The sequence below is a fragment of the Nipponia nippon genome, unplaced genomic scaffold (assembly GCF_047370975.1).
Source record: "Nipponia nippon isolate SJK-2023a ecotype South Korea unplaced genomic scaffold, ASM4737097v1 scaffold_23, whole genome shotgun sequence".
Classification (NCBI taxonomy): domain Eukaryota; kingdom Metazoa; phylum Chordata; class Aves; order Pelecaniformes; family Threskiornithidae; genus Nipponia; species Nipponia nippon.
Window position 1 is genome coordinate 5,101,362 of NW_028262340.1, and position 1,125,950 is coordinate 6,227,311.

At 50.7% G+C, this 1,125,950-nt stretch overlaps 27 protein-coding genes and 6 long non-coding RNA genes across 108 annotated transcripts; 19 read left to right on the plus strand and 14 right to left on the minus strand.

Moving 5' to 3' along the window:
• The first annotated feature begins 1,863 nt into the window (after nt 1-1,863).
• Nucleotides 1,864-12,946, plus strand: PSMB2 (proteasome 20S subunit beta 2). Of its 2 annotated transcripts, none has more exons than XM_009470853.2 (6): nt 1,864-2,058; nt 4,276-4,398; nt 4,978-5,048; nt 10,078-10,240; nt 11,758-11,807; nt 12,723-12,946. In XM_009470853.2, the coding sequence occupies exons 1-6, from the start codon at nt 1,968-1,970 to the stop codon at nt 12,828-12,830; spliced, it is 606 nt and encodes a 201-aa protein (XP_009469128.1). In that variant the 5' UTR covers nt 1,864-1,967; the 3' UTR covers nt 12,831-12,946. The 2 variants fall into 2 exon arrangements, with proteins under 2 accessions (XP_009469128.1, XP_087617188.1); XM_087761062.1 differs by lacking the exon at nt 1,864-2,058 and adding an exon at nt 5,738-5,915 and having other exon boundaries at nt 4,382-4,398.
• Nucleotides 12,947-15,324: 2,378 nt separating this feature from the next.
• LOC148055382 (uncharacterized) lies at nt 15,325-18,153 on the plus strand. 2 transcript variants are annotated; one of them, XR_015705509.1, is made up of 4 exons: nt 15,325-15,747; nt 15,833-16,222; nt 16,960-17,078; nt 17,914-18,153. It is a non-coding gene; the product is annotated as an uncharacterized LOC148055382 (long non-coding RNA). The 2 variants fall into 2 exon arrangements; XR_015705508.1 differs by having other exon boundaries at nt 15,325-16,222.
• Nucleotides 18,154-23,175: 5,022 nt separating this feature from the next.
• On the minus strand, nt 23,176-49,004 carry TFAP2E (transcription factor AP-2 epsilon). 2 transcript variants are annotated; one of them, XM_087761051.1, is made up of 8 exons: nt 48,889-49,004; nt 48,337-48,783; nt 47,964-48,015; nt 32,856-33,074; nt 29,953-30,181; nt 29,581-29,699; nt 26,750-26,891; nt 26,041-26,348 (listed from the first exon to the last, which is right to left on the minus strand). In XM_087761051.1, exons 1-8 carry the CDS (start codon nt 48,913-48,915, stop codon nt 26,060-26,062), a joined length of 1,524 nt encoding a protein of 507 aa, XP_087617177.1. In that variant the 5' UTR covers nt 48,916-49,004; the 3' UTR covers nt 26,041-26,059. The 2 variants fall into 2 exon arrangements, with proteins under 2 accessions (XP_087617178.1, XP_087617177.1); XM_087761052.1 differs by lacking the exon at nt 32,856-33,074 and having other exon boundaries at nt 23,176-26,348.
• LOC148055383 (uncharacterized) lies at nt 33,899-40,695 on the plus strand. Of its 3 annotated transcripts, none has more exons than XR_015705505.1 (6): nt 33,903-33,971; nt 34,527-34,708; nt 36,940-37,564; nt 38,304-38,396; nt 39,545-39,644; nt 39,755-40,695. It is a non-coding gene; the product is annotated as an uncharacterized LOC148055383 (long non-coding RNA). The 3 variants fall into 3 exon arrangements; XR_015705506.1 differs by having other exon boundaries at nt 36,940-37,056; XR_015705507.1 differs by lacking the exon at nt 34,527-34,708 and having other exon boundaries at nt 33,899-33,971; nt 37,046-37,564.
• Nucleotides 49,005-54,909: 5,905 nt separating the features above from the next.
• Nucleotides 54,910-59,250, minus strand: NCDN (neurochondrin). The gene is made up of 6 exons (XM_009470852.2): nt 59,035-59,250; nt 57,660-58,646; nt 57,220-57,446; nt 56,817-57,041; nt 56,452-56,594; nt 54,910-56,130 (listed from the first exon to the last, which is right to left on the minus strand). The coding sequence occupies exons 1-6, from the start codon at nt 59,134-59,136 to the stop codon at nt 55,694-55,696; spliced, it is 2,121 nt and encodes a 706-aa protein (XP_009469127.2). The 5' UTR covers nt 59,137-59,250; the 3' UTR covers nt 54,910-55,693.
• A 106-nt stretch (nt 59,251-59,356) lies between these two features.
• Nucleotides 59,357-92,909, plus strand: KIAA0319L (KIAA0319 like). 5 transcript variants are annotated; one of them, XR_015705457.1, is made up of 22 exons: nt 59,931-60,111; nt 61,110-61,276; nt 66,954-67,651; nt 73,020-73,311; nt 75,434-75,535; nt 76,405-76,502; nt 77,690-77,777; nt 79,004-79,096; nt 79,783-79,915; nt 81,054-81,282; nt 82,345-82,468; nt 83,029-83,161; nt 83,926-84,074; nt 84,393-84,544; nt 84,735-84,873; nt 85,225-85,384; nt 87,560-87,702; nt 87,943-88,065; nt 88,603-88,693; nt 89,056-89,147; nt 90,750-90,920; nt 91,184-91,317. XR_015705457.1 is itself a non-coding variant. In XM_087760800.1 (21 exons), the coding sequence occupies exons 2-21, from the start codon at nt 61,135-61,137 to the stop codon at nt 91,369-91,371; spliced, it is 3,369 nt and encodes a 1,122-aa protein (XP_087616926.1). In that variant the 5' UTR covers nt 59,357-59,672; nt 61,110-61,134; the 3' UTR covers nt 91,372-92,909. The 5 variants fall into 5 exon arrangements, 3 of the variants coding, with proteins under 3 accessions (XP_087616926.1, XP_087616924.1, XP_087616925.1); XM_087760800.1 differs by lacking the exons at nt 59,931-60,111; nt 90,750-90,920 and adding an exon at nt 59,357-59,672 and having other exon boundaries at nt 91,184-92,909; XM_087760798.1 differs by lacking the exon at nt 90,750-90,920 and having other exon boundaries at nt 59,933-60,111; nt 91,184-92,909.
• A 1,938-nt stretch (nt 92,910-94,847) lies between these two features.
• Nucleotides 94,848-104,952, plus strand: LOC104017897 (interferon alpha-inducible protein 27-like protein 2A). 3 transcript variants are annotated; one of them, XM_087760802.1, is made up of 5 exons: nt 102,426-102,978; nt 103,268-103,336; nt 103,762-103,800; nt 104,185-104,343; nt 104,662-104,952. In XM_087760802.1, the coding sequence occupies exons 2-5, from the start codon at nt 103,333-103,335 to the stop codon at nt 104,736-104,738; spliced, it is 279 nt and encodes a 92-aa protein (XP_087616928.1). In that variant the 5' UTR covers nt 102,426-102,978; nt 103,268-103,332; the 3' UTR covers nt 104,739-104,952. The 3 variants fall into 3 exon arrangements, 2 of the variants coding, with proteins under 2 accessions (XP_087616928.1, XP_087616927.1); XM_087760801.1 differs by having other exon boundaries at nt 102,434-102,978; nt 103,239-103,336; nt 104,662-104,947; XR_015705459.1 differs by lacking the exons at nt 103,762-103,800; nt 104,185-104,343; nt 104,662-104,952 and adding an exon at nt 94,848-101,226 and having other exon boundaries at nt 101,317-102,978; nt 103,268-103,341.
• Nucleotides 104,953-105,208: 256 nt separating this feature from the next.
• LOC104017896 (interferon alpha-inducible protein 27-like protein 1) lies at nt 105,209-106,938 on the plus strand. Of its 3 annotated transcripts, none has more exons than XM_087760803.1 (4): nt 105,209-105,342; nt 105,663-105,710; nt 106,054-106,215; nt 106,662-106,938. In XM_087760803.1, the coding sequence occupies exons 2-4, from the start codon at nt 105,665-105,667 to the stop codon at nt 106,799-106,801; spliced, it is 348 nt and encodes a 115-aa protein (XP_087616929.1). In that variant the 5' UTR covers nt 105,209-105,342; nt 105,663-105,664; the 3' UTR covers nt 106,802-106,938. The 3 variants fall into 3 exon arrangements, with proteins under 3 accessions (XP_087616929.1, XP_087616930.1, XP_087616931.1); XM_087760804.1 differs by having other exon boundaries at nt 105,256-105,359; XM_087760805.1 differs by lacking the exon at nt 105,209-105,342 and adding an exon at nt 105,390-105,403.
• A 3,655-nt stretch (nt 106,939-110,593) lies between these two features.
• Nucleotides 110,594-157,501, minus strand: LOC104017783 (zinc finger MYM-type protein 4). Of its 10 annotated transcripts, XM_087760793.1 has the most exons (30): nt 157,222-157,501; nt 152,275-152,458; nt 144,492-144,534; nt 142,989-143,519; nt 141,333-141,400; nt 140,571-140,741; nt 137,672-137,750; nt 136,990-137,242; nt 134,943-135,117; nt 134,614-134,826; nt 133,146-133,296; nt 132,363-132,478; nt 131,960-132,232; nt 131,324-131,474; nt 130,877-131,049; nt 130,349-130,499; nt 128,572-128,712; nt 128,238-128,275; nt 126,900-127,044; nt 125,768-125,889; nt 125,251-125,422; nt 124,136-124,189; nt 123,838-124,017; nt 123,204-123,298; nt 122,479-122,650; nt 120,572-120,723; nt 119,099-119,210; nt 117,504-117,752; nt 116,436-116,565; nt 110,594-114,372 (listed from the first exon to the last, which is right to left on the minus strand). In XM_087760793.1, exons 4-30 carry the CDS (start codon nt 143,494-143,496, stop codon nt 114,165-114,167), a joined length of 4,452 nt encoding a protein of 1,483 aa, XP_087616919.1. In that variant the 5' UTR covers nt 143,497-143,519; nt 144,492-144,534; nt 152,275-152,458; nt 157,222-157,501; the 3' UTR covers nt 110,594-114,164. The 10 variants fall into 10 exon arrangements, with proteins under 10 accessions (XP_087616919.1, XP_087616916.1, XP_087616918.1 ...); XM_087760790.1 differs by lacking the exon at nt 152,275-152,458; XM_087760792.1 differs by lacking the exon at nt 152,275-152,458 and having other exon boundaries at nt 144,492-144,598.
• Nucleotides 115,613-127,705, plus strand: LOC148055384 (uncharacterized). Its single transcript, XR_015705462.1, has 3 exons — nt 115,613-115,685; nt 123,836-124,000; nt 127,277-127,705. It is a non-coding gene; the product is annotated as an uncharacterized LOC148055384 (long non-coding RNA).
• A 12,938-nt stretch (nt 157,502-170,439) lies between the features above and the next one.
• On the plus strand, nt 170,440-185,612 carry SFPQ (splicing factor proline and glutamine rich). Of its 5 annotated transcripts, none has more exons than XR_015705418.1 (12): nt 170,441-171,212; nt 171,560-171,748; nt 171,843-172,144; nt 172,259-172,354; nt 173,737-173,933; nt 174,222-174,306; nt 174,598-174,715; nt 174,934-174,982; nt 175,062-175,183; nt 184,195-184,239; nt 184,531-184,605; nt 184,728-185,612. XR_015705418.1 is itself a non-coding variant. In XM_087760534.1 (11 exons), exons 1-10 carry the CDS (start codon nt 170,562-170,564, stop codon nt 184,213-184,215), a joined length of 1,830 nt encoding a protein of 609 aa, XP_087616660.1. In that variant the 5' UTR covers nt 170,441-170,561; the 3' UTR covers nt 184,216-184,239; nt 184,531-185,612. The 5 variants fall into 5 exon arrangements, 2 of the variants coding, with proteins under 2 accessions (XP_087616658.1, XP_087616660.1); XR_015705419.1 differs by having other exon boundaries at nt 185,108-185,604; XR_015705417.1 differs by having other exon boundaries at nt 185,522-185,602.
• A 3,072-nt stretch (nt 185,613-188,684) lies between these two features.
• On the plus strand, nt 188,685-190,228 carry TMEM35B (transmembrane protein 35B). Its single transcript, XM_087760535.1, has 3 exons — nt 188,685-189,019; nt 189,490-189,670; nt 189,762-190,228. Exons 1-3 carry the CDS (start codon nt 188,912-188,914, stop codon nt 189,890-189,892), a joined length of 420 nt encoding a protein of 139 aa, XP_087616661.1. The 5' UTR covers nt 188,685-188,911; the 3' UTR covers nt 189,893-190,228.
• An 869-nt stretch (nt 190,229-191,097) lies between these two features.
• Nucleotides 191,098-193,422, plus strand: LOC104017893 (platelet-activating factor receptor-like). Its single transcript, XM_009470970.2, has 2 exons — nt 191,098-191,354; nt 192,349-193,422. Exon 2 carries the CDS (start codon nt 192,358-192,360, stop codon nt 193,354-193,356), a length of 999 nt encoding a protein of 332 aa, XP_009469245.2. The 5' UTR covers nt 191,098-191,354; nt 192,349-192,357; the 3' UTR covers nt 193,357-193,422.
• A 2,841-nt stretch (nt 193,423-196,263) lies between these two features.
• DLGAP3 (DLG associated protein 3) lies at nt 196,264-223,701 on the plus strand. 3 transcript variants are annotated; one of them, XM_087761026.1, is made up of 12 exons: nt 196,264-196,407; nt 212,334-212,417; nt 215,075-216,149; nt 217,179-217,384; nt 217,827-217,941; nt 218,061-218,295; nt 218,801-219,141; nt 219,253-219,338; nt 220,011-220,435; nt 220,753-220,844; nt 221,011-221,154; nt 221,662-223,701. In XM_087761026.1, exons 3-12 carry the CDS (start codon nt 215,133-215,135, stop codon nt 221,878-221,880), a joined length of 2,880 nt encoding a protein of 959 aa, XP_087617152.1. In that variant the 5' UTR covers nt 196,264-196,407; nt 212,334-212,417; nt 215,075-215,132; the 3' UTR covers nt 221,881-223,701. The 3 variants fall into 3 exon arrangements, with proteins under 3 accessions (XP_087617152.1, XP_087617154.1, XP_087617153.1); XM_087761028.1 differs by having other exon boundaries at nt 217,875-217,941; XM_087761027.1 differs by lacking the exon at nt 196,264-196,407 and adding an exon at nt 201,301-201,574.
• A 634-nt stretch (nt 223,702-224,335) lies between these two features.
• Nucleotides 224,336-225,673, plus strand: SMIM12 (small integral membrane protein 12). Its single transcript, XM_087760925.1, has 2 exons — nt 224,336-224,383; nt 224,647-225,673. Exon 2 carries the CDS (start codon nt 224,664-224,666, stop codon nt 224,940-224,942), a length of 279 nt encoding a protein of 92 aa, XP_087617051.1. The 5' UTR covers nt 224,336-224,383; nt 224,647-224,663; the 3' UTR covers nt 224,943-225,673.
• A 6,356-nt stretch (nt 225,674-232,029) lies between these two features.
• GJA4 (gap junction protein alpha 4) lies at nt 232,030-235,513 on the minus strand. Of its 3 annotated transcripts, none has more exons than XM_087760814.1 (2): nt 235,355-235,513; nt 232,030-234,286 (listed from the first exon to the last, which is right to left on the minus strand). In XM_087760814.1, the coding sequence occupies exon 2, from the start codon at nt 234,263-234,265 to the stop codon at nt 233,234-233,236; it is 1,032 nt and encodes a 343-aa protein (XP_087616940.1). In that variant the 5' UTR covers nt 234,266-234,286; nt 235,355-235,513; the 3' UTR covers nt 232,030-233,233. The 3 variants fall into 3 exon arrangements, with proteins under 3 accessions (XP_087616940.1, XP_087616942.1, XP_087616941.1); XM_087760816.1 differs by lacking the exon at nt 235,355-235,513 and adding an exon at nt 234,971-235,233; XM_087760815.1 differs by lacking the exon at nt 235,355-235,513 and adding an exon at nt 234,964-235,233.
• A 1,810-nt stretch (nt 235,514-237,323) lies between these two features.
• Nucleotides 237,324-242,893, minus strand: GJB3 (gap junction protein beta 3). Of its 7 annotated transcripts, XR_015705471.1 has the most exons (5): nt 242,780-242,893; nt 241,408-241,558; nt 238,590-239,374; nt 238,109-238,282; nt 237,324-237,564 (listed from the first exon to the last, which is right to left on the minus strand). XR_015705471.1 is itself a non-coding variant. In XM_087760878.1 (4 exons), exons 3-4 carry the CDS (start codon nt 239,342-239,344, stop codon nt 238,267-238,269), a joined length of 771 nt encoding a protein of 256 aa, XP_087617004.1. In that variant the 5' UTR covers nt 239,345-239,374; nt 241,408-241,558; nt 242,780-242,893; the 3' UTR covers nt 237,566-238,266. The 7 variants fall into 7 exon arrangements, 6 of the variants coding, with proteins under 6 accessions (XP_087617004.1, XP_087616999.1, XP_087617002.1 ...); XM_087760878.1 differs by lacking the exon at nt 237,324-237,564 and having other exon boundaries at nt 237,566-238,282; XM_087760873.1 differs by lacking the exons at nt 237,324-237,564; nt 238,109-238,282 and having other exon boundaries at nt 238,541-239,374.
• A 4,368-nt stretch (nt 242,894-247,261) lies between these two features.
• Nucleotides 247,262-250,537, minus strand: LOC104017892 (gap junction beta-5 protein-like). The gene is made up of 2 exons (XM_087760899.1): nt 250,101-250,537; nt 247,262-248,867 (listed from the first exon to the last, which is right to left on the minus strand). Exon 2 carries the CDS (start codon nt 248,841-248,843, stop codon nt 248,013-248,015), a length of 831 nt encoding a protein of 276 aa, XP_087617025.1. The 5' UTR covers nt 248,844-248,867; nt 250,101-250,537; the 3' UTR covers nt 247,262-248,012.
• Nucleotides 250,538-259,220: 8,683 nt separating this feature from the next.
• Nucleotides 259,221-261,026, minus strand: LOC148055385 (uncharacterized). The gene is made up of 3 exons (XR_015705552.1): nt 260,932-261,026; nt 260,337-260,463; nt 259,221-259,431 (listed from the first exon to the last, which is right to left on the minus strand). It is a non-coding gene; the product is annotated as an uncharacterized LOC148055385 (long non-coding RNA).
• Nucleotides 261,027-296,862: 35,836 nt separating this feature from the next.
• On the minus strand, nt 296,863-434,449 carry LOC148055386 (uncharacterized). 14 transcript variants are annotated; one of them, XM_087761248.1, is made up of 9 exons: nt 434,311-434,446; nt 433,180-433,359; nt 338,998-339,135; nt 331,661-331,791; nt 329,541-329,698; nt 328,898-329,019; nt 326,747-326,868; nt 301,704-301,932; nt 296,863-301,611 (listed from the first exon to the last, which is right to left on the minus strand). In XM_087761248.1, the coding sequence occupies exon 9, from the start codon at nt 298,348-298,350 to the stop codon at nt 297,337-297,339; it is 1,014 nt and encodes a 337-aa protein (XP_087617374.1). In that variant the 5' UTR covers nt 298,351-301,611; nt 301,704-301,932; nt 326,747-326,868; nt 328,898-329,019; nt 329,541-329,698; nt 331,661-331,791; nt 338,998-339,135; nt 433,180-433,359; nt 434,311-434,446; the 3' UTR covers nt 296,863-297,336. The 14 variants fall into 14 exon arrangements, 12 of the variants coding, with proteins under 12 accessions (XP_087617374.1, XP_087617370.1, XP_087617371.1 ...); XM_087761244.1 differs by having other exon boundaries at nt 301,704-301,889; nt 329,541-329,714; XM_087761245.1 differs by having other exon boundaries at nt 301,704-301,923; nt 329,541-329,714.
• A 442-nt stretch (nt 434,450-434,891) lies between these two features.
• CSMD2 (CUB and Sushi multiple domains 2) lies at nt 434,892-780,157 on the plus strand. Its single transcript, XM_087760834.1, has 72 exons — nt 434,892-435,002; nt 475,746-476,001; nt 503,403-503,619; nt 520,839-520,951; nt 553,051-553,245; nt 559,883-560,090; nt 611,343-611,455; nt 618,246-618,323; nt 625,490-625,577; nt 626,780-626,904; nt 629,417-629,538; nt 635,597-635,700; nt 640,910-641,022; nt 649,109-649,291; nt 661,298-661,624; nt 663,882-664,076; nt 665,591-665,729; nt 666,463-666,650; nt 667,055-667,243; nt 667,460-667,576; nt 673,551-673,766; nt 675,961-676,149; nt 680,096-680,265; nt 681,941-682,097; nt 682,483-682,674; nt 683,991-684,117; nt 689,996-690,198; nt 692,094-692,285; nt 694,810-694,948; nt 695,472-695,659; nt 702,907-703,101; nt 704,085-704,201; nt 706,394-706,507; nt 706,655-706,750; nt 708,876-709,079; nt 709,642-709,766; nt 714,056-714,152; nt 715,150-715,254; nt 718,297-718,415; nt 718,509-718,578; nt 720,878-720,994; nt 721,989-722,198; nt 723,803-723,991; nt 726,702-726,879; nt 728,624-728,769; nt 732,517-732,597; nt 733,353-733,466; nt 735,279-735,467; nt 736,197-736,343; nt 737,294-737,482; nt 742,828-743,013; nt 743,332-743,526; nt 744,906-745,079; nt 745,425-745,598; nt 748,333-748,506; nt 749,337-749,462; nt 752,128-752,301; nt 754,590-754,772; nt 761,220-761,396; nt 762,238-762,417; nt 763,643-763,816; nt 765,020-765,193; nt 768,271-768,344; nt 769,784-769,895; nt 771,777-771,956; nt 772,540-772,605; nt 773,129-773,290; nt 773,879-773,991; nt 774,712-774,799; nt 775,983-776,121; nt 776,704-776,880; nt 777,441-780,157. Exons 2-71 carry the CDS (start codon nt 475,845-475,847, stop codon nt 776,861-776,863), a joined length of 10,731 nt encoding a protein of 3,576 aa, XP_087616960.1. The 5' UTR covers nt 434,892-435,002; nt 475,746-475,844; the 3' UTR covers nt 776,864-776,880; nt 777,441-780,157.
• CUNH1orf94 (chromosome unknown C1orf94 homolog) lies at nt 462,901-471,507 on the minus strand. The gene is made up of 6 exons (XM_087760685.1): nt 471,245-471,507; nt 466,500-466,960; nt 465,403-465,566; nt 464,214-464,288; nt 463,647-463,831; nt 462,901-462,986 (listed from the first exon to the last, which is right to left on the minus strand). The coding sequence occupies exons 1-6, from the start codon at nt 471,505-471,507 to the stop codon at nt 462,911-462,913; spliced, it is 1,224 nt and encodes a 407-aa protein (XP_087616811.1). The 3' UTR covers nt 462,901-462,910.
• On the plus strand, nt 656,271-658,367 carry LOC148055388 (uncharacterized). The gene is made up of 3 exons (XR_015705464.1): nt 656,271-656,797; nt 656,964-657,056; nt 657,865-658,367. It is a non-coding gene; the product is annotated as an uncharacterized LOC148055388 (long non-coding RNA).
• A 37,894-nt stretch (nt 780,158-818,051) lies between the features above and the next one.
• On the plus strand, nt 818,052-821,258 carry LOC148055389 (uncharacterized). Its single transcript, XR_015705559.1, has 3 exons — nt 818,052-818,188; nt 818,943-819,065; nt 820,803-821,258. It is a non-coding gene; the product is annotated as an uncharacterized LOC148055389 (long non-coding RNA).
• Nucleotides 821,259-835,796: 14,538 nt separating this feature from the next.
• Nucleotides 835,797-849,836, minus strand: COL9A2 (collagen type IX alpha 2 chain). Its single transcript, XM_087760968.1, has 32 exons — nt 849,660-849,836; nt 847,635-847,709; nt 846,756-846,791; nt 846,598-846,660; nt 845,149-845,202; nt 844,842-844,877; nt 844,583-844,606; nt 844,386-844,439; nt 844,009-844,062; nt 843,749-843,796; nt 843,395-843,451; nt 842,839-842,892; nt 842,469-842,522; nt 841,702-841,755; nt 841,409-841,462; nt 841,267-841,320; nt 841,013-841,066; nt 840,730-840,783; nt 840,394-840,447; nt 840,154-840,198; nt 839,927-839,980; nt 839,528-839,581; nt 839,396-839,449; nt 838,677-838,748; nt 838,557-838,592; nt 838,282-838,326; nt 838,016-838,048; nt 837,551-837,697; nt 836,913-836,967; nt 836,644-836,832; nt 836,373-836,450; nt 835,797-836,002 (listed from the first exon to the last, which is right to left on the minus strand). The coding sequence occupies exons 1-32, from the start codon at nt 849,834-849,836 to the stop codon at nt 835,797-835,799; spliced, it is 2,178 nt and encodes a 725-aa protein (XP_087617094.1).
• Nucleotides 849,837-852,451: 2,615 nt separating this feature from the next.
• SMAP2 (small ArfGAP2) lies at nt 852,452-872,017 on the plus strand. Its single transcript, XM_009470842.2, has 10 exons — nt 852,452-852,655; nt 866,141-866,274; nt 866,845-866,930; nt 867,783-867,861; nt 868,226-868,312; nt 868,917-868,998; nt 869,521-869,621; nt 869,733-869,898; nt 870,158-870,480; nt 870,893-872,017. Exons 1-10 carry the CDS (start codon nt 852,553-852,555, stop codon nt 871,016-871,018), a joined length of 1,287 nt encoding a protein of 428 aa, XP_009469117.1. The 5' UTR covers nt 852,452-852,552; the 3' UTR covers nt 871,019-872,017.
• A 225-nt stretch (nt 872,018-872,242) lies between these two features.
• On the minus strand, nt 872,243-895,333 carry RIMS3 (regulating synaptic membrane exocytosis 3). Of its 4 annotated transcripts, XM_087760606.1 has the most exons (7): nt 887,885-888,237; nt 884,622-884,891; nt 883,106-883,247; nt 882,863-882,975; nt 881,096-881,197; nt 880,835-880,974; nt 872,243-880,611 (listed from the first exon to the last, which is right to left on the minus strand). In XM_087760606.1, the coding sequence occupies exons 2-7, from the start codon at nt 884,839-884,841 to the stop codon at nt 880,399-880,401; spliced, it is 930 nt and encodes a 309-aa protein (XP_087616732.1). In that variant the 5' UTR covers nt 884,842-884,891; nt 887,885-888,237; the 3' UTR covers nt 872,243-880,398. The 4 variants fall into 4 exon arrangements, with proteins under 4 accessions (XP_087616732.1, XP_087616730.1, XP_087616731.1 ...); XM_087760604.1 differs by lacking the exons at nt 872,243-880,611; nt 880,835-880,974; nt 881,096-881,197; nt 887,885-888,237 and adding an exon at nt 895,235-895,333 and having other exon boundaries at nt 882,288-882,975; XM_087760605.1 differs by lacking the exons at nt 872,243-880,611; nt 880,835-880,974; nt 881,096-881,197; nt 887,885-888,237 and adding an exon at nt 894,431-894,468 and having other exon boundaries at nt 882,288-882,975.
• A 4,880-nt stretch (nt 895,334-900,213) lies between these two features.
• On the plus strand, nt 900,214-936,951 carry NFYC (nuclear transcription factor Y subunit gamma). Of its 14 annotated transcripts, XM_087760671.1 has the most exons (14): nt 904,197-904,379; nt 905,578-905,715; nt 909,519-909,621; nt 914,896-915,009; nt 916,596-916,790; nt 918,581-918,693; nt 922,078-922,149; nt 923,720-923,833; nt 926,200-926,295; nt 930,324-930,497; nt 930,807-930,965; nt 934,573-934,680; nt 935,439-935,498; nt 936,030-936,951. In XM_087760671.1, exons 5-14 carry the CDS (start codon nt 916,733-916,735, stop codon nt 936,147-936,149), a joined length of 1,074 nt encoding a protein of 357 aa, XP_087616797.1. In that variant the 5' UTR covers nt 904,197-904,379; nt 905,578-905,715; nt 909,519-909,621; nt 914,896-915,009; nt 916,596-916,732; the 3' UTR covers nt 936,150-936,951. The 14 variants fall into 14 exon arrangements, with proteins under 14 accessions (XP_087616806.1, XP_087616795.1, XP_087616796.1 ...); XM_087760669.1 differs by lacking the exons at nt 904,197-904,379; nt 905,578-905,715 and adding an exon at nt 900,255-900,392; XM_087760665.1 differs by lacking the exon at nt 905,578-905,715.
• A 6,377-nt stretch (nt 936,952-943,328) lies between these two features.
• On the plus strand, nt 943,329-962,387 carry KCNQ4 (potassium voltage-gated channel subfamily Q member 4). Of its 2 annotated transcripts, XM_087760806.1 has the most exons (15): nt 943,329-943,576; nt 953,370-953,460; nt 954,198-954,324; nt 954,442-954,617; nt 954,691-954,816; nt 954,900-955,037; nt 955,193-955,288; nt 955,541-955,629; nt 956,894-957,049; nt 958,214-958,258; nt 960,101-960,318; nt 960,435-960,537; nt 960,830-960,961; nt 961,161-961,296; nt 961,423-962,387. In XM_087760806.1, exons 1-15 carry the CDS (start codon nt 943,329-943,331, stop codon nt 961,639-961,641), a joined length of 2,100 nt encoding a protein of 699 aa, XP_087616932.1. In that variant the 3' UTR covers nt 961,642-962,387. The 2 variants fall into 2 exon arrangements, with proteins under 2 accessions (XP_087616932.1, XP_087616933.1); XM_087760807.1 differs by lacking the exon at nt 958,214-958,258 and having other exon boundaries at nt 954,927-955,037.
• A 4,092-nt stretch (nt 962,388-966,479) lies between these two features.
• Nucleotides 966,480-975,083, plus strand: TINAGL1 (tubulointerstitial nephritis antigen like 1). Its single transcript, XM_087761068.1, has 12 exons — nt 966,480-966,529; nt 967,114-967,445; nt 968,291-968,354; nt 970,215-970,307; nt 970,402-970,516; nt 971,506-971,629; nt 971,755-971,905; nt 972,190-972,373; nt 972,663-972,708; nt 973,197-973,320; nt 973,860-973,905; nt 974,067-975,083. Exons 2-12 carry the CDS (start codon nt 967,145-967,147, stop codon nt 974,205-974,207), a joined length of 1,389 nt encoding a protein of 462 aa, XP_087617194.1. The 5' UTR covers nt 966,480-966,529; nt 967,114-967,144; the 3' UTR covers nt 974,208-975,083.
• Nucleotides 975,084-981,089: 6,006 nt separating this feature from the next.
• Nucleotides 981,090-984,465, minus strand: PEF1 (penta-EF-hand domain containing 1). 2 transcript variants are annotated; one of them, XM_087761228.1, is made up of 5 exons: nt 984,400-984,465; nt 984,083-984,272; nt 983,351-983,506; nt 982,655-982,798; nt 981,090-982,080 (listed from the first exon to the last, which is right to left on the minus strand). In XM_087761228.1, exons 1-5 carry the CDS (start codon nt 984,418-984,420, stop codon nt 981,851-981,853), a joined length of 741 nt encoding a protein of 246 aa, XP_087617354.1. In that variant the 5' UTR covers nt 984,421-984,465; the 3' UTR covers nt 981,090-981,850. The 2 variants fall into 2 exon arrangements, with proteins under 2 accessions (XP_087617354.1, XP_087617355.1); XM_087761229.1 differs by lacking the exon at nt 982,655-982,798.
• Nucleotides 984,466-985,527: 1,062 nt separating this feature from the next.
• Nucleotides 985,528-1,008,095, minus strand: COL16A1 (collagen type XVI alpha 1 chain). 6 transcript variants are annotated; one of them, XM_087760975.1, is made up of 71 exons: nt 1,007,954-1,008,095; nt 1,006,792-1,006,904; nt 1,004,693-1,004,755; nt 1,004,441-1,004,558; nt 1,002,530-1,002,653; nt 1,002,166-1,002,441; nt 1,001,994-1,002,074; nt 1,001,534-1,001,665; nt 1,001,089-1,001,142; nt 1,000,057-1,000,092; nt 999,566-999,592; nt 999,323-999,385; nt 999,099-999,140; nt 998,975-999,019; nt 998,721-998,756; nt 998,511-998,573; nt 998,326-998,370; nt 998,148-998,243; nt 997,937-997,975; nt 997,608-997,652; nt 997,307-997,342; nt 997,014-997,130; nt 996,873-996,908; nt 996,719-996,754; nt 996,520-996,630; nt 996,370-996,414; nt 996,206-996,241; nt 996,047-996,100; nt 995,741-995,857; nt 995,631-995,666; nt 995,397-995,504; nt 995,164-995,286; nt 995,034-995,087; nt 994,917-994,958; nt 994,805-994,840; nt 994,521-994,574; nt 994,384-994,452; nt 994,208-994,261; nt 994,036-994,062; nt 993,888-993,953; nt 993,753-993,806; nt 993,604-993,657; nt 993,449-993,502; nt 993,307-993,351; nt 993,108-993,224; nt 992,650-992,685; nt 992,297-992,377; nt 992,084-992,128; nt 991,674-991,718; nt 990,187-990,240; nt 990,027-990,080; nt 989,585-989,638; nt 989,410-989,454; nt 989,245-989,298; nt 989,109-989,144; nt 988,761-988,823; nt 988,538-988,609; nt 988,277-988,330; nt 988,137-988,181; nt 987,835-987,879; nt 987,669-987,722; nt 987,535-987,588; nt 987,349-987,399; nt 987,107-987,196; nt 986,992-987,027; nt 986,841-986,885; nt 986,554-986,742; nt 986,410-986,476; nt 986,146-986,322; nt 985,979-986,056; nt 985,528-985,881 (listed from the first exon to the last, which is right to left on the minus strand). In XM_087760975.1, exons 2-71 carry the CDS (start codon nt 1,006,865-1,006,867, stop codon nt 985,679-985,681), a joined length of 4,869 nt encoding a protein of 1,622 aa, XP_087617101.1. In that variant the 5' UTR covers nt 1,006,868-1,006,904; nt 1,007,954-1,008,095; the 3' UTR covers nt 985,528-985,678. The 6 variants fall into 6 exon arrangements, with proteins under 6 accessions (XP_087617101.1, XP_087617100.1, XP_087617098.1 ...); XM_087760974.1 differs by having other exon boundaries at nt 996,370-996,417; XM_087760972.1 differs by having other exon boundaries at nt 993,108-993,200; nt 996,370-996,417; nt 1,007,954-1,008,070.
• Nucleotides 1,008,096-1,013,591: 5,496 nt separating this feature from the next.
• Nucleotides 1,013,592-1,041,416, minus strand: ADGRB2 (adhesion G protein-coupled receptor B2). Of its 4 annotated transcripts, XM_087760630.1 has the most exons (32): nt 1,041,315-1,041,416; nt 1,033,636-1,034,434; nt 1,029,569-1,029,652; nt 1,028,377-1,028,541; nt 1,026,969-1,027,133; nt 1,025,678-1,025,842; nt 1,024,683-1,024,847; nt 1,024,504-1,024,605; nt 1,024,249-1,024,355; nt 1,023,645-1,023,839; nt 1,023,481-1,023,549; nt 1,023,273-1,023,381; nt 1,023,052-1,023,198; nt 1,022,402-1,022,477; nt 1,022,228-1,022,330; nt 1,021,889-1,021,932; nt 1,020,685-1,020,811; nt 1,020,027-1,020,130; nt 1,019,628-1,019,730; nt 1,019,211-1,019,361; nt 1,018,870-1,018,939; nt 1,018,671-1,018,737; nt 1,018,464-1,018,549; nt 1,017,803-1,017,901; nt 1,016,676-1,016,847; nt 1,016,508-1,016,603; nt 1,016,279-1,016,318; nt 1,015,450-1,016,102; nt 1,015,027-1,015,062; nt 1,014,579-1,014,683; nt 1,014,357-1,014,410; nt 1,013,592-1,014,206 (listed from the first exon to the last, which is right to left on the minus strand). In XM_087760630.1, exons 2-32 carry the CDS (start codon nt 1,034,417-1,034,419, stop codon nt 1,014,012-1,014,014), a joined length of 4,638 nt encoding a protein of 1,545 aa, XP_087616756.1. In that variant the 5' UTR covers nt 1,034,420-1,034,434; nt 1,041,315-1,041,416; the 3' UTR covers nt 1,013,592-1,014,011. The 4 variants fall into 4 exon arrangements, with proteins under 4 accessions (XP_087616756.1, XP_087616758.1, XP_087616757.1 ...); XM_087760632.1 differs by lacking the exon at nt 1,026,969-1,027,133; XM_087760631.1 differs by lacking the exon at nt 1,017,803-1,017,901.
• Nucleotides 1,041,417-1,125,950: the final 84,534 nt, after the last annotated feature.

The following is a 1,125,950-nucleotide window of genomic DNA, read 5'->3' on the forward strand; positions in this document are numbered from 1 at the left end:
AAATACTTAAGCACTGGCACAGAGCTTGGCCACTGTTAGGTAAAAGAAAACATCCTGTTTTGATTTATGCACGCAGCACTCAATTTAACAAGTCTAGCTACAGGCAATTGGAAAACAGTCAAAATGGTGAATTTGCTGCTTACACTCATTTATACTGTTTCCTGAAGACAATTTGCTGTTGCTTTTTGGCATGTTTACTATTTTTTAAACCACACAAAGGTTATGCCCAGTTCTCATAATTACACAGTGACTTTCTGGGTATAGGTGCAGTTGGGCATTTGCCATGTGCTGCTACATCCAGAGTTTTTATTTCCCCGGGGCTGCCTCCTTTACAGCAACTGCCGTGGGGGTTTAATGCTTCGGTGGCCCCTTTCATTAGCGTGGGGCTGGGTCTTTGTGGAGCTGCACTTAGTGAATGTATTAGATGGGGCTCAGGCAGGGGCAGAGACTAATCAATAAACCAAGTGCCAGTTGGAGTTACTCTGCTCATCCGGATGGCGCCTGCAGTTAGACAATGTCCAGGCAATTAGAGTATTTGTTTTGTTTCTCTTGTTATTAATTATCTACATTACAGCCACACCTGGAAGCTTCTGGGTGCTGCACAGCCACCTAAGACAAGACATTTTTTGCTCTGAGAAATTTAAGTAGATTGAGAGTGGGAGGCAGAATAAGGGAAGAGCAGAGAACGGCATTTGCTGAGCAGTGGCTGTCAGAACCCATGTCCAGCCAGGCGATGAAACAGAGAGATGCCACCCAAGCTCTCTACCTGAGCTCATGGAGGAGCTCTGAAGCCATCGACTGATAGGGAAATCTGCAGGCATATCTGCGGCTCAGTTTTCCCTTGGTGGCTGGCATGGACAAAAAAAATCCTTTATTGGCTCAATAGGTGAGTCAAGCTAGGGCTCGTCCCTTTGATCGTGCAGGATTCTGCTTGGGATGGTGTTTGGGGTGGCAGGAGGGACTCTGGACCGGGCAGGCTGAGCACGGACTCATACCTACCGCCGGCGGAGCGGCAGGCTGTCACCGCGGCAGGAGCCGCAGGGAGCCCCACGCAGCGGCTCGGGGCTCGGCTCTGCGCGCAGCTGGCGCTGCTGGCTATTCCTGACACAGAAAGATGGGCAGCAAATAAATCACTCCATCGCTCCTGGAAGGATTTCACCGTCTCTTCACAGCTCAGTTCCCTTTGACTACATAGATCAGAGGCTGCAGGAGCGCCAGCCATGTCTTTCCAAAAGACTTTGTGCCCAAGAACAGCTGCCACACAAGGAGGGTTTAGTGGTTTTCTTTCGTCTTGGCCCAACGCTGTCAGTAAGCAGCCAGCCATCCACTCTAGCTGAGACCGCCAAGCCAGTTCGGTTTTATTCCATGGAGCGTGGGGTAGAAGCGGGACATGCCATTACCCCAACTTCTGCATTGAGACTCTGCCCTGGAATTGTGCTCTTTAATAGCAAACACGGTGTGTTTTGGCTGGGAATGGCACCAAAGCCCCAGACTCCCAGGACTGTTGTCCCAAACCAAAATCCAGGACATCTGCCTGACAGAAAACCCACGTTTGCCTGAAACCCCCATCGTCCCCAGAGCGTATGAGCACCCCTGTCCCCACGGAGCGGGCCAGCGGGCCGGCCTAGGGAGCACACCGGCCGCTCAGCACCCCCCCCACCTCCGTTCCCGACGGATGGATCCCCGCAGCCTGCGGCCCGGGGGACAGGGCTCGGTTCGGAGCCGGCGGGACGCTGACAGACGGGGATAAAACGGGGGATAAAAGGGCGGAACGGCGGCTGCCGCCATTGCCCCAGCCCGGCCCGGGCAGCCGCGCCACGTGACCCCGCCCCCGGGCGGGCGGCTCTCGCGAGCGCCGGCGGTGGCGTCATCACTGCGCGCCGGCGCCTGCGTGCGACCGGGTGGGAGGCGGCGGCGCTTCGCTGTGTCACGACGCGGCCTGCGGGGACGGCGCAGCGCGGCCCGCCATGGAGTACCTCATCGGCATCCAGGGCCCCGACTACGTCCTGGTGGCCGCCGACACGGTGGCGGCCTCCAGCATCGTCCAGATGAAGCACGGTGAGAGGCGAGGCCCGCGCGGCCTGAGCAGCCCCGCCGCTGCTCCGGGGGGCCCGTTAGCTCTGCCCTCCCTGGGGCAGGCCCGGCGGGGAGCCCCGGCCGAGCCGGCCCGGCCCTGGGCGGGCAGGGTGCCCTGGGGCTCCAGTCGTGAGCAGGCGGCTGGGGGTGCGCTCCCTGTGTGTGGTTAGGGTGCTCTGAGTGTCTGGCTCTGCCTGCGGCTGAGGAAAGGCTGCTAAAATAGGCAGGTATGGGTGAAGAGAAAGGCTGCTGGATGTTTTAATTTAGGTTTTGTTCGTTGTAGGGGCTGCTGGCCGGTCTCTGTCACTCAGAGTGAGCCTAGGTCTCAAAGGGCCGCTTGCTCAAAGTGAAGTTTCCAAGCCTGAGCCAACATGACTGCACTTTGTTGGGCGGTCATGTTAACTTGCCGCTTCGGGTGAGCGTTGGCTTGTTAACCCAAACCTTGCTCTGTACCACAGTATGGATGTGTGAAAAAACCGCACAGGGATAACGATGGGTGAGATTAAATGCTTGGTTGTGTCTAATTCACTGGCAAAATGTAATTCATGCAAAAAAAAAAAAAAATTGGACGTAAAAGCATAAGTGAAATTCATACCATATGAGCCAAACTGTAGTATGGTCTTGGTTTCTTTATGCGATAAAACATCTGGGGGACTATCAAGCCTTTGAAATTCTCTAACATGATTTTTTTCTGGCTACTGTTGCAATAACCGAGATTGAAGCTTGTTTACAAAGTGTACACTAGAAGCTTGTTTACTAGGTGTAGTGATCATTGTAATCTAAATACTGTGGTTTAGAAGTGCTTCTTTTTTTTTTTTTTTTTGGAGTTGTAGATTGTAATATTGATAAACATCCTATAAAATCATTAATGTTATAGCTAGCAGTGCTTTTACCTAAAATATTTCACTTCAGGTCTGTAAGAGTCAGTTGGAGTAGTGTTAGAAAGGTGGCTGTGAAAGGTGGTGGCACATACAAAATACAAATATAATCACTTCAAACAATGTTTTATAAGTTAATGTTGGTTCCAAGTAGGTTTATTAGTAAACTTTAAGGAAAATGTACTTAGAACATAGGATTTATTTGCCTTTTCGGGGAAAAAAACCCCACAAATTTCAGATATTTGTTTAGAATATTGTTATTTACTAATACTTGCTCTAATTTGTAAATAGATTGCAAGGGCTGATCAGTGTCAGTGGCCGTTCCTGAACTCTCAAGACATGCAGCTTCTATGCAGCTGCTGGGTGCTTTAATAACTCTTGAAGTCGTGTTAGAGGATTGTGGCACTTCATACTTGTCCTGCAGCAGGGGTTATTCAGCAGCACTTACTAAACTGAAAGCAAAGTTCAGAGGTGGAGGTTTAGTGTTGTTCCGTAAACCTACCTTCAGTATAGAGAAGTGGTCTCCCTTTCACACCAACAGCTACTTGAATTTTTCTGTCTCGGATAGCTGATTCCCTCAAATACACACAGACAAGTTTTTAAAACTGCAATTACGAGTAAAAGTGTAGTTTATTATTCCTTAATTTCCTTGTATATCAGTGGGCTGTTTTATAATCAATACTTAAATGTTCTTTTTTTTTTTTCCTGCAAAAAAATAATGACAAGCAAAAACCCATTTCTGAAAAAGTCTCACTTGCCTAAATTGCTAATTTTTGAGACAGTCCTGGATATCAGGAAGAGGGCATCATTTGACATGGAATTTGGTTCTGGATTTCCTAAGGTTGCTTTTGCTCGATGTGTTGATAGTTCAGCTTTATACTAAAGGGTTTGCTTTGTATATTTAGATAAAGTAGAACGGTCACTGAGCAAAGTTCTTATTCCTGAACCCAGGAAGCACCACGTATAATGTGAAACTTTGAATGCAATATTCTGTGTGAAGTTTTAGTCTTCATTTCTATGTAAGAAAGACCGTGTATTTCTGAAATGCCTCCCTTCCTGAAGGAAGCACTTTGTGCATTTCAGCTTTGTTTCTCTTGGTGATGTGTTTAACAAGTGCTGTGTACTGTGCCACCAAGTGCGAGATGCTGAATGTTACGGTTCACTCAGGATGACGTTTTTGGTGGTGTTGCAGGACATAATGTAGTTATCCAAGTCTTTTACTTTCTTGCTTTTGAAACAAACCATGATGTGTTATGATATTGGCAAAATAATTAATTCTTTCTCATGACCATGGCTCTTAATGTTATTTTTCTTTGCCTAGACCATGACAAAATGTTTAAGATGAGTGAAAAGATCTTACTCCTGTGTGTTGGGGAGGCTGGAGACACTGTACAGTTTGCAGAATACATCCAGAAAAACGTTCAGCTCTACAAAATGAGAAATGGTGAGTGAAGGAGAACAGTTACTCACTGAGGGTTTGGAAGCCGAGTTAATGATTAAGTATGGTTTACAGTTGAATGTTGGTGGGAAGTGCTGTTCTCAAAGCTTCTCTAGCTTTAAGGCTTTCTGCATTTTTAGCATCAAGCAAAGGTGGTAGTGAAGGCAGGATGAAGAAATGGAGATTGGACTATATAGTATACACCAAGAGGTTTATCCAAAGCCCAGCTAACCTATTTGTGATATAGATGACACAATAATAGGTTTGTTAGTATTCTCTTACTATGTCCGTTGCATGACAACTGTTATCAGTTTTCCTGATACACTGGACTGAAAAATTTAGGCTATATGCCCATAGTATTTTAATTTTTTGAAGCTATGTATTTTTACGGTCTATACAGATATGAGCTCCCTAGATTTTGAGGGCCCTTTTTATGCTTGTAGCTTTCAGAATAAATGGGAATTAGACAAATGACACTTTGTTATTAAAGAACATCTTGTTATTTCAAAATAGGAATGGAAAGTCAGGAACTGAAACATGAATATGGATTTGTACTGTTATCAAATACACACATTTCTTCTCCAGGTTATGAATTGTCTCCTACTGCAGCTGCAAACTTTACACGACGAAACCTAGCTGACTATCTTCGGAGTCGAGTGAGTAATAGCTGAAAGATTTTGGCAAAGGCTTACAGGGGAAAATTTTGATTTTTCAAGTAACGGAGTCTGATGAAAAAGGTGGCGGCTTCTGTCTTTAGTGATGAATTCACTTTGCTGAAAGGATGTTTTATTAAAATATAACTTCACTTGCTTATTTAAAAAACTTATCACACCACTTATCAATAACTGATACAACTGTAGTCTTAAAATTTCAGCCTTAGGCCGAATAAGCATTTTGTCACAAACACTGGAGACAGCTAAGTGAAATAAGCTTCTTTAACATCGAGATAAGGTTGTCAGTTTTCATGCAAATGCACTGAATCCGTTTAATCTTCTTGGAAAATGATTTAATAGAGCAAAGCTGTTTGATGTACTTAGCAAAACAAGTCGCTTTTGTAAACAGCAACACGAGGCTTTCAGTAAATATCAAATCCAAGTTGGAGCTGTATTTTCAAGTTGCTAAACTGTAATTACCGATTTTTCTCATGGTAATTTTTTCAAAGTATGAAAAGATGTCATGAAGGGCCAAACAGAATTTTAAAGATCCAAGGCTAGGAAGCATTTCACTATCATTATTCTCAACATGCTGTATGAAAGGTAACAAGAAGAAATAGGATGTTGAGAATGAAGTTGAATGACTCCGTCAGGGTTGGGGCATGGCATAAATTCTGTTTCTCTTCTGACAGTATGCTGCACAGGCCTGAAATGGTGTTTTACAGTAGCAAATAAAGGCCAGTATTAACATCAGAGCTGTGTTGTTGAGAACTATGCGTGTGTGGAATGAGGCCCAGACCCTTCTTCAAGAACTTACCCACAGGAACTACCTGCGATCGTTCTCATTTCTGACATGGATGACAGCTGAAGGTAGCAAGTTTTTGAGTTACTAAAGTTAGAGCAAGTCAGTAGAACTGAGTGCAGGGTCCTGCCTCAGTCTCATCCATGAACGCTACTCTCCTGGTTTAAATGACTTCAACCAACTACATGGATTAAGCATGGTTGGTAGATGATGGTTGGCAGTGATGCTGCTTGCTTTAGAGTTTGTTCAGGTGTGATTCGGAAGGTCTGTGTGTGTTTTGTGGAACTCTGTGCAGTTTTTGAGGTGGGTGTGGAGGAGCAACGCTGCTTGGTGCCTGGCCCACACGGCTGTCGGCTGCCTGGTGCTGGTGGCTCGTCTCAAGGGCATCTGACCTGCACAGATGGTGTGGGTGAGGCTGACGCTGAATGTCCTGCCCACAGAGGCAGCTATTTCTTACATACAATTTAAAGTACGTCTACCAGGAGTAATTTAACAGGCTTTTTGGTAAACTTGGCCAGCAGGATGTGGCACTGATGTGGCACTGTCATCTTCCTCTGTGCCACATCCCTTGAGACCTGATCCTCCCTGTGTCTCCCCTCCTTCCTGAGCCCGTGCCTGTCTTCCAGCTCACCTGCTCCAGATGGGCAGCACAGTGGGGAACACGCTGGCAAAGGCAGATGTGTTTATTTACCGGAGACAAAATGTTGTGCTGTTGCAGATGGCAATGCCCCGGAGCAAGCGGTGCACTCTGACACTACTGTCACACTACAGTGATCTCTATACTATAGGGAGAACTCTTTTTCTTTAAACATAGCACTTAATGATTTGTTTGTGGGATTCAGAATTTGGTGATACAAACCTTGCCATTGGAATTTTCTCTGTGAATTTTGTTACATTTTCATCATAATTTGTGGGATACCAGAAGGATTAACACTAGCTCTCTGTATCTATTTGCAATCCATATAGGATTCCTGGAGGCTACTAATTTAATTATGTGGATGATAAAAAGAATGAAAAGGTAAAAGATGCCAGTGCCTCCTGTTAGGAGCAGGGCAATAGTTTAGAAGTAAGAAGTTTGGTGGAGGAAAAGATAGTTTGTTGCTGTATTGCCATTCACCATGGGAAGCTGTTTCTGTTAACAGAGGACTAGAAGGTATGTGAAGGGGAGAGGCTAACACTGAAACAGTACTTTTTGAGGCATTATGCTGTTTTCATGGCCCAGCCCAAAATAGAGCTTGTTCTGCATTGTTAATCACCATCTGGCTTTGTCCCTATTTTATCTAGTTTGATTTCATTTATGAACCTTGTGGCTCATGTAGACCAAGTTGCTCATATCTTGGACGGCTGTCTTGTAAGCAGTGCCTTGAAGTTGTGCTTTTGGTGGAAAGTATCAGGTGTAATGACACTGGGCTTGTAACTTCAGGCCATTACATTACTGTACTCTTCTCTTTTACTGAATAGTCAACGTGGTTTTCATGACATTTCTCTCTTTAAAGCATGGGGGTTATGCTCCAGAGTAGGGTTTGCGAAGAATCTTTGTTGATTTCCGTTTACATGTTGCAAGGGAGGCAAGCCTAGAAATCGCTTTGGAGCCAACTGGCTTTTGCATAGGTGAGCGGTGCCGTAGTTCCTCTTCCACTGTTACCTACTCCAGCATCTCACTTGATTCACCTGCTGAATCAAGTGCCGGGGTTAGTGCATTTAACACACTACTGAGGTTGCGTGGTGGTGGGGAATAGGAAAAATAACCCCCTGCCCCTCCAAACCCAATGAAGTTCAGTTTCTTGTTGCGATGCTATGTTTAATTATAGGTGACAGGGTCTGGCCTGAGTCCAAAGGAAGACTGTCAGTTCCTCTCTCCTTGTCCACGCTTGGCAGGATGCTTCCTCACGCCCACCTTTCCCCCCTTGCTGTGACTTTGGCTTCCGCCAGATGTCACACCGCTGCTTGTCACCGCCCAGCCTCCCGCTGCTGATCTTGTTGTTTTAGTGTATTTATCACAACTGTTCTCTTCAGCTGTAAAGTCTGAAGAAATTCACACGTCTCTTAATTGCTGTAGTTATTTTAAATCAAACAGCATAAAGTGCAAAGCTGCTTGGGATGAGAAATATTGCCTCTAATAGGAAGGTTAAGTTTGGAAAAAAATAAAAATTTAATCTGTCCTGGAGTATTAGTCATCCACTCATTTGGTAGCCCTTTATTCACACCAGTCTTGTAAAGAGTTTAGAACTGTTGGCATGGATTTGATTACAAAAGCCAAGGCTGCCTTTGGAATGGACGAAAGGATTGAGATGTACAAGGAATACCAGTCCCAGCACAGAGGTGTTAGTCCCGCTAAGACAGCACTGAGAGGTGCTGTCTGCAAATTCCATTTGTAATCATGGAAGTAGTAAATAGATTATGTATATTTTCTAATGTTTAAATCCTGCCTTTCTTGAATAATAAGAAGGCATGGGGGACACTTTATTTACATTTTTTAAGAAGTTGTCTCATAGACCATTAGCGGGAGAACTTACAACTGAAAAACAGCTTACAGATTTGTTTAAGTCTGTATAATACCATTTATTTATGGTTGAGCATCTCACATATGCCAATGTTGGTAATTCAAAGTCACACAATAATTTGAGTGATCTTGTGTCATGGCTCTTAAATATCAACTTGTGTGATGTTTCAGAGTAAATAAATGATGAAATACAGACTAATTAAACGAATACAGCTGCATGGTAACTTGGTTCCAAATATTCTTGAATGCTTTGAAGATTAAATCACACAATTTATGGTGATGTTTGATACATAACTGTAAGCTGCTTTATTCTTTCTTGCTATCTGGTGAAAGTCAAAATATAGTATCCTGTAATATTTTTTTGAGTGCAAATTCACTGTGCTTATTATCAAAATGAACTTTTTCCTGTGATAAAGTTAATGTTTTGGCTTTAGGGTGAAATTGTGTTTGCTTGCTCTAATCTGTTGTTAGTTGCATCATCATTTTTTTTTCTCATTTTCTTGCTTTGTTGATCTAGACTTTCCAGCATTTAAGAGAGATCCTGTTAGTATGATTAATAAGAAACATTATATAAATGTGAAAATACTGGAAGTATATAAAAGCAGTTTTAAATAAATACCAAAATATTCTTCTGAGCCTACATTTAAAAATAATACAGTGCATGCATGTTTCATGGTCTTAAAAAGTACACATCTTGGAAGAAGATGTATAGGGACATCTGCTTTATTCATTATAGTGGAACACATTAAACCTAAAACATGAAGGAAATGGCTCAGGAATTGCTAAACTTGCAAGTACAGCACAATAAAAAGGCATGCTTACATTAATACAGTTGCATGGTCTTTTTGGATAAGATGTAGGTATTTCTCAGCCTTATATGATAGGCTCTTGCTGAGGTTATAAAGAAGAATCAGAGAAGACGGCAGCTAAAGCAGACTAAATTTCTAGTTGAAGAAAACTCTTTCCAACCAAACAAAAAAGCTACTGCTAACATGATGTTGCAGGATCTTAGTAGTCAGTTTTGATTAGAAATAAACCAATTCCTTAGATCTTCATTCACTTGGTCAAGTTAGCCTAATATTAAAGATTAAACTTGTTAGGTGCAATAAAAATCTAACTATCAATTAACAAGACAGCGTAACACTGTATATAGCTGTTTACACTGTATGTAGGCTTTCACATGTGCTAAAATGGTCTATGGTTAGTGGTAGTGTGACTGAGAAAAGAGCATGCTAAATTAACAAAGAAGTTCTTAGAAACTGCAAAATGTTCACATTGTGCTCACATGTTGGCAGTAAAAATCCGCAAGTTTTATGTTGAGATGAAAGAATCTGGTGTGAAAACATAATTAAAATTTTCTTGTTTGAATGCACCATGAAAGCTTAAAAAAAACCCCAAATAACCCCCCCCAAAAAAACCCAAAAAACAAAAAAAAACCCCAAAACAAACCCAAAAACAAACAAACAAAAAACCCAAACCACTAGTTTTCAGGAGAATCTGAGTTTTATGGTTTTATTTGCTTCTGCATTCCATATTACCAAAAGACCTAATCGTTTTTAGATTGAGATCCCAGTCTCCTGCAGACAGCATGGATGTAGTTGCTAATAGCATTTCATGGCAAAGAATTGTGAAACCAACTGTGTTGCTATTCTGTAGGTGGCATGGGGAATTAAGATTCAAAGATTTGGGTGTGGCTGCTTTAACGACAACATCGTTTCTGTTTGTAGACCCCTTACCATGTCAACCTTCTCCTGGCTGGCTATGATGACCACGAAGGTCCTGCCCTTTATTACATGGATTACCTTGCGGCTCTGGCTAAAGCTCCTTTTGCAGCACATGGATATGGTGCATTCCTTACCCTCAGCATCCTTGACCGCTATTACAAGCCAAGTAAGTGGAGTCATGGAGAAGAAAATTCTCCTGTTACCGATTAATAAATTAAAGGCTTAAACCGAGAGATTGACATTTGCTGAGTCAGATGGTCCGGCGCAATTGCTGTGATGCTACGGATTTGAATTTGACTTTTTGTCAGAATAAATGTAGCTTTAAAGATTGCCTTCTGTTTTAGCTGAAATGGTAATGTGAAACTAGTCAACTCCTTAAAGCGCTTTCCTGTTTGAAGCGTAACAGACTGTAAGTGAAGGAAGTTTCAATTTATTCTAAAACATGACTAGACTTTCCTGGACTATTAGCTGCTAGTAGTCTGTTTTTAATAAATAACATTTTGATAACTTTATCTTCTACTTGTTTGTCTGTTGGCTATGCCATGTACATTTTCCCAGAGTATCGATCTTCAGAGGGCAGTCCGGACCCTATTGCTCCATATCTTGGATTGGCTTTGTGTGTGATGTATTAAAAAAAAAAAAAAAAAGGTGAAAAGATTTTCCTGGCAAGATTATAGTCAGTACTCTCAAGTGGTGGCGATGAAGATCGGTTGGTTTGGTTTACAGTTTTAGGCACGTGGTAGCTCTTGATCACAATTCTTGTACACGTCTGTACCTGACTAAAGTTGTAATTTTAGAATCGTAATCCAGTTCTTACACTGCCAAGGAATAAACATGGCCCCATCCCCGCTTTACAGATGAGTAAATGTACAAAGCTTGCAATATTGTTAATCTGACATCTTTGGCTTTAGCTACAAAACTACTTACTCCTGTGTGCAAAGCTGAGTTTAATCTCATAGCAGAGATATTCGCTTAGTAATCCTTTCATCTATCTCCTGCAAGAAACATAACTATAAACTGACAATTTTATTCTAATGGGACTTCTGCCTGAACAGTGGATGCAGGTCTGGAACAAACTCTAGAAACAAGTTTTGTGAGGTCCCCAGAGCTTAGTTGTTTTCTAGTCATGTCCCTTGAAAATTATACTGCTCCATTTTCACCATTCCTTGTGAAAAGAGAAAAATAGTGAGCTACAATACATTGTCATGGCTTGTCATCCCTATAGAGTGCTGGATTTTATCCTAATGTGTGAGAATAGCAGGGGCATCACACACGTGCCTTTCCCATTATTAAAACTAATACCCAGCAGGGAACGTAGCGCTAAAACCAATCTCCGCCTCCTGTCACTGACTTGCAGCCGGCTGTGGACAGATGGAGCTGATTTAAAACTGTAATAAACTTGAGGAGAGAGAGACGGCTGGACTTCTCCAAAGCCCAGTCCCTGGCCATGGGAGGCAAAATTCCGTCATGCTTCCCATTCAGTGTAACAAATCGATTCTCAATGGCTTGTTGCAGCGTGAGCGCTTCAGTGCGGGGCGTCCTCGGTACATCTGGAAAGTGTTTTCTCTGAGCTGGGAAGGAGAGGTTTTGGTGCTCAGCTGAAAAGTTGTTTAAATTTAATAAAGTTTCTGTTGAGAGAGATGGCCTCTAATTAAATCAATCTGTGGATGTTTTCTCTTTCAGGTATCACACGTGAGGAAGCTGTGGAGCTCCTAAAAAAATGTCTAGAAGAGGTGAGTTGCCAAACTTAGGCCCTTATGATCTTGAGAAAGGAATGTTTGTTTGCATGCATTTGTTGATATTTTCCTGTTCCTTTTGTGGCATTTTTTTGCTGCCGTTGCCAGAAGGGGTAATAAATGCACGTTGACCAGATGTGGAGTAGCTACTGACGAAAAGGATTTGTAGGCACTTGCATTGTCTGACCATGGTTCATGTCCTCCAGAACGTAAACTTGAAGCTTAATTGCTTTTCTTTACTTCTGTTTCTTCCATGCTTAGCATAATATTGATACAGACGGTCTTTGACTTTTTCCTTTTATGTTTCTTCTGAACATAATACAAGCATCTGTCTGTTACTTGTATTACACTTAACTAGTATACACTTCTAAGTGTACTTCTCTTCCAGCTTGTGAAGTGATATCTCAATGAGGTAAAGATTTGACCTTGAAGTTCATGATCAATTTTAGCATAAATATAACCTTTCAGACTCCAAGGCTTTTATTGTAGGAAAATATTCTTTATCCTTGTCTTTAAGAGATTGAATTGAATGTAACTGGGAAGAAATATCTGGGGAAACAGCAGGAAGAAGTACTCTAAAGAGGTTCTGTTTGAAGTATCTTTTTGCTCCACACACTTTGTGCCCTAAGTTGTAGCCCACTCTAGTCTTTCTGCTTAAATGTCTTCCTCGTTAGCAGGCTGGGGTGTTTTGCTTCTCTAGGCTAGGCTTATCTAACATGGATAGTCTCATAACAGAGAACAAACACCGATTGATTCCTGAGCAGTGAAAAACACATTCTAGTTCCTAATATTTCAGGTCACTAGAACCAGGATGGAAATTTTGATGTGCAATAGCGTATCCCTTAAATTATGCTCTCTGCTTTTATTTAAGCTTTGAATGAATCTCTTTTGTCTTTGTCTTTTGTTGAACAGCTTCAGAAACGCTTCATCCTAAACCTGACTTCTTTCAATGCCCGGTTCATTGACAAAGATGGCATCCATGAAGTGGACAATATAGCCCTTCCGAAAGCGATGTCCTAACCCCGGAGATCTTTCTTCAGCAGTCGTCTTTTTTGTTCACTTTTGGGTTTTTTCTATTCATTTGAAGCACACATGTCATGTACTGCACTGGGAGATCGAATAAAGATTGACATTTATATAGCCAGTTTTATCTTTTTATTCCGCTGATCCTTCCTGAGAGTATTTAAGTAAACTGTTCCACGGTGAAGGTGAAACTTGATTTACCGTAAATGGGTGCACATTCACGTTACTTATCTTTCTTTCCTCTTCTGAGATTTTTACTTCCCCCTCCCCATAAGTTTTTTTTACATGTGGGAAAACTGGTACTATATTTTCTAGATGACAATATGCTGTCATCCACTCTCATAATTAAAGCTCAACAAACACCGGGCAAGTGTTTCACGTTAAACATACAGCGTCTACTTTATTTTTCCAAAGATGTTACCGCTGTTTGCTTTATAAAACAGTAATAATCAGGTTTTCAAAGACTTAATTTGCTTTTGTTATACTTTTGTTTCAGTCCAATCCAAGTGAAAGGTGAAAGAACAGATTTTAAAGTAGAATGGATTTTAAAATGCTAGTGTCATTTTTAACTCACCTGGCCATGGTTCTGTTACTGGGAAAGAATATTCTGCTCGCACAGTAGGCTCATAACTTCATTAAGTATTTTTAAATATAACCTGATGTATCAGTTGTGTGATTTTTTTTTTCTTAATTGACGTGTCTGTACATTTAGAAGTACGTGAAAACAGTTCAATGAGAAATAAAACTGCAGCACTCTTCATAAATCTTTGAATTACTGTCAACTAGCTAGAGCTTTGTTTCCATGAGAATAATCACTGGTCTGTCTAGGCTCTAGATGATGCCTCCATATAGAAACTCCATTCACAGAACAGCCTCAGGTAATTATCACGTGGCTGATACTTGCCGTCTGCTCAGAAGTGATTCTTCTGAGAATAATTTTCATTGAGACTCCTTCCCTGCTTGAATTTGCACTGAATGAGTTACCCATTTAAAATGCTCTCTTTGGGTGCTTATTTTGTGTTTCAATAAGCTTGGAAAAAGAATCTTGGAAATAGAAGGATGGATGTGTACGAGATGGTGTGCGGACTGTATTACTTGCGTGGCATGGTGTAACACCCGAGTTCTCGGTTGGGAAAGGTAAGCGACAGACCTAAACGTCTTCGTTTATCAGAGCTTTTTTGGTCTTGCCTCAGTGTGTTTGAGAATGTTAGTCTCTTCCCCAAAATGTTGCCAGGCTTAAAGACCAAGGATTCCCATCTTATGCAGCATGTGAGAAGTGGGTTGGAGGCTGCAACTCGCTTAATGTCATAGAAAAAAAATTGCAGCTCCAGTGCCTTAACTCATCCTGCCTCTTAAGACTGCCCTTAAATCTAATTCTTAACTGAAGTCCCATCAGGCTTTGTAGTTTAATTCTTTCCAGAATGAGTTTAATTATCAGCTGGTTTTGTTGTAGTAATTGCTGCAATGGCTTTTATTTAAGGCCACTGGCATATAACTCTCTGAAACATTCTGCTAAGATTTATTTTGTCTTTTAAAAAAACGTTTTCAAATTTTTAAGAAAGGAAGTCCCCAGCCTGATTATTTTCTCTTGACAGGTCACATTTAACAGGCGTCGTCCGAGTGTTCCAGTTCTGTGATTGAAATCTCACCCCTTCGTGTTGCATTAATGTATTTGTTCAGCTTAATATGCAGCATCTCTAATTTATTTTACCACCGATGTGGAATGTTTTTGCAGGTTTCTTGTCTCTCTTTCCAAAGTCATTGCAGAGTGGCTGAGCCGATGTGCTACTTTTGTCACTGCATATCAAAGTAGTAATGACTCCTTACTGGAGGGAGTCATTATTTCAGACACAAAACTGGGGTGTGGTGCTATTGGATCACTGAGTCTGGCAGAGAATCTGCCCCGAGTTTTTATTGGCACCTATTTGCATGCAGGTGATTAATAAACATAAAACCATTATTCCCTTGCGAGCACCCTCGTTGGGTTCAGGTTGGAGTGGAACATATGTTTTGCCTGGGGGCAGGGACCGGGATCTGAATCCCCCGTTGAGTGAAAGCTAGAAGGGGTTGCATCAGAAGCCAACAGAGCAGCAACCTCTAGGAGTGAATAAATACAGACCTTTCTTGCAAAGCAGTAGAACAAAAGAATTGGCCCTCAGTGAGACTGGACTCCAGCCTCTAATGAAGTAGCTTCTTCTGAGGACTTTCCGAGAATTTACACTTTTTAAGGAAAGGTGTAATACTTCTGCTGTGTAACTTTGGATTGTTTTAAAGGTCTACAGTGCTGATCTTTAAATTCAGAAACATTCAGCTCTCATTTTTAACAGTAATCTATGGAATCTGTTTGAAAAATCAATGTTTTAAGTTTCCCGTTTGCATTACTTAAGTAGGTAAGAGGTTTTCTTCTTCAAGTTTAGCCCTAATGCTTTTGGAAACAGTATTTTGCCCAGAATCCAGGAATACCTTTTGGAAAGAATTCACCTTTCCATTTGAAAAGCATCTGTATTTATCATGACAGGCCTGTCTTTTTGCATAAGAAATCTCTGAAAGAATTGAGCACCGCAAGGAAGTACTGCTTTCTACTAACAAGTTTTTGGTTCTTCATATTATAAAAAATTAACGTTGTAAACCAAGGTAACGTATTCCTAGGGCATTGTAGCCACAGTGAGCTGTTCTGCCTTGCTTTGGCTGGTAATTCTGACCATATGTCTTACTACCAAAGCCTCAGGGCCTAAAGAGTTAACAAGGCACTTTTTCTCGTTTTAGGTTTCCTGTTTAAAGATGGTCTCTTCCTGAGCACTGTGGTGGAACAGATCATTGCGCTGGCTCATCTCTTCAAGAGCTCGGAGTTTGCTCTCGGATCGGTTTACAGGGGAACAGAGCCTCTGTGCCTTAGGCTGCTTTGGTGAAAGAAGTATGTGAGCGTAGGTGCAGTGCTTATAGGTCGTCTTCTTGGTGTTAATTACACCTTTTCATGGGAGAAAATGTACATTTTGTAGAACTTCGTGCATACTAGAAGGATTGGCACAGAGGAGGTCATCAGTACTCAGCTGGCTGGCGTAATTGTTCTTCGCCTGAGTTTGTAATGTCATCAGGACACTCCTGCAGTCCTCAAAGTGACTAGATGGCTGGAAGTTGTCTCGAGTGATGAAGCTTCTCCCCACACGGGATGGCAAGTGACAGCTTGGCACGGACAGGCAATTAAAAATTGCAATGGCTGAAAGGTAAAAACCTACCTCCCCCTACTGCTGCGTTCAGCCTTTGCGTGGGACTGCTGGTGGGGAGAGCGCCCCAAGTTGGGTCACCTACGTCTTTCCCCAAGACTTTTCCAGTCCAAGACATCTGTGACCCCGTTCAGTTAGACAAGCCAAGAGACGCTTCAGCCGCGGGTAGGTGAAATGCCTTGGGCAGGGACTGCTTTTTCTGTGTAAACCTGGGGGCCCTCAGCAGGTGTGCTTGCAGAAATCGGTGAGCCAAGCTAGAGACTACACAGGGACAGAATAATCAAAGATAGAGAAACAAGGCACGTTTGGAGCAATCCTGTACGGTGTTCTCAGCAGTCTTTGAGTTTGACTTCTGTTCATGGCGAAGTGATGAAACAGTCACCGGCAGGAACTTTGTTTGCAACAAATGGAGCTGTCGGGTTTCAGAGCAAAGATGTAGGAGCAGAGGGGAGAGATGAGGCCGAACTCTCTTAAGGATGTGTGTTCGTTTGCTCTTGTCTCTAGTTTTGACACTAGGTTCCTACAAGAAGTATTAGCCGATGCCAAGGGTGCCATTATGGATTATGTTCATAGTGCTTAGGGTTTGGTTGATTCAATTTTCCAATCTGAAGCAGGGACAGCATATTCCTTTTGTATAAAATAGCTTGGCATCTAAGGAAGGAAAAACCTCTGACTTTGCTGCCTGTGAAGCACTGTACGTATTGTATCTGTAAGGAAAAATAAATTTATCCTACTCATAAAAAGTTTATCCTTCAAGCCATTTTTAATTCTTTTTCTTTAAACCTTTAACCTTATACAGAATTTCCATGTGTTGTTATCAGTCTGCCATCAACAGTAATTAAGTGCAGGAAATTTTCATGTGAGCATTGATCAAACTAACCAGACATAAGTTGTTTTAACAGATTTGAAAAAGCAAAATGGAAACGGTGGAATTAAAGCACGCAACTTCTCCTTTTTCCATGTTCTTGACTACATTGGTTTGAACCTCTGTAGTCCTGACTTGCTAAGGACTATGTTAAAAGTAAGTTAGTTGTCTTGAAAATGTAAAGTGACATTTTAAGCGTTTTGTTTCTGTGCTAATGTGCAATTAGGTAGTTATCCAATAAGCTTATTCATGTCGTCTAACTCAAGACAGCTGTGGAAGGAATCGAGAAAACCCTTTACTGTTGAGGAGCGGTGAGAGGGGAAAGGATGTTTAAAAGGATCTGTTTCAGAATTGCCAGTATGTTCTTTTTCCCCGTGTAATAGAGTAAAGCATTAAATGTTAGCAAGATTTGTGAAAAATTAAATTCTGCTGATAAAATCTATAGAGGTGAAACTAAAATGTGGATAGATCTGAATACCAGCAAATGTAGTATAAGTTTGGATCTCTAAGTTAACTCTAAGGCAACCATACAAGGTGGGGCCAAGCTAAAAATCTAATTGTCTGGAATGGTGACTTGGCGAAGTGTATTTTGATTTGGGTAGAGTACCTTTTGCTTAGTAGAGGCTTCCTTGATGTCGTCAGATATTTCTAGTGTTTATGGACAAACGTGCAAATAGTGCATCTCCTTTAGTTAATTTACAGAAGACAAAGCAGGCTCCATCATATTTTGTGTCAGTATTTTTAGGATTATTGACAGTGTCCTACTATAGTACTGCCAAAATGCCTGAGGGCTTAAGCGATGCTTGATCTCCTCTTGCTAAATGTTGCCCTTGAAATAGGACAGATGCCATTTCCCTGCTACCAGGGCCCTTTGGTTTGGGGAGCAAACCTGTGCATCCCACAAGCCTCTTCCATTCAGCAGAGGGCAGTGATCTTGCTCGCGCACCGCCGCCTCCTTACAAACTTGTTTGGCCTCTTCATCTCTCTGCAGATCGTCAGATGGTCACAGAAGCTCAGCGCTATGGAGAACGGATTAATGCCTTGTCCAGCAGTGGCAGAGAGGAGGTACAAGGTTGTTTCTTCCCTTGGAAGATGCACATTTTATTTTTCGCAAGTGTTGGACAGTTGTCCCATGAAACATATTTATCCATGTTTTCACAAGTGAAGGCTAAGATAGCTAGTGACTTGCCAAAGCGACCAAAAAGAGTAGCTGGAATCCATCCTCTACTAGTTAGTCCAAGCACTAATGAGCAGGGACATAAAGTTAAAGTGCAGCTTTAATTTTTTTTTTAAGATAATGCCATTCTCCCTTGCAAAAGCGCTCTTGACATTTACTACTATGTGCCTGAAGTGAGGATGCTCACAGTATTTTATCAGCAACAGTACGCTGGGGAGGAAAAGCTACTGATAGTAGCGATACTATTATCAAAGAACCTTCTGTGATCCCACAGCAAAATTTGCTTAAGAAAAAAAAAAATCAGGAAAAGTCCGAAATGGCTGTTTTGGAATGTGGAATATTATAACACGTTTGCTCTTACCCAACAAACACGTAGTGTGCTGAGGCCGTGGCTGAAAGATATCATTATGGTCCCAGGTTTAGCAGAAAATGCACTTGTCTCTATAATTAAAATGTCCACAGTTGGAGTATATGGGAATCAGAAACTTTAAAGTACCTAACCAGACTCTGACATCTGGGAATCGGGAAGACATTTCCGAAGCTGTCAGATCATTTTGTGGTTTTCTTTTTTTGAACAGCAGTTTCTTGAATCTTTGAAACTTGTGTTACTGGGCAGGGGCAAGTACAGGATACGAAAGGACCTCCAGGGTTTACTTATTTCTTGTTTTCTGTCATTTAAAGTGCTAAGGTTCAAACCTGTTTCTCTCTTCATTTTTTATAAACATCCTTGAAATCATGTAGCTCTGAGTGGGCACCTGTAAGAAGAAAACAGTTAAAACTGGGCTCTAATTTCATTTGTCTTACAGTATTTACTCAAAGCCCATTGAGAATCCTGTCCAAATCATCACACTTGGGGCTTTGGTCTGGTACATCTGATATTCCTAGGTTTGTGTATTAGTATTTACTTTAGTGTTTATTGCCCGTGCTTTGATGAAGCATCGGGAAGGCTGGTTGTGTGAACGCTGCCGGAGGTCAGCTTGCCTTCATCTCAGATGTTTACATAAGCTGGTTAAAGATTTGAGGTTAACCTCTGCTGATGTTTCTAGGAGCTGTAAAGCCATACGTTTTTGGTTTTGGTTTCCATGTTGGCTCCAAAATTTGCGGAGAACTAAACCAAAAGGTTCTTTATGTTCAAAAGCTGTGAAAAAGCTTATTAACATGTGGCATTAATAGGAAAAAAAAATTTGCCCCAAACTGAACTGAACAGAGCTATTTTTCCTCACAGCGCTCGGCTGAATTACTCCTTAGCTCAGCAGATTCAAAGGCACTGACAACTTTTTTTAAGAATACTTTAAAGCAGGAATGTTCCTTTTTTTTTTTTTTTTAACCTTTTCATCAAAGTCTTCAGACTTTACCAGATAAGACCTATAGTGTAGATTCTCTAAACTGTCCATCTTTCTTCCAAATGTTGTGGAAGATAGGGTGCCCAGGTTTCCCACCTCTTTTTGCCTTGTTCATTTTCCTGGGGACAGCTGAGCGCTTCTCAGTTTGCCTGAAACCCGCCTCTTTGCCAGGCGCACGCGTGGCCGTGCCGTGCCGGTGGTGGGCTCCCTGTCTCCTGGCTCCCGTTTATGGCTCCGGAGAACCGTGCCAAACCCTGTCTTCCTCGCAAAGAGATCCTGAACGGGGCAGAGCCGGAGTTATCTGTGCTAAAAGGCTAGTCTGGTTTAGCATGGTAATTACTGTGTTCTTCTGGAGGCTCCCTGTGATGACCAAATTAGCAGGAAACTCTAGAAGGTATAATGTGCTCCTGACATATGACAAGGCTGGGGGAGAGGAACTAAAATGAAAATGGGTCAGGAGTGGGAGGCCTGCGCTGGAGCAATTCCCTGTGGTGCCAGGGTCCATTTAAGAGTCAAAACAGCAGCACATTACAAAGAGGGTGTAGAAAAGCTGTTTTCATTGTCCGAACTGAGCAAACTGGCCTTTCCACTCGTCTCCTCCTCAGCAGCGCCTGTAGCACCTGCAGCACAAACATTGGATGTATTGCCTTCCGAGTCTGAACGCTTTGCTGCCTCTGTTTTTGCAATGAAACAACAGGCAGCAAAGTAGAACAGGGATTCTTAAAGGAGAGAACTCTTTATCATTGGAAATAAAATAATAAACTTATAGACTATATCTTTGTCTGAAACAGACAGTTGAAACTAATTTTGTTTTTTTGTAGTTACAGTGCTAGACTTGAATTATCTGGGTTTGCAGCCCAGCTGTTCCCCAAACTCCCTATGTCTCCCTCTGCAAATCGCTTTAACTCTGTATGTCGCGTCTGTTTTCTGTAAGATGCAGCCAACTATTTCCTTTGTAATCTTGTCTACTGAAATAGAAATTTTGGGGTAAGATCTCTTTGCACAGGACCTAACACAATGAGAATTTGGTGTCTGATGGCACAAGGCACTACTGGAACGTAAATGGAACCCTCCTGGAACAAGTAGTCAGATAGGCTGATTGGGTGAAATGGTTTCATAGGAAATGCTGCTCTTTTGGAAATATTGGCTGCATCCTGAGAAGTAAACCTGTTGGAAGAGAAACGTTCCTGGATGATACAATCTGTGCAGGAAATACAGATAAATCCTCTGTTTACAATTCCACGTAGCTGTCGGTAAAGTCTCCAAGGTGCGATGAAGCTCTCGTGAACTCCAGAAAAAAAGCACGCAGTATTTCATCCGCTAATGTTCTGAAGCTCATCCAGTAAAAAACTCCATGGATCCACTTTGATCAGGTCTGTAACAGAGCAGAAGTTTGACTACGGAAGACCTTGAGTGTCCAATGGAAAGAATGTGATTTACTTCTTATAGCATGCATTTGAGCATAAATAAATCCAAGATGCCATTGCAGAATTAAATGAAACGTATCCGTTCTGTGCGATACCAAGTAGAACGACACAGAACACACCACATTTTGGGTGTGGACAGAGGAGGATGGTGGACTGATCATCGTTTTTTGTTGAGTGCAGGTCATTCAGTCGCACCAAGAAAACGCTGCCTCTTGGGGATTCTGTAGCCAGTTTAAGGCTCTGTACAGTGGAGAAACTCGAGGGGAACCCAAGGCACTTCTGCGTGGACAGACCGATCGTCAGGTGAGAAGCCTGTAGCATCCAGGCACATCTTGACGTGCTGCAGAACTTCTTGACTTGGAGCAATAGCTCAATCTTCCTCTGAACTCATTTCACACCCCCAAAAAAGCTGAGTTGTCTCCATTTAACAAATCATCTTTGGCTATAACCTTTGCTACTAAAATGAAACTATCTTTATGGGAAATACTTCTGAATTTCAGGGTTTAATTTTAGCCTTTTCTCTGCTGAAAAGAATCAAATGAGAAGCATCTGAAGGTGTCAGGATAAAAACATACAAAGAAGCCGTCCAGAATAACACTGACATAATTTTTGCTGCCTGCCTGCCTGCCTCAGAGAAGTTACTGGGATGCTTCAGCACTGCGATTATGGGGTCAAAGCTTGGGTGTATATTCAGTGTCTGGAATTATTATTGCTATTTATGGTATCCTGTTGAAAATGCAGTGATGCTCGGGTGGCCGCAGTGGGAATTCTTTGCAATATAAAGGAGGTCAGGCAGGAAGACCAAAATGATACCTTCTGCCTCAGGATGTTCAGATTCTGTGTAATGACTGGGTTTAGCCTGTTTCTCCCAAAGTCTGTTAGGATAATTAGGCTACAGTCCTATGCTGCACATGACACTGTGCTATCTGTCCAGGCTGCTGAATCAATACTCTCTGAAGCAAGCATTTTGTCACCCTTGCAAATAACAGTTGCTTTAACTGCCTGATTTGAAAATGGTTTTGGTTTTGGTGTTTTGATCCAGTTGCACTAACAGGAAAAACTTCCTTTCCTCCCTGATGGTGTGGCTCCTTGGATTCTGTATGTAAAGTTTGGAATTGAATGGACTCTCTCATATATGAAAGAATGCATTAACTACAGGTCGGCAAAGTCTGTTTATGTGTTGGTTTAGTATGGAGAGCTATTATTACCCTGTTGCTTTTAAGGTAGCCTGCTTAAAGGTAATTATTTAGTCTATCCAAAGCCATGCAGAATGCCAACGCGACCTCTGCTTGTTTACGTTAATGATACAGTATAGAGTCACAGTTGGATGTTAACCTCAGTTTACCCTTGGGATAGCTGGCTGTTAGGGAATGAAGAGTTTTTGTTAACCTTCTTTTTCTTTTTTCACTTGTCAAAGATTGTCATGTGGTTTCCCTGGACTTGTCATTTATTCAGAATTAATTCAAAAAAGATCTTTTTTTCAGTTCCCCTTTAGGACTGAAATTCCAGAGTGTTCTATAACAAGCGTAGAAGCCATGAGCCTGAATCTATTTTTACTCTTTGACACAATCCCACGTATTTTCCCACGATAATATTTGTCATCAGTGTGGGAATTTATATCAGGGTTGAGCCATGAATTGTGTAAAGTGACTTTTTTTTTTTTTTTTTCCCCTCTTAGGATGGAAAGGCAAAGAACACATCAGGGGATGGCCTTGTTTGACAGTGAGCCGGGAGGGGAACTCCAGTACTAACTCCTGACAAACAATAATTGGCCTGGTACAGCCTCTGAGAGCTGTGCTCTTCTCAGGCATCTCTGTGGGGCTGCAGAAATGAAGGTGTCCAAAATTTTGGGAAGTGGAAGTCTCAATGCTTTTAGAAAGTTGATCCTACATGACGCATCTGTCGTCAGTCTTGAGCATCTGTAGCAGAATCAACAAGTGAATCCAAATCATCAAACTTCCTCCCAATTAAAAGGTAATTGGTGGCATCCTGGCCTTTCAGGCACCAGACTGTTCCTCATAAAACATTCAAAAGCCTTGCAGTTACCCAAAGAGGAAAATGAGGAGGGAGGTATTTTTCCACCCGATGGCCATGGCACGTAATTACTGCAGGCATATCCTGATCCTTTGTCTGTATTGCTCATCGCTGCTATGTCTAAGAATTCCTTGATATTCAATGAGTGCCTTAACCAAGTCAGGTTTTCATAATAAGATTACATTATGAAATTATATTTCACGCCTGTATATTATAGTGCACACACGTATACTTTCATCATGTATCAGAGTGTACTTTGCTCTTCTCTGATACCAGGCATCAGAGGATGTCTATAAATTGAATTATTTCAGGATAGTTATCCTAAAGAACTCCATGTAGGGAAACCTGTATTATAGCACGAAAGCACCTTACTCTCATTTATCATAATCCATTTTAAATGTGGATTATGCTCATGCAGAACAGGGCACTCCTATTTTGGAATAATTTTAAATAGGAATACCTCTTGTGCTTTCGGCTCTCACCCTGCATTATCCAAAATAGCTTTGAAGTGTAAACAAGCGTCTAATGTGTCTCTAGTATTTCCATTCCGCTCCCTGACTCCTCCTTCTTCCCTGGCTCTTCCTTTGGGAAGGTCCAGAGCAAAACCAGACCTGCAGAGCCCATCATTTAGGTCTTTGCTTTCACACACTTCATACCAAGGGCCGTTTCCAATCCGATTCCCAATTTAAATGCATCCCTAAGCTTTTGAAGGGAGTATTTAGATGCAAGTTTCTGACTCTGAGCCATCCCCACAAATTATATTGGTACGTAAAATGTTTCCTTTCACGCTTTTCTGAAAAGGAGAAGGGTTTGTATTTCTAACCTCCTGTGGTCTCTTTTGGGACAGTTTGGGTTTTTTCTTTACTATCATCAGCCTATTCTGCAACCTCCAGCCAAAACGGATGGGTACAACTCTGAGAAAGGTCCGATATAACGAGTGCTGTAATGACTCAGACCCATGTCTGCCTGCCTGGTCTCTAGCTGTGACGAGCAAGGGATGTGTAGGGAAGACTGCAAACATGCTCTCTAAAATCATCCCTCTTCCATCGTGTCTGAAGCCATTTACACGTCTGGTTCCGTGAAATGCCACGGCTTCTTACTTGTCTTCTGTTCATTTATTTAAACCTGCTTCCTGGCTATTTCCTTTGGCGTCCTGCCTCTAGTTTTAGTGTCATCATTCCCTGTTCGTACTCTTTTATACCGTTGTTTTCCACACCTCTGCCACAAACTGCTCGTGTCCTTTACAAATGACGCAGCTCTAATCCCTTGGTCTTTCCTTGCACCGAAGTCGGTTCCCACCTGCGATCTCCCTGGCTGCTTTTCTCCATGGCTTTACCAGTTGGGCTGGCCAGATCTGCAAGTGGCAGTCAAGATAGAGGAACACCACGCAAGCGCATGTATGTCGTGCAATATAATCTGTTTTCTGGTTTGTTAATGCTTTTTTAACAGTTCCCATCATTTTGTTTGTATTTCCAACCTCCTGTGAGTACGAGGCGGCTGTTTTCAGAGTCCTATCCTTAATAATGCCACAAACGTAGCAGCTAATTTAGAGCGCTTCATTGCATATAGATTAGTAGGGTTACTTTATCTGCTAATTTATCACTTATTGTCTTGATAGCACGAGGTCCTTCTGCAGCTCTTCACAGACAGGTTTAGATTTGACTATCCTGAGTCGTTCCGAAACACCTGCAAACACATCATTTCACTATTCATCTCCAGCGTCAGCAGAGGCGCCGGCCGGCTCGGCTGCGATGGCTCGCGAGGTCAGGGCATTAACGCCAGCTCCTGTTTGTGACTGCAAGCATCAGCCCAACGTCAGCCGTGAAACTGGAGGATATTCTTTCTTAAAACTACATATTTCAAGATACAACCACAGAGGCAGAAGGATCCTTGTTCACAAAGACGATGGAGGTGCTTTCTTCAAATAAAAAGAGGTTTATTAAGATAACGAGAATGACATTGTGGTGTGGGTGTTGTACATCTATTGCAGCATTAAGAGAAACAACAGCAAGTACAAAATCCTGCGGAACTTCTATAGTCATTATCATCACAGCCTATCTTGTCCATGCTACAGTTTTGTGTATCCAAAACTTCATTCCCATTTCTAATGGCAGGAAATCCAGAGACTTTCATCTTTCAAAAAAAACAAAACCAAAAAAAAGGCAAAACAAAAAAAAACCCAACTCAATTTGATATAAATAACTTGCACTGGACATTTTAAAACTTTCAGATTTTAATTACACATAAATAAATATATACAGATTTAGAACAGTTCAGTTTGGCCTGGTTCAAGTTCTGCTCCTTGTGCTTTATTAATTATTATTAATTTTAGAAACTTGTGTGCTGTTATCTGTAGGTTGTGGAGTTTTAATTAGTCCTGGGTTTAACTTAACCTGCTTTATCCCCAGCTGTGACCCCAGCAGCCGGGAAGGCTCTCCTCGCTGGGTTCCTGCCCTGGGAACCGCCGGTGTGCGGTTTGTTCCTCCCCCGTGGTGCGGCTCAGGGACCCTCAGCCCCAGGGAAAATCCACGTTGAGTCTCGCTTTGAAAACTGTAAACGAAGTCTGAAACTGCTTTAAATCCAAAGCAGTTCTGCTGGCGATTTTTCTCTTGGCGTGGCTCTAGGACTGGGCTGTAGGTGGGAAAATAGGAAGGTTTCCTGGGTGTTTGCCTGTCAAAACCAGCTGATAAATCCAGGTACAGCCAGCGATCCAACTCCCTGCCCTCCGCTGCTTGCGCCTCTGGTTCTTGTACTGTTGAGGCTTTTGCTCTTCCTTCTCGGTTTTTCAGTTGGAACAAATTCCTGGAGCATGTCAGGATTTCACTATGGGTTTTTAAAAAAACAAAATAAAATTGCACATGACTTGGCTTCCTGCATCCACAATTTAAAAAAAAAAAAAAAAAAGGGCAAAACCCAAAAGCCATCAACCTGTCTTATTTTCTCAATCTCACTACGTCCATGAGTTGTTTTCTTCTTAAATTCTTTAAATCTTCTTTTTTTTGTCTTTTCTTTGCTTGCTTTACGAGTTTCATCCCAAGTTCAAACGTAGCAGTTCAGAAAGGGGCGCACTGGGTCGTCTTCCCCCCCCAGCGCTGTTGAGCCTTCCTACCGCGCCCAGGGAAAGCTCCCGGCGGGGAGCCGGAGGGAGACGGCGCGTTATTTCCGATGCTTCACTTCTTTTTCTGACGCTTTGGAGTCTCCGGCCGTGTGCCCGTTCCCTGTGCTGTTCATGAACATTTTATCCAGCCCCTTGAGGGACTCCACCAGGTAGTTCTGGAAGGCTGTGAGCGCTGCGCAGATGGCTGGGCCCCCAAAGCCATGGGTTATCAAGCTGAAATGAGTCAAACAGCTCTGGACACCGGGCTCTAAGATGAGCGAGGGGCGGCTGTTCCCCAGCGGCGAGCGATCCTGGGCTATCAAGTCTGCAAACTCTTTACAAATTTGCCTGAAAGAGAGAGGTTTGTGTTACTATAAATGCTGTTGGGAAGCTGCAGGGACATAGGTGTGTTTGAGGGCTCTTTTCCTGCTGCCTCCCCTCCAGGAGTTTCCAGCCCCAGCCTGGGGAAAGCCCCTGCCTGCAGACTGGGAGCTGGTGCAGCTGCTGCCGCTCCGAAGGGGCAAGCGTGGCAGTGCCGAAATGCTCCCTGGGGTTAGGTTAACCTCTCCCAGCTAGGAGCAAGCCCTTAAATCCGTGCAAATTATTCATCTCGCTGCGCATCTTTCAGATCTGCTTGCGGCGTATGAGACCATCTCTTCCCCGCAGAAGAGTAAGCTTTCAGGGCTGACGCTGCCCTTCCAGGCCGTGGGTGCCTAACGTGGCCGTGGCTCATAGCCATCTGTACTCACTTGGTAGCCAGCAGCATGTTTTTCCTGGTGTGGAGCTCCGTGGGGTCGGAGTGCTGTCGGCACAGGTACTCTGCCGCTGCCTTGGCTGGGAACTCCGTTTCGCACACGTACCCGAAATCCCGAGCAAGGTGAACGGCTTCACCTACGAGCAGGACGGATGAACAAACTGTGTCAACGCCCGTGTGAAAGGGGAGCACTTTCCGTAGCAACTTCAGCCACCTCACTGATGTGGCTTATTTCTGCCTGGACTGGAGCCCTTTCCTTTCCCAGTTGCCACCCACGAGCTCTCTGGGTGACAGAGCTGTTTCTCACTTGGGCACTTCCCTTGCTGCATCTTTCTTTCCCTACTTCTTCCAAAATTTCCTGCTTGGCCTCTCCAAATTAAGCAGGGATTTAAACAGGGGCTGGAGGGTGAAAAAGCGACCTTAGCCCCATGACTGCTAGACAAAACGTGGATGTGAGAAACGGGCAGAAGGAAGGGGTTTACATCTTCCCACAGTGAGCAGGGGCCCTCGGGCTGGACGCGCAGGCAGCGTATCCATCACCCCGTGGAAATGCCCACCCATTGATGGAATTGATCTCTCTCCGGGCGTCCCCGTGGAAATAATCAGAGCTGATGGCGATTGATCATGCCCAAAACCCGAAATCCTGGTCCGGCAGGCAGAGCTAATTTGACTTGCCCCCCTGCTGCTCATACGTATTAAGCCATCCATCCTAATAGCATTAACCTAGATCCCATCACAGTCTCCCCCGCTCCCGGAGCTCATGGCTGTGAAGCCATGTTATGGGGAAAGTGTCTGTGCTTCCCGTGTAACGCTAAGGCTTTCCACTTTATCTCCTCCGCCAAAGAAGGAGCAAATAAGGTAAACCTAGAGAATCGGAACTGCGGTTGTTTGTATGTTAAAAAACAATCAGAAAGTCATAGCTGCTGAAAAACAGTTCTTGTGACAATAAAAAAGGGCTGCGTGACCTCAGGGTGAGACCCGAGGCTGGAGCCAGGATTTGTTTCCTCCATGAGTGTGTGCGAGTGGCTGAATGTTTTAAAGGCAATTTGGATGCTGAGAGGTTTCAGCGGAGGGGACGAGGCGGTCCAGCTTTTGAAAGCGGTGTTAAAGCCACACCGAGGCAGAGCCCGGGGAGGAGAGCGCTCGTGGGGCAGGAGGCCACGGCAGGCAGAGGGGCCGCAGGAGCCTGTCGCAACGCACATCCCTTTCTGAGAGCTTAAGGATGTTTCTGCAGTTGAAATACAGCCCTGCTGCTCCCCTGGGTCCGTGCGGGAGGGCGAGTGCTCGGTCTATGTGGCAAGGGCTCCCAAAGGCAGCTGCGTTTCTACCTGCAGCCCTCGCAGTGCTCCCTGTGCTCCCCCGGACCCCTTCTCCCCCATCTATATGAACGGCTGTGGGTCAGTGTAAGAAAAAGTATATCATTAGCCCTCAAAAAAACACCCAGTGCTTTTTTTTTAAATGAACAGACATTGGGAAGGCAGAGGGGAGAAAACAAATTAAACCAGGACAGCAAATGTCCAAGGAAGAGGGTGCCTGGGGCACAGGGGCACAAGCCAGTTTCTGCGTGCTGAGTAACGGCAATGCAATAGCACCTTCCTCTGGGTGAAACATCTCCCAGTACCATCGCGTTTCTGTGCAGGAGGAAATTATATCCATCGAGCACACATGGCACCGCTCTTTTATTTACTATGAGCTGGTAAGCAGTAACCAAAACATCAGCAGCCACCTGAAATCAAAATGTACATTTCTTCCTTCCTTTCTTTCTTTCCTTCTTTTCTTTCTTTTCTTTTAATGGAAATCAGCCTTTCATTCAGCACGAACCAACTGCCCTCAGTAACAACCTCAGCCTAATGAAGCGGGTCATTTAATTTGCTGGCAACAATGGAGATGATTTTCTATTCAGAAACTGCAGGCAGCTGCCTCCAACACGCTGGGCGCAAACACAATGGATTCCAAAGCTCGAAGGGAGTCGGAGCTGTCATTGCATTTGTTTGCGTCCCGTGTCCTTTTCTCCAAAGACGCAGTGGCGACATCATCATTTCCATAGTGCGAAAAGTAGGAGGGGAGCAAATAAACAAGCGGCTTCAAGCAGGGGCACCTCACGCGTCAGGGCAGGTCGCACGCTGCCTGCCAAGGCTGCGCCGCCCGCAGCACGTTTTCCGTAGCTCAGCCCTTAATGCCACGCTCCGAGGCCTGCTGCTGCTGCAAACTTTACCTCCTGCAAGACCTCAGAGCTGCGCGGCATCTCCTCCATGTCTCACTTCTCCCGTGCTGTCCCAGGGGAGGAGAGCAGGGCTCGGATACGGGGCACCTCCTTCTCATGGGAGGCACGACACGGACCTGAGCGGGGTGATGGAGCCTCGGCAGAACAGGTTGATGCCGTCCGAGGGCGGCACAGTCGGCAGCGCCTGAGTTGTGTCCCAAGCGGGCGCACAGTGCTACAAAACAGCTGCTAAATTCTTGGCAGCTTTATTCAAGCTTTTTTTTTTGTATTTGGTTTCTGTGAACCTGACTAAGCGTTATTAGAACTAGTTCACAGCAGTGAACGGTACGCTTAGATATTGCCGAAAGGAAGCTGGCAGCCCCGTTCAGGCTGTGGATTCCTTTTCCCCATGGGCTATGACTGGTCCCACAGAAATGTCTGAGTTTCGGAAGACAGACGTGCTTGAATCAGCACGGAGACTTACACGGGGATATTTCCAGTCTCAGTCAGTGGTGACCGCTGCATACTTTGTTTTAAGTGTTCTCGTTTGTGGAAAGCTGCAAATGAAGGGTATTGAAGTTTCGGCACTCCCATCCTCCGCGGGAGTGGAGAGCGACTCTTACCTTCCACGAGGGATGTCAGCAGGGTGACGTTGGCAGCTTTGCGCCTTCCTGCAGGCAGGTTTAGTCCAATTTTCTCTAACCTTTCCCTTAAACACCGACCCCCGTTTTTCGATTTTGCTCTGAAAAGAGAAAACAAGGAGAGGAAAAAAATTATAATTAATGTTAAAATAACTATAACTAATCCCAGTTTGAGCTTTTAGGTTTGAAACAAAAGAAGAAAAAGCAATGAAAATGCTATTCCCTGATATAACACAGACCAGTAATTTCTCGTCTCCGTTAATCTGAGAGGTAGGAGCTGGTGCTGAGCACAAAGCTTGCTTCGGTGTTACCCCGCGTCCTTGGGCTGTCCCAGGGCTCCCAGGAGCAGCTTACCTGCGGAGGACCCCGCCGAGGAGAGAGGCGTTGAGACACTCGGGGGGCGAGAGCCGTCTCTGCACCTCCCCGACGGTCACCTTGTACTTGGAGGTGGAGCTGAGAAGAGAGAGGCGGCCAGGCACGGAGCAGAAGACCTCGTTGGGATTCGTCACCCCTCCGATCAGGCCATCTTTGTTCATTGACAGGGTGGGAATGGTGGTGCCGTTGGCCTTCGAGGGGATGGGCACTGGGAGACAAGGAAGGGAGAGAGGAGGCGGTGGCTGAGAGACTCCAGAGCCAGGGAAGCCGCTTGGTGACTCTCCTGGCCGCTTTCTAGCCCCCAGCACCCGTGCCCTGCCATCCGCAGATGTCAGCATGGCTGCCTGGGATATCTCAGTTAGGTTCTTATTTTCCTCAATAAAAGAAGAGAGGTGGGGTGATGAAACTAAACTAAATAAAAAGAAAAAAGAAAAAGGAAGAAGCCTGGACTCTGCTCTCGCCTGCTTTCCCACGCCTCCCAGCTCTCCTGTAATTAAACCCAAGGTTTTGGGCTGGTCTCCTGGAAGGCTAAGGACTGTCCGCAGCATCGCTGTCTGGACCTGTGACCAGCTTCCCCTCCCTGTCTCCTCTGGGCACCCCGTGGAGGTGGGGTGGCAGGGTGAAGCACTGGCCCGTCGCGCTGGCCCGGGTGCCGTTCCTCTCCCGGCTTCGGGATGGGATCGCGGCTGCAGCCCAGCTCTGCCCAGGCACACGGCTGCGTCCCGCCGGACAGGATCAGCAGGGCTGAGCCCTGACCTTCCCACCCTGCGTAAAACCCCGGAGATGCTGGGATGGCCAAGAGCCGTGTTTGCCAGTATGTGCCCACAGGAACCAGTGGAAAGAGCTTCTTTGACTTCAGCTTTGGGATTAGCCCCACAACAAGCCACAGCCCTAAACTTTCATCATCCCTGGCTTAAAAGAAGCTTGAGAAGATCAAACCCAATTAATCCAGCACAGACTTCCTTTTACTTAATGGGCAAAAGTCAGTTAACACAAGAGGTTAGGCAGGCAATGGTGACTGCAGCACCGCATCGGGCCCATGGCATCGCACCCGGGGTGAAATGGGCACGGTTTTCCCATACGTCATTCCAGTAAGAAATGTTTTTAGACGCAATAAAGGTTTATAGGTTAAAACCGTGGCTGAAACTTCTGCCAAATCTCTTTGGCTTTTATGTTCTGAAATTAATAACCAGTTTAATGCTGGAAAAAACAAGTTTTGAAAGAATCCAAAGAGGACTGCAAATGCCATCGCTCCGGATCATTTCAGCCCTGGCATTCTTTGTGGTTCCTGGGTAATGACTGTTCCACAATCCCCATTCAGATGGTTCCTGCAAGTAACGCAGCAACGAATACCAGGGCGAGATGCAGGTTTTATAAAGGAAACACACATGCCCAAAATGAAACAGAAAACCCAGAAATTAATTGGGGAGGGTACGTAGACTGGACCTATTAAGGGGTGCTTACAATCAGCATATTGTAAATACAGCTCAACAACTTGTTAGTTCGGCAATAAAAATGTAGCACATGTTACATAAAAATGGCTAATGTTTTAAGGCTAAAAGATGAATGGAAAGGAGCTAAGGTACATGAAGTTTCCTCTCCGCGTGAAACTTGGACAAAGTCAGGGGACTGAAGGGTGAGAGGCACTGGTGCCCTGCTGGAGTCAGCCACTGCGGTGCTGGCGTTTGCCATGGCTGGAGCTGGTTGAGGGAAGAACCAATATGGGAACATCACCATGCGACGTAGGAAACCAGAGCTATTTCCAGGAAGGGGCAACTTCAAAGCTTGCCTTCCACAGGCCCAGCACAGGTTATATTTGTCTCTAGGGGACACCCTTAAAATCAAAAGTCAGAGCATGTTTTACAAATATCCATACTGCCAAGGGTCCAGGTACCCAGCAGATGTGGGTTCTGCTGCAGCAAGGGCCACCCCCAAACCAGCCACCCCTGGAGAGCTGGTGTTGCTTGTAGTATCAAACACTTTGTCTGTCCACGAAGAGCTCTGCATAACTTATATACTCGCATATTTGTGCATGCCCGAAATCATGCTGTGGCGTGCATGCAAGCCGCATGCGTGGCTGGGGACCTGCGTACACACGAGGGACTGAACAGCCATGCAGGAGAGAGGGGAATCGTGCCTCGCCACACGTGGCCATGAAACATGGCACCTGGGGAGGAGGTAAACCCAGCTGGCACCAGTGTGAGTTAACACCAGAGCCTATGGAAAACCGGGCTGGAGACGGGTCCCACACAGCTCCGGCGTGTTTGCAAATCGCCCCGCGCGCCCCGGCAGCGTGGGGGGACGGGCAGGGCAGGGGGGTGGGAAGGCACGGATGGATGCCGATGCACAGCAGGGTGATGACATGGAGACACCATGACACTTTTGAAACACATACTGGCATTTTTAGGAATGATGCTATTGTCAGAAACAACTCCCCTGGAGAGCTGTAACCCAGAGCCTACCACTGCGAAGGTTAATGCCCAGGGCAGTCGGGTGAGCCCTGCTCCATGCCACAAGCAAACCGTGCAGGCACCGGCACCGGGCACCCGTCACAGAACATGAATATTGGCGTTGCTGTTCTGCCTCGAGGCCCCAGCCGAGGCCAGAGCCCTGTCACATTCGGCACGTGCATGCACGGGACAGAGCCGCCTGTGCCGCGGGGAGCTTGCACCCTCAGCAGCGGGGCACGCAGAGTGCGAAGGGAGAAACAGAACGGGTGGCTGGCCCAGCATCAGCAGGGGCTAGCGGCAGCGCTGGAAACTGAGCCGGTCTCTCGAGTCCTGTAACAGTGCTTCATCCATTAGACAATGTTGCCTCAATACAACAAGAATAAACATAGCCACATTTGCCATTAATTATTAATTATTGATATTTGGCCTCACCTGCTGCTGTTTGCCTGGTCTGATCTGCAGCTTGTTTGCCCATAAACATGCTGCAGGAGGGAGACAAGCTACCATTAAAGCCTGACAGCTTTGTTTCCTTGGCTTTTGGGGAACCAAAATTGTCTCTTGTCATCTGAGTAAACCAAAAGTCCCCCTCGATCTTCAGCTGCTGCTTTCCTGTTCCCGCAAGCAGCAGGTGATCGGAGCACCTGAGCCAGCCTGCAGACAAGAAGGAAGCATGAGACCGTTGCGGGTCGGCACGGCGCGCAGCCGACAGCCCAACGCCCCGGCGCGCGAGCACGCCGACCCCCTGCGTCCGCTGCCGCCACGGGCAGGAGCCGCGGGACCCTTCCAAACCAAGACGGGTGCATGCAGGCGCCTGGCCCCGCTGGGAAGCGCCACGTGCCGCTTCACGCAGCCTCGTGTCGGGGGTTCATCCGAGCTACGGGGCAGAGAAATAAATCGCTGGAGCAGAGACGGGGTTTTCACAACAAGGTTTCTGGGCACCAGGTGCCAAATAGCCACAACGCGAGGGGGAGGCGCTCGGTGCCATCGTGCCCGAGCGGAGGAGCAAGGCATGGACTTGAGCCCCACACAGAGCTTTGCAGCTGGGAATAGAAATGTCACGTCGGTGTCACTGCACTGGTTGCCCCTGCTGAGGTTTCCTGGGTTAGGCCATAGGAGATACCTGCCCTTGGCACGGGGGCAGGACATCACCTTTCCCTCAGCGAGCCAGCTCTAGCCCTGCCCGTCCCCATGGCGGGGACTTGGGCAGGCTCAGCTCCCACTCATGACCGTGGAGGAGAGGGTTTTCAGCAGAAACACACCCCAGAGATGCTCGTTCACGCAGTGACGGGGCGACGCGTACGCAGGCTGACAAGGAAAGGGTTAGATGCCGGTACGCAAAACGCCGGGTGCCCAGATGCTTGGCCCCCTCCCTCCGGGCCCTGCCTGATGAGTGGGACAGGGCTCAGCTGGGTCACCCTGCCCCAGGGAGCTATAAAGGGCAGGAACCAAGCTACATGCCCCTCTGCAGGGCTGTGTTTGGATTGATTCAGTCAAGGGAAGGGGAAGAAGGGGATATTAGGCTTTTAGTGACTGCTCAGAATCCTTTTGGTAAGCATGAGGTCTTTTTCTCTTCTTGTATCCACCTTGGCTATCTGCTCTTACTGTTAGTAGTATTTCCTAATTGGCCCCATGTGAACTCTGCAAGCTCAATGGAGGGTGAGCTGGGGAGCCTGCAGAGCCCTGGGAAAGGCTGTTCCCAAAAGCTGGGAGCTGCAGCCAGACCCACCAGCGCTGGTGGGCTCTGATCCGGAGCCTTATGGCAAAGACACAGCTGTATCTGAGAGAGCGAGAGGGTGAACATCCGTGCCGTGCTGCTGGCTGGGTTGTTTTCAAGCAAGAAATGCTGTGAGTGCTGGGGGCTTTTGAGAAAATGGGCTGCCAAGCAGGTTAGTGTCACCCGGGGAGCCAGGGATGGCAGGAGAGAGCCCAAAGCCCTAGGCATGGTCCTGGCAGGGTGAGTTACTGGAGAGAAGGTAGATGTGTTTACATGGAGGAAAGGAAAAAAAAAATCTTAGTCTGTTCCCTGAAACCTCTCGGTTATTGAGGCTTGGTTGCTGTGCTATGTCCCCTTGAAGTTTGTTTGCTCTTTTCTTTGGCTGCCAGGCTCTCCTGAGAGCTTTTTTTCCCCCCATGGGAGGGCTGCTTAGTTCAGGTTCACCCTGCTACTTCTAATTCAGCAAATCCAAAAGGCCTTGCCTGGCGTTGCTGATATTCAGCTCCTCGCATAGAGGTGAGCTCGGCTGCGGATTGCACAAACTAAAGCCCCGGTGAAGCGTTTTGACCAGGTGAGCCTCCAGTCCTGGGGATGCTGCAGCTGGGCTAGGGAATGGGGGGGGCTGCACAGTGCATGGGTCAGAGGGATCCGATTTGAAAGGGAAAACTGATTTTGAAATAAGGTTATGCTGACAGACCTCAAAGAGCTTCACACCTTGCTAATCCCCAGGCCAGTGCTGGTACAGGATCAGCCACTAAGTCATTAACTTGCTCCCAGGGCCTGTGGGAGCTGGCTCATTATTGCAGCTGGGGAAAATTGAGGCACTGAGCAAGTTAAATGATTTACCAAAGATCAGGTATATGGGCATGATCTGAATGCATGCACTTCTGATCTGTGGGAATGCTTTTCTAAGCAATCTCGGCTTTAGCTATTGCCCAAGCATTAGGCAGTACTGTATAGAAAACTGATTAAGGATGGCCTCTGTTCTTATAACTGGAGACTTTCTTTTTAATGCTGTGAACTAGAGGCGTTTGGCACTGTGTCATCTTGTCTACGATGCTCTTGTATTTTGAAGTCGGCTGCTGCGAAGGGCAGTGTGTCAGTAACGAGCGTATGACAGCTTGCTGAACGTGGGATGGGAAACGACCCTCATTTCTGCTGTGTAACGGCACAGGGAGCGTTTCCACGAGGCTCAGCATCCCGCTGCCGCCTTTACCGTCGCAAGGCAGGTACCGCTCGCAATACGCTATGCGTTTCACGTGCGCATTGAGCAGCGGCGCAAACCCAAGCTTGCAGGCGAGTCGCCTGCCCTGGTGCTGCGCAGCTGGTACACGCGGCTTCGTCTCCCCTTTGAACCCGTGGGGTTTGTGACCACAGAATCATAGAATGCTTTGGGATGGAAGGGACCTTTAAAGGTCAATCTCCCATCAAAGATGCCTTTTTTGTGCCGAGTTGGATCTAGTTTGTCTTTTAAACATACCTTGGGTGTAACTGTCAGATGGTGAAACTCGCACAACTCCATTTGCTGTGGCATGAAAACCCCTGATTCGAAGAGAGCGAGCGAGTGATTTCAAAACGGGTCCAGGTTTCCAAGGACACCAAAGGCTTCATCCCTTGACTCTCCTGAGCTGGCGAGCACCCTGCCTGCCTGCGGTTGTCTCCCCGGGTCCTGCGCAGCCGGCAGCCTGGAGGCAGCGGCGAGCCCGCAGGCTGGGACGGCTGCAGCCGGCTCCCTGCTCTGTCGGGGAGCTGTTTTATGATGCTGGGCAGGTCACCTCCCCAGTTTGGGCTTGACTGTCTCCAGCAACAAAATGGAGATAATATCTACCTGGGGGGAATGCTGTGGTACCCAATTAAAACTTGCCAAGTGATCCCTGGGTGAAAGATTTCTCCAGGTTAAAGTCCCTGGGTGGTAAATGTAGCCAGAAGGAGTTGGTCCAGCGCCTAAGCACGGGATGTGATGATGCTCCTTAGAGAGGCGGAAAGGCAATCCCCATGAGTGCGAGGTCCTGATACCTCCAGCGATGCCGCAGGTGTGATGGGATGCCACAGCCTTGTTTCTGTCAGGGTTTTCAGGGCAGCAGGGTGAAAGAGAAGAAACCACTGAACTGATCGCTCAGTTGTGAATCTGGTGGCTGGAGTAAGGAGCCTTGTGGCTTCAAGGTGTCCCAAGATAAAGCACAAAGTTTCTGACGCATTTGTTCTGGTTTGCAGAGGTGGGTCCATCAGCTTTTCAGTTCCAGGTACAAAGAAGAAGGAGCAAAAGAAACCCGTTCTTCAAAGGCTTTTACCCAGGGAGCTGGAAAGCCTCGGAAAATTTCCTGCTTTTCCTTGACGAGTTTCAGCAGGGAGCGATCCGCAGCCCTGTGCTCGGCTGCCTCACCGTCCCTCTCCCACGTGGTCCGGGACGGACGATGCTCCTGCGCTCCCTCGCCTTCCTCGTCTGCGTTCACAAACATTTGTGTCTGAAATTACCACTAAGATTCCTGGAAACGGCCACTGTTACGTGTAAATATTCAGCGCAAAAGGCGCCTCTGCAGCCCGGGCTCAGGCTCTGCGTGTGGGTGCTGCCGGGAGCTGCGGGATCACGGTGCCCGTGCTCGGGGGCTGACTGCACACCATCAACTTTGGGTTTTGGGTTTTTTTTAAGGGAAAAGAGATTTTTACCTACAAAAAGAAAAAGATGAAGTACTGACTCATTTCCATATGAGAAATGTGCTACCTGCTTGCAAAATGATTTGTAAGCAGGAAAATTTGTGGTATTTGGAAACTGAATTGCTTATCGTGGTGTTATTTGTTCAGTTCCATTTCCAGCTGGAGCTTGGGGTGCTGCGAGGGGGAAAAACAAGTCCAGAGGGAACATGCAAATCGCTGCCTGTCTTACAAGTCTGTTTTCTTCTCTCCTTAGATACACTACAGGTAAATCTTCCTCCTCAGCAGCGCCGAATCCCTGGATATTGGAGCTTTTGTTGCAACATCTCTTTCAAAAGTGGGAGTGTGCTACAGCTTAGATGGCATTTTAAAGAGGTGTTGGTTAATCCTTTTAGGCGACTACCCGGGACAAAGCAATCTCTCATCTTCAGGCACAGTGCTGTCTCCAGCCACCCCAAAAGCATCTCAGCCCCCTGGTCCCTCTCCAGGGCCACGCGTCGCTCAGCTTGGCCATGTCAGGCATCGCTGCAAATCCAGGGCAGCCCAAAAAAAGGCTGCAAAAAGGACGCCTGCACACCTATTTTGGCCATTCCTCTCTGCAGCTGCTGAGGTTTGCGTCCATGATATTGCAGGTCCAGTGACACCAGCCCTGAGCCCCCCGGGTTTTGCTCCCCGCAGCAGCTGCCGTGCTCCTGCAGCTCCGGGCAGGCAGCGCTGGGAAGCTTTGGCTGATGGATGTTTGTGCGTAGCCCCTGATGAAAGGTGCTCCAGAAAGGTGAGGGATTACTGCTGTCTTTCAGGGAGAGCTTTCAGTAAATTAATCTAACCTTCGTTTGAATGTCTCTGATGTAAATTATAAGACGGAGATACATATATAAAGAAATATCTTCATGTGGGTGTGAGCCAGAGGCAACTGCTCCTACCGCCCCTTTACAAGCCCTTTTTCACCGAGGAGGTGCTGCAGAGTTCAGCTGCTTCAATTTCCTGGTGTTTCAGCAGAGAGGTATTTACTGACGGTCCAGGGAAGGAGGTCAGTGCCATCAGCCATATTTCAAACCCACAGTCTGTAATTATCCTTTCTTCCCAGAGGGGATTATACAGGTATTTTCTTTATCTTGAATGCTCAACCTGAACCAAGTCCCCATGTCAAAGAGCCTCTCTAGGAAACGCTGTAATCGGCTCGAAGGCCTTTTCAAATGGAAGGATGGAAAGAATCTTGTGTTTATCTCTGGGCTTTCCAGATTGCTGAGTCCTGATAGGGAAATGGATCTCGGACCCTCAGAAGAAGAGAGGGAGCAAGGATACAACTCAGCGGCCTCAAACTATTCCCATGAGAAAGCTAATCAGGAGAGGTCCCATGCCTATGCAAAGCTCCCATACTTAACATTCTGTTTCCAATGCAAATCAATACATTAGGTTACGAACTAAACTTTAAGGTGCCATGGGATATTAATTGCATTTTTCTTGTGTGCCTCTGTTTTACCCAGCGAAGTACCCGTTGTGTGTCACTGCAGGTCTCTGCTCCTGGGCAGCTTCAGGCCGGGTCGATGGGGCAGGAAGGTTCAGCCTCCGCGACACCGGCAGATACGACGTCTCGCTTACGGACGGTACCTTCTTAGTACATTGTGTCTTGATAGGAATGGCCAATCAATATAATAACAAAATTTACTCAGACCTTTGAAAAGCACCCTGTGCTCCTTCAGCACTGGGAAGGGGATTAGTAAGCAGTTTTGCAATTAATAATTTCAGCTAATGCACTTCCCTGCTTTACCATTTGGGAATGACTCTGCCTCAAATGTGCTGCTTGCTCAGGATATTTTGTGAATTTTTTGGAAACTGCTCACATATGATTTGTTGTGAGTTCCCAGACGTTTCCCTGCCATACTTCATTTTATGGATTGAGCCGTGCTGTCCGGGAAGCCTCTGATGTAGCAGCCTGAGCAGCAACCTCAGGAACACCCTGCTGGAAAGCAGCAACTAGTAATGATTAAAGTGTCCTCCTAATGAGCGAAACCCGAGTGCTCGAGCCTTTTTACAAAATCAATGAAAAAGGATTTGGATTCTGCTTTTGAATATCAAAGTGTATTTGCAGTTATTTACTGCACGTGGGTTTTGCTATTTGCTGAAAGAGGGGCTCTGATACGGCGGTGCCCCGTCCCCTCCCCTAACGCTGCGCTTCTCGCTTGTACCTTCGCGACTCCATTTGAAAAGCCAGCTTAGTGCAGTAATTCAGATTATTTCAATCCCCCGATTGAAAATTATTTTTTTTCTGAATCTGTAGCGAATTCCTTTCATATCTACATTACAAAAATAACAACTATTTAAAATTCAGTTCAATTACTAACGGCTCTGGACGGACCTATGTAGCTCTGCCTCTGTTTGTAAAGAATTTGTTTCGCAGCACAAAACGTGCAGGTGTCGGGAAGGCAAGAAACCGCAATGGGAGGCTGGAGAGCCCGAGGATTTAAGCCAGAGGAACTGGAAAGCTGCACTGCTCCGTGCTGATGCCAGGGAAAGTCTCTCATCCGATGTCACCCCCCAGCCCGGTTCAGCCGTGCCGCACGGCAGCGAGTGCTCCCGGACTCGCGCACGCTCCACGGCTCTGCCCTGTAGCATTAACCATCACAGGTTTATTCATTTAGCAGCACAAACTCCCATTACATTTTGGCAACCAGTCTACGGGATCTTTGTGTTTAAACAGTATAATCCATTTTACAGTAACGTGCTTGAGAGGTTTTCCCTGTATTCCCTATAGAAGCGCCTGAATTTGTGTGGCTTGGATCTACGTAATCTAAAAAGGGAGAACAAAGATGCAGTGTCTCTTGCGAGCGGCGGCAGATCCTATGTAAGCCACGGTAATGTTGCTATCAATTTGTTAAAATGTATTTAGATTATTGAAGGGCAAAAGACCCTTCAGCAAAGATTAGACATGAATAATAATAGAGAAATACTTCTCTTCATATAGAACTTGCTGCCAATCCGCAGAGCATGCGGGAGGGTTTCGATCTGAGCCTCAGACCGCAGCAATGTAAATCTCGGTTCACCTGTCATTCTGGAGTCGCCGGCTCGCCCGGGGATCGCTCTGGGGAGAGGCACTGCTCGCCCACTCTCACAGCGAAAATGCTTTTACTTTTCCTTGCTCGGAAGATGCCCTGGGTTTCCGATGCCTGTGCATTGGCGGGATGTCCGGCAAAGCAGACGTGTTGCAGCCTGCTCAGCACCGTGCCCTGGCCAGGATGCGTGTCCCAGCCCGGGCTGCCAGGACACACACTGGGAAACCCCTCTGCAGCAGCCGGTACCTGCCACGGTACTGGGGAAGGTGCAATGTCCATGTCTTTCTAGGGGAAAAACTCTGACCAGCCACAGAAATAGCATGGGGAGAATCCAGCTGGCTGTGCGGGAGCATGTGGGTGACTGGGGCAGCTCTTGCAGTGTCTACAAACCCTCTGATGATCTTTCTTCAGTGACTGCCCCCGTCTCTTGCTAGCTTGGATCTTGTGCTTGAAGCCACCCTGAAAGCCCTTGGTCAGATCCTCTGCTCCCACCTCACCCTCCCCGGGACTGCAGCATGGGCCTATCTCGGGGCTCCCGGGGACGCGCCGTCCCCGTGCAGCCACCTCCTCCCTGGGGACACCGCTTGCTCCCCGGGACCTGTCCGACCAGTCCAGAGGGAATAGGGCCTGACCCAATCCCTCCTTCCCTGGCGCCTCGGCACTTGGGTGACTGATGCCAGATAAATGCCTGAGATAGAGGGTGGGGAGACTCGGCCTGGCTGGAATCCCAAGCACGCGCTGCAGAAGATGCGACGGCTTTTTAGGCTGCAAAGATGAACCTGCTTGCAGCTTTTCTCATCCCGCTCCTGAGCTGCGGGCACACCGTGTTCTGGGGTATTTAATTGCAGTGGGTAGTTTGGGCTCATTTCTAGCAATTCTTTCCGGCTCCCTTGTGCTTCTCTGCTCTTCTCCACCAAGCCACAACACTTAACCTCTCTCCGAACCAAAGGCGATACCCAGGTATGGCAGAGCTGGGTGTGGGATAGGGCATGGAGACGAGAGCTGAGCATGCAGCAGCTCCAAGCATTATATCCACATTTGCTAATTAGTTCCTCCATTAAGAATTAAAATAAACAAACAAATGGAAGGACAGCAAGAATGAGTAATTCCCTAGGATCACACAGGAAAGGGTGGGATGGTTTAGTGGTTAGGGTGCTAGTCTAGGACTTCAGAGAACCTTGTTTAGGCTCTTCAAATAATTAAGACAGATTGCAAACATTTTTTTTTCTGAGATCATGTATCTTGGACTATTACTAAACAGGGAGGAATGGTCTACATTTGCCTCTGCTCTGCTGCAGATTTGCTGTGACCCTGGGCTGGAGGCACACGAATGTGTCCTCGTGGGTCTGCCCGTGTCCACGCTGCCGTGGGTCGGTGGCCTGCGAGGCACGTGCCTGACGCGTGGCACCGACTGCAAAACGAAGATCTCTGTGCCACCTCCTTCACGGGGCTGGTGTGGGGACAAGCACCGAGGGGTGTGTGTCACCCGGCTGAGGCCGCTTGTGCTGGCCCTGCTGCTAGCCCACAAGTGGACAGAGCAGTCCCCATGGGAGCCAGGGCTGTGGCAGAGACCCACTGCCCGGGAGGGTGGGAGCACATGCTGTGCTCTTCCCCAAAAGCCTTCGTGCCTTTACACAGTGCTTCAAATGATGGAGGGAGTACGTGGGGTGATGGGGTGGCCGGGGACAGCCAGCCCCTGCTGACCCCTTCGCCCGTGAGCGTGCATGGCTGCAGCCCTGCCTGCCCCAGCGAGCAGGGTCTGCAGCGGCCGAACACTGGCCAAACCACCGAGCTGCAAAAACAGAAATCAAGAAATGAAGGAAGAGCTGCTGCAGAGCCAGCCCAGTGTGCCCGTGGTGCCTCGCTCCGCGCGGTGCCTCGCTCCGCGCGGTGCCTCGCTCCGTGCCGTCCCGGGGAGCGGCCTCACCTGGGGTCCGGCTCCTGGAGGAGAAGCACTGTTGCTTTGACTCACAAGCCACATGCCAAAAAGCAACCCAAGCTGGCTTTTCTGAACCTACCCTTTAAGAACTGCTCTTCACTCCTAACAAAGAAAAAAATTCATTTAAAAACATCTAATTAAACACTAAGTCATGACAAGGTACATGAAACTTGGAGATAAGACATGCCTGGGAGGCACTGGGGAGGTTGAGACAAAGCCCAGCGCCTTCACCAGTACCCGCGTGTGTTATCTCACATGAACACACACCTGGTTTTATCCTGGTGCAATTAAAGGACATTAAAAATATAATTTTAATGGAGGAATGGTGATCTGGATGCAGTTCAGAGTAAAAACTTTCTTTTAAGTTCCCCTGTTTGATTAGTAGGTGTTCCTGCCACGCACGCATGTGTGCACGAGGGAGAAGCGCCCGGCTCGAGAGGTGTGACTGTGTTTTGGTGAACGCTGTATCTCGTGGTGTGTGCGAGGGCTTGTCTAAACTTTAAAGCCTTTGTGAGCAGCGCTAAGGCAGCAAAGCCTCCAGTCAAGACCTGGCTTGTCCCAGGTGAGCCCCTTTTCCCACTCAAGCAAAGTACCGCAGCAGATAAAGCTGCAGAAAGCCGGGAGGGCTCTGCCAGCAGAGCTCAGCACCCTGCATCTGACTGGAGGCCAAGCACCTCCACCCACGTCCACGGACATCTTATAAAAGACGTGTCTTTGCAGCCCCGGGTGTTTTACAGGATGACCTCATTTATTACCTTGCTCGTCACAGGAAATGATGTTTATCTAATCTACCGTTCTTTCAGGAGTTTTTTTTCTCCTGCCACATCTGGCTTCACGCAGCGTTTCGTACAGCTCAGTCCCTCTCTGTGCTGAAACGAAGGAGAAATGGCACGGCTGCTGCCACGCCGGCCCCACCGGCAGCCCCGCGCGCGAAGCCTGCGGGGAGATTTTGCATCAAAACCTGGAGCTCGCATGCGGTGGCGAGTGGATCTAAGGATCTCGGTCTTAATCTCCCTCCTCTGCTGCATTCTTTAGTAGTGACAGCTACTTCTTGCAATATTTCTAAATGTGGGCTCGGAGCACTCGGAGACGCAGCTTTCCGTCCGTCTGTCCAGCATCCAGCCAAACAGGTCCACATTCCTGAGCAGAAACGCTAGCGCTACCACTCCGGAGCGGCTGAAAAGCCTCGGATGGAAATTGAAACAAGTCACAAACACGAAGGAGAGCGCAGCGGCCGCATCCTGCTGCCTCAACGTGGAGCCACGGGTGTTCAGTCACCGTTCATGCGTTCATGCGCCCTCCGTGCCCGGGTGCCAGCGCGAGCACACGCTGGCTGCACCCTGCTCCGTCCGTACTCCGGGTTGTAAAATGCTGCAGCCCAAACGCTTGCCCGCGAGCGGGGTGCGCAGGCCCCTGCGGCTCTCCCCGCTCCCGCTGCTCGCAGGGCCCCGTCTCGCCCCGGCCCACTGCCGGCAGGACCCCGGGCTGCCCCCGCACCCCGGCATGCCCCCAGGTGCCAGGGAAAGAGATTTATATTTTTCTCTGCAATAAAAAGGCTCTATCAGAAGCTTTCTGCTCATCCTGAAAGGATGTCAAAGCCATAAAACCCCTTCTTATTTTATGACCAAGCTACAGGATTTTTTGCTACTGAGTGCAATGGCATAATGCTTGATTTCAGGAACAGAAAATCTCCCTCTCCTTGCCCAGCCGCACCAGGAGCGACGGCTGCTCGGGGCTCGCTGGGTCTCCGGTGTTTGGCTGGGGGTTTCACGTCCCGCCATGAGTAGCTGTCCCGGGCGTCTGAACGCCAGGGCAGCAGGTGAACAGAGCAGAAAATGCCTGTAGCTTCTGTAGCCTAAAGCAGCCAGAGCCAAACTTTTTCAGAGTTAATTTTACTGTTTTCAAGTCCAATATCTTCCCGGTCTTATATAAATGCTTGGGAGGAAAAAGGAAAAAAAAAAAAAGCCGAAACCAATAAAACAACAACAAAAAAGACAGAGAAAAGCATTTCTGAAATACTTTTGAAAAAGAGAACGAACAAGCATGTATACAAAAGATATTCAAAAAAGCTCTGCTGCCCTATCCGAGATTTTATCCATTTAATTCCCAAACTAAATATATCCCCTATTTGTCACGCCAGTATGGGGGGAAGCTCGTCCTCCGTTTTTCAGTCCTGTTCACAGCTCTCCGTGCTGGAAGTGAGATCCCAGCTCTGCCCCCGCCACGCACAGCACCCCCACACCGAACCGGCCCCGCACCCTGGCTTTTCCCCGGGGACCCCGCACCTCGGGCCTGGGGGATCTCTGCGGGAACAACGAACCGGAGCCAGTCCCGGGAGCCATCGTAAAAAATGGAGTTTTAAACGTGTGTTTTCAGCCCGGCTCTGCGGGACCCGGCTCCCCCCGCCTGGCGATGCGGGAGCCGCGCAGCCATGGCCGGGGCTGCGGGACGGGGACCCCGGAGCCGCCCCCCGAGCCCCTGCCGAGGCGAAATCCCCCCCTTTCTCCTCTCCCTCCACCGCTTGCTAAATTTGAGGCCACCTGCAGCAAAGGGGGACGGAGCGCTGCGGGCTCGGGGTGTATCGGGGTGCTGCATCCCTCAGATCTCCAAAAAAAACCCCAAAAATCCCCTGTAATGATATTAACTGCTAAAACCGTTGCAGTTTATTTAAGAAGGAAAGGGGGGAAAAAAGCAAACGCGCAGCCAGGGAGGCTCCGGCACCGCGCTCCGGGGCTCCGGGCCGCTCCTTCCCCCGCAACCCCCGCGCCCGCTGCCGGGGCCCGATCGTGCCGGGGGGGACACACGCACGGGGACATCTGCAATGACAGCCCCCCCCGCCGTGGGGACGGGCCCCGGAGCCCCCGGGGGCCGGGAGGGGCCGGGCTGCGGGCGCTCCCCTCCCCGTTCCTGCTGGTTTTGTCCCTGCGCCTGCCAGCGCCGGAGTTAGAAAGTGGCTTCAGGGACTCGGGGCAGGTGATTAATATTTTGTTGAACCGGGACAACAGTATCTCGGCAACTAATTAAGGACAGATTTATCTGTTTTCGCATGCACAGATTTATATCAGGTTTCTGTCCGAGGGCCATACCGCCGGGAATTCAGGGATCAATCATCCCCGGTGCGGTACCGGAGACCTCGGCGCGGTTTACGACAAAATTCTGCGTTTTAACGTTTACCCCCGCTCCCCGCGGAGAGCGGGGCCCCGAGAGACCCCGCTGCCCATCCGCACACCCCCTCGCCTTCGCTGCCTGCCTGGAAACCGCTGCGGATTTGTCTCTGATATTTTTAATTTTCTTATTTTTTTTTCCCCGAGGGTGGAATTCATCCCGGCCGCGGGGGCCGGGGCTTCGCCTTGGGCTCCCCTCGTTGTGGCTCGGGGAGTCAGCTCAGAGCCAACGAAACAGAAACGACCCCGTATTAGAGATTAAAAATTTTAAATAAATCAGGGTGCAGAATAATGAATTCGCCCGGTTGGAGGGGAGGGCAGCGGCGTTTGCCGCTCCCGCCCGCGGCGCTGCCCCCGGCGCCGAGCGAAGCCCCCGGCTGCCCGGGGCGCCGCACACCGTCAGCCGCCGCTCCCGGCTCCGGTCCCGGTCCCCGGGGGGGTGACCGGCTGCCCGGGCTGCGGCGGGATCGGGGGACCCCCCCCCCCTCAAGGCTGCAGCTTCCATAATTCCCCAGTTTTTAATTTTGAGCTCAAATCGCTCGATTTGGGGCATCGCTCCCAGGGCCGCCCCGCAGGGAGGGGGGAGCGCGGCCACCGAAATAGGGATGAAGGGGGATCCGGACGCCGCCGGAGCCCGGCCCCAGCCCCGGGCAGCGGTGCAGGTCTGCTCCCGGGACGGAGCCGCGGCCCCCGGTGCTGCCGCCGCCCGCAGCCGCCTGGGGGTCCCCCGCTCCGGCTCCGCTACGAGAAACCAGCCCCCCGGAGCCTCCGTCCCCCCCGAACACAGCTTTTGCTTTGGATTTAGCGATTTCTCCGGCTGCTCCAGCAAACTGGGGGCTTTGAGCTCCCGAGCAGAGACGGGGACAGCCCGGCAGCGCATCGCCCTCACGGCTGCGGGCGGAACCCGGTTATTCTCCAAAACACACTTTGCATCTTTATGCCAAACACAGCAGGGAAAAAATAAGAGAACCGGAGTGGGAAGAGCAAGTGTCCGTAGGCACAGGGGCTGCAGGCGCCCTGCACCCACAGGCCCCGCTTTTCCGCCAGGATTATTTGGTTATTTTCTTTTTTTCCCGAAAGAGAGACCAGAGGATCTGCAGGCACAAGTCTGGCACTAAACAACAACAAATCCTCCCGGCGAGAGACGAACATTTCTAAGTAATGGCGTGCTTTGCAGAAAGGAGTGGGGGGGGGAAAAAAAAAACCAACCCAAACCACTGTAACTTCAGCCGAATTTCCAGACAAATATTCTCGTTGCAGGGAGTTTTCCGAAGGCACCCGGAGCGCTGGGGCACACCCGAACCAGCGAGCGCACGGCCGGCTCCTGCCTCACCAGAGCGCACCCGCGGCTTGTTGCACCCATTTCTCATGCAAGGATATTTAATGAAATGCCTCTCGTGTGTGCTAATTAAAGCTAAAATAATTACGGTCATTAATGCTCCACAGAAACGCCGCGTGTAATGAAGCTGTGTTCTTAGAGTAACAATTTTCATGGAAAGGGGCTGTAACGCACCGTGAACGCGGCTCCCCCCGTGTAACGCCGGTGTCGGCGGGGAAAGAGCCGCACGATCGGGATATTTTTTCTCGGATTGCCGGGGCTGGGCAATTACCGGGGGGTTCGGCTGCGGCCGGGCAGTGGGAAAGGTCCCCCGAGCCGGCGGGCCGGTACGGGAGCGGGAGCGGGAGCGGGACCAGGAGCGGAGCTCGCTGCAGCCCCGGACGCCGCTAATGCCTAAACCCTCCCGGTTACAGCGGCGTTTTGCCCGGGCCCAGGCCGGCCGGAGCCACCCCCCCTGCCCCCGGGGTGCTCGGCGTTTCACCCAGCAGCCCCGCGCCCCGCCGGGCTGCGGGCACCGGGGCTGCCCGCCGTACCCCCCGCCTTAAACCCCCGCCTTAAACCCCCGCCGAACCCGCGGTTTCGTTTGCCCGCCTCCGTTGGAGACCGTACCACGGAGCAGCAGTCAAACACGTCCTTTCCATCCACGTATTTTTGTGAAAAATCACGGGGAGAAGCCGAGAGCAGCGCCCGAATATTGCACACGCGTTATCGCCCCGAGCCGCCGCGGAAATCGCTGCCGTCCCCCCGCTCCAGCAATGCCCGGCTGAAGTTTTTATTAGAAAAATATTTCACGGAGTTGAAGCTGTTTTAACCACGGGGCTTTGTTTGGAAGCAGAGGGGCTGCGTAGCAGGTCGGGGAGAATCGGCAGTAAATTAGGCGAGGCGGTGGGAGACACCGGGGGCCGTGCGGGGCCCCTGCCCGCAGCCCCGCTTCCCCGCCGCGGCCCCGGGGGGGAGCGGCTGGCCTCCGCGCCGCTCCCCGCGGCAAAGCCCCGTTTCTGGAGCCGCAGACGGGGGGTACCCGCAGGCCCGGCTTGCTGCCGAGGCGGGGGGCGAGCGGCGGGCCGGGGGCGGCCACCGGGGCTCTGCGGGATGCTCCCCGGCCGCGGGGACGGGCAGCGCCGGTTCCTCCTCGCCCCCGTTAAACGCGTCTTTCCCCCCGGTACGAGCCCCGCCGTGGCCCAGCGCTTTCCCCGCCCGAGGCGGTGCGGAGCGGTGCCCGGCCCGGGCTGCTTCCCCCGCCGGCGGGCGCAGGGCTCCGGCCCGGGGCGGCGGGACCGGGAGCACCGGGAACCGCCACCGATCCCCGCCGGGGCATCCCCGGGGCTTCCCACGCAAACCGCCCGCGGCCGCCGGCGGGGTGGGCCCCCGGGGCTCCCCGATGGCCGGGTCCGCCCGTCCGGGCCCCTCGGGCCCCGGTACCGGGAAAGAGCGGCGGCCCCGGTACCGCCCGAGGGAGCCCAGCGGGCCGGGGGCGGACGGACGCGCTGGCCCGCCGGGACCCGCCGCTTTCGTTTCAGCCCCGCCGGGGACAGCGGCGAGCCCTTCCCGACGGGAGGGGAGCGGCCCCGCGGGACGGCTGTCGCGGGGAGAACCCGACGCGGGGGGAGCCCCGAGGGCAGGAGCGGGGCGCGGAGCCCGGCCGGGTGCCGCGTCCCGCGGTGCCGCCGCGCTCTTACCTTTCTTGATCACGGACTGATCGAGCAGATTCATCCCGCCGTCGTCCACGGCCTGAAAGCACCGAAGGCAGAGCCGTCAGCCGGCGGCTCCCGCTGCGGACGGGCACCGGCCGCTCGGGGCGTGGGGGCCCGGGTCCGCCCGCTGCCCCCGGCCAGGAGGAATCGTTCGGGCACGGACGAGCCCCGTTAACGGGGCTCCCGGCCCGGGGGCGCTCCTTGCCCCGGGGGGTACGGACGCCGCGGGGCCCGACCCGTCCCGACCGGGCTCCCCCTCCCCCCCCGCTCCGGGCGCACAGGCGGCGGCGGGATCGGTCCCCGCCGTGTCCCCCCCCGTCCCCGCGGGCACCCCCGGCCTCCCTCCGTCCCCCGGTACCTGGATGTCCTCGATGCCGTGGTGGCCGAGGCCGTGGAGGCCCAGCGGGCCGTCGGCGAGGCCGTGGCCGCCGTCGGGCAGCCCGTGGAGCAGGCGGGGCACGGCGGGGTATTCGCGGCGGGGGTCGAGGCCCAGGGCCCGGTGGGTCTGCGAGAGCAGCCCCGCCTCGTCCTGCCGGCCGCGCTGCGGGGGCCAGGCGGGCTGCTGGTGCTGGTGCAGGGGGCTGAGCGCCGCGTACGGGTCCCCCAGGTGCGGGTAGCCGGGCTCCTGGCCCTGCGGGTAGGGCAGCGGCGGCTGCGGGTACGGCGGGGGGAAGTAGGGCGGCTGGAAGTCGGCGGCGGGCGTGTGGCAGAGCGGCGGGGCCGAGCCGTAGGGCGCCTGGTTGAGCGCGGGCAGCTGCGGCAGGCGGGCCCCGGCCGGCGCCCCGGGCAGCCCCTCGGCGCGGTCCTGCGGCGGCGGAGACAGCGGGGGTGAGGCGGGAGCGGACCCCCCCCGAACCCCCGTCCCGGCCCCGTCGCGTCCCGCCCCGCCCGCGCCCCGGCCCGCACTCACCATGCCCGGGTAGCTGTGCACCAGCATCTGTGCGGGCCCGCGGCGAGCCCCGGGCGGGCCGGGCCCCGGGGGTGCCCCCGTCTCCGCCCCTCTATCCCGCCGGAGCGGCGTCTCCCATCGCCCGCCCGCTCCTCTGCGCCGGCCCCGACTCCATGCACGCCAGTTATAGCGGCGGGGGCGCGCCCGCCGCGCCGGGAACGCGCGTCAGAGCGCAGGGCCGGGAACGCGCCGCCCGCTCCCGCGGGGCCCCGACGGCTCCCGACGGCTCCCGACGGCTCCCGACGGCCGGCACCCGTCGGGACGGCGGCGGGAGGCAGCCGGGGCGGGGGGCGAGGGGCGCCCGCCGCCCCCGGGAGCGCGGATGGTGCCGCTCCCCGCGCCGTCGGGCGGCCCCTCTCCCGCCGCTCCCGTGTCGCACGGTGCCGCACACCCCCCCCCCGGTGCCACCCCCGGCTCCCCCCGCCCCGGGCCGCCCCGCCTGGGACCCCTGTCGGGGAGCGCCCCGGGCCGCACCGGGGGCCGAGCCCCGAGCCCCGAGGGCCGGGAGGGCCCGGGGGTGCGGGCGGGCTGCGGGACCGTGGCGATGCTCTACGGTTTGACTTTATTAGCCCGAGGAGGGAGCGGGCGCCCCGGCCGTGGGCACAGCGAGGGCCCCGGCGGCAGCTGCAACCTCCGCCCGACGGCGACTGGAGCGGGGCCCGGGGCCGGTCCTGCCGGGAGAGCCCGGGGCTCCCCCCGGGGCGCTTCCCCCTCCGCCCCGACGGGGAGCGGGGAGCCCCAGCCCGGGCCTGGGGAGAAGACAGAAATGTCTGGGGGTGCTCCGGGCCTGGCTCCCTGCCCGAGGGGACGGGCGGGAGGGCGGGCACCGGGCGAGACAGAGCCGGGGGAAACCGGGGAGCAACGACAGGCAGCGTGCCTGCCTCCCCGCCCTCCTCCTCCATCCCTCCCTCCTCTCCATCCCTCCCTCCTTTCCATCCCTCCCTCCTCTCCATCCCTCCCTCCTCTCCATCCCTCCCTCCTTTCCATCCCTCCCTCCTCTCCATCCCTCCCTCCTTTCCATCCCTCCCTCCGTTTGGGCCCTCCCTCCGGGGCAGGGCGAGGCGGGTCCGCAGCACCGGGCACCGGCGGGACGAGCCGGGTGGACGGGGCGGCCCCGCGGGGCTCGGGAACGGCGGCAGCGGCCCTGCCAGCGGCACAAGAGGGATCCCCATTGACCCCCCACCGGTAACAGGCCCACGCAGGCGGCTGCACACACCCACGGCCAGGCCGGTGCGGTGGTACCCCCGCAGAGTGCTGCAGGGGAATGCACACCTGCACCCCAACACACACAGCACCCACACCCTGACACGCACTCGCGGCACCCGGACACCCACGGACACAGGCGCGCACTCACACACGCCCCGCGCGGCCCACAGGCCCCGTGGCCGGGCTCCGGGATGGCCGTGTCCCCACGGGGTCCCCACGGTCTCACCATGCCACCCGCCAGGAGCGGGCTGCCCATTGCTGCGCAGGAGTCTCCACTGATGACGGCGTGTAATTTGTGTGCGAGCAGAGAACCAGCCCTGTACCCCCAACCGTAATACGCCGTGATGCGGGACAGACACTAACAAACACAATCCCACATTGCATTTAATTTAATTCCACTCTTCCTGCCCCGAGCTACAGCTCCCTTCATTTTCATTTTTCCTCTGAATTCCCACAACTCAGACCTCTTTGATTTCCAGGTTTAATTAACAATGCTCATTAAATGAATTTTTATTCATTTCTTTTAATATTACCCTGCCACCTGTCTTTAGGAGGCAAGGGCTGATCATTTATTCTAATTTATTTCTATTAAAGATGGCATTTAAGGGAGGGAGGAGGGATGTGCAGAGGTGTAAAGGGCTGATCTATTCAAATCTGTTCATCCCCCTCAAATGCTGTTCAAGGGCGCTGCTTCTGAAAGTTCTGTATTTTCCACCAGATCCATTTCATTTGCTAGGAAAAATTGGATTGGACATGCTGTATTTTGCAGTTATGTTCCAGTTCATTCTTAACGTCCCTTGCTCGTCTGGTCTGTGTAATGCCGAGTCTTTATTCATTGGAAAGAAGTGAAACTGTGCAAAATCCGGGCGGGAAGGGCCGCGAGGCAGCCTGTGTGCGGGACCGCGGGGCGAGCGGGAGGATGCTCCCCGGCTGCAGCTCGGAGGGAAGCCGTGTTTCCACCCCAAAATGCGACAGAGCAGAGGAAACACTGACAGACAAAGGGAAGGAAAAACAAAAGGCAAAGCTGCCCCGCTGCCACCGAACACGCTGGGCAAACTGGGCTCGTGGCAATGTGGTGGGCTGGGGCAGGGGCCCAGGGCAGCCCGGGCCTGGTGGGGCTGCTGGGGGGTCCGGTTGGGGCTTCGCACCCCCCCCAGCCCGGCGGTGCCCGGGAAGGGGACAAGGGACCTCGCAGCGGGCAAGAGCGAGTGGCTGTGGCTGCTGTTGGAGGCTGTGTGTGTCCATGCCAAAGGCGAGCTCCGGCCGTTCCTCCCCCCCGGGCTTTGTGCAGCCCCCGGCAGCTCCTCCGCCCTGGCACCCTCTCCGTCGGGGCACAAGCAGCACCTTCCCAGCCCCTGGGTCCTGCCCAGCAACATGCTCAGAGCCCTGCAAGCACCCGAACAGTCCTTGCAAGACGCCTGAGACCTGCCCGAGTCCCTCACTGCCCCATCCCCTCTGCACAGCTTCGCTAAGAGCGTTTTCACCCGCCTGGTGATGAGGGCAAGCCAAAGCCATGGGTCTCCCGTGGGCAGGAGGCAGCCGTTAAGCCACCAGTGGTGACGACGAACAATTATTTGCTTTAACCTGCTGTCCTCAGGTCCCAGGCAGGGCCAAGGACCGTCACGCTGGATGCTGCACACACGCTGTCCCAGCAGCTGCCTGGTTCCGTTACTGGTTTAGCATGGCCAGAGCAATTGCTAGGGGACATCTAAACACAGGGTGCTCAAAGGCAGCTCTCCACTACCTGCTCTTTAGCCTCCCAGTTTAAGGACCACGTGCACATCCAGCTGTGCTTGCGTTTTGCTCTGCCAAACGTCCTGCATGTTTGCTAACAGAATGACATGATCATGGCGAGGGCCTCAACATGAGAGCTGCCCCCTCGCCCCCCAGCTACGGGCAGCGTTCGCTGTCGGTGTGGGCCATGTCTGCACCCCGGGGACCACTTGTTGCATTTGCACCCAAGCCAGAAATCTCTGAAAAACTGGTTTTGTAGCAAAGGTCCCAGTGCTCCTTCCCAGGGAGATCAATGTGCGTGTCGGCTCTTCCAGGAGCGTGCAAGGGGCTTGAGGCAGCGACCTCTGCTTTTGGGGGTCAGCAGCAAAAATACTTGCCGAGCAGGGCAGTAGGGGCACGGGAACAAAAGTACGTGAGCACAGGTCTCTGCCCCAGCAAAGATGAACTGGTTCTTCCCCAGAAGCCCAGCTCCCATCAGCACCTCAGAGAAATGTGGGCTGCTCCTATCAGCTCCCACATCCCCTCCCTGGGAATCCAGGTGGGGAAGGAAGCTTCTGGCTATGGGGCTGGTGAGCCAGGCAGGGCTTTGGGGAGAAGCAGGGGGACCCCGTCGAGGGGTGGGCCGGGAACGGGGCAGCCGCCCTCGCTGCTCAGGCCTCCCACCCTCACCACCCCCATTACATCTCACGGCAAGAGGCTTGGTTCCTGCAGCGCAGCAGCCAAATAACAACCTTATGAAATATTTAATTTTATTGCCAGTGCTTTTGGGGTGATATGAATAAACACTGTAAGATAACGTATGGTGTGGTCGAGTTTGCAATGGCGTTATGACATTTAAGCTGTCAAAGCAAAACAGAACATGCACTGCTCCTCTGGGGCCTTATCCATCTTGTCCAAGCCACAGTGAATGATCATCTCGTTCCTGGAGAGCTCGCCCTGGTGTTGAAAATGCACTGGGAGATAAAGCACAGTTTGCTCTGGGATTCCACTCGGTGCTGGGGTCTCAAAGCGCTGTGGCAGACAGGGGACGTTAGGTGATGCCATCATCCACTTTTCTGGCACCAGAGATGCCCGCAGGTGCCAGCTGCCGGTGGCAGAACCTGCAGTTGGGCTTGCAAAGCTCAGGGTGGCCGAGGAGTCACCCTGCAGCCTTCGAAACCTCGGCCAGGCTGCTGGGGCACCATCTCCCTCGTGCTGGGCTGAGCCGCGCCGGGCACGCCGGGGCCTGCAGACTGGCACAAGCCGAGCCAACGGAGACGCCCACATGGCAGGAGGCCTCCACCGGCTCTGGCGCTCTCCCCTCCTCAGCGTGCTGTGCTCCCTGTTGTCGGAGCCCAGGGATCCCAGGAGGGAAACCAGCCTTTTAGGGGTGCTGTGTCTGAGAACGTGCTTGGAAAGTGGTGTCCTGGGAGAAGAGAGCAGTAATACTGCTCAAAGAGCCCTGGCATCTCCTCAACGCATCTCCTCTGGCTTTCAGCCCAGCAACAGCCCAGAGCAAGGCTGGTGTCTCACCCTGTCCTCTGTCAGCTCATGGGCAGCCAAGAGGAGCGTGTTTCGTGTTATGCAAAGAAATAAGCATATGAGGAGCCATCAGGGTCTCTGGGAGCATCCAGCTCCAGCAAGGCATGGCTGCTCCTTCCCACACCTGATGGGACTTTCCATGGAAGAGCGTGAGAATGAGGGACAGGTGCTCCTCTGCAGGCACCTGCAGGTGGCCAAACTGCCCTGGGATGCGGTGAAGAATAAACTGGAGGACTTTCCTCTGCTCTTGGTTTGCTCCCAGGGAGCAGGGCTGTGCCATGAGCAGGTAGCCTGCCTGGGAATTAAAGACCAGCAGCCAAAGGCCTCCAGGTCTAGGACTGCTCTGGTCTTGGATGGGGCCCTGCAGGCCCAGACTGGATCTCTGGCTCTCCAGTCAGGTGTTGTGGAAGCTCCTACCACTGCCGGCGGGGATGAACGACGGCCAAGCCAGCGCTGCTAACCACAGCGAGCCCAGCACGGCGCTGGGGGAGAGAGGAGCGCGCCCTCCTGCTGATACAGGCGCGTATCTCTCATTAGTGCTAATGATAGCCTTTCATTAACGGGAAACCCACACCCTTTGACCAGAGGCAGAACAGCGTGCGGGACTGGGAAGAGTCGAAGGTAAAGCATTTGAGGGTTTGAATGTTTTTTTCTGCCGATCTGAAACGCGTTTCTGACTCTTCCAAGGCATTGATGTTTCCCCGCGGTGCAGCGATGAGGTGTTCTTGGCAGGACGGGGAGGCTCTCCCAGCCCACGCTCTAGCAGAGCTCGGCTCTTTTCCAAGGCCAGGAGGCTCACTCGCTTGTTTGGCTTGCATCGCTTTCTGCCGGTAGCACCTACCTTTGTTCCGACTTGCATTAACTTTTCAGGGCTGAGCTGGAAAGATCAGAAAGATACTTTTCCTGAGCAACAGCAGGCGCCTCCTCTCTGGTTGTGTAAGGCATTTGCTTTTGTCAAGCAGCGAGCTAAAAACATGCATAAAGCAGGAATGCACCCAGACTCAGCCCTCCTTTTGAGACAGCTCCTCGCTTGATTTTTCTCTCAATCAGGCGATACCACAGCCCTCCCGGCACCAGGTTTGAAGGCAGCCGGGATCAGTGCTCGTCCCTGGCGAGGCTGCTGCTCCCAAAGAGCTCCTCGACTGACATCTGGTGGAAAACCCTTCCCGGCCCCGGCTGCAGCCCCAGCAGGCAGCTCCGCTCCAGCCAGAGCCATCCTCCATCAGACAAACTCCGAAATACCACTCTTTTTGGTTGTTTTTACGCTCGGACTCACAGGGTTCCCGGGAGTTGGCAGCCCAGGCTGCAAAGCCAGCGGTACAAGGGATTTACTCCCCCGTCGCACACGTGGCCTTTCTCTTCTGTAAAGCCAACTACTCCTCGGCCTGCAGGGAGTCGGCGAGGTGTAATTCATGTATTTTTGCTTTCACAATCCGTACCCGAAGGCTCGAAAGAGAGCCGAGGCCTTTGCAGGTTGAACCCCTCGCCTTGCAGGAGTGGAAAGCTCCCCCTGTACATCCCATCCCTGCAGCGAGAGGGAGCCTGAGCAAAAGCAAATCCTCACGGCCCTGCCTTGTGCGGGTGTTTTACAGGGCAAAACAGGCAACAGCAAGCGGTGCTGTGAAGGTTTTCTAGGCGTGAATTTGGGACGTCGGTACCAGTCGTGGATATAAGCCGGGGGGTTGTCCCACAGCACGGCAAAAGGGCCCTGCTGCAACTTTGCCCCAGAAGGGGACAGGTCGGGGCCAAGCTAGAGAGTTATTCTCACTGCTATGGGTAAATTTTAAAGCTCTTCATGTTCCTGCCTTTTGCAGCCTTCTATGTGTAATGCCATGTTACTTTACCAACATGTGTAGGCCTCTGACAGAAAATAAGGTGACAATCTGAAGGGCTTACTGTGACAAAATTGGGAGAGCACGGTAAAGGGAGAAGCAGGCAACCCCTCAGGGTCCTGGGCAGAAATAAATCCCAACGCTGCAGGAGTTTGAAAAACCACGCAACAGAAAACATCTTTAATAATAAAAAGTACTTTTTTTTTTTTTTTTCCAAAAGAAATACTGACAGAAGGTCAAGCAGGCAGATGTTGAAACGTTCTGAGGCAGCAACGGTTCTGCGCATCAGGTTGTGGACAGTGCAAATCCCGCTGAGCTCTGCTGCATCACTCCAATTTCATAAAGTTTGGTCATTTAAATGGTTTTTTTTTTTTTTTTGTCCCCATCCGGCACCAAAGGGTGCGTAAGAAACGTTGAACAGATCTTGTGCAGGTGTCTGGCTTTGTTTCCCACAGTGGGGTGCTGCTGGCTCTTCACTGCTCAGACAGACACTGTTCCAAAGCTGCCATACCGTAAAGGTTGGCCCACTCCCCGCCGTGGTGTGACAGGATCACGTCCCTGCACGGCTTGCTGGCTCTGGCCAGCTCTACCAACACACCCTGGAAAGCGGCGATGAGTTCAAAATCCACCGAGGCTGGAGCGACGCGGGTCAGTAACTCCGAGAGGCCTTCCAGCCACCGCGCCTGGAGGACGGCTTGCGGCAGCCAGGGGAAAAGCGGCACGCAGCCGGCCAAGGCCTGCATCCCCAGGAACCAGAGCTCACGGACATCAGCCCAGGCAGTCACGTAGGCAGGCGAAACAGCCACGGCCAAGCCGTCGCTACCAGGGTCTGCTTGGGCGGTGTGGGCCTGTGATAAGAAGCGAATGGCGGCTCTGAAAAACTCCTTGGCAGACTGGGTCCCCTGAAGAACTGGAAGAAAAAGGAAATGAATGACTCGATATGGAGCTTGCTCAGCCAAAGGAGGCAGCCTTCCGTGGGTCTGTCTGCAGCAGGGCTTTCAGGGAGAGCAGAATACCATCCTCCTGCTCTAGAAATATCTGAATCCCAGCCCATCAGCCTACTGAATTTTCTGCATATTCCTCGCTCCTCTGGGTTTTGGTTTTGTCACTTTTCCAATGACAGAAACTGGACCTGTTTCCCTTGTATTTGCTTTCTTCAGCCCAACCTCCCAGACTTGGTCTCTGCCCATGCAGAGCAATGTGCAACTGTGCCAGCGGGAACTCTTCTTACCTGCTGAACTTGCAAGGATCCTGGCCATCATCAGGCCCAGAGTGGCAATGTTGGCTGCTAGAACCAGGTGATCTTTCTGGGGCAGCAGAAGTGGAAGAGACTTCAGCAATATGTCCATCAAGGAGGAAAAGGTTTTGTCTCGCCTAGAGAGAACGCAAACCCTGAGGCACGTTTCCTGAGCAGAGCCAGAAACACCCGAAAACGTCAAGGTTAAATGCAGCGCCAAAAAAGTAGCGTCACTGGTGCTGAAAAAGGGACATCCCTTTTTCAGCATAGTGTCTTAAAAGATCCTGCAAGCTCATTTCACAACGCACCCTCTTTCTTCCCACTGACAATCTTAAAGCGAGCTCCCGTGGCTCTGTTACCTGATGAGGTCTGGCACAGTCACGACCAGGTTAAGGAAAATCCCACACGCAGTCTGTAGACTCATTTCGGTGCTTGTCAGTGGAGTCAGGGACGTGGGCTTGGAGGTCAGCACCTCCCATTGATGGAGGAAGTACTCACACAGCAGTGCTGGTGCCCCTTCTGAGATGAGGATGTCCCGGGGCCTGTCCTCTGCTGTTAAATGGCAAAAGCCAGGTAGCAGAAATCTGGAAGGGGAAAGAAATTGGGAACATGAGGGAGAATGGGTCTAGACCCTGCATTTACATCCAGCTGGGGAGAGGAAAAAAGAGCCATGGAATTGGCACTGCAGGGAGAATGGAAAATAGATAAAGATTTGAGCAGGTTTGCACTAAAATGCATCAACTCTGTGCTTAAAATACGCACCGCAGAGCATCCTGGGGTAAGCCAGAGCCCTCGGTGCTGACCAGCTCTGGCTGGGGAAGACTCGCAGCTGGGCTGCCCTCTTTGAAATGCTTCTTGGCATAATGAACAAGGAAAGGCAAGAGCTCACAGATTTCCTGCTTGAGACAGGACGTCTCTTCTGCCATCCAGGCTCCAAGGATTCGAACAGAAGCAAATATGAAAGGATCTTGTAGCTCCTCCTGTTTAACCTGCATGAAGAAGAAAGCAGACAGAAAAACGATGTGTTAGGGTCGCTCTCCTATTGAGGTACGAAAACCACAGTGGGCCAAGATGCACATTTTGCTCTATGCAGCTGTGGCCAGGAGCTGCTGAGCACAAATTAAGCATCCCAGCAAACAGCTATCAAAGCCTCCCAGAGAAACCCACAAAAACATGCTCTTTGCTTGAAAGCCCTGCGTTACCTGTCTCAAGTAGAATATTACAGCTCCAAATGCCTCCTCCATGATCCTCATGAGTTGCATTTTCTGCACCTCTTCTAGCAGCGGTTTCTCTTCTCTGAGGCACTCCTGGATCCCCATCTCAATAAGGACATAGCAGGCTGTTACCACTTCTCTCTTCCCCTCTGCCTCCAAGGGATCTGGCTCCTCTAGGGTCAGGCGGACCTCCACACAAGCCAAGTTCACAAGCAAGGCCAGGAACTTGCTTCCAGCACTCCCTGGTGGGATCCACTCTGACCCACAGGCCTGCACAAGGCAGGCAGCAAGCTTCAGAGCAGGGTCCCGCTGCAACTGGCTGAGTTTACTGCCCAAGATGTTAGCCAGCCCTTTGTAAAGTCTATGGAGGCACTCGCAGCCCTGCGAGTCCTGTGTGAGGGGTGGCGACAGGGGGATGAAGTGTGGCAGAACCTCACACAACTCAAACTTGGTCATGTCTTCCGTCTTGAGAAAATCATCGGAGAGCTTGCTCAGCACGGCCAGGAGGTGTGGAGCGTCCCTCTGCCAGCACCTCGCCTCTGCTATGGCCAACAGCCCCAAGAGCAGCGTCAAAGCACGGTCAGAGCCGTAACTGCAGTTCACGTAGGCCTGGCACAGGGCAGACACCGTCCCTTTGGCCACCAACTCTCTGGGGCCCCTGGCAGTGGCCATGACAGCACTCAGGCACTGGTATACATCATCGATCATGGTCGTGGTGTCTGGATTGCAGGGGGAAACCAGGATATCATTGAAGGTTGGGATTTTGTTCAGGATCTGGGAGTGACCAGCTAACTCTGGATCAGTGCAGAAACATGCCAACAGAGTAAGGCCCAGTGCCCGGAAGGTGTGCTCGGGGCAGCCCGCCGGGGGCTTCCCGGAGGTCAGCAGGCGATTCGGAAAGGTGAATCCAATTGCATCAAAGATCTGGCGACGGGTCTTGGCGTCTACTTCTCCGGCTCTGACCGCTTTGGTCACCTGTAAGGCAAACCAGGGGTAAGCATGCAGCATAGCAAGAGGCTTTGTTAAATTTACAGGGTTGAACGGGCAAATAAGAAGCCTAAACAACTTCCATTAGTACAGAGAAGTACCCGCTGAGCGGGGCGCTTGGTCCAAGTGCTAATCCAGAGCTTTACCAGAGCGCTTCGAGTGCGGCAACGCTGACCAACCTCAGCATGCCCCAGCCAAGGCCAGGCTTCCTCCGCTTTGCTGACGGGCACACCGAGACACCGTGCCCCGAAGCCCCCGAGGCCAGCAAGCACAGCTGCAAAGGCCGCTCGGGCACCCCCGTTTCCAGCGGCGGCTTTCGCCTTCCCCCCGTGCCCGTTCCTGAGGCGATGGCGCCCACGCCGCCGCGGTTCCTCACCAGGAGCAGGGCTGCGAACTGCTCGCTGTCGTTCCTCGCGTCTCTGAGCACACCGAGGCACCTCTTCAGCGTCGCGGTTCTGTCTCCGGCGTCCGAGGCCATGGCCAGGCAGGTCGGTTCACGAACAGGGAGTAAAACCGGCGCCGCTGGCACCCAGCTTCGTTCAGCCCGTTCCCTCACCTGCCTTCCGCCCGCGGCCCCGTGCCGCCCTCCCAGCCAATCAGCGCGCCGCCTCCGCGCCACCGGCCAACCGCCTGCCGCCTTGTTGGGTAGTCCCCGAAGCCACCGCCTCCCCGCGGCCTATGGGCAAATCACCTGTGGCTGCGCGGCCTCCTCACCCGCTGGCTGCGGGAGGGCGGCACCGCCCCGCCCCGAGCCCAGCCCGGACAGCCGGCCCCGGCGCCCCGGCACCGAGCAGACGGCTCCCGCAGAGGCGGTCCCGGTCCCGGTTCCGGGTAGGCGGCGGTTCAGCTTCCGGGTGAGAGGTGAGCGGGCGCCCGCCGCCGCTGCCGCTGCTATGGCCGTGGGGCAGAAGGCCGCGCTGCCCCTCGGCCCGCCGCGCTGGAGGCCCGGCCCAGCCCCGCCACCCGCCTGAGGCCGCCGAGGAGCCGCCGAGCTCGCCTCGCCATGCGCCCCTGGTACGTACCCGCCGGCGGCCCGGTGCGCTCCCTCCTCCCGCCCGGCTCGGCCCCGGGGGCACTGACGGGCTGCGGGCGGCTCCGTGCCGGGGGGGGGGCTGGGGCGCTCGGGGTGCCCTGCCAGCCGGGCCGGGGCGGGGGGAGCCAGGCTGGTCGGCGCCTACGCCCCAGCCCCGGCTCACGTCGTCCGGCGCGGACAGCCGCCGTGTGTGCGTCCGGGGGGGCGGGGGCGGCGGAGCGGGGACCCGGGGGGCGGCGAGGTCCCCTAAGGAGCCGTTGGCTGAGCGGGTTTACGCCTCCCGCCGTGACCCCCTGAAGTTTCCTCCTGCGCCCGTCCCTGTCCCGCTGGGTGCTCCCGCAGCTCCCGCCCGCGCTGCCGGCCGCCTGACGGGAATCCCCTCCAGGTCTGACCAAGGATGAGTGTTTTAGCAGTGCTCCGGTAGGTCTCTAACAATATTCCCTTTTGGTTCTTCAGAAATGGCAGGTTTAACTCCTTGTGCCTAATGGTGCTGCGGTACTCTTTGAAAATAGACAATATTTAGAATCATTCTATGGTCATAGAATCGTTAAGGTTGGAAAAGACTATTAAGATCATCAAGTCCAACCATTAACCCAGCACTGCCAAGGCCACCACTAACCCATGTCCCTAAGCACCACATCTCCCCGGCTTTTAAATACCTCCAGGGACGGGGACTCAACCACTGCCCTGGGCAGCCTGTGCCAGGGCCTGACAGCCCTTTCCGTGAAGAAATTCTTCCTAATATCCAATATATTTATTGCTTGTGAAATAATTCATGTTTTCATATCGCATCACCTAGAGCTAATCTAGATTTCAGTAACATCTGAGGCTGTAAAAGAGCCTTTGGCCTTAGAAAGGCTGAGAAGGAGCATCAATGCTTTTGTGGTTTGTGCCCCGCAGAACAAAATACGAGGCAAAACAGGTCCTTAGGTCCGTGTTTCTCAGCCTTGCTGTCTTCTTGTTTCTGGCCGGTACCAGCCGGCACCAACATGCAAGCGGTGCCATCACCAGGCAGATGTGCTGGGTTTATCAGCGCCAGTGTTATGCTCGCGGTGCTGGCTGGGTGTCCGTTCCCTGGGACGTATTTGAAACTGAAATTTCCCAAATGTGTCTTTGGAATCCAGTAGACCGTGATATTAGGTATTTTGCCGTTGAAAGTGGTGGGGTCTGGAGGAGGAAATCACAAGGGTGGTGGCCCGCTGCAGCTCGACACTGCAAACTTTGCTACTGTGGATTTCACTTTAATATCGTATATCGATAGTTACGTAGCAGCAGCTGGACTGGGTCACAGCAGATAAGATAAGACATTGTTTTTCTTTCGCAAATGTTCCATGCACCTCGTAATGGCAACTGAATCTGTGCAAGAACATACCAATTGCCAGTGGATGTTTTGTGTTTCATATCTCGTATGTTTCTAGAACCCCGCTGCTGCCCACAAAGGCCATGGAGAAGAGGTTGGAAGCCAAGTTCAGCATTAGCACCCGATTTCTGTCACGATACTGCCTGGGAAAACCTGCAAGGGAGCTGAGAAGTCTGCAGCTGTTCTACCTGTGCGCTTGCCTGTGTGCCTTGTGCTCCTCAGCAGGTGATTCTTCTGTTCTGTCTGGGACTGTGTCTGTATTTTTTTATGATATTTATCCCCCTTGCTTGTTTAAAATATTCTGAGAGGAAGGTGAAATTATTTGCTGCTAGACATTGTATCTGGTTTAAAAAACAAACAAAACCCCACCCTTAATAGTTACTAAATGAGCTGTCAGAAGGGTAGGAGAGGTGTGGAGCGTGAGGGGGTCACTTCTCATAACACTGTGTTGCTCTGATAATCAGCTGCTATTTTGAGTAACCAAGCGGTCAGCACCAGGGTGTCTGTCTGTCCCACACAGCTACTGTTGTGCATCTTCACACGTAGTACTGGCTTTCAGGCACTTGCCTGTTATCTCATAGAGAGCTTTCTCTGAGCTGAGAATCTTTTTTCTGCAAAATCAACAAGTTATACTCTGGAAAATAATTTCATTGAAAGAATACTTGAAGCAAGTTGGGAAGGTAGGAACGTTTTTTTAGCCCTCAAATGTTTAAGACTCTCCCCAAACACAGTATGTCAATAATCTGTATTTGCCTACAGGCAATTGTTACGTTTGTTTTTTTTGTTTCCTGTTCAAACTTGAGTAACCAACCTCCTGCTCAAGTAAATAATCAAGTTAGTGAGTTGTGTGGAAGTTTTCACATAATGGATTGTGTGGAGGGTTTTTTTATTTAAAAGCAGCTGCTAGCTGCTTTGTGCTGGAAGGTTGCTATGTCTTAATGGTAGCAAGATTTGAAAAGGGGGTTGTTTTGCTTTGTTCCTTGGTTATGTGGACATGTTTTGTAGGCTGCTGCGGTGTCTCTGTTGTTTCACCTAGGCCTTCCCAGACACTTACCGAGTGACAGATTTGATTAAGCTAATGAGCTGCATGACCTTAATCTGCTAATTTAGAACCTGGAATGACATATTTGTATTCCTGGTCCTAGCAAAGGGTTCTCAGGGCTGTGTGTTTGGATGGTGTGTCAGGTGGGTCGCATGTTTCCTTGTCGACTGGGTTTCCTGCGTGGTGTTTCCTATCTTTAGTAATATCGTAGAAGTCTAGGGCTAGAGCTGTGAATCCTGCGTCACTCTTGGAGGGTGTTCCGGACAGCACTGCAGTGTTTGAGGGCTGGTCTGCTTGGGAGAGTTAAAACCATGAAGGCTGATGCCTGTGCAGAAATAAATATAATTCTATGTGACATAGTTATCCTGATGTGGACACTTTTTCCTTTGTAGAGTCTTTGTTCTTTTGGTCTTGTTTTTGTCACTTAAGCAGCAGAGTTTGTTAAACTGAAAAGGAATTATGGCTGCTTAGAAATTAGAGTGATCATGCGGAGTTAGGTAAGAGGAACTGTGTTGACATAATTGGTTACATGTGACAGATTTAAAAAGTCTGTAGAGTCAAGTCTTTAATCATTAATCTGATATCAGGAGGGATTAACTGCCTGAGTAAGTCTGTGAACCTGAGCTTATTAATAGAAATTGTTCTTATCCGTTTCATTCCCCTGCTGTTCAGCAAAGCTGTATGCTGCATCGCCGGGACAGGAGCTCCTGAGTTCCTGAGAAGAGCAGCGTTTTTTGCACTGATATACTAGCGAAGGAAAAAAAAGTTACAAAAACAATATTAAGAAGTGACTAAGCACACCCACTGTGCAGGCGTCTTGTGATTTGTGTTGTGCTAGGCTGGGTAGGCTGCTGGGGCTTAGGAGGGAACGCATCCTCAGGGATGTCCCTGCTGACGGGTTTCTCGTGCTTTTCTCTGAAGCTGCCAGTATCGCTGCTGTCAGTGACCGGATTTACTGGCCTGACCCAGCCTACAAGTTCCTGTATGCAGCTGCCACGTGTGGTTGCATAGGGTCCAGCACAAGGAACTGGAAGGGCCTGAACAGGCTGCTCTTGCAGTAAGCAGGAGGTAGTAACTCTGCTGGTACTCACAGCTGCCTTCTCTCATTTGGTGCAGGTCCATGTCTGCTTAGTGCAGGTGCTGCTCCAGGTTCTGTGGAGGTCCTCATTTGCAAGACCATGAATAGCAGCATGTGGCTTCTCGTCACAGCGATTGTTTGGCCCGTAGTGTGTTCCTGCAGGACTCTCGGGAAGGAAGTGTTTTGTGAACAGGCCGCGTGGATTTTTGTGGCAGAAAAATCTTTCCTCTTCCCAGAGATGAAATGCAAGTGTAGACTGAGGAGCTCTGCTTTCTGCCAGGGCACTGAAATAGAGTTGTCTGAATGTGTGATGCCCACCAAGGACCATGGGACTTGCTTAGGTGAAAATCAGTGTGATTCTGTGGAAAATATACAACTAGAATGCTGGGTGGGCATGTTGTGAGTTGCCTGTTCACTTCTATCATTCCTGAGAGTTAACTGAGTTTTAAGCTATCCATGTACAGCCGTTCAGAAACCATATTGGCTAATTTCAAATAAGCATGTCCTAGGTGGGCATTAGCAGAGTTCTGGAAATGAAATCTGGCCAAAATATAATTCAAATCTCTGCATCTTGGTTTAGCAGCGGGTTAAAAGAGAAGCAGAATGTTCTCAGCATGGTAGTGTTGTGTCATCTGGGCTAAGTCATGTCTCTGGCATACCTAGGAGACACTTACGGGGGTTCAGGTTTTACATTTTAGATGAACAAATATAATACTTATGCTATGTAGTGTTTTTTCACAAGGGATACCTTCCTTGGAAACACTTTTCTCTTAAATGTGCCTCATTCTGTTTGTGCCCCAGTTCTATGCCTGTTACTAGAAAGCTGCTGCTGAATTTCACTGCGTTCTGTATCAAGCCGTAACTTGAGTGGTATGTATGAGCCGGGGCTGACGTCTGAGGAGAGATGGATGAGCGCTGGTCGAGGAGGAGGAGGAATTTTAGGGATGTGGGAAGCAGCACATTTCCCTTTTGCACAGGATATATTAGGGACAGTGCTTCACCTTTAATAGAAAGTGGATTTTTTTAGGCTAAACTGAATGAATAAGATCCTCTTGAAATTCACAGCAATAGTGTTATTCTTCCATTTGTTACTTGTTTCTCTAAGTGTGGAGTGTGCGTGTCTCCATACACGCACCTTTTGTGTGTGTACGCTCCCCCCACCCCATACTCTGTCCTAATTCCAGGCCCGCCAGGTCAGTGCCAGGTGCTTGTCCCTGCCTGTGCGCACAGTCGTGTCAGGGTGACTGTCAGTCCGAGCACTTCGGTGTGTAATGAGGTCGGTTGTTGCCCCAGGCAGACAGGCTGCCCGTCTGCTTGCTCTGGAAGGAAGCGCCCTGCGTTGATGAAGTGTGACAAGGATGGTGATGATTTTAAAGGTGCTGATGTCAACTTCTCTCTCTGTTTAACATATGCACATTTACATGTTGTGGTTGGATGTTGCTCGAGTGAAGAGCTTCCCCACCTTCTGCGCAGCTGTGGGTTCAGACGGGCACAGGGAGCTCTGGTCCCCCGTGACTTGGTCACAGATCTCGAGTACGTTCTGTTGCAGCTGATACTAGCTTTCTGGAGCCTTGTCTTCAAACTGTCTTTGCTGAGCTGGCTTCGCAATAAGCTGTAAATAACACTTTTGCTTCCTGCTTTCTGATGTCTCAAAAATAAACTTTTCCTCGTGGTGGTGTGAGTTCCCTTTTTGGGTTGAAGTTCTTGGTGTAGTAAGAGATTCCAAGCAAAAGGTACATGAACGTGGCCATCGTCCTTCGTTTTAAACAAGTGGCTAATCCATTCTGGGTGAGAAAATCATTGTATGTGGATACCTTTAATGTACACCTACCGTGGTGTTTGGGGTAACTGAATTGTAACGAAATATGTCCTCTGTCTTCGTCACTTGCTTTCTTTGGTCATACAAGGTTATCCAGGCCGTACGAGGTTATAGAAGTGCTATGACTTTCCCCTTCCTCCTACACCTGGGGGATAGTGCAGGAGGAAGGGGAATGTCACAGCACTTTTATATCACTAGCTTCGGCTATTAGCTGTGATTCAGAGGGTCAGAGTTCCTTGCCATCTCAGTAGTGTGAGGTAAGTGTCCTTGTGGCTGGAGTTTAAAGTCCTGAAGTCAAACGCTTCAAGTAGCCTAAAAGAGCCAGAGTGGAAGACGCCTGTATCTGTCTGTACTGTTCTAGTCTCGCAGAGAGTTTTCCAGGATTGGTGCTTCAGGAGGTTGAGCTTGTGAGCTCCAGACTTGATCAGAAAAATACCTCCCCCTCTGTGCTTCTGTCTGTGTCATGGCTGGCGCTTGGCAAGCTTCCTGCTGCGTGAGCCTGCCGTGGCTCGGCGGGGCTGTCGGAGTTGTGCCGGGCAGCGGGGACCTTGGATGTTTTCTTCCAAGAATCATAAAACGCACTGCAGTGCCATCACCAAATTACTTTTATTTGGCAGATGAGGCATGGAGATCTGTGTGGTCTTGCTCCTGTGCCTCAACATATTCCATCTTTAATGTGTTTGTAACTTGGAAGTGACAGGAGGAGTGGGGTGAGAATTCTTCTCAGGGGGGACAGACAGACAGATGGGTCAGTAGCCTCTACATCCATGCCTGTTCGTTTGTTTAGTTCCCACTGTAGTGAACGTGGGTATAATGCAACGTGAAGTCTGTATTCAGAGTTACTGGAATAATAATATGTTACTGAACTTTTCTTTATATGCTGTCAAGAAATGGGGATCAGGGTATTATAATTTAAATTCAGACTTCTTTATTTTAATGGAGGAAAAAAAGTTCCCCTTTTGTGTTGTGTTCAAGAACTCCATTCTTGACAGGCAGGGAGCCAGGTCTGGAGCATGTTCTCCAGCTAGACTACTCAGAGTCCAGCGACATAGTTTGTAAAGTAATCTTCCAGTGACCTATTATCCCTTGGATGCTGAACACAGCACAGTGTAACAGTCCCATAGGTCATTAGTCTATTTTTAGGGAGTCCTTAATCTGCAGAGCTCTGAATTTTGGAAGCCTTTAATCCATTGATCCCTGCAAGCACTCTTAATTTTTCATGCTAAGAAAAAAAAAATAAAAATCCACATGCGAAGCAGTTGCTGCTCTACTGAGATGTGAAGTAACTTGACTTTTAAAAAACATATTTGACAGATAATTTCTGTTATAGAAAGCACTACAGTGGAGCGGGTGGCGGGGATAGGCCTTGCAGACCTCTGTTCTAGAAGATGTAATGACTTCTCAAATGGAGCAATTTCAGTCAAGTGGCAGGCTTCAAACATCAGCGTGGAAGAGGGAAGCATGCCTTTGTACTATGAACCAAGCCAGCGTCACTGTTTCCAGAGTTCTCCTTCAAGGCAAACTGAGCAGGGAGGCAATGCTGTTTACTGGTTACAGTAAGAAACTGCACTTGGGAATCCTGGGTTCAATTTCTGGCTCTTAACTTGCTGTGTGACCTCAGCCTCACTGTTCAGTCCGTGCCTTGCAGTCTTCTCTGAAACAAGAATGTTTCTGTTTTCACATCTCTTCTTGTAGATGGATTTGTATCCATTGCTATCAAAAAGGGTGGTGGTCCCATTGGTAGGAGGTGCAGATAGTGGATTGTTGCTTAAAGTCTTGTGCAAGTACTGGATGCTGAGGCCAGGTATAGATTCCGAGAAGCCCCCATTTTACTGTCCTGCACCCTCGCTCCCACGTTGCTCCTGTGCACTAAATTCATCTTGGCAACAGTGATGAGGATCTATTGTCTACTGCTTTAAAGGACTGAGAATTGTCTTTATTTGTCTTCCCTCCCATTTCCCAGATGCAAACTGGAACAGATCTAAATGCGAGCCAGAGAAGATCCTGTTTGGTGGCCGTTTGAGATCGTGGGAAGATCACCATTTACAGCTTCTGGAAGGGTTTCATACTGTACGGTCCTGTCAGACTGCTTGCTGCCAGAGCCCCACCTGTGATGCCTTTTGGTTCTTGGAAAATATGTGCATCCAGGTGAACTGCACTATGCCTGGCATGTGTCAGGCAAACAGGACTGGCTTTTCTGACTCTGTTTTGGTGTTTTTAAAGAAATCAAAAAGCACAGAGCACTTCTTAAAGTTTCAAACGGAAGGTGATGTGAAGACCTGGTTTCACAAGTGGTTGGACTGGGGCATCCCTGTCCAGGGGAAAAAAAGACTACGGAGGTCATTCCAGAAGTGGAGCTTGGCAGGTAACAGGGTGGAACTCCTGAAAAGGGATATAGCAGTGAGCCCCAGCAGTGAGGCTGCAGCCAGAGCATCAGATAGCAAATCTAGAAGCAGCCGAAGCGAAGCAGAGCGCTTGAAGGATCAAGTACTGAGGCACTTAGTGGCAGACGAGCCTGTTCCTGAAGGCCATCCAAATCAAAAGGAAGACTCACTGACAAATGAACAGAATCCAAGAGAGCAGAAAACCAAAAGCCCGTTCCCTCCTAAAAGCAATAATGTGAATAGATCAAGTGATGCAGACGGTGCTGGCTTGCCACAGGTAAGTGTGATTGCTGGGGCTGACATGGGGCTTTCTTGGACAGCTGTCGCCTTCCTGCTCAATCTTGCTTTATGTAGACTTTGACTTAAAACTGCTTAAGTGATAGGGTACCTTTCTGGATGTCTGTTTTCAGCCTCCTGTCAACAAGGCAAGGCCAAGGGTTGGCTTTTTTATTTGTTTTTTTGGGGGCTAGGGCTGTTTTGTTCCCCCCTCTTCTTAGCTGGGATAAACTGTCTTTGGGAAGGCGAGGGGAGATGGAGGTCATGACAATGCTTATCCTTTGTATAATCACACAGCGTATTTGCCAGATGAGAAGGAAAGGTGAGATGTGATGTCAGTGGGAAATGGCTGGGAGCTGAAAACTGTTACCTGTAAATACCTTTTTAGATCCACAAAATAAAATAAGCTGTTTTCCTTTGAGTGCTGAATTGAGGCAGTTAAATATGTTATTTTGTAGACTCATGCCTAGAGTTTCCGGTGTACTTTCATGTCAGCCTGCTTGCTTCAGTTGGCATCTTAATGCCAACTTTTTTGTTCTGTTTTTAAGACTGCTTCAGCTTCTGAAATCCACAAAAGCTTACATTGGCATTGGTTGAATGAAGCCAGTTTAGTCTCTGCTCCAAACATGTGCAATGTTAATCTAGTAAATCTAGATGTTGGTCTTCAAGAGAAATTGGCACATTTCCAATTGTTAAGTGATGTTTGTGTTTTTAAATCTGCAAATAGTTTTTTGAGCCTTATCATACAAAAAAGCCCATGCACTTGTGGTGGTGAAATAGAAAGAATTCTGCTTTGTGAAACTGTTCTTTAAATACCTTTTGCCATGTTTCTAGGATTTGGCACTGTTGAAGCCTGATGCCTTTTCCTGTCGTTACATTCTTGTTCTGGAAACTTGACTGAATTTGTTTCTCTCCCTTGTATTCAAATCTTGGTTCCAGGTAGGGCTGTGACTGGTCTGAGCCAGCACCCTGCAGAGCAGGATGTGGAGAGCAGCCAAGGGACACCGCTGAGAGCTCCAGGGCAGCCCGGGCGGTGTGTGAAATCATGCACTAAAACTTTACAAATGTTTGATTTTCCAGAACCCCACGGCATTTAGGCCTGACTCAAGATCTCAGCTTTCTCTCTCCCCTGCAGTACGGCAGCATTTCCACTCTGCCTGTTCTTTCTTCCTCCTAATACCCGAGATTTACACAGTGACCCCATTCTCTCAGTTGTTACGCGTGCAACGCCTGGGGAGACTTCTTTGCAGCCAGTCTTAAATGTCTTCTGTTGCTCTTGAGTAGTAGTTGTTATATCCCTCTGCTTGTTCAGTTTGAAGTGTTGCATTCTGAGTTATATTATTACTGTTCAGTGCCTGTCCAGTAAACTGGTTGCAAATACTAAATTACATGGATTAATCAGCTTCTGAATATTGCCGAGTATCCAGGATTTCCCATCTTTAGGAAGCCCTCTCCATTGTCATTAAGGTGCACTGTTGGATGGATGCTGGGGAAAGGTTTTTCTTCTCCTTGCTGGTTTTTGCTAGTAAGAAAGCCAATATCTCTTGACAAAATGCAGGTTCATCAAAATAAAAACTTCTTACTAAAATATATTGGCTGTGATGGAATTCCTGGCAGTTACATTTCTGAGGTTGAGGAGGAGAAAGAATTAAAAAATCCACCTTAACGGGAGTATTGAGCTGAAGCTGGTTCTACCCAGCCCTGGGCTAATTCCTTGATTATTGAACCATCCAACTTTCACTGGCAAAATATAAGGCAAGCTTTGCAGCCGTCCTTGCATTGCTGATCTGAGGGCAGTTTAATTTAGGCCAAGGATATAACATTCAAGGCTGTGTACTTGGGATGTTGCCAGCCTTTGCAGGAGGGAGATGCTAAAGCAGGGAGTTTTCCAAGTTGGGTTGGTTATGGGCCAGAATAAGTAAAGTTACGCACCTGCTGAAATCAGTAGAATTTCACCCGGGCTAGATTTGGTCCAGTACATGGAGCACATGGCTTCAGCAGGTGAATGCCTTGCATTTAATAATGTATTCTTAAAGAAGGTTTGGCAGGTGGGCTGGAAGGTAGGGAGAATACTGGGCCATTACTGCATGCAAAGCAGTTCATACCTGGGAGCATCAACCATCTGAAGTGGGAAAGGACATTTGAGGTCAAAGTGGCTCTTAACTCCTGTCTAGAAGAGGAGAAAGACATTAATGTGCATATTCTCTCCTTTTGTTGACGAGCGTGGAACGTGTGGCAAGGCAAATCTTTTCCTTTGCTCGTAGAGACTCAGGGAGAAGTCAAGTGACTGTTTTGGGAAAACATTGCCTCACTGAGTTTTAATTTTCCCCTTGCAGTTCTGATAGCTCCATAGCCATCTGCAATGTCCTTTGCTAACGGGCAGCTAGCATTAATTTGTGGTTTTACTGCATCCATGCTATAGAGCCAGAGATGGGTGAAGGAGAATGGACCAGGATAAACCGCAGTGCACCCTGCTCATCAGCCCTTAAATAAGGAAGAGAAATTTGTGCTTTTCCATGAGAGTCAGTGACATTTTCCAGGCACTGATTTTTTCCTGCCTTGTTGTAGAAGTACTTGTCAATTTTAAAATATAACAATGCATTTAATATCCAGTCAGGAGAAGTATCCAAGTGCAGCGCTGCTGCAGCACTGCAGCAGCTCTGCAGGCAGACCGTGGAAAAAGCTGCAGCCTTGAAAGTGGAGTGGTTACAGCCGAGCCGGAGAGCTGATTCCTGCACTCGCAATTGTGGCTACTAGTATGGGACTCTTGCTGTCATGCATCCTGCTAGTGCTGGGTGCTTTTTAGCCTACGAGGAAGGAAGAAAGGTCTCTCTTCACAGCCAGCACTAATTCTGTAATGGTTTGTGACATTAGCCACGTTTTTGTGTCTTAACGGTCTTCACAGACGCAGCACCTAGTGCAAACGGCTAAGGATACAACCTAAGCTGAAAAGAGCCTATTTTGTAAATTCAGATCAGGCTCAGCAAAGTAGGGACCATTTAAATTAAAAAATAAAAGAAAATTCCAGAACACAGGTATTTTTCTTTCAAGTAACTTCGGTTCAGTGTGGATTCTGATGCACGTAGCTGCTCTAGTTCCATCGTACAGGCATAGGACTCTCGGACAGGGAGACCAGGTCAGTTGTCCCAGGCCAAAGGCAGTTAAGGATTGGAATCAAAAGTGTCTGACACTCCTGCGTTCGCTCAGGCCAATATGCCACTTCTCTCTATTTTCTAAGCTAATAAGACAGGACAGCTGGCAAACTTCTAGTCTCCTCCTCGTTTATCCCCAAGAATGAAGTCTTCTGTTCTTTGCTTTAAAGAATTCTGGGTTATGGAGTAAAGATAAGAAATGTCTCAGCTTGCAAGCATTAGAGGCATTTTTGACTGTTATGTTGCCCCAGGCAAAGCTTATCTAATTCTAGCTCTCTGCAGACATTTGGCTGTCAAGTCATCCTGAAGACTTCTGGGAGGAAGAGGATCTCTCTTAACTGTAAAGTTGTTGTTTTTTTTTTTTTAAGGCATTAAAAAGTGAGTCAAGGAAGCATCCAGCTCACTGAAAATATTGCCAAGTAAAGTGGAGACTCAGCTGCTGTGCCCGGCGCGTGGATGCTGGTCTCGTGTGCTGTTGGTGATGGCCGTTCTTGTGACCTGTCTGGGTTGATTCTTGCTAAGCAAAAAGTGATTCCCTGCAGTGGTATGAAGTCACAGAGACTTTCTGCTTCCGTGCCTTTCCTAAAGAGTCTGTCTCAAGTGTCTGAGTTTTTGCCTGGCTGTTCCCCTCTTGTCGTGCCAGTATTTCTGACTTTACCTTATTTGATTACTTGGCAAAAGGGAGTCAGTATCCTGAGTTGACCAGAGTTATGGATGGGTGTAAGATGGTACTGCTTGGGGCAGCCAGCTGTCCTGAGGCCACTGATGAAGAGCAGCACGCTAAGATTTTGCCTGCATCTTTGTTCCAAAGAATCCATAGTTTTGTTAAAGACAAAGGAAGCCCATCGACAAGTAAGCAAATAGAGAAAAACAGCTTATGTCCGTAACACTAACAAATAGTGTTTGATTCTTTGGTCCATAAAGCTCAGACATTAATCAAACATACAACAAATTGAGATGTTTTAAATTCTGTGACTGAGGGAAAGTTAGCTGATACATGGGGAGAGGAAATGATTTGCCCAAGACTGCAGAGAAGTCTTCTTGCAGAGAAAGAAAACCTTCTTGCAGAGAAGCCTTCAGTGCCTTTATCGCTATGTTTGGCTGGCTGTTCAGTACGAGCAGCACGGCTTTATTTCTACAACTGGCATTTAGTGTTTGCTGAAGCCCAGACCATGTACTGACCAGGATTTTGCCTGCCGTGGTCTAGAGTGTTTTTCCAGTTCCTGTTTCCTGGACTGGATGCCAACAGCACGGTATAAAAGCTTGAGAATATTTCCTCCAATATGAGCTTTTGATCAGCTCCTCTAGTGGGGAGTAGTGGTGGGCAATTCAGCTCCGAAACACTTCCCAAGTCAAAGATGGTAAATTGCTCCATTTTAAATATTTAGCAGATGTTCTCAAAATAGAGTTAGCTCAACAAAATGTGCTACACACATGTACTTCATGGTGGAAGGTGAATTGTCAAGAGTATTGCCTGGCAGGCTAAGAACTGGAATGGGGCTAGGTACTGTAAAAGGAATTTTCTGATGAAAGAAAGGAAATTGTTCCTGCCACTTTGATTATTTTCAATAAAGTGGCTCATCCTGTATGGATGTGAGCAAACTTTCTACCCGCAAGCTCAGCTCCCTGCCCCAGCAGCATCTCCTGTGGCGTGCACGCAGGGAACTGTTTGTGTCAGGTCACCTTGCTTTGAAGAGCGATTCTGAAATAAATTTCCTCTCGCTGCAATGATTCGATTATTACATAGAAATGCCATTGCAATCCTGCTTTGTGCTTACCAACTGCACAGCTTTTGAAAAAGGAATACTTGGCCAAAATAAATGGCCCAGATGAACCCCAGTTCCTGGTCCCTGTTTCTTGCTTCTGTCTTATCCTGCATCTCCATTCTTTTAGCTCCGCTCACTGCAATTTTGAACCTAGATCTTCTCTCATGTTTGCCACATCAACAGCCGCAGTACTTAAGATGTTGTAGTTAAATCTATGGTCTTAACCGGTGTTCAGCTGAGCTAGAAGTGGCTTATCTGCTGTGGAGGAAGAAAATGGAGAAACAATTAGGAAGAGAGAAGAGGAAGCAGTAAAACATCCTGCTTCTGGGAAAAACAAACCAGGGACTTTTCAGCCTCCCTAACTGGAGGAGGTGAAGTGCAACTTAAACACAGTAGAACAAAACTGACATTCAGTGTTCAAGTCAAACTAAGACAACTTTTTTCTTTACAGATCCACACAGGAACATCTGCACCAGACCCATCAGTGTTGGCTACGTTCTCCAGTCTTGTTGCAGAGGGCTTGACAGCCACGGGGAAGACTGAGAAGCCTGGGCAGCCAGATGATGCTTTGGTCCATCCTCACGCCTCAGATGAGTTGCCCACAGTCAGCCCCATGCCGGGGAAAAGCACAACGAAGATGCAGACAGCTACTTCTGTGCCAAGTGATGTTCCCACAAATGGCAGCGTTTCTACGGTCCAGACCAACACTGCTGCGTCACCAAGTACTACTGCCACCACGCCAGGTGAGAACATGCAGTGCTCCAGCAAATGTCATCTGTTCAGGTTTTGGTGAGAAGCCATTGCAGTATTGAAAAACAGGAGATAATTTCAGAAATTATGGTGCTTTTGAAAAAGTGCTGTGATACATGCTTCAGTGCACGTGCCGGTTGGACCCCGTTGACTCACTGAGGTCCGAGAATGGGACTTTGGCATCGTAAATCTGCATGTGACCATTGGATCTGTTTCCAGGAACAGCTTGAAAGTAATGGTGATATCTTAATTCCCAAAGTGAAAGTTGAGACGTGCTGCAAGGCGTAGTCCCGTGAAGCATTCTTTCAGTAGTCTTGACAAACTGCTATCTGTCAAGCTGAGCAGAAATGTCTGCTCAAAATGGGGTGTAACTGGTTCTTTTCTGTCCCTGAAATGTCAATGCACAGTTCAGCCATGGAGAGCAGTACTTGGCCGTTAGCTCGTACTTTGCTTTGCAGCAAAATGATGTTTCTGTTCGCACTGGTATTTCTTAAAACAAACTAATGAAAATGTGTAAAAGCCAAAACGCGCTTTGGACAGCTCTGTTAACTCACCCAGGCCATTAGCTCACCCTGTAAGGATGTGTACGGACGTTGAATGGTGTATACTGGTCATGTGATATCTCAGAATTCAGTTAATCCAGTTTGCTGAAGTATTCACAGCTAAATTTCTTTTGAATTTAGGGTTCCTTTCCCTTACAAGGGAACAAATAGGAACTGTAAAGGAAACGCTGCTTCCAAAGACGTTTTTGGCAGGAAGCTCATTGGATGCTTGTGCTAACAAGTTAGTATTCTTTTTAAGGGCTTACCCCAGCTAAAACTGGAAAATATATTTTAAACGTCTTCAGTGGCTTGTGGTGGAAAAGTAACGTAGCCAGGGCCTCCTTGTTTTGCTAAATAATACAAAGATGACATGAAGGGTAGTTTTTTCCAAGCGGGGTTTTAGGTTTTTTGTCTGTTTGTTGTTTTTTGGGGTTTTTTCCCTACTGAGATCAGATTTCTCTTTGCCTTGGAACTCTTGGCAGCTGAAAGACTGCTGGAGTTGTAATATCCCAGGATCTGGAGTAATTGAGAGGAGAAAAAAAGAATTTGATGAATTTGTTTTCTTTTAGTTAACTGGTTAATTCCAGTAGCTAATAACCAGATGGAAGAAAGGCTTAAATGTTTAACGACATTTTCCCCATCTTTTTTAACTTGGATTTTTTTGTGCATATCTCTGAAACATTGTCTTTGACAGGGTCAAACTAGGGTAAAGCAACTTTAATTCTTGTTTTCTATGCATGGTTCCCAGGCCCGATAACGACAAAGACAAAAATAAAGCAAATGGGGGAGGGAAGAGGAGGATGAGGAGGCCAAGAGGTACTCTTAAGAAATGCGGTCAATTTTCTGGTCATCTTAATGCTAATAACAAGCAGGAAAAAAAATGTCACTGGCCGTAGTTTTCGAGTCTTTACCCAGTAGTCTTTAAAAACAAACTACCTGTCAGTTTATTTGAAATGGAATGGCAAGAAAAGTCTTAAGAAAGGGATGAAAAGAAAATATAAATACAAGGAACAGGTTTGTATTTTGAGTTCCCATACTCAGTGTGGTAGCTATGCAGATTTAAAAAAATCTCTTAGCCCCCAGGCAGTTTTTCAAAAAAGAAATACCGTGGATTCTTCATATATTTGTCAAGATCTGAAATTGCAGTTTGGTAAATAGCAGTGTTTGTCTTGCTGTGCCATGAGACCGCAGCTGGGTTCTCTGCGAAAACCTGTCAGGTAAAGCCCTTCCCATCCTGCTGGACCTGGGTGACTCGGTTCCCCTGTACAGGGCCCGAGGGTCATGGTTCAGCTCTTTAGAAAAGGAGCAGGATCTGCGTAGTATCTGCAAAGAGAGAGAGATGACTGAGTAATTTTGGGCTTGCCCTAAAATTGTAAAACCCCATTAGTGCTTTTGCATTAACAATGAGAGCGAAACCTGAAACAGGAGCTATATGGAGTGACGGGCTGTTTACAAAATACAGCCATTTGTAGCTGCTTTTTATTCCACAGACTCTGAAGCCAAGGCGGTTTTTATGCACGTATCTGATTTTTTTTTCTGGTTCCTCTTTCAATTCTGTGTTTCTCCCTCACAGTTATGAAGGAGCTGGTAGTTTCCGCTGGAGACAGTGTCGAAGTGACCCTGCCAAAGAATGAAGTTCAGCTGAATGCGTTTGTGCTTCCTGAACCACCACCTCGTAAGGCTTCCCGGGGAATTCTGCTAAGGGCTTGTGACTGTGAAATGGCAAATGGGCATTATATACAGCATTAAATAAGGACATTGTGGAAAATGTCTTTTGTCAGAGAACACTTTCCTGTAGAGATTTTTTCATCCTGTGCTATTACCTCATGCTGCCTCTCACAGAAAATAGCAAGACACAAAAAGCATTGAAAGTGCCACAAAGTCATTAGATTTGGGAGACAGCAAGTTTTTAAAGTGGTATGTGAGGAAGCGGTGGATCTTCAGCATCTGTTTGTGATATTTACTGATAGGTGACAAGCTGTCTTAGCAAGTGATCTCTCATTTGGTGGGTTGAAATCTGATGGGGGGGTTGATGTGCTGAGGAACACATTTCTATACACTCATTTCATCATTCAAATCATTCACAGGTATTTGTAAAGTTCCTATCTACAGCTCTGCCCACAGTCGCAGTGGGAGACTGCAGAGGAGAGGCAAGCACATTATATGTTGTGCAACAACAGGGATAGATGAGATGCTTTCCTCTTCAAAAACTAGCATTATGTTGTGTCTGCAGGATTTGAGGGCACAATTTTTCTCTCTCATTATCCTGGAGCTGCGATTGTTCCAAAGCTCTTTAATGCCTTAGAGGCTGAAAGATGGGTTTTGGCTCCAGAGTAAATGTGTTTAGAAGCACAGATTGTCTCTTTTTTCCCTGGGTATATTCCCAAAAAGCTGCAGTCCAAACTCCAAGCTGTCTCATTTCTCTATAGTGCAGCAGAATGTGCCTTGTAAATGTTTAATACCTTTGCTTTTCTTTAGGGTGGCAGAAAAGCAGTCTTTTAAAAACAAATGTGTGGGGTTTTTTTTTTTTGTTTTTTTTTTAAGGAACCACTTATTCCTATGAGTGGGAATTGATTACTCATCCAAAAGACTACAGTGGAGAAATGGAAGGGAAGCACTCCCAGACCCTTAAGTTATCTAAGGTAAAGCTTTTGCTGCTTTGTATCCTGTTGTGTTAAATGCCAAGTGGAGAAGATGGGGACCCTGGCAGCCAGGAAAGACTTGTATGTGATTGCAGGATGAATAGGAAATTGCATGATGGGCAGGCAGCCAACATTTAACTGCAAGCCCTCTAAGTCTCTTATAAAAAGGAGATTGATCTGGCATGAGGGAAAGAAGAAATTGATTTCAGGATCTAAAAGCTGCCTACAAGCAGTGTGAGAAGCCATACAAATGGCACAATTTAACATTAACAAAGGGTTGTGAATATTTCTGCTACTGAAACAGTGTGGTGGTCTGTTTAGGTCTGAAGCCTTGTGCTACCCACTGAAAAAGGGACTTGCTCATTCCATTAGTGAGAGCTGTGGAGTACCTCGTAGCATGTCCCTGGCTGCTGCTTTTAGACAAGCACTGACAGTGAAAGGATTGCCCGTTTCTGCACGTGGGGATTCTTAACAAGGGAATGGCTTTAAATATCGTGTGAATATACAGTTCTGTATTTATGCGACATTCCTTTGAGCATCTTGGATTCTGCTGCACTCAGAAAACATCTACAGGCTTTAGTCACGATATCATGCAGAGAAAAGCCCTTCGAAAGGAGCATGTCTGTCTCTGGCAGGGTTTCAGCCTTTGGGATATCATGGTTGTTGTCCGGCACCTAGTCCTTCACCCTCTCATCTTGGTTCAACAGTGAATGGTGAAGGGGGGACTGCCTGACTCATGTCACCTAGAAGGAAGAAAAGACATATTTTGCTTTGTAAAAACACACAAGAAGATATTTTCTTCTCTTGCATGCAGCCTTTCTCATCTCAAATGCAATCTGCTAGTACAGATTCCTGTGGCCAGACAACCTGAACTAATCTCTGTTATCTGTCTTCTGTTTGCCTGTTGTTGCTAGAAAATAAAGCTTGACTGACAATCCTGTGGCACCTGTGGCAGAAAGAAATATTAGTCTTCAGTTTCTGCACGGCCATTGTAAACTAAAAGATATGTAATACCATTTTGGGGTGGAAACCATCCTTTGCTGTGTATGCATAGATTGAAGCATAATTGCCTGTGTTTTATGCTGCTAATGTGCTACTGTGCTGAAGCATGGTAACTTGACCTTCTAATAGCTCCTGACAAGGTGCTACCATCCTGAAGGTTAAGGATCTTCTGTGTTTACTTCCAGCTTACTGTTGGTCTGTACGAATTCAAAGTCGTTGTTGATGGGGAAAACGCACGTGGAGAGGGTTACGTGAACGTAACGGTGAATCCAAGTGAGTTGCTGGAATTGTATCTTTTCTTAACTTCATCTGTCTCTGACAAACCATGACATCTGTATCATGGTGCTTTGCTTGACTGGACCCTGGTTTAACATAGAGAAAATTCGTTGTGCTGTGAACTCAGTATATATGTCTGCATATTAAGTCATTTCCTGAGATGTGAAACTATTGCTAATACACATAGCTATTTTTGCTGGACTGCATGCAGGCCAACCACTCACTAAGCTGGAATACTGATACAAAAGTGCTTAGCAAATGCCTCGCCCTGGAAGGCCACTGCTTCAATAAAAACTGGCTGTAACCGGGTAAAAAGCTTATAGCAGCAGGAACAAAAAATGAAGGAAGCCATAACTTTGAAGCTCCTTTTCTTCCCTGTCCAGTAAAGAATATCATTCCCAACCACGGGCAGGTTAAGTCAAATCTCATTTCTTACTGTAAGACACGGCTTGCAGATGAGCTGGTGTAGATACAGTAGCTTGTGCTGTCTCACCAGCTCTCACTTTTTAGATGGCCTGTGTAAAGAGACAACCACAGGTTCTGCATCTCCTTTTATTCCAAAAAAGCTTTATTTTGCACACTTCAGCAAGACTTTTTCTACAACCTTTGTGGGCAAAGAAGTGCTCTTGTGCTCCCTAAATTAGCGAGAGTGTGTGGCTGGCCTTCTGGATGCTGTTGCTGATCATTTCCTTATAAGCAGTGAATCTGCAGCTGGCAGCATACATCAAAATCATTCATTTTTCAGAGCAGCAGCCAAACTTTGGCAAGAAGCTCTAGGTGCTGCTCTGTTAGAATGGTCTGTGCTTGAATGCTTGACCCAGTATGGGAGAACTGATGCAGTGCAGCCATTTCCAGAGTACTGGTGTGGTGGCAGTTTACCTCCTTGCTTTTGTAAATCCCTTTTGTTAGCACTGTTTCCCCGCATTGGGGTATAACTCGCTGAAAGCACGAATCACTGTTGTTGATTGTGCAGTTCTCTGCAGTCATTCTGATCAGTGGCTGTCTTGGAGCTGTGTGGCACAGCAATTCCACACTCTGGACTCGCTGACTGCAGGATTGAGGGAGCAGATAGGGCTGGGGAGAGGGAAGAGGATGTGCAATATGTATTCTGCTTGCTACTCCTGGCGCACAAAGGCAGAGTAGTTTTGCAGAGTTCCTTGGCCAGGGCTTTTTATCATGATCTGCCTGTAGATGTCATTGTAACAGCTCGGGTGTTGTTGCAGAGCCTCGTGTGAATCAGCCTCCTGTTGCCATCGTGTCCCCACAGTTCCAGGAGATTTCATTGCCAACCATTTCAACTGTTATTGATGGCAGCCGTGAGTACCAGCTGTTTTAAATGCAGTAGTCTAGCAAGCTTGGTTTCTGCGTGTTTGGTTCTGGGCTGGCCCTTTGGATAAAGTTTAAGAGGAACTGGCTGTGACACTATCAAACACATTTAGTGAAAAGAATCGGCCTCTCTTGCCAGGAGAGGGGAGTACACACACGACAGCACCTCTCCATGTTTCCCTTTTGAAGGGCACTGGCCTGAGCCAATCTCCTAAAAAAGGAAAAGCTCTAGAGGTTGCTGCTTAGAATAAAAAAAAATTACTGTCAGTCAAAATTACTGTCCTCTTGCGTTAAGTTGCAAATGTATTACTTAGCTAACACACCACCTTTACTGATCCTGGCCCACACTAGAGCTTTTCAGGAATTGCTTTAAATATGTCAGGTTGTCTTACCCCCAACTAGTATTATTTTGTTCGTGGTTTGGTTTGGTTTGGTTTTTTGTCTTCCCCCAGCACACACGTAAACCTGGGATTAAGGGTGTTCGAGTATCCTGTGAAACAGGGGAGAGGAGAGCATGCAGTTTGGGTATCTGAGCATAATAGAGACCTCTGGGCTTGGACCAAAAACGCCTTTGCCCACTAAGCCCAACACTGAAGTGGGGGACTGAACATCTGGGTTTTGCGAAGCGGCATTTTCTAATTCCTTGTGTGTGCAATTTCTTCCATAATTGAAACAGAAAGCACTGATGATGATAAAATTGTCAGCTATCACTGGGAAGAACTGAAGGGTCCTTTACGGGAGGAAAAAGTTTCTAGCGATACTGCCATATTGACGCTGACCAACCTGGTGCCTGGGAATTACACATTCAGGTAGGTTACACCTGGAAGAGGTGATCAGTTCTCATCCCTTAAGAGTAAAATGTACAAGATTCCTCAAGTGTTAGTCTGGTTTAAAAACAAACAAACAAACAACGGGCCCCCCCCCAACAACAGAGAGAACTCGATTTTGTGGTTTACTCTCTCTCTCTCCAGTCCTATACTTTCAGGTAGTTTCATAGCTTTTCACTTCAGAAGAGATAAGCTATCCAGCTACTTCTTATTCTTAAGTTGTAGCACTGGTTTATGATGATGGCAGAAGGGAACGTACAGCCTGCCAGTGCTACAAAATGTCTCTTGAAATGTCAAATCTAAACTGTTTGGGTAAAGGCTTAGGAAGAAATGCAGTCTTTAAATCCAGTTTTTAAAGGCAATGTGTTTGTCCCAGATAAGTGAATGAGGCCTAATAGTTTTCTGCACATACCTGAGTAATAGATAGTAGCTGATTTTACTTTAATGTTTGTTCTGTAGTTTTTCCTTTGGTCTGCATTTTGGTGTGATGTCCATGCACTGCATCAGCAGATCTATTTAAAATAAAATAAACCTGAGTACCTGTAACTGAACACTGTTTTCCTCTTAAATAGTTGGTATATGAACTAATCAGATCAATGTTCAGATCTAGATTTAGCAAAAAGCAGTTCTGTTTTGTGGTACTAGCCTACCTGAGGAAGCATACTGTGTTTGGGCCTCGTGGGGGTTAGTAATGAACTTCTGTGCCCACGTTAGTGAACGTCTTCTGTTGGGAGGCCGTGTCGTACTCGGGGAGGTCTTTTCCATCACAGGTGTGTATGTGAAAGCTGATGATCTTTCACTAAGCACAGTTTTATCTTGGAACTAGTTGGTAGATTTCAAGTGAGAGATGGATGTGACTGTTGAATTTCTTGCATCGCTTTGAGGCTGATAATTGGGCATTTGGGGGAAGTTTCTGTTCAGAAAAAGCACAGTAACCTCAAACCATAGTTTTTTTTCACTCTTGAAAAAAAAATTACTATCCTGTCCTTAAAAGTGTCTTAAGTTTCTAACTCTTCTTTTCCATTTCAGTTAACTCCAGCCAGTGTTTTGTATTCAGCTCTGATAATCATGACTCTTCACTGCTTTCACTTTTTTTTTTTTTCCCCCCTCTCCTCTTCAGCCTAACAGTAGTGGACTCAGATGGTGCCAGCAACTCCACCACTGCAAATTTGACTGTGAACAAAGCAGTGGATTATCCTCCAGTGGCAAATGCGGGCCCAAACCAAGTGATCACCCTGCCTCAGAACTCCATCACCCTCTACGGGAATCAGAGCACCGATGATCACAGCATTGCCAGCTACGAGTGGCTGCTCAGCCCTAACAGCAAAGGGAAGGTGATGGAGATGCAGGTCAGTGCGGGTCTCCTGTACTCATCCTGGATTACTTGCTGCTGGCTTTTTTTCTATAACCAAATCATTTGTAATTGACTGTTAGCAAATGTTTCTTATAATCCTACAGAGCAAACATGTGATGATTAAATATGTACTTAAAACTCAATCCACATGAAGCTGGTATTGGCTCAGTGGCTGAGCTGGTGCAGCAGTCTAGCCGCAGGTTTTCACTGGCATCCTGTTTCCTTTCTTGAGCAATGCAATTTTAAGTACTGCTCAAGAATGGAGGATTGAGAGAGACTTGATGGCTTTGGATTCTGATGTCCCGTACAACAGGTCTCAGCACAACTTGATCACACCTCGCTTTAACCTATCTGGCTGCTAGGGAAGTGTGTTCTTTCTCTGTTCAGTTGCTGACTTCTCAGAACATCAGCGATAGCTAAATCAATGATGGTATAATAGGGATGCTTAAGTGCTGTCAGCAGATGTGGAAGCCAGACTGTGTGATCTTTTAGGTAACTCTCAGTCAGGATGGCTTTTAGATGCACAGGATAACCCGTTGTGCCAGCTCACGCATTTCCTAGGCTGGGCAAACACAATGGACTGGATCTTTTGAGTTGAACCTTGGAGTCTAAACTTTGCTGATACTGGCCAGACACTCCTCAGTCCTAAACAGTAAAAGCTGGAACTTATTTCCATGTCATCATTTTTCTTTTAAAGATTGTTACTACTGTCACATTTATGGAATAAGAAAGTCTATGAATCAGGTTCACAATGTGTATAAATTGCACAGGTCTCCCCAGAGGTTTTGCTTGAGTTGCTACTATTGAATCTCAAAAGCTGTGAACACCTATATGGCGTTACTCTTGTCACGTTCCACAACACCGTCCTTGTTGCTGTGCATAAATTTAGTTGTAAGTGCCTTGCATGCTTAAGTGGCACAGACTTGTGGCCCCATAGCAGGAGTTAATAATAAGGCCCTAGAATCTGCTGATAATAGTTGGTTTAGAAGCAGAGTCTTCTGGTCTATCATCATCTGTGTAAGGATGCTTCTTAATATGTGAATATGTTTTCTCGAAGGGGGTGAGGACACCAGTCTTACAGCTCTCTGCAATGCAAGAAGGTGATTACACTTACCAGCTAATAGTGACTGATTCTGCTGGGCACCAGTCCACTGCAGAGGTCACTGTGATAGTCCAGCCAGGTAAGCTGCCCTCTGCTGCTTTTGCCACTTCCATTCCAGGGGTGAGAGGTGAGCATCCATCTGTCAACATACTCTAGATCTTATGGTAGCTTTGTGTTGCTTTCAGAAAAGCTGCTCTAATTTAGGACCGTTCTGGGCTGGTATATTGCTGATAAAGCAACAAAAGACAGTTTCTAGGAATATTGCCTTTCTAGGCTGTTCTGTTATTTTACACAATGTAGTCTAATGGATGTTATCCCACTATAATGTCAGGATTGTATTTCCAAGCAGCTGTCTCTGCCCACAGTGCTTTGTCCTGGGACAGGAGCAGGAAAAGTGGAGTAATGCTTAGAGAATGAGACCAAAAATCAGAGCTCCTAGATTTCATTCGCCTTTTATTGCAGATGTGTGAATGAAACACTGACCTGAACTCTTAACTGCTTTTAACCTCACTTTCTCTGAGTACAAGGTTGAGATAACTGGCAAGAAATATACGAGGGATCATGGAGAAACTTAATGCTGGAGTTTTAAGCTCCACCTTTTACGGCATGTGTATGATAAATATTGCAATCCTTTTTCAGAGAACAATAAGCCCCCAAAGGCAGATGCTGGTCCAGATAAAGAATTAACTCTTCCTGTGGACAGCACCACTTTAGATGGCAGCAAGAGCTCAGATGACCAGAAGATAGTCTCCTTTCTTTGGGAAAAAACACGGTGTGTATCATCTTCCAGACTGTTCTTATGCAAGTACCTAGGTCTGAGCATTAGAAATACCTTTGCCTTCACCTCTAGGCCTGATTCCCATTCTCAACATGGTTGCGGCATGTAAAGGAGACCGGCCATGTTCACATCACAGCAGTGTGATGTGGTCTTGGCCGTGTGAAGAGACTGACTCTTGTAATCAAATAACAGCAGGGCCTTCTAACGTGATCCTTTTGCAGTATGTTTGAATGAGGCAGTGTTGTTCTCTTCTCGTTGTCATGCTTTCCTTCGGACTCTAAATTCCCTGAAGTGCTTAGGGAATGCAGGAAAAAGCCTACAAGCAACTTGCAGTAGCTTTTTCTGTTTGCTAATGCAAAGTCTGTGCGAAGCTCCTATAAATGAAGGAACTATTTTTGCTCTATACATTTTCTTTAAAAATTGGCTTATTGTGCAGTTACATGAGCCAATTTTGCTGAAAGTACCACTTTTTGTAAACCCTACTTAAATCCTGGTATCAGTGCTCCCCTGGTTTAAAAATAACCGAGACACTAAACCACCAGAGATCATGGTTTTTGTTCTGAATGCTGCACTTATTCTTTTGATTTCTTGCTGTAACTGGAGAAAATAATTTTGCTTTTTGTCATAGACTCTGTATTTCCAGGCAACTGTCTGTTTGTATCCCCCTAAACTCTGCTTGAGGTTGAGCCTCCTGTTTGGTGAGGCTAGCTCCTGTGGTCTATGCAAAGTTTAAACTGATCCTCTCGTGCTTTGGTTAGGGGCCCAGATGGTGTCAAGCTGGAGAATGCCAACAGCAGCATTGCCACTGTAACAGGCCTTCAAGTTGGGACATACGAGTTTACTCTGACAGTTAAAGATGAGAGGAACTTGCAGAGCCGCAGCTCGGTCAACGTCATTGTCAAAGAAGGTATGTCCAGCCACGAGCAGAGCTGCCTGAGACGCAGGTTATCTCTGAGCAGTTCAGCAAAACCTCTGTTCAGAGGCACAGTAAGAGTAAGGAGCGGGTGAAAAATAATGTGGAGAGCACTGAAATGGCCTTCTCTAAGTCAGGCGTTTACCCTTTTCTGGAGGAACAGTATCTTCCATTGAATCCTGCAGTACGTCATTTCCCTTCGCTTCCCCCAGGGTTAGATAGGGATTTCTGGGTACCATGGAGATCTAATGCAGTAGTTTTTGATTTGGCATTACCAGATTTTCTCCAACCGCTTTTTTCCTGTTTGCTTAGAGATAAACAAGCCACCAGTTGCAAAGATTGCTGGTAATGTTGTCATCACCTTGCCCACAAATACAGCTGAGTTGGATGGATCGAAGTCCTCGGATGATAAAGGGATTGTCAGCTACTTGTGGACCCGGGATGAGGGGAGCCCTGCAGCTGGGGTGAGGTTTCTTTTTTAAATGGCAGCCTGCAGCATCACAAAAGTCAGTGAGAGGTAGTGTTGATAGCTCCTGCGGAAATGTAAAGCTGATAGTTGCGCCTGTTAACTTCTAGTGATATCCTGAAGTACGAAGATGTATCGTGCTAGTTTGATCCTTTGTTTCGTGATACTTATTTTGCTCTGCCTTCCAGGAAGTCTTAAATAATTCAGACCATCATCCCGTCCTCCTCCTGTCCAATCTGGTAGAAGGGACCTACACATTCCACCTCAGAGTAACAGATGCCAAAGGAGAGAGTGATGTGGAAAGGACCACAGTGGAAGTCAAACCTGGTCAGTCTGGATTTTGTGCTGTACCACGTCTGCCTACAGTGCCCTAGCAAGCCCTCTGTTTGTCTGGATACAGTGTACTGAGATTAAAACGTGTAGCCTAGTCCAGCTCAGAACTGTAAAAAGTCAAAAGTTTTGGGGGATGTGATTGTATTTTCGTGTGGTTCTTGGGGGGCTGACTCTTACTGCTTGCCATTACCTGTGGAAGTCATAGACTTGTATCCCTTCCTACGCTGAGATTCTGTACTTTTGTGTTCAAAGCAGAAACATTCTGGAAAGACACTAGAAACCTGACTTGTACCCACACTGTTAAATAGAAGTTCTAAAGATCTGTATTATCTACATTCTCACTAGATCCTAGGAAAAATAACCTTGTGGAGATAATTCTGGATGTTAATGTCAGCCAGCTGACTGAGAGGCAGAAAGGCATGTTCATCCGACAAATAGGCGTTCTGCTGGGGGTCCTCGACTCGGACATTACTGTGCAGAAGATCCAGCCATACACTGAACAAAGGTAGGGTTCATCTGTGGGTATACATGAAAGGGGATTCCTTGAGGGTTTAGTAAATCAAGGGCTGTTTTCTCTTGGGAAGCAGATTGGACAATCGGAACATGCGGAGACGTTGCTTAAAATTGGTATTCCTGCTTGCTCAGGTCAGAGGAGGTGTGTTGCCAAGCAGGTCTTGGATGTCTTTTCCCTCTGGAGACGCTGCATTGTCCTCAAAAGCTGTTTGCTGCTGCTAATGTCTTTGCCCCCCAAATCTGTAAAATAAGAACTAATCTGATTTGGTTTTGAAAATTGTGAAGACTATCTGAAGGATGTTCTACAGCTGTGACTTATAACTGGACCAGTAACAGGGCTTGGTACAGGAGTAGTTTGATGAGCCACTGACACCACACCGGGGTGGTGGTGTAGCAATCCCCTTAGCGGTAGCCCTGCATGCCAACTTTGTGCAGGCAGGAAAGCTAATAATAAACTACACTGGCTTCAATTTAATGTAAAATAAAATGTTGAAAACCGGTGTAATTTTTCTTCGAAGAGATAAGGAAAACTTGGTTTCAATTCCTATTTAGCTCACAATAAACTACAGCTGATCTCTTCTAAACAAGCGGAAGCTTAGGGTTGTAGGCAGGGTTGTAGGACAGGGTGATGTTACCTGCCTGGACAATGTTGCTCAGCTCCAAGTACAGCAACCAGCAAGTCGTACAAGGGATGGTTTGGCCCAGCTGGATTCTGGCCACGCTGCTTTGGCATGAGAGTACCTGATCGAGTTTAGCTTTCCACCTCTGCCTAAATGGCTGGTCTGGGAAATTCACTGTTCTGCAGAAAACTTCAGCGTCTGGTGCTGTAGCGTTGTCACAGCAACAGCTGCACATATCTCCGTGCCGACAGCAGTCCATCCTTGAGGATACCTGAACATGCATGTGAGTGGCACGGCAACAAGCTTGTCAAGGGCACAGTGGTAATCTGTTGAAATAAGTGCAATGTTGCACTTAATTTTTACTGAAAGTGGAGTAGTTTTAAGGTAGGTAAAGCACTGAAAAAGATTTAAGGGACATGCTTAAAGTCATGCAGCAAGTCAGCAATAAATCTGCAGTTATGCTTTAGCCTTTCCTAAGTAATGTAATGTATCGATTCCTTCGTGTCCACGTTGCCTGCTGTAGCAGTAAAATCAGAATTCATTGTCCATGCAAACCTAAAGAGCTCAGAACAGAAGAGCCAGCACTTTCTGTTGTAATATTACCTTTCTGTCTCTGCCATGACCAGGCCAGTTGCCACCGTTGTTCACCAAGTAAGGCAAGTAAGGGATTCTTGTAATTAATGCTTCATCTATTTATATGTTTATTAAGTAGACAAAAGAGTGGGAAGTATTATAAAAGAGCAGAGATTATCTTCTGACAGATGGCTTTAAGATCCCATTTTTGCCTCAACTATCTAAGTAACTTGTACTGTTTAAAAAACACCTTTTTCTCCCAGCTGCTGTTTTTTCACATACTCTGAAGGCTTCACTAATATCCTGTTGACTCATAGGCTCACTGGTAATAATAAATCTGAAACATTCATGCATCCTTTTGTGAATCCGAAGGATACACAGGGCTCTGCAAGGGTAGCAAGCCTAAGGGAGCAAGTTCTTCTATCATGAAGTTAATGCAATAAAAGGTGCAGAATACAGTATCCTCTACACCTGTGCTTTTTTCTGGCTATAACAATTTGCACATTCAAACTAAGCTTTGCAAAAGATTGTAAACCTTCACTGTCTTGTTGCTGGAGCTCTGTGCTGAGCAGTTAAATGAGCCCCCATGTTCCACATGTAGTAAGGTCTAAGGATCCCACAGTGAGGGAGGAGATTATGAAAATGACAGGACCTTAAAGTTTGGGGATTTGCAAACTTAGTGTGAACATGCAAAGATGTGCTTGATGATGTTTGAAACTAGACTTGACAAAACCATTAGCAAACTCAAGAATGGTCCAGCCCTAGCTTTGACAATTTGGATGGATCAGATGTCCCAGAGGGTTTGTCACTGTATGAGCAGGTCTAACGTTATTGCTTCCAAGATGGAGACAGAAGTCTGGTCTTCAGATAAATTTGGGATTCTGAATAAGTCCCTCTAATGACAGACTGGGGAGGATGGCTATCTGCCTGATGTTTGGAGAAGCAGCAGATAATCATTTTTGTCTGACTTCCAGCACGAAGATGGTGTTTTTTGTACAGAACCAGCCACCCCATCAGATATTCAAAGGACGAGAGGTAGCCTGGACGCTAAAAAACGAACTACGGAAACAACAGTCAGACTTCCTCATCTTCCGGGCATTAGAAATTAACACAGTCAGTAAGTAAGAGTCACTGTGTTACGTTGTTAGTGAAGTGGGACTTTCTCGTTTGGCGGGAGGCCTAGGTCCTTATGTTTGCACTTCTAACTGCTTGCTACTACGGCTAAGCTAAGAGGATGAACTATGGAGTGGCAAGGCTCAAGTTAGAGCCTATGGGGGTTGGCCGTATTGAACTATACTGTTCCATTTTTGCCTCACGTGCGAGTCCTTTAGTTCACCTTGCTGGTTTTGGTCCCTAGCGTGTCAGCTGAACTGCTCTGAGCACGGGCACTGTGACTCCTTCACCAAGCGTTGCGTCTGTGACCCCTTCTGGATGGAGAACTTCATCAGGGTGCAGATGGGGGACGGCGAAAGCAACTGTGGTATGTGCAAACTCCCCGGGATTGTTCACCTTTGGAAAGAAAACAGTGTTTGAAACCCAGGGAAGGCAGGGTAACAGGTACCTGCTTTCCCCCAGTATCTCTGACACGACGCTCACACAAGGAGATAGTCCCTGCCCTAGTCTCACTACACGTACCTCCTAAGCAGGCGCTATTTGATAGGACTTCTCTTCAGACCTTCTCGGTGAACACTCAATAAGAGTTGAGTCCATTCAAGAGGTGTATAAATGACACCTCTTTTCTGTCATGCCCCTGCAGAGGCTTTCCTGCCATAGGGAAGCAAATTTTATAAATCAACATACATTAAAAACGCCCTTGTGCAGCAAGTCCACACACTGGATATCAAGCCTCTGGCTTCCGTAGGTGAGTTAGTGGTGCTGTCAGTGATGGAAGCTAGCCCCTAATTCTGCAAAGGGCCAGGCCTTTCTTTTTCTTTCTCAAGAATAGTCATCTAAAGCGCACACTGTCAACTGTATGAGGTGCCAAAACGTCTTTATCTCTGGGGTGTTTTGCTTTCAGAGTGGAGTGTGCTGTATGTGATCATTGCATCTTTCGTCATTGTGGTTGCCTTTGGAATCTTATCCTGGATGGTGATCTGCTGTTGCAAGAGGTGGGACTGAGGCCATAACCCCCACTGTATCAGTGCTTCAGAGCCAAGTAGCTGCATTAGGAGGTGAAAGATTCAAACCCATCGTCCCAGCAGGTCATCTGCTTAACCCTGGGATGTTAGCTTTTGTCCCTTAGTGTTTCAAGTGAAACGTTGAAGTCCTACAACTCTGGGTTCAGTTAAGAAGTGAGATTTGGATTAGCCTATAAATGTGCAACTAAAGCAATGTTTTAAATGTTTTGCTTTCTGATACGAACATAATCTGAAATAAGCAAGTACTCTAGCTTTGAAGATCAGAGTTGTCTTTTTTTCTTCCGGCTTTTTTAGAAATGGCCAGCCTCTTAATTCCTTTTCTTCCCCTTTAGACGAAAAGGAAAATCCAAAAGAAAAAGCAAATACAAGATTTTGGATGCAACGGATCAAGAAAGCCTGGAGTTAAAACCAAATCCCAAAGCAGGTAAAACATGAGAGGGAAGAGCTCAGCGTTTCCAGAATGCTGACTAAGAACACTCTTCCTCAGTGGACTAAAAATCAGAGAGTGAAACAAACATGATGTTAGGCACTGTCAGATGAGTCTCAGAAGATCTAAGAGTTTGTTTCAGATCTGAATACCGGGTATTTAGTCAAGTTAGATAACTCTCTGGTTTAGAAATTGGGGCTGAAACTGGCCTGAGCCTGGTGTCTCCACTTCCTATCACAGAAGTAGTAAGTGGATGCATTTAAGCTGTGCAGAGCGCGGCCTGGTCCAGGAAGCCCAAAAGTGGGTCTTGACTGTAAATTCTCTTGCTCTAAAGTTTTCCACTGGGTTCTGGTAGTTTGCTTCTCGCCAATGTGCAGTTTCTTCCTCTACAGCAAAGCATGAATTCAGCATCACTAAGCATTTCACTAAACTAATCGACTTTGGCTAGTAAGCAGAGGGGCACCTGAAAGCAACCTGAAAATACGCATGGTCTGGAGAGAGTGATGTTTATTTCTGTCCCTGTATTCTTACACCCCAAATCACTTGTTCATAAATTTATTCATTCTTGTCCTTGTGAGCATCAGGCTCTGAAAGTTTCACATTTTAGCTCATCCTCTAACTTTTCCAGGAAGCAGATGCTTATCTTAGCGGGGAGACCCATGAGGTCCTCAGTGCTCTGTGTGGCTACAGGCCCATTGGCCCATTCCAGAAAGGCAGTCATTAAATGTCTTCAGTGTTCTTAGCCAGCATTTTCCTGTCCGCATTGCTGTCCTCGAGAGTGCTTGTCAGGTGTTTTGCAAAGATCATTGAGTTATTTCAGGCTGAAGCGTTTTTGCTGCGATTGTATCTGATACCCGAACCGAGCTGTGGTCACCTGCTGACTGACCAGGAAAGGAGGGAGACGTGGGAAAGTACGTGCAAAGCGCAGCCCCCCAGGTGCTGGGGAGCCCTTCAGCTGCTGAAATACGTGTTTCCAATGAGAGTGTGCGTCCTGGTTTTGTTTAGAGGAGGGGTTATTTTAACTGTGTGTGGAAAACAGTCCCTGATCCTTCTTTGCTAGTGGAAAATAATTGCTCATCCTAGTGTTATCCCATTTAATGGTGCTCCAGCAAAGTGAACAGTGCCTAACAGCAGCATTGGAGGGCGTTGCAGCGACAGAGCTGATCAGACAATTCCTCTGAGAACCGGGCCATCCCAACTGCACAAATACGGATACCCTTGAAGAAAAACCGTGTGTGTTTTCCTCCCTCAGCACCCAACTCTGCTTTAATCTGACCATCTGTCACCTCGCACAGAAGAGCCGCACTGTTAAATAAAGGGCTCATTGTTCTGCAGTCTGTAGCAAATGTGCCTCAACCGTTTGCTCTCTGGTAACTAAATTCATCTTGCTTCTTCTGAGGCTGGCTGCTGACTAAAGTCTTTTTCCCTGCTAGATATGTCCAGGGAGCATTCTGCTAACAGAGGAAATGTTGCATTTCTCCATTAAGGAAAAGCTAAATTTAAATATTTCCTCTGCTGACAATATCAGTAAATGTCTCTCTCCTGTCCTTGTGCATTAATCTAAATTCAGCCCGCTAATTTATCTCTCTTCCCTTGCAGGCAAGAGAAGCAGAGATGAGAGTAGGGAGGGTAGTAAGAACGCAGTGATCTTCCCTTGCACACCTGCGTATTCTCTTTACTACAGCTGGTAGCCCTCAGAGAGCTTTCTAGGCAATGCCCCGAGCAAGGTCAGGAAGACAAAGCTCCCACGTACACTCACAGCCCCTTCTGGTAACGTAATTTGCTTTCCTACCTGCTTGTTGTGCTTTGCACTATCTCGGAGTGTCTTTGTGACCTCTGTCATGCCAAAGTATCTGAAATGGGATCGCTTTGGCTTCAGCATTTGAGGGAATAAGTGACAGACACAGGAACGTCTGATTAGGCTGCCCCTTTGGCATGATAGGAAAAGGGGACTTAAAGGGGGAATGGAGTAAGGTGAGGCTGTTGACCAATATTAAAAGTATTTTTAACCTGAGAATCTCTCTTCTTCAAAGGTGGCAGACAGAAAGCCCAGGTCCTCAACACTAGCCTGATGCACTCGGAGTCTGAACTGGACAGCGATGAAGCCATCTTCACGTGGCCTGACCGTGAAAAAGGGAAGCTGCTCCGTAGCCAGAACGGCTCCTTGCGCAATGGACAAGTGATGCTCAAACCCAAGAACCAGAGGGAGGAAATCCTATAGCTCCCCTCAGGCGGCCTTTCGCTGGAGCTCATGGGAAAGGCCACTCCCGTCCCTATCCTACCAGGGCCTTTGGAGGCCAGTTTGATTAGGACAACGCTGCTAACTCGTTTCACAGAAAATAACTTTGTTTTTGTGGGTTTCTTTTCATTCAGTTAAAACTGGTTGTACTTGAATTTGAACTTCAAGGGAAATCAAAGGGAGGAGAAGGCAACTGTGAACCCCAGGTGAAGTGTCAGAAAAGACAGAGCTGGCATCTGGAGAGCGGCAGGACAGAACCACTTGGAGCAACTGTGAATGTGCAGGACCCTCCTAGCCCACGTCAGACTGCAGTGGAGGAAACACCCATGGACTTCCAGCTCACTTGCCTTGGGAGCTCCTCGGAGAAGGGAGGTCAGGGCTGTGCTTTGAGCTGTGCTCTGAGCTCCCTTCAGGCTCCAGTAGCCTACCACGGGCTACTTTTGCTGTCGATCAGCTTCTCTTTTACTCACACCTTCCCTAATGGTTTAAGCACTATTTTAATTTAGACTTGCCCTTTCACATGCACTTGGCTGCTTTTGGAGTGTAGAGGAGGGGGAATCTAAGCACTATGGCCACACTCCATCAGCTTGCAGGTAGGAGAGGGGTTTGTAGCTGTTCCAAATTGCTGTCGGGCTCTTCTCGCTGGGAGCGCTGATGACGTGGTGCCTGTTCAGATATGAAAAGCTGACCTGTCTGTGGTAATTGGCTGGGCTAGGAGAACCCCTCCTGCAGCAAGCTCTCCTGCTGAGTACCAGAGCTGGGAGGGAACCCCCGCCTTCGGTACCTGTGTCTAACGTCTGGCTTAATTCCAAAGCTGTGAGATGTTGTTCAGTGGCCCCAGCACCTTCTGCTGGTTGCCAAGCCGTCCGTGAGTCTGGACATTAACCATATCTCATTATGAAATGCGATATACTGTGGGATTTTTTTTCCTTAAAATTTGCACAACCCAGGCAAACAGAGGTTGATATCTTCAGTTCCCAGCAGCCAGCTGCTCCCTCTGGCTGGCAGCTTAGTGGCTTCATGTTGTTACAGCTGCAGAGCCCTGCGTGCTCCTAGCGCAGTGCAAAGTACACGCTTGGTGTCCTTTAGTCGGTGGAAAAGGGAACTCTCGGTACCCGAGGGCATCGCACGGTGAGCGCCAGCAGCAAGTGGCCGCGTGTCTCTGCTGCCTGGGCTCTGGGAGGCAGGCGTCTGGCGGTCCCTTCCCGTACCCGCTCCTTTAGCTCACTGTGCCGCTTTCATGAGTTGTACCCCTGTCCTTGGGCAGAAATCAGCCTCTTGCTGGCACGAACGATGCCACCGCTCCTCTGCGGCTGGGTGGGCAGTTTATTGCCTTTCTTCATGTTTAATTTAAAAACTGGAAACTTGTTTCATTGGCTTTTTTTTTTTTTTTGAGCTATGAAAGCCAAAAGGCTTTAACTTCCTCAGTTGTATTTATATTGCTGCACTACTGATTTGTGTTGAGCTAGATGAAGATTAAACACTATTGAATGCGAGGGAATGTTCCCTCGCTCAACGTAGTCATGGCTGCTGCTAAGTTTATTTTTCTGGGCAATCAGCTGTCTTCCTCAGGCACCAGCAGTGGAGCCTGCTGCTCTCCCGAGTACCAAGGCATTAGCCTTGTGCCCTCCCAACTCCGCCAGGCACGGGGCTTGCCTCTCGCTTGCCTGCGTCACGACGCGGGCCACCCTCCGGCTCGTCTGTCTCGCGCGCAGCTGGTGCTCTGAGCCAGGCTTCCCCTTCCCGGGCTGCTCCTGCACCCGCTCTCCCGACGGCTCCTTCCCTCCAGCCCTGCCTGGGACCACACACCGGGACGCTCCCCGCGGCGTGCCGCAGGGGGACGCAGCCCAGCGCTGGCTGCAGCCGCCGGCGCGAGCTGCGCGATGGCCGGACACTTAACTCTTGGGTGACGCCGCCCTCTGATGCGTTTCCCTTCATTTGGATGTCAGATGAACAAACTATGAGAAAATGAGGTTTTGAAGCTGCAGGGATCGATCAGACGTGGTCCTGGGACTGCGCCTGCAAGTGTTTTGTGCTGTTAGAGGGGAGCTGTGGGACTCCGGCTGATTCTGGTCCTTGGGGCTCGTGCTTTTTGAGCCTCTTGCTCCTGCCCGTCCCGGGGAAGCCCCCCCTGCGGCAGATCGGGGCTGGGTGCGGTGGCTCAGCCATCGCGTGTTCGCTGCTGCGGGGATCAGTACCCCTCACAGGAGAGGCAGAGCATGCTTTCAAGCAAGCCTGGCTTCTTGTTACGGGAGAGGGAAGAATTAAAATCTGTGCAGCTGTTATCGCCGAGACCTTTGTTTAGCCGAGGTTATTTTCTTCATTCTTACATCTCCCTGTGGGCTAACAAACGTCTGGGTTGGGTTGCTTTAGTCCGCTGGCAGCACCACCCGCAAGGGCTGGATTTTGCGGTGGGCTGTGGCGTTCCCTCCGCGCCGAGCGGTTCAGTTAGGACGGCTCCCTCGCTCGTTACTCATTTGTCATGGCCGAGCGCAGGTTTGTGACAGAGCATGGCGCAAGCTGCCGTTAGACTTCTGGCTCCCATTAGTATTCCCTGGCTGCGCAGCCCTCTTCCTCGCTCCACGCGTTAACCCTCGGCACCGCTGAGCCCTCATCATCACGGGGCTGCAAGAAACGGGGACAGGCAGCAACCGCACCCCCGCCTCGCGGGAGCACGAGGGCCCGCGAAGCTGACGGAGGCGAGGAGACCTTCCCAGGCTGACGGCAGGAACTTTTGGCCCAGCGTAGGAACCCCCCCGGGACGGGGACGGGGCGGGCTGTCCGCTTCAGCGCACCATTAACGCAGACCTCTCCCAAGGTGCGTGCACCCAGAGCAAACGCGTTATTTTGAAATCCCTTGCCCCCCCTCTCCTCCTCCCCCGTGGCGTCACTAATATCGCTGCTGTTTGTTACCCGAGCACCAGGAGCGGGGCTGACCGTGTTTGGGAAGGTCTCTGCATTGCTATGCATCATGATTTCACAATTAGAGACACTGGCTACCAGTCACCCGTGTGTGGAAGTTAAAAGCCGAGACATCTGTTAGATGAACCATCAGCTTCACTTGATTTTTGTTTTCTTCTTTATCATATTCAAACACTGGTTAAGATGTTTGGGGCAAATGTTGCGATCTAGTTTTAAAATAGTTTGCTCTGAAATCTTTTCTTCGTTCTTCTGTGTAGCAGGGGCTGCCCGACCTGTCTGAACTTTGGTTTAACAATGTTTGTTGATTGCAGTGTTACTTGGATCAAGACTAAAAGTAATTTTTTTAAACAAAATGTTTCTTGCAAATAAACAAGGGAGATGTTTCGCTGCTGCTCAGCTTGCTTCTTTCTCCAGTTTCGGCTGTGGGGCAGTTCCTGATAGCACCACTGTGCCCTTTGTGTAGGAGTTGGAAGTGCTCCCTCGTTGCTCTCACCCGGCAGCGGGGTCTCAGCCACCTTTGCTCCCGCCGCGGTGGGGCTCGGTGGCCAGCGTGGCTAACGGGGCTGCCACGAGCTTGCCTGACGGACGGCCAAGTCCGCTCCTTGCTCAACCACCGGTGCAGCAACCTCTAGGTGTTGATCCCTCTGCTGTGCTTAGGGAGCAGGAGATACTGCTAGGGGCCCTGCGCTTGTGTTCTGACCCCGGTTTGTTTATCTGCCCCTGCTTTAGCACAACCAAAATTCACTTCTGCTACTCCAAGCTGACTTTCAGCCTAAGCCCCCCATGCCTCCTGCCCCTGGTCTCCTGCTGACCAGGTACGGAGTCCCCTGACCTGCCCACGCTCTTCCCTGACAGTTGAGGCAGGGTCTGACTCTTAATTTCACAGGAAAGCGAAACAGCAGCAGCGTCGGGGCTCAAGCTACACCCGCACCTGGGGTAACTGTTCCTAATGGAGCAGGGGAACAGTGATTAATTAGTGGAGTCCTTGAAGGAGATGAAGAAGGCTGCCCAGCTGTCACCGCGGCTGCCTGCTGTAGGGAACACGCTCGAGCACCACGGCAGCCAGAAGGGACCTGGTGGCACCACGGGACACGGATTTTTCAGAGAGGGGAGGAGACTCACCTTCAGCGCTGCCCTTCCCTCCGTGCGCATCTCACGTGGCGCAGGGGTTGTGCTGGAGCCCTTGGGAGTTGACGCTGCTCAATGTCACCTAAGGACATGAGAAGCCAAATCTCCTGGGCTCCCCATCCCACTGCCTCTGCCCACAAGCGTGGCAGCAGCTGCCTTCAAAAGAAAGCTGCCCCAACCCTCTCCGGGCATCCGACAGCTCCTGGTGCTCTCGCACGCCTCTGCCTGCCATCAGGGCAGCTGTAGCCCCGCTGTCCCACAACGGGGACCTGCCTGGGAGCAGCCCCTCTCTCTGGAAGTCCGAAGCAGCAGCAGGCTCCGCTGGGTCCCTTCCCCTCGTGTTCATGCTCTCTGCTTTGTGTCACCCAGCTCTGCTATTTTTTGCCTTGTCCTGCTCACTCGCTGTCCCTGCGGGAAGCTCTCCAAAGGGCTGCCCTTTCCCGGCTGCTCCCAGCCAGCTCCCTTTGCTGTCTGCTCAGCATCACTTAACATTTGCTGGCTCCTTGCAGAGGCGCGGGAGGAAACCCAGCGAGCGCTCGCTCGCAGCGAGGGACCGAGGCGGTGGCCATGGGCGAGGGAGCCCCACGTCCCCCAGCCGTGGGCTCTCGGGGGGGAAAGGCTTGCACCAGCCCCAGGGCAGCGCGGGGAGGGAGCTGGGGTTTCTCACTGCCCCGAGGGCAAACAGCTGCTGGTGCCTACAGCTGCCTCACCTCCCTGGGGATCTGGGTCTGGTCCGGAGCCTCAGAGCAACCCCAGGCTCCTTATTTGAGAGAAATCTCAGAGAAATAGGTTTTGTTGGAGGAGTTTCACAGCTCAAGAAACTGAGGCAGCGGTGACCGTGGCCGAGGCGGCAGCTCAAGGACTCTGCCCGCCACTGCCGCGGCTGCGCCGGCGTTTTGGTGGTTCGGTAGCCTGGGGAAGCCCCGGGGCCCCTTGGGGAAGGGGGTGCGTGGGTGCAGCCACTGGCGCTGCGATGCTGTAGCCGGCCAAGGCTGAGACCAGGGCGCCTGTCGGACCGCGGCAGAGCCGAGGAGCTCGGTGTAGCCGAAAACACAACCCTGAGCTCCTCAGCTGGGCTTGTCCCTCCCGAAGCAGTGCCTGGGGCTAGGAGGAGTTAAAAAGAAAAAGGCTCTTTCTGGAGCCTAGGGGAGAGCACGTTTTTTTTTTCTCTCTCCACAGTTCTCACCCCTCCGCTTGCACCGTCCCTGCTCCAACCACGTGGATTTGGCGCTGCTCCCCAGCGCCTTCCTGTCATTAGGATTCCCTGAATTGCTGCTGCTTTGCCTCTTCCAGCCGGGTTCTCCCCGGCCGCGCTGGCAGGAGCTCCCACACCTCGCCCGGGGCGCCCGCAGCCCTGGGGGTGACACGGGTACGGTTACGGTAACGTACATTACGGTAACGAACCGACCTCCTCATTAAGCAGGGAACAGCTCCGAGGCAGCGTCGCTGCAATGATGGGTGTGGGCAGCACCTGCGAGTGAAGGGCACTGCAGGGATGCTGGTGGCTCCTGGGGACACCGTGGCACTGCCGGCACCCCAGCATGGCCCCCGACCGCGGGAGCTGCCCCCAGGGCCGTGCCAGGGCGGCAGAGCTGGGGCAGGAGTGTTTGGTCACCGCCCCGGGAGAGGCCGGGATTTGCAGGGGGCTCCGCTGGAGGAGTGACCCAGTGCTGGTCACCCTGCCGCAGCCCGCCCTGCTCCCCGCCACCGGCACCCCACGCGTCCCTCCTGGCCAGGCACAGAGCTGGCATTTGTCCCTGGGCCGCTGCTGGCCCAGTGGGTTAGTTGTAGGCATTTTGGGGAGAGCACGACTGGCTCGGGACAGGGGCTTTGCGCAGCATCTCTGCTGCAGCCGCCTCCTCCCCGCTCCCGCCGCTGGTCCTGCCGAAGCAGGGCCCCGAGGGGCATCGGGGTGCGATGCGGGTGCTGCCGTGCAGGCCCACAGGCACTGTCACCCTCCGTCCGTCTCTCTGTCCATCTGCCCGTCCATCCGCGCGGGGCCCTGTGCGCTGAGTGAGTCCGTCTTTCCATTGTTCAAACAATCTCTTTTCCACACTCGGTGCCAAAGCCTCCCTGCTTGCTCCCGCACGCGCCAGTATATTTAGCTGCCTCTAAGCCTCTACCTTTCCTTATATAGGAGAGGCCAAACGAATTTCGCACTCTCATTATTAATAGCCTGAGAGGAGCTCTTAGGAGGCTGCCAAAAATAGCAGGCAAACAGAGCGCACCCGGGGTGGGGAGGGCGTCGTGGCAGGCAGGGAGCCGCCGGGACCGCCGCGGGAGGGACGCCGTGCTGCTTTTTCTGGCTTTTCCCTTTGGGAACCACAATAAGGTGTCTGCTGGCATCCTGCCCCCACCGCAGCCCCGAGCAGGGGGTCCCCCTCACCCCGCCAGCCCTCCGCAGGCAGAGGTAGGAGCGGCGGGAGCTGGGGCGCAGCAGGGTCCCGGGGTGGGCAGAGCAGCCCTGTACCCCTGGGCTTTGCTGCTCTGGATGCTAAAAGAGCCACCCCATGGGTGCTGGGGACGCCCAGAGTGGGTGGCCTGGAGCACCTTGGGGATCCCCATCCCCGTGGAGTCCCGCTGGCCCAGGGGAGCCCCTGTGGCTGCAGTGGCGACAGGTTTTGCCCTCCTGAGCAACCCATGGGCTCCGCTTCGCCCTCCGAGCTGCCCCAGGCTGCTGCTGGGCCCAGCAACGCATGCCGGCTTTCCCCACGGCAGTGGTCCAGGACCCCCGCCGGGCAGCCGGGGGCCGCAGGGCAGGCGGCAGGGGCAGAGGTGGCTGGCTGCGTGCCCCTGGCAGCCCTGGCTGCCTCCTCCGGGAGGGAGAGGGCTTCTCAGCAGAGATCACCCGCGCAGCATCTCCAGAGCCAGGCATGCCATGAGCCGTGTGCCGGGGCACCGAGCCCGGTATGGGGCATCTGAGGAGGGGGCTGCGGGGTGCCCAACGAGCGGAGGGTCTTCACCTGCACCCGGAGGCATTTGCATCCCAGGCAGGGTCTGCCTTAAATCCCTCCCTCCCTCCCTCCCTGGCGAGGAACTTCTCCTGCTGAACTGGAGGATGCTGCAAGCTCCTGCGGACGAGCCGGAGGAGTCCTGTGGCAAAGTCAAGGCGAGCGGGGAAGCAGCATGCTCATGCCGGGTGTCACTGCAGCCCGCTGCCATCAGCCGAGCCTGCACCCGGCCGGTGTCACCTCCAGGACCGTAAGTGGCCGTGCGGGGCGGGAGGTGCGGGGTCTGTGGGAGGCAGCGGGGCTTTCCCCGCTGCCGGTGTTTAACCTTCAGCGAGCCCGGCTGGTGCCGAGCCCCGCTCGGGCTGGGGATGCTGCTGCCGCTCGCAGCCCCACGCTCGGCTCCTGGCAGCGGCTCGGCATGGGCAGGGAGGGGGCAGCCCTGGGGCTGGGGGTCACCGTGGCCCCTCGCCACTTCGGGCTGGCCCGGGTGGAGGCGGAGGAGTGGGGGCAACAGCAAACTCTCTGTGGGGTTGAGGGGGACAATAGGGCACCCCCGTCAGGTCCCGGCTGCGGGGGGGTCGGGGGTGGTGGGTGCTTGGGTCGGCGGGCAGTGCAGCGGGGCAGAGCCCGGCCCGTCTGCCTGCGGGTGCCCCCCTGTAGCAGGGCTGGTTGCCCCCTCCCCGGGGAGCCAGGGTGCCCTCGGCTGTGCAAAGCGGGGACACCCCACGCCGGTGGGATGGGGTGGAAAGGGAAGCCCGACTCCTGGGCACCTCGGCATCGTATTTTGGATGAGCATGGGGGGAAGCGCTGACCACTGCGGCTGGGTGCACCAGGGCTGCACAGGCCATGTGCCCACAGCCCCGAATTGGGCAATGCCTGCAGGCGAAGGGGCGACAGGACGGGGGCTGGGGGGCTCCCCAAGGCACCCCCCGCCAGCACTCCTCCTGTACCCACCTCCCACCTCCTCGCTGGGCCTCTTTTTTATTTTTTAAGCCGCTCAGTGGCTGGAGTGGCTGCTGCAGTGGGTTTGCTGGGGATGGATGAGCCAGGGGAGCCGGTCGGGGGGGCAGCGCTGAATAGTAAAACTTGGAAAGGCCCCTGCGAGGCAGCGGCTGCAGAGCACGGCCGGGCACGCAGCGCTGGGGGGAGCGGGGAAAAAAGATGCTTCCTTTTATAGACAGGCTGGGGCTGTTGGGTGCTGTGCAAGAGCATGGGTGCCATGGCTGGCCCTGGCAGCCCCCCCAGCTCCTTTGCCTCCCCGCTGCGAGGCCATTTGCCCCTGGTGCCCACAAGCTGCCCTGCCCGGGGCAGGGAGCTGCTCTTGGGGCAGGCGGGGGACCCAGGGGCTGCCCAGGTCGGGGGCTCCAGGCTGGTGTGGGGGTGCAGAGGAGCTGTGGGAGAGGGGCTGCCCCCGGGCAGAGCTCCCTGAGCCGAAGGCAGGGAGAGGCTTTGGCTTGGGGACGCGTCTGCAGCCGTCAAGGGCAGCACTGGGGCTGGGGAGGGCTTGGGGCTGCCTGCAGCGGTGGGGCCATCCCCAGGGCTGCGGAGGGGCTTGTGCTGGTGGTTGGGAACGTCTGGGCACGGAGAGGGCAGTGGGGCAGAGATGGGCCGTGGGGCAGGGCAAGGGCAGGGCAGGGTGGTGGGAGCGGGCAGGGGTGGCGCGGGCTGGGGTTGGGCGAGACAGGGCGCCCCGGATGCGGCGAGCGTCCCGCGGTGCTGGGTGCGGCCCCGCAAGGTCACCGGGAGAGCCCGGCTGAGGGCTGCGGGGACGGTGCCGTGGGATGGGGCTGTGTGGGCCCCCCGGGCTGGGGTACCCGTAGCACTGCGGTCCCGGGAGACTGCCCAAGGTCAGCCGAGGCGGCTGAGGCTGGACTGGGCTGGGATGCGACAGCCCTGACCCTGCGCCCTGGCTCTGGGGGCTCGGGGTGGGAGCAACTGCCGGCTTTTGGCTCCCGCAGCACCCCAACAGCCCCGCCGGCCCCTGGGATCCCCTGCACCCCTACAGCAAAACTGTGTGGCAGCATCCCACTGTGCTGCGGGGCCAGCGGAGCCCGAAGGGTTAAGAGGGCACATCTCTGCAGCCTTCAGCCTCCGGATAAGCTATCTGGATAAGCTCAGTCTGCGTTTTTGGGGGGACAGGGATGCTGGTCCAGCTGGACACGCTCTGCCCCACCGCTGCTGCTGGGCTGGGGACTTGGGTCCTGGGAGCTGTGTCTCTGGGGTCCCCAGCACCAGGTCCCTGGGGACCAGCCATGTGGGAGGCCCCGGGGTGCTGGTGGAGCATCCCAGGTGGACCGTGGCAGTGCTGGCAGCAGCCCTGTGCCCCGCAGTGATGGCTGGCAGCTCCGGGGACCACCGAGCATCACCTCCGCTACCTGCGGGTGCCACGAGCGGGGCCAGCGCAGTGAGTGCGTACTTGGCACCCACCGGCTCCTTGCAGAGAGCTGCAGCACGTGTGGCCATGGCTCCCGGCGCTGAGTCACGGCCGCGCCGGGCCTGGCCAGCCCCGCGCCCCTCCTGCCTGCAGCCTGGCCCCCCTCGCACCCCGCGCTCCCCCGTCCTGGGAGGGGGCAGGGCTGGGACCCCCGGCATGGCTCCCTGCGCCCTGCTCTCGCACCGCTCCCGCCACGAATTTAGGGGTAGGAAGGTCACTGGGGTCAAGGCAGGGATGGGCTGTGGTGACACTCGCCCCCTCCATCACCCTGCCCTGGCCACGCTGTGCTGGGGACGGGGAGTCCCCTCGCACCCCCCTTATGGTCTCCAGCCCCTGAGGTCTCAGCTGAACCCCCTCCAGTGGGCACAGGCATCTCTGGCCTCCCCTGCCCAGAGCTGCAGTGTGGGGAGCGGGAGGGGGGAGGGCCCGGACCGCCGGGTCCTTCTCCTGGCCTTGCCAAGGAGCTGGGCAGGGCGGGCGGGGGTGCGGGAGGTGGGTGGCCCCCCCAGCACTGGCCCCAGCTGCACCGAGCTGCAACTGCTGTGCTGGCACATGGGCTGCAGCAGGAGGGGGACAGGGCGGTGTGGGGTGCAGGAGGGTTCTGGGGGGTGCTGGGGTGCTGCAGGGTGCTGGGGCAGTGCAGGGTGCCAGGGGGGTGCAGCTGGTGCATCCTGACCCTGCCAAGAGCCAGGGCCGATGTGGAAGCGGCTCCGCATGCAGGCACTCACTGCCGCCATCCGTGCTGGCCCCTGCAGGCTCATGGGCCACAGCACTTGGCCGTGGCCCCATCTCCTCGGAGGTGCAGCCCCCTACGGTGCCCCACTGCCCAAACTGCTGAGCCTCAGCCACGTCCCGAGGTGCCCACGAAGGGCAGCCACTGGCCAAAACACCAGGCGGTGGGTGCGTCGCCAGCCTGAGTGACCTCTGGCCGGTGCAGAGGCTCTGTGTCCCAGCCACACATGTTGGCCGCGGCACTGTCTTGCTCTCCAGACACGCAGGTCCCCTTGCTCTGGCATGGCCGTGGGCACCGGCACTGTACGGGCAGCGCCAGCGTTGGGGATGCACCTGGGGCCGGGCGCGGGCAGAGGCTGGATCTGGGGGTGGGCAGGAGGTGCTCCCCACAGCCCCTGCCTGGCCATGGGCTTCACCGCAGCCACCGGCTCCTTCCCGGGTCCCACTGCTCGGAGCCGGTGGGCGCTGCTGGGAGCGGCGGGTGGCCCCGTGCCCTGCGCACCCAGCCCCACGCCGCCTGCCTCTCCCTCCCAACCCTACATACTTCTTCATATGCCCATATGGAGTCGGCTGGCGTTATGGAATGTTAAGAAGTATGTATTTTTGGGCTGGGACCCCCGCGCCCGGACCCCCATGCCTGCACTGGGACCCCCACGCCAGCACCGGCCCAGGCGGTGCCTCCGGAGAGACGGTGCGTCCCTGGGGCTGGTAAAAAGGAACCAGATCAACTTGCAACTGGATTTGGTCCCCTTCAACCAGCTGCAGCGGCGCATGCGCTACGGCACCCACTGCGTCCTCGCTGCCCCAGCCCGGAGGGGCTGCCGCTGGGTGGGCTGGCTGCGTCCTGCCCCGAGAGGGCTCGGGGTGAGGAGTGAGTGCAGGGAGTGGGGAACAGGGGGTTTGCAAATGGGGCTTTGGCTGTTTTTTGAGGATGCCTGGTGGAGGGGAGGCAGCCAGAGGGGCTGCACCGCCGCCGCCAGCCGATGGCAATCGCCGCACTGCCCATAGTCCTCGTCAAAAACCGCAGAACTTCACCAGTCCTGAACTGTTGGGAAATGCCCCATAAAGCCCCAGCCGCCACGGCACAAGCGTGGGGAGCCTCCTCCCACCCGGCGCATCATCCCCGCCGCAGCCCCGGCCCCTCCTGTACCCGCGTTCCCAGGAGGGAGTCGGGGGAGAAGGGTCCCTGCGGGGAGCAGCCCCAGCGTCTGACCCCTGGGGACGGGCAAGCCACCGCCCTGCAGCCAGCAGAGCCGGGCACACCAAGAGTAAACACCGAGATGGAACAAGAATTCGGGGAAAACGAAACCCAGCGCAGCGGTTTCCTGGAAATTTGCTGTCCTCACGTCATCTGAGGCCCCTACTATCAGCAGCAGGCTCACTCCGGCAGCACTGACTTTCTGGTTGGCGGCAGACGGACAGGTTGGTGGCATGGGGTTACAGCCCCACGATGGATGTTTGGCGACAGCACCCCTTTTCTGAGGGGGGGGGACAAAAGTGGGGGGCTGCTCACCCTGCTGGGCTGGCAGAGCAGCCGGGGAGCCCTGGGCTGGGAAGAAATGTGGGGTCTTAGGGCTCTCTGCTTTTGTGGGGTGGCCAGGGGCTCTTGGGGGGCAGGATGGCGTGGGAGAGGGGTGGCTGCGGGCCCCCACCGGCCCCGCTCACCGCCCACACCGCCCTAGGAAGAAACTCTTGTTCTTGCTCCCTGAAGGAGCAGGCTCAGCCCAGACCCGGCTCACCTCTCACTCCAGCGGCTGCTCCCCAGGCCAGACCACCATGGGTAAGCTCACGGGGTGAGGGGCATGGGCCCCGCAGCGGGACAGCGCGGGGGACACGGGGCACCGGCCCCTGGGCGCGTGGAAAACCTCCCTCTGCTTTTAAGCGAAGGCATGGGGGGGGGGTTCAGGGACACGGGGCTCTCGTGGGATGGGGCCGGGGCCAGGGCCGGAGCGGGCATCAGGGCTGTGCCGACAAGGACTCGCTTCCCCGGCATTTTGGAGAAGGCACAAGTTGTGGTCCCAGTGGTGTGAGGCACCGGGATGCTCCTGGGAAGGGGCACACGCTGCTCCAGCGGGCAGGAGGGGGCCCGGGGGTGCGGGCAGGGGATGGAGGAGCCCCTTGCAGCGCTGCCCAGAGCGAGGGCAGCAGCTCGCCTTCGCTTTCAGCCCTGCCGACTGACCGCCCTCGCTCTCTCCTTTGTTACAGAGTTTGTCGGCCCTGCCGTCGGGGCAGCCATAGGGCTCGGTAAGGCACTGGTGGGCACGGGGATGGGTGATGCCATGTGGACATAAATCACTCTCCTGGGGCTTCATGCTGCTGGTCTGCACGCACAGACCCCTCTCAGGGGGTGCTGCCCCCTCCCCAAAATGCTGCCCCTTGGCCTGTCCCAGGAAGCCCAGGAGCAGGACCCCACTGACGCCCTGGCTGGGGAGGTTTGGCCCCAGGACCCTGCACCACCCACTCTGCTCCAGGCTGGCCCGGGCGAGCCGGAGCTCTGCCTCCACGCACCCCCTCGTTTCGGGGCTGGGGGACACGTGTGTCTGAGCAGCGACCTGGGGCTGAGGGTTTTGCCACCTGGGGACACGCGCGTGCCCGCGGGAGCGTCACCGCTGCTGCTTTCCGATGCAGGACTCACTATGGCAGTGCCAGCAGCCCTGTATGTTCTGGGCTTCACCAAAGCAGGAATTGCAGCTGGATCCGTGGCCGCCAGAATGATGTCTCTAGCTGCCGTGGCCAATGGCGGGAGGGTGGCTGCCGGGAGCCTGGTGGCCATAGCGCAGTCGCTCGGTGAGTGCTCCCAGCGCGGTGCCATGGGGTACCCATGGGGTCACTGCAGTGCACCCCATGTTTTGGCGGTACCAGCAGTGTGGCGAGGGCCTGAGGTGGCCGTGGGAGTGGGGACCCCCAGGGTCGCACCCGCTCTGGGGTGCCCGGTGCGGCCCCGCTGGCTGCGCTGGCCTGGCTGCGGGGACGCCCCATGGCAGCAGGGAGGCGAGGTCTGGGGGGGCTGCTCCTCCTTGGGGTGCTCCCCCAGGCCGTGGGGCACAGTGGGGGCCCCGTGCTGGGGCTGCGGGGCTTGGGCTGATTTCTGCTCCTCTTCCTCAGGTGCAGCAGGAGTCCCCACAGCTGTGTGGGCTGCCCTGTCAGCCATCGGGGCTGCCATCGGGACTGTCCTGCTGTGACCCCCCGGATCCCCCTGGGAACCTTCACTGATGTCTGCAGTGACACCTCCCCCCCCTCGAACCCCCGCTGAGACCCCCAGACCTCACTGGGACCCCCCGAACCCTCCCAAAACCCCTCTGGGACCCCCCCCGGACCCCACTTGGACCCTCCGAACCCTCCCGAAACCCCTCTGGGACCCTCCCGGACCCCACTGGGACCCCCGAACCCCCCCGAACCCCCGCTGGGACCCCCCGAACCCTCCTGAACCCCCGCTGGGACTCCTGAACCCCCACTGGGACCCCTCCGGACCCCGCTTGGACCCCCCGAACCCTCCCAAAACCCCTCTGGGACCCCCCGGGCCCCACTGCCCCCCCCCCGCATCCCTCCCGTGACCCCCCCTCCGCTGTAGCTGCCCAAATAAAGCTGCTCCAGCGCAAACCTCCGCCTCCTCCCCGGGTCGTGATGCGCCGAGAGGGGGCGGCCCCGGGGCGGGGGCGGGGGCGAGGGCGGGCGGGACGGGGCGGCCCCAGCTCCGCCACCGGCAGCGGCACCGTTCCGGGTCGGCGGGGCGCGGCGGGCAGAGCGGAACGGAGCGGAGCGAAGCGGGCCAGGCAGGGCAGGCAGGTACGGCGGGCAGGCAGGTACGGCGGGCAGGCAGGGCAGGCAGGGCAGGCAGGGCAGGCAGGTACGGCGGGCAGGCGGGGCAGGCAGGGTTCGCCCCTTCTCCCCTCTCCTCCCCGCCCGGGAGCAGCGGGGCCGCTGCCATCGCCGGCCGCTTCCCGGGGGGTCCGCAGGGGCCGGGGTCAGCTGAGGCCCGCGGGGGGGGGGGGGGGGGGGCTGCTGCCCGCACCGCTGCCCGTGCCCTGCCCGGCCCAGGGCGCTCGGCCCCTCCCGAGCGCAGCTTTGCTGCCTGCCCGCCCCCTGAGTTCCTTTTTCCTTCTTAGCGATGGAAAACATCAAAGGAGCAACCATCGGAGCCGCTGTCGGAGTAGGTGAGGGTCCGGCGTTGGATCGGCATCGCTGCCCGGTCCTGTCCCCCGGCTGGCAGTGGGGGGACCCGGCCGGGCTGGGGGGGCTGCGATGGCCGGGGAGACTTTGGGTGCAGCTGCGAAGGAGGGGGCAGCGCTGGCCTGTGCCTGGAAATGTGTCCGCACCCGCCGCTGCAGCCCTGCACGCCTCACCTCTCCTCCCGCAGAATGGGGCGTCCCCATCCCTGCACCCCACAGCCCTCGCTCCCCGCTCTGACGCCTCTGTCCTTTCTGGGGGCCTGGGTCCGGTGCGCTGGTGGCAGGGGGTGGCGGAGACCACAGTGACACCGTCACGTCCTGCCTGCAGGTGTGGCACTCGTTGGCATCCCGCTGGGCATCTGTGCGCTGGGGTTCACGGCAACCGGCATCGCCGCTGGGTCCGTGGCTGCCAAGATGATGTCAGCAGCCGCCATAGCCGGCAACGGAGGAGTGGCTGCCGGCAGCACCGTGGCCATGCTGCAATCGATCGGTGAGTGGGGAGAGCAGGGGAGCTGAGCTGCGCTGGTTCAGCCCCAGAGGGTTGTACGGGGTTATGTGCTCGGCTTGCTGTAGAGCCAAACCAGCCCTTTAACCCATCTTTGGTCTGAATCACCCAAAACTGGGGGGAAGGGGTAGATCCACGATGCGGTAGGAAGAGCCTTGGGGCACCCAAGGCTGAGGACATCGGGGGCCATGCAGGTAGGCTTCTGCTCTTCTGCCAAGACCAACGCCTGCGTTCGTCGGCAGCGCTGGCCGGAGCCAGAAAGGGGCTGGCTGTGCCTGGGGAGCAGAGCTGGCTCCCCGGTGCAGTCTGGAGAGGCCCTTGGCTACCTCTGCCTTGGCTACCTCTGCCTTGGCTACCTCTGCCCGATTCTCGGTCCCTCAGCAGGCAGCATCGATGCCCCCGGGGCATCACACCTCTTCCTGTCTTTGCAGGAGCTGCGGGTTTCTCTCTTGGTGCCAAAATTGGGCTGACATCTATGCTGGGGCCGCTCGGTGCAGCAGTCGGTGCCAAGCTGTTCAAGGGGAAGACAACTCCAGATGACGAACCCGAGCAAAGCCAAGAAGGTGACTGAGCCCGAGGTTTCTGCCGGGCAGCGTGGCAGGGCTGGGAAGCCCCTGCAGACCCCCAGCGCCTCGGCCACCCTCTTCAGAGCTGCGGATCCCCTTGAGCAATGAGTGCATTGAAACCAATAAAGGTGGTTTGCAGGTGGGGGTGTCGTGGTGGTCGGTGTGCAGTCGGGGCCCGGGTACCTGCCGAGCGCCTCGGGGTTCGCAGTGGGCCAGGAACAGACCCAGCCTGGCAGTTTTTTCCGTCCTGCACTCTCTGCCCATGAAAAGCCGAGACGCTGGCCAGGCTGTGGATAGGTTTGTTATAAACGATGTTTAATTCACATTGTGTGTGGTGACAGAGGACAGACTGGACTGTCTGTGGCACGTGTCCCACACTGTGTCCCAGGCGTGGGTGAACAAGGCTCTCCTTGGCAAGCAGCTGGGTTTCAGTTACTATACTTAATTTATATATACTATAATTAATTACCTAAAATAAATGCCTTGAGCCACAGTGTTAGTCAAGAAGCAGACACAGTATTTCCCTACCACTTCTGCACTTCACAGGCCATCGTTCTTAATCATATTTCTGATTTTCCCTGTCTCCCGATGTGAACACCAGCTAACCCTGTGCAAACCCAGCTCGCCTCAAATGATGGTATGAAAGTATCAGCTGCATCATCATCATCATAAAAAATTAAGCCTCCATTAAAATAAATACCACCCTTTGCACCTCCAGACAGTCATAGGATGCCTGTTGGTGATCGTGGCTGCACCAGGGTGTGCATAATTTTGGATGCTCATTCATCAGGCTGCTGGGAACATTTCATCAGCGCTCATGTCATTTTTTTGCTCGCGATTCCCCTGTCTGTGTTCAAGGGCCGTCTCCGCTTCCTGGGCTTGGTGGCTCCTAACACGGAGGAGCCTTAGGGACCTCGCTCGGAAACCCGTGTGACTTTCCCTGCCCTGGCTGGAAGCCACAGCAAGTGCTGTATAATGAGGTCTCGGGTGAGCGATGGCGTTTCCGTGTTACTGTGGCTCTTGGGCGATTCTGGGATTTCAGGGCAACAGAGCAGCGGCGATGTTCGGTCCCGAGGACTCTCCGGCTCACTTATGGCGTCGGGCACCGCTCGAGCAGCCACCCCTTCCCCTGCATTCGGTCTGGGGGCAGGGTCCCCGTAACATACTCTGCTGGTGATTGACTCAAAGAGGGGCAAAAGTCGGTGTGAGCTGCTGTACGGCCCTGTGGGAAAGACCAAGCCTTGCTGTGAAGGTATTAAGCTGCTATTTAAATGCTGGCTTAGAAACAGCTAACCCCCCCCGCCCCTTAAAATCTGCGAGATTCTGCTTTTAAACTTAGATTCCAACATCATACAGGAAATGAGGATGTACTCTTTTATTAAGGTTAAAGGTTTTTAATCACTTTTCCAGAATACAGATACGATTCAAACAAAAACTATTTTTGGGGTCTCAATAATTCACTTATTAATACCATACATTGAACTCTATAAATTCTCATATAAGAAAAAGTCTTTTTAATATAGGTTATGATGCACTGGTGACCTATTTAAATCTTTTGAAGTAACACTTTGCAGTTATATAGCACCTTTCATCACGGGGCTGCAAAGCATCCTACAGAATTTAGCCTCATAATGCCCAAACGAGGTAGGAAAGTCTGGCCAATTTACAGATGGGTACAACCGAGGTACAGATTGGCAAGGGACGAACCACGAGGCTTCATCGATACACCAGTAGTGATCTGCAGTGTACGCTGGACCCTGGGCTATATAATGAGTCAGTGGCTTAACTGGGGAGAAAGTCGCAAGTCCTCACCCACACCCTCCCCTCAAAGGCAGAAGCCTGGCTCCCAGCAGGTCGAAAAGACCTTTTCGAATTTTTCTGGCTTTTTGTGTTATAAATGTGTAGAAGAGAGAATAAAAGGTTCAAGACTCGTAGACCTAAGACCCTAGGTATGCTGTTTGTTGGCATATCTAACAGTCGGCTATGAACCACAAAATTCACCAAGCCATAGCTGACGTGGCTATTGCAGCCGGCAGCGACAAGGCTGAACACCGGGACGTTGGACTGGACTTGGGTTAATTAAAATTTTGCATTTGGGAATGCGTTTTGAGATTTGGTGCTTGATGCTTTGTTTAGCTTGACTGTTTAATTGTAATAAATTCCCTCTTTCCTTCTGAGCAGGTGATAATCTAAGATATTTCAGGTTCTGTTTCTTTAATAAAAACCGTATCTCTGCTGAAAAACCATTAGCTTAGTGAAGGTTACTGTCCAAAGGAAATTGTAGTAGTGTGGCTAGAAGAATCCAAGATGCCTGGGCTCCTTTGAACTTTTATGACTCTTAAAACCATCCTACAGCCTTGCAACGCTCCCTGGACCAGACCTAGCGCTGGTGCCATCGACTGAGCACTAATGACCCCCAAGGCAGCAGCATCTATTGATGAAAAGTGAAAAATAAAAAAGCTGTTGCAGATTTTGTGATTTGCCGTGAAACAGCAGAACAGGTAGCACGCTAGGTGCAGGAACTGAAACGCTTTTAAATTCAGGTTTCTCGCTAAGTTTGTCCCATCTATGATACGTGCCCCCATTCGCTAATTTTTCTTAATAGCATCCAATTGAGATGGTGAAATGGCGAAACCCAGACACTTAAATATTCATATTAGTTTCTTGCCGTGTACGATCGCCCACTTGGCCAAGCCAGGCCAGGACACGGCAAGAGCATCCCACGGCCCAGACCCTTTCCAGCCCCCCCAGCCGCTCCTCTGCCGCCACGCACTCCGCTATTACTTGGTCTTTCTGGCCTGTCCAAAAGAGTTTCCTCATAAAGCACAACACAAAAGAAAAGTTACCAAATGCTTCTGGGAAATGGTGGGGAAACTGAGGATAAAAATGCAAGATCTTACAGCTCAGCCAGGTGCCCTGGGCTTGACAGGGGAGCCACGGGATGAAGCTAAAGGGGAGCTGGTCATGCCACGGGACAGACTAAAGGAGTAATTTTCCCCTTAGTTTATAAAAATCCAAATTCTAAGAAAGGGCTGGAGTCAACTTTTTAACAAATGCGATAATATTGTGCAAAACCACTCTATCCTCCCTTTTCAAGCCAACCGTTTCCTCCCAGGGAAGATACAAAGCAGAGGTAGTCCTACCTGCCCGACAAATCTGCAGCCATCGTGCTGGGGAAAAAGAGCTTTGTCTCAAGCAGCTGACCACAGTAAGACAAGAAAAGAGGTGCTGGTGTAGGGATTAGTCTTGCCGTTTCACCTGCCAAGGATGGGGAGATGGAAAGCGGTGGCTCACGCCTGCTCCACTCGTACCAGCTCCTATCAGTGAGGCAAGATCTGCAACTCTAAGCAGCAGGGTACACTCCCATCCAGCTTCATTGCTCCTAAAACTCCTTCTAGTCTTCCTCCTCAGGAATCGTCCATGATTTTTACAGATTTTTGGTGCTCATACTCGGTTACAAAACACTGTCCTCAAAACTGGATAGTTTCTCTTGCAAAAGAAAGGAATAATAACTGCTCAGTAGCAAAACGGCTCAAAACTTGTGATTTAAAGTCTTGTAAGGCTGCTGCTGGGGACATACTGCAGACGAGGAGCTATTTAATAGAAGACAGCAAATCTTAATTTTGCCTCTGCTTTGTTAGGAATGTTTAAAATGGATGACACATGAAAGAAAAAGAGGGGGGAACCTGTTGTGCTGATGCGAGCAAAACTCCAGCCTAGACAGCAAGCACAGGGACAGTGGTCCGGGAAGAACACCGTAAGGATTTCATACACGAGCATTTGTTCGGGTTGTGTGGTTTGTTTTTTTTTTTTTAAGGCAACAGAGAAACTCTTGCTCAAGGGACTGGGAAGAGTTACTAAGATTGTTACCAAAAACAAAGACTTTATTGCACATTCGGAGTCACTTCTGTGACCCTGGCAGTAAAGCGGCCCTGGCGGAGCCCTGCCGCTGTGGGAGCACACCCCGGGGAACCGTGAAATGAGTGACTTTGCTGCCGTTTTATTTCAAGTCTCTGAGGAGCCATCACTGGGCTGGAGACTACTGCCAGAGAAATCCAGGGGTTTCTTTTGCACTAGTAGTTAGCAGAATAATTCGTAAGATAATTTAACTTCTTTTGCACCTAGTTCTGTGGCATTCAGCACGCCCCCAGTTTCCTTCTTTAGTCAACCGAAGCCAGGAGAGAGCAGCAGGTTTGCACCGAGCACCTCTTGCAGCGAGAACTACCAGGAAACTGCCGGCGCCACCGAGGCAATAGCCACACTCCAGAAGCCTTTTAAACAAAAATCTCTGCAAATTCCAAAGCCTTGAGTTAGCAGCCAGAACTGTGAGTACACTCGGTACCAAATAACATGACACGCTCGCTTCCATGCTCTCAAACTGATCTGCACAGCTATGCCATCGTCCCTGCACGCTGAAAGCAAAGGCAGTTACACGACGTGTGGCTCGCAGCAGGAAGGCGGAGTGACAAACCCTGTTAGCAGGAAGCATCGTCTTCTATTTTTCTTTCTCACGCTCATCTTTGTCGTTTCTCCGTCCACACTGAGACTACCACAGGATTTTTCTCCTTAAAAGACTATTTCGAGTAATAAACATTGTTGCATGGTCAGCAAATGATTCAGATGTATTTATTATAAACAACTTTGTCTAAGTGTTCAGAACTTTGATCCTGTGTGTATAATCTAAAAATATATTTTAAGCCTTCAAGGTAATCCATCTTGTAAATCAGTGTGACCTCTATCCGGACTGATTAAAAATTCCTTGAGAGGCAAAGATAGCCCAGGCACACTCTGGCCAACGCACGCCGTTGCCAAAGGGCCTCCAAGCAGAAGGTATCTCCAGAGATACTGAAACTAAAAGTACTTGTTCTGTTCATCACATCATCGAACTGCACCGAAACCTTTCTCATCTCAGAGCCACTAAGGAGTTAGCACAACGTTTAACGCCTTTGTTTTCAGCCAGTCAAGCTTAAAGTGATTTACCTTCCCTTGCTGAGAGAATATGAGAGGCAAGTATCTTTCGTTCCAAGTACCTGGAAAAAATTAACGTATGTGAAAGCGTTCACAGACAAGAAAGAGTGAGGGTCTTCGGAGAAAGAAAAATGAGTAAGTTTCTCGTAAGATACAAATATACTACTTTATTCTATGGGAATATTTCTGTTAATGTCTATTAAGGGAAAACTCAGATGTGGTATTATTTTTTAGACAATCCCCACCCAACAAAAGCCTGCCCTCCCAACAGCTTGTCCTAACTGCTCCCTTGCTTATTCCCTGGGGCGCTCAGGGAAGGAGGCAGTGGGCAAAGGCAGCCTGCTGCAGCCAAGAAGAGCTGCTCTCTTGCAGGGGATGCCCAGGAAACACAGAAATTCCTGGATCCTTCCCCTCTCCTACCGACACCGAGGTTCTGGGCACACCTGTGTGCAACAGACACGGCTCGGACTTCTTCCATCCCCTACAGACCTATGCACTCATCTTTCCAGAATGATTTTATTTTCCCTGAAACCTTCTAGCAACCACCCCAATACAAAATACCGTGCTTGCTATTTCAATATTTAATATAACTATGGGGAGGGACAGGTTAGTGTTCACAGAACAAGAAATCAGCCTTACAGGAGCATCCCTGAGCCTCCAAGTGCCTGGGTAGTTTGCTGGCAGGGTACGTATTACGGCCGGAACATCTCCCCTGGGAGTGCTAGGCCAGGACATGGAGAAAGCGGTATCTTTGATCAGAAATGACAGACACAGATGGGCTTTGATCAGACAGAATCAGGGGCAGGTTTACTTTTCACATAGTTTTCTGTATTAAAAAATACATCAGTGAAATCTGTTACAGGCAGGGACAGGACTACCGAGTACACAACGTCAATAGACTACTTTCTGATTTTATTTTTGTTAAATTACTTTTGTTACTGCTAAAAAAATAATGAAAAAACAAAAACAAACAAAACAAAAAAAAAGGAAATATAATTCAAGGCTGTTGATTTTCATCTCTTAAAATTTTAGTGACAAGATCAAATATCAGACCCCTGTTACAGAAGATGGATAACTGACCAGAGCTAGATAAAAACCATACAATTCTCTTCTTTAAAAATAGTTTGGGTTTCCAATGAATTTGTGACCACTGGTCATCAGAAACACACATCTATAGCTTGAGAAAACGGAGATACAGACAGTATCTGATAACGTCCTGTCCTCTAAACACAATGTGGGAGCTTTTCTCTTCAAAAAGACGCAGTAACAGCCAAGCCTTAAAAAAATCTCTTTCGATTTCCAACACTATGACTAAATCTCTTTGGGTGGGGTGGGAAAAAAACACACATGGTAATTGTCTACCACAGTTCTGTTGTCAAAAGTAATACTGCATCCTTTGTACAACACTGCACGCGTTGCAAAGGTGGAAAGAGAAAGAGTGCATGTATCTTTCATTTGAAATGACAAGGCCCTCCAGATTTGCCTTATAAAATAACCAAAAACCTAGGAGTAGGGAAAGAGAAAGGAAAGCTGCCTTAAGGGAAAAAAAATTTCCGCGCACCACAGTATTTGCTAGATTATATCAACAGACTGCAGAGCTACCGGGCTAGGTAAGGGATTTTCTGCACATACCCCAGGACAGTCACTCTCCTGTACATACCCCAGAAATGTTCGTCCCGTAACGTGATCGCTCTGAAGTTTGACCTACAGCACCTCTTCCACGTCGAAGACTGAAGAGAGCTAGAGTTGGTATTAGCCTGGACCGAGAGCTAGATTCTGGCATCGTGTGACCGTTTAACAGCAGCCAGACAGTTGTCCATTTAGATAGCTTCCCTGGCAGACGCGCCAGCGGTTTCTGCCTTCCTAACATTTGATCCCAGTTTCAAAAAAATTATAAAAGCATATGTGTATGTGTATTTATAACGGAAGGTGTCTGTTTGTCTAAATATCGCCACTTTCTCTCCTGTCCTCGTGAAGAGCTCTAGGATCTCCACGTGCTCTTTGGCAGCAAGGACTGCCAGCCATCAGGCTGAGAAGTCACGTGAGCCACACTCTAGCTCTCCATGCCCAACATTGTTATGGTAGATTTTACACAACCATTTTCCTTAAAAATATCTCACAACTTTTTAAAATCCTAAACAGATAAAGGATTTATGCACCACTCAAATAGGTTAGTTCATCTTGAATTTGTTCAGAGGATTTATCGGTGCCACAGGACGTTGTTTCTTGCAGCTTACACAGCTTGCTTCCTTCCAGTTCCAGTTTGTACATCCGCTGTGGTTCAAAATATGCCTGTAGGTGACATTATCTCAGCTTATTTGATACACATTTTCCAAAGGCTGGACATATTCACAGTTTGGTGCTTCTGATGTGTATTCAAAGGAAAATACCCCACTTCAGTTAGTCTGATAACTCAATATCAGAGTCCTCTGATTTGACTTTGGCAAGTTCTTCGTGTACCTCCCTCACCATAAGAATACGTGTTAACATGATGTCCAAGGTTCCTGGGTCTATTGGCAATGTGGAATACCACATGGGGCTATTGGGTACACAGGAGCGCTCAGGTTGAAGGTAAAATACATCGCTTCTCTGCTTCACGCTTTCAGAACTGTCAATGTAAAGAAAGGAAGAGCACATTATCGGAAGGCAGCATTAACAGTCCTACTCACAAAAACGTTAAGGAGAAACAGCAAAGAAAATGGAAGTTCCACTGAGACGACAACACTGTAATTTAACCAGCGTAATTCAAATCTTTTTGTTAGTGACTTGGTTTCCCCTCTTCAACTTAGGAAACAGTTAAGTTGTTTCCAGGTCACTTAGCATTAGTTGCTTATAAAGAAACAAAGAAAATTAGAGTGACTTCTTTACAGATGTGGATCTTCAATCATAGTATCATCCAATTAATGGTACTAGCATCTTGATATGATTGATAGATGCATTTGACATTCACTCTCTGAATGAAACTGGTTCTAGTATTGCAGAATTGCTGCGTACTTTGGCACAGGGAATGTTCAAGAGCTAGCAAAACTAAATCCTAGCTTGCCTGCTCATGGTGCAGAATGGTAAGCCCATCTGCTTGAAAGACTGACCGTCTGACTCTGAGGCAGCTTTCAGGCTCTGGTAGGAAGACACAAAGTCCTCTAGGGCAAGGATCCCTCCTGCCTGACTTTGGAATATTCACATTAAAACAGTGTGCTGGTTTTGGCTGGGATAGAGCTAGTTTTCTTTATAGTAGCTAGTATGGGGCTATGTTTTGGATTTGTGCTGGAAACAGTGTTGATGATAATACAGAGATGTTTTTGTTGTTGCTGAGTAGCGCTTACACAGAGTCAAGGCCTTTTCTGCCTCTCACCCCCACCAGCGAGGAGGCTGGGGGTGCACAAGAAGCTGGGAGGGGACACAGCCGGGACAGCTGACCCCAACTGACCAAAGGGCTGTTCCATACCATACGACGTCATGCTCAGCATATAAAGATGGGGGAAGAAAGAAGGGCGGGATGTTCGGAGTGATGCCGTTTTGTCTTCCCAAGTAACCGTTACGCGTGATGGAGCCCTGCTTTCCTGGGGATGGCTGAACACCTGCCTGCCGATGGGAAGTAGGGAATGAATTCCTTGGTTTGCTTTACTTGTGTGTGCAGCTTTTGCTTTACCCATTAAACTGTCTTTATCTCACCCCACGAGTTTTCTCACTGTTACTCTTCCGATTCTCTCCCCCATCCCACTGGGGGGGAGCGAGCAAGCGGCTGCGTGGGACTTAGTTGCTGGCTGGGGTTAAACCACAACAAACAGCAAAGTGAATTTTTACTGCTATGTGCACCACTGCAGGGGCTCAGCTACGATGTATGATGAGGAGCATGAAAATGGTTTCCCAGCCCAAGGACAGCTAAAAGCTTCTAATGATATGCAAGTGAATACAAGGAAGGTAAGAAGAGGGAGACAAAGAATCAGGACAGCTGCTAGGCATGCCTTTGCCTAAGTAATGAGACTATCTGTAGTATGCTCAGTAGGTGCATTTTTGAGGGCGATTTATTTGAGTTTTAGCTGACACTAATGAGATGCTGTTTCATTTTGCATGTGTATTTTCTTTGAAGAGAGAAGAACATCATATTCCACCTGCTCAATCATCTAACTAAAGTTTATATAGAAGCAGGAGAGACAAAATGATTTATATCTACGTCCTTGCTATATAGTCTCCTTTCTAACTCCTAAATACAAGTTAATCTCACATTTCAGCAGGCAAAAGCTATCAGCAGTTTTACCTAATTCACACCTTTCCTACCCTCTTTCACAAGGAACACGATGTCAGGGTACTAGTTATAATCTACTGAAAAGAAGGATCTTCTATGGGAATTAGGGGAGATGAGAATGTCATGGTCACTGTAGTAATGCCCCCCGTTCACATTTACACCCTGTGGATGTGTAAACAGGTGTTTAAAGAATACACCTCTCTCTGTAACTCTACTCTTGACTCAATACCAGTAACAAATACTACCAATCTGCTGAGTCTAACAGCAGTGCTGATGCTGGAAGTCCTATCAGCATGGTTCCATTCATGCTGAGGGACCAGGAACTGGGGAGAGGAGCCCACAGCGGAGGCACAAAAGGTCTGAGCGGGATCCTTGCCCAAATGCCTGCTCTAGTCTACATACAGATCAAAAATCAAGTCACTTACCATTTTGATAAGTAAAATTCATAAAGTCGGACTGGACATCGCAGGGGATTATCCGTATTTTCAGCCATTTCCACTGCTGTTGGAATCTCCTCATCTTCACTGCGTTTCCTTTTGCCTACAGATAATTTATCTGGATACACAAAAATGGCATCACAGAAGTTCAGTTAAAAACAGTGCCTTCAAGAATAAGCCCTCGTCACTTAGCCTAGCACCTCGGGATGGGACTTTGCATCACACAGAAACATACTACTTGAACTGATTATCGTCACATGCAAGTTAACTGGTTTGATCTGCTGGATGGGCAAAAGATTGCATGTGCTACAGGCTGTCCACAGCCCATTCCTCTTCTAGGAAATCAACAAGAACTAGTATCTAGCAGAAAAATATAGAGGATATAATTTTTGTTAATAAAGCAGAATTCATGTAACACACTGGAACTATTAACCGAAGAAGCCAATAGGATCAAAGATTTCCTTTTTCCAAATACCAAAAAATAACCGCGAACAAAAATCTGTCTGTCTTTGCCTCTGAGGTCAAGAGGACAGTCCCTGCTCATGTGAAAGCCCCTAGCTTCATCTATACTGCTGTTCTCCATTTGGGCTGCCTTGTTTGTTCATCGCACAGACCTAGGATAAATCTGGGGATTGAAAGGGCACAATAAGGGTCGGTCTGGACCACAAGAATAGGAAGTCCTGAGAAAAGGACTTCAGAAAAGGCCTTTAACTCATGCCTAAATAAGGCTTAAATAAAATAAAATAAAGCTTTATGCAAGCCTAGGATGTTATAAAAGACTATTAAACAAATTTGCAGCCAAATGTGTGGCACCTCTTCGGTAAGTTTTTACTGGATGCCGTGGCATCTCCTCTTGGAATCTCATCTCCTCGTGGAATTCTCCTCTTTAAACCCTACTAGAGTGAAAAATTTTGAAAACGTACAGGATAACAGCATAGTCATAGTTCTGCTTACTGCGTAACATATTTTTCTCCCCAGTCCTTTTTAAAAAAAGGAGCAGACAATACAAATATGATTGATTGCCAAAATTCAGATGATCAGAAAGCACTCACTCACCTGGTTCTACCTCTTGTTTTTGAAAGGGTGGGAAAAAACGTAAATATGTCATCTTAGTATTATACTTCAGAGTTCGGGTGCGTCTCATAACATGGGCAAAGGATAGTTTCAGGTGCTCACTGACATTCTTTAGTTGGAAGTATTTGGTGTTGAAGAATAGAAGTGTGTTCAATAAAACGATAGGGGAATATGCACCCAGCTGTTTACATTCCCACAAGTGCTCCTCTTCAATTCTTGAGAACATATAACCTAGAAACAATGGGCAAAGAAAAAAGAAGAGGGTTATTTATGCAATTTTAGAGCTGTCCCCATATTCAGTTACAAATGAACAGCTTTTACAGGCTGTGTCTAATCTAGCACATTTTCAGAATTTTCCCAAAGCAATGAAAGCATCATACATAAGCAGGGCGGGAAGGCACAAATGAGTAAAATTAAGTAGGCAGATTTTGCCAGAGATGCATGTAAGTCCTCTTTCAGCTAACCGTCTTTATTAATGAACTGCATATCAGATCAAATTCAGACCTATCATAAGCAACTGTAATTCCAATAAAACCAAGAACACTGCATGCACGAACATAAGAAGGAGCATGGAGAATCAAGCTGTGGAACAGCATGATCTTCCAGTACCTGACGAATGGAGAGAAGGATATAAAGGAAGATTGCAGACACCAGCAGAATCTCACTAAGTTCTAATTTCACTGTACTAAACCACAGTCAGCCAAGTGCAAAAATGTATAATTCCTAAGACATGGAGCACGAGTTTAAAATGTACCACCTTTATATGCAAATAGCCCGTTACAATTATCCTAAGTCAGTTAGGAAAAGGAGATACGGGGGCTTGTAAGAGATCTGTTGTGAAAAAAAAATCATCGTATGCAGCAGTCTATAAGTAATTGGATTATTTCTGTATTAAATAAAAAGTTTGTTTCCTAAATGAAAAGGCAGTCGTGGACCTACGTATGGAGTTGTCAACATCACTCAAGTTTCACTGAGACCCTGAAAAAGATCTTATAACAACACGGCTGGTGTCCAGCTTTATAAACTGCATGATCATACTTGAAGACCAATTAAAAATATCTGCAGAATTTGGGAACTCTTAATTTGGAAGTGACTGAGGTGAGAAGAACTTGGAATTGAGGAGTCAAGACAAGATTCCAATGATTTGCTGATGTGATCCTTGGATTTATCAGAAGTATTTCCAGTACTAATAAGGAAAAACCAGTGCAACTGTACATGGTATTTGCAGTAACTCATCTCCAATACTATATACAATTCTGGCTACCGGTGTTTGAAAAAAATTAGCTAAAACTTGAGGGAAGAGAAGAACTAGCATGCTGACTACAGGAATGGGAAGCCTTTCTTTCAAAGGAGTTGAGAGATTGATCAGAGGCAAAGGTATATTTAAGTGTAATCTGTAACTGGTAGAGACAGACATAAAATCCATGATGCCAGTCTACCACAAACAATTACGTGGTGGAGAAAGAGGAGGCTAACGTGAATGCCTCAGATCACATTCTTCTTCACGGCATTGAGAAAATATTAATTTATAATATGGCTTTGTCATGCAGCTACACAAAACAAAATAATTGTCCTACCATTTGGAAGAATTGTAGGTTCCCAGATTTTCAAAAGTTTTGTAAGTTCAATCATAAACCTGGAATAGGGCTCGGTAAAAATGTTATCTATTCTACCATTCTCAAACAGGTACTACAAGAGAAAAAAAAAGGAAGACATACAGTTTGTGATTACATAACATTGCAGAGAAGATACAGGACATCAGATTCTTTTCCTTATGTCCCAGTGTCTTATGGTCCAAAACACTTTGTTGAAATCTTCAGTAAGATATCAAATCAAATTTTCTGCAGGGATTGGGACCTCCCCAGTATGAAATGAGAGATCTAGGCAAGAATTATTGTTAATATTCCAAGCTCTAGAGCTGTTTTCTGAAAAATCATCATCCTCTAAGTGTTAGATATTATTGAAAAAAGTGCCTATAAAAAACAGAGGAGTTATTGAGTATTTTTCTATTGAAAAGAACTTCACATGCTAATACCTCCTGACAATATACAGGCCCAGTGCTAGGCTGCTGAAATAGCTCGACTTATAGCATCAATGTAAAAATCCCTTAAATTCTTGTCAAGCAGCAATTAAAAAAAGAGTTTTCTACAAGTCAGGAGTGTGCATCAATAAATAAGTCAAAATGGAACACACAAAAATTGCTGATACTCCTAGACCTTATCAATGGCACTTCAAATTTTAACTCTTTCTACATTTTTTTGAAGCATAGCCAGGAAAAGAAAATATTAAGATAATTCCATGCCTATTCAAATGATAGGTTATATATTAGAAGTAGCTTTTGATTCCTTATGTCCAAATGACTGTTTAAGGAAAGGAACAAACAGGCTATTCTAAAAATAAAGCCCCTAACAGAAATACACTGAACATTGAGTTTTAAACAGAAGTTAATATTAAACTAGGTTTGTACTGCAACTGTTGCAAGGCAAGTAGCAAGGCAGGTAGCAAGGACTTATTACATTACTCTTAGCATTCATTAATTACAACGCTATTATTCCCATTGTATTTTTTCTGTAAATATTGCCAACACAAAAGGTATCTGTCTAGCCACTGAAGGAGCTCAGGCTTTGCTGGGTAACCTCTTCCATGTAAACTTGCACATTAGCAGAGCATTGTGCAACTATTCTATATCTGAAACATTCCATCATAAAGCAAATATTTCTGAGGAGACTCGGGTTTATGCAAATCTTTCCTATACATGAAAAGGATAAAAAAGATACCAAACCCAAAGATTTGTGTCTAGGTAGAAACATCTAGCCCTCCATGCCACATTCCTCCCAAGTACAGAAGAAGCCTGTTCACTCTGATTATAAAAAGGTCCAGACAAATTAGTCAAATATGGGATTAAGACAGACTAAGAATAAAGCACAGAAAAGATACATTCTTGCCTCCTCTACAAAAACCAAGCAGCTACTTGGGACTATGGATATAAAGCATAAATAACCAGAGCAAGTTTTGTATGCTCTCAGCAGTATCCTAATTCTCCGAGTTACCTGCTGAATTCCAAGGCACAAGTATAAGATGCTGTCAGGATCATATTTTTCTCCATTTGGTCTCCGCACCTCTTGAATAAACTGGCACAAGCCAAAACTCAGCTCAGCAAAAGTGCATGAGAGAATGTCCTCCTTGAGTTTCACAGGACGAACTGTGGCAAAGAAAATTATTTGAAAAATTAACTTAATTCAACAGATTAAATCTTCACACATTCTTTACTCTTTCATGTAGGCAGAATTATTAAATCTTCTATCTCATACATGAAGTACCCTGTATGACTAAATTTGTGAACTACTTCCTATCTGTTGGCTAACAATTAAATGAAGATTTGGGCAATAGAAACCAAACCACCAGCACGTTCAGCCAGTACAAACACTGCAACTGCGTAACAAGGCAGCAGGTATTTCAAGCTAAGATATTTAAATGTTAGGCGTTTTGCTGAACCCAAAGATGGGGCATGGCAATGGCTGCACGCACTCGAGGCTGGCAGCAAAGGGTTGATAAATAGGTTTCACCTCTATGGCTGGACTCAAGGGAATCCTGAGCAAGAGACAGATCTTGAGTATTTCCTAATAGTTCTGGACACGAGTTGAGTGCAGCATGTTTGACTCCTTAAAGGGAGAAGGAATGAAGAGTTTAAAGGGCCATGGGTGGGATTTGGAAAGGGAAGCAGAGCAAGCAGGGAATCAGTTGATCAAAAGATCTGCAATGAAATTACCAGGCTCGGCTGCTCCACACCTTACAGAAGTGACTGCTTGGGACTCAGCACGGAACCTTTCTGGGAGGGATGGGGGCAGCCACAGTTTGCTGGAACTGATTGTAATATTTATTTCCTTAGCCACAAGAAGAAAACACAGTAACTCATGTGATTACTCTTCTTCTGGGAAACAAAAACCAGCTGTTCTCATGTAATGACAACAAAAATTCCAAATAAGAGAGGAAAAAGCAGATCTCATTCTAACTAGAATTTTTCCCTTTGGGATCTTTCTTATATAAGCCCTGCCACGCTTAGTTCTTTACATTGCAGAAGTATTTAATATGGTTCGCGCTCTTCCCCACCATCCTCAAAAAGCTCAGCAATATTCCTAACTTAAATTCTCTGCTTGACTCTGAATGCCCACGAAACTCTCAGTGCAAGCATGTAAGACAGATTTGAGACCAGGGAAAAAGGGAGTTAGACACTGCCAAATCCCAGGACTGCTATGCTTTTGTAAAATAAAATAAAATAAAATAAAAAAAAATCCATAATTAGAAAAATAAACAAAAGTGACATTTATATTGTCATTATTATCTATCACCCTAGCGAGACACAAGGAACCATTCATGCCTTTTAAAGTTAATTTCAGGCAGGTTGCAGCACAGAATGGGTAGACTTTTGGAAAATTTCTTTCCAGATGTGAAGCCTAGAAATAAGGTGTTAAGATTTTAATGTTGCAGCACACAATTTTTTTACAGCCAACAGTTATGCTGACAAACAAATACTTTGTGAATGTGTTAGCTACAGATGAAAAAGATGGGACCAAATTGGTGTTGTCAACTTAGAATTATGGCCTGATAATAGCTCAGTAAAGCTCTGCAGCTGCATAAAGCATCCCTTCTATAAATGAAGAATTACTACATGCAAATGAATGCAAAGTGAAGGTTAAAAGACTAACATTTCTAACGTTGAAAAGAAATCTGGTATTTTAGAGCCTGTTTTAATAGGTCACAGATCAATTAACAATGTAATAGCTATGATTTTTAAATGCATGAAAAGACCTAAGACGGTATTCCATAAAATCTTTTCTCCACTCACGGAGATTTTTAAACTCAGTAATATCTAATCCTAATTTTTATTTGAACAACATATCATGCCACGTGCTCTTCAACTAAGTATTTCTGTTTCCACAGAGAGAGAAAAATTTACCTGAAAACTTCAGGTCCCCTTGTTCCTCCTGTGCGTTTTTCCATTGGACCCAGTTTTTCCAGGCGTTTACCCCGTACATATACTTTAGGGTCATCCCAGAAACAGAGCATCCTGGGTAGGAGCCCTGCATCAGATTCCGGGGCTCTACAGAAACTACAGACTTCTTCCGTCCCTACAGGCAAAACAAATAAACATTTAATAAGTTTTCATCTACGGATGCTTAACTTGAACTCACATAAAAAGGCCATTATGCTGACATGATAACAAAATCCTACTCTCATGTCAGAATCTGAGAGGATATATATGTATTTTTAATATGTGGACAAACATTAACCACATTTTACAGAAAAGGTGCAATAAAATACAGTAATTCTCACTGTGATAAATGTGCACAGAAATATATTCCTCTCTAGCTACACAAGAAAAAATTGTTCTTTCCTGTACGTTATGACACTACTTAAAAGACATCTCTTTTGGAGTTTTCTGAAACGATACACATTTTAAAAATGTTCTGCACTAAAAAGAGCATTTATTCTACCTAGTTGCAGAGGGTGAGGAAAGAAAATCTTATCTCATATAGCAGAACAAGAAAAAATAGACAGCGCAGTTAAATAGAATTCTCATTTTCATCCTGGAGCAGTATTTTTTTACTTCTGAGAATAAGCATGCACATAACGTTATTACTTCAAATGCAAGGAACTTGTGTTCCAGAAGTACTTTCTTACCCGTCTTTTTGGCTGGGGGAAGCCATCTCTATGTCTCCGCCTTGCTCGTGAACGTGAGTGCAAACCCAGTCCTTTACTGAGAGGGTCAAATGAGTCTGAAGTCAAATCAACACCATTAAGAGTTTAATTATATGACTTAAGAGCCCAGGTAGAAATGTCACTCAGATACTATGGAATACCTTACAGTTGGAAATCACACCTGTATATTCAAATAAAGCTTTACCTTCGAGTAACTGGGCAATATATGTACCTTCTGTATAAAGAAAGTAAATTCTCAAAAGAGGAAAAAAGCTCTCCCCAAACAGCGGGTGTACTTATTCAGGCAAACCTATATTCTTCTGCACCACTCACATGGATTATACCTAGGGACACAGAAGTGATAAGTTCAAAGGAGTCAAGCAAGACTACCTGCTACTCCTGTTGGGGGTTCTGTAGAATGCTGTCTTTAAAGATAGCAATAATATTTTTAAAATAGTAATTTTTAGTAAAGCTGATGTATTACTGCAGCTTTAAATACCCAGTTTTACTAAATGAAAACACATACCCTTCATAAGCAGACTGCTGGTACAATGTTTACTCAGAAAATTGTGCGTACTTTTATACAACAATGCGTTTTTCTTCACATTATACAGACCTGATGGAAAATCTGCCTCCAAGTCCTGTTCCACATCACCTTTGGAGAACTGCTTCAGTTCTGGATCTGGTTCTGGCAGGGCATTTGATCGTAAGGCGTAGTGATTTAACTCATCCTCCCAGCTGTGTGGAGTGGACACCGCTTCGGATTCTAGATCTCCACTGTAAGTGCTACCTTGGTCTGTAATGAGAGTGACCAGATATACCATGTGCTATAGGAAAGGGCAGACACAAAGAGCAGTCTGCAAGAAAAGATACAGCAGGATCAAAATCCATTTGCAAAAAAAAATCCAACTGACCTTTCTCAAATATCTTGGGGTCCAGGAAGAGCTCATGTTCAGATGTTTGAGATCCTTTAGAAAAAGAAGGAAATCAGTATCTACAAATGACTGACAGCTTACATAACTAACACAAAATACTTTGAACATCAAAAAACTATGTATTAGGTCGTAATACTAACACACATGATGCCTATTCTCCTCCACTAGAGTTCTCCTAACAGCTTTCTACCTTGGTCGTGCTGTTATGGGAGAAACAGAAATGCAGCACTAACCCATGTTTGCTTTTCCAAACATTTCCTTCCCTCAGTGTTTGTTATTTGAGTCATCTGTAGACAAGTAAGATATTTTGTTCATTTCTTTTCAGCTTGTTCCACTTTTATTACATGGGATGATCACCATCCAACACATTCTAACCTGCATCACCCTCCAAGAATCCACCATAAAAAGCTTGATAGGAAAATATTCTTGTAAAACAGCTGCTCTGTCTTCTTGATTCTGACTCCTTCTGCTAATGCATGATGTACTGATGTGGAGATTACTACCTCTAGCAATCTGTTACTGTCAACAAAAGTCAAATCAGCACCTAGGATCAGGGAAAGGGAATGCAAAGACATTTAAACCACTGTCAGTGCTCAGAATCAAACGTGGGTTCTATACTAAGCATAGCTCTACTGAATATTGACTGATAAACCTCTGTGAAATAATAAAAGCTTCAGAAAGGTGCAAGTATAACCAGCACCCGAGATGGGAACTATGGAGGAAGAGTAAGTAAATCTTAAAAGAAAACATGTTTTCTAAACAAAGAACAGAATATTGTAAACAGAGACAAAATTATCTCCAAATATACAGTTCAGCTGAATTCCCAGAAGGCCTCCTCATTTTAAAAGAATAAGTCATCAAAATTGCTGAAACATGACATAAGCATTATAGTCCTGTCTAGGGTGGCACTTTACCTGCACAAACACTTTCATTGTGGAAAATACACGTTGGTAAGACAAGAGGACCATTTAACACGCCATGCATACTTGGCAAGCAGCCAACATAGGCCCTCCATCTATTTCTCTACCTCTACTCCATGATGAGAGGACCTCCATTTCACTGCATTTAGTTTCCTTTTTAAAAACATCACATACCACCATGAGAATGTGTTTTTTCTTTCTCCTCATCTTCTGCAATCATTTCTGCCATCTGAAGGAGATCAGCTTCAAATGGATTTGTGGGAATCTTTTCCTTGATATCCTGAATAGTTTCAATGATCTTATCAGCATTATCCAGGGTAGTTGGGAAGAGCATGGGAACTGGTACCTATGGAACATGTGGAAAATAGGAGAGCTTGTTCAGGGGTGAAGGGAAACAGCAAATACACAGGGGAGATTCCTCTCATTTAATCTTACATATTTTAGGACTCCTAAATTTAATTTTAAAATAACTCCAGACTGGACAACTTGTTTCATTTCTGCAATAACCCTACAAATTGGTCGGTTTGTGTGATGCTGCTTAACCAAACATAATGTGATACGGAAAGAAATGGCTTTAAGGACTCCAAATAGCACTTGCATGACTAGTCACAAAGCCCAATGACACTGCTCTGTGTCCTGTTCAGAAACAAGACTGTAAGCCAGTTCTCTAGTGAACTGAAGTGTAACTTACAGGTACTGGCATCCCAAGCGGAACTGGTGTGTACTGAGTGTAGAGGTGAAGGGGTACTGGCACAAACACTGGTACAGGAACAGGTACCACAATGATTTGGGGTTGAACTTCTTCTTCTTCTTCTGTCATATCAAAAATAGAACAAAACAAAAATTGTTTAACCATATGACCATCCAGTACACGTCAGAGCGTCCATGATAATTGTTTGGACTTCTGCTTGTAACTCAGTGTGCACAGTACTGCATCTTGGCTCATAGTCATCTTTCACTTTAGCATTGCTGTAACAAGAATTAATGCTATGGTTTGGAAATAAACAGCACTGTGACCATATATGTGAATGCTGGAAGGGAAGAGTGGAAATAAGTATTAAATACATCCAGGTAAACGGTGTGTTACTGCAATTATCTCACAAGTAACTACAAGACCATAAGAAGGTACCATTAAAAAACTAACTACAATCTTCCCACTTAACTTCACCTTCCTCATTGAGAGGTTTACATCAGCACTAGATGCCCTCCCTCCTTCTATAGTAACAGTGATGAAAAAAACCACTCCTCAAGGACAGTCTGGACTATGTAATAGCCTTTGAAGATGGTTCTGTTTCCTCCTGCCCACAGAGGGAGCTTAGAGCAAATATGAATCTAATTAAATGATCTTAGAAATAGGGAATTAATTTTCAGAGGTTCTTAGCATCTGTAGCTAATAATTGAAGGAAAGTGAGAGTTGAAACAATCTTTGAGAAATCATGCCTTTATTAAAATGAGTCTGCTCTTGTGGCTTGTGCTGAGAGCTAAGAACTCACAAATTCTGTCCTGAGGAAAACGAGTTCCCTTCGTAGCCTTTTGCCTGTCACTTAACCATTGCACTTCATTTTCCACAGTTAAGATGAGCGCAGAATGCTAGAGATGAGTTAAAGCAAATCTCAAGATTCATCACACATGAAGCTTTAAGGATTTCAAAGAACAGCAAATGTTTTACATCTGTAAGGCAAACTGCTACTTGGCAAATACCATACGACAAACTATTTAAGGTTTAAAAATATATTAAAAAATATTCTCTGTTACATAAATCATGCATTACTCTCAACTGCAATACAGACTTCTATAAAATGGGTAGGAGATTAGATACATACCTGTCTGGCATTCTTTGTTTTGTGTGTGAGGTTTGCACGAGGTGGCCTTAGTCTGTGTGATTGGCTTGCACAATAATGCTTTGTTTTTTAGAAGCCTAGGTGGTTGTGATGGTGGCAGCTTTAGGGCATCTGTCTGAGTACTAGCCTGTTTGGAAAAATACAAATGAGGGCAGAGTCAGTATTGGTTTGAAGGATATCATAAGATTAGTATTTGTTCTCTACTATGGGAGGTTGAACAATTTAAAACTCTCCTTGCTGATAAAAATGATCATTTAAAAACTATTGCAAAAACATCTTGTTAATGTATTTGGTGCTTTCTGGTCTTCACCTCAATTTGTTTTAATCAAACAATTGGCTTTCTGTTTTGTTTTTAACAGCGCAGTGAACAAATCTGCAGGAATGTTTGGTTTCTGTAGTCAAATAGCCTCTGTAAACTTTTGACCTTGGAATCGTACTGATGGCAAAGATATAAAGAGGAGTTATGTCAAGATACTTTTGATGACTAAAAGTCTGGCTGATACAGATACCCAGAAAATTTACTAAACTGATGTGAAACCACTGAAAAGAAATAAAAGTGAAAAATGAACACAAATGCTGGCAGCATCAGTATCACTTCCCGATTACACACAGACTATTTGTACTTGTACTAATTTCAGGTCCTGCTAACTGCAATTTTCAGTCATACATTCAAATAACAGGATCTATTTCATGAGGGAAAACTCATACTCTCATCCATAAATGACACTTCAGCTAAAAGCAAGGTTGTCAGTCTTCCAGAACCTAAGAGCTACATAATAAAATCTTCATATTTTAAGAGAGTTCCAAGATGTATACCACATACCTCAAAGAGCCCAAGAATAGGAACTCTAGGAGCTATTCACAGATAAGCGGTGACAACGGTTCCCCACAGCTCTGTTACCACACTGCCAGGGAGTGGGGAAGGAAAGCTAAGCTGCAAGCGCTTGGTCATGTCAGCCCCGGCAGCCCACGCTGGTCCCCCTCCTCCCATGCCAGCCCTCTCAACATCACATCCCGCTTCTGCCCCAAGCCCCAAGCCACACATGAATTGCTTGAGAACTACAGCCATCTCAAGAGCTACCATTTGACAAGCTTTGTCTTAAAACATCTGATCAATCTGTCCGTGGACACAAAAGGACTTCTATACCATAAAACTTCTATCCGTTTTAAAAAATGCATCTGCAAGCTGGATGAATTTTAAATCCCAACCACAATCAGGAAAAGCAGTTACAAAATGACGGTGCAAAATTCTTGGATACTTTACTTGTTATTGATACAATCTGGGCGAAAGTGAGAAAAAGAGTCTCTCGTAAAACTTACATCTCCTATTATTTTTGCTGTCACAGTAGGGACTGCACCTGTGAAGAAAAAACATACAAGAATAGTCTGTGTACTTATCATCAAGGACCATAACCCATATTCTGGCAAGGTCAAGAAAAAGAATTCCCATTAAACCCCATTGCCGGGTGTATGTACGTAAATTTAAGTCATTATTTATACCTAGTTAAAGGAAGGACAAAACTGTAACCATCTGCACTGATGTGAAGCACAATGAAGAAGCGGCTGTGGTCCTCAGTGGAAAAGATCCCTGAACAAATATAGATGTTCGGGAATAGAGATTTAAAAATACAGGCATCATATTCAGCAGTCTTACCCTGTAAAACATTGTTGGAGTTAACCGTAGGCTGGGCAGCAGGGGTGCTTGCAAGGGACACCACATTTGCTATGACAGGGGTTGAGTCCTTTCTCAAAGAAGGAGGGCCTGATGAGGAAGCTGGTGCCATAGAAAGGTTTGCTGGACAGAGTGAACAGAAGAAAACTAAAATAAGCAGTAAGATAATTTATAAAACAGCATTTCTGAAACAACACCCACCCTCCAGATTTATCACCAAATGAAAAAGCCTGCTGTTCGAGAAGGGAATGTAGGTGTCAAACTGCAGCGTTTCAGTTTAAATAGGAGCTGGTTCCACAAGCAAACTTAAGCTGTTTCCCAGTCACTGAAACATTTCAAAAGTTCACCATAGTATGAAAGCAGCTTTCACTTTGTAATAGTATGTGTATTACAGCAGCACTCAGGAGACAAGAGGACTGGATGCCTCACTGTGCTCAGTACCGAACATACGTGGTATAGGAGACAGTTGAGATCCTGACAGATAATGAATGAGGTGAATTTTATGAGGCTCTCACAGTTAGAGGAATTCTTAGGTTCTTTCCATTTGAAAGCACCATCCATTACCATGTTACCATGAATTACACCATTTCATCAAAAAATACTGTTCTGAGGCACTGCATTATCCTGGCAGCCCCCAGTTCAGAGAGATGCCTGGAGCCCAGTTTTGCAAAGGCACTGCACACTTGCCTCAGCTGAAGTTGCAGGCATGCTTCTGGAGAAGCAGGCCCACCATACATTTTGCTGTCCTTACTAACAGCCAAATGTACTGGCAAGACCAGGAATATCATGTGGTATAGTTACAGCCTGAAAGTATAAAGTTACTTATATATTACTCTTAATCAGGGAAAACAGCTCCCACCAATGTAAGCGGCAGATGCGCAAAAAGTTGAAGAGCTGAATATGGCTTGGTGCCTATTATAAACTTCCAGTTAATATTCTTTATTGCTTGTTGGGTACCTTACTGTTGCAGTCACCATCACTCAGTGGGAGATTATGCCCCTCTTTAGGATCAGTGCTATTTCTGCCCTTTGTTTCGCTTCCTCTTCCTGTCTTTGGGGGCCTTTCTTCCTTTCTTCCCTTTGCATTTCATTCCCTACAGAAACTCACAGTTCCTATTCCTGTGGGCTTCATTCCCACCCTCCTTCCCATTCCATCTGCTAAAATAATGAGCAAGGAAACAGCTACAGCGCACATTAATCTTGCCATTGATGATACTTTACGAATCAGCACTTAATGACATAGAAACGGTAACTCTTCGTATGCCTACAGACTACACAGAACTGGCTATTTTAAGTTCATATATGGAAGTCTGTGTTTACAACCATTAAGTCTCCTAATTTCACCGCTTGATTTTTTTTTTGTTAAATGAACATTAACATTCTACTGTATCTGGCTATGTCTTATCAAGTACCGGAGACAAGCTAGGTATTTAACATGTCTTCAATAGATGTCAACACATTTTACCCTAATAAAATGGGCCTTTTCTAATGAAAGTGATTGAAAAGTAAGTGCTTTTGTTTCATTTTCTTTAAAATCACAATCTAGGTTTGGTATATGAAGCAATCTCATTTCATACCTGCAGAAGTTTGAAATTGTCTGAAGTAAGAGAGAGATCTAAAACTGAGCCCATTCAATGGCAATGGGCAAACCCCCCAGTAGAGGATATATCTCAAAAAGTTCACTGAATCGAGTTTCCTAATAAATGTTCATATCACTGTCATGCACACCAAAAGACAATACTATTCCCAGCCTGTTTTACCTGTGTTGTTCGGGGGTGGAGGGTCAGAAACACTTTGCTGATTACAGAACAACAGAATACAAAGCAGATTGCAAAAATGCTTGATCTCCCCTTGCCATTTCATGGACTCACTGAGTTTACCTTGTCTCTTACAACCATCACACTTTGCCATCTAGGAAAACAAGAGTGAGGGAGAAATTAAACACACGTGTAAACAGCAACAAAGAGTATGTGTATAAAAACCTCTTTGCACCCTGCTCAGCAAATATAGTGTAAAGAAACCTGTAAGAGTGCATCATTTTTGCAGTGTAACACAAAGCTGCAGAACATGCGGTGTCAGTCTTCCCACAACCCATATTAGGTTTTCTCTATACAGAAAACTGGTACTCAAAAGTTAAGAAGGATTTACTCGTCTCTCACACGTATGTAATATATCCCGTGGACACAGAAGTCAACTGTGTAGAACAGGTAGTTCACATAGCTCCTCATGCACAACGGTTTTGCTAACACGTTATATTCTAGAGGATGCTATGTGAGAATATTGCTTACCTGGTAAAACAAAACTGTGAATTTAGACATGCACTCCTCTGAGCAAAATTCCTCCATTTTCCCCCCAAAGTGATTCTGGACCAGTTTGGGGGAAGTCTGTAAACAGTAACTGCACATTTTACAGTGGTTTCCCCAGCGCTTAGCCAAGTCATGTTTATAGAGCAGTTTACAACCTAAAAGAAGAGAAAATAGCCAGAAAACAAAAGCATTCTTCAATATCAAAACAACATTTGCTCAGCACTTCTAGCTCTTATATTTCATTATGTCTGTAATAATTTGTTGAAACATACCATTAAAATGTAAAGTGTGAACAAAGTTCTGTGTTTCTAAACCTAAAAAAATGGTTTTCTAACCTAAAACAATTAGGTTTCTCTTAGTATCACCAATAATTTTAAGGCAAAACATTCAGACTTGATTTGTCTGAGACACAGTCTTTTCCTTTCTTACCTTCACTACAGAATGGCTTATCTATGCCTGAGAATCGCACTGTCTCCTTGATAATTTTCTCAATTTTGCAGTATTCACACATTGCCATTACACTGCTCCTCTTCTTATATTCATCGCAGCAGGTCTTCCCACAAAACTGGAACATTTTACCCTGCAACACAGCCAGAATGTTTTGGTTTCAATGTTTCACATCCCAGATAATACATTTTAATTGTTAATAAAAACTCAGAAGCATATTTACGCCCTTGGAAATCAACAACAGACAGCACTGGTGAGTAAGTCTCCCCATTTAGCTTTATTACAAAAACAGCACAATTTTCTGCAGAAAGCCCTCAACAATGTGCTTTGTCCTAGAATTAAAAGGATCATCTCTGGGACCAAGAATCAGGAATGTGCTTATCTAGCCAGGCAATCAATTGTTTTTTTTGGAGGGTTTGTTTTCTGTTTTTAAGATCAAAGAGCTAGTATCAGTGTTAATTTTAGTAATGGTTAAATGATACCAAATTCAGTTCCAAATTCCTCCATAGCAGGTCATAGTAAGCAACAGAGCAGTACTGACAGACCACCGCACATAAGCTACAATTTCTTGGGTTTCTGTTGAGAAATATGAGCTTGAAAAGCCCCAACCTTTCTTACCTTGTAGTCAAGCAGTTCTGGTTTGGTTGCAAACAATCTGTTACAGTGCTGACACCTGAGTTTTACAACAGGGCGGGCAAAAGTGACTTGCTGGGACTGGGCAGCCAGCCTCTGTAGACCAGCTGCAGCTGAGCTGCTCATGGAGCTGGGGGACACGGTCGAGGTGGTGCCACCTGCTGATACCGTTGCCCCCGAGGGAATGCTTACAATGACTTGACCTTGCGACAGAGGTACCACTGAGGAGTTCATTCCTGCAGGCTTGTTGAACAAATTCTGCAGGAAAGCAAATTGAGGAACAGACTTTATTTTACAATATGACATATTTTACCCGACATCCCAGATATTTACACCATCAATTTATTATTCTGTTAATTCAGCTAAGAAGAAATCCTAGATGTCACACCTGAAAAGCTATTACACAACTGTAGCTGCAAAAATTGCGTATGCTCCCATCTGACATAGCCAAGTGATACTGAGGGTTTGCTGAAGTTTTACAGCTGTTGCACTGAACTTGAACACCTGAGGGTGAAACAGAGAAGAAAAAGTGATTTATGCAACATTAAGTTGTATTGCAGATAATTTTGCCCTGTGCATACAAAAACAGAGTATCTGAATGACAAGCCAAGGTACACACAGAAGCCCAAGATGAAGTTTCTACAGATTCAGAAGCAGACACTGCAGCTGCGGTGCCTGTTGCTTGCCAGATGCTTTAATTAATCTCCCAGTATCCCTAGGATGTCAGTAAGCATTTTTCTATTTTACAAGAAAAATAGCTGAGAGTATGTTTGCCTAGCTTAATGCAACAGTAGGCAGAGGTAACTACGCTAATCACCCTGGAGAACAAGGGGCAGAATAGTCACAGCGGTGGTATGGCTATGTCCACAGAAGTGGATTTGTCTAGCTGGGAAACCCACCAGCTGCACTTGCGAGAGCAGAAAATAGATTAAGGTTTATTATCATGTTCAAACTCTCTAAACCCAAAGCTGAAATGGCTGTACTGTCACTGTTAGGTTCATCTATGGTAGGAAGTCCTTATGTTCTCATCTCAGCACCTCCCTTTAAAAAAAAAAAGCCACTTTTCACCCCCCGCCCCCAAAGAGCATCGGCCTTAAACTTCAAGACAAATTAAGTTCGGATATGAGCTACGTGAAATTACGCTTCTAAAGAAGGAAAAGGATAAAGTTACCTGCAGAAGTAACCATTTTCACTCTGTATGCCGACAAGCAGTTAACAGAGCAAAACAGTTCAGTTTTTCCCAAGTTATTTGTGCTCTCTATCATCTCGGCTGAAGATCTCAAAGATTTACACAGTGTGCAAGGCGTAATTTTAGCTGACTTCTGTGGAAACATGGAAATCCATCATTCATTTGAAACTCAGTATTTTTATTAACCTGGAAATTAATCACTAACATATAAAACACGTATAAAAGGGACTGCCAGTACACTTGAAACAGCACTTATTTTACAGCTGTATTATTTATGATGCAGATATACTTATTTGAGTTCTCCAGTATGCTTGCTGTATTCACACTTTGACCACCTGAGACTTGGGCTGTCTCTCCTTCAGGGTAAGTGCTACCTTTGCAGGCCAGTTTAAACAGTACCGAGGCTGTCAGGGCGAAGGCCTCCTAGTGCAAACACCACTACGTGTTGTAATAGCATGTACCAAGCACCTTGGATCAGACGATGTCAATATTTTTGCTGAGAAGCAACGTTTTGCTTATGATTTTTAATACATCGGCTATGTATGTAAGCAATATTCCCATTTAACAGATGAGAAAAGAAATGGAGAGGAGGAGGTTCCTCTCTCACCCACAAAACCCCAGGAGCTATCAGAATGTATCTGGCAATTGAATTGAATGCTGTTTAAAAATCAATAAAAAATAGATAAGACTTAAAAGCTTTGAACATACTGTATTTTCAGGAAGACTAACATATATGAGGTTTTGATGTGAGATGCAAAAGCAGCATGAAATCCCTCTCCTTTCCAGCTTATTTAATTTAATTTCCAGATTTGTTTCAGCGGACAACTAATGTTGTAGGTAATTTCCTGGACGAAATACTTTTACCAGATTTTTTTTTTTTTTAATTCATTAGGCCTTTCTTGGCCTAAGTGGCCTGAATAATGGGGCAGCAGAGTCAAGTCACAAAATGAAGTTACACTATCTTATCAGAGGGCAATTTTCCTTAAAGTAATTGCATTAAAATAAGTCAGTCAAAAATAGTTCAGCTATTATAATAAATTAAAGTTCTCTCAACTGCTCAGCTCTTTAAGAGGCTCCACTATAATCAAAATTAGAATATTAAGTTTAAAAATTAAAACCAAAATTATCAACTAATTATTGCTTTTCCTCTCCACTTAATTTAAATGCTACAATTTAATAGAGAATACTCAAACAGGGAGCATCTCAAAGGCTGAAAAAAGTCACAGTGGACTGCTGCTGAGTGGTCCCACGGCGTCTTCTCTCACACTGGAATACTCTGGTAGCCGGTTCAGTGGTAGGGGAAACAGAGCCAACATGTGTGGGCAATGATTAAGCAGCAAATGGCAAAAGGAGTTACCTTAGACCAAGACAGTAACTGAAATAATCTACTAATAAATTCGGTGTTTCTTAAAAATCAAAGACATATTTCTAATATTCTGTCAAAATATACCTGCTTGTATGCTGTCACACATGTCGAACTGCAGAACTTTTTTGACTGTCCCTCTATTTGAAGCATGTGACATTGGCCAGAGCCACTGTAGCAGTATCCTCCGCAATTCTCACAGCAGTTCATGGTCAAGTTGTTAGCTGAGCGGAACTTGGAGAAGCAGGCATCGCTGCAGAGCTTGTGGACAACATTCTGGTAATTCACTTCGTGTCTAATCTGGAAGAAAAGAAAGAATATATAACAAGAATAGAAAGAATATGTATGTTCATCTCTGAGCTATCACGTTGTCCTGATCTAAAGGAAAATCAAATGAAAAAGAAGTTTGTAATTACCACTGCATTCTTCTGGCACATGCTGCACTTGGTTGAAATGCTGTTAGTATGAATAGTAACAACAGGTTTCCTTTTCAGTTCATATGTAGAAAGACATGACTGGCTACAGAAATCCTTACTGGAGTTTGTATTGTCAAACTGGGCAGTGATTACATCCTTTGGATTTAGAATGTCTCTATGGAAAAAAGAAAAACAAAGAGATAAAGAATTAATGTTGGTTTCATGTCAACTTGCTGTGCTTTCTTTTTCTGCAGACTAAACATTCTCTAGAAGAGGGTGGATTCATTTAATTTAAAGCTTTTCTTTTTGCTGATCTAAGTATCTGACTTCATGTTTCTTTTCCTCTTAGGAAAATAGCTAAGAAGTACAATTCACAAGTAGATATTTTGTGAAACATTTTGGACATGGACTTAGGAGTGCCCTATAAATACATCAAGCTGTATCATTAAATCTTTTCAAAAGAAACTGGGAAAAGATAACTGTTTTGCACAGTCTTTACGAAAAAAATATTTAGAAAGCAGGATATGTGGAATAATTCTCTTTAACAATGAAAATACCAATCATAATGGGGTAGGGAAAAAAAAAGGGAAAAATGAAAGCTCACAATTTCTAATCACCGCCTAGTTCAGTTCAAACGGTCTGACTAGTATTGTAACTTTCCACCTCTTATCTCCCGCCTACAGTTTTGTTTACTTGTTGCTGGATTTAACAAACTGACCTTTCTCCTTATTTCTTCTCTCTTTTGAAACAGTCATTCACAGAAAAGTTTCAAAGCCCTTAAGTCAAAAACCTAGGAGGAAATATTTATATAATTTTCTTGGTTGGAAGGATGCCTCCTTCTCACTTGTCTTGTCAGAGGTAAACCATTTTTCAACAGAATAAATACAAATTGCAGCCAAGACTGCTAAACTTTATTACAAGGCCTTTTCACACTGCGACAGCAAGTGAAAAGAATAATTAATTGAAGTCTCAAGTTTAAGTTCAGCTGACCTTGTAAAACCAAGAGTAATAAATTTGTTGTTGAAGAAATGATGAACAAAGCAGCATTCCTTTTGCAAAGTAACTTTCATAACTAAAAATAATACATATGAATAATTCTGCTCTATAAACAGACTGTAGCACAATCAGTCTGCAAAGTTATTTATTTGCCTCAAGTTATGGTATAGTAATATGACATCTGAAAGAGCTAGTCACAAAGGTCTCCTTTTGCTAATTTGGAGATAATAATACCAATGAAAAAAAAATCAATAATTAAAATGTTTTTAGGGCTGAAGATTCAGGCCTGTGTTTCCAACAGGACCGTGGAAAATGTACATCTTCTTTGCTAAAGAATTTTTTCCAAGTAGGCTCACAAAAGCAAACCTCACCTTTCCACTCTAGGCCTAGGTAGAAAGTAGCTGATTTAGGTGCTGAAACCCCAACTACCTGAAAAACTCAATTCTTAATAAATTTACTTTCTCTACCTCTTATGAAGGTTTAGCACCATGAAATAACAGCAGCAGTGACATATTTTGACAGACATCTAAGCTCACAGAATGGAGCCAGACTGGAAAGTTAATTTTTTTTTTTTAGAATATCAGGAAATATCCTGCCTCAAATATATTAATTTACCCATGTGTTATTTCATTTTACAGGGTTCAGTAAATCTATTTTCGTCTAGAAGAAATAATACATAAAGTATTTTTTGAAAATGTACTCTTGTTAGTGGTTTTGAGAGTGCAACAACATTTTAAAATGGCAGGAAAGTGTAGTACCTTTTGAAATACAGTTTTTAGTATTTGGCTCATTTAAATTAAAAAAAGATAAGATGCACACTTCACAACAGAGGCTTTTAAATCTATGTGTATGTAAAATCCAATTAACAAAATGGTACTGAAAGCAGACAGACCAATTAACAAGTAACAGTATTGGCCATGATTTTTTGAAGAGAAGCATTACAGAAGCAGGCATTACAGAAAACAGCATGTTGCGTAAAAGGAGAATCGAAGCCTTTCATTATCTGCTTGAATATCAGTTATTACTAGAACAAATTAAAACACTGTCCTACTTTGAGCAGCTTGAGCAGGTTTTCTTGGTAGAAGCTGGTGGGCGAGAAGCTGGAACAGTGTATCCAGTGAGGCACAGTGTGGAGCAGAAGAGCTGGGTAGAGCCTTTCCTCTGGTATGCGGTTTGCCCCTTCTGCAGGATTTTTTTACAGCCAGAACAGGAAACCCGAACAGCTGTGGTTGGAACTGAAGGAAGCATTTTATTCATGCCAGAGGATGCCACAGCAGGCTGGAAACCTGATGACAGCTGTGGAGCTAAAAAAGAAAAAACCACAGAGAAAACATAGAGTAACTGTTATATATGTATGACACATAATTCACTTCTGTGCGGGGGGCAAGCACAAAGCTTAAGACTTCATTTGGGTTGTCAGGGTCTAACGGAGAATTAAATAGCAGATGAACTCTCCATAAATACGTGCACTGTGCTGGTTTTCTGCATAGTAGATTGTTTCAACTACTCTTAAGACTGAGAATGCACTTTTAACACCCCTTTCACATTCAATTTGCCTCAAAAATACAATTATTTCTCAATCTCTGAATTTCATTGTCTCTAAAACAAACTAGCTTTTTTTTTTTCTACTTGGGTCAGACATAGGAAACGAAATGCAGAATAACCTGCGAGACTATTTGCAAAGGTGATATATTTTACAGGTTTAAATAAAGTTAGTCTTGCCTATTCCTTACCAAGAGGACTGCCACTGACTGAAAATACAGCACTGATTTTCAGCTCCCCTTCCTGAGTTTTCGGCTGTTGGCCGTACTCCTAAAACAAAGGGAAAGGAAACGGAGAACAAATACACACATGTAATAACAGGTTACATGATTTCCATGCTTTCATAATGCTGTATTGAATCTTAAGTCCAGGAAGACAAGAGTGAGTCTCCTAAGCCTGCTCCAAAGGCCAGGTTTACAGATGTTGCTGTATGAGCACCACACACACAACCTGCTCAGAGGTTCACAGCAAACTACAACCGAGGGTGTCGTGTAGAAATGGAAAAGCACGGCCGCCCGGTGCATTCCCGTTTCCAGCCGCACTCCAAGACACCTCAGAATTCAGCCAGCCAAAGCTGAAGAGAAATCTCTGCTTTACTCAAGCAAACTTTCCATCTGGAAGTGCTTTGCAGTCCTTGCCCCTACTGTGTGAAACAAGCTTTATCTCCACATTCATAGACGATAACAATGAAACAGAGACTAGGACCTAGATGGTGAGAAGCATTCTGTACGTAACCGTGAGCTAAGTACCTTGGAGGAGCCTTAAGGTGAAGCTTCGCAGCAGATCAAAGCTGGCACCACTAGAGCCAGACCATCACAGTCCCGACTTAGACTGGCTTCAGTGACAGGGAAATAACCTCACACTTTCTACAGGATGAGAAAATCCCTACAGACAGTCGCTTGTGGAATAGCTGACATACTATAAATTACGAGCTTACTCCACAGCAGCTATTCATACTGTGACGCCATGCTTCTTGCCCGTGCTCTCCCTAGAAATCTGAACCATAAAGCAGCTTGTAACACTCTACATGGAAATCTTAATAGGCTGAAAAGCATAATCTCTTGGAACTACAGAGATGATAAGATTTAACCGACTTACAGTCATTTGAGAGTAGTGAGGGCATGATGTCATGTTATGACTGAGCTAAATTCACAGTTGCAGTCTGGCTGCAAGGTAAGCCAATTCAAAATCACTAAGCAAAATTAAGCTCTCCCTTTTCAGTGGCAGTGGACTGCTCCCTCATCGTAAGCCGTCTCCTAAAATTACACACTAACATCCACATAATATATGCTAAAACTTAACAGTTCTTTTGCTCCTGTGGGAAAATTACAAGTTTCGATACTAGGACAATCGAACTATTTCTCAACAGGTTTCCCAGGAGAACGGGCAATGGTTTTCGTTCATCATGTGAACCATCAGACAGAAACACTCAAGTCTCAAGTAAGAGACGTTTTAAGCTGTGTATGGGCATGCTATGATGACGGGTTTTAACGCAGCATGTCTTTTTTAATATTACAATTTAAAAACTAGTTATTTGCAGAAAAACAGTTTTTTAAGCATTTTAACTGCAGTTTTATCCTTAGTCAATACTAATAAGAGAAATGGAGGCAAATCCTGACATCAACTGTGCATGATCAAGTGTAGTTTCACAGCAGTGTAACAGTGTTGAAAGCCAAGAACCTTCAGCTCCAACTATCGGTTACAGCAAGAAATGCTTTCGTCTTTCAGGATGCATGAAAAAAACAAAAAAACCCCACATTAATTCCAATCTAAAGCAAAACAAAATGGACCTTCATCAGTTCTCATACTTTTCCAGTATCAGGCAGAGTTGAAAACTACAGGATTTTACTCCAGGAATTAATATTTTGAAGAACATGATATTTGATACTTAAATTCTTCAAATCTTCACTTTTACTTATTAATATGATCTCTGATAACCACAGACATCTTGCATTGCATTCCCCACAAATCCACACAGCAGATGCCATCTTGGGAGGACAAAAGAATAGACAGATTTAACTAACCTACACACGGTTTGACATCATATATGCTTAAAGAAAAATAAACCCAAACAATCTCACGGATAGTGAACAATCGAAGGGCAGTGAAATCTGAATAGTTTCAAATACTTAGTTTACTTCTTTATTTTATTGAGCCAAGAGTATTATGGGAAAAGAAGAAAAAATGTTGGGAAGACAGGCCCAGAGAGAAGAGGAGGTATAGCAGAAGTACACAGAATGATGCTAGAAAAACTAATGCCTGCACAAGAACACCAGCGCTCTAGTGGCGATGCAAGTGGGATGAATCACCTTGGGAAGTTTTGCCCACCTTTAACTGCACGTAAAGTTTGGCATGTAACCCAAAAAATAGCAGTGAGGAGACAGGAATTGCAACACAGATCATTTCCCTGGTGTCACACGGCAAACCAGTGGCAAAGAGACTGGTTCGAGCTCAGCAATCCTTGCCCCAGCACCACTCAATCCATAGCTCAGACTTTCTCCGTTTTGCAAGTATTGAACTTTTTACTTGTATCGTCATAAAAAATGTCAGTCTCAAATGAGAAAGTCACTTCGACACACGCTTAAATTGACTTCACTGACACGTATGTATTTAAATATTTTGCTAAGGTAAAACCTCTAAGTGTTAATTTAAAGCAAGAACAAACAACGAACCACTGTGCTCGCAAAGATAACCTTTAAGAGGGAAGTACTAGGAATAGCACTGTTTCAACTACACATCTCTAACTGTGACAACCCACAAAATACTCAGTAAAACATGATTTACATTTTATTTCCTAGTGAGACCGAGTTGAGATAAAGTGTCTATGTTGCCACAGATTTCGTAATGAAACTTTTACAGCACTTTGCTTTGTCTCTAACTGAAAAGCAAAACATTTTCAGTGACATGGTAACATGACATCAAAAAGTTGGGGGTTTGGGTTTCATGGTAGTGTAAGAGGGAAAAATCCTTCTACTAAACTATGTTCTTCAAGTTAAATTTCGGTCAACAAACCAAATAAATTGCTGAATTTACGTCCAGCTTATGCGGTCAGCTGTCAGACCAAAATGAGAAATGCAATGGGAAACTTACCTCGGAATTATCAGGTTCATCTTTAATTTTGTCTAATAGTCCCTGCTGTGGGGCCATAGCTTTATCATATTCGTCATCCAAAGGCTCCTCCTTAATTCTAATATTTGGTGCAAAGGAATTCCCCAGCTCTTGTCCAATAGATTCCTTACTAGAAAATAGGTAGCTAGACTCCTGAAACAATAATATGAAAAAGAATTCACCCTCCTGCATCTGCCATTAGGAGTTGGGCTGCTACCAAGGGGAGTTTCTGTTGCAGACCAAGAGAAATGGGTCCTGCCACTGGAAGGTGGGAGAAATGCTGGGCAGCAGCTGCTGCCTCTACCTCCCTGCAGCACCCTCTGTCATCCCACCCCCAATCCTTTTCACTCCTCTGGACAAAGCAGAAGCCACCCAGCTCTCTAAGTTGTTGTCAGTAGGGGCATTCGGCTGTTGGGGCAGTGTCTCCTGTTGATACAGCTGTTCCCTGTCTCATCTGGAAAAAAGGCAGCAGGTCAGAAGGATGCATCCAGGTCTAGATTCGGTTCACCAGTCAGTCAGACCATGCTGAACATGAAAGTGGCTATCAAAAGAATCCTCAATCCAAAGAGAGGGTCAGCAAAATTTTACAAAATTATATGCACTGTTTAAGTAGCAAAGATGTCTAAGAGTCAGAAGATCAGTTTTCTTGATACTCAAATTTACACTCAAATACAAAATACGTATTTTGAATTATTCCAGTATATCGCTGCACTTGCAAAAGTGTTTGAAAGATCTATAGCTTACCCTGAAGTTAGTTTCTGGAGTTTGTGGCGCTAACTGCGTCCGTAATGTTTCTTCTACTTGATTATGAACTGAGGAAAACATATACATTAAATATAAATGAATACAGATTCCAACGCATTTCCTTTAAAACTATCTAGAGTCTCATACGGATCCCCAACCCCATAGTCTGACAGCACCTCAGAAGCATTAAACTACTCCCTTCCTCCTCCCTGCAAATAAGACGGTAATCCTTAAAGAGAATTGACATTTTTTATTATTCTATTGGGTCATTATTTTCCCATTCCAGCAAAACGGTTGTAAAATTCTGAGGCGAATTGTTCGTTCAGAATTTTCTCCACCCCAGTGAGTTCTGAACTCTGCCACGTTTCGACATTTAAATCAGAAAATATTTTTCAGAGCAACAACCTTCATCCTTTTCTTTGCGGTTCTGGTCTTTTGCCTCTTCCCCCCTTCTCAGGAAACAGTAGCTTATGCTTTTTTAGCATGTATCTTTTTGAAAATACTGGATTTGTCTGGATACTGGATGCTGCCTATGAGCATTTACTATTGCTGTTTCAATTACTGACTACTCTACTTGAGGCTACACAGCTTTCAGCCACAATCTTATAACTGCAGGTATTTACAATTTTCTGAAATACATCTTTTGCACAGAAATATTCTTCACTCGATTTCTACCTGAAGGTAAAAGTAAAGAGACATTTTAAACTCTTCTTTATTTTAAAAACATCCATAATGTTTCTCTATAATTTATGGAACCTGGAAGTGCTGATTTTAAGATGCTGTTACTAAACATACAAAGTTTAAATATCAGAATTGTAAGCTGTGAATCCGAACAAGTAGCCAGGAGGCTCTCACTCGTTGCCCTACCCTCTCTCCATACAGTCTTCTGAATAAAATTAAATCGCATGTTCCAGCCTGAACTCCTTCATTCACTGTTCTACTGTAACTTTCAGAGCCTGGGAAGTCAAAACCAGGTGTGTGGGCAGCAAGACTACTGGTGACTGTCAGGCTCCCTCAAATGAGGAATGGATTACAGGCATCTCTGGTTCTCTCCATGTTGGCTGGACAAAGTCCAAGACGCAAGGATCTGAGGAAGAAGGAGAGCAGCCTCCCAGGACAAGCAGATCTCAAGTTACTCCCTGGCTGACTTCCTGCAGACACTCACACATTTCTAGCAAACCTTTCCATCATGCTACTATGAAATGCATATTGTTTTAAATACATATACATCAATGAAGAATTGGTACTTTGCTCAAAAAAATCTTTCCTGGCCACCAACTTAACCTAAACTTTGTCATCTTTTCTTTTCAGGAGTTCCAAGGTCTATAAAAATCAGTGAGAAAAAACAAAAGGAAGCTTGAATTGTCACCCAGCTTGGTTTAGTAAACCACAACAACAAAGGATATGTTGAGGCCTTGAAACAAGCTGTGGAGGATGAGACCCCCCCCCCTAATGCTGCCAGGTCCTTTTGCAAATCCTAGTCCTAATACAGAGTTTGTTGTATTTCAGGGTTCTTTATAAAATGCTTCCCTACATACAGCTATGCATATTCTCTTCAACAAGATGATGTTTTTAATAACTAGCCCTATTGCTAATTTCTGTCTAGTTCTTTCTTCCTCTTTGCTGGGTAGCCAGGTCTACGATGTCAACAGTTACCTGCTTTGTCAAGAAAACTGCTTTTCAATCTAGAATCCATATCTTTAGGGATTTTTTCCAACCGTTTTTCACGTTCTTGGAAATGTCCTTCTCTATTCTTGTCCTTTGCTGAAAAAGTCTCTTTGCCATTATCTCTTGTTATGCTAAAATCTTTTCGAATTGATTTAAATACAGGGCCCTGCTCAAATGGTGAAGTGAGATCCTTTTGGATTGCATTCTGAATCTGAATTTCCTTTTCACTGTCCAATTCATGTTCTGTAACTCTCTTGCCCTCTTCCAGATGGTCTTCATCATGAATCGCTGAAGAAAGAGTGTCTTTTGGAGTGAAATTTTGATCATCTTCGTTGTCACTCCCAACAACAGGTATGCCTGCAAGATCCCCAGAGTTCAGAAAATAATCATCATCATCATCATCCAGCAGTGAGTTTTCAGATCCTGTTCGATTCTGTATTCCGTAAGATATGCTGTCGAGGGCAGGTGTTAAGTTGTGGTCAGTGTCCTCAGACATTTCTGCATCCAGAATTTCACCACCTAGGGAGAAAAAAAACCATCAACAGTCAGAAAATTCACCAACTTTATATGTAACAAAGGAGAAGTGTAAGTGGCCTTCGCTAATCTGTCTGATGCTGCAATTCCTTGAATATTCTAAGCCTTCTTGGGCCAACATTACTAATAAAACATTGCTGAAATAAGAAACAGTTCTGTCCCACTCACCACTCAGTGAAGCAGAAGCTGAACTGAGTAAAACTAATCAAAGAAAGAAATAACATTAACTTCAATTCATCTCATTTATAATATTTGTGGAGAAGGCAACTGTCGTGGTTTAACCCGGCAGGCAGCTAAACACCACACAGCCTTTCACTCACTCCCCCCACAGTGGGATGGGGGAGAGAACTGGGTGGGGTGGGGGGGGAGTAAGATTCATGGGTTGAGATAAAGACAGTTTAATAGGACAGAAAAGGAAGGGGAAATAATTATGATAGTAATGATAAAAGAATATACAAAATAAGTGATGCACAATGCAACTGCTCACCACCTGCCAAGTGATGCCCAGCCAGTTCCCGAGCAGTGGCCCGCCGGCCAGCTTTCCCCCAGTTTATATACTGGGCATGGCATCATATGGTATGGAACAGCCCTTTGGCCAGCTGGGGTCAGCTGTCCTGGCTGCACCCCCTCCCAGCTTCTTGTGCACTCCCAGCCTTCTCAGTCGGTAGAGCATGAGAAGCTGAAAAGTCCTTGACTTAGTGTAAGCACTACTTAGCAACAACTAAAACATCAGTGTGTTATCAACATTATTCGCATACGAAATCCAAAACACAGCACTATACCAGCTACTAGGAAGAAAATTAACTCTATCCCAGCCAAAACCAGGACAGCAATGCAGGGAGGGAATGAGTAGCAAGGGCTAGGAGAAGGGCAAGATAGTCTTTTTCAGCAGTAATGATACTTCTAAGAAGCATTTTGTGAAACTATGGCCTTATATAAATAAATAAAAATACTTACATTTTTCTGTAATATCAAATACCGCATCAGATTTATCTTCAAACTGTAAAAAGGAAAGCACTGTATCATTATCTTGGTCAGCTGCCACGTACTTTGCTAAAAAGTATCTGATCAAAAAACAAAATCAACAAGAAGGATCACAATTCCTCCTCCTTCCTTTCTTGCCCCAAGCAGAGTTCTACAAATTAAGACTGTTACACTGCTGAGAAGTCACATTTACCCTAACAAGTTCAGAAGTACACAGAAAAAACACACAATGAAAATTTAGAATTAGCATTGCTTCCCAGAGAAGGTGGAGGAGAGAGGGGAGGGAAGGGAATGTCAAAACTTTCACTTCTACATGAGATACTTATACCAGGTCAAGATCATAGATTCTGTCCTCTCTGATGCTCTACGAGCCTTCATTTCCCCTGAACATCATAAATGGAAAAAATAGCAGCATATACAGCTTCCACTGACGTGGGCTGCACAGATCCAAAGGTTTCGTCTCTCTAACAGGGAATGTCCCCTTTCCAGGAACGGTGAAATGTAATGCTTAACCTCCTAACAGTAACGAGACAGTGAGTGTCAGTACGAGCGTAACCAAAGAAGCAGCAGACGATGACTCCGAGTGCTGTACAAAACATCCGTTTACATGAAACATTCCCTGACAGACGTTAAAGTTGATGGCATGTTTGAATGCTGTCTGAAGAAGTATGCGCACTCAGCATAATTAAAGCTTCCTTTAGAATGTCCAACTCATTAGCATCCTTCCTTTCTGCCTAAAAGATAACAGCAATCCATTTAAGTCATCTCTCCTTTCTCCATATCTTCAGCTCTAACGTTTTCTTTGCTGGTAGATCCTGCTCACACTTTAATTCTTAAGCCATCTTAAGGGAAGTAACGGGATTTGATAGCAAAGGGATGATCTCTAATTTCATTTAACTCAAGTCATTTAGTTGATGAATCTGATATTCCACAGGACTGTGATGGGAACTATCAGTTTAGTAGCAGCCAGCTCCGGGAAAGGATGACAACATATTGTCCCAGCGTTCACCTGATGGCAAAAAGTCCGTCAGTCTCTTTCCAATATCAATTGCAGGTCTACAAAGACAAGTTAGCTCCTTCAGCTTAATCTGACACACATGGAATAGTGAGGACCTGTCCAGCATTGTGAGTATCAAGACAATTTGATACTGCACCAAAACTTTCCAGCTTCTCCGAGCACATAGTTGAGGCTGGAAAAGTGAAATACAGAACCAAAAGAAAAAAAAAAAAAGTTACACTTTTCCACAAGGCTGATGCAAGTCTACCCATTGTAATTATCTAGAGGAAAAAAAGAGTAAGGAAACACCTTCTAGTAAGGTTTGCAAGGCCTGAGTTCTGTTACTGCTATAATGATCCTAGGAGTGTCTCCAGAGATGCAAGTTTAATGCTGATCTAGAAGTCCACTTGCAGTCACCTAAGTTTACACTAGCATAAAATTAATCCCCATAAATACTGGATATACTTAGTGCTATCACCAGATGCTGAGGACAAGGATAGCGGTGGTGTACCGTTTTTATAGAAGAACAGAAAAAGGAACTTGTTGCCATTTGATAATAATATCAGAGTATGAAGCCTTGGGAGGCAAAACTAATAGCCTAGGTCTTTTTCTCTACGCTGACCTTCCTTGATCCTTCTCTTGCTTCCCGTCACTAATGCTTTCTTCTCCAAGAAAGTCTCAGACAATTTGCTGGTAGGGGAAGAGAAGTTTTCAATTGAGATGTAGCATTAGATCATCCTTTTCTTGAAGGAGGTTTATATCAAAGTAGTTCTTTCACTCTTTTGAGATCCATAGTACCTGTGGGAAAGTATTCTAGGACCACAATCCTGGTTACCTTATACATCCAAACCCTAGGTATTCCTCCTCCTCTGGTGATAACAAATCCTTTAATAATAGGTGACAAAAACCAGAAATATTGTTCTTAGGAAAAGAATACTTTTTGCAGTCTGGACCTCTCTAACTGTTCCATTCAAAGAAACAACATGCAAGGCAGCACAAGGGGCCACATGCAAGAGAGCATTAGGGACTACCATAAATATTTTGGACAAGTTGGAAAACATTTACAATCTACCTGGCAGGAACCCAAGACACTTCCCAACCACAAGGTCATCCTAGGAAAAAAAAAAACCTAACTATTTTGTTTCTTTTCTCTTTCTGTTGTGAGGCTATCAAAATAAGAGATCATCTTGAATATTTTCTTCCGTTAAAAGGTTTTGGGGTACAGACGAAGATTTGTGTCTGTGGTAAAAGCTTCCATTGGAAATACTTATAAAACAAGAACTTCAGCATCTGATGATACCAGCAGTATTACCTAAGCCACCATCTAGTTTCTGATGGTGAAGAGCATCAGAACTCCCACATGGTGTAAATCCAAAGAGGAAACTAGGGAAGTGTTTGTGTGCTTGTGTGGATATATATGTATCTATATACACATAAATCTCTCTCTCCCTCCCCCCCCAATAAATTACTCATTCCATAACAGTCTCTAACCCGACTATGCCCCGAAATGAGGGCTCATATACCTTTTTCCTGAATTAGCATGGGGTATTCTCTCAATTATATACACTTCTATTCCCTTCCTGAATCCTATTACAATCTTGTTTAATGCCATCTCAGGAGGAAACTTTGTGTATCAATAGTTACATAAAAATATATCACCTTAATCAGTGATATAAGTTGGCTTTCACTGGATTATGGTCTTGTATTACACAGAAATGTAAGTAATAATGCCCAACTTACTATTTCTGTATTATTCTGTGACATTTCTGCAAGGCAATTCCCTCTCCCACCAGTGCTCATACTTCCTCCTTTGATTAGTCGTCATCACTCTTAATTCTCTTTATTTCTTCTGCTCAGATTTTTTAATATTTGGTGATTAGTGGAACAGAAGTACTCTAGAGGCAAACATGAAACTGATTCATCAGATGGCATTTCCTATGGGTCATTTTTGACAGACCTAAGAAGAGGCACCTCAATATCCCAGATTAAGTCCTAGATAACTACGGAATGCAAAGCATCAGGAACAGAAAGTTTTCTGTTAAAATACTCTAGGCTTCAACTCCTCAACACAGTCCTCAAAACGCACTTACAGATGTAAAACAAAACTCAAGAATATGATATTTTAAAACACCTTCATTCAATCACTTTGGCTAATATTTTTCCAGAGAATAACATAATGATACTTAAGTGCTTTTAAGTAGTGAGCATTCCCTAAGAGTTTAAAACAGAACAGTTTAAGTTTGATATTAGCAAATTTAAATGTTTTAGGATATATCTTTCTTAGTGACTCTGTCTCATGAGCTAGCATTGTATGCAAAGCAATGCTCTGCCTCCTCAGGTTGTAATAAATAAATAAATGAAACAAGAATACAGAAATGGTGACAAAACAATTAGGTATTCCTGGAAGCAATGTGCTTTGCTTTAAAATAATGACTCTTTACAAAAAGACAGTACTGCTTTTACAAAAAAAAATATTCCACTAGGCTATTTTTTGTAATTGTATACTAGACTGTAGGGGAACTGTGTTACATCCTCAGCACTAACCCGTCTTTGCTTGGAGCAGGTGACAGAAGGACACTGTTTACACTTTAATACAATGTGCTGATTTGAAATAACTAAAACCCTGTTCAATACTTTAATAGCATTCAAAGTTGCCATAGCATCCCTAAATTAAACAATTAATAGATTATTTTTGTGCAATATAAACAGAGACGCTGCCTATGGCTACAACCTTGTTTTGTATGCAAAACAGAATTTCTTTAAAAAAAATAAACAAAACAACGTAACAACTTTACATACACAGGCACATATCTTTCTAGCAAGCCTTTTGAAGTTTGATCCTAGGTTTTACTGCATCCATAAGCAAACTGTGGAAAGGAAGCAGATGTTAAGAAAACTGCAATTAAAAATAGTCAGAGATGATTCTCAGTTTCTTGTCTGTACGGCTTCCTTCTCCCTATATACACAGCATAACCCCCCACTTCAGCATTCATTAAACTGATAAGGAAGACATCATTAAAAAAAAAAAAAGTAATTTAAATTGTAATTGCTATTCTTGAACCAGGTGCGGTGAGCTCAGGAAGCATCCCCTGACCTTTTACACATGACACCCCTGGAAGGGATGCCAGGCAGGCAGCCAGCCGCGCTGCACCTCTGCTACGGCAAAACTGCGCAACGCGAGCAGAATTAAGCAGCGGGTCTCTCCCGGAGCTGCTTTCCACCGAAACATAGACAGACCTAACGATTCGTACCTTCGGAGCACCTAGGGAGGGAAGAGCAGAGGGTAACAAAGAGCCAGCCTGCTGCAGATACCTGCTACAGGAAAAGAACCGCTGCGGCAGGAAGAGAACCCGGCGGGGTCAAGCGAGCCATAGAGCTCGGCGTGCGGTGCCGGGCCTGCAGAGCCCCCTAGCCGCCCCGGCTCTGCGCCGGACCTCCGCGCCGGACAACCGCCCACCCCGGCCAACGCGGGGCCAACGCGGGGCCCGGTGCCCCCGGAACCCCTGGGGTTTGCTGGTGGGGGGCCGCGCGTTGCTCTTCATAGGTGAGAATGGGTCCAGAGCCGCATGTGGGGAGAGGGAGAGCCTCAGCTTGGCAGATTTTGCGAGGTGTGTCCTTGAGGGCAGTTAAGCCATGCTCAAGACTTCATATGATTATTTTTAATCACTATTCCAGTCTAAGGGTAATTAAATGGATACTATGATGGCTATTTTTAAAGGCAAATCCCAAACAATCATCTATACCTGTAAAAAGACAAAGGTGGGCATTTTTCAGTTTCTTGTGGCTCCTTATCTTCCTGTTCAAGAAACATGTTTTTACCTTGCATCTCACCTACTTACACATCTTTGATTTTTAAGTTTCAGGAAAGAAGATTTAGGCATGTGCTGCTTCCATTTCATTTGTGCATTTTTAGAATTCTGAATGATTCACTAGAAATCACGGGGAGCAGTCCAGCACGTAAGTGTATCGCCTCTTTCTACCCCCAAGTTTTTCCAACATTCCTGAGTTTTCTGAATATTCACAGGCCAATTCCAAACAAAGCCCCTGTCGACCTTACGGTTTCCATATCCACCAAACACGCACACACAAGCTGCATACTCTTACCAACCTATACGGGGCCAAGTAGATGAGTCTGTCAAACACACAGAAAGTTACAGCATGCCTTACTTTTTCTGAATGATCAGCGGTTTTAATCTCTACCTACAAAAACCAAAGGGGGATCCAAGCCCTTCTCCCACCTGCCCACAAAACCATGGATTTGAGAAGGAAGCATCTCCACACGGGAAGGCTTTACCTTGCAATGGTTTTTGCAAAGACACCACAGTTTGATGATCTGACAAAGACACCACAGTGCTGATCTGAAGCCTGCTAGACGTGTGGGCTTTCCAAATTAAGAAACACACACAGACACAAAACACACATCAGGCAAACAAACCAAGACATCCACAATAAAGGTTTTCCTTTTAAAAACAAAGAACTTCTCCCCTCAAAACCTCCCCCCCAGCTACACACTGAACTTTCCTATTGGTGGTTAAGACACTAAAAACAACTGTTGACACTGGGATTTTGGTTACGCTAAATCTGTAAGTGAGCTGAAATTAGGAAAATTCCTCTTTCTCACAGCGTAAGTCAGAAAAACTAAACTGAAGTTACATGGATGTAAAAATCACCAAAATCAGAGCAGGGTCCATATCATAACAACATACGTTTCTGCTGTGATACTCAGCAAGCAATTATTCCAAACCAAATACTTCAGTCAGTTACATATTTTAGCATCCCACAAGAAAGACAGCATTTTCCAGATTACAAACGTATACTTTCGGCCAAAGTTTCCAAAATATAGCTATTTACACATTATGTTCTGCAAAGCATGCAATCCCCTTAACTCAGAAGCTGAGTAGCTCATTAAGAGAGAGCCATCACCATGTCTTTTAAGGGAAAGCCAGTCCATATAATACAACTAAGAAGCAATGAGGGTAACAATCTGGGGTGGAGGACCAGTACTATGACCTCGGAAAGATCCCTGTACTCAGTGTCTCCCCCAAGAGGATAATTAACCATGTTACTAATTGCTTGCTACTAATTATGTTACTAATAGGAAAAAAAACCCCAACCCTCTGTAAATTAATCTTTAAAGAAAGTCAAAGATGTATAAAACCTAAGTCGTCTGCTTTTCCTTATAATTTGTCCTCAAATAAGAAGCCTACAAGATGGCTTTGCATGCAAACCAGGAAAATTTATAAATGTAGCACCTTCTGCTTGTTGATAAACACAGCAGGGATTATCAGCCCTCCTTCACAGAACGGTTTGTATGTTAATAGACCCACACTGGTGAATCATCTCATCTACCATTAGGTACTGCAAGTCTTTTCCCTTCTCGTAACAGTTTGGTGCCAACAACAATTGGGGGTGAAAACTGGAGAGCCTGTATGTATATCCAGTTCTCTCTATTTCACTATTACTGTCCTTAAAGAGAGAAAAACAATCAATCATGTGATCTACTTTATTCTTCAAAGTACCTTCCTAACTCAGGCTTTCTTTTTGCCTGTTCCACTTCTCTTCCACATTCCTGTACAGTTCTACGATTTTCTCCTCTCCTGTCCTTACAAAAATTGGCATTTCTCTCTTTCATGTGGCTACAATTCCAGTCCCACTTGTAGTTGTTGCCCTGGTTGGCTTCTACTTTTTCTTTTCCTATGAAGAAGTGGTTCTTACAATAGGCAGCTTAGTTGGATGTTCCACGTTCTTTGCAGATATTATAAGTATCCAAGACTCTTCAGAATGAAATGCCTGAACACCTGTAAAAACAGGCAGAAAAAACACTAGTACTACGTGATCAGAGCTCTCAGCAAAGCTCCTGTGATTGCTTCATGGAGCACTCCAGAACTGCCCTGTTACATGAACAAACAAGACTGACTGCACAGAACGCCTGCAAGGACATGAACAACTATCACAGCGAGACAGTAAAAAATACCGACCCACGTCTGCTCGATTCTTCTGCCTGCAAATAAGTGATGGCAGTGAAGCTTGCCTTATAGAGGCATGCTCCCCCCAGTGAAACTTTCTTTAAATGTATTTAACCAATCAATTTGGTAAGTTTCTAGATAGCAGAAATTCCGCCAAAAAAAAAAAACCACAAAAAAAGTGTAATTTTTTCATAGCGCACTATAACAACTTCTACCAGGCAATATTAAACATAATAAAGACCTGTTAATTAAACTGTATTTCATAAAAACTTTCTTGAGCAAACAGCACCATTTAATAAAGATGAAATCTTTCCACTTACTTTTTAGACTCTTTTAACAAATATCAAGATTCAAAAAACTACACAAATAAGTTATTAAAAAAACTATAAAAGAAAGCAAGTACACCAAAATTTCTCCTGTAGGAATAACTCAGTACGGTTGTGCTACTTGTGTCTCAGGTTCTTCTCACCTAAATTTACACAACTAAACATTAGTTTATTAGGCTGGTGATCCAGCTTTCCTCTCTTTCCAATGGAAATGAAGAGGTTCCTCCAGCAGCAATTCATCCGGCCCTGGGACTGGGCAGGTGATCTTTCAGATTCCCATCTCTTACACTGATGGCAGAAAGAGTCCAGAGAACCTGGGCGGAACTAGACATATAACTATTCTGTGGGTACAGCTTATAGTGTAAAGACTGCAAATGGAAAATATTTATTTCTACACTCTCCTTTACACTGCTAAGAAAGTAAAAACAAGAATCTCCTATCACAACTATTTGTCCTGTATTTCTCACCTACAATGAGACGCAGTCTGTGAAGACTGTTTCAGCACAGGCACAGCAGACTGACACACAAAGGCAACTTCGCAGCGTTTGTTGGTTCAGAAGAGTCCAGGATTCCTGCACCTTCCTTGTGCTCTCCTGTGCCACCCTCCAGGGCAGTTTGTGCTTTCTGACCACCACCGTGGACAGCAAAAGTCTAAGACATAAAGATTGGGTCTTAAGTAACTGCTAATCCTGATGGCTCTCAGATCCAAGAACTTAGCTAACCCAGGACCAAGACTCAGATTTCCGATACTAGATTCTCCAAGCTCTTAGAAGACTTCAAATATTTTTCTGAATCTGGACCAGCTATCAAAAGGGAAAAGGATCAAATGTAAAATTTAAGTTTTTGTTTTGTTACCAAAAATCTGATTTAATAAACTTTGGTTACAATGATAATTGATTATCATACATTTTTTACTAAAAACTTGAAAGGTACTAGACACAACACACTTTAAAACTACCTAATGTATATGTAAGCCCTTTAATACTTCAAGCTACTTTTAAAATTAAACAGATATACCTAAAGCAGATAACAAATATGGTAACCAAAACTAAATACATTACCATCATTCTTCGATAAGTATTTACAGAAAGGACAGAATATATAATGCAATTTTTGGATCCGTACCAGCTCGGTAAAGCAAAGTTACAGTCTTACAGACTTTTTATTTCCCTTGAAATTTCTGAGTAGCACTTCCAGAGAGTCAAAGGAAGAGAGTATGGCGATACAAGTCATCTGCTCTAGGGCATGAGGTTAGCACCAAGCTGCAGCCTGCTTGACACTTAAATCGGTCTCCCTTTTCCTGATATGGTTCAAGAGCAGCTCGTGAGAGCAGATTTCAATCTCTTTCAAACTCAGCTGTCACGTGGCTTTTCCTTCAGCCTGGTATGAGTTTCTAGAAATAAAGTAACTGCTCCTGGGATCAGCAACATGCAAGGATTAGTTTATCACTGCCTCACACCTGCAGCATTCGTGAAACACTCTGCTGGACCTTTCCAATAACAGAGTTCATTTTATCCGCAAGTTATTGTCCCAGATTGACTCTTGCTCACTCTCTTTTTTATGTTTCCAGTGGACAACTAATTGAAAAACCCCAACCTTGCGGGTGTACTGTACCCATCTCCCTCTTTTGCCCCTGCTGAAACACAGTTTTTTTCTATTAAAGAACACAAGGCAGAACACAGGCTAAGATGATAGACACTGAGAGCCCACACAATTCTGCTAACATGCCCTTGCTGAAATATTCTCTGCTGAAGAAGCCTTATTTTGAGGAATTTAGATGATCGCAGAGAATAAGTGTTACGAGCAAAAGCAGGAGTGAGGCACAAGAGCACTGCTTTTATGCCGTTATGACACTTATAAAATGGATGATGGAAATCATCTGAACAGAGTCAGTTGTTGACAGAAAACCTTGAAGAAAGTTCACTAGATAAAACTTGCTACAAGACTTGTTTAGGGAAAGGCCAATGTGAACTGCCATGTCTGGAAGGAATGATGGCATACAACAGTCATTAAATGAGAGAAAAGTTGAGATAACCTCTTCAAGAACATTGGAACTGATTTCAGAATTAATTTCCACTATCCTAATCATGCAAGGGACCTTGAAGTGGGCATAAAGAGCTTACTTAACTTTTCTGTATTTTATACAATGTGAAAAGTCCTAATGTAAAACACTGAGATCCATTATGCTTATTTTTAGAAGGTGAACTCAAAGATTATGACATCAAAGCATCCTTTGAGAGGTGCACAAGCCTTTGCAGAGAAATGTTTTCATCGTCTTTGTACCATTCAAGAGTAGTTCAGTAACAAAACTTTCTAAATGAGATGATCTCTTTCAATTCTTAATTAAAGCCATGCAAAATTAAAAATCTTTTGCAAACAGCTCTTTTATTGATGTAGACACCCAGGTGTTCACCTATTCACACCAAATTAACTTCCAAGAGCCCAAGTGTCAAATTTCAGTAGTTAGCACTGTACAGCCCCGATTGTCCTGGCTAGTTCAATGGCTTGACAGAGTACTGTCATAAATAAATGATCATTCTATTCAAAATATAAACTGTTCAAGACAGTGATATTACATACAAATTAAAGTTGTAGTGCCACAGATATTTTGATAAACTAAATAAAAAACCATACAAGCAGACATCTTTCAAGTTCATCTTGATATAATTTAATAAGTATGAAAAGTTAAATATGTCGATATATTTTTCTTAGAAAATTCAACAGTTTTGATTTGGGGCAGAAATTAACCTTCTCTAAAATAACAATTTTGCCATAAGAACTTTCCAGATACTACTAAAAATCAAAATTAGACAAACTTCTATGTCAGAACTTACTTTTTTAGTTTGTTGCTCATTATCGTGGATTGAGCTAAGACATGGGAACTGCTTATCAATGGATTTTGCAAAATGCCCCTTTCAGTGTATGTGTTTATGGGATAAAATTTGCAGAAGATTTTAATAGTGAAAAGAGCAATTCTGAATGCACCAGCATTTGCTAAGTTCCCCTCTGAAGAAATTATTAAATCAGCCTTTATTTTTTCCAGACGAAAGAACAGAATTTTTTATAAGAAATGCTCATTACTCCTTAGGCACAGGATTTGGAAGAGTCCATCAACGTGACCTCCTGCAGAATGGGAACTGGACCACTATGAGGAAGAGAAACGGGATATGCAGTTTTCCAAGATGTCATTAATTCTGGCTTTAATGGAAGATACATGAGTGTGCCGTGTTTACGGCACACTAATTTCATTCTTCACAGGTTCCATCAGTCATTCAAGCAGCCAGGAAGGATTCACTTCTCCCCACGTTCCTCAAGAACATCCTGGTGCATAAACTGGGTTTGGGATGGAGAGGGGAGATGAAGAAATTCAGCTCTCAAGACTTTGAAGATTACAGACTGATACAACGCAGTACACTGGTGCTACTATTTATTTTAAAATCTCACAGGAGTCTTTCTGGCACAGTTAAGATTAAGCTCACTGTCAGACCGGGGACCAGGAAAGTATTTGCCTTCAAGCTAGATTGGCAAGTCGTGTTTCCTATTTCCTCACTAACTCACCTGGGGCAACTGCCACTTTCCTGGATCATCCCTAAATTTTACCAAACAAGTTCTCTGCTTCTGCAGGAACGGAGAATGTTGTCAATGCCAACAGCATGAGAGGCTTTCCGTAATGTACAGGGACATGTGGAGCAATAACTGATGGAGACTTCTGGACTTACCACGTAGTGGATGATTAGCCAACCAATAGAGAAACGATTTTTCCTGAGACCAATGAAGACGATACTAACTTGACGACACTTTTTTGTTATTCCTTAGCAGCTAACTGGCAAGCTTAAGAAGAAAATAGGCAATCATCTTTTTTTTTTTTTTTTTTTTTGTTGGTAATACCAGGTAACTTGACAGATAAATTGAGCAAATGAAGGCAATGAGCATGAAGAGACCACTAGATGCCAGGACAGAGACTGCACAACCTTTCTGAGCAACCTGTTCCAATGCTTGACTGTCCTCATGGTGTAAAAGTACTTCCTTACATGCGCTAACATTTCAATTACTGGGAATGAAGTTTAACCTAAGATTTCTTTTCTTACATGCAGCCACTTCCCTTTAAACTTCTTGCAGACAGCCAAAATCTCGATTCACCAAAGACTTACACATTTATGTCGTATTTGTGAGCAATTCCACAAAATTCTTTGAGTTTGCTCGTAAGTAAGTGCAAGTGTCTGAAACACACGGGTCTGAGACAATTCAGTGATGATGTTCATTTCTGTAACTGCAGAGTAGCCAAACAACATCTGTGCAAATCCTCCAATTAGACCCTGGAAGGTCAACTGGTCTGTTTAGCAACAATTAGCTTCACCGCAATGACAAGTTTCATGTTCCCTGAAATAAATTCAGCAAATTCAACTTCTCTCACATATAGGAATGGAAAACTTGAGCTAGTGTTCTTGTCCTTCTCAAGGCTGGAGAATGGGAAAACTTCTTCATCTTTGGGAAAAGGGAACTGGACAGCTTGAAAGTCTTGTAGTGGACTATGGACCCTTCCACACAACTTCAAATGTGACTTAACCTCATTTCAGTCAGAAAGCTTTCAGTCAAAAGTTGCCTGCATGCAGGAAAGAGAACGTGACTCGTTGCAAAATTATTTTGAGTATGGCTTAAAAAGTTGTTCTCCCTCAGTTACTTCGCAGGCTACAAGGCGTGGGCCACGAAGAACCTTCCATTTGTTTAAAAGACGAAGTATTTCTTCAAGGAGATGCGTGTGCCCAGTGTACTCACAGACCGAGCCATGACAATGAAGGACCAAGTCTCAGGATTAGCACGGCTAATGGCACTCACACAATGGTTACAGCCCGAGCACCTAGGAACTGGATGAAACTGCCATCTTGACTCACTATGGTTTGACATGGACAATTGAAATAAATTTGAAAAGAGCAGCAAGAACACTGTGTTTTAAACAAGGAGACAGACGGTGACAATGGATCCTAGTTAGCTGTAAGTTTATTATTTACGTGATGCCGACACGCTTATGAAAATGATGCCTGGAAACTCTCCTTAAGGAGAACTAAGAGAAAACTAAAGGAACCTTGAGGGGCAGCGTGGCTCAAAGGCCAGCGGGGACAGCACCGCTCGCCGGCCTGGAGCCAGCGGGCAGCTGCCGCGCACCGGCCGGGGGCCGCCTGTCGCCGGGCTGGAGGGGGCCCCGCAGGCCGGGTCCGGCCGCCCGTGGCCGGGGGAGGCGCCGGCCCCCCGGCCCGGCCCGTCAGGGCCCTGGACAGCGGCGGGAGCCGCGGCGCCTCGCACGCCGCATCCCCGCGGCCGCCGCCGCTCGGCGATGCCCGGCCCCGGCCCCCTCCCGCCCTGACCCCGCCCCCTGACCCCTCCCCTTTGACCTCCCCTCGCCGCCCCCCACTCACCCTGGCGCGGGGGCCGGACCCCTCCTCCTTGGCCTCCGCCATGTTGCGCCCCCCCTCAGCTGTCCCAGCCCGGGGCGAGGGGCCGGGGGTCACTCCCTCTCAGCCTTCCCCCCCCCTTCGGGGGGCGCCGGGGGGAGGCTCCGCGGGGTGCCGGGGCCGGCCCCGCGCCGTGCTGCGGCAGGAGGGGGCTGGGGCGGGGGCCCGGCGGCTCCCTCAGGGCGGCGGGGGGGGTCGGACCCGCCAGGCCGCGAGCCCTCTTAAAGCTGCAACGACAAGCCCAGCGCGGGGCCGCAGCGCGCATGCGCCCCGCGCCTGCGCACGGCCGCGCGTCCCCGCCTCCCGGCCCCCCCCCCTCCCGCGCAGGCGCGGTGGCGCCGCCTCAGGGCCAGGCCCGGTGGCGCCCCCAGAGCGGTGGGGGCCGGGGGGGTCAGGACGGGCACCCCCGGGCGGGCTCGGGGCGGGAGGTGCGAGGCTCGCCCCGGGATGCGTCAGGCCCTGTCGGGCCTCGACCGGCCCCATGGCGGCCGCAGGGCCCGTGACCTCGTGGCATGGCCGCCAGGCCCGGTCTGCGGCGGTGACTGGCGGCGGTGACCCGCTGCGGCGCCGTGGGCCTCGCCTCGCATCACGCTCCGCCAGGCCGAGCCTCTCTGGCGCGTCTGGCTGCGAGGCGGTGCTCCCGCGCAGCGCTGCCAGGCCATGGCACCCGCCTCGCGGCGTGACGCCTCCGTGGCACGACGCTCGCGCCGGGCTCCCCTGCATCCCTCTCGTCCCCGGGACACCCCGCCTTGTGCGAGGCTGCCCTGGGGGATGGATCCAGTGGTGCGGGGTAGACCAGGATTGTTGCGACTTCCCTTCAGGATCACTCCAGAAGTTGACACCTTGGTCTCGCGGCCTTCCTGTTGGAGAGGGTATGTATTTGTTTATTCAACAGCGTGCTCAACACAGTACAAACCATAATTTAACAAAGCAATTGCGTTCCAAACCCAAAGCAATGGGAGGTTTTAGCGTACCTTTCAGCCCACGTCTGTTCACTTTTAATTTTGTGCTGCCAGGGAGCCTAGAAGCGCTTCCTTCCTGTGCTGAATCTACTGCACAGTGGTTTTGAAGACAGCATGGAGTATTTGCAGGACATTCGGTTTGTTCCCTCTGTTGGACTCAGCCTGAGAACGTAGACTGATCTGGTTTTTGTTGTGCCTCTGCTGAATCGCTCATGAATGAACCATCATGTAATCTTTTAGTTAACATAACATTTGTTGGTACAACTGTAAAACAGCCATGTTTTTAATGTTGGAATGGATGGTTTATATTTGACCACATTTTTCCTCATCTGGTGTTGATCAAAAGCTCATATAAGGGTTGTTTCTACAGACTCTGAGGACTTAATCCCATGAAGATTTGCATATCTGTTTAACCTGAAATACCTGAGAGGTCACATTTCGGTTGCAAAAATCAGTGTAACCTTTCAAGGTTAAACCCAAAATATTTAATGCTTTGTAATGTTGCCTGTCATTTTCATGCTTTCCACTAATTAAGACACTCAAAACATTAGCAAGACATAGGTCTATTAAGAAAAAATTTGAAACGATGCGTAAGATACAGATTGTTGCCTTTTTTATTGTGAACAATGTCAAACATTACCAGCACCCACAAGCAGTTGATAAGAACAATGTGTTCCCTTCTCCTTACTACTTAAATAATCAAACTGCTAATTAAAAGTTTGTCTTAAAGAGAACTCTCCACTTCCTAGCTTTATCTGATTTGCACAATTAAAGGGTGGTATTAAGCAGCAGCTGCATTTCAGTGGTGAATGAAGTGATCCTTATATAAACACTGTCCTTCACCTGGCCTAAAATGCTAGATATATAATATTGGGATTCATTTAGGAAATCCCATCAAGTCTCTCTTTAGAAATGACTGCATTCCAATGACAGTGAAATAATTCATGTAATAATTTAATAAGTAGTGAATAATGCTTTTCACTTATACAATAATCCTCATCCTCAAGTATAAAATAGTACTAGTTGATGAGTCATTATGTGAAATTTCTTAAAGAATTTGGATTTTTTTAATAACAAAAGATGTTACATGTAAACTGTGAGCTTGATGTGAAATTTAATAATTATTCAAAAAGTACTTTTATCCTTAGATAGCTGCAGATGAAAAGGATAAATATTTTAATCTTTTTAATGGGCACAAAATACAGTAACGAGAAAAGATTTTAATATGACTTAATATTTATACCGGTATTGTTTTTTGAACAGCTAGAAATTCTAATGTAGTCTAAATATAGGGCTGCCACATGTCAAGGTTCCCTCGGACACGTCCACTAGTGCCCGGAGCAGACGGCAGGCCATGTGGATGTTGTGGCACTGTGCTGCTGTGCACGCACAGATTTCCCAAAAGCGTGTGTGTGACAGCACAGATCTGCTGTCCGTGTGCAGATCATCGGAATACTGAAAATACACATATTTCTGAATGGGATTTTCTAGGAAGGCAGAAAATACAGAGAGAGAGGAAAACAGAGGCAATAGGGTTCTTAGAATATAAATATTTATAAATTACCTAAACAATTAGTTACAATGTTGAGAAATCCAAGTATTCAGAAGTCAGGAGGAAGACCTGAAAAGCTGAGGGTGGTTTATGAATTAAGCTCTTAAGGATAACAAACTTGCTTTTTCTTTTTGTCCTCTGGTTTCTGAGGCATTATAATGCACTGCCTTCACATTTTTAGGCTTAAGTTTAGAAGATGTATGTGTGAGGGGGGAGTTGTTTGTTTGTTTGGTTTAATTAAACCTGTATTTTCATGTAATCACAACTCCAAATGCTCAGGCGTTCAGAATAACCTCAAATACCATGAGACTTCCAGTAACGTCACAAGACTTGACAAAACTGTTATAATTTCTTGGGGCTATGTTGTAAATTTCCATAGTATTTTACAAAATGAAAATTTTATATAACTTGTTCAAGCACGCTAATGGGAAAAAACATCTTTATTTCATTGCATGGTTCTCATAAGTAAATTAGGGAGTTGACGGAAATACTTGAACTTTCAACATGCAACTGAAAATGCTTTCAGACCACTAAACAAAATATTTTGTTAGAAATAGATCCTGTCATTAAAATAGATCCTAATACAACCGAATGCTGTTGAAATCTATGCCTGATGGAGGGTTTGCTTAAGCTGATGCTATGAACAAATAGGAGGGTGACAGTAAGCGTGGACCATTTAAAAGTAGCTCAGCCCTGGTGTGTTCTGTAGACGTATCTCAGCCTGTTCTCTGAATAGGGCATTTGAACTAGAGCAGGATGTTTTCCAGCTTGTTCAGACCTGACTTACTTTTGACTCTAAATGAACTGTATAGTACTAATGTGGCTAAAAAAGACGCTGTATAATATGTAGATAATGTGGTGATGACTAGTGCAGAACAGACCTAGATAAATGCCTGGATAAGGCAGGGAAAAGATAAGATTGTTCCACAGTATCATTTTTGAATCGCTTTTTAATTTACCCCTGGAGTGCCCATATTATAATCTGCTGCACAATTCTGCGTGAGACTATTCGTCTTTAAAACAGTGAGATTTAAAAAAGAAACCATGAAACTCCTTTCACATGCAGGCTGCAGTTCAATGAACTGGATGAATGATCTTTCCACATACCCACGGGCATGCACAGCTGAATATAGATCACCCAGAAAACCTGCCAGCCGTACATATTGAGATCGGGGCACTCCTTCCTCTGTTCCAGCTCAGGTTCTCTTCAGAGAATTGCAGTTGCAGGTGCTTACAGTACTGCTGCGTGTTTCGGGCCAAACACAAATGAATAACAACGAATAATCTTGTTTCCTTCCCAGTGTGCTCAGTGAGCATCCAAATAGGACAAGCTTTGTAAGGAGGGCTGAGAAATATGGCTGTTGCGTATGTTGTACCTACATTTGGGGCCCAAGGAGAGACTCAGAAGGACAATGTAGGATGTACTGTATAAAAATACGGGACTTTGGAGTTAGCAAAGCGTTCTCTCTCCTGACTTCCAAGATACTGCATTAGGAAGGGTTGAACTGACGTAGATTAGACCAGTGTAGCTATACTGGCAAGTCACTCCTGTACAAACGTGCTTTGTGCTACTAACAATGTGCTATTGCCAATGGAGTTTCCTGAGCAAAATCCAAAGATTCGTTCAGGTTGTTCTTAATCCCTCTGCAAATTCCACCTTTTGCCAGGACGGTGTTTGGCCTCCAGCGGACACTGTGACACAAGGAGAAGCATCTAGTCCGGACAACAGGCATGAGACTTGTTAAGAGCAGTGTGCCCGTTCGCTTGGCACATGACACCAAGGGTGGAACCAGCACAGCGCCGTGTGGCTGTGGAATGAGATGGCCTGAGAGCAATGAGAAAACTGAGGAAACAGAACTTGGAGAACTGAGGGAACATCAGAGATGAAGGAAAGGAAGGCTTGGAGTTGAAATGGAGTGCCTTGGACACTTCTTTGTCCCTGTTGTTGTGGGAGACTGAGACTGGATGCGATGAGAGGCCAGTTCTACATCAAGTGTGGAGAGATGCACTAGGCAGTGCTAATGGGAGCGGGAGCTACAGCCTCCCTAAATCCCAGTCCTCAGCACATCTGGCCTGGGTGCACAGAGAAGACTGTGTTTAAAGCTCAGAGGAGGCTTTATTGGGGAATGAGGTTGAGTCTGGTCTAGGCGAGACAAACTGGAGCCTGGCAGCTTTATTTCCGACTCTCCCTACTGGTCCCTTGAACCCCCAGGCACCTCCCGAGGGGAGCAGTAGTGACAACTGGAGGAGATGAGCAGCTGGCAGCCTTTTCTGTCCCAGATATGTGCAGAACTGCTGAAACCTCTTAGTTTTAGGTGGCCCTATACTGCAGACACTTCCAAGGCAGGGCTATAATGACATAAGCAAAACCAGTGAATATTTCAGTGGAAAAACAATTGCTAGTGGAGTCTCCCCTTGGTGCCTGAGCAGACGGGGGGGACAGGCAGTCCCAGGGCCAGCAGCGAGGTAGGTTTGTCTCCCAGCTCCGGAGCTGCTCTGGCTTTGTCCCCGGCACCAGGCGCATGGGGTGGCTGGCAGCCGGGCGGGATTTGCATTTCCCTGGCGCTGGTGATGTCAGGGGCCTGCCTCTGTGAGGTCCCCCGGGGCTGCGAGGACAAAGGGGAGCAGAAGGCTTGGAAACAACAAAGATCAAGGAAAGAGAGAAGCCAAGTTTTAAAAACCGACGCATTCAGCGTGCTTAGTCATAGATACACAAACGCAGGAGGGCTGGCAGAGGCCTATTTTCATCCTGAAACTCCCCCTCACGTCCCAGACTTGCTGGGCTGTGTTTGCTGTTGAGATAACATCCCCTTCCCCCACCACCCACAGATTACCGAAGGAGCAGCCGTTGCAAAAGGGGGGAAAAAAAAAAAAAAAAAAAAGGCAGTTGCCTTGCTCTGCCTGCAGGAGAAATGTCAGGAAGTGTCTGATGGTGGGTGGGATGAAAGGAGGAAGCTGAACTCTAAAGAGAATATTCTAGCTCCGCTCCTGCAAACAAATGCCCCTCTGTATTTTGCTTGATAAGAACATCCAGGAGTGGGTCTTCCTGCGTGCAGGCAGGATGAGAGCGGAGTAGTCACTTACACATCTCTGAGGGATTTGATTTGTACACGCTGCATTATCCAAAGCACTCCAGGAACTGGAGAGTGAAAAGATGTAAACAGCTAGGAAGAAATACAAGCATCATCAATAATTAATAGTGTCTTTTTGTAATGAGAATGATCCAGTATTAATTATGAAGTTAATTTCTATTTGGATGGATTTGTGGGTATATATGAAATTTGGACCGGGATTTAAGTTCAGTGCAATCATGCTTTTATTCTAATTACAATAATTATAAATCTATTCTGCATCTTCTTTTTAAGTCTAAATAACACAGGCTTTTGTTTCCAAACATGCCAGACATCAGTTTTTGCGCACCAAATATGGCAGTTCTCAGATCCCCCAATCGAACCTGGTTATAAATACAAAAGAAATTGTTTTCATTCCTTCTCACTGTGCAACCTGTGGAAATGCGAAAATAAGCCTGGAACATAGATAATGATAAGTACGCTGGATTTCTAAAATCACAGAGTCAACAGTGATGAAGGAGCTTAATTGCATACATCATGAAATATTTAAACAGATAGTGACCAACATGTGCAAATGTGGTATCTAGACTTTTATGCCTAATTCTGTATCATAAACAGCTGATGCTGCTCTGCGTCAGTGACTCTCAATCTTTTTTATTCTGTAGCCTTAAAAATTGTCAGTACGCCATCCACAAGTCACTCTTTCTTGCAGTACTTTTGAAGCTTATTTTTTGTACTGGGTGATCTATTGTGAAAAAGTCTATGGCAGAGGCACAAAACTCGAGGGACAAGAGAACTGGGTTTCTTATTTAACTATAGACCATCAGCTAGATACGTCCTCAAGACACTGATGCAACTAGTCCATAGCAGATTGCGGGTGGAGGTTAGCGCAGAGAGCAAGCAGGAAACTCATGTTTGTTGCAGTAGGTATTCTTACACGGTCATTAACTATTTTCCAGCTATATTCGTGCCTTGCTTGTGCTACCAGTATAGATTTATTGGCAAGTTTTTCTAATGGAGATCCAGTCTATAGTAACAGAAGTTTTGTACCAGGCTCGTAGCAGATTCTTGTGTCAAGGCACAAGACAGGAAATACAAATTTTCTCTTTGCTGTCTTCACTTTTGTTTTTTCACCTGTTCTTCTCTCCTTGCTGAAAATCTAAACTCCCACCCCACATAAACTTCCTTCCTGCGACATAGCCCTGTGCCTCTTTGATCAGGAGTGGAAGAGTTGGTGTTGGCAACAAGCTGTCATCTCCGAGCACCCCGAGTAAGATGGGTGAGATTAGTAAGACCTCAATGAGACGTTGTTTCAGGCTGCTTGCAGGCTTTGCTAGGCATTGTGATACGATGATGTTTGGAGAGTATTATTTGCCATAATAAGATGCCAAAGGTAACTAAAAAAAAAAAAGTTAACTGTTAGAGTTTTGGAAAATCTGAATGTGCTCAAGGTCGCAATTTTGCCTAGGATAGGTGTCAGGTTGTCAGACCTACAGTCTGCTGGGAAGTCTATTCAACTGCCTGATGCTACAGCAGTATTAATTTTATCTTTGTCTTCTGAGAGTTACTGAAAAGTGACATGAATAATTTACGGCGTTGTTTGGCCGTTTCTGTTGTTTGGAGACCTCCTCTTGATTCTTTATTGTGAGTTACTCAGGAGTGCCCACCTATAATCTCTGGTTGCTGCTTTTTAACATCATCCTGAATTTCGTACTGGGACTACATCACTTTTTCCAAATGCAAAATAAAACTGTTTATTTGAATACTTCTGCAATTGTCATGTCATGAAAAAAAGGTTTTCTAATTTTCTTATGGTTATCTCCTGTATGTTTCCAATGTTCCCCCTTTTGTGTGAGTTTATGTTTTGGAAATAACAGTGGATTAAGAAAAATACACAGAGAAGACATTGCCAGTCTTTAAATTTTTAAGAAAGTCATGGCAGTCTGATGAAATACAGCATTGTGAGTCTACTCACTTTTTCTGCCCCACTTACATTCTTTGCATAGCCAAGCATTAACCAGAACTGCAGTTCAGAACTGCTGGTATTCTTGCAGAGCTGATTTATCTATTTTTTGTTGAGCGCTCGTCTCATCTGTAAGAATGAAGAACAGGATTCTCCTTAACAGCTACCTCCCATTCTTGTCACATATTTATTGTCAGTGACAAAATTTTAAATTCTCTTAATAGAAGAAATGGAAGCTGTTAACTGTAGGACAGCAGGATAAATTCTAGTTATGCTTATGTTATGTATAGATTAATGGCTTTGTCGTACAACTGTGCTGAGTGCTTCTGCAAGCCAGTAAGCATCCTTAACTCCAATTGACTTCATTGGAAACGGAGGGCTCTTGGAGCCTCTTGGAAGACAGACTTGGCATGCTCAAGTGTGCCTTCAGCAGACACGCACAGTGCGTGCAAGAATCGCTCTGCCCACTGGCAGAACACAGCTACTGCTGAGAGAGGAGAAAACAAGCAGCCAGCGGATGGAAAGAGCAGTTGTTCCAGTGCTCAAGACACCAGATTCCTCTTCTCACCTTTCTATGGATTGTGTGATCTTGGACAAGTCACAGGACTTCCCAATCTCAGAGCTCTCTGTTTTTAAGCCAGGGTATGAAGTTAAACATGTTAAAGATAATGAGATGGTCAGATACAATGGCAGTGGGAACTGCATGAGTATTAGCAATAAGTAGTTGCACTTTTCAGGTTATAATAGCAGTGCGTAACATTTCCTTCTTGGGTTCAATAATTCCATCGATTCTTTTTTCAGGCCCACTGCTTGTCTTACCCATCCAGTCTCACCAACCAAGCCCTCCCTCAGGAAGACTAGAACACAAAGCAGTGTCAGAAAAACCACTGAGGAGTAAAGCAATGTTCTCGGATCTGCTAAGTAGTGCAAAGTAATTGTAAACAGGCTAGAGATTACCCCTGTGACCTTCCACACCAGCTGCGTTGCCCATCATGGGAAGGGTAGGGAGAAGAGGGAAAGGGAAAAGAGGGGACATGACCGGGAAAGTTCCCTGTTGAGCTTCCTCACTGGTCTGCTGAATGTTTCTTTCACAGAAAAAAATCTCTTTTGTGACTTGGATGCTAGTTTGGATTTTGACAGAGGACTCAAAACTACTGCTACTTAAGACATTTCAATAACTTAATTTAGTTCAGAGAAATTAAAAATGGAAAATCCTGAACTTTAACCCTTCCAGGCTGACAGAACACAGTTTCCAGCAGAACTGTGAACTTGTGGTGTCAGTCGTGTTCAGATAGCAGACTTCCCTGCAGATCCAGTATTACCTTTTTTGTAGACTCTTGAGCCTGATTTGGATCCCTTTTGTTCCATTAGGAATCAAGATTGTATCCACTGAAATCAATGATGTTACTGTGCAAAGACAATCAAGCCCTCCTTCCCTTCTTTCAGTCTCTAAGTTTGCTTGACAACCACTGTAATCTCTTATCTGGCCTTGCTTTACTTTCACTCATCTGAGTTAAAAAATGGTCTCCAGGCATATTTATCATGGTATACAGGAAAAACCTCTTGGAGAGCAGACTTAATCCATGCTCAAGGAGGGAGTGAAAACAGCGCAGGGGGGAGAGGAGAACTCTCATCATCAAGTGCCACAGGAAAGTTGCCGAGAGCTGTGCTGTGCGGCTGAACAGCCGTTACAGCAGCTATTAGCTGCTCCTTTCATCCTGCCTCTCAGCTTTATGTACCAGATGTTGCTGTAGGCATTTTACTTCCTCCTTTACTCTATAAAAGGTGATGCTGTTATTCATGAAACCGTGTTGAGCCCTAGAATAATGAAACCATTCTGCAGAAATCCCTGTTGTTCCAGGCAGGTTTATCCGAGTGCACCACAGGCTTGACTAGCAGAGCCTGCGGCAGGGTAAGGATGCTAGCCTGCACCTTCTGGGTGCCTCCCTGCCCCGATCTCCCGGTCTGCTCCTTCTTTTGCTTCCTGATTTTTAAAATTCCTGAGCGTCTCCAGTTCTGTGACATACTTGGATTTGTGCAAACAGCCATTAAACTGTTTCCTTCTTGGTCAGAAATGCCCAGAGAATGCCCAGGGAATGGAGACACAGCATCTCCTCACAACATTTAATTGCTTCTTTAGCGGTGGTACACATTACTGTGATTCATGCGATTTTACTGTTTGTACATGGGACGCTTACAGAACCTCATGGGGTAATTATTCTTAATTAGCAGGTTGGACACATGCCGCTCTTTCCTCCTGCGATCTGCAATTAATAATATAGAGATAATGCAGATTTCTTTTGTTTATGTTTATAGAAGGAGGAAATTGTTTAGGGAAAAATTATCTAAATCAACCACCTGCTGAGATCCATGCCTTTCTTACCTGAAGATTACCCTATGCTTGATGGCAGCTGAGACATTCGTAACTTCAGACACCTCAGTGTCAGCCTGATTCCCTCTTTCATATGTTCCTCTAAGGCCTGGTGCAGGTCTCTTTGGTCATGGACCGCTTCTTACCATGGCTTAATTCACTTTTGTATATCAGTTGTACAGCATGAAAAATTTTCAGAAGTAGTAGCGCTGGTGTTATCTTTTAAGTAGATATTAATATGTTGGGGGAGGGAAGGGTCTTGAGTTCTGCCTCCTTTTTTGCTTCTCCCAACAGCCTCCATTAAACTCAACTAGTCTATATATGCACTAAACATCCCAGTAACCAGATCAATATGAAGTATGGAGAAATTGGGACCGGTGCTTTTTGACATCTTTGTTGGCGACATGGCCATTGGGATTGAGTGCACCCTCAGCAAGTTTGCCGATGACACCAAGCTGTGTGGTGTGGTCCACACGCTGGAGGGAAGGGATGCCATCCAGAGGGGCCTTGACAGGCTTGAGAGGAGAGCCTCATGAAGTTCAGCAAGGCCAAGTGCAAGGTCCTGCACATGGGTCAAGGCAATCCCAAGCACAAATACAGGCTGGATGGAGAATGGATTGAGAACAGCCTTGAGGAGAAGAACTTGGGGGTGTTGGTTGAGAAGCTCAACATGACGCAGCAATGTGCGCTTGCAGCCCAGAAAGCCAACCATATCCTGGGCTGCATCCAAAGAAGCGTGGCCAGCAGGGCGAGGGAGGTGATTCTCCCCCTCTGCTCCGCTGTCGTGAGACCCCACCTGGAACCCTGCGTCCAGCTCTGGGGTCCGCAACAGGAGAAGGACATGGAGCTGTTGGAGTGGGTCCAGAGGAGGGCCATGAAGATGATCAGTGCACTGGAGCACCTCTCCTATGAGGACAGGCTGAGAGAGTTGGGGATATTCCTCCTGGAGAAGAGAAGGCTCTGGGGAGACCTTATGGCAGCCTTCCTGTACCTGAAGGGAACCTGCGAGAAAGCTGGAGAAGGGCTTTTTACAAGGGCATGTAGCGATAGGACAAGGCTTTAAACTGAAAGAGGGGAGATTTAGATTAGATATAAGAAAGAAATTCTTCACTCTGAGGGTGGTGAGGCACTGGCACAGGTTGCCCAGAGAAGCTGTGGATGCCCCCTCCCTGGAAGTGTCCAAGGCCAGGCTGGATGGGGCTTGGAGCAGCCTGGTCTGGTGGAAGGGGTCCCTGCCCGTGGCAGGGGGGTCCCTTCCGACCCGAACCATCCTATGATTTTATGATTCTATGAAATACTACAAAACCGCTTCAAATGTTATCGCAGTTGTCATAAAGAGTTTCCAGTCTCAGACACAATGTTTATTTACAGCGGAACATACTGGGGAGAACATCTCAAGCTTTCTTCCTCAGTGTTTGTTTTTGTATGAAACCAGCAAGCTGCTTAGTGTGAATATTTACAAAATAGGCGATTGTTGCCAGAGGTCATTTTTATTTCAAGTCCCCATAGTGACATTGATGTTTCTTTGATTTCAAGCCCAGGATAAATACTCATATTGCAGTTACAAAACATGTAATCGTATCCTGAACTCTACTAGATAACGTGGAAATTCAAAGCTACTTTGTGGACTTTGGATAAGTTGTACAGATTTTTGCAGGACTGGGAGCAGAATTATACTCTTTATTTCTTTCAAAGGATGCTAAAAATTAATAGCTCCCTAAAAAACAGTTCACTTATACTTAGCACACAACAAAGGCGAAAACAACCCATTTATACTCATGATTTTTTGTTGTTTCCTGAACAGACGTAAGCAGGTGTGACAGCGAGGCAATGCCAGTTGTTTGTGTGCAGTAAGAGCCAGTCCCAAATTTCTTCTTCCAGCGCTTTAACCTCTGAGACACCTCGTGGTGGAAACATTTACTGCTCGCAGAGAGGGGCTGACATCTCGGAGAGAATCCATTTTAAAAAACCTTGGGGCTTCCATTCTGCTGCACTTGGAATTGGTTGAAGTCATACAGCCGGTGCGATACTGATTTGGGGAAAAGATCGATCAATAGCAGATTTTTATTTAAAAAATATAAAGCCCCAAGGAAGTTCATTTCATTAAGAATGAAGTCAGCCTTTGACTGCCCAGGGCTTCACAAATATTTATGATTGATTGATATTTTATCACAGCAATGCAACAGTTACAGTTTCTGTGCAAATACAGCAAACACGTGGCTTTCGCTTGGGTTTCACGTGGGGTTTGGCTCTTCAGACCCGAAACTGAATGTGAAACATCAGTGGGAGCTTGGGAGCGCGATGGATTGAAACCCGCGTCAGGTGAAAGTGTAAAAATGTCACGTTGTTTAGAGTGTCTCCAGTGCAACGCTGCTGAAACCGGTGACATTAAATAGACGGAAAGTACTTTCGGCCTGTTTTCTGTATTAGAACATGGAATATAGTCACCATAACTGCTGTGAATTTTTACAGCTGCTTTATTTTTCTACTGAGAGGACATTGTTCTGAATTTTGGGGAATTGACACCCACTTTCCCGCCAGCGAAGGGGACAGAGCGCAGAGCTGCATCCTGCCTTTACAGGGAGTTCGCAAAGTTCCCAGCCGAGTTCGTTCTTGGTTCTTGTCTGTCCAGCTTTTCAGGCGAAACGGCCTGAAAGCGACCTCCTACGTTGGAGCTGGGTTTACGCTACCATCCTGGAATGAATAAATTGGAATTTTTTTATATCAAATTTGCTTTCAAAGTACAAGCGAAGGCCGCTGACCGCGCTAAAAGTAGCCAACTGTATTTATTTGAAAATACATTTATTTGAAGTTTTTCCAGCTGAATCCTGTGGCTGCTCAGCCGGGGGTACCACAAGGCCCCGTGGCTCTGTTCCCTCTGCGGGCGAGCGGCCTCCCGATGCCTGGTGGCCCCCCGGAGCCGCGGGCTGCGCAGGCCGCGGCTGCCGCTCTGCCGGGCCGGCGGGCTGCCGACTGGACTGACACTCCAGGCAGCCAATCGCAGGCCGGGCTTCGTTCGTGACTTCGCCTCCCGCCGATCAAACTGCCCAATCCGTACACAGGAGGTTAACGGATCATGCCGTGCAAACGTCGGCGGTCAAATGAGCCAATCGACAGAGGGCAGGCTCTTTACCAATGAGATCAAAGAGTTAGCGGAATAGGGACATGCCATTGGTGGTTCCAGCTGTCGGTCACCGCTGCTGCGGCCGGTGGTTAGCTAGCGGGGAGGAGGGGGTGGTTTCCGGGGGCGGGGAAACTATATTAGGGGCGGACAAAGGCGGCGGCGAGGCCGTTCAGCTCGCCGCCATTTTGAGCAGCGGGCTCTGAGGAGCAGCAGTCGCGGCCGGACACCTCTCCTCCTCCTCCTCCCTCCACCACCACCACCATGTCGCGGGATCGGTTCCGTAGCCGTGGCGGCGGTGGAGGCGGCTTCCACCGGCGCGGCGGCGGTGGTGGCCGCGGCGGCCCCAACCACGATTTCCGCTCTCCGCCGCCAGGCATGGGCATGGGCCAGAACCGCGGCCCCATGGGGGGCGGCCCGCAGGGCCCGGGCGGCCCGCCGGGCGGAGGCCCGAAGCCCGAGCCTCCGAAGCCGCCCGCGTCGACTTCTGCTCCGCCTTCTTCGTCCTCTTCAGCCGCCGCCACTACGGCGGGGCCTGCCGGCAGCCAGGCCGGCCCGGGAGCGCCTCCGCCGTCCGCGCTGCCGGCGGGGCAGCCGCCGCAGCAGCAGCCCCCGGTGTCGGCGCCTTCCTCGGCTCCCTCCGGCCCGGGGGGGCAGCCGCAGCCCAAGCCGAGCCCCAGCCCTACCCCAGCTGGCGGCCCTAAGAAAGGGCAAGGACAGTCGCCCGGCGGCGGGCCTAAGGGACCGGGCGGCCCCCAGCAGGGGCCCGGAGGGCCGCACAAGGGCGGGCCGGGGCACCGCGGCGGGCCGGGCGGAGAGCCGCGGGGCCGCGGGCAGCAGCACCAGGGACAGCAGAGCCTCTCCTCGCAGCAGGGCTCGGGCGGCGGCGGCGGCGGGGAGAAGCTCTCGGACGAGGTGAGTCATGGCCGCCCTCCCCCTCCCGGAGCCACAAGATGGCGGCGGCTGCGGCCGGGCACGGCGGCTCCGCGCGCCCTCGCCGCCATCTTGAGGGGAGGAGCGCGGGGGGCCCAGGAGAGGGAGGGGCGGCGGCGGCGGGGAGCGCAGCCGGGCCCCGGGGCCGCCGGAGCTTAACGTGCGTGTTCCCTAGGTGCCTAGGCAGCTCCCGACTGCAGCCGGAGGGCTCTGTGGCAGCAGGGGTTTGTATTCGCTTGCCGTGCCCTGGAGGTGCTCCGGGCTTCCCGGTGGGAAAAGGCGGCGGGGCTGCAGGCAGTGATGGCTCGAACTGGTCTGCTTCTTTGTAGGGATTTAAAGCAAACCTCTCTCTCCTGAGGCGACCCGGGGAGAAGACCTATACTCAGCGTTGCCGCTTGTTTGTTGGGAATTTGCCTGCTGATATAACAGACGAAGACTTTAAAAGACTGTTCGCCAAATATGGGGAGCCAGGAGAGGTTTTTATCAACAAGGGGAAAGGCTTTGGATTCATTAAATTGGTAGGCTTTCGTACTGTACGTCCATCCGTTTAATTCTCACGAAATAGTAATTTACAACTTGGTTTTCTAAAACTGGGTCTTGAACTTTCCTCAGGAATCTAGAGCTCTTGCAGAAATTGCGAAGGCAGAACTGGATGATACCCCCATGAGGGGTCGCCAGCTTCGTGTTCGGTTTGCCACACATGCTGCTGCTCTTTCAGTGCGTAATCTTTCGCCCTATGTGTCCAACGAGTTGCTGGAGGAAGCTTTTTCCCAGTTTGGTCCAGTGGAAAGAGCTGTTGTGATTGTAGATGATCGAGGTAGATCAACAGGAAAAGGCATTGTTGAATTTGCATCAAAGCCAGCTGCAAGAAAAGCATTTGAACGGTGTACTGAAGGAGTGTTTTTGTTGACAACGTAAGTATTTTGCTGCTTAGGATTTTTAGCTTTAACCTGAACAAAATTGTTGCCTTCTACTTTTTCGGAGTGGAGAGTCTTATGGAAAAGTAAAATGAGTATTTTTTTGTTCAGCACTCCTAGGCCAGTTATTGTGGAACCATTGGAACAACTGGATGATGAAGATGGTCTTCCAGAAAAGCTTGCTCAGAAGAATCCGATGTATCAAAAGTAGGCACTATCTTTTGGTCTAAAGCGTATGTAGATGATGTAAGTAGTATTGTCCTAGACTCTGAAGGAGATGGAGTAATCTTTCAGAAACAGGCTTTGAATGTTGAGTAGTACTTTCAGTTCTTGGGGTTTTTTTGGTAGTAGTTTGTTTTTAGGTAATGTAAAATACTTACTTGTTTAGTATATTCATTAAGCATTACACAAGTAATTTTATATATTGTATCACAAAGAAACAGTAAGGCTAAAGAGCAGCCCAATAACAAATGTTTTTGGTATACGTAGAAACTCTTGAAAATCAGACTTCAACTGTTTGCTCATCCTGTTGTTAACTGTCATCTCACTTAAGGTGTTTCTCATGTTGATGATCCTGTAGGGAATTTACAAACTGGTGTTTATGGTATGAAATGATCAGTCAAGTAAAATTTTAACTCATTCCATGGTTAATAAAAACTAGTTGCCTGTGGATTTGCCTTGCCAAGCTGACCACTGGGCATATAAGAGTAGATAAGAGTCTATAGGAGTCTTTTCCTAAGTAGCAGTTTTATGTTAGGATCTGTATGTTAAACCTGTCTGTTCCACAAATGTTGTATTTTCCCAGATCACAAAAGGGAGTGCAGGGGCGAGGTCAAGTCAGTCTAGTTCGTATGAAAAAGTGTTCAAAATTACTCACTTTGATCAAAGACTATAAACAGTTTAGAGGCAGTGTCTTTGAAAACAGTGTAGATCAGTATAGTGTTCCCAAAATGTTGAAATAATTTACATTGCTAACATATGGAAAGCTTTTGAACTTTCCTGGTTTTGTTCCATTAGTTACTGAATCTTCGACTCGGATTTCTTTATGTGACAAAATAAACTGTTGGCCCTCGGGCATTTTGAAAACTATTTAAGTTAAAATGAAGATTATTACTTGCCTTTGACACACAGTGCTTTGCGTGTTAAGTCGGCACTGAAAAAAATCCATCTCTCCATATGCTGTTGTTTTGAGCAGCTGTACCTACTCGGGCAAAGGCCTGTCTTGTTTGAGGATTTTGCACCTGGCAGTTGCCAGCAGTGGAGTGTCTAAGGAAGAAGTTAAGAACAAGATAAACATGCAGTAGAACTGTAAGTGGGAAGATTTGCTTGGATGTGATAGTGCAGGAGTCTCCATATTTGCTACGGTAGTTGTAGAATTCATTTGTATTAAATGCTGCTGTTCAAGCGTGTAAAATGCTGTACTGCTATCAGCATTCTGTCACAGCAAGTTTCCTGTCACATAGTTGTGAGGTGGTATTTTCAGGGCTCCTTTGATGTTCCCTGATAATTCTGGTATTCTGCTTGTCATCTTTTATTGACCTTCAGTTTCCAGGTTTGCCCAGTCTGAATGAGCATCTTCCTTTCCACAGGGAAAGAGAGACTCCGCCCCGTTTTGCTCAGCCTGGCAGTTTTGAATTTGAATATTCCCAGAGGTGGAAGTCTTTAGATGAAATGGAAAAACAGCAGAGAGAGCAAGTGGCAAAAAACATGAAAGATGCCAAGGACAAACTTGAAAGCGAGATGGAAGATGCTTATCACGAGCATCAGGCAAACCTCTTGCGTCAAGGTAATTGGCTCTGAATTCTGTATGATCTTTTTGCTTTAAATGCTAGCTTAAATGTATGGCTGTGTAATGAATAAATTCATGCTTCTTACTGCTAACTTGAGAATTTCAGTCTTAAAGAAGAGTAACTGGTAGTTTTTCAATTTTTATTTCAATGAAGTCTTGTTAAGAATAGTGATGCTCAGAAGGTAGCTGTCTGCCATAGTGCAGACGAGGTTGATCTAATTCGAATCTGAGTTTAGATCTGACATGAGTTTGTGAAATAGCTGCTGACAGGCTTCATTTCTGCAGATCTTATGAGGCGTCAGGAAGAGCTGAGACGTATGGAAGAACTCCATAATCAAGAAATGCAGAAACGCAAGGAAATTCAACTGAGGTTGGTTTGGCTTTCATGGGATTTTTTTAATATTATGTTTGTTTTTTGTTTTTTTAAATGACTTATATATGAAAGTTTTTATTTTTCAAGAAACACCATTGCTGCTTCACTTTGTGTATGAGAAATTGAACTGCAGTGTAAGTTTTTCCTTGAGTATTTGAGCATCATAGAGTATCTGGTTTAGCTTGAGTGTAATCATTCAGTGCCTTTTAAATTGCTCGTGCAAGTGATGTTGATGTGTTGAACAATGTTACGCTCCTGGGGTTTAACAGTCTGCTTTGGGATGATCAGGCAGGAGGAGGAGCGTCGCAGGCGGGAAGAGGAAATGATGATACGTCAGCGGGAGATGGAAGAACAAATGAGAAGACAGAGGGAAGAGAATTATAGTAGAATGGGTTACATGGATCCAGTAAGTGCAATCATGATATTTTTTGGATACATTACCATGTTCAGGAAACTTTTTGATGTATTTTCAAGATTGATGCGTTTTGCTTCCTTTAGGTTAGATAATGCGATGTCTTTGTGTAGGTGAGATGGTAGTAGTTGGCTGTACATGTGCTTTGTCTCCTGAAAGGTATGGATTTCAGTAGTTGATTATCCATGCTGAAACTTGTTTCTTCTATGCAGAGGGAGAGAGACATGAGAATGGGTGGTGCCACCACAATGAACATGGGAGGTAAAGAGTTTTTAAATAATTACTCGCTGTGGTTAACTTAGAAATTGTCAGAATATGATTATATATTTCTCTTTCTTAGATCCTTATGCTTCTGCAGCCCAGAAATTCCCACCTCTCGGAGGTGGTGGCGGCATAGGTTATGAAGCTAATCCAGGAGTTGGCCAAGCAGCCATGAGTGGTTCTATGATGGGAAGTGACATGGTAATGTATCCTGTGGTGGCTTTAGTTTAGCACAAGGGAAATGTTGTGGTTGGGAATTGAGTTCTCTACCAGTGTTCCGATGGCTGTGTAAATTTCACTGTTAACTGCTGACTTTCTTGTCAGGTATTTAATACGAAGACTAGTGTGGCAGTATGTAGTACTAGATTAGTTCTTAACCGTTATGGTAGCTTACACAGTCGGAAGTTGTTTGTAAGTAAATTCAAATGTGCTGTTAAGCATATTTGCAATTAACTCTGACTTTATTGGACTTTGGAAATTCTGCATCACTGTTAGGCTTGGAAGGATTTTTTTTATAAATTCTAGAGAATCTGACAAATTTCATAATTAAAGTACATATGTAGTAGCTTTTCTGTAATTTGACATTCTGTGTTTATGGACAAGAGATACTTTTGTTCTCCTTTCCAATCTGTAATATTGCATTTATTTTGGCCCTTCCAAGCCTAGTTAGGATTGATGCATGTTGGTATGGGTATGCTCTTAATTCAAAAATCTGCGCTCATGTCTACTTAAGCAGCAGATTAACTTAATGGTAAACAGCATATCACTTACTCTGTATGCTGATGTTTGCCATAGAAGAGCAGAAATGCTGTTTTTTTAGCTTTAGGCATATTCCAGCGATCCTTGACTGTAGCCATTTTGTGGTTCCTATCTCACAGAGGAATACTAGCCCGTTCTCGTTTCCCTGTGTTGGGCATGACTATATAGGTAGAGTTTGTTAAAGCTATGGCATATCTCATGTTCCGAGGTATGTTTCCAAACTGTACTATTTTTGGCACACCATATGTGTGAATGGGCTTGGAGCCTGCTTGGTGTTATCACACTGAAGCAATACGGGTGTAGATGAAAGAAATGCTTAATGGGTAGGACGGAAATTATGTTGGTTTAGGTGGCGATATTAGTGTGCTTTCACCCTCCTCAAAGGGTGTACGCTCTGTAGCACAAGCTGAAGTAAATGATTTTTGGGTGGGTTTAGGCCTCTGGCTTAATGTGGTGAGCTACCATAGTAGCTTGTCAGATGTCTTCCATTTTTTGGGGGAACCATATCTTTGGAATGACAACTTTGCAGAGCATCATTGATTCAGTAGACAGTGCCGGTGGCCTTAATGTATCTATATAATCTACTGATATTTAAGCAGTTCCTAAGTTTCCCGTGAACAGTTGGGCAGTCTGTGGTGAATGCTGTGTACATTTTTCTCCTGAAAATCATGGTACAGGTGCATGCTGAACTTGTGTAATACTTGAAAACGTGATATGGTCAAAAGGTGTGACAGTAAGATGGTTTAACTGCCTTGAGTTTCTTAGGATGGGGATCTCTGCCACACAGTGCTGTCACAGTTACTGGGCTGCTATCTTTTGAACAGAACTGGAGATAAGCTTAAGCTGCCATGACTTAGGCAGAAAGAACCTAGATAATCTTTCTGAAATTCCTTTCTTGGAAGGATTGAAACTAACTTTCAGAAGGCAAGAACTTGAAGTGTGAATTTTCAGTTGGAGATACCTGTTGTAACAAACAACCCACCATTGTTCTGTTACTTGGTAGTGGAAAACTTGCTTGAAATCAAAGTTTAAAGCTATCTTTGACTTTATAATTTGTCAGTTCTGTAGACTGAATGCTGATCACACCTACTGATACAGTAACAGAATGAAGTACATGCAACTAGAGGTACTAGTAAAAATACCTGAAGTCTCTGCTTTATTGCAGGGTAATTTAGTTTTTACGTCTTGGTGTGAAACCTTTCAATGCTGTGAAGTTGTGAATTTTCCAAGAGCTTGTGGTGAAGGTGGGGTGGGAAGGGAGCTATTGACTGGATGCACACAACCCTTTGTGCATAGTTCTAACTGGAAACACTGAATAAATTGTAGTTCTTTGAACACGTTTTGCATATGATACAGCAGCAGTTCCGGAGTATGTGGGATTTAACAGATGCAAGTCTTTTGATCGAGCAATTGCGTTGGTTAGGTAAATCACTGGTCATTAGCTTTTTTCACATTTTTTTTTCTTCTTGCAATCCAGTAGTGCTCACAATCAGTTTTGGTTACTGCCTAAGGCCTCTGCAGTTTAGTCAGCAGACCGTAGTCTTAACCCCATCTTGAAAAGCACATGGTCTCTATTGCAGCACATGCCATTAACTGGTGAGTAGGCATTCTGTTTACAATGACATTTTATGAATGTCAGCTCATACTTCAGTGAACTGAAGATTCGTTCTCTGGCTAGGCTTATTTGGAAATGACAGTGATGTAATCTAAGCTTTTACTGCACTAAAGGTGAGAAGTTTGCAAGCTATTTGCATTAACTTGGTTGAAAATTGCTAGAGCTCATTTGGAAAAGTTGTTAATTCACATCTGCACTAATGCTTACATTTCTAGCACTGCAGGGAGGATCTGTTCTTTGTAACAGATGTATGAGAATGCATCAAGTGGGAACATACCTCAAGGCATGTATTACAATAAACTAATTTTTAAATTACCCTTTTTTCCTTTCTATGTTCCCGGTACCTGTGGATCGGCTCAATGGTGATTGTATCGACGAACCTTGACTGCGGAACCTTCTAAAAATATATACTTAACACACATGGACATCAACTACATATAATGAACTGTTAATTCTGTTCCAATAGCGTCCTGAACGCTTTGGGCAGGGAGGTGCGGGGCCCGTGGGTGGCCAGGGTCCTAGAGGAATGGGGCCTGGAACACCAACAGGATATGGTAGAGGGAGAGAAGAATATGAAGGCCCAAACAAAAAGCCCCGATTTTAGATGTGACCTGTAGTTTCATTCCAGTTTGTTTTTGTCTGTCTTGTTTAGACACCAACTTTTTAATTCTTGCATTTTAGTAAGAAAGCTACGTTTTTATGGATGTTAGAAACTTACTGACCTAATATTTGTAAGTGGTCTGTTTGGGCGAGTACAATTTAATTATGTAATGCAGTGTTTCAAAACAAATTTAGCTGTTTTTTTGATGTATAACGTCCCTAATTTGATGGCAGTGTACCTTGTGCCACTGAATTCCCAAAGTGTACCAACTTTTTTTTACTGTGCTTCAAATAAATAGAAAACTAAATGTAGTAACTCTTCTTGCCATTCGTGGTTAAACATATGAGGCTAAATACCACACCTTCCGCAGTAAACCAAGAGTCTTGAGTAGAGGTCAAACTAGACCAGGGTGTGGAACTGTAGCGAAGAGTGAGATCTCTTCCCGTAATGCCTCTAGCTTACGATTGGGTCAAATAGTAGCCTAACTTTGCAGTAGGTGCAGGTTTTTTGAGCATTAATTGTGCTGCAATAAGGAAGCAAATGGAAATCTTGCAAGTGCTGTAAGATACAATAATTAAAGCTACACTGCAAGCAGTGCAGTATGTAATGAATATCCTATTTTAGCTATGGATAATGGGTGGTGGGATGGTAGCACTTACCACCTTGGCAGTTACTGCTTGGAATCTTTTAAAGACTTTAAGCAGAAGACTAGCAATGGTTATTTTAAAATAAATTCATAGAATGACTTGTATTGGCTGACTTCCTAACTAAAGGATTGTTAATGTGATATTTATATGCTCTTACGCTGTCTGAGATTACAGGATCTGGCCTTGCTCCGTATTGTATACTTGCCTGAAATTGCTTGGCAAAAAGACCAGAAGTGTTACTTAAGTGATTAAGGTTAACTTGCTTATGTCCTCATGCTAATTGAGTGGACTAATTTGCATAGTTCAGAATACAATTATTTGTATTATGGGGACTGCAGGAACTATTCTTAAATCATGTAGCTGGTGGGCAAATCCTAAAAACCTGTATGTAAAATACAGAAATTAGCTTGCTTGCATGATGGTTATCGCTCTTTTATTATTGATGTTTGGAGATAATGCATCAAAAGTAGTATCTGAATCTGGAGTTTAATAGTTAATACTACACAGTACAAATAAACTCCCTTTAAGGTTCTTCTGTAGAAGATCTGATGAATTCGTTAGCTTGCTGTTCATTTTATTAAGCCCCAGAAGAATTTCACAGCATTCTGGACTCATTGATAAGGTAGTTGCTTTGCTTATTACTACATTGTACCAGGTAAGCTGGGAACGTGGCTTCCCAGTGTAAAATAGCTTGGTGTTAATGCAGGATACATCAGCCTGCTTGGCACAAAGTAGGTAAACTTAGCTTGGCTGTACCTTCACACAATTCCCCAACTACTGAGCATTCTGTGAGTAGCTTTAATCTTCCAAAGATCTTTCCATTCCTTGTGCTAAGCATTGGCTAATTCTAAATTCTATGTTAAATTTTCTCTGCGGTTAAAACTTTAGCGTCAGATTGCAGTATTTTGGAGTGCAGATGATCCCTCTTGAAGTACTCACTGTAAGTGCTGTTACTCCTTAAATGAAAAAATAGCATGTTGTGAAATGCTGATACCAGGTAACACTGACTTGGAATACTAAGCGCACTAAATAGCGACTCAGCTTCTTTGGTGAATGCTTCTTATTTTCCCAGAAAAGTTTGGGGGTTGATAACATGCTACAACAATGAATTGCTATTCAGGAAATTCTGAATTGGCAGTTCCTAAACTGCGGACCAAGTATTTGGGAGTACTTGTATTGGATACTTAGTTTAAAAATCAGCAGTACCGATATAATTTGCTTTATTGAAGTAGTAATAAATAATGCATATGTTTTCTGGAGGGTGTTCGTGGGACACCCGCAAAAGATGAAGGTGTCTGAGATGGGGAATTCTGAACGTAAACATTAAATTAATTTTTTCAGTTTATTTTTCAGATTACATGTCATTCTTTATTAAAGAGATGCTGGTGCATATCCTAAAGTATGTTCTTTTGTAGTTCTGTAACTTGGAACGAGTGAAGGATGCTGATGTCCTTGTACCTTACAGAGGTTGTCTTTTGGTACCCCTGTTTTGTACGTAAGCTACTGTTGCTAGGTATTAAAAATAGCTGAGTTGCAAAACCATGATTAGTAAATATATTGAAAGATTTGGCAGTTTTCAAAACATCTGAAAGCTTGGTTAAATCTAGCTTTGTTGTAGCTGCATAAGCAGAATTTCTAAAACAAGTTCTGCTTTGAGTTGCATGTATTAAACAGGCATACAATTAACTAGCCAACTTCTTTTCAAGACCTTTTAAAGGTGGTGTCTTAAAAGCTGGCAAACATGTCAACTTTAAAATTGATAAAGTTGTTAAATGTGGGAGGCGAGAAAGTTAAGTTCCTTTGATCTGTTCCTATGAGGTTTTGGACTTTTTTCATAAAATCAGATGTACATAATTGAATCTTTAAAACCATTTAGAAAAGTGCTTCGTTGGTCAGACCTGTTTTTGGATGGTCTGGCTCACATAACACATTTTTGTACTGGACTTGGAGGACATTGGCTGTTGCAATTTAGCTTGCTTTATCAAAATTGAGCCCATTTTGACACTTAGATCTCTAAAAACTGCAGCATGTAGAAACTGGTATCGTTATACATATATCTTCACGCTTTCTCAGAAATGAATACAGAATAATCTTTATCTTCTGGTGTAGACACATTACACTAATCATTTATACAGCTGATGAGAAACTGAAACTGCTTTTGAGATTTTGTGGTATTTTTGTGGTAGAAAAATTCTTGGCTTCTCCTTGGCAACCATTTACTGTGGCAGCAGGTTTTTGCTGGAGTTTGAGACTGCAATTTACATTTAAAACTAGTGGCCTGCTACATAACTGCACTTAGCCAGCATTTCTGCAGTTCATAACTGTGAGGAACGTAGTACCACAAATGGCAATGGACATTAGGACCCGGATGTAGTATTCCTGCTTGCTCCAAGATTCTCATTGCCGACTGCGTACAGGTAGGTAACAAGCAATATAATATAACTTGGTGACTTTCTATGTAATCTTATACTGTGGGTATTCTGACATCACACTTCTGACTGTGGAATTACAGTGCAGCACTCTTCATACCTGTATGTTAAGCTTGCATCAAAGCTGCGTGGTTTTCGGTTTTAAGCTTTGTCTTGTTCAGAGTCAATAAGCAACTTTACTGTGATTCTTAGATAAGTATTTTCAGACCCGATTCCTTTGTGCATATGACTCGGCTTGTGTGGATTTTTCTTAGTTCTGATGTAACGAAGATATTCTTAGAATGAGCTCTGTGGGGAAGAGGGAATGTGATCTTAACACTCACTTTAAACTAGTCAACTAGGTGCTATCAGTGCCTAGAAAAGGACTGTTTAAACTTTCTGTAGTGACAAAATGGCCAATCTGCAACGCATCCCTTTGGTAGAGTCTTGGCTCGGTAGGAAATGCGTTAGTAATCACTGCTCTAGCCTTGTGTGCACTACGTGATAGTCACTTAAAGCTTGCTAATACAGTCAGCTTTGAGACTGATGTGGAATATTTTTGAGGACATACAAATGAGTGCTTGAATGAATATCCCCGTGAGTAGTTTCATAGAGCTTATTGGACATTTCAATGTTGTCTTTATTTTAATCTTTGATTGACAAGCATAATACATTCCTCTGCCTTTAATTGACAGTGATGAGATTCTGTATTTCTGCCTCGTAGAGTCATCTTGGTAGTGTAATGCTCAATTTCATTTTTCATCAGTCTTGGGGATGTAATTCTAAACTCTTCATTACTAGAAATACTGAATGTAGTTTTTCAGGAGTAACATGCTTACATTTCCAGACATCCAGACATGCTGATCTCCAGCTCTCTTGCATAGCTCTTGAACCTGAATTTCAAAGTCCCTTGTTTCAGCACATGATCTAGCTCTTGTCTGATGTTCAGTTTATTTCAGAGGTGTTGTAACGTGTTTTCCCACTTGTTCTGCAAAGTTCTGCTTTGCATACTTGTTTCTGGTATTATTGTCACATTTGGACCCTTCTGTGTTACCTTCCAGGCAAGACTCTTGCTGGTGAACAGGGGATCTGCTGGACAGCCTTGCCCTCTGCTGTAGCTATCTTTTCATGTTCCATTGAAAGCCTGAAGTAGCAGCTGCACCTTAAGATCATAACAACAGGTCTTTGGTTACACCACAGTGAGTGTAGCCGAACTCTAGCTAGTCAAGCAGTGACACCACTTGTCACAAAGTCAGTTTGGCTTTTCGTAATGGCTTACTCCTACCTGTGACTAGAATTCAGGAGCAAAACTGATGGCAGTATGCGTACTGTCGTGTAGCAAAACTGAATTATTAATCTTTAAACCAGTGCTCAGATCTAACTAGTTTTTCCAGTGTGCTCTGGATACTTGACTTGACCTGCAGGAATGTTGTGGAGGGGTTATTGGCACATCTGCCTTGTTCTACATACTTGAACTAGCAGATTTTTGCCATTCTTGGAGCAAGCAATTTGTGACTGAACCATGGGTCTCATACCAGCTCTGACTGTCTGCAGTAATGAAACTTGGTGTGGTAGCTAACTTAAAAGCAAATAGTCATGTCTGCTCTAAGTCAGTCTGTAACAAGTGGGTACAAGAAATGACATTAAAGTGCTTGCATTGTGTTTCATCTTGGTTTTATCTGTGTGTGAAATACACTTTTTCTCAAAAGCTGATCAGATGCTCAGAAGTGTGGTGTCAGAATACATATGCGTACCTGCTAGGCCCTCAGATCCAGATACTGGTGCTGTCAGGAGAGAGCACAGCATAGCGTGTATGGGGGCTTTACTGTAACATTAAGCATACAAAGTGTTGATTTGCTTGCAGTTTTCCCCATAGCTAAACACTGAGGCCTGTGAGTAGTTTTAGGACTTGAGCAGTAATGGGGTTGCATGTCTCTGTTAATCATTGCCAGCTGCAGTGACACGATCAGGAAGGCCAGTGTTTTGTTCCATTCTGTTAAATGAGGCTAAGCATGTTGGAAAGGATGCATAAAAAGTATGCTGTTTTGGGTAATTACTTGGCTTCTTCCACTACTAGCAAGTTTGGAATCAGCTAATTAGCTTCAGATTTTTTTTTCTCTCCATACCAGCTAGTGGGGCTCTTAAATAGCTGCTTACTGGAAAAGGAAAAAAAGGGAGGATTGGCCTTCTCCCACCTCTGTCATTGCTGCTAGATAATGATTGACACGTTAGGACTTGGCTGTGCAATCCCGCAGTGGTCTGTGAATACCCCATCTCTATAAATGTTGCTTCTGAACACCAGTACTGAAGAGCTAACTGGGGAGGGCTGGGAGGAGTGTGGCTATAAGTGAATCTGGAGTGTTAAAAGGATGCACAAAGATATAGTATCCCTTATGCATGGTGTTTGTTGCTATGGCATAGAAAACAAAACGTGCATACTATACTTCTGCTCCTGAGGGCCATGATAAAACCCAGGTGGTGGGTTTGAGGCTAAACTTGAACTTCGCCCTGCCTGGTCAGATCACATTGTGACCATGGTGTGATTTGCCTCCCAACTAGAGGTGTGCACGGAACCTGGTACCACTACATCCCTAGCTGCTGACCCTTGCAGTTTGCCCTCAACTTAGCTATACAGCAAAAGGGTGGGTCTTCAGAAGGGAAGAATCTGTTGCCGAGAATAAAAGCAGTAGACTGACGATGCTAACCTCTAGTGTCTTCCTTCGGCTTTTGAAGCACTTCTAGGACTATTGAACCTGAGGGTTGCTAGGAGTCAGGGGCATTGCACTCCTTCACGAAGGGGAAGAAAGGGCGTTACTACAGGAGACAAACTAGGGTAAAATAGTTGAAGTAGCTTGACAAAATTGTTAATGCCTTCACATAAGGGATAGTATACCTCTGGCTGCAATCAAACTTCATTGTACTCAGACTGGTGATTTACGGTTTGTGCTCAGACAAGGTGCAGTTCTTCAGTCAACTACCTGCATATTCCTTCATCTCTTTACAAGTGTTTAGGCTAGCCTATTTCTGCCCCTTATTCTTCCACTTAATATTTTGGAATAATTTGTAAATTCCCCCTCATAACTAATCAGTCCATGTATCTTAAAACCTTATTTTTAAGTTAGTTTTGAAATGGTCAGAATTTTCTCTGTATTACTATAATAACTTCAGTTGTTATCCTTTAGGTGAAGATGAAAGCTGAGTGAAACCGGAGTGCTCATCCATGGGAAGTAAGCATAACTTCTAGTCTTGTTCTGAATGGGTGAAAAAAGAAAGGCTTCTGGACACTTGCTGTCCAGTAACTAACTTTGAATTGGTGAATGTTGAGAAATCAGTACGAGTGAATACGTGCAATGCGTAGGGTAGAACTTAGTACCTGCTGTCAGGCTGCGGGGTTAAGCACCAGACTCCATCTGGGCTTGATACCTTGACAGCAGTGGTTAAAAATACCTTTCTAGGTGTGGGTTTGTACAAAAGCTTTCAAAATCACTGTGAGTGTAACTTCTGAATATTTTTTCCAGTTCAGGAGCCGAGCATGAGCACATCCAGCACGATGCCTGCTGACATGTGGAGGGACCAAGATAACAAGTGAACAAGTAAGTAGTTGATAGCCTTGTGATGCTGTAAGAGCTCAGTAGCCTGTCACCCTGTCGGATATTATGGAGTTCCTGCCTGAAATTTGCCCTTGATACAAAATTTCTGAATCTTTCTTTTGTAGAGCCAAGATATAACCATTGTTGGAGGCTTTTCAGCCCTGCAGCATCAAATAAACTGTCCTCTGAATGCTATAGGTGGTCAAACAAGAAATAACCATTTCTACATTCGGGCTCCACTGAAAGGGGTGTGAATGGGGTGGGTGACTGTCAGTAAGGAAAAAGGGGAACAACAGAGCAGCTGCTTCTCAAATGTTAATCTAACTAAAAGTTGTTAAAAAGCTACTTTTCTGAAATATTTAATGAACATTGAACTGTCAGAATAACCTGGAAGATGAATTAGCACATGCAAGAGCACAAGTGGGTAGTGATTTAGGGAAATAAACTAACTTGCAGAGCTGGAATTAATGAAATTTTCCCTCTAATTTACCACTTAAACTACAAGGGGGAACTTCAGATATTTAAAATCTTGTGTGAGGAGCAACATGCAGAGTACCTTAACTCAGGAACGATGGGTAAGTAGCAGCTTAGATACACCACAACTGAACCTGTAAGACGTGAAGCCAGTGAGACTCAATTGGTGGACTCCTATTGAATCGTGTGTGATTTGTCACTGCCGCTCTTGTCTTTCTGGGTAATAAAACACAAAGCCATTTCAAATCTTTGATATTTACAAAGTAGATGAAAATGTGGATGCTGTCTGTTTAATCTCAAGTCTGACGTGAGAACTTAGGATCCTAGAGAACATTTGGCAGGTGCACGGCCTGTTGTGACACAGTGGTTCCCTTTCCGTGTCATCGTGTGTGATTTCTGCTGGCCTCTTTAATGTTCTTGCTAACTGTGTGCTTTGCACTTGCAGAAGAAGTCCGAATGCAGTGAAGAGGAGCCAGGAACATACATTTTCTAAAAATAAAATATTTTTTTTTTATAAATGACTTGTGTTTTATTCCAGAGTGTATTCAGTGAGTAAGCAATCTGTTCAGCCTCATGTGGTATGGAAGGATTTGAGAAACGCTGCCACAAAGGGGGCTGCAGAAGGGGATGCAAAGTGCTTGGAGCGCTGGAGCGAGAAGGGCTTGGGTCGTTGGACCCTGCTCTGTAGCGTGACAAGCGCATGAAAGAGAACCACTCATAACTAGTAAAAACCTGACAAATACGTAATACGGTATTTTTTCCTGCTGGGATTGTGCCATGGGCTTTACTCTTGCAGATAAAATGCTTCAGTTTTCAGGCTAGCTGTATTCCTGACCAGTGTGCAGCCAGAGGTGCTTTTGCTAAATGGGTAGTTTTTGTTGGTTTTTTTATAAATTACACTTGCACTTAAGGCACTTTAAGTATTTCTGGAAGTTTCACCCATTCCTTCCCCCATCCTGAGTCCTGTATACTGCTGTATTTTTAGATCATAGAATTCTAAATGTTCACATGCGCCTGGTTGGTTTTTAACAGTTTTCTTGGTGATGAGTGTAGTAACCAAGCCTGAGATGCCAAAGTTAGAGTTCTTCGGAAGGCAGAAGAGTGCTGGGTTTAGCTCTTGCAGCACAAATTACCATGGTTCGTACTGCTTCATTTGGTTCTTTGGACAGCTGTACTGTGCACATAGGTAGTTCATGCTGTCATTAAATATAATATTTTGTTTAAATACCAGGTAGCTTAGTGTTAAAAGCCAGTGGTAGGCTCTGTTCGTACAGCTGCATTGTAAGAAGGTTTTCCTCTACAGTGGCGTGAAGAGTCGTGAACATTTGGCTGGGAACTGCCTTGCCAGACTAGAAAGATCAAAATAAATTGGATTTAATGTGACAAAATCGTATGAAATATGTGAGACGTGTCTGGGTGCCCCGGTGGTGCGGGATCAGTGCCTGGCTGGAACAACTCACCTGCGCTTTACGTCCCAGCTGGGAATATGTTTTGCTTTGGCTTAAATGCTGTTTGTTTCCTTCCCTCTAGGAAAGTTTATTAACAAAACAGAGTAACCTTGGTCAAAACTGCTGTAGCTACGTTTCTGATGTTCACTCGTTATTTTATCGCAGTAAGTGTAGACGAGCAGCCTGGGTGCCTGCCTCTGCACCCCAGTTTCGGGCTTGGGTGGAGGGAAGGGACCCCGACAGCAGCGGGTGAGAAGGTCACTGCTGCAGGAAAAGCTTCTTGCTGCTGCTTTTCACTTTTTCATGCAATCAAGCGATGGGGTGGGGGATAATCTGAGGCATTTCACTCTGATTGGACTTCTTTATGTTATTGTCTGCATCTTGAAAAGGCTTCAGCAAGAAGAGGTTTTGTGGTTCCTCAATAGCTGCACTGCCAGGGGGTGGGTTTCAGTGTCTTTGTCTCCACAGCCACCGCAGGCTTACGCAGCCTTTTTTTCCTCAAATTCTGTTATTTTCCAGTAACTTGTCCCAATTTCTTTTCCGCTCTTGCAGCATCAGCTGCTTCCTATGTGAAACTGTTCCAGCCTGAATGCGATTCCAGCATTCAAGGTGCTGAACTTCACCTCCTACAACTCCCTTTATAACCAAACCCTGGTTTGCTTTCCGGAGTGAAATGGGATGTGTGTGAGGGGGGAAAAAAAAAAAAAGCCCCCTGATTCCTCTATTCTCTCATCGCCTGGTAGACAACGAGCACAGAAGTTTTCTCTCAGGGCTGGGGGCTGTGCCAGGGCCATTGTCCTCTGGCTGGTAAAGCCGCTCGCTTGGTTCTACCCAATGTTTCATTAAACAGCTCCTGTAATTAAAAATAGAAAAAAAATTGGGGGCTGAGAGTAGGTACGAGGTACCACGTGGATGGTGGCAGAGTCCTGTCCCAGCGCGGCAGCAGCATTCAGCTGCCATTGCCCCCTTCTGCCGGGAAGGGCTTGGTCGTGGCACGGGTGAAGTGAGTCGGTGACTGCGGGGGCAGCCCTGGGTGGGCCCCGGCCCCTGGGAAGGGCGAACGCCCTGCAAGGGTTTTGCAATGTTTGCACAAAAAACCCACCTCTGTCCTGGCCGTGAGCGGGCTCTGCTCTGCTGTCGGAGGGAGGAGATGGGATTTTTTTAAGCTGAAGGAAGATGATTTCTGCGGGCGGGTGTCTCCCCGGCTTGCTTCAGCCACCACCGTGGGCGCAGTGACAAATGCTTCCCGCGGTAACGCCAACGCACCGAAGCCACAACCCCGTGTTGTGGGTGCTGAGCTGCCGCAATCCATTGTTCAGGGTGGGTTTATTTTTTTTTTTTTTTTTTTTTTTTTTTTTTTTATCCTTTTTTCCCCCCCAGGGGCTTTCTGAGACGAGAGGGGCCGGAGCCTGCCCAGGCCTGTTGCTGTTTATCATCCTTGGGAGCGGGGAGAAGCTCCAAATCGTCACGAGCAGCTCCTTGGCTGCGCTCGCTGCGGCTCTCCCAGCAGAGCCGGGGAGCGATGCGCTGCCAGGAATAAAAATAGTGCTGCAATGGCCATGGCAGCCCCTGCGGGGCCGTGCCGGGGTCGCTGCTGGTCCAGGCCGGCGGTGCCCCCTGTGCCATGCGGTGCTTCCAGGTGCCCGGGAAGCAGTTCCTGCTCTTTCATGATTTATTGGCATTAAAAAAATATTTCCACTTGAATTGCCATAACGTCAGTGCCCCCGTGGCTCCCCCGGGCCCTGGCTCTCGCCAATCCAGGGCTGCCTTTTCCAGGAGCCTTGGCACGCGCCAGCAGCCGAGACGCGCCGCGAGCAGCGCTGGCGCAGGCGGTGACGCAGGCCCGGGGAGGGCTCGGCCGCCAACTCCTTCACCGCAACCGGGCCTCCCTGGTGCCAGGAGAACATCCTTGCTGCAGCTGCCTCAGGAACCAGCTCCCTGCCTGACCCCGCGGGGCTGTGGGCAGGGCGGCCTGCCTGCCTGTGCCGCTGCCTGCCCCGCGGCCCTGCCTGGGTGCTGGCACGGAGCTTGACCCGCTCGCGGCACCCACAAAGCCCCAGCTATGGGTTTGGGGGGGTTTATTAACTTTTTCACATTTTTTTCACCCAGCACTGGTTTGGGGGGGGAATGGTGCTGGCCGGGGGGGGGGATCGCAGCCTCGGGGGGGTGAAGCTGCAGATTTAAGCACCCCCTGCCCCAGCAGCACCCCTGGGGGTCCCTGCTCCTGCCTGCCCTGCCGGGGCGGGGCTCCGGGGGCCGGGGCACGGGCCGGGGTCCGGGCAAGGTGCAGGGGCCGGAGCAGACCCGAGCCGAGCCGGGCTGAGCCAAGCTGGGCTGGGCCGCGCCGCGCCGCTCCGCCGCTGGCCCCGCCCGCCCCGGTCCCCGCCATGGCGGCGGCGTTCACCGCCCTCCGCGTCCTGCTCGGCCTCTTCTTCCTGCTGACGGGCGCCGTGAAGCTCACGGAGCTGCTCTCGGCCGACCTGCACCGGCACATGGTGAGCGCGGCTACAGCCACGGCCACGGCTGCGGGGCGCGGGGGGGCGGCTGGGGCTGGGCTGGTGCGGGGGGGGCAGGACCGAGCCCCTGGGGTGCAGGGCTGAGCCCCTGGGGGGGCTGAGCACTTTGGGGTGCTGGGGTGTAGGGCTGAGCTCTTGGGGGGGTGAGCAGGTTGGGGTGCTGGAGTGCAGAGCTGAGCCCTTGGGGGGGCTGAGCAGGTTGGGGTGCTGGGCTGAGCAAGCCTGAGCCCTTTGGGGTGCAGGGCAGAGCTGTTCCAGGGAAGGGGCTGAGCCCTTTGGGGTGCTGGGGTGCAGGGCTGAGCCCTTCGGGGTGAGCAAGCCTGAGCCCCTTGGGGTGCAGGGCTGAGCCCCTTGGGGTGCAGGGCTGAGCGGAGCAGACCCCGCCAGAGGGGCTGTGCCCCCCAGTTCCCAGGCTCAGGGCTGCTCCGCTCCCCTCCCGCCCTTCCCAGAAGTCACAGTTCGTGCAGTTCGCCGAGGTCTTTCCCCTGAAGGAGTTCGGGTTCACGCCGGAGCCGGGCCGGTACCTGGAGGTGGTGGGCTGGGTGGAGGTGGTGGCCGGGCTGCTGCTGGCGTTCGGGCCCCAGCTCCTGCAGGAGATCAGCAACTTCATCCTCAGCGTCATCATGATCGGTGAGAGCGAGCGGGCGCCCGCCACCCTGCACAGGGTCTCGGGGGACATTTGGGGAGGGACCTCTGTTCCCACGCTCTGCTCCTCGCCCAGGTGCCATCTACACGCTGCTGGCGCTGCGGGAGCCCCTGGCCATGTGCGCCCCTGCCACCCTCTGCCTCGGCCTCCTCCTGCTGCTCAACATCCGCGGGCACGTGGCTCCCACCAAGCCCAAGTTCGAGTGACCAGAGGTGGGAAGGACGGATGGCTCGGCCAGCAGGAAGCGATGCCTATATGGTATTTTCGGGGTCGGCATCGCATGGTGTGGGGTAACTTGCCGCCGAGCCATGGTGTGTCCTCTCCTGCCGCTGATGGGGATCCTGGTGCCGGTTGTCCCCACGCTGTGGGACTCAGACTGGTGCTTTGGGACAGTGGCCATGGCACTGCCACCGCTCCGGCACCTCCGTGCTAAACTCACACAAGGTGTCCGGCTCTTCCCAGCGTTTGGCCACACTGGGCGGGGGCTGGCTCTGCTCTCCTGGGGGCTTTTTTTATTTGGGAATAAAGCCTCTTGTTTTTCATGTTTTGCCTCCCCTGTTTATTTCTAGTTCCTGCCACGCTGAGCTGTGGGAGCTGAGGGGACGTCCTGGGGCTGGAGGCCCTGGTGCCCCGGAGCAACACCTGGGGACAAGGACTGGGGACAGGCAGGAGCTGGCAGCAGCTGGTGCGGAGGCAGACAGCCGTCGGGGAGAGCCCGCGTGGGGCGGGAGCTCCCTGGCCACCCGGAGCCACCCAGCAATGTGCCAGGCCACTTGCTGCACATCCCGGGGGGCCACAGCAGCAACGTGACCCCTGAAGCCGGGTGCCCAGGCAGGCACATGCTTTTTGGGGACAGGGACCCATCTGCCACCCTGGGTGGGCACAGCCAACATGGTCCACTTGGGGTGAACCCCAAGATCACATTTGAACCCAGTGCATCTCCCAGCAAGGCGGCTGGGATGGCTGTGGGGGGAGACTGGCTGTCTTGGGATGACCAGAGGGGGTACAACACCCCTGTACGCCCAGCGGGACCTGAACCATCTTGGGGTGGCACCTTTGATGTCCCAAAGTAGCATCCAGAAACTGCAGGACCATGCAAAGCAGCGAGTTGAATGCTCACAGAGCTTGGGAGGGGGCCCCGGGGTGCTGCTCCCCCTAAATCCAGCTTTGAAGCCAACAGAAGCACTAAGAGCTGGGAGGAGGCAGATTCCAGCTTTGATCCCTTTCGGGGCATCCCCCTTTTTCCCCAGCTGCTGGGTGTGGAAACTTGACCCTCCGCCGCTTTCATCCTGGCGTGGGTGGGAAAAGAGCCCTGGGAAATGGTCCTAGATGGGGCTGGGGGCATGCGAAGGGGCTGGCCGTGCTGGTACTGGCACGGCCAGCCCCCCCGTGTACTCCCAGCCCCGTCAGCCGGCGCAGGGGGTCTTAGCATGGCTCCACGCGGGGAATCCCCCATTACATACACACACAGGTGCTTTCCCCGCTCCGGCTGCCATCCCACAGGCACTAACCCCCACGGGGGCTCGGGATGGGGAGAGGGGGGATCAGGCAGCCCCTGCCTCCCCCCCCCCAGCACTTAAAGCCTCTCCCAGCCCAGCTGGACCAGACGGCGAGGAGCAGCCGGAGGGGACGCAGCCGGAGGGGACGCAGCCGGTCCAGCCCGGTGGGGTAAGTAACCAGCTCGCCGTGGGTGAGATGGAGCATCCCTTGTGCAAAGAGGGGTGGGGGAAGGAAAAAGAAAAGGGGAACTGTCAAAGGAGCTGGGAGCTTCTCAGGGGGCTGCATTGGCTCTGCAGAACAACTGAAGCCACCAGGATGAGCCCTGAATCCCCCAGCCTGGCTCAGCAGCTTGTGTCTTCCATGCCTCAGCCCGGTGCTGGGTGCTGCATGTGCTGAATCTGGCCCTGCCATGCTGGAAAACACCCGCTGGGTGACTCAGTGCCGTCGGCGAGGTGTGGGCAGGCGGTGATGGGAGGTGAAATAGCTGCAGCCTTGGGATACAGCCATTGCGGCACAATGAGGTTTTCCATGGCCAGGACCGGCAAACAGCGGGGTGGCAAACCTGCCTCACGCAGGGCTGGGGGGCGCGGGGGGCTGCCGGCCCCATGCTCGTACCCCCTCCCCACGCCGGGGTCTCTCCACTCCAGTGCATGCTAAGCTGGTGGGTGACTTACCCATAGGTGGGCTCTGTGGGGAGATTTGGGGTGCTGGGAGCAGGATGGGGCTGGGTGGCCCCAGCAAGCACGCGGCTGCGTGGGAGGTGTTAAGCCCCGCAGCTGCCAGCTGGAGCCGGTGCAGCACCTGCGGGCGCCGCCGGCCGCGGCTCTGCCCCTTGGCCGCGGTGCAGCTGCGCCTGCCGCTCCCCGGGGACCCCAGGCCGGGCGGCTGACAGCGGCCCCTGGGCTCCCTCATGGCGTGGGGGGATGTGGCTGGGGTTGGGCTGGGAGGGGATCCTGGAGCCCCTCGCCTCCTGCAAGGAGCCGCTGGAGGCTGAGCCCCTCTAGCAGACGATGGCATCCCCGCGTGGGGGCTCTGCCTTCAGTGCCCAGCAGCTACCGCAGGCGCCAGCCAGAGAGGTTGTCCTGTCCGGGTCAACGTTCCTTCCCTGTCCCCCGAGGGCTGTGTTCAGGGCCGTGCCACTGACTGTCTCCCATCTTTGCAGGAGCCTGGGATGAACGGCTCGGCGCCGCTGCCGGCAGGGCAGCCCGGCGAGTGTGTGCCCAGTGACCCGGTGCAGTTCGTGCTGTTGCCCGCTGTCTACTGCCTGGTGTTGTGCGTGGGGCTGCCGGGCAACCTGGTGGCTTTGCTGGTCTTCCTGCAGAGTGGCAAGGTGAGGAAGGCCATCCGCATCTACCTCATCAACCTCACGCTGGCTGACATCCTCTTCAACCTCACCCTACCCCTCTGGATCCCCTACTACCTGGCTGGTGGGGACTGGCTGCTCTCGGAGGCTGCCTGCCGCCTGGCCGGGGCCGCCTACTACCTGGCAACCTACAGCGCCGTCACCTTCATGGCGCTCATCAGCTTCAACCGGTACTGCGCGGTGCGGGCAGCGCGGCGGGAACTGCCGCTGACGGGGCGCCGGGGGGCTGCGCTGGCCTGCGCCCTGGCCTGGCTGCTGGGGCTGGGCTGTGCCGTGCCCACCTTGGCCACCCGGCAGACCTTCCCTGCCCGCGCCGGGGCCACCACCTGCTTTGAGCAGCATGGCCGGCAGCGGGCGTACGCCTATGCCATGGTGGGTTTCTTCACCGTGGCCTTCCTGGTGGTGCTGGGCACCTACGCCTCCATCGCCCGGGCGCTGTCAGTGCCCACCACCGCCTCGCCAGGCTCCCACCGGCAGCAGGCGCGTGCCATGGTGCTTGGGATGCTGCTGGTCTTCGTGGTCTGCGTGGCCCCCTACCACCTCACGCTGGCCCCCTGGGTGGGCAGCCAGCCCCCCGTGCCGCTCTGCGGGCCCCCTGCCACCCTGGACGTGCTGCACATGCTGAGCGTGGCCCTGCTCAGCCTCAACAGCTGCCTCGACCCCCTCGTCTACTGCTTCTCCATCCGGCGCTTCCGCGCCGACCTGGGACGGACCCTGTGCAAGATTGGCCGGTGCCTCCCTCTCTCCCCGCCAGCCCACACCGGGCCCGTGCCCAGTGCCCATGCATCCTCTTTTGCCTCCTCATAGTGGGGTGGGCAGCAGGGTCCTGCCCCCAGTTGCCCCAGTGCCACAGTCCTGGCAGGATGGCATCGCTGACACCAGGCTAAGGATGGGGAGCAGCGTGGGGGGAGCTCTGGCTTCGTGCACCCCCCCTCCCCCTCCCGCCCCCGCTCTGCTCTCTGTGCATCCCCACGTGCTCACGGGCCCACGGTTTCTGTTCACGCACGGATCCTGCCCTCCACATTCGCAGGCACTGGGGGGGCGGCTCACCCGGAGGGGGGGGCTGAGCTGCTGCGGAGGGAGGCTGAGCTGCAGTGGGACGTGGTGAGACAGGACAGGGAGGGATGCCCAGGGGTTGCTGTCCCCTCCCGGGGGTCTCCATCCCATGGGGACACGCATGATCAAAGACACCCATGGCATGAGCCTGGCTGCCCCGGGGTGAGCTGTTTGGGGCCCCGCAGCCGGTCCTGTCCTGCAGCGTGCCCAAGCCTCGCGCCCGCATCCCTCCTGCTCTCAGCCAGGATTAAAAATGAATGAGCCAAAGGCTTCCCCAGTCTCTTTGCTGGAGGGCACCTGTGCCGTACACTGAGCAGCACCAGCCGCTCCTGCGCCCCAGGGCAGGGCTGGGCGTGGGGCAGCCCCTGGGCCCCAGCCCTGGCCCCCCAGCCCCAGCCATGGCTCAGACCTGCTCCTGCAGCTGGAGCCTGCGCCGGGGTGGCTCCTGCACCGGGGGCTGCTGGGCCCTGCTCCCCCCTGCCCCATCCCCTGCCCTCCCCACGGGTGGGTGGCCATGGTGGGCACAGCGCAGCCCCCAGCCCCGTGCCTGCCGCCCACCTTCCCGGTGAGCCCCGGCAAACGGCGGGGGCGGCGGAGCCAGCGCAGGGCCGTGGGCGGCTGCGTGGGCGGAAGATGGTGTTTTCCCAGCCCTGGCTCATTCCTGCCGCCACCGCAGCCCCGCTCCCCGGCGCTGCGCGGACAAGAGCGGCTGGTGCTGCGCAGCCACACGGGCTCTGGGGCGCACGGGGCAGGGGGACGACGGTGGGCGCCAGGGGCTGGGGTGCATCAGCTGCCCCCTGACCAGGGGTCTCACCCCCCAGCACAGGGCTGCTCTCCAGCACGTTCCAACCCACCGGTGCCTGGGAAGGAAGCGTGAGGCATTGGGCAGGAGGAGATGGGCTGCCCGGGCGACCACCGGCACAGCATGGGCAGGGTGGCAGCTGGGCACCGGGATGGCTGGGTGCTGCCTGTGCCTGTCAGTGGTGGGTTATTAAAGGCTGCTTGGCTGCCAGCAAAGCTGTGGGGCAAGGCCAGGCCCCGGGGGGGATGAGGCCCCCATGTGCCATGGGAATCGTGCACCATCGTGACTTGGGGACACCATGGCACAGTTAACCCATCGCGGGCTCGCAGAACGCCAGGGTGCCCGTGGTGCCTGGGTACTTTGCTCTGGCTCCATGCAGCCTTGCCCGTGGGCTGGGCTGGACGGAGCTGGTCTCCGTGTGCTGCAGTGTCGTGTCTCGGCAGAGCCGGGATGTGGCCAAGGGTGCCCCTGCTCCACACCTGGCCCTGGCCCAGCTGTCCTCGACCACCCGATTGTTCCCTTTTTGAAGTTCATATTAAATTTTAATCCTTTTATGTAACTGCTCAGGGAGGTGGGCAGAGCTCCACTCCCCGCATGCAGCAGGAGCAGCCATGCCGGTGGCAAGGCAGGGTGCTGCAGGGCCTGGCGAGGGCTGGGGCTCCCCTCCCGGGGGGCAGCAGGACTTTTGGGGGGCTCTCTGGTGGGGGCAGCCCCAGCTCCAGCTCTGGCTCTGCGGGGTGTCCCAGGGAAGGGACTGTTCAGTGGTGGGGATGGCGATGGGGGCCACGGGGCTGCTGAGCAGTGCCCTGAGATGGGGGTGGCTCTGCAGAGCCACAGCGCTGGGAGCAGGACCTGGATCCGGCCTCGCTCTCCCCACGGCGTGCTGCTCTCCTGTGGCCCCATGCCACCCCGGGGAAACACTCGTGTCCTCCACCCTGGCCATCCCGCTGGGTGACTGGTGGTGTGGCCACTGGGGACAGCCCTGCCTGGTGACACAGCCAGTCTGGCTAACGACCACAGCGCTGGGACGTGGCCACAAACCACCAGGACACGGCTGCTTAAAAACCTGCTCCAGGTGCTTGCCTGGGCCGTGTCCCCCCACGCTTCGGGCAAGGGCTCCCACGCGCGGCGGGCAGCTTCAGGGCCAGCACGGTGCCAGGGCCAGGCACGTGCCATGGTGTGGCTCCCGCCGCAGCACGCAGCAAGGCATTAACCAGGTTATTGTTCCACTGCACTTCTAACCTGCGTGCGCCATAATTATTATTATTAGCAAATTACACAGTGCGAGGGGCTCGGCGGGCGGGCAGGCGGCAGCTGGCGGCCCCCGCTCTGCCGGGGGGAGGCTGGGCCCCCGGGGGCTGCACCCTGCCCGGGGCTGTCCCGGTACCCCAGCACTTCCCGGGCAGGCAGCGTGGCCGTGGGCAGGGGTGGGTGACTGGTCCCCGGGCGCCCCCGCCGCCCCGGGGGGATGCCCACGGGTGGGTACCACCTGTCCCGGTGCCAGCCCGGCACCGCGGGGCAGAGCCCACGCTGCGTGCCCCGCCGGCGGCACCTCCCCGGCCCCACGCGTGGGCCCCGCGGCTCCCCCCGCTCCCCTTCCCGTCCCCGCCGGGGGTCCCGGGGCGCCGGGAGGCGGCGGCAGAGCCGCACCGGAGCCATTTTGCGCCGCCGCCCGCTCTGACTCCCGGGGAAAATCCACCGCCGTGTCTTGGCTGCACCGCGGCGGCGGCCCCGCTCCGCTCCGCTCCGCACCGATCCGCACCGCTCCGCGCCGCTCCGCGCCCATCCGCGCTGCACTGCGGGGCCGCCGCCACTCGCATGCTGCCGCCCGCCGCGCTCCCACGCGCGGGGCGCCGGCCCGGGCCGCGCCGGGACCAGCCGAGCCGGGACCAGCCGAGCCCAACCGAGCCGCTCCGGTACCGACCGGGCCGGGAGCAGCCGGGCCGGGCCGTCGGGGAGCCGCCCGGCAGCGGCCGGAGGATGTAGGCGGCGGGAGGCGGGTAAGAGCGGCGGGGGCCGCGGGCTGCGGACGCGGGGGGGGCCGGTGCCGCCGTGGGACATCGCCGGGCGGGCGGGGGGGCCCGGTCCCGGGGGATCCGCGGGGCCCGGGATGGGGGGGGGAGGGCTCTCCCCGACGGAGCGCCGGGGCAGTGCGGGACAGGGCCCGGGGGGACGGGACGGGGCGGGACGGGACGGGACGTGTCGCCCGGGGACCCATCCATCGCCGGCGAGCGGGTGCTGGGGGCGAGCCGGGGGGAGGTGGCAAGATGGCTGGGGGCATCGCACCGGCAGCGCGGCGCTCAGCTCAGCCAGCGCTGATCCGGGTCGGGATACCCCGGGGGCTGCGGGAGAAGGGGCGCGGGCATCCCCCATCTCCCGGCGCGGGAGGCGTTGGGGAGGGGGCTCTCAGCCTCTCCAGCCTCCCCCCGGCAGGCGACACCAGCCATCCTGGTGCTCTCCTGCTGCAGAGGGCTCGGGCCAGGGCTGGGCAGGCCCAGGACCCCTCCCCAGCCCGGTGGTCTCCCCTCTCGCCAGCCTGCGAGGCAGGGAGGGTTGGTGCTGGGTGCGGGAGCCATGTCCCGGCCGGGCCGGTGTGGGTCCGGGGCTGCCAGCGGGTGCTGGGAGCTGGCACAGAGCACAAGCCGAACGGTGACTCTCACCGTGCATCCAGGCTCCGTGGTACAGCCCAGCCTGGCAGGCAAGCAGAGCTTTCCGGGGCCTGGGTCTGGGTGTCTCTCTCCTCTCGTCACCTTCCTTCTCCCGGATGGTTGGGTTGTGTTGGAGGAGCCAGTCCAGTCCCTCCAGCCCGTGCCAAACCTGCAGAGCAAGTTGGCGCTGGGACCGCTTGTCTCTCTCCATCCCGTGACATCCAGCCCTGCACGTCGCTTCCCTCAGGGGCGCAGGGCCGCGCTGCCCACAGAGGGTCTCTGCCTGTTCCCCAGGCCAGGCACCAAGCCCCGAGCGGGCAGGAGGGGACAGAGCCGGGCTGTTGGGTGCCAGCTGCCCCCATGGGAGTCGGGGCTGGGAGCAGGCAGCCTCCCTTGGTGTAAATCAGGGCAGGATCTGGCCAGCAGTGCAGATTCTCCTTTAGGAAATGGATGTCATTTCCCGTCTATCTTGGTTCCTCTCCTCCATGCTTCCACTGTCCTCCCGCACGCGTCCGTGGTTCCCAGCCCTCGAGGACCCTGTCTGCTGGGGGATGGAGCAGGGGGACAGCCACCCGGAGACAGGCACAGCCGCACTTGGGAGGCTGGAAGGAGGCACGTCAGCCCTTTCAAAGCATTTATTGAAGCGCCGGCAGGGCCGGGAGAGAAAAATTAGCCATCAAAGTGACCATGGAGCATCTGAGTTGGAGGGTTCCCTCCTGGCTGCGGGGGTGGCAAGAGCAGTGGCGCAGGGCAGCGGAGGCCTGAGCCGTGTTTGGAGCTGCCTTGGGTGTTTTTACCCCACTGAGCCCAGGCACCAGGATGGGCTCTGGGCATCCCTGCTGCGGGGAGCGGGGTGACACAACCATGACGTCCCCATCCAGCCTGGGTGAGTTGGTGCTGAGCCCTCGGTGCCCAAATCTTCCTCCTGAGTGCCAGGACTTGTGGCATGTGGGCTGGAGAAGGCAGCGCAGGCTGGAGGAGCAGCACCAGCAGCAGCCTGGGCAGGGCGCAGGGAGGGAGCAGAGGGCGGTGGGGAGCCCAGGTTGGGGGTACCTGGGGGGGCCCTTCCTTCAGCCTCCCCATCGTGAGCTCAGGGCAGAGCTGTGCTGGGACATGTGGGACACAGCGCCCGCACAGGAGGCACGAGGCTGGTGGCTGCACTGGTGCGTAGGTCTCCACGGGTCTGCCCACCTGCGAGGGCAGGATCCGGCCCCACTCTGGGGTCTCCTGCCCAGGTGGTGCTGCTGCGGCTGGGGCTGGGGCTCCAGATCCAGGTTTTGCAGACGCTTGTGTCTCTCTGACAAGCTGATCTGAAACCCTGGATCCCACCCAGCCAGAAATTTGGATCTGGAGCCAAAGGTGACTCTTGGCCCTTACTGCCATCACGGGCAAAGCTAAGATCTGGATCTGAGTGGTGACATGAGGAGCCTGGATCCGGCTCAGGAGCCGAATGTGTGGCTTGTGCTCCTTCTGCCCATCAAATTGGATTTCCTGAAATAGCCTGTTGAAGACCAGAGCCCGGCAGGGACCAAATGACAGGTCACCAGGGGTGTGGAAGCACCACCACGATCCTGGCTGCCTGCTTCAAGACGTTGGCAGCCAGCAATAATAGTAATATACGGTGCCATTGCTGGGAGAGCGCAGCGCCGGAGAGCTAAGAATAGCAGGCGAGACGTGCTGGCAGCCGTGGGACTCACGGGGAGGGCCGGGGGCCTGGGGCACACGGTTGGATGTGTCCTGGGGGACATCCTGGTGATGGAGTGGATGGAGGTGGCTGCCTGCCTTCCTCACGGGGGCAGGACATCCCGCGGTGCAGGTGGCACGGGGCATGGTGGGTGCCAGCGGCAGGCAAAGGGATGGGGAGGTGCAGAGCAGTGCCTGGTGCTGCCAATCCTGCGTAGTGCCCTTCAACGTGGCCTCGGGGCTCTGCTGTCCTGGAGAGCCAGGGGTGAAGCCTGCGCTGCCAAAGTGCTCCATGGCCTTGGGATCGTGGCCGTCTTGATGGCCCATGATGCCCGGTCCCCCTGTGAGCGGCAGCACAGGGGGGGGCACCCCAGGATGAAGGAGGGGGCCAGACTCTGAGCGCAGCACCCCATGCTCGCCTCCCCTCTGCCAGGGAGGATGGAGCCCCTTCTGCTCCCCCTGCCCTGCCCAGCGCCCTGGGGCCATTCGGTGTCGGCCCTGGGGGGACAGAGGAGGCACGACCGCCATGGGCACACGAGCCGAGCCGCGGGCAGGCCGGGCTGCTCTCTGCCAGCCACGGTGGCAGCACGTGGCAGCAGAGCAAGTGCCCATCAGATTAAGGAGAATTAATTTGTACTTTCCCCGTTTCCACGGGGCCGGGGGTGCTGCAGGTGCCCGGTGTCCCTTTCCCGTGAGCAGCTGTGCTCCCGCAGGTCCCATGTCAGCACCGCTGCAACCTGCCCTCAATCCTAATTAGATTTTCCACGTGTCCCCCCCTCAGCTCACTCCTCCCCAAATGCTGGAGCGGGAAGGAGCCATGACATGGTTTCTAATCAGCTTCTGAATTCAGATTTCTCTTGGCTGTCGTTGGAGGAGGCTTTGCACAGCCTTTGTCTGGTGCTGCCCGAGCAGGGTGCTGCTCTGCGGTTCATCTCGAGGCCGCGGATGCAGGCGATGCCGGTGCCCCAGGGAGCAAGCGGCTCAGCGCTGCGCACGGAGGCAGCCAAGAGACCCTACAGAAACACAGCGCTGTTTGGAGCCCAGCGCTTGCAAGAGCATCACCAGCACCCACAGACCCTGCCACATGTGGCTGGGTGGGAGCCAAAGCAGGCGGCCTCCTTGCTGCAACCCGGGGCCGGCAGGTGCTGGGGCTGCCACACGGTGCGGTGGTGCTGTGCCGGCTGCTCCTGGCAAGCACCGAGCACCACTGCTGCTGTTTTCCTGGGGCTCATTCTGCGTTGCTCCCGGGGGGCTGGGCAGCTGGTGCGGGAGCTGGGCACCGTGCCCCACGTGCCTGTCCTGGCGCGGCTCCACTGCGGCCGGTGCATTGCTGGGTTTGGCTCCTTCCCCGGCACCTGGACCTCGTCGGCAGCAAGTTGTGGCTCTGAGCGAAGCCAGGGGATGCAAACACTTCGCAGCACTGCCAAGCCCCAATTAATAGCCTGTGAATCATGATGCCATTGGAAGAGCAGATGTTTGCGGCGTGGTTGCCAGCGCTCGGCGTTTCACTGGGGGTCTGTTTGGCCTTAAACCGGCAGCTTCGGGTGGCAGGCGGTGGTAGGAGCCGTGCTGCCTGCCTGGCCTTCTCCCCTGGCGGGGCTGGGAGCCGTTCGGGCTGGGAATTAGCTGAAGTTTTTGGTGGGCAGAGCGGAGCAGCAGAACAGCCTGTCTGTGGGCGTGTGGGGGTGCCGCTTCGGAGCGAGAGGACTGCGAAAGCTGAAGGTACCGAATCCCGGCATGATGCCCAGTGGGAGACCTGCCGGTGTCCCATCCCTGGCGCTGTGGCCTCGGCCCGGGGCACCTCCTGTCTCCCCAAGGGGCTGGAGGGGCTGTGGTGGGACTGGGCACCCCGTGCCCCTCAGTTTGGGGATGGTGAACTGGTTGTTACTGGGGAAAAGCTGCATGTCTTGGATGTGGCTGTTTCTGCTGTGGTGCAGCTTGGCCGCGGTGTCCCTATCCGGCGGGTCGGGGCAAGACCCCATGGTGGTTGATGCACCCCGGGTTGGTGCTGTTGGTGCAGACGAGCCGAGGGATGGTCTCGGTGTTTCATGTCACGACATGCGTCTGTTCCGGGCTCCCCCGGGCCCTCTCTGGGTTGGGGGGAGTTGGGGATAGCCCTGTGCCGGAGGAGCCGCGGCGGGTGCCAGCGGGTGTCGGGTGTGGGCGTGTGGGGGGCTGGCGGGGGCGAGGGCTGTGCGCGGGTGCCTGCGGGGTGCAGAGGAGCGTGTGGGCGGGGGGGCGTGGGGACGCTGCGGGTGGGAGCAGCGGGGGTGCGGGGTGCACAGCACTGCAGCGGTGCAGGAACAGCTGGGTGCGTGGGGCCGTCCAGGTGCACAGGGATGCAGCGGTGTGGAGTGGCCGCGTGTCCGTCCGGGTGTGAGGGGCCGCGTGTCCCTCCGTCCGCGCACGTGGCGATGCAGCGGGGTGGCGCGTGCGGGGTGCTGCGTGGGTGCGCGGGTGCTGCTGGCGTGGGCAGCCCCTTCCCGGGGGTGCGTGGCCGTGCGCGGGTGTGGCCGGAGCGCGCCGGGGAGAGCGCGTGGGTGTGTCCCAAACGCGTGGGGGCGCCGGCTCCGCCACCGCCTCTCGCCAGCTGGAAGGCGCCGGTGTCGGCCCAGGAGCTGGGAGCGTGGCCACCACCGTCCTGCCGTGGGTGGCTGTGACCTCGGGGACGATCTCTGGCTGGGTCGGTGGCCGCTCGCTGCGCGGCCTGGCCGCGGCATGGGCAGCCCGCAGGGATTTCGCAGGAAGAGAGCGAATCCAGCCGCCGTGCCGCTTCCGTCCTCCGGCTTCTGCCGAGCCCAGATGGGCAACTTCATGGCTTAGCGGTGGCGGCAGGGTGAGTGGGGCGGCGGGGGAAGGAGAAGGGGCTGCTGGGCGGGAGGGGAGCGGGCCTGGTTCCATGCAGGGGGGTCCATGCCTCACAGAGCCCCTCTCCCGGGAGAGCCCCGCGTTCTGCCCAGCGGTGCTGGTGCAGCGGGTGCACTGGGTGGGGGGAGCCGAGTCCCCCCAGCCCGGGCAGAGCGGGAGCCCCCCAGGCAGCCCGCAGCCCCGTGGAGCCGCTCCTAACCCTTTCCTGGCCGAGTCCTCTTCCCTGGCAGCCACCTCCTCGTCTCGGTGTGCAGCGTATGGCTCCAGGCCAGCCCTTGCCCAGACAAGCCTCGGCACAGCCTTGAAGCTCTCCCAGCCGGGATGGGGAGCTCCCAGCCCAGAGGTCTCTCCTCCCTTTCCCTGCAGCCCTGTGCTGGGCTGGGGGCTGCGTCTGCTGGGGCTGGGGGCTGCGCATGTTGGGGCAGGGGGCTGTATGCACTGGGGCTGTGCACACCGCTGGTGGCAGCCCGGGCTGTGCCTGAGCTGAGCTCACCCTTGGGGACATGGTGCGCTCAGCCCTGGGGACGCGGTGGGCTCAGTGCGGGCGTTTGCTCAGGATGAGGGAGGTGAGACCCCATTGCTCCAGGCCCAGCTCTGCACGGGGCCATGCTGCGCTTGCTGTCCCCGAGCCGTGCAGCACTGGGGTCCATGGCCGGTTGCGGGGGTGAGGAGGGAGTGGGTTGTGTGCGGGGGAGGCTTTGCTGCATGCTCAGAGCTGGGGGGACATGCTGGCCTTGCCCGAGCCCCCCATGGGGTGGGTGTTCATTTGCCTGCCCGTTGCGTTCCAGAGAGCAGAGCCGGGAGCAGAGTGCTGGGGCAGCCAGGCCGAGTGTGTCCTGGCAGCGTGGGGCGCGGGGCAGGGCTGCAGCTCCATGTGCGCGAGGGACGGCGTCCTCTCTGCGGTTTCTGTGTGTTGGCCCATGGATGGAGCCGGGGAGCCCCGGGTCTGCCTGCCTGCCAGACGGCCCCGCTGCCGGGGAGCGGCACAGCCGGTGCCGACATCTGTGCTTCGAGCCCTGCCTGTCTTTGGTTCGCTCCTTGGCACAGTCACAGTGGCAGTCAGGTTCCTCCGTACCTCTCCATGGTTTTCCCCCACCACCTTGCCTCTCCATGAGATGACCCTGTGTTCTCCGGTGTGTTTTCTTGGAGGGGAAACTGAGGCAGGAGGGAGGGAAGTAACAGAGCCCTCTCCCAATCCCCATCATCCTCAGGCTCGATCCCACGCCTCACCCTGGCTTGTTTTTCCCTGCCAAGTGATGCCAAGAGCCGGGGGGAAGCAAGGGCATCCCGGGACACAGCTCCCGGCCGTGTCTGCCCGGGGCCCTGGAGCCGCCCGGCTCCTCCTGCCGCCGCCTGGCGCGTCCCTGGCCTGGGGCTGCGAGAGGGGCTGGTGGCGGGGCCGCGGGGCGGCGGTGGTGGCCACGGTGGCTGTGGCAGTGGTGGCCGTGGTGGCCGTGGCGGTGGTGGCCATAGTGGCTATGGCTGTGGCCGTAGCGGCGGGCGGGCGCTGTCCGCGGTGCTGATCGCCCCACGCTGCGTGACCGGAGGGGAGAAGCGGCGGCGAGTCCCGACCCCTCGGTCCCCCCCGGGGCCGCCGATGGGTGCGCTGGGGCTCGGGGTCCCCCCGCTCCCCTGCGGACCCCCCGGCCTGCCCCTGGCCTTTGATGTGCGGCAGCTCCAGACAGGGCTGGCGGGCCGGGCAGGCAACCCAGGGCCGTGCCCGCCGCCCCACGCCCTGCCTGCCGGGCCGGGCACGGCTGCCCGCCGCCGGGCGCTGCTGGCTGCCCCGCCGCGCAGGTCGGACCGGGACCGGGCGCCGCGAGTCGGGCTGGAGAGGAGGGTAAAGCAGGGCACCTGGGGACATGGGCCACCAAGGCTCCATCACGCCCTGCTGGGTGTGGGACAGGCCCGAGAGGTGCTGCCAGCTCTGCTCGGTGCACCCAGACGGGCGCAGGGTGGCCGACGCGGCGTGCCCGGGGCAGGACTGCGGGCTGGGGACCCTGCGCCCACCTTGGCTCCCCGGAGCCGTGTCCCCGACCACGGTGCCGGTATCAGTGCTCCCAGAACAAAATGTCAAACCATGCAAATGAGGCTGCGGGAGCGGCTGATTGAAGGGCCCTGCCCCGCCTCGGAATTGCAATCAAATATGCAAATGGCTCCTGAGGAGGCTAGTGAAGGCTATTAATAGCGGGGGATGAGGCTGTGAAAAAGCATGGCATTCTTTCAGAGGATGAGGCTGGGGGCTGAGCTGGCTCTGCCTGTCCCTCTGCCCTGCAAGTGCCAATGCCTCAGACGGGGTGGCGGGTGCTCCCTGCGGGGAGCCCATGGACACCAGGTATCGCTTTGGCCACCGTGACCCTTTGCAGGGCGGGTGCTGCCCGTGTGCCTGTGCTCCAGCCTGGCGTTCAGTACAAATGGTGTGTGTCTCCGTGCCAAACAGCTGGGAAACCCCGCGGGGACGTTGCATTCGTTGCAAACGCTGGGCTGAGATTTTCCCCTTGGGGAATCTAACCTCAAACAAGGAGGAATTAGGTACCCAGGGGGACCCGGGCACTGCTAGGGGGGTTTACTGTGGCTCAGTCTGGCGGGGGGAGCTTGGCCTAAAGCAGGCATCACCGTTTCGGTGTAGGGAGGGAGGAGAGGGCTGGGGAGGGCTCCTCCTGGCCCCCCATCCTTCACCCTCCTCTTTCATCCCCTTCTCTCTCCTGGCTTCCTTCCGTTGCTGTCGAGGCAGAGGACATCCCTCTCCTGCCAGCTCCAGTGCGAGCACGAGGTGGGTTCCCACTGTGGCACTGGTGGGGACTGTGCTGTCCCCGGTGCCTCAGCCGGCGCGGGGGGCTCGGTGTGCTTGGGCCCCCGCCGCAGCCTCTCTGCTCCGTCTCGCGGGTTTTGAGAGCTGGGAACCACCTGACCTTTTTAGAAAATTGTGGAAGTAAGGCTGCAGAGAACAGTAACTAATTATTTAAAATCTGAAACTGGAATAATTAGCCCAATTAACAGTCTCAGGTGACATCTTATCCCATCTGATAACGGTCTGAGGAAGAGCAAAATTAATTAACCTGTCAGCCTGACATTTGTAGGTCACCGCCGCTCCTCACACCCGTCCGGGCGGGAGCAGGAGTGGTTCAGGGGTGCCTGTCCTGCTTGGTGCGAGGGGTCTGTGTCTTTTGGGGGTCTCTGTGCAGGGAGCGGGGCTGCGGGTGAACCCAGGTGCCAGCCAAGGGGGATGGATTGGGGGCTGGCAAGTGGGGGGAGAGGGTGCCATGGTCTGAGGCCGGGGTGATGGGCAGGGGGATGGGGCTCGGTGTCCTCTGGGAATGCTACCAGCGCAGGTTCGTTAGTGAGGCGGCAGCTGTAGGCCTTTAAGGTTGCTGTGGAAACGGTGGTGCTCGTTACCGGGAGGAGCCTCACGCTTTCCAGGCAGGGCCCCCCCATCGCTGCAGAAGGGGAACCCCCACCCCGGACACCTGGGACTGCAGAGACCCCCGTGTCTGGGGAGGGACACGGCGAGGGCACGGCTGTGCACACGCCGGCGGGTGGCATTGGGTGCACAGCTCCCCGTGGGCCAGGCCCCCTCCCTGCCCGCTCCAGCACAGATCCCCCCAGCCCCAGCTTGTCCTTGGCATGGCCGGTGGTGCCGGACAGGGCTGCAGATGCATGCACACGCAGGGACACACATGCACACGCATGCATTCCTGCACAGCGCGGGGTGCCAGCGTGCACACCAACCCAGGCAGCGCAGCTGTGCCCCCACAGCCCCTCGGGACCCTGTCCTCGCACCTCCGCCGGCACGTGGCCGTGCACGCTGCCAGCACGGGAGCGTCCACGTGTGCACGTGTACCCGCCTGCGCCCCAGCCTGGCACCGGGACCGCGCTGCCATCCTGTCTGCCCTCCCCGGCGCAGGGCCCACGGGGTGCAGAGCGTGTAAAGGCAGAGCCCCCGGCCACAGCCCTGTGGGCGGCTCGGTGAGGCCTCAGTGCTGCTCTCAGCTCTTGGAGTTTTAATGAGGTAAATCGTATAAAAAGCTTCATTTGCCCTAAATGCCCATCCCTGCGTGAAGCCGCTGCGGCGCAGCCCGGGCCCACCCCGGGAGCAGGGCAGGGGGCTGCGGGGCTGGGCACACGCTCCCGGGCTGGGCACGTGGTAGCGGCAGGAGGAGGAGAACGAAGGCGTTTTAGCACATTTGCAATCATTTCCCTCCTCCCCCCCAAGTTTACAGCTTACCTCAGCGGCTTATCAGCCTCCAATCTCATTAAATCAGGCAAATTGTAGCATCTGATATTTTATGGAGATTAAGGTGTGCGCCCAGACTCTATAATTATCGGCAAAGATGTATTTACAATACCTTGTTGCTAGTAAACAAAAAATAACTTCAGATCAAAGCGCTTTTACAGGGAAATAAATCTGCCGATAGAGCCCCGCTGCGGCGCACAGCAGGGAGACGTCGGCACTGCCCAGGGTGGGTGGGCATCGCGGGGGGACGCGCGGGGGGCGGTTCGGGGATGTCCCTGGTCCCACGTGGCCACTGCAGGTCCCATGTGCCAGAGCCACCCATGTGCCCTGTGCCAGGGTCTGCATTGCTGGCATCTCCCCCGGGTGCCCACCCACGCCGATAGCCATGGCTCCACCAGGGTTTTCCACCCTGGAGACCTCCCCGCGCCCTTGCTGACACAGGACCGGGATTTATTGGCACAAGCGTGCGAGCGGCGGCAGTAGCACCTTGCCCCTCGATTTTTCACCGCGGTGGGAGCGCTGCGGATTACCGATGCGGTGACACTGGTTTATTGCTGCCTGAAGTGGATTTATCCGTGCAGTGGGGCCCGGGCTCGCTGCTGGTGTAAATCACCGCAGCGTGGCTGGCACAAGCCCAAGCATGGTGGCTGCCTCCCGCCAGGCCAGGGTGTTCCAGCCTCCTTAGGGGTTTTCGTGGCCGGGCTCCCCGTGGGACTGTGCGCTGCACACCCCAGCTCAGCTGCCCGGCAGCAGGCATGGCCGTCCCTTCTCCATCTCCCTCTCCTGCCCACTGAAACAAGAATAAAATGGTGATAATGCTGCAGACGTCCTCTGGAAAGGGCTCTGAGGCAGATGAAAAGCCCTACTTAAGAGTGAGGCCATTATTATTAATAACTCAGAGTGAGGCTGTAAATTCAGCCGACACAGCTATTACTGGAAATGAACCTGCTCCCGTGACAGATCCAGGGCTGCCCGGGCATGGGATGGAGACGGGGACAGGGATGGGGACAGGAGAGCGGGGCCGGGCGGCCATGCAGCTGCTGGCTGGGTTGTGCCCACAGCCATTGGGGCAGCATGGCTGGCGGGGGCAAAACCTCTTGGCAGACATCAGCTCTGTCTCGGCTCACTGGGACGATTTCTTGGCTTTTTCTGGGAAGGTCGGAGGTGTGAGGGAGGCGACCCGGAGCACGAGTCTCCCCCAGCAGGAAAGGAGGTGGCTGAGGTTTGCAACAAGGCTGAGGCCTGGCTGAAGCTCAGGACAGGGGTGACGCAGGCTGTGAGGAGCGTGGCAGGGGCTGGCGCCGGGGCTGGCGCCAGGGCTGGGCATGGACAGAAGGGCCGCAGTGCCGCAGCCGGCCTGGGGCTGGGCTGGGCAGGACCTGCTGTGACCATTCTGGCGCGGCTGACTGTGTCCATCTGGGGAGCATCCATGGGGATATTACACCTTGGCAAAGGTTATATTAAAGTAAAAATAACCCGGTGCCATTTGTCGCCCGGCGCCTGCAGCCAGGTCAGCAAAAGGCGAAGAGCTGCCGTGGCTCCTGCTCTATCGGGCTAAATTCACCTCTGGCATTGCCACCCCACGAGCGGTGCAGCTGGGGCAGCCCTGGGGCTGGTGGGGTGCGGGTACCCAGGATGGCAGAGCTGGGGGCAGGGGGTCCTGTGGGGGTGTGGGGTGCCGGGGCTGCGGCCATGGGCTCGTGGTGCTGCCTGCGCCCAGCTCAGGAGCTTCTGCGGGGGAACGAGCTTTGATATAAATACCTTTTTGCTCAGCACACGACCTACTTTCCAGACAATGCCATTAGCCTCCCGACTCCCTCATTCATCTTCCGCCATCCTCCTCCAGCCCGCCCCAGCGCTGCACGCGTGGCCGTGGTGCGGCGAGGCAGGATGGGCACCTGGCTCAGTGGCACCATGGAGACCCCTGTGCTGGGACTCAGGGCCAGCCAGCAGCCCCGTCCCCATGGCTGGCGGGGGGCTCTTGCTGCCTGGTCCTTGCCCCTGCTCTGGCCTTGCGGGGGGTGGCTGGGTCCCCTTTGGGGTTTCTGCACCCTATCTTGGAGGGTGCTCAGCTCCGTCATCCCTTCCCACTACCCCTAGCCCTGTTCCCTGGCACGGTCTGTGCCCTGGCTGGCAAACAGCCTTGTCCAGGGACAGCCTTGTTGTGGACATCCTCATCGGGGCAGGGGTGAGCGCGGTGAAGCAGGCAGCAGCCAAGTGCTGGCTCTGGGCTGGCCCGTGGGCAGTGTGTGGGGGCCAGGGCCCCTCCTGAGCCCCCCCGGAGCATCCCTGGCGCTGGGGCCATGCATGTGGTTCATCCGGGGACGATCCCGTGGGAGCTCCCATGTGGCAGCAGAGGCTGTGCGGCACAGTTGGCAGCCGGTGAGCGGCTGGTGGGATTAGGAGCAGGTTGAGCAGAGGGTGCCTGGTCCCACCGGCCCCCGCTGACAGCCCTGGCATTGGTCTTCCTCTGAGAGCTGGAAACACTTCCCTGGGAGGCAGGGTGGCCCCTGGGCCTGCCGCTTGCACACCTCCACGTGCAACTGGGGCCGAGCCCCTGCCTCCCCTGCAGCTAAAATTAAATATTCAATTTGTATTGCTGGTAAATCCTGTAAATCTCTTTTATCTCTAAGCTCTTGTAGCAGGAATATTGGTGGTGTAATCTCTGTGGGGGCCCGTCCCGCCGCCCTTTGCAGCTCCCCAGCTCGGACCACACTCCCCTTTCCCCATGTCTCCCTGTGGGACACTTTGGAGGCTGGTGGCAGAGCGGGACCCCAGTGCCCATGGCAGAGCACCCTGCGGCAGAGCACCCCATGGCACCGACCCTGCCTGTGCTGCCCGCTGCAGGGGCAAGAGCATGTGCTGTCCCAGCACTGTGTGTGATGGGGATGCCGGTGCCTGGGTGACTGACGTGGTCCCGACAGAGAGTCCCCCATCCCCACCGTGGCCCCGGCTCACCAGCTGCATACCCCCCCTCGCTCTGCCCCCACGCTGGGCCTACACTAAGAGCATTGTGCAGAATTATGTATTTAAATATTTAGGTTTTCATCAGCTTTGCAAATTAAGCCCATCCATTAACGCGGCAGTTTGGGTACTCCGCTGGTGAGCTGGGCTGTGCAGTGCCCTGCGCTCGCTGTGCCCATCCCAGCCCTGGCTCCAAGGGGCCCTAGGGGTGGGATGCAGCCTGGGAATGGGGCATGGTGGTCCGGAGCATCCCTCCTGGTGTAGAGGCTCTGCTTCCTCGCCATTTCCAAGTCCTGCTTGCTGGAAACCGTGGCCCCTGTGGCCCTGCTGCAGGAAGAGCCATGGGACGGGATGGTGTTGCAAAAGGAACTGGTTGGGATGGGTGTTATTTGAGGTCGGAGCAGAGGGTGCCACATGCCAGGGAAAGCAGGGCGTGGAGAAATGCCAGTGGCAGGTGAGAGCCCTGGTACAGCTGAGTGCTCGGCGGGAGCGGAGCTGGGGATGGAAGGGCCAGCCCGCCCAGGGACTCGGTGGGGACAAGCAGGGGACGGCCAGAGATCGTCACCACTGCTGTGCTCGGCGCTAACGCTGTGCCACCTCGAGCTCACCAAAGCAGCTTTGGAGTGATCCCCGGCTTAAGTCATTACACTCTGTGGCCGGGGAGATAAGTGGCTTTTTAAGCCCAGGCAGCACGGCCCATCCTGCCAATGGAGCGGGCTGCGTGCGGGTGGGGAAGGTGAAATGGCACAGCCCGGGGGGGTGGGTGGGGAAAGGGCGTTCATCCAGCACCCATGGCCCCCAGATGGCTTGGAAAGGTTCCTCCAGTGGGGCAGGTCTAACTCCTGGGGGATGCCCAGAGCCCACTGCCCCTGCTTGTCGCTTCCCTTTGCTGCAGGTGAACATGGGGCGCGTTGGTCTCGCGTTGGCTCTCCGTCCCGCTGGGCTCCCCAGGGTCACCTGCACGTCCCCCCTTTCCACCAAGCGCTGGAGGGGCACCGGGGGAGTGTGCCAGCTGCTGCTGGCCCTAGGCAGCACGGGCAGATGTTGAGTGCGTCCATGGGAGGGAAGCTGTCCATGGGCATAACTGGTGATGGGTGCTCATCCGTGCGGTGCAGCGCCCATGAGCCCTGTGCCAGCTGGCGTGGGCTGGGGTCCCCCGGGGTCCTGCCTGGCCTGGGGGTCCCTCCAGGGTGGTCTCCCGACTCAGTTGGCTGCGCTCCTGCTGCTCTGTCTATGGGGTCCCACCTCTGGCAACTGGCTCCCCATGTGCCATGTCCCAGCTCCCGTGGGCAGGATGAGCATTGCTGCGGGGCTGAGCGGGCTGGAGGTGCCTGTGGCTTGGGACAGCTCACCCCTGCCAGCCCTGCCTCTGCCCATGCCCGCCTGGGAACGCTGGCGCAGCCCCTTCCCTGGGCCACCTCTTTCCTTCTCAGCCAGCTTCTTTGTGGGCTCTGGCCCCTGGCCCTGGCCGCTCCCCGCTTGTACAGGGCTTTTGAAGAAGTGGCTCTTCTGCCAAGATCCAGGTTTGGGCTTTGCAGGGATGGAGCGCCAGGCTCCCTTCTCCACTGGCTTTGCCCTGGCAGCCCCAGGGTGCTCTGGCTCCCTTGCATGCCCCAGCACAGGAGCGTGGCTCTTGCCCCGGGGGAATCAGCTCCACGAACCAGGCTGTCCAGGCTGCATGTGCTGTGCAGGGCTGGGGGTCCCACTCTGCTGGGAGGCACCTGCGTTGCGGCGGGGAGTCCCGGTGCTGGCGGCCGTGCCGGGATCCCTGGCAGCTGGGGCGCGTCATGGCCGTATTTCCTCGCTCTGCTCCAGGAGTAATTGCTCAGATGGGGACTTGGGGCAACTCCCATCCCTCTCCCCGCATGGTAATGAGTCAAGAAGACTCAAAGACAAATGGCTCATTAAGAAGCAGTGCTGCATTGCAGGATTTTTCATCCCACCAACCGCTGCATCAGCAGAGGCAGCACCTCTCGCGCTTGCTCTCCCCAGCCCTGGAGAAGGAGCTGTCAGGCAGCCGGTGCCGGTGCCAAAATTAATCATGTGCTTAATAACCTGCCCCTCCCGTCGAACGGCCTGTCCTCAGCCTCCCTGCACGCTGAGTGGGGCGGCAGCGCTGGGCTCGAGCCCTGGGGCACCGTGGGTTTGGTGATCGGGAAGCGCCTGCGCTCGGCGAGGGGGGATGTGCTGGGGCAGGGCTGAGCCGGGGGAGATGCCCCGCGGCATTGGGGTGCCAGGGCCCCCCAGCCCAGCTCCATCAGGGCGCCGGCCGGCCGTGCTGAGCAGCACGATGCTGCTGGCCCTTCTCGGTGGCCTCGGTAAACACTTCTTGCTCCACTCACATTTGCAATTCTTCAGCTGGTATTTGTCCTTCATGACTTTTTAAAAATCTCACCTCATCCCTTATTTACAGTGGCGGCCAGTTGGTTCCTGCCCCTCACAACCCTCCCCGGGCAGTGCCCGCCTGCTGCCCGCTTGGTTTCCTTTCCTGAACAGATTTGATTTCCTGATTGCGTTGAGCACGTTTGCTGTGATCTTTGTACCTGCTCACTCCCCGTCCCCATCCCCTGGCCAGCCCTTACCTACCGGGGTGGTGAACCTCTCCTAATGACACTCTTCCCTGCCTGACACCACTAACAAACTGTCGGTGAGCTGCTTTCAGCTACTTCAACTTTCAAGAAAATAATGACTCGATGCAGATTTATGTACTAAATCAGGTGATGTCTTACTAAGCCCCCCTTTTTTTTTCCAGGCTGAGTAAATTTTACTAATACAGCCTAATAAACAGAGCAATTAGCAATGAAATAAAATGTTTGCTATCTACAATCCTCCTCGCTTACAATGAGTTGGGAGAAAGTAAATAGATTAAAAGCATGGTGGAAACGACCTGGCGATATTCCATATTTATTTTCTTCTGATGACCGTAGATCAAATTTGCTCAGCTCCTGAGTGGGAAGACCACTTTATTTTTTTTTTTTTCCAGGCTCCAGCTTGCGCGTGGCGCTGGGCACTCACACTGCGTGTTTGTTCTCTCCTGCTTTCATCCCCAGCCATAAAGATCCCCAGCAGGACCTGCGCTGGCAAAACCTCGCGCTAATTTGCAAAGCAGAATGGGCCGAGCTCGCGCCTCTGCCGGGCCAGCAGCTGGAAAAAATCCCTTTGCTCACGCTGGAAAGCCGGGGTGGCGGGAGGAGGCTTTGTGGAGCATATGGCTGGATCTGGAGCAAATCAAAGTCAATGGCGAGGCGGCCGCTGGGCCAGCTCTGGCACCCGCTGGCAGAGAATTGCATAAGAGGATGGCGCTGGGGATGGTTTTGGGGCTAAGCTGGGCGAAACACGTGTCCGTGGCTGTGCGGAGCCATCCCCGTCGCTGCCGGTGCAGGCAGCGCTGCCTACGGGGTGGCCTCGGGGGAGGAGGGAAGGCTGAGCTGCTAAAAAAATACATGGGGAGTGGGATCAGGCTGTTTTTGGGGAGGAACACCCTTGCTCTTCCTCTCCGGGCTTCATCCCCCTTGTGTCGCTCCCCCAGAGCCTGCTTCCCCCTGGGAGACCCAGCGCGGAGGAGCCGCCACTGGCCGGGCCATGAGGACAGCATCCCCCTGAACGCCGGGCGGTAAGTGCCACCGACGGGCTTCGCTGGGACCCCGGCACACGCTGCCCGTGGCGGGGGCTGCTTGGGAAGGGCAGGGGGCCGGGACCCCCTGGGCAACCCTGGCTCTTGGGGTTTGACCTAGAAATCTTGGAAAACCCAGCTTTGCCCTGTGCCAGGGCATTTCGCTGGGAAGCAGAACTGCCTCTGCCAAGTGCCCCTATGGGAAATTAAGTGGGGGGCGCTGAATTTCGGTGTGGCCCGCAGTGCCAGGGGCTATGGGCCCCTCTCCTCCCTGCGCTCACCCTTGCGGCGGGGAGACGCGGTGGGAGCAGACGTCAGAGGGAAGGTGGTGGTGGGGGAATCGCCGGTGGGAGTTTCTCCAGGCTTTGGATGCAATAAAGGCAAGAAGTGAGTTATTTGTAATGGTAATTATACTCTTCCAGTTTATCCTAGCACATAATTGTGTGGGCGGTAGGTTCCACTGGTGGTAATTACCCTGGTGTTAAATGGCACAAAATTCAGCCAGGCTGGGTTTTTCCCCTCCTTTTTGAGTCTGCAGTTTGGTGGCACAAATCCCCTCCTTCCCGAGGGCTGCGCAGCGTGAGCAGCCTTCAGCGGGACGCAGCTCCGGCTCTCCGCCACGGCCGTCTGCCCATGAGCCGCACTTCGGCCGGCTCCCCCTGCCCCGTGTGGCAGCCTCCTGCCTGCGCTGCCCACCCTGGGCCGGGGAGAGGAGCGGGCTCGGTGGCTTCTCCTGCCCTCTATATGTGGCCATCCCCGCCAGGACATGGGGACGGGGACCCTGGGCCATGCTGCCTGTGTTGAGACGCACAGGATTGCTCCCGACCCCTTCCCTGTCCCCAGGGGGACCGGCTGGTCCCTGGCCAGGGCACAGGCGCCTGCGTGGCTTTGGTGAACTGGTACTGGCTGGGACATGGCATCCTTCACCATGGCACGTCCCCATCCTCCACCACGGCGTGTCCCCATCCTCTGCCCCATCCCGCTGCTCCGCCGCTGCCTGCGGCTGTGGGAGAGCTGCGGTGCTGCCTCGCCAGCGCGGCGGCGGGGCCCAGCTTTGTTTAATTCCTGTGCCTGCCGAGCACAAAAGCCCGCTGGGCTCGTGGTGACGGGCTGCTCAGCTATTTTGACTCCTTCTTCCCGCTGCAGTGGCAATATTTGGATCAGCTGAGAGCTTCCCTCCCCGAGCAGGAGATGATAGCTCAGCCCGCGGAGGCAGAGCCTGGGCTGGGAGCCCGTCTGACTGTCTGTCCATCCTGCTGCTGATTGCTCGTTCAATCCCGGGGCAGGGGAGGCGGCCCTCTCCCACACTGCTGTGCCCGCTCCTCGTAGCAGCTCTCCCAGGAGGGGAGAGGCATTTCTTTTTGTAACAGGCTGCACCATCCTTTGGTTAAGATGCAGCAATTAGGGAGCCTCGTTAGAGCAGGAGTGAGATTGTGAGGGCAGGGGGGTGAGGCGCAGGACCGAGCCATCCAGCCTTGAAGCCGGGAAGGAAGGCGGCGGCGGAGGCTTATTAGGGCAGACGCGTTCCCCGGGCGCTGCCGCGGCCCCGTCTGCCGCTCGCCGCCAACGCGCGCATCGCTGCCCGCCCCCACACTCCTGGGGGGCCTCCAGCCCCTCTCCCCTCCTGAGGCTCCTCGGGGCGCGTGGGCCCTCCCTCCCCACGCATCCCCGGTCCCCTGCTGTCCCTTGTTTCCAATCTCCTCGTGTCTGATGGACCCCATGTGCCGCAGGGACTGTCCCATGGTCACCTTTCCCTGCAGCCAGTCTCAGAGACGGGCTGCTCACAGCACTCTGCCCAAATATGATAACAAGAGCATTAACGATGCCTGTTAATTAGCTGAGCTACACTGGAGAATAAGTAATTTCCTCATTTACAGTCATACCAAAGGCAGAGCCTTTGAGGGACTGTAAGGAAGACAAATCTCCATGGGTGCATGCAGCTCCGACGTCCCAGCGGACGTCGTGGGGCTCAGCCTGGCTTGATGCCATCCATCCTCCTGGTTCTGTGCTGGGGATGCCCCACATGCAGCATAGCCATCTCCACTCCTTGGCCCTCCATCCGTGGGGGCTGGCAGGGCCGTGGGGGCCGGCGGGGCGGCCGGTCGTGGGTCTCCACCCGCAGTCGGGCATCGTGGCTGGGGCTGTGTGGGTAGGATGGGCTGGATGGAGACATCAGAGCACGGCCCCCCCGCGCCCCGCGGCAGCTCATTAACGGCTCTGTGAATCGCAACGGCTGAAAAACTCAGCCAGAACCGTTTTCCTAATGGAGAAACACTTCATAATATTTGGTGTCTGAGAAGAAAACAAGTTTCTGATGATGGCAGCATGTCCTCCCTTGCCGTCTGCAGACCCCGCGCTGCCTGCATTGCTGCCTGCGGTGCCTTCTCCTTCTCGCTCCCCACTTGGTGCTGCCCCCTCCAAGCAGCTGAGCCAGGGTGACCCCGGGTGCCCGGCCCCGGCACCGTGCCCCCCTCGCCCCATGGATAGCTGGGTTTCTGGCACTCCAGCCCTGGCTTCACAGGGGCTCAGCTGGGGCTGGATCCTGCCCTGGGAGCTTCCCAGCCCTCTCAGTCGGTTCCCGCGGGACAGCCCCAGCTTTTCAGTGGTGGTGGGGTGTAGAGGGGAACATGACACTGTGCCTGTCCCTGTCCCTGCAGATGAGCCCGCAGGGACAACCCTGCAAGATGCCGAGGCTATGGGGTGGGTGCTGACACCATGAAGGGCTACCATGGGGAGCGTAGCCAGGTACAACCCTCCTCCGGCCACCGCTGCCGCTGCATCCCAGAGGACTGCGAGCATCCTGCCAACTACGTCCAGCACGGCCCCGAGGGCCGGCCACTGTACCTCCTCAGTCCCAGCGAGCCGTGTTCTCTGGAGCATCCTTACTGCCCGGTGCGGAGCCCTGGCGCGGCCAGCGAGTGCCCGGGCGGGCCCCTGAGCGAGCCGCCCTCCACCAGCGCCAGCAGCACCTTCCCAAGGATGCACCACGCGCAGCAGCCCTACGACTCCTGTGACGAATGCATGGCGACCGCCCACCCTGCCAGCAAGATCAACCGCCTGCCCCCCACGCTGCTGGACCAGTTCGAGAAGCAGCTGCCGCTGCACCACGACGGCTTCCACACGCTGCAGTACCCACGGGCCGGCGGCGCCGAGCCCCGCAGCGAGAGCCCCAGCCGCATCCGTCACCTCGTCCACTCTGTCCAGAAGCTCTTCGCCAAGTCCCACTCCCTGGAGGCGCCGACCAAGCGGGACTACAACGGTGCCAAGATGGACGGCCGCGGGGACGGCTACCACCACCACCACCACCACCACCATCACCACCACCAGTCCCGCCACGGCAAGCGCAGCAAGAGCAAGGACCGCAAGGTGGACTCCCGGCACCGGTCCAAGATGATGGGCTGGTGGAGCTCCGACGATAACCTGGACAGCGACAGCAGCTACATGGTGTCCGGCCGGCACGCCACCGACCAGGGCACCCAGTACTGTGTGGACGCTCCCGAAAGTGCCTTCAGAGACTTGACCTTGAAGAGTCTAAAGGGCGGCGGGGAAGGAAAATGCCTGGCCTGTGCCGGCATGTCCATGTCTCTGGACGGCCAGACGCTCAAGAGGAGCGCCTGGCACACCATGACCGTCAGCCAGGCCCGCGAAGCCTACCCCAGCGCCGGCGGCACCGAGAAGTCCTTGATGCTTCAGGAAGCAAAGGCCAAAGACCGAGCATACCAGTACCTGCAGGTGAGGGGCCAGGCAGGGTGAGGGGCTGCCACCCACGGACCGCAGCCAGCGATGCCGTGGGGCAAGCCGGGGCTGGGACCCTCCATCCCAGCAGCCGAGGGTGCTGTGGGGATGCTCCAGCTCTGCTCCATGTCCCCAGCGCCTGCCCCCTGTGCCCCGGGGTCCCACGCTTGTCCCTGCTGTCCCCTCACCAGCAGCGCAAAGCCCCATCTGCCGCCTCCTGCCCTGTGCCTGCTGGATTTGGGGTCAGACCGGCTCTGGCAGTTTGGGGCTGCCGGTGGCCCCACGCCTGCTCCCTCTTCGCGGCTTTTATCCCGCTTGTGCCTGGCTGGGTGCCACCGCCTGCCTCGTCACCGGGCTCCCTTCTAGGTCACCCCCCTTCCAATTAAAAACTAATTAACTCTTCTCTCCCTTTCCTGGGGGAAGGAGACAGGGAGTGGCAATGCTGCGCTGGCTAGGGGCGGGGGGCGGCCGGGGCCCCTCTCCGCCAGCAGTGGGGGCATCACGGCAGGGTGCTGTCCCCACCGCCCTCCCTGTGGGGCCCAGGGGACACCGTCCCCCTGCTGCAGCCTGGTAAGGACCCCGTGGTGTTGGCGTCAGCAGCGTGTGGCGGGACCGGCGGCCGCTACGTCAGCCGGGTGGCTGCGCTGGCATGGGTGGGATTTGGCCCAGCCGTGCCTGCCGGGGGGGCTGTGAGGTGGGAGCGGCTGTGCTGCCCTGCGTTTTGGGAACAGCCCCGCATGGGGCATGGGGAGCTGTGGCTGTTAGGAGGGATCAGCTCTCCTGGATTTAGGGGCTTTCCCAGGGGTCAGAGCCCCCAGGGTCTGTCCCTGCAGCTCTGGGGTGCCGTGGGGAGGGCAGGGTACCCATGCCAGCATGTGCACCAGCCTTGGGCTGTGCACACATGCTGGATTTGGGCCATGCATGCACGCCAGGCTCGGGCTGGCATGTGCCGTGTGGCAGGCGCAGGGCTTGGCTCTGCGTCCCGACCCGGCCTCTGCGTCCTCCTACGCTTGCCTCCTGCCCCAGGTGCCACAGGACGAGTGGAGAGGGTACCCAGCGGTGGGCAAAGACGGGGAGATCCCCTGCCGGCGGATGCGCAGCGGCAGCTACATCAAGGCCATGGGTGATGAGGACAGCGCCGACTCAGATGCCAGCGCCAAAGTATCGCCCAGGGCGGCCACGCGGCGAGACAGCTACCGCCGGTCCTCCAGCGCCGACCAGGCCAGGACCAAGTAAGGGCTGTCGCCTCCCGGCCCTGTCTCAGCACCGGGGGCGGCAGCGGGGCTGCGGGCTGGGGCTCCCCGGGAGCAGTAGCTGCCCTTGGCGGGCACCGGGGGGGACATGGCTGCACTGGGCTTCAGGTGGGACCTGCTGCTGCAGCCGTGAGCAAAGGCTGGGGAGGAGAGGCACGTTCAAAAGGAGATGACTGGGATGTGACACAGTCCTGGTGGGTGACAGGCTGGCTCCTCGTCCCCAGCCCTGCTGTGTACCCCTCTGGTGGCCCCGCACCGCTGGGGGACAGGTCCGTACCCCCAGGACAGCCTTTCGGCGCAGTTAGGAGCAGGGACAGTGGTGGCGGCCAGCGGAACCATCGCTGCAGCTGCGTTTCCAAATGCTCTGCTTGAATGTGTTGCTTTTGGTGCGATCCCTTCTATTCCCACTGTCTCTCATTAGGTTTGCAAGTAGGCACTATTCTGATTCATATATCTGTAACTGTCCCAGCTGCTGCACGCCACCGCGAATGCTCCCACGGGGACAGGGCTACGGGCGTTCCTTCACCACCGGCCAGGTAGGGTCCCATGTCATGGGCAGGTTGGGGCAGGGGGGGCGGCGGATGCTCCTCTGAGCATCTCGTGCCCCGCTCGGTCCCAGCTGGCTGCCCCCAGCCTCACTCACCACTCTCCCCAGATCAACGATGAGCTCAACCACCAGTTCGAGGCCGTCTGCGAGTCGGTTTTTGGCGAGGTGGAGTCGCAGGCCGTGGAGGCGCTGGACCTGCCCGGCTGCTTCCGCATGCGGAGCCACAGCTACCTGCGGGCCATCCAGGCGGGCTGCTCCCAGGACGACGACTGCCTCTCGCTCTTCTCCATGTCGGCCCCCGCCGGACCGCCCATCACCAGCAGCATCCTGAAGCCCAGCACTTGTGAGTCCCAGGGGGTGGTGGGGGCTCGGCCACGCAAGGGACCCCCGCGTCTCCCCATCTTCTCGCCCGGGCACCTGCCAAGGGCTGCTGCTGCCCCCCCTCCTGCCCCTGGCCCCGTGCAGCCCCCGGCACAGGGCGTGAGCAACCTGCTCAGGGCATGAGCATCCCGGTCAGGGGGCTGCTCTGTGCCCCCAGCGCCCATCTGCCATTCCCTCCTTCCCTCCGTTTCTTTCTCCATCTCTGCCCCTTGCTGGGTGCTGCAGCAACTTGGCCACCCTGCGTCTGGGGTGGTTTCTGATCCTTTTCAGGGGATAAACCAGCCAAACAGCCCCTCTGAGCTCCAGTCCGGATCTCAGCCGGATGAGGTGCAAACCCTCGGGGATCACGAGTCCCGTGCTGTGGGAGGGGGCGGGCACTGTTCCCCTGGGGCCCCCATTTGCGGCGGGAAATGAGCAAGTGTCTGTGTTTTCACGCGCCTTTTCATCCTGCGCCTCTCCCACAACAGCCTTCAGTTACAGAAAAGCTCCACCTCCCATCCCTCCAGGAACCAAAGCCAAACCCCTCATCTCCGTCACGGCGCAGAGCAGCACTGAGTCCACCCATGAGAGCTACCTGCCCGGCGAGGTCGCCCGCAGCCCCGCCTGGTCCAAAGACGCCGCGGCCCGTTGCAACTCAGCCGAGAGCCTGGAGAGCTCCAAGGTGACGGCCGTGGCCCTCAACCTGCCTCCGGTCCAGCCCCGCTCTGCTCCCAAGCCCTCCACACTCATCATCAAGGCCATCCCTGGCCGGGAGGAGCTGAGGAGTTTGGCTCGGCAACGGAAGTGGCGACCCTCCATCGGCGTCCAGGTGGGCTTCGCTCCTCCCTGTAGTCCGCTGTCTGAGCGGTGTGGGTGATGCTGAGCCTCTGCGCTGCATCTTGGGGCCATCCTCCAGCGCTCTCCTTCTGCCCCTCGGCAGGTCGAGGCCATCTCTGACTCGGACACGGAGAGCCGGAGCCAGAGGGAGTTCCACTCCATCGGGGTGCAGGTGGAGGAGGACAAAAGGTACTGGGCTGGGCTGAGACCTGCCACGCTCGCTGCACTGGGGGACTGGGTCTGCCTGGGGCTCCCTGAGCTGCTCTGCAGCATCTTTTCCCTCTCTCCTCCAGCTGAGACCCTCCCTGTCCTGGGCCAGCTGCCCACACCTGGGGCAGGATCTGGCCTTCCCTTTGCTCTCACACCTTGCTGCTGCAAAGGGACTGCCCGTGGAAGGGGCTTCCCTGCTCCCACCCTGTACTCGGGTCTCCTTCACTGGGGCTCAGCCCTGGGGTTTGAACCCAGCCCAGGTGCAGATAAAACCTTTGGGCTTTTCTGCAACAACACATGATGTTTTGGCTGGGGTGGGAGTGCCGTGTGCTGGGACCTGCACAGCCCACAGGAAGGGAGCTCCAGCAACGTGCCCACGCAGCCCCAGTGCATGCTCCTCTCCATCCTCGGTCCATCGCTGGTAGCCATGGAAACGGGCTAAGAGCAGAGGAGATGAGGGACCGGTGGGTTGCGGCTGCTCAGGGCTGTCCCTGTGGCCCTGAATGCTTGGGGGTCCAGACTGGTGTCCCCAGCCCCATCCTGCCTGCGGGCACCCCTCGCCCTGCCCGTGATGGCGCCCAGCGAGGGGATGGGGCAGCAGGGCTGTCCTCGCTGGCTGTGAGGGTCCCCATGCGCTCTCGCTCTCTCCAGGCGAGCGCGCTTCAAGCGCTCCAACAGCGTGACAGCGGGCGTGCAGGCAGACCTGGAGCTGGAGGGCTTTGCCGGCCTGGCCGTGGCCACCGAGGACAAAGCCCTGCAGTTTGGGCGCCCCTTCCAGCGGCACTCCTCGGAGCCTGAGTCTGGCCGGCAGTACGCGGTGTACAAGACGGTGCACACGCAGGGGCAGTGGGCATACCGGGAGGACTACCAGCTGCAGTATGACACGGTGGAGGTGCCCCGGCGGGATGCTTGGATGGAGCGGGGCTCCCGCAGCCTCCCCGACTCTGGCCGTGCCTCCCCCTGCCACCGCGATGGGGAATGGTTCATCAAACTGCTGCAGGCAGAGGTGGAGAAGATGGAGGGCTGGTGCCAGCAGATGGAGAGGGAGGCTGAGGACTACGACCTGCCAGAGGAGAGTGAGTCGGGGGGATTTGTGGGGTCAAGAGGGACTGGGGGTCCCATGGGTCTGGGGGGCACAGCCACAGTCCTGTAGTGCTTCCACCTTGGGACCACCTTGGAGCATCTCCCCTGCCAAGGCTAAAGGGGTTGGGTGGGGGCAAGAAACACTGGGAAACCCTCTGGGACTAGCGGGGTCCAGAGGAGGGAGGAGACCTCATGCAGGTTGGGGGATCTGAGCTGTCCTGCTGCTCCCGAGGGGGTGCAGATCCCCGCCGTGCAGGGGAGAGGCTCCGTGCCCCGCGGGAGCACTGACCGTCTGCTTTCCCCCCACCAGTCCTGGAGAAGATCCGGAGCGCCGTGGGCAGCGCCCAGCTCCTCATGTCCCAGAAGGTGCAGCAGTTTTACCGCCTCTGCCAGCAGAACATGGTGAGTGCCGGGCAGCAGTGCCATGGGGTCAGCCATGGCGGGCAGGGAGTCTCATACCCTTAACCGGTGGAAAAGGGACTTTGTGGGGGTGGGATGGCCATGTGGCCAGCAGAGCCAATGTCCCACAGGTGGACTTGGCTGACACTCTGTCCCTCTGTCCCCGCAGGATCCCAACGCATTCCCTGTGCCCACCTTCCAAGACCTGGCCGGCTTCTGGGACCTCCTGCAGCTCTCCATTGAGGACGTCAGCATGAAGTTCGCAGAGCTCCAGCAGCTCAAGGCCAATGGGTGGAAGATCGTGGAGCCCAAGGTAAGGGCTGGGCTGCTGGCACTTGTCCCCTGTCACCTCTCTGTCCCTCCTCCCCAAGCACTTCTGTGCCCAAACTGCCGCTGCTGGGCTGTCGGCGGTGACTGCTTTTAGCAAACACTTGAAAAACAAAGATCTGGGAAAAATGAGGCTAAAGAAGGGGCTGTTCCCCCGGCGCAGTCTCACAGGCGGCTTGCTGGGTGTTTCTGGACAGCGCTGCCTGCAAAGGGCCGGGCAGGGTCTCGGCACAGGCAGGGGCAGCACGCTGTGGGCACCTTCATGCCCACACAGACAGACAAAGGGATGCTCAGCCCTGCCTCGCAACTCAGTGCGGTGCAGGAGGGGTGTGGGGCTGTCTCGCCATGGCTTTGGCTTTGCCACCTGCGTCAGCGCCATGCACAGAAGTGCACGTGTCCCGCACGCCCACTGGCTGTGCCGAGCCCACCAGGATGCCCATTCCCTGGAGGTCCTGGCCCCGTGCTTGCCCTGAAGCCCCCGTTGTCTGTGCAGGAGGAGAAGAAGGTGCCTCCCCCGATACCAAAGAAGCCGCCGCGCTCCAAAGTGCACCCGGTGAAGGAGCGCTCCCTGGACTCGGTGGACCGGCAGCGGCAGGAGGCCCGCAAGCGGCTCCTGGCAGCCAAGCGAGCTGCCTCCTTCCGCCAGAGCTCGGCCACCGAGAGCGCAGACAGCATCGAGATCTACATCCCCGAGGCGCAGACCCGGCTGTGACCGCAGCCTCCGCTTTTCTACCCGGACTGGACGGCGCGGCCGTAGCTCACTGTGATGGGGGGCCGCAGGGACACCCTGGGGCAGCTCTTGGCCCCACTCACAGCTTCTCTCTTTTCTATCTTAGACCTTTCGTGGATCTGATGGCGGGTGAACGCAAGCCCGGTTCTGCCCCGTCCCGTTGCCCCCCTGCCCGCATGCCCCTGCCAGCCTCTCCTGGGGTCCGGGGCTCCCCCTCCCTCTGCCCTCCCTGGGGCCGTGTCCCAGCTCTCTGTCCCCTTCCCACCTCCCCAGCCCTTCTGCACCCCCCGCAGCCTGCATCCCAACCGAAAGAGAGGTGACCCTCAGCCCCCGGCCCCGCCAGGCTGGAGGGGAGGGGGCTGCAGGCAGGCCCCCCGCCTCTCTGTACTCAGTGCAATCCCCCAGCGCGTGGCAGGCATGGGACCCCAGCCCCTGCCCGGCCGGAGCCCCCCCAGCCCCGCTCCCCGGCCCTGCCGGCACAAGGCTTTGGGACACGGCGGGGACAAGGGGCTCCACCGCGCTGCCCCCGCCTGCCTCTGGCTCAGGTGCCATGGGGGACCCAGGGCTCCTTCCCCTATATACATATATAAATATAACCTGAGGAATAAACCAGAAACTACACGTGACCAGCGCTGTGTTCTGGCTGGTGGGACGGACCAGAGCAGCACAAACCCCCAGTCACGGTGAGCCGCCCCGCTCTTCCCTTGCACGGAGCATCTCAATGCGCTTCTCCCCATCCCACTCAGCCCTCCTTCCCCATCAGTCTGTCCCTCCATCCGTCCGTCCTTCCCTCCTGCCATCCTGGAGTCTGGGAGCACCTCTGCAGCATGGCACTAGCTGGGGACGGGGGATACGGTCCCCCCTGTGCCTCACCACCGGTGGGAACCGCTTCGCTAGTGTGCGAGCGAGGTGGTAGTGGTGGGGAGACCTGCCCACAGCCCCTTTGCACCCACAGTGCCAGGGACCACAGCGGCTCTGCCCCGGGCCGGGCTCGGTGCCGGTAGGTGGGATGGGAGCATGGACATGGCTGGCAGCTGTCCCTTGAGTGCAGGGCTGCTAGAGATCACCCCGGGGGGTCACCCCTTCTCCCCAAGCTCCCAAGGCCCTGTGGGGATGGGACATCCCAGGACGGGGCTGTCGTGCACCTGGTGTCCCGCGGGGCCAAGGGACACCCCGGGATGCTGCTGCTCCCAGTTTCCCCATCGCTGCGCACAGACCCGGGAGCAGGGTGGGGGTCCCCAAAGGTCCCCTCCAGGGCAGAGCAGTGTGGCGGGGCAGGAGGCTGCATCTACCCTGTCCCTGTTCCCATCCCTGGTCCCTCTCCAAGCATCTTGTCCCCCCCAGTGTCCCTTTTGGTGGCAGAAGGGGGGAGGACCCCATCCCTGTCCCCCACCCTGCCACGCCAGCAGCATCACCAGCCCCCCCCCAGGCAGGGCCAGTGGGTGCTGCGGTAGCTCCCGAAATCCAGGGCCAAACGTTGCCCAGGGCCCTTGGGCAGGGCAGCGGGGTCAGAGGCAGCTGGGGAGACCCAGCTCGTGCCCCCCATGTAGCAGGGGGGGCCGGGGCCGAGCAGGGGGTCCCTTGCCGGGGTCCCTCGCCGGGGGTCCCTCACCCCGGGGGTCTGTTGGTGCTAAACACCTCCGGGACGGCAGCGCCTGCTCAGCCACCCAAAGCCCTCTCCCACCCCGCTCCCCCCCCGCACCCCAGATTTAGGGACGCGCCTGGGAAGGGCCCCTCGGCCCCCGCCCCGGCCAGCGCCGTGCAGTGACCGTGACACGTGGCTCCCTTTTTATTGTAACGAACCGCCGCAATTAATAAAGACGACTTTGGTTACTCCGGGCCAGCAGCCACCTCCCCGTGGGGACACGGCTGGCGTTGGGCTCGCCTTTCCCCCGTCTGCCGCCCCTTCGTGTCCGTGGGAGAGGGGGTGTCCGTGGGGTGGGAAAGGGGGTGTCCGTGGGTGGGAGAGGGGCTCTCGCTGGGGCAGGAGCAGATTTCCCTGTGGGGTAGTTGAGGGGGGTGTCTGCAGGTCTCCCTGTGGTCTCTCCCCGTGAATCTCCCGTGGGTCTCTTCCCGTGGGTCTCCCCATGGCTCTTTCCCTGTGGGTCTCCCTGTGGATATCTCCCTGTGGGTGTCGCCGTGGGTCTCCCTGTGGGCACCTGCATGGCTCTCCCCACGGCTCTGTCCCTATGAGTCTCTCCCCGTGGCTGTCCCCGTGGATCTCCCCGTGGGTGTCTCCCCGTGACTCTCCCGGGGGCCTCGCCCCGTGGGTCTCCCCGTGGGTGTCTCCCCGTGTCTCTCCCCGTGGGTCCCCCCGCGGGGCGGCCCCAGCCCGGGCCGCTCCTCCAGCGCCGCCGATCCCGCGCTGTCCGCCAGGGGGCAGCACCGCCCCGCCGGGCCGCGGGGGACGCCTCTCTCGGTCGCGCTCCCGCCCGCCGCCGCTGACCGGAAGGGGCGGAGCGGCGGCGGCGGCGGCCAGGCCCAGGTGAGCGGGGGCCGCCCGGGGCTCGCTCCGGCTCCGGCTGCGGCTGCGGCTGCGGCTCCGGCTGCGGGGGAGCCCCGCGGGGGGCCGGGCGGGGGTCCCGGCGCGGCCCAGGCGGGTTCTGATTCCCTGTGGTTCAGTGCTGAGGTCCCGCTGCGGCCCGCCCGCTGCGGCCTTGCCCGCCGGAGCCTCGCCTGGGCGCTGCCAGGCGGCAGGCCTCGGGGGCCGGGCCCGGCTTGTGACCGCCGCCTTTCGCCCCCTGCCAGGCGCAGCCCCCGGCGCCATGTGGTCCGTGCTCTGGGCCGCCGTGCGCTCCAAGGCCCCGTACGTCACCTTCCCGGTGGCCTTCGTGGTGGGGCTGGTGGGCTACCACCTGGAGTGGTTCCTCCGCGGCGACCCCCCGCCCACGGCCGAGGAGGAGAAGAGCATCTCGGAGCAGCGGGAGGATCGCAAGCTGCAGGAGATCGCGGGCAAGGACCTGACCAAGGTGGTGAGCCTGAAGGACAAGCTGGAGTTCGCCCCTCGGGCCGTGCTGAACAGGAATCGTCCGGAAAAGAGTTAATAAAGTTGTTTGGGCAGACGTGGTGCCCTGGAGCGACTGTCCCCGGGGCTGGGGCCGGCTACCGGAGGGCTGTGTCCCTGGGGACTCCCCTGTCACCTGCACGTCTTCCACCAGCCTCCCTCCTGCAGCAGGCCGTACCTGGGCAATACGCGGTGCCTACTGCTGCTCGGCACCCTCCCGGGGCCCTCCGCAGGGTCAGGGTTTGCACTCCAGACGCAGCACCCGGACCTCCTTTGTGGCAGAGCAGGCAGGGAGCCATGCTTTGGAGGTGGGCCGTGTCTGAAACTCATCGGCTGTCGGTCTGTCCTGGCCCCTGAACCACAAAACCCTCTCAGCCTGGTTCCACCCACGTCTCTTTAGGTTTGGTTTCTTCCATGGTGCGAAGATAGAAGAAACTTGGACCTGAGTGACATGGTGTCGGGGTCAGGCTAACCACCTGTGGCAGGAGGACCTGCCATCCTGCGTACAGCTCTCCCGTGGCTCTTTGTGAACCCCGACCACAGCACCACGCTACCGCGTTACACCCACGGGAGCCTGAGCAGTGGTGGAGATCTCTGGGGAGCCCCTCTCTGCGTCATTCCCAGGCTTCGCAGCGGGGAAGGGGGAGGTGGAAGTCCTGGCCCTGCTTCCGTCATGGAGCTCCGAGCGTGGTGGTGGCTTTTGGCTGGCCTGTAGAGAATGGGGAGATCTCTGCCCTGTACGGGAACAGCCAGAATAAACTTCTGTCAGTCCTTGGGCCTCTGTGTCTTCTGCGTCAGCACCTGGCCCTAACCCTGGCTCAGAGCATGTGCCTGCTCTTGGTGTTTTCAAGAAGCAGCCCCTTCTACAATGGGAGAAATGCCAGTGTTGTCCCTGGCCGGGCACCGACCTTGGGGCCTGGCAACAGGGTGGCGGGCAGGAAGGAGGGGGAGGCACCACAATCCCAGCCCGTGCTGTGGTTGTGCCTCCCTCCCAGCTCCCCTAGCCACGTCATCTGCTTCCCTTCGACCTCCTTATCTAGACAAGAAGGGCTGTGGCAGCGCTGGGTGGGGTCCCAGGGGACGGGGGGGGTCCTGCTGGGCTGCTGAGCAGGGCGGCGTGTGGCGGGAGAGGCTGGCAGTGAGCACTGGGGACCAGTGGCCGGTGTCCCCCCCAGCCTCCGGCATCATTGGCACAGGAGGACCAAACCCCGGCAAGAGCGGCCCGAGCAGGGCCAGCTGGTAACCGTGCTGCCATGCTCTGCCGGCAGCATGCCGGGGCCGTAGCCGGGGTTATCGCTGCCTCCTGCCTTGTTTTTTCCCCTGGTGCCTGAGCGAGGCCTCGCTGCTGCCCCAGCCCGGCCTTCCCCTCCCGGGGACGATAAATCTGTCGTGTCTGGTGCAAAGCCCTGAGGTCAGCAGCCAGTTCAGCATTTCGCATCATTCCGTCCCGCTTCCTCGGGGCCAGCTCCTGCCCCGCTGACAGCTTTACTGCTGGCGCTGCCCAGCTGTGTTTACCTTCCAACCTGCTGTCCTTGGGCTGGATCGCTGCCCTCCGGCCGGGCTCACGGCCCGGCACTGCCAGGAACTCACAGGTCTTTGCCATCGCGGTGCGCAAGGGCAGCCAAGGCTGGGCTGGAAGGTGCTGGAGGAGTCTAGGCGCGATGCAAAGTCTGTCCCAGCCCTGCCCCACTGCCGCCTCCTGCACTAGGGCTCACAGCACCTCTCCTGCCAGTGCCCCAGTCCCCCTGGCAGGCTGGCACTGTCCCCTGAGCTGGCCCCTGCCCTTGACCTCTTGCTTTCCCAGCCTGGCTGCAGGGCGATGCTGGGTGACAGCTGTTCCCTATTGTGTGCCAGGGTGGGAAAGGTCCCGTCCCTTCCCCCAGCCGGGACCAGCCGAACCCAGCTCGGAAACGTCTTCCGAAATGCCTTTGTTCACCCTGTGACGGAGCAGCTCCCTTGGCTGTTTATAGCCCATTGATCTGCCTGTTCCCAGGGCCGGCCGGGCACAATCGGGCTTTGTCGGGGCCTCGCTGCCTTGTTTCCTCCCCTGGGCCCACGCGGTGTCGAGCGGGGGGGCTGCTCCAGCCCTCGGGAAGGGCTGAGCCCCAACAGTGGCTGTGCGGGCACTGATGGCACCTGGCCGGGCAGCCCCTGCCCTGCTCCTGCCGCAGCTGCCTTGCTGGTCCCGCCGCGTTTCCAGCTGCTTTCCGTGTGTCTGGGGATTCCCATCCGTCCCCATGGCAGACGCCGGCATTGCTGTGGGGCCGTGGTTCCCCGCAGGCACTGGGGCAGGGGTGAAGCCACTTCCAGGAGACTGGTTGCCTTTCTCCTAAACCCTCAGTGTCATAAACCCACCCTTCCTCCCATTGAATCCCAACAATGTGCTGCCTGGAAAGCGCCGGCTGGACAAGAATAGGAGCCGGCAAGGACTCGGGGCTGGGTGCGCAGCCACGGTGGCTCACGAAGAGCAAGAGGAAGCTTTGTTGAATAAACCATTACGGCAAAAGACTGGCTTCCCGAGCCTACACACAACTGCTCAAGCGCAAGTCCTTGCTCTGGTCTAGCACATTTGTAATCCAGCTGTTCCCAGCACAGCCCAGCCAGACACTGCAGTGGGAGCGTACCAAGGAGCCGTGCCAGCAGCGCATCCGGGGCTGTACAAGGGGGGAGCCTGTCCCCAGGCAGGGAGTCCCACGCCTGGCCTGGAGGCTGACGTTTTGCAGGAGAGCAAAATGGGCTTGTCCGGCTTTGGGGAAGTCCCTGTGGCCGGGGCCGGCTGCGGCTGCACTGTGCCACAGAGCAGGGATCGAATCTGGCAGCTGCAGAAGTGCTGCCTGTCCCTGCCCAGCCCGTGGTGGCCGTGCCCCAGGCGAGCCAGCTGCTGTGCTCTTGGCACGGCCCTGCTGCCTTGCTTCTTCCTTGCCGGCTCCGAGGGCGGCTGCAGCTCCTGGGCTGACCCTCTGCCCTGCCCGGGGCTGGGTTTGCTCCCGGGGGGGGTCCATTGCCAACAGCTTGTGAGAGGAGCAGGTGGTGGATTCCGGATGCAGGGAGCGAGCCGGAGCCATGGTGGGGCCAGGCTGCGCCCCAGCTGCTGTGCAGGCACGGGTGGGGGAGGGCCCACTGGCTGCTCAGCACGGCTCAGCACAGCTCGGCACACCTGGACGGCTGCAGCGGACGTCCGGTTAGCTCAGAGCAGGGATGCACCGGCTGTGCGGGGCTGGGGACGCTGTGTCCCTGTGCTGGCACAAGCGCTGCTCAGAGCCATCGGTCCTTTCCTCAAGGCCCGGAGCAATGATGCTTTGGGACAGAGAGGAGCAGTGCGGGGTGCTGGAGGGGGGGACCTGGGGCCCACAGAGACTCACACTCCTGTGTCCCATCCTGGAGCAATGCAGTCACCCCAGGACGCCCAAGACATGCATGCACCCGGGCTGCGCTGGAGAGCAAATGGCGTATCCCCCCCGCACGTCCCCCGCAGCCCCTGGGGACGCCCACTCCCTGCCGCGGCCAGCCAAGGCTGTTTTCCCAGGCTCTAGTTTTGCCCTTTCCCCGAGCGCAGCCGAGTCCTTTCCCAGCCGCCTCGTCTCGCCTCTTCCCCCCGTGGCCCCATGGCACAGGTCTGCCCTGCTGGGCGCGATGGCTCCTTTCTACGGCTGGCAAAAGCCCTGAAATGCTGTGCGAGAGGAGCAGCTCTGCTCTACACTGAGATACATCCCCAAGCCCTGGCCAGGGACAGCTACACTGGGACACGTTCTCTTCCCACTCGGCATCGCCTCTACTTGCAACCCCAGCTCAGGGCTGAATCCCAACAGCCAGCACCCCAGGGCCACTGTGGCTCCTTGCTTTTAGGCAACATCGACCTCCCCACGCCAAGAAAACCCCCCAGCTATGAGGGCAGCAGCCTCTGCCCTCCTGGTGCTGCACCGAGACGATGCCCTGAGTCGCTGGCAGGGGCAGGACCCAAACTGGGGTGGGCATGGGGTGCCGAGCGCTGCGGTCCCATTGCCTCCGCACAAGGAAGCGGCCGGAGGGGAGCGACAATGTCAGGATGCGGGAAGTCGTCGGGGCTATTGAGCGCGTTTCCTCCCGCCCACGGTTCTCACACGGGGCCACATTGTCTGCCATGCCCGCGCGTGGAGGGCTAAATATAACCTCGCGCCGCAGACGGGCTGGGGAGGAAGGGAGCTGTTTGGAGCTTGCTTTTTCTTCATTGTGCGCTGTTGGCAGTGGCGCTGATAAGGGCAGGATTGTACTGGGTTTGGTGTTGCCTTGCTGGTGGGTGCTGCAGGCAGGGGTGCCGGGGCTCCGAGTCCGTGCCTGGCCCAGGAGGATGCTCCTGCCTGTGCCCACTCCCACAAAGGGGCTGCGGGAAATGGGGGGCTGTGGGCAGAGCCCTGGGCACAGACAGGACCCCAGCGGGATGAGGGGACCATGCAGTGGCCCTGGCTGGCATCCCCCTGCCCAGCCCTCTACTCTTCCTCCTCTCTCAGCTGTGATTTGGCTCTCGCCATGGCTCTTCCTGCTAGCGCGTCGGATTTAGACATTTGCTATTTTCTGTACACTAGGAAGACTTAAAAATACACTCCGTGGTTCTCGGCCAGCGCCTTGGGCAGAGCCTTGCAGGCGCGACACACTGTAGCAGCCCTCACTGCTCCTCTTCCCCAGCCCAGAGCAGGGTAGTGCAGGGGGAGCCCAGTACAGACTGGTCCTAACTGGGGGGAGGGCAGGAACCTCCCTGCAAACCTGTGGCCGTGGAGCAGAGTCACTGGCCCAGGGTCCTGGGGGCTGTGGCTGGTGTTAGACCAGCATCCCCAGCAGGAATTGGGGTCCCAGGACTGGCAGAGCCGCCCCAAAGCCTTTCCTGACTCAGGGGGTGCTGCAAGCAGCCACCCCCTCACTCCCAGCATCCTCCCGAACCGCTGGCGAGCAGCGGGGGGGGGGGGGGTGCACAGTGGTGCTGGCCATGCACCCAAGGGACACCCCACTCCTGTGCACGTCCAGCCTCAGGCTGTTGGCTGTCAGGTGCGCATCCATCTGTCCACCTCTCTCCCTCTTCCTTTTGCTCCTTCAGACACGTCACATCCTTCTCTGGGCACTCGCTTTCTTCCAGGAGCTGAGGATGCAGGAGCAGCCCCATGGTGCTGCCTGCACCCTGCCGAGGAAGGCAGCCTGGCTCCTGTGCCACAGCACAGCACAGGCAGGCAGCTCTTGCTCGCCGAGTTAGTTCTGGGGTCTGCGGCTGCGCCTTGGAAAGTACATCCAGCCTTGGGTTGGGATAAACCCCACAGGGTGCTCAGGTGGGGTACAAAAGCTGCCCTCCCCCAAACCCATGCTGAGGGCAATGCCGGCGTGGGGCTCACACCCTGAGTGGCCACGGGAACAGCCCCACGGCGCTCCCACCCCATGGCCGTACCCAGGGAGCTGCTGCCGTCCTGGCTGGGCGGCTGTGGTGGGTCCTGGTGCCTGCTTATCACAGCACATACCTGGGGCTGTGCTTGCTGCCCGTTATCCCGGAGCTGGACCCAGAGCTGGGTCTCAGGGGTGCCCATGGTAAGACCCTCACCGCAGCCCCCAGGCTGCCCGTGCCACCACAGGGCTCAGCATCGTGGTACGGCACCGGGCGTTGGAGCAGCGAGTGCTGTTCCCAGAAAAAGACCGGAGGGGCCTGTTTACTCAGGAGGGAGCGCAGAGGTGTGAGAAAGGCCGTGCGTGTCTGGCTGGCCGCTATCTGTCCCCGGGCTGTGCCAAAAGGGCTTCGCCAGGCCATCCTGCACCCTTATCAGCTGCAAACTTTTATTTGCCTAAGGGCCGTCCTCCCGCCTTCTGGGGGGCTGTTGCCAGCACCGGCCCCCGCTGCCGCCCCCTCCCCGGCCCCGCTGCTCAGGTGAGCCCCTCGCTGTTGTTGTTGGCCTGTGCTGCGGGCAGGTCCCGGTGGCGCGGGGTCACACCGGCTGCCCCGAGCCACCTTGTCACAACACGGGAACAATAGCGGGACCAGAGCCGTGTTTGCGCAGCACCCGCGGCTGGGCACCGTGTCCAGGCAAGGGGGCTCTCAGCCGTCTTGTTTTCCACCTTGCAGGGCTGTTCGGAAAAGCGTGATGCTCCCCCAGTGCCAACAAAAATATCAGCCCAGGAGAGGGGAGGCGAGTGGGGGAGCGCTGCCGGCGGGTAAACATGCGGCACGGCTGCACCGTTACCTTTCACACGGGCGTTTCCTCCCGGCTGAGCGTGCCGGGCTGCTCTCCCCAGAAAGCTGCAGAGCTGCGGGGCTTTGCAGCTCTGCTGATGCCTGGTGAGCCCTGGGCTGGGGTCTCCCATTGGACTGGGATGCCCCAGGGGGTCCCCACTGGGCAGCAGTGGGAGCAGGGCAGGGTCCGTCCAGAGGAGATCTGCCCCAGTATCCTCACGGAGGGCACAGGGGAGGGCTGAGAGCTAGTAGTGTGCGCCCCAGACCCCCACCCCAGGGGGTTTTACCCCCATCATCCCCCGCAGGGAAGGGAGCCGAGGGCAGACTCGGCCGCCAGCCCAGACTCTGCACCAAGGGCAGCACAGCCGGGTGCCTCCCTCTCCGCTTCCTCCAGTGGCCGATGGCAGTGATATCGCCCCATATCACCCATATTTCATTTTCTCCAGGGTATTTTTAGTCTGTCCCACCCTCACTGAAGAGGCCCTCGGCAGAGAGCAGGCTCTGCCCTGGGCTGGCTTGGCTGGAGAAACTAAACAACAGCCCCAGCCACATTGTGTGCCTTTATCTGCGGCTCACTTCCACCTATTATGCAGTTGCGAGCAGCTCCACGGCCTCTGTTGGGTTTATCTGCAGCAGAGCCAGGACAGAGATGCTGGCTGCAGGGCCGAGCTCTGCTTTGAGCCACCCAGAGCCTGTACCACGATGGCCCTGTGACAGCCCCTGGGCTGAAGCTGGGCTCAAGGGGACAGGAGATTATCGCAGGGAGGGCTGTGCTTTCAGTGGGTGAGTGGCACCCAGCAGCACAACTGGAGCTCAGAGGGTGCCCACGCTCACCCCACCACCCACGGGACAGCAGCTTCCCTCTCCCTTGGCCCCAAACCCTTACCCACCCTCCCCAAGGCAGCGGCGTGAAGCACAGTCACACCAGACATCACCTTTTTCACTCCTCCAACTTTATTGAACAAGATGCAACACTGAGTCTGTCGGGGGGAAAGGAAACAGCACTGAGGGCAGCGCCCACATCCCACGCTTGTGTCTCGGTCACGCAGGACCCACAGTCCCTCAGGCACAGCAGGACCTCCCCTTTCATAGCATCAGCGGGCTGGGGAAGTCGGGGCAACTGTTCTCATGAGAGCCGTTGGTTCTTTGGTGTCCCCCCAGCACCTCAGCCCACAGCAGGAGACGACTAGTGCAAAGTAATAAAACGAATAATCCGCCAAACCAGCCGTTGCTAGGCTAATTCCTCCCCAAAACCCACAGGGCTCAAGGATGCGTGGCCCAGGTTGGACACAGCTCCCCAGATCCCCTGCACAACTGCACCTTTAAGGCAGAAAGCTCCGTGCTCAGGCCAGCAGGTTAAAAATAACTTAGAGACACACATCACATGGGAAAGGGCCCAGGGCCAGGAGGCGGGGGGGCTCGCGCTCCCGGGGCACCCGAGCGGTGACCCCACAGCCATTGGGATCAGCTGGTCACCACAGAGCCCCAGCTGCGAGCTGCTGCTGGCTTAAGCCCGCCGTGCCCCATGGGGAAGGGGCAGCTTCTGCAGCAAACCCTGGGCAGGAGCCGCTGGCTCCCTGCCGGGATCACAGGATGAGGATGATGGTGGCCGGGACCCATCAGGCAGCGCTGCCCCAGCCCAGTTCCCCCCAGCCCTCCCGGGCTCAGCCCGCTCCGCACGGAGGCTGGAGGCGAGTGGCTTCCCACGGCCGCACGCCTGGCTCTCATACTGGCGGGGGCTCCAGCAAGCTCCAGGGTCCGGCTGAGCCGCGGCTCCCGAGGAGCAGCAGCCTCCCGCCACGGCCCCGGGGACAGCCTGTTCCCAGCCACATGGCCCCAGGGATTTCTCCCTTTCCCACGGCGTAGCACGCGGGACACGCCGTCCCGGGGAACTTTCTGCAGTTTCCTTCCTTGCAGGGTCTGTGGGGAAAAGAGGAGAGCGCGGAGGCTCCAGGGCAGCACTCAGCCCCACTCCTGAGCATCACGTCCCAGGGGCAGGCAGGTCTCCGCGGGCACAGCCTCCGGAGGGGGAGCCTGTCCATAAGGCACAGCACCAGGCAGGAGGCAGCTGCCTGCCCGCGGCCAGCACCTTTGCAGGCAGGAGGGACTGAGGGAGGTCCCCCCGGCCGGCCGGGGCCAGCCCGGCACTAGACATACTGCTTTTTGGAGGCTGAGCTCCCAGGCCGGCTGCACAGCTTCTCCTCCAGGGCGGGAGCTTCAGCAGCCCTGGGGGCATAGGGGTCCGACAGGGGCCTGTTGCCGCTGCTCAGTGCCAGGTTCTCCTCGTTGTGGAAGTTGGCCCAGTTCTGCTCGCTGGAGAGCTTGTTGTAGGCCTGGTAGGGCGGCGTGTGGCTCTCAGCCATGGGCAGGAAGGGGTAGTGCTTGGGCGGGTAGGGACCCGAGACCATGTCGTCGGCAAAGGCGTCCCGGCTCGGGCCAGCTGGCACTGACACCTTCTTGATGTTGCTAATCAGGTTCTTGCAGCAGAGGTGGAAAAGCTCCAGGAGGTTCAGGATTAAGGAGATCAGGCCCATCACCAGCATGAAGATGATGAAGATGCTCTTCTCAGTGGGGCGGGAGATGAAGCAGTCCACCTGATGGGGGCAGGGGTCCCTCTTGCACACATAGCGGGGCACCATGGAGAAGCCGTACAGGTACCACTGGCCAACGAGGAAGCCAGCCTCAAAGATGCTCTTGCAAATCACACTGATGATGTACGTCCACATCAGCGCCCCTCGAATCTTGAGCCGCCCGTCCTCCGTCATGTAGATCTTGGACATCTTCTTCTCCACAGCTGCCAGAGCCTGCTCAATCTTCGGGTCCTTGCTGTGGATAGCCCGAAGCTCGCTCTCCTGTTGCTTCAGCTTCTCCTCCCTCCGGGAGAGATAGACAACGTGGCCGAGGTAAATCAGGGTTGGGGTGCTGACAAAGAGGAACTGGAGCACCCAGTAACGGATATGGGAGATGGGGAAGGCTTTATCATAGCAGACGTTGGTGCAGCCTGGCTGCTTGGTATTGCACACGAAATCCGACTGCTCGTCCCCCCACACGGATTCCCCGGCCAAGCCCAGAATGAGGATGCGGAAGATGAAGAGCACGGTGAGCCAGATCTTCCCGATCACGGTCGAGTGCTCCTGGACTTGGTCCAGAAGTTTCTCCAGGAAACCCCAGTCACCCATCTTCTAGGGAGCCTCGTGCCTCTGCCAGCAGAGAGGGGAGGGGAGCCAAGTCAATCCTCTGTTTCCACGCTGGAAAGCACAGGACAGACAGGGCTACCCAAACCCAGGCTTTCTCAGGACACGGCTGCTCTGCAGAGGGTCCCAGCAAACCCACTGAGGAACATCCCGCACCCGGGGGAGGGAGCCAGGCAGGATTTCTGAGCCCAGGAGTGCTCCTCCTATGCCCCACTGCCCAGTGCAGAAACATGGGGCTGGGGGAGAAGAGGCAGCGCAGGGATTCACCTCCCCCAGCAGCACCCAGCCCACAGCGCCCATGGCTCTTGGCTGTCCCGGCCTCCAAGGACTCAGCCCGCAGCGAAGGGCTCCCTGGCCGGCTGGTTTGGGGCTGCCCTGGGAGGTCGGGGCCACAGCACCCAGAGAGGGGACACGGCAGGAGCTCCCTGGAGCAGCCCAGATTTGCCTCTCCTACAGCCCGCTGCCCCGGCTTCACTGAAGGACAGCAAGCAGCAGGGGCACGGGAGGGGAAGCGCAAACCCCCGGGGTACAGCAGCCACCCCAATGCCCATTCAGGGCTCACCCCAAACTGAAGGGACAGTCCCCAGCCAGCTCCCTTGCTGTGGGGCGATGGCACCCCAGCCCCTGCGCGCTCCCCCTTGCCCAGGGCTTTCCCCGGCCTGGGGACCCCCGAGCCCACTCACCACACACCCGATGCCGCTCCGGGGACCCCGGGGTGCCTCGGCCTCACCCACGGCTGCCGGCGAGCCCGGCCCGCATCCCCCCACGGGAGCTCAGCCCCGCGGCCCGGCCGGGAGAGAAGAAGCGGCCGTAGCCCTGGCTCCTAATTAACCTCTGCCAATTAAGCAGGCAGAGGTGCCAGCTGGGCCGTTAAAGCGACACGAGCTGCGGTGGGGCGAGGGGATGCCCCGAAGCAGATGGCGGGTGCAAGCAGCGAAGGGTGCCCCGAAGCAGACGGCGGGTGCCAGATGCGGGGGTGCCCCCAAGCCCCGAGCGGTGCCCGGTGGCCCCGAGCGGTGCCCGCTGCCCCGCGGGAGCCGCAGCCGCCGGGGGTCCGGGGGGCCGCTCACTCACCTCCGCCGCACCGGGCAGCTCCCGCCTGGCTCGGGCCGCGCTGGGTGTGAGCGGCCGGGCCGGGCCGGGCGGCTCAGGCCGTGCGGGGCCCGGGGGAGCCGGGGGAGGAGCGCGGGCAGGAAACCGGGGGCCGGGGCTTAGCGCCGTGCCGTGCCGCAGGTGTGCGGGGCCGCCCCGTCCCCCTGCCCCCGCCGAGGGGGCGGCCCCGGCGGGGCGGGGCGGGGGCGGGGGTCCGCGGAGCACCGCCCGGCCGGGACCCCCGGGGACGGCCGGGACCCCCGGGGACGGCCGGGGCCGAAGCCGGTGGGGGGCGGCGGAGAGCCCGGGTGTCCCTGCCCGCTCGTCCCTGCCGAGCTGCGGGAACGGCCCGGTGGCCGGCACCGCCCGGCGCCCGGCAGCCCCCGCTGTGGCCGGGGCTCCGCCGCCGGGACAAAGCCGCTGAGTGCCCGGGGTGCCCGGACCCTGCCCACGCGTGGGACCCTCATCAAGTCACCCCAAAGTCACTTTTGGTCCCCGCATCGCGGGCGGGGCACCAGGGGCGGCAGGGCCGGGGAGGTGCCGGCCACCTCGGCGGGGTGTCCCCGCGGGTGCTCCGTCCCCTCCCCGCCGCGGCCCGGCCGCTGCTGCGGCGCCCGGCGGGTCCCGCCGCGGGTCGGTGCGGCGCGGCGGGCGCTGGGTGGTGCTGGAGCCACACCGGAGCCCGGCGCTGCCCCGGCCCCGCGTCCCCCGCCGGCTCCGGGGCTGAGCTGCGCTGGGGAGCCAGGGGCTGCGACCCGCCACCGGGTTTTAAGCGGAGCTTTGCTGTCGGGGGGCTCAGATGAGGTCCCTCCCCAGGAAAGGGGACAGCAGGTGGGCAGATGCTGACATTTTATGCACAGGCTTAAGTCCTGCTGGCTTCAGGGGGGCAAAACCCCTGCGTGGCCCCCCCCTCACTGTCCTGCAGTGGCTGCAAAGGGCTGGCACACTTGGCATGGGCTGCGTGGGGCTAGCCGGGGGCGGCGGGTTTGGGTTTGGGCTAGCAAAACCAGAAACTAGGCCAGTCTGCACACACATCCAGGAGCTGCCGCCTCTCCTGCACCGAGACGTGGCATTTCCTCCTCACAGACAGTGCCGGGGCTGAGCGGAGGGCAGAGCCGGAACAGCATCGTTATGTTTAATATAAAATAATTGCCATGCTTCAGGTAACACCCGTGTGCCACCGCATGCCGTGGCACCAGGATGCTGCGGAGCCCAGTGCCCGTCTCCCAGCCAGCCCGCTGTGAATACCGCTTCCCCCTTCCCACGGCCCCTGGGTTATGTCTGCCACTATGGCGAGGCCCCCCCTTGGCCCCGCTCCCTAGTGATGCTCTGCACCCTGCCAGCCCTCAACGGGTGGAAAAGATCACCTGTGGGGAGCTGCTCCAAACCCACAAAGGAATCAGAGCTGCCCTCACCCATGGATGTGCCGGCTCCCACGTTGCTTTACCCACCAGGAGGTCTGTGCCCAGCACAGGCTTCACCCACACCAGCCACAGGTCCCCAGTGAGCTGTGCGGGTGTCCCAAAGCAGACCCATGCTGGTGCCAGAGCCGCTTCCCAGTCGGACACCCTGTGCTGTCCGACCTCCTGGAGCATCTTTCCCAGTGACGCAGGTGAGGCCGTGCTGGGGTGCCCACAGGAGTAGCCCATGCTGGGAGCACTTGCTCCGTGTCTGGCACAGAGACGTGTCACACGTCACCCTGCCGGCAGCGTGGGCATCGCCGTCACGGCCTCTCACAGCGGCACGAGCCCCGGCTGCGTCAGCGCACACCGCGACATGCTCTTGGGTCTGGGGAAGTGCAAGCAGGCCGAGCAGCGCTGGAAAAGCAGCTGGCCAGAGTGCCAGCAGACCCTCCGTGTAGTGCTGCTTAAGGAGAGATTAAATGGAAATAAATTCTATTTATTGTAATATTTATCAAGGTTTAGTAAATAATTTATGCTGATCCCTCGTTGATTTCCTTGGGGGCCAGCGTTCGTTCTGGTGAATTAAAGTTTAACGACGCATGACAAGCCGGGAGGAGGTGGAACGGGCAGACAATGGGCACGCCGGCCCCGCGGCTCGACCCGTGCCTCCCTGGCTCGGGCGGGAGTGAGGTGCACCTGGCCGCGGACTCCCGGGGAACCTCTGCAAATCCATTTCTTCTGCCCTCACCAGTCTCCCCGATTTACAGTGTGCAGAGCAGATCCCAGCATCTACAAACAACATGACGTTTATTGGCCTTCTGGATCCGTAGCTGATGCTGTGCATGACATGTCTGCCTGGAGCAAGGGGGGATGCAAAGGCACCGAGGGAAGCAGCAGAGTCAGCAAGGGCATTTGGGCAGGACACCAGCATGGTGCTTGCATGAGCAAAGGGGGAAAAGCTGCTCCTGCCCCAGTATTGGCAAACTGGGGACTGTCACCGCGCTGGGTGACACCAGCCCTGACCGGGCACCAACCGATGCATTCGTACCCAGCATGGGAGCAGCAGAGCTGGAGGACCCAAGTGAAGATGCTGGGACATGGGAGGCCCCATGCTCCCTCCTGCCCGCCCCAGTCCTGTGTGCCCTCCAAGCTCAACGGCTTCGTCCCTGCAGCTCTTGGCCAGGGTCACTGCCAGGCCGGACAGCGCTGGCCGCTGTGATGGGGCTGGCTGCTCGTCAGAGTCATGCATGGTGTCTGTGCGTCGATGTGATGTCCAAGCCCTGCGGCACTGCTGTGTGCAGCCGGCAGTGCTCCGGGCCTGCCCTTGCCTTACCTGCGTCTGCTCAGGCACCCACAGGCCTCTCTCAGGGGACTTTAGTTTGTTGGGTTTAGTCATTTTTCACACGGGTCAACTCTCGATGGTTCAGGGGCTTGGCAGGCTTGAAAAGCTGCTGGGCCAAGGGGAAGGCGAACCAGCTGGGACGGGCAAGCTCACAGCTCCTCTCCTCTGTGGAAAGAACAGACACCCTCAGGGATGCCCACAGGCAGCTGGCACCCACCTGCCGCCAAGCATGCCCACGCCGCTGGGACCCCTGGGGACGTGCCCATGGTCCCAAGCAGGAGAGTTCCCATGGATGTGTCCCCCTCCCCTTTAGAGCCATCAAGATGCTGGCTGAAGAGTCTGGTGGTGGCACCACCAGTGGCCACCTCTGAGGCCAGCCATCCCTGGACACGTCTCCCTCCCTCTTTGCCTCCCAGCACCCCATCAGACAGCAGTCGGGTTGGGAGCTGAGGCCCTCAGGACTGCCACACACCTAGTCTGGGACTTGTTGTCCTCCTCCGTCTTGAGGTGGCACCGGCAGGTGGAGGCTTTGCTATAGTTGATGGAGCGCTTGGTGGACTTCTTCCACTTCCGCGCACTCCGCACAACCCTCTTGAAGATGAGGTAGAAGATCTCACAGACGGTGAGGACGATGCAGATGGAGGAGGCTCCAACCATGAAATAGGTGAAGACTCTTTTCTCGGTTGGCCGAGCAATGTAGCAGTCTACAATGTTGGGGCAGGGGTCCACGTTGGAGCATTTGACCAGCCGTGGCAAGTCAAAGCTGTCCCACATCTTGTGGAGGAGGTAGAGGAACAGGATCTCTATGATAAGCTTGAAGAAGAGGCTGAGCAGGTAGGTCCACCACAGCCCACCGTGCTTCTTGCCTGTGTTGCTGTAGAGCTTGGGGCAATTCTCCCCGTTCTTCTCCCGGTTCTTCTTCTCACGGTCCTCCCGGTAGGCCACATGCATGATGACCAGGAGGGAAGGGCAAGTGACAAAGATGAGCTGCAGGGCCCAGAGGCGGATGTGGGAGATGGGGAAGTAGTGGTCATAGCAGACATTGGTGCAGCCTGGCTGCCGCGTGTTGCAGTCGAAGTCCTTCTGCTCATCTCCCCACACGCGCTCAGCTGCCACCACGTAGACCAGCACGCGGAAGACAAAGACCACGGAGAGCCAGATGCGGCCGAAGGCTGTGGAGTACTTGTTGACCCCGCTGAGCAGCGCCTGCAGTGTTTTCCAATCCATGGCGGCTGGCGGAGGCCAGAGTCACCCAACCTGGAGAAACAGCAGCAGAAGTGGTGGGTGAAGAGATGTGATGGGAGATGGCTCATCTCTCGTTGCGCTTAATCTCATGGACCTGCCAGAATCTCTCCCTCACCACATTACACTCATTTGGGGTGGGGGCACCATCCCACTCGTGGGCAGTAAAGCCCAGCCCCGCACTCTCCCGGTGACAGTCAGGGGTGACTCAGCCTCTCTGCACGTCCTTCTGATGGAGGATTTGCCGTAAGGCATGAGCCACCCAGCCAAGTCGCGGCCACTGAGTCCCCAGCCTGATTGAGCATGTTGGTGTAAATTGGCAGCTCGGTCCCCTGGAGCGGGCCAGGATCAACAAGGGGAGGCCGTGCCTGGGTGGCAGGCGTGTCAGCAAAGCAAAGGTTTGTGTGGACGCCAGCCCCGTGAGCTGGCAGGTCCCTTGGGGCAGGGACGGGAGGGGACCCTGCAGCGCATTTCCATCCCCGACTGCATCTTCCTTCTGCCCCGCTGCCCACAGGGGCACGTGCTGACAGCTGCCAGGATGGATCCCTGGCACCCTGCCAGCTCCCTCTTGGCTGTCGAGGTGCTGGCTCCCCGTGGGGCACAGCACCGGACCACCATGGCTCCCGGTCTGCGCTCCCCAGGCTCATCCTCTTTCCTCCTCAGGGTTTTGTGTGGCTCAGCCACGCTCCCCTGCACGTCCTCCGCTAGCACGTTTTGGGGATGGATGGGGACCTTTACCATTAGGGAGATTCCAGGGGATCTCAGGCTTGGTTCCAGCTGGTCCCAGCCTTCCCTGAGCCTCAGTTTCATGGGTAAAGTAGGCTAAACCAGTCACCGTGCCTTGCTAATGCTGAGAGTCGAAGGGGAAGCGGCTGCTGCAGAGCTGGGATGCCGGGACATGCCAGGGACCGGTTTTCTCTCTCACAGGTGACGCCCGAGGCAGCCCGAGCATGGGCAAGAGCGGGGCTGCTGAAAGTGAGAGTCCATGCACATCATCAGCACCCAACACCCCGCTCCTGACAACACTGACGGCAGCCCCAAGGCCCTGCGCCGGCCAAACCGGCTCCACAGCTCAGCCTGGGGCTGCCCTGTGCAAGGAGGGTGGCGTGCTAAACCCGACCCGAGCTTTACTGCCGCCTGGATTTACAAACCCCAGGTGATTTTTACCCAGAGGTGAGTTGGCAGCTGTTGACTCTGTGCTGTAAAGGTGTCTCCTGTGACAGAGGGCTTCACAGGATAGCACGCTGGATCCGTCCCTGCGCCGTTGGCTTTTAAGGAGTTGCTTTGAGTAATGCACACCGCCACTGATGGGAGCATGGGTGGGTTTGCAGTGTGGGGGTGAAGACCAGAGCAAAGCACCCTGCGATCCCTGGGTAAGCAGGGAGGGCCGAGGCCTCACATGATGGAGCTGAGCACCAGCAATGCTCAGAGGAGACTTTTTGCAGCTGCTTTGTGTTTGCAAGAATTAGTTCAGTTTTGCAAAGAGCTGCTGTTTTGTGGCTCTATGCCACAGCAAGGACACGCTTGCATGTCCGCAGGAACAGTCCAGCTGCAACCGCAAAGCTGCTGCAGGTCTGCAGCGCCGGGTGCTTGCATGGCTCCAGCAGAAGGAATGTGCCGAAGCCCCGCGGGAGCCACAGCTGGCCCAGCAGGTTGGGGCCGGGGCCAGGACGCCCGGGGGACCCCGCGTGCGGCTGGGGAGGCGGCACCATGGCCGGCAAATGCTTCCAGGGAAACATGTCCCAAATATCGCCAGCCCCTACATTTTATTTCTGCATTTTCTACAAGAGATACTTTGCGTAAGAAAAATATGGGGCTTTTTTCAGACTAGTGCTTTGTTTCTGGCTGCTGACCAGCCTGCCCGGGGAACGCAGGATGGCCCGGGAGCAAACAGGCTGCTCCAATTTCAGGCCAGATCGAAAGCTTCGTTCAACCCCAAATTCTAATTCCTTCAATCCCAGCTACTCAGGTCAATCAGCACCGCGCACTCGCCTTTCCACTCCCGAGGAGCCACTGCTTGTTGCCGACCCGGCACCCTCCAGACGTACCTGGAAGAGGCTCAGGCTCCTTCCCCACTCACCGGGGGCTGCGGGGTGGGAAGTGCCCAGCGCGGGGCATGGCCAGGGGCGCGATGGCACACGGGCGTTCAGGGTCCCCTCGTCCGGGGAGGGTCGCGTGGCGTGGCGAGGCGCCCCGGAGCTGCGGGGAAGAAACAGAGCCTGGAGCGCTGCCTGGAGCCCGCGGGGCTGCCCAGAGCCCACCCCACAGCAAGCCCCAAATCCGCTGCCACGCTCCCACGCCGCTGGCCCAGGGATGCAGTAAGAAGTGCAGCTGAGCCGAGCGGGGCCGAGCTGAGGTCCCATGCCAGCATGTGCCGAGTGCCAGGGCAGCGCCTCTGCCCAGCCCTGCATACCTCTGCTCGCCACCTCATCTGAAACTGGGAGATCCTCCTGCCCGGCAAACCCGCGGCAGCTAGCCGGGGTGGGGAGCAATCGCAGTGCTCCTGCCCAGCCCTTTGCTTTAAAATTGGGAGAGACGAGCTGCTGCTTTCCCCCCCTCAGCCGAAAGCTGGTGCCAATGGTGGAGCCCATAGCCCCTGCATGCCCCCAGGGCCAGTGCCCCTTTGCCAGCCTGCCAATTCACCCATGCCCCCATCTCCAGGGCCCCGCGGGTGATGCCACCCAGCACCCACCTACCTGGCACCCACCTGCCCAGCTCAGCCCAGTGCCGGCTCCAGCCACGGACCCACGGCAGGGCGGGAAGTGGAGCGCAAGCTCTGTGCCGAGCCCCGTGCCGGGGTGTGGTGTGTGGTGCTGTGGGAGCCCCGCAGCCCGGCCGGCGCTGGCTGGCAGCCAGGCGGAGCAGGGGCAATGCTCCAGGTGTGCTCAGCTCTGCCTGCAGTGCCGGTTTGCCTCCCGTGAAACCCGGCACCCTCGCCAGCCCCCAGCATGCCAGCCCGCTGCGTCACCGCCGGGTCCTGCCCCGCGTGGGTGCAGGGCGTTGGGCCTGAAAGCACCCGGCTCCTGCCTGGGGTTCAAATGCAGCAAAGCAGGGCTGTGCACATTCTCCTGGGGGGGCTCAGCCTCTTCCGGTCCCCGGGGATGGCGGTGGGACAGAGGAGCAGGGCCTGGGGTGGCTGTTCCTGCTCCTTGGGGTGCTACACGGTGCCATCCCTCTGCGTCACCCCCCAGGGGCACAGCCCCATGGGCCAGGGACCCCGGCACTGCCTGTGGGGCCCCAGCCTGGCACTGTGTGCTGTCGGCATCCCCACCTTCAGCCACCACAGGCACAGCAGCCCCCGCTGTAACACAGCTCCCACCTGCACCCCATTAGCACCGCAGGGTCCGTTCCCCCACAACCTGCAGGTCCCCAACAGCCCTGTGAGCACCCCGCACCTCTGCCCCGGCACGCTGGAGGTACCTGCCCAGCCGGTAAAGGGCCAGAGGGAGGTGGCCGGATCCAGACACCTTTCGGAGCAGGGAAGCTCTTTCCTGGCTGTGTCGTCTGCAGCCCTCCTGTGTGCCCAGGTTTTGTCTGCAGCGCTGAGAGTGTGTGGGGAGGGGAAGGGTAGTTTGTTCTGTTCCCAGTAACTGGGTGAGTCTGGCAAACAGCTCCTGTAGAGGTTCTTGTCTGTGCACATGCACACACACGCTCGGGTTGAATAATAAAGGTGGGTCAACATCCTGCAGTGAGATCAGTGGAACTGGATTCCTCTGCAAGCAATGCCAGCGGCTCCTGCCAGGTGATGCTCCATCCCCTGCACCCGTGGCTATGGGCCCTGCAAACCCGGCAGCAAACCCTGGGGCAAGACCTGGGCAGCAGGGGACAGGCACTGGGCTCACACCATCCCCCAGCTACGGGGCAGCCAGCAACCGTTGCTAAGAATCACAAATTTTGCAATCATAGCCCACTTTTGAAATGATTTTGCCTTAGTAATAGTTTTGCAATAGCACATCAGTATCTCCAACCTACAGCAACCTGCAGCCACCGCCCTGCCGGCACCAGGGCGTCCCGGACAAGACCTTTCCCAAAGAGCGGCACAGAGTGGGTGGCAGAGCACGGCAGCAGGGATCCCCGCAGCGGGACCCTGTCCTGCCAGCTGCCTCCAGCCCTGTCCTCGTGGGACCCGGGATGTGTCCCTGAGGGGACTCTCCCTCTCCCCAGAGTGCCGGTGCCTCCCAGGAGGCTGAGTCAACCTCTCCCTGCCCGGGCAGCCAGCTGCCCCGCTCAGCCTCTCCCCCTGGAGCGGCCCCATTTCATGCCCCTGCAAACGTGGCCTGGGCAGGAATGCGTTTCCATTTGCTTGTGGTTTACCCAGCCTCTCGGCTGCCCCGAGGCTTTCCTGGCATCGCTCTGGCACACCCTGGGGCCGAGCGCTCTGCGGCATTTTCCCAGGCACTCCCTGGCTCGTGGAGCCCCATGCGGCGCCTCGCCGGGGCCACCCCTCCCATGGGGACACGTTTGAAGAGCCCCGCCGGGTGCTTGATGCTGTGAGAGGTTTGCTCCCCACACTCGTGGCAGACAAGGAGCCGCTCACCCAGCAGCTTTTTGGCTCCAGGAGGTCAAATACAATGTGGGGGTGTTTGCCAGGCTGGGGATGTGGCAATGGGAATGGAGCCCCAGGAGACCCAAAGCGAACCCTTATGGGAGCCTGGGGGTGCGGAGCAGGGTGAGCCGGGAGGAGGGAGCAGGCACAGGCACCCTCATCCCGGACGAGAGCAAAGGGAGGTCTCCAGAGCAGCCGGGAGCCTCCCCTCACCCAGGAGCTGCCTTTGCATGGTCCTATCGGCAGGATCAGGAATTTGAGCTATGTTGTTGTAGAGAGCCAGCGTGGCAGGAGCTCTGGCAGGCATCTGGGGGCTGTGGCCTTCGAGATGAAGAACACAGGAGAGAGGGGAGATGGCAAGAACTGCCAGCAGGTCTGATTTCTTGCGAAAGCAGCAGTTCCTTGCCCCATGGTAAAACCCTGTAAGGGCCAAGTGAAGAGTGGGGCCGGATCCCCCCAGCAACTTCTCACCTGCAATTTCGGCATTTCAGGAGGGGCCACACGGCCACGGCAAGAAAGTTCAGGTGCCTTTTGGCACAGGCAGAAGATTTCCCCTAAGGCAGTTGGGTGGGGAATGGAAACAGCCCGTGTTTTGCAGTGTTTTGCAGCACTGAGCTGGGTATTTGGGTATCCCTGTGTGCCCTTTGCCATCCTTCTGATGACTGATCCGGTGTGGGCACAGGGACAAGGTGCCAATGCGGTTCGGCAGCCCTGAGCACCAAGGAGCCCTCGGAGGAGCTTCGGGTATGTGCCCAGGGTATATCACCCTGCTGTCACCCTGCTCCGACTCCGTGGGGTGATGGGTGAAAGGCTTCAGTGCCAGATGTGAACACTGAAACCACCCGGTGACTTCCAGTGGCCTGACCTCGGGTTCTCCATAAAGGAAAAAATGGAGCAGGCGGCTGCCAGACCATCAGGAAAAACTCAGAGGCTCTTTAAAAGGAGCTTAAATGGGGCATTGCAGGAGGCAGCACTCGGCCGCCTGCCAGGGCTGGGACCCAGCCCTGCTTTTTATCTCCAGCTCCCTGCCTGCCAACAGCATCCCGGCCATCCCGGCTGTCCTGGTCCGGGGCCATGTCCCCGGGGAGGAGACCTCCCCCGCAAGCGCTGGGGCGCAGGATTCGCGGGAGTCGCGGGAGCCTGGGAGCCGGCAGCTGGGGCAGCCGCTCGCTCCGGCACGCTGGACGTAAATTAGACAGTTTCTCTTCAATTCCCAGCAAACAGGCAGTTTTCCGGCAGGGAAGAAACAAGCCATGCCTGGGAAGGAGAGGCTGCCCCCGACCTGCACCACTGCACACGTGAGCCCCTCCACATCCCTGGCTGGGCTGGAGTTTGTGATGGGTTTGTTTTAAATCCCCTCTTCCCAAAATACAGGGGACCTTCTGGGTACCCCACAAACACACACAGTCCCCTGTATGATGATGCAAAACCTGGGAAATATTCAGCTTTTCTTGTGGTATCCTCCAGTTTATCTGCTTTACCACTGACACTGGTCCTGCCTCTTAACCCAGAGCTCTGTCCCAGGAGGCGGCACGGTCTCCAGCCCCCCTGTTTCTGCAGCACCGGCTGGGGCAACCTCAGCTCCCCTTGGCACAGAGCACAGAACCACATTAGAAAGAAGACACATGTCCCCGTTTGTCCGGCCAGCCACCGCTGATCCCAAGCCTGGATGGTGCAAGACACCCGGAGCTTTGCGGAGTGGCTGCAATCCTTGCTCGGAGCAAGATAAAGCAGCACAACAACATTAATGGCAACTCGATCATCAGGTCTCTTGCAACGGGCAGCAGCTCCGGCTGCTGCTTTGATGTGTGGAAGCGGGGCAAGTGGGCAGGGTGGTTGCTCTGGGTCTCATCTCTGCAGCAATTAGCATTTGCAGCTGGGGAACACCTCTGGATTTTGCTAATCGAGGACAGCCTTGATCAACAGCGGCCAACCTTGCTTGAAAACAAACAGCCCAGCCCTAGCTCCTTAAATCGGAGGCAATGGTTTGCACACAAAGAACAACTTGTATCCTCTGACATTAAAGGCTTCAGTAAAGAAAATTTTCAGGTGGATAATCTGGCAAGCACAGCAACGAGAGTGAACAGAAGGAAGGCAGAGATCAGAACGGCTTCACTTAAAGGAGATGGAAGAAATTCACCTGTATTTCACCATCTGCCTCTCTTACCCCAAAGGTCTCCAAACTCACTGGTGTCTTTCCAAGGAGCCACCGTGTGCCCAGAGGGTCCTGGGCCAGTGTCAGGGATCCCTGAGGGCTCCTCCACCATCCCCACCCTCATGGGACAGCCGGGCCAGTCCTGCCCTCCTGTCCAGCAGCGCTGCAACCCTGCCTGCCCTCGGCATCCCGCCAGCCGTGGCAGTCCCTCTGCTTCCTCCTTCAGTGCATCCAGGCTGGTCCCTTTCCCCAGGGCGGGCTGTGGGAAGGAGCTCAGCTTTGCCCAGCGAGGGTCTCAGGTGGGAGCTGGGCCATTGGGTCAGACGTGCTGCAAAGTGGCAGTAGCTGCAGTGACCTGACACGGAGAACGGCCCCGGTCCGAAAGGACACAGTGACGGCATCCCCCCCCCGTGCCGCTTCCCTTGCAGCAGAGCCGGTGAGTGCCGGGGCTGCCGGTGCTTATGGAAAAAATAATAATCGCACCCTCTAAATAAAGCGAAACTGGTAACAGATCGAGCTGCATGTTCACTGTTAATGTTACTTATGAATGCATTTGCCATGAAATTATTGTTAATTATTCATCCCAGCTAATGCTCAGTTACCGTTGATGGCCTTAGAAATTGCAGTGCCGCCTGAGTCATGGCAGAACGCGACATATTACAGCAATAAACGAGATCATATTCTGCCATTTAATGTTATTGTTTAATCAATGGTTGGGGTGTTTTTCCTCTCCTTTATTCGGCTGTTTTCCTCAGGTGTTTTTCTCTGGCCGGGCAGGAAGAGCCGGCAGCCCACGGCAGGCTCTGCCTGCCCAGCCGGATCCTCACCCCTGCGCTTCGCCGCGGTGGCTGCCGCACCAAACACGTGCTCTCGTCCCCACTCGGCTAATGAGTGCTATTAATGACGATCGCATCAGTCTGCAATGGCCCCAGCACCTGTGGTGCGGCTTATGCAGGGTGAGGGATACAGAGAGGGGTTCCCTGGGGGGCTCAGGGTGCCCGTCCTGGCTGACGCCTCTCCCCCGTCACCCCCACCACCTCTGAGCTGGTCTGAGTATCTGTGTCATGTTTAAATTGCTCCAGCCTGTCCCTGGCAGCCCACGGCCGCAAAGGGCTCTGCCACCTGCGGGACCCCAGGGACCTTCACGCCTCTGGGTGTGCCTGCCTGTGCCTAGCAGCCCATCTTAAATCAAGAATTTATTTTTTTTAAAACCTCAGATTACAGGAAGATAATTAAGCTGTCCTCCTTGCTCGCCTGCATCCAGTGCCCAGCAAATGCAGCAGGAGTTGTGCTGTTGACTTGCTGGGTGCAAGGACAAGCCCTTCCCTGGGCAGCGCAGACCTTGTAACACCCTGTGCATCCGAAAAACCACCCGCCCGGCTGTGGTGCTCCTGCCTCTGGCTGAAGCCATCGCTTGTGTCCAGCTCCAGGGGCTGCTCCAATTTTCAGTGGCTTTTCTCTGGCCAACCTGAGCCTCGTTTGTTCGCCACAGCTGGTCCAAATCCATCCTGGAGCTGCCCGTGGGAGCGATGCCTTTCCAGAGGTGAGGCAGCCCTTACTCCCCCCTTGGCAGTGTTGTGCCCCAGGAGCAGGAGAACAACCACTTTGGCCATCACTTCTGAGGGACAGAAATTTTTATTCATTTGAAGGGTACCCTGAGGACCAGCTAAGCCAGCCTGGCTGGGACGGGCTCAACCCCCGGGCACCACTGCTGGTTCACAGCTGCCTCGAAGCTGCTTGTCCCTGTTGGCTCTCAGGGACCACACATGTCCTACAGCACCCGGTTTTACCCCAGATTCAGCAGAACATGCCTTCCCCAGGATGGGAGAGGCAGAGAGCCCTCAGGCACAGCCCAAGTCCGAGGTGCTGCCACCCCCAGCGCTCCTGTGCTGGGGGGACAGAGGAGGACAGTGCAGGGCAGGTGAGTGGCTCCTGCTTTCCCCCGGGCAGCTCTAGGGAAGATCCTCCTCCTCCTCTGGCAGCGTGCTGGGGCTGGAGGCCGTGGGGGGGATGGAGGCTGTGGGGGGTTTGTAGTCCGCCCCATGGAAAACTTGCCCCCCCGTGCCCGCGGGCTCGATGTGGGAGAGCACGCAGTCCTGGCTGTGCTGACAGCTCTCCCCACTGCTGGCCAGGACGCACTCGCGGCATCGCTTGCCGATCAGGTAGGCGGCCTCGATGAGGCTCAGCACAACACAGACGCAGGTGGTGACCACCATGAAGAGGGTGAAGATGTTCTTCTCAGTGGGCCGGGAGATGAAGCAGTCCACCATGTTGGGGCAGGGGGGCAGCTCGCACTTCACCACCCGGGGCAGGGTGTAGTTCCTGTAGAAGCGGTAGAAGATGTAGAGGAAGACTATGTCCACGCCAGCCTTGAAGATGAGGCTGAGCAGGTAGGTCCACCAGAGCCCCCCCCGCTTCTTGCCAGGGTTGGGATAGATGCGGCGGCAGTCGTCCCCGCCGACAGCACGGTGCCTCTGCTCCTTGGCCTCCCGGTAGGCCACGTGCATGATGACCAGGAGGGAAGGACAGGTCACCAGGATGAGCTGCAGGGCCCAGAGGCGGATGTGGGAGACGGGGAAGAAGTGGTCGAAGCAGACGTTCCCGCAGCCTGGCTGCCGCGTGTTGCAGTCAAAGTCCTTGTGGTCGTCGCTCCAGACCCGCTCAGCTGCCACCACGTAGACCAGCAGGCGGAAGATGAAGACGAGGGAGAGCCAGATACGGCCGAAGGCTGTGGAGTACTTGTTGACCCCGCTGAGGAGCCCTTCGAACACCCCCCAGTTCATGGTCCCCCGATCCCGTTAGCTAGCCTGGGAGAAGAGAGAAGATACAGTGACACCAAAGAAGCAGCAAGAGGTTCCCATCGCAATACCTGCGTGTCCCGAAGCACTGAGGCGTGCTGCTGCCCGGGTGGCCTCAGGGACCATCTCTGGCCTTCGCTCGCACGCAGGGACACGCACCTATACATGCCCCAGCACAGACCTGGTCTGGGCGCCGTGTCTCCGCAGACCACCATCCCCCTCCGCGGTGTCACAGGGACCTGGCAAAGCTTCCTGGTTCTGCCGCGGCAGAAGCATCCTTCAGCCACCACCACCTACAGTCCCTGCCTGGCTCAGCCCTCTGCCGTCCTGCGCCGCCCACCCCATCTCTTGCCCCATTGCCCAGGTATCTGTTATTAATTTTCCTTACGTTGCCAGGCCTGGCCCAGGCAGATGACAAATAGGAGCAGCCAGGGCATGACTCACCCGGCAGCTCTGCGGCTCCACCGCCACGTCCTCTCCCATCGCTGGAATCTGCCGTCGCCTCTGCTCCCCAACTCAGGCAGCACGGGAGGAGCCCTGCGCCGACCCACACCGTGCCCACATGCCGGGGAGGCCACGCCAGGCACGGCACAGCACAGCGAGCGGACACCGCGGAGCAGAGGCAACGGATGAGCTGGGGGGGCTGCACAGCCCCAGGTGACGCCGAGGTGCTGACCCAGGGCTGGGCAGCCACAATAACCAATTTTCATCAGCTCAGACTGATCTCAGCCCGTACCAGCGCCAGGACCTCGAGCAGCTGGTTTGACCCTGGATTGCATTGCGCCAGATAAACACCCTGTGCAGCATGGGGCTGCAGCTGAGCAGGACTCCTGGGGCTGCGTTTGGCACTGACTCTCCTTAAACATTTTACCCATCAGTAAAATAAGAAGATTACCCCTTGCTGGCAGCGCTTTCGGGGGTGAACACATCCCACTGCTCTGCACGGCCCAGCCTGTGCAACACGCCTGCTCCTGGGGCTGGGGCAGCCATAGATGTTCCCCGGGCACATACCTCCTGCAAGAGCCAGCAGCTCCCGTCTTGCTGGGGTGATCCCTGGGGACACACACGCAAACCCCAGATTTCTCCTTCCCTGTGCACACTTCTGGCAGCAGCCCAGGATGCGCCCATCACCCCGGCATCAGGTCAGGCTCTGCGGTGTGTGGCAGATGCACCTTCCCCAGTCCCAGCAACGCCTTACCAGGGCCGGGGGCAGCAGCAGAGGAGTGTTTTCATGCCGCTTACCTGTGCAGCGTCCCTCTGCTGAGGCCGGCGCTGCTGCCAGTTGGTGCTTGCCTGCTGCAGGAGCGCATCGCCCGGTACGAGAGGCACTGGCCCCGCGTGAGTCATCTCCGGGCTCCTGGGAGCAAGGAGGAGATTCCCGGGGGAAGGGACAGGATTCGAGACAGATCCCCACGTGTCCCGTAGGCTGCCAGATTTCCTGGGGCGAAGGGCTGCCCTGCAGCATGTGGGGGCCCAATCCTGCTGCTGTGCAGGGAAGGGCTGCATCAGCTGCCCCACCGAGGGGAAGAATGCGTGCTCAGGGTCTCTGCCCCCAGCTGCTGCAGGAATGCCAGGATGCCCAGCACGGCCTGGGGTCCCTCCATCCCCTTCCTGTGCCCGTCTTTGCTTGCTCAGACCTGCAGGGGTGACATGGCCGAAGCCCTGGGAACACCTGCCCGAGGCACCAGGAGCCGCTCACCGCTCAGCTGAACACCTCCCTTTATAATCCCTTTTTACTCAAACTTTGCACCATGGCAACAACTTAAGAAGAGCCTCTACTCCTCCCCACTTTCTGACGAGTGGGTGGCAGTTGATTATTTCACTGGGAATTAATTACCCACTTTTCCTGTGTTCCCCTCACCTGCAAGCTGGCACAAGCCTCTTCCCCATCACCTCCTCCCCCTCACCAGAGCCCGGGAGCCCTCCCAAGATCAGGCCCCAGCTCAGAGAACCCCCTCTTTGAGGCCTGACCCCCGGCTCGCAGCTCTGGGGTGCAGCAGGGAGCACGGAGCAAGCGTGGGGGTCAGATGGGTGGGGGTCCAAGGAGCGGGTGCTGCTGCGTGGGGTGCAAGAGTTCAGGTATGGCTGGAGTCATTTGAGGAGCAAACACACGTTTCATTTGCAATTCCGCTGGGTTTTAAAAAAAAATGTAGAGAAACAAATCTAAACAGCTGTAAAGTAAATTACTACTGTTTGCGGATGGCTCCAGGGAAGAGTTCTGCAGTTTGAAATCAAACAAGCCCATTTTTATTTTTTTTAACATGCCTGTGCGGTGGCTGTGTGGGAAGGGGGCAGGCAGGGAGGGCACGGAGCAGCACCCATCCCCGCGGTGGGGGGGGGGAGCGCTCTGCCCCAGGCACCCCCAGGCTTGCAGGTGTCTGAAGGGGCTCTCATAGCTTGCTACTTTCTGGGTTAAAATCCCCTCTTTTGGGGCGCTGACAGATGGGGTGGGCAGTTTCTGCCGGTGTTGGGCTCCAGGCAGAACACACCTCCACCCCTCCACAGCACCCACGGGCCTCCTGGGCACGGCCACCGTGACCCCCCCTCGTCCCCCTGCCCTGCTTTGACAGCAGGACAAGAAGGTGAGCAGCCACGCAGCCTTCCTCCACGTCCTACTGGTCAGGACTGTCCGGCCGAGTCAAAGTGGAGATCAACCCCCGTCTGCCTGGCAAATACCCGGTGGAGGCACAAAACAGATAAGCAGGGAGAGAGAAAAACACAGAGTGAGGTGAAGCAAGAGGCAGGAGCCGCTCTGCTGCCATCTGTCCCTCCCGAGCTGCTGCCAGGGTGGACACCAGCCAGCGAGAGCCACGGCAGGCAGCAGTGCATCTGCTCTTGGTGGTGCAGCCTCTGCCCTTGGGCTGGCAGGCACCGAGCTCCCGCAGCCAGAGCTGCCGTCCCACTGCTTAAATTTGCCAGAGATTTCAGTTTGCCAGAGGCAGAAGGGCGGTGCTGAAGGCTGCACCCTCCACCAACCGAAACCAGCCAGCCTGCGCGAGTCCATGGCGCTGGGGATGTGGAGGTGTATTAATGGCAGCACTTTATCTTCCAGGAACAAGCCCCATTAGTACATTTTCACTACAACATGAAATATTAATAACACTTTGCATTTATATAGCGTCATTCATCCAGGAGTCACCAGCCAAGCTCCTGACATGAATCAAACACCACAGCCAGCTCAGGAGGAGGCAGATAAATAGGATTATACCCATTTTCCTGCTGCACATACTGAGGCACAGGGTTTCTTCCAGGGCACCAGTGCTTTGTGCCGATGCCTGTCATGGGTGAGACCACCAGCGCTCTTCTGCCTGCCGTCCGAGAATGTGGCTGCTCTAAAGCCCACGGGGCCATCTGCTCTGCGTGGGACATCTCTGTCCAGCCCACCTGCTTTGAGGCGAGTTTTGCTATCGTCAGACAGAAGTTGCTGTAGACAAGCAAAACGCTTCCTTGGGCCACTGGCATGTTGCTTTTTCCTTGAAGGTTTTGGAACTGCAAGAAAAGTTTTTCCACTTTGTAAAATAATGATGATGATGATGATAATAATAATAATAGCAGCAACAACAACAATAATAATAATATTCAGAGTTTTTTTGGTCCTTTCCTTGACAGATTTTGCAGACGTGAAGCACAGCAAACCTTGTGCCTGTTACTTCACCCCCTCAGCATAGCTGGAGGCTGCTCCGCTCCCCAGGAAGCCGAGGGCATTGCTGGGTGATATTTCGGAGCATCTCCCGTCCCTCTGCCAGCAGCTCCTGCAGGTTTAGCTGCCCGACACCACACAGGCGATGCATTCCCACTTTCTCCAGCCCATCTCCAGGATCGGGTGCCTTTGCTGAGGATGCCAGCAGCCAGGCTGGGGCATGCTGGGTGGTCAGCACGCGTTTGGGGGTTATTGGCTTGGATTAAAAATAATAGTCAAGGAAGGAAATGTGTTTTACATTTGTGCTGTGAAGAGTGAGCTGTCTGGGTCCTCTCTTTGGAGAAGGACGCCACGGCTGCTCTCCAGGACCATCTGCTGAGCTTCACCAGCTCCAGGGACTCGCAGGGTCCCAGCGAACCCCGCTCTCAGGCACCACAATGACCAGGCAGGTCCCGAGGTCTCTGCTTCACTTTTAATCAGGTGAAACCACCAGTAACAGCTGGGTTCTCTGCTGAAAAGCTTGATTTAAAAAAAAAAAAAAAAATCCAACTGGGGAAGTTTTGGGGGACATAGCCCAAACACACATGGCCGGCAGCTGCTGCCAAGCGGCACTGGCTGGTGCTGAGCTGCTGCCTCCTCCGGCTGCTGCAACGTTACCGATGTGCTGATGGTGCAGGCAGGGGAGTCGTTCGGTGCGGTTAGGAAACCTGTCAGCCCACAGACAGCCAGGCCCTGACACAACCCGAGGGCTCCTGCAGCATGAAAGAGCAAGCAGAAAACCAGTGGGGAAAGGGCTATTTTCATCTTATTAAAGCGCCTTATGTTGAAACCCTCCTTCAGGTCGGTAGCACAAGATGATTGCAAAGGCTTTTACACACTAACTCAGCAGGAATCGCTTCTGCTTTTGGTGTTGTTGCATGCAGATGCTGGTTAGCAGGGTGGAATCCCATTATTAATGCTGGATAAATACAGAAAAATAGGTCCTGGATGAAGTTACAGAGCGGGTGGTGAGCGGCAGGGAAGCGTTGTGTGCACAGACCAGCCGCCCGCTGCTCCCTTTACCCAGCACCATTGTTATTCAAAGAAGGTGGCATCTTGTTTGCAGATAATTAAAAAAACCAAACAGATTAGTGAAAAACTAAACACACAGAGCAGGCTGGATGTTGGCTAAACCATGGGGAAAGTCGGGTGAGCATCTGTCACTGTTGCAGCCAAACTGCTCTGTGCCTGGGTCAGCCCTGGTGCCATCCGCCAGCCCGTGGCTCCCTGCTCTGCTGCAACCTGCACTCCCCCATCCTGGGGCTCATGCGGGCGGTCACCACCTCCCCACGCTGCCGACACCTTGGGAGTCTTGCAAAAACCCCAGGGATTTCCTAGGAAGGCTCGCACACCTTTTTGGCCTCCACCTCTGGCAGGCGGTGCCAGCAAAGGGTGGAGAAAGGTCCTGCAGATGCTGGTGGCTGAGGGACACGTGCCATGGGACTGACCTCCAATCTCCCAGCAGATGTGGGAAGAGCCAGCGCAGCCCCAGCACCGCAGCCGGGGGCTCAGCAGGAAGGGAGAGGGGCAAGATGGCTTCAAACCCTGTTTTTAACAGGTCCCACAGGGCCCTGGGGAGGTTCTCGCCCAAAGCACTTCATGCAGCACTGCTGGGGAAGGAGGGAGGCTACAATTAAAGGCAGGATGGTGAGAAGGCGGCACTGCTAATGAGGCTGACAGCAATTAAACTGCCCTGCTGGCATAGCAGGGGGTGAGGGCAATGTGCTAATGAGGAGGGGGCTGCAGCAGCCGGGGAAAGCGGTGCTGCCTGGTAAAGGCATCTGGATCCAGCATCACTGAACGATGCTGCAGCTGGACCCGCGGGTACCGCGGGGCAAGGGGGGTTGCGGCCCAGAGCAGCCACGTGCCATACCCCACAGTGCCCACCAGCCCCAGCCCCCAGCACAGAGGTGTTAAAAGGACCTTGTGCTGCCTCATGTCAGCATCAACCCTGAGCTGCCCTGAGAGCTGCTGATATTAATGCTTCCCCTGGTGCAGGTTTCCTTCACGTGGCCAGGACGGTGGTTTGCAGATACGCTGGGTCTGTTCAGAAGCTCTCCTGTGGCAAGCCCATATTCAATGACTGTCTGGATGAGAGCAGGCAAACCCTCCACAGCCCAGCTTGGTAGTGGCCATCTAACATGGCCAGGACCCATTAATCTGCTAATATTTATAAGTGAGACTTGCAGGGAGTAACCTCATTTCTAGGGAGAGCTTAATTAATCATGGAATCAAACTGACTCGATGAAATGGTTTGCTACTGAGGAGACAAATTCGCATGGCCAGTGGTGGCTGAGGATGGGGACGAGGTTAGCAGGGACCTAAATCATCGCAGTTGATGGTGGTGAGCAGAGAAGGGGACAGGGCGAGCAGGGTGCCAGGGCACGCCTGTCCTGCGAAACCTTTCTCTGCACTGGGAAGCAAATGAGAGGGGCACGGAGGGGAGATGCTGCTGTGGCACTTCGCCCCTATGAGGGCAGTAGTAAGAGTGTTCCCAGTCTGTCCAGACCATGTCCCTGCAATGATGGCAAGGGAAAAATGCGGAGGGCAAAATCATAAGCTGGAGGGGATCATGGGCAGTAATCTGGTCCTAAAACCCAGGCGGGGAGGGGTCGGGGCCCCGGGATGCTCTCAAAGTGGGAGCAGAGTGCAACCCAGCCCTCAGCCCCTGCTGACTGCCGTGAAGGGTCCCGGTTACATCTGTATTGGGTCTTTTGGACAAATAATCATCGTGCAAATGACATCTTTGCCCTTGCCGCTGACCTTGGCAGCATTCAAATGGGCGACCTGCAGGTCAAAGTCTTTATATCCTATTACGAGCCTCCTGAGTCATGCCTGTCCCCTGGCAAGTTATATTATTTTGAAATGGCAGCTAAATGGGAAAGAGGTCGTGCTCCCAATACGGCGACAATAGGACATGACAGCACTTTTCTGAGTGATTAAGCCTCAGGTGATGTCAGGGCTACAAGACAAGTGACTGAAGGCTGAAAGACTTTAATCACCCCGGACATGTCATCGCATCCTCGCGCTCTATCCTGCCAGGGTGAGCTTTTAGTGTGAAATGGGAGCAATAGAAAAAATAATCAAGCCCAACCTGTGCACTCACCAGTTAGTTATCTGTGCTGCAGGTATCACTGTTAATAATCAGCCGGAGCAGCCTGTTGGTCCTCAAAGATCATTCTACAATAAATAAGCTCTGATGCCTTAGAATAACTGTCTGGGGCCGCTGGAGCAGACGCTAGATGGCATTGGGAGAACGTGCCGTGCGGCGCTGGCCACCTTCCCTGGAACAGTCTGGCAAAGCAGAGCAGAAAACTGAGGATGACGGAGCAGAAAATGTCTCTGCCAGGGAGCGGCTGCCAGCTCACCTTCAGCATCGCACCAACCTTGCGGCGGGGCAGCTTCCCAGGGGTGAGCACGGCAGTGTGGCGGAGCTCACAGTGCTTAGCCTCTTTGCTGAGCTAATAAAATAATTCCTCCCAATATATATATATATTTAATAAGGAGCTGGGGGCTGGACCCCACACGGACACTTGCTGCTCCCCAGAGCCCAGCTGCCCCTGCCGGCACCCGCGCGGGGCTCCATGGGTGCCTGCTCAGCTGGGTTAGCATGCACCCGGCCACCCTGCACGAGGGATGGCTATGAGGAGGGGGGCTTTAAAGCGAGTTCAAAGCTGAACGCTGCTGCTGACCCATCCCTCTCCTGCTGACACCAGAAACCTGCCAGCTCCCTTCACTTGAAAAGGAAGATTTTTCTCCTGCAGACTGGGCACGCGCTTCCCCAGCCACCGGCAGACAGACGGGTCCGTGGCGGAGCAGGGAAACATCCGATGTTAGGACTTGGGGGCTGCATCCCCACAGCCAGGCAGGGGCTTCAGGTACCACAGGAAGGCAGCTGAGGATTAACCCTGGAGAGGGCAGGGGATGGGCAGGTTTGCTCACACAAAAGGCAGAGCAGCAGCAGGGGCTAAGATGCTCCAACGTACACCGACTCGCTGCTTTGGGAACCCCAAAAAGGCAGACCCTGCCTGCCACCTGCCATCCCTCTGGCCCGAAATCCCTGGCCATGGGATGGTGTGCCTCGAGAAGCCTCTGCCAGGGACAGGCTCTGCATCCCAGCGCCAGCACTGCACCCCAGGGCAGCGTTTGCAGCTGTAGCCTCCAGCCAGCTCAGGGCTGTGACAGCAACAGGGCCTCTGCACTGAGATGGCTGAGGCTTTCATCCCTCTATGACGCCCCGGGCCAGCTCCCCCCAACACTGCAGATCTTGCCCATGCGATCGATCCCTGCATGTGCCCCTCACAGCCCGGTGGGACCCACCCGCCCCACTCCCATCCCGGCAGCTGGCATGTCCCTCTGCCTCCCCAGGCACAGCCTGCTGGTGGGCAAGGGCAAACTGGTGTCACCGGACCCACTCTGGGGGACACACCATCCCCCAGCAATGCCCACACAAGCCTCTTCATGTTCAGAGTGAGGGGGAGCCCTGCGGCAGCCCCCAGACCGTGCTGTTCAGCAGGGTGCTTCCCCCCCATTCCCACCAGCTATTTCTCCTGTGTCCTGATCAACCCCTCCCTCCAGGTCAGCCTACCAAGCCCTGTTTATCTGTTTGTCCATCCACCCCTCTGCATCTTGCTCACCCCCTCGCCTGGGTGCACCAGTATCCCTAGGGCTGCTGCGGACAAGCCCCTCCTGGGAACAAGCCTGGGGATATTCTTAGTGGGGCGGCTTGCTCACCCCCCCAGACCCACAACGCTGAGTTGAAGCCAGAAACTGTTTGCAGCAGCTGGGATCAGTTGGGCTCCTTCCCCTTTCATCGACTCCTCATCACCTGCCAGCCTCCTCCAGCCCCGCAGGGAGAGCGTCTCCTTCCCCCAAATCACCTCCTGCATCCCCACTGAGCTGAGCCGACTTCTGCGCTTTGTCTCCTAACTGCTGCATCGTGCAGGCAGTCCAACAGCCACAATACATCTCTTGATTGCAGCTCGCTCCCTTCCAGCCAGCCCTGGCCTCGCAGCCTGCCTCTCCCCCTGCGCTGTTGGCGGCAGACGGCACGGCACTGCTGCAACCCTCCCGGGGTACCCCAAAAGCCTCCAGCCCTCTGGGAAACGGCGTGGCTGGACTTCATGTCATTCTGCTCACGCAGGGGACAGCTACTGGGGTGATGCTGTGGTGTCTGGGCCACGGGCTGCTCTCCTGCCCCTGCCCCGTGGGGCTGGGACCCCCCTCCCCTGTTCTCCCTCCCCGAGCACGGTAACATGTAGGAGAGCCAAAACTCAAACACCCTCACAGGCACCTCTGCCACAGAGCTCAGCTTTTTTTTGGGAGATCTCTGCCCAGGCAGTCTGACATTACAGCATTCTTCCAAAATCTTGCTCACGCCCTAAGAAAAATACTAGATTAAAACCAACCCATCTCCTCCCCTTAGTTTGCTTGTGCTGCTCCTGGGGACTCCGGGCAGCAAATGTGTGAACTGAACTCTGAAAAGGGCCCAGACTTGGCTCAAAGCAAGAGATTTCGCATCATCGTATCTTAAAATGTCAGCGTTTTAATTAGCTGCCATATGAAGCTGGAGTGGGTCTGTCTGGAAAACAACTAGCAAACTGTTTTGCCCCTCTCTTTTATCAGTTCAGGTTGAGAAATTTGTTCAAGCTGACCTTTTCCCTCCCAGACCCAAAAAAAGTTCCCAATCCATATTGGCATTTCCTAAAAATAGAACAAAATAGTCCCCCAAAAATACCAACCAGCTGTAGGGATGATGTTGTGCTCAGCTAAACTGCATCACGCCAACGCAGGGAGGAGCTGCGCGTCAGAGGACTTCAGCAGTGCGATTCCTGCCCTGGGAGAGTTGAAGCGATGCTCCCGGGCTCCCGGGCTCACCCACGACTGTTGCGTGCCTCGGCACATCCTCCTGGCATCCCTCCAGGGATCCCACCACGTCTCATCGCCTCTTCATTAAGCCGGAGGGCTCCACGGCATTCATTAGGTGCCGGTCTGGGACGTGCAACAAATGCAATGGGACGCTTAATGAGCTGGAGATTCAGTCACTCCATCAGCCTGCCCGTGGGCTGGGAGCTGCAGCTGCCTGCGCCTGGCTGAGCGGGGATGGCTGCATGGTGCTCCCCACGCACGCTGCCACCGTCCCCAGAGAGGCAGGGACAGGCTGGCATGGCAAACCAAGCGAGCAGGTGAGGTTTGGGGGATGCAGGGTGCTTTTGAGGGGAAGATGGTCCCTGCCATCACCCACTGGACCTGGTCTCAGGACCCAGGCTCTCCTGGCATCTCCCTTGAGCAGCACCTAGCACCTCGCTAACCCTCGATGAGCTGGACCAGAGCGCAGGGATGACACGGAGGTGATCAGCACCAGCCCCCAGCCCCTCAGGAGCCCCCAACCTGCTGCTGAAGGGGATGGAGCTGCAGGGCATCACCTCCTGCAAGCAGCCTCCTGAGGCAACACAGGCTTCCCCGCTGTTCTTTTACCTCCAACCCCATTTGTCGTTACCACCAGTGTCAGGGTTTTCCCTTTCACCTCCTTCCAACGCCGCTGCCAGGTCCCCTTCATCCAAAAGGAAAACCCCCAGCTAAAGTTATTTCAGATTGAGGTGTCACCTGCTCAGAGTTTTCTAGTGCATCATTTAAATCTCCAGTCTCACCCACCCTTTTCATTTTATTTTCTGTACCTGTAGGGCTGCCAGAGTCATAACGTACACTCCAGGATAATTTCTTGCTCTAAAGGATACAGTGAATTTCTTCACAATTTGCTGACCAGCCGAGAACGGTTCTCCAGTTGGGTTACGCTGGGTAATTATTGGATTTCAGCTGCTGGAGATGGAAGTTTGAGTCTCCTTACGCTCTGTGTGTGTGTTAAATTAATGAAAGCAAAGCCAGAGGAAGCACCTGAAAAAAACACAGGAAAGTGGGAGGCCACGATGCCCCACTGCAGCTGCTGGTTTTGGAAACCTCAGTGCTGAGGTGGCACATCATCTCACTGGGCTCCAGTGCCCCAGCCAAAGCTGTCTCCAGCACAACATCTAAGAGCAGAAGCCACCAAAAGCCAGGGACCTCTGTCAGGAAGGGCCAGGCAAGCCTCCATCATCGTGATGGCGGGGCAAGGTGAGGGGCTCAGGGATGTTGGTTTTGGGTCTGAACTTGGCCTGGGGCCCCGCGAGCACCTTCTGCAAGATCAGCTGGTGCCACGCAGGCGACCGGCACAGCCCGGCACTGTGGGCCGGTCTGCCCTCTCGAAATGGCAGAGCAGAAGTTGGTCCCCTTTGCAGAGCAAGGGAAAGCTCGAGCCAGAGAAATACCTTCCTCAGAGCCTAATAATTCTTCAGCACGTCAGAGGAAGAAGAGCGGGATCAAAAGCATCCTCCCTGCCTCCCCGCTCATTGACGGAGAGCTTGGAGTCCTGGCCTTGCGGTGCTCCGGCTTTGGTGGAGTGCGACACTCATCTGCGGCATGGCATGCAATTATGGCTCAAAAAAAGAAGGGGCAGATCGCCCTGGGCGTGGGAAGAATAAGAGCCAGCCGCCTTTCATCTGCACCCCACCGTCTGCCGCCTGCCGCTCGCTATTCTTATCCTTCCTGATCAAGGCGAAGCGTTTCCTCCTCCTACAATTGAAGCCTGGAGCCCCGGCACTGTGCGGGTGGCGCGGGGAACCGGCCGGCCATGCCAAACAAGGGATGGAGCTGCTCCTGGCCCCACGCTGCAGGGCACGACCCTGCAAAGATGACTTTCAAACTCAGAGACCGCCTTGTGGAGACACTTATGTATGTATATATATATATATATATACACGCACACCTCCGCCGCTTGTCGCACGCAGAGGAAGGTCAGCCTTGGTTCACGCTTGATGTGGGAAACGCTGTAGCTCAGATGATGGCGGGCAGCGGAGGGACTGTTCATTGATGCCAAACAGAGGTTGTGCCCTAGGGAAGAGGAGAAAAGGGGCTCTAGGAGTAAACTTTGGTCATTGGGATTTAAAAATCCCCTTGTGTTCTCATGAGAGAGACTCTGACTCTTGTTTTCTGCTTGGGCAACTTTGTCCCAAACTCTAGTCCTCATGAGAAAAACAAGATCCCATGAGTTATGATGGCAAGCGGTCACTCAGGGCTTGTGCCCTGCTGCCCTGGAAGAAGATGGAATTTGCTACTAGCACCATCCACAAGTAGAAAGCAGAGCTGCCTTGGTAGCAAGAAAAAAAGACTCCCCAAGAGCCTATGTCCATTCAGCCCCCACAGCAAAGGCTGATGCCCAGGCCAGACTGTGTAAAGCAAGTTCATCAAGTGCTTGAAGGAAGTAACTGGGTCCACCTGTCCTAATGTGAAGCCAAATCAGCAGAGCTATCCCAGGGACCAAGAATGTTTGAGGAGCAACCGAGGAGACACCAAACTCACCTGGTGATGCTCACAGCTCCCATCTGCTACAAGACTTTCCTCGTGCAGCAGACAGGCATCGCTGATGCTTCCAGGCTGCCTTTGCCACTCGTCTCTGTCTTGGCTGTCTCCAGTTCTTACAAACCGCTCCAGGAATTAACCAAACCCTGGTCTCCCACACAGCAGGCAGCCCAGCCCACCATAGCTGTAGCCAGGATTGTGGGCAGCAGGCCATGTGTTATTAATTGGCTGGGAGAGGCATCGTTATTCCCAGGCTCCTTCCTAGCACGTTCTTCATATCGATACAGCTGCAGGAAATCAGCTTCATTATCTTGAAGGATCCAGGAGATCTACCCAGATGTCAAACGCAGAAGCAGCCCTCAGGGCTCTTGCAGAGAAATAAAAGTCCAATAGAAGTTCTCTCCTTTACTCCCAGGGAACTTCTCAACACTGACCCCAAGCTTGGCGGCAACTCATGTGCTGACGGATGAAGCCTCGTGCTTCAGGAGCCAGGGCTGCTCTCTCCCAGGCACCGGGGACCACACGTGCTCAGTCCTCTCGCTCGCCCCTTGCAGTTAAGGATTTATGGCATGTTGCACCAGGGATGCTTCAGTGTCCTGGGGAGATGCTGAAGTAAAACGGCCCCGTGGGGAGGAGAGCAGCTCGCTCCCCCATCTGCACAGCGCAGGGTGGGGAATTGCACAGGGCTCCTCGCTGCAGGTTCGTGACTGACTGCAATCAATATAACCTTTTAAATATAATCTACTTTCTCCTCTTTTTTGCACACAAATACAGTTGCTGCAATTCCTCCATTTCCATGACATTTGGCGGGAAAAACATCTGCTTCAGTTTAATGCTTTCTTTACACTATAGACTTTATTACTTTAGGGTGAAATTAAAATAAAGGCTATTTTTTTCCTATGATATTGGAAAATAAAGGTTCTTTCTCACACCTAATCACTGCGTTGCTGTATGTGCAAGCAACTGGCAAGCAGAAAGAGCAGAGCAGTCAGGACAGCTGGGGTTTGCTCCCAGTGTTCCCAGTCATCCTGCTTTGAAACTAGGGGAAAACCACTGCCAAAAGTTCATGGTCAAAGAGCTGTGCCCCAGGGCGGCCACCTCAGAGCTGGGGCAGCCGCCCAGCACGGCCACAGGCAGCCTTGGCATCAGCACAGGGAGCTTCTGCATTTTGCTCTTGCTCCCGATTTCTAAATATCTGAGCAAAATCAGCAGCGACGGCCGTCGGGCTCTCAATCACCTGCAGCCTGGACAGGGGAGGGTGGCTGAACCCGAGCTGACAAATTGATAAGGAAAAGACGACAGGCCCAATTTACACATCACTCTGCTTTTTTACTTAAAATAAAAAAGTGGGGTTTCTTCCCAGTTTCCCAAAAGCAAAGCCCAGGCCCTACCTCGCCCCCTCCGGCGCTGGGCTGTGCCCCAGGGGCTGCAGGGCAGCAGGAGGGCGAGGAGGGGGAAAGCGAGGAGCTGCCGCTGCGCCCTGCGTGTCCCAGGGGACAGCTCTGGACCGTGATGCAAAGGGACACCTTGTCAACCAGCTTGTTACCATGTCCCATCTGGAAAAGAAATAACTGAATTGAGCAAGGGAGAAGGGTCTTCACCCATGCTCATGTGGTGGGAGATGCCTCCTCTCTAGGTGAGCTTGCAGAGATGAAAATGAACCCTCAGACCTGTCTTGCTTCAGGAGAGCAGCCAGACCTCCAGCTGCCTCAGGGAGAGAAGGAAAAGGGTTTAAACAGCTAATTCAGGCTCTCTGGGTGCAGAAGGGGTGCTGATGCAGCCCACCATCTTGTCCAAAATTTCTCACAGTTGGTGGTCTGTACCCTGCTGTCCTGCGGGGCTGTGCTCTGCATCCCTGCCCCGAACAACCCCTGCTCCCATGGAGCTGCTTCTGCCAGACCTACCAGGCACACCGCGGTCCCAGGTAACGCGTTTCTGTGCACAGATATCCTATTTCTGTGCATCTAATGATGCGTGTGTTTGGGCAGAGGACACGGGCAGCGACAGCAGGGCCCCCATGGGCCACACGACCCCCTGGCAGCCACCCGTCGGGAGCCTGATGGCAGAGTTGCCCTTTGGCAGGGTAGGAGAGCGGTGCCCGGCACCCGGCCAAGCAAGACGAGGGGTTACCAGTGTCGCATACGTTCCCCGGTCCCCCGGCACGTGTGGGATGGTGCCACTGCCCACGACAGCCCTCTGGCCGCCCCTCGCTCCTGACGTCCCCGGCTGCAGAAGACGGGGCTGAATTGCCTGGCACAAACCCAGCAGCCTGCTCCTTCTCTTTCCCAGGCTATTTTTATCCTCCTCCCAAAGACAGATTGAGGGCTTCAAAAACAGCCCCGTGAACTCTCTCCTGCTTCCCCGCCATGGAAATTACTGCACAGCGGTTCAAAATGGGAGAGCAATTTGCAAAACAAATAAGTCTCCGATTAGCTAACAAGCAGCAGGCTGACCTTACAGGGACCCTTTCATTAGGAGACACTTATTTCCTGATACTTCTCTATAGAGTACCGATTAACTGCGTTGGGATGGAGGGAGCTACTTCATACTGTTTTAATGAATTAAATATATGCTCCTATTTGGCTCTTAATGTTAAAAAAATACTAAGTACAGTAATTGTCACATTCCCAAAACCAGTCATCTCTCTACCTAGCAGTTCATCTCCACTTTCCCCTTCCCACCACAAAGTTTAATCTGTTAATGTGCTTCTCAAGTCATGGTGTTTTCCTCCGTTAACGCCAGCCCATCAAAGCGTCCCGCACTGTCCAGCTGGGTGAGCGAGGACAACAGCAGTGGAGCGAAGGAGAAGAATAAATGATCACAAGTTGTACAGGGAGCTCAGGAGCTTTCTCATCCAGGTCTCCTCCTGTTCTCCAATGGTACCCCAGCACACAGAGGAGGGCTCCAGCCCCTGTCCCAGCCATTAGCTCCTGCTGGGGCTTTATCTTCTCTTCTTCCTTCTCCTGGCATCTGCAAACACAGAAAGCGGGAGCTGTGCCTCCACCGCTGGGGCTCAGCCAGCCCGTGCTCCTGCCGGGGTGATGCTGTCGGAGCAATGTGGCCCCCGAGGGATCTAGGGAGGTTTTGGGGACACGTTAGAGGGGCTCAAGAGGAAACATCTTCTCCTGGGATGTTCCCTAGCGTGCTCTGCTGAGGTGACACCCACCTTTGACTTTCTAGAAGCACATCCCTTCCCGGGATCTCTGAGAGGCTGGGAAAAAGAGAAGGGGAAAAAGTAACGACAAGGAAACAGTGGAGGAAGCAAGCGACCGAACATCCCAGCCACAGGGCTGGCTGTCCTGAAGCTCTCCCCCGCTGCCCACGGGGCTGCAAACCTCACACGTTACGTTGATGTGCCTCTGACTGGCATGTAATTTAATTACCGCATGCTTAAAAGATTAAATCCACGATTAAAAGAATTTATATGGATTAGCACAGGATGATTTTAAATCACTGCCAGCTCACGGCAAAGCAAACCAGCAATCTGCAACCTGCAGCAAAAGCACCGGTGGTGCGAAGGGCTGGGCAAGCCCTGGCCCTGCTCCGTGTGCCGGCTGGCCCCGCTGCTCCTCGGGGAGTGGGAGAGCCGGACACGGGGAGCTGCCGAGAGCCCCGCACTCCTTCCCAGCACAGCTGGCTCCGTGCCGGCAGCACAGGCACTGCTGCAGAGACGGGAGTGCTTTCACCTCCCCAGCACGCTTCTTTCCCGATCCATCACTCCATCGCACACATTGCTGCATTCCTCTCTGAGTCCCCAGTCATGAATTTTAGGCCGTTGTTAAGCCCATCTGTTATTTTTTCTTAAGTCACTTATTAGATGTCCCTTTATGGGGGAAAGAAAGAAGCTGGATGGGAGGAAAAGTAAAGCATGCAAACTGGGAAAATTTACAAAATAAGCTGGTTTAAATCAAATTCACAGGTCTCCAGCTAAAGCTGTGCTCCAGAAAGCATTATTATTTCCCTCTCAGGGGTGAAAAGGAGAATGTGAAATTCATTTTCCTGGGCTGGGAGGGGAAGGGAGGATTAAGGGCAGCGTTTTCATCAAACTGCTTCTTCCAAAACAGCCATTTACAAATCTTCACCCCTTTACCCCAGCAGCCGCCTCATCTGTGGGCATCCCCAGCCCAGGAGGGATGGAGACCGAGTGGGTCCGGGGCCAGCGCAGTGAAACAGCTCCACCAGCTCAAACAAACATTTTGTACCACCTCCGAGAAAATTTTGCTTTCCTAAGCAGTGACCAGTGACCACCTTGCCCCTCTCGCCCACCACCACGAAGCACGACAGCTAACACTGGTACTCAGGTTTGCCCTTGCTCCTTCGGCAGTGCGTGCCTTGCTCAGCTCACAGCCGGGCCGGCAGCCACAGGCACGCGCCGACGTGTGCAGCCGCAGCGCCGTCTCCTGCAAATCCCCGACGGCTGGATGTGGTTTGAGATGCCAGCCAAGGACACTCATCCAGCCATCTGCTAATAGCACGGCTGTGCGAGGATGCTGAGAACAGCTTCCCGACCTCCAGGCCTCTGTATCGCTGCTGCATTAGGATATATTGGGTATTTTTGTTTGCAGTATTGCAGCGCAGTACTGGGCCTTGTGCAATCTGTTTGATTTGAAATATTAGTGAAGAGATTAGAAACAGTGCTCATGATTTTGTGATGCATATGGTAATTAAAGTGTTACATTGCAATTATGATGTAATTAAACTGTGGGATGCTCTTCAAGATGCAATTGCCGCTCATTTGCATAACTGACGGATTTGCTTATTATCACCCTTTTAATATATGTATTAAAAAGAGCATCAAGAGCGTCGGCTACGGAAGCTTGCAGCAGCTCTACCCAGCGCTCAGCCTTCCTCCAGCCTGCTGCAGGGCCCAGGCTGTCGCTCCCCAGCTCTGACCGCTGCTGATTCACCTCCCCGGCCAGGACTCGAGAGCGGCTCCGCTGACCAGCAGCCCCCCAAAGCCCAGCCCTTGGCGAGCACCCCGGTTGGGGCAGACATACCTTCATGCGCAACCACCCCCCCGGCAGTCGGCGGAGGCTCGGTGCAGCATCTCGCTGGGTCCCCCCAGGCAGCCGCTGAGCAGCCTCTGGGTCGCCTTCCTCTGCACAATATGCCGCCAAACTCTCCCCTGCTCTGTAGCTGCCGGAGAAAGAGGTTTTCCCCTATTTTTTCTATTTCAGAGAAAGAGGTTTTCCCCTATTCCAGCCTCCCTAAGCCAGCTCTCATTTTTCACCCTTTCAAGGATGCTGTTTGGGGGTCTCTGTCTGGAAAGCCCCAGGAACCCACCAAACCTGACCTTTCTAAGCAATTAATGCAAATCCCCACGTCCTGCTATACCCACCAGCTGTGCACATCTGGCACGGTGCAGCCACCAAAGGGCACGCCGTGTGTGCAACAACAATCCTCAGTCATGCAAAGAGCTTTCTGGTTCTGTAGATTTCTGTAGGTACTGAAAAAAATCACCTTATAAAATAAGACTGACTTTCTCCTTTTTAAACTCATCAGAACTTCCTCTGAGGAGCTGAAATAAAAATACACTCAGAACTGGGCTGTCCATAACCTTGTCCTGATCACACAGCCGTGAGCGGGTGTAAGACACAGCAGGGATGTGGGGACACGCTGGGGCAGCCCGGGAGTAACGGCTCAGGAAGAGAAAACGTCACTGAAAGCCAAATCCTGTGTCTGGACTTTGCTTTTATCCAGAGAAGGCCATGCCTTAAAACATCCCTGACAGCTGGTAATGCCTCCGTTTGACTCACTGAAGAGCACACGAGAAAAGGAGAAAGGACTCTTCAAATGGTTCCTTTTATCTGCTGTTTTAACCTGCACTGAGAAACACGAGATTCCTGAAAAACGTGATGTCTGGTATTCTAGAAATAGATCTATCAGGAAAATAACGGTGCTGCTTTGATAGGAGGACAGGTTGGGCTCTGCGAGGTGCAGAGCGTTTCATCCCCTGCCCGGCGAGACCCCGGACAACATGCCCAGGGTTAACGCTCTGCAGCACAGTGCAGCACAGGGTTTTGGTGGCACGCAGGCAGGACACGGAGCAACTCGCACCGTCGGACCTTAGAGAGATGCACGGCTACACACCTCTGACTTGCCAGGCTTGCTGCTGAAAACGTTCTGCATTTTCTTAAAAATACATTTGTCTTTGCATAATTGCTTTCCCAAACGATATCTTTCCTTTCATTACAGATTCTGTGAGCCTGCCTAGAAAAAAAAAAAAGAATATTGATTTAGGCAAATAAGACTCTCTTGGTTTAGACTCTGCACGCATCCAGGTGGTCCAGGATCGAGCCCTTGGCTGCAGCAGGACCAGGTGCCGCTCGGCACTGAGCTAACAGGGCAGAGCACCGGGGCTCTCCGGCTGCTGCGGGGAGGCGGTCAGCTTCCTTCTCACCCCAAAATGCTCTTCAGGAAAACCAGAAAGCGTTTTGCAATATGCATTGGTGAAACTCCAGCTGTGCTGCCCGGGGGCATTTCAGCAGTCAGCAAGTCTTACAAAACACGTACAAAATGAGCACGGCCGCTCCGGTTTCGAGGCATTTTAGGCATTGTGCTGCGGAAGAAATTTCAGCTTTGCTTTTCACCCCCTTCTGAGCAGGGCTGACCTGAAAAATCACAGCCTGGCCAGGCTGGCAGGCACGGCTCTGCGGCGGCCGCCCCAGCTCGCTGTGAAGCCAGTGCTGGCTCTGCTGGAAAGCGGCGGGGCCCTGGGGTGCTCACGCTTTGGGTGCACGTGGGGCTTTCACTCCTCTTCAAGGGAATACAGTCACTGCAGGCCTAACTCGCTGAAGATTTAATACAGCTGGAGCTTAATTTCAGTTATATAAGGACTTGTCAAAGTTAGGAATACAAGTCATCAGTGAAAAGATTTAGATGTATGGCTCCGTGCTTCTCTTTTTTTAGTTTTTTTCTCCCCCCCTCTTAAAAAGCCGATGTCACGAGGCAGCGGCACTGCCTGCGGGGCACAGGTTGGGCTGCGGGGCCGGAGCTGGGACGGCCTTCCTCCAGCCCTCACCCCATGCGCGGCAGCGAGCGACGGCGCTGCGAGGATGTGCGTTGGGTGGTTGGTACCCAGGGACCTCCTGTGCGGGATGCCGGGGTGGTTTCTGGGCTCTGCCGATGGCCACAGCAAGGGAGGAGGCTGCTGCTCCCCCTCCAAACCGTGCCATGTGGTGCAGCAGGCTCGGGGCGTCACAGGTGATGGAGGTCTCCATCAATCAGGTCAAACATCAGCTCATCAATTGCTGGCCCCCTGTGAGTCATGATCTCCGAAAAAAAACATTTATAGTCATTTAGAGGCAGGTAGAGGAAAAGCTTTTTCCCTTCCCTCTAAGCTACAACAGATCTATGATAGGGCTTTTCAAACTTCAGCATCCCCATGGTAGCCAGTGTGTTAGGCCTGGAGGTGTAAATAAATGACTCCTCGCCAGATTAAACGATATATGTGACAGCCGAGAAGTGCTGCAGCGGAGCCAGATCTGAGGGAGAGCTGAGCAGGAGCCGGGCCACAGACAGCTGCTGCTGGGAGGGCACCCGTGGGGCTCGCTCGCACGGGCAGAACCACCTGGGACCCCCAACCCTGGCAAGGGGCTGGGATGCTGGGCTCCCAAAACAAGCCCTGAGGCCCAGGAGCGGGGCTGGGCTGCAGCCTGCAGCAGTGCCCTGGCAGCACCCTCCCTCTCCCCATTTATTTTGGTTTAGTTGGGAAACTGTAGAAGCTTGCTAATTAAAATTGATGTCGTGTTCACCGGAGTCCAATTCCGCATCAAACCTGTTGCTTCCTTCTCCCCGAGAGCGGGTCTGCCATATTTAGCCAACTTTTAAACTCATTAGCAAAAGCAGATGCTTAGATCCGCAGTCCCTAATGAGTGTAAATGGGAGAATTAGTTTATTGATTGATGGCCTAATTGTTGCCACCATGACCACAAGCGATAGCTTTAAGCCCAACTGCTCTGTGCTGAAGGATACCCAGCCTGCTGGGGAGAGGGAGAGAGCGCAGGCAGGGGGGTCAGGCCACCGAGCAGTGCCCGTGATGCGACCCACATGCAGATTTCCAAATTATACCAGCATTTGAACAGTCAAGCAAAAGTTAATTAAATTACACTTTACCCAACAGAGGTCAAAGCCTTTGAGCGTGTATCGATGCGTAACCTTTTGCAGGGTGCACTGACTTGCCCGTGCTCTTTGCACAGTAATGAAGAGATTGCTGGGGCCTGTAAACAGCCGCGTATGCTACCCTTCCTTCCCTCCCTCCCCTTTCCCTCCTTTGCTTGTTCATGAAAATGTAAATAAAGGGAAGGAGGGGAAGGTCACAGCTCAGTCCCTGTGCAGCCCTGCGGCAGCTGGGAGACGTGCCTGGGTGACCTTCAGCCCCGCTCCTGCACCAGCCGGGTGACGGACGGTCCACAGAGAGCTCGCCCGCGTGATTAACTGTGGCTCTGCTTTAATAAAAGCATCTACAACCTGGCCCTGACCCAGACGGGCACAAACGCCCCTGAAATCAAGAGGTCTTGAGCGTGTGCCCGAATGGCTTGTGGAGCAGGGACAGATTTAAGCCCTGGGAAGACATTGCTGCCTTGGGGTGCTGCTGGGGAGACAAGATGCATTGCTAACAGGAGCTGGCTTTGGCCAGTGTCTTACTGGAAACAAGACCGAGAGCTGCCACGCAGACCTGCAGAGGCCGTGCAAGGCACCGGTGCCCTGCCGGGTTCGGCAGGCAGCAGCCACAGGAGCTGCTGCACCATGTACCCGAACCCCCGAACCGCTGACATGGCATCGTGTCTATCCAGCGGACTTTGGGGAAGAGAAATAGCCGTGAAGAAAGCAGCCTCTGCTTTAAGAGTTTGGTTGATGTTTCTCCAACACCTAAAAATCAACAGAAAAAACAGATTTGCAAGAGGATTTAAGAGGCATCAAGTTGCCTGGATACCAGATCCTGTAGGTACTCAAAAAGTAATTATAAAGCAAGAAATCTGTCTCAGCTAAGCAGGTAGATGGGAAATTGGAAATCCATTTGTGAGAGTCTTCCTGCTTTCTAACAAGACAGGTTACAGCTCACCCCTCTTCGCAGCAGCCGCACGCTCCTGCTCCCGACTCTCCCCGCCTGCACTTGGGGGAGCGACGCAGCGGTTCCCCGGCAGTCCCAGCGCCGTATCGCTCACACGCCGCATCCGCAGCTCTCCCGGCCGCAGCGCCTGCCTGTGCAATCCTCTGCTCGTGCTCCTGAGTGCAAAGCCACGGCGGCAGCAGCTTATTTCCAAACCAGCTCATCCCCCTCTGCAAGGCGAAGGTTCACACGACCTGACTTACCAACGCAGTGTTTGCTGCCGAGCCCCACGCGCTGCTGCTGGCCCCTCCAGATGGCTGGCGTCCCCCGAGTCCCCAACTAGCTGCGCGGGCTCTGCTCTCCCTCCTGCTCTCGGGCCGGTGCTGCGTTTAGAGCTGCCCAGCAAACCTCTCCTGCACGGTGGCACGGCGCAGGGCTCACTGGAGTCGCTTCCCTCAACCTCCCCCCCGCCACGTTTTGGGGTCTGGCCGATGGAGCCAGCTGGGCACTGCCACACCAGTTAAAATAAAACCCTGATGGCCCTGCCAAGGAGAAACCCACTTTGAAACCTGTGGGCCTGGTATTCTCCTCTTGGGGAAAGGTTAAGAAAAATTAAGAAAAATAAAAAACCCCTCTACAATCACAAGATCCAAATGTTTTGCAAGGACTCACTTCAAGCTCGGCAAAGCTGGCTCACATCAGCTGAGGATGAGTTTGCAGTCCAAGAGAAGGATGTTTTTGGACCAGAGTGGTCAGCCCCATGGAGCATCCAACAGAAGTCCCCCGGGGCCTCCCCAAAGGTTTCTGCTCTACGTCCCAGCTCCAAAGCAAATATTTCTTCCAGCAATAATTGAGAGTAAGAAAAGAATTTGTTTCATATCAATAGGGTTTCAGGTGCTTTTGAGGGATAAGTCCCAAACATTTACTTACATAAGAGTGAATACATTTACACACGCACACGTAAACCTAAGATCAGTACCTCACACACAAGGACACCGAGGTTCAAGGGAGCATCACTTTGAGACACCAGTTTCCACACTCTGTCACAAATATTTCCATTTTAATAATCTCCAAAGCAATAATTTTTCAAATCCCATTTTCTTCTTAATGCATTTGCATTTTGCATTTTTACTTTTCACTCAATAAAACATAACTACTCTATTTCCCTTTGCTCTCCTGCCGCTCCTCACCACTTGCAGCTTTCGGCCCCGACGCACCAGGGCACGGCGAGCCCGGCGCAGCGGCAGTCTGTTCGAGGACAAGTCGCTTCTCCCAGCAGAGAGCTCTCTAGGTGCCCTTCCCTGGATACAACCCGCTTAAATCCTTAATAATAGGCGCTGTATTTCAACAGGCGGGTGGCAGGAAGGATTCGAGGCTTGCTCAGACCACATCCCTCCGCAGGCGTAGGCTGTGAGGGACCGGGAGAGGTAGAAAACGAGCAGAAAAAGCTCTGTCCTCACTGGTCTCCCCATCTCAGAGACTCAGCCTCCCAGCGACCCCACGGTGCTGCAACTTGGCCATGCACCTTTAGGTACTTTGAAGACCAAGGTGCAGGGGAGCTTCAAACGCTTTGAAGGGAAGCGTTCACTATGAACAGGCTGATCTCAGCCCTGCGCTCTGCCAGCCTGCGCGGGCTCTCTGCTAAACGGTGCAAATTCCTGGGCAAAAAGTAATATAATTCAGGCGCCGTGGGAAAGGAGCGGCGTGCGACAGAGCCCCTGCACAGGCAGCAGCTCCCAGCCGGGAAGCACGGGCCCCGCCGCGGGGGTTGATGTTATTCCAAGCAGCGCTGTAGCTATTGCTACACCAAATATTGCCATGGGAAACACGCGGGGCAGGATTCATGGCTTCCCATGGCTCCACGCACCCAAAGCCCGGCACGCGCCGGGTGTCCAGCAGCAGCGGGTGCCTGGACAGATGAGGCGGCCGCTCCTCTGGGCTGAGCCTCGGCGGGGACTTCTCAATGCCACCCAAACCCCCCTACCTTTCCAGAGCACAGCCCGCCGGTGCGTTGCAAGGAAGTATAATTATGACTATAGAAGACTTTTGCAGCTGTGATTGTTTCTGTGTGGCCCGGGAGGAGATGGGTTGTGCTGGAAGCAAGAGAGATCTTGCTGAAGCATGAAAAGAAAAGGCATTTAGTTTAGGTAACAGCTCCGGAGCTTAAGGGGTCAATAAACTGAGAACTCCAGGAAAATGCTTTTCAGGGCAGGACGGTCTGGAGACAGGATAGGAAAAAGGAATGGAGACGATGCATTTATTAAGTGGCCAGTTTACACACACAACCCCCCCAGTCTCTGTCTGCTCCTTTTCAGCAGCAAAATAAGAACCATGGAGAAGAATTAGTGGCAGCACTGGCAACGTATGGGGGCATCGTACTTGGAGGAAAAATAAAGACAGGGGAAGGCAATAGCGACAGTGAGTTTGAACTGCAAGAAGCTGCAAAAAGAAGGCGAAAAGAAGGGATGGGAGCAGGAGCCAGGAGAAGCAGCTTGGTGGCAGTGAGATCTGGCTTGGGAAGTCTGTTCTGCTCCAAGCCACACATGGACACACAGACACACAGGCTCCTTCTCCCTCTCATTCGCTCAGGAAACTTCAATTCGGGGATCCCTCCTTTGCATGCAATATTTCTTTCTATAAGTCTCATAATTCTGCATTTCTGAAGTCGATGTTTTTGACAAGATAAAGGGCAGGGTGGGACACTCCCGTGTAAATCAGCTCATTAACGCTGCGAGACGAAGGGCTTCACTGCCTTACTCCACCCGGGGAACCGCAGACAAAGGTATGTGAAATATCTGTCACTGAGGAATTAAAGGCAGCGTCGTCCCGTGTGATGGGAGCTGGCGGAGATATCAAGGAGGACGCCAGGGATGCGGTAGGTGTAGGAGCAACCCGACAGCAAGAGGCGACCTTGACCCAGAAGATTTCTTCTTCTTCTTCATGTTTTTTCTTTTCACCTCTCTGCAGCACGGGCAATGTTTCTGTTTTTCAAAGGCAAATTCCAGCTCCAAAGAAATGAATTGCTAAACATTTATCACAACTTGCCTGGAGGTATGTAAAATACAAGAGGAAATCTCTCCCCCTCACCTCCCACTGCACCCTACCCTGAATGCGAGAGGAAAAGCCATTTGAGTGATCTTAGCAGAATCAGAACAAGCATTTAGTGGTCTTTAAGGACCCATAAAACACTTCAGTAGTTTGCTGTTTTATATCTGACTATCTTCTACATTAGCCATTTAAATTAAAACATTTATAATTAATTGAACAAATCATTTCCTCTCGCCCCCTTTGGGGACCGGAGTGCATAAGTCTTCAGTAAATTTTAGTCTCTTAAGCAACAGGGTATCCATTTCTTTTATAGGGCTTATTTTCCTGCGGGGTGGGAATCAAGGGCAGGCAGAGAGCAGTTTTAACTGGAAAATCGATTGATAGGAAAGACAAATTAATACATATTTTTTCAAAAGGGGAAATGAAAAAGAGAGCTTGGCACTAGGAGCCTGCCTGCCAGGCAGCTGCCTGCCCTCCCCTCTGCCCGCGGGAGACGGCTGCAATCGGCCTTGGCAGCATTGCCAGGTGCGGGAGCCGCAGCCCGCGGGAAAACTGTCCCTAAATTTTGGGAGTGCTGTGGTGGAGGGAAGGCCAGGGCTGGTGATGCTGGAGCTGCAGCGGGGCAGCCCCAGGAGCAGTGGTGGGGAAGGAGGAGAGGAAGGACTGCGGGTGGGGGCTCTCCAGGAGAATGGGGGCCTGGAGCTGAGCGTGGACGTGGTGGCACAGTCCTGCCCCGGCCTCGTGCACGAAGACGGGCACGCACAGCAACTGGATGCAGGACAGCGATGAAGACACATTGATGTGCCGGGTTATCCCGGCTGGGAACTCTGCCTGCAGTGCACAGAAGAGGCAGGTCGAGGGCTAATTCTGCTTATCATTTCCAAGGAGCTGCTTTCAGATAAGAAGCTTAAACAGAAGGATTATCTGGGCAGCATGATCATTGCCATCCTAGGAAGTGCTGCCAAAGACAACATTGACAAAACCCGGCAATGCTGGGACCTGGGACATTCCCTGGACAAAAGACGGTTCAAACAAGCCTACCTGGGACAGCCCAGCGAGGGGGTCTCCGTCGCAAAGCCCCACGGAGGAGGAGGCAGGCTGGGACCATGGCTGCAGCCTGGGCTGCTGCACGCTGCCCCTGCCACAGCGGGACCCGGGGCAGAGGCAGCTGCACTCACCAACAAGCAAAGTCAGAGCCAGCAAAGGGAATTGGAGGAATACATCAGGATAAAAAAGCAAAGTAAAACCAGACCAAGGCTCAGGAATCCCATAATGAAGACGACCAGGAGCAGACGGGCTCTGGCAAGTCAGGTCGGATGCTCCTGTGCTGGCTGGCATCTGGGCAGATGGAGAGCGGTGTCCAGGCAAGCAGGGGATGGGCAGAGGGACCAGGACCCAGGAGGGACAGAAGTGACCCAAGATACACCATGCACAGGCCTGGTCCGTGGGGACGACAGATGGGACGAGCCCTGATCGGGCTCAGGAGCCAGGCCTGAGTCTCCTGGGGACGGCTGGTCCGGGCGGCCACTCTCAGCTGGGCTGCCTGCAGAGGCAAAGGAGCCCTGAAAGAGCCCTGGTCTTCACAGAAAATACAATTTATTTTGATGCCCTGGAAATGCCTTTGTCAGCAGATCTATTCTTTCATTGTGAAAAAGCCTATTAGTTTCTGCTTTCTACTTCTATCGGAATTTATTCCTCCATCAGATCTTCAATATAAAAGTGCTTCCCTTACGGAGATTGATACCGCGTATATGAAAAGCTCCGTGTGCCTCTGGGTGAGGCAGCCCCTTCCCTTAGGAAGGATGAAGGATGGCTTTGAGACCAAAGCACTGAACAGCTCAAGAAGATGAAATCTTAATTCCAAGGTCTGCTGTGACATCCCTGTGACCTTGGGCTGTCACCGGGGTCCCCGTGCAGCACAGGACATGCTGAGCTTTCAGCAGGAGAGCAGTCCCTGGGCATTGCTGAAACCTCGCTGCACACGTGCCCTGCACACACCCTGCGCAGGCGAACGTCCTGGCAAAGTGCGCTGGTAAAGCTTTACAGCCCCGTTCCCTGCTGCCCAGCAGGCCCAAGAGCGAGGACAAATCTGGGTGACATGATGATCTTTAAATTCAGTCCAAGCCAAGCAAAACTCAAGCCCCTTCTCTCTGTTCGCCTGTTAATCGGGAGGTACCACCACTCGTGGCATTCGGCACGAATTTTGCCCCTTTGCTTGCAACACAAATAGCACCAGCGTGTGCAACACCTCTTGAAGCACCCACAAGCCCTGTACCTCTGCTCACACCAGGCTGCCCGTGACTGCTCCGGCATCAACAAACGAACAACAACAGGAGAAATGTGCTCGACCAGCTGCGTGCGTCTCCTGAGCCGGCAGAGCGAGTAGCAGGCTGGAGGCAGTGCGCTCGTGCTTTGCACGGAGACAAACTTCTTTAACAGCCTGAATCCAGATGGAGGGAGTCACGCCTGCCTTCAAATGGCTCTGGCATCCCCTGTGCCAGGCAGCACTGGCACAGCACCCAGAGCTCAGCCTGGTCCCGTCCCTGCCTGCCCAGCCCTCTGCCACCACTGGTCCTCTCTGACCAAAAGACGGCGCTGGTGTGGCCATCCACCTCCTCCCTCCCCACCTTCCCAAGTGGAAACCCCCCGATCCGCCTGCACCCAGACCCGCTCATCTCCGCCTGTCCCCGCGCTGTGCCTAGCGGCAGCTCCTGCGCTCCCGGCTCGCAGGGAGCAGTGGCCTTGCAGCGCTCCGGCTCCCGCAGCAGGGACCGGGGCGAGATTAAAATAATAAATAACAATAATCATCTGCTCGGGCCGTTACAGAACCACATTGCCATGGCAACCGCCTGCTGGCAGCGATGCTGCCTCGCTGATGGGAAGCATTTTCTTGGGACAGACGCAAATTCCTCCAACGCGATGCCGGTGCTGCGTGCCACTGCTCAGGGCAAGGCCAGCACACGGGGAGAGGGTGACGAGGACAGGCAGTGACAGGGACGAGCCCTGACTGCCCATGCATATGTACTGCAGAGGGAGGCAATCACAACCGACCACACCGGAGCGCTCCGGCAGCTCCGCACGGCTCCGACACCAATGTGTGACACTGCCTGGCAAGGATGGTTCTTTAAGGCCAAGTGACAGAATAAATTCTCACCAGCAAAGAGCCATCACGTTGCTTTTAATTATCAGGAAAGGTCCCAAAGCATCACAGTCTGTTTAACTTGGGCTGATGGAAACGTACTTGTCATGGCTCCATTATTTTTTTTTCCTGCTGCCTGTTTTTTTTCAGAGCAAACCAGCTGGAGAAACAAACCCCCACGGGGCTGGGGGGAGAGGACAGGGCGTGCTCACCCTGGACAACGAAGCTGCGCTCGCACCGCAGCTCTGCCTGCCGCGTCCCACTGCTGAGCTGGGACTCGGGCAGGGGAACGTGACAAAAACGCTAAGAGGGAGCCTCCCCTGGCTCTGCCTGTGCCCGCATAAACAGAGGATTCACATTAAAAAAAAAAGAAAAGAATTATTTAAACCCAAAGATGCCTGAGCTGAGAGTGCTCTTCTGAAACGTGGTGCCCCGGAGAAGAGGGTCACGTCACTGCTGCCTCCCTTTTTATCCACCCAGAGTCAAATTTCACACGCTACATCTTTATATCGGGCATTCTCAATTTAAGCATCAAAATGCCTTGCAGGGGATTAACTGCCAGTTTCCTCTCTTAATCACTCTCGATATACCGGGGTGACAGTCAGCTTCGCAAAGAGGGGGGGACATATTTGTCAGGAGGGCTTTTGCCACTACCGGGGCTTGCTCTCCATTTGGCAGGGGCTTAGGAGCTCATCTGAGCGGAGGAGACACACGTGTGACATGCCCATAAGAAAGCCGGACTCGTGTCTTCGGAGTTGCAGCAAGAAAGGTGAGGTAGAGACACAAAGAAATCTCTGAAAAACACCGGCCCTGGGAAAAACTTCACTTGGCCGCTGGAGCATCTGCTGCCTGCAGGGACCCTGCCTCCGGGCACGGCCAGCTAGAGGCAGGCAGAGCTCTGCTGGGGGCTCTGGGGCTCAGGGCTGCTTCACAGGCAGGTTTTCAGTAATGCCTTCTCCTGGGTGAGGGCCGAGCCCTGTCTGCAGGAAAAGTTTGCACCAAATCCTGCCTGGGAGCTCCTGCTCTTTGTGCCTGAGCCTGAAGGAAAGCAAGGGCCGAGCATCCCCCCTGGCAGGGCATGCGGAGAGCCCGGGCAGCTCTGCCCACCGGCTGCCACCCCCCTGCCCACTGCACCGAGAGCCCTACTCCAAGGAAAGCGCTGAAGGACCCCGAGAGCCGCCAGGAGGGCTGCCCTGCCCTCCCTCCCTCCCCTCCCCATCCCCTTCAGCTTCCAAAATAAAAAATAGGAAATTAAAAATTTATTTTGCCAAGCCATAAATCCCTCGCTAAAAGAAACGCTAAGGCGGCCGGAGAGCACTTGACTTAATCCTCAGATAGTTTCACTCCTTTTGTTCTGGTGGGACGAAGGCTTTCGGAGGGGATGGCTTCCCGCGGGAAGGCTGCTGCCCCAGCTCACCTCTCTGTTCTGCCAACACCTGAGCCCAGGGACATCACCCCAAATTCCAACCCCAGGATGGCTTTTGCCACCCGTAAGGAGCCAGCAAAGGCTGTAAACTCTGGTCAACATCTACCCCCTTCCCGCTGGCAGAAGCTGGGCGGCTGACACTGAGACGATAGCCCTGCCTATAAATCATGTTTTGCCCAGATTTAGAGGAGAAAGGAGCTATTATGAGAAATAGATCAGAAGTGACACAGCTCATTATTACGAGGTGAGCCTGAGTTGGAGACAAGGGCAAAGTTAATAAAACACGTATCCAATCCACAATGGTAACTTTAATTGTTACCACTAATGAAGCCTGTTTAGGATGGATTATGTATCTGGCACTTCAGATGCAGCCCTCAATTCATCTTCTGCATCAGATGTCTCATTGCATCAGATCCAGAGGCAGAGGAAGGGTTTTTCCCCTTCTGCTGAACAACTGGGGGTGAAAAACAAATTCTGCATAACCCATCACCAGGGAGGACCAGCTGCCCAGCCCAGGGCAGGGACTTTGTGGAGATGCTCACGGGGGGCAACCGACGTCCTTAGCGTGGCTGGGAGCTGATGAAGGACCAGCGGCTGCAGCATCGGCACTGCAGAGCCTGCTCGAGGGCAGCCACCTCCCCACCCTGCCGTCACCCTCCCTACAGTATTTCCAGCTACCACAGCCACCGAGGCGGCTGCTCAGGACCCCAGGAGGTGGCAGGCAGCTGTGGCTCTGCCATGGCCCTGCCCTGGACCAGCCCCCTCCTCCCAGCCGGTTTTCTAGGCACACTTCTGGAATTAAGGACAAATTGTAATTACTTTCCTCGGTAACAAAACCTTTGAAGGAAAGGGGTAGTGATAGATTTCAGGTTTTATCAGAGCTGACAAGGAGCATTACTCACGCTGCACGAGAACTGGCACCTCGTCAGACACAGAGGTCTGTGGTGACCATCCCTTGGGGCACCAGCACACATCAGGATTTTTTTTTCTTAATATGGGAATTAAGCACATTGTCTTGTTCAGTTCCCTCGGCCCTGCTGAGCCGAGCCCAGCCCTGGCACATCAGCCCTGCTGGGCACGTCAGGCTGCGCGGCACGAGGGGCCACCTCCTCCAGCCCCAGAGCAGGAGCTGCGCTGCTGGGAAGCACCCACCTCCACCCCATTAGTGGGTGAAGCCACAGCAAGGAGAGACAAGCGACCTTTACAAAGAGCAAACAAAGTTTTCTAACCCTGAGTATACCACCACACCGGACTACAGCACCCAGAGGGGAGGCAGAGCCTGTCACTGCAGCCTGATCCCATTTTGGGGAAAGGGCAATAAATTTCAGGATCCCTTCTCCCCTCGTTTCCTATGGCCACATCAACAAGGCTCCCCCCACAAAGCAGCTGAGGCTGCACCCATCTGCCAAAAGCAGGGCTGTCCCATCCCCATGTACGAGGCGAGCGGGAGGGATGCTGCCTTGCCGCTGCGCTGCCTGCCCAGGCACTGCGTGTTCCCACCGGTGCACGACCCGTGCCCTCCGCTCAGCTGCGGCCACCAGACCGGGGCTGTGCCACTCTTGTTGATTAAAGTTACAATCAATCAATGACCTAATTGAGCTTGTTCAGTTTGATCTCTTCAGCCTAGCTTTAAAGATCGTCTCTTCCCATGAGTCACGTGCACACGTTAACCTCTGCTTTTCTTGCTCAGACAATATTTGCGGTCCATCTGGTTTTTCCCCATTTAGCTGTTACCTGAAGCCATTTACTGAAACTGTTGATTGCTTACAAGGAGAGGAGGTCTCAGGTGCGTTTCAGCCCTGTGCAGTGACAGTCTCTCCAAATTATCGCTTGAAAGGTCACTGCAAACCAAATATCAGAGAGAGAAAACTGCAAAGCGAGGAGGAGAGCGAGCCAGGGCTTTGGTGCTAAACTCTCCATGCAACTGGTTTTGCCTCTCTCTGGGAGGAGGCACAGCACCAGACTGGCACAGCCCCGGGAACTGGCAGCAGGATGCTCCGAGATGTGGACAATATCAACATAACCTGCTCTGAAAGGCGAGAGCAACTCTTCCAGCACTGAGCTCCTGTTTACTCCTGGGTTTGCGTGAGGCTGTGCCTCAAGTGTCAGTAATTCACTCCTATTTAGTCTCGATTTAGCTGGATGTAGTCATTCATTATCATGACTTCATCATGAATTATAATGACCGCTGCAGCCTCCCCCAGAGCAGGGAGCTGTTCCTCACCCAGCCTCAAATGGGATCATTCTCCCTTTTGTCCCCATTTTCCCTTCTCAGCAGCACTGTACAAATGGGCAGCAAATATCTTTTCAGTGCACTCAGGATTTTCTGCAAGGCAAATCAGGGCAGAGGAATTACTTGTGAAGATGATTACTTGGCGTTCGGGTGGGTGCCACAACCGTGCCCTGAGGAATTACGCCGTTGCCCTTTAGCAGGACACAGCCGTGCTGGCTGGAGCAGTGGCAGCTGGCACCGGGAAATGGGGGCTGGTGGCCCCAGGGACCCCACACCACCACGAGTCTGGGGAAGGTGCACTGAACCTCCCATGCCGTGGGGGAACCTGAGCATCCCTCTGGCCTCCAGCCTTCCTCACCCTGAAAACAGGAGACTGAAATCAAGCAAGTAATGTGAGCCATTGAAAGTCCGAGATGGACGGATCCAGCTCATCTTCCACCCCTTGGGCCCATCATACCACTGTATTTTATCTCTGTGTCCCTTTAAATAATGCTGCTTGCTTTCCACCAGGGAGGGAAAAGAAAAAAAAAAAGGGGGGGATCAATTAAAAAGAAAAGGAGGTGAGGGGGGAAAAGGATAATTATGTTCCACAAAAATTAAGGAAAAGAAAAATGATGTAAAGAAATTACTTCTCATATAAAAGGGTATTTTATAATGGACCTTTAAAGCATTCCATCAAGTAAAACCAACACATTTATTTGAAGTATTAAAGAGGAACCTTCAATCAATCAGAGAACTTCATTTTTACACTGTAATGAATTCAATTGACCTTTGTGTTGCAAAGATACGGTGGCTGAGGCAAGGGGGGAGCCTGCTCCGAGACACGGCATTATCGCTGCGGGTGCCCGTCTGCCGATTCCCTTTGGGCAGCGTGGCCGGCCGGAGGAGATGCCCTTCGCAGCCATGGGCAGGGAGCTGCAGCCTTACTCTGGCGCTCTGGATTCAAGGAGTCTTTAAGGAGACTTCAGATCAGCACTCGGGGAAGGGGCCAGCCACTGTGGCGAGAACAAACATCACTGGAAACTCACTTGGAGAAGGGTGCTTCTGTATGAAATCCTGAGATTAAACCTCTGCTCTCAAAGCAATTATTACCAGCTAATGTGAGCTGGGAAATTGCCTCTCCCTTCCCACTGATTGAAATCCCATTTTGTTCCCCCATGTTGCAAATGGAAGGGCATCCCCTTAGTAACTCAGGAAAATTAGAGGTGAAGTCTGTGGCTCGAGTTTCCCCATCCACAAGCATTTTGGATACATCGCAAGCCCACCCAGAAGCGGAGCCAGAGGGATTTTGGATGTTGCATCGCTTAGGGATGATAGGACCTCAGATCTGCAGGCTTTTTGGGAGCACGGGTCCATCTCTCCTGCACCAGTACAGCAGAGCACCAGCGCAAGAAGAGGCAGCTCTGGCAGAGCAGCCCCTGCCCCAGGCCAGGAGGGCAGGCAAGGCCCATTTTCCCTGCCGGGTCCCTAAATCACCCAGTGACATTGAACAGTCCCATCCCACCGTCAGCCACTGCCCAGGCTGGTCCCAGTCTCATGCTGGCTCTCTCAGAGGTGCAGCAGCCCCTGCACCAGCCGGGCACCTTCCCCAAAACACCCGAACCTCTGCTGCACACGGGGGGCCAGCCGCAGCCCCTGCCAGCCTTCTCTCCTGAGGCATCTCCTGGGTAAAGAGCAGAGCAAGTACTAATAAAAATGGTGGCTAAAAATACAGAAAAAGCATTTATTACTGAGGGAAGAATCCCTTGAATTGCACCCAGGCTAATTAACATTTATACAAAGTGCACTCATCACAAACATATATTAACCTTTGAAGCATATATAAGAGCAGTTGGAAGTATATAATGAGAGCAGAGAAACGCCAGAGCACTAGACTTCCCTACTGAAAATGCCAGCCTTGCCTCCTCTTGGTTGAATTTTGAAGCAGTTTCCCCACAATTACCAGTTTTTCAGCATTCCTGAAGCAGGTCCTCGACACCCCCGGCTCCCCCCGCCCCGGTCACGGCTGTGCCTGGACGCTGCCCAAGGCTCTTCATCCCTCTTGCCTGCTATTGCCCTGCACTATGCCCCCAAGAAACAGCGATCGGTTCTCACGGCAAGCCGCGCCGGAGGACTCGGAAGAAAAATGAAGGATTTTGTCCAAGATTTAAATTAAAATAGCAATCAATATTGCTCCTGAAAGCAGAGAGAAGAGCAGCCATGATGCTGAGATGTCCTTAATGATTCCAGTCAGCAAAGTCATTAGCAAAGTTAGTTCCCTGGCCTTTTTATTTTTTTAATTGGGAATGGTGTGAGAGACCCAGCACCCTCAAGGGAAGACAGAGAAATGTGAAAGCCATCTGGGCAGCACTCGAGCTGGACAGATAAGATGTGGTGCCAGTCTCTACGTGCCCGTTGGGCTGGGTAGGGGAAAGGGAGGAGGAGGAAAAAGAGAGCTTCAGAAAGAAAAATTCTGTATTTCTTCACCCCATTTACCTGTGTGGTAAGGAAATGGATAAGTGGCCAATGTCACACCTCATTTAACAAGAAACTAATAATGATCAATGCCTGCTCCTTAGCCTCCCCTGCCCGCACTGTGCTACTGGAACTGGCACCTTCCCACGGCGGGTCATTAACACGCGCCCAGCCAAACGGCTGAACGGTCATTTGTGTTGAAAGATGCAACTTCAGACCGCAGAAATAACGCTATCCTGTGGGGAGAGGCGTAAAGCTGGCTCCCCCAAACAGCCTGCGTTTTTTTACTTTTACATATAGTTTTTTTACTTTCACATATAGTATGTATGTGCACCCCCCCAGAGGAGGGCCACAAAAATGATCAGAGGCTGGAACACATCTCCTATGAGGAAAAGCTGAGAGAGCTGGGGGTGTTCAGCCTGGAGAAGAGAAGGCTGCAGGGAGACCTTACTGCGGCCTTTTAATACTTAAAGGGGGCCTACAAGAAAGATGGGGACAGGCTTTTTAGCAAGGCCTGCTGTGACAGGAGAAGAGGTACTGGCTTTAAACTAAAGAAGGGTAGATTTAGACTGAACACAAGGAAAAAATTTGTCACGCTGAGGGTGGTGAAACGCTGGAAGGGGTTGCCCAGAGAGGTGGTAGATGCCCCATCCTTGGAAACGTTCAAGGCCAGGCTGGATGGGGCTCTGAGCAAACTGGTCTGGTTGAAGATGTCCCTGCCCATTGCAGGGGGGATGGACTGGATGGGCTTTAAAGGTCCCTTCCATCCCAAAGCATTCTATGATTTTACTTTTACATATAGTATAGTAAATATATATATATATTTATACCCAGATGCATATATATAAACCCTTGGAGAGGTTCAGGGCTCTTTCCAAGAGGGCACTACTCCACCACAGGCTGTACCCCGGGGCAAGGCAGCAGGGGCCAGGTCTCCCCGCCATACCCCGAGCAGCTCAAGCCGCTGCTGAATCCAGCGAGGGGCCAGGGAAGGATTCATTTCAAGAGCCAACATCACCAAACCCAGGGCTTTTGTTTGCTCAGCAATCAAGCAGCACTTCTGATTTCAGTTGTGTGCAACTCCTCATAAATCCTCCCAGAGTCAACAAAAGCCAAAGTCATTTAACTCTGCGCTAATATAAAAGCGAGCAGGAAGGAGCTCGCACATGGCGGTGAACACAAGACTTTCCAGAGGAACAATGAGGAGCAATTATGCTTATCGGGAGCTGGGGTGGGATCCGGCACGTCTGCAGGCTGGTGCCAGTAATCACAGTTAATTTTACAAAGTCTGGATGACATATAGGGAAGATTTAGATGTTCTAATTACTCCGCTGAATACCAGGGGTGCTGCTGATGAGGGAGGCAGGCACATGCACATCCACACATATGCACTCAAAGCCAATTAAGAAAGAAAAACAGCAACAAGAAGCCTGCAGGCTCACAAGCTCTTTTTAAAAAAAAAAAATACGTCTAAGCTGACCTACCCCTTACTGTAAAACACAGCAACCACAAACAAGCTAGAAGACTTCTGATGACCAGTTCCCAGCAGTGAGGGCCTGAAAGCTTTGCACAGGGCAGGAGAGGATGCAAGCCACCAGCCAAATAACAAAGCTAAAAATGAAATTTTTAGCTAATAGCATCATGGTACCCAATAACATCACACACAGGGTCTTCCACCCAGCAAGGCCCAGCAGCCAGGACGGGGGACAGCAGTGAGATGCTGCTGGTCAGTAAAAATCCTGCCTCTCCAACCCCCACTTTTCTTAGCTCTCACTGGGTGCCTGTAACATGCTCCATCTCTGATGGGAAAAAAAAAAAAAAAAAGAGACCCAAAAGACACCATAGCCCATCCCTTACAGGCTGCATCATTGCACTGAACACCATCCTTCTGTGACTGGCACCATTTCTGGCCAACTGGCAAAGAACCAGCACGGGTTTGGCACAGCAAACCCCAGGAACAGGGTGGCCAGGGCTGCCTGGACAGAGCTCCCAGGGCCAGCTCCTCTCACCAGCACGCCCAGGCTTACCTGGGGCTGGTCCCTGGGCGGGCTGGCAACCCGGCTCCTCCTCTGTGCAGTCCCAAGAGCTCAGCAGGTAGTGCTGAGCTGCTCAAAAGTACACCTCCATACACTTCTTTCTAACTTCAGACTGTGACAGCTCCATTAAACCCCCCATTTGGGGTTTTGGATGCTTCTGGGTCAGTCGGACTCTCCTCTCTCCCCAGCAGCACCCCCACACTCTCCTAGGCTGCTCCAGGGCGGCTCCTTCATGGCCAACACCCTCCTGCCCACCAACCCTGCAGCACAGGAGAGAAACTACCCCCAGCAGAAGTCTCATTAACTACCAGGTGGAAGGACTCATTTGCTTGCTATTAGAGCCTTGAACCAGATTGAAGTGCTGATTTAATCACAACCTTTTCTCCTGACTCGTCTGAAACCCACCTATAGGCTCAAGAGAAGACCAGAAAGTTGTTAATAGGATGCAGGTGCCTCTCTCTACCCTCTCCTCCACTCTGTTGTAGCAAGTCCCCTACAGAGCAATACAGAGTGAAGAACTCAAGCCTATAAAAATGAAGTGGACCCTTGGCCCTGGCTGGGGGTGTGGAAATTACCCAGAAAATCCAGCAGCAGAAATTTGGGGGTGCCTTAGTCCTGTGAGCAATGGCAGGCTGCACCCAGCAGGCTCTGCAAGGGGAGACCCGTTAGCGGCGGGCAGGGGATGAACAAAGTGCTGGCTGGACAAAAAGTGCAAGAAGCAGAAGTTTTAAATAACCCCTGAGAAGCAATACTGTTATCAATGTTATTTATTGCAGAAAGTGGCATTAATATTACTACACTTATTAATACATAAAGCTGTAGCATTATTACTAAACAGCTGCAAAACACTGCATTACTATTAATGCTGACATTAATATATTAATAATACATTATTACTGGTTTGTTTTGTGGCTTATACTTCCCTGAAATAATTTTTTCACCCTAAGATTTGTTCATGTTTCTTCGATATTTCAGAAAGTAGTTAGGTCTAATCAGTAATCAGGGCCCAATTTTCTTAGACAGCAGACAAAGAGTGTTTGCCTGAAGAAGCTGGAAGCTTGAGACACGGCCCAGATTCAGTGCTGGGAGAGGAGCTGGCTGATGAGGCCAAACCCTGGTGCTCGGAGATGAGCTTTTCAACACAGCCATCGGAAAGAGCACGCGTAAGAGGGTTACCCCAAAGCAGAGGCGGTGAGCGCTGCCCTGGGGGGGGGCTGCCACCACCTCACCCCCTCTTTTGCAAGCCCCAGCTTGCTGCTCAGCGCAGCGGGCGTCCAAGTCCTGCCCTGGGCACAGTGGTGACCGAGCCACCGAGCCACGGCAGCCTGGCACGCAGGCTCTGCGAGAAGAGCATCATAAATCCTGGCAGCGGGTAAGTTACGTTCTGCTGGGCTTTCTCCCAAATCGCACTCATTCCTCACACTGAAATCCTACCCTGGTTTGGCAGGAAATCTGCAAAAATGAGCAGGCACGGTTCCACATGCTTGTGCAGGAGGAAAGTCAGCGCGACAGAGAGTAAATGAGGCAGCACCGGGCTTTCAAGTCGTCTCAAGATTTCTTTGCAGGCAAAGTCAAGCATGATTGTGTTTAAAGTTACTGAAGGAGGAACTGGACCCTTTGAACAGCACGAGCCATTCGTCTTCCCACCCCGGCCCAGGAGCAGAGCCGCTGAAGTCAGCCGCACCGGCAGAGCCGCAGCAAAGCAGCCACATAAAAGTACCCAACCTCCAGCCAGTGCTGTGACCTCCCAGGATGGTCACCAAGCCCCCTCTGCGCTAGCTGCAGTCTGCGGGGCCACCGAAAATCTCCCTGTGCTGTTCAGTCTTCACCCATGGAATTGGAAATCAGCTGCACTGTCTCAGTCTCACTGGATTTAATAACTAAAAAGCAGGATTGCCACAGCTGTGCTTGTAAAACGGCCCGTGCTGGCTGATGCTTCTTCCTTTGGCACCAGCTCCTGGAGTCAGGGGATGGTGCAGAAATCTCAGCTGGTTTTCCAGTGATGCTTACATGTGTGGATGAATGCTAGAAAGCACAATCTGAAACATAAACATCAGTATTTCATTTTTCAGTCTTGTCAGCTATATCCCAAGCTGTTGATTTATTTCGGGGCAGGGAGGGCTTGTAATTAGTAAGGGCTGCTGGTCCTGTAATCCCTCACTGGAGGTTATGGTGCAGAAAGGGAGACATCAGCGAAGGAAAGGGACTTTGTCGTGCAGGAAATGGCATGCTTGAAATGCTGATTTAGCTCATGTCTCAGAGTAATGCAGGTAACCTCTCGCTCCCCTCTCCTTGTCTTCCAGTATTTAGAAAACATCTTTTTAAAACAGATAAATACATAATGGAGAAAATTTTCATTTCCTCTGTGGTCAGGGGCAAATATTTGCATTCACAGAGATAAGAATTTGATGTTCTGGATAAGTGCAGACTTCTGCTGTCCACAAAGGAGACATTAATGCAAATTCCTGTCCACTTCTACCTTTCATAAAAGTATCGCTGCCTTCATCTTGTTTCAGAAAGTCCATCAAACATCAACGCAGGGAGCTGGAGCTGACCCTCCATCCCCTGTGCTGGTGGGATGGATGGACGGGTGGGATGGACGGGTGGGATGGACGGGTGGCAGCTTCACCCTGCTGCCCAGCTCGGCCATCAGCCCAGCTGCTCCAGCTGTGAGGGTACCAAATCCACGCCGGGCTGGTCCCGATCCTGATCCCAGCATTGCTCTAGGTGCGTTACAAGTGGAAGCTCACAGCTCCTAAATCACTTGAGAACCATTTGCAAATGTTGCTTCTTGCAAAATTGGGTGGGTATGAAAAATGCAGGCTTGGCCACTGCTGAGAGGGACAGACAGACTGCACCGAGCCTGAGGGCCGGGGCAGCATGGCAAAACCGGCACAGGGCTGCACCTCCACCGCCGGCACCGGCTCCTCGGTGCAACGTGCTTCTCCCCGTGCCTGCTCCCCTTTCCTGTACAAAGAAAATAGCACCTATTTAATAAGTGCTTTAAAGACACATGGCAACAAACTCTAGCCAATAAGAAAGCTAAATCCTTAGATCTTAAATATAAATGATCAAAAACGTCCTAAAAAAACCTGAAAAATTAAAGAAAAGTCTAAAAGTACACAGCTGAGTTTTAACCTTGATGCCATACAGTCTGTGAAGAAATCTCTGTTGCTGTTGATTTATGTGGAACACGCTCTGATACGCTGCGGATGGACAGCGGGATGAAACATGAAGATAGAGGCAGAGATCATGACCCCGCGGCCTTCCACGTTTCATGAACGCCCAGCAAAAGCAAGCAGAGTGGGAGCTACTTTGAAATTCATTTTGGTCTCAAACAAGCCAGGACCCAGGGTGCTCCTTCCCATTGCTTCTTCGTCTCTCAGTTTTTTGGCAGCTGGAGAGGGGGCAACAGGCAAAGGAAAAGCTGCGTGGCTGCTGCCGCAGGCAGAGCTTTCCTCCGCCCCCCGCTGCCTGCGCTGCCTGGCTCAGAGGGACCCAGCTCCTCGCAGCTGGCCAACTGTAGATACTGCAAGTTTCCAATAAAAACCTTACTTATCTTGCTGGGGAGAAAGCACTGGCTTTTAAATGCTACATGTTCAAACAGAAAATATTTGTCTCAGCCTCTAAAGAGCTTTACACAGAACACAGCCTCATTTTTTCTTAGGGTGTTTTTCCTCCCTCGCAATAAAAAGCATCCACTATCAACATTCTTTTAGGATTTTCTTTCCTTAATGCACACACACGTTTTCCTCTTTCTCTCCCTCCTGTAGCTGTGCCATTGCCATGGCTTCGACCTTTCGGAGGCAGCCGGGGCTGGGGAAACCCTGCGGCAGAGTCGGCCGGGCAGCGATGATGGCAGGGAGCCGCGTGGCCGGAATCTGTGATCCCTTGGACCTGGGGAGACGCAAGCAAGCGCAGCTTTATTTGTACAGCTAATTGCAACATCGCTGGCCACTCACAACTGCTCCACGTAAGCACCGCTGGTCCTGGTGCTCCCCGTCAGTGCCCAGGACCTGTAGTGACTGGACTAACAGGGCACTGGTGGGTGGTGTAACCTTGGGCTGGTGGTAGGACAAGACCCAGTTTGCCTTCCTGGATCAGCCACTAGTTTACTGAGAAGAAGTAAAACAATTCTGCCACACCTTTGTTCTCCCATCTGGATGTCAAAACCTTCCTTAGCAAAACCAATTTCCTTTCCAGCTCTATCACCGAAGATGAGGAGAATCCAGTTATTAGTGACTTACACAAGTTTAGGGTGAGAATGCACTTGAGCTGAGAGGGGAACGAAGGCCGGACCTCCTGCGAGCCGGTCCCCACCTCCCCGGCACATCTGCAGCCACCCTCCTCCCCGAAGAACACTCAGCACTTTCTATTTTTACCCTCTTTTCAGTGCACATCCCTACCTGTGCAAGAAAGGAAGAAAGAGAAAAGAAAGTTCATCTCATGTTGTGAGTCAAAGGGAAGACAAACGACATCCCTGGTTGCTCAGAGGCAGCCCTTCAGGATCTCAAAAGCTGTTTTTTCCTCCGGCGCTGCCAGTCCAGAGTGGCACCGACGACAGCTTTGCCATCTCTCACCTGGCCTGAAGGCGATGCCTTCACAGGCATTGGCAGCCTCTTCCAAAGGTCAGGAGACAGGATTCTGTCCAGCAGGTACGTTGTGATCCTTGCCTTCTGCTGTCTCTTACTTTCCCTCCCTCCCTTTGGCCCCAGGCACTAGGAACAGGCTGCTCTGCAGGTTAGTGCCATGAATCAGCACCCAGCCTGGGGCCATGGAGAGGAGGAGGGAGAGGAGGAAGAAGGAAAGATGTGCACATAAGCACAGTCCCCATCCAGCAACGAGTGCGCCTGTTTGGAAAGCAGCCGGGCACTGCTGATTTGAATCCTTATACAACCCATTTTATAAAGTCCAGCGTCTTCCAGGCTTTAACACCTGAATATGTAGGTCATTCTCTGACTCTGGGAGGAAGAGAAGTGTGCAATAAGACATATATATGAATGTGAAGCTTTGAAATGATGATAGGGAAGACAAGCTGAAAAACTGCACTTGGCACAGCAGAGCAGAGGAGGCACCCAGCGCCCCTGCAGCCACCGTCCCCCGGAGAGCTCCGGGAGCTCTGCTCCCCGGCAGACCAGCGCCCGCGGGCAGGGCTGGCCAGCTCCGTCCACAGCCCAGACCTTCACCCTGCCTGCACTCATGCACTGAGTGAGCTGGGGATGAGGACTGACCCTCCTTTACTCGACTAAATTAAAGTTACTATCTGAAAATGCCAAAACTTGCATCAAAATTAATGGGACTTAGATGCCAAAATGCCTTTGCGTATGTGGCCCTCCAGGTCTTTATCTTGATTCAATATTCTTTGGAAGTCAGGGTAGAGTGAAGGATAGGTTTTCATCTAAGATTTTGCTGACTAGAAGTCATGGGCTGTAGGTAAATCTCACCTGGTAATATCTTAGCCATCAGAGCCCTTTCAAAACTCTGGGTAGCACAAGCATCCATCAGGGCTGACACATTAATTCAAACAGTGTTATTTTCACATCACTTAAGGCCTCTCTCCCCACTTTTGTTTTGCAATTGAAAATATTTTTGAGGCATAACACAACTGCCATTCTCACCCTGCTGTCTGGAACCACTGCCGCGGTTCGCAGGGACTATTTGCATTCCAGTCAGAATTAGGCATTTGAAGGGGTTTAGATTTAATCCCATTCGAATATGCATTTTGCTTAGGATAAAAGAAAAAATAGTGCTCTCTTGCTGAAACAATCAAGCCCAGGTGATGCTGACGGTGGCAGGGGTTGCTTTACACCTCATTGCATATGCAGGCAATAAAGATAAATCACACGAGCTGGGAGCAGAATTAGGCTCTGGTTACAAGTAACGCATCCTCGGCCGAAGCTGCCATAGCAGGATTAATGCATCCATTTAAAAGAGATCACAGTGTGTGTACTCAGACAACACCGCATCATCATGTAGGAGTGGGGACTGGGAAGAGGCAGGATCTGCGCTTCGCTAGCAGGAGATTTGCTCTGGAGGCACATTAGACCTAGAAGAAAATCAGTGGCTAACGTGGACCTGGTGAGCACCAAGCATCCTGCATGGCCGTGCTGGTCCCAGCAAGGTTTGTGGTCCTGTGCTGGACCCATGTAGGTGAGAGAGCACTATCTGGATGGCTTGTCTCTTGAATGTTGGCATCAATGATGCCACGCCTCAGGGCAGAGGGTGAGCAGAGCTGGAGAGGCTGGTGCACAGCCTTTCAGCAGCACGCCCAGGCAGCCGAGCTCCACGCTGCGCCCCTGCAGCCGCCTGCCCGGGCTTGTGCTGCTCAGCTGCTGCTCCCGGGAAGGGACGACTCTCGGCTGTCGCTGTGCCCAAGGGAGCGCTCCCCACAAAACCGCTGCCTGCCAGGACACAAAACTGCTCCCCCCAAAATTAGACTCAAACAAGAGGTGCCACAAAGACCCAGCTGCCAGCCGCGGCGCAGGGAGCGGATGTTGACTTTGAAGTGACTCATTCAGCCATTCAAGTGCCCAGCAGCTCGCCCTCTGCAAGAACCTCAACTCCGCTGACTTTTAAAAGCAAACTGGCTGCATCCTCGCTGGCTAAAATCCCGCTTCCCCCATTTATACCAACCGGAGCAGCAGCTGCCTCTTCTCCAGAGCCCCGCGCGCTGAGGCTGACCTTGCTGAGGACCGAACGGTGGCTGCAAGACACGCTGGGAACCCATTAACCTTCAAAGGCCACAGGGAGACCTCGGAGCCAGTGCTATTAAAAATGCAAATTGGCCTCTGCCTCCGCACCTTCCCCTGTAATTACTTTGGAGAGGGTTTTGTGGGATCAGCTGGACTTCAAGGGGGCTGCTGAGCCGTTCCCCTCGCGGTCCTCAGGCTGAGCAGAGCACCCGGCGAAGTGACCAGCCTCACGAAAACACTGGGAGAGCTGCAAAACCCCAGCAGAAAACTGCCCCCAGCCCTCCTGTGCCGCCCGGGCGCTCCAGCCAGCCTGGGGACGGGAGACCGGGCTGAAGGGGCTCCCCCTGCCCTCTCTGGCTGTTCTCGGGGTGCACGGTTGTGCCAACGCGCTCCTGCCCCCTGGGTATTAAAAGGCTTATTCCAAGCCTCCCCTCACTTTCTGTGTTGGTGTCTGAGCCATATCCCTCTTCTCCTGCGAGGATGAATTCAGTTTTTCCACAGTTTCAGCCAGATTTGGAATAACCTAAAAAACGACGTGTCTTTGAGGATCTCCTTCCCTTTCCCAGCTTCAGGCAGAGAGACACAAAATGGGTCCCAGGTGGAAATTCAGGGGTGGGCCACACAAAAGGCTGCTTCCCTTATGGGGAGAAGACACGAGGCTCCAACAGTGGTCAACTGAGGTCTTTTCATTCCCTGTCTCCTGGTGAAGCTTGGAAATACCCTGCTGTGGAGCTGCTACCTCCCTCCCCAGCACAGCGAGAGACAGAGACACCAACACGGGCTTCCCCACCAGAGAGACAGTCTGATACAGCTTGTTTATGACAGGCAGAAAAGTCAAATTACTGAAAATGTAATCTGGAAGTTAAAAAATGGGGACATGTTAAATGAAAAATTAAGCATTTATTTTTGTAACATTGATTTTTTAATCAGTTTAAAAAATGTTCATTTTGAACACTATTTTTTTTTTCCAGCAGGGGAAAAAAAAAACACGATATATAATAAACATCTCCCTGTCCAGAAAGGTGATTTTGATGCAACTCCGTATTTTATTTGTTCAGCAGTAACTGCTCCACCATACATTTGGATGAACATTTAAGGAATTTGCTGAGATTTTCCTACTCCCGTGAAGGACTCGGGTCACAGCCACTCAGTATTTAGGGAAGAAGCCGGACCGATTTGCCTCCGGGCAAATTTATCATTCGGCACGGAGCGTCCTCCTTCGAACAGACACGAACAGCTCGACGTGGGCACTGCTGCATCGCTCACCGCTCGGTAACCGGACACAACTTACAGCTGCCCTGGTCGTACCCAGCTACAAACGCCCACCCAGCCAAAACGCCTCTTCTCTCCACGAATTGTAAAATTAACTCAAACAAGCGTAAAATAAAGGCTATCAAGCTGAAGTGTTGGACAAATAGGAGAGATGAAATTAAGGTATAGCCGATGCTTTGGGGCACGCAGCTCTGGCCTGGAAGATGGGCTCCTTTGTGCTCACAGGCTTCCGGCATGGGAAAATTCCCTGATTGTGCCTCAGTTTCCCCTTGGCCATCAACCCCAATGGCTGCTGACCCGAGCCCTTTCCCAAAGGCTGAAGACAGTGGAGCGACCCTTGCACGGGTGACACCCAGCAGCGTTCGGCTCGGGTGCGTGCCACGAGGGCTAAGCGGTGCAGAAATGTTCTTACGCGCTGACGAAGGCGGCTCCTCTCCTGCACGACGGCCGTTGCTTTCACAATTGCCCGTTCCTGGAGGGGCACACGCGTCGCTACTCAACAAATACATGCCTGCAAATAGATATTTTATTAAGGGTTTTTTGCTTATACATTGTAATTTAATACAAAGCATTTTTTTGTCCTAGGAACCAGAAAGGAGCTCTTGGATCCACTCACTTTCTCATCCCTTTGTGTGATAAATCATGGCAGCATTATTCTGGCCTCAAACGTTTCCAATGAGAGGGGATATCAAAGCCGGTTTGGTTTCCTGTGTGAGCTTTTAAACGCCTTGTGGTTTCTCAGCACATTTTCTTCTCTTTGTGTGGTGCATCTACCTCCCTCTTCTTTTCTTCTCTCCAGGAAGGCTGAGATTTCTTTTTAAGCAAAGAAAAAAGATTTTTTTTTCTTCTTTGTTCTGCTGCTACTTCCTAAATGATTCCTCCTTCCTCTCCTGGGCCCCTGCTGCCCTCTGCCCGAGGCAGCACGCAGGGTGAAACTCCCGCGGCCTCCGGGGATGGCAGGGGTCCTTCCCACAGGCTGCGGCTGGCAGCGGGCCCTCGGCAGGGCTGGCACAGACAGAGGTGAGCAGCTCAACCCAGCACGGGGGCAATCGCGGGCAGAAACTGGGGCAACTCTCTGGGGTGCAATGGCAGCAGATCCCTGGCTCCGCACTCAGGGCAAAAGAGCTGAAGGTTCTCCCAGGTTACCTCCCCACCCAAACACGTCTCTCCTGGTCCTGCCCACGTGTTGGTACCCGAAAGCATCCTCAGCTGTGCAGGGAGAGGATGGCCAGCCGGCCATGAGAGCTGCCCCTTGGGTTTGGCCTCTCTCCTGCTGCCCCAGGGCGCGGGCAGAGCTGTGCCGCAGCGTGGGTGCTGGCTGGGTGCTGGCTGGGTGCTGGCTGCCTCTGGCTGTGGAGTTCCTCTAATGGCTCTGCCGTGCCGTGCCACCTAACGCAGCAAGGCTGTGATCTCCTCCAGCTACTATAAAGCAATTAAGAAATAATTTCCAAGAGCACAGTGTCATTAGCCTCTCGTACTTGGTAACCCCAGCAGCAAGTCGAGGCTTAGTGCATTGTCTCAAGTCAGGCCGATTTACTCTGACAGTGATCAAATGATCTTAATGATTTGTCAGGCAGCTGTCATATCCAAATCTGTTTATGATGAGGACCAGGAAGCAAAAGCAATTCATTTAGTTTGTTTACCATCAGGATGGGCCTGGACACCCCAGAGTCATTAAAAGAAGAAAAGGCATCTCAGAAAAGCTAGAGCTATTTGATTACAACAGGCACCATCAGTGGACTTTCTCCCGCACAGCAAAGGACTTTCAAAGTGCATAAATCAAAAACTACAGCAGCGTGAAATTTGACCAAAGCAAGCCAAATTAGGTGTCCAAAGCCCTGGGCACAAGGGTTTTTTGTTAATAGCTTTGGTGACCTTTAGGGGTGGGTAACCTCTTGGCATGAAATAAGAATTTCTCCAATTTGCACGGCCTATCTGTGGATAAGCTGCTTGTGTAAGTGGGCTGGGAGAAAGGGAACGAGGGGGTGCCAGAAATGGGAATCGCACTTTGACTCAACACACCCAGGAGAACTGGAGTGCCATGGACACACGGTGAAAAAACTGATGGCCTTCAACCCACCCTGCAGGTCCTGTGGGACCTTGGGAAGTCCAGAGTGAAGGCAGAGGCAGTGGTTCAGGAGGAAGAGGAGGGCAGCAGAGCAGAGGTCCTTGAAGCCCCGTACCAAAGGCGCCAAGGTCCAGCTCTGCCCCGGTCACAGCGCCCTGGGAATCGGTGCAATGCCACTTACCAAAGCCTCGGGGCTCTTTTTTTTCCAGACTGGCACTGTCACCCAGAGACATCCGACGTTGCATCTAGCCTTGTGCAAAAGAAGTTTTGGTGTCACATTCCCGTGAACAATGCCCTTTCTAACAAACTGGCGTGTCCCGGGGAAGCTCAGCTTTGCTGGAGCGCTCCCAGCCAGCTCTCTACGGGAGCTAAAGCAGTTTGAGAGCAAATCCGCACCTCATCTTCTATTCCATTTAAATGATCTACCATCTTTAGCAGGGCTGAGCCTCTCCAGAGCCTGTATCCAAGGCAACAAGAGCTACCAGGGAAAAAATGGATCCAAGAAATTATTAAAATCACAATATCCTTTCTGAGCAAGGCAGAGATAATGAGTGCGTGTTACACTGGTTCCCTGAACCATGGGCTGGCTACAAGCCACCTGCTGGGTGAAGCTCCCTGGCTGGTTACCAAACACCAGCTCTGTGGAGGCATTTAAGGTCCTAAAGATACCGAACAGCATCTCCATACCTCCAAACCTCAGCCCAAACCCATAAAACCCCAGAATTTATTCACTACCTGTGGAATCAGCCTCCAGCACAGGACAGCAGTGTTTCTAAGCGTTAGGAAGGGGCCTGTATTTCAAATTTACAGACATTTGGGGAATTTCAAGATGTTGAGGAATCAGTAGTTTTGCAAAGAGGAAAATGTGAAACACCGCCCTGGCTTCCACGCAGCGCTCGTAGCAGCCCAGGACCCGTGTGCCACGGAGGAGGCTGGGACCCCAGGGTTTCTCCAGGGTCTGTCCCTTGGCCTGTTCTTCCCTTTTCCATACAGCAGGAGAGAGCACGGGGATGGGATCAGCCCAGACCTGGAGGCACCGATGGCCCTGAAGCTTCTGCCCTGGGCAATACCCGAGCACCCCCCAGAAACAACCCCAAAAGCGGTGGCTTTGTACGAGGGTCAGCGCTGGGGCGTTAGGGGTGAGGGGCCGTGGCGGGCAGCCACCGATCGTTCTCCCTGCTTTGCATAGGAGGCTACACGATCCTGCTGCAGTAATGAATCACTTCTGTGCGTGTCGCTAAGCGCTTTATAAATCCCAGGATTAGGAGAACATGTCAAAACGCTCACACTCTGCGTGCGCTTGGCACAAGACGAAACCTCCTGGAGTCAGAGTGAGAAAAAGATCGCGGTGTAATTTGTTTTGATGTCTCAGGACTCCAGATCCTCCAGTTCCGTCACAGGACAAACTCCCACTGATTTTACAATGAAGGACAGCTTTGCCTTGCAAGCTCAAAGTCAAAATCTGGGATTATCTCTCCTCTCCGCCTCTCCAGAGCAATGCACGACATTAAAGATTTGATTTGCAAAGAGATTGTGCAAACATTTCTCTTTATCCATCCCTTTGTTTGAGCTGCTCAAAGATTTTAAAGCAAAACGCTGATCTCTCCTGGGATTCATACTGAAACCAAAGGAATCAGCTCAGCATCAGTTCCATAAACTGCACCCGTATTTGCTCAAGAAGGGAGTGGATTCTCTTCAAAATAAGCCCATGAGCAGCAGGCAGCCAGTGAACGGAGGTGATCATTGGCAAGGTTGCCAGTACTTCAGCAAACCCACAGCAAGTCTTAGTGAACAAGGTCTGAATTTCTGCTTACACCAAAACCGAGAATCAAGAGATTTTTGTGGATGTTGAATTTTGTCACAAATATTTATAGAGTCGCAGCGAGCAAGTTCCAAACAGATCCAGGTAATTAATGCCTGGCATTAATGTGCAAATGCAGGCTGACATCTAAACCACCTCCCTGGTCAACACTGCGACAGCTCCACCAAAACCACCCCCGGCTGCGCATCTGCCGCGGCGGCGGCTGTTCAGTCCTGCAGCACCAACGTGCTTACGCTGGCGTGGCTCTGGGCTGGGAACCGGAGCAATCTGTACCTGCCCAGTGCACCCCCGTACCAGAACCGCTGCATCTGCACAGCGTCTGCCTTGTATAATTACGACAGCAAAACAACTGAAACATTTTATGATTGTCCTCAGCTTGCAAAATTATACCAGTGTAGCTTTTAAAACGACGATTAACCAAAATTCACAGCCTCAATCACTGAATCATTAATTCAGTGGTTTTTAGTGTATTTTTCAAATGAAATGTTCAGCAAAGAGTATTTATTCATTCTTCATTGCTTTCTAGCTGTAAAAATAATCAAATTAAATTCCACTTTCAAGTGCGAACATGACTTTAGAGGTGGAGGCAGTCAAAACAAGCACAGAAGAACAGCAAAAATGTTCACGACACTTGCCCACCCTTTCCGGATCAAAACTCATGGCTTTGATCGCTGGTTTAGTTTGGCAAATCCTGGTGGAACAATAGGAGCAAAAAACCCTCATTAGAAACGTTTGGCCTTTTTTCTTGGTTTTCCCTCTCTCCAGAACTAAAATTTTGATGGAAATACTTGTCAGAAAATGAATAAACTGGGTTTGGGGTTTGGCTTTTTTTGCATGTTTCTGCTATAAATAACCCCTTTAACTATGGCTGCTGCGTTGCAGCGTCCCCCCAGCTCTGGCGGCAGCTATGGCAGGGACGTCAGGCACCCACAGCACGGCGGGACCCGGGCTCTGCCCGCGCCAGCCGCTTCCCCGTCGCGACCCGCGCCGCAGCCACGTTCCCCCCTGCTTCGCAGAGCCAAGTACCAGCGAAATGACTGTTTCTCTAAAGAGACGATCACAGCAATGCCCCAAAGGCCCAAACCTATATTTGTTTGTTTTCCTTTCATCCTCCCAGAGTTAAAATATTTATGAGGTTTCTCTAAACTGCAGGCCTGGAGCACTTATATATGCTGGGTTAAACACCCACACACCCGCTCTGAGGCTTTGGGCTTCGTTTTCACCTCCAGCCTCACTGTCCGCACTGGATTGCCCCTGTGCTTTCCTCTTCCCCTTCCTATGGTCCCTTCCCGGTGCCCAGCACCCAGGGTCGGACTCTGCACACCTCCAGCACAAGGAGCATCACCCCAGCTCCACCCCGGGGTGCCCCCGGCCGTGTCCTGGGCAGGTCGGTGCAGCGACTGCGGGTAAACCTGGCAAAGGGGAAGGTAAATGCAAACCTGCTCCCTGCTGTGATCAAGGGCATCTTCCAAGAAGCCCCTTGTGCCAAGCTGTTCAGAGACACGGCTGGCATAGACATCCGTGTGGCTGACCCACGGCGCACCCACGCCCCACCCCACCTCCCCTCTGGAAAGACTCGGAGATGATTCAGCCAGAAAAAAGTTGGCCCAGTGCACGTCCCTGGGGCCCTGCTCTGATTTCCCTGGAGTGTCCGTGTTTGCAGCTCTGGGCTTGGAAGAGAAACAAAGGCAGGCACGGATTCGCACACCAAGCGAAGGAGAGCCCTCCGGCGCAGCGTCACCTGGCTGCCCCCTGCTCCTGCCTTCCCAGCCACGCTCTCTGGCCCGCAGCAGCCTCTGGCGATGGGGCTGCCCTGGCGATGGGGCCCATGGACACAGCCTTTCCAGCACCTCTGGGTCTTTTGTCTCAAAGCCTGACTTGGGGCTGAATTTATTAGGAAGTGAATAAAGAGGAATAAAGCGAGGGGACACGTCCCTGCGCTGCCCACAGTTTGCCACTGCACAGGGGAGCAGCAGTTGCAAACCAAGCTTTGCAGAGGGGATGCGCGGTTTTGGGGTGCTCAGCGATGTGTCTACGATTAAAATAATTTTGTCTGCTCTCAGACACCAACAAGGCTCACAAGGAATCAGGAGAGTTCTCTGCAAGAGGCTGGAGGGAGACTTTCTTTTTCCTTTTCCTTTTTTTAAAGGGATGTAAATAAGGAAAGCAGCAGCCATCAGACTGCTGTCCCTAGGACAGCATCACTGGAGCTTATTCTCTTCACCATGGGGGTTTGATGAAGGCAAACTTTCCTGACTCACTGCAGCACATGCAGAAAGAACCTGTTTCCAAGGAAACAGGGATCTTTTGCATGTCCAGCATGTGGTCAGAGACGGGAAAGGTTGTGAAGACAGAGCCTGCCTTCCTACATGGCTGCTGCCACCCTCCCTCCCTCCCGGGCAGTCACCGAGCATCCCCAGCGCACACCATCGCATCCCAGTTGGGCGAGGAGGGCTGGCGCAGCCGCAGTCTCTAACTGCCAACAGCAGGCTTCCGGGCAGTCCGGGGGTGCTTGTTTTGATCTGGAGAAGTAGGAGGTGGGCAGTTTTCATCTCTGCATCGTCTGTAAATTTTAGGGACCACAGCATCCCCCAAAAGAGTAACATGGACATAAGGCAGGTAATGATCCAGGCAGGACTTGGTTACTCGTTCTCTGTCTTGCCCAGCCAGAGCAAATCGCCCCAAACCAGGAGCTAACCCCCAAAGCTTATCACCTCTCTAGCCAGGAATAGGAAGCAGGGGCCTTTTACTGGTCCAGGACTGAGACGTAGGAAGATATCACGCTTACCACTTTGCCACGCAGAGGCTGAAGCACAAACATGCCAGCTGGTACACGAGAGCATCACCTACCTCCAGCCTCCTTTTAACCAGGGAGATGTCAATAAACCGGTGTGAAGAAAGCCTGCACCCCAGCAGCCGGAGCGGCACTCGCCCGAGCTGCAGTCCTGCTGTGCCGGCCATGTGTTTACAGGCACACATGGAGCACGGGTTGGCTCTTTAACCACCTTTTGGGGCCACATCCTTGCAGCTGCCATCCCCAGCAGGTAACGCCAGAGCAAAGCAGCTCTGCCCGCGGAGGGGCTGCAGCAGATATAATTTGTGCTCTCGCACGCTGTGAGACTCCTGGCTAAAAGCTGTGCGTGGCTCTGAAGCCGTGTGTATCTGCAGCTATGCATTTGCAGCCACTGTCTGTGTCTATAATTAATTAATGTTTGTACAGTGCTTTTAAGATAAAGTGGCATATAAGTACCAACTATCATTATTATTAGACCCATCCTGATTTAAACCCATCAAAAGCCAGGAAATTGGGGGTTTAAGAGCCTGGCAGCCTGGTCACACAGCGCTGCTAAAACTCAGGTCTTTATGCTCTGCATTTTACTCAGCAGAGTAAGTTAAGTCACAGACGTCAGCTGGGGATTTGCAGACTTAGCCCAGAATTTACTGGCTTTTGTATCCTGAAGGGAGAAATCTCTCACGAAAGGGACCTTTGTCAGGGAGTCAGGAAAAAACAATCCCCTTAATGCATCAATTCAGGGGACCTTCGTGGCCCTTTCCCAGGCTTTGGCACGTGCACCCGGGCAGCGCTGCCGTCAGGGCCGGGGCTCAGCAGTGCTTGCCCTGCTCCAGCCAGCGCGGCCCCGAGCGTGGGGCGGGAGCGAGGACAGCCCGCTCCTCCACGGCATCTTCCCTGGCGGCCCTCTAGGTCAGGGGTTTTTTCCCTCTGTGTTCCTATTACCAGCACTGAAAACCCTGCTTACAAAAATACTCATTTTAGCTGAGTTCATTTTAAATGTCAACCTCTAAGAGTTGGGGAGGGCTAATTAGTAAGGGGGAAGGGGAATGGGGATGTCGGGAACTTTAATTTCACTCAGTGCAGCCAACCCTGAAGAGAATTCAGAGCTCGCTATTAGCTACACGCCTTTAATTTGACTCCAAATGTTAGTCAATAACACTAACGAATGGGAAGACGACTCAGTGCAGAAAGTGCTAATGCCAGGCAGGCCCCGGTGTCTCGGCGCAAGGTGCTAATTGGGGGCTGAAATGGGGGAGGCTGCGGATGAACAACCCTCAGTCCAAACCACCCCGACAGCCGTTTTCACTGGGCTGCAGAGAGGGGCTGGCGGCTGAGCACCCACCGGAGCGGGGCACGATTCATGGGGCACAATAAAAGGGGTGTTGGAAACGTCATGTAACCGCTCTTGCAATCAATGGATTTGAGTTCTATGCCAAAGAAGAAAGAAAGAAAGAAGGAAAGAGAGAGGGGAAGAGAGAGAAGGGAGGACTGAGAAAGCAGAGGCTGCTGTGTCCTTCCCCCGAGCCAAGGCTGGCAGAGAGGAGCCGTGAGCCCTGCCAGGTCCCCACCTTGTGCCTCACCTGCTGCTTTCCACCTGGTCAGTAGCAAAAAGAGAATAATTTATTCCTTATGCTTCCAGAACTGCTTTTTACCTTTTCCAAATTTTTTAGTTTTTAAATTTTTATTCTGTAGGACACTGAACCAGCACATGCATTGGACCATCTCCCCTCCCTGCCTACAAACTCCAGATCTGGAGCAACGTCTCCTCAAACAGACGCAACAAAGTCCTGCCGATGACCCCTGCAGTCCCCTTCTCCATCTCTCCTATATCACAAGCTGTTTCCAACCTCTAGTCTATAAAACCTGTTCTCTCTCTCTAGTACCAGCCTGTACGTGGGACTGCAAATGCACCAATGGCTTGGACAAGGCGAGGACCTTCCTGTGCAACCCAAGAGAGGCACCATCTTGTAGGATCCTGGACATCACAGCTGAGCAACTGATCATTCTCATAACCCAGTTCACGTGGCACTCCTCTGATACTGGACAGACACCCAGCTGTCAGTGGGACCGAGAAGGCAAAGCAAAGTGGTGGCGGTGGTGGTGAGTCCTGGGGCTCCCTCCCTGCCTCAGCCCTGGGTTTACTTTTCAGCACTTTTTCTAGAAAGAGATCCAAAAAGCTTTCGGATTTCTTGGATTTCTGGGTGTTGTGGGACTCTGTGACACCCAGCTCCTAAGGGGTCCGGAGCCCTTTTTGAGCCCTGTGATCTCAAAGGCAGCCAGAGCCCCTCACCCCAGCCGTACACCAGCCACCCCAGCATGGCTGAAGAGGTTTGCTGGATCCTGCCGGTGGGTTTAGCCACACCAGTCTCTGGCAGGAGATGCCCGGGACTGGGCAGCCATGGGACAGGCAGGGGGAGCGGGATGTGGGCAGAGCCGCAAAGGACCCTCTGCCACCTCTGGCTGGGCTCGTCCCTCGTCCCCCTTTGAACTGAGGTCCACGACGCAGGCGTGCCTGCTCCATGCTCAGCAGCTCAGATGTTCATGCAACATCTTCCCAAAGCCTGCGCTCGTCTTCAAAATGTTCCCAGGCGTGGATGGATCAATCGCAGCACTTTCTGAAGTGTCCAATAGTTAATTGCCTTCTCTGTTTAAAAAGTCAGCATTAGGACTTGGGTTAGATCATTGAATTTCCCTGTTCATTATTTTAACCCCTCTGTGATACAGACATTTTCATACCCAGCTGCATTCTCCCAGCGAAGAGCGTCTCTGCTGGGCCCTGGGAAAGGCTTCAAACGCGCGTGTGATCTGCCGTACGCACAGCGCCCGGCCCAGGACCCGAGGTCTGCGGCGGGCTCCTCTCCTCTCTCCCATGCTGAGGCAGAAGGCTGGATCCTGCCGACGTCTTCCCGTCTCACCTTTTATCTGCCAGGGGGGAGGACGTGGTTTCAGATGCTGCCTGTGAAAACTGTTATGAAATATCAATGATATCATTTTATCTACCTACAGAACTGACAGGCATATTTCAACAGTGGTATATTATCAATTATAAGCCTAACAGAGCATGTTCTCCCATCTGATTGTTGGAAAAATCACTTGTCAAGGGCTGGTAAAGACCACAGCTGTCTTCTTCGTATAGACAGCCCTGCAAGAGATGCGAAGCTTCTGTGGTACAATGCTTTTTCTTTCTTTTCTTTTTTTTATCTCTGGTATAATAGAAGAGAACTGAATAAGGTGATTTCTATAGTGTCTTTACACCGACAATGTTTTACAAAGCAATGAGTTAGATACCGGCAGCGCAGTGACAATGTTAATCAAACACCGCCGTCGCTGTGGGCGCGGGTACGGCTCACACACATCCGACGGGAAGAGCTGAGCCAGCCCTGTCGGGCAGGACCCTCCTCTCCCCCCCCGCAACCACTTGGTGCCTGGGGAATGGGGGCTTTGCTGTTTCCACGCCAGCCAAGGCGTGGAAGGTTTTTACCTTGTTTTTACCTTGTTTCCAAGAGCTACAGACGAGGCCATACCCAGTGCCCCTCCAGTTCCCTGCGGCGCAGGGCCGGGAGCTGAGCTGGGGCCTGATCCCCATTTCACCTCCGTCAGCTGCTGCAGCCGTCACCCTCTGCAGTGCCCACGGGCTCATCTCTGGGACGTCATCTCACCCTCCCATGGACTTCTCCAAACCCCAGGGTGATCCTCCCGTAACATGAACCGGGGGTCTCCCTTGGAGATAACGAGCAATAATGCTTCTCATAACCGGCTTGTGCTTTGCAAGTTTTCTGCTTTGGTGCACAACTACCTATGTGGACACAATGCCAATTAGAAGTACTTACAGACAGGGCGATGCCAATTATAACTACTTACAAACAGGACGGGGAGATTTCTAATTATTAAAAAGCTTTAGCGCTTTAAAAAGCTACAACAAGAGAGTGAAAAAGAAAAGACTTAATCAGTTTTGCTTTGGAGTTGCCTCAAATTTGTAATTCAATCACACCTCCCATAGCAGTAAGGATGTCTTTCTGATATTCACAGGAGCTTTCCAGGGGCTATAATCTCTGAGAGATTTATTCATATTTTCTGCATTAGCTTAAGACTATTTTGGAAGAAACATCTCTCTCTCCCTCCCATCAGCAGAGCTCCAGAGAAGGTATTAATATTAAAACAATTCAATTGCTATGACTTGGGGAGAACACGGGTCCTGGGGAAAGGGCTGTTCGTTACGCCGTGCCACGACAGCCCTCTCTTTCTGTACCCAATATCCCCAAGTTGTTCTGAAAGAGCTTACTGAAAAATTGAACAGAGCTATTGAAGACCACTGGAGGAGGGAGCCCGGCTCACTCTCCTTACCAATACCAGCTCGGGGTATTGCACTGCTATTTGTAAGTCCTGGGGTCCTGGTGAGACCCCAGGTAACATGGGGGCTTCCCAGCACCAGCGCAAGCTGCAGGGCGTCCTGCCCCCGAGCAGCTTTGCCTTCCCCTGCTCCCCGTCCTGCCCCTACCCACAGCCCCTGCCCCCTCACAGCCCAAACCCTTCCTCCTGCTTCCATAGCCCCGTGCTCCTAACACTAACTCTAGCAGCACCCCACTATTTCAGGACTGTCTGAATAGGCGGATGGCTTTGAGGGTGCTTAGAAAAGCCAGTCCCCAAATCCTGCTTCTCAGCCCTCACTTGCAGCCCCCCGAGAGGACGGCCCCAGCACCTCAGCCATCAGCAGCACTCTGCAGAAAGCAGCTGGACCGGGGCTGGGAGGAGGAGGAGGGAGACCACTTCGGGGAGAAGGATGGAGAGTACTTTGCACTTCAAAGGACGCATCATCTCCTTGCTTCACAAGATCACAAGGAAGAAGGAATAGCAAGGCTAGAGGATAGATTAACCTTCCTTCTCTCTCCTGCTTCCTTGTTCTATTCAATCCACCCTTCCCACACCAGCTAATTAAACATGAAACAAGCCTCATCAGCTCCAGCTGTATGTGCAGTAATTCCGCTCCTTCAGCCTTGCAGCAGGAAATACTTTGGTGCCGATGGTGCTGCAGAGAACCGCAGCACGGCCCAGAGAGGGGCCAGAACAGACCTGCCCGCATGCCCTCGTCAGCAGCAAGGCGAGGCCACCGAACGGCTCTGCTGTGCCCTCCTTCGGCAACGCCAAGCTGAGGATCCCTCCTGTTGAGTTTGGTGCCGTTATTTCTGACTGCACCAAGCATAAGAATACAGTCACGGCAATCGAATTAAAACCCATCGCTCCTGATTTACACTAGTGCAAGAGATGAATGTTGAGTTGCCTTCTGGATAAGAGGACTGCTCAGGAGCTGAGCCGGCTCCCGGCGGGGGTCTCTCACTGCTGCACAACGCGGTGCAGTCCCCCACTGCTGTGCAGCGTCAGTGTGACAAACCCAGCATACCACCCCGCATCGCCAGGGAGGAAAGCTCTGCAGCGGGAGGGCAGCTCAGCCCCTAAGACACACCACGTGCTGACATCTTCTGTAATCAAGGGATGTTCACCAGCCTTGATTTTGCTAACGAGTTCACTGCTGCGGGCTGAGACCCAACAAGCTCATTGGAAGTGAAGCCTCAAATTCTACACAGCTTCCAGCCCCACTGAAAGAGGAGTCAGAAGGCGCATGAAATCAAACTGATGGCAGAGGGATCAGATTTTGAAATGGAAGAGAGTCAGACACCCAGCTGTCACACTCAGCTGTATGTCTCTATCCATATATCCAGATCTGTGACATCTATAGCTCTCGATATCAACAACCATATATGAAAGCGCGAGAGAACTTTGAAAGAAAAATAACATCGCTGCGATGAGAATGTTTTATCTTTCTCTCTGGCTCTCAGGGGCAGCAGGCTGAAAGCTGTGATATGTGAAGAGAAACTGCCAGCAGAGGGAAGGAAGGTACCAACAAGGGAGTATATATTTTCCCTGAGGACACTTATTTTTCCAGCTTGCCAGTTCCAGCGAATGCCTGCTGCATGCGTATACATATGCCAGCAGTCTGCACAGGATAAAATGTACCTTTAGAATAATCTCCTAGCAGAGGGGCAAAACCATCTTCCCACCACAGCCAGGCTCCAGGTGCCCCAAACACAGCTCAGGATGGGCCCAGCCTGGCAAGAAAAGGAGCTGGGAGCCTGCTCCAAGCCGCTGCTCTGCCCCGCGCCTGCAGTGGGAATCGGTGCCTTCTTCCCGCCATGGCACACGTCGCACTCCCAGGGGAGATGTAATTCTGCTGTGCCAGCAGAGATGCAAAAAGGGGCTACTCCTTCCAGCCTCGCAGGCAGCAACAGGAGCTGCAAGCTTGGGGAAGGGCCAGGCCCCAATTTACTACCAGGTAGCACAGACTTTGTGACTGTGAATAGCTATTTTTAACCTAGTGATGTGTCCATTCTGTTCCCTTCACTGATGGGACCTCATCAGGGGATTTATTACAGCAAATTCAAACACAAATGCACACCACGGGGTTAAGCTGGCCAGGGATGCTCTCCAGACTCTCTGCAACACTAGCCCAGGTGGCCTGACCTCCCCTCTCACTTTGTGACTCAGAAAAACTGGAACAAAGAGACTTTGAAAAGTGGGACAAGATCTTCAGAAGAATAACGGTTTTCTTTTGAACATGGATGAAGCACAATGTATTGCTACTTACCAGGGATTCAAGAATACAAACTGACTGCTCCCCACACTGACGCTTCAATGTGTTTATTGTCAGAGAGGCAGCTCTGCAGAAATGAGCCACCTCTGCCACTCCAGATTTTCCTTGATTATAAGAAAAGCAAAAAGTTTTTTCTGTTACCGCCATCCAGCCCATTTTCTCCAATTCCAAGCTTTACTCTCCCTCTCTCTAACATCAATGCTTGCACCTCTATGAAACAGTGGCTCCCGAATGAGGCAGCCGTTCCTCACCTCTGTGATCCTCCCTTGATCCATCTCCCCTTTTCCGTAAATAGGCAGGAGAGAGGCAAAGGGAGCCAGAGCATCTTGTCCCCATAGATAACTGCATTATACAAAGATGTTAAACCCCTTCCTATCTAGTTCCAGTTCCTAGCTAGCCCTACAAGTGTGAGTGCACTTGAAAGGAGCTCAGGAAATCCACCTGCACTTCCAGGACCAAGCAGGAACTGAAAACCTCACCCTTGGAGCCTCTCAAGATGTCAGCTACGCTGCAGTGCCCCAGCCTGGCTCACCCAGCCCACGCACCCACCCCTTCCCCACAGCTCGCCTCGCTGCCGGGCCCCGGGCTCCCCGAGCACTTTGAGAAGGACCAGCCACCATATTCATCGAACGCAACTCCTGCTGCTTTTCCCATCTGGGAAGGGCCAGAGGTGATGAGCGACTCCTGTGGCGCAGGTCAGCATCTAGAGCACGCACCTTAACAGCACTCTGTCACCCAAAAAAAGGACACGCGCTGGAACAAACTTAAACAGAAGGTGCAAAGTGATTTGTTTGCCTATTTTGCTCCCTTAGCTACTGGCCCAGCACTATCGGATATTAATTCATCCAAGAAAGCATCCTTGGGGGTTTTCTTGTTGTTGCTTTTAGTTTGTTTGTTTGTTTTTAATATAACACACACCTCAGTCCTAGCTTTTTATTATAGCTCCTGCGTGCTGCCACCATCCACAAAGAAATATTTCCATACCTACATCTACCAGTGCAGCACAGGGATGGCAGATGGACGATCTGCTCCTGCTCATCCAGGCTACAGGAAGGCTGCCGACGGGGTACGAAGGGAAGGGAAAGGATGCCAGTAAGAATGGAGGGGATAGATGCATCCCTCTCTTGCCAGGTTTGGAAGAGAGGGGCTAAAGCCCAAACTCAAGACCAGAAATGCGAGAGAAGTTCACCTCTTGGCATTGCCTAAGCCTTATGCCGGGCTGAGGTGAGCCCTCTGACCAGGTCACATCCCCTCAGTTTTGGCATGTCTGATCGTACCCTAATTAACATCACACCACATGATGGCTAAAAATGAAAAATTAAGAAAAATATTTCCAACTGATGAGGCATTTGTACTGACAGAGGCTTCCACAACCAATGTCAATTTTTCTAGGAAATACATAAGTAAGAAGTTGTGACACGTGAAAATCTCAAAAATGTGCCTGCTATTGCTAACAGTTTCCACCTCTTGTCTACTTCACAAGAATAATTAGGTTTCCATTTTTTGTGTGCTAAAAACTTATTTATCTTCTTCTAACCCTGAGTGGGGCCTTCTCAGGACTATCTAGAGATGAAGAGTACATAAATAAAGTCAGGCCACACATCTGTATGCGTCTGAAGCCAAGCATGTTTGTGCTCAGAGCAGCAGGACCGGCAGCTAATCAAGTGATGGAAATGCCCCTTCAGGTCCATGCTCACTTGGCCGTGGCAACTTGGCTCAGCAGCTCCTTAGAGAGAGCTCTTTATTCGCAAGCTTTGTGAACACAGAGGTAGGGGGTGTCTTAAGGCAGCACAATGACCTCGGAAAAGATGGCTAGCATGATTTGACTGGAACAGAAACATGGGACTGAGCTGCATCAGCAACAGGAAATTGCACAGAAAGAGCCTGCAATAACAGGCAATTCTCATGTCCCATTGCAACTGGGGATTAAGCGTGTGTGTAGATAGGGTATAAATATGCAGATCTGATTTGAAACCAAAAAATTTACCTAAAAACAGTTTTACTGTCTTCAGTCCTCCTGTATCTGCGCTGCTTCTCGCAGCCCCCTTGAAGGTATCCGCTCTTACCTCCAAGGTACTTACTGGTTTCCACCCAGCATTCATGAAGAACCCCCTGAGGAGGAAGGGCAGCACTGTCATCATCAGCTTCTCCAGCACTACAGCGTTTTCTGCCTGTCCCAGAGGTGCAGCACATCTGGAAAGGAACGCTGGCACCCTTTGGGAGCTGCTCGGACAGAGAAAAGAGCTTCCTCGGGAACAAAGCATTTTGTGCCTTACCTACAAGTTAGACCCCTCTCCCTGATCACACTAACACAAAACAGTGGGGCATTTCCAGAGAATACCCCAAACCATGTGAAAACATACTCCATTGACTGCACCCAGTTTTCCCCCAGAGAAGAGAAGCACTTGATGAACCACCGGCCCAGCTGTATCCCTGAAAGATGTCCTGACATTACAGCGATGAAAGTGAATCCCCTAGACCGAACAGACCTTTCTGTTTTGCAGAAAATAGCTATTGCCAGCCTTGAGCATCCACAAGGCTGTTGTCTCAAGTTCACGAAGCCCTCTCAGCGTTTACACTAAAACTCTGTCTTGAAGAGAAAAGTCTGATATTGTTCTGAGGTTGGTTTGGTCTTGTCCTTCATGGGCCTTGAAGGTAAATTCACCCTGCTTGATTCTGTCTTTACAACGCAATTATCAGTCCATTCTAATGAAATTCACCCCAAGCAGAGAGACAGTGTGAAGCTTCTCGTCCACAGCCAGGTTGTTCGGTTTTTGCAGAGGCCGCGAATGAAATTCAGCCTTTTCTTCACTTCACAGGTCAATTCGAGCTCTCCCAGATATGGATGTGAAATCCTTTTGCGAACATCAGTAAACATTTGCCTGCTCAATTAGACAACTCTGTACCCAGCCCCTTGCTCATAGGGGGGCAAAGTTTCCTGCAGCGCCAAACAAATAGCTCGCCTTGTTTTCTCCGTGCCTCCTGGCTGTTAATGGCCCGAAGCCTCCCTAGCCAAGCAACAACCCAGAATTACAGGGAGAGGGCTGTTTTTTCTGAAAGTCCTGGCTCTTGACAGCTGTCCACTTCTTACTGTGATCCATTGCGTTAGGCTCTGGTGAGGTTCCCTCTCCCTTTCAGGGGTACCGAGTAAACAAAGCTGTGATCAGCTAGTAGTTTGAATACGTATACCCCAAATTTTTAACTTCTCTTGAGATGGGGATTTTCAAAAACTGGCTCTGGTCTGTGTTTGGAGATGTATGTGAACTTGCCCCTTGCTGCCCTGCAATGCCTTGAAAATGCCAAGCATTGGTTCTGAGCTGGAAGGAAATTAATTACTAAATAATTCACACTACACGGCCCCCCTGCCGCAGCACTGGCTGTTTGGGAGGCGTCACAGCAGCAAAGGGGGTGCGCCTGCAGTGGACAGCCCCTCCCTGCCCCTGCACCCCTGGCTGGTCACAACGCGGGGCCTCACTGGAAGCAGCGAGGTTGGAAGGGACAACAGCAGCGAGGCAAAGCCGGCACCACTGAGGAACAATAGCTCAAAAATATCCCTGCAGCCCTTGTGTTGAGGAACAATGTACGTTTCAATCCGAGTGGCAGGCGGCCACATCTCTATTTCGCTCAGTGCATCTCCATCCAGCCCATTGCACTTGGACGGCATGGAGAGATAAGCAATTAGAGCCCTAATCAATAACATCCACAGCCCTCCCTGCTTCACGCTACTTAATTGGCATCCCAGAGTCAAGGGGAAGGTGAAACTAGGTCTTTGAAAGCAAACGGAGGAAGAATCCCTGGATGCTGGATTTAACAAAGTACAAACAAATCCCAGAGCAGGATGTTCTGCTTCAAACCTAAGTTTTGTTCAATACCAGCAGACAAGGGAGCGGTAGGAGGGAGATACAGGCGTGGTACTTCTGGTGAGGATAAACACTTCTGATCCAAAGCTGGCCAAGTGTGCTACATCTGAAGTACCCTCCCCTCCATGGATCCCCACAAATACAATTTCGTAGTGTTCTCTGGGGATGCTTCCAGGCTCTACGGCCTAAACAGCATCTCCTGTCAACGGGCTGCAACCTTGGCCCTTGTAAAAGCACAGAGCACGTCTGTCTGCAAGGATGCAGCTGGCTGCCGCGACCGGACGCATCTGCCAGGCCAGTCTGAGCTCCATCATCAGCCTCCCCCAGGTGCTACGCATCCTCTGACATCTGAGCACCCACATACTCTCATGCCATCAGTACAGAGAGATTGCATCATATCCACTCTGATGTTAGCCTGGACGAGCAGCATACAGGCTCCTTTCCCTCACCTGCCATTAGCAATAGCTGAAATTGGGGATGAGTCCAGGACTAAATCTGTACCCGCTTACTCACCATTCCCAGAGGTTTTTTCCATTCCCCAGTCACTGTCACCAGAGAAGACAACCAGGGGATTCCCATGCCAAGCCACCTCTCCCCCACCCAAATGCTCCTCAGGTCCTCCCAGCCCCAGATAGTTATGCTGACTCTTGACCTAAATTTTCTAAAATACTCTGCACGTGAAACAGAAAACAAGTGCGGAAGGTTTTGTCTTTGGAGGTCATTTACTACATCTTAATAGCCCATAAATGACTAATTTAACAGGAGCTATCCTGCCTTGAAACCACTACCTGTAGAGTTCATGAGCATATTTTTCTTCTCTCGAGGGAAGGGACAGAAAAAGAAGCTCAGCAACTACAACTACAAACTACAGCACTGTTTAAATTCTCTCCAGAATTGTTGTGGCTTCATACCAAAAGACCTAGGCCTTTTACCAGGACTGCATTTTTTCCATGACCATTTCATTGAACAGGCATTGTCATTACAGAAAAAAGGGCATGGGAAAACCTGCATTGACACTTGGCTATGCAAGATGTATTTCTGTAAAACATGTACACGCTTAATCCTAAGTGTGTGCTTAAGTCTACTCCTGCTCCATCTGTTAGGTACGCGTTACCAGACAGCTAACTCAAGTGGAGCGTAACAGATGAGCTTGAAGACCTTAATGACCAACAGGTCAGATCCCCATCCTTCGTAAACTGCCTTATTTCCATCAAAAGCGAGGCCAGCTTGTTCCAGCTGAGGATACATCCCCAGCTTTCCTACCGAAGCATTAAATGGGAGTAGTGTCCTCAGCCATCCCTGAACCAGCGCTCTTTCTAGCAGCATATTCATCAGTAATCTCTTGCTTTGCCATTTCCCTTGACTTTAACTGTCCCATCACTGAGCGGCGAGGGCTGATGTGGAGCAATCCTCTGTTATCCCTCCCCTTCTCCCTGACTATGCTGCAACCTCAGCTCGAGACAGCGCTGAGTGGGAATGTGTCAGGGTGGTGGAGTTGTCAGTGTTTACAGATGCATTGCTCTCCTTAGCTTGTCACTGTAGACTCCACCTGGGAGATAAATAGGCAGAAATTAGAGGCAGATAGGAAAAAAATATCTTAATATATCAAGTTGGGAGGCAGCTTCAGAAGGCCTGTGAGACAGAACAGCAGCAGCAGCCCCTGGGTAAACACGCAGCTCTTGCACAGCAAAGAGCCTACGTGGGCTCAGCTCAGCTGGCAGAGGCACCTCGACAGCTGGGTCTGACGTAGCTACACAAACTCCTCCAGGATGAGGGTGGCCCAAAGCCCATTAAGCTGACCGAGGGTAACGGGGGTCATTCGCATGTGCGTTTGGAGCTGACGGCAGCACGAGGAGGTTTGCTGTTACTGGGCTGAACACAGAGGGTGAGAAACCCCTGGGTACCGAGAAGTACGGTGTGGGAGATGGGAGCCAGGCAATGGGGTGCTGCTGGAGGAGGAGTTTCCTCCATCGAGGTGTCAAACAGTGTCTGCAGCAAGTAATGGGTTATTTTAACAGAATATGGGAGGCAAGAAGATTAATCCAGGCCCTGCTATGGCCGCACAGCGAGGTACTGGCAGACTGGGAAGAGAACAAAGTTTTCCAAATCCTTACAGCTCTCCTAAGCCGTAAACCACAATCCCAGCTAAACAGGTACCACAAAACCCCCGTCTCCACCCTTCTCCCTCCTGCAACACTTAACATTTCAAGAGAAGAAATTATTTATCATTGAGCTTATTGTGCAAGCTGGCATGATTTATTTAAACATTTGCCAATAAACACCAGAATGGGAGGCTGTTTTTCCAGCATTCCCACAGTGGAGTACTAGAGGAAACAATAACAGGCCCTGTGATTGTTACTGCGGGACTTCTCCTGCCAATTACACTGAGTTACAAGTTTCAGTTATGGGATATAAAATAATTAATTTCATAAGGTCCAAGAAGAATTGCTTGCTCTGTATGAACAGTCTTCTTCCTCTGGCTTTTTATGCCAACATGATGTATAATGACTAGAGTTTAAAAAAATGCTATGCAGACTCCACGTAACAGAGTATTTTATTGCTTTCCCTGCTTGCCACGATCTTAATAACAAAGATGGGTCAGCAGGGTCATAAAAAACAGCTGAACGTTCCCTTCCTGCCCACATGCCTGTGGCAGGAACAGGACTTTCGTTCAGAAGAGCACTGCATGAAAACAAGGTGCATTTAGCAAAAGCTTTTGAAAACTTGTCATATAAGCTTTAGCTTAGTGAAAATAAAAATCAAATTAAAAATCTGCAAGTTCTTCCTTGGGATTTTTCAAGTGATGAGATTTAATTAAAAGCAAGCAAGCAAAAAAAAAAAAAAGCCATAGCGTTGTATGGACTAGAAGAATAACCCAGAAACTGAATTGCACTCAGGTCAGTGTGCAGAGACTGGAAGGGAAAAAAAAGGAGCAGTGCGCCCTGGTGGGGTAAGATTTCTCTCATGGCCTGATGGCATCATCTGCAAGCCTGGTCAGAAAAGTTTGAGGTATTGCTTCAGACTGGAGTAGTCTCCTCCCGCCCCTCTGGTTTAACTGGGCTGGAGAGGGGGTGAGGGCTGGGGCTAATGAAGAAAAGGGCTCCCCGCACCACGGTGCCCGAGCCGGGGCTGTCCTCTGGGAGGGAGAGGGGAGTTTGTTCCCCCTGCTTGCACAGTCGCAGTGAGCCACCGCATCAGCCAGAGGGTTTGGACATCGTCTGAGGGGGCACAGCCGATGTTCCCACGCAGGAGCGAGGAGTTTCAACCCAGCACGTGCTCGTGCGGTTAAAGGCTGTATCACAAGGCACGTGCACAAGCGGGAAGAAATAAAGACGCCCCGTTCTTGAATGACTCACCACCACCACTGGAGGCATATTCTCTGTTGGTATGCTGTAAAAGCAACTCCTACAGAAACAAATAAAATAACCCCCAGAACCCCAATTGAGTACTTTCAGCCCTCAGTAAAGATCTGAAACGTGTGGATGAAGGATCAGGTTACGTTTTGGATCCAAACTAGGTCGCATTTGCTTCTAAAGCCAAAAATAAGCTCTTATTCCAAAACTGCAGGATAAACAGCAGCCTTTCCATCATCATGGAGCATTCTTCAGTTTGATGTTCCTTTCAGAGCACAGTCGCTCTCATGCATAAATGCCATGGTAGGATAAGGATTCAGGAGTGGCGGGTTAATGTAATAATGTTTTGCAAAATGAGAAAAATAATCAAATAAACCCTCAAATGGAAATGCTGGCATTCATTCCCAACAGCGCAGTGTCAAAAAAGGAGATTATAATTACGGCTAAGCCTCACAACAGCAAATGCACTTTCCCAGGGGAGTTTTACCTCCACAAATTAAAAATATCCTCATTTACAAGTATTGGCTCCATTAAGCCCTACAGAACTACTGCCACAATCCTGCAAATTGTAAAGCCCTATAATCCCACACCCAGACCTCGCAGCACTTGCGTGTGGTCTTTCCAGCTGATCAGTGGTAAGAGCTCCGCATTCAAGTGCAATTCTTCCACTTTAAGCCCGGGCGGGGTAGGATAAGCAGGAATGACAGATGACTGTAGATACTATGTGAACCTCAACTGGAGAATCTCAAAGCATATTTCAACTATTACAGAAAACAAGATAATAATCCCCCTTGCAGCAGACACCCACAAACCTGCCTGAACATGAAAGGAGAGACCTGATTTTCCACAGACAGGGTCCTGGGTCTCAGCTCAAATGCCAGTTTTGCTCCTTAGCGAGACACAACAAGACAGCGGCAACATATATCAATGCTATTTTTCAGTTCCTTCATTTATTTTGCGCAACCAAAGTTGAAGGATCCCACCCTGCCCCTTCTCGCCCAGTGGATTTGCTGACAGCCGTCACAGACAGGACTGGGGATGGACTCAGCAATCTGATGGGCAATCTCTGCTTTGACTATCAGAAAAAGCTACTGGGTCCAGAATCCTTTTGGACAAGTTGCTTATACTGCACACATGGATCTAGATACCACTTTTGGTGTTGAGGCTTTCCAGTAACTCTCCATGTTCTGCAGCTGCCCTGTAGTGCTCAGCAGCCCCCAAAACTACCAATTTCCTTTTCAAAAAAAAAAACCCAAACAACTTTGCCATTTGCCTTTAAGATCAGGGCTGTGGAATTAAACAAAAAACCCCAGCAAAACAGAACCATCTACCTGTTCCTTCCTCTTTCCCCAGAAAGAAGCCAGTTCTCCCACGCTGTCCCCAGAATAGGGAGTTTAAAAGAGGCAGAACGAGGAGCGCGGCGGGGACCCTGGAGAGGTTCCGGGACCTGCCTCCGATCACAGACAGGGCTATGGTCTGCGAGGAGCGGCTTAGGATGACCTTACCATCCACCTAGCACGTCTTGTAACTAGCAGAAAAGATCTCCAGATAGCTTAGCTGATTAACATGATGATATTTTCCTGAGAAACCATTTGATGAATATTTTACTTTGCTGTAACCCAAGGGAAGATGCTGGGGTTTACCTATGGAATCCAGAACTTCAGGAAGCATTTACAAATAACTGTGTGGCTCCCCTGTCTCCTTTGACTCAGCTCCAACCACAGCAACAGCACTAATACATTTGCATTTACAAAGGCTTCTTGCTAACTCCATTTAATGACTGTGCCAGGGTGTGTTTCCAGGCACTGGCTCCCCTTCAGCCTCCGGGGTTTCCGAGAGGGGCTGGCTGCTGGCTACAGCCTCTTTGGTGCACACGCTTATTCAACCATCGAATCTTACACTGCTATTTTATTTGCAAAACCACAAAGGCATGTAAAGAGTTTGAGTCATCTGTTAGTCAGCTTCTTGCTGTGCAGCACACAAGCCAGGAGGTCAGCAGCTTGCAGCAAATGAGATATTCTGTACGAAGGAGAATAAACTGTCATACCAGGAAGGACTGAGAATCAAGGCACGATCAGGCCTTGCAGAGGTTACTTAATTTAAAGGAAGAGCGTATCATCCATCAGCAATCTGTAACATGGAGGGAGGCAAGACTATCTACCTTTGCCTGCGACGGACCTGCACAGCCCCGAGGAAGAGGATTCAGCATTCACCGGTGCGGTGTGCCTCCACCTCTGGAAGCCCCAGCAGGAACCACAAGGGTGTCAGGAGCTGATGGGAGCAGCAGGACCTGATGGGATCCCTCCTCTTGTTGCTGAGCCAGGGAACGTCGTGGCCACCTTGATCCGATGACAGATGTTACGAGACCAGTGAGCAGGAGAAGAGGAAGGCTACAAGGGGGGAAGCAGGAAAGAACCACAAGTTTTTGGGCTAAAAATCACTCAGAGGTGGCTACGGGAAGATGCTCCAGGTGGAAGGAGTGGCAGAGCAGAAGGGTCTCTCGCAACTGGGAACAAGTGGAAACCAGTGTTAGAGAGACTGTGTGGAGACAAGAGCACAGCACAGGCTTCATTATTGGCATTGATTTTACATGGAAAGTATTTCGCTATGATTGCAGCAGGTGTCGGAACAAACCCCTTCAATTACATCAAGGCCTTGAGAGACTCTACAGAGAGGATGATAAAATCAAGAGAGCCATTTCATGCCAGACCTGTTTGAATCTGGCTCTGCTGGGCCCCAAGCTCTGACACATCTCAGCCCATCTGACTTGTGTTGTGTTTTATTCAAGGACAACGTACTTGTTCCTATTGCTTCTCCACTGCGGAATTTCTAACATTTAGAAAATAACCAGCTGTAGCAAAACTTCTATTTCCTCAGCTTTCCTCCTTATTACTGCTTCTTTGGTTTTTAAGTCTTCAGGCGTTTGACAAATAAAAATACTGCCTTTTCCACACAGCTGTGTGTCCTACACCCACCAACAAGCTAAAATAACCATTTTCTTATATTAAAACAAAAGTTTAATCAAATAGCATTTTTCTAGATGCCTTCTCACACTCCACAGTACGAGATTAATTCCAGAGAGAGTCTTGCTGAACTCCAAGGCCTGACAAACTTTTCATTCTGTAATCATTTTTCAGAGGAAGGGAAAACAAAATACATAAAATAGACGAATGGAAATATCACTAATCCCATCATGGCCGCAGAGGAAAGGGTAATAAGAGAAATATGACAGAGTGGAATTTTTCTGCAATGACTCTACTCAAGTTCTTTATCTCCTGAGCTTTCCAGACCACTGCCTCACCTGGGGGAAGGCAAGGCAGCTCTGCTGACGGCAGGGAAAGGTTTGCTTCTGACTTGCAGAAGCTTTTACCACCCTTGACATTTTGCACTTAAGAAGAACAATGCGAAGTGGGGAGAACTGGTAGGAGCTGTCAACACCATTCTGAATACATGAAGATTTGTGGATTTCTTTAATTATAGGAAAGTTTTTGTTAATATAGGAAGATAATTGTCAACTTTAATGGCGATGAAAAACTTGACTAGCAGTAAAAGCCACCACATGGAGTATTAGTGTTTGCTTGGCAGCACAGATCTGGTGTCAGACACGTGCCATTTAAACAGTGCATAGTAGTACTGGGCTGAAACATGTGCTTAACTGGAAGCAGAATGCTGAAATGCTTTGATGAATTGAGGTTCTGCAGAAAGAATATAATCTATCCCTTTCCTAACACAGACTCATTAAAACATTATCGATTCAACTACAACCATGAACCACCAATAAATCAGTCCTGCAATTATGCTGTGTCCATCTCTACAGTGAAGAGACTGCATTTCCTCACTGAAGTCTGTGGCTAGCGGATGAACTAAGCTGCAAAGAAATGACGTGCCCCACCACCCCCCCCAAAAACCCCCCCACAAGCTAGTTTTATAAAAGAGTCCCAACCCCCTCAGCAAACTTCCCATGTCCACAATTACAGCTAGGGAAAAAAAAAGGAAAAAAGTTCTTCTCTACCCAGTCGTCCGTCCGTCCGTCCGTCCCGCCCCCCAGCACCGCCTACAAGATCAACCAGACCTTTATCTGTTTGGTATCTTTCTTTGGGGAAGGATTCAAGGGATCTCACGAAGAAAGGCCATTTTTAATTTTATTTATTTGTTTTAAGTCTTGCTTAAGAATATTTGTCTTAGTGGTTACAAAACTAATGTTTCACCTGTTGCAAAGGAAAAGAAGTAGTAACACTTGCTCCGGAAAGTAGCTAAAAAACTCCCATGAGTCCAAATGATTTATTCTCTCTGTGGTCCCTCAGACTCCTCTTCTATTAAAAAAATGGGTGAAGTTTAGCCCTCTGAAAATTAATTGCTGACAACTTTCTCCTATGATGTATATCTCCAGAGGTTTTGTTGGCAACTGATAGTTGCTGCTCTGCACATCTGTACTAAATACTGTCTGCTGGCCATAAATCCTCCCTGCTCCCTTGAGTCATGTATGCCTCTCGTCCCATATATATTCCAAATGGAAATGAAAGCCAGCTGGAGAGGCAGGGGGGAGAGGGGAATTAACCAGGCAGGCAGCCATTTCACAGCCAGCTACAGAAACCCAGCACTCCACCGTACCTTCAGCTAACGAGGAAGGCTAAGCAGAGACAGCAAGAGCTTATTGATGATTTGGGATGACCATCAAAGCCCAAACAATAAAATCACTTCAATTACTGCTTCATGCATGCGGGTTAAACCTCCTCCAGCTTTCACCATCATTTCAGTTCTTCCCCTCTTCACCCCTCCCCTTCATGTCCATAGGCAAAAGGAAAAGCTATTTTTGATGCAGAGGGAGGGGAAGAAAAAATCAGCACCACCACCACCACCAAGCAAAACCTCTTAAATTCCAAGCTCAGAAAGCTCAAAACTCCTTTTGTTCTTTTGAATGGGTCAGGAAAAGAAGTAATGCATGAGAAATGGAACAAGGAATCAGTATTTATATCCACAAAGCCAAGGCAAAGGAACAGCTACTTGATAATGGCTTTCTTGTCACCAGCCTAGGAGATCTCAAAGGGAAGGATAAAAGCAGGGCATGATCTAACCAGCTCAGCTCATACAGCCAAAGAATCTTGCACCTCTCATCTGACATTCGTTATTTGGCAAGCATAACCCTTGTTGGCTTGATGGGAATCTCATGATCTTGAAAGAAACCTAGGGTTTAAAGATCTTTGGCATCTGGGAGTGGGAACAGCATCCATCACACATATAGATTTTTAGCTAGCCCACAACCATGGTTTAAATTTTCTTTCTTGTTAACAGTTGATACTTCTGTGAGTAAGGAGAAACCAGCAAGGTGCACATCAGAATGCCTGGCTATGCTTCAGATTGTAATTTTTGACACGGCTAGTCTGAGTTACTAGTTTTGATCTTCTTGTCCCACCTCTGGGAGAGCTGGCAGTTTCATTGCAGTCACCCATTTCAGAAGGGAAGCACTGCTCTCACTTAACTGCTGAAAAGTCAGCACTAACTTACTCATCCACTGTGTTGTAATTCCTTCTCAATGGCTTGGAAACCAAAACCTGATGCAGCTGGGAGCTAAGGCTCAGGGAAGCATCACCCATCCTGCAGATGCAAACCAGGACTAAAAAGTTTTCATCGCTGAGTTTATTTTAAGGATAATGCTTTGCTCTCGAGTTGAGTCTTTCTTCCAGAAAGCAGACGCAATGAGGACATGAAACAGCAGGGAAGAAGAGTTGTTTAGCGTATAAACAGGAATAATAATATTAAAATGAGTAACGGAAAATTTAAGCATAACATTAGGGGAAATATCTACCATGGAGCATCACTGAGCTTTGCCAGTCTCTGATCTGGAAAATACTCCTCGACGTGGCAAAAGCATCAGTCCCGTCCTGCTCTGGAGAGTATTAAGACTGACCAAAAGCCAGCATTCTTGGTCAACCCAATAGCCATGGCCACGCAGCCACGGCTGACTGACTGCAGCTCCACCATCTTCCCAGCCGTGGCTCAGCCTGTAACATCCCTGTTTTCAGGGCTAAGGGGACAGAGGGAGTCTGAGTCTCATTTTCCTGTTCCTTCTCCATGGAGAATTAGCATCCCTGTTTTGCAAGGTGAACAGCTCCTTGCTTTCTTACCTGCAAACTCTGCAATGTTTTCCAGTAATAGTTGCCCCAGGTATATAAACCAGACACATTTGTGCAGAAAGAATGACAAGGATTAAGTTTTGTTTTATGTTTCCTTCCTCTCAGGTAATCTTTATGCCAAGAAGAGATGCAGATACATAAGGAGCAGAATACGACTCCACAATAAAACAACAATAGGTAGAATCAAGCAATTTTAGAAGCAATAGCAATTTTACAAAGAAAAAAATAACTTAAAATATAAAGAGCTATAGCAGGAACACATACCAGGGAAGCATATGGTACAGTCTATTTTACTAATTAGTTTTCAGACCCAGTTGTGGAAATTAGAGGTGATAAACAGCATTTCTCTTTTAGGATCTAAAAAGGTTTGAAAAACTATAACAGAGTTGAGTAATTGCAGGAGAATATTCATAAAGAGATCTAAAGTCACTGACTATTTCGGTACAGTATACTTTTTATTTCTTTAAGAAGTGAGTAGTAATAGCCTACATTCCTTCACATATGAAGCATTATAATTCATCTCATCCTGATTTTAAACTAGCAATTTTAGTGTGGTTTTTTTTTTTTTTTTAAATACTTATTATCTTCTTTTGTCCCCACACATTGCCCAGCAAGGTTCTCTGATGTATGCTCTCATACAGGACAGGCATAAGCCTGGGAGGTCCACAGACATCCTGTCATCCACAGAGAGACATCCAATTTCGAATCGTCTGTATCTGGATGCACACAGCACATTTCATCAGCTCTTTGATCAGCTCACAAGTATTAATCGATCTTCAGCTCCTGTTTTGCAGAGCAGATAAAACAAAACGTTGTTATTCCCATTTATATCTAGAATCACAGATGGTATGTGACTTAGCAGCAGAGCTAACAACTGAACCAGGTCTCCCAACCATCCATTATTCAAAGAGGGTAAGCGATAAGCAGTGTCAAAGCTCTCTCCCCCAAATTCCTTGCTGTGCCTGGCATATTAACTTTGCGAAGGCAAAAGGAAGCAGAATTTTTCAGAACTATTCTTTTCCAGCCCAAAAGCACAGAGATCTTCACGGTTTTAGCACCTACCAATAGAACTTTCCGCAACCTTTGAAAAATTATCAAAACAGCACTCTCAGGGCAAAAATCTGCAGTTTTGCATAGACAGAATTTATTTCCTTTTGTATTGGAATAGACAACATTAAAAGATCTGTTTTGGCATTAACAAAGAAAGGCATTTAGAGTAACTCAGAAACAAAGAATGCGTTTCCTTCCTGGTAGATCATGAAGCACTGCAGGGAAAATAGGACTGCCATGAGGAAAAAACCTAAATATAAAGACTCTTCGTAAAAATGGCACCTCCGTCCTCCCTGCACCTCCAGTGTTAAGCCATCTCCAGCCCCTTCTGGCTGCAAACCGTCCAGCACAGCTCCACAGCACACCTCACAGCAGCCTCGTGCTCAGGGCACACGAGGGGAATGGCCTTGGATCCCTGGGAAACCAGGTGCTTCAGGCAATTTATTGCATTTCAAAGAGAAGAAACTGTACCAAAAAAAAAAAAAAAAAAATCAATGAGTCTAACTTGAAAAATGGTCACAAGTCATAAATCCCAACTTGCACCACAGAAGCTGGGCTCAGTCTCCACTCTCTCTCCCTCTCTCCAGTTACAGGAGTGTCGGGCTCCCCTGATTCCAAACATTTTTTAACGACACCTAGAGTAAACCAGGCTGGCGTCAGCATGCAGCACCCTGCTTTTGCCGTGCTTAAGGAGAAGCAGACGTGCCAGGACTGCCACCTCCTCTCTCTGGAGCCTTGGGGAGAGGGTCCATACCAGAGCCAGCGTGGCAGCAGCACGGCACCGCACGGGGGATGCTCTTTGCTCAGCTGAGTCACTACACCAGAGATGTACAAAGCAGACTTCCCCTCCACTACCCAACACAGCTGCAGCGCTCAGCCCATATTATCCTACATTACTCTATTCAGAGACACTCATTCCCTACAGCAATATCCCCTAGACCAAGAGGAACATCTGCCAAAATATTTCAACAGTCCTTCCAACAAGCATTCATGAGCCATTCTGGCACAAACGCACACCTGGACCCATTTCTGTGAAACCATTTCTTTTTAAACCCAGCAGGACAGAACAGCTGTATTTTATAGGGTTTAAGCTTTATTGGTAGTAGTGGATTTATTTAATTGCACTGTGGCAAGAGCACAGTTATGTTTCTCAACTCCCTCTAAGAAAAGGCCAGAAAACTGTCCGAGGTCACTGGGCAAATTCCCCAGTCCGTAGGCAGAGCTGGCAACTTTACACACGTGCCCTCCTTTAAACTCCTGCTTACTGTAGGTAGTTAATAAACCCAGCTGCTTCTCTCGCTCGCCTCCCTGGAGTGCTCCTGCAGTGCAGATTAAGGAGAGAGGCACAGCTTATTTATGGCCACCCAGCCAGGGTGCTGTGTTTGCACCAACATCGAGGGACCCAGAAGGACCACAGCAGGTCACAGGGAGAATGCCACCTCTCCAGTTAAAAGGAAAAGTTAAACATTGCAACTATGGAGCAAGAGTAATAAAATACCAGACGGCAGCAAGGGATCAAAGTGGCCGTACTGCAGACAGCTGTTTCCAGCAAGCACAACGGCAGGAGAAGTTACTCAGCTCCTTTAGTCTGGGTAAGGAGGGACTTGTAACTTCAGTAAAAGCCCAGTGGCCCTCCTAATACAGTCCTGCTTTGAATACATCCAGGAAACACCAACGTGTTGTCAGAGCAGCTCAGCTTCATTCTTTCGGATGTGCCTCGGAAACCCACCTGCTACACTGACAACACAGCACATCCCTCCACATGTCCCCAGGACTGAACTCCGGGGCTTACAGCTGACGGAGAGATGGCATTTGAAAGCAACATTTCTGTAGTGGTAAGAAGCTTTGCAACCCCAAGGACAGCATGGGCCAGGAGACTCCAGCTGGGTGGCAATGGCTGGGGATTTGAGGTGGCAGGCAATCACCCCTGTGGACTTCAGTCTCGGCACCTGCCCATGTTCCCGTTGCCTTCAGTCTTGCAGCAAACTCTGGTCCACCACAAGGCAGCTCTTCCAGCCTCACTCACCCCTCCTCTACCTGGTGGCAAGAGCCCAAACCAGCCTCTTGCCCCATCCATGGAGAGGACAGCAGGTCTATTTATAGAATAACTGATTGCATCTGTCTTCATACCCCCCCTTTCCCATTACATCATGTCTAGGGCTTGATTTCAATCACAGACCTATTTTCACATAGAGCCCTAGCTATTTTTAGGGCTAAGTAAGTAAATGCTCATAAATAGCTTCTTGATTCATAACAGTTTATATTGCTATTACATGCCCTACTTCTCTCCTCTGAAACTTTTGTACCTCCCTGGTGTCAACATGTCGCATCGCAGTTTGCCCTTAAGTGTTTTATACCAAGGGAAGTCTAGTTCAAGTGCAAGGGATAGAGAAGAACCAGGTTTCTGCAAACTGCCTCAGCAAACAGTGTAACATGCACTTAGACACGCATATTAGGGGTACTGTGTGACAACTTAATTTCATACTGGTCATGATTAGACCCGGTAGGAAAATTGATTTCTCGCACTCCATTGCCCACATTCCTGTTCCAAACAAACCACCACAACTTTTCACAAGAGCAAATTTTTAGAGAGAAATTAATTTCAGTTGACACAGCTTTTTTTTTTTCTTTAGCTAATCAAAAGCACCTTCCTAATTAAACCAGTATGTAAACAGGAGAGTGAAAATACAACTGCTGTCCTCTCTTTGTGCTTCCCACCTGGACAGATTTACAACACTGCTCAGGCCAGGAGAGGATGTTCTGCTCAATAAAGGGGTGTGGAATAATCTCCTGCAGGGTTACGAACTGAGAGCAGCACGAAAGAGGGGTTGGGGAAGGAAGGAGCTGTGTAATTGCTGCTGGGCAGCCCTCGCAAATATTAATCAAAATCACAAACAAACCCTTTGCATGAGAAGACGGTATGAGGATTGGCTGGGAGCCAGCACGCGTGACACAGGCTCGCACGGCACAGGTTCGATTTGTAGCTACCCTGAATTTCAGACATTTAATTTCATCTGTTGGGCTCCAGTTTCCCCATCTGGAAAACAGGGAAAACCACCCTTCCCTACTGATGTTGTAGTGAAACCTGCCCTGGCAGATGCACGGCACTTGGGAAGGCTCTGCCACTCCAGGCTGGACCACGTTTAGCCAACAGCCCCCTCGAATCAAGCACCAAAGCTGAGCATCCCCCCTTAACGTCTATCCCACACACCCAGCTGCGGCACCAAGTTTCTAACCCCAGTAGCAAGAGTTCAGTAATCACATTGCTTATTTGTAAGTCAACCTTCCTTAAAGAAACCCAGCCTGACCCCCAAAACAGGGTGAGATCTGCCTCCCCTAACGCCAAGGCCTTCAGGGCACTTTAAAAACTTTAAACAGTGAAAAATACAACAAAAAGCAGCCAGGCCAGGAAAAGAAACTTATTAATAATGATGACAATAATAAACCTGCAGCATGATTTTGCTGCTCTGTGCCACGTTCGTTTTGAGTTAATCTTATTTGCTTTCTGAGGGGTTTTCAGGTATTCAATAAACAGAACATGAAAGCAGTGACAGGTTCATCAGGTGCCTTGCACCAGCAGGGAAATCCTGGTCTGTCAATGAAATGCTCAAACAGTCCCACCGCAACAACATTCTGCACAAACTGTCCAGCACCGGCTGTTTCCACCTTTTGGTGTGCTTTTCATCCCATTGCTAGCAGAGGGGATCCCTTGGGGGCCACCCCAGCTGGGCATGCTTTGAGATGGGCTGAGCTTTCCCCACCTGTAACGCTTTGCTGGACCAGGATCCTGCAGCAGAGCAAAGGCAGCGCTGGTCCCTGGTGCTCTGACAAGCCTCAGGACCCCTCAGCTGCCCCGTGGTTTCACCAAATCAGAGTGACACCATTTCACAAGCTGTGCTTCATTTTTGACAGTGCAAAATGGAGGGGGGGGCGGGGAAGTCAGGGCCATGAAGTCTCCAGCAACATTTTTGGGACTGCATGAAGTACACAGACAACTGCTATTGTGCCTAATCTAAGCTCCCTGTCCCAGGAAAAGGTTATCAACAACTTCCCAGGTGACAACTTTATTTGTGTATTTATTCTTAAATATAGAGGGCTCTCCTAGAGAGGTGGCAAGTGACATTTTATTTGGCATCCTTCTTAAACTGAGAAGGATTGCTCTACAGTTTGCAACTTACTGTAGATGTTTGCTTGTCAGTGAAGGCTACAAACCTATTTTAATTAAAAGCGGAGCTAGGGATTGACAGCTGAACTGAGCTGCTTTAAAAAGAAGTGCTGAGAAGAGCCTGGAATGGGTTTTAAGTTTCTATAACAGCCCCATGTTTTATATCAAAGGGAAATGGGAACATCCTTCAATTGCATTTTACAGCTACCAAAGGACAATGGACTAAAAGCCAGAAGGTTTAGAATAACTCCACTTTGTATTAACTCTCCTTCAGGATGTTTGTTTTATCAGTGAGATGCCTCAGGCTCCTTACACTCATGCCTTCAAGAAGCACAAATCCCCTCCCTCCCCCCCAACTTTCAGAACCACAGTGCAGGGAGGGGGAGAAAAAAAAATGTTTTGATTTAATATACTTAAACTAAATTTGGCATTTTGAGGAACAGCTGCTTTTTTCAGTGGATAATGAGTTAAAAATGAAGCCCTGGGCTTCCCTGTACAGCATCCTCAGAGGAAAGGCAGGAATGTCATCTAGTGCCCTCTTTGCTGCGAGATCCACTGACCACAAGCAGAGCCAGCACCCCAGCAGCACAACCCGGGCTGTGGAGCACAGCTGACTCCGTGCCTGTCACAGTTTGGCCACAGCTACTTCTACAAAAGCATCTTGCAACAGCTCTCCAAGTACAATCTAATCGAAACATAAAAACACACTTCAGATTTTTTTATAGCATATACAAATATTGTTTCTCCTACTGGAACATTTGAACATTCAGAATGAGAGTGTGGATCAATAATTCTTCTATTAGATAATTGAAACATGCCTCTTGATTTACGCTAATGCACTTGTTAAGCAATAAGTAGTCAGGCTGTGGGCAGGTCTGCATTGCTGAAGCATGGATTTGATTAATGGTCTGCAAGAAGGTGAGGGGCAGAGTGGCCCAGCTCAGCTCTGCTATGCTCCCTTCAGGTGCCTTTACCTACCCGATAGCTGCCTGCGCAGCTGGAGACTTGCTGTCAGGGCTCCTCAGGGCAATAAGCCATTGAGCGAGCACTGGTAGGGCTCTTGGTTTTAAAGGGTCATTCTCTCTACTTAAATTAAATGCATCTCTTTAGCCGTCTGCCAATGACAAAAGCAACCCAAAAGAGGGCCCTTCAGGCAGCCGTTGTGCTGATTCCCCTTTCACAGCATCTGCTGACATGCAGCTCTGCCTACAGATGAGGGGCACGTCCCCAGTTCAGCAGGGACACCTTGGCTCTGCAGTCTGATAACCCCTGCCTGACAGCTCAAGGTCCTCCCCAAAACCCAGAGCAGAAAGGCAAGCCCTGCGCACGGCAGGGAGGCAGGAGGGACAGCCTAAAGAAGACATTTTACTGACACAAACCGTGTGTGCTGCCAGGTCCCTGCACTCAGCCAAACAATTTGGTTCATCAACGACAAGTACTTTGACATTGATTTGAGGTATATTAGGCAGTGAATGCCAGGTTCACTAATCTCCATGCTACTGCACGTGTCTCCAGCTTCGCACCGGAGGGGCACTACAACACCAACACTGTCCAGGTGTAGCAGCTTAGCCCTAGCTCAGTTCTTGTTCAAGGGAGAGATCTTGGTGCAGTGCCCATTGACCGATACATCATTCCTGGCTCAAACTTTATTGAAAAGTTCAGTTCGATTGTACTTTCTTGAAACTTAAGCCTAATCAATGCATGAGAAGTCAGCCAGCCTTCAGCCCAGTTCTGTTCCAGCACAAGTACGATTAATTCCCATCGCATGGGAAGAAGCGGGACCTGTCTTGCACTCATGAGTGCATTACTCAGTTCCTCAAGGAGCAAACACCTCATGTACCATTTTAGTTGGAACCGCCCGATAAGTCATACCGAGTTCCTCAGGGGAAATCACAAACGTAGGACTTTTGCTCACTAGAAAAGGTGGTTGGAAACCTGATGCTCCGAGCACTGCCTGATTTGCCCACAACAGGAAACAAAACCTGCCAGATAGGTTCACCGCAACAGAGCTGGCTGGATGAATTGCTTGCAGCAAGCAAGAGACCTTCAAAGGCTGTACCAAAGAGGTTCTGGCAAGTACATCTACATAAACAAGGTTGCTAAGATCGGCTCCAAAGAGCCACTTGAGCTGCGTGGTTTCACCCAGGCCTTCCCTCTTCCTTGTTTACCCAGGAGCTTGCCTGTAATCAAATTGGATAATGGAGTAAATCCCTTCAATTACACTTGTTAGAGCAGAGCACTGGTGACCTGCAGAGCACAGCTCACCCCTCCGCCTGAGAGCACAGCCTCCATCTCCTCTGGAGGAACACGTGCCAATCACACCTAATGCTGCCACGCACAATATAATGAGCACAGGCCAGCAGCTGGGGGAGAAAGGGAGGACAATGACATTATTTTACTGCCCTCTGACTAACGATGTGCTAACATACTCAAGCATTAAGGTGAAGCTGCCAAGCAGTCATGGGAAGTGTAATTAATCCCTTGCTTATTAAAGCCTGTAGCATCTTAAAGAAATGCTGACAGCATTCCGTAAGCAGCACCGCATGCCCCCAGCTCCTCATAACAACTTACCCCACAGAGAAGGCATCGAAGAGTCTAACTTGCAAGATGTGGTTTTTTATTAAAAACAACGTGGATTTGAGACATGCAGCAGAGCTGTCAAGTAACTCCAGCTGAGGGTCCATCCATTCCACCTGTGAAAAAGAGAGTTAAAATATGCATCCCTCAGATTATTTAGCCCAGATTAGTTTCAAGGCTTTTCAGTACTTCATATTCTCCTCCCCTCCTTTTCTTTCATCATTTTGCTTTCTGGTCAGCATTGCCAGAACCCCAGCACCCCCTCCACACTCCTGCCCTCCCCAAAGCCCAGCAGGGATCTCAGCCACGCAAGACCACCGAGAGGTCGCAGAGCACCCATGGGTTATTTACAGAGCAGCACAGATATCCACTCACTCATCTACTTGTCTGTCAGCCCTTGAAGAAGCATCCATGTGCTCACAACTTGGTATAAAAAGGTGCAAGAAAACACCCCAAGCAAAGCTGGATAAAGCCAGGGGAGAGTCTGAGCAAGCCACACAGCAAGCTCAGCTTGCAGCCACCAGCATCGCACAGGCAGCCTCCCTACGCCCACAGCATGCAAAACCCACCCCAGCACCCATCTCACCTCGAGGCATTTCTCTGTCCTTTCAACAAACTCAAAGTGCCTTTTTTTTTTTTTTTTTTTATCCTGCTCAAAACACATTAAGTCCTTCGTACCATTTGCAGAGCACACAAAACAGAACCCTCACCTCCAGCCTGCCCAGCTCCATGGCTCTCCCCTGAGGACAGGGCTGCCCACCCATCTCGAGGTGCCACAGCACCAGCCCCTCTGGCCACAGAAAGCCCCAGCTGCGCGGGGCTCCCCTTAAAGAACTGAGACCTCCCCAGCACAGGAGTAACTGAGCAATTGCACCAGCTTAGATAGTTTGCAGCTGATGCCATACCCAGCTGGACACATTTATTTCAGTCTAGTTCAACTGATTTAGAATATTCTTAAGCTTAATTGTGCAAAAAAAATTCTAAGAAGATAAATTTTGCTTGTGCTTCAGTGACCAACTACTGTGAGTAGACAGGGCCAGGGGATCTCTTTACATTATTTGCTTCAACGCAACTGCAAGTAAATGCACCAGCATTTTCTCAAGAATAGATCAGAAGTCAGGACAAGTCCCCAACAGCCACAGAAATGGTGGGAAGATCCCAGCTGACTGTGCAGGCTTTGTGCAAGCAAGGAATGAGAGAAGTTATAATGAAAATTAAAAATTGAGAGAGCAGGAAGAGCTACGGTTTGCTTCACTAGGGCACAGATCCTTGAGTTATACACCCATAATTTAATGAAGAAATTTGCATGCACAAGGAAGCTGCTCTGGGCAGCAGCCAAGTAACTGGTGACAGGAACCGTTCCACCAGGAATCACTGGGAGCGCTGCATGGTCAGCCACAGCCTTCCTAGGAGCATCCTTCTGCGTGAGCGAGCGCTCTGCCAGCGGGGAGAGGTGGCTGCAGAAGAGAATAGAAGACAGCAGAGGCCTTCCCCCTTAATGAAGACGCAGCAATATTAATTGTTGCAAATGTCAGTCGGAACCTGCAAGTGGGTCAACTGAGCTGGAACATGTTGACACGTTGCTTTGAAATGATCCAGCATTGAAGCACCCTCTGACAGGGTGGCACCAAACCAATAATGACACTGCGGTGGCAAACGCACCCTCTGCACAGGCCACCTGGGATAGCAGCCATCCGCAACCGGGACTGATCCGGCAGGCTGTGCTGTACTGGGCTTGGAAGCAGCCCATGTGCCACAGGTTCCTCCCATTACTGTTGTTTTTTTTTTAAACCAGTTGCCCTCAGGCAGGTCCCTGGCTCATTAAAATGCCTCTCCAGTGAGTGCAAACCATGCAGTGATAACAACCTTCCTGCTGGCAGCCTGCCCTGGGAACACGGGCCCCACCTTCCCCTCTGGGGCAGTCGGGGTTTTCCTTTGGTGTCTTTAAACGTGGCCAGTTCTCTTAGCATTTGTCTCTGGTGATGGCATGGGTGAACTTCCTCTTGCCCGTCTTCCAGACACTCCACACGGATCCAAAGCCTCTGAATCTCAGGGCCAGTCTCTTGCAGAGCTCGAAAGGAGGCAGATTGTGCTTCAGCTGCTCAAAGCCTGCAGAAAGCTAAATGAATTCCAGTTACATCTCACCTTAATGGCTCCTGCAGAGCTTTGCAAGGGTCCAGAACAGCTGGAAACGGAGAACATGCTGCTGCTGCCTGGCTTCCACAGGGCTCCTGTGTCTGCTCTACTCTCCCCAAGCACCAGCCCACCTGGAAGAGTTTACAAAAATACCCCCAGGCATCCAACTTGCAGAAAGAATTTGGTCTCAGTTTTTTCTGGACATCCCATCCGAGTCCCTTCCCCTTTACTTTGCTGGATAAGCTTCTGAAGTGACACTTACAGAAGTTATTCATAAAACGAACAAGAGGTTTAAGAGTATAACGTGAAATTGCTCTTATCTACTGCACACAATTATATATCGGGCAGCTGCGCTGCGGACCCTCTGGGAAAATCTACCTCCAGAAAGTCCCCACTAAGTTTCCTAATGCATTCAGGGAAAACTGCTGGGAGGGAGGGAGGGAGGCAGGCAAGACGGGGGTCGGGAAGAGCTGCCTGATTTCAAACATGTTCCAGAGCACCTGTTCTCAGCTTGCTTGCTAATCTCTTGTGACTGATCATTGAACCAAATCTTGCTTCCTGGCCAGAGAAGCAAGAAATAGAGAAGAAAAAAAAAGAAAAGGGCAACACTTCAACAATAAATAGGACATCAATTAAACAAGAGAGCATTCACCTGCACAAACAGCTCAAGGAAGAGCCATCGATTCTTCCACCTGACAGTCTGGACTTGGTTAGCACATGCGTAGTTTATTGTGATCCCCAGGGAGATAAAGTATCTGAAATCCTCAGCAAGAAAAGGGCAGGTTTCCTGATGCGGTCACGGTGTGTCTCCTTTTAATCAAATATTCTTTTTATTTAAATAAAGAGAAAACAGCTGTCACTGTGGTAAAATTCTAAGGGATGACTACAGCAGTTAGCAGACCAAGTCTCTATCCCTGCCTCATCTCGTCTGGCTGAGAGACGCTAGCGCAGATCACCCAGAAATTCAGCAGCTCTCCAGGATTTCAAAGCACTCGGTACTTCCGAGAGGAGTATTACTCCCGATTTTTATTGAAAAAGAGAAATCATAGCTTTCTTAAAAGGAAGTGACTTGCTCAAGATCAAATTGGAGGATCTGTCCCTTCAGCCTTAGGCCTTGCCTCTGCTTTATGGTTCAACTCCTGCAGTGCTCTGGCAGGCTGCTGCTGCGCAGCTCTTGCCAGCTTTGCTGGTTTGTATTGCCTGGAGATGGGCGCGCTGGGTGTGCCAAGCAGGAGCGGCTCCCTGCTCCAGAGCTCCCTCTCCTACCTGCTCCAGCTATGGAAAAATGCATCCCCCTTTTGAGCATGGGCTTTCAGAGCTTTCTGCAGGAGAGGCTGACACAGTTTAAATGAAGAGTATGCGCCTGGCTGCAGACAGGCCCTGGCTGGAACAGGCTGTGGTGACTGATGCCAGGCTCTGATCCGAGCTGGGGTGTGACCTTCATTCTGGACCCATAAAGCACCTTGGGCAAAGACTGTGTCTCTCTACACGGCTACAACAACCACCACAGCACGTGTCATCTGATGCCCAGCACGCGACTATATGAATAGCAAATTGACAGAGAGATGCGCAGTTAGTATGCACGGATTTAAATTGTGTTCCTGGGCTAGTTCCAAAACACAGGTGGTGATTTCTGGACACTGGATACATTGTCTGCAGAAAAGCAAAAATTATAGTGATCAAGAAGAAAGGAGTGTTATCATCCTTCCATCATTTCCCCTCTGAAAAAACTCAACAGGTCAGCTGCTTCTAAGCCTGCCCTGATCAATCACTGCAAATGCTAAAAGCATTTAGAAGATGTCCTCCTTTGAGCCATTTGTCAAGTGGAATCTGGCAGTTTTTAGTCGTTTTATTAGTTCTGCTTGTGAGAGAAATTCACTTGAAGCCAATGCTTAATGCAGTGAGAAAGCAGTACATATTTCTATGGCAGAGCTACCCATTATTCAGCTGTGCGCAGAGAAGTGAAGGGGATTTAATAAAGCCCTGGGCTGGAAGAGAGAGGGTGCCCCATGCCTCGGCCTGCTGTCCTGTACACATGTTCCTTTAAGTTTGCACTTCAGTCTCAGCCTGGAACATACTGGAAGTGGAAAAAAAATAAAAGCATGATTGTGTGGTGAAAGGAAGCGCAGCGCGAGCCCAGCACACCCACCTGCGAGCTGGACCTGCTGATTAATCCAACAGGCAGGAGCAAACCTGGACAGAGAGATGATAGAGGGGCACTGCCTAATGATCAGCTCTGTGCAATGGGGTAGTGCCAGCAGGGAGACGGCGTCTCATTGTGCTCAATGCTGCACACGAGGGTGGAAGAGTCTCGGGCATCTCACTGGCTTTTTAGCTAGGTACGAGTCCACGCAGACTGCCTGCCCCTGTGATGTGGCTGTTCTCAGTGTGGCATACAGCCCCGTCCCCCTAACGCAGGACCAGCTGTACCTAAACCATCTCTAATATGCTTTAAGCCTGGAGAACTAAGGCATAAAGGGATTAAGAGAACTGCACAGAGATCACACAGAGGAGCGAGCGTTAAATTTGGGAATTGAACTTTTATCTCCTAAAAACCTTTCTGGATCAATGCTTCGTGGCTTGCGTCAAGCCTTTGCTAGTTGCACAGCAGCTACTTTGGGGGCTGGTGCTTTCTACTCCCATGCATTTATACAGTGCCTGGCACAGAGGAGTACTAGTGCTGCTGCAAAACTAGCACTTATTATAATCCCCAAAATAATATCATTGGACAAAAAAGTGGGAGAGGAGGAATACAAATCGGACACAACCCACCTGGGACTGTTCTCCTCTGCTCCTTTCCTCCTTACAGCGCTCTCGTTATTTTCCAGCAAGGGCAGTCATCTTTTCTCTCTCTCTCTCTTACTTGTCAGGATCAGATGACATTTGAGTTGTGCTGATGAGACCTACCAGGGCGAGACACATGTTTGTGGTCGCTTTGGGCAACCAGCTGCCAAGGCCTTTAACTGCTCTCTTTTGATTTTCCTATGAAGTCAACCTCTCCGCCTCCCTGGCAATTTGAGTCATGCTACCCAGTGCTCTGCCTCCCAGGGGTTTGTGTGTGAGCGTGGGCTGCTCTCACCTTAGCCAGTCTCTCCTCCTTGAAGGAAAGGGGCTGATGTTTTTTTCTGGGGGAACTGGCAAGTGCTGCACAGAAATGCTGGGTGATGGATGGCTGTGGGTGACATTACTTTAAGGAGAGCTGCTCTGCTGAGGGACCTGCTGTCCGGCTGCGGGTGGCATTACTTTAAGGAGAGCTGCTCTGCTGAGGGACCTGCTGTCCGGCTGCACAGTGAATCTCTTCGGAAGACAGCCATCTTCAGCTGGCTCTGTCCCATCAGTTCCATTTCCAGCTGTGGAGCTCTCCTGATTAATGCCAGCTAGGGATCTGGCCCACAATATCTCTTTCTGACCTAATGTACGTGAGAACATTGTCGAGATGAGCTTCACACACCGAAGCTGTGACTTGCAATGCCACTCTTGCGAAGCACTGCTTGCCCAAGTAGCACTTTCTGCGGTGATTAACTGGCCAGGTCCCATGGGGCTGAGCGAGTATGGCTAAGGACACTGCACAGGAACAAGGCTGCAAAAATCAGCTCCCTGGCTCTGGTCCAGCAAAGCACTGGAACAGTGCTTAACATCAAACACCATCCCAGCTGCCATCAATCACAAAATTCACAGTCCTTAAGTGAGCCACTTGTTCACGCATCCAGAATCGGTGGATGGGGGTGTCGCAGTGGGGCTTCTGTAACACAGGGATTCACAGCCACAAACGCTTTGGGCCTGGTTTTAATCTGCTTTGCACATTCCCCAACTATTTATATCAGTGCATAAATCAGAAATAAATTCTCAAGAAGAAATTCTCATTTAACTTTTATGGAAGCGTTTCATATTCATTTTGCAGGAGTATAAATGACAACACAAGATGTAAGATGGAGGAAGTTTTCTAAGTGTCCTTAGGGGAGAGATCCTAGATCACTTAATCAAATGGATCTAGACCCATTGTCTTTGCTGGAAGCGTGACCAGGTGACATCTGTCTTGAAGAAAGGTCACATACCTTGTGACCCAAGAGAGAGGCAAACATTCAAATAAAAAAGACAAGCCTACAACATTTGGGAACAGCAAGCAGGCAGATCTAGCAGGCAGGCACACGCACAACGTACGGGGCAGCCAGCATCTTGCAGCGATGACAGTTGCCAGCATTTGAAACGTTTTGAAAGGGAAGCCCCTCTGGACAGCACGCAGGACACAGCAGGTTCCCAGCTCAACCCTCTCCCCAGACCGGCGCCGAAACCCAGCACTAACCACCTTCTGCCACCCCTTCCTCATCTCACCTCTTCCCAGAGCTGAGAACAGAGCACGGTTAACCCCTTGCTATGACCACAGCACATTTTCCCTACGTCCATCCAGCTCTAGTATTCTCAGAAAACGCAAAGAAATATGACAATAAAATAAAATCTGCTCTTGGACATTGCTCTGTTAACACTGATGTGTGTCACAGATTGAGGCCAGCTTGTTTTTCCCAATATAAAGTACTACTTCTAGCCTGTGAACGATTTCTGAACTGTAGTTGTTCTAGTTAGTAAGAAACATTTAGGTCAATTACAACAGCATGCTGGTTACTCCAATTACTATTATTAATTGTATTTGATTACACATTTACAAGTATTAAATACAGTATCTTTAGAGTACCTGTGTAGACTTTTAACTCAGCAGAAAACAATGAAAAGTATTCAACAACGAGAAACGGCCAGATGATGCAAAGCTAAAATTCATGCCCAGCCCCATGCATCATTTATCTCCTCTCTGCATGTGCCTGGCTGATCCAGCGCACAAGAGACACAAAGAATTTGTTCTCCTTCATCCTCTTTTCTCTCTAGAGCAAAGTCCTCCTTCCTCAGTTGTCCTGTGCACGCTGTGGCTGCTCGACCCCCCCTGTTCACCATTATCACAGGCAGGCGGTCAACATCTCAGGAGGGCAGGACAGGCGATTATCTCTAGCAGAGCTGCCAGAGAAGGAAAACGCTGCTTTGTGGAGGCTTCTGGCATTCTGCAACGTGGCTTCATCCCAATTAGGAATGAAAACCTCAAACTTTCAAAATTGTCTGAGAAAAATAAAACCCAGGGATACCCCATGTGGGGAAGGCTCCAGTGCTAGCTTTCCCATGGCTGCAAGGGCTCTTGCATTCACTCCCGTAGAGTCAGGACTTTACTTAAAAAAAAAAAAAAAAATCACTTTGAAGAAGTGTTTCTGTGTCCTACAATGTTAAATTGCTAATGGGAAAGAAAATGTATTCATGATACAATATATAAAAGTAGCCTTGGAGGAATGCAGATTATATTTTCCCCTCTGCAAACATTTGATCATCCCAATAAAACAGCAGCCCCACCTTTTCCACCAGCTCACTAAATCACAGAGAATGGAAACAACAGGTTTATAGTTGTCACGATGATTGTTACTGAAGGATTTTATGGTGTACTGGAGAGATGGGGGTGCTTGTTTATAGGCACGAGGTGCTTTCTGAAGGACCGCGGGACTCTGTAAAACTTACCTTGCTGCTTAAGTTTCTGGTCTAAAAAGGAAATTATTCTCCTGATTCAGCCTCCCCCGCAGTCGTGATCGCATTCACTGATGTTCCAGCCCTTCCAGGCAGTCCTGCCCAGCGAGAGGCTGAGCCAACAGCTCTCGGAACGAGCAGAGAGCTTCTGTAGGTCACGGCAGCCACTGTTTTGCAGTCCTCATGCAAGTAATTGCACTAGCATTGCATGGCCTTGTGCTAGTAAAGCACCCGCAGACCTGAGTCACATCACCGTAAGGCTCTGATCTCTGCTTCTGCATTTGTTACTGTTAATTATTACTATTGATTAGGATTTGAGCTTACAGCAAAGATCAAGGCCATGTTATACAAGTCCTGGATCACATTCAGAGTAGGAGGCAGCTTTTGTCCGGAAGCATTTTTTATCTACCACGTACCATTCCCGGGAGAGCCGGACAGTCATCTGCCACGTGCTGTACATCCCCAGGACCATCTGAGACGCAAATAACCCTTTGGAAGAAGATTACTTCTTACCAGGCAGGTACAGAGGGAGCTGGCAGTGACCGCCCCCCTCACTTTTGCATCGCCTTATGTATGCTGCAACATTATGTACCTACAGTTTACTTTCAGCTTTAAAACCTCCAAGGAGATGCTGTCTGCTACCCTGTATGATAAATAAGGCCAGGAAGTGTTGGGCCAGAACACATAGCAGTAATTTTGAGTGATGATTTTAAGGTCTAAATGCTCCTTCAAAAGCCTGTTCACTCCCAGACGGATGCTGGCACACCCACCGGAGCCTATGTCCATGGGACAGCCACGAGCCAGAGCGGAGCTGGGGCAGCAGCGAAGGGACGTTTCATGGGTGTATCTCTCGGGCTAACGCTATTCCCTCCACCATTTCTCATCTCCATCCTTCTGGGTGTAGGAGCTCTGTATTCCTCTACCATAACACCTTTTTTCCCCTTCTCCATAGGACTGATGACAAATTAGCATTTCACTCTCTGGAATGACTCTGTACAGTGAAGTATCCGTATCTTAACACTTGGACACGACTTTTATTTTATTGGAAATCTTCTGTGTTGTTTTATGGCCAGCTCTGCAGCCTCCCTGACAATAAAGCAAGAGGAGGAGGAGTGTTTGAGAGGTGCTGAGCAGCTCTGACTTCTGCCAACTCAGCACTTCACAAGAAAGCACTCAGCACCTGGCAGGATTGAGCTTTTACGTAATTTTTTTTTAAACTCTCCTCCTGCCTTTTTTACAGTATAAATTAAGTTTAATACCAGAGCAAGCGTGCAATGCTGCTCAGGGCAGAGCGCGCTAATGAGCTGAGCATCATACTGCAGGAGCAGCTTCCCTGCCCACCTTGCCTCTCTTTCCTTTTTTGCATTTTAATACTTGATCTTTTCTAAAAATAGCCACAATTCCTAGCCCTTTTAAGATGGTCTTCATACAGAAAAGTTCTTAAAGATCTTTGAAAGCTTTGCTTTGGATTTAATAAGCTAGACCAAATGGTCATCCCAGCAACTAGGCTGCAGAGCACCCTGGGAACAGCCAGCTCCTGGCGCAGGACCAATCTCACAGCACTGGACTGAATACAAACATGCCCTGACCGCCTAGAGGATCATAGCAAACATGGCTGCTTCAGTAAAATAATGAAGATGATAAATCAGGTGCCTATTTAGCACCTTTTTCACAGTAGCTGTTCTCCATCTTCCACCAGAAAGGAAAGAAATAGGGGAGGAAAAAAATGACAGATCGAAGTTGAACTGAGACACAGGAACAGCGAAAAAGCATTTCAAATCAAGACTTATGAGGAGCGCTCTGACTGGTTTCCCCCAGATTCATTAATAACAGCTTTGCATTAGAAAGGTGTTGCTGCAAATGAAATTTGGTTTCAAACACTGCAATTCCTTCTTACAGGTTTTCCCCGCAGTAGCCAGGGGCAGGCAGTTGGGTTCCCTGACTAGTTTTGCACTGGTGTGACGTCCGAGGCATGTTCCTGAGCTGCCCGAGCCAGCATGGAGAATCAGCACCGTACCTGAAGCAACACCCTAGGCCGCAGGCATTTCTGAGCTCAGTTTAACGGTACTACACTTATTTGCAGTATCCACGTATTGTTGCAAGACACAAACCTGGAGATGAGGCGCTGAGAAGGCATATGAGCAACTCAGACTCATGGAAACAAATGCCTCAGAATGAAGACTGTGAAAAGATTAATCTCTCTAACTTATCAGGAAGAAATTCAAAAGATAATTTGATTACAGTGTACAAGCACTTTCACAGGAAGAAACTATCAGATACTGAGGGCTCTTTAATCTACCAGAGATGAGCACAGAGAGAATCTCTTGGTGGAAATTAAAGGCAGCCAAATTTGAATTCAAATAATGTTTGCATTTTTTAAAACGGGGTAATGAATCATTGGAACAACCTGGGAGTGGTAGACTCTTCATCAGCTGGTGCCTCCCAGCCTAGACCTGGGTCTCTTTGAAAGATACTTTTTGTAGGGAAAAACAATCTTCACAGCTTTGCTTGTGAAAGAAATGAGATAAGGCATCTCCAGTCCACTGCCAACAGCAACAAGGATTACCTTAACCTATGCATTAGGGTGCTTTGGACCCACCAGGCTGTACCTGGAGCAGAGGAGGAGAGATTCATACATTTCTTCTGTTTGCAGAGCTGTGGGAAACTAATCGCAGCTGGGGAGCAAAGATAAGCAGTCTACAGGCTGGAGAGAGGGGACACCACCTTCAGCTGGTGCTGCTCGCTCCAGAAGAGGAGAGCTAATGGAAAGGAGGACCTCCAGCAGCCACCTCACTCAGCACACGAGTGGTTATTATTTTGATGCCTTGTTCAAGCAGTCCTATTAATGATGCTCGTACTTGGTACGTACTTTGCTCAGGAACGGAGGGAGCTTTAGAACAGATTATTGCTCTCCACAAAAAATTAGCAACTAGAGTTTGGATGTTCACTGACAGAAATACCTTCGCATCCTTTATATACTCCTGGGTGGCTTCCCCCTTAATCCAGATATCACATTTGTTTAACTTACTGAATAAAGTAATTAATACTAGGGAGTTCTGACTACTTGGCAGAATACACTGTCACAGCTAACAAATTTTATGTCTTTAGGCTTCACAGCAGAATTTGATTTGATTTAATTTGTCCCAAGGTTAAGAAAGACAGGGAGGAAATTTGATGGCTCCAGATCACAAATTCACTGCAATTTATCTTCACCATGTGGCATGGACAGACACCACTTCCAAGTTAAGATAGCAGAAGTTTACCCAATCATCTTTACTTTCAACTTGCATTCATCCATAATCAGACCCTGTATGTCCAAAATATGCTGTGTCTCCCTGCCACTGGCAAGGGGAGCAAACGTTGCATGCAGTTATACGCAAAACTGGCAAGTCTTCCTCGTCTTTTGGATGAGGGTCCCCAAAATTTTGGGATTAACTAGTACACAATCCCAAGGAAAGGTAGGGAAGCATCTTAACCAGGCTTTTCCCCTAAAAGTTCTGTTTAAACCGCATTTTAAAAAGTTAGGAAATTCAACAAAACGTCTCAAAATTTGTGGGTTTTTTTTGTTTGTTTGTTTTGCTGAAAGAGAAGAAAGGGAACACGCAGCACAGTGGCTGTTTCTTAATCACATCCAGGTTGCCGGATGGCACATTTCTGTGGTCAGATTTCCCTCAATGGAATAATTACTTCATTACAAGCTGATATTTGCAACAGAGAAAATACAGGTATAGAGAGCAGCTGCCCCCCCGATTCCCAGTGTCACAGTCTTGCAGAGAAGTACACATTTGCTCTCACCAGAGAATTATCTTTAGGACTTCAACAGGGCACTTCCCTCCACTCAGCGGTGGATTTAGGGGCAATGAGGCTTTTAAAGAGCCTCAAAAACTAGCTTAGCAGTGGCCTAGCCAAGATCTCATGGAGCAAAGCAAAGGAACCAAGAGTTTTCCACTCTGAGCAGTATACTTGACCAATAGGTCACACTCAATTTCCAAAGCAGGGGCTACGGCGTTACAACAGCTTCCAAGAGGACATGTACGAGGCTATAGCTTGTGAACAGCATTATGCAGCAATTATGTACCAAAAGAGCTCCCAGATGTGCAGTGAATATGGTAACAAAGTGTCCCAGTTTATAGCATTTTCTCCCCCTCTCTCTCTTCTGTCATTGTCCTTTAGGAAGTGAACATGAAGAATAAAGCTCTATTTTTAGAAACAAGTATGGGTCCTAAAAAAGGAGGAAATTAAGTGCAGAGATTTCCCAGGCATAAGGAAATTGCACACTACATGCCAACTCAAGCATCCCCACTGGGACAGACCCACTCCCCCACTCCCAGTGGAGCTGGGGCTGTCCCCATTGGAGCAGCAGCAAGGTGAAATCCCAGAAAGTCAACAAGATGGGAAGGCAGACCTTCCACAGGTTTACCCTCCCCTCTCCCTGCGCTCATATGATTGAGAACTGCATTTGACTCTTCCTTATCTATGTGACAAATACTTAAATTAGCCTAGTTATATTGTCATTGGTTCACAGAATACCTTGAAGGGTACAAATCACTCACTTATGAGATCTTCCTAAAGATTAATTCCATTTTGAGGGCTGATTTCTGCATCGGGTTTCCATTGTGGTTTCCTCAAATGGCTCCATACATGAGTTTCTGGATCAGAGGCGTTTGTCATTATTCCAGGTCAGCAAGAAGCTGGGCAAGAAAACAAGAGGAAAGCGTTACTATACGTATGACAGAAAATCATGTGAAGTTGTCTAAGAAGTTGGGAGAACTTGGAATATAGAGATCACAGATCCTAATGTAAAAATCTAGACTAATGTCACTAGTCTTTAAATCCATATCTTCTAAGACATGGGGCTTGACTCTCTACTCTCTTTCCTGGACAAGGTGTCTGGGACTCACTTCGATCTTGCCTGGATGCCCTCAGCGAGGTACCAAGCACCATGATTAAGTCACCATTAGTGGTCTCTCAACCAGGCCGCTCCAGATTTTGCAACAAAAGAACAAATGTTTCATCAGGAATAGTAGAGCTCTGTAATTCACAAGCAGTGCTGGAGCCAGCTAGGGCATGTGTCCAGGATTCTGACTCTAATTACTTATGCTGCCCTGCTCAGGCAGTTCCTAACATGATTTATTTTAAAGATGACAAAAAATTATTATTGCTGATCACTTAAAATAACTGTCTTTGTAAGTACCTGACAGTTTAAATCTACGAGCATACCAGGGAGAGTCCAGGTCCTCAGCAGAGATACAAGCCCTTTGGTCGGGTGGTTAGTTTGGGACACAGAGGACCATTGACTGTGGTTTCCTCGTTAACGCCTGCGGGTAAGGCTCTCCTGCAGGAGCCTCTGGGCCACCTCCTCTACCCGCGGGGACCTGCCGCAAACCCTTGCCTCACGTTTCCCCCTCGCAGTCTGCGGCCAGCGCTCGCGGTGGCTGTGCGTGCTGTTCCCCATCACATATTACGCAAACCGACTCACTGCATCTTTTTATCCTACTTAGGTCTTGTCTCTCATAATATTTAGAGGCTCTTTGGGATACAAATAGTTTTGATTTGTATGTACAACCCCCTAGAACAAGGAGGGCTTGGGTCCTCAGTCCAAATAATAAATAATAGCTAATATAGTCCAGGCATAACTAGCCAGTTTCTACCTAAAAATGTCAATAAAGCAGGGCCATATTGATGCAGAGAGACATAAAATGTGAACTCCTTCAATACATGCACTTATTTGTCTCAGTTTGTGAGGCTAGGAAGGAAAGAGCTGTTAGCAGTGAATAGTATTTTATTAGCATCATAAACCCCAAGAGCAAAGTTTGTGTCACAGAGAACTGCACATGCATTTGAAGGCTTAAGGCTTAATTTATGTTTCTGACTCCTTTTTTTTTTTTTTTCCTTCTCTTTTTCCAAGCAGGGACATAATATAATTTAAATAAAGACTAAAAGACTCTGAAGACACCTTTGGGTGAAAGGGCTGTTCATGGAAAAGGTAAACCTACATCCTGCTGAAATCCTGGCAGTTAGAAAGAGTTCAGTAGTATTAGTATATTAATCTGTACTGCAGAGGCACATGGAAGCTTCAGAAAAAATAGTTTCACTTACACCAGGTTCTGAGCAAACAGCATCCTGAAATGCCAGCAACCTGGAAAGGCAAAGCCCAAAAGGAACAAACAGATGGGGTGAAGTGACTTGCTAAGGAACTCCAACAAATTAGCAATGGAAAATTAATGAGAATAGAAATGAAAGCATGGCTTTTGTTAGCTTTCCATGAATTTGAGCTTCAGCAATAAAGAAGATGATCTTCAGCTGGTGCAAACCCATGCTGACAGGAGATACACACTGACCTACACCATGAGAATCCAGTCCTGCCACAGCTGGCTTGCAGCACTGCAAAGACCCATCTCCACCGAAAACAATTCAACATCAGGGGTCAAAACTCCTCCAGCTATCGGTCATTCTCCCGCACCTCTAACAGTGTTTTCCTTTCATTTGGCCCTTTCAGAGATGGGTCAGATTTCTGGTGATGCTAGAAAATAGATATTGCACTACAATCGCAGTCACCCATTGTTAATCAGCAAATTACAGCTTTCCATGCATTACAAAGCTTTTAACTACCAGCTGCTTATTCTGGTATATTTATGCAGTAACAATTCTGCAGAGCAAGTTCTATGTCTATTACAGAGCTGTTAAGTCTCTGTAAATACAGCTTTAATGACCAGCAAGCAGTTATTAAAGATTCTGTAGCCTGCCTGTTATGGTGACGTGAAATTAGACGTGTAGGTGAGTGCTGTAGGCACAGCACTACAAGTTTTATGACAAAAGAAATAGGCTGCACAAGTAGCTGTGAAAAAGCTGTTCTGCAGGGCACAGGATAAAACCGAGCAGCATGGTGCAAGTTTTTCAGCAGACTGTGACTTGCTACCTATTGAGCAGTAAAAGTATTTGTGGCTCTGAACAGTGAGGTGAGGTAAATCTCGTATGTCACAGCATAAACACAAAGGCTCTGGGAGTTCAGGAAGGAATAGCCTTTGCTAGGGAAAATATTCCCATGCTCTTTGCTAGGGCAAGGCTTGCATATCCATATACAACTTCAGTTCTGCATCGGTGTCGAGTAAAGGAAGGAAGGTGTGGAATAAGATCTGGGGAGCAGACCCAGCACAGCGTGACTGTCTTTGTCTTTGGGGCTTTCTAAGCATAGCCAAATAATGAATGTCTACAGGGGCAAGACCACCTTGAAGAATAGGCTGAAGCCCCTATTAAGGCTTTATGATATTCTTAATTATTTGCTTTATATTGGTGCCTAGGGAATCCCCTGCCCTTTCCATGCTCGTGAATCCCACGCTTTGCTGTTCGCTGTACAGGCACAAGACAAAAGATACTTGCTTCCACAGGGATTTTAGTTTTTAGGGCAGCACAGCAAATAACAGTTTTAAGAAGTGATTTGCAGAACACCACCGTCAGCTTCACAAAGGTAAATGGTATATATCTTCAAGGCGTAATGAGTCAAATCATTTGCATGGCCACCAAACTGGACTGAAACAAAACTAGTGAGTTCACCAGTTCCTGTCTCTCCTTCTGAAGGAGAAAACAGCAATGTACTTGTCCTGGAAGGGCTGCAGGAAAAGGAAATGAAAAAGGGTTATTCTACTTTTCTTCCACCTTGTAACTGCAAATATTCCTCCGTATAAATACCACACTGTAAAAGCGTATAATCTCTTTCCTTCGCCCCACTTTGCAATTTAAACTTTTTATTTTTTCCTCTCTCTTATTTCACAGCTTTTAAACCTTGACCGATTGTCCCTCTTAAATAATAATTAACACTCTTGTTCAGCCAGTGAAGTGTTTTAAAGCTCTAGCAATTTTATTTTCTATATGACGCCACAGGAGACGATGAGAAGAAAAAATTAAATCAGAAGGTTTCTCAAGAGTTGCCCCTCTAGAAAAACCATTAGTTGCCTCTCCCTGGTGAAAGGTGAATGCTGCTGCCAGATCCATAGAGCGATCCTACAGTAACCAGCAGTGTTTACACAATAATTAACTGAAAGAGAGGAGAAAGAAGAAGAAAAACAAGTAGGCATGTCTGTTAGGCTGCACTCTCCAAGAATGCTTGCTCCCAACAGACCCCCGTCTTGAGTCGTGAAGATACGCAGTGCTTCAGCGCAACAAAACAACAACTGCCACTGGCTGACCCAGAAAAAATGACGAGTAATGAAGTTGTCTCCCTTGCGCTTCGGGGCTGAATACAACGCAGACTGCTTTGCAGCCTCAAAAGCAGGACACGGGTGGAAAAACCCAAGAGCAACGTACAACGATAAGTGGGAGAGTACTTATTTTAATTATAAACTGGACCAAATAAATTAGGAATTCAATTACAATGCCATTCACTGACAGGAAATTCAAAACACTCGGGCTCTTAGTTGCACAAATTAACTGTAGGAGATAACAGGATTTGTGGGGAGCAATCCTGTACCCTAGATGTAATGAAAACATTAAAGTCTGAAGTGAGGCAGAGTGCACTGGGTAGATTCTGAGATGTTCTTGTGCTCACTGAGCTTGTGAGAAACAGAAAAGTAGCAAAACATTCTTTCAGAGCATTTTTCTTATTAAAAATTGCTCATTAAAATACCTGGATTTTAGAAAAGGCAGACCTGCTCTATTGTAAAAGTATTTCTGTGGTTTACAATGAGCATTGACAGAAAGCAGAATACTCTCACCTTAAATAGCCAAGGGATTGCAGCTTGTTTTAGGCACTCTTGTCCCCAGGGAAGCTAGATTCTGCCCAGCTACATGGATGGAAATCCCTTGGCAATAAAAGGATGTCTCAGGTTTGGCATGACTGAAACTAAGAGCAAGATCTAAGCTCCTGAGTTTCCCCTGGTTCATAGCTCGTTGCCTCAAGAACATAATCCCATGAGCCACAAATTATTAAATCACATTCCTTCATGCTTCTCCTAAAGGGTCAATATCCTGCGTCTCTCTCATCTTCCTGACCTAACCTAATATGAATAATGCACAAACTACTGGTGGGTCAGTTGCTTACTGGACTGTGGCCAGCCAAAGGGCTCTCTCAGCAGATCAAAAGCCAATCAAGTTCATTTCAGTATTTATTTTTAATCCTCCATTCTGAAATTATAAATATTTAATGCTACACCCTTACCAGGAAAGCAAAGCAAAGCAAAACCAGAGGAGAGAGTGGACCAGACAGACTCTTTCATGCTAATTTGTGCCTAGGCATACGCTGCTCCTTATACCCATTAATATTCTTCAATGAACACAGCTTATTTATCCGAGTCCTCCGAGAGCCTGCAAGGACAGAGGTCAGAGCCGAGGAGCACAAAACAGACACGAAGGCAGGTTTCGTTCCTGAAGGCTTTCCACCAAGGTTAAATTTTCTGGCCCTATACAAATGCTCAGCAGTAACATCATGGCTCTGACAATGCCCATTACCCTGATGCCTCTCCGTCTCAGACCTGGCCTTCCCCAGACCCCATGATCCCGACTCGCAGGACCATGTACCCCCTTGACGTACCCATCAAGTGCTGGAGGCTTCCCAGCAGCTCCGTCCTGTCAAAGCCCTACCAAAGATTTCAGTGCTTTTATACATATTTACCGCAGCAAACAAAAGCCCCTCAGCCTTCTTTGCTGATAATCCCCAATCACGTGTCCATTTTCCACGTGCCTGAAGATGAGAGATGGGAACAAAGCCGAACGTGGATGCAGCACCGTAGGGCTGCACAGGCCCGTAGGTTTTGCTGGTAATCAAATCCTGCCTACCTGGGAAGAAGCGAGGAGAAGAGCAATGGATTAGAGAGATGTAAATGAATTGAAGATGCAGGAGGCTGAAAGGTAACTTACAGTTTTCCCGAAACCCACCTGCTGGCTTCCCTAATCACGATTTAAAGACATGCACCCAATTCCTAACGAACAGTAGGAGGAACAAAGGCTTTTTGATGGGGAATCTGTTTTCCAGGGAGAACCGTTTAATAAGTTTCACTCAGGAAGTCTCTGTTCCCAATAAAGACTTAACAAAGTTAATTAGACTAAACAGTAATTATTGTGTCTCTTCATTGTTCAATTATCTTGCTGCACTGGTGTTTCCTGATTAATTTTCTGATTAAAATGTATTAAATTGAAAAGCACTTGCAAACATGAGATGACAGGTTCTCTCCCGTGCCGCAGGATTTCCGGAGGTCAGGAAGGCAGGGATGGCCGCCACTCACCTCGCAAACCACGCCGGCTCCCCATGCAGTGCAGCGAGGAACCTGGTTCAACGCACTCTTCACAAACGCACTTGCCACACGCTCCTCCAGTTTATGATCCACCAACACGTTATTGGTGTGTTCCTCCTTGAAACATCTCCCGCTTACCTCTTCCAGACCTTCCTACTCCTTTGCTATTTTACCTTTCCCTTAGGTTTCTCATGCACAAACAAGGTACAGTGGCGTAACAAGTTACCGCGCATGAGCTGAGCTGTGGAGCAGTCCAGCTCTGCAGTGGAGCCATGCATGGCTTCTTGGCAGCAGCTGCAAGGCAGTCCCGCACAGCCTGGTCTGCAGCACAGGGTGGAGGTCTCATAGACATGAAAGCCTGTTTCAAAGTCCAGTTCCTCCCTTCCACCAGAGCCCAGTGCTCCCTAAGCACTGCCTCGCGTCCAGCCAGTTCAGACTGCTGCCTTCTGTCTGCAGAACGCCATGGAGACACACGCTGCACTCTCCCACCTCCCACTCGTGACGGCAGACAGCACAGAGGAGTCATCCCTGCAGCTTAGCTGACAACACGGTATCTATCAAGCCAAGTTAACGTCTTTGGGTCAGATACTGCACCCCCACTCCTTCAAGCATTGCCCTGCACTTCTCCGCAGGAGCTCAGCTCACCTCTTACCCACTGTTTAGCATCCCAGTCTGCCTAAAACTGTCCTAACCACGGCCACATCCTGCATCCCTCAAATTCTGCTGATGGGACCAACGTACTTCCATGGATGACCTTAAAGATAATTCCAGCTACAGCATTTTACTATCTAACAGCAGAAGACATCTTCACAACTGGCACTTAGGAGCCACAACAGCATTGCTTTCCAGAGGGACTACTTTAGTATTCGCTCTTAGCAATCCAGCAATCACTGGCATTTTGATCAGCCCCTAATACTATTTGCATATCTTTTGTAAGACAAATCAGAAAAGGGGATTAATTTTTCTTTCTTCACTTTAGTATCACCTGTGGCTGGGAGGAAGCAAACAAATTCATTGCCTCCTTTCCCAAATCCTTGTGATTAAGGTTATTAGAGCCCAAGACTTTTTATAAATTATTAAAGGGATGCAGCTGAGCCCAAATCCCAGAGTGGGCTCTTTTTGTCTTCCATAACGCTGGTGATTCTTGATTAACTCCCAGCTAGCATAAGGCAGGAAGCATGAGAGACATCTTAGAAGCTCCACCGTGACTAACACCAGAGTTGTTCAGCTCTAAATGAAATACACATTTCAAAGCACAGTTGTGCATGGGAATCGCTGGGCTCCCAGTGGACAATCCAGGAAGCACAAAGGAGATTTCTTCCCTTTCTGCTTCTCCTTTTGGAAATTCAACACCAGGCTGGTAGCTGCTGCTGGGACCGACCCAGCCGTCCGCTGACGGAGGATGCGCAGGGCCAGCAGCGCTCTGTGGTCTCCTCGTTTGGAGTCTCTGTGCTGAGAGGCAGAGAACTGGCTTTCAACTTTTTCTTAATCCTAGGAAAGGCATATATATAAATATGGAATAACAGCACTAGTGTTTCAGGTTTTCTCCTGCAGGATGTTTTGGTCTATTTTAAGTCATGCTAATAAAAAGTAAAGCTGAGATTCCGATAAGGACTTATCTTTGTTTATGATGTACTAACCTTCCAAAAAGAGCTGCAGCTCAGCTAAGAATAAGTATCTACCCAAGAGCTAACAGCTTACACCCCCTCCAGATAAAACACAGACAGAAAAAGCATTTAGAATAGCTTCATCAAACACAGTTATACTAAAAGTGTTTTTACAAACATCTGACATTTACCACTGGTTTAGATTCGTTCCAAAGGCCAAGACAAAAAAAATTGAAGTCTAATAACCCAAGTAGTTTATTGTTGGTTTTGTTTTTTTTTTTTTTTTAATAATCATATAATCATAAGTAATGAATCAAAGTGCTCCCTGGTTCCTAAGCTATAATTTGGCAAACAACTACAATTACAAAACCCAAACCTAATGACTGCATTTTAACATAGCCCTGTACTTAGTAGCTTACAGTAACATTTATCCTGCATCAGGCTGAAAGGAGATGTCCGCAGGGAGTTAGCTGTGAAATGTTTGATTTCAAAAGCCTGTGGCAAGTTGATTCATGTCTATTTAATTTTTCCAGGCAGTTTCACTGGAATGCTGTATATAAATCAAACACAAGGCTAGCAGCAGAGACATACCAAGTTGTGGAAATACCGTATGATTTTAATTAAACTACACGCACAAATCAGGCAGTAGCGAAGGTGGAAGGGGAGAGAGAGAATTTTATAACCCTGGATAAGCCAGTGTTTTTGTGCAAAAAACCAAGTAACCACTTACTGTGAAAAGTCTGATTTCAAAAGCAGCGTTTTGTCATTGTGCTGATATTCATAATCAATTTAAATCTGGAAGAAGCCGTGCTTGAGCACAGAAAACAACGCAGCCTGGAAGGGAAGTTAATTAGACTGTATCAGCTCAGCCTCGCTCATCCTTTACTTACCATCCAACTTTATGGGCTCTCTCAGGCAGAGCTCGCTCTCTGACAATCACGCTTTAAAGACAGTACCGGTAACCAGCATTCTGCTGACATTTTCAAGGCCATCTTCTGCCCTGTCCGACACAGCCATCGACCATCACTAGAGGGGAAACTAAAGACCCCTGGTTCAGAAAACTGATCCACCCATAGCCACCTTCTGTGTCCGGGGGGAGTCACGCTGAAATCGGTGGCATTCAACAGCACGGCTGGACAGAGCTGCAAAGCAGACAGGCTAGCAAATGCGAAAATAATCTGGAAGCCATACAGCGGCCCTTCTGTTAAAGGCCAGGACTTCTGGAAGAAAGCCCCAGTAAAACTATTTTTGTTCTTTGTGGCCATGGGACTTGCACCTGAAGATGCAGTGGCAGGACCGAAGCTTTAGCGATTTCCATACAGGAGGAGGATGACCCAGTAACTAGAGGGCTCTAGAAAATGCAGGAGTGTTGCTCCACCTTAAGTTCCTCATTGAAGAAGCCATTAAGCAGTCTACATTTACTTTGCCCTCTCCCCATACCCTGCAAAGTAGAAAAACAACTATACCTAATAACCAATAGGCAATGCAAGGATAAACACATAAGATATCAGGTACTAAGATAATGCGGTCTATAAATACCTTAGATAGATAGATATCTCCTTCCCTATCTAAAGACCAGAGAAATACAGAAGTTATCTGCTTTGAAAAATGAAGTAACATACCCAAATTGCATTCAACAATTAAATCATTGCCTTAAATTGAGAAGTTGTGCTTGTGATATGTCTGTGCTAAAATAGGTTACAATAATTCCTCTGTATTTCCACCTAAGTATTGCAGCAACTGCTGACATCAGAGACGAAATATGTCAGGCACTGCAGGAGGCGATGGGTAGGAAAGCCTCTGCCCACAATCTACGGCCTCAACAGACAAGACAGAACAAGCGTAAAGCAATACTGAGAGCAGGAGCAGTGTGTCACGGCGTAGGTCATTGCCGCAGCTCACTCCCAGGGCTTCCCCGCTGACTCACGGCACCTCCTTTGGAGACCTGCACCAGGCAGGTCGGATCCTGACCAACCCAGCACTCCGGGCAGGGAACCGCAGCCATTCAGCACATCCGCTCAAAGACATCTCTTATGCACCAGGGACCCATTAGCTCCGATTAAAGCCACAATATCCCAAATCCTGAGAGGTTCTCTGGTGCTGAAGCTGTAATGAATTTTGCAGGGTTTTTCTCCTCCTTTTCCCCCACCTCAATCACCCTCAACTACAGGGCATGAATAATACAATAATGTGTTGCCTGGTGATTGCTGCTGTGTTTTCCTTTACAAATGCAGCCAGGGAAGGAAGCAGACTAGAAACTGCCTGAAGGAATTGGTTGTTCAAAGACGACTACCAAGGGGCTGAGGTTCTGCAGATGCAAGATGCTCCAGAGGCTGATTGCAGCCTGTCCTAGGAATGCATTTGTGAGGGGCTCTCAGAGCCCACTGGCCCTGTCCTGCAGCAGAGCAACTCTTTACAACCCCAGTCCACGTCTCCCCACGCACTGCGGCGCTGGAAGGGAACAGAAGGGCTTGGCTGAACCTGGTGTGTGTAACTAATACTGCTGCGCAAGGTGCTTCACCATCTTTTACAGCAAAAACAAATAAGGTTGTAAAAAAGGAAGAGGCTCTCAATAAAAAACACGCTATTTGGAGCTGAGAAGGTTTTTTTCCTGCTCTAAGCAAAGCAAGCCCATTCCCCACAATGCTTCCAGTTGGTGATATGGAGTGGAGCCAAGGTTATCTTCCAGGATAGCTTTTACTTCTCTGCAGCACTATGGATACAGGTAGGCATTTTTAAAAGAATACAGAAGCAGCTCCCACCCCTCCCTTTGAAAGCCCCTTCTTGTCCTCTCCCATGGATGCACACAGGCCCAGAAAGAGTGCACGATAGCACTCAAAGACACACTCCATTCAGAGCCCCATGCAGCGTGGGTTTCTGGAGTGGCTGATCACCACTCAAATTCTCTTCTTGGGCCAATTATATGCTGGTCTGAAAGCAGCAACTCCAGCACAGTTACTCCAGACTTGCAGCGAAGGCAATAAGCAAGAAATGGGACTTGGGTTCTACTCCTTGTGCTTTCTGAAGTGAGTCATGCTGTGAACTGTCTTGAATGAAAGGGTCTCGGTTTCTGACCTGCATATGGGCTATACCCTGACACTTGTCTAATTGCCTACTTGGATTGCAAACTGCACTTTGGGAGGCTGTCTCTCCCTTTGCACAATGCAAGGAGCAATCTCAGCTATAGCCTTTAGGTAATGCAGCAATAGAGAAAAATAGCAGAACTAAATATTCTCAGAGGGTATTTACTCCTCCAGTCTAATGATGCTGCTTTGTACAACCACAACGTACTTAAATATAGACACTGGGACACTGTACTGTTGTGCTTTGGTGAGGAAAGGAAAAAAAAAAGGACAAGTTGCAATATTCCAGGTCCAACTTGACCCCAGAGAGAGGAGCCATTAAGAACTGGAATACTTCAATAAGAAACCAAACCTCAAGGAATAAATGTTCCTAGTGTATTTAATGATGCACCAGCCTCCGGTGTACATAAAGAGCAAGGCAATTAATAAGGTATATTTAGCATGCTAAGCTGAGGTGTGCAGCTCCCACAGCAGCTGAGATACAGCAATTTAAATAACATTTATCTTAAAAATCAGCCTGGCTGTGACTGGTGAGTGCTGTCTGCTGCTCTGCAAGTATGCTGCTTTTCTCACTGGGGGTGCTTGCTCACTGCTGCATCGGTCCTGCAGAGAGCCACAGCTCTGGGCTGTGATGGTGGGTGCAGCACAGAGTGGAGGGTCAGGATGCTGTTGAACCAGCTCAGTGCCTTGGGAGAAACCACTGAGACCTCATGGGCTGTTCCCTGGTTTGTGCAGCCTGAAAAAACATGAAGGGAGCAGATGGTGCTTTCCCCCCACTGCTCAGTCCCCATCCAGATTAAAAAAAACAGGAGAAGGAGATGCCTTTTCCAAAAAAATAATAATAAAAAAAAAGTAGGACTGAGGTTCTCCAAGCCGTAGGATGCTGTAGATGCAAAAGTTTTCATGGTCTCATTAAACAACCTGTTGAACTTTGTGGAACAGAAAGCCTACCAAGAACACAGACTTGCAAAGCTGTATCATAATGCAGATGTTCAATGCTAGATACCTGAATAAAGAATAAGAAAACCAAAGCCCTTTAAACAGCTGTGAAACTCTCCGCTTAAATCCTTGTATTGCCACACTAGTTGTGTCATGGCATCCCAGAAAACATTAGCCACCCTGGGCAGCAGACAGCTCTGTAATGTGAAGCCTGCCTTCCAGTACAGAGTACAACCTTTCCAAGCTTAAATAGATTTAAAGAATTTTGAGTATTTGTACAGAGAACAAGAATAGCCAGAGTTATAATTAGTAACAATAAAAGTTTGGGACAGGATAGCAAACTTCATGTTTCAGTGTTGAAAAGATGCTGTAATTACCAAGGCTTACAGCAAGACCTCCCTGGGTGAGTTACTCCGCTCTCCCTGACTCCCATACACCCTGCAAGCATCCGAGGTGGCGTCAGGAAGAACGCTGAATTAGATGAGCAGACTTCTCTCTGAAATGTCCCACTTTTTACCTCTGAAGCAATGATACCCATTGGCCCTCAGAGACAGAGAACACCCCGAGCACTGCTCTGAGTCAGGACAGGACATACCACAGCCATGAAGCTTTCCAGTCGTACTGCTAGGGAGGGGGCCCAGAGCCATTTACCTCCTCAGCAGCTTAGACCGAAACACTTTCAAATGTTGTTTATAAGTTATTTTTTTAACTTTTATTGGTTAAATATTATTAGTTTTTATGAGAACCACTAAAAAAAAAAAATGTAGTTGGGACTACAGCTGTCTTTGAACAGATGAAATGTTTTTATTGCCTTTGAACTCACTCAGTGACTATTCCAAGCCTGTGGCCACCCAGTTTGCCACAAGGTGCCTGGCATTCAAGTCTCAAGGATAAAAGCAGCTGGTTAAAAAATGAAATTAATATCCTGCATAGAAAGCTCTACTGCAAACTGAATCAAAGGAGAAAAAGACCTGAGCTAAGCAAAATCTGTATGCAGATTAGTTAAACTTCCAAGACTTGAGATTAAGGTTTTGGAAGCAAAACATTTGGGAATCATGTAGAGGGCCTGACTCTGAAACCAGACAAACGTTTGGAAAACATGCCTTGTGCAGGGTTGTTTTACTACAATTTTTAAATCATCAATTTACTGCAGGACCTTAGGTGTAACTGAGGGGTGGCCTGTCCTTAAGTCAGCCCCCAAAACAAAGGAGGGGGACCTACTCTTGATGGAGAAGGCGACAATCCCCCAATGCGCTTCTGCTCCTGTTGGCGCTTACACAGCCCAGCGCCTGCAGCAGGCAGGGATTGGATTTGATGAGCCTAGCACCCAGTGACACGCACCAAAACACAGTCCTCTGCGACCCATGGTCCCACCGTCCCCGCTCTGCCAAGTACGAGTGGAGCTCCTTCTAAGAAACCTCTGGAAAAAAACATTTGTTGCTCTTGGCTTCATGAGCAGTTGATAAACAGGGAGCTACAGACCCAGCCGAGTCCACGCACAGCTTTTATAGCAAGCCAACACTCACAAATACTTCCCCTCCCCCCGGAAATATTTTTCCCAACTCTCCCCTGCACTAATAAACAGTAATTTTTCTCATGATAAAATCAGTCCTGCAGCACTGGCTATGGCAACTCGCTGCTGACCTTAGCCCTCCATTCCCCAGGATCTAACAGAACTATTAGAAATTGTAACAAAACATCTGTTTCCTTTATAGCAGCTGCCACCTGGAGAATACAGCCAAAGCTCTCCTGACCTGAATGCTACCTGTCTGTGGAAACCACAGCATTTCTAATAGCAGCCATAAGGATACTTGGCACTTCCACAGCTTTTAAAGTGCTTTGCAAACACCACAGCAGCCCCAGCGTGTAAAGACATTCCTTTTGGAGGAAGGCATGCCATGGTGTGGGGATGGTTTTCCTGTGGTCTGCAGGCAAGAGGGGAGAAGGTCTGGGAAGAGCCTGCAAGTGCTCCAGCCCCTGCACCGGAGCTTTCCTCCGCTGCTGTGGAGAAGGAGAGCTGTGCTGCTGGGACATGCTGACCCAGGGCTGCTGGGGTACCACCTCGAGGAGTGGATGATAGCGGGCACTCCTCCTGAGCTCTGCCATCTGTGTGGCAACTCACAAGGCGGCTTCATCTAGCTGTGCCCCTTAATTCTGCTGTCCCTGATGCCCTTGGAGCCGGGACTGCGCACCCCAGCAGGATGCGGCCCTCTCCCTGGAGGGGAGGCAGCGAGGCCCAGGTGCCCATTCCTGCCCACAGGCATCCAACTGAGGAGTTTAGTCCCCGGCAACCACGGCAGTAGTCAGCAGAGACAGACAGACAGTGACTCAGGGCTGAATCACACCTGGGAGGTCTTTATTCACTGACTCAGGTGACAGCCGAGTCCAGCTCACTCCCGACGTGCACGATCTCCATTAAGTGCTAAAGAAAAGAGCTGGGATGAGCCCAGGCCTGGAGCAACCACATTGACACGCTTTGCCTCCCAGCCCCAGCCGACTGCTGCAGTCACCAGCTCCGCTGCTGCAGGGCATCTATTGCTGTCCTTCCATCCGAGATAATTTAATCTCTGGTAGATAACTGATCAGCAGCAACAAGAGAAAAGAGACCATTCGGATTATAGGAATTAAAGCTTTAGAAAGGAATAAGACAAGAAAAAGGAAAAAACCAGAAAAGATATCCACCATTCTGAAGCAAACAAAAGCCACTGTAGATTAAACAAACAATGCATCCCAAAACTTTTCTTTATAGTGCTCTGACAGATAGACAGCAGACTCAAATAATTAATTGTGTCCTGGTATAGCCGAATGAGCCACCATATGTGAGTGTTGACAAAACAATCTTTTTTTTTTGTGGCAAGTTGCAAACTGTGCAAATCATCAACTCTGTCTAAAGCTGAAAACTGACACATTTTACTGCTTTCTCCTGCTCTTGTGATAAAGCAGACAAATCTGCAAGCTTATTGTGGGGGAGCAGATCTAATGGTAGCTTGGGTCTGGAGCCACTAAAAAAAAAAAAATCACTCTGCAGAATTTAGGGTTTGATGCAGGTGAGAATTACATGATCAAAGAGGCATTTGAGAGGAAGCTGTTGTGGGCAGCCCGTGAGATACGGTCACCTCCCTCTTGCTCACTTAGCATGAGGCTGTAGCAATGGCGTTGTCACCCTCACAGCCAAGAAAGAGATGGCAGAATGGCCACAGATTAATAGGCTTGAAGGGGCAAAGCAAAATATCCTTGGGACTAGATTTTGCAGGGCTGGTGGCCTGGCACAAACCTGGCAGAGCAGGAATTACAGTATGGAGAGAGGAACATCGGCACAACTGGATAGGGGAATGCATGCTCAGTCCTTCCTTGTGTTGGCTTTCTGATTTTTCACAAGCATTGAATTTACTAATTTTATTTTCCATATCAATATCCATTAACAATTGCACTTGAAATGGCTGAAAAATATTATACAGCAAAGCCAAGGAAGCCTCTTGGAAATAGTCCAGTCTGGCAGAGCTGAGTTAAAATGTAAACGCGGAGTGACTCTTCCAGGGTTAGGCCAGACATAAATCCACAACAGCTCTATTAAAGTTGCTCCCAGTTCACACCACAAACAGGGAGACTTGCTTCAGTTCTGGGGCTGATCCTGAATTTACCTCAAACGAATAGAAACCAGGCCCCTTGAGACTGAAATCTTTGCACGCTGTCTCTCCGCAGCGTGCGCACAGCTCTTCCCTCCTTTGCATTTTTGTTTCAAATGAAAGAAAACACCACTGTCAATTTGACAACCAGCAATGCTGTTAAACCCACCTGCCCCTCAATCACATAACCCAGCCTGAACGCCAGTCAGGGTCCCACAAACACCTTTCACTGCAATTAGGGGGGAGGTGGCAGGGGAAATGCTGGAGCTGTAAATATTCATCTTGCCTCCAAAGGCTCCTTTGCTAAAGTTCATTTGGTATTAGATAAACAGGCTGCCACTGACACCGAATGATCCTGTCTGCATTTTGAGGGCATTGTAAGACACAGGTTTAACAGCCCCAGACGATACAGGTGATTCACCAGTGCAGTCAGTCTCTCCATAATGAATTCCTTTCTAACTCCCAGCCTCTTCCCTCCAGGAACCCCCCTAACACCTTTAATTTAGAAGTGCCATAGTCTATTCCCCTTCTGCTACCTCTTAAAGTTGATTTCCTCCTTGGTGCTTTGCAGTCATGACATTTTCACTGCACTAGCTACTTCTGTTGTTTGGTTTGCTTTCGGATGAGGAGCCACAGGCCCCATTTCTGCTCTGTTCCTCCCTCCTGTCGAGGTACTTACATGGATTGGTTTTGAATTTTCTGCCTTTTCCCTAACTCACAAAGACACAGAAGCTGCAGCTAGAGACTGGCACATTCCCATCGATCCCAGGCATCACTGGAGTTTACGGTCTCACCATACAACAGGAAATTAAGTAATAATAAAAAATACACACCAAAAATACTCAGCTATAACCAAAAAAAAAAAATCGATCCTGCCCTATGGGATATTTTAGTGCCTAATTATGGTACCCAGACTTCACAGCATTGGCTTCAATGACCAGCACATAGTCTCTAAACAAACCAGTGGAGACTTACTCTTACGGCACCAGGTCCATGAATCCTGGTCTCACCACTGACTTCCAACCCAGTTTCCACACCGTGCTAAGCAGCTCTTCCTTCTGTGCAAAGGTGCTTCCCATCTCACAGGAACTTTCAAGATCAGGAAAATAAAACGTTTTCTTTGGTCTTTCTTTTGACAGGGTCAGGGAGAGGATGACAAAAGACAATCATGAATCCAGCACAACTGGAAATGTTTAAAATGTGATTTAGGAAGAGAAATGGATGGTCTTCAGGTCATGGAGGAGGACTCGGGACTAATATTGAATTTTAGCCCTCACATTGTTAGTCTTTCCATTCAGGTCAGTTGCTGCCGAGCCGAATTGCAGCTCTTTTTTGGCACAGTCCACTTTTCCTTCCTCACATCTTTAATGACAATGTATGCACAGCACTCTTGTAAAACATGAACTTTGGCTCTCCAGCCTTCCTCTCCAACACACAAGCAGCACACCAGAACTGCAGCTCTCCATCCACGTCCCAGCAGGGGCCCAGGGCTCTTGTTTTTGCTCAGATAATCCAAGGTGCCTACTTCAGCTCTATACCTAATGTGGCATGTGTCTTCAGGAGATTATTTGAAGTGGTTATTTTTATGCCTAGAACCTTCAAAGGCAGAGTTATTAAGTGTATTTAAAAGGAAGAACTGGCCCAGATAAAGCTGGGATGTAATTAGTTACAAGCTACTGTACTTTGATGACAAAGCAGCATTTAGCATGTGGACTGTTCAGCAGCAGGCTCTGTAGGGTGTGCTAATTACTGATAGCAGTCACAGCGAGGGGATGCCTGACACTTCTCTGATAAAGCAGAGCCTTCTATAACTCGATGGCTTGGGTTTAACTCTTGCTGTTTAACTCTCAGCCAAAGCCTGGACTTTGGCATGCAGCTCTTTACAATTAACTGTGTATTTGAAAGCACAGAGAGAGGGGAAAAAACCCAAAACTTTTCAAGTAGGTAGAGGGAGGGCAGCTTACACCCTGGGATCCTGGCTGGTAGCCGCAGCATAGCGGGGAAAGAAATTCATTGTTTTCCCAAGGAACCTGCTCTCTTGATGTAGCTTCTTTCTGGCTCAGAGCATTCACCTAGCTAAGCACTGCAAGGCCTAGAGATTTGTCACCAACCTGTGCCGTTACATCAGATTTGACTCAGCCTCATTGATGTCAGGAGATGACTTTCAGAGACTTGAAATGGGTTTGGCTCTGGCCCTAAATAAAACTGTGTTCCTTGGCCCAAGAGAAGATAGATAATGAATTGTAGACAAGTGGGAAAGAGAAAAGAGCTAGATCTGTGAGGCAGAGAGACGGGCTGCAGGCAAGAGGCACCAGCACACAAAATAACACATCTCGGAGCACAGGAGATTTTTGGGGAGGGGGAAGAATTCAAAAGCAAGTAACTGGGGTCAGCTGTAAAAGTGGTGTGATAAAGACTGCAGAAGTGCTGAACAGCTGGGGGACTCTGAGATGTCTGGAGAGAGAGACAGCATGAGCAGAGAGCCACGAAACCAAAGGCAGTAACGATGCTGAAGTGTCTCAGCACTGCTCCTCAACCTCTCGTAAACACTGCGAAGGAGCACAGCAACAGCAAAACAAGCATAAGTGTCTGTCACCATGTCAACTGCCAGCCTGCCACTGACAGACGGGCAGCTCGTAGCAAATGAGCCCTCACCATCCTCTGCGCCTTCTCAAGACAGCATCCATGTCACAGCCACTGCCCCTCCCTGCCGCAAGCTCCATCCTGCGCTGGTCCTGCCTCGCTGATCTGCGGGTGAGGCAGCACGAGCCAGAGCCCCGAAAGGTGCGAGATGACCTGGAGAGGGGAGAGAAGAGCACAACCTCCCAAAGCCCTTTCACTTACAGAAAGACCCTGCAAACATCACATAATCATGTGAAACGGATCCACCACTCACCTTAAAAGCCACAGACTTGTATTAAATCGGAGGACAAGTATGCCAGGTAGACACAGGAGCATTTTAATGAACTAAGAAATAAAAATCCCCCAAAGTCCACTAAAACCAAAAAATTAAACCACCCCTGTCAGGACTGATGGGATTGCAGTGAGTTCCCAGGCAGGGCAAATGGCATCCCAAGCTCAGATCTCTGCTCTCCAGGCTAATGACCACAGTGTGATAAAATGGAATTATATTTCTATTCTGATACTGGGGTGATTTTTTCCATTTATCAAAGTGATGGGCTTTCATTACATTTTTGATAGTTTTGAGTTTGTTTGGTCCCCCTGGGAGGACCTGAGGGTCTAAGGCCTATCTTATTACTCAGTTTTATGTCTTCAGAGTGCGTCACATCCCTGACTTTCTCTAGAAGTTGCTTTCTCTTAAATCCAACTTCCAATACCAGCATATAGCGTCCGGACAGCCTGCTTTGCAAACACCGACATGCAAGCCTTTCGCCCAAGAACTGAAAGAACGCAGGATGGATCCACGGATCCCAGTGTCACCGTGCTGGTTTAGACTAAGCAAGGAACTGTCTCTCCGGGAGGTAGATGAACACTTTATGTGCCCATAGGCAGACAGGAAAATTCATAAGCGTGACAATTCTCTCTTCATCGCATCCAACTTTCTCACTAGGCACCAGAATACGAAATTTCACCTGAGGCTCATCTGTGGTACGATTACTTGTGTGGACCAAAGCCTGATGTTTGTCTGTTGCTGACTCCATCATTTGCACATTTCTAGGAAGATAAGTCGTCCATAATGCCTTTTTGAGTTCCTTAAATCCAATTACCTTCTTCCAGACTCCGTTCGTAAAGAACTTCTATTGTTGCTATCACTGATGAATGTACAATTAACTCACTGACCTAAAGCCGTGACAGTAGATCTCTCGACACTGGGAGCCTGTTAGCCGCAGACAGGGCAGGAGCTGGTAATTTCTCTTGCCACACTAGTGACATGGGACTGGAACAACCAATCTCAGCAGCGCACGATAGAAGAGGAAGATGGAAACTATTTCCATATTTATTGACAAATTTAATTTACAATCTGAGTTTACACTTTGGAGAGAATATATATTTTCTCTCTAAATGTATCAGTCTTTAGCAGTCAGGCCAGCAATAATGATTTCTGTGCCTGCAGACATTTTTACACTGGGTACAGCCAATTTATATGTAACACTTTCAAAAGAAAATAGTATTAAAATTCACCATTTAGGAGTGAGCTGTAAATTAACTGTTACTGAGCAGATGGGGGGTAAAAGCAAATTTTGTGTGTGTGTGTGTGCTTTTCTATTGGTGTTTGGTTAAACGCCTGTCCAGCTGAGCCCCGTATTCTCACTTGGAGTCTGACAAGCCTTTGACTCACTCATTCTCCTTGGATTGAAGCATGTGAGAAAAAAACGAAGAATGTTCTAGCAGGTTTCATCTGACAATATTAAAGCACTTGACAAATAGCAATTAATTCCAAGACAAAAGCCTCTCATGAAAGGGGGCAGAATTATTGCTTCCATCTCACAACTGCCTAAGGGTTGAAACCCAGGGCAAATTATCAGCAAGATGGAAGGTCCTGCAGGAACAAAATGCTCAGAGGAGGAAGCAGCCTGTGAAAATACAATCCCACCAGTCATGTTATAGCACATACTGTTTCTACACGACTCTGCCATGCCATCGCAGTACGTTCTCATGAAGCACCCTGGAAGAACAAAGCCGTGCACTTCTGAACCCCCCTACAATCGTCCCAGCACGCCCAGGCACAACACCAAACTGTCATTGCCTGTAAGTCATTTTGAATGACCCACAGCCGGAACTTCTCTTAACACTGCAAGTCAAAATACTCCTGAGCGACCTTGCGAACATACCACTGCCTGGTGTAAGCTATTCGACAGTAACAAAACTACAGAAGTGCAAGTTTGTGATCGGGATGTGACAGACTGGGGGAGAAGTGGGAGAAGGGGCTGCCAGAGAAGTTCTGTTTCTGCCTTGTTCCCTATGAAAACAGTACTCTGAAGCTCATGATGTGATGCTTTTTTCAGAAAGCCTTTCCTCTCCACCTACTTTTGGACTCTTACAGGAGAAAGGCTCTCTCATCCTTGTGTTTACAAAGGAAACATGGGAACAGAACCCCTCAAGGCCGAAAGAAAAAAAAGAATCCCTTTTGTTCATTTAAACAGTCTTGATATATGCTGGCTTCATGATTGCAGGACTGGTCTGTTATGTTTTAATTTTTTTAATAGTTGGATTGTGATACCAACAAGAACACAGAATAAATGAGGTTTGTTTTTTCTTAATATCATAGATGGGTCTTCAGCTGTATAAACTGGCACTGTTCCTTTGAAGTCGTCAGAGCCAAATTACGCTTACTCAGGGTCTGGCCCTGTGACAAAAATATCTTTTTAATTTCCATCTTACTTCAGGAAGAGCCTTAAAAATGCCCCTTTCTACCCATATGCTCCAGTCCCAGCAGAACATTTACAGCTTTGCTTGCAGCCCTGGCTAATACCCATCACGTTTCTAGAAGACGAGTATAGTACTTCAGGTTGCAACAATAACTGGAAATGCTAGGGCTATACAGGGCAACGCCAAGCCGGTCTGTTCTCCAGAAGCACAGCCCGCCGCAGCCTTCGTGACACGCAGGAGGACCGTGACTGTGCTTGTCTCCAGGCTGTGCACTCTGATGGGGCTGGAGGAACCTACCCACATGCTCAATCCATTACTTCCCTTAACAGAGAGGAAGATGCATCATATATATTTTAGCAAGAAAACAATTATCAGGTAACCCTGGAACCTACTATTTGTTTTGTATCAGTATTCATTTAGCTGTCCCTTTGATGCCTGGCCAGGCAGCAAATATAAGAGAAAAGCAAATATAAGAAAAACTTAAACCTACAGGAGATTAATGACAGACTCCAGTGGAACAGATGTATATGAATAGCAAATTAGACTACTGAAAGCTTCCTATAAAAGTAACGACAAGAGGTTTTGCTACAGCAGAATATACTTGCAGAGATGGAAAGGCCGCTACTTACATGGCTGAGGCCATTGTCTCTGTTTGGGGGTTGCTGCTCTGCTGTATCTGAGGCAGCCAGATTTAACAGCATGATCAGTTCCAAAATTGGGTGAAATGGCCAAAATAAGCCACTGTTTGGGGAGGAGGAGAGGAGGGTGCACAATATGGGAAGCGGGGAGCATCCAGGGACCCATCAGCCAGTTGCTCCTCTTACGCTTGTCAACAGCCTTTCCTTTCAAAACAGAGCTCACCTGGCAGAAGGCGACGCATCCTAGCTGAGTTCAGCCTTTGCCTTTCCTGAGCAGAGACATAAAAGTTGCCTCTCCACTGACTGATAGTGTTATGCTCATCTGTTTCAGTGAAAAGTGTTTTTCCCTACAATTGATACACACTGATAAAAATTTGATTTTTTTTGTTATAAAAAAATCCCCCAAAAAGCCTCACACGACCCTTTTTGAATGAGAAGTTTCTTCTCTCCTTTCCCACCTCAGTCCCCTTAAAAAGTGAAGTTGTTTGGTAATTCTGTATCTCCACAGAGACTCTATCACTGCAAAAGTGCTGTGCTCTAGTAAGAGGAGGAGACCACACCAAGCTTTTGGTCTAGGGAGGGATGGAGGGAGACACAAATTCCATAAATAAGAGAGGAAAGGGAGAAAGCACTTCAGGTGAGCAAAGAGGTGCAAGCAGCTTCCAGCTTGTAGAATATACTCAGCCTGCAATAGCTACAAGATAAGCTATCTGGGGTGTCAGAAGGCAACATTAAATGTATTTCAGTGCACTCATGGGAAATGCACTGTGGGTAATCACACTGTCTAGAGAAGATGAAATTGGTAGGAGCAGGCATTTCCAAATCCGTGCCTCTTCAGCTCATTGCTAAAGGCATTGACTTCATGAAACCAAGTAGATGAATTTTAACAGCCTCCCTAAATCCACACGCACTATGTCCATCTCTCAGCACTGCCTATGGAAAGTACAACCCTTTCTGGGAGATGAACTAGCCAATATACTGTACCTTGGTCTAGACAAGTTAATATTTTCCCTTGGAGAATATGGTTTAGAAAGGTATGAACCAAAATGGCAGGACTAAACAAAGCTGTTGCTGCCTGGCAGACTATCACAGTTAAATGATTTGATCTCCACAAAGGCATCAAATCAAAGCACAAAATACCAGAAACAACTTTTAAGAGCCCTCCCTCAAGTCTTTTTGTGCTGCAACATGTCTCAGAAAGGATAAGACTCTTCTTCTGGAGCACTGCCTGTAGGGTAAGTGCTCACACAGATTCGTACCATCACAATTTCCTTTGCGTGTAAATATTCACAAGCATGTGCAAAGCCTCAGAGCCCTGGTATCCCCACTGAGCACAGCTTGATATTCAAACCCACGGACCTCATATATGTTTTTTTTAATATAGATATGTAGGTATGCACATATGTATACGACTCAGAGGTGCAAAACCAGACACCTCCTTTTGCCCTGTACCTCTCTGGCAGCAGCGTGAATTTATCGCACAAGTCAGACGTTATCACATCACACTGCCGCTAGCCAGCACCAGCAAGGGCGCCGGGGCAGCCTGCCATACAAGCAGGGGATTTTTTCTTTTTTTTCTTCGCCTTCTCAAACAGAGCCTTCAGAAACTGTGAATGTTGACAGTCTGGAAAGTGAGTGAGCATAGGAAGAGAGTGAGTAGTTGCTTCATCCTTAAATATGACATCAGAGGCTTCATTTGCAGCCACAGTAATTTCAGCCCCATGTGTCCCAAACGCACACAGAATGCAACAGCATCAATACGCTGTCTCACAGCCTGAGCATCTCCGCAGAGGAACAGGACAGATGTTTGTACGTCGTTCCTTTCCCTCTGTGCTTAATTCACACATTAAGGGAGCGGATGGAGCAGGCTTACATCTCCCTTCTTGTGCTGGAAACGAGAGAAAAAGAGACTTCAGTCTGGCATCACAGCTCTTAAAGAGATGAGCTGTCAGGATGGGAAAATGTCACCAGGTGCTAGGCTGCCTTTACCAAGCCGTGACACAGGGGAGAAGGGGAGTCTCTGCTCCCTGATCTGCTGTCGTAAACCTGGAGCCACTCTTCTGAAACCACAGCAGCGCAGCCCCGGCAACTTCAGCACAAATCCCCATGGACTTGCAGAGCAGTTAAGAGTTTTTACCCTTAGTACCCAGGGATTAGGGAGTGAGGCGAGTCTATGGGCACTTCTACTTTTGCTATGAACAAAACCAACTTTCTCAGCCCCAGTGGATGAAAACAAGGGCTACAGACATCTACCTCCATCACTTACTTTGTTTCCTCAGTCATTTACAACGCAGAAAAAAAAAAAAAAAAAAACCAACACAAAAACTAAAGTCTACGAAAAATCTAAAAAGAAGTGTTAAAGCCAGTCTGGTGTCCCCTCAGTTCAACCTCGCAGGTCTTTGCTAACAACCCAAACCTGTCAAGTGTGCAGACACCAGTGGCTGACAACGCTGCAACTGGAGGAGCTGAACCAGAGCTGGGGAGGGCGAGCCGCCGCAGGGAAGGCAGAGCAGCGGCATCGCACCTTCAGCCAGAGCAGGGCAAGCGCCGGCATGTGCTACGCAGGCAGCGACAGGCCTGGAGATGCCCCGCTCACCTCCTACTGCCCCCGCCACATGCCCTCGCCCCGGCTGCAGCTCGGCCGTGCGAGGCCCTGCTCCAGCCGGGCCAGGGGCTGTCTGTACCCCCGGCCGTGCCGCCGAGAGCCAGGGTGCGTATTCTCCGGCACCATCTGCTGGCTGTTTTTCTATTAACAAGCAAATGACACGTAGAAGACACCCTTGCACCAGCCAGCCCACTCTGAGGAGGAAGGCCGGTGCCCATCTGCACCAGAATCGTGCAGGTATTTGCCTGTGAAAAACAGCGGGTTTTGTTAAATAAGACATTTTGCATGGGCAAATGTCGCTGCTCATCTGTATTTTTCAGTGTGGGATATTCCCAAGTGAAAAGAAAATATTAATTCTGAATTGTGGTTTTACTTTGCTGCTGCTTGGGAAGTATAAAACAAAATATTTTGATTATCTGGAAAAGCAATATAAGGAGAGATTTGTTTTTTCTTTTTTTTGGCAGAAACTGCTGAATCTGACCCAAATTCACAAACAGCTTTGCCTCCTCCCACTCAGAAACTGCATTTCTCAGTGAGTAAACTCTTTGTTACACAAATTACCCAGGTCTGCTGGTAACACCGCAGAAACACATGTTCCAAGCAAGAGTTCAGCCTGCCGGCTCTTGCTAGGCAAACAAAGGTTTTCATTTGGGATTAATTCTCTTGGAGCTAAAGAGGGAAGGAAGGAAACATTTTTAGTCATTGCTTGTTAGGCATCAGGAGGTCTGTCTGCAGCTAAGCATGTAGGTTTGCACTTGTTCTCCCTCCCTGAGGATTACTGACTGTGGCTAAGCCAGCGCATCATACAAAAACGTATTCTTTTCCCTCAGTCCTTCTTAGTGGATGAATCACAACAAAAAAATCCAGAATACAGATGTTGAATCTGAAGAGAAAGTTCAATTTACAGTTCAGTGCATCTCCTGAATGCTGCCACAGGGTGAACCTGTGTGCAATACCACAATCTCCAGTTGGGAGATTTACAACCGTGAATAGACTGGAGGTAAAACTTTGCAACTCTCGGGATACTCAAGCACAGAAACAACTCATCGAGGGACAGCCCAGAATCATTCAGGTAACAAAGTCTACCTGCTTCTCTCTTGGGCAATATACTATGAACCCTTTTTGCTTCAAGCATGCCCATATTTTATTTACCGTTTCACCTTTACATAGGGAGGTCCTATATTTTCCACAACAGGAGATTTTTAAGAATAGGTTCGACAAGGAACCATCCAAAATGACCTATTATCTCTGGAGCTTCACTGGTTTATGTTAACTGAAGGTTCAATTCTGAATCTCCATTCTCCACTACTCTGCATTATACCCAGTCAGAGAAATTAGAATAGCAACGTTTTCACACGCTGAGATGTCAGTGACCAAAAGAGCTACCGTGCAGTAGAAAATCAGGTCAAGAGCCAGGACTCTGGATAAATAAAGTCACTCCATAGGAGGACACTTCAGAAGAAAACCTAATGTGCTGTCACTGCAGGGACCAACCGTTCTATACACGGTACCCGTTCCTTCTTCCCTTTATACTGAGTAGGAAACACTGCCCAAAGAGAAGCCTTGCCTTTAATCTGAGGTGAAACCGATATCTTCACATATCACAGGAGACTTCACATGCAATAGGGATGAATAAGGTCTAAGAAAAAAGTAGATGGACCTAAACAGATGGATTCTATATTGGTATTAAAGCCATACCTCATTTTTCATCCAGTCCTACCTCTAAAGTACTTCTGATAGAATTCGTTAAGTGTGAGTTGTTCCTATGTTACCCCGTGTAAGTAAATTTTCCTCTGCGACAGGACTGTAGATAGCAATCAGTAACCTCTCTGCTCAATTTTTCCTTCACAGACCTTCTTTTTACAACGAATAAAGAGGAGCTAGTAGGAACAGGAGAAAAATGGGTTGATATATTCTGCTATTAAACTGGAGCTAGGCTTCGAGTTACCATAAAAGATGTTACCCAGTGAAAGGCACATCTCACTACTACACATTTATGGCCCTGCTGCTGATGTGTGTCAAATTCACTAAGTTTAAAAGTCAAAACAAGATTACCCTATCCTAATAAATGTTGATCACCTTACAAGTCCTTAATTAAACACCATACCCAAGTTTGCCTGTTTCCCAGTAGACGAGAATCAATACTTTACCACTAACGCAGTCCAGCAAAAAGAAAGGAGCCCAGTTCTCGGCTGCCATAAATTGACCACAGCGGGCTGTCGCCCCATTACCTGCGTTACAGAGGATCTAACAAGGCCATGTGAGATCGAGACCCCGCTGTGCCGGGCACAGAGCAGAGGCACAGTGCCACAGAGCTGTGCTTCCTCCAACAAGAAGTCAATAAGCAACTGGAGATGGAGGAAGACACCAAGGGCTGTTAAAGAAGGCAGTTGCAGCAGAAGGAGACCTTTGAGTACCGATCAGGGTACTCACCACTACACAGATTAATCCCTGATAGCTGGCTTGATCAGCTCCCAAGGACAGAGGAAGAAAGGCAGGCAGGGAGGGAGGCTTTTCCAAAACCCCAGTCCCACTGCTCGCCACTCCTTCATTGCTAAAAACAGGTTTGTGCTCTTGCTTCACCCCCATTTGTCTCTCTTTAGCCTTTTGGCCAAGTTGAAGGAATCTCAGCGCTTCCGCACTATTTGACAGTATATATTACAGGTGTTGTCATGGCAATGATTTATGCAGAATTAGTCACTGCACCACTTCTACAATAGACTGAAGAACAATAGGGAAAACTGCACATTTCAAAGTTCCTGTGATACAGAGGTTGAGGGTTGGGGAAGAGAGATTAGATTCCTTTTACCCCTCCGATTCCGGCAGTGACATTTAAACAGCTCAGGGAAAAGTCAGTGCCTAATCACAAGTGTTATTAATAGCAATCTGACAATAACCCAAACTTCCTATTAAACTGTGCTAGCAGTTGCAATTGTATATTCACTACTGGCCCATTTCTGAATTAATCGGGGATTGGGTAACAACTGGAGCAGAGAAGAAATTATTAAATTTGCATTATTATATAATGAGGAAAGAATCAGAGTTTATTGATGACAGGGTGGTTTATCCCATGGGCCCCATTGCTGTCAAAAGTTCCGAGACATGGATCCATGCTATGTTACTAAGCTTTAAAAAAAGGAAGAAAAAAAAAAAATCACCCAAAATGATAAGAAAGGAAAAGGTTCAAAAATGAGCACTCAGCAGTTAGAAAACTCCAGTGCTGAAACTGAACCATCTGAATTCCCACTTTGTTATTACTTATTAGAATATGATTTTTAATTGAAGGATCACTTATTGGTTCATATATCTAAGCTTTGGCAAAGGCATGAGGAAGTTCAAACAGTGCTGTCACTCAAATAACAAGTAGAGCTGCTGCTTCTCCCTGTAATAAAGAGAGTCATTCTTCTCTCTCATGCACTGATATACCTCCATCCCCACCAAGGCTCTCGGAATTACAGGGCAATTATCCTCATTGTTCCCATCTCTTCAGAATCAGCTCTGAGGATTTACAGCTGTCAGGGTCAGACCAGAAGTAAGCTTGACTAAAGAAATGAAAAGGTTATTTAGAGCTGAGTTTGAAAATCTGCATCTCAGCCTTTCTGCTCTGTTCTCAGGGACTTGAGGTTGTCTTGTGCTCTTAATACCTGCAGCCTCAAATACAATTTTCCTATTTTCCTGACAGGTTTTGAATGGAGCCTCATGGCCCTGTGAACAGGTTTACTTTCAGGCTCACTTTACTATTAACAACCACTTTGGCCAAAAGGGAGAGGAAGCCCAAGAGGTCCAACTCTGTCATTTTCCAGCCCACAGTCATCAACATTGCTACGCATCACTGTCACTTCACAAGCCCACGTGGTGCAATTACTTCCATGCTCTTCCTTCTCCATTTCGTGTGCTGGCTGGCAGTAAATCTTTACTAACTTCTTAATAGTTTTTAACATATGCATTGTCACATGGATTTACCATCAACCTCAGCAGTTAAGCCCAGTGAAAGCATCAGAGGCACAGAATGTATCTGTCCAAATTATATCAGTTTGTGTGGATGTCTTTAGAGAATAACAGTTCCATACTGCCCGCTAGTGCTTCAGTAAAAGGTATTTTTCTCTGGCTGCTTTTAACTTGTTTCCCTTTCTTTCTGAAATAAGAGTGCAATTGTTAGCATGAGGAACCAGGCAGGGAGTGGCCAGGCTTTGCCAGTTTAAAGCTCTGAGCAGGGGAAAGCGAACATCAGAGTCTGTCCGTATTCTCCTTTATTCTTCAAGCCTTCTGTACCATTTTGCATTTACAGGAGTGCTTCATGGCCTCCCAACTTAACTGCTGACAGGAGAAAAAAAAACCACAGAGACAGCAGAGCAGCTGCTGGGACTTTAGGGAACTTGCTGTTCCACGGTAAACATGACAAGCATTGAAGATGGGTGGGAATGTCCTTTCTCTGGAAAGTCCCCAGCTCCCGGCACTTCACACTTGCAAGAAGAAAAAAAAACCCAAAAGGATTTTGGAAGAAATATTTTGGTATGTGGCACATGGAGATGTAAGCTTGGAGGAACTCAAGCCAGCATTGAGCATCCCTGCTCACAGGCTTCTCAGATCTGGTCACTTAGTTCAACATTACTATCTAACACATCTCTTGAGCACGTAAATACTTCAGCTGCACTGAACACTGCTGTGCTGGAGCTGTACAATAATCAGCAGTAAGAACCCTATACAGCACGAAGGAATTCACATTAGAGCTGGATGGGGAACGACTATTGCATTTAGCAAAGAAAATGTTTTTAATTCTGCGTGAAATGGAGCGGGCATTGCCATCCTGAGGAGCACCATATGGGACACCAGAGCTGGGAGCCAGAACTCCTGCGCTTCCAGGCTTTTAGCAAGTTGAGTTGCTGGGCAGGCGCTCCAGCTCTAAAGCAGATCTAGGTAGGATAAAACTGCCAAGCAGACTGCATTCAATGGCTGCCTTGATTCCTCTAGAATCAGAATCACACTGTTTCTGCAAACAAATTTGACAAATTGGCAAATTCTGAGGGAAAACAGAACAGCATCACTTCGGCAGAAAAGTTATTGCTATTCACAGTCTAGAATCCAGCTCCCATAATGAATTGAGCCTATCAGCACCACTTAAAACTCCAAAGTCAAATTAGCAATCAAAAACCCTGCAAAAATAGCAGGCCAGATTTTATTTAGCAAAAGGTATAACTCATGTCAAAAAATGCTATACTAATTTGTGCCGGCTCAGATCTAACTCCCTATATTTTGTATTTTTCATGTATTTTCTTTTGCCTTTCTATCCCCAGCTTTCCTGCCAGCACCTGGCTGCAAGCAGTGAGGACTGGGTAGTCAGAGCTGCCAGCCTGACCCATGGCAAACCCGCCTGGATGATCCTGGCAGCAGATCCTGAAAACCTGGATGTTCCCAGGTTTTCCCCCTGACTAGCTGTCCAACATCTTGTATTTGTTCTGGACGGATTTTAATTTGTAAAGTAGATACTTATGGAATCCTCTGCTTGCCCACAGCTGTCACGCTTGCAGTCACCCACCTCAGAATTTGTCCTCTTCCACTCGGAGGGAATGGCCTCTTTTGCAGGAAACTAGTCCCATTTCTGCCAAACAAGTTGAAATTTCAGCCTTCTGGACAACAAATTCCTTTCTCAGCCCTATTCTGCCCCTGTGGTGAGCACAGAAACCTCCACCCCTGCTCTGCAGCTTAGCAGTCATTTCCCCACCCGCAGCACCAGAGCACCGGCCAGCGAGCCCCTCTCCAGGCAACCAGGAAAGGCCTTTTACTCCAAAGTGGATAAAGCAGCTGCTGCCCAGCAGGCTGGGATGCTGATGCCCTGGCACCACTCGATTGCTTGGCTAGGCAAAAAGTGCTCTGAGCTCCCTCTGTACAAGCTTTTCTCTTCCACGGCTGCTATGGAAAAGGATGGACATGACTCCAAGGTCTCTAATATGCTCACTCAGCCAAACTTAACCGCTATCAGTTCGATTGTATCCATAGCTGTAGACGCATTGCTAACCAATAGCTAGTTGCAGGAGGCAATGCTTCAGACATTTCCCTGCACTCCACCTGCACACCCAGCACATAACAGCTTCTTGCTCGTCTGTGTCAACTGCAAACTCTGACAGCCCATGGACTGGCTGATGGTACGCACCAGTACAGCTCTGTACACCAGTACAGGCTTTACTCTGCCCTTCCTGCCCTGCCAACTCTTTTCTGCAGAAAGAAGAAAGCAGATGTTTGCTCTCGCAAACTCAGACCTAGAACCTGGGATAGCCCTGTCTTGTGTGGCTGTATAATTCCTCTTGTAACCTGCTCCAAAGTATTTCCTGTTATGCTCAATTAATGGCTTTGCTCTTTCTCCTTTCTGCTGCACGACTACTCATCCGAAACATTGGTAATGTTTAATTTATTGCAGTCGACGATTCCAGACCTGCAGTTCAAGGACTTGTGTCAGGGTACTCAACTTTTTAACTGAGAGGCAGTTTTGCTCATACACATATCTTGGCTGGGTAAATGGAGGTTGAGCATCCAAGAAGAAAAGAGTTCCCCAAATATTTTCCCAGCTCTGAGGAATATAATTACTCTAAAGTTAAAATGCAGGCCTGGGCTATGGATGTACAACTGCTTTTCTAGCAATACTGCTCCGAATTATCTCAGCACTCCTTCCCACCTCCCCTTTCCAAGAAAAATAGTCTCCTTCTGCAGCTATACCCCGAGAAACACACCCTTTTCCCCTCCACACGTGCTTACTGACAAAACAGCAAATCAGTTGATTAGCTTCAACCACAGCCCTTCATGTTTCTCAGGAAGGAATAAAGGACTTGATATCACAGCCCAGTCCCTGACCTTCGCAAAGCCAGCTCAGGCTGAAGAGCTGGCTCTGCAACCCCGAGCACACCAACTGCCGCAAAGCAGGGACGCAAACACCATCTGACAAACACAGCTGTGCTCAGCTGCAGAAAGGAAGGAACTTCAGCCTCTTCTGTAACTGTCTCCTTCCTAGCAATGACCACTGCAGCCAGCTGTGTAGACATTTGTTCATCTACACAAACAACAAGTAGCCAAGCAGTAGGGAAGCAGCCATCGGAAAGCAGAAGAAAGGCAGGCTTGGCTGAAACGTCTGCTGGCTGGCAGGGTTTTATCTTGTGCCTGGAAACCTGCAGTCCTGGACATGCCTGAGCACACAAACGCAGCCACAGCTGCAAGCAGCACAGCTGGGTGGGAAGATTTAACATGCAGAAATAAGGAGCTATATTTTTTTTTCCCTGGGCAGCTTTGAGAGAAGGCTTATGGCAACATCTTGATGTGATAATTGCAATGAAAGAGACAAAAGGAACTTAGTATAGAAACAGGCTAAACTTGAATCCCTTAATACAGGGACCATGCTGCTTCCAGGGAGCTTCTGTCCCCCTGGTTCTCTCATTTCAACATTGTCACAGACACATTACATGACAAAGTGACAGTTTCAAAAAAATGGCAGGCAAAAGAGGGCCCTCACATGCCATAATTTCCTGATGAAAACACTGTGTCTCTGGATCATTGATTAATCAGAGCCAAAGGCTGAAGAGACACATGTCAAAGGCCAGAAATAGGAAAACGTTCCCTCCAGAGCTTGGAAGAGCTGCAGCCGTGGGTACCTCCTTTGGACACGAGCAGGTCTGACCCAGATGGCACACAGCAGGGCTGGTGAGCTCGTACACCCTGCTTGCAGAAGAGCTTACTCAGAGCCTCGCCTTGCACCAACACAGCTGCGTGATGGCTGGTTCAGAGCCGGTTCACAGCACCCAGCTCGCTGCACAGAGGGCTCATGTCAGTGCGACACAAGGGTCGCTCCCCTGTCTCGGAGCGGGAAGGACAGCTGTTGGCATGAAAAAAGCAGAACTACTCGCAGGAGAAAAATGTATTTACCCTTCCTTCTTCAAGAAATATATCTAATGTAATCTACATAGGGGATTCAAATTACACAAGCAATAAACAGGTAATTATGTTCATACTAATGTCTTCAACTGGTCTGGCAACACATGTTGGCATAAGACCAGAAAGTTATAGCAGCAAGATGATTAGGGACATGTAACAGCTAAAAATATAGAGTGAGATTAATTAATAATTGATGGTGTAGGTAGAACACTACAGAAAGTATAATTAATACTGAACAAACTTGATATAACTGTCTTGTTAAAGGCTAATGAAGTGTGTTTCAGTGCTCTCCAGGATCTGTGTTTTAAAAACCTCATGGGATCAAACCATCCGCTAGTGTAAATCAGCATAGCTCCCCCGACTTCAGCAGAACGATGCTGGTTTGTCACCTCAGGAGGTCACACGGTAATGTTTCGTGACGACATTTCCCCCATAAGCCTGTATGTGTGTGTTTGCACACGGATACGCACACACACTCAGACTGTACGTATACATCGCCCTTTGTTCTCAGACTACGGTTTCATCCAGATAGTCATTTGCAAACCCTATGAACTATAACATACTGTGGAAATACATATACTGAAGTTATGAAACTTACTTCTTAACAACTGGAATTGCCGGCAAGTGATCCAAGTTGGCCAAAAATAGCCATCATAACACATTATAGAGTCAGAGCCCTGAATCCCCAGATGAGTAAGTAGCAGCTCACTGACTGTAATTGCTGGATACTGAATAGTCAGAACCAGTGTTCACAGCTGCCTGTAGTGTGATTTCCAAAGCTCACAAGAACCGACGGGCAGAAAAATACTCCATTTGTCTGTGAACTTTTCAAGTGCCAGGAATCATCTTATCCCCATGACACTTGCAGGTTGGTAATGCTGGCTAATATCCCCAGTTGCAACAACTAATACCTGAACAGCAGTAAAATCTGCGTCCCAAGAATGAACATCATCCCATGTAGATCAAAGAGGCTGAGCTGTTTTCCCCAGATCACAGAACGGAGGAGAAAGGACCGGTTATGACTAATGTTCCATATGAAGCACTTATTCAAATACTAGACTAGCAAAAAAACATCCAAGAGAGAGTTTTTATGTCCTACACAGATGCAATGCCTAAGGATTGTCTCTAGAGAAGGTGACACTATAGAAGAATCACAAGTAGAGAGAACCAGGCCACCACCCTCAACATCAACACAGGAGTCCTCCTCTTGGTATTAAACCTGAGATCAGCTGATTGCCTGTGCCTGCCCGGGCTCCTGCCTGTGCCATCGCTCGGGAATCAGAACTGCCATGATCATTTCCTGACTCCGAGTCTTGCTGGAAACTATTCCAGACCCCAAGTCCGGGCTTTTAAGCAGCTTCAAAGAAAGAGCCTGATAGGGCTATGAATAGGCTTTAGAAAATTAAACTAATCAAGTTCAACAGAAGTCCAGCTTAGTTCTGAACTCTCTCTCTCTTGACTTTAAAAGGAGCCCAGAGACACCATCTGACTTATTGCTCAGCTACACAGGCTGTCTGAAGCTGGGTGCAATGAATACCCTATTACTTAGTGTGGTAGCTCAAGACAACTGGCGTGCAGGACTCCTTAGTCCTACCAGTGACTTTGCTCTGCCCTTGAAGGGGACCAATACATACTTCACAAGGCCAGTATGAGGATTAATTAGGTAGTATTTGCAAAGTGCTTTGAACATGAAAAACTTGAGCTCTCTGTGCCTCTGTTTACACATCTGTTAAGTAAGTATCATAATACTTACCCTAGAGGGTTGACAGTAAGCTTATTTATTTTTTGTTTGCAAAGCACTCAGAGATCCTAGACAGAAAATGCCGCAGAAATATTCAGTGTTGTTATTATTATTAGACAGACACACACACGAAACTTCTTGGCCAGCTCTAGATTCCAGGAATAAAGTGGGAAAGATTGAGGGCCAGCTCTCAATCCAAGACCAGCTTCTTTGGGTTCTCTGTTTCATCAGGGAATCAATAAAGGAACAATTGATGAACCAGATTTGTTTTAGCCACGGTGGGGGAAAAGGATTCCAGCCAGCGCTGGTGTGATGGGTTACTTGTACTGCTGTAGCACTGAGGCTGATTAAACACGTGTGTTTTGGAGGACTCCTAGCAAAACGCTGGCCTTCCATGGAATAGCAAGGAAAGCTTTTTCAAACAACACTTGCAGTTACTTCCTGGGAACAGTGCAGCCTATGAGCCACAAGGCTTTATTTTAATCACCATAAATTAATGGATGGTTGAAGGTGTTTGCTTTCATCATGGGGCACTGCCATGTGCCTTCGAGATCCCAAGGCAATCAGTGATAAAGCTAACCACAGGAGGGCAATGGCTGCTTCTTGCTCTTTCTCAGAAGTGAAATGCATCTTCTTTCTGGAGACATCTCGCCCCACCAAATTCTCCTCTGCTCGGCATAATGAGGGCATCACTCTTTGCAGGTAGTTTTTGAAGTAGCTAATTATGCTGTGCTGTGGGAAGCTGCTGCACATTCCTCATGTTCTGGGTGATCCAAGAGAGTTTAACTAGGAATAATGGGACAAAACTGTGCACAGAATATATTAAGCTGAGCATCACGCAAAACCTCCTAGCAGGGATGTGTATGCATTAGGTGGTGCCTGATGAGAAACAGGAAAGGGATCATTTTAAACTGGACAGGACACAGCAGCAGTAAGTGAACAATCCCCCACGGGTGTAATAGCTTTTATTAATCTCTTACGGGACCTAATATTGGGACATATCATTCACTGAAGAGAGAGGAGAGAAAAGTGAAAGAAATAAGGAGTCCTTCTTGCTTATATGACTAAAGATGTGTGTGCAGTGCACGTAGCTGCTGGAGTAAGAGGCAAACCAATCAGCCAAATCAAAAATCCAACAAATGACACTTGGAATGGAAGAGCTTTAACCAGGCTCGGAAATAGAAGGCAATAAACATACCATGTGTTAACTGAACTAGGGTAGAGGACCAAGAATTAGCCTTTGCCTCATCTTACTCCAAAAGCTCCAGAGGCAGAGAAGGAGCAGGCACACAGAAGAACTTACCTGAACTCTCCAGCTCCTGCTCCAGAGGGAGGAACCTCACTGCAAGGTCAAAGGAAGAATCCTTTTCACAGTATGGAAAGGTCTTATAACCTAGGGCTTGGAAAAGGCACTAGGAGCTCTTCAGTTAAATTAAGAGAAAGTGAGACACACTTTCTTTCAAGTTCTAACAAGAGTAGATAGCAAAGTATGCAAAAGAGTTCAGGAGTTTGTGTCCAAGTTTTATGCTGTGCCCCTCTCCCAATGCAGACACTTGCAGAACAAGGCCAGTGAGAAAGGAACATCTATCTACAAGTTGCCATCTTTTCTACATTCTCCAGATTATGTGTGGAAGGAAGAAATCCTTTTTTTCCCCCCTGAACTTATTTTTTTTGTCTTCAGGCAATATAACTTCTTTTTATTCCTGGCTAAAAACAAAAAGTGTCTGGAATGCATTAGTGTTTTAACTGCTGATAAACAGAAAGCAGAAAATATATTCTAGCATATATGCTCTTTTTTCTTCCTTCCACTAATATTCTTGACAATCTCTTTTACAATCGCTTAACACTTAACAGAGCAAATTCATGCCTCAGACAGCTGACCTGTGCTTGTTTTTTGCAGGTGATTCTGATCTGTACTTGAATGTAAATGTTTTTCAAGTCAGCCCTTCAAGTCTTAAAATAATGCAGTTCTCCTGGGGAGCCTACCAGATGCACTCAGATGGATTTTAGGATGAGATTCCAGCAGGGCTGGGTCTAATCAGCAAATCAGGACTTTGATTCCTAAGGCTTTTTGTTTATCTGTTTGTTTAACATGAAAGACAGAGCAGCCCATTTGAATAACTCGGGATTAGCAAGGATAAACCTTACCAGCACATTTTAACAGTCTCAGAGCCATAAACCAGTTTCAGGGATCTTAGCGAGCTCCAGGTAAATACTGCACCATCAAAGCCCAGGGATCCCTGCTCACAGGCTGAGGATGCAGCAGGAAGAGAGACAGGGATGACCTGCCTTCCTGCATCCCTGGGAGGCCCAAGAAGAAACGGGGAACCTGGAGTTCAATGCTGTGTACACAGCTGAACAAAAAGTTGTGCCCCAAAGAAATGTCGTCATTCAGGGTCTCCCTCCTCTGACCGAGCTGCCTGACAGCGTGAGGCTGATGTATTCCCCAGGACTTTTAATACCTCATCTCTGTATCATACATGACGGTTCACAAGTGAGACGGACACACATAATAGAGCAGAATCACATCAGCTTTGCTTCCTTTGGAGGCCAAGCTAAAAACATGAGGACACAGACTGAACCATGCTTTGTGCACTAGGTCACTTTCCCAAGCCAAGATCTACAAGATTCCCTAACGAATAACGACAGCAGGAATAAAAATACAGCCCCCATATCGGGTCCCTTGCAACATATGGCCACCTCTACCTGCTTGATCTGATCTTCACCTATCCCTCCCCACCCCAGGGAAAAAGGAAGGGTATGAGGCAGCGAGTGAACAGAATAGGTTATTTTCATGTTGTATGCATTTCAGGCTTTGCCTGAGGCACTCAAAGATAGTCTGCAAAGCTGTCTGGAATCCCTTGGTGTTTGTTAGCAGCTGTCGGTCCCAGCAAGTGGCAGGGATAACGAAGAGTCTAAGTGGAAGAGTGAATTTTAAAAAAAACTGGCAGGAAGGTTCCCAGCACTAGAGCTAGCTCCACACAACTGCAGGCAGCACCGAGTTTTAAATCCTCATCCTCCAGGGTTGTGGTCCCAGCAAAGACAAGAGCTACATCCAGTCCCCTGCCTCTAGCAGCCCTCAGCTTTGCAAGAAGGTAGAAGTGTCAATTTTTGGCAAAGGATGGATGAAGCATGAGCTATGCAGGTGCTTGCCCTCAGCCTCTCACCCCAGCTGGACTCAGCAGGGAGAGGTCCCCTCTTAGAGTAAGAATTGCTACAAGAGCCACATGACTTATCTCTATAGAGAAAGAGCCATGTTTAAAAGAGGGCAAAAATCATCCAAGACAGCAACATTGTTCTTTCTCTGTTGAATCTGACCACTCTACTATCTGTATGGTATTTCTTCTCGCAACACCCTCAAAGGAAGACGACAACAGGAAACCGATACTCATAAAATCTTGTATCACTTGGAGTGATATTCAGGCAGCCTAAATACCACCCACACACTCATGCCATGTTTTCTGTCAGCTGGCTCCAGTGTTCACAAGTACCTTCCCCAAAGGAATCTGAACACAGACCTCTGTCTTTGGCCCTCTGTGACTTGTCCCAGGTCACACAGGCAGTCTGGAGCAGGGCACGGCATGCTGACCACTGCACTGTCCTTCCTCACAAGCCTCTAAGTGCATTTTCAAGATACCGCTTTGGATAAGCTTCATTGGACAGGATCATAAATTCTGTCTAAATAAGAATTAATGATACTAATAATGAAGAGAACCCACAAATCTTCAGTGAAACCAATGAGTATTTTGGGAGACAAATGACTCTATTACCAAGGCTATTGGAGAAGCCCTGAACCATAGCCACAGCAAGTACAAAGCAATGGTGCTCCCTGAAGCTAAGGGAACGGTGCCAGTTTGTTTCCCCAGAAAACCTAGCCCCTTCTGAGTTTTTTAAAAAAAACCCCTTCAGTGGCTGTACATGGTCTTTGCTTGTCCCTGAGTCATTATAAATGACAATAAGTAATCACCGCTCTATCACAGGCAAGGCAACCAAGGTTATATGATTTGGTTCACGTTGTACAATCAACAGGACATTAAAAAAAAAAAAACAAAACACAAACAAACAAACAAACAAAAAAACCAAACCCAAAATCCAACTTTACCTTGCCAGGCAGTGCTAGGGCCAGTTGCCCTAACCTACACCTTCCAGTCTTTGCCATGCAGGAACCAGGACCATCAGACAGCAACACCTTCTATTCCAGCAACACAACAACTGGTTGCAGCTTCATCTCCATCACAGTATGCACTGCAGCTCCACAAGCTTCCTCCGAGGTGGGAGGAAAGCAGAGTAAAGGAGAGAGGAGGAGAAATCACCATCCCTTTCTCCTCATTGCCTTTTCTCTGAACAAACTCACTAGAGTGACACGTGAGACACAAAAGCAATTTCTACCATTACAAATAAAATCTTCCCAATCTGCAACGTCCCAGTAACTTAATGCACCAAAGGCCTCACCTGCTTGCTTGAAATTTTCCACAGAAATGGGGCTCTGGATCCAACCTCCCAGCTCTATTCCCTTGTGCAGAGAATTATGCAAAATGGCCTCTTCAAAATATAGATATCTGCCACTTTTGGCTACTCTGTGAATACCTCGATTGTACAATAATTGATGGGCAGGCTGAGAGACAGGTGATTGGCAGAGTAATTGAAGCAATGCCCCTTCAGTGATGAAGGGATCATGTAGCATCTGTATTATCCTGAAGGTCTCTGCTATCCAGTCTTCTCTCTCTTGCTGCCTGCATACTGCTCTTCAGTGCCCAAACAATCCAAATGCAAAGACAAGTGAAGAGCAAAACCCTAAAGCCTCATCACACAGCAGGAGTTCAAGTAGCTCTCCCGGCGTGGCAGACCTGGGTAGGGCTGCAGCGTGATATAAACATACATATGTTCAGTAGATCTCTCAAAAATTATTGAGCGTACATTTATACATCTAACTAAACCAACAGAGATAAACATGTATGTGTGTGTGCATATACGTACACACAGCATACATGGTTATGCAGAGGTCAGCATCACCATGAAACAGAGCTGTGCGTTCCTATGACCCATGAACAGATAGCTTTGAATCCACTGCAGGATCCAGCTCTCCCTAGGAAAAGAAACAGCCCTTGCTTCTAACAGTGAGGTCTCTAGTCTGAGAATCCCCAAAAGCTTTCTCACCCCAGACCCTACAACACTTTGCAGGAGCCCCCAGGCTCACGCCGTACGTTGTGGTGGATTCAGAGACACTAAGGGGCTTTCGAGCACAGCCACCTGCTGCGTCAGCAGAAGACGACAACGGCCACATCCCTTCCCTGGCAGAGGGTTTGAAGCCTTCCTCCATCTACCCCTGCTGGAGGGAGGGCTGCAGAACTCGAGGGTTTCTGTTAAACTATTAAAAGTATAAATGAAAATAGCCCCTGAGCTGATCCATTTTCAGGCTAGCTAATTTGTCCCCAGGACTGGGGGGAGGGAACCAGCACTCTCTCTTCCGTTATAAAAAAACCAAAAAGTGATGAATGACCCTCACTGCTCAGGATGGGAAGAAGCAGCTTTTTTCAGTCTGAGATAAATTACTCCTGTCATAGCAGGTAGCATAGCTATTTACCAACAATATACCCAGGCCAGCTCGTCGGTGACCTGGCTTTACCAGCCTCGCTTATCTCATCTCCAAAGATTTTGTCTTGTTTAAAATCAAAATGAGACCAACTGGGGAACAAGAGGCGAGGCTGCGTCTGCTCACAGCGGCAGGCAGGCCGGCCAGCCGGGGATACGAGGAGATGCATTTACATCACCCTGTGCTTTCTGTTACAGCGGACATAAGGAGCTTGTAAAGAAACCTATTTGCAGTGCACAAAGACAACAGACTCCATCACTCCTACCAAACCTATCCACACCTCCATATATTCCTAAGCGCCATCTATTGGCATTTCTTCCTATTAACTTTCTGCTAACCCTTACGCAGACAAGAAGCATTCTCTTTACAGGCAGTAACTAGAAAACTGTGACTCAGATAGAAAAGCTAACAGCACACAGGAGACACACGGGCCCAGCACTCACTGCCAGGTTTGAAAAGGGCTGGCTGAGGTTTTTTTCTGATTGTATGCAGAACACCCATTATCTGCCAGGCATCTAACCCCACGTACGAGCCAACAGATTCATTTATTCAGGACAGGGAATTGATAGATTTAGTTTCATTTTCTTCTCATAAGCCTTCCTCCCCAAGCTACGTTTCTCTTTTCATTAATGTGCTGATGGAGGAATAAACTTTTAACTCCGAGGATCACAGCTGTCAAAGAGAATCTCCTCTGCTCCCCAGGAGAGGAAGGCAGCTGGGGCGGAGGGGGGCTCCCAGCTAAGGAAGGAGGCTTGGCAGGTAGTTTTAGGAAAATTGCTGCAGCCAATCACAAGCCTGCTGAGTATCGTGTCCTTAGCTCTCCAGCCACTTCTTCCATGGGAGGTTCAGTTATGCTTTTCACTTGTTCATTAGCAGTGTCTAACCCAGAGCGTGCTGCAAAATCCCTCTTTGGAACAGAAATGCACCCTGGGGGAGCAAAAAGACAGTCACAGAGTGGGGAGAAAGGTATGAAAGAAATAGAGATTCAGACAAATATATATGGGAGAAGGGAAAGCCTGGCCTTATGCAAAGAGAAATTGCAAGAAAACATAACTGAAGAATCGAACGCATCTCTTGTGATACAGTTAAATGACACCATAAAAGGGATTCGTCTGGACCCTGAGTCAGCCCTCAGTCACACCTGATTGTGCTTGGTGGGCTTGGGTGAGCTTTCCTGTAGGGCTTATACAGCTGAACAACAACAAGCATAGTCTGTAATCTTCCATTTTGCATAAAAGCATCAATAGAGAGTTTTCCCATACTTAGGCGTGCACACAGCCTCTGCTCATACATACATTCATAGAGCTTTTCTTCCATTCCACACAAAGTTGTTTACTTTGCATGCACAAGTACAGGCGTGTGTTACGGTGATGTACGCACAAAACATATGTACATGATATCTCCAGATCTTCCTTACCCGCAAATACACTTTGCAGATGAGGCATACATCTAAGGAAGATCTACTCGCATACATGAAGTAATTCTTATCCCCCCTCTATCCATCTTCCACCATGACTCATCATGGAGGTGAAAGATCCCTAGCAGAAAAAACACTCAACTCGCCCTTATGAAACCAGCTCTTTCCCTTTCTTCCACTTCTTTGTTCCAGTTTAACAACTTTAAGGCCAGATGATGAACACTGTGCAAGCAGAGGCCAGCCAAGCTCTCTGATCAATAGTATTTGACAATAAAGTAACCAGCCCTTTTTCACTCTCCAATTTAACTTCGGGCCTTCCCATCACTGTGCTATAAAGAGAAAGGATTCAAAACACTCTCCTGAAGGGTACGGACTGGATAGCAGCTGGCATTGTAGTCTTGCAAATCAGAGCAGCACTGGGTTTATCTGCACAAATAAGAAAAATCCCTAGAGAGTTTGGAGTCCAGTTCTGAGTCACAGCCATAAATCTAGGCAACTAATGCAAGGCTGAACCAAATTATTAAGAAAATAGTAATTTTGGGGCTGGAGACTATTCCTACACAGGAGCTGCGAGACCAAAAGAGAGAGGACAACAGAACCCCAAAGACACATCAAGGAGCTAGCGGAAGGATGAGCATGTGATTTTAAAACAATTTTCTAGTCAAGTCAAATCCTTCTCACCAGAATGAAATGCAGCGTCCCAAGCATGAAAGTGAAGGCGTTAATTCCTGTGTAAATAGGGTGTGAAATGCCACAACATCAGATGGGGTTTCTACCCACTTTGCTAATTATGTTCTCTGCCAGTTTGCTCTTTATGTCATATTTCACATTGGTGCAAACTGCATCAGTAGGACAGAGCTCTGCTTCAGAAAGCAATGCAGAATTTTTAGACTTGAGTGGAAAATTTGCCAGAGGCTGTACTGTCAGAAGGGGAGAAAAAAAAAAAAACAAACCACATGATATACCACCATTACTATAATTAGTTATTTTTCATAGTCATAAGTCATAAATCCTACTTGGAGCTTATAGAGATGGACAAGCAGCAGAAAGCAAAGAATAAGTTTATTGTATCAACCAGCCATTAAGTAACCCTCAATGGATGGAGTACACTGACATTTTACCGACAAAACCTTTCAGTATTTCCCACATGCTATTTTTTTGTGTAAATCTGACTTTTTAGCTGGCCCTACTTTATGAGCCCACCACTGCAGCTGCTTCTTCTTGGCATTAGCTCACATACAAGGGTGTGAGCAAAACAGTCACTACAGATTGTGTAGGTGCCTAAGCTTGCTTACCAAACACTGGTAGCACTGATGGCTCCAACAGCCCCAGCTAATAACCCACATGCCCACTTATTTTTCCCTGGGTAGGCTTTGCAGCCCTCACCAAGCTGTGCTGGTGTGATGCCAGTTTTAGCAGAACCTGGAAAGGGCAATTTTGGAAGTAGTCAGATCTGACTGCAACGCACTGAAGTTACTTGCCTGAAACGTTATCTGCAGGAGTGGTAGGCATGAATTAATTCCTTAATTTGCCACACTAACTTTCCACTCTAAGCAAGACCATGGCTACAGCAATCACAGGAACCAAGAGAGAGATGCGATAATCCTATCTCAGCCGTTCATGGCCTGTTTACTATCTCCTTCTCAGCCACCACAAAGAGTCTTGTCTGGAACTTTCAAAAGAGAATAGCGCTTCTGACCTTCCCAGTGTCTTCCAGGGTTAATATGCCAAGGGGTGCAAGGAGAAAACAGTCATTTAGCACGATACTCTCCTGCCACAGACCAGAGACCTTCCTCCATACTTAGTCTCTTAGAAAATTATCTGAACTTGATAGAAAGAGTCTGCATTCACACAGAATCCATTGCAGTCCTTCGTCAGTTGTTCTAGTAGTTAATTATCCTCAGAAGCAAAAATATGTACCTTCTTGGTTTGAATTTCCTCTCAGCTGAGCTCCTTACCCCTGGACTTGCTCTTGTTTTATCCCAGGAAAGCAGAAAGAAAATTAGCTTTATTGACTTCGAGCAAGTTACTCTTCATTTATTCCAGGTATACATGAAGAGAATCAGCCCCACTGGAGTTACTGCTGATTTACAATAGGTAAGTAGGTACACAATTACTTCTGGTGATTTACAACAGAGTTACCTGTTATTTATTCTAGGTATTTAAGGGTATATCCACATGGGGGCCCTAAGGAAAATTAAACCAAATTAATTTTAAAGTAGATTAGTTAAACTGTGTTAGACCGTGACACAAACCCTCCTCTTCAGAATTAAAGAGGCCTTAATTCATTTTAGTTCATCTTAACTCCTTCCCCAGTGAGAAGAAACTCAGCCCAAGCGGTGGTACAGGGAATTACAATGACCGAAATGGAGGAAAATTAGCCCTGCTCATTTGAAAAGTGATCATTGCTGCTTTACACTAGGAAGAATAGAGTAGGTCCCACTGACCTCAGTGGTACATAACCTCTGACTTGCACTAGAGAGTCCTTATGCTCAGGGCAGGTTAAAAGAGCACAGAAAGTAATCACAATCTTTATTAATTCCTATCAGCTCACTCCCAGCACCCCTTGCCAGCCCTTTTGCTCCCCCAGCCTGCTCTAAAGTGGCTATTCTGGAGGGGGGTAGGATGGGGCTATTATGCTTTATTTAATGCTTCTGTTTAAAGTTCCCTGGTTTAGCTGCTTGATCTCTCCTCCCAGAGCTTCAGTTTTTATTGGAGGGAGTGCAAGGCTGAGAAAGCACCAGGGTCCTGTGGAGCAACCCTGCAATAACCATTTCGGTATAGCCCACGCTGCAGAGACAGAGGATGCTGACTGGAGGCTTTGGGAGAGGAGGCTACGAGCCTCCTATGCCCACGCTGGCTTCCAGCCACAGAATAGTCCACAAATCTAGTGGCCCTAGGAAAGGATGCAATGTCTCAGGAAGGCCCCTTGTGGAAGGGACTAGGTGAGCTACAGGGGCTCTCCAGCAGCACCTGATTTGAGAATAAGCCTGTCTGATGGACGCAGATTTCCGCAGGGAGACCCATTCTCCACACTGAAGGCCAATCTCCCATTCTTTTGCAGGAAAGGCAGTGGCACCCTAGGGATGAATTGAAGTGAAAGATGAGACATCTAGGAGGGAGAGCCTTTGCTTCCAGCTGAGAGTCAGAAGCAGCAGAGAACTGACGATGAAAAACAGCCATTCTCTTCCATCTTTCACTCTCTCACACCCCCTCTTACTCCCTTAATCTTTCTTGGTCCATATCTTCCTCTCTCCTTCCTTTTCACTCCAGTGCTGCTCTTCTGTTTCAAGCTCTCTCCTTTGTCACCTCAGCTCACACGTCTTCCTTGTGCATGAGAAGAAAATCTCTTCCCTTTTCCTTCACTGACTCTGCTTTTCTCTTACCTCCCATCTTTTCTCTGTGACCTTTTTCCTCTCACTGGTGCTCTCCCAAGCATGCCCAGGAAGACAGCTAGCAGTGTGAAAAGTTGGAGGAGGTACTAACAGTTTTCAAGCAAAAATACCTAGGCCAGTTCCCAGCCATAGGATCAGCCTGCCTAGATGAAAGATGAGGCAAGACAAAGGAAGTGCAAACAAACATATGCCCAATAAAACCACGCTTACTGCCAAACAGGGAAGTAACCTTTTCCAGAAGAAAAAGAGCAAAGCATTCAGCTGTCATTAGCTATATGCATTTAAAGCATTTATGAACTTCTCTATCAATCACCAGGCTGGAACATGAATTTTGGAAGGAACTGGCTATTTACAGATGACAATAAGCTTGGCCTTTTCTTCCCTTTCTTTAATGAACAGCCACCTCCCAGATGAAGGGGCTAGGTTTCCTAAAGCCAATTATGTTTGCAAGCTCATAAGCAGCGTGCCTGACTGGGCTGCACTGGGGCTACAGATAGATGATGACCCTCGTGTGTGCTACAAGAGGAGACATCAGAGCTCCTAATCAGAGCTGATCGGTTATGGCTTTACGGCAGCCTCATTACTGGCTTGTGGGTTTCACAGACTCACTATAATTGTTCAGCCATTTCAAAGTTATGAATTCCAAATGATCAGATATTAATTAAAATTTCCCTTTTGATTTCAGGGCAAGAATCCATCTGGGAGCTTGGCAGGTCTGATAAGGGGACTGACATGCCAAAGCAAGGGCAGACTACCTGCGGCTATGCAAAAGGCCAGCATCCAGGGACGCGTAACACAGCTGTTTGCATCAGACTTTGGTTTGGTACATACTCATACTGTCCAGCTGGGACAGTACTCATTAAAAAGAGGTTTAAAGACTGCAAGAGGTTTTTTTGTTTGGCTTTTTTTTTTTTTGCTTTGCCTTTTACAATAACCTGCAAGTGTACATTACTCACACAAAGTAAAGCAAAGCTTTCAGATATGTGTGTGATTCTCAGGACACAGCAGCGCGATCACTGCTATAGATAAAAATAAAATATTTCCCAAATCTAACAGACTATGCCAAGTTTGATGATACACATTCACTTTTTGCTTCCCATTCCTGGCATTACATTATTTTATGAGAAACTCAGCCTTCAGAAGAACAGAACAAAAATTCAGCTTCCCATCCTTGGGCCTTTGAAGAAAGTCTTGTAAATGTGACTCTAGTGTAAATGTTCAAAATTCAGTAGTTAACAGAGAAGTCAATGTTGGAGGCAAGATGAGCTGTGTTTTAAAGGGCTGGGACAAACTTTAAATCTAGGGACTAGTCCAGTCACACTGCATATAAGACCTGAATTTAAATTCAACTCAAGCACTTGGGGTTCAAGGAGCTTGCCAACTTCATATCAAGTCCAGACTGCAGTTCAGGACATTTGGATACAAAGGATAACCATGCAGCACAGACATACTCTCCATCTGCGCAGCAGCTACACAAGGCATCCAGCTCTTCCAGATGCTTCCAGCAGTAGAAATAACACAAACCTCCACTGCCTTCAAACACAAGAGGTCTGGCTGAAATGCAGCCTCTGAAGTAAAAACCTGGTGTTTCTGAGGTGCTTGCCTTGAGACAACTAGAGGCCAAATGGACTAAAGGAGAGTGTTAATGCTGCAAAGACCAAGAAAAAATAGGGGGAAAATTTAACAATACACAGGTCTTGGTCTGCACTGCTGAACAAGGGTGAATTTCACCTTCAGTGAATTACAGCACAGCTGAACTGTGCTTTTTTAATATACAACCTAATTGCAATCTAAATGCAGTAAAGCCCAGCAGAAACAGAGCAGCCCGGCAGTATCTCTTTGCATTAGCTGCTGGGTTATGAGCAAGGGAGACATTTATTGCCCCATACATTCCCGGGATAATCACTTAACTGACTCAGCCCATGCACCATACTTCCTAGATAATGGGCTAAAGCATCACTTATTAGCCCAGCTGTACCTTGTGAGCAGCTTTGAAACTGCAGAGGCAAGTAGTACATGGAGTCCTAGGTGCTGCAGCCTGCTCAGCACAGGCCATCCAGAGAGGGAGGAGGAATAAAACCTCCTTAAATAGAAAACAATGTAAGGTTTGTTTTTTTCAAAGACACAAATGAGATTGGTAAGGCCCAATTCCTGCTAGATTTTAATGAACTTAAGTACTTAAGCTACTCAGGAAATCCCTACTGACAATAAATGCACCATGGGTTTCATACATACCCAGTAGCATCACTGTTTGAAAACCAGAAAAAGCAGCAGGCTGCTCTGGCTGAATAAATACTCTTTTCTCTCCCACCTCACCACAGCCTGCATGCATCCAAAGATCCTGTTCATTTATTGAGTGCAACAAAGTTCCTGAGTCCCCACCAAAACTCTGGGATTTACCTTCTGCTCTCTGTTGCCAGCTCACCAGACATCTGGGTGAACTATTTTCACCACTCTAACCCAGTTCTCCCATGAGGACAACAGTCTAGGTTCTGGAAGCATGATTCTACAGCACAGTACTGTATTATTGGTGGCTACAGATCACTGTCAATCTCTAAGTAGCTGATAACCTAAATACTGTTAGTTTCCAAGGGGAAAAAAACCACAGGCCTAATACTTAGCTGAATTGGTACAGCTTGGATGAAATTATGTCTTAGCCAGGTCCCAGAGAGCACCACAGACAGTCATCAGCAAGTAGAAACAAGACAGTCAACAGTGGACACAACTAAGTTGGCCAAACAAGCATCAACATGAGCCTACTGCATCTGGAAACGTTGGCCACAGATATTACATTAGGCACTACCTAAGTGCACAGCAAAAACTAGCCCTCGCTAGGAGGATCTCAGTCTGTGTAGAAATGAAAGGCAGAAAAGACAAAACAACCGACCTAACATCATACAAGAGTCAGACAGAAATACAAGAGACCAGATATCTTCCCTGTTAAGTCCAGGCTCCTTTGATCACAGTAAAAACAACACATTCAAAACATGACACATCAACATGACACAGTATTTACATTATGTGGAAACTGGTGGTATAGAGGATTATATTCTTCCCCTCATCCTAACAGCATCTGGCATCCTCCTCGAGGACACTCTCCTCCAATCTCCAGAAAGGCTGTTCCACAGTCACTAATTCTGGAAGCCAATTGTCCCACTGTCCCATGCTCCACTCATCACACCCTGGGTGAAGGTCGGCTTTGTCTCGGTTTGGTGTCTTTCCCTGGGGTGAAGAGGATGCTCTTTGTCTGGCATTAGGAGGAATCCATTCATCCACACTCAGACATAATTAATCCAGGCAAATATCAGGAGAAAAGACAGACATAATTATACAGCCATGCTTGAGAGTTAACCCTGTGTTAACTGATTACGCAAAGCTTCCTCTGTGAAGAGTATGGCTGCAGAGTTTGCTACCACCTCCACCTTTCATAGAGCTGCTTTTGCAATTCCTTTCACCCAGAGAGGGGATTATGACAAGGCTTGTCTTTGGAATAAGTCTTGTTAAGAAATAGGAAATAAATGGGAGGAGATTAATCTCAAAAGTGTAATGAATATTATCAGGATGACGCCCTAGTGAGGCTCAACAGAAGAGGTGGACACACTTTTACTGTTATCACTATTAGAAAGGCAATAGTGCTTGGAGACCCCAGATTCTGCAGTGCTGGAGGCTACACAGCCTGGGACCAAAGGGCAGTCCCTGCCCCCAGTTGCCTTTTGTGAGGCACTTATACAGTACCTGAAGTCATGATCCCAGCTTACCACTGGCTGCAGGTAGCGCTGAGCACCAGCACTGAATCGGCCTCGTAAGCGATCTGGGCACGTAGGTGGAGCTGGTGGAGCACAGAAGGTCACAGGTTGCTGGATTGATAGCTCAGAGCACAAGGCTGGACTCGAGCTGTATTGGAGACGGAACAAACCATGCTGCCACCTGCTTAACAGAAAGGCTGAGGATTTCCAAGTGATTAAAAATGTATTTCTTATGGGGCAGATACATGATAGGCAGATGTCATTTGGACTCATGCCCCCAGTCGTCCCAAGCAAAGTCCCATGAAGCATGATGCAGGGGCTCACATAAGATGGGTCTGGTCCAGCCTGCACCTGCGAAAGGTCTGTCCAAGCAGAAAACTCTGCACTGCAGGGTCAGTGCCAAGGCTTGGGCAACCCTCACATACTATGTAAGCCCTCCAAATGAGGCTTATATTCAGAGTAGCTGGTCTTTATTTTCTTTTGATCTCTAGGAGAGGAAAGGCAGCCATAACAGAGGAAAACAAATATATCAGTTTTCTCCCAAATCTGCTGCACTAACAAGCTCTCCATGAGAGGCAGTGTTTGCTGCTATTTCACCTGGCAGCTCTCTGTCCTGGCTCTACCGGCCCCCCCCTAGGGCTATCTCCCAGGCCCATTAATGTCCTGGCAAATCTGATGGCTCTTCAATGAGGAAAGCTCTGTTCTGCCACCAGAATTGTTTATTTTCTCCAGAAGCTATGTGATAAATCAACATGACACATCCTAGCCGCCATGAAGCCTCCTCAGCTGTAAGAAGTGTTGTGCAAGGCTTTGTCTGCGCTGCTTAGTACATTCTCAACATTTAACTTCTATTTGCAATAGTGACTTGAGCAAGCTGAGATTGATGAGGGTGACAACGCTAACATCCCCCGCCTTCTCCCCGTTCACTTAAAGCTGGGAAATCCATCCTGTCTGTGCTATTACAGCCCTTCACAGTACTTCCAGGATCACACCAGAAGCATACCCAATGCGAGATGTGTGTTTTAACTCTGAAATCCTAATTACAATTCTCAGAGCACAGCCACCCCAGTGCCCCCAGGGAACTCTGGGCAACGCTCCCAGCTGATGCAGGTCAATGCAGGACTGCAGGGAAACCACTCTGGCTGGCACTGGAGAGAAATCCAGACCACTAAACCACAGCTTCTTTGTTCCTACATTGGACAAGAGCTACAAGGTGACTGCTCGTGTCCCCTGTGAAGATAAACAGCAGAGAATTTCTAAAGATGATCACACGAGAACATAAAGGCTGTCCAAGCTTTGCACACTGCAAACACCATGAGTTACAGCTAGACATGCTTATATGCTTTATTTCTTGTTGGATTTTCTTCCTTTAGAACATGAGAGAAATAGAAGTTGAACCAGCAACCTGAATTTAAGCCACCCTAAATATGTCCCAAGAACACAAAGAGCCTAATCCATGTTTCAGGGCCCCAGATACTATTCTGATGCAAACACTCCTAACAACCAAAAAGTTGTTGTATCATCATCCCCTGCTCAGAGATGCCAAGCTCTCAGCAGACTTATTCTAACAGACATTTATGCAAATTTTTAAGATGTGGGATAGGCACAAGATGGAAGCGTGTTCTGGTATAGGTGTTAGTACCTATATGGTTCCGCCTGTGATTTTAGAGACGTACATATTTTCTCAGTAAATCAGCAGCTCTGAGTTCGCACAATCCCTTAATCCCTGGGTGGAAGATCCCCATTATCTGTCCAGTACAAGGCACATTATTAACAGATTACGTTTGCAGCAGGTAAAGGTCATTTTTAATGCTTTTAATGATTTAAAAATGGATTTTCCTTTCAGATTTGCTATTTTCAAGAAGCTTGGCTGTGAAAACCCTACCCAGTAAGTAATATGCATTAAAAAGTAGAGAGATTCAACTTGTTCAGTTCTCTAAAACAGAGCTCAGAAGGGATGAATTGTAATGGATGGTTGCCCAGTGGAGATTTAGAAGCCAGTCTGGGCAGAAAATACAGGCCAGATTTTCAAAGAACCTCCAAAATTAAAAACTTACCTTTAAAGAGCAAGTTTATACACATTTGCTGTCCTCTGAGTACGTAACAACGGGCTTTGGCTGCACAAATATCACAGGGCATCGTTTATTTGGTCTCTTCTGCATAAATTTGGCTGGAAAGGACAAACATCTTACTGCCCAGCCTTGTGATTCGATTACATGATGTTTGTTCACACTGCGGTCAGAAAAATACTTCTTAAACCTCCCTACAAGTAGATATCCTCCAAGCCTGACCCACGCACAAAGTTTACTGATCAGGTCTCTCTTGAAAGGCGGTTCCATTCTGCCAACACGAGAATTTACACTGACCAAAGCAATCCAGGAATCCTTCCCCAGCTCCTTCCTATTTTCACCCTCTTCGTTCTCCTCTATCTCAGGACTGCTGCACAGCACAGCCTTCTCCCAGCAACCCAGAATGGCAGCAGGACAGGAAAAATGACAGGAACCCATTAGGGTTGAAAAGATCTGCTACTGTCGCTGTGTTTCTGAACCGGTCACCTTGAGGGGTGACACCCTGCAGGTCCAGGGCAATCCATGAAAGAAGCCTGGAAGACAAGAGCTCCACGAGGCAGTGCCTTATGATAGGTCTGGTCAGACAATTCCTGGGGACCAAACAGGGCTGGCTGGGCATGGGTCCCTTTACCCTTTAGGACACGTCACAGCAGCACACTGTGGAACGTCAGACACCCCAAGTCTGATCCAAAGTCCCTGGGAGTCAACAGGTAGCTCTCCTGCTGACCTGGGAGGCATCTGGCCCTTCCTTCCCAGGAGCTGCCCTCAGCTGGTGACTGCTCTGGCTTTGAAGATTCCCTCAAGAGCAGAAATGACAAAGAGCAGCTCTTCGTCAACAGTCACCAAGATGAAATGACTCATTATTGAGTATGATTCTTTTCAGGTTCTCACACGAGCCGTTAAATTGGAAGCAGTGAAGCAATTTGCTTTGTATGGTATTTGATTTCTGTTTTCTTTCTTCAATATTATTAAACTTTAAGCCCAGCTACAAGGTATTTCTAAATAAAGGGAGGAGAGAGACAATCGCAGCTTTATTATCAGGCTCCATACAGCTCCCCCAAGTTGCATTTATTCTTTCAAGTGTCCCCAGTCTTTTTTCCTGTATTGTATAGCATCTCTGTCTCTCCAACATAACAGGAACTGCATCATTGATGAGGAACCCTTCTGCTCCTCATTAATGCTGAGAAGTCAGGGAGGCATTAGATGTGCAGAGTGACCCAGCTCTCGGTGACAAGGAACAACCATGTACTCGTTTAGACTTATAACATTGCACCTCACTTCGTCTCCTGTCACACCCACACAGCAAGGCCACCTCAGCAGGGACTTTATACCTTCTAAGATACAGCATTTCCCTCTTCCCAAAGAGGCTAAGCATGATAGGGCAGAACATCAGAGCCAGTCATGGTGTGCACAGCTCAAAGTCTTGCAAGAAAATCACATTCTGTCCTGAGACCTCAGCTAAGGCCAGAGCAGGCTCAGCTTTCCCAGGATGCATGGGCTATAAAAATATTGCTCATTCATATGGTTGGATGCATAGACCTTTATGCAAATACAAATACTTGTCATTTTAGGAAGTCACACTAATGCAATATATTGCCTGAGGAAAAAAAAAACCAAACTCAGGGAAGTAACAGGTGTCTCCATTAAACCAAAAATAAAGTGTCAGTTCCTCAGTGGGACAGTGCTCTCATTCTCTCCATAGATTTATCTTCTGGTTAGGTCGCAGGAGCCACAGCACCATACTGTCTTCTCACTCGGTGAAGAAAACAGCAGGTTGCAGCAGTCCCTAGCTATTCTGCAAGGTCTTGTCTGTCCTAGAGAATCAACTTGTCTTAGCTGACCAAAGGCAAAAAACTCTTTGGGCAGAAGCCAGCCTCCAATGCAAAGCCAGAATAATCCGTTGGAAGGAGTGGAAATACGCTGGAGGAGCTGACATCAGCATCTGGCCCAGGCCACTCAGCAGTTATTCGGCACATGGTGATTTTATGAATGTGGCATTTTATCTCAGCAATCACATTAGCCTTGTGCTCAGACATTTCAGTTGCAAGCCTTAGTTTCCAGAAGCATGGCATCTTGGGATATGTTACAGGGTTGATATGAGAGCAGTTGGAGGATTTTCACTCCAAAACAAAGGCAAGCTGTTTAGGGCTCCTCGGCAGATGATGCTCAAAGTTGTCTGTGTTGCCTAGCATCTTTCTTTGTAAATCACCTATTGCAAGGACGCGCATGTGCAAACATGCACGTACACATCACATACAAACATTTGCCCACAGAGTGGATGTTCTAAGAGCTTGTCAAGATCTGAGGATTTGTGTAACCACGTAGGTGTAGTGGTGTAAGCAGCTACCACATGACAGCTGTCATCATGATCAACACCAAGAACAGGAGACAGACCTTCACAGCCAGAGGCATGAGTCGGTACTGATCGTGCACAGCCACGTGCGTAAAATCAGACTCAGAGGAGATCAGGCCAGAAAGCTACTGAGGCAAGCTACGCTGGTGTTAGAACATGCACTGCATTGGCATGGGATTTTCTACAGCTTCTGCACTAGCACAGTGAGTGGAGGAGGTAAAATTCAGGGTCTGACCTGAAGCCCACAGCGGGCCAAAGTGAAGCATCCCCTGACAGCAGAGAGCTGTTCCACAGGCTACCCTGCGAGTCCATTACAAAACGAGCTCCAGGTTTTTTTGACTTTGCACCCAGCTCTTTGCAAGACACTGATGCCAATCTTAACATGAAGTTTACATCAACAGCGCAATGCAGTTCCACTGATTTCCATCCAGTCTCTCACAGCTTGAACATGTATTCTGAGCAGAGGGTATGTTTTCTATATTTCTATATCCATTAATGAGTTGGACAAAAGGCTGAAGGCTGGCTCTGCTATGATCCGTCCAAGGAAGAGGTGGTAACACTGCAGGTAACAAAGGCCTAAGACCCTCATCTGGCATGAGCTAATGTGCCTTAAACTAGTGACCAACTCTAATCTTGATTCTCGGGAACGTGGCCAAGCACAGTACTAGAGAAGTTTTGCAGAACTCAAGATAGAGTTTAGTTAAGACTGCATTTTACCCAAGTTCACACCCAGACATACTCAGATCTCAGGAGAAACATGCCATTGCTAAGTTGTAAGATTTTCTTATCCCCCAGAAAAGAAGCTTCCTGATTTAGTGGTCTTTAAAGGAAGGAGAAAGTACCCCTGGAGTGGCAGGGGATGAATTGGAATACCAGCATCCACAGCCTGAGCACAGGATCATTATTTTTCCCTCTGATTTTCCCCAAGCTATTTTGTTTGTATATATCAAAACATAACTGATTACAACTCTGGAAAAGCAAAGATTCTGTTCAACTTTCCCAACATAAATTACAATTAATAGCCAGGGTTTTACTTTAAGGTAGCTGTTTCTAAAGATTCTTTCAAATATTATTTGAATGGCCTGCAATAAAGGAGTGTCTGACCCTGCAGGGATATTGTCTGTCCTTGGCTCCTGTGGATGGCAGGCAGGAATCCAAGGTATTCACCACCTTGCAGAATAAGCCCAGAAAAACATCACTTGACTTGGTCAGGCAGCGTGGTAACTTCCCTTCTGCTGCTTGACTGATCTGCTTTGTCCCAGGCATGCAACACCATATGCCGCTGCACTCCACAAGTGCCTTCTCAGGCTTTCGCCAGTGTATTTTATCCCAGCGCTGGGGTACTTCCTCATGCGTCTGCATTTCAGCTGATCCCTCTCCTGACTTCAACAGAGCAACACGGACAAATCAGCCCAGGATGAGGCCCATAACATCTGAGTATGTGCTTAACACAATCACTGCATTACCAATAAGTTCAGTCATTAATTCAAAATACTTTATAAAAGCTTTGATAAGTGCTTTGGGATAGGGGAACTTCAAAACATCGTGGAGAAGTCACATCGCACTATTCACTTATGGCTTTCTATTATTCATAACAAAATCATCTGGTATTGGATGTAGCTGTATGCCTTTTAAATGGGAAGTGTTTTAAAGCAAGTAAACCCTTCCATTTGTAATTTTTCAAACAGTACATAAAAATATCATAATGCATCAAGTCTGCACAACTGTTCTATGGACTATTACGCACTTTAAACTACCCCTGAGATGAAGCATAATTTAAACAAAAAGAGCTTTTAAAAATAAAATCATTTTGCATCTCGATAGCATTTTCTTGCTCTCCCTGTGCTTCACAAACTGAAATAATTTCCTATAATATTCCTTTTGATTGCAAAGTAAATTAAGAACAGGCTTTAATGACCACTAGACACTGAAGCACTGGGACTGTCTGACAAGTGCAGCACCGACAGTCAAAGAAAAGAATCTTTAAAGTTCTCCATCCCCACTTAGTGACATCCACTTGCCACAGGGCAGTCAGAGACCTGGACACCTGAAAACCTGGACAAGGCTCTCTAGTAAAGCTGGTCCCAGCATGGGCTAAGCAGAAGTTCCATGTCCATGGTGTCTATAACTAGAAATTCAGCCAGAGGATGCAGAAGAAGAAAGGCCGCTAATAATGCTGCTCAGAACCATTATCTGTTGCTAATTATTGTGTCAGGGCGGTAGGTTTCTCAGATAGGCCCTAAAGGACATTTGTGAATAATGCATGGTGGCTTCTGTCTGTCCTAGCCAGATAGCTCAGGGCATTACGCATAGCAATTACTAAGCAGTTTGCTGTAACAATTCAAGTTAGAATGGTAAATAAACATTAGCAATGTTACAGGCCAGATCAAAGAGTCACAGTTATTTACCCCTAACTGCAGATTTTGGCCTTGTAAGTTTATTTACAATGTCAGCTGTGTCCTGAAATAAACGAAAGCCACTCATTTCTGTAGGCACCTTCTCTATCCTGAATCCATTACTGAAGTCAGACAGCAGAAGTCAAAAATCATCACATTTCCTGGCAATTGAAAAGTTACATAACAAATTTGTTTATCCCCAACTCCTGTATTTGGGAAACAACCACTGCTTTGTAGATGCCCAGCAATAAGGTTACAAAATAAAGAGAGGCACCCTTGTGCAGTGAGTGACAGACATGACTACAACACTGAGAACAGGACTGAATCATACTGCCTCTGCTAATGAGACTTGCTCCTGCTTTTGGATATGCCATTGTACATACTTTGTTTCTTTACTCTGAAGCTGTAAGAGAGGGCTTCTCTGGGTAGACAAGGGTCTGACTCCTTCAGCAAGGCTGCCGAGAACACCACACTGGACACTGCAATCACAGACCCACAAGTCAGCTTTCTCATGTTTCATTTTCAGAATCTGAGGATTTTCAGCTGGCTGGGCACAGTTGTGGACTCACTGCCTGTTTTCACCTGACCTGATTTCTCTTTTTCCAGATTGCTGTTGCTGCAGAGCATAAAAGGAAGGAATCAAGCCATTTGGGGTCTGGTTTCTCAGCAGCCCCCTCCCGACCCTGGCATAGGAACAGACACTTAGTCAGCCCAACTGGAGATGCAAGAATCTTCTCTGCAAAAAAGGAGATCTTCCCATCTCCAGTCGTGGCTTCCTGAAACATTTTGATAGCGCTTTTCACCAAGAATCACAGCTACCCCTCAAGTTAGAACCTCAGATCTGGCTATAGAAGACTTCCTGGTGAGACAAAGGACACTAAAGACAGGTAAACATCCTCATGCTTCTCTGAACAGCACAGCCTGAGAGAGGCAGGAGTCAGACAGGTGATCACTGCCGGTCAGCAAAAGACTTTGTGACACACAGAAATAAAGGGGAAAACAGCAGTCGTCTCGACAATATTGCACTTGAAGATGCAAAGTGCTCCCAGCAGTCCTGCCCTCATCCCATCCATGCCATATGAAAAGAAATAAAGCAGGATGCATCGCCATTCATCCAAGGAAGGCAGACACAGGCACAGCACAAAGAAAGGTTTCTCAAAATGATCCCTTCTGTCTGCAGAGTAGCCTTAAAGATATTTTTCTAACCCAGGGACAGTGAACAGATCTGTATTTGTACGTTGCAGAGCCAAAGAACCAACCCTAGACACTATCTATAACAAGCGCTGCCAAACAACATTCAAAGCCTATCAGTTCCTGCAGCCAAGATGTGCTGGCTGGGTCCACCATGTCGTAACCAGGCCCATCTGAATTGGCTTGAATAACCCTCTTGATAGACAAGAGCAGGAGAAGGAAAAGAAGAAATTGCCCCATAGTTTGGCCTGAAACAGCAATGGATCTACAGCCTTATTATGCAAAACGCAAGCAGAGAAAAATTAAGTCAAAAGGGGAAGAAAATTGTTTTTGTTTGTGCCAGCATCATTCAATAAAAGCAGCTTTTTCCTTCCCTGCAGCAGTCATTTTGTTGTTGAGCTGTGTTTTGTCACTTCCCCTGACCCCCCCCCCCCCCCCTGCATTTTGCTTTGCATAAACACTCAGAAAAGAAAGTTCAGCCAGCAACCTTCAGCACAGTCCATCACCTCGCAGCATCCCATTCACACATCTTATTGCTCCCTGGGGCAGTTCATGGACCACCTAACGAGAATGAAGCCTTGCTCTGCTGTGCACTGGACAAAAGTCTTCTTCCCCAGGCTTTTTCCCCTCCTGATTTTCAGGGAAAGACACTCTGTGGGACTGGAGAGTTTGTTGTGCTGTTGATGTTTAAAGGACAACGACCACAGGAAACTGAAGGGGAATACCCTTTGCTGCTGAGTTACATTTAACCACTCAACTAACCATCCATGTTGTCTTTTCAGAGCTGGATCTGACCTACTCAGGATATTCTTTCAGGGGTTCAGAAAGAAGGAAGAAACTCCCTGTTTTCCTCAGCAGCAGCTTTCCCTAATTGCTTATACACTCACTAGAATCACTTACCATTCTTTTGATCTCTAAAACATCCACATAATCTGGATGCTTAGCAAGAGATTTTATCACCGCCATACCACATTCCAGCTACCTGAACAGAACATCAGGCTGCATGAGAAATCCTTCAGAGTATTTTAGATTAGTGAAGAACCAGAATTAACCAAATTGTAGAGATCTATATTTAGATTACATATAGATATGTATGGAATAGGCCCGTGACCAGTACAGGTCTACCGAACATATCCCACCTGTGATACTGGCTTTGTACTCCCAGTAGAAGACTTTTTAGATCTTATGCCACATTTTGGCTAGCATTTTCCTGCTTAGTATTTTCCTGCCTGTCAGGCAAAGCTGTTAAGGACTGGGCACTAAAAGGACTGTCGACAAGGACTATCATCAGTATTAAGTAGGTGAGAATTGAACTATCTTTTCCCTATACCTCAGATTTTGTTGACATCTTTCTTGCAAGTCTGTTCTGCAAGTTTCTCTTCCCATTTTTCATTTGAACTTTACAGACCCTTCAGCCCTGCTTCCACTACATTGTACTTTGCAATAAACAATACTGAGCAATGATGTAACACCTCAAACTCAACAATTCATGACCAACCATCCCACAGCATGTGTATATTCAGGCCAGTATGAGATACTCGTACAATGGCATCACTCTGCTGACAGTTAGGTATTTTAAATTGGTTTTATGCTTAGGCAGATGTAAGTTAGGCAGAAATCAGTTCTCTGCCTTATGCTGGTGAAACTGAAAGAGGTGCTACACATATGAACACAAGATGAATTACTATGAGTTTTTCTTTTATATAAAAAGATAGGCTAGCTATTTGTCTGCATAGTCTTCCTTTATTTTTCTCACTTGGTAATAGATAGACAGACTGCAGAGAGTTACTCTATTGTTACTTTGCTTGACACAAACTGATTTAAACCAGAGCTACTTTTAGAGAATGTGCTAGTAAGTACTAGTTTCTGCAGCATCAGCTCACTTGCTGTTTCACTAGTTGTATCAGTTGAGTCCTCTGGTTCAGAAAACTCCATCCAGTCTATGCAGTGTTAATATTTTTCCTCACAGCCCGACACTAGCAGCCCCCACAGTTTCAGGAATTTATCAACAACCCAGTATTGTCTTTTTGCTCCTCTGCTGCTTGCTACTCTCTCTCTTCATGGCCACTTTCATCCCATTTCTCTGCCAGCTATGATCCTCTCCCCAGATGAAAAACAGGAGAATGAACTTGCTGCCCATAAGACTGTTGTGATTCCCCATTAAATATCTTTGACCATGACTTCCATCTTCACACACTTAGCGCCCACCATATGTAAAGCTTAATGACTTGCTGCAGTTGCATTAATATGCTTCCCAGGTTGGTGTGTGTGAAGTTTTCAGAATAATGCATGGGATTGGCATAGGAGGTATAATCCTAGCACAGCATGTGATTAACAACTGTTATCACTGCTATGAAAACAGCAACTTTGGTGAGTAATTATCGAGCTAATAGAGACACTGGGTGTCTCAGCAGGAGAAGATAAAGTGCTACACTGGCACTTTGAAAGTAGAAGCCTATCTCAAAGCAGCACGCGGCTGGAGCCCCGCAGCCAGCGGGGAGCGTGCAGAGGCAGGGCTGAGCATGGGTCTGCCCAGACCCCCAGCAGGGACCCGCTTCCCTGCGACACCTGGGCCTCTCCCACCTGGTCGTACAGCTACGATTCAGCTAACTCGCAATGGTTAGTGTTGCACCCACTCATAGCTCAGTAACACCAGGGGAGTCTAGTTCTCAGCCTAAAGCTCATCTACAGTCTTAACTGCGCTTTGTGTTTCCTGGCTGATCCTCCACAGCCCCAGCCTTCGCTTTCTCCATCCCCCAGTCAGTCTAGCCTTTCACGTCCTGCTTGGAGCCATTATTCCAAACCCTTCTGTTCCAGCCTATTTCAATGAAGACTTAGTGATCAGTTAAAGTCTAGCCCCAAGACTCAGACCACTGCTAATCACAAACCTCTTCCTGGGATTAGCTGTATCTTTTAGCCACTTCTACTGCTGAGCCCCTGAGCCGTGTTCCCAAGTGTTGCAGGTCAGGCTGCAGTTTCGGAAGGGGCATCCCTGGGCACTAGGGGCTCTCATTCAGAGGGCTGCACTGTGAAACCTTCCATACGCCTTTGGTCATTCTATGATTATATGACTTAATTGCCTAAAACTGGAGACAGGTTGAAGCACAAGGAAAAGCGAAACCTGGAATAAGATGTACAAACACACACGGGAAAAGAGAGCCTCTGGGTTGGGGGGGAGGGGAATATCAAATTGCCCTGTCAGTATGACCCCTTCTCTAAGAATAAATGTTCAGTGACCTTAATGTCACTTAAAAATGTATGTGTACTGTCTCTGTCACTGATTCAATGTTCAAAAGCTTGAAATCTTGTTCTCCTTTTGTGTTTAAGTCCTAAGAGAGGAAGGACAGATTGAGCTACTCCTTACCCCGACCATGATACATAATTTATCAAAAATAATGACTCCTTTTTCCTTCCAACTGCTTTGAAGGTTCTCTATATCATGTCACAATAAAAACGGTGTCTGTGTGTTCAAAAACAACATTTATGAGATTCACACCAAGATGCAAAAATCATAAAGCCTAAATCAAATAGGAATTATCTTATTCCGTAACTGCTGGTGGCAGTGGCGGGGATGCAGTTTCGGTTGGTTTTGCTTTGATTGGCAGGGGTGGGGTTTGGGGACTGGGGGTTATTTCACATGTGATTTGGATTAGTTACTGCCTTGGTCAGGTTAATTTATTTTCTTGGTTTTTTTGTTATATGTCAGCCACTAAGAGCCACTTTGATTACTCTCTGTTCTGGAGGGGAGGGGTAAAGCTAGATGATTGCATTTGCATTTCTTGCACTGCAAAGAAGCATCTCATTGCAAAGACAAAAACCTCGATCTGCATCTCCTGGATTCCTACCAGCATAACAAAGAATACATCCTACCCAGATTTTTCAAAGGTAATAAAGATGCCTGCCAAACATCTTGAGATCAGACCATGCTATTCCCTGCAACACTGACAGCTAAAAATATTCCAGCAGCAAAATTCTGGTTTTTACTGTAAAGCTGAAGGAAAAACATTCAATCTCCTCTTGTGCTTTTTTGAAAATAAAAATGTCAGAAGAGAGAGATCTCCCAGAATCTAGGCGCTTGCTCCATTTTAAATTTTGACATAAAACTTCCCTGGCCCCTGCCTCTGCCTCCTGTGACGAGCTGGTGTAGGATGCAACGTGGTGTGACTTCATGGAAATGAACAATTGTCTGTCTTCACCAGGAGATTATTTTAAGCATATTCATTACAAATGAAACATGGAATCCTCTTTCATTAAAGAAATCAGACACTAAACAGATCAAGAAAAAGAGAGCTAAGGAAAGTGATATATTGTAAATATCTTAAACCAACTATCTAAAGCAGATTAAGGTTACATGCTGTTTTTAAAGGTGCAGATCAGGCTGGTAAAACCAATTTACTAAGCTATTAACAGTATGCACGGGGCAACATAAGCATTTTTTGCAATCGCTATTCTGCCCTCCCAGGTGAAAGCTCCAGGGGTCCTTGGTGTTGTAACATCAGCTAATTTAAGGATGTGGACACAGCTGAATGGGAGACCAGAGACAAACCTTCTCCAGTAGGATACAAGGGTCTGCAATTCAAGTACCACAAATCTCAAGACCATCCTGCATCACAAATCCCAAGGAAATCACTTATTCAAAGTTGGATATAAAGCCTTGTGGTTTTTTTGGTCTGTCATGTTCACACCTTAAAATGGGTTTATCACGAAGTGAAATTTTTTTTCTCGTTTTAAGTTTTCTGATTTTTCCCCCAGTTATTATTAAAACCAGTTATTTCCATTATGAGTTTTCCAAAGAAAATAAAAGAACACTTAAGTTAGTTCAAAATTACAAGTATCTTAGACTTTTACCCAGAATTTTGCTAGGGGACAGGGCACGCCAATGGATGGACAGCTTGGGTGGGGGACAGACTTCGGAACTCCACCACACTAAGTGGCTCTGGGTGAGTTTCAGTTAATTGCTTTGCTTCGTGTTCTGCAGCCTTGGAAGGGATTAACACAGCCTCTTTTTTTAGAGCATTTGAAATCTTTAGGTGAGAAGAATCACGTAACAGTATTGCATTATGATGGGTCGATTTTTCATCCCTCAGACTATTAACAGTGAAAGCAGAGAGCACGGCACGATGTGTTGGTGTTCCCTTTTGACCCATGTCTGGAGAATTGTTTCCAAAGCTGCTATCGCTTCAGGTGCCTCTTTTCACCATTTCAGCCTTTTCAATGCTTGACCTGACCACCCTTCTTTGTTTCTACTGCTGCAGTTATACTAATAAAGAACAACAAGGCTTATGCAACCAAGGTATCTTTTACCTTCTCCTGAGCTTGTAGGACAACTAAATGACAGCAAAAACAAACAAGGAGAAGCTGCGTTCCTCACTTGTGTGATTTTCTGCACCTTGGTTGCCATTGGATCAGCATGCCCAGGCTTTCCCCTTCTCAGACACGAGCCTACTGCTTCCCTTGCACTCACAAAATGCACAACCTGTTCAATAAACTCAACTCAGCCTGTAGATGCCAGCTGTATATTAACCACACTCAGTTTACGGTATCTGTAACACCACTGTTGATTTGCTTTCCCTTAACCGGCCACTTTATCACCCAGCTTGAACAGTGCTATTCAAAATTTACTGATTGCATTACTGGACTTGTAATATACAACTGGACAATTTAAACCCGTTCTCTCTGATATATAATGCTATGATACCTCCTGAACTTTGTAGAATGCACAGAGTATGACATGTTGCTCTCCAGTTGTATGATGATATAAAACATCCTATTTTTACATTTATTTCAAACAGCTGCTGAATTGTAGAGGCAACAATATTTATGAAAGCAACCCAAAGAGATGAAATAATTTTATCATCTGTCTTTTGAAGAGTAGATTTTTCTTGTGGTGCCCCTCCCCGCCCCCCCCCCCCCCCCAACAGGTCCTGCAGACAGCAACATATTCTGTTGTTTCTGACAAGTTTTGGACAAACTTCTTGATTACACCACCCCTCCCCAGGCAATTCTCCCTCCTTTCTATTCTTTCCCTCTTTTACAGCATTTGCTGAAGGAAAGGCACATTATCAGTAATAGGGATTGCACATGATGGCATCTAATTGATAGGCTGTAATAAATATTATAATTCAACCAGTGGCTCCGATAGGGTAATCTGATATATCAGAAGTGCAAGAAAGAGGAGGAAATATCTGCAGAAAATGATTGTAGCTTTTGGCTACAGTGCTGTTTTCTTCCATGCACCTAGCATGGAGATTGCGGCAGTGAACTGACATACAAAGCTACTTATATTCAAAGGATATACACATCAATCATATTTTGAGGAAGCTAAAGTGGTATTTTTAATAGGTCCATCACCATTGAAGCGCATCATGAACAGAGGCTGGAGTGCTTCTAAAGCTTGGTAAGGGACTGCGATGCTCTCCAGCATCAGGGTGGCAAATGTTGGCTCGGGCTGTGGGGGATCTCAAGGCCACAGGGGATGGGGCTGCGCCAGGGTCACCCACTATGAAGAGCAGCCCCAGAAGGGGAGTTCCCTGACCAGCAGGCAGACCGGCAAAGGGTCCTCTTCCAGCAGGGCGATAGGAATAATAAACTGCTTTCACTGAAACCTTTTCATGTTTCTCAGACATATTCAAAACACATGACTTAAGCAGTGAAGTAACTTCTTGATGGAAATTAGAGGTACTTAGCACAGCAAGACCCTTTCTATCCTGTAGACAGTACAGTGATAACAGAACCTCCATTTTGGACTTCGGGGAAAACAAGGTCAGCTCAGCTCTTCACTAAGTCATGCCTTATCATCCCACAATTCCTCTTCAGGTGAAATAAATACAAAGCTCTCTTACATCATGCTGGAAGTTATAATAAACCTTCCCCTTACTCCAGGGTTACTGAAGGCAGCAGTGGCACGTTAGCACTCAATTTTTGAAAAGCAATGTTAACTTAAAATATCTTAGTAAGTATTAAAACAAAAAATATATTTGAGGAAGGAAAGAACACACTGTTTCCCTTGTCATGAAAAATGGTAAAGATGCTTCCTCATTCCTTCCTACATCTCTACCGCTTCCCCTTGGTTTGTCGTCCCTTCTCTTTAGTTACTCGAGACACTTGCATGGTTCATTCTCCCCTCAAGCATAAACGCTCTTTTACTTTAGATGTCCTAAGCATGGTATGTGAACACCTTTGCATCCACAAATACAGACCAAGGCTCTGCTCCAAAGGCTGAAGTCTAAACAAAGACCCAGCAGAGCAGAAGACCTATTCTTGCCCCTCTGAGCCTGGTAGCAGAGTTAGAGACTAACCTCAACTTCAAGTCCATGGTCACACAAATTTCACTAGCCGAATCCTCTGTCTCACCTCTCTTTGCCTAAGGTTCCCCATTTGAGCTCTTTCTGAGGTTCAGGACCTGACACAGTTGTGAGCCAGAGATGACGCTGGAGGTACTGTACAACTGCGCGATATGGCAGACCTGGGAAGAAAGCATCTTTTGCCCAGGCTTGACTGTGCTGCAGGTCAAAGGTGCGTACAGCTAGCGTAAAGGCCCTGAATCAAAGCTTCTCACTCTCACTGCTGCCTCACACTGCAGCTGTAGCCTAAATCTCATGGCTTTTTTTTTTTTTTTTTTTTTTTTTTTTTTTTTTTTTTAGAACAAAATAATGACATTTTACCAAATTACACTGCCTATCAAACTGCCTTGGTAAATATTCCTCACCACCCAGAAACATTGAAAGAATCATCCAAGGTTTCCAGAGAAGCACAAAACCCACATCTGTAGATTGCAAAGTTTTGCTCTTTTTAGGCAACTGATTCCTCTAGCATGTAATTTCGCACAGAACAGTTCGCCTGCAAATCCCCCTCCATGCATTGGCTTGTATTTTATTTACTATACAGACACATTTTGATCTGCTTGCTTATTATAACTTTTAAAACCATCAGCCCCAGCTGGACATCATAGTGTCGTCTGCCAAGACAGTAATGTGCTGGCCTCCCATGTTCCCTAATTGGGGAGGCACAGCCATCCTTATTAACCTCATTATTTTGCTCAGGAGGGATTTCAACCACATCCTTTTTCTTAAGAGACTATGGTATAGCACATTGCATTCCTTATTCCCAATTCAGTTGTCGAAAACTAAGAGTTTCTAGTAATAAAGAAGTCTCTTTTCATTTCTCCTCCATTTTAACTACCTGCTTTCATTTATATCAGATTCCTCTAGCAATTCAGTTTACCATCCCGTCTGCACTCCCACTACCGCTGTACTGGGCTGCAGGGAGTTTTCCGTTATACTTCGGAAGTCAAATGGCAGCATCAGTTTAATAGAGAGCCCCATAAATACATGCCTTGTGCTTGAAAATCAGTTCAATGTGCACAGAAAGATGACTCGACTGGAAGGGTGGGATGAAGAAGCAGAAGGTTAGAAGAGCGTTGCAGGTCATAGTTGCACAACAGCTACAGTACCCCTGCCCAGCAGAGCCGGGGTCACACCGACAGCAGTGATGCACGCTGGTTGACCGCGCCACTAGAAACCCCTCGCACCAAACCTGCTCACAGTAGAGGGAATGTAACAAAACCAAAGTGACTTCTTTGGCAACAAACCTACCCCATTAGTGAAACTGGTGCTTTTCTTACCTTGTGTTTTCCTAAACCATTCATCACAGTGCCTTTATACCTGCAGCTGATATGTTGCAAACTGTCTTCAGCTGCCAATCAAACTTAAAGAAACTTCATTATAAATGAAACAGAGCTTGCAAAACAAGATAGCACACAAATAAAAAAAAGCAAAGTGGGAGGAAAGCAGATCCTAAAAATCACCGATTCTTCCCATCTAATATCTTCCTGTATTTATTTCCTTTGGAAGACATTTTCTGCCAAAAAGTAATAATGAAAACAAATATATAGCCCAAACAGCCCAGATGCATCAGTTCTATTTCTCTGGGAGATTTCTTGGGTGAATCTCAAAAATAAATAACTGCATATACATTATTCTTCTATAATGACTCTGTGGAACAGAATTTCCCTTTTAATTCATTGGATTTTCTTATCCTTTGATATTCTGCAGTCCGATGAAGCGAAGACAAAGCTGTGTAATGTCTGCTACTTCAATACTCTTAGTTACCTCCTCTCCTTGCAGTGCGAGAATAATTTCAGAAACAAAACCACACTGATCTGGATACTTTGCAGGAACTGTGAGCTTCATTAGGAGCTGCCATTTGGGAACAGAACAGTATTATCCTCATTTTACAGATGGAAAATGGAAGCAAAGTACAAAGAAAATGGAAGTACTTGCCACAGCCATACTGTAAGTTTGCAAGTATATTAAAATTTAACCTGCTTCTGAGCTAGACCACAACACGTCAGCTAGGCACATTTTATGCTGGACATGAGGAAGATGGGGGCAGACCTCTCTGAAGTCTTCTGCTTCAGGCTACGAGTCCATCTTTACAGGAGAGATTCCCATGGATGCTTTTACGTACCTCAGGGTAGGTCAGCCAGTATGGGAAGGCAATAAATACCAAGAGGCACTCAAAGATGGAGCCATCCGATTTGAACATTTGGGACAGGCTGCCTGAGCTATCGCTTTTAGACTCAGGTTGCCCTTCCACGGTGCAGACTCCCACAGCCTGAGCCAGAGCATGTGACAGTGACAACAAGCACAGGGGGCCAGCCGCTCCCATCTGTAATGCTCCCTGCCCTGGCATCACAAGAATACAGGCAGAGCCCAGTATATAGCATTGATTTCTATGTAACAGAGCATCACTCACCTCTGAGTTTCCAAACACTGTGCTGACTACATGTCTAGTGTGTGTTTACAAGGGTTGGGGAAAGAGCGGGAGATTTCTTCTGCCCTAAACCTGCACATCTCTAGAAAAGAAAAGGCAAAAGACTGTGGTCCAGATGCAACATCTTAAAGAGAAAATAGCTACAGTTGTGTGGAATAGGATGGCAGTTTGAAAGACATCTGTTTTTTGAATATAAAAAGGATCTTTATTTCTGCTTTAAAGTGCCCATAAAACTTTAAGGATCCGTGAGAGGCTAGAATAAATGCAATAGACCTTTCTATAGCATGTGCAGAAGGATTTTTTTAAAGTGTGTTTTTAATTATTAAAATAATGAAAGTAGCATATTTATCACTGCAGCAGCATCCTCTCACCACAAAGATGTTTTGGGGGATGCAGAGGGCCATTTTAGGTGCAACCTAATTTTCCTCTTTGATGGAGGTGAGTCCTTTCAGTGAAAGGAAAGAAATTCTACCAGTGAATCAGCTCATTATTTTGTGCAATTTAAAAAGGTTTCCTAAAGGGTGAGTCAGGGCAGTAAAGGACCCATGCTAGCAACAACAAAAAGAGGCTTTTCCAGAAAGCAACAGCAGCCTTAAGAAACAAACATGGATGGAAGGTACTGTCATCACCTTGTGTCCCTGAAAATGGTCTGTGTGAGGATAAAGCATCACAGAGGACAGCTAGCGCTAATTAAATTACTCAACTGCACACCTGGGGCTGGCAGGAGACTTCCACTCAAAGCAAGTTTTTCCCATAAGCAGAGGAAAAACACACCCTGGTTTCTTGCAGGTCTGTCTCTTGTTTCCCCTAATCCTGCCACTGCAGTGATCACAGCTTATTCTCCATGACACCTAATCAAGCAAGAGCCAGTGCCCTGGTTAGGCAGGAGCTATATGAAGACTGACTGGCCAGTTGGTTGCCATGAAATGGGAAGTTTAACAATTTGGCTCTCTTCTCAGCGTAGAAAGTAATTTCATTATGTCTCCAACGTTCAGTTACCAATTTTCACAAAACTTGGAGGGGGTGGGAGGCAAGAACCAGTAGGTACTAGGAAGGAACTGATGGGACAACAGTACAATGCACAACCCTGCAAGATTTCCTTTAGGAAATCGTCCTGAACAGTGGCCTTGCAAATCCGGACACCGCTGGTCTATCATCCCACAATAGCTCATCTAACTCAGCAGCAGAGAACATGTAGTGAAGATAAAAAGTAGCGTAGGTGGGCCCTTAAGCCTCTTGGTTCCTCTAACTATAAAGATAACGATAGTTTTCTTCTACAGGCAGTACAGCGAGTATAATTTAATTGAACTCTAAAAGATGTTCACATCTGTGGATAATGAAGTCCAGTCGAGTTTCAATAAGCAGCTAGATCTGCCCAATGAAACCCACGGCAGAGGAGCTGGAAATTCAAAGCTGATTCCCCAATTCAGGACCTTAAATGGAATATTTATACTTCCTCTCTTTTAAAAGAAAGAAAAAAAAAATATTTCCCAGGCAGAAAAAACACATAGAAAACAAAAATGAAAGTGATAGACTTCCCAAACAGACGAGAAATAAAAAAATTTAAACACCATTCCCTGAAATGCAAATTGTTCCTGGACAGATAAAATTGTAAGGGAGGGGGTGTGTATTCAAACCCCAGAACACCAAAGACAGTAAAGCACTTCCCTGCTCAAAAGTAAAATGCTTTTTGAAAAGGTTTCATTGAACTCATTTGTAGATAATGTAAGTTACAGCTTCCAAATGAATTTGGCATAAATATTTCACATGACACCACAATAAGCTTTGTGCAGAGAGCCTAGGGAACGCAGGGGTTTATTTGCCATCGTTCTGGAAGAATCAATTTCAATTGATCAGTTTCCACAGTTGGAGCGGCTGTGCTGTTTGCTGCGCCTGTTGTTGATATAGTCACGGCTGCTGTTTTAGTCGAGCTGTTAAACTGTGGAAATGGAAATGGCTTTTTTTGGTTGCACAAACAGCAAACAGCAGCCGCTTTCTTCATATCATCTAAGGGAACATGCGTACAAGTCTGTAGAACGTTAAGTGCCAAAGCAGCTTTTGAAGAAACCGGGGACTTGTTCTGAAACACTGTTGAGAAATCTCAGGACCATAAGGAATGAGGCCACATGCTTTTATTTATTTCATAGGATGTTACTTATCCAAGAGGCCCTTGAAGCCCCAGACAAGAACTGACTCTCCCTCACCTCTGTGTGCTAGTGGCTCAAGACCCTCTCCCATTGTGTGTATTATAGTAACGACCAGAGGCTGCAACTGGGACTGGGTCCCGTTATGCTTTGTACTGGCTTCAAGCAACAATCCCTAATGTCCTGAGGACAATAGTCTTAAAAATACAGATGAGAAGAACTTCAGTTACCCTGCTTCAGCAGCTAGAGAACCAAAGCATTCAGACCTCCCACTGCTACTTGTTTCATCTGAATACAGCTGTATCAGGCCTGTTAAAATTAAGAGTTGTTGTCTCTGCAACTTACACGTAACTTAATAAATCACCTATTTCAATCTTAACAGTTCAGCACTCTTTGATATGTGCTTAGATGTTGGAAGAGTCGCTAAAAAGAGATCAAGTGATCTCCGAGGTCTTCTCCACTGAGCTGGATGGGCTCACACAGAGTATAAGCACGCACACCTACAGACCAGTGATGAATTCCTTGTTCTGCCATTGAGTCAGAGCCAAATGACAAATCAGTAACAAAGCCAGGACAAAAGCGACAGGAGTCCTTCCATTCTCACCCTCTTGTATTTCCTAGAACACACTTCCCTTTGAGCCTTATTAAATATAATTGCTTAAACAAGGACAGCTATTTTTACATTTCAATTTGTCTTGGCAAGTGTCTAAGCAAAGAAACACGAACAAAAGAAATCTGTCTTCAGCTGATCATAATGCCATCAAATTAAAAGTTTATGTTCTTTAAACACGGCAATGCCTGTCTTTGACTCCAAAAAAATGTGGCTCAACAATGGAAAACACAGAGCATGTTAGCAGGAGTGGAGGTGGAAGCCAGGTGCATTAAAAGCAGAAAGCTAATGAGTACGAAGGCTTTGACTTGGCTGAGTGGGATGCGATTTGTCATACTCAAATGCATTGTTTTCATATGGGAACAACAGAATGTTTCAAGGGTGTTGTTTTCTTCCAACAGGACAAAAGAGGAGATTCACCACAGACTACCATTCTGAACCAGGAGCTGCAACCAAACTCGTCATATGGCTATCGCTTCAAATAATAGGAGTTTCCTCTGGACTTTGTGCCACTTTTCTACCTGTCCATTACACGGCAAAAAGGACTACATTTGTTCCCAACAGATAACTGCATCCCAAAGGCTTCAGACAAGAGTGAGGGGTGACTACTGGAAGCAACTCAGCTAGGAACATAGCTGACATGTCCTCATGTGGAGTCTAAATCACTGCCTGCCTCAGTGGAAGTTTTGCTGGATGGGGCACAAGACACCATCCTGATGCAGTAATTGCTGAATGCTGCATTATGCTAGCTGTCAGATGATCTTGTAATTCATTCTGGCCCTAAAAATCTCAGACTCCCACAGGCTCTGTGGCATCATTTCCCAAGATGCATGTGCTAAAATTAGGAAAAAAGGTGTTCTGATATGAATTCACCCTCAGGGCAGGCTAATTTCAGAAACTGTAGCTACTTACTATGAAAACGTTTTGGTCTGGAAATCTTACGAGTTTCCAAGTGTCTTACACATTTTGTTGCTGTACAGGCAAGAAATACAGACTTGTCCTTTCAATTTTATCAGCTGATGTTACAAATGATAGAGAATGGTGAGAGCTGTGGCAGGAAGGCAGTTCAAACTCTGCTGCACTTTTGAAGTATTGGGGTTCTTGTCATGCCCCTGCTAGAGATTTAGGTCTACTCATATTCCAGCTAAACCATCTCTACCAAGCTACACTTAATGTGTTCCACTGTTCCTTTGAATTGTCTCCCCTAACACCAGCAAAACAAAAGAAATACATAAAACCAAGACAGACACAAAATAGAAACCACCTCAATGATGAGCACCCTTCCCTGGCAACAACCTCATTTGCTTCTCCTCTAATTTATTAAAAGCTTTTTTTTTTTTTATTGCAGCACAACATTTAGAAGGGAAAATAAAAGTCTTTTTATATTGCTGCTAAGTTCCACTGCTGCCCACAGGGTTACCATCTGCATATACAAAGAATTGAGAAGGAGCCTATAGATGTTGTAATTAATGGCACCAAGGACTCCTTCCAGCACACATGTAGTCACACCAGTTCTTGCAGCAGGTCTCTGGGCTCCAGCAGCCCTCACAAAACTAAAGCACATAAGGATTATACCAATAAACCACAAGCCTGGCCTGGGCTCTTCACTATGGTGGTACAAAGCTGCACTATCCAGCAGCAACACCTGGAGAGGACATGCTACAGGATACGCACCATCTCCCAGGGCATCCCTTACACTCTTCTCAGGGAGAGCAACACCCCCCCTGCACCCCAGGAGGCAGAACAGCAGCCCAGGAACATAGTTGCACCCACACAAACTCCCTAATTGCTCAGTCCAGGCACACAACAGAAGGAGCACAGCTTGTTTCTAGGATGCCAGTTTGGAACTGGCTAGTCTCTCAATTAAACCAATTTTGGTTTCTCCCTGTAAAGTGAACAAGTTTGCTAAGACGAAATCAAAAAAGAATTAACATGGAGCATCCAGAAGAAATTTCCATCCATAACATACCTCTTTCATTCTCTGTGCCTGCCTCATTAAGGAAGCCTCAATGAAATCTTTTCAAAAACACACAGCACAAAAACAATGAAGTGATTGCAGTCTGTAAGGAAGTGGGATGCAATTAGCATATGAACATCAAAATGTTTCTGAAATCTCCATTAGCTGTGTGTTGTCTGTATCTTTAGATTCCTACTTTTTTTTTTTTTTTTTTTTTTTTTTTTTTTTTTTTTGCAATTCTGTTCCAATTCCTATCCCTCACCTGAAGTCTAAGGTTCAGATAACCAACAGCAGGAAAATTGTTCAAGGGAGTAGTCCCAAGCAGCATGAACTCATACCGGATTATACATGAGAGTTACTGGCTACCACTTCAGTGTCACCAAAGACAAATACACTTTTGTTGGGTTCAGGTTCAAAGTGATCCTCCTCTTGCTGTCTCAGGTCAGACTTCAAATTTCTCAGCCACAATTCACGTGAGGAAAAACCACTGATATTGAGCATTTCTAACTGCAGTGCTCAGGTTAAAAAGGTAGAACGTGAACATCACACAGACATATGAATGCGTCCCTGGTAATGCAATCCTAGTCATAGCAATAATGAGGACATTTCAACAACCTCAGCTCTATGGTTTATTCTCCTCTTCATGTATTTAGGATTTCCAAAGCAGTATTATTCCCAAGTTCCTGCTTATGTACCACATCAGCAGGTTACATGGGAGCTGTTCTGAAGATACAAAGAATTGGGGCCCCGTGATTTAGCACCATTGAAACTGGTGCTCAGAAACCCTGGAGCACAGAGTACGGTTCAGGTAATAGCTAGAACAGGGAGAGGTGAGTAAATGTCTCACTATAGAGCCCTAGGAATACTGTCAATAGAAACAGACCCATAGTTCAACATAGGGCTGAGAAATAGCTATTTATACTGAAATCTGCTAAAGACAACACCTCAACAGGGTTTTGATTTTCATGCCCTGGGAGAGGTGACCTTCTGATGCAGTGTGACTGATACAAAGGTGCTCTTCTGGGAACAGACTCCGAGGCTGGGTGACTGGGGATTGCATACAACCAGTTCCTGCAGCCCGTGACTGTAGTCCTGTGCCTGCTCTGAGAAAGAGAGGCCGGCTCAGGCCAAAGCAGCTCAAATCTGCAATTACTCTGTAGCCTGTTATTTATCAGCTCATTATTTAATCAATAGTTACCTTGTGAGAAGGCTTCCTGTTTCCTCTATATGTCTCATTCTGCATGATCTTTGCTACCCTAAAGCAAAGAACACTTCTTTTAGCCTAATTTGGCACATATGCCAGTGTGCCCCCCCAGGCCCTGATGTTATAACTTGGGGGACACCAGATGGAAGGATGCTGACTGCTATGCTGAGAAGTTAATAAACATTTCCCTCCAGACACCTGGGTTAATTTCTGTTTTCTCGACAAAGTAAGAACATTTCTTCTGTCCTGTCCACCACTTCCCCCGGTCAATCCATTGACTCACTTAAGTCCTCTCCGGTCAGGTTTAAGCACAGCTCCTTAGCGCAGCTAGGCTCCCTCTCCACCTCCTGCACACCTCAGTGCCACCAGTGGCCAGAACACAGTTTCTTGTGCAAGTGCTTTACATGGCTCCTGGACCACCCCTGTCGTGATAGTCCATGTGTCCCAACACTAGCAGAAACACCTGCCAACCTTTCATTTTATTGTCAATAGCTGCTTACTTCAGGCAAAGGAAATAACCCCTTGCAGCCATCCATGAGGTTTAAAATAAGGACTTTCAGTGGTAAAACTACATAGCCGAAACTAAGGAAACAACTCCATTAGTTAGTACCAGCAGCTAACTAATACAATTCTTACGAAGGTGAAGTGAATAGAGTTTCTCCCGCTCTCTAAAGGCTGCAAAGACAATCTACCTTAATGAAGAGGTACTGGAAAGCAATTCAAAGCCCACGCAACCCTGAAGCAGCAGAGCTCTGCAAGCAAGTTTCAGCCCGTGTGCTGCCATTTGAGCTCAGAACTATTCCTGCTCTCAGCAGCCCCTCGTCTCCCATTTTCTGATCTTTGCTGTTTCCTCTGGCTCTCTTCTGCTCCACAGTATGTTGCGTGTTGCTAAAGTATCGGTTGCTGTAAATCCTATGCATTTACAGCTATTTCATGGAAGGGGTTCCCCTCTTCCCCAGTCATAGCCAGAGGGAAGGTCATTTCTGCCTTAGCTGTGATGCATGTCAGAGAAGGTTAATAAATATTTATAGGTCTAAATGCTCAGAGGTGCAAACAATCAAGTCTTTTGCAAATGTCACAGAACATAGTAGTCTACACAGATCCCTGAACACCCAACAGTGTGGGCAGATCCTGCTTTCGCTAACATAAAGAAAGAACATTAACTGCACTGACTTTCATAGGCTCCAGGAAAGTATCTTGCATAGACCAAGCTCCCACTCCAAACATCAGAGCAACAGTCTCTCACAGGCCTTTTGGCTAACTCAGCTACCACTGTTACTTATAACAGAGCAACTCCAAAAGAACATGAACAATTCCAGGACCCCACTGTGCACTGCACACACATAACAGGCAAGTCCCTGTCCCAACTAGCTTGCAAACTAAATAGACAGAAAGGGCAGCATTGCTCTATTTTGCTAAGGCAGCAAGTGACTTGCCCGAAGTAATACAGAGCCTTGTACACATTTTGTGTCTCTCAGTATTTCACATACATATTCACATTTAAACAGATTTGATAACACACCAACTACCACATCTATTGCTGAAGCTTTGGCTACTGAAATATTGTTCTGTATCGCCTGTTATGCATTACATTGTGCAATCCATGCATGTTCAAAAGCACCTTCTACCTCTCAAGAAAGAATACTGTGGAGTCAAGAGGTATTGCTCCTTCCATCTGTCAGAATTGAAACGGCGCATCCCCAAAATTGCAGAAAAATGCAAGGTGTGGTGTTTACTTTATTTGAACTTGTCATTTGGAGACTAGAGGTCTCAATTCTAATATGGAAAATCATAGACACTGCAAAGGACAATGATGATTGTACAAACATAAGAAAAAAAGACAGAGAAATTGCAGTTATTCAGTGAACAAGCAAAAAAGAAAAATCTGTGACCTGGCAAGTGCCCTCTTTCATGCTATTGTGTTCTCTGAGAGCTTCAAGTGTTTGTGCTACACCTTAAATAGTTACTTGATTCAGGGTCCACTTTGCACTGAAAAAAATACAATAATTTCTTGTTTTGTGCATTAATGGAAAGAGGAGAAATCAATCTGATCAGCTTTGGGAAGGAATTTTTAATGCAACATACAATAACACACTGTCACTGTGTGAAGACAAGCCATAAATAACACGGGAAAAGCAAGCACAATCCTTTCCCCACTTGTTTGCATCTTAGGTCATGTGCAGAACCACTGTTGACATTAAGAGATTCAGTGTTTCCAATCTGTATGTCCTGGGGCTTTTGAAATGGAGGACTTCTAAATTACTGCCTATCAATTGCACTATTTGTATTCCTGGTAGATTTAAAGTGAGATTTAGTTACTGAGGTTTTAAACGAACAGAACAAGCGTTGCAGCCTCTTTTGCCCCCCCCCCCCCTTAACTTATGCATGCCATTTATTTTAATTATTTAAAACACATTTGAAGTGCATGCTAAACAACATACTTCTCAATAAATGACACAAGTGCTCAGAAACTGCTTATGGTGTTGGCCTCCCCTGCCAAATGGCACTGTCCTGACTGCAATCCAAGAAGCCCTACTAGTAAAATACAATTTCAGCAGGTATATTAAGTTTTTTCCATGGATTTCCAGGAGCTGTCCCCAATGCCAAAAGAGGCTAAAAGGCAGGGAGGGGGGAGAAGATGAGAGTACCATCCACATGAAACTGCATTGCCTCAATTCCTTCCACTAAGTGTTAGTCAATAAACTACTCATGATTACAAATGACTACATGACATTTGAGAGGTACACTTGGATCCCAGTGTGTGCTACTGAGCCTGCAACAATCTCTGTCAGTACCCTGTGGCACAGCCACACCAAGCCAGCGTGGAAGGCAGCACCGTGGGATCCAGTCAGAAACATGGAGATGGAGACCCTATTCTGTATGGGGAGATTCCCACGCTGTACTGGGCTCTATTGATATGGGTGTGACTCCACACAAATGCTAAGCAACATCCACGGGAACCAATAACTGAAGCGGTACGCAGGAAAGGTTTGGCATCCTGGAAACAGATCATCAGCCGGATTTGCCATCCATCGGTCAAGTCCCCCTCACATAATTCCCATGTTCCAGAGTGCAGGCCCCATGCTAAAGACTAGCATTCCCTGCAGCAGCCTGGCCCAGTGGTAGCAGAGATACAGAACATGCCCCATATCACCCTTTTTGGATGTTTAAGAGATAAAAGTGGTGACAGACACAGGGATGAATCTGACATTTGAACTATGGTGAACTCAATGATGTCCAGCAGAGAGTTGCACTGAATAGGAATTGGGTAGAGCCCAAGCAACATAATTCCCAAAGCCATAATCCTCCATAAAAACCAGACAGAAACATTCAGAATTCAGCTGTGGTTATCTCCCTCCCCAAAGTCAATTCCAGAATTTGCCATAAAAGTTTCTTCTGAGAGCACTACTATACTCCCTACCTTTGGCACAGTATTTGGACCACTGGAAGACCAGGACTCCTTGCTGTTGCATTACAGTGGTTTTGTGAGGTTTCTTTTGTTGTTCTTTTTAAGCTCACTTTTGGAAAAAAGCCAGCACTATTTGCTTCTTGGGCAGAGAATATGGAATTACCGTAAATTATATTGAAAAATTAGATTCATTCACCGCTGTGATAATTGATCTCCCAATCTGTCTCGGAGAGTTAGCAGCTGGTAAGAAAATAAAATGCAATTTAAATTTTTATTTATTTAAAAAAAAGTTTAATCCAAGTGTAGCAACAAATAAGGGGAAGAGGAGGGAGCAAGTTTCTTACTTGCCAGTCCTAATATTAAATACTGATGATAAGAAAACAAAGAAAGAGATGATTGCACAGGTATTTACAAAATTCACAGTACGTTGGCATTAAGCACCATATGCACTGCAGGTGGGTTTTATACCCTTACAAATAATTATGTGCAATTGTACCTCAGCCCTACACAAAAGGATTACGGACAAGGACTTGCATGGAGTAGAAGCTCTCTATTGGGCTGTCACCTGAGGCTGACGCTCTGTTAGAAGAGCTGGTACTGATGTTGCCAAACCAGTATTTCACAGGTGACTCCAGGAATTCAATTCCTCTATAAGCGCCTCTAACTCGGCCCATCAAATTCACTGGCAAGTTTTGACTGTGTTTAGGTTCAGGCCCCCAAAGAGAAAAGAATAAAACCCAAAACCTGGCATTCATTGCTGCTGTTCTCACTGAGCATCTTCTGTGTCAGTCCATGCCTAGATCACATCACACATTACAGATGGAGACAGGATTTGATTTTTGCATTGAGATTAGCTGCAAGGAAATGCATTTTTATCTGCTGGGAGTAGAAGGAAAGAACTCCATAATTCACAATAACCTAATAACTTAAAGTGATCAGCCAAACAGTGTTTTCAGGTGGTTGAAAAATCTCATGCTGTCATCAGTAATAAAATAAGAATGATAATCCTCTTCCCTGGCTGAAGTGGACCATCACAAGCAATGGAATGGACATGATATCATTAGAAACCCAAGATAATGGTGTAAGGTTGAGGGGAGGATCCTGGCTGGAGCCAGCTCAGTCTGGCAGCCCATTTGAAAGCAACAGATAAACACAATAAGCTCTTAATAGTTGTCATCCCTTGAACACGCAATATGGAGCATCTTTTACGTTATTTCCCTCCATCCCTCATGGGGATGAGTAGCAGTGAGGTTTGGAAGAATCTGGCACTTAAAGGAAGGTTTCAGAAAGACAGTTCTCCACTCAGTGAAGAAAACAGAAGGCCTGACCCTGACATTCAGCTCAATAAGTTAGACTGAAATGATTTCAACCAGTAATTCATGACTATCAGAGGAATATAATTCATCCCTGTTGTACTAGAGGCTTTGATACATCATGAAACAAATTATTAGCTAGAGTGGTTGTCTTTTCTAATTACAACTGTAAATAATATCAGAGAAAAAAAAAAGTGCAGAGAACCCCAACTTTTCAGCAGTGTCTTAAAATTAAACCTTTCTGACAGCACAGTTAGGGTTAATCAGTCTTACAAATCAAAATCATTTTCAGTGCTGAGGCACTTGCTCAGAGTCTCAGTGTGGTATAGCAACAAGAGGTGCTCACATACCTTATAATATATCCATGAGCACCCAGGCAGGCCAAGTGTATTTTTCTGTTCTCTACTAATCTTCATCTCCAGAAGCTAAACTGCCATCTTACTTGCATGATTATCCCTTTCTGGCTACAGTATTGTTACTGTAGTTCAGTAGGTTAAGAACATTTTTATTATTATTCCTGCTATTTCTGATTTGCATGATAATGGTATCTAGGAGTTCAAAACACAATTAGGAACCCACACAGCCAAGAGATCCACAATTCATTCTGAGGTTGTAAATGTGTTAATGGACTTAGATTCACAATGAAGGGCAACTCATCACATGACAATACACTCTCCTATTATTAATTTTGTGTCATTGAAAAGCTTCATAGCAGTTGGTTAAGTTAACGCACATTACTTGATAGGTTGACTGCTTTTTATTGTTATGGATTTTGTATTTCAATCAAAGTTGTCCTGGGCCTTACAGTAAAGCCTGTTTCTTTTATAAAAATCAAACAAAATTAAATAAATAAGTATTGGTCCAGCAACACTTCTCCAATAGGCTTTTCTTCACCATCACTTTGGATGGAATGAGCCCTGCAAAACTGCTACGAAAACACTGAATTCATTGAGCCAGTCCCGAGCAAGAGCAGCAGTGAGTAGGCTAAACTGAAAAATTAATTACTGCCCAAACAAACTCATATCGCTTGAAATCACGTCATCACTATCTCACACCTCAGGTTCTTAGCCTGACGTTCCCAGTTCTGCTCTGGACCTTCTCTACATCTTTGGAAAAATCCTGTTGTGCCTCCAGCCCTCAGTTTTCCCTTTGTCTGCAAGACTTCTCAGAATGTAAGGCTGTGACTGCCAGTCCACACAGGGCCATGAAAACAGGACCCTCATATCCAAGGACAGCAATAAGCTCTTAACAACTGAAACAACAAATACTAAAGGTAAAGAGGAGGTTTGCTTCGGTAAGGACAGAGCAAACTCGTCTTGTTCTGCTTATTTATGAGTTTTCATTAACGGTGTCAACAGGTTATTCTGACATGATTTCAGTGCTCATGCTTTGTCTCCCAGTACAATGACACCTGCCACCTAAGCAGCACCTGACATGCATGAGGTTTTCTTTCCTTCCTTATTGCACTCGAGATGGCTACGACAACGACCTGAAGGTAATTATCCAGCAAGGTCACTGCACCATGGAGTGCAGGAGAAAAGAAGTCATTTCTCACTCCGCTATTGCTATAAGGCCACAAGGTTAAACAATTGATGAAAAACCTCTGAGATGTTTTCCCCTTTTTCCCTTGCAGACCTTCATGCATTTGTGAATTGTTTCCTCCCCTGCCCACAAGCTGGAGAGCATTTGGATAACATTTATTACATCTTGGGGAGGTAATAAATTGGCAGCATAATACAAGGCACATCAGTATGACAGCTCACTGTCATACAACAGCTACGAAGGAGGGAGAAATGGAGTAAGAAAGTTCCTGAAAATTTATGTGGATCAGCCACTAAGCAAAGAAACCAGGCTTCAGATGAAATCATACTGCAATTTATCTCTAACTAGCATTTACAGCCCAAGGAGGCTTTGGTATTGGAAAGCATTTAAGTACCACCATAACCATACAGAACTACTGCTTCCAAAGGCATTGGACTGAGTCACATCCCTGGGACAAGGGGCTCCATTTTATTTGCAGATGGGAGAGCTGTGGCCCCTCCTACCGAGCATCTCTGAAGCACTTTAAAAATGCTGATGAACAGCACACCTCAAGCTAAGCAAACAGCAGGCATGGCTGGCCTGGAGCAGCACAGACACATTGTAAGAACATCTCCTGCAAGGTTTCTGGCTGGATTTTGGCACCCAGTGTGCTGTGAGCAAAGAAAACGATCCAAGCATTGGACCCTTCTGATGATTAGCTCTGCAAGAACTCCGCATTATTAAACAGAATTCAAAGAAGGTTTCTTAATCGTTACTTATTACTATAGTAACACCAGGCAAACAGGATTATGCAAGGTCCTACACAGGGGTGAAGGAGAGACATCTCCTGTCACTGAGTGCCTCAGAGCTGAACAAGTAAGTCACGAAAGTGGAACAGAAAAATCTAGCCCATGGTTTTCCCCACTAATGAGCAACTCAACAATTAATATTGCAGAAGAACATAGAAGCCCAGATCTTTCAGTGAACCCCTGGGCTTGGTGCTGTACAAAACACAGGAGAGGAAGGCAGCTTTGATAAAGAATTTTGGTTGCAAATAAACTACGTAGCAAAGAAGTTGAAAGTCATCTTAAGGTGTGGGTAAGTAGCACAAGCTACCCTAACTGAAGCAAGATGCATGAGCACATGGAACATCAGTGGCCCCACAATAACCACTCACACTTGAGACCTCATCTTGCAATAAATAGAAAGTTTCTCATTCCTGAAACGAAAGAGAAGGAAGTTACCCCAAACCACACATCACACCAGCTGACACCACTCATTTCCCGCATGGACACTCCCTTAAAGCCTAACCTTGGGAAGGGTACTCTCCCCAGGGTGCACATTTGTGTCAGCACAGAAGGCAATCTACTACCATTATTTCTGGGCCTTGTTTTACACCACAGCCTCCAAGCAGCACTTGTTGCATTATGGGGGGGGGGGGGTATAAAAATCCTTTTATATCATTACAAGGAAATGATTAGATAATTACTCAGCAGGAAAAGCAGAACATATAGGAAAGGGACATTCTCATCATCACTCCTTGAAGCATCTTGTCTATATTGTTAGGAAATGATGTATTTGTGCCAGGCTAATTCATATGGATTGTAATTTCAGGACATAAATTACCCCCTCATGTGTACTCAGTACAGAAGAGCAGCAGCAGAGGTGCTAAATTTTTAAACAAATTTTGATAACAAGCTTTTTTCTCTCCAGCCTCCTGCCCCCCTTTTTTCATCTGCTGGTAGCAGGGTGGGGAGGAGAAGGGAAGACTGTTGGAAGCACACCCCTGCAGCAGGGGAGACAGTGGGTCGTGAAGGGCCTGGGCACAGACAATTTTCAAAATGTGAAGCGCAGGGCTTGGAGGTGGAACACCCAGCTGAGAATTGCTCATTTTCAAAACAGCTGTAAAAATGCAAGGGCTCCGAGACCAGAGCCCCTTTGTTAAAGCTGGCCACGATCATTCACAGGTTTCAAAGCAATTGGGCATGCAGCAGAGCTGCTCCTACAAACACACACTGCCTCTGGACAAGCCTCCTCTGTTACACAGTTGTAATGAGCCCACAAGCCTCATTAATTTCCACAAGCCATACTGACCCACAAACCAGGGCCAAAGGGTTTGAGCAACACGTGACCCCATCCCACCACAAAGGAAGGCTCTGACAAAGGAAGAGTGTTAGATACAGCCACTCCTTTATTACCACTGTAATTTATAAGTCCAGTTTGTTTTGTTTTTTTTTACTGGGTTGCATATTAAGGAGTTGCCAAGTGCAGATATACATCTATATTTATTACAGAAAGCTATGCCCTAAAACATTCCAGGTTACCTCTTGGAACTTATTCATAGGTTCCGTCATAGGGAGAATAGTTTAATGGTGCAAGAAATAGGTATATAAAAAGCTGTATACATTCTGCTTTCCTGGTGATAGAGATATGGTCCATCAAGTAAGTAAATTAATTTAGTGTATGCGAAGGAGGACAGAAGCGAAGGAGAATTCCCCTTGTGAAACCCAGTATCCAAGCACCAAGCTCCTCTTATCTACTACCCTTGTACAGTTTCCAAGAGTTTTCTAGAGTAGCCAAAATATCTACACAAAGTGTTTAGAAGGCTCTGGGAAGCATGGGACAGCACCTCTTCTCCTTCAAGTTTGAACGGTCAAATAGCTTTTCTTCCTTGCATACCTGGTACCCACCCCAACATAACTAAACACAGGGACTTCTCCACCCCAAGAAGACAACAAATGTTGCATTCCTCCCTGCTACTTCACCATCAGAACACATGCTTTCTTCTCATGCTCTAGACACACAGGGATTATCTCTATCTGACTTGGATGTTTATTTTGGAGATCATTCACTTCCTTCAACTATTTCTCACTGTCATCCTCAAAGCACATTTGGATGCCGAGGACCCTTACCAGCCAGCTCTGTCAGAAGTGGTACTTGAACAGTCTGAAGCCAGAAGGAACATCTGTGGATTGCAACCTAAATCATAGAGGACACAAAGACTAAGAGGGTCAGTCTGCATTTTCACCTGCCGTGGACATCACCTCCGAGGACCCTCTCAGATGACCCATGTAGGCATGCCAGAGTATTCCTGTGGTCAGCATCACCCATTCCTAAATTCAAGGCATGGCATCAGCATAAGTAAAAGAATCCTCTGGAACAGTATCAAAAGCCCTTTGCCATTAGGTACGGTAATACCTGGCTTCGTTCAGAGCAGCAGAATGGCATGAAGCAGGGGTATTGCTCCATTTCACGTATCCCATTCACCATTGCAAGGGTCATTACCAGAGAAATTCAGAGGCACCAAAGAGGACGGCTCTGTCAGCAGTTCCTTTAAGCAGCCTTCTTGGCCTACACTGATATCTTTGGAACAAGATATAATTTCCAAGAAGCAGAGAGGGAGAACAGCAGCAACTTTTAAACAAACCCACTACTTTGCCTTTGGCGTTTCTTAGACCTATTCTCACTCTGTTCAGACACCAGGACTTTGAGCAGGGAGCATAAAAGGGGATGACAACTGTGCGTTTGCATAACAAAAACACCGTTTACTTGAGCAGTGGGGGAGGGAATCTCTTTAGGAAACCAGATAATCCAGAAACTAGTGCTAATAAGTTATTGACTTTCCTACAGTTCTTCCAGTACCGGCTGATGGCTTCCGGTAATCACTTTGCTTCCATATTCACAGAGTCCAGCTGTGTCTCTTCGAAGAGCTCATTTATGGCAGCTGGCGATAATGTGATATTTTAGCAACGTCAGCTTTTGCTAAGATATAAAAATCGTCCGATTTATTGCCCCTTGCTCCCAGTGCATACCAAAAAGGGAAAGAAACCCATAAAAGTCTCTCATTCACATTTAGGTGAACAGGACTCCTCTTTCCTGATCTCCCCGCGTTTGTATCAAGTTCCCTGCCAAGCACAGAGGAACCACATGCCCTTTCTGCTCTGTTAGAACCGTTTAGCTTTGGTAACGCTCTGCCAGGAAGCGCAGATGAAGTACAGATGCAGCAGGCAGGATGCTAGCCGAAGAGCTGTGAAACATTATTTCTGCTCCTGCCTCTGACACCAACCTGCTCTTTGTCCTGGTCAAGTCATCTAACTGTATTTATGATTCTGAGCACAACTGGTCAAATCTACATAGCACTACATGACATAACTGCAGCTGGAGTTGACATACCACAGAGGCTTTAAATTAGCTAGCTTGAGCACAGCTAGCAGATTAGTATTTGAAAGCATTGGTTCTAAGATTTATCTGGGTGATATTCAATTACCCAAGCTGCACTCCATGTTAGCAGAGCAACTGTTAGCAGATGAGATTCAAGCAGCAGTCACCTCTAATTGCAGGCTGCAAGTTTTTGGGACCTGAAGTCTCTCTTATGCTGTGTTTCCAAAGCACCTGGCACAACGACATGCTGATCCAAGGAGGGCTTCCAGGCAAATATCTGATACTAATTAAAAGATAAGCAAGCCAGACCTTCAGCTCTATAAATCAACATCCCCTGCTACTACCATATAGTCAATTTACACCAGCTGAGCATCTATTCCTTACTATGGCTAGTGACACTTCTAACACCAGACAGACCTGCTCACAGGTAGCCTAAAACATCATGCACTCACCGTACCAGTTAAAACAAGTTTTATTAGCATGGCTAGTGGAAAACAGACTGAACACTCCTTGGGCTAGTGGCACTCGTGCCACATTAGTGGCACTTGGAAGCACCCACGTGACTTGGGGAAGTCAGGAGAGGTCTTTAAAGCACCAAAGAGCTTCAGAGAGCATGTGTCCCTGAAAGACAGCAAAACACCTGCCCTGCTAACTTAGGCACATTCATCTCCACCCAGCAAGTCCAGTGTCTTTCTGCCTTTGGTGCAGCTGATTTAGGAAAAGAGAAAGACTTGTATATCAGTGCTTTCAATAAATGCTGCCTAAATAAACAAAACTGGGCCCTTTTGCCCTTAAAAGCTCAACATTTTCTAGAGTGGTGAAGAAAGTTTCTTAATACAATGACAGCAGGGAAAAGGGGGGCCGGGAAGACCTTCTGGAGTTGGGAGAAGGAGAGAATAATAATTCCGCCCCCCCAACCCCCCCTAACTGAGGCAGCTTTGAGTGCTAAACTAAAACACCGCAGGGACTCCAGAGGGATTAGATCCTGTCAAAGGTTTGTATTTCACAGCTGATCTTTCAAAGGTTAGGGCAGCACATTTGCTAGGAGATAGAATGATAACTTTGTCCTTCAGACTAAAATAACAGAGCTGAACATATTTTCATTCAAACAAGAGCAGAATTTATAGGATAAAGGGTAAGCGGGTGTGGATGTGTGCATTGGAGGAAAAGCAGAATGCAAAGTCCACAGAACGTTACTACAAGGATCACAGAAGATATTCTGTGCCCCAGAGGGTACATACTCAGGGGCTGGGCGTTGTTTAACATACTGGACTGAAGGGATGCAAAAAGCTACAGCAGGGCAAGCTGTATCTGGTTATGAGACATGCTAACTACACTGCAGTTCAGGGGAAGGGGGTTCAAAGTACAGTGTATGCAAGACAAGCTGGAGGAGGAAGAGCTGATCTACCAAAGACCTCAAATCATTCCATCCCAGTGAGAACAGCAGGGGAGAAATCAATAACCCGAGCAAGAAACTGTAATAACAACTGACATTTATACAGCATCAGATACCCAGGTGTCCCCAAACACTTGACAGATATTACAAGCTGAACTGATTTACAAGCAGGGGATCTGGCTCCTTGCAGAACATCGATTCCCACACTGAAGCGAAGGAACTCCTGTGGATTTTGTGGCAACCTTCGCCCATCACTCCATTTCAGGGGCGAATGTTCAGATGCTCTGACCTTCCACATCTCACACAATTTAGCACAGAAATTCCTTCCACCATGGACAAGGTATCTCTCATTCAGGGGAGGCAAATGTTTGTTTCATATGGCTGGGCAGAAAGCATCCAAATATTGTGAGGACAGACTCATAAGCATCTTGATGGTGCTCTTGTAATCTCCTCAGCCCTTCACATCAGGAGTCCAAGTTATGCATCACTCTGCTTTATATTAGACAGGAAACTATTTCAAATAGCCCCTAGGCATGGATTTGGCTTTGGCACAGATGCTCAGCAGAGTCAACAACGACATTTTGAACAGGGTGTTTTCTTGCCTTTGCCTCAGCATTGCATTTCTTTTCCAAAAAGGAAAAATGAAAGTGGGAGAGGACATAAGAATGAGATTCAAAGGCCCAGTCTACACAAAAAACCACTATCTTGTAGCTAACAAGGAAAGCACAGGTCCAATGGCACTAACAGCTCTAGGATCCCAGATGCCTGTTAGGCTTGAGGCACTCAGCCTTATTACAGTACAGCCTCTGCAACTTCAGATGACACTGCCTGCAGCAGGCGATGACTTGTCTATGCCGGAGTCCAAACAGGTCCAGCAATAACAAGGAAGTGCTAGAAACCTTTGTAACGTAGAAATGTCTGAAGAGTGAGACAGAATCAGGCTCAAGGTCAAGTGGAAAGCGCTGCTGCTAACGGCACACAGCCTGCTTTACATCGCACCTCCTCAAGGGTCAGCTCACCCACTTCAGAGCAGAAGCTTACTACAGGAGCTTGCAGCAGGCAGAGCCACTGTGCCAGGTGCTGTACTTTACACATAGCAAGAGATTCTCATACCCAGCGTGTGGAGTTCCAAGCCTCTAAGACATTGCACCACTCCTTTCTCTCCCCTTGCACTACAGGCACTGCCTTGGAGAGGGACTTCAATTTAATATCTAACATAGAAACACTACATTTCATAGAATCATTCAGGTTGGAAAACACTATTAAGATCATTGAGTCCAACCGTAAACCTAACACTGCCAAGTCCACCACTAAACCATGTCCCTAAGCACCACATCTACCCAGATTTTAAATACCTCCAGGGATGGGGACTCAACCACTGCCCTGGGCAGCCTGTGCCAGTGCTCTCCTTCACATCTTTGAGCTGATGCAACTGTTTGGTTCTAATAACAATGTAAACATATGGGGATTTTATTAATAAAAAAATTCCTTGAATTTTTCATGTGTTTTTCATCCTGTGTTTTCTTCCTGAGGGCATCCTACCCATACTGCACAAGCGTAGGAGGAAGCAAATGAAGCCAGTGCAAGGAGCTAGCTGGGCTGTGAATACCAGCAGAATCACCCTCTGTATTCAGAAGCTGCACAAGTGCCTCATGCAACACAGAGCCTGAGGAAAAACAGTGACGTCTGCAACTTCTCACTACTTTTCCTTCCCCTGAATGGATACTTTTTTTTGATCCCCCAAGTTTATCTTCCTCTCTGACCCTTAAGACATTGCACAGTTGTAGCTTAAGTCAGCACACCACCACCGATTTCAGCTGACGCCAGCTGTGGAATCAGTCCTTTCAACAGTCACCTGTCAACTCACTTTCTGCAGAGGCAACCGCTCCTCCTATAGATTGCTGATTTTCAAATTAAATATGCAAGGTGGGAAGTTCTGTGTGGGGAGACCAAAAGAAAAGCAAACCCAACAGACATCCAAACTTTTTAAAAGGCTTCCTGAATTCCCACTTAACATTTCTCCCTCAGAACATCAATGCTGATGATCATCTCTGCCACTCTGGCATGTGTGACGATTCCTCTGCTATTTCGATAACCCCTGGGAGAACAGCAGAGGATGGAGTTGCATGCAACCGCTGCAAAGTTTTTCAGCTCGCTACAGCTCGCAAATCACAAAAAACAGGAGGTTGTTGAGACTGATGTGATGGAAAACACTCCTCCTTTCAGGCAACAGATATGTTCGCAGGCCTTGGGTAGTTTCGAATAAAAAGAAAAATTGTTCTAAGATCTCCAGTAGTTTTTTTCAGAACCGGTTTCAATCCATTAAAATAATCACTTTGGGTTTCCAACTGCAACTAGGAATTTGCAGTAAACCAAGACAGGAGGAACAACCCTGATTTTCACAACTCTCCACTAACTCTTCCTTAAATCAGGCCTGTTTTAGGTGTCTAAGACAGACATACAGGTTGAGGCATCTGAAGTTACTAGAAAATTCAACCACAGTCTCCCCCATAATAAACACTAGCATAGGCTAGTCAGCGCAGCTCAACACCCAGTAAAGCATACAACGTGCAGACCTCAATCCTCTAACAACTCGTACATGCCCTCCCAACCTCGGAGTTTGTGCCTAGAATCACAAACAAGCACCCACAGCCAAGATCCCAAGGAGTCATTTTGTGCTAGCAAAGACACATGCTGGAAGAATGTAGATTTTGGGTAAAAAAACCCCTCCTTTTTGGGCATTAAAACAAGAGCCAAACAGGAAATTCTCACCTGCGGAGCCCGATGTCCTCAATGGGATTTAGCACCAGGACACACTCACAGGACTGCACTCCTCAGCAGCTCAATGTTCCTGAAAACCTGGCTTCAGCTGCTTCATTGTGCTCTGGCAAATACCTTGCCATTGATGGGAAGGGCATAGAAAGGCCTGAAGTAGCACTGGAAGCAGAATGTGTCTTTTTGGAAGAGCTACACACCAAGGATGAGACTCTCAGTGCAGACAAAGCAATACTAGATCAGAGGTTTGCTTAATCGCTTTCAAGAGAGGGGTCATGGGACATTCTGGTGCTGATACTGAAACCAGCATAGGAAACACCAGAAAGGGATCTCGCTGCGGCTGTTGGAGGCTGACTAAAATCCTGTGGCAAAGAATATAATCTACCAAGGGGCTTGCATCTAGCCCCTACAAAGTCTAAAGGATATCAGAGTGAAACTTTCTCAGCTAAACCTGCTGCTGTTTTTCTGTTAACTGCTAATGTTCTTGCTATACTTGAGCTCCTTGGGTATAAACAAACCTGGATTAAGTTTTCTAGTATCATAAACGAATAACTGTGGGAGCAAATTAAAATCTCACTGGTATTTGTTCAGCATTGTAAAAGTGACTTTGTCAGGCCTAACAAGCATAATTAGTTCCACTGAGCAGCTTTTTCACTTCTACATGGGAACACTAGAGCTTGGTTAAACACCTATTGAGACATCATTTCCCAACTCAGATTTTTCAGCTGCGCAGGCTGGGTGACTCAACAGGCTTTTTCCAATTTGCCAGCCACACAGTAGCAGCCCCTAAACCCCAGAAGAGCACACAGAATGATTTTTGCCAGGTCCCAGTACCTAGAACAGGGTTGGAGTGAGGGCATGTGCTCTCTTCATATTAAAAGCTCTGAACACAAGTGATCCTATGAAGAAAAAGCAATATAGAACCTGATGAAGAGCTACATAAAGGAGCTTAGACTGCAAGCCTCATGCAGTCAGTCTTAGAATCATAGAATCGTCAAGGTTGGAAAAGACCATCGAGTCCAACCGTCAACCTATCACTGCCAAGTTCATCTATACCATGTCTTCAAGCACCGAATAAAGAGTACTTGTCCCAAGTACTAACTTTATACAGCATTAACCACAGGATTCAGGTCTGAGGTGGTAGCAATGACTGTATGCACTCTTCATCTGCTTCAGGCAGCCTGAATTTTGGCTTTTTAAGTTTGCTCCTCAGTAATGCGGTCTCTCCGCTTGCTCCGTGAGACCAAGGGAGACCTGCTATCACTCACACTCCCAAAAGCCTTGGCAGTAAACACCCGCCAGTCTGAGAGGATTTACTAGGAACATGCCAGTCCCCAAATCCCGCTTGTTAAAGTTTATTGTCACGGCAAATCTCTTGTGCAAAGGTAGGTTGTTGTAGCAACAGTTTGTCAAGCTCTTAACTTCACAAGTTTTATATTCTCCTACCCCCAGACCTGTCATCTCCCATAATGGAGCTGCTTAGCAAGATGTCAGAGGCAAGCGGCCTCTGCCAAGGTTATCTGCAGAGCTCCATAATGCACGAACCTCCCTCTCTCCTGTTCTCTTCAAACACCTAGCCTGCTTCCCTCCAACATTATGCATGCATTGCAGACAGTTTTGCATCTTATTTTAAAAAGAACTGAAAACATGTTACAAACAAAGCCACTGCCAAATAAACTCCATAGTCTGTGCCACAGACTAAGTGTGGCATATCTATCCTTGGCAGAAATTTAGGATGCAGTCTTCAACAGTTTTGATCAAGCTTTCTTTTTCTTATCCATTATGAATTTAGTTTCAGAAGAAAACTACTCATAGACACCTGCCTAAATGCAGACGTATTTTGACTGTACCACATTTATGATGATTATTCAATTTCTGGTACCCAAAGACAACGCCATAGTAGGCAGCGGTCGTGCACTTACAAGCAATTGGCACAAAGAGATTGTGAACCAAATAACCCACACAAACATCCTAGGAACATAATGTATCCAGATGATGGGGAGTTCCTGTGAAGCCTCGTTAGTACCAGCTACTCATGCTAAAAGGGGAAAGCTACGCACCTCCCAGTCCACTTCATTCATCTCGCCATGCAAAAAAGACATTAGAAACATCTTCCCTTTGGTGCACCTGCTTTGTCCCCATGCACTGAGCTTGGAGTATTATAGAGACATCGCACCAAGCATTGACAAATCTGAAGCACTCAAATCTTTTCAAGGCTTCAATAGAGAGTTTAATAGCCCAGAGTAACGCTTTAAGCCAAGGCTGCTGTGTGAACTGCAGGAACTACAGCAATTCTTAAAATTCTGAAGTGCTACTGACAACACTGCTGTTTTAACAGCACAAGTGACCTTGTCACAGTGCATACCCTCATCTCATGTTGATGGAGCCAGCAGAAGACAAAGGAGATGCATCACTTTCCAAACACATGCTCCAATAATCCTTTCTCCAAAGTTTTTCTACTTATCACACAATAAGAAACCCATTCATATAAACCGAGGTCCTTTTCGGGCAGTAACATGAAAATGATGACCTATTCTGAATAGGCCCAAGCAAGATCTAAATTTAGATTCAAACCTGGGTTTCTCCAATAACTTCAGGCACTTTAGTGCCAGTTCTATTTTGCCCTCATATTATTTTTACATCTGAGAGTTAGCTCCTCTGCAGTATTTCCTGACTTACACTCAGTGAAAGGTTTGGGTTTAAGGCATTAGTTTTATTGCCTCTAGAAACACATTACTACATTGCCGAGTTAAAAACATCCAGCATTAAACCCCAAATCCCAGTCAAAAGTGCGCATACAAGGCAGTCTTTTTGGGCACCTTGTAACCCACTTTCGCATACCTTATCTCAGTTTCTTTACTTTGCTAAAAGCCTGAACATAAGATAGCAGAGCATGTATCAGAACTCAGAATTCCAGCATTTCAGTCCCTTTTCCCCCAGCTTTTCTAGTTCAGCATCAATCCACAAAGGTAAAACAGATACCATTGCCTCATCCCTCAACATACCTGTCTCCTAGAACTTCTACAACTGTCTTCACTTAAAAAGAGCAGCAAGTTTCTTATGGAGTCTCTCTCCATCCTTTTTCCTAGAGGAATGTCCTACTTCTCACAGCACCTTATTTCAGCACAAGCACCTTGGGATAATTACAAACAGGGAATGACAGTAAAGGCAGACAAATAATCTAAACCCATGGTCAAAGAGACTTTTTTGCTATAGACCTTGTTGATAACAGAGTAATCCTACCCCGCTTTGCTAGCAATTCACACAAGTATGGACTATAGGAGGCTTTAGGCCAAAAAAGAAGCTAATGCCAAGTGTCCTAATACTGCAAACTGTTTAGGAAGTGTAATCATGCTAAACCTAGAAGCCCAGGAAGTACAAGATTCACTGCACCCTAACACAAGCATTTTTCTGAACACAGTATGCATTTTCAATCTGGCTTCTGATGTTCCAACCCCTTGTCCTGTCCAGTGCATGACGAGACCCTGCTTACTCCCCGTGGCAGAGAGGGTAAGGCGCTCAGTGAAGACTGAACTAGCATAGAACTATGCTACGGTCTTTCCTGAAGTTTTAGCCTTGCTATGATTTTTCTGTGCAATAGGAAAAAAAAAAAAAATCCTCATTCTACACTTCTTAGGCATTTACTGTGTGTTCAACCAACTTTTATCAGAATATCATACAGCTTGCAGCCAAACACCTTAAAATAGTTTAAGCTTTTTATAGCTCTGCTGTTACCACTGTTGACCAAATTTATAACCTCAAACAACTAAACCAGGTCATTTTGACAAGAACTATTTTCCATGAAACTACATGGACTGTCATTCACTATATTCAACACGTGAAAGGTACAAAGTCTCAGTCCTGTTTTAGAAAGAAGAAGGCTGGGCACAGACATTAAGCAATACAGAATAATGTTTCCCAGGAAAGTGCAGCAGATCTGGAAACTGAATCTTGGTTCTGTTCTGCCCAGCTTAGTGCTTTAGCAGCAATATCTCTGGCCTTCCAACGCACTCATCTCTATTTGTATTTTAGAGTAATCATATTTAAGACCATATCTATGGCAAAAGATCTTTGTTTTCTTGTGTGTTGTGATAATGTAATGCACACATACATGATACAGTGAAATAGTATCTCTATTGTAAATTGGTCTACTGTAACTGCGAGCCAGACAATATTTACCCATTACTGCCAGACTTTATTCTACACCAGCCTGCAAGTCAAAATTCCCCAGCACAAAAGCAGATAGTGTTTAATACCAAACACAAAGAAAACAGAAATGGTTATGCGCAAAACACCTCCCACAAAGTTTGATACTGCTGGAGTGGCAACAGGAGCAGCCATGGGAGCAGCCCACTGTGTAAAGCACAGGGAAGTTAGAAACAGAGCTGTCTAGTTACAAAAACCTAATTAAACTCCCATCCATCTTAATACCAAGCTCCTTAAGGCAGGAAATTTTATTTGCTATTGAACTATGCAACATGTTCAGATAGCATAGATGTTTACTGCTGCTTAAAGCTGTCAAGAGATTAACAGCACTTGTGCAGATCTCCCAGAGGTTTCTATTGGGTGGTTGAGGCCTGTGGAAGCTTACAGTTCAGCTGGTAACTACCATCTTAACCAGAGCTTCTACATGAAGAACATGCTAGTGCCTCCCACACAGCTTGTTATGGATGTGCAAGTTTGCGTCATGTCTATATGTGCACACACACCTGGAGCAGAACGCATTCCCTGCACACAGTAACAGGCTGTAGCATTAAAATAAACCTCATGGCTGCTGGACCCAAGCCCTTAGAAAAAGCAAGACATACTTGTGAGCCGGAGAACCAGCGAGGCCTGGACCCACATCTCATGGCTGATGGCTAAAGCTGACTGCTGCTTTTGCCTGTAGCAGGGTTGTCTGTGAGGGCTCTCTCCCACTAGGGACCCCCCTCCAAAAGGGCGAGTGCCATGTCAGGGGATGCAGATGCCTGCTCTCTTCTACCACGCCCGTTTCTAAGATCCTGTTAGCGAGAAGGTTCTCTTTGGTACTTCCAGTCTTCAGAGGACTTCCACCAGAAGCAGCCATACAAGCACACAGGCATCTTTTGTTTCACAAGCGTATTTACACCTCATTCAATTGTATCTGCAAAAAGGCATATGTTCCCTGCACAACAGGCCAGAACTAGAACCTTAACACAGGCTCTAACTTAAGATCTTTCCTTCCTTTTCTTTCTTTCTGTTTTTTAATCTTTTCTAGCTCCACGCTAGATTTCTTTCCTGCAAACACCCAATTTAGATTGCATCAGGAAGAGCTAACAAAAAGTGCTTCACTGTCTTGTCAGCAGATTACAGAAAGCCTTCTCAATTCAAGTTTATCCAGTTGGAAATGCAAGTAATTGATGTGAACTTGAAAAATATATGATTTGGAAGAGGGGAGTGGGGGAAGCTTCTTGCCAGCATTGCTGTTCCACCCAGCTTGTACCTCAGTCAATCACACAGGGCTGGTTAATCGGTAGCTCTATTATCACCTTCCTTTGCTGCATTTACTTCGGGCACAAGAGCCACCAGGAGATGAGAACAAGGTGTAAATATGCACATGCTGCAGTTTCTTGTTTGTCACTGGTATCTGAAAATGAAACTGCAGTGAAGGGAAAACAAAATATTCAACTAGGACAGTGGATGGTGACTCTGCTTGCCTGAGCATGGTTGTTGTCTGGGGAGGGGAGGACTGGAATGAGGTACATATTCCCCCTCCCTAGTTCACAGCCTCCTCTTTTGACAGCCAAGAGCTTCATTTCGAAAGGCAGAAGCAGCAGAGAAGATAGATGTGTGTGGAGCACCTCTGTTTAGGGGTGGTAACTTCTGATTCTGAGCCGTGGCAGTAAATTGGAACCCATTTGCTCAAGACATACAAACGCCTGAACACCATGACATTTCCTTTATGCAGTCTTCCACCATCTTATTAAAAACTGAATTACCCTGTGCAATTGCCACTTCTTGTACCAGAAAAACAACCTATATACAGCCCTGCTCAATTATGCAGTGTTACAGAAGTGTAAAGCAAATAATTAAAAAATATAATTTGAAGCTATTATTATTTATATTGTGGCAGAGACCCCAGGTGAGCTCAGAGTCCAAACGTAACAGGTGTTGCACATATTTTATTTCAATTAAATACTGTAATAGGGAGACCAGCCCAAGACTAGAGGAAGCCAAATTAGGAAATTGCATGAAAAATACAAATAAAATGTATCACAGATTCAAGTGAGGTTCACAGGAACTTGGCTGGCTGGTCCTCTGGGCAGCTCTCTCTGTTATTAAAGAATGAGGCAATCTGTCCTTACCAGAGAAGGACCCTCTCAAAGTGACATCTTCTGCTGACACCATGGCCAGCCATGACTTTTGCTGAAGGAAAGGAACGAATCCTGAAGCTCTACCACCACCATCTCAGATGAACCCTTGCAGGTTTGTCTGAGACCTGAATTCAGGCAACTGCTGTCCAACTAGAAGAATGGACAACTTCTCTGCAACAGCAAGGTGACAGGTCACATGAGGCCATCAGTAGAAAGTCTTTGGCAAGGACATTTTCCAGGTGCATTTTTAGTTTTGCAAAGAAAAAAATGGACTACACTAGAAGCTCTCTGCTACCTGGCCAATACAACTACTGGATATCACTTTCTAAAGGCAGCTCACTTAAGAGTCCAAGAAATCATTCTCTCAAAACTTGGAAATAATCGCTTTTCCTCCTCAGCTTTGCATTATGGAGTCCTGCGTCAAATCAGATAAATAAAACGCAGTTAAAGCTCCACACCCACACTGCCAATAAAGCTGTGATACTTTGCCTTGGGATCAAGCTGTTAGGATGGGAAGCAGTATCTACAAAAGATGACATTGATTTGGGGAGAAATATATTGGGAACAGTGGAAACATGATACTATAATATCTGCCTTTTTTTTTTAATTTAAAAGAAACACAACCCTTTCCTTAGATTCCTCCCCCCCAAAGATGAGACAAATTGAAGCCAATTTTATAGCATCCCAGTGAATATTTCAAAGATGAGTGTTTCCATAAGCTAATTGGTGCCCATTATCATGGAATTAAAAGGCAAATGGATCGAAGGCAATTGAGCCTCATCACTTTCATTATTATCTTTTCCCCAAAGACATCTCAGATTTTTAACTCCTTTGATCCTTAGGCTTTTAGACAGGTTGCCTGCTGGCCCTGACACATTTTTGTCACAGAAAGAGACCTCAAAGAAAGGTCCAAAGAACTGCAGAGGGCAGAAGGGACAGCTGGAAAGGCAGCACCCATGATAAATGGTTCTAGAGGTAATCAGCAATGCACCATTACAGCACATTTGGAGCATGCTCCCACCAGTCTGCACCCAGCCTCCATCCCCTGCCTCCCCCCATCTTTGTAACCCGGCCCATGGGCCTCTTGAGCCCACAGCCTCGGTCCACCTGTACTTGCTACACACTTCACAGCTGCCTTCTGGCTGTTTCCTTGCCAAATGCCACACTTCAATTGCTGTTAGCTTCCAATCCGACACACTGGATGCAGAATAGACAAGCATTTCTGCTACCCAGAAAACATGACTGGCTGAATGTTGCTTCCTAAGTAGGACAGATGGAAACTATAAGAACATAACTGAAAGACTTGTGGCTTTTTTTAAAGTTTAAAAACTAAAAAGACTGACACAAGCAGCAAATGAAAAAGAAATTCTGCCCTTTCCTTTTGTCACAGCTATTCCACCTATTCAGAGTCACTGGGATTTTTCCTTCAGGTTCTCCTTCCCCCCGCCTTTTGTTTTTGCCTTTTTTTGTGACTGACTTCTCATTCCAAGCAAAAAGAAAGCCACCCAGGATACCAGTACTGAGCAGCTGCTTGCTTGCTTACTTAACAGCCCAAGTGTGGATTGGCACCTCTTACAAACACTGTCAAAGAGAACAATTTGTTACTCATCTCTGCAAGGTTCCCAAGGAAGCCTCCTTGACTGAAACATAACTTTCCCCCCTTTATGTTCCACAGAGGAAGAAAACAAAATCAACCAGCTCCTGCAGACACCTTCCCATTTGTTGTCACCTCCTCTAGCAGTGTGTACTGGGGACTGCTGTGAACGATTGTGTGAATCAGGAACAATGTTCTAGCTTTGCTACCCAGACTCAGGCATTGGCCACTGTACAGGGAGACTAAGAGGGACTGTTGGTCTGTTCTGGTATTGGCACCTCCTTTGGGAAGGCTGTCAGTGCTAATAAGAGTCCATAACGAGGTTTGAAGCAGGCTTGATTAGTGATCACAAGGAATGCCACTCATCCTGAGCTCAGATTTAACTCCCTCCCACACATAGCTTTTGTTAGCTTGCTGTTTACAGCTTAAAATTATTGACATCATAAATGTTGAATCATGAGGCTGAAATTAAAAGAAAGGATTCCTGCTTTGCTTGTGGCTCCCTCCTTTGTTGCATACCTCTCTCCCCCTGCTTTGGTTGCGTACCTCATTCAGCTTATGTGACACATTTAAGTCTCAGAGGGATGAAAGCTATGGCAACAGGAGTTGTGCATCTAATCCCTGATGCAGAGTGCTAAAAACGTACCATACAGCATCACATTTCCTACTCACAAGATTGTTCGTGTTTTCATTCATGTTAAACTCGGGAGAGAAGTTACAGAAATTCCATATAAGGGAGAAGACTCATGGCAGCAGGTCCCACACAGGGTCAGGGCACTTGGTTCATAATGCTGAAGCAGGTTCACGAGGGCAGGTGGAAATGGGGCTCACGTGTGGAAGTGGGATATCAGCCTGGAAGCATAACAATAAATGGTATAGCCAGTAGAAGTGTCTGGGAATTGCTAGGGATTTGCTTATATTGCATTTTTGCTCTAGGTCACTACTTCTACCCATGTACAGACATTGATAATTCAGTATCACACACCTGGGCAACACTCCCTAAACTTTGATTTGGTTCAGCTGCTCTCACACACTAGCCACCATGTGAACCAGCACCCTCAGGTCACAATACCACAAGCTGCTACAGCTAGGACCAAGACACCCTCACTCCACAGTTAAAACACAACTGCTGCTCTATGAGCCAGACCCAGAAACCTCTCCAGGTACACAGAGATGGCCACCAAGCCCCAGTTCAGTGCCTCACCACTACCACCATCAGGACCAGGGCAGAAACTCCACAGAATATTTACATTTTTTGGAGACGCCTTCTGCTGTTTTTCTACCTGGAAAGAAATAAGTAGTGTGGGCCCATCTCTCCTGTCTTTGCTAACCAGGACAGCTCCACCTTCCCTAGGTGAGCGCTCGCTTTGTGCGGGCAGCCTGCAGAAGGCTGCATGCCCCTGCCCGGTGAAAGCACATCAAAAGCAGCCAGCTGACTGTGCAACACCCCAAACCTGCTCTTACCAGTGCCTGGAAAGTCCTTCCCAGCAAAAAACTGTGAATTAGACAAGCTCTTAAAAATATCTGAACTCTACATGCATTTAAAAAAAAAAAAAAAAAAAGAAAAAGCAGAGAACCAAACCTTGAGTGTGCTCTCCATTCAGCTCTGCACTAAGAATTAATACGTGATTCACAGCTTCCCATCCGTGGGCTGAAAACCAGCTGGTATGAATAAATATTTTTGCAACCTAAAGGATGTACAACAAGGCCCACTCTAGGATAGCTTCTGCATATGGACTGCAACTGATATCAGCAGACAGTAGAACTATCATCTGAACCCCAAAAAGAGACACACAGACTTACCCCAGGTTTCACCTGAAGGGGCTTCTTCTTGAGGGAGATTCAGGTGCTCCAGGAGCAGAGCTAGGACCCTGGCACCTACAAATGGGTAAGAACAGGGAGCCATCACTGACCCACAAGAGAACCAGCTCTAAGAGACACCCTGCCCTTCCTCTCTGCCCTCCCTCCACAGCCATAGATAAAGGCTTTGGTGCAAACTAGATAACGCCAGACTGGTGTGGGCTAGAATTACATTTGGGTGGGATTAAAGTGCAACCCTTTTGTAATTAGAGATAGATTTGAGTAGAGGACAACTAAGGAGAAAAGTATGAAGACAGATAAGATAATAAATAAGTAAAAGAAAGCTTTTCTTTCTAAGGAAAAAAAGAAGGTTTGAGATCCTGTAATGGAGCTGACAAACAACAGGAGGAGGCCCCCCTCGGAGGGGTTCCTCCCTGCAGCTGCCCCCCACCCGCCATGGCCCACCTGAGGTGCATTGGCGGCCCTCGCTGCTGACACACCTCAGGTGCGGCTTCAGGTGCGACTGTTCGGCAGAGACGGAAAAGAGGAAAAAGGGGCAAAAACGGGCGGGAAAGGGAGGGGTGGAGTGGGGCACGGCTGATTCCAGAAGATTCTAAGTCCTGAGCTGGTATCAAGCAGTGCTGAAAGTTCTGTAGGAGATATCCTAGGCAGCTCTTCTGAAATTTAAAGTAAAGGTATGTTTTATGCTCTGTTTTTACTTTAGGAGCATTTTTCCCTTCCCTGGAGGTAGTGCTGGTCCCTGTGTGAGCTGCTGGTAGCTTGCAGGAGCCATGTTTTCCTACAGCATCTCTCCTGTGAGGCCTTGCTTCTTGTCTGAGGGTGCTGTACGTTGTGGGGAGGTTAGCGGTAATTTATGTATGCAGAGAAAAACAGTAACTTAATGATGAAAGTTGTCTATATCACCTCAAACTTTGCAGTCAAATCTTTAAGCCTCAAGTGTGCTCGTGAGGCAGGAATGAATACAAAGCAATGGGTGACTCCTGAGGAGCGCGTGTGCTGCTGGGTTTGCTGAGCAAGTACCTGTTTACCAGGCACACATCCCTGGCAAGTCTGCCGGCTCTGCTAGGAGATACTTTTTTTCTCTGCAGTTCTTGAACGGTGTCCAGGGATGCCTTGCTTGAGTAGATTACAGGGTTGTTAGTGTGCATGCACCATGGCACCCTCTCCAAAGATGCACCCCAAGTGTTAATAAGTGAAGTAAACAGCACAAGCCTTCACGCTGAGCTGCTGCAACTCTTAATAACCAGAACCTTTCAGAGTTAATGTTTGTCATCAAAACAATTTGCTGACTATGGCTCATATTCTTTTTTATTTTTTTTTTCCTCCAGTCAAAACAATGAACCGGTGATGCTGTTATTTACTTACAGCTAATATTCTAGTGCCGTTCATTCATTGTACTTAGTTTAACTTGATAAATACTGTATCTTTTTATTTACAGTGTGAGTCTCTTCTTAGCCTACAGGGCAAATGGCTGTCTGTTGGTAGCATAAGTTAACAAAGAGTTAACGAGGAAGAGCAACAGACTTGTCCCATCTTTTGGGGGGACACACATACACACACACACACAGACAGGCCTCCTAAAAATCCCCTGGATGCATAATGGGGTAATTGTAGTTTTATTGAGGCCATTTTTTCTGAGCCCTGAATGAGGAGCACAGTCTTTCACCATTAAAATTAGTGAGAGGTGTGAGTATTGTCGTGGACTCTAAATCAATGCTGAGCAAACACAACACACAGAGCAAACGTCATTTTAGCTGTGTGAAGCATTCCCTGGCAGTGCAGGGGGCACAGGACACAAGTGGCAATGCAGATATTACTTAGGGATAAACTTTAAATTGGGTTTGGATTTGAGACACCCGCCTAATGCTGAGTCCGTCTTTATAATTTTCTGCATAATGTTGCTTGCCTGAATTCCAGTTTAGACTGGAGAACTGGAAAAGAAGGAAAGTTCTTCCACTATAAATGGGAAATAAAGCTAGCAGTGCAGTTTGGCTTACTCTGGTGGCAGAGGCTTGAAGGGGGGAAAGGTGTGAGCATCTGAGAGAATCCCTGATGAGCATTTTGGTTTGCATAGAAACATGCAAATAAGATGGTTTTTGAAGCCATATGGAGAATCTCACTTTGTTCAAGCTGCATCTTAACATCTGCTGGTTACCTCTTATGGCTAAAATCATAGCTTACCAGCATTATGTTTCTTCAGCATATTTTGAAATCTTGCTGTTCTGTATATGGATGGTGTACTTCTGTTTTTATTCCAGGATTGCCTGTGGTACACTGGGTATAGGTTTACAAATACATGTGAAAATGTTCAAGAGAACTGGTGTAATATAGAAACACATTCCAATAGAGATCATAACAGCATCTTCAAACAAAGCTTGAACACTTAATTTGTTTGTGAACAGAAATCAGACTTGGGGGAGGCGTAGACACTCATGCATGTTTCAGAGGCACTTAAAATAAGGACGGCATGGTTAAGGTGAGTGATGAGTGCCAAGGCTCTCATCCTGAAATGGTCCCTGTTACAAAGCTGACTTAGGCTGTAAGCAATTGCTAGGGCTTGTGGAGCAGTCCCTTGCGGGAGCAGTTTGTCCTTGCCTGGCACTTAGTCTTTGGGACAGGAAAACTAAATTTTACTTAAGCTACTGATAAGCTTTGAACTAGCTCTGTGCTATTGTTTTACATGTGTCAGGATTTGTCTGGGAAATTCTTGTGGGCACTGCAAAGCAAGGTACTCTAGGCTGCATATTTGAAAATGGCTCTGTGAGGGCTCTCTTTCAGAACAGCTGGGAAATGGTTTGGTTAGTATACCTGTGTAGGTGAGCCCAAAAATGCACAAGGCACTTCCCTTTGATGGTGGCGAAGTGCTGTTTGTAATTCAGACTGTAGTATGTTTGACAGCTTGCATGTGTTGTGAAGCACCTCTCCTAAATTTTCAGGTGACGAGGCTGTGCTGAGCAAAATGGGCTAGCTTCCTTTACAAGGGCTGTTTGAACCTTTTGTTAGATGAAGTCTGTCCTTGTGACTGAGATGTTTGTAGCTTCACAGACCTGGCAGTGCATCTGTAGGAAATAAGTGCTGAATACACAAAAGCATCTCTTCTTCCTGGTACTTGTTGGTCCTGGGAGAAATGATCCCAGGAAACTTCATTAATCAAGAGAACCCCCAAACAGTCTGAAGATTATTTTAATGGAATAGTTATAGCTAATGTAACAAGACATATTCAACCCAGAAAATATAAACTAAATCCAGACATGGGAATTAACTGAGAGTATATGAGGTAACTTAATTATTTACCTAATTCTGTGCTTTGGATGTACCTGGGGGCTCTCACTGTTTCCCCATAAGCAAAGAGCAGCTTTGAGCCTGCATAGCATTTACTTTAGATTGAGTGAAACAAGAATAAATAGAGCAACAGAAGTAAAATCTTTATTAGAGAGCAGGTGTGCTGATCTCCTCTTTAACATGCCACATTAATTTGGCCTGCAGCAATTGCAGCTGCCCCCACTGAAGTGAAGAACCTTGAAAATACAAAGGTGCAAGAGCAAGAAGACAATCTCTGTGGAGGTATTTCCCGTTGGTATTTCTTAGTGTGCTGTGGTGATTTAGATGCAGTTTTCATTTTAAAGGGGTTGCTGAACAGTTGTACTCGGGCAACTTCAAAGCAATACTGAGAAAAGAAAGCTTCTTTCTTCTCCTGTCCCAGAGGAGGTAGGGGAGAGGCTGTTCAGGCAGTGAACACAGTCTACAGCTGAATGTCTCCTCATGTGTCTGCTGTTGCCAGTGCTGCTGTGACACAGGATGATTTTTATTCTGTGTTGGGAGTCTCTGAGCAAGTTAAGCTTGGGAAACCTCAGTCTACCCATAACGTCTATTGTGGGGCAGTCCCATTTATTGACTCTTCTGAAGACATTGGCCAACACTGTAGACCCTGGTTCTGATTTTCAGAAAATGTAAATCAGTAGAAAACTTCATAAGTACCTAAGCACTGCTGTTGATGGAGGCAGGACCAGTTGTGCTTGCAGGAAAAAGAGGATGATGGAGGATAGTCTCTTCTGGTAGTAACCAAAACTGCTGGCCAAATTCTTGTTGAAACCTAATAACACAGATCACTTATTTTAAGGTACTTTATTGAGGTATTTTAAGAAACCTTTTCCTGTTCTGAGATGATTTCTTGAAGCTTAAATTTTGCACTGGGAAGAGGTGTTTTTTATTGGCTTTGCTCTTCCTGACCATGCCTATTACCTAAACTGACCAGTGAAAAAGGTACCTTTATTTCTCTGGTGCATGTCACTCCTTGCATTCTAGCTCTTTGGGATAGAGTTTGTTTCCTAAAGAGTATTGTTCTGGATAAACATGCAGAAGGGCTTCTGGCTCTTCTGTTGTGATGAGTAATTAGAGCAGTAATATGCCACGGGAAGGAGTTTCTTTGGAAGCACAAAGGGTAGAGGAAAGCATTCCTGCTTAAGCAGAGAGGAGGAGGGGTATCAGAAAAGGAGTAAGCTTTGTTTACAGGCTCCTGAGCAAAGGTGATATGAGCAGTGAAAAGTTCAGCAACGATAGACTTGTGAAAAGTTGCCCTTGACTGCTTACAGGCATAATTTTAATTTAAATGTAATAAAAACCTAAAAGGGAAAATTAAGATGCGGAAAGGAGTTAAAAAGCCTGTCTGAAGACATCTGCAAAATGGTTTTATTCCAAGCAAATATAAGAAAACTGTTTGGTTTCTTTATTGTCAAACAATAATAGTGCCTTCATTTATACAATGCCTTTTACAACGAAATCTTTTTCATAGATTGCTTCCAAAACAACACAGAAGTTGATTTATTTTTAAACCCTGTCCTCATAACCCTTTTCTTCCCAGCGGCGTAGCATCTCTTCATCATGGCAGTGAGCTATTGAGAGCTGAGCACAAGGTTATATAGTAAGTGGGGGGCCTGTTTGGCTGGGTCAAAAGAAAGCGGGGACTCCACTTCTGCACATCAGCCTGTTTCCCTTTGTGCTGAGCCCGGTGGCAACACTCTGACATGAAACCATTTACTCTGTGGGGCCCAGTGCCACACAAGTTAGATTAAAGGTGAGGGAGGCTTGTTCTTCTCGGGGTACCCTTTATCTCAATTGGTGTGCTTTCTTTTTTTTTTCTAGGCAGTCCCTTTTCCAGCTGTTCAGTAGTCTTTTTCCCAGTCTGTGTTACGTCCAGATGCCAATAGATGTTCTCTCTGCAAGAGAACACAACTCTCGCTTGCAGTCATTTTAGCATAGACAGACCTAGGAGGTCTGTGGATTCCGCTTCACTTGACTTCCCTAGCAGGCCTGAAAATGATGTGCTTGCTTCTCTTGCAATGGAGACAAAAATAAAGGTGTCTGTTTCCCATAGTATACCCTCTAAAATTCTCACTGCTCTCTACAGAGGATAAAGAATACTTCTACTGTGACACAGGTCGCAGACACCATCTGAGGATCTGGCAATATTTTGAAAAGTTAGTCAGCATAATCCATAGATCCTTGGGGGGTGGGGGAATTGAGGCATATGAGCTCTCTCAGCTGTGCATGGGTAAATCCCTTTGACTTCAGCTGGAGTTGTAAGGCCATAGCCACAGCCCTGCACAATATAAAGGATTGTGTGCATAGCTGTGAAATGGCCACTGCTCTAATGACCTGGATTTTTCTGTCCTCTTCTGTGATGGGAGGTCGGAGCACTGTGAAATAAGAGGGTTGATTTGTGCTGTTTGTTTGGACTGCCTTGATTTTCTGCTCAGATTTAGCAATATAAATGGGTAAGAAGGCTCTTGGTGTGGGGAGGAGCGAAAGAAGCATAAGGTACAGGTGGGAGTTGGAGACAAAATAGGAAACTTCAGTGTAGTTGTGATAGTGGCATTGGGGAGCCGGATCTTAGTTGGGCCCTGAGTGTGCTGGGTGTTGTACAGCAAGAGTCAAGCCTGACCCCTGGAAACTTATCAAGTGGCATTAGGGGACTAGACTGGACCAGAGTCACCCAAGAGGTTTTGTAGTAGCTGTGTCTTCTAGCCCAGAACATTGGGACAAATCACATTCCAGTTATGTCATGGCCTTGCAGACAAATCAAGACAAGAAGGATAAGGTGAAGCTTGCCTGTACAGTGAGAAGGCAAGCTGTTGCGACAAGATGTCAGACCATCCAAAGGAAAAGTTAGTCCTGAACAATTAATTTCAGACATAAGAGGCTACAGCAGGTACATTGCCAATTGTTCTTGGGTACCCATTTAAGTCCCTTGGGTATCTAGTGCATGTCTCTGCCTCCCCAAGGGAGCAGCTGGCTGGATAAGCAGTAATTACATGTCTGATGTCAGGAAAGCAAATCAATGGCAGAACCTGAAACTAGAAGCCCTGAAAATCCTGACTTTAAGCTTTGTGCTTGAAAGGCAGGAATTGAATCTTTCCCTGGGTGAGGAACTTGAAACCTACAGCCAATTAATAACTGCTATAAAATAGTACTTTAGTCTAAAAATGCTGACAGAGAATTTAATGCACCTTATAGAGGGCGGGGGGGTTACAGCTTAATTAATTAAGTTTTGGAAAGTCTGTAATCCTTGGACAAAGGGCTCTGTGTAAATGAAATATGCAACAGCTACTATTAATGCAAGCTGTTCTAGTTTCATATGGACTGGGAACATGAGGTGCTTTTAAGAGAGAATCACTGTGGTGACACTTATTCAAAAAGGAGAGATTGGGAATCTGGCTCATGATGTGGTTACAGTCAAGGCAGAAGACTTGAAGACCTCTGCCTCCTGGGGTGTATGTGAGGCTTGGGCTTCTGAGCCTCTTTCCCTGCTGCTTGGAAGTGATCAGACTACTATAGCTGTCAGTGTGTGTCTGTATCGTAAGCAATTACGTTAACTGCAGGGACCACAGCCCCTCGGTGAACTGCCAGTTGGTTGATGTGCATCAGTTACTAAGTAGTATTAGCTTAATCCGTGAGAGAGTGGCTTTACTGTGCTAGTGCAACATGCTAGCAGCACGTGCGCAGTTAAACTTTAGCTGATCAAGCAGTACTTCATCTGTGATTGTCCACATACAGCTTTGTCATCTGCTCTCGTGGTGACAGTGACAGGGTTTGACTTATAGGAGCCCTTGCGTGGCTGTAAGTGCCCTTCAGGACAGGACCTTGCAGTACTTCAGAACAGCAAGGATGTCATGGAGACTTAAAGGTGCATAACCTTGTGTGGAGCAAGTATGAAGGACGTGAGCTGCTGCCAGCCTGGCTGGGGAGCTACCTTTCTCCCAGGGCAGCTACCTGTCTGTGCAGAGGCACGGTGACTTGAGTCACCAGGACGTGTCTGTCAGCGCTGGTGTAAACAGCGCAGGGGCTTGGGACCTCTCTAGAGAGGAGCTCTTCTGTAGCACCATCAATGCTACGATCTGTGTTGCTGCAAGGAGCTCTAGCAGTGCTCTTCATAAGGGTTGCTTTTTATCCTTTTTGTTCACGAGGGGGTATTCAGTCATGTCACTTCACCCCAGCATGGTGGCCTATTTGTCCCAGCTGAGGCTGACTGCCCTGCTGCCTGGCTTTGAAGGAAGCTGGCTCTGAGGGTTGCGCACTTAACTCTGCGCACATCCTCCCCACTGAGCTAGAGCAGAGATCACACAAACCTGAAGCTTTCTGTCCCTGCTTCCTACTGCAAGTGATGCTTGGCAGCTGACAGCTACTTTGAAAGCTAGAGGGACAGAAAGGTTTGGGGGTGGCTGTCTTCTTCCCGAGATCCCTGTCCTCTGAGGGGTTAGTGCTATGAACACGGCGTGCCTCTTGGAGCTGCTTGGAGAACAGTGGGAAGTGACAGAACTTCCCAGAGCTCCTTGCTGGGGCTAGGCAGGAGCATATGGGCCTCGCATGCATGGGTTGTCTCTGTCTGTTGTTGGAGTAATTGCTCATCTGGCTAAAAGCCATTCCAATTCAGATTTTGAAAAGGAGCTTACTAGGCTTCAGTCCTCCCCTCTCACCACCTCCTTGCTGTCCTAATTAAATTTAATATTAAAGTAAAACATTAAAGACATTATCATAGAGCTTTAATCTGACACACACAAGCCTCTTTCTAATTTGTTAGGTCATTAGCAAGGCAAAATAAATAGAAATGAGTTTGTGGAGGCTAGAATGTTTGAGGAATCAGCATTTTGAGGATGGGGCTATTCTTTAAGTGAGCATGTGCTCCGCTGAGTGGGCTTGGCAGCATTATGTTGTCTAAACCTGGCATTTTAACAGCATCGCGTGTAGCAGTGCCAAATGTGGCAGTTGTACTTGTTTGTGCTTTGGGAGTTTGCAATGCCAATCCAAGAGCTGGGATTCCCTGTTCTCCTTCCAACATCATGAGACTTCCTTAATGTATATTTGAATTTGACTTGTTGTTTTTTGAGCCCTTTAACTCTTTGCATCTCTTGCCTGCAATTGTGAGGATTTAGTCTGTCTTGTTTTGCTCAATGAAAGCAGTAATCATTTGATTACAGGAACTGAAGCTTCCAGTAAAGCAGAAGTAGCGCAGTCAGCTGCAGAGATAGAAGGTGTCTTTTTCCTGCATACATCCTATGTAGTCACTGTCACAAACACTCTGAAAAGCTCTTTAAAATGGCACTGAGGCTTATCAGAAACAAGAAAGGCTTGCACAACCTCTGAGGTCAGAATTGCTCTGTTTTTGTCAGTGATGTAGGAGTAAGCTGCTCCCTTCAAGGTGGAATCATGCAGCAGCCTTTACCAGGATATTAGGTGACTCTTCAGGAAAGCATTTAACTATGTGCTAACTTTGAGCCTTTCTGACAGTGAGTCTCTTAAAAATTGTAGGGACAAGACTACTGTCACGTTAATTAGAAGTATTGCTGCCTGCACTTCAAATGCAGGGAGGAAGCTTGGGGACATCGAGGAACTGGGACCCTGCCATGACTCCCCATAGTCTTAAACAAATGGCATGTCCTGTGCAGTTTGGTGTGTAGTTGTAAAGCGGATGCGATGGTGCTTTTTCTGTCGCGTGGAGAGTTGAAGACTGCGGTCATTAACCATTTGAGTACCACAACACGATTTGTATGATTCAGTATTTGGAAGGCTTAGATATGCACATGAGGGTTTATCCCTTGTTTTACATGTATAACACTTAACTCTTGTATAAAACCACTCTGAGTATTGGTTGTGAAGGAGCTAATGCTATGACTGACTGGTACTACTAGATTTGATTCATGCTGTTCTACCTGACTTGTATATTAGACTGAAAATAACTAAATGGTGGAAAAAATATTGCTCTATATTTTAAGGGAACATGCAGCATTCCTGCAGTCAGAACAGTTATAAGGACTAAGGAACTGCAAACAAATCACTTTCAGCTTAATTTACAAAATAAGGCCTTGCTGTATAGGTTGTGCTGGCCTGAGGGCTATTTTGGTAGACTTGAAGTTTGGACTAGAAGTTCAGTTGCAGGTGTGTCTAGGTTCACTAGATCTTTAAACAGGCTGGGGACCAGAAGGTCTAATTCTCTCTGGTTCAGGAGAGGCTAAAAGGTTTGGCTCTGAATTTTGATCGGTTTGTCTTTCCATATCGGAATCCAGAAGAGATGAAATATTGAGGTTATATATTGAATACAGGTCATTATTTAGCCTTATGTTGCAGTGAGCATGTGATGGAACTGAGCTACAGAGTTCACAGGGTACTGCAGTAGCAGGTGTGAATCTAAAATAATACTGTTTTGTAAAGAAACAATGACGTCTCCAGAAAAGCGGAGTTTTTTCTTTTGAAAACCTCTAATAACAATTCCTGCTGAAAACAATAATAAAAAATTAAAAATATTTTTGGGCTGAATGTTTGTTTCACCAGCCCCACTTACTCTGTTGTGAAGACTTGGCCATCCAGTTCACGCTGCCTCTCAGTTTCAGGCAAGGAAAGGTTCTTTCATTAACATTTTTTTAGAAGGCAAAAACTTGAGCGGTAGTTGTGCATTTGCTTGATGAATCTTCCTTCCAGCATATGTTCAACGCTTGGATGAATGAGTTATTTAAGTGTATTTGAAGGTTATGACAGACACCTGTAAACAGAGATATTGATAAAAATGTCATTTGGAACCAGATATCTGCCTTTCTTGCAATCCAATTACTACTGATGGCGAACAGCCCAGAACTAGCAGCAAAGTGCATTAACCCAAACTGTGATGGGTAGGCTGTCCTTAGAGGGAATATGATCAGGGCCTTATTTACCTCTTGCTTTGATGTAACTCCAGGAGTTAATGGAGTTATTTGTAGTTTACACCAGAGCAAAAGAGCACTGACTCCGGATGTGTATCTATAGGCATACTGTGGGCTTCTTAAAGCACAGTGTATCAGCTAAACAGTGCTGAGGCCAGGAGCTGAAGGCTCCGGTCTTACCTGCTCCTACAATTGTTCTTCTGAAAGGCTTACTCCAAACAAGTCAGTTCACCATGGAAGATTCCTTGTTTTTTGCTGCGCTGTAAGCCATGCAGAGAGAAGAAATGCCTATAGTTGTATGTTCTTCACTATATACACATGCAAAGAACTGTGAGACTGTGCTCTTGATCAAGGTGCTGCCTTCTTTGGGTGAAGTCAACTGTAAACAAATATAGTCATTAACAATTGACTTCTTTTGCCTAGTAGCTCTCCAAGATCTCCTCAAAGCTTGTAAACAGGATTGTTTTCTGCTGTGATGTGAATTGCTTGTGATGGCTGTAGTGTTTGGATACACTGGAACTATTAACATACTTTTTAATAGGAGGCTGACACTGAAAGTTCTATCAAATTACTGTTCTTCTTAACCTCTTAGTATTCTAAGAGAAAGCTCTTGTTCTGGTTACCTTTCTCCAAGCTGGAAAGAGAGTAATATAATATGAATGGAAGTGGTACTGTTGTACAGTTCTGTAGTTAGGTTGAAGTCCAGAGCTGTCCACAATGAAATGATTATTTGGTGGTAGTCGTAGCTTTCAGAGGAGAAGTGGAACAAAAAAGACAAGGTTAGTGGAAGTTGCATTTCATCTGGATTGCTCTTATTTCCTATTTTATAAGCTTGTGTTCCATGCAGGTGCTTGGCTTATATCTTCGTGCTGTCAATAAACCCAACACGCTTGAAGCAGACAGGATTAATGCAGATTTTAAGGGCTATATTTAGAAGTAATTTAGCTATCATCAGTCAGAAGGGTGGGGAGAGATGTGATGGTTATTCATACTGATTGAATATTCTATTGATAGAGATACTTATTAACCCTAAACGTGTCTTTCCATCATGCTTTCAAGTCTCAAACAAGAAAATCAACCCTTGAAATTCAGATAGAGGGAGGCAGAACTCAAGTGGAGAAATGAGCTGGGAGGGAAGTAGCAAGCTGGCTAATAAGATAGACCACTAAAGTTGGCTGGATGACACTGGAACAAGTGCTACATAACATGACAAGCAGTAATGCAGGAGCAGGGAGCAGGCAGCTGGGTGATGGGTTTCTTTTGTTGATGGCACAGGTGTTCAATGTGTTTAGAATTTGGGATGTGTGTTTTAAGCTTCCTTCCTGAGCAAGCAATGAATGTACTTGCTCAGAGCTAACTTTTTTTTTCCCCCCGAGACATGAGGGGGAGGGAATAGTCTGTTAGCCAGCGATCTCTGCCTTATGAGCAAGCGAGATCAAAATGCTTCTGCTCTGATTGATCGTAATTAGGGTAAGGAGCCATGGGGCAGGAGGAGTCCAGTGAAGAACCAAGCGCTTGGCACTCAATACAGTTTCATCTCAGTTTCTAAAGACACTGCCCTGCACCCTCTGCTCCCTCATTGCGTTTCATGAACAGAGATTTCATTTCAGATAGTGCAGTCAGCTCTTCACACTTTTAGGAGCATTTATAAAATGGAATTACCAGAAATAATCATGGTAATTAACATATAGAGTTATAAGGAGGAAGATTAATTACAAAGCTGTAATTCATCTGCAAAATATAAACCATGAGGAAAGCTTGAATAGGTTGGCAGCAATGAGGTACGCTTAGGAGAACTGTGTATCCAAGGAATTCAGCCTGTGCTGCCGCACAGACTGAGCTTCCTGGTGTGGGGAGAAGAAAGGAAACTGAGGCACTGAGAGGCAAAGTGACTGGTCTTTGTCATCAGAAAAATCAGACAGAGGGGAATGGGACCTGAAAGACCTGACTCTGCTCCTCTCTGCGAACAGGGGACAGAAATGCTTTTTCATTATACTGAGTGTTTTCTGCATTGGAATTTTAAAAGTTGCACAGGAAATCAGTGGCATTGCTGAGAAATGAATCTGTCTCCTGGACTCCTGTCTGGTGTCTGATCAGCAGTGTGCTCCATCATGGCTTTCAGCACTCTGTATCGGTTTACACCAGCAGAGATGCTGGCCAGTTTGATATAAGTCTATTGAATAGCTCTAGGTTACTTTATGAAGGGAGGAGGGTCTGGGAGGTGATGGTAGATGACAGAATGCTATTCATTCCAGGGCAGGGGTTTCTGGTTTATTACAATGATTGTAGGGGAGGGCTGATTCCTACAACTAATTGCCTTTTTTTTCTGAAGATGCAAGCAGTTGATAATGACAGTAATTAACACTGTACAAACAAGGTCAAACCCAAGAACATTACCCACTAAAAGTCACTTTCCTGAAAGTCATGTCAAAATTGTTGCCTTGGAGTAGCTTAAAAAAAATTTTGGAAAAAAAAAAGGCAACTGATGATGAGCTGTTTGAATTATGTAAATGCTCAGGTATCCATGGGGTTTGACCTTTTTGCAGATGTAATTTAGCATTCAAGACACTCATCTTGCTGCCAAAGTCAAATTAGATGCTTGCTACTGCAACTGATAGCTGATATCCGATCTCCTTCAAGAACAGGCAGTACAGAAAGGCAGGCAATGCTATTTGCTATAGGAATGGGAAGCTGCATTTTTAAATATAAAGTGGTTGAAGAGTTTTGGATCCAATTCAGATGAGCAATATGCTTTTATAAAAACATGCACCTGGTTCTTCAGGTCATTATACCCCATTTTATGCATCTGCAGTCCTGCAAGATGGCTCTGGGCTCAGTAGCTATCCAGGATTGTCTCACCTTGGGCTTGCTTCGTACCAGTGGAATGGCTCTGGGCCAAACCTGCTCCTAGCCACAGGAAAAGGGGACAGCAATAGCATAGCCATGTTGCCCAGAACTGCTGTGTTTCCAACTAGCAGTCAGAGATGGAAGGAGTCCTAACCTAAGTGAGAGCTTTTTGAGTGATGCCAGAGACTGTACAACTCCCAGCACAGGTGCAAAAATGGCTTCTGTGCCTGAAGCACAGGGGAGTGATACAGATGAAGTGCTAAGCTCTGTGCAATCCAACACCTGTGGAAACTACTGATCTCTATAGCATGTGGGTTATGTACTTGTGTAAACCTTGCTATCTCCATTTGTCAACCTGGTCCCATCCATGCTAGCAATAAAAAAACAAACAAAAAAACCCCCCTTGTGTTCTGCTGAGAGTTTGGCTGCTTGCCGGAGGTTGCTCCTGTTCCCAGTGTGCCAGGTGGCTGAGCCAATTGCCTTCCTACCAGGTTTGATCCAAATAGCCTCATCGGCCTCCCTTCACACTGAATCAGTGTCTGCTGTAGTAAATAGAAATGACTCTGAAGAAACACCTGCTCTTTCTGGCCCTCATTTGACTACAGCATCTGAAAAAAGCATCTACTTCTCTGGAGCTGGAGGCAGGTAGCTCACATTAACTTCTGAATTGGCCTGGTTCGCAGCCCTGTGAAGACATTTCTTTTTGCTAATATCAAAGAGGCTTTTCTAAAGTTGTGGTTGCACAGTAATGCTTCCTGGCTAGAACAAAGCTGTCCCAAGACTTCTGATCCTGTCCTAGCTTCTGTGCAGCAGCTGAGAGTAGTTTGGGTTCAGATGGACATCTATCCTTCATGCCAGTAAAGCTCTGCTGCTTGCACAGAAAATACAGACAGTAGAAGCTATCTACTAGCTGCCTGGCTTGCATGATGGGAAACGTATTTGCTACTGTTTGTTGTAGGTATACAAAGGATAGCCAAAATGCAGATCTTCAACAGAGCAATTTTAGTGGTTTCCTGTGAGCCTGTGCAAATTAGTAAATGACTATAAAAGAGCAGCAATGAAAAATTAGGCTATATGTTTCTCTGACTAGGCTCAGAACACTGCAGGCTGCTGTTAGCATTTTTCTTCAGCATTAGCCCAGCAATTTCCCTGAAGTTGCTCTGTATTTCCACAGGAACAAATGAGAGCTAAAGCTGGCTCCAGATTCCTGCTTGTAATTGCTCCTCTGTTGTTGCCAAAAGTTAACTTCTCATCTGGTGCAAATAGTTACTGTTCAAGCACTTTCCACCTAGTGCCTTCAGTGCAGCTCTTTCTACCCAAAACCAGCAGAGAATTTGGCCCGTGTGTTTTATTACACTAAATCCTTTTCCCTTTCTGAAGGGTTGTTTTTGGGGATGGGGGGTGCTTTGGCCCTAGTGTCTAAATTGGGCTCATGTACTCTGAATCTGGAAAAGAGCACTTAACTGGATCCAGCTGTGTTGCCTTTACTGTTTAATGGTTCAGTTCAAATGCAGGTTTTGTATTTCATGCTTCATTGTTTTTTTTTCTTCCCTGTTGTGTGGCCATTTGTAAACTGAAGGTGAATTACACAATGTATTCCTCCAGGCATGCAAGGAAGACAAATATTGAGGATAATTTGAAAACTTCTTTCCCCTGTTTGATACATTCGTAATGTTTGAGTGGCTTTTACAAATCAAGTTCTGACACTTGCAGTTGAGCTCCTCTCTCTGTATTCGGAAGTAGAGTTTGGGGAGCTGCTTCCCTGTCCTCTGTCCCAGAGAAGCATTCCCCTGGTAAATGGTTCTGCCCATCCCTGCTGCTGTGGTCAGGGGAGGGAAAGAGCATGTTAGCTGTCCTGAAGTTGGAGGTGACTGCCCTAGCTAATTCCATCCCAGGCGCTGAGCCTGCAAGTGTTTCATGTATGGCTTGAGAATATATAGGGAGTGCAGAGTCTAAAACTGCCACTGTGTGAGCTTTGGTGTAGGGAGTGTCACAAGACCACAACTGCTGTCTCCTGGAGGACTGTACTCTGAGTTCTTGGGGAATCTGCTAAATTTTTGGGGTAAAGTAAATGTTGGCATTTTTTTCTTAGCACCAATAGCTGCTGAAGCACTATGCACCTCTCCAGATGACTTTGTGTAGGATGGTATAATAATCATCAATATTTAACTATTAGAAAAGGGACTTTCATGTGAGGGAAGTGTTTCAAATCAGCCAGGTTTTAAAGTCTAAACTGTTTTCATCTTTCACATGTTCTGGTGAGTGTTTTCCATTCATCATGGATTTAAAGAGACTCATGTTCAAGCCTCTATATCCTCCCCCTCCCCCAAGATATATTTGAAAGAGAATAACTTGAAAACAAACATTGAGTTGGGTTTCAAGAAATACTTTCTAAAAGGTTAAGCCATAATGGTGCCTCCACTTTTAAAAGCAAAAAGTCTGTCTTTGTAGAGGGAGGGAGTTATTTCTGTATTTGTGAGTTGTTGATATCAATGATGTGCTCAGGAGAATAGAAGGTCCTTGTGTGCATACAATTAAGGATAGAAAAGGGCTTTAAAAGGGAGATGATTGCATCCATAACTCCATGTGTGAATTAGTTTGTCCCTTGGCAAGAAAAAGACTGTCCAGGGATACGCAGTGCTGCCAAGTTACAGCTTGCATGGTGAGCATAATGACAGTCAGTGCTGTTTGAGGGATCCCAGTTCCTGGGGTGGTTTTCCAGAAAGGCCAGTAAGTCTTCAGCCTGGCAATGCTGCAGGAAGGTACTGGCAGAGCTGGGGTGGGTCCCAGGTTAACTCTGCTTTACCCACCAGCCACCGTTCTTCAGTGTGCCAAGAAGGAGCCTAAGTACCCTCCCTTGTTCATGAATGCAGAAGTCTCAAGGCATGCGCTCTGCATAATGCTGTGGCTGTGATAACGCAGTGTTCTTGGAATGTATTAACTTGTCCTGACAAAAAGCCATTAACCAGACAGGCAAGGCTGTGTCTTACCCTGTAGCTGTGCCTGCAAAGCAGAGGCAGAATAATTTTTGCTCATTAAAACCAAACATTTGAAAACAGCGCTGCCTCCACTCTGCTCAGATGGTCTGTCCACCACAGAGAGAAAGAAAATGCTAACCCACTGGAAAAAAACAAATTTGCATTTGGGTTTTTTCTCTCCCTGCCAGAGTTAGCAAATCAAGGATGCTCCTAGGTTGGTACCTACACTACATCTACTTATGTTTATGGAGGTTTGAAACCTTATTTATGGATAACATAATTTTGTATATATTAGATTTTGCTGCCATTAGCTGGCCCAGTCATATGGGCCTTTGAATAAGAGAATCCTCTGAAGGGGATGGGAAGCTTTTTTCCTCAGTCCTTGGTGATTGCCCACCCTGCACTCTGCTCTGTGGCAGTGGATCAGTGTGCCAGTAAATCTGTGTTTATCAGCTTTGCTGCAAAGAACTCGTGTGACTTCAAACCAATCAAGTAATCTCTGTTGGCCTCTCCCCACACAGGAACAGGGAAGTAAACTTGTCTCCGTGGTCTATGAATGGTGAGCTCTTCACAGCCTCAGTCGCTGCCCTTTACTTGATATCAGAACAGTGTCCCATCATCTTTAGGTTGCATTGTAACACACTGATAGATTGGCCAGAAGCTAGAAGGGACTGCTTTTATCTAGACTTTTCCTTCTTCCGCAGTCTTGTCTTCATCAAGCAGCAGGTATCTCTTGAATTTGCTTTTTCATGAAAATTCAAGTGGTGGCATGTTCCTAGAGTAAATAACCAGGAAAGAGGAGACTGAAAGCTTAAATAGCCACAGGAGGCAAATGATGAATTTGATCATGAGAAATCCCAGCTTGTGTTGTATTGGTTATCGTAGTATCTCTTCAGTGAGGATGGAGAAATGAAATTGTGTCCATCAGCCGAACTGTAGTGGTGCTTGTGACTTGAGTATGCCGTGAGCTGAGGGTAAAGTGAAGAACAGTTTCATCTGTTTGCAAAATGTCTGCGAACAGAATCTGAGGGAGTGTATGCTGTTTGATTTCCAGCAGTTTATTTACCTACTTTTAATAACTAATAGGTGAGATTTACTTGTGTAAACATAACAGCATAAAGACTTAAATTTGTAGTTTTCCCTCTTTTAACCCCAGTAGCTCTTGTTAGTGCAGCAGATCGTGCTTTCTCTATGAACTTTGTGCAGTTACAGTACTCCTTCACCTCCACTTTGGAGGTTTATTCAATATGGACCTGAGCCTGTGCTTGGCCAGGCACACGAGGTGAGTGTCACCCATTGGAGTCCATGCAGAATGGCCCCAGCTTGATCATGAAACATGAGTTATTCCAACATGTGCTGCCTGTGGGATAGCTCTTCTCAGCCCTTCTCATAGCTCCTGTGCCCTTCTCCTCTGCGCTATGCAGGGCGCTACATGGTGCTGCTCAGAATTTGGCCTATCTCTGCATATACCTGGGGACACTGATAAATGATTGGAGGCTGTGGTTTTCTTCTTGCTATGGTAATAACAACTGTATCAGGAATGACAGCTTGCTTCACATTGGCTTTGTCATTTCCAAGCCAATTCTCTCTGATGCAATCAGTTGCTAACCACACTGTAATAACCTATTTTGTTTCCTGCAGATTTGCAAAACAATGACACAGAAAAATGTGGTTGTCTTCATCCAGTGCTGTTTGTCTTGCCACCTTTTACCATGGTTTTGTAATTTAAGAATGTTTGAAAACAGCTGGTCAGAAGATCTATTGGCATTTAAAATAGATACATTCCTTATATTCAGTGTTACTGGTATGACTAGTAATTTGTATCGTGAGGTCTCAGTCTTGAGAAAAACTCTTCTTAAGTATTGAAAACATGCTTGCCTCTGCCAATAGCCAGCATCGAGTGACTGGGGGAAAAAGTAGAAATATGCAGAGCACAGGAGTGGCAGCTTTAGTGGAGGGATACTCCCACAGAGGCATCTCCCTGGTAAATGGTTCTGCCCATCCCTGCTGCTGTGGTCAGGGGAGGGAAGGAGCATGTTAGCTGTCCTGAAGTTGGAGGTGACTGCCCTAGCTAATTCCATCCCTGGCAGTGAGCCTGCAAGTGTTTCATGTATGCTTGAGAATATATAGGGAGTGCAGAGTCTAAAATTGCCACCATGTGAGCTGACTTACACCAAACCCACTTTTTTCCTGTTACCCTCCTAGATTTGTCTAGGAGTATCAGGCTCCATGAGTAGTATTTTGGGTGAAATATCTTTTGGAAGTGATATATTTTTCCCCTTTTTACAAGATGCTTTTATCTCAGTGAATGGTTTGACTTTAGCTTAGAAAATATGGAGGGGGAAAAAAGTCCAAAAATTCTTCATTTGCAGACAATTTAGTCCCGAGTTGATAACTGGCATGCTTCTGAGTGAGGTGAAGAATGGCAGTAGCAGAGAAGTAATTTAAAAAAAACCAACAAACCCTCACAAAAATGAAATGCTATTTACAGGACTCTGTGCCTATGGTTAATAGTTGTTCACAAAATCATGCAATAAAATCTAACTGCATTGTCAGCTCTGTCAGAATGACATTGAAATGTACAAATAATGTACAGCAGGTTCAGATTACACCTGGGGACTTAACAATATTTTAGGTAAAATGAGGCTTTGTTTTCCTCTTTTTAAACAGGAGGTAAAATACAGTCTGGAGCAAAGGAAAGATTGTAGCAGTATTTCTTGAACAGGCAAAATCAAATGAATTAAGACTCTTTCTAGCTATTTTGTTCCTTTTAGTGGAACGATCTGGCCAGATATCCTGACTTCTTTTTACTAGTATCTCTGTTAGGCGAGTTCACTGGTAAGCTGTTTCAGCACGCCTGTAAACTGAAGACCAAAGCTAGCTCAAACCCAAAATTCAGGAGTGTCTTCTAACACTTTGTATCAATTACACTGTAGGATACGCTTATGGGTTTGTAGCTCTTGTTTGTCTATTTGAAATTCACCATAAATTGAAGGGGGCTTTAGTGGCTGTATATGAAGCCAGTGTCATGAATTGGCCCTAAACTGGCAGCATGCCCTTAAATGTTCAACTTAATGAACGGGTACTGGCACGGGGACCTGAGGAGGTCCTATATGCAAAAAGCTGCATATGTACCCAGGATGCTGCTAGCAGTGGCTGAGCAGAAAATACTTCTTTCAGACTTTCCTATGTTCACATGTACTAGGTTTTGGCCAAACACCACTTTTAGTAAATTAACACTTTAATCAAAAGCTAAAATTGAACTGAGTGAACGTAATTGCCTTAGTGCAGGAATCTTGATCACAAAGACTTCTCCTTGCTCAATGGGCTGGATGACTTATAAATTTTTTTGGCTTTGGTATTCCTGGTTTTCTCAGCCCACTCTATAAAACATTTCTACATTTGCACTTTTTAAAAGGGTATTACAGTTTGTTCTTGCCATAATGTGTTTATTTTCTCTTCCTTCTAACAGATGTTAAGCAATTAGAGAACATGGCAGAGCAACATATTTATACAAATGAAAGGAAGTAAGGAACAAATGCTCCGAATATTATACTTCCTAATAAGATTAATTCCGTAGCATACAAATGGTGAAGCACAGCCACTGCAGCAAGTGGGCATTTCAGTGACTTGTGTAATATGGAAAGTATCTTATTAAGGTGGGGAAGTAACTGTACACACCCACCCCATGCATCCCAATTTTAAGCCCCTACAAATGAGTGGCAGAACAAGCCATTGGAAAAGAACGACTGGATAACAAATTGTGCAGAATGTTTAAAAAAAACCCAAACCAACCAAACAAACAAAAACCCCAAACAAACAAAAAAAAAAAAACCAAAAAAACAGAGCTAAAGTGTAAAGACCAGCTGATCTGTTTTTCTGAGCTCTTCGTTCTATTACCTACAGTGATGCCACACTTGGGAAGCTTTTTTACTCCTTTGAGGCTTGTGCCTATCCAGATATACTCTGCTGTAATATTAATATTTTACTGTTGCTTGTGTACATTAAGAATTACTAGTAGTCTGAGCCAGTATTTTTAAAGCATGCGTAGCTATGTTTTTCCATTTTTCAATTCCAGGCCCTGGCAGGGAAGTCTTACAGCAGGTGTGGATCCTGTACTGAGCATGATGGTGGGATGAGTTGGGGGAGAGAGGCTGAGACACTCAGCCCTTCAGCCTCCTACTGCTACATAAGGTGTGATGCAGTCTGTTGCAAACTGTTTACAATGTGTTAGAACTCATGGGTGTTACAGTGAGCCGCTGGAGTAAACCTGCGTCTGAGCAATTATAGTAAGGAAAGAGATCACCCAGCTAAAGGGCTTTGGAGAGAGCAGACAGGGGTCAAGAGTCTCTGCAGCCTGTATAGGTTTGTGTTGCTTCAGAGAGTTGTGTGTTTGAGCTAGTGTTGTGTGTTCGTAAGTCTTGGAAAAGACTTTGTGACAAAGGCACTTTCCTGGCTTGGGAAGAGTAATGTAGCAGTTTCTCCCAGAACTACAACCTCAGGAGAATTGTACTGTATCTCCCCATCCCTGAGCTGTGCCAGTATATGTGAAGATGTGCAGAGAACTGGAACGTTTCAGTGACCAGGGTTATAAATGCTCCCTCCCCTCTTTCTGTTTTGGAATCCATGTCAGATTCTTCATCACCGGTGGCAACAAACTTCTAGCAGTTTTTCATTAATGCAAGAAGCTGGCATCAAAATCTTTCTTTATGGGCCAGGAGTTTGGAAGCCAAGTTGGTAGTAAGCTTTCAACTAAAATTCATCTCCTTCAGTTGGAACAAATGAGCTAGAGAAAATAAGAACATTAGAGTTGCATTGATAGCACCAAATTCTGCATGAAAAGTAGGGCTTGGGTTAGAAACCTACTATTTCTACTAAAGAAGATACTCTAGGAAGTAGGTGGACAAGCAACTCGATTATTAATCCCTAACTGATTTGTCTTTAAAAAAATTATCCAGTCTTGATTTAATTAAAAAAAAAAAGCCATTGTTCACCATTAATTGTAGCCTTTGGTAAAATGCTTGTGGGGGAATGTGTGCCTAGTTTAGTTAACTGTTCCACAAACAGGCAGATTGCAGGACCTATGGGGGAAATTGCACAGATAATGTTGAAGTTGGTCTTAATAGTCACTGTATAGGGACAAGATGCGTTGGCAGTGAATGTTTGGAAAGGGATGCTTTGGTGAACAGTCAGTCTCCTTTTGTTAAGATATGCCACGTAAACATGAGTAACTTATATGTGCAATAAACCATCTAGTCAATCTCTTTGCTCGAGGCAGGATCAGCTCTACCGATGTCAACTATCTATACCTCATCTAGGTAGATGTTTCATGTAATGTTGATCCTGCCTTGGGGTAGGAGATGGACTAACTGACCTTTGTAGTTTCCTTTTAGCCTTACATTCTGTGTGTATGTCTGAATGCCGAAGCAGAGTGCTCCATAGATGATGCCAAAAGGAACAGGAAAGCCCAGTGTGAAACATTAAAATGTATATCGTCTGCCTCCTGCTGTTCACTTCCTCAGCTGGATACTTCCCTCATCCCAGGAGACAAAATCTGCTCTCAGAGGTGAGAGAGGAGTGCGTGTTCAATAAGACACTTCATTTCTGATGAGCCCTGCTTTTGCAGAAGCATTTGTGAAAGATTAACAGGGGCATGTTTCCGAGAGGTGAATATGAAAAGGAGATTAAATCCACATACCAGCATGGTGGATGTGTTCCTAAGTATGTTTTTCCTAACCCTGGGCTATCCCTAACTGTAGTGTTCTGTCAGATGGATTTACCTGTTAAATAGCATGGACAGCCCCCAATGCAATTGCAGTTAGATTGATAAATACAGACTTGACGTAGTCTGCTCCCTACTAAGAGATTCTAATAGTACATATAATTATCCATGTCTGTCTTTGCAAGACAGTGTTTGGAGGGCAATATATAAAGCACAGCTGAGAGACTGAAGGAATTTAAGATGTGGAAACTGGCTTCTAGTTCATCAACATAAATGAGCCATCTCAAACTTGTAAGACTTTCTGCTTGTAGTGCTTTTAAGTGTCCCTATTCTTAAGGGTATGGGTTCAGAATTTCATGTTTACTTGTTATGCTAGACATACTGCATCCTGAATCACAGCACAACGTCCCCGGTAGTGTTCTTGTGACTCCTGTTCCCAGAGGAAAGAAATTCAGTTCATCAGCACTATTCGGGTGTTGTCTTTGGAAGCCTTCTATCCAGATAATGTGACTCAGCTTGCAAGAGCTGGGATGGGTGTGCTTACGCTGAATCACAGAAAAGTCTTGGAGATTGAGAGGAAGTAGGATGGTGGGAGAATAATAAAAAATGAGGTAGTGTTAGATTTTGGTGGGCCTGGGACTATACAGAGGGATGCTTCTTGAACTGTTAATTAAGAGGTATAAATAGTTGAAGCAGCTAAGAAGAGGAAGGCTGTCCCTGCTGAAGAGTGGCTGTGAATAGTGGTCAGCGAGGCTCTTCATGCAAACAGTTTTACAAAAGTTGTCTGACCTTAGAGATGCTAACAACACATCTCCTAGTTCTCGGGCTGGATTTAGTGAAGAGTAGAGGTTTCTGGCCAAGTTCTCTTCTCCTTTAGACACCTCTGCTAGCCTGTGACTTGCTGCTGCAATCCATAGGCAGCCCAGTACTCTGTTGCTCCAGTAACATCTGCTGGACTTGGGTACCATGGTGAGGGTGAGCCTGTGAGGGTGATGGTAGAGCCTGACAGGGTGTCCTAACCAGAGAGCTTTCACCCTCAGATGGGCCTGCCTGTATGACACATCTGTGTGTTTGCTATTCTTTGTTAGCTAATGCACTTGTGCTTTTAAGCTCAGAGGCCATTTCTTATCTTGGAATGATCCCCCCTCCTCTCCTGTAGGCTCTGAACTGCAGTAATCTCACACATTAGCAAAAGAATAAACTTTTTAGCCTAGAATAATTGTATTCTCTATCAGTGACAGAATCTAGTTTTGTTTTTTTTTCCCCTTTAAATGGCAATTTTATGTGGTAGAAAACTTTTAAATTCTCTTCTGCAAGCTACATATAAAATATAACAGATAGGCAAAAATGTATTATTAAAGCTATCTATTTTTCTTGGCATTCCTGTAATGTAATAAACTGCTTGAGCTCTATTTCTGCAGTTTATGACATCACAAGAACAAAACCCATCCTTTGATTAATAGCTATTCAATCAATCCCCCCTCCCCACATTATCTTAAGTTTAATGGACTCGGGAACCATGCAAGCTAATTTTGTAAAAGTTTGTAGCTGGAGCTACAACTCTGGAAAAACTGCAGTGGTAGCAACACAGGCTGTGTGAGACTTTTAGAGGAAAGGGAGAGAAACACTGTTCTGTGCTTGCAGATGAAGGTGGTTCTGTCTCCAAAGTAACATTGCAACTCTAGGTGTCTGCAGCTCCTACAAATGTCTGTTGCATCCTCCAGTTTATTCTGCCTTTACTGGAGCAGTAAGGGTAGGATTTTTATCTGGGAGGGGGAAGATCTTCAGCAGAACTTACTACTACTCAATGAGGAGTTCTGCAAAACTTATCAGCAGGGCAATACAAGGGCATATTTGAAAGGGGAAAAACTGTTGTGTTTAAAGCCAGTAACTGCAATGGCTTCTGGCCTTTTCTAGCAGGTAACGAACACAGCAGTTCTGGAGAATCTGATAATGCCGATTGTGGTTTTGCATACTAAAAAAAAATGCCAGTTATTGATATGTAAACAGATACTTTCATGATATGGAGTCATTGTAAAGTAACCTAAATTGCAAAACCAGATTGCTGCTTCCTTTACAGTGAAGGAAGATGACCTAGGGCAAAAGAGGTGAATTGTGTTTTGATATGATTATGTGTAATAATAGTAGGAGACAGGCAAGAAGATTTTTACAGCCCCTGATACAAGGTATCCATTTTCACTGTCATCCCATATGTAAGTAATTGGGATCAATAGAACTTGAATATGAATTTTGATTTTTCAAGGAATTCAGGTAAGCTTAGAATATTTAAAAACACTTTTGAGGAGATGGAGGCTAAAGAAGGGGAAGGAGGGGAAACTTGTAAGCATGCTCAGCTAGGTTCTGGGTTTCTGACTTACATAGGCTTGAGGAGTCTTGAAATAGTAAGTTTATTTTTCTTACGGCAGCATTCATTTATGTGCATCAGTTCTCTGAAAAGCTATATGAAGCTTGTGTTGGGGACTTGGATCAAAAGCAGTAAGGCTGACCTGGGGGATGTAAGTGTTGCTTCAGAAGAGCAGGTAGGAGTTTGGCATGGTGGTGGGATACCATGCTCATACTTTCTGATTTTGTAAAGCTCTGAAGTTCTGCCTGGATCAGAGGTGCAGCTGGGCTGACTCCACCATGACCGTCACCATGCTGAGCCTGGTGTTTCCATCCTGACTGTGTTGCAATGTGAGACCCTCAGAACAGCATAACGGATTATTTTTAATGTTCATAACTAGTTTTGGTTTTAGTTTTGTTTGGTTGATTGCCTGAGAAGGATCTAGTGTGCAGTCAAGTATAGGCCACAGTAGGGCTTCTACACCCATTCTCTTCTGAGACCTTATTAAAGCACTGTATCAATCTGCTGTCTAAAACTTCTGTAGATACGTGGAAGAATAGGACCACTAAGTCTGTGTCTTGTAATAAATCTGTGAATGGTGAAGAGTCAAGATTAAAATGAAACTGACCTTTTTTAAGAAGGGTTGCTCTTCTGAGACTATGTTAGGTTAAACAGATGCAAGAAGGGCACTGGAGGTTCATAGCAATGCCATGTCATGGATGACCTTTATTCCTAACAAGCTGTCTCTGGCACTGAATGTTACCTGTAGTACTCTTATTCTAAGTAGCATGTTATGGGACTTCAAGGATCTTGGGACAAATCCCTTGAGCCAAAGCAGTGCAAATGATTTGCATGGATTTGGATTATTCAGTGAGCTGAATGTGGAAAAGGAGGCAGTTTTTCTGTCAGGAGCCAATATGGCTTGTTAGAACAAAGGATTAGCACTCATCCTGCTTTCTCTTTCCAGGTTTGCTGCTGAGAGCACAAACTTTGCAAGTCAGAAGCACCTTTACATTGGAGTTTCCTGGTTGGGGAGGCTGGGAGCAGTGATGCTTCTTTGCTAGGATGTGGTAGTGCAGCTTCAGCCTTGTATGTGGAAGTTGTGGGTGGGAAACACGACCCCAGCCCATCATCATCAGGGCCATTTGATATGTTGGAGTGAGATAGAAATTCAAGTTGCCGATAGTGCTCCAGCTGTTGAAGCATCTCATGGTCTGTCATGCCCTGAGCCTCATAATCCTTTTCTTGGTGAAAAGAGCTATTGCCACCATTATGATGAGGGGGAAATCAGGGTACCCTGGGCCAAGTCTTACCTACAGTCATGCTACAACTGTGCAGAAGAGCCTTGAAACTGTGGCTGAGCATGGTAGTATCTGAACTGTTCCTTATTTCCCTTTGTCTCAGTCTTTCTCCTTGCTCATGTTGACCATTTATGAGCTCTAGAGTGCTCTAGAAAATAACCAGCTGTTTCGTTAAGTAGATTTGGTCTATCCTTCAAGTTGACAGACGATTTTTATTACATACTATTACTTAATGAACTCTTTTGTGGCAAATGTAATTCAATACAGATTCTGATTCCCAGTTTGTCATCAGTCCTTTTATAAAGGAAGAAAAATGGAAAAGGACTTGATGATTCCTTTATCTTGTTATGCTAATTGCATTAGGAATATTGGAGAAAAACAGGCAGTGGATTTAACAGCAGAAAAATCCAAGCTTCTATTCTACTTAAAGAAAACAGGAATTTACTGGGGCAGAACGTATCTGGCTTTAGCCAAAGCAAACTCTGATCCAAGTTTAGGTTTTCAAAAACATAAATAATTATTTTGTTCTGTAACATTCCTTTTGAAAGGAAACCTGTAACAGATGTAATGGAGGATATGGAGAGCGTGTTGCAAGAGCAGCCCAGAAAAATTCAGGACTGACTTGCAAAAGAAATAAGGATTTGGCCAGGGAGCTGCATCAAGTAGTAATGGGATACACTGGAAGGGAGTTAGAAAAAAGGTCAAGCTAGAGGAAAAGTAGTTGTGAATTTTGTCCCCTCTAGATACTGTTCCTGAGAATTTGTTTGCCTGCAGTTAGTGCCCTTAAACTGTATGGATGAAATCCTTGAGGTCTCATTTCCCAGAATTTAGCTTTTTATTTGTAAAATGGGGATAATTTCCCTTTCCTGCCTATTAGAGGTTTGGGAGAAGTGTGCTGTTAAAGGCTGGAACTGTGGATTTCCGAGTATGAGCAAAAAGCTCGTAAACTGGAATACTTCTCTAGCTACGTATGGAGCCACATGTTGAATAATGGGGAAGAAAGAAAAATATTGACAGGCATCTTCACCAGGTGTCTTTGATCCTGTGCTGAAAACAAGGGAAGCATTTTGGGTAGAAAAACCATTCAATCCTGCCTTAGTGTGCTGGTGTTACTGACTGAGGGATACAGCTGTGGTTTAGATCACTTGTGCCTTAATGATCCTATAGCTTCATTCTTCATGTGACCCTGGAGGTAGCTCACTTTTGCATATTGGCTAATCTTCAGTTCCCTGAAGGGATCACACAGATTTCTAGCCTGAGCTGTGGTATGATAGTGATATATCTGGTTCAGGTTGCTTGTCACTAACAAATGAAGTGTTGGTAAAATGACAAAACTCGTGTCTGTACTAGTGTGTCCCCTCTTCTAGCCTTTTTGGATATGAGGTGCATTGGAACTGTAAGATCGTTGTTGCTGATGCTGGTGGGAGTTTGTAAGCAATATATGGGCTGTGGCTTTGAATTCTCCTGGCTGCCTTGGTATTACTTTAACAGTCTTTCTGGTTGTGTTATGTTATCTACCTGTCACCTTACCCACAAGGCAAGGAGAGTGAAGAATGTTGATGCTTTGTGGAAACACTAGAGATTCGTAATTGCTCATCTAATTTATCTTAGCTGAAATTTTGGCCTACAGTGGTATGTGAAGAAAAAAGGGCCAGTGGGCACATCTTGCCAAAGCATGAATTTCTCATTATAAATTGTCCTAGATCACCTCAGCCATCTGGGTAACCCAAAATAGATGTTGATGCAGTGTGGAAAGAGGAACAGTGAGAAGAGGCGTAAACTAGTTATAATGTGCAAAATGTTACCTGAAGGATCACTGTAAGATTGTTTATCAACCTTACAAGAGTAAACATACTCTATGTGAATTCTTTACTAGCTTCAGCTAAGTCTACACAACTAAGTTGTACTATTTAAAAAATTTAGCTCTTCCTTCCCTTTAATCCTGTTTAATGTAAAGTTACAAGATTAGTTTTATTTACAGGGAGGAGAGGGAAAAAAAAACCCTGGTGTTTGCGTATCTGGGGCTAAGTCTAAAGCTCAGTGAATGGAAGGATGCTCCATCTTTTGTTTGAATTACGAGCCGCTGTGGAAGTCTGTCCTCTTACAAAGTGCTTTGCCTACAGAGGTTAAGGGTATTTGATCCTATTGCCTCCTCCAGGAATGAATGGTGCTCTACATCTTGTAGGACCTGTAACTATTTGCAAAATACCCAGGCTTTTGTTAAGCAGTGTAAAGAGTTAATTTCCCTTCTTGACTTGTATGGGTGCAATATCCTTCTTAAGCAAAGTATAAATACTGTCTCCTTGAATTTAAGAGCAGACTGAGTTGCTACTAGTGGGTGTAGGGCTGGATGATTGCAAACTGTCAGATCGTTGTGATTGAGACCTTATTCACTAGTTTTAAGGCTGGGAGAGACTTTTGTGGTAATTTGTTCTGACATGTATCACGCAGGCTGTAGAATCCCATGTAATCACTCTTCTACTTCTGACCCAGCAAACTGGCTGAAATACAGCAGACAGCTAGCCGTAGTCACTGTCTATAGAGGAAGCCTTGCTGCTCTGGCTTTGCAGTAGTGGTGCAGGCTCCAGAGGAAGCAGAAGCTATTTTGCAGGGGCAAAGATTCATTGTCAAAAGTTAGAGCCTTGAAACAGGATCCTGAGTTAAATAACGAAGGCAATATAGTTAAACAGGATTCTCCATACAAGCTTTATGGCTTGATCTTTAATAGTAAAAGTCAGATTACCATCTGGATTAGCATTAGAGTTTGAGGTAATAAGCCAGGAACATGTCACGCATGGAGCTGCACCACCCAGCTATTGAATGTATTTGTGTTAATCTCACTTTGAATATACAACTAAAGTTATTATCTCTGAAATTTGTGGCCAAGACTCTTTTCTGGCAACCATCTTTATTGCACCAACACTCAGTTCTAAGCAGCTCAGGCATTTGTCATAAATAAAACACTTTTATTATTTGTCTCCATCTTCCAAAACAAAAAAAGCCCCTTATTCTGTCATCCTAAAAAAAAATTTATTTCAGATGAATTTTCTTGCAGCTGTTTCTTACTATATAAATCATAGGGGATTATTCTAGATGGACATGTTCACTTTGGGGAAAACATGAAATCCTTATAGGACCCTATGACTTATAATAGATAGGAGGTTTTTCTCTGAATACTAGGATAGGAAAACTGGGTTCGCTTAAAATTTTACATAGCTCTCACTGGAAAAGTAGTTGAGGTTAGTTGTCATAGCTCCTCCAGGTGTAGAACTAAACCTAAAACAGAAAATGAAATTTAGTCAAGCTTCAGGAAATTACATCTAACTTCCAAATTACTACTTTTTCTTCCTAATAATGGAGCTCTTAGAAGCATTTCTCTGCCTTTTTTTTTAAATGTGTAATATGGTTTCTGGGCAGGTGATCCGGGGGGAAGTATGTGCTATTCCTGTCTATCCCATACGCATTTAACAGGAGACGATATATAGAACTCAAATCTCTGGAGATTATTTTACCCTTGGAATATGTTGATTTTAACTACAGTTTTTACAGAAAGGTATCAAAATGAATCCTTTAATTTCATTCGACAGTGTCAAAATATTTTTGGTTTCTATCATGTTGAAGCATTTCCTTTTTGTCAAGTTAGTGTTTATACTTTTTATCCATAATATTGATTGGAAGTTGTAGGTGGCATCTCCTATAGCACAGTGTTTCAGCTTCATTCACCCAAAACTAATTACTCTGGTTTTGTATCAAAATTATTTTAGAATTTAGACCTTATAGTAAATCTTGTCTTTTGTTCAGGTTTGGAATTTGGTGAGAATGTAACCGGGAAACCCAATTGCTGATTAAATCTTTAGCTCTGTGCAGGTCTACAGCAACTAACAAACTCTTCCCTAAAGTACTGAAAAAATAGAAAGCAAATCTGTATGGCCATACCCATAGGAAGGAGAAAATGGATATTGGATCCCATCGCCTGCCACTGGTGACAGATCCTGGATGTTGCTGGATAGTGTAGGTGGGGTCCTCTGCTGGTATGGATAACCAGGCTGAACCAGAGTGATGTAGTTCAACATGGGAGTGTAAGGTGGCTGGAAGATCTGCCGTGGGCTGTATGGAGCTACCTGGGGAGGAAAAAGAAAGGAGGAAAAAAAAAGGTGGGACAGGAATACTGACAAGGCAGTAACCCCATAAATGGAAACTGGAGTTGTCAAAAATATTTTTTTCAGATGCACACAGTGGTCTCTCCTAATTTTATACAAAACTAGAACACAAGCAATAAATGTGTTCAGTTAGAGGCTCAAGGCCATCTCTTGAGCTATTTGGAGCCCATAGTGCTCTAGCAGACTGTATTAAGTTGTACCAGTTCAGCATCTTGTCCCCAAATCTATTTTTGCGATGGCACCAATGTCAATTTTGGCACATGACAAACTGCTCTGACTAATCTATTGTGCTTAGCATCTGTGTTCTGCAAATTAAAGCATATTCATAACCATTTAAACGCACCTGTCTTGAATAGCATCCAAAGGAAGGGTGCAGAGCTTGCTGATATGGGATCCTTGCTGTCTGATGATATGGACCCTGTTAAGCATATACAAGGCATGATTTTTAAAACAGTCTTAGTTGGTCTACTAATTACTTTTGTGGAAGCTTTTTAGGGGAATGTTATGCTCAAAGAAATCAGGTTGAGATAAGTGTATTTCTTAGCTTTGGGCAAAAGTCTTCTCTTTGACTGGGAGCCTGCTTTCCACTCTGTAGCTCCATTCTGCCTGGGGAAAAATTCAGTTCCCTGTTGACCGCTTAGAGGCGGATGGGCTGTGCCCTCGTCTTATGCTGAGTAGGTATCTGTTGTGCTAACTAATCACTGACTTAATAGAAAAAGTGGAAATTCTTGGACTGTAAGCTTCCAAGGGAGCTCAGTCTGGCAAAGCATGTGTGCTCTGGGTCATGTGTTTCTATCCTCTGTCCTTTATAATAGGCTGGTGACAACTTTTGTCAGCTTGTAGGATGAACTGTGTCCTGCTAGAGAACATAGCTCTGTTTCTGGTGTGGTTTTAGTGGGTTGCCTCTTTTTTTTTTTTTTTTTTAGCAGAATCAAAGGGGAGCATAGCCCATAGAAAGCCATGGCTACATGGGATCCCCAGTATTCATTCTTTTATTTCTTTCAACTTGAGCATTGAGCTTCTTCCTAATCTTAGTTGGCTTTTTTACTTTGATATGAGGTCCTGTTTCACTAGATTAAGAAAGCAGTATCCCAGTCTGTAAACAGGGCAATCACATGAAATATTTGTAAATACAGGGTCGAAATATTTGTAAATACAGGGTCGAAATATTTGTAAATACAGGGTCGAAATATTTGTAAATACAGGGTCGAAATATTTGTAAATACAGGGTCGAAATGGAAACTAATGAAGGCTGAGAGAGGTCAACATTCAGTATCTGTGTCAATAATACATCATCCTTTGATATCATTACAACCATCTCAGAGGACTGCATTACATGTGCTATTAAAGCTTTGTTTATGACCCACAACCACTTAATGTAACTTCCTGTAGTAGGATAGCAATCTGATTTCTTACTCTACCCTACAAATCGGAAAGCAGCTGTCAAAATAGCAGCAGGTAGTGCCCTGAGCCTGTCAAAGTAGGCCTGGGAGTGTTCTATCTTTTCAGAAAATGTGGGTCTAGTTTGTTACCTGAAACTGTGTGAAGTTTGAGTGGTTGGGAAAGATGGGAAGTGGAGGGAAGCTCAGACTCTGCCACACTGGCTGATTTAATGCTGTGGTTGTTGAAGTAGTAGAAAAGCCTGAAGTACTTGTGTTGTATTTAACCTTTTTTTTATCCGGTGTTGCAGTAGTTACTGTAAAACAAAACAAGGTTAAAGATATTAATAAACATGCATTTTCTTCATTAATCTGTGGAACACTTGCAATTAAGAGAACGTGCTTTGCCTGTAAGCAAATTCTGTTTAAGATATCTGTTACTTTTGCAGGCTATAGTTCTGTAACACAGAGACCCAAACTCAGCAATTAGCAGTTCGGATTCACTTGTAGGGCCATCAGACTCTGACCCACAGGACCTGTAATAAAGCTAATTGCCTGAGCCATAAGAACGAATGAAATTGTAAGAACAGAACAAGAACCTTTGCCCAAAGTTCAAAACTCTCTGAGATAAGGAAATTACAACAGAGAATAAGTTGATTGTGTCATAAGTCTCCAGACTGATAAATCTAGTCCAGGAGCTTAAACAGTAGATCTGCACATGCACCATTGTTTTTTGTCTATTCTAAGATGCTTCAAGGAATGTAGTTATCAATACTCTGTGGAAATTGGGATCTTTTAAATGTCTCGCACTGGGAACCCAAAAATCATGACATTACCAACGTACCACCCCCCAAACCACAAACTAACAAAAAACCCAACAACCCAAAAAACTCAACCCCAAACTAAAAACCTAGCTTCGAGAAAATACCGACCAAATTCAAGAAGGTCATAACCATGGAGATTCATGTATCTACTCTGTTTCAACATCCGAAAAGGACATTGGATAGGTGCTAGTTAGAGGGGAGAGGCATACCAGCATCCTAGTATAAAATGAGAATTCTTGAATGGAAAAGATTAGTTCAGTAGTTTTCAGTCTTGTACACAAAGCTTGGAAAGGACATCACCATAGAGCAAATGTTGCGGTGATGCCTGCCCAGCTCCTGCCATCAGCTTTTCAACAGCTTCTGGCTTATGTGTTGGTTTTCCCATGACTCCCAGCTGATGTTCAAGGCCCATGCCCAGATCCATACCTGGATTCTTTGTGACTGCATCAGAATCGGTTTTGGAGCAAATCTTGGCAAATGGTGGGAGCTGCTGCTTCTGTCCTGTGCCTTGACTTTCTGCTGCTGTTGATGACACAGCTATACTACTCTTGGCAGAGCTGAACATGCTGTTCTGTACAAACTCCTTCACTGCCTTTGTCTCCTCAGCCGTTACCTGACTGCCTGCACCTTTGGCAGTGTCTGTGTCTTTCAGCAGAAATGGCACCTCCAGCTTGCTGCCCTCCGTGCTGTGGGTGCCTGTCATGCTGCTGTCCTCCATCCCCTTGGAATTCTTGTGGGATTTTGCTGAACACAGAAGGCTGGTGATAATGGATTTAGCAGAAAGCTGAGTGTCACAAAGAGCTCTTAATTTCATCTCCCTTTCTCTGTTTCCCATCATTGCTCTGTATATACTTTGGAGTCCCTCTGGTTCGTCTAGCAAGTAGTCGCTGTAAGAAAGTGGAATATGGCTGCTGTTAAAGGAGGCTTGACTTAAAATGGAGCTACTTTTCTTGACTCCTCCTAAACTTTGCATTTCTATCTCATTAGTGTTCTATGTAAGGGGGGGGAATTAACTTAGTTAATGCATCTATCCAAGAATAAGTGAAGCGAAGTTGGATGACAGCATTATAGGTGTGCAAAGAACGATTATAGCATATATGCTTAAAAATATTTGTGGGTCAAAATGTATTTTGATTGTAAACAAAGTCTAAGTTTTGTGTCAAACAAGATGATTCTTTGCTGGCAGTGGGTGTGAATGAGTTAAACATGCTTTGAGCTGGGTTACACTTGCCATGAGGAAGAACTAAATGGCTCCCTGTGCCATAGTCTTAGAGCAGTTGGTGATCATTATTGAAGTTACCCTTGCCACAGTTTGTAAAGAGGAGAAGACTGACTCAGTTACACAGCTAAGCCCTGTGGTGGTTTTCATGTCATCTGTCAAAGATGGTAAATTTAACCCTGGGATTCTGGACCGAAAAGAGTTTTCTGGATTGTATGCCTTGTATCCAAGTGTCTCTAATGGGAGAAATTTGTTCTCCAGGCTCCAGCTTTGCATGGTTTGAACCTTCAGGGCTCAGTGAATCCTTAAATCTATGCAGGGTGAGGGCCTGAATTCCCTTGGACTGACTTGTCATGACAATTCGGTTATCACCTGTAAGGCTTTAACAGGGCTGGGTGTTGTAGTATTTGTAGCTCATTAACCATCTTTCATATAGGGAGATAAGGCTGTCAGATGGCTTAATCTGTAGGGTGCATCACAAAGCACCTCTATACCCCCTAAAGTCCTCTGGGACCTTACAGTGGGACTGCTGTCAAAGCTGAACAATTTTGTGTTCTTTTAAGGCAGACCAAAGTGCTTATAATGGTTATCTGCTCAAAATACCAATTAGTGCCTATTGTGGTTACCTACTCAAAACACCAATTTAAATTCCAGTTTGCTCTTTCACATCCAAGTATGTTCAATAACTTAATGTATTATCAATTTACTCTTCTTAGCTTGAGGGAAAGACTGATGCTCTGTGCACGCACTATATAGATACATATATGGTTCATAAACAGCTAAAATTAGGAAATTCTAAATTGTAAATGTATCTAATTATCTCTAATCATAGGATCACTGTAATTATTAGGATGCTGCTTCCCCCCTATTTTTAAAGAACATAGATGTTCTCTTTAACAAAAACCTCAACAGATTTATACTGTGGATATGAAAATAGAAAATTGTTAGGCTATTTTTGAGTACAGCTTATTTCATACAACTTTTCACCCTATCTTTCAGTGGGATTCTGGTCTCTGACAGCTTCACAGGCTGCAGCCCTGATTCTGGTACTTCTTACTCAAATCTGGTACTTCTTACTCAAATCTTGTATTCTTTGGGTCCCCTGTTACTGCTTTGCACAACCTGTTGGCATTTGTGCCCTGACTGTAGTTTGAATGACTTAGAGTTGAGGTGGCAACTATGCTTCTTGTCTCTCTTGGACTTACACATTAGGTTATTCGAGTCCTGTGCTTGAATATGTTTGAAGATGTGAATGCAGCATGTCACGTTCCTAGCTCTGATGCTTGCCTGTGAAGCTTTGTCCTCTTCTCATGGAAGATATAAGCTCCTTTATATTGGTAAACAGTGACATCCTCAACAAAAGAGGTTCCTCCTGTTACCACCTGCTCTGGGTGTTCTTGATGACTTGCTCTTCTGTATCCAAATGCTCCAGAACAAAACTAGGAAGGTGAAACTTGTTGTTGTTTGTTTAAAAGATTCCAGATACATTTTAAAATGAGCATACTAGCAATTTGCATAAGTCAATATTTTAAAATAATTAAGGATTGCTAAATTGAGCAAGGTCATGTGGTATAATCTTTGGCCCCTTGATGCTATTGCAGCTAATGAATTGGGTAACACCTTTATTGACAGTTGGTATATACTGAAAGATTTTTCTTAATCTGTCTTTCTAGAAGTCTTTCAGGAGTAATAGAGGTAGGCAAGGTAGGGTACGGAAGCTTCTACCTCAAAGGTGGAAACCTGATCTAGGGCTGTCTCACATGAATTCTTTCCATTTTAAAGCAGTTCATTGAGCTCTGTACAGTAATTTGGTTTTAGCACTTCAGTTTGGCTATTGTTGGAACGGTCAATGACTCTGGGGTCTTTGAGCAACTGATGATCAATGTACTCTGCTGTACGAGCACGTGTGTAGAGGGTACTTCCATCCTGAAGAGCCTGCCAGCTAATTGCAGGAAAACGTTGCTGAGAAAAGTGGCTGGATGAGTTGCCAAAGGTAACTCAGCAGATCAGTAGATGAACAGTGAGTAGAGAATCATTATTCTGAACCCAAGGACAGTACTGCAGCCACTGGACTTTGCTGTCTTTTTTATTTCATCTAAACTGAAGTTGCTGATCTTGTCTCAGGTCCTTGTGGTTGTGTCTTGGCCGCTGCCTTCATCGCAGGGGTCCTAAAGTTCACAACCTCACAGTAAAGTACCAAAACGAAAACCATTTTGATCTGCTGTCTCTGCCTGTTGCAGTAGCTTCAGGGTAATTGCAGGTTGTGTGGGTGTCCTGGTTTTGGCTGGGATAGAGTTATATTTTCTTCCTAGTAGCTGGTGTAGTGCTGCGTTTTAGATTTAGGATGAGAATAATGTGATAACACACTGATATTTTAGTTGTTGCTAAGTAGTGTTTATACTGGTCAAGGGCTTTTCAGCTTCCCCTGCTCTGCCCAGTGCACAAGGAGCTGGGAGGGGGCACAGCCGGGACAGCTGGCCCAGACTGGCCCAAGGGCTATTCCGTACCGTATGGCATCGTGCCCAGTATAGAAACTGGGGGAAAGCTGGCTGGGGGGCAGTGATCGCTGCTCAGGGATGGGCTGGTCAGCAGGTGCTAAGCAATTGCATTGTGCATCACTTGTTTTGTGTATTCTCTTATCATTATTATTTTCTCTTCCTTTTCTTGTCCTATTAAACTGCCTTTATCTCAACCCATGGGGTTTACTTTTTTCCCTGATTCTCTCCCCCATCCCATGGCGGCGGGGGGGGGGGGAGGCGTGAGCAAGTGGCTGTGTGGTGCTTAGGTACTGACTGGGGTTCAACCACGACAGTGGGCTGGAAGTCATGTTGGTTAGGCTGGCCTTGCTGCAGTAGTCATTGCTAAAGATCAGATCTATATTCCTTTAAGAGTAAAATGTGTTATTAAAGAATACAATTAAGATTGTTGGTAGTTCATAGTTCTTCACTGGTTTGTATAATGCCTTCTTTCCCAAGACTTCTTAGCAACTGGCAGGACCAAAATATGTGGCTGAGTGTGTGCTAATTGTAAAGATATTTCAGCTGTGTAATTTAATGTACCACTACAGGCAACTCCATGGGCTTCACTGGTTATTCTTGATTCACATGGTTTCCCTCTTTCTGTATTTATTCTGGAAACTCTTAAGGTTTTGGCTTATTTAGGACACGGAAGAGAAAGGAAAGGAGCCAGGACTCCAAGATGTAATTCCTAGGTTTCTACCTGACATAGTGTTAGGTACTTCCCCTTCTGTGCCTCCATGTCTTCATCTGTAAAACTATCTGTTTCCTCATCTGTGAAGTTATCCTTTTTTTAAAGATTAAATAACTGTTTACGCTCTTTCATGTACCAAGCAAGATGGGCCAGGTTTACACGATGTTTTGTTCGGACTTCAAGAACTGGATGTGTGCTGATGCTTGCTGATTTTTAGCTGGATTTATAAACTTTATTTTTTCTGTTTCAGGAACATACAGTACATATTATCCTATTAATCTGAAGAGCATACTTCCCTCTCTTACCATTATTTGTCCTGTGAAACATGATTTGGCATAATTTTTTCTGTGCTAAATTCAGCTTTTCTTTGTAAAGATCAGCTGTTTACAGTAGCTTCCTTGTAACACTTTAATTTTCGATTTTGCTCCTTTGAATGCTGCTTTCACTTCTTCCTGTAAATATTTTGATGTGTGTGTGGTTGTTTTTCTTTAAATGTTGTGGGGAAGCGAATGCAGCAGCTGCTTATGGTGCTTCAGAATTTGAAGTAGTCAGATTTCATGGGACACACTTTTTCCAAAGAACACTGGTTATAGTGGAAAAAGTGGGAATAATTTGCCTCATTAGGAGGCTGTCAGACAGCAGTTGATGTACCCAGGCTTTCAACAGGTTACAAAAGTCTAGCTCGGAAAGGTGTAAAAAGGAAAGCAGCAGCCTTTTTCCCTAGAGCTTGGACAACACTTACTTGCTCTGGGAGTTGATGCTGTCTATTCGAAGGGTTCCTGACAGGTCTGAGCAGAGAGCACGCTGCAGCGGTGGCACCAGCGATGGGGGCTGCAGCTCTTCAGAGAGCCGTTGAACGCGTTTCCAGATCTCATGGCAGGCTTCGTCCAAGCTATCCTGGGGCGTGTTGTTGTGGATCCAGATGTGCCTAGGGAAAGGTCCCAGTGGGAACGGACCTTCAGATGTTACTACTGGAGCTGAAAACCTGTTCCTACCAGGGAGCATCTTTCAGCCTCTTCGCGTTCACAAACGGTCGTTTTGTGTTGGTAATGAAGAGCCGTGGCAACCGCGGAACCATCGGGTCTGGCAGCTGGCAGGAAGGGCAACAGCTGGAAACATCCACTGGGCTTCCAGCAGCAGGAATGGAAATGGCAGCGTTGTGTCCTTTCATGTGGTTGAGAGTATTCTCTGGCATAAATCTCTAAATTCAGCTGTCCCTGAGCTCCCTATCCCTTCTCGTGTGTCTGCAGGTGGCTAAGCCCCGTGGAGTGCACAGAGGGCTGTCCCTCAGGTCCTTTCCCCTTCTCTTGCCATGTCCCTCATCTTTCCGCTGACATGAGATGAAGAGCAGAGGCCTTGTGTGAGGGAAGCAGTGTAGACAGAAGGGGTATTCCTGCTTTAGCATTTACTCTTTATTTTGCCACAGCCCGAAGAGGAGGAGCAACATCCCTATCTGAGGCCCACCCAGCAATACTTTTCATCCCTGCTCAAGCAGTTTGTGTCCCTGAAACTCTTCACAGCCTGCTGTAGATCCACCCTCCACAGCAAGCTGCACCCAAGTCTGCTCTATCAGGAGATAAGAGAAGGAGGGACTAATGCTGACTTGCATCTCTCAACAGCTGAACCTTTTTTCTACTTGGCTGCCTTGTGTTCATGCCGTGAACATCTTTGAGTCTGTGTGCCACCTAGGTTAGCTGGGCCCACAGGGCTGCTGCTACTGCAGTATTTCTAGTTGTGAGCTTCTGTAACTTTTCCACGTTTCCAGAAGCACAGCGGCACTTCTGGCCCTCTGTGATGGAGGGGGAGAATACCTGTAGTCACCTTGTAAGCCCTTCCACTGCCATGGAAAAAGAACTTGTTCTCAGTTTTGGAGCTTGCATATTTTTCAGCATCAGGGCTACAGAATTTTGCTTTGGGTACTGTTTCTTTTCAACATCCTCTGTGGCATTTTTGGGCGCTGGGCTGTAAAACTTGATCTAGGTATGAAAATACAAGGCCAAATATCTTTTAAATATAAAAGTAATGTGCACACTTTCAGATGCAACAGCTGTGTATTGAATTCTTTGCTACCGAAATCATTACACTGTACACTAAGATCTTGGCTCTGTACTTATCTCCCTTCAGATAACCCAGAACTGGACTCTCCTGTCTTGTAAGTTAAATAGTGACTGCAGTTTCTTGCTAATAGAGATATTATTCATAGCTATCTCTTAGCTCACGGTTATGCCCAGATAAATGTTCTTTTCCCCCCAATAGTGATAATATGTGGTTAAGAGAATAAGTGAAATAAGTTGTCTGGCATTTACTAAGATGTTTTGGGCTTCCCCCCCCCCCCCCCCCCCAATTACTAATCGTGGTACTTAAAATTTCAGGGAACATGATTATGCTCCCAGTGTGACTGCCTTCTATAGTTCCTCATATCACCAGAGTGGTTTTATCTGCATTCTTTGGACCATGATGCATGTAGGAGAGAGGAGGGAGAGAGAAAGAGAAGAGCCCTATGGATGTGGCTTTGCGTCAAAACTAGAGGAAAACCAGGTTTTGTCACTCACTGCATTTATAAGTCCTTGATTTTTATCACAGCCCGTTTCTCTTCCTCCGGGAAGCTGTTGCGAGGACTTGGTTCATGCCTGTGAATTGCTCTCGGCTCCATGAGTTAAACTGGAGGGATGTTGCAATCACTGTTGTCTATTTTATTTGGAGGCATCACAAAAGAGATCAGACTGTTTTGTCAGGGAGGGTGAGGTACTATGTGATAAATGGAATATAAAACAGTCGGCTAAATATCTGCAGAGAATGTGGAAGGCGGTGAAGTCTGAAGGCAGCAGACTCCTTTCAGCCCGGGCTCTGACTGCGGGTGGCAGTGCAGAGCAGAATTTGTCTCCTGGTGGGTGCTTACGCTGAAGACAGGATTTCTCTTTTGGTAGAGAGGTAATTTTGCAAGGTGAGAAGCGAAGTGAGTGGTGGGGGTTAGAAATGGGCTGTTAACCCGAACCTGCAAATGCCTCCTTGTTAGAGATGGGTTGAAATCAAAGTGGGTGATGGTTTCTGCTGTGCTCATCTGTCTTGTCCAGTTAGCAAATAAATACAGGTTTTTTGTGAGAGTTAGACCCTAAACGTTAGTTTTTAAGAAGGAAGCTTACTTGGGAGGAAACCCTTGATTTGAAATAGATATGATTTTATTAACCAGGAATAAAGTGGGATTGTATCTCCTCAATGACTTTATTATGCCTGTAGATTGTTCTTGATGCAGGGCTAGCTGACTGGCTCAGCCTGTGCCCTGCTGCTGTGCAGCAACCAAGTCACATCTTCAGCTGAATGCAGTTTTGGGATGGGGGGATTCTTTAGGGTGAACAGCCGTAGAAGGGAAACCCAATGTGTGGAGCTGTAAAGTGTGGTACCCTGTTCTCTGATCCTTTTGTATTTGGATCCGTGCCTTTGAACAATAAGGTCTATTTGAATAGGACACTGCAGTTTAAACAGACATAAAGCAACTCTTTCATGTAACAGCCCTGGTTGCCTTGGCTCTTGGCATCGGTTCACAATGTAGGCAGTGGAAGGATTGAAATGCAGAGGGGACGCAGGGAAAGTGAGTGAGAAAGGATTGATTTGAGGGTGGAGGGACAGATTTGCAAGCCCTCGATATAATTTGTTTTTTGGCTGTCAAATAAGCTCATTCAAGGCAACCGGAATAAGACTGAAGAAGGGGGTTTTGCAGCAAGAAACTGCAGCAAATGCAAAACGCTAAGGCAGGGGGATGGGTGGCGAGTTAAGACGGCCGCCCGGGCTGGGCGAGCCGGGGATGCCGGAGCGGCGGGGGCTCGGCCCCGGCCCCATCCCGCCGCGGGCAGCAGCAGCGTCCGGCTGCCGAGCGCTGGGGCCCCGCCGCCCCCCGCCGCGGCTCGGCGGCCCCCCTGCGGGAGGGAGGGGCGGCAGTAGCAGGGCGTAGGGCTGGAGAGGGGGGTCTGGGGCTGGTAGGCACCCCCTTCTCCGCAGGCAAGAGCAGTGCTTTTGGGAGAGGGGTTGCTCCATGCCTGTCGAACCGAAAGGGAAGCATTGAAGTAGGTTCTTGCCGGGAAGTGGGGGAGAATATTTGAGGATGCTTTTTTTTTTTTTTAAGCTTTGGTGTCATGTTTGAGTTCTTGTCCATAGATCTGAGCATCATTACCAAGATAATTAGGTTCCTGAATGTGGCTTTAACAGACTGCATTTTTTCCCCCATCTTGCATGCAGCTACAGGGACAAATGTCCAAATCGATATTTAAAATAGTGGTGGTGGAGGAGAAATACCACTCTTGCCAGCCCTGTGAAGGGGCAGCAGCACTACAGCCAAGTATGCCCATTGGCTTGGCCGAGGGGGCACAGCCAGCGCAGCCTTTCCCACCTCCAGAATACCTTCTCCTGAACCAGTCCCGCCAGTGTCGGGCTATTGCTCCATTGCTGGGATCCATGCTGCGAGGACAAAGTCGCAGACTGGGGGAGGTGGGGGGATGTCTCTTTTGTGATCTCTTGTGTTTGTAACAAAATTTGCTTCATCACAAAAATTGTGTCAATATCATCAAGTTGTTTACAGAGGCAGGGAGAAGGTGGGGGTGCCGGGAGGAGGCTGCATTGCTCTGGCAGATGTCTTAATAGCAGAGATGCTGTGTGCGTGTGTGTACATATGCATACTATGCTATGCTTCGTGCAAAATGGGGGGCTGTGGGACTTATTCCTGTACAAGAAACCTGTAGTGTGTCTTAAAAAAAAAAAAATACAATCCTAAAGCATAATTTGTGGTTTGTTTGGCTCTGGTGGGGTGAGTGCTGGAGGGAGGATTGTGCTGTGTTGGGGAAGCAAAACTGAGGCAGATCTATTTGCTGGATGCACAGCAGCCCCTCACCACAACACCCGTGCCCTCTCCCCTCCCCAGCATTTAGTGAAGAAGAGGATAAAGATATGGGAACGATTAATCAACTGGCTAATAAAAAAAGTATAAATCCCTGGGGACTATGTGTTGCTAATGCCGAGGAGCTGGCTCTGAGACAGCCACCAGGAGGGACGAGCCAGCCCTCCTCTCCTTTCCTTGCCTCTCCTCTCCTCTCCCCGAGCTGCTGCCACACTTGGTTCATTCCAGCTGCAGAAGCTCAGAGCCTTCCATGCGGTGGGATTTTTTTTTTCTGGGCTGAAAAAAATAAATAAAAAAAAAATCACAAGCCTGACCTGCTTTTTTCCCCCCTCTTTCCTTTCTCCTCTTCATCCAGCCGAGCCGAGGACTATCCCAATCGCAAAGGGGAAGAAAAAGGGGGGAAAACCCAACAACCACCAACCCCCAGCACGCCCCATTCCTGCTGCCCTTTGACATGCAACCTTCCTTGGGATGGGACAAGCCGGGATGCAGCTGTGGCTTTGGAAGGAACTGGGGAAAATTGGGGATCTTTGCTCTCATGACGGTGGAAGTGAGCTCCTGGAGCCGGGTGCTGCTGCTCTCCGTGGGGCTGCTGGCTGTCTCGGTGACTGGTAAGTGTAATGGAGACAGCTGGCAACTTTAGGAGCATTTTTCTTCCTGCTCCTTAGATCAAAGGACCACTGTTAATCCTCTTCGGGGGGGTGGGTGGGGGTGTGTGTGTGTGTGTGGAAAACGACAATGACACTGTGTGTGTGTGCACTTGTGTGTCAGCACATGCTTCCCTGTAGTGTTCAATAAGGAGTATATTTTCTTCAGACCTTTTTAGCTTTGTATGAGATTGTTTCCTTCTGTGTCCTTTGGGAGCAACAATTTTAAGCGATGGGATAATAAAAGGTGGCTTTATTTGATCTCATTCCCCTTCTCTGGTGGCTCAAGTCATTTGTGCATAGTTGCTGTATGATATGCAAGATGACGGTGAAAAATGCCATCACGGTTTCCCCCTCTCTTTCCCTTGCATCTTAATTCATTATTTCACTACCCCAGTGTTTGCCCATAGCTGATAAAATAGATTTAGGATGCCTTGCATGAAGATGGAAGCACTTTTCTCTTACTCCTCCTGCCTTTCAAGTTGATTATCTTTTATATATAAGCTCTTTGGCCTCAGCATCATGTTTTTTGTGAAATGCACATTTATTGACTTGAAAGATAGCAAAAGAAGACCTGAATTTGGGGGGGACTTTGCTTATGTCTCCTCCCTAGTTTCTGCAACTGCCCTTGTAGAAAAAGCATATCTAAGGACTGAAGTTTATTTCTGGTGTAAACAGCAAATATTTAGGGACTGTCCTTATGTGTGTGTAGGAGGGGGAAGAGTGGGAAAGCTGAGCGTTTGGCAGTGTCTTCTTTCAACACTGTGCAGTGCCCCGATTTCCAAGAGTTTCTAAGTAACGTTTGTTTTGTCTGCTGTATCTTAGGCTAGAGGAATGCATGTTTGTGTGTTGATGTGTATGAAACCTTCTTGGGTTTTGTTGTGTGGTGTCTTTTTTGTTTTTTGTTGTTTTTTGAAAACTTTATCTGGAATGCAACACTGATTTTATTATGTAAGGCAGATTTCCTCTAAGGAGATCCAGAGTAAGTATTAACTGCTCCTCCTGAGTACTCTTGCAGTGAACCTGAAGAGTTCTGTTAACTGGAAGTATCTATTAGGAAAGGGTATAAAACCACCCAAACAACCTGCAAGTCCTAATTAAGGATGAATATTTATTTTTGTGAATATTTTTGATTTCTTTAGCAGGAGTATTTAGCCTGTACAGAAGAGAAAACCATTCCAGCAGCTTCTGTTTTGCTTTTCTGATACAAGTTGACCAATGTAGGGATACCCAAATATATGATTTACTATATCAGGGGTTTATAGCTTTTTTTCTTCTTGTAAGCTATCTGTACCTTATTCATACTAGATCTTCCAGACTTCTCTCTGTACCTGCTTGTTCAGTATATAATCCTTTCTTCTCAGGCCCCTAGCTCCCTTCTCTCTGCATTTAAGAGTACTGTCTGTTCTGGATCCTTCACACAGAGGCTGGTGCTCTGTTTTTTTTCCTTTGTGAGCAGGAGATCTGCAAAAGCTTTTTAGACCTCAGATGTTTATTTGTATCAGAGCTAGAGGCATTGGTCAATAGCTCCTCTTTCCTAGCTCTTGTTTTTTAACAAATTCTGAAATCCGAATAATGATCTTTTTGTTAGAGCAAGATACCAACTTTGAAATCGGTGGCTTACTGCTAGATATCCAGAACACAGTGAATGTATATGGAGTGAATGCACCCACTCTTTGCAGAGTCCATGGTGGTTTGAGGGTCTAATCCCAGAAAATAAGTTTAGTCTGGGCTGGGACTTCTAGTACCTTCGCTGAGCAAATCATCAGCCTCTGTAGAACAGAGTTCCTAAGAGGCTTCTGTTCTAACCTCGCCAGTTCCTAGGGTTTGTGTAGGTAGTAATAACCAAGAGTACCCATAGTGTGGCAGTAGAGCTGTATATGTAAAACTATCAGTTAGTAGTTCTGGCCGTCTTAAAAAAAGAAAGAAATACTACTCCCGTCGCTTCAGCTGTGCTGTGTCAGTAGTCCTGTTGCCCAATAATGTCCTTCTAAAAAATGGCACAAAGCATGTGATTTCTTCAGATGTTGCTGTGTCTGCAGGCAAGATAATGTAGCTTCTTTTTGTGCAAAAAAAACTGACCGAGCTGTAGGGAAGGGGGTGTTTTGCGATATGCTGAAGTTAATCGTGTATGTGTGGGGCCGGGGGAGAGGAAGCGGTTCCTATAGATTCCCCTTTTACTTTTAAGGGTGCAGTAATGATTTGACAGAGTGTTAAGATTTGCAGAGGGCACTGAGTTTCTTTGCCAGTTGATTGTGATCCGTGCGTGGCCTCTCAGAAATACAGCGTGTATGGTGATTCTGAAATTGTATTTCTTGATTGTCAAAACAGGTGGGAACAGGAATAGTACTCCTTTCTGTTCCCTTCTGGGTAATTAGCTGTGCATCGGCACTAGAAGGTGCATTTGGGGTATCTATTGGCCAGGGCTGTATGGATACACATATGCAGTTCCTTTGGAAGGCCTATTATAACGGGGGTCTCTATCATTATTTACACACTGTATTAGTCAGTGTCTTGTTTTGTACTGGGTTATGGAAAGATGCACGCACTTGAAACATGGTCTAATCAATTTAAACCCATTGTAGTTTTCTTTTTTTCTTGATGCAAAATAGTTTTTGGCAGACTCTTCCTCTGAAGAGTGGAGGAGCGGGAAGCTCTTTATGAATTTTGATGTATGTGTATGTATTTACGTTGTAAAGCATCTTTTTATTTTGTTCCGTTGTCTTAAATCTCCAGAGGATGAAGAGCGATGTAGGGACACTTACTCTACCAGGGAAGGAACTTCAGTGTGAAATACTCAGTGATTTGAGTATATTTTTTTAAGGGGTAAGGGTATGAGATATTAACTCTCTGAAGTGGTGGATAGATTTTTTTTTTTTTTTTTTTGTAGGAGGGAGGGAAGCGAATAGTAACCAGCCTGATTACATTTGATTGTGGCGTATGATGAAACTACAGTATTTTCTGGCAATAGCTGAGCATATCGTTTTGATCTGAGGCCTGCTACCAATGCTGAAGCAGTGGGGATATCGGTGCTAAATGGAATGAATGATTCCCATATACTCATTCATATCTTACTATTGCCTTTGATTACTGGAAAGGAGTCACTTATGGGAAAGCATTTAGAGGGTGCAGATGTTTAGGGGGTGCAGCTCTTCTGCTTGGGATCAGGCTGGCTTCTTGGCCCTTAGGTTGGGAACACAGAAGGCATCGTGTTGCTGTACGTGCGTCCTCGCCCTTGTGACCGGGAGAGAGGATATGTGATCTAGTCCATACGTTTTCAGTGCTTCACAGCGGGGTAACGTAGGTGATCCTCAGGTGGACAGGAATAGGGCCTAATCCTTCCCTCTCCATGTGCTTGTATATATGAGGCTGGGCCACCATGTGGCCTTCAGGTTTGGCTGGAGTGTAGCGAATGTACTTCCATCTCTTCGCGCTGGTGAGTGCTCAGTGAAGAACATCCACATTCAGCATGCTTTCTCCTCCACGGAAGTATGTGCCCATGATGATGGGTAGGGAAGGGTGGGGGAAGAGGAGCCTTTGCTAGGAAGAACTTGCTGGGAAGACTGCTGCGCAGTAGCTGGGACTCTAATTCAAGCCTTGGATGTTTGGGTCATGATTCATGCTGTGGCACTGCAGGCAAGTAGTTTCACTTTTGTCTTCTCATTCTTTGTATTGATTAATGAGTTCATCATTTGGGGTACAGGAGGCTTTTCTTTGCTGTTCAATTGTTCGTTGCCTGTCACTCTAATTTTTTTTTTTTGTCATGGCCTCTCAGTGCTGCTGAAGAACGCTGAAGCTCAAGCTTTACTTGCCACTGAGCTCAGTCTCTGTCATGTCAGATACCTCCTAGGGAAATCTTGTATTGATGGTTCCCAGCTGAGCCAGCCTGCAGTGGTACAGAGGTGGATGTCTGATCAACTGATCCTCGGTGGCTGCCTTCCCATTGTCTGGGAGTTGCTGTCAAAAGAAGGCGCTTGTCAAAGTGGGTGCAGGGAATGTGATCCAGGCAGTCTGCCATAGATCCCAGTGGATATGCTTTTTGCTAAGGTGGTTTAGGGCTCAGGGTGTAGTTGAGCTGTTGATTAGGTGACCACTTGTAGTATCCCTGCTACAAAGAATACCTTTTCCTATGCAGAAGTGACTGTGCCTTATTAATCTACTTTCAGGGACAAGTGAAGAATAATTCCCCCCCCCCCCCGCCCCCCCCCGGTTGCTGTTAACCACTTGCACTTGTGCTCCAGGGATTTGCAACTGCTGAATTACTGCGTGGTGCTTGCTGCCTTGCTCTGGCTCCTGAGAGGCCAGTTGTTTGTGAAATGCCAAATTTCACAGCTGTGTTTATGTTCCTGCTGATGACCCACCCCAACTCCTACTTAAATTTGGCATGGATCTTGACCAGAGGAAATTGTTATGATAATGTTGAGGGTTAGACAGGTTTGGGGGAAGGTCAGGCAGCCTAACCTCCGTAACACTATTGTGTAATGTCCAGCCATAGCAATAAAGCACTTGTGGAGAGCGGGCTGAGGGGTGAGTCTCATCTCTGTGCTGCTTCCATCAGGTGCAGCTAAGCCCTGAGCTAGTTTTCGAACAGTGAGACCCTCTTTGGCCATGGAAAGGATGCATAGTTCTCTGGCTAGACCAGTATTGGATTCGGACTTGAGTTTTTTGTTAGGACTGTGCAGCTAACCTTTTGACCTTTCACTTTCACTGCAATGCATACTTAAGAGGGATATTGTATAGGTGTAGCTGGTATAAAGACTTTGGGGAGAAAGCTGCAACAGATGTCTTTGTACTCATAGTATTACAAGAGAAGTCTTACTACATTTTTATCAAAAGTATCCTGAGATATAGGGCTGGAGTAATTTTTCATAGGCTTTAGTGAAATTGTAACAAAGCTATGTTTAGCTGAGTGGATTCTAAATGATACTTCTTTACTATCCTCCATGTTTCTAGGCATTGGGAGGTTCAGAAATGCCATGAATAGGCCTAGATTTGAATTAGCCTTTTGCCCAACAAAGTGTAGCAGATTCAAATGGAAGGGGGAAGAGGAGACTTTAAGGGCTGCAAAAAAAGAAACTAAGTTGAGTAACAAAGATTCTGTACTGCTTGAGTTAGTAAGTCCAGCATTGAGTTGTCTATTTGACATATACAGCTGCCAAAAATGTCAGAGGTAGCGTAATCACATGTGTTGGCTCTAATATCCAAATGCAGCCTCTCTGGGTGCAGATGAATGATGGGAAGGTTCACACCATCGGGCTTTAAAGCCTGGGATTTAAAGGGATTTAAAACCAGGTAAGTTTTTTGCTCTACCCAGAAGGACTAGCCATAGGAACAGAGATGACCTCATCAATCCTGTGTGTTAACTGGGGTTTTATAGTCTAACTCACTATTTTAATGAAGCCCGTATATTGCTGCTTATTGAAGTGTTTCCTTTAAATATATTTATTGAGAACTCCAATACATGCACTTAATACTTGTCACCTAGATATTACACTGCATAAGTCCAGCCAATGAGGCTTGTATGATACCATCCAATGCCTTTGGTAACCTCTTTCAGAGTAGAGGCAAATATAGAATTAAATGGCTTTCCTAATAAAGCGCTCTTTTAACCTGTATCAGTGGTAAATCCAGAGTATTGAGGGGGCTGTGGAAGTGGCAGGGGAAATGCTGCTGTTACCTGCTCAGTATCTTCTTACAAGTGCCAGGCCACAGTAGCCATGTACAAGTCCTTTTCCACCACACTTTTCCTACCGTGGCACTTTGGAAGGAGCGGTGTCGCTGTCACTGCCTCTTGTTCCTCTGTGCCCACGGGTAGCGAGAGGTGGGAGGAACCTGCCCTGCGCGGCCTGACCCACCCTAGGCGTGCGTCGCTCCTGCCCCAGGGCAGCCCGCGGAGCTGCCTCTTAGATGGAAAGCAACTTGCTTTACTGAGTGACTTGCACAAGGTCATTTGGGGAATTTGTGGCAGAGCTGCAAACATGTTGGTCTCAGCTTTAAACACAAGATCGCTTTTCCTGTTTTGTTTCTTAATTCTCTGCAAAGGAGTGTGAAGCTACTTGTTGTGAGGGGCTTTCAATGCAACTACAAGGTTATTTCTGAGGCCTCCTGTGGTGTGTGAGTGCCTGCTTTGAGAAGCAGGCACTTGCATTGCCTTCAAAGAACTCAAGATAGTGATAGTAGCACCCACAGTTGCCGTGTTTACACAGTGTTTCTGGAGGAGTGAAGTACAGTGCAATTATGGAAATCAATGTACTTTGCTTGCAATAAACATGATGCGGTGCAGTAATCTGCAAAATATATGTGCTTCTGCCATGCTATGCAGTGGCAGACTGATCTGATAGTGGTTAATGTGCAATTGGGAAAATCCCATTGATTAAAGAAATCAAATTAACTCTGTTTCAGTCTCTTTGCTGCTGCCATGGACACAGCCAGCCAGAATGGAGACAGTATGCTGCAGGGAGCTTGTATGTAATTTTTTTATACCTCCCTTGCATGAAAGTGGACAAGAGGTTTTTTGGGGTGTGTTTTCCCCCTTTTTTAATGTGACTTCACAGTGAACAGTATGATATTCTTTCTTCTCAGTTTCAGGTGCATTCCCTCATTCAGTCCATCGCAGTAATGGTTGCAATAATTTTCCATCCTCACAAGGTACAGGCATCCCTACTGTCTGCTGGATAGAAGGAGAACTGGAGACGGTGTCAGTCCTGCTGGTGCTAGTAATTTCTGAGAGGTCAAAATAATCGTGGAGTACTGATGATCTGTGACTTTCACTGGAAGAGGAGAAGGGTCTTGCAACTGTGAGGCCTGGAGCAGCTATGGTTGCCAGGGAGATGTGTGATAGGGGAGTAATTAAAAAAAAAAAAATCCTTTCCCATCATTGACTGCAAAAATCTACTTGAAAATGAACTGATGGTCTAGGTTTGGGGGAAGCAGGTATTTAGAGTTGAAGGAAGGGGAACATGACTTGAAGAAACACCTGTGCAATATGTGGTAATAGTGTATTTATAGATTAGAATCATAGAATCTTTTAGGTTGGAAAGGACCCTTAAGATCATCAAGTCCAACCGTTAACCCAGCACTGCCAAGGCCACCACTAACCCATGTCCCTAAGCACCACATCAGCCCAACTTTTAAATATCTCCAGGGATGGGACTCAACCACTGCCCTGGGAAGCCTGTAATTACAGTATGGTATCCTCAGCAGCTTCATGAGCAGTGGTCCTTATGTGTCTAATGTGGTGTGAGCATACAGTTGGAGGCAGCCCTTGCCTGGAAGAGTGTACAGTCTAAACTATCAAGTATTGGATACAATTCTTGAGTGTTGGAGGATTGTGAAGATAGATGGAGATCACAACACAGAGGGGCTTTCTACCTGCACTGCTGGAAGTCTGCTTCTCAAGCCAGGTTTGTCTAAGGACCATATGTGAGAAGCGCAACCAGTGTCATCAGAAAACAGCTTTATACTTTACCTACATCAGACTGGCCTTGAGAAGAGTGCTGCTGTGCAGGACTCATGCTGGAGCTGCAGCCAGGTTCTCACAAAAGCCTGGTACCTCAGTCCTCACTGGCATTTGGGCTTCTTCCTTAGTGATTCTTGGTGACCTCCGAAGGCAGCTCGCTCTTCCCATCTGTAACCAGAAGGAAATGAACAGCATCCTGTATTCTGCTGGCAATCCTTTTTTCCTTTCCCTCCATGTAAGGAGATATTGCTGCTCCTGCTTCATTATTAGTCCTGTAAGAGAAGGCACTGGGCAGATGCAGTCTGTGCCCAAAGATGTCTTGCTCTAACTGCGGGGAAGGTAGGAGGCAGAGCCAGATGCAGAAAGGCTTGCCCAAGGTCTCGCAGCAGGTTGCTAGCAGAGGTAGGAACAGACTCTAGGTCTTCTCCTGTGTGTTCTTGCGTGCTAAACAGCAGCACAGAATGCCATGCTGTTGCTTCAGAGAGAGATGTTTTTGAGCTGCTTTCTCTCTGCAGATGAGGTCTGAGCTATATCTGTGCTAGTGGATGTGAAGGCATTTTACAGTAGTTATACTGAAACAGAACAATTTCTCAATCCATTTATCAAAATGTCTGCAGTTCCCATTTCAAGGCAGATAAAACAACAATGAATATCAAATAAAGGTGTCTTTATCCAGAGCTTTTTAAAACAAAAGAAAGAAGATTGGTTCTTTTGGCCTCTTGCTTGCCTTAGCGCTCTGGAATGTTAAGTCTATTCTGTCCGAATGAAATGGCTGTATTTGGGTTTCATCCACTTACCTTAGTGCCACCTACGTTTCTTTCCATGTGAAGAATTTGGCTGCTTCTCTGTTGTCAGTTTAGTGGGAGGTAGACCAACAAGCCATTTCACCAAACCACAGTCACAGCCTGATAATCCTGGCCTCGTCGGTGCCCAGAGCCAGTTGTATTAGAAGGTGCAAGCAGTACTGAAATGGGCAAGAAAGATGAGTTAATCACAGCTAAAGAATTAACCACAACTGGGGATTTTCTGGTTCAGTGCTCTCTTGTTATTTGCACACTCTTTCTTGACTTGCAGAAGCCATTAAAGCCTAGTTCTTGCTGTTTTCTGTGGCTATTGGCACTTGGAAATTCTTGAGGGTGTGAGCCTTAGTCATTCTGTTTCACTTCTCCATCTGTAAAATGGGGATAAGTAGAATTTGCAAAATCCTAAAATGATTTACAGATTTATTCTGCAGGGAGATCTTAGGATGTTTGTGAAAAGCTTTCAGCAGACACAAATTGCACTAGGCTGATTAGCTACACAAGTTTTATGCTCTTGGTTCTCTCCCTTGATTGCATGGAGTGAATTCAACCATTTCATGTACAATTTGGGATTAATTGTGAATGACATTCTGAGGTGAAAGTTGTCTGTCTGCTGCTGAACTTCAAGTAGTAAAGTATTCATGACAAAAAAAGTCAGAAATATCAAATGCAGTTTCTGTTCCAGCAAGGATTTGCACAGGTTGCTCAGCTACTTCTGTAATTTGCTCTATCACTTGTACAGTTTTTATATGTTTATACCCACATTTGTGGCTTTTATCAAAAGACTGCGGTGCAGCTTTAAAAGCATGGTATACCCCAATATAGATGGGAAGGCAGGAGACTTTTATAACAGACTAAGAATTTGTCAGAAGCATCAGGGAGTTGGATACCGGTCTTCAGCAAAAGTGGGGTATTGGCAGAAAGGATGGTCTGGACCTTCAGGTTTTCACCTGTCCCAGGCTCTTTGGCTTTGAAGCAGTTGCTTAAATTGTGTGGCTTCGGCTTCTTGTCAATAGAGTGGAAAAAAGTACTATCTAATGTATTACAAAGATGAATGTCTCAAGGATGGCAGAGATGAAATAGAAGTTGTTTCCTAATCATGGTGGCTATTATTTATCAGCAGTTTAGCATTTTTTTTTTTTTTTTAGTTAAACTAGTAAAAGCAGAGTTTGAAATACTTTTTATTGCATCTATGTCATGGCTTTTGGAGCCAGAGGTGGAGCTTATTGCCTGAAAGAGCAGGATGAGTGAATTTCCTTGATGTCTGAGCTGGGTTTTTATTCACAAAAAGTTTGCTGAAGAACTTTACAGTGGGGAACGATGTGCTGTTGTGTAATTGCTTACGTGTTGTTACCACTCTCCCCCTGCTCTGCTTTCATTACTGCTGTATGTGTGTGTTCCCAAACTCTTGAGATCTAGTTGCCTGTAAGGGGGACTTTCTTTCACCATTCTTATAGCTGAAATGAGCAATGCTAGTGGCAATTTAAGTATCCTGTAGAAAAGCTGGTCTTGCGGTTTGAAAATGTAAGGATGTACCAGGTCTCATTCTGTTCCCCAGTCCTGCCTCCTTCATGTTTCTCTAACTCCGTTCTCATCAGCAGGATTCTTCCCTCTTGCTGCAGGGCAAAGGAGGATCTGGTCCTTTTGTTAAACGCTTGATCTGACATTGGTGAGCACTTAAAGCCAAGTTGGAGGTACAGGAAAATGGAAGCTCATCTCTAACAAAGGCACAATTTAATGTTCCTTTCCCATTTGATACACTGAATAATAATATCAAGAAAAATATATTTCCTCCCAGAAAGGAAATCTCCTTCTTCAGAAGGATAATGAAGTCTGCTTTTCAAAAGATGATGCCATTTTCAAAGATGCTACTTGCATCATGCAGCATATTGTTTATATCCCTCTATTGTTGTTTTGTCTCCGTTAGGGAAAGGTTAGGTGCTGATTGTGGATACTGGACATCTGTCAGCAACCATCCTGGGATGTTTTCATTAAAGTTAAGCACCACTTGGAGAAGGACTCAGCCTGTTAATATTAAAATAATGTCCCCCTGCTGAAATAATAAGCATTTGAAGTGTGGGGAATTTGTCCCTGATAGTGTTGGGGCTTTATTTCTAATGTTGGGTTTAACACACAGTCTCTGAAAGCAGCAGCCCTGGAATGATCCAAGAGGGACGATCTGTCACTCTGCAGGGTTACTCCCTCTTCTGAGGGCTTCAGTTCCCTTTCTGCAGGCTGTGGTGTGGTGGTGTGCAAATCATGTAACTCTTCAAAGGGTGGTAAACCAGCTGTACTGGAATTTCTGTACTTTGGTAGGGTGTTTTAATGAAAATACATTTAAAAAAAAAATGTCAGGTGCTCATGTGCTGGTCTCTGCACTGCAGATAGTATCTTGCTTAATGTCTAGAGCTAAAGTACAGTGAAACCATTGTGGCTTTTTGAGTGAAGTTCTTAGGTGTTGATCATGAAGATAGATCATCTGCCTTGACATAGGTGTCTCATAAACCAAGGTATCTTCTTTCTTTACCTTGGCAAGATTTAAGATACGAGAGAGAACCCTGCAAAGCCTGTGCTGTTACCACCTTGTCATAAACAGCTGAATTGGTTCTGACTGAAAGAAGTTGTCTTAGGGAGAGCAAGTTCATTTCACTGGGTTTAAAGTGCTCCAGACAATGTTTTATGGGAGATTCTCTCATTTGTTCCTGCTGAGCGCTGTGGCAGTCTTAAATCAGAGAACAAATTATGACCTTTTTTGCCTAGGAATATAATACTGAGGGCTATTATGGGGAGTTTTTTCCCTTCTTTTCCATGAGTGCAGTCAGCGAATGAGACTTTTTACAAAAAATACCCATGTGAACCTACAAGTCAATTCAATTCACCCCTTGTTAACTCTTTGATTGAGAGCTATGTAGATTGAAGAAGAAAGGTATTGATCTGCTTTTGGGATTGAAAATGAAGATTAAATAGAATATGTCTAAGGGTGAAAATGAGGTTTTAAATGAATGGAGGAGGTGAAAGAAAAATAAAATAGTACAATATAATGTTAATGGAAATAAGTTCTGAGTTTCTGTTAGTTGTACATATAGATGGAGGTCACAGGATACAGAAACTGTATGGAAAGGACTTGGACTTTGCATACAAGTAGACTGATCCACTGCAGCTAGTGGGAATACATGTGTACAAGTCATAGCAGATTGGTACCTAGTATGAGAATTTTTCTAAATTGGATCAGAACAGGATAAAAATAAGTCTGGTTTTGTAGTTTCCGGTTATCCATCAGTTGCCAAGATTATATTTGGACAGAGGGACATTTATTGTTAGAACAGAGCTGATAGTTTTCAGTGAAGAATTTAATTTTTGCCATTGTCTACATGAAATTCACGTGTAAAGGAACGGAAAGTTTCAATATAATTGAAATGTTTCGCTTTTTCTACAGATAATCTGCTAGAAACCTTTTGTAGTTATTTATTGTTTAGGACACGTGGCTGTCTTTTTGTAGCATTGGGTGAAGTGAATTGTTAACTTTTCTGTGTACCGTCAACTTCTGGTGACTTTCATTGATTGCTCAAGGTGACGAGCAGGCATTAGGTAATAAATATCAAGTGCAGCAATACTTAAAGGAAGTGAATGTGAAAGTGCTGTTAAAGGAATCAAGTAAAAATTGGATTTATATCCCAACAAAAATTCCCAGGAGAAATTGCCTTCTGTTTGCCTCTTTTTGTAATTCAAATATGATAATACAAGTGCAAGCTGTTATAATACAAATGCCTGGCAGAGTGTTTTGTTGGAAGATCTCAAAGCACTCATAAACGCGCAGTATGTTTCTCTGTAGAGAGCGGGGGAAGATGAGAATTGTGGTAGAAGAGTGAAGAGCTTTTAATAAGTGGAGTCTCTGCCTACTCAGGATGACTTTTTTTTTAAATATCTGAAGGTTTCTGGTCACTTTAGTGACAGCTAGTTTGCTGGTTACGGCACTAGCTGAATATTTGAAGTAAATTCTTCCCGCGCTGTCTTCTACAGAACTGCTGTGTCTCCTTTCCCTAGGCGCTAAAAAGGGATGGTGGCCCCCCTGGAACTACCAACAGTCTGTAGTAGATTTGTGCAACTTCTGTGCTTTCCACGAAGTTAAAGTACATGAAAATATAACCAGATTATTGGTGTTTAGCTGAAACGTGGTGGAGGGGAAAAATATGCTTGCAACTCCCTCTGAGCTTAGGGCAGACGTATTTCTAAAGAAGAATCTATATGCACTGTATTATTCTCTTTAAACTGTCAGTTCTCCATCGGTGTAATGATGAAATTGTTAATATTGTGAGAATTTCAAGGACTGAGGTCTTCTAAATTATTAGCGAGGTGAGATTTGTAGCTGGGTCAAAGATCTGTCTCAGGGCAAGTTCCATTCTCACTGGCCTTGAGGGAGCATTGAACTTTATAGATGGACACACGGCTTCATAACTAATAATGGCAAATGAAATTGTAGCTACTTTTAAGTCTTTTCATGATGATATGGATTTGGTAACAGGGGAATAGAGACTAATAATGAAAATTTATCATGAGGAAATCTTTAAACTAGGCCTTCACTGTGATTTGCAAGATGGATTTCACCTTGAACCTTATTTCACCTTTCTTATGTTTTTTGAGATAAAGGAGTCCTAACACCTGAGATGAAAATGAGTTGGTGTTTGAGCACAATGGATAAGCCATTTAAATGCAAATATTCTTTTACTGGAAAATAATGGAAATACAAATTGAAAAATTTGTCTTGGAGATAATAATTAGCACCTTATAAATGAGACTGAGTAAAAATGCTGCTTATGAGTCCGTTTGCAGGGGTTTGTACAAATGTTTTTCATCAAATTAGCTTCTTTTCTGAGTTTTCATTTCAATTGTGGGTTGAGATGGACTGCCGGGTGAAACGCCGAACTTGTGGGAGACGGATAAAATCTGAGATTCACGAGATTTGCGTATGAAGAATGACAGGCACAGCAGAAAACCATGCCTGCCCCGGGTCGTTTTTATGGTTGTCTGGACTGAAGGTGGGGAAAAGTTAAATCTACACTGTGTTCGTTTTACAGATTCAGAGAGAAAAGAAGAGTAAAATTTTAAGAAGCTTTTGAATCATCTTGAACATTTTCATTGAGTCTTGGACTCCTAGGGCAAGATTTGCAAGGATGTTTAGATGCCTAAAGAAGTGTATACTTGCCCAGTGGGGTTTTATAAGAGGATATGTTAGCTGCAAAATTCAGGTGCATTTGTAAAGGCTACAAGGCAGCTGTCTGTGGTTCTTGGGTTATAAAACGAAGTTTGCAAATCTGGTCCACTTAAGTTCCTTATTAAAAGGGACTCATGGTCCTTGGGTGAATTAGTTTTGGGTTTGTGAAATCTTGTACAAAGGAGTCACCTAATCTCTTTGACACCTTGCTGTGAGTCCAGGGTCAAACTGAGGCCTCTCAAGTTGCAGCTTAGTGCCTTAACCATGTGTTAAACCCTGTTTTCTTAGGCTAACTCTTGGTTTCAGATAAAAAGTGTGAAAGCTTGCATGGTGTGTTGCAAAGCCATTTTCTTACCAGAGCAGGATGCAGCACTTGCCTGGCTCACTTTGAAATGTGATGCATAAACCCTGCAAAGGAGACTGACAGTGGGATTCAATTAAAGGAGATTGGGGCAAGTGAAAAGCCATGAAGGGAAGTCGGGAGAACCTAGTGAGGCTGTTAGTCACACTAGAGACAGCATGGGAAGAATATGCATTAATTGGTTAATGCTTGTGAAGTGCTTTAAAGATGGAAATAGCTATATAAGTGCTTGGCGTTATTATTACGCTGACAATGGCTATGTAGAAGAGTTGTGGCGCTAAGGGAGCGGTCGAAATTGATTAAGAGACAATTTTGAAAGAGAAAGTTTTGAAGGGAGAAAATTGCATCCCTTGAAGAGGCCATTCTGGCTGAATATTGGGATAATGGTGTTACTTCTCTGAGCTGAGCAAACGATTTCAAGTAATGGATGGTCTGCACAAGATTCCTGGTTTCATCAGGAATAATGCAGCTGTGAACTTTTGCAGATAATTACTGTTCTTTAGGTTGTTAATGAGTGCCTGCTTGTGAGAGGGGGAATTGCTGCAAGCTTTAGAAAAGCCAGTTGTTTAGGCTTGTTTGGGATGTGAAGGTCACAATGTTAAGTTTGAAACCTGGCTTGTGAAATCTGGTTCCACTAAGAGCAATCTGAAAACCCTGGAGTTTCTGGATTGTGAATCAAAAGCTTTAGTGTATGTGTAGGCAACTCCAATGGATTTTTTCCAGCAGAGATGAGAAAGAGTTGATAAGACTTCTCATAAGGCATTGAGGAACCTTCGTTGGAATGATTGGAGTGGTCTGATGTCCTTTGCAGAGGAGGAATTCAAACCGAAACGGGTTGAGGTTGGCAGGGGGATGATGAGAGGAATGGAGGGGTGTATCTTAGAGTGAAAGCACAGGGTTTATTTAGCCTGGCAAACGGGGTGGCAAGGGGATCTAATTATTCTCTGTAAATATGTCAAGACCAGGTGAAAACAAAACAGGGAGAATGACTGTTTAAGCTAACAGAAAATGTTGGTATGAAAACAAGTGGGTGTAAACTGGCCATGAAATAATTTCATGTTGGAAATTACAACAATGGTTATAATCACCAAAGCACTAAGGCTCTAATGCAAATCTTCTCGTGTGAAGTACAGGACAAGAGAATGGCAGAAGTATTGCCTGGTGATGCCAGGAATCTCCCTCTTCCTAGCACAGAAACTTTCTCCTCATTCCAGCAGGTGTTAGAAGGTTAAACTGTACTTTTAAGTGGATCTGGCTAATGTACTCTGGAATATTCTGGTTAAGATCTGTTGCAGGAAAGTGGTGAGCAGCCTGTCAGACAAAGATAGACCCTGTTACTAACTGATTATTTCTACAAATGCTTGGTCATTTATCTGTTCTTTGTATTAATGACTCATCATGGCTCTAACCTTTATTCTGAGTCTTCAATTATTGCTGTTTAAGAAGCACCCCGTACTTCTGGTCCTGGAGGTGGCTAATACTATGTCATCTAGATAAAATACTTGATTCCAAGCAGATGGATGAGAGCGTCTCTGTTCCTGTGTGTAGTGCTAGAGAGAAGAGGCCACATCCTGTGTCCTGGAGATATGTGGAAACACCTGCAGCCTCTGGCTTTGCTTAAAACATCACTGTTGGGCTCATCGTCTCAGAGCCCTGTTGCTAAAAGGCCGTAGGCCAAAATTCAGGCCCAAATTGTGTGTGTAAGGCTCATTGCTAACAAGTCACACCTGCCTGCTTTGGTCTGGGGATGTCGCTTCTCTTTCCTTGTCTCCTGCTGCCTCTTCCAGACCACTTTCCTTGGTTTCTTGCAATGCCCAGTATTTGGCAGAAAACAGCAAACAACTGGTGTTGCTGAATACCGAAGGCATGATGTAGTGAAGGAAGGAAATTAATTGTGACTCTTAGTGAAGGCACACAGTAGAAAGCTAGTTTGTCTGCAACATTGCCAGACTCTATTAACTAGTTGTTTAGCATTCAAAGAAATTTCTGTGTGTATATATAAAACCAAGAGTATTTTTTCTTCCCTTTCTTTTTTTTGTTAAGGCTGCCCTGTAATGAAGCTGCAGTTGAGCTGTTGCATGTGTGCCTTTGCCTAGCAACTGTGCCTAGCAACGTCACGGCATCGCAGCGAACCCAGCGTTGGCGACGGAGCCGCTGGCTGTCAGGGCGCTGGTTAGAATGGTAATTTGTGATGAAAGATACTAGAGCCTCTTTTCATGAGGCTTGCAAAGCCTCGCTCTTAATTTCTTGACCTTCAGGATTCCTTGAATACCTACAGGCAGCTTTCTGCCACTGCCCTGCAAAAATCAGATGAGCTGAGAGTTGCCTGGTAGCTAAGCTGTTATATGGTATGTGGGGCTTTGAAACCTTTTTCATTAGTGTTTCAGCCAAGTCGCGTTGCCTTGCGCTTGAGGTGAGGTAGACTACGTGCACGTGAACAATTCCTGTAATGCAGCCGAGGCACCGTAATTCCAACTGAATCTGAAGCTGCCATGTGTAACACCCTTCTGCAGTAACAGAGGGGCAAGACTTAAAATGTTACATCTGCACTGGGAAGTGGATCTGCTTCTGTTAGAAATAATTCTGGGGGAGAAACCCGAGTGTATGCTTAAAGTATAGCCAGCTGTGGCTGCGTAATTTGTTTTTAAAGTGTTTAAAGGTCTTGTTTCTTCCTAGGGTATTTGGCTTGGAGGTTTTTTGTTTGTTTGGGATTTTTAAAATCTTAGTGTGTGGGTGTATTTCAGCCAAGGTTCCTTAAAGCCCCATTAAGATGAGTCCACAGTAACTTGTGAAGTGCAATGGAAGAATGAATGTCCTTCATTCCAACGCAAACAAAGGACAGGAAATAAAGTACTGCTCCTCACTTTTGTCATAAGACAGAAGTGCATGTAGTTAGAACAGGGTACAACAAGGAACCAGAGCAGCACAAGCTAAACTGGCTGGTTTGGCCTGCCTGGTGAAAGCTTACAGCAGTGGGTGTTGGGCTCTGTAGCAGACATGTGAACCTTGAACATGTCTGGATATACTGGGCAGACGAAAGTCCCTCCCTTGCTGACGGTTCTGAGTGCACTGTTAGTGTAAGGCTCCTGCCTGCTACCTCACAAGGTGGTTTTTCCTCTTGTGAGGCAAGTCACCAGATTTTTTTTATGGTCATCTGAGATAGGGTGGTTATTTTGTGCTAAAGAATGCTGATGAGAGGCACAGAAGAGTGAGGAACTTCTGTAACCAGGCTCATCTCTGGCATGGATTTGCAGTCAGCAGGCATGTTTGTACTGTGTAATGCAGTAAAGTGCTAGAGATTCTCCTCCTGGTGTTGACAGTGCTGCTATTTCCATGTGGCATAGTGCTCTGGAGAGGCCAGCTTGAATCCCGTTAGGGTACAGCTGTGCTAGCACTGTGGTGTCCTCAGGCTGCAGGGAGGGATGGGATGGTGTTCTGGATACCGCTGCCAGGCTGAGACTTGCCTACTGCCAGCAAAGATTGCCCCACTGCAGGCTTAGTAGCTTGGTTGCAGCTCTGAGTTGTATATCTTACTGATACCATCTTTTGACTGATTCCATGACGCTTTGGGTGCGGTAGCCTAGCATGAGTTACAGGCTAGGGTCTTTAGTCTGGCTCCACATATGCTCCAGGTCCTCCTGTATTCACTGTGAATGGCTATGTGGAAGACTTGTCTCCAAGTGGAGCTCAGCAATTGAACTTGGTGTGTTTCATGAGCTAAGTGCCGTTCCTTTGCCAGGTGCTTCTCTTTCACATGTGAGGAGGTGAAAAATCTGCCAGTTCCCCGCAGGACTGGAGGGGAGTACCATCATCCAGATGGGAGAAAGCACAGCCTGGAGGGGTGGGGAGTGTGAGATGTTCCTGGTTCTGTTCGTGTTCAGTACGAACTGCAAATGTTTCAGGTAGCCATACCGCTGCCTTTGATTTACATGATGCTGATTGTATGGGATAGAGTAGGAAGAATCATAAATACCAGGTTGGAAGAGACCTCAAGGATCATCTGGTCCAACCTTTCTAGCACTTTCTAGCACAAGAAACAGAGATCTTCAATTTATATGACGAATCTTATTCTTGAGTCCCTTGCTCTGGTTTCAAGCCAAGTACAGAGAGATGCCAGTGTGGCAAATCTTCACTCGTAGCTGTTGAGAAAGCTTAACTCTGCTTAAAGCAGGGTGAGCTGTAGTATATTTAGCCTTGCTGACAAGATTCCTATGCTTTGTTCATTGTTAAAAGGTTCAGGGTTTTCTTTCTTTCTGCGTGCACTCCTTGCATCAACAAACTCTGCTTGCTTGGCTAAACACGATCTCTGTAGGTCAGTAGAGCGTGGAAACAATCTCTTCTTTTGTGATACAGTCAGAACAGGCAGAGCCCATTTCACTACTTTGTTCGACGCGTGCATGTTTCGGGAGCCTTCCAGATGAAGCAATCAATGTGGTCTTTGTCACCATGTTTTCAAGGAAGATGGTGAAAACTGAGATTTGGTGAAAAGACACTGAGGATTCTGTGTTGTGGAGTAATTTAGTAATTTAAATTCCTCATCAGTATTGGTCAACCAAAGTTTTCTTTGTTATGCATGTTTGAACTGTCTTCTAATGTATCAATTGCTATCCACTGGTTATTAGATCAGGTGGTGCACGAGGCGGTATGCATGCCTGTGTGTCTCTAACTAGCTAACTTGAGTTAGTGCAAATAAAATGCAATCTTTTTTTTAAGATCATTGCTGTAAATAGTCAGGAAAATACATATTCATTGATGTGTCTTGATGAACACAGACTTCTCTAATATTTACTTTGGTACTGCTTATATTAAAAAGAAGTGTTACCAGGGAATTTCTAGATGCTTATTAAAATAATGCCAAAGTAATTTTTTAATATCTTCTAATATTAGTCCTTAAGCCCTCCTGCCTCCCCTTCTAACGGTAAAAGAGGAGGGAATCCATCTCCCTCTCCGCTCACTGTGTGGAAGTCTTTGCTCCTAAACACTTGTCCTGTTTTCTAGCTTGCTTTGATTCTGTTTAGATTGTAAGCTTTACAGATGGTAAAGTGGTATATAAATCTGCAGGAGTGATTGAGAAAGATATAGCATGCACCTGGGGAAAGCCAGCATGACACTGTAATGTCTCTTTGATAACCCAACAGGAGTATGTGTTGTGGTATTCACTACAGAACAGCTCAAGTTCTTACCAGCTACACAACCGGCAGTGTGATTTTCCGCACCCCTTTGATAGCAATCTTTTTATTAAAAAAAAATAAAAAAAAAAATCTGGTGAGGGTCTTGAAGACTGAAGTCCCTTCTGTTTCTAGCTCATTCCAGGGTAGGGCTGAAGCAAGCTGGCAGGGGACAGCCTGTGTCAGGTCAGCATGCCATGCTACCCTCCCTCTTTCCCTCTGTTAAGAACAGAGGACTTCAGCCTCAAGGGAGAATCTGGCAGCTGCTATTATGACGAGTGTACTCACTTAGGCAATTTCTAGCTTAACCAAATGAGGCATTACTTTCAGCAGCTGAAGTCTCTGGCCTCTCAGCATGTCAGGGGACTGCAGTGCAGCTGTAAGACAGGACATATGTGCAGTGTCATGTTCTTGTGATTTCAAGTTTTGTCCCACAATGGCTTTTGATGTTACCTGAAATGGGATGTTTCCTTTTTTCTCTACAGCGTGTCAGAACTCCTCTGACCTTGCTATTGGAAGTACATGCCCTTTCAAGGTTCAGTCATGAAATATAAAACCAAAGCGTAATAAAACAGAAAAGACTTTCTTCAAAGGAGCAGGTTAGCTTGGCATAGAGGAGGCAATGTACCAGTGGGGGTGACAGTTGGCATCCCAACCATATGGATGAGGCAGTGTTCAGCTTGGGCTTAGCTGCAGCACTCTGTCTGGTTCTTGACTTCACACTTCGGGACAGATACAGAACAGCTGGGGAGAGTCCAGAACCTCAGTGGGGGTTCAGAAATATCATTGAACAAGGAAGCATTGAACAGATTGGGTTCATTGATTCTGTGATAGTGCCTTCCAAGATTTTTGGATCTGTTGACCTCAACATTTCCAGTGTTGGGTGCCTTTATTTCTATGTAGGTGCTTACTGCATTTCTAGAGTATTTAAAATAATAGACATGAGACTATTTTCCTTTCCTGCCTTTCACAGATGCCCACAGGCATTATGAGCTTCAGGTTGAAAATCACCTGTCTCAGGAGAGGATGGCTGGGGACAATAAACTGTTCTTTCAGTACAGCGTAGGTGGGAGAAAATGCCATGGTCTAAAGTAATATCAGGATGAATCTGGGCCAGACGTTAAGGAAATGGAGAGCTCAATGCTTTTGTCCAGGTTTTTCCTAATCCGAAATGTGTGTCATTTCTAAGATATGTTGGAAATGTTACAGGATCACAGAGCAGTGTGGCAATGTGTGAGGATGGTGCAGTGGCAGCTGGAAGTTCCAGGCTTCCCTTTCCTCTTCCTTGCAAGTATTTGTAGTTTCCAGCTGTAAGGTGATTTGGTAGGAGCTCTTGCTGGGGAACTCCAAGGTCAGCAATGGGCCTAGAAATCCCAAACATGTATAGGAAATGTGCATAATTTTCCAAGACAAATGTTTTGGTTGGCAGAGAAGGGAAGGCACATGTGGGAAAAACTAAATACATTATTACAGCATCTACACACCACCATCATCTTTTCTGTTCCTCTCTTCTTTCTACTTGAGAAGCCCTTAAAATTGAATTGTTATGCTAACGTTGGAACAATGCCTAAATGTAACAGATCTCTTCAATAACAGTCTAAGAGCCTGGGCAGCACTAAAAGGGACAAAGTGATGACAGAGTGGGAGTGAAAGACTGTTGGAATGGAAGGGAAGTAACGTCTCTCTCCAGAGAACTGGAGGTGACTAAGTTGGTTTCGGGAGTGATATGTTTGATTTGCGGTATCACGGTATTGTGCCATCCTGCTGAAAACTCGCACAATGCTTTTGATTTGAGGTGGATGTTATAATTCTTTCTGGACTTGGCAGTAGTGTCATGAGCTGGGTTCAGATAAAATGCATGTTCTTTGCCCTTGCATTCTTCAGTTTATCACTCCATGTGTTCAGAGAGAAAAAGGCACTGGCTATCTGAGATGTAAATCATCCCCTTGATGATGTTCTTGGATCCACTGGCTTTTGATGAAAAGTTATAGTTAATGGAATGTCTCTGCATTATTTATTACCCAGAAGGCTTTGATATAAGACTGTAGGTTAAGTTAAAACTATGAAAAGGTGAATACTTAGGGAAACAAGGCTTAGATTTATGAAGTGTGAAGGTACTTTCCCTGTTTGTTCACTTAAATTGTGTGAGCAAGAGAGTCAAAGCTAGGCTCTGGGTAAACTACTTATGGTTTGCCATTGTCTGAAATGATTTAGAAGGCTACTGTGTAAGGACGCATAATTAGTTGCTGATAAATGATTCAAAACAGTAAACATTGGGAAGAGGAACATTTTTCCTATTTAGATGGCAGATCAAACAATGTTTAAAAAAATTTGAGTTCTTGAAGATGAACTGTTCAATACAGAAGTGAATTTTTAGTATTTTCTTTTTGGGGAGAAGGTTGTGAAAAGACCTGTGTGAAGAAGCTAGCTGTGAACCTTTCACAACCCACTCCTGACACCCCCAGTTCTGAGGCCCCTTCAGGACAGGGTTTGTGCCTTCATGTGAAGCAGAGCCTTCAGCAGGGACTTGAGGTCTTGATCCTGTTCGTGGCAGGTACTCAGTTCTGTGAGAAGGTGAATGAGTCGTGTGGTTTCACATGTGCCATCCCGCAACGAAAGCTGGGGCACTTCTGCACCGAGTTTGGCTGTTTTAACTGTGTGTCTCCATCCTTGAGCTCTACCCTACTCGTCACAGCCTCCAAAGGTGCTCTCAGGGGGTGCTTAAAACCTGTGTCAGCATTTGAGTGCTGTTTCTGAGTTGGGATCTGGTGTCTTGGTTTGAAGAACTTTATGCAATGAAGGTGAATGACTCTGGACATTAATGTAAATAGAGAAAAACTGAAAAGTTGCTGATGTATGAGCAGGATTTGCCCCTGGTATTTTAGGCCAGGATGGAATATATGTGTGTGTGTGCAGGTTATGGATTTCAGTTTTCTTGGGGAAAGGTTTTTTTTTTTTTTACGTTCATCTGTTCCATTGAATAGGCTAGAACAACACAAAATAGAAACATTTGTGCCTAAGTAACAATAACTAAAGAAAATGACAATACCAAAAACTACTGCATTAAGGAGAGGACAGCCATGTATCACCAATAGATGATACTGCTGAGAGTGAGTCAGTGTATGTGACTTGATATTTGTTCCTTTTGAATTGTGCAGTGACCATACATCAGTGTTTGCTAAATTAAATTTCTTTTCTGCTGAGAAACAAAGTGCATCAACTTACATTTTAGGAAGCACTTCAGAAATAAATTCTGTTTTCCCTCTCTCTAAAGTATTGCTTCCTTAGATATTAGTATGGTGTAAATCAACATAGTTAAAATACTTCCTTGATTTACACCACCATGGATCTGGCCTGGTAAATTTAAGGAATTGAAAGTAGGTGGAAGATGATGTTTTGTACCCATTTCCTTTGCACTTGTAATGTCAGACAATGCCTTTGTTTGTTATTTGGCTTCTGACAACTTGATGAAGATTTGTAGTGACAGAATCTGAATGTACGAGTTTATCTGAGTCTGTAGAGCTGCTGAAATTCTATGTCAAGTCATGAAACCCAGTCCCAGCCAGGGGCTTGAAGGGTACAGCAGCCGGGGCAGCTCAATCCTGTGTGTAAGTGTTGCTTATTTGAAGGAAATAACAAAATTCTGTTGCTATGAATGTGCTCGAATGATTGAGTCTCCTCTTTCATAAATGCAACCTAGTTAGTTTTGATCAATGTGCAGTGACCATCATGACTGCCAGTCATGAGAGCCAGTTAATGCTACCCACGCTGTAGTCATTGGAGGGTGAACCGGTTCTGCTCCAGAACTCACCTAGCCCTGTTGCATTAGACAGAGGCCACTCTAAAGCTGGAGTGACGGACACGAGAATGGTCCCATGCTCATGTGTCTGAACAACTTCAGATACGCAGTGTAAATAAACCTTCCACTAGCTTCTGTTGCTGGTCATGTAGCTTGTGCTGTCAAAAGAAGTCTTGGTTTTGGAGTACAAGGACGTTCTTCCTGCCCTCCTTGTGGCAAGAGGCTGATCGATACCCCGAATGAAGCTTGAGGGGTTTGCAGCTTTCCTGCTTAAGCAAGAGGCAGCCAGAGCTGTATTCAGCTGATATTTATTTTTTGCTTAAGTGTCCAGTCATGTCACGTTTTGTGGCATGTGGATTAACTCTGTATTATAAAATGCCCCAGGCAGCCCATATTTGTTAAAAATGCAGTTCTTCTATGGGCATATTGCAAAGTAAATATTTCATCATTTTCCTTGTGCGTATGAACCAGAAGGGAAGCTGATTAGTCTGGTTACGTTGTTCAAGCAGTGTATATTGCACAAAGTAAGGGGAGACTGGTAAAGCTGACTTTTATGCTTGATTGTTGAGGAAGTGGTGGGTGCTGCTGGATAAAGATGTTTTTCTGCAAAGCCCCGAGCCCTCCCCTAGTGTGGGTTTCCTCGGGTTGTGTTTTTTTTCCTCCCCCATAGGTTGTGGTCCCTTTGGAGAAGGGCTCTGCCCACTGAACAGTGCCAAGTATGATAATGCCTTCGTCCTTGTCTGGAAGCTTTAAGTGCTACTGGAATAAAATTACACTGATGCATTAATTAAAAAGAGATACTCTCATAATAAACCACTTTCCAGAATTGAAAATAGCAGGTTGCATTGGCAAGTTAGAATTAGCTCCGTTCTCAGACTGGTCATCTCATCACAAAATAGGACATGTGCCCACAAATGCATATCCACTGATAAGTTTTGTGTTGGTGTTATACCTTCAGAAAGTATGAGTCCATGAATAATAGTATTAGAAGCTTGGAATGTCTACATAAATATTTACGCTGTCACACTGAGCCTTCTGGTGGCTGACATTGGATCCCTTAGCTTTGTGTATTTACCTTTCTCCTTTGCTGTGGTAGCTTTCGAATAGAGTGGCAAATTGAGAGGGGCAAATGTTCTGGAAGGGCTGTAATTCCTCTGCTGCCAGGGCTGGTGGTTAATCTGTAGAGGGTGTAAAGAAGGTGGTCTCTGGGTACAGCTCGTCCTGCCATTGCTACTGTTCTTGCAGTGACCTGGTGTAGCCCCATCAGAGCTGAGGTCAAGGGCAAGGCAAGTGGTTGACTGATCCACGAGGAAGCTGCTGCCTTCCCATTGCTTGAGTAAGGAGCGTGGAGCTGCCTCGTGTCAAACTTCTGGGCTGGAGAGAACGCTCCAGAAATTTTGGCAGAATGTTGTCCTCTGTCAAACATGAATTCACCTGGAACAGACACTGGCGTTGTCCTTCCGTACCTTTCTATGTATTCATGCTCCTGGGCCAAAGTGATAAAGAATTGTTTTTGCAGGTCTTCAGAGGAGAGACTGAGTGTTTCCTTGTCGTGTACTTTAGAATTTAGATAAGGCTTTGTCAGTGAAGCCTGAGCTGAACTAACTCAAACCTGAAAGCAAATTATAGCATATGCATAAATTCTCTGGGGCTTCCTGGATCTCTTTTCTGTGCCTGCTGACTTCTTCCAGCAGTGTCCAATATAAATGAAGTTCCTTACTATTACAGTTGATGAAGAATATATTGGTTTCCAGATTGTCAGCTTTTGGAAAACTAATTTTTGTTTGCAATAAGCAATTTTCTTTTAGCTGTGTCCAAAGCACAGCTTGGTCAGAATCGTGAACGCACAAATATTTCAGTAGATTGATTTGATATGTCGTAAAACTGTGTCCTATTTTTCTATTATGTATTTGTTTTTCTTCAGCCTTTGTTCTTTGTTTTAAGCAAAGACAGTATAAATTTATATTGATCTTAAGGCTTGTTGCCCTTCATATGACCTTGGAAGTATTTGGAACAATGTTTCTCTGACCTTGAATTTATTTTCTGAACTTCATGCAACATCAGTAGCTTTTATACCATCAGGAAATGGAGAGATACAGCCTTTTTAATTTTCCAGTTTCCTTAAATTGTTCTGATGACATTTACTTATGATTAAAATAAAAAATGTGCAGTAGAGACAGATTCAGTATCCCCACATTGCCTATTGAGTGCCAGTCTGGTTGAAGAAAAGAGGATGTGATTGAGTTTTAGAGAACTGAAGCTTACAGATTTTTGCCAGTCTCTGAGTTATTAAACTAAACCTGGCCTAATTTTGCCACTCTGTGATAATGGTAATGCTCCTCGTCCTGTGCAGCTTTCTAGAACCAAGTTAATGCATCCTTTCAGTGAACTCTACAAAGAAATGGAACTGCAGTGGAGGAGGGAGGTAGATTTCACTCTTGTATGTATTTTGTATTGACAAAATGCACTGAGAGGCAGATGCCAGGTGCTATAGAAAGGTAAAGTACTTTAGTCTACCCTTGTTAACGAGTTAGGTGCCTAGCTCAGTTTTAGTCCCTGGTGGATTATGGGGCTGTCTTAACTCTCATTGATATAATAAACATGATACAAAAAGATTCCCAGGGTAGTAAATACAATTGACCATTTTAGATTCTTACAGGTGTGAACTTCCTCTTGCAGAGAGAAGTTCCACTAAGCATTTTTGCACCAAAGTAGGTCAGTCTAATTATAATTGGCTTTAATGAGCACTACTCTGCAGTTCTTTACCTGTAGCTGGTTGGCACTCAAAAGTGCAAATGCCATTGCTGCCTTTGAAAAAAGCAATGAGAAATCAAAGAAGTAATTTCTCATCTAATTCATTTCAACTTGAAAGCCTTGGTTATCTACGTAAGCAGGGGTAAACAATCCAGCATCAGTAAGAAAAGCCAGAGCAAATGCAGGCAGCAGTGATCAGCAGCTCTGATGCCGGCCATAGGATAAAGGTGAAGTTCTGCTTTTGGTCTCACAATGGTTGCCTTGCAAACTGCCTGGAATTGAGCTTTGGTGTGGAGGAGTTATTCCATTGAAGTCAGTAGGAGTTAGACCAGTTTGGAGTGATTTTTTTCTTTGTGCCTCAAAAGACATTGGGGTAAAGTAGCAGTGAAGAGGGAGGAAAACACTAAGGAGAATTTGTCACTTAGGCTGTTCCTGAAACATACTTATGTACCTGTTTCCCCAGAGAGAAGAAAATCCCATATATCCAGAAATTGTACATCACGGCAGTTGATCTTTATCTTTGGGATGGAGTGTTCACAGGTTCTGCTTTGGGGAAGGAAAATAGATTTGAGGGAGGTGTTAAGTATTTAGCTGGTGGGTACAGGACTGGGCTTTTGATCTCAGAAGATGTAGCTCTACAGCAGCTCCTTAGGAATACTGCTTGGAAGACACTTGCTGTGTGTCGAGCCTGCATGAGGAGCTGAAACCTTTCAGAACTGGGTGAGAGAAAACAAAGCAGCCTGTGAAGGCTGGGTCTAGCCAACAATTTCTTTCCGATGTACCCCTGTCAGGTCTAACAGGGCTATGTAGTGTTACTGGTGAAGGCAGCTCTGGGCCACCGTCCATATTGCTTTGCCAGTTTGGGGTACGCAGACCAGAGACCGAGCGGGAACATGCCTTTTCCTTACTGTAGTCTGCATGGAAAGGCCCTGTGTAAAAGCCATTGGCTCTTCTCCCTGCTAGGAGGTAGTTTCAGGCTGGCAAGCAATGTTTCCCAATCCATATTCTTCCAGGTAAAACACCTGCTATTCTAACAAGTTGTAGAGATTTGGAGTTTTCCTTTGTTTTTTATTCCAAATAACTATTCAAGAATGGTTTGTTCATTAAAGCCTTTGAACTGTGTCCTGCTCTTTCTGGAGTCAGGACCACTTTAATTCCTGATCTTTTGCCATTCAGCTTTCATGCAGTCTTGTCCAGACAGACTACTCATTTGGTGACTCAGTTCCTCATTATGTATTATGTCCATTACAGGTTTTGGCCTTTCAAGGGGAGGGGTGGTCTGTGTCTCTTTGTCTGCACAGTCAAGCCCTGATCTTCTGTCTCTTATTCAAGTGTAACTAAGGGCAAAAGAGAGACGGTCAGCTTTGGCATTGTCATTCTGATGTTTTTGTGGCCTCTCAACCCCTCATGCTTGAGGTACCCAGCACAGCCAGGCACTCTTGAAATGTGTTAAATCCCTAAAGGCACAGTGTATAATGAAGAGTATATTGGACTTTGTCGTGGGCTGTGAAAGGATGCCTGAGTAAGCATCTGTTTCCCAGTTACAGTCAGCAGCTGCTGTAATCCAGCTGTAATTAGCCCATTATGTTTACAGCTAGAGGGAGCAGTGCCCAGGAGATGGGTATCTGGGGTCCAGGCTCTTGCAGGGAGGACCAAGACGCGTCTTTAGATTTTACCTTTATCTGTTCCCTGGGACCATGAGCTGAAAAGAAATTCAGTGGAAAGAATCCTGTATGATCTGTTTTGATGGTGAAGATATTAAACGTGTATCCTACACCATTTGATTTGTACTTTTGTCTTTTCTCTTGCCAGCCCAGAACTGCAGTCACATTTTGCAGGGCCCAAACGGGACAATACAGAGTCCAGGCTTTCCATATGGATATCCAAATTATGCAAACTGCACGTGGACAATCACTGCCGAGGAGCAGAACAGGATACAGCTTGTTTTCCAGTCCTTTGCATTAGAGGAAGATTTTGATGTATTATCTATCTACGATGGACTGCCTCAGCAGGGGAATCTGAGAACAAGGTACATTGTTCATAACAGTGATGTTTATAAACATGTTCCCATTTCTGCCACTGGGATTAAATCTAGGTTGGAGGTTTATGCTGCAATAAACTGGAAGTGCTTCTTCATGAGCAGTTCTTACAGTTGTTTTGATTTCTTATCTCTGATAAGGTTTGAAATGTTTCTCTGAATGCCTGACAGTAATGATTTATCAAGAGTCATTCTAGACATCCGGAGAAGTTAATTAGAGAATAGAGCAAGAGGAAAGCAGAGCTAATGTGCAGAGGAGCTTCCCTCAATCCAAAGGAGATTCTCTGGGTGCGAGGATGGATAGTGGGTTTCAGTTTATAGCTCTGCCAAATGCTTTGTGGGTGCATTTGAGTAATTCCTGAACTTCCAGTCTGTTCACCAGCTGGACAGGGGTGATATTCTCTCACGTCTGACTAAACTGTTGGATCTTTAGGGGCAAGGAGTTACTGAGTAATACAGCTTAGTATGAGTCTCCATGGATTCTGATCTCCGAGACTTTCAGGGACCATCCTGATATTAATAAAAAGTTAAATGAGAGGCTGGCTTTGGAAAAAGTAATTTATTGCTGTGGTATCAAGTGTTACATGACATGTCAGACTTCTGCATTTGAATGAGTCATGATCTCAGACCTCCAGATCTGAGGCATAGATGAAATCAGCTTGGTGACTTGTGACATGACTGCTGTTGTCTGATGTGGTGTCTGCTTGCTGCTGAAGTCTGACAGTAATATATTCAAAAAGTAATAGAAACAGTGGCAGCATCCAGTGTTGGACTCCCTAGTAAGAATGTTGTAGTTATGGACAGTCCTGGAAATTAGTTTTACTTCAAACCACCTTAGTTTAGGACAGATCCGTTGACCTCAGTGTCTTGTCTAACCCAACTGGAAGATCTGAGTTAAAGAAACACTGGTGAAAATCAGCTCTTTATGTAGATGATTCCAGTTATGCAAATAAATCATATCTTCATCTTGCAACTGTGCTTGAGAATCATCTTAATTATGGGACCTCATCATTTAATCAGAAGGTAGCATAGTGCTTTGCTTTGGGTATTATGTAAAGGATGCCTATGTCTGGTATAAAATTTGGCTCAGGAGACTGTATGGTGAGTAGTCAATGCTGCTTTTGCCCTGAGAAGCCCCCTGGCAAACTGCTCTGCTCATCAGTGATGCCGGCTGTTTCCTTTTGCCCTCTAGATGTCAGTGGGAGGTTCCGCTGAAGAAGCAAAATCCCTGAATGAAATTAATTCAGAATTAGGGTCATGGTAGAGTAGATTAGTAAGGCACTGTAGCAGAGTTGCATCCAAGTATTGCTGTGAGCTACTTGTAAGCATGATATGATTATAGATAGAAGTAACAGAAAGGGCATCTTTCTACAGTTAACCAGTACAGCAAAACTCTCGGATACAGCTTGGGTACTGTCCTGATAATTTGTAGCCCTGCACTGGGGGAAGGTGAGGAGACAAAGTCCTCCCTCTGCACCACTGGTGAACTTCATGTGCAACTTGGGTAGATAAGTGGAAGTTGTGGGATGAAACTGCGAGCACAAAGCAATGTGAGAACATTTCATCTCTAATGAGGAGATGAGGTGCTCAGGAAATGGTGTGTATTTAGTACAATGGAGGAAAGTAAAATAAGGGGGGGGGGGAAGGTGTTGATGAGGCTTTCTAGAGGTCTGAAAGCACTTACAGAGGACTTACAAAAGTAAATGAGATAGGGACTCTTGCATGATGGACGCTTGCATTCTTCCCCTGGACATTTCCAGATTAGTGACTTCAAAACCTGGAACTTGCTTCTCTGTGCTGTTTGGTGTCTTACTTCTTTGTTCAGCTAATTTTTTTTGTGCATCAATCTCACCTCATTAAACTCTAGCTGTTGCCCAACGTTGGTTGTTTTTTCATCTTTCTCCCTTTTTTCTTTTTTCCTGTGGCTATCAATTTTGTTTTTTCTCAGACTGCTTTCCAAATGTACTCAATTCATCATCGAAGTGCAGCACTCGAAGATGGATGACCATGCGTCATTCATCAAAGCTCATGCTACCAGGAGGCGGGCCAAAATAATCTGTAAGCAAGTGTAAAAGAAGGAGGAAAAAAAAAAAATCATGCTTCTGTAGAAAAGAAGGTAACTGTTTTAAGTGTGTTCAAGGCTGATCAACAAAACGGTTAACAGAGGAGCTGTATCTCTTTGCTTCTCCCGCTCTTGAGCTTATATTGTTGAGCATCACTGCATTTCAGTAGGGCGTGCATGCTTGACTTGAATGATCTTGGTGTTGATGACGTTTTCTTGTGCTGAGGGATGGAGAATGGCTAGTTGTCTCAATACCCTGCTGTTCCATTTAAGCCGTATATTCCCAAAAGCTTCCTTGGCCTGATGTGTCCCAGTGTCATGTCTGTGTGCATTTCTGAGAAGGGGTTAATAATTGTGTGCATCGTGTGCTGGCAAACACCCTGTTGTCTTGCAATTTAATGTGGTGTGAAAGTTCCCTAATAGAATAAGAGCAGACTTAATCCAATGAGACATTTGCTAATAAACTGCTTTACTGTATATTAGGGAATTTGTGTTGTGTGTTTGTAATGAGTATGTGAATATTAAATGCGTTTCAGTGTCTTAATTTAGACATCCAGGGCTGTTGTCATCTTTCAGTGCCATGACTTTGCTTTGTTTGCTAAAATCAGAGCTTGTTTCAGGGTCCGTGCTCCTTCAGCTTCTCTGAAATGATTTGTTTTTACACTGGCTTTCAGCAGGGACCACTAACAGAATCTTCTCTGAAACCTGAGAGCAGTGATGGCTGCAGATTCCTCTCTCCCTTGACTTGAGTAGGAGAGCTATGTGTGTTCACGAGTTCAGATGAGATCTGTAACTTCCCTTCGGTGCCTGTATGTGGCTTTCCCTTCTCTTGAGCAGTGTTTGTGCTCATTACACCAGACCAAACTCTCCCCAATGCTCATCCTTCAAGTTCCTAACTATTCTGAGCGGCCAGTGGGATCGGAGGGATGCCTGTGGAGACCTGATCTGAAAACTGCAGTTGCTCAAGAATTTTTGCAAATTCCCATTGTGCTTTGCTGATTGTGTCGTTGTTAAGAGGATGCTCCAATCAGGTTGGTTTCCTGATTGGTTTCCCACCGTGCTGGGCTTAGAAGCTCAGCAGAGACCTGACTAAAATTTGAATATTTGGAGTTATTTATGGATCTAAGATTGCTATGGGACTTGGGAGACTCTTTGCACCTTTTTGTGTCAGACTGTTGTTATGTGGCATAACCAGACAGTAGTTAACAAGGAAGCCACATGACATCTTCAAGCTTTTTCATCTGCTGCTGATAATTTGCAGGACGCTTTTAATGTGAGAATCTTAAATTAGTTGCTAATTTCCTTATTTGAAGTTTCAGGCTTGCACTCAGATCCAGGGAAAATATATTTACAATATACCTGGTAAGTCAGTCATTTCAGATACCCAATTCTGTTTTCCTGAAGGGAGACATTGAATTTACACTCAAAATAGGACTGGTCAATTTAGAAAATCAGATTTCCCCCCCCCCCCCCCAAGATGTTTAAAACTACTTTGGAAAGCCCAAGGGACAGAACATGCAATCTTTTTTACCAGGAGAGACTGCTCACTTGCATACATGCTGAACAATGCTGGGGTAACTTGTATGATCTTACAACCCGTGGGCTTTCCTTCCCGTGTGACGTGGGTAGGTAATTGCGTTGTCTTCTGGTCTGCCTTTCCTGTTCAAGGGAAATCTTTCAATGATACTGAATTTATTTGGCGAAGAAAATGTTTGTTTGAGCCAGTGTATCAAGAAAATAAGCCTTTATTATAGCCAGAACCTCAGTAGTGCAGTTTACATTTCCACAGAAGTTACTAGGAGGTGTATATTTACACAGCTGTGAGGAACTGTCCCATTCTGATGTCTATGGAGTGTGTAGGGTTAGAGAAGATGTTTGCAAATCATTACTGCAATAGCTTCATACTTAAAGCAAAGAAATCTCTACTGCCTTTAGCTCACTGGCACTGTGAATAACTTACCTTCTAGCTCATGTCTCAACATCATGCACAGCATCTTCTGTTAAAGTTGCTGTTGCTTATTAGAGATACTCATCATTCCTCCCTGACAAATGACTGAAGAGTTAAGAGGAGGATTGCCATCAACATGCTGTGTAAGCAGTTAAAAATCATATGATCTCTTTGGCCATATTTAATTGACTGAAAGATGAAGTATTTCGTTTGAACCTAAAATTATGTGATACTAGTGGTAAGAGTTGAATCATCTACTGGGGTGACCTATTTACAGCTACAACAGGAATACCTGTATCTTGCCTGTTTCTCCTCGATAACCTTTTAATTACTCTTTGAAAAATTGGACTGGGTGACTTGTACTTAATTACCAATCAAGAGAACAAAGCTTTTGATCTTAAAAAGAATGGAAGGGAGGAGGAGAGGAGGAGGCAAAGGGAACAGCAAAGGAGCGAATTCCCCCCGTGTGCCATATGCTCTCACTTGCAGAGATGCAAACCTGGGTTAAAATAACATTCTGGGGTTCTGGCTTCACAGGTACTGGATTTGCTGGGGTTCAGTGCTGTTAAAGAAATTCCTGGAGAAGTAGCAATTGCCATCTGGTGATACACAGAACTTCCATTAGGATTTTGTGTTGAGTCACCTTTGGTCCTGTGACATATTCCTTTGTAGCTACCTCATATCTCCAAGGTGACTACAGTCCTTTTTACTAAGGATAAAGATAAATGAAATGGAGGGCCAGCTAAATCCTTTTGTCATCTTTAGTGAACTCCAGAATCCTACCTCCCTTTTCCCCTTAGCAGAGTCTTTTGTCACTTCACATTAACTCCGTGGGGGGGGGGGAAAAAAAAACACAATGAAAAAAAACCACTTAAATTTGTTTTCTGCTTTGTAAAATAAAATACACTTTTTTCCCCTTAGAAGAGACTTGTTTGAGCTGATCCAGCGGCATTAGAGCCAATGGTCCTGTCGTTTTGTTCTGAGGAAGTGCTGAATATTTAAACTTCGTCTGTGAGATAATTGATGGAACTAGATCTGAAAGTCCAGGAAAGCTAATGGAGGTAATGCAACTGCATCTAGGGCTGTTCAGTTTTGAGAGGCTGTATTCAATTTTTCCATATTTATTAGAGTGTGCATCAGGATGAATGAGAAAAGCTGATGATTAAATTGGGGTGGGAGCTTTTTCCCTGCCACCGTGCTGAACACAGGAGACTTAGGAGGAGGCCTGACTCTGATTTTTCTGCCTGCTGTGAAGCAGATGGAGAGGTAGGGTGACCGAGTAGCTTTGGTCCTGGTTTCAGGGTTAAAGGATCTGCTCTCTCACGACATTGCTTGTCCTGTACAAGCACAGCTTGTTTGCAGCAAGGCCTGCCATTGCGTTGTGGCTGTACCATATCTGGTAAAATAGGATCTTGTTGAAAACTGGAACCTTTTATTCACAGCCACTGACTGAAATTCTAATTGGGGAAGTAGTTTCCTGGCTGGTGGTTGTTCTGCATTTTGTCTGTTGGACTACAGATTTTTTTCCAGGTATGGGTCTCCTGCTGTGTTTAGTACAGGGGATTGTTTCTTGTTGGGACTTAAGGTGTTGCTGTTACTCAAATATTTTGCTTTCAAAATTTTTGTTTTCCCTCTAAACTGCTGATTAACCATGCTTACAGGTAAAATCTACTAGCAAAGCTTGACCATGACTCTTGCTTCATATTAAGGTATGCTAAGTGTACTAAGTGTAGAAAAATTTTCTCTAATAGGACAACATCTAATAGATTTTAATTAAGGCTCTGCACTGGAACAGTCGGTTTTTCATAGATCTGTGAGCAGTGAATGCCATTAGTAATTGAGGTAGGTTTTAAATGGGTGAATTTTAGTAGTATGTGGAAATTCTGGGGAGCATCATGGTGTCCTTGGTCTTCCATGCACAAGCTGATGCAACTCCTGAAAGCCTCCTGTTCCTTTGATGTTGAGCTATGGGAAGGAAGGAAGGGGAAATGCAGGTGCCCTGCTGTAGGACATTGCTGATGTGTTTGCTGGCCGGTGAAGTCCAATGTGCAGCGCACTGAGACAGCGGACAGGAGTTCTGTTGGACTCTACCCTTAACCTCTTGTTGTATAATGTATTACACTTCCCTCCTCATCTTCTCCTCTTGCAGATATCTGCACTGTCTGACGACACAGGGCTTTGCTTTTGATAATATGAAGTAATTGCTAAAGCCCAGGATCATATATTCTTTTCTAGATCCCTCTAGCTGATGGATGGTTTTACTTCAGGTGGACTTTGATACAGTGACTGTAAGCCTTTTAGACAACAGAAGTATTGTGAAGTCCGAATGTGATCTGATGTGTGATCACTGTAGACCCTGCAGTGCCCACATCTGCAGTGTTCCGGGTAAATTACATCTGCATGGGGAGGTCTCTTATAGCTTTCATGGGCTCGCTCCTTTTACTTACCAAAGATGGCTAATGATAAAGACAATAGCTGCTGGTGCTCTCCTACTAACTATTCTTACAGAGAAAGTTTGTCATCTTTTTATGCATGCATGTATGTGGTGCTTAAAGTGATATGGTCACAGATGTTTTTAGTCATCTTGAGTTGTTTATTTTAGAGCTGCTTTTATTCTTTTTGCAGGAGTGGCAATTTACAAAACCAGTGGGTGAGCTTTTGGGGTCAGAGCAAGTGAGATTAGATTTTTTTTTTTTTTTTTTTAGCAGTGGAAGGAGAGAAATTGAACTAACCCATAGCCCTTGCATGGTGCTTCGCATTTTTAGATTACAGTGCTTTGAGAAGGAACAGGTCTACTGTATTGTCGTAGAAGGGAGAAAGCAGCACAGGGAAGTTCAGCGAGGTGCCTTAGGCAGCACAGCGAGTTATTAGCTGCTAGCTATTAGTTACTGAACTCGGGTTGCCCAATTGCTGTGTTACTGCAGGAGCTGTATGATGAGAAGGTGACTACAGTCTGATCCTGTTTGCGTAAGGACCTGTACAAAAAGTCTCTTGACTTTATTAGTACAGAGTCAGGTCTTCAAAAATAATTTCACTTTTAGTCAATAGATATTGACATCAGTTAGCATCAAGAAGGCCACTTTCTTCACTGATAATTAGTGTCAGTCTCCCATGGAGAGGATGCTGTGAGCAGCGCAGCAAAGCGATGGGCGTGCAGGGATGGTGATAAAAGCAGCACTGGCAGAGCACTGCGGTGTGGTGGTGGTCCCTCAAAAGAGCAGAAGTCAGATGTATGTCTTAGTCCTGTTCTGAGCCCAGCAGCTGCTCTGCTCAGTGGCATTGGGGAAACTACCTCAGATTTTCCCATCTGTAAAATGACATAATATTTTATTTTTGCAAGTTAAATTTGCAAAATGCTTAAAAGCCCCCAGTTGGAGGGTCTGTATGCTGGGGGGGGGGGGGGGGGAAGAGAATCGAAGTACAAAACAGATGAAGTTCACAGCCATGCCTTTTAAAACATTTTCCTGAAGGAAGGAAAAATGTATGCACTTTCATGTTATCTTTTGAATGCAGTCAATCTTTAGGTCAAGAAGTTTTTGTATCTATAAGGTCTGACCTTGAGAGTTTCTCAGGCAAAGCACCTCTTTAGACAATGTATATTTCCCTTTTATGAAAATTAATGAAAGTCTACCGGAGATGATACAATCTTACTAGATCATTGAAGATACAATGAAATTGTGGAGTGCTATTACTTGCAGTCTCAAATAGAAAATTGACAAATCTTCAGTGCCCATTGACTCAAATTCATTACGCTCCTGTTGGGCGGCAGAGGGTGGCCCGGCTCCTTTTAGACTATTCAGAATTGGATTTTGGTGTGCTGCAAGAGCAACTGCTGACATCTGGTCCTTTTTCTTAATAAAGAATGTAATTGTCTGTTTGCGATTTCATAGCTGTTTGGAAAACATAAAGGCTTCTGCTGTCCAAAGATGCAGTAATTGTCCTTACATCTTTAGCGATTTTTATATTTAGGCTTACAGCTGATTAGAGCTGCTATAGTGGAATAAAAGGTTTAGGAAGGAGATAAATATTTTCATTTGAAATGTTCAGTAGCTTATGTTGTCACTGATCCATGTGTAAATTGAAGTGTGAAACGCTGTTGTTCTAGCATTTTTATGTAATACTTTTTTAGCTATTGCAGTTGGGCCCTTTAGCTATCCAGGTGCATGGCGAGGCATCCTCTCCCAGTTTATGTATGTGTGGCAGAGGCGGGGTACGGAAACAGAAGGAGGTGACTAGCACCAGCGCAAGCATAGCTCTGATGCTGTTGGATTCGAACCTAGGGCTTTTCTCCGCTAGTGCATTGTGCGTTACTGGCCTCCCCTGCTAAGCAGCAGCAGGTAGCAACGCTTTTATCCTGTTTCTGCTCAATATTCAGCATTCGCACAAGGTGCAAGTGAACAGAGAATTAGATATGACATGAGTCAATATTACAGTCTTTTTGGATAAATCTTCATTGGCAGGAACAATGAGATTTGTTTCATTTTTTTTATCATACAACACATCTTCTAAAAGTCAAATTTCTTATTAACCTACTTTTTTTTTTTGACTGCACTGGCTATGGAGGACAACTTGCATTGTTCTTGTTCCATTTGGGTGCTGCTTTTTAACTCTTAGCTTTATAGAAAGTGAGTTTCTAATGTTTTCTTCTTTCCTTTCCTTGTCTGTTGCCAATACATTTTATTTTATTAGGTGTTATTATAATTTAAAATCTTAAGGAATTAGCGTAGGCACACCTGTATTGTGGTGGGAGGTGAAACTGCAGTTCCTGTGGAAATCCCCAAGGTGGATCCAAGCTGGCTGTCCTGGGATCATGTAGGCAGAACAGTGCTTGCCTCATGCTACGGCTTACTGTTCGCTTGGGGGAAGTAAAGATTCTCTCAATACTGATGACTAAAGTCTAGTTCAAATCCTGATTTTTGTACGCATAAAGATTAAAAGAGATGCACAGACTTGGCAGATGAGACCTGGATTCACTTTGCATATCAGCTTTGGCTCTTTACAGTTGCATAACTTTAGCTTCTTGAGATTCAGAGAAAACAGGAGGAACAGGGATGCATGTGTATTAAGCACATATACTAACAAAGCCATAACTAAAGTTTTTGCTTGATTGTCACCTACAACAGCATTTGAAATTAAAGGTAGTTTATATCTTTATCTTCAGCCCCACAGTACCTGTTTGCCATAAACCTAATGCTTGGTGCCTTTCAGCTGGGAATCTCCATATGTTGTCATTGAGGCTTCCAAGCATCCCTGCAAGACTTGTGGGGGGTCAGGATTGTATGTGGCAGGGGCTGGAGCGTGGAAGGAGCTCGGGATTCAGAGGATTGCCTAAAATCCTTTAGCAGGGTAGCGGCATACCTGAGAGCGTAGCCACGGAGTTGTGACTTCCAGCACTGTGGTTTGAAAAGCTGCCTCCCAGCTGAACGAGCTTGAACAAGTTAGAAAGTGGTATTTCTGTTCAGAATGCTGCTGGCCTGAGAACTTTTATATTTCCTGGGCCTTCCTTGCATTTAAAGCTGTTTTGAACATTCATGTCTGTTTACATGTAAAGTCCTTTAGGCCATAGGACGCTGTTTATGCACAGCATGCAGCAGAAGACTAAAGGGCTGGTGTGAATACCGGGGTATTTGCAACACCTCCGGTATGGTAGTGCTTTCTTGTTGTTCACCAGTTGCATTGCATTTAGCAATAAGCCTTGTGTGATTTGCAGGGGGTTCCAAGAATTCCGAGAACTTATTTTTCCCATTTACTCGATTTCACACTCCTGATTTTTTTTTTTTTTTTTTTGAAGAAAGCCAGAAATAGCCTAAAACTGCTAAGTTTTGACCTGACACTGCTGAGCCTTGGTTGGTTTATATCCAAACTTGTCTTTATTTATTCGGATTGTCAGCTCAGATTTGCCAAGAGGTTACTAAAATTTGGTGAACTTTTCTGCGAATTTGTTTTTCTTTCTTGGTTTGTAATAATAAGATGGAGAATATGGGTGCCGAAGTTGGTCAGAGATCTGCTTGCATCTCACTGTTACCTGAGAAAGTACAGGTAAAATAAGCATGGAAAGGACATGATAAAAATAAAATAAATCTAAGTCCCTGGTCTTCCTACTCTATTGCATTGTATGGAAAATTAAATTTATTGAAATATGATGTTTAGTACCTGTTCCCAGCTTGAGCCATGAAGGCCTCGTATATTTGAGATGGCTGTGCTGGCTTTAAACTCTATAAATAACACTTTTCTAGTGGGTATTGACCCAAACCCCTTTTTAAATGAGCGAAGAAATGCATCCAGGCTGGAATTTGAGCCCTGTGACTGTCCCTGGAGACCGTGTTAGTTAATGAAGCCTTTGTCAGTGTTGGAGGTAAGCAAAGGACTCTTGTGGCTTGATGAATTATACTTGGCGAAGGGAAGAAAATGCAGTTGAATCCTAAGTCATGCCGGCACATGGGGTTTCAATTGTATGATGTTAGATTGAGAACTGTTTGCAAAGTGCTAGATTAACTTTCTGGAAAAAAAAGTAGGTGTAGTATATGTCATCGAGTGAGTTTAAAGGACAGAGAAAGCTTCTTTTTGCCTAATGGCTGTTACTGTCTTGATAAGAAAAATATATAGCAATGTATGTCAGAGCCAATGAATTATATTACTTTAGAATCAACTTAATTATCAACCAGCTGGGCAGGGGGGATGGTTGGACAGTAGTATGGAATAAAATGAGACATGTGGCGTTGGTTGGCAGTAAAGTAGCTTGGAGTTGCTTGGTGAAATATGAACAGAGAATATACAAGGAGTTACTGCTGCTTGCAACGTGTCTCTGAAGAGACTTGTTCAGGGTCTGTTTGTAGCTTGACTCAAAAGCAGCTTGGGTTTGAGCATAAAGCATTTCAACAAGCTGAATAAATGTAAGTATGAACTGATACTGTTTTTCTTATGTCATTATAGTATCCTTTTAAGCTGGCTGAGATTTTTTTTTTTGTTGGTCCAGAGCATCATTTCAGCCTTACAGGGATCAAAATTAAAGGACAACTAAGTAATACTAGTGAGTTCTGCCTTGCAGACAGAACTGGCTTTTAAGTGTGAGCATGCATGAGCTGGAAGTGTTCTCAGATTATGCTCTGCTTGTTTTATTGATGATTAATGAGAACATTTATGGTACTAGTTATTCTGTCAATATGGTTAAAAAAATCAAGCTAATATCTCATTGTAATTGCTTGTTTCTTTAATAAAGTAATACAGAGAGGAAGGGAGAAAAACTAACAACCACTGGGGAAAAAACTCTGACCCTGACAAGCCTGAGGAAATGCTAGCAGAGTCAGCAGTCTCCTTGGGTGCGTCTTTCATCCACACGTACTGATAATGGGGGGAAGCTCTGCACAGTTCAGGCTGAAAATAGAAGGGATCAGCTGTGTGCAAGAGGCTGAGGTGGCCGCAGCCTGTGGTGCGGCTGCAGGGGACAAGCCAGGCAGAGAGGTACCCGGTGACGGGGAGGAGGCGGCTGCAGGAGCCATAAGGACAGCGGAGCAGGGGACTGGCTGGACAGCAGAGCGGTGGCATGGAAAGCCCTCCTGGAGACAGGGCTAGCACTGAATCTTGCAGACAATGGTATCTGCGAAACAAAGACCCGTCAGCTTCAGTTTTACTGCACGTATTGAAGTCCTTGTGCCTAGGGCATCTATGCGTCGCTTTTTTGCCAGCTTTGTAAAGTAGTATTTGAAATGCACGGTGATTCTCTTGGGGTTTGGCCCATGATTTGGAAGAGACATTAAACTCCTTCAGGATGAAAAATGATTTCTGAAACTAAGATATTAATAGGAATGACAAGATGTTTTTTTCCCCCCATAGACTACTTTACCCTACACCCACCAGCAACTGTGTCTTTAAAGAAAAAAATCTGCTACCTGTAATGAGATCTGAGATGGGATGGATTGCTTTATTCTTGACATACATTCCATGAAGCAGCCTTGAGGAGGACATCTGTGAGTGACCACTGACTTTGCACGTGGCTGCGTTTCTAGTTTCCCCTAAGACTTTAATTTTTAAACATACCTACATATGTATTTCTGAAGGTATTCTCCCTGCAGCAGCTGGAGTACAATGCTTACACATCCTTTTCATCAAGACTGTGAAAGTTGCAAATGTTAATATCACTGATACCCGTTTTTCAGAGGAAAGACGGGACATATATTTAGCCTCTCCTTGCAGCTAGTGAGTTTCCTCATTGCTACGTGCACATGAGCCAGCCGTCTAGCTGAATAAGGCATATAAAACTTGATTCAAAGTCAATTGGTAGTTATCGGGCTCTTTCTGTTGACCCCAGTTCATAATGGATTAGTCCATTCTCCTTTCAAATGCACCTTTCCAATGACTTGGGGTTGACTGCTGTCTTGTTAGCTGGGCACGCAGTGTGAAAGAGGACTCGCTGGCTCATCCCAGGCTGTTTTCCAAGGGGCAGCTCTCGCTCAGCTGCTTTCTCCACACAGTGCCTTACACCTGACTTTGCCTGAGTATTGTCCTGGGACGGTGCAGGGGTGTCAGACTAGCACTTACAGAACCATGTCATTTAAACTGTATATAGTGAAGAGAGTGGTTCATTTGATGGGAAATTTTCTTTAATAGGTGCCTTTAAATTACATGCAGGAAAAAAATCACTGAAGTATGGTGTAGTGTAATTTAATGCTGGGTTAAATGATGCAATCCAGCGCGTTTTCATTAGATGTTCTGAGACACTTCTCTAGCATTTATGCTTTAAAGGCTGTTGGATTGCCAGCTGCAATAACTATTTTGATTGCAGCCTGAGCTGATGGTGGGCATCCTACCAGAAAAATAATGTGCTCTGTTTTAATTATGGCACCTGCACTCCAAAATGGGAGCCTGCGTCACAGTATATGATACAGTTGTACTTGATACAGTGGAACAGTATAATATGCAACAGATGGAGGTGAGAGCCATTTGCAAAGGGACTGAGATGTGGACTGTCCTGGCTGACTGTTCTTTTTCTAGGGCAAAAGAAGCGTTCAGTTGTGAGCTGAACCTGCTGAGCAGAGCAGTCAGTGGGTCTTTGCCTGGTGCTCAACTCCGTTCATAGGTGGATGGGACAATTTCCCACTGGGGAGAGACTGCGTGGCATTAGGAAAGATGGTGATGTATCTCAGAGGCAAGGTGGTTGGGCTCCGTGGGGAGCGGAGAACAGCACGCCCAGACCCCAGCGTATGGTCCAGGCCTTGAGCCTTGGCAGCTGCTGGCATGCTGAGGGGTGCTGGTGCTCGTGGTGCTACGGGGGACCTGTGAAGAGGTGATGGTTACAACAGCAGCTAATTCTTGCTGACATCGGTTCTAGCAAAGCTGTTCTGTGAAGCAGATTTTGCTGTTGTGCTGCATGGGGAGTTATGCACCAGAAATATTTGCAATGTCTGTGGCAAACGCAAGACAAAGAATGAAGAAGGATGCAAATAGTGGAGGATTTTTGTGTTAATTTGTTTTGGTGTATTGATTTTTGCCGTACTGTGAAGCAAGGGCAAGCTTATGAAGTGGTATTTCTGGCACTGGTTTAGTTTGGTTCCTCACAGTAGGAGCAGAATTAAGCCGATGAAAAACATATTGAAAATCTCACACAATCAGTGTTGGCTCCAAACAACTTCAGGGGATAATCACTCAATAATCCATTTGGCCAGAGGTACAGAAGAAATGGAAGATGATTATTTGTGCTGTTATTATTGCCCTCACCTTCTTGTTATGGCCCTTAATAAAAACAAGGAACAGAGTTTGCTGCTTTTCTTTCTCATTAGTGTTTATATTTTTTTTTTTATTGCTACACTAAATAACAGTGATGTCAGAATTACTGTTTCATGCAGGAGGCCATTGGGGAATGATTTCATGTTCTGTCTGCCATCATGTTGATTCCCATGCTTTAAATTTGCCTGGGATGCAGATTTAGGGAGGAAGCCATGAGGACAGTTTACCAGCCAGGTCAAACCAAGGCAGGGCGTCCTGCCAAGCTTGGCTGTTTCTGGGTCTTTGGAACAGGAATGCTGAGGCTTTACGGCAGTGATTTCTGCACCGGCCTTGTTAAATCATTGTCCCTTCAAGAGGATGTGGCACGTGCTCTTGCTTGGAGAAGACGACATCAGAAGGGAGAATTTTAATTGTGTGCATTGGTTCAAGGCTTAGGAGGAGGAATAACTTTTATTTTGACTGCAGCTGCTTCCAGTGAGGAACGGGAGGAAGTTCATCTCATTTCTAGTGCAGGTTTTCACTGCGGGAGGAGATACGGAAATTAGTGGCATAGAGGGTAGGAGTTGCTATATAATATCTCTTTTTTATTGATGCAGTACTTCCTGCTTCCTTCTGAATAAGTTCAGTTTTAGCACTAATGGGGGCACTTTTCATCTTTTGTGGGCAGAAAGACTGTTTGATCTGGAGGGGAAGACTGTTTGGTCACCTTTTGTGCTGTCAGGCACACTTTCTTCTGCTTGCTCCAGGGACACTAGACAGACACAAATGAACATCTGAAGTTAAGGGCCTGGAGAGATGGCTGGGTTTATTAATTTTTAGAGGTTCAGGAACCCCAGAGATTCCCATGAAAATTGTGTCTTCAGTCAATGCGGAATCTGTAGAAAGATTGAGAAGAAACCCTCAGTTACAATTTCATGCCCTTATGCACAGGCCATCCTTTTCTCTTAAGGCCCTGTAACTAGAAAATACGAATACACGCTTAAGGGCAGCGTTGTTTTTCAGGTAGCGCTTAATTCCCATTGACTCCTATGGGACACGTGCACTTGCCTACAGGTAAGCAGACACGTAAATGTTGCCCTGAATTAAAAGCAATATCTGCAAAGTGGGGTCTTCCTAGTACATAGACTGTGAAGAGAATCCATGATGCAAAAAGCTTAGTTCAGAGAGCAGATCTAATTTGGATGTAAAAAACATAGACTACCCCTAACTAATTCCTAGATAATTATAAAACACTGTGTGGTGATTAGAGGAAGAAAAATTGACAGGTTCTGCTGTCCATTGTATGGTTTTATTAAAACCGGTCCATGCATTTCCTGGATCTTTTTGAGTGCATGAAGGTTTCAATAAGTCATTTTAATGAAACTGCAAAATAAATTAATAAAAACTATGGCATTCCTTCTCAGTTTTGTGCACGGTTAAACTATCTTGAATCCTTAAAAATCCTGGGAACCTTTTAGTAAACAGGAGCAATTGTTCTTCCAGCTTGTACAGACAATGGATTTTATGCTGAGAGTGGGTAAGTGCTTCTTGCTGACATTAAAACTTGACTGCCATCCTTGGCTGGCAATTGCATGAACTTTGCCAATAACTGGAAATTTTGCTTTAATAAGGTTCTCAGGCGGAGCATGTCAGCTTTCATTAGTCATAGTTCAATCTGTTTGAAACAATATTTAGGTTTACTAAATTAGGGCCAGTGTAAGAGCAGTAGGGAAGTTCACTTGCTGTCTCTGGAAGTTGCCGAGGGCTGGTGGTAACTTCAAGGAGAAATTGCTTGGGCTGGAAATTGCACTGTACTAGTACCTGACCCCGTGGTCAGAGGGGATGGTGACCCCCAAAATTGAGCATCTGATTTTGTTCTATGTGTGCTTTTTTCATTCCATGTGATGTATGAGGAGAGGAAATACTCTGAATCGAATCTATACTTACAGGTATTTCTTAAGGGGTCAGTGCTTTCTATCACAAGTGATCTTTTGCCCTCTCCATAGGAAAGACTAGCTGCTGTATAAAAAGATGTGAGATAAACCTCTGAGTGTGTGTGTAAGAGGCTATAAACTTTCTTTCTTACTGTAGCCTGTTTATCTCGTGCTACTTGTGTCCTTGTGAACCAGCTTGAATAGTCTTGATCTCGAATGATACCGTGTGGCAGTGAGTTCCTTCAGTTCCTGCTGCTTCTGCGGTTTTGTAAAAGTCTGGTTTTAGGACAGTTATCAGGCAATGGGGATTGCATCTGAATTTCTGTCCTTGATAATGGCAGGCAAGAATCTAATATGAGATTACTTTAAAACAAATGTTCCTTATGTAAATCTGTTCTGTAAATCACCTTAACCAAGTGTAAGGGGAAGGCTTGTAATTTATAAAACTGTAATTGTTTGAGGAATGTACGTGAGCTGTTCCTGGGCTATGTCAATACAGTATCAGGGATTTAGTGTTTGGGATCTAATAATGCCAGCCTAAAATCATTGCCAAACGGACTTTTATTATAAAATTAACAGTTGTCATTTAGCCCTAAGTCTGTGAGGAAAGCCAGGGGAGAGCGAGGCACCTGGGCTATGGGTTTCTGCAGTGCTGTCTTTGGTGTATGCAGTCACCTTTATATATAGTTCTTTCTACTCTGACTTGTGGGCACGTGTCTGTATTCTAGGCAGTTCCTACAGTACATCTTCTAGATCATCTTGTGCAAATGATTTTGTGTCTGTGGGCTTTGATTTCCTCAGTGAGTAAAGAGGTGTTAACCATCACAGTCTTCACTGTGGTGCATACCAGATATTAGGATGTAGGATGAAAAGTGCCATCCTTGGGATTGTTCTTGCTGGTGCAGTTGGGTGGGGGTTAGGGAGGATTCCTAGAAACTTCAAAACTTATCTACTGTAAAACTACAGAACAAATACTCTGAAGATAGCCACCCTGATGGGCTTCAATTGGTAAAACCATTTTCTTGCCTGTTCCCTTCTGCTATTTTAGGTTGCGTTCAATTTAATGTAGTTTGTATAATGCTTCAGACCCTTCTCTAACGTTTTTATTCCAAGGTTCTCAAAACAAGTTGTAAGCATTATTGAATAATGTGTTGGGCTCACTCAGCAACCTTAAATATTGCTCCCATTTTGTGGATGGGGAAAGTTTATTCTGAAGGGCTCAGTGACTGCTCCGGGATCACAGAGCTGGGGTTAGCGGGGTACTGCAGAGCAGACATTAGTGAACAAGGTGTGAAGCAGATAGACTGGTTTAAAATATAGTCAGTGAAGAAATACGTTAGTTATTCTAGTAAGCCGGAAGGTGTTAAAAGCCCAGGATGAGTTTGCCCAGCATTTGTTGAACAGCTATTGAATTCAAGCTGTACCAGTCTGTTTTCTTGAGCTCTGAAGCTCCCCACTTTGGGCTGTGGTATATTGGCCAAAGTGGCCGCTGCCCCACTCTTCGATTTGCTATTGGGTCAAAGGCAGAAATGGTGAGTGTAACCTTCCTCTTGATTTCTTCCAGGTTAACGGGTTTCCAGCTGCCTGCTCCTATTGTGAGTACAGGGGTTGTCCTGTCCTTGTGGCTTGTGAGTGATTACGCGGTCAGTGCTCAAGGCTTCCAGGCAAACTATGAAGGTAAGTCTGCCCAGTTCAGTAATTGTCTTGAATTGTATCCGCGTTTGGCTTATGGTAGGATGTGAAACTAAGGTGCAGAGTTTATACGAGGATATATACGTATGCAGACACTTAATCCAAGACAGGAGTGCCTGGTTCTTGTGTAATTTGATCCATTTTTTCAGAATTGAAATTGCTGATTCCTTCCAAGTGTAATGTATTTTTTCCTCTCAGCATCTGTGCTCAAAATATCTTTAAAAGCTTACTCTAACAGCGAAGCTGGAATGACTAAGAAGGAAGGGTAATGTGGGGTTTGACAGTGGAATCTGCAGGGTTACAGCAATCGTAGTGTTCTGTATAGCCACTGGGATTTACAGCTGAGACAGTGGGGACTGCAGAGCAGTGCATAGGATGCTTGGATGTTCGTGCATTTTTCCTTTGTCGTCTTTGCTTATTTTTCTTTTCCCTGCACCTTCTTCCCCGAATGTTTAAATTCACCTCCCGTGTCTCTTGTCATAAACACTGTGCAGTGTTTGTTGGCTGGGGAGGTAAAGGATTGTATGTGAAGGCTTAGTAGCTTCAGAAAATCTTGGACAGTGGAAGTCATCAGATATATGAAAGAACTGTTTTTAGTAGAAGGTGGGTCATGATTGTAATATGAGGTGGTACTGCTGGGTAAATGACAAATTAACCGTGTTAAAATTTGAGACACGTTTATGTTGATTACTGAACCTAGAATGTTGTTCTATCCCCGTAAATGTTTTTCTTTGGAGTCCTTAGAATTTCTCAGCCTTAATGATAATTTTTGGTAATGAGTCCTACCGGACAATTACCCAATACATTAAACCAAGCAGATGCCTTCATTTAGATGATGATGTACTCTCTCAACATTTTCTGCACTTGACAATTGTTCAGGTTCAGGAGAATTCTGTTTAAACACCCTCTAATTTCTGATTAAAACCTTTGCTCTGCCTTGAGGCGGCAGTGGCACTAAGATGTTTTTATTAGTCTTGAAGCGATCGGTGCGTTAGCAGGTGTTCAGTACGGCTGGGCAACGGTGCTGAAGTTCATCTCAGCCGGAGACCGCGCTCTGTTTATTCGCAGGGTAAGTGCCTACTGGGGATGCCGGTGGCGTGTGGCAGCCGTCAGGACAGGCGAGCGCAGCAGCGGGGTGAGGAAGGGCAGATCCCGTTGCCTGTTGGCAGAATCTCTGCTAGAACAGAGGCCAATCGTCGTGTCTAGTAGACATGACAGTACGCTGCTCCCAAATTGCGGGATAGAGAACACGTAGATTTTGTACTTTCTTGACATTTAGAGTTCATTTTTTGGCACTTAGTTACAGTTACTTGTACACTTTTTAATGGGTTTTTTATTACCTTGATGCAGCAGGTACTCTTGTACAAAGGCTTGTTCCAGGGCTGCCCTTTAGTCACATATACTTTAAATTATCTGAAGTTTACTTGAGCGGTGATTAAGAGGCTTTAAAGCAGGTGACTGAGCGCGTCTCCGGGGGGGGGGGGGGGGGGCGGGGGGAAGAAAGGTACTTAAAACTTAACCTGAGCCACTGAGGGAGAGCATTGGTGCAAATGAAAGCTTCATTTTGAGAGGGAGAGGGGCAGGCTTGCCTGCCTCAAAACAAGCTACTTGCTATTTGGATTGTTGTTAACTAAGACTAAAGGAGGAGATAAGTGTGTTTTTGATCAAAGGGACATGCTGCTGCTGTAATGCTGTTTCAGTTCATTGGTAATCTACGACTCGGTGAATAGCTTGTGATTCGATAATTCATGTTTAAAGACAGAACAATGCATCAGAGTCCTTGCAGTAAATGGCTCCTTTATGATCTGCTATCAAAGCATGTTCATTATTCTCCTCCTCCCTTTAAGCAATCATTGGGAAATGCACCAAAAGAAACAGAATTTTAAAACTGGAACAAAAGATCTCAGGAACTTTTTTAAAGGAGGACAGGAAGAAAGTGTCTAGTTGGAGGCATCAAAGTGACACAAAAACATTGTGCTTGCACTGATGTCTGCTCTACCCTGACCCTCTGGGAAATGCATAAATTGAGGTTGGCTTTATCTAAGTTAGCATCTTCCTAGCTTATCTAGTCAGTATGATGCCTGCATGATAAGATCTCTTACGAGCAATTTCTTGAAACCAGCACAGACATCTCCTGCTCATACCTGTATATGTGTTTTGTCATTTCTCGTTGTTTCAGGACACACAGTTTAGCTGTACATTTCACTGGCTAAAAAAGGAGGGCTTGTATGCAGTGGTGCCAGAATCTATTAAAAAACGTTTCCACTATGAGAATGCTTAGAAATGCTTTAAGAACAGATAGGCAGAGTGTGTTTCTGAAAGTCTGCAGATCTTTTTTTCAAGCCCCAGGTCAGGCAGGTGCCAGAGGTGGCAGTGGAATTTGAGGAATAGCCAGCTCCGAGGGTGCTGTGCTTTGGCGCTTCCTTCTTGAGCTCACAGTTTTCTGACTTCATTATATGTTATTGTGCCTTGCTGCTAGATCTTCCTTAATCCTCTTTTCCTCATTTCTGACTACCTCATCTTTCTTCATTTAGTTTGGGGTGTGTGTGTTGCCAGCTTGTTTCTATCTGCTTTTGTCTGATTCTTCATGTTCTCCGATCTCTTACTGTTTGTTGTGATTTTTCTCTAGATGCCAAATATTGTTTCAGAGCTCAGTAAACAGTAGGGATTTGGTATTCATTCTTCTGCTGGGGAAGGCAGCAAACAGGAGGGCTGATGGCCTCCTTCCCCAGCCCAGCCACCTCTCAAGGAGCGGACACCGTTGTCACTGAGGATAACGCTGCTGGGGGTGCAGCATCTCTGGCTTTAAGGCACCAGGTCACAGCTTCAGAGAGCTGCCTTCTGTTCCCGGTTGTGGCACAGATGTTCTACATGATCTCGTTGGTCACCTAGTCTGGGTTCCCAGCTTCCAGGCTGCGAAACAAGGTCAGCATGGCGGCTTGGCATGCGTGCTGCTATGAGTGTGTGTTCATGAATGTACGAATGGGATTCAGGAGCTACTGTATGGCGTTGTGAATGTGGGGAACCCCACGGCAATATCGCAGTTTGAGAGGAGACGAGACTGGTTTGATGCAAATAAGAGTCTTTAAGTGGATGATCTGGAAAAAGAAACGGGGGCAACCATTGCAGGATGAGTGGGAATGAAAAATTGTCAGCTTTTTCTTGCTGAATTGAAAGAAGAGAGAAAATTTCATTTCCATTTAAATATAATACTTTGATCTGAAGGTAATTTTTTTTACTTAAGAGATTCTTTTACTAAATATAAGCAGTTCTTATGAAGCTCCATTTCAGAACATATGATTTAGAAAATATTTAAATGGAGTGCTTTCATGCTTTTAGCATCCTTAAATTTGGGTTTTTTTCCTGTTAAACTGTCCCTTGAATTCATCATGATTTCACAGTTAGCCTTGTTCACCCTCAGACCGTGGGATTTTTTTTCTCCCCTTTTTTTTTTTTGTAACTAAATGATTCTTCTGAAAAATCCTAACCAGCTGTTGTGGAGTCTTGCATTTCATTTCAACTGCAGGAGAATTTTGGAGTAGAGTGCTATAAATAATCTAAGTTAGACTTTTACGAGGATGTGAATCTTGACAGTCTCATCTTGTGAAAAATATTCCTGAAGATTTAATGACCAAAAATGACCAATGCTTCCACTTATTGCTTCCCTGAAGGATGTGTGAAGCTAATATTAAGGCACATGCCTAGACTACAATGTGAAATTAATTACAATCGCTGCTGCCACACACCTGATGAATACATAGTAAGCTGACATTTAAAATAAATTGGGCAAGTCTTTTACAATAAGAGGAAAATTTAGATAAATTCCACATCGTTTGCTCAATATTGCTAATAGCAGTTCATGATGAATAGCAGGTAGTGGTTTTTTAGTTTACTAATGTAGATATAAAATAAAATTACATTATTATTTGTAAACCATTACCTCTTGGCTGCCTTGTTAGTCTTGAGGGTATGAAAAATAGAGAGGGATTTAAGGAAAGATACCCGAATCTGCTCTTTATCATACATGACTAGAGAGCAGTGCTATAAACCACTGAGGCTTGTGAGCTTAATGAAACTATGCTTTTCAAGGCTGTACAGGTCCTTCTTTCTGAGGCTCTCAGTGTTTATCAAACACTAAGCAAGCAGTCAGGGCCTGAGTATCTTGCATAAAACTTCTTTCTGCTCTGACATGGTATGTAACAACTTTCCAGTGGATTCCTAGTAGGAACAGGAAGGAATTGGATTCTCACTTTAACTTTGTCCCTGTCCTGCTATATTGATGTTCTCAGGTCAGTTTTGCACTGTGCCTCAGTTTCTCGCTCTCTCTCAAATGGGATTTTATTTTCATTCATGGTGTTTGTGTTCTAACAGTGGAAGTGCTCTATAAAGGAAGAGGGATGTGATAATGTTGAATACATTTTTGTAGGAATCATCATCTATGTAACCCTTAGAGTTTTAATGTTAATACCCCCCCCCCCACCCCCGCCCGCAAAGTTCAGTTAGAAAATTGTGGGAGAACCAGGGCATTTTGGACTCTGGACTCTGCTGCGGAAGCAGTGCTGTGTAATGCAGCAAGATTTAACAGTAGGTGAAGATTTTCCTTCCCAAGACATGGTGTTTGATTACAGCTGCAACAAATTTGATAGCTGCAAACACTAAGTGTCTGATTGAAAAGAAACAATTATGCCTAGAAGAACACTGCTTATTTTAAGAAATTAGAAGTGTTTAAATACAGAGGGAAACAGCCCCAAGTAAATGGTGCTGTTTTCCTTCATAATAAATACCCTCCTCTTAAGCACAAATATCTCATTCTTTAGAGGATTGTTTGTGGAGTTGTGCATACATATTTAGAAAATACAATTAGAAACTGGTTCCTGTCCCTCTTTGACCATTCCTTTTGCTAAACCTGAACGAGGTGCTGGCTTTGTGCTGCTCTGTGGATGTATTGCCACTGTGCACAAGTTGTGAAACTGCTTCATTTCTCTGTTCTCCTGTCTGTCATTTGACTTCTTTAAAGTAACAGTGGCCCTGTTAATGGAAGACAAATGGATCAGTTTGGTTTCTCTCTGTCTTTGGAAACAGAGTATTCAAGGTTTTTCTAAAAACAGATAACTGTTCAAATCAGCTTCTGATTATGGTAAAGACCAACACTGTCCTTGGGGGGGAAAAAACAAAAAAAAAAGAATTCCCCAGGGCCTTGGGGAATATGCATTTTTTTTTTTGGAAGTTCTCTGATAAATCGGGAAATAGCGATCCCATTTTTCAAAGACCAGAGTGGAGGAATTTGGACGCACAAATTCTTTGACTATTGAAAATGAGTCTTTAATATAAAACTCCGGGAAGAGTTTCTGAGAATTTGGCTCTAATTTGCTTGTGCTATGAGTTAAATGTGGGCTGTGGTGGTTTGGATCGGATTCACTGGGCTGCAAGAAAGTTCTTCAGTAACAGCTTAGATTTCGGTCCTGCCTGCTTGCAGCTGGCACTGGGGTCGGAGCTGTGCTGGGACTAGAGAGGCTCTGAGGCTTCAAGGGATGCTTAAGCGGGAGGGTGGTGGAGCAGCCGGGAGCAGCCTACCGGAGATGATGCTGGGCCGGGCCGTCCCCGTGGGCTGGTCGGGGGCTACGTGGTGACTCATGCTTGTCCAGTGGCTGCGCAAAGCGTATTCGCCATCTGTGTAAATAAACTTCGGAACTGCCAGGCAAGTACTGAATAGGCTAAAATTTTTAAAGCTATAACCGAATGTACTTTTTCTGCCAATTTGCCTTCTGAGCGAACACCAAATTAGGTTCATTTAAACATTCAGCTGGATCCCAGTTCTCTCAGTACCTAAAACATAATTTGAAGCATACAAGGTTCTTGGTAAATTTACTGGTTTGATGCTTTTCTCCTTTTTGAAACCAAGACAAATGAATGAATCCTGAGTTGCAGCAAAGTACAGATTAACCCTTGTTCTGGTGGCAGTGGGAAGGATGAAGGCTCTGAGCCTTGCTCTGCTGCTCCTTTGTGCTGGAAGTCTGAGGTTGCTTTATTTGTCTGATGATTGAATCTCTTGAAGAGATGGTTTAGTGTGTTCAAAACCAAAATGGCCTTACAGCTGAATGCATGGATCTGGATGCCAGAGTGTATTGACTCATTAACAGCTACTTTTACTTTGGTCTGCTCAGTATTGGGCATGTTGAGTCTGTGGCATAAAGCTTTCAAGGACTGTGCAATACCTTTGTAGGACTTTTCTGTTTTAATAGACATAGTTCTTTACTTCCCATTCAGTCAACTGCTCCTGCAGTTTTTGTCATTTCGTCCTTATCTGCTGTGCCTAATATACCTTGCCTTAGTGGCTTTTTGTTCTTTTTGTTTACTATGCCTCCTAATTTTAGTATCAGTTGTGACCTGGGAAAGATATAGCTTTCTCTCCCTCAGGCTGATCTCTGCCTCCTCCCCTGTGTCTCACAAGCTGAGTTAGGGTCATGCTGAAGTCGGTGCTTGGAAGGGAGACCTCCCCGGGAAATCCTGTGGGAGTAGGTTTGGTGAGTCGGCAGATAGTGCTGACTTAGTAGTGAATCTGATGGCATTGCAGGTTTCCTTTAAAAAGAGTAAAGAAAATTCATACTGGGATGAGGAATGCGATTACCATCAGTTCTGGTTTGCTTCTCCAGGTGCTTTCTTTAGCTTCAGGCACACAATCCGAGTGGCTTGGTGCCTGTGAATATTAAAGGACGTGTACCAAATTTGAGTGTTAATAAGATGCTAAATACAAAATGAGTCTAGCATACTGATGTTGTCTTCCCGTTTAGACAGTATTTTATTGTTTTAAAATTTCTTCTGAAGTTCAGGTGAACAGAGTGCTCTGCTTTTTCTGAGCTGGAGCAGTATTACTGTACTGTTTGACGTTCTACTTCAGCGCTGGTTGTAACTGGTGAAAGTGTTCCTAAGTGTATAAATGTCCAGAGTGCCAGGCTGGATCCACCCTATTACTTTTCATTATTAAAGAGCTGTGCTCAGGAATTAAAGTTTTAATTAAAAAAAAAAAAAAGTTTGTAGCCCTCACAGTTTGTAGAGATAACACTATGGAGAAGAACAGCATGGGAAGCCGTAAAATGGTGTTTCTCTGAATGTGCCAACACTGAAACAGTGGGTTCAAAATGCCCCTTCACCTCTAAGAGGCTTTAACGCAGTAACTTTGAGATGTTAAACTAATTCACAGCAGATGATTGCAGCAGAGATGCAGAGTTGGTTTGTTCTTTCAGCATCTTTCAGCTGTCTCTTCGCAAACAGGGAAACCTGGCTACGTGTTACGCTGCTATCCGGGAGCTGCAGCCCCAACTCCAGTGTGCCCTGTGATGTGGGTGCAAAATACCGTTACCCGTCTGAAACCATGCTGCTGGAATTAGTTGTTTTGAATTGATGATAAAAATATTAACGTGAAGATTTCTGTGCTCATTACATATTGTTCTTTTTATAGTTAATTTGTTTGAAAATTGTAATTAATTTACATTTTAGAAAAATTCCCATCTGTTTGTATTGTGGAACTGCAGAACCTAAAAACCTTCCTGAAGAGTTTAAATCCTGATTGTTGCTAATTAGATGGAGTGCTGTAAGGAGAAATTGCCCATATTTTGTATGTAGGCCCACCATATGGAGGAGCAATGAAATAGCAGAGGACAGCAGCAGATGACCCAGGAGTTTTCATCTAATTTCTACATACCAAAAATTGTTATATTACTTTATTTTGCTGCAGTAACTTGCTTAGAGCACTCAAACCAGCCAAAGAGATCAGCAGCTGAGATCCTAAATCGACTGTGCTGGCCTCATGCACCTCTTAATAATACTTATTGTCACTGTATCTTGTTGTTAATATTATATTTTAGCACATTTGTGGATGAGTTGATTTGTTTTGAGTCACATTGCTGTTTCCGAATGGCTGTAAAAGAACTGATTGCTCTAGAAACAAAGCAAGAACTCCACAGATCGTGTTTGAATGTTGATATTCCTATATCTGAAATGTCCCAATCCATTTTAATACATGAGGATTAAAAAAGCACGATTGATCATAATGAACATCATGCCTGCAAGAAAGGATAGGAGCAAAAACGAGGTGCTGTCCGTTTTGTTGTCACTGCTGCCTGTAAGGTAGCAATAAACCTGGAGGGAAGCAGAAAAAGCTCGAGTCTTGCTGGAGAGGGAGGCAGTGATGCAGTGACACTGCCTAACGATGAACAGCTAAAGGATAACCCAGCCCTGCAGCAGCTTGGCCTCCTGCTCCTCTGTGCAGGAACATCTGGCGTGATTTTGCTGCGGAGAGTGGTGGGGAGGTGAGGAGCCGGAGAGCGCTGTGCACCGCTGTGTTCACCGCTCTCATTTTAGGGTTCATAACACTGCGCTTATGAATGCGTGTAGAGCGCTGTCAAAGCTGTGCCAAACCATGCAGCTATTCAGTCAGCACGTTGCATTTTAATTTGCTTCTTGTTTGCAAAGTATTAGTATTTGGACTACGTGATAAACCAAGATACCAAGCAAGCAGTAAGGCAATGCAGCATTGTCAATAATATTGAGTGACAGGATTGTTTTACACAGTGTAGTGTCTCGAAGAGAAGTAGTTTTATAATTAAATTTAAAGCATAGCATTGGATTGATTCTATCTCCAATTAAGTGTTTTCTACCTAATGTAAAAAATTCGATTGGCAATTGGCTTGCCTATCATATGGTTTCAGATTTTTTTTTTATGGCTGCTCTTTGGAATTTTTCCACAATATCTCATCTCTGTAGCTGTGTCCCTGTTTGTCATCAGCTGTTCACAATGTGCAACTACTGTTTCATTTAATGTACCATATGCATATTGGAAACAAGTGATTTTGCACAGTCAACTGTTCTGTTCAGTCACGTGTTTGGAGTGATGGATGCAAACGTGATGAGAGAAATAGTAAAGTATCAGGTTGGTCAAAGTCGGTCAACGGGGCTTTATATCCCAAGTTAGCCTGAGTTCCTGCCAGTGCTTCTTGCTCCCCTTTGCTACTGGCCTGTGCTAGCACTGGAAGAACTGGTGTTGGCTTGACAGTGAATGCATACCTTCGATGTCTTAGCTGTGATGTTAAAAAAAAAAAAAAGACTACTTCAGGATTTGATAGTAGTTTAGACAAGAGCAGTTGTTTTATAAACAACTTTCAAAGGGCAAAAAGCCCCCTGGGAAATCTAAAGTTGGCTTGTAAACCCTATTTTGCTATTTATTTCCAGGTATCCGTATCTGTTTACTCCTTTTTTCCATGGAGGAAACTGTTCTCATGGTCAGAAGCATATTCCAGTCATCGGTGGCATTTCAGCCTTGAAAGGGAAATGAATGGCCAATTGGCGTGATAGAGGTGACTCAAATTATTTTTCACAGCCTTGGCAGGAACCAGTGTAAGAGCTGCTCAGTCTGATACTTGCAGATGATGTCCAATAAATTAACTGAAGTAAAATAAAGCAAATAAGCTACGTGTTTGCCCACCGCAGTGTTTATGAGCTTTGTGCTATATCAGGTAGTCAGGCACTCATAAAACAAAAATCACGATTAGAGGATGAAGAAATAAATGTAAATAGCTGTGCTGGCCGCTGTGTTTCCCTGGGGAGCGTGGCTAGGGATACTTGTACTTGTCTATGAACAGACACTTCTTTTCCTTAGGTGGGGGGAGTGTTCGGGCGCAAATACCTTCCGGTGCATAAGGCTGAAATTAGCTCTGTTGCCAGCTGAGGTGCAGTTTGGCTTTGAATGAGAGCCTCTCATGAGTGCTCAAGGTCAAGTACTTGTGTGGCTGGTGCCATTTGTAGTGTTGGCTTAACAAAGCAGCAAGCTCTGGGCCCTGGTGACTTCCAGAAGCTGCATCTGAGTGAGGGAAAATACCTTAAAAGCTCCGCTTCAATCAGTTTTTCTGTGCTTCATCTGCTGCCAGATGGGGGTGAGCCTGTGATTGCCAGTGGTGCATGGAGAGTGGTACTGGGCCAGCCCCAGTAAATTGGGTTTGCTGTGATTTCACTGGATCTTCTTGGTGCAGTCACTTAATTCCAGAGCGCTGCTGGTGCTGAGCACCCGTCAGGGTGGGGAAGCTAACCCCAAGCATCGTGGGTTTGAGTGGGGAGGTTCAGTGGATCTGCTGTAGGTGGATGAGGCTGGGGAGGCCGCAGGCTGGGGTTTTGTTGGACCATTTGTTTGCCTAAACTGTGATCATGCAGCTTCTCATGGCAGTGCTTGTTCCCAGCAGCTTGTGGTGTTAGCCTGTGCTACTTGGTGGGATGTTCTGTGCTGGGACAGCCTGGAGTCGCTGCTCTGTGCCTGTCAATGCAAGTCAGGTGCCATTGCAGTGTCGTAGGATTAATGTCATGAATACAAGGGCAGAGAGGGTTGGTGGCGGTGGATATGCTGCCCTTGCTGTCTGCGTGTGTTAATGTTGTTCAAACAAGGGGAGGGGAAAAACTTGTACTAAAGACTGGGGGTTTTTTGACACCCTTACTGCTTTCCCTCTGAAACCAGCAAAAATGGCAGAGCGGCTCCCTGTTCCAGTAAACGTTGTGGCAGATGCATTGCTTTCCATTATGACTTCAGATTAAAACAACTCCTTGGGGAAGGAAGAGTCAACCTTCCTATTCTTTTTCTTTTTAGCTATACAAAAGATTTTTATTACTTAAATGAGCTCCCAGCAAGTCTGCCTTAATATACTACTAATTGATTTTAAGACTTGAAAGCAGCAAAGCTTATTAGCATTTGCTGACTCAGCTAGAACCCTCCTCTCCCCACATACTGGAGGATGGAGTTAGATATTGACCCGTGTTGCTGCGGCACTAAATGAAGTCGAGGGAATATTAAGTGTCTCATACTGACATTTGATTTGCATATGCAAATGAGATCAATCAATGCAGACGCAGGAGAACAGGAATGCTAATGCTTTGCAAATAGGATCCAGTACTAAGCATTTAAACAAACATCAAGTGACACTTGCTCAGCGACAAGACGGGTACACTTTGCTGTCAAGGAGGTCCCACTGCTACTCCCCTCACAGTACAGCTGCTCTGTTGATCAGCCCGTTTGAGAGATGAGTGTATAGAAGTAGTGCAGCAAACACTAAAGAATTTGTGAGACTTTGATATTGCTTCGGCTTTTGCAGCATTTGGAAACAGAGGGCTATTTGTGCTTGAGATGTACTTGCCTGACCTGTGGGTTGCTGTACGTGACTGGACAAGTGAAAGGTGTTGGAAATAATACCTGCAAGTCTCAGCACAGCAGTGGGAGGGTACTTTATGAAGGACTCTCACTGTGGTGGTTCTTTCTTAAAACCTTCATTTTCCTTCCTTCTTGCTCCTTTTTTTACCGCATATAATAGAGAGCCATTTCTTTTCAATCAAGGAATCTATTTGCAGAACATGTAGTTGTTAGATGCGTTTGGTTTTGTTTCAGCATACATTTCCATAAAAAGTCACCACTAATGAGCTGTGCGAAAATTTCAGACTTACTGCCAAGCCAATTTGGTTAAAAGGCTTGTCCGTCCTTCATTACCATTTGATCCTTACACATGCACAGTGTGCTCGAGCAGGTACAACCATGGTAGCTATAAAAAGGAAGGTGAGATGCTGAAGATAGCACCTCGGATCTCTGAGAAATCCTTGTTGCTGCTAATGCAGCTGCTATTTCTTGTTTTACTTTATCTCCATATGTTGGTTTCCCAGTTATATCTCGTCAATGGATCAAGGTTGTGAGAATTAAGACAGATCTTCTCAAAAGCTGTGGAGTTTCTTTTTGTAGTTAGAATTGGCTGGTATGTCTTCTAATTATAGCCAGCATTAAGGAGGTTTTTGGTAAGTTTGTTTTCCAAATCGACTGCCATTGAAATTCTTTGAAAATCTGAATCCTGGGCTTTCATTTCCCGGCTTGGAAAGTGTTGTGGTAAGTGATCCAACCTGAATCCCGATCTCTGAGCATAGGTGTTGGTCCATCCTGTGTTCCCTCTGTGGAATGACATTTCCAAGGGTCCACAGTCACCATCTGAGCCGGTTTCTGTATTCTTGATGTCGGGGCTCCTTACTGTACTTTATCTGTGTTGCAAGAAGTTATGTTTGTTTTTATTATGTTTTAATTTGCTTTTAGGATGTTGTACAGAACTCTGCACCTTGGCAGGGGAGGGAGCTCTTTATTACTGCAGGTTTTATTATTTCGGCCTTCTGATGTGACCAGAGGTTTAGGCACATAAATATATCTTCCATCTGATACAGAGATCAGATACTTTAGAGGAAGTTGTTTGTGTGGATTGCTGAAAATACAGACTGAAGCTGTCTGTATGCAGCAATTTAGATAGGAAGAATTAGCTTTAAGCTCCAGTTTCTCCATTAGTAGGAGGCTAGTTGACTTTTGGTTATGTAGGCAAAGCAATTCCTGCAGAAAGAAAGGAAGTCGTTTGGCTAACCAGCATTGCTTTTAGTGGCTTGCTGTGAACTGGACTTATCGTTCATAGCAGTGATGGCTGGAAAATAGAAAGCAGTTTGCAGAGGCGCTGAAAGGAAGCCTGCTTGACTGGGTAACAGAAAACCTATCCCACAAAATCCTCTGACATGTGCTGATTGGATCTAAGCTCCGGTGAGACATCTCCTCTCAATCCGTTCAAATCCACCTAGCCTGGATGGTAATTCCTTCCCCTTTTCTTTACCCAGTGGTATTTCTTTCCAGTTTTGAGATTAAAATGTCATCTGTCCAAGTAGAACCTGACTATAAATAAGTAAATAACTTCCAAGCAGTTTGCTGGGGCCCACCCTACTGGAAGAGCCCTGCTCTATCCGTAGCTTAAGCTTTGAATTGCTGGTGACTCCTGGTGGTTTCTTGCAAGAAAAAGAAACGTAGAAGGACCCCAGCCCCTCTTCAGGTGGCCGGGACACAGGCCAGCAGGAGGGATTTCGTGGTGGAGGAGAACAGAAGTGTTCCCTCTTTCAGGATGTCCATAGGGCTGGGCTATGTTAAGCAGAAAGCATCGTGTTTTGGGTGAGGGATTGATGTAACACAAGGAGACCAGTGTTCAGGTCTCCATCAGTTCCACTCTTGCCCTGGCACTGAGTAGGAATGGGGGTGATTCCTGGCCTTGTACTTCTCTGCCTCAACCTCTTATCCCCTTTGCTGCATCATGTTTCTTTGGTCTTTTCATCGCTCCCGCGTGCATAGAACTTGTGAACTATGTGGTATCATACAGGGGTGTCTTGTGCATCTGAAGAGCTCTTTAAGCAGTCGTCCTGTCTGCTGAGGAACAGGACAGGCTTCCCCTATTGTTCAGTGGCCTGTGTTACTCTTTGGAAAGCAGGGAAGTTGAGAGCTAAAGCAGATGATATGAAAAAGGCCTGTACGTATGTATTAGACTACGCAATTAATGTATCTTCAGGAAAGCGTAAATAACAAAAGGCTACTGCTCTGTGCAGTCTACCTTTTGGTTTAGGGTTTTGATCGGCTCAAGTAGAGTGCATCCGTCTTAATTCAAATTAAATGAGTATTTAATTAACTTTATCTTCACTTCCAGAAGTGAATGCACATGCTGTGTGGTGATCTGTGTGTCTCTGATTACCATGCATTCTCACCTTGAATAATATTTTGATGAAGAAAGTAGTATGATTAGCTGTGAGCTGTTTTAAGATGTTAAAAAAAAAAAAAGCCCCTCCTCCTCCTCTTCCACCAAAACATATCCCTTCATGCAGGCTGTGTTCAACTGAAATCCGTAATTTCAAAACTTAAGAGCATGGGACTGCTTACAGCTGTATGCGGCTGCTCTTCACTTGAACACATTGGTTACTTCAGTTGAGGCACCTTGGATTCAATCTGGCAAACTGAATATAGGTTAAAGGAAAATAAAGTCATAGTTGTGTCCACAGTGCATGGTAAGGGATCAGTGTGGTAAAAAGTCCTTTGCCGTACTGCGCTGCCTTGTTCTGTGGTATTTACTTAGATTGAGTTTTGTTAGTGAGTCCCCATATCAGTCAAACACACTGACACAGCTATCCCTGGCAAAACTACGTGTATTGAAGGATGCCGGGCAATTATTTTGGTTTTTGCCTTGACATGCTGTTCTCAGTCCCTGCTAGGGCTCTCCAACAGCTGTAGTGGTTCATGGATGGAGCTTTTTGCTTTTGTTATACTAATTTTTCTGTTCCTTGACTCAAACCAAAGTGTGTTGTATCACACTGTACAAAAGCTGTTCATGCAGATACAAGCTGCGCTGAGAATGGTTTGGCTTCCTATATATTAGTAGAAAGGGTGCATGTATGTATGTGCATGTGTAAGAAGATTTTTCTCCTGATTTAATATTTTCTTCGTGTCTTCCGTACCAACTGCCTTTATAATTCTTGCTATTTATTACCATATCTAAAAAATGAGTAGGGGAAAAGGCATTTACTTGAATGTGTTAGCAGCTCATGCGTCTGGAAAATGCCACATACAGATAATCTGAGGCTGAGCAAAAGCAGCGATGCTTCATTCAGAGCATGAGCTGCTGCTGTGTGAGGAGACTATTAACAACAATTTTAGGGAGGTGGCAGGAAACAGTGCCTGTAAGGCTGTCAATATCTAGATGAAAATGTACTTTTACATGGATATCTGCTTTGCCATCCAGATCAGAGAGGATTCAGCATTCAGGGTGTTTGGAGCTGTGCTCAGGGAGTCTCGGAGCGTGTAACCGGTGCAGAAAGTGCGAATTGGTTCTTTCCCCAAGTATTAGAAATGGCGAGGTGAAATGCTGTTTAAAGAAGGGGGAAGAGGGAGTGTCATCAGTCTGAGTTTGTTGTTATCATTCTGATTATTATGGGCTGATGTGGCTGGAGATGAAATGGCTGGAGCATTATCTCAGTTGCTCTGGTTTTTGTTTTTTGGTTTTTTATCAGCTGTCATTTCTCAGCAGCTTCTTCTCAGGTGGGGAAGGTCACTATGGCTTTATGCTCTTGAGTCTTCCATATAAACCCTATCGTGTTATTAAAGAGGAAATACAATGATTATTCAAGCACAGAAAGGCTCAGTGGTATTATTATTATTATTCATAACAACAGGGCCTCTCAATCAGTAATCCTTGAAATGTATAGCAAAATAAATATAACCTGGCTTTCTTTCACCTTGTAGAAGTATTAATAGATCTGACCCGTGTTTCTTTGTAGCTGTGCTGTGCTAAGCCTTGGAAAGTGCATTCTGTCTCTAGATGATAGTAAAGCCTGGTATAAAATAACAGGTAATCCAACAATTCAAAATAAGATCGAAAAGATAAACTAAACATACTACAGATTAAAATATTTAGGGAAAATTATTCAACCTATTTCATTTGCTAGATGACTCTGGTCAGTGAGAAATACTTCTGGTGGAGAAGTGAAAAACTCATAGAAAATAGTAAAATTTGATGTAAACAGTCTGCCCCCCTCAATTTTGTACGGAAAACTGCAACAGGTTCCAATTTGTTCCTGAAAATTGGCTTTTACACGTTCTCTTTTGTGCTGGGAGTATTTAATCCCTAACGATTGTCTAGTAAGTCTGCATTTTTACTGCAAAAACTTTAATTACTTAATGGTGCTTAATTATTAGATATGTTGGTCTGATATGATCAATGCCCACTTGAAAGGAATGAAACTGAACTTATCTTAAAAGAGAATTAGATCAGGTTGTAATATAAAGTATTGGGCATGTTTTGTCCAGACTTTGTGGGGAGAGCTTAAATGATGTTAGCACCCAATGTCCTCGCACGGATAGTGCGAAAGCAGATACAACTTCTGAGAACTGCCCAGGGTAAACTTAGAGGCACACCTCTCTGCATCCTGAACCTTTTCACGTCAAATTTCTGGCTATCCGGTTAGCTCTTGGTAAAGACGATGCTTTTAGAAAACTACTATGTTTGCTGCCCGGAAAAAAAAATTATGCCAGCTGTAGCTGGTCAAAATGGATGATTTCAGTTGAAGTTCCTGATTTGCATCATTGCAGGCCGAGCCCAGTGCTGTAACATGCTGTATAAACTTCATTATAAGAGAAATAATTTAGTTTGTAAGAGTTAAGTGTGTGACCTTTAATTTATGCAATCGACTGAAAGCAAAATGTGTTACTTATCGCATTTATTTCCTTAAGTGTAGGTTTTTATTAGCTGTGTCTGAGTATCCCTGTCATAAAATTCATCATGTTGTTTTTAGATTGGCTTCTGAAGGATGTGAGGAATGCAATTTATGCCCTCTGTGTGTGGACTAATATTTTTTTAACCCAGTATTTCAACTAAATTTAATAGGGATTAAGTGGTGTAAAAGATAACTCATGTCCTGTGAGTTTTGCATGAAAAACAACAACGCATGCAACAAAACCACTGCAGCCATGACCAGTTTAGAAAGATGGAGCTTTTGTAGCTAAAAGTAGTAAAATAGACCTGCCGATGTCTGAAAGCTCAGCTCATGCGATGCTACCCTGAGGCTCAACAACCAGGCAATATAAGAAACCACCTCTGCTTTTTAAAAACAAAAACAAAAATCCCAAACAAAACCAAACAACCCCCCCCAAATTAAGGCCCCACCAAAAACCAGTGAAAAGCTCTTTCAGGTTATTTGATCTTTCTCATTTGTTCAACAGCTTCATCCATTCCTTAACAGGCAGACTTGTCTGGTGCTTTGCCTTGAGGGATAGCAAATGCGTTTTGCCTGTATCTCTGTACCAGCAAAGACTGAGTAAAAATAAACAAAAGGTGGATAACACATGCACGTGACCCCTTGAATAGTGACCAGTAAATACAGTGTACGCTCATGGAAGGTTGTTGGTGTGCACGGTCTGCGGCAGTCTCACCCGTGCAGTTATAAGCAGTCTGAGAGGTAATTTTTTATTTTTGGCTCACACCAAAGCAAACAAGTTGCAAAAGGACAGATAACATCTTGAACGTGCTTTCTATGAGGTCATCTGCTTGCTTTGATCATCTCATAGATGTTATTTTCTTCAGGCTGACACAGCCGTGATAGTCATTTGATTATTCTTGTTATTTGCATGAAAATTATAACTAGTTACTTGATAAAGTCACGGCGACTGCCTTCTGCCCCTGGGGAAGTGCTATGCTATGCTTTATCTTGGAAATTTCACAGTGAGAGATCTCATCTGTAAGGATATAACTGAACAGTTGGTCTTATCTCTCCCTGCCTCTCTCACTGGAGTCTTCCCTCCACCTCGGCCACAGCTGATTGACAGACCAGGTCTTTTAAAATAACTTTCACTCACAGGATTAACTCATACGGTTTTCATACACTTTGAATACAGTTTTTCTGATTTGACTTTTAGTTTTTTCTAGCCAGGAGCTGTGTCTCGGCTACAGAGCTGTTCAGCTTTTGCAGTGGAGAAGTATCATCTAACTGGTCTTTGGCATGGTTCGATGGGGAGTCAACTGCTAAGCATGCACCGAGGAGGTGCACTGATGAACATCTTTTCTGCTCTTTTTCAGTGCTGGTTCCCACCCCCCTGGAGGTTCTAGCTATTTCTTCCTAGTCTTTCAACTAATTTCAAGGCCAAAACTGCTTCGTGCACAACTGTACTAAGATTAGTAAAGGAATGTATAATTTTAGCTATGAGAAGTGTTTTATAGCATTGGTGTAAATCCAGATGTTTGTTTCTTCTCTGGGTCAGATTTTCATATTCCAGGTATTTCTGTATTGAGAAATACTGAATCCAGATGACAAATCGCATGCCATTAGTATACTTCAGACTGGGAAAAAATATGAGCTCATTCATTCAAAACAGATCTTTCTGCCAAAGAGATATAAATACACATTGCTTCTTCAATATTGTGGCCTCCATTCTTGATAATAAGCAATTGAGAATGGAGGGTGGGGAATTTGGCAGTTCTGTCGTTACTTCCATAAACAGTAGGGATGGGATGGCTGGATATTTTCAGCTGAGCACAAAAGCTGAAGAAAAGAAAGAGGGTGGGTATAAAAAGCATAAAAACGTGGGTTCCAACTAATCCATTAGAGCTTATTGCTGCAAGTGGCGGCTAGTTTCTGAGCATTTTTTTCCTTGTTATTTCTGTCTGATGGTTTTTAAGATCAGTCTTTCAAGTGCTTGCTTTTATGTACCATGTAACATCTGAAATACAACTAGTATCCTTCTCCCCTTCCAGGATTCATAACTTTCCTCTCTGCCCCGTTTGAGATGCATATGTCAGAATGGTATCTCCTACTTGTTTGATGAAGAACACATCGATTTCATGGTTGTTTTTCCTTGGCCTTATGGAGGAAGAAAACTTGCAGGAATATTTTTTTTTTTTAACTCCTGCTTTTCTTTCTGTTTGTACTTGGTTCCCCACTCTGTAAGCTAAGGTGATGGGTTTTTACATGACCGCATGTTCCGTTGCAGAATGTCTGTCCATTTATCTTTTCAATGTGGGAATATCTCGTGGTTCAGCTTTCTGCTGACCCCTCTTCCTTTTTAGACCGCTACCTTTTTTTTCTCAGCCGGAGCACTCGCTGCTGGAGCTTTCTTTTCAGTGCTGTGTCATTAAATTCCATGAATTTTCACCTCCTGCAGATTAATCACTTCAGTGCTCATTCTTCGTACATCTTGGCTAGAGCTCAGAAATATCTGAGACTGGGCGTTTGGAATGAGCCTGTGTTTTAATAGAATAGACCCTGTAGTTTGGCATCAAGTGAGTTCTTATTTCATATTAAAAATTACATAAGCCCCACTCACTGCTAAGTAAACAGACTGTATTTGAAGCACAAGAGTTTCCGTAGTCCTAATGGAAGTGACATAAAGGTGATTCAAAAATTATCCTGTTGTTCTCTAGAAAAGAGGAGTTTGTTCTACACGCTGTGTCAGAACTTGTTGTATGTACGTTTTTCAGAGTGTCTTGGACAGAGATCCAGGTCTCACTCTCCCAAAATTAATCTTCCAGACATTGTATTATGTTTCTTTCAATTCTGTAAACTAACACAGAGGAACCTTTATGCTAATTAAAACTTCTTACAATCATTGATCTTGCCTTTATCCTGTTCCTCCCACGCAACCTCTCATCCTATAAAATTAGACCAGCCTTGCAGGAACATATAGTGGGAGGAAAATGAGTCTGTGCTAGCATATTTCATACAGTAATCTCATTAACAGTTGTGCTCTGTTGTGAATACATGACCAAGTTGTCCCTATGTGCTTTCTTGATGCATTTATCATAAACCATCTTCCAGCATCTTCATCTGTTCTCATTTTCGTGATGGTACCTGCATGCTGGTGTCCTCCTGAGCTGGTAGCCTCAGGTGGCTGGTAGGTAAGAAAGTTAGTGGAAACAGAAACTTAATGGAAGATAGGTTTCTTGTTCCAGACATGTAATTATGTGTGAGCAGATTCTCAGTGGGCAAACTAGCTATAACTTTTATATTTTACAGAAAAATCTGTGCTACTGAAAGTGCATTGGACCAAAGCGTGACAAAGCCTGGTGCAACTTGTGTGTATGGAAGTGATAGCCATTAATTCTCCCTGGGAATCTTTGTTTCAGGCTATAGTGCTGAAAGTAGATGAGTGTCTTAGATAAAAGGACTATCACAATCTTTTGTTTAGAAATCAAATTGAAAGGAAAACTTTATTTAGTGCTTGAAAAAGTGTATGTTATTCTCTAGAGACAGTAGGTTGCAATGTAAGCATGCAGGCTGTGCTACCCCCTAAACAGATCTATTTTTATGGGATTTCTGGCACAAGCGAAGAATCCATTATCAGAAGTTCTGTGAGAACTGCTAAATAGAGTTCCACCCTGGCTGACCAGTCCCCTGAGCTGCAGGTAATGCCTAAATGATGCTTTGAACATATAAAATATTATATGAATGCCACATGTTGTTAAGCTTTCTGTTGTGTCTCTGTACTGTGGAATATATCCAATTTCACTTGAGCCTCGAGTAGCTTTCCAGTGCTAGTAAACTTTGTCATGGCTGAAATTTTACTGGACAGCAGTCTGTAATCCTAGTGAGAACAAAACTGACTGCTCGTCCGCCTGTGCCGCTCACCCCTCGAGGGGCGTTGGGGCAAGCCCAGCTGAGGCTCCCTGTTCTCCTTCCAGGTCTCCTGGGAGCTCCTCAGTGGGAGCTGCTTTCTCATGGGGGAGCTGGGGGGCGGCGAAAGGAGCTGAGGAAAAATTGTGAGTCGAGTGAGGGGTTGAAGCTCTTTGATCAAGAGAATAAAAGTTCTGGTTGGAGGCAAAGATCTGGTAGAACGTAGTTTATCTGGTGGAAATGATCCTTTTTGGAAGAATTTAGGTGCAGTGAGTTGGAAAGGAGGGTGGGGGTTGCTGGGTGAAAGTGCTCGGCTTGCCTGTGGAGCAAAAACTCTTAAGAACTAATGGCATTAATTTATTTGAAAGATGAGAAATTGAGGTGGGATGGGGTTGAATAGCAGGTGTAATCCCGTAACTGGGAAAGTATGTTTATCCTTGCTTAGGAAATGCATTTTTTCCCTATGTTCTTTAGTTGTTTAATCCATGTGTAGGGCTCTGTCAGTAACAAAACATGTAACTACAAGACCTGTGATGTGTTGGTACTGTCACAGGCTGTAAACTGTCACGCTCAGGGACTGGCTCTCCCAGATACCAGGGTTCGTAAGAAGGGAGACCCATCTTTTGCCTCTGTGGGAACGATAGGACAACAGCAGGTTCTTTCTGGTCTTCTGATGTGTGATGTTGGTTTCCTTCTGACTTGTGGCACAACAACTTCCCTGACTACAGTGAACCCTTTCAGCACTTACAGAAGCAGGTGGGTGGATGTCGTTAAACATCACTAAAAGTTTTCCAATTACTCTGCTGTAAGTGATGGAAGGTGTGCAGTGCAGCAGCTCTCTTGTGGTCACAGCAGTGTGGAGTTTCTCATTTCAAGACAGTTTACGAGATGCTGAAGCTGTCTGGAAAGCTTCAAGTGTTGCCGTGTACAAATCTACACTTAAAAGATGCTGTAGCGGAGGCTAACAAAGGCGTTTGCAGTGGGGAGTTCATTACTGAAAGGGTACTTACATAATTTTCTCCCCCTGTTGTGGGATGCCTGTAACTTTCATAAAGTAAATCATATCCTGAATGTCTTTTACGATGTCAGCAGGAGACAGGACTGAGAAATGGCCATAATCCTGAATATGTGGCAGTTGAGTCCAGCAGTTGCTTTGTGCTTTGTAAGAATGGGGAGGTTTAATCTGCAACCGAAGTAGCCTTTCTCTCCTACTGCTCTGATCTTTAGCTTGCGTAAGCCGCAGCCTGCTGTGCTGCTTTGGAATTTATTTAATAGCTCAGTTGTTTGGACATGATTAAAAATATAATGAATGGAATGAAGCAGTAATAAGATGAACAGCTCATAAAGGGTTTTAGTCTAAAAATATCTGTTTCGGCTCAGCTAGCATAGTGAAGGCTGTGGTGGCAGTCACAGAAAAGTCCTCTGCATGAATCTCTTACAAGCTTTAGTGAGCTACTGCTGAGTATCAGGCTTATGTGTCGCCTTCTCTAGTTTATCTTTTACAATGGGCTCTATTTTTTTCCGCTCAAGCATTGCTCTGACTTTGTAGCATCTCCCCTCTGACTGCCTGGCGCACAGCTCCAGAGAAAAGAGGTTTTACTTCTTTTAGATTGAATTGCATGTCAAATAAGTGCTGTGTAAATTCTTTCCAATGTGAGCATTTGAAGAGGTCAAACTTCCATGCTTTGCCTGGATGTGCTTTGGTTGCTTGAAGGGTTCAAGAGCTGAAGACTGTTTAGATTAAGATTTAGTGTTTTCTTAATGCAAAATGTTCAAGGTGTAAACTAAGTGACAGAAGCTGAGTGTTCCTTTCTGTGGTAGACAGGTTAAGGGGACTGTCTGCAATAAAGAGATTTTGTTCCTTTGCCTTCCTCTCGGCAGCAGTAGCATCTACGGTAGAGCAGGTAAGGTTGGGTGGCGAGTGTGTCTGCTTCCCCTACTCCCACCTGAAGTTTACATAGGGTTTGCATCGCTGCCATTAGAGAGAGTAGACTTGTGTTGCATATAAACAACGTAATTAAAGTAGCAGGGAAAAATGGAAGTGGAAGAAATTATTTTTGAGCTGTTTCATGTTGAATGCTCAGTGAAGTGTGTCTTTTTTCCGGCTTGTTATTTGCATGTGGGAACCTAACGTGGTATTTTTGTGGTGACATATGAACTCTTTCAATATGATCTTTTTCAGTGTAGAATTGTATTACCAGAGTCCAAGCATTCAGCTTTAATATCAGTGATGTGAAATTTAAACAACACGTAGGTTTGCCCCATGTAGTGGAATGGGGTTCAGGCCAGTTCTGAGATCCTGAGGCATCTCTTTTCTAGGTTCACTCCAGTCCTTTCTCTTTCCATTAATGTGCTCTGAGTGTCCTTTTAAAGCAAATCTGTATCCTGTTTCCATGACAATATTTATACAATAGATGCCTTTCTTGTAGCATGTATATATGGATTTTTCATTTGTAACATCTCTTTGCATCAATTTCTGGTATTTTCAAGGTCTCCTTGAAGTATTTGGACCATCATACTATTCTATCTAGAACTTAAATAAGCATTTCTGGATAGATACTAGGCGTAACCTTTGAGTAAAGCTTCACGGTATCTTGTCTGGGGAAAGAAGAGTGAATGAGGTGAATTTTTTCCATTTTGCTGATGAGTAAAATGGAACAGGACAGGAACATTCACTGTGTGATAGTTGGTCTCTCCAGGTTTCCCTGCATCCCCCCATCTTGTTTTCCTCAACTAAAAGGTGAGTTTTGTTTGGGAGAACTGGAGCTGTATACTTGTGCTAATGACTGCAGTAACAGCTATCAGATTTTTTTCATGCTGAGATCTATGAATGATGGCCAGCAGCCACTCCAGTTGTAGAAGAGCTAAGTAGGTGGCTAGACGTTTCTCCCTCCCTCTCAAATACATATGTCAGTGCAGAGGTCTCGAAAGTGGATGTTAGTAATCTAAACTGGCAGGCAGGCTGCAAGTGTCCCTGTAGGGCCTGTCTTGCAACCGGCCTGGCAGCGTGAGAGGCATACAGTGCGAGTCAGCCATGTCTTGTCTAAAAAGTGCATGAAATTACACCCACGTCCTTCAAGCCACATGTTCAGAAGTGACAGGCAAGTCACCTTCCAACTTAAATTCAAGATGTTTACTTCAAGTGACTAGTCTTTATATCAATCAAAGAAAAACTCCCTTGAGGAAGAAGGCAGCGCATGGTTATTTGTTAATGTGCTCTGGTTCTGTATACGCCTGGTGGCGTTTCTGTAGCCTGCTGACAGATCTGGAAGCAGTAGGTATTCTCCTATTTGCAGTAACAAAGGGACCGCAGGAGGGCTCTGCTGCAGAGTCCCCCTCAAAGCAGGGGTGTTGACCAACACTAGATCAGGTCATCTGTGCTTTTATTTAGCTGGGTCTTGAAAATCTCCAAGGACAGCGATTCTGCAGGGTCTCTGGGAAGCCTGTTAGCACGCTGTACTTCCCTGCTACTGAAGGATGTTTTCTTGACATCCTCTCTGAACTCTCAACTATGATTTTTGGCTGTTCCTTTTCTTTTATCTTTTTAAACTAGTCTTACGGGCATTTCCCCTTTCACCTTGCCTGCCTGCCTTAACCTTAGCTTGTATAAATGTCCTTTTAATGTCCATTAAATAGGTTGGGATGTATGGAAAAAAAAAAAAAAGATGGGGCAGGTCTGAGCACCCAGATCCACAACGTCTGCCTTTGAGTAACAGACAAGGATTTGAAATCAGAGTAAGGTCCTTGAAATCAGAATAAGCTCTTGCTTCTGAATATATACAAGCATTGGGGAGATCCCATGAGGGGCTAAAAACTTGTTCTCTGAGATGAGTGCATGTTATTGCATAGCTTGCAAAATTATGCTTGTGGCAAATTTTGCAAGATAGGCACCTGTGAATTTAAGAAACAGGACTGAGCCCTGGGCGTGTTTTTATGACATAATTAGATCACTTTAGCTTTGTTTTCAGTGAAGAGGATAAAATTACCTTCTAGATTTTTTTTGATCAGTTATGACCGCAGATTAATAATGAATCTCTAGTGCTGGAAGCAGAAGACTACCTAATTGCTCTGGCAGCTCAGTGGACTCTTCCGTGGCACCATCCTTGAAATGTATTTGCTTTCTGGTTATTGATAGGAGGTGTCTGCACTGTGAGCTCAGCATTCCTGGTTGCTTTTACTATTGACTGTTCTACTCAACAGTATAATATTTCACCTTCCCTGTTCTCAAGGGCATTTCCTCACAAACTCTGTGATTTCACTGATTAGTGAATGTACTGCTCTGTAAGGTGATGTCCCAGTTAGTTATGCCTACGGTATTGGCCATTGTGTGGTATTGAGTAGCCAAGCTTCCTAAAGAAGTACAGAAAGGGTAACTGTAAGAGGGAATAAATTAGAAGGAATAAATTATGAAGGCAGTTGAAAAAAGGCAAGCAAACTAGTTTTTCATGCTTATTTGTGGGGGTGAGCCAGACCTTATGTAGTTTGAGTGGAAGCTGTGAATTACGGGAGTTTCTGGCCCCACTTCTGAGGAAATAGGTTATTCGTGGTTTAACCTCAGTATAGTTGTGAGCTAACTCAGTCCATCTTGCCTGGGAAGATGGGTGGGCTGCTGCTTGGAGCAGGAGCGTGGTGTGTGATCCCCAGCTGCTCCTCCAAAGGCTTCTGAAAGCCAGGAGTGAGGGGTAGGAAAGATGTGTGAAAACCACGAGAAGAAAGAAGATCAAGCTACCTGTGATGCTGGTGTGAAGATGCGGCAGGTCTGTGTGTTTGGGCACAGGGATCACGCGGTGCTGTAGGTGAGACCTGAGGAGCCCCAACACCGCCGGCCTCCCGGCCGGCTCAGGCCCTGGCAGGGGCTGCTGCTGCTGCCCTGTGCTTTGATACCTGCTGCTTCCAGAGAGGTGGCTGAAAAAACTGGGAATGATATGTTGTGGTGAGTGCCCTTCCTCTGCTGTGAAATATTTATTAAAACAGATGTAGTTGGCTACAATTTCTGTTTCTGGGTAATCAGCCAATAGCTAGAGAAGATCAATAAGCAGATAAACAATGTGGTCTCTAAAGTTGGAAGTGGCTTTTTTTAACAGAACAAAGAGCGTTCCCTGTCCAGGGACACTCTCCAGCAAAATGCAGAGCGGATCAACACTGGCACCCAGTGTCTAGATAGAATCAGTTCAAATCTGGGTTTCCAAATCTGACACCCTTTTTTCGCACTGACACCTCGGCTTTCAGTCTTGATGTGCACGACGGAGTGAGGTGCTTAATCTGATATGGCAGCTGAACTCTCTGGGGCTGCAGTTTTAATTCTGCTTTCGTTTGGTTCCTGCGATTGTCTTCTGGTGCTGATAACCACTGCAGTATTGCTTTTCTTGGCTTGTCTTTTATGTTACAAAAAGATGCAGGTTTTTGTTTCCCTTGGAATGGTTAACCTTAGTGCAAGGGAGGAGGAGAGGAAACAAATGTAAAACCACCCTCCTCCCTAGGGAAGTTTTTTCAGGTTCCTCTGCAGCTGTTAAATGCCAGTTCAATGAAGCCTTTAAACATACACTTAAATCCATTCCTACTAAGCAAAACACTTAACCACATACTTTAAATTAAGCTTGTGTTCAAGTGTCGTTGCACTGAAAAGCAGCAGGACTGGAGCATGTTCACAAAGATAAGCACATTCTCAAGTGCCTTGCTGATTAGGCTCCTGATGCAGGAGAGCATCCCAGGTTGGGATGGTGTATGAGGACCTCTGGTTCTGGAAACTAAGCATCTGCTGACGTCTAAGCATCTGCCAGCATGATGCTGTTCTTCAGGGCCCAGCAAAAGATTTCTGTAGCCAGCCTCCAGTAGCTGTATCTTTGTTCTAGCCAGGCTTCCTCTGCTGTGCTCAGCAAGTAATGACATTTATTTGAAAGTATGAATAATGAGTGGCATAAAGCCCCAAATGTTAAGGATCCCTGCTCCCTGCATCTCTGAAGATACAAGGGATTGTTGCCGTATCTCCCATGATCTTACTGCTTTTATGTTTTGAATCTTTTGCTAGTTCTGTAGCAGGATGACTAAATCAAACGTAAAGTATTCTTTTCTCAGCTTACGTGGTACTCTTGGAAATTGCACAGAAGTTGCTGTAGCACATTCCAGGAAGGTAAATTGAAAACTGAAAATGAATTTCCAAAAAAGCCCTAGAACAACTACTACAAAGAAGATGAATGATGAACTATTCTGGTTTGTTATTATCCAAAAGTAACTATCTGGCTGGTTTTTAGTGAACAAAGAAATATTAGAGGGGAAAAAATAGTTTCCATTTGGCTTTATCTCTGTTGGCTATACTGGAAATGAATCATGACATAGAAAAGGATAAAAAGAAATGAGAAAGATACCATTAATTCCCTTTTCTGTAGCACACACTGGACACATTCTGAAGGTTAAAACTCTTCTGAACTAAACCATATTGCACTAAAACACTGGTGAAAGATATTAGAGAGTCATGGAGCATCCCTGTGGTACTTAGCCCAAAAGTTATGGACGAAGAGGGAGAGGAAATTGATCTCCGTGGATCTCCCCCCCCACTGGAGTTCACATTTGTGCTGGCCAAACGTGCACAGTCTGTGTCATGCATGGGTGTGTTAGCTAATTTTTGAAGCTGTGATGGAGATCTTAGAGATATTCTCCTTAAAGAATGTGTTTCTCTTCTTGAATTTCTAGGAAGGTAACAAATACAGTGCCAGGTTGTTTTCTGAGTGACATACTGCTCTGCCCAGCCCAGCCCGGATCTCTCGCAGAAGAGGGGTTTCTGTTGATTCACTTGGATGCCTTGACTTCCAACCCCCACTAGGTTCGGGAAGTGCAGGAAACTGGAAAGAAGGGTTAAAAAAGCATAGTGGAGATTAATTTGGAAATGAGTGCAGTGATGACTGAGCCAAGTAGTTTAGGTCAATGGTTTTGTTATTTTGCTTGGTCTATGTAGCATCCTTTCATTGGGATTTATAAATTATTCCTGCTGTAATAACTGTATTCAGGAGCTATAAGTGCCTACTCTGGCGTGGCTTGCTTGCTTTCTTTTCTTTTTTATTAGGAATGAAAATCAGTTGGGAATGAGGAGATAATGTATGGCCTCATATCATAAAAGTTGCACTCCTTGATAAGATTTCAAGGTTAGAACAATGATAGCATTGAAATATCTGTCGTAAACTACCATAGATAATTCAAGCAATAAAAATGCTTCTTTTAGCTATGTAAATAGGGTAATAGACTGGAATGCAGTATCTCGATGTATTAAATGTTGGGGTTATTTTATATTCGAACAATATAAACAGAGAAAATGGAGCTGAAGATTAATTTGAATAGGAAATGGGGAAGATTTCTCTTCGGAATGGTGAGCAAGCTAGGGATGGATTTGAGTTTGTTTGAAGGTACCTGAATTGGTAAGGCAGCTCCAATGTATCCGTGTGATGAGCAAGAAGAGAAACATCTCTCTGCTTTTCTTTTCTTTTTTTCCCCTTTTTTCTCCTGACACAAAGGGCTATGGGGTTTTAGGAAAGGCTGATGTAATTAGGCTGAATGCGTTTTGATGGTGGGATGCTGTCCAAGGATGCGTTGAGTCATATCTAATGACTTAAAAACTACTAATTAATTTTGAATGAACTGGAACAAGGAGACGTGGCTTGACAAGTACTAGGTTTTGAAAGCTGCTGATTTTGAAAGCTTCCAGTGTAGTGATCCTGGGCAAGGGGATGAGAAAAGCTGGGGACAGCCTGGGGAGCCTGTTGAAAAGGGCAGAAGGAAATGGGGGTAAAAATTGAAGTCAGTGAATGGTATGAAGCTTCTGATGCAGATCAGCTATTCTGGTAGCTCTTTAGCAGCTGACAGGAACGGATGGTGGAAACTTCTCAAATGTGGTATTTCTATTTCCAGTTCGTTCAGTTCATTCTCAAGCAACACAGTATGAAATCTGAGAGACACCTCTGGTCTTGTACGAACAGATTTGGATATCAAGTTTACAAAGAGTAAAGCCAGTCCCCGAGCAGCAATCACTGCTCCCCTGGCCAACTCCCCCCAGTTTCTATACTGGGCACGATGCCATACGGTATGGAATAGCCCTTGGGCCAGTCTGGGCCAGCTGTCCCGGCTGTGCCCCCTCCCAGCTCCTTGTGCACCTGGAAAAGCTGAAGAGTCCTTGACCAGTATAAACACTACTTAGCAACAACTAAAACATCAGTGTGTTATCACATTATTCTCCTACTAAATCCAAACCACAGCACTATACCAGCTACTAGGAAGAAAAATTAACTCTATCCCAGCCAAAACCAGGACAAGCTCCATAAGGGAAGTGCATCTTCATTGCTCTATAAAAGTTACGTAGCGCACAAGATGTTGAATGATGCTCTCAGGGTAAGGTGGAGGGTGAGAGAGAAATCAGTGGAGCGTGTGTGGGTTCCAAAGGGTGGGACTAAAGGAGCCCAAAATGAAAGGCAAGAGAAAACAAAAGGAGAGAGTTTGGAGCAGAAGGAAGTGAAGTTGCGCAGAGATTGGTCTTGTGCCCTACAGGTTTCTTTTTGAAGAATAAATGGGTTTGAAGGATAGGTTGAAAACTGAAGGGAGTGGGAGAATTCTACGTTTTGGTGGGTTTATTCTTGGCTGATGTTTTCCATGACTCTTCATAGTTCATTGCTGAAAAGGTAACTTCTCTGCCTTACTCTCAGATCATCCTATCTCCTGTTATCTCTTAAGACAGTTGTAGCTGTAGCTCTCACCGAACCTCCTCTCCAGAGGTCAGTTAATGGTCTGGTTCTATTTGTGTCTGTGCTGGTAACTAACAACATGATTATGGTTCCTCTACTGTTTTGTCTTAGGGAGTGGAGTCTCCAGGGCAGTGTATCTGAATAGTCCTTGGGACAGGGATGCTCAAGGTATGTTGAGGAGCTTTCCAGGTGCAGCTGCAATAGAATAATCCTATTTCCTTTGTCATAAAATAAGATAATGATTTGGCAGCTGTTCAAATCAAGACAAATAAAATAAACTGCTCTAAATTCATCATGGAAAGAAACAGACTTAGCTATAAAACGACTAACAGGACCTTCTCTTCATCGGTACAAATCTGGTCTGTGGCTGCATTCATTTCCATACAATCACTGGAAAATATTATGTTGATTGCTGGGAACAAAGCTTTTATGGGGAGGAAAAAAAAAATCTATGCTACTAATCTACAGTGGAATTGGTAAATGGGTAAGACAAAGCTTTAATAATATTATTCTGTGCGACATCTGATGTAAATAATACAGTTCTATTAATCTCTCAAGCAATCAGAGTCTGGCTGTTAGAGGCAGCCAAGTATGAGCAATAATGTTATCTCTTCTCAGGAATGTTGGAGTAGAATCACAAATCCATTGCTGTGGAAGTGGTTGCTGCACCCGCTCAGGGAATCACACTCAGCAGTGGAACGAAGGCACGGACTCACTGTGCCGAGTGAAGCGGCTGGGGGTTTAGGAGGCCATCTCCAGACTCTGCACCCCAGCGGTTCGGAGTCCCACCTTGCAATCCGCTGTGGGGTTTTGTGAAGCTGTGCTTTCTCAGGGAGCACAACTGTTGTCTCCTTTGACTCTTCTCCCTCCCTCTGTAGGCGAAGGTGTACTTCATCAGCTCATGTTTGGGGGCTGACCACATTAATCTTCTGCACAAGTACCTCAAGGGCATGACTGACAGCAGCTCTGTCTGCTGCTTATGCCGAACCCGTCTCTGGATGTAACACCAGCCTCTTTGGAAGCAGTTCTTTCGGTCCACGAGGCAGCAATTTGAAGAAGTGTTTGTCTTCTGCGGATGTGCATTGGTGTTTTAAAACAAAACAAAAAAAATCAAGGCTCACCGATTCCTGCAGCAACCCCACTGAATCCAAAGCAATGAAGGAGTTAATGTTGTTTCCCCTACAAGCACGTGTGCGTTGTCTGTCCTGTAACAAGATATTAGTTAAGGCAACCAAATGAAGCAGAATTTTTAAATGAGATCCTGTTTTTCAAGTATGATTTTAAGATATGATGCAGGTTGGGGTAGTCTGATTCTTTCACAGCTCATTAAGTAGAGAGCAGCTAGTGTTAGAGATTGACTTTTAAAAATGATAGATTTTTATTTATAGCAAAGTTCTAGTCATTAATTTTAAAGGAAGGAAGCATAAAAGCAGGAATAGGTTCATTTTTTTACAAAAAGTGACATCGGTAATTTAATTAAATTGGGGTTTTGAGTATCATTACAGAAAATGAAACATTAGATCTACACAGCTTTTCAACCCATCTGATGTATTTGATAGCATCCCCCCGCTTTCAAAACCTGCATGGTCATTAATATTTCTATGTGAAAGTTGCTGCTGAACTTCCCAGCTCCAGGCGCTTTGCGGAAGGACGTAAACAGAATTTTGGGGGAAGGAGCAAAGGGAAGCAATCTTGTCTGTCGGAGCAGGTACCTGTCCCCCCTTTGCTGCGCGGTAAAAGGCTGCGTGGGGAGGCTGGAGCCCAGCGCCGTGTCCCGGGGCGCTGCCTGTGCTGTGCTGGGGCAGACGGGTGGCGAGAGCTTGCAGTCACAGCAGGAAAAAAAAGAGAAACTGAAGCAACGCAGGAGTTGAGATGTATGTGCCATTACAATTAATCAAGCTTAAGGTGGTAAGGTTACATTTAACCTGGAGGTGGGTTAACTAGAAAACAAGGTGGTCTGTCTGGATGCAGGAAGCCTAATCCTATATTCATTGCAGATTAGTCTTTCATTTCCCTCACTGTGAGGGATGCTGTCAGCATATCTGCTGTAGGGAGCCCTCTGAGGGTACCTGAACTCTGCGGTGAGGAGGCAGCTGGGGCTGCTGGCCGGGGAAGGCCTGTACTGGAGCCAGAGCAGGGAAGTTTCAAATCCCCATCCTAAAGCACTGTCCCACGGCAGGACAGAGAGGTAGTGTCTTTGCATCAGTTAGTGTTAGGGATTTGTGTTTCATTTCACATGCTTATGCACAGTTTTGGTTGTATTTTATTCTGCTGCATGCTGTGTACGCTAGCGTATCATTTTCCTTTTAATCTTCCTCTTTTCCTTGGCAGAGCTGCAGGCGAAACCTCCCTTTGCTTGTAGAAATTCATCTGGTTTTGTTCATGCCCCTGACAAAATTGTTTCCAATGATAAACCATCACTCAGCTTTGAATGACCATGTTTTCCTTCCTCTGATGTTTCTGCCTTAATGAAAAAGAACTATAATATAAGATGCTGCACAAGGGCCTGATTCAAATTTGATTAAGTCATTCTTAGTCTTGGTTGTCTTCATTGGGTTTTATATTGGGCTCTAAAACCATGATTTGAGTGGATCTTTTTGGAGTGGCTTATGGGAACCCATAGAGTTTTATTTAAATTCTCTGAAACTGCTGTACAGAGGCACTGGTTAAGGATTTACTAGCATTTTGGCTGCATCTTCTCCATCTTACGTTCAAGTATCCCATATTCTTTCCGATGCAAACTTTTGTTGGACTGTATTTTGCGTTCCGTGGAGCTGGGTCCATCTGCATTGTCCAGAGTCCGGTTCGATGCATATGTGTGAAATCTGGATTAAGCACACAGTGCAATAAAGTATAAATCCTGGTGGGCTGAAATGTTTCTCTTTATGTCTAGGCAATAGTTACTAATTACAGGTTTTGCTGTCTTCTGTGTGGTTCGAAGGTATAATACAACTCTGCTCACATTGCAGGGGCCTTTGAGGTGCCTGGCGAAGGTCTGTTGAAAAATGTTATTTCAAACAGGAATGTAATCTCTGGATTCTAGTCAACTGCAATTGTATTAGATAGAACCGCAGGGGGGCGTAGGAAAAGAGGGATGATTTGATTTAGAAACTGGTAAAACTGGTCAGGGAAGAGTGGATCTTGTTTCTAACTCAATAGCTTGGGGAGTGATTTTTAGTTCCTTATGTATACTCGGTAGAAATGGTACTTCAATATTAACCGTGACTGGCCTAATGAATTCTGGTGCAATCCAGTAGGGTAAGTTTTGTGGTGATTTGCTCTTTACCTTTTAAGTGTTGCATTTACTTTGAGACGAGCCTTCCCTCTGGATTCTTCACCTGACAGCTCTGTTCCAATGCACTGTCCCTAACCAGAAGCAACTTTCTTTGGCAGTTCTACCAAGTCATACATGTGGAAATCCAGGAAGGCTGCAGAACGGGATTCAGCAAGGGACAACGTTCAGCATCGGGGACAAAGTGAGATACAGCTGTAATCCAGGCTTCTTTTTGGAAGGACATGCGTTGCTCACGTGCCATGCCAATTCGGAAAACAGTGCCTCCTGGGATTTTCCTCTCCCCTTCTGCAGAGGTAATGTGCCCTCTCTTCACCTGAAACAAGCCACAATGAAGCAGGATTTAATGGGCTATTTGGGGTTGGGAAAAACCTCATGGACTGTAAGCTTGATTTAAAAGACTTGAAAAGTAAACATGATGTAGTTAACACTGAGGTTCGTTTTTATTGGATTCCTTAAAGCTGCCAGGGTTTGGGTGAATAATAGGAAGGTTATGAAGTGCTCAAAGTATTCAAAATGCTGCACAGCTACTTTAACTTCAATTTCTTTGGGGGGGAGGCAGGAGCATTATCCATAAGGTAAGGCACCTACCCAAGACCATGCAGGTTTTCTAGAGCAAACACTAGAAAATGAGACTGGATTTTCTGCTTTCTGCAATGTCAGGCTGGCTTCCCTTGTGGCACGTTCCACAGCGGTTCCGGTGCTTTGCCTGTAAAGAGATGGGAGTCTGTGCAGAGTGCTGGTGTGCTGTGGCTTGCTGGCACTGGGGCCGGCAGCCTCGGGGAATGCTACATGGGAGGTAAAATCTGGCCTTTGTTTGAAGAGGCTGGCCAGCTTTCCTGCAAGCCCTTTTGGGGTAGGGAAACTTAGATTCCTTTATCAGTATAGAGAGCTTCTTGCTAATTCTCTGGGGCCACAAGGGACTAGAAAGTCTGTAAATATACAAGTGTCTGTGTTGTTATAGCAAAACAGTTGCTGCTGCTTTGAAGTCTTTTCCCCTCAATTCCTTGTGTACTTCAGCAGAGCATCTTATATTGATTCTTTTTATTGACTCTGCTTGTGCAATCAATCAGCAGTTCTAAGCTGTAGCATAAATCTTGAATTTAAAGTGAGCAAATATTGTTTGCTTGGTGTGTTTTTAATGCTTGCTTGAATGAGTTACGCAGCAGTAATATGTGCTACTTAGTGTATTTCTTGTAGGTTTACCTACAGTTTTGGGGCATTACACTACTGAGGGAGTGGTTTGTACAGCCAAACTGAACTGGAGAGGGACAGCTATCGTTGCCATCTTAGTATTATCAATTACGATTCTTTGCTTTTCCTTCGAATTAGGATTCTCATTGTAACCTTTTTAAATTTTTTTTTCTAATTTCACTGGAAGTGTGTGCAGGAAAAACCTTCACTGAAATTCAACCTTGAGAGTATGCAAAGCAATGTCCTTTTTAGAAGAGAAGGAAATTATCTGCATCAATGGACCAGTGTTTCCTCCAGTCTGACAGCATTTTTCTGATAGCAGCCTGCCTTTGGAGGAAGGCAGCATCTCCTTCCCTGCTATTATTCAGCCATTGGTGTAGTAGACCCCAGTAAGGGAGGAATTAACTTCTGACCCCAGCAGGTGTTGAAGTCGAGGGTTGGCATCATTGTAATTTTTGTGATTCCTGCTGCAGATGGAGTAAAAGACCATTTTTGTCTTGAACTACCAAGCTCACTTTTAATTTTAACACCACCATTTCAATCTTGAATCCAGAAATGATGGTGGCGTCTGATATCCTTCAGAATGGAGGAATATTCAGTGCTATGGGGCTTGCATCAGTGCTGTGTGAATTGCTCTGATGGCAGCAAAATATGTGCATGTTCAGCTGCACTTGTGTAGCAGTGTGCCTGCAGGTTCCTGGAGGTAGCCACTCCTTTTTAATAGATTTCATCCTGATCCTTGAAGACTTTGCCTCCTAGTAAAACTTCCAAGGTATTTTTTGGAGGCAGGAACCAGAAATCTTCTCATGTAACATTTATATCTTGTTCCAGGAAGGTAGAAAGTAGCAAAGACAGTCTGCAGATTGACTTGCTGAATTTGAAAGCCAGCTGCACTCCTTCTGCCATAAGCAGGTTTTCAGCAGTCAGACATTTGTGCTTGGCTTCAGTTGTTGCAAGGGGCAAAAAGATTTGTGTACTGACAAACAGGTTTATGCTGCCTTCTGCAGGGAACATAATGTTTTCAAAACTGCTGCCTGAAAAAAATAGATATTTCCTTGAGAGAGAGAAGATCTTTGTGGCCTGTGTAACTTATAATTACTTCTGTTAATATTGGCTTACTGGTATTTGTCACCTGAAAGTTTAAATGTTTTTGTACATATTCTTTTACTTTTTTAACATAAGCTGGAGATGGATCGTGCTTCTGGGTTAGATCCTGACAAATCGAGATGAAAGATACCCTGGATCTGAGCAGGTGTTAAAATCTCGGGAGCTGCTGTCTTGGGAATAGACTTGTCTAATGTCACTGCAAAGGACAGTGTTCTGTCTGGGGACTCTGCCCTTTCCTTCTTCCCCTCCTCTCCAGTATAATGGCAGAGGTATGAGACAAGTGTTGGAAACAGTGTGAGCTTCTACCATGCTAATCAATATCCTCTTCTGGTTTCTTTATGCTCTTTTCATTGTGCTTGCCTTCTGCTTTGTAACATCCTTTTCTGTATATTGGTAGCTTTGTCTCTATTCCAGTCTTCGTGCATCGAAATAATCGAAGATGCAAAGAAATGCATGGTAGGAAAGAAGAAGCAACAAAGGTGTTTGAGAGGATGTGCCAGGACAGCAACACTTTGAAGGAGGGCTGTGGCTCAGCTGCTTTTTCTTTGTAGGAGTTGTCTGCACTCCCTTTACCCAACTCTCGGTTTTGAAGTACTTTTTTTTTAATAAAGGACAAGTGTAATCTCAATGAGAAAGGAATGTAGGAAGGAATTCCAGATGCAGAAAGAATGGCTTGGTGAAATGTGTCTTTGCAGAGCCAGTGGAAGTAGCTAGTGCTGCAGCTCGCCAGTGGTTTTGAAAGGACAGTTACATCAAAATTGATTCTTGGACTCTGAGCTAAAAGAGACTATAAATTCAGTCTGCACAGACTCTGCTCTGGTGAGTTATGTTTCTTGCTTGCGTGGCAGGAAGGATTAAAACCGTGGTGATCTCATTCAGGGAGCACCAAAGCAGCAGCGAATGACATCTCCATGCTGATCTGCAAAGTAGGAGAGCACGGAACTGGGTGGCAGCTGTGGATGCCCACAAGAGAAGCTTGGCGGTGCCTGGTAGACCATGTGTAACTCAGAAATTTGCCTTGAGGACTGAAAGTCCGCAGCGAGTCTGGGTCAGACTGTAAAATCTGGACTAAGCTGACATTTATCCCATCTCTATAATGCATGTCAGAAATATCTGGAATGGTTTCCTTACTGCATCTTGTGTGTTTTTACATGCTTTCTGCACAATTGTTCTGTACTCACAGAAGGAAATAAGGCCTAGTACTTAATCTAAATGGGGCCTTAAGCTGAGTCCTACAAGTCTAGCTGCATTTTTATCTTGACAGTTGGTATGCTGGAGGCAAAACCCCAGCAGACTTGGAATGCTGGCTTCTGCTGTAGCCACAGAAGGAACAACCCTCACCTGGGTCAGTTAATGTCAAATAAAGCAGAATGGTGCATTTGAAGCACCAAAAGAGTATCCGGAAACATCTGAATCTGTTCTGTAAAGCACTTTCATGCATGTGGAGAGAAGTCTTGCTCAGATTGTTCGCTGAATTTAAGTAGAACTGATAGGTTTATGATTCTGGTAGGCGGTTGAGTAAAAATTCAGTAAGCCAGCTGAGAACATTTGCAAAGCTACATTTTAAGTGTATCAAATATGCATAATCTCATTAAATGTGGTCTGTCTTACTGTAACTCAAACAGCTGCTTAGACTGCACCGTGCCCAAAATAATTGAAGGGCTGTTCAAGAAGATTTTGGAAGATCGTAGAATATGTTTAAACAGTAACAACCTCTACAAACCTAGGAAGTGTGTATTGAGAGGTGGATGGGAAGGGAATACATTTTCCATTAAATAGCTTTTGCAATGAAAAATTTTCAAGGCATTTAAATTAAAAACTCCCCTTTTAATACCAAAAAAAAAAGCCAAAACCACCATACCTTTGACTAGATCTTCACCTACTGTAAGTTAGCTTAGTCCTGTAAAAAAAAAAAATGTAGTCCCCTTGTTTAAAACTTCTAGTATAGCATTGAGCCAAAATTCTTTAGCATATTTCTCCGTCCCCTCCTGTATTCCTTCTAGTACAAGAACAGCTTTGACATACCAGGTGCAGTCTCAGACTTCCCAGACCCCAATAGTAAACATGGCTGAGAAATTGCCGATTGGAATAGCTTCTTCCAAACCCTTGTTGCATTTGCTCTTGGGGGGGTGTGTGTATTTAAGGGCTCTGTGTAGACCTGAGCTGCACAAATGCATGATCATAGTGAGAAGCAAGTGTTTGGCCAAAAGCACCTATGCCCTTGAAAGTGGGGTTCGCATACAGAGGCTGGATTCCTTGAAGATGTCTCCTGGTAGTGGTGAAGGCCCTTATTTGCAAAGGTTCTTTGAATGGTTGCCTAGGGCCAATAGCAGCCAGGTGGCAATGATGTTTAACATGTTATGTTGGAGACAGCTGCCCCTCTGGAGGTAAATGTATCTTAAGAATAAATTGCCCCTTCAGGTCCCTGTGCATTGCTGAAGCAGCTAATGGCTTTGCTTCTGCTCTGCCTGCCTTGCTGCTAGGCCTGTGGACTGAGTTTTCACTGTCCAAGAATCTCTCTTTCTATCTATTTCTTTGTGACATCTGCAGGGGCACTTATTCATGAGAAATTAAATTTGAACATACCAGTAAACTGGTGAATTGTGCTTACCCTGTTTGGCTAGAATCCATTCATCCTCTAAAAAGCATTTTCATTCTGTCTGTCAGAGGGAGGGCTTGGAATTGGCCCTTTTACTTTTTGCATGGACCTTCTCTGGAGGTCCCACTGTGAATCTTGTGTGATGTGTTGAAGTTTGACGGATTTTCTGGTGCTTGGACTAGAGATCTGAGAGATTTTTCAGCCTGAATTTATCGATGGTTCTAACTGCACTTCAGTGTCCATGCATAACTTTAATTCACTGACAATATGATTGCAGCAAATAGATAACTTCGACTGTTGTACTAGAATACTAGGGAACAGCATCGAGTTAGGATTTCAGTGGCATTTTTCAGTCCTAGTTTTGGCTGCTGGAGTGGCCCAGAGGTAGTTGCATGTCTGCCTGCATGTCTGGATTTTGGTTGTATTTTTTCTGCCTTTCCTGCTTTCTGTGAGTTCCGTGATAATCGGCGACGTGCCGTCCCAGTCTGAGCGCAGAGGCAGTTGCAAAGGGCCATCTGCGATCTCCGCGGGGCTTAGAGGTGCCAGCACAACACGCGTAGTGTGTTAACGCAATACAAACAGTAAGTTATAGCCTGGGGTGTTCCTGTCTCCATCACTTGCCGTCGGTCGCCAGGGAAGCATGTGTCTGCCGGTGCCTTCGGCTTCTTCGGGTGGCTGGCTGTGCTGGGATAGCAGGTGGCCATGAGAAAGAAAAGTTGGCATATATTTTTGTCTTACTTTGTCTTTCGAGTTTCATGAGTTAGAGGCTGCAAGTTTCAGCCCTGCTGACAGCACGAGACACTAATTCCTGAGAAGGTCTAAAAGCTGAAGGATCCTCCTGAGCAGCCTTGCAGAATTGTCCTGCCCTGTCCTTAGGTGCTGAAGATTCATTGCACTTAACAAATGTTCTCACCTATGTTAAATATCAGTTTGGAAGGGTTTTTTAAAATAGTTTGTAATGAAAATAAGTGTTTATAATATAAAGCCCCAAGCTCCTTCACTAAAGTATCTGAAATGCTGCTCTGTAATACATGTTGTAAAGTTAACAGGCTTTTCGTAGTGTTCCAAATAAATGCTGAGCTGATGCTGCATGTACCAGAGCAGTGAGCTGCCCTGATGCGAGTGAAATGAATTCCTGGTTTCCTTTATCTTCCTGCCCATGTTTTCTTTAGATCCTCTTCCTTTAATTGCTCTAATAGCTCCTGCTGATAAAATTCAGGTTGTAAAAATAAGAGAACCTGCAGCAAACAGGAGATGCAGTGTGTAACCGGGAAATGTCACTGCTAGGTTTCTGAATGAGTGGTTAAGTTTTTACCACTACGATTTTGGTAACAACATCCATTTCCTTAAGAGATCGGAGTAAACAAGGACATGTAAGGCGGGTGTGTGGGATACTCCACTCCTTTGTTATTAGATTTCTAGTAAATACAGTGCTTATACTCTAAGGCCTGTTGTTCCAACCCTTGGGGGTGTTTCTGTTGCTGATGAAGGTGCTGAGATCTTATGTGAGTTGGAAACCAACCTCTCCCCCCGCTGCGAGCGTTTTCACATGTCTGTGAAACCCTTCACAGTCACTGAATTCCTGGTGGTTTTCCTCCTGCTTTGCTGCTACACAGGTGGGAGGAAAGTTGCAGAAAAAACACCTCAGAGGATCCTAATCAGGAATAAGGGATGGAACAGAAAACTCGGGCAACAACGTGAGGAAAGTGGCTCAGCGAGAAGCGTCAGGCTGCGAACCACCTCCCCAGGGAAGTGGTAGAAGCTCTGTCACTTGCTGTTTTAAATTAGACTAAACAAATCGCTAGTAAGTGTGTGATGGGGAATAAGCTGGCACTTGCCAGGAGACACTGGCTGACCTAGCAGGATTTTGCATCCCTCAACATCTTTGTCTCTTAATAGTGTGTAGTAAAACACACCCCGACAAAAGCACTGGGGCTTTTAAAGCTTTGCTTTGGATTTGGGCTTATTCTCTTTTGATGTACTGCTTTGTGCATTTCAGCAAAGTCTGATAATTTGTGTTCTGTTCCATCCAGCTGATGATGCTTGCGGAGGGACTTTGCGGGGACAAAGCGGAATTATCTCAAGCCCTCATTTTCCTTTGGAGTATGGCAATAACGCGGACTGCACGTGGACTATTCTCGCTGAACCTGGAGACACTATTGCCCTGGTTTTCATGGATTTTCAGCTGGAAGATGGATATGATGTTTTAGAAGTTGCTGGAACAGAGGGATCTTCGCTCTGGTAGGTTACTACCAGCCCTACTTCATTGTGGTCTGTGCAGTCATGTAGTGTCCGCTGATGTCTTCTATGCCCGGATCCAAACTTTATAAGATGTTCGAAGTGAACAGTTTGTGCCTGGATGAGGGTAGTTCCCGGTTATTCCCAGTCACAGGTTGTAGCTGCTACCTTCTAAGGAAACTCCCTGGGATGCTTTTTATTTGCTTGGTAAACTTTGCAGTGACTATTGTCTACTTTAAATCATATTCTCTGCAATAAGATTTCACAGTGTAGCTGGCAGGACGAAATAAAGAATTTAAAAAAACAAAACCAACCAACCAAACAAAAAAAAAACCAACAAAAAAACCCCAAACAAACAAACAAAAAAAACCCAAAAAACCCCCAAACCACTTCAAAGCCCAGGAAACCCTGCTCAGACACTGTCATGCTCAAACCTTGGTTTTGCTAAATTGTTTTCTCATTATTGCTAAATATGTTGCTGACAAGTTGACTTTACTGTTAATGAACTTTTGGCAAATGTTTCTACAGATCAGCTTGTCCTTTAGACAGGAGGCCGCGTATAGAATTTCAATGCCCCTCTCATCCCATTGCTTGAGCAATGCTTTCAGAAATACTGCTTTTATGTATAATAATGCCACACTGATTTTTTTTTTTTTTTTCTGATATACAAGAGCTGTCCAAATGATCAGTGCTATGAAGTCTGAAGTGAGGGCCTGCAGAAGGAATTTGATGTATTGCTTATGCTGCTTTTGTAGCAGAGGACAACTCTGCCTCTAGTTGATCTTCTGCACTGTGATTGCACTCAGCAAACAGTTAAAAGCCCTAACTAGCAGCAAATGGAGGGGAGTAGTCTTAAACCCAACACCCCTCTGGAAGGGAAGAATTAAGCATTTGAAATAATTAGGTGTTGCTTGGGATTATCAGCAGGAAGTTAAATTACGATTATTTATGAGGATTCTGTTGCAGCCACAAATAACATGCATTTAAGTAATTTATACTTGCCTGGCAATTATGGGGGAATAGGATTTGAATGTTTAGGATGTATTGATGTGAGAGAACTTGCCATTTACCATGTACCAATTGTTTACTGTTCCCAGGACCCCTCTGAAAATTAGATGTTGCTGTTTCGTGAAAAAAACCTGGTTTTATTAGCATGCATTAATATTTTAGGGCACTGTTAGTTTTTAGCCATTATGTACTGCAGCAAGGATCAGTCATCTGTGGTATGCGGTAAAGATGAATGTAGCTAGTTAAGAAACATTATTCAGCCTGGAGGTGTTGCCAGTGCAGCACTGTGTCTTGTCATACCAAAAATAAAACAATGCCTGTCAGAGTGAACCTGCTGGGGAAAAAAATAAACTACCCATAAATACAACATGGTAGAACTTTAGAAATGGCAAATGTGTCTTAGAAAATTAAGCCCTTTGACTTTCAGTAGTACATGTACGTGCACATGCACTCTTTTAAAAATGAGATTTAGGAGCTATTTTAAAGGTAGTATGTTTTACAGGGCATCAGTTTGGGGGCCTGAGGGAATAATGATGTATTTAATTTCCTTCTTCCCCTTTCCCCCCCAAGTGCATGTGTTGCATCTTTAATGGTTCCTTTCCTCCGAATGTATTTCACTGGGAGTTGGATGAACTTTGTGAGCTGTAACAGCAGTGGACTCTTGTTTGAATCAGCTGGTAGAGCAGGCCAGGTGAGATGCACTGTGTTAATGAGTGAAACAGGTCACACAAACATGAATTTCATCCAGGGCTTGTATAAGAAGCTGCTCCTGCTTTTTGAGGTTCACCCTGCCTTTTTATAGCTCCATGAAATACACATGGGCAAGATAAACACACCAGTCAATTCAAAGGGGCCTCATTTAGTATTCTTGAGAAGTAAACTTTTGAGTCCCATAAGCGGAATTACAAAGAGTCTTGTTTTGAATTTCATTTTTCAAAGCTGGCCTTCGCAGCTCAGAGCCTGATAATTAAATTCAGATGACTCACTTTTCCCACTTTTTAATAATTTTTGCCTGTAGGGGGAAAAAAACTGGAGCTCATATCTCCTCTTTAAACATGTTGATATGATTCAGCTTGAAAATATAGCTAAAAACCTTTTTTCCCCTCTGTCTATGAAAACCTAGTTTTAATTATTGGTAATATGGCAGATAGACTTGCAGCCAAACAAACCATTCTATTGAAGTATCTTGCAGCTAAATATTTCATTTCCGAAGTGTTATAAATAGTTCTAATCTGGTCCAGAGATGTACACAAATAAATAAAATTAAATTTCATCTGGAGGAGTATTCATATGTATTTTCAAGCTATGAAATATTATATAATGGTAGTATTTACAAAAGCACTAACTCGGCACATTAAGTAAGCCTGACTTGGCCTGCACTCACTAAAAATCTCCTGCGTTGTCATTCACCCTCCCCTCTTTAAAAACAGATGCTTTGTTGGTCTTTTACGAGCCAGGTTCCCTTAGCCCTCTTGCCTTCAGCGGTCGCCACAGCTGTATCCGCTGCGCTGCGCATCGATCTCAGCACACACAACTGCTCCCCAGAGAATCCCGTTACGAGTTTCATTTGGTCCCTGACCTGTCGGATGCGAATCCTGCAATAAGTCTTGAAAGGGAAAGGGCATTGCAGGTCTAAGCATCCATATGTCAAGCAGAGCAATAGAGGCTGAGCAGCTATTTGAGACATATTAATAAAATAACGCATTTACAGCTCTTTTAACTGCTGTTGCAGTTTCTGTCATGGGACCTTGGGTCTAGATTTCCTTGACAGGTGAGAAATAAAATTCTGCTGAGCAGAGAACAGGAGGGGAAAAAATAGCAGTGTGAAAAAGAGCCCATCAGATTAGAAAGGACAATATGGGGGTCTCCAGGCTAAAAGGAAAAATTGGAAAGATGGCAGTAGCTGCCCTGTTCTCCTTTGAGGTCAGCTGGGGTGGCCGTCCTAATCGCAGCCCTTATCCTAGGGCAAGGATGCACTGGACACGGAGAGGGATACGTAGTGTACATGTTCTCTAATGTCACTATTCCCTGACTTTTTCTTGTCTTCAAGATTTGGGGTTCTCTTCCCCCTCATTTTCAGATCCTGAGAGATCTGAAAGGATTAATGAAATTCTTCTCTATAAATACATGTAAAAGAATAAAATCCCTCAAAGCAGCTTGGGCTCCAGTCCTTAAGGGGACTGAGCTCTGTTGATCGTGTGCTTTGTGTCAGTATCTGCTTGGAGCTGACTAAATCCCTCAGCTAACACTTCTCAGGAATATCTGCTGATTACGGCTGTTTCGTGGTACCTGGTTTAAAGCTTTCTTCAGTGGCGAGCATCCCCGTGGGTGCTCAGCTACACTGAAAATGCCAAAGCGTTTCAAGCTGAGTGCCTAAAACATCCAAAGACTGTGTCTGATGATAAGGAAGTCTCCAGGCTGGTCCTGGGTGGCACTGAACCTGCTCTGTGGCAGACGTGTCCCAGCCTCATCTTCCCTTTCATAGCTCAGTGATTGCTCTGAAGCTTTGGGTAGGTGTGACTTTGTTTAAAATACCGTCTTTGATCTCCTGCATGTTTTTCTGTGAGTCCTTAGATACGTTGCTGGGGGATGTCTGAGGTGACAGGGTGGGGGCTCCTGCGGGGACGGTCGGAGCCCGGGTGCTGCAGCTCAGTACTGGTGGCTGTACCCTTTTGTCACACCCCCAGCATCCATGTGTCCCCGAAGGTTTAGAGAAAGGAGGAATGTGCTCTGCAGCGACTGTTTGGCTGCACTCTCAGCACACATTAACAGAGAGGAAGTTTTTGCTTTGCCTGTGGAGGAGGACGTCTGGGTCTCCTACGTTTGTGCTTATTTGCTGCAGTTTAAGTGTGTGCAAACGATGCAAATGCGGTTGTCTCTCTCTTGCACTTCTTTCTGTCATCTGTTTAGGTCTCATCTAGCTGGTCTGGGACTTGTGTGTAATATTAGGCATAATGACTTGTATTATGATTATTAAAGCATTATGCTGCTATTGCCAGAGAAGGTGGTGTCGGAAATGACTAATAATCCAATTTATATGTGTGTGTTTACAGGAATTGACTAAGATCAAGTGTACACTTTGCTGGCTATGATGCAAATATTTAGCAAAGGAGGTTTTTGCAGTCATTCCAATGTAGCTGAAGCAGGCAAGATGGGTAAAAGGTAGAAGCCTCGTTCTCAGGCTGCGTAGGCGCGACGTGCACCTACATGTGCGTGTAGGGCTGCGTAGGTGCGACGTGCACACGCATCAAAGATCCTCTAGAGCGGGGATTTTCAAAGTTGTGGAAATATAGGAAGCCAGTCTAATGTTTGCCATATAAAGTTTCTTTTGTGCTATTGAGTTGGAAAATAGGAGGAGGTGAAGGCGAGACACTGTAAGCTTCAGCTGTCTGCTGAACAGGTAAGCAGCTACTGATACCCTTTCCCCTCAGAATGATGTTTGGCGCTCCATGGCTATTCATTCCACCGATGAAACTACTTAGAAACCTCTGCTCCTGCCAAATGAATTAGTTCCATGAGATAAAACTAACAAGTATCTCATTTGTCTGACTACAAATGACAGACTATCTGGCACGTTTTGAAGGTTCATTAGATGTTTCTAATTTTCAGATGGGAAATTTACTTTGAGTTGTAGATGACCTCTTTTAATAATGAGGCTTTTCAAATCTTTTATAGCTGTGTTGCATTTTGCAACTGTATTTAGTAGACTATGAGAATCCAAATTGGTAAGAGGGGCTAGGCTTTTAGCTAGGAGAGGTGCTCCTGTTGCTGTTATATTGTAGTGTGGTGTTTTTCCTGATCAAAAATACTACAGTATGTGAAAGGTCAGAACCTTTTTGGGTTGTTCTTTATCCTTGTATTAGGTTCTAGTGCAGCAATTAACCTTCTTCCCACCTTGCCTTCCATAACCTTATTTCACATAATCTTTTTGCTTGAGCTCAGCTGAAACAGAATGTTACCTGGCAAAGCACCTCAGAAGCTGCGCGTTGACCTAGGAATATAGTTTGCTTTTGAATTACTTCATTTGCCACTGGGCCCTTGTTTTTCTGTCCAAATTTTGAGCTTGCTTAGCCCAACTTAAAGAAATCGCACTGTACCTTGGGAAAGGAAACTGCTGTGGTTGCTTGTGCTTTTCCTCTGTGTGATGCAGACTGTGCCCCCCTTCTGAATTACAATCCACCACGGTGCCTTGCCTCTTGAACTTAATTATGTTTCTTTATTTCTTATTGTGACTTTTACTGAATGTGGCTACGTTTTTGAAAGTTCAAATGCTTACCCTTGAAAGAAAGAAATGAGGCTGACAACTTCCAGATGCCACCCACTCCCTTTTATTTTTTTAATCTGTTTCATGGTCCTTTAAAAACTGCTTTCTCCTCGGTTGCCTCACTTGTGTATTTTGTTCCAGGAGGATATGAACACATACTGAACTGCCATGTTAATGTGGATTCTTGGTTTGTGGTGTCTGTCTTCTCTATGACCCTCCTCTTGACTTAATTATTCTACCTTATGGAACAGAAGTCTAATTTTAGGGGGGGTTGCACCATCTGCCATGTTGCCCCTCTGCTGCCCTCCCACTCTTCGAGCCTTCCCTTGTCATTTCCCCTGGGAAATGCTTTTCCGTGATTTTCTGTAAATAATCCCGTGCTAAGTGAATGCAGTGGGAGAAGCAGGGCTGCAAGTGAGTAACTGCCAAATTGATGGGGGTTTATTCCTGTCTGAATCCAGTTCCTCCTCTTCAGTGTCTCATCTTCATTCTGCCTTTTCAGCCTTGGAGCCATGTTTTGCTCATCTTGCTTGCACGAATGCTTTCCTTCTCCTCCTTAGGACTATTTTTGCACTTAATTTGGGTATAATTTGGTTTTAGTTTTGTCTCTTAATTTCCTTGAAGCAAGGGAACATGCCTTTACATGTCCATGTGTATTATTTTGCATTACTTTTCTAGTATGAACAGTGCCTGATGCGAAGGCAACACGGGCATCTTGCTCTGCTTCAGAAGGATTATGGTACAGATGTTGAGCAGTGGGTAAAATAAAAGGGACCATGTGCCAGGGTGAGCCTGGGAGGAGAACTGAGGTCCTTTGAATTTAAGGTTCCTCTGCTTAGTTCTAGAATAGCTTCCTTTCTGGAGCTGAACCCAGGAGACCCCTTTTGGACATCAGCCCTTTCTGGAAAAGCATTTCAGAAGTTCCCTCTTGTTGCTGTGCTTCTGCAGAGAGCTGAGTTAGGGGGAGGAATGGTTGGAAGAGTATCACCTATATTTCAGCAGCTCCTCTTAACCGTTGCTGACTTCCTTTCTTTCCTTGTCATTATCTGCAGTTGACCCTTCCCTCCCCACCACCCTTGTCTATCTGCTAAGTGGTTTCTAATACTCATTAAAGTTCTCCTATGCGAGATCTGCTTTGAGCTTCCCTCTTGATGCTAGTTATTTCATACCAGTGGCCAGGCTAATCTATTCGCACATCTTGTGCTCTACCTGTAAGAGATTAGAGTGCCTGTGTTCTTGAAGGTCACTGTTTCAGATGGTGGTAATGTTGGCTGGTGAAAAATTGTTCTCTGTATGTGCTTCTAATGAACCAACCTATTTTCTTTGTATCAAAGTAGCTTCTGATCCTTAGCTGTCTCGGAGCTTTCAGCATCTATTTTCATCTCAGACCTCAGTCGATGCCTACTGAAGTCAATGGGAAGACCTTGGCTCCAAAGGGCTTGTGAATCAGGCTTTAGGGTATTGTCACTTAGTAAAGTGCGTTCCTTCTGCCACCCTATTGCAGCTCAGGAGCCCTGATGTTGCTGCTGGTTATGCTGCTGCTGCTGCTACCAGGACAGGGTAGTGGGAGAGTGCTTGCAGGCATCTGGCAGACTTTGCGTTACAGTGAACAACCGCCCAGCGCGGCGCGGGAGCCGAGAAGGGGCCCTCTCCGCTGTGCTCTCCCCGCCTGCTCCCCAGCAGCTGCTGTTCTTTGCAGGGATTCTGTAAAACAGATTGCCTGATGAGTGCTTTAAAATGATTTTCATCTCATACTTGCCACTTCCTTTTTGATTTTTTTTTTTTTCCAGTCATTAATTGCTTTTATTTGAAAGTTGACGAGCATTATCCTGCCCTGGTGCATGTACGAGGCTGAAGACTTGAATTGTGTGTCTTGAAAGAACTTATGTCGTCACTAGTTAAAGCCTAGATAATGCAATTGTGAAAGTTTTCTTTTCTTGTGCTATGAATTAAGCTTCCTTATTGTAAGAGCTAGTTAACTAACGGGTACTTTATCTGTAATATTCAGATGCTTTTCTTCCATAGTAATGTTTTCCATAGGACTGGGAATGAATAAAAAATTTGTATGAAGTGGCCTTTGAAATCCCTATTTAAATGTCAGTTACATCTTCATTGGCATCTGGAAAATAGACTTCCTTATTTCACTGGTACAGTTCAGGTTTTTTTTTTTCTTCTAAAGCATTCATAGTGTTTTTAATTGGAAACGAATTCTTCAAAGGCTTTAAAGCTGTAAAACATTGCTTTAGTGGGAAATAGTCTTCTTGCAAACCCCCCTTTTCTCCCAGAAGGCGTATGCTCTGGAGGTACCATTTTGGAGAAGTTTGTCAGAACCCAGACCATCCCTGTTCACGCAAGCACCTTCCGAAGTGCCTGCGGCTCTCCTTTTGCTGGCGGTGCGGCGGCGGTGGTCCCTTGCTGCCTCTGGCATGTGTGTGTCTGTTCCCTGGGATGTACCAGCTTTTGTAGCTTGCTGTACTGCACTTCAGGCCTTATTTTAATATGGATCCGCAATGCGAAGAACAGGAATTTGTAGGTCAGTGAGCTGATTTCTCCCTGATGGGAGACAGCTGGCACAGTATCGGGAGCCCTCTGTTCCTGGAGGGAGCTGAGAGGTAAGACTGATTGCTTCCCTAGTGGATGCAAACGATTTGTCAGCATCTTGATTGCCGTTTTGAAGTGAAGTTAAAGGATTGATAATGCTTTGTACAAAGTAATTTCTGTAGAGTAGCGTTGCACATTGTCCTAGAGCTCCTTGGTCTGTTACACTGCTGAAATAACTGGGAAATTCTGGAAGAAAGGGCTGATCAGGGTAAGATGGTATTTAAAGATGTTCCATAGTTTAGCATACATTTTTGGTAGGGAAGGGAAGATTTCAACTGTACCCCAGCTGAGAAAAATAATGCGCAGACTATGATAGCCCTCATCAGCTAAGCACTTAGTTGACAATAGGTACAACTCCTTCCTGAAGCTGCGGCGTGGCCAAACACGGAGGCAGCAGAACTCGCTCTTCCTTGCTGCTGGCTGCTCGTCCCTCTGCAGGGAGGCGAGTGCTCAGTGCTTCCAAAAGCTGAACTGCTCTGCTGCCAGGAGCGTGGCAGGGAGAGGGACTTTTGTGACAAATTACAATGAAAGGGCCTCATGACCTCTCCCACTCATGTTTCATTCAATAAAACATGATTAGATTTCGTATACCACTTTCTGGCTAATCTTATTTTTCCATGCATTAATATGATTAATTCTATTTGCTAGATAGTGGAGAGCATTTCATGAATATTCAGGCTAGCTTTTTAAGCCAAGAAAGAAGATGCTTTTAGGCTGAAAATTACCCTGATCATGTTTTAATTGTCCTTTTTATCCCAATTTGTCCTTCTTCGTTGTTTGGTCACCTCTGAGGCAGAGAGAGAACCCTGTGTGAAGGCTACTGTTGTGTGGCCTGGACCTCAAGGGATGAGGTGCAGGAAGGCTGTAGGGTGTGGGAAAAATCCCTGAAGGTTACTAAACATGAAGAAATTAATATTTACCTATTTCTGTCCTGGATGCAAACACGTTGGAAGAAAAAGACAGCTTGTTTGCAAGAGCACTCAATACCTGTAAGCTAAAGAGTTTTTTTTTTTTTTTTTGAAAGACAGACCTTGTGGAAATGAGTATAACACAATTGGCTGAAAGCTGAGAAAAATATTGGTAATCTCAAGAGTACCTTCTGGACGTGACCCAAAATATAAGTGACCGTATGGATTGTAAACTGGTGAATAAAACCTTTATTTGGCAGGGGAAGGAGACGTCACGTAAGTGCAAATGATGTCAGTGTCCTGGTTTTGGCTGGGATAGAGTTAATTTTCTTCCTAGTAGCTGGTGTAGTGCTGTGTTTTGGATTTAGGATGAGAATAATGTGATAACACACTGATGTTTTAGTTGTTGCTAAGTAGTGTTTATACTGGTCAAGGGCTTTTCAGCTTCCCCTGCTCTGCCTGGTGCACAAGGAGCTGGGAGAGGGCACAGCCAGGACAGCTGGCCCAGACTGGCCCAAGGGCTATTCCATACCGTATGGCATCGTGCCCAGTATAGAAACTGGGGGGAGGTGGCTGGGGACAGCGATCGCTGCTTGGGGACGGACTGGGCATCAGTCAGCGGATGGTGAGCAATTGCATTGTGCACCACTTCTTTTGTATATTCGTCACTATTTTTTTCTTCCTTTTCTGTCCTATTAAACTGTATTTATCTCAGTCTGTGTGTTTTACTCCCCCCCCCCCCCCCGCTTCTCTCCCCCATCCCACCAGGGAGAGGGTGAGCGAGTGGCTGTGCGGTGGTTAAGCCACGACACACAGGTTGTAAGAAGTTGGACATCTGGGGTCCTCTTTAAAAACACCATGTCTCTTCCTCTGCCGTTACAGCGGGACACTGAGCTTTCCCAGTTTAAGCAAGGATTTGGACAAATGTTGGTGGGAAAGATCACTGACTTCACTTCCAGGTGCTTCCAGGAGATGTCTCTGCCCTTACCCATTGCATTTTTTCTTGTTCAGAAACCAATTCACGCCATTTTCTGTGCGAGGCTCCACCGCTGTTTAAGCTGACTGAGGATGTGCATATGCAGAGGGGTCTCCCTTTGCAGAGGTATTCACTGTGTAGAGGGAATTGGATTTGTGTGACAAAATCTGTCTGCCAGAGCTGATAATAGTCACGTTTTACACTGCTCGCCCTTATCTACAACTTCAAAGTGAAAGAGCGGAGACACCTCTGCAGCTGTTTCGGTACTTTCAAAGTCCTCTTTCTTCTGGGGTTTCTTTGTGGACCAATTCATGGATGCTTTCTTGTATTTACAAGTTGTGTTAAAGAATGTAAGTACTTTTTGTTTTCACATGTCACCTGCTTCACAAAGTATATTCTAAATGATATTTGCCTGCTGCGTTTTCCTCCCTAGGTTCACTGCAGCTGCTTCTCATATGAAAGAACGGGCTTGTTCACCTGTGTTCAGTTTCTGTAGCTGTCCTTCATGTGCTGTAGGTGGAAGTCACAACTGATAGATTGTTTGGTGCTGAATTCATCTCTTGTTTAAATTGATTTTTTGGATGTCTGATGCTAACGTATCTCATGTACTGTGATTAAACTACAACTCCCTTCCAATTTGCATTATATGCTAATTCATTGAAGTTGGGGAAGAATTGCCTTTAGTATGGTTTGCATAAGGTCAAGCTGCGGAGAAGCATCACTTATTTTTAGACAATTCTCAGGTCATATGCATCTCTCCAACCTCATCTTTCCACTTGTCTCTAGAAATATTTAAGTACATGAAATATGGGGAAAAAATATCTATAGAGAGCCTACTTTAGGAGATGTTTGTTGGCTGCTAAGGGTCATGTGGTGAAATGTGTGTTGTTTTCTGCTCTTTAGACAAAGCGTAGCCCTCGAGCAAGATAGAGGTGTCAGATCAGCACCTTCCAGTGATGAAAAATTGCAGAAGTGAAGCGTAAGAGGCCCCTGAGTGCTCCTGGTGGCAGGCTCTCTGAAGTCTGTCTCTCCTGTATAAACAGGAGTTGGATCAATATCTTGCTAAGTACCAAGTTGGCAGTAAACCGCATTCCAGATGGGAAGGAAGGATGTTCTTGTGCATTGGATTTAGTTCCATTTACTGTCGTGGTGGGCAAGCAGCTTATCACCACACCTTGTCTCTTCTTGTGCATTCAAGCCCTTTAGTCCAACCCCTTCCTGTTTAGACTGCAGCTGAGATTTGGGGTTGTGAACTGGCGATATCAACATACTAACAGGTTTATGAGCTAATACACCAGATTGCGACTCAGGAGAACTGAACTTGGCAATAACCTGTTGTGAGCTTGTCAGAAGATCATTTCACTTCTATTTTCCCTTCCCTTGTTTTTTGTTTCTAAGGTAAGCTACTGAAGCTGGAGATCGTCTCAGTCTGTTACTTTAGATCTGACTTAACAGCATCTTTTTTCCCTTTGGGGGTTTAGGTACGGGACCTATCCCCTGTTTCATCCGGGATGATAGAACATTTGGATAGCACACAGCTTAAATATTTTACTGTTGATTGATAGAGGTTTTGAGTTTTTCTAAGGCTGATAGGAGCTGCATTCCTTCAATCTATGCAGGTGCTCTCTCAGTTTGTACACAGACACAGCAAGGAGCTTTATTTTAGTTAAAGCTTCTGGTCTGATCTTCACACATGAGCAGTTCCACCACCCTTCCCTACGTGCTCTTAGAGACGGATGAGCTGGAGAGTAGATGTGAAGACAGTGGAGGAAAATTTCAGTGTTTCAAAGATTAGAGAAACACTGATGTGTGTTGTTCCAGTTCCTCTCTGTAGGACAGATTAAATAAAGTGTTACCACAGCCATCGCTGCAGCCATGGAAATGGAAGAACTATTCACATTAAGAATTAGAACGTGTGTTTTCAGAGCTGGTCCATTGTATTTGTTAAGATATATCTTGACATATCTATATATGTGTCTTGACAAATATAGTGGAGTACAAAAATATACACTTTTTTTTTCTTTTTTAGATAGCTGAACTTGTGCATTTTGATAGCTGTAGTGCAGTCCTGGAGGCCTTTTGTCCTTGAGTCACAACCTCTCATCTAAAGTGAAAAAATTGACTTCTGTTCCTGTTTGCTTAGTGCAGGCCTGAGCTGCTGCTGTTTTAAAAAATAGATGAAGATACCCTGGCAAGGATCAATAACGGACGGGATAAGCAGGAGAGAGCAGAGACTGTTTTCCGTTCCAGATCTGTGAGATGCTTCTGCAAGCGATCTGTTCACACGGGGGCTCCTGAATTCATAAATGAGAGGGAGCTGCAAATGAAGTGTTAAAGTGAAAGGCCTAATAGCAGTTCAGAATTGGTTAATACAGTATCACCTAGTAAAGCACTGTTTGATATCTTAGGCGGTGGAAACCTGAACTGTGCATCCTTGGCGTGAGATGTTCCTTTCAAGGGCTTGATGTTTCTTTAAGGAGTTGGTCCAAAACCTGGTTCTGAGCTCAGGGCACAGGAATGGGCTGACAGGCAGGAATGTGAATTATTTCTGTCGTGGAACGTAGGAGGAAAATAGATTTTTACAAGTTTTCTTGCACCTTGGTATCTGTGTTTCTGTGTTTCAAAATCCAGTGGTTTTCTTTCTGCACTGGGAGGTGCTGCCCCCATGGATCTTCACACAGATAGGTTTTTCTGTCTCTCATGCTGCTTGACTCGAGCATGGACTGCAAATCTAGTACTATCAGTTATTAAATGCAGGCACTTAATCTAAATATCTTGCCTCTTAATGTCTCTGATATCTTGTACATGGAGATCTGATCAGCCTTCCTAAAGCCCAGATGGGGGAAGGAAATCATGGTTTTGGATTCATGGGGCTACTATATTTTGCTGCTGCTTCTTGGCAGCTTTTCGTTTTGTCATGGCAGGTCATGATCTCTTTAGCTCATGCTGAGTTTGGTTTTGACAGTCTTGGCTGTTTTACAATATGGATGTTTTGATTCTTCCTCGCAGGGACCTCTCTTGTGGCTGGATTTATAGTAGGGATCAAGAAGATGCCAGGGCATCAGTAAATATCAGAGGATTAGTAATAGACAAAATGTTGTCACCAGCTGATATCTAATGGCTGTCCTCCTGGCCACAGTGAGCTGGAATTCTGCAAGACTCTGGAAAACCAGAGGTGTTACGGTGCTCCACTGATGTGGTTCTGTGTAAAGGGCGATTCCTGCCTTGTTACGAGTCCAAAAAGGCAAAACAGGGGTTGCTTTTTTGCCAGTGGCCTGAAGACTTGAGCAGCTTTCTCCCCACTTTTAAAATAGGCATGTTGGTTTGATACTTCCTTGTTGGAGCACAGGGGAAATCCCCATCTCTGCGTGCCGTCCTTTATCCCCTTTGTCTTCATTCTGCACTTCCTAAATTAATTTTTATAATGGTCTTTTAAATGATGGAGCAATTCAAATTAGCTCTTTTAGTCAGAATTACCTGCATTAAAGATCACCCTTAAAAAAAGGCATAAAAGTAATTAATTGCTTCTGTTATAATAATGTGGCTTAGCTTGTGGTTTTCTGTTAGAAAAACCTGTTTTTGATAAGTCAGCTGTTCTTAAAAGGGAAAAAATAAAAGTGCTTCAGGCTGGAAGCTGGCATGAAGGAATTTTGAAATAAGGTTGTTCACTCTGTAATGTAACAGAATAAATTAACACCATCGATCCTGGAGCAGTGCCCTGTGCTCAAAACAGCCTGCTGGGGCAGGGGAGTGCTCGGGGAGGGTTTGGGGCTGGTTTTGGTTTGGTCGTGTCCCCCCCAAGTCACAGATGCTTTGTATGACTTTGAACAAATATCTTTTAGTTTTTAAAGCCACACTGGAATTTTTCAAGCCTGAAAGAAATTCAAAGGGAAGGGAAAACTAAAGGAAGATCTTGAAAGAAGCTTCAAAGCCAGCCTGTGCAGTGTTAGATGACTGGGTGCTTGGATATTGAAAACCTGCTTCGTGTCAGTGGCTGAGGACCCAGAGTAATGGTAGAAGCGGGGACGAGTTGACCAAGTGCTTGCTTCAGACCTGATGAACTTTGGGTTGCTGCATCAGAGAGGATCTCCCAGCCTGGAATGGACAGGGGGGTTGCACAGGGCGATGCGCAGGATCACGGTGCTCTGCTCTGCTGGCCCTCTTGCTTTCCTTCTGCCTGGGGACTGTTAGGCTCCCATTGCCTTTGCCCCCTGTGCTCTTTGTGCTGCCGGCAGAGCTGCGCCCCGGGTGCTGGGGCCTGGCGGGCACTCAGGCTAGGTAAGTGGTGCTGCTGGCTACTGAGCTGATGTCCTGGTGCAAACCCAGGCATCGGTGCTCCAATATGCTTGATGTGGCATCCATGGCTTTTGTATCTTACTGCTTTTAAGTGGTGCCAGAAGTGCATGGGCCTCTTATTCCAGCTGAAACCTAGGGATTTGAAAAGGCTGACTGATTTCTTGTTGTAGTTAATGGCCTGCATGAGGCGTACTGTGGGATGCAGTTCCTGATTGTAAAAACATCCAGGATGAAAAGCTTGGGCAGCTCTGTCCACTTTGCTTCATGCGTGCAGTGTCATTGCAGGTGGAGGGGAGCTCAGAGTAAAAATCTTTTGGTCTATTTGAACTCAGTTAATGCGTGCTCTGATTTGAGCCTCATCTCCAGTTCAAAAAAGAAAAAGCTCATGAGCATCTATATTGTCACATTCTCTCTAAAAATCAAAACAGTTCTAAACCAGTAAATGTTTAAGCAGGAAGGTCTGTATATTGCTGTTCAATATCTGTCTGCCCTGTCCCCAGTGCCCCCCAGCAAGAAACCCTCAAAAGTAGGAAGACCTCAAGTGACTATCCTTCAGAGCATGTCGTCATTGATTTTTTTTTTTTCCGTACACCTCTTAAGGAACTATAGATTTTTAGCATGAAATTAATATATTGGAATTTTTGTGGGAAGAATAAAATACTCATTAAATTTTGCAAGCCTGGAATATGTATAAAACAGCACTTGCAATTAAAATTCATTTTGAAGCAAGTTACCAGAAGTTTTGTTAATGTTTAACATCTTTATATGGGTACCATTCTTTGTAAATTTGAACTAATTAAGTCCAAAGGGACAAAATAATAGATTCTGCATTTGCTGTGGATGCCAGTGCTTGCTTTGCTTTTGGCGCTTTTCCTCTTTCTTTGTGGAAGTTCTGATTTTAATAAGTTGCCAAAAAAGTAACTATTTTGCTCTTTATACCAAATAATCAAGAATCCATCTTCCTAAATCTCTGAAAGACTGCAACGAATCTTTGGTAAAGACTTGATGCTTGCTTACCTCCACTGACTCTAAGGTGTTTGCTGCTAGGAAGTTCAGGAGATTTCAAATTGGATTTTTTTATTTTCCTTCTAAGCATTCTGTTAAGACAACTTGCAAATGCTCTGGGGGTGTAAGTGTCTTGGCTGGACTGGAGGGCTGTATCCTGACATTCGCCCTGAAGTTCTGAGGTTTCCTTAAGCGAAACATAAACCAGTCTGAAATGTTTGGAATTGCGAGTTCTGTGTTTCTTCCTCTCCTTAAATATTTTTTTCCTGGAATCCTTTTCTTAAGCAGTTTGGAGGTAGCAACAAAAGTAATGGAAACTATTTCCAAGTGCATGGTTGCTGTAATAGATCCGAGACCAGAACCTGACCTCAGCAGAGCTTTGAAACTCCCTTTGGCTTGCAGGTTAGAAGATGTCAGAGTTTGCAGAGTTAATGGTTTGTAAGACTCTTCCCAGCAAAGTTGTATTGAACTAAAGTTGAACACAATTGAGTGAGAGTATCTTTAACAGGCTGCAGGTTCTACCATGGCTGCACCAAGCCTCTAATGCTATCAACAACGCAGAGCTTGGAATAGGTTGTTAATGGCACTTTATTGATTGAAAGGGTAGAAAGTTCATCTAAACTGTGGATAATTCTGGTAATTTCCTTGCAAATTTGGCTGCTGTGTAGCTATAATTGCTGCACCAAGCTTTCACTTATAAGTAGCAATGCTAATAAACCTGTTAATGTACATTGCTGCTTTCAGCAGTAGAGCTGCAAGGTTTCTTTGTAAGGCCACTTGATCTGTCAGTCTGTTGGATGGCTTGGCTCAAGTTTACCATTGAACTCCTGCAAGGGAGATGCTCAGGTCCTTGTAAAACAGGTGGGATTTCACAAAATTAGGGGCTGGCTGCAGCCCAGGAGGTTGCTGGCTTTCTTGCTGCAAGGTGACATTGCTGGCTCACGTTCAGCCTCATCCAGCAGGACCCTCAAGTCTTTCTCTGCAAAGCTGCTTCCCAGGCAGCGAGCCCCAGCCTGTGCTGATGCACAGAGTTACTCCTCCCCTGGGGCAGGACTTTGCGTTCCCCTTTGAGCTTCATGAGACTTCTGTCTGCCCCTTTCTCCAGCCTGCTGAGGTCCCCCTGGATGGCAATGTGCCCATCGTCAGCCGCTCCCCGAGTTCTGTGTTGTCTGCAGGCTTGCTGAGCGTGTGTGCTCTGCCCCATCATCCAGATCATTAGCGAAGGTATAAAATAGTATTGGCCCCACATTAACTGTGGTGTAAAGGTGGATTTTTTTTTTTAACAGAAAGTGGGCTCTTAATGTCTGCTGCCATTCTCTGAATGCTGTGATAGCGTGTTTAATTTCAGGCTGAAGTATGTGTTTCAGGATTTCTTATCTGATCAAACACTTGGAGACACAGAATGATAGGCAAATGTGGAGCAGTCGGCTCCAGTGATGCAACTCACATCAGTAGAGGACACTGAGCGGAAAAGATGCGGATAGATCTCTGAGAATCTGGAAGAGGAAGAGAAACTTATAGTAGCAAAGAGCACACAGGAGAAGGCAGGCTTAAAAAAAAAAATTAAAGTAAACCCCACTTCTGACATACTGGCAGCGCTTTCAAGTAGTCAACAGTTTCTGTAGTTGCAAGACTTCAGGTTTTGTTAAGGTCATCCACGCAGGCTTCTTAAAAGGGAGGTTTTGCCCTTGTACAGTTCTTATTCTGCTGTCTTGGCGACTTTGCTCAGGTGTTACAGGCCTCTTAATCTTCCCAAGAAAGCACACTGAGCAATGCTCCCTGTGTCGGGCACTGGAGGGAGGAGACTGGCCCAAGGTCCTGCAACAAACCTGTGGCTTAGTCCGGAGTTCTGATGCTCAGCCCGCGCCAAGCCCTCGCAGAGCTGTTGCCATCTGATAAAGCTACTCTCCAGTACGGCGAGAAAGGATTAATATGTTTGTTTTGGTTTGGTGGTGTTGGATGCTAGGCTGTGTTTCAGTCAGCACCAGGATTAAGTCAAGTGGTGAACTCTTCATTGATTTCTCAAGGAATGAGGTCATCCTGGGATTCCCCCCCTTAAAATGTAAGCCTTGCTGAAACAAGGTGGGTTGTGTGTTGTTCTCTTCATGCATCTGTGATAGCATCCTCTAACACTAGTGGTGTTCGTGTGCACGTGCCCAGAAGAGGAATTAATGCCTTCACCCTCATGATCTAGCCAATGCAGTGGATCATCCAAATAAATTAATCCACAGTAACAGGCAGTTGTGAGATTATGGCTTCACCATCCCTGTCCCAGTCAAGTTCTGCTTTACAAGCAGTCACTGGGACTCTGCAGCTGATGCTTAATTTCTCAGCCTTGTTGAATAATTTCTCCTGTAGATTCACAAGTAGCTATTTAATTTATTTAAACTTCAGTGAATACTTTTTTGTCATTTGATCTTCTTGGAAGCATAAAACTTTGCAATGGAAGTGATGGAAAATATACTTTGGCAAAGCAAATAATTTATTAAGCGTATTTAATATTATCTTAACTGGTGATTGTGGTCTCCTAAATGGTAGTCTGGTGAATTTTTTATTTTTCATGTAGAAAAGAAATTAATATTTTAACCGTATTGTTCATGTTCATATTCTGTGATATTTTATGCATATCATCACCCCCCTAGAGAACTGCAAGTCTCATCTATCTGTCTGCCTGATTGAACGTACCTGCTGTGGCTTTATGTGAGTTAGGACGAGCACAAGCAAATATTTATTTTATCAATCTAAATGATGAATTCTGGGAAAGACAAAATTGGGTCTGTCAAATTGCTGCTGTAATTGCACTTCTAATAACTTAGCACCTGCTTTTTTCGGTAACTATTATCAAATAAAAGAAACAGATGGGTTTGCAGTTCGGTGGGAGTGGCACACTTTTGAAGACCTGTTTCATTATCTCCACTCAAATTTGGAATGGAGATGCCCTCTCACCAAGAGCTGCAAGGTCAACAGGCATCATCCGTGCTAAATCCATTACCTTGTTGGATAGAAGGGGAAATTGGGGAGCTCTTAAAACTGTAGTAGCTAGCAGCCGCCAACCAGGGCTCCGCTGTGCTGAGTGTCGTGCCGGCGTGCAGAGGATGAGTCTGTTATTGCAGTGATTTGTGATCTAAATCAAAGTTAACAAGGCCTCTCTCTCAGATCTGTGCAGATGGGTATGTGCTCTGTAATGCTCAATCTGTGCTTTGTTGCAAGATGGACTTAAAAGCAGCAAGCTGTTGCTCTCTTCACCACAGTCCTGGTAGCTTTTTAGCTTCTGAGCAACTTAGTGTGTTTTTGGTCATATTAAAATCAAGCTGTGAACAAAAGCAGGTTATTGATTCTTTAAAACAAGAAGATTCTTTGCCAGCCAGTTAATGAGCAAAGAACACTTCCAATTTCTGATTTTTGTAAGAGTGTTTAAGTTGTAACATCTCAATTAACTCATGACAGGGCCCTTCCTCCAAAGTCTTAAAGTCATAAGGAATTAATCTGTTCTGACTAAGCAGAGTTTTGGGGGAGGTCTCTGCCAGGCTTGCCTGACTCAGGCTGCCGTGGCTTGTGCTCAGAACCCCTTTTGAGTGGCCGTGGGCTGCTGGGAGCAAGAAGGGGAGAGAAGAGGGAAACTGCCCAGACCCAGGGCTGCTCTGGCTGTTAGGCTGCGGGGGACTTACTGGGGCGGCTCACCGCCCTCTGGGGACACCAATGCAGCCAATGGCTTGCTACACTGCACAGTAGTTGATGTGGGGTTTTGCTATAATCGTTTAATCTTATGTTTTTTTTAATATTTCCTTTAACTCTCTGAAATGCGAATAAGGCTAATAACTTAAGTGTGCTGAGGGATGCCGAATCTTTAGTGGTGCATCTGCATCCTAAAAAAAAAAAAGCTATCTCAACCCCCAAACAAGTGCTTTCAAAGGCTCAACTCCTCACTGCAACATCTAGAAAGAATTGCAGTGTTTTGTTTCTGGGTTTTGTTTTGCTTTTACTCCCAACCTGTGTGATACGCCCAGTGTATCAGTAAGCTTCTGCGAACATGACTTCTCGTGCATGTGTTACGCAGCAGATAAGGCAATGATGTAGAAGCGTTACTGCAGAGAACATCTATTAAATAAATCTGCTATTCAGAAATACTGTCGTGCTTCTACTACCGTTGCTGTAATATGAGAGCTTTTGGACTATGTCTTCTACACACACAGAAGAAAATTGCTAGCATAAGGTGTGTGGCGGCTAAATGAGGGAGGTAGGATGAAGTGCCATTGTTCCCATTTAACAAGTAAAAGAAGGAATATCTACACAGACAGGCTTCTCTTGATGTCAGTAGGAGTGTGAGTATAGCACCCGTGTCTCCTGGTATTTTATGTTTTTGTGCTCAGATTGCCCCCTTTTTTTTTTATTTTTTAGGAAGATGGGGGAGCATGTGCAAGTGTCGGTATGGCTGTGGTGACAGGTGTGTGTTTGTGCCCCTGGTCAGAGTCCAGGGACGTGGATTTCTGAAGGCTTTGGATAAAGATCTAACGCTTCTGGCTATACTTTTCCACTTGGAAACTCAGTCCCTTTGAAGCCCCCACATCAAGATGGCAGGGAGAGCAAACCCTGTCTCTGTCAGCTATCCAGGTGAATCCATTTAGCTGACTTGAAGGGGATGTAGTCTGGCTAATTTTCTGCTGCAGAATCTATAAGGTGTTCTTTACTCATCTTTCCCTTAGCAGTGACAGCGCAGTTGGCATTACGATAAAAATGATACTAATAGATGTTAAAATGTCATTAAGATTAGTTTTGAGTACATGAAAAGCGTGCAAAGGCTTGCAGTGAGCCTCAGTTGCTCCAATACTTAAACCAAAGGCTTCCGTTGGAGTTTCATTGCATGCTTTTACTCCGATGGGGAAAGCAGATGAAGGAACCTACCCTAAGCCTCCAAATATGTTCCCCCATGATAGCCATATAAATCACTTACCGCCCCTTTCTCCATCAGTTGCCCACAGGCTCTTTGAAGACAATAGCTTCCTTGCTGCTACTGTAAGGCATCTCCAAAAGTGTTATTTTTCATTGTTAATGCTTAGCTCCAACAATTATTTTCACTTATAGTTTATATGCCAGTAGTGTGAAAACAGATAGAGGTGAAAAACTTGACCAGCTTCAGGTGTAATGTTTTCCGGGCCCTCCTGTTTCCTCTCCGTGGAAGATTTCCCACTGCAGATAACTGGAGTTTTATTGTACATTCTGAGCTGGCAGCCAGAGTTGTCCTTCAGCCTCTCAGATTGCACTTCAGCTGAAGAGGCTGGTAGAAATAGCCGTACTGGGAGTTTATTGGAGTGTGTGTTTGCAAAGAAGTATGTGTTTTGAGGCAGTACTGCAGGTATTTGAAGACATTACTCATGAACAGACTGTGACGTGCTAAATTGAGTGGAACCTGTGTGCCAACTTCACAGAGCGTGATTTTGCCTGAATGCCAGTTGTTTATGAAGTGTGCAAGTTGAGGAACGGAAGACACAAAGATTCCATTAAAAGTATAATTGGATAGGTAATATCTTGGGCCTTTTTGATGCATCTTTTTTAACCGCTTCATATTTGTAATGTGACAAAAATAGCTGTACAGTCTGCTGTGGCCATCACTAGTGCAGCTGGGAATAGATTTTAATTGATGGATACTGTCAAGCTGTTGGCGGCCGTGCAGTCGTGAGAACCATTGAAGTGATATTTCTTGTCCCTGCTCACTTAAATGCTCTGCTACCAAGTCATAGCAGAGTATTATTTTTTACTTAATATTGTCAGCATTTGTACTGATAGCTTACTAGGGCCATGTCCTGGATTTTTAAGTTTCCCAGCAGTGAGAGCTGCTGACCACTGACTTTGTCTCCAGGTATTACAGCAGATGGTGCTAAGACCCTAACAAAATCCGGTGTATGGAGTCAGGGACTCTTTGAGCCGCAGTGTTTCCCCTGGTGCACATGGACGGTGAGAAGGTGGTGTTTACAGTACCCCGATGTGTTGCACTGAGGCCATGCTCCATCATGGACAATGTGGAAATGTTTTGGGGTATTCCACTGTGAGTCTTTCACTGTTTCCTTTTGTGTGTATGCAGTATGTAAGGTAGAGGAACTGGTTTTAGAGCCTGATCTTGAGAGGAAACTGGTTAAACCTCAGCACTTTTCAGCCTGGAATGAAATTTTAACTTCAGAAAAAAATGGCCAGTAATTCTGGGGCAAGGGCATGTGGCAAAAGACAGCAGCAGCTTCATACACAAGGCAGCATTTAAGAACGAACACTTTCCCTGCTCTTCCCTGCTAATCTTTCCCTTCTTAAGGGAAAAAAAAAACTTAAAAAGTGCGCGAGCAGGGAGCAGAGTGACAGAGGCTGTGCTCGTGGAGCAGACAAGCTGGAGAGGAGCACTGGGCTTGTATGAGATGCAGGGAGCAAAGACTTCAGAGAACCTGGAAAGCGATTGACCTGCTCCCCAAGTGCAGACTTTGCACAGATGTCATTACGAGCCAGATAACCTCTTGCCTGAGCAGTGCTTGCTTGTTATTTCACTTCAGCTGTGAAACAGCACAGGCCATCAGCCTTTCTATAACAGACCTAGTCTTCTGGATCAAATTTAGGCTTTGGTTGAGCCAAAGGAAAGAACCTGGGACAGAGTTGTTTAAAGAAAAGAAATAGGCACTGACCCTTCTGTGGAAATGGGCTGTGACTTTTCCTTTAGGAACCTGTGGAAAGGCTGCGGTTAAGAGGAGAAATCTCTCTGATGCAAGACTCTGTCCTCCAGTCCTTTGGCAGGTACAGATACCTGTGCTGGTTTTGGGTCTGAGTTTGTGCACCTTCCCAAGGCTTTCCTCTCCTCTCTGACCTGCGGAGAGTTGGCTGTTAGCTGTTCCTGTCCTCTGAGCGGAAAGTGCCATCCCTTCCACCTTATCTGCTGTTCAAATAGTTGAAAGTTGAAAACAAAAAACAAAAAAAGCAAGCTTACTTCCATTTAATTGTTTAGATCAGTTGTGTAGGAGGCCCCTGCATTTTAAATTTACATATTGCTGTATATATTAATCTATTATATTAATATACTGAGGTATGTTAAGACCATACTCTTAGCCAACCATCCAGTCTCTGTTCAGTTGTCTTTTGGCATGTTAGTTCTACTAGTGTCAGAAACTACTGGTGAATCTCATCAGAAGGTAAATATGTTCGGTAGAGGCCATTGGTGGCTGCTCCTCTTCACTTCCAAGCCTTGCTGGAGCTGGGGACCAAATGCCGGTTGTGGAGATGCCCCATCCTAAGCAGACGACTGCGTAGGCACGGTGCTGTCTGGCAGGTCTTTGTGTGGGGCTGCATACGCAAGCTGGGAGCGGGACGCCGTGGTTCCCACACCCTCCTGTCTGAGGCGGATCAGAGGTTTCGAAGCTCCACCTGCTTGCTCGTGTGGGGCAGCAGCAGAACGCAGCGTGCTCTGTTCGATCTGCCCTGTCGCCTCCGAGGCATGCACGGTGTGTGCTGTGGACAGGACCCGCAGCCCAAGCAGGTCACCGGCTAAGGAGCCCTGGAAGCGCTGGAGGGCCTTGTGTTTCCCCTGAGGCACGTCTGCATTAGGGGTTGTCTCTCAGGCTCCAGGACCTGCTGCCTTAGAGGACTAGAATTCCTCCTTTGTGGAAGGAGCGTGTTGTAACTCGTGATTCAGAGGGGAGAGGAGGCAAAGAAGACTCATTGCTATTTTCTTTGTGGATAAGCAGGAAACATCCATCTCTGGGCTGCACAAGCTTTCCTCTTGCCATCAATATGGAGCCAACTATATTAATTCTGAATTATTGCCCTGTCTAAAAAATCGTGGTTATCTAGCGTTTGCAGTTATTTTACTAAGGCTTATGAGCTGTGCTGAAACTTCACAGGGAGCTGTAGTTGCACAAGTGACGAGATGAAATTGCAGAGGGTCACAGTCTTATCAGCAAAGCAGACCATCAAAGTCTTCATTTCCTCCTTTCTGCTTGGATTTTTTTCAGCTGTGAGCTCCTTTCCTGGCTGTTTCTGGCTCATGCCCTGACCTATGCTTTTCTCTTTTGTTTTTTCCTCCTCAGCCGTGCAGCCTGCTCTTTGTACATTTCTTTGTCTTCTTCTGGCTGTTTGTGCCACATTTTCCCTAACTTCTTGACAGTTTCTACCACTGTCCAGTGTGGATTTGATTTCTGAAGCTGTGGACGATGCTGTGCCATGAAGAGAAAGAAAGGAGGTAGCGGCTGCTTTGCTCTGCTGAACGTAACTCTCTTGCTCTGCTGCCCTCTCTGCCTTTTCCTCACTCCCCTTAGAGGGCTCGATGTTCTCTCCTTTGGGCGCTTTGTCTTGTGGTGCTTTGCCATCTCTTCATGCTTCCTTCTCTCCTCCTTGGACATGGCTTTCCATATTTCTGAGCATTTCTTTGAAATCTCTCTACTAGTTGCAGGATCTCGGCTGGCCTTGGCTGCCTTGATGGAGATGTAGAAGAGATAAGTGGTGTGCTTCCCGCCTTGGAGCTTGCGAGCAGGCCGAGCCATGGCGTGGTGAGGTGGTGTGCCTGGCGGGGTGAGCTGGGCTGTTCGTGCTCCTTCTTGGAATGGAGTTACTTTTCCGGCATGATGGTGAGGAGGAGGAGGCTCGGCCGGCCGGTGGGGTGGCTGCTGGAGCGTACTGGGATCTGCAGTGGTGATGACTTCATTGTGCAGTTATGACACAAAGTTTCCAGAGCCAATCAGTAGGGCCAGATCTGCTTCCTGTAACTCTATTGGCTAAAGGGTTAGGATGAAGTCATAGCTGTGGTGACGTAACAGCTCTTTGCTGGCCTAGGATTGCATTCCTCCCCCAGCACTGGGATTTAGCTCCATTTAATGCACAGTATATTACAAATGTGTGTAATACCCATGGAGATAACTGGATGCCTCTAATTTTTTGTCATGATAAAATGTGAAGCTGCTGTTAGCTGCTGAGAGGTGGCAGCTCATAATGTGAAAAGGGTTTAGTAGCAGCCCTAAAAATAATTGTATGTGACAGCTGTTTCTTGGTTCCTGTCAGGATAACTACTGTAATTTAAATCTGCAGCTCTTGGACTACATGTCTAATTTATTTGGGTGGACCTTTCATTAATTTGAAAGGTTCTGAGGGTTTAAAAGCCTTCATTAATTACACTTTAGTAAATGAAAATGTAATAAGGTTCTGCAGGTTTGTGTGGGAATAAAAGAAAGAAATTTCCCGTGTTTTGTTTGCTTGTTTTTAAAAGGTTAAATCAGTTGTTCCCGGGAAATGGCTAGCTTCTCTGCGCCCTTCAGAATTCTTGTGACTAAGAACAGGAGTATGAATAAAACAAACCGAGATTTTGACCGTTCGTTGTAAGTACAAGATGACTTATTGAAGCTCCCAGTAGTGTTAAATATTCGTATGTAGTAGATTGCGTCAGTATTAAATTATGAAACAGACCCTTCTTCTGTAGAACTTGTCTTTCTGAAAGGTAAAGATGGGGAACAGAAGACTGGAAGGAGGGAGTCATCCCTGTATTACACACAGATAAGGTTTTGGTTTTTTTAATTGCATAATTCCGTTGCAACTAGTAGGACTTCTGTAGTTGTTGGACTGTTTAATTATGTCGGAGTTGGGGCAGATGACTTGTCAGGCGATGTACAAGCTTGTGGCAAAATCAAGCCTCGACAAAATACTTCAATATGATGGTGCTTTTGTGCTCGTCTGTTCCCCTTCTGTGTTTACTCTCAGTTGTTTTCAAGTGACCCCACAACAGTAAATAAAATTGGAAGGAACTCAGCCTGTTTGCAGTACCATAAGGCTTGCTCCTTTCATGTCACGGCCCTTTTTTGCTCTCTCTGTGAGCAGAGAGGGTGATTTGCATTCCGTTTTCCTATCCCACTTCCCTTCCGTTGTTTCTTTTGCTCTCAAAAGAGAACCTGCATTTGTGATTATTCTGCAGCAATGAAATAATTTCATTACAGCATGCAGAGGTCTCTTCAGCAGGTGCTTTATTATTTCAATAATTCTGCCTAAGAGACTTTTTAGATTCCCCAATACCCAGAGTTCAGCAGCTACAAATAAAACTCTCTTGCTCTTTCCCTGATTTGGTTTATTTAGCCTAATTTATATGTGTTCTTTCCAGATCTTCCCCAGGAATTTCATTTAAATGTGGAATTGATGATATTCAGTAAAATTGCCTTAAGGAGTGCATTGTGTTAAAATGCACATGAGACAGTGTGTGTCCCACTTGGTTTAGGTCATTTATAAAATTCACTTTGAATTGAGGCTATTAATCTGAACTCAGTAGAATACTTGCTCATGTCCCTGAATTACCTACATAATTCATCAAAATCGGCCAACTCTGTTCAGATAAATCTTGGCATCGGAGTGCTGGAATAAACACAGGTCAGTGCCGGTGCGGGGACACAACCATCTATCTTGTCCCTCTGCTCTCCAGCGCAGAAGGGTGTGGTAGGGTTTAACGTGCTGCCGCTTCAGTGGGGCCTCTGTGGGCAAATATGCTATAATAAAATAGCTTCATTACTATAACTTCCTCTATACTAGAGGTTTTACAGGTAGAATGGTAATTAAGCACAAATCATTCGCAGGCAGCAGAGCCCAGCAAAGCCTGACTTCAGATGTGTTTGCATCTAAGACAGTGTTTGGGCAAAGCCTTTCCTGTGACTGTGGCCGCTAATCTTTTCTCTGGGGTCTAATGGTTAAACCTTTTCCTCAGTGGCATATTGAGCATCTGCCCTCTGCTACGCAGCATGTTTTTTTCAGCAACTTCCAGGAGCTTAATGACTTGGAGCCCCCCGGCCTCTGGGAAACGTGGTTGGGGTTTGGCAGTGGAGCCCGGGAGCTGCTCAATCCTCGTGCAGGCCTGATTTCTTTAGAAAGCCAATGTAGAAGGCTTGTGCTCCATCCTAATTTGAGCTGAAAAGTTTGCGTTATTGGCTAACTCTAATGAAAGACCAAACTTGTTGGTGTTGGCCAAATACAGTTAGTGTCGCGCTTCAGAGCAGGCCCTTGAACTCAAGGCTGTGTGCTTGCTGAGCGCGGAGGAGACAGTGAAGCTCGACTGGGTCTTCATCATCGGCTCCCCTCCCGCTTCTGTGTGCAGAGGCGGTGGATTCACAGCCGTCTGCATCTAATCCCTCAGATCTGGAGGAACGTTCCCCTGGGAAAGCAAAGAATATCTTCCTGTGCTCCACCTGGCGTTGGTTGAATAAGATTGCTCAGCACTGAGAAACTTGGCCATCAGTACGTTTCCAGGCCCACAGCATCCTGCTGTGCCTGTGTACTTACACAAACAGGTTTTTGGCTGTGCAGTTACATGGACAATGAATTCGAAGCCTGAAGATCATATTAATGTAATAAAACATGTTTAAAGTATTGTTTTATACAAATGTCAGTGGTTGGAATTATCCAGTCAAGAAATGGAAGCGTTACCTGATGAGCAAGGGCCTGTAAAAAGTGCCTGAAACAGACCCGCAGCCCGTGTAGAGAGTTCATGTGTGTGAAACATGTTAATTGAAAACTGTTAATGCATTTAATATATCAAATTTGGAATACAGATTAAAAAAAAAATCTGGGGGGAAACCAAATGTGATACGTGCTGCTAATAATGAGTAATTTCAGCATCTTCAAGTTCCCTGGTTCGGTCTCCTGCAAGCGGTTTATCTGTTGGCGGCGACAGCTTGATGTTCTGCAGCGTGGTGTCTGCTCTGCCATGTGCTGTATCTCGCTGTCCACAGCTCGGCTTTCTCCTGCAGCTAAGGAAAACATTTTATGCTTGTCTTGGTGCTTCTGGAGTTGACTACAGCTAGGAATGGTTGCAAGGTTGTTGCTACCCCCCTTCTACCGCTGTCATATGTGATAAGTCAGGAACATCACAATAAAGTAGAAAAAGAGTTATCTGATATGAGTTTATAGGGAGCTATATCTTAAAAACGACTGTCCCTTGCTGATACCACAGCAAGGTACATTGAGTTTGCTGTGTGTTTTGCTGAGGGAAGCTCAAGTACCGAAGAGGAAAGATACACTGTTCCTTAACAAGCTTCCAGCCTTTATTTTCACTTGACAGTGTTTACCAAAAAGCTCTGCTCTATCTCTGTTAGCAACTGACTTTTTATTTCAGGATAAATTTCTTTCTGGGCCCCGGGACATGGAAGCTTCCTTGCTGTTGCATTCCTGACGGACGGTTCTTGTCTTCCTCCTTGTTGTTAGCATCCACGTGCTGTCCTGGGGGTGCCTGTGGGTCGATGGTTTGAAGGATGTGGGGGTAGAGGCTGTGGGTGTGTACATGAAGGGGCACCCACAGTGTGTCATGTAGCTTGAAAAAAATCAGAAGACTTGATCAGGGCATTTAAAAAAAAAAAAAGATAATTTCATCCTCGGTAAAATGTTAGAGCTTTCTTCCCACTTTGCTCTTGTTTATCATCTAGGTGAGACACTGATTTGGTGTGTTTTCTGTTTCTTAATGGTGTTTGGCTGGAAGGCGGTTGGGATGTAAGGCAGCACCGTTCTTGCAGGAATTCCTTTGGGTATCACTGAAGTTGCGAATACCGTTACTGCTAGTTTAAAGCATATTCTTGCCAAGTAGGTGGGATTTTTAACCCTTAAAATAGCATTGTATTCCTTACCTTTGAAGTCCAATTGTCATGCTTGTAGTGACATGTAGGTGTTCTGTTAGCTCACTCTGCTCATCAGAAAGGAATAATTCAGTCTTACTTTCCTCAGACTACTTTTTTTTTTTTGAGTATGTGCATTCAGCACATGAACATAGCTGGCATGTGAAATGAGATCCTTGCACTTAAAACATCTTGGAGTGTACTCTGCTCCAAGCTGGCCCTCCCTTTGCTGGGCTACTAAGATAGTCTCTGGTGGAAGGTACTTTGCCTAATTCTGACAAGCATCTCCAAGGTGGGTAAGCGTTGCAGTCCTTGTGTGCTTGTGTGCATAGGTTTCTCAAAGAATTCACAGAAGATGTGGGAATGAACCCATTCACGTCAGTGCCGAGTGTTTGACGCGTCTGCCTGTGTAAAATGATGTTTTTTAGATCAGTCAGGAGACTGCAAAATGGTTGGGGTGGTGGTATTTGTTTTATCATATGAATGTACGTAAAGGCATCCTGAAATTGTTCAATAAAGGGGGGTTTTGTCCATTTTTCTAACTGAACCTGAACAAGGCTTCTGGCTGTTCTGAGATACCCGCTTATTGGCGTTATCTAGGCAGTGCAGTAGTTAGAAAGGTGTCTGGAGACCGCAGACACCTAATTATGAAGAAAAGATTTTGCCATCAGTCCTGGCAGAAGAAAATCTTTGTTGTGGACCTGTTCGGATTTCCAGTGAAAAATAGAATCTATAAAGCTTGGATATAACACATAATACTGTTTCTCTAGTATTTGACGCTTCATTAAAAAACCCAAACAAACCAACCCAAAAAAAAACCTTTCCAAGTTTTGGCCTCTGAAATGGCTCAGTCATCTAAGACCTCACTTCTCTGCCTATTAGTTAATGAGTGTTGATTAAGGTATGAAATTGGTTCCAATTTGTCATGGTAGGTGAAAATTTCATGCTGGAAGGAATAATGTAAAAGGCAACACAGGAAAATTAACAAAAGTAGCGGACTCTACATGAATTGCAATTAATGTAAAGGTAAAGCTATTGCCGGAGTGCTTCCAGCAGTGCTTGAAGTTATTGCCTCATCAGTATTAATCTTTGCAATATACGTTAGCTGTTAATTTGAAATAACATTTTTTTACTATTTCTTTAAAAAACCTGAATGTGAAAACAGCCCCTTGACAGAAACTATCAAGACACAAAAAAAGCAGGAAGATGAGAAAAATGTCACTGCTCATAATGATGTTAATTATAAGGTAAATGAATGTTGACATTTGAGAGTTCAGCTGAAAAGATCAGACACGCACTAAGGTGTAGAGGATCTATGTAAAGTATGTAGAGAGAAGAAAAGTTGTGTAATGTCTGAAAGCTTACCATTTATATAAGAGCAGAAGAAAGTAAAAGGTTCAGCGCTGTCTGTCTTTGTTGGTTCTCATAATTATACAGTGTGAATCTAGAGATACTTTTAAAAGCTTCATCTCTTGGACGACTCCTTAGTCTGATTTGTGATTGCAGAAAAAGGTTCCAACACAGTAATATTACGTAAAAGTCACAAGGTAAATAGAAATAATATATTACCTTTTCTAATCTGATGATATTTTGGTGAATGTTTTGCATTTATTAGAGATACAGGTATTCTCAGTTGCATATAGCTAAGGTCAAAGACTTAATTTTAATCAGAATATCTCCCTTTTTAGCTGAGGTATGCACATAGGTCCTTTTAGCAAAATATTGATGCATAAGCTATTTCTACGGTGGCAATTACTGCTGCTTTTCCTCCTGCACGGAAGTTAGCAAAGCAAATGTGAATAAGACACGTTCTTACCACTTTTGCTGTTTTCTTCTCTTGTTAAGGTAAAGCACTTTCACTCCAGTCTTTGAAAGTGTCAGCCATCATCATCGTGCTCTAATTCTAGAGTCTGGGAGACTTGATTTTTGGTTTTTGCAAGCTGGAGTAAGGAGTACTTACCCTCAGGAATGCATGAAATCATGCGGTGGCATGCTTGCCTTCAGCAGTGCTGAGGGTCATCACAGATGTTTTTCCAAAGGATACCTTTTATTTTTTCCCAGTCTCCTTTTTCCTGCCATAAAATTGGGAGATCAGTATGATCTTGCACCTGGCAGAAGGGCTGTTTAACCAGGGGTGCTGGTGGTTAAACAGCTTTAAGACCTTGGGCTGCCAGACTATGAAAATGCAAAGCGCCGGTGTTACGCTTGCAGCAGGCATTGATGCTGCAATGCACCAACTCTCTGACTACGTCTCGGGAAAAATCAGCTCTTGAGGTGCCTTGTCCTTGACCTACTACCTCCGTGTATGAACCCAAGCGATCCCCTCTGCGTGCCCGGTGAAGTGTGTGCTTTCAACTGCCCCCTCCTTTTTTCGCCTTTATTGCCCTGACTGTGGCAAGCGAAGGTGACTGGGAGGAGAATGGTCTCTCATGTGCTGAACTGGCATTCAAGATGCTGCTAAAAGATGCCAGATCTTCAGCTGCATGTCATAAAGTATTTATTTTCTCTGTAATTCACACTATGTTGCCTTTTTATTTCTGATCCTTTTTAATATGAGTAGTTACTCATGTTTTCCACTTTAATGCAATTACACTATACTTTGCCTTTTCTCTATTCCAGGTGGCTGACAAGCTTGTTCAGCCATTACATGGTATTAAATGAAGTAATTGCAATATTAAGTTCTTTCTTCCATGCCATAAAAAAAATGCTATTAAAGAGTAACTGCATGATACCGCCTAGAGAATTGGGTTTTAGGCTGAAAGCTCTGTAGGCACGCTTTATTCTTGCTGACCACCCCAGGGTGCCTGGGAAGGTAGCAAGGGCTCTCCGGATTTTTTTTGGACCTCTGTATCTGTGCTCTGGCACAGGATCGAACGCAGGGGTGGCTTCATGTGGTGGTCTGGCTTACTCGCTTTATCATCTCAATTTTGTGGCTGCCTGCGCTTCCGGCGGGTCGGCCGTGGGCTCCCACCGCTTGCGCTTTGTCCCGAGCATTTTCCTTGTTTAACCTGAGACACAGCTTCTCTTCACGTGAAGTCCAGCTCTGATGTGTTACATGTGGGGAAAAATAAAGGACAACCTGCAGAGCCGTCTTGTGAGTGAGGGAAAGGGACATCGTGGAACTGATAAGCAGTTGATTTGAGAGGAATTATTTGAAGTGCTGTATGTAAATGCTGCAGAGCTGAAGTGCTGTGAATCCCCAGATAAGATGCTGGTGGGTAAGATAACAAAGGTTCAAGGAGTATTGATCTCAGGAATATTTCTTGATAGTGGTTGTGTTTGGGTTGAATATGCCGCCTGTTTTTCCTTGATAGTGAGATCACCTCCCTCTCATGCCCGCTGTGGTTTGGGTTTTATATTTTGGTAATATTTGTCAACAGAACAGACAAAATGCTGCTACCACCTCCTGCCTTGATTTTTGTTTTAATCTACCTGCTATTTGTTGTTACTAGAGACTTGCCTTGTATGACTGTCTCCTCTCTGGGAGTGAAGTGAGGGTATGTAATTTAATCTTGTGGCTGTAAAAATCCATTCCTGGTTGTACTTGTTGATAATCTAACTGTGACACAGCAAATATTAAGTGACTCAACTGCACTTCAATAAAGTTGTTACAATGAAGGCTGATGTATACCAACAGGCAGAGGAAGTTGCTCAAACTTTGTACATCTTGTGAACAATTGCAACAATAGGGTTTTTTTCCCCACTTATTCTGATATTGATCCCCCCCAAACATTAACAAGGTTTACTTTGTTTATAACAACTGCTTCTCTGTAGTACTTTCACCTATGGTTGTCCAGGGCTCCATATAATAGCACCATTTTTGTTTTAACAAAAGAAAAACTGACTAGAGAAGAAAGACCTGGAATAGATCAGTTTTGGAACAGGCATAATGTTTAAAGAGGAGAAGGAAGAAATCTCAGTGAGGAAGGGTGGATTTCTTCCGAGGAATTTCTAGGGCAGAGCTAGGCTTTCTGTAAATGGAACGAACTTTTGCGGTTGGGGCCCTGGTCTTGTCAGCTGGTTTCAGGAGTACAGATGAAATCTCTGGGTGCTGGAAGGAGATCTAAGATTCTTGCTTTTAGAAAAAGAACAGAAATTATCACTTAGAACAAAACTAAACCTTTCAGTCTTTGTTTTCATCTGTCACGGTGATGTCTAGGTACCTAGTGAAATTAGTACCTTGGGGTACCTGTATGGGAGGCTGTGTTTGTACAACTGGATGACTAAAAATAGAGAATGAGGTTTTTAGCGTAGGGAAGAAGACGCTGGTTTCCCCATGGAATTACACCGAAGAGCTATGGGGCAGTCAGGTCTGTCTAGAATTAATCATTTTCAATTATCATTATGGATGATACAATTAATTTAGACATAAGGCAATATTTAGTCAACCTTGACACGTGACCTATGAAACTCTTCACTATTCAAGAAGTTTTCCTGCGCTGTATCTTAGAGGACTGTACTGGAAGAGGGAAACGAGAAGCGAGGAGTGTGGAAGCGTATTAGCGGAGGGGTTTGGTCTTTGCTTTCCTCCGGGGCGTCCTGCCTACTACCGATGGTTAGTTATGCTCAGGCAGATTTCCAGAAGATTCCATTAGCGGCGTGTGCCTGTGTCTGTACGCAGCCCCGACAGCCCGGTTGGGCAGATAGTCCCTGCAAAGCCAAGTTCGTTGTACGAGTGTCCCGCACCCAGGATGCGAAGCAAGGCTTCCTCTCCGAAGCCTCTTTCCTTGTGGGTAGGGGTGTGTTAACCCTAAGTCCTGAGACAGTCTGTAAGGTAAGAAATGAATCACATAGTTTGAGTCTTTTATGTCCTGATACTGTAGGACTCTGGGAAAAGAATGGCTTTTCTCCCAGACAGATAGCAGCTGTTCCTGGCAGAGGCTGCGGTGGGATTCATGCCAATTAAATCTCTGTTACTCTCTCTGTCCAACTCTAGAACAGACACAAGCTAAATCCGTTGATATTAAGCAGACAGCATGAAACAACCTAAATTAACAAATCCTTCTCCCTCCTCCAAACTTTGACTGAGCAAGTATTGCATAAACATCAGATGCTTTTCACAGGACTGTTGCGTAGCTGTACTGTATATTTTGTACATTAAATGACTTCTAAAATTGATTGGTTTCTTCCTACTACACAGCTTGCTGTAATCCATTTTTGTGTGACCTTGACTAATTCCCTCCCTACTTCTCTTGTTTTGTCTGTGGAAGATGTAAGTTCTTTGGGGACGTGGCTGGTTGTGGCACTGTGATTGCTCAGTGCCTGTAGCCACGGGGTCTGTCCTGATGGACTGCCTAGATTGTAATAGGAATTGTTCACATTATGGAGATTTTTATGATAATTTTGCAATGTTTTCTTAAATGCAGCTGATTCAACAAGTAAAATGACTTCTGCAGACATTAAATTTTCAAGGGCTGAGATTGGTTTATAATGCTATGGTTTGCACGATAAAATGATGCCAACAACAATGCAGTTGTGGGTGTTTTCCGAAGCCCATCAAGACCCTTTTTCTTCAAAACCTGCTCATGGCTTTAAGGACTTGGGGGTGATTAATACTGTGGCAATAATATCCAGACCTTTCTTCCTCTTGATGAAGCTAATACTTGATGAAGCAATACTAATAATGAAGGAATGATGCAGTAAAAAAACTTTGATCTTTCTTAAGATGAAAGTGGTGTGTGTGAAGACTGTAGGTTAGCAAGTCCTGAGGAGAAATTGCCCCCGTTTATCAGTAGAGGTGGTGTGCAGAGAGTGAAAATAAAGTGAGACTGGCAGGTGCCCAGTGGAGACCCGTGGATTTCTGAAGGACAAATTGCTTCCTTCGCGCATTCAGCCCATTCCAGGGCCGTGCAAGGGCTGGGGTGCATCAGCCGGCGAGGTGTGCTCTCTTGTCTGAGGAGGCAGTGAGCACCACTGATAACCTGATTAACCTAACTATAAATATCTTACTGATGGAAGGTGGGAGTACAGTGGCAGGTGGAATTTAAAATGAGTTTGTTTTCCTTTTCTGAAAGCTTTCACCAAGGGAATCTCTGAAGTAGTTACTACGGAGTTATTGGATGTGCTGGCATGTTAAGATAGACACAGGAGCCTTCGCTTTGCTGATGAGAATGTGCCACTTGATCCTCAGAAACAATAATTTATTTACTTGGATCGAATGCTTGGAATTCTCTCAACAACAAACTATTTTGTTATACCAGCCCCTTGAAAATGGATTTGTTTAAATAATTCACCAAAAAGGATAGGGACAGGCTTGTTTTATGCTCTTCTGCTCCAATTATTCAGTTGCTTGCTAAGTAAATATACATGATATTGCAAGCACCTCTTCAAAATTTCTCTCTTGACAGGAAGAGCTGAAGCCATTAATGTTGGCTTGGAAGAAAAAGTGTTAGGGTGAGCAAAGGGGGAAAACAAGTCGTCTTCCATAGCTTCGTTGACTGAATGTTGCTGAAGGGGCTTTCTTGTCTCTGCTGCTGGACCGCACGAAAGCTCAAGCATTAGTTTGTCAGTGAATGCTTTCTCAGGCCTTCCTGTAGGGTTTAAGCAGGTAACTCCTTTTCTTTGTAAAGAGGCAAGGAGGACAATGTAGTATTCAGTGCAACAGTGAGAATCTAACTTAATTTGTTGCTTTAGCTGGTAGCTGGCACCTCTCACGGGGCTTTGATATCCTGGCAAAATAAGTATTTATTACTTTGCAGGTCTCGCATTAAATAGCGTGGTGTAAAATGACAATGTCAAACCAAGTTAAGGATCTGCTTCATTATGAGAGATTTCCCTGCAATAATCCTGTATATTATACTTCTGTAGTCACTGTAGAAATTACCAGGGGGACCACTCGGCACAAATGACTGCTTCTTCAACATCATCATTACTGAATCGTTACTCCCTCATAAAAATTCCTCTCAGTGATTCCACAGATAATCTTTTTTGTTGCCTGTCTCTTATTTATTGGCATAACCGAGCAACAACAGTGCTGCCCTTCTGAAGAGAAGGAAGGAGGTCTGGAAAGGACTTGCTTTTTGTAAGGACAGGATTGATGTACTTGGTGGAGAAGGGAGGAGGAAGCCAAGGGGAGCTGGGCTGAGAGGAGCCTTTCGTGCCTTGCTGGAGTTGAGCTGGTTCGGAGATGACTGGAAACGGCTGATGCAGTTGATGGCATTGGTAAATTGTGAGGAGCTCCTGAAACGTTCAGCAGTAATATGCTGAATTGGTCTGTTCTCCAGCCCCTGGTCTCTGGGTAAATACAGTTAGGGACCTAGAAGAAATTTGGACAAAAATAGTTTATATACTATATAAAATACAGGAAACATGAGAACAAATAAATTGGCGTATATATATGACTTTTCCAGAACAAGGTCTTACCCCAGGCATGTCTAGACTTTTAAGCAGATTGCAGATGAGAAAAGAGCACCAGATCAGGGCTTGGGGACCTGGGCTCTGGGCCATCAGCCTGTTGTGTCACCTTGGCCGCTTCCCCTTTCGGTACCGTAGATAATTATATACTGACCTCCTCTGTGTAAAATAGAGAGATTTACTGATGGGCTGTCTGTGCAAGATATAGTGCTCCCAGGCCGTTTTCTGGGAACTGTGCCTAGCTTTTGTTTAATTTTTGCCCAATCCCAAGCACCTTGATCAGAGGATAGGAGTATCAGAAATTAATAAGGTAAACATGTTCACAGTTGGAAACAATCCTTATCTGTGTCTTTTTCTCCTCCGTTCTGCTCCTTCTGAATTTGATCCAGTGTTTAACTTAACACTGGATTTCCTGCCTTTTATAGCTCTCAGTCAGAGCTTTAATAATAGTTGATCTCTCTCTCTTTTTCTGAAATTTTAATATACAGGACATGTATATTTCAGTTTTATGGATCTTCAGGGAGGCCTCATTTACCGAGTCTGCTTGAATGACCTTGGAGAGTAATTTAATTTTTTTTCTCCCACTGCCCCTGCAACCTCCTTGCAGGCATAAAATATTAATGGTTTATACTGGAGATAAAGGCATTTTCACTTTTAATAGGTGCCGAAGGGGTTCCCACAAGACAAAGGGGGACTTATTGGAATGTGCCGCCTTCAGTGCGTGGATTACAGCGATGCTGTATCTGCAGTTACATGGGGATGTAGCTGCATTCACACATCGCTGCTGCTGTTGACCACGGCTCTTGCTGTAACTGTGGCGTGCTCTTGTTGCAGTTGTGTAGGTATGGCACTGCATGTACTTCTCCTGACAATGATACGCTGCTGCTGAAGTATTTTTCCATTAAATTTTCAAATTAAATGACTTGCCATATTTTCGCAGGGAGCTTGTGGCTGAAAAGCTCAGTCCTGGCCCTGTAAGTCGCAGAGCCTTGCCTAACTGTGAAAGCCTCTTCTCTCAGGTCCCAGGGACCTTGCAGAGGAGAGCATGAAATGCAGAACAGAGCTGACCCCAGAGTGAGTAACTTGTCGTTCGTGTATTCAGTGCTAGCTTATGATATGATACTTGGCTAAGATCAGGTTTTATTTCTGTTAAATACTAAACAGATAAGCCCTTGATTTGAAGACAGTTAAGTGTTTGGGGGACTTGGGACAGTCCAGGTGTGTCCTCCGTCAACTCTGTCCATCTCCCCAATACTGTAGTTTCCCCACAATGGGAGAGGGAGGGGGGGGATCGCGCAGTCCAGTGCCCATGCTGGTGTCCAGACGAAGATGCAGTGGGCTCAGTGGGAGGAAGATGAAGATACTCATTTCTTTTTCAGCTCCAGTGGCTTTAAGTTGGCTGCAGTGTGGAATATCTTTATCCCTTCCACACTTAAGACAGAAAATAACACAAAATCGTCACATAACACAGTCCTCTCTGCATGTTCTCTTCCTGCCTTAAGCATGCAGCAAAACAAGCACATCTTTATCCCATCTTTTATAGCAAAGTTGCTCTTGTACCTCTGTTAGCTGGGATGCCAGAACACCACCATCTTGTAATATGCCTGCCATGCACTTTGTGTTGAAGATGGTAAGATTGAGCTGTGAAATATTGGTTACTGCTAATGGACCTGCTGTCATTTGACCTCCTTGTACTGCCGAATTTCAAGGACATTGTTGTTCTGAATTTTTTTTGCTAGTATTCAGAGGAAGGTATTTTTATGTGGTTTCCTATCTGAGCATGGGCGCTCGCAAGTGTCAGATACGGAGTTAATTATTTCTAAAGCTTAAGTTTTGGCAGCTTAAGTTTAGCACAGAAGTAATTTTCATGATTGAGTAAGCTATTCCAGGAGGCTAACGTCTAAGGACAAACCTTCAGTGCTGCTGTTAGAAAAGAGGAGGCAGAGTTTGGTTTGTGTGTACTGTGGTGTTTGTTGTGAGAGGGAAGTTTAGGTCCTGACCGACGGAAACGGCTGTCGGATAGTGCTGGAGGTGGTTCTTGGGGAGTTTTCTTCCTCTCTTGCCCCCACTACTTCTGGCACAAGAGCATGCTTAGGAAAGAGGGAGTGGAAGCAAATTTTTTCCTTAATGGAAAGGGTTCTGCTCGTTCTTTCTGAATGAAAGGTTGAGCGAACATGCCGGGGTTTGGTAGGAGGAATGCAGCAATATGACAGAATGGAGCAGCTTCTTTGCAGATGTCCTGGAGTCTACCTCATCCATTTACCAAAGTACCTTTCACAAAGAAAAATTTTCAGAACAGCCTTTTCCCTTTATATCTAGAATCTGTCTATACTCAGAAGAGAGTTTAATTTAAAAAAAGAAAAAGAAAATCCCCATTTCCAGCAAACCTCTTCAAGCTTTACGGACAGATTTTTCAGACATTGTTGTATTGTTTGCTAATGGGATATATAAAATTTTCCAGCAGCTGGTGCATGTGGAGGGGAATGCCAGTTCTGAATAAATATAAGATCGGAAACAAATTCCCAGAAAGGCAGCTAACAAGGTCTGGAAAAAAGAATTGCCATGGAGATGAATGTAAAAGATGATGAAGGCAGACACAGTCGCTATATAAACATGCGTGGCTAGACCAAGGAGGAAGGAAACTACTTTCTCTTGGTAGCAGCTGAAGGTTAGAACACGAAACTATTCCATACCTGTCGTAGTAATTTTTAAGCAATGGAGGAGGCTGCTAAACAACCATGTTGACTCACTGTCAAATAGAGATGTTCAAGAGAGAAGAGGGTTGTGCACCGCTTTGAAGGAGGCTAAGGATGCTATCTGTACTTTCTGGCCTCGGCGTGTGGTCCTGTGGTGCTGAGTGTAAATGAGGGACAGGTTTTGGTCTGCTGTTCAAAACTATGAGACACAGCTGATTGACATGATAGAGCAGACTCCAGCTTGTCCTTGGCCAGCTCTGCATGAGCAGTGATAAAACCTCATTTTTTGTCTCTTGTAAAACACGCTTGCAACATAAATCTACAGTCTGGTCAAAATCCTGCTGAAGCTGATGGACGTACTGCCTTAAAATGTATTATTTGTTCAAATTATTTCTCACCTATTATTGCAAAAGAGATCTTGAGGTTAGGCTTTGAGTAAGAATCCAGGGTTTAGCGTTAGCTCTTGAGTTGCTGGCACTTGGTTGGTGGTGGGTGGCGATGCTGAATGCTAGAAATGGCGGAGAGCTGTGCCGTGTTTCAGGATGCTGCTGGACTTGCTGCTCTCTGTAGAGAGGACACGAGAAGGCTCTTAAAGAATTTAGAGCAGGTGTGAGGATGGAGTTTAGGGACAAAGTGGCTTCTGTAGGTTTGGCTTAAAGCCATTATGCAGTTTTTCTTCAGTTTTGGACTTCATGCTAAATTAATATCTAGAGTAAATAAGCAGATGGTTCCACTAAGCCCTTTTCAACAGAAATTCTAGTCTTACTGTCACCCTACTGCAGTTGGAAGTTATGAAGTAAAACAGTCTTGACCGTGATAGTTCAAAATCGTTCTGTCTGCTAAAAAGATGGGAAATGTAGTCATTTTATGTAAATATCCAGAAGTACAGAAGTGGTGGATCCAGTTCCATCTTTCTGTACACTTTCTATAACAGGACAGCACCTTTTCATGGTCTAAGCAAGGGCGAAGAACGCATAATACAGTAAAGAGTTGAGCACCATGTAAGCAATCTATGTAGGCTGTAACTGTTGGGATGTTGCCATCATTCCAGGTTCATGTATGTTTCCAAATGATCAAAATAAAATTAAAATAAATAAAACTTAGAGCCTCCTCTGAGTTGATGAGGAGGGGGAACAGTTCCCTAGGCTCTATGGTGCTGCTGTCATCTGTCAGTGTCCCATTCTGGAGGCACTGGTGGAAATGATCAGGGGACCGAGCTGCTGCGGAGGCACTGGCGCCCGGGGCCGCTCATCACTTGATTAGTTCAGACTTCGCCTGGAGGCAGCAGCCATCAGACCTAGCTTACACCTTTCTCTGGAGGCCTTACCACCTCACCTTGTTACACAGCCCATCAGTTCCCCTCATCTTTAAAAGGGAGGCAGAAGTACTGTACCTGTAAGGATGTATTTCGGCATTTGGTGCTTTTACGTGCCATTATTTATCATCAGCATTGAGTTGCAGTCTTATGTAGACTCTGGTCACATTCATGTATCGCTATGCTAAATGTGAAGCTAGAAAATAAGTCTTTGCGTAAGAGAATTCGCAATTTCTGGTTACTTTCTTCTTCCTGAGGCTGCTTTGCATGTTGTTGTGATTTCTACAGCCGTGACTGCTGTAATTTTAGCATGTCTTCATGGAGCTGTCAGTAATCTAAGCTTCAGTTTCCAAATCTTGTTTTGTCTTAGTTTCTGTGACATTTTGCTACACTGTAGAAGAGCCTTTGTAGAAACTATAAAAAATAAATGGAAAGAGACAGGAAAGTAGTCTTTAGAGATGGCACATGGGCGGGTTTGGTGACAGCCGATGACACCTGACTATAGCGTCTTATAGGTGTCTTGTGGCTAAAATCCTGAATATGGTGGGAAACACTGTAAGCATCCTTTGGGATTTCAGAGAGGTCACGGTCTTTTGCATGCGACTGTCTCCTTTCCACCTCTTTTCTAAAGATAGTATTCCTTCAAGAGCTTGAAAGATTATCAGAGCAGGCTTGGATATGTCCCTTTTTCCTTCCTGAATGCTTAACTAAAGCTTAGTTAATGCTTAACGAAAGCATACCTGCCAGTAGGACATACTGTAAACAGTGCCAGGCTATAAAAGCAGAGTCCATAGGAGAACACAGGACAGTTATGAACTTCTGTGTCTGGTCTGAATGTGGTTGAGCTTCAATCTAAACTCCAGTTGCCAACTCAGCTTAGCCTCTTCCATTATTGGCATTGTAAAGTTAGGCAATGGAAGGCAGTATCAGTTCAGTGGGTTTTGTGTATTTAAAAAGAAAGGTGAGGTGACCCGGTTGTGCACCAGTTTCCAAAGGAAGCAACTTCTGCGGCTGGCGTGCTGGAAAAGTGGGAGGCTGAAATTCAAATCATCTTCCAACTTGTTGGTCTCAGTCTGCAGAATTTTGTGGGCTGAATGTTGTGAAAACATGCCCCATGGCTTTCCAGCCTAATCTGTCAATAGAGTCCAAGTTTAATGGAATTTAAATGCATTGTTAGACTGACAAAGATGTGAGTGTATCTATGCATGCAGCGATGGAAATGGTTGTTATTTATCTAGTAATAAATATAGTCTCTTCTGTTATCAACACATCTAACTGTGCCTGCACTGACAAAAAACGATCTCTGCAGCACTGATAGTAAGGCGGAAAGGGTTTAGAGGAAAGTGTAATAAAGCTGTAGCAGATTTCTTTGGGGGATTTGCAATGCAGCATTAGTAAGCTTCAATTGCATTAGCCATTCTTCTGTTGTGTTGAATTACGTGTTTGTTTTCTCCTGAATAGAATAAATATAATCACGTTTGTTACCTTTTTTGGTATGACTGGAGACAAATGCTATTTCCATAGTAAAAGTATTACTTTTATGTAATAAAACACACCCGTTTCAGCAATATGGTCTCCTTTTTCAGTACCAACCATCACAGTTGATGGGGCTGTGCTCTCGCAGTCTTGCTTTCCTGAGCCATAAAGACACACATTTCTTCTGTCGGTTGACTTCCTTCTGTTTAGTCAACTCGCAGCGAGGGCGGGTTGCATTAAGGGCCCTTTTGCAAGAAGGGCCCATTTGCAAGAAGTCCACCAGATCTGCCTGTAGGCAGTACCATTCCAGTCGCTGACACAGGTATTGTACAGGAGGAAGAGCCTTTTCTCCTTAATAGCTTTTGATGGTGACCCATCCCCGAAGCGTCGACAGCAACAAAGAGTGGGAATTTTTCATGCCTCTGGGATGTGGCTCTCCCCGGCTGGTGTGCAGAAGAAAGCCCGTATTCTGGAACTTGTCCCTCGGTTTAGTCTGTGGCGGAGCAGAGAAATCCGCCCCCCGCCTCCAGACTGTATCACTGGACATGTCTCTTCTGAAAGATCTCAGAATTAGCCAGACATCTTCAGCTTTGAAGTTTAAACCTTATGTATGACCTCAGTAACGTTTTGCAGTTGAAGCTATAAGGTGACTTAGCTGCATTACGGTGAAGGCTGAAGAGCAGCTTTCTGTTCATGGCCAACTTGAGCGCTTTACGATTATCTTTATGCACCATCTGCATTCTGGTCATTGCTGCAGCAAGTAGCATGTGAAGTTGTGCCTTCGGGTTGAAGTGGATTTTACTCTGAAAGTGAAAATCTAAATTCTATTAATGCCTTCAAAACAAAGTATTTCCCTGCAAGATGAGCCATTTGCTTTTCTAAATCTAACATGCGTATATATGCATGTGTGTATGTATGTAATACCCTGTCTAGTTGTATTCAGTGTAAGAAACCAATTCTCTGTAGTGGGTGGGTATGTTCATAAATAACTGCTAAATTTAATAAGAATTCCTCAGAGACCATCTTACCTGTCGAATTGCTCTGTTGTGACAGTTTCAGGAATGCTTGTGGACTAATGAATCACATCTTTCATTAAAGTGACCGTAATTAATCTAGCATTGAGATCCAAGAGAATTCAGAGTAATGAGAGACTGAAATAATTTTGAAACATTTCATAGGTTAAGGAAAATAGCAGAAGAATTAGATTGTCAGATCCCCTGTACAGTGTAAATTAGTTTGGCTTTGTCTCCAGTGGAGCTACATCGACTCAAATCAGCCACGGATTTGGTTTACAGTCTTTTAAAGATGAGCTAGGGAAATGTCACTTAAAAATGAAGAATTAAGAACTTCACTGTAAAGGTTCCTGCAAAAAAAAAAAAAAAAGTATCGATTTGGTTTTAGCCAGCAAATTTATCTGGGAGCAGGCAGTAATTAAAGTTGATGTCAATGACTGAGGTTTTGCTGCTGCATGGAAACATGTTCATCTTTCAAGGGAATGCAAAAAAAAAAAAAAAAAAAAAAAAAGGAAAAAAGAGTAAGCAAGCCATGAATGATAAACTAATCAGAGTTCCCTTCCAGCACCGGGTTTTGGAAGGAGCAAAGGCAGGTATCGCTGTAACAGGGGGGCTTTGGGAGTGATTTGTTGCTCTTAGAGCTAAAGCTGAGTTCTGTTGCTAAAAGATCAGTGTAGCTCCACTGAGAGAAAACAACACGGTGGCGGAGGGTTTGAGGTCGAAAGTGCTGTGACCTGGTTTATATCAGGAGAGGGATTTACCCTTAAGCTGCATCCAGGAACCAAGACTGAGGTGAAATCCGAATCGGAGGAATTCTTTCATTTTTAGCGCTACAGTCCTGAGTCAGTAATGGTGGCGTTTCCTGGACTGGGCTGATTTTGACCAGTCCTGTCGTAATTCTCTCATTTCCAATAATCACGAGCTGGTCTGGTGTCACCAGGTTCACTGGAGTTTGTAGGGTCGTGGTATGTCTGAACGTGCCAAGAAGTTTCATTTCTAAGATAACCTGTCCTCTTCAGCAAGTTTTCATTCCTTTTGGAAAAGGAGAGTATTGCCTCGCTTGCAGAAAACAGTTGTTTCTATCTGTCCGTGGGGCTGAGATGGCCTGTGAGCCCCGCTGCGGGTCTTAAAAATGTGCCGATGGTGGAAAGGACTTTGCAGCCCCTCCTCTGAGGTGAGAAGTACTTCATTTGATGACAAGACACAAGCCTGGCTGGTCAAAGAAGTTCGTTTTCAGTGTTTACAGACTGCTTTTTTTACAGGGTGCTCCACAGTCAGGAGTCCCTAGGGAGTTAGGTGTCACCAGCCTGACCCTTGCAAAGGCTGGGGTGGTGTGGGAAGCTGATCTCTCGCTTTCTGAGCATCTTCTAGGCTTGTGTGGCTGCTTCTGAAACAGCCTTAGGACGCAGGTGTGTTCTTTCCATCCCTACAGCATTGAGTGAGGAACAATAACTTAATCTAATTATTCATTTTCCTTGTAAAAGTCCATTGTGATGGGATGTCTCTTGCGACCGAAAAGTGAGGTCTAGAGGTGCTTAAGGATACTTTGTTTAAGAGAGCAGACATGCTGAAATAAGATGTTCAGAATTAATGGTACAGCTCTCATGATAATTTGAGTAGAGGGTTGGATGAAAAGTTAAAAATACAGGTGAAGTGAATAGTAATACACAGAGATATTAATAGCTTCTGCAATATGTCCCCTAGTTGTGCTGAAAGGAAAATTAATCTCTGAATAGTCAGAATGCTTCGGTGTCATGAAGACTGAGGAAATGGGAGCCTCTGCCAAGGCTGATGTGGTGGAGCCGCAAAGCAGCGCTGGGGGTGTCGGGGCTTGGGGCGGCGTCAGTTCTGTGCCCTGAACGATTTTGGTTAAACTGAGCACCTGAACCCCAAATTAAGCAGTTTGTGTATGTTTTTCTCTTGTTCTGCTAAGGCTCCAGGAGTGCATGCTCTTCTTTTTAAATCTCCTATTGACTGCGACTGTCAGGTTGTGTTAAGCTTCCTGCGACTGCTTTATCCTGCCACAGAAATGCTACTGAAACCTCACCTCCTCCTTCTTGCAGACAGCCACGCTGGCTAAAGCGGGTCTCTTTTGGGGTTAGTATTAAAATACAGCCACAGCAGGAAAAGGTGAAGCTGTGCTCTGGGCAGATCCAATATCGGGCAAATTCACCCAAAGTGTTGGAGACTCCAGGAGAACCCACTGTCTGTCACAGACTGGCCGATGTTATTGATTATCGGCGGGCGCGTGGTTACAGACATGCATGTGCCAAGGGGGCGTAAAAAGAGGGATTAAATAAAGAGTACTCTGGTGCTGGGAACGGAGAAGGCTGGTGCGCAGTGCTGTAGGAGCACAGAGCCAAAGGTTGATCTTGAGTCCTTTTCGGTAAGAGTGTGAACAACGCAGTGATGCTGCAATTTTCTTGCAAGTGCTTGTGCTTGGACATGCCCGTACAAATCAAGGATTCATGGTCCCCTGACAGGTCCTACCCAAGACTAGTTGCTGTTAAAGTCTTTGTTCTAAAGTTATGAGGCTGTTGGAAAATGCAACGCTTTGAAATTCGTGATAGGCCTTGTGCAAGGGGAAGCGCTGCAGAATTGCTGTTGAGCTTGCAGCTAGCCAAAGGAAACAGAGGAGGGTCTGCAGCATATGCCGCACGCCAGCTGGCAGCTCCCGTGGTGTCTCCTCTGATTGCTGGCCTTCCACAAGGTGTGTCTCGGCTGTGCTTGGACGGGGTCCTGAACAGTGGGAGGCGTGAATTCCAGATATCTCTGAAATGCAGAGTTTTGGGATTGTACATACTTGTGAAAGGGGAGGCTTGGAGAGAGACTGAATTCAGCCCTTTGCAAGTCGCGTGTCGCTCGTGTCTGACACAAGCCATTGCTGAGTCAAAGTCCCGAGAAGGTCTTGGAGGTGCCAGTTATTAAATGTCCTCTCAGAAAGTTTTTTCTGAATCTTAAAAGCTCAGAGCGCAACTCCCTGTCCTGAGCTGGTATTGGTGTGACCTTGGAAGTGTAACCTCCTCTCTCAGAGGCTTGGCTTGTTCTCTGTTAAAAGATAAACCAAAACAAGAATAGTTTAAAAAAAAAAAAAAAAAAGGCAGCCCCAGTGATGTTCCTTTGTCCTTTTATCTCTTTGGGCTCACTGAAGCTGGTGTTTGACTACATCTTGATTCTGGACAGCACCAGGGCACACGCATACCTTCAAGTTCATGCTTAAATCCATTATCTCAAAGTAACACACTTGACGTAATGCGATTTTAAGTGGAGTTCTTACCTTTAGTTGTGATCTTCGACTCCACGCGCTCCTACAGTCGGTTTGTGTAGCATCCGCACAATGAATTGCTCGTTGTATTTGGGTTCTTTAAGAAGTACTGCGGTCAAATTCATGCTAATCAAATTTCAGTGTGGTTAAAATTGGATCTTCTGTCTGCAAATATTTCCTTCCACTGTTCTAGTGCTTCTAGCTCACTTTCTGACACTTTATTGATTTTTTTTTTTTTCCCCCCTTTCTTTCTCTCCATGTGGAACCAAATTAAAGCAGGAATTGGGATTGTAAATAGATAATGGCGAATGAATGCAGATTAATCAGTGCCGTCCATGTACAGTAATACTAATTGTGCCAAGGGAGGAATGGCTGAGTGAATGGTATAAATATTTAATGCCTGAATCCAATGCGAAATACAAGAGCACGAAAAGAAATAAAGAAAATAGTTCAGTGGAGAAAACCACACTTCACTGCTTTTGCTCAAAAGAGGAGTTTTGATACCATTAACCTTTGTGTAATGCAATAAAGATATTGGAGGAGCTGCGTTTAACGCGGAGGCTTCAATTTCACTTAAGAAAAAATACCTTAATGCTCTTATTAAAAACAATATTGGAAAGCATTTGGGATAAAATCAGTTGCTTAAGAAATGTGTTTTTTTACAGGCCATCTAAACTTGTAGACAGCATTCGGGGGCGGCCTGGGGATAGTGTGAGGATTCAGAGTGAAATTTTGAAAGTCTGCAAATGCTGCGGGTCTTTCTGTTTGAGCAGGAGGAATGGACTCACGACTGCCTGCTAGCGGGGAACCAACTGGTTAGGGAGCCTGTTGGGAGCTGCAGCTGAGTACCTGTGGGGTTTGGGTTTCTTGGGTGGGTTGGTTGGTTTGTTTTCCTGGAAGTTAAGATGGTCAGAAAGGTAAATAAATCTGGTATCTGGTACCTGGTACAGCAGAAGGAAACCTTCACATAGTGCACCAGGCCTGTTTCCACAGCAGATCCATCTGCTTGGAAACGGCGAAAAGCGGCTGGCATGCTCTTATTTCTCTCTAGCTCTTTTAAAACTTGCAATCACAATGTGAATTCTTGTCTTCTGTGTGTGCTGGGCCTCTCCTAAAGTAGTCCTCTCTGCCATGTTCCTACCACAAACAGCTGGGACTTGCATCCTGATCACAAATGTAAGTAAATAAACTCTTCCACTGACCTTGTTCAATCACAAAATGACCCAGCTGCCCCTAGAGCAGTGTTTTTTGCCTTTGTTCAGAGGAGAACTAAGATTAAACTGGTTGTTCACGTTCAAAGCCTTCTGTCTCGGTGGGAGCAGGGCAGAAGCTCGCTCTTCCCGTTGTTCCGGCGTATTTACCTGTGGAGATGGCCATGGGGAGCCAGGAGCCTGCTGTCCTCAAAGCTCCCCGTGCATGTGCTGGAAACATAGATTTGATGTCTGTATCACAAAGGACTGTGATGTAAAAGGCTAGAATCTGTTCTCTATCCACTGTGCGTAGGATGAGCTTAAATTGCAGGAAAAGATAAGTCAGGCTTAGACATCAGGAAAAAAAGAATTTTTAAATCCTCAGTACCATTGAGTTTTTCTGAGGCTGTTAAATGTTCTTCAAGCAATTACAAGAGTTCCTGTGTTTTCTGAGCACCAATTTCTGCGCTGTTTTCTTGACATGGGTGTTGAAGACACTTGAAACTTGATCAGATTTATTCAATATCTTATAGGGCCTGAACCGTTAGGCATCGTCTAACAGGTTCTTTCTCATGCAAAGTGTTCAACGTGGTTCAAATGCTAACTTTTGCTGTCAAGGACCTCTCATGGGTAGAGAAAAAGCCAAAGTGTCCAAAAACATGGTCCTTGTGGGACTCGACTGAAAATGTGGGTGAATTGACATTCAGAGAAAGGCTGTTCTGGCAGTTCTCAGTCACCAGGCCAGGGAGGCAGAGGAAGGAGCCTGTTTCTCGCCCAGCCTTCCTGGCCTCAGCATCCTCGCTGGTCGCCTCCAGACTCAAAAAGGTACAGCTGTGGAAATTAAATTTTTGGGTGGAAGTTCAGTTCACCTATTTCTCCAAGTGACTCCCGGATGCTTAATATAAAATGGGTACCGAATTCCCATCAGTGAGTAATGATTATTGATTTTACTTTAAAAACAGTTCTTACATTGCTACTTAGTCATTCCAAAGCCTTAGATTTCAGTTAACACGTTGCCACATTCAGGAAGCTGAATATTTAATCAAGTGATTCATATCTCCTGGTGATGGCGGCAAGAAAGGGGAGGAGGGGGGAAATGGACATAGAGGCTTGAAAAGTTTTGCAAAATGCTAACAGACTTATTAAAAAAAAAAAAAAAAAAAAGAAAACTCTGGAATATTGAAAAATACAGTGGCAGAGGTCCAAAATAGAAGGGCTTTTATTTACATGACTCACTGGACTATTAGAAATGCAATCATTTATTGGGCCTAATGGTAGGTGTTGAAAATTCAGAGCACATAATGTAGTACAAAAGTATGCTGGGGAATGTGGAAAGGAGTTTCAGCTTCTTTTAATTAGCTCTGTGCATTTCGAAGTCTCTGTAATGTAGCTCCTCCTTTTTCTTGAAGACAGCAAGGCAGCATTGGGTTTATAAAGAAAAATAATGTGACCTTGAGAAGTTGGCGGTACAAACATTGTGTACTCTGTGTCACAGCGCAATCAGCATCCTCTGCAAGAGCTCGTCGCAGCCTTTATCGGCTGCCTTTTTGTCTTGGGCTGCTGTCAGTCTGCCCGCAGGTTTAGCAGTGCTAATTGGTGCTGCCTGGCGTCATCCCCGTGCCCAGCCAAGTCGGTGGGAGCTCCTGCAGGAGACTTGGGGTGTTTCTCTGGTTTTTGTGATTGCTGTTGACTCTTGCCTGCTGAGCATCCTTCCCATCTCATTTGAGATTCATGAACAGCAGCCAGGGCATTTGCATTCAAAGACCATGCAGCTGCTTCAGTTCAACTGTGTTTATCTGTAATTAAATATTCTATTATCAATTAACCATTAATGCTTCCTAATGATTATTTTAAACCTGTGGGAGCCTTATGGTGAAAAGCTAGTAGTTAACTGCAGGTGAGCATGATGTTTTCCATTAAATGCGTAGCTCTAGCCATGTTATTTCTTACCCATCAGAACATGTCTGCCCCCGACCCATCCAGTCTGGTGCTGGGCAACATGCATTTCAGTGGGAATGAACCCTTCATCCTGCAGTTGTCTGTCTGCAGACTTTGGTGGTGGCAGCTGGGGAAGAGGAATGGGAAGACCGGGATGCTCTCGTTCTGGTTGTGTGAGGTGGCCTGCCTGCTGGCTGAATCCTGTGAAACAGGAGAGGGTGCAGCTCTGGGATACGGGTGTGTGCCTTCTAGCATGTTCCCACCTTCAGCACTAACAAAGGGTGGTTGGGTTTTTTCCTCCATTAGGTGCTCTGTGTGCGTAGGTTTACAACTGCAGTGGGGCTGGGAGGAACAACGGCATTCCCAGAGTAAATATTCCTTTTCTGTTGTAGATTTCCATTGGAGATTTCCCTCCTTGGGGTGTGTGAGAGGGCTTGGGCTCAGTGTAGATATAGAGCCTGAAGTTATATTTCTGCAAGCAATTAAAGCTAATCAAAAAGTAAGGCCTTTATTTTCCTGAACTAATTCTATTAACTGGAATCAATTTAAAAAAAAAAAAAAAAAAAACCTCCAAAAACAACACTTCCAGATGTTGCGTGGTGCGTTTCCACGTGCTTGTCCCAGTGATTTCATTAGGATTCCTGACGCTCGGCAAAGATGCTCTGCTGCTGGGATGTTTTGATTTAGCCTGGGGTGTGTGAAGAAGGGAGCAGCGTCTTCCTCTTTGCCGTGGTGGTTGGTGCGTCTTAGCTGTTCCTTCGGTGCAAACCTCCGAGCTGGGGCCTGGGACCTAAACTGGCTCCAAACACCGCAGCCTGCAACTTGACGTTAACAATGAGCTGCTTAACTTCTGGAATAACGGGTAAGAAGATAAAAGGGAAAAAGGGAGTCTGTTAGACTGGAGCCCTGGAGAATACAGTCTTTTTGTGTGCTGAGAGTTTGAGCAGTGGTGTATATGGAAATGAGGACCTGATAGTGATTTCTTGGCTGATTTAGTCCTTTCAAAAAGCTGTCAATGTCTTAAGCAAATGACATATGGTGCTGATGAAAATTTCCATGCAGGAAATTCAGGGAACTGTTTTCCTTCACCCTAAATCTTCTGTAGTTCTTTATAGCAGTGCAAAGTGGGTGCAAAGCACTGTAGATATGATTGATTCTTTTTCTATACTCCTGCTTTTGCCTTCAGTAATTATTTATGCTATTGCAAAGGTAGCAAGAAGTGTGATCCATTCATTTTTCTAATTGATTTTCAAAGTGTTAATTCACTCAGCTGGTAGAATTCTAGCACTTCATCTATGCGGGATTCATGAAAGTTAATAGTGGACTATTCACATACCTAAAATGAAGTGTATGTGCAAGTAGATGACTAGTCTGCGGGCTACTGAATCCACTTCTCAAGAGGATATGCATATTAAAAAATAAAAATGGGACAGGGGGACAGGAAAGTGAAATTCTGCCTCATTGAGGCAGGTTAATTTTATTGTTCTCTAGTTCTTATATGAGGCAATTGAATTACTCAGCTCTCCACAGTTATGAAAGTAAAATTTGGCTCTGCATACCTAAAGATTATTTGTGAGAAGTTTTACTGTTGATTCAGAATGAATAATAAAATTGCCTTTGGGGGTAAGAGTATTAAGTTTAAACATGTTGTCATAACAACCAGCCATAGTAACTTTCTCAGAATTGGTTTTAGGCATCCCATGTTTGATCCCAGCCCAAAATATATTTGTTTGAACTTAGATATTTGAAAAAGTTTCAAATTAAATTGGTTCAACTGTCTTTGAGTTATCCAAGGATGGCAGAATGCCATATAGAATACATTTTTATAACACCTTGTATTTCAAAAAGGTCTGCAAAATGGAGATGAAAATAATCAATAGAGAAATGATCAGGAACACTCTTAAACAATTTTATAGTGTAAAGAATGTTTCAGTCATGCTTCACAATTACACAGAATTCAGCCACGAGATAATACAAGGTTTAAAGTCTGTACTGTAGGTGGCAGAGATGCATTAGTTATGCAGCATAATCATCCCTGCTATTTCGTTAACAAGTAGAGCAGGATTACATTGCAATTCATCTACCATCAATAAATACGCTGCCAGGTATCCTCCTGGTCTCCTGCTGTAAGTTCACCTTTGGAAGTGTTAGTTCAGTGAAGGACTTTTAAAATATTTTCTGGGTTCTGCTGTTGAAAATGTGGAGTAATAAAAACTGAAGTATCCTTTTCAACGGAATAAATTTCCGGGATTCTTTTACCTTCATCTAAAAAAGCATAGGTATTGGAATGCCAATAATTTTTAAATAAGTGACAGTTTATGATTAAAAATTAAATGGGCTTTCATTAACAATAATAGGATTCCATAATAGCTTTTGTCATGGTAGTGTTGTTCTCCTTACCATGGTTAATGCTACCATTATGTACGTCAAATCAAGGGTGCTGTGACTTAGGTAAACATTGTTCCGGACTAAGATTTGACATGTGACAACGCAGCCAGGAATTATGATCTGGAGTTTAATAAAGCAAACAGCACAATACTTAAAAAAAAAAAAAAAAAAAAAAAAAAAAAAGACATGAAGAGAACAGTTGCTGAAGGACTACTAATGGACTGTGGAGCTTTCCATCTCATGTTTGATGGCTGTAATCTTCTCCAGGTTGGCATAGATCATAAATCATTGCTTCTTGCTGGCTATTTCCAGTAAAAAGAAAAAAAAAAAATCATTCTTGCAATCCTTTCTCTTCCTTGGTTAAAATAAACATCCTTTATTTTTTTTTTTTTTTTTTTTCTCCTAGCAGGGTTAACCAAATATGAAGACAGAAACTGAATAAGCTTGAGAGTCAGGCTCATCTTGCATACCTTAGGTGTAGCGTGTCCCCCGAGATGACTGTATGGCATTTCTCTGTGATATCAGTAAGATACAAAAGGTGACAGAGCTATGAGGTTCTGTCAGTCTGGGGAAACAGAGAGCTCCTCTAGTTCAGGGCTGTTCTGTACCTTCCACTCTGTGGTGCAGGAGAAGACTGGAGCCTCTGGGCTGCCCAGCTGGACCCGTTTCATTTGCCTGGTAGCACAGACGTTGTGAGTACCCAGCTCAGCCCCCCGCACCCGTTGCCTTAGAAGGAAGGAATGGAAACCCTGGGATTACAAATGTGTAAGCATCAGGTGGGAAGACAAGCAAAGGCATGCGTGCATAGAAACAAGCATGGGGTGCTTTCTTTGAGCCTGTGGTACTGGTTCAGGATTGCCTATATTCATGTAGGAGGAGGATACCTGGGAGGAGGACAGGTATGTGGGGTATAATTCACAGTCGGAATAACATTTGGCTGTTATTGGTTGGTTTCTTGCAGGTTTACTGGAATGAATTTGCCTGCCCCAGTTATCAGCAGTAAAAATTGGCTGCGGCTTCACTTCACATCAGATGGCAACCACAGGCAGAAGGGGTTCAGTGCCCAGTATCAAGGTAAATGCTTACTGCCCGGTCTCACTATTCACAGTGTCTGTTTAGCCAAACTTTTTTTTTCCCCTAGGAATCTACAACTGACTTCCTTCATGTTAACATTATTTTCCAGCTGGGTATCCAGGCATTGTTGTGTGGACAGCTACTGTTGGCAATTGTTTGGAGTACAAACGCTTGTGAGCTATGGGAAAACTAACGTGCAGTGTACGCTTTGGTAGTAGGTGTCCCTTTACCGGCAGTTTTGCAGAATGTGCTGCGTGGGCTATGGCGATACGGACTGGGTGCCACCAGGCGAAGGGCAGTCCAGAGTCCCGCAGTGACTGTGTCTGTGTTTGCACTGACCCTGTTTGAAGTGTAAACTGTCCGGTATTTACTGGCCATCTCTCAAAGGATGGATTTCAGGATTGGGATCTTAAGATGCTGTTGAGGGAGAGGAAATGCTTTAGCACAGGAGTCAAGCAGAGAAAAGATCCTGTTGTCTTCTGAGTTTTGCAGGTGACCATGGCTAACTGCAGTCCAGCGCATCCTGTTTGGGACCAAACGGTCACCAAAACAGCTGGGTTTGAGCGGATTCCTTAGAAATGTTTTACCCCAATTCTCTCTGAGGACTTTGAAGGACTTTGTGGGTGCCGTGGTGCAGCATTACTTCAGGCATCCGGCTCTGGAGGCAGGATCAGGGAGAGGGATAATGAAGCAGGGAAGGAGAAGGAATGACACCCGGTTCCTCGCCCACCCTCCAGAGGTTTGTGCCAGTGTAGTTCAGTAGCTTTCCTCAAAAGGAAGAAGCAGGACTTCAACGAGAAAAAGTACCGTAGCCCTAGACTAGCAGGAACAAAATGAAAGGCAGAGGAGTTTCCTTTGATAAATCTGCGAACATGCCCTGTTTGGTCCCTGTTTGTTTAGCCTTAGCAGTGTTGTCATCGCCTCAACATGGGCTTTGCTTTATGAATCACCATTGTTATTTAACTTCCCTTGCTTTCCTTTTACATATAAAGCACTTGAAATTATAAGAAAAAAATCTTTTTTTTTTCTGTATAACACAAACGACTGCAGGCAGCTGATGGCTTTTGATATGACATTTTCCTTTGCTGTCATGATTGCTGCTTTCTATTAAAACACCTGTCTGAATCATCCTTTTTTCTTAAATAGAAAAGTAAAGATTAATGTTATAATTTCCTCTGATTAGATAAATGTCGGGGGTTCTAATCTAGCACGCTCCTTGGAAACTGTTTTGTTAGATATAATGAACCGTGCTTTTGTGTATTGAGCATTTACAAGATGAACTTAAAGATGTGCTCTTGAAATGGCATTGAAGCAGGACCGCTGTCTAGCAGGCAAAGGGAATCTGACACTCATTCTTCACACACTTGCTGTTTTTGTGGAGTTTGTCTGGTTCTTTCCATCTGTTCGGAAGATTTCTATACTTAAAATGAGGAAAAAAACAAAAAAGACCCCAACCCCCCCAGGTATAAAGGCAGGATATTTGCAGTCAGTGGAATCTGTGTCCGTAGAACATTAAAGATGCCAATACAACTTCAAAAAACTCAGCGTAACCCTTTTCATAGGATCATAACCTTGTCTGAACATAAATATTTTAAGGGAGATAAATAAATACATACAAAATAGGATATATAACGCCATATAAAGCAGAGCAACTAAAATGTGTTTTGCAGCAGTAGAGATGAAGTGGACCCCAGGATTGTCCAAGAGAAAGAAGAGAGGGTTAGGATGAATCTAATTTGTTTCTGTTTTCCAAAGACATGTATATACATCATTTATTAACATCCTATGTCCTCTGAGACAGTATCTGGCTTTGCTGATAATCTATAAGAAAATAATTTCCCTTCCAGCTTGTTTAACATTGATACTTAGTTTTAGCAGAACGCTGCCTTTGTATGTTCTATTGCAGCTCTTTCTAATCCATGCCCTAAATTGGAAATCCCTTTATGAATGTAAAAGCGAGGTTAGATCTGATCAGCCTGCGTACAGGTTTTCTTTGTTGAATACAATAAACTTGTTCCCTTCCAGGGAGAGTTAAAATATTTTTCCCTTTTCCCTTTATGTAAGGTGAATCGTGCATTCTTGCAAACGCTTTTTTTCCCCCCACAACCTGTAAAAGCAAATAAAAGGGACTGTAGAGAAATTGGCGCATCAATCTTTTTCTCTTTCTCCCACTTCTTCTGCCTTCCATCCCAAAAAGATGCCGTGTACCTGCAGGTGGTAAGAAAATAAGCTAGAAGCGCCTTACTCCGGTGACGGCACAGCCAGGTATCCCCTGTCATCCCCTCTGTCATAGCGACGAGGTGCTGTGAATGAGGTAATGAAAAAGCTGCTGAATTTAAAACGATGCTAAACAGAGCTAGATAACGCTCTGTCTGGTGTAGTCCATCTCTCCACATGTTTTATTATGTGAGTTGGATCCCAAATAGCTTTTTAGCTGATTGTTACCAACACATAATTGCATCTTTTATCGATCTCCCCGCCCCGTTCCCTTCCCCTGCTGTCCTCCACCCTCAGGTAGAAAGATAAATGCAGGCGAGTTTCAGCCCGTAGCACAGTGCAGGATACCAGCGGACCGTCACATTTAATAACGGTGTGACAAACTGTCTGTTGCACATACTGCACCACATAAATGGCTTTTAAAGGATATGTACATATCTATAAATATATACGCTTTATTTTTGACAGATCTGCTAATCTTCCTCTTGGATCACACCTTTGAGCTGCAAAGGGGTTACAGCTTATGCTGTGCAACCTGTTGACTCTCCTGGGTAATCCTGAGACAGAGGCAAAAACGGGAGAATTCTGGTGCTTGTTGCAGGCTCTGATTCCTAAAGACGCGTTGCTTTGGCTAGCTAATGGAGGGCAGAAATGAGGAGTTTCAAAATGGTTGCATTTGAGGGTGTTCCTCTTCAACTCGAGTAAGAATCCCTGCAAGCAACCTGCCGTAGTATCCCAGATAATACTAAAACACCCCAGCAGGAGGAAAAGAGATTCAGGCAAGTCTGTATTTAATAGCAGTCCCCCAGCAAGGGGAACAGAGGTTCATGGAATAGATTTTTGCTGAAATGCTGTTTTCAAAATTAAAAATAAATAAATGTCTCCTTAAATTCTTGTTTAGAGCAACATGAAATGGTTTAAAAGAAACACCCCAGACTGCCTGCTTGCTGGAAAAGCTTTGTAATATCATCTCTCAAATTTGACAGGACACTGAGTATTCCATTAGATCTATCAGATACATGCGAGCAGCAAAACCCTCCAGAAAACAGAGGAATTTCTGTTCATCCAATTATCCTGACACAGTCCTTTGTAGTACTGTTCCACATTCAAATCTATAAACAAAACAGATTTTTGTATACTGGATTTTTGAGGGCATAGAGTAGGAGAATTGTTCTTATTTATTTATTTTTAATAAAACGCAGGTGATATTGTATTCTGACTTGTTCTAATCTAAATTGAGTAATTTGTAAAGCTTGACTTTCATCATTATGTTTCCTGTCGCAAACAAAATGAAGGATTAAGAGGAGAGTATTACAGTGATCTCTCTTTATCAATTATTGTTGAAAAAGACACAATCCAATTAGGGGAGTATATACTTCATGGTAATGCAGTTTAGCGTCTGCATGATAGGATTGGTCCTTAGTAATGACTGTCTGGTTTCTGCTGCTTGTTTTCATTACTGTTGGGTGTTTTGGAGCTAGGTTTTCGATTAGTCACAAATTTGGAGTGGGGCTCTGTCTGTTAGCTGGAATCTGGAAGACAGGAACGAATATGGGTGAATTTTTGTTATTTAGTGCCTCCTTTAAAAATTTGCAGTTGTGTGCGAGGCCTGGATGTGTTGAAGTCGTGAACTCTCCATAGCGATGGCATTCTGCTGGACTTTGGGATGTTCAGCAGCCTGCAAAATCAATGCAAGTTGCTGTAGTTCAGTGGTCAGCGTGCCCTGACCCTCCCGGGGATGCGTTATCCTGTCCACGGTGTCAGCATCAATGCTGGGGCGGGGGGGCATACGCTGGTGATCAGAAAGCTTTGCTCGTCCTTTAAGGCTACAGGCTTACTTTATCATACAGAAATCAACAGACCTGTGCTTTTCTGTGTGTGGCTAGGAGAAAAATTCACTGGTAATTGTATAAAGTAACTTGCAAGGGAAGTTGCGGAGAATATAGAAATGGAAATAATTTTTATAAAGCCGCTCTCTTACTGATGGTGCCCCAAAGCACTTTACAGAGCAATGAATTGGATATTGCAAAGTCATGAGCCATTGTACATCCTGCAGTAGCTCAAATTTAGCCTTAGATACTTGGGCTTGACTGTGTTTTATTGACTGGGAGTGAATATTGGCTGTGACTATGAGGTTATCCCTGGACTTGCTTGGAAAGTGCCAGAGAATCATTAACTGCAGCATTATGGAGGATAAGCAGAACAGGACCTCCTCGGCGCTTTATCCCAATGGCAGTTTGAGTGCTGCACTGCAGCATCAGCAAGAGGCCGGAGAGCCCGGGCCCTGGCGCTGTCCTGCGTGCGATGGAAACCCCTCGGGGCAGCACCGGCGGGTCCTGCCGAGGGACAGGGCGGCCGCGAGAGGAGGGCAGCCGCCGCGGGCGGAGGGAGCTGAGCTTCCCCCACTGGAAGAGCACGTAGGTGGGTGCAGCTGGGCTGATGGCTGCTCCCGCTGTGCCGAGCAGAAGGGTGCCGGGGGCTTTGCACAGAACATTGTGGTAGCCGTGACCCCCTCTGTTATGCTGGGAAAAGGCTATGGGGCGCCTGTAAGAGGGACACTGTAAACTCGTCCCACTCCCATCTAGTATTTTGCTGCAAGGTGTTTATCTGTCGCTGCCCTGAGCCGGAGCGGAGCTGAAATGATCGCTGGCTGGCGGTCGTTACACGCAAGCAAGCGGGCACGTGAGGTAGGCTGTAATCCAGTGGCCTTTAGCACAGCCTGTCATCTCTCATTTGTGTTTTAAAGCTGTCGCTATTCTAGTTGAGGCAGAAATAGGTTCCAGACTTGCCCGGAAACTTCAGCTTTTGCAGCCCCGTGTCCTTTCTTTGGTCCCTTGATAGAGCGTGTTTGTTAAAACCCTCGAGGTCAGACTACAAATATCCCAGAATTACCACACCGCGACCTGGAGGAATACGTGGCTGTTTGGGGCGTTCTGAGACCTGCTGCTTTTCTCCTTGTGCATTTGCAGGTGGATTTACAGTAAAATACAGTAGAAAAGAAAAAAGTGTGTGTTAGATTTGCTTTGAAAGTAGCATACTGTAAATTATTTTTCCCCTCTTAAAAAAAAAAAAAAGGGCAAAAAAACCCCCAACAGATTAAAGATACTAATACTAGTAAGACAGACATGAACAACATAAGCTTTTCCTCATGAATATTTTTTGAAGCTAATGTGGACCTCAGTTTGAAGTTATAACTGCTTTATTTAAAGAGAAAGCAAAAAGCTGTAAGCAGATGATGAACAAAAAGCTCCAAGCTAGCTCAGAAAAGCACTACCTTAGGTAAGCTTCAAGGAACAGTGCTTGACATCTCTGTCTGACGCTCCTGCAAACAGATGTTCTAAACAGATTTTTTTTTTTTTAAGCCAGAAAAGCATGATTAAAAAAAACTTGTTAGTTATATTGGTAATTTTTCTTGACAACTTTGTCTTAGAAATGTGCTAATTTAGGGATGAAAGTATGACAAGATAAAGAGCAAGAAAAGAACAGTTGGAAGTGGAAGATGGACTGTTTTTCTCCATAGATAAGGAGTGGCTCATCAGAAAAAGGATCCTATAAAGGGATCTGGACATCATGCTTTCTGATGTGCAGTTCTTCTTTAACCATATTAACTTCAAATACGCCAGTAAAAATTCTGCTCTGTGTTAGTCAGAAATATCTGTGTGCATGCTGCAGGAAGCCCTTGTCCCTGTCCCTCCTGGTGGCTTTGGCAGCGTGGCTTTTGTGCAAAACCCTCTTGTGTAGAGAGAACCTCGGTAACAGCCGAGTCCAGATAATAAAAACAAATAGCTGCTCAGTTGTGTGAGGAAGGACGGGACTGTCTTGGCGGTGGATGGATGGAGAGAAACCTTGTTGCTCTCCTCGTGTTTTCTCATCTTCTGGATGAGGCTGAGGGCGGGGAGGCGAACGGTCAGAACAGGGCCTCTGGCAGAGTCACCACGCAGGTTTTATGGTTGATGTGCCTGTGGCTATTAATAGCAGGTCTCTAAATTTATACTTCTCTTTGCCAATGGTATAGTTCTAATGTGGCCCTTTTCTCTGCTGTTTTACTGCCTTTTTGAGTCTGCTATTTGTGCAGATCATGTACAGTTTTTCAGTTATGGGGTGTTCATTTGAGTGCTGTATTCCCATAGAAGCAGAGAATGGCTTTACCGTACAACGTATTCATGGAATAACCGCATCAGTAAAACAGGGTGAAACTAACTCCGCGTTTTACTCTCAAGGTCCCTGAAGCTTCTTAGAGCTTCCCTTTTGTCTGTTGCTCAGTTTTAGTATGTTAAGCAAAATGGCATGGTTACGGAGGGATGGGGGTTGTATGCCCAATTTTTATATTCCAGTTGGGTCAGCTTGCCTCAGATCCCCAAAGCCGCTAGTCCAGGCCTAACAAGGTAAATGAAAGGGGGCCCTAATGGTTTTGAGGGGTCAGCATAAGTTGTCTGAGCTGTAAGGGAAAGATGCAGGGTATCTTGCCCTGTGCGTGGTGTACAACTGTGCCTTCACTTTCTTTTTAAATAATCTCTAATGCTTAGCTAATCTCTTCCTTGTCTTTTGCTTTGTTTTAAATCTGTCTCTGTAGTCAAAAAGCAAATCGAACTGAAGTCCAGAGGGGTGAAGCTAATGCCCAGCAAGGACAATAACCAGAAGACATCAGTGTGTAAGTTTTTTGGCTCCTCTTTACGCTGTCTTTGTATAACGATCTCCTTGAACATTTCATCTGACTTTCCGGTAATCTCTAAAACTTCGTCACTCTTAAAAGTTTTAATGCTTTTCCCTCTCTTCCCTCTGCATTACTGCATCACTTCCTTACAGTGCTCTATTCACAAGCATATACTAACTCGAGAAAGTGGGAATGGAGGGGATCGGTGTGTGTGCATTTAATATATACTGTATGCTTCCTGCTCAATGACAGACCGGGGTTCATGACTTCTGTCGTCTTTTAGTGTGGAAAGTGTCCAACCGTAAACAATTTTGGAAACTGAATTAATGTCACTACTGTAAAATTAGAAGTAGGGATAAGGAACCACACTAAAAAAGACCCATGAGGAAATCTATGGAGGCAGTAGCAGTCTCTCTCTTTTTCTCTTTGTGTTGTATTTAATTGTCCCTGCAGAAGAATCGTACCACTGCTGTGCAAGAGCTTACGATACTGATTTTTATGGTCTCCCGATTAGTTACTCACTTTCAGTGTATCTAGCGGTTGATATGTTAGAGGCGTGCTCAGGATGTCGCTTTGTCGCTGCTGCATTTTCCTCTTGCAGGAAGCGAATCCGTTAGGTGCGTTCATCTTTACATTAGGTTCTTTGCAAAGCAGAAGCAAGACGCGTGGTTTCTTTATGCATGAGGCTCGGGAGAGACAACTGGGCTCTTAAACAGGAGGGATCCGACTTAACTTGAGTTTATACTTTATATAAATTCAAATAGGAGCAGAATGTAGCATTTCTTAAAATAGTTTTTAGAGGAGAGGACGTAATTGCTCATTTTGTTGCATAGTCCATTATAGCCATCAAAGAGGTACCATTTGGACATTTCACTCGCCTGAATTTTGGATGCAAAATGAGTTAACAAAAATGGATGAACTGAATTTAAAACATCACTTGCTGTCTGTCTGAAATGAAAATGGTTCACTTCTAGGCTCACAGGAGACTGCTTATAGTCTCCAGTTTTTCAGGAGAAAATGGTGGGGCGTGTTTAGAGAAAATTAATTCAATTTTAAGAAAAACCCTGTATGCAAGATGTTCCCGGTCCTACGATACATTCTTGCCAAGAAGAATTTAATTGTAATAAACATTTCAGCTCACTTAACTGAGAAAGAAATTCTGTTGGAAAATATCACTAGCTTTGATTGTGTGGGCACTGGAGACGAAAGGATGTGTTCGGAGTGGATACCTGCTGTCTTGGATGTTGGGGAATGTGGGGAAGGGAGTCTTCATCGAGTGAAAAATGTTAGCCTGGTTTGGAGTCATTGGTTTACTGTATGTAAGTATTCTGGTAGTGAGAATATATAGGATTCCCATTGCGCCTTCCTGGGAATGCTAGGCTGCTTCCCTGCAGCAGTTTTACCTGTTGCTAATGAATGTTGCCAGCACCATCCCTGCCGGGGGCTCCGGGGGAAGGCGCTGAAGGCTGAGTAGAAGACAGCAACTGAACTTTCCTTCCCAGCGTATCCTGCTTTGCCCAGTCGTGTTCCACTTCTGAGGATAAAAGTGTAGGAAGTTCTTGTTGCCTCTGCCCAGTTTATCCTCACCCAGCGGAGAGCAGGATCCAGTCTTCAAAGCTGTCAATTCAGCATCTTGGGTAGTGCTAATCTTGTCATATTTGATAAGGCAAAACAGAGCGTAGGAAGGCAGCTTAGCCTGAAAGCTATTAAGCTATAATAATATAGATGGTGATTGTACTGTGGCCCACATTCCTTTCCGTTACCAGCATGGTGCTTGCCACAACCCTTGTGCCTTCAGCCCCTTCCATGTGCACTGCTCTCAGCAAGGTCTGGATTGTAAACCCAGATTAACCTCTATCTTGCACAGCCTTCTGCTGTCACACTTCTGTTACAGTAAATTTTCAACTTCAGAAATGCTGATTTCAGAGAAGATGTCTCCAGAAAATGGTTCATTTTCAGAAAATGGAGCCCAAAATGTTATCATCTTTTTCCCTTGCTTTTTTGATTTGCATGGCTAGCCATGCCCCTTCTTCTCTCCAACTTCCAAGAGCTTATGAGTCTGCATATGCATCAGAGATAATTATACAGGTGGGACAGGCTGATTAAAGATCTGTGAAGTTTGCTAGTGTTGCTCTTATTTCATCTGGCTCGAATATCAGAAATTTAGAAATTTCTGTCTCTCTTGATAATAGTTAGAGCTATGCCATGCTTTATTTTCAAAGACTTTCTTACCAGCAACATTTTCTAGTGCTGTTTGCACCTGTCCTAAAATTCTCCCTTGAAGACTGTGGCCGCATAAGGCAGCTTGCAGCTATGTGCTTAATACCCTGCAGGTCTCTCGGAGGATTTCTGGTTTGCTGGGTGGACGCTGTCATCAGCTGCCAGATCCTACCTGGCCGAATTAAAGTCTGTGTGTTTCATGTGTCTGAATGGAGGCAAAATGTAGTCACATAACAGCTTTGTACTATTTCAGAAAAAGAATATATAAAAATACAGAATTTTTGGGGGAGATGCTAATTGTATTTGGTTGCAGTCAAACATGTTTATTTGAAATTGAAATCGAGTGCCTCATACTGTTCACCATCCCTAAAATTAATTGGACAACTTGCTTTAATCATTTTTAGAGGAAAAATAATACAGCTCTGGAGAATAGGAGATAAGAAATATTTCTAAATTTTAGATTACATTTAGGAGCTTATTTCTTTTACTGCATGCAGTATGTTAGTGTGTGTATTTCATGTTCACACAGTGGGAAAAACATGGTACTTTGCTTTTACAAAACGGCATCAAAGTTGCTGTTCTGACCTTTGAATGAGGCGTACCTGAAAATGCACTTCTGGGTATTGTTGGAAGGGATTGTATGAAGTGGTGCGAGTTCGGTGTATATTCAGACTTGTCAAAATCTATTTTAAACGTACAAATGCAAAGTCATATTGGAGGTGTTGACCAGTTTTAGGTCTCGGCCGAGTGTATGGAAGCTTCTAGATATGTTCAGCATTGCAGCAAGCCTGCTTTCTGCATCAGGTGTTGAGGTACGAGGGTGAGTACGTGGGTCCCTGCTGTACTGCGACAGCACCAAGTGGGTATTGAGCAACAGAGGAGCCAGCCTTGGGTTCTAGCGCTAGGCAGCACAGCTTGGGAAGGAGCTGTGTTTGGTTTAAGTAGGGCATGCTGCAAACACAGTCTTTGCAAATGGTCTTTAAAATCTGAAAGTCTGTAAATGTTTTTGAACTCGCATACTTCTGAACTATTCTGAGGTAGCAACAAGATGTGAAATACGGGTTCAGAATTGCCCAAGTAAAAAATTTCCAGCTGGAAGTAGTCCTCTCCAGTGCTAGGGCCTCACAGCCCAAGTCTGTACCCTTTTCATGCTTGCATGTTGCCAGACACGTGAGTATTTAACGTCTGGATCAGTACCACCGAGGTTCTGGAAATGCTTAACGTTGGTTGCTGGGTGCTGAAGGACCTTCCTGGATCGGAAAGGCAGCGAGCGCTGCTTTGGGGTGAGCACGCTGTCAGGGTCAGCTCTCCTGCTTTTAGGACTGAAGTTTGTAACCCGTTACCTTGACCAGATGGTTGCATGGAGTAACTGCAGGCCGTAGCGTGATCATAAAGATTAACCTTCTTAAAACAACTAATTACTGCTGCAATCCTTCCCTCCCCACCCCCCATGCCAGTAGAAAAGCTCACTTGCTTTCACTGTATTTCTCATGCTGAGAAATGTTGAGTCTTTGTAAAACCTTTTTAGATGCTGCTTTATTTTGTAGTTCATACTTTACATTCCGAAATTCAATAAAAAATTGTCCCTTGGGAATCTGTCAGTGAACTTTCTTTATTAATATGGGGAGATACAGAGAACTAAAGAAGGTTCTGAGCTCTTTCAACAGATGGAGTAGATTACTGTGGCAAACAAAGCAATCAGAGCTGTTCTTGAATACATGATGAGAAGGAAGTTGTTGAAAAAATCAGGAGGAGAATGAAGGGGTGGAAAACTAGTTCTGTGGTTTGGGGGAGAGAATCCTTGAGCCTATAACATAGAAATTGAACAGTTCATCATGGTTTTTAAGATGTATTGTTTTCCTAGTAACCTTGAAGAATTCATTTTGGAGTGCTACAGTCCAGGCATAGATCAGTCAAACCTTCAGGGAGATGAACGCAGTACTGACAGCAAGTTCTCAGCATAACAAATATGGTTTATAACCTTTGGTTTAGTTTATGTTCGTGTGTGTGTGTTTAAAACCAAAGACAGAAGAACAAAAGTTTCTGTAAGCGACCATCTAATCCATCCTCTCCTTTTCTTTTGCTCTCTTTTACATTTACAAGTAAAATGTCCCAACTATCATGATACGGAGATACCTTCCCTTTCCCCCTTGCTCTGTTTTATCTTATCTGTTCTCTGGTTTATCTACACGTGTTATATAGATACTAATAAATGCTAGCTAACAAGAGAAGAACTGGTTTTAGCCTTCAGAAATGTGAATGATAACTGACAACCTGCCCGCTGGGGCCTGTGGGGTTTCGCTGGTCATCTGTAGCTGTGCTTCCTCCTGAAGCTGTGAATCAGAGGCTTCAAGGTTCGCTGTCACTGATATGGGACGTAACAAATGGATGCGATACCGGTGCAGAGTAACTAACGTGGGCATAAAGGATGTTGTCTGTGTAGTCTTTTGACCATGGGAGAAAGAATTTGGTGTGGAAAGGCAATGGGGTAATCTGCTCTGCAAGGAAGAGCATACAAGTGTTTGAATGCAGACGTATCTGTAGAAGCTGTGTTTGTGCATGTGTACGTTATAGGTATATCTTGTTTAGTGTGATTTTACTCTGCAGAAGTCATGGAAGTAAGATGAGAAATCTTAGTACTTTTCCTTAAATACCATACGGGCTTGTGACATCCAATCCTAGTTTGTGCACTCTATCCTAAACATGAATTTTGCTTTGTTTGGAGATATCTGCATCCACAATCATCATATTTGCGTAGGTAGGCAGTGATTTAAGACACCCTAAGGAAGACAGTGTCACCTATGTACTTTGTTCAGCCGACCTTTCATTTCTCAGAAGCAGCATGTCATTTCCAGCACTAGCAGAGAAGGGCTCTTGGAAGCTGGCATCTTCATTTGCAGAAGGATCACCAAATTATTTTGCATCTCTGAGACCTGCTGGAGATACCCGCTCCTGGAGCAGCGTTTTGTCATGGCTGCTTCAGATAGCAGGGCACAGTCGCTGAAAATATCAGAGAGAAATCCCTGCTGTGGGCAGGGGCTCCCTTCCTTCTGACTCCGGTGTATGTTCAGAATCATCAGAATCTGTGAAAGGTGGCAGCAAAGCTTTGTAGCTACAAAACGCAGCCATCAAAAGAGACCGTGTGCCGCTTTCATGCTTCTGTCTCTTGCTGGTGTCTCTGCTTGTCCACGTGAGTGAGCTTAACGTGAGGTTATGAATATGCAAAAGAGGGAAAGCAATCTCTCGGGAGTCTGGTTTCCTATAAAGCCATATCTCGCTTCCTCTTTTGCCCTCAAACGCGTGGAGGAGATGGTGGAGCACCAAAGCGTCATGCCGAAACACGGAGCCCTGTGCGGCGGCTGCACCGGAGGAGGATGGCAGGGACGGCCCCTGCCCCATCCCACTCGGTCCCTCAGCACGGCAGCTGTGCCCGGCGCAGGGGGTTGGCGGGAAGGGAAGCCAGGAGAGGCAAAGGCCCTTTCAAAGCTGAAGGGGATGGGATGAGATGTTAGTGCCTGGAGCTTAGGAGAAGGTCAGAAGCTGTAATGTCTTCAGCATAGGGAGCCAGCAGTTAGGGTGTAGATGCTCAGGTGAAAGCCCCGTACCAGCGGGAGCAGAGTGATCCTTCCATCCTTTTAGGAACAGTGTTGTATCTTCCAGCTGTGGTGCCTGACTACGTGAGGTGTAATTTACCAATGAGTAATTACAGTATTTGATGGTCTTGCCTTTTTGTGCGTTCATGCTGTGCAGTCTGTGCATGTGTAGACACTCCACGTGCTTATCTTCCTATGTCAATATTTATGTGCATGCACCTCCATATCTTTCACCGTGTTTGGCACCAAGCAGATCTCAAATTGTTGAGCCAACATGTCTGGTGTGAGAAGCATGCTTTTATCACCGCACTATCATCCATTTGGCAGTGGTCTTTGGGGCACTGTGCTAACACAGTATGTTCTGAAGTATAATTTGAGATTTTTTCCTTTAATGTAGTGATAGGCAGAGGTAGAATGGAACCATGCTTGCTTAAGATTCATGCTTCAGCATCATTGCTAAGAAGTATCGCATTTTCTTTGCGTCCTTCCCTTAGCGATACGAGAAAACTGAGCCCCATAAACTTCTACAACTCTGTTACAAAATCATGCCTTTGTCCCATATTATCGTGCGTTTTGGTAGTTGCTGGAATTCAAAATTGAAATCAGTATACTGCCGAATCTCATCTCATCCTTGTCAGGAGCCACCCAGGTTCTATCCACCCCAAGTCAATGCTTGAATGCTTGTTTGCGCCATTTGACAGGCTGGGGGGGAAGGTGGAAAGGGGGGATAGAGAATGAAGTTTGAAGGTGTTTATTCAGTGCCGATCACCACTTCATAGATTTCATGTTTGTTGGCAGTTACATTAAGGTTGCTCCATAAAATTTTTCATATTCAAACTAAATTACTTGCTTTAAAATGCTAGACTTGCATTTCCCTCTCCTTTCTCCCTTTTGTTCTGTGCTTGGTTTTTCCCCTGGTATCATACACCTACCTTCTCATCGAGTTGTTTTCTTTCCCTGGCACCACTCGGATGGGTTCGGAGGGGCGGCAGGCTGTCACCTTGTCGTGTCGCAGGTGGCCATTTTAATCACAGGCTTCGGAAATGGGCTGTTTAATTGATGTAATTTTGCAGAATAAAAAAACTCTTTTCAGAGGTACTTCTGTAGTGGAACGGAGGGAAAACTGCGTCCCTAGCTGGCATTTCCTAGAAAACACTTTGGTGTATAAACTGAGCTGAAATGATTCCAGTTGCATTTGTTTCCAAAGCTGTTTTTCTCTAAACAAAATGGAACACGTTCAGGTTTTCGAGCTACCAATTGCCATTTTTCTCTCCACATCCACCAAGACAGTTGATGAAAGAATGTTTCTTTTGCTATTCTGTCTCTGTATGTGCTGTTTTTGCTTTGTAGTAACTCAGGTTGGTGTGTCCCAGGGACATAATATGTGTCCAGACCCTGGGATTCCAGAGAGAGGCAAAAGAATAGGCAACGATTTTAGGTAAGAATCTTTTATGTGTGTGTTTATGCATGCTGCAAAGCTACTGTCTGTAACCATTGTGTGTGCTCCTTGGCATTATGTAGTCTGTTTTTTAGAGACCATCTGCACACCTCTAAATGTATTATGTCTGAAAAGCTTGCTGAGACTAGTGATGGAGAAGAACCAAGTGTGTATAAATGTGTACGTGTGCGTTCGGGAGACCATGTCCCAGATGAGGATCTGTAGTGATCTCTCAGAGTATTTCTCTCTTCACAATACGGGCGTTGAGCCAGGCTTGTATAATCAATGTTTGTTGTCATTCCCCCCTCCAGTTAAGTGCCGACAGAACTGTCTTAAACAGCACAAAAATTGCTTCTCAAATTAGCTGAAGTCACAGCATGGCCCTGCCCCTAGTGAATTTGAGGTGACTTCCCAAAGCACTGGTACAGTTCTTTGTCAATAAGTATACATGGTGCTAGATAATTGTTTTCTTACAAAGTTTAAAACAATGCTGTTATTCCCTTGTAGTTGCTTGCATTCATTTAAAGTGTGCAGGAATGAAGCAGCCTGCTGTGAGCAATAGTGAATCAATATTTAATCTTATTTTGCTGTCGATGGCTGTTTTGTTCACTAAAAGTGTCTTTCAATTTAACCTGAGTCTATCAAATTCTCCTGAAATCCAGAAAATGGATCGGAGGGGTGAGGGTGGAGGAAAGGGAGTTCCCAATAGTCCCTAAATGCCACAGGATAAATCCTCAGCTGCTGTAAACCAGCATTGTGTCACTGCAGTGAATAAGGCAGCATTGGCTTAAACCAGCAAAGGGTCTGAATCCAAAGCGATAGAATAAAGAACAAACCTTTCAGTAGTAGATAAAGGTGGGGTTTTTGGGTTTGTTTTTTTTCTTTTTCCTTTATAAGAATGCTGCGCATGTCATCTCTTGGGGCTGAGTCTGTGCTCCCGCACGGAACAAAATTCCCACTGAAGTTGCATTGAAAGACTCAAATCCGTTCTTGGACTATCCACCACCTCAGGCAAACAGCGCCCAGCCCAAGCAAATGCATGAGGCAAAAGCTTGCCCCTCATTCATTTCTGCTGTTGCCTGGAGGGCCGGTGAATTCTCTCTGTTCACAATTTGGAGAATCACTGGGATAGTAAAAAGTGACAGAGCTGTTGCTGCAGAAGTGTCTCAGTTGCTAACTTCACCCTTTGTTCTGTCTGCTAGGCTGGGCTCCAGCATCCAGTTCACCTGTAACGAGGGCTATGATTTACAAGGGTCCAAAAGCATCACCTGTAAGAGAGTGAGCGACATAATTGTTGCATGGAGTGACCACAGGCCAGTGTGCAGAGGTGAGAAGACAACATTTTACTGAGTTATGAGGACTAACGAGAGAACCCATCTCCTTAATGTCCCCTTCGAGCATCACCCATTCTGTCCTCAGGTTGGTCATTGCTTGGTGAGGATCCCTCAGCTGGTTCTTGACCTCAGCCTGCCATGCGGCCCGTGGTACGGATCTGTTTTCAAAACCCTGCCTCAGGCAAGGGCCACGGCTAGCAGAGCCCCCTCTCGATGCTCACAGCCTGTTGGGAAAAGTCAGCTCTCTACTGCTGTGTGCGCAGCTCTGCCCTGAGTGCGTTTGTGCTCTTGGAAATGGGAGTTTGGTCTTGCCAGCTTCATGGTCAAAAGTCAATAGGATCTTTATTCTTTTCTAATGGTGATTCTTGTTTTCTGGCTGAGTGAGAGAGAGTAATATGGGTTCAAATTTTTCAGTCTTTTCAGCACAAGCCTGAGAAAGAAACCTTTGCTTTGTTCTCCTGCAATTTTTTGATTGCAGAAATGCAGGTTTTAAGAAAAACACCTGTTCCTGTTGCATAATGGCACTAGTAAAGCTATTGCCGTTAACTATGGAGCTTCGTAAGCTATTACGTCTGGACCATATGGATTATATTTGTGTCCATCGTACCTGTGTACTATGTCCTCATCTCTTCGCGATGTTTCTGTCCCCTTCTGTTCTCTCTATTCCAGGTGTTTCTTTTTATGGGATAAGGAGGAGAGGGGAGAAAAGGTGAAAGCCTGAAACAAAATCTGGAAAAGTTAAGATGGAGGGAGATTCTCTTTAGTGGAACTTGCTGCTAGTAGGCAGCAATGTGGGGTTTCTTAGACTGGTTCCTAACTGGCATAATCTTGATTATCCTGTGGCCCAGCCATGAGCCATCAGTGAATGGAGTTTTCTTTCAGCAGGAAAAAACCTAATGCCCATTTTGCCCTTGGCCATTTTGTTTTCATTCCCTCTCTGTCTCTAAAAATGGCATGCATAATTGTGGTATTTGTAATGGTAATAATGAACAACTTGTAGTATTTTTAATTAAATCCCTCTAAAGCTCTTAAAGTTATAAATCGGTATTTTTTCAGTTCTTTTTTCTTTAATTTCATCTGCTGATTTTTTTCAAGGCTTTGGAATCCCATCTAATTCTTGAAACAAGCCTAGAATAAATTGAATCAGTGTAAGAGGATATTTGGCATAAATATGTGACACTAGAAAGGAAATTTATGGTGTCGTCTTGCAAGAGATAAGAAAGGATTTGACTGCATTATTATGATTCTATGAATCAATTTTTTTTTTAACTGCTAACTTTTGGGGTGTTTTTTCCTTTATAAAAAGTTTTCCATTTGCTTTTTATTTCAGCTTTATACCACTTTTTTCTGTTTGTTTCATCTTGTTATTGGGTATTGAGTTTCTCTCAAATTGCAGGGTGCCTGGTGAGCCAGCTTTTAACCCCCTGGACTGTACCAGTTTCTAATACCCAGTGATCAAATGTCTTGCCACTGTTGGGAGACTGTTTTTCAGCTTCCCCATCTACAGCAGATTCCCTCTGCGTCCCGGGAAGACTCACTTAATCCCTTTGTGCTCTTGTTTGCTTTTAAAATGGGAATAACGGGATTTACCTTTTTTTCTGTCAGGTAGGATGGGACGTGTGTGACAGGCTCCAGGATGGGGTCACATAGGAGGGTGCAGGCGGCTTCTCAGTGTTCCGCATGTTCCCTTGTGACCACCTGTGGAGTCAAACAGTTTGGCCAGGAGATCGTTTTCCATGCTTTACTGCTATTCGGAGGCGGGGAAAAGCCTTGCAGATGCCACATGTGCAAATACGGCTCCTTTGAGATAAATTAATTTTGAGGATCCATCACAACAGCAGAGGCAGTTACAAAACCAGGATGCTGCTGTTCACATATTCTGGTTAAATACTACATCAAAGGAATACCACAGGCAAAAATTTCCCCACTTGAGCACTTTTCAGCTTCTACTTTGCCTAAGATGTTTTTAAGATACAAAATTGAGCTGCCATCTTGGCCCTGAGTCCACAGTCATACCAGAATGAAGTCAGCCCTTACCTGGTAAATACTTGCTGTGCAGTATTCTTTTTTGACCTGGAGTGAAGAAAGGAAATACGGCCTTCTGGGGACGTTAAAAAGGAGCTGTGTCTTACCTGGCATCTTCTGTGTAGTTGCTTTCATTGTCTTGGACATGAAAGTATTTCTGCAAGGGCTTTGATATAGTAAAATAAATCAAATCAGTCTGAGTGCTAGAGAATGGGGTGCTGGTGGTGGGTCTGGTGGTCCATCTGTTTGGTAGCCCCTGGAAACACCCCACTCATCTATTCATCACAGATAAATCCTTCCTCTCTGGTGTTACATGGAAAAAAAATGAATCTTTTGGCTAGCAAAAACAACACAGCAGCAATTCTCCCCCACTTCCATACTGTATGCATCTCTACTTCTCTCTCCTCCACAAAGAACACCGTATACATCCCGAAGCTGAGAGACCTCACTCCCACATTTGTCTTGTTTTCCTCTTCACAGCTAGGATGTGTGATATGTACCTCCGTGGTCCCAGTGGTGTGATAACTTCTCCCAACTACCCTGTACAATACGATAACAATGCCTACTGTGTGTGGGTCATCACTGCGCTCAATCCAGCCAAGGTAGGTCTCGGAGATGGGTCTCCATGTCATTACTTCAGAGCCTTAGCTGAAATGTTGTATAGCTGTGCTGCTTCACAGAGGACTACTCTCTGATATTTAGCCATTCAAGTTTGTTTCTGATGTTGTGCCCCCTCTCCCCCCACAGACTTCTTCCACATGTTTCTCAACTGTCTTTAAAGACCACAACACATCACATTGCCTCTCTGCTGAAAATTCATTTTGTTAAAGGATGTAATTAAAAGTGAATGTAATTATTTTTAATCAAAACCTCTTTGATATCTTGGCGTGAATGGCGGTGAAATGCCAAACAGCTTAGCAAAGCATCTCATTAAGCCAGTTCTCAGTCGGGGCAGGAAGGCTGTGCCGGGAATGCTGATTTTTCACTTCCTTTTGGCTGGTAGCTGGGCCCTAACCTACGGGGATTTCAGCCCCCAGAGGGCAGAGGGCAAGCGAGGAGGGAGGTATGGTTCTGTCTACTGCTATTTATGCAGTATTGTAAATTTATAAACAAGTCCTTTCTGTCTTCACTGAGGTTTGGAAGAGGGGAGGTTGGTGGGGATTTTTTGTCCCCGCTGGTCTGCATGTGGGATTCAAGTCTGTTGTCGCTGATCATGTGGAGAAGAAAGCTTGACTACCTTGGCCTTTGTAAGATCAAGTCCTTTCCATTTTCCACGGGCTCAGGGAGGGCAGTGTTCAGTGCCTCACAGCTTTTTCCAGCCCTGCAAACTCAGCCTGTTTCTCTCCTCCAGATCCATATGGGAACATAAGAACAAAAATTACTTCGCTGTGTAGCTCAAAATACGCTTTCTGAGGTGTTATTCACCATCTTCTGCTCTCAGAAGACGACAAGTTTCATTCTTTTTAGTATCTGGGTTCCTACTAACATCACCTCCGTTAGGTCATGAGCAAGTCTTGCATGCCAGGTCACTGAGCTCATGTGCTTATTCTGTCAATTATGCCTCGGTCCTTGCCTCTGGGCAGTCCTGTGTTTTGGCACTCTGCCTTTTGCCGCTGATCCAAGGAAGGCATTTCACAAACACGTTGGTGTCCCAGGATCTCATCTTTTGCTAGAAATAGTTATGGTCTGTAGAAATGCTGGCAACCATCCGCAGTTGTAGCCTGCTTGCTGCTGCTGATGGGGTGGCACCTTGGACCTCTGGAGCGCTGGCCGTGGCAGGGCAGCTAGAGCTGGGGCTGGCTGAAGAGCCTCTTCGCTTCTGCTTCTTTCTCCCCATTGACCTCGGTTCAAGTCTTTAATAAGTGCAGATCACTGGTGGATTATGATTTTAATGAGGAATATTCCTATGTTCCAATTTCAGAATGAGTTTGTATTTAAAGGTATGTCATTAGCTGGTCATTTCATCCAGCGGATGTCTTCATTTGGCTGCAGAGGAGTGTAGTAATGACCCGAATTCTGGAAAACTGGAGTGTGGAATCAGGATATTTTTCAGTGCTGATTTATTAGGAGTGATTTACTGGTTAATCAGACCCAGGAGGTTCTCCTTCATCAGGGTAATGTGCAAGTGGAGAGCAGACCACATGTAACAGCAGCTATTACTGCTCAAGTGTCAGCTGTGTTGTTCAGCCTGTAGCCTGCAGACCCTTGGGTTTACATTGCCTGTGCATGGACAGGTTGTTGAATACATCAGCGTCTTAGCCTGCGGTATGTGTATTATACATATCTTTATTTTTGTGCATCTTTGTCTTTCAACGATCAGCAAAATCCAGTTTTTGTATATGTAAAACAGTCCTCTGTGTTTGGAAAGAAGTTGTAGCGAGCTAGATGTAGACGTGCCCTGGGTGTTGCGTAGGCTAGCGCTTCCGTTTGGGTTTTCTGGTACAAATTATGAAGGAGGAGATCGCAATCAGTTGTCAAGAGATGCTCAGGGGCCATGTCCACTGTTTTATTGACCCTTTGCCACATTGCTTTCGTGTTCAATATTCAGAGCCTAATCTTCAGCTCTGTTCATTAGCTTTTCTGCCAGCCTCGTGCACAAACTCTTTCTGCTTTTCCTTCAGCACTGTGATAGGACAAGCTTCTCCTTTTGTAAGCTTCCTGAGCAGACTGTCTCATTTTTCAAAAACTTACTGTCTTTGTGAAATTGTGCTGAGGGAAAGTTTCTCTTCTTTCCCTGCTTAGTTTCTTCTTCAGCTTTTAAACCTGTGCAATAATAAACTGTTGATTAGAAAACAGAATCTGCAAGTCCTGATCCTCAGCTTTCATAAATCATAAAGGGGATTGAAATTGGTAAAATCCATTAATCTCAATACTTACCAATTTGGAGCAGAGATTCAATAGCGCAAAAAACTGTAGGTTGTGCTCCCTGGGCTGCAACATCATACACTGTAAAGAGGTGTAGCACAAGTGAAATAAGGATAGATTGGTCAAATCAGCAGCTTATGTTAACTGTGTAAAGGAACTGCTGTTTTCTTTTTCTTTGAAGTGCTAAATAGTTAATTAGTAATATCAGTTTATAAAGGGTTTCTGGGTTTTGGATGTCTCATCCTGGAAGCATAATTTACAGATGGGGAAAAACTCTTCATCTCTTTGACGCAGGGAGGGTTGAGGAACGCAGTAGTTGCTTTGGGAAAGCCCCTGCTCTGCCTGCCTGGTCCTCGCACGGTGCCTCGCCTGCTCGCGTTCGTCGGAGCTGCTGCGCAGAGCTGCAGCCTGGCGCCGTTCCTCTGCGGGAATGGCAGGGGAGGCTCCGCGCGGCCCCGGGAGCCCAGGCGAGGCGCAGGCTTCCTTCTGGCACTCGGGAAGACGGGAAACAGTAGAAACAAATCAATTACCCTTCGTTTTTCCTGCTGTTTGAAGAATTCATTAAGGCTCCAGAAACCAAAGTTGTGCAGACAGGACCATATCTGATTGGTGAAAATACAAAAAGCCAGGTACATTCGCTGGCATGGATGATTTGTTTTGTCCAGCAAGCAGCTCCCAAGGCTGGCTGCGTAGGCTAATGCAGCGGCTCGCGTGCATAGCCCAGTACGGCTATGGGAGTTGCTGATGTATGAGTTTTAATGCCAGCTCGGTCACTGGTGTTCCTACCTAACAAGTCATATAGTGCTGCCTCTGAAAAGTAAACATAAAACTCTTGCTTAAAGCATGGCCCATGTTAGAAACATGTCGCTAAATTAGAGAATTCACCTCCCTAACTCACGTGCCTTTGTGTGCAAAGGGGATGATCTCATCATTGCACATTCCCCAGCATGGGTGAGGGAAGGATTGAAGATGAATTAATTAAAATGCCTGTAAAATACTTTGAAGATAAAAAGCATTATGGGCCTGAGCTGAAGCCTGCTGAAATCAGTGGTAATCTTTTTATTGACTTGAGTGGTCTTTGGATCAGGTCCTGTTATATGAAGCTTTTAATATGAGCGATGGGAAAACCACTGAGCTGAATTTAGAACTCATTTGCAAGTCATCTGTTCTATATTTGGAAAAGAACTGAGCCAGATTCACTGAGCTACATAATCCCCTCGAAGTTTGCTCAGAAACCTATATAAACAGTATTAAGGGCATAGTGCTCTTCAGTTGACAACTTGGAATTCTTTCCTGTACAGAAGGTGACATCAAACCTATTTGGGGGGTGTTCAGGTTATATAGGTTTTTTGCTGGTCCCTGGTGCCATGGGAATTAATTTCAACCACAGTGGAAAAATAAATCACTTGGGAGCTGAGAAATGTGTATGATAATTGGTGAATTTGCATGAAAACTATTTGTGAACCTTCTTGACGTAATGGATGTTACTGGTTGATATTTCTCCAGGGGTTATTCTCACCTGGAGTCTAGCTAAGCCAAAGAGAGCTCTGTCCAAGCTTCTTGTGTCATCGGTGGAGAGAGATGGGCCCCTCCAGGGGATGATTCATCCCGAATGAAGATAGATGCTTGAGATGGGGAGAGGGGGAAATGAGTAATGTGTGCTTGTAAAGCATTTGAATAAAAGTGCAAGAGGTGCTGCTCTCCGTGGAGAGAATGACTGTGGTTTTTTCCTATGAATGTGACTGCACTTCAGATCACTTTGCAGCACGAAGCCTTGCAACCAGGTGTCACATTCCAGCCTATTTTCCTGACTTTGCTAATTGTTTCCTGTCACTTCAGTAGCTTCAAATTGAGGTTTTGTGTCATCCATGTATTTGTGTGTGCTGGTAGGTCTCTTGTTGTTTAATGGATCATTAAATAATTTTCAGGTTTCAGACCAAAAAGAAAATAGGAAAATGGATAAATAAATATTGTATTCAGCATCCTGTTCCTGTGCCACAAGGTTGCAGTCTTCAGTATACTAGAATGTAATTAGTTATTTAATTAGGGTCAGACTTCTTAGAATGCAGTTTACTTGAATGACTGATTTAACTAATGATGTGTGCCATTTTACAGCAGTGTGTTCTTTGTATTAATTACATTATTCCATCATTACATGGTTTAATAATAATCTGCACAGGTTAATATTTTGGTACTACTACTAAAATTAATGGTTCCAAACTTCTGTGAAGTATCACACAGGCTCCTCTTTCACGACCCTGGGGCTTTTGGGTAATACCCTACTTTCAGAATGTCACAGCTAAAATGTGTAATTTGCTTTTCTATGCATTTGAAAAGCATTAATTGCATTTTTATGTAGAAGATGGTAGCACGTGACAGTTCGGTCTGAACTATACATACACCCATTGGGGGTTTTTTTTTGTTTTTTTTTAAAAGAACACTTGAGGCATTCGATGTCTGACTACCCAGCGTTTTCTTAAGGGGTTGAAGTTGAGTGACTTTTGACAGAAAAACATTGTCAGCTTCCTAGAGAGTCGGGACAAGCCTTGAAGAGACCGGAGGCATGCTCACATTTAACATAACACAGTTAATTATTGCTTTTGGTTTTAACTTTGGGACTTTTATCCCCCTGTGATTGCACACGTGCTCAAGTGTTTGCAGGAGATGCTGCGTTTATAGTAGGCAAGAAATTATAAGACGGATTTTTGTTTTCCTGTGCCTTGCTCCTTGCCCCACGTCAGGAGGCGTAGGGTGGCATCGGGTGTCTGGGGTCCTTGGCACACATGTAGGTCCTTCTCCTTAATTGCTTTTGATAACTTCGGTGTTGTGTGAAATGACAAAAGTAATGTGAGACTAAATTTAGTAATTTAGTCTGTTGAAAGTTAGGAAATTTAATATATTTACAGGCGCATGCACAAAGATCTGAATGCATTCAGGTGTTCATGTGCTTTCCTGAATCTGGTCAGTTAAAAACCTCCAAGAAACAAAGTTCCCATTGATTTCTTTTTTTTCCTGGCATTGTCAATGTAAAGCACTTCTGTAAATTAAGCTCTCTTCTGTTTGCTTGCACTGTCTGTAGCTGGATTAAGACCTTTGTCCCCTAAGTCACATTGTAATTTTCAGTTATTTGAGAATAATAGATTTCAAAAGCAGCCAGGAGACTTGGAACACAAACCTCTCGACTTCCATGGGACCTCTGCTCCTAAATGATAGGTAGAGGCTACGTAAATTGAGTGGGGGTGGAAGGTTAGCATAGGGAAGGAGAGAAAACGCAGGAATCGGCTTGAGACGATTTCCTGGAGCTACCCCAGCAGTAATTCACGTAAAGCCTTTCTTGGTCTGACAGAAGCTTCTGAAAACCAGGGGAACTTTCTGAGCAGCACAGAGCAAAAAAAAGACTCTCCGCTTGCTCCGTATGTAACCAACACGCTGCCTATATGCACATTCAAATCCATCACCATAATCTCAGGTTTATGAAAGAAATTGTAGCAAGTACCTGGTGAAAAAAAGCATGCTGAAATCCCAACACACATATCTTTATCAATAAAGTCATCTGGAAAATCAATAGATAAAGCAGAAAAATCTGAGAGGTAATTTCAGTAAGAGCTCAATCTGTCTGGAAAGAATTGCTACAGTGCTATAAAAAGCGAGGACGGTCACCTTTGGTGATGTCCTGAAGATATTAATGCTCTTATAAATTGCTCCTCGATAGACAAACAGATAAATAAACAAGACAAGAGGATCTGCTGGCTGTCTTGGCAGTTGATTCATATTAACGTGCTGCATCTTTACCAGGTTATCAAACTCACCTTTGAAGAATTTGAACTAGAAAGAGGATATGACACTCTGACAGTGGGTGATGGAGGACAAGTCGGAGACCAGAAAACTGTGCTTTACGTGTAAGTAGCATGTCCTTTGTCCCTGTGAGAAATCCACGCCAAAGTTTTGCCTTACAAGATGTAGCTGCTGTGTTTGGACGGAGTCCCAGTCTGCCGGCTGCACCTCGCTGGATGGTTTATATGCTGTTGATCGGTTTTGGTGGAGCTGACTATTCTGGGTGTTTTCTTCTCCCGTCACATTTTCTTAGGCTTCAGCTGACAGAAAGGCTGTTACCTCTTTGCTTCGCTTCTCTTTGTGCTGCCTTTGTTGGGGCCCCTTGGAGAGAGGCTGAGGCTGTCCAGGGAGCTGAGTGAATGGGATTAAAGTTCGGATACAGGAGTAAAGGCAAAGCAGGCAGAAACTGAGAACTGTTTGGATCATTCTCTCCTGTGCTGTCCTTCTTGTGCAGTCATTTTTAACAGTGCAAAGTGGCTGTAAATCCATTCTCTGAGTGACATTCTGAGCGTTTTACAGCCAGCGTGCATTTGTGTACACAATGACGCACGCTTCTTCAAGGCTGAGAATGGGTCCCCCTCACCGTATACCCTTTAGTTTGCAGATATGATGTTCTATGGAGGTTTCTTCAGTAGAGGAAACAGTGTAGGTAGTCCCGCTTTCCTTCCAGGCCTTCCTGTATCAGTGTTTCCCATCTAAGTATGTTTTTTGGAGGGTTTGATTATTGGGTTATTTTTTGATTTTGTTGGGTTTTTTCAATTTTAATTATGAAGAAAGGACATTGGACCAGTACGGGACCAGTCCAGCCATGCTGAAGGAAGAGATGAAATCTCTGATGCCCCCGGTTTTTAGAATAAAGAATTGCTGTGTTGTCAGTCTATTGTTTTTAGAAGGTTTGAAGACTAAGTGCTTTATGTTACAGTGCAGCTAATAAAGGGAATAAAAGGGAAATGGGCTCTGTATTGGCATTTGCCATCTCCTACTCGGTGCTTAATAACTGGAGACGGTTTTGGTTTCAGTTGGAAAGAGCGTGTCAGAATGATACAAAGGAATGTGTCAGTTAGTAGATCGAAGGCAAGGGTTTTCCCTGACCCGTGTGTTTTACAGCACGTAAGCATCAGTTGCTGGTGTCTGCTATTTTTTAGGCAGTTCTGAGGTGAGTGAGAGCTCTTGGCTGCTCGGAGGAAAGCGTGTGCTGGGACCTCAGGGTTTTGATGGAGGGTGGCAGTCAGCGTGCACACCACAGAGAGGTTTTTTTCCCCCTTTCAACTTTCACGTCTCTCTGAATTTTAGTTTTACGTACACAGCGTGCCCCACTCTGAATCTGCACCATGCTAAGGAAGTGGTTGCAGTGGAAGTTGATCCCTGTGTAGCAGAGGGGTAAGTCAGGGTCTTTTATAGCAGCCTCTAGAAAATGCCACAGTTGGAAAAGAGTGAGCCCTGATCATCTTTCAGAAGGCTGTTTATTCTCATTAACCTGCTGATGTTAATGGTTTATGTTTGCTCTTCCTCCAGTAAAGTTTCTCTGTTCCTTTTCTGAAGGGTCAGTGAGAAATCAATTTGTGTATCATTCAAATGTAATTGTGATAATTATATATCATTCAAATCCGCTTTACTGAAGAAACAATGATTCCTGCTATAGCTTCTCTGAATCATTAAAGTACTGTGTAGCTTTATGGAAATCCAAAATTTAAAAGCTGTTGGAGACCTCAGGGTGCTATACATTTGAGTACTTCAGGAAATCTATCTTGCTCTCGGCATGCCTGTTCTGAGCGATGCAATTCAGTACTGCAAGCACGAAGTTACCCGGTACAGCCGTGCCACGGTGTGCGCAAATAGCGGGGAGAGCCTAAAAGCAGAGCAAATCGTGAGTCATGCCTAGCACCGTGCCAATGCAAAGGTGTGCTGCTTGCTTGAACTTAGCGACTTCAGGTCAGCTTTGAGCACCTACAGGTATTTTGTCCTTATTCTGGAGCTCAGGCGTGCCCCTTGACTGTGTCCAGGTCCTGACCACTTCTGAAAGCGTGGCTCCTTGCCATGCTGGAGTAACCATTGCCTCTTTTGAGGGAAGATGTAAGCCAGTGGTGTTTGTCAAAGCCTCAAATGTTTTGAGGGCACTTGCAAGGCCAGGTACTGGAGCAGAAGCAGGGAAAAGTCACCGTGACTTTGAGAAGGAATATTTTAAGTGATGAATGGGCTGTTGGAACCAGGGCCTCCAGCATTCAGCTTTAGTGTCTTAGCTTGAAAGACTCCCTTCTTTTCTATCTAATAAAAAATGTATAAGAGCAAACAACTCTCCAAAAGCTACTCTAGCAAAGCTGTTGTACTCTTTCCAACTGGTAGAGATATTTCATATTGTGTTTTTTAATACCTCCTCTTCGCTTGTTTTTCCACATGAATCAGCCTCCCACTCCATTTTCACTGATCTTAATGTTTGCATGTCTTTCCGAAATCTCTGTTTCTCTGAGGTTCATTTTACTTTACATTTCATTTCAGAACATGAACACCGGTGGTACTTAGGTCAGGAACTCTAACCTGCAATGTATATAAATGTAAAGTCTGATTATTGCAGAAGTGTTTGTAATTAAAGTGTCACAGAACATTTCACAGCTGATTGGTCAAAAAGTGCAAATTACCACCAGGGGAGTAGTTTGTAATAACCTGCTGAAATCATTTCTCATTCCATCCCTTTTTGTTTGCCTAAAGCCCATGAAGATTTTCCTAGATTTGATTTTAATCATTCCACGTTTTCTCACTCTGTATTAGCTACTCAGCACTTTGCTAATGCAAATTTGGAATATCCGAGAATGTCGGCACAAGGTGTAGTGTGCGGGATCTACTCCCAGTGCAGGAGAACTTTCCGTTAAATTGCTCATGCTGGTCCTAACAGGGAAATTTACTTATTTTTATTTTTAATCTGGGAGGATAAGTTGAAAACTAATGAAATGTGAAAGAGGTGTGAAGACCACAGAAATACTCCATTTTTAATGAATGTGGTTGAAGGTCCATGGACAACTTTTCTCAGCGGTTGCTGCCCTCTTGCATGAATTCAGCTGGCAGGAGGTATCAGGTGTATCCATTGGATACCAGCTGTAGGTTTTTTGGAGGAATCAACATGCAGAAACCTAACCCTGTCAAAGACAGGAGTTCCAATTTTCTTACTGCTCTTCATTTATTCTCGGCTATTCAAGAGGAACCCAGTCCTGCAGCCTTTCAAATCAAGAAGTACATTTGAATCAACTTGCATAGCAGCAGACGTTATCCCAAACTGAGGTATGAAGGACCATTTGTTTCCAGTCTCACTCACATCCCTGTAAAATGCATCTCGGAGAACATAACAGATTGTTAGGCTGAGCTTTCTGACTTGCAGAGAGGATTTTATTCCCTAAAGTAACAAGCACCCAAATCAGTCATTCAGCTTGTTAAAGTGGAATGGGAAAGCATGCAAAAACCTTTGAAGCGCCTTTTTCTGAAGGCTTTTCTCTTGGTGTGTTCCTCATTCCTGCCTGTCTGCTGCTTAAATAACTTGAGAAGAATCAACAGTAGCACTTCTTCTGCACTCTCCATCAAACTCTCTGGATGCAAAACAGTCATTAAAACAAGATTACTTCTTAATTTGCCAGCACCCTGGTATCAATAACGTTTTTGATGCAGGTCAAAGCAATAACAGAGCAAAGGTGGGGGCAGAACTGGGAGAACTTTGATGGGCTTGGGAGATGTGAATGTGATTTCAGGGCAAAACCCACTCCAGATTCCACGGCCAAAGCTCGAGCGGTGCCTGGTTTCAGGTGTTAAGAGTAGTCCCTGATGCGTACGTGACTGGTGAATGTCTCTGGGACGGGGAGGAGGGTTACGTGTATGGCAAGGTTGGTCCCATTTACGTTAGATACCTGGAAGGCTATTGGAAAGAATCTGGTGCTCAGCAGGTAGCCAGTGTTAAGAACGTCAAGCGAGTGGGATAAGTAGCACAACTCTTCAAGCAGTCATTTGGCTTCACTCTAAACAAACAGTAATTGGCAGCTTGGCCATGCTGTCTCCGATTACCCAGGAAACTGGGAATTGCAACAATTATGCCTGGAGGTTGCAAGTCACATTTATTCACAGGATGCTATCAACGCACAGCGGCTGGGTTTGTTCCCTTGCAGTATTGGTTTGCAGTCATTCTGCCTTGAGAGCTCGGGGATCGATTTTATCAAGATGTCTTTCAGGTGCTGCTATTGTACTTGAGAACGGTGCCAGGCAGAAGCCATATCTATACATATGTATGTATTTAGATTTAAGCAAACACTACAGGAAAAAAAAAACCCACCTATCCACTTGCAGTAGTTGCACTTAAGGTAATTTATAAATTTATCACAGATGATACCTCAGCAGCAATAGTATAACAACAACATTAAACACTGCCACTAAGACAGGCAACATAACACTCGTACTCCTGTAGTAATGATCCCTTCCCACGCGCTGTTACTCTGTTTTCAGAAGCAGAGGGAAGGAGCTGTGCTCAAAGCGGGCATTTGTGTGTGTGTAAGTGCCTACACTGGTGCTTGTGTGGGTGGGGGATAAAACTCTAAAGCTGCGTTGAACCACAACGAGGTGATAATCCCAAAGGCTGAACGAGCCACACACGGCTCATTAATATGGATATATTAGTGACATTTTTCTAAATCTCTTCAACTCTCCTAGGAGTATCCTTGAAGGGTAGGCAAGGTCCCGATCATCCCCATGTACTGCCTGGCTCAGTAGCACTTCTCAAGGGCTCACAGGGCATTCACCAGATTTGAGGCTTGTGCCTTGTCTTCCAGGGGTTTTTTGAGATCCTTGTGGAAACTTCTCTGTCAGGACAGAAACGTAGTAGAGAATGCGTTGAAAGTAAATTTTTGTAACGCTACAAAATACCTCTAAAGGCAGTTAAGAGGCTTCAGTTGCCGGTATGGGTCCTGGGAATTTTATTTGTTTCCTTGTGTTTTGCTTCAGTGAGAAAGGAAATGATTACTATTGATGCTGGATAATATATTACAATAACGGTACTAAATTGTAATTATTGTAGTGGTGATGATGATAACTTGCAGGCCCTCAACTATGGCAAAAGACTCATTGTCTTGAAAATCTATCAGGTTGTTGGACCATGTTCTGTTTTGGGATTATTCTTAATTGTGTTGGCATTGCTCTTGCTATTTTCTGCTCCTACAGAGGTATATATGGCCTTTATTTTGCTGGGAAAATAAGTTTGGGGAGAGGTACAGGCTGTTTACTTGTTCTTATTTATTTTTACAGCTTGACAGGCACCACGGTCCCTGATCTCATCGTTAGCACACACCACCAGATGTGGCTCCTCTTCCAGACAGACAGTGTCAGCAACTTGCTGGGATTCAAAGCAACGTATGAAGGTAATCCAAGTGTCTCTCTCAGAATTTACCTGTTCTAGAAGGATCAGGGATGAGATGGGTACAGTTGTTTGGGAGAAAAGAGAGAAAGAAGCTTCTCTAAATATATTGAAGCTCTGCAGATTTTCTTCTTATAACTGAAGCTTTGCTCCAATAAGAACAGCTTTCGTGATTTCTTTTCTATGAAAGCAGACTGGGTGGGTAATGTTTCGTTGCCATTTCATCTGCTTTATTGGAAAAGAGTTGGCGAATTTCAGCTGATGGCAACAGACTGTGTCTGTGGGAGAAAATGAGATCAAGTAATCAATGGTTCCAGTAGATTAGTGGTCTCAGCTACTTTAAATTTTCACTAGTCTGGAGTATTAGAAATGAAATAGAAGTTAATGCTGGGATTTTTCAAAAGAAACTCATGAAATGCATTAGGAAGCGAATGCTGAACTCTGTCATAAGCTTCTGCGTTTACTGTTGTTGTAGGTATTTGCAAAGTTAGAGAAACTGTGATGAAAAGTATGCCTTCTAACTTGTGTAAGTGACCAGTGATTTTAGCTGAAGCTTTTCTTAAATTCCTGGTTTGAGTTGGTTTTAGATTTTCTGGAAATCCATCTTGTGTCTCCACGTTCGGCGTGACCACCTAGGGTCCTTAGCTTCCTCTGTAGGCAGTGCTCCGAAGAACGTGCTCTCCTTCCATCCGACAGCGGAGGGGGAGCTTGTTTCCGTAATGCAGCCGCCAGCGCAGACATGCAAGAACACTTCCACTTAGATGTCAGCTTCTTTTTGGTATTGTTGTCATCTCGAATCTCTTTTCAAAGCACTTGAATGCCTTTCAGTTTTCTCTATGACCTGCTGATACCAGGGATGGCTTACTCGTTCAGCTCTGATGCATAAAAGTAGGCACACAAATCTTCACCTAGACATGGGGGCTGCTCCTGAAACGTCTGAGTACCAGCAGCTTCCACTGACATCAGCAGTAACATTTAAATCTGTTTCTTTCAAGGACCCTAAATGCACATTAGTGTTCATTCATTTTTAAAAGTGTTTCCCCGGGACTTACCATGTTTCAGGGAAGTGTCATGTTGTGTTCAGGCCAGGACCTGCCCAGAGTCGTGCTGCTGGTTGATGCTAAAGTAACAGCAGTTAGGAGCCTGAAGGGACCTGACCTACCAGAAAACCTAGCTGGACTAAATGCCAGCATGTCCAGGCACGCTGAGCACTGCCTTGAAGAGGGGACTGGGTCATGATGCTGAAGTATTTACAGGATTGCAGGACCAGGTCAGCAGAAAAGTGATTAGAGAGACATGGATAAGAGATAATGGAATTGAAAGAAGGAAAAGGCAAATCCTGCCTGATTGTCTAGGGAGCATCTTAATGGTACTATTTCAGTCTTACTGGCTGTGACGGTACCAGCCTGAAAGCTTGCTCTCTGCAGTAGCTGGGATGTATGTCTCCTGCCACGTTTGTCTGCAGCTGACTCTTGGCAGCCTGGCAGAGGATGCTGCTGCACCCCTCCCTGCCAGCCGCGGACGGGCGAAAGCGCTCTCCGGCTCTGCTTTGAGGTCCTGACTGGTTTGTTAATCTCATCCAAAGGGCAATGTGGACATATTCTTTCAGTCTCTTGATAAATCTTATGTTTACCCCAGAGCATAGCACATAAAGTTGCAAAGCACATGATATAGGGACTTCCTTATGCTGCTGTTCATCTTCTGTGAACTTTGGATCTATAAGGAGCTTGACTTTTTCCTCCTCTGACTTGCTTCGATGTTCTTGGTAGCCTGATGTATAGCAAGGCTGAGCTGCTCTTGCTCCCTGTGACCTCACCAGTCGGTTTGGGGATCACCAGTATCATTCATGCTTTGGTGTCCTGCTGTATGGAGCTTCCAATGTCAAACGTGCTTCTCCCTTCCCTACTCCTCAGCTTTACCTGCATAGCTGCTGCCTATTTTGCTCTACTCTTCTATGTCCATAACCTCCTAGAGAAGAAAAAAAGGGGGTGTTCTGGCTCTGCTGTCCCCTGATGAGCCTTGAAGGAGGGACCCTTCCTGGGGACTGTCTGTCCTTTGCACCTATTAGACGTGGAGGCTACTCTCTGCCTATCCTTCAAATCTTTTCTCTTTTTCTGGGCGTCTTTGCAGGTTTTTGTACAGCAGCTTACTGACCTTGCAAAATGGATTTGTGCATGAACAAAGAAATACACTCCATGGCTAAAGTCCATGCTGGCGCTACCCTGAGGTTAAGCTAACCTCCAGTCAGCCAGGTCCATAAAACTCTCTTAGTTTTTGCAACTGCTTTGAGTTACAAAGCAAGAGACATTTAAGTAAGAGGCAATTAGCACTTGCCAAATACATTATGAAATTATATGCAACTTACTAACAAGTTCCAGTATCAGTTTTACAGCCACACTTCTTCCTAATTGCGAGGGGAAAATTACAGCTAATGGAGCTATATGAAGTCAAGACCAAAAATCTGCCTAATAGAAGGGCAAAGTATTGCTTACAGTACATGTTTAAATAGCCATCTATCCTAAAACATTTAAGTGTTAGTGTACATTTTAGGCGTAATGCAATCATAAAGCCTGTTGCTAGTGCTGAAACAGTTATGCCGAAGGGATTTATTGATGCACAGATTCAAGGACCTGTTGGAAGGACCATGCTGAGGAGGGTAATATGCCATCAAATTTTTAATGTGGGGTTCCTGAGGAGGGGCGCCAGCCAGGTCCTTTTGCTTCACTTTTGAGTGAAGAGGAGGCATATTTGCACCAGGAAGAGTACGCAAAATGCGAGGTATCTGGAATTGGGTTTTTTCAAATCTGCACTGCGAGATTGGATGCGTTTGGAACAAATGCTCAGTGGGTGTAAATCAGTGTGACAGCATTGATTTTCAATTAAGCTGTGTCAGTCTTTACCAGCCTAGGATCTGGCTCATTAATGTTCATGAAGATTACTTCTAAATCTCCAATGTCTCAACTGCAGCCACTTTTATCCTTTTAAACAGACATTCTCTCATAATAGTGAACAATGTTTTTGGACTTACAGTGCTTGTCAGAAGAAATTTGTATTAAGCTCCATTTTGCTGGAAATGTCTTTTCTTTCTCACAACTATAGCAGCTGATTGATACTGCAGTTTAGTGCTTGGCTTGAGAGGGCTTACAGCCTCCTGGGGTCCTGGGCCTTCTCCCTCCTTTCCTTTAATCTCAGGTGACTTCTCCTGAGAATGCCCTCCTCTTAGGGCTGATGCCTTCCACAGCCATCGGAATGGTTCTTTGAAAGTTCCCAGGTCAATCCCTCGTAACGGTTGGGTGTAAATAATTCAGGTAACATTTTCAAAACTTCTTGAGGAATTTAGGGTTCATTGAAGAGGATCCAGACTCCCATAATATCACGCACAATCCTCCTGCAGTTATGTTCCCCATCGGTGGACTGAAGATGCTTGGTCCTCCTCACGGGGGAGGTGTGGGGAAAAACATGTTTCTGTTACTGATGAGCCTGAGGTTATTACAAGTGATGGTCTAAAAGTACATCAATAGTATAAAATTCTGTGGTAAGAGACAGAAATGTTAAAACACAAAAAAATAGAACAAAGCCAGATTTTAGTTTAGTCTTACATTTATATCTGTATATTTTTAATATAAAGTAATAATTTAAAGTTAAAACAAGATTTATAGACACACACGCTAATCTAGTTTGGATTTCTGTTGGAATTGGGTTAGTTTGGGTAGAGCTGACTAAGGTCTATGTTCTGAACTCTAGCATGCTGCAGGCAGGGGATGATTAAACAATATTTATTGTTGTTGAAATGCTGACTAAGTGTTTGGCTCTGGAGAGCTTAGCTTTAGAGCTGAAATTTAGCCCCATGGTGCTAAGAGGCTTAGGAGCTCTGCAGAGCTGGAGCCCGAAGATTGCCTTTACTGACCTTTCTGGTTTTAATCAAATCGGTGCTGCCCAAGGTGCTTGGTTGGGTGAGCTCGCTGGGTTTCCACATCTCTTCTTACATATATGTTATATGTAAATCCGGAACTCTCTATATAGATGCCGGCATGCAAGCTGCATGTAAAGGTATTCGTACACATGTATATATGTCAAATTGAGGAGAAACAATAACGTCTTAAGTTGCCTGATCCTAGGAGACTTGGGGAAAAAATACACCTATCCGAAACTAGTGCTGCTGCTGTTCCGAGTTAGCTTTCGAAGCTCCCTGGTGTGGAGCACTGTCTTTGATTTTTGTCTAGTGAAATGCTCCCAGATAACATGCAGGTAGTTTTCATTGATTATGTGTATTTTCTTTTTTCTTTTTTTCTTTTTTTTTTTAGGTTCTACATGACCTAACTCCCCAATGTTGTTGATGGTAGCAGTCTGTCAGAAAACTTAGTGTTTATATCTTTCCTGCTCTGCTTTTCCATTAAATGTATTGACTCATGTCATAAAACACTAGCACTGAAATACTGCTGAACCAACAGACATGAAGGCTTTTAGCTTATGATGTGTTGACCTGAACTGCTCTCGGGGTCATGTTACTTGTATTTAAGTCTCGTATAAACCTTGGCAGGAGTGATTTGATGTTATGCCACACGGTTTTAATGAGCCTGCTAGATTCAGTTTCTGCATTTGCCCGGCAACAGTGGTTTAGGTGGGATGTGGCAAAGATATGCAGAAAGGGCTTTTTCTTCTCGCTTTACCTCCTCCTCCTCGTAGTGTTTCCTCTTTAGATCCTTTTTTCCTCACTGTCGGAATCAAAAAGAACTAAGCAATGGAAGCTCCCTGGTCCTGCTTCCTTCAGATACATACCTGACACTATTAGCTTTCATTAGTTTAAGCAAAGTTGATAGACATACAAAATAGCGCGTGTGATGTTAAATGTATTCTTGAGGGTCTTTTCTGACTAGAAGTAACACTTGCGCGATTTCCTCGGGTACGGCCTCTAAGTGCTCCCACATCTTGTGGATGTTTTTTCCAGGAACTGGAATTTTGCTAGTGCAGTACTTGCAGCTCCAAAATCCTCATTTTCCTCCAGAGCCGAGTTGGGCAGGAGCAGAAATTCCCACAGAACCCTGGGAAAAGAGTGGCCGAAATGTCGGGTGCCTGCGGTGTCTCCGTGCGGCTGCGCAGGGGAGCAGAGAGCGAGCGCTGGGGCTCCCCGCACCGGCTCCGTGCCCCCGCGGGCTGAGAGAGGCTCTCGCTCTCATTAGTCACTGGATGTGTAGGCTGCTGCCTCTGCGCTGAGCAAAGGGACCCGCTTTCTCCACCCACCACCAGAAGACAAATAGCATAAATAACTGATGAAAAATTTCTGGTGAAACATTTTCCGTTAGAAAAATGCTGTTTTGTCAAAATCTGATCTGCATGATATAATATTTGATGGAGAAGTTTTGAAAGATTCGTTTCAACTTGTTTCATTTAAATAATGTCACAACACTTGATTTAGATGTTCTTGTTTAGTTTTGACTTTTATTATTCTAATGTGGAAGTGATTTTACTTAAACATTCATCAGGAGAAATGTTTCAATCTTATTGAAGTAACACGTTTTGATATTTCTGAACCACTCATTTTTGGAATTTCTGCTCTGCCAAATATGTCATGAGTCTTGCAATGTATGAAAAGAAATGTAGGGGGGATTTTCTCAGGACAGAAATTCCATTTTCTGACCTCTCATGTAATAAAATGTGCTAGCTTTGTGTGCCTGCTGCTAACAAGGAGATCACATGCATGGTGGAAAATGTGAGCTCTAATTCTTCATTTCTCTCCCATTCTTAAACTGGTGATTTCGCTGTCCGTAGCGATGTTCCAGCTGGGTTCGTGCAGCGTGGCAGAACAGGACCGCGCGGGCTCACGAGGGAGGGAGGAGACCGTTCCGTCAGCACCCTGAGAGCATCTGTGTTACCTTTATTCTTTCTCAGCAGAGGGTCAAAAGGGACTTATTTTTTTTTTGCTTGGCTGCATTTTTTCTGATTATCTGGTAGCATAAGCATACCCTCATTTTACAAAAGCAGTGAATATGCTGAACACTTGTAGCTCCCTTGGCTTCTGCAGTAGCTGGAGCTCCTTAGGATGTCTGTCTGCAGCCCCTTGGCGGGGTTCCCGCGGCTGCCATCCCTCCCGAACCACAGATACGTGCAGAGGGAAGATCTTCAGGTCGGCAATGAAATCTTAGCCTTGCTGAACGTAATAGCAAAACTCCCATGGGCTTTAGGAGGACAGGGCTCTCTCTGGAGTCAGGTGTGGGCAGGAAAACATTGCATGTCTGTGTGTTACAGAGTTTTGTTGCTTCTCGGTGGAAGAGCGTCTGAACGTGGAGGAGCAGGCTGAGAAGCGCTGGCCCTCCTGCTCCCTTGTGGCCCTGGCAGTGCTGGGTACAAAGCGGGCTGGGAGATGACTGCATTGCTCCCCCTGGCCCTTAATGCTGTGTGCGTTGTTTTAAGAGGTGGCTGGAGCGACGTGTTAGCGGCCATCTCGTTCTGAGCAAGCATCAGCAACCAGAGTGGTACTGGGATGTGCAACGTTTCCTTTCCCAGGGCACCCAGCAGCGCAGGCTTCAGCGACAGCAGGAGCTGGAGGCGCTGGATGAAAGGCGCCCTGTGGGACAGCGCGCCAGCAGTGTTACTTGCTAATACTGTATTTCAAGACTTCAAGGTGTGAGAAGGAAAGGAATAACAAAAATTAATGTTTAAAGGCTGTTGACTCGTAGCAGAAAGCGTTATCAGTTTCCCATGTCTCTGTCAGGTCACAATGATACACGTTTGAAGTACGCACACTACCCTTTGATCTTGTTACTATTTCTTGAGTTTTAAAGCTGAATTTTCTTTCTGCGATTTGCACTATTTGTGTCCTGCCTTTTTCTTTTTTTTTTTTTAGAGAGTAATATATAGTTCAGTGCTACTTTAATATCTGAACTGTTTTATTTTTTGTCCCTTATATATAAGCAGAGATCTTAAACATTTAGATTTTCAAAGTCTGCAGGAATGTACGTAAATCGTGGCAAACAGTGTTCACTGACAGGCAAAAAAGAAACCTATTTAATGAAATCTTTAATATTAATTTATGTTAAATTATTTTTGGGATGCTTCATTACCTGACAGTGACTTTTTAGTTTGACACATACAGCAGTAGCAGAAGCTAGGTGCCTCGTTGTGACTTCTATTCAAAATACACCTGTATCTAAGTTGCTCAAAGTCAGAATAATAATGAGGTGCTGCTTGTTATTCAAACCAAATTGGAATATTAGATGGAGTAATGCAAATCTCGGATTATGCGATTTTCCTCTGTAAAGAAAATGTCATAAAAGAAGTTTCCAATTTGGTGTAAGAAATTGAAAACGGGGAGAAAAGACAGCGAGGCTGATCATAGATGATGGGGATAAAAACTAGAGAATGTGGAAGATGAGATGAATGTGAAGCAGATAAATAATGCGGGAGCACTAAGGAGGCTGTAAAGGAATGAATTTTTGTAGCTAATAGCGATACAGAGCAGGGGGGCCTTTTGAAATGAAATTGTACAGAGCAGAAGATAACAGAAAATTATGTCCATGATTTACTTGAAGTCAAAATACATGCGCAGCAAGAGATAAACTGAATGTTTCTGCGGAATAAGGCGCCGGCTGTCTGCTTCGGGACCGCATGGAGAAATAGAAATGGGGGTAGGAGGGGAGGGAGAGACAGCAGACATCGCAGTCCAGCAAAACATCCCAACCGTATCCTTTTTGCCAAAGAGTGCTGAAGGTCCCCTTCAGTGACACATGGTCTGTCTGCTTCCAAAGAAGTCCTTGAAGCAGATGCAGATTAGGATCTCCTTGGGTATCGCTGTATTTCTCATTTAGTGGTGATTAATTTAAGGGTGAGGAAGCAGTTAGGAGAGGTTGTTAGGAGGGCCTTTCAGTGACAGCGGTAAAATCCGCGTGTTAAAGACAGATCTCGGCTGCATTCTGCGCTGCCGCGGACCCCCCTCCCATGTGGGATGGTGCGGAGGGGACCAGCGCTCCTTTGGATGCGATGTCTTTGCCGGAGCGCTGGCGAGCAGGACGCGGCGCAGATGTACGGCAGGCACTGCGCCAGCTTGGCATCAGAGCCCTCTCCCCATGCAACTTTTGTTTTCTTTCTTTCAGAGATTGACCAAGGGAGCTGCGGTGATCCCGGGATCCCAGCCTATGGCAGGAGAGAAGGATCCACGTTTCGCCACGGGGACAGTTTGAAGTTTGAGTGCCAGCCTGCCTTTGAGTTGAAGGGACAGAAAACAATTACCTGCCAAAAGAGTAGCCAGTGGTCTGCTCAGAAACCAGTTTGTGTTTGTAAGTCAGTGAGGAGACGGCTCTAAAATATCTTCATTGTGTGGTGAGGTGGTCACGTAAATGGTGTGTTTGTGCTCTGTGCTTGGTACCCGGGATAGGGCAAGCTCTCGTGGTGGCAGAGATGGCACCAAGCTGCAGCTTCACTTCCCTGAAGCCATGGGGAGAGTCTGGTTTGGCTCCTCTCTCGGCAGAGAAGGGATGTGCAGCAGGGAGCAGCGTCCAGCGGAGACTGGGGCTCGCGCTGGGACCGTGTGCTCTCTCTGCTCTACCCCTCTGCCCTCCCGGCCTTCTGGTTCAGATCCCTTCTGGAGAGAAAGGGCTTTGGTGTTCAAGACAGGAGGCATGGACACAAAAAAAAATAATTTAAAACTTGATTCTATTTTTGGCCACTTAATTTTCCTTCATGATCTGACAATATTCAGGCTCCCTGCTGCTGGACCTTAATTTGTTGCATGAGTTCTCAGCAGAAGTAGGATATTATGCTCTCAGTAGTGACTAAGGATAAAATTTTCAGCTGTAAATGGGAGTTGGATGCACAGTCCCCATTGGGTGTTAATGGCCTCACTGTCCTTTGAAGATGCATTGGGCAATCTGCTTTATTATATCGCCTGAACCTTCACTCAGAAGCAATGTTGAATTTGAACATTGCCAAAACTCACAAAAGTACCTATATTTTCCCCGGTTGGTGACAAGCAAACTCTTTTTTTTTGTCTCATTTCTGCTTATTTGGGTATGTTAAAGCCTGTGCCTTTGAACAGATACTATGGTGTAGGGGAGTGAGGCTGAATCTAACAAAAAAATAGGAAAATTCAGGTGAGCAGCAGACAGAGGACAAAAGTGTGGGGAAAATTGATAGAGAGAAAACAGAAATGTTAATTTTTAGAAGTGTGTATTCATTATGCAGATAAATAGAAATGCTGGTGTTAGGTACTCCAGGACAAAATGCTCATTTGTAGCGTGGCAGGACTTGATCTGTACTAAAGCGATTACACAGCTGGGGGGGGAAGCCCTGTTACTTCAGAGCTGAACCTGGGTTCTTCAGGAGCTGTGGGAGAAGCGGGGCGTTCGCATCCCTACGCTGGCAATTTATAGGAGAATGTGGGAAACCAGTTTCAAGTGAGTGCCTTTCTTTTCAAACACTAATTTAAGCTCTGAGCGTTTGAGAATGTGTTCGGGGAAAGGAAGCAATTACTTCGTGAGTTTTGCCTTTTCCAGATGCCATGACTCCCTTCCTTCTTGGTTTTCTCTGTAAGAAAATCAGCTGAAGATGCTGATGAGGAAAATGGAGTTTCCCTGGTTATTTTTGAAGTGGGAAGTGTTAGACTGTTTCTGATGCTTCTGCATCAGAAGGGTTTTTTTTAACATTTCCCAGAAGTTCAGATGAATTTGAACAGCTGATGGTTTGGGTGAGGTTCTTGCTGACAGTTTGCAGTGAGGTCAAGCTCATAGTTTGTGCCCGGTATGAGAGGATTGCATCAGGGTAGTATAGAAAGGAGACTTGCCAGTAAAGTAGGAATTTTTTTTTTAGATAGATACTGAACAGGGGTATCAAATCAAGCCCTGATCAGCAGTCCGTGCAAAGCATAGTACAGGCATGAGTCTTTTAGTTAAAATAATTCCATTGTATTCTGTTCTCTGTGGCCCTCCAGCTTTGGAGATGCGTGATCAACAAGGCAACACGTAGGCAGTGGAAAAAGTATTTCATAGTCCTCTCTACACCTTAGTCCCCTGCCTTTATTCTAGACAGCATCATATTAGTGTGCGTGAATCAGCAGAGGTTACATGACAAAATGTGTAACCTGGCATGAAATCTGTAGTGGGATTAGTAACAGCTCTCTGTAAATGCCGGGAGACCATTAAATGTATTGGGCATGAGGTGAGAAAATAAGGTAACCTGATTTATGTGCCGCTAGTTGGAATATGCAAACAATTCAGTGCTTCTGATTCTGGCCGCAAATGCGTGACAAATGCAGAAGGAGATTAAACAGCGCGCTACGGTGCATCCTGCTGTCCTGAGCAAATGATTTATGAGCAGACAGAGTTTATTGTGGAGAACTCATTTCCTGGGGCTTCGATGACAAAGCAACACAAACCATTTAAGTAATGCATCTGCTATTGCAACGGGTTCTTAATTCGTGACTGTCTGTGCCTTCATGATAACAGACCTTCCATCTTCATCCTCTTTGTTGCCATTGCATCCCTTAACCATCCAGGGTGAGCACATAGGGCACTTGAGAAACTTTGCAGGACTTCTTAGTGCACGTCTTCTGCAAACCCCTTACTAAGCGGCGTATCCCTGGCCTTGCCGTGTATGTTTAGATTATCTCTGCTGATCTGAGACACTTGAAACAAGGGCCCTGGAGCCTGGGAACCTGTAGTACCGTAGCTGGATGGGGCAGCACAATCGCCCGTCTGTGCTCTGAGCTTGGTGTCTGCTTCTGTGCACTGTGGGTGTCTGGGTATCTGATGACTGGATCCTGCAGACCTCTCTTTCTCCCTGTTCTGCAGCACCTCGTAGTGCTCAAATCAGCATTGTAGTTACTGTTGTTTGCTCTGACACTTGCATTTTTGAAGTTACAGAACTGTGGTATCTCAAAGGCTAGGGCAGTTCTCATAACGCAGGATGACCCGAGCCATTGCTTTCGTACAGAGCTACGTTCCGTTTTCTTAAAGTCTTGAAGGAGAGCAAAACGGGCTTAGGAGATGTCATGCAGATAAATGGTACCTAAGGAAAACCGTTGTGCTACTTAGATGGAGTTTGTGCTCTGATGGTAGGAATTCATAAGGGATATAATATTCAAACTGAAGTCTACAGTTACCGGTGGCTGAGGAGATTATTAAGCTTGTGAACGGGGAACCAGCCCATAATTACAGCTATAAGGGGAAGCTGGTGAGTTGTTCAGTTACTGCAGTGAGAATGATGATGAAAGTCTGGATAGACGTAGTGGGGGAGCAGGGCGTTTCAGCAGTGCCATAACTTTCAAATACATGGTTGGAATTACTGTTTAAACATACTCATGTATAGTAGGGAAAAACTCATTATCTGAATTTTATGTGAACTATTGCAGTGGAAGGCCCTGCTACAAAACATTTTCTATGACCGAAATTTGTTTCACAAGGTTTATGTTTCCTTGCTAAGGAAGGGAAGAGCTAACATCGCCTTTGCAGGGGGATAGTGCTCTCGGAGGGTTTCTGCAGCAGTTCAGTAAGTCTTGCAAGGTTCTTCGCTATTCCTCCCCAGCAGCTCCCCTTCCCTTCCCTCCTCCTCCTCCTGCCCGCAGCCCTGCCCCCGGGGGCCTGTGACCTACAACTCCGGAGTTTTCAGCCCTGTGCCTTTAGCTGAATGGTTGACTTGTGTCAAGCAGTGCCGTCGTTTTATGGGATAGGTTATGGCATAAACAGTCATGACAATGCATGTCCTTTGTAACCACCTCGCTGAATAAAGGCAAAGTTTTTGCCTTGTTTTAACTCTCCTCTGCCAGTTGCTCTGGGAGAGTAATTTCTGAAAACAAATTGTTTTCTGATACAAGTTTAGTTCATTGATCTCAGACTTGCAAACTTCAAGTTTTCTGGACCCGTCACGTGTTCGAAAGGTAAATAAAACGGCATGTACGTTCCGACTGCAGTGCATCAGGCGACCCTGAGGAGGGAGGTTTCTGCACTGAACCGAGGGGGTTTTGTTTGGCGTCACTTGACTGCAACTCCACAAAGGCTGGTGATGTATCTGTGCGCGCGTGTGTGCGTGTACGTGGAGGGGCCGTCGTTGGAGTTGGGCTGTTTCAGAGTACTTCTGGACTCCTCCAGACACTTTATGTCCGTTGATCTGATGGTCATTACAGTCATGTTGCTCTGATCTTGCTTTAGGATCTTCATTAGTTTCCAGTGACTTTGTTGTGTTACCGTAAACTCTTTGTATTATAGACCTGCTTAGAGCGGTAGTCATGCATAATATTCCTTTAAACAGAGCAGAAGGCATTTTCCAAAGCATTTCCAATTGAAACTATGTTAAATCGTGTGTTTTCTTCTCTGGCTTTGGAGCAGATGTTATGCTTTCTTCCCTTCTTGTTCGCTTGAAAACCTCAACCGCAGCCCATTTCTCCTCACCGATTTGCTCACGGTCGCTGTGACACGCGGGAACGCTGGGAAGAAGCAGCGCTGTGCCCGCTAACGCTGGAGAGCTGCGCTGTCTGTCCGAACGGTGCATTGACTCTCTTGGACCAAACTGAGCACCAACGCCATCCTTTGCCTTGTTGAGAGCTGTCTTTGAGCTGGCTCCATGAGGAGGTCGGCACAGCCCTGGATCCCCCATCCTTCCGCGCAGGAGCACGGCACTGACACAGGCGTCCTCTTAGGAGGCATTATGTTTTCGTGCATTTTTCCAGCCTTTTAAGCATCTGATTTTCCTTAATAGCAGTATAAAATCTCTCTTCTCCTTAGTGGTAATTACTCCTTTTTTTTCTTAATCTCATATTGGCCTGTTATACCTGCTTAATAATCTTAGCTCCTCTTTGCAAAGATTGCAAATTTGAGTTTTGAGGTGAGTGGCTAACCTTTTGTGTGCACTGTCTGGTACAAACATTCAGGATTAGTAGCTGGAAATGCAAAGTGCAATAGATGTTTTCCCAGCAATGTACTGAACAGAACCATGTAATTTTATATCACTTGACAAGTTTTTCATTTAGCTCTAAATTAAATTGTCAATTGGTCATTATTTTCTTTCTCTTTCTTTCTTTCTTCTCTTTTCTTCTTTCCTGCCCACTATTCACAGCAACCTATGAAGAGTAATTTGGAGAAGAGTGTGTCTCAAGTTAGCAGTGATAAAAGCATAGTTTGCCTTTTTAAAAATAATAGCTTTTTAACAGAGAGAGTGGTTAACCCTTGGAGCAGTCTACTGAAGGCAGTGATGGGTTCTCCATACCTAATCCATTGAGATTGGATGCTCCTTTCTGGAGATCGGTAGGAAGCAGGAATTGTTTCACAGTCTGTATTAAGGAGGTGGACAGATAAGATGATCAGAATGATCCTTTATTTTCCAATAATTCTTTAATCAGAAATTCCAGAAAAATTTCTTTTAAAGGAATTGATACTTTTTGGATTATAAAGGAGCTTTTTAGATTTCTGAACTGTAGCATAGGCTCTCATTCTTCCAATGAAACCTCATCCATTGTGTGCTCCTCATATTATTCCTTTTATTCTTAATTCCTCTTACTTTTTTGCAGTGCTGATGGAACAGTTTCTGTTAACTCACAAAACGTTTATCCCTCCTGCTGTAAGCAGGTTTTCTTTTTCTAGCTAACATTGGACTTGTTTATCTGCTTGTCGATGCAGTTGCTTTTAGTGGATTTTAGAAGAAGTGTAGGGATTCTATTAATTTTTATTTCCATGCTGTTTTGCTGTGTGGGGTTTTTTTTGTTGTTTTTTTGTTTGTTTTGTTTCGATTGATGTTTTTCTGAAGCATGCTGATAAGATTTTCCTGATGTAACGGCAGAGAGACATTCTAATTATCTCTCCCAGACAAGCTGGGAACAGAAACTGGTAGCTAACCTTAACCTACCAAAACCCGACAACTCTGGCCTCTGCAAAGCAGCCGGTCGCATCCTTCGTTTGTACAGCTGAAAGCCTGCCAAGAAACGGGCTCGTGTCCTGCTGGGGCTGCTTCCAGGGCTTGGATGGTTTCTGCGTTGTGCAACAGATGTCTGTCCTTCAGGACCTGCTAACACCTTCTGCTTGCCCTTGATCCGAGTTGGGTTCGGAGCAGCAAATGGGTGGTGAGATGCTCCTTATCTGCAGCCTGTTCCCCTGAGCCATCGAGATCCAGCCTTTCTCTGGCAGTAAGGGAAGCAAATTAAATGAAGGCAGGATTACCATGGTCTCTATATACATGTGGGATTTGTAGCTTTTGTTAACAACCTTGTTTCACGGTTGCAGTCATGTAAGACCATTCCGTTCTTAAAATTAAGCAGGGCACTTTCCCTCAAAGCCCTTGTTCTGCATTGCAGCCCTAGTTTATCAAAGCACTGAGATTTAAATGTTTGCTTAAGTAGACATGTGTGCTTAAGTGCTGTGCTGGGCGGGAGTGTACTTAAGCACCTTCTTAATTCAATTAATTGTGTTCTTGTTGTCCCCCATGCACTCCCCAGGCATTTTTTTGGTGTAACCTATACGAAAATTTTCCGTTTTCCTTTCTGTGACTTTAAAAGGCGGCTGCTTAACCAGTCCCTTCTGCTCTTCCGTGGGAGTTGTCTCAAACAAGCTGCCCGTCTTCCAGCACGCCACTTGTCAACTGAGATGCAAAATTTCCCTTGGTGTCCCTATCTAAGGAAAGCTGACATCCACCTGGGTCAAACCGGAGCCTGTTTTCTCCTTGGCGTTACTTTGCCAGTGAGTTCTGTCTAGCAGTTGGAGAGCCAGGAGAAACAGTCTCCTGCTGTGAGCTGCTGCTCCGTCTGTTCTCTCGGTTTCTACCAAATTGCTAGGGGCTTGGGGTGCTTTTGCAGTCAGCCTGGTTCAGCAAGAGGGTTGCAGTAATAAGGGTAGAGGGTGCAAGATGAGGTTGTGGTGGTGATCCAGCAGACGTAGCCAGCTCTCACGTCCTCAGCAGGGGTGTTGCTCCGGCAGAGAGCGCCTGCACGTGGGCAGAGCTGGAGCGGAGGGCTTCACAGCGGTGTCCGGCCGCATCGCTGTGCGTGCGCGCCGCTCGCCAGAGGTGCTCCCAGCTGCGCTCTCAGCGCTGATCAGGAGGATGCAGTTTATTGGGTCGTCTCCATGCTTGTTATTTTACTGCTTGAATCAGTTGAACTGTTACCCTGATAGGGTTTCATGCTGCTATAAATGAGCTGTCCTGTGCCAAGGCATCTGTCCGTATTCCTGACAGCAATTGCTCAGCATGATGGGTTGCTTCTCTTTACATGAGTCTGAGCCTGAAATGACACTTACTGGTTTTATCAGGCGAGGAGGTTGCCTCTGTCCCCTTCCCCTATCTCTATATCCAGAAGGCAGCAATGTGGTGTATGTTATGGTGCCATCTTCAATCTGGTCTGCAGGGAAGTTCCTTTATGCCTGCCTTATTTTACTTTAATGCTTTACCTGTGGGGTTGGTGTTTGAGAAAGCTGCAATGGAACATCTCCAATTTGCAGGTGGAGTCGATGCGTGCAAGTTTATCGTCAAGGCTCTTTCTGTTGCTCCCCACAAGCAGAGCTTCATGTGCGGCTGAACCTGCCCACACACCCTCTGCTGCACTTAATCACTGGTGTGCAGCTGCCATCACCCCAGTTGCAGTTACACGCTTCGGGGGTGCCCTGCCCTTTCTGGTGTTACAGCAGTCATCCTTCATGCACTCGGTGTGCCAATACTGTGGGACTGCGTGGGGAGTCAAGTCAAGTCCCAGCCTGTTGCAGCTTCCAGCCTGCAGGAGACGAATGTGTTGCAGCAGCTGGCAGACGGCTCCAAGCGCTGCAGCAGAGGGAGGATGCTCTGCTAAGCCACGAAGGAGCAAAACGGGAAAGGTACATAAGACCACTAGACTGCTTTGGGGCTTTTGCCAAAAAGTGACAGTTAAACTTCCATCTTCATGTGGACACTGCCACCGATTCCCAAGAGAGACCGCAGGGAGGGGGAGAGATCCCTTAAAATAAACAGGGACACACAGGAAAGCATCTTGTCTTTGTGCAGAAGCCTTGGAGCACCTCCTGAATAACAGCTGGCTGCAGAAACCCTGGCAGACAAGCAGCCCAACACGGCCCTAGTGGGGATCGGCACCTTCCAGTAAGTTTAAGAGACTTCTCTTGTCCCCAGTAACCCAGTCACTGTTCCTGTTTCGAGTGGGTAGAAATGGAACCCGCTTCGGTATTGTAACGCTCTACTGTGTGCACAGAGGCTCCTATACAGTCTATTTTAAGTTCACTGATGATATTTTCCTCAAGGTCTGGTACCCGAACCCTGCCTATTTTTCATTATTCTTAACATACCTGCTCTCCCGCCCCCGGTTAGCCACATGCTGGCGGTGACAGGTACTCCGTCAGAGTAAGCTGAAGAGTTTGTTGCTCTGAAATAAAAAAAAGTTCTCCCAGTTAATATTTGCTCTAGACTCCTTTCCCTCGCCTCCCACTTGCCCTGTTGGTGCCTCGGGGTTTTAAGAAGCAAAACGCATTGTGATGCAGATGTGTTTATTGAAACAGCAGATACTGAAAGAAGAAAATACAAAATGTAAAGCACTTTGCTTCGCAGCTTGAACAGTGCCCTGAGCTTCCAGCCCTGTTAGCTACTGGGGACGTACGCTTCCCCAAGTGAGCCATGCAGGTTATTAACCAGGCTCCTGCTGAGGTCCTATTTTTCCAGTCCATCAGCAAGCTATGCCTAGAGGAGAGATCTTCTTAAAAAGGAAAGGTAAGGCAGAAAATCCGTTATTGTCTTCAAGTTCTCTCCCAAGCTGTCAGAGTGGGAAAGATATCTAAAAGCTGAGAGAGAAGTCAGGATTTTTTTTGTTTCCATGGAGACTGAAATTATTACAGTGATTCCCTGCTTGGTTTTCAGCCCCTGAACCTGGTGCCTTTCCCATTCCCGTGCATTGCAGGTGTGCCCCCTCCCCGGGATCAGCCCTGGATTCTCGCGTGCAGGCTGAGCAGAGATGGAGTGTCTGGGGCCACCAGGCATTGCCTCGCAGGAGAAGCGAGACGGTCTGGGAGGAGGCAGGATCTTTCGAAGGCAGAAGAGAAGAGAAGCAAGTTGTGCTTAGTGTGACCAGACAAATGCAGAAATTGCTCCGGGGTGAAAGCGCAGAAACAAGCAGCTGTGCTGGTGAATGACTGTCAGATGCCTCCGTGTTCAGCCCGGCCCGGAGCATCTCGCACCGGGACCGCGGGGCAGTGCCCTCATGCCACAGCCATGTGTCCCACTCGACTTTCTAAGACAAGCAGCAATGAGCTGCTGCTTCACTGTTTTACTGCCCTAAATGGACACAGAATCTTGATAATGTTTGTGATGACTTGAATAAATATCTTGTACTTATTCGCTAATGACATGAGTCTCCCTGGCTTTGTTAGGTACTCTGTGTCTACTGAGTTTTGCTGTGATTTATTCTGCTGTATTTAATAAAGGGATTTTTCTTATTGCTTTTGCAGTACTTGATCAGTAATAATAATTATTGACAAAGATCAGCATAGGCTTATAAATTTGGACCTATGCTATGCACATAATGAAACATCCTCTCATAACATTTAAGAACAACCATAATAAATACTAATTTTAGTCTCTTAGCTTAAGGCCTCAGTCACGGATATTCCCGACTCGGTGATCCTGACGGACAGGCTGCAGGTAGCAGGGCTGACCTCTGTCTGTCTGTCATGCTTCAAGTGACTGCTCGCTCCTCGGGGGCACTTTGTTCCTGACTGTCTCGGATGCACAAAACGGCGTGAGACAGGTAGCGCTCAGCTGTCTTCCACCTTTCTTGGGTACGATCATCTTCGTTCTGATAGCACATTTCGCTGTCTGTGGCGCGTTGTTAAACAGCTTCTGCTTTTATCCGAGTGTTCAGCAAAGCGCTTCTGAGAAAGCAGGGAGGCTGATGTGGATCCCTGTGCCAGCTCTGTCCAGCGCAGCCCCAGATCAAAAACCCCCTTTCGCGCTGAAGATAAGCCTCTCCTGCTTAAAAAGATAAAGAAAATCTTCGTATCACAGACACCATGTTAATGAACCCTCGGGCTCGGTTGTTGCTCCCTGGGCTGGCCGTGCCGCAGGGACGGTGACCCGCGGGGAGACGAAGCCGAGCTCCCCGCTGCACCGAGGAGGGCTCTGCGGTGCTGCCCTGCCGCGGGCTCGGGACAGCGGCCTTTGTCCTCCAGCCTGCAACGTGGCTGTCTCCTACGCTTGTTGTTTTATGGAAAATCAAAATTGTCATTGACTTCCCTGCAGCAGAGACTTTTGGGGTTTTTTATCTGCTACTTTTTCATCTGTCATTTTGTTTTATCTAGCAAAGGTTAATTTTATATTCTTCCCTCACTCTGCTTTTCTTTCTTTTGTCAGCAAGTTCTTTGTTGCTGTTATTTCCTGAAATGAGCCACCAGCGCTCTGCCATAATAGCTGCGCTAGCAACTGTACCTCTCTCTTGCTGGCTGTGTGATACTGTCGGTCCTGCATGAATGCTAATTTACCATTTTGGGTTTAAAAATTTATAGGAGATACCTAGCTCCTGTGGGGGGTTCCTACTGCTAAGATGTTTCTTTGTGTGTGAATGCATTTCTTTTCAATAACTATTCCTAGGCAGATTATACCAAGCTTATGCTGACAGAAATATTTGACAGAATCCCTCGATATTTCAGCAGCTAGTAAAGAGCCAGAATCCTGAGGATATTTTGCAGTTTGTTTTCTCTTTAATCTGTTCTCTTTGTTGCTGAGAGCAGGAAATAGATGGTGTAGCTCTTAGCCTCGATAACGTCATGGTAACGTCCATCTTATTTGATCCGAAACCATTAAGAGTTGAAGGAAGACCGAGGGAAAATAACAGAGGGAGGGTGAGCATTGAACCAAATAATTGCTTAAATGCCAAACTAAAACCAGTCTCCTCCTCTGTGCGATGTCTTTTTGCCAGGAATGAGTGAGATGTATGCTCCAAGTAATGGATTTTTACCAAGGGTCGTGGTGGGGAAAAAGATGAGTAAAGCATACATACATAAAATACCAAAACCACTGGGTAGGTACCGCTTAAAAGGCAGCCTTGCTTTTTCAAATTAATGGACCTTGTCAGCTGAAATACAGTATATATTGAAAACCCTTGAGAGCTAAAGATTTTTTTTCATATGCACTCTTCCCCTCAACTTCATTTGAAGACTGATTTTAATTATTTTCATGGGAATGGCAGTCTAGTTTGATGCCTCTTTTTGGTAATGTGGTAGCCCAGCAGAAGTCAGTGATTTATTTGTAATGGGAAGGGGAGCTGCCCCTACCCCGGGCTGCGGGATGCAGCCTCCGGTGCTTGCTTTGAGTTGGCCCAAGCCCCTGGCACCTGGGGGAAGCTCGGGGAGGTTCCCGGGCTCCTCCTTGCCCAGCGCAGCCAAGTGACTACCAAAACCAAACAGCAGCCTTCATTTTTCAGTGCTTGTTTGGCACAGCTGTAAACAGCTGCCTAAGGAGATAAACAAAGGCAAATTGACTTGCAGCTCCTTCTTAAAAGAGTTGACAATTTATTGCTGCGTCGCACAAATATTTAATACAGGATGAGGATGGCCTGGATGCGAGGAGTTTTTCTGAATGCAGCGGGATGGCCCGGGCACAGTTACATCTGTTGAGGAGCGTGGGTGAAAATTGCAGTTAGCAAACAAAGGCAAACTAAAAGTGCAGATTTTTAAGCAAATCCTGAGAAGTCTGCACCACGCGTCAGGCTAAAAAGCGTGGGTACAGAGAGCAGCAGAGGAGCCTGGGGGTCTGCACGGGGCAACAGCTGAGCTGATTCCTTACTTCACGTTTTGCCGGTTGTGCTGAGTTGTGGCCACAACAGAAGACGTTGCTACAAAGTCTTAGCTCATTTAATGCTAACTTTATTTTGCATTAGCTGTAGTCACGCGTTTGATTCTTGTGTAGGCTTCCTCTCGGGGATGTGCAGGAGAACTCACCTGCAAAATCCCAAATCCCCACCTGGCTGAGGGACATTTTCTTCCTGCAGTGAAAGAAACCCGTGCTCCACTGTGCGTGGCACAAAGCCTACGCAAATGTATGGAAGCGTGCTATTATAAAAAGAGTCAGTACTGTGCTAGGCTGGAAAATTGAAAATCAACCAAAACCAGGACTTGGAGAGTACTTTGAAGTCACTTCTTCCCCATGCAAATAAATCACTGACATCTAGCAGTGAATGGAGCACTGAGCCTTTCCTTTCTTTAATCATTTCTGAGAAGCAAAGCAATTGGGAATTTGCAGGAATCGCCCAGCTCAAGGGATAAGGGGGAGGGGGAAACACGACAGAGCAGCTTGTAGGAGCACCGTGCTGCCTGATTGATGGTGATTTCTTATTGCAGTTTCCTGCTTTTTCAACTTCACCACCCCATCTGGGATCGTGCTGTCACCAAATTACCCTGAAGAATACGGAAGCAGCTTGCACTGTGTTTGGTTAATTATAGCTAAACCCGAGAGCCGAATTCACTTGGCTTTCAATGATTTTGATGTGGAGCCTCAGTTTGATTTCCTAGCTGTGAAGGATGGTGGGACTGCTGAATCTCCGGTGCTGGGGACCTTCTCAGGAAACCAGATCCCCTCCTCTCTGACCAGCAGCGGTCACGTAGCCAGGCTGGAGTTCCAGACCGACCACTCCATGGAGAAGAGAGGCTTCAACATAACCTTCACCAGTAAGTGCCTGATCCTTCCTTCTGGTTTTCATTTCAAGCTGTAAATTCTTGTTGGGGACTAATGGGCCAGCGTTTGATCTCACCAAAACCATCGTAAATCCGGAGTCAGTCTGAAAATTGGGGATTACTTCAGATTTGCGGCTGGGTAATTGAGGACTGGTGTCAAGCTTAGAGCTGATTGCGCAAGTTCGTTCTGGCTGTGAAGTTTAAGTGTTGTCCCGTGGTGGAAGAAACAGTTTGGCCCTGGATTGTCTGTCCGTGGAGCAGCCAGGGTTTCTGTTCTGCCATCAGCCCGCAGCTTGCTGTGTGAGGTGGGCTTTCTGCTCTCCCTCTGTGCCTCCGTCCTGCTCACGGAGGGGGGACAGTGCTTTGTGGACAGCTTGATGCAGATCAAGAGGACTTATTAGATCTCTGATGGTTGTGTTCATCAGTCAATGCTGACATCGTTTGCTGACACCTAAAAGTATGTAAGACTGAAGATGAAGAAAAACACGTAGTAATGTCTTATTATATAGAGCATTGAAACTTCCACAGATATATTTGGCTTCACGTGAGTCCAGTCTTCAAATCTCAAATGAACGCTATGGTAATTTTATCCTCATATTGTCCTATAATTTTCTAAAGAGCGTTATTAAACCTATTCAGCAGAACTGATAAATTACTTTGTTATAATAGTCTTTAGTGGCACAGCTAAATTAATAGCCTTTCTAGCTATGATTGCAAATTCTCTATTTAAAAAAAAAAATCTGAGGTCTTAAGGAATCATTTGCCACACTACAGCAGGCTGAAGGCTCATCAGATGAAGTAGCTTGTGCACGGTAGTATCGCATACCCAGGATTGAGTCCTAGATCCTGCAAGTAAGGGAGACGCCTCGTCCAGAAGCGCTGGTGGTGCCCTCCAGTATGCATCCCCGATACATCACCTACCCGTGTTGGGAGCTGCAGCTCTCCCCTGTACGAAGACGTTTTTAAGCCAAATGTTTTATTGTTGTAAATGACTCAAGTACATGAGTTAATCTGTTCTGACTGCTTGAACTACCAAAGGGGAGCTCCTGAGTCTTTCTCAGATGCCTTACCGTCCTTTCCTTCAGTTTAGGTATGAGAGAGGAGACAACATATTGCTACAAGGGACAGATAGAAGAGCACAAGGAACAGATTCAGCCTGTGTTTTCCCCTTTAGCAGTGTATATAACAAGATATTATGAGAGTAACGATGCTCTGTAGGAAATCCAGAACTCATCTGAATTTGATCAAGTGCATTAAAGATACTAAAAGCATGTGTGTGTAATTAATCTGCAGGCTTTAATCTTTCATATGCTGCTCATCTCTGAAGACCACCTCCCAGCATATGGAGATATAGTACATAATTATGCACTTAATGGGGAATTAAGGCTATAGACTTACTTTCGTGTTGGTTGGCTGGCCTAGTTTTTAACTCCTGGAAAAGGGCAGGCCTTTAAACAGAGCTATGGGTCTGTGCGATTCCACATGCAACTTTGCAGCACCTGGAAAGGTAATTGCTGTGTGTCCTTCATTTTATCCTAGCAACGATGGCAAGTAAGGTCGGGGACTATGTGGGAGTCAATCACAGAACGTGCTGAGGGGACCCTTACTTTTAACCACAGGGCCTTAAAGCTTGCTTTTTTTTCCTCATTAACGGTTAACTTACGTCCCCTCTGTGCAGATGCGCGCACTGTGGTCTTTTTAGAGTTTTTAAAAATCTTTCTCTGTTTTGAGTTATTTGTGCATTTTTATATCTGAAAGATCGCTAGGAAGATAATTTGGTTCTGCAGGCTCTTTTCTGGCCCCTGTATCTCAGCACCTCTTGGATGCAAATGGTTTTAATCTCATCATTCCTCTCTCAGGTTGCAAACGAACACTTGTAGTAGGGACAGGGAACAGAGAAGTGTGAGGCACTTCAACTAGATGAAAAGTTGAACTGTGGGAACGCACACTTGGGTGTCCTCGCAGTGCAGGGAAGAGGTGGTGACACGATTTCTGCCCCAGGCTGACTCGTCTGCGCAGAACGCAGTAGCTTTGCTGGGATGATAGTGGGCCAAATTCAAGTCTGTGCTATTTGGTCTTCCCTGTGAAGAGAGTCCGCTGTCCAGGGGCAAGATCAAGTGCTATTGTCTCCATAGGAAGGACATGAAACTATTGTTTAATTTCTAAGCTTGTGGTCCAACATACTTATTTTTGAATTGGACAGAGGTGGGGGAAACAAGTTGCTCACTATTCTCTTATCTTTCCCTCTTAGCGTTTAGGCATAACGAATGCCCTGACCCTGGCGTGCCTGTGAACGGAAAGCGATTTGGTGACAGCCTCCAGCTTGGCAGCTCCGTGTCCTTCCTTTGTGATGAGGGCTTCATTAGGACCCATGGCTCAGAAACCATCACCTGCATCTTGAAGGAAGGAAACGTGGTCTGGAACAATGCGGTGCTCAGATGTGAAGGTAAATTTTACCATCTTTCCTACTAGTCTGGGCGTGCTCCCTGGAGGGAGAATCATCCCCTGGTGTTTGCAGCCTTCCAGGGAAAAGGGGAATGGCCCTGTCTGTCAGGGTCCCGGTCAGGTAACCCATAGCGAAGGTATGCAGTGCAGACCTCGTGGGAGGCCTTTTGCCATCATACGGGCAGAGGCATTTGTTGTTGAGAGCTGAAGGACTATTGGACTTCAGTTCTAACCCTCAGCTTCTCAGTTATGGCCATGGTTTTACATAGCTCTGGAAGGTGTTGTCTGCACAGAGGAGTTTGCTTAGGAGGAAGTGCCAGTCCAGTAATCACCCAGCACTGAACTCAGTCTGTTTTCTAATGTTTTGTGAAATGAATGATGGGGATTATTTTTATTAGCTCAGTTCTTGTTACCACAGGTGTTTTTCTAATCACAGTAATAAAAGGCTTTGATTTACTGGTGACTAGAAGTAAAAAATCAATGGGAAAGAAAGAGACCTAAAAAAAGAGTTGAAAGGGGGTAGAAGTCCTGATGGGAAATTACGTAGCTTTGGGGCAGAAAGGAGCCTCTTGTTCAAAAATAATTAGTTAGGATCTGGTTGAAATCAATTGACTTTTATCTGGCGTCCTTCAGATGAGCAGTGAAGGTTTTAGGCCCAGACTTACGTAGGTATTTGAGGCCATACCAAGTGTGACATTTTGTCGCCCTTGCGCAAAGCTCGTGCCACGGTTGGCCCTGGGTTGGTGCTTCAGCAGCTGCTCTGGAGGAGCAGGGTCCCCTTGGTCCACAAGGACTCAGCTGGCAGTACCATGGTCACGCTGCCGTGCGAGACGTGCGTGACCAGCACCAGTGACTTAACTCAGCAGGACATGAAGAAACACCTGATGATGAACCCTGCCAAGTGCTGAGCACGGGCAACACAGACTCCCAGGAACAGACACACTTTTCTGTCCCGTTTGATTTTTTTAGAGGATAATACATTGCAGTTATTTAGGGCTATAGGATTTTGTACCTCTGGTCCATCAGATCTGGTGTCCTTTTTCCAGAAAAGATAATAATATGCCTTCTGCTTCTGCTGATAGCACAAGGGACCACAATGTGGAATAAATGCCATAGTCGTGTGATGTCCCTTGCGGTAGAAAAGACATGACTCAATTACCACAGATATGAAAGATTTTCTGGCACCTGCAGCTACTGAAATGCAAACTGACCTTGCAGTTTTCTCTGGTTTTATATCTAATAATTACTATTGTACCCTGTCCCCTTAGAGCCGCTGCACAAGGTCAGGCTACTGACTCCCACAGGTACAGTAGCAGGCTGCTACGTCTTCAGTTGAAGCTGAAGATGCAATTCCTTACCAGCTAGTGTTATTTCATCTGGTTCTGATTATTTTTAACATGTGAGGAACAATCATGTATGAAAGCTACTGCATGGCAGGACGATACTGTACATCCGATCGTGCCACAGCTTCCATGATGCTTTTCACCTGAATTGTGTCATTTTCCTTGTCCCCAGCGCCATGCGGGGGCCACTTGACGTCGCCCAGCGGAACCATCCTGTCCCCTGGCTGGCCTGGCTTCTACAAGGACTCCCTGAGCTGCGCGTGGGTCATAGAGGCCCAGCCGGGCTACCCCATCAAGATCACGTTTGACAGGTGCTCCCCCAGCCTTCGCAAAAGTTTCCTCTTCACGGTTGTTTTGGGTGGTCCCAGCAGTGCTGAGTTGTAGCCGTCCCCGGAGGAAAAGGGAACAAACTGCTCAGCGCTGTGTTTGGCAGCGAGTGTTCTCTTTCTCTCTCTCTTTTTTTTTTTTTTTTTTTTTTTTTTTTTAAAATTAACTCCTGACAAGGCATTAAAATTCACCTAACATTCAAGAAGAAAAGGTGGAAAATGGTGATTTTTCCCCTCTTGTTTTGACTAACTCCTGCTAATTTGCAGTGCTATTTTAGACACACGTAGGACACGTTTTTGGAGGCTGAGCTCCCACGTGCTCAGCCTGCCGGGGAGGAGCAGCAGTGAGAATTGTGCCCTGACTCAGGCGTGCAGAGTCTCTTGACTTGCCCTGGATTTCACTGTTTGAGAAGGGCTACGCTTTCTTGAACCTGGGTCTGCAAGTCTGAGAAGTGATGGTTCATGCGGCATAAGATGCTTGTTGCTGCAAAGACTGTTTGGTGTCAGCAGATGAAGTGGGCGAAGGATCAGAAAGAAACCAAAACGCGTAGGAAGGGAAGGACGTGTTCTCAGCCAGCTGAAGGTCAGGCAGTAGAAACAGACCCACATATTTCCTCACGGCCTCTGCTGCCTTCTAGTCATTAGAGCACATCCAGGATTGCAATAAAGCAAAATTAGCCATGCTGGTTTTTCACAGACGTTCCTGTATCCCTTTCAGATTTAAGACAGAGGTGAATTATGACACCCTGGAAGTGCGAGATGGACGTTCCTATTCTTCGCCGTTGATAGGTGTCTATGATGGGACTCAGGTGCCCCAGTTCCTCATCAGCACCAGCAACTACCTCTACCTCCTCTTCACCACTGACAAAAGCCACTCTGACATAGGCTTTCAGATCCGATATGAAAGTAAGTGCAAATTATTCATGTAATTACGCGCTCTCCAGCAGCACAATGGACTCAATCAGAGGCCCATTGGACTCGCTTCTCCCCTTTGCCAGGCAGTTAGCACCCTTACAGTGACTGGAGAATGTGAAGCTACTGCAAGTGAAGCAGCAGCTTCTGCTTTTTGACCATCTTGGTTGTTCAGAGTTAAAAAAAACTTCTAGTTTTAGCATCTACAGAATATTATTGATTTTAGGAGGCAGAGTTCAGTTCCTCTGTCTGCTTTGTCCTCTTACTTTGGGGATAATCAGTAGGACTTGGAATGAGCTCATAGAAGAGCTGAACTTTCCCCGAGGCTCATCACTGCCCCTTGCAGCAGGCTCTGCAGCCACTGAGTGGTCTGACACAAGTGGTTTTGTTTGCCACAGCTGTGAAGCTCCAGTCAGACCACTGCCTGGATCCGGGGATCCCAGTAAATGGCCAGCGTCATGGGAATGATTTCTACGTGGGAGCACTGGTGACGTTCAGCTGTGATTCAGGCTACACCCTGAGTGACAGCGAAGCCCTGGAGTGCGAGCCGAACTTCCAGTGGAGCCGGCCGCTGCCCAGCTGTGAGGGTAAGGAGCGCAGAAGATAACATCTGCAGGAGGTGGCAAACGCTTCATTGCAGATCTGCAAAAGCAAAGCAGCAATTGTGAAGTTTGCCATGACGTTTGATCTGTGTGTTTTGTTTGATTTTGATGGGTTGGGCTTTGCTTTGACACTCAGAAGAACTGATATTCTTCCAGCTGATGACGGGTTTTGAATTCTTTAATGCTCTCTCTTTTTTTTAGCTCTATGTGGAGGTTACATTCGTGGTTCCAGTGGTACCATCTTATCCCCGGGCTTCCCTGATTTTTATCCCAATAACTTGAACTGCACATGGACAATAGAGACATCACATGGAAAAGGTGAGAAACCTTTAGCTTAGAGTGGTTTTAGAGATGGACTGGAGGATGGTGGTCAGTGGGGGAGGCAAGTGCTCCCTGCGTAAACCAAGAGTTTGTCTCCGAGGCGGTGATGGTGGGTACCCATGTGCTTGGCCCGTTGCCATTCTTGCCACCACTCAAATGTCATCTATGGACAAGATGCAGAGGGTTTTGGTGTCACATTTCTTAATCCCTTTAAGGTGAGAGGATTAAGAGGGAAAGATGGTCCCATATCAAACCCCCAGATCTGAGAGCCTGCACCAGGTGTTATCTTCGGTTTCAGACCTTTGTGGCAGTATCCTTTGGAAAGTTAGCTGGTCTTTGGATACCTGGTATTGCTAGTAATGTCACATGGAGCGAGGGCAAGCTGCCACTGACACCACTGCAGTAATACTTGTTACTCGGTAGTACTTTCAGCCTTATTTTTCTTCGCAGTGCTGGATCACTATCTGTGTAACTTTTTACATATGGAGAGGTGGTAGTAAATCATTTCCAGACACAGGACAGAACTCAGGCTCGCAGTTCCCAGCTCTGTCCTAGTTCTGCAACTCTCATTTCCCTGCTAGCTAGGAGTATTGCCAGCATAGAGGCAAAGTGCAGATCTATTTAGTCCAATCTCCTGTGCAGCACAGGCCAATCTTTTGTCTTGGAGGAAAATTTCAAGAAAATGTATTATTGACGATTAGAGAGCGAGTTTTATGTACAAGGATGGGAGGCAGTTTCTCCTGATCCAGGCAGTATGTGCCTGGCATAAGCACAAAGGGTATAAACCCTTTATGTAACTTTATGCACTCTTGTATAACTGTCTCATCGTACCAGATATCAGCACAACGGGAGCTATCATGAGCCGGTTTTGCAAATACCATTTGTATTACAGCAAATAAACTTGTCAATGAACAGCACAGTGCATTAAGGGGAACCATCCCATGCTGTGAAAAGTATTCTGTTGAGTAGCAGCAATCCACTCTTCATTAATCCACTCTGCCTTGGATTCGGCTCTCCGATGAGACACTGCATTATCCTGGAGCTAAGCTAAGCACAGCACAGCAAACTGACTCTCTTTCATATGACAAAGTGCAACTCTGATGGCCTGCGCGCTTTTATGCCAACATCAGAAGAAAGTCTTCTGACCAAGCTAAGCAAGGCTTGAAAATACATGGTGCATTTTCAAATAGTGGAGGTACGTCTGCACAAGTCTAGGGGCTGTTTGTCCCCTGTCCTGTAAAAGGCCCTGCCTTGGCCAGTTCAGCAGTACAGGAAACAGCACATTGCTTGCAGCAGTTCAGTGGGATGCAGTTCTGGATCATCCAAAGAATTCAGCCCTGGATCTGACCATCTTGAACCGGACCATGTTTGTCACACTAGGAGAAGCTGGATATTGAGCTCTCTGGAAAACTGGTCCTGGCTTTTGTGGTTTGAAGCCTATGAGTTTCTTTGGAAATTCTAGCATTAGCTGCAGGTAATGAATATTAGAAAATCACACTGTGAGCTGCTCTGTGAATCCAGCTAGTTGTAGTGAAAATGTATAGGTCTCCAGGCCTTTGACAAGAGTTTCAGCCCTTCTTACCTATCAGGTTGTGCTGGAAAGGTGAGGATAAGATCCTGAGAAAAGGAGTGTTTAAACTAAGAGACTCCTCTGTACCAATGAAAGGGGCATGTTCATACTGTGTTTTGTTTGGTATTTTCATCCTTCTCCTTGCCCACTGCTGGTATCCTTCCTTCAAGGTTGTTCTCCAGGAGCTCGTCAGAAATAAACTGCGGCATGGGCTGGGGTCCCCCGCCTTGCGCAGGTGCCCTTCTGCAGGGCGGCTGCCGCGGCCGGGCTTCGCCCCCAGGCAGAATCGCCCCTCTTGCGTTTGTGGAGCTTTCTGGGCTAGGAAAGCTTCACCCGGGCAGCTGCTGGGATGCAGGAATCTCCAAATCCAGTTAGAGGTTAGGGGGAGAGGAGAGGATAGATAGAGGACGTTGTACAGTTATAATAAGCTGGCACGCAGCCAAGTTACATGTCAGAAAAACCTCTCCTTCCCTGTCCCTGTAGTTCAGGCGAGTGGTTTATTTACCATCGTAGTGAAAGGAGGAGACAAAGATAGATGTCCTCTCTCTGATATTTTGTGGACGATGTTAAATGCTGGGCTGTGTTGGTGGGAGTGCGCATACACATACATGCACATAGGTACGCGTCCTTCTTCTTGCAACAATATTCTGTCTTTCTTAGCGATCTACTTTCCCAGCTGTCACTGTGTTAAACTGCTGTGTAATGCATTGCAACAAGCTTCTCCCAGCTCCTTTCAGCATTCCCGCAACGTTTCTTCTCATTCTTCAGTAAAGAGCAGGGGAACAGTGTGATCCTGAGTCAGAGCAGTAGCCGCTGAAATGGAATGAATTTAGTCCCTAGAGAACAGAACAGGCTTTAAAAAAAGCCGTAACTGAACCCCGTTCCCGCTGACTTCATCAGCAGTGCGCTCGCAGCGCAGAGTCTTCTGGCTGTGCTTTGTCCTTGCTTTCGGCTCCCTGTTCCTGGAGGCCACTGGGTGCATCAGTGATCGCGGGGTAAATTTGGCGCTTGCTAAACCCAGAAGCTGTAAGAGTTCTGCTGCAAGCAGGGGATATATTTACATGACTTAAGTGTTTGCCTGATCATACCTGATTTTTCTTGTTCTGGTTTTACGTTTCCCACACCTGCTTCTACTAACGCCTTACTGCTTGGGCTCGCAGCGTTGCTGCTGTCCCAGGCCGGCGGAGGCTTTCAGTTCCCCTGAAACAGAAGAGAGTTCGGGCTTGTGCCTCCCAGTCCACCGGCCCGTTCCCTGCCAAGCCGTGACCGAGCAGGGACGATCTGCATTGTAAAAGCAATTCACTCCCGGATCTTTATGAGCATCTCACACGTGGCCAGCACACGAGTCCCCTAATTGAAAGAAGTTGGTTGTTACAATAGTTATTTTTATGTGACTGCAGACACTGATTTACTTTGTGGGCTCACGAGCTGTACAATTTGAGTTTAAAAGCAGCTTAATTTTAAAGGTATTTAAATGCTTAAAGAGAGACTATTATTTTTAATCTGAGAACTTCAAAGTGATTTCTTTTCCCTATAATTTGTTTTGCTGTTTCTTTTACAGAGAATGGAAAAAAAAAAAAAAAACAACCTGCATTTGCAGAGACATTTTGTGCCACAATAAATTTCAGACCAAAGCAAAGGTTTAATCAGAGTCACAAATCCTTTAAAATGAGTTTGTAATTAGCCCTTGTGGTTACAGTTGCGCAGCCCTTAACTGGCTCTGCTGCTGGAGAGGCCTCGTGCTCTGCGATTGGAGTTGTTGTCTTAAAAGCCCTGGAGTCAGGGGCTGTCCTCCCCGTTCTGGGGACTGCGTTGTGCTTTTGTTTCTCTGGTGGTGTGTTGATCTCGGTGGAGTGATATTATTTCTGGTCCTTAGATTGGGGTTTGTAAAGGCAAGGGTATAAATTTGCTGTCAGTTGATAAACAGGGAAAACTTAAGACATTTTGTATTTACTGCCTCTCACCAAGTTTTTGGGCCAAAACAGGTCATATCTGTTTTCAATTGACTATTCTGCTGGTAAGAATAATAAACATTTGGAAACTGCTAGACATTTCCTACTTTTGTGGAGTTCTCAGGGGGAACAGTAGAACTGAACGTTTTCTGCCAGGCTCCATATAATATTTACCTGGATATAAGGAAGGAATTGTCAAAGTCGAGTCCCCTTTCGATCATCACTAAGCAGTGAGTCGCACAAATACTGCTGCCTGGGCCAGCAAAGGTTGGCAAGGCGCAATGAGCTGTGTGGCAGGGATGAAGATGGGGAGAGAACAGGGCAGCTGAGATGACCCTGTGAGCCCTGCTTCTTCCCAATCCAGTGATTTCTGTGGGAAGGGCTTTGTATTGGTTACCAACCTCTCTGTCCTTCATTTCTTGGAAGGAAACTGCTTGCATGTGAGCAGTAAACCTTCAAAAAGAAATTGGATAGACATAGGGATAAATGGACTATTCGGACTTACCATTTGATGCTGAGAAAAAGCTGTTGGGATGGATATTAAATCTCATGCTCCAGAGCTTTAATCAATCTCTAGGTTGGTCTCATCCTGATTTCCAGAAATTAATGGGGAATGGGGAGCAAGGAGGAGATTATTCCTCTGATCCTTATTTACAGTTTTCCTGTGCTTGCTTTTGAATCAGCTGATGCTGTACTTTGGCAGAGATGGGACTCAGAGCAAGACAGCCCTTGGGTCTCGCCAGGCTGGCAGTCTCTGTGCTGTTAATCATTGGCTTAAATGAAGTCACTTGGTCGTGCCACTGGGCGCTCCTGGTGCGTGCCAGGAGGTAGGGATCTAACCGTGACTAATGAAGGCCAGATTACAGCACTTGTGTTTGCGTGGAGGAGCCTGTTTCTCTGCAAATAGCGCTGTCAAGTTCAGTGGGGTTGTGAGGAGTGTAAAGCCCAATGCAGCGTGAGCGGGGGCTCGGGAGCCTGCCCCGTGGTGCTCAGAAAGTGCGCAAAGATCTTCGGATGAAAGAAGCCATATAAATGCAAAGAGGCTTTTTTATTGCTAGGCATCGCTTTAGCTTGCTAACTTCGTGTGACAGTAGCGTGACAGGGTTTCTGATATGAGATCCTGCCTGGCTTTGCTCTCTGAAAGCCGTTGCTGCCATTTTTTGTTTTTCAAAGATGGACTTATTTTCCAGAGAATGTTTCTAATTGTGTTTGAATTCCAGCATGAAAAATCACCTAGCTGGAGGCTTTTGCAAAAGCCTGAAGTATTTACTATTTTGTGTCTGTAGGTGCAAAGGGTACTTTAACTAATCCATTACTCCTTCCGTGTTCATTTACAAATGCAGCAAGGTCGCAGCCTTCTCACCGAGATGTTTCAAATTGTTAAAACTGAATTTGGAAGAAGAGACAAAATAGTTTTCCTGTGTTTGCCTGGTCTTTCTGTAGCTGGATCTGTTGTGGTTTTTATTTTTGTCAGTATAACATGGATAAAAGTGTAGGTTTCTCTTAGCTTCTAAGATCTGCTACAGCTGGCAAGACCTGGGCTAACCACCCCGACTCTGCGTGCCCTGCCAAAATCCGCAATGGCTGCCCACGCGCTCCCCGCCACGTGCCTTGGAGGGGACAGCAAGTCCGGGGAGTGGGTCACAGGCAGGGGAGGGACAGCAGCAGCCCCCTCCCAGCAGGACAGGGCTCGGCTGGGCCCTGCAGCAAGGTGCTGGGGTGCTGCTGGCCACACCGCGGTGCCGCTGGGAGGGAGCGTGGCCGCACGACAGAGCGCGCGCTTGGGAGGTGGACGTGGGCGGCATACGAGCCACGTATGGCTGAGGAGACAGGTTTGTCCATGCGTGATCTCTCCTGTTGTCCTCCAACCTCCGGGGACCAGCATTCAGTCCTGTCAAAGGAAAGCGTACGGAGTCTCTGCAGTCACACTGCTGGCATACTTTATCTTCTGGAAAAGCCTCTCTGACCTTGATACTTGGCTTAAGTCCTATTTTTCTAGGTATGAATTCTTTCCAGAACATAACTTGGTTTTGCTGTTTTCAAGTCCTCACAACTACAGCTTTTGCTGTTCTTGCTACGCATCTAAAGGTCAACACTTTTAAAATAAAATACTCCTCTAAGCTGCCAGGCCCTGTCCTTTCTGCTGCTCGAGCATCCCTCGAGCGAGCCCGTGTTGTCTCTGTTCCTGTGTTACAAAGGCACAGGGATCGAAGATTTTAACCGCCTTTCTCTGTTCTGGGCCTCGTACCGTATCCTTGTTTTACTTTTTTCATCTATTTCCTTTATTTTCAATGCGCTTTTTCTTCTCAGTTGGGCTGCTCTTTACTGGGAAACAGGGAATCAATACTGGTGTCGTCTCAGGGAGAGCAGAGGGGCTTTGGCTCTGGGACGAAGAGGTGCCGTATGAATGCTGCTGGCTGAAGCCATCTCTGTTTTTCCTCCCCTGCAGGTGTGTTCTTCACCTTTCATACCTTCCACTTGGAGAATGGCCACGACTACCTCCTCATCACTGAAAATACCAGCTTTGCTCAGCCACTGAAGCAACTGACGGGCTCTCGGCTCCCTGCCCCGCTTAGTGCAGGGCTCTTTGGAAACTTCTCTGCTCAAATTCGCTTCATCTCAGACTTCTCCATGTCCTATGAGGGTTTCAACATCACCTTCTCAGGTAAGAAGAGGGGTGGACAGCGACTTCATTCTTGCCCTTTCCTTCCCATTTTTCTGCAGATCTCGGGAACAGTTTTCTGTTGATGCAGTGCACGTGATTTGGTTCACTGACAGTCACTCCTCTTATTACCCCAGTCAATGTTTGTTGCCTTCTCCCTCCTCACATGGTCTTCTTTTCTGCTCTGTTTATGGAGCTTCAGCTTGCATTTTCTTGGGGTTTGCTTATCCGTTTTTCTTCCAGATGCCTGCCTTCTGTTTATCAGAGGAAAATCACTGCAGTAGGTACAGCATTTCCATTTCCAACATGGGAAGCTGGGACAGATGGGATCTTTTGGAAGGCAACGTTGAGCAATCTGGACTTCTTGGATAAGGAGCAAGGCAGAGCTGGTCACTCCCATTGTCCTTCTGGTCTCTCTTTTTTGCTCTGGTTCATTGCTCCACTTGGATGCTCATCCAGTGACCCAGCCTCTGCAGCTGGCTTCAGCCTGTCCTAGATGTAACACATGCCACGTGCAGCCCAGGCCACGTTTGTGTGAGCCCGCTGGCATTGCTGGGGAACTGGCGACAGTGTTTTCCCTCGCTGGGCTTCCTCTAATTGACCTGCTGTAATAACAGATGAAAGCAGATCTCCTGGGGCACATAACAGGGCATCGAGGGATGCAGGATTTTGCTGACTGCAGCAACCCTTCTCACCCCTGCCGTGCCGGTGAAGATCTGGCTGTGCGAGACAGCTTCTGCCCTGGGCATTTCCAGTAAGCCAGTCCAGTCCTGCGCTTCCCCAACCAAGCCGCTTCTGGTGCAGGCTGCAGCTGTTGGTGATTATACAAAATGCTGGTTTCTTCAAATGAAATTCCAGATTTTCAGAAGTTGTCGATGAAGAGTAGCGTGTGCATGGTGCTCTTGTAGAGAGACTCAAAGAAAGGGCACGTTTGCCTATGCAGAACAGGTCATCACGCTTGTAAATAACTGCTTTGTGTGGGTAATCTCTGGTTGAGGCGCGCAAGGTGTTGAGCTGTGTCCTTTAACCCAAAGTCCTACAAATGACTTCCGAAGTGCTTGCCCGCGCACACGTTTCAGAAAATGTAATCTTTACTGCCTGAGTGCCCTGACAAGCCGTTCTGTAAAACAATCAGTTACCGGACAAAAGCTTATCGTATTGCTGCTGTTCTTTTCTGTATCTCAGCGTACCTTTTAGTCCTGAGGGCAACAGCTGCAGATTCAGCCTGCTGCTGTAGAAGAGAAATGACCGTTTTTATTGTGGAGCTCGGTGCCGATGGGCTCGCCGTCTTTGACGGACAGAGCTGTTGCCATAGATGCAGTTAAACCTGCTGCACCGAGAGAACTGGTTTCCAATACCTTTGTTCTGGCCTCTGAAGTCAGGGATTTGCATATGATGCTCCATGGAAACTAGTCAGAAAGTTTCCAATTAACGTTCATCTTGATGGGGGAAAAATGGCTTTTTGCCTTAAAAAAAATTGCCTCAAATTACCTAATTATAACTATTACTTTTAACGCGTTTGGGGACTTCTTTTCTTTCTTGGAAAATGAAAATGGGAGTCAGTTATGTTTTTAGCTTCCTTCCGATATATATGTACAACATACTTTGTACTTTGCAAGTTCGTTATTTTCAAAAAATAACCCTCAAACAGGTTTCCTTCAAAATGTTTTGTGGTCAAAGACATACATTTGGCTATTAGCCATAATGCTACATGACCTTTCATTTAGCAGCAGCTTAAATGTTCTCTTGCATTCCCCAAGCAGGATGCTGCGTTCATTCATTTTCAGGATTAGTAATGTAGAGGCAGCAGAAATCCCATCCGGATGAATTCATCTTCATTTGAGTAAACCAGAGGGAGAATGAGAAATTTCCATCGTGTTTTGTCACCACTGATGTCACTTTCTTGTTTGTCTGACAACAGGGGCAGAAAATGAGACCTGTTGTATTTTGAGTTGGTTTAAATCAAGATCCTGGCGACACCGTGGGGGCTGCGTACTGGGAGTGAAACCCAAGGTGGTCTTCGTGGCTCAAACGGGACGCGTGTCTCGCATGGACGCTTCCTTTGCAGAGCTTTGCTGTGGCTGGATCGAAACTTGGAGCTCCCTCCTCATCCTCCTGTTCAGAGGCTGGGGTACCCTCACTGGGGAGTACGAGGTGTCACCCTGCCGTTCCGTAAATGTCCTTTTGTCCCCTGTAGAATATGATTTGGAGCCCTGTGATGAGCCGGAGGTCCCAGCCTACAGCATCAGAAAGGGCCTGCAGTTCGGAGTGGGGGATGTCCTCACCTTTTCCTGCTTTCCCGGCTACCGGCTGGAGGGCGCATCCCGCATCACCTGCCTCGGGGGGAGACGGCGTGTGTGGAGTTCGCCTCTGCCAAGGTGTGTTGGTAGGTGGTCATGTGCTTTCATTTTGCTTGGTTGGTTACACTGTGCTGGATTGTTTTGGTGGGCAGGGATGGGTGGCATCCCCCAGGATGGCATCTTTCAGCTCGCAGCGGGGTTGGTGCAGGGATGGGGGAGAGGGAGCTGGAATGAGCTTTCAGCCCTGCAACTGTGTGTGGGGACAGGAGGGACGGGCAGAAGGGCTGCGGTCCTCTCCCAGGTTGGAGCACGCCGAGCCCATGGCAGACGGGGTCACACACGGCAGCAGAAGCCCTCTGCCTCTGCAGCCCGTCCACAGTGCTGCGGTCGAGCCCCAGCGATTGTACGAGGAAATGAATTGCAAGCCGTGGGAGGTCTGTCATCCCTTTTGGGATAGTTTCTGTAGAACAGCATGGTTTTAAGGCCATCCTCCCTTTGAATCAGATTGTTGTAAAACTTAATAGCCCAGATGTGAAAGCTGCTGCTGGGTGGGTGATCTTAGGCAATGCAAGTTCCATGTTGGTATGGATGTCTCTGGGAAACTCCTTCTGGCTTTTACCTTTTCCTTATCCTCCAGAGGTTTCTTGCACCTTCCACCTTTCCCTTTCTCACCTCCTAACCATTGCAAGTCCTTTTTGCAACCTCTCCAGTCATTATTTATACTAATAAATAAATCTAAGGATAGAGGGGAAAAATCCGTCTGCAACACTGAGCTAGCCTCTGGCTGTCGGCCCTGATGCAGATGGGCTACAGACAGTCTCGTCTGGCAAGGTCTGCAGAGCACCCCCTGCCCAGCCCACAGTACCCTCCAAGCGGAACGGTTGGCATAAAAGAGCAAACGTAGCAATGTGCTACGGCAAGAAAGCAGAAAGGGAGCAGGATGCTTTGTGCCTTTGCAAAAAGATTTAACTTTTTTTTTTTTTTTTTTAGTACAATTTAGTAAGTGGGAAACTATTGAGTACTCTCAGCCAGAGCCATGAAGGAGTCATTCAGATCAGGCAGACCAGATCTCTTACCTGTTTTCACTCTGGCAAAGCCTGCTAGGTAGATTTTCCTGATCTGTGTTAGTGACCTTTGCGGGCCATTGCAAAGAGAGCATCCCAGCAAGAGCCAGTCTACTTTCTCAGTCTGTTGAGTCGTGTCATGCTGAATGCGTTTCCCAGCACTGCTTAATGCTTAGGTCACAGGGTTGCATCATCCTGCTGTGACAAGCAGCCTCTTCAGGGCATGAATAATAATCAGGTTGCAGAGAAAGCTAATCAGGGGAATAGAAATCAAAAAGAATCATAACAAAGCTTTAAACTTGATCCTCAGACGTCATCATTAAGTGGATGTGCTGGCTTCCATTTGCCAATTCCCTACTGCAGCTGGCTTTGAATTAGCATGTTGGGTTTATAATAATGGGTCAAATTCACTGCCTGGTGATGTGCACAGAGCTCTGGTGGCAGGGTGACAGCTTTGTCCACAACGTCCCCGCTGCGCACGCTGATCTGTGTGCTCGCCCTGGATATAGGTGGATGTTGGAGACTTACCCATTAAGATCACAGGAGATTTAATTGGTTTTGGCTGACAACCCAGGCACTTTGTATTCAAGTCCTGTTCTAGAGATGGGTCTGGAGAGAAACGAGTGCTTTGTTCCTTTGGCCAACCCCTCTCCAGGGTAGGAATGCTCCCCACCGACTGCTGCTTCAGACCAGATCCCAAGTGGTGATGTCTCCAGCATCATCCCTGCGTAATCTGTGCTAACGTGAACGTCCTGCTTTTCATGCGTGGCAAGAGAGGAGGAGAAAGTTGCCTCCAGGGTTCCTCCTCTCGGTGTATCTGCTGCTGCTTCCTTACTTAACCCTACGCTTTGTGGAGGACCAGGAGAGGTGGCAGAGTCAGTGCAGAAAGCTGCACGTGCGCCGTGATGGTTTCGCTCAGCTCCAGCAACTTTGTATGCTGTGAAGGACCTGTGGAGACGAGGCAGAGCTAGCTAATGAGAAAAGCTGTTTTCAGGGCAAGTTGGAGTGACTCTCCCCAGCCGTGCATGCAAAACACCAGGACTCAAAGGAACAGGGAGCCAGTGTTCTACAGCTGAAAATCTTTCAGGGTAAATAGGCCGAGAAAACAACCACGGTTTGCTCATGTGGGAGCTAATCAGGGAGTAACGAAAAATCCTAAACACGTGGTGGTTGCAAGGCAGATTTACATGCGTTGAGGGATTGTGTGTGTATATATATATATGTATGTAGCAAACAGGCTGCAGTGGTCCTAGCTGAAATCAGGCACTCAGACAAGGCAGCAACCGCTGACAGCAGGCGTCCTCCAAGGAGGACATCCTTTGGATGCCATTTTGCAAGAGGGCCCTCAAGCTGTATGTGCGTGTTGTGGACTTCTGCTTCCTCCCGGTGATAACAGCAGGTAAGAGCTCATTTTCACGTTGTCCCATGAGCTCTGGTGGAGCTCGGTGCTATCACAGTAGTACTGCATCTTGCACTCAGATGCACTTGAATGTTCACTACTTCATGTAGTGAAGACATGCCCGGAGCAGTCCTGCTGTACTCGCTGTGGCACGTTCGTATGAGCGAGAGATTGTGTCCTTAAAAGCTTGCCATTAAAATACATAAAATACAGCGGTGAAGGATGGTTGTTGCTGTTTTCCAGAAGCATTAAACTGTGATCTCCTGACATCCAAGATAGGTCAAACCTCCAAAGCAACCATCCTCTTCTCTAAAGAAGGTCATTCTGCCAAGTTTTGAGTCACACAAATCTTCTAAATTCAAATTTGGCTCAAAATCAAATGCTGTTCACACTATGCAGAGTGGAAAAGGAAGCAGGTGTGGTGAAGGAGCAGAGAAGCCTTACTAGAAGGGTGTAGCGGAACAGCGATGGACTGCAGAGTGAATAACAACAGGGAAAGGACTCTTTCTTTCTTTCCTTCCTTATTTCCTTCTTTCTAAAATCATGGCGGTTTATAAGCTGTCACAGGACGTAAACCCATCTCAGGGAAGGGGGAAACAATTGCAGTAACATTAACTACCCCTGCCCTTCCAGTTCCCTGAGCAAGAGGGGTATAGGGATTCCCACCTCCCCATCTGCTCTGTCCCCAGTCCCTTGTCTCCTGAACAAGAAGGGTCAGTTGTGTCCGTGCCACGGAAGAACCTGAGCCCGCTGTGGTTCCTTGAGCGACATGGTGGGAGGAAACAGAGATATGTAAATTTGAGCTAGTTTCTGAAACTGAGGGGCAGAAGAATCTCTGGTTTTCTCTTTTTCTAATGGGAATGGCTGTAATTGTCAGCTGCAAAGCTGGGAAGAAAAAAAAATGCAGGGAGCAAGGGACAAGAGGTCCTTTGAAATACTGTCAAATGATGAACTGGAGAGCTGAGGGCAGCATTAACAACAAATAAGGTCAACTTTTGCCCTCTTAGCTTTCAGGAAATTATTTTGGGGAAGATTTTGAAATTCAGACATAGCTTTATCATTTGTAATTATTTGGAAGTTTCACTAAGCGTATCGTTCTGCACGAAGAGCTCTGGCACTTGCAACACATTGGTACCAGCAATCAGTGGTGTGCTGTGTTGACTGTTGAATGAATACCATGATTTTCGTATACTATATAGAGGTGTATGATGAGCTTTGTATAAATATGGAAAAGACTTCAAATATTTCAATCTAATATTATTTTTTTATTTTCCTTCTGGTTCATTAGTTAGGAAGGAACATAAGCACAGGCAGAGCCAACTTTCTGTGACTCAGTTTCCCTGTCCGTATAAGGAGAGGGTATTAATCTCTCTTGTAAGGCACCTGAGGTTTAATGATGATAGAAGTGCTATTAAGTACTGCTTTGTTTGCTGACTGCACTTGGATGTGTTAGCAGATGGGTATAGGAAGGAGTGAGCATCTGTGGCCGTTTGGAGGAATCACCTGCATGTGTTGTATGGCTAGAATATACATGTGGTTATTAAAATGTGGTTTTGTGTCTTTATATAGCTGAATGCGGTTCATCTGTAACTGGAACTCAAGGCGTTCTGCTGTCCCCCAACTATCCAATAAACTATAACAACAACCATGAGTGCATCTACTCCATCCAGACCCAGCCAGGAAAGGGGATCCAGCTGAAAGCCAGGACTTTTGAACTGGAGGCAGGAGATGTCCTCAAGGTAATTCTTCTGTCTCTGGCAATGAAGCACTACTGTGCTGCTAGTGAGAGCAAGATCTGAAAGGAAGCGGTGTTCTAAAATTTTAATGGAGTTAGCCGAGACTAATCTCTGGAGAATGCTGCCCAGGCAGTGCTGACAGTGCAGTGGTAATCTCTGGAAGAGTCTCATACTAGGAATTGGACTGACATCCCCCAAAAAGCCCTTCATAGGGCTGCTGTAACCCATAGTCACTGCTGTGTCGTTAGGTGACGGGCACAGCCGTGTGGAAGAGAGCAGCAAGATTCCCATGGACCAGACTGAGCTTCAGGCAGGGCAGCTGGGCTAGAATATTGTCTGTGTGTATCTCCTCTAAGGTTAGAGCAAGACACAAGACGCGATACATCTGTGGAACAATATCTTCTAGCCCAGGGACACTGTCTGATCAGCCTGTGTCACTGCTGTGCGTCAGTTTGCTGCGCTTAAAAACATATTGTGTAATTTTAAGGAATCAGCACCTCTGAACTTCACCAGCTCTTAGCAGTCTCTGGCAGCAGCACTAAGGCGATAGTGAATGTCCTTTGCACTTCAGCCTAGCTCGTTATTTGAGGCTTCAGTCTGCAGATGGATGCGCAAACAAATTCTGTATCCATTAAAAATGTAGATATCCTTGCCGTATCAGTGCACCTTCTGCTGTGAAGTCTTCCCTGAGATTGAGAGATTTGTTGGAATGCCGGAGGTTCTTCCTTTGTAGCTAGACTTCAGTTCTGATCTGTGTAGCTGTACAGGGGGAACTGTTAACACATGAGGAAGTGTTTAGTGTTAGCATTATTTTTGTGTTTTTTAAGAATCAAGGCTGATTTGTCCCAAAAAGGGGTTTATTTAAATGCAGAACTCCAGACCCGAGCTCTTCAGCATTCCCATACTCAGTCTTAGATTAATCTGCATTTACAAGTTTCAGGACTCTATATGGAAGGAGACAAATCCAGGCTGAGTTTCTATTAACCACAAAGAAATGGTTTTGTAGGAGGCATTAATATTAGAAGATGTGTGCTGCTGTGCTAAGCCATCTTCCCAGAGAACTCTGTCCTGATTTAAGTGCCATACTTCTGCACTGTGAGATAGGTGTAATCCACATATTTTCAGCTCACAAATGATGGGAAAGAGAGAGAGATTTGCAGCTAATGCAAAGAATATACTTGTTGTGAAAGAAATGATGTTCTCTCAACAGGTTTGTCATCAACTTCTCATCTGCTCCTGAGGAAAGTTACTATCAATCTCCACTAGTGAGAAGTTGCCCTTTATCCTCATAGAGAATCATGCTATCTAAAAGAAAGAAAAAAACCATTTGTGTTTTTCTTAAATAAAAGCGGGGTCAAGGCACATCTGTGAATCACTGTAGGGAGAAAATGTTTTTCCCGGTAGCTGTGCTGCACCTTTGGAAAGAGAGCTTAGTTCAGAAAACACAGCCCTGAGTGCAGTATACGCTTAGGTGTAAGGAGGAGGATGCGGATCCTCCAGGGTATGAATCCTGCTCCTCCGATGAGCAGCGTTGTGAAGGCTGGTCAAGTCAGACTCTTAGTTGGGATGATTTCAGTGGCTTCAAAGGAACTTGTCCCTGCTTGCACTCGTGGATGGTTTGGTCCCTGAAGTAGCAAACAAAATATGTTTTCCAGTATGTGTTTCTTGTTCCTCCCAGGTCTACGATGGCAGCAATAGCTCTGCTCGCCTGCTGGGCTCCTTTAGCCGCTCGGAAATGCTCGGCACCAGCATAAACAGCACTTCCAGCAGCATGTGGCTTGAGTTTATCACCAACAGCGAGAACACGAGTAAAGGCTTTGAGCTGCAGTTTTCTAGTAAGTCTTAGGCCCGTATGCTTGTGAGGTGGGAATCTGAGGTGTAACGGTGTGTATTTGTGTTACAGTTGCATGGCCAATGAAACACTCCTTTCCATAAAGATCTTGTAGTCTAAAGTGGAGCTGGTGTGGAGGAGATGATTATGCCGGCAAACCTTTTCTGTTGTGAATGAGGCAGCGGTGATACAGAAACTTTGGATCGAAGCTGAGATACCAGATTTCTGGGATCTCATTCAAATATTAATTTAAAAATTACTAATTTGCAATATGGTGGTTTTTCGCTCCAGCAAATGATTTTAAGAAGAAAATATTAACATAATCTTGTGTTAGTATCTGCTGGCTGTTAAATATCTGATGAAAACAGATGCCGTTTCTCCTGCTCCAGGTTTTGAACTCATTAAATGCGAGGACCCTGGCATCCCACAGTTTGGCTACAAGGTCCATGATGAGGGACACTTTGCTGGCAGCTCTGTATCCTTTAGCTGTGACCCTGGCTACACCCTGCGAGGCAGCAGGGTGCTGGTCTGCCTGACGGGGGAGCGGAGAGCTTGGGATCAACCCCTGCCAACCTGCGTAGGTGAGACAACTCTTGCTTTTGAAACGTCCTCTTACAAGTACTTTGCTTGTGGGCACCGCACTGAATGCCCTTTCTTCCTCCTTTGCTAAGACATATGACATTAACTAACTCATCTACGTTAATGAAGGCCGTGACAAGGATACTATGTAAGGCATCTTCAAATTGAGAGCGCTGGTCTCTGCAAAACGTCTACAAGCAGTCTTAACATGAAACACTGTGCTCTGAGCACAGATTTGACAAGGTTTCTTGCTTCACTGCAAGGAGACTACTGCTTTTCCAGTCCTTGTCCTTTCCCTCGGATGTGTTAAACAGAACGGCACTTTCTGATAATTGCAGTGTGTCCAGACATTTGGCAATTCAAAGTCATGTTTATTTGAGAGCTACATGAGATCTGATTCCAGATCCTCAGACATTTTAATTCCCTCAGTCTTTTTTTAGCTACCTGTAGCACTCCAGAAGGATATCTTCTTGCTTGGAAAATTCTGATACAAAGTTTTGTGTATCTAAACGAGGTGCTGTTGGTCTGTTACTTGACAACTTCATAATTAGCCAGTGTTTCCAGGACATGGTGAAGTTCTTACAGACTTAGTCGTCTGAGAGATCTCAACAACCACAAGGCTGCTTTCATGGTTGTAAGTGATGTGCTCAGACACTGGCAGTCTGTATTCTCCCGTGTGTTAGGACTATTCTTTATGCGGTAACTCTCTGCCGAATTTTAGCCTTGATTATTGAAGTAAAAAGACAAATTCCTGTGGTTTATGCATCATCTTAACGTTTACCCTGTTTGCTATACATAGATTACATACGAATGGTCGTGTCTGTGAGCACGTGGAAACTTACAGAATTTTAATGGATACATTATGAAAATGTATTCAAAATCCTCACGTTCTTTTGAGGTTCATTTAGCAGATCCATACGTATGTTGGCTTCTTCATTTTACCACACCGATGAATCGTTAAGAGTTTTTGCAGATACAGGCAGAAGAATTGAGCCCTTTCACCCCACGTGTGTGAATCGGGTGAAGCAGGATGCTGGCAGGCTCTGCCTTTATTCACTGTAGAGTCAAAAAGGTGGAGGGGAGCTTTGACAGCATGTCAGGCGTTAGGAATGCGCACAGAAGTGCAGAGTTATTCTGATAACTCAGTCGTCTAGCTGAATTAAATGACTCTCTTTATCTTTGTTTTGTGGGCTTTAAGAATCTCTTTAAATGGCAAGAAATACTCCCTGTTGTATTCGTAGGATGAGATTTGCATTGTTGCCAAGTAAGAACCGTAATATGTCATGAATCTTCTCACTAACCCATATGTTTCTTTCAGCTGAGTGTGGGGGTACTATCAAAGGAGAGTCGTCAGGACGGATACTGTCTCCTGGCTACCCAACACCCTACGATCATAATCTGAATTGTATTTGGACAATAGAGGCAGAAGCTGGTTGCACGATAGGGTGAGTTGGGCCAGGTTATTGTAGCTCATTTTTCTTTCCATGTACAGCTTATTTTTCCAGAAGTAGATCAGTAATTATGTAAGGCAGGTAGAGAGAATGCCCTGTCACTTTGAGAGTCCCAAATGAAGGAACAAAGGCCGTTTATCTCCTTGCCAGGTTGGACAGAAGCGGCGTCGCTTCTCCTTTCTCTTAAGCTTTTTAGCCCTGTATGGCCTGTGCCCGTAACAGCTATTGTGCCGTGGGTGGTGAAGCCAGATTATTTGCTATTGCTGCCTGTGGTATTACTGTATTAAAAAAACCTCCAAGAGCTTTTACAGGCGTGTACAAGGTAAGTGCTTTTCACCCCTTTCCTTAATGGGATGTGTTCAGAAACAAACCTTTTCCACCAGATTAGTGTTGAATTTCCCAGCAGTTTAATGCGTGTCCAAGTGACGTAATCCTAAGATGAGGATGTGTATATAAAACTGCTTGGAAGATCACAACCCAGGAAGGGATAAAGGGAAGGCAGTTATGGGTTTGGTTCATCTCCCCTTCATGCTGCCAGGGTAAATGAACACTGAAAAGGGATGAGCTCTGTCACGTTCCGTTTGCAAGAACGAACAGTCAGGTGTGACGGTCCCCAGGTGTGAGTGGACAGCTGGAAAACTGAGACCACAGCACTTAGCCTTCATCTTCTGATTGCATTGTTTTATTGTTTTAATAATAAATAGAACACATACAATGTAATTATCCTCCTGAAGGAAAAGACTCAAAATGGTTTCTAAACATCTGGTCTGTACAGAGACCCGAGACTGTTTTCTGCTCCTGCTCCTCTGACTTCTCTTATTGTTCTGTTGATTCTGTGATTCTATGAAAGTGGCAGTTTGAAATGCAATTTGTTTATAAGTTATGTGAATTTGGCAGTTGGGTGAGCATGGTATTGAGAACATTTGGCTCGTAAAGTCAGTGCAGTCACCAGCAGAATCCAAGCAGTTTCCTGCTCTGTGATACTTCATCTGTGATCCCTGCTGCTTAACCACTGCTCCCATGCTGACGTTTGCCCAAGCCCTAGCAAGCCATTTCAGTACTCTGTGTGCACCTACACATTTCAGTCTGGCTAAAGCCATCTTCAACAGAAGACTGAAGTATATTGGCAAGTAATGTTTTTGCTAAATGATGGGACTTGAGGGGGAGAAACGTAGATGATAAGGTCTGTTCAACAATAATCCTCTTCTCCCACGGTCTCCCGTCATTATTTCTAGTGCTCGTTAGCTGGTGTGCCAGCCCCGTTCCTGTGCTGACCCGAGACCTGTTGCTGTGCCAGTCCTGCGCTCCTTTGTTGTCAGTGCCCTTTCATCTTCACCGTAGCTTCCTTGTTGCACCAGCACTCATCCTCTCTTCAGCAGAGACTGTTAATCGTGTTAAGCTCTGTGGTGCTTTTAGTCAATGGATTTATGCTGGAGATAGATCCGGTCCAGTATTTCAGTTTTCACTTAATGCAGAAGTTCCCTCTCTTAGCTCTGCTCTTCAGCACGGGTCAATAATGGATGGTTTCTGGTATGAACACAGGAGAAAGAGCATAGCCAATGCAGCTCCGTTCCTGCACAGGCAGCTTCCAGTTGAAGTCTCGCCTTTTTTTCATTCTCCTGTGAAAGATTCTGAAGAATCCGAGGATTTTTATAGCACAAAGTAGACATGAGACCCCCTCGTCTCTCCCTCCTGCCCCCCTCTAAAAGCGTAAGAGACTGCTTCAGCAAGCGAACTTGACTCATACACGTAATGCCTATTGCTTCTCTAGGAGTACTCAAACGAGCAGAGCTATAGGCTTGCGCTTGCAGGATCAGCCAGAGGCTTGGAAGGGGCCAAGACTGAAATGAAATGATGCCAGGCGGTAGTACGGTAATACACCTTGTGACCCCTCCTTTCATCAGAGATGAAAGCTCCCTTCTTCTGTTCCTTTATTTGGCAGCTCAAACAGAACAGATGATCTCTGGGTAGTTGAGAGCACATTTTCAGCAACTTCATTTTTATGGTAATCCATTGGAAAAATAATCCTCTTCACGCATGATACAATTGTATAAAGCTCTCATTTATAACTTACATTAAAATTAATCACCAAAGCTTTTTGAATAAAGCTGTATCTGCACAGAATGAGGGGAAGGAGAGGAAGATAGAAAAATTAGTCTGTACATCGTTGCCATGAAAGTTGAAGGGTTGCACTTTGAGAGAGGATTAATTTTGTGCATGTGCAAACACACGCATGCACACACACATAAAATTACAACTAAAATGACTTGGCTTATCTGTGAGACTCTGGGGAGAGAAAGAAGTGGGAGGAGGGTGTGCTGGAAGATGAATGAAACTTGCCTTTGAGTACTGCTTGCAGAGCTGAGAGCAGTGAATACACAGTTAGAAGCGGCGCTGGCATCTTATTGTATAGCAGTGATCTCGGTGTTGTAAGAGAGTTTAATGATATTGCTAATCCTAGTTTAAGGGATGGTGTTGTATTGACAGGTTCCATTTTTCACAGTCTCATCTAGAAATACGAGTGAGAATACTGGGATGTTCCAGTTGGCTTCCTTGGAGATTTCTAGGGACGTAGCATTTAACAGCTTTTAAGTTTGGGAACCCTCTCCGGGCTAGCGGGAGACAGCGGGCAGCCCTGCAAACCGCTGTTAGCGGGAAAGACCTGCGGCTTTGGTGCAAGCTATGTGGGCATTCCCAGCGTGTCAAGCTGCGTTCGGCGGCTGAAGCCAGCTCCAGATGGGAGCCCAGCCTCTTGCACAGCAGAGCCAAGTTGGAGTGGCCAGAGCTTGGATGGGAAACGTTAGCAGAAAGAGCCCCAGGTTGGTCAGCCAAGATGTGGGGGTGCTTTCCGAAGAGCTGGGGCTAGATGGCTCGCCAAAGATTATGCAGATTGTCAGTGCAGAGCTGGTCTCCTCCTGTCTGCTCCTTGCTAAGCTGGGAGAACTTTCCCTCTATCACATGTGTTTATATATACCCACAATTCCTAATTTGTTTTTTGCTGCATTTTCATGCATGTCATTGGGATTGTCAGAGTGCAAGAATAAAACTCTCTCTTCCTCTCCATTGTGTGCTAAACCAATGTCTCTGTCTTGTCTTAAACGAAGCCCTGCTGGGAATAGAGTCAGGCTGATAGAAAAATCACGCTGTTTGGTTACAGATGTGCCTATTGAATAGATTGATCTGCTCCAGAGCACACCAGTTTACTTAATAAAATCCGCTATCCCAACAGACGCCTGAACCAACAGGCGCTGGACAACCTGTGTCTTGCCACTGTGTCATCTGGTTATCATGCTAAGCCTTTCTCCTCGTGGTGAAGCCTTGCCTGCAAGTTGTTTCTTAAAACTAAATGAGGGAAGTGAGTTGCTGCAGGCAGCTGTGGTCCCCGGGGATGGTTCCAGGGTGTCCCCCCACCCCAGGCCAGCCTCTGCCAGCATCCCCCTGTTGCCGAGGTCTTCAGCAAGGAGTTTTCTCTGGCAGCTTTGGCTCGCTAGAACCAGTTAGCCTGAGAGCAAACATAATTAGGCCAGTGCACCTGCGGAGAACAGCTCTGCTATGATCCATTCTTACTTTCCTCGAGTCTAGCTTTTTTCTCTTTGCTCAAGGTCTCTGCTATGTAGATCTATGATTCAGCTCTTTTGGTTTCTGTCAGATTCTGTGGACATCATTTTGTTGCTGAGTACATTGCAGTGTTTCGGATTTTTTTTCCCCTTTTATGGTTCTACCTGATTTATTTATGTTTGCCCTGGATAAATGGGAAAGCAGCCAAGTGAATGCTTCCTTGTTTTCCTCCATGGGCTGTCAGGGTTTTAAGCACAGTACCTGGTGGTTTTATTTTTTGCAGATTTTTCTCAGTACGGTTTATAGATTTCTGTCCCCGTTTCAAACTGTCGTGCCTTGAGTTACCCCGTGTTAGCCTCATTTCATTGTGTCAGATGGTATTTCCCCCAGTGATAATGTGGCAATGAAAAACAGAGGCAATTAAATGCCTTCTCTTCAGTTGGCATTTTAAGTGCAGGAGTGAAAGGGACTGAACCCTGATGTATTGCAGCCTTTACTTGATAACTCCCTTGGGTGTAACAATAATAATTGGCAGCATCTTATGTGTAGATGGTACTTCTGATCTTGGAAGATCCCAAAGCTCTTTGCAAAGCCTGGATTCATCCGCTCGCATCCTTCCACGACAGAGGTTGGCTTGGGGGGGGGGGAGAAGCACAGTGTGATACCCCCCAGCCCAGGGTGGGAAGAGAGGAGCATCCCGCCAGGCGCCGATGTTGGGATCAAGTTTGTCCGGCCCCAGAGTGCCATCAGGCCTCTCCTGGGCACGGAGGGAACTTCTGGCCTTCTCCCATCCCCTTGGGTCCATCGCTGGTGCAGGCTCTGGAGTGAATTTCCTCACCATGATGACTCTTGCCAGCATCTTGGGCTTTCCCTGGGGAATTTTCTGTGGAAGTGCCAAACAGGCATAGCCCTGTTTTAGTTGAAAAGCAGAAGACGAGCTCTGAGGAGCGCTGCTGCAGGCAGTTCAGGACTAAGGAGCGGTTGCTGCATATGCTGAAGGCCTTGCAGCCCTCTTTCCAGGGCAGACAAAACTGTAAAATACACGGAGTATGGAAACGAAATCTGCATTCAGAGCATCATAATAAATACCTCGCTGAGAGCACAGAGTAATCTCATTGCCAGCCGCCAGTTTCTTCATTTCTGTTTCGCTCCCTTCCCGTTGTGTGTTTTGGAGAGCTGGCTCATGCTGCCTCACTTTTTCTTCCTTTCTTGCTGAAGTTATTCTGTTAGCTGATCTAGAGACAGTTTTGCAACATCCAGAACTTTGTAAAACATGTCAAAATCTGCGGAGGTGCTGCAATCCAGCATTCAGAATTTGCACCCACCTGTTTGCCACCCTCCCGCACGCTCTTTTCTGCCCTTTTCCATTAACCTCTGGGGCAGTTAACACCCTGGTAAGGGTTTCTTTTCCAGCATGATGCTGTTTTAATTAAGAGTGGTGTTGGTTGTTTCCTTTCCTTTTTTCCTCCGGTACACAAGATTAGCTTGGTGCCAGGAGCAAATTCTTTGTTCTGAGTGCAGGTAACAAAAATCAGTGCATTTTATCGGTAGATGCTGGCTCTTGACAATAAGCTGTTCCTCGCAGGGCACCAGAAAACCCAAAAGGACAGCCAGGGTTGTTGCTGTGTGCGGCATAGGGACAATGTGTGAATTGGATGAATATATGTAAGTTGTCTGAAGGGACCCCAGCACATTTTCTGCTAATTCTCTTTTTAGGTTAAGTTTCTTAATACTTCTGTGTTTATTTGTTATAGAGCTCAGTGAAACTACAGACAAAGCCCCATCGTCTCCTTCGCAGCCCCTGTAGCTCTCTGTTGCAGGTTTCCTATATGTCCTTGACGGAGCCTTTTGTCTGTGTGACAGCTACTCGTTGCAGTGTCTGAGCACCTTTGGTGTAAAACCAACTGTGATACTCTGGCTAGGGGCATTTCCACTGCCCACATGGGCTTTTGGACCTTTACTTTGTTCCTCAAGATTTTTTAGGAGAGATTAGTAATTTTGTTCGCTCAGGAGAGAACACCAGAAAGGACCCAACTGTTCAGAAACCGTTAGTATCCATGACTCGGTTGTTTTTTGTTTATGGATGTGTTTTATCAGGGAGGCATGCGACTAAGAGATCTTGGGTTTTATAGACAGATGAAGTTTGGTAGAGGGCTAAAGTACTTTGTCCAAGCTGAGTTGCAGATAACCGGAGAGAACACATTCCTTGTGGGCCAAGCTACCTTAGGTTGGTACCAATCACATTTCTAAGCCTTTCGGAAAAAAAGCCAGAGCTCAGTTTGTGGTCTGACTTCCAGTTCATTTTGCCACACAGGCTCCATTTCATGGTTTTCCACACCGAGGAGTTCCACGATGTGCTGAGGATCTGGGACGGTCCGGTGGAGAATGGCATCCTCCTAAAGGAGATGAGCGGGTCCAGCTTACCTGGTGATATCCACAGTACTTTCAACTCTGTCATCCTTCAGTTCAACACTGATTTCTTCACAAGCAAGCAGGGCTTTGCTGTTCAGTTTTCAGGTAGGCTTTACATTGTTTCCTCAGCATCGTCCAAACCTGGCTTTGCTGATAAGTGATTTCGGGTCTATCTACAAACTACGGATGGTGAGCAAATGACGTGGTATCGAACACGACAGAAGGAACGGTGCGGTCTCCCAGCTGTTTGCACTCTACTGCATTTGGGTGCAGTCTCTGAAAATCGAGACAAACTCTTGTGTTTTGTCCTTGCAATGCAGATGAATTCTGTGCTTCCCTCTGCTACAGTCACCTTCACAGTGGTGAACTTGGCAGCAAGATGTACAGCAGTACATTGTGGAATACACAAGAAGGCATTACAGATATTTTCCACCACATTCCCACAGGTCCCTTAGAGACACCAGTATGCAGGCAGCTTCCCCCAGGCATTCTGAGAGCAGTGGGTCAGTGGTCTCTGAAAACCAACTCTATTTAAAATCCCTCAGATTGGATCCCCTGAGATGCAGATCACAAAAAGCTCTATCAGCTGTAGGGATGTCGTTGCTAGCAGCAGCACTACGTGTAACACAACTGCAGTCTGTCGTTGCCTGAGTCCTGGGGGCCGTTACCTAAGACTCGACCTTGCAAACACATTAATTTCATTTATATTGGGGTGATACATTTCAGCGTTCACACACAGGTTTCCAAGATGCAGGCCTTCACTGACGTGTCCAGTAACCAACCAGCAGATGCCTATTTTGGAGATGGTAGTAAACAGGGAGGCCGTTGGGTGGATGATGGTGCGACCTTCCTGGGACTCAGGCACATCTGAGCATCGGAGCTCATTCTGTCTCTCCCACATTTTTGCCCATAGCTTTCTGTTCAGGGTGCCTTGCATGGCCGGGAGAGCAGGCCAGCTCTTTGGGCAGAGTTTGTGCTGGGTCCAAGACCTTTTGGGGTCACCAGGATGGAGGGAGAGCTTTGTGTCACCCAGCACAGCTCTGCTGTCCTCTTTCTTTGCCAGGCTTGTGTCTCAGCCTGCCAGGAAGGACCAGACTGGGCTGCTAACTTGCTTATCTTCAGTTGCACAGAAAGAGAGAGAGGGATTTCCTCCGGCTCTTTTAAGAAGAGCTTTCTCCAAACTGGCTAGGTGTAATAGACTCTCATCAACTTAGCAGGAAATAAGCTCTGCTCCGCTGCCTGATACGGAGCTGGTCTTTATTGAATGCTCCTGCTCAAAGCCTTTGTTCACAAGGTGTGACGAAGTAGTCAGGCCTAAGCTCAGAAGTATAGAGTTTTGGATCTTGTGGACTGTAATGATCTGTATAAGCTTGCAAAACTTCTATTACTCCAGGACTTTCCATACTGTTAAGTTGTTGTAGTGTTGACAGACCTTGAGCTCAGTCAGCAGTGAAGCTGTGCTGCCTGCCCCCAGCTGAGAAGCAGCTGAGGGGGTCATCTCATACCTCAAAGGGATGCAGCGGCAAGACTGGGAGGGTAACACATGCACTTCTAAAAGGTCAGGCTTGATGCTTCACAGGCTAAAGGCTAAATTGCTCTGCCACTCAGGGGAAGTGAAAAGTGCTAGCGGATTAGTTTATTTTGCAGCCTGTGTCTGACACAGAATTCTATAAAAATGCCATGTAAGATCAGTGGATGTCTGGACTTATTAAGTAAACATGCATGTGCACAATTATACATCAAACTTGCACTCTGTGTAGTGCACTTGAACTTGCCGTTCCCCAGAGCCTTTACCAGCTGGAGTGGCAGATGCTCAGTGCAAAGTAAAAGCCAGTTTTTGTGTATGCGGCAACTTTAAGGGATACTGAAGGAGGAGAAATGAAGAATGAAGTCATTGCTCGGATATCTGTTTAAGGACAGAGTCTAAGTACAGCTGATGCTGTAAGCCTGTATTAAATATAAATATATATATTAAATATATATTTTTTAATACTCTTCAGTTTCTACTGCCACTTCCTGCAATGACCCAGGAATTCCCCAGAATGGGAGCCGGAGCGGTGACAGCAAAGAGGCAGGTGACTCCATCTTCTTCCAGTGTAATCCGGGATACGCTCTGCAAGGGGAGGCCAAAATCACGTGTGTGCAGATTGAGAACAGATTTTTCTGGCAACCAGACCCTCCCTCCTGCATAGGTATGAACACGCATCCATCCTCCCATTGCACTGGTTCCCTGCCCTGTTTCATTGCAAGACTTCTGTATCTGAAGGGGGTGAGTCCCACCTGGTTTGAAGAGGTGTATGACAAGGTAGATATGGCTCAGGTAGCTGTCTCATAGAACTACTTTTTAGGTTTGTCCCCAGAGTGTCTGGGACAATGAGAATCTAGTTCATGCTGGAAGCTCAGAGGACATACTGCAATGTAAGTGATGATATTTAACCTGACAAGTCAAAATTAAAGGCTGCTTTAAAACTCAGGTTGGTAGAGAGGATTGGGGTCATGGGTGAATAATTTCTGCTTGAGGAGACAGCAAATTCTGTCACGAGAAAGAACTATCTGACATTTTCTTTGAGCTCATAAAGTAATAAAAGAAGCTCATAAAAGTGATTCTTTTTAATATGTCCAGAACACGTAAAAACAGTCACGCTAAGCACATAAGAGCAATAAACATGAAATTTGCTGGCCAATTAAATGCTAGCCACAAATTACTTACCCTGTAACCTTCATTCCTGTTTATGCACTGTTATCCCAAGCAAGAAAAATCAGTTAATTCTGTTTCTAACATCTGATTTAATGCCAGCTAGGAAACTTCTGCAGCATGCACAGGATTTATGCTCCCTGCAGGATGACTCGGTTTCTGAATGACTATCTTGATGATCTAGTGTGGCACCCTTTCAGCCTGATAGAGACAGTCCTTTTCGTCTTCCCGGAGCTATAACTAAATCGTATTGTTGCATGTCATGCCCATCTCGTCATTCTCCCGTTGAGTTTTCTTTCACACCAGAAGCTGGGCTCTCAGTCCTTTTCAGAGAAATGTAGCCGGTGCCTTAATCTTCCTGCGAGATGAATTCCCATGGGTCATCTCCAGTTTGACTTGGAGATATTGTGTTGGGTTCTTTTTGAACAGAAGTCTGGCAGTCTTGTTTTAGGAGTCATAAGCTGTGTGCAAAAGCTGAAAGCCATGCCTTGCTCCTTCCCTCTATTCAGTGACAAAGGATTTGGAGGAATAATCAGTGGCCAAATAATATCAGTTTTATAGTAACTGTGTAACAGGCTGCCTAGTTAGAGCTGAATTGGAAAATGGGGTTTAATTTAGGGCTTGGATTTTATGTTTGGATTTAGCATTTCAAATGTATTTTCACATCTTTATTGTACAACTTCTGCAGTCCCTAAACAATGTGGGCTGAACTGGAACCTCAGCTGAAACAGCCCCCAGAGGTTTGGGGGTATTTGAAGTCTGCATCCTGACCCAACTCCAAACAGCGATGGCTTGGACCAGTTTCTAGTTTAAATCCTTTGGAGACTATGGGTGGGATTTTCAAAGAAATGAGAGGGTGTTGGAACAACCATCTCCCTTAGGCTTTTCAAAAGCGAGTCTGTATACTTTAGTTTCTTCCTGAATTTTCCCATGACTTTACAGTCTGGAAGAGGAACGCACCCTAAAGGTTAAGACGAAGGTAAATGGACACAGAAGTGATGCTTGTGGTTCTTCCAGGTTACTTGTGCGTGGCCTTCAGCTAAGCTCTTTGCTGTCTGTGCTGTGATTTCCTCGTCTGTTCGAGAGGGATAACAGTTCTCGGGGCCTGTAGCCTGCAATGGACTTGATTGAAGAAGTTGCTTTTGGACCTTGGAGAAGGGTCTCTAATTTAATCTCTACTGTGATCCTTATAGAACAGCCCCACTACGTTTTACCTGTTATCTGTAGATTCTCGTGTATTTGCAGGGCTTTATAAAAGCCCACGAGATATACACGCGTGCTCATTCCTTCATGGAAGATCCTTCCACGATTCGTTCTCTCCCGTGCTGCGTCGTTTCCTACTCGGTGCTGGCACTGCTGTAGGCTGGTTGGTGTCAGGCACTCGAGTTTAACACAGGCTGTGCTCCCCTCTCTCACCCCATCCCAAATCTGGGAGGATCGATCTGAGCAACGGGGGGAAGCTTAGAGCATTGACCCTCATGAAGAGACTGCAGAAAGGCTGACAGTAATAAATCAATCATGAGGATTTCCCACAGTGGAAATACATGCAGGCACTTGCAGCCTTAAAAAAGTAATAATGGATTTTTCAATCAGCTTGGCATTTAATGTGTTGGTGACTGTAATAAACACGAACAAGCCATTAGACCCAGACAACATGTTTTCGCTTATTTAGCAACCATCCAGACTTTGACCAGCAGTTGCCTAAATAAATGCCACAGAAAAGCATAAAGCGTCTCTCTCTCCTTCTGGTCGCTCACTTACAGAGCTTACGAAGATTGCAATAGTATCCACAGCTCTGTTTCTGTGTGCGTGTACCCTGTCTGGAATAACAGAGCCCTCATCTCTGCTAGGGACATTCAAGCTCTTGTAATACATATCTTACTATCAGACAGCCTTGCGAACTGTCTCCCTGCCCCTTATCGATCCATATCTCTTTTTCCAACCCCCTTCCTGCATCTCATCTACTATTTTTTAAGTTTCTCTAAGACAAAGCCTCATCCGTTTGCTTGATTGCCTTCCAGCTCCCTGTGGAGGTATCTTGACAGGACCGGCAGGAGTGATCTTGTCCCCGCAGTACCCGGAGCCATACCCGCCGGGGAAGGAGTGTGACTGGAAGCTGACCGTCTCTCCGGATTATGTCATTGCCCTGGTATTTAATACGTACGTACCCGAGAGCTCTCTGGTTCCCCTCCTGTGGCTGCCTGCGGGGACGGGCAGGAGATACCAGCCGTGGGGCACCGCCTGGGTGAACTGGGTCTGCGTGGGAGTTCTTTGCTCTCTGAAGGAACCAAAGCAAGCCTGGTAGGGCTGTCCCGTAGTCCTGGGTAATCTGTTCTCAGAGGTTACCTGAATCTGGGAGGAGATGCACGTATTTCAGCTGTAGCTCCTCTTTGACATCCCCATGGTTTTACAGAAGATAACCATGGAACTGGTGCAGCATAGGGAAGCCCCTGCAGCAACACCGGCTTACGCTTTTGTGCTCTTGACTGTATCGCCAGTCCTCGAGTCCTTACATACGGAACAGAGACAGAAATGTCCCATACTTAGCCGAGGAGCTGTTTTGGGGCAGAATCAGTCTCTCAGCTATCTCGTCATACAGCCCATGAAGACCACAGTCTCTGTTGTTCTCCAGGGGCTGCTGTAACGTGCTCATACTTCAAGCACTCTTCCTTTGGCTTTGCAGCTTCAGTTTGGAGCCTGGCTATGATTTCCTTCATATCTACGATGGACCCGATTCTCTCAGCCCCCTGATCGGAAGCTTTTACGGCTCCCAGCTACCCGAGAGGATAGAGAGCAGCAGCAACAGCCTCTTCCTTGCTTTCCGAAGCGATGCATCAGTCAGCAACACCGGATTTGTCATTGACTACACAGGTAAGAGCGGTCCGGGGGTGCACCCAGCCCAGCTGCCTCAGCAAAGACGGGGGATTTTACCTGCGCTTGTTCTCAGGTTAAACCACCTAGCTGAACCAAATGGGAGAAGCTCTAGAAAATGTGGAAACCTCTCTTCAGGCGGTAATCCTGCTGTCTGTTTTGCCACCACCAAAGCTGATTAAGAGGCATGGGAGGGAAAATTGAGAGTTGGAGAGAGAGTATCCTTCAGGCTAGCAGAAGAGCCAGGGTACATAAGGTAGATAAGAGCAGTATAAAAGGACTGCTGTGTGGCTGCAGATCAGTCACATGTGGCTGCTTCTGTGTGGGGCTTTCATTAACAGAGAAGAAAGTTTTTATATCTCCCCCCCTTAAAGAAAATCAAGGGCGATTCCCAGAAAATATACATTTATGTGCAGGCTGTATTCTGTGTAATCTTTCTTGCTCCACACAGAATTTAAATAGTTCTGTCTTCTTAGTGAGCAGAACATGCTGCTTCGTTGCAGATTTGAGCTTTCAGAGTACTGGAGAATGTTGAACTGTTAACTGGTTATTAGGAATGCTCCTCATCGCTATGGATTTAAGATTTATTCTTAGTGGCAAGAGCGGCTTTGTCCAAGAAAAGGAGGTGCAGACATAGATAGCCGATATGGGATCTCGGTCTGAATTTTTGACACTGTCATTCAAGAGCGTACCAGGTGATTGGGTGGCTGTCTCGGGGGGCGAGGATCACGGAGGTGGCTGCTCAGCTCCCTTGAGTCAGTGGAGCTCTCCTGAAATACGTGCATTTTGCTTCACTTAAGATTCTAAAGCATCTACTTAAAAATTCACTAATAATTAGTAAAACGAACAGAATAGTTCACCGTTATTAGAGCAGTGGCTTTTTTTTTCTTGCTTGCTTGAGGAGGAAGTAAAACATTTTGGTGGCTTCAGCTCTAATGGTGAGAGACAGGGGCGGTGGTTAGAGTTCTCCCTGGGGGCTTTTAGCTCTCTGGCGATGGAGCAAGCTGAGAAGTGACAGACCTGGCACTGCTGTTCTGGGAGACGGGGAAAAAGGGAGGCTTTGGCAGAGCGTGTTCCTTGTTTGTGCATAGGGTAGGTGGAAGAATGGAGTTGTTACAAACCGTAGTAAAAAATATGCTCTGAAAAGCTGGATCTGATGAGCCAGGATTATGCAGAATGGAGAAGAGGATTAAAAACCGGGGAAAAAACAGGGTTGGAAAGAAATGATTCTTCAAGTCTCCTCTGGCCTATATGGACTGGTTTGCAGTATGGGGAAAAAAGCGTTGATGGCTTCAGATGTACTGGATGCGTGCCACTATGAAGCATGGCTTTGCATCCGTGGCGTACGCTCTGAAACAGGCTGTTGAGTCTTGTTGGCCCAACTGCGTGCTGTGGGAGCCGCGGTAGCTCGTGCTGGAGAGCTGATGGGCTGCTGCTGCTGCTGCTTTCTCCACGTGCTTGGGCAGTTCTCTCTTCCTATGCCCTGTCTCTGCTCTGTGGTTCCTCCTTTTGAATTGACCTGATCAGAGGTTAAATGACAGTGAAATGGCAATTCCTGTTAGTTATGCTGAACAGATGGATTTCCCTCTAGTGAAGTTATGAAACAATAAGACAAAGACAACCAACGCTGCTTAAGATTCCAGAGATTAAACGTTTTCTGCTCTCATTAGAATTAATTTTACTGAAAATTAAGTCTTGTGTTTTCTTCTTTTCCCCTTTCTTTTTGGGCAGCCAGAAAGCAGTTAACAAATGAAATCTCATTAAATTAGGGTGGTTGTGCGATGCGTTTTTCTCCTAAACACTCCTACGGCGTTAATCGCGCCTACATACTTCCCACAAAACCAAACTGCTGGGAGAAAAGAATGAGGCTTTAAGTTTGCTCATTAATTTCCCCACACTTTAAAAGGAACCTGGGATTCAAGTCTGAGAAGCAGCAGAAAATAGAACTTTGGGGAATCGAAGGAAGAAGAAAAGAAATGCAGGAGGGAGCATGTGTGAAAGAAAATCCAATACTGAGCTCGGCTCCTTGCCAGCGCGGAATCCCAAGTACAGCTGAAGACACCGTCTTCTCTCAGCCGGCTCGTCGTGTTTGGTCAGTGCTGCAGCCCGCGCGGGCTTCTGCCCCCAGCTCCCTAAATACCATATATCACCTGTGTCAGCTGTGTGTGAAATACTGTTAATTACCAGGGGCTTTGTAGTCCTCTTTTGGTAATGTTTAGGGAAAAAAAGCAAAGCAGCCATCTGTCAGTCCCTCCTTGAAATCCTGAATCTTCTCTGGGACTGGGACCGTGTTGCTAGCCTGCAGCTACGCTGTGCCGGGTGAATTCCAAACAGCCGCAGCACTTCGTTGGAAATTGTTGCAGGGGCAGTGGCTCTTCAAGAGAAAGTTGTCCTCTGGGGCCAGGAGGAATGGAGAAAACAGAGAGAGAAGAATGAATTTGGCTTTTATTATGCCAGTTTTTGCATAGAGCATGACAGCGAGAGTGAAGTGGGAATGCAGCAATGCCGTAGAAAGGTGTTGGAGGGCAGCTCTTCAGCCAGGCAATTTCCCAGTTTAGCTACACTGATACAGTACACCAGCAGGATCTCTGGTAGATGAACTCCTATCTTTTGCTTTGCACCGATGATGCCCTGCCAGCTGTGCGGCAGAACGAAAAATCAAACGAAGGTTACCAGCAAAGAAACCATAAGCATGCTTTCCCCACACACACTTAAATTTACAGAGGTTTGGTTTACTGCCTGTGTGAAGCCTTGGGTTGATTCACAGGGTCAGGTGAAACTTAAATGCAGTAGTTTGGGATGTCAGCTGAGGAGGAATTTATTCTTGGGATGATTTAGCAGTAGGGAGTAGATTTTTTGGGTTCAGGCTGATTCCTGACAAGGAAGACGTGCTCTGCTCAGGCATCCCGTTCAAGGTCTGTTGAAGTTACCATAATCTTTAACCAAGTGCTTATTTGCAACACCAGCTTAATTAATGTTATCCGTCCTGTGAAAGCAGTGTGCTGCGTTCGTAGCAGGCTCGCTTGAGCCCAGCAAGCATTAGTCTAACAAAGCAGAAGGGTAAGTTCTTGATTACAAAATAGGACAGTTACAAAGCAAAAGCTTAACCATAGGAAAGAGATGGCTTGCAATATTCCTAGAACTTATCTCTTGTTCCAGTTGTTGCTTAAGAATTCTTTTAAGTGTCTCAGCTACAGAAAACGAAGGTTTTTAACTCAGTATCTCTACATGTATTATCTTCTGAACAGAGAGAATAATTGTGTGTCTTAGCTATACTTGGGAGATTTCTGGTTACAGAGCAGCACTGGATAAGTTTCAAAAACTGTTTCCAGTCAATTTAAAAGCCCCCTTGGTTTGAGGGTCTTCCATGAAGCTGCCATTGCCAGAAAATGCTACCGGAGACTCTTTTAAATTTGGCCAGGGATTCATCTCTAAAGTGAAGATGATCTTTTCTCATTGGGAAATCATCCGAATTCCAATAGTCGGTTTGCACTGCGGCATCTCACAAACCACAGATTTTATTAAGACGCATTTTATGTATTCATAGACTGATACTTTTAAACGGAGACCACACTTTGTTAGTAACGTAAAGGGCAGGCTAGTCGTTTGGAGAGCTTTTCCCAAATTATCCCCCCCGCCTATATATTTTGTGAGCGTTGGGGACCTGTTGTCATGGACAGAGAAGTGGGTCAGACTCCATCAGTCGCTGCCTCCTTCCGAGCAACGTGTCCTGAGGGGTCGGTGCCGGATGGGACCCACGTGCGTGTTTAGGTTTGGCTCCCCAGGCCTGGGGCAGAGGGTAGGAAGGGGTTTCCAGGTTGGATGCTCCAAAGCGGGAGGTTTTCTCATGCTTTTTAGGACTACCTGTTTCCGCTGTGGGCCAGAAGTGAAGAGGCGTGAAATTGAAAGCAAATGAAGCAAAACTGATTACTTTTCACCTTTCCAAAGGAATGAGAGGGGAAAAAAAGAACACCAAACCCCAGGCCTTATTTCAAATCTGTTATTATTTCGCCAGAACTGTTTTGCCCATCCTGAGCTTATAAGCATATATTCAGCATTACTTATGGATTATTTAAGGTGGAAATTCCTCACAGAAACACTATTCTGTAAAATCCTTTGGAAGGCAAGCTGTTTAAAAACATCCAGTTCTGTTTGCTGTTAAAACAGTCAGAAGTGGGAGATGATGCTCGACCCTAAGACGACTTGTATTTGAAAAACAGATCTGTCCTTTGGAAAAGGACATTTAGTCCATTTAGCTGGGCTGAGTCGGAGGATACTGGGCTCCTGGCGAGCTGGAGTGGCAGCAGCCAAGCTGCTCGGGATGCCAAGGCTGCCCCTGGTCCGGAAGATCCTAATGTAATTTGTCCTGACTTCAGTATATGATGACTGTTGCAGAAAAAGGAGTCTCCTGGACAATTTCTCCTGGTGTTGCTTTAAGGCTTAGCTCTTAATAAAGGCTTGCACGTGTTCACAGACATGGAGTTCATGATGCACTGGAGGGACAGCTGCGCTCCGGTGAAGCTGTTCTCAAACATGCAGATGAAAGCCTGACCTCCTGGTCTAGGAGCTCAGGCAGGCTTTGAGTTTTCCTTGGGAAAGGAGAGGGGAAGCACAGAAAATTTCTGCTTTCTGTGGACTAATGAGCCAGTTCTCATGGCATTTTTGTCTTGACTCTTTTCTAAGCATTTGGCAGCCTGAATCCATGTTAATTGGGACATCAGGGTAAAGTTCTCAATTTCTGAAGTGAAAATAAGATGTTAATTCTAAATGGGCAAGCCGTGCTGTACTCACTTCATAGCCTAATAAATCAAAGGCTGGAAAAGCTGTGGCTTTCCCACATCCCTCTACAAGTCTTTTGCTGTCACCACGCAACCAAATGCTTCCTTAAAGTTGAGCTCCTGCTTCCCTTTGTAGCCTGCTGCTGAGGATCGTCGGGGCAGGTCAGTGTTCAGCTGGAGGTATGCGTAGGACTAGTGTGTCAGGACGCATCGTCCTCGAAGGTGAGTGGTGTCCCTGAAGGCACGGACCCTCAAGGGAACAGAGAAACAGTTAAGAATAAGGAAAACACAACAAAAGCAGTGGGGCTGGTGCTCAGCGATCAGCCACCACCCTTTTTTCAGCCGTCGACAGAGTGACTTGAGCACTGAGTGTCATGATTTTTCAAAGCAAGAGCAGAGGCTGAGATCAAGCACATGGCTAAGACATCTGACAGCCGGGTGGGAGGCTGATTGACAGGTAGAAGGCACATCAACTTGTTAGATGAAAGGCAGTGAGACTGTTCAAAATAACAAGAGAGGCATAAAGTGGTCAGAAGGAAAGCCGTTGGGTGCAGCTTTTGTATGAAAGTGTCTAAAAGTGAATATTAACAATTCAGAGAAATAAAGGCTTGCAGAGTGAAAAAATATTTTGGAAAAGTAGATGAAGCATGTACACTTGCAAATGGCTCGTGTGCTACAGTGGACTCTGGGCCATGCGGCTGCACTGCTCGTCTCCAGTGCTCTGGTTGACGGCTGCCCAGAAGCAGTTTGTCACCTCTGGGGACCGTGATGACCAGTCTGCACAGGAATGGTCCACGGGCTCGCAGTGATGGTAAAGGCTCGCTTCTCCAGCTATGGCTGATGTCTCACAAGCGTAAGGATGAATGAGGAGGGAATGTGTTCATCTGAGCTGACCAGAGAGACAAGGGCTTTGCTTTCCAGTGCTGTGACTGAAACAAGCTTTTTGGTCCTGATGTCTTACTCGCCATAATCAAGAATTCTCTGTTGTGTCCGGCTCCTGTCCCAGCAGGACCTACCGTCAGATCCCACACAGGACATAATGGGATAAAAATATTTGTTGACTTCTTTTGCCTTAGAACCCCAGTCTTCTCCATCGTGTTCTGAGTATCAAAGCTCTCTTTTGAATGCTGCAGTAATTATGCTTCTAGGCACATGTGTGTCCCTTCCCAGGATCAGATAAACTGGAACTGGTTGCTGAAAGGAAAAGTGGCTTGTACAAAGTTCGTGCAGCAAGATACCACTAACACAGAGGAGAACCCAGGACTTCACAATTTAAAGTTTGATGGTACAAGTGTGTGATGGTCTGTGAGGAGCATTGAGGGCTGACCAGTCTGTGGCTCCCAAACTAGGGAACTGGTGTTCTAGGAAGAACCAGTGGCCTCACTTCTGCGTTTCAGGACAGCTGCTCCTGGCGGAAACATTTTGCGTCCTTTTGTGCTCTGCTTACCTGGGTCACTAGCTAGTGGTACAGCTGTAGTGCGAAGGAAACTGTAGAGCTAAGCCTATTTTTCACTGCAAACAAAGAAACAAAAGCAAGATCTGGGGGCTTCACTGTTTTCTGCTTCTTCCTCCACCCCTTCCCCAAATACTAAAAGCCCATGATTTAATGCTTAAACACATTATAATTGTTCACAGACCCACTGCTCTCAGAAAAGCCCTCATCTTTAATGAGCAATTTCCAAATGACAAAAGAGCAGGATTAATCAAAGCCTCTCATTATATTTCATGCAGGAAAAAAGGAAGAAAAAAAGCCAAAAAAGCCCTCAGAAGAAGAAGGAAAGAAATATCCAAGTCCTGACAGCTCTGTAGTCTTTACTGGAATTTTCATATGTAAATAGGGTTTTTAACTCTGCAGGGCATAGCGAACAGAGAGAAAAATGTCTTCATTTTGTCTAACTGCTTGTAATCATTTTGCCATAATTGCAGCCATGCTGCACATCTGGAGAGTCAACCAGCTAGCACATGGCACTCTGTATTTCCATGGTGAGAGCAGGCAGCTCTTGGATACGGGAACGATAGGAGCCAAGGAGATAATGTGAACAGATGTAGCACATCTAAAATGTGTTGCATGTTCAATCTGTGTTTATTTGCCCTGGTTTGCAAAGTTCCTTTGCAGCCTGTCCCCTATGCAAGAAAGGAGAGCGAGTGTAGATAGTTAAAGCTTTGCCTCGTTGATTGGATTTTGGGTACCAGTAAATATGTGCGTGAACTGAAGCCTTCCTTCTTCCCATATACTTGTGCTGGAGCTGAGCATCAGAGAATGGTCTGGACCAGAATCTGACCTGTATAATTCCCCAGATTCAGCAGCATGAGGGAATGCTTGCAGTCTAAACTCTGCCAACGGTAATAGTCTTTACAATATGCTTAAGTGAGGTTACCAGATAAGAAAAGCCAAAAACCATGCCGTTGACCAAAATTTGAGAGTAGCTGTATCAGACCAATAAAGATCTTGGCAATTCTCTCTTGCAGAAAATCCCCGGGAGTCATGCTTCGATCCCGGATCAATTAAGAATGGCACACGAGTGGGTACAGATCTGAAGCTGGGATCTACCATTACCTACTACTGTGACGGAGGGTACGACATTGAAGGGGTCTCCACGCTGACGTGCGTAATGGGAGGGGATGGAAAACCCACGTGGAACAAACCTCGACCTACCTGTACAGGTAAGGCCCAAGGGGAAAAGGTGAGTAGAGAATGATCTGCCTATCACCAGACCCTCCAGCAGTTTATCCTAATGCAAGCCTTGATGTTGCATTTGCGTAGAGCTGCTTGCAAGGGGACAGAGGTGTTTTTTCCTCAGCATTTCATAATTTTTCATTTTTTTTAACACTCTGAGATCAGGAGGAGCTAATTTATATGAAGTTTCTTGAATCTTCTTTTGAAGGAGAGAGAAGACTGGATAGAACACATTATCTGCATGGCAAAACCTGGGTCCTAGTGCAGGGCAGGATTCAGGAAGCCACTTAAGCATTTGCTTGACCTGATCCCTGCTAATCAAAGCCCTTAAGCATGTGCGTTCCTGAGCAGGGTCAGAGTTTACTGAGAAAACAGAAGGCAGTTTTTTCTTAGGGGTTCTGTGGTTTTTTTGTTTAGTTTTCTGGCTTAATGAGAAAAGGGTTTAAGTGGTGGGTTTGCAGTCAGACCTTCTTAATCTGAGAAGTGAGTCAAGAGACAGCCGTCAGTCTGCGGTGACTGGAAGAGGGAAATCTCTGACTGGGAAAGGCGCTGGTGGGGAGGATGCCGTTCCCGCTGGAGCCAGGCTCCCGCTGCTGAGAAAGGGTGAAGAGAGTAGGAGCTCATCCTGCCAGGTCCTGAGCTTTAAGGTCAGGTGGAGAGCGGTGCAAATCCCACATTAGGCTACAACACCATACGTGTTATCCCTTAGCCTTGCCTGGTCTTGATAATTAAATGTGAAGCAGGCATGAACTCAGGCTAGGATAAGCCTTATTGTTCTTAATAAGAACTTGCAGCGCGAGCTGCACTACCCGACGCGTGGAATCGACGGTGGCTGGGGGCAGCTGGCATTGCAGAGCGTTACAGCGCGTGGGCAGGCGTGGATCTGAAAGCAGCAGGGAAAAGGCTGACGTTTCAAGGCAGGCTTTGGCAGGGGTACGCTCGGTGAGCTCCTCTTGACTTTCTCTTACAGCACCCTGTGGCGGTCAGTACACGGGCTCGGATGGCATCGTCCTCTCTCCAAATTATCCCCAGAACTACACCAGCGGACAAGTCTGCTTGTACTTCATCGTTGTGCCGAAGGACTATGGTATCGGGTTTGGGTGGTTTTTTGAAAATCTGTCCTACTGTCTGTGCAACTCTCTTGTTTGGGTTTTTTCTTTGTTTGTTTGAACAAAGCAGTAGAATAAGTGCATCTATAAATGGAGATAAGGGAGACTGGAAAATACTAAGTGGCACTGTTGGATGCTATTTATATTTTGTCGTAGTCTGTAAGGATGGTGGGAATTTTCTGAATTTCAAAATCTATCAAAAATGAGAGGACAAAAAAAAAACCAAACCTAACAAAAAACACCATCTTGTGATTCCCTTTCTAATTCCTGCACTATATCCAGTCATGCAGAGTTGAAAAATCAGCAAAAAATAATTCATGGTGATTAATGCTCGCAGCAGACTCAGAGGACCTCCGAGAGTACAAAATGTATTTGCCATAAACACATGCTAACTGTGGTGCTAAATAATCTGTCTGAGCAGAGAAGCACAAAAATGGATAGTGTTGTGGATGTGCAGCTATGGTACTTATAACTAATTTTTATTTTTTAAATAACATGTAAATTAAATTTTAAAACTAGATCCAAACAAAAGCCACATCCATTTAAACGGACCGGCGTTCTTTTTGTAGAGTTCAGTGCTGCTTAATTTTGGTCAGAGCTTGAACACAAGAATGATCGATGTTCTAGAAACCTTTGAGGCAGCTAGCTGGATATTAGTGCTGGTTAACATATTTTCTTTTTGAAGGGAATTTGAAGTTCTTAAAGAGCACTTGCACTGAGAGGTGCAGACCGTCTGGCAGGTGAAGGTCTCTAAATTCTGTTATTTGATGCTGCTTCTCAGTGCATTGCATCGATCCGGTCTGTCCCTACGGCCTTTTCAGCTGTTTGTGATTTCCTTTGCTCAGATAGCAAGGGGGGGCATGAGGCCACCACGCACAGGCATCAGTTACGAGCTCCTTTCCCTGGAATTGTCCTTCTGCCGGCGTGCGTGTAGGTTACAGCCGAGTTCCTGGATCCAACTGGTGAAATGTCTCACTGTTCTCTTACACCTCCTAACCTGTTTTATTATAGCAGATCTTGATATTGTCTTAAGAAACACAATAGCTAGAAGGCGAGACAGTCTTGATCTGCAAGTCTGACTTCTGCCTACAGTCGGATGACAGCTAAATTAGTTTCTCTTCTCCACCTGCTACCTTTCAATAGCTTCATTAAAAACAAGCAGGAAAACCATTAGTAGTGAATGTTACGCGTTTCCCATCTCCTTCACTTCTCAGATTCTGCGTACAGCAGGCATCAGGGTGTGCAATCGTCACTTTTTCAGCGTTCCCAGCATCAAAGCCGTGCTGGAAACCTGAATGTGCAGGAAACAAATGTCGTAGCTTGGTGGATGATGAATTTCACAGCGAGAGAGCTCTCAGCTTGTGAATCTGCAACTGGGCACTTACAACTTGAAAATGCAAAGCTAGGAGAGGAGACAAAGGGGAGGAAAACATCTAAGTGCAGATTTGGGAGGAAAAAAAAGTTACTATATTCTGAAAAATAAAGATAAGTAACTAAAGTCTCTTTGTGCTAGCTAAAAAAATGCTCTGATCCTCTCATTATTATTTCTTCCCTTTTATAAGCTCTGCCTGCTCCTAGGTGCATTTACAATGTATGCAGTAAGACCCAGAGGACTGCACGGCTCCCCCGTTAGCAGTCTCTGTAGGCAGGCTTAGGACTGACTGTTAATAAAATTGCGGGTGTCCTCCCTCCCTAGCAGTGGTCCTCCCTGACCGGAGAGGTTCAATCTAGAAATTAAGTTCTTCAGGGCAGGGATTGTTATTTTGTTCAGGTTTCGTACAATGCCTAACCCAACGGGAGCCCGCTTCATGAGAGAGGTTCAATACAAATAATAAATAATAATTATCAGTTGGAGAAATTACATACCTTGTGTTCTGTAGGCAGGCAAATGGGATGATTCATAAAAGAATCCCTTTCGGCCTATGAATCAGTGTTAAAGCGTTCTGGCAAGCGAACACGGGGGAGGCTGGTTGCTGCTTCTGTTATGCCTACTTTGTGGATAAATAAAGGGCTCCCATCTTCCAGGGCTGTCAGTCAGGCCCTTTTTATCTTTGCCAAGCTCCTGAAATAAAAGAAGCTGAAATGCCCCGGCTCCAGGCCCTGGTTGTGCGGGGACGGCGGCGCGGCTCGTCCCGCTGCCCGCCCCGACCGGCGCTCCCTCTCTCTGCAGTGGTCTTTGGGCAGTTTGCCTTCTTCCAGACCGCGCTCAACGATGTCGTCGAAGTCCACGATGGCCCCAACCAGCACTCGCGGCTCCTCAGCTCCCTCTCGGGCTCTCATACAGGTAGGGAACGTGTCCCTGTTGCTGCTGGGAAAAACAAGCTAAAGATACAGCCTGCCTTTTAACGCCTTGCTCCGTGCAACCCATTTGTGTAGCTAATGCTGTAATCTCTCTCTCTCTCTCCTGTTTTATCTCTTTCTCATTATCTAGGTGAATCATTACCGTTAGCTACCACCAACCAGATTCTCATCAAATTTAGTTCCAAGGGTCAATCTACAGCCAAAGGTTTTCATTTTGTCTACCAAGGTGAGTACAGTTGTGTTCTGGAGATGTCCTCAGGTTGGTCCCGAGATAGCGGTCAAAAATACAGTGATGTCTTGAAGCGTCCTGAACTGCTTTTGGTGTCTGCGGTCCTTGCACACTTTCTGTCTGAGCAGGAAATATCACAGGAGATGAAGATTATTTTGGTAGCAGTGAACTTGCAGGGCTGTCTGGCTCCTGTAGGTACTTCATATTCAGACCTTCCATTTTCACTCAGCCTCAACCCTCGCGCATCCCAGGATTAGTATCTGAAGTATCTCATTGAATCATGCCCTGAGTACACAGTGAGTTCTTGAGATTGATACCCAAGCAATTCTTCCCACTGGCGTTTTAGCACATTTTCTCAGTGTAAGCAGCTGAACACTTGTCTAGCAGCTCTGTGAAATCCTTCCTCTCTGCGTGTCATAGGCTTAGGTCTCCTGCTGTCAAACTTTTGCCCCTTGATCCTTTCAGTAACAGCTTGCATTGCATTGGGCGAGTCCCACTTAGAGATTTTAAAGTAGTAAATAGAAAGTGATGCACAGAATAGTGGGGAAACAGAAGGGCTTTCTCACCCACATGCTTTGTATAGTTATCTGTGGTTCAGCCAAGCTTTTACGTGCACATTACTGTGAAGTGGGGACAGACAGCAGAGGCAACCTGTGCCTTCTCTGGGGGCGAAGTGAAGCATGGTTTGGATTTTATAGTATCCAGAGATCTGTTCTCTTGAATTTCTGCCTAATTATTGTAAAACAACTGTAGTTCTGATAGTAATCTTTAAAGATTTCAGCAAAGCAAAGGTTTTGATGAAATCAGTAAAGATTATCTCCTCCCTCCTGCATGCTAATTATGAGCTGCACACTCTTCAGTGATCTCTGCATGGAAAGCAAGAGTGAAAGAGCGAGCCAGCCCTGGTTTTCATCTGCCTGGCCAGGCTCTAATGGCGTTTACTCTCATTTTTACACAAACGAGGGGTTCTCTCTCCCAAAGCCTCCCCCATCCAGTGATGCACGTGTATGGCAAGTTCCCCCGAGGCGGAGGAGTCGGACGCCTGAAGCAGCATGTGGAAGGCAGCCTGAAGTGGGGAGCGGAGCTGCAGGGTCGAGCACACAGGCACGATTTCTTTCCGTGGTTTGGAGAGAGGCCGAGCACACGCTCGTTGGTCACAAATGGCTGAGCTGGGTTTATCTGAGCAGGGGTACGGTTCCCTCAGTAGTTTGGCTATCTTGGATCTGCCCAAAGCAGTCCATCGTCATGAGGGGCTCCTTCCCGCCTCTCCGTTCCCCTCCCCAGACCACGGACACACTGCAGCTTCTTGCTGGTCATCTTGCGTGATGCCTTTGACAGTGGGTTTGACATTCATCTCTGAATCAAATTAAAATCAAACAATATAGCTAACGTGCTCATCATCTTCGCATTTTCCCCCCTCCCAGCAACTCAGGCATTAAACACTAATAAATCGTAAAGCACCTCAGAGAAAAATATAAATTGATTTCTTCCTCAGCGATAGACATTTCTTTGACTCATTTTTCCCCTCGCATATCTGTCATTTCTTTCTTTGACTGTTGTTTCCAGTATCAAACAGGAATGCAGGCAATTTCAACAGCTGGTGATGCGGCATCACAACTTAAATTCCCCTTTTCTTTCTCTTACCCTTCTCATCATGAAGAAGATTGTTTAAAATTGCCGTCCTTTATAGTAACGAGTGAGCCGAGAAACTTAAAGGGTTTTCCGCTGAGGCTCTGGCATTATATGGCAAACCAGCTTTTTGGAAAGTCGTTGCTGAAGGCCTTTGGTTTCCGATTTAGAAATGACCTCTCTGATGTGATAAGTTTTCTGAAGGCAAACAGTCTCATCTTAGCAAGCGTGCGTAGTTCTGTAATGTCCTAGCTGCTTTTATTTCAAGTATCACTTGAATTGGCACAAGCTCGAATGAAATGTTATTTCTTCTCAATGGTCATGTTTTGATTCAGCCACTCTTGGAGTTTAGGTATAATCCGATTCCTGTGTTGTTTCTAATGGATCTTTAATTTGGCACTTAATATTTCCAAAATGTTTGCTCTGACCATTTTTTGTTTTGTTTTGTGTTTTTGCTTTGCAATCTGCTGGTTTCCCCTGTCTGCAATGGAAGCGGTTCCTCGGACCAGTGCCACCCAGTGCAGCTCGGTCCCAGAGCCTCGCTACGGCCGGCGGCTGGGCAGCGACTTCGCGGTGGGGGCGGTGGTGCGGTTCGAGTGCAGCGCTGGCTACGCGCTGCAGGGCTCCCGGAGCATCGAGTGCCTCACCATGCCCGGGGCGCTGGCTCAGTGGAACGTTTCGGTTCCCACCTGTGTGGGTAGGTATCTTTGCGTTTGGGGGAAGAAAAGGCAAAACAGTTCAGCAGTTTGGGCTAGAAAAATAAATTGTGTCCTTTGGGATGGGTAAAAAAAAAAAGCAACCAACAACAAAAAAAAAACCAAAACACCAACGAAACAAAAAAGCCTGTTTTACACCTCTTACATGCAGTAGCCAGGCCTGCCTGTGAACAAGGACAGTTAACCCCAAATGTCAGGGAAGGGACCTTTTGATCCAAGACTCAGTTGTGCGATCTGGGACAGCATCTAGAATAAATTAGATCTGCCTGAAAGCTGCTTTCACCTTCTTTGGAGGAGAGCGGTTCCTAAAGAACCGGTGTTGCGGGCTGATGTACCCAGTGTTCCCCACACCTCAGGACCCTGCTGCTTGTGTTAGAAGTTATATGAGAGATTTACTGAAAAGAGGATTGTTCATACAAATCTTATCCTTAAATCATGAGCCAATTCTGCTTGCTTTTTTGTCCACGGGCAGATGTTTTAAAGAGAACGTTTTCATATAAAGCCAAGCCGTTCCGTGCTCAAGCATTACTTTGCCTATTTCAGTGCCGTGTGGTGGGAATTTGACTGAACGCAAAGGAACCATCCTGTCCCCTGGCTTCCCGGAGCCGTACCTGAATAGCCTGAACTGCGTGTGGAAGATAACAGTCCCCGAAGGAGCAGGGATACAGGTACAGTGTAGGCAGCTGTGGCTGCAGCACGAGCTGGAGAGGAGAACGCACGGTATCTGGGGCACTTACAGAGGCCACGTGTTACGAAGTTGCTGCTCCTCACAGGAAAGAGATTGGTTGAATGTGTAATTCTCCGGAATCAGATGTTCATTTACACTATGACTGCCAAAAGCGGGTAATATTTCAATAGATTTTTGCCTCCTGGAGGCACTCTCCATGGGAAATCAACTGGAGCCATGTGGCTGTTCTGGTGTAACAAAATAATTGTGGTATTTTGGGCATATTTCTTTATACTGCTTAATTATGCAATGTTGAAAGCAATGTAAGCTACACCAAGGAAGAGTTGCTTGCTCGGAGTGCCTGCGTGGATTTGTTATGCCAGCAGAGTTGCCGCGGTATGATTATACAATTACAGCTTTGCTGTTCATTGTCTCCAGGTAAATGAGCTCTCTCTTCAGGTCTTTTTGTGGTCCTTATCATTCCTCTGCAGAAATAGTCATGCAAACTAGAGCATGTTGAGAATTAAGCCCGACATCAGAGACCAAACCTTAGATAAAGTTCCCATTCAGCACATATGTGCCTCGTCCTCACAGAAAGCGTCTCGCACTGCGTTGCACTGTCATCAGCGGACGCACAGGAGATGGGTTCTTTAACAGGTTCATTCATTCCCCAGGCCTCATTATCGGAGGGTTTCTTTCTTCTTTACACCACTTTGCGAGGGTTTTGTTCATTAAGTGCTTTTATTTCTCTATCATATATTTCGCTAATAGACTTGTAGGCGGGTTCCTCTCTCTCTGCGGCACTCAGAGCTGTTGGCACGCAGCAGTTGTGTTTCTCTCAATGGTTTTATTGAAACATCGGCTCTGCCTTGCTGGATTACAGTTCTGCTCTCCCAGAGGAGATTCTTGCCTGGTGCCACCATCATAACTCAAACCGAAACCTGGGCCTGGGTCTGGGATGGCAGAGCTGGTGGGAGCAGCACCGGGGCCTTCACCGCAAAACGGCACAAGCCTGGAATAATATTTTGTGCCTTCTTCCAGGCTTTCGCTGTGTCCAGTCCAGCAAATTCTGCTCCACTCTCTGTGTTTGAAGCCATTTAAAATAGTGTTTCCAAAACCCTCAGAGCTCACTGTTGATACCTTCCTGGTCATCTGAAATTTTAGCCGTTCTCAAAACCCCCAAATGGCAGGAGGATCCATTTAGCTCAGCAAAACATCTGAACAGTTGAGGCAGTTTGCAAGTTGCTCGGGACTCCTGGGATCGGCAGGTGATAATTCACTTAATTTTTAAAGCGATGTAATGGATGTCTGTATTCTGCACTGCCATGTTCTGAATGCAAACCCTCGCTGCCACTTCTCAGCCCGCGGAGCTGTTTTTGCACGTCTGCTAAGCTTAGAGGAAAGCGAGTATTATAGCGGGCTGTTAAAAGCATGTCTTTATTCATAAGTACTTGTTTCTCACCTCTTTGGTTGTGCAAATGCAGCGCTCTAATGTAAAACTGGAAAATGTAATGCCAAAGTGTTTTAAAGGTTTGGGTTTTGGTTGGTTTGGGTTTTTTTCTCTTTTTCCCCCCCTTCCTGCTGCATGTGATCTTGCAAGGGGAACAGATATTTTGGGGTCTGACACAGAATGCGTGCAAACAAAAACGTGTATGTATCCTGTGGCTGAGCTCTAACGCCGCCAGAGCCGTAGGTTCAGTTTCTAGGTCTAGAGTGGGAAGATTTTGTTCAAGGGCTGGACCGTGGTCCTTCAGCGTTGACCCCTTCCTCTGGTGCTTGGCGAGAGTCCGTGTGGACCCGCACCAGCGCTGGGGGCTCCAGCTCCAGCTGTGCTGGGGTCGCCACGCCATCGGTGTGCCGAGGGACCCGCCGCCCCTCGGCTCTGCCCTTAGACGCGGGCCAGTCATGGGACGACATCTTCCCTCGGCATCAAACCAGGTCGCATCAGCTCGTGACTTCCACTGGAAGTCTTCTATGGGGAAGAAAGGCACGGCGAAAGGTATTGGCCCCCCTGGAAGTAAAACAGCCACAGCGAAGCCCTGTGCAGGAGCTGTGGGGTTGGGGGCAGCCCAGAGGCAGGGTGATGGCCACAGAGCTGGACCCGCCGTGCTCCCACCCAGCGGCTGCGTAACCTGCCTCGCTTCCCCGGTCACCTGCCTTTGTGTGTGAGATGTTCTCAGTTATTAGATACTAATTTAAGCATCAGTTTACCCTCATTTTGTACAACAATTAAAGGTTAAACAGCCGTAAATCAGAGGAGGAGGTAAAATTAAAGCTTTCTTGGTAGCGGCGAGTCACTGGCAGGATTTTTATGTAATCAGTGTACGAGCTAGCACTTCTGCCATGAATTATTCATTCCTGTAGCAAACCTTCCTGAGTGAATTAATTTATATACATGGCAGTAAATAGATGCAGATCCCTTGTGAATCCACATGTCAGACTTGAATTAGGACCTTAAAAATGTTTATTCCGTTAAGTTGGGGGGCGAGGAGGATAAATAATTTAGAAAATGTAAGAGCAAATAAAATGTACGTTCTCAATCCGCATTCTCTTTCAATAATGTAAATCACAATAGGGGTGTAATTATGCAGGCTGAAAGGTATTGACTTGGTCAGTGTGATCAGTAATGGCTCTGCAGGGGTCACTGCAATTTCTGCTAGATGAACTCCACTCATTTTTTGGGAAAAAAAAACTTTGCAGGAACTTTATAGCCTGCTTTATTATTCAGAATAAATCAAGGAGGAAAAAGGTTCAAATGGCAGAAATAATGGGGTTTGGGATTTTTTTATTATTATTTTTAAATGTGTGTGTGTTTTATTTTATGTTTAGCAGGGCAAAGGCAAGCAAGCTATTTGGAGTGGATGAGTAAATACAGAGTAAGAACACTGCAGGAAAAACGGGAGGGGGGGTCACAGAATTACCAGAGGGAAGGGGGAGTGTGTGTGCGTGCACGTGCCTGCGCAGATGTGTGCGTGCAGTTGGGATTTGCAGGGCACTGAAATCTCTCCACAGCGTTCAGTCCGGTGAATGCGTCCCGCTGAGCTCTGTGCTTAAGGGAGTGACTCTATTGAATTCAACAGGACGACTGCAGATCAGAAGCATTAGGCTTAGTAGGAAATCTTCATCCAAAGAGACCTCAAAGAATGGAGGCTCTGCAGTAAGCAGATGTGTGAAGGCTGGGAGTGAAGGGAAATCTGCCTGCCCCAATTACCGAAGCTCGGCGTTCTCCCCAAACCCACTGGCAGCGGTGCCGAACAACTGCGGCTTTTGCCGCATGCCAAGAAATGAAGCCTTTTGTTTGGGGCCAAGTTGTACGAGTCATTTATGCTCCTGATTTGTCTTTAAGGGTCCTTTTTTAGGCTGTTGGCCTAGAAGTTTAATGTGAGGTACCCAGTGTTTGAAAATTTCATCTAGAGCTTACAGATTAGAGCTGTTTTTTTGCCAGATGCTGTTGGCTTTCTCTCAGGTTTGCTGTCTGACTCTCTCGGGCTGTTCACCAAACTTCATCTACAGCACGGCTTAGTTTTGTTAATGGGACAGTGAATACTTAGAACTCCCAGTATTTAGGAATAAAGGCAGAATCCATTTCAATGGTAATCAAGGAAAACAAATCTGTGCAATTACATGTCGATCTTTGCTCAAGCGTAAAAGCTGTTTTTCAATGTAAATGCAAATTTATCAGATCTCATGATGTTCCTCATTTGAGGATTGCATCTGTGTTCTGAGTCAAATTACTTCCTTAAGCCTCCAGGCCTTACGGGGCAGGGCAGAGAAAGGTGGGAGATTTGAAAATGCAATTTGAGTGATTTGACCAAAAGCTGAGAAACAAGGCAGTTGCAGAAACTTCCTTGGATTAAAAAATCTTGTGGTCTAATGGGGGTTTCCTTGTTTTAATTTTACCTCTTGGGTTGGTAGTGGTTGCTTTCATTTGAAAGTGTTGCAGAGGTCTTCAGGGATTTCTCAAAACAGAAAAAAAAAAGGCTCAGATTCTCAGCTGCTGTAAATTAGCCATGAAATTACAGGAGCTCTCCCTTTGTGGCAGCAGAAGACGGCACCCCGATACAGAAGTTTGGAATGTGGAGCTTGCTGGAAAATAGCCGTATAGCCCCAGCAGCGGTAGTCAAAGGCAGGAGGTCTCCAAGATTTGCCAGTGCGTTAGCACAGATAAATAGCAGTGCTGACTTAAAGCCCCAGGGTGTGTTGCTAACGTTATTAGTGGCCCTTTCGTTGATATTATTTTCATTCATTAGCATAATTGCAGGAGTTGTACTGTTACTTTTTTCTTTTCAGATCCAGGTGATCAGTTTTGTTACTGAGCAGAACTGGGATTCCCTGGAAGTGTTTGATGGAGGAGATAACACGGCCACCATGCTGGGAAGTTTCTCTGGTACGTGTTCAGCATCGTGTTCAGAGAAGCCCATCAGTGCATGGTTAATTCCTATTTGCGTCAGCTGGACTTCACGGACGTAAAATTAAAGCGTATGCTTAAGTGCTTCAAAAACTCAGAATAGATTTAAGCATGTGCTTAAAGGGAATCATATGCTTTGTTGAATTGGGAATTTGACTACTGTCTTCCTGCAGAAAATGTTCATAGAGCGCCTTAAACGCAGAACCAGTGGATTAGGTTTGGGGTTTTTTTGCAAAAGCCCACGAGCACTTCCACAGCCTGGAAGCGGGAGTTCCCGCGGCGCTGCTGGGTTGTGTGGGGTTGGCTCAGACCACTGCGCTCGGCAGGTTAACCTAACCTGGCCAGTTTGCACCAAAATGGATGAATGGCTGCAAAACCACTTTTCTTTTGCTTGGTAGTGAGGACTGTGGCTTTTAGCAGAGCAGGGAGTAGCAAGCAGCCCAAGAGCATTGTAAAGCTGTCAAAAAGCAGAGCCACTTGCAAACCGATGGCTCGATTCTTGCTTATTTAATGAACAAATGTGTTCAAAGTGCTTTGAGGTTGGTAAGGAGAAGGGTCATGCGTAAAGACCAGCAGACTGCTCCCAGCGCTGCGTTTGGGGTAGAACTGCCTCAACCTGGTGCTGCAACAGCTTCCAGGGAATGAGGCAGGAGAAGGAATCCGGACCTTACGGGGGACCTGCGCTCCACCCAAGCTGTTTCTTATCACCAGTTCCCTTCTCGATGCTTTTAGTCTGTCTGGTCTGTAAGTGGTAAAACTTCACATGATGAAATTCATCAGTAGACTTTGAAAAGGCCATTGCGGAGAGGCCTTGGGTATTTCTCAATTGGCCTCATTAGAACCCGATCAAAACCAACAGAGCTTGTTAAGTTAAAGGACTTTCTGTTCTCAGCCTCTTCTGCAGCTAGTCTCTGAGGACACGGAGGAGGAAAAAAGAATCCTCTTCAGTGTCTTTGTGCACCTCTTGTTTTCCCAGGAACTACAGTGCCTGCGCTGCTGAACAGCACTTCAAACCAACTCTATCTGCATTTCTATTCGGATATCAGCGTCTCTGCTGCTGGCTTTCACCTGGAATACAAAAGTAAGAGCAATTCAGCCTTGATTTCACCGTTCCTCTGAGCAGTGGGGAAATGGTTACGGAGCTGTTGCCGTGTAGAAGTGGAAGCTGCTTAGTGGGGAAGCAGCGGTGAGCTTAAGGCCCATGCTTATGTGGTTCCCTGCTCTCAAGTTGCAGAGAGGGAGTGAACATTAAATGGAGAACAGATGCAGCAGAGGAGACGTGGGGTCATGGGGTGACCCGCATCGTGCTGCTGCTGCACTTTGTAGCACCTCTTTGGTCTCTGTGTTGTGGGGCAGGAGGAGTTGTGGAGGCCAAAGTTTTAAAAATTCATGGAGAGTTGGCCTGTTCACCACAGTGCTGTAATCTTTGCTCGGGAAGTGGCTAAAATGCTGCTTGCCAGAGGCTGGGAGGGACTGCCTGCTCTTTGCATTCAATATTGGTCATTGCTGGAAACAGCATGCAGGGCTAGACAGATCTTATAGAATCATAGAATCGTTTAGGTTGGAAAAGACCTTTAAGATCATCAAGTCCAACCGTTAACCCAGCACCACCAAGGCCACCACTAAACCATGTCGTCAAGCACCACATCTCCCCGGCTTTTAAATACCCCCAGGGATGGGGACTCAACCCCTGCCCTGGGCAGCCTGGGCCAGGGCCTGACAGCCCTTTCGGTGGAGAAGTTTTTCCTAATATCCAACCTAAACCTGCCCTGGCACAACCTGAGGCCATCTCTTCTTGTCCTATCGCTTAATTCTTGGGAGAAGAGACCGACCGCATACAGTCCGGCAGCAGCACAGACAGCGTACAAGCAAGCGGGTGCAGAATAGCAGCTCTCAGCTCTGTTCAGCACATCTAAATTGAATGTTTAGCTCGCAGTCAGGGAAGCGAGCAGGCTCGTCCATTTGCAGCGTACTAAAGACGTGGGTGCGACAGGGCCGGTCTGGTCTTTGTGCAGCTCTCAGGGGACGGGTTAATGCGTGGTGATGGTCTGGCTCTCTTCCTGCGCTGGTAGCAGTGATGGTGAGCTGATGCGAGATGTGCTGGGACTGTTGTCTCTGTTCACACAATCTTCCTTGGGGCAATGCAAACATAATTGTTTCTCGCTGGACGCCGTGTCTGGCAATTGGTTCTGATCACGGATCTTGTGTTTGTCTCTGAAGCCAACCAATGTTCTGTTGATTTTTTCCAAAGCAGCAAATAGATTTGCAAGTGCATTTCATTTTGTAAAATGTCCACAGAAATGGCGTAGCTGTTTGACTGCAGAGACTGTGTGCTTTTAGAGGGCCAATTGGTAGTAAGCTTTCCCGGTTTTACTGAGTTTGCAGATTGAAACCTTGCGTATTAATGGATCCAGCAAGATTACGGCAGCCAACAAGATTGGGGAGAGAAGGTGTGCCCCAGATTGCTCTGTGGGAGCTGGAGAAATGGGTGTTGGTTTAGAAATTCTCTTGCTGTGACTCTTTCTTCTCCATTTCTGTTTCAATCAATAAGTTCTTTCAGGATCGCGTTACCCCATTGCAACAATCACATTCAGGTTTTTCATGAGGCTTGGGATTCTCAGGCTTGTTTGGTTTCTTTGCTGAGAAAATTAATAGGTGTTGATTTTCAGGGCAGCTGGAAATAATATATTTTTGCTTTGCTTGTACAATTGGAATTTCACAGCCCTGAGCCCCAGGTTTTCTCCCTGTTCGGTTAGAGGTGCTGCAAGGAGGTTTTGAGAGATGAGCTAAAACGCCAGAGTTTGTTTCCTCCCCTTCCTCGCTCACTGGGTTCCTCAAGCAAAGCTCTTATCTCCACATGCTCGAAAGCCAAAGCAGAGCAAGAACAATTTAGGACTGGGCGAAACTCAGTGCCCACTGATCTGAATGGGAAGCTATTTAAAGCTGTTTTCTCTCTTGTCTCTCTGAAGGTCAAGCAATACAGCCCTGTGTGGGGAGGGACTACGTGTTTTCTTGCTGGGAAGCGTGACTCGGGTTTCAGGAGGAGAGTCAGCATCTCCTCTCTCGTTTCTTTTTTTCATCTGCTTTCGGCTCAGCCTGCAGACTGTAGGGTTTAAGCGGAGCGTTAGCCCTTGCAGTGATGCAGAAGGTTATCTTTCAGTGGCAGCTGCCAGCACTGAGAGCGAGGGAGGTGCTGGCAGGCAGCTGAGCCGCGGTGGGTGCGAGGTGACTGCAGACACCGGTCTTCGTTTTATCTCCCTTTGGTGTTGCAGAAGGAAGAGGGGGAGGCGTGTGTGTAAAGGAGAGCGCATCACCCGACACGCGACTTCGGGGATTGTTAATTGGGTTTGCAGCAGGATATTCCCAGTTGTAAATGTAGCTCAGGTAGAAATGGGACTGAATGAAATTTTCGTAGGCTGTTCTGCAGGCACCATCAAGGACTGGCCGCGCTTACTGCTGCTTATATCTCATGGTAAATTCAATCTGTAATTGAAAAGAGGAAGAATGGGGTCGGAGAATGAAACCGCGCTGCTTCTGCCCAGAAAGGGACAAATGACATACAACACATACCATATGGCCTCGATATTGCCAGCGAGGGACAGCAGATAGTTCCCTCTTGCGTCCTCTCCAGTCTTCCATCAGGTGCTGCCTGGCTGGCGAAGGAGCGTACGCAGAGCAGGAATACGGACCCGGGATGGGGAGGGCTCGTGGCGGGTGTTTTGGTTTGTGAGCCATTGAGAAGGAGCCGGTTTTTGCTTTGCAGTGGACACGCTGTCGCAGCTGCAGCTCTTCCATCAAGTCATTAGGGTTCAGCCAGAAACATTTTTAGCCACAAATCACAAAATTATTTGTGACGCCTTCGTGCATTAAAAGAAATGTGCTCCAGGTGAAGTGAAAGCACTAGATGTGAATGCCTCAGGACCCTGGACGTGCCCTGTAGCGGAGGGGAATACTGTGTGATCAGGGGTGTCTTTGTGGGGAATCCAAAGGCCGCGGGGCTTTCCCACCCAGCGTCTGTGGTGGAGGGCTGGGATAAAAGGAAGGTGTGCGTTTCCATCCCTTCTGCCTTCGGCGCAGACCCCGTCCCTGTTCCCCGGAGCACTCATCTCTCTTGCCTTCGCAGCCGTCGGTCTGTCCAGCTGCCCGGAGCCCCCTGTTCCTGGGAACGGCCTGAAGATCGGCGAGCGCTATTTAGTGAACGATGTCGTCTCTTTCCAGTGCGAACCAGGCTACGCACTCCAGGTACTGAACGTTTTCCAACGAAAAGGATGAGAACAAGCACCTGGGATAGAGGGAGACCCTCCAAACCCCGTGTCTTGTTTTTCTCTCCTCCAGGGCCACTCTCACATTTCCTGCATGCCAGGCACCGTCCGCCGCTGGAATTACCCACCTCCGCTTTGCATTGGTAAGGCTCTTGTTCTTCTGTACCTAGCAGACAGTTATAGTACTTTTTAAAAAAAAATAAAAGGTAAAGGTCTGAGTTAGAGAACTGCAGGTTTGTTCTGGAAGCCAGATAGAGCGTGGAAAAATCTTTATTTGTTGCAAGGGGAAATTTCAACAAAAACATCCCCATCGGCCACCCAGAATGCTTTATTTTGAACGCTTAAAATGTGGCTATAGTATAAAACGTAAAATACAAAAAAGGTTTTTCTCAACAAAAATTCATTCTTAAGGGAAAACCTAAAGTTTCTTTATACTGAAAGCAGATTGGGTTGAGAGTTTTATTTTTATCTTAAGCAAAGATCTTAAGACTGTGGTTTATTTGTATGAAATGCATCATGATATCGCTAAAACTGCGGCTTTTACTGGAGCCTGTTTACATCCCAGGATCTCCGAACAGCACCACTTGGTGCCTTGCTGTCCCTGCTTCGGCGTCCAGCAGGTCCTACGTGACCAGCGAGAGCCAGGTCACTCATCAGGGCAGCGGTTTGCCCGCGGCCGCCTCTGAGGAGCGGGGCTGAGACTGCCGAGTGTGTCAGGCCTTTGGAGAAAAGGGCCGGGCAGTTGGTTTCCACCGTGGAAGAAGTAAGCCCTAGGAGAAGAGGCACAGAGGTGAAGGGAACTTGCTGGAGTTTTTGGATTATTTTCAGGATTTTGCTTTTAGCAAATCTAGATGTTTAATATTCATATTGCACATTTTACAGCTTTGAGAGAGACATTTATGCATTTAATAGCTTTAGTTAACAGTTATTTCAGGCTCCTGCTGTTCTAGCTTACATCATTTTGCTTTAAAGTAATTATAAGAGCTAACAGTTCTTTTATCTGATGATCTGCAGGCCAGGAATAAATAGAGACACATTTACAGCAGAATGACTGAGCTAAAGGGCTCATACCCACAGGAGTTGCTCTGAAAGAAATCAGAAGCCCTTCAGCTCAGCGTTAGAGCTGGGGGATCCCAGCATGGAGGAGGATCCCAATATTACCATCTAGTGATGACTAGCTCAGCAACTACAAGTTTCAAGTTTTCTTCTTTTAGTCGGTGTCGGTCACCCAGTTCAGTAGGATTTTGCCTGGTTGGGCCGGATCTACTAGGCACTATCACAGTGTAAACACTAGTGCAGTTTAATTCAGATTGTCTGGTTTTGGAAGGTCATGACCAAGTGCAGTGGCACAACCGCCCATCCGCCTGTCTGTTCATATCCCTCAGCTTGCAGCCCACTTGACTGAAAAAGGTCAGCCAGCTTCAGAGAGGCATAAACACGTCTCTGCAGCCAAGTGCAGGTCATCGCGAGTGACCGTCGTCTTTTACGGGGATGCTGCAGCACCCCGTGCTGGCAGTCCTGCGGCTCCTTGGCCTGTGCTACTCACACGCTGATCATTGCTTCCCTGGCGAAGCATGCTGATTTTCTTTTGGTCTACTTCATCCAAATGCTTGACTTCTAAATAATTTAGTAGTAGTTCTATTAAAGAGCCATTAAGAAGAAAAAGAAAGAGAAATCTTCTGGGAGGAACCTTGTTAGTAGCAAGTACACGCGTAATGAGGTACTGGACAAAGGGAATCTGTACCTGCGCTGGCAGAACGTGTTAGGAGTACACCTGGGTGTATCTGGCTGGATGGTATTACTGTAACAAGGCAGAGGTCATCCAGATAAGCATGAAAAGATGCTATCTATGCATAAATTTCATGTGATGCCTTTTGTAAACATTTTTTTTTGTGCTGTCATCTCTGGATCGCTTCTTGGTAAGGAATTTGCTTCAGTCAGTGTGCAAACACGGTGTTCTATATTTATCAGTAATTGCCCAGAGATTGACAAGTGTAGCAGTCAGGGTAGATCAGTTAACCACAAAAAGAAGTAGCAGTAACTGGAGTCAAAATAGGATCAGTCTGTTTCTTCACAGTAATTTTTTTAGGTGGTTAAAAATTCAAGCAAGTGCCGCATGCATGATGTGCGCTGTTACAATGTCTGCGGACAGAACAGAGCATCTGTCTCCCCTCTTGCAGCTCAGATCTGTCTCTCCCACTGTGATTGCCAGAACTGGATCTCTGGGTCCAGGCTTTTATCTCCGGAGGGCAGGAGAAAGGCACATGCATTAGTAATGCGGCCATGCAGCGCCTGGCAAACTTTATGCTCATTCCATAGTAGTCTTTCCTTTTTCTCTTCTTAGTTTTTAATTTCTTTATTTCCCACACAGCTGGCCGGCCATGACCATCATCCAGAGAGACCCATAAGCGATCCTGACCACTAACGCTGTTGATTTTACAGCCCAGTGTGGAGGAACAGCAGAAGAGATGGAAGGAGTGCTCCTGAGCCCAGGGTTCCCAGGAAACTATCCAAGCAACCTGGACTGCACCTGGAGGATATTGCTGCCAGTGGGGTTTGGTGAGACAGCTGGGTTTCGTTTGATGCTATCACAAAAGAGATGATAGGAAGATACCGACCCCGTTCAGTCAGTGCGTGCTCAGTGCGGGATGCATCGCTTGCCAAGATGAATTATAGAAACGCTGTTGTTTGACCTCCCGATCACACTTTCCATTAAAGATGCATTTGTATGGTGCTAGGAAATGATAAGTATTTTTTCAAAAGGTGATCACAGGTCACTGTGGAGCGTAACAGGTTGATACGGATCTGTGGGCACGCCTCTGAATCCGCTGTAACATCCTCCCTTAGTGTGCTTGCATACTTCCCTGTCTTGAACTACTCACGTTTGTAATAGCCTTACAACATCACCAGTTGCATCACCCTTTATGAATGTAACAAGTGACCAAAGCTTGTGTTGGGTTATGTCCTGCCTCAGCTTGAGTTCATGCCAGCATCAGCACATTCAAAATTAGGATCTCCCCAGCCATTAGTAAGAGAGAGATTTGCACACCTCCAGCTCAGCTCTCCTCCAGGCCAGCCCCATCAGGGTGCCTGATTGCCAGGAGGTGGAAGTATTGCACGCCTGGAAGAAGTGCTGACTCTCCGGGTTTCCCGAATTAACTCTCCTCCTCCTGCTGTAGCTGCCGTGTGCTGCTGGGGAGAAGAAACACCTGGCTCAGCCTGGCCGGGCACCGGAGCTGGCTACGCTCAGTTTGGCGAGGGGCGATCCGTGTAGCTCTGTGCTTGCCTTCCTGATTTCTCTGGTGTCAGGCAGAGGGAGAGGCGTACACAGGAGCTCCAGCAGCATGAAACTACGGTTGTTAAAAGTCTAAGCTTGTCTGAGACTAGCGGGACCCATATATCTACAGGCACCCTCCTGTACATTTACCTCCAACACGGTAAATGTACTCCTGCTGATTGACCAGTCTGTACTGGGCATCACTGGGTGAGTGGTGCCGATGTGCTGCGGCTTGGGTATAGCGTTAGAGGCAGACTGTTCCTTACTCCTCTCCAGGTGCTCACATCCAGTTCCTAAACTTCTCCACTGAGCCGAACCACGACTTTGTCGAAATCCGCAACGGGCCGTACGACACCAGTAACGTCATCGGGCGGTTCAGCGGCACCGACATCCCAGGCTCCCTCCTGTCGACATCTCACGAAACCACTGTGTACTTCCACAGCGACCACTCACAGAACAAGCCAGGCTTCAAGCTGGAATACCAAGGTAAGGAGACCACCAAGCAAGCAGCACTGGGACAATCCTGTCCCCGAGTGCTGATGGTGAGGGCAGGGGAGAGAGGGTAGGCATCACGGTTGTTGCTATTCTGTTGAATTAATTCCACGAGGACTTAATCCAAATGAGTGGAAAGGTGTTACATGAAGGCCATGCCTAATCCTAATAACTGGGATCTGTTCACCCAGGCTTATGCCTACGGCAAATAACAAATGTTCCTAGAGTGCTTTGTGACAGTGAAACGCCTTTGAATTAATTCCAGCCAGATTCACTTAGGTCTTGGCTCTGTCGACTGTTATGTGCAAAGAGAAGAGTCCTCAGCAGCCATGAGTTTGCTCTGGAATTTTGCAGCAGCTTTTCAGTCTCAAGCTGAAGTCCAAACGCATCCTTAGCTGCAGCCTAGCCCTGTGCTGGGGCAGGCTGGTGGAGGGAACCAGGTAAACAAGTAAATAGCCAAGTAATATAACAACAGGGCTGGCATGGATACCTGGCATACAAGTAGAGAAATAAGTTATTAAAATCAAAAGATGCCCTCAGTGCAGTTTTTGGAGATGATGGGGGAATGGAGGTACCTACCTTCTTGCCCAGCTCGAGTCCTCAGGCACCTCCCCAGTTCTGAATGTGGTGTCCTCCGAGCGGCGGCCGCCTCGGTCTCTGAAGCCAGCAGAGCAAGGCCCTGGAAGTGCTCCTTTTCGTACTGGAGGTACTGTTCTGTGAAGGTGCTGGATTGGGGCTGCCTGGGTGAGTCTTTGCCCTGTTGAAAGAGAACATGGACTTTTGGCCCCACCTGATCCTGTCTTTGCCAAACCCTTTGGTCTCCTCTGTCCACCTGTCCGTGGCATACGGGAATGCGAAGGGGCAAAGGATGCCCAGGAGGGCAGATCGCGTACTTCAAACTGAATACAATTAGGATGGGCTTTGCTGCGCAGCAGCTGGGAGCCGAGCGGTCCAGCTGCTGCCTGGGAGAGGGATCCGAGGAGTGGGAAGGATGGAGCATGTGTCTCCAGCCATGTGCTATGGCCAAGGACTGACAAAGGGCTGACTCCCCAGAAATAGCAATAAAAGCCTCTACTCATACTTAATTGAAAACATTAATTTTGTCTTGGCTGTCCTGTTCATGCGCCATATAATTCACGCGCTACTGCACAATTTAGGAAGGAATGTGCTCTGCGAGGCACTCTGGGTAATCTCATGGAAATTGCTATGCAAATTAGCTCTAGCAAGGCTGACCAATAATTTATAATGCCAGGTGGAACATGTTAACCAATTGACTCGCATTCGTCATCAGGGTTGTCCATGTTTTGTTGAAAAACAAGGCAGATTTCCCAATGAGAAGTGAAGCGCGGGGTGACTCTGCGAATACAGGCTGCGGGACCAGGGCGGACCCCAGTGCTCGCGTCCGAGGCTGCCACAAACCAGCAGCAGGGTTTTCTCTCAGCCTTCGTGCAGATGTGTGCACGGTTCGTTAAAGTTTATCTCCTTCAATTAAATCATTGTATGAGGAGGAAATAGCCAAGCGGCATGGTGGGTGTGCTGTTCCTGCTTTTGTGAGAAAATATGAAGTATGAAACATTCCTCATTTTCTTTTTTTCCAGCCTACGAGCTGCAGGAATGCCCTGACCCTGAACCTTTTGCTAATGGTGTCGTAAGAGGAGCCGGTTACAACGTTGGCCAGTCCATCTCTTTTGAGTGCCTGCCTGGCTACCAGCTGATCGGCCACCCCGTCCTGACCTGTCAGCACGGCACCAACAGGAACTGGGACCACCCGTTGCCCAGGTGTGAAGGTATGGCTTTGGGGTCACCCTGAGAGCACCCGGACGGTGGGGAGAGAAAAGGCTTCAGCTCTCTGTTCTTGGCCTCCTTACGAATCGTCGTTTTGTAATTGGGCTGAAAGTTTCTCTGGAAACAAAAGCATCGCTGGAGGCAGACTGGGAATGTGCACTTTGAATAAAGCCTCAGCCCCTGAGGTGCTGAAGCATGTTCTCAGTGAGTTGATGTTCAACATATTTCAGCCTCGTCAAAGTGAACATTTTGAACAGTTCAAAACCAAGGTGCATCTTTTGAGATAATGTGTTTGAATCTCACGCTGTGGGTGAGGACTGCCTCTAGCTGCCAGTCTCACTGCTGATGCCCGTGGGAGCTGCACTTTCCGAATGAAGCTTTTCAGAATGAAGCAGCCAGGGCGATTGTAATAATTATTTTTGTCTGCTTTATTTCTTCAACAATGTTCAGCTTCCGTTGATTTAGCATTGGTAAATAAAAACGGTCCCTGGTAAAAGACCCTTGCAGCTCTGGGGGCTCGTAGTGTGGGCAGATTGTGTCCCTGTCGAGTCTCCTTAGCGTGGCAATGATGGCATCGCCAGAATGATCCGGATGGGCGTTCTGCAGTAACCTTGCAAGGTCTCCTTTGTGAAGGAGAGGACCCTGCAGGCTGAAGGAGTGGATCTATGTTCTAGGCATCAAAGCTCAGATTTACAAATTCTCTTTTCAAACCCCAATAGGGCTGTTTCAGCCTTTCATCCTTTGGGCCAACGGACTGAGTTTTGTGTCGTTTACTTTAGAAGGTTTTCATATGAACCCTGAAGAAGTTCAAGACTGCTTATTGAAGATTTCCCACCGCGTTTCCCAGGAGCACTGACCTTTATCCCAGCCTCTTCACAGCACTTGCTCTGCAAGAACTGTGCACTGGGGAAAGAGAGGGAGAGGTGATATTTTTCCTCTTTTAAGTCCTAAGTCCTTGAACCCCAGAGAACACAAAGCGTGAAGAACCGAATCCTCAGCTGCTCTTTCACTGACCCCAGCAATGCAACAGAGATGTGTGTTAGCTGGGAGGCTGTCCAGTGCTCAGCTGGGTGCTGCTGGTAAGGTGGGGAGCTGGTGGCAGCAGGATTATGCCCTTATCTACCTCAGGCATCAGCTCAGCCAGCTACAACCATCCACTTCTTCCTTCTTTATTGTGTTTCTAAGTAGCTTTCTTGTTCTGCAGCGCTCCTGATAGCACAGAGGGGTGAGGGGTTAGGTACGTTTTGGACCATTTGCTTTTTTTCTCTGTGTGCACATCTGGTGGGCTCCTAGTGCTGTTAAAGTCCGTGCAGAACTTTCCTTTTCTAGCTGTTTCCTTAAATGGTCCATTTTTGCATAGCAGCAAGCAGTGAGGACTGACTGCCTTAGGCTAACCACCTCACCTTTCCCACGCAGGTCACAGCTGAAAGCCCTTTTAATTAAAAGAGAAGCTGTAATTCTAAAATACATGCACAGAAGCCGAGGTTTCCAGCACCACTCCAGGGAGTTTTTCCAGTGACCAGCAGGCTGCCTGCTGCTTTGCAGGGCAGAAAGGAACTTGGCCCCCAAGGTTCCTTGGGTGTTTGTTTCAGAAAATGAGTATGTGGAGTTATATAAATACACATGCTTTTCTCAGCTTGACAGACCACGTGAGTAAGCAGAGCAGAACCAGGCAGGGAATATATGGAGCTTGGCTCTAACCTCACATCTGGAACATCAAGTCAGGGCCAGGGTGGTAGAAGTCTGTGGAGCTACGCCTGTACGAATCAGAGTGAGTGTTCAGCACTGCGCCTGAATTAATAAGTTGTGTTGGGAGGGAGAATGTGTTGGCCTAAGCCAAGGTTTGGGTTAACACAGCTACGTGGCTTGTAGAGCAGAGCTGGCTCAGGCAGATGACGCCGCCTGCACTTATCCCCGTGCCTTCGGTTGTTGCAGGTTGCCAGTAACACACTGCAGATGTTGTCATCGTTTCCATTGAACTTCTGTGCCAGAGAGGTCCAGAAGCTGATGCATGTACATGGGACTTTCAAACCTAGGGACCTGCTGTGGCCCTCCTGCGTTGCCTTCAGCAGGACGTCATCTTTCTCTCCCTCTTTTTTGCTGCCCAGGCTGTTTCTGATTGCCTCTCTTTAGTTTGGAAGTTCATTTGGACCTGGAAGATACCTAGTGCAATAGAACTGTCGTCTTGATTAATGAATTGGATGCTGCTGTCATACAAATCATCATTTCCCCCCTGCTCAGCTGTACTCTGTGAAAAGCCAGCTGCTCGGTGGCTCTGGTCCAGGCCGTGCTGTATGAACAAGTGGATAGATTTGCCCACTGGTGTGATCTCGTCAGGAGCTGTATTTTCCATGCATGGGTGCAGACAGCTGGTGGAACCCAAAGGCTCTTACTAGGGCATAAGACAGAGTTTATTTGTGCACCTGGCTATCACATCTGTACAAAACACCCTGGCAGTCTCCTTTCAGCTCTGAAGCACTTAATAATAAATTTATTGTAATGGAATGAAGTTGAAAACGTTAGATGTGGTTGTAGCAGTTATGAATTATTCCGAGGCAAGCTAGGCCAAGGTTTTGGGGCTGGATCCTCCAGGATTGCTATCTTTGTATCCAAAATAAAGGAAAGAAAAATGGGAAATAGAGGATCTTTAAAAGTGATTGTCTGGGGGGATATTTCTTCATCAGGTTTGTGTTTCTGTTTGATTGCCTGCAGTGCCTTGTGGGGGGAACATCACCACCCAAAATGGTACAGTTTACTCTCCTGGCTTCCCCAACCAGTACCCCAATTCCCAGGACTGCACTTGGCTTCTCACAGTGCCGGTGGGATACGGAATCCATCTCAACTTCACTCTGCTGCAAACAGAGCCCTACAACGATTTCATCACTGTTTGGTGGGTACAGCAGAGGCGTGAGGACTGACTAGGGTTGCTACTAAGGCTCCATTTCAGAAAGATGCTCTGGCTGATAAATCGAGCACCCATTGCTGCGGTGCGTGGGTAGTGCTGTGTCTGAGAGTAGGAGTATCCTCTGGGGACACCGGGGTGAGGATTTGGAATTTTTAAACTCCACGTGCTTGATAGGGCCTTTAGATTGAGGACCATGTGCTGCAAGGGGCTAACAAATTGGACAAGGTGACTGTCTCCAAATGCTGTTAATGTTGCATTCCTGAAAAATGCAGGCAGGGAGTGCAAGGTCAGTGAAGGGAACGATCGCTGAATGACTAGGCTGCTCATGCCAAGTGATGGCAATGTCATCCTTTGGGTCTAGAGAGGAGTCTGTGCAGGAATCCGTAGCTTTCGTGGTGCTTTTGCCTCGGTGTTGTGCAGCTCACAGAGAGTAGTCCCACCCTTGGCCATATAGCAGTGCCTGTAAGACCTTATATAGGTCTTCCTTGCCATTAATTTCTGTGATCAGCAGCAGTTAAAAATGAGGCACATCAGCCCCCGCGGTGCCTGGGATTAGCAGTCACTGTCTCACTGGTTTGCCCCAGTTACCGTGAGTGGGGCTGAGCTGCCGGGGGGTGCAGACTGGCGTCCCGGCTGCGGCGGGAGGGTGGTCGGCGGCAGAGCCCCGCTCGTCCTGCTGGGTGCTCTCATCAGCCTGTCCCTTCATCTCCAAAATGCTCTGCTGAGTGGAATAAGGAAACATCTCCTGGGAAGCCTGAGGGGCTTTACAGAGGAGACTTTATGAATGGTAAACAGGGTCTTTATCTCAAGCTGAATTTAGTTGAAACGAATCTTGTTCGGACTCACATAATAGGAATTGCCTTTCACTTCTGATTTCTCTCACAGACATTTTCTGGGGCTCATTTTTTTTCCTTTTGCACTTTACCGATGGCTACCTGTCTATGGATAGAGGCTGAATGCAGAAAAAGCCGTTGGTAAATCATTTACATTTACCAATGTCCTCTTCTGGTTTTTCTTTTGCAATCCTTGACACGCAGCCCTACAATCCAAGCTGATCTCCCAGACTGCAGAGGCAGCGCTGGGATGCGTTAGGCACCAGAACTGTCTGCGACCCCCACCTGCCTTTTAAATAGCAGCAACTGGGAACTGTGACCTCTGATGTAAAATGGGCGCAACTCTGCTGCGGTTAATGAAGTGGCACTGATTTCTTCACCCCAGGAGCCTTACAGGCTGGATCTTCCTTTCCTACTTGGAGAAGGGAAGAGAAATGGCATATTATCAACTTCAGTCAGCCAAGGGAGCACACAGAGCTGCATTGGCTAAAAAGCTTGTGGCCAAATTCTTCAGCTTGTAGCACTCAATCAATATCTGATGTTTAAAATATCTAAGTGTCTGCTGTGCAAACAGGGAGTGAAACCCCTTTGGAAAACTGGCCCTAATTCTTCAAGTTCTGAGGTTAAAAATGAAGTTTATGTTTGTAATTGTCTACTGGGTAAGCACTGCACTGCCAGAGAAAATTGCCCTGGTTATAGCGGAGTGGAGAGGGGGGCTGGGAGTCCAGGTCAGCTCCCCAGGGAGCTGCTGAGAATATATATAGATGTAGAAAAGGGAGGACAAGGAGGGAAGAGCAGGAAGGAGCTCCTGTGCATGCAGCGTAGGAGGTTGGTTGTTGTCTAGGATTAAAGACATGTAGTAATGCTCTTTTCTTGTGTTTCTGACGTGATTTTAGGGATGGTCCACAGCAAACAGCCCCACAGCTTGGTGTGTTCACTGGCAACTCTGCTAAGAAATCAGCCCAAAGCTCTTCCAATCAGGTCCTGATGAAATTCCACAGTGATGCCGCCAACGGAGGGATTTTTGCCATTTATTTCTACGGTCTGTATCGCTTACTGAGCAACGCGTGCTTTGTACCTGCCTGTGGGATGCGGAGGGGCATGGATCAGTTGTGGCTTGTTGTGGAGAGAGCTAGTTCTGGGGAAGAGAAGATGTGAAAAAAATACCCTTTTACCTGAAATCTTCCACAAAGGAAATCTTCCCAGCTGAGCGCTGGCAAGTGGTCCCACAGTCTGTGCAGATGTGGAAATCCATCTGTAACGTTGTGATAATTCAAGCATGGATCAAGTGCTTGCAAACTAACAGCCGTGCCAACCCTACACCCCTCTCAAGGTGATGCCTGTAAATAAGGTCCTCTCCATGGCAGATCCCATTATGGATAGCTCCGCTTTGTTTACCTAAAACTCTCCTTCCCTCCAGTGTTGGCTGGATGCAGTATTGTCTTTCCAATGCTACGCTGAACCAGTTGGGTCATCTTGGTGGCCTGTTCTAAATGGCATCTGTGTTCCAGCTGAGAGGTGACTTCATTCCTGTGGGGAGGAAAAGGGTTCCTGTAAATCCCTGAATTACGTGGGGGTTCTTTGGTGTGAGTGCAGCTCACGCTAGAGAGATGTTGGGTATTACATTGAAATGAGAGTATTTGCTTTCCACCAGTAAACAAGAGCCCAACTTTAAATTGGATTAGCTAACAAGTTCCTACGGCAGTACTGGGATTTTGGAAAGTGCAAGTGGAGGCCTCCTCTTGCTTCGATAATTTCCTGGCAACAACGTCAACAAAGTGTTACGTGAATTACACGATGAATCTGTGCAGAATGTCTTAGCTTATGTTCAGTTCCAAAAGGCAAGTATTATACAGATAGGCTGAATTTAAAGAATGTTTGCTAGGCTTCGGAGGGAATTGGTTTACTGCTGCAAAACACTGTAAGATTTATGTTACTAGACAATGGTGCGTATATAACAGTTATGCAAAAAATTATGGTTTAGGCAGTTTGGCTCAGAAATGAGCAGTATGTAAGCACTGCTGCAGTTCAGCAAATGCTTCCTTTTGTAATATGAATTAGATACTATCATTGCTGTGGTTAGAGCCCATCAGCATATGTTGCCGTTCTCTGATTTTGATAGCACTTTATACTGATGTTTCTTCAGCTTATAGTTTATGTGGGGTAGAAAGCCACTCGCAGGCTTGAGAGGTCTGGGGTTGGTGCTGGTAGGTATCGGTGCAGGCCAGCAGCCTTTTATAACTTTTTAACCAGCTGGGCACTCTGGCAACTGCTTGGCCTTTTATTAAGGTGTCATTTACTGGCTTATTGCTCCCTTATACACGGGGCTTCAGTATAAAGCCTAACACCAAAGATGTGATTGCCTCCAGGGTGAGATTCTTCCCTCCTTCCCAGGCTCTCGCTCTGCCTGCGGTGCCTTGCACACCGAGAAGGGCGCGGGAGGAAGGGGGGAAGTTTTCACGCCGGGCGGTTCAATCTTTGGCATCGCCCTTTGGGGTGCAAGTGCGGGATATGCAATTTCCTCGGGATCTACAGCGATGTATATTTTCATTTCTGGGTCTGCATGCTGGCAGATCTAGGACATAGGAGACGTCCTCCTTCAGCTTTAAATTGTCTTTTCCTGTACAGGGATGGTCAGCGCCACGTTAGAGAACCATTGCCCTTTTAAATGCCTGCAAAGAAGCGTTTCCTTAGGGTGGAGGAAGGGAAACAAAAGAATGATTCACAGAGCTTAAAGATTCAATAGCATCCCTTGAAAAATGATGATGTTGCACCTATTATTAAATGGGTTAGTTCAGGTGCTAGCGCGGGCTGATGTGTGAGCGTGATGGGAAAGGGTTTTATGGCACAGTAACTCAAGGGGGTCCCAGTGTGGTTTCAAGGACGGGACTCTGTTTTGTCCTGGTGAGAACAAATGGATGTGCCGTGGAAAGGAGCTTTACCGGTGCTGTATCACCCATATGCTGAAGCCATCTTAATCACGCCTCTGTATTGAAATATGGCCCATTAAGGAGAGGAGATTAATGCTGTAAATGCTGGGTTATCTTTCCACTTCAATAGATGCTGTCAAGCACTTTTTAAACAGCATTCAATTTAAATTTTTGTTACGGTTTCCTTTCCTTCTTTCCCCACGGTCAAACATCTGTTTAAAAGATGGCAAATAAGTGTGTCCCCTCCTGGGACGGCTCTTTGCTGTGTAGCAGAAGGGTTCTCCCCTGCTGCCTCTCGCTCCTCTCCGTCCCACGTGCGGGCTCTCCCAGCTCCTCTGCTCATCCGTTCTCTTTACTCCCGTGGTGGATGGCAAAGAAGGGGCTGACTGTCCGAATTACAGAGCTGGCGCTTTCCTTTGGCACCCCCCCATCCCTGGCTGAGTTTAGTTCACTGTAGTGGCTTGTGTTTGGTTTTTCCTCCCCTTCGCACACATGGGATACGTAAGCCCATCCCTCGCACTAACCCGAAGTGGCTGCGTTCCCTCCAGCCCATTCCCTGGACCTCCAAACGTCACGTTTTTCCCCACATCTTTTGGGAAAGTATTATCCAACCCCGGGTTAGGGGGTGAGGCAATTGGGGTGAGACGATGGGGCGTCTACTTCTTTACATGTGTATTTAAGCATCATCATAAGCCGCAGTAAGGTTGCCGCCAGGACTGCCAGCCTTGCCGTGGTGTGAAGAGGTTGACATTGTGGAGTTAGTAAGAATTAATATTCGGTGGCAGCTTGAGCTCCAGTATCTTAAATTAAAGGGCTGATATAAATTTCAGAGGAAGTTATGCTTGTCCAGGGTCAGGTGCAGGGGGAGCAGAGATGCAGAGAAGTGCTGAGCAAATAGCAGAAAATGTCTTTCATTAATATTCATTTAGTTCCCGGTACCATATTTTCAATTTAACTGTGCTCACAGCTCTCGTGTGTTTATTTTCATAAGCAGCACAGTGCTCAAGCCTTATGCACCCGCATGCTTGTAAGCGGTGCGTTTGTTTTGCTCAGTGTTAGCTGTTCTTTAATTTTTGGTGGAAAATTTTCTATTTGCAATGCATTTGGTCAGGTGCCTGAGCCATAAGGAATTGTTTCTGCTCCTCAACTGGATTTCTTCTTCCCGTTCAGCCACATGGCACCCTGGATAAAACACCTAATTGGGAACGAGTACAAGGGCTCCCTGTTTTGCCTTCCGTGAGGCACTGCCTTCAGCCTTGCATTAGGTTACTTTGTGAACTGCAAGCTACATATAGGATTTGCGGTTGAAAACGTTAGCGCTCCTGGAATTATTTGCAGAAGAAATTAATGAATAATTCCAAGCTAAAAGTAAATCAGTGAGTTTTGCGATCTCTGTTCAAGGACAGGCGGTAAGGATGAAATTCCCTGAATAATGACTGCTGGAGCAGTCTGAGACTCTGCCTCTTCTGTCCTGGACCTCATTCCACTGAGGTCACCCAGATCTCCTCTCTTAGTATCCCAAAAGGTGCCGTAACGTTGCCTCACGTCCGCATCCGTCAGCCATCCTTCAGTCTTCACCCAAAAGGACTGACACTGTCTGGGCACCTGCATCTCCACAGACTGACAAAAATCTGTTTCCTATGAGGTGTAAGAAACTGGAGGAAGCTGCTTTGGGGTACCAATACCTGGAGCCGCCTCTGTAGGGTTTGGAGGGGAAGGGGCTGGATGCACTTTTGCCAGTTCGGTCTCTTTGTGGAGAGGGAGGATTTGCTCTGATGTCTGTTATGCTTAGCACCGAGACGGCCGTGGCTGCCTTCACCCCCAGCTTAACATCTGCTGCTCTTCCTTTGCTGTTTCAGCCTACCAGCTCTTCAGATGTCAGCCTCCGACCATCGTTCCCAACGCAGAAATCGTCACCGAGAACGAAGAATTTAACATAGGTAGCCTCTCCCAGTCCTCTTAGCCCTTCTTCCCCCCAGTGCTGGGAATGCCCGCAGAAGACACGTGTGTTGTCACCCCGTGGCTGGAGCTTCAGGAGACCTCTTCACACGTGTAATTGCGTGTGGCCTGGGGAGCTGTGCGTGACCTTGCTCAACGTCCAGCATTCACACGCAGTCAAACTGATGCAATTGTCCCGAGGCTTTTCCTCTCTGCTAGTACAGAAGAAGTGGTTTGGCTTTTGTGAAAGCCCTGAGCTTGTTCGGAAATGTTCAGAAATCTTGGCCACAGTAATAGTTTTCAGGTGTTTCAAACAAAGCATTGTGTGAAAGCTGAGAGGCCGTTATTCTTTTTTTGAGAACCTTTCACCCATATCGACTGTGCTTTTTGTATTTTTTTGCTGCTGTTCACGGTTACATCCCCATTTTTAAGTGTCTGCAACCAGTGAAGTAGCTGTGATTTTTTTTTTTTTTTAAAGTAGCTTTCCTCAGTGTCTGCTCTCTTTGAGGATAGTCTCCACCTGAAATAGCTTGCACAAATCATAATAGTCGCAGCAGCATGACAGCAGTTTATCCCAACTGAGACTCCAGCATGCCTTTCGACACCTTTTATTTCTGCATGGTCATGCCAGAGCTTGATGGCAGAGGCACGTTTGAGAGGTCTCTGCGCCCCGTGGTACCCTGTTCCCAGGCCACGGTTCAGCCTTAATGAATTGATCTTTCCCTTGAGTCAAGATGTTTTCTGTCTCTGTGTGTAGGTGACATAGTGAGGTACAGATGCCTTCCTGGCTTTACCCTGATTGGAAATGAAATCCTGACCTGCAAACTAGGCACTCATCTCCAGTTTGAAGGACCTCCACCCACGTGTGAAGGTAAAGCCGGGAGTGCCCAGCACGGCAGCCAAAGCTTTGCTACCCAGAGACTGCTGCAAAATGGGGGGGCTTGCTAAGGGAGGGAGCAAGCCGGGTGGGAGCGGGGGAGGCTTCCTTGCACATACGGCATCTTTGGGGTTAGTTCTCAGATCTCCAGGGTCCCAGTGGTGCAAAACCACCCGTCAGGACCAAGCGAGGAGGGCAGCGAGACACCTCTGTGCAGGGGAGGGCTGTTCTCCCAACCTGCCTTGCAGCCTGTCCCGGGGCCAAGCACCTTGGCTAGGCTCAAGCAACAACCAGCAAATACTGGTGAGAGATTTGCTGGGTGATTTATTGCAACACCCTCTGATAAATGATAGGGAAAGTTCCTCCACCCCCCACTGTCTCTGGGGAATTTACTGGGTCTCCGCGCCTTCCAAGGGGGTTTGCCTTGCATTGGGTGCCCTGGATTATACCCCAAGCCCCCGGTTCTGGAAGGCACTTCAAGCTTGTATTTTCTTGAACAGGGACTGAGCAGAGGTCTGACACACTGCGTGTCTGACTGCATTCACAAAGTCATTAAAACAGTCACCCAAATGTCCTTACCCTGGGAGGCGGGGAGGGGTTCTGCACTGACAGTTTGCTGGGGACACGTGAACAGCCAAAGGAAGAGCAGGCTGCAGCGCAGTGAGCTCCTCCGGCAAGGCAATCCTGCGAGGAACAGCTTCTCTATTAGTGCCACAGAATGTATTACATGGGAGAAAAATGAAAGCCCCAAGCACGCTGCGTTGTACACCTTGCTGCTGCTCAGGAGGGATCCCAAAGATGTTTCCGTGCTACCATGTTACCTTATTTATCCTCTGGATTCCTGCTGGTGCTTTCGTTCACTCCAGCCGTGATTATTTCATCTCCTTCATTCCCTCCTATCTGAACATTTTTACCATATAATGGGATATTTTTCTATAGCTTTATTCTCTCTGAAATAGCATGAACTGAAGGAGAGAAAGGGAGGTCATTCAATTATTTACTGATGGTTGTTAGCCTGGGGGTAAAGGGACTGCTTAAATTACATCTGGCCACCAATTTATAGAGGTCAAAAAATCACTGATGGGATTAAGGATTTTGAAAGAATACACTGTTCTTTCTGGATAGTTCTGGCTGTTTTCTGTTAATACAAGTACAGTGTTTGCACTGGGTTTTAGTGACAATTACGGATAAATAAGGATCCCTTTCTTTTTATGCTTTTTGCTCGCTTTGTGTGTTTGCCTCCTCTTCTGGGGTGTTTTTGCTGGCCTTTTTATTTAGCGCTTTTAGCTGGATTTAGTATTTCCAGAAGCTGAATGGGCTGTACCAGTTAGAGAAAAGAATTGGAGTTCTTATGTCCTACTTAATAACTCCCTGGGTGACCTGGGATAAGCCTGTAGTTTCACACCTCCTTCTAACCCAGGTAATAAAGTTCCCAGGGATTCCCGGGGAGTGTTTTGTAACTTGAGAATAGTTGCTTGGTGAAAGAGATGTGAAATAATGCAAAGAAGGTTGAAATTGTTTGGTTTTTATCGTTGCTTTTTGCCTCTTCCTTTAAACGTGGCAATTGCTTGGATTTGTGGAAAGGCGGCATGCTTCGTTTGGAGCCTGCATCAAGGTTTAGGGACTCTCTGTGAGCCCCAAGGCCAAGGTGTGCCGTGGACGTACGCGGGGGGGAGTTGTGCTCTACCTTGACCTAGCTTGTCAGGACAGACCTTCTTGGCCATGGTACCTTGTGTTTCCTTCCTTCCTCCCTCTGCAAAATAGGAAAATTCACTTGCTATTGTCTCTCTTTCACGTTCCCTGCAGTGCACTGTCCGATGAACGAGGTCATGACGGACTCCACCGGTGTGATCCTCAGCCAGAGCTTCCTGGGAAGTTACCCTCACTTTCAGACCTGTTCTTGGGTGGTGAAGGTAGAGCCCGGGTATAACATCTCCCTCACCATCGAGTACTTCCTGAGCGAGAAGCAATATGACGAGTTTGAAATCTTTGACGGTAAGAGATTCACCAGTTTGACTTGCATAGCAGCTGAGGGGAAAGGAAAGAAGCAGCAGAGTTTCGTTTGTTGTTAATCTCTGTTCCCAGAGCGCTGTGGGGAGAGCTTTCCGCCGCTACGCCTGCAACCTCCTGCTGGGCTTACAGAAAGCTCCTCCTAAGACTCATTGATTCTCTGGATAAGAAAATATCAATGATTTGATTTTTGGATGACTTTAAAGTATTTTTCTAAGGGGCAGGAGTTAGCAAGCTCCTGGGAGAAATTGCAGCGGAGGTTGCTGGGAAGGGACGAGCTGAGCAGGTAGGACTTCTCATCCCTGAAGCCCGTGCAGACCAGGTTTTCTAGGCCCACGAGCCCTCAGGAACTGAGAGGGGATCTGTCACTATTCACAGTGATGCAGCTTTGTAACCAAACACAGAATACAAGTGCTGTGCTGATGCTCCTGTGATTTCCCATCAGGACTTGAGCCGAAGGCCATATGCCTGGAGCAAAATCCTGGTCTTACTGCGATCAACAGGGCTTTATTTGCTGTTGGTTTCCCAGGAGCCAGGTGACTGCACTGGGACTCGTGTTGACAAATACCCCTGAGCATGAGCTGCCATTCCTGGGCTCATGGTGAAAGCTCCTGTGCTACAGTTCCTTCTGCAGAAACGCCCTGGCACATAAGGCCCACGAGCGACTGTGTGTGTGTCAGCCCTGACTTCTCCCTGTTGCCTCCTTCCTTACAGGTCCCTCTGGCCAGAGTCCACTGCTCCTCTCGCTGAGCGGGAACTACTCTGCCCCTCTGACCGTCACCAGCAGTGGGAACAAAGTCTATCTCCGTTGGTCCTCTGATCATGCCTACAACAGAAAAGGCTTCAAAATCCGCTACTCTGGTAAGCACGGAGCAGAGACTAGATGCCTCTGCCAAGAACGCAGCCATCTCTTCAGCCAAGGATCTCCACGAAATTGCTGCAGAGGGGTATAGGCCATCTGTGTCGGCAGAAGCTGCCAAGGCCTGGGAAGGCGCACAAAGCTGGGCTCGTCCTGAGCTGGTGAGGCTGGGGAAGGCAGGACGATTTCCAGCAGAAACCTTGAAGCTTTGGCTGGTTTCTCAACCACTCTTAAGAATCAGAACCAGAATATATAACTGTAGACGATGTGGCTCTGGATAAATGAAACCCATCCCGTGCAATTCACAGTAAAGGTTGCCGTGTTACTAAATTATCGTGTCCTTGCAGCGAGGCCATTTTGAGATGTTTGAAGATGAACATCACAAACCAGAAGAACTTGCGCTAGGAGCTGCTTGGTGCATGAGGCACAACTTAGATGTGTCTGATCACGTTACTGCATTGGCAGCGAACTGTTTAAAACACGTTGTGCTCCCGCTCGGGCGTTCTGCCACTGCTCTCGCAGGAGCAGGACCGGGGAGTCTTGGTTGTTCATTCAGCCCAAAACCACTGGTGGATACTGAATGTTTGCTGAGAATTCCTTAAAACGAATTACCATGTTTTGGAACTTAGCAAATCTTAATTAACGGAAGTTATAAAACTGGGTTGAGAACTTGCCAGTATGTCATAAATAAATAATGACTTTACTCAGTAAATGAATTAAGTAATATTTAATTATCAGAAATTAGTCTTTATTCCTAGAGCTGAGTGAAACTTGGATAGCAGCCCTGTGCTCTTTGCCCCTTTGACTTTGTATTTATCCATCACAAGTTCTCCGTTTCTTGTACAGCCTTAGGTTATGGTAAGCACGGTGTAATTCCTGAGGACAGGAAGGGAATTTGTCTTGATACTGCCCATCCAGTGGCTGATTTATTTTCTTCTGCCCTTCTCTCCAGCTCCTTACTGTAGCCTCCCTCAACCACCAGCCCACGGGCTGATTCTCAGCCAGACGGGTCTGCACCCTGGCAGCACGGTCCGCTTTGGCTGTGACACAGGCTACCGTCTCGTTGGCCACAGCACCACCACCTGCTCCCAGCACCCTCAGGGCTACTTCCACTGGAACGAAGCGATCCCTCTGTGCCAAGGTGAGAGCAGGCAAACATATCGTTACGAGGATCTGTGAGTTCTAGGAAGGACTGAGGAAAACGTGGTAAAAATAAAAACCTATTGTAATTCCCCCAATTCCCTATTGAGAACAGGCTTGGAGCTGCAGGTGGGCAGAGAGGGGTGCTCCTCTTACATCCAAGTCCTTGGGAATAGATGAGCAAGGAGGTAAGGGAGAGAAAAAAAGCATCTGAGTAAAGGCTACTGCTGTAGAAGTGTTTGAACTCTCAGTAAAGACGCAGCCAAGCCCTGGTTAAGGATGGGAGAAGCTATTGCTTGGAAGGATCTGGAAGGGCTGGCAGGAGCACGGGTCCCACTGGGTTTTAGTAACTGGAATTTCCTTTGGTGTTTCTGGAAGTGCCCTCTTGGGTCTGTGTGTGTCAGCGGGGGATGAGAAATTTCTTCGGATTCAGATGGTGCCCAGTTTCTGTTGGCTTCATGTAAGATTTAGGCGTGTAGTTGTTCTTTCCACATTTCCTCCTAATTAACCGTAATTTTTATGACACATCATACTTCGCTCAGGGCTCCTTCCGGCGTGGGAGCGGAGGGGAGGACGGGGCAGTGCGCCCCAGGGGGCTTTGCTTCTGTGCTATTTTGTCTCCCTCGCTATGTTCACTTTCTGATTGCACCTTTTTCTCAATCCGCCAATCATCCCTGTTCCTTTGTGTTGATAAAATGCCTATCTTTATTCTGATGAAGCCTTTCAGTGTCTTTGAACATTCATCCATGTTCCAAGGGGACCGAGCACTGGGGATTAATATTGCATTGACTTCCCTGGAAACTAGCCAGAGAACAGAGACAGCATAGGCAAAATCTCATTGCGGTGTCTGCATTGTTGTCCAGTCCAAGCCGTAAGGAAAAGCAGGATTATTTAGTGTGGGATGTATGAAAGAGCCTTGAAAAAATCCTTTCTGTGTTCCTGAATCCCTTTGTCTCTTTGGAAATGGCACAGGGGTGCAAGCAGTCCTGCCTTTAAAGGGCGGTTTTGTGCTGTGGGTGCTTATATCCATTTGGAGCCCTCTCAAGGCTGTATTTATTTAAAGGTGAGTGGAAAGCAGTAAACCAAGACCCTGCCACCCAGGCCCGTTGGCAAGGGGGGGCACAAGCTCAGTGATTTAGCCTCTGCGACGACGCGGGCGGGGGCAAACGCCAAGTGCTGGAATGAGCAGATGAACCGCGCCGCAAGGCTGGCAGGCGCGAGGGGCTGTCATGGCAACTGTGCCTCCCCAATCCTTAGCCCAGCATAAGGAATTTCTCTGATGTGCTGTGTCTTTTTTTTAAGGAAAATCATGTAATCAAGAATAGGTACGAATTCTGCGAAGTCTTTTCTGCCCTGGTGTGCTGGAATGCCACCTGAGCCTCGTGTTCAGCTCCAAAGTCTATATTTACTTCCAAGAGGTGTAATGGCATGTGAGGAATGGATTTTAAACACGGAGGCGCAGAGGAGATAGAGAGAGGATGTGTGGGGAGGTGGGGAGAGGATGTACTTGGATGAGGTATCACCCGACAGCAACGATTCAAAGCAGAAACGAGTCCCTGAGCACCAGTTCCCAGGCCACCAGGGAGGGAGCCGGAGCCAGACCTTCCGTGGCTTGTCACTGCCTGGCCTGGAAACGCGGAGGGGCTCATGCGGTGTTGCTGAGCACCCCAGGTCTGCGCCGTGGGATGGAGGGGTGTGGGAAGGGGATTTCCCATGGGAGCTGCACGAGAAGCACTAAACCCACCCCGCGCTGTTCTGGTTCAGCTGAACGCATGACATGCCAGGAGCTCCGTGGGCACAGCCCGTGGTGCCACTCGATGGCAGTCGCCAATAGAGAAAGAATCTGGGGGCCAATTCATAGCGTTTTAGGTAGGCTCCTGCTCCAGTTTCCCCTTTGGAGGGGTGTGTGTCCCCACTGACCACACAGAGAGCAGCTTGGTCAGGATCTTGGTGCTGGATATCCCTCTGGAAGAGCCTGTCCTCTCCAGCGAGGAGAGCTTGCTGGTCACATTAGATCCAAAGGCTGAAACAGCCCCTTTGGGAAAGTCACCTCCTCTCTCTCTCTGTTTCCCCATCTTTACATCAGGAATCTTAATGCCGGCCCATGGTTATCAAGTGCCTTGAGAGACGGAGTTAAGTGAGCGGCAGCGAGCTGGACCTGTAGGAGAATTCATGGCGGAGCAGCTCCCCCCCCTGGCCTCGAGCAGCTGATAGCTGGGGCTGGCTCCGCTCTTCTTGCCCGCTTCAGCAACATAAAATCCAACACCTTCCCCCCCCGTTGCTCTCAAAGCCAACTGGCAACCTTTTGGTTTGGGCTGTACTCAATTTCTCATCCTTTCTGGTGGCCAGGACCACATGGCAGAGGTTTGGGAACTTGATCCGTAACACTGCATAAATGCTCGCACAATCAGCTGTGTCAGGAGGAGGGGAACTGGGGTGCCCATAAACACATGGTCTGGTTAACAAATGACATTTCCCACAGCTCCTTTCTGCCAGCACATAATCCTCTTCCCCTTCCCCATCCCCTCTGAATAATCTTTACTACGTGCTCTGTCCTAGCTGACATTTATGGAAGCAGCAGAGAATATTCTGCAGGGAACAATCTTGCGTTGGCACAATGGGGGAGAACACAAGATGATCTAATATGCCTTTTCTGTCTCTGCTGCCTATTTTTAAGCTGCTTTGTTTTTGGAATCCCAGCTGCAGATTTGCTTTCATAGCCTCTGTCCCTTTTCCTAGCACATCGTCTTCCTGCAGACAGAGTTTTTGTACCTCCGAACCCCCATAAGTGCTCCTTCTCTTTTTTCCCTGGACCACGCTCTCCATGGGTCTCTCCAAGCCAAACGCTGGTTTGCTTTCCCCTGGGACAACTGTTCTCCTTCATCATCTCTGATTCTGGTGGATTGCAGTGCCTGCAATTTGAGCCTCAGAAATGCTCTTTGGAACAGATGGCAAGTTTATCGCCACCCCAAAAATCAAGCGTCTCTGCTTTGTGCAGGGCTCTGTAAATAAAAACTTACTGATATCACATTCTGCTCAAGGATGCTGGATTTCCAGGGCGGGAAGGATCCTGCCACGGGTGCAGGGCACAGCCCCAGTTGGCTCTCCCTGTCCAATCCTCTTCTTGTTGTAGCCCAACCATCTGCAGGTGAAGAGGGTTGCATTTTTTTATTTCTGGTGGCTTAATGACATTTTTAGTTAACTGCATCTGGCTCAGAAGTGCTGTATTATTGCTAACTTTTGTATCAGGGCAGGGCTTATGCAATGGAAAGGCTCTAAATGATCGAACAGACCACTGGAGAGGCAGAGCGAGCTCGCTGGGAGGCAGGACCAGGCAGCAGTAAGTCATCCTTCCCTTGCGGCAGCTCAGCCTCGCTGACCTGGAGCACGGCTGGCCCTGCTCTCCCTTCACCCCGGTGTCCCTCCCTGTCAGTCTCCGTGCCTCAGTTTCCTGCTGGCAAACAGAGGTGATGAGTTTTGGCAAAGCACCAGGCTGCAGGAGAGAACTGAACGGAGAAAGGAGGCGGCTTTGCTGGGGGCAGTGGCATGGGAAGGGGGTCAGCTTCCTCCCCAGCCTCTTTGGTTGGCTGCAACATCAGAAAGTAGTAATGAGAGAACTGCCGGGTGGAAGTGAAAGGGTAGGACTTTCCAGGTCCCCTCTTCTTTTGCCTCAGAATGAAATTGGTATTCAGCGTGGCTGCTTGTCTAGACACCCAGCCTTGTAGACAGATTCGCCAAGCTCCTTAGCTCGATGAAGTGACATACGTGTGATTATCATTTCAACCAGGGATATGCCTGATCGTGCTAATACGAGCCTGCTGAATTACTCACACCCATTAGCAACACCAGCATCTGCAAGGTGCTGCGTAATGGTGCTCCAGGCTGGGGCTCTGGCCAACTCATGTAGCAGTAGTGGGATCAGAGGGTCTTGGACCTTGAGTGGTAGAAAGCTCCAGTGGTTGTGCTGATGCTGTACACAATAAGTTTGGTCTCTCCTTTCAGCACTCAGTGGGGTCCGTGTCACCAGAAGGTGACTTTTCTGAGGTTGCTGATGTTCTAGCCCTCATTTGTGTGCAGAGGGAATAAGAGGAAGGTGAACGTGTGCTGAAGCATCAGCATGTGGCTCAGGAGACGTAGGCTCAGCCTCCAGTTCGTGCCTTAGCTGGGTGGGAGCAGCTCGGGCTACTCCAGGAAGGAATGGATTTCCTTTAGAGCGTTTTTAAAATGCAGACAATTGTTTGGGTTAGGTGTTGGCCTCGAAATCGGTGCTTGCTAGCAGGCTCTGCTCCTCTCGGTGCCCTGCAGAGGCTGTTGGCAGCCCCGCTGGCCGGTGGTCTCGCAATGGCGGCTTTACAGCTCCCAGGCTGCTCTTCCTCCCCTTCTCACCCCGTGCCTGTCCAGACGGGTGGGCTGCACGTCTCCAGCCCGAGCGAGACGGGCTTCCCCCGGAGCCGAGACTCGGAGAGGGATGGGAACGTGCGTGGCGGTGTTGGAGGCAGGTCTGGGTTTGGTCTCCCAGCTCTTCTGAATGCTGATAGAGGAAAAAAAAAAAAAAAACGGATTTGAGTGACAGACTCCCAGTGCTGGTTTTCCCAGCGGTAGGGAAGAGGGTAACAGGGCTTGTCACGTCTTGCGAAACTCTTGCAGCATAAATGAACGTGAATCTGGTCTGTCTGTATTTGGCTGTTGCTCATCTTTCTGTGACCTGCCTGTCTCCTTTCTGCCCTCTTTGGCCACTCTCCTGGCCGCAGGACTGAGGATCTCGGCAGGAGTGGTGCAGAGCATCTTCTCCGAAGTGCTGCCATCTTGAGCAGCCATTTGGCATTGTGCCTGTTTATCAATGTTTTTCCCGAATTTCCCCCCTTACCTTCTCAGCCATAATGCTAAATTTAGCCTTCCTTCTGCCACAACATGATTATACAATTTGCTGCTTTGTGCAATCCAGAAGTGCTGTTGGAAGGGGTTTCAGATTGTTGCTGCTGTGGGATGTAAATACAAAACGTTATTGCTATCTAATCCTTTATCTCTGTGTGAAAACTTTTGAATAGTGTGTTGACGCATTTTGTGTTACAGATATTATAGAAAGTATGAGCCAGAGTCTCTTCCAGTAGAAACTGGTATTCAGGGTTGGCTTTGCTGTTACCGCACTGATAGACAGGAGCTGAAAATCGGATCCTCTGTGGAAGTGGGCATTCATTGCAGCTTCTGGGGTTGAACAGGGGGCTGGAGCTTTTGTAAATAGGAGAGCTTGGGATCTGGGCTTTCGGCTCACTTACCGCAAATCCATGATAAAATTGGAAGCTGACTGATTTCTTGGCTGTTTGTTTTCCCCCTCCTCCTTCCCAGCTCTCTCCTGTGGAGTCCCCAGAGCCCCAAGGAATGGAGTTGTCTTTGGCAAGGAGTACACAGTGGGCACAAAAGCCGTGTACCATTGCAACCAGGGCTTCCAGCTGCAGCCCGGGGAGGAGCCCAGCGCAGAGTGCCTGCAGGCAGGGCAGTGGAGTAACAGCAACCAGCCCCCGCAGTGCGTGGGTGAGTGCTCGCAGCCGCTGCAGTCCCACGGGGAATTTTGGAAGTCCCTTCAGTAATGGCTTGCTGCTCTAGCACGGACAGCTTTGCCTCACAGGTGCAGTATTTAGGACACCAAGTTTCTAATCCCGCATAACTTGGGTCTGATGTACCCTCTCACGGTGTCTTGGTTTCCCACCTGTAAAAGAGAGATGCTAATACTGACCCCCTTGTTAAAAAGCCAGCACGCTGGCTGAAATGCCCTGAAGGGCCCTGGAGTTAAACACCTATTAACATCTTTGTCTCCTTTCTTTTCCCTGACTCACCACATCTGGTTTCTAGCTGTCACCTGTCCCGATATCAACAGCATTGCAGTTGAGCACGGTCGGTGGCGGCTGACCTACGAGATCCAGTACCACTACAATGCCCAGCTAATGCTCATCTGTGACCCTGGGTACTACTACACGGGCCAGCGGGTCATCAGGTGCCAGGCCAACGGGAAGTGGAGCATAGGAGAACCGATGCCGACCTGTAAAAGTAAGAGCAGTAAAGCTCAGGAGCCGTGCCGGGGCAGGCCAGCTTCGCGGGGCGCCTTGCAGGGGATGGGGTTTCTGTTTTCCATTCGGTGGCTGTGCGAGCTCTGCTGTCGGCGTGCAAACGCACCACAGCCCTGGCCGCTCTTGGCAGCATCTGAGAGCGCGGCTGCAGAACTGCTCCGGTAGAAGAGAGTTTGGATGCAGGGAGAGGTCATCTGTTGATCTGATTCTTGGTTTAATCTAAACAGTTCTGCAAGAACTCCAGCACATTAGCTCATCTGTTGCTGTCAGGTCCCAGCAGCTTAGCTGTCACTGGTGCCAGATGCTCTGAAGTTTGCTTTTAAGAAAGAAAATAAAAAATTCTGATTTAAAATCTAACCTCTTCCAATTTTATGCAAATGCCAAGTTTAGGAGGGTAACAGTGTCACCTGTAAATCAAAAACACTCTTGGCAAGCAAGCGGCTCGCTCAGTCATTCTGACACGACTGCTGTGCTTTGGATCTTTTCCTTTGTCAAAGGTGGAGTTTTTTTCTCTCTGAGTGCAGATAGAGACAGAAAAATTTCTCCTTCAGAATGGCAGCTTTCCCTTTCCTCCTGCCTCCCTTTGTTTCTAGAGATGCAACTGCCGACTTCGGTGACAGATGTAGTTTTACCCCTGCTGGCTCTTCAGCCAGATCCGGGAGCGTGAGCCTGACCCGGTTTTATTTCTTCAGCGTTATTGCCACCTAAATTCAAATGACAGGATCTTGGCAATGCACTAAGGTCAGAAGCACCCAGCATGAGTCTCTTGATTTCTTGCTGAGTGCAAAAGCTCCAGAGGGTTTGCAGATCTTTAAGGCAGATAAAATAAAGAGCTGAAGTTTGTGGCTGGGAGCTGCATTTGCAAGGGCTCCTGGCCAGGCTCAGCTGCGCCCTGCAAACCAGGCTTTCGGCTGGGTGTCCTCTGTGGGTCTGATCTTCAGACATCAGCTCTGTCCTGGAAGCCACTATGTGCGAAGCAGCTGGGTGTCACTTTCTGATTGGAAATCTTGTGCCATTTTGTGGTTCTTCTGGAAGTCGGGCTTCCCCGGTGTATCTAGCCATGGGTTAATAATAGAAATATTCCTGTGTTAAAAACTTACTGTATGAAAAACTTTTACAGTTTCTCCCTAGCCAGTCTTGTCTTTAGTACTTCCCAAGCGTCCTGAAGCATAAATATTAATAGCACTTATATTCGTCACCTCGCGTAACACAACTCTGAATTGTTGTTATTATCCATGTAACTCTTTAATAATCCTTCCTACTCATTTCTGACTTCAGTAATAACTTGTGATGGCAAGTGTTTAAAAAAATGCATCTCCCTGCCTGTTCTCACTTACTGGGCTTTGGTATCTCCTTCAGTTATCTCCTGCGGAGACCTGCCCACTCCACCTAATGGGAACAAGATCGGCACGCTGACCAGCTACGGGGCCACAGCCATCTTCTCCTGCAACACTGGCTACACCCTGGTAGGGTCCCGCGTGCGGGAGTGCATGGCCAACGGACTCTGGAGCGGAGCAGAAGTGAGGTGTCTGGGTAGGTGTGGGGAAAGAGTCCTGATGGCGTTTCAGGAGGGAGTAGGAATTTTAGATACTGATCCAGGAAAGAACCCAAGCGAGGACTCGGTGCTACTGAAGCTTTAAGGTTTTAAGTTAGATATAAAAAGGAAGCAGACTTTGATTCCTTACCACTCAGTAGATGCGAGGTGTTTTGAGATTGGAGAGCTTTAAAAACGATATGTTGTTTTTACTGCTGCTCTGGTTTGATTTATGACTGCGGAGACTCAAATTCAGATCCCCCCAGAGAGCCCGGGTGGTGCGTGGTGCCTTCAGGAGGGGCAGGCGCGAGCTCTCGGTGGTTCTCCTTGTCTCCCTCCTGCAGCGGGGCACTGTGGTGTTCCCAGTCCCATCGTCAATGGGCAGATCAACGGGGAGAACTACAACTACCGCGGCAGCGTGGTTTATCAGTGCAACCCCGGCTTCCGCCTAATCGGGATGTCCGTGCGGATCTGCCAGCAGGATCACCGCTGGTCTGGGAAGACGCCTGTCTGTGTGCGTAAGTATGTTGTCAGATTTCTTTAGCCCTGGTGACAGTCAGAGGACAAGAGCACGTGTAAAGACCGTCGTTCAGAGTTCACACGCCCCGGCTGCATATGGTTGCTTTGCACGCAGACAGCGAGCATGCTGCACGAGCGCCCTTGGGGTTCGCGTAGGAGAGAGCTGAGGTGCGGCAGGAGTGGCATCGCTGCAATTTTGGCTGCTTTGCTTCTTTCCTCTGCTTTAGAAATTCCGCCTTTCTCTGGTGTTTTTCATGTGCTGAATTTCCAATGGCTGAGCCTGGCTGAAGGTGTGGTTTCTGAGGAGACCCCCCTTTATGGGGTGTGGGGAGGTTAGCGGCAGACATGGCCCCCCCAAGCACACCACGGTTGTCACTGTCTTTGAGCCCCGTGCTCTGTGCTGGAGGAAGGTCAGCCTCTCTCCTCCTCTGATCCACATTCACAAGTCACCTTGTACAACTCGCTCATTTATCTTTCCAGTAAATAAGCTAATTAAGTCAGTCTCTAGAGCTCTAAGGTGTTAATAAGTTTAAGCATCTTCTTATCAACGGACAGTGCAATCCATGTATTTCATATCATGATTCTCCAGTTGTTTGCTTCCAATCTCTCCTGTCTGGTTTAGAGCTTTATGTGCTAAGGCACGATAATAACAGCAAGATAGGAACTAAGGAATGACCTATAAATCAATGAATATGCGGATTCCAGCCTAAAAATAAGAAACAGACTTAAGTTGTCAAGGTTAGCAGAGACTCCAAAATTTGGAGGATGTCTAGGATTCTGCCTGAGATTTTTAGGCAAAGAATTATTGGAAAGGCTGTCTGTGGGTCTGTAGGTAGGTTTGAATTACTCTCATGTCTGAGGCTGCTCTGTTGAAAAAGTTTTAATTCGCTTTTACCTGCCGAGTACGTACATACTAACCTTGGACCAGGAAATCATATTGATAGAGGTCCTCCTGCTGTCAGGCAGATTTATGGAAATGCAGGATTTTCTAAATATCCATTTTCATGGCTCATCTTGTTTCTTTCGGGAGGGACCAAACCCATTAGAACAAACCAAATGAATGTTGCTGATCTGTATCTGTCTTCTGACTACTGCACCAGTACAGGGCTGGGTCCTGTGCAGTGCCTTGCTTTGGCTCTGCTTTGTGCCAGCTTCTGACTCTGGCCCCTGAAAGCCCACCAAGCTTTTGTGCAGAGATATGTAAAGGTGTCTCATGTGCAGAAGTTGGCCTTGAAGTTATTACACTACATTAAGCCTTATGGATAACATAAATTTAATGTCGTTAAAGCAGAGCACTGTTGGGCTCTGAAATTAGATGCCTGGAGGCTTTATTGCTTCTGAAGAAGCTCAGGGCACTGTGTGTGTTAGCACATTATAATTTCCTATTGTCCTGATATTTTCTCTTTAAACCTGCTACAGTTGCTTCCTCTGTGTGAACAGGTCTTTTTGATCCATGCCCACTGCAGGGAGCCTTTTTTTTTCTGGGACAGAATCCATCACCTGTTTCAAAACATGTATAATCATATTCAGAAGTACCTCAGAGAACCTGACATCTGCTTCCTGCAGCACTGAAAGGCTATCTTGCTTCATATTTTTTTAGACCTGTACCTGTCACCAGCTTGCATAAGGAATAAATTCCCATCCCTGCGGTATAGTCCAGCCCTGGCAGTCAAACGTGTTATGGATCTTTTGTGGGAATTTCATCTTCCCCTCTAGCTTCTGGCTTTGGCAGCCGTACAGCTGAACCGCTGGGCTTTTACTGATGGACCGTTACCCTGTTTCAGCACGACAGTAATCAATATTGCTTTGTCCTCCGCTGTTGGAAGATGTCGCATTCCTTAAGCAGCTAAAAATCTCTGTATGGCGTATCCTGACGTTTCTTCTGCACAGCGGAACTCGCTGCTGTGCTCAAAGCAAAGGTCTCCGGGCTTCGCTCGCAGCAGGGGCTGTATCCTCCCTGTACCGCCCGCCTCTGCCGACGTGCCAGCAGAGCGCTTGGAATTTCAGTCTTGTGTGTGCTTACTGCTGCTCCAGCCTTTGCCTCTGCACCTTCCCCGCCTGAAGCTGCCCCGGGTGTTGTCGGAGCGGCTCCCACTGGGACCCTTTAGCCCTTTACCTCGTCGCTGGCCCGAGCTAACATCAGCCACAGGAACAAGAACTACACAAAAATCCTCATTTCAGGGATTTAGAAATAAAGGTTTTCCCCCAAAGTTTTTCAAACTTAAAGCAGGAAGATTTAAGCTTTCTAGGCCATATGCTAGAAACCTGATTTTTCTCATATTTCTCCTCTCTTTTAACTATCCCTCTAGGTGTAACTTTATACTGCAGTGAGCGTACATCTGACTTACACCAGGGAGAGGGAGGAAAACATCAGGTTTCATGACTGTGCCTGTGATGCCCAGGGTAATGTAAGGCAATAGATTAATAGCAGTAGCTGGGATTTTTGAAGAGGAGCTCTAGGGATTTACAGTGTAAGTCAGTAGGATGCTGGCACTCAGCTGCTTAGAGAGCGGTTCAGAGAATTTCTTATGCCAGTAAAACGAACAAAGGTACCATGCTCTCAACTTGATTCAGTATTTCAACAGAGCTGGCCACAAATCTTTGAAGTCAGTGTGGGTTTCAGGGTTGAAATGTTTGGGGTTTTTTTATGGTCTCCTTCCTTGGGAACTTTTTCCAATGGATAATCTGCTTTCTTCCAGGCAAAAAAGTAACATCTCCAATTTCTAATTGTAGCTATCACTTGCGGCCACCCTGGCAACCCTGCCAACGGCTTGACCCAAGGGAATCAGTTCAATCTGAACGATGTGGCCAAGTTTGTGTGCAACACCGGGTACCGCCTGGAAGGAGCATCGCAGTCCCAGTGCTTGGCCAACGGCCAGTGGAGCAGCACCCTGCCCGCCTGCCGCGGTAAGTCGCCTGCCTCCGCCCCGGTCTAGGCAAACGGGACTTGTCTGCGCCTTCCTCGTTGCTTTCTCTGGGTTCCTAAAATTCAGCTTGACGCTGTCATAAATTCATGTAAAACAAATCTTGCAGTTCCTCGGGAATGTACAAGTGATGTCTGAGCTCCCAGGGCTGTGTAAATCTCGTGCAACAAACCTGATTTTCCCTTGGGCTTCGTTCAAAGCTGTTAATGGACCCTGCCCAGCCCTACATCCTCCAAGACATTGAAATAGGTATTGCAGGTGGGGAGGACGCAAGAAAATATCAGGCCAGACCCGTAGCAGAGGTCATCCTGGTAACCCTGGATGAGTTTAATCCAAGCAAATGCCATGGTCTTTCTGCAGAGCCCTTTCTTCTTCTAGGCTGCCCTACTTCCATTGATATTAGCACTTAAGTTCACTTATCAAATTCCCTCCCCTCCCTGCACTCCCTTCCTCTGTACTCCCTTAATCCAGTCTCCCTGTCGATACTGTTGCTCTGTCGGTCACGAAATGGGTTCTTCTCAACTGGCTGATATAAGTCCCGGTTTGGGGCCAGAGAGCCAGGCTCTGCTGCCGCGCCTTGCGTGGCAGGGCGAGGGCCTGCAGGATTGCCTCCACTCTCTCTTTTTTTCCTTTTAATAAGGACTTTTTCTGCCCCAAAGTATCTTTTAAAAAAAAAAAAAAGACTTAAAAAAACCCTTAAATTGTGGAACATGTGATTTGCAATTTTTTCCCGTTTTCCTGTTCATTTTTGGAGAATCCTTTGTTCTTTGTTACACCCTTTGTTTTGTATTTTTTTTTGTTGTTTGTTTGCAGTTGTAAACTGTACTGACCCCGGGCACCTGGAAAACAGCATCCGTCAAGTGCAGCCAAGTGGTCCTCACAGATTCAGCTTTGGAACAACTGTCTCATATCAGTGCAGCCATGGATATTACTTACTGGGTACACATGTCCTTACCTGTCAGGGGGATGGCACTTGGGACCGTGCCCTCCCACAGTGTCTTTGTAAGTTCTTCAGAATAATAGCCATCCACCCCAGGCTTTCATCCCACAGAGCTCTCTGTTGCTTAGCTGAATGGTCATGTAAAAAGTCTGGATCCAAAGCCCTTTGTAATCCACGGGAATCGTTCCACCAGCTTCACTGGCCTCTGGATCCTGCCCACGGAAGGAAAATATGTGGTCTGAGGAGAGAAATCCTGTTAGACAGAGATGGTTTCCCTTTGCAGGGGAAGGCAGCTCCCCCTGGGTTTTACTGGTTCCATGCAGCTCCAGCAAAAGTAGTGCAAGTGGAGAAGGGCAGCAGACCTTCTGCGACACAGATCTTCACGGGAAGCAGCGTGCAATTAGCCTGCCTGAGGACAGAGCATATTCAGCACAGCTCAGGCATGGCTGAGTTTTCATACACCCACTCATCCCCATGGCTTTGAGGGAGGGAAATGGCAGTGCGATGGTGAAATAAGTGCAGCCTTTATTCTGCTGCGACGCAGGTGCTAAAGAGGATTTCCTTCCCAACCCTCGCTCTCCATCGTTCCCCCTTACAGTATCCTGGCCCTTTCTGCCGTTGTGCTTTGCAGAGGGAATCGGGAGGTTCTGGGTGATGGTTTGGCCTAAGGAGTATTTCCAGTAGTGTACAAAGACACAAAACACTCCTGGTGGTCATGTGCTGTGGTAGTAATACCTGCTCCAGGAGAGCTCCATGCCTTGTATGAAAGGTGTCAGTGGTGGTGTTCCTGTCTTACACCGGGGGAAACCGAGGTCCAAAGTGGATTTGGAGCTGGCGCAGGACTGCCCAGTGAGGTGCTGGCAGAGGCAGGAGCAGACCCCTGGCAGACCAGCCCCCAGCACAGCTCTGTCCCCTCTGGAGACTAAAGCAGCTGCCATCTCCTGTTACCTGGCATAACAAATCACTAAAGCAGTCAGAAATGGAGCTCCTTACGTTCAGATTGGCTGAGCTGTTCCAAAGCCATGATTGTTTCTTTTTTTTTCTTGTATTATCCTTCGACACCTAGTCATACAAAGTAGTTTTTGGCACATTTTCCTTTCCTTTTGTTAGCAGCATGCCACCTTCTCGCATTTGCAGCACTCTGCACAGCCATGGGGAATTGACAAGTGATAACCGCGTGTTACCGCAGCCGCAGGGGCTCCGAGAGGGTAGCTACCTTTTAAAACCTGGGAGCCTCCTATCTCAGGCTCCCTCAGTCCACAGCTTTCCAGCTAAGTAAAAGCAATCTTCCTTAAAATGTTGAGCATCCATTGACTTTGGAGGATTTGTGGGCATTCTCAAAACTGGAAACTCAGGTCAGTTTTACGACTGATTATCTGGATTTATGGGCTTAATAGTTTAAAGAAAAAAAAAAAGTAAGAGATTTTTGCATGTCTGTTTTCTGTTTGTTGAATTTAAGATGTGCTCAGTGCTGAAACCCGTACCCTTTTAAGTGTTTATAGCTGGGTACCTAAAAATTACTAGGCGCTTTCTAAAACATAAATGAAGAAGGTTAATGCCAGACTAGCTTGGGTTGCAAATGCTGTCTCGTTCCTGTTTCTGAGGAAGGAGTAAGACAGAGTTGATCCCCTTTGGGGGGTGGGAGAGCAAGTCCAGTAAGTAAAGTACACGGGAGCAGAGCCTAACGCATCAGAAGAAAGAGTCTTCACACTGTGCACATAAATCCTTTAAAAACCTCAATACCGCCACAGGTTTTAAGCTCAACTGAGTCTGCTGGAGTATCTGTTATTAAATTGTTAGTTACAGTGCGAGTTTAAGTATTAGCTATCAAACCCATTTCCTTGCAAAGCGTCCTTGGTTTTAGTCACAGCTCTGCACCAGTATATTTCAACGCCCACGTGCCCAAACATACGCGTGCTCTCCTTTTTATTGAAACATACATCATGTTTCCTACCTAATGCCAGTCTTGGTATTTTTAGACTCTAGCAGGGGGAGATAAGGTACCCGTTACGGATGCTTTCCTTCAGAAACACAGTGGTGCATGGTCTTTACGCTGAGCATCCTCAGCCAAACCTGTCTAATAGCCCCTAAATCTGTCAGCGTATTTGTCAACAGCCTCCCCGTCTCCACTCCGATTGCTAAGCTAAAGTAAACCTATTAATTATTGTTAGCGGTGTGTTTTTTACCAGCAATGGTCGAGCGAGCGGTGCTCAGAATCTGCCAGGATAATTTGCTCAGGTGTGACACGGCATCGATTGCAGCTCTGTTGTCACAGGGCCTGGTGCTGCCGGGGATGGGTGGGGGTGAGGGTGTGCATGGAAATATTCATGTTCAAGAAGGGATGAGTTTTCCAAGGAACCTGCAAAGTGCCTGTCAGTGTCAAGACTAGGCATTTATGCACAAACCCTTGGCAGTTCTTAAAGGATGAGCTCATGTCCCTCCGAAGGAGTCCGATGCAAGGTCTGCTATGCCACGCCTGCACCGTGGCATGAGCCACCGGGCGTTCGGTGGGCTCTGGGGCAGACGAGTGGGTTTAAGCTGCCAGGGTCCCATGCAGTGACTTCAAACATGCAGTGCTTTGCTGTGTACCTGCTGCATCTGCCTTCAAGCGAGCATCGCAGGCAGTTTCCTCATGGTTGAAACTGTCGCATCTGTCTCTTGCAGTGGTCTCGTGTGGCCACCCCGGCTCCCCACCGCACGCTCAGATCTCAGGTGACAAGTACACCGTTGGCTCTGTGGTCCGGTACAGCTGCCTCGGGAAGCGGACTCTGATCGGCAACTCTACTCGCATGTGCCAGCTCGACGGGCGCTGGAGCGGCTCCCTGCCGCACTGCTCAGGTGAGGTGGGCTTCGGGAAGGAGGGGATGGGGCAGTCCCGTCCTCCCCTGCCCCCTTTTTATCCTGCAAGGGGGCAGCCTGGTGGGCTTTGCTGAGCTGGAGAAATGCACGTGCTACAGAGGGAGATTGTGGAAGACTCTGAAAATCACTGCGTCTCAGCTATCCAGTCTCCTGCAACTTGGATGATAAGCACTGGCAGAGAGTAAACCACTCAGCGTGCAAGATGAGGAATAAATCACTGCAGCAAGTGTTTGTGGTAGGAGGTGTACTGCAGCTTGCTGCTTTACAGTTTTCTCCGTGTAGAGTCTGTACAGGATGAACGCGTCTTATGCAAAATCAGGTCCTTGCATCCTGACTGCAGCATCTGACCCTCTTTCTCGTGCATTCCAACAGAAGAAGCCCATGTGGTCCCTTTCCAGGGCCTGACATCTGCTGTCATGGCACCCCAGCAGTCCCAGGTCTGCACAAGGCAAGTGGAAGCTGGTACAATGAGTTTCCACATCATCAGCATCTCCACTGAGAGCAGTTTGGCAACAGAAGTCCATCCCCACTCCCGTGCCAGAGTGAGAAAGGTCTCACACTGAAAACATCCTGATAAGCAAAAAAGTCGCTGATGAGATGGACTTGGGTCAAAGCCATGGGGGATGCAATGAGATGTGCTTGCCAAGCCTTCCTGAAATCGGGTTGCTGGGATCTCAGCTGGTGGCCTCCAGTAGAAGGAAGGGTGCTGAATGGCTGGCAGGGTGCTGTGCAAAGCCCTCCCCACGCCATCCCATCGCTTGTTCCTTGGAGAGCACAGAGGCAGACAAAATAAGAACTTAGCTGGAGCAACGCATTTGGGACAAGTGTTAATTTTTAATTATGCCACTTAGATTTAGCAGCTCCACTTGACCAAGTTTAACCTCTGCTTTGGAAGGGAAAGAGAAATCAGGCGGAGTCATCCTCATATTCGGAAGCCGCATCTGCAGAGTTCTTGGTCTGTAGCTGCTCGGAAGGGTTTTCTGCTCTAATTCGTGCCTTTTTCCCATGTGATTTTCACTGTCTCTCCTGTCATCTTTGCGGCTGGATTTTTGGAAACATTCAGCATTACTCTGACTGCTTCCTGCTGACATCTGTTGCATCTGATTTTTCTGAATGACTTCATGGAGGCAGCTTTAGACGAAGGCTGATGGTGTTTGACAGGCCCTCTCCGATTTGGGGCCACTTGGGGTGCCAGGTGAATGACCAGTACCTCAGAACCATGATTTCCACCCAAAGGCTTGGGGAGAGGCTCCTCTTTTATGCCACACCCGGGCGGTACAGTTACAAAAGCCGTGAAGAGGCAGAATACAGCTCAGATCATCTCCTGCCAAAGGTTCTTCGTTGTGTGCAAAAGATCCCTACAGTGGTGACTGCAGTTTTTGCAAGATGAAACAAAAGACTTTGATAAAAGTCATTATGTGAAAGAAAATGCTGAACCTGGAGCGTTCTCCCCCTTCTCTTCACAAGCAAGTACGTTGCCCAGATGATGAATATGCTCATTATGTTTTATATTACATGTGACGCTGCAAAGGCTGTACCTGCAGCAAAGCACAGAAGGCCCAGGAAACGGGAACTTCATTGCTAGCGGCAGGAGTGAAATAGTCTTTCCTGGCTTGGGGGTGGATGTGTTTACACAGATCATTAGCAGAGAAAGCCAAGAACAGGCATACACGACGTGAGCCTGTGTCAGGCAGTAAGGAGGTGGGCATTTCTCCAGCCTGCTCCAGAGAACCCCTGCGAGGCATCTGCTACAGCTGCTCCCTTCCTCCTGTCCCCCTAAGTTACAGCTGGCAGCTCCGAGTGTTCACAACTTGTACCAGCGGATGTTTCTCAGCTGGATCCCTCCCACCTCGCTGCTCCAAACCCAACAGCTTCTTGTTCTGCAAATACAATAGGGCGTGCTGAGGTGGCTTGGAGCATGTCGTAATTTCTGCTTGGAGGGAAACCATTCACATGACTGATGCTGGCAACCGAGCTGCTGTCTGCTGGAGCGGCTGCCACGGAAAGCAGCTGCAGCTGGTGAGGGCTCCATCTTGAGAGTCAGGAGTTATGGCCATATTTTGCAACCAGCTTAAAACCAGTGGGCTCCCGGAGTCAGGGGACGTTTCATCTGGAATTTGCCTGCTCTGCTGAGAGCCAGTCAGAGTTAAATGGAGTCAGCCACACGATCCAGATCTGTGTGCTGGCCCTCTGAACACATGTGAGGGAAGAAGGGCCAAAGCCCATGACTTGCTTACTCTGCTGATACTGTGCTCTCTTCTTAACAGGAGGCAGCCAGGGCGTGTGTGGTGACCCGGGGATCCCCTCTCATGGCATTGGGCTGGGAGATGACTTCGATGTAGGCAGTGTGGTCCGGTTCAGCTGCGAGCCCGGTTACGTGCTCCGGGGTTCATCCGAGAGGAGCTGCCAAGCCAACGGCTCCTGGAGCGGCACACAGCCAGAGTGTGAAGGTACTTTTCCAACCCCGCGTCCTCTCCTGCATCATGCCAGGCCTGCTGTGGGTGTCCCCAGAATTACCGCAGCAGGGACGGCTGCCCAGCCAGCCCGTCCCCTCTGTTTTAGTTGCCAGGGACGGTCTGGTGCTGCGAGAAATAATACTCTTGTTCAGCATTTCCTCCAAATGCTCCATGTATATCAAGGAGCCTCAATTCTCCCCTTTCCCAGACACCTGCAGGTCACATCTCACAGGAGGGTTTTTCAGTGCTAGGGGATGAGTATCACCTTTTTGTGTGCCCACCTCTGCTCGGCTATGCAGGGTACACCAGGATGGTGTAAAGAGTTTCAGGTCGTTCACGTTCATGCCGACACCTGGACTGAGGTATGGAGTAGGAAGAGCCTTTGGGATCTGGTCCTCACTTCCAGTCACCCCCCAAGACGGCACAGGCTCGCTGCGAGAGTCGCTGGGGTGAAGGTCTCTTGATCTGCATCGTGTATCCAGCTAGATGATCAGAAATGCCCTGTTTTGGTGTAAGATCTGTGGGTACCACTGCCTAATTCCTTGTTGCTTTGGCAAGGAAATTCAGTAGAATGAGAAATGTCAATAGCTTCAGACCTCCGTTAAAGCTGGAACTGGCACATGCAAGAGTCATTTACATTAAGCAGAAATGCAAAATGCAAATTATAATCCAGTAAGCATATTTTCATATTTGAAAACCCCAAACCCCTTATTTTTCCATTTGAAGGAATCAAGTAAGATCCTATAATCCAATCTAATAAACCCCCAGCCAGATTCTCTGAGCTGTGCTGCTCACTGTTACTGTTCTATAAAAGTGTTTAAAAATCAGTTGGGGAAAGAACAAAAGCCAAAACGAGGCAGGATACCAAATGCGAGGAGACCTGGGCAAGTGCTTCTCTCCAGCTGATTTGAAAGCCAGAAGCTCGGAGAGAGTTTGTAAATGAATTGGAAATTTATTCCAAATTGATGGAGCTCTTGATTGAAAAGACACTGAATCATGTTATTAATACACTCAGGTCTCGGGGGTTTTTTTCAGTCTCTGTTTTTTTCTTTTTGTGGAAGGGCTCTGTTCATTAATCTCAAGATAAATAACCCATCGGGTTCCAGAGGCACCAAAATACAGATCCCTGGCAGACTTTTTTCCATACTTTATGAATAATAATAACATTATGCCTATAATGTAGTCATTTAATGTTAAGTGCTGACTGGCCAATATAGGAAAGTAATTTCCAGTGATGAGCAGTGTGCTGCGTCTCCGTCATTTGTATTCGCAGCGAGTTGCAAGCACTACAAGGTGTTCTTCTGACTGCACTCTGAGTGTTGCATTCAACTTGCTGGAACAGGTATTTCTAAGAGAGGGAGGGGAGAGATTAATTTTGGGATTGAATTCAGGGCAAATGAAGATGAGAGCTGAGTGCCCAGGCAGGTGCGTGGAAGGAACGGGCATCTCTGCCGATAGGGAAAAGCTCCAGCACGGCAGCGGAGCCACTCGGCACCTCCGGGGTGCATTAGCTCTCTGAGTCAGCCACTTGTTTGCTGCTCTCAGCCACCAAAATTGAGCAAAATCAAGCCTGATGGGGCTTCGCGGGTCACCGGCACTCGCTTGCCCAGAGAATCCAATGCAAATTGCTCTCCAGATTAGCCGCTGAATGAGCACAGAGGGTCTCGGTCCGTTCAGCGGGAGATGAGGGCCTGCTGCAGAGGAACGCGTAAGTGCGCAGCCGTGCAGAGGACACCGTGCAAATCCTACAGCGTAAACAGAAGGGAAGGAGAGCGGAGCTGTTGCCTCCATTTCAGAGAGCGAGCGCAAGCTGCCGTAATAGGTTCAATTACAAAGCATCCGCTTGACTTTGAAGTCAAGGGGCTGATGTTCAACTGTCGGTGTCTTCCTGCGCCGGGACCGGTACAGCTCGGATCCACGGAGGGGGTGTGCGTGGCAGATGGGAGCACTGGGCTTTGCAGGGGGTCACCTTGAAACTCAGAGGCTGTTATTCCTTACACCTTTACACACTAGAACGTTTTTGAAGAGAACCAAAGGAATAGGGAGGCAGGAAGAAGTCACAGCTCATTTTTCCAAAATGTACAAATGGTTTGGAATTAAATTAATTGCAGGGACTCTTTCTGAGACTCCTGCTTCAGTCTGTTTTACGTAGCTCTGGTTTTGTTGTCCTCAGTAAGAGCAGCTTCCCTGGCTTTCTAAAGTTGCAGATTTCAGGCCTCATTTAGCTTTAATTTCCAGAAAGTTTTTAAAGTGTAAATGGCATGTTGGATGCTTTTTTTCCTTCTTTCTCCTCCTTCCTCATGTCTGTGTTCACTGAGGAGTGGTGCAGGAGGGGGCTCGTCAGTTGTACTCTGCTCTACACTTCCTCCTCCTCTTAGAAGTTGAGCAGAATATTTGCTTTTATAATGTTTGTTGTTTCTCCAAGTGAATTAAAACTGCATCCAAAATGAGGTGGGGCTCTGGCTGCTCTTTGGCAGTTTCAGTAGACAGAAAGGTGTTTATTTTAAGTGATAACACTGGGAAAAGAAGCTGAGTTTTGACTCGTGCCCATTGGACCGCTGTGGACGTGGGAGGTGGCAGGGCTGGGACTTGGGTCCAGGCTGCTTTTTTCTTTCTCTCTCTGCATGGTGAGGTGGGTTGTGGCTTACTGGTTAGATTAAACAGCAGGGAAATTACCAGCCCTGAAGCAAAGGCTTTGAGACTCCAAAGGCTCTCAGCTGTGTCTCATGCCAGCAGGAGGTTTTGCCCGATGTGTCAGACATCATCAGGAGAGTTTCAGCCGGGCGGGCGGATGGCAGCAGAGCCCAAAAGAAGGAGCGACAGTTATAAAGGTTATGTCAGGGGAGGGGGAACATGCAAAGGACCCTGTACCCACACGCCACCTCGAGCACAGGCAGACGGGCACTGATAGCAGTCGTCAGCCCTCAGCTTTTCCTTGCTGCAGTTTCTGAAGAGCAGGGCGTGCTGCTCCTTGCAGAAATGTGCCTTCTCTTGGCCCCGGCTGAAAGGCAGGCCCTGAAACAAGCCCCTCTCTCACGGTGATCCGAGGGGTATTTGCTGTGCAGGGCTGGGGGAGCTTAAAGCGTATAATCAGTAACAGCACTTGCCCCTTGCCCTGCTGCTTTGGGTAGCAGTGGTTCGTGTTGGGGGGAGCTGGGTGGCTGACCATGCTCTGAGCATCACTCGCTTCATGCACAGCTACGCTGGCTCTGAGCTGAGCGCCTGAATAGGACCCGGAGAAATGCCATCTCCCAGCAGCTTCTCGCTGTAAAACATGTAGGAAAAAGCAAAGGGGGGGGAATCTTAATAAGCTTTCAGTAAAAGGATGCGTGAATTGGAATCAAATTAATTATTGCTGAGCTCTGGAGCACCTCTGAGCTTTGTGATGTTTTATATAGCAGAGGCCACTTTGTAGTGTACAGAAGCTTCCCGGCTCTCCCCAGCAACGACGGGATCGCAGGGAACAGCTCCGGCTGTCATCAGGAGTCAAGGCAGACACCGAAGTCCCTGCTGTCTCCGCTCGCGGGCCACCCCAGCACACGTGCACAGCGCACGTCCTCAAAAATCAAAATTGGTTCCCCTCTAGGAAGGGGGAGCTGGGGGAGGGTGTCGCAGCACCAGCGTGTGCAGCCTGCTGTCACGCCCGCTGCAGCCAGCTGCTGGCTGCGAAACCCCTCCAGTCAGCAGCCCTTCGTGTTCGATAACTGCAGATGTCAGAGGTAGCAGGGAGCAAGGGGGGTGAGGCAGTGTGCCCTTGACTTCACGAGCCCTCAGGAAGCGATAAAGGGTTGAGCAGAGCTTACAGCTCCCAGGTTAGGGCAAGAGCTGAGTTCTCAGGAGGGCTCAGGAACACGTTTTCAAGTGTTTGGTTCCCACCGTGCCGTCTCCTGTCAGACTTTGAGTGGAGCTCGGAGCCTGCGGCGCTGAGCTCACCCCTTCCCACCGCTTGGCAAATCTTGTGCTGCAGGTGGGCTTTAGAGGCGTGCAAGTACTTGGTGGGGATGGAGTTAATTGCATTTCGCAGGCTTTTCCATGGAGTTTGCTTAAAATGGCCTTCATAAAAGTTAACTGTAGGAATAAAATTTACTTTGATAAAGAAACAAACCCAGAAACCCCAAGGTGGGGAGTTCTGTAATGATCTGTAAGTCCCAGGGATGTTTGAAATGTTTCCAAAGCAGCAGCGGGGTTTGGCATCGTAGGAGCGCCCTGCGGTGCTCCTCAGCCTGGCAGCGCGGTGCGGCTCGTCTGCTCGGCCGGAGCAGACCGGGGCTCGGGGCTCTTGGGTCTTCGGCACAGGCGGGGAGGTGTGTGCTGAGCAGGGTGTGATGGGTCTGGACTCCGCTTGGCTGTCGAATCTTCTGCAGCGTGGCAGAAAGCAGGACGCAGGGGCCGGAGGAGCGGGACAAGCTGGCTCTCAGCACCCCTTGCGCCGCTGCTGCGGCGGAGGGTCAAACTTTGCTTGTCATATCCGTCGTTTCAACCGAGCGTCGTCTCTGGAAATATTTCCCTGGTAAAGAAGCAGCAACTCTAAGAAATCCTCATCTGATGCAGCTGATTTCCAGGTTATTTTTTTGAATTTTTACTTCAGTTTAAAGGTGGTTGGGTTTGAGATTCTTAAGGAGATGTGAGTGGGTATGACTATGGGACTTCCAGGGTCGTTAGGATTTATACCCTGTTCAAAAACCAGAGCCAAAACCAGTTTTCTTTTGGGGCCTAATGTATTTTACATCTCCCACTGAAGCCAAAGGGAATTATTTACCTGCTTACTGCTCACTTGCATGATTAGATCCTATTTATATTTAAATTACAATTTTAAAAGTTCAACTCTTTCATCCTTACGTTTATGGCTTCTTTTATATCTAACCTATACAGGTTGCAGCTGATGCATGCTGCGATTAAACCATTTCCATGAGTCTCCTTGTAGTCACAAAAGTAATTTTTTTGGGTCATCTGTATGTGTTTGGCCACGTGCATGGGTGGAGAAGGCTGGGCAGGAGAGAACAGCTGATGTACGGGCAGGCAGTGAAATAGTAATTTAGAGCTTTTTCTGAGTTGATAGAATCTGACTTTTATCCCAGCATCTCTTGGAAACGACACCGTGTATCACAGAGACGTTGGCTGCATGAGAAATCTGTAACGAGAGCGCACCTCGGATGATTTTAGTGCCATGCAGAGTTTCTGTGCGCACAGTCCAGAATGGTTATTAGTTTCCTCCTGTCAAACAGATATGGCTCCAACAAGCTCGTGTGTTAACAGGCTGTCGGCAAACTAAGCAACGAGGCAGAGGAAGACTTCTCTCCTTGCATTGGTGGCCTGTGCTCATTGCTTTCCCGCTGGGGCCTGCGGTTGCATCTCCCCGTGGAGAATGGCTGGCAATACTCTGTGTGTGTGTTGGGGAGGAGTCCCAGGGCTCGGACGGGTCACCTTGTGCATGCACAGACTGCTGCTCTTGCGGAGATGTGGCATGTTGCTGGGGAGGTGTGGGAGCCAGGAATTTCCTTGTCAAAGAGCTGGGAGCATGCAGTTTAAGCCTTTCCTTGATTCATGTGATTTTCTTTTATGTCCTGTAATTTCAGAGTAAATGAGGGCTGGATGCAATTATTGCAGGTGCTTATTTTGTCATGACAGGGCTTCGTGCACCACCATTCACTCTGATGCCCTTTTATTGCCATGGTGTTGAGGTACTTTAGACATAAAACTTGGGCACTGACAAACCTATAATTGTATTCCCACAATATTCTCCCTCCTCTGAAAGCATAATTGGATATAGCTGGGCAGCGAGCAGTGCCACAGTGGGAGAGCAGCGGGCTCCCTTGCTGCTTTCATTCCCTTGAAGTCTGCAAAGTTGTCGGCTTCCCAAAGGGGCCAGAGGCAAAGCGGCACGCTCAGGTCCAGGCTCCCAAACTCCTGGAAGATGGAGGGGACTCCAGGCTTGGCACCACCTGCTTTATTAAGCTGTAGGACCAGCTGTGAGATTGAGAGCCGGGATGAGGCCTCTGCAACAAGCAGACACAAGATCTTCCCTCAGCCTGGAGGAGCAGGCAGGAGGAGGTTGCTCCCAGGCTTGGCTGTGGTGGTGAGCTGCAGGATCTGCCTGGGAGAGGAGCAGGGCTGGTGCTTCGGGGACCGACCGACTGGCTGCAGGGACAGAGGGGTTTTTTCAGTCCCCTGCCAGGGATGCTGCTCGCAGCCTTGGGACGTGCTGCGGCAAGGCGGAGCCCTTGCTCCGAGCTGGGGAGTGGTGTTTGGGATCCTGTCGGATTGATGTAGCTGATTTGCCACAGGATAGCCTGTTCTGTCTGAGCTGAGCCAGGGGCTTTGCAGCTAATCTTGCTTTTATTGAGAACAGTCAATTGCAGGATGGAAGCCTTGTTTTTTGGTCTGGGGGAGCTGTTTGTGTTTTGGGTTTGGTTTTTTTAACTTTGCTATTTTGCTTTCTAGTTATATCCTGTGGAAACCCAGGAACCCCCAGCAACGCGAGGGTTATATTTAACGACGGTTTGATTTTCTCCAGTTCCATTATATATCAGTGCCGAGAAGGCTATTACTCCACAGGAGTGCTGAGCCGGCACTGCACGGTGAACGGGACGTGGACTGGGACCAGTCCAGAGTGTACAGGTGAGCGCTGGGACGGATTCCTGGAAGATGAGATGAACGATGCTGCCAGGCTCTGGGGATGGGTTGTCAGGGCGTGTTGGATGCTCGCTGTAGATGTGTGCACGCACGTGTGCCGTGCTGAGAAACTCGGCTAAACTGTCTAGCGGCAGCAGCAGTCGCTCAGCCTGCAATCTCTGCCAGTACCTAATGGAAAACTCTTGCTTTTGGGTTTGTTTTTTTCCAGTTGGATGAAGGGAGCTCTGTAATAACTTTCATGAGTAGATGTCAGCAGACCTGGAGGGGCTCTCCGGGGCTGCTTCTGAACGTGAGCGTTCCTGCCTGCCGCTGTGCCGGCACTGGGACGCCCGTGGGGAGAGCCCCAGCTCAGAAGCCCTCGGTGGAGGTGTTGTGTTTGCTCGTGGCTCCCACTCACAGGTGCCTGCAGCAGGAACGTGGATGATGGCAAAAGTGGTTTTACATAAGAGACAGTAACTAGGGTGGAGAGAGGAGGGGGTGCCATGGGCAAACTGTCTTCCACCCAGCCCAGATTTGACCGAGGTTTTCTTTAATGTTTAATGTGTGTTAATACTTCTTCTTGCAAGATCTTAATGTGCCATTAAGATCACTGCTCACTCCACTGAGTAGAAGCAAAGTGTTCTTCACGTGCTGTAGCCCAGCCTGCTCCATAGCTAGTGCCGCTCTCCAGATCCTCTGTGCTAGAAATGCTCCCTTCTCCACCATCACTGGATTACATCCTGTGTTGAAAAATGCTCAGGACCATCAGGTTTCTTGTTATCGCAGATCCAGAAGTGTGAGACAAGGGATGGTCAGCCAGAAATGCTCCTTTCTTTTTCTTTGGCAGTGATCAACTGTGGTGACCCCGGTGTGCCAGCCAACGGCATTAGACTGGGCAGTGATTTTACCTACAATAAAACAGTGGTGTTCCAGTGCATGCCTGGGTACATGATGGAGTCAGACAGGGCATCTTCTCTAACCTGCACGAAAGACCGAACCTGGAATGGCACCAAACCGGCCTGCAAGGGTAAGACTGGTTGCGGTAAATATTGGAGGATACAAGTTCTACAAGCCACGAACTTTTTGTAACTTGTGCCAAGGTAACAGGCAGCAACGACTGCATAGTGCCTGGAGCCCAGCTGGGAGTTTCTCAGTCCTGTCATTCAATCTGTCCCGTGTTTGTGGCACTTGCACAATTTTATCAACATAGCATGAACACCTTGCTGTCTTTAGGTCTATCAGTCATCACAATATGCCTGGGAGGGAGGTAATTGCTATTATCCCTGTAGTATCGCCGGAAAAGTGAAGCAGAGAGACTGAAGTGATTTACTCTTCACAAAAACTCAGATCAAACTTGGATGAAATATTGTGTTTTGCAAGCACACACTTTCTGGCGTCATCTAGAAGTCTGAAAAATGTTTCTTCCAACTCCTTTCATTATTTCTCGGTTCTGAGATTGCCTCTGTAGTTCAGAGATAGGAAAGGGAAATAATAGAGTAGTTTCAGGACAGGCTGGATCTCTTCTGCAAGTGTTTTACTCACCTACCAAGCGTAGATAAGGCTTGAGGCAGCATCTGTGTACTACTTTAGCAATCTGGAAAATTCACCTGTCATGAATCTGATATAAATGCAGACCACACAGAGACTTCCAAATATACTCCAGTTCCTTCAGAAGCTGCAAAGAGCAATTCTTACACTCCTCTTTCATGCTCTGCCCTGAGCTAATGTTGCAGGAATAATACAGAATGTGGCCAGAGTCTCATTTGGAGGCCAGGCTGATTTGCATGAGCTTAGCATCTTTCCCAGCGCTCCCCTGAGCTGAAAAGCAAAGCACTGCAAAAATGTCATATTAAAACACCCTAGAGTAGATGAAATACAGACTGGTTGTTGATTCAACTGCTAATCTGAAGCTCAGCCAGGTTGTCCAAAACGTATGAATCTTTCAGGGAATCTTAGATGAGTTTTCACACTAAGTCAGGCTGCATTCTTACCTTCAGCTGGAAATGAACACCGACTCAGAAATCTGACTTTGAGATTTGGGATTTAGTTAACTCCAAACTTCAAAGTCAAATCCTGGGGTTTACAACTGCACACACAGCTGGAAAAGTTTGTACAGCCCCCTGCTAGGCCAGTCCCAGGAGGTTCTCTTTGAGAGCAGAATATAATTTTGATCCTACATGAGTTTGCTTGTTAATGGGAATAACTGTGCTGAGAAGTCAAGAGAACGGAGCGTGCTTTTGTTTTTCTTTCAGCTATCGTCTGTAAATCCCCGCAAGCCATCCCCAATGGGAAAGTCGTGGGCTCGGATTTCAGCTGGGGCTCCAGCGTGAGCTACGCCTGCCTGGAGGGGTATCAGCTCTCCCTGCCCGCCGTGCTGACCTGCGAGGGGAACGGGACGTGGAGCGGGGAGATGCCCCAGTGCTTCCGTGAGTAGGCAGCCCTCTGTGTCTTCACGCATGAACTGGGGGGAGGACTGTGATTAAAACCCTGTTGTTCGATGCTCTCTCTCCAACATCTCCGGTCTCCATGTAGCCGATTTTAGTGTCGGCTCTGCCTTGCCTGGCAATATCATAGAGCCTATGGATTGACCATTGTCAGTACGTGGGAGGTTAAATATCTTGTTGCTGTGCTTCCTGCCCCTAAGCCCAAGGGAAGTCCTGCATTAACTGAAGTCAGTGGGAGTTTTGCATGCCAGGAGAAAAGCATGAGGATGCTTAGAGTGCCCGTAGCTAAAAGTCTGAGTGTTGTCCCCACCTCCGACAGCAGCCAAATTGCTGGGAGTCTTGGTTTGCCATCTCTGTAACGGCAAACGTTACAGAGGCGGCAGTGGCTGTGGGAATGCAGTCAGTCACTCCACCTCTTGTAACAGAGATGTGAGGTCATGTTTGCAACAAGTCTGAAGGTCTTGCATGTTCCTGTCCACCGGGCGTCTTTAAAACTGGCTGTTTGTCCGTGTTTCTCCCCGGTGACTGAGTCTTCTGCAGTCAGGGCTCTTGAAACTGCCAAAGGCCATAGGAAAAAACCCTTTTGGCAAAGGGCACTGTGTTGTTGCAGCAGAAGTTAGGAATGTTTTGTGAAGGTAGAGCATTGGCTGGATGGAAACCTGCGAGCTTGATACAAAAGCTAATGCAACAAAATTAGTTAAATGTCTCATAATGATAAAGGCAGATTTGAGTTTCTTTTCTTGGCTGAACGGCTGGCAGCTGCACAATAGCCATTTTCATATTAAACCATACAAAGCCCTCACTGTGTTCCTTGCACCTTTCCCTGGATCTTGTATAATTAGTGGGCTTTCTGTGTGACATGGAACCATACAGCAATTTGACATCGTGCAATTAGAGATAACTTTTAAAGCTAAGCATGCTGTTAGGAAAAAAAGAAAAAAAAAAAGGAGAAAAGATGGGGGAGAAGGTGGAAGTTAATTAACAGCAATTGACAAAAAGAGAGAATTACAAGGAAAGTAGCCAGCAACACCTTCTGCCACGACTAATTCCCTAGTCAATCACAGAGCTGGATGGCAGGGAGTGGTAAGGTTTGGGCCATTAACAGACCCATCTTTAGCTTATTAACGTTGCTTGCTCTTGAGGAGGTTCGTCATCGCAATCCACTTGTCTCTTTGCCTGTTGCAGCTGTGTTCTGCGGTGATCCGGGGATACCCGCTCAAGGCAGGAGGGAGGACAGAGGCTTCACGTACCGCTCTTCCGTCTCCTTCTCCTGCTTAGCCCCGCTCGTGCTGGTGGGATCAGCCCGGAGGTTCTGCCAGTCCGACGGGACGTGGAGCGGGACCCAGCCCAGCTGCATAGGTAAGGGGAGACTCCTCTGTCTTGCATCTACAAGCAAAGAGCTTTGACTGTCACCTTGGTGTTCCCTTTGTAGCAAAGTTGGTTTTCTTTTTTGGGTTTGCAGAAATTAGCACTTTGTTTCCCTGAAAATCAGAAGGTATAGGGATGATGCTTTTGGTTTGTGCATACTAGCTGGTGGTAAACAACCCATCTCCTTCTCTTGGGGCTTGGATTCAGCGCCTGTTCCCATCGTTCCTGCCCCTGATGGTGGTCGATACAGGGTGCATCGAGGAAGACAATCTCCTCCCTGTTACTGCCCCTCAGCACTGTGTTTTGGGCTGCCAGGGGGCAGACGGGAGAGGTTCCTCTGCAGAACTTCCAGGTTAATGTTTGCAACCTGGGCTGTAAGCTTTGAGGGCTGTGCGAGAGCCTGCGGAGGGTAGCACCATGCAGAGGTCCCAAAGGCTAGTGCTGCCCGCGTTACCCTGCGGCTGGGGCCAGCGGCAGTGCACCGGTGCAGTGCTGCGCCTGCACTCGTGCCCTGTACCACGCTAACCCTGCTACACCCCAGACAGCATCAAAATTGTTGTCTTTGTACAGTTCTGGGCTCTGTGCTGCTTCCAGGCTTCCTCAGGGACCTGCAACCCAGCACGCTGCTCTGTGGAGATGCACGGTATCGTTATCAGTGATGGGACCGAAAATGCAATTTGAGCGCAGAGAGCAGCCATGGGTTGCTGTGGAGGGGAGCTGCTCTGCTCACAGAAACTGAGCAAAACCGAGTTCTGCCTAACGGGTGCACATGAGAGCTCTTATGTTTTCTGCTGCCTTTGAATTATAGCCAGAATGGCAGAATAGCAACTCCTAGAAGTATGAAAGTGCTGTATACAGAGATCAAAATCCTACAATTGCTTTGCCTAGCTGCAGCGTTGGGATTCAGGCTGAAATTTCCACGCATTCTTCAGGTGCCCATTTTCTGGGGCTTACAGAGCCCTTTGAAACCTTTGGGAGGTGTATAATCATAATTAGTCACAGCATTCTTCACCTATTTAAAACTCCGGTTACCTTCTTGAACTGTGGGGCTCCTGTGGTGATAAACTGCCCGGGCTATGTGCTGTTACCTTAACTGTCTGCCTGCACACCACCATCATCACCTTATGTGGGCATCTGGGGCAGAAACACATCTCAGGCTGTTCTCCACAGCTTTCGGTCGTTGTAGCTACATCTTAAATGCAGCACCAATTACAGTAATGTAAAAATACTCCTGGCCTGAACCTCCCAAGTTTCCTATTGATTTCACCAGGAGCTTTCCCACATACAAAGAGTTGGGAGCACCTGCCTACTGTTGTAAACATTGGCTTTAAATGCTTCATCGCTTTCTTGCAAATCCTTGTCCGGGATCCTATCGTACGTACGTGGCACCCAGCCCTCCAGAGCCATCTGTGATTGAACCCAGCAAATACAGCCGTTCATGCCGCCGATGAAATGTACTTTGAATTTGTCTCCCCAAAGCTAGCTATGGGAAGGGAGAAAACTTGTGTGTCTACAAAACCCTGACCCGAAACGTCAGGTTCTGACACAGGCAGCTGAGCCCAAAGTGTCGTATTTATTCAGATCTCACGTGTTTTTGAGACGTGTTAGATTGCCAGCACCACAGACCCCCCCAGATGCAGCCAGGAGACCGAGGCTCTGCCCTCCACCCTCTGCCATCCATCACCTGCTGCCTCATCCAGCGATGGGGCTCTTTATTTATTTATTTTAGCCACTGTGATTTATCTGGGGGCTTCCATGGAAACTGCATCAGTGATAAATGACAAAAGCTCAGCAGAGCCGAATGACGGAAGATGAATTAGCTTGTGTGCCGCAGCCCCAAATCAGCCACTTCTTGTATCCCTTGTTTAGTTACTCACCGCAGCTCCAAGGACCTGGGGACGACACCAACAAGTGCATAATATTTCAGTGTGAAGAGGCCGATTAGTCAGATCATAAGGAATAAAGGCAGAAAAATAAACAACCGTGGCGTAAGGTACAGAAGTTGTGCTCCATTGTCCTGTAGCGGCAGGCTATGGTGCCAGGCCACTTCTGGCCTGCTGTGTTGGGTTGGAGAGACTTTTCTTAGTTTATTTCTTGTCTTGCACAATCCTGTTAATTGGAGTATTTTGAGTAAGTGTAGAGAGGGATTTGCTGCGGGTCCTTCTCGTAGCAACGTTGAGCATGCTGAAGAAAGAAGGCTGGGGATCCAGAGCAGACTCTCGTCTGATCGCACTGAGATCCTGCGATGCTCCAGCTCCTTGCTAACGTAGCTACCGCTGGCCGGGTACCAGAGCATCCCTGTGGCCAGCGTTGCAGCTTAGCTCAATCCTTTGATCCCAAGGAGCAGGGAACCTGCTGCTGCTGAACTGCCTTTCAGGCAGAAGCTTCGGTTCCCTTTGCTCAGTTTGGGATGCTGATATTAACGTGATGCATCTCTGCCTTAATTCCATTGATGCCCTGCTACTGTCGACATGCTGGGGAAAAAAAGAAAGTGATAGAGTAGCAGCAGGTATTCCTGCTGAATTGTTTGTATTCGTCTGCTGATAGATCGAGACCAAAGGAGGCATAAAGAGAGATTATCTATCTGAGATGCATTAAAATTTCCAGCCCCCATCTATCACTCTGAAATAGCGAGGTGCGAGCGGCGGCCGAGCCGCGCCCAGAAGGACGAAGGCGCTGACCCAGGGTGCAGGAGAGGACAGGGTCACCGCAGCCCTCGGTGCGGCGGGTGGCCGGTGGAAGCGGAGGGCACAGCACTGGTGAGCCGGGTGCTTCGCTCACCGTGTGTAGAGTAGGGGAAGCCCGACACAAGATTTATGTTCTTACTTTTTCTCCTGGGTGACAGAATGCCTCTGGTTAGTTTGCATTGCAGCAGTCAGGGATTTAAGAAACAAAAAGATCCGTGTATTTTTCCTTGTTGCTACGTGTTCCTTCTGTAGCAAAATATTTCTGTCTTGTTGCAAAGGCACAGCACGGTCTTTCTGTGCAGAGAGCAGGCGAAGGCAGAGCTCTAACATGGCTTTCGCAACTCCTCCTTTAACACCCTGCCTCTGTTCTTTTCTTTCAAGACCCCAGCCTCACGACGTGCGCGGACCCCGGCGTGCCACTCTTTGGGATGCAGAACAACTCCCAGGGCTACCAGGTACTGCCACGGCAGCGGGGTCCCCTCGGCTGCGCCCCTGATCCGTGCTGTAGTTAGTCCGTGTCCGAGGCCTTACATGGATTAATGTGTCTTCCTGTGAGCAGGACATCCCGGCGTGCTCCATTAGACCTCACAGTGCGTTTGTACGGGATTAACTAGCAATGCATTATTTATGATATTAATTACGGTGCTTATTAATAGTTATTAGTGTAATTAGTATTCACATTGGAGACATAATTTCCATTCATTTTCAGACCAGATTCTGTAGGTGGTTTTCTTAATCTCAGCTCCCGGACAGTATGAAATCAGTGGAAAGGAGAGAAAAAACCAAAGCGATTCCCCGGGGTGCTCCATCTCCAGCCTCCGCTGCTGTCCCCGCGGGTGTCCGTTCCCTGCTGTGACGGAGCCGGGAGCAGGGTCGGGATAGTTGATTCCACGCGGCTATTCCTGCCAGGGTGGATCTTTCAGTTTTGCTGCTAATTAGTTATCTTAATCCTGGGGTTTAATGAATTAATTCTAGTTTTTAATTAATACTGAGCCACCGTAAGTCTGACTTTTGTACGAGCTGCCATTCTGAGAGCTGCACGCTGTAGCAGAGCCGCCTCAGGTGCTCACGCAGGGGACGAGGTGGTGGCTGGAGCAGCGTTAGAGGGAAACGGTGCCTTTGGACGCAGTACCCAGGGCCCGCAGCAGCCCGCTGAGAGAGCGGCTGTGTGATAGAACCCGGCGGCAGGGTCAGCGAGGAGGTGGCCCGCACGGTGCAGCCCTGCTGGGGAGGATGGAAAAGGTCCTCAAGGCTCTGCTTGGCAATTTTATTCCAGTCTATTCTGGTTTTAAAGCAAATCCAGTTGCAAAAACAGGGCTCGCAGCCAAACGGCATCGTACTGCCAACCTGCCTGAAGCAGGGAGTGAGCTCCATTATACGATAATGCTTTGGTTGAAATAATGATAATCTGGTTGAAACCAAATGCAAAAAAGTGGATAGCCTGCAGAAAATAAGCATACCTCAAAAATGTTGAAAAGTCAGTTTTCAGGTTTGGTGATCCTTTTTGCTATTCACAATCCGAATTGGTGTTTATAATATAGCTACAGGATGTTTGTTGATACTACTTATATCGAATATCCCTTCTGGCAAAAAAATCAGCCCTTCCTAATAGCACCTATGGTTGATGCTGGCTTTGGGTATATTTAAAAGACAAAGCAGCCTTGCCTCTATCGCTAAAAGCAGCAGCTCCCTGCACAGTTAAAGGCTGCAGCTTTCCAGGGGCTCTGAGAGCTTTCTCAACACCAGGCTCTGGCAGGGCGGTGAGGGAAGAAAGCAGGTGACTGCCCTCTCCAGCAGGTAGACAATGGAAAATTACAGAAGTCCTTTTGTATTATAAGCGTGGGTGAATCACAGTGCACTGGAAGGTTCAGTGGTTTATCTCCTGTTATAACAGGTGGGAAGCATCATCTTTTTCAAGTGCCAGAAGGGATACCTGCTGCAGGGCTCCACCACCAGGACCTGCCTCCCCAACCTGACCTGGAGCGGCGTGCAGCCGGACTGCGTCCGTAAGTCTTGGGAGAGGTTTTGTCAAAGGAAACGGGTGCCTTTAACCATGCTCTTGCCTTGTTTTGTTGCTGTGCTTCACTGTGCAAATTGCTGGCTCTGAAGAGCTGGTAATTTGACGGGGGGGGGGGCTCTGAGAAAATATTCGGGAAGAAAAGGGAGATCATGCAATCGGTTGTCTCCTGACATGACTACACCAGCAGCCACTTCTGATTTCAGATAAGATTATTTTACTTGTCCATTCCTCAGAGACATAGTTTCAGGTAAGACTTTTTGCGCTTCTGAAACTGCATTTGATGGCCGAGATGTGAGCTCGTGCTCCAGGGACCAAGGTTAACATTTAGCCAGAAGGGCTCTCCGGCAGAGCAGTGTTTCTCCTCGTCTTTAATAACGTGTTGCTCTTTCTTTTAAGCTGTCCATCATCTTTTTCCCTGCTGCACCAGAAGGAGTTTAATTTAATGTATTTAAGTGGCAATATCCATCATGGCCTCTGTATCATAAGTATTAAAAAGCTTTTTCTTCTCCCTTGTGAGGTGGTTTATTGGTGAGGTATTTTTTCTCTAACAAACCCTGTAGGTGCTTGTTCTGCGAGCAGCCCAACCAGGGCACCCACCTTTAAAAACTCTTCTACATAGCATCAGGGGAGAGCGGGGCGGTTGCTCTGGAAGGAGCTACCCTTCCTCGCTGCTCGCCTGGGTGGTGGGAGCGCGTCCCCAGATTCACAGGCTTCACTCTGCTGAGTTGGAAGAGCAGCTGTGGCTGTACGTGGGATTTTGCTCCTGGTGCTAGGTGCGTTGAAATAGAAGATGGTTTTGGCTTACCTATGCCAGCAAGGACTACTGAGTTGTTACCTTTAGGTTCTGTGTAAAGCCTTCTCCATCCGCAGCGTGGAGTTGGATGCAGTTACTGCTAACGAGCGCTGAACTGCCGCCTCCAGGCTGGGCTGCGGGCTCGCAGCCGGGGCTCCCAGACCATGCGAGTTCGGGTTAGTCTTTCAGCTTTCTGGGTTTTCTATTTCATCTTCTGTAAAATAAGGATGAAGATAATACCTTGTGAAGGCTGCTGAGGATTTGTTTTCATTCATGAGCAGTTTGAGAGCTAGAGAAAGGGCAAATTTACAGTGTGGGTGAGAGGGAGCTTCCCGGCTCTGTGATTTATTTGTTTTGTGTCGTAACTCCTCAAGGAAAGCGGTCGCACTTTTACAACAGGACCTGATAGAGCTGTGTGGGCACACACTCGTTTTGGTGGCAGGGAGTTGGACAAGCTCGGCTTTGGTTTCTGTGGCCAAATCCTGAAAGTTGTTGAGCAATTATAGGAATTTATGACTACTGTGTGCTTCTGAGGACTTACTGTGTGATCCTGTGGACAAGTAGGTGGAAATTATTAGTAAGACAGTAGTCCTATGAAGGGAGATTATACAAAAACAGGTCTGTAATGCACTCACTGGAATCACTGGCTTAACTTACCGCCCCTTGATGTCCTGTAAAGGCAGGGCAGGGACACAGTTCTGGGGTAGGAGTTCAAAGGAAGGAGGAAGGTGTCTTCAGCATCATTTGGTTTTGACTTTTTTCCCTTAAAAGGTGGGGGATGGCAGAGCCTGATTTTCAGTTCATGGAAGCTGAAACCGAGGGGAAGGATCCCCTGAGAGCTTTAGCCAGAAAGAGCAATCTAGCCAGCAAAGCACGGGAAGCGGCCTCATTAATTCATTTGGCTGGGAAAAATCCAGGCACGGCATTGTCTCCCTCAGTGAGCAGAGAAAGCTTTTGCTGAAAAAAGCTCTTCTAAGAGCTTTCTGTCCTTGCTGATGTCATGGTGTGACTCTTCTGCCTTTCTGTGTGTGACTGGATGGTGGCTCTCATCTCTCTCTTCCTTGGGCTTTTCAGCTCACCACTGCAAGCAGCCGGAGACCCCCTCCCACGCCAACGTCGGTGCTCTGGATTTGCCGTCTCTGGGCTACACCTTGATCTACTCCTGTCAGAGCGGGTACTATCTCACCGGGGGATCCGAGCATCGAACCTGCAAAGCAGATGGCAGCTGGACAGGAAAACCACCTATTTGCCTCGGTAAAAGCTCTGAGCAGCGTGACCCTGGTTTCACGTTTGCCTGCGCCTCTGCAGAGGGGAGCGTTGCAGCCCAAGAGAAAACAGCTATTCTCTTAGACCTGCAGAGTGTGTTTGCACGGCTGCGCTGGCTGTGGAGACCACAGCTCTGACGGGGTCCTGTGCAGCTCCCGGGCGAGGCAGCCGGGGGATTTTCTGCCTGATGGTTTGGACCTAGAAGCATCTGCGCAAGACAAAGATTGTTCTTTACCTCGCACACGTTTTACCTACCTCAGAGTCTTAGATCAGAGAAGAGCGGTGGTCTGTTCTTGAAATAGAGCTGTCTGGCTCTCGTGCAGCATGGTAGCTCTCTCTGGGCACTTTGTTTTGGAGTGGGTGGCAGGGGAGGACAGTAAATGAAAGCTTTGTGCTGTTTCAGTGGGCTGGGCAGGAACCCGTAAAAGGCCCTTGTACACGTGCAGCGACGTTACGTGTGTGAGCAGCGCCAGCCAAAGGCTGTCCTCTGGTAGCACCAGCACAGGAGAAGTGTCTCAGCAGCGTCAGATGCCACAATATTCACCGGTGGTGGTTTGCCCCTCTCTTTCAGCTGATGTCCGCCCCAGCGGAAGGCCGGTTGGCACCGCGCGGGATCCACCGCTTGCCAAGGTGTCAGGTACCGTAGCGGGGCTCGCTCTTCCGTGGGACACATTAGTGCTAGACCTGGACCTTAGCAGGTCCATCCCCTCCTGTCCCTTCCCCAGGGCAGCCAGAAACCCAGCTGTTCCCTGCAGGTCTTGAAACTGCTGGGCTGGTGAAAGCGGCCCGCGTGCCTCATCCTGTTCATGCTTCACTGGAGAATGGACAGGAGCCCTAAGGGAGTCGGGCACCAACATCCACTGCCCTCCCCAGGACGCTCCGGAGACTGAAGCCCTCTAGGATGTCTTACGTTAGACCGTTTTTTAAAAAAAAAAAAAAAAAATGTCAAAACAACAAAATTAAAGTCATCAGCTTGTTTGTTCTCCTCTCTTTGGCTTTGTACTCAGTGATGATAACACAGTGGGTGGGATTTGAGGTATTTAAGTACGTATTTGTGAATTAAAAGAAAGAAAGAAATTTGCTCTATTTTGATTTCTGAAAAATGGAAATAAATGGCAATGCTCTTGTTTTTCTGCATCTCCAATTGCTGTGGATTCTAGTGCCTGCTGATGTGTTTGCAAGGAATTCCCTTTGGAAAGGCTCCTACGAATACATGGGGAAAAAGCAGCCTGCGATGCTGTCTGTCACTAGCTTCGACCCTGTCACCAGTAAAGTCAATGCCACTCTGATAGACCACAGCGGCGTGGAGCTCCAGGTGTCTGGTAAGGGAGCTGACATGGCCGTTTGTAGGGATTTACACTTGTCCGAAGTGGTCTCAGAGCGAGGGGCAGCGTGCTCTGCTGTATCAGTGACGCTGATATTCTGATAGAGCTTTACAGAACCAGCCAGGTTTGAAGTCTCCAATCTCCGATTGGACCAAGACAAACAAAATCACGTACCTGAGTTTGCTTTGACTGTACCTGAAAGGCAGCTGAACCCGGTCCATCGTCCATCCCCTGCGTGCTGGAGTGGTGGACTTGTAGTCCAAGACAAACAAGATTAAAACCTGTGAGTGCTCCTTGTCCCTGCCCTCCCTGGAGCACCAGGTTGTTAATGATGCAGCAGCATAACCTAAACATTAACCGTTGAGTCTGTTTCCATGTGCAAAACGTCTTTAATATCCTGGGGGTGGCCGTGGGATTGCGTGTTGGTGGTGCGTTTCCCGGTGCGTCCCACTGATCAGGTTGGTAGGAGGAGTAGTTGTCCACTCAAGGTGATGAGGTGATTTCTCTGCTCTCAGGTAGAAAGTTAGTTACTTCAAACTCAGAGAGTCTTTGTGATCTAGTGATGAAAAGTCACTTACTTTTCAGGCATTTACAAGAAAGAAGATGTGCACCTGCTTCTCCAGGTTTACCAGATAACGGGGCCAGTGGAGGTCTTTGTCAACAAGTTCAAAAACGATAAATGGGCTCTAGATGGACACGTAAGTGCACGGGCCCCTCATACACAAAGTGCACCCACACAACTCCTCCCATTGCTATCACAACCCCAGCTGTTTTTCTCGCTGAAGCTGAGGCTGCTGTCCTGCAGTCACCCGCTCACTCGAAGGGGACAGAGGGCATTCTTCCAGCACGTGAGATAACGTTACATGACAGTCGGCTCTTCCATGCTCCCTTGCAGCTCTATCTGTTTTTTTTTTTTATTGCCCTATGGTTTTGAATCTCTTAAGTCTTCCAGATAACACTAAAGGAGAAACCAACATGATTAATTCCATTTTAATATTTTATATCTGTTAAACTTATCAGGCTAGAGGAGCTAATCTTCCCTTATGGAGTCAACTTCTCACCCCAATTTCTGTGTCTGGTAACTTCCCATGCCCTTAAGAGATCCGCTGGAGCTTAGAAGAAACATGCATCTGATTGACCCATGGTCAGTTGTAGCCAGAGCCTTCGCTATCCCTGTTGAATCAGCAACCAGTTCTGTAATCTGCAAACAAGATTTTTTTTTTTTCCTTCCTTTGAGATGTGGGAGCCTTAACAAGTTGTTGGGCAGTCAGACTTCTTAAAAAATGCCACGATTTTCTGGGGAATTGAATCGAATTAATGCTATGCATGAACTTGAAAGAGGCTAGGACAAGATGGGTGCTGAAATGCCTGGGAAGTGTTGAACAGATCTGTTGATCTCCGCTCTCCTGTCATTGCAGGTCTCATCAGAGTCGTCAAGCGGCACGTTTGTGTACCAGGGCTTTGTGCGTGGCAAAGGCTTCGGGCAGTTTGGCCTTCAGAGACTTGGTAAAGTTCCTCCGATTACTTGTTTTTCCCTTGATTGCTGAAAGCTAGATTTTGGTGGTAGTGGAGGTTTTCAAACAGGAAACATTTCTCCTGTCCCTGGCTTTAATTTTCAACCCTGCTGGGCCAGATCTTTATATCTGGTTTTGAACCATCAGGTTTAACCGAACCCTTTCCAGCTCCCCTCCGCACATCGTTTGTAAGAGAGCTGGCAAAACCCAAACCAGCCGTTGGGGTAGAGAAGCCGGGTGCCCTCAAATCTCTGTACCCCGGGTAGTGGGAGATGGTCACATCCGAAATGGCTTCTGTTTCTTTGCGTTTGAGGCGGAGCGGTGCCACGCTGCTTGGGGAGGAGGGGGTCCCCATTGCCTGGCAGCACGTCCCCGCACTTTGCTCCTTTCTCACCTCCAGTTCCTCCCTGTACGACGGATGCGGCAGCTCTGCCCTGGCTTGTGTTTAAACGCTAAATACCTTGAACACTGGATATTCTGGCAAGGGGGGCTAAGCCCATCCTCAGCTTGGATAACACAAGATTTGGGGGAGACAAACAACACAACAACAATTTTTCTAATTTGGGAACAAAGTGAGGCGTTGAAATAAACAGGTTTCTGTTCAAAGACAGGAAGAGTTTGGAGCCACAAATAGCACCTGGACGCTGTTTTTTTTCCACGTTGCCGGATGTCTGATCTAAAATCCCAAGTCCTATTGCGACCACAAAAAGTGACTTCATCTCACTTTCAGAAGTCACAGAGGCACTTGAGAGCTTAGACGACCCAAGGTCTAAGCTCCTAAATATCTCTTAAAATGGGGCTTGAGCTCTTCAATCTCTTAGGATTTTTGGAATCTGACCCCGGAGTCTTGTCACCTTTATGGAGAATTAGATGCTAATTATTGCAGCCTTTGAAAGTCTCCCTTAAAGCCTAACTTTTAAGCATTCAAGTTAGAGCATTTTGATAAGATAAATCTGTTTACATCTCTCTTTAATTGCAGTTCTAAATAAATGATGATGTCTAAGCTAGGCTAGATCTCCAAACCATTCTTCATGCAGCTCAGAAGGTTGTGATTACCTTCTACAGCAACACTTCTAACCATCTTGTTCTGTTGTCGAAGATGTAACCTGTAACTCAAGCAAACCCCATTTCCCACAGCGGTGTTTTGAAATGTGTTTACTTCTGCTGTGTTTCAGACATCAGCATGATGGAAAATGATCCAGAATCAATAGGACACCATTTTGCATCCAACAGCAGTTCTGTGGCAGCTGCCATTCTTGTGCCTTTCATAGCCCTGATTATTGCAGGGTTTGTGCTTTATCTCTACAAACACAGGTGGGTTTCAGGAATGATGCCAGTAGGTGAAACAAAATCGGGGGCTGACAGAAAGAGTTGTGAGCTTGCCTTAAAAGCACTCCCCCTAGACCCGGTTTCTCATTTCATTCAGAAGGTGAAAAAAATAACGGAGTAAGCATGCGTGGAGGGGCAAGGGTGTTAGGAGAAGAGAGTGTTGAAGGCGCTTATGACCATTAATAAGATTTGTGGCAACATTAAGTAGGATAAGGCAAAGTAGATTTCATACTTCAGCGTTCAAGCTGGCTTTGTATATGTTGTAAATTAGTTATTTCTCCTGGTCAGTACATTGCTGTGGAAATGTTGCTGCACCGCAGAGCATCGTGCAGCCTGGCCGCTCCACAGAGGGAGCACGCTCAGGGCTATAGCAAAGCCCAGGGAGCTGCCTGTGCTACAAATCTACAGTAAGATCTTTCTGTGGATCCCTTCTGCCTTATCCCCAGGTGTTTACCCTCTTCAAAAGCAGCTTTTTCCTTACCACTGACTTCTTGTCAGGCCTGCTCAGCTGGCTACAGCAGGAGCAGCCATGACCTCTCTGGATTTTTTCTCTCTGACATCCTGCAGGAGAAGACCAAAAGTCCCGTTCAATGGCTACGCAGGCCATGAAAACACCAACGTCCGAGCAACGTTTGAAAATCCTATGTATGACCGAAACCTGCAGCCCACGGACATCATGGCCAACGAGACGGAGTTCACAGTCAGCACGGTGTGCACAGCTGTATAGCACCCGGCCCCACTGCGGTGAGTGGGCAGAAGGGGAGCACGAGAGCGGGACGGTGCCACCGCTCTCCTCGTGTTTGCCACTTGTAAAATGCTGGCTTGAAGCAGTGGTTCAGAGGAGCACCCAGAGTGGGTCAGATTGCCCAGGAGATCATCTCTGCCCAGGGCAAGACCCAAACCAGCATCCCCATCTCTGGGTGTCAGGTGCTCACTGCCAGTTGGGGCAGGACCTCTTGGGGACCAGTGGCAAAGCAAATCCAGATAGCCCTGTGGTGAGAAGAGTCACCAGGTGACGGAAAAAATGACTCTCTAAGAGAGTTCATTCACTGTGTGACTCCAGACAGTGGGTTTTGCACAGTCATCAGGAGAGGCTAAAGCAAGGGGTTTAAAAGTTTTACTGCACAGGCACAGAGAAATAACTTAATGTCATAAACAAAAGTACCTTGTGGACTTTAAGAGTGCTTCTAGACTGGAACGTTCTTAGTTTGAGATAACGAAGCCATTGCGGGCTTTCCCAGCATTTCTGTGTGAAATAACAAACTGTTCCCTTCTCTCCCACCCTTCCCTTCCGATTGTCCCAGATTCCTCCGGGGTCGGTGTCTAGTGGATGATTGTGTTTCGCCTCACTACTCTTCATCCATTCCCTCCCCATCTCCCTCCTCCCAACCTTGTTGAGGCTGTGGAGAAGCTGCTACACCTCGTTGGACTTTACGTTAACCCCTGAGAGACTGCTGGCTTGTCCTCTGTCGTCCTCGCCCACCCGCTCCGTCCTGCCGTGGATGATGAAGCCAACCAAAGGTCTGCTCCGGCACAGCTCCTCTCCCACCCTGCTGGTGGGTCTCAGCCCAACGTCAGGACCTGGGAGGCGAGGTGATGGGAAGGCTGGTACAACCTGCTCTTGGTTATGTGTTCCTGGAGGGAGCAGTGGGGTCCCTGGGGCCCCCCACTTTTGGGAAGAGCTTGGACAACAAAGAGGCCAAAGCAGGTTGCGCTGCACAAGGTGCTGACTGGGGTTAGTGGAAAATACCAGTATGGGACAGGATGAGTACTTGCTTCATCTTTATTTGGTTTTGTGGGTTATTTCTTTGTTGTTTTTTCTAACCCAGGGCTTTTGCGGAGGAAGAGTTTTCAAATGGGACCTTTTCAATGAGAAAAGCAAAACTTTGCAAGCTTTCCTCCTCTTCCCCGTATTTAATTTTCCTTTGGGCATTCTTGCTGGGTTTCTTCTGCCCCATGTTCCTTTCAGGCAGCTCTCGGGGCTGGTAAGGAAACGTCCCCCATCTCTGGCCCTTTCCCAGCAGCTGCCGATTTTACCTATGTCCCAACACCCTAATCAGGAAATTGCTGACAGACACGAAGGGACAAAAACCTCTTTAAAAAGAACTCTTAACAAATACCGATTTCCCCCCAATAGCATTCAAAAGCCTTTGCCCTTTCCGTATTGATCCTCCAAATGGCAATGCAATAAGAGTTTTAATTTCTATCCAAAGCTGTTCCCTTTATTTCCCAGGGGCAGAAAGGTTGCCCTGGCTTTCATGAGAGCAGATAAGGCAGCTTGACATTTTTCCTCCCTTATAAGAGAACGATGCTTTTGTGATGACACTGTCCTCCTCTAATAAAGAGGAGAGCTGCTCTTGTTGATTCAGGGTTTTAGTCTGTTTGGTTTGAGTCACCGTTTCTTAGGCCAGGCTGGAGTCAAGGAACGCAACAGTGCCGTTTTACCGACTGTAAGTCAAGGGAAATACAGCTGATGTAGAGCAGTCTGTGTCAGTGAAGCAGCTTCTTCTTACAGAAGACTTGAAGGGAAAACAGAATTAAAACAAACGGGGTGGTGTTTATATCCAGGCTTGCATTTAAACGCTGGCTTTCCCCTACCTAATGTCAGCTGAGGTTTTGTCTAATGAAAACCACAGGGTAGTTTTTTTTCTCTCATTTTTCTTTTAGTGTGTGCGCGCGCGTGTGTGTATATATATATTTTTTTTTTTTTTTTTTACTTCTGTCTCTTACTCAGCGCTCTTAGACTAAGCAGCATTCTACAGCCTAATTGCTGAACAGCCAGCCTGCCAAAAAATGCCATCTCTGCTCCCCAAAGCATGCAAAGGTGCTCTGATTTATTCTGAGAGGTGGGTGCAAGCGCCTGCGTGAGCCAGAGCCCCGATCCAACAGGGACAGAAGCCAGCGAGATGCTGCTCGCGTGGAGGTGGGCACGCAGGTAGCTCAGGGCCAGTGCTGGACCATTGGAGAGCGTGTCCTGCAGCAAGCCGCGTTCCCAGCTCATGCCAAATACACGGACAGGCGGAGATGGTTTCACTTTGCAGCTTGTTGTGGGACTAAATTCCCTGGGGTAGCCAGGTCGGGCTGGCAGCGATGCCTGCCCCTCTCTGGGCACCTCCAGCTTGCGGGACACAGACCCCAGAGCAAGCTGAAGGGTAAGTGAGAAGAGGGGACCCCCAGTGGGCTGCGGTGGCACTCAGGTCTGGGGCCAAGGCACATCTCCCCTCCGGTTCATCAGCTGAGCAGCCATGGTGAAGGCAGGGAGCTGCCTCCCCTTTACGCTGGTGTAATGAGACTGGGATATTCCCCTGGTTCCTTTGCTTGTGTCTGCATGCAGACAGCTGGTTCCTACCTTCAGGTCTGCTCTCCTGGCCCATATTTGGTCCCAAGGGTCCCTTCCAACCTAAATTATTCTGTGATTCGTGCCCTTGGCCAAACCCACAGCCCGTTCTCCTGGCCTTTGTCCAGCCTCCATAACGCAGCCGAGGGACCAGGCCCCCTTGCGTAGCAGATCCCAAAGGCAGCGCCATTTTGCAGTCCCTGGTGCCCCGGTGCCAACGGTTGCAGTATCCTGGCTCCTCTTTCGGTACCCAAAACTCAAACACCTCACAGTATCCCACAACAGCAGAGCCTGAATCTTTCCAGCCTCCTATCACTGACCTCGAGAAAAACCTCCCCCAGCTGCGACCGGTGCCGAGCCCCGGGCACGCACCGAGCAGGCTGGTCCGAGCCGAGCGCGGGGATGTGCGCGCAGACACACGCAGCAACAGCAGAGCCCGCGTCTGCTTTTCAGACCCTTCTGAATCCCACTCAGTCAACGGAATAGCCAGGAGAAGCTTGTGTCAAGGTGTGTAAAATGAACCCGGGATATTTTAACAGCAAGGCAGGGAGAAGGGAGGCTCAGCTTACACAAGACTTGCTGCTTTCGACCCATTAAGCACCATTTTCTGCTGTTGCCCAAGCAACAAAGAAAGTGGAGGGGGTGTTGTCCCATTTTTTTGCAAGCTGGCTGGGACCCGATACATGACATTCTCCATTCTTGTGCCCAGAGGACTTGCATTATGTTTAAAAAAAAAAAAAAAAAAAAAAAAAGTTAAAAAAAAAAGAGAAAAAAAAGGAGAGAAAAAAGAAAAAAATGAAAAAAATCCCTCTTTTGTACAGAGATATATTTTTATGAATTAAAAGTTTGTACAGTTAAAAAACACAATGTAAATGTTTTTTCATTATTGTAGTAAACAGTAGTGGAAGATCAGCTTTTTTTTGTAAATGTAATAAAATGTATAAATATGGTTTACATAAAAGTGTAAATATGTAATCTATACATACACTTGGCTTGTCTGCAGTATATACAATTTAATTTATCTGTCTCTGTATATGAGGCTTTTCATTGTGTCCAGGCATACTTTACTGAATTTGAAAGCTATTTTAAATTTTTGAATTAAAATAAAATATAAATTTTTGCATTGCTTTTCTTACATTTTTCTGGTGCCTTTTTCATCAGCTGCCAAAGGTTTCTTCTAGGACCCTCTGGACGCCGACTTGCACGCAGCACACACGCATGCACGAGTGTGCACGAGGACAGCGGGGACAAACCTGCGCCCCGGGCCGGAGGCTCCTGACCCTCGCGTTTGGCCTCGTGCCCCGGCCGCTCGGAAGCACGTCCCAGCTCCCGTGACGGCACAGCAGCAGTAAATGGAGGAAGACTCAGGCAAGACCCAACCCCTTTCCCCATCGCCAGGCTTTTCCCTCCCGCCCCAGGCAGCCTGTGCCACGCGGTGCCCTGGGAAGCCAGCCCCGATCTGGATGCGGTCCGCGCTGCATGGCTGGCAACGGGCTCATCCGCAGGGAGCTAAAGCAAGCCGACATCTGTCTGCCATCCCTTTCAGTGCATCCTCTCTTCTCACTTGCTCTGCGCTAATGGGATGTGATGTTATTCCAGCTGTGGTCCCACCCCTCCAGCAAGGAATCGATGCTTGGTCTGCCAGGGAGCTCACGGATCCTCTGTCACGGCAGATCAGCAGAGCCCCTTTGAAAACAGGTACTTAAACAAGATCCTCAAAGAAACAAGCAAAACCCTTGAAATTGTGATTTATTTCTCAACATCGCTACTAAAAACAAAAAAGCACAACTGCCCAAAGTGAGACCAACTGCTGGCGTCACTGAATTTTTCAGTGATAACTAGGTGCGTTTTCATTTCTGGTTTCCTCAGTGGAGTTTGTCACCATGGTTTTGCTCTGACCTGGATTATGCTTTACCGTAGGGGTTCCCGCACCGGTGGTTTTCCTACTGCAACGTTGGCTCAAGTATAACACCTTCTTCTACCGAGCAGGGTAGACTTCACCTCACTGCAGCCCGAATAGGAAGCACCTGGTGATAGTCAGAAGGGAGCCTAAAGCGTCCCACGGACATCCCCACGCAGCTCAAGGCCCAAAACGGGCACGCTGGGTAGGGTCGTGGGAGCTCTCGGTGGCCCGGTGCTCCCGCCGTGCCTGCGGTCAGGAAGGTGGGAATGATGCTGCTTAGAGCGACCAGTCCCCTCTCCCCTCCCTGCTCCAGTCCCGTCTCCCCTCCCCTGGTTGTGACTCCAAATGAGATGTTTTGGAGCTTAAAAGCCAAGGCTGTAAAAATCAGACATCTGCAACAGGGCAGAACTTAATCTCTTCAAGCCCTAGAGAAAGGCACAGCCAGACAACAAATTAGTCATTTAATTGGTGCGGCAATCAGCCTGGAAGAAAGAGCTCCGTGCCCCTGCCAAAGTGGTGCAGTCCATCAGTCCTTGGGAGCGTGATAAAGAGCTGCTCGTTGAGTTATTGCAGTTCCCACGTGAGACATTCCCACTTCTCCGCCTCATCCGTGCGGGCCGTGGTTCCTCCCCAGCTGCCGGGACAGGGCCAGTAGCAGCCTCCTCGCTCAAGCCCAAGTCCACGTGGTCCGGGAAATAATTACTCGTCGCTGCTCCCTCCCAGAGCCCTGAGCCAATTCCCCTCTATATGCAGAATTGATTATTTTGCTTTTCCGGCAGGTTTCTATCAGGCCTAGTCAGCTCTGTCAAGGGAGGCAGAAAAACCGGTGCGGAGCGGGGCTGCGAGCGGAGCTCTGTGCGGTGGGAGGTGGGATAACGGGGTCCGCAGAGCCCCCGCACCCCCATCTTCTCATGCTCCCTCCAAGCCCTGTGCGTTTCTGCTCCAGGGTGCCCCAATTTGCTTTAATTAGGTTGCTTTCTCTGCTGAACACCTCCTCTCTCTCCCCCTTGCCGATGACTGACTGCAATTAGCTTGCATCTCGACACTGATTGACAAAATTTGTTTTAAAAAAAAGGGTGTTACATGGTCTTTGATGTCCTGCTGCTGCTTCTGCTCTGCCCACGCTGGCTCCACTGATGCGAGTTTGATGCTCTCTCTGTGGCTTTCACGTTGCCTTTTATTTGTCTCTTCCAGATCACAGACACTTTATCTGTTTGGTTTCGTTCTCTTCTTGTCTGGCCTCAGCTGGTTTGCTTGCAATAAGGTCGGCGGGGAAGGCAGTAGGACGGAGATGAGGTTTTTCGGGAGCTTTCAGCAGACTGTGCCACGTGTCGGGCTGTGCTGCAGTTTGGTACAACCGATTCATGGCCTGATGAGTCTGAGATGTGTTTTGCTTTGAATTTTGGGGCAGCAGTCGTGTTCCTGTTGGAGTTAAGAGGACACTGATGGAGGAAAGATGGGCACAACCTCTTGGAGCTCCACAGAGCTTTGCCAGTAGGTTATTGTTGGTCCTTTCTGGCTCATAAGGATGCCCTCCTTGTTCGGGTCCTTCAGGGATGGGCCGTCTGGCCCTGGCTGCAGCCTCAGCTCATGGCTTTTGGGTGTTCAGTGCTGCTGTTAGAGGTGATAATTCTGCAGTTTCCAAGGATTGTATTGCCACTGGGTTTTGGCGCTGGACTCTTCTGCAAAGGGATTTAGTCTTCTTCTTAAGGTACGTCCTCTTGGGTTCTTGCTGGCGTCCTCAGCACGCAAACAAGGACCATGGGGCTGCTCGGCCCTGGGTCCCGTAGCACTGGGCGTGGTGTGAACACGTGGCAGGTCTCCCAGCACTGCCTTGGTGCCCAGCACTGTCGCACGTAACCCCACGGCCCTCTCCAGCCGCTCGTCCTAAATCAGCGAGTCACGAAGGAAACGACAGAAAACGAAGGTGCATGGAAAAGCAAGCGTCCCAGCAGGAGAGGGCTGTGAAGCCCTCCCATCTCTCAGGGCTCCCAAACCCTCTGCAGACAGTCCCCTGAGAAATAAATAACATTTAAACCACGTTGGCACATCTAACCCCTTCCAGCAGGTACTAATTTAGCCAGCACAATAAGCATTTACGGAGCTAATTAACCGCAATTTATACCAGCGTTTTGTAAATGAGTGATTAACTCTTCGGGGTGTGCCATACATACAATCCACCCACGGCTCCGGCTCCCTTTGCTTTTTGGCAGAACTTAGCCCGAAGAAAGAAAATATTTTACTAATTGTTTCAATTAGCTAAAGGAGCCACCCTGCCCCTTGTCTTGTTCTGCCTCCAGCCTTGCTCCGCACAAGGAGGTTGTGGTGGTATTTATTTATGTTATTGATAGATGCTGCTGGCTCTGGGGGTCTGTAGATGTGCCGTTGCATGCCTGCATCCCCACCAGCATCCCACTGCGTGAGCGCCAGGGCAGGTACCTGGGCAGACTCTCCCTCCTCGCCCCACGGCCAAGGTGCCGGCAGGACGGAGGCAGCCGCCCCGGCAGTGCCGCCGGCTGAGGGGATTACGGCCGTGCGGCGGCTGCACGGGTTTCACTCCACAGCACTCGACAGAGCACCTGGAAATGCATTTGTCAGTGGAGAAAGGAAGATACCAAGTGAGGCGAGTAATGAAATGCTGGAAGAACTAACTGCAGAGGTAAATCAGCGGGCACCGGAGGCTTGGAGGAGGGCTGGCGATGGGCTCCGTGTGCCAGATGTCAGGACTGAGGCTGGCCGGGGAATGGGACCGAGGCCACACGTGGCCATCCCGTGTAGGGGCAGCTGGAGCAGCGGCTCTCGCTGGCCGAGGCTGTGGCTCTGCCTCTCGCTCCGTGTGCTTTGTCCTCACCTTTGCCTCCGTCCTGGTTACCATCCACAAGACTGGACTGTCACAATCTGGACCAGTATGTCCCATCTCCGCTGACTTGTGGTTTCACGACACACGTAGGTTTGGGGTCAAACAATTTGGTGCTAAAGCTCTTGAAGATTTTTTTCCAAGCGAGCTTATCCAGGGAGACCAGCAGCTACTTGGACAGAGGGGAAAAAATGTTGTGTCCAGCCGCTTGAGAGAGAAAGGGAAAACCCTGAGCTTACAGTAATGAGCTGGGCAGTTCAGGGATCCAAAAGGTGGGGGCTCTGGTGGGGTTTCCCAGCATCAGCGTAAGCCAGCAACGAGCAGCCCATGGGCATCGCTGCGCCCGTGGCTGAGCAGCAGCCGCCCCCATCCACCCTTCTCTGCCCCATGGGGCAGCTCGCTGCCTCCCACGGCGAGCTGAGAGAAATTTGTTCACGCTGCTAAGGAGTCCAGGGAAAGCTTTCGATTGATTTTAATGGGAATTCAATTGGACCCTGGAGCTGAAATCTGTCCCTGTGCTGAGCCCTTGCCCTGGGCCCCTGCGCTGCTCCGGCTCTGGGCTCGATTAGTCCGTATAAGACATGGAGAGATGAAATGGTTTTGTGGGTCGAATCTGTCTAATTACCACTTACACGTGAGATAAACTGCAGCCCTGATTTTGCCTAATTACTCAGGTAACGTTAACTTTAGATTGTTCCAGTTTCCCTCATCAATTTTTAAATTCCATTATAAGGATCCCACTTTGTACGTCGCTCTCTCCAGGCTTGCTCGTGCTCTTTATGTCCCACAAATGAGAAATTTGAACCTGTTCCTGAAAAAAATTTTAAAAAGCAGAAATCCTTGCCCAGACGTAATGCGCTGTTTGGGTGTTTGCTGCTGGGAAGCGCCGGAGCATTTGAGGAGCTGGCTGAAGGGCGCGGGTGCGGCAGGGTCGGTTCCTGCGGTCGGGTCTCGCCGCAGGATGCGGGCGATGGCACCGCCGGCGGTCAGGCTCTGACCACGCATGCAGCCGAGCCAGCCAGAAGGAGCGATGGGTTTCACAGCTCCGTCGAAGCGCCTGCACAGCTGTGCAGGGACTTTGCTGGAACTGGAGTCAAAGCTGATCTTCCCAGTGGCTCCTCTGCTGATGCTTCTCCCGGAGCAGATGCAGCTGAATCTCTGCGGAGCCTCCTTTCAGCCCTGCCTTCCCCAGGCAGCCGCAGCCCCTGCCCGCAGCCCCCACAGGCAAGTCACTTTTGCCTAACAAAAACTTTGTTCACAGGCCAGGCAGTAGTAGAGCTAAGAAATAATTCACAAGGAATAATTTATAGCTGATCTATCTCCCTTTCTCTTTCAAGAGAATACCCGGCAGCAGGCTGCAATTTCCTTTAATTCTTTCATTATTGAAAGGAGTTGACAAATGGATCAGGTCTGGCTCTCTGCTCGATTTCATTACCGGCTCTGTGTCAATGAAACACATGCTTTGCTGTGACTGGAGCGCGTTTGCTGGGTGCTGTTTCCATGCCCTTACTGGATCGCTGCAAAACTACCCCCACTGCAAGCATCCCTGATGCACCACGTTTGGAAAATATTCAGTAAATCCATCTGGTTCTTCCTAATAGAGTGAGTTAATTCTGTTTTCTTCCTAATTCAAATGACTGTTCCTGAAAATACATGTCAAGGCCAGGATCATAAATTATTATGTGCAGAGAAACCGCGATGGGGTTTGATGCTTGACCCGCTGCCGAGCGTTTAGCCTGGCACATCGAGTTTCCCAGTTGAAACACAAGGTTTTTCACCTCTGGGACTGAACCACCCGCAGCACTCGGTGGGGTTCACCTTGCCATCGGCCGGCACCGCAGGCACAAGCGCTGCCTTCGGGCTCGGCGTGACCCCGTTCTTGTCGAGCTGATGGGTCCTGCGGGTGAGGCGCTGGTCTCTCTGCGGGCAGTCCGGCTCCCGAGACATTCCTCTCTCCCCTCGCCAGCTTCAGCATCCAGACGCAGGCTCTGCCCGCTGCCCCGTCCTTTCACAAGTGAGGTGGGTCTCCCAAAAATGTCGCTTCCAACAAGACAACCCCACCGGAGGGCTAAATTGCTGAGTGTCTGAGCTCAGCCTTCCTCATTGCGTTATCACAGCTGGACGTCCTACAGAAAACTGCTCAGCCGCCCTCTTTGGCTTGTCTCCTAAAGGTTGGAAACAATCAGCTTTTCTGGCATGGTGACAGTGATAAAATAATAATACTACTAAAATAAAAGGGCTTTCTGAGACTGGGAATAATCCTCGGTTTGCTGGGGCTGTAACAATAGAGATGGAGAGCACACAGGAGCTGTGGGACGGCTGCCGCAAATCAGCTTTTCTCATCTTTGCACGTTCCCTTGCAGGGCGGTGAGGTGACCTCGGCTGTCGAAGATGCATAAAACCCGGTAACGCTGCTCCGCCACGAGATCCAGAGCTCAGCCGAGCATTTTAACTCTTTCGGAGATGGTGGGAGCTACGGGATTCAGCTTCCCTGGACATTGAGTCCCTCATTTACAACCCGGCCTGGCCAGACTAGGAAAACTGAGCATGGTTCTAACGTGCTTGATAGCTTTCTGAAGTTCTGTAGCTGCCCAGGGTTTTCCACTTGGGCTTTCAGGTGCTCTTGGCCAGGGGATCTGAAAACCTTGGAAGAGGTTGGTATGGGAAAACTGACTGCAAAGAGCCTCTGAAGCCATGGTTTGGGGGCTTGGGGCGCAGTTAAAGCCCCTTAGAAGGGTTACAAGAGTTCTTCGGGAGGAAAGTGAGGAGCGTGAGGGTCTTGGCACAGGGATGCAGAGAGCTGGTGGCAAAGTCAGAAGTGGTTCCTGGGACTTGCGTTGCGGTGGATTGTGCTGCGTCTCCTTGAGCTATGCTGGGGCCTTGGGATAAACGCGCTGGGTTTCATCTCCTAGGAAGATGCTGAGATTGTACAGATGCCTCCCATCCTCATCTGAACAGATGAGTGATATAAAATCTATCACGGGGCTGTTAGATGAGCAGCAACCGCAGTAAATCTGCACCTAAATAAAAACCCAAGTATGACGTATTTTTGTATTATTTAACTGAGATTTTTGCATCTCAGAGGGAGGGGGGGTGCAGCAGCCAGGGTGCCTCGCCTCTTCAGAAATGTTCCAAGCACTAAAAGGAGAATTTATAGTCCAGCGCTTGGGGGGAAAATGCATAATTCATTTTTCAGACTTTGGAAGACCAAAAAAGGAAAAAAAAAAAAAAGTGGCATTTCATTTGTACTTGCACTGTGAATTATAGACAAGCCGCCCGCAGCCGGCCCGGTGGGGGCTGAGGGTGCAGGAAGCATTTACCTGACGGGGAGTGACGCAGAGCTGTCATCCAGCATCGCCGTGCAGGGGTTTGTCAGAGCGGGGAAGAAGCTGGGGTTTATTTCTGGCTGTGAATTCGACACACGAAAATCCCACGGATGGGAGGGGGGGTTGAAAATAATGGCTGAGGGCAGGCCTGGCTTCGCCTGCTGCCGGGGAAAAGGTTGTGTTTCGGCGGTGGGCAGGGTGGTCCCGGGGGAATCCTTCAGCCGGCCCCGGCAGCGCCGTGCCCTCATTAGCCAAATAGGTGTAAAGTGCTTGGATTTAAGATGCTGTATGACAGTAAAGTGCTATTAGTGGGTAAAAGAAGCTGGTTTAGTTATTCCAGTAAAGAGAAAATTATTCCCCTTGTAGGCAGGTGAGATAATTAATCATTATCATCTTACCGTTACATTTAATATTCCAGGGCTGTGCGCCTACCCTGGCTAGGGACCGGAGCCTCTATCAGCCAGCCTCTGACAGCAGCAGCTCCCCTCGGCACGGATGAAGCTGCCTCCTCTGCCAGCCTCCCTGTTCCCCTTTGCCGCCCGCAGTTCAGTAACTGCGGGAGGTCGCTGCCGGCAGGCGTAGGGCAGCGCGGCCGAGCCGGGTCCCTCACTGGTGGGTCCCCTCGCTGATGGGTCCCGGGGGAGCTTTAACCAGGTCCAGGGAGCACCCCAGCCACGAGCAAATCCTTTCCATGCTGGGAGCGGCTGTTGACTGCACAGAAAACTGGGGGTTGTTCCCAAAGAAAACACGGAAAATAACATTGGGGTTGTTCCCAAAGCTTTGCCCAAGCCCCCAGCTGGTTTGACAGCTCCTGGAAGAGGGCGCTTGAAACCCTCGGTACAGTTGCTTTTCTTTTTCAAACCTGTGCCACTCTTCCCTTGTGCTGAGATTTACATTTTAGCCTGCCCTTTATTATTGAAAAATCCTCCTTAGGATATAAACTAGCAAAAGAAAACCACCAAACCATCGGAGAAAAACAAAGATAAGCTTGGGAAGGTGGGATTCAGGGGCAGTGAATACCCCTGAGCAGGAGGAATCGCAGAAGCGGGTCCGCTGTAGCTGCCTGGGTGCCGGGAGCCAGGATGGGGCAGCAGCAGCGCGTATTGGCCGTTCTCGTGCCGTGCAGAAAACGGAAGCTCCAGTGCTTGGTCCTTTCAGATGCTTTTTTTTTTTTCTTTATTTTTTTTACTTCTTATTTCTTTTCTGCTGCCATCCCAGTTTGATGTACCTCTGCTCAGTGCTGGGCTGGGAACAGAGCCAAGGGGAAGAGCTATCTTTTGCAGCTGGCATCAGTATTGGTCCTTGGATGATTGCTGGCAAATGCACTTGCCTGAACTGACCAGGGGATTTTTTCTTCTTCCTTTCTAGAAGTTGAAAATATCAGCTTATGATGAGAGAATTCAGCTTCTATTGATCCCAGAGCCTCAGTTCTGCTCTCTAAATTCACCATTAATAGCAAGATCTCTGCAAAACTTTGTACAAAGTCAGCCTTTCTTTTTGGCCTGGCTCAGGGTTTGCCCAGACCCATCGGGCGTCTGCCCCCTGGTACCGGGGAGAGGAGGGGGTGGGCATCGCGCTCTGCTTGCCCAGGCTGCGGGGGGAATTCAGCCTACAAAGGACCCGTCTTCATTCCCAAGCTGTCCTGAGGGGCAGGAAATCCTCCTGGAAATGCCCTGGGATACAGGACTATTAAAGTAGGTAGATTTACTGAACTGAAGACACTCTTTACTTTTCCCTCTTTATCAAGCTACTTTATATTCTTATTTCTGTATTGACACATCCTTCTCCCCCACTCCAATCTAGCCTTAATTTTCAACTGTTAATCAGGCAAAGCACTGTGGCATGCTCTTCTCTAATTAAAGAATTAAAGCCATACCTGAAGAATGCAGATGTGATGGCAAAATTAAATTATTTAAATAAAGCCAGGCCATTAATTATGCATGTCCTTCAATTTTTCATCTCTTGATAAGCTCCAGCAGCTTTTGGAAGGGGAAGAAAAGAAGTTAAAAAGTCTGTGTGAATTAACGAAGCACGAGAAGCCCGGTCTGGGGTACTGGGAAGTGCAGCTGTTTAAATGCAGTTTGCGGGGGGGGGGCAGATTTCTTCACGTTCAGACCCAAACTGGATGGCTCTTGGCAGGAAGGATGGGGGTAGCTGTGGACTACTGAAGTGGGTTTTGGCGGCTACCAGGTTCAGCCTGAACTTCCAGCCTCCGCCCTCTGGGCAGGCAGCAAAGAGCCCTTCTCCAAGCATCTCCCCAGGTTCGGCTCCTAGAAGCTGGAGTAGAAAACAGGAACATCCTGGAGATGTGGCTGAAATAAATGACGTGACAGCAGTAGATCTGATCAAAGACAACAAGAAAACAAGCGAGTGGCACCGGGGGACAAGCGGCCAGAGATTTCTCTTATTCCCAGGCGCCGATGCAGGTCCCTCCTGGCAGAGCTGGGCAGATGTCTGCTCCCAGCACAGGTCTCCAGGCGATGGCCCTGGAGAAGCAAAGGGTGGCTTTGATCCACAGATGGACCTTCAGGCACGCGCAGATCTTTGATCCGCAGCCCAGCCTCCAGACAGAGCTGACGGCTGCAGGAGTAGAGCGCCAGGTCCTGGCTCCTGGCCCGGCTCTGGGGCCACTTCTCAGGAATGGATGGACATGGTGGCTTTCATCCCAGAGCGAGCCTACAGACACGTCTAAACAGTGAGCAACGGCCTTCACACATGGTAAAATTTGTTTCAAGCCACAAGTTCCTCTGAACTCGTGCGATGCCCTGTGGCTGCAGCTGGACGGTTGCAAGCGGTTCCCCTCCATCCGCGAGCGCGGCGGCGATTGCTGCCAGCTCCTAAGGTGAGGCAAGGGGGAAGAAATTAAATGCGTGATTTCTGTTCTTAGGAAAATGGGGAGGATGTAAGAACTACCTCACAGCCTCTTTCTTACCGTTTGCAATGAGCTGGAGGACAATTTAGTGCTTCCCTCTTTTTACCACCTCTCTAGAGAAGCGGGAAACATTGCGCTTTAGAGAATCCTGTCCCTTCTAGACCTGTCCAACCTGGAAGACGTTCCTCCCTGTCTCCGAGTTACAGCCTATAACTGACTCTTGCAGGGATTTTATTTTTTTTGCTTCCATCCAAAGCAGCTCGTTCTGGCTGCGGCTGGAGCCGGGGCTCAGGCCTCCAGAGCAGCCGCGACCCTGCGTGTCAGCTCCTGTTCTCTGCCAGATAGGGGCCATATTTTACTTGATTATTTCATTAACCTTTTCATTATTTCATAACCCTTTTGTTATCTGGATAGAAAGAACAAGTCCTCACCCACGCCCGCAGGGGTACCCAGCCCCAGCCCGGCTCCCTGGGCAGTTTGGTACGTCAGCACCGGTAACCAGGAAAGGCAGAGGTGAAGCCTGGGTGCTTACGGAGCAGCCTGAAGCTTGAAGAAGGAATCTGTGCTTGGTCACAATCTCTTTGGTACCACAGATGGGTATCTCCGTGGGGCAAGCGGCGGTCGCCAGCAGCCTGGGTGCTGTTCCCGGGAGGGACCTGGCTCTACTGCCATGGCCTCAGATGGGGTTGTCACCTGGCTGGGGACAAGGCCAGCAACGCACGCCAGCACTGCCGTAGCCACGGGGGTAAATCCAGTCCTGCTTGCTCAGGCAGAGGAGTAAGTGTTTTAAGATGAGTTGTTTCCCACCCAAAGGCACGAAGGATGGCACCAACTCAGCACAGCTCCTGCTCCGTCCAGCTTTCAGGACACGTCGCTCTGGGACCAGTGACCATCTTCACCGCAGCAAACAGGTACCTCTCCAGCTCCCTGGTGTGTGTGCAGGCGTTTTCCTTTGCAGGTCTCGCGTGTCCACCCATGGGACATCCAACACCACCCAAGCAAGCCAAAGAGCAGGAGCCAGTTCTGTCTCTATGGCCTTGGTCAGGGCAGATTAAGCAGCCGCAGCCAGCAATGAATCTTAGCTGAGGAGATAAAGCAGCAGGGAGACTACTGGAATTCTTGCTTTATTGCATTTCATATTAATTAGTACCAATTATACCCTGTTATTAAGAATGAAAGAATTGGCAAGGGAAATATTGCAGCTGAGATTCCAGACATCGATATAGGAAGCTTCAGCACTTGGGAGTCAAAATTAGGCATCAGAAAATAATTATGTTATTTTGGCTGGCCTTGAGAGGGGCTGAGCCCCCCGGACAGAGGGAACCCACCCAGGCCCATCCCCAGCACGTAACAGGGCATCCTGCATGGCGAGGGAAGGCAACGCTCGGTTACATCCCCGATCTGACTCAATCTCCCCTTAAAAACACCCAGCCGCTCTCTCAGGCTAGTCCAAGAGGCTCTGGGACATTAATTGCTGATGGGGAGAGAATGGTATTCCACAGGACGGGATTTTTTCATGTTCACGTCATTAGTACAACCAGAGGAGTATATCACCGATGACAAGTGCTAGACCAACAGAGCACGACACCCTTTTTCTCTGGGCTGTTGTGCTTGGCTTCCCTCCCTTTGCTTGCTAACTGCATCCTTATTCATGCACCAGCTAGCAGCCTGCCAACACAGCGGCCTCCAATAAATACGTCAATAACAATCTGAAATCATCAGGTCGTGATGCCCTTGGACTGGCTTTATTGAGTGAGATGATTTGAAATATTTATATGCGATAGCTGTGCCGGTAGAAAAAGAGTAATAGAATGGAAGGCAGCTATTAATGTTTGACAAACAGATTTACTTGGATGTAATCAAATTGCAACATATGCTTGGGGGGGGGGAATCACCAATGTTAACAAATTGCAGCGCAGGCATGGTTGGCGGTAGCCAGCCCATAACTGTATTCTGTAGCAGTTTCTGCTGAAAGACAACATTTATAGCTATCACATTATCGTTTACAAAATTAAATGATGCTTTTTTTTGTAATAGGCATAATAACTCTCTCTGCTTTGGTCATGAGGATGTTTTGGACAAACGGGTTGGCGTTAGGCGTTGGTTAGAGCACGGGGACTTGGGGACCAGGCAGCTCAGCCCTCCTCTGCCGCTGGATAACGAGCCGCCCGCTGCCTCGGTTTTCCCTGTTAGCGTCAAGGTTTTGGGGGGATGCTGGCCAAGATCAGCCCTGGGCTGTGAGGTGTGAGGAATGACTGCAAACCCCCTCTTAACTGCGCGGCTGACCTATGTCCTTCGTGGGTTTTAACAGCACGTGTGACCGCGGGGGACGTCACTGCTGAGGTGCTCTTGGCTAGGTGGTGGTATGCCCTCGTCACGGGGAGCATTTAACTCCCCTATAGCTGCTTCTTTCTGCATATATCAATGTTTAACCACGTGGGTAACTTCTCCCCATGCTTCCCTGGATTCCTTAAGGCAGGCAAGACTGATAGATGAAGCAACCTGTTGTGCAACAGGAGGCCGGGGAGACGCATTTCCAAAGGGTGCTGGGCTCCTGACCGTAAATGCATGTGGAGCCTTGTCTGCCCACTGACTCCTTCATGGGCGTTCAAGAAAAACTGTTTGCGGGAGGACCTCACAGGTTTTCTCCATGCTGAAACTCTGCCTCTCTCCCTGCAGAATAATGTTTCAAAACAAAATACTGCTCCGAGTTCTGCTGTGGGTCTGCTGAGCAGCACAGGGACAACACCGAAGTGCATCAGGGTGACAAATACAGCACACGGTGGCAGAAAAACACGCCTTACCTTTCCAAATCCAGCACGGCAGATGGCTTCAAACCAGGGAGAGAAAAATACAGTGTCATATTCCCACTCAGAAGGGGAAAATTAGGGCAGGGGAGAACAAGCTGGAGGGGATATTTTTCTATGTCATCCTACATGTCTGTGGTCATTAAAGGGCTGCCTGGCGGTGGTGCGCGGTACCCCGCTGCCAGCCCGGCTCTGCGGCGGTGACAGGAATACAAGGATGCTCCTGCTCTGAGCTGCACTTGCTGTCACAAGGCCTGGGATGTACAGCTCTGCTTTCATGGGGGAGGGAGGAGTGGCAAACACCCCCACTGGTGCTCATTTCACACCAGATTTACACAGTTCCCTTACTCAAATCCCTTTTAATACAGAGAAACCTTACCTAAGGGGCTGTTCTCAGGGAGGCTTTGTTCAACATCTGGCTTTGGGGAATTAGCTCCTGGTAGGCTGATTATTTCCCTGGCTTTAGTGATGAAGGGATGCCAGGGGTTTTTTGGGAGTCTGTGGATAAAAAAAAAAAGAAAGAAAGAGGGTGCTGGAAAGAGAAGGGAGAGGTTTGGCTCTGTGCGGCTCCCAGATGTGCTCCGAGTCACAGCACGAGGTGGGAGAAGCACGTGCAAGAGGGTGCTTGGAATGGCTGGAGGCGCTGGAGAGATGCTGGAAGGGCTGGAGACACGGGAGATGCTGCCCTTTCGTTTTCCTCCAGCACCACAGAGCAGACCTCCTGCCTCCACAAGTAGAAGCCTTTGCCTAAGACTAGACCCAAAGGCTAATTCAAACCCGCCAAGGCAAATTGCCGGAGCCATCCCAGGCGGTTCTGAGGCTGCGGATCACACCACTGAGCACGCCATCCCCCGAGCTGTGCCCCAGCTTCACCTTGGCCTGCTTGCCGTTCTCAATAATTTATGACAGGTGGCAATACAGCAGAATTATTTAAATGGTGGCTCTCTCTTCCTTTCTACCTTGTATTATCTGCCTTATTTTCTGTTTCCATGTGTTATTCATAAAGCTTTTCATGTCAGCTTGTTTGCCAGCCAGCTGACGGGGAAACCTGTGGAGGCAGGCAGGTTTGTTCTGCATAAAAGGCCGTAAATAATCTGAAAACTGCCAAGCGGTAGCACGTTTCGGGGGCTTGTGCTTAATACCGGGAGCCTTCCTGCAGCATCCTCTTGTATTTGCAGCCACTGGCAGCTAACTTTGGGGTCTTTTCCACTGCACCAGCTGATTTTCCCCTCTGTTAGTTCTCTCTGCAAATTAAAGGACAGGGAAGGTGATGTTCTAATAGCATCTTAGTGTCTTTTCAATAGCCTCCCTGGGAGAAGTTCATTTCTGATCAGAGGCATCAGCATAAAAACCCCTTGGGGGGGGTGAATAGGCGCTATGCAGGGAGCAGTGAATTCCTTCTGCTGTCATCCAGCTGTACAGAGCACTTCAAATAGGGAATAATACAAGCCCTTTGATCTACTGGTGAAAGAGTCCTGCAATTTAGCTCTTGACAAGAAAATCTAATTTGTTTTTAGCAGAGGAAAGCCATTATCCCACTGCAGGAGTGAGGTGGAAAAGCAGCTGCAAGGGGGTTGCTGAGAACAGTCCCCTCGGTGGGACCCGGACCAGAAGCAGGGGCAAACTTTTAAGAGACGGCCCTTCTTTGGAGCACTTCGGGCTGAAATGGAGAGGGCAGGCTGAGTGCTGGGGAGCCGGGGGCAGGGGGGAGGACTGCTAACAAATAACCTACAGCTCGTCATCGGGCACCGTGTGCCTGGGCAAGGCCGTGCCCGCGAGTGACTGCAGAGGAACGAGTTTCCCCCAGCCCTTACCTTGGCATCCAGTTTGTGACCCACTGCGTCCACCCTCCGTCCCTCCAGTCCCGCTCTGCCATAGGAAAGGGCTTCTGCAATTTATTTTCTTCTTTGTTGCTTTTGTCTGTTAACTTATTCTTGGTGCTTAAGAATAAAAATTCCAAACCTACACTTGCAAGAAGGAAAAGCTTCATGCAAAACAGATCTACCCCCTCCTGAGCTTTCTGAACAGAAATACATACATCTGAGACTCTGCTTTTTTGTCAGAAAAACATTACCCAGAGGGAAGATACACATCAGCAGGAGACTAAGTATTGTACTTCCACCTCCAGCCTCCTCCCGCGTTGCTGCTCCCTTGGGAGCTGCCTTGTTTGAGCTGGAGGGAGCGAAGCCCCGGGCTCCCGATCCCCAGCACCCCGCAGCTATGGGTCAGGCCCCTCAGTGCAGGGAGGCATTTACTGCATCGGGGATGGGGTGGGCAGCACCTGAACGCTTATGTTCTGCAGCCCTGCTCCTCCTTAGGAGTGATTTATAGGGAGCTGGTTTAGCAGCAGAGTTGCTGGGGTTTATGGGCAGGGATGCTGAAGGATGGAGATATCCAGGATCTTGTGCAAAGCCACGGAGAGAGCCTGAGCATCTTTGGGAGTGCTTCTGCCGTGGGTACGTCTTTCTTTTCCAAGAGGAGATGAGAGGGAAATGGTGTTTGCTGGGGTGAAGGGCAGTGTTTAATAGGCAGCCCTGGCTGATCTGGGTAGGGGACAGGAGAGCAGGATCTGGCCCTGCACACAGCCCTGCTTCTGGAGGTGGAGCTCAGCCAGCTGCCGAGCGTGAAGGAGCCTGTAACAAAGCTCCTTCTCTTGAAGCCCATTAGCTAACCCGGGCTGTGTGTAGGAGCCAGCTGGAAATTCATGATTGCCTGAAATCCAGAATAGCTTTGGGTCTCTTTTAAATCAAATTGTGAATGAGCGACTGCTCTAACTAGGAATACATAGAGGCTTCATTAGGAGGAGAGCAGACTTTATTTTATCTGGACAGCTATCTGATCAGGACTTTTGGAGGAGTCAGCTATTGCACCGTGCAGCACCAGGGCTTTCTGCTAAATCCCTTCTTCTGTCTTCCTTTTGGCAAAAACAGACAGAACTTCATTTTCTGGCAATTACCCTGAGCCGAGCACAATAACTAACTCCTGCAGCAATGCTGAGGAGGAGGAATGGAAGAATAACACTGCCGCATGCATGCTAGCTCCTCAAAGCTTGCAAGAAAAGCAAGAGCAGAAGCTTGACGCACCAAATAACCACAACTGCTAGCAGATTTATGGATGCACCATGATATAGAGAGGATCTGAAGCTGGGCAGGGCATAACGTAATAAATCAGGCAAAGCCAACAACCCACGTGTTGCCTGCTTCCTCACAGCAGGTTTCTATAGGCTTCTATTAAAAATTAACAAAAAGAATTGAGGAACGGCTGCTCTCATTTGCAGTGTAAAGATAAGGCAATAGGTGTGCTAATGTGCAAAATGAAATAAAGAAATAGAAGTTTCTTGCAAATGAGAGCACCTACTTCTACTCAGGTAATTTAATGAGAATTTTACCCTTGACTTCATCTAAATTAGATGAGAATCACCACTGTATTAAGCGATCACAATTTAATGTGTGCAATTAGGTTATACAACTTTATATTTTAGGCCAAATCCTGTTTCTGGCTCCCCTTAGAAGATGCTGAGCGAGGCCGTGGGGCACAGCCCGCGGGGACGAGAGGCTCTGGGGTGTTCGCCGCTTGAAGGGTGAGAAGCTGCGGTTTGCAGAAACTTTAGATTTAAAGGGATTTTTACACAATAAGGGCACACAGCTGCTGTCCTTCCATCTTGCCAGAGCCAGATTGAGCCCCTGCCCTAAAGCAGCGGCTGTGCCGGAGCATCCGACACGTTCCTCCTCCTCTGCTCCCCCCGTTCCTGGGGGAGAGGTGCTCAGGGCGGGCGAGCGGCCGGCTCCAGGCTGCCGACTCGTGTGCTTGGAGTGGGGCTGAGGGCGCGTGGAGACATCTCACTGCCTAATTGGCACCGAGGTGCTGCAGCCAAGTCCATCGGAGAAGTGTCTTGGGGGAGAAAATTAACATCCAGAGCTGACTTTTGCTAAGGAGCTGGTACTTAAAGCTATTAAAAGGCATAAATTCCCAGGGAATTTGCAAATAAAGTGTAATAGGAAAACCCAGCTGCCTTTAAGAGAAGGGGCGTTGAATTTAGTCGTATTTTCTGCATGTGAATGCAAACCATGATCAAGAGCAGAGCTATGTTTTCCCTCCCGTGAGCCAGCCCAGGCTCCCGCGCTCCCCGCCACGTGCTACAGCGTGATGCTGATTAATTCTTCTTTTCCTTTATTTCTTTTTTTTTCTTGTAAATAGTGCCCTGAGCTGGCTTTGCAGCAGCAGCGCGAGTGGCTGCATCATGTCGCTGTCCCCGAAGTCGTGCAATCTGCCAGCAATAATCTTTCAGTAATAACTGCAGTGATGGGTACTGGAGCCCAGTGGGGGTCAGGGGAGCTGAAAATTAATACTTCATTCTTCTCCCTTCTCTCCTCTTGCCCAGAGCGTTGCCAGATAAATGACATCAGGTCCCCAGAGGTGACCGACAGCCGTGCGGGGTCTCTCTGCTGGCCATCGTGCCCAGGGCTGAAGAGGTTTGTAAGGTCAGCCCAGCCAAGATGGGTTTCCAGGGGCGGCCGTGCTGCTTTTGATGACCCCATCCATATTCCAATCAGGAGGTGTCGGTGGTTATTGATGGCACCGATGGGCCTTTCGCACCGGTGATTTCTCACCGCTGGAGCAGCAGCCCCACGTGCCTCGCACGGGCTCTGCGGCTCCAGGGCGCGGGGGGCAGCTCGGAGCTGAGAAAAGGTTTCTTTTGGCCGTGTCTGTTCCTGCTGCGGGGAGAGGGAAGAAACCAGAGGGACCAGGGGGAGAGAGCAGGGAAATGGCAGCCCTGGGGCTGCTCCGACCCAGGCAGGAGCTGCTCCCTCTGCTCCCGGAGGGGACAGACCCCGTCCTGTCCCGGGGACCTCCCCAGGCCCGCACCTTGCCGCCAGGTCTCTGAGCCCCTCAGCAAAGTGGATGATGGAGGTGGGACTGTCACCGCCGCCGCGGTCCCCAACCCAGCGACAGGCAGGTGCTGTCACAACGAATGTCAGAGCTGCCGCTTGTTAGCTGGGTTAAAGAGGCAGCTGAATGCATTAGTGCTCCGTCTGCTTCCATTGCTCGGTAATTTCCTCTTCTGCCTCCCACCGCCGCGCGCGTTAATGCTTGTTACGTTCCCTGAGCATCCCAGAAATGCCTGAACCCATCTCTTTCACAGCAATGTAATCAGGACAAATGTTTTCTGCTTTTATATCTGCCAAAGGACTCGGTAGCGATTATGGTTCCTTATCAGGTTCATCCCAGCGGTCCCAGCTGAGAGCGTGGCTGCACGGTGCTGGGCATGGGAGAGGAGACAGTCCCTGCCCTCGGCATGGAGAGGCTCGCTAGGGAAAAACAGCAGGAAAAGGGCAGGAGGGGAAAGAGGCACGACACGATCCACACGCGGGCACGGGGCAGGGCAGGCAGAGCCGCGGAGGGGCCGAGACGCCCCACGCCCTGCGCCGGCTCGCGCTGTCCCACGGCAGGAGTGGGGACAGGGGCTCCACGGCCACCGGTCATCAAATCCCGCCGCGGCCATCACCCCAGCCTCGGGGCGCGCGGCGTGCCTGTCTGCGGGGTTACCCCTGCCCTGTGCTGACGGGCAGGCCGCGGGAAAGATGGAGCCCCAGGGAATTTAACAGGGCGAATGGTGGAGAGGTCCCTTCCCTGCTCCACGCACGCTCCCTGAATGCTGTTAAATTCTTGGCTTAAAAGTGAAATTATAAAATAAATCCAGATTTCGTATTCAGAGAGTTAATCACTTCAGCTCATCCTCTTATCTCCAGTTCATAGGTGTGTGCGGGCACGCATCCATACATGCTTTCAAAGGAAAAATAATTATTGCAGAGATAAAGCTTTCATTATTTTTAATAGCATCAGGTCCACCCGTTGAGTTATTACAGTAATAAAAACTAATTAGATCCCTGGTGATACGTTCCCCCTGCGCACGCTGCCTGCCTACCTTATCGATTGTTAGTGTAAAAACACCGAACTGTACATCAGGTCATTGGTAATAATGGCTGCGCCTTTTCCACAGGCATATAAAACAGTGCACACATTTCATATAAAAAACTGTGTGCTCTTATTTAAAAACCTGGAGGGAGAAGCCCTGATTTACTTGGCAGCTGTAGCTGTTTGTCGAGGTCTGGCTGCAGATGTACAACCCGTAAAGGGTCTCTTGCCTCTTCTCCCCGTCGTGCCGGCGGTGCCGGGTTTGGGCTCAGAGCTTGCTGCGAGTGCTTCTCGTCTTGCTAAAATGTCTGTGTCAAAAGAAAACAAATCAAAACACAGATTTTGAATGTGTCAAAACATTTTTGTTCAGATTTTTGAAGTTTGACTGTAGTTTTCAGTTTGATTTGTATTTTTCCACTTACGAATGTTCTTTGGTATGCCACGGTTCTTTTAGAAAAACGCTTTCATCCAAAGCAAAACAATTAATTTGAGGTTGAAAAAAACGTTTAATTTATTCTCACCGGCTCTCTAAGGCATCTCTGATTTTTTAAGCATCATTTTTTTTTCACTTTCTAAAAAATACTTCCAGATTTAAGAGCACCAAAAAAAATCAATTATTCACCTAGCCCGATTTGTAACACACATTCCCTGCCGATAAGCGCAGGCATCGGTGCCTGCCAAGTCCGACTGCTGAAAACCCACTAATTACCAGTGCCGGCACGGTCATCTCCAGCAACGCAGGGCTGTGGCACCTGCTGACAGCCCCGCGCTGCCGGGAGGTTTGGCTGCCCCACTCCCAGCATTATCAGATGGCTGCAGCGTCTGGGCCGGAGGCGAGGACGTGCGATTACAACACCCCAAACGCAAAAGCCAAAGCAAATTTACTGTTGTAATATGACATAGGCATGTGCCAGCGCTGGGGAAAAGGCGGTTAGTAACGCGTTATTTGCTTGAATATGTAACAAGAAGGTTTAAACACTTCTGTGTAGCTAATGCTAATGTAATTACTGTTTTTACTGTTATCTGTGCATATGCACACTATACAGATATATATCTCTCCCTACGAATGTGTAGAGGCTTTTTAAACTGGCAGCAGAACATAATTACCCCAATTAGACTTTGGCCATGACCCAAGTGAACCTTCCAGCACCGGCAAGAGCAGCGGTACCATCAGTCCCCGCTTAAAAACCCATTTTTACGATGTCTCTGCAAGCGTGAGGCTCACTGCAAACGCCTGGTGCTGCGTGCAGGTCTGGCTTGGCTGGCCTAGTTGATGTTATTCTTCTATATATATGTATTTTTTATACTTATATATTTATATATATGGGGTATAATTTTCTATTCTAGTGTGTGTACATCAAAGCGCATCCCTCGTGTGCCAGGGTGGGTCCGAGGTGCCGGCGGGTGCTGCCCAGGACTCGCTCCAGCGGCTCCGCGTCCCCCCGGCACACGTGTGCACCGCCGACACCTTATCAGCGCCGAGCAGAGGCGGCGGCTGCCTTCGGATGCTGCGCAGACAACCGCTATTAAGCGTCTGCTGCTACGGTCTGCAGGTGAAAAAAGTGCCTGGGTACGTCGGGAGCCTGGCTGCCTGTGACGACCGTATCGCTGGGAGAGTTATTTTTCAGGAGAGATATCCCTGCTGCGGACACAGGGGCTTTGGTGGTGTTATTTGTGGTGTTTGGTGGTGCCGGTGTCGTGCCGTTGCTCCCCGGTTTGCGCGGCGCAGGACTAAGCAGGGTCGGACCCCTCTGTGCTGGGCAAATGTCGTGAGAAACAGGGGCTCCCGCAAACCCCTGTGTCTCGGGACCTGCCCGCGGCAGCTTTGCTCTGCCGACCCGCGTTTGCCCTGCTCCTTTGCTTCACTTGAAGATAAAAAGGGAGCAGCTTTTCTGGGTGTTCCCTTAGATTTGTCTGAATACGAGGAGCGGTGGGTGGCGCGGGGAGGGGAGCGAGGGGTCTCAGTCCTGCTCGGCCGCAGCGGTTTCCACCTCTCCCTTTGGCTGCCGGCTCTCACCCAACGCCACCGGCGCGGTGCCGGCGGGACCCGGCCCCTCTGCTGCTGCCGCAAAACCCCGGTTGCAAACAGGGCTTTTATTTTTGTTGCATCTTCAGTTCGGGGTTTAATTTGTTTTTAGCGCGCAGGCCAGCCCCGCCAGCAGCGACACCTGGCAGGTTTTTTGCTCCCGTGTCTGGAGGGGTCATCAAAAAATCTGAAAATCTTGTTTTAATGAGAAGCTGCTGCTCGCTGCTAGAGCAAGCTGGGACTTCAATTATCCCATAGCATTACGCTGACAAGCCACCCGGCCTCAGCAGATCCGGGCGATAATTAGACTTGTTGGCTCTCCAGTGGAGGAGAACAGTAATTTTTGAGTGCAATGCTTCTGTGCATCCTCTAAGGAAAGCTCAATCATTCAGAAATTTAAAGTTTGACAGGATGCCAGTTTTAACACACCCATTGAAATGTTTTCTTGTCAACAGTTGTACAGCCACATGTCCATCATGAGAATTTTCCTCTAGAAACTTTTTTGGCAGAGAAGAAACAGCAAGGAATTACCTCTCTTCATTGGGTTTGTTTGGGGTTTTCTGCTTTTGGGTTTGGATTTTTTTTTTTTTTTTAATGTGGATTTCCTTAAAAAGGGACATCAAGCACAGAAGAGGGAAGATGCTTCTGAATCCCTCCTGTGTAGATGTCCTTATTAGCGCTAACGATCTTTGGAGCCCTTTCTTTGGGGAGGACGGGCCAGGAGGCAGAGGCTGCTTTTGGATGGCCCCGTAGCACTACCAGCGCCGGGCAAAGCCATGCTAGCGGCACCGGCGCGGAGCATCGCCGGTCCCCAGGTGGAAGTAAAGTGGCTGCCTGTGTGTTTTAATCTCCATCTCCACAAAGCACGGCGTTTTCAAGCCAGCCCTGTCCTGCCCGAAGCCCCTGCGGGTGAAGGCAGCCCACCAGCATCGCTACGGGGCGGCCCTGGAGGGCCGGGATACGGGGATACGGGTATCGAGGAGGCTCCTTCGGTTACAGGAGTAATTCAGGGGAGCGGAGCACACGCTGACATTTGCTTTCAGAACGAAAGACCACGAGCCAGAGGGAGTTCGGACTGAGTTTCCCCTTTTCAAAAGGGACTTAGGTCACAAATCTCAACAGCATTTTGTGCTTAATGCCCGCACCGCAGGCAGATATCTGCGAGCGCTGAGCCTGGTGCTAATGGATGTCATGGGGCATTAGGCACTGCTGGAGAGCGCGCCAGGAAATCTCCTAGGAGTTTAGGTGCTTAAAGATCTTTACAAGATAAATGTTATGATTTATTGAAACACGGAAACACGGAGGAAGGGACTTTAAAGAGCTTGTCTAGGCTGCTCTAAGGCAGAAATCTTCCCTCGTGTCTACTCTAAGTCTCCCTTGCTGCAGTTTAACCTGACGACTGCTTGTCTTACTTAAAACAGCCACGGAGAACAGTGAATTAATTCCCTTTCTCTTCCCAGCTCCCAGCCGCGGTGGTCCCTGGGTCTCCCTTCAGCTGTCTCTCCTCCAGGCAAGCAGCGCTCAGTGCCTCCTCAAGCACTCGGCTATCTGGAAAGCAAAACCCTTGGGATTTCTGGAAGTATATACATCTACGGTCCCACTCGCTGTAGGAAATGGCTAATAAGGGCCATATGGGCGTTTAAAATCACCCCCGTGCTTTGCAGCTCCCTGGGCTTTGCCATGGGACTTCTGGAGCACCGGCTGCACACGGAAGCCCAGGACAGCCTCTAACGCCCCTTTCCCCTTTGGGGTTTCATTCCCTGGCGAAGGGCTGCCGTGGCAGGGTAGGGATCCATCCCTGTCTTCCCATTTCTGCGTGAGCCATGTGATGATGTCCCTGCTGCTCGGCTGAACACACCGAACGCTTTGAAGTGCCTTTGAAGTGTCGGGCATCAGCGCTGGAAGGTGAGCGCTGACCTAGAGATAACAGAGCCGCTTTGTTCTGACGTGTGGCTGTAACCCCTGTCCTCCTCGCCGTCCACGCTGCTCTCTGGGCTCCCGCTATCAGGACTAGTGACACACAGGTCTGTGAAAACCCTCTCAGGAGGGGACAGGGGAATCGATTTCACACTGATTGGCTTGATTCTCTCCAGGGAGTTATCCTAATAGCATCTGTCTGCTCTGGCTGGATTCAATTTCTCTCACTGCTCCCATGTTTTAATGGCCTGCAAAGCAGGGTGTGCATCCATCGCCGGCTTCATACGCGTTATTCTTCTCCCTTTGTGCGGCAGTAAATGAGTGTTGGTGCCGGGATTGTCCGGGGCACTGCGAGAGCCGGCTGCCCTGCTGCTGCATGCGTTACTGTCCGCTCTCTCTTGTACAGGAGGAAATTAAAGCCAGGGGCTTGATGCATTTCTTTCTCCTTCTGCCAGAAACGGTGACAAAGCAGCAATATTGCAAGGTCAGTTCCTGAATGAGGAAGAGGTTTAATCGCTTATGTGCAAAAAATATCTCCCCCCCCGCTAGCTGTTCTGCAAAACATCCCCTCCCGCTGCTGGGGGAGAAGGCTGGATTTGCGCAGGGTGCGAGACACCCATTGCCCCTGCGACGTGAGGCCGCAGACGACCTTGTACTGGTGTCAGTGTAACACCAGCTGCCTCGCAAGAGTATCATCATCAGGATTAATTTATATTTACACAAAGCCTGGCAATCCCAGGTGATAAAGCAGCAGGTGACTGCAAAGAAATGATCTGAAGACAAAATCACCGCTCAGATTTTATAAGCAACATTTCCCTGTATTGCCCGGGGACTTCAGAGCCCGGTGAGCAGCAGGTGATGTCTATAGTTACCTCCTCCAAAACAATTTTCCTCCTAACTCTTCACAAAAGCCAGCTCCTACCGATGCTTTCAACCACGTCGCCGCTGCGGACAGGGAGGAGGGCTCTGCGGCGGGACGGGCTGTGTTCAGGCTCACAAAGCCACTGCCTGCGCGCTCTTGCAGGATGCGTTGCGGAAGCGTAAAAGATGCCGAATCGCACTCAGGGTAATGCTTTCCAAACCAAAGCAATTCCTACAAAACAGGTATTATGCAAATGCATTCACTACCAAGACAAAGACCTGCCTGAGTAATTAAAAACAAGAGAAGGGAAAAGTCATTTGAAAAGAAGAGGCTATTTAATTGCCCGCATCTTTTTTTTTTTTTTCTTCTTTAATTTCAGAAAACAAAAGAAGGAAGTCTGGAAGAGCTGGATGACTGACAAGGGTGCTGGAGCGGTGCTCAGCTGCTCAGCCCTTGCCCAGAGAGCTGCAGGAGCAGCAGGCACGGTCCAGGGACGTCGCGGGGAATGCCGACCTGCGCTCCTGCGCCACGCTTGCTTGCTGTTCATCTGCAATCCTGTATCCTGAGAGAGAGCCATAGTTCATCCAGTTCTTCCCCCTTGCAGCAGATTTGCTCATTCTTTGTTATATATCTGGTTTAAAAGTTTCATTCAGGAAATCAGAAAAAAATTCCTTAAGATTCATGTACTTCATGGTTTGACAATATAGCATCTATATAGCCATGGGTTTCCACCAGGGTGGTATTCAGCCTTTATTCATTTCAGTGGGGGTGCAGGCTCTTGGGCAGTAAACGTGAGCTCACCAGCAATAATATTTCTTTACTTAGCTACAGTTCATGCACTTTATAAAAGTAATTCACATATGGTAAGGGGTATGCAGTCTACAGGGCAGAAATCAACAATTTCACAGCTTTTGCCATCCTATTACCAAAGCCCGGTCTCCACTGTAAAACCTTTTCTCATCTACAAATGACAAGTGCTAGATAAGAAGTGGGCATTGCTGTTATATAGCTGCAGGCTGTTTGTCCAAGCTATCTGTTGAATACTTATAAATAGCAAAGACATTTGCATAAATAATTCATGTGCACGCAGGAAAATGTACTGGGAGGAGGAAAAAGAAGATGGCTGCTTCTGCAGAGAGCAGGGCACCCGCTGGCCGGCCCGGCCCGTCTGCGGGAGCCCCTTGCACCCGGTTACACCCAAAGCGAGGGTGCCGGGGCTCATCCTGAGCACCCCGGGAAGTGCTTGCGGAGAGACGTGGCCAGGCTGTGCTGGGGACTGGCGGCTGCTCCCTGCCGTGCCTGTGAGCCGTTCCCAAACCCCAGTTCCCCTTTTTCCCCTGGGGACGTCCCAGCAGCACTTCTTCTTGTAGCCCGGGTGCAGAGGTTCAGCTTTGGTTCCTCTATGAATCCCAAGGGATTGGGTTTTTTTACACCTTTAACTAGTAGGGACATAGGTGACTTAATTGAATGAGGCTTTGCATAAGTTTCATGTCTTGATAATACTTAATTTCACTCTCCTTGCTCTGGAGCCCGTAACATCGCTTTGGGGGTGCGTGCTGACAGGGAGAGCTCGGCTCAGGACCGGCAGCTCGGCGGCTGAGCAGGCAGCACAAACCTCCAGCACCACAGCCGCCCTGGCAGGATGGGGTCTGCTCCCGGTGTAGAGGGACCCGGGGGACCCCCCCCCTGCCCCGGCAGCCGCAGCCCCTCCCAGGGCCCGTCACATCCATCTGCCTCCGTTCATAATCACGATCAATGGTGTTTTCTCTCATCACTCCGCTCCTGGCAGGACTGACGCATGAGAACACCGGCGCCCTCATAAATCTTGGTTACTGTCCTCGCCAGCCAGCGCGGCAAAGGGACCTTCTGCCACGGTCCGAAGGCAGCGGGGAGTGGGAAGAGCCGCTCTGTGCCAGCACGACTGGGTCAAGTCCCCGCAGGGACACTCGCCCTGGCTGGTGGCCCCGGCGGTGGGGGACCAGGCCAGCGGTGCGGCAGAGCAGACAACCCGTGTGCCCCAGCACGTCCTCTAGCCCCCAGGGAATCCTGCTCCTTGGGCACAGGTAAATAAACGGGAACCTAGACAATCCATTAGGGTGTCCAATTTGCTCTTTCTCAGCTGTGAAATTTAGGATTTGTTGCCTTCATCAAAGCACATCTCTACTTGGTGCTTGCAGAAGCAGTTTCAAACCCACAGTGACGGCTCCTCTGCTCCGCAGCTCCTGCAGCTCGCTCATTCCCGTGCTGCAGTTTCAAACGCTCTTCTGAAATCCCGGAGCATCGCGGTGCTGTCAGTCCTGCCCCAGAGCCCAAGGCAACAGGGTCTGTCAGACCCTGCAGCCAAGCACCACGGCCTCAATAGCAAATAATCCCAAGGCCAGGAGCATTTCAGGGCACCAGGCAAATGGCATTTTCCGGAGAAGCCTCACTGGGTTGGTTTCCATCCTTCTGTTCCCTAATTCTTTCATTTACATTTATGTCATCTGCTGCATTCACGGCTCCTGCTGCACTTTTACTGCTGCCGCCCCAGCTGGGGAGTCCCTCCGCACACCTAACATGGGGCTGAGAAGAGGAGGAGGAGACAGCAGCAGAAAAAACATCGGAGGAGGCCGTCTCGGGCTACGAGCAGGAGCATCCCGAGTGCCCCACACAGAGAGCTCGGCCGGCCATGCCCACCGCCGTGCCCTCGGCCTCCTGCCCGCCCCCAGCAGAGATGAGGGAGGATTTCAGAGTGTGTTTTATGGAAGCTACTAAAAGTAAACGTGCCACTTCCCTCCCTGGGAAACAGAACATAAAAAATGAGCTGAATAACAGTGTTTTCCATTTCCATCTTCTGTGAGGGCAGTGGGAATGAATTATTCAACAGGCTCATGGCAATGAGGAGCCAGGCACTGCAGGGACCACGGTGACGTGAAGCATGACGGGATGATGGCAGAAGAGGCCAGGACACCCCGTGTCCCCCGGTGTGGTCGGTTGTACCCCGTCCCTGTGGGTCGTGCTCTTGCCCAGCACAGCCACAAGTGCTGGAGGCGGCTGCACGGCCCCGGGCTCGGCTGCCCACCCTCGGGCACATCTGCCCCCTTGGCTACTCTGTCCCTGCCCGAAGCCATTTGATAAAACCACAGCAGCACAGAAACAGCAGGCAGAAAGCATCCTTTTGTGCTGCCCCTGCTCGTCACCAAGAAGAAGCAAGCAGACGCATCCCCAGCTGCTGGTTTTCCCTCCATGGCTCGCCCATGGGACAGAGGTTCCCACCATCTCGCTCCCAAGGCTGAAGCCAAAACAGGGCAGCGAGGCACAGCTCAGCCCAAAGCTGTTTGCAAACCCCAGTGCTTGCTCTGTGTGTGGAGCTGGAGCTTCAACCCGGCACCTTCTGGAAAAAAAAAAGGCGACAAGAGAAGCGGCACGGCAGCTGGGAGAGCAAGCTGCCAGGCGCGGAAGCAAAGGTCTCTGAAAAAACTTTGCATATCTAATTGGTCTCAGTTCAGAGTCCGGCCAACCAGTCATCAAAAGCCTCCACAGTTTGGCTTTTTAATGAGAGATTTTCATATATTAACACTTCATTAAGTCTGTAGCCAAGTCATTTTTAGGGTAATTTAAAATGCGCGTGCCACGTGGCCCTGATTCTTGCCGGGCTTCTTACGATAATCGTTGGTGCAGCCCGAGGTAACCTGCTCTGCCTCCAGCACCGGCCACGGAGAGCCGGGAGCAGTGGTGGTGGGGAGGGCAGATGTGAGCACGAGGCAAAGCAGATGAGGGTGTAGACAAGAGCTCGGTGGGTTTCTCTCCTGGTCGGTGGCTCCAGGTGTCACCGCTCCACGTCCCCCAGCCCCGTCAAGGCTGGGGGCTGCTCGTGCACAGCGGGAGCTCTGGGAAAATCCCGGCCTCCACAAAAGGCTCTTTCAGACACTCTCGATTTGGAGCTGTGGGTTAAAGGGCCCTAGGAACCAGGCGAAGGACAGCTGAGGACTTCACCACGAGCATCGCACGGGGCCCCCAGCTCCTGCATCGCTGCAGTGGCTTGAGCGGTGCTCCAGCCTGCAGCAGCAGGCGCTGCGGAGGTCCGTGCCCTGCTGTCCATAGCTGGCTCGTTCCAAAAATTCATGAGATGTTTTTAATGAGAATTATTGTCTTTTAAAATAAATCCCCAAAAGCTAAAACTTATTCAGAAAACAGCCATCTGCCATTCTAAAATAATACAAGCTACAGTAAAAAAAAAGCCCTGGAAAACTCCCTGAGTAATGACTGCGTGTACAGTCAAGTACAAGCAGGAAAGCGAAAGGCTGAAACAGTGGTTTCTCCCAGCTGTGATTTACTACTACGCTTTTTATAAATTAAATATAACTGTACGTTAGCCCTTCAGCCTAAAGATGGAGAGATAAGGGCGTGTACAGGCAGGGGCATGCTGCGTCCAAGAATTGCTCTCAGGAAATATCGCTCCGTTTGCCCTTTTAAACAGTCATTTCAGCTTATTGCTGAACACATCGCTGTGGCTTCTTAGAAGTCCTTCACCTACGCAGCAATCCTTGGCCTCTCTCCCATTAAAGGATTTCAGCGCACATCAGCAGGGTTATTAAATTAAGCCTCAAAAATTGGAGGGGCGTGCCTGCACCTTTCAGAGGGAAATGAGGTTAGGAGGAGGTTAAGTGGAAGAGGCAGCGAGAGGGCATCGGAGGTGAGCCCTGTGCTCCAGTCAAACCCCAAGGCAGCGGTCCCTTCCCCGGGCCAGCTCAAGGAACATCTACCGCTTCTTAGGTCCCAAAAAATCCCTTGTGTCCCCTCTGTCCCAGGGGCTGGGGAGTCCTGCGTCTCATCTGCGTAGGTCCAGGGAACCTGACGTTTTCCCCAGGGCTGCCTCATCGCTGCAGCTTTTTCCTGAAAAAGGAACGGTGACAAAAACCGCCTGTAATATTTCCATCCCCTGCCCTCTCCTGCTGCCTCAGCTGCCAACACGCGTGGCACCGTCATAGTAAGAAATGTAATTTAGGTGATGGATGGGCTCTGCTCGATTCCTGTAATATCCTCATGAAAATTTTAAACAGTGCAGATTGCCTTACTATACATAGCTGCCTGGTTTGGCCATCCCGTGCACTGCAAGGAACCAGCCTGAAAGGCCGGGGGGTTGTCCATACGGGAGTGAAGCCAGGCTCTCCTGTAAGAAAATGGCAGGAAAGGAGCTGGGCTGTGCTGGGGCAGGGTGCTCACGCGTTTTCAGGGGGAGGGCACCGTCCTGCAGACTTGTAGTGCCGCGCTCGGAGCCCTGGCACAGCTGCCCGTGGTGTCAGCGTTTGAGGCAAGCCGGGTTCTCCCAATGCTGCAAGTCTGCTACAGGAGGCAAATCTGCCATTAAGCAGCTTTGCAGTATTAGTGAAGCTAATTCTTTCATGGGGTAGGAGCGTTTTATTTCAATACTGCACAGAAGGTATAATACCTTTTCACGAACTTAGGAAGGTAATTCCAGTGACCCCAACCCCGATGCAGATCAGTATCAATAACAACTTCCTAACATATACCCATTATGACGATACCCTTCCTGACCCCTTGCAGGTGCCCTGAAGCCTGAGGTCAGACAGGATTTATGATCCCAGTATCCAATACTTTTCTTACCCTGACCATGGTGTTGGTATAGCCATCCCAGGACAGCGTTAACCGCGGTGAGGGATGGGAGCCGTTGTTATCTCTTTGGTTCCCGCTCCTCCACTGCCTGCCGCACAGGGAAACGGAGACACCCGTCCGCTTCTTGGGCCTCGTACTGTGGCTGTGCACAAATGCACAAACAAAGTGTATTTTGGCCTCTGTTTCCCCTGACCAGCAATTTCTACCCACTGCTGTGAAGCTGATGGCACTGAGTGGCTCTAAATAGGTTTGTCCCCAGGACGCCTGCTTGTCTAGTCAAGGTCTCCGTCTGAAAGGCGAGCCAGCCTTCCCAGGTCATTCTCAGCCATTTTCCAGCTGCAGAGAAGAAACAGGCAGGAAATTAATCAGCAGTGTGTTGGGAATAGGTTTCGTGGGAAGAGAAAGGGAGAGCGATGCAATCCATTCCCCGCGCAGCTGAGGCCGTTGCAGGAGGCCTTTGCTGGGCTCAGCCTGAGCAGAGGCAGGCTTCCCAGCACAGAGCAGTTGACAGATACTAAAAGAAGAGTCAAATCCCTTTGATTTTTAAATGTCTGGGTCTTGATCCCATAACGCTCTCTGCACTGCCTGGGAGAAGCCACCCGCACTGAGTGATCTTCATTTACATGTTGTGACAGTGATTTATCCTCCATAAAAGCCGTCGCTGCCTCCTCTCCCTGCTCTCTCAGCCATGCCCCGGTTCCTCTGCCGAAGCCCTGCCACGAGCTCGCTTTCACCCTCCTGTGCCTCCTTTGCAAGGGGGAACGGAGCAATGCCGGCCCGTCTTTACAAAAATCCTTGGGATTTATAGCTGTCAGCATCACCAGGTCCATCATTTCTCCACCAGTGATGTGTGCTGCAGAAACAGCCTGGAAGATGGGAAGACCGGAGCAGCGGAGTCGGTGTTTCTCCCCAGCAGAACTGAGACTTATTCAGCCCCTTCCCCATCCCCAGGAGCTGAAGACCACGAGCTGAAGACCACGAGCTCCAGGGCTGGTCCTGCCCCAGTCCCCCGACCTTCAGGCTCTGCTGCAGCCTGGATGAGCATGCATGGATGGACACACAGCTGTCCGGACAGCAGTGCCGCGACCTTGTCTCTGCAACCCATCAGCCCAAGCCCTGGGGATGCTGAGGGTGCAGCCAGCACATGAGAAAGGTGCTGACTCAGCAAGGGAGAGAAAGGCAGGGAGGCAGAAGGCTGCACGCGAGGAGCGGCTCGTCAAAAGTACCCTGAAAGTTTGCTCAAAGCCCATAACGCCCAGCCAAGCCCAGGCTCTCGACGGGCACGTGCTTTGGGGGGTGAATGGGTCCCCCGACAGGTGAATGGCTGGAGCCTCTGAATACGCTGAATGTTATATTACCAGTGCATTATTGATGAGCCTCCTTGGAAGAGCTGGGACTGCTTCCCTGGCTCGGTGTCTGGGCACTGAAGAGTAGAAATGATTGAGTACCTCAATGTCCAACCTGCGAGGGAATAACTCTCCTTTAGCTCAGACCCTAAAGAGACTAACTGAGCCTCTAGACTAACTAACTGAGCCTCTGCAGAGGAGCGCAGGCTCTCCAGGAGGAGTCCTGCTTGCCCTGCCCCACTGTATTATTAAATCCACCCGTCTGGTATCTCAGTGCCCAGTGATAGCCCATAGTTTCTTGATTACATTGCTATTACCAGAGACCAGTTTTGGTTGTACGTGGATGCTGTGATGGAGGCATGGCTCCATACACACAGCTAGGGATTGCCCTTCGCCAGAGAATTCACATTTTAAACAGGCAAGACAGAGCAAGAAGGGAAACTGAGGCACCGAGCTATGAAACGGGTAACCTAAAACAGCAGCAGTGCTAATTTAGCACCCAAAGCCACTGCCTCTCCCAGGAGCCAGCGTGACCTTCGGGGAGTCTTCCTACCTCGCTCTTTGCCTTCGCAGCTCTGCGCAGGGCAGGAGGTGATGCCCTGCCCATCACCAGGCTGACAAGCAGAAACACCCCTTCCCCGTGACGAGCGAGACATCGCCGCCCGCGGCAGCTCTGCCAGAGATTCAGACCCTCGACTTGCCTCTCGAGTCGGTAAATCCCTGCTCTCGCTGCCCATAATCTCCCTGCTGATTACTCCAGCCCGGCACTGGAGCAGGTTTAAGCAGACGGTGTCTGCAGCCCTACACATTTAATCAGATTGTTTTGACCGGATTTGCTTTTTAAAGCCTCAGAAGTTCAGTGAGGCTTTTTTACCTTGAACCTCTCCCCACGCACAGACTGAATTGTTTCTGGCCAACTGAAAACCTTCTGCTACATGAAGTAATTTTCTGTTAGATAAGCTTTTGCAGCGGAAAGCATGGCTCATCGGTAAAACCAAGCCAATGGGATTGTAGCTATTGATTTTTTTCCTACTTCTACCACTATTCAGCTGCCTAAAAAACATTTCTGTAGCAAATGATAGTCACTTTGGGGCAGCCTTGTAATTGCGGGAGCTCAGCAGACAGTTTACCTGCATGCAACCTCGCTGTCCTGCCAGCAAATTTTTCAAAAGATTGAAAGGAACTATTTAAAATCTGTGTACAGGCACCACAAAAGAGCCCACTAGCCACGCGCAGGCCTGCGCTCTGTTCGACGCTGTACAGGTCAAGAACGATGAAGCATCTCCTTCCCCAGGGTTTTTAAAGAAGAGGTAGACAAACACAGCCAGCCCAGGGAGTCAGGAGTATAATCCCCAGGGTCACATCTGTATGGCCATAAAGAAATGTAATTGCGACGCAGACAGACAGGGTTGAGCTTGCCTTAACCTGGAGCGCTCTGGGCTCGGACGCAGGATCAGCTGAGAGCGGCTTCCCAAGCTGCCGGGGTCAGCTCTCCCACGGGAATGGGCCAGGGACCTGGGCAATGCAAAACGGGCTAAGGCACAAGGAGGGAGGGCACAAACGCACAAGTTAACTGGCCCGTGCCACATCTGCCAGGAGCTGAAGCGCTCCGACGGGCAGCCTTGCAAAGCGTCATACCTTGATCTCGGCTCTGAACCGCCCGGTCCTGCTGGGAAACAGCTCTTGCCTGCTGGCACTGAAACCCCAGAAGGTATGGGCTTCAAAAATCTGCTCTCTGCTGGGTTTCGTTATTTCTTCCTACATGCTCCTCAGAGGTGGCACGCGCGGCAGCAGCGCGGCAGCCTGGCCCGCGCTGCCGTTCCCTCCGCCGGCAGCTCACGAGTCAAGACATTTCAAGCAGGGACCACGGGAAGGAAAGTGGGGAACGGCGACGTCCCAAAACACCAGCTCCCTCCTGTAGCATTCCTCCTAGCAAAGCCGTGAGCTCTCCCCAGCCCGAGCGTTTGGCGCGGGATGCCCAAGGAGCGCAGCACCTAACGATGCCGCACCGAACTAATGGGGAGAGAGGCTTTTGGAGCGGGATGGTGCTGCCAAGTCGGAGCTGGGCTGCGGTGACCTCCTTCGGAAACCCCCTGGTAAAGAGATGGGAGCAAAATTACACTGGCAGCATAGAAAGGTTTAAAGACATCGCATTCAGATTTTTGTCTCCAGCCCAAAGAGATGACTACAGCAAGTGACAGAGCTGCCAGGATTTGAAGTCGACGCAGAGTAAATGACAACAGAGTAAGGCCCAGAAATTCTGCACCCCGGGAACTGGGTTTCTTGGCCCCCCACCCAGTGCTGGGCTGTCTCGCAGCACCCCGGACCCTCCTCTACCCGCCTCATCGGCGCGACAGCCGCCTCGCCGGGATCGGCCCCCTTCCAGCGTCTGCTGAGGCTCAGCGTCTGGTAGCTAATTAGCTGTACAGCAAGCCGGCATCAGGAGGCCCAATCAACGTTATTTCATTTATAAACAGGAAACAGCTGTCCCCTTCTTTGCATACAGAGCTAATTTTAAAATGCATTAACCCCTCCCTGCAAGGCTGCCTGGGGAGGGGGGCTCTGCCACGTAACCTCAGGTGTCGTGGGGCTGGGTTAGGCTCATACCTGTCAAGCGCCTCCGAGAGCTTTCCCGGCTCGGTGCAGCACATCACCGCCTGGATCCATGCAGGCTGCGGTGGGATGCACACCGGCCGGCGGAACCCTCCGAGGAACCCTCGAGCCTTCACCAGCTCTGTAGCCTCCAAGGAGGGTTACAAAGCAGAGGATGTTTTCAAGGTGGCTGTTTCTGGCCCTTAAAAGCATCTCCATATTGCGGTGCTGGTGTAGAGAGACCCTTTGGGTAAGAATTATCCAGGGTGAGGGCACTGGCTTCTCAGGGAAGACAGATAATGAATTTTGCAGCTGGGTCAGAGGAGAAGTGACTGACCCTGCACCAAAGCTGTCCCAGAGTTAACTCCAACGGACCCCGCGCCGCCGAGAGAGCAGCGGCAGAGGCACGGCACAAGCTGCAGCGGGCCATCCATCACTGTTCCCAGCAATTTGTCCTGCGTTTCGGAGCTGTCACAGACCTCATCGACTCCCGCAGCTCACCAGCCCATGTGCTGCTGGTGCCTGCCAAGCAGAAAGGACATCAGGAATAAGCCTGCCATCGCTTTCCAGGGCACATTACAGATGCCCCAGCAGAGCAAAGATCCAGGTTTTCTTTGCCCACCTTGGCATCATGGCTGATTTTGCCTTAGTTTGGGATCCACTGCCCCCAGAGACAGAAATCTCTCCTGTGGTGCTTTGCCCCGCACTGAGCCCGCCTGCAGAAGCGATGGAGCCGGCTGGATGCGCAGTGCTCCGAGCACCCTTGGAGCTGCCTGGATGGAGAAGGAAAGCTGACGCCAGCTGGAGAAAGCTCCGGACGCTCAGACGTCCTCCCCTGGAAAGCCACCACCTCCCGGCTGAGAGGGAAGGTGAGACGTGCAGAGGAGGTGGCTGGAGCGTGGCGTTTTGCCTCCTAAAAGGAAGGGAATTGATTGCTGTCACACTGCAGCTCAGCTGGAAGCTTCACCAGCCTCCTCAGTGCCCGATTTTCCGTATCCCATGCTTACAGTAAAGAGAAGTTGGCTTCATCATACAGTTTACACCCACCACCCTCAGTGGTTGGTCCAGTTTAACGCACCTGAAGACTATTACAGCCTTGCAATGAGCTGCACAAAACAGGCTCCTGGGGTGTCCTGGCTGGGAGCTTGTTCCTTCTCTGCCTTGCAGGAGTCAGCTGGGAGGGAGCAGCCAGGCACGCGCTGCCAGGAGTCTTGGCATAAGGCTCTGCGGAGCCGAGGGATGCGGCAAGAGCCAGGATGAGGCCGAGACACAGCCTGGCCGAGGCACAGCACAGCCCCGGCTGCAGCGCACCCATGAACCGCTCTGGGTGGGAGCGACAGGCATGCACCACGGATGCTTTCCAGAAACAGGCGAGACGGAGTTTGGATCCCGCTCAGGGACATTCGGCAGCTTGCCGGTGCCGCGATTAACATTCGGGAGCTCAGGCAGCGGTAGTGAGCTTGGGTTATTCCTAACACATAAACACCATCTGTGCCCTGGGAGCGGGGCCCAGCGCCTCTCGCAGGTTGCAGCACCTGCTCGGAGCAGCTCGCGACGGGGCGATGCCCTTGAAACCCTGCCCCACCACCCCCGGGGCAACTCAGAGCGGGGACGGATGCTGCCATGCTGGAGAGAAGCCAGCTGGATAAAGGAGAGAAACAGAGGGAGTGGACAGTGAGGAAGGAGGGAGCTGGGAGCCCATCAGCCCCTGGAGATGCCGGCACTGGGTCCGGGGTGCTGGACCACACCGGGCACTGGTTGCTCCTCCATCTTTGGCATCACAGGGGCTGCTCAGGCTCAGCCAAAAGGCTTTGGCATCAGTGCCCAGCCTAAGAAAGTTCATTTTTACATCCCGTTTGAGGTATTCTCCCAGCTTCACAAAGGGACTTTTTGGGAAAAAGAAAAAAAAAATTATATATATATATAGGGAATATCAGACAGGACAAATTTTTCCACCTCTTTCCCATTTATCACCCTGAAGAAGATTAAAGCTTGTGGTCTCCTTAGCCTACATTCACATGCCAGGATCTCTGTGGTTTGTTTTTTTTTTTTTTTTTGGTCTTCTCTAACCTAGTTACATTCCCATAAATGCAGTCTGGCCTCAAGGCATCAAAGATGTAGTGAGTGGCGCCGCAGCCTGCAAACTCCCAGCTCAGCTGCCGGGCTGCCAGCAGCGTGCAAAGCCTCCAGGAGCCAGGCTGGACCTCAAGAGGAGCCTGGTGGATGGGGGGCAGCGGGGATGCCGGGATTTAATCACACCTGCAATGGGAAATGCCAGAGAGGGGCGGAATGTTTTAGTTGAATGTCTGCAAGGAAAAAATGAAATGCAAAAATAATTTGCAGAATGAAGAAATTAGGGATAGGAAAGGGAAAGCCTTGGAGGTGGTGGGGATCGCTGTCCCATGGCTGGCTTTGGCAGAGCCCTGCGGGCGAGTCTCTGCACACCTTAATTAAATTAGGGCTCTTTATAAAGTAATAACCAACTTTCTTCCCAGTCACTCATAGTTTATTCATGCATCTGCTTTTCCCCCCTCAAAAGGTGCTCTCCTTTAAATCTGAATTCCCACCCAGACTCCGATCCCGGCTGGTGTTTCATTCCTTGTAGCCAGGCTGTTTGAACTCTGCCATCGACGCCTGCAGAGGCTTTGGTATTACACCAAACTTCTTCCCTCGCCATTAGCATATGCAGTAATTTATACAACGATTTTAATTGAATGCTCAGACCTTGGAGTCACATATGGAAATGCAACAATACCAGGGGTGGCTTCAGCTCCTTAAATACCTGGGAGCGGGCAGACACGCACCCGAGCAGAGCGCTGTGGTGAGCAGGGGGCCGAGCTCGACCCGAGGAAGATGCTGATGGCTTTAGGAAGGAGGAAGGTGCCCGTGGGGGTCAGGAGGGACCTTGCTGCCCACGACGGGGCAGCTCCCGGCCAAGGAGGTGAAAGAGGAGAGAGCGACCATCCAGACGCACTGGGGAAACTGAGGCAAGGAAGCAACTTAAAGCAGCTTGACACAGAGTGCCCGGTCATGGCTGTTAGATTTTTCTCTAAAGACCCGCGATTGCTGCGTCTGATTTGTTTTTGTGGTGTGTTTAGCACCATTCTGGGAAATATGAAAATAATAATAACTGTTAAAGATAATGACTCACGGGTTAATTCTCGCTCACAAACAGACAATTATTCCCAGAATGTAAAACATTTTAATAATATTAATGGTGAAAAAGAAATGGGGGTTCTTTTGTTGGGATTTTTTTTTTTAAGTTCCATTAATTCTTTGTTCAATTGATGCATATTCAAAATTATGTAAGTGGGGCCCTCACTGTTTCAATTAGCATTAATGCACAATTATTTTTCTCCATATTTATGCTGCTCTTGCAGGGCATGGGTTTGGGTTGTTATTTCTTTTTTTTTTTTACATTTGTATGTTAATTCAGTGTTTAAAATATCCTTCTCTCCAAACCGTTTGCATGGTGATAAAGTATAATGAGAGGGAGAGAGCTTTATGGCTAAAACACTAGAGGAAGAAAAGGGCTGCCTATCAAAGCAGGAGATAAATCCTGGCTTTTACCAGATCATAAGATATAATTGCATCTAACGTGGAGATTGCACAGAATCAATTCATTCCTCGACGCTGTTTACTGCCGGGAATTTGCAGCAAATAAGCCAGCCTTAAAAACGACTCGACCCTGCGGTGCGGTGGCGTTTCCTCGCCACGCCGGGGCTGAAATAACTTCCGTGCGCTGCGGGCGCTGCTCTGGGAAACACCTGCAGCTGAGAGGCGCGATGGGGACAAACGGGTTGCAAAATAGCTGCCTGAGAGCTTGGGGGTTTGTGGCACCTCTGCACGTTGAAATGGAAATGGGCAGATCTCCGTGCACGGTTATTCTGCCCAGAGGAGATACTAAATTTTGAAGTGCTGGTAGTCACCTCCCTCCCACGCGGCACGGCGAGTGGGAGAGATGGAAATGAGCGTCCCCATCCCTTATCTTTAGAGATGCAAAACTTTGATTTCTTAAATACTTCTTTTTTCCTTTATTCTTTTAAAATACTCCTTTCTTTTTAAAATGCTTCTTTCTTCGTTAGCCTTTTGCAGCATCCCAAAGTAACGACACTGGGATACAGAGGAGGGAAAGGTCCTCCCATGCCATGGCAGCAGAGCCAGGCGTCCAGCCCTGCTCCGCAGCAGGGACCCAGCGCAGGGCGAGGGGCTGGGGCAGGATCCCACCCGCAGCCCGGCACCCTTTGCCACAAGGCCACCTGGGCTTGCGGCGCTGATGAACATCCCCCTGCTCCCTTCCCATCAACTGCTAAAGAAACCTTTTTCTTTTCTGAGAAAAGAGACAGGGAAGGGCTCTGGGGAGCGGCGCAGGGGAACGCTGTTGATCAATCTTCCCGCAGCCCTTTGGCAGTGGTGCTGGCCGGGCAGGGAGGGAGCTGAGCCCAATCGATGCTCGTTAGTGATGCTTTTAAAAGAAAATAGTTTACAGATTCCACTTGGGGAAGGAGATTAGCCTGTTGCTCTCTCTTCTAGAGGTGGTAAAAGGGCTACCTTAGCAATGGAGAAAAGCTTGCACTAGCAGGGCTGCAGCCAGGAGATGAGCTGCTGCTGGTGTCTGAGCTCCGTGTGCTGTCCTCCTCAGCAGGAAGGCTGGTGCAGGCAGCACAGGCAGCAGGTAACGTCTGCCTGAGTCTCACCTTGGGGTCTGGGGAAGAGGGGCTGGGGTCTGCTCCCCACCGGCTGCCAGGCGCTCCCCTCCCCTCTCCTTTCTGCTCCAGAGAAGCAGGGGTTTGGAAGCCACCGGGCCATTTAGCTTGGGGAAGCATCTGGGGATGTTCCCATGGAAGGGCTGTGCAGCAATCCTGCGGCCGACCGCAACGTGCTCAGAGATGCTCCAGCCGCTGCCTCTCCTCCTGCGCTGAGCCCACCCCAGCGCCCAGCGAGGACTGGGGACAGGGCAAAGCGGGTAGGGTCACAGAGGGGTCTGGTTTATTCCCCAATTTAGGGGCTGAACTGGCTGCAGAATTCCCTGAACCGAGCCAAAAAGGCAAGCCAGAAAAACCCTCCCTTTCCCACTCAGCTCCATAAATCATGCGTTGATTCAGGGCCCTTTGAGCTGGCGGCTGGGAAAGCCTGACCTGTAATCAATGCAGAGGCAGCGACATCCCTCCCTGCGGAGCAGGCTTATGGAGGCACGTGCTGGGGAGGGAGATGCTGGGTGGCCTGGTTCCTTTGGGGGACCTCTGGGCCGTACTGGGGGCATCAGCTGGGACCTTACCTGCCTCACCAAAGGCATCAGAAAATCTGCTCAAGGAGCTGATTCTCCATATGCACCATAATTCCCTGCAGGTCACACCTTGCCTCCAGTTTAGGTTGCATTTTAATTGCTGTTCTGGGTCCCTCACAGTTAATTCCTATTTGCACACCAGGGAGAGAAATCACCTCTGCCATAGGTACAAACCACGGCTCGCTATTGATGGTGCTGCTGTAATTAGCACTGCTGAAATATTTCTGCTGGACTCCAGTTCGCCTTGGCTGCTGCATGGCTCTGAGTAAGTGAATGAATCGAACCGGGCGGCTGTTCTCCGGGTGTCAAAGCTGGAAAAAAGGAGGAAAGGGGGGAAAAGCCAAGTGGCAGCATCTGCCTGTGGCTGGGGATCCTCCTTGACAAGGTGCAGCCAGGGCTAATGAAAGGGAAATAATTACAAAATGACACCTTTCTGGCAGATATTTAGGGCTGGTGAACAACAAGGGTAAATGGAGCAGGTAGTGCTCCCTCCTCCCCGCCTGGGTACCCAGTCTGGCTCTGGCTCTCTGCAGCCTCTGGTTATGGCAAGGGTGGGTGAAAAGCGGAGCCAGGATTCCCAAAGGAAGGTGCCAACACTCAGATTCACCGCAGAAGTGCTGAGTCCTGATCCTGCGCTTGGCCATAGACCAAATCTTTGCCTAACCTCAGAGAGGGTTCCTGCAGCCGGCAAGGAGACGGAGGATTTAAGACCTAATTTCCCATTAAATATGTACAAGCTAAAAAGGGCCAAGAGGATTTCTAATGCCAAAGAACATCTGCAAGAGCGAGATGTATAGTTAGGGACAAAGGTATTTATAAAATCATTTATTTTGGCTCCTTTTAAGAGTTTCAGAGGCATCCTTTTGTCCACTATGAGCTGGCTTCTGTCAAAAGCAAAAAGCTCAAGCAGGGCAGTCAGGAGAGCAGAGCTGTGCTGGGGGAGCCCAAGGGGTCCTGGACCGCTCTCCTGGGGCGCAAGGAACATTAAATAATCTGCGGTGCATGAGCCAGGGCTGAAAGAAGCTCCAAGACAAACCCCGGGGTGCAAACACAGAGGTTTTCACCCCAACCTCCAGACCATGGTCCCAGCGACTGACTCAGGAGCATTTGCCCTCTAATCACTGATTTTTTCCCTTCCCCGGAGCCAGGCGGTGACGTTACTCCGTTGGGCAAACAGCAGGAGCTCGTGGCTTCAGCTCTGAGGAGCTTGAGGTTCAAGCTTCATCCCTAGCTCATTAAAGTCCCTCATGCAGAAGAGATTTAAATTTGGGGACCCTACTGTTTCAGGCTTACAGGGAGGCGTATATTAATGCTTCCCTTATTCCCCAACCTGCCATTATAAGCCCTATCAGCTCAGCTTGATTTCCTTGCACCTTGCGTTATGATTGGGAGTAAAATACACCGTGGAGAGAGCGTGGGCAGCGCTGGGGACACTGCATAAGGGCAAGTCACCGGCCCAGCTGCAGGCACGGGGATACACAGCTTGGTTTGAAAGCAAACATGAAAATACAGCAATTTTAGGAAGTAGCTGACAATCTGTGTTTAATAAGTTAAAAATGCAGTTGTGAGTGTTCTTCTGGTTCTGAATTTTGCCATACATCTGCCATCGCTTGGGAAAGATCCTGACGACAAGGGCTCACGCGCCTGCCACGCAGGCTCCTAATTTCATAGTTCAGTGTATTAGAAAATAGGAGGAGGATTTGTAAAGAGAAGGAAATAGTTTAAAACACCTCACGGCTCTTTATGGCTCAGTAGACCTGGGTCCTGAATCGCAGCAGACGTGGGAGTGTGAAGTACGAGCAGAGATATATGCCAGGGATGCATTTATTTTAGGATACGCTTAGCATTAATGTGCACACATAAGTTTGGGGGCTGAATATATTCGTACTATTCATGGGGAAAGCTGTGTTTTCCTCACCAGGAGGCACAAACCCCACGCCACGGGGCACCGTTAACATGGGAAGGGGGTTCCCGTCCCCTCAGCCCCCACTCCTGGTTGCAGATCTGCACATCGCACACGCGTACCCTGCGGCAGCCTTGCACCGCCTGATGCCGATGATGCCAAACCGTTGCTGTTTGACGCCTTTTTCAAACGAGCCTGTCCCGCGTTTGCTAACATCGGCGTTCACCATCGCCCAGAGCCTGCCCGAAACCCTCCTTGGCCGTGACAGCTCCAAGGCAGCGCCTAGCCCCAGGTTTGCTGAGCCCATGAACGTCGTATAAACGAGCTGTCATGTTTCCCTGCACATCAGATATCTTCCACTCACAGGTTCCCCTCTCGTGTTCTGTGGTTTTAACAGCACCTACAGAAACAGGATCCAAGACATGGTGCTCATCCTCGCCACATAGTAATGCACAGCCTGGAAATACTAATCCATATTCATTTCTATTCATGCATATGGATATGCGAGCAGCTATGTACTAAATGCATGCAGGGATATATATATAGGAGTTGGCTGAATGCTTCCCAGGGACCTGTAGGCTTGTGTGAGTGCACAGCTGAGAAAAGTTACTGCAGACACAGCTGCGCATTTGCAAAGATGTGCAGAGCTATATACGTACATGCACATTTTTAATGTCTAAGGGGACTCGAGGCTTACGGCTCTTGCACAGACAATGTTACAATGTTCTGGGCTACTTTTGTAAGAGGAAGGTGCTAAGAAATAATGCTCCTCACCAAAAAGTCCACCGAAAACCCCACAGCTTTAGGAAATACCCATTTGTTGTCTGCCTTGCTCTCTCAGTATTTGAATTTTGCAGGTACCTGAAGAAGTGGTGTAAGCAGGCGGGGAAAGATAAAGTAGAGCAAGATCAATACAGAGCAGTTGGACGATTCATATGCATAAGAATGGACTCTCCACCTCTCTCGTTTCGTATATTTTCCTGACAAGTCATACAGTAAAAAGGAGATGGGTATTTCCCACCCATTCAGTGACCTGCTATCAAAATAGCACCCAAAGGTCTTTGGCTCAGACAGTCGTGTCTTGGTAGGGGAAGGGGAATGGGGAGCAGGGGAAGGGGAATGGGGAGCAGGGGCTGCCAAATGCCTGCTGGACAGGCTGGACAGGCTGGAGCAGGCAGGGAGGTCGGTCGGCTGCAAGCACCTGCTTATCTCAATTGCTACCATTTCTCCTAAAAAGCAGAGGTGCTGAGACAGCCCTCCCATCTCCAAACTGGTGTTCAAGGAAACCTGGGGGTACAAGGGCTATTTAGCTCAAAGACAAGAGACTGAAGAGGAGGCAGGAGACCTAAAGGGCCGCTGCAAAGACCCAATGCTGTTCCCCATCCCATGCCAGACAGGGGAGAAATCCCAACAAAGGTACGTCAGGGAGGACAGCAGGAAAACCCTTCTGACTGTGGGAAGAGTGAAGCTGCTCTGAAGACCTCCCCAGGCAGCCAGACGGCATCGCAGGGCTTGTCTACCCAGCAGCAAACAGGACGATGCATCTAGAAAAACCCGTGTGATTTAATTCAGCTGGGGTTAGGCTGGAAGTGAGAGGAGGTGAAGACAAACAGGGCCAGGTTCTGCAAAGGAATTCCGGCCATTTAACTAATCCTCGTTAAGCCCGATGGAGACGGAGTGTGGGAGTGCGGTGCCCGCAGCCCCACGCATGGTCGCCCCGGCCTGGCCGCGGCCGTGGGGCTCGGTCCCCCCCGGTGTGGGAGCCAGGGGGGAGGCGGGAGAAGCGGCCCGGGGATGCGCTGGGACTGACCCCGCTGCCCCGGGCTGCCTGGCAGCAGCAGCAGCGAGGATGCTCCCGCTGTCACCTCTGTCACCTCCCCATCCTCTGCAGCACCAGGAATAGAAGAGGGGGGGTTGCTTGGTCTGTGTTTACAATATTTGGGAGCTGGGGGGAGGTAAAGCAAGCAAGCTGGAAAGCTCTTGCAAACAGAAAACACCCTGTTTCTCCTCTTCTCCCCCTCCCAAAACAGTAACGTTCCCACCCAGCCCTGCAAGGAAGTCGGTAGATGAGTTTCCCGCAGCGGTGATGCCATCCCTGGGACTGGGTATGTGCGATACTGGGTGGCAAAGCAGCGTGGCTTGGGGAGGAGCGGCTGGAGAGCTGCCTGGCGGAGAAGGACCTGGGGGTGCTGGGCGACAGCCCGCTGAATATGAGCCAGCAGTGTGCCCAGGTGGCCAAGAGGGCCAATAGCATCCTGGCTTGTATCAGCAATAGTGTGGCCAGCAGGACCAGGGCAGGGATCACCCCCCTGTGCTGGGCACTGGTGAGGCCGCCCCTCGAATGCTGTGCTCAGCGCTGGGCCCCTCACCCCAAGAAGGGCATGGAGGGGCTGGAGCGTGGCCAGAGCAGGGCAGCGAGGCTGGGGCAGGGGCTGGAGCCCAAGGCTGGGGAGGAGCGGCTGGGGGAGCTGGGGGGGCTCAGCCTGGAGAGGAGGAGGCTGAGGGGAGCCCTCATCGCTCTCTGCAACTGCCTGAAAGGAGGCTGGAGCCGGGGGGGTCGGTCTCTTCTCCCAAGGAACAAGCGATGGGACAAGGGTAAATGGCCTCAGGTTGCACCAGGGCAGGTTTAGGTTGGATATTAGGAAAAACTTCTCCACCGAAAGGGCTGTCAGGCCCTGGCCCAGGCTGCCCAGGGCAGGGGTTGAGTCCCCATCCCTGGGGGTATTTAAAAGCCGGGGAGATGTGGTGCTTGACGACATGTTTTAGTGGTGGCCTTGGTGGTGCTGGGTTAACGGTTGGACTTGATGATCTTAAAGGTCTTTTCCAACCTAAACGATTCTATGATTCTATGCGGATCAGCACGGCACACACTGAGCCGCCCTGAGCAGACAACAGAAATTTAGTCCCGTTTTCTGCAGCTTGCAGGAGGATGGATGATACCTGATCTCGCATAAACCTGCCATGCAGGCATAGCCTATCAAAACTGCCTGAGCAAATTTGAACTGGCAGAGTGAATTTAGACTGGATCAGTGTGTTATGTCATATAGCCACAAAGGCTTTTTATCTGGTGCTAGAAGCCCTGAAGCTGGATTTACAGTGCCATGAAACCCTGTGCCTGCTCTCTAGAGATAGGGAGGGAGTTTATCCCAGGAGGAGCAGAGCACCTTTCAGTCCATCTTTATGGAAAGATTGATTTTTTATGAAAAGTATTATATTTCTGCTTTCTTATAATGCTATTGACAGTTTTGGTTTTGACTTGCCTTACCCACACCAACGCACAGTGGTGCAAACACAGGCACTACAAGCGCTCAGTTTGCACCCATATTTATGTACATGCAAATCCCTTCTCATTGAGACAAGCCATGAAAATCTGTCTCCATCTTGAGCCAAATCCTTAGAAAAAAATTACCCTTACACATCCCAGAGTCCCCCCCAAGCACCTTTGGCCGTTGTGTGTCTGAAATAGGGGCTTTGCAGCTGACACTTCCAAGATTTGATGCAATGCAGGCAGTAAATAAATAAATAAGGCAGAGGGAATGAGAGTTAATGCAAAACGATAGTGTTTCTCAAGCTACAAAGGGGAAAATATTGACTTGAAATGAGCAAGAGAGATACAGAGCTGGGCTTGGAAGAAGAGCTGGCTGAGCAGCGGGCAGAGATGATTTGGTGTCTTTGAAGATGCTCTCTATGTGCTAGAAGTTCAGCAACCTGCAGGAACGCACTGGTCAGCCCAGAGGCGATGGGAAATGGGCCGAGGGAGCGATGAGTCGCCATCGGCGGATGAAGAGTAAACAAGGAGAGGTGTCTGTAAGTTTGGACTGCCCTAATATTTTGTGCCTGTCACCTTGACCCCTAAATCAAACTTCTTGCGCTGTGCCTGGGTACTCATTACTCCCCCCACCAGCACACCCCCTCCAACCTGCCTCCCAGCACAGCCTCTAGCAGCCCCCCGGGTTTCAGAGTGACCCCCTGGGGCACACAGGCAGAGAGATGGAAGAAATGAGAAAATCAGATACGATTGAAATCCCTGGGAGGATCTAGGCCGTTCGTGCAGAACTAATCCATCAGGAAAAACAAGGCTAAAGCATTCCTCTCTTAATGGGAGAATCTACGGGAGCTTCCAACAGCCCGTGAACTCGGGAGCAGCCACAGAGGCTGCAAGCAGGACCGAGCCCCGGGATGCTGCAACCCCATCCTTCAGTGCCCCTGGTCCTTTCATTTCTCAGCAGCCAGCGGGATGCTGCAAGCACCAGGCTGGGGCAGCAGAGCTCCAGCTTAGGGATTCGTTGCTTCCAAGGATATTTCCAGGGCGGATTCAGGGGCTCAGCAGGCTGCAGCAGGTCCCTGGATGCAGCTGCAGCAGGGTGCTGGCTCCAGGGAGCTGCTCCCACCCCATCAGAAGGCCCTGCCGCTGCAGCTTGCTTTAACAACGTAATGGGGAGCATTTCTCCCAGCAGACAGGGACCAGGGCAGCAGGTTTAGCCAGCAGCAACAGGGCCTCCTTGCAGGAGGAAAGCTGCAGGACCTTGTTTTGGACATAAGCAGGGAACACCGCATTTCTTGGTGCTTCGAGAGTTACTGTTGCAGAGAGAGAAAGAAAAGGGGAATTGCTGGCACTATTTGCAGCTTGAGCGGTTTTTCTCTTGCAAATCATAATTACCCTCATTAAATCCATCTCCACAGGAATGGAGACACAGGATTAATAATACACACGAAAAGATTCGAGCGCAGATTCAGGGCCTCGTAAAGCCCAGACAATGGCAGGGCCCTGATGCGAGGGAGGATTAGGGTCGTCCGCAGAGCACAGAACAGCCTTTAAGAGGACTCCTGCCGCCCCGAGTCCTTCCAGCAGAACAGAGGCAAAGCCGCTGCCTAGGGACCGAGCGGCTCATTCTCCTCCCTAATCCCACCATTGTGCAGGAAAAGCTGGGGGCAGTGGTTTGCCTTTTGCAAGGAGCCGGGGGAGGCTGCATCTCTGTTGGATGTGTTTCGGGCCCCAGCACCCAGCTGGTTTTCTTCCCAGCGCTGCCAACCTGGGGCCGCTGCCTGCCCGTGTGCCGCAGGGAAGGGGCTCTCCCATTGCACCCCTATTATTTTTGCACCTCTGTTATTATTATTGCACCCCTATTATTGCCCACCTACTATTGCACCTGCAGTAAAACCGTGCCCATCGCCTGCCAAGCTCCTGCAGAGAGATTTTAGTGGAAGATATTTCCAAAAACCCCAGTAAACAGGTCTCTAATAACTTCCCAACACACTCTGAACAGACAGTAATTCCATTTTTAAACTGCAATCAAATCCTTTAGTTCAGGCAGCAATTTGAAGTGTGACTGGTAAATACAGGGATTCTTTGAGGCACCAGACCTCTGAGGCTTGAGCTGCTTACAGCTGCTGTTTGTAGCTTTGAAACATAATGCCCGTTTCATCTGATAGTCCTGCCTTTCCGTAACACCCTCCCTCTGCCGATAGCTGCTCTCAACTGGTGGCGTCCCCTTCCCCGGAGAAAAGTCACCGTCCCAAGTGCAGCGCCGGCCGGCACGGCACGGCCACGACCCCGAGGCTCCAGCGCAGCTCGCGGCTGCAGAAAGCGCCGGTCTGCGGGACGCAGAGGGCCAGGACTTGCCCTGAGCTGGAGAACAGCTCGTCCTTCCCCAGCAGAAGGGCAGCAGGAGCAGCAAGAGAAAGATTTACTAGCAAGGAGAATCCAGGAATCTGGGTGTGTTGGGATGGAAATATATTCTGAAGGACAACAGAGGCTGTCCGGCAGTGAGGGACATTAAAAGGGTGACATATTAACGGTGCAGGCATTAGCTGTCTACCAAAGCTAGTTTTAAGCCAGTCCTCACTGGGGGACCTAAGCCCTGCTTCAGCAAAGGGTGCCCGGCCGTGGCCACCCGAGCTCAGCCAGGTTTCTGCATCCGATGGGCGATGCCTCCTGATTTATTGCAGAGCACAGCAAGGCTGCTGCAGGTCCCACCACCCGATATTGCCCCAGGCCTCACCTTGGAGCAGGAGCTGGGTAAGAGTAGGCAACGCCTTTACTTCTTGGTTTTAGAAATGAGTTTCTTTTGGAAAACATACCGAGGGAAATGAAAGCTGACATGACCTTGATGGAATTATTAAGGTTATTGATTGGGCTGGGAGCTCGGCATTGCTAATTCCATCAATAAGAAATATGATATTGCAACAGTCAGGCCCGATGATTGATGGCTTGTCTGTGGGTTTAATAACACTTTGCATCTGCACAGCACCCTTCATTTGTGGGTCTCAAAGTGCTTCGGAAACATTAATGAATGGGCACTTGCAGTCACGGCGTGATGTACCCAGCACTGGTGCCAAAGGATGCTGATGGATCTGCTCCCATGGGCACCGCTCCTGCTGGAGACCAGACCAAGAGGCAGTTAATAGCTGCTTTCCCCTGTTATAAGCTGGTGGCTAGTGAGAATTGTTCCCATTTAATGAAAATCCCCCCTTGTTGGTGTAATTCACAGTTGTACCCATTGCCTTGATTGCTGCCTTGTACAGCATGTGCGGCTGGAGCAAAGCCACCGCGTGGCCTTGAGTCCACTGGCACCACCGACGACATCTGTGCAGGAGCTTTTGGTGGGGACCGACTTCAAAGAAGCAAAATCTGATTCTGCCGAGTGCCCATGGCAAAAGCTCAGGTCCAGCCACCTTCCCATGGGATGGATGGTAGCAGCCCCACACCAAATCCCACCCCAGCTCCAGTCACCCCAGGTCTCAAAGTGCTCAAGGAGCACAGAGAGCCCTCACTCACCGGCGTGCCAACGAGAGATTTGAGCACAAAGGATAACGCAGCTCAGCAGCAGCACCCAGCCCAGGACCCCGGTCGCTCAATCCTGCCCTCTTCCCCCCGTCCTCACCACTATGCCCCCACTCCCCTCACCAAAATTCACTGTCTGGCAACACAAGCTGCACGATGCCTCCTCCAGCCCGGCCGAAATTGCCTGGGACCCGAAGCCACACAATATAGCCCTGGTGGTGAAGAGACATGAGAAATTTAGAGCTGTAATTAACTCCTGCAAAGAGACATTTTGGTTTCATTTCAGGCTGTGATCTGGAGGGTACCTGAACATGACAGGCACCTGGCTAAATTGCCTGGGACCTTGTTTATTCAAAGCCCAGAATCACCCTGTACAGTTTGTTGTATTGATTTGCTCGTGTTGAACACGACTCTATAAACAGCAAATCTGCTGGAGATTTTCTCTCCTTTTCCTGCAAGATAGGAAATAAAGGGCAAAAGAGAAAGGATGGGAAGGAGCAAGCACAGAAAAGGCATTTTCAGCAGGCCATAAAAATGGATCTGACACCAGGCTGCCTCCTGACGGGAGCAAAGTTATTGCAATGGAAATAATCTTTTAAGAGGAACGCGAACAGGGCTCAGGAGCCAGAGCCGATCCCGGGGTCAGCCAGCACTGCCCCAGGGCTCCCCCGCCTCCCACGAGCCGGCACCCCAGCCCAACCGGGGCCACTTCACTTTTTCCTCTACTTTTCTCCATTTACCCCCTTTATCGTACTTCTGAGTCCAGGAAGGCAGATTCCACCCTGAGTTACTCTGGAATAAATCCAGCAGGAGCTGGGGAAGGCAGCGGCACCGGCCCCAGTATCATCTCCCGGCTCTGCAGCCCCGCGGCAGTGACACGGGGCTCTGCCCCGCGCGGGTGGGAGGGCGGCGGGGTGAGACCCCGCTCCGTGCCCCGGGTGATGCAGATCTGAACAGACACAGTTTTCCCCATCGCAGCGAGGCGAGAGCCAGCACCGCAGCCGTGTCTCCGAGGATTTTTCCCGGTGCCATGCAAGCCCTCATCCCAGCAGTGTCATGGTGGAGCAGGCAGGGGCATGGGGACGGGCAAGTGTCCTTGTCCGTGCACCGCTGGGCTCCGTGGGAGGGCGAGCACGGGACGGGGATGAGTGGGCCCACACCCAGCGATTTGCACTCGCCCAGCAGCAGGCTGTTTACCCAGACTGCGCTTCCATAAATAGAGGGCTCTGCAGCCCATACGTCTGGATATAAAAATACGTATGTTCTGCATAAGGGGATTAAATGTTTATGAGCCATTATAAATTCGTGCTTTTCATATTTTATTCATAGATCCTTTGCTGAGCTCAGGCTGGGCTAATAGACCCGTTTCCAATGTGTTCCCCCTTTTCCTTTGCCTTTCATGGGGCCAATTTGTCGCTCACACATGGAGTTTTTCTCATGCCACGCAACGTGCGGAGGACGGTATATCCATATAACTCCAATGCCGCAGACAGAAGATGAGGAAACATAGAGAAAACCTCTTCCAAAGAAGGGACTTTGGGTTTTCTCCTTGACTTTCCCTTTCCCAGGAGGACACGCTCCCCATTTAGAAAGCAAGCATGAAAAAGTCCAGCGGATGATCAACCTGAAAGCAATTACTGGGGCTGATGGGTTTCCCTGCAGCACCTGGTCCCGCAGCCACCCCATCCCAGCTGCAGGCTCTGCTCTGATATAAATGCACCCGGCCAGGTAGCACCAGCCCTTTGGGAGGCTGGGGGTCTGTCCCATGGCTGATGGAGCCTGCGCTGAGGACCCCCAGTGTCTTTATTTAAAAGTTGCATAAGCTTGGTGCCTGGAAAGCCTGAGACTGGGGTGTCCCAGCTGCTGAGGTGACGCGGTTCCTGCAGGGAGGTGGAGACTGCTCTGCGAGCAGGTAATGCAGCGTGGGGGGACGAGATGCGGGTGACCAGCCGAGGCCACCGCAGCACTGGGTGCCAGGGCAGGAGGGAGGGGGAAAGCAGGAGAGAAGTGTGTTTTCCTGCTCTTTGCTCGGTCGCAGCCTGGGCAGCCGGGCAGCTCAGCGGCAGCCCTGGCCAGGGGAGCAGGGCTCAGTGCGGCGGCAAGTGGAAGTGCCAATTTCTCAGCTGAGAGGAGAATGAGGTTGAGAATTAGTCCTGCTAATGAGATGTCAGGATTAGTTTGTATGTCCTTGTCACCAGGCAGGGTGACAGTGTGTGAGAGGTGCTGAAGGGTCCCCGAGGCAGGCGGCTACTTGACTTTTCCTGGAAGGAAACCAAGCTGCTCGCAGCCGGTGCTGTCGTGGGCTGCGAGGCACTGCTGAGCTCGTCTTGAGGGCTCCTGGGGAAGGGGAGCTGAGAGCTGCAGGCAGGACCTTCACCCATCAACAGCAGGATCTCCTCTTGCTTTGCCCACTGGGATCTGGAGCCCAGTGTCCCGGGGCAGCAATGCTTGGGCAAGGATTAGCATCCCGCATCCCCCCATCCAGCCCACCCCGCTGTGCATGCAGCCTGCAGCTTGGGCTGTCCTGCAGCCCCCAGACGCAGTGCACTTCCAGATACCCCCAATGCCACCTTGCCACCAGCACGTACCAAACAAATTCTTGGTTTTATCTCTGCTGAATGGAGACTCTGGAACCTTAGGAGACCTGGGAAGAAAGCTGGTGCCATGTGTTTGTTGGCTGGTTCAGCAGGATGAGCTTAAATACAGGACAAGTGGCATCTAACAGAGCAAGAAAAGGACCAAGGCACTAATCCTGACCCTGCTTGTGTCTTGGCTGCGGCTTGGGGGGGCTATTAAGGGGCTGGGATCATGAGTACACCTGTGGACATGGGCCGAGTATCTCAGAAGGGAGCTGAGGACCCCTTTGTCGCAGGGTGCCCCAGCAGAGCCCCAGCTCCCCTCTGGAGCCATTGCCCTGCTCCATCCTTCCAGTTGCTTTCTATCAGCATGAAGTAATTAAGTTCATAAGGCATCAGACAATCAGCTAGCAGCCCACAAGACGTTGTGTTTAATCATGTACTAATGGCATGTTCTTGGCAATAATTACAAGATAACAGTGTTTGCAGGCTGTAATCAGAACAATTCTAGTAATTAAATCAGGCTTTTGTCAGCAGGCTCCTTCCCCCTTTGCCGGGTGCGGGAGTGGTGTGGCAGGACCCCTCCAAAGGAGGAGCGTGCGCCCCGGAGAGCTCTGGCCGTGCCGGTGGCCCGCTGCCACTGCCGCGGTTGGCGTGGGTAATTGATGTAGGAGAGGAACGGAGCTGCGTGCAAGGAGCTTGCTGCAGCAGCATCTGGCTCAGAGCGATTGCCGGCCCTGAACCCCCGGCGAGGGCGAGGGGACAGGGACCCCTTCCCAGGGCAAGTGACAGGCATGGGCCATGGGACAGGCACAAAGCGAAGGCAGCAGTAAGGGCAGGAATTAACCCCTCGTGTCCTGCCTTCAGCACTGGTCTAACCCCAAATCCACCCTTCCCTCCTGTGCTTTACAAGCGTATTTGCTTTCTGCCTGGGTCCAAACTGGTGGCCGCAGCACATTTCTCCCTCTGGAAGCCCCTCTCTCACATTCAGGCCCACTCCGCGTGCACTCATTCACCCACAAACCTTTAATTTGGTCTCTAATAAGATTTCTCAGCCTCATTATAGCAGCCAGGCTCACCATTTACATTTAAATGAATGGGCTATTAACAAAGTTAATTCCCTGAGACACCGTGTTGCCTGCTATCTCCGGTCTGCAAGAGTCTTGTCGCTTTTTTGGGTAGAGCCAATATCCAAATTTGACCTTTTCCTTGGAGAAGCAGGATCAGCTCCTCCAGCTGCCTGCGTGCCCCTTGGGCGTCCTGCCCGTGGGCATGGACGGGGCTGGCAGCACCGTTCTCTGCAGCAGAGGGGAGATTCGCTTCTGTCTCTTGCTGATGGAGCACGAGATTCATTTACCCCGCGCGTCCCGGCTGGTGCAGCTACGTACGGCACTTCTGGCCACAAGCACCAGAACAAGCCATTTTAAAAATAACTTCCTCTTTTTAGGAGGCAAAAACATCAAACAATAATCCAAGAATAAAAATAAGCAGTTTTATGGCTCCTCCAATAATTAACTTAGTTCTCAGCTGTTAATTTATGTACCCAAAGTCCTCTGTTTAATATTCTAATTTGTGGTTAATCATCTATCAAGAGAGAACAAACGGTGATTAGCTCATTTTTACCTCCTCGAGGGTGAGGGAGGCAATTTGGTCTAATCAATGTATTAGCTTGCTCAAGGAAACTTTTCTCTCATTGCCCTGAATTATTCATGCGGCAGCGCTGCCCCTCACCACGGGCACGTACGGTGGCCCCAGTGCCACAGAAACGTCACCGGGGTGGGATGCGAGGATGATGCTGATGGGTGACCGTGGACAACCACGCAGGAGGCAGTGCTCCGCTAGGGATGTCCCAGGGATGAAAGGGGGGATGTCCCTTGGCACAAGGATGGTCCATGGGATGGTGGACCCCACCCTCTCTGCTGGATGTCCCCTCTCCCAGCCACTGTTGGGACTCTCCAGCTGCCCTGCGCTGTGCGGGTGGGTTTCTCTTCTCCCGGCGGTGTGCACGGGAAGAGCCTCTGCTGTGCAGGGCTCCGCTGGCGTGGAAGGGAGCCGTTCCGCTGCCTCCTGGGCCGGGCAGGAGCGCTGACAGTACCTTCAGCTGCAACCATGGTGGATGTGGCCCTGGAGCAGAACATGTGGTGCTTGTCCAAGTGCAAGCTGCCGCCAGCACCTCTGGCCTCATCAGCCCTGAACGGCACTAATTGGAGGCTCCCTCATTACTCCAGGCTATGGAAATTGAACTTCCATGTTATTTCCCCCCCTCCCAGGCTTTCAAAGGAGAGGAGAAGAGAATGAAAGCTGTGACTCTTGCAGAAGGTCTCGGCAGGCCTGGCAGGGCAACTGGTGTTACCCCAAAGGGATCTGCCTTGATTTCCTTTCATTTCTTCCCTTTTGTCTTTCTCATCACATGAACGCCATGTGATGATGCTTGACTCCACACCTTCACGTTCCTGGAGCCTTTGTAGCTGCACGGACAAGCTTGGGAGCAGGGTCTTAAACCCTTTGAAATAATTTTAAAAGATTCCACACATTTTTGCTTTAAAAATAAGTCATGACTGGCCATGGCCTGGCCCCTGATGTTTGAATGACTGGGGACGGTGAATAGATTGGGCTGCTCTCAGCTGCTGTGTCTCACAGGAGCTGCTTAGCCCAAAAGCCCCATGGCCCTTTGCCTGTGACCCGTGGGACAGGCGAGGTGACGAGGACCTGGGCTGGCTCCCCGTGGCCCCGTCCACAGGAGAATCCACAATGTCAAATTCAGGCAAGAGCAGGTGGGAAAGAAAAGAGCAAGAGCTCCAGACAGCTGCTTCCTTGGCACTTTTAATTAAAACCTAATCTTCTTAATCGTCCCAGACGCTGGCCTTGCCAGCCTCCGACTCGTGAGGCTGCACAGAACCCGGCTCTAGCTGTGCAAGCCCTGCAGCATCTCCCGGGATGCGGCTGGGGAGCACGGTTGCCCACTGAAGGTCAAAACCACCTCTCGCTAATGGAGAGCTCGGCCGCCGCTGCAATTAGCACCTTCTGGGAGGCCACGTGTGGCTCCCAACAGCAGCAAGGTCAGCAAGCACAGCGTCCCTGACTGCTGGAGCACGTGCGCCTTCCGTGCGCCTTCCGTGCGCCTTCCGTGCGCCTTCCGTGCGCCTTCCGTGCGCCTTCCGTGCGCCTTCCGTGCGCCTTCCGTGCGCCTTCCGTGCGCCTTCCGTGCGCCTTCCGTGCGCCTTCCGTGCGCCTTCCGTGCGCCTTCCTCTGCCCTGGGATGTGCACGCTTGGGTGTGAGGAGCCCCTGGGTTTCTTGGAAGGGTCCCTGCCTCCTCCCGGGCAGCCCAGGACCCTCTGCAGACACAGCGGCAGCTTTCCTGCCTCTGGCAGCCCTTTGTCCTTCTTGGAAGTGGTCTCTCCCTGCTCCAGGACCACAGCTCTGCTCTCGCCCCTCCTTGTACCCTGCAGTAAACCTCTGCACCCCTGCTTCCCTTCTCCCAGCGCGTTCCAGCTGTGCCGCGTTCACCCCGGCGGTGGGAAGGGGCTGAGCGAGGGGGGGTTCACCCTTCCCCCCCCCCCCCAAAAGCAAAGGGGAGAGCGCAGCCCTTGCAGGGTGCAGCCCTGTGCCTGGGGGAAGCCCTGCAGCGAGCCCCTGCCCCGGACCGAAACTGGTTTTAGTGGCCGTAACCCAGGTGTGGGCTCCCGGGGAAGAGGGGGATTCAGCGGGCAGGCAGCTCCCTCTCGTGGGGGAAAAAAAAAAAAACGATGATTTGGGGTGTGCAGCCCCAGATGTGCTGCACAGCTGGAGCCCGGGGCAAGCCCAGCCTCGGGCTGCCCCCGAAGGGGTTTGGTAACCTGCCTTCCTCCCCGAAAAGAATTGGGATGAATCTCCCCATTTGTCCAGAAATGGAGACAAGTGCTCAACAAGGCTATTTCTTCACCTCCTCTAATAATGATTTGTTATTATTTGGGGCAGAGATTGGATGCTTTCCAGCTGTTTCATTTCCACAGATACTTGGGTTTCAATCCCTCTTGTCTCTGTAATGGCATCCAATCTGCTATTTATTGGATGAATATTTATGAGGGCTCTGATGAAAAGAGGCAGATTCAGAGCAGGTTTGCCACTCATTGGAAACAACCAGAGTCTGGCCCCTAATTAATATGCAGCCTTCTTAATTCCTTGATTAAATTCAAACTTGCAAATAAAACATTTGCATTTCACTTCCAATTTTTTTTTTTTTAAATAAAAGACAGTCCCCTTAAAGTTAGCTGATTGCACATTAAGTGACAAGGCAGGGGTTTGCAAAGGTAATTTAAATGGAGGATGAGCATAGGACACTTCTGAAGAGTCTGGGATAGATAAGGATCCATATGGGAAAGTGCTGTGCTATACAGCGAGGTGCATGTGGGGAGGGAAGAGCACGGGGTGCTGGGCCTGCCTGGGCTTGGATCTGGTCCTTGCCAGGATTAGCCCCCTCCAGCTGAAGCACGCCTGGGGGGCTCAGCCCCAGCCCCGCTTTGGCTACGATTTGCTGGTGGACCCTTGGCCGGTGGAGGGATGCTCTGTGCCGCAGGAGGGACCCCGCCAGCCTTTCCCACCGCCTCTCCCTGGGATTTGTTACCCTGCCAAGCCGAACATGCTTTGCTAATAAACAAAAATTGATTTTTATTTATCTTACAAAGCGAAGCCCCATTGCTCCCGCCGCACAGCTTTAATCCTTTCTGCTGTCGATGGCAATAATGAGAAAGACACCTGCAGATCCTGTTAGAGCCGCAGGCCTCCTTTTTAACTATTAAGAGATCAATACCCTTTGCGATGCTGCTAATAGTTTTCTGGCCCACTTGATTGCGAGGGGACTTGGGTGGACTCGGCCTTATTTGAAGGTGCCTGATGCATCTCGGGCAAATTTGCTCAGTCTCTGACGTGGGGGGCTCGGGGGTGGCAAATTCCTCTGCACGTTTGCAGTGGTGCAAGAGGGGAAAAAAAGGAGCTTGTGCTTAAGAAACTTATTGAGAGGCTGAAATTGTCCCCAAGGATGGGAATGAGCAATTGAGACACCCAACAAGGGGGCTTGAAACAACAGAAAACCTAACTTCAGCCCTCAAATAACACCCCCCCACCAGTATAGTCTTGGTTTGATTCAAAGAAATCAACTCATCATTTCAGTTCATTAACAATCCATCTCTTTTTTTATTGTCCATTTTTTAAAAAGTTGGTGTTTTTCTACTCATAGTTATAAAATAATCCTATTTTACAAAGATTTACAGCTGAGTGCCCAGCAGTGAACAAGGCTGGATCTGGCAAGTATCTTAAATAATCAAACCACAATTCTTGTTTTTTTTTAAAAAAAAAAAAAAAAAAGGAAATCGGCAAGGAGCCGATTCAGCACCAAGCAGGACATAACAGAATAAGAGGGTTTGTATAAAAGACAATTTATTTCTTCGGGAAGGGCACGGGGAGCAGAGGATGGGCAGAGGGGGCAGGTAAGGAACCCCAGTAACGAGGACAGGACTTGGGGTGACCTCTCTTTATTCTCCACCGTCCCCCGGGCTGTGGGAGGGGGGTGATACCTACACCAAATTAAATTCCCGAGGCTGCGTTTCCCCTCCGGCGGCTGCCCCGAGCCCAGCGCCCTCCTGCAGCCCGGACGGGCAGAGGTCGCTCCCTACGGATTTGCAGTTTTCTGGTCTCTTTGCTGCCAGCCCCGGCGCGGGTTTGCCAGCCGGGTCTGCCGCGGTGCTGGTGCCTCCTCAGTAGACGGGTCCCTTGACGGCCCCTGGCTCCGTCAGGCGTGCGGCGGCATACGCCGAGGCTCCGAGGCAGGCGGCCGGCTCGCAAAATCCCGGCAGGCCAGCGGGACCAGGCAAGCCCGGCCGGCCAGCCTCTCCCGGCGAGCCCGGCAGGCCCCGCTCCCCGGCCTTGCCATCAAGTGCGTGGCCGGGGATGCCGGGGAGACCTGCAACAGGAGCATGGCCATCAGCGGGTGCATGCGTGCTGCGTTCGTGGGTGCTGAGCCCAGCCTTTGCCAGAGCAGAGCAGGGGCTGGGGTATGGGAAATGCTGCTGGTGAGGATGGGGATGCGTTAGCAAAGCGGTGCGGCAATTGAGCAAGACCGAGGGGCCAGGAAAGCGGCTGGCAGAGCTGCAGGCAGTGAGGATGCAGCAAAGGATGCTACAAGTTGGGTATTTGTGGGATGAACCCGTGCAGGTTTGCAGGGATGGCCCAGAAGGTCCCAAGCCACTGCTGGGCGCATCATCGCACTGGCACAGGGTCTGCAGGGACACGCCGCTGCCTGCCCTGTCTGTGCAGGGGGCAGAGGGGCTTACCTGGGATCCCCGGGGGACCCGGCATGCCCGGGTGGCCACGGCCAGCTTCTCCCCGCTCACCCTTCTCTCCTCGCTTCCCTGTGGGGAAAGAAATGGGGAGGGAAGGACTCGCTGGAGCCGCAGCGGGGAAACAGGGACCCTGCAGGGGAGGGGAGGGGGCTGCCCCTGCTCAGGGGCTGAGCTGGGGGACAAGTGTGGCAGGAGGGGGCAGGGTCAGCCCCGAGGAGGGTTTTTGCCTGGCACAGTGCGGGTATGGCCACCCTCCGCCTACCTTTAGGTCCTATGTTGCCGATCTGCCCAGCAGCACCCAGGATGCCGGGGACACCTCGAGGTCCCATGGGTCCATGCGGGCCCTGCTCACCGGGTGGCCCTGGGGGACCGGGGGGTCCTGGGGGTCCCATGGCACCGACTCCACCCAGGGCTGCTCTCTTGGCGCTGACCGCCACCTCCACCAGCTGCTCTGTAGGGCAGAGAGAGGCCGGTGTGGGACAGGATGCGGTGGCAGCCACCCGGCCGGCGGTGCCCCACTCGCCCCCTCACCTTGCAGCATCTTCAGGACCACGTCGATGATGTGCTGGTCCCCAGCGTCCCGGCCCTGCAGCAGCGAGAAAAGGGATGTGGCATAAAGGGAGAGTGCTCCTTCTGTCCCCATCTGCATCTGCTGGTCCCATCCCGACCCCCCGGTCCAGAGCACCTCCCTGCACCCGATATTGCCTTCCCAACCCTTCTTTGTTTTCCATTCGGTCCCAGTACCAGTGCTCCAGCCTCAGCTCACACCAAGCCCAGCCACGCTGCAACCTTCTCACGGCATTAACTTTCTGCAGCCCCATTTTGCAAGTCTAAAATGAGGCTTATAAGGAAAAATTCTGTCCTCCGGGTGGGCTGCAAAGATACATATTAGAGCTAAACCTGCTGCTGGTGCTATGTACAGTGAGAAATAAAGAAATCTTCTTTTCTAGAAAGGTGGGACCCCAGCTCAGCCCTCCTGGAGAGCTCGTGGGGGAGCACTGGCAGCTCCCGAGCCGAACGGCAGCCGTTTCCCAGAGGAACTGGTTGGTGAGAAAAGGTCGGAGGCAATTCACCTGCAGAGCTGAACAAGCTGATGGCGGCAGCCCCCAGGTCAGCACCTACGTGGTGCAGGAGGTGAGGAGGGGATGCGGGGCGCTGGGGGTACTCACCGCTATGCCTCGTGGGCCAGGCATCCCCGGCACACCGCGCTCCCCGACGAGTCCTCGTGGGCCGGGGGGTCCCGGGTAGCCTCGCACGCCGGGCGCGCCTGCGTCCCCCGAGGGGCCCGGGAAGCCAAGCTCACCCTGGATGCCTTGCTGCGGTGGGGATGGAGAGCAGCGTCAGGATCAGGGAGCTCAGCCCCATCCTGAGCACAGGGGCTGTGCTCCAAGACGCAAGGATTTCCAGTACCAACTGCTGCAGCTGGATTCTGAACCCCGAACAGGGGCTGAACCTGGTCACTGAAGCCCATCTCCGGTGAAAATACTTTCCCAGGTGACCAGCGTGCAGCACGCAGCAGCTCCGTGGAGTGCCGCTGCCTTTGTCAGCAGGATCGCCTCCGACTGAGGGTCCTGCAGAGCCACCCAGCGCGAAGGTGCGGGGAGCCCCTCGCACCCAAACCCCCAGTCACTCACCTGTCCCTTTGGCCCTGGCTCGCCCGATTCACCCTGGGGGCAGAGGACACAAGAAACGCAATGGGGAGACAGCACAAATTTAGAGATGCAGCTGGGGGGAGGCGCACGTATCCCCCCTGGAGTGCACCGTGGCTGTGCTGGGGTGCAATGCTGGGGTGCCCGAGGCCATGCTGGGCAGGAGACCCCAGTGCGGCCACAGCGTGTGGGCAGGCACCCGTGTCCAGCCCCTGCGCCCCCCACCCCAGGACCTGTCTGTGGGGACCCACCTTCTCTCCCTTCAGCCCTGCGAGGCCGTGAACGCCTGGGTCTCCCTAGAGGAAAGGCAAGCAGAAATGTGAACCTTCACCGCCAGCACCCATCTCCTCCGCAGCCACTTTCCACCTGCTCCACTCGACCGGGGTGCCCGGGGTATTGACGGAGAAAGCGCCTGGTGTCAGTGGGTGTCAGCCCCCCGCAGAGGTGGGTGCCAGCCCTGTTAAACACGGGTGTCAGCGATTCCCCACCAGATCCCCCAGCCTGGGCAGGAGGGTGATGTACTCACAGTACCGCCTTTGGGGCCGGTTTTCCCTGGGGAGCCCTGGAGAAAGGAGAGGGGGGGTCAGCCCAGCTCAGTGCAGCTTCCCTGAGCTGGACCCCATCCCCTGCAGCCAGCAGCAGTCACCTTGTCTCCTTTGACTCCTGGCAAGCCTTGGGGTCCTGGGATCCCCGGCGGACCCTGCTCACCCTTGGGCCCCTGGAGACAAAGGTAGCATGGGGAAAAGAGAGAAGTGAGTGAGAAGAGGCTGTGGGAAGACCTTCCTCTCCCATCGGAGCATCCTCTCCAAGGCAATGAGTTGCACGGGCAGCACCCTGTCCCCTCCAGCAGCTCAGGGTGCCCCACAGCATCCCAACCTGCCCTGAATCCAGCCTTTGTGGGGGGACAGGGCAGAAAACCATGGAGGAGGCTCCCCCTCAGCCATGCCGAGAGTGGGGGGCTCCACCAGGGACGGGGCCCCGGCCCTCAGGAAGCCAGAGGGACAAAGGTCACTTCTTGGCTATTTTTCCATCCCGGGAAAGCCTCCAAGAGGGGCTGGGCAGCCTCCCCGCTCTCTCCAGGCTGGGAGGAAATTCCTCTCCTGGCTGGGGCTGCAAACCCAGCGTGGCCCCGGGCCCGCTAATCCCCGCGCTATTTGCCCCGTCGGCTAATCCCTCACCCCGGCAGCCAGGCACAGCGGGACGGGGCGCGTGATCGACCCCGGCCGTGATCAAAGCGAGAGATCCGTGCAGGCGGTGCCAGCCGTGCCCCGCTGTCCCCGTCCCTCCTGAACGCCCTGGGCTGAGCATCCCCAAGCCGTGCCGAGGTGAAGCCCGCTTCCCAGCCTGGCTGCGGGCGCAACTCACCGCTTTCCCCTGCTCGCCGGGGGGGCCCACGAGGCCGCGTTCGCCCCGGTCGCCCTGTGGAGACCCGGGAAGAGAGCAGAGTCAGGGGCAGCTCCCAGCACTGCCACAAACCCCGCGGTGCCCCGGACTCACCTTCATCCCGGGGACACCCTGCGGTCCCTGCTCACCCCGAGGTCCAGGCTCACCCTAAGGCAGTGGGGGGAAGAAAAAACAACCCAGATCAGCTGCCTCTCTTGCATTTGCATGCCATCATCTGCCCTTCAGCCTTCCCTGAGGATTGCGTGGCCCTGTCCTTGTCCCCTGCCACCACGTGAAGGGCTACCACTGCACCGGGTGGCCAAGGAGGGGCTGGGGAAGCGGCCCCAGGGGCTTCCCCATGAGGAAGCTGCTGTGGGGGCAGAGGGAAGAGGAGGGTTGGGGGGATGAAGTGCCCAACTCCGCTTTCTGTTTGACAGCAAATAGGGAAAAGAGAGAGAGAGAGCAACCCCCAGGCTGTGCCCAGGGGGAAGATGGTGACGTCTCCATACTTACAATCTGCCCCGGGGCACCGGTGACACCGGGCTGGCCCCGAGCACCCACTTCACCCTGCGAACAGGAGACAGAGGCAGTTCAGGGACAGCGAGGACAGGGGAGGGGATAGCATGGGGACAAGGCTGCAGGCTCAGGGATGGAACGTGGAGGCTGCTGCAGCACCATGTAGGGCGTGCAGGGTGGATGCTCAGAGCGGGTTACTCCGGCCCCGGCTGCCCCAGACCCACCTTGTCTCCTGGGCCACCTTTGCTTCCCGGCTGGCCCGGCAAGCCCTGTGGAAACAAAGCCAGGATCAAATCCTGTGCGCAGCACCAGAGGCAGCGACCCTGCCCGGTGCCCTGTGCCTGGAGGCAACGGCCCTGCTGGGTGCTGGCCCTGCACCCTGGCACCACCCAGGAATGGGGGTGCCACCCCATGGGTAACGGGGTACCTGCCCGGGCCGGGGGCTCCCGTGCCCCTGTACTCACAGCTTGTCCTCGGTGTCCCGGTGTCCCGGGGCGGCCGGCCTGTCCCACGCCGCCCTGCGAGGGACAGAGAGGATGTTAGCGTGGGGCAGGGAAACGTGCAAAAATGAGGTGTCCACGGGTGGGACAAGGGACCCCTGGCCAAAGGGGGACACTGCCCTTGACCCCATGGGGACAGCCACACTCCACTGGTCAGGAGATGCCATGTCCAGGGCCAGGACCTTATGCCGCTTGCCGCCCCCGTTATTTCCAGCAAGCACTGGTATGAGGAACAGCATGTGTCCATTCCCCATGGCCGGCGCAGGCAGCACCTAGCACCCATTGCCCGCAGCAGCTCACCTTCACACCTGGGATACCCGGGGTGCCGTCTTTGCCATCGATGCCTGGGAGACCCTGAGAAAGGGGGAAGAGTCGCTTGGTCTGACACCTCCAAGAGGGACTGAAAGCCTCATGGTGGGGGCAAAAAAAGGCTGGGAAGGGAAAGGAAAGCTCCAGCCCTGCACTGAGTCAGGGTGCAAGGATACAGGATGGCCCCAAACAGGACAGAGAGGGACAGAGAGATCTTCTCCTTGCAAGGGGCTCAGCCCTAGATGTGGGCACGCCTGCCGCTGGCTGTACTTACGTTCTCCCCCTTGGGGCCAATGTCTCCTTGGGGGCCCCTGATGCCACGGCCACCCTAGAGCAGGAGAGAGCAAACGTTATTTCAGCTTCCCTCTTGGTGCAGGGGACGGAGCTGGGAGAGGGAGGAGATGCCCATCGAGGCACCCTAGACAGAGCCCGTGTCTGTGCCAGGGAGCGGGGCCAAGCTGGGGAAAAGGGGGCATTGGCATGGCACGGGGCACAGCGCTGCCCTCCCCAAAGGGGCACGTTACCTACCAGATCTCCCTTCTCACCAGGGTCCCCAGGTGGTCCCTTGGGGCCTTCCCTGCCCTGCAGGGGAGAAAGATGGGGGCTGAGCAGTGAAGTGCGGGGTTCCCCGCCTGCCCTGCAGCCCCCGGGGACGAGGGAGGGCACTCACCGGCCGCCCAGCCGCTCCAATGGTCCCGACCATGCCCTTGTAACCAGCAGGACCCTGCAAAGAGAGCATGGGGGGGTCAATTCCTCCCATGCCAACCTCAGCCCCCAGCCAGGTCCAACCCCAGCAGCAAGAGGCAGTGTCCAGCTCCCCACGATGGCCAAACCACCATGTTAGTGATGCTCCTGAGGAGCAGCCTCCAGCCTGGGAAGCATCGCCGCAGCTCAGCCCCAGGGAGCTGCTCCCCCTGAGTGCAGAGCCAGGCACAGCTGCCCCTGCATCCCACCGGCACTTACCGTCTCACCCTTGGGTCCCGCCATCCCGGGGTAACCCCTCAGGCCCTGCGGTCCCTGCGGGGAAGGAAACAACAGCCGGCTTAGCTGGAAACAGCCCCAGGAGCAGCCCAGGTGGAAGCCACGATTAGAGCAAAAGCCGGCACTGGAAATCAGACGGTTTTGCCAAATGCAAGGTATTTCAGTCCCGCCGCTCGCTCCTAATTCTGCAGCCCCCCACCAGGCGCCTTTCCAGTTGTCAGTTCAATAACAGCAATGGGCCCAAACTGGTGCTGCTTCACCCGCCAAAGCTCTTGGCTTCAAAGCCATTTTGCCCTTTCCTGGACCGAAAGGCTCAGCCCATTAATTACTTTTCATCTTCAAAGTGCTCGGCAAGCTCAAACAGCTTTAATCCCCACATCCCCATGGTGAGCTGGACGCTGCACCCCCCGATCAGGTGGTGTAAGGGGGGGGCTCAGTGTTCACGAGCAATTTGTCCCCGGCTGGTGAGTTATCCACGTTAACGTGCACCAACGGCCGAGGTGCCCGAGCCAGCGCTGACTGCGGCGGTCTCCATTGGGATGCAGCTTTGCCACCTTCCTGGCAGCAGCTCCATGGATGGGAGGATGGAGATGGATGGAACGAAGGCTTTGCTCCGGTCCCAGCAGTGGGTCCCCGGGAGCAGGGACACACTGGTGTCACATCACCAGTGTCTGGGGCCAAGCACAAACTGGCCGCCCCCAGCCCCTGGGGCACCCAGGGGGCAAAGCAAAGAGAAATAAATATGTTACCGGAGGGCCTGGGACGCCTTGTTCTCCGGAGACGCCAATGTCACCCTTGGGGCCCTGGGGAGGGATGGAGAGGAGAGAGGTGAGTGTTGGGGTGGAGTGAGGGCACAAACCGCCCAGGGGACCCGAGACCCTCTCACCTGGGACCCGGCAGGGGATGGAGACAGGTCCCTCCCTCCAAGGAGCCACTGTGGGAAGGCCACCCTGCCCACCCTCCATCTCCCAGCCCTGGATCTCCCTCCTCCCTCTCCCACCTCTTTCCTTCCTTCCCCCTTTCTCTGCCCAGATCCCCCTGCCCTCCGGTCCAGCCCCAGCTCCCCCAGAGGCGGGCACGCCTGGCTCCTTCTGGGAAGCTGCTGGAGAGGTCACTCACCTGCCTGCCCTGCCTGCCGGGCTCCCCGAGGGCGCCGGGGCGGCCTCTGTGTCCCTAAGGGCAAAGAGGAAGACCATGAGCATCCCTGGGCAGAGCAGCGGGGTCGAGGCAGCGTCCTGAAGGCCACGTCACCCAGAGCCACCCCACCTGCAGCATCCCACCCCGGGGTGCCCGTGGGTGACATGGTGGGGCTCAGCATCCTACTGGCGATGCGGTGGGGCTCGGCATCCTGCAGCTGCAAGGGCGTGCGGTGGGGATGCCCGCCGGGTTTAACCCGCTGGGCTTTGCAGTGGAGCAGCCAGGCAGCAGCACGGCTGGGGCTTTGGCACGGGGTCTCACCCCCCAGGAAGGGGCTGGCAGGAGCTGGGGATCTGCAGGGCACCTCTCCCACAGCGCCTTTGCCCCCAGGGCTCTCTGAATGTGCACGCCCCTGTGCTCCCAGGGGAGCAGAGGAGCTCCCTGTGCCTCCAGACGAGGGAAGGCTCCTCCGCTCAGGCACAGCATGCTGGAAGTGGAGGTCCCTGTTCGCTCCCTGGCAGCTCCAGGCCTCCCTTACCTTCAGTCCCTGCAATCCCTGGGGGCCCTTGGGACCTGGCGGGCAGCTGGTCGGGCACTGGTGGGGAAGAAGAAATGCAGGTTGAGTTGGGAAAGGACCCAGAGGCTGCAGAGAAGCTGTGCTGGGAAGGATGGGCTCCCATGCCACACGGCGAAGCCAGGCTGTGCAGTGACGCAGGGGACCCACCGCTCACAGCGTCGTTTCGGCTGGGGACTCTGCTCCTCCCCACTCTATCGGCCCCCAGTTACCAAATTACACTGGTGGCTGTATTTCAGGCCAGGGCAGCGCACGCTCTTCCAGCTGCCGTTACCCTGCAAAGGCCTGCTGAAGGGACAAGGTAATGGCAGCTCTCACCAAGAAATCAGCGCTGCCTTCCAGTCCTTGGATGTGTCCTGGCGGGCCCTGGAGGGAAGGAGACCATCAGCATCTGTGGTTTAATATCAGGACTATTTTACAGGAGGGATGAATGTCACACCTGGGAGGGTGGGGAGCAAGGCACGGGGCGGGATGTGTGTGCCAGAGCCCAAGTCCCGGCCCCAAACCCTGGGCTGAAGGGCTGGGGGGACTTTTTCCCTCCTGCAGAAAATGCTGATGACTGGGGAGATGATACTCACGGGTTTCCCTGGAGGGCCTGGGGGACCCCGCGGGCCGTCGGGTCCAGGGTCACCCTAGGAAAGAACAACCCCAGGAAATGAGATTTAGGGTGGGGGAGGCAGCAGGTACTGCTGGAGCCAGGGTGGAGAGGGGTGCTGAAGCACCAGAGACCCAGGTTGTCACAGCAGGAATTCGGGCATCCCCCAGTGGTGAGCTGGGAGGGGATGGACAGTGCTGGGGGACCCAGCTGCAGGCACAGGGTCCATCACCTGCCATAGGACCCCGCTTGCCCATATTACAGGGTCGTCCCTGTTTACCCCAGGAGCCCCGAAGTGTGGAGAAGCGGATGCTGGGGTAAGGAGGGGAGGTTTTCCCACGCCCCCTCCTGACCCCTCACCTTGGGTCCCAGCGCTCCAATCTCTCCGGGAAGCCCAACCTGGCCTGGAAGCCCCTTAAGGAGAAAAGAGATGTTCACTGAGTGAGAGAGGTCAAGCCCTGAGATCCCCCTTTTGGGGGTCCTGAGATTTCAGCTCTTCCAGTGCAACCCCGAGTGGGGTCCCCGGCCACCCACAGCCCCACAAGCCCAGCACTTACAGGTGGTCCTGGCAGCGCAGGGCCCTGCAACAAGAAGAAAGACACAATTGGTCAAACTCTCCAACCTCCCCCCCCCCCAAAACCACCAGCATCCCTGCCCCGAGCAGGACAATGCCCACGCCACCACCAAGGATGCGGCTGGGGGGGCCGGGGCTGGGTCCCTGCTCTGCTCCCACCCCACTCGCGGGTGCTCAGGGAGCGGGTGCCGGAGCGAGGAGTGGGTACATCACCAGCACCCGCAGGAGAGGCAGATACTCACGGGGAGCCCCGGTGGCCCTGGGAGTCCGGGCTGGCCCTGCCGGGACAAAAGGGGAGAGTCAGGAGCCAAAACAGGAGGATCTGACCCCACCAAGCCCCGCTCCACTGCCATGTGACCTGCTAAAATTCTCCCCTCCCTGGACCCAGTCTCAGTGTCCCCTCATTGCCAAATACTCCATCACCCAATTCCTGCATCCGTGCATCCCCTCCACGGCGACAGGACTGGTCCCAGCCTGGCCAGGCCCCGCTGGCTACAGGGGGGAAGATGGGAGCCCGGAGCGGCTGCCCTGGAGCAGCTCCTCACTTACTTTAAGTCCTGGCCCGCCGATGGGCCCTGGCTCCCCTTTCGCTCCCGTCAGGCCCTGCAAGGGGAGAGATGGCGGGAGGTTATCGCCAGCGCTTCTGCTCTCTGGCCAGATGTTTTTGCTGGGGCTTTTTCCATCATGAGGGGTCAAGGGTTATCAGTGGGGAATTTGTGCTTGTCGCTGGTGTGCACATCACGCAGCAGACTTGGAGATGAAGCTGCACCTGGACCCAAGCCCTGATGGCACAGACCCTCGCAGCGATGCTCCGCAGCCCCCATGAGCTGCCCTGCTCCGAGACCCCATGCCGGGGCTCGGCAGGGACCCTCGCGCTGCAGGGCACATCCAGTATGGCTGCCCCGGCCCCAGCAGAGGCACACGGGGAGCTCAGCCCATCCATGATCCCGGTTATATCAACTCCAAGTCACTCCCCGGCTCCCCTGGCTCCCACTCCGGTGCCTCAGAGGGCTGCGCCTGTGCCGGGGTTTGGCTCCCTGCAGCTGACAGCTGGAGCTTCACCCACGGGCTGGTTCCTGCACGCTGCCACGGACGGCGCGGGTGGAGAGCCCCTCGCTCAGCCTGGCTCTGCTCAGCCGTCCGTATTCAAAGGAGCTGAACCCTTTTGCAGGCAGATTAGCCTGGATGAATAATGCATGCTTATAATGACAGTTATTATTCTATTCATTTATTATTGAAGACTGACTAAAATGCAAAAGATTTATGAAGTGCCATCCAGAGACACAAAAGAGGACCCTGTAGTTTGGGTTTCCTTCTGATAGGCGAGTAAATGTCTGACTCTTGCAGGCGCTTACCCGTGCAGTGCTGCACTGGGGACCGGGGACAGGCACCCAACCCAAACCTCCCCGGGCACCCAGCACGCACCCCTGCGTACCCCGGCCAGGGGAACATGGGCCGACAAGCATCACAGCATCAAGGCAGGGCAAGGAGGAGGCTCTTTCTGCCTGCCCCCTCTGCCCCGGGCTGTGCTTCTCCCAGGTGGGGGAAGTCACCGATGCCACCTACGTGGGTGCTAAGGGGGTGGCTTCAGGGGGGCCACGGGATCGCTCCGGATTTACGTTGGAGGAAATGAGACCTGAATCAGGGCTGAGGACAGCAGCTGCAGTAAAGAACAAGGAAAAGCCTTTTCATGTTCAGGGATGTCGGTGCTGTGCCCTGGCTTTCCCGGCACAGCTCTGGCCCTGTGTAGAGTGGGGATGCACTTTCAGAGCCAGGGCAGTGGGAGGGGGTGGCAGCAGCCCTGCCCAACCTCTGTCTGTGTTTTCTGCTGTGATTCAAAAGGTGCTTTCAGGTCCTACACGAAGGGATTTTGGCACTTTCTTATGTGCAACAGAAAAGGATCCCTGCACTGGGGGTAAGAGGAGTTTGCTGAGAACCTGCTGCGACCCGGGGGCTGCGGCCAGGGACGCCGCGGGGGGGCAGGGGGTCGGTACTTACGTCGATGCCCGGCTTCCCTGGGGGTCCATCTGGACCAGGGGCTCCAGGCTCCCCCTTGGCACCCTTTAAAAGAGAAGAAGCATGGGGGCAGATTGAAAGGAGCTCCTCCAGAAGGGCCGAGATCACCGGTGAGCTGCGGGGAGGCATGGGGTACTCACCGGGGACCCGGGGGCTCCGGCTGAGCCTTTGTCACCCTGGGGAAAGGGAAGAAGGTTGTAAAAAGGGGTCCGTCACCCTGTGGAGCCAGGCCTGGCAGCGCAGGGCGCTCAAGACCTGTGTCTCCCATCCGTCTCCCCAAGCCGGAGTGAGATGCTGGATCCCCCAGCACGGCAGCCAGGTCAGGATGGGGCCGGCGTTGAGAAGAGAGGGCTGTGCTGGGGTTGCGGGAGGGCTGCGGCTGTTCTGGGTATAAATAGCACTAAAATAACACCCTGGGGCAAGCCTCGGAGAATGGGCGCTTTCTGCTGGCTCACAGACCTCCCGTCTGTTCAGGCTCCCTGGACGGGGAGGGTCAGGAGCCACAGCTGCCTGCCACAGCCCTCGGCCACATCTCTGCTCTGCGGGCACCCGACCCGGGTGTCCTGCTCCCCACCGGCCCCCCGGCTCCCCCTCCTCACTGAGCATCTCTGGGCTGATCCCTGCACCCGACCCCTCCGAGCATCCTCCGCTGCCCCGACAGCGGTGCCCCGAGCACCCTGCACCCAAACCTCCCTGCCACTGCACGCCCCAAAAAGCATTTCAGGCCCCGTTTCCCAAGGCGGTCAGGAGGCCACAGGCTGCTGTCCCAGGGAGGTGGATGGAGCCACGGCGCAGGAGCTGTGCTCCCCCAGGCCATCATTGCTGCCCAGGGCCACTGGCACAGCCGGGGATGCTCTGTCTGCCCCAGCCCGGGAGCAGCGCAGTGCGGGAACCGCACGGCATCGGCATCCCCTGCCCTCCACCGAGCCTCTGCTCCGACACAATGTCCCTCTTTGTGCTGCAGGTCCCCTCCCTCCCTCCCTCCAGCCCGCACAGGTTCCCGGCCGTGCCGTACTCACGTCAATGCCATCCGCTCCCGGCACTCCTGGGGGACCGGGGGGCCCTCGTGGGCCGGGCTCTCCCGGCGGCCCTCGCTAAGAGGAGAAAGGGACAGGACCCATGTCAGGAAGGAGCAGCTGGACCCCGAGAGATGCTGGGGGTCAGAGGGAGCCCAGGACGCAGCGCTCGCCAACAGCGTGTGCTGGGGACCTGTCTCCGGAACCTGGGATGGAGTGAGCACCCCAAGGTGTCAGAGCTCTGTCCCTCCCCATGGGTCCTCTGCTGCCTGGCCTGTGCCCCCCAGCAAGGGCACGGATGGAGAAATCCAGGAAATCTCCCCCACACTGTCACAACCAGCTCCCATCCCCTGCCCGGTTTCTGCCCCATCTCTGCCCCCTCCTGCCCTTGTGCCCGCGGGGCTCCTGCCCCAGCAGAGCCAGGTTTCGACAGGGCAATGGCAGTGCTTGCAAAGGCCCCTCTCGGCTCCGGGTGCAAGCCCTGCACTGGGATTTCTAAGAGCACCAGCAGGATTTGGGTGCCTGAAGCCCTGGTGTAAAATGGGGACCCCGAGCCCCTCCGTGGGTGCACCCCTCCCTGTGCCGGGCTGGCTCGCTGCCCGGCCGGCTGCCCGCTGCCCGCCGCACCGCTCCGCAGCACCGCACAAAAGCGCCATTCAGCCGGCGGCAGGGGAGCTCCCCGAGCAGCCTGGCCCCAGCTTTGAGGTTTGCACAGGACTCCGCAGGAGCAACTTTGCAAAGAAATCTCTGTTATCCTAACGGGGCGTTTGGGGGAAAGAGACTCCAGTCCCAGAGACCAAACCCCTGATGTTCCTGGAAATGAAAACCAGACGGGCTGGCTGGGGCTGCACGCCTGCGACTCCTCCGTCCTTCCAGGCTTATTTATTTTAAAGTGAAATATATAAGGATGAGGGGTGTTGCTGGTTTGTTCACAGAACTGGGAGAGCCCCAGCTTCACCTTGGAAGCAAACCCCGCAGTCGGGGTGGGAGCGAGCACCCGTCCCTGGGAGCACCCGTGAATGGCACCTTTGTCCTGCCAAATGGTGATTTCCAAACGGTTCCTTGTTCCAAGGGCTCCCACATCGCCCTTGCTCCGGCCGGAGCCCGCTCCCCTGGCCAGCCCCTGCCACCACAAGCCCATGGGCGTCCCGGGGGGCTGTTTTAGGACGGCAGCTGCCCCCCCAGCTCTCTGCAGCGAGGCTGGCTGTGCCGGTAGGCAGCTCAGCAGCCACATGGGAAGATTTTTTCCAAAATCTTTTCTAAAAATTTGATTTTTATGTTTGCAAGGCAGGGAGAGTTTTCCTCTTTTCGGGTGGGATCCCAGGAGGAACACTGCCTGCCCTGCTCGCACCACTGGTCCCGAGGAGCAGAGGGACACCTTTCCTTCACTTCTTTCCATTGCATTTTCTCCTGCTGCTGGGTGAGTCCAGAGAGCCCGCCGGGACCCCCGGCCCCCAGCACCTCCGCCGCGGGTGTCCCTCCCCGCTGCCCCTCGCCAAGCCCCCGCGGAGCCCCGGGGCAGCCCAGGGAGGGTCAGAGCCCCCCTCAGCCCCGCGCAGCCCCCCTCAGCCCTGCTCCGCAGCACGTCCCAGCAAAGCAGAGGCAAATAAGCATTTTCCCAGGTGATGGGAGGCAGAAAATCTGGTGGCTGCTGGGGAAGGAAACGGCGGAGAGTCCCCTACTGCTGCCCCAAGGGGAAAATAAAACTAAACTTGTTTAGCTAACAAGTCCCAAACGTCAAGCTGTGCAGCCCAGCCTTGTCCCTGTCTCATGGGGCTGGAGGCAGCTTTTGGCATGGAGAGGTCCCCGGTGGGTCGGGGCTGGGGGGTCCTGGCTGGGGGCTGTTCCCACCCCCCTCCATGAGGCATTCCTGGGAAAAGAGAGCTAAAGGTGCTGGGAAAATAAGCAGCAAGCCCCAGGGATGCTCAGCACCGCAAGTGAGCATCTGCAAGGGGGGAAAATGGGGACCGTCCCCTCTCTGTCCCCCATCCCAGCCCAGCACGAAGGGGGACCAAGCAGAGGACTTACAATCTGGGCCAGGCAGAGGCAGGCGGCTTGGAGCAAGAGCCAGAGCTGGAGAACGGGGGAGCAGGCAGCCATGGCGAGGGCGGCCAGCACCAAGCGGCGGTGGCCTCGTCTCGCTGCGCTCAGGTATGGCAGCAGCCCCGACTGCACAGCTGGACACCGGAGGAGGAGGGGGCTCATTAATATGGAGCAGCGGGATGAGGGCAGGCGGGCAGCCCTGGCCCCCCGCCCCCCCATTCAGGTGAGCCCGTGGTTATTTTGGGCTGTACAGACGGACGGTGACGGAGGATTTGGCACCACGGTGGCAGGGGATTCAGCACGAGCGGCACAAAGGGGCTTTAATGCAGACAAGGGGCTGGGAGAGGAGGGGGACAAGCTGGGGGGCTGCTGCTGGAGCTGCATGGTGAGACCCCGGCCAGGATGTCTGCGTGGGCACCCCCAGGAGTGCCAGGGTGTCCCCTGTGATGTCCCCATCGTGATGCCATGCCGCAGTTGCCCCCACACCCTGTGATGGGATGGGCACCGGGAGCCAGTGCCTGCCACCCTGGGGAGGGTCCTGAGGGATTTCTGACGTGTCTGACCCTATTTCTGCCCCGTGGGCCCCCGTGCAGCCCAGGCAGGGCAGCCGCCCCGCTGCGGGTCCTGGGGCACCCCTGCGAAATGCGCCCATGGCACTGGGAGAAGGGGGGCTGTGGCGGGGGGTCACCGGCTGCTCCCCACAGCCCTGGCAGGGCACAAGGCCCCTGTCCGTGGGGGCATGGATGCCCCACTCATCACCCCCTGTGCCCGGCTCCCCCCACCCAGCTCCTGCCTTCGCTGGCAGCCACCCCCCAAGCTCGCCGCCCCCCAGCCCCGGCGCAGTGCAGCGCTCCCAGGGAACGCGGGGATGATTCATCTTGGCGATTTCTTCCTCCTCCTCACGGAGGGCTCGAAGGCTCCACAACGAGCCGCTGCAGACTGATTCATCGGTACTGGGGGGGCTCGGTGGCTGCTGCCTGCGACCCGGCGCAGGTCGGGGTGGTGGGGCAGCAGTCCACATCCTCACTAGTGGGCATGGGGCCATCCCAGCACACAGACCAGTTGGGACTGGTGATGCACTGGTATCTCCTCTCCGTTTCTTTGCAGCGAGAGCCACGTCGAGCCTCGGCGGTGGCAGGGAAGCGCTTCCACCAAAATCTGGTGTTTTGAGACAAAAATGCTTTGGGCTGTAGGCTGAGAGCACCTTGTTTTCAGAGCAGCTCAGTCTGGATCCTCACCATTCATGCAGCCGCTGGGATATTTCTGCTTGTGCCCAAGGCAGATGCGTCCCAGCTCCGCCACCGAGCCCAGCGCCTTTCTGGGACATGAGTGTCACTTTTGGAAGCCTTATGTAATTTCAAGTATCTCTCAGATTACTACATAATGACATATTTTTTTCTCCTTTTGATGCCATTGCTCATTTGATTGCAGCTTTTCATGTGTTGCTGTTTCTCAAATTCTCCCCCCAGCACCTCGGCATGGGAATACCAGGGTTTGGTTTATGATCTCCATCTTGTTTGAACGACTCAGTCTTTGGCTCCCCCCATTAATTTTACCATGGGATCCAACCGGAACATTTGCCTTTGACCAGTGGTCCCCCCGTGTACCTGAGGGTAAGTGCTGCAGGGTCTGCCCCGCTGCCCTTGGAGGAGCTGCGGGAGGATCAGGCCCGCAGTGACCTGGCACTGGGCACAGCCATGTCCCAGGCTGCCGTAACGGTGTTAGGAGCAGCCGGGCCCTGCACGGCCACAGCCCCCTGGGCTGCCGCAGGCCAGGGCCCCAGGGGAGCCGTGGGGTGGCCTTGGGCCATGCGTGCCCCTGTGGGGCAGAGACCTGGGGCAGAGCCTGGCCCGGGCAGGGATGGAGGCACTGAGCAGGGACATCCTCCTCCCTCTCTGCCTCCTCCAGGGAGTCCCCCTCTGCTCAGCCCCCCCAAACGCCTGCCAGACCCCCGCACCCCACAGCACCGTTTCCATCCCCCAGCCAACCCCCCCAAAACCCCCAGCCAGCATCCCTACACCCCAGACAGCACCTCCAGCCCCCCCAGCCCCCTGCACCCCCCAGCGCCCCTTCCATCCCACAGCCATCCCCACCAAGCCCCCAGCCAGCACCCCTACTCAGCACCCCAAACCCCCCCAGCCAGCATCCCTACACCCCAGACAGCACCTCCAGCCCCCCCAGTCCCCTCAAGCCCCCAGACAGCCCCCCAATCCCCCCAGCCAGCACCCCTCTACCCCCCAGTGCCCCCAAACCCCCCTGCACTCCCACCCAGCACCGTCAAACCCCCCAGCCCCCTGAACCCCCCAGCGAGCATCCCTGCACCCCCAGCCAGAACCTCCAAACCCCCCAGCCCCCCCAAGCCCCCAGCCAGTCCCCCAAAGCCCCCCACCCAGCACCCCTGTACCCCCACTCAGTACCCCAAACCCCCCCAACCAGCATCCCTACACCCCAGCCAGCACCCCCAAACCCCCCAGCCCCCCGAACCCCCCAGCCAGCATCCCCGCACCCCAGCCAGCACCTCCAGCCCCCCGAATCCCCCCGGCCTCCCCTGCACCCCCCGAGCCCCCCACCCGCCTCCTCGCACCCCTCAGCCCCCCCGCCCCCCCCCCGCCCCCCCCCCGCCCACAGCTCCGCCCACCACGTGACCCTGCCCATTCATGCCTCCCCCGCCACCGCCCCGCCTCCACCGATTGGCTCCCGCGGGCGCTGCCGCGCCGCAGCGAATCAACGGCGGAGGGGGAGCGTTAAAGCGCGCGCGCTGCCGCCGATTGGCTCCTCCCCTTTGTCGCCCCGCCCCTGCAGCCGGCCGGAAGCAGGAAGCGGCGAGTGCCCGGGACGGCGGCGCCGTGACCCGCGGGCGGGCTGCGCCGGCCGCGCCATGACGGGCAAGTCGGTCCGCGACGTGGACCGGTACCAGGCGGTGCTGGCCAGCCTGCTGGTGGAGGAGGAGAACAAGTACTGCGCCGACTGCCAGGCCAAAGGTACCGGCGGCCTCCCCCGCGGGCCGCGCCGGCTGAGGGGGCGGCGGGGCCTGGTGGGACCGGGCCAGCGCGGGTGTCACCCCTTCGGTGCCGCCGTGTGGCGGAGCGCTGACCCCCGCTCCCCGCCGCTTGCTGCCGGGGCCTCTCGGGACCCTCCGGTCTCCCCGTCCTCCCCGGGGCAGCGGCGGGAGGAGGGACGCCTCCCCCGGGAGGACAGGCCCGGCTGGGCCTTGGCGGGTGACGGCTCCGTCCTCCAGCCTCCCCCGCCCCGGTTCGCGGGGGCTTGCGGTGTGCAGCCCCCCCGTGAGCGGGCAGGGAAGGCTCCGGCTGCGGGCAGGGGCAGCGGCGCTGCCTAAAGCCGCTGCAGCGGGGGCCCGGGCCGTCTGGGGGTTTGTAGCACGGCGGGTGGTTTCCCCTTCGGTTGAGCAGGCGCTTGGTGTTTGGAAAAAAAAAAAAACGAACCAAAAAACCACCCAGACTTGGCTCCAGCACGGTTTAATTCACTGCTGGTCGCAGCAGGCTGTGCTGGCAGTGCTCCTGTCGGAGAAAGCGCTCCTGGTGCTCCCAGCCCCACTGCTGCAGCTCGGCTGCGCCCGTCGTTCCGCGAGGGAGTTGAGTGGAAAACTGCCCGAGATCTGCTTATGGAAACTCGTCGGCTCCCTGACTGCGCTGGGGCTTGATCGCAGATGTCGGTGTGAAAACACTTCATGGCGTGTGGGGACTGCTGTTCTGGAGAAGTCTTGTATTAAGAGGAACCTGGAAAGCTGGCGTTGCGTAATTTTGGAGGGCATTCCGGCTGAGGAGTAATATCCTGTAAATCAGCTGTAACGTGAGCAGCAGATCGTGTTTAGAGGCTCAGACAGGAGCGGTATTTGAAGGTGCAGTGTGTAAGGAATAGGAAGGAATTGTAACCTAGCCCTGGAACCAACTACCACTGAAGGAATTTCCTATTTTGTCCTGTGCTTCCTTTTCCACTTAATGTTGATTTCAAGGCATGTTGTGACCCTTACTTTTCTTAGAAAGGAGTGGAGTGGGATAGAGAGGAAGTCAGATGTAAATGTCTGAATTCTAGAAGACAAAACAAATGAATAAACCAACTGTTACTTGTTCCATGGTGATGCAGATGCCTTTCTGTAGCTTGCTACTGTGAAATGCTTTGGTTTCCTGTAGCAAAAGGCGTAAGGTTATTCCCATACCTACCTAAAATCCTATTTTAATGAGCTATTAGAATGATTTGGGGACCTGAACTTGAGGCTTGTTTCCCAATAGCTGCAATAAATGAACTTGGAGCAGGGGCTGTGTTTCTGTGTCCATCTGTAAGCGGGAGACTTAGTCACCTCAGTATGACCTCTAAAACCTGCAGAGAGCACTGCTGAAAAACATTAAAAATGGTGCTATTAAGGTTTGTTTTCAGCCCTGCTCCAAAAAAAGCCCTAAAACATAGTAACCTCATCATAACAACCTGTTTTATCTTGGAGATGGCTTATTTTGAGATGTTTCACACCTGGCTTTGGCTGACCATGTAAGTTGAACATGGTGGTGTTGGTAGAGAGCAGAATGTTCCTCTCACTTGCAAATTGCTTATCTCTTGGCTCCTAATGCCAGTGCCAAGGGCAAAAATAGCTGTCTTGTCCTGTCTTTTGAGGCATGAGACAGTAATGTACACCATATGGAAACAAATTCTCATCGCAGTTCCAGGTTGCTCATTTTGATGTGGTTACATAGCTTCTCCTGTTCATAGTGCATCCTGGAAACGCAGTATTCCAGTTAATTATGTATAAAAGTTAAAGTGTACAGTTCAGCATTGCCACTAAAGCTAGAAGCCGCTTGTGTCTGGGAAGATAGGTTGCATCAGTCATGAAGAGTAGGCTTCTGTTGTACTGAATTATCTGGCAAAATAATTATCCACCGTACTTATGAGATTCATGGAGATGGGAGATCTCATTCTGGAGGGCAACATACGGGGTTTGTGGCCACAGGAGGTGTATGTGCAGTAAGCTCTCCAGCCAGGTATCTGACTGGTAGTTGGTGCCAGTCAAAGCATCATATTGGGCTGCGTTTTGGTTACTGTGGCTTGATGTGGTGTTCTCCCAGCAAGACAGAGGTGCTGGTTTGCAGTGATGGCAAGGAAGGCCTGATGTTAATTCTTACGGCTGCTGAAAGTAACTGCAACGTTCCGCTTTGCGTATGGAAATGAGCCCTAGGTGTACTTGTGCGGAGTAAAGAGCACATTTTATTTGATATACGGCTTCTTAATAACTAAAACTCTGTGCAAGTCTGCACTGAAGAGAAGCCACGTGGCCTTTGCTAGCTCCAGATGGCTTCCCTCAACGTTTCCCCTGCTACCTGGAAGAATAGCTGCTTTTCTGTACAGCTGATTGTTGCTGAGTTTTTAGCTGATTGCATGTCTGGCTATGCTAGTTGAGATACATGAAGAATGTATTTGTGTACAGTTTTGTGAACAGTAGTTTGCCAAGGTCACAGCTGAAATCTGGTCACTGACCACTGGTTGGTGGTGGCAGGGGTGTTTCTTATGCCAGCTCCCTTCTTTGTCAGCTCACGTTCAACATAAGGATTTTTGCATGAGTTTCAACAAAGTTGAAGGCAGAGTAAGAACCTGGCAGCTCATACAGCACCTCTCAAGACACTTTTACAGTAAAACACTGGCTTTTGGCCATCTGTTTTTATGCTGAAGTTCCTGAATTTTGTAGTGGTTTGCTGCTTGATCTGAGCGTTTCGAAGCTAGCATGACACATAGGCAGAGACTGTTCAGATGCCACCCACGCTTCCATTATGCCTGTTCCCAATGACCTAACTACTTGCTGGGTTTCATTACTGTATTTTTTCCACTTCTATATACAGAACTAAATGAGATTGCAGTACCTCTGGTGTGAGCTGCAGTGCTAGTATGTGCCCACTTGATTCCATGCTCTGCAGAAATTCTCAGTGTTAGGGTAAAAGTCTGTTTTTCAGGAACGTCAGCTCTCTGGTGCTGGCTACTGGTTGGGCCCCGTGCTCTGGGACCAGTGCAGCAAGCACGCTCTTGTTTGCCACGCCGTGTTGGTGAACAGTTGGGTATCTTGCTTCTCTTCTGCCCTTATCAAAGTGATTGCTTAGAGAGGTTATCTTCTGTGTTCTTGTTATTACTTGCTTTCCATCAGGCAGTGCCTACAAGTGATTCCTAGTCCAACTTGCATCCTTAAGTGTGATAAGGAGAGAAAACTAGTTTCTCCAATATACTCTCCTTCCCTTGTATGTTTGGGATGCAAGTAACTTCTGTGGGGCACATCACTCTTCCCAAGGCGTTTCTTCTGACAAGCTGTTGGAGACAGTGATGGCTTCATGTGCTTTTTCCACGTAACTTTTCTGTAAGAGCTGCACGGATGAGCCTGAAAGGAGAACCGCAGAAGCGTGAGCTTGATGGCTTCCCTTTGGCGAAAGCTATTAATGTCCTGAGTCTAAGTTGCTGGAGGGGAAAAAAGGACAAGGAAACTGGGAAAGCAAGCTCGGGGTGGTTTTTGCTTCTGCGACAAACACTGCCGTGGTTAGAGGCTCTTGTTTTGGAGGAAGTTGGGCGAGATCTCTCGCCTGCTGCTTCCTCTTTGCATTGCAAACTTTGTCTCCAAAGTAACTGTGGGTAAACGGGGTGATCTGATGAAAAGCGGGTGGACAGGTAGTACGTAGTACATCCTGCGCCGAAGCAGAGCGTGGCTAGACTGCTTTCTGGCAGTGGAGCTTAGGAGTGAAAACCTCTGTGTATGTGAGAGGGGTCTTCATTACTTCATCAAAACAGGACTCGGGAGCTCAGTGGCAGCCGTTCAGGATATAATCTAGCCATGTTAGGTGCAAACAGAACAACAGATTTCCCCTTGCAAGCGCTATCAAAGATTACTCGTCTCAGTGGTTTTCACATGCAGCTCTGAATGCTATCACGATACTGATATTAATGATCAAAAGCAACGATCCAGCACGGAGTCTCAGCAGTACTGCACCACCTGCAGCGATGCAGCTCTCCCCTCAGGACTGCCCAGCATGGCTAAGGTGGTAGAGTGGCTGCCTCCACTAAAAGCTGGAGTGATGAATTATCATAATCCTCTTTTTGAAGGCCTTTGCTGTATGAATCGCTTGAACAAAACGCCTTAGAAGAGAAGGTGTTGATGAGTGAGTGGGATCTCTTCTACCAGTTCATGTCTCATGGCAAAGGGCCTTCTGAGGGCAGTTGTGTTGCTGTTGTGGTGGTGTGTGTATAAGATAACGTGACTGTGAAGCAGTCTGACTGTATTGAGTATCTGTCAGAAGATACACTGCTGAACCTCAGAATGAGTCTGGAGGCTGAAATTACAACATAGATGAAGGAGAGATGTGGTGTAATCTGTGCAAGTTGGACTTCACCTAACTGTTCAGATGTCTTCCAGTAATCGGAAAATGTCTTGTGTTGAGTAACACTTACGTTAACTGGATTCTTCTCTGCATTTCTGACTCTAAAGCTCTGTGCTGAACTTGTGTAACATACAGCTAATTCTATTTGATTCTCTCCTTCTCCCAAACTCTTTCCCTCTGCTCTTCCAGTCCTATCCATCCAACAGGCTCCTTGGATCCAGTTTCGTTGACGTCAGAACGGCAGGTTCCTCCACAGGGAGCACCAGCGAGGACTGCTGTGTCCGTCCATCCATCAGTTAAGGTTGCCCTGTGCTCCTCTTGGTTTGTCTGACTCTTCCCTTCATCCCTCGTGTCTTGAGAACTGTGGGTTCCATGCCAAAATCAACCCCTTCTTCTAACTTTAGGGGTTAGATGGGAAACTACTTGTTGCTGGACGCAACACAAACCCAGATCTAATTCTTCAAGCAGTCTTTTCCGAAAGAGAGGTAGAACTTTGAAAATACGTGTGAATAGGTGGTTAAATATTGGATGGGAAGCAGGAGGAGCAGGATAAAAAGCTTGGGGCTAGAGTAGGTGTAGTTAAGGAAGGATGACTTCCAGTGGAATGAGGGAGTTAGCTTATTACAGTTGGTTTAGTCCAGCCAAACTAGTATTAATATAAACCATGTTGCTAATGTTCAACAAAAATCTGTTGTGACTCAACTCCTCCATCAGCAGACTATTGAATCGCAGCTGAATTTCCTTTTCAGTAAAAGCAATATGAAGAGTAACTTTTTAAATAGCTGCCTAGAACAACTGCATGTGATGAAGAAATGATCATTATGGGAAAACTGAGCAGTGGGTAGTGATGCATATTGTTTGCCTGCAGTGGGCTTCAAAAAACCAAAGCAGTAGGACTAAAGCTTCTCAGCTTGCCTTAGAAAATCTTGTATTAGGAGGAAGCTCAATCTTATGTAATGGAAGCTTGCCAGAGGGGATGCATATGTGCTTGTATACTCATTTAATTCTTTGCTGCAGTCACAGTATTCTGCAGTTATCTTAATGAGCGCTGCATTTTCTCTTCTGCTTTTGAAGTGTTCTAATCTTTAAAGTCAGGTCTGAAAGGAATAGTCTTGTGCATAAAGCAGTCTTAATTTCAAGTGAGTGTAAACGTTCAGAAATTACTTTCGTCTGTGAGACTGGCTTTATCCCTTCGTGATCTTCACCTGAGAAGTCTGAGCCATGCTGCCATGGTGTACAACTGGCTGGGAGGGAACACGGCTCTGTCTAGCTGTGAGCCTGACCTTACATTCACCTGCTTGGAGTAAGTTGTAACTTCCCCTTCAAGCCACAAAGCGAGGAAAAAAGCATCAGCCTTTCCAGTGGGGACTTATTTGGAATTGGTTTGTGCTCAGGAGAGCTGTAGGAAGATACCCTTTAAGAAAAGATATGCAGAGCTCTGAGTCACGTACATGGATGTATGTCTCTACATCTGCCAGAAATAGATAACAAAGATAATCCTCCAAGCAGAGGGCATCTCGGCAAACCGTGTCAGCTTTAATACCGTTCATCGTTCTTCTGTACCAGCTATATTGCCCCACCTGTGAAATGGAGAGCCTGTATGGTGAGTGGCCATATAGCAGAGGGTGTAAATTAAGGGTCCAAAAACGCCATGTGATTCTGGGAGCATAGCTGCCACTTTAGTAAAAGTTTGTTCCTATAGTAACTGCCAGATGACTTACATAAGGTATCAAACACTCAGGAGCTTGTGTGCCAGCCTCTTCAGAAAATGCCTCTGCAATTTAAAGGTAATTCGTCTTTCAAAATGCAAGTAGGTTATCAAAACCAACTAGAGAATCAAGAATAGCTTTGGTCTCCTTCAGGTTGATCCAGAATAGTGATTATTTCATGTGTCCCAGGAAATCTAGGACAGAAAAAGTTTGAGCTCTTAAGAGAAACTGTCTTAGAGCAAAGCCTCCTCTGACTGCGAAGCTGGATTTACCTGTGCTGCGGTTGGACCTTCAGCGCCTCGTTAAACTGCTTACCTCTATTTCTGGCAAAACATGCCATTCCTTACTGGTGAGGTTATGCCTTATCCTTATGAATGTCAAGTCCTTTTTGGTAACTTTGATAGTGAAAAATAGTTCGTGTCTAGCTCTAGATATTGAAGGGATTGTCAATCAAGCAAAAAGTGGCCCGGGAGCTGAGACTCCTTCCTCTGTTAGGAGCTATTTTAAGGACTTAGACTTCTACATATCTCCACAACTCAAATGAGATTGAAAGATAGGGTCTAAATATTTTTAAAATGCAGTGAAGAATTAAAGCTGTGTGAGCAGATGTCTTGTAAGGGATTTGATGGTGGAGAAATTCTAAGTTGAATTTTGATGGTGTAAAACAGTGACAGTGTGAGTTTCCATCCTGCTGCTCTGTTTATATGTGCATTTGGGCACAGGGTTGGTGTTTACCTAAGTTTTTTTGCATTTCATGGAAATTCAGGCCTCAAAATCTGCTGCCTTTACCCTAGCAACTTCTAGGAGTGACTTGTGTCTAGTTTTGACTGGAACCTAGTGATTGGACATCTGTCATCTAGTCTCTGGTATTGACCATGTATATGTTGGGGCTCTTACTACGCTGACCTCCGCAGGAAATACGTGGATCATGAAACTTGGCTGATTTTTATGTAATTTTAGACATCGTGGTCATCAGTATTGGTAATGTTAACCAGTCCTTTTGCATGGATTCTTGTTATAGCATCTGCTTGAAATTGTCGCTTTCACAGTTTATTTACTGGAGTAATAAACATCACTTGCTTAAACAGCAGGAAGGACCCACCCTGCTGTTCACAGCATCTATTTTAATTTCCTCCACCTTGCTCCATCTGCGCTTGTATCATCGCAGCACTTCTTCAAAGATCAAGATGGTAACAAAGATAAGATGTGCATTGAAGGCTGCTTCTGCAAGCTTACCCCACCACTCAGAGTTAGATCAAATGCTGCTGTGTAGCTGCCTTCGAGGCCACCGGGCACTCAAATGTTATGCGTTTCTGGTAAACTGTAGAAGATTGAAAGCCAGTTCCTGAGGAAACGAAACCAGCACTGGTCAGCTTGGTCTGACTTGGCCAGTAAGGTACCTGTAGCAAACATTATGGTTTGGGGAAGGAGAGAGTATACTGGTTGCTGCTAATACAGCAAAGAAGATTTTTAATGCAAAGCTCCAGGCTGTTGTCGGAAGCAATACTCTCAACCCCCATAGATGCCTCTGGCTCTTCCTTTTTCCTGCAGAGAGTGGTTAAAGCCTGTAATTACTGCAGCAATCTTCTACGGGGGGAAAAAAAAAGACAAAAGCCCCCCAAAACAGCCCTTTCCTCTTTAAAAGGATGGCATAAAGTCAAGTTTTTGAACCACAAAAATGCTTAACTAGGCATATCCTTATCAAACTCCCTTGCTACAGAGCTTTTTGGCTTTAGCATCCCTGTTTCACTGGGTTCCAGCGGCTCCCTGAAAACTACACAAATAGCTTAGTCTGGTACTAAACCTGAGCCTACATGCAAGCGTTGTGCTTCGCAAGTCTCAGATAGCCGTATCAGGCTGCGTGCTCAGACCAGTAACTAACTAGCCTGCGTTAGTAACTAAATAGCATAATTTAGAGATCTTGAAATTGAGTTTAACTGTACTTTTTCCTCACTGGCAGAGTTCACCTTGTTTCCCCAAACTAATCTGAACACTTGACTGTAGAACAGACATCTGCAGTAAAGAGCAGAGGAAGTTGTTTTGTAAGACAGCCTTTGTCATAGCTTTTCTATGAGCGGAATGAATTTCAGTAAGTCATTAAGCAATCTCTTTCCAGAATAAGGAAACCACAAGTCAAAGGAAGCTCTTGGATACTTGGCTATTTCCTCATTTGGCTCTGCGAAAAGTAGGGCTTTTCAACTTTGGCTCGATGAGAAATTTCCAAGTACTGGTGAAGGCTTGTATGGGAGGATGTGAATGTCGTCTCGCAGGGATTATCCCGCTCCAAGGAGGATTTCCCACATCCACCTCCCCTGTGAGTTGTACGATGCCGTAGTCCAACACATGTAGCAGTGTTAGCTGGGCTCAATGGGCTGAGCAGGCACATTTCCCTGTTACAGCTGGGCTTTTGCTGGAGTGCTTGCAGGCAGGGAGCCTGCGAGTCCAGTGATTGTTTGCACTAAGAATATTTCATTAGGCTTTGAATAGTGATGCTCTCTCCTTCCTGCCTATGAAAGCATCTATTTTTTTCCTGACCCCCCGTTCTCAAAAGAGCAGTGGCTTTGCAGCCAACTTCTGTTTTATTTTTAAATGCCTTCTGGAGGGTTATTACCAAAGAAACTTGCATGAGTAGCTTGAGCCAAAAATCCAATGCCTGAATAAAGGGTGAGGAGTGAATCCCCTTGGGTTTCCTTGATTAAAAACCCTTAAGGGTGTGAACTTCCAGCAGGTGACTAAGACATGGTGTGAGGCGGACTAGCCAGGCTGTGCTGGGGTTTTAAAGGGAATTGGGAGCCTTTTCAGTAAGGGCAGATCATTCAGACAGTCCTTGGAGGCATTAATGATTGGTAACTGAAGCTGGTAGGACCAGCTTGGTATGCGGTGTTTATTTTGACAGGCTGGGATATAAAACAGGCTGTGAGACTGTCTGGTGGGAGCACGGACTGGGCAGCTGAGTTTCTTGCACGTGGCTTTCTAGTCTCTGCTGGATGGTGGTGCATCCTGGCTTAGCAATACACTCGAGTATTCAATGCAGCTTTCTAAAATGGAAACTGAGTGAGCAATAGATGCCTTTAAGCTCACGATCTTTCTGCGACCACTGCCAGACTAGGAATATATCCCAAGGTAGTCTGAGCTAGCCTTAATGTGCCAGAACTGAGTGTATAGCTGGGCTCATAAATCTGTTCTGATTAGTATCCCGTTCTTACTCAGAACTACTTTTTTCTTTACTCTTGTTCGCCTGCAAATGGTTGGCATTCTCCAGAAAGGATTTGTGCACACATGAGGTGATAAACAGGGGCATGAATGCTTAATCAAAGCTGAACAACTATGCCCAGTTCCAGCTGGTGCCAAGGAACTTGCTTACCATGGATGTTAAAATTTGCCATAATACTGGAACAAAAGTGACTGCAGCATCAGGCTTGCATGTCTGATACTGGTGGTCATTGCAGCAAACTCCGTTTTGCATATGAGAAGTGAGTTTTCATTTAGGCCTTAAGCTCTAAAGCCATCTGGTGGCTGTGAGGACGCCAGCCCCAAGGGAACTATTTTTATAACACTAGCGAGGGTATTCACGCGAGGACCAATTTCTTTCGTGTTTCTTTCTAGTGGTTTAACAAGCTAAATGTTTCTGTTAGCCTTGTCCTAAAACCTTTTGTGTATAAGTGGCGATGATTCACTGAACCCCGAGGGTCAGGTGCTGCCGTGGCATGGCGTGCAAGCGCTTCGTGGCGAGTGCCAGGGTGTGCACAGAGGCTGCAGGGGAAGATAGGGCTCCCCAGCAGCTCTAGCAATGCTGATAAACGCTGCTGTGATGTTCTCTAAAGTGACTCATCAATACAAAAACACTTTTCTCCGAAAAATTGTGTGCCCTTAACTGCTACTAAGGCGTTTTGCCCCTTCTGTCAATGCCCAGTCACTGTAGCTTCTGTACAGACTTCAGCGTGGTTTAGTTTTTGGGAAGTTAAATGCTGCAGCATGGGACTGAACTCGCATCTGTAAATATCACCTGGGGCTTTCTGCAAGTCAGTCACCTTCAAAATGGCATGTGAAACTGTGGGGAAATGACTGTACAAAGTTTTCCCCAGCCAGATCTTTACTGGGCCCTTCCTTGTGTGATTTCCAGTGCGAGCTCCTTCGTCCTGGCCTCAAAAGAGGGAAGTGGGAGGCTTGTTTACATGTGCATCAAAACCTATCCCCCCTTGCCTGCAAAACTAAGTGCTTTATAAGAAATGAAATGGTAAAAATGTTGTTTTGGCTTAATGGTTGGGGGCATTAGATACTAGCAAAACTGAAGGTCTAGTAAGAGTGTGTATTTGGGTTGGTCCAGCCTAACCGGGACATCTGGGCTTTGGCCCACTGCTTCCTTGGTGGCAGCCTGGTTAGGATGGGCTCTCTTGCTTAGAACACCCTAGCTTGTAGCAAAAGAAACCCGGTAATGTTCCGCACTGCCCAAGGCACTAAATGATAATTTTAATGAGCATGAAGTTATTTGGAGTTTGATTCAGCCGGGCAAATTTCATTTGCCTCGCCCTGCTGCCGACGGGCTGCTGTTCTGCTCAGCACTGGTTATTCCAGCAGCAACTTTTTCCCTGTTGTATTGCACCTTGCTGTGTCAACCCTTTGCTGCTGTCGAGGCAAGTGGTTTTCTTGTGCAGCTGCTTAAAGTAGCTTTTTACTCTTGAGGGGTGTAGCCATATCTGCTTCCTCTTTTTTTTTTAATCATAGCGTTGATAGAATACAGGGCTGTGTAACCAGGCCAAAGAAATTACTAGTTCGATCCAAAAGCATGGGGTGCTCAGATCCAGAGTTCAAATTCACGTGCTTTGCAGAACTGCGGAGCTGGCTGCAGACTTCGGGCAGCGTTTTGGAGAACCATCCAAATACCCTGCTTGTGTGGCTCTAGTCGCCACCGTGTCAGAGCAGGCTGCTGAACTTCTGGGATCACCATCTTCCTCCTGGCTCTGGACAAAAATCACCCCACATCCCCAGACTTCTGGCATTTCCTCTCGTCTGTAGATCTGAAGCCTTATGGCATTTATTGGCACTGCAAGTACACCCAAACCCTGGCTGGAATAAGCCATCAGTGAAGAGAACTACCAGCGGTTGTAATGTGTTTATCGCCAAACCAAATGCTAGCTGCTAGGAGGATTTTTGAAAGCCTACGTAGTATTTTTTTTAAATATTCACTGGCATAATGAAGCTGCTTCAGTATTGGGGTCTCCCAGAGCTGGGATCTCTGAGTTGCAGCAATGGTCAGCTGTTACTCCTGTACTCGGCCCTTGCTGTTTCAGATCCTGCGTCACAAAAGGAGTAATCCTAAAGCAGGATGGGTACAGCAGGCTGTACCACTGAGTCATTCGTGGGGCATCGCAGGGTAGGAGGTTGCAGTGGCTTGAGCAAGCACATGTGACAAACCAGTGAGCTGATTGCTACAGCCCTGATGTAGCATCTTGCTGACTATTAATCCTTTTAGTCCTATAAAGGCTAAATATATCTAGAGTTTAAATCTAACCTTGAATCTCATGCTTAATCCCGCTGGCCGTCTCATGTTATAGCCTTCAGGGTGTATCTGGGAGAGAACTCCACAAATAAATCAAATGAAGGATCAGAGTTCCTGGCTTCACCTTGGTGTGCAACAGGCATAAGACTGAACAAGCCTTTTCTTCCCATGCCTTACTTTGTGACTGGCATACTTAGGTGCTGCTAAAAGTATGGGCCCCTGCTTTGATGCATTCAGTCCTAGATTTTGGTGGGTAGAATAAAGGAACTGAGGCATAGGCAAGAGTATGCTTCTGTTAAGGTCTTCACCAAGAGCTGTTCCTCAGCTGGGAAGTGACTGATCAGCTTCATTAAATTAGTATCATTCTCAAGGGCCACTCTTCTAGTGAAAAAGCAGAAAGCAATGGCAGGACAGGGCAGAAGACTTAATAAAGACTTTTTAAAAGTCATAACATAAATTAGCTGGAATAGGTACTGGAGGTAAGTTAGAGGTTGCACACCTTTGCCCTGGAAGGGACTATGAGCCACTGATTGCATTAGCAGCACCAAATCCCTCAGGATACTCTAGACTTTCCCAGTAAATAGGAATTAAACTGTTAACAACCACTGAACATATTCAGGAGAGTCAAATACAGCGATGCTTTTTTAGGGCTTTGAAATTACACTTTCCCCCTCTTCCCCCTCCCACCTCAGTCTCATTAGCTTTGAGGCTTGCTATTTTAACTATGGCAAAAAAAGACAGAATAACTCTTCATCTGCAATAATGCCTGTAAATCCCTATAAAAAGGGCTAGTACAGTTTATTTGGAGGCTATTGATTCCCTTATTCAGGATGTGGCTTTGCCGTGGCTGTTTGGCCAGTTACCCATGGACAGTGATATCCAACCCATGATGGAAGCTGGCCACGCTAGCTGCAGCTGGCTAGCAGCTCTAGCCAGATGACTTAGTTTTAAAACCTGCTTGTCTTGCACTGCAGAGGACTACTTCCAAACCCGGTTTTCCTCCAGGACTGAGGGTTTCGATGGCCAGGGTCTTTCGGCCCTGGCTGGGAGGGGGGCTGCGAGTGGTGGGAGTGCCTGTGGACCTCTGCCGTCCCCTGGGTAATGCATTGCCAGGTTTTCTTCAGAGAACTGTTTGCAGTGAGTAAAACTAAGCTTGTTCATCTTTCCCTTGTGGTTTTTTCCCTGGCATGATCTCCCTTCTACACCTTGGAGCTCTCCTGCCTGTCTGAAAGCCGCATGCAAACCATCAATCTGATTAGAGCTGTAGAAACTGCGGAGTGAACTGTTAAACGGTCTTGTGCCAGGATCACAACCTGGGGTTCTGCCCCCGGCTCTACAGTTTTGGTGGTTGGAGTACGGGGTTTTGCCTGTGCTGCTCCCCTTGAGCAGCTCTATCTTCCTGCACAGGACTAACAGAAGATTTGAGGATGCACTCTGCATGTCAAATGTGGAGTATTTTATGCTGCTTTTCCTGGAGCAGTAGTGAATATTCTGGAGCTGATTCCACTGCAATAAGGTTATCCAGGAAAGATTCTCCATTGCTAAAGCAGGAACATGGATTTATATTGCCATGACTGTTACATCAGCTTAAGCAAGAGGAAATTCGGGTTTTGTAGTGTCTTGGGTGGTTTGAATGCCTATTTTCTTCCCTCCTCCTTTTAGAGTTGTGTTTGTCTTGTGTAGAGCTCTCAAAATGGAAGAGGGAGGCAATAAAATACAAGCTCTAAGTACAATAATTGGGAGACGACCTTTAAACATCCTGCTGATGTCTAATGCCAATTTCTAATCTGGATGAAAATGTAAATGCCTCAGTCCCAGTTCACTTGGTGCAGTTTCTCAGTTGCTCAAGGCAACTACAGGTTGACTTGATGTTGTGAAACGCTTGTCTCTTTGCAGGGCCACGATGGGCATCCTGGAATATCGGTGTATTCATCTGTATTCGTTGTGCCGGGATCCACAGGAACCTAGGGGTTCACATATCCAGGGTAAAATCTGTCAATCTTGACCAGTGGACACAAGAACAGATACAGGTAATGCACAGTGGTGTTTGGTCGGTGGGGCTTGGTAAGCTTGGACGTAAAGTCTGAATAGGCCAGAGATGTGGGAGGTGAAGCAGGAAGAAGATATCAACTAGGTTTAGATTGGGAGAGAAAATGTCATGATTTCAGGCTTAGCAAACGTCAGAGGGTAAAGACAGACACTGCAAGTTTCTGTAAAACTGCCCAGGGCTGCTGTTAGCTGGAGCTGCTGCCCACCTCCTCTCCTTGAGGTTTTCAGAAGACAAATCCTGCCCTTCCAGAGTGACACTAGGTTGCTAATGTGATATTTATCTTGTCTTTGAATAAATATTGTGCTGTCGTGCTTAGGATTGGCTAACTGTAGGAGGGGGGAATCATAGCAACTGCATCGGGGGTTCCTAGCTAGCAGGCTTGCACCAAAAGCCTGAGGAGTGGCTTTCAGGTACAGACCAGACTTCAAAAGTCCACACGTGCCTTCTGGTTAATACGGGTAGGCTCTTGCTTGGTAGCCTGGTGTGCTAGTATGTGTAAGAGCTTTAATGTCTGTGAAACAAATGGTTCAAGAATTCTTTTGAATTGCAGTGCATGCAAGAGATGGGAAATGGAAAAGCAAATCGTCTTTATGAAGCCTACCTGCCAGAGAACTTCAGGCGACCTCAAACAGATCAGCATCCTTTCTTCCTTTGCTGCTGAGGAAACATGGAGTCTTTTCATCTTGTTGCTTAGTAGCTGCACTCCTTGCACAGGAGGCTTAACTTCATGTGCCTGGGCATCAGCTGTGAGAATGAGTTCTAGCTAGGCATCCTCCAAGCGTTGCTTCACCCACAGGCCGCTTGCTTACAGAACGAAGCAGAAGAGAGCTAAAAGGATCGCTTCCAAGCTATAAGGGTGGAGAACTGGGACACGAATGTTACAACCTGAAGCTATTGCATGAGATGCCCTCTAGGGTCTGTGGCAAATAGGAGGGTTGACTTTCAAAAGTGCTGAGCGTTTAAAAGTCTCAGTGGAGACAGCTAAAAAGGTTTAACACTTCTGAAAAATTCAGCTGTAACTTTTACCTTACAGGAGGGTTTCTAGATGCCCAGTGCAACAGCGATGTGAACCTAAAGAAACACAGGAGCACCTCTCTACCATCATTTTTGTCTTAAGCTGGTGGCTGAGGTGCTTTTGTACGCGTAGGATCCGTTCCTCTGACCCCTGTGTGGTTTGTGCTAAAGGCGTGTATGCTCTTAAGTGATGGTTGAAGTAAATATACATCGGTGAAGAAAATGCACTAGGAATTCAAGCCCTGATTTAATGTACCTTTTATAGCACTGTCATGCTTGGAATAACCCAAGGGCAAAAATTGAGTAGCTAAAATAGTTGGATCCAACACTAAATTGTTTTAAGTAAGTTACTGCTGGAAATGCTCTTTAAACAGTCATTAGTTTAGTTACAGCCTGTACCTTGTATCCACATGTCAAATAATACTACGTAAGTCTTCTATTCTTGAATCATTGTCTTTAACAAGCTGCTTGCAGAGCTGTGGAAAGCTTCATTCGGGATAAATATGAAAAGAAGAAATACATGGACCGAAGTATTGACATCAATGCATTCAGGGTTAGTTTCTAATCACTTCTACAGAAGCTTGAATACATGTTAAGATATAAGTGTCTGTGTCTTATGAGTAAGCAGTGACTCTATGAAAATAGACAGGTTAAATGTTTCCTGTATTAGTGACTAATCTCTTCTCCGAAGCTGATTGCTTCAGTCATTCTGTAGAAAGAATTTAAATTGGAGGGGACCTTTGAAGGCCATCTTGTCCAACTCCTTGCTCAAAGCAGGACTAGCTTCAAATATGTCTTCAGCTGCACCTTTGAGGCTTTTTAGATTAGTAACAGCATCACGTAAAGCTCTGTATGAACTTTCTCTTGGTATGGCAACATGAGTTTTGACCCTCATGTCAGTGTTTTTCTCCTTACAGAAAGAAAAGGATGACAAATGGAAAAGGAGTAATGAGCCAGTATCAGAAAGAAAACTGGAACCTATCATCTTTGAGAAGGTGAAAATGGTAAGACCAAAAGGCATGGTCATAGAGCAATTGTAAAAAAACTTCTCTCAAGCAGAACGGAGGTAATCCAGCTTGATATGGAAGCATTTTTTCTGGCCTCAGTCATAGCAGTGGATGCATTGAGTCACACTAATGGTAGTACCTTGTTTTCTGCTGCTCAACCAGATACTAAGCAGATGTGCTCTGCCTTGCGATGCAGAGCAGATTGGAATCCTGCTACTCCCTGCTTAGCTTCCCAGCTTGAGTGGTTACTTTTCTCCTAGTTTAGAGCATCCCTGGAGGTATTTAAAAGCTGGGTAGATGTCATGCTTAGGGACATGGTTTAGTGGTGGACTTGGCAGTGCTGGGTTAACGGTTGGACTTGATGATCTTAAAGGTCTTTTCCAACCTAAAAGATTCTATGTTTCTATGCTTAAATTTGGCAGTAGGTTCCAATGTAATGGGACAATAAAACAACTGTGTAATACTCTGAAATTCTGTTCACTTTGGAAGCACTTATGCCCACTGGGAAAAAAGGATTTTAAGGGTTAATCTCATTAAAGCCTCTAATGTATCAGAGTAAAACTGAAATTTGAACAAGAGTTCTGGTGTTCTTTTTCCTTAGCCTCAAAAGAAAGAAGAAACGCAGCAGTCTAGAAAAAGTTCTCCTAAATCTACCGAACCAGTAATGGACTTGCTAGGACTTGGTAAGAGCCCTTCCAGCCTTCTTGCACTTGTTACAATGACCCTTTACACCACCTTTGATCCTGTGAATTTGGTGAGCTTTTAGTACTTATTTTTCATGTCAGGTGAACAATAGCCGATAGGAATGCTAGGGTTTTGCTTAAACTACTCCAGTGCAACTCAAGCGCAGCACTCGGCACCGCAGCAGAAACAGTTTTCCTTACGTTTCCCTTTACGCTGGTGCAGTGGTTGTGCCTATAGTATAACAGGAGCAGCTACAGTCGTCTCCAGACGCAGCATGGCTCCCGGCTGCTCTGAGGTTAATAGGACAGATATGGCACAGTGCGCTTCCTTGGTCCTGAGCCAGTTCCTTCTCAGCACCGGCAGGACAAGCGCAGAGCTGGCAATATATGTTGGCTAAAGTAGGTTACAGGTCAAGTCGCCGGGTTGAGTGGCATATGTGCAGACTGCTTAATTGTCCAGGAGGCTGCCCCTCAGCCTGAGGCTATCTGTGATGGGTGTTCACACCGCTCTGTCTCTCCCAGATGCTCCTGTGACAGCCACCGTTACAAACGGCAGGCCTAGCAGCTTAGAGAAGGATCTTGATCTTTTCGCATCGGTGGGATCAAACTCTGACTCCAGGAAGGTGAGTAGGGAACATCAGTGCTTGACAAAGCCTAGTTAGATGCTCGAATGAGATGTGTGTCTTCCCCTAGTGCTGAATGCAGCGGTTGCAGTTGTGCTGTCTCTGTCTCAGGTCGCTGGCTCTATGCCAACATCTGGAAGTGCCGGTTCTGTTCCCGAAAACCTGAATCTTTTCCCTGAGCCGGGAGGCAAAGGGGAGGAAGTGGGGAAGAAGCAGCTCTCTAAAGACTCTATCCTCTCCTTGTACGGCTCTCAAGCACCTCAGCTGCCTGCGCAAGGTAACAGATCTCAGAATAGAGCTGTTGAACTGCGGTACGCTAATTCAGAGTGGGCGGGGTGTCCTGACAGCTGACAAGCAAAGATGTGGGAATGTAGGTGGTCCTTCTTGAGAACTGGCGAGCAGCATAATGAGCAGCTTAGTCTGGATGTCACGGCCAAGTGAATGTTGTGATAGTCTCCGATTTGAAGGTCGGCATTTCAGCCCCTGACAATGAATGCAGCCGTTCTTCCCTTCATTGCTTCTCTTCCTTTTTCTAGGAGCAATGTTCATGGCCCCAGCTCAGATGGCATATCCCGCAGCAGCGTATACTAGCTTTCCAGGAGTAGCCCCCTCCAGCAGCATGATGGGAGGCATGATGGCACCATCAGTGGGAATGATGGCCCAGCCCGGAGCTGCAGGGATGGTGACTCCCATGGCCATACCAGCTGGATATGTGGGTAACGTGCAGGCAGCTGTCATTGGTGTCCCCAACGGGATGATGGCTGCACAGCAGGCTGGCTACGTAGCTGGCATGGCAGCAGTTCCCCAGCCTGTCTATGGTGTGCAGCCAGCACAGCAGCTTCAGTGGAACATTGCTCAGGTGAGGTGTGATCTTCTGCTGACCCAAAGGTAGCTGGAGGGCAGGGGAGGCACATGCAATTAAGCCTAGCCTGTTACCTGAAGACTTCAGTGCTTTTAAAGCCTGGCTGCTGGGGTTGGGTGAGGTCTGCTGATACTGCAGGCAAACTGAGGGATCACAAAGGAGTAACTTGTTCAGAGGTCTCGGTGCTTGGTGGAGAACAAAAATCAGTGCAACATCAGCTAAAATGAGAACTTCCTCACTTGCTAGATGGGCATACGCCTGAGAAGCCAGTGACTTCTGTTCACCGTAACTCTTTAGAAGAGCTTGCTTAAGCCTGTAATATGTTGGGGAGCAAGAGTTTTACCTTTGACTGCTGTGGGCTGGCAGTCTCCTTGACATGGCCCTGACTTCTCTCCTCTCCCCTTTGCAGATGACCCAGCAGATGGCTGGGATGAACTTCTATGGAGCTAATGGCATGATGGGATATGGACAGTCAATGGGTGGAGGAGGTGCCCAGGGAAGCAATCAGTCCCTCAGCACTCAGATGTGGAAATGATCCCTTGCGTTGTGACTATTTTTGCCTTCTGTTCTGTTCTTCAAAACTGCTCCATGAGACATTCAGGGTTTTTCTTTCTGGCTGGCTGCCCAGCCTGAACCTCTTTCCATAACTGAGACCCATCTCTGCCTTTTCACTGTCAGACACGGTGAAACCTCAGTGACCAGAACATGAGCTCCCCTGTATTTAGCACAGTCAATGCACACTTCTGGGGTGGACCCCCTCCTTGCACAAACCTCCACTAATGCTTCTGGGTAGCACTTAATGTCCTGCTGGGTATCTTAGCAGAGGTGTGACTGAGGAACTTGGGAAATCTGTACTTAATACTGCCTGTGGTGTCAGGCCTTTTAAGAATCACTTAAACTCTAGTATTAGTAGGGGTTTTGGTTAGCAGAGGGGTGGAAACTTTGGTGCTGAGGAACTGGATTTTAACCCAAGCCCAGGGGCAAGCAAGCCTTGCTACCTCTTCCCTTGAGTGGAGTTCTCCGGAGCTGAGGCCTCGCTGTGCTTGGCTCGCCAGCCCTCATTGGAACCAAAGTCATTTTGAAGACCCCTCTCCCTCCCCCCGTGAGCAAGCAGGATTCTCGCGCAGTGTGGGGGCAAAGCTGTTTGGAATGTGAAACTTGCACTTCAGAGTGGCTTTTCTGTCTAATATGTGGTATCGATGTATTTAACTTTTAACAATCTAACTGAGAGTTAACTTATCAAGGGCTATGAGCCCACTGCAAGTTTTCTTACACTTTTAAAATTACTATGACATCCTAATTTATACTTTTTTCATATTTTTTTTGTTCCTGTGTAATCCTGGTACCCTTTCCTGGCTAGCTTTTGACATTTTAACCTAGGCATAAAAAGTGGGTGGGTCAGATTTCTTTTCTCATCTTCAGTAGAACACAACTGCTTAAACTCATCAGCGTGAGCGGAAAGTCAGACTTCTGTGGTCTGCTTTATCCTGTGTATATGTAAATTCCCAAATAAAGTATTGCAGTGAAACCTCAACTGACTTCTCTTGTTTTTAAACAGCATAACAGATTGCGTTAAACACTACTGTCGCCGGTGTGAGTTGTTCACTTCAGGTGTGCGGGGATTTGGAGCCTTTCATCCAAATCGGACAAACTCCATCTGCTTTGTAGCAGGGCTGTGTCCCAAATGGCAGGTGAGAACAGTGTTTGCTGAAAGCTAAGGACTACCAGCATGCAAAGAACCAGGCTCAGCAGAGGCAGAATCGGGTCAGTTGACGCTTTTATATACAAGAGAGACTCACAGCTTAGGGGTGTGGGTAAATGCAGCATTCCTGCAGCTGTGGCTGCAGGGAGAACTTAAATTATTAAGACTGCAGCTTTACACTAATGTTCAGCAAAACCTGACCAAGGCCTATTCAAAAGGTAAATTTTAAGCTTTTACAAAAAGTGGTTAGAGTGAGAATATGGAAGGCTGGGGGGATTCAGGAGTCACCTAAAGAACAGATAAAGGCCAGTTTTCCTTAGGCTTGTGGGTGGCCATGTGCAGCTGCAGGGGAGAGAGCTCAGCTAATTGTGTGAGCCTTGAGTTGATGGTACTCTGCTTGCATATTAATTATGGTATATCTTTCCTCAAGTTGAAACCTGCTCTTTTCAGAAAAAAGAGGGCTTCTTCCTCTTCCCCTCCTCCCCAGCATATCATTTGGGGGGGGGGGGGAAGGGTTGGCTTTAAGCTACACATGTGGTTTTGGGCTAGATGCTTTGAGAAGCTCAACTCAAGCACAGAAAAAAGTTTTCAAGGTGGCTTTAATCATCTTCACTTGCTGCCCCAATACTGTACATGCAGGTACAAGCCAATGAAAATGTGAATACTTCAGTTTTTTCCTCCTTGGGAAAACTGGCTAAGAATATTTTACAAAAGAGCGTGCACCCTCACAGCCATCAGTCCTGCTGCAATATAAACCACAAAAATACAAGAGTTTTACATTAAGAAAGACCACACACATAGAAAACATTACGTAACACAGGTATAAAATTGCCGTTTGCTTTTTTTAAATCTATTTCCATGCTCAAGTATCCATCACAAGCCCATCCCCTTGTCTTGAGCATGGAACTGGGGCTCAAAGGACCCCCTAGCTCACCCCTCTGCGGCATTTATTTTAAGGTGGAGTTGTTAAACTTAACGAATCTGTCATCAAAGCAAAGTTTATCACAAAATACGAGTGGGCTAGTGAAGGCAGCCAGATTTGTTCACGAATGCGGTTACAGCCTGGCTTCCAAAAGTACGAAGCTACCCAGGGTGAGTGTGTCGGTCCTGCGCGGGTTCTGCACCTAACTCTCCTTCTCCCCGTAGGTAACGGATGCACACAGAAGGACGCAAGGTTGGCATGTGCCACTCGGACGGTGAGATGTCTGCTACCTCTTTTCGGTAGAGATGGAAGGCTAAGCGCGTAGTAGCAATTGTGGCTAATGGAGTTTTGACAATCTCTCAATCTAATGGGACTCTCTTGGTTTAGGTAATTCTTTTCAATGGAATTTGTTGGGGACTTAAGGATGGAAAATGTAAAGTAGCATGGATTTCTGTGTCCTTGCGCGGCTCTATCGCTTTCTTATGATGCACCCCTGTCAAGACGCTCGTCTTCTGAAGCAGCTGCTGGGAGGAGAGAGGCTATGGTTAGAGGTAACTGCTTGGCGGAGTTCTTCGGGGTGCATCTCTCATTGCCTCGTACCTTTAACAATCTTGGACCTTTTTAATGTAAATCTTCTTTGCCAGTGTGTGTTAGTATTCTGCCCCCTCGTACTTCTTAGGGGGCTGACGCAGTTTAAAAGGCATAGGCTGTAGTTAAAGATTTGTAAGGTATTGGTAAAATCCCTCACGTGTCTTGTTTGGGAGTATAAATTCTGAATTTTTTTGATAGGATGAATGTTTCGGTTTGAGTGCTTCTAAAAAAATTCATTGGTGCTTTTCTCTGTGTGCTTATGTGGGTTTGGTTTTTTTCCTGGTGCCGTTAGTAATCAAATTCAAGGACAAAGTTCAATTCAAACTTGGAGCTGCTACTTTACCAAGTGTTGTTACTAAGAGAGATGTATATGTTTTTATATTTGAGGTATAAACTTCTGAGATTAATGACAGATTCTTGAGTCCTGGACAATATCTTCAATTGCCCAAGTGCTTGTTCATCGCTTAATTTTGAGGTGGGGAGTAGGACAACATGATGGGGAAGATTATTTAGTTTTAACTGCATGAAAAGATCAAGCCCTTTTAAGAAAACAAGGCCACCAACTTCAAAGTGCTAACATTCAAGAGGCATCCCTGGCCAGCTGGGTACGAGGAGGGGGGTGCTGCTCCATCCAGAGGCCCTCTGAGATCAAGCACTGCTTCACAGTTCTCACTGCAAGTGTTAGGGCAAAGTTCCCTTTTTTTCCGCGAGCACTGGGATCTAGCAGCTATGTACAGACAGCGATCCTGTTAGGGAACGGGATCGGTGTTCGATACCTGTCCTCCCGCTGGAGGGACACCCTCTCTGCCTACTTCTGACGCTCCCCCTCTCCATCCACACCACAGGCAAAAGCTTTAGCGAGGGTTTGCTGCTCCTCCAAGAGCAGCAGAGCAGCAGCACTGTCCTCCGCTCGTCACAGCCGCGATGCTCGCCTCCTCGTGGGAGGGGAGGACTGGTAGGGGAGCAGGGCTGCAAACACCCGCCTGCGTCGGGCTAAGGGGCAGCCTTTGGAGCGCTGTGTATCTACGTGCTTTTTAACAGGAGAGACGAGAGGGGGATAGCTACTGTCCAGCCGGATCATCCCTCCCTCCAGAGAAGCGCCCTGGCCTCTTGCTTGCCTTGCCCTTCAGCTCAGCAATCAATAGTGCAAGTGCTAAATGAAGCAGAGGTTGGGCTCGCAGGAGCCAGCATGGGAGCAGGTGGTAAACGCACACCCGATATAATTGCTCTTCATTGCACAGTTACAACGAAAAATAACCTGAATGTGATAGAGTGCACTAAGCGCTGGTTCTTAAAAAAAAGAGGAAAAAAAGGGGGTTGAAAAACAAAAAAGAATGAGGTATACCAATAACCGGAGCTGCAGACAGGCACAGTGGTCGCGCCAGCTCTCGGGTCTCGGTGGCAGCTGCTGAACCAAGCTGCTCTCTTCTGGATTCCTCGATGCTGCTGCGCTCCGTTCTGGTGTCTGTGCCCGAGGCAGATGATCGGGGTTAAACAGTGTGGCGGTTATTCAGACAGCAAGACAAACACTTAGGCCCTTTACTGTACATTTTTCCAAGTCTACTTTTAAAACCTTCATCTTCCCCAAATACGGACCAGCTCAGTTAAGGTGAGCGTTATTGTCACATCTGGTCACCGAGTCGGTTTTGTCCAACTTCAGCTGCGTTACACGTAGCACATCCTTACCCCACCAGTTCCAATGCTGATTGCAGACGCTTCTTTTTCCGTAGGGAGTCTTTTCTGCAGCCTTTCAGCCTTCTCTGTAGCTCATAAACATAACTCGTGCACCTCTAACAACCAGCCAAGGGTTGGGGTGTTTTCTCTGCTTGTGAACACGAAGTAGAAGGAAGACTTCCAGTTGAAACAGCTTTGCTAGAGAAACATTGGAGCGGGCCCTCATGCCTTTGGCACATCACGGGATGCAACCCTTGTGTTTACTGAAGGGAATTTTACAGATCTGTCTGGAGGCATGAAAACCCAAAGGAAAGCAGAGAAAGCTCTTAATATCTTTTCCATCTGTGATGCAAAACACATTTAGACTTTGCATTCAGCCATCAAGAAGAGTGGTGCCTGAACACCGTTCCTTGACCTTTAAAATGCAGTTATTTTCCAAATCAGTAACCAAATGCAGACCCTTAAGGAAGCTTACAGATGTGCATTGTCCAAGCGTTTCGCATCAATCTGGGAAGAAGTGTCTGAGTCAACTGGAAGAAAATAGAAGGTGGACTCTTTAGGCCTGAAAAAACATCGCCGGTGCTGTTTTTGTAAATGGTCTTCTACTAGTAAAGACCCTTAAATTGTCCTTACTGCTGCTGAGTATTTGCAAGTCCACTTAAACAAGCAAAGGTATTTAAATGTGTTAACTCCTCTCACGTGCACCGATCTGCACAAGCACGTACAAATACAGGCTTGACTTCTCAAGTCCCATTGCTGCTAGAGCAGTCGTGTAAGACAGGGAACAGAAGCGATTCCCTATCGGCGAAGGGAATCCCGATCCCACTCCTGTAGGAAATTCTGGTCTCGTATTTGCAATCGAGAGCTACATCTGTAACTGCTTCTGAAGAAAAGGTTTTAAGAGCTGGAAAAGGTGGCCGTGGAGGGAATGCTGCCCACTGTCTCAGTCTGTGGCATTTTCCAAAGCCACTTAATGGGTTCGGTTTTCTGATTGCTGGCCAGGTAGTTGGTTCTGTATCTCACTTGATTTCAGGAAAGCTATGTCTAAGCATCCTCCCCCCATGCTTTCAACAGTCCGTGACGCTGATGAAACAGGAGTTAATTTCTGAGGGAGCCCAGAAGCCTGGCCCACTTTCTGGTACCCTAGAAAATTTTCAGTCGCTCAGCTTTGGCAAATAAAGCCCATTCCAGGCTTGTAGAAAACCCAGGGATAACTTAGGCCTGGGCATGAAATCATGGAGTGTTTTCTGTGCTTTGCTGCGTGGCCGAGACACTTTTTCTACTAGCGTTTAGGGGATGTTTAAGTATCATTTCAAGGCTATTTGGCAAAATCCATCCCTGTTACTCAAGTAGGGTGCCTTGATTCTGACACCAGCATCTACTGTCAGCTGTGCTGTGGTGAGGTCTTCTCTGTCTCGGGTGGGTGCTGCTTGCTGCTCGCTCGCTGCTGGGAGTGCTGGGTATAAACCGGGCTGCAAAGCTGATTCAGTTTAATATTAATTATTCTTTCTAGGGGAAAATATCTGGAAAGTCGAATGGTTTGAATTTCCTTTCCTGATGGAAGGTGGAGGAAAGGGAGGAAATAATCTAATGCATAATACCTAGTCAGTGCAGCCACCTTTTGCAAATCATATAGTACATAAAAAAAAAAGTGCCCTTTGCAATAAAACATTCCCCCAGAAAAAAACCTGGAGTCCAGAAGCCTGTGGTTTTTTTGGTGTGTCGCGTGTAGGAAGCAGCTGGGTGTCTTGGCTTTGTTGTTCTTGTTGTTGGAGGAGGGAAAACATCCGACACGTGGTCTCACGCACTCAGACATGAGAGGGAGCTGATGTTGCCGTGTAAACGTGGCACACTTCGGTCTCTTCTCCCGTTTTAGTTTTTCCACACGAGTGTAAGGTGGGTCTTGACCCAGATGCTTCCCCAGGGAAGGGGGGAAGCCCCTGGGGGGACTGGAGGCGTCGTGCTGAAGGTGAAGAAGTTAAGGTTTCGATGGGTTTCAGTTTGTCGAGTGAGTGACAAAGATTTGAAGTCACTGGCGTGGTGGCTCCGGCTTGCCGGGCTCTCCGTGAGCAGGACGAATCGTTTCCATCGCGTTGCAGCAAACGAGGATACACCGCTGAGAAGGAACTGGGCTCCAGTTTGTTCTGACGTTAGCTCTGTTATCCACCAATGCATCCTCAGGCTATCGATGATAAAATATAAGCCAAAGTCTTTGGGTTTTCCATGTTCCTTGGAGTACCCAGGTGTGCCTTCCAGAAGATGGTTCTTTTCTCTGGATTTTCCACGTGCCAGCCAGGGCAGGTTTTTTAACTGGCGCAGAACCAGTGAGCCTTTTGCCAGACCTCGGGCATCAGCGGCTGTGGGTGCGCGCCCGGCTGTCCCGGTGTTCCCGCTGCTCTTCGTCCGCTTCTGTCCTCTATCGCAAGAAAAGCGTTACGTTGCTCGCGGAGAGGGGGAGCAGCGAAGCTCTGCGACTCGCCGGAGAGCGTTACAGCCAGCTCTGTGCTGGAAGGGGAAGGGGCGATGCTGTCTGCACGCCGGCGAGCAGAACACGCCTGCAGAGCTCCCTGCTCTGCCCACGCTGCTGTTCCACTTCCCTGCGGATGTGGTTATTGTCCTACCACAGGCAGATTTGTCTTTTTTTCCATTGAAATAGAGCTGGTAAAGCGAAAGCAAATAATGTTGGCTTGAAGGAGCAGAAAGCTTTTCCTCTTAAGATGCCTTCCCTCACGTATATTCAAAAATCCAGCACGCCAGGGCAGAGAAAGTTTAGGCTCATCCAGGCGTCACTGACCTCATATAACTGCTTCGTGCTCTGGAAGGAACGTCGTGTTCAAAGCATTGTTTATTCCTGTTTCAGTAGTCAGGGCACCGAGTTTGCTTCCTCAAACCGCCTCGGACTGTCCCTGCATCCCACGGTCCTGTACGTCGCCATTTAGCAGGAGCTCAGAAATCGGTGCGTATTGCTTGAAAAAGCACTTACCGCTCCAGCAGACGAGGATTTAATCTTTTACAAGGCAGGCGCTGGGGCCTGGAAGCAAAGTCCTCTCCATCCCCTGTCCGCAGCATCCAGCCTGCTCTCTTCTCAGAGGTCTACAGTGATTTTTGTTTGGTAAAGATCCAAAGTCCGCGATAGCAGCTGAAATCCCGTGACACGATGTCGCGAAAATCACGGCGGTGTTGGGTAAACCAGCCACCGAGCAGTGGAGTTTTGCTGACCCCCGGTTTTGGGTTTGTGGAGGGGACAGCTTCATCGCAACAGTCCTTTCCGTCAGGTTTGGTTTTGTTCCGTTGTGGCAACAGGTTGGAGCTGGTTCATCGTTCCCGGCGTCACCAGGAGAACCACGGGTTGGTTTTGTTGTGCTCTGTGCATTGTGAAATTCTCTGCTTTGCCAATAAATAATTGTAAAAAATCCCAACTGTGCTGTGGGTTGATTTGTGTTAAAGGCTGAAGGTCAGAGCCATCTGGTCGGTGAAAATTCCCCGTTAACCTTTTGTCCTCTTCCAGTCTCAAGACTGCTCATCTTTTGGTGTGTTGGATTTTTTTCTCTCTTTTGGAAACTGATCCTTCAGGACAGTCATTGTGTTAAGTATATTTTATGAAGAAACCAGAGTTTCTAGTGGTGTCTCCCCTGAGTATTTTCAGCAAATTTCATTAGGCACCTTCAAAAAAAGCTTCCGTAATTCTCGGTTTTGCTACAAGAACTGGTCCCTCAGGGGGAACCAAAATGCTGCTTTAAAAACAAACAAACAAAACATACAAACAAAAAAACCCAAAACACTCATCCTGATAACAAATTCAAAGCATCTAGTCCTTTGTTCGTAACCTCTCAGTCACCCGAATTCCAGATCAGCAGAAGATGCTGTTGAGATGTTCCCCTGTAGCGTACCAACAAGTCGAGAGTTAGAGAAAGGTGCGTCCTGCCGCGGGGTCTGGCAAACCCTCCGCTCCTGCCTGAAATTCAAGTATCGAGGAGAGCATCCCAGACCTGAGGAGAGCATCCCAGACCTCGAGCTGGCCCTCGCGGGAGGAAAGGGCTGGAAGCCAGACGATCAACCAGCATCACGGTACTCCTGCTCCGTCGGGTCACCTTCTCCTGACTCGAATTTTCACGTGAGGCATCACAGAGTTTCTATTTTGGGTCTTGCTTTGGCTGTACAAGACCACGGTCAGTGGTGAAACACGAGGATAAGACCAGCGTATGCTTAGGTGAGGTGAGTGCACCTTTTTCTGTTCTCTCTCGCTTTGGCAATGTCACTGGTCACAGGCTACGTGCTACCAAAAAACCAAAAAAAAAACCCAGAAAAATGGCCACCAGAAGAGCTTGCTCAGTGTCGCAGGATTTGTGTCGGAAAACGAACAAAGGGGAAGTGACTGGCAGATGTTTCCGGGCAATCCGGAGTCTCTTAGATATTGCAGAGTGAGTGTGTTGCTAGCACGTGGCAAGCTACATAATAGAAGATGCTACATTCCTTGAAAAAAAAAAAAAATAGTGCTGAGTTGGATTATTTCTGAGGTTTTTTTTCTTTGAAAAGCTACCTTTTCCTCAGAGGCAAGGAAATGAAATCGAAGGAAAAGAAACCTCGTCTACATGCTGCTTGCAGCGGCGCTGAACGACTCAGACCTGATGCTCTCACGGGGTGGTCAGGAGAGAAACGCGTCGCTTCGATTCCTTTCCGACGGGGCGATGGGACGAGGCGCGGTAACAGTCTCGGGATCGGTCGGCAGTCGCGGCCCTCGGTCTGCCTCACGGTAGGGTTTGTTTGGTTTTTTTCTTTGCTTTTCCTTCCCCCTGCCTCAAAACACACGGCCCTCGCTCCCTCTCCAACGTCCCCCTCTGCGCGCCGGGACGCGTGCTCGGGGAGGAGCGTGTTGAGAGCAGGTTTGTTTCGGGAAGGAGATTTTAAAAAAAAAAAAAAGGAAAAAAAAAAAAAAAAGGACAGGATATTTACAGCTATCCACTAACAGTTTTGGTAGGTCAGGATGTCTCCTTTCCCCTCCCGGCCTCTCCCACCAACCTGCCGCCTACGGGCAGGAGGGGCTGGTGGAGCTCTCCAGGGAGGACTGGGAGAGGCGGCGCGTCAGAGGTCCGATGCTGGAGTCGGCCAGCGAGGAGGTGGGGAAGAGTTTGTACCAGCCCGCGACCGCGCTGGAGAGATCGAGCTCCTCCAAGACAATCTGGGCCATCCCCATGAAGCACTTGTGGTCCATGCGCCCGTAATCTCCCCAGACGATCACCTGCGGAGCGGAGACGGCGTTAGGGGAGCTGCCCCGCTCGCTGGGTGGGAGTTTTGGGGAAAACTCAGCAAACTTAGCGTGCCTGGCTGGGAAGGACCCGCCATGATCGGGATGGGGAGGCTGCGGTCTGAAGGACAGCAGTGAGGACGCTGGGTGTCTGTGCCCTGTCCTTGCTCCCCTATTCCCTCCCCGTCCCCAAGCATCCGTGCGGGGAGTACGTCACCTGCAAGACTTTGCCCTGGGGGCTCTCCTCGAAGAGCAGAGGCTGCTGGTACGACGGGTCGCAGGTTTTCTTCACCACCTTGGTCTTCTTCTTGGCCAGGCAGACGCCGTTCTCCAGCAGGTAAACTTTCACGTAGGTGGCTGCGTTGACAAACGGGTGAGAAACACTGACCCGGAGCAGGCTCCTGTCATGGTCCCTGCACAGCGCCCGGCCCCATCGCTCCCCCTCCGTCCCAGACCCCCTCCGTCTCCAGCCACCTACCAGGGATGGACTTGGAGCCCATCTTCGGGATAAGTCCCCTGGCCTGGATCACCTCCACCTCCAGCTGCCCGTTCCGGTCAGCCATGCCGACGTGGACATCACCTAGGCGGAGGGACGAGACGGGCTCAGCACCCTCCCCAATGGCCACCTCCCACCGGGGACGGCCGCAGCCAGGCTGGTCCCCAGCAGCTCTCCCTTTTGGTGCTGCCAAAAAGCAGGTGGGAGATGTCAGCTCCGGGGCTGGCAGCCTCGGCACCCCCACACCGCCACCTGCTCCCCATCCTCAGCACCCAGCGCTCAAGCCCACCGAGCATCCCACCACTGGGTGCGTGATTTATCGTCAATTTGGAGGAAGGACAAAGCCGAGCTGATGGAAGACGCTTGGATTTGAGCAGCGGGGAGAGAACCGGGTGGCAGCCACCTCCTCCCCACCCTCCCTGCCAGCTCCATCCCACAGCAGCCTTGCAGGGGGATTTTTTCCCTCGTGATGGGAAAAGGGGCTGGGATTAACCAGGGCTGTGCCTTGGCCAGGCGATACCCTCAGCCCAGGGGCAGGCGAGACCCCAGGAAGAGCGGGAGAGTCTGGGACAGGAGGGGTTGGTGGCTGAGCACCCCACGGGGGCCAGCACCCACCAGGGCACTTCACTGGGGTCCTTCCCCACTCCCTGCGGAGGGGCACCTGCAGGAAAAAACGTGGCCGGGCGCCTCTTGAGCTCGGTGTGAAGTTGTTCTCCCACTTAGCTGTCCCGCTCGTACGTACGTACGTCCCTTGGCTGGCGGGTCCCCGTCGCTCGCTGCCTTGTGGCCCCGGGGAGGGGAGTGGGGACGGGGAAGGGGCGAGCTGACGTCCCGGCGGGGTTTAATAGGAGCGAGATGAACCTGGATGTTCTCAAAACACACTTGGCATTTTAACAGCAAGTCAGGGCCAGCGCCAGGGGCTGTGCGAGGAACCGGCCAGCGGGAGAGGAACGAGCTGATGCCGCGGCGGGGGAACGGCAGGAGCCGTAGGGATTCGGCGTGCTGCGGGCACTGCGGGACCTCACCCCAAGGGAAGCCGGTGGTGACCCCTCCCAGGGAAGGTCAGCAAACCCAAAGGGGTCCAACTGCCCCTGCCCTGCCCTTCCCTCCCACCGGGGGCTTATGTGGGGCCAGCAGGACCAGGCCCCTGTGCTGCGGGGACGGGGGACCCTGGTTACTGTGGCCCCCCTGGGGCAGCTCTCCCCATTCCCGGCAGCTCCGGCCCCTCAGCAGGACATGGGGCAGACACCTTGGTGTGCCCTCGGAGCAGCCAGGGACGCTCTGCTGCTGGCTGGAAATTCAGCCTTAGGGTGTGACTTTCTATAGCCATTTTGGATGTAAAAGGGAAAAATGGAACAAACCCCAGTTTTGTTGGGTCCCCTCTGCGGCGGGATGCTCGGAGGAGCTGATGCGCAGCAGAGGGGCAGAAGAGACCCTGGGGAAAGGCAGAGCTGCTGCTTCCCCCGTGGGTGTCCTGCCCCGAGCCCTGACGGGACGTTCCCTCTCCTCGCGGAGCCGGCAGCGGCAGCAGCAGGGCAAGGCCAGAGCATCTGCAAGCCATGCACCCGCCCAGCACGTGCTTAGCAGCGAGGGACGCTGCTGGGATCGAGCCTGTCCCCCGAGCCGGTGCCCTGCGCAGGAGCACACGGCCACTCTCCGCCCTGCAGCCCCTTCCCTCTCGCTGGAGCGTCCTCTTGCACAGCCAGCACCCGCCTCCCCGGGCAGGGCCCCCCCTCGGCCGGCACTCACCCATCGGCGGGGTGGCCAGTGTTTGCCGCCCCACCAGCTGGCCCGGCCCCAGCCCATCGAGGAAGTCGCTGAACTGGCTCTCAGCGCCCAGCCGGGTCGTGGGGAAGATGAACCTGCGCCGGGGAGAGCAAAGGGCTTTCGTGGAGCATCAGGCTGCCGGGTCTCAGGAGCAATCCCCCAGGAGCACAGGGAGGGTGTCCAGCCCCAGCGCCCGTCCCCCCGTGCCACCCCGCGGTGCCTTACGTGCCGTCGGAGCTGTTGCTGTTGGTGCTGCCGTCGGTGGACTCCCGGCTGCCTTGCCGGGTGAACCTGGTCCTCATCTCCACCGCGATGCCGGTCTCCGTGCTCCTCCGGATGTTGCTGCGCAGCTTTTTGGGGCCGCCCTCTGGAAGCCGAGACAGGGGGTGAGCCGGGGAAGCGCTCGCTGCCTCAGGACCCTCCTGCGGGACGAGTGTCAAACCCGACGGAAGAACCAGGGTGCCAGGCACAGCCGGAGCCTGCCCATGTGCTGCTCCCCACCTTCGGTACGTTATCCGTCGTGATTTATGCAGCCTTTCCCTGGGGATGAAACTTTGCAGGGCCCCGCACGGGCACACGTCCCGGTGCCACTCACACCGTGCTGGAGAGCCACGGGGTGCCCGTGCTCCCCGTGTCCCTGCAGCCCTCACTCAGCACCGATGCCACCGTGCCTTCACGTGGCTGCGAGCCCACCTGCACCTCAGTCATCACCTCCACGTGCTGAGACCTGCCAGGCTCAGCTCACGTGTGCTGACACCATCCCAGCCGCCTGGCCTGTGCTGCTGCACAGCCACCTCCCAGCTGCCAAAATCCCTGGGGCCCTGTCGACATGTGCCCATGTCCCTGTGCCGCAGGGACCCAGTCCCAGTCTGATCGGCGAAGTGTCCCTTTCTCCACGTGGTTACACCGTCCCCGCCACCACGCGTCCCAGGCGGTGGCAGATGGCAGAAGGAGGATCGTGGCCCGAGCATCCCCCCGGCATCGCCGGCAGCCCCGCGAGCATGCGTGTGCCAGCACCACGCCACGGCTGCTCCTGGGGGAGCCAGGTTTGTCTTGGTAATTCGGGGCTGCCGCCGTGGAGGTGTTGGCCTGATCCCGGCAGCACCCCGGAGCGGGCGCTGCTCACCTGGGCACCGGCAGCTGGGAGGGCCCCGGTCCTGCCGTCCCCAGCCGCGGTTCTGCCTGGCTCCAGCACTGTTTGCTTGGCTTTTGGGGATAATTATACCCCTTCAGAAACACCTCGATGTGCAGGGCTGGAGGGCTCCAAATTAACTCCTCTCTTTATAGAACATCTCCCGAATCACAAAATGCCAACAAGAACCAGAATTAAAAAGCAATAACTAGAGAAAAAGGCTGCACTAAAATGAGCTTTTCACTTCCCCCGCCCTTTAAAAAGCTATTTTAAGCATTTAAATATTTCCCAGAGCCAGACCATTTGACAAGTCCTTTCTGCGAGTTCCCTCCCTCCCAGCCCTGCAGCCAGGACTGGCCTTTACTGGGGGCGACGCTCAGCCCAGACCCCCTGCGCTGACAGAGCTCCGGCAACGTCCCCGCCTCAGGTTTGCAGAGGGTTTTGGCACCTGGAGAAGTGCCGGTGTGCCGGGGGGGGATATACGACAGGCTTTTTTAGGTGTCTTCATCAGACACGGGCAGCTAGAGCATTGCTTTGGGCAGACAGGAGCGTGCAGCTCTCCTAAAAGCAAAGGGGGGCCAGCAGTGGCGGGGGGCCGCGGCAGCTCACCGGTCTGGTTGAGCTGCAGCGTGCTCTTGCTCCACTGGGACAGCCCCACGATGGCCACCATCTTGGCGCCCAGGCTGGAGCGCCTCTTCTTGCTGGCGGTGATGGTGACGGAGTCGGCGCTGCCCCGCGCGCTCTTCTCGATGTTGTACATCTCGCCGCTGATGCTGGAGCTACGGATGACATTCCTGGCCGCCGAGGAGCTGGCATCCCCGTTGAACATGGTCAGCCACTCGCGCGCTCGCCGGCCCCGGCTCTGCTGGGTGGGATCAGCTGCGGGGGGAAGCCAGGGGACGCGTCAAGGCCAGCAATGGTGGGCGATGGCACCGGCCATGTCACCGCGCTCCCACCCAGAGCAGCCCCACGGGGATGCACGGTCCCCTGAGGCACTTACAAAGCCATGAAATTCAGGTGGCACAACGCAGTGGGACCATTTTTTCCCACCCATGGGGCAGGGGCTGGCGCAGGGTGCGGCGAGGGAAGGGGTGCAGGACCCCCGCATACCCACCAGCCCTGCCCCAGCACCCTAGGGCACCCGGGCAGCCCCTGACGGCCAGGAGAGACCCACCGGTGGGCAGAGGGCTCGGTGCATCACCAACCCACCCAGCTTGGGAGCAGGAGGGGACCCTGGGGCTTGGGGACAGCCCCGTCCACTCCCGCTGAAGGCATCCAGGTGAAATCACAACCAGCAAAGTTCCTCCCGTGCCTCTCCTTCTCCGAATCCCGGCTGCAGCATCCCTAGGTGCTGCTCCGGGCGTGCCTCTGCTCCACCCCGAGATGGCTGCCTGCCACGGGGGCTGGATCCGGCCCCAGCCCAGCAAACCACGCCGGGCTGCTGCTGGGGCCCACCGTGACGCCCCGGCAGCAGACGGTGCCTGGAGGGGCCCCGCAGATGTGCCGAGGGTGCCGGGGTGCCACGCTGCCGGGGACCGGGGCGTTCGCCGGCGGCAGAGGCTGCAACGCGGCTGCCAGACCTCCCGCTCGGCGCAGCGGTTGCTGCCTTCCCTTCCCCATGAATATTTAAACTCCAGCAGGATGGGAGCATCCATCTTCCAAGGAAAGGTGAATTATTAACTCCAGGCCAAGTGAAGCCACTTTATGATAATGGATGGAGGCAGCGCCTGGAAAAATATTTCTCTTTCATAAGAGAGAGACAGCCACAAACGTGGAGGATAAGTTATGGCCAAGAACGGAGGAGCAGGACAAGGCGGGGGGCTTCTGCTGCCCGCGGCCATCGGGGGAAGGAGTTTTGCAGGGGCACGGTTGGGCTGAGACATGATGGGAGCCGTGGGCTCGGCTCCAGCACCGCTGAACTTGCGGATTTACCAATTACAGAAGGGACAGAAACAGGGCTAAGTGGGCGATTAGTCATTAATATCATGAAGGAGCTCCCAGAGAGCCGCAGCCGTCCCACGTTTCCCTTCTGGCTGGTGTTTTCCTCCCCTGCTCTGCCCAGGCTCTCTCAGCGAGCGCGTGGCAGTGACCCACGATTTCACCCTCCACTCCTCGCGCCCAGCACTGCTTGCCGCTGAGTGGGACCCCAGCACGGCCGCTTGCGTTTGGCAAGATTTGGGGTGCGCCACAACCGTAGCACGTGCTTCCCCTCGTGTACGCGGTGCACGTGGGATTCTTCTGCCTTTGCTGATGAACAGATGCTTGCACGAGCGCTCACGCCCCTTGGATAAAGCCATTGGCACCGGGCGAGCACCAGCTCCGCGGCCCGGAGCTGCCCCGGCATGGCCACGTGCCGACGGGAAGCCGAGACAGGGGAGAGCAGCCAGCAGCGCTCACCCTACACTCAGCATCTGCTCGAGGAGGGGTCGGGGCCGAGCCACAACCTTTGGGACCTTTGGGACCTTTGGGACCTTTAGGATGAGCATTTTCCAACGTCACCCGCTGCTCTCTGGGCTCCAAACCCGCTGCGGCTGCTCTCAAGGGCTTGGGTTTCTCTTCGGAAGCGCCTGCCGTAAGGAATGGATCCCAACCACTTCCCCAGCCGCAGCCCCAGCGCACCCTTGGTCGCACGTCGCTCCCCTTCCCCGTGCCTCAGTTTCCCCACCTGCAAACCCGATGTTAGTCTGTGTCTAAACAAACGCGCGTCCCTTCCCTCGAGGGCTCAGCTGGGCGCAGCGCCCAGCTCAGGCCTCTCCACGCGGCGTTACGGGCAAGAAGAGCTGGGGCACAACCAAGCCCTGTTATTTCCATGGCCAGGAACACACAAAAGGCTCCTGCTGCTGTTTTCCCTGCTCGGCGCTTCAGCCGCCAGGAAAGCTCCGGGCTCTGGTGGAAGCAAATTAGATCAGGAGAGCACAGCGCTAATGGGATCATTTCCAATGCAACACACAGAGGGATAATCCACCGCAAAGGAAGGGGAGCGCAGGCTCCTCAGCCCAAAGGAAGGATTTTCTTTATCCCGCCTGTAATTTTACCCCTTATCTCTTTTCACAATCTGCTCCTGGCCTCTGCGGGAGCGGGTGCAGGATGGGGAGATCGGGGAGGTACCCGGCGCTTGTTGCTGAGCCGAGCTCGGCCGGAGACCGTGCCCAAGCACCAAGAGCACCGGCGCCCACGGCTCCCACCGCCGAGCTGGCCTCGGCACCGCGACAGCATCCTTGGCCAGCACAGGCAGCCCTGGTGCTGCCTCTCCCCAGCTCCCTTTCCCCAGCAGCGGGTGGGGGCTGCAGGGAACAGCACCAGGTTTCCCTTCACCCCCGGCTCTGTATTTTATTTATTCTCTATATTGCAAAACACCGGGATTTTCAGAACAAGCCAACGCACAGCTGCAGTAGCGGCTGGATTGCATGCAAGCCCCCTCCTTCCCTGCCATGGAAGCACAGCCCCGAGCCGCCGGGGTGGGGGGCAGCGCCCGCAGCCCCCGCCAGCGCTTACCGCCGCCACGCACCGTCCTTGCGGGAACCGACAACAACCACCGCGAGTGCCGAGAAGTTCTCCAGCGAACCAGCCCCGATTTCCCGGCCAGCTGGGATGGCTGCGGGATGCACGGAGCCACCGGGCACCGGCTGAGCAGCCAGGAGAGGTGTCATGGCTGTAGCATCCCCCCGGCTGCTCCGCTGCTCAGTGGACACGCAGCCAGCGCCTGGCACCGATGCACAACGTGCAGACAAGCACGACCAGCGGGAAAATGGGTTCCCTGTTGCATTTTGATCACTGCTGTGGCGCAGGAGCCCCAGTGAGGCTACCGGGGCCGAGCCCTGTGCTCCCCACACTGGCACCCCGAAGGAAAAGAGGAGACGGAGGCATCTTACCGCCCTGCGCCGGTGGAGGAGGACTGGGCAGTGCCGGCTCCGCTCTCCCCGCCGAGGAGGCTCAGCCCCCCAGCCCCATCCCCGGCTGGAGACGGAGGGTGACGGGTCTGGTTAATCTTTAAAGGGTTCTGGAGAGCGGGGCTGTGCCGGCGCTGCTTCAGCATCTCCTTCAGCATCTCCATGGTTACATCGCTGACCCAGTTCTCCTCCCAGCCCCAAGCAGGGGCAGAGCGGTCCAGCGGGGTGGGATGCGCCTCAGCGGGGCTGGGGGTATCCCTGTGCCAGGTTTCAGGTGCCCGATGGGCCCACTGCATCTCCCAAGCCAGGTGTCACGGACCTGCCAGGGGATGCCGGAGCCGGGAAAAGTGGGGAGCAAGGTGGCACAGAGGGTGGGGGGTCACGGGCGAGCCCAGGGAGCCGACAGGACCGTACAGTCCCGCTGCCAGTGCATCCCGCTCACCAGACGGTGTCGGGGGCCACATGTGGCAAGGAACAACGCAGGGTTGCAAGGGAGCCCTGTCCCCCAATATCCCCCTGAGATAGAAATGGGGGGAAAAATATTGATGGGAAAAACTGGGTGCTTTGACAAAGGCTCTGGGGAAGGAGGGAGGAGTCCAGTGGGTGCCCCCACGCAGGTGGGGAATGGCCCCTGACGGCGGGTGGGGAGAGGAGGAGGGAGGTGATAAATGAGCACCAGGTGGTGGGGCTGGCTGGGATGCCGCCTCGCCAGGGAAGGGGGCAGAGGGATTCTGGGGGCTGTCAGCTCCCTGGAAGCCTCCAAGGTGGGTGTCCCTGGGAGAGACGGGGCTGAAAAGCCCCGGCAGCGGGGCAGCAGGTCCTCTTGCCCCCAGGCTGCCCCGGCCCCTCGTGCTGGGGCTGCCTACAGCCTGGAGGGAGAGCACTGAAATGCTGCTGACGTCTGGAGCAGGTAGGCCCTAAAATCAGCACTTTTGGGGAAAGAAAAGCTTGTTAGAGCTCCTGCTACGAGGCCCTGCCAGTCCTGAGCAGGGCACAACACGCTGGGGCAAGCCACGGCAGCCCAGCTCACAAGCACGTGCTCCTCCTTGTATTGGGAAGTAAGGCAAGGGCTTGTTTCCCCTAAAAGTACTTAATTCTAATTAATTGCTTCAGGTTTGATAGGCAGTTGCTCATATAAATTTAATTGCCTGGCAAGAGGTACAATTCAGTGCACATGAACTGAGAACTTGCAACTCCAGCTACTGGAGTTACGTATCTTATTGCTCAGGCAGGTTATAAAAGTTATGTTCTGGCTGAAACACGCTGGAGGCACAGCATTAATCCTCCTGCACAATCTCCACGGGAAAAAGAAACCTTGAAATTAAAGGATGACTCTGAACGTACTTCGTTTGTGGGAAAAGCGGAGTTTAGAGGGGAGAAGTTTGGATGGGGCCGAGCCAGGGCTGCGCTCGGGGATCCTGCGGGAGCAGCTCCCGTCCGAGAGGGCTCCAGCCCACGCCAGCCCCTGCCCGTGCACCTGGAAAAAGGCCTGACTGTTGTGCGAGCGAGGTTCAGCAAGCCTGCGCCCGGGAGGAGGAGGAGGAGGGCACACATGGCAATCCCGTGGCATGCTCCTGCCGGGCGGCTCCTGCCCAGGTGGGAGCAGGAGGACAAGAGGCCGGAGCTGCTCAGCCGCTCCATCCAGCATCGGAGCTGCTCTCCGGGAGGGATGGCAGAGCAGCACCAGAACTGCTTGTGTCGGCAGTGCTCCAGCACACGGGGCTTTGCCGAGAAGGCGACCGCGCAGCCCGGTCTGTGGCAGCCGGAGGTTTTCCACCGGGGTGGGAAGTGCTGGTGGTCACGGTGTGGGTGAAGAGCTCCGTCCCTTGTACAGACCTGCCGATGGGATGGCGGTGACAGCGGCCAATGCTGGGGCCTGGGGACATCCCGACGGGCTGAGAGATGGCTTCATGGAGACCAGCTCCTCCAGCGACCCGAGTGACGCATGGCACCTCTCCTGGGACAAGCAGTGGGATGGCGTGCCTCAAGCCTGGGAGCGGGTTGGGTCTCAACAGCCTCTCTGCTGCGGGCGCTCTCCTCTGCGCTGCCGTGCTGCTCCTTGCACATGGATGGACCGGGAGCGACAGATAACTGGAGCCGCAGCCCTGCCTGGGGTTCTCCAGCAGTGACAGCGTGACACGCAAGAACCGATTGTCCCGTGCCGCAGCGTGCGTCTTCCTCGACCCCGGCTGTGTCCACACGCACCTTGCCCACGGTGATTTCCTTGCCATCCCCATTCACAAAGCCCAGGGCTGCCTCCAGCCAGCCTGGGTGCCGCAGCTCCAGCAGAAGTGATGCTCCTGGCAGACGGGATCCATCCGGGAGCACCGTGACAGGGAACCGAGTATCTCCGGGAGGGACAGGCAGGAACACGGCATCTTCCTGCACCCACCTCGCGGCCCTCTTTCAGTGGGTGTGGGAGTGTGGGAGCTGGGGACGCCCATGTCTGCCCCTGCCTGGTGGCCTGATCATGGGCTAAGCCCCCTCCGAGACGCCAGGAGCCCAGGGCCAGTGCCCTGACCATGCCGTCCCTTTCCCCCATGTCCCTGCGTGACGTCTGCCGCTCGGTTAAATCAGATCTGTGCTGAATCCCGTCGTTTCCTAGGCAACATAAAAGAATCAGAGGAGCAAAAGCCACCCGGCGGGCCTGTGGCTGGGGGACGGCCAGCTCCCACCGAGCCCAGCTTGCCAGGTTAGCTGCCCGGCGGGCGAGGGCTCATGGCACTGCGGCAAGTACCGGGGCATCCCTGATGGTCTCATCCCGCAGATGTGCTGCCTGGACCAGGCTCCCTGGTGCTGGTTTTGCCCATGATGGGCAGCTCGGGAGGGAGCAGGACCTCGCTGGGGACGTGCACGAGCAGGCGCCTTGGGTAGCGTGATGCTGCAGCCATGCGGCCCCAAAAACTGGGCCACTTCCATGGGGAGGCAGCGGGGATGGAAAAAAACAGCCCAGGGCTTTTGGTGGCCCCCGGGATGGGTCAGGGATGGCATCCCCTGTGCTCAGACCCCAACCCCTCACCTGGTGCTCGGGCACTGAGGGCTTGCACCGCCAGGACGGGGCCGGGGCTGGTACCAATCTCCACCGGCACGGAGGGGCTGTGGAAAGGAGCTTTTCCCGTTACCCAGCAGCCGCTGCCTTCCTGGCTGCACGGCTCCGAGCTCTGCAATGCAGCTCACACCGCTCGTCTGCTGTGTGTGAATCCCATCAATATTTCATGGAGCTGCTTCCTCCAGGGGAAGGACTGCTATCAACTCTGGCTTTCTGCTGCTCCTACCAGCGCTCCTCTTCTTGCAGGGAACATCTGATTTCCTTCCACCGGTGGCCAGCATGCAACAGCCCCCCCTTTCCCTCCCCTTTCTGCATTAGCAAATATTGCTTTGCCTTTCAGGGGCTCTGTATCCCACATGGGCAAAGAGCTCGGAAGTCCCCTCAGGTTCAAATCAAAGTACTGACCGTATTCTGCCCCTGGCCGCTTGAGCCTGCCCGCAGCAAAGGTGCCCAACGCTACAGCCCTGTGTTGGGCTCCCCGGGACCAAGCCGCCGGCCCCGTAGCTCCAGGATGGGTGACCAAACCCACCCACACCCCCCGTGGCCCCCTCCCAGCTCCATGTCCAGCTGCAGGATGGTGAACGTGGCCCCGTGACAGCCTGATGCCAGCAGCCCAGACCCTGACCAGCTGGGTCTGATCCACCCTGCCTGGCCGCATCCAGCCCGCAGGTCCCAGCTCGCTCCAGAGCCCAGCAGGAGCCGGGGGTAAGGCAGGCTGTTTGCAGAAAAAGTTGCTTTTTAAATGCTAAGGCTGCACTATTATAGCAAAGCTTCTTAAGGGATCAGCAGAAAACTTGCTTGCCGTAGGAAGGCTTCTGTAAAGCCAGAGTGATGCCAAGAAATGGCGGGAGCCTGAGCACTGCCTGTGGCAAACACCCATCGCTCTGCCGCGGTCTGCACCTGACCTGGCGAGAGAAGCCGGGGCAGCGATCCTGGACCGGCACCGGCACCCGCGTCCCCAGCAGAGCGGGAGGACAGGCCGACGCGGCACTGGAGCGGCTGCTCCCGGTAAGGTGCTGCTCACCGGAGCACACGTGCCTCGGCTGGGGAAAGGGGCGATGCACGAGTGTGCCAGGGTGAAGGCCAAATGCTCTGGCATCGCTCTACCACCCAACAGCTAAAATAGGTGCAGTTCACTATTTGCAGGCTGAGAGACCTCCAGCTCCGGGAGTCCCTTCGCCACCGTCTGCGGGAAGGGTGAGGAGCCTGGGGGGGCTCCCTCCGCGGTCCAACACAGCATCCCGGGGCAGGCGGGGAGCCCCTGAACCCGGCAGGCAGCGAGCACGGTGTGTCAGCGGGGCTGTCAATCCTGCACTAAATCACTTTAAAATAATTACTAAATGAGCCTGTTTCCCTGCTATTTGAGATGCTGTGACAAAACATTTTAAGTGCATTGAAACAGATGTAAGGAGATGGTGCCGCACGGCTTGGGTTTTAATAAGCAGGAAAACTGAGTATTTTCATAACCTTAAACTGCATCTTGCATCAATGCGATGCTTCCCATAGGGCCATGGCGCAGCGAGAGCAGGCGTAAGCCCACAAAGGGCCCGATCCGCACGGGCTGACTTGGCTGAGCTCGAGGGGCAGCAGAGCCTGCGGAGGACGGAGTCGGGGTCTGCAGGGAAAGCTGCTGGGGATTTGCCTCCCGATTTGGGGTGCGAGGGGCCAAGCAAGGGGCAGACCAACGTGCCACAACCTCATCCTCTGTCCACGTCCCACAAACGTTATTGCGACCGGTGCTGCGAGGACGGGGCTGAAATGGGGACGAAGCGAGAGCCCGGGAGCACCGTGCCCACCGAGAGCAGCGCTGGGATGTGGGAGGCAGCAGGCGTTTGCCCTCGCAAAAGGATGTCGGAGAAGGTACATCGCTCTTCGGGAGGGATGCGTAAGCACAGCAGAAGGGCTGGCTTTCAAGAGGTGTTGATGTAGAAAGAAATGGGCACACGTCTAAACTGGGGCTGCAGGCGAGAGGCGCGGGAGCAGCCACTCCGCTGCTCGGGGAAGGGGCCGTGCGATGCAGCTGGCCGTGCCAGGGCTGGTTCGGGCAGGCGGCCCCTCGCCCTGCGGCGGAGGGACGGCCCTGGGCTGCTGTGCCTGGCAGCAGAGGCGCTGGGTTTGTGCTGCAAGCGAAGCCCATCCCGGTGCCGCTGGCCCGAGGGGATCCGCAGGCTCCTGCTCTCAGCACGCTGATGAAATAAGCAGTGCAGCCCCACGGGATGCTCCCTGTGCACCAAGTGATGCAATTCAGCCCAGGGCTAATTGTTTTGCTCAGCCTCGAAAGACCCCCCGCCATGCTTCCCAGACCCCCGGGAGCAGGCACTGGCCATCACAGAGCCCGGCACGGCCACCACCTCCCACAGGGACAACTCTGCAGCCTGGTGTGAGCACCCACCCGGTGGCCCAGGCCCTGGGGACCATTTCGAGGCGCAGAGCAGCCATGGCTCCGCAGCAGCTCAGCAGACGCGGTGGCTGGCCAGGCCCGTGCCCGATCAGGTGCTTCCCCGCTGCGGGGGGCAAGCGATGCCCACGCTGCCCTCAGGCTTCTCCCCCCTTACTGGAGCCCCAGTTATAGTAAGCAGGGAGCAGTGCAGGGGCCTCTGCCCATCCTGGGGCATCGCTTCATTCCTCATCAGTTCTTTAACGGATTTCCCTACAGGACCAGCCACAGCACCTGCCCAAAACACCACGGAGGGCAGAGCGGGCTCTCCGCATCGAGCAGAGTCAAATCCATGTACGAACCACAGGCTGGAGACACCGGGAAGCCGGAGGAGAGGTGAGCGCCAGAGTTACGTGCGCTGCTCAGTGCGAGGATGAGGCCCTGAAGCAAGCCCTCCCCAGGCAGGACCCCCGCTTTCGCTGGTCCCTACCCCAGTTTCCCCAGCAGTGGGGACTAGGGTGGCTGGGACAGGGGTTGACGTCAACGGGCTTTCAGCGGGAATGATGGATGGCACGGGAAAGCGCTCCCGTTCCCGAGCCGCTGGCTGGGAAACGCTGCCCGCCGCCCCAAGCTGGGGAGGACTCCGGTAAACCGGCCCCGGCAGCGCCTGGCCGGGGAGCCCTCGGGGACGGAGGAGCCCTCGGGGATGGGGGACCCCGGCCGCAGCCCCCACGCTGTCGGTGCAGCGATGTTTTCGGGGTGTTCACGTCTCTGCTCAGAGCCCAGGGTATGTTTTAGGGGTGCCTGGTGCACCTCGTTGGCAGCCGTGGGGTGCTGGGGGAGCACCAGGGCTGTCCCACCGGGGGTCGGGACCCCTCTTTCCCCCCCCCCCCCTCCGGGGGCTGCCGGAGCTCCCGTCCCGCTCCTCCCGGGCACCGCATCCGCGACGGGCATCCCCAAAACCACCGCCCCCCCGCCCCTGCCGCCGCCGCGGGATGCTCCGAGGCAGGTGCAGCCGGTGGCCGCGGGGATCGGGGTTGTCGCCGTCCCGGGCTCCCGGGAGCGCCCCACCCCACCCCGCGCCGCCGCCGCGGGCACTCACCGCTGCCGCCGCCGCCGCCGCCCGGGCCCGCTCCTCCCCTCGGCCCCGGCGGGCTGCTGGGAGCGGCGGGCGGGGGAGCCCCGGGCCCGGCCCCGACGGCCCGGGCTGCCGCGGAGAGGGGCCGGCGTCCCCCGAGGGTCCGGCCCGCGGCTGCCGGGAGCCCCCAAAAAGCAACCGGCCGCGTCCCGCTGCCAGCAGCTGCGGGCTAAGAGCTGTCAGCTGCACCCCAAAAACCACCGGCTGGACCCTACACCCATCAGTTGGATCCTAAGGGCTGCTGGCTGCACCCTACACCTGCTAGCCAGACCCCGAGAGTCACCAGCCAAATCCTACACCCATCAGTTGGACTCCAAGAGCTGCCAACCTGACCCTTCTCCCACCAGCTGGACCCCAAGAGTGGCTGGCCAGACCCCACTACTATCACCCAGACCCCAAGAGTGGCCAGCCAGACCCCACTACTATCACCCAGACCCCAAGAGTGGCCACCTGGACCCCAAGAGTGGCCAGCCAGACCCCACACCCATCAACCAGAGCCCCAGGGCTGCCCACGGGATGGCGGGAGCCTCCAGCCAGACCTGAAGCGCTGCCAGCTGGTCCCTGCTCAGCCTGGGTGGCCGCGGTGCCTGCTCCTTCGGGAACATATAAACTTCCCGGCTCTGATCCCTTTCGGTTGCCACCAGAGTGTGAGCGTGGCCCTGGCGGGGGGACAGGGACCGAGGGGCATTTCTTGTGCTCGGGTCCCTTCCGAAGGAGAAAGTTGGAGCACAGAGGCAGCCCCGGTTCCCGCGCTGCCCTTGGACTCACCTTGGCTCCTTGAATACAAACACTAATTTCTCTCCAAGCAGCGTCTCTTTTTACTCATGGTAAATTCCTCCAGTGCTTTCCCTGCGTTGCCTCTGCAGGCTGTGCACGGCGGCTGACATGGAGCCACGTGCCAGGAGGAAACCCTCCTTCGCCGATTTTAACTCTGTCCCTCCCTAAAATAACACTGGGCTTGGATTTCCCGGTGGGTGGGCTCCCCACCCTCGCCGTGCCGGGGGTCCCGGGGCTGCTACCGGCATCCCGAGCTGCGGGGAACCACTCGGCCCTTGTGGGCAAAGCCTCCGCCGGGTTCCCTGTATCGGGGTCAGGGCCTGGGGGGTGATTTGGGACCACGACCCTGAGGTGGGTTGGTGAGTACGATGCTCAACGGGCATCCATCGGTGCAGGGAGGATGGGGGAAAAATTCCCCCTGCGGCGGCTGCTGGAGGGGAAGGGGATGCCAGGGAGAGCCGGCATGCGGCAGGTCCCGGCGTCGTGCACGGGAAAGCTGGTTAAGGAGCAGGAATAGCTGAAAGAACTAAATATGGAAACTTGGATAAAACATCGCTGAAGTAGGGAGATGGTTTCCTAACAGAATTCAAAGCATATAAACAAACTCAGGGAGGGAGAGAGGTTGTCTGGAGGGGGCCTTTATGGGTAATATTTAGAAAAACTAGCTGAAAATATCTCAGTAGGGAAGGCTACTCCATCAAAGCAAACTTCCAGCTTTGTGGGGAAAGTGTCAGTCCTGGGAACATATTGTTTCAGGGGAAGAGATAGCGAAAACACGTGCCTCGACGGTGAAAAGCCTCTCCTTCTAACGTTTTTGTTCCAACTGCCACATATCAATGATAAACCATGAAGTTTCATGGCAATACTAATATAATCATGACAAAGTTTTCCGTTCGATTGGTAGGAAACTTTCTGCCCGACTCTGGTCTTCTGCTTCCCCTGGCAGGTTGCTCCGAGATCCCTCACTGACCTCCCGCCGGGAGAGACTCGGTGGCTCATCCCCGCGCACGCGGGGCCGGGGGTGTGCGGCACCGACAGCCCCCGCAGCCCATCCCCTGGGAAGCGCTTCCCCGGAGCGGGATGGACAAAAGCCCCGGCCTTGGTCTTGCGTTGGGATCCCATCAAGGTTCTCCCATCTCTAATGACTTAATTCCTTAAGGAGCTCAGCTCTCCGGTTTGTCGGCTCCTCACCACTTCTTTCCGTTTTGGTTTTGTGCCGGTGAAAAGGGGGTGGTTTAACGCGATTACTCCATAAAGCCCACATAAGAGGATTCGTGGGGCTCGGCTTTACGGCACTGCAGGGGCTATCGGCAGCGCGTGGTGCAGGGGGACGAGCGTGCTGGCCGTGGGTTAACGGAAAGGGTGGAAGAGGCTTTGCAAGCCCCGCCGTCGTCGGCACCCCAAACCGTGGTGACCCCTGGGGTTCTGCAGACCCCGTGGGTGCCATGTGCTGCCTTTACCCTGCCTCTGCAGGGCCGAGATCTGCCCGCGGCGTGGCTGCTGCTCGTCCCGGCCAGAGGTGGTTGTAATGGGCAACAGAAAGCACAAGGAAGGGGGCAGAAATGGCGAGGGACTGGGGCTGCCCTGGGGGCTCTGGGGCTGGGTGTTCGGGGAGGGACAGGGCTGCACCTCGTGAAGGGTTATGGGGAGAGGATGGTTTATGCTGGGACTGGCCAAACTTGGCGTCTTTTGCAGTGTTTTCCAGAAAAATGCTGCCCCCAGGCAGTCGCTGGTTCAGAAAGCCAGGCTGTGGGGTGGGCAGAGGGCTTGTCCCCTCGGCACCGCCGCAGCCCCTGCCCACGGGGATGAGCATACTGCTGCCGGTGCTCAGGGAGGCTGTCGGTGCTGCGGCAGCTCTGCAGCCTGCTCCCTCGCTCCTGTGCCGTGTCCCACTTCTTGCAGAAGGAGCTACGCTGAGATGCCGTGAAATCTGCTTCCGCCGTTCTGCAGGGAGCAATCGGGGCACGTGGGCTCACCAGTATCCTACTGGGAAAGCCAGCGTGGTTGATCTGTGCTGGGCACCAGCCAGGCAAGAGGCACTAGCACACCATCTGCTTCTGCTCGGGATGCTGCAGGCACCGAGAAACCCACTGTCCTGCCGCGGCACCAAGCAAGCTGAACCCAATCCCGAATCCCAGCTCTGAGCTGGGAGCTGCATCCTCTCCCCGCTGCGGGCGAGATGAAAGCGCTCACCTGGAAATGGGGCATCCCAGTTAGAGCTGGGCTGAGCGGCTCGGCTCGGAGTGGCTCATCTGCAGCTCTTGAGTTAAGGTTTCTAGATTTCAGGACTCTGGGGGGTTTTAACGACTTCTGTTGTCTCTGCCCTGGGGGTGGAGGGCTGGGGCAACGAGGGAGAGCGTGGTGGTTGGCCGGGGGCTCCTGTCTGGGCCGGAGAAGGTAAAAAAACCTTGCATCGAGTTCAAACCTCAAACCACCCAGGTACAAAAGCTGCCGGTGACCCGCAGCGCCAGGGCTGATGTTCGATTGTCCTTCAGGTCTGTTGGTCTTCCAAGGAATCCTTTGGCAACACCCAAACCACCAGCTCTCCTGTGCCAAATCATCCTTCTGGATTTTCCTTTCAGCGCAGAAGACAAGGTTTCTACAGGGCCACCAGAAATGTGTGGACGTGTATGGGCATATGGATATATACTCTTAAATATACTTAAATAGCATATAGATGGTGCGCAACTGGGAGAGGTACCAGGTGGGACGTGGCACGTGCAAGCTGGGTTGGGAGCCGAGATGTGGCACAGGGGGGCAGCCCCTGGACTGACCCGCCCCAAGATCTGCCCCTAAATAGCCTCTTTTTTCCCCCAAACCTACACGGCAGCGTGTCCGTGTCCATACATAATTTATACCCAGGTTTTTCTTTTCTACACTGTGCTTGGGGATAATCGCCGCAAAGCAACAGCTTATCTGGGAGGAGTCCAGAGGGCTGCGGTAACGGGAGCCGCGGGGACGGGAGGGGGCTGAGCCGAGGAGAAGGGCCAGGCGCGTCACCTCTGCTCTAAGAGCCGATTTTCCCTGAGCGTCAAACAACCTCAGCCCTCCCAAAGCCTGGCCCCGGGGCGCTGCCAGCGCGGCGCAGCTCCTCGGGGTCCCATTGCCGGCGCGGGAGGGAATCGGCTGAGCAGGTGGCAGATGTCGGTTAAGTGCGAAATCAACAAACCGCGAACAAATTTATGCAAGCACCGATAAAGCAGAGAGTGGAAAAGTGTTTGGGGTTTTTTTTTTGTTTTTCTCCTCCCTTTCTTGTTTTTCTTGGCTCCTCCACGTTTCGGGCTGGCTGACACAGAGACCTCTGTGTTCGCAGATGGCTGCGATCCTTCTCGGGGAAGGCGAGCGGCTCCAGACAATGCATCCATTGCTGCCGCGAGAGCAGGTGGGGAGGAACCGGAGCATCACGGGCGCAGCGCAACAGCACACAAAAGGATTCAGCAGGAGGAGGAGCGGGGTTTTGTGCAGAAACCCCTCGAGCGGGGCCCGCTCCCTGGCTGGAAAAACAGCTGGGTGCTTCGACAGCTGTGCCCGGCAGCAAAGTCAGCAGCAGGGCCGGCTAATTGATTTCTAAATGAGTCATTTTGAAGAGGGGCCGTACAGCATTGCATATCATCACCCTCGAACGTTACAACAAAAGGAGGCTAGCTTAGAAACTGTGAGAATTAAAAAAAAAAACCCAAACAACTGTAGCATGACTTTTATTTCTCTTGGCTGCCTTGCAAGTGCCCTGAGGTCACGAAGTTGCAAGGCTTTCAATAAAACTGCAGGAATTCGCTGCACGGTATCTCCCGCTTCAGTACCAACGCGTAGTCTTCAGGGCAGCCGAGCCCCGAAACCGCAGCGTACGCAGAAATTTGTCCCGTTTCCTACATTTGGGCAAATGTCACGCAACAGAAACAACAGATCCGAACTCTCCTGTTTGCAGGACGCAGGAGGGCTCTTCTCCTCTCTTGCGCGGGGCGCGAAGCCCACAAGCACCATACCAGACGTCACCAATTTTGGAGACTCCGTGGAAGCGCAGCAGCCACGCAGGACCTGACTTTCCCATCCCAGATGCCATTTAAAGCACCAGATGGGCAAAGCCTCTTTCTAGTTGTAAATTGGACGTAAACAAACAACTTGGGCACCAGAAAGACAAAGAAAGGAGGCAAAGATGGAGTCACTTTTCAGGATGCGCGTTTTCATGGGAAAAATACTGAAGCAGCATGAGTCATGCTTCAGTGTAACATGTCCCCGAGCCAGAGCAGCAGTCCCTGGGAAATGAGTTAGCTGGCTGAACTGGAGCACAGACTTTTGCTTGAATTGGCTCCAGCTCGGGTAAGATAGTAGCAGAAAGTTACCCCGTGATGATAGATCAGAGGCCTCTGTGAAGAGTGTTGGACAGCTCAGTGAGGTTTAATTTGGACAGCTCTCAGGGACGCGGCAGGCAGGGCTGGAAACCTCCCTGGATGAGCCAAGAAGCTACGGAGGAGCAACTCCTCCACCGTGGCTGGGCTGGCTGAGGGATGCAGAGCCTGGGTCCTGGGAGGAGCCCCGGGCTGTGACCCCTGTGTGGCCAGGCAGCTGCCTGGGGAGAGCCAGGACCTCGGGGATGGTGAGCAGCAGCGGCAGCTTCCTTCAACGCCTCAGCTGAGGGACGGGGAGCGAGGCGGCGGGCTCCCTGCCCCGCGCCAGCCCACCTCGGCCTAAGGCCTCGGCCTTGCCGGAGCCCAGGCCCACACAGGCCTAGGCCGGGGGACGACCTGGGCCAGGCCCTTGCTGCACCCAGGGGCTTGGCTCCCCCTCGGGGCACGGCCCGCACCCGCGGCCCCTCACGCCGAGGCCTGGGCCCCGGCTCCGGCCTGCCCGGCCCCCCCCGGCCCCGGTGGATCCTCCCCCGGTTCGGCTCCCGGCCCGACCCTCCCGCCCCAGATCTCGCGAGATCAGCCCCGGGTCAGGCGCCTGCGCGGTGCCGCGGCCCAGGGGAAAGGGGCGGAGCCTCCGCACCGCCGCCTCACGGATCCGCCGCCATCTTGTTTCTCGGCCGCTGGGCGCTCGCTCTGCTCTGGCCGCCCCCCTCCCCCTCCTTCCCGCCTCCCGCCGGTCGGGCCGGAGGCAGCGCGGGCGCCGGGCGGAGGAGGCGGAGGAGGTCGCGGCGCCGGCCGCCCCGGTGAGTGCGCGGGGAGCGGGCGGGAGGCGGCGGGGGGAGTCGGCGGCCCGTGAGGGGGCGCGGGGCGGGGGCGGCCCGGAGGGGTTCCCCCCCCCGCCCACCGGCAGCTCCGCTCCGATTGGCAGAGCCGCACCGCGCCCGCTGATTGGTCCGCGCCGGGGGAGGCGGGTGAAGGAAGCTGCGCGCTGATTGGCCGTCGGGGAGCGGACCGGGGAGAGGACAGGAAACCGAACCGTTTCCCCGCGCGGCCCGGGGTGGGGGAGGGGCGCGCTCGAAGCTCGCCCCGGGGCGGGGGGGGGGGCGGCCGGGCCCAGCCGGGAGGGAGCGGGGCCCGTGCGGTCCCGGGGCTGCCGGAGCCCCTGGCACCCGCGGGCAGCGCCGGGGCAGGTGCTGCCTGACGGCCGGCGGGCAGGGCAGGGCGCGGAGGCCTTCCCGGGGCGCCCGGTACAGTCCCTGGAAGCGGCGGCGGCAGGCCCGATCTCCCAGGCCCCGACAGGGAATTTGCTGCCGGAGAGTTGAGTTTCACGTACCGGTGTTGCTATATTTTACCGATTTTGGGGTTTTTTTTCCCACCCAAACCTTCTCCAGAGCCTGCCCCAACACTTGGTGGGAAGAGGGGCAGGACCCGAGCCAGGCCGCAAAGCAGTCGGAGATAATTTGTGAGTCTCTGGTGAATATCTGAGGGATTGTTTAATCTCTGCTCAAAACCCAAGGGCACTGAGAGCCGTGAAAATTATCTGCGTGTGAATATGGTCTCCCTAGATTATGCTTTTTCCTGAGCTGAGAAAATGAAAGAAATGCCCCCCAGTAACTGGTAAAGCACTAGACGTTAAAAGCAGCATGGAGGTGGCATGGATGAAAGCTAATTCTTTTTGGCTGGGCTGGATTTCATTCAGGGTGGTTCGTTCTCCGGCTGCGTCGTTAGCTGTGCGGGGGGTCAGGGCTGAGGGGTGGGCACACGACAAGCGGGGTGGCAGGACAGCTCTTCGGTGGCAGGGCCGGCTTACACTTCGTGTTGGCTGAGCTGTGCCCCGGGGCTGGCTCCAGAACCCGCAGCTCTGGCAGGCTTCGGGTTGCTCACAGAAGAAAGAAACAATAGCGCTGGCCACTTCTTCTGGCATGTGACTCTTCATATCGCCTTTTGAGACACTTGTCTTGCTAAATATTCTCCACATACTTATGAATAAATACCTCTTGTCTGTCTCAGTAGCTGTCTGAGTGCGGGCGATTAGAAGAGAAGTCTCAACTGGCTTCACTTGCGATACAGAGCAAACAGCCCACAAGCACGCGGTTAACTTTTCCTCTAGTCCTATATCCAGAAAATAAACCTCCTGGGTCATCAAACATCGTTTGCTGCTGTTGCCCTTGGCAACATCGCGTGTCTTTTCTTAGGCTTACCCGTGCCCTTCTTAAATTAGGTTACGTTTTTGGACTAGGCTACTCCTGCCGGATCTGTGTTTGTCTTCAGTTGAGCCGTGCTCCAGTACCAGCCTAAATTCATTTGGGCTCAGCTTACTGTCCCTTAGGCATTGGTCATGGCGGTGACAACCTGATGTAATCTCACGTCTGGCAGCGCCCGCTCCATCATAACCACATTGGTTTTGGCGTCACTGTTAGAAGGGATCGTTTGAGGCGCGGGCTCGTTTGAGGCGCTGGCTCGTGCGGGGGCTCGTGGCCTTCGGGCCGCTGTGACCATGCCGAGTGGAGGATTCAGACAGGTTTTGGGACGAACGCAGAGTTTTTGGTCAAAGCAAAAAGCGGTGCCTGGAGCCGGACCTTTGAAACCCCGGCACGGCACGGCGAGCTGTTCGCTCGGAGCGAGGACTGAGAATCGGGTGTAATCCCGCCGAGGCTGGCTGGGCGACCTCGAGCCAGTCGTTTATCCTGCACGGCCAACCTGTTCCCTCTCGTTATTTTGTACTTTATAAAGATAAGTCGTATTTGTCAGTGTACGTTCTCATGCCATACGTGAATAATGTGCAGTGACGCTGTCTTAGAAGTGCCGCAACCTGCAAAATGCGGCGACGGATGACGGTTACTGGGTGAAGAGCTTTTCCTTATGTCTTCCCAGCAGCTTTCTAGTTAAATCTTTCAAGTGGGATTTCGGCAATTCCTGAGCGTTAGCTCAACTGCCCCGCGTGATTTCAGAGCAAGAACGGCTGCAATCACTGAAATAAACCCTTTATCGCAGGGATTCCCAGAATTAATTTGTTTTTTTTTCACTGTCCTGAGGAATTATGAAATACCGTGAGAGCAGCAGCCGTTCCCGTGGCCGTGCTGGGCCGTGCCCGCGCGCAGCAGAGGCGCTCTCGGTGACGGGGGGGGGGGGGTTGCGTCGCGGTGCGAGAAGGCGCGCGCGGGGGATGCGTTTGGGCGGTCGTTACCACTCCAAATACCAGGCAGGCATTCCTCGGCGCGGCAGGAAAGGCGGTGGGCTGCTTTGGGTTTGTTTTGCATACCGCCTGAAAGCACCTTGCATACCTCTAATAGTAAGCATACCGCAGCTCCCAGGCCCTTGCTTTTATCTCAGGAATGACATAGGAAGAGAACAAAGCGTTGCAAAGTAGTGTATGTTTTTTTAAGACCCGTTTGAACCTCTTTTATTTAATACATCACTGGGAAGATCTATTTTGAAATTAATCTTTCCTTGCTATCTGATTCAAACTAATTTAATCTGCAGGACTAGTAAATCATCGGCTGTGCTTCGTAATATTTTTTCCTCTGCTGCTCTGTGTGTAATCCCGTACGCACGTTATTTTCAAGCGGTGAATTCTATCTTGGAACGCAGCTTGAAATCCGTTCGGGCGTCGTTGGTAACTTGCTGGAAGTTGTGTTGCCTGCAAAGGGTGAAATATCATCCGTGCTTCCTGAACACGCCGTTCCCAACTTCCAGCCCGATCCCAGAGCTCCCGGAGGGCTCCCGGAGGCTCCGAGGGCCACGAAGCGGGGCTGGCGGGGCGTCGTGCGGTTAAAGGTGCCGAGGGGGATCTGCGGGGCGCCGAGGGCAGAGCTCGGCCAGCGCTCGCTCCGCTCACCGGGGCGTCCTGCAGGGAGGGACGCCGGCGGCGCTCGGTCCCTTGGGGCGGCCAACCGGGCCGTTTGTCCGTCCGCACGGCAAACGGTCGTTTTTAAAACACCGGGATGATTTTTTTTTTTTTTTAGTCTCTCTGTGCACGTCACGGGGGTTTTGACGCAGGCCGCGTCGCGGGTGGCTGGAGGCGGGCGGCGCCAGCGGCCCCTGACTGCGGGTCTCTGCCCCGGGAGGCGCCGCTCCGCACCGGCCGTCGGTCAGCCCCTCGTTGGGAGCGAACCCGCCGGAGCCCAGCCCGTCCCGGCGGTGCCCTGCGGCCGGTACCGGCGGGGTCCGGCCCTTCGCAGGGAAACGAAGCCTTCGCCCTGCCCGCGCGCGCCCCCGCCGCTGCGCACGTGCAGCCCGCGCGCTGCCCCGTGACCCGCCGGTGCGTTCTGTGCGTGTCTGGGGGTGGGGTGGGGGACGGTGGTGCTGGTGGAGTGACAGGCGCGCGGGCCAATCGGCAGCTGCCTGACGACCTGCCCCCCGTCGGCTGGACTAGGAAGGGAGCGGCCAATGGGAGCCGCCGGGGCGGGCGATGAGGGCCCGGCCGCCGCGTTGCGGGCGGGGAGCGGGGCGGGCGGGCGCCGCTCTGACCCCTGCGCCGCCTCTCAAGGTAACTTTAAAACAGGAAGTGGACGGCGAGGTTGCGCCGCCGGCGGCAGCCAATGGGCGCGCCGGGCCGCGCCCCCCTTCGGAGGCGCTCAGCCAATAGGCGCGGGCCGGGCGGGCGCAGCAGGGTAGGCAGAGCGGCGGCTGTTAAAGGGGCCGGCGGCCCGGGCCGGCGGGGACGCGGAGTCCCGGCAGGCAGCGGTCAGCTCAAAGACAAAGGGATGGCGGGGAGGCCCGGGGGCCGCCGCGCCCCCGCCGCAGCCGCTCCCCGACCGGCGGGTAGGGCCTGCGGCGGCCGCGGCCCGGTAAGTTGATCGCGGCGGCCGGAGCCGCGCTGGCTGGGGCGGGGGGCGTCGGCGGCCCGGCCCGGTGACGGGGGAGCAGGCCCCGGCGGAGGGGGCTGCCCGCCCGACCGGCCTCGGGGTATCCCGGCCTTGTGCGGCGGGAGCAGGGGGAGGCGGCGGGGGGGGCGTGGGGGGGGGGGGAGCAGCCCGGGGGCTCCGGGGGGCGGCGGGAGGCGCCCGGGTCGCGGCGGCGGTTGGGGCCCGCGGCTGAGCCCCCGGGGCGGCTGGGGGCACGGCGAGGCCGCGCCTTGCGGGAGTCGCCGCGCCGGGGCCGGTAACCGGGGGCGAAGGGGGGGCGGGGGGGGCAGAAAATGGTAGCGCCCCCCGCCCCGGGGCTGCCGCCGAGCCGGGGCCGGGGGGGGTCTCCCCCGGCTGCCCTTGGCGGGGGCTGCCCGGAGGGCTCGGAGCCGGCCTGTGGGCACCCATCAGAAACGGGGATCCTGGGGGGCAAGGGAGCCCCCATCGCCCCCCAGCCGCCAGCCAAACTCCCGACAAGTATAAGCCGCCCTTTGTTTTGCTTTTTATTCACAAATAAGCACTGAAGGTCATCGGAGCCCCGCAGCCCAGCGGCGACAGGCGGAGGAACGGGGTGCGAGTGTGTCTTAGCTTAGAAGTTTCCCAGCATAAAGGGCTTTCTCGGCTCTGCCGGTGGCACCCCCAACTCCGGCTGGGCTGGGCTCTTGCACGGCTCTTGCCGTCAGAGCGGTGCCGCAGCTGAAGTTGCTGGAGCTAGGCCTTCCTCCGCTAGCACGAGTGACCTTGAAATACCACGGCTCCGAGTTTGGAGAACGAAGGACAAAGTTTGTTGACGGCACTTTGCACCGAAAAAAAGACTCAAAGTTGAAAAATGAAGCTGCTCCCGAGGGCCGAGGGCATCGAGGACACGGAGAATAGTTTGTAGATTAGAAATAAAGTTAGTTTTCAGCAAGGAGTCAAATCACATTGCAGACATTCCTTCTCCTCCGCTCCTACTGAGAGATGCTAAATGTTGCTGTTATCGTCCTTGCTTTCTTGCTTTCTCAGGGCTGAACTGGGTGACACGGCTCGAGTGTTCTCAGTCCTGCTTTTATCCCTTCCCCCCCCCGATTGCTAATTGTTGACCTTAAAAGTCCTGTTTTGAAAATCAGAGGTAATTACGTTCTGCAACTTGTTTTTGTAGGGATGTTAGAAAAGTGGGCCCTGGCACATGAACCTGATCTGTACGTCGGTGTCAGCTGCTAACGAAGGACTGCGTCTTGGGGTTGAACTTCAACCTGAACGGTCTTTGAATTGTTACAGCCTTCAAGTACTATTTGGGGTATTTTAATTTAAATTAAGACTAGTGAATAGCATTACCTTGTCTCAGGCAAACCTTATTCAACTTTCTGTGGCGTCTGGCGTCTCATATTAGTTTCAATCCGAGAAGGGGGCAGGATGAGAAACGTCACCGTAAGTCCTCTGTTACTAATGGTGGCTGCTCCGGTATGTTAGTGGAATAGCAGTAACTTCTGTAGCGGGCTGTCGGCCAGAACCGGGGGATTTACTGTGAGTGTGAAGGTCATTGCTAGCATCTTTAAGCAAAAATGAGACATTTTAAATTTTTTTTGCCTTGACATTGGGATGCATTCAGCAGCTACGTGCTTTTGGGGGTGGCAGAAGGCAAGGGAATCTGCAGCTACAGTAAAATGAAATAAGAAATCCGACAGAGGTCTTCGTTACACCCAGTGTTTATCATATTTCGTTGCTTAAGCTTGCAAGAGGCTATAGCTGTGTAAGAATAGGTGCTGCTTGATTTTTCTAGGTCAAGAGCAGCAGGAAAAACCTAAAGCTTTTGGTAGCACTGTAAAGGGATTTATTAACAAATAAGACCAGTTCCTGACTTTTTCTTGCAGCACCGGAAAGGAAAGGAAGGTCCTTGGGGCCCATTTTACGCTGCTCAGTGAAGTTCGTTGTGTGTCCTCTGTGCCCCAAAGGTCTGTGGCTTTCCTAGTAGTTTTACCTGCTGGAAATGCAGGCTCAGAAAACAGGCTTATCTTTTTGTTTAAGGGACTTTTCCATGCTTGTTTCTTGTACTAACTTAACTGGCAGTGCAAGTAGTGAAGGTTTAAAGGACCAGTTTATTGTGGGAAATTGCTGTCCCTGGGTTGAGCACCTCGGTGGCGAGGAGGAGGATGCATGTGGGCCTCGCTGTGCGGGTGGCGGATGCCTGCAGGAGGTCACCTTTCAAGCCAGTGTATTTGGGTTTGTTTGTTTGGTTTTTTGGTTTCTTTTTTTTTTTTTTTTAATCGGACTAATATCTTGCATTTATATAACGTAGCGTGACATCTGTATCTGTAATAGTGTCGGCACATGAAGCAATTTCTTAATTTCAGGGCTTAGCAATCTGCCCATGTTGTAAGTGAATTACATTTGTATGGTTGCTAACTTAAACTCTTTAATTATTATGTTTTGATAAAGAAGACAGTTTACCTTATGTTTGAGAGGGTCAAAAAAAGTAGCAACTGTTACAAGGGGCACTGACAGCAAGATCAAACTTCAGGATAGCTGCCAAAGCTTCCCAGGAGTTACAGGAAGGGTTTTTTTGGTTTGTGCTCAAAAACTTAAGATTTTTTTTTTTTTTTACATGCGGAGATCTTATTGGGGGGATTTCTTCCGTTGTCTGTTTATAACTTGCTCTGCTATTTGGTCACTTCCTGATAAATCAAAATGGGTCACTTCCAGTTGTCTTTTTTCATTCGATGAAGGTGACCCAGAAGGCTGTAGATCTGCATGTTTATAATACAGGATCATTTTTTTAAAATAAAAAAAAAAAGAGAAAGGCCTGATTAGACCATCCTCTCTGCCTATTGAGCAGTACAGGTTCTGCTTCATTTAAGTAAGATCTGCTGATCTCAGGAAGCAAAAGTCTTATGGTTGTTTCTATGAAAAGAACTATTTTTAACTTTTTCAAGGTGCCATTTGATAGTATAACTTAGAAAAGTGAGTAAAGAAAGTAATAGGCATGTCAAATATTAGAATAATCCCTATAGAATAATAACCCTGCAGCCCCCTAAAAGCAGTACATTTATTTGACTTTTCTACCCAGAATAACAAAGTTCACAGAAGATGTGCCCAGTTATAGGCTGGCACGGCCTTCCACTCTGCTTTAAAACCGTCACAAGTTCTTGCGAATAACTCAATGTTTGTCATCCACGGTTTTCTGGGTTGTATCCGCTGCTGTCCTGCTGCGGTTTGAATCATTCTTTCTGCCTTTCCCTCTTCCCTCTCTAGCAGGACGGTGGTGGTTGAGCCGAAAAATGCAGCAGAAGAGCAAAGAAACACGCTCCACGTAAGGCTGCATTAAAATTAAAGCATAACTTTGCCCTAAATGTGCCGCAGCATCTGTGTGTTAGCGCAGGATCATATGACGGCTGGCTGCTCCAGCTGCTGCCTGGGTCCCCGGGTAGCCAGGAGGTTAATAGCAAGCACCCAATTTAGCTTTTTCAGCCAGTTAAATTGTGTGGCTGTCAGAAGGATGAGAAAATGTGAGGACACTCATAGGACTTTCTATATAGAAACTCTTAATTTGATGCAGAATTATTTAGAAATAATTCAAAATATTAAGGACTAACATTGAAAAAAAATAATAATTCCCCAGGCTGAGTGTCTGTTCAATCCATACTGTCTTAACAGGCATTTTGCTTGTGCTCCAGAGCAATAAACGTGTATGTGGCACGATCAGAACTTCTGCTGCCTAAAATACAAAGTAAGAGAAGTGGGCAAACCAACGCAAACGCTGGTCAGACCCCTCTTGCTTTTGCGAGCTGTTGGGGTCAGCAGTCCGAGGTGGCCTCTGCGATGGGTGAACTATCATTGGATTTTGAAATATTTATTTTCTGAATAAATTGAGCTTATCACTTAGTTAACACTGCTGATGCCAAAATAGTGCCCATGGGCCTGAAAATACTTTTGTCGGCTATCAACTTTGACTTATTAATGTACCATATGCTGTGTGTATTGTATACATTCCGGGTCTGTGACGAGTACTTTTGTGAGTACCTGATGGCACTACAGTTGTGAAATGTCATTCCCATATGGTCCACGTCTGGGCGCGATGCCTCTGAGAGCAAGGCACCGTCTTCGTGTTCCTTACTAGATGTTTTTTCCTATAAAAGTGCAAGCACACAACTACTCAAGACTGAGACCATGTAATTTTGTTAAGGTGAGTTTGGTATCGCTTTTTTTTCTTGTTATCCTCATTCAGGTTACCGCTAAAGGGAAGCGAGTAAAATGCATGTATGGCAGGACTGGGAAATACGTTGTGAGGTGTGTAGCTTGTAATTTCTTTTAAATTTATGAAGTTGCGATACGTAACATCAATTTTAGGCTAGGTTGGTTGAGATCAAAGCCTGTAAGGTGAAGTACACGATACGCAGTATTGTTTTGGTATGTGCCAACTGTTTTATCGTGTGAAGTAGACTTGACTAACTTGAACGCGCTTTACTTAAAAGAGTTTTTCCATTTCTGCTGGGTGTTTAATTTAGGAGCTGGAGAGGCAGCACGATTCATCTTAGACACTTGTTGTTATTTGTCTGGGAATTTTCTTCCTCTGCTTCATACTCTGTTTGCTTGCCTGCCAAAATTGCACTGCAAAGAGCCGCTATTTAATAATGTTTAGCTGTTGAAACACCAAATATTGTGTGACCCTTGTGCTCTTTCATTCAAAGAAGAAAGGAAAGTAAAATAACCAGTACAAACAACAATTCAGATTATTTTGTTTGCTTTACCTTTTTAAAAAAAACAGCCCTCTGCTATTTTTTTTGTGGTGTTCTAATATTTGCAGCCTCATTTTTGACGCGGTGCTGTGCTGTGGGGAGGTCAGTTCTCTATTCCGTAGCATGGTTTCTGGTGCCATGCTGTGCTTCTGGTGGGTTTCTGATACCAGCCTCTAGTGTATTTATGTGTGCTCCCAAAACCCTGCCCGGCGTTAAATCCAGTCTGTGTGTTTCTCCAGCCTTTCTGTGCACAAACTAATGTGGACTGCTACCGGACAGAGAACTTTTAACGGTGCTGTTAGGTACAGAAACTCAATGCTTCTGTAAAAGTAGGCATTATTCCTGATTTTTTTTTTTTCTCCTGAAGGAGCAAAGCCAACTGACAACTCGCCTGCCCGAGACTGCAGCGTACCATTGTCTGCGCTAGCAATTGCCTTTAACTGCTAGGTCACGCTGTCTTCTGTATTCAGGTATGAAACTCAACACAGTTTCTCTGGGTGCTCATGTGTGCATTCAGTAAAACGCCTGTGCTGTGCACTGTCTGTGCTGTTGGATATTCTCTCGTCCTGTGCAACTGAAGCAGCTTTGGAGACTCAGTTCTCGTTCCTGCCGAGCATGTAGCACGTGCCTTCCTGCGAGGCCATTCCCAGTTCAGTGCCCAGTGAAAGGTACTGTCTTGCTTGCAGTTTTATGCAGCTCCCTGCAAGATCAGGGCTGTAATTTCGTAACAAACTCAGTATCAGGAAGGTTATCTGGCCAATTTCTACTTTGCATGAATGAAGTTGGGGTGGTTACTCTGGCCCTGCCACCTCCCCTCCCAAGGAGCCGGGATCAGCTCTGCCGCTTGCACGCTCTCCCTGCTGAGTGGGTAGCGGAGAGGCAGCTCTTACCCCAGTGTGCCGAAACCCAGCTGCCGAGCGTCCGGGGATGGGAGAAGGGAGGAGTGGAATTCCTGCTGTAGGTACTGGGGTGGAGAGGGGGAGAGCAGGAGGCATGCCCGTGTGTGTGATCCAGCAAAACATTGATTGCAATGCTCTTAGCAGCAGATCAGCAATGGGAGTGGTGCAAAGCAGATTTGGCCCTGCCAGCTGCTGAAACCAAACTTTGCTGGTTTAACGAGTTGTCTGTTGTTGGAAGCGGTAATCCAGATCCCGCTCCCTGCCTTTGCAGCTGATGTGGGCTTAAATTGAACGCTGTACCTCACGTGAATGAAAACAGAAGTAATGCGTTAGGTATTGGGGAGCTAATGTTCAAACAGTGCTTTGAAGATAGAATAATCTACTGCTAAATATTCATAGAAAAAAAGGGCTAGAAGGCACCTGAAGAGGTCGTCTTGTTTATTTTTTCTGCCCTAAGGCAGGATCAACTCAACTTAAACACAGTTTTGCAACGTTCCTTTAAAAAACCTTTAGCAATAAGTACTCAGTATCCTCCGTAGGTAATTTCGTGCAGCATTTAACTAGCCTATTATGTTCAATTTTAATTTTATTGAACAAGAGAAATCTGCAAATACGCACCTTATCCAACAGCCTAGGATGATTCTCCCATCAGCTGAAATCAACCACTGCTGGTGCCAGCTATATGCTTAGAGGGTTGTGTGTATGCAATACCAGAAGAGGGAATGGATAAAAATAAAACTGAGGAATTGAAAAAGATTCTTATAATAGCACACTGGAAGGAAGCGCTTGTGTTTTGAATTATGTTGGTTTTACTGAAAGCCTCTTGAAATTGTTTTTAAAAAAGTTGAAAGGTTATGTTTTTATCAAGAGCAGAACCTCAGACTTTCCTGAGTTTGTGATCATCACCTTTTTCCGCTCCCTGAAAGGCTGCCTTAGATTTTATAGCACTGTTTTATAGAAATTGAAGAGAGTTCCCATATCTTTTGGCTAAATCACTTTAGTATTAAACTTAAAGTCTAAGACTTCTGATTTTGGCCTGTGGTTTAGCTATAACTTTATCCATAAGTTGTTGCCTGTACATGACGATAGAAGTTTTTATGATTTAATAATAACAGCATCATTGCTGCCGTGATGTGCTGAAATAATTGTGCTGTATATGTAATGCTATGGATTATATAGTCAATTATGTTTCATTTTTAAAGTGTTCCTCCTTCCTTTTTATTATGAGTATTGGGTTTTGTTCAAAGCTGATCTTGTGTCCAAAAAACTTTGTATAAATCTCTATAAATGCGGTGTTCCTCCTCCTCCCCCCGGCGCTTGTTCGGGTAATGTTTTATAGGGAAAACCTTTTCTGCGCTGTCTTGTTGACATATCAGAACTGGAAATGAGTCCCAACGGGATATGTACATTGAAGCGACTCCTTTTAGAGGGCGTTTGGCACACGTAACAATGGCAGCACGTGCCAGCCTGGCTCCTTCCAAGCCCCATTCCCATTCGCTGGTTTTTCTCATGGAATATCATGGAAAACATCAAGAGCCAAAGGCTCGGGTGTCGTAACCCTGGATCCTTGCGTGCTACGGCTTGTATCTTTCCTTTTGCTTTGGCAGGGCAAGGCATGAATCTTCTTAGTGGTTTTTTCATCTGCCACAGTGCTTTGTGCCACGCTGTGGCAGCAACTTATTTTTTTAGACCTCTACAGCATTATTTCAAACTTGGTTTGTTCAGCTCTTGGTGGCAGCTATCAATTCTTCATCAGAAATGTGCCGTGGAGACAGGGTTTGCGTCTGGTTTTGATGGGACTTGAAACTGGGATGCCTCGTTTCATAGCTAGGAAACCTTCTGTAGAGGATGATGGAGTAGTTGTGTGCCTATCTCTGTTCCCGGTGGCCATGTGGAGACCTTCTTCACGTGCTCTCTGCTTGCTGTGTCAGAAGTCAGGTGAGTTCCCTTGGGAAGTCTGGATAGCTCTTACTGCTTTCCTGATCAAAGCCAGAGCTGTGAGGAACGGCAGGCGCAGAAAGCGGGTACAACGCAAAGTCCATGGCACTGGTTTGGAAGAAATACCTGTCTGTTTGCAGTGCCGGCTCTACTGCCAACATGGCTCAAGTTTCTGAATTGCATTATTGGTTTAAAAATTTTACACAATTGAGCGCGCAAGGCCTGAATATTAAGGTAGAAGAAAGCATAGATCTCAAACGCAATTAAGAACTATTTTTACACCACCGCTGCCAGCCACCAAAGCAAGTAAACGTAATTCTTGGCTGTGGTTTTGGCACCTTTGTATTTCCAGCCATGCTGTGCACTTGTGCCGCTTGGCCTTTGCCTAGCGAACATGTAGTTTGGAACTGTAATTGATCTAAATTTGATCTTATTTCATAAAAGGAGACTCAGCTGAAAATATCTGTGTTGACTTGAGTAGATCTTAAAGTAGAGAGAACGTACAGTGGATCGAGGCATGACATCTCTGAGGAAGCAATTTTAGACCGTTAACATGACTTCTCAAAGGTTTGTTGTAAAATAAGATATCATTGGGCAAAATGTCATGGAAAACAGGTGCTGTTGATGTGCGGTACAGAGGCAACCTTTCAGCACGGCTTCAACCATGGCGATTGCTGTTGTAGGCCATTTCAAACGCGGTGTATATTCTGCATTTGATATTCTCCCGCTCAAGACAGTATGGCAAATTGCTCAAATTGAGAGCAGCGCCTCGCAAAGGGTGCTGGTATGTGGCTTTCTCTCCGAAGGCTCCTCCTTTGCTCGCCTTTAAAGAAATGCGTTACTAAATTCATATAAAACCGTATTTATTCGTCTTGTGAAACTAGTTCTTGGTTGCTAGATTGTTCGTCCTGATTCTGGCAGGATCAGGTGTCTGGCGCTTATTGCTACACAGAGCTCATTCTTTAGATATGCAAGTGTGGCTCTGCACATTTTACTTTTAAATCAAAGGACAGGCTCCCAAAACAGAACGCTACAGTTTTGAGAGTTAGTGCATCAGACTGGAAGTATCACAGAATGCCGGGATTAGTATTTATTCTAAATATTCACTTTTCAACTCTGTGGATCCGTTTTTAATTCTTCAGACTTCCAGAGTTTTTGCTAGGTGCTGTGGCATTGGTTTTTATTCTTTGCTAGTAAAGATGGTCTATTTTTTTTTTTTAAAAAAAAAAGGAGCTGCTTTGCTTGTTTTCTCTTTTTCTGTGGTACTGCTTCCTAATAATTAACTTGCGAGTTTTGTGGGATAATGGATGTTTTAAAACCAACAGCATCTTAAGAAGAGTAGGGGGCGAGGATTGGGGGTGTGGGGGTCTTCTAAATACAGTCGATGTGGAGGTGTTAAGTCTGTATTTGTGTGGTGGCAGAATCTGGCGGGGGATTATTTTGTTTTGCAGTGGCAGTTTTCAGAAATATTTGTGTGTTATCCTTATTTGTAGCTATACTCTAAGTATGTTGAGGCAAAATGTTTGCCTGAGCTTCTGTCTGATTTTTTTTTAGCCTCCATCTTACTTCAGATTTAGCTGTCTTTTTAAGACGCTTGCATGGAATATGCTTCTGCTGCCATGTAATGCAGCGCGGTGTAAAACAGACTCTTTCCCATAACGTAAGTCATGGGAATATGACTGTACAATATGCAAAGAACCTGACATTTCTGATGCCACCAGGGTCTGTGGCACTTGGTGGTGTTGCTGAGTTAGTGCCTCCTTCATCGAGAGCCTCCAGGCTTTTCAGCACTTCCCTCCGGCATTCGCCGTTTGCATATCCCTTCAGATATTTGGATAAACTTCATTTAGATCTGCTCTCCAGCCAACTGACTTTGTTTGGTTGACTTCTTAGTCAAGGCCAGCTTGGCAGTAACTTAAAAGTAGGCACATCAGAAGCCGTGACGTGACCCTCGCTGGCCGGGGAGGTTGTCCTCCAGTTCCCGTTCCCAAGCTCGCTTGGCGAGCGGCACCGGCAATGCCCGGGAATGTCCCGTGGCTGCGGCTGGCAGCTGCTGCTCTGCTCGGCCCTTCCCGGCTGTCGGTTTTCCAGCTGAAAAGCTCTGGGTACCTGCTCCGGGTGGAATTGCAAGATCAGAGATCTTGGTTTTATTTGTGATTATACTGTAGCTTGTGTTTTCAATAGCAGGTTCTTGCTCAAGCGTGCAGATTGTAGGCATCCAGGGTGAGACAGCTTCATTTGACTGCTTCCCCCTTCCCACGGCATTAAAGAAAGAGCACAAGCTAGCATCTGTTTAAGAAAAAAAGAAAAACAAAAACAAACAAAAAAGCCCCAACCACACAAATAAACCAAGCAACAAAAAAACCCCAACGACAGACACTAGAGGTGTCTTCATGCTTGCTTTGTGCTCCTATGAAGTGAAGCTCTTAAGCGTTTGTCAGCTGCCACAGGATTTTGTAAGTTTAATGTTTGTAAAAGGTGTTCTGCTCCGGTGAGCAGAAAAGCTCTTAATTGCAAAGTGTTGATGTCGTGGTTCTTGAGATGTGCTTGCTAATCTGCTCTGTAATCACCTCCAGGCATTTTATGCGTAGGCCTCAGCTCTTTGGCCTTCAGTTTCTTTTTCCCTTAGTCTGGAAACAAAACGTTTGCCTTCATGGAGCATATTCCAGGCTGTGTGGTCTGGATTGGCTGTTGTGAAGCAGGTGTATCCCTGTCTCTCCTGGTCTTATACTCTTATTTCTTGCTGTGTGGGGGTTTTTTTGGGGGGGGTGTTTGTTTGCTTGCTTGTATCTAATTCAGTAAGTGTCCATGTTATGAGTTAGTGCGTTTTGTGTGTGTGAAGCTCCTCATCTAGATTCTTCTGCAAGAGCATCTCTGAATAGCATTTCTGCATAACCTGTTTTTTAGGTTGCAGGCTCCCGGGACTCACGCTGGTAGTTTAGCAAATCCGAGGTCAGCGTAGCACCCCTCTTTGCTTCGATGCAGCATCGGGCGCACCGGTGAGATGACGGCCTTTGTTAAGTAAGTGTTGTGCAGAGCAGAAGCGTCTCACGTTTGCAAAGCGCTTGCCCGGCTTCTGTACGGAGACGCAGCGTTGCTGCAATCGGCAAGTTCCCTCTGGTTGCGGTTACGCTTTGTGGCAACCAGGTGACGCAGGAGATGGACTTTAACTTCTATTATTCAGCGACAAGACGGTGTCGGAGTAGTCAGTTTACTCTTAAAACTTCTGAGAGGCTCTACCCTGTGTTACGTGAGCGCAACGCAGCGAGCATGGGGATCCTCGAGCACCTCTCCCCTTCTGCGTGGGGTTGGGGAGGAAATCTTTAGAGGAGGAAAGATGAAGCTCTAAGATTTCCCTGCAAACTGCCTATCAAAAAAGACAAAGGGGTTTAGCCACTGGTACTGTGAAATCAGAGGAACTGCCTCCCGGTTAGCTTTGGTGGCCTTACTTTCCGTTGCGTGCTTTGGTATTTCTTTTTGTTGGCGGTAATCGTGATATGAGGCATTTTTAAAAGAAGGGAACACAGCTTCCCCTTGGGTGAAGGAACTTACCTAATTGCGCAGGAATGGTTTCATTAGTAAAGTTTGTCTCTCGGAGCCAAGACTGTAGGTTTGCATAACAGTTTGGGCTTTTCTCTTTTCCTTACCATCCTCCCCTCATGCTTGCAAGCACCTTCCGTGCCACTTATGGATCTGTATTTTAAAGGGAAGAAATGACTGTGTAAATGTTCTGAGCAGTTTTAACCTGCTTAGGCTTTTATTTTGGAGTTTATAGTGATTTCATTCCATGAGTTTTTCAGAAAATCAGCCTATTGGTGACTCTTCTTTCTACTCTTACTCCATTTCCTAACAATTATCCTAAATGGTCACTTAAAGTAGCGATTATCCCTTGGGCCAAGCGTCGGGCTCTTCATTTTGCTTTCTGAAATCAGCCCTGTATTTACCTTGAAGATAGGATTTTTCCTTTTTTTTTTTCTTGTATTCTTCAACAGGACTTTTTAAGTTATAGATGACTGGAGTAAACCATTTCTAGCTCTTCCTGAAATGTGGATAAATACCACAGAGGCCTATATGTAATGCAAGAAATTTACTTTCGCGTGCAGTAGGGGGTAAAGCGGTGGTGGCGGGATTTTCTTCCTCTTTGTTCCTTTAGCTTTTTTTTTTTTCTTAACCTGTGGTTTCTTAGGGTTATATAGAGCATTATATTCCAGTACAGCATTATATTCCAGTACAGCATTTAAGTGGGTTGAATGCAAGTAATTTGTATTTTTAAATAAAGCCTTGAAAAGTTATTTGGCTTGTCTTCAAGATGAATTGCATCTCCCATTGCAGAAGAGACCCTGTTTAGTGTTGAAATACTGCCAGTACAGAGCAGATTTCAAGGACTAGCTTTTATTTATGTGCCTAAACTATTTTTTGTCTGCGTTTGACAATGCAGATCAAGGGGGGGGGAATCAAGTACCAATTTAAGACGCTCATTAGAATATTTATCTCTCTGTATTTTCTTATAAATACTTGAACTATCTTAGTTTGTAGGCGGATAGTATTATAATGCAAATAGTTGTTGAGGAATCATCAAGTAACTTGTCAGTCACTTATTTCCGTAGGTTCCTTACCTGGAGTTCTTCCTGTCTTGAACTCTTGCTTTGAGACTGAAAATACGATCTTCTGACCTCCTCTTTGTCATCCCCTGTCAAAATCCCCTTCGGCTCTTCCCACGCCTCTGTGTCCCCTTCTCAGGCTGATGAAAGAAAAATACGACTGTTCACAGAGTCTGCCTTGGAAAGTGTGGGCTGCAGGAGGTAACGAACTAATTGTCTGACATTCATCTCTTTGATCTGTTAGTAAGATTTTTATGGATTGTCGTTGCTTTGGAATAGTCGATTTTGAAAGTACTGGCAATCAACCGCTGCCTCCCATCAGTGTTTTTGGTTGTACGGTGATACTGTGCTTCCCTGCAGCTTGAGGAGGGACTGAAATAAACCTTTACAGGGCGGATCAACAGCAAACGGGGATCGTGCCTGTCTGCGTCAGAGCTAAATCTACTCTCGTGTCTCTTTCCGTTCCGTCACAACGCACAAATATCTGTGTGTATCTTGAGATCTTTCCCTATAGAAAATGTAACACGCTTTCTCTCTTGCTGTAAGTTGAGAGACAGAGAGACTTATTGTTTGTATATGGTGTGTGCGTGTCATTCATGGAAACTTCAAAGCTGCTCCGGGTGACCCTGAGAGCGCTTAACCTCAGTGACTCGCTGGCTGCCTCCGCTTCGCTCGCTTGAGAAGCGAGCGCTGACTCTTCTGGCGTTCACCGCAATGCTTTCAGTGCATGGGAAGCACCGAGTCCCATCTTGCCGGGTTGCGTCTCGGCAGGTCCTACGTGTGCCTGTGCTTTTGGCACGTCTCCCTCGTCCTTCCAGGCTGCGATCCCTGTTGGGAACCCTGCCGGAGCCGTGCGCTCCTGTCGCACGGAGGAAGCCAGCAAGGCTGGTCTTGGTGTTCCAAGGGATTCCCAAGTTGTGCGTCTGGCTTCGTTTTAATATTAACTAGAGCTGTCTTCAGGGTTCCTCGCCAAAAAGGCACAACTTGATGTGGGAGTTTGCGGGGGGGGGGGGGGGGGGAGAATTGTGTCAGCTGGAACTCAAAACGTGCCTGGACAGTGCCACGCGGGCTGGCGCCGTCTCGGTCACCCGAGGACGAGGTTGATCGGTGTCGCACAGCCTGACCTCTTCACCGTCTTCACTGCAGCGCAGCATGGCATATGGGAAAGTCTGAACCCGGTTATTATCCCTTTATTTTCTCCTTATAAGTTCCTGATGACTACCAATACGTACTGTAAATAAAGCCATTTGCAAAGATACAAGTCTTGATAAATGCCAGACTTGCTTAACATCCTGCAGTTGCAGAATACTAAATGACAGGCATGGGGCTTTTTAAAAGTTATTTCAATTAAAACATTTGAATTTTAAATCTTGCATTGTGCTTTTGACATTCTGCATTATACAGGCTGTTAATTTCTCCTGTTGATTATACCCAAGGAGAAGAGGTGTATTAAAAATAGTGTAAAGCCACAAAAACTGACACCTTTCCAATCGGCACAGAAGCAACTGTTTCATTACACTTTTTGGAAATAATCCCGGGCTGATAGTGACGTTTTGGTTTCAACTTGAGTGGGGTTTACCGCCATATCCTGCGCTGTTGTTGGCTGTAACAAGCAAAAGAAAAAATGATTTTATAATGGGCGCAGACTGGAGCGCGAGCTGTGACCGGTCATCAGTTACGTTTTGTAACTCCTTGTGAAAAGGCAGAGCTCTGATAGGGGAGGAAGGAGACTATTTTTGCTTTCAGTTCTTTTTTTCTTTAATGTTCTTTTTCAATCTTTGGAAAAATTAAATAAGAAAAACACTTCCAGAGGCCGTGAGTATCCCCACATTGTTGCTGTGAGACCTGGACTGGCATATCTTATTTTGACAATTTTCCAGAGCGATTAGCCAGGCTGGCCCCTTCCCGTATTCCTGGGACTTGGAAGGAATCTCTGGGAGCCTTTGACTCCTGCCTCCCTCATTGCTAACGCTTGTTTTTGTTTCTCTCAGCTACCAGAATGTCCACGGATGGTGGCTTCGGCACAGCCGGCAATAGCGATGCCCAGCAAAGCCTCCAGTCCTTCTGGCCACGAGTCATGGAGGAGATACGCAATCTCACAGTGGTGAGTGTCCTCGTCGCTCATGTTGTTTCTGAAGAACTGACAGCGAGAAGTGCCCGGCAAGATAAACCTCAGCTTGAACATATTCCTGCTGCTTATGGGATCCAGTAGAGTTGGCTGTTTACACACTGCAAGGTGGCCTGAAGAGCTGATAAATAATCATTCGGCCAGGCTTTTGACTATTGGCGACAACTGCCAGAACTTGAGATATAAATTGAATGCAGCTGATTCGTAGCATAATGAGATATAATAGTCATACTTTCAGCTCTTTCTGGACTAAACAAGAAGACAAAGTTGATTCAAAGGTTCTTTTAACAGGCTAAATGATGACTGTGGCTGCTTTCTAGAGAATTGCAGAGGAATTCTCTTCTGTTTGGGGGAAAAAGGGAAGTGATTTTAAAATAGCTACAGGTGTAAGTACAGCTGCCATAAGCTGTTGTAGCTAACAGAAGATTGGGATTTGAGAATACACCTCACATTGTACTTCTTGGACTGTTTAACTGCTGTTCAAATTCTGTAACGTAAAAAAATGCATGACCAGCACGTGAGGGACCCCTTATCCACACAGAAGGACAGGCCCCATCAGTACACCCTGGGAGACGTTACTGTTCAAAATGTGACTCTTGGTCTTCCCCCCCGCCTTCGTAAATTCAAACACTTGGCTATTGGCAGACAGTTACAATTTTGTGAATGAATTTTTGGGTTCAGACTTTTGTATAGAACTATTATGCTCTCTTTCAGAACTGTCTACTTTGACAACCCTGAGGTTTTGAAATTCACTTGAATGCCAAGTGCATCGTTCTCACATGTTTTATTAATTGAAAGGCATTTGATTAAAAAAATCGTGCATATGCTGAGAATAAGAATTGGACTAAATAGCTTCTCTTTTTTTTTTCCATCCCCAAAAGAGATGTGCCTGAGAACAAGGGCATATAATAAAAATGACTTTTCGAGAGAGATTGATAGATTACTGTGATACAGTGGTCCTGAAAGCACACTCCTGTGCTTTTGATGTAACTGAAAACAAAAGAACCCCAGTCAAAGATGGGCTGTTCAAAGTGAAAACCCCAATCCAGTAGTCTGCAGATAAGCTGCTTTTTTCAGCCTGTGTGCAGATAGTTGATTAAAGAAACAGATGTAGAAATTTGTATGCATAACCAGAATTAATTACTTTCCTCTTTCAGCGCAGTGAATTCTTGTGTTCCAGAGCTGTAGTTTGTCTTCATCTCTACATGAAAGGGGTTTATTCTACAGCTTATCAAGTATGGGCAGCTTAATTTTTAACTGTCGTATGAATCTATTTATTGCACTGCAAGCCAGTAAGTCATTGAAAATTTAACTGAGGACAGTGAAGGGGAGTTGGAAAGGAAAAGGCATAATTGCAAAACATTCCTGTGCAGTTGCCCGCTGCGCAATCAAATCCTGAAATTTATTGCGCGTCGTACTGAAAGTGCTCCCATGGACGTGGAGGTAAGTAAACTTAAAGCTCATCCACCTGTACTGCATAGCGGAGGTCAGAGCAGCTGTTTGATGGAAAGCCTGCTTTGGTTGCCTGCTTTTCAGGGCTATCTCTGCCTGGTTTTGTGTGTTTGCCATGTGCCACCAGTAGCTAAAATTCAAGGGGGAAGAAACAAGGGAGCTGCTTCAGAAAAACAAACCAGAGCTCCCTGTTCTCTGCCCTGTATAACAGAACGGACTGTAGCCTAGTCTTGGAGAAAAAGGAAACAGGACTAGGCCGAGACTTGCCTTTCAGCTCCACAATGAGTTAGAAGAGGCCTGTGAAAACATCGAGACCTAATTTGGAAAAAAGAAAAGATGAAGAATTGGTGTCTAAAGTTTGTTCTGCTGGGTAGTAGCCAGTAGTGGTCATGCTTCCCTTCACCATGGTTCTTGCGTATTAATTTTGATTTATGTGATGTTTGCCTGTCTGCCTTAAAGGAATAAAGGAGCTTTATTTTTTTTCCTCTAATTTCTCCCACTGTCTCTCTTCTCTAAAGATTTTAATAGCGTCGTACCTATGCCTGTCTACTTGCAGTTCTGCTTGTAGAAGTTAATATACTTAAGACTGTTAAGACTTTCACAAATTAGACATTTTGCCCTTATCTTTCTTTGAGGCTTGCTCAAAGCTCAGGAGGCTCTTAAAAAAGGAATGAGCTTTAAAAATAAAAAAGCCCAAAACCCCCTCAAAAAAACCTTTGGGATATTTTTTCCGTGCCCTAGCAACCCCGTAACTTGTTTATGTGGTGGTTACTGCTTGAAAACACCCCCCTGAGCACATCGTGTGTTCAAGCGAAGGTCCCAGCCCTGGCTGCCCTCTTCCCCCATTGCCCAAAATCCTTCCAAACGGCCGCGTTCGGCAGCGGGACGCGCAGCCCTCGGCACGCCTTGCGAGGACACCTCCACCCCCCAGATGAGTTCCGATTTGCAGCGTATCGCTAGGAGCACCAGGAGCACCTCATTCGCGTTTCTCAGTGGAATGAGGGCACAGAATGCTTTTTTGATATATACATGTATAAAATAATATATAAAAATATACATAAAATTTTTATATAGCAATTAAATAAAATGCCCCCTGCTGGTGTGCTGGCTGGACCACGCACAACCTCCATATTTTGCTTCAATAGAAAACAGCATTTTCAGCATTTTTCCCCTCTTTTGTTTCACTAACATGTCTTGCAGTGCCTTCTTCCCTAGAGAAATTAGTTTCCTTTTATTTTCTATGACATTTTTGTTAAAAAGGGAAGACGTTTTTTTAGAAGCCCTTTGTGGGTAGGGATTCTGCATTCCTGATGCAACGGTACGTAGCCTCAGCCTTTCTCCCCTTTTAAGATGCTCCTGGTAGCAACACACTGGGTTGGTTTTCTTTTTAATTCCCCTTTCTATCTTCAGAGAAGGGAGAGTGGAGCTCAGCAGTGTCCCACACCCCAGGGAAGTACAAATAAAGCAAAGAAGATTTCATCCTGTGGCCCCACATAGCTCTTGTTTGCCTTCATTTTCTCTTGTGACTTTTTGTAAATTCCAACGGTTTCTGGGTCCCGAGACACCTAATTGAATTAGTTGCTTCAAATATAAATAGATGCAGAAATGTGTGACGTTAGAAACATTCTGTTCTGCAGAATGACTTCAACTTTGAGGTGAAATAGTAGATACAAGTGTCTGACAGAAGATTTAAGTAGAATTACATCAGTATAAAATACAGAAAAGCAGACGAGAATTCTTGGGCCTGAGGAGAAGCTGCCATACCCCAAAGAAAATAAGTTATTTTATAAATCTAATTTTAGCCAGTTTAGTTCTGGACAATATAGACTTGTTTTAAGATTTCTTACCTTACCTGTGTTTTCAGTTAAGTATCCGTAAAGAGTTTCTCAAATGTGAATCTCTCTGCAGAAAGACTTCAGAGTTCAAGAACTCCCTCTGGCTCGTATTAAGAAGATAATGAAGCTAGATGAAGATGTGAAGGTACACTCATGGGGTTTTTTCTTAAGTATTTATGATTCTTTTGGTGGATATTGTAGCTATAATTCCTTGCAATTCATTACTTCTTATTATCACTATTTATTAGTATTTTTAAAGCACATTTTAACAATTGCCTTGAATGCAATTTTAGCTGGCCTTGTATAATTAAACTGAGCTGGGAAAGCAAAATCATTTGGGATCTTTGCTGAAGACTCTTGCAGTTTTGCTTTCTTCTGGTAAATACCAGTCTGCCATCTAATTCTGGATATTTCCTGTTTTTTCTAGTGCTTAACTCTCTTTTCTCGTGTTTCCTCCTTGTTTCTCTCGACTCTTCCTTTCACAAAGCTGTAGAGTGTTTAGTATGAAGAGTAATATCGCTTAAATGTGTGCTACGCTGTTTCAAGTTTTATGGAAAAAATAAGTAAGAATTTTGGTGGATAACGTGCGTTTGATACCAGTATTTGAGCTGAACGCTTGGCGTGTGACTGATGACGGTAACACGTGAATTGACTGACGAAAACTTGCTGGCATAAAAGGAAGGAGAAAGGAATCACCTGCAGGGTTTGCCTCTTGCGCTGCTCCAGTCCTCCCTGGTTTTTAAGTTGGGAAACTGTCAGACACTTAACTGCTAAGAGAAAAGAGAAGGGTTTGCACTTTCTTCTTGCTTTTCTCAATGTGACACCAGCCTTCTGTTAGGACAACCTTTAACATTTAAATGAGATCCTGAGAAAGGTGTGTGTTGTCTTCCTAGACAAGGGAGCTATTCATTCAGCCTGGAAGGGGAATGAACCCAGGCTCTGAGGTCCCAGTGCGGCGTCTGAACCAGAGGAGTGCCAAATTTTTGATGATGAAGGGGAAGATGAGATTTTCGGGCAGCGCAGGTCAGGGGGGGAGTCTCTGGCCTGCCTGGAACATTATTTAGCAAGAAGACTGTACTAGGGAGTAAGAATTAATGCCAAGCTAGCTAATAATGAAACTGCTTAATTTGAGTAAAACTTGAGCTAGATAGATACTTTTTAAGGAAAAGGAATTTGGTGAGGCAGAGTCTTTACTCAGGCCTCCAAACCTTTTTTGCAATTTCAGCCTTCATTTCAAATTATGTAAATGTTATAACTCTAATGTAAGGGCCAGGTTTTAAAATGAGCCCTCAACCTGTCCTCTTCAGTTCCCAAATCGTTTATCCCCGTGCCAAGGCACTGCCAGGAGAAGCTGCTGGGTGGGCGACACCCCCTGGGTGAACGTGCCCGGGTGCCGTTTGCTGGCCTGCCATAATCCAGCACAATATGGAGCTGGCACCTGACTAGTCCTGGAGGAAACAGGCTTTTGAGACACATTTTAGATGCCCAGTACTTTTTAACGCTACGTTTAACTTGAGGCTGGTAACTCTCCGGACTGTCAGACCTGTAGATACTCTGATGTGGAAATTCCCCCAACTTCACTGTTAAACAATGCAACCATTCAGATTCGACTGCCATGCTAAAGTTACTCTGACTACCACTTTGCAGTGTTAGAATACTAATGGTAAACTTTAAAAAAAAAAAAAAAATGTAAAAAATTGTAAATTCAATTGCAGATGATCAGTGCAGAAGCTCCTGTGTTGTTCGCCAAGGCAGCTCAGATATTCATAACAGAATTGACTTTGCGAGCATGGATACACACAGAAGATAACAAGCGCAGGACTCTGCAGGTAACCGAGCTGCTCCTACCCAGCCTTCAGCCGCTTCATAAACTGTTTCCAACTCTGTTTCCATAATACGAGGCATGTTTTGTAGACAGTAACTTTAGTACCTGTGTTTATCACTACAAACGTGTGTACAAAGCACAGTGCGCAGTGTAACTGTGCGGCTGAAATGCTTTTTTTTCTTCGTTTGTTTTTAAAAAACAAACAACAAGCACCAAAACCCAAAGCTGCAGCTGTCAGCTAATTGTGACTTGCTGTAACGACTCAGGATAGCTGTGGCTGTCAAACTTCTGGCTGATTTGTTTTTCAGTAGTAGTTGTAATGTAAGCTTGTAGATGTTAGTTTGTGTCAATAACTGTGTAGAGATGAAAACAAAAATACCCTCCTCCGTAACAGACTACTGTCTCTGCTGGATTGAGAGGCCCTCGATAACAGTCATTTTTTTTTTAGTGGTTCAAGAGTAAACTGTAACTCTTCAGGGTCTTTTTATCGGGGGGGGGGGGGGGAAAATTGGCATTTACTTTTAGTCTTACATGATGACCAGAACTGCTTGAAACTATTAATACCCATCAGTTCAAGCCCTCAGAGCAGAGGTGAGAGATTGTGATATTTAGGATCATGTCAGCTCTGCCGTCCCCTGGCACAGAGCTTGCTGCAGTGGCGAGGAGACGTGTCTGATTTCAGTCCAAAGCTGTCCTGTTGAATGGGCATCCAGCCACTCAATCGCCACTACGTTGGGCTAACGCTGCTTGCTTAACCCAGGTTTTATTGCGGTTACTGGGGGAGGATGTATTTGATATACGTTCCATGAACAAGATGCTTTGTAAGTACAAGTGCTGACTCAGGCCTGGCCTGTTAACAGTTTTCAAGCTTGGATGGATCCGTTTATTTCGGAATCATACTTAAATCCTGATCCTAATGTCCAAGACCTGGAATTGACTGAGGTTTTATTTCTGACTGCCTCGCCTTCCCCAGCAGCTGCCATCCCGAAACAGCTGCTCTCTGCACGGTCAGCGCAGCTGGAGAAACGCAGTCTCTGCTTATCAGCTATTTGGGAAGAAAATTTCGAGTGGCGAGGTCTGAGTTATGGAAATCTGTTCCTGAGGAAATTGGATTGAGCCCAGTCCTCAGCATGGAGAATGAAATACGAGATACATCTGTTCAGTAAAAGTTTTCTTCCTGGTGAAGATACTTTTATAATACATGCTGCCTGCAGAACAAAAGAAACGTCTGTCTTGTGCTTTCTACATGATCATTGTTTGGCAATTAAATGCCAAGACAGTCTAAGGTTTAGAAATGTCAACTAGCCTGAAATGAGAGGATTGATAGTCTTTTAAATTGTACCTACTCATTTGGCAGTGTAGGCATCTTTGTCTCAAATCTTGTTCATATATATGCTTTACAAATTTATCTTCAGCTAATGAGAATGAGACTTTTAATAGCTTCTTGAATTAACCCTGCTTTTGAAGATGGCTCGCAAGAATTTTAAAATGACAGAGTACTTTTTTTTTTTTTAAAGAAATTCAGCTTTTTTTGTCTTGGGGGTTGTTTCAAATCTTAAGCAAATACATTTAAGTGGTGGCTTATTGCTGGGTAACTCTGTATTCAGGTCTTTAATGCTTTGACCTAATGCTATTCTTCGGATTTCTTTTCAGGCAAGGTATAAAAGTAAAGTTATAAGCCATTTTGAGAAGATACTTAGCTTGCCAGTTTTTCGTAGAAGCTCGTTGGCTCTTGCACATCCTTTTTCTGATACATGTTTGGCCAGTTTGCTGAGTATATGTTTTAATCTTCATGCTTTCTTTTAACCATTTTGCCCTTCCACATGCTGAAGCTTGTTCTCCCAACATCTCTTGCGATTCCCCTGACCTAAATAAGATCCTGTGATACTTTATGTTTTCTTTTTTTTTTTAATCCCATCCCCAACTCATACATGGAAGAGTCATCCTGGTCTTTCTGCAAAGCTTCTTTTCAGATATCTTTGGGATTTTTACATTATTTTTTAGAAGAATTCCCCCCCCCCTTTTTTTTTTTTTTCATGCGTTAAAAGGCTTATGGTGGTTGTCATGAGCCCTCTGTAGTGAATTACAGCGATACCATTGCGGAAAGCCTGATGAGGCCTGGTGGGTGAGTAGATGACTGGAAAAGCCTGAGTTTGATAAGCACCTTCTTGTTGCACCCCTTGGAGGCCTCGCTCGGCACAGGACGGTGTTGTTGGTATTGAAACAGAAGTTCTCGCCACCTGGCTCGACCACTTGGCATCTGGAGAAGACACTCTCACTTGACTCAATTAAAAAGCTCTAACTTTATTTATCTAGTGACAAAACAGACTTCTAAAGCTGAAGAATGGTTTTCTCTTTTTCTTGTTATAGAGGAATGACATTGCCATGGCAATTACAAAGTTTGATCAATTTGACTTCCTTATTGATATTGTTCCAAGAGATGAACTGAAGCCTCCAAAGCGGCAGGTGAGACATAAAAATGATTGCCTTATTGTCTGCCCTTTCCTTGGTGTGATTTCAGCCTCTAATTGACTGAGAGGTGACAAAGCAATGCAGAGTCAGATTTAAACATGAGGTTTGTGCCTCTCTTGCATGTTTATTTACAGTAGTTTTCAGGTTCTTAAATTTTTTTTTTTTAATGGAAATAGAGCTTGAGTGGAGATTTACAGAAGTCTGACTTGGAGATTTAGTTAAGTTTCAAAAACGTTACTAAATAGCTCTGATACCAAATGTTGCCAGTGTTAAAAATTTAACTTTTAAAAAGTGTACCAAGTCTGTATCCTTTGACTTGCAAAAGGAGAAACAGACTTCTTTGCTTAGAAGTACCACCTCCTGCATCCTTTGGGGCAGTCATTGCTACTGTAAACATCCTTGACTGGAAGCTGTAAGGTGTTAGAAGGAGCTTTCAGTCGGATGTTTACAGCAGCAGGCTGCTGCGGTCATCTGAGCACAAGATCTTTGAAACTTAACAGGCTTGTGTTTCCCAAAGCACTTGTTTCCCTCCATGTTCGAGATGGTGCTGAAAATGCAATGAGGTGGGGTTGAAGCTCAGTCTCGCTGCTTCAAATGCACAAAGAAACAGATCCAGCTCCTGGTAGACTAATTTATCTCCTTCGCCTAAAAGGTTGGTGTTTTGCTGCTAAAAGTTCGCCAGTTCAGTAATTGCTAATCTCTCTTCGTTAGAAGTCGCCTGGTAGGTAAAATGGCTGGGCTACCATCAGGACACCCCTTCTAGGGAGCAGCTCCATTCGGATAGTGCTGCACCTTGTTCAGCAACTCCTGGAATCATTGCCCAGGACTCAGCTGGACCAATTTCTTCTCTGAGCAGTACATTTCAGTAGTTTTATAACAATTTATAAAAATTCCTTCAACTGGTTTTCTGATACTTTTGAAGGTTTGCAGTGTGTTAGCCTTTGAAAAAATCCGAGGTGGTCCTGAAAATAGCTTCTCTAGTGAGTGCTGCTGGAGAGGCTGGCATACTTTAAAACATCTTTCTGGCAAGTGTTTTACTTGGAAGTTTTTCTTTGACATGGTTTTTTTTTTGTATTCCGATATAAATCAGAATAACATGCAAAAAGATACTTGCTTTGAGCGTAGAGACCAGCGGTTCCGTTGTGGACCTGGATTTTGGAGGTTGCTATTTTACTTTTTATCTTGAAGTCCTCGTGGTGCTACTGAGGTGATGGCCAAAGGGAGGAAATACACGCTTCGTCCTTTCTGATGATGTCCCGAGTTGAGCTTAACCTCGCATTCTGATTTCCAGAAGCAGCGTGACTTTCTAGTAAATGAGGAAAATACCTTTACGTGTCACAATATGTGCAGGAGAGTCCATCCTCCTGCTGCAGTCAGCTATGGTAAAATTAGCAGCATCCCAAGGCTTCGTTACAGGTGTGCTGGGAGCTGCATTCTGTAAACGTGGTGAGCATCACATGCGGGAGCATGGCACAGCTCCTTCCATTCCTTCATGGAGTTCCCTGCTTTATCCCTGCAGCAGTGCAGCAGAGGTGATTTATCCAAAGATCATTAGTTCAGCATTAAATAAAAAGGCAGAGCAGCAGCCTGCACAGCCGCTCTCGATGCTTTGCTTAACTGGGGGAAGGAAAACCCACGTTTCAGTTTGTTCAGCTTGATAAGCTGAAACGAGTTGGCTGCAGCCTGAAGTAACACAAGTTAATTCTGGCATTGCGAATTCAGTTCGTTTTCTTTCAGGTGCCTCATTCAGTTATTCTACTTCTTAGTGCTATTTTTAGACGTACCCCGTGTTTGGGAAGGAGAACGTTGCCCATATCTTTTCCTTGCTGGAGCCTTTTGATTTACCTGATTACAGAACATTCAAGTTCTATAATCAAATGAATGCCTGCAGTATTTCAGTTGTGCGTTAGACGCATATAGGTTGCTAGGTTAACGTGTCTTGATGATACATCACACCAGAGCTGTGTCTTTTGGATTGCACAGCATCAGCAGTGAAACCCTGTCGGTTTGGGGTTTGAATTAGGCTTTAGAGATCTGTCTCTCGCCAATACATCCACTGCCTGTGAACACTGCTGAATCACTGAAATACTTCTTACGGCAAGAGTAGTTTAATGGAGAAGTAGCTGCCCGATAAGAACGTGGGTTAGAACTTTGCAGTGGAAAATACTCCTTTGATTCAACAGTGTTGAAAAGTGGCTGCCTGTAGGCTGTCAGCCTGCACTTTTTGGCTGGGGGTACAATCTGTATTTTATCTCTGCCACAGGAAAGACTGTTTGACAAGTTGGTGTCGGTTACGTGGAAGAGCTGGGAATGAAACCATGACTGTTATGTTGCTCTGGTAACTAAAGCTATGGCTTGAAAATAAAAGATGGCAAACGATGTGATACAACCTTGTTCAAGCACATTTGGATTTAAAGCCATTTTTGCCTGTAGCAAATGCAACTTAACCTGGAATAGCTACTTACAGAGGTACTCGGTTGCCGTAATTGTTTCAGGATTCAGCTAGGAATTGAGGATTGGAGCGCTGTAGAAATAACATACCTAAGGACTGGGCTTTACAGTAACAGCCGCAGCTCTTCTATACATACTGTTTTATGGTTAACTGAAGACATGTCCTGTTGAATATATATTTTAAATTTGTTATTAATCCCTCCCCCAAAGGATTTGATGAAGCGAGTAGGAATAATCGGTGAACTGCCATGTGCAGGAAGTATTGTAAGTATTTGATTGCAGTGGTTTGCAGTACCAGGGGATGGTACTAATGTTTGCTCTGAGAGCCAGGCTTAGAAGTCACTTCTTGATTACGGCCAACTGTGAACGGCTTAATCTTTGGGGGGTAATTTTATGGTAGGCTATTGAGAAACCTCCCAGTAGTCAGTCTTTTCTTTAATTGCTGTCCCTCTGAGAGACTAGCATCTGAGCAAAAGTGCTCTCTTATCGAGCCTGATGCCCTCTAGACAACATACATGGATCTTGTTTAATATGAATTTTTCTTCCGCTGTTCAGTTGGATGCACTGAAGGTAATCCACGAGCAAGCCTCGTTTAATGCAGGGGAGTCAAGCAGACTTGTGTAAGTGGGAATCTACCATGTTGTAGCACGTGTAAACATCCTACACTCTCAGCTGTGAACTCGAGGTGGCTGGGAGAGGATTGTTTACGCCTTCTGCCATGGAGTGAACATCTGGTGAGCTGCATCTTCCCTAAGGTGCAAGACCCGAGTGCTCCTCTGGGGAGCTTAAGAATTTTGACTCAAGTGTTAACGGCTTGCCACTTAACATAATCTCAGAAAATCTACTTCTTTGCCTAAAATATCGTTAATCATAAGGGGCTTTTCTCTCCTAAAGACATGCTTAGATAAAACAAAACAACGGTATTACAGCTTGTGCTTCTGACAGTGAGCTAGAGCAGAGCCTTTTGTTTCTTCACACTCTTGGGATGTTCCTGCTACCAGCAGAATCAGGCTGTTAAGCTGCAGTACCAGATGAAATTGTTGTAATTCTGGAAAAGCTGGATTTAAATAAATAAATAAAGGCACGACAGTGTGCATCAAGTCCGTGACTTTTATTCCCAGGGATTTAACATTGGAGCTAGGTTTAGATTTGTGTTGGGTATGTAGGCTAAGAAGAGGGGTTTGTTGACAGATGAGGCTTTGTAAGTCTTCCTGGTGCATTTGCGATTCATTCCGTGTTAAGATAACAGGCAATGATGGAATTTACTGATGAAGAGTTGCATGGTTTTCAACTACGGTAATTTTATTCATTTGCTTCTCATAACGAAATTGGTGACTACATTATTATACGTGGAGTATTGGAAATGGTTTTGATTTCCATATAGCTGAATAAATGAGGAAACCCGTTTTGATTTATCATTTCAGATTTACTTAGGTAAACTGTTAGGAACAAGGTATTAAAGATACTTTCCTATGGAGCATGCTTATGGGGGGGCCGTTTCAGCTGTGGTTGGGGTGTTTGGATGCTGATCTGTTCCCTCCCCATTTACCTCTCTTTTACCTGTGCCGCAGGAAGAGGTGCGCCAGGCTGTGACCCCAGCTGAGCCCGTACAGTATTATTTCACGCTTGCTCAGCAGCCTGCTGCAGTGCAGGTTCAGGGGCAACAGCAAGGACAACAGACCACCACGTCCACAACTACTATCCAGCCAGGACAGATCATCATCGCCCAGCCTCAGCAAGGGCAGGTGAGCGATAAGCAGCGCGCAGGGGCTTTGCAGTTCAGTGGAGCCAGTGGAACGCTCAGCTCGCCCATCTGTAATGTATTGCAGTATCCTGTTCTCGCTGCTCAGAACAATCGATAACAATGTAGAAATGTGTTTTCAGATACCTTAGTAACAAGGGTCGTCTAGGTCCTGGGTTCCCTTCATGGTGATTTAAGCATCAACAAGTAACAGCGGGTCTAGGAAGCAGTCTGTCTATTTTGTATCTTTGTATCTTGTGGCTGTTTCCCGTGTTCAGTCCTTGCTTGGTCCTTATCCCTGTTTTGAACGCAGAGCACCCCTGTGACGATGCAGGTTGGAGAAGGTCAGCAGGTACAGATAGTGCAGGCCCAGCCGCAAGGACAGACCCAGCAGGCTCAGAGTGGAACTGGGCAGACCATGCAAGTCATGCAGCAGATCATCACCAATACAGGAGAAATCCAGCAAATACCGGTAAGACTTTACCAGTAGAAATGTGTAACAGTCTTGTGAGCAAACTATCTGCTGGTGTTCTGGCATGAGACTGTCTGTATATGTATGCTTTTTTAACTGTAAGAGGAATTTTGGATTGAGTGGTGTGTTTTCTGCACTTAGAGAGGAAAACTAACCAGGTGTGACATGAAGGAGGACATAAATCTAACTCATTTAGTGTAGACTCATTGCCCACCCCCAACACTTTCCCTTGAGTGAAATAGTTATGATTAGGAAGTAACAGATAAAATACTTCCTGGACAAACATTAGTTCTTTACTACAGCATGGTTTCAATAAAGCATAATTAATTTCTTTTGCCTTTACTTCGTTCTGCCTCTGCAATCTGAAGTCATGACCTGGCACACTGAGTGGGAAAGGTGCCATCTGTGAGTTTATTAATAAATGTTTATGTTATAAGAAATATTTCTACAAAATACTTCGAGCTGGTTGGAGGAGTGGCTTTGCAGAACCAGAAAATATCTCCTCACTTTCACATCAATATAGACCTGTTGTGGCCTTAAGAATGGGATTTTGAATACCCAGCATCAGCAGTAACATTCTGGCACGTGTCCTAGGTAAACACGTGGGTCAAAAAAAGTCACCTTTTTTCCCCCATCTCTGTAACTTATAAAGCCAGGTCTTTTGGTTCCCATCTGGAAAATTTCACACCTCTTAAAGAAAAAAAAAAAAAAAATCTGTCCAGTTCTGTGTACTTAACCAGCAACCCAAAGGTCAGACCAAGTGACCAAGGCAAGCGTTTCACTTTGTCTTTGATTTCTGTTATTAAGAAGTGTACCCACAGCTGTGGCAAAACTGATCTTTCACACAAGTTCTGCTTTTCAAGATTTGCTGAGCTTCCCTCTGTACGTCTGGCAAATGTTCGTGCCTTGACCTAGCATCTCGAAAAAGGTTTAGGTGTGGGTGTTGCCAGATTTTTCCAATTCACTTCCAAATTCTTTTCATCTCAAGTGTTCAGCTGATTCCTACTGCTTGGCTTAAGGCATTGGTCAGAAAGGAAGTGAATTGCTTGCCAAATACGGTGTTGTACTACAAGCAGCCTTTTTTCTTCTCTGCATTCTCCACTACCTTCCTTTTACATTCTTTTTTTTTTTTTTTTCCCTCCCCCTTCCTTTCCTTAAGAAAGTCTCTCCAAGACACTTGTTCTTAAAAGCATTTTGGAAGATCTCCACCTCCAGCCTCAGTGTATCCATTACAACAGTACTGAAAGTTGCAGCATCCTCCTTTGGTTCAGCAATACAAGAACAATTCAGACTTGTTTTCCAGTTGTCTCCGGTGAATGCTGTAATTCCCTACAAGAACGGGGCTTGGAGATCTGCTGGGAGAAAGAATTCTTTACAAAGTAGCTGGGGGGGGGGGGAGGGGGGGGGCATAGCCTTCTGCAGAGAGTACTGCTCTCCAGATAGGTGGGTCCTGTTGCAAGTGGTCCCGTGTTTTAGGAGTCTGAGACTGGAGGCTTTTTAATTAGTGTCTGGTTTTGGCCAAGCATATGCTTCTACCTGCCTCTTGCCTGGGAGCATCTAGGAATGGGTCCTCAGAAGCTTCTTACGCTGCAGATGTAAGACAGAAACTGCCAAGTGCCAGCGTGGTGTCTTTTGTCTTTGGGAGCGCTTGGGTCTCTCACAATTGTAAGACTGCAAAACAGCAACTTAGGATCAGTGTTTTAATGAAATAGTCAAAATTCACATTTCTGTATCTAGCAGAGATACTGTTTTGACTGTAATTAAGAGGATTCTTCTCAATCACAGCGTTTTGAAGAATTACAGTTTGTGCTGAAGGAAGCATCTTTCCCCTTGCTGGCTTCCAGCAAGTGAAGTGAGATGGAACATGGAGCCGTGCACTCACTGCCAGAGCTTTTTAGTGCCCTAACCTGGAAAGCAGTTTCTGTTTGGTTTCCCCGAATTCCGCTCCTTGGTCTCCTCAGTGCTGCTGTCCGTTCTGCTCTCTTTCTGCTTTGCTTTTATTTTTTTTTTCCCTTGAGTTCCCTTTCTCTCTCGATCTCATTAGTGCTGTCTGCTGATAGTTCCTTTTCACTCTGGTATCTGTTAGAGTTCAGCAAAGAATCTTTCATAACACAAATAGGACCGTTTGAAACACTCTCCTAAAACTGGTAGTGCCTCTGGCCATTGCAGGAGTGTTGAGAGAATCTTACTAATGTTCTCTGCTGGTTTTCCATGTGCTCCCGATACCGTGTCTGCTTCTCTACTGCAATTTACCATTTACTCTAGGACCACGGGTTGCCTGTGGAAAGGTGACTTATTTTTTATAAACTGAGGAAAAACTGGAAGTGTATACATCAATTAAACAGTAATCACTTGTTTGTCCGCATTAATTTGGTGTTACATTTAATCCGTGTCTTAGCTAGACCTCATCGGGCAGGTTCTTTGGAGCTCACTCTCGTTTCTGGAAGAACGCTGTTTCTAAATCGCTTTCACCCATTTGGTTAGTAGTGTAATTAAAATCTAAGCAGGAAGGCCCCAGTGCAGAAAACATGATCTGCCAGCAGATCTCGGTGCAGAAACAAATTCTTTATTGAAATGTTTATGCTCATGTGGAGTTTATTTGCTCTTGAAATAATATTGGAGCTTTTAGACACAGCTGGTGAAGTCAGCGGCATTTGTGTAAATGCCAAGACCACGTTCTAGGCACTTGAACCTTTGTCAGTGAGCAGTTTTTAAAGTATTCTGTATGTCCTTCTTTCCCCTTTGTAAAAAGAAGAAAACTCAAAACATTTTTTTGTATATAATTGACCTTAAGACTGTGAATCTAAATGTTCTAAAGTTAAATAACACAAAAAGAAAAATTCAACAGTAGTATCAATCATACTGTGACCTTTTTATTGCTTCTCAGATGTGTATTAGCAGTAGTTCCACCACAGGTTACGATGATGACATTGTCTCCATATCCCACGCCCCCAAGCACCTAACCGTGCAAGATCAGGGTTGTAGGAAATAAATTTGCATTTGATTGTTATGCGCGAAGTATTGACGCAGAAAGTATTGGCCTTTGCCAGGTGGGGATTGACATATATTGGCAGAGAGTTGCATTAAAAGCTTCCAAATGTTACCTTGCGATATTCCTGGGTTTTGTCATCTCTGCTGTCTTTATGTGAAAATTTCCCATGTAGTATTTTATATTTTTTGGCAGGATATAATAGGAGTGTCAATATGTGCGGCTAGCTCATAAGAATTTTCTTAATGTGAAATGATACGTCAAAGTAGTAACTCGATTCTCGTAACCAAAAAGAAAAATAAGTGTTCTTAAAGCTCTCTGAAATCTAGCAATTAATGTGCTTGAGCTACTAACTGACCGCTCCCGTTCTGGAGAAAGAAGTAATGTTGTGCTTCCTCGGGGTTTTACTTCAAGAACCTGCAGGAGTTCTGCGGACTTCGGTCTTGCTTTGGCAGGGTCTGTGATAGTTACTCATCTCAACCGGTAACCAACTGAAGCTTCCCAGTGTCATCTAGTACTCTGGCTTCTGTTGTGGAAACAAGAAGGCAAGTTTGTGTGTTTCAGGTTACACAGTTATCTGTTTAATTTTCTTTCCCTGCCCCCTCCGCTTGTCTCCAGGTTCAGTTGAATGCTGGCCAGCTGCAGTATATCCGCTTAGCCCAACCCGTGTCAGGCACGCAGGTAGTCCAGGGGCAGATCCAGACGCTTGCAACCAATGCACAGCAGGTATGCACTATAACAGCAGGGCTGACAATAACCGGTAAAGTGTTGTTCCCTAGCTCCTGAAACTGCAAATTCCAGTCGAATTTACCAGCTCTTGGGCTAGGATTCCTGCATTTCTTTTCTTCCTGTTACTTTCATCAGAATAATAAAGCAAGGAGCGTAGCAGAAGCCTCCTTTACCTATATGTGAAAGGTGCATGCATATATATGTGTGTGTGTGTGTGTGTGTGTGTGTCTCGCTGTGTAAAGCTCATGCTGCTTCTGAGCTGACTGCAGGTAAAACTTCAGTTCATCAGTCTTCTCTTTACTTCTGCTCCTTCTGGCTGGGTGAGGGAGGAGCAGCCGTGCAACCTCTCAGGAAAGCTATTGCAGAGGTGAAACATCAAGACCAGCGTTGCTGCCAGCAGGTTGTCTCGTGTTCTTGTTGAGACCGGTCGCGAAGGGATTCTTCTCTGCCTTCAGAGGATAGGAAGGCTGCTGCTTTTCTGTGATCCTGGAGGCTGTGTTCTCCTCGTGAAAGTCAGGGAGGACGTGCTTGTGTTTGGTTTGGAACAGCCGAGTCCCGTGTCCTTTGTTCTTGACTTGTGGTTAGCACCAGCATGACTGCGGGCCGGCGGCATAAGCCGTATCTTACCACATGGTGGGGTAATGGAAGTTGGAAAGAGTCTAAAAGCTCTTGAAAGGCAGCAGCAGAATATTGTTAGTGGGGTTCTGACCCTCTCCAAAGTGCTGTCAGTGATCATCCTTCTCTTATCCCTGTAGATAACGCAGACAGAAGTCCAGCAAGGACAGCAGCAGTTCAGCCAGTTCACGGACGGACAGGTAAGAACGTGGAGTTCGTTGGTGCTACGTCCCTTTGAGGTCAAGGGCTAGAAAGAGCTTCTTAAAGTCTGCGTGTTCTAGCAAATCTGCTCCTCCCGATCAAACACTGCTACCAAACCTTAACCAGGAGCAGGATAAGTAGATGTTGTGCTGTTTTTAATTCGGGTGGATTCTTTGTGTTCTGCCGCGCTCGCTCCAAATTAATCCAGTCCCTTGCACTCTGGGCAGGATCCATTTTCATCCTAACCAGTTTAGGAATAAAAGTCTTAACTATCGACTGTTGCATAGGTAGCCTGAGCTCAAGGTGGGCATCAGAAATTCACAGAATATACTTAGTTACGATTTAGCAACAAATGTCTAGCGGCAGTTTGTGGTCTGGTTTGGGGACAGATTTTCTTTGGACATGAGAGTTGCTGTTAACACCACCGCTAAACTTGTGGGGTTAATGTACAGCATTGTGCTGGGAGGACCTGCTGCTGAGCCTGATGAGCGCTGACAGTCGTTTCTTCCCCCTGCTCCTGTCTCTGCCAGCAACTTTATCAGATCCAGCAAGTGACCATGCCTGCAGGCCAGGACATCACCCAGCCCATGTTCATTCAGTCCACCAACCAAACCTCAGACGGCCAAGCCACACAAGTGACAGGGGACTGACCGGGGACGTCGTAGCAAGTCGTCTCTGTGTGGAAACCAACACGTACCAGCTTGACGTTCGCCGTACCAACCTGGTCTGATGAATACATCTGCTTCTGTGTATCTGTACTTGATATTAAGCCTATAGTAGGCTGCAATCTCCGGTGCACTATACACCTTCCTCTGGTGGGTATGAGAGCATATCCAACAGACACTGACAAGAATGCAATATTTTTATTTTTATTTTTAGAAATCAATATTTCAGTGTATTCAGCTGCTTGTTCAAACCAATAGAACTGAAAGAGAACTAATCAGAAGGAACTTGTAGCATCTCATTGAGCAACGTGTAAAACGTTTTTATCTAGTAAAATTATTAAAGGGTACTGCATCTGGTTTGTTGCAAGAGCTTTATTCCTGGTATTCTGTTTGTAATTTTTTTTTCTTTCTCTGAATAGAGCTAGATTCAGTCCTCCCATCTCAATGGTTTATTAGGGGTGTATGGGGGGAGCGCGTGTGCGTGTGTGTTAGATTTTCCTCTCCTGCCTCCTTTTTTGGTAAGCCGGAGCATTGGCTATATGCAACTCAAGGGCAGGGAGTAGGGGAGGAGTAATTAAAGCGAAAACAAACAAACAAAAAAAACATTCCTTGTACGATGACTGTATTTTCTAAGGGCAAGAGATCCTTTAATTTGGCCTGGTTTATTCCAGAAACACTAATGGAAGTCTGGACAAACCCCAGCCCTGCTGTTAACTGTTGTACTAGCTTCAGTCAATGCATGTAAGATAAGCTTCATAAAATGAAATAAATTTCCTTTGTAAGATAATGTGTGTGCTTTCTTTGAGATCCAGTGCCCCGTCTCAACCTGCCAAGCAAAGAGCATCCCGAATCCCTCAAATGATTACACCTGAAGCAGTGAAACTAGCAACGAGGCTTAAGGGTGGCCTGGAGAAGGGGCGGACGAGTGACAGGAGTGGTGGGACTGGGGGCTGCGGGTGCCCTGTGCCAAGGGGGTCTCGTGCCAGGATTACCTCCACAGGGCGCAGCCCTTGGGCTGTGGGTACCGAGGCCGCGCCGCCTCTCCCTGCAGCTCCTGTGTCCAGGATCCAGCTGAACCAGCCGGGAGGAGCTTGGGGCAGGTTTGAGCGAACTCCAGAAGTCAGGGTTAATTGAACCCTCTGCAAGGATCCTGGCAGCACTGGGCCAAGCTTAGGTCTTAGCTAAAAGTGGGGTGCGAGTTTGTAACCGAGCACCTTTTGTGCATCGAACATCAAGCAGTTTGACGTAGTTGGCACTTTGTCCAGCCGCTCCATGGCTTTGTGCAGTGCTCGGCAGAGCCGGGTGACAGCGCCAGGAACGGTGCCAGCGCTGCCACTTGGTTTTCACTGGCAGAAGCACTGAGTTCACCACGGTTTCGCAACGAGGAGAGGCTGGCTGCTCCCACGCCTGGCGTGTAACCCGGCGCCCAGCTGCGGGCTGCTTGGTTTGTGGGTGCTTTCCCTGGCAGCGCCCGGCCCGGCTGCGCGGGATGCAGGGTGCCCGCATGAGAACCGTGGGGGGCGGCTGCTGCTGGGGAAGGAAAACTCCGCTTCAGCATTTGGCTGGTGCAAACCGCTAAATCTGGGCCAGGTTGTTCCAGCCGGGCAAGGGCGCTTGCTGCATTACCTGCACCTCCTGGGCTTTCTAAATGTCAATTTTCTTTTTTTTTCTTTTTTTTTTTTTAATTTTTCCGATCCTGCAGTGCTTGGGAGCCAGCGGCGCAATGCAGCAGCGGAGCCATGCAGCCCGGCACCTTCCTGAGCATCAGCCCTCCGGTACCGCAGCCTTGTGCGGGCAGTGAGGAGTGGTTGGCAGAGCTGGGGCATCCCCTGTGCACGGAAAAAATGAAGTCGGGGGGGGGGGGGGGGGGGAAGTACCTTGCGTGAAAGCTCCGTGCGTGGGACCAGCCAGGAGAGGGCACCCGTGGGTGGCCGCTGGTGGCCGCTGCCCGGGAAGGAGCCAGGGACCAGTGTCCGGCCAGTGGCTTTGGCCCCTGGCAGCCTGATCCTCTCTGTCCTCTGGTCCAAGCTGCTGTCGGTCCCCGGCAGCCGGATCCCGCCACAGCACCGGCCCTCCGCAGCGGGGAGAGGTGGGCTGTCTCCCAAGCAGCTCTCTTGGCAAAGCATCCTTTTTCCTTAGGGCAGGGAGCAGAGCCGGGGAATCGGCTTGTAAGGCTGGAGAGAGACATGCGGCCGGAGCAGGCAGCTGCCTTGCCTTATCAGCTGCTGGCAGAGGTAGCAAGCGAGGCTCTTCCGAAGAAAAGCTCTTTACCCAAAGCAGTTGTGTTTGCTTGAAATAGTTTAAATTTGAATGGGAATAAATTGCTTAAAGGACAGAAAATGGGAGTGAGATGCTGCTCCTGAACGGAGAGGAGTTTCCAGCGAGAGCCTCTGCCTCTAACGGAAGGGGATGCTGGTTTCGGCACGCTCAGTGTCGTCTTGGTGGTCGCCCAAAGTCTCATCTCATCCAGGAGCGTGGGAACTTAACGGACAGGGAATACTGAAGCCGATCACGTTAATATTTACCTAATAACGGAGATAAGGCTTCATCTGCGCTCCCAGAGGAGTGCCCTAGCTGACTTGAACAGGAAAGGTATTTTGAAGAGAGCTGACATCGTTTGTCTGTCACAGGTACTGTAAACCTCAGGCATTAATAAGAGCCGAATCTTCCCTATAAGGACACGCGCCTTCGTTTGATCTTCCGAGGAAGCGCGATGACAGAACGAGCACTGTGGGTGATGCAGAAGGAAACACGCGTTGCCCGAGAGGCTCAGCGGGCGGCGGCACCCCTGGGGAGGGATGCCGGACCCTCTGTGGGCAGCTCGGCAAGTGCCACCGGGCTGCGTGGCAAGTGCTGCGGGCGACAGCGTATGAAGGTGGCAGAGGTAATGACACCTCCAGGGACCCGGAGGCTGAAAGCCGATGAGGAAGCGACGCTTTCCTCCCAAGGAACGGTTTGAATTTCTGTTTCTCCTCGGGGGTGATGAGCTAAGCACAACCCCCGTGCGGGCGAGCACCGGCCGCTGATGCTTGGGAACTGGTGCGCTCGGTTTACTGCGGGGTTTGCTGCTGACGGCTGCCCTTCCCCGGGGCTGCCGCGTCCAGCCACCCTCTCCCAAGGAAAAACTCGCTGCGGTGAAGGTCACGCTGCTGCCGTGGGGACCGGGAGCCCCGAGGGCCACCGGCTGTGAGAGCCACCGGGCACGGAGGGAAAAGTGCTCGGGCGAAGCTGCCCCACGCGCAGCCTCTCCCAGCACGGGCTCTGGGTGTTTTCCAGCGCCGGCAGAGCATGTTTCCTCGGGGAGCAGTGCTGGCTCTTCTCCGCTGCCACCGCCGTGGGACTCTCCTCCATCTTCACAGGGACCTGACGCTGCTGGAGGGACTCGGTTATGAACCATCCTGAGGCTGCCGAGCCAGCACCAGAAAGCCCAGGGGTGCAAAGCTCTCTTGAAGTCCTCGTCCATTCTTTATTCCTCACCTTCGGAGCTGGGAAAAGGAGCCGGGTCCCTGACCCGTCCCGCTCCCCGCGCTGGCGGCGTTGCGGCAGACCAGGGCAGAAGCGTCCCTGTTCCTCCCGCAGGGCTGCTCTGGGACGCGCCCCAGCTCCCGGCAATGCTGGCGTCGCTCCGAGCTCGGGGTCAGGGCAGGCTGACACGGCCCTGAAGCAGCGCCGGGACCCGGGCCGGGGCTTTGCCCTGGCTTTGGGGCAGTGCAGCCCCACGGTACCCAGCCCGGAGGGGTCCCCAGCCCGCACCCAGCATCAGGAGGGAGGGAGCCCTCGGAAGCGAGTCCAGGACGTCCCAGCCACTTGTTTGTCAGAGCGTATGCGAGCAGTGAAGCCAGGAGCTAATTGCCCTGGGCCCAGGCCAAGCCTTCAGCAGAAGCAAGTGCTCTGCAGCTCTCCCCGCGCTGCTGCCGCTGCTGCCGGCCGTCCCCAGTGCTCGCCCAGCTCCCGGGGCAATGCCAGCCCTGGGTCCCCTGAGGCCACCTGCCCCCAGCTCTCCCTGTCCCAGCCACCGAGCACCAAACCGGAGTCCCTCACACAGAGGGGGCTGGTTGCATCCTTCCCTCCGTGATGCTGCCCCAGCTCTGCCCAGGGCTCCCCAGCATCCCCCCACCCAGGGAGCCAGGCTGGGACTTTGCTCCTGTTCCCGTGCCCAGGCGAGGAGTCCTGGCTCCCCCTGGTCCCGTCTGCACCTCTGTGCAGCCCTGCAGCTGCATACCAGGGCTGCAAAACTTACTGGAAATCCTGGAGATGCAAATCCCGGCCTCCCGTCCGTGCCAGGAACTTGAGCTGCAATCCCAAGAGGGCAGCAGGCTCCAAGCATGCAGGCCTCCCCGCTTGCCACCACCCAGCTTCGGAGACCACCTTTAAAGTTTCACCAGGGCCGGAGGATGCGAGCGGCTCCGTGGGATTCCTACAGCCGAGGGTCAAAGGCGTCAGAGCCCGGGACGGCTTCCCGAAGCCCCTGCTGGTTCTGAGGGATGGGTCAGGACCGTGTTAATTCACACTCCCTGGTTCCATCCCAAAACCTCCCAGCTCCGGGATGGATGGAGGTTCCCAGGGTCCGGGCAGGTGACAAGGCGCAGATGGGACCTGCTCCTTCCCCACCCACGGTGACCCACAGCACCAGCTCAGCGCCAGCCCTGCGTCCCCGTTAACCCATGCCCGGGCGCTCAGCCCAGCCGGGAGCGACCGGCACCGCGGGTCCCGGACGGCTGCACCCGCAGCCCTGCAAAGTTTCATTCGCTGCCGGGGGCTGGTCGGGGTCTGACCTGCAAAAGCAAAACTGCAGGAGGCCAGAAAGCGCCAGTAAGGGAGAGGGCAGCTGGTGGGTGGGGGGAGCACGCCTGCTCCCCTAATTTATTAGCAGCTCGCTGATTCCAGCAAACAATTTAGAGAAGTGATGTCTTTGTTTAAAAAAAAAAAATCAGCAGTTCTTCATCACTTACAAACACAGCTCTGCCGAGGCTTCCCTGGCAAGCCCGGGACATCAGCCTGGATACTCCCCACCCAGCTGCGGAGCAGCAGCGGGAATAAAACAACTCCCCCCCTCCCCTGACACCTCTCAAGCGAGCGCCCACCTTGGCCCAAGTCCTTTCCAGGTCACCTTAGCTCTGCCCCCTCTGCAGCCCGGAGGCTTTAATCAATCGCCAGGTGAAACCTAAACCTTGCGACCGAGGGGAATACGCTGACCCAAACGGCAGCCAGATGAAGGTCAGGGTGCTCCCGCCGCAGCGGCTCGGCTGTGGGGAGCGTCTGCCGGGGGGGGACACGGGCAGGGGGACCCTGCGTGCAGCCAGGGCCACGCTCCGGGGGCTGCGTCCCCTTGGGGAGCACGTTCAGAGGGGGCTGCAGGGGCGAGGGCTGGAGGGGAGTGTGGAGGAGACGCCACGGGTTCTCTGGGGAGAATTTGGTTCGGATTTACAGGATTTCAGCCTCCACGGACATGGCTGTTGTCCCCGTCTTGCTGCTGCGGGGTTTGCGTGGCGGCGGGAGGGAGAGGCATCCTCGGAGGGGGGCTTTGCGGGCTGGCTCCTGGGGTGGGTTTTACCAGCACCATTTCCCCCGTGCCCGAGTAAATAAAATTGTCTATTTATTGTGTGTGTTTCCTGAGACCTACCAAATACCGCAGTGCTCACGAGGGCCCGCACCGGTGCCAGGATCTTCAACCACCACGTTAAATAATTCACCGACCAAAGCCTTTAACTTGTTCTCCTCTCCGGGAGCACAGGCCCTGGGCGCTCGTGCAGGGTGGGGGGACCCGGCTCCTGCAAAGGTGCGGAGAGCGTGTGGTTACAGCCGGGACGGGGCACGTCTGACCCCGGCTTGCTTGGGAACGGGGATTCCCAGCAGCGTGCCTCAGTTTCCCAGTCTGTTACTGGGAGGTTGTGTGGAGCTGAGGGGACTAAGGTGGAAGAGCAAAAAGTTGTGGGTGTTGGCTGGGAAACACACTTGGAGCCCAGCTCAAAGCTGAGTCTGCGGAGGATGGGGAGGTCCAGGCGTGGGTGAACTGTGCCCACTGCAGGACCCCGCGGGGAACGGGCCCCGGCAGGGCTCCCGGCCTGGCAGGGGGAGGACGAGGACCCTGCCCTTCCCAAGCAACGTGAAGTCTCTCTGTTAGGTATTTGGCGTCCCTCTAAACCTCAGTGCCTCCCGCAATTCCTGGACCTAGAGCGAGGGAGAGGAAGGGGGGATGCCCCAGCCTGGGGTGCTCGCTGCCAGACAGCCTGGGAGGTTTGGTGCTGGCTGGCTTGGGAAGCTCGCGCCTGGGATGCTCCATGCCTGGGGGGCAGGGATGCTCCCTCCAGAGATGCTCCATGCTTGGTAGCCCAGGGTGCTTGATACCACGTGGCTTGGGATGCTCACTCCCAGGATGCTCCACACCCTGGGCTTTGGGATGCTCACTCCCGGGATGCTCCATGCTTGGCAGCCTGGGATGCTCTGCACCCCATGGTTTGGGATGCTTGCTCCTGGGATGCTCCACATCCTGTGGTTTCCGATGCTCATTCCCGGGATGATGCTTGGCAGCCTGGGATGCTCCGCACCCCGTGGTTTGGGATGCTTGCTCATCGGATGCTCCACACTCCACGGTTTGGGATGCTCACTCCCGGGATGCTCCACGCTTGGCAGTCTGGGATGCTCCACACCCCGTGATTGGGGGTGCTCGCTCGTGGGATGCTCTGTGCTTGGCAGCCTGGGATGCACTACGCTCCACGGTTTGGGATGCTCCCTCCTGGGATGCTCCGCAGCCCGTGGTTGGGGATGCTCGCCCTTGGGATGCTCCACGCCCCACGGCCAGGGCTCTCTCTGCCCGCTGCCGCGGGCAGCAGGAGGTCCCCAGTCCCCAGTCCCCTCGCGGGGAAGGGTCCCCCCAGCCGGGCCGGGGGGCTGCTGCTGCTGCGGGCGGCCCCGCGTCCCCCCCGGCCCGGCCCGGCGGAGCCCCGGGGGCGGGGGCCAGGTACGGCGGGGCGGGCCGGCCCCGGCGGGGGGGCGGCGGCGGGGGAGGGCCCGGCGGCGGCGGCGGGCAGCTAAAGGCAGGTGGCAGCGAGGAGCGGTACCGGGCTGCTCGGGGGCGGTGCGAGCAGACGCCGGAGCCGGAGCAGGGGGGTCCCGCGGCGGCGGGGCCATGCGGCGGGCGGCGGGGCCCTGAGCGGGGCGGCCATGGCCGGGGCGGCGGCGGGCGGCGGGGAGCGGCGGGCGGCGGCGCTGACGGCGGTGCGCACCGAGGGCACCGGGCCGCCCGGCGGGACCCCCCCGCCCCGCCGCCGGGGGCTGCTGGCGGGGCCGCGCCCCGGGACCGCCGCCCGCCCCGCCGGGCCCCGGCGCTGCTGCCGCCGCCGCCTGCAGAACTGCCTGTACAACGTGCTGGAGCGGCCCCGCGGGTGGGCCTTCGTCTACCACGTCTTCATGTGAGTGCCGGGGGTCCCGGGGCGGCCGGTCCCGGTGTGGGCGGACGGCGGGGAGCGGGCGCTACTGGTGCCGGGGGAGGGAGCGCGGTCGGAGTAAGGAGGAGCGGCGGGGCAGCCTTCGCTCCGAGCGGGCACCGGCCCCCCGGGTCCGCCGGAGAAGTTTCTCCGCTCCCGGTCCCGGCCCGGTAGCGGGGCCGGCGCGATGGGAGCAGCTTCGCCACCGGCTGGGCTGGGGAAGGGCGAGCGGAGGGACCGGGGAGGCGAGCGGGGAGCCCGGGGAGGCGAGCGGGGCTGAGTCCAGCGGCGGGTTCGTGCCAGCGGCTCCGGTGCGAGGAGCTGAGCGCGTCCCCGGGGATGGGACGTGGGCCCCGGGTGGCCCCGGGTGCGGTGAGCCCCTTCTCGGTGGCACCGGGACGGGGCCTGGGTCACCGTCCCGCGCTGCCGCTGTCCCCTCGCCTGGCACATGGGGCCCCGGCTGGTGTCTCGGAGCCCGGGGGGCCTCGAAGGCGGGAGCCCCCTGAGGGGGTGACAGGAGAGGTCCCCTGGGGTACCTGGAGCGGCGTCGGGACACAGCAGCACTCCCAGCCCAGCATCCCTGGAGCTGTGCCCGGGTGGGATGGGGGAAGGTGGGGAATGGGTGTTCTTGTCCTTGCAAGCCGGCAGCAGCTGCTGTACCCCGAGAGCTGTGCCCATTCCTGGGTCCCGGCTGCTGTTGGTCCCCAGCGCTAAAACATCCCTCGCCAGAGACGGAGCCTGGGATGCTCCCATCTGCTCCCTGCCCTGGCTCAGCGCGGCTTCCTGGGCAGCGTGGTGCTGCTCTGTCTTTCCTCGCTGGACCTGGGCATCCGATGGCTTTTGCAAAGCAGAAGCTTCTCCGAGATGCACGGGCTCAGCTTGGGGCCAAGTAACAAATTCGGCCTCTTGGGGTTGTTTGCTCAGCGGGCTGTAAGGGGGCTGCCCAGCTGCAGTGCCCGTAACGCACCCGGAGGCTGCGGGGGGAGAGGGAGGCTCTGTGCTGGGGGGTTGTTCTGGGTGCCCCGACCCAGGACCCCTGCTCTGCTCCGGCTGCACTGCCGGGACGCTGCCGGGGCACTGCCGGGACGCCGCTGCTCCCGGCCCAGCCGTAGCCATGGGGAAGGACGTAGTTTCCCCTCTGCCTCGTGTGTGCCAGGCGTGTGCCCCACGGCCCGGCTGGGCACAGACCCTCTCTGAGAGCATGAGCCGAAAAACCGCCTCTCCCTCTGCTCTCAGGAGCAGTAAGGTGGTGCTGAGGCGTTAGCGGGGTGTGCGAGCTGGAGCTCATTAAGAGGCAGGAAAGTGGGTCTTGCCTAAGTTAGCAGATTGAGATGGCAGGAGGAATTTGTCACTGGGTAAGAGGGCACCTGAGCTCCCCGGGGAGCCGGGAGAGGAGCCCGGGGCCCATTTGTAACGCCTGCCGACACCTCCGCAGAGTGCTCCGGTGATAATACCTACGTTGCAAATACTGCCCTCGAAAGAGCTTTTCCTGCAAGGAATTAACGATGGCAGCCAAAACCGCCTGCTCAGGGAGGGGTATCCGAGTTTTTTGTGTAGGTACTCGCTGGGCTCTAGGAGAGAGATGCCCCTGCTCATCTCACGGCTGAGACACGTGTGCCCGAGCGTCCTCCACCAGTTCTTCCTCCTGACCTGCGTGTGTTTTGCCCCAGAAACAACCGCGTCGGACCAAGCAGCTCCCCTTGCAGAGCCCACCGAGCCCCGGGTCCCTCCTCTGCCACCCCAGCCATGCCCGGCACCCGGCACTTGGGAGATGGGCTTTGCCTGCCATGGGCAAGCCGTGCAGCAGTCGATATAGCCGGAGCGCAATATCTTAAGCATTTAGCGGGATGGGGAGGGTTTGTGTCCGTTTGCTCGCTTGGTTTTACGGCTGAGGTACGCTGCAGGGCAGTCTGTCCTGCCGGGGACCCCCCGAAGCCTGCAGGAAGATGCTTCATGGAACAGACGTCCACACCTTGCACCCGCTGCAGCCTTTCCTGTAAATGTTGCTCCTTTCTGACTTCTTCGAAGTTGTTTTTTTCTTCTCTCCCGCAGCAAATGGGAGCTGCTAAGCGGTTGCAGTGCTTGGTATTGAAATTCTCGGGAATGATTTGTGTGCCTCAGTAGCTGAGGACTGGTTTTTAAATAAGAGGAGGAAGGTGTTAGCCCCACTTTGGGGGAGACCAAGGCATGGGGGAGATGGAGCCCATGGCCCAAGGTCACCCAAGGTCAGCGCTGGTCACAGGACCCATCCTCTGAGTCACGGCTCTGCGCTGCCTCCCCCCGAGCAGCCTGGCTCCGAGACAGGGCTGAAAACTGCTAAAATGGAAATACCCGCTGAGAAGCGAAGCGCTTCCCTCCCCTGAGCAGTTTAGTGCCTGGGCGCACGCAGCAGGGCTGAGCTGATACCTTATTGAACAAGTTCCGTCTCTTTCTGTCGGCAAATTGATCCCAAATAGCTTCCCATCCCCAGCGCCGGGCTGGGCTGGTGCGGCTCCGCCTTGCAGGGTGGTTCGGTGGCTGCACCGTCTCCGCAGCCCCTGAGCCCCAAAGGGCTGCGGGGGCTCGGAGCCGCCGTTGGGCTCTGCCGGTGCTTCGCAGCCCCTCGGAACCCCCTGTGCCGGGCGTCTCCGCGGGTTCCCGTGCTCCAGCGTTTGCAGGAAGGGGATGGTGTGAAAGTGGTGCCCATGCAGGTGTAAAGCCAGGGCTGAGGTGTGCGGTGTTGGCCGGCTGACCCCATCCCCTCTAACCCTGCACTGACCGTGGCAGGACCATGGAGGCATGCGCTCGGGCTCGGCCGGCTCACTGGGCTTGCAAAGCTCTGCCTTGTCCTCTTGAAATGAGAGTTTCTAGCCCTGGAGCTTACAGAGCAAATCTGGGAGTGTGACCAGAGCGTTAACCTAAAGGCTTTACAGCCAGAAGGCAAATAAAAACTTCCTTTCCCAATCTCCACCTCTTAAGCAAAGGGAAGGCTGTTCTCATACCCGGCTCGTGCCGTTGGTCGTGTATGGCGGCCAGCCACTGCCCTGCTCCCGGGTAGAGCTGCTGCGGGCTTCTGCCCTTGCACGGGCACTGCCGCCAGCCCAGCCCAGCTCGGGGGCTGCCCCCACGGGGTCTCCTGCGGCTGCACCGGGGAGCTTCAAGCTGTTCCTCCCCATCTGCCAGCCCCTGCACATGGCCAGTGGCTCTCAGTGCTGGTGCCCCGCTGGAAACTGGGGTCTGGGAGCCCCTATCAACTCTTATGAAACTGCTGGGTGCACCAGAAGCTCAGCTCAGCACTTTCCCATTTCCTAGAGGAACGCTTTAATAAAGAACAGTTTGACCTGGAGCGAATTAGGGAAGACTGAGCTGGCAGCACCAGTAGCAACCTGCAGCCCCCTGCCTGAAACACCGTCCCCCGTGCTGGGCCAGCCAGGCATGGCCCCTGCCCGCTGCTCGTGGCAGCATCTCGCCGGGGTACCGTTAAGTTGACGGGGGTTTATTTACCTTGTGAAAGTGTCACCATGTGCCTGGGGCAAGGAGGAGATGGGAGCTCAGAGCTCGGAGGGTGCCCATCCCTTGGGCATGTAGGGTGGCTGTCCCATGGCACCCCCACCCTTGCCATGCATTCGGTGCCGTTGGGTCCCCATGTATGTTGGGGGGGCAGAGGGGTAGCAGCTCCCGGCAGAGCCCCACGGCGAGCGCGGCACTGGGTGAGCGATGCCAGGTGTGGGCTCTCCTTGGCTTGGGGCCGTGGGAAATCCCCGCTGGCTCAGGGTGCTGGGGATGTGATGGGCGCAGGGCAGCAGCTGGCGGGTCCCCACCATGCACTGGCCAGCTCCTGGCCAGGGCCCAGGCTGCTGACAGCCAGTCTCTCCCGGAGCTTCCCTGCGCTCGGATCCCGTTACGGACGAGGGCTGTGGTGGGCAGGATGGGTCCACGGGCCCGCTGCGGGGCAGGTGGCTCTGCCGTGCTCCCCTATTTCGCTGCATCCCTCCATCAGCACTTGGCAAGCAGGAGAGCGCTTTCCCCGCCACGATTGCCGCCGTGGTCAGTGCCTGCAGCAGCTCCAGCCCAAGCCCTCGCCAACCCACCCGGGGCTGTTCATGGGCTGGAGCCCCGGAGGGTTTGCAGGGAAATTGCTTCATCCCCTGCTCGGTGCTGGCTCTCCACTGCCTGCTTGGTAAAATCCTCTTGTATTAAGCTCTGGGATTTTAACTTGCTGTCACTGGTGTCTCCCACAGGGGCTGGTGCGGTGGTTTCCCATCTGGCTGCTGCACTTGCATGGCCAAAATAAAAGGGGCCGGGGACGCTGTGCCCTCCGAGCAGCAGGCTCTGCTCCCAGGGCCGCCCCGCTCTCCTTGCCCGCGCTGGAAACGGGAGCTGCGTTTGCGGGAAATGCCAGCGGGAAGAGAAGCCGGCACAGCAGTTTCCCCAGCCTGATACGGTGTCACCAGGGCATAAAATTAAGCGACTTTGGCGCAACATGAAACTGTGCATTGATTTTTCTTCTTTCTTTTTTATCCTTTCCTCTCCTGCCGCTCCCGTCGGACCCCCTAGCCCAGAGCAGGAGGTGCCAGTTCCGAGGCTGGCCAACCCCGATGGCAAGGACGGAGGGAAGCCCCGCTGCAGGGGGGTGCGGAGGTGATGCCCGGCTGCCCTGGAGAGGCTTTGGTTATTTATCCCTCAAAGCAGCCACCCCCGGGGTGAGGGTCGGAGTGGGGCTGAGCAAGCGCCCGGACCTGCCCCCCTCTGCCTGTGGGCGCTGCTGCCCCCCTGCAACGCGTTTGGGGTCTCAGCCTGCCTCGCCTTCTCAGGGCCGCTCGTGTCCCTGTGCCCCAAAGGTCCCTGTCCCCTGGGAAGCCTCCAGGTGCTGGAGGGTGCGGGTGGCCCCGATCGCTCTCCTGGGGTGCAAGGCCCATTGGGCACAGGAGGTACATCTGAAAACATGCTGGTTTTCTTTTCCCCCCTTTAAGCTGGCTCCTTGCCAGATGATTCAAGAGCAAAAGTATCTCGGCTGCTCCGTGTGAGCGTCTTGGCACCGTCCGCAGGAGCCTTGTGACCGTGCTCCCCATGGGGACTGCGGGGCCGGGGTGCTGGGGGGCAGTGGGCGACGCGGGGGTGCAGACGTGTGCAGCGCAAGGGTGACGGATGATGCCATCTGCAGGCTTTGGCTGCTGCTTGCCAAAGCACAAAGGTGTTGGGGCCGTCGGCTCCCGTGCGGTGTGGGACGTCATCTGGAGCTGCTGCCGTGGGTGCTGCCGGGTCCCTGCCGTGGGTGCCACCAGGCTGCAGGAGGAGGCAGGCAGCCTGCAGATGGGCTCCTGTGTCAGGATGCTGGGAACACCCCATCCTGCCTTGCCCCCCTGGCACCCGCGGCTCTGGGGGCGAGGAGGGCTCTCGGAGCAGCACCCTTCCTCTCCCGGCTCCGATAACCAGGTCGGGGCTCTGAGCGTGTGCTGGGGTTTGCGGTGCCGTGGTCGGGAGCTCTGTGCAGTGCTGCTGCCGCGGTGGGGCTCGCCGGGTGCCCGGCTGGCTCCAGCCCGACCGGGTGACTGTGGGGAAATGCTCCGTGCTTTTCTGCTTCTCTTCTCTGCGGCGCGGGCGGGAGCGTGGCACGGGACGGACCCTGCCATGGTTACGGGCACAAACAGGCCCGCTACAGCCCCAGTTATTTATATCCCCCGGAGCAGCCAGGCCGCCTGCTCCTCCTCTCCTAAAGGGCTGCTGGGGCGAGGGACAGGGGATTTATAAGACACGCTGTTTATACAGCTGCAGACGGTGCTCGGGGAGCTGAACCTCGCGGGCTGGGGAGCCTGGAGAGCGAAGCACTGTCCCTATCCCTGTCCCCATCCCCACTGGAGCTGGGCTGGGGCAGTTTTGGCCCGAACAGCCTTTTCCGCAGTGGCACAGCCCAGCCGGGCACCCAGCGCTGCTGCGCAGCACCGTGGGGACCAGGCAGTGCCGTGACAGGGCCAGGTTTGGCTGGGGAAGGGAGCCATGCCGTTCGGCAGAGGCTGTTTGCTCGCTCGTCCCCTGGCTGAGCTGTTTATCCTACAGCGCGTGGTATTTTCCTTCCGCTGAGTTATTGCCGGGCTGTCAGCGCAAGCCTCCCGGACACTGCCTGCGCCCCCGGCTCAGGGCTTCCTCGCAGGGGAGAGCAAAGCTGGGTCCAGGCCAGCCCCATCGGGGCACGGGGGTACCCCAACATCACCCCTCTTCCAAGCCTGGACACCGGCTGCTTGCTGGGGCTGGGAGACGCAGCCTGGCCAGGCTGTGCCGTCCCGCTGCACAGGCTCCCAGCGTCACGGTCCCATTGGCACTGGCTGCACTGGGGTGCCGCAGCACAGCTTTGCCCAGGCTATACCTGGGTGCAGCCCGCTTGCCTGGGGGTGTTTGGGCAGGCACAGGGTGCTGGCTGGTGCCCCCTTGCCCGGTGCCGCTCCTTGCTGGCCAGGGCTAACCTGGCCCCGCTTCCCCTGCGCTCAGCAGCTTTCCCAGCTCACCTGTTCCTCCGCCGGCACCGCGCTGCCGGTGTGGGCAGGAGCATATGGCAAAGCCCGCTCTAATGAAGATTAATGTGAGGAGATTCGCCTTCTCCAACCCGGACCCCTGCCAGGTTTTAATTATTATTTTGAGGAGGAGTGTTCCTGCGGACAGGCTTTGCTCCTGCAGGGGTGAGAGCAGCCGGAGGGGTCCCGTCCCTGTGCCCAGGCTGCTGGCAGCGTGTCCCCTCCCGCGCGGGGACGCGTGCCGGCAGGGAGGTGTGCCGGCAGCAGTAGGAGCCCCTTGGGGAGGGGGCTGCCGGCTGCTGGGGGCTGGCAATGGAAAGTTTACTGGGGAGAGCTGATGCACCGGCTCAGCAACAACAGCATCTGCTCCCTCCATCCCCCGGGACCCCAGTGAAGGGGAGTGGGGAGGCGGGGAGGCAGCGAGGCTCCTGCCAGGTTCTGCCCTGCCGTCTCTGCCCCATTCCTCCTTTCCCTGGCAGTGCTCCTTGGGTTTTTTTGGCCCTGCTTGGTGGGTGGGAAGAGCAGTGAATTTGGGAGGAGGAGCACACCGGCGGGGAGCCTGGCAGTGCCGGCACCGTGCGGTGTTTGATGGAGGGATTTGAAGGCGAGATCGGCCGAGCGCTTGGTGCAGGGCAGGGCTGCTGAGAGCAGCACTTCGGCCCCAGAGGGCTGCCCGCCCGGGGGGCCTGGGGGGGCCGGCCGGTTCCTGGCTCGCCAAGCTGCCTTCAGGCATCTGACCCTTTCCCTAAGCCGCTTAGGCGCAGCCGGGACGGGGCGTTTGCCCAGGCTTTACAAGTTAATTCCTAGCAGGTGATGTGTTCCCAGAAAGTTTCTTTCCTAGCTGGCTCCGTGGGGCCTCGCATGCCCGTATCCTTCACCAAATCCTGTGGGATACTGGCGGGGGGGCCGGACAGGAGGCATCCTCGCCCTGGGGGTGCAGGTTTCCATCACCGCTGCTGTGGTGTGGCTTTACCGACCGGCCCCGTTGCTTGCGGTGCTGCTGTGGGGACGGGTGATGAGCGGGGCTCTGGCTTGGTGCAAAGGCATGGTGACTCGTCGCTGCCCGAGGCAGGGCCACCCGCAGCGTGTCCCCATGGGAGCAGCATGTGCCCAGGCACCGGAGACCCCCCTCCCCGCTCCCCGGCCGGGGCAAGAGGCACAAATCTTTGCAGGCTGGGAGATTTCTGCCTTCTCTTCTGCTTTGTGCTTCGCTGCCCATGTAATTGCCTGCTAAATCCTGATTGTATAATCTTTATTGCTGATGATGCACAAAGCAGAAAGGCTCTGCCCTGGGCTGTACAGCCAGGTCTTGTTTTGCTCCTCAGACCAAGCGCTGTGGCCGGGAGGGAAGGGGCTCGATTAATAATTCAGAGGGAGAAGGAACTGGCTCCAGCCTTCTGCCTTGCAGATGGGGAGTGCCTGGGCAAGGAGCATCGTCCTCCGCAGCGAGGGCCGGGCGGTGTCGAGGCTGCGACACCCCCAGACCCTTCATTCCTGTAGCTGGCATGTGGTGCGTCGCTCCAGCTCTCCCTTCTCCGTACTCTGGATCCAGCCCTTCTCCCGTTCCGTGGGGTTTCTCTGCCGTCGGTCCCATCTCCGGTTTCCCTTCGCGGCGGTTTCGGGGAAGGGGACCTGCCTGTCACCTTTAGGCTGGGTTTTGAGCTGGGTGCTACCCCTGTTTCCCCGCTGTGGGCATGGGGCACTCGGCGGCCCTCTCGTGCCATGACCAGGTTTGCAGAGCCCCCAGCCCTACACGGCACAAACTGTGGGTTCGGTGGGTGGGTGCGTGTCCCCCCGGGCCATGCTCAGCCTTGGGGGGGCCCTCTGCTCCCCCTACCCCAGTGCTCAGTGTCTGTGCGGGGTCCCCTTGGCCCGGGTGGTCCCGCAGAGGGCACAGAGCATTGTCCCCTCTCCCCTGCATCTCCCAGTGCCTCCCCGCCGGTGCTGGGGCAGGCATGCCGGTCGGGTCTGGTTTCACCCCTCAGCCACCCCAGGCGGCTGGTTTGGCTCTAAAGCTCTGCATCAGCAACAAGAGGAGATGGGAAAGTGCCCCCGAGCGGGTGTCAGGCACCATCTCCCCGAGCCGGGCCCCCCACGCTCTCTGGAGCACCGTTGATGGGTCCCCTGGGCATTGCTCACCATGGGGAGATGGTGCTGGGGGGCAAGGTGGGTGCCCACCAGCTTGGGGACAGGGTGCCAGGGCCACCTCGTTCGCACTGCTGGCCTCAGCCTGGCCATCCGGGTGCTGCTGGCGGTGCCTCCCCGCAGGGCCGTGGGGCTGCCTGCCCAGCGGGTGCCTGGAGCCCGCCGTGCCGTTACAGAGCCGGCTCCGGCAGAGCGGTGGCCCTTTGCACGCCATCACGTGGGCCAGTGGCACAAGCCCTCTGCTTTCCATTTTTAGAATCGCTGGATCAGGGGAAAAAATGTATTTTTGGAGTTTCATTTGCTCCAGCGTCTATTTTTTTTTCCCCCTCCTTATTTTAAATGGGCCAAAGCCCCTTGTGCCTTAACCCAGCTCTCGGGGACAAATAGCCCCAGAGCAGCTCCCTGTTAACTCTTCCCCTGGGTCGGCTGTTCCCAGGTGGCCCCCATGTCCCTGGCAGGTTCCCACGGTGGCAGTGATGCTGGGGACAGTCAGGAAAAGCTCTGGTCCTCTTTCTGCAGCAGCACCCTGCTGCGGTGCGGGACACCCTGTCTCCCTCCCTGCCTTTAATTAACGGTTGTTTTGCCCAGGCAGAGGCTGCAGGGCTGCGACGGAGCCTGGCACTGAGCCCCTTGGCTGCTGGAGCCTGGTCCTCCTCCTCCGTGCCTGTGGGGCAGCCTGGGGACGTGCTGTGCCACCAGCCCGGGCTGGCACACGGGTGCCATGCAGGGCTGGTCCCCATCACAGCAATGTTCCCTCTGGGCACAGGGCTTGGGGGGCACCACGGCACCCCGAGCCCTGCCGGAGGCTGGGTAGAGAGCCCGTCCCGGGTGTGCCGGAGGGATGCACAGGGAACGGAGGGGTCCCGCCGTGGGCCCGGGGAGGTGCTGCCTGCACTGGGCATCCCAGGGCCATGGGCAGCCTCAGGGTGGGCAGGCTTTAGGCACAGCCCTGCCGCTGCACCCACGGGCAGCTGCTCGTGGGCTCTCGAATTGCTCCATGCCACCATCTAGGGGCAAACCGTGTCCCGGGTGGCTCAGCCACGGCACGGCCGTGGCGGTCTCGGCTGGGGGTCAGGCTGCAAGCGCGGGCCAGCACTGCAGGCTGGGCTCCCCCCGACACCCGCGCCGACACGCTCCCGTTCCAGATTCCTCCTCGTCTTCAGCTGCCTGGTGCTGTCGGTCTTCTCCACCATCCAGGAGCACCAGAAATTGGCCAACCAGTGCCTCTTCATCCTGGTAAGTGGGGAGCGGGGCTGTAGCTCCGACTCCCCCTCCCTGCATTACACCCCAAGAGACTTGGACAAGATCATGGACAAAACCCCTCCAACCCCTTCCCCAGTGCAGATTTCACTATTGATCGTTGGTATTAACGATGGCAGCCTCTCTGGCACGCCGGGGAGAAGCTGCAGGGTGGCCTCGCTGCTGCACACATCCCCGCAGCTCGGGGTGGCCCATCACTGCCGCCGGACCCCCACGGTGCAGAGAAACATAAACCGCTGGAAAAGGCAGGGCAGGAGGGGCTAAAAAAGGCAACTTTCCCCCAAACTGTCAGAAACGGCTGACTCTGGAGTTCTTCCGAGTGATGGAGACTAAATTGGGAAGGTCCTTGTGACTTTCCCACGAGTAAGCAGAATGGGGCCTTGTTTGTGTGAGAGGTAGGAGGACAATGCTGACGGCGGAGGAAAAGGACCCAGCTCGGTGTGAGCTTGGCACAGGTAGGAGAGCCAGGCTGCTCAGACAGGCTCGACGGCCGCGGCTCCTGTCTCGCTGCCCTGATTCCCCTGGGATGGCTCCAGCCAGGGCTGTGTCGGGGGGGGTGGCCTTGGGGGGACACCGTGCTCCGCCCTGCACCATCGTCAGCACTGGCATTTCATTTTGCCCCCGCCAAAGCCACCCACCGAGCTGAGCCCCCCACACTGTCCTGCTCCTGCCCTCCCCACCTCACCCTCCTGCCCTCCCTCTCCCGCCGGCAGGAGTTCGTCATGATCGTGGTGTTCGGCATGGAGTACATCGTCCGTGTCTGGGCAGCCGGCTGCTGCTGCCGCTACCGGGGCTGGAGAGGACGCTTCCGCTTTGCCAGGAAACCCTTCTGCGTTATAGGTACTTATAGGTACTGGGGGGCTTTGAGGCGAGCACAGGGATTTGGGGACTTGCGGTGTCGCCCATGCCATGGGTGTTGGAGAAAAGCTTGTGCCCCTGACCCTCGCTGTCCCCTAGATTTCATTGTCTTCATCGCCTCGGTGGCCGTCATTGCCGCCGGCACCCAGGGCAACATCTTCGCCACCTCGGCGCTGCGCAGCATGCGCTTCCTGCAGATCCTGCGCATGGTGCGCATGGACCGTCGCGGCGGCACCTGGAAGCTGCTGGGCTCCGTCGTCTACGCCCACAGCAAGGTGAGGATGCGGGGTCCCGGCACAGTTCCCCCCACACCCCCCCGAGCCCCTCTCACCCGCCTCGTCCCAGCAGGAGCTCATCACCGCCTGGTACATCGGCTTCCTGGTGCTCATCTTCTCCTCCTTCCTCGTCTACCTGGCTGAGAAGGACGCCAATGCCCAGTTTGCCACCTACGCTGACTCCCTGTGGTGGGGCACGGTAAGCTCGGCCGCCGCGGCCCCCCAGCCCCGGGAGGGGATGAGGAGGGTGGGACGGGGCCGCGGGGGGGGAGCTCCCTCCAGGCCTCCCCCTGCTCTGCCCCCGGGCAGGTCACCCTCACCACCATCGGCTACGGGGATAAGACGCCGCAGACATGGCTGGGACGGATGCTGGCGGCCGGCTTTGCCCTGCTCGGCATCTCCTTCTTCGCGCTGCCCGCTGTGAGTAGGGCTGGGGAGAGGGTCCCTGCACCTCCTGCCCTGCAGAAATTGGGGAGAAAGGGGCCAAATCCACCCCTGTGGACAGTCCCCGTCTCTGCTGGCTGGCGGTGATGGTGTGGCCGGCACCCACGGACCCCATCCCCTCCCGTCCCCAGGGGATCCTGGGCTCCGGCTTCGCCCTCAAAGTGCAGGAGCAGCATCGGCAGAAGCACTTTGAGAAGAGGCGGACTCCGGCAGCAAACCTGATCCAGGTAGCACAGCGCTGGCGCATCCTGCCCCGTCCCTTCCCAGGGATGCTCTGCTGTCCCCCCCATCTGCCCTGCCTGTCCCTGCCTGCTGCAGGCAGGACCCAAACACCTGACCCCAAATCTGGCAGCCAGCTCCTTTGGGCTGGACTCTGCCTGTGGTGGCCAAGGGGGATGGAGGGGACCGGCGCGGGGGGTCTCGCCTCCCAACCCCGCCGGGGCTGATCCTGACGCCCACGGGCTCTCACTCCCATGCAGGCTGCCTGGCGCCTGTACTCGACGGACATCAGCCGGGTGTACCTGACAGCCACGTGGTGTTACTACGACAGCCTCCTGCCCTCCTTCAGGTAGGCAGGGTGTAGGTGAGGGCTATGGGGCTCCCGGGGATCCCTGTGGGGCCCCAGGCTGATGAGCGTCCTGGGCAGCCCCTGCCACGAGGGGCCATGTGGAGCCGTTGAGGGCTCGGTGGGGCCGAGCAGCACGGATGCCTTGCTCAGCCCCAGAGCCCCGACACAGCATCTGCTGAAGTGCCCAACGCCTCCTCCATCCTCACTATCCCCCCAGCCCACAGCGCTCAGCACCCATCCCACCCTGTCCCCGCTCACCCCATCCATAGCCTTCTTCCAGCACCACCGCGGGGAAGGGGATGGTGCCACCGGCTGTGGGGACCTTGTGGCCACGGCAATGGAGCTGCAGCCAGCGAGGAGCCGGCTCCGAGCATGGTGGCAGAGCAGATGGACCCAGGAGTCCGGTGGGGAGCCCCGTGCCCCGTCCCTGCAGCGCTCTCCGCTCCCGTGGCCTGTCAAGGACTCTCCAAAGCTTTTCCAGATGCCCTGTGTGTTCCCATCACACCGAGCGCACCGGGGTCTGCCGTGAGGTCCCCGGGCCAGCCGTGCAGCCTGCCGCAGCCCTGCCCTCCTGCCTGTGTGTCCTGCCCCTGCTCCGGCCACGTTTCTTTGCAATGACAAATTCACTGTTCCGTTTCACTCTTTATTTTTTCAAAGACAGGGCTCTTAACAGCCGCGGCAGCGAGTCCCTCTGGTCCCCAAGGAGATCCGGCTTCCCGTGCGTTGCCGCCGAGCACGGTGCCAGGCTCTCCCAGCGTGGGCATCATGGGGAACGCTGCCAGCCCCTCCTGCTATGCCGGGCGCCGTTTCTCCTGCAGCGGGGAGTTGAGATAGGGCCAGGCTCAATCCCTGCCAGGTCTGAGCTTCCCCCCTGCTCCAGCAGTGCCCAGACCCCCAGATCAGATGGTGGCAGGTCCCCACGTCCCCACTCTGCAGCAAGGGTGGTCGTGCTGCCTGAACCATCCCTCTCAGCACCGGTCCAACCCCTCTGCCGGTGGCCAGCCTCTGTGGGACCCAGCACCCCCCTCCCCAGCACTGGCACCCCCAGCACCCGCTGCTGGCTCAACCCGCTGCCAGCAGCACCAGTCAGAGCTGTTAAGAAACTGTTTTTTGAAAGAAAGTGCTGGTTTTTGCCTCTTGTTTTGCTCTGGTTTTGCTTTGGTTTGCACAGAGGATGACCTGGCTCTGCTCAGCCTTGGTTTGCTCATCTCGTTTGCTTTGGAAAGTTTAATTTCTCCATGTTTTTATTTAACCCCAACCCCAGAGAGCTGGTCCTAATGTTTGAGCATTTGCACCGAGTCCGCAATGGAGGATTTAGGAATTCAGAGGTGAAAAAATTGCCCGACGGAGCCCCACCGCCTTATCACTCCTTCACCCCTGGTCAGAAAAGCATCGGCCCTGCCACTTGTTCAGGGGAAAGGTAGGAGGGTGCAGCCCCACATACCCGTGTTCTCACTCCTCTCTGCTCTCTCTCCTCTGCTCGTCTGTGTCTGCCCGTGGTGCCGCCGCGGTGCCTGTCACCGCCAGCCCGGACCCCAGGGGAGCAGCCCCCGGCCCCGCTCCCCACCCAGCACCGTGCCGGGGCACCCGTCCCGCTCTGCCGCTGGCTGCCAGCACCACTCTGGGCTTGCAGCTCCGGAGGGGGCACGTTTGGTCCCCGTGGATGGACTCTGGGCTGTTGTACCAGCGTGAAGCCTCTTGCAATGTTCAGCTCCACCTTGCTGTCCTTTTTGATGTGGGTATGGCACCAGGACCTTGCACGGGGGAACAGAGCGTGGCTGAAAATGACCCTGTGAAGGCAGCACTGCAAGCCTGGCGGAGCTGGAGCTGCTCAGCTCTGCTGCAGAGCTGGGCAAGGAGCAAAACCCAGTTCCTGCAGTCCGAGATGGGCTTCCCGCACCCACGGCAGTGGGGAGCAGCGATGCTGAGCCTCCCCGGTGCTGCCAAGAAGAGACGAGGGTTCGGCTGCTCTGTGCAGGGCTGCCAGCTGCACGCTGGTGGTGGCTGCTTGTGCATCGTGTCCCCAGTCCCCTCCGGCTGAAGAGCATCCCGGAGACCCCAGTGTGGCCACCATGGCTGCTGGCCTGCCACCCAGGTCACCGGCATGGTGCGCGGCCCTGGGCCAGCATCAGGGTTAGGTGGGGAGGGGGAGCGCTGCTCCTTTGCATCATGCCTCAGTTTCCCCTGTGATGCTGGAGACGGGGCTGCGGGAGGTCTGGCGCGGCGTGGGGATGGATGTGCCGAGCCGTGGGGCTGCGGCTGTCCCGCTGCGGGCATGGGGCCAGGGGGACCTGCTCCCCCCACCGGCCCCGAGGTGAGTATGGGCTTGGGGGGCTTCTCCCTGCGGCAGCACCAGTCTGGGCTCACCCAGTTTCCCAGTGAACAGCCAGGAGCTGGCAGGGGAGGGACTGCAACCCCCGGCCATCCCACCCGGGGGGGCCCGAGCCTCCCCCCATCTCCTCTGCGAGCATCACCTCTCATAACATCTCATCTTCTCTCTCTCCTCCCCTCTCCTGTTCACCCTCTTCCTCTCCATCCCCCCAACCTCCCCCCAAACCTTCTGTGCCCCCCATTCACCCCCAAGCTGGAAGGAGGAGGACGTGCAGCCCCACAAGTGCTTACGCCTCAGGTAATGTTTGCCCCCGGCCACCGCTCGCCGCCCGTCCCGTCCCATCCTCCCGCAGCGAGCGGGCAGGGGCCGGGGGTCCGCAGAGCCCCAGTGGTGTTTGCAGGGTCACCACCACCGTCACCAAATCGCTTTTTTGCAGAGCTCCACTGCTGAGAAACTGGACTTTCCTCTGTGGGGCAGGCGTTAATGTTTATGCAGGACCTACGCAAACAACTTTGCTCGTGCTTCTTGCCCCCACAGCAGAGGGGGGGTACCGTGGTCGGGTCTGGTGCAGAGGGAGATGCTCACCGGCGGCGGGCAGGGACCCTGTGCCCACACGCTGGGGTGCGGGCTTGCCTGGGGGGTCGGGGACACGGTGGTCCCGGGTGCTCTGCTCCCTCCCGGCCATGGGCTAACTCTCGTTTTCTCCTGTGTCTCTGCCCTGACCGTCCAGCCCGATCTTTAGTGGTAAGAGGAGGCTCTTGCGGACATGGGGCACGTGGAGACGGAGGTACTGCGTCCCGGCTGCCTGCCCGTCCCGGCTGCCTGCGCTGGGCAGCCACGCAGGGCCAGGGAGCACCGGGGGGTGCATGGTGCTCCGTGGGGCTGCCTGCTGGCTGCGGCGCGGAGGGGACCGGGGGGGCAAGGCAGAGGGGTAGTGGCCCAAGGGTGATCCTTCCGCAGGGCAGGGGGTCTGTGCATGGCTTGGGCTGAGCCCGCTGGCCCCACTGCCCCTCACCGGCTCCCACGGTGGGCCCTGCCTCAGTTTCCCCTTCCGTGCAGCACAGATGAGCCCGGTGCCTTGGCCATGCTGGGCTTGCCAAGTCCAACAACGGCAAACTGAGGCACTTGGATAAACCCCATCCCACATCTGTCCTGCAGCCTGGTTCCCCGGGGCACAGCCCTTCCCCGTCCTCCGGCACAGCCTGACAGCACCGCATGCCGCCGGCTGCAGGGGCTTGTGGCAGCCCTGCCTGCCCGGGACCAGCTCACCAGCAACCTGCATGGGGAGGGGCCTGGAGCCTGGTGCCCTGCCTGTACCCCTGCCTCGCCCTCTGGCTCCTGGCCCAGGATGCTCCCTGCACACCGGGGTTTCACGGAGCCTGTTGTGCAGCAAGCATGGGGTTTGCTCCGTGGTTCTGGCTTCCTCCGCTCGTGGGGTCGTGCGTCTGCTTGGCCTCCTTGCATGTCCCAAGGTGTACTTGTGGTCCCCCGTCACAAAAGGCAGCACCAGATGGTGTTTTTGTGTAGGTCCTACATAAATAATGCCTGTTGTTTCACCCCCCAACCCAGCGGAGCAGCTGATTTCAGGAGCAGGGCTCATGTTAGGGCAGGCTGGGGGCTGCCTCGCTCGCCCACTGGAGCAGAGCCTGAATTAGGTGGTGCAGCCGGGAGGAGGAGGAGGAGGATGAAGGGGCCTGGCTGGGTCCCCCGGGACGCCCCATGCCAGCGGGGATGGGGCAGGAGCAGGGCTGCTCCCTGCGAGGCCGGGGCCGGTTGCTCTGCCGGCGGCTCTGCTGCGTGTCCTCCCTGCCACCGTCCCTGCCTCTCCCTGCTCTCCCTGTCTGTCTCCTCCTTTCTCTGCTCTCAGGGAAAAAAGGGTGTTTAAAGGAGTAACCGCAGAGCTGCTCCTGCACGGGCATGTGGTGCTGCTTGTTCCTGGTCTGGCTCACGAGCTCGTGCCCATCACGTGCCAGGGGCTCCCTGTGAGCTTGGCACGGCCACCCCTGTCCTCACCCCCACTGCGGTGGGCACCGTCTGTGCCCGCAGCAGGGATTCGCTCCCCTCCCTGTCCCCATCCCCATCCCCGTCCTCCCGGCACCCGTTCGCCTCTGACGCTGCCCACCCTGCTCTCCTGCGCAGCAACAAGATGGGCATCAAGGACCGCATCCGGCTGAGCAACTCGCAGCGGCAGGGCAGCCGGGGCAGGCAGCACCTGGGGCCCCCCCTGCACCGCTCCCCCAGCACCGAGGACATCCCCGAGGCCTCCAGCCCCACCAAGGTGCAGAAGAGCTGGAGCTTCAACGACCGGACCCGCTTCCGTGCATCCCTCAGGCTCAAGCCGCGGATCCCGGTTGAGGGTAAGCCCCGGGGACCAGTGGGGTCTGGGTCTGGCTGTGGGGTCATGCTGGGGGGTTGCACGTGTTTTGCGGGGCAGCCCTTGGTCTCTGCCACCCACCCAGTCTTGCACCCACAGCCGACTGCCCACCGGAGGACAGTGGTGAGGAGAAGAGCTCCCACTGCGACCTGACCTTCGACGACATCATGCCAGCGGTGAAGACCCTCATCCGGGCTGTCAGGTGAGACCGTCCCCTCCTGCATCCCCCAGTGCTCCTGTCCCCAGCTCCTCCGCAGCTCTCAGCCCTTGGGGATGAGTGGATGTGTCCAGAGAGCCCCGGTCCCCGCTCCAGCCCATGGCGGTGGCCGAGCTGGGCAGGGAGCAGGGACGGCTCCTGGCTCAGCCCCCCATGGGGACAGTTATCAGGACCTCGGTGCTTTGCATGCACCCCCCTCCTCACCTCCCCGGCACAGAGCCCCCGGGCACCCCCGGTCCTCCCCAGTGCCCTGCAGCCAGCCCGGGTGTCCCTGCAGGATCCTGAAGTTCCTGGTGGCCAAGAGGAAGTTCAAGGAGACCTTGCGTCCCTACGACGTCAAGGACGTCATCGAGCAGTACTCGGCCGGCCACCTGGACATGCTGGGCAGGATCAAGAGCCTGCAGATGCGGTGAGCTGCCCCGAAGGTGGCGGGGGGCTCTGGGCTCCCCTGGGTCTCCCACCACTAGCCGTGCCCACTGGGAGGGGTGCTGGCCCATCGTGATGGGTGGGAGGGACATGTTCGCAGAGCCCTGTCCCTGTCCCTTGTGGTCTCATGTGCCTTCTGGTCCGCTGGGAGTGATGGGCTGTGTCCCTTCCCTCCCTGCCAGTGTGGACCAGATCGTGGGCAGGGGGGCCCTCGCTGCAGACAAGAAGATGCGGGAGAAGGGGGAGAAGCCAGCGCTGGAGACGGAGCTGGTGGACGAGCTCAGCATGATGGGTCGTGTGGTCAAAGTGGAGAGGCAGGTCAGGAGGGGACGGCCGCCGGGGAGCGTGTCACCATCCCTTCGGTGCCTGCGGGATGGGGGAGCCGGGACCCCCGCATCCCCTCCCTGCAGGGAGGGACCCGCTCAGCCCTGCCCGCCCTCGCAGGTGCAGTCCATCGAGCACAAGCTGGACCTGCTGCTCGGCCTCTACTCCCAGTGCCTCCGCAAGGGCTCCACGAACTCCTTCAGCCTGGCCGCCGTGCAGGTGCCCCCCTGCGAGCCCGACATCACCTCCGACTACCACAGCCCCGTGGACCACGAGGACATCTCGGTCTCTGCCCAGACCCTGAACATCTCCAGGTCGGCCAGCGCCAACATGGACTGAGCGGGGAGGCAGCGGGACGGATCCTGCCAGCATGCAGCTGGTGGGACGGGATGCCAGGACGTGGGAGCAGCGTGGCATCGCCTGGCCCCGTCTAGCTGTGTCCCTCGCCCTGTCACTTGAACCAAGTCTTCCTTTGTGGGGGCGCGGCTGCAGTAGGGTGCCCGCCCTGGGGATGGGAGCCCGTGGCACTGCCGCATGGCCAGACCACGCTCCTGGAATGCTCCTGCCCTTCCCAGGGGGTGAAACTCCCCAGTTCCTAGGGTCTTGAGTGCTCCTCAGCCATGGTGGGGATGCTCCAGGCTGGCCCCATCCCCTGGGGTTTGGCTCGTGCCCCCAGCCTTCAGGACATGTCCAGCTCCCCAGCGGGGTCCTGCCCGGTCCCCCAGAGCCGAGCTGGGTCCACTGCCAGCTATGCAAGGCTCCATCTCCCTCCCGCTGCTGAGCAGGGGTGTTGGGGCACAACCCAGTGTGGTTTTTACCTGCGTTGCTCCAGGTCAGGGCAGAAGCGGGGGCCCCCCCGAGCAGGGGAGCAGGGGTCTGGCCCCCCCTCACCCTCCTCTGCCCGGGTTGTTTCCCTGCTCGCAGGGCTGCAGCACTGCAGCCGCAGCTCTAGAAGCACAGCAGAGCCTTCTGCCTGCCCGTGCATGCTCCCAGGGCAATATATATATAGGAGATATATATTTATGCAATAATGTCTTAATATGCAACACCCCTGGGCAGAGCAACGCCTGGGGACATAGGCAATAAGCAACCCCCCCTGCCAGCACACAGGGCTGGATCCTGCTGCCCGTGGGGGCTCGCCTGGGTGCCGTGGGGGCTTGGGGCTGGGTGACAAACCTCCACCTGAGGGTGGCCCTGGGGCCATGGGGCTGGGCAGGGGCTGCAGAGGAGGGAGGGATGCAGGCGCAGGCGATGGGGACAGTGGTCCCCAAGGAGCAGCCCTCCCTCTCGTGTCCCAGCCCCTGCTCTTGCTTAGAGGACTCCTTCCCTGCCGGGTCCTGCGGTGCTCAGTTTGTCCCTCCCCATGTCCCCGTCCCCTCTGTGGCCTGGGGACCACGGGCTGGGGGGTGACTGCCCGGTGGGGATAGAGAGGGGCCGTGCCTCCTTGTGTGCCACTTGTGGCAGAGCCATGGCAGCTCCCGTGCTGCCCCACTCCCCTTTGCTGCCCTGACCCCAGCCCTGGGGCCGGTTTCCAGTTCCGCAGTGCTGGGCTGAGCTGGGCTGGAAGCGATCGTGGTAGTGCCAAAGTTTGCCAAGCTGGGGGTCCTGGGGGGTCTTGGTGCCCTGCAGGACTTGGCAGTGACACTCGCGTGGCCGTGGTGCCAGGATCTGACCTGGGCTGGCGAGGACCCACCAAGCCCCTCGCTGCTGCCACGGCCCCTCTCTGGGCTTTGGACTGTGGGATTTGCACCCCCTCTTCCCAAGCCCCCCTGTGCCTCTGCTCCCGGCAGTGGGGACCCCTGCCCCTGCTCGTTTTTCTTGCCTTGTTAGTGCATGAGGCCAGCGCGGGCCGTGCCAGAGCCGCTCACAGCCGCCCCGCTGCTCCTGCACCACCCCGGCCCCCTCCCCTCGCCCCGGGGGTGCCTGTTCCCCCGGCCGGGCCATGGGGCGGCGGTGCCGCAGGGACACGAGGGGACGGCCAGGTGCCGTGGGGCGGCAGGCGGTGGGTTGGTGCATGGGTGCCGTGGGCACCTGGCCGTGGGGCGAGGGTGCATGCGAGAGCTTTGCCCGCAGCCGCACGCAGGAACTAACTCGTAGGACCCTCCCCGAGGCTGGCTGGTCCCTGCAGACCTCCCCAGCCAGCGGTAGTTACCTCACTTGATTAACTTATTAAGTTATTTGTTTCATTAAAATTTGGAGTAGAGGCTGCCTGCCTGCCTGCCTGCTCTCTCTCTCCCGGCTCTCCCGAGAGGTGGCACTCCAGCCCTGCTGCCGAGCACCGCGGCCAAGGGACCCAGGCGTCCGGCCAAGGGACCCAGGCGTCCGGCCACCTCCTTGCCCCACCCTGGGCTCCCCTCGAGCCATAGTTGCCCCCCGACATGGGAGCAGGGTCCCAGTTCTGGCTCGATCGCCCTCCCCAGCTCCGTGGTGCCATGTGCCTGGGGGCCGCAGGCCTGATGCCGCTGCAGAGGGGCCCGTGCCCTGTGTTTGGAGCCTGGGGCTGGTGGGGAGGGTCGCTGCCCCGGGAAGGGCCATGCCCCATCTGCCTCTTTAGAAGTGTCATGGTGTGTCCCCAAGCGGGGGTGATGCTGTGATGGCCCCGGGGCCATCCTGGGGAAGGCAGGGGGTGTGAGCCCCCTTCCCCAGGAGACCACAACCCCTCAAGGGATGGCAAAGCCTTCACCCCAGCCCCGTGTGCCGGCACCCGATGGGGATGATGTGTCCCCCAGCCTGTGAGTGTCAGGGCGCCTGGGGCGGCCCCTTTCCATGTCGCCCTGCCCCAGCACTGACTGGGGAGGAAGCCAGGGCTCGCCGCAGGTCAGTCCCTGCCTTTCCTGGCTGCCTCTCGCCAACAAACCCATTCCTGGCTTGTCCCGGAGCACTGGGCTGTGCCGAGCGCTGCAGGGGCCAGCACCTCCCTGCCCTGGCTGCACTGGCCCCGCTGCCCCCAGAGCTGCCCCAGGCTGCTGGGACGGGGGTCTGGGGGTGACTCTGGTCCCCCAGCCCCACCGAGCGCCTGGCATGCGGGGCACGATCCCTGGGGAGCCGTGGCCACCCCCGGCGCTGCGCACGTCCGGCTCACGTATGGCCCCAGGGCTGCTTTGAAGCAGAGGCTTTGAAGGGGGAGCCAGGACATGGCAGCACCCGGAAAGCCCCGTGTGAGCGAGCTGTGCCGGGGCGGCACTGCACCGGCCTCTGCCCGGCTCCTCCGGCCGGCTGGGTGGCTTTCCAGGGTGGGTTTGGAAGGATGCATCTCCACGACAGCAGGGTCTTCACCCTGCCATGGGGTTGTGCATGGCCGGGGGTGCTCACCCTGCGCCTCACGGGGATGGCAGCGCTGTGCAATGGGTGCAGCTCGGCAGAGCCCGTGCGTGTCCTTGCTGCGCCGGGGGGCATCCGGGGACACCCCACCTGGGTCTGCGCTCTTTGCAGGACTCGGTGCAGTGGGGCCCAGGGACACTGGGACCTTCTCCCTGCCCCAGTGCAGGCGGTGGTGGCAAGGGCAGGGCAGGCACGCCTGCCAGCCCGCAGCACTCAGCTCTGCTTTGCGTGGCCACGTGGGCCCAAGGTGCCCCGGCTGGACTTTGCCCTGCTCCACCTTGGCTCCCATGTGTGCAAGAGGCCGCCGCTCCCCAGAGCAGGGACAGGCAGGGACACGCAGGGGAAAATGCCAGTGTCAGAGGGACACAGCAAGCCATTGCCCCGCAGTGCCAGCTCGCTGCATCCCGCCGAGAGCAACGCTTGGCATGCTGAGCACAGCTGCAGGAAGGGGGTGAGAGGGGGAATCACAAGCGCTTGGGCAGTTCCCGCTCCCGCCTCCGCACACGAGCCCTTATCGGCCGGGGGGGGGCCAGGGGCTGCAACGGGAACGGGAAGGGGCCAGCTCTGCCAGCAGCAACCCACGGCATCCTCAGCCGCTGCCAGGGAGCTGCCTGGCAGAAGCACAAGGACCGGGAGCAGAAGCTGGGGATGTCCTTTTCACCCGTGGCTTTGCTTTGTCCCCTGAGGGTCTTGGGGAATTTGTGACTCACTCTGGATTCCTGTCAGTCTCGTCATGGAGCAAGTACGTGAGGTTGGAGACAGTCGGACTCCGGGCCGGACCCAGTTCCTTCCTGCGGCGCTCAGCAGCCCTCCAGCTCGGTGTGCTCTGCCCAAGGCCGTGCTTGCAGGAAAGGGCCCTTCTGAGAGTGCTGGCCGAGCAGCCGGGGGGGGCCCAGCGGGTGGGGCTCTTGCAGGACCCTCGTTTGGGCACCCAGAGCACCCTGGGGTCCCGGGGAGCAGGCAGCCCTTGTGCCCAGTGGGATGTGACGGTCCCCGCACACAGGCACCGGGGTGCAAGCACACCCTGACTGGCCGCAGCATCCTCCCCGCCAGCTGCAGCTGGGAGCCAGGAGCCCTCCCGCCCGTGGCCCTGGGCTCAGCACCTGCCCCAGCTCCCGTGGCTGCCTGGGGAGCCCTGCTCCTTCCCTCCCACTGCCCGCGGTGCCTCCTGTCCTGGCTGCCATGAGGCGTCTTCGAGGAATCCTTTGGCAGCGGCCAGGAGATGCTGCTCACAGGCCGGAGGCAAGCAGCAGCCCCCGGGGCAGGCAACCAAAGCCCTCCAGCAAGCACTGGTGCTGCAGAGGGAACCGGAGCCTGCGGGGTGGCCAAGACCCCCCTCCCCGGGGCCTGAGCACCTGTCTGGATGCTGGTGCTGGCAGCGGGGACACTGGGCTGACTCCAAGTGACAGTGACTCCATGTCCTGGGCTGTAAGGGGATGTCCCTAGCTTGCTTGCATCCCCACTGCAGCTGGGGTGCTGAGAGGGGTCATGCAGCCCCCCTCTCCCTACACCCTGCCCTGAGCAGCAGTGGGGATGGCACAGGGGGTGCTGGCAGGGCTGGGACACCCTGGTTTGCCAGGGCACAGGGTGGGGGACACGGGGAGCAGGACCCGGAGTCGCGGGGGAGAGCCCCGACCCCGCAGGGGAGCAGGTGCCACCGGGGGACCCCGGCCGGGGGGGGGGGGGGGGCGGAGGGGCCGCCGTTCCCCTGCCCGCCCCGACGGGAGCCCCGGCCCCGACCCCCGCCCCGCTCCGCTCCGCCCGGGGAGGGGCAGCGCGGCCCGGCCGGATCGCGGCTGCCCCCGGCGCCTCCCCGCGCCCCCCCGGCCGGGGCGCGGCTATAAGGAGCGGCGGGGCCGGAGGAGGCGCTCGGCGGCGGCGCGGAGCGGAGCGACGGGCGCGGCAGGTACGGGGCCGGGGCCGGGGCCGGGGCCGGGGGGGGGTCGTGCCCCGTGGGTTCCCCGGACCAGCCCCCCCCTCCCCTTCTCCCACGGTCCCCAGCGTCCCCCCGGCCCCGCGGGCTGAGACCTGGGAGCTCATCGCACTGCCCGCGGCGGGGACCGGGACCGGGACCGGGACCGGGGGCCGGGCAGCCCCTCCCCGGGTGCCCTGGGGGGTCCCGTCCCACTGGGATTTTGCTTCTGGAGCAGGGGGCTAAGGTGTGGGTGGGGATGGGGCCCCTCGGCTGCCCGGGGAGTGAGCACGCAGGGGGAAGCCGGTGTTTTGGGGCATCGCGCTGCGGGTCCCCGGAGCCAGGGTGGTCACAAGGGGAGTTAAGAAACTTGAAGATTTTGAGCGTCCCGGGCGAGGGCGTGGAGGTGGCGAGGTGCCCTGGGATAGGGCTCAGGGCTCGCCGGGTGGCAAGCTGGGTGCTGGCCGGGGTGGGCGACCCAGCGGGATGGGGCTGGCGTAGGGAGCAGGGCTGCCCTGGGCCTGCAGGACCCCCGGCCCCGGGCTGCCCCCCGCCCGCTCACTGCCCTCCCTCTGCAGCGGCTGCAGGTCTGGGGACATTGCTGACAACATGCGCCTGCTGCGGGCCCTGCTCTGCCTCTGGCCACTGGCCGGGGCGGCCCTGGCTTCCCGGGTGCGCACCCGCCGGGAGCTAGCCCCCGGCTTGTACGAGCACGGGGTCTACGATGCTGGCGGGTCCTACTGCCAGCGAGGGGACGTCTGCTGCCACGGCCGCGACGATGGCTGCACCGTGCCCTACCACGACACCCTCTGCTACTGCGACCTCTTCTGCAACCGCACCATCTCCGACTGCTGCCCTGACTTCTGGGAGTACTGCCTGGGCATCCCGGCCCCCTTCCCCAAAGCCCCAGGTGAGGCAGCCCCCAGCCCAGCCGGGCAGGGGTCCGTGGGTGCCAGGGGCCGGCCCTGAGGTGCCCAATGTGCTGTGTGATGCCGCTGGTGCCCCTCTGGATAATGGATGCAGGTGGATGTGACACCCCACAGCCCTGCCCACGCTGCAGAGCCGCTCCGGACCCCTTGGAGTTGTGGAAACTTGTGCAAAGTGGCTGGGTTGGGGCCGGGCTCCCAAAACCAGGGCTGGGAGCAGCACGTGGCCCCGCAGCCCGTCGCCTGTGCCTCCCCACGGGCAGGGCTGTGGGGGCAGGAGGGCAGGGGGGCAGCTCCGGCGGCACGTACCTGTGGGGCAGAGCAGGGGTGGATGGTGCTCCATCCCGGCTTTCCCGGTCATGTCTGGGGCAGGCAGATGCTGGCCCTGACTTAACCCGCCTGGCAGCTGGAGCGGGCAGGGCGGCCGGGGCAAGCGGGGGGCACGGGCAGCCCCCGCCGCGCAGCACAAGGCTCTCTAAGAAGTCCCTGCAGAGCGGAGCCAGCTCCCGGGTACAACTGGCCCCTTTATCCCAGTCCCACCAGCCTGTGCGTGCAAGGCCGGCTCTGCTCGGCAGCCCCACAGTTAACCCTCCCGGCGCTGAGCCAGCCCTGCTCCCACCCTGCGCTGTGGGGCACAAGCTGGTCCCCATCGTGCCCTGGCTGGACGGGCACGCAGGTCTGGAGGTGCCGAGCTGCAGCCAGGCACCCGCCTGGCTTTAAGGACCACATTTATTTTCCCCTTGGTATTTACCCCCTGGAGCCATGGGGGTGCTGGAGGGACCCCCGATGCAGCTGGGTGCTCACCAGGGCTCTCCCCTCTCCCATCCAGGCTGTGCCCGTGCCGGCCGCAGCTACCCCACCGGAGCCACGTACCGGGAGAACTGCAACCTGTGGTGAGTGCCTCCGCGCTCCCCGTGCCGTGTGGGCACTGCTGGTGCGGCGCCGGCATGCTACGTGCCCAGGGCGTCGGGAGGCCCGCGAGCGCCAGGGCTGCCTGCAGCCAGCTCGGCGGGAGCGGGAGCACAGGGCCCGAGCTGGGTGGCGGGGGCCGGGTGCCAAATGCCTTTGCTCTGGCATATTCGGAGCAGAGAGCCCGGGGCCTTGAGCCGCTCCCAAGTTTCAGCACATGCCTTTGTGGGAGCCGCTCGCTCCGCCGGGTTAGCCGACGCGGGCCTGGCGCTGCCGGGGTTTTTCTGGCCGCGCTGGTCCAAGCCCAGCTTGCCCAAGCCTGACGGAACGCGCCTGCAGCTGACAGCCGCCACGGCTCCATGCCAGGCGGCCAGAGTCCGGCCCCGCCGCCTGCTTGGGTGCAAGCAGCCCGTCTGCGCTGCACGCCAGGAGCTGGCTGTTTGCATTAGCAAGCAGCGTGGGGTTTATCTGGAAACGGCTGCGGTGGTATTAATGGCATCCCGGAGGTGGGGGATAGGGGAACCTGCGGACGCAGATCTGCCTGTAGAGAAGGAGCAAACACAGCAGGGCTGGCTGGATCGCAACGATACGGCAGATAAGGGAAATCAAAGGCTCCATCTGGGGTGTGTGTAAGGGCATGAGCACGTGTGTGTGCATGTGTGTGCAGGCGTGTGCGCTGGAGCTGGAGGTGAAAAGCCAGCCCGACCCCTCCCTGAAGCCCCAGTGCTGCCTGGCGTTTCTCCGGGACCGTGGCGCAGAGGCATGCGGGGCTGGAGGATGTCCCCGAGCCCCGGGGGAAGGTCAAGGTCCCTGAGCCATGCAGTTAGATGACCGGTCCCTGCTGCTGGGAAAGCATCCCTTCCTCAACAGCGCTGGCCCCCGGGGGCTGAGGTTTTTCTGCCGAAACCCTCTTCCCCCGCACTTGGCACCAGGAGAGCAGCAATTCCTGGAGCGCTTCACTCCAGACCTTGTCCCTGCCCGGCTCCCGCGGGGTCTGGGGGCGGTTGGCAGGGGGCAAATGCAATGCCTGGGTGAAGCAGAGGGGGTTGCTGTGGGCACCCAGCTGACTGCACCCCAGGGTGCTGCCACGGGAGTCCCCGAGGAGTTAACAGCCAGATGCGGGGTCACCAGCGCAGCACTGGGAGTGCTCGGGAACCGGGATGCAGCGAGTGCTGGGGGTGCAGGTGCCACCGGTGGGATGGGTACCGGGCTGGCGGGACACGGCTCCGGCCTCACACGGCTCCTTAAAAGGGAAGAGAGTGCTGGAAGCTTGGCCGGCGGGCAGGAGGGAGCATGCCAAGCATTGCTCGCCATGCGGGGGGAGCACAGTCCAGGCCTCCCTGGGGGGACCTGGACCCGGCACATCACCCCCAGGCACCCCCTGCCCTGGGTCTCCCTGTGGGTGCCGCAGGGCTCCCAGCTAACCTGGCCAGAGTGGCTTGCCCCAGGGAGGGACAGCCAGCCCCGAATCCCCTCCTGGGCTGGCGTCCAAGCCCCGCTCTGATGTCTGCAGGCCTGGCTGCTTTTCAGCTGATTTTTTGTCCCATGCTCTGTCTGCCCTCCGGGCTCCTGCGGGGACCGGGGTGGGGGGGAAAGCCCCCAGGGCCGTGCAGAGGGCTGCCCGCCAGCTCTTGGCCCAGCTTCACCCCATCCCGAGGCGCTGAGTCGTGGTGCGACCCCCAGACTCCAGTGAAGAATTAGCCCCAGCCCCGTGCTGGCTGCCCATGACGGCAGCGGGTCCCTGGCTGGGGGTGGGCAGCACCCGCCCGGGGTTCCCCCCGGTCACCCCAGGGACACCGTCCCTCCCCGGCTGACTGTCCCCTCCGATGCCATCCCCCTCGCAGCACCTGCGGCGCCAGCGGGCAGTGGCAGTGCGAGGACCACGCCTGCCTGATGGACGGGGAGCTGATTGACGCCGTCAACAGGGGCAATTACAGGTAAGGACTGGGCAGCGGGAGGATGGGGAAGGGATGCTTCGCCCCTTGGTGCTTTTTGGGGCACCCCTGACCTGTGTCCCCTCCTGCTGCACAGCTGGAGAGCCGCCAACTACAGCCAGTTCTGGGGCATGACACTGGAGGACGGGATCCGGTACCGCCTGGGCACATTCCGGCCCTCTCCCACCGTCATGAACATGAACGAGATGCACGTGAGTCACCCCTGCCAGCGCCCAGGCCCCTCGGATGCGAGGGGAAACTGAGGCACGCCAAGGGTTGAGCCTGCCTGTCCCATGGCTTCACCCAGCGCTTCACCATCGCCTCAGCTAGCGATGTCCCCGCAGTGTCCCCGACCCCGGGAAGGGGCTCTGCAGCCGGGGGGAGGCAGGGAAGGGGCCATGCCGGGTGGGTGCTGCGGGCAGCCCTTGTGTTTGGAGACAGCAGCTCAGCAAATTCCCCCTGACAATCCCCGGGCTGCCAGTGTTGTTTTTTCCCCCGCTCCTCCATGCAGGTTTCCCATCGGAAAGCCGGCCCCGCAGCTGCTGAGTCGGCAGAACCGGCTGCGCCAGCGCTTTGCGAGCAGGGTGCCTCTGCCTGCCCCCGGGTTGCACCCAAAACCGCCCCCCCCCCCATTCGGGGTGGGCAGCGGCCGGGGGTCCCATGGGTGCTGGCAGGGAGCGAGCGTCATGCGCGGTGCACGCCCAGCACTGTGGCCTTGACTCCCGGCGAGGTTTAATTTTAGAGGCGCTTCCTGCTCTGGGATAAGCCGGGTGTCGTGGCTGCGTCCTCCCCAGGAAGGCTGAGCTGTGTGCGGCTGGGGTGGGGGCACCGTCCCCCCCCGGAGCGGAAAGGCTGGGTGTGAGTCAGCGGCCAGCCGAGAGCCGGCCAGAGGCCACAATGAGGGGCTCGAGGCACCCGGTGCCGTGCACTTGCGACCTGGCAGCACCACACTTGCTGGCATCCGAGACCAGGCACTTGGTGCTGTCATTGCCTAACGAAGGCTGAGGAGCCCAAATTTAGGGAATGTTGGGGGATCCAGCTCCTCTGGGACAATGAGGGGCCCTGCAGTGGGGCTGGGGGATGCTAACGCTGGCTGGGGACCACGGCTCCGAGGATGCCCCGGGAGCTGCTGGGGTGGGCTGCTGCGGGTGGGGGTTCCCGTGCGGTGGGCGCCCCTCATGCCTCGGCTCTGCCTCCGCAGATGAACATGGACTCCAACGAGGTGCTGCCCCGGCACTTCGACGCAGCTACGAAGTGGCCCGGGATGATCCATGAGCCCCTGGACCAGGGCAACTGCGCCGGTTCCTGGGCCTTCTCCACGGCGGGTGAGATGGGACGGGATGGGATAGGGTGGCCGGTGGGGACAGGGACTAAACCTGCTGCCGCAGGGCTGGGGAGCGGGGCAGGACCTGGAGCAGCCACCGCTCCCTGACCCCCGGCTTGCTCCCAGCCGTCGCCTCGGACCGCATCTCCATCCACTCCATGGGACACATGACGCCCGCCCTGTCGCCCCAGAACCTCCTGTCCTGCGACACCCGCAACCAGCGGGGCTGCAGCGGGGGCCGGCTGGATGGCGCCTGGTGGTACCTCCGCAGGCGAGGGTGAGTGGGGCCGGGCCGGGCCTGGGGCGCAGAGGCTGCCCCGGTGCTGGGGTGGGGTGAGGGGGTTCAAGGCTGTGGTTGCCCAGGGAGAGCCCGGGGTCGGCACCCCCGGTGCCCCGTGCGCATCCTGTCCCCAGGGCTGTCCCTTGGGCAGGGGGGCACCGAGGGCTGCCAGCCCAGGTGGGGTGGAGAGGGGGGTTTTGGAGAGGGGGTTTTGGGGAGGGGGCTTTGGGGATGGAGCCGGGTGGTCATTCCCCTCCTCATGTCCTTGTCCCTCTGTCCAGGGTGGTGACGGATGAGTGCTACCCCTTCACCAGCCAGGAGAGCCAGCCAGCGGCACAGCCCTGCATGATGCACAGCCGCTCCACGGGCAGGGGCAAGCGGCAGGCGACGGCCCGCTGCCCCAACCCCCAGACCCACGCCAACGAGATCTACCAGTCCACCCCCGCCTACCGCCTCTCCTCCAGCGTGAGTGCCCGCGGGCTGGGCAAAGCCGCCAGCGTGGGCGAAGCGGGAGCCATTTGGTGTGGGGAGCGGGAAGGGGCTTGGCTCGGGGTGGTTTGCCTGGGAAAGTCAAGTTTGGAAATGAAGCCGGGAAAAACCCGCCATGGAGCACCCAGGGGAGCTGCTCCTCCAGCCAGCATCCCCACAGCACCCACCTGTGGGTGCCGAAACGGCCTCTGCCTGCATCCCTGGCGGGTGGGGAGGGCAGTGCCGGGGGTCCCAGCCCCAGTACCACCAGGCTCTGTGCTTGCAGGAGAAGGAGATCATGAAGGAGCTGCTGGAGAATGGCCCTGTGCAAGGTAGGGAGCAGGCGTGGGCACCCCACCCAGGTACCCCGAAGCTGGGTGCTGCAATGGCCGGGGGGGGCGAGGTGGGTGGGGGAAGCTGCCCGGCTGGGAGCCGGCGTGGGAGCCAGGACCCCCCACCTCAGCCGCTCTCCCCGCTTAATGTTTAGCCGCGTGCCTGGGCAGCGCCGTGCTCTCGCCAGCCCCGGGGTGCCCATCAAGCTGCCCACACCAGCAGGCACTCGTTGCTCATTAACTCCTGAGATTTAATCTCCGTCTCAGCAGTTGGTTTTGTTTTACTTTATTTTTTTTTTTTAATCCTCCTCTGAGTCTTGTCACATTGCTTGGGGGAGGGTCTGGCTGCCACCTTCCCCCTCCCGGGCGATGCCCTGTGTCCCCAGTGCCCGTATCCTCTGCTGCGGGGGACGAGGAGCCCCGGGAGCTCGGCACCCCGTCCCCCAGGGCACGGCCGGCGTCCCCAGACCCTCTCCCCCTGCCCGCAGCCATCCTGGAGGTGCACGAGGATTTCTTCATGTACAAGAGTGGGATCTATCGGCACACGCCGGTGGCCGAGGGGAAGGGGCCGAAGCACCAGAGACACGGGACCCACTCGGTCAAAATCACCGGGTAGGTGGGGGGTGGCGTGGGGCGCTCAGGGGGGCTCAGGGGGTGCGGAGAGCCCCGCTCCGGGCAGGAGAAGCGTTTTCTTCGGGAGAGGAAAGGCGTCCCCTTCCTCCGGGCAGGGAGAGGAAGCGGGGAGGGAAGGAGGGTGCGGGGTGCGATGGAGGGGCAGCCCTGCCGGGGGCGGGGGGGGGGATGCTTGCCCTGGGGCTGCAGCCACAAGTGACACGAGTGCGCGGTGCTCAGCCCCCCCGATGGAGGGAGGCAGGTTGGAGGTGCAGAGCCCGAGGAGGGGAGCAGGGCCGGCTGCCCTGTGCCAGCAGCTTCCTTCCTCCTCCCCACAGCTAAATATACCTGCCTGTATTTTGGGAGTGGATGTAAACACCTCGGCCTGGCCCTTGGGGAGGTGCCGGGACCAGGAAACGAGCGGGGTCAACCCAGCACCCCGCTATCGCGGTGCCGGGCAGGGTGATGCCGCAGTATGGGGTGCAGCCCAAGGGGGTACCCCGGGACCCCCACTCACTGCCCTTGCCCTTCCAATGCAGGTGGGGAGAAGAGCAGCTGCCTGATGGCCAGACCCAAAAATACTGGGTGAGTGTTGGTGGGTGTCATGAGTTTGTTGGGGCTCAGTCGCTGGGGTGGGCAGGTGCAAGTGCTGCTTTCCCATGCCCGGGTGGGATCCAGCTCGGGGATGGGGGGGGCGTTCAGCTGGGCCGCCCAGCGCTGAGCCGTGTCCCGTGTTCCCTCCGCAGACTGCGGCCAACTCCTGGGGCACAGCGTGGGGCGAGGGCGGCCATTTCCGCATCGCCCGCGGCGTCAACGAGTGCGAGGTGGAGACCTTCGTGGTGGGCGTCTGGGGCCGCGTCAGCATGGAGGACATGCCCCACAAGTGAGCGCCCCGCTGCCCGCGGGCCCCCTCGCCCTGGGGCCCCCCAGCCCCGCAGATGTCCTTGTCCCCACGACGGCCCTGCCCAGCACCGCAGCCCCTCCGTCCCCTCCTGGGGGTACCCGTGGGGTGGGACCCCCACGCCGCTCCGTGTCGCCGGGCAGGGGGATGGGACTGTCCTCTGGGTCCCCCTCCCCGGGGGGCCGTGTGTCCCCACTGTGCTGACGCGGCGGCTGGGTGCGGTGGTGCGTGCACGGGCGTGCGGCTGGGGGTGCCCCGGCGGCCCCTCCCACGTCCCGTGGGATTTACCCGCTAATCCCCCCGCCCCGGGCTCGGCTGGGCTTCGGCAGCAGCCGGGGGCTCGTCAGAGGCGGCTGCCCCCCGCCCCGGCCGGCGCTGGCAGCTTCACCACCCTCGTCCCACCGCCCGGTGCTGGTGCCCACGTGCACGGGGCTGGGGGAGCGCTGCAGTGGGACCCCCGGGGCTCCTGCACCCCCATATCTGCTCCCCACCTTCCCTCACCCTTGGCAGCCCTGGAGCCAAGGGGGTAAAATAACCCAGCGGTGCCCGGGGGCTTCGTCCATGCCCCTGGGGCTGGAGGAGCCCCGAGGCTGGGTGTTGCCAGCTGGGGCTGAGGATGGGGTCCCCGCTATCCCCCGTGCCCGTCCCTATGGTGCTATGGCCTCTGCCACCCCCCGGGGGCTGCGGGGACAGGGAAGGGCTCAGCCCCACGGTGTCCCTGTCCTGGTGGGGCCACAATCGGGGACGACGCAGCAGCACAGCCTGGGTCCCCCTGTCCCTTCACCCCCAGGGCTGTGCTTTTAAGGTTTTTTTGTATTTATTTTCCTTTTTATTATTTTTAATTAAAGTTACTGAAGCCTCATTGCCGGGAAGGTCTGCTCCTTCCCCAGCCTCGCTCCGTGTCGGGGCACGTGGCCTCGCTGCCCCCCGCCTGCCCCGTCCCGGGGGGGACCCAGCCGTGGCCTCGCTTGTGGCTCGGCCAGGGGAAGGGCTGCGGGGCGAGATAAGGCCCCGCTCATTGTGCGCCTTCCGGCCCCGCGCACTCCCCGTGACCTCGGCCAGTGCCGGCGGCCAGCACCGGACCCGCCATGGGCGCGTGCAGCCAGGCGTGTCACTGCAGCCGGGAGTGCCACCGCAGCCAGGCGTGCCAGTGCAACCAGGAGTGCCGCTGCAGCCACCCCATAGCCAGGAGTGCCACCGCAGCTGCCACGAGAGTGAGGCATGCCGCCGCAGCCAGGCATGCCGCCGCAGCCAGGTATGCCACCGCAGTCAGGCATGCCACCACAGCTAGGCGTGCCAGTGCAACCAGGAGTGCCACCGCAGCCACCCCATAGCCAGGAGTGCCACCGCAGCCGCCCATGCCACCGCAGCCAGGAGTGCCACTGCAGCCACCCCGTAGCCAGGAGTGCCACCGCAGCTGCCACCAGAGCGAGGCGTGCCACCGCAGCCAGGTGTGCCACCGCAGCCAGGTGTGCCACCACAGCCAGGTGTGCCACCACAGCCAGGTGTGCCATCATAGCCAGTCGTGCCCCCGCAGCCCCCCGAGGCAGCGCAGCGGGGCGGGGAAGCCGAGCAGGCCCGGGGGGGGGGGGTGTGATGTTGCTTTTTAACAATTTATTTATTCTTTGCGTTTCCTCCCCGTTCCGGTCCCCCCCGCACGCGGGGCACCCACAGGGCGGGGTGGGGCGCCACCTGCTGGTGACAGCCCGCACCTGCCGCGTGGGCACGGACGGACGGACAGACGGACACACAGACACACGCAGGGCGCGCGCACCCCCCCCCCCCCCCCCCACCCCCCCACCCCCACACCGCCCCCCCCCCGCTTACTGACACCCCGTATGTGCACGCAGCCCCTGCTGCGGCTGTACCAACACACACAGACAGCCCTGCCTCTGCACACACAGACAGACAGACAGACAGCCACCGCAGTTTATATAGGTACCCACACCCACCAGGCAGCGTTGCCTGTACCCACGTATTCACACGCAGGCCCTAACAGCCACCCGTGTACGCACAGGTCCACCCCTCGCCTGCGCACACCCCTGCGTGTACGTACAGGCGTGCGCAGGCACCCCCGGCTGTAGGCACGCACCCCCCGGTCGTACTGAGAGAGAGGGAGAGAGAGGGACAGGTATAGAGATAGAGATAGAGATACAGATATAGATATAGATACAGATATAGATATACAGATATAGATACAGATATAGATACAGATATAGATACAGAGATATAGATACAGATATAGATACAGATATAGATACAGAGATATAGATACAGATATAGATACAGAGATATAGATACAGGTATAGATACAGATATAGATACAGAGATATAGATACAGGTATAGATACAGAGATATAGATACAGATATAGATACAGATATAGATACAGAGATATAGATACAGAGATATAGATACAGATATAGATATAGAGATATAGATACAGATATAGATACAGATATAGATACAGAGATATAGATACAGAGATATAGATACAGATATAGATACAGATATAGATACAGAGATATAGATACAGAGATATAGATACAGATATAGATATAGAGATATAGATACAGATATAGATACAGATATAGATACAGATATAGATATAGAGATATAGATACAGATATAGATACAGAGATATAGATACAGATATAGATACAGATATAGATACAGAGATATAGATACAGATATAGACACATATAGATATAGAGATATAGATTGATATAGCTACATACACACTGACAGACACTGCTGGTTCATATCAATGTATACACACACTAACAGACACTGCTGGTTTTATATATATATATATATATATATATATATACACACACACACACACACATACACACATACATATATGCACATATCCCACCACTGTGGTGTGTGTGGTTTTTTTAACACACACGCACACAGAGACACTGTTTTTTTAATATATATTTTCATAGACATTTGTACATACACATACACTAACATACATTGCTGGTTTTTTTAATATATATTTTTAATACCTATTTATACACGCAGACTAACAAACACTGCTGGTTATACACACACTCCAACAGACGCTGCTGGTTTTTTAATATATATTTTTATATATCTTTATACACACACACACACTAACAGACACTGCTGGGTTGTTTTTTTTAATATATATATATATTTATACACACTCACACACACACTAACTAACACCTGGGTGGGTTTGGTTTTTTTTTTAATATATTTCTATACGCACGCTCACACACAAACACACACTGCTTTTTTAATCATCTCTCTTTACCCACACTCAGACACAAACGGGCCCGGCTGGGTTGTTACACAGGCAGAGCCCCCGTCTGTGCCCGCACACCCTACCGGGCACCCCGGGCTGGCTTAGTGTGCGCGGCCACAGAGACACAGCGGGGGCTCTTGGGGGTGTATACTTTCTATAGGTGTTTGTGTATACACACACACACACAGTGTCCTTTAGTGTATTATATGTTATAAACTGCCGTGTCTGATAGAGAGAGAGTGTGTGTGTGTGTGTGTGTATAAAATATATATAAAAAAACCCAGCAGGGGGCATATAGATATAGATAGATAGATGATAGATAGATAGATAGATGATAGATAGGTAGGTAGATAGATAGATAAATAAACACACCCTCACACAGAAGCTAATAGATCCCTGTTTTTTTAACTCTATACCCCCCCCCGCAGCTAACACTGCTGGTTATACCCACACACACAGAGCCGCACACCCCACTGTTGATAGACACACAACACGCAGACACTGCTGGTAATGTCCACACACACGCACACACACACGCACACAGCTTTTTATAATATACACACACACTAAAGGACACTGCTCTGTGTGTGGATATATAGATATAGAGAGATAGATACAGTACATGTACCCCCCCCAACAGACGCTGCTGTTTATACTATATATATATTTATATATATATATATATACACACACTCTCTCTCTAAAGGACACTGCTCTGTGTGTGTGTGTGTATCTATATATATAAAGTATATACCCCCTCCAACAGACACTGCTGTTTATATATATATACACACTCTCGCTCTCTCTCTAAAGGACACTGCTTTGTGTGTGTGTGTGTGTGTGTGTGTGTGTGTGTATATAGTATATATCCCCCCAACAGACACTGCTGTTTATAATACACACACACACAAACACACGCACACTCTCTAAAGGACACTGCTCTGTGTGTTTGTGTGTGTATATACATATATACATATGTCTCTGTGTGTGTCTGTACATATATATATATATAAAAAGTATATGTCCCCCCAACAGACACTGCTGTTTATAATATATACACACACACTCTCTCTCTAAAGGACACTGCTCTGTGTGTGTGTGTGTCTGTGTCTGTGTCTGTGTGTCTGTGTGTCTGTGTGTGTGTGTGTGTCTGTGTGTGTGTCTGTGTGTCTCTGTGTGTGTGTGTGTGTGTGTGTGTCTGTGTGTCTCTGTGTCTCTGTGTGTGTGTGTCTGTGTGTCTCTGTGTCTCTGTGTGTCTGTGTGTCTGTGTATGTACACAGACTGAGACCAGTGTGGCCGTCTTTGAACAGTGGGCTCTGTTAGTGTGTGTTGCGCGCGTGTGTGTGTGTGTGTGTGTAAAAGCACGGCCGTGCGTGTATATAAACAGCGTCAGTCTGTGCGTATAGATAAAAAAAATCAGTGTGTGTGTATATAAACAGTGGTGTCTGTTAGTGTGAGTGTGTGTGTGTATATATACACACACATATATATATATAAACAGCAGTGTGTGTGTGCACACACACCCAGGGAGGGTGTCTGTGTATGCCTGTATGTACATATGGGGTCTGCGTGTGCATACACGGGGGTGTGTATCTGTAGATACACATGGTGTTTGTTAGTGCCTGTCTGTGACTATATGTACATATGCACTGTTGTCTGTTGGGGTGTACGTATACATAAAACCTGCAGGGTCTCTGTGTGTGCAGACACACAAGGGTCGCCATCAGGAGCGTACACACACACACACGGGGTCCCGATGTGTGTGTGTACGTATATACACAGGCACCAATGTGTGTATGGATGTATATACATGGGTGTCGGTGGGTGTGTGTACGTATATACACAGGCACCAATGTGTGTATGTATGTATATACATGGGTGTCGGTGGGTGTGTGTACGTATATACACAGGCGCCAGTGTGTGTGTATGTATATACACGGGTCCCGATGTGTGTGTATGTACGTGCTGATGTGTGTGTACGTATATACACAGGTGCTGATGTGTGTGTGTACGTATACACACGGGGGTGCATGTGTTTGTGCATGGTGTGCATATCTGTATATATACACAGGGTGTCTGTTAATCTGTGTGTGCATATATACCCCCACACGCCCTGTATATATATATATATATGTGTGTGTGTGTATATACATACACACACCTTTATATATAAATATATATACACACACCTTTTTATACATATATATACACACACACAGGGGGTGTCAGCATGCGTGTGCGCAGTGTGGTGTTTGTGTATAGATGTATATACACAGGGTTATATGTTGGGGGGGTGTTTGTATACTTATATACGCACAGGGGCGTCTTACTCTGCGCGCGTGTACATGCAGGGCTGTCTGCGTATACACACACGCTCCTCTGCGCGCACACTGACAGACTTCCCCAGGCATTTTTTATATATATATATACATATATATATATACACACACACCTTATTATTATTATATTCTTCTTCTTTTCTTCTTCTTTTCTTTTTTCTTTTTTCTCTTCTTTTTCTTTTCTTTTCTTTTCTTTTTTTCTTTTCTTCTTTTCTTTTTTTCTTTTCTTTTTCTTTTCTTTCTTCTTCTTTTTCTCTTCTTTTCTCTTTTTTCTCTTCTTCTTTTTCTTTTCTTTTTTTCTTTTCTTCTTTTTCTTTTCTTTTCTTTCTTTTCTTTTTCTTTTCTTCTTTTCTTCTTTGTCTTTTCTTCTTTTCTTTTTCTTTTCTTCTTTTGTACTTTTTCTTTTCTTTTCTTTTTCTTTTCTTCTTTTTCTTTTCTTTTTCTTTTCTTCTTTTTCTTCTTTTTCTTCTTGTTATTATTTATTATTTATTTATTTTTTATTATTATTATTTCTTCTTCTTATTATTATTCTATTATTAATATTATTATTATTATAATATCCCCCTACACACACACTCGCTTGACCCCAGCTAGGATCACCCCCCCAGTCCTCCCTGCTGCTGCACAACAGCCCCGGCCCGGAGGGGTGACAGCACAGGCGGTGACAGCCACCGCGCAGGTGACAGCGCCAGGGGTGACACACAGCCCCACCGCCTCTGCGAGGCCGGGCGGCTCTGACTCAAGAGAAGACAAAAACGAGCGCTGGACTGACTCGTGACGCTCTGGAACAAAACGTCCCGCCTTTGGCTGAAGCTGAGGAAAACACCGACATCTGGTTATTGCTTCTGAAAGCATCAGATAAGTTACCCAGGGTTTTACATGTTTTCTTTTATAAAAATGCCTTCAAATATATAATAGCAACGCGTCTCAAAAAGCATCTCTGAGTTTCTCATTAAGGCCAATTAAAGGACAAGCACCTGGGCATCACTTTAAAACCACAGGAAAGAAAACCTTTGTGTTGCTCAAATCTTAACTTGTATCTCGGCAGGAGCCCCCGGGGCCTTATTTTCTGTAAGTTGACATGAAACGTGCAGGAATTAACTTCAGGAAAGCGTCCGGAGCCCTGGGAGCAGCACCCAGAGCAGGAGGACACGTCCCCTCCCCACACCCCAAGCTGCCGCTGGCCCCGCGGGGGTGACACGGGGCAGGGCTGCGTCCCCGCCAGCTGCTCTGCAAACACAAAGCACCCAGCAGCCAGCACACGTTGCCTTTTATTCAAAAGCTGTAAAAATAAGCTCTAAACCATTTCTGAGTTTGGCTTCGGCAGACAGAGACGAATCAAAACAGACATTGGCAACGAGGGAGGGGGATGATGATCCTGTTCCAGCAGCCTGGAGAGAAACAGGGCTCGGACCCCCAGGAAAGCAGGAGCATTTCCAGCACAGCCGAGGGGCTGGACCTGCTCCCGGCGAGGATGGGCCACCTGCGAGGCAAGGAAGGACAAGCACAGCTGGCCACAAGCGCTGCTGTCGCTTGTGCCCTTCGTGCTGCTTTTCAAACGAAGGCTCAGCTCTTGGCCACCGGAGAGTCCCCAAAAGCGTGCCGAGACCGGGCTGTTCCGCTGCAGACATCCCGCCAAGCAGCGGGACAGCGCGGATGGGGTTTAAGTACGATTTTGTGTCTGGCGAGGGAAGATTTAAGCGCTCCCTGGGAGGCATGGCACAGGCTCGCTACTGGTTTGGCTGTCCCACCCCACGGCACGGCCCCAGAACCAGGCTCCAGTTTGGCATGGAGGCACCCACTGCCATGGAGCGGGGACAAGGAATCAAAGCCGGGAGGGCCCCAGCAGGGCTCAGGGCTCCTCGGGTGGAGCGGGCTGGAAAACCATCCCGAGGGAGCAGCTCGCTCTTCAGGAAGAGGCTCTGCCACGTCCCAGCGCAAGGCCGAGGATGGCTGCTGCTCCCGGAGAGCCCCGCAGAGCCCCCGGTCAGCTCGCAGCCCTCGGCCAAGAGCGTCACATCATGCGAGTCACGACCATCGTGAGGAAGTCCTCGTAGCTCAGCCGCACGTTGCCCACCAGCCCCGTGTCCTTCTCGCGGAAGGCGTCGGTCGTGCTCTGGAGCTGCATGCAGATCTGGATGAAGCGGTCGAGCTGGATGCTGGGGTTGGAGGATCGCTGGGCGTAGCGGGCCAGCAGCAGTTGGCTAAACTGGGGGCTGAGGTTATAGCCCATCTGGGAGAAAGCTGGGAGCAAGAAACACTGGGATTAAACCTTCCCGACGGGAGGGAGAGCGACTGTGCCCTCCCTCCCCTGCGCTGGCACGCTCCCCATCTCCCACCGCCCCGGCGGGTGTGCGCGGGCAGGGCTCTCCAGAGGGAGGAACCAAACCAAGGCACGAATTCCAGACATTTTTCCTCTCCATCAGACAGACACGCCCAAGAGTTCCTCCCAGAAAACAGGCTTTAGCCACGTGCCATTGGCGGGGGGGCGCATTTTGCGTTTCCTTAAGGAAGGAGGCTCAGCCACAGCCCTGCGGCGGCTCCTCGTCTTTCCCCACGGGAAGGCTCAGCACCAGCTCTGCCGCAGCCGGTTTAGCCAGCCCAGCGTGCCCCAGCTCAGCACCAGGCGTGGACTGCAGCCACGGCTGCATGGGAGGCACCCCAGGAGCTCAGAGACACCCAGCCCTGCTGCAGGGACGGCACCAGGAGTCATCACTGGGCCGGGCTGGAAATAAACACCAAGCAGAGCTGCAGAGCCAGACAGCGGTGCCCGGGGAACTCGGTAAGGGCCAGGGTGGTGTTTCTGTCCCTCGCCCACCTTGCTGGAGCTCGCTGAAGCTGATGGAGCCTGACTGGTCCCTGTCGTACTGCTGGAAGAGGTTCTTCCACTGATGGATGAAGCGCAGCAAGGCTGAGAAGCCGTACACATCTATGCGTCCTGACCTGGTCTTATCAAACATGTCTGGGGAGGAAGGAGCAAAGAGCAGGAGCAGGGCAGCAAGGAATGGAGCAAGGACACGCCGCAGAAACTCCCTGAGAGCTCAGGGTCTGCGCCATGGCTCCCCGGCACCCCGCTCTGGCCCCAAAAGCCCTCCCCCGCTAGGACTGTGATTAATCAGGACCATTCAATCCTTCAGAGGCTGGTAGAAAACAGCACCAAAACCTGATGCAGGGGCAAGCAGGGGAACAGGGCAACCCTGGGTCGCTACTGGAGCTCTCCCTCCCCTTTCTCCCTGGCTCTCTGGGAGCGGGGGCTCGTTCAGCCTCGTGCAGAGCTGGGTCCCCTTTCCCAAGCAGCATTTTGGGCCCCTGACTCGTGTCCTCCACCAAAAGGGCGCTTGGAGCTGCTCAATTTGCCCAGCTCTTGCTCCAGAGAGCACTTACAGGCCAGGTGCTAAGGTAAGCGATGCTCGGGTAGCAGGGGAACGCAGGCTGGGCTGGGCTTCACCCCGGCAGAGGCTCGTCTCAGAGATCAGAATAAAAAGCAGGGGGAGCAGGGAGAGCCCAGACTCACTTATCATCAGCAGGCAGGTCTCGTCGTTGAACGTCGACCAGTTGGAGTTGAGCAGCGCCTGCTTCAGCTCCTTCACGGAGATGTACCCGCTGCAATCGGCATCGACCGCCTGGAACCAGGAGAAGGCCTCAGGGTCCACACCCGGGGGGGCATTGCCTGCACAGGGAGAGGCCATCAGCGGCTCTCACCTCCCCTTGGAGAGGCCGCTGGCTGGTCCGTCCCTGGGGATGGCTCACAGGGATGCAGCCAACACCCAGGGAGCAGTCAGCACTTCTGCTCTAAGCAGCTTTTTACAGCAATATGATCCCGGAAAAACAGGTTAGCGAAGCCCGGGGCTTGGCACGTAGCGTCTGGCGGCAGGGAGAGAGAAGTAAATCAGACCCCTCGCGTAGCTCGGGACTGGAGAGCCAACCACGGGCCTCCCGCCCCATAAACCTGGGAGACAGATGCGCAGCCGTAAAGTTTTATTGCTGGTGCTCAGGGCTGCGGCTTCTTCGGCGCTTTCCTCCTCCTCCGGATTTTAAAATAATAAACTGGGCCTTTGCGGTTTCATTCATGGGGTGAATTCGGCTGCGGTGGGCGGGGGGCGCCCAGCCAACCCCCCCGCCGGCCCGGAGCGGGGCCGGGACACCCCTCCCCGCCGCCCCGGCCCTGCAATTCCGACCCGGGGCGACCCAGGGGCCCGGGCACCGGCCGCAGGAGCGGCCCCCCCCGCCTCGCGGCCCCGCTCACCTCCGGGAGCCGGCCCTCCGTAGGGCCCGGGCTGGGGGCCGCCGTAGGGGTCGCTGCCAGGCTGTCCGTAGGGGCCTCCGGGCGCGGCGCCGCCTCCGTAGGGAGCCCCGGGCGGGGGCTGTCCGTAGGGGGCCCCCGGGTAGGGGCCGGCCGGGGGCGCGCCGGGGGCCTGTCCTGCGCCGGGGAAGCCCTGGGGAGGAGACAGAGCCCGGTGTGCGGCCGGCCCCGGGCCCCGCGCCGCCCCGCCGCGCCCCCCGCCCCGCCCCGCCGCGCCCCCCGCCCCGCCGCGGCCCCCAGCCCCGCCGCCGCGGCCCCACCTGCCCCGGGTAGGCCGCCATGACACCGCTGTCGGCCCCGCTGGCCCCGCCCCGCAGCGTCACGGGCGACGCGCTCTCCCATTGGCTGCGGCGAGCGGTCGTGCGGAGGCCCCCGCCCCCGGGGAGGTGACGCGCGGGAAGGGCGCGGCCGCAGGGGGCTTAAGGAGGCAACGGCGGCTGAGCGCGGTGGGGCCCACCGAGCGCGGCGGGGGCCCCCCGGGGGCAGAGCCGGGATCTAAGCGGGAGCAGGGCTAGGATTGGCCTGGGACCTGGTCCGGGATCAGCCCAGGAGCAGGGCCAGGATCAGCCTAGGAGTGGGGCTGGCATCCCCCAAGATCAGGGCTGGGATCCCCCTGGGAGCAGGACTAGGATCTCTCTAGGAGCGGGACTGCGATCTCCCTGGGACCTGGTCCGGGATCCCCCCAGAGGCAGGGCCAGGATCAGCCCAAGAGCAGGGCTGGGATAAGCCTGGGAGCAGAGCTAGGATCCCCCCAGGATTGGACCTGGGATCTCCCCAAGAGCTGACTTGGGATTCCCCCAGAGGCAGGCAGGGCTGGGATATCCTAGAATCAGGGCTGGGATCCCCCCAGATCACGGCTGGGATCCCCTGGGATCAGCACTAGGATCTCCCCAGGAGCTGGTCTGGGATCCTCTCAGATCACGGCTGGGATCTCCTTGAATCAGGGCTGGGATCTACAGGAATCAGGACTGGGATCTCCCCAGGAGCTGGTCTGGGATCCTCTCAGATCACGGCTGGGATCTCCTTGAATCAGGGCTGGGATCTACAGGAATCAGGACTGGGATCTCCCCAGGAGCTGGTCTGGAATGCCCCCAGAGGCAGGGCTAGGATCCCCCCAGATCAGGTCTGGGATCCCATGGGAGCTGGGCTGGGATTCCCCCAAGGCAGGGCCAGGATGCCCCAGGATCAGGGCTGGGATCTCCCCAGGTCCCCCCCCCATCAGGCCCAGGGCTGCAGGGCAGGAGGGGGCTCAGGGGCACCGTGTCCCCCGCCAGGGTGGCCTCAGCCCCGTGTGCTGGTCCGGGGCTCCAGGACCGGGCAGAGCAGGGTCCCTCAGGGACGGGGATGGGGATCCAGCCCGTGGCCGATCAAGGAGGCGGGAGGCGTGGGAGCACCAGCATGGGTGTATTTGACCAGGCAGGATCCACCTGCCCTCGCGATCGATCACGATGGAGCTGTACAACACCCCGGCACAGCGGGGAAACATTATTAACAGCAAAGGCGGGGGGCACGGGGACCCCCTCAGCCGAAGGGACCCCCTCAGCCGAAGGGGCCCTTGACGTTTTTGGGCTGGAAGAGGGGCTGCTCCAGGGGTACGGCACCCAGGCACTCCGCCGGGCTGCAGTGCCCCGTCTTGCCCGGCTGCCCCGTGGCACCCGGGGGGCCGGGGATGCCAGGGATGCCCTGCTGTCCCACGGGGCCCGGGGGGCCCATCTTCCCATAGCCTGGTGGCCCTTGGGGACCTGGAAGAGACAGAGAGAGAGAGGGAGGTGGCAGCGTGCAGGGCTGGCAGCGAGCCCCAGCATGGGGCTGGTGGCCACCCAGAGGGAGGGGGCTCACCTGGGGGTCCCGGGGGGCCACTGTCCCCCATCATCCCCACGCCTTTCTCCCCTTTCTCTCCTTTGGCACCCGGCTCACCTGGAAGAGAGGTGGGTGGAGAGGGGTGAGACCATGGCACAACCACGGCACTCGGGGACACCGGGAACGCCCCGGGGAGCAGCACCTACCCCGCATGCCTGGCACGCCCTGCCGCCCCTCTCTGCCGATCTGCCCTGGCATCCCTGGGGAGCCAGGGGGTCCCGGCCGGCCGGGCAGCCCGTCCTTCCCCGGGGGACCGGGTCTCCCTGGGGATGCCACCATCTCCACTGGGAAGTGCATCCGGGAGGTATAGTACGCCATCCGCTCTGCGGGGAGAGGTGGCTGCGCTCAGCGCTGGCGGGGACGAGGCGATGCCGGGGTGCAACCGGCCGTCGCCCCCACCGCCCCGTTACCATCAAACATCTTGCTCAGCTCCTGCTGGATGAACCTCTTGATCTCGTCGTAATTCACCACGTCTCCCTGGGGACACATGAGGGGCCATCGCCACCGGGCCCTGCGGGGGAACGGGGTCCCGCGCCCCGGCCATCCCTCCTTACCATCATCCCTGGGGGGCCCGGCAGCCCGGGGCTGCCCGCAGGTCCCGGCGAGCCGGGGGGGCCCCTCTCTCCCGCGGGCCCCCGCGGCCCCACGAGGCCCATGGAGCCGCTCTTCCCCGGCCCCCCGGGCATGCCGGCTCTGCCCTTCTCCCCAGGGTAGCCTCTCTCGCCGGGGGATCCAGCTTCGCCCTGCGGAGACGCGGAGAGGCAGGGTTGAGCCCCGGCACCCCTGGACCCACATGGGGCTGCGGGGCGCCGCGACGGCCACAGCCGGGCTCTGCCCTCACCTTCTGGCCAGCCGGTCCCGCGATGCCAGGTTTTCCTGGGGGGCCCTGAGGAGACACAGAGGAGCGGGGTGGGAGGGATGTCCCCTGCGCAGGCACCCTGGGGACACCATGGCCAGGCCAGAGGGTGCCACAGTCCAGCCCCGATTCGTACCTCTTTACCAACAGGTCCGTCTGGTCCCTGCTCCCCCTGCAAAATCACAGCGGGTGACCAGTGCGGTTCAGGTCTCAAGGTCTGCAGCTGCCCCCCTGCACCCCGCTGCACTCACCGGCGGTCCCGGGTGGCCCGGGGGTCCCGGCTGTCCTGGCATCCCTGGCAGACCTCGCTCCCCCACGGAGCCCCGCTCACCCTTCAGCCCCTGCAGGGAGGCAGGAGGAAGCCCGGAGCGTCGGAGTCAGCGCAGGATGGGGACAGTGACCCCCAAACCCACCCTCCGAGGCACCCACCCGGCCCCCACATCCCGCAGCTGGGGCTGTGACGGGGCAGGGTCGGGCCCCAGGCAGTACTCACCACTCCGGCGAGGCCAGCAGGACCCGGCTGCCCTGGGCTGCCAGGGGGGCCCTGGGGGGCAGAGAGAGGGGTGTCAGCTGCGAGGGGCCGTGGAAATGCCCCCGCTCCCTGCGCCGCAGGGAGGCCCCACCATGCCCCCGCCATGGGCACCATCCCGGTGTGCCGTGGGGAGCAGGTCCAACTTACAATGAGCCCTGGGGGTCCCTGCCGGCCTTGGGGTCCCATGGGTCCAGGGTCACCCTGAGGAAGGCAGTGTGATGAGGGGCAGCGCGGGACCCATCCAGCTCAGGGCTCCTGTGCCCACCCACCCCCTGGCTCACCTCCGCTCCCGGCCGGCCCGTGCTCCCTGGGGGGCCGGGTTTGCCGCAGTCACCCTAAAAGGAGGCAGGGACACCGTGGGCAGTGCAATGTGTGGAGATGCTGGCCCAGGACCGAGGTCACCAGGGCTGTCACCACCGTGTGTCCCCCAGTGCCACCATCGCTCACCTTCGGTCCTGGGAGACCCGGGTGCCCCGTCTTCCCCTTGAAGCCCTGGAGGGAGAAAAGAGCTGGGTGGGGGTCCCGGCTCCCAGGAGCAGATCAAGGCAGGTGACCCCGAGCCCGGTCTCCGCTGGGGACCGCGACTTGCAGCACCAGGCTAGGGGGGATGCCCAGCCACCCCCTCGGGCTCAGCGTCCCTGGGAGCATGCACTGGGACAGTCCCAGCTCAGGGGACACCCAGACCTGGCTGCAGGGACATGCCAGGCACCGAGCACCAGGGAGGGGTGCCAAGGAAGGCTGTCACTCACCGGAGGACCCATCATCCCTGGTGGCCCAGGCGGGCCAGGGTCACCCTGGGGAGAAAGAGATAGCGGTTAGGGGTGTCCTGGGGGGGTTGGCGGGTGGCTGCCCCGCCTCACCAGCACCCAGGAGAGCCCTGGAGCCTCACCCGCAGCCCTGGCTTGCCGTCCTTGCCGTCCAGTCCTTCCAAGCCTGCGGGGCCCTGCAGGGATGAGAGGGGGTGTCAGAGGCTGGTTTGCACCAAGGAGCTCCGGGGGTCCCCAAGGGACCTGCTCTGGGCACCCCAGGCCATGGGAACAGGTCCCCGGGGAGCAGATCCAGCCAGCAGCACTCCCCAGAAGCACCACGATATTGCTGGTCCTGTCCCCTCTGCCCCCAGGGGTCCAGGGTGGCATGGAGGGGGTCTTACCTGGATGCCTGGAGGTCCAGGGGGTCCGGGGGGCCCTGGCATCCCTGTGGGCCCACGCATGCCCTCGCTGCCCTGCAAGAGCCACAGGAGGTCATGGGAGCAGCCTGGGCCGGGCACCCCTCGGCCACCCTGCAGAGCAGGGGCCAAACCCGGCCACTAGCCCGAGGGATGAGCGGTGCCACCACGCAGCCACGTCCCGGTGGCACTCACCCATGGCACTCACCTTCTCCGCTGCGGGCCCTGGTGGCCCGGCTGGACCGACCTTCCCTGGGAAGCCGGGGGGCCCCTAAAGAGAAGAGGGGTGATGGGGGGGGGGGCATCGTGGCGGGAGAGCCCAGCCCCACACAGCCCGCCATCTCCAAACTAATTTTAACGGGTTTGCTCTGGGGCTGTTCTCCACACCCCGTCCCATGGGACGTGCCTGTGCCTGGGAGAAACCCCTGTCCCCAGCCCTGGCTGGCTCCCCAGCCCCGTGGGGACATGGGGACACACAGCTGGGGCTGAGCATCATCTGGGGACACCTCACTGTGCCGGAGCATCGCTCCCCGCAGCCCCAGCGGGACGTACTCACCGGCGGCCCCGGGAAGCCGGGCTGGCCCTGGAAACCCTGCGGAGAGACGAGAGCTGATCCAGGCCCCAACGGCCGCATCCTGCCCGACAGGGGTCCCAGGGATCCCCGTCCACGCGGGCCCCTCGGGCATGCTCACCTGGTCCCCCTTCTCGCCAGCACTGCCTGGGAGCCCACGCTCGCCCCTTGGCCCCTGTGGAGAGAGGGGGTGAGGTGGGTGGGGAGCACCTTGCTGCACCCGCAGCCACCACAGCTGCCCCTAGTACCCCCCCTCCCCCAGCAGCCGATCAGGTTGGGCACCTACCGCTGGTCCCGTGGGACCGGGGAGGCCATCCAGGCCGGGGGGTCCCTGGGAAGGGGAGGAATAGGGTCAGATGGATGTGACTGGAAGGACCTCAGCCCCGGTGCCCGCGGTGAGGGGGCACCTGGGAGAGCCCCCAGCCCTTCTGCCCCTGGCAGCACGGCCCCGAGGGACTCACCAGTTCCCCCTTCTCCCCAGGGGGGCCCACGTAGCCTCGCTCGCCTTTGATGCCCTGGGGAAGGAAGGAGATGAAGGCCCCGCGCAGGACAGGGGACGAGCTGGGACATGGGGCACAGATGGGACATGGGGCACAGATGGGAGGTGGGGGGACAGATGGGGCACGGATGTGGCACGGGGATGGATGGGGAAGGATGGGGCACAGGCAGGGCACGCACGGGGCACAGATGGATGGGGCACGGATGGAATGAACAGCCGGGCAATGGATAGGGCACCGGGAATGTGTGGGACAGAGGATGGATGGATGGGATAGGGATGAGTCCTGCAGGGACATTGCTGTCCCTGGCAGCATGGGGAGCCCCAGTGGGCACCAGGGAGGGACACAGGGACACACAAGGTGGCTGGGGGCTGGCAGACGCTGCCTGGCTCCCCGTGGTACTCACGGGAAGGCCGGGGGGACCCGTCGCGCCGGGGTAGCCAGGCTGCCCTGGAGGTCCCTGTGCAGGAGGGGGAGGATGCTGAGCCACCTGCAATGCCCCAGCCAGGTGCCCAAAGCCCACGCGGCACTGGTGTCCCCCCGTCCCCTCCTCCCACACCACTCACCGGCTCCCCTTTGGCTCCGGCAAGCCCGGCAGGGCCACGTTCCCCCTGGAGACCCTTCGAGGGAGAAGAGAGGAGCTGCAGGGGGTCTGCTGCGGCCCCTGCCCGGGGCTGTGCCCACCTGCCAGCACAGCTGGGCAGAGCACAGGGCCAAGGACCCGGGCACGGCCCATGGGGTCTGTGATCTCCACCAGCCTGTGCCGGCCCCAGCCTGCCTGGCACCTCCAGGCACCAGGGAGGACCTGCTCGGCACCCGGCTGAGCTCCCTCCACCCATGGTGCCAGCCAGGTGCACCGGGCTCAGTGCCCAAGCGTGGCCGGGTACGCTCACACCCAGCCGTGGGTCACTGCTGCCTGTGCCCCCCATGCCATGGCCCGCGGGTAGGACCCACAGCCAGCCCCGGTGCCACAGGGCCATGGAAAGCTCAGCCCTGGGGGGGCTGCGTGGGGTGCACAGCTCCCGGCACCCCGGCCGCTGCCCAGGACACGCTTCAGACCACAGCTCCAGCCTGGTGCCACCCGCTGCCTCCCCGTCCTCCCAGGGCACACCAGGCACGGGTGACAGCCGGGAGCCCCTGGGCTCCGTGTCACGGGACCGCTGGGGTGGGTTAGTGGGGTGACGTGGTGCTGAGGCGGTGGAGGCTGGACAGGACACGCTGGCACACCGCAGAGCGACGACCCACACAGACCCACAGAGACCCACACAGACTGTGGTGTTACGGTGACATTAGTGGATGAGGGGACAGGAGCAGGACACGGCTGGCACCGGCAAGGGAGGATAGGATCCTCCAAGAGCTGCTGGTGCAGCCCCACCACCACCTCATGCTAGGAGGGAGCACGGGTGGGAGGGGGAGGATGAAGATGAAGATGAGGATGAAGATGGAGATGAAGATCAAGATGGAGATGGTGGTGGAGGCTGGCTGACCCCAGTGGAGCCGGGGACCAGGGGAGGAGGAGGATGAACCCAGGCAGCACCGGCTGCATGGAAGGATCCTCCCGGCACCCACAAGGGGAGTCCCCAGGGCAGCTGGGGACAGGGCAGCAGCTGGGGGCCACCCTGTGCACCCAACGCTCTCCACAGGAGCTGTGATGAGCCGCGGGCGCCAAGCCGGGAGAGCAGGTCCCCGGCATACCGAGCACAGCCGGGCAGCTGAGCCAGGCCAGCCGGGGGCTGCGGCCATCCCCAGCACACCTGGGTCCCGCAGCGAAGGGCCCCAACACGGGGCATAGGGGGCAGCTGCACTGGGACCAGCGAGTGCCAGTGCCAGGTCCCTGAGCTCAGGAAGAGCATTCCCGAGCCTGCAGACCGTGGGTCTGCCGAGACTCCCTGCATGGGGATGGAGGAGGTGGAAATGGGAGGATGGAGATGGGGTGGAAGGGGAGGGGGGCAGCTGGGCTGCGGCTGCTCCCAGGGGGGACAGGGACGGCGGACACAGCCAAACCAAGCGGCAGCGACAGAGGGCACAGAGCAGAGCCGTGCTGGGTCCTTACGGGCAGTCCGGGTGCGCCAGGCGTTCCAGGAAAGCCTGGGGGGCCCTGAGGGGAGAAACAGGGAGGTCACAGCCTGGAAATGGCACCCGGGAGCCTGGGCTGAGCCCTCAGGGCACCGCAGAGCAGCCAGGCGTGGGCTGGCTTGGCCTCGGCCTCCCACCAAGCCGGGCTCCTGCTCCATCTCCGGGCTGGCAGCGCCTTCGCCTCTGTCTCCAGACTCGCCGGGGGACAGCCATGCTGTGCTGCACCTCGGCCTGGCCGTGGCCCCGGCCCTCTGCCCATCACCATGGCCTTGGGGCAAAGTGCTGAGCCTCCTTGGCAACTTGCGGTGGGGGGCTCCAAGCCCCCCAGGACCATAACATGATGCCTGCACAGCCCGGCAGCCCCCCACCCCGGGCAGGGGTACTTACGATGGGCCCAGGTGGCCCCGGGGGTCCCCGTAGTCCTGGTGAGCCCTGTGGAAGAGACGGGTGCATTGGGCATGACCACGATGCGGGGACAGGGACCTGGCCCTGCTCCAGCTCTGAGGGACACTGAGGGACCAGTCATGGCCCCTGTGGCCACCGGGAAGGGCTGGATGGCCAGAGGAGCGGGACAGTGCGGTGGATGGGGAGTGCACCCACCTGCTCGCCTCTCTCGCCAGGGATGCCCGGGGCGCCCGGCAGCCCAGGATCGCCCACGCAGTCCGGGTCAGGACTGTCACCCTGAAGGGAGCGGGGACACGTCAGAAGCCAGTGCCAGCTCTGCCTGCTGCCCACGGCCGAGCCCTGCCAAGCCCCGCCAAGCCCCGCCAAGTGCCCCCCAAAGCAACCTCCGCTCCCCAAAGCCCCAGCCGCTCCCGCAACAGGGGTACGGTGCTGGGTCCTGCCCCAGCGGGGACCATCCCTGCAGCACCCTGGGGACCGGGAAGCCAGACCGGGGTAGCAGCTCAGCCCCAGGGGCAGGGAGAGGGTGCCGGGTAGCACGATTCACTCACCCGCGCCTCCTCTGCACTCGGGAACTGGGCAAAGCACTGGAAGAAAACCCAGGAGTCACCTGGGGATCCCCTGCAGGGATGCACTGGAGGAGCCGCAGGGCACAGCAGGGCATGGAGCCCTGCATCCTGCACCCCTCGGGTGCTCAGCACCCGCTGCTCCAGCCTGCACCAGCCCCTGCACAGGACAAGCCCATCACCCTCCCCGGGCACCCCATCCAGGCAGGTGGGAGATGTGCATGGGAGCCTGCCTGCACACTGGGCAGGACCAGCGTGCCCAGAGCGTGCCCAGAGCGTGCCCAGAGCGTGCCCAGCCCTGCAAGCGCCTGCTGCTCTGCACAACTGCCACATGAGCCGATGCCCGGGGGCTCGGGAGCATCCCTGCACTTCACTCCAAGACCCACCATCACCAGGGGTTTTTGGGCACCGGGATTCCCACCCAGAGGTGGGTAAATACTCACGTGGGCGCAGCTCTCGCTGCCAGGGGCGCCCGGCATGCCCCTGTCCCCCTTCTCCCCCTTGACGCTGCTGGGTGCTTCAAAGGCTGCCTGCAGCTGGACACAGTCCCCGCAGAGGGTCTGGGAGGAGGCGGGGAGTCAGGGGCACCCCGAGGAACTCGGGGTCCCCTGGAGGGAAGGTGCCCCATCCCCATGCTCTCACCTTCAGCACCTCAATGTTCCTCTCAGCCATGACGGCCAGCGGCCCCTGGAAGAGATGCAGGAGGGAAGGGGACGGTCCCCGCGCTGGGGGGAGCAGGATGGGTGCTGTGGGGGGAGCCGCTGCGGGCACAGGCACTACCTACCAGGTCTCCGGCCGGTCCAGGCAGTCCCGGTAAACCGTTGTGTCCTGGCATCCCCTAAAGCCAAGGAGAGAGCTTGAATATTTAAATCCTGTGCTAAAAGCTGGGCAGGATCAGTCTCCGCTCACCCACTGCCGCTCCCATCTCCCATCGCTCACCTGGCGGCCTGGGGCGCCGGGGGGGCCAGGGGGGCCGGGAGCTCCAGGGGGACCCTGCAACACCCCAAAACACAAACGGAGAGAGGCGGAGGGTGAGGTGGGGGTGGGTGGGGGGCTGGCAGGCGCAGAGCAGCGGGGGCAGCACCCACCTGTGGGCCCGGTTGCGGCTGCCAAGACATCCCGGTCCACAGTCCTGGGGCTCCCTGGGGCCGAGAGAAGGGAAAGAGCGTTCAGCGGGCCTGAAGAGGAGCCCGGGGGTGCCCATGGGTGCCCATGGTGCTTACCGGCATCCCGGCGTAGCTGGGGTCCTGGCGGGGGCTGGGAGGGCAGGTGCACTCCCCGGGGTCTCCCTGCAGAGAGAGGAGGTGAGGGCAGGGAGGGCAGCGGGATGGCAGGGAGGACGGCTCGACCCCGACCCCGACCCCGACTCACCTTCTCGCCCTGGGCGCCCTTCTCCCCCTGCGAGGAGGAAAGCGGGAGATGTGCGTTAGCAGGCACCCCCCGTGCCCCCCACCCACGGCCGGGCGAGCACCGGGGCACGGCCACTCAGCACCGCACTGCCCGCGCTCACAGGCACGGCCCCTCCGCCACCCCCTGTACCTACCGGCTGCCCGCTGGACCCGGGTACCCCGGGGAGCCCCCGCTGCCCTTCGGGGCCCTGCGAGGAAGAGAAGGGTGAGGAAGCTCAGCTCCGGGCTTGGACCGTGGCATGGCGGTTTTTAGTCAGTGTCAAGGGGCTGGGTGAGGACGGTGATGCCCGTCCTGGAGGGCAGGACTTACCGGTGGCCCCGTGATGCTGGTCCCTGGTGGTCCAGGAGGTCCCACGGCACCTTTGGGCCCCGGAGATCCCTGCAGAGGAAGGACAGCAGGAGTGGGGGGACAGGGTGGGGAGGGAGGGCTGGGGGATGCTCCCTTACCTTGGCACCTTTCTCTGCTGCCATCCCCGGGGGTCCCTGGGGTCCAGGGGGGCCCTGAGGGCAGGAGAGGGCGTTAGCGCCCCGCGGCAGCCCCAGCCAGCCCCTCTGCCCACCCAGCGAGCCACAGTGACAGCGCTGTCCCCAGGGTGGTCTGGCCAGGACCCCGCTGCCACCGCCCACACCGGGGGGCTGATGCTGCAGGGGTGCGATCCCCTCGCTTGCAGGAATCGGGGGGCTGGCGGCTGCCCATCTCCCAGGGCTGGGCAGCCCAAAATGCTACTTACGGGTGTCCCGGGTGGTCCGGTGCTCCCGGGCTCTCCCTGGAAAGAACAGTGCGTGAGGGCCGGCACAGCTGCCTGGCACGGCACGGACGGCACAAGCACCCTGCACACCCACCTGCGGTCCTGGCTGGCCGATCCCCCGTGGTCCCGGCTCACCCTAGGGAGACAGAGGGGCAGTGAGCGGCCCCAAAGCCCCCCCCCCCCCCATCCAGCCCCCCATGGCCCCGCTCACCTGCAGCCCCTTCAGCCCGGTGGGGCCCTGAACCCCCGGCAGTCCCGGCTTCCCCTAAAACACACCAGGGTCAGCCCCGAGGGCACAATGCCACCGGGCACCCACGGCACAGCGGGGAGGGGGCACTCACAGGTCTGCCCGGCTGGCCGATGCCTGGGGGGCCCTGGTCGCCTTTGGCCCCGGGTTTTCCCGGGATGCTAACAACATCCGAGAAGTCCCCAGTTGGAGCAGGACTGGGCTCACAGGCGTCTCCCTGCAGAGGAGGGAGCACAGGAGGGGAGGATGGGACGGGTGAGGGATGCAGAGGGCGGGTGACACTGGGATGATGGGACACAGGTCCCCACACAAGCGCGGGGGTCTCACCTTCTCGCCTTTGGGGCCAGCCGGACCCCTGATGCCAGGCTCACCCGACAGCCCCGGGAGACCGGCCATGCCCGGGGTGCCTGGGTCCCCGGGGCTGCCCGCATCCCCCTGGCAAAGAGAGGGGACAAGGCTGGCAGGGGGGCACACAGCACTCCCAGCCCCACAGCCCGGGGGGGCTGCAGCCCCCTCTGCTGCCCCCAGCCCCGCTGGAGCCCCCTCCCCAGCCCCTCTCACCTTCTGTCCCTTCTGGCCAGCGTCGCCGGGTCTGCCCTGGGGGAATGGAGGAATGGGTCAGGCCAGAGCATCCCCCAAAACGGGCACCTGCGAGGGCGGGGGGCACTCACCGCTCTGCCCGGGGGGCCGCCCTGGCCCCTCTCCCCCGGTGGCCCGGGCACGGCCAGCACCGTTGCTGCCCCTTCGAGGGCCTGTGGCACGGGAGGGCACTGCCCACACGGCTCGCCCTGTGGAGCGGACATCCTGGTCGGAGCGTGGCTTCGGGGACCAGAGCACTGCGAGGGGGCACTGCAGCCCCTGCTGCTCAGCCCATCTCAGGGCTCTCCCATGCAATGAGTTCCACGGGTCTCAGCTGGGGAGGTTTCAGGAATGGGGCAGGGAGCGGGGTGCCGGGGGGTCCCCATCGCAGGGCTCACCTTCTCTCCTTTGAGCCCCTGCACGCCTGGATCCCCTTTGTCTCCTGGGAGCCCCTGCATCAAGAATACATGGCAGAGATGAGAGTACAGCCCCCAGCACCCGGCTCCTGCATCCCTGAGCTCCCAGCACCCACCCTGAGCCCCCGCATCCCCACTCACCGGTCTGCCCATGGGTCCCTCCTGGCCGCCATCCCCCTGCCAGACATTAGGGTCAAGATCAGGCCCCGAAGGAAGCCAAGCCTGCCCCGACCCCGCAGGGCGATGCAGCCGCTGCTGCTCTCTCAGGGGGTGCAGAAAGGGCGGTGGGTGTTGGGGTCACTCACCTTCTCACCCTTGATGCCAGCCAGCCCGGGGAGCCCCGCTTCACCCTGCTGAATGCCCCGTGCGGTCACACACCCAGCACCCACATGGCCCCAGGGCGGCCGGGGCACCCCTCCAGCGCGGGAGAGGAGGGCTCAGCCCCGCGTACTCACCAGCGGCCCCGGCTGCAGCAGCGCCGGTGCTGGCACACCCTCAGGCCCCTCGGTGGGACCCCGCAGCAGTGCGGCGAGGACGCGGGCATCACAGGACAGGCAGGAGTCCCCCTGCCAGGGCAGGGAGAGGGCATGGCTCAGGGGGGCCGCGGGGGCTGCCCATCGAACAGGCAGGTGGGATGGAGGGACGGACACTCACCTTCTCCCCTTTCATCCCGTGGATGCCGGGATCTCCCTGAGGAGGAAACAGAGGAGCTGGGCCAGGCGCTGCCAGCGCGGGCTGGATGGTTGCTTGGTGTCCCCCACTCCAGCTGGGGATGAGCCAGCCCACCCCTCAGCCCCATGTCACCTACCCTGTCTCCTTTGGGTCCCGCGGGGCCAGGTCTGTCCTGGGGAGGAGGAAACAAAGAGGAAACGTTAGGGATGCTGGGCCGAGACCCTGCTCTGCCCTCCACCCCGCATGCCTGCCCACAAGCCCCCAGGTTCAGACTCACCGAGACCCCGTCCTTGCCAGGCGCTCCCGGCGCTCCCCTGGGTCCTGGCTTGCCGGGCAGCCCGGTGGCACCGAGCATCCCCTCGGAGACAGTGGGACACACCTCGCATGGCTCACCCTGTCCGTGGGGACAGTGAGATGCAGCCCTGGGCTGGGGGGCCGTCGGGAGCAGCCCCGAGCCCAGGGGATGGGCACCGCAGTGGAGCCGTGCTGGCAGGGGCTGCCGTGCCCATGGCCATGGCACAGCGAGGCATGGCACAGCCCCCCACCGGGCCACCCTGCCGCTGCACCCACCTTGTCTCCTTTTGGCCCCAGGACGCCGGGGGGTCCCTGCGGGAGGAAGGCAGGGGACAGGGTTGCTTCAGGGAGCCCTGAGACCAAAGTATGCCCTGGTGATGCCACCCAGCACCCCCCAACTCCTGCCACCAGTCATGGCTCGGGACAGTCCCAGCCCTAAACGAGGCTGCTGGCTCTCCCAAACCCCTCTCTGCGCCTGGGCTTGGATCCTGCTGCTGCTCCGGCCAAGCAGCCCCAACCCTGAGCCAAGAAACCCATCCCTGACCCCGGGCTTTGGCTCCAGGCTCATGGTACTCACGGGTGTCCCAGGCGATCCTCCGGGTCCAGGAGATCCTGAGCTGCCCTGGAGCCAGAGACAGGAGAACCTGAACCCACAAGGGAGAAAGCCACGGCCCCCAGCACCCCCAGCACCCTTCTCCCCCCAGGAGGGTTCCCTGCTCCCGCAAGCCGAGCCCTGGGCCACCCAGCTGGGGCTTGCCCAGCCAGCGGCACCATGAGCCAACGCTGACTCAGCTGTGGCAGATCCGGCTGCAGCCGGGGATCCCCGGCACGACCCACTGCCTGCCGCGCTGAGCTGCCCTCGGGCAGGACGGGGGGCGGTCAGGACCCCTTTTCCCCCCCACTCACCTTTTCTCCCTTCGGACCCGGGGGGCCACCAGGGTCACCCTGAAAGGGACAGAGGACAGTGTTAGCCCTGCCCGAGCGCCCTGGCCAGCCAGCCCCATTGCAGAGCCAGGGGGGCACCTCGCCCCCTCCTGTGGTGATGTCCATCCACAGCCACCATGTGCTGAGCCGGGGACGCTGCCCAGGCACAGCCCCATGGCATGGGCATCCTTACCGGCTTCCCTGGAAAGCCGATCCCCGGAGAGCCTGGCTTCCCTGGGGGGCCTGGCTCGCCAGCCAGCCCCTCGGGTCCCACAAGGCCAGGGTCACCCTGGAAGGCAAAGGGAGGGGGGGTCAGTGCCAGTGCCGCTGCCGGGTGCCCCCACCCTCCCACCCCCCAAGCCCCCACCTACCTTCTGGCCCTTGGGGCCCACCACGCAAATCTCTCCTGGCCGGCCCTGCCGGGAGGAGAGTAAGGTGTGAAGGCTCTGCACGTGCAGCGCCGTGCACGCCACGGGGCGGGCTGGTCCAGCGGCCGGACCCTGCCACCCCAGGGGGTGCCGCAGGGGGTGCCCAGGTACCACCCCGCACTACTCACATCGCGCCCCGGGCGCCCCGGCTTGCCCTGCAGTCCCCCGTCGCCCTTCTCGCCCTTCTGGCCCTGTAGGACAGACGGACGTCACCCATGTCGTCTCCCATGCTACCCGGGTTGGCACCGGCAGATCCTGGCACCTCTGCCGCCATCCCGGGGCCCACGGGGCAGTCATCCCCGCTGCAATGCCGGGACCCATGGGCGGGCTGGACTTACCTTCTGCCCATCGGCACCGGCTGCCCCTGGGAGCCCCTGCGTGGGAACAGCAGGGCAAAGTGGGTGCCCACGGGTGGGCTCATGCAGGGCTTCCCTCCCGCTCGCACCACCGCTCCTTTCATCCCACCACCACCCACTGAGCTGTCTCCTCCGGGCCGGACCCCCGCGCCCCAGCCCTGGGTACGCATGAGACGTGGGGGGGGAAGCACGGCCAGGTCCCCGTGCTGCGGCCCCATCCGCCGAGCATCACTTACCACCTCTCCGCGCTGCCCCTTCTCGCCCCGTGGCCCCTCAGCGCACTGGGGAGGAGGAGGGATTGGGGTGAGGGGGGGGCAGCAGAGCCAGGGTGGGGGTACACAGAGGGTGGGGGGGTCTCACCTGCACAGGGCCGCCGGGGTGGGTGTGCACGCAGTCAATGCCCTGTGGGAAGGCAGGAGGCAGCTCAGGGGCTCTGCCTGCACCGGCCATGGCTGAGGACGGGGGGCCATGGCAGGCAGGAGCGCTCCCCAGGGCAGCGGGACCCCCCATGTGCTGAGGACCACCGCAGGGAGTGCCCCCAGGGCAGGGGGGTCCCTGCCCACGACGTGGCTGGGGACACTCACACGGTCGCCTTTCTCCCCCTTGCTGCCAGTGGTGCCGGGGAGGCCGCGCTCGCCCTTCCCACCCTGCAAGAGAGGGCAAGTGTGGGTGACGAGATGAGGAATGGGTGTCCCCATGTCCATGTGTGTGCCCACAGCGGGGCCCACGGCTCCTGCGCAGGGATGCTCTGGGCACAGCCGAGGGTCTGCATGGCCACGTCCCTGCTAGAGATGGGCTCTGCATGTCCTGGGGGGTGACAAACCTACCTTTGGACCCGGGGGACCAAGTGTGACCTAGGGAGAGAGGAGAGAGGTGTCCAGCAGTGTCCGGAGCCCTGCAAGGGCACAATGCCTCCAAACAGCAGCAGGAGAGAGCCCCATCCCTGCTGCGGTCCCCATCCTCCCGTCACCCTGTCCCCAAGTGCCACCCCGGGAGTCCCATGGGGCACATGGGGTCCCAAACATCCACCGTCCCATCATCAGCCCCACGCCTCCAGCCAGAGGTTGCCATAGGAATGGGGCCACATCTGGAAGGGATCAGAGACCTTCCCCGCAGCCATATGTTGCTGGGCCCCGGGCCAGGAGGAACCGCGGGTCGCAGGGGGCTGGCAGCGATGGCAGAGCGGCAGATGACAGCCCTGGGCCAGCACGCCGGTGACTTTTGCCAGCCCCAGCTCACAGCCCAGCCCCAGCAAATGGGTCAGGGTCCCCATCTCCTCCCGCCAGCACAGCCCAGTGTTGCCCGGTGGCACACTCACGTTTGCCGAGGCCGTCTGTGGCGAGCAGGGCGGGCACTGGAAGAGATGGGGAGGGAGGCTTGCACCAGCTTCATGCACCGCCCATGGCACCCACAACCCTACAGCACCCACAACCCGCTCCCCTGGGCACCCCAAACCCGAGGGGCTCACCCAGCAGCATCTCTCCCCGCCATCCCTGGGGTGCCCATGGACACAGGGGGATGCCCAGGACAGAGAAGGGAAAAGCCAGGAGAGCATTTTCCCCCCACTGCGTCCCCGGGGAGGCGAGGAGAGCGGCTGACCTGGCACCCGGCTCTCCCTGCGGCTTTGTGGCTTGACCGCAGCTCCACCAGGCCAAACCAGCTGCTCCAGCGTGCTCCCATGGGACCGGGGCCAGGAGGATGGGGCTGCCCACACCCCGCGCCCGGGTGCCGGTGCCAGCAGGGCTGAGCACAGCCCCCCGGGCTCCCATCCCCCAGCCAGGGCCAGCCCCACACCTCACCCCCTCACTGGGTGTCCCTGGCTGCCAGGGGTGGCCCCTGCCACCCTGCAGGGAAGTTACAGGGAGCAGAGGGTGAAAAGAAAAGCCAGGAGGGCTTGTAGCCCCCACAAGCCCCATGGCCCCCAGTCCACACTGTGGGACCTGGTCTGCACCCTGGGGATCCCCAGCAGGATCCCACCGTGGGGATGCAGCAGCCTCAGGCAAGGATGGGGCACGGAGCGCACTGGAGATGCTTCCCAGCTCCAGCAGCGCTCTGGAGACGCTCAGAGGGAACAAAGAGGCTCTTGGCCATGGCTGGGATCGCTCCAGCAGCGGCGAAGAGTTAAGTGGGGCCTCAATTCCTGCTCGGGAGAACAGAGCAGCGGCTTCTGCAGGCGTCCCTGCAGCTCTGGCAGCAGCAGAAAGTTCCCGAATGGAACAGGGACAGACCCAGACCAGGGCGTGGATGGGCCCCAGCACGACACCGGCACCGGCGGTAGGAAGGGGAGTGGAGCCAGGCGTGCTGGGACTGGTGCAGCTGGGCTGGGACACCCTCTCCCACCTCCCCTCACCTTCTGCCCATGATCTCCCTTCAGGCCAGTCCTCCCTGAGGTCCTCACTGGCTCCTGTGGAGAGAGCAGAGTACCCATGGGTGCTACCTCCCCATGCACCCCTGGGTTATCCTTCCTGGGGCACCCATGGGTGCGACCTGCCTCAGGCTAAGCCCTGAGCCGGCGGCTCAGCCGGAGCAGACCGGCAGCGGGGCTGCAGGAGCCCTCCCCTCCCTCGCTCCCTGCCGTCTGGCCGCCACCAGCTCCCTCCCTCCCCTCGCACTGAGCCTGGCGCGATGGAAAATGTGAGACAGGGCTTTTCCAGGGGCTGAATCAACGTGGCTGCCGGCTCGGCAGCACCAGGCACCCGGTGCAGCGGCCGAGCACTGCCCACCCCGCGGGGCCGGGAGCATCCCACGCCGGGCTGGGGGCCTGTGCCAGGCTGCCGGCGGGATGCAGAGCTCACCGTGCCCAGCGGCTCCTCCAGGCAGAAGCAGCGGGTGTACACCCGGCCCTCCGGCTGCGGCGAGATCTCGATGAGGTTGCTGCTCTGCATCAGCTCTGCTTGCCGACGGGTCTTGGGTGCTTCCACAAGGCACTGCCGGGAGAGAGGGGGGTCGGGGGGCTGCCAGGGTGAGAGCCGGGAGCCCCAGCCCTGCCTGAGCACCCAGTGCAATTCGGGAAAGGGATGCATCCTGCACCGTGCCCTGTGCTGGCCATGGGGACAGGCATCGAGTGATGTCCCAGGGCTGGTGGAGAGCTGCCCTGTGTCCCCAGCCACCGCAAGCAGGAGGTGACCCACAGGGGAGCTCTGGCTAAGAGACCTGCCCTCACCGTGCCTCAGTTTCCCCTCTGGGGAAAACCCTGACCATGCAGGGCAATGCCAGGGCGCTGCTGGGACCGGGGTGGGGCTCGGGGGGACTCACCCCGCTGGCCGAGATCTCACAGCACCCCTCCTGCCTGGCCAGCTCGGCGTCACAGTAGATCTGAGCTTGCTGGATGTCAAACTGCAGTGGGAAGGGGGCAGCAGGTCAGGAGCAGGCAGGGACAGATCCTGCACCACAGGCAGAGCATGCCCGCACCCCCACAGGGACTCACCCGGACCGGGGTGCCGCGCACGGCATCCAGCCCCAGGAAGGCGTTGCCCTCCGGGGCCAGCGGTCGCCAGGATGCCAGTGGCTTGGAGGAGATGGAGGCACAGTCGAGGTGGATGGAGATGGAGTGGCTCTGCACGGCCACCGCCACCTTGTGCCACCGCCCGTCGAAGAGGGACGCCACAGCCTTCCCCGCGAAGACAGAGCTGACAAACGTGGCCCCCGGCGCCCTGGCTTGAAACTCCAGGCTCTTCTCAGGGCCATGCACGGCCAAGGAGAGCTGGGCAGAGAGGGGACAACACCTCGCTCGGGGACGGCTCCTGGCTGTCCCCTCGCCGCTGGCACGTCCCACCACCCCAGGGCTGTACCTGGGGGTAGCCCTGCCGGTCGGTGACCTGGAAGAGGTACCAGTGCTCCCCGGTGCTGTTCTTCTTCAGCAGCAGGGTGAGGACGAGTGTGAAGGCGGGGGGGAGGCCACGGGGAAACACCTGCCTGCGGGGACAGGCGTCAGGAGCGGCCAGACCCTGCACCGAGCTCCGATGCCGGAGCATTTGCACCAAAGCCGGTGGCAGCACCAGCCCCAATACCCCCACCCACATGGCACCCGCTGGCAGCATCACCCCAACAGCCCCCATGGGTCCCACCAGGGTCTGTCCCCATCGGTGGCACCGCGGATGCCATCGGGGCAGATCCAGTCCTGGCCCCACGTGGCAGCGCCTGGACGTGGAGCTGTTTGTGTCTCAGGCGGACGGCGGGCTGTGGCTGCCGGAGACGCCAGCACTTATGCAACAGGAGCTGAACACGAGGCAGACGGCAGAGACGCTTCCTCCCGTCCTGGCATGGCACGGGGAGCTCAGACCGTCCCCCCAAAGCACAGGCCTGCACCCCTCGCACCAGCCGGACACGCATGCGGTGGAGGGGGCCAAGCCCAGCCTGCCCCAGGCACCCCCAACCACTGTCCCCATCCCTGCCCCACGGCACAGCCACCATCTCCACCGTGCACCCCCAAACATGGCCCTCCTGGGGCGGCTGCAGCACCTGGGGCCATGCATTTATCACCATGGTATTGAATTTTGTCCTCAGGCAGCTGGGAAATGCATCCCTGACCCCACGGGCTCTGTGGGACGGATGCTCCCATGCAGGCAGTGGGCAGCCGTGGCACCCACCTCCCACAGGCAGCCTGGTCCCCCCTCGCACGGTGGGGAGCAGGGCAGCCGTTCCTCGGTGGGACCGTGCCCAGCTCGCCCGCAGCCCACTCAACCACTGGAAATATTTGCTTCGGGCTCCACTCAGCTCCTGGCCTCAGCTCTACCACGCCAGCGATTTTCCAAGCCACTGCTCTGGAGCGGGACCAAGGCATGGGAAGCAAGCGGGACCCGGCGGTCCCCTCTGCTCTCCGCAGGGCACAGGGATGTCTTCATGGGGCACCCAAGCGCAGGGCCAGGGCAGAGGGGCACCCATGGGTGCCCACCAGGGACTCACAACCTGGCTGCTGGGCCACCCTTGTGCTAAGCGCTCCCCAGGGCTGTCTCTGGGCTGCCACAGGCACCCAGCCAAGAGCAACACCAGCCTGGAGCATCCGCCACCTCGAAGCCATCTAAGGACTTGGCTGCTCAGGTCAGGAGCCAAGGCTGGGTTTCCTTCACCCTCAGGAGAGCCCCGTGCCCGGCGTAGCCGTGTGCCAGCCCCGGGGTGATGTGGGGACAGGCGGGCTGGAGGAGGTAACCATGCAAACCGCAGCAGCTTCCTCCAGGAACAGCTTCCGAGGACGTGGACCTGCTCCCACCTTGCCACGCTGCAGCATCCCTGCCAGCCCTTGCCCATCGGGCACGGCCGGGCAGGACGTGCTGGAGACGGTGGGGCTGAGGGCTGGTCTCTGTGTGCCTTCCCCAGCAAACCCCTGTGGCCCCAGCAAACCCAGCAGTGCCTGCTCAGAGCTGTGCAGCATTTTGAGCTTGTCTAGACCCCAGCGAGCGCCTGCCAAGCCGAGGAGAGCAGACACAGAGCAGCCACAGAGCCGTGGTTGCGTAAGGGCTGGCCACGACCCAGCCGAGCTGCTGCAGCCTGTGATTTACTTTCTAGGAGGAAGGTGGCTTGGGAAGCCCCGGGGCTGCACCACCGGCACCTCTGCGTCCCCCCGGAGCTGCCTGGCCTCTCCAGCACGAGGTAAGGGTGAAGTCTAAAGAGCTTTGCCTGGGCCCCATCCTTAAAACACGCAGGGATGGTGCCCGCTGGCGCTCTGGCCACCAAGGGCCACCCCACGAGCCTCCTGCACTCACTGCGTGGGCTGGACCAGCGGCACGGCACCCAGCCGGAGCACCACCGGCCCCCTCGGGTTGCGGACTTTCTTGATGGAGGAGATCTTCAGCAGGTCGAACCTTTTAATCAGGTTAAAACCTGCAGGACAGAGCGGAGGGGGTGAGACCTGGGTGCCGAGCGCTGATGCTCTCCAGGCAGGGCAAGGAGCCCACCCCTGGGGAGTCGGGGCTGTCCGGAACCCCCGTCTGCAGGGTGAGGGGGGCTTTCCTTACCCGTTATGTTCTCATACTTGCCCCCGACCAGATCCTCATCCCAGAGCTGTGGGCACAGCTCCCCTGCAAGGCAAATCAGCACATCACTGCCATGTCCCCAGGGAGGCTGTACAAGCAGGGTCAGACCGTGCGGAGCCCCCCAAGTCCCTGCAGGTCTCGGGGCACTGCCGGGAGCTCGCCCCGGCCCCCCGGCACGCCGAGGCTGCTGGCAGCCACAGGGCAACACGGATCCAGCAAATACGGCTCCCACGGCAGCACCGTCTCCTTGCAAACAGCCCGCCAGGAGCGAAGCAGCAGGTTTGGAAGGGACGGAGGGTGAGCTCAGAGCTGGCGCCGGCCGCCTCCCGCAGCAAGTTCACCAGGTGAAATGCTTTTCCCAGTTGCTGCGTGTTTTGCCTCAAAACAGCCCCGCAGCTGGAATCGGCATCAGGAGACGTGGACAGGTGCCACAGACACACAAGGCGGGGAGATGGCACCCAGAGCTGCCCGCTGGCCTTCCTGTCCCATCTGGGTGACATCTTCGGACCTGGTGGCCCCTGGGGACAGGCACGAGGGCCGGGCCAGGGGATGGGGAGAGGCTGAGCTGCAGGAAATGCCTTGTCAGTCGCGATCACGGGGATGCTGGTGCTGTTTGCAACTGCGCTGATATATTATTGCTCCAGCAGCATCAATCCACCTCCGCTGGATGCTACCAGATGTTGGGACGCGCAAGATAGAGGAGGAAACAATGGGGTATTGAAGGAGGAATATGTTTTGTCTCCATGCACACACCAGACCTGGAGGGGCTGTTCCCGAGGGTTGGTTCTGGCCCCCGCGGCCCCACTGCCCACCTCCACCCCAGGGCTGGGCACCACCACGGTTCGTCTCCCGCAGGCTGACCGCTTGCTCGCACATGGCCAGCAGCAGCGCAGGGAGGTGCCCCTCGCCCTCGGGACCCCCAGCACGGTGGCAGCAGCGGGGGCCGCGGTACTGGAGCTGGCCCCGCAGGCACGTGTCGCAGCCAGGAGTGGAGCTCCCTCCTGCTGGCGGTGAGATCATCCGCAGCGGGGCAGGGGGCGGAAAGCGAGGCATAAATCACCTCCGGCACAATCTGCTTTGAAGCCTCTCCCGGCCCCAGTACTGCCCCTAAGGGAAAACCTCATCTCCCCAGCCCTTGTTTCCCTAACGAAGGGTCCGGAGCCAGGCGGCCATGCCGTGCGGGACAGTGGGTGCTGGTGCTGGCCATGGAGTCCCTTGCACGGGCAAAGCGGGGCAGCCCCCGGGCCCTGCCGGGATGAGCCACCACTCCACCCCCGCAAAGACTGATGCAACCACGGCTTTGCTGCCAGCAGCTCCTCCCCGCCATCCGCCTCGAGCTCACCCGGAGTTGCGGCCAGCCCCATGCCGGGACCCGAGCACAGCGGCCCCGCAGCCAGGGAGGCCTTGATGGGGAATCCCATGGGCTCAGTCATCATCCCCCTGTCCCCAGCTGCATGGGGACAGCCCCGAGCTCTCCACTGTTGGCATGCACCATGGCCAAACCTCTTCCCACCTCGCAGCCGGAGGCCAAAACCCCCTCAGGAGCTCTGCGCATCCTCGCCGCTGCCCTGAGCGGTCCTGGCTCACCTACAGAGCAGCCCCTGCTCGCTCCCGCCCGGACCCAGCTCCTGCACATGCTGCCGGACGGCGCTGCCTTCGCCGCCAGCTGGCAGCAAGGGCCCTGCGGCCGGAGCATGGCCAAGCCCGCTCCCTCCATGAGTACGGCCTGGGCCATGGGGTGTTCCCGGCACTCGGCTGCTGCGGGGGTGATGGCGGGGTGTCCCTGGGCTGGCTCCCCGTGGCAGGGCTTGCTCAGCTCTCCCTGCTCCCCTGCCCGCACAGGATGCTGAGCAAAGCCCAAAGCCACGGCAGCTGGTGCTCAGCAGGGAGCCGATGTCCGCAGCTGCTGCTCTGGCCGCCAGCGTGCCGGCCACCTGGCATGGCTCACGGTGTCCCCTGGCCACCTCTGCCCTGTGATCCCTGGATCTGACCAGCCCTCTTCTCCCTCCTCTCCCCAGGGACAGCCAAGGAGGGGGCTGCTCCTGTGCAGACCCTGAGCCCTCGCTCCCAGTGCCCCTTACCTTCTGCCGGTGGCAGCTCTTTCCCCTCGCAGGCACTGATGAGCCCTGCGAGCGCGAGGGCCCAGAGACCCCTCATGGTGCCCACGGCAGCGGCTCGGGGCCAACGTGGCTGCCTGCAAGGGAGAGAGATCAGGCAGCAGCGGGACAGGCACGTGGTGGGCACCATCCCGCAGCCCCGGAGTTCGCCCGCGCTGGGACGCTGCCAGCAAAGCCACCAGCATGGAGCTGATGCTGACCCACTCAGCCATGGCTCGGACAAGTTTTGGGGGTCAGTGTGGCCCCCATCCACTGCTGGATCCCCCGTCTGCTCCGTAAGAGCCCAGCATCCCAAAATTCATGGGTTCAGTCCAACCCCAGCACCCAGTTTTACTCCAAACATCCGGAAACGCGGAGGCTGGGGTGCCCCAGAGCAGAACCGGGTCCCTCCTGCGCAGGACCTCCTGGGAAGGTCTCGCTCCCTCCTGTTTTATCTCCCGGTCCCGTGTGGATCCCTGGGGTGGCCCAGGCCCTGCAGGTCACCCCGACCTGGCCTCCCTCCTGCCTGCTTCCTGCCACGAGGCAAGGCAGGGATGCAGGCAGCCGGAGCCGGGCGTTGTGACAGCCCGGACACGTTGGGCTCCGCTCGCCGCTGCAAGAGTGGGACATGCATCCCTGCGCCTTCGTCCCTGCACGCAGCGGTCGGGGACCCTTGTGACCGGCGGCCTCTGCCCTGCCTGCACTCAGCTCTCCTGCACCCCCCGGCTCTTCCCTGCCTGCGCCCCAAGCTCCCCTGCCCCGAACCTCCTGCACAACCCCTGCAACCACCCGGGTCCCCTCTGCGGCTTCCCGGCTTCCCTGGCCCGGCACCCCCTGCACCCACCCCTGCTCCCCCTGCACCCACCCTGCTCCCACCCCTGCTCCCCCTGCACCCACCCGCGCACCCGCCCTGCACCCACTCCTGCTCCCCGTGCACCCCCCGCCTGCTCCCCGCCTTTCCTACCCCCGCACCCTCCGCACCGGCGGGTCCCCACGGCTCCGGGACGCCGTTCCCGGCCCGCCCGCCGCGGGGCGGTGACAAATTACGATTAATTACGGGGGAATCCCCCGTTCCGCGCCCCCCCGACGGCGGGGCCGGGCTCTGCCCCGCTCCCCGTGCCCGGCAGCGGCGGGGTCCGGGGCTCACCTGCGCGGTGCTCGGCGGGGCCCGGGGCTGGCGGGGCGGGAGCGGGCGGTGCGGCGGGTCCGGCCGGTCCGGGGCGGTGGGAGCGCCGCGGGACACCGGGAGCTCCGCCGCGCCGCCCCCGCCGCCTTCCCCGCCTCCCTCCGGGGGGGCCCGGGCCGTTCCCCGGCGGCTGCCCGCCCTCCGCCTCCCCAACCCGGGGGGGCCCGAGCCGCCGCCCGCCTTCGCATCCCCGCCCTCCTCCTCCTCCCCGCCGGGCGCCTCCTCCGGCAGCGCCCTCCCCACCCCGCCTTCCCCCTCCCCCGGGGGCTGGACCCCTGCCCGGAGGAGGGGACCCCCTGCGGGGGGCGAGCTGGGTGCCCCGATCCCCGGGATGGGGGTGAACCCCATCCGCTGGCTGCCATCCCTGTGGAGCAGCTCTTCCTCCCCCCAGGGACCAGAGGGGCCCCAGGTGTTGGTACCAGTGATGGCGTCACTGGCCAGAATGGTTGCCACTGTGGAGAGGAGGGTGGCCCTCCAGGGATGCTCCTCAACCGGCATGGCACCGGACCACAGCACCCGGCCGAGGTGGGAGCAGCCCTGGGCAGACCCCGCAGCATCGGGGCAGCCAGTTCCCCCAGTGCCATGGAGCTGATGTACCGTCCCTGGTGCCCACTGACTTGGGGACGGTCTGGCCCAGGACAAGGTGCCTGGTGTCAGAGCACTGGGACGGGGTCTCTGCCACCATCCCTCCCGCTGGCACCGCTGCCGGGATCTGGCACCCATCCTGGCTCACACCGCTTCTGCGCAGCGTCCGGCTCCGCACCGCAGAGACGTCCCAGCCCCAAACGCCGCCCCGCTGCCCCTTGGCCTGGCTGCCCAGCTTCGCTCCAGCATCCCCTGTCCACACAAGCCAGGCCACTCCGAGCCCCTGCAGGCAGGGAGCAGGCAGGGAGCAGGCAGGGAGCAGGCCCAGCAGCAGCTGACCCACGCAAGTTTGGGTCTGGGGGATGCAAAGCCGCCGCGTGTGTCCCCGGGTCCCCATCCCTGCATGCCCTCTCCGAGGGATGCCCAGCGCAGCACAGCACCACCGGGCCCCTGCTCAGCTGTTTTCCTCCCAAATTGTGACGAATCTATTTACACTGAAGCTTTACAAATGTGTGTTAGGGACACATGCATCTCAATAAACGCGCTCTAATTAACAACTGATATTTATTCAGCCCACAGTAAATAAGCTGTCGCGGGCAAACCAAGCGACGCTGCTTTTGAAGAGCGGCTCGACTCTGCCATTTATTCAGCCGACAGCCCCCGAGATGCGGTGACAGAGCACTCGATTCTCCTGCGAGTTGCCTACTGTAGTAATTAAGGGTAATTAAAGCAAGTGGGTATGAAATATAACGAAATTTTTATAATTCCTGTTTATTGGACAATTATTCACCCCGAGCGGTTCTTTCTTTGTGACCGCCCAGCAGCACCGAACCCCACACGTGAGCACAAGCGGGGTTTGTCCATGGTGTGGGTGGGGGGAGCTGGGGCGGGTGGGACCTGCCCTCGCCCCCAGCACCAGGCTCGGCCCCACGACGCGGCCCCACAGCCCGACGCGGCCCCACAGCCCGCCCCGGCCCCACAGCCCACCCCGCAGCGGAGCAGGGACAAAGGGCAGCCTTGTCCCTTCCTCTCAAGCCAGACCCCTTGCTACCACCAGCACAGCCAGCAGCTCCCAGGCCCTCAAATTTGGCTGTGAATCGCTCTGGGGGTTTGCACCTATCCCTCCTGCTGCTCTTCCCGTGCCTCAGTTTCCCTCATTTGCCAAGGTGCTCCCACGGGTAGATTGTCCCCAATCCAGCAGCACAAAGGGACCCTGCCGGCACCGGGAGCATGGGGACAGCCACGGCAGGGAAACCTCCGCTCCATGCGGCTCCTGCTTCCCCTTGCTGTGCCAGTGCACGGGATCCGTGTCTCCGGGGGAAGGAGGCCGGATCCTGCTCCCCCAGCCCTCTGCTAAGGGGGAGCAGTTTGTCTCCAGCCCGTGCCAGCATCCCCTGGAGCGATGCCGAGGTGGGGGATGGAAAGCAGGATCCTGTGGCCCCTGCCCACCGACCCAGGACGGAAAAAGCAGAGGCAAGCTGCACTTCCAAGAAACAGCCGCTCTGGCTGCCAAGAAACACAAGCCGGAGCAGAGCCCGGCAATTTTCGGGCTGGAGACAATTTTCCCTCCGACCCCGAGCGTCATGCGGTGGCTGCGGCGGTTGGGTCACCCCAGGGCTCCCCGCCTCCCGTGCCGAGCTCAGCCCCGGCGCTGCCACCATGGGCCCCCCCAGGACCCCCCACTGCCAGGGGCTGAGGGCTGGGGTAACGCCGGCCGGACCATGCCAGCTCACAGGCAGCTGCCAGCACGCTGGCCCAGGCAGCGCACAGGAGGGAATTCCTGTGGCGAGGATTTCGGCGGTTCAGCATTTATTTCTGCATCAATTTGGGCACAAACCTCCCGATTCCAGTGTTCGCTGGGAAGGAAAGAGCCCGCGGGGATTCTTCCCAGCTTGACGGGGCCCGTTTGTTTCCGCAGCGTTAAAACAGCAGTTTTGCCTCTTTTGGAGGAAATACTTTGCCGAAACACGAAGGGAGAAGCGGTTGGGGAGCCAAGCAGCGGAGCTCACCGTCCCCCCGCACCGCCGTGGGCTGCGCAGCCTCAGAGCCATTTCTCCATCATTTCCGCCTCCCAAACTGAACATTTTTGGTATGGGGGGGGTGGGGAGCTTGGCTCAGCTGGAAGCTGCAGATGGAAAATGGCTCCAGAGCTCTCCGACCTGCTTGGACCCGCCAGCACCCCCCAGTCACTCCCCAGACCCACACACCCTCTGCACACGCCAGGAATGGGGGCTGGCCCCCCGTCCCCCCTTGCCAGAGGACGCTGCGAGCCTGCGCCTCTCGCCCGGGCTCCATTCCCTCACCGCATATGGCGTCTCCATGAGTAATAAAAGCTGCTAATTGTCAACAGATGCCCCAGGAAACCCTGATGCTGCCTCTCACGGCTGCGTTTGGCTGGGAAGGGAGAGGAGGGGAGCTGGAGCCAGCCCCGGGACCCCGAAGCGCGGGGCGGGAGGATCCCAGAGCGTGGCGGCTCCCAGCAACTGGAGCGAGAGGACGCGGCTGCTATTATTAGCAAAATTAGCAGCCAAGCCAAGGCAGCGGGCGAGCATCCCCGGGGAGGGGCCGGTGCCCCTGACCCCCAGCATCACCCCTGGAGCACAGCCTCCCCCCACGCCCTCCATGGGGCCGGGGAGCCACGGCCGAGCCCCACCACAGCCCCTCGCCGTGTCCAGCCCTGCCACCCTCCCGTAGCCTCTCCGGCAGCCCCGTCCCCGCTGCCATGGGCAGCTGAAGCCCCCGCGCTCGGGCTTGGCCCCTTCCCCGTGCCGTGGCTCCAGCATCTGTTGCACAACTGGAGCTGGCACCAGCCCAGCGCCGGCAAACCCGGGGGCAGGAGGCGGCTGTGCCGGGCCCAGGCCCCCTCATCTCCCCTCTCTGCCTTGTTTGAGGAGGCTCTAATGGGGGAGAAGAATTTGGCCCCTTCCCTCGCCTCCTCTATGGGTGGTCGCCCCCTCCCTGCTCCCATCACTGTGCTGCAGCCCCCAGCCCGCTTCTCCCCACACCCCAAACCTGAACTGGGTGGTGCTGGGATGAACTGGGTTATGCAATTAACACTTCAGCCTTAATGGAACAGCCTGGGGTGCCAAGGTGAGACCCCCCCCCCGGGGGCCGCATCCTGCCCCCACGCCCCAGCATGGCTGCACTGGGGCTGGGAGCAACATCTCCTGTCCCATCCTGTGGGCAGCCCCGCTGCAGCACTGCTCTGCTACGGGCCCCATGCCAGTGGGAACCAGTGAGCTGCTGGCGAGACACTGGGAGGCCGAGGGAGCCGGTGGGAAACCGCAGGGCTGGTGCTGCCAGGCACGGGCAGAGTGGTCGGAGCAGGGAGGGGATTGCCGCACAGCACCGGCGGCACGGCCAGGCTGAGCCGGGGCTCTGGGTGGGAGGTGTCTGCCCCCTCCCTCAGCTCTGCCTTGCCACCCACCCCCCAAAATGCATGGTCCTCTCCTGCAGCACCCTGGCCCACGACCTTCCTGCACCCCTTTTTGGCTCCCATGGGGTCCCCTCTCCCATGGGGGTCCCCCTCTCCCATGGGCACAGCCACAGCTCATCCCTGGCAAGGGACCCTCCCAGCAAGGATGCTCGGTCCCTCCTGGCCGCACCGTGTTGGTGCCCAGCCGTCAGCACTGATTGAGTCGTTGCGGGCGCTGGCAGCTCCGTGGGCTCCCGAGGCAGGTTCGGTTAATGACGCTCCCTTTTTGCCCGCCTAATTTCATGCCTCGTCTCGCAATCACGTCTCCGTGGCCCCGGGCCTGCGCTGATGAGGACTAATTGATGCTGCGGCAGGGGAAAGCGCAGCTGCCCTGGGGTGGTGGGGGCTGGCAGGGCCCCCGACCCCCAGCACCCGGGGGGCTTGGGGTGCCCAGGGCTTGCAGGGTGCTCAGCACCCTACACAGCACCACAGTGCAGGTGAGGAGTAAACCAGCACCTTGGAGGCCACTGGTCCAAACTGGGCAGCATCCTTTGCCTGGGAGTCTCAGCAGTGCCAGCATCCCCCGGCAGAAGGGGGTCGCTGCCAGCACCATGGTTCCCACCACCTTCATCCCTGCGGGAATGTCGCCTGCCCGAAATGAGGTGCTGGAGGGTGCTGCCTGCTCACCTGTAGCCTGTGCTGAACCTGTCCTTGCCAAAACAAGCCCTCGGAGAAGCTCTGGTGGCTTCTCCTAGAGGGACGTGATAGCCATGACCAGGGCGCGCTTCCCACCAGCGCAGTGGCCGCACAGCCCTCCCCGGCGCGTTACGGCACACCGTGGTGGGAGGGTTTTGGTGCCACAGTCCAGCTGCCCAGGCACCTGCTCCAGGTCGAGCTGCCCAGGCACCTGATCCACGCCACGGATTAACACTTAGCACAGACCTCGTTAGTCCCAAGGTGCCGAGACCCAGGCTGCAGAGACGTCCTCTCCTCCAGCACAGCCCTGCCCCAAGCTCAAGCCCTGCCCCTGCTCTCCCAGCAGCTCCTGGTCCGACACGAGCCCAGCGGTCACGGTCACGGCTGCTGGCCCCACTGCCAGCCCCCCGTGTCCCAACACCCCGGCCCTGTCCGTCCCCACCCCGGTGGCACCCGCACCGTGGCCACGGGCAGCACACCCACATTGCAACACCCAGCTCCAGCTGTGCCAGGGATGCTCCGGCAGCGTGAGGCACCCCACGCTACGTGCCTCTGCAGACTGCATGGTAATTGCCCCCGAAGTTACTAATTTACTCATAGATTAATTACCATGTAATTTACTGCTCTTGGCTCCTGCGATAAGATGCTCATTTGCAACGCAGCGCGTGGGTGCGGACTCAGCCCTGGCCAGCAGCATCCTGCGGGCTCCGGGCAGCGGCACAGCCCATGCGGGGAGGGGACCGGGGGGAGCAGACAGACCGGGGGTCCCCACTGGGTGACGGCCACCCCCCTCCCCAGCCGGACCCCCCGACACGAAGCACGAGGCGATGGCCGCGGCCCCACGGCACCACAGAGAGTGAAATTTATTTCCAACAACGACAGCACCTGCCCCGTGGGGTGGGGACGGTGGGGAGGGCTGGGAGGGGGCGGCCACGGGGCCCCGGGGGGCGAGGGCAGCTCGGCCCCGGGGGGCGGCCGCTCGCGTGCACACGGTGCACGGCGTGAAGAAACATCCCGGTAGAAAAGAACGAAGATCTGACGGCCTCAACGGCCGGTCCTGCCCCGGGGGGGTGCAGGTGTGATCGGTGGGTGAGCATGGGGGGGTGCGCGTGTCCCCTCCGCACCCGCGTCCGGAGGGTGGCAGAGAGGAGAAACCGCGCGAGGACGGGTGGGAGGCGGCTGTGGCCAGGGGGGAGTGTGGTCCCTGCTGTGGGGACGGCTCCAGCCAGGCGGGGCCCCCCTGGCCACCGAGGAGGACGGAGCAAACCCAGCGTCTTGGCTCGTCCTGCGCCAGGGCAACGGTGGTGGCGGCGGGCGCGGGGCTCACACCTCCGTCTGGAAGTCGCCGTCGGCTGCATCCAGGCTGGCGCAGGGGCCTTCCCAGTCCGCGCAGCGCAGCTCCAGCCGGTCCCGCTTGGTGCTGGGCAGGGAGCCCAGCGTCATCGCCTTGAACGTGCTCCACGGCTTTGGTGGCGCAGCCGGTGCCTGCGGTTGCTGCTCCCCGGGGCTGGCTGCATCCTGCGGGGCGAGGGGGAGCTGCAGCAAGCAGCTGGGGTGCATGGCGATGCACGGCTCTGTCCCACCAGCACCCAGCCCTGGGACACAGCCACCCACCTCCACCCTCCAGCCCCATTCAGGATGGGGTGGATCAGCCCCAGGGGCACTTACATTGGCCGTGCTCTTCTCCCCGCCGCCTGACGAGACGCTCCACCGCTTTTCTCGCTGCAGAAATAACCACAGCACTCAGCCCCAGCATCTTCCCAGGGATACCCTGTCTCCCCTGTCCTCCCCGGGATGCCCCGTCTCCCGTGTCCTTCCCGGGATGCCCCGGTCCATGCAGGGGGAGGTGGAAGAGCAGACCAGGGCAGGATGGGGCCCCCAGGACCTCACCTTGGAGGAGCCGGCAGCCGGGGCCCGGTACCGGTCCAGCGTGTGAAACTTCTGGTTGAGCTCATGGTAGAGCTCAGAGTGGCGCTTCCGCGTGTGCATCACCTTCTGCGGGGCGAGAGCAGAGCCTGCGGCCGTCAGCATCCAGCAGGGCCCCGCGCCCCTCAGCACAGGCCCCCCTCCCATCCCTGTCCCTCTCCCGCCCGCTCACCCCCTGCCTTCCCGGGGCACCCAGGCGAGCAGCAGAGCCTGCTGCAACACTCCCGCTTGGTGCTGGCATTTTAATCAAGAGCCAACGCTCGCTATTGCTTGGTATAAAACTCCTCTGAGCTGGGTTGCTGCTTTGCTGACAGCGAGCCAGAGGGACCCGGGGACAAGGTGGTTCAGTACCCGGATGGCACCTGACCGCACGGCGGGCACTGGTGACACCCGCTGCCGTGGCGCGGCTTACCTCGAAGTCCAGATCAGAGTATCGCAACCTCTTCCTCTGGCAGGGGACGCGTGGGGCCCAGAGCAGGGGGAGCAGATGGAGAAGAAAAGGGAAAGGTCTTTGCAGGTTGGGGACGTAGGGGGGAGCAGGGCAGGGGGGGAAGCTGACGCCAGCCCCAAACCATGCCACTTGCAGGGGGCAGAGCCCAGCTGGAGACCGGGCTCCTGGCCGAGCTGGGGGACGTGCAGCACCCCATGCTGCTGGGGTGAAGGCAGCACCAAGCAATGGTTGGGATGCCGAGCAGCGAGCATGGGGGCAACTCATGCAACCCTGCACGTGCACACGCACTCATGCATGCTCTTGCACACTCACCCAACTCCCTCCCACACATCTCCCTCCCCACACGTGTCCATGGGCACACTCACATGCCAGCCCCCCACTCACCTCCAGGGACCCCACTTTCATGGCGGAGCCAGGGACGGTGCGGGGCATGGTGCGGCTGCGCTCCGACAGCTCCGAGGCCAGGATCTGCCGCACGGTGGGGTGCTGCTTGAACTGGAGGCCGTAGGGGGCCTTCACCGTCCCGTAGGGCTGGTTCAAGTTCACGTGGTCCACCGCAACGAAGCTGGGGTAGGCATCCCCCTCGGCCACCGGGCGCCCTGTCCCACCGGGCACCCCCTCCTCGGTGCCGGGACCAAGGGTGCCTTCCTCCCGCGGGAAGGGCTTGAGGCTGCCAGTCCGGCGGGGCAGCACCATGTAGTCACTCTCCCGCGGGGGCTCGGGGGCCCGCAGCCAGCCGTACTCCAGGGGCCGCAGGCTGCTCTCAGTGCACAGGTAGACAGGACCCGGCGTTTCCAGGCTGAGCTGCTGCGCCGGCGGGTCACCCAGCTCGCCCAAGCCCGCCACCACGTTGGGCGTCATCTTGGGGACCTGGACCAGGATGCTGGGGGGAGGGATGTTCCCTGGCAGGCTGGAGAAGCCCAGGCCACCCTCTGAGGTGGTGTTGAGCTTGGGGTCTTCATCCCCATCCAGGGAGATGCGGGACAAGGTGCCCGTGATGGTGGCGGGGTTGCAGGTGTTCACCTCCTTGAACAGCACTGCGGGCAGGGAGTGGGGTCAGAGCCAGCCCTGGGGGTCCCGCGGGAGGGCAGGGAGGCTGGACCGACCCCCTGCGCGGTGGCATCGCGCCCACCCCAGCACACGCTGCCTGTCCCTCCCAGGCGTGGCATGGTGACATCCCCGTCCCCAGCGCAGGGGGCAGGGGAGACCTCACCTGTCTGACACGCCAGGTCAACGTCCTTTTCAAAATCTGTCTATAAAAATACAGAAAGAGGGGAGAAAGAGAGAGAGAGAAGAGAGAAAGAGAGGGGGAGAGATGGGGAAATGAATGGATCTTGGCCAGCACAGGGAGCAGTGGGGTTTGCAAGGGGGACCCTGCCCCAGCCGGGGCGAGCAGCCCGGCCCAGCCCTGCCGGTGCCCGCGCCAGCGCTGCCGCACTCACCAGGATCTGCACCTGCCCGTTCTTGCAGGAGTCGGGTGAGTTTTCATTCTCCTCACTCCTGCACCCCCCCATCTGACACTTCACCACGTCCTGGACCTGCGGGGACAGAGCCGGTCACGGCCCCGCGGCCAGGGGTCCCCCCCCGGCACCCCTCCGGGGCCGCCCCACCTCTCGGCGCAGGAACCCGTGTACGGTGATGATGACAAAGCCCTGGACGGAGTTGAAGACGGCGAAGAGGACCTGGAAGAGGATGGAGCGCCGGTCGGTCATGGCGAGCACGGCCGACATCCAGGTCAGCGCCAGCAGAGGCAGGACCACGCAGGAGCTCCACAGCGATGCCCTGGGGCAGGGAGAGAGGGGCCGGGGTGAGCCCGCTGCACCGGGGCTGCCCCACAACAGCCCCCCCGAGCATTGCCCCCAGCCCCGCAAGCGTGGTCGGGGCTGACCGTGCGTGCACAGCACGGAGACTCGAGCCCAAGCACCCCGCAGATGCCGTGTGCCCCGCCAGGCCCCCCGCTGTCCCGGCGTCCTCGGCGTCCCCAAGCCGGCGCTGGCTGGGTGCTCTGCCTGCCTTAGGGCATGGGGGCCCATGGGCTCCTTCACCCCCCTGGCAGCGCTGGCACAACCCCAGGCTGAGCCATGGGCACCACCGAGCTGGTCCGGGCAGGGCACAGCTACGCGTGTCCCTGTCCCCACATAGGCAGCGCATCTGGCAGCAACGGTGCTGGGGGGATGCAGGGCCGCCGTCACCCTCCCACAGCCGCAAGAAGAGCAGAAAGCAGATTTCTTTCTTTTTTAGCAGTGAATTTTGGGGCTGCTTCTATTGCAACTAAACCCCCAGGAGCAGGGACCTTGGCTGACCAGGGTGGCAGTGGTCACAGCACAACCCTCTGGACACATCCCAGCCAGCACCCGTGGGGGCTCACGTGCCGGGAAGAGGGTCCCGGGGACGCCCCCGAGGCCAGGACCGGCCCGTCCCCATGGCGTGGTGCCCCTCATACCCTCCGCGCTCCCAAGCCACCCCGGGGAAAAGGAGCTGAGCCCCCCGCGCCCCGACCCCGGAGATGACGTGACCTGCGGGAAGCCATGCCATGCAGACGTGATGGCCACGGTGGGGCACGTGCACCCCGCGCCCGGGGCCGCCCCGAGCACACAGCCTTCACCCTGCCCACAGGACCCCCAACCCAGCGCCCGTCCCTCCCCGGGGCGATGCCCAGAGCCCACCCGCCCCGCTCCCCGGGGTCCAAGGCTGTGCTCAGGGCGGGGGGCGAAGCGGGCGCGTGGCGGGCACTAACATGGCGCTGCTGGCGGTGGCGGAGGTCATGGCCGCGCTGGACACCACGCCGCACTTGGTGCATTTCAGCAGCAGGTTGCCGCAGGGTGGGGGCTTGGAGCTAAGTGCCCACCACCCCCCCGGCGCCCCGCGGCCAGGACCGGGCCACGCGGGGATGCAGGCGGGGAGAGCAAGGCCGTGGGAGAGCAGGATGGGGGGGGAGGGTCGGACAGATGGACGGACAGATGGATGGATGGATGGACAGACACAGGCAAAAAGCAAATGGGAGAAGGAAAAGAGAAAGAGAGAGAGAGAGCCAGGTTAGTCAAGGGCGGCAGCCGCTGTTAATGACGAGCCGGGGTGGCCAAGCGGCAGCGGGATGGGGCAGGCAGGGCTCAGCCCCCTCCGCTGGCGGCAGGGAGGGGTGTCTGCAGTGTGCGGCTGCCCCTTCCCCGGGGGACGGTGTGGGGGTGACTGCCCCTCCAGCTACTGCCCCTCCAGCAGCCCCCAACGAGGGGCTGTGGATGCCCCGGGCTTGGTCCCCGCCTCCCACTGATGAGATGAAGTCTGCCCCATCCTCAGCCCGCTCCCGGAGGAGACCCCATGCCATGCCCTGCAGCGTGGCAGGGCAGGGTGCTCCGCGCCGGCCCCAGGGACAGCCCCGCGGGGCGCAGGGCACTTACCCAGCTCGCTGCTTTTTGGACTTATCTGAAATGCCGTCGCGGGACATGAGCTTGTTGAACACGATGATGCCGACCAGCATGTTCACCTTGGGCGAGAGCAGCGCCGGGGTTAGGGCCAGGCACGGAGCCCTCCGCGAGCCAGGGCTGGCAGGAGCTGCCACACACCAGGGTGGGTTTTGGGGGGTCCAAGGCTCGGGGTCAGCTCACCAGCACAATGACAGCAGCTGGTCCCACGAAGGCGTAGAGCAAACCGCCCTCCAGCGACAGCCAACAGCTGCGGGGGACCGCGGCGTGTCAGGGGCTGACAGAGAGGGGACACCCTCCGTCCCCATCCCCTGCTCCCAGCACTGCTGCCAGCCCAGAGCAGTCCCCGTGCCCAGCCCTGTGTCCCCCTGTCCCCACATACTAGCTCGCCGTCCCGTAGCCTTTGGTCCGTGTGAAGCCGACGGAGACTGCAACGACAAGGGCTGGCAACCCTGGAGAGGGGAGACGAGGCTGGAGCTGCAGGGGGGTGGCACCACTGTGCCCACCCAACATCACCCCTGTGCCAGCCCCCATGGACAGGGACAGGGATGGGGCCCTTCTGGCAGCTCCCCATGGTCTGGCAGGTCAGAGGGTGCCACATTGAAAGGACTAAGACACCTAGGTCTGCTTTCCTCCATTGTGCCTCAGTTTCCCCTTCTGATAACCCTGGGGTACACCACGGAGGGGCATGCCGTCCCGGGATCAGTCCTGCCAGGCTCTTACCCCATCCCAAGCACAGGAAGCGCTTCCTGACCAGGCGTGTCCGGATCCGGCCGATCACCGCCAGGTAGGACTGCCAGGCCTCCGTCAGCACCCAGCAGAAGGACGAGAGGAAGAAGAAGTGGAGGAAGGCGGCCGTCATGGTGCACACACCCTGCGGGGACGGGGGCGTGTCATCACTGCACCACCGCGGCCACGTGCCCAGCACTGCAGCGGTTAAACTCCCACGCCCGAACAAGGTTTGTGTCAAAGCCACTGGCGCAAAGGATTTAATCCTGAGATCGAGTTAATCCAAATCCAATCTGCTGCTGGGAGCCAGCAGGGATGAGGTGACCGGCCGGGAAGAGAGGGCTTGGACCCCGCCGCAGCCCCCGCGCCCACCCAGGGACCCTGCAAGGGGGGCACGGTGGTGGCACCCACCTTGCTGAGCATCTGGGACTGGCCCACGAGGATGAGGATGTTGGAGGCCAGGATGGAGACGCAGAAGTTGAGCAGGATGATGGAGCGCTCCGACTTGATGAACCTGCGGGCAGGAGCAGCGTGGGGCCAGGGCACCAGCCTGTCCCATGTCCCATGTCCCTGTCCCATGTCCCCCACATGCTGCTGGCAGGCGGGCGCTGTCCTGGGCCAGGGACAGTGCCAGGCAGCCCAGGCACCTCTCCCACCCGGCTGCCACCGGGGTTATTCTCTTCCCAGCACATTGCATTTAATCACATTGATTCTGAGCCTTTGCTCGCACCGTGTCCCCCTTTGCCACCCCCTCCCCACATGGTCTCGCACCCCAGGTGCCCCCTGGGTCCCCAGCTGTCCCCGGGTCACCTCCAGAAGGCAGCGTAGATCACCAGCAGTGTCAGCAGGGCCATGCAGGAGACGGCGCAGCCGATCATCAGCGGCACTGACGGGGTGCCCGAGGGGTCCATGGCCTGGGGGGGAACAGGGGGGGAGCGGCTGAGCCCGGCCCCCCATGGCTGCCCCCTGCCAGCCCCCTGCCCCTCACTGGGCCCCTCCACCCCCCCGGTTGGGAACCCCCGGGCACCGGAGGGGGTCGGTGGCGGCGGTGGCGCAGCCAAGGCGCCTTCCCAGGGACCCGCGCCCATCTCCATGCCAACGGGGGACGCGGGCGGAATGGCAATGGGGTGGGGGGATGCCTGGGGCCGGGGCTGCCCCCTCCCCTCCTTGCACACAGCAATGCCCCATATCGAGCCCTATTGACCACGGCAGCCCCCTGCCCTCCCAAGCCCACCCTCGGGGTGCCAGGGGGGGCAGGGGCCCTTCCCTTGGGTGGTGGGAGACACCCCCCTCATCCCCCCAGTGCCCCCCCCACCCTGTCAAGGTGCCTGCGGGCAATGCAGCCCCTGCCCATCCCCATCCTCCCCCGGGACCCCCACCTTGGCCAGGTCCCGCAGCCCAGGGATCGCCCCCCATCCATGGCCCGTGTCCCCAGCAGGCTCGTCCCTGTCCCTGTCCTGTCCCCTACCAGGTCTCTGGGCAGCTGGGCGAGGACGGCGAAGGTGGCGAGCTGGCGGCACTGGCATTTGGTGTGAGCTGGGAGGGTCTCCAGGGTTTGGCAGCTCTCCGTGTCCCAGTTTCCCAAGCCAGCATCCCTGATTAATGGGACCAGAGCGAGGGAGAGCAATTTGAAATGATCAAACACCCAGGCAGCCCCTCACCCCTCTCCTGAGTTAACCCTTTGCTTGCCCCTGCCTTGGGGGGTAGACGGGGCGGGGTCACTGCCAGGGGACAGGTTAATCCCCCGAGCCCATCGCAGGGGCCGAAGCCATCCCTGCTCCGGTTGCCCCCCCCTGCCCTGGTGCTGATCCCCCTGGGGAACGGTGCAACACAAATGCTTGATTTTTAATCATCCCACCCAGGTTTGGGGGGGCAAACCGCAGAGGGAGGGGGCCAGGGCCGGGAGGAGGGGGTGGTGGGGATGGAGGGGGGCCAAGGCAGCGCCGGGGCAGGCAGGAACAGCCCCAGGGCCCCCCCGGCACCCACGCCCCCCCCAGCACGAGCCATGGCTCACGCAGCAGAGACGTGCTACCTCCAAAGCCAGACCTGCCCAGGAGCGGGCGACGCTCCCCCTGCTGCCATGGGGACCCCTCCCGCCATGGGGACCCCCCCGCGAGGGAGCTGGGAGGGAGTGCTCCGCGGTGACACTGGCCACACGCAGGGAGAGCAGCCACAGCTCCCAGCAAGGCAGGGAAACTGGGAACTGGGTCTGTGGGACAGCTGGGGACGCAGCTCCCCCAGGGCCAGGCTGAGACCTGCCACGCTCATCACAGCCACACGCCTCCCCATCAGCACGGGAGCCGTACTGGAACCAGTGACCCCGAGGTGTGGAGCACCCACAGGCACTGGGTGGGGGGGCCCGGCACTGCCACCCCCCGCCCCGCACTGCCGCCCACCCCCCCGCCGTGCCCTACTTTCCCTCGCTCCTGCCAGAGCGCCGGGCTCCGCGCTAACAAATTGCATCTGGCAGGCTGGCGGCATCCGTCCCCAGTGTCACGCAGAGGCGGATCGATCCCGTGGCAGCACAATTCACCCGCAGCCCTGCTCCCCGTCCCTCCCGCCACCTCCCCAGGGACCGACGGGGTGCTGGGACAGCCCAGCCCCATTGCCCAGCATTGCCCGCCAACAAGGGCATGGCCGGGGTGTCCCTGTCCCCCCCGTGCCCCACTCACGTTCTCGAGTAGTCCCAGGTGACGCACTGCGGGTGGGACGTGCCCTGCGGACAGAGGGACGGGTTAGTGCTTTGCCCCCCTGCCCTGCTTCCAGCCCCAGGAGGGTGATCGGCCCATGGGGACCTGCCCGGGGACCCGCCTGGCTCCCCCAGCGCTGGCATGTCCCCACCGCGGGCATGGAGCCGAGTACTTGTGGCCACTGGCTGGGAGCTGCTGGCCCCTGGCCAGCTCACAGTGCCTGGGGGTGAAGGGGCCGGTGGGACCCACATGGAACTGAGAAGTGACACAGTGACACGATGACATGGTGACACAGTGATGGGACAGGAGGGGGACACTCACGTTGATGATGTGGGAGAGCTCCACCAGGACGAGGGGCTCTGTGGGCTTGGTCGGCGGGCGCACCGTCACCATCAGCACCTTGGAGGTGACGGCCAGAGGGGTCCTGCAGGGAGGGGCACCGGCTGTCACAGGGACGGGGACACGGTGCGGGGCACAGCAGGCAGCCCCACTCACCTGGGTGGGGGCAGGATCAGCCCCAGCGTGCGGTACAGCACAGCCCCGATGACAAAGTGGGACGACTCATCCGTTTCTGCAGAGAGAGGGGAAGGGAGAGCGGCGCTGTGACCCAGCGCCCGGCACACGCGTGGGCTCAGCGAGCTCACACGCACACGTGAGAGCCCACACAGCTGCCCCCGACACGCATGAGGGGACACGCACCCCCTCCCCGACACAGGCATGGCACACATGGACACACGCAGGCACGCGGGCTGGCAGGAGGCCGTCCGCACGCTCACACACGTGCACTCCCAGATGTGCACTCTAGCACATGTGCAGCCCCAGACATGCAAGCTGACACATGTTCATGTGCACACACATGTTCACATGCACGCTCCCAGATATGCATGCTCATACATGTGTGCGAATGTGCACTGTACCACGTGCATGCTCCATGTGCACAACACCAGACGTGCACTCACACATGTGCGTGCTCACACCTGGGTACACACATGCACACTCCCAGATGTGCACGCTCACACCTGTGCACAGCACCAGACGTGCACTCACATGCTCACACACGTGCACACCCCTGCACAGCCCCAGGTGCACACTCGTGCACACACATGCAGAGCGCGCTCGCTCCCGCGGCCCCAGCCCGGCCTCACCGGCGGAGGCGAGGCTGAGCACCTCCCTGGGGATGAAGAGCTTGTCCTCGGAGCTGCGCGCCCAATCCTTCATGCCCCGGCGCCCCTTCATGGGGAAGTTGATGTCGCTGGAGACAGCGGAGACGGGCTCCCGCTGGATGCTGATCACTGGCAAGGCAGAGCGGGCGTCACCGGCCAGCTCCCTGCGCCCGCTGAGGTCCCGTGCCCGCCCCATCGCTCACCCAGGTTGTCGGTGACAATGAGGGAGCTCTGGAAGGCCTTCAGCGCATCCCCCACCAGGTGGATGAAGTCCTCCACCACCTTCATCAAGTGCACGGAGCCAGGCGAGACCTGTGGGCGAGGGACCAGCTCTGCAGCCGCCGGGACGCGTCCCCGTGGTGGGGACATCCCGGTTGCCCCAGCCACCCACCCATGCCCTGTGCCACTCACCTGCTGGGCATCCTCCCACTTGTCCCGGTTCTCTGCATCCACCATGTAGCTCACCACCTGGAAGAAGCGCTGCGGGGACGGGGCTCAGCGGGGCTCGGGTCCAGGGACCGACCACCTCCACCTCCCTGGGGGCGTCCCTCGCCGTCCCGTCCCCCGCCCGCTACCTGCACGTCCTCGGAGGACGGGGTGTAGGTGGCCCTCTTGAAGGTGTCGGTGACGTTGCGCAGGATCTCCACGGAGAAGAGCAGGTCCCCGCTGTAGTAGGTCTTGCGGGCCATGAGCTCCAGCAGGCTCCGCACCACCTGCGACATGCCCTCGCCCGCCAGCACCCGCTGCCCCTTGGCCAGGTGCTCCCGCAGCTTGTACAGGGGACACACCGGTGTCACTTGGCCACCAGCACCCTCTCCGGCAGCGCTCTGTGTTCCCAGGTCCCTCACCATGTCCAGTGGGGACACTGCAGAGCTAATTGCCCTCATTAGGGCAGCAGCGGGACACAGGTGGTCTGGGGGGTCCTTCCCATCCCGAGAGCGCAAGGACGCAGGAGCACAGCTCGGACCGGGGTCCCCCTCCAGCTCTAGGATAGGGTCCTCTTTCCCAGCCCTGCCCAGGGAGCCCTGCCTCAGTTTCCCCATGGGGCAGCCAGCCGGCGAAGCAAGGCAGCTGCTGGGTTTCCCTGCCCTGGAGGGGACGGCAGGGGCTGGGGACGGGGCAGACTCTCCGCGACGGGGAGGGGAGGGTGGGGGGACCCGCGCCAGAGCGTGCACCTACTGAGAGATGCAAGTATCGGTACTCGTGGGAGATGCAGCGGGCGAAGCTGGGCACACCCCAGTAGGCGACGCCGTGGGGGCTCAGCAGGCACCGGCGGCTGGCGGACCCTGCGCAGGAGATTCGGGTTTGACGCTGGCATGGGAATCATGTCCCGGGAACGCCGAGGACAGGCAGCACTGCCCAGAACCCTGATGCCACCCTCTGCCCTGCTCCAGGGCATGGCAGGTTTGGGGGTGCTCGCCCCACGCCCCTCACCCGTGGCGTTGGGGGGACATTTGTTGTAGATGATCTCCCCGGCAGCCGTTTTCTTCCAGGTCATCAGCATGACGTACTCGTCCTTGCACATCTCGTGGTAGGCTGCGGGGCAAGAGGGGGATCAGGCGCAGCCCAGATGCAGGGTGATGGGCACCGGGGTGGGGGAGGGTGCTCCGTACCTGGGCACTTCTTCTCGTTGCAGGTCTTCACCTCCTCGCCGGTGCCCTCGCAGGGGTAGCCCTGCACGCCGGTGCCCTCGCACATGCGGAAGCGGCGCTGCCAGCCGGTGTCGCAGGTCTTGGAGCAGAGGCTCCAGTGGTTCCAGGGGCCCCACTTGCTGTCGGCTGCAGGAATGGGGGGACACCATGGGACACCTGGTTCAGCACGGTGAGCGGCACCCGGGGGGATGGGCTGATGGGCCCCAGCGGCGGCTGCCCCCCGCACCATGAACTGAAAGCCCCGCAGGGTATGAAATCCATGGAGCAATGACTTAAATCTCTTTCAGACGAGACCAGCGTCCCCGTGCAGCCGCCCGGCTGCTCCCCCGCCGCGCTGGCAGCCCAAGGGCACCCTCAGCACGTGGCAGAGCCGCTCCCTCCCTCCGGCTGCCGCGACAGCCACGGCGCAGCACCCACCTCCCTCTGCGCCTGCGACCGATGCCGGGGGGGTGAAGGACAAGACGAGGATGGGGTCGAAGGACAGTTTGAGGACGGGGTCCATCCTTTGGCCTTACTACCCCCCTGCCTGGTGTCCCCCCATCCGCAGAGCCGGCCCCAGCCCCACGAGCTGCCCCATGTGCATGCACAAGAACTCGCACGTGCTTGCACACCGGGACCTGCAGCCACCGGGCACCGACGGGTCCCCCCAGAGTGACGCAGGGGTGAGGGCAGGGGACAAATCCCCGGCTCCTCCAGCTGGGATGTGCCTGGAGGGGGCAACCAGCACGAGGGGGGCGGCTGCTGATCCCTAGCATCACCCTTTGACTCCTGCTCCCCCGTGCCCGCATCTGCAGCGGAGGGGGCTGCCGGCATCCTCATGTCACCGGCAGTGACACCGCAGTGGCTTTGCGGCAGATGCACGGCTGGGCCACGTGCTGATGTGCCGTGTGCCGACACGCCGTGCCAGCAGCACGCGTGGCCTCCCCCCGGCTCCCCCCCAGCGCGCGGGGCCTTACTGGGACAGGTGGGGTTGGAGCACTCCCGGGCGTCGGCGTGGGCCCCCCGGCACTCGGCCCAGCCGTGGGCCGAGACGCTGCACTTGCGCGTCCGCTGCTGCGTGCCATTGGCGCAGGTGACGGAGCAGCGGCTCCAGGCGCCCCACTCCAGCCACTGCCCTTCCACTGCGGGGACAAGCGAGAGCGGCGTCAGCCCCCACCGGCCGGCGGCCCCTCAGCCGCGCGGCCCCAGCTCCCCGCGACCCACGCCGGGCTCTCTGTGCAACGGGTCCAACCTACGGACGTACCGGCTCCTCCTGTGCCGACCTCAACAGGCAGCGCCGAATCCTGCCTCGGCGGGGGGGGACTGTCACTAGGACTGGTCCCCGCACCCCGAGTGGCTGCTCCTACAGCCCCACTGCACTGCAATGCCCAGCGCTGCTGCGCAGCCACACTCGTGGGACCCCAGCATCGCTCCCCGCCAAGCCCAGCAGCCCTGGCATCGCTCCCCGCCAAACCTGTGAGCCCTAACATTGCTGTACAGGCCAGGGCAGGCGGGGAAGGAGCTGCTGTGAGCTTTCCTCACTCCAGCAGCATCTCCACGGGGCTGCCATGGCAAAAGCCATGTGCTGTGGGTAGCATGTCCCTGTTGGAGCTGCTGCAGAGGGGGTGCACCCTGTGCACCCCTCAGCTCCCATGCTCCCTCCTGCTCCCAGCTCACTGCTGGCCTCCCCACGCCACACATGGGGTCCCTGCGGGGATGCTGGCCCCGACATGGCATCCCTGGCCATCACCTCAGAAACCCCACGGCCACCACCACAGCCACTCCTGGCACACAGGAGGAAGGGACGGAGATGGTGCTGCCACCTGCGCACAGACAGACCCTGCAGCTGCCCCCCTTCGCCATGTCCAGCCACCTCCCCGGTGCCCCACGACATCCCTGTGCCACCCCAGTGCCAGCGTGGTGCCTGCCGTGGGGGACAGGCAGCCGCAGCAGAAGGGGAGGGAAGGAGCCGGCTCCTCCATGCTCCCCAGGCTGGTCCCCCATGCCTGCGGTGGGGGCTCGGGCCCCCTGCCATGGCCGATAGAGCCGGCTCTCCATCCAGGTTTCCAGCAGGGACAGGAGGGACAGGGAGGACCCCATGTCACAGCACCCATGTGCCCCCGGGCTGTCCCAGGTCCCCACGGCGGTGCCACCCGTCCCTCGCAGCGCCGCAGCCCCGTGCCGGGAGCACGGCCCTGGCTCTTGGCCAGTGCCGTCTCTTGGCATTCCCGGGGGGAAGGAGGAGCAGGGGGAGAGGGAGGTACTGACCCGGGCAGCTCGCGATATTGCAGGGCTTGGCCTGCAGCTCGGGGCCCTCGCAGGCTTTCCCTCCACGCCGCGGGGCCACGCACCGCCGCGTCCTGGTCCTGGCCCCTCGCCCGCAGGTCACCGAGCACAGGCTCCATGGGGACCACTCCTCCCACGCGCCGTGAACTGCAACACAGCACAGCGCCGTTGCCGCACGCTCCCGGTCCCGCGGGGGCTCCAGCCTCCTCCTCCTCCCGGCACCGAGGGGTCCTGGCCATCGCAGACCCCTCGTGCCCTGGGCCAGGGCTCCATGGCAGAGCCTGGCACGGTCCCCGGCTCCCCTCCACGTCCCACTGGCACCACCTGCCCCACCATCACACCCGAGCCTGAACCCCAAGGGCCCCGAGCAGGCAGTGGTGCCACTGCCGCTCCCTGCCCTGCTCCAGCCCCCGCTTTGGGGTCCCGGTACCAGCGGCGCACGTCCCCCCACACCCAAGCACAGCCTGGCTCGCCCCAACCCATGTCGACACGCTGGGCATGGCCACCCCTTGGACACGTCAGACCCATGGGAGCTCAGCTCACCTGGGAAGGGAGTGGGGACCCACGTGATGCACAAGCATCCTAAAGGATGCTCCTCTGTGAGCTGTGATGTCCCTGGAGTGCCAGGACAGGGCTGCACTCCCCGATATAGAGGGGAGCAGGCACCCACGTGTTTTGGGGGTGCAAAGCCCCCAAAACATCCCAGGATCGGACAGGGTAGCTGGCCGCTGCTGCAGCACCCTGAGGCCCCTCCAATCCCCAGTGTCCCACGTGAGATGCACGGACACCCCCCTGGACAAATGGGCTAGTACACGGCCCAGTGAGACCCCCGGCACCCTGCCTGCGACCTGCCTCGAAGCACTGAGCAGGGACCCCCCACCACGCCGGGCCAGGCAGCTGCCCAGCCCTGAGTCCCCTGGCGCAGGCTCCAGCCCCCGCTTCTCCCCCAGGACAAAGCCTCGGAGAAACCCTGGGGAAGCCCTGAGTTTGCCAGGAGGGAGGATGGAGAGAGGCTGCTGGCCGAGCTACTCCTAAGGCCAAAGCCCCGGCAGCAGGAGCGGTGGGATGGGGCACCCATTCCAGACGTCCCCCCCGGCTTGCTGCTCCCCAGATGGTTTCCCAAGAGCTTGGTACAGCCAGGAAGGCAAGAGGATGGGGGAATGCCAACAGGGCTTGGCGCAGCCCAGCGTGGGATGGGCAATGCCCGCTCCCAGCACCCCCCACCTGCCAGAGACCCCACACCCCCAGAGACCCCCTGGCAAGACGAGTCCCCACTCTCCCCAGCCACCCGATCGCTCAGCCCTTTGGGCACCGACCCAGGGCCCAGCTGGCAGTGGGTACCCCCCAGCTGGCACCAAAGCCCCCCCAGTGTCCCCACATTCCCCCGTACCTGGGCAGGTGGCCGTGTTATTGCAGGTCCGCGTCTCCCGGAGCAGCCCGCTGCACAGCGTCCCGTAGGGCGAGGAGACGCAGGAACGCGTCCGCACCTGGGAGCCCTGCCCGCACGTCAGGGAGCAGACGCTCCACTGGGACCACTCCTCCGCCGCCGGGTCCCCTGCGGGAGACACGGAGCCTGAGAGCCGGCAACTGCCCGGGGGGGCCAGGGAAGGTCCCATGAGCGGAGCCCCCATGGGTGGACGGGAAAGCGGCTGAGCAGCACCCGTGAGTGCAGGGACGAGGACAAGGTGCTGTGGGTGACAGGGATGACACTGAGGACAAATGGGGCAAAAGAGCCCATGCCACCTTCCAGACCCAGCACCTGGAGAAGGGGTCGGGGCACAGGATTGCACCCGGCACGAGGGACAGCACCCACCCCGGGGCAGCCTGGGCGGCGCGGGCAGCGCGGGCAGCCTGGCGCGGCTCCCTCTCCCCACCCAGGCACAGCATTGACATTTACAACAACCCAGCTCTTATTAAGCTTGATGATGTCTCTGAAGCTATTGGACAGGCCAGAAGAAAAGGCCATCAGTTTAAATTAAAACGGAATATACAAGGGAGGGCTCCGAAGGGGACGATTTGTCCTGGAGACAGACAGGACGCAGGCTCCGGAGCAGGGATCCCACGGAGGTGACAATGCCCCGCGGCAGCTCCACGTCACACGGGGACCCCAGGACCGGAGCGGGTCACCACTGGGGTCACCCCACGCTCTGCCCAGCAGCTCTCGGGGGGGCAGGACCCCCGTGAGCACCCGAGCGTGGCTGGGAGGAGATCTGCATGCCAGGCACACGGAGCGGAGCTCCTCTCCCGATGCTGGGGCTCATCCATCTCCCGCTCGCCTCCGAGCCCTCCGACCATAAATCAGGGGGGGCTGGGGAGCGGGGAGCAGGACGCTCAAATTACCCAGATGGATTTGCCAAATAAATACATTTGAGCGAAACAATTAATGGATTTTTTTTTTTTGCTTTACAACCCTCGGAGGAAGGTGTAAAGGAAAAATATATAAATGGAGCAAATTAAGTCAGTCTATGGGCAGGAAGCAAAGGGAATCGCTCTGTCTCCATCACCCCTGCCTATGGTCAGGCACCCGAGCCCAGCGCCGCCGGTGTCTTGCGCCTGTCCCCGTGCCGGGGCAGTGCCAGTACCTGTTTGGGCCATATAGACAGCTGGCTCATCTGCTGACCGCGGCCACTGGGTTTTCACCTTCTGGTTCTCCTCGACTGCATTGCCTGGAAGAGAGAAAGGCTCCGGTGAGAGCGGGCAGGGGATGGGGATGGGGACAGGCCGCTGTGGGTCAAGGGACATTGCAGGGAGGATACAGGGATACCCAGCCCCACGTGGCATCCCCGAGGGCTAGAGATGGTTCAGCATGGCTGAGCACACTCACAGCTCCCCAAAAACACATCATGGCTCCCCCAGAACATGTCACCCCCTGTCACAGTGCCTGCAGCTGGAGCACAGCCCCAGCGCCGCATCCCTGGTGCGGCCAGGGTGCCCGCGCCCCTGCCGTGCTGGGCAGAGGTGCTCTCTCGTCCCCACTTAACAGCTTGCTGCAGTGAGGTGGCACAAATTTATGGCTCGGCTCACCAAAAATAACAAGAGATCCATCAAGAGCACTTGGCGTGAAATTAACTGGCATGTGGAGGGCTCGGCGGGAGACGTGGCTGCGGGCGCGGGGGGGGACGCCTTCCCCGGCCTCCCCCACACCCCCCAGGCCACCCCCCTGTCCTGCAGCAGGGTCCCTTGTCCCCACACTCGGGCGCAGGATGCTGGCAAGTTCCCGTGCACTGGCCCTGGGCACAACACAGCAGCACTGGGGCTGCTGCTGCCGGCGGATGCCGTGTGCCGCAGCAAACAGCGGGGGCTCCCTGGGCACTGCCAATTGGCCCCCCAGGCATGTGGCCCCCCAAAGAGCCATGGGCACCCCGCTGCTCTGCCAGCCAGGAGAGCAGCCAGGGATGGCACAACTGCTTCGCCGAGCTGTCCCAGCACTGCCGGCTGAGCACGGTGATGTCCCCAAGGGACGGAGGGGAGGTGACATGGGGACACCTGGCATTGGCGGGAGAGGCCCCATCGTGCTTAGGGCATGCTGCGGCTCCCATTGCAAGGCACGCAGGTGATATACGAGCCCCAGGCAGGGAGCTCTGCCTGCACTGACACTTATTAGTGCCGTAAACCAGACCCAAATTTACTGACTTTTGCCTTCAACCCAGCATAACCCCTGCCCGGGCCCGGCCCCAGCGTGGGCTCCTCGCCGTCACCGCCGGTGGAGCCGGGCACCCTCGGCTCCTCTCCCCATGAATCCCGCTCCATGGCATGGGGGGTGCAGGGGTACCCGGGGAGGCGGAGGGGCTGCCCTGGGGGGTTCTGTCTGGCCACGGGGCCGAGCTCCCCGCAGGGCCACCCGCCCCCGTGAGCAGCATGGCAGAATTACACACGTCACGGCAAGTGCCCAGGGAAAACCATAAATCCCGAGGATATACGAGGCCGCTCTCCCTGGCTGTGTTCGACAGAGACACCAAATTCAATTTCCTTCAGAGAGCACTAAATCCCCGGCTGTCACCGCGGGGCGGCCACAGCCATCCCCAGCACCCTCCACCCCAGCAGCCGTGCCTGGTCCTGCCCTGGGGGTCCCCCAGCACTCCGCACCACAACATGGCTGCTGGGCTGCAATGGAAGGGGGGTTCTTTTGGGGAGCCCAGGATGTCCCCCAAGGCCAGTCGTGTCCCCGCAAGCCAGCAGCCATGGCCCCATCCCAGCACCACCTCCCCGGAGGCTGGTTTCTGAAGGGTGATGGGTTTGGGGCAAGGGGAAACGCAGCCTGGACCAAGCCCCAGGGCTGGAACTGCTCAGCCCCGGCGCTGCAGGCTCTGTGCCCCCTCCAAAGACCCCCCCCATTGCATGGCTGCAATGTGCCCAATGTCAGCCCGCAAAGTTTCAACCGCATCCACGCTCTCCGCCTGCACGGACCCAGCACCGCGTTGCACCGAGGCTGCATCTCCCTGGCTCCAACCACGTCCCCCGTGGAGCCGTGTCATCAAGAGGATGGCGCGGGGGCCGGGGACCCCGGGGGCACCGCCACGGCTGGGAGCGGGGAGGCCCGGGGAGCGGCTGGGCGGGTGCCAGCCCCCGCGTCGCTGCACGGCTGCGGCGCTCGGCGGAGGAGAGCCGGTGAGATCAGCGCTGGGCGCCCGCCAAGGCTCTGCTCACAGGCGCCATTCAGCCCCCCGGCCCTGCTTGCCACCGCCACCCTGAAAGGCGGCCATTCTCCACCCCGCACGGCGCCGGGGGGAGGCCAGGTGGGAGCCCAGGACCCCCCCTCGTTGCCATGAAGGCCGCTCTGTGCTCCAGCCCCGCAGCCCCGCAACCCGGCCCGGCGATGCAGGCGAACGCCTCGGGGGGAAATGCTGCATGGGGGCTGCGCCGGCTGGCAGCGGGGCGGCCGAGGCAACACATTACCCTTGCGACTCCAGCACCGCAATAACATTGTACCTCTGGGCGCCTCCAGGTTTTAATTGAATGTCAAATGTAATTTGGGGAAGAAGCGGGAGTTCGCACTCTCGCCCTTGCAGCCGGTTGATGTGCCGGTCTGCGGAAAGGCGGCAGGCGGCTTGGTGCTTGAGCATGCTGTGTCTGCGGGGACCCCCTCTCCAGCACCCAGCCCAGCATCCCCTCTTTGAGCCATGCTGGGCATTACTATCCCCCACCAAACCAGCCATGGGGAGGTGCAGGATCCCCTGGGAACCAAGGGGATGGGGCATCCTCCAGCCTGCAGCACCCGCTGCTCCCCAGGCAGCCCCAAGACACAGCGAACGCCGGCCCCTATGGCATCCCTGGGTGCCCCGGGGCAGACAACCAGCCAGGCTGAGCTCGGGGATGGCACCCGAACCCAGCACTGAGCTCTTGATCGTCCAGGCGGAGTTGCATTTAAAGGTGGGAAAAAAAAAGAAGAAAAAAATAAAATAAAATCAGCTCAAGCGGCTCCCCTCAGGATGAGGCGATTTATAACCCTGCAGCTGTAACGGACCGGGGATTTAGTCGGGGGATCTGCCCGTAATGACATTTAGCTCCTGAAATAAATGCTAAAGCTCAATGAAATTACAGATACACCCACAGCCCATCACCACCACCTAATCTGCTGGATAAAGACCCCACACAGCTAAGTTGGGGATTGGTCCTTCCCATGCATCACCCGGGGCTGGCGCAGAGGGAACATCTGGCCAGATGTGCCCCAAAACCCCTGCATCACCTCGCCGGGCTCAGCAGAGATACCCCATGGGTGAAAGGAGCGCTTGGGCACGGCGGCTCCCTGCCACGGGCAGCCCGACCCCGGTGCCCAGGGCGGGGGTGAGCATGGCTGCTTTATCTTCACTTGAGGTTCCTGCAATTCCGTAACGAGCAAATGGCTTCATTCCGCCTGGTTAATAGCCCGGCCGCACCGTGCCGCCGTGCCGTGACATCCTGCTTGGAATAACAAGCACCCGGGCTGCAGCAGTCAAGGGTAATTTGCCACGGGAAAGGGTCATTTTACCTGCAAATTGTTTTCCACGTCTCCACCAATGCAGAGTGACAGGGCTCCCGCTCCGGGCTCGCAGTCAGGCGAGCAGCAGCCCTGCACGGGGAGGTGGCAAGCAAGGCCCCGGGGCCACGCAGGCTGTGCCAGAGCAGCCGTGGCAAACAGCCGTGGCCAGCATGGTGGGGAGCGGCGCTAACAGGGCCGGCCGGACCACGGCCAGGGCAGAGTGAGCTGCAGCTCTGCCGAGCCTGGCCATCGCTTGGGTGAGGTACACCTGGAGCTGCGAGCATGCACAGGATTTGCACGGTGCATGGCTTCCCTGCTCCATGCGCAGTGCCCAATTTGCACCCTCCTGCCCTGGGGAGCGTGCACGGGCAGGATTCATCCATTGAATGGCTTCCGTGCACAGTGCCCCATTTGTACCCTCCTGCCCCGGGGAGCGTGCACGGACTCCCTGCTCTGTGCACAGTGCCCCATTTGCACCCTCCTGCCCCGGGGAGCACGCACGGGCAGGATTCATCTATTGCACGGCTTCCCTGCTCTGTGCACAGTGCCGGATTTGCATCCTCTTGCCCCAGGGAGCATGCGCAAGCAGGATTCATCCGTTGCACCACCTCCTTGCTCTGTGCACAGCACTCCTGGAAGCATGCACGGGGCAGGAGGCTCATCCCCGGGGCTCCCTCGCACCCCACTCACCGTGTGGGACCTCGGGCAGGTCGAAGTCGTTGGCATTCGCAGAATGCAGGTCGGTGGGGCAGCAGTCGCTGGCGGCGGGCGGTGGAGCGGGCGTGCGGGCGGCGTGCCGTGTGCCGTTGCGCCGGGGTGCCGGCGGGCTCTCTGCCTGGCAGCTGCAGCCGGCATGGGTGAAGCCGCAGCGGCGGGCGCCGGGCGCCTGCAGACACTCTTCCAGCCAGCGGCAGAGCACGCTGCAGGTGAACTGGCTGGAGTTGTTGTTGTTGATGAGCAGCACCTCCACAAAACGGAACTCCAGGGCTTGGGGGGCCAGGAGGCGGGGGGCCGCCTCGGGCTCAGCCGCCAAGCAGAGCTGCACAAAGTTCTTGTCGAAATGGAGGAAGGTGAAGGGCCCCGCGCCCTCGCACAGCTCCAGCTCGGCTTCCTCGTCCTCCTCCTCCTCCTCCGGCCGCTGGTGGGCAGGCGGGGGGCTGGCGGCCTCGCCGCGGGGGTCGCAGGTGTAGTTGGCCAGGTAGTGGTCAAGCGGCAGCACCATGGGCGAGAAGTGGGTGCAGACCTGCTCCTCCCGGTTGAAGCGGAGGTAGAGCGAGTACTTGGTGGGGTCGGGGTTCTCCAGGGTCCAGGAGCAGCCGGAGGAGATGGTGGGGAAGAGGTCCTTGAGGGAGAAGGAGCCGTAGAGGACGCCGGAGGCCAGAGCGGAGCAGGCGCTGGGAGCCGGGTCGAAGCCCCGCGTGAGCCACAGGAGAGACGATATCACAGCCAGTAAGAGGGGACCAGCAGCGGTCATCCTATGGCATTTGCCCTGGGGGAGAGACAGACGGACAGACAGAGAGATGCTTACCGGGAGGCATGCTGCTGCAGGCTCCCCACTATGCCAGGGGCACCAGCGCCCTGCACCAAGCCCCGGCTGGCATGGGAGCAGCATCCCAGCTGGTCCACGTCCCCAGCTGCCACCTTGCAGGCAGGGGACAGCCATCAGAGACCCCTGCCCTGTCCCCCAGGCTGTGCCAAGGCAGCCCCCAGGCCAGGGACTATGCAGCATGGAGCGGGGACTTTACCCCAAAACCACCAGAGCAGAGACCCAGCTCCATCCCCGCAGCCAGCGGACCCCCACTGCAGCGACCCCCCCTGCCCTCGGCTCACCCTGAGCCGGCCAAGAACAACCTGGGCAAGGAGCCACCAAACAGCTTCTGCCCAGATGGGGCTACAAAAAGCCTCGTAGCTATTACTGGTGCCCCAGAGCACCGCGGGGACGGGTTGGGTGCTCAGCAGAGGAGCTCAGGGTGATGTGCTGGGGGGGCAGGGGCACCCCAACAGCATGGTGTCCCCCCCACCTGCCACGAGAGCCTGGCACAGGGCGAGCAATCATTAAAATACATATTTCTTGGACACCATGCCGGGTACACAGCAGCATTGCCGTGGATAGCTTTTTAATAACTCATTAATAAAATAATGCATGCAGTGGCCTTATTAAGCGGGACCGGAGCGTGGCTCTACAGAGGCTGAGGCCACCGTGCGCGTGTGGGCACCGCTCTGCAGGGCCAGCCCGCGCCTAGGGCAGCAGCAGTGAGGGGGCAGCCCTGGGGACAGCGGGGGACATTCAGGAGGTGGCCGTAGGGGATGGATGCCATTCCAGAGATTGATTTCCAGAATCACCGAGGTCCCCGCTCCCATCGGTCCCAGCCAAACGTGGGGGATTGTCGAGCGCTCAACACAACACCAGGATGCTCTTCTCCATCCCCCAAAAATATCTGCTGCTCCCAAATCACCCGTGGCCGAGGTCCTGGTGCTGGGGCATCCCCTGCTCATCGGGGAGGGAGCCTGAGCCTCGGCCGAGCCTGCGCCGAAGGCACGATGGGCACATTAGAGAGCTAAAAATAACCCAGTTCTCATGCAACAGGCTGGCGCTGGCTCCCGCTGCCCCGGCAGCGCGGGGGCTCAGGGCCGGCAGCCGGCCCCCGCCAGCGGCACACAGGCACGGGGAGAAAGGGGCTGGGATGGAGCCAGCGCGAGCAGCCAGATCTGGGGCGGGATCTGGGCAGGACCCCCCGATGTAAGCAGGGAGATCTGGGGCAAAAGAAAACCCCACTTTTCTGCAGACACTTCCACCCCCGCGAGACCCTGAGGGATTCAACAGGAGACCCCCCACCCGCAGCAGCAGGGAGCCAAGGGGGCTGGAGCAGGGAGCCCCATGGGCATCCCCCACTGCTGTTCCCCAAGCACCCCGCGAGGACCTGGGGACCCCTGGAGAATCACAGCCCTCCACTGCTTCGGGAGAGCCAGGGATAGGAGGAGGAGGTGGCGGAAGAGGAGGAGGAGGAAGAGGAGGTCAGGCAGGGACACGCTGCTGCTCTGCAGTGAGCTCCCGGGGCTCCCGCAGCCTGGCAGGGACACAAGATGGTGCTTGCTTCCCTCGCCCGGGAGCAGCGAGGAGGGATGCTCCGGCACTGCCAGCCGCTCATCCCTCCTGCCTGGCTCCTGCCGGTGCCCAGCCTGCCTGCGCGGCTGCCGCTGGGGCAAACCGCATGCTGGCAAGCTCGGCAGGGACGGGCACGGCCAGGCAGCCCACTGCTGCGCCTCCCCGGGCTCCCCGTGTTTTAAACACGGTACCGTGCAAGACCCAGGTGCTCCGGACCACGGGGAGCCTCCCCCCATCCCAAAAACCCACGGGACTGGGGCTGCGGCTGCCCGAGAGCCCGGCACCGTGCCGTAGCTGCTACCGAAGGCCAGGGCTCGTTAGGAGCAGATCAAATCTGATACAGCTCGTTCAGCACCAGCCTCGCTCCCTGCAGCGCTTGCTGTTGCTGCTGCAGTGAAAATATTTCATTGAGCTGCAAGCTGGGCCTGAGAAGATATTTAACATCTGGGGCACCGAGTCACCCGGCGGGAGCTGCTGAGCGGCTCGAGGAGGGGTCGCCGTCACCCCCTACGTGGCACCGTGGCGAGGACCTCGCACCCTGCAGCGTCGCCACCAGTGTGCTCCGGCAGCCCTGCTGCCCATCGCCCCTCCGCCTCCGAAACGGCCTCAGTCCATGCAGAAGAAACTGCCCGTCACCAACGGCTACATCCCGGCACAGCCAGCAAAGCCTGCTGATGGGGAACGCCGGCTGCCCCCAGGGACCCGCTGCACCCAAACGCCTTGCTGGGCTGCTGCAGGAGTGGGTGCTGCTCCCCGGGGACGGCACCCGGGGCACAGCGGGCACGCTTGCCCACCGGAGCCACCCGCTCCAGCCCCTTCCATTTGCCTTTGTTCCCCACCAGGGTGCAGGGAAGCGGGTGGGTTTTTAATTTAAGCTTTTAAAGAGCCATCACAGAACGGGGAAGCAACATCCCAGGCTCCCCATCCTCGGCAGTCAGAGCATGGCCCCTCTCCATCACTGCCATCACATCCCTCCTGGCTCCGGTAACCGGCAGGATCCGACCAGGGCTCGCCTCTCCCTCGCCAGCAGCCGTGGCACAGCAGGAGGAGGCACCGCTCCACACCAGCCCTGCTCGCACTGCACAAACAGGTTGTTTGCCTGAAGATGCTTCGCCTGAATGGAGATTTCGGCGGGGATTTGGTCCAGCTCCATCCTCCCGGCACGGCGGGGGCCGGCTCCTGACCATCGCGCTTCTGCTCTGCCGCGGCCGCCCCTCTCTGGCCAGGCAAAGCCAGAAACAACCAACCAGCCCCAAAAGTGATAAACGGGCGGCACTAAACCTCATTGGCATCTGAGAAACGATTAATAGCAAAGTAAAGGAGATTTGGGTTTTAAGAGACACGGTTTTTAATCTGACAGTGTTCTTTAATAGGCTGTGGAAAATATACGATTCATGAGAATTCCTAACGCGAGGATGGCTCGGGACAAGGGCACAAGGATAAGGAAGAGCCGGGCAGTCCTGGGTGTTAAAGCATGGCAGGAACGGCCTCGCTCCCTGCTGAAAGGCAACGGCACCTGGGGAGGAGCAGGCTGGCCGGCGGCACGGCACAGCATGGCCATGCGGCCACGAAACAGGCTCCATCCCACGGGAACGCATCCCTGCCTGCCCAGAGGTGACACCGATGAACAAAGTGCCGTAACGAGCTCTTCCCGATGGGAGAGTCCGCAGCCCTCCCATTTCCAGGATCTTCACTAGCAGTTCAAAGGCATCTAGGAACTTCAAAGCCACCACCGCCGTGCTCAGCCCTCGCCGCCCCGCGCCCGTCCTCCCGGCGCAAGGGACCACCAGCACCGAGCCCGTGCCCGGCCCTCGGCAGCACCGCCACAGCCTCCCTACCAACTAATTAACGCTGTGAGCATCGCTGGGCAAAAGTGCCGGAGCAACTCCACTGACATCACAGCCCCCCGAAATGCAGCTTCCCGCAAGGCGTGTGCATGCACACGCGTGTGCACGCGTGGGCTCCCGTGCACGCGCTCACAGGCACTTGGCAGGGAGAGGGGTTTCGGTGCCGCTTCCACCCGCCGCGGCACAATCCCCCCGGTGCCTGGGACCACGCTTCCCCCGCTCCGCGCTCCCACGTCTCCCCCTTCCCTGCGCACTCCCCCTCTCCCTCTGGCTTCCCCGGCGCGCTGCCACCACCTTTCCTGAAGCAGGCAGGCTGGCAGCAGTGCCGAGCTGTAATTAATGGTGCCGCTTTGCCAATCACTGGCTCAGCCTCGCTAGCACTGGCAAGCACAGGCCTTTTTATTTATTTTACTTAACTGCTGTTGGTAAAACTCCACTCCAAAAGCAAGGCCGAGAGACAGCACAGTGAAATCTCCTCCGGGATTAGGGATTACGCTCTGCCAGGGAACAGCGTGTGCTGCCTCCCCCTCCATGGCTACGGGGGTCCCCAGAGGCGAGCCCCCCCTGCAGCAGGGCACCCGCAGGGGCTGCAGCAGCCGTGGCTGCTCCCGTCGCTCTCCCACGGCCTCTTCTGAGTAGTTTCCATATCGCTGGGATATGGCTTCCTCTTCTGCATCAGCTCCATCCCGCCCCTGGCACCGTAGGGTAAAGGGATGGGGGGCTGAGAGCCCCAGGAGGGCTCCAAAGAGGGGGTTGGTGTCCCAGGGGTGGCAGCAGTGGGGTGGCAGCCTGGATGCGTGCTCACGCTGGAGGGGGACTTCTGTAACCCACCATCTCAGCCGGACCTGGATCCACTGGGAGCCTCCAAGGTGCCCTGAGGAGGGGAAGGAGCCTGGCTCCATCCTGCTCTTGGAGGACATCAAGAATGAACAGACGGGACGAAAGCAGGGGGGACACGATGGCCCTCATGAGCACCGAGGAGCCACAGAGCCTCTGAGGTTTGGCAACCAAGCCGGGTGGCCCAGAGCCAGCGCCGTCCCCATTAGAGGACGGCTCTGTGGTAGGAAATGAGTTTGCAGGGCCTCGGTCCAAATTCCCGTGGAGATGTGTCGAGGCGTCGCAGCAGCCCAGCCCCCAGGGGGCTAGCGAATCGTCCCACGGTTTGTGCATCCATCCGGCCGAGCATCACCTTCCTCCGGGCAGGGGGACGCGAGGAGCCCGTCCTGCAGCTCCCACCCAGCCTGGGGACTTGGCAGCGATGGGAACAGCCCGGGCAAAGGAACACTCATCTATTCCCACTGCTCTGCGCGGGAGGCTGGTGCCAGGGCAGAGCTCTCTGCGGCTTGCAAGCCCGCCGGGGAGGACAGAGCCCACTGCAGCTCTCCGGGAAGAGCCCGGCACCCCCGGCCCAACACCCGTCGCCGGCACGGCAGAGGTGTCATGCCAGGCAGAAGAGCCGCGCTGCCAGAGGTCCTTAGAGGCATCAAAAAGAGCAGGAGGCAGCGGGGAAGATCAGGCAGCGCATCCCAGCCCGGACGCTGGAGCACCTCTGCCACGCGGGGGTTCCGCATCCATTTTCTCTCCAGCACAGACCAAATTTGTAGGATCCCGGCTTCTTGCAAACTCCTTGGATCAAAGCAGGGTTTGGTGACGAGGCTCGACGAGCAGCCGGGCAGGCCTCGGAGAGGAGCCACTGCCAGGCTCCGGGCTCCGGCACAGAGGGGCTGGCACTGCCCCACGGCCAACTCCAGCATCCGCTGTCGTCCATGCCACTGGTAACGAAGCCCACTGGGAAATGGGGCGCCGAGCCTCCCCGACAAGGGCAGCCGGAGAGCAGCCAGGTGATGGCGACGGTGACAGTGACAAGCCAGCTCCCTCCCCACGAGCCCCCCTCGGCTCAGCCACCGCCTCCGAGGAGGGGAGAGGTCGGTCCCAAATAACCACCCCGCCGCCCACCGGGAGCTCTCCCAGCGGCACGGCTCAGTGCCAGCCCTGCGCCGCCGGCTCCACGCACGCCCCAGCCATCGGCATCGCCCAGCCAGAAACCCCGACCAGATGCTCTGCCATAACCCAGCCCGGCCACCCCAGGGCCACCTCCCCACGTCACCGGCGGCCCCGGCTGCCAGGCGCCATCCAGCACAGGCAGCAGTGACATGACCTAGAAAAGCAAAGGGTTGTTCACACACTGCGCTGCCGCGAGCCCTCGGCACCAACCATGCAGGCACGGTGCACACACACCCTCCGCCCCGGCCGGGGCTGCGGAAAATCTCCCTGGGCTTCAACAAGTGACCTGCGTGGGCACGCAGGCGTGTGCACACGTGGCATCGTTCCTGCCATGAACCCCAGGGCTCGCAGGTCCCCTGGGAAGGGAAGCAGCTCCCCCGCTCCCCCCCAGATCCGGCTGCCACCTGCACACCGCACGTGCCCGCGCCGGCACACGCTGGGCGCCCACGTGTGCCCTCGCTGCACGCCCACGGTCCCTGGGCGCCGCTCGCCCCGGCAGCACGGCCGTGGCACGGGGGCTCCCCGCAGCCCTCCACGCTGGCACCAAACAAAGCCCTACGCAGGGGAGAGCTGCAAAATCACCCGCCTGCTGCCGGGGCTCCGCCAACGCGCCTGCCCACGCGCCCCGGTGCGTGCCGATTCCCGGGACCCTGGCCAGGGGTGACGGCGTGGGGCCAGCCCCGGTGTGGGGAGACCAACGCGCCGAGCACCCACGCATGCCGGGCTGGCAGCACACGTGTGCCCACGCCGGGGCTGGCAGGGACGCCAGCAGGCAGCCAGGCGCCTGTGGCCTTGCCATATGACACACCACGGCACCGCGGTGCCACGCGTGTGCCTAGCGACACGCGTGTGCCCAGCGACACACGTGCAGCCCCCTCCACCGTGGGGCTGCCGGAGCCCTGGCACTGCTTGCGGGGAGGGACCGGCACCCCGGGCCGGGGCGGGGGGGGACACCGGCAGCCCCGGGGGGGGACCGGCAGCCCCGGCCGTGCCCGCCACTCGCAGCCAGCCCCGGTACCGAACCCGCCCCGCCGCCGCCGCAGCCCCACGCAACTTCCAGGCAGGGCCGGGGCCGCCCCGGGGATGCCGCTGCCCGCCCCGGGGACGGGGCACCGCCGGTAGCGCGGCGTGGCTGCAACTCCCCGGCCCCACAGCCCGCCGCCGGGGCGGGAAAGTTGGCCGGGGGTGGTGGGGAGGGAGGGTGGCACGGCGAAACCGGGGCGCTGCCAACCGGCAGCACCGGCCGCCGCATCCCGCATCCCCGGCGAGCTGCCGCCCCCGCTGCGCCGCGGAGTGGGGGGGGGGGGGGGAGCGGAGCGCACCGCAGCTCGGGGCTCGGTGCACCGGGAAGGGGAGGGGGGGGCCGGTGCACCGGGAAGCAGGGGTCCCCGCTCCCCCGCCGCCGCCCTTACCTGGGCTCCGTCAGCAGCGCATGTAGCCCCGGCGCGGCGCGGCGTGCAGCGGGCTGGCCATCCCCGAGCGGCGGCGGCGGCGGCAGCAGCGGCGGCGGCGGCAGCCGGTGCCCGGGCGCGCCCCGGGGAGCGCGGCGGCGCGCGGGGCCGGGAGCGGGCGCGCGGCGCGCCGGGCCCCGGTGACGGCGGCGGCGGGCGGCGGGGGCGCGCGCGGCTCGGGCACTTGCTGCATGCGCCGGGAGCGGGGCGGTGTGACAGCACCGGGCATGGCGGGGAGCCTGCGCGGCGGCGGGGCCGCCCTACGGAAGCCGGGGGGGGGGTTTGGGGTGTGGGTGCCCCCCCCTCCCCCGCCGCTGCACCCCCGCCGCCCCCGGAGCGGGGAGGGAGGTGACCCCCGGGATGCTGCAGCGCTTGGGGGGGGGCGGGCGGCGGGGGGGGCTGCACAGGCGTGGACGCGGTGTGGACGTGCACACGGGTGTTGTGTTCCTGCTGGGTGGGGGTGTGTGCACGCAGGGTGCACGCGTGTGCAGGTGTGTGGCCGGCGTGTGCCCGCACACGCGTGAATCGGGGCATGGGCTGCGTCTGCGTGTGCACGGCGGGGTTGTTCATGCATGCACACGAGTGGGCTGCTCGTGCTTGCTGATGCGTGGGTGGCACACGCGTGCACGCCGGTGGGTGCCGGGGCGTGCACACGCACGTGCATGGCACACCCCTGTGCGGGATACATGTGCTCCCTGCCAGCAGCCGTGTTGCACACACGTGCAGGCCTCGGCACGGCATGTTTTGCAGGGAGAGCTGTGGGGTGCAGGGGGCTGTGGGATGCAGGGAGACCTGGAGCAACAGCACCGGGTGAGAAATGGGGCTGGCACACCCCATGGTTGCACAAATGTGGCACGAGCGTGTGTGACACAGAGGATGTCAGGCTCCCAGAGCCACGCCGGTGTTTGGGGGTGGCTGCAGAGCTGCAGTTTCATGCGTGAAGGCCATGCACAGACGGGATAAACCTGAGCGTCTTAGTGGTCCATGGGCTACCGAGAGCGGCCGGCACTGCTCCACTGCAGCCCAGATCCTGCCCAGGTCAGAGCCCGCCAGGAGCACGGGGAGCTCTGGCTTGGAGGGGACGGGGCGTCACCGCCACCGAGCCCCAGCCCCGCAGCGAGGCGCCCAGCAGGATGGGGCACAGCCTCGCTGCCACTCTGCGGGAGCAGCGCAGCTGGAAATGCAGCGTATTCCCATTGCCCGCCTGTCCACCTCTGCTGGCCGCATCCTGCCTGGCACTCTGTGCGCTGTGCTCAGCCCCGGGGGATCCACAGATCTCTGGGCAGCCCCTTGCAGCCTCCATCCAGGACTGAGCATGACAGAGGCAGAAACCCAGTAGCAGGAGGCACCGCCAGGACCACTGCTCAGCACCCTGGAGATCTGTAGCTCAGCACCAGCCCTAATCCAGCCCGGCACCGCTGGAAGTGCAGGGTCGTATCCACCCGAGACCTTTGTGCAATTCAGCTCCCTCCCCGGCATTCCCTTTTCCCAGTCCTCCCCTGCAGCTGCCGGTGCCCGACCCGGCGTCCCCAGACAGACACTCGTCCCCTCTGGGTCAAGGCTGAAAGAAAGCACACCAGCTTTTCAGGCTGTTCTTTATCCCAGGGAGAAAAGCATCATTAGCTCAGACATAACTGGAGGATATTCCAGAACCCGTCTCTGTAAATACAGATCATTGCAGCGGCTGCAGCTTAGCAGAAGGGCGATCCCAAAGCCACGGCTCTCTGGGTCACACTCTGCTTCCCGCGGGGTATTTGCTCCTGCAGCCGAATAGGTCTGCACACTTGATACACTTCCAAATTTCCAAATGCATCGCTTGTCACCAGCTACCGCTGCCCTGCGAGTGATGTGGGATGCGATGCGGGATGCGATGCGGGATGCGATGCAGGATGCGCTGCCTGCGCGTCGCCTGTGGGCTCTGCCTTGGCTCCGGTGCCGGCTGCGACGCAGCGCCCTGGGCCAGCCTGGCTCACGTGGCTCTGTCCTGCAAGAGCCCCATGCCACCAGGCCTGGCCATGGCCCGCGGTTATGCACATAACATCACTCTGTGCCTGCTGCCGCCCTTCCAGCGAGGGAGTCCCCTCCAGCCTCCGCGTCCCCCCCGCTCCAGGGTCCCCGCTGCCGCAGGCAGCATCGCCCAAAGGCTCCTCTGCCCTAGGTGGGACCCTGCCCGTGGCAAGGAGGGGCCGGAGGGCTCAGGTGCTGGGGGGACCGAGCTGCGGGAGCCGGAGGCACCCACTGTTACCAGGACAACTGGGTGCTCTCTGTAGCTGCTTGTTGCTGCTACAACCCCGCAAACCTTCCCCCAGCCACAGCGTGAGCTCCGCCGCTGGCTGTGCCCCCAGCCCAAAGCAAGGCAAGAGGGGTGCTCAGCCCCCCCTCCCAAGCCTCTTGGGCCAGGCAGCGCTCGGGAAGGCGCTGGAGACCCCGCAGCCAAAACGAAGCATCTCCCTGGCTGATCGGCGCGAGCGCCTGGAGCCCCCAGCACCCTTCTCACCCCCGTGAACTGCTGGGACGCGGGGAAAACACTGAGCAGGGCTCTCAGCCTCACCGGTGCCCACGGATTCGGGGGGGCTGGGTGTCAGCGCAAGCAGAGCAGCTCGCAGGGCATAATTAGAGCAGCACCCGCGTGTGCGGAGGTTGTAACACCAGGGCTTTGCCTGCTGGATGGGAATTAGACGTGTCCATTAAGGCAATAATAACCCGCCAGGTTGACACAAGGTCCCCGGTGCCGCCACAATCATTATGCAGGCACTGCCGCCGCGGCTAACAGCATCCAGCATCCACTGCCGCTGGTGCGGGCACTGCCAGGACAGCCAGCACCGGGCAGGGACCGGCCGAGTCCTCCCCGCGGCCAGGGGCTCCTGAGGCACCGGCCCCATTGCGTTTCCAACACAGGCTCTTATTTCCCCTTCATTTGGCACAGAAATGAGGGACAGGGGAGAGGCAGTGAGGTGGCAGCTACTCCGTGCCCGGCCCTGGATGAGGATTCAGGGAAGAGAGGGGGTCCAGCTCCTGGCCTGGGGGGATGTGGGAACGCTGCAACCAACCCCCAAGCTCCCGTGGCCCCCGGTGGGCCCAATCCCCAGGGCTCACCTCCCCCGAGCAGGGCACGGAGCAGCAGCTTTTCAGAACGGCTTAGCAGGAGCATCTCAGCTTGAACCACGGGGCAAGACGGGAGCAGAAGGCAGCCCCCGAGAGAAGCCGGTATCCGCAGCCGCCTGCCTGAATCGCTTCTCATAAGCTTCGCTGTGAATTGCTCCAGTGGAAAAACAAAAGCAGCGATAAACAGGAAAGTTTGGTTTGCAAGGTAATCCGCTCTAATGAGAAGAGGCAGTAAGTGCCGGCGGAGGAGCCCTCACCCATCGCTTGGTGCCCATCGCTGGGACGGAGGGACCGGCCCCACGCTGGCTGCCCGCGGCTGCTGCTCACCTCCGAGGAACCTTCACGTGAAGTTTTCTGCTAGTGGTGGCACGGAGAAAAGCAAAGGAAAAGGAGCGAGGGAAGCCCGTGCGATGAGCAGAAGAGGAAGGATATGAATAAGCTCTGCAATAAATTTCACTTTGGGGTTTGTTACGGACCAAGGGGAGCTGCTGCGGCTCCCAAGCGGCTCCCCGAGCCACGGATGCAGCCGTTGTGCCCAGGAAGATGGGTTTCAGCTCAGCATCTTCATTTTGTTTTTTCCAGGCACTTTGTGTGCTGAAGGATGGACAAGGGCTGATCCCATGTCCGTCTGCGCCAACGCAGAGATGATGCATTGGCACGAGGCAGGGCAGCGCGAAGGACTCGAGGTGCTGGGAAGAGTTTCTGGGAGAAACTGGGAGAGTTTCTGCCGGGTGAGGGTGCAGCAGCTGCCTCACGGACCTGTGGGATCGAGGGATGAGCACGGCGTCAGTGGGGAGCTGGCACGTGGGACCCTTGCGGCATTTGCACCTCCAGGTTTCCACGCACCATAAAGCAGCCCTGCTCCATCCTGGGGCTTCGGCGAGGATAAATCCCTCTGGATCCCAGTGTGCTGGGAGATTCTCCCCGAGCCGGAGCAGCCTAGCAAGGAGCAAGCTCACAGCCAGCCCTGCCTGCCTGCCTGCCTGCCCACCCTCAGCCCTGCCTATCCCCACCGCAGGGCTGCCTGCAGCCTCCGGCCACCGGAGCCATTTCACCGCCCAAACTGGCAGCGGTAGCCGGATCGCGCCTGCACATGAGCAACCACACAAGAGCAAGAAACTTTGCATAAATATTCAGCTCGATTAATATACATGAGGGCTGCAGAAAGCCCGGCTGAAGCCGTCAGCGGGGATGTTATCTCGGCTGCTCAGTCTTGCAGGAGCGCGGTGTTCAGCGGCGACACCTGATGGGTTTTCACAGCAGGAAAACCCAGAGGTTGGATGTTGGGAAGCCGCTCGGCCACGTCGCCTGTCCCCTTCTCAGCAGGGGGGTGGCATCTCTGGGGGCCTCTCCCCCAGGGCTCTGGAGCCCCGGTGCCTCCCAGTAAGCAGTGAGCTGGGATGCGGAGCCTGTGGGAGATGAGGGCAATGCCAGGCTGCACCCGAGGGAAGCTGCCCCGGTCGCCCTTGCCTAGGGTGCTGTGTGCTTTGCACCCCGCCGGTGACAGCTCTGCAGAGGCACAGGAACCCCAGGCACGGGGTGGTTGGTCCCTGCCATGGCATGGTGGCATTAAAGCCACCGTGCCAGCGCTCCCCATCCCTGGAGTGTGCAGGGAGATGGATCTGGCTATTTTCAGCCCCCACCACAGGGGAAATTGGGGCACAGGCAAAAGGACAGGCCCAGAGCTGCGGGGGGAGGCAGTGGCAGAGGCAGCAGCTCGCTCCCAGCCCCGTGGGAGCTGCGGCGCGGTGATGCGGGTGCTGGCAGGGCCAGGTTACATGTGGCTCCTCCAGGACCCTGCCTTTGTCACTCTGCCAGCAACCCGGGGCATAAACAAGTGCCTGACATTTCCGCGCTGCCGCCAGGCCCCTTGGATAAAAGCAGAACATAATTAGCAAATTAATCAGGAGACAATAGCAGGGATCTAAGGCTGCTGAGCTGTCATTAGCTCCGTGCGGAGCTGACCCCTGCAATGTTCGGGGCCAAGTAAGCCGAGGATGGCTGCGCTCGGGGAAGGGGCAGTCGCGGTCCCCATGTCCCCGCCGAGCTTGTGGCCCCTGCCGCGTCCCCCCTGCCTTTGCGCCCGTGGCAGCCGGCGGGGCCGGAGGGGCGGCTGGCATTTCGTGCTCTGTCAGGAGCCTGGGAATGAAACCTTCAAAGGGCAGCACCTTCCCTCACTCATCAGAACATTTAAAAACCCTGAATCGCAGTAAATTTGCATTCAGCTTATTAGACGCCCTGCAAATACGGTGAACCTCGTTCAAACACATTTCAGTGATAAAATGATATTGACTCTGAGTAATTAAAAATCATTTCCATATTCAAATACGGCTGATTGAGGAGAAATGGCTTCCTTTTAATTGCCTGGAGGGGAATTATCAACTTTTGGAGCATGCAGCCCGGCAAATGCATCTTCACTTGGCAGCCTGCGAAAGGCCCATGGAGGAGGAGAGGAGGAGGAGAGGAGGAGGAGGAAGAGGAGGTGTAGGAAGAGGAGGAGGAGGAGAAGGAGGTGTAGGAGGGCTGGCACGAAGGCAGCGCGCAGGGCGAAGGTGCGACTGGCAAGGCCGAGGAGCCGGGCAGAGCCTGCTGCCTGCGAGAGGTTCTTCCCTCGCACGCCTGCCTGGTCCTTGACCCTCAAACGATGCCCTCCTCCCTCCCCGCTCATCCACAGGGTCTTCCCGGGGAACTGTGTCCCCCCCCAGCCCCTGTGGCAGCAGGGTTACAGGCTGCACCATGCCAGGGGCTCTGGATAGCCCCAAATTCCCCGTTGCTCAGGATGGGATGCTCTGGGTGAGCTTTGAGTAGCCCCAATCCTGCACAAGCCCACGGCAGCGAGAAGGGCAGGGACGTGCCCCAGCACCGGTGACAGCCCCACAGCACCAGTGACAGCACCTCACTGCCCCATCTTGGTCATTTGTGTCAGGGGAGCACCCAGAGGCTGTGTTTCAGCACCAAAATCCCCTCTCCAAACCCCTCCGCCGCAGCCGAGCTGCCACCAGCACAGCCCCTCTTGCACCCCCAGCTGCCCGAGTGCCGCCGCACCATCACTGCCATCGGTGTCCCTGGAGCACCGGGTGGGACGACAAGGCTCCCTGGGCACGAAGCTCTTTGGGCCACATTTCAGAGCCCCTCCAGCACCTCCCCGCACGATTTTGGCCTCCGCTCGGTTTCCTAGGGAAACCAGGCTGCAGCTCGGCTCAGCCTCCGCACACGTGGGTGCGCACGGGGGGACGTGGGTGTGCACAGGGGACGTGGGCGTGCACGGGGACGTGGGTACCCCACACCCTCCATCTCCCCTCCCAGCTCTCGCTAGCGCGGCGACCCTCAGTGCAGAGCATGAAGCCTCCCAAACGCCCAAAGCAGGGGCCAGCGTGGAGCAGAGCACCCACTCCTGGGTGCCCCCTTAGCGGGGTTGCTGGGGAGCAATGCTCCTGTGGGCGATGCAGGTCCCACACCATGAGGATGCTCCGTGCCGCCCCACCAGCCCCAGCCCTCAGGCCTGGCTGGGGTTGCTCAGCACCCGGCAGAATTGGGTCTGGTCTGCCCCGGGGGCTCCATGTGTGGCAGAGGGAGGGCTCAGCCCTGGCTGTCCCGGTGCCCCGGCGGCACACGCCCCGCTTCCCGGCGGCACGGCCGTTTCCAAGCTCCATTGTCCTTTGAACAGATTCGAAAGTGCACTCACTTTGCTCTCATCAATCCCCTCTCGCCTGGAGCTGTCACTTGCTCCGTAGGGATAGACCATGCCAGTGCAAAGCCCTGTGTCCCATGTCCCCAGCTATAGGGGACACGTAAGACCCACCCACACGCAGGCACCCAGCGCCCAGCATGGATGTGCAGCACCTTGGGGTGCATCCAGAGCCTGGTGCTGGGTCAGGGAGGCTGCGGTGGGAGAAGGGAGGAGGGGAAAGTGGAAGGGGGGGTCAAGCTGCTCTGCCTCAGCCCCACGCTTTACAAGCACCCAGGTGCCTCCTGCTCCTCTGAGTGAACTTTTAGCACCCAATTCGGGAAAGGCAGAGGGGCCACCACCATTAGCATCAAACAGCCATCGCGTCCGATTCCCCCGCAGCCTCTGCAAAAAACGCACCCAAAGGGACCGTCAGCAGGTGAGATGCTCGCCCCGTGATCAGAGGGTGAAGGAAGAGGCAGGAGAAGTCTTCTCTGAGGGCAGAGGTGCAGGCAGGCACTCGTGCATCACCTGCCTGCGCCAGGCTGGCCAGGGAGCAGGGGGAGCAGGCAGCGAGCCGGGCAGCACTGCCTGTGTGGGGCCGCCGGAGGTGCGTGGGTAGCGCATCAAAGACGACGTATGTGCCAGCTCCAGCTTCCAGGTCGGCCTGTGGTTGCTCATTAAGTTCACGCCGATGAATTTTCCAGCCAAGGTTGCTGTGATGAACCCAAGGAAGGCCCTTCCCTCCCCAGCATCGCTCCCGCTGCGCAGCCGGTCAGAGCACACAACCCCAGCTCGCAGACAAGCCGTTGGCGTGCGGGGTGCAGGTGGCCCCGCAAAGTTTTTGGAGGTGTTTTTTTTTTTATAATCCACAGCCAAAGGCACTAAATGTGCTTGAAAAGCATCAGGGAGAGCCCAGTGTGCTCCCGCAGCTCTGGGAGCTGAGGTTTACAGGGATGCCAGTCATGAGAATGGGGATAAAGCCAGACTCGTGGGTACCGCGGATCTCTCGCAGGAATTGCCGATTCCTTCCAATCCCCTTCATCCCGCGGGGTTTCAGTCCTGTGTCCCCCAGCCGGGTACCCCATACCACCACAGCAGCACCGTGGTGGGAGAGGGGTCGTGCCCAGAGGGACCCCCCGAGCACCGGGGCCATCTCGCCCCGTGGGACGCCCGTCCTGGCACCCACTGCTTGCAAGGGAAAAATATTGAAGATAAAGCCGCAGTCAGAGGCATTAAAGAGCCATAATTAAAGAAAATTTTGCAGCATGTTGAAGACAGAATAGGATCATTGTGTTTGCCTCCCACATCCCAGATGGATGCACGAGGCCTGCAGACAACGTCGGAGCGTGTGGGGAAGAGGAGAGGAAGGGAGTGAGCTAGACCGGGACGTGTGTGAGCAGAAATTGAATTTTTATCAGTTTCTATGTAGATTGTGTTTATTCATCTGTCTCCTATCCATCTCCCCCTGCATCTCCCTATTTCTTTTACAAAATTACTTTCCTCCTTTGGCCTAATTTTGTTTGTACAGATAGCAGCTGCTTTCTTCCATTTCAGCATAAAAAATATCATCGTAAATGAGGTGCTATATATCCCCGGCAGAAGTTTTAGCAGTTACCCAGAGCATATTAGCCTTTTGCTCCCGCAGGGCTGCATTTCCATCACAAAAAGCTAATGCCTGCTGCCTGCCCTTGCAGAAAAGGTTGCCGCCACCTCTGCCACCGCCTGTGGCTGTGGGACCCGTGGGGCCACGCTGAGCCCTCGGGGTCACAGAGGATGGGCGAGCTGCCCCCAAACCGGCCCAGGTCCCCAAGTGACACCCTCCTGCTGTGGGAGCAGCACCCTTGCACTGGGTGGGTGCTGCTCCCACGCGCTGGGTGCTGCCCGGCACCCAGGGGTGCTCCTGCCCACGCAGCCCTGGGCTCGCTCCGCTAATATTTATTAAGCGTCCTGCCACCGGAGATGAACGGAGCCGGAATTGTCCAGAATACCATTAAGGGCATTTTTTTCCCCAAGAGCTGTTCTTGGCGGTACCTGTCACTCGGTCTCTCCCCCTGCGCCACCGGCAGAGCTGGCTTCTCCGGGAAGGCCGAGGAGAGATGCGCAGGCAGCAGCCCGGGTCGCAGGCGGACCCGGAGCAGAGCCTCGGGATGCTCCTGAAAACCAGGAGCCCTGGAGGGAGGCCAGCGGCCAGGCGGGACCCTGCATCCCAAGGCAGGACCTGACCCCCACGTCCCTGGGTGCCACTGGGGAGAGCATCTCACCTCAATGGCCAGCACCTCCAGACCCATCTCCATACCGTGGATGACCCAGGGCCAAGCTGAGTCCCTTTCTACCCTGCACAAACCCCCAATAACAGCCACTCAGTTCCACAAAGCCGGAGAAATCTTCCCAGTGAGACTCCAGCCCAGCCAGTAACTCCCAGCGAGAAGCAGCCGGCTTTGCCAAAGGGATGTTTCCCGGGGAGAGGTGCCCAGGAGGACTTTGCTGTTGGAGGGGGAGAGGAGCCGGAGGTTCCCTGCCGGCCACCCCTGCACGGGGAACCGGCCGCTCTCGGTGCCGCCTTATCAAGAAAAATTGCTTTGTGTTGTGCCGTGCGTTAGGGAAACTCAGCTGCGCAGCGTGATTGATTCTCCCCCAGGGTCCACCATTAAAAATGTATGGAATTACTCATGCAAAGTCCCACTTACACATGGGTCTTTTGTGAGGACATTAAAATACCAGCGTTTGTCAGTCACTTACCCACTGTTTGCGATTTGCTCCCATTTATTATCATGAACAAACCGGCATTGATTCTATTTTCGACTCCTTACACGTCACGCTGAGCTCCCAGGCTCCCCGGCGGGGCGGCGCACGCTCGGTGCAGCGCGGCCCCGGCCCCCCCCAGCCCGGTTCCCACTCGAGGCAAAGCCCAGCTGGGGGGTGGCCAGTGGAGCAGCGGGATGCTCGGGATGGGAAGGGACTTTATCCTTGAGCAGGATCCGGGCTCTGCCCCAGCCCATGCCCGGCGTTCCCTGCATCCCTCCGGGCCAGGCCAGCTGCGATGGGTGCCCAGCCGGTGCCACAGCAGCCAGCTCCTGGTTGCAGCCCAGGCTCCTGGAGCTGGGGGGGAACAAGCAAATTTACACACACGGCACAGGGAGGCAAAGGAAAGCGAAGAATACAGTATATTGTGTTCACCGGGTTCCTCTCGCTGGGAGGAACGGGGCTTGAATCCCATAACGTTTCCCCTCTGCTCTCAAAGCATTTCAACTTGTAATGCATTTCCCTCCCCGCCTGAGCACCTTGCAGAATCAAAAAGACAAATTTCCCAAGGCTTCAAAAGCTGCTGAGAGCCACAGCTTCGTGCTTCAAAACCATCACTCATCTGCCCAAACAGCCTCAGCTTTCAGCAGCTCCTGCCCTCCCTCGCCCATCCCAAATCACGAATCGGCGTTTTCCCGGGCTCCGAGTGAGGGTGCCAAGCCCAGATGCAGCCCCCAAAACATGGCGGGGACACGGCACGGTGCCTTCCCCTCCCCACCGTCCTGCCAACGGGAGGAAGGAGCCCCAAAACCCAAACAGCAGGGGAGGATTTAAAGCAAGGCAGGTTTGGGGGCTCTGGCTGCAGGGAGGGGGGAAGGACACGGGATGGCTGGATACGGCCCCTGCCCTCCGGGACAACAGCATGTGGTGGAGGGGAGCCCAGCGCAGGCGAGGACGATGCCGTGATCCCCGTGAGCAGCACCCGAAGCAGCAGCGATGCCCTTAGCACCCGCAAGGACAGCACCGCCTGCCACCAACACCCTCGGCCAGGGCGGATCCTGGCAGGAGACCGTGCCGATACACAGGCAGGACACATTCCGCCACATCACCCAGTAATTGCATCTCCCAAAAAGCAATTACCATGTAACCAACCCCGCGGCTTCGGAGGCGAGACATTATTTATTTACCCAGTAAGGAGGTGGCAGCCCTGGAAGGTCCCCTGGCACCGGGGCAGGACACTTAACCCCCTGTTAGGCAGCCGTGCCAGGCTGTGCCGTGCCATGCCAGCACCACCAGCCCCGACCGGACAGCCTCGTGCCAGCGGCCAGGGCAGAGCCCTGCACCGAGCTCCCTTGTACGCCATCAGCCCGTGCCTCAGTTTCCCTTCCCTGCTTATATCCTATGTGCTCAGGGCAGAGCCCTGCGGAGCACCAAACCCAGCCGAGCGTTAGCATCCCTCCTGCCTCTGTATTTGCTGGAGCTGGTCCCCCTGAGCTGCCCCGTCCCCACTTCTGTACCAGCGGTGGGTGACAACACGCCGACGCCGCGGGCAGCGGCTGAGCCGAAGCAGGTAGAGGCAGTGGGAACAAATCAATACCAAAACTCAGGCAACATCTCCTAAAAATAGGCTGATGAGGATCCCAGTATGCGTCACCTGCTGGGCAAAGCCCAAGGAGAGGCGCGCAAGGTCCGTCTGTCCCCGATGCCAACCCGTGGCATTGTGCCGCGGCAGAGGCTCCGTGGGTCGAGGAGCGTGGTGGGGCCTCTCCCCCCTGCACAAGCCCAAACAGCGGGGTTTAACCCCGAAAGCTGCTCCCCAGGCAGGGGCATGGCTGAGGTCCTGCCCTGCATGTCCTCCTGGAGACCTGAAGAAGTTTTTCTGCAGATGAAAATGCATCGTCTAGGGCTTGAGACATCAAAGGGAAAATATAAAACCCAACAAAAATCAACAAAACAAGGCAAAATCCAATGCTTCCCTCCAGGAACGAAACAAGTGGCAATGTCGAAGTGAGAGATACCGCTTGGTTACAGCGGCTCCAGCAGACTTTGTTCATTTTGACTTTTGCAATCAGGGAAAATCAAAACATTTCACAGCCACTAAAATCCCCGTGTGGGAGCCATCAGCTCTCGCCAAGCCCCAGCTCCCTGGCATGGAGCCAGGTGGGAGGCACAGGCGGGCTCTGAATCAGTTTAAAAAGGAATCGGCAGGAGGAGAAGCCTCCCCTCGCCCCTCCATCACACCTCCGCATCCTACACGAGACATGGGATGGGTCTTTAACAAGGGGGAAGAAACCAGCTGGCTGCCGTGTGCTGGACAGGACACGTGGAGAGGATTTTGGGGACACCTCCTGCCCCTCACATGGTGCAAAGGCAGCGGCAGGTCCCAGCCAACACCAGGGACCGGGGCGAAGCACGTATCCACGTTTATCGGCCAGGAGACAGGCTAGGACAGGCTTTTTTCTTCTAAATGATGGACCAGTTTTGGAACCTTCTCTCTGGTGGAACAGAGGATGGAGATGACACCTTTGCTCATTCAAGCATGGCCAGCGGTGATGGCAGCTCACTGGGGCAGAAAGCTGGGGAGCAATGGGCCATGCCAGCCGCCCTGACAAGCCCCCTCCATCCCCTTCCCCTTCCCTCCATCCCAGTTTCCCCCATTCCCCAGGAGAACCACATCTATGCACCAACCTCCCAGAGGGAACCCCATGGCAAAGCTCCCCATGGAGCAGCACGGCCAGCAGCAACGTGGCCCCATCCCCACGGAGGTCCCCATGTCCCCCCATGGTCCCCAGCATGGGGAGGGGACCACCTCATCGCTCCCCCCAGGCATCCCCGGGCCGGCGGGCGCCGAGGTCAGGATGGCACCGCCGGCCCTGGAGCTGGCTCCAAGCCGCGTGGCAAAGCAGCACACGCAATTAGTAAATTAATTATCGAGCGGTAACGGAGATTTCATAGCTTGGAGCTGTCACATCAACAGTGTTTTGTCAACCGAGATGACGACTGGTAGAATTATTACTGCGGTGCTGGGGCTGAAAAAAGAGGAGAGAGAGACTTGCAGGGAGAGGGGAGGATAAAAATATAAAGAGAAGAGATAGGAAAGAACAAGATAAGTGGGTTTTGTTGCTAATGGAAGCTGGCACAGGGACAGAATCGCAACTATTATAAGACAACACATTACACTACTAGTGGCTCTGAATGATCCTCTTAATTAACAACCAGCACAAGAGGAGCCCCTGCCCACCTCCAAAACCCAGTGCCGCTGCTGGAGGAGCACACACGGCTCCATGGGAAACACCCCGCACATCCAGGCCAGGGCCAGCGATGGCCCAAAATTCTCGGCTGCGAGTAGGTGGGGATGCTCGGAGCCGAGGGGATGCTCAGAGCGGAGGGGATGCTCGGAGCCGAGGGCAGCGAGCCCTTCAGACCCTTGTGTGGAGCAGCCCCAGGCACTGGTGACAACTCGATGGCTTTGCCTTCCCTTGCTTTGACCATTTGCATTTTGCACCCCAGTAAATGCCAGCGGCTGCTGCAGCACGCCGGGCTGCAGGGACGTATCCAACGGGGACATGAGCAAGGGTGTGCCAAGGTCCCTGCCCCTTCCCGCCACCCCAGCCGGGGCCAGGGAAGGAGAGGGACACAGAGTGGCATGGCCTGGGGCTGGCAGCAATGGGCGATGCTCCTGGAGCATCCGGAGCCCGTGGCTGCAGAGCAATAACGCCAGGACGTGATTTCCCTTCCTCACCCCGCCCCGTTTCCTCTTCATTTTCCAGGACCAGATTTAAGCTGCGTATCCAATAATATATAAAAATAACACCCCGCCCTCCCACTTGGGAAATTGATTCCTTCACTTCCCACCCGGCTCGGGCTTTAAATATCCCCATTTAAATGCAGATTGTGCTGCCTCCCCGCCACCGCCTGGTGCGGAGCCGGAGCCGGTGGGTGCATGGCCATGCTGGGACCTCGACCTGCTGCTCCGCTCAAGCCCAAGGGAGGGAGAAGGGAACGGGAGCAGTCACCTCCGATGAAGTCCCCGTGATGCCCTGATGCTCCTTCCTGAACCCGGCACCAGCCACCCCATCACAGCCGGGATGGCACCACGATCGAAGGCCACCCTGCCCGCGGTTTGCTGCGGGAAGCCAGGCAGAGAGTGGTTGGAGGAGCAGGACTCATCCTGGATCCGACCCCCCTAATCCCTCGCTGGAGCCCTCCAGCCCCGCGGGTGCAGCACCCAGCGCAGGGGCCAGTCCTCGCCTGGGCACCTGGGAGGGCCATGTCTGCTCCCTGTCCCCGAGCACCAGCAGCAGCAGATGCCGGAGGCAGGGATTAGGAGACTTGGGCAGCATGGCTGCGCCCTAGTTTTTCAGGGCAAAATCTGGAGGGGGAAGCGGAGCTGTTGTGTGAGCAAATACAGCATCTGTGCCGACTGGCAGAGCTCACACCCACGGCCCCAGGCCTCCCCGTCTCGGAGCGAGCCTTACCCAGGCACGCCAGCACCTGCCTCAGCGGAGAGAAACCAGACTGGGGGAAGTGGGAGCATGGGGGAGGAGGAGTGGGATGGGAGCCCGCAGCTGTGGGCAGGGATTTAAGGGTCCCCCAGGTCTCTCAGCTGCCTCGCAGGGAGACTGGTGCACGGATGGGGCGATGCAGACCTGGGCATCGCGCGGAGCAGGGGGCTACGGTGCTGGAGTGATCGGAGGTGTTGGCACTGGCAGCAAGCACGTATTGTAACTTCTGATGGGAGGGAAAAATAATGATGGGTTTGAAGAAGCCACCGCAGGGCTCCCAGAGGGACCTTTGCCAGCTTCTCAAAGTGCTTAATTCCTTCCCCTCAGCGGCTGCAGGAGCAGCCGAGATTCATGGCAGTGCTCCCAAAATATCCCCCCTCACCGCGTGAAGAGGAATCGACCCCAGGCTACCGAGCTCTTCCACTACGAGAGGTCCAACCCCGCGCTGCAGGGCTGAGCCTGGTGCCTCCCACCTCCTCCTGGTCAGGAAGATGCTGACTGCAAAACATCCCTTGGTGGGGTGGGGACCAGTATTGGGTGGAAAACCAGTATTTATAGGAGCTTCTGGGAAGAGGGCCATGAGTGCCGAGGGGAGCTCGCAAATCCAGGGAGCCCAGCTCCTTGCCCCACAGCACGGCTCTGTACCCTGGCACTCCCTGGTCCAAAATCACCTCCTCAGGCTGAGATTGGAAGAAAATCATCGTTCTTGCTGAAATTAAGGAGGCGACGGGGCAAGCACAAATAACGTTTACATATTCAAGCGCCTTAATTCTATTTTAGCACCTCTTGGGCTATTTTTGTCACAGCAGAAACACAACAGGAGGCCAAGGCCAGAGAAAGGGCAAGGAACGAGCTTGAAATGTGGGGCAGAGGCAGAAAAAATAAATCCCAACTCGGGCACGGCGTTTGGGAGGAGCTGGCCGGTCATGGCCCAAAAAACACCTCCCACCCCCTCAGGGCTCTGCCTGGTCCCCCCCAGTGCTGTTACCTGCTCGTGGCCGGGGGCTCTTAAGTCCCAGAAGAGCCCTATGGTAAATGGCTTAATGCTGGCAGCCAGGCAGGCGGCCTGCCGATAATTAACTAATTGATGCTCTGCTGTGCCACCAGCCCTGCTTTGCCCCTCACCCCGTAAATAATCACAACCCGCCGAGGAACTAGGAGGGGGACAAAGGGACATGAATGCCACCAGGCACCCTGTCCTGCGTGCACCCGGGGGGAGCGAAGCGATGGGATGGACCCCACCGTCCTTGGGGCAGAAGCGCTCCCCCTCAGCAGCTGGCTGGGAGATGCAGCGGGACCCTCGGATCCAGGAGCGGGGGGATATTTCAGGGGGAGGGCAGCCCCCGTAGCCGGAGGGGACTAGCCAGGGCTGGCTCAGCAGCATCCTTGCCTGTTGCCAGGACAACGGGATGTGATGGAGCCATCTCCATGAGGGCGATCACAGGCTCAGGGAGACGTTGGGGTGTGGGGGATGCAATCAGCCAGCAGGATTGGGGTGCTGGGGGAGCCCCCCTCAGGCTGGGGCCCACAGGAGCCCCTCGGAGAGCCCCCGAGGGCTGCCTGCACCGTGCCGAGCACAGCCTGGTGGGTCCCATGTGGATGGGGACATGGCCACATGGAGACGGGGTGCTGTGGGGGCACGAGGAAAGCAGGATGGAGCAGGGAGCCCATGGGGACCAACCCCAGATCTGCAGGGAACAGACACGGCACAGCCCCAGGGCCAGGCTGCCCCATCCCAACACCTCTGCCCCTCTGCAGACACGGGACAGAGGCCAGGGACAGGCAGGGGGCCCATGGGGTCCTCTGTGCCCCGCAGCATCCCACCGCCCCGGGCAGAGGGGCTCGGAATGCCTGGAGGCTCCGGAGAAGCCAGAAAGGTGCAGCTTCATTTCTTTGCTTTTGGTACCATGGCAACCTTTCCCACTTGGCTTAATTACAGAGCCGGTTGCTGCCTCCGCGGGGGGGTGGGGGGAGCTGTTTGTTCGCTGCTCCCCAGAGCCAGGGCTGCAGGATGGGAGCTGACGGGAACCCACAAGCTCCCACGGGAGTAGAGGGTCCTTGCCTGGCCCCAAGGGAGCGTCCTCATCGAGCAACCCTGGTGTGCAGCCAAGTTGATGCTCCACTGGTGTCCCACCCACGGCCAGCCATGCTGGAAGGACAAGGTCCACCTGGATGCCAGGGTGAAGCCAACAAAGCCTGTTCCCGTGCAGGAAAAAGACCTATTTTCCTCCTCCACCAGTGCCCCCAGCACTCGTCCCAGCTCACTCCTACCCTCGCTGCTCCTCGAACCCCACCCCAGGCGCTGGGGTGGCCCAGCCCAAGCAGGGTGCAGAGCGAGACCAGACCAAGGGGACCAGGTTTCCCCTGGTGCAGGAGCCCGACGCGTGGGCATACGTGCACACAGCAGGATGGCACACGCCTTCCTGCGCTCCTCCCCGAAACACCCCAGCCTGCAGCTGGGGGTCATCGTGTTGCTCTGGTGGGAAAACCAGCTTTGGGCTGGCTTCTCCATGGCTGGATGTGGGAAGGGTCCATCGTGCCGGGCAGCTGCTCAGCAAGAGGAGCAACGGCGCGCAAAGCCTTGCAAACCCCCCGGCGTTTGCAAGCAGCCAGCATCAAGGCAGAAAAATCCAGAGCACTTGAATATCAGCTTAAAATGAGCAACGACGAGACATCTCCAGCCCCGCGGGGATCAAGCGGGGAAGTTCCCTCCACCAGGGCAGGCGAGCGGCCGTGGGGCTCCGGTGGCGTAGTTGCTGCCTGAGGCTCTTCGTTACCAATTACAGACAATTATGCTCCCATGGCGGCTGACCTCGGCCCCGTGTCTGGGTGCCAGCTGGCCAGATGGAGCCTAGCCACGGCCGGCTGGTGGGGATTTAATAACCTTATTGATCTGCCAGACAGCCTGACATGCTGTGCCCGCCGTGCCGGAGCCTGTGGGGAGCATCGCGCCGAGCCCGGCCCCTCGCCGGAGGGAGATTTGGGAGCCCACGGGGACAGCCAGGACCAGGGAGGAGGCGGCGGCAGAAGAGAGATCATCTCTGGAGGAATGCAATTTAACGCAATTAAAAAGAGAGAGAAGAGAAGGTGTAAAGGAGCCCTTCTGAAGCAGGGGAGAGCGTGAAGAAAAAAAAAAAAAAAAAAAAGGGAAAAAAACCCCCAACCCAACCCAGCAGCAGCGAGTGCTGGGCTTCAAAGGTCACCTCTGGGCATGAATTTTAATTTCGCACAGGAGTTTTGTTCATTTGTTAATTATTTTCAGATGAAAAGGAAGATATTCCTGCAGTGGGTGAGGAAAGGGCTACAGCAACATTTGAATTTCAAAGGCAAGCTGTTTGCAAGGAAAACAGAAGGGGAGAAGGGAGAAAAAACTTCAGGAGGAGAAAGGGGCTGGCGAGGCTCCCCTGCTGCCCCTGGCCTTGCCAGGGACACGGCGAGGACACGGGGGCTCTGCGATGAAGCCTGGCTACCACTGGCAGCCCTGGCATTGCACGCACCGGTCCCTCTCGCCTGTCCCCCCGTCCCCCGCTGTGCCCCCATCGTGTGCCTCCGCTCCCCTCCCGAGGAACGGGGACACCAGGGGACGAGTCCTGACCCCAGGATGTGTCATGGGCTGGGGGGACGGGGCTGGGGGCCTCGGGGATGCCTCCAAAACCAGCCTCTGCTGGGTCTGCAAAGGGTCTAACCCCGCAGGGAGAAGGGAAAAGAGCAAAAGCAATCGGAAAGCTGGAGCCAGACTGGAGAGGACATGGAGCGAGGAGAAAGCCTGAGAGCGCTTTCCTCCTCCTGTTAGTTTTTAAGGCAGCCGTTTGCTTTTTATGGAGTCTGAGGCCCGGGGAGGACGCGAGCGCATTGCACGGGAAGCACAACCAGGCGAGCTAAGCCCCCGAGGGCCGTGCAGCCCAGCCGTGCAGCGCGTTATGCCAGCATTACAGCCGGCACCCCCAGCACCCAGCACCCAACCCGAACGGCAGCTGCTTGTGGGATGGAGTGCGGCGAGAGGCACAGAGCATCCCCGGGAACCTGCCCGACAGGAGGGGAAGGGGCCCACAGGCCCCCCCGCCGCCCGGACAAACCCGTCCAGGATTGTCTGCAGTTTCTTTTCCTCAGCAGCTGTTTTTCTTTTACAGCAGAGCCATAAAACCCCAAAAACGAGCCCTCAGAAAGGCTGCTGCCCGCGGCGGGGAGCAGCCTCAGCTCCACGGGGCACAAATATTGATGCCACTGCAGTTACTCTTTGCACGAAAGAGAGAAAGTTATTTTTCTGGCAATGAAAGGTTTCCCCTCTCCAGACAAATGCATTTATCCTCCTAAAACAAGGGGCGGGAGCAAGGTATCCCGGGGGTCAGAGAGACCCTGCTCTGCTGCCTCCTGGCTCCGGGGAAACCCTCCATCGAGCTCCCCAACCGCCCCAGGTTGGGCTGCTGCTCCGCTGCCCCGTGCCTCAGTTTCCCCACCCGTCAGCTGGGGAGGGCGCAGGCACTCTGCAGGCAGCCCGCGCGCGAGGAGCTGGGAACGATCGTTATTCGAGAAGAGGAAGATTAGACCAAGGATTCATCATGATTTCTTGACTACTCTTGATCTCCCGCTGAAGCTACCAGGGGGATTTTGCTCTCAGCTCCCCTGCAGCAATTCTGCCCTGCCAAAGCCAGGGAAAAGTCCAATTTCAACAGCTCTGAGTCCGTTCTGATCTCCTAAAACCAGATGTATTTATGCCTAATGCAAAATTAAACCACAGCAGCCATGGTGGAGGAGAGACAGCAAGGGGTCTGGGGGCAAAGCAGCCCTGCGCGCTCGCCTCTCCCAGCCTCAGCCCTCCCGTCACCAGCGATGCCAGCAGGACACGAGGGCAGCCAAGGGACCCAGTGACCCAAACTCTCCCATCTGCTCACCTGCAGCCCCAGCCTTTGTGGGTGCCAAGACCTGAAGCAGCAGCACAGGAGGCTGCCCTTGGCCAGGAGGTGAAGGACAGAGCCCGGGACACCCCGATGCCATCCTCACCCCTGGGTTATCCCTGCGGGACGGGGAAATTCAGCCTCTCCTGGGGCCCCCCATCCTGCCCATCCCAGGGAAATTGTACCCTGCTGCCTAAATCACTTGTGCTACCAGTTCTCCCTGGGCTCTTGCTAATCAGGCAGCAATAAAAATCAAGGGCCAGGTTATTAATAAGCAAAGCAGCTCAGCGAGGTGGCGTTCCCCTCCTGGCAGCAGGATAAGTCAATACGGATGAGCAAACCCAGCATGGTTTGAACATCGTCGCCTGCACCAGCGGCACCGGCGCTGGCTGTGCCGTGCTGCAGCTCGCCAGCCCCAGAGATGGAGCCGCTGCAGCCAGAGCTGTCCTCTGCCACCGTCCCCTGCCACCGTCCCTGCGAGCATCCCCGGCTGCGAGGCACCTGCTCCTGCCACCATTCATCAGCGCTCCTCCGGAGCTGCAGCACTCTCACGATGTGCTGAAACGCTCAGTATTTTATGTGTCTGCAAGAAAATACCAAGTGGAGTTTGCAAAGATTAGGCACATTTAAATGCAAATTGTGTTATTTCTGTCTTGAAAAGTGTCATTAATACATTTTCTGCAATTTGGAGAAATCAGTGGCAATTATTTTTTTCTAAACGAACCATTAGCCAACTTTCATTTGAAGGGGGAAAAATATCAAGAAAATCATTATATGACTGACACATTTCCTCCCAGGTCTTAGAGCTGCCGAGCTGCTTTCTCATACCAAGAATAATTACTAAGGAAAGGAGCTAAAAAGTACTTCCAAGAGACGGATGTGTACAAAGCCAAGTGTCTTTTCTTTCGCCATTTACCGAAGGGTTGAACCAACATGCGTGCATTCAGACCAACCCGAGCCCCCGTGCTCACCGGTCCCTGCCCCGGCATCGCCGCGCGGCAGAGCCCATGGGCAGCGGCATCGGGGCTGCACGTTTCTTGCTGGAGCTTCTAATGCTGCGGGTCCAAAAACCTTCACCAGCGTTTTGCCATGCTCGTGCCCAAGCACTGACCGCAGCGGAGGGTTTCTGGAGGGATGTAAAACACCGAAACCGAGGAGAAGGCTGGGCAGGGGGCTCTCGGCACGGCTAAGGTGCCCCCCCTGCCGCCGCGCCGGCATGCGCTCCCCCGCTGTACTGGTACCCGGGTAACGCCTGGCTATGAAATCTGCACGCACCAGTTTGAATTCAGCATTCGGTGTGATCTCCTGGCTGCTTTGCTGCTAAATGAAAGGAAAAAGGGAAAAAGAAAAGATGATCTGTGGCGAGATGAAAAGAGAAAGGGAAAAAAGAGGCACCTGCTCTTATTTGATTCCTCGGGGTGAGAGTGAAGAGCAAATTTACATAATGCTGTAAGTACTCATTAACTGATGTTAAATGACAGGCACCCGCCTATGGAGCAGGGCAGGGATACCTGCCGACCTCTCCTCTCCCCGCCTGCTCCGCAGAGCCCCGCCACGGCCATTAACGCACCCTCAAAGTGGCCCTCGCTCCCCCGGGGGGGAATTTGGGCCAAGCCAGAGGCGCCAGGCTGCCGGTCTGACTGGGGGCCGATCTTCTCCAGCACCATGCCCAGGCTGTGTCTGATTTACCCCAACCTCCATCACCACCTCGCCGTACCGCAGGGTCCGGCAACCAGCAATGCCGCACTGACAAACAGCACCACGTCCCTCTCCAAAAGCAGGTGGAGAGCGATGAGGTTGGAGCCACCAAGCTTTGCCCAAATGCCACAGTCCCTGGGACATCCCTATCAGCATCACCTGCTGCAGGTCCCCGAGGTCTTGCAATGCCTCATTTCTGCTGGATAATTAATGAAAATGCTCATTCTTCCTTCCCAGGCACCCGGGAGCCGACCCAGCAGCCCCCCACCATCGGCATGGAGGACACAGGAGCCTCGGGGCGGGCTGGGTCCCGGGGCTGAGCCGAGCCCATCCCCTGCTCACACCCACGGGATGCAGAGCACTGGCCTCCACCCATCGATGCCCAAAAAGCACCCACGTGCTCCAGCACGGCCCCGCGGGCTCTGTGCTGCTCTGGCAGAAGAGGTATCGCAGCTGGGTGCGGCACCCTTTTCCCCATGGAAGCCCCCACCGCGCTGCCCCATCGATTTCCAGCTGCTGCCGGATCCTCCGCTCCTGCAGCTTGCTTGCAGCTGCCTCCCAGCCTTGCTGCCGAGCCCTGCCCATAAATCCTGTCCCTTCAACCCAGAGCCCTGCTGCCAGCCCCTCCGCCGGGTGACGGATGGCCAAGGGAACAGGGTGAGCGAAGGCGGGAGACAAAACCCCCCCGCAGCGCTGGCACGACCTGGCAAGGGGCTGGGCGGATGGAGCTGCCGGCCGGCTCCACGATCCTCTTGCTGGGATAAGCCTCAGCCACAACGCAGCTCCTCGCCCATGATGGATGGGCCCTGTCAACCCTCCTGGCCCTTTCCTATTGACTTTTTTTTTTTTAATACACATCATAAACCCCCTGCGCAGCAGCCCGCCGCGGCCGGGCGAATGCCCACACATCACCTGCGGGCAGCAGCAGGATGGGGGATTGCAAATGGCCCGATTGGAGTAGGCAATGGCTGAGGACTATAAAACATCCCCAGGAGAGATGTCATCTTGGCACGGCGGGCAAAGAACTGTGCAGGGCCCAGCTGAAGGGGCAGCGGTGCAAGGCAGGGGTTGAATATCAGCCCCACTCCCCGAAAACCACCCGCAGCCCCTCCCTGGGCACCCCGAAACGCAGGGCTTTGCAGCCAGGCTCGCTCAGGGCGGCAAGAGCATTTCCCCCAGCCGAAGGATGCAGGTCCTCAGCAGGGCTTTATTTGCTCCGGCAATTAAATCCCTGCGCCTGGAAAGCATCTCCTTTGCTGCCTCTCACTTGCTCTTCGACAGTCAGTGGCTGCGCAGGCAAAGCGCCTTCTTTCATCCAAGCACAACCAAATTGCTTCTTATCAATCTCAGCCTCCCAGAATGGCAGTCCTGGGGTGCAATGCCCCACGGGGTTGGGCTGCGAGGGTTTCCAGGGGTACCCAGGGCCATCCCCACTCTCCATCGGTCATGGCGAGCTGGGGGTAACGCCGAACCAGCGCTCTTCCAAGGAGCCGGCTCTCGGCGCTGAGCGAAACCCAACGTGCGGCTGTTTAAGCCCCATAAATTATGTTTGGGTTACCTGCTGAATGCTTAATCAAAATAGCGTATTTCACCCGACGGTTTGACTGATCTCCTCTCTGCTTTTAGTAGCTTTTTTCATGTCCTCTTTTGCGCCGATATGGATCCAATATCTCCTGCAGCGTCCAAGGCCATAAAGATAAAAAATGGGGTAATTGTGGCAGAAGTTTATTGGTGGGAAAATACACGCACACAAAAACCAGCCCTGACAACTATTTTTCGGGCAGATGCGCTGCAGGGACAGATCCTCCGGCAGGAACCAATTCATCCTCCGGCTGGACCCACTCCTGCCGGCGCTGCCAGGCGGCTGCGCTGATGGAGGCACTGAGGTTTGAATATTATGAGATCTCAGACAGGCGATCTGCAACCATGGCGGGGTTCGGGGCAGGCGGCTGCACCGTGTGAGCAGCCCGGCACCCACCGAAACGCCACCCCAAAGCAGCAGCCAGCAAAGCAGGAGGGCTGGAGAAAATTCAGATAAAGGAGACCAGCCTCTCCAGCCCCGGCTCTCACTATCCGGGGTGAAACCTGGGAAGAATAAAGGATGAAAGCGTGATTTTGAGGAAAGGAGCGGTTTGGGCTGGTCTCTTTGATGCCACCAGACATCCCTGGTCCTGTCCCATGAGGAACGAGGTTGGGGTTGGAGCATCCCGGGGGAAACACTGCCGGGTGCCAGCCAGGATTGCTCCCCTCTGGATTTGGAGGATTTTGGCTTTCCCGAGGCATAGAGCTGCTCACCACGGACAACATCAACCTTACGGCTCGGGGCCCGATAAGCAGCCTCCTTGGGAAGAGCTGTCACACCACACAGCGTGACAGCACCTCCCATCCCTCGCATCGCTCTCCATCTCCCTCCGCTTATTCCACTGATAAGCAAAAGCCCATCGTGAGAAGCCAGCAGCACCCGTGGCCGCTGACGAGCAAGACGCACTTGCTCCGCTTCGTGCATCATCAAGTAAGTTGCCAGCAAAGCTCCAGTGCCCAACTCGTTATTGCCACGCTGATGCCGGAGTCAGAAATAGCCCGGTGCGGCATCGCAGGCGGCGGGGGGGGGAACCACAGGCAGCGGGAGGGACGGGAGGCTGATTTATAAACACAGCAGATTTGTTATGCCCAACTCGTTGATGGGAAATGGAGAGAAAGCCCCGAGATGGGCTCTTCAGAGAGCCGCTTTCCATCTAGCACTGCGCTTTAAAGTATATTTAAAATAACAAGCCAATAAATTAAAAGCCGCGAGGCAGCCCGCGGAGCCGCTCAGCGCGGCAAACTAATCTGCTTGGGCTCTTTCCCTGCTCCCATTGCTGATTTGGGGACGGCATCAATGTGCCACAGCATGCCCCGGCACGCTTGCAGCACGGCGTGCCCCGGCACGCTTGCACCAATTTCCCCCAGCTGCAATTTGGCCAGGACCAAACCCCTCCGGTGGAGCCAGGGTTTCTCCAGGCATCTGATGGGGCCCCCTCTCCTCCCCCTGCTCCTTCCAGCACCGTCCCTGTGCTTTTCCCCAAGTCCTTCTTGCACCTCCCATCAGCATCGCACCCATCCCAGAGGAACACCGCTTCTCCCCACACAGGCATTCAAACCCGATGATCCCCCGGCTCCGTCGCAGGGTGCCCCGCGAGCCCCACACACGCATGGCACCGAGCCCCGGGCTCCGTCAAGCAGCTCCACGGATAAGGTACGCTACTAATTAAACCACAACCGACTACAGCTACATTACAATTAAAAGACAATTAGCTGTGCAAGCTAGCGTGCGGGAGCGATGAGCATACTTTGGCAGGGAGACAAACGCCCCGGCCCTCCTGGCCAGGGCTGCAGCGGGGCGGGCGGCTTCTCCTGCTGGGTTTGAAGACCAGCAGCTCCTGGCCACCAGCACCCTCACCGGCTGGGAAAGCCCGGCTGCACCCCCAGCACTGGCGCTACTCCACCACCCCACACTCTTTCCGTTCCCCGGGAAAGGTTTGCCCCCACCTAAAATTGAACAAAATCCCACCCAGCACCTCCCTGCCACCTCTGCCTTTGCACCCACTGTGTTGAGCACAGCACTGGCTTATTTTTCCCCTTTTAATTTCTAAACTCCTAATGACTGTGTTATTAAGCCTGTAATATCAGGTTAAATTGGGCATATCCTTCTGCTGGATCCCATCCTGCGAGGAGGCGAAGCTCCGGGCAGGAGAGCCGGGGCTGGACGGGCGCAGCAGCATCATGGCGGGATGGCAGCACCGCCCGGCCGGAGGCTTTGGGACCACGCGGGCGAGAGGGAGCCCAGGGCTGAGCAGGGAGAGATGCTTTCCGTCAGTCCCCCACCTGGGAAATCCCCTCTTGCCATTTGCAAGAGATGGATTTAAGCCCGGGGATGGGCAGGGGCACAAGCTGGCATCAAGGACAGCTCTGGATACGGGCTCCAGCCGGGGGGACAAAAGGGGACCGGCCATGTGCTCACGCCCAGGGCACCACGGAGAGACCCAACGGAGGCAAAGCCGTGCTTTACCTCGACACTGGCACTAACCGTGCCGCTGGCTGCCGGGAGCGTGGTGACGCCATTTGCATTACAAGCCCAACAAAAACCTCCCTAGGTTTTGCACCGAGACAACTGGGGCTGCTTAAGCTCACAGATTGGGGTTTCCTTCTTTTTCTGAATAAAGAGATCCCGCGAGCTCCTCCAGCAGCCGAGATTATCAACAATTTATCAAAAACCACAACACGCCAGCCCTTTTCCCCGCACCAAGCCCCGCCGTGCTCTTCCCCCCGCCGCCGCCGGCTCTCCGGCGGCGTGGGCTATGGCAGCACGATCGGATCAGCTGGGAATCACTTTGCTTTGCTGGATCTTTACGCAAGAGCTTCACACTAATTCGGTTTGATCCTCGCTTGCCGGCGTCCCAGCGGAGCGGCGGCGAGAGGATGACTGCGGGAGACAGGCTGGGACGGGGCCGCAGGTGCCAGGGATGCAGGGATGCTCTTGGAGAGCAAAGCGAGCTGACAGCCGGCTCCCGCGGGATGCAGGGACCCGCGCCGGGAGATGCTCGGGCGGGGAGGAGAAAACTGGGCTTAAAGGCTGATAATTAAAGCCCTCCTGTCAGGGTATTAATACCTAAATGCAACCAGCAAATGCATTAGCAGGGATCCCACTGGGGCTGTTGTGCTGTTTTATTTGATGGGTTTAATTAATTTATTTCTCTGTACACAACCGCTTCCCAACCGGTTCGGCCATGTCTTTCTCAAGGGCGGCTCTGGAGACCCCCGAGGCAGCATGGCCGGGCTCGGTGACCCCCACGGGGGCCCAGGGATGACCCCGAGCTGTCCCCAGCCATGCAGGGGCTGCAGCCCAGCTCCCAGCACACACCACTCACCTGCCTCGCTCCCCTGGCTTGGCCAGCCGCTCTCTGTGCCCCATCAGCCGTGGTCCCCGCATTTTGGTGGCCCAGCAGCCCATCTTGGTGGCCCAGCTCAGCTGTGCACAGCCCCACAGGGTCCCAGCGCAGGAACCCGTCTGCTCCAAGCTCCCCATCCCATGCTTGAGCCTCTCCAAACAGGGCAGAGCCTCTTCCACCTCCACCATCCTCCTCCTCATGCAGCACAGCTGGGCTCACGGGTGGGGAGGAAACCCACACCCACCCACCCGGTCCCACAGCTGCTTACTGTCCTCATTAGGGACCCTCCTTAGGGAGCCATGAGCCCCTCTGTGCTCCACGGTGTCCCCAACAAGGTAGCCCTGTCCTTGCCCCACGCTGGGCTCACATGCCCCAGGCCCAACCTCGAAACACCGAGGGGTCAGGGACCCACAAAGGACCCTTCCACCCACCCGGCACCCATCCTGCAGCATCACCTGCACCCGGCACCCCCAGCCCAGGGCCTTTACACGCCTGCTCAGCCCTTCAGCCTTCCCCGTACGTTCATACAAGTGTCTCTCCCCATCCCCGCCACAGTCAGAAAAGAGACCGGCCCTGCACTGGGGAAAGGCACTGCCAAGGGCAGGATGGAGCCGGGGTCACCACAGGGCACGGCCCCACATTCCCGCGGGAACAGCAGCGCCATGTGCCAGCATCACCTCTCGTGCCACCCCAGCACACGGGGCACCGGAGGCTGCTCTGCCGCTCCACGCGGGGCACCAAGCCGCAAAAGCCCCAGGGTCACCTCTGCGCCTGGCGGCGAGGGGCACAGACGGGGAGAGCGGTGCTGCGGAGGCCTGCGGAGTTGTATTTATGCCACATCGGGAGGGAAATAAAAGGCATCTATAAATTATATGATTTCTCCCGCCACGCTGGTAACAGGGGCAAGGCGGCTGGCGGTGACAGCTGGAGCCTCCAAAATGCCAAACCGGCCGTGCCGCCCGCCGCAACGCCAGCGCCGGGGCCACCTCCGCGTTCCCCAGCCCGCAGCTCTGCTCCCCTCCGGCCGCCCCGGCGTGCTCGGGGCTGCACCCAGCGCCGGGGGGAGCAGCCTCGCTGCGGGGGGCGAGGCAGCCACCGCTGAGCCGCAACTCGGCTCTCACAGCCAGGGCTCCCCGCTGTCCCCGCCGTCCCCGCCACCGCAGCCATTCCGCTCCCCAGCCCGGGGATGGCGGGAAGAGATGCAGCACGAGGTCAAGTGATTGATGGGCTGAGCAAAGATGAAGGTCCCCGCCTCGTCGCTTCGCCGTGGCGAGGAGCATCCCGAAGCATATTTATGGCTGCCATCCTTTACACACCAGAGCCGTTACCCCCAGGCACACGCAGTCCCAGCAGCCTTTAGAGGCCGATAAATCGCCGCTTCCAATGTGACAGCGTGGAGAGAGCGCGCAGCAGATGGGGACCGTGGCGGGCACTGGGGACAGCCGGCTCTGGGTCCGAGTCCCGAGCCCCGTGCCCATCTCTGGACGTGATGAGCCCCATCACAAAATCACACACCCCAGAGGTGCAGGCATTCCCCAGCTGCGCGCACACGGATGTGTACACACACACACGCACGCGTGCGTGCACAGACATGCACGCACACCCCCCAACACACACGCTCGGGTCTCCCTTACTTCTTCCTCCCTCCCATCGTCACCGGCCCCACTACGGGGGAAGAGGCAAGCAGCCGCGGTGGCCCCCTCTCCCTCTCCTCTCCTCTGGGCTCCCTGAGGAGCAGCGGGCAGATGTTTGCTCTGTGACAATCTGCATCCTGCTGGATTCGATAATAATATCAATTACCCCGAGCTTTCATCCACGGAGCTCTGCGTTCTCTGGAAATAGGGATGGATGGAGCCTCTTCACCACCAGCCGGAGGGGCAGGGGGTCCCACGCAGCGGTCCTTGGGACGCTGAGCCTGGCGACAGACCCGGAGGTCACAGGGAGTTAGCGGCAGGAGGGGTAGGCAGAGCCCGGGGCCAGATTCCTTTGGGAAACAGGGAAACGCTGCAAAACTCCCTGTTTCCAGCCTCAGCTGGAGGGGAAGCCCTGAGCTCTGCATCGGTGCCGATGGGGGAGAGCGGCACTGCCCAGGAGATGCCGGCCGCAGGCATGGGTTGCTCGGTGGATGGATGCCAGCAGCTCCTCAGCAAAGCTCTGCCACCGCATGAGCCCACCATGCTTGTGGGGCAGCCAGGCAGGAGCATCCATGCTCAGCCACCCCCTGCACCCCAGCAACTGCCCCAGGCACCAAGCGCTCGCTCCCTTGGGGCATCCCTCTTCCTTCAGGCTGGGTTTTGCAGGCTGGAGCGAGGGGTGAGGGGGGACGTGGGTGGTGAACACCCCAAACCTCCCCTGCAAGCCCGGCTCTAGCCCCGGGTGGGTGCTGCCCCCTGCCACCACGGGCAGCTCTGCCCGCCCCAGGCTGCTCGTCAAGGGGGTATCTTTTTTTCACACATGTTATTATTTTGGCAGCGCTGGAGTCAAGTAGCTCAATTAAGCAATAACTGCCTCTGTACAGCCGCCCACACAGCCCGCGGTAAATAATTAAATGCTGAAATAATACAGCAGATGGGAAGCAGCACGGAGAGAGATCCGAGAGGAACCCGAATGGGTCCTGCCACGGCAGCAGCTGCACGGGGCCTGGATGCTGCCTGCGGTGCCATTCACCTCCTGAGCAGCCACCCCGGCCGCATCCAGCACCCCGCAGCCCTGGCCGGCCGCACTGAGCCACTGGAGGAAGGCACCCCAGAGATGCCACGTGTGGGTACGGCTGCGGTGTGATGTGCCTCGGGACCCCCTGCTAGCGGGGGGTCTGTGGGTACCCCAGGGGTGGAGAGATGGAGATGTCCCATCCCAGCTGGCATCGGCGGGGTCCATCCTGCCTGACCCTGCTCTGGCAGCCCCCGTGTCCCTGCACCGCGGCACCGGCTCTCTCCCGCTCAGCTCATCCCCATCCCTGCCCATCACCGCAGCACCAGGACACCAAGCTCCAAAAATGTGGGAAAATGCCTGGAGGGGAAATTCCCCTCCCAAGCCCTGGCCCCCACGCCGTGTCCCCCTTCCCGAGGAGGCGGCAGAGCCGGCGGAGCCAGCCGAGCGGGAGCAGAAAAGCATCATGGAAAATTTTAACCAAGCCCGGCTATCGATCTAGACGCGAAGCACATACCCAAGCAAGCCTGCTGCTCTGCTCACAGATCATCTGCATTTATCTACTTCAACCAAGTACAGGAGCATCATTGAAAGGCCTAATTACAAGCTACTGATAGATAAATATTAATGCCAAACCCCCAGGAATAAAAGCATGGCTCGGTATCGCGAGGGCTCGGCACAGGAGCCTCGCCTGTGCGTGGTCCAGCCATGGGCGCCGGTGCAGCAGCGATGGCCAGCATGGAGCTGGCAGCGCCCGAGCACCACACGTGCCAGGTTCCCCGGCTGCATCTGGGCAGAGCCGGCAGCGAGGGCAGCGAGGGCAGAGAAAGCCTTTTCTACGGGCTCAGCGAGTGACGCAGCCCCGGCGCTGCCCGGCTCCCGTCTGCCTCCCGGGAAGCGGAGGGAGCCCCGCAAGCCTCCAGCCCGCACCAGGGCCCTAATGAGCCTTGAAAGTGGCTCCTGCCATCTCCAAAGGGCCAGCAGCCTTTATACAGGGAGCTGGTTGTGGGTCAGTGGCTGCAGGCTGTTGTTTTATTAAGATCTCGGAGGGCAGCGGCTCCCACGAGGCAGCCGGAGCATCCTCTCCATATTCACATTTCCATCACATCCTCCTCAGACAGCATCGGCTCCACTCCTCCATCTGTTTAAATGCCACCTCCAGAAGGGATTGGCTTGAAACATCTTCTCCTCTTGTCATTCGTTTCCCATCCTCCTCTTAAGGATTCGACCGCTTGATCCTTGGAGTTCGGGAGGGCTTTGGACTTTGTGGGGCCCAGGAGCAAGGCAAAATGTGTCTACCTGGGGCCGGGGATGGTCTCAAAACCTCCATGGGTTGCTTCAGATTGGGTTCCCCGGCCACACCGGAGCTCCCACGCCGTGTCCCCGCAGCCTGGCTTGCCCAGGGATGTGCAGCTGGCCGGGCGCACGCACCTCTGCAACGAGGCAAGAGGAGCAAAGTCCCATTTCTTAATGCAAATGGCTCCTGTTTGGGTCCGTAACAGCTCACCCTGGACAAGGATGCAGTGTTCAACCCCAGATGTCACCCACTTGGGGACAGCCCTGGGGACGGTTCTGCCCCAGGCTCACAGCCAGTAACAGCTTCGCTGCTGCTTATTTTCTGGGCGTGAATTGAATCGCAGCTGACAATAGGCTTTTCTGCAAGATCTACCTGCCTGGCGTCTGGCAAATCAGATCTGTAAAATGACCCCAGGAGACGTCTTCCAGATCTTCATCTCCTCGATTATCAGCTCCCGGCCAATTTCAAACCAGCCCCGGCACACAGCTTGGAGCCACTCTGGGAGCTTAATCTCACATCCAGCCCAGCTCTGTGGAGCAAGATGCAATCCTAGGATGAACTGGGATGAACTGGGATGCTTTAGGCATCTCCCTGCACATGGCTGGGGATGCACACACATGCACATGCACTCCTTGATGCACACACGGCCCGTGGCTCTGCCGCGGGTCTGCTGCCTGCTCCGATGCCTGTGGGGGCTCCGTCCCTTGGCCAAACCCCCTGTGTCACCTCCCCAGCCTCGCACCCACCTGCCTTTGGGGACCACACCAACACTCGGCCCCCCACACCCTGCTCCCCCTCCGCCGCTTGCCGGGAGGGTGGCGGTGGTGGCGGGGGGGGACCCGGCGCAGCTGTTGCTGGCAGAGGATGTGACAGGGTGTTACAGCCCGTACCCCCCCGGCACGCTGTCGAGGAGCGTTTTTTCCCGGGAGCTGCTGAATAATTTGCATCCGCCAAGACGCAGCTTCTGGGCCGTGTTTGTCAAAGTCAATCTGCAGCTTGCTGCCTCCGGAGATTCGAACATGATAGCGGCATCAAGCCTAAACGACATGCCTGGTGATTGCTCTGGCGCTGCCCCCTCCGTGCTGGCACGGACCCGCGCAGCCGGCCCCGAGCAGCCTTGCAGAGCCAGGCGGCTGCTGGGGCCCCTCTGCCCGTCCCAGTGCAGCCCCCCTTGCCCTTGACCCTGGGTCTGCAAATTCTCAGGTCCTGGCGAGGAGAGAGCCACCGACTTGTGCGTGCCGCAGCGTCAAGGTTTCCACGGCCCCCCGTCCCTGCTCCGGGACGAGGGCTGTCACTGGGGCGAGCCGCGGTGCTCGGTGGGAAGCACCAAGGGCACCAAATGCTATTTCCAAGCAGCAAGTGCAGGAGCATCACCCTCAGCTCCAGCATCAGCCCTTGTGCGCCTGCCCACAGTGCATGTCACGAGCTGGTGGTGCTCAGCTCCCACCTCGCCCTCCCTCCCCGGCACCGTGGGAAGAGGACGGCGGACGCTCCAGGACGTTCCCTCCGTGACAGCTGCCGATCCTGTGGTAGACTTGTGTTCGCTCGGGGACCAGCTTTCTTCCCTGCACAAAGGGAGCTGCCAGGGAAGAGGCGACAGCGCAGGCAGAGGGACGGGGGCTCTCTGCAATGCGGGAGGAGGACGGGGCTTGTCACAGCGCTGCCAGGCACGGTGGCACGGGGCTGAGCTGGAAGCGGAGGGGAAGAAGAGGAAGACCGAGGGCTCAGATCTTGCACAGCGGCTCAGCCCAACCCCAGGGACATCACTGGTCCTCGCTGAGCCTCCCGAGCATGAAAATGCACCAAAAGTCCCTTCATGGGGTGCATCTGCCCATGCCCCCCCCCGGGTCCCTGCCCGGTACCGAGGAGGGAGCCCTGGGAGAGGGACCAGGCAGTGGGGCCAGGCTGGGCTGTGTGACATGGGGACATCGTGGGGATGGCACCAGCACTGCCCAAGTCCAGCAGAGGTGGAGCCGGGAGCATCTCCATCTCTCCCAGTGCTCCGCAGGTCTCCACAGCACCCTGCTCTGCACAGCCGGACCTGCTGGGGCACCCCGGGGACCCCAGGGACCCTGAGGCAGAGGGGTGCTGCAGGCTCCAGGGCACAGCCTCTGCAGGCAGGCGCCTGCCAACCCTGCTCCCCTGAGGGCAGCACACACTGCCCTCCCATCCCTCTGCTTCATCCGTCACCAGTTATGGCCATTTGCAACCCTAAATCAATGCTCTGGGATTCCCACCCTCCCCTCGCTCGCCTCCCGGCACGCACCAGCCCTGCTAAATCCCGGTGAGCGTCTCCCGTGATTTGCAGCGAGCCGGCTGGATCCAGGCACTCCATCAACATCCTCCGGCAAGGCCTCCCCTTCGCTTCAAAAGTTCCCAATTCAAGGGGAGTGGGGGTTGTTCTCACTTTTATGCGCTATCTATAGTCCCCTCTATACCTCTATATATAGATTATATATCTCCTAGCTAATCTCTTTGCAATCATAAAACCATTAAATTAATTAACCAAGGGAAAGAGAGGAAAGGCTGGATACCCCCTGAAGAACAGATGATCGTTTTACATTTATTTATACCAGAACTAAAGGCAGGCCAGCCCCAGCGCTGCCTGTCCCCAGGCTGCTCCGGCCACCTGGAGCAGAGCCATGAGTCCACCACGATGGGCCCCACGGGCTGAGCCAGTGCTGCCGCTGCAACCTCTGCCGGCACCGCAGCCTCTGGCTCTCCTTCCTCTTTTACAGATGGGGAAATGAAGCACAAAAAGAGCTGGAGGTGGCTGAAGCCATGCAAGACCTACAGCTCCTGCAGCTCTGCCGGCATCTCCGTGCCAGATTCGGAGCATGGGAGGGCTGGGAAGGAGGTGCTGAGCCCCACGCCATCCTCCATCTCCCCCCACGCAGCCCCGGCGCTGCTGCTCCCGCCTCGCAGACGTGCGAGAAATCCACGCTTCGGCGTGGGGCGGGAAGGGAGGGTGTGAAGTGGCGATAAACCGGCAGCGACTGCCAGCAGCAGCCGGCGGTGAGGGAGCTGCGGCAGCCGGCGCAAGCAGCCGCAGGCGCTGGAGGTCTGGCCCGAGCCCCTGTTTTTGAGGAAGAGCTCAGCGTGGGCTGATACCTGCGCATTTGCAATCAAATGCAACCCCAGCTCCTTTGCTTGAGGTCGAGAAACGTCATTGCCCAGAGCTGGGAATGCCTGGAGCTTTTCCAGTGGAGTTGGTCTGAACCACTGGGTTCAGGCACAGTGGGAGAAGGGTGAGGCTGAGATGAGCACCCAGGGAAGGAGACCATGAAGCACCCAGGGCTGCATCCCCCCCAGGGCCGGCATGCCGGGACCGGGGAAGCTTCCCCTTCTGCCAGCTCGGCGGCTGATTGATGGGCTGTCTGCCTGCAATCCCCAGCCATCACTCAGCCTCTAATCCGCAGCCCTGATGCATTCTCCTCACTGACAACGAGCTGACACGGTTTTCATTGCACTTAATCAGCTCTTTAAATTTAATGCCCCAATCGGCAGCATCTGCATTGGCCACTCGACAGTGGCCGGGTCCCGCAGAGGTGGAGACAGGCAGGCGGGATGAAATCCCTCGCTGGAATTTTAAGGACCGGGCCAGCAGCACGAAGCCGCTTTCAGCATCCAGAAGCCCCAGCAAAGGGCCCCCATCCAAAACCCAGCTCAGCTCCCAGCACTTCCCAGCCGTGCTGGCAGTAGCCCGGCACTGTTTCGGCAGCTCTCCTCTCCCTCCCATCGCACCGGCGGGGAGCAACCCAGAAATAGCCCAGGCGAGTGAAGCCCTGTGGGGTGGCATGTGTCCCCCGGCTCCGGTGATACCCCCCCACACCATCACCCCATCACTGCCCTGGCTGTAAACTGCGCCGGAGTGCGTGTCCCTGCCAACAGCACCGCGGCCCCGTGCTGGCCCCAGATGGAGGGGACACAAATGCACCCCAGAAGCGGCCAGGCACGGTGCTGAGCCCCCGGCAGAGGATCGGCCCCAGCCGCGCGTGCCCTCTCCCCATTCACACACAGGTGCTGGGGAACAGTCAGGTCCCTCAGCAGCTCCTGCTTCCCACCAGCTTCCCGGGAAGCCGGTGGAGATGGCCTGAGGCCACGGCACTGCTGCGCTGGCACCTGCGCCGAGCCGTGAGTGCAGCGCTCGCAGCCCGGGTCCGCAGCACATCGCTGCCGCCAGCCCAGCCCGACGGGGCCACCCGGGCTCACCCAGCTGGTGAGGGGCTGCAGAAGCCCTCAAAGGAGGAGGGGGAGAAGAGGAGGAGAGGGAGAAGAGTTTTTGCTCATCTGATTCCTGGTGATGTGAAGCCAAGACGCACACTGTGCTGGAGCTTGGGCATAGCTACGAGTGGTGGCCCCAGGGATGCCATGGTGCCCAGGGTGGTGGCCCTGGTGTCACAGCCAGCCTGCACACTCTGACAGCATCCACACACCTCCACGGTCCAGGACACAACCTCCAACGCCAGGCGAGTGAATCCTCAGAAGCCCCTCGGAGTGACAAAGGAGGTGACCCCAGTGGCACAGGGGCAGTGGGGACCCTGGACCTGGGCAAGTCCTGCGGTGAAGCTGGATCCCGGCCACCGTGGAGCAGCGGGATGAGGAGGGGATGGCCAAGCTGCCGGGCTGAGCTGGCCAGCCAGCCACGAGGGACTGACGGAGGTGGGGAAGGAAGCCTTGCTGGGAGCAGGGGAGCGGAGCATCGGGGACGGCCACTGCCAGGCTGCCGCTGCGGGGAGCGGTGACAGCTGGGCAATGCGCTGCTCTCCCGGGCGGCAGCCAAAGCCGAATGCTGTGGGCAGAGGGGGACGCTGGGCTTCGCTCCGCCCAAAACACATGGGAAACGACGGGAATAAGAGCCCAGCAAGGTTTTGGGGCTGACATGCAGCAAAGGCAGCGTCAGCCCTTCCCATGGGAGCTGCCAAAAGCACACGCTGCTGGAAGCGGCTGGGGACGAGCACAGAGATGCAGCCGAGGCTGGTCCCGAGGCTGGAGCAGCTTCCTGGGGGTCTGGGGGCTGCTGGGGTGCAGCTGGGGGCTCCCACCATGGCCGGCAAAGGGCCCTGTGCCCACATGGAGCGCGCAGGACTGATGCCAGCAGGGTGGGAGATGCCCAGCAGGCAGCAATGCCCACAGCACCCCCCGGTCCCCCAGCCGCAGTGGGGTTCCTCCCTCCCCAGCACCCTCCAGGGTACCAAATCCTGCCCGACACCAGGGCAGCGGCTGGCAGCCCCCCTCCCACCGCCAGCTCCGCTTGCCGTGCTGCAGAGACCCGGGGAATCAGGGGACAGGAGCGATTTTTCTCTCTTCACCTTTCTTTGTACTTTTATGCTAATGGCAATAATAGGAATTAAACATCTCCTGTGCAGCAGAACAAAGGCCTCTATTGAGAAGAGATCAGTGTGACCGCGGCTGACGGCATGCTGCCAGCAACACGGCAGCCGGATAAAGAGCCCTCAACTGCTGGAGCAGGAGCGAGGGGCAGTGAGGTGGGGAGCACCCTGCACCCCTCAAGCGCTCCCCTGCCCCGGGGCTGGGGCTCATCTGCCGTGGGTGCACCGCAGCCCCGCTGCTGTGAGCCCTCAGCCCCAGCTAAAAGCCTTCGGAGGAAATCTCCCGAGCATTTTGCCAGCTGGCCAGAGCTGGAGCGTTCGCCCGGGCAGCAGCCCCCATCTGCTCGGGGCAAGGCAGCCCCCTCTGTCCCCCCTTCGCCTGCCAGAGCCCACGGGCAGCAGCAGGCAGCACTCGCTCCAGCCCTCACATGCTGCGGTCCGTGCCGCACAGGGCGAGAGTGGCTGCAGGAAGGCGATGGCCTGGGATGCTCCAGCCTGCCCTACATTCCTCCTAAATACATCCAGCCAGGTGCTGTCGTTTCACCCGCCGGAGCCAGCTCGGGAGAGGCTCAGCTTGGTCCAGCTCGCCTTGCCCTGGGATGCTGAGCCCACGCTGCTGCCAGTCCCCCCAGCGCCACCGTCCCCATCCCACAGCCCCAGCGTCACCTCTCCCATCCCTGCCCACGAGACCCTCGGCAGCGGTGGCTGAGCGGGGCTGAGGGGCTGGGGGCACCCAGGGGAGGCAGCCAGACCCACTCCCCGCAGCTCCTGCCCCAGGGAGCCAACCCAAAAATAGATGGGAACAGGCTTCCCTCGCCCCGGCAGCAGAGGGGTCAGTGAGTGCTGGTGCTGGCACCGTGCCGCTGGCAGCTGCGGTGGCTGGGTGGCAGAGGAGGATGAAAAGGCAGAGCGGAGCTTGCCACGCACGCTCACTCTCACCTTCTGTTTCCTAAACTGCTGGGGAAATACGGAGGCTGTGCCGGGGCCGAGCCATGCCAGCAGGCGGGGAGGGGATGGGAGAAGGGCTCGTCCCCGGCTCGGTATGTCCCCAGATGCCTCCTGTCCCCAACAGCTGGCAAAGGAACAACGTGACGGGAGCATGACTGCATGCTGCAGTGGTTGCGGAGGATCCCTGCCCAGATTTTGGGCTTTCTCCTGCCTGCAGGCAACCATTTGCTGCTGGCAGAGCTGGGCCTGATGCACAACCTGGGGCCCATTTGCTCCGTGCCGGCTGCTTTGCTTGGGGCTCTGCCCCTCCAGGTCCTGCAGCAGCGGTGGTGCCGGTGGAGACCCCCCTGTGCCGCGGGGGCTGGAAGGCCTGTGTACGTGCTGGACAGCAGCTCGCACCACAGGGTCCCAGCTCAAAGGCAGTTGCCATCCTGAATTTTTAGCTCATCTGCTCCATTTGGCCCTAGGACCCAGAGAACAACCTCTCCCTTCTTGGTGCTCGGCTCTTGGCGGCTCTTGGCTACCCCATTCCCCTGCTTGCTGTGGGGTGGAGAGCTGCTGCGAAGAGCCGTGGGCAAGCACAGAGCTCCAGGTGGGCTGGGGGGACCCCCAGAACCTTGTTCTCTATCTGCTCTGCCTCGCACCCCGGCTCCCCAAGGGGCTCGCAGACCCCGCTTTCCAGGCAGCCCCGCACCGATGCTCCTGCTCGGGGACTTGACTCCCTCGCCCAGGCTTCCCACCGCCTGACGGCAGCTTTTTCATCTGCAAAAAGCCCCGGATCCCCGTCAGCTGCAGCTCCTTTCCAAGCACTGCCAGGGGCTGCCTTTCTCACTTGCCAGGTTCACGAAACAGCCAGAAAGGGCCTGGGATTCTGCAGCGGTTCCTCTAATGAAGCTCCCAGGGCAGGATCCGTCCTCCTGCGGATGCGGCAGGAGGAGCAGCCCAGCCCCAGCTTCCTCTGGCTGCCCCATGCCCTCCGGGCATGCCCGTGCCAGCACCCCGCCAGCTGCTAACGATGGCCTCAGGGTGGGTGGGTGCGCACCCATGCGTGAACTAATTGGGCAATCGTGCATGGATTACTTGGGTGGCCATGCAAAAATTAATTGGGCGCTCGTGCATGGGCTGAACAGGTGCTCATGCATAAATTATTTGGGTGCTCTCACGTGAGCCCTCTGAGCAGTCCCACACAACCTGCTCGTGTGCCCGGGCTGGGGGCAGTCGGTTCGGTACGCAGCACTCTGTGCCCAATGGAGACGGGGAGCGGGATGAGCCTGTCACCCGCAGGGGACCGAGGAGGTGGCACCGACATCACCATTGTCACCAACCTCAGACTTTCCCCCTTTCTGTACTCGCCGCCCATTTGATCTCCACGTTCTCGCCTCTCCATCACCCCGTGCGCTGGCAGTCCTGGGCACGGAGCAACATCTCGGACACGGGCTCACGCTGTCCTTGTCCTTACTGTCCCCTGGCTGCCCCAGCCCCCTGCCCAGGTGGGCCCACCCCCTTTGCCAGTCTCCCCAAAACCCTCGGCCCCTTTCTCTCCCCAGAGCCGGGGTCACACACGACCTCCCTCCTCCGCACGCAGCCCAGCGCACCCCGGGGCGGGACAGCCCCATGGCTATGGCCCCGCTTTCCCTCGGGACCCTCCCTGCCTCCTGCTCCCCTCCTCCTCTTTTCCTCCGTGTGCTGTTCTCCCCTGTGCCTCCTGGTCTTGCCTGGGAGCTTCTCCAGGCAGGAGCCGAGCGAGGGGTTCGCACCACGGGGCCCTGATCTCACTTAGGGACTCCAGCTGCTGCCGCTGAATAAAGGATGCTCTTTTAAAAGCTCCCAAAAGCTTCGGCTCTGGCAGAAAGCTGATGTTCACCTTGAAAAAGCCATTTGCTGAAGGCCAGAGACACGATCTCTGCTGAAGTCAAAAGCTGCTCCAGTAATGGATGTGCAGACAAAAGAGCCGACTTGGCAGCGGAGGGTTGGCGGGGCCGCCTCACCCCCTCATTCTGCGGCAGCCGCAGCCCCCGGCCACACCGGACCACCGCGCTGGCTCCTCGCTTGGCCGGGCAGCCCTGTGTGCTGCCGGGCACCGCATGCGAGGGCGGCTTTTCTCCAGCCGAACCCGGAGATCCGGGTACGCAGCCTTGTCCTGACACCCGAATAGCTTGGGCTGTGCAGGATGCGGCCCCAGGCTGTGAGATGCCTTTGCTGGACCCGGCAGCTTACGGAGAAATCACAGCTTGTTCCTGGGAAGAAAGGAGAGGGCAAAGATGGTGCAGGAGGAGGGATGCATGCCACTGCTTGCCCAAAAATACGCTTCCTCCTGCTCTTCCTCCTCTTCCTCGCTGCACAGCAGCCGCTGCCGCTCTGCAACACACAACCCCTCCATTGCATCCCCCCTCAAAATGAGCCTCCCAAATTACAGCCCCGAGCTCGCCGCACCTGCGCAGGGCGCCCTGCCCGACAGCGCGGGAGCTCGCGCCAACCCCTAATTAACTGCCATCGTTAGGGCTCCCTGACAGAGCCACGGCACCACGACGGGAAGCCTAATTACAGCGGTGTTCCACCATGACAGGGTTAAATTAACCTCTGGGGGGGCTCTCCCCTCCCCTGCCCGGCTCAGGCTGCTGAAGAGATGCTTCCCCGCTCCCGGCAGCCGCCCGCCACACCGGTTATTCCCCAAATTGTGAGTATTTTCCCAAGCCGCGATCCTGGCTGCAGCCCCCAGCCGGCCAGTGCCCATTTGGGGGATCCCCACTTCCATCCCAGCCCCATGGCCACCATTGCCCTGGGATGCCAGAGCATCCCCTGGCATTTATCATCCCATTAAAGCCCATTAAGTACCAGGCTTTACCCCAGCCCACCCAGCAGACAGCCCAGTTTGGGTCCCAACACACAACGCCGGAGCTGCAGCGAGCGCTTCCCTCCCTCCTCAGCTGTAATGACTTGACATTTTGAGCACGAGAAGACACAGAGGCCTTTTAAAATAGGAAGTAATTCATAAATCCAAATATTTCAGATAACAATTGCCTTTTTCCCCCCAAACTGTCCAACCTCATAAATATGCATTTCCCTCTTTTCACTTTCTACAAATCTATTATTGTTTTTACCGACAACAGGAGGCTGCGGTTTGCATTAGGAGTGCGTAATTTATCATTAAAATGTAATTTATAACATATAGAGTTGAGCATAATAAAGTCTGGATGCGGTGATGGATGGCTGGGAAGCATGTGTTTAAAGGGTATCTTGTTTACATCCTTGTAGGTCTGCACAGAAAGGGAAATGTGATTGTTTAAAAATAATTACCTCTGTGTTCTGCATTACTGTGTGCTCCCCCGGCTCCCCCGCCCCCCCGGCAAACCCCGGAGGAGCACCCGGCACAGCCGCTGTCCCGGGGCTGGGCAAAGGCTGGCGGCTGGAATCGCTGGGAATTTATACAGCATTGGATGCTGCATCCAGGGAAGGGAGAGCACCCAGGGGAGGGAGAGCACCCAGGGAAAGGTGAGCACCCAGGGAAGGGAGAGCACCCAGGGAAGGGTGAACATCCAGGGAAGGGAGAGCACCCATGGAAGGGAGAGCACCCAGCGAAGGCAGAGCAGCCAGGGAAAGGTGAGCACCCATGCAAAGGAGAGCATCCATGGGAAAGAGAGCACCCATGGGAAGGGAGAGCACCCAGCGAAGGCAGAGCACCCAGGGAAGGGTGAACATCCATGGAAGGGAGAGCACCCAGAGAAGGGAGAGCACCCAGGAAAGGGAGAGCAATCAGGGAAAGGTGAGCACCCATGGGAAGGAGAGCACCCAGGGAAGGGTGAGCACCCATGGAAGGGAGAGCACCCAGGGAAAGGAGAGCACCCATGGAAGGGAGAGCACCCAGAGATGGGTAAGTACCCATGGAAGGGAGAGCACCCAGGGAAAGGAGAGCACCCATGGAAGGGAGAGCACCCATGGAAGGGAGAGCACCCAGAGATGGGTAAGTACCCATGGAAGGGAGAGCACCCAGGGAAGGCAGAGCACCCAGCCGCCCTGGTGCTGTTTGGCAGCGGGGTGGTTTGCACAGGACAGGCAGCGATGGGGCTCAGCCGCCGGCAGCTCCGGCTGGCTTGGAGCACCCAGGGAAAGCTCTGCCCTCCTCTGAGTTATTGCAATGCAGGCGGAGACGAACCAGTCAAAACTTTCATTTCCCAGCGAGCGGAGCGGAGAATACATGTATTTATAGGCAGAAGGAACCGCTGTGAACGCCGAGCTGTCACTCGGCTGACAGCATCAGGACGCGGTGCCACCGGGAGCCGAGCGCGGACGAGACAGCCGGGGCACTTTCCTCCCAGGGACTTTCGTGCGGCGGCTGGTGCAGAGCTCGCCCGAGCAGAGACAGTTGGGGCCACTCCCCAAAGTGATTTATCTCCAGCATAGAAGCCAAGAAAATTGTCTTTTATAAATCACCAGCCACCAGCTCTGCTCCTGCCGGCCAGGGCTGCACCCTCGCGAGTCCCTGTGCCTTCTCTTTCCTAAATATTAAATAAATACAGGGGATGTGGGAGCAGGACATGCCGGTCCAGGCTGCAGCCCCACAGCCAGCAGCGAGCCGGGAGGATGCTTGTGGCGATTTAGGTGTTTAAGGCTGCAACTGCAGGAAATTTGGGAATGCCCGCATGCAGCGGGCATCCCGCATGCTTGGCCTTTGGAAGCGATGCCGGGCACCACTCTGCTCTCCATCCAAGGGGTGTAAATCCCGCACGGTCCAGCTGATCCAGCAGATTCTGGCTTCATTCCTGAGCTGCGGAAAGCCGAATCCGGCCCATTGTTTTCAATCTGTCTGCTTTCAAATTGCTCCTAAATAACACAGTTTATCTTTGGCTGATTGAGTCTAAGAATTTTGCAATTACAGACAAACAAGGACATTCAGCATCACATGCTATTTGCATTTTTAAGGACCAAGACTTTTTCTGCGTGTTTTTGTCTGATGATGTTTCGCGCTGGGGCTGACGAGCGATTTCAAACCCCGGCCGTGTCGCACGCTCAGCCCGTACGGCTGGACCCGTCCCCCTGCGCGGCTGCTCATCCCGGCCCCCAAAACCCCTCGAGCGTGTGCTCCCGCCCGAGCCCGGCCCAGGACTCCTCGCATGGCTGGGGAAGCAAATTCCATCCCAAATGGTGCTTTTTTTTGCTTTTTTACCCCTCTCTCAGGCTGCAGCAAAGCTGCAGGAAGGCAAACTGCAGCCACGGCGCAACAGAGTGACCCCGGAGCATCTCTGGGGCCGGTGGCACATCCAGCACTGGTGTTACTGGGATCGCCCTGCAGTGAAACTGGTCCCAGCCTCCCTTTTGGAGGGAGCAAACCCGTGCTTCCCACAGGCGATCCTGCCCCCGATCCCGCACAAATCCCACGCCAGCCAGGAGCCCACCCAACCTGCCCGCACGGGCAGGAGGAGCCGGCGCGGTTGCATCCCCCAGCCCGGCGCACCGGCAGCTTGGGCAGCCAGCGCGGTCTCCGCAGGGCGCTCAGAGAGGGGTCAGCAGTGCCGTGGCCACGTTCCGGCTTTTATTCCCCTTTTTCCTAGCGTGCCGCAACCTGCCGCCCGGCTGCTCCATTAGGTAGGGCTCCCTCCTCCAGGCCCCTTTTTCTGCTCTAATTACGTCCCCCCTCGGCACGCTCCCCCCCGCCGGCGCTGCAGACCTCATTGATCACCTTGTCAAAACTTCCCCGCTCGCCGGGCTGGGGAAGCGGGGCCACAGCGGCGAGGAAGAGGAGCGGGAGAGGTGTAATTACTCCCTCTGAACGTTGCCAGGGGTCCCAGAGCTGTATGAATGATTAATTACAGCCTGGTTGCATGCGCGGAGAAGCCGCTGCTAATGCACTAAGTGCTCTCCCCTGCAAAATACCTGCTCGAAGCCCGGAGGGAGCAAAGCAACTGCGGAGCAACTGCGGCGCGAACGTTGCACACAGACCTGTGCGATGCCCCAGTTTCAGGCCTGCGGGTGCTCGGTGAAGCACCCATCCCACCCAGCTCCCATAGGAAGCACGTAGGAGCCCAGCAAACACAAGAAGCCTGTAGCCGGCACCCAAGCAGTGCCCGTTCACACTGTTACCCCCACATCTCCTTTTCCCCCCTCCGCAGCCGCCATCTCCTGCCCTTTTAGTGAATCCTTTGAAACGGTGGCTTGGGCAGCCTGGAAAAATAAGCTGAATCCCTGGATTTTTGAGGAGACAGGGCTCGCCCAACGTGGTCTTTGGTATTGCTGCTAACGGGGCAGCCGGCTCCCAGCGCGGCTGCAGGACCCCGCAGTGGAGGGATGCTCCGCACATCCCTGCGCCCACGGTGCCAGGGAGGGGCTGCACGCAGCCCCCTCCCGCATGGGGTCCTGCCCCGGGGCTGCGCGGCCCCTCCGTCCCGTCAGCCCAATACTGTGAATTCCCAACAACTCCCTAGCCAGCAGGCCATTAAATCAAAGCCGTAGTTCATCTTTCAACCTCTTTTTTTTTTTTTTTTGTTCCTATTTTATTAGGTTGTTTATGTTGCTAAGTGCAATTAATTCTTGATTGGGAGACAGCAGTGATGGGGAAGGGAGAGCACCCAGCAGCAAGGGGCTCGGCCGGGGCTGGCATCGCCTCCCTCCTCCTGCTGCCCCCCCAAGCACTGGGACCACCGGGATTTCGCCGCCGTGCCCCACCGCGGCATCGCCACCTCCCTCGAAGCCCCGACCAGGAGCTGCTTCAGCATCTCCAAACCGTCCCGCTAATTCTGGCTTTCAGCGCTCTTGGTAATGAACTGCTCGTGTAAGTTCACAATCGTATGGTTTCGTGTTGTTATGGAAGAAGGACCTAATTAAAAAGGGAAATGAGTATGACATCGTAAAAATGTTCAATTAAGTTTATCTCATTACAGTTAATATTAGAGGGGAACTTTGGGCTTTTTATATTTTACTCCAAAATTCAGGGCTGGCAGTTAAAGAGCGGTGTTCAATCAGCCTCTTCCTTGGGAAAGGACAAGGGAAGGGGATGGGGATGGGAGGATGGGGGGTGGAAAATGGTATTTAATTAAACATGCATCTTATTAACGTTCGCGGCTGCCAACCTGACTAACGTGACATTTCTGCACAGCTTGCACAGTGCACGGCTCTCGCACCGAGTGGGCACGCCGCTGCCGGCGCACACCCGGCGAGGATGGGCACAGAGCACCGGCGCTGGCAGCCCCCGTCCCCCTCCTGCCACCGATGCCCCACACCGGGGACCGAAGCCACGCTCAGGCTCCCACCCCGGCTCGGTGGCGACGGCAGCGAGGAAACAAAGCCGCTGAGATGTTTTGATCCAATTAGCTGTAATTTATTTTGTGCTCGTTCAGTGCTTCCCCGCCGGGGGATTTGCAGTTTCACTGGGACATGCGATCTCCGCTGGGAGATCCCAGCAGCAGAAACCTTTCCCCTCCCCAGCCCGGCACCAGCTCTCGATCACGATTAGCACCCAAGGGATGCAGACATTTTTCAGCAATGACTCGCGTTGAGTTTTATTGGGGTGAATCCTCATAAATTTACACCCCGACAGTAAAGGTTCTTCTGGCATTTAGATTTTATATCCTGCACTTTTCAAGGAATAAAACTTGGGTTGGTTTTTTTTTTTTTTTTTTTCCTTCGACACCCCAGATAATGAGAATTGCTCCTCTCCATCCCTGTCTCCTGGAGCAAATGGAGCGGACGGAGAGAGGAAGCCTTGTCCAGAGGAGCTCTGGCCACGGGGACCCGCTGCGCCCAGGGGATAAATAAAGAAATAATCCATTGGGGTGGCGGACAGGCACCTTTTTCTCCTTCTCCCTTTATGAGTCACACGCCTGAGGAGGGTAAACAGATGTTGTTTTCTTCACGGAGGCTCTAATTTACAGCTGTACCCACACACAGAGGGAAAGAAAGCAGGGGAAGGTGAGGAAGAGGAGGAAGAAACAGGGGTTTTCTCCAAGGAGCCCAAGCCATTTGGTGCTGCGTCCCTGCTCGTCCTCGCTCCTGGGGAGCGGAGTGGCCAGTGAAACGCCTGGGTGAAACCCCAATACGCCGCATCTCCCGCCAGCCCCCCGCCACCACAGCCCCCCCCCCCACCACAGCCCCCGCTGGCGGGCCGGTCCCGGGGGTCCGGCTGAGCCCCTTCGCAGCGTCCGGCCCCAAACCCTGCCCTTCGCCCTGCAGCACCGGGCAGAAGCCAGCGGAGGACGGGGGCTGCCCCGGGGGCGATGAGCATCGCTGGCTCTGCCAAGCAGCCCCGGGGACGGGGATTTCAAGATGCGTTTGATGCATCGCCTGTGAAATAAATACCTTTGATGCAGGAGAGGCTACAAAAGCACGTTACATGCATAAAGGAGTATTAACGAAGAAAGCAAATAATCCCTCCTCTCTGTGCCACGCAGGGCTGCACAGGGCTCCCCAAAATCCCACCGCTCTCCCCCAGCCCCATCCGCTCCGGTGTTGGGAGACCCCTTTTCTTCCCAGGCTCCCAGTGAACATCCACAGCCGAAGGGTCCCCGAAGGATGGGGTCCTCCTGGGTCCTGTCGCCTTGGCCGGACGCAGCCTCCCAGGGGACACAGGGACAGGAGGGATGCCAAGGTGCTGAGCACAAGGCACCGCACCAGCCGGGGACCCCTCCGGAGACCCCCTGTGCCCGCTCCCCAGCCTGTGGCGAGGGGAGAGGGGGCAGCCACCGCCTCCTTTCATCTTTCCCTCAGCTGAACTTTCATTCCTTATAATCAGGCCTGATATTAATGATGCATAAAATTACCCCTGATTAAAAGGACCTTTTCCAGCCGCGGCGGCGGGCGGAGGGGAGATCACGCGGGCGAGCAGCAGCGCGAGCCCCCGCCTCAAGCACCCACCCCCGGATCCCCACGGGGGGAGCAGAGACGCCATTCGGTTCAGCTGGGGATTGTTTAGGGACCGATGGCTCCAGTTGCTGAATCCTCACATCTTCACTGCGAGCCTTAATTATGGGATCAACGGGAGCATCCCAAAGCCTGGAGACAGCAGGGATCACGCACCACCCTGGCCCCATTCTGCCACAAGCCCCGAGCTGTTTACATCCCCTCTGCCCCCCGTCTTGGGGGGGGACAGGAGGGTATCGTCACCCGTCCCTTTAGGGAAGCCGTCCTTTTAACAGAAACTAGGGCTTTTGGTGTGTTTTTCAATGTTTTAAGTAAATGGTGCAGCTAATGAATGTGAAATTGCAGCAAAAAGAAAAACACCCTGGATCAAAGCCCCTGCGATCTGCGTGTCGGCGCCGGAGCGGTAATTGCTATTACAATAACCACGTGGCAGGCGCCGGCAAGGGGCTGGCAGCACCGGGACAGCCAGCCTGGTGCTTCCGCGCCGGAACCGGCAGAACCGGCGGGATGCGGAGCATCGGTGGGTGGGTGACATCCAAATCTCTGCTCCCCCAAACCCGCTGTGAGCCCTGAGCCGGCACCAGGCAGGATCTTGGCTTTGCTCCTCATCTCAGCACCAGCCTCCCTGCGCTCAGTGCCTCGGCCCAACGGAGACACTGGTAACACACTTGTGGGGATCGAGGGGATAAAAGTGCTCCCGTAGGGGCTTCTCCGGGCTCCGGTGAGGAGGGAAGGGGTTTTCCATCCCCTCCGCTCACAGCCCTGGCTCGGGGAGCACGGCCGGCTCCAGCAGAGCCTCGTGGGCCAGGAGAGGTTTGTTTGCAACACGGCTTTGCAAAAGAGCCCGGGAGCGAGGAGAGAGGCAGCGATCACCGGCCGCGTCTCGGTGAAACGAGGATGCAAGGGGAGGACGGCACCGTGCAAGGAAAACGGCAGAAAGCCCTTATTGCGCCTAAATTACTGCCGGCTTCTTTGTGTTGCTTTTAAAAGCAGCTCTTGCTGCAGCCCCACGGGCTTCGGCTGATGGAGGGAGATTATCTCCACCCAAGCGATGGGAGGGAATTAGTGACTCCAGGGAGGGAAAAACACAGCTCCACGCTCCTGGAAAGGGCCCGACCATCGGGGATGGATGGACAAGGTGCTGGCAGAGGCGATGCCGGGGCTGCTGGGCACAGCCAGCTCCCCCGGGAGCCCTGACCCGGCTGAGCAATGGCTCCAGTGTCCTCCGAGCACCTCCTGGGTCACCAGGGAGAGCAGATATTGGGCAAAAGGGGCTCTTCGCCAGCCGGCCCCGCATTCTTGCCACGCCACAAGGACGCAAAAGCACAGTGGGAGCCCAGTGAACCGGGCAGAGCCCTTTTCGGTGCCCCCTGCTCCGGAGGGCAGAGCCTCCAGCCGGCTCCTTCTCCAGCCTCCCCTCCATGAGAATATTGTCTATTCCTGTTTCTCTCCAGTCTCACTGAGGTTTTTGAAGGGCAGACGCCCAGTGCCTCCGTGCTGCGATCAGCCACCAAACCCCCTTAGCCAGGGCTCCCGCGAGCAGCGTCCTTCCAGCCCTGTCCCTGTCCCGGCTGTAAATCCCCAGGGCCGCTCGCAAACAAGCCCCAAAATCTCAGCCAGGGAGACGCGCGGAGGAAACGACCGGATTTCAGGCTCCATTAACTTCATATTTACAGCTCCTTTTCTAATAGGATCCGGGTCCTGTCGCTCTGTCATGCTGCTGCTGGTGGCGGATGCCTGCGTGCCGGGAGCGGGGCGAGCACACGGGGACGGTGCCATCGGGGAAGCACCCCGAGACCAACCCCAAATCTCCCATTTGCAGAACAAAGACCCATCGCCAGCACACAAATCCCATCCCCGGGCTGCCCCGCGCGATGCTGCCAGCCCAGCACCAAACGCTGCCCACAGGGATAGGGATGGAGCCCGGGAGCATCCATATGGCTTAACAACACCCGTGTCCCCCCCAGCCCCTCCTCTCGCAAGTGCTTCGCTGCCTGTCGAAGGACTTAGTCTAATCCAGGGAGAAAAATGAAAGCCCCGGCCCCGCAGGACGGAGCGTGCTGTCTGGGGTAGAACTAATAGTTATTATCTACATTAAGCACCATGGCTGTCAGGGAGGAATTAATTTCCAAGCAGTGAGAGATGAAAGTTCTCCATTTTTCAGGGAAATCTACACCGTGCGAGGTGGCTAAAGAAAAATAACTTAAACGTGATTAAAAATGATCCCCATTTTATTAAAAATAATTCTAATTTATCTCTCCCTCTGGCTTCCTGTTTCACTGGCATAAATCCCGGTTACCGGAGGAGAGGCGACTGCTGGAGATCCCAGCTCACGCCGGGCCATCCCCACCGCGGCTCTGGCCTTTGGGCACGGAGAGCGCGGCACATTGCACGCCGGAGAGCCGGGCTGCTCCCTGCCAGCACCAGAGCTGGAAAAGCCAACCCCGCTCCCACCCCTCCTGGACCATCTCCCCGCAGGCAGCAGGGCCAGGATGCTGAAATGCAAGAAAAATGGGATAAAAATTCAGATCTGGGAGCCAGCGAGGGGTCCCCGGCCGTGCCGCAGGCTGCTGGTAAAGCCGGGCACCGACTCAGCTGTGTGGCCAGTCAATTTGTCTCGCTGCACAACGAGGATCCTGCTTCTCTATCTCGCCAAGATGTTGCAAAAAATCAATTAGTTGCTAATGACATTACAGCGTTTTGGAGATATAAAGCTTTACAGGAATGGTAAGTGGTGGTGATACACAGTAATTCAGATTCCAGCAGTGAAATATGGGAGATTGCTCTCGTTTTATTAGCGGCCGCCAATGTTACTCATCTCGTTAAGTTTATTAATAAGCCGATCTCCCCCCAGCCTGGCAGGGTCTGCGATGGAGACGCGGCTCCCACGGGCTGGGGTGAAAGCTGGAGCAACCAGGGGTTATTTCAACTCACCCCCTCCAGACACTCACTTTTCTCATCCACAATCAGGGGGTTTAGTAATCTGTCAGATCAAAAAAATGCTCCAAAATGGAAATTTTTTGCTTTCCAAAAATATATCTGTAATGGAAAAAGTCAGGGCTTGGAAGCAGCCGTTTGGCTTTGAGCTTTCGGGCGCCTTTCAGGGTTCGATTTTATTCTTCTTTCATTGCGGCTATGCCAGCAGCAACAGCCTCCATCCTGCCGGTGCCATTCTAATAATATTCTATTGTAATAGTTAAAACATTTTACTTTCTCTTTAAAGCCTGCAAGGAAGGATTCTCCTGCATATTCAGAGATATCAGCTTTCCCTTTTTGACTGCAATATAACCAATTTTTTAAAAAAAAAAAAAAACCAACAAAAAAACCCCCACATTTCAAAATAACTCCTGGAAAATCGAAAGCCTGCGCAGCCCTGCTGTCACCGGGCTCTATTACACCTGCTTCTCTTCCAGCCCGGCTTTAGCATGGGTTTACAACCCCCCCAGCAAACATCCCCACGTTTCACGGTGACGGGCTGCAGCGTGGCCTCGATTCCCTGGCAGCGCTTCCCAAACCCACAGCAAATCCCTTAAAACCTCAACATTGCCCCCAAAACAGGGGAGGCGCCCTCCCCAGCGCCGTGCCTCAGTTTCCCCGATTGCACAAGCAGGCAGGCTGGGGCTGGTCCCATCCCATCGCTGGGACGTGGAGTGGTCCAGACCCCGAAATGGGGCAAGACACTGGGAAATTGGTGCCGCAGTCGCAGTGCAAACGCGAGGCCAGGCTCCCCCTCCTGATCCCCCTCCTCCTGCCCCTGTTTCAAGGTTAATGCAGCAAAATAAACCCCCTTTTCTCTCTCCCAGCTTTATGTATTTTTTTCAGATGCAGAAAACCCAGTGCCCAGAGGGACCAGGATTCCCCAGGTGCCACCACCAGCTCCCGGATCGCAAAGCCCATCACACCACAGGGCAGCGTCCCCAACCCTGCCCCACCGCCCGCTGCAGCCACTTTGGTGCCTGGCCCGGGGCTGGGAGCATCTGCCTGATCCCACCACCCCAGCAGCGGCCACAAGCCAACCTGGCACTGCAAAACCAGCCTCGGCTCCCCCCTTTTCCAGGGGAGACATCCCAAAGGCAGGAGGGGGAGAGGAGAGGTCCCAGAGCAGCATCTGAAGCCCGCACCGGTCAATGGCTCTGCAGGTTTTGTGCCCAAGAGCAGCCCACGGGAAAGGTCATTCCCTGCGATAGCTTCAGCATTTATTGACTGAGCTCTGAAACAGCAAAATAATTTAATAGCTTAATATATTGGATCGATACAAGCAGGGGAGAGGAGCAGCGGCGATTAGCCAGAGCTGCCGGTGTCAATCCTGCCTGTGCTGGGGCCGGGGGCACCCGGAGGGTGCGTGGCGTTATCCCAGCCGGCGACCGGCACGGCACGTGGCCGGACACCTCGCAGCTGAGGGGAAGGAAAGGCTGGGAAGGGGCAGGATTTACCCCGAGCCCTGCAGGCCTCCGCTCCAGGGGCTGCAACCGGGGACCCACCAAAGCACCGCAGAAACTCCTGGCACGGCGGGAAAGGCAGCGGCAAACCAAAGCATCCGACGCGGCATCGCCGTGGGCACGGCACAGCATGGCTCTGCTGGCAGCACAGCCACTTCCACGGTGCACGTGCATGCGTGCCTGCGCTCCCCCCCTCCTAATTGTTTCTCTTCATCTTTTTATGGTTGTTAATTGCTCCCTCCTCCGTTTACCATGTTACTCCAAGTGCTGCTCTTAATTTGCCTCTCTTGCTGCAGGTGCTGGCTGTATTATTAACTTTTAATGTGGAGTGTTAGGGATCCGTGAGTTTGTTTTCCTTGTTACTGATGGATATTTAATTGGTGAGTCGCTGCCGGGGTGGCGGGGCCATCCAGCAGGAATCAAATGCAAATACGATTTTACATTCTTCTGCTCCCTCGCCGACTGCCAAATATTTTAAATAAACACACACGATTGCGTCAATATATCCCCGAGCGCGAGGCTCGCAGGTGCACGCACAGCCCCGCCGCCAGCGCCCATCAGCTCCTTTGCAGCCCAGCACCGAACCACGGCGGGATGAGCCCAAAGCCAGTCCCAGAGAAGCTGGGCAGGGGTTTTGCTGGCAGCCGCGACCTCGCCGGGGAGCACCCGGCATCCCGGCACGCGTCTCTGCCATTGGGCCCCGCCGATGCCAGCCCAGCTGGGCAGCCCTGGGAAACAGCTGCTTAATAACACTTTGCATTAATGTCCCGCAATGCGGACACTAATCAAGAGGTGGCATCTCCCATCCCATCGGCGATTTAACCCTCTGCCAGCTGCATGCAGCCGCGTCCAGCCTCGGTGCGACAGCCGGCGATCTCTCCCTCTGCACTCGAAGCCCGGTGCTGGGCTCTGAACCAGCCCAAATCCCAGCTCCCAGCTCCAAATCCCAGCACCTCTGGCTCGGTGCCCACCTCCCGCACCCCACGGCCATCCATCCGGCACATCGCGGTGCTGGCGGGGCTTGGCAGGACCCCCGGCCCCACGCCGGGCACAGCCTTCCCAGCAGGGACACCCTGGGGCGCCCGCTCCCCTGGCTGGGCTGGGAGATTGACAGCTGCCACTCAGCCGGTCTCTGCCCGCATCTCCCCGAGCAGATGACTTTCATGCTTTCAGTGCTGCTGCGGGTTCCCTCGCCGTTAACTATTCATGAAACGCCAGGCAAAATGCTAATGGGTTTGGCCCATGGCGAGCAGCTCCTCCGGCACCGGCGACTCTCGCCCTCCCGTGCCACTGCGGGTCCAGCAGCGCTGGGAGAGGTGTGAACACACGGATATCTCCCCTCAGGTCTCATCCGTGGGGTGCTGGGGGCACCCATGGGCTGGCAGGAGTGAGGGGGTGGATGCCAGGGTCCCCCCTTGCGGTGTGATGCCGGCGGCGTGATCTTGGCCGGTCACTGCAACCCTCCCGCGCATCAGGCGTCCTCAGCCGCCCGGGCACGGTCCCAAAACAGCCCATTCGCCCGCCCCGAGCACCAGCCAGCCCCGCAGCCTGAACGTGCCCCTGTGCACGACTGTGCTCTGCTCAGCACTGGGGAAACTGAGGCACAGAGGCAAGGCCAGCCCGAAGCCGCGGCGAGAAGCGGGATCGCAGAGGACTGGTAGCTGCCGGGTCTGGACGTTCGCTGCTGCTTGGCGCAGGCAGACGGCTTAGCAGCGCCCCGACACCTCGCCTGCTCCGTGCTCACCGTCTTAACCACAGCTCACGGCCCCGCAATACCATTAACGAGAGTGGCTGAGCTAATTAAATACCCATTAGTGATACAGTCATTACCGAGGGCAATAAAAGCTGCCTCTGAGCTCCCTGGCTCCTCTGCACCACACCGTGCGCAGTGCCTGCAGCAGAGCTCCCTGCAGCGCCCATGGGTCCCCACCAGCACCCATGGGCCCTGCAGGTGGGACTGGATCCCACGGGTGCCAGCATGCAAGCAACACGTGTGCTGTGCGCGTCCCTGCTCCATGCTCTCGACGTCTGCCACCAGCCTGGGCCCCACCAGGGTCCCCAAAGGCACTGTCCCGGCTGCCACCAGGCTCTGCTCCAACGCCAGCTCCCCCAGTGCCACCGAAGCCCTCGGGGACCGGCGGGTGCCCAGCCGTGCCCCAGAACCTCAGCAAGGACGGGAGAGCTGCGTTTGTCGGTGACCCTGACAGCTGACCGCTGAGCACTAATGTGAAGCGGAGGCAAGAAAAAAACAGCCAGAGAGATAAAAGCCCAGATTTGGGAGCTGGCTCTGTTCATCGCACCAAGATGGGCTTAAAAAATAGACGAAAGTGGGAGGCTCATGTCTCCTCCTCGCTGCAGGTCACCCCTGCAGCGGCACACGCCGTGCCCAATGCTGGCTGCAGCCACAGCCGGTGAGCACCCAACGCCACGCTCGGGGTGGCCACGCTGCACCCACGCCGAGGCTGCACAAGTGACACCTCCATCTCGAGGGGGACGGCTGCATCAGGAGGTTGGGGAAGGCCTGGCTGCCAGCTGGCCGAGCTGGGGAGATGGGGACTCATCCTGCACCCCCCAACACAGGTTGCAGAGCCCCAGCACCCAGCTGGGCCCTGGAGGGAGTCCTGCCCGCCGGGATGCTCTCGCTCACCCTCCCTCCTGCCCAGCACCGTTTGGGCACTGCAATTCAGTTCCCAGCAAATTTGCTCTTTCTGCTCCTAATGGGAGATTCCCCTGGGCTTTGGGGAGCCCGAGTATTTGAGTACACATCAGGGAAACTGAGGCACGGAGCCACAAAGCACAAAGCGGTCTGGACTCACCCCTCTGGCTGTGGTTGTCACCGGTCCTGCTGCTCTGCGGACGGCGCAGGGCCCTGGCTCGGCTTGGCTCCCTCCCCTGAGCCAGCTGCTGCCGTTTTGGCCCTAACCGATGTGCTCAGGTGTGCTGGTGGCCGGGGCAGTGGGAATCAATTACCCACCCAGTAAATCCTGGCACTCCCATCACAGCTGCCCTGGTGCAGGTGGCTCCTGGGGAGCCATGGGCTGCGTGCTGGGGAGCCATGGGCTGCGTGCTGGGTCCCCTTGGCGGGGCTTCGCGGGGACGCTGCCGGCCCCGGGGCTCCGCACCCCTTCGGTGGGAGCCCTCTTCTCCAGAGCTAGCTCCCGAGCAGCTTGGCAAAGCAGAGAGCTGTGAACCCACCACAGCTTTGCTCTGCAGTCAGCTGGCTTTGAAACCTTGATCAGCACATATGCAATGAATTTAGAGGGCTCAGCTCCCACCCTGGTTTGCTGGAAAGCCCCGCAGCCGCAGAGCGGAGGGTCTGAGGGTGACTGGCTCTGTGGTTTCTCGCTCCCCAGAGCCTGGGGCTGCTGGTCCCATGCGGGGACCCAGCTGCTGCAAGGTCCCCTGAGGAAGAGGTGGAAGTTGGAGGAATATTCAAGCTCTGTCTGCAGCACCCCCTCAGAGCAGCCCGGAGCAGGGAGCTGCGCAGGCTCCTGGAGGATGGGGGACCCGGGGTCCTGCGTGGGAAATGAAGGGGCTGGGCCGGGGGCTGCGTGGCCAGGGACCTTTCCCAGCCAGCACAAAGCAGAGGAGGCTCTGGCGTGGGCTCAGGTGGCTCATTAATAGCCCAGCTCCTCTAACGAGCGGGGCACGGAAGCGCAGAGCCAGGAGGGATGCCCTGGAGAGGGTCACCCTGGGGGCCATGGGCAGCAGAGGTCCCGGCAGCGTCCCCTCTGCTCTGTCCCCATTGCCACCCAAGCACTGCAGCCAAAAATCAGGAGTCCCAGCTGTTGCCTTGGCTCGCTGCTGTAATTGCATCCCCAATCTGTTGCCATGCGTTGGGGACGACATCCTGCCATCTGCCTGCAACCCGGCCCTGTCCCCGCGCCGCAGGGACGAGCCCGCAGCCTCGCCAACGTGTCGGCCCTGGAGCCGCTCATCCCTGCACCCTCCATGGGCACCTCCTGCCTGCACCAGACCGAGCCGGCTGGGGAGTCAGTCCTCCTGTGCCTGTGTCCACCCCTAGCCCAGCCTGACTGCTTTGCACGGGTGCTTTCCATCCGTGCTGGAAAGCCCCGATGGGACCAGCAGCCTGCGGGGAGCAACCGGTCTTGGTGGCAAAGCATCATCCCTGCCTGCCCCAGGACCCCCGGCCTGGCCACCCCACAGAGAAGGGAGACGAGCCTGGGGAAGACAGAGGGGTTTGATGCAGGGCAGAGCTGGGGCTGGAGGAGGAGGAGGAGGAGGAGGAGGAGAAGGCAGCCCGGCTCTTTCCCACGCTCCCTCCTCCCCACCAGAGACGCGGCGCAGGCGGCGGCAGCACTTGCACGTCCCAGCTCACCTTCCTGGGATGTCTGATCTTGGCAAAGCCTTGGACTGACGCAGCTCCCTCCTCCCACCCCCCCCGGCTTTTATTAGTTTAAACACATGGACGCATGAAAAATAAATGTTGCTCGGGAAAGACAGCGGCAGAGGGCTGGGAAGCAATTAGCATCCAAAGAGGCATAATTAGTGCTCAGAATGCAAGCGGCAGAGAAGAAATAAAGTAGCATTCGGATGCAATCAGGGTCGTGCCTGAATTACAAACCGTTAACTGAATTGCTAATTAAGCACAGTGTGTGAATCACGTCTTATTAAGGGCTCAGCGCAGTCTCTGCCATCCGGGGCCATGGCGGGACGGAGGGCCGATGCCTCGTGGTGGAAGCTCGCCGCCGAAGCGGGACGGGGCTTTCGCTGGCTGCCGGCACTCCCTCGGCAGCAGCGCGGTGGGATCCTCGGCGCTGCCGTTCGCCCGGGAGGGCAGATGCAATGTGCAGAGCACCAGGTTTCGGGGAGGGTCCCCACCGGGATGGCAGCAGCCACTGTGCTTGCTCTGAGCACGAGCATGCCCGCGGCAGGGCCATGGCACGCAGGGCAACGGCTGCCCGCCTGGCAGTTAATTAGCTGTAATTAGCAGGATTCACCTCGTTTTAGCAGTCTGGGCAAATATTTGCCCAGGGAGCGCTGGCACGCTGGCTCCATGCAGACCATGCTGGCTCCTGTGGGGATAGAGCTGGGTGAGCCAGCACGGGAAAGGGCAGAAGCCACGTGTGGCCCCCAACGTCCCCCTGGGTCCCCTGTGGCCCCGCAGGCTGCCCTGGCTGTCCCCTTCGCTTGCCCCCTGAGCGTGTGGGGGAAGGCAGGCTCCCAAGTGGGGCTGCTTCCCTTGGGGGACCCCCCTAGGGCATCCCCACACCCTGCAGTCCCCCACCTCGCATCCCCACAGCCTGCAGCCCCCATCCCATATCCCTGCATCCTCACACCCCACATCCCTGCAGCCTCCATCCCCACATCCCTGGGTCCTCACACCCCACATCCCTGCAGCCCCGCATCTTCACACCCCACATCCCTGCATCCCCGCATCCTCACACCCTGCATCCCTGCATCCCCCCTCCCCACGTCTCTGCCCCCCCGCCTCCCTGCATCCTCACACCCCACACCCCTGCAGTCCCCATCCCCACTTCCCTGCATCCCCGCATCCCTGCATCCTCACACCCCTGCATCCCCGCATCCTCACACCCCACATCCCTGCATCCCTGCAGTCCCCATCCCCACGTCCCCACATCCCTGTGTCCTCACACCCCACATCCCTGCATCCCTGCAGCCCCCATCCCCACATCCCTGCATCCTCACACCCCTGCATCCCCACATCCCTGCGTCCTCATGCCCCACATCCCTGCATCCCGCGCGGGGCGGGGGCTCCCCCATTTATCAGCCCAGCAGCAGCTCAGCACCCGCAGAAACACGCGGTGCAGCAACTGCACAGAGAGCCCAATCCACGGGGGGGAGAGGATTAATTATTCATATTTTAGCAAATTCAGACACGTCGTTATAAAGGTCTAACAAGCTCTTGCTTTGCCCAGGGGGGCAGCTACCCTTGCCGCCTTCTCTTTTGCTTTCTAGCCCTTTCTCTTTTTTTCCCCAGGATTGTTTTTATCTTCACCTTCTCGTTTCCTTTCTGTTTTCCCCAGTGTTTCAGCAACGCTCCTCCCTGGCGCCTCTCTATATGCCGTGTCCTTGCCAGGTCCCGATATCCCTCTGCGGCGGGTGCCGAGCTGCTGGGGATGCACCGCAGCCCCGCTCCATCCATGCTGGGCTCACCCAGGGCCAGGATCCCCCAGCCTTTCCCTGGTAGGCGAGCAGCAGCCCCGGCAGCTCCTGGTCTCCAGCCTGGTGAGCTCCTCGCCGGCGCTGGGATGAAAGGCAGACGGCTTCGCTTGAAGCCTCGCAGTGGGGAAAGGTCTTCGGAGCACTGCGGCGATCAAAGGGAGCTCTTCATCTATTTTAATAAGTCTCCGCCGAGGCGCTGCAGTCAGTTCGGCATGAGGAAGGGGCTTTCCGAAGGAGATCAAAGCCCGGTGTGAGCGTTGAAGGAGCTGGGGGACTTGGAGGGAGGAGAGGAAGAGGAAGGAGGGGAGGAAGGGAGCGAGGGCTGGGAGCAAAAGGAGATGGAGAGGCCGGAGATGTGGCTCCGAGCGCTGGTTGGAGACTCCACTTGGAGCTTCCCGCTGCTGGGCAGGAGCAGACCATCAGGGAAAGCGGCTGCAGGGCAGCGAAGGGCAGTCCGAGCCCCGCTGCCCTCGGCCACCGCAGCAGCCAAGAAATGTCCGGGCTGGTGCCCGCCACCGCGCTCGGCATCACCGCCCCGTCCCAGCCACCCTCGATCCGGGCGCCGCAGAGCAGCCTTAGGGCCAAGCAGAGGTGGAGGGGGACGGAGGGCTGAGGCTGGGCAAGAAGGGCAGCAGGCGGGGACATGGGCAGATGTCCCCGCTTGCCACGCTGGCAGGAGGCAGAGAGCCACAGGGATGCTCCCGGGAAGGGATAACCAGGAGGGATTCCCCGGGCGGGAAGGTCCCTCCTGCTCATCAGCACATCCCCAGGCACCGGGGCCACCCGTGGGTCCCCAAGCCCCTGCCAGCCCCGGCACAGCCCAAACACCAAAACCCCAGCCTGTGAGGGACACTGAGGCCTGGGGCGCAGCATCCCGCGGCCGGTCCCCAGGCTGGGATCTCTCCACCAAGCTGTGATAGCAGAAAAAAAACCAGCGAGAACAAGAGCGAGAGCACAGAGTAAATGTGTGCAGCCCCGGCTCTCAGGGAGAAAACGTGCAGCAAATGAAGATGTGCAGTGCTGGAGCGTTTATCACTCATCAGCTCTGAGATGGGCCCTTTGGAGATGAAAGCTCTTTTTCTTTTACGAAGGATTTATCAAGTTTTGTTTAAGAATCACCAAGGAAGATTCCCTATTTGGATAAGCTTCTGGCTTGTGCTGGATTAATGTCCTGAGCTGGGAACTCGCGGCTGCCTGGGAACAAGATAATAAGCAACAGCAAATGGAGTGATAAGGCATGGCACGGCACGGAGAAGTGCTCTCCCGGCCGGGGCGGCCGCCTCACCGGGGCCGCGTGTGCCGGAGATACCGGGAGGCTGCCTGGCAGGGAAGTGCGCGGCCCCGGCTGCCCTTGGCACGGGACGGGCACGATGCTGGATGCCGCAGCAAGTGCTCAGGCGCAGGCAAAGCCCAGGGACCGCTGCAGCAATGGAGGTTTCCCAAGCACTTGGAACTTCTGGACAGTGGGTGGGGTTTATTTTTTTTCAAAGGAGAGAAAATGCGATGAAACCCCCCCGTGCTGCAGGGCAGGCACCTGGCTCCGCAGCAGCAGCGCAGCGGAGGTTCCCAGCCAAGCGCTTGTCATGGCACAAGGCAACACGTGGCTGGTGTTCCCCAGCCCTCGCCGCTGGAACAGCTCAGCCCGAGCAGAGACTGAGCCGCTCGAGCCTGGCAAGGCAATAAACCATCGCAGACCAGCTCCTGCGGCGGGAGACCCTGGCGAGGGGCTCGTGCCAGTGCAGCAACGGGGATGTGCTGCATCGGGATGCTGCTCCCGGTCCCCGTGCCTGGTGCATCAATGCATGAGAATATCCTAGGGCATCTCTGGGAATTCCAGGGCTTTAGGCTGGTCCTCCATGAACGGAGCAGCCACGCATGGCCATGCGTAGGCCGGGGCACCGGTGATGCTCCACATCCCCGCATCTCTTCCCAAAGCCAGCGGGAACGTGCTCTCACCCCAGGGAGGAGCAGGGACCCGGCTCTGCCCCGTGGTCCTTGGCCCAGTGGCAGCGAGACCCTCCGCTCTCGAGGCCGCGGCCATCGCCCCTGCGATCCCCCCATGTGCCTCCTCGCTGACGGCTCAATTATCTGCATTCAGGTCCTGTTTGCCCGCAGATCCTGTAATCAACGTCTGCGTGTGTATTCTGGCAAAATTAATCATAATTGCTGAAAGCAAGACACATCGCACTTGTAACTTTGGTCCGTTAATTAGGATTCTGTAATTGGATACAGCACTCCCTGTAAATCCAATTACCTGGGATTAGAGCGGCGGCAGCAGGGCAGCGGTGCCTGGGCACCAGGAGCGGCACTGCGGGGCTGGGGTGGCCACGCCAGGCTCCTGCCTACCCCTAAAACTTTGTCCCAGCCCTTCTCTCCCCCCATGATGAGGGGAGCTGGGAAGGTCTAGAAGAGCAAATGCCCCTAAATCAAGAGTCAGCAGAAGGATGCTTCCCAGAGCGGCGCAACCCGGAGCCATCCTTGCCTGGTTCAGCAAGAAGCAGTTGCGGACCTAGCCCGGAGGAGCTCCCAGCCCAGCCGGCCGCCTCCGTGCTGGAGCAGCTGAGGAGCGCTCACGTGCGGCACCGCGGCTCAGCAGCGGCCAGCCCAAACCCTGCTCCAAGCACCGGAGCAGCTTCCTCCAACAGCGCCCAAATTTCAGCGGAAAGGAGCCGCTCCGGAGGCACCCGGCGGGGAGCGGGAGCCCATCCGCCGAGGCGCTGCGGGGGCACAGCACCGGCATGGGTGCAGGAGAGAACGATGCTCCCAGCCCCACGGACGCGCATTGCCTGGGCCCCTCGGTGCCTCTCTGCCCGCTGCTCGGCACTGCAGCCGCGCACCCCCAAACCTCCCCAAAACCCTCCCCATCCCTCAGCCCCGGCGAGGCTGGCAGGGCAGCCGCACGCCCGCTCTCCCCGGGCCCATAAAGATTAAATTATAAAAAAAGGAAAAGATTTTTTAACTACACTGAACAATCATCTCTTTTAATATCCATAGATAAAAACTGTAATTGTTTCAAGTGAGAGCTAGGTAATTTAGGCTCCGTTTTATGGCGTTTTGGACTATAAAGTCCCTGTGCTGAAATATCCTGGCAGCCTGGTGCAAAAGGCTAGGTTTGAGGGGCGTTATTTTCATTATTTTATTTACAGTTACTTAGAAAATATGCAACAATTACCCTTTAATTCAAGGTGTCCCCAGGGCTTACTATGTTCCCAGCTCTTGGAATACCTGAGGATCGTTTGAAGCATCAAGCAAGCAGATACAGAGGCAGGAGCGGGTATCCACTGCTCCAAGCCGACGCCCCGCGGTGCTCCCCCAACACCCCCATTTATTTAGGGCCTTGTCAGCCTGTGGCTGGGCCTGGCTCAGATCAGAGCTGCTCCCACCAGGTCCCAGCCCCAGGGAAGGATTTGCAGTCACTGGGCTCAAGATGAGCTTCAGCCCTGGAGGAAGCCACACGCAGGGAGGGGATGGGCAAGGGGATGGTGCAGCCAGGGCTGCCCCAGGAAGAGGGCATGCCTCTACGGGTGCGTACACATGCTGTGCATGCCCACACAGGTATGTACACAGGGTGTGCATCCCTTGCAGGTGTGTACACACGCTGTGCATGCCCACACAGGTACGTACACAGGGTGTGCATCCCTTGCAGGTGTGTACACAAGGCATGCATGCCCATATGGGTGCGTGCACACGCTGTGCATGCTCATACGGGTGTGTACACAGGGCATGCATGCCCACGCAGGTGTGTACACACGCTGTGCATGCCCGTGGAGGTGTGTTCACAGGCTGTGCATGCCCACGTAGGTGTGTTTACACGCCGTGCATGCCCACGCAGGTGTGTTCACACGCTGTGCATGCCCACGGAGGTGTGTACACACGCTGTGCATGCCCACGCAGGTGTGTATGCATGCCTGTGGAGGTATGTACACACGCTGCACATGCCCGTGGAGGTGGGTACACATGCCGTGCATGCCCACGCAGGTGTGTACGCACGCCGTGCATGCCTGTGGAGGTGCGTACACACGCTGTGCATGCCTGTGGAGGTGTGTACACACGCTGTGCATGCCTCCATGGGTACTGCTGCCCATGCAGAGCAGAGCCCGGCTCAGCGCAGGGCCGTGCGTGCCTCTCCCTGGCCCCAGCAGCCCAGTGCCGGGGAAGAGCTGCAGCCAGCGCTGTGATTAACAAGCAGGCACTTCCCAGGTGGTGATGGATTTGTATCACTGCAAAAGACAAACTCACTCACTCACTCGCACGCCCTGAGCCCTGCAAGGTTTCCTAACAACATCTTCTCCCCTGTCAGGCTCTAAGTGTCAGCCCTGATCTTGACTGACAGCGTCCGTTTAACACCCGTACCTGTGGCACTTGTGGAAGGAGCCTCCATTCATCTGCCTGTTAATAAGCTCCCTCTTCCCCTCAGCCCCAGCCCTGCCTCATTAAACTCCCCCTCACACCAGGGTGCCGTTTGGTGAATCCCATTTCCATCCGAGCTCTTTGATCCTTCCTGCGCAGATGCTGCTGTCCCACGCGTCTGTCACAAATGCCACCTCCGTCCCCCAGCCCGGCCAGGAGCCCCATGGGTGACAGGGACAGTGACAGCCATCCGCACCCCACGGCAGGGTGTATTTTCCTCCCTGGGAAGGATAGGATCTTCCCAGCCGCTCTCGGGGCGGGGGGGGGGAACGGCTTCCCCTCTCAGCTTTCATCGCCTGTGCGCATCTGATGTCCTTGTCCTCGCGCTTCCCTGCGGGTCCCCGGAGGCCTGGAGGATAAAAGACCATCAAGCAGGAGGAAAAAGCTGTGCCGGGTCCTCTCCCAGCCGGCACAGGCGGCCCCGGAGCACCGGGAGCAGGGTGGGGGCATGGGCTGGCAGGGAAGACCCCAAGCCCCATCCTGGCCATCCCTGTCCCTGCTGCCAGAGCTGGGGACGTTGCTGCCCACACGGGTGGAAAAGGGGAAAAAAGAGGGAAAGGGGAAAAAAGAGGGAAAGGGGAAAAAAGAGGGAAAGAAAGGGGAAGGCAGCAAGGGAGCACGTTGGAGGTGCCGGTGGCATCCCCGGTGTCACCTGCCAGCCAAAGCCACTTGGCCCTTTGCTGGGGGCTCCCTGGGGATGCAACAGACTCTTCCTCGTGGCGCCAGGCTGCCAACCCCATCTGGGCACCCGGACACACGGACAGCCCCTGCCCACACGCACAGATGTAGCACACACGTGGATGGCGTCGGAGGCCAGCAGCCGTGCAGGCCCCCTGCGCATCCCACGGTGCCCGCGTCTCTCCATGAGCAGAAAGGGGATGGATCCGGCCCCCGAGGGGAGCGCAGAGGGAGGCTCTAACCCTCGCTGCTCTGCAGACGCGCTCCTGAAGCGCTTTGCTCTCTAAGCTGAATTATTCACCTGCCACAAAGCCCCTGTGCACCACTTCCAATGCCGGGCTTTGGAAATGTGAAACCCAGCACATCTTGGGGTGCTCACCCCGTGTCCCACAGCCTGCACAGCACCTGAAACCCACTGCACCGCGGGGTGCTGGCTCTGCACCCCACGGGAGGCACGGCCTGCATGGCACCGCTGCAGCTGCATGCAGTGGGCACCGCTGTGCCAAGCCTGCTGCTGCCCTCTGCCGCTCCGAAGCTGCTGCCAGGGAAATCCTCCTTCCAGGACGGAGCTGCCCACAACGGGCAGCTCTGCCTGCACCCCATGGCCTCAGCCTGCCCGTCACGGCCCTGTTCTTGTGTGAGGCCTGGGCTGGCTCCCTGCCCGGCGGCTGGCTCTGCACCCCGGGGCAGGGATGCTCTGCACCCTGGGGCAGGGATGCTCTGCAGGAGCCCTGGGGCTGGCTGCAAACATCAGCCATGGAGACGGGCAGGAGGGTTGGTGCCAGGGGACTCCCGCTCCCGGTGCACGCAGGAGAGCTGGTGTGCAGCACAGCGACCAGCTGCAAGGGGTAAGGGGTGAGCCTGGGCCTGGGGCACCGCAAACAGGGAGATAAAACACCTCGGGGATGGGAAACCTCCCTCAGCTGAGACCCACTGGGATGGGGATGAGCACCCCCAGACGGACACGGTCAGGCTGCATCTGCACAGCCATGCAGCAGGCCAAGGACACCGGCCCCCGTGCCAGGGACAGGGGTCCCGGCCGCATCCGCACTGCAGGGGAGCAGAGCCCAGCACGCCCCGCCGTGGACTGCGCAGCCCCACACCGCGACCTGCTGCGCCGCCGATCCCCTGCAAGCTTCACAGTGCAGGCGGCCCTATTAACATAATTAATTATACCCAGGGCTTGTGGATTATCTAATTATAAATGTGCCTAGTTTTGATTTTCCTTTTAATTAATTTGTATTATTTACACACAGCAACAGCTGCCTGGGCAGAAGTCAGGGTAAATATCTCCTCGCCACTTGGCAAAGAGCAGGTCCCAAAGGGAAGGGGCGGCTGGGGCTGACAGCTTGGTGACAGCACCCTGTAGCCCAGGGCACGGCGGGGAGACAAGGTGGGGTCCCACGAGGCCGTGGGAAGGGGGAGACGAGCCCAGCTGCTTTGGGGATCAATTAGTTTGAAGCTGGTGACTCGTCCTGCAGCAGGACGTGGAGCAGCCGCCCAGGGACAGCAGCTCCCACCACAAAGTGCCACCATCCCACAGGGACGTGCCCTGCCCTGGGGACCCCAAAGGCTGTGCCCCTGCCGGAGGGGCCCCAAAGGGAGGTGTCGGTGCCGTGGGGACCCCAAAGGGAGCCCAGCTGCCAGACCTCACTAGAGGGCAGCAAAATGCTGCCGTTCCCAGGGCTGCTGACATGGGGCTACCAGTCCCAGGTGCTGGTAGCCACATCCTCCTTGGGGGCCCCCAGCACTTGCCCCCCAGGACCTGGAGGCAGCTCTCCCCATCACTCCTGGCCTCCGCTGAACGGGGAGCTGCACACTCCCAGCTTTGCCTCCCGGGCAGCCCTGCAGGATGCTTGGAGGGGCCAGCGCATGGGCAGCCTGCCTGCGCCTGGCAGGCACGGAGACCCCCGCACGTTTGCTTGGCTGGGTGACACTAAAGGTGACAGTGTCCCAGCAGCGTGCGGACAGCCAGCAGGTACTGCTGGGGAAAGGGGCCAAAGAGCGGCTCAAGACCCTGGGGACCAGACCCCAGCTCTGCCGGAGACCCACCAAACCCTCCCTGAGGCTGCAAGTTTCTCTCCAAATTCCTAATTTCACGCTCAAAAAGCAGGACCCGTGGCCGAACAAGACAGCACTGGGGGCTGCCTGTGCCCTGCTGCCTGGAAAACCTCACCTCGCTGCCGGCAGCACCGGCAATACCACGCACACAAGAGGCGAGGGGCGAAGACGACCAGGACCGACACGCCAAGGATTGCGGCCGAGAAGCACTGAATGGCCGGCCAGAGCATTTCCAGCGCCGGCAGGCTGCCTGCTGTGTTTACTACGAGAGGACAGGGAGCCCCGTGCCATCTGGATCCTGTACAAGGAAATGAGATAAATTCAGAGGCGCAGAATTTCCCCAACGCATTCAAAGGCAGCTGGGCGCCTGCGGGAAGGAGACGAAGCCCTGCCGCTGCCGGAGCGGGATCCAGTTCTCACCTCCCCGCTCCCCACATGCAGCCCAGCTCTAAATTCAACGGTTACAGCAGCAAACCTCCAAGGCAGTTCCAGGAAACACCTTGTCCAGACACAAATTCACCTCCTCTGCAGGAGCAATAAAAGGCTGCCAGATACATCGTGCTCCAGGAGCCATAAAAGGCGGGGGGTGGTGCAGACAGCACCCCGTTACATGGGAAGACAAGGGCAGGGGCACCCGGCTGCGTCCCAGCTGGGTGGATGCACGCATGCATATGTGCAGGCGATGCGGCTTCGCTGCTCCTGCAGCAGAGGAGCTGGAGGTGACGGTGCTTGGTCCGGGACGACACCAGGGAGAGGCAGCCCAGCACTGGCAGCGAAAGCCGCATGTGTTTGGGGCTCAAACACCGGTTAGAAACAGGGAACGACGCAGTCCTGGGCAGCCCGGGCATCCTGCCCTGTGATCCCCCAGCGCTGGCATGGCTTTTGGGTGGCCACCCAGAGCACCCAGCACCTTGTGCTACGGTGCCCCGAGAGCAGGGAGAGCAAAGGGAGGGACTGGGAAACTCCACACAGAGCTGGGGAGGGGAAGGGAATTTCCCACACGCTGTTCGTTAGGGCACCAAGTGCCTGAGCCCCACGCTGCCTGTCCTGCCCCACGGGCTCCGACGTGGGTGGGCACCGTCGCCCCACGTGCTCCCGCTCCCCCTCGGCTCTCCCGGCAGCAGGGATGCCCCGGGATGCGCAAAGCTCACAGCATTAGACAGGCAGAGCAAGCGGTCCTGGAGTTTTCTTCCAAAACCAGCTATTTTGAAGACTTCACAACTGCGCAAGACCGGCCGCGTGCAGCCAGCCTGCCTACGCACACGGGTCAAGGCACGGCCCTGCAAACCCCACGAGGATTCACCCCTGGGGTTTCCGTCGTGGCAGCGATCAGGTAAAGCCCCGTGGGCTCAGGCTGACCTTTCCCAGAGCCCTCGGGAGTCTGGCAGGTATTTCTGAGAAACACCGGCGCTGCCGATGCTGAGCAGCGGTGCCCGGCGCTGGGAAGATCTGGGTTATTTTTTTCCACCCACGCCAAGATTTTAACAAAAACCAGCCCCCAGGTGGGAGAACCGCCAGGAAAGCGCCTTGTGCTCAGTGACAGAGTTAAAACCTTCAGGGCTGTATCGCATTGCGCAAGTCAGCAAATCCACCTCTATCTGGTGTCTCTGCACTGAAATCATCATCGAAAAAACCTCTATTAGAAGCCCAAAACATCAACCTGCGCCTGCGCCAGGTGTAATTAAAATTTCAATCCCTTCCTCTCAGCAGTCTGTTGTTTCCAAATGGGTACTCAAGGCGCCTTCGCAGCAAGGCCACAGGCTCCACCTGGTTAATGCAGCGTATTTTCCTGTCCTCCTGGGGAAACAGTCAATAGTTATTTTTTTAGCTGCTGCAAAAAGCCAAGTGACCAGAAAGCATCCCGCTCCCCGCCTCACCTCGCGATCGGTACCTGGCCACCCACCCGCGATGGGCTCCAAGCCCTGCACGTTATTCCTGCTGTCTCGAGCTCGTGCAAAGCCTCTCACAAGCAAACACCCGACCCCAGGGCTGAGCCTTTATCCCCCACCAGCCTCGGGGCACGGCTCAGCGGCCCAAAGAGCCAGCCTGGATCACCGGGAGGAGGTAAAACCACATCGGTCCTCTTTGCTCTCTTGCTGTTTGCTCCCTGTAAAGGGCATTTGCAGTAACAAGCAGGGACGACCCGTCAACATCCGATTAAACAGATGGATGGCATTAGCCTGTGTTCTCCCACCAGGATAACGTTTTTTACCTGCCATCCATCTCATTTCCTAAAGTCACGCCTTCGGCCCAGGGACAATGGCGTTCCCCAGTGCCACCAGTATGGGATACGGGGCAAAGCCTACAAACCGGCCGAGGGCTCGCGGCCAGCATTGCCCCGGTACCAGGGGAACACGACCCGCTGCCTTGCGCGGCGCGGTCCTTGCCATCCCGGCTGCACGGTGCCCACGGGAGGGGATGCTGTGCCCCCATGGCCCCCCACCCACGCTGGGTACCCTGCCCGCTCCCAGGCAGGCGGACAAATCCCCTGTGCCCCAAGCTGCAGCCACAGCTTCAAGCACTGCTGCTATTTTCAGGGTTTCTCCTGCTGTATCGGAAGAGCTCATCACTCCGGACAGGGAATATTGTTCTCCTTCTCAAGTGACACACCAACACTAATTGTATAAATCATGCTAAATGAGGAGATGTAGCTAATTCTGCATGCAAACATGTCACTGCAGCTCAGCTGTGACTTGAGGCTGACCACAGCTAAAAATAAGGCACCACTGCTGGGGATGAGCAGCAATCTGCAGTCGTCGTGGGCTGTGGCAGGAATCGCTGCTTGGAAAGACCAAAACCAAAGTACAAGCCCTTTCCAATAACTCAAGCAACATCACCCCTCCTTTTCCCAGCCCATGCTAAAAGCCCTTCACTGTCGCAAACAGAAAATTGATTTCTTGGCCAGGGCTGGGGAGCAGGGGCAGGATTAGTCCCTGATGGCCACCGTTGATGTGCAAAGTTGGTTTTGCCAACAGATGCTGCAAACTCACGTCAGCACCTCTCCGGGCTCTGCAGCCACCGAAAACCTCGGCCACGCACTAACCACCGGTCACGTCCCCGGGTGCTATGGGGAGCACCAGCCACCTCCTCCGCTCCCGTCACTGCCCCTTCTCCAAGGAGCTCCTCAGCACTGAAAGCAAGAGCCTTTGAAGGAATTCCTCGGCTTCAGCTGGCCCCGCAGCGCTCTCCAAGTAATCCCAGGCGGCCTCCGGGAGAATACAGCCTCTTGACTGCATCTGCAGGGTACAGCCTGCTTTAGAAAACCTTGTTAAAACTGGCTTTTAAAGCCAAAGGAGCAAAAATACACAGGATTATCATTATTATTTATTTGATAACCTTCAGATTTACCCAAGGCCTGTGTGTGCAACACGATACCAAGACTGTTATTGCTATTAATCTCTATTATTTACTTCTAACATTTATAAAGTGGCCTTCCTGCGGGCTGGGGCACATGCTTCACATTTCTCAGACCAGAAACAAACACTGGAAAGTGAAATGCTCTTAACCCAAGCTGCCAGGAGACTTTTTCCAGTCCCTCTAAGCAAGACACACAAGGGAAAAACCTTACACGTGGGAAAACTCCTCCTCTAGCTCCTTGAGCTGAACCCCATCTCCCCTGCACCTCGGGAGCAGAGGTCGGCTTCGGTCCATATTCCCCCACCGCAGTGGAGACGAAGTCTCATTAATGCCAAATATCCGAGCGGCTCCGTCCCACCGCACCGGGCTCCCGGCCTCGGTCTGCCCGCAGGCAGCACTCAGGCAGAGGAAGGACCTTGCTGCAGAGCAAACCGGGGTGCGATGCAAACCCCTGAGCTCGCTGCCCGGTGCGGACATTCCCAGCCCTTCGCTCACCGGAGCGGGGAGATGCTGAACGCGTCCGTCCAGCTCTGGGAAAGGATGTTCAGCAGCAATAAGACCGTCCTCGAGGACACTGAGTGCAATGAACGGTTCGGGCTGTATTGGCTTCCCTGACCCTCGAGGTCCCACCTCACTGGGATCCCCAGCAAAGGACCCCGCTTTCGGCTTCCAGGGAGGGGGACATGGCACAGACAGAGCCGGAGTTTTGCCTCATTCTCCAAAAGCAGCCAGCTGGCGGCTCCAGGGAAGTTTAAGGTACAATAACTTCCTCGTGGAGCGAGCCTATTCCCTGGAGAACACAGGACGAGTAGGTTTGTTGTGTTTCCGAACAGCTTGTTCCAAAGCGGCTCTCTCCAACAGCACGGCAATCACATCCAAAACAAGGGTTTCACTGCCCGCGCGTTTAAGGAAAGCGGCATCAGATGTGAGACTTTGCCCGGTCATTGCACCCAGCTCGTGGCAAACATCAGCACCTTCCCCACGATTCTCACCCACGAGCCGCGTTACCTTCTCCGCACCATCCCTAGCAGAGCTCGTGCCCTTAATCCAACTTGCTTCTTCAGAGAGCCGCTGCCGATGGACAGACAGCGAAGCTTCCTCAGAAGATGCCTCCCTCCTCCTCCGCTCATCCTTACCACGTTACAAGAGAACGGCCCCGACGACCTCAGCCCCTTTTTCCAATAACGAGAGGGATGCAGGAGCACTGAGCATCCTCTGAGCAGGAGCGCAGGGCCAAGGTGCTTTTCAGATCTCCTACTGAAGGCATCTTTGAGTCTCGGCATCCAATTAAAAATTATCCTTTGCCTTCCCCAAACCTCTCTCCTGTTCGTATCAATGTGGACGACAGAACAAAATCATTTTCTGCCTGAAATCGTTCTCAAAACACGAGGTGCAGGCAACCAGCTCACCGCATAAACGACACCGCCTTCTCATTAGCGGTACAAAGGGACCTCGCTGTTGCACAAGGCGGCTATTTAATGCGTGCACTTGCTGCAAACAGAGGACTTAGACCATCCCCTGGCTAACCAAGGCATGTTTGTCATTATTTTAATTCCTGCCTATGCCAGCTTACTTAACCATTTCATTCCTCATCCTTGGCCCCAGCAGAACCCCGTGCCTAATGAACGGGCCGGCCCGCGATTAACTTGAACCTGTCTTGAAAGCCAGCACAGCACTCCCAGGACGATGACAGCTCAGGAAAAAGACACAGGAAAAAAAAAAAAATCATCACTCTGCTAAATTACAAGGTTGTTAAAGTCAAATACCACACCAAAGGAAATCTCACATTGTGTAACAGCATTCAGAGGCAGCTGCAGCCTGTGGCAAACACAAGGCAGACTTTTATCTGCCGTGGATACGCATCCTTTCACATCTTTCCAGGTCAGCATATCCACCGTCCACGAGCATCGCTGCACGTGACTGCAGAGCCGTGTCCCCCACGCCGCTGGCTGCTGGGCATGTCCCACCGCCGGGTACATGAGCCCCGCCGGGGCGTATCCCGGCATCTCACGGCACCATGGATCATAATTACACTTAAAAGAGCAAAATGCAGAGGGTGGATGCTCTGGGTCAGGAATAAAGGCTCTTGTGACGACCTGGCTGCGGGACCGCCGTGAAGCAGCGATGCTCGCTGCCTCCATCCTCCCGCTCCACAGGCTGGTAAATCCCCCCCGACATCGCTTAATCTGCCCGAGTAGCAGCGCTGCTTTATCTTTTTAGGATTAAGGTCTAATCTATTTACAACGAGCCAAGGAGCTGCACTTCAGGACAGGACTGCTGCTCATCTGCTACCTGGGGAATTACAGGGCTGTGATTATAAATAAGCTAAGGGTCACCTCCCCATCGGGCAGGGTGCAAGAGACTGCAGGAGCGCTGCCAGCAAATTTGGCTCTCCCTGGGCACTGTCACCGATCCCCCACGGGGAGTGCTTCCCCACTGCCAGAACAGCTCAAATAAACGGCAGAACTCCCCTCTGCACTGCCTGCCACACCAGTCAGCATCGGAGGCGATGCAGACGCCCTCGCTGATGAAGGTCTGGGTGGCAGCGGCTCCTTCTCCCCTCGCCCAGCGCTCAGAGATCCCTGCTGAGCCAGGGGACCCCGTGCCATGAGCCAGGGCTGCAGAGCCAGATTCTAAATCAGCATTTTATACCCATTTTCCCTGCAGAAGACAGGACAAGGGCAGGGCAGGCTGCACCGAAACCACTCGGCTCACAGCATCTTTATTGTCGGTAATAAACGGGGAGGCAGAGCTCGCTCTCAGAGCCTGGGTGAGATATCGGCCAGCAGAGAAATCCGCTTTTTGATTCCTACGCTGCTGTGGAGCTGCAGGACCAAGAAGAAAAGCCCTCAGCTTGACCCGCCAGCCCATTCGGTATGTAATGGTGCTTGGAGAGTCCAGCAGCCCCCATGCACTCGCCCAGCGTCGCGCCGGCACAGCGACAACGACCTGGTGGCACGAAGCTGCTGCCGGCCGGAGGGGAGTGCCAGGGCGGCTCAGGTTCAGCCGCTGGCGCAGCGGTGGTGCTAACGAGGCCTTGCTAATTCAGAGGGACGGGAGCAGCGGGCAGAGGTCACGGGCTGCCTGCAGACTCCTCCAGTGATTTGCTGCAGCCGTCACAGCCTCCAAGCACAGGTCTTTGTCGGAGAGCTGCCCTGTCGGGAGATCACTCGAGGCGAGACCGCAGGCTTTGCTCTGTGTGTCTCGGTCCGCAAACCTCAGTCATGACCTGAAACGATGGCTGCTGCTCAGGGACGCTTTCAGCAGCTCCAAAGAGGGCTGGGAATGAACAGGAGACTGTTACAGGGCCACCAGATCCACCTTCCCCTGCCTACACCAGGCTAATACACAACCTTGCAGGACAAAAAGAGAGGGGCTGAAAAGCAGAAGGCTCAACTGCAGTGCTCTCCCAAGGTCCATCCCTACACCAAAATCCATCGCAGGACAACCCTCCCACAGAGACCTTAGGAATCCAATTGCTCCCTTCTTCCCTGTGCACGGTCATCAAAAGGAACTGAGGATCCTGACAGTTTGCCAAAAAAAAGAGAAGGGCAGTTCTCGCACCTCGGAGCTATCGCCTCGCACGGCTGCATGCCCAAATACCGCTGCCCGATTAATAAACATTTCATGCTCTGAAAGTTAATATTTCAACCAGAAGGATCACAGACAGGATTGCCCTAGCAGACAGCTTCCCAGACACTGGAGAGTCCTACCCAGAGAACAAAACCTGGCCCACCTTGGCTCTCTGAGCCAGCGTTGCCCACCTTTACCATCACATCTCCCCCGCAAGCAACCCCCTGCTCCAAGCCCAGCCTCGGTGGGGACTGACCCCCACGGACAAGGGGGTCACAGCCGCACCATGTTTGTCACCAGGGGTATATGAGGTGCCCCCAAGGGCCACGTGCCCCGGGGCAGAGCCAGATGCGCTCGGTCCCCAGGGTGGTATCACTTCCACCATCACCGGCTGCTGCTGGTGCTGTCCTGCAAAAACAGAAAGGGGAACCCCGCAGGGAATTTCCACCCTGGCAGGCTCAGAGCAGCCTTCCACAGCCGACTGCAACGAGCAGCACGACCCGACGCGGTGAGCAAAGGACAGCCGGGCTACCCGGACCCTGTCCTGCATCTCGAGGACGTTGCTGACCCGTGTGCTGTGCCATCTGCCCTACCACGCAGGCTGAAAGGGGTCTGAATCTCTTTTACAGAGGGATGGATCAGTATAGCCAAAACTATTAAACCAAGACGCATTTTTCCAGGGTCGGTGCCCCTTTCAAGGTGACTTCTCAAGCCGTTGAGATCCGACATCTGCAGGATTTTCCCTTATAATAATAATAATCCTGCTGAGATTTACCTAATCTCTGAGTGATTCATTTGCCTCCCTGTATCCCCTGTCCTAATTACCATAACGCTCCTCAGCCTCTCGCTCGTGGTATCTCCCTGTACATCCACATTTTGTGTGGGACCATTCCAGCCCATTTTACTGCCCTCCCCAGGCCTGGAAACACCCTCTCCCTCCCATTAATACCTCCTAAACGCCGGGCCGGTGCATAGCACCCTTGTTATACACCAGGACATCCATCCCCTTGCCAGGCCGGTTCCAGCAGAGCTGGGGTTCCCTGGGCAGCTGTGCTGTGGGGCTCCCCGGCCGCTGGACCGTGGTGGCGTGGGGGCAGCCCCTCTGCCCCACTGCTTACGTGGGGCATTGCCCTCTGTGGGATCAAGATTGTCTTCCATCTCATGAAGGAGCCAGCAGAAACCTTCTGATCTACCTGCGGCATTGGACAGATTTGGATGAAGCACCGTGAGGCAAAGGGCTCATTTATCCGACCTCCAAATCCTCTCTCCTTTATTTCATACTCCCCTTTGGGAAGGGCCAGCCATGCTTTCCACTGCGGATCATGCCGCTGCAAGGGACAAAGTACCCCAAATGCTTCAAAATCAGCAAATCCCTCCCAGGGTAACTCACCCAGCACCTCCCAGCTCTGCACCTCCGGTGACTTCCGAATTCTCCTGCTAGGGGCAACCCGCTCTGCCTCAGGCACCTTCTGCTACAGCAAAAATTGCCAGCGATTAAGCTGTCTTCGAGGCAGGAGATGAATGCTGAGCAGGGACCAAGCTTCAACCCACAATTCCCCTGTAGCAGAACCCCACACAAAGCAATAGGCATTAACAACACTTGTTCAGTCGACATGAACCAAATGTGGCCAAACTCCCAGAAGAAGCTGCTGAAGCCAAGAAATTAGCAACACTCCAAGAAGAAGCATATGTTTATATGCATAACAGTGAATCATCTTACAATACTTAACTGCACACAGGGAAACAAAAAGAAAAATACCCTCGTCCTTCCTGCTTCGGACAAATCGTTATCAGGGGTCAGGCTGAAACATTAACAGTGGGGTCTCTCTCATGGAGGGTCACTTCTTCTGGAGTTCTTGGTGTGAATAATTGGAGACCAGGCACGTGATGGACAAATTCTTTCCATCCTACTACACGCATCTTTTAAAGACGGTAAAACATAACACCGTGGTTAAAAATTAAGGACCGCAGAGATCTACATTTTCAACCATCACCTCCTCACCCAGGGCACATCCTCCTCCCCGAGCGTGGGAAGAGGCAGGTCTTAAGCCTCACACTGGGGCCAGCGAAAATCCAGTCCTGTTTATCTAAGGCACTGCCAGGCAGCTTCTTCCCCGTGTCCTCGCTTCAACGGTGCCTTTCCAACCTCATTCTTTCACTGGCAAAAACAGGTCACCATCTGCTCTCCCTCCTGACTCTGGCTAAATGACAGTGCCTGCCTCTGCAGGAGAGAGAACAACTACTCTGCAAAGCGCTTTCCCTAACGCACGCTGGGGAGCACAGAGATTCACTCTCCAAACCAGATGACCAACAAGGACACCAGGCGCAGGGATGACGGCTGTCGCAAGGAGGCCTGCAGGCTGTGAAATAATGACCAGGAATGTCTGCCACATTCATCAACGTGCCAACAGGAGATCTACAATTTCCACCTGCGAGGAAGGAATTCAACCTGCTCCACTTCCAGCTTTTATTTTCCATCCTAAAGTCCACAGCGACCTGCTCCTGCAGCCGCTCTCTGCTCTGCGTGGCCGCACAGTGTCCGGACACGAAGCGCTCAAGCAGGCAGGTGACAGGCACGGACAAGACCTCCAGCCCCCTTGGGCTCTGCGATCGCCAGCCTCCGGAGGTGAAACCAGGAGGTTTTAACATGCAGAAAGGTTGCAAAAAAAAAGGGCCAGAGAAAAGCTGCCTTCCCTCTCCGGGAGCCCCAAGGGCCTGGCTCAGTCCCGCTGCCCTCCCTGCCATACCCACGTCGTCCCTGGGCAGGGCAGGCAGGTCCAGGCTGGCACCCTTCCATCTCCTGCTGCTTCCCCGACAGCCTTTCCCTGGGAAGAAAGCTGTTCCTGAACCCTTTCCCTGCTTTACAAGGCAAGTCTTTCTCTCACCTAGTGACTATTTCATTGTGTCATGGTCCCCGTCGGTGACGCTGCCCTGCCAGCCAAGGGCGACAGAAGCGAGTGTTGGGGTCTCATTCACAGGAGGGACTTGAATCCACGTCCCAGACGAGTGCCCGATGCTTTTGGCTACCTGAAGTCGGGTGACTGCTCTTGTTCACGGGGATAAGATTTTATAGTGCTGGGTTTGACCTCCAAGCACCACTGCCTGCTCCTGCTGGGGGTGGAAAAAACCCAAACCAACCCCCCCAAACATCAGCAATGCAGAGGGGTTGCACGCTGGGTGACTGATGAACCAAAGGACCCTCTGCCTCCCTGGACAGAAAGGGAGCGGAGATTATAACCTCACCGGCCTGCTCACAGGTGTCTCTCATCCCCTGCTCAATCCTGCACGGTCCTTCAGCTGTAGCCGTGGCAGACAGCAGCCCGCGGACCTGCTAACTGCTGCTGCGCAGAGCACAAAGCGCTCTCCCTCTCCTGTTAGGACAGGACACGCACAGTGACAGCCACCACGATGGAGAGCTGCTCTGCCATTGCCAAGCTGCGGCATATTTAGCTCGGCTAACCTCATCCAGCTGCGCTTCACTGCTTTACGCCTAAATCAATATTCCCCAGACCTCCACCCCTTTCCTTGGGCTAACCTGAACCTCTGCCGACCGGAGCAAGCCGTGGCAGGAGTGAACCCGTACCCACGCCCCACTGCTTCTACGCTCCTTCTTCGCCTCGACGAAGCCATTTAATGCTGCCGCACTTAAGGCGGCAGCCCTCCTCACGGTGACACTTTGCATCCATCCCTGCATCCTGGCATGTCACGCCGGTTGCCATGGCAATGGACCGTTTGGAGGAAGGAAGGTTTATTATCAGTTCTCTATTGAATAAAACCTTGGATGAAATTTTGTTTTCTCCCTGCTGATGCAAAATGTCACGGATTCGTTTCTGACCCTGCTGAAGCTCCCTCTGTATTTATAGATTGTCCAGGCCAACTTTCAAAGCATATTTTCTACCCCTGCTGAGGGAATCTAATGCACACACCCCGTCAGGGCAGTGTCTGAATCCCCATTAACAACTCGCCCGAGCCCTGGGGTAAACCACGGAGAGCAGCATCTTGGAACAAAGCTCATCTGGACGCTTCCCAAGCGCTCAGGAAACATGCTAACTGTCGTTAATTAAATGGCAATCAGCTGCCTCCAAGTAAAAAACTTTCCTACAGACCAGGGGTCCCTGAGATTAATCCTGTACGGTGCAGAGCACTTTCTGCTGAGCTCTTCCATGTGCTCCACAATGGTAGACAGAGGCTACAGAGCTACAAGGCATCCAGTACCGCATGAATTAGGCCCTCAGGCTGAATATCAGAAATGCAGAGCAGCAAGTTTATGAGTCAGTTCTAGGAATGTGAGAAAACTGGGTAGGAAACGGCTAAACAAATTGCAGATTTTTTTTTTTTTTTAAAGCGTTCTGTGTTGCAGTGCCAAGGACCCTTCCTACGCAGGCCAATTCCCCTCTTTCCCCTCACATCAAAAGCTCTCCAAAATTTGTTCCCATCACGCTTTCAGGCTGACGCGCTCTCCAGCGTGTTCTCTGAAGTACAACGATGTGACTCAAGAAACGCTCCAGTGTTTTTAACAGGTTTTTAGAAGTCAGTCAAGGAAGCAGGAACGGGGAAAGCGGAGAGCTGCAGCACCACGCAGTAACGCGGGAGAGCTGGTCTGCTCTCTCCCAGGACAGGAGATTCCCAGAAACACACATTAGCCTGAAAATCCCATTTTACAGCAGCCCAGCGAGCCCTGCCTCGGTAAAGGGCCCTCCCTGGAAAAGCAGCCTGGCCTCCCTCGGATGGCGTTTGGGAAGCACAGCCCACGCTTTAGGAAGGGTGGTTGTGTTTCTGCCCCAGGTCCGTGGCAAGCCCAGGGTGCCCGTGCTGGGGTTGGAGAGGGCTCACAGCCTGGCCGCAGCAATGCCGGGGCGACCACCGGCACGCACGTGCCTTCCCCCGTGCCGGCAGCAAGGCGACAGGGAGCAGAGCCGGGAAGCAGTGGCTCGCTAAGCCGTGACACCGTCACTCGCTCCCCGTCCCTGCTCCGCGAGCCCAGGCACGTGCGGCTCCATCTGGCACGGAGCAGGAGAGCCGCTCCGCTGGGACACAGCAGGACGCGCCGCCTTCACAGCGCACGCGAGTCAGCCCCGGCATTGCTCGTGATCCCCTTCCATCCCCTGGGATGACTCCGTCCCTGTCTCTCCCTTCCATCCCCTGGGATGACTCAATCCCTGCCTCTCCCAGAACTGCCAGGACAAATCCCAGGGTACTGCACCATGAGAATCTGCTCTTCACTCCTTGGCAAGGCAAAGGCAGGTGCTCTACCAGATGGAGACGACTCAGCTGAACATTAAAGATGTATCCAGCATCAAAACCAAAGGAGTCTGAGCCCACAAGCCTCTCCATTTGACATACACCATTCTGGACCATAACCAAGATGGGAAGTTATTTATGGACACGCTCTTTTCGGCCAGGAACCCACCCGTGCTGGGCTCTGCCACCCCTACATCCATTGCGCTTCTCTTAGTTAGCAAAGACATCCTGCTGAGGGATACCTAGAGACCTCCGTGGTCTGGACCTGTCATGCTCAGCCAGGTGACAAATATGTCCCGTCCCCCTCTGGGATTGCATTCAGATTGCGCGAGGCAGACAGCAGATGGGCGAGTCAGGCTGTAGCTGCACCGGGAATAGCATCTACATCGCTGGTAATCACAAAATATAGCTGCAGAATTCAGACAGGCTGGGACGTCACCCGGCATACAGGGGATGGATTATATTTCTAATTACACTCTAAGTCTAAGGGCAACAGAGGCAGCCAAGTTAAAATACCTTTTGATCTGCAACATGTCTCCCGTGGCTCGTAAGGGGAGGTTTACAAAGATCAAGCTGTGGAGGAGTCAGCACCCCGGTGAAATGAGAAGGCGGCCTCCGAAACCTCTCCTCTACCAGCAATGACATTTGGCTCTGGGGCCACCCCGGGACGACCTCGCCAACACAGGAACGAGCTGATGCCACTTTAGCAGTGCAAGTTTGCATTTTGCAAGCTTCTGCGAGGGGCAGTCTGCAACTGAGGATCCCACGGCCTCGATTGCCAGGAGTCACCACCGCTTCGCCTCTCCCCCGCGCTCTCGCTCCCATACCAAAGAGCCCTGCCACACACAGCCCGATGCCGGCACAGCATCTCGCCCCAGCATGCTTCGGGTCCCCACATGCAGCAGGTTCACGGCCGCGGTACCGCACCGTGAGCGACAGGACGGGGAGATGCCCGGCTGCGGAGCCCCATCGCTGCAGAGAGCAAGGAGCCGGAGCTCCCCGTGAGCACGACTTGCGTGGAGCCCGAGGGCTGCTCACGCTCGAGACATTATAGTGCAGATTTAGAAGGTCACTATCCTCAGCGTCGCTGTTTGCCCTTGAAACATCCTTGTCAAGGGAACAAGAATCATCTCCTGCCTGAATTCTGCCAAGGCATCCATCTAAAATCCTTTCTTTGTCTCGCACCAAATGCAAAACACGCCTTAAATCGACACCCCTGGTGTTTTATGGCCCTTTTCTCACTAGCGAGGCAGTGCTGGACTCCAGGCGAGCAGGAGACGTTCCCCCAGCCTTTAGCTCCCATTCTCATCTGTTTTCTGCCTCAGCTACACAGCAAACGTGAGGGAGACTTGAGTTTATAATGCAAGTTTTATGAAGCATGGAGATACGACATAACGATGGAAACGCGGTGACGGGATGGCATTCAGAAGGCAGCGTTACAGAGCTCCGTGCAGACGCGTGCCTTGCCAGTCTCCAGCCGGGAAATCGCTTTACAAGGCTGCAAATATATTTCTTCCACTTCTCATGGGCGGTCCCGAGAAGGTACAGATTTAACACTGCTCCATTTCTACCACGTATCGATCAGATATTGGTGTTCTGGAGCAGCAGAGAGCTCGCATCAATTAGGAAGATGCTCCCTGCTGCATTAAGCCTTGCAGACGGCAGTCAGAAGCCCTCAAAGGTGGACTCAAAGAGCAATCGCTTTCTGTATTATTGCATTTTCAATATGAGACTGATCTCTAAGAGGTTACATTTATTCTCACCATCAAAAGTTGCTAACTGGCTGAACAACAGCCCCAGCAGTCAGTTTGGAAACCAGTCCCAAGCTGAGGCCATTAAGGAGATCAAGGTAAGAGCAGCAAAGGGTAGAACAGCTCGCAGCCCGCCGTGGCATCCAGCCAGGACTTTGTGCCTGGCACCCGAACGCCGGTGCTTCAGAGGAAAGAAAAAGCTCCCCGTTCACAGGGGCTGCTCCACGAGTTGCTTCCAAATAAAGACGTTTCCAGAGCTCAAAGGGCCGAGCTGGAAGGGGCAGGAGGCGGCAGGGGAGGGTGCTCAAAGGAAGCAAGGTTGAAATCTGCTCGAGTGCTTTCGGCTGCCTTGATCTACTGAGGCAAGCAGCATGCACACAGATCGCAGAGACAGTAAAACAAACCTGCTCGTTGCTGTCTAGCTAAGAGGCATTTCTTTCATGCTACAGCAACTGCTTTCTGCAATCAATTCACCGCTGAGGCCATGAGACAACAGAACATGTTTTTTCCCCAAAACAAGGAACTGATTTCAATCGATCTGAAGGTGGAAACAGCCTCATGTTATCCCAGAGAGGCCAGGACCCTGGGAATTGCCAGGTACCCCCCAGAGCCTCTCCTGCTCCGGGCCAGCTTTCTCTAGCCCCCATGTTTCTGGTCCAAGGAGGAACTGGCAGCAAGCACTGCTGCCAGAGGGAAAGCTGGCCCAGTAACTTGCTGAGCGAGCAGAGCCCTGGCTGGGTGCGAGGGAAAGTGCAAGCCGTGCTGCGGGATGCCCGTGCTGAAGCCCAGATCCATTTGTATTCCACAGGATCCTCTCCTCTGCCTGTTAGCACAACAGACGACGGGGTCCCCCTCAGAAGCCGAGGCGGGGATGAATGCTCAGCACTTGCTCTGCTCAGCAGAAATGCTGTTTCTATTCGAGCTCCTGGAGCTACAACCCTCCTGCCGAGGATGGGTTTTGCCACAGCGCTGGTTTGTTAGACTGCGGTGAGCAGGGTCTTACCGAGCTTCATCACGAGGGAGGTGCAGGAGCATCCCTTCACGAGCATCCTCTCCGGAGGACACAGCACTGCTCTGCAGACTGCAAGCCCCAGGAGCTGCGAGGCGGCTGGGCAGCAGCCTGGCATCAGGAGGCTGACAGCTGGTCATGTCACGATACGATACTGCAGCAGAGACAGGCAGGTAGCAGTTTCTTACCACAAAAGCTTGACAAAATTGCTTTTTAAATCCCTCTGTTTTTCAGCTGATCTGATTTCTTTAACCCTGCCACAATTCCCTGCCACACAGGACCGGTAATTTCTTCTTCAATTTCTCAGCAATCCCTCTAGAACAGAGCACAGCAGACTTCCCTAATTCACATTATCAGCACCATTTGCCTCATGAACGACAGAAGGACCACCTGAGATTAAAAGGAAAGCTGTCGCCCTTTGGGTTTTCCCCTCTCATAGGCTACACGATGTCTCTGCTTTTAGCCTCCTGCCTCAAGAGCCGTGCAGAGCTTAAATCCGCTGCCCAGCAAATGAACGGTCCATGCAAAACCCCTCTGAAAGAGCAGAAAATCTATTCCCTTCGTAGGCTGTTAGACGCCATGGATAATTGATACATGACTCCATGAGATAAAAGAAATAAACCATTCTTCCTTCTGGAGGCCCCTTCTGCCTCCGACTCTCAGAGCTGGGCAGCCTTTGACCTTGAGTTCTTGCATTAATGCCTGCACGCAGTCAGACAGGGATATCGCACACGCACTCAGCTCATCTCCTGGGGTTTCGCTTTCTTCTGCCCCTGAATAATGGCAGCTTTGTCCTCTAGTAAATGAAGGAGCAGCCAGTTTATTGCAGGCCCAGCTTGTTCTCAAAGATAAACCCAGTGAAAAATGTCACCTGCTGATGCGATCCGCCCCGTGTGCCACTTTAGCAGCTGCTCTATCCCAAACACTCATTATCATCAAACAGGTGGAATAATAAAAGTGTATACGGCATATATACATAAACACAAGAGCTGGAGGAAAGGCGGCATTGCGTCTCACAGCCCTGCAGGCCTGGCTTAGAGAGCTGCTTTGTTTAGGAGCGACAACAGCCCAGATTCACAACAAAGCTTCGTCATTGCCCCGTTGGCACGGCAGCATCCAAGGGCAGCATTCACAGCAGCTGGAGACCGGGTCCCCTGCGGACCACCCAGCTCAGGGCACTAAAGCGGGACCCTCGGCAGCGAGGGGCGGGAGGGAAGCGCCCTGGCACCACGGCAGAGCTGCCCTGGACTTGACTCCCCGAGGAGCTTAATGCACGCCTGCACTTACAGAAGCCGGGGGGGCTCTGGTGCTGTATCCATTACGCAGCTACGGGGCAGGGGCAGCAGGACAGTGCACAAGTGCTGTCTGCAAAATAGCTGCCCAGAACCGCCTCCCATCCCAGCTATCACCAGCAAACTCAGCTCTGCAAGCACCAGAATTAATCTGAAGCCATTTCCAAGCAAAGGCAAACAGTTTAATTCTGCTGCCCTTCGGCAACCCTGCTTTGATTTCTTACTGAGGTCCTGAAATAAATGGGAGGCTTGGATTCAGCTCAGCAGAACGCAAACAGGAAAGCCGTACGATAAATTACCTTTGCAGGCACAAAGGATTCACCTGGGACAGTGCTATTACCTAGTAACCAGGAAGCAACCGCCGGTTATCAGCGTCACATCTGGCTTTTGCGAGCGCAGCTTTCACCTATGATGTGAGTGTGTGGGAGACACCAGCTCTCTCATTACTCCCCGGTGAAGCAGCTCCAGCAGCCTCACCCGTGGGGCGATGTTAAAGGAGTCGTAGCAGCAGCAGCAGCATCCTGAGACTTGGCAGCTATCCGCAGCCCCCCTGGGGTGTTTAAATTTACTGTCATCATTAAGGACAAAGACGCAAATGTCAAACGCAAGGCATCCCGTAATGGATTTAACACAGGCTGGAGAGGAGTTAACTGAAATGCAGAGCATTCGTCTCGCTTTAAGTAATTATCCTTGCAGGAAGAATACCGCTACCAAAAGCAAGTCTGCTGTAATTTCTGTCACCTTCCTCCTGACCCCTTCTCCTATTTAAAATTTCTGGCTAGCTTTACAGAAAGGAAAGTAAGACTGGCTCATTAACGAAGGTACAAAGAACAACTACGGCAGGTTGGGATGGAGTCCGCGCGGTAATCAAAACAAGGCTTTGTAGTTAGCACTGAATTCCTGCTGTCTCAATTACGTTTGTGGAGCCTACCCCGTGCTGCACGCAGCTCTGCTGTGGGGAGACTTTTCTTTGTGCCTTATTGGCTGCGCGCAGTGGTACTGTGAGAGCAGTTTCCTTGACAACATTTTTTTTTTTTAATGAAATCTGGTTTTTGGTTTTTTTTTTTCCCCCTTGCCCCACTCCACGGCTGCAAGATCAGGCCTGACTTTGAATCCCAGTTGCAAAGATACCATGAATACGAACTAGCGTTAGACGAAAAGGAACGCCCCAAAAGCCTGCCCATCGCACGAGGTCCCTGTCCCACGCAGCTTGCAGCGCGACCAGAAGCGGAGGAGCTAAAGTAACAGTCGGGCAGATAGCAATTATCATTAAGTTGTGCATTACGCAGTTCTTCCTCCAGATTTTTTTCTACTAGCCTGACAACATTTTGCGACCCTTCATCGTGTTTGCAGTGTCTAGGGAGGAGAGAAGGGAAGAAATCTATGGCTTACACCCACCCCAGCAGGAGCTATTCCAGCACGGGTCGCGCAGCAGGTGCTCTGCGGTACAATTCACTCCAGCTGACTCCTCCGACGCGCCAGCCAGCCCCTCCGTCCCCAGGGAACCCATCCAATCTGCATTTCATCTCCCCTGCTGACAGGAGACCCACTGACTCGCTTACTGCCCTCAAGCAACAGAAACAAAAAAACCACGTCTCTCGTTATTAGGACTAGTCAAAGATCTTCCAGCAAAACAGATGCTCCCCTCCCTGCCAAATGCTGAAACGATGGGATTGAAGCGTTCTGCAGGAACATATCGATCCCATCATAGCTCTCAAAAAAGCAGGAGGCTCTGCCTGTGCTCCTAGCACTCCAAGCTCGCAGGCAGCAGGGCTGAGCAGCGGCGAGGATTAGATGTCAACAAGCTGCTGCTATTTTAACATTTCCCCCCAACCCCACTCAGCGCCAGCCCGACGGGTTCTGCTCCCCTTTCGTCTAGGAAAATTTCTTATCTCAGTCCTAAAGCCGCTAATATTCCACGCAAGAATGTCCTCTTCCCTTTTATTGCTGGAAATTGAAATTTGAAATGGCAATAAATCACAAAGTAGCACAAGAGTTAGTCTGCATGCAGAATTATCTGCAGCAAAAGGTACCCCAAAGCACTAAGTCCAGTCAATTGGAATAACCAGCTCAGCAAGACCGTGCCACCCAGCAAGCTAATGATCCAACAGCCCTCCGGATAACAGCAAGGACAATAAAAAACAGAAACAAAACAGTAGCCCACGAAGGTCACAAGCTCCACACGCACGGCCTTGCCAAAGACAGCGCAAGGGCTTTCTGAACATTATTTCAGCCAGGGGTTCACGCTGTGCTCTCCATTCGCTGCAAAACACCGCAGATGTTGGCAGCCCCGGCCTCCCCGCTTCGCTGGGAGCAGGGGGCCTCGCACAGCATCCTATCCTCGGGGTGCTTGGCCGGGAGAGAACTATTTCGGTAAAGGGCTCCGGTCATCGGCATTCAGCCGGGCTTCCCAGCAAAGCGGCTTCAGGAGCCACAGAGGACATCCCGCACCCTGGGACCAGATCCGCTCCCCCTGCGGACTTAAAGGACTCGCGTTATTACTCAGTGCTTTTGGTTTCCCTTGCTAGACAGAAAAGAAGCGATTCCTTACCTGGTTCTTTTCCCCGCCTCGAGCTCTTCCAATCCATCCGCAGATTTGGATCAGGGATTTTCCTCTGGCGTTGGCTCCCGGCATCCCTCCTTCGTCTCCATCTACAGAGTTAAGCCCTGTAAGAAAGGGCAGAGAGATAGCCACCTCAAATTCTAGCTATCCTGCCAAAATGAAGCAGCTTCTCCAGCAGCCTCTACATCTCACCCACAGTCGTTTCTTCGAGGGGAAAGCTCCTGGCCGGTCACACCACCACCCCCGCGAAGCGCTCGGGCGCTCAGTTACCGGGTACCAACCACCCCCCCGAAGCGAGGGTCTGCTCAGCGGTCCAAAGAGAAGCGGGGTTCCTGTCCCAGGTGCTACGCAGGCAACTGCACCAACGGCTTTGTCGGAGAGCCCGTCACTCCGTGAGACAGCCTAGGAATTTTCTTTTCGGCATTGTCCCACCAGTCAGCAGCAGCAGGATCTAGACTAAATATATGGCATGGAAAACAAGACTTCATTTAGGTCACTTCGTTCATCGATGGTGGTGATTTAAGTTCTGATGAAACAAGTAGCCAGAACAAGGGAAGGTCGTTAAGATTTAGCCCCATACCAAAGGTTTGGGGTTTTGCAAAAATATTTAACACAGGACTACCAAGGTAAGGATGTCCCCGTAGCCCTTGGACAGCCTAAAACGAAAGGTGTTCCAGGCACACCTGTGAAAAGCGTTACCGGTTATGTCCCTCTGGGACTTAATCCGGCATAAACCCAGTTCTAGGCAGGATTCCTTCACGCCTCCATTTTCACAGAAGAGCCGAGGGACTCCCGGATACCCCCAGCTTTACACCTCTACCAACTCGGCCAGGCCAGCCTCCCGGCCGTACGGGCGAGCACAGCGACCCACACGCCCCAGCCCGGTCACCTGCTACGGAGCCGGGCTGCGCGTCACCGCGTGCCCCCAGCGCCGCAGCCCGAGGATTTCTCCGTCTTTGCTCGGGACGTCGCGACCCAGAGCCCAGGCTCCGGCCACCCTTAGCGCGCACGGGAAGGGTGCTGCCTGGAGCGGCGACACCGCGCAAGTCCAGAGAGACAGCAGGTTTGATAGGAACCTTAACGTTTTACTTCAGATCTGTTCACTGACAAAAAGCCGTTCTTCCCCAAGAAACGCGTACTTGAAATGCTCTCTGGAAGTGATTTGCAAGCATAAGACTAAGTTAAATGATTTATTATTTTTTTAGTAAAAGAGCATACACTATTATAGAAGCGCAAACCATGATTCCTGCAGATTCTTTCCCCATGCAGAGTCACTCCACTCTGCTTATCACCCTTAATTGCTCTAAAAGTAGCATCTGAAGTGATATAAATATGCATGTGATTAAGTGCTACCTCCAGTTAAAGCATCGGTATCTGAAGCTGCCTAGATGTCAGCAAAAAAAAATTAACAAGAGAAACAAGTAACTCGTATCATACAGCAATATCTCAGTTCCAATGAAGTGCTTATTTTTTAATACCGAGTAGCCTTTGATTAGCAAGACATTTCACTTTTGTGCACGGTAACCAAAAAGGTAGAAACTTTGAAAAACAAAGCAAGAGTTTGGTATGAAAAAAATAATAATAATATACAAAGACGTCCTCACAGAAAGAGGAGATGGAACTTCACAGTTACTGCTGCCTGTCTCACGGTCAAAGTGCTTTATCAGCTCACTGCCAACAGGGACTAGAAATTTGTGCTCGTACGCTAGTGGGACAAAGCTGATAAATATTAGGAACACGATACCAATTTGCAAGGAACGTATTTGTTTGATGGCAGCAAAGCAAAGCTGATTGGATTGTTACCTGTGAAGCCCAGAAAGTAGCACCTTAGTGTTATTTAAATAAATGACACAAATCAACGCAGCGGCACTCCGCTAGCAAGGAGGGGACGGGACTGGGGTCCGGGACTCCAGAAGCTCCCTCGTTGTCACCCCAAAGCACCCCCTCGAGCTCTGCCGGGCGGCACGCTCCCCGATCCTGGCCAGGCCGCAACAGAAAGTTTTGCAACAGATTTTTGACAGCTCAGAGCTGTTGTTTGGTTTGGGTTTGGCTTTTTAAAGGTAAGTTGACATGTTTTTAAACAGGTAATTTGAAAGTAAGAAAACGGCTCCTGTCTGCAGCACTGCTGCCTCTCCTCAAAGGCAGAGCAGCCTTTCCCAACAGCTACAAGCCACCAGCAAATCCAAGCCACGTAGCACCCAACGGCGACCAGTAACGCAAGGGGCATGGACAAACTTGTCCAAAGGCCTTTACAAATCAGATTAAAAGAAGAGCATTTAACATTCATGAGCTGCAATAAATTCATCAAGAGCCAGAGGGAAGACATTTTACTGCGAGAGCTTTATTGCACTACGCTCAAGTGCGAACCGCGTATCGTGTCTACCGGACATCGGTCGCAATTCCACCCCCCCATTGGTGTCTACGCTGTATGACAGCCTGCACTTTTCACTATTTTTCCTCAATTAAGGCTGCAGAGTCAGAGTATATGATAATTAGTACATTATAAATCAGAGTAAAACTAGGGGGAAGAATGCAAAGTTATACATAGAGCACGTAAAATTATTCTGTTGTTCTTCAGAAGGGGTTGGGGTTTGGTTTTTAATCCAGCTCACCACCTTCCCCTCCAAGCTGACTTCCATCATTTGTCAAATCGGCTTTAACTACCAGTATTTCATTTGACTAAAAACACCGATTTTAATTTGCAGAAAGTTAGAACGTTAGGCTTCTAGTTTGTGAGGGGAAGGCAAGGGCCAGAATTAGGTAATTTCAGCATCATCTACCTTCCGCATGGCCTCAAACGTTGCCAGGGATGTTATTTCCCTAACGTAGGCACGGACATCACAAACGCTTTCGCCTCTCCTTTATCTATTAAAGAAATCAGAAACGTTACACATCTTAGAGGGAGGAAGGAACTCGGTACAATGCAGCTCGAGCCAGGGTACAGACCGCGTTTCAGGGAGTGCCGTTTTCTAGCCACGGACCTCAGACAGGTCTCTCGGCATCTCTGTGAAGCGAGGGGCTTGACAAGTACCCTTATTTTTTTTGCTTAAATTTATCAATCCCTCCCAGCAATAGAATTCTAGAAGTCCGTTACTTGTGTTCTGAACGCGCTTGCGCAGTTGAGCTGCAGACTAAAACCAGAAGTCTTAGAAGAAATCCCGCGAAGGCCGTTCACATCGCCAGCAGCTGAGGTATCGGTAAAAGATGGGCGCCAGCCTGCGCCGGCTACAGGCACAGACCAACGAAAGCCTTCGGTGCTCCACAGCACGAGATCTCAGATCATGACCCTGAACCTACTCAAAGCCTTCAACGGCTGCGTATTACAGACGTGATGTCAAGTTGAAAGCATATGAGGTCATTACCGGGGCAGGGCACGAAGTTAATACGTGTTTGGTAGAAGTAGCCTGGCTGAAACTGCGTATTAGAGGCTGTAAAATGACTCGTCTTGATTAATTC

Excerpts from the sequence above, each read along its gene's own strand:
- PSMB2 (XM_009470853.2), top strand. The coding sequence starts at position 1,968 with ATGGAGTACCTCATCGGCATCCAGGGCCCCGACTACGTCCTGGTGGCC. Across the intron at positions 4,399-4,977 it reads GCTCTACAAAATGAGAAATG|GTTATGAATTGTCTCCTACT; the intron begins GTGAGTGAAGGA and ends TTTCTTCTCCAG. Across the intron at positions 11,808-12,722 it reads TAAAAAAATGTCTAGAAGAG|CTTCAGAAACGCTTCATCCT; the intron begins GTGAGTTGCCAA and ends TTTGTTGAACAG.
- TFAP2E (XM_087761051.1), bottom strand. The coding sequence starts at position 48,915 with ATGCTGGTGCACAGCTACCCGGGCATG. Across the intron at positions 48,016-48,336 it reads ACGGCATCGAGGACATCCAG|GCCGTGGACGACGGCGGGAT; the intron begins GTACCGGGGGAC and ends CGGTGCTTTCAG. Across the intron at positions 26,892-29,580 it reads GCTGACATCCCTCGTGGAAG|GTGAAGCCGTTCACCTTGCT; the intron begins GTAAGAGTCGCT and ends TCCTGCTCGTAG.
- NCDN (XM_009470852.2), bottom strand. The coding sequence starts at position 59,136 with ATGGCCTCGGACGCCGGAGACAGAACCGCGACGCTGAAGAGGTGCCTC. Across the intron at positions 57,447-57,659 it reads TAATATTCTACTTGAGACAG|GTTAAACAGGAGGAGCTACA; the intron begins GTAACGCAGGGC and ends TTCTTCATGCAG. Across the intron at positions 56,595-56,816 it reads ACTGTGCCAGACCTCATCAG|GCGAGACAAAACCTTTTCCT; the intron begins GTAACAGAGCCA and ends CGTTCTCTCTAG.
- KIAA0319L (XM_087760798.1), top strand. The coding sequence starts at position 60,089 with ATGAGTGTTTTAGCAGTGCTCCG. Across the intron at positions 77,778-79,003 it reads GAACGTAACGGTGAATCCAA|AGCCTCGTGTGAATCAGCCT; the intron begins GTGAGTTGCTGG and ends GTGTTGTTGCAG. Across the intron at positions 89,148-91,183 it reads AAAACCAAATCCCAAAGCAG|GTGGCAGACAGAAAGCCCAG; the intron begins GTAAAACATGAG and ends TCTTCTTCAAAG.
- LOC104017897 (XM_087760802.1), top strand. Across the intron at positions 103,801-104,184 it reads CGGGGCAGCCATAGGGCTCG|GACTCACTATGGCAGTGCCA; the intron begins GTAAGGCACTGG and ends TTTCCGATGCAG. Across the intron at positions 104,344-104,661 it reads GGCCATAGCGCAGTCGCTCG|GTGCAGCAGGAGTCCCCACA; the intron begins GTGAGTGCTCCC and ends CCTCTTCCTCAG.
- LOC104017896 (XM_087760803.1), top strand. The coding sequence starts at position 105,665 with ATGGAAAACATCAAAGGAGCAACCATCGGAGCCGCTGTCGGAGTAG. Across the intron at positions 105,711-106,053 it reads CGGAGCCGCTGTCGGAGTAG|GTGTGGCACTCGTTGGCATC; the intron begins GTGAGGGTCCGG and ends TCCTGCCTGCAG. Across the intron at positions 106,216-106,661 it reads GGCCATGCTGCAATCGATCG|GAGCTGCGGGTTTCTCTCTT; the intron begins GTGAGTGGGGAG and ends CTGTCTTTGCAG.
- LOC104017783 (XM_087760790.1), bottom strand. The coding sequence starts at position 157,263 with ATGGCGGAGGCCAAGGAGGAGGGGTCCGGCCCCCGCGCCAGG. Across the intron at positions 132,479-133,145 it reads GAAAATGGTTACTTCTGCAG|GTGTTCAAGTTCAGTGCAAC; the intron begins GTAACTTTATCC and ends TTTCACCCTCAG. Across the intron at positions 128,276-128,571 it reads CTCCAACAATGTTTTACAGG|GTGCAGTCCCTACTGTGACA; the intron begins GTAAGACTGCTG and ends TTTTCTTCACAG.
- SFPQ (XM_087760532.1), top strand. The coding sequence starts at position 170,562 with ATGTCGCGGGATCGGTTCCGTAGCCGTGGCGGCGGTGGAGGCGGCTTC. Across the intron at positions 174,307-174,597 it reads CGCAAGGAAATTCAACTGAG|GCAGGAGGAGGAGCGTCGCA; the intron begins GTTGGTTTGGCT and ends TGGGATGATCAG. Across the intron at positions 174,983-175,061 it reads CACCACAATGAACATGGGAG|ATCCTTATGCTTCTGCAGCC; the intron begins GTAAAGAGTTTT and ends TCTCTTTCTTAG.
- TMEM35B (XM_087760535.1), top strand. The coding sequence starts at position 188,912 with ATGGCGGCGGCGTTCACCGCCCTCCGCGTCCTGCTCGGCCTCTTCTTC. Across the intron at positions 189,020-189,489 it reads CCGACCTGCACCGGCACATG|AAGTCACAGTTCGTGCAGTT; the intron begins GTGAGCGCGGCT and ends CGCCCTTCCCAG. Across the intron at positions 189,671-189,761 it reads CCTCAGCGTCATCATGATCG|GTGCCATCTACACGCTGCTG; the intron begins GTGAGAGCGAGC and ends CTCCTCGCCCAG.
- LOC104017893 (XM_009470970.2), top strand. The coding sequence starts at position 192,358 with ATGAACGGCTCGGCGCCGCTGCCGGCAGGGCAGCCCGGCGAGTGTGTG.
- DLGAP3 (XM_087761026.1), top strand. The coding sequence starts at position 215,133 with ATGAAGGGCTACCATGGGGAGCGTAGCCAGGTACAACCCTCCTCCGGC. Across the intron at positions 218,296-218,800 it reads CATCCTGAAGCCCAGCACTT|CCTTCAGTTACAGAAAAGCT; the intron begins GTGAGTCCCAGG and ends CTCCCACAACAG. Across the intron at positions 219,142-219,252 it reads GACCCTCCATCGGCGTCCAG|GTCGAGGCCATCTCTGACTC; the intron begins GTGGGCTTCGCT and ends GCCCCTCGGCAG.
- SMIM12 (XM_087760925.1), top strand. The coding sequence starts at position 224,664 with ATGTGGTCCGTGCTCTGGGCCGCCGTGCGCTCCAAGGCCCCGTACGTC.
- GJA4 (XM_087760814.1), bottom strand. The coding sequence starts at position 234,265 with ATGGGTGACTGGGGTTTCCTGGAGAAACTTCTGGACCAAGTCCAGGAG.
- GJB3 (XM_087760873.1), bottom strand. The coding sequence starts at position 239,344 with ATGGATTGGAAAACACTGCAGGCGCTGCTCAGCGGGGTCAACAAGTAC.
- LOC104017892 (XM_087760899.1), bottom strand. The coding sequence starts at position 248,843 with ATGAACTGGGGGGTGTTCGAAGGGCTCCTCAGCGGGGTCAACAAGTAC.
- LOC148055386 (XM_087761246.1), bottom strand. The coding sequence starts at position 298,350 with ATGGCTGCTGCTTTCCTTATTTACATCCCTTTAAAAAAAGGAAAAGGA.
- CUNH1orf94 (XM_087760685.1), bottom strand. The coding sequence starts at position 471,507 with ATGCTCCCTGGTAGGAACAGGTTTTCAGCTCCAGTAGTAACATCTGAA. Across the intron at positions 466,961-471,244 it reads AGCATCAACTCCCAGAGCAA|CGACTACTTGCTAGACGAAC; the intron begins GTAAGTGTTGTC and ends ACTTTCTTACAG. Across the intron at positions 462,987-463,646 it reads CCATTTTCTCCTTCCTATGG|GTTTAGTTCTACACCTGGAG; the intron begins GTATGGCCATAC and ends TTTCTGTTTTAG.
- CSMD2 (XM_087760834.1), top strand. The coding sequence starts at position 475,845 with ATGCAACCTTCCTTGGGATGGGACAAGCCGGGATGCAGCTGTGGCTTT. Across the intron at positions 765,194-768,270 it reads GACCCAGCCCAGCTGCATAG|ACCCCAGCCTCACGACGTGC; the intron begins GTAAGGGGAGAC and ends TTTTCTTTCAAG. Across the intron at positions 773,291-773,878 it reads CGTGGAGCTCCAGGTGTCTG|GCATTTACAAGAAAGAAGAT; the intron begins GTAAGGGAGCTG and ends CTTACTTTTCAG.
- COL9A2 (XM_087760968.1), bottom strand. The coding sequence starts at position 849,836 with ATGAGCCCCCTCCTCCTCCGGTGTCCAGCTGTGCAGTCGGGGCTGCTG. Across the intron at positions 846,661-846,755 it reads CCGGAGCCCCCGGGTCCCCG|GGTGCCAAGGGGGAGCCTGG; the intron begins GTGAGTACCCCA and ends TCTCTTTTAAAG. Across the intron at positions 844,440-844,582 it reads CTGCGCTGCCAGGACCACCT|GGGCTTCCAGGCCAGGTTGG; the intron begins GTAAGTGCTGGG and ends TTTCTCCTTAAG.
- SMAP2 (XM_009470842.2), top strand. The coding sequence starts at position 852,553 with ATGACGGGCAAGTCGGTCCGCGACGTGGACCGGTACCAGGCGGTGCTG. Across the intron at positions 869,622-869,732 it reads CAAACTCTGACTCCAGGAAG|GTCGCTGGCTCTATGCCAAC; the intron begins GTGAGTAGGGAA and ends TCTCTGTCTCAG. Across the intron at positions 870,481-870,892 it reads TTCAGTGGAACATTGCTCAG|ATGACCCAGCAGATGGCTGG; the intron begins GTGAGGTGTGAT and ends TCCCCTTTGCAG.
- RIMS3 (XM_087760604.1), bottom strand. The coding sequence starts at position 884,841 with ATGTTCAACGGGGATGCCAGCTCCTCGGCGGCCAGGAATGTCATCCGT. Across the intron at positions 883,248-884,621 it reads GCTGCAGCTCAACCAGACCG|AGGGCGGCCCCAAAAAGCTG; the intron begins GTGAGCTGCCGC and ends CTCGGCTTCCAG. Across the intron at positions 882,976-883,105 it reads AGCAACAGCTCCGACGGCAC|GTTCATCTTCCCCACGACCC; the intron begins GTAAGGCACCGC and ends TCCCCGGCGCAG.
- NFYC (XM_087760669.1), top strand. The coding sequence starts at position 916,733 with ATGAAAGAAAAATACGACTGTTCACAGAGTCTGCCTTGGAAAGTGTGG. Across the intron at positions 926,296-930,323 it reads TGAAGCCTCCAAAGCGGCAG|GAAGAGGTGCGCCAGGCTGT; the intron begins GTGAGACATAAA and ends CCTGTGCCGCAG. Across the intron at positions 930,966-934,572 it reads GAGAAATCCAGCAAATACCG|GTTCAGTTGAATGCTGGCCA; the intron begins GTAAGACTTTAC and ends GCTTGTCTCCAG.
- KCNQ4 (XM_087760806.1), top strand. The coding sequence starts at position 943,329 with ATGGCCGGGGCGGCGGCGGGCGGCGGGGAGCGGCGGGCGGCGGCGCTG. Across the intron at positions 954,817-954,899 it reads ACTCCCTGTGGTGGGGCACG|GCCTCCCCCTGCTCTGCCCC; the intron begins GTAAGCTCGGCC and ends AGCTCCCTCCAG. Across the intron at positions 960,538-960,829 it reads ACCCTCATCCGGGCTGTCAG|GATCCTGAAGTTCCTGGTGG; the intron begins GTGAGACCGTCC and ends GTGTCCCTGCAG.
- TINAGL1 (XM_087761068.1), top strand. The coding sequence starts at position 967,145 with ATGCGCCTGCTGCGGGCCCTGCTCTGCCTCTGGCCACTGGCCGGGGCG. Across the intron at positions 971,630-971,754 it reads CTGGGCCTTCTCCACGGCGG|CCGTCGCCTCGGACCGCATC; the intron begins GTGAGATGGGAC and ends GCTTGCTCCCAG. Across the intron at positions 973,321-973,859 it reads CACTCGGTCAAAATCACCGG|GTGGGGAGAAGAGCAGCTGC; the intron begins GTAGGTGGGGGG and ends CTTCCAATGCAG.
- PEF1 (XM_087761228.1), bottom strand. The coding sequence starts at position 984,420 with ATGGCGGCCTACCCGGGGCAG. Across the intron at positions 983,507-984,082 it reads CGGAGGGCCGGCTCCCGGAG|GCAATGCCCCCCCGGGTGTG; the intron begins GTGAGCGGGGCC and ends CTCCCTGTGCAG. Across the intron at positions 982,799-983,350 it reads GACCTGCCTGCTGATGATAA|ACATGTTTGATAAGACCAGG; the intron begins GTGAGTCTGGGC and ends CTTCCTCCCCAG.
- COL16A1 (XM_087760974.1), bottom strand. The coding sequence starts at position 1,006,867 with ATGAGGGGTCTCTGGGCCCTCGCGCTCGCAGGGCTCATCAGTGCCTGC. Across the intron at positions 1,002,442-1,002,529 it reads ACCGGCAGGGCTACCCCCAG|CTCTCCTTGGCCGTGCATGG; the intron begins GTACAGCCCTGG and ends CTCTCTGCCCAG. Across the intron at positions 995,088-995,163 it reads TCGGCCAGCCGGGCAGACCT|GGGAAGCCGGGACTGCCGGG; the intron begins GTGAGTGCCCCC and ends GGTGTGTTTTAG.
- ADGRB2 (XM_087760630.1), bottom strand. The coding sequence starts at position 1,034,419 with ATGACCGCTGCTGGTCCCCTCTTACTGGCTGTGATATCGTCTCTCCTG. Across the intron at positions 1,024,848-1,025,677 it reads CTCCAACCCCACCTGTCCCA|CCGACAGCAAGTGGGGCCCC; the intron begins GTAAGGCCCCGC and ends CCATTCCTGCAG. Across the intron at positions 1,014,411-1,014,578 it reads CGGCTGCCGGCTCCTCCAAG|CGAGAAAAGCGGTGGAGCGT; the intron begins GTGAGGTCCTGG and ends TTATTTCTGCAG.